At 40.5% G+C, this 1,127,500-nt stretch overlaps 9 protein-coding genes, 4 long non-coding RNA genes, 1 other non-coding gene and 1 pseudogene across 28 annotated transcripts in view; 9 read left to right on the forward strand and 6 right to left on the reverse strand.

The window, feature by feature from the left end:
• Positions 1-19,152, forward strand: part of kti12 (KTI12 chromatin associated homolog) — a 21,256-nt gene extending 2,104 nt beyond the window's left edge. For 2 of the 4 annotated variants that reach the window (XM_046864471.1, XM_046864468.1), the window contains 8 exons: positions 7,205-7,256; positions 7,367-7,419; positions 7,560-7,615; positions 7,722-7,801; positions 7,949-8,108; positions 12,425-12,487; positions 12,629-12,697; positions 16,601-17,060. In XM_046864471.1, coding sequence (XP_046720427.1) covers positions 7,205-7,256; positions 7,367-7,419; positions 7,560-7,615; positions 7,722-7,801; positions 7,949-8,108; positions 12,425-12,487; positions 12,629-12,697; positions 16,601-16,744 — 677 coding nt within the window. In that variant the 3' untranslated portion in view covers positions 16,745-17,060. Of the gene's footprint in view, positions 1-7,204; positions 7,257-7,366; positions 7,420-7,559; positions 7,616-7,721; positions 7,802-7,948; positions 8,109-12,424; positions 12,488-12,628; positions 12,698-16,600; positions 17,061-17,562; positions 17,622-18,061; positions 18,211-18,583 lie in introns of those variants that run through there. The other 2 variants (XM_046864469.1, XM_046864472.1) reach the window with 2 other exon arrangements.
• A 4,048-nt stretch (positions 19,153-23,200) lies between these two features.
• Positions 23,201-24,897, forward strand: LOC124395473. Its single transcript, XM_046863972.1, has one exon. The coding sequence runs from the start codon at positions 23,617-23,619 to the stop codon at positions 24,895-24,897; it is 1,281 nt and encodes a 426-aa protein (XP_046719928.1). The 5' UTR covers positions 23,201-23,616.
• A 5,744-nt stretch (positions 24,898-30,641) lies between these two features.
• Positions 30,642-37,931, reverse strand: LOC124395452. Of its 2 annotated transcripts, XR_006927628.1 has the most exons (5): positions 37,453-37,931; positions 33,307-33,462; positions 31,824-31,864; positions 31,528-31,661; positions 30,642-31,428 (listed from the first exon to the last, which is right to left on the reverse strand). It is a non-coding gene; the product is annotated as an uncharacterized LOC124395452 (long non-coding RNA). The 2 variants fall into 2 exon arrangements; XR_006927629.1 differs by lacking the exon at positions 31,824-31,864.
• Positions 37,932-54,430: 16,499 nt separating this feature from the next.
• reln (reelin) lies at positions 54,431-570,176 on the forward strand. 9 transcript variants are annotated; one of them, XM_046864388.1, is made up of 65 exons: positions 54,431-54,910; positions 102,911-103,018; positions 151,461-151,584; positions 190,255-190,325; positions 240,305-240,337; positions 240,441-240,519; positions 240,589-240,685; positions 248,301-248,352; positions 251,086-251,182; positions 252,609-252,849; positions 253,056-253,201; positions 308,569-308,720; positions 308,820-308,932; positions 326,366-326,574; positions 326,863-326,994; positions 339,441-339,550; positions 355,059-355,125; positions 355,243-355,476; positions 363,471-363,632; positions 363,759-363,995; positions 378,964-379,156; positions 381,673-381,785; positions 419,493-419,630; positions 419,767-419,953; positions 420,102-420,307; positions 421,557-421,728; positions 430,555-430,761; positions 430,989-431,212; positions 431,444-431,601; positions 431,681-431,888; positions 436,880-436,956; positions 437,042-437,200; positions 437,354-437,548; positions 457,593-457,866; positions 458,752-458,892; positions 459,009-459,186; positions 459,305-459,389; positions 459,482-459,664; positions 476,298-476,466; positions 476,561-476,663; positions 476,852-477,078; positions 477,165-477,388; positions 477,678-477,828; positions 484,126-484,384; positions 484,648-484,897; positions 484,982-485,150; positions 485,224-485,364; positions 486,090-486,267; positions 490,013-490,206; positions 490,424-490,689; positions 501,562-501,716; positions 522,980-523,194; positions 524,144-524,321; positions 524,418-524,593; positions 524,785-524,891; positions 525,022-525,264; positions 525,461-525,636; positions 542,009-542,082; positions 545,303-545,464; positions 564,428-564,585; positions 564,727-564,946; positions 565,078-565,275; positions 565,351-565,449; positions 565,834-565,839; positions 568,624-570,176. In XM_046864388.1, exons 1-65 carry the CDS (start codon positions 54,667-54,669, stop codon positions 568,721-568,723), a joined length of 10,404 nt encoding a protein of 3,467 aa, XP_046720344.1. In that variant the 5' UTR covers positions 54,431-54,666; the 3' UTR covers positions 568,724-570,176. The 9 variants fall into 9 exon arrangements, with proteins under 9 accessions (XP_046720344.1, XP_046720342.1, XP_046720350.1 ...); XM_046864386.1 differs by having other exon boundaries at positions 240,441-240,685; XM_046864394.1 differs by lacking the exon at positions 565,834-565,839.
• On the reverse strand, positions 179,385-182,597 carry LOC124395675. Its single transcript, XR_006927662.1, has 2 exons — positions 180,760-182,597; positions 179,385-179,532 (listed from the first exon to the last, which is right to left on the reverse strand). It is a non-coding gene; the product is annotated as an uncharacterized LOC124395675 (long non-coding RNA).
• Positions 221,103-222,169, forward strand: LOC124395672 (annotated as a pseudogene).
• LOC124395674 lies at positions 242,363-244,819 on the forward strand. Its single transcript, XR_006927661.1, has 3 exons — positions 242,363-243,512; positions 243,625-243,709; positions 243,901-244,819. It is a non-coding gene; the product is annotated as an uncharacterized LOC124395674 (long non-coding RNA).
• LOC124395676 lies at positions 297,777-338,205 on the reverse strand. The gene is made up of 2 exons (XR_006927663.1): positions 337,728-338,205; positions 297,777-298,184 (listed from the first exon to the last, which is right to left on the reverse strand). It is a non-coding gene; the product is annotated as an uncharacterized LOC124395676 (long non-coding RNA).
• trnag-ccc lies at positions 534,871-534,943 on the forward strand. The gene has a single exon. It is a non-coding gene; the product is annotated as a tRNA-Gly (tRNA).
• Positions 560,576-575,033, reverse strand: bncr (bouncer). Its single transcript, XM_046864396.1, has 3 exons — positions 574,646-575,033; positions 563,221-563,489; positions 560,576-560,903 (listed from the first exon to the last, which is right to left on the reverse strand). The coding sequence occupies exons 1-3, from the start codon at positions 574,929-574,931 to the stop codon at positions 560,697-560,699; spliced, it is 762 nt and encodes a 253-aa protein (XP_046720352.1). The 5' UTR covers positions 574,932-575,033; the 3' UTR covers positions 560,576-560,696.
• A 133,006-nt stretch (positions 575,034-708,039) lies between these two features.
• Positions 708,040-950,435, reverse strand: rasgrf1 (Ras protein specific guanine nucleotide releasing factor 1). Of its 2 annotated transcripts, XM_046864006.1 has the most exons (27): positions 949,864-950,435; positions 899,890-899,996; positions 897,313-897,460; positions 861,035-861,127; positions 858,438-858,691; positions 835,591-835,670; positions 835,273-835,466; positions 833,886-833,995; positions 831,474-831,592; positions 830,983-831,143; positions 829,108-829,171; positions 806,053-806,195; positions 805,856-805,938; positions 804,690-804,938; positions 773,517-773,887; positions 753,643-753,762; positions 746,524-746,694; positions 746,309-746,415; positions 745,833-745,945; positions 745,452-745,512; positions 745,246-745,349; positions 738,595-738,679; positions 717,397-717,594; positions 712,658-712,737; positions 712,451-712,568; positions 712,044-712,112; positions 708,040-708,937 (listed from the first exon to the last, which is right to left on the reverse strand). In XM_046864006.1, the coding sequence occupies exons 1-27, from the start codon at positions 950,137-950,139 to the stop codon at positions 708,845-708,847; spliced, it is 3,771 nt and encodes a 1,256-aa protein (XP_046719962.1). In that variant the 5' UTR covers positions 950,140-950,435; the 3' UTR covers positions 708,040-708,844. The 2 variants fall into 2 exon arrangements, with proteins under 2 accessions (XP_046719962.1, XP_046719963.1); XM_046864007.1 differs by lacking the exons at positions 858,438-858,691; positions 861,035-861,127; positions 897,313-897,460; positions 899,890-899,996; positions 949,864-950,435 and adding an exon at positions 838,113-838,305.
• Positions 950,436-990,342: 39,907 nt separating this feature from the next.
• Positions 990,343-1,015,817, forward strand: idh2 (isocitrate dehydrogenase (NADP(+)) 2). Its single transcript, XM_046864215.1, has 11 exons — positions 990,343-990,545; positions 994,794-994,885; positions 997,062-997,227; positions 997,334-997,494; positions 997,591-997,734; positions 998,194-998,330; positions 1,007,844-1,007,995; positions 1,008,521-1,008,633; positions 1,009,517-1,009,614; positions 1,015,161-1,015,253; positions 1,015,458-1,015,817. The coding sequence occupies exons 1-11, from the start codon at positions 990,434-990,436 to the stop codon at positions 1,015,540-1,015,542; spliced, it is 1,353 nt and encodes a 450-aa protein (XP_046720171.1). The 5' UTR covers positions 990,343-990,433; the 3' UTR covers positions 1,015,543-1,015,817.
• Positions 1,015,818-1,015,846: 29 nt separating this feature from the next.
• On the reverse strand, positions 1,015,847-1,023,109 carry znf710a (zinc finger protein 710a). 2 transcript variants are annotated; one of them, XM_046864214.1, is made up of 5 exons: positions 1,023,051-1,023,109; positions 1,019,946-1,021,466; positions 1,018,625-1,018,816; positions 1,018,314-1,018,488; positions 1,015,847-1,018,157 (listed from the first exon to the last, which is right to left on the reverse strand). In XM_046864214.1, exons 1-5 carry the CDS (start codon positions 1,023,093-1,023,095, stop codon positions 1,017,994-1,017,996), a joined length of 2,097 nt encoding a protein of 698 aa, XP_046720170.1. In that variant the 5' UTR covers positions 1,023,096-1,023,109; the 3' UTR covers positions 1,015,847-1,017,993. The 2 variants fall into 2 exon arrangements, with proteins under 2 accessions (XP_046720170.1, XP_046720169.1); XM_046864213.1 differs by having other exon boundaries at positions 1,019,916-1,021,466.
• A 23,068-nt stretch (positions 1,023,110-1,046,177) lies between these two features.
• On the forward strand, positions 1,046,178-1,120,101 carry sema4ba (sema domain, immunoglobulin domain (Ig), transmembrane domain (TM) and short cytoplasmic domain, (semaphorin) 4Ba). The gene is made up of 15 exons (XM_046864586.1): positions 1,046,178-1,046,681; positions 1,075,918-1,076,305; positions 1,085,681-1,085,841; positions 1,091,913-1,091,975; positions 1,092,443-1,092,541; positions 1,093,880-1,093,991; positions 1,094,748-1,094,864; positions 1,101,340-1,101,497; positions 1,112,019-1,112,200; positions 1,113,387-1,113,537; positions 1,115,744-1,115,954; positions 1,116,748-1,116,860; positions 1,117,120-1,117,277; positions 1,117,379-1,117,467; positions 1,117,762-1,120,101. The coding sequence occupies exons 2-15, from the start codon at positions 1,076,140-1,076,142 to the stop codon at positions 1,118,529-1,118,531; spliced, it is 2,550 nt and encodes an 849-aa protein (XP_046720542.1). The 5' UTR covers positions 1,046,178-1,046,681; positions 1,075,918-1,076,139; the 3' UTR covers positions 1,118,532-1,120,101.
• Positions 1,120,102-1,126,067: 5,966 nt separating this feature from the next.
• Positions 1,126,068-1,127,500, forward strand: part of dhx34 (DEAH (Asp-Glu-Ala-His) box polypeptide 34) — a 21,493-nt gene continuing 20,060 nt past the window's right edge. The window contains exon 1 of the mRNA XM_046864195.1: positions 1,126,068-1,126,907. Coding sequence (XP_046720151.1) covers positions 1,126,212-1,126,907 — 696 coding nt within the window. The 5' untranslated portion in view covers positions 1,126,068-1,126,211. The remainder of the gene's footprint in view (positions 1,126,908-1,127,500) is intronic.

Raw genomic sequence — 1,127,500 nt, forward strand, 5'->3', positions numbered from 1 at the left:
AATTTAGGTATTTCAGGAAGAGGTAGGTCTTCAGTCGTCGCTTGAAAATAATCAGGGACTCTGCTGTACGGACATCTAGGGGAAGTTCATTCCACCACCTCGGTGCCAGAACAGAGAAGAGCCTTGAAGTGTACGTACCTCTCATTCTGAGAGAAGGTGGTACCAGTCGAGCAGTGCTGAAGGATCTCAGACAGCGTGGTGCAGTGCGAGATGTGATGATTGTGCTGGTCCATTTTTGGCCTTGTAGGCAAAAATCTGATATCTAAATTTGAATCTGATACGTGCAGCTACTGAAAGCCAGTGACGGGAGCGCAGCAGTGGGGTGGTGTGGGAAAACTTGGGCTGATTAAACACAAGTCGTGCAGCTGCGTTTTGGATCGCTTGCAGTGGACGAATACATGTATTTTGGTCGCTTCCACCACCCGTACTGTAAGTGTACGATTGGACGTGCAACACTAAACAAAGTGCGGCTGCTTAATCGTGTATTTTCAAGATGCGGCTGTCTTAACTTTTCTTGGGAACGAGCTCTTCTCTGCTCGCTGCCATGTTGTTTGTGTATCTCTATGGCAAATGCGCGGGGGGAGGGGGGCGGGGGCTGAGTTTGTTCGAAACTATGGGAGCCCAGAGGAGAGCGTCGGCGGACATTAAAGAGAAAACCGATTTTTATTCAAAGAGATCGATGTAAACTACACATTCGAGTTAATCGATAAAATCGATTTATCGCCCAGCCTTAATATATATAATATATATATATATACACACACATATATACACACAGTGAGGAAAATAAGTATTTGAACACCCTGCTATTTTGCAAGTTCTCCCACTTAGAAATCTTGGAGGTGTCTGAAATTGTCATCGTAGGTGCATGTCCATTGGTAGAGACATAATCTAAAAAAAAACAATCCAGAAATCACAATGTATGATTTTTTTTTTTTTTTTAACTATTTATTTGATGATACAGCTGCAAATAAGTATTTGAACACCTAAGAAAGTCAATGTTAATATTTGGTACAGTAGCCTTTGTTTGCAATTACAGAGGTCAAACGTTACCTGTAGTTTTTCACCAGGTTTGCACACACTGCAGGAGTGATTTTGGCCCACTCCTCCACACAGATCTGCTCTAAAACAGTCAGGTTTCTGGCCTGTCGCTGAGAAACACGGAGTTTGAGCTCCCTCCAAAGTTTCTCTATTGGGTTTAGGTCTGGAGACTGGCTAGCCCACGCCAGAACCTTGATATGCTTCTTACAAAGCCATATATATATATATATATATATATATATATATATATATATATATATATATATATATATATATATATATATATATATATATATATTCTTTAAGAATAAGGGAGATGTGCAGACCTGCAGTAACTCTAGGGGAATTAAGTAGATCCGTCACACCATGAAGTTATGGGAAAGAGTAGTGGAAGCCAGGCTGAGAGAAGAGGTGTGAGCAACAGAATGGTTTTATGCCGAGGAATTGCATTGAGAATGTTGATGGAGAAGTATAGAGTCGCTCAGAAGGAGTTGCATTGTGTTTGTGGATTTAGAGAAAGCGTACGACAGGGTGCCGAGAGAGGAGATTAGGACAGTGTGACAGCAGTGAAGTGTGCAGTAGAAATGACTGACTGGTTCAAGGTGGCGGTTGAACTGCATCAAGGATCGGCTCTGAGCCCTTTCCTGTTTGCAGTGGTGATGGACAGGTTGACAGACAAGGTCAGTCAGGAGTCTCCATGGACTATGATGTTTGCAGATGATATTGTGATTTGTGGTGAGAGTAGGTAGCAGGTTAAGAACAGTCTGGAGAGGTGGAGGTACGCGCTGAAGAGAAGGGGAATGAGAAGTCAGTAGGAGTAAGACAGAGTACATGTGTGTGAATGAGGGAGGGCAGTGGAGGAGTGCGATTGCAGAGAGAAGAGGTGAAGAAGATGAAGCAGTACAGGTACCTGGGGTCTACAGTGCAAAGAGAGAGAGAGAGAGAGAGATAGATGGATAGATAGAACTTTATTGTCATTGCATAGTACAGTTACACAGCAACGAAATGCAGTTTGGCATCTACCAGAAGTGCAAAATGTAGCAGTCGTGCAAAAGTGCAGATAAATATCTAGCATATTTACAGTGCAGATAACTATCTAGCATATTTACAGCAAGTGGTATATATAAAAGTATATACAGTGGAAAAAAAAAAAGGAAAAAAAAAAAAAAAAATATATATATATATATATATATATATATATATATATATATATATATATATATATATATATATATATATACAGTGGAACCTCGGGTTACGAACGCCCAGCATACGTATAATTCAGGTTACGAATCGCAGTTCATCAAAATTTTGCCCTGGTTACGAACAATATATCGGGATACGAACGTCGCTCACCAAAAAATCGCAGGCAAGTTGGTTGTTTCTGCTCTATCCATGCAGCTCATCACATCAGTTAGCGTCCTGTGTCCCTAGCGAGCATCGTGTTACTTATCCGCTTGAACTTTTCCGGCGGCAGCGTAACAACTCGTTAGTTGATGCTCGTGGAATGATGAGATGGACAACATTAGCCGATGCATAACCACTTTACTTGTTTTTATGAAGATAGATTAGCAGGGTTACAGTCTTTTCCAAGTACAATACCCATAATGAATTTCACTCTGGACTTCAATACCAACTGATAGTAGCCTTAAAGAAACAGCTCTCATTTTCCCTCTAATGCAACAATTGTCTCAGCGTTCGTGTTAATAACATTGTCTTTAATATTCTATAATATAATATATAATAATATATAAATAATATAATATAATAAGATTCTCCTTCAAACAATAACTCTCCTCCTCCCCTTCTACGAACGTCGCCTCCTGCAGCGAGTCTTCTCAAAGGAAAGTACCGGTAAAGATGTTTTCCTCTTTGTATGTTTTATGTGGTATGATTTTAATATAACATGTTAAAAGTAAATAATATTAGTGAATATTGGCTTTATTTTTATTTAAGTAATATTTTGGTTGTCCAGAACGAATTACCAAGTTTCTGTTCATTATTATGGGGAAATTTGTATCGGGATACGAACTTTTCAGGTTACGAATAAAGTACCGAACGAATTAAATTCATAACCCGAGGTTCCACTGTGTGTGTGTGTGTATATGTGTGTATATATATATATATATATATATATATATATATATATATATATATATATATATATATATATATATATATATATAATTATACACAAATGAATGTGAAATGTTGGGCAGAATGTACAGTAATGATAAAGATACATACAGATATAAAAAGTGCAGATGTACTGAGGAGTGAAAACGATACTATGTAGTATGTACATGTATTGTACAGAGGTTATATACAGTCTTTTGTTTGTGTTTGTTTTGTAGTGATTAGCGGTGTAGTGTAGAGTTCAGTAATGTGATAGTGGATGGAAAAAAGCTGTCCCTGAACCTGCTGGTTCTGGTGCGCAAGTTCCTGTATCTCCTTCGTGATGGAAGGAGGTTAAACAGTTTATGACTGGGATGTGAAGAGTCCTTGATAATGTTGTGAGCTCTGCGCAGACATCTGCTGTGGTGAAGGTGTTCAATGGCAGGTAGTTGGGTGCCAGTCATGCGTTGGGCAGTTTTGACCACCCTTTGCAGTGCTTTACGTTCACACACAGTAGAGCCTCTGTACCATACAGTGATGGAATTGGTCAGAATGCTCTCAATGATGCAGCGGTAGAAACTCGTTAAAATCCCCGGGGACAGATGAGATTTCTTGAGACTTCTCAAGAAGTACAGGCGTTGTTGTGCTTTTTTTACTAGAGCTGACGTTCTGCTGCCAGGACAGATCCTCAGAGATGTGAACTCCCAGGAACTTAAAGCTGGAGACTCGCTCTACCTCAGTTCCATTGATGTTGACTGGTAGATGTCTCCCGCTGTTGGATTTCCGGAAGTCCACAATGAGATCTTTGGTCTTTGTGGCGTTAAGGGTCAGGTTGTTGGTGGCACACCATGCTGCCAGATTACGGATCTCTTCCCTGTAGGCAGATTCGTCGTTGTTTTCGATCTGGCCGACCACGGTGGTATGTAGAGTGTGTTAGGGAAGTGAAGAAAAGAGTGCAGGCAGGGTGGAGTGGGTGGAGAAGAGTGATGGCAGGAGTGATTTATGATAGAAGAGTTATCTGTGAAAGTGAAAGGGAAAGTTTATAGGACTGTGGTGAGACCTGAGATGATATATGGTTTAGAGACTGTGGCATTGAGTAAAAGACAGGAGGTGGAGCTGGAGGTAGCAGAGCTGAAGATGTTGAGGTTTTCGTTGGGAGTGATGAGGATGGACAGGATTAGAAATGAGTTTATTAGAGGGACAGCGCATGTAGGACAAAGCGAGGGAGGCGAGATTAAGATGCTTTGGACATGTGCAGAGGAGGGACATGGGGTATATCAGTAGGAGAATGCTCACACACACACACACAGTTGTATCTCATTAAATTAGAATATCATTATAAAGTTTTTATTTTAGGAATTCAATACAAAAAGTAAAGCTCCTATATTATATGGATTTATCACGCACAGACTGATATATTTCAAGTGTTTATTTCTTTAAATTTTGATGATTTTGGCTTACATTTAACAAAAACCCACCAATTCACACAATTAGAGAACTTCCTAAGACCAATCAAAAACATTTTTTTTTAGTTGGCCTTCTGGAAAGTCTGTTCATTTACTGTTTATGTACTTGGTAGAGGCTCCTTCTGCTTTTATTACTGCCTTAATTGGGCGTGACATGGAGGTGATTCAGTCTGTGGCACTCGTGAGGTGGTTTGGAAGCCCAGGTTTCTTTGACAGTGACCTTCAACTCATTTGGATTTTTTGGTCTCTTGTTTCTCGTTTTCCTCTTGCCAATACCTCATAGATTCTTTATAGGGTTCAGGACACCATGGTCATTTAACCGGCTTTTGGTGCTTTTGGCAGTGTGGGCAGGTGCCAAATCCTGCTGGAACATGAAATCAGCATCTCAATGCGGCTGGTCAGCAGAGTGAAGCATGAAGTGCTCCAAAACTTCCTGGTAGATGGCTGTGCTGATCTTGGACTTGATAAAACACAGTGGACCAACACCAGCAGATGACACAACTCCCCAAACTACCATTGACCGTGCAAACTTTACAATGGACCTCAAGCAACTTGGATTCTGTGCCTCTCCTCTTGTCTTCCAGGCTCTGGGACCTTGATTTCCAAATAAAATGCTAAATTTTCTTTCCTTTCATCTAAAAAAAACAGTCCAGTCCTTTTTGTACTTTGCCCAGGTAAGACACACCTGAAATTGTCTCTGGTTCAGGATTGGCTTGATACAAGGGCTCTGAAAAAAGTTTTGAAGTTTATTTATGACTGGAATTTAGTTTAGTTAATCTTAATTTATTTTATGTTGTCTGTTTTAAAGACAATTTTACTACAGTTTTGTTTATTAAACTATGAATACTATGTTATTTCATTGTGAAATGTTTTGTTATGCACTTCTTGTGCACTGAATACATTTAGAAAAAGCATGTTTGAAAAAGCAAAAACAATTGCCAAAATCGCAATCGCAATGTTTATTCAGAAAATCGCAATATGATTATTTTGTCCATATTGCACAGCCCTACTATGCAGGGTCTAAGCCGCAAGCAGCGATTTCAGATCACTGTTTTAATGGAAAACGTATAATGAATGTATTTGCTGAATGTGTGTAAGCAGTGTAAGCAGCCAGCAGCATTATGGTAAAACAATTATTGATAGAAAATGTAGCCAATGAGTGCAGGATTCTAACGATATATGGGAATATTTTATTCACCATGTGGGCGAGTCTTAGTTTTACTACACTTTAGAAACTGTTATTGGTAAAACAGCACACGTGCACAGTGACACCCCAGGAAGTGAATGCAGCTCTGTTCTGCTCACACAGCTGTTTACAAAAAAAGAAAACAGAAAAAAAAAGTTGTTTTATCTGAGATTTGCACAAAGCGGTGATGTGGGAAAATTCTTGTGGGCAGAGTAACAGAGACTTGGAAATCTGCATGGAGATTTTATTTTACATCTGTAAGTTAAATCATATCTCCCTTTACAGTTTTATACGATTTTACGTAAATAATGAACATGGACAACATGTAGCAGGAAGAAGCAGTCAGTGCAGTGAAAATAAAACTACTGATATATATTATGGGTGGAGTGAGACAAAATGTTGCAGGTGGGAGAAAATTATGTTTTTGCAGGAGTGGGCGTGAGCGGGACTGAAAAATCCATCTCTAGTGTCATGCTCAGATATTTAAAACCTTTGGCCATATAATGTGCTTTTGTCTGGCTGTATTCTGTTACTATAGGCATTTTAAGCTCTAATTTAAGTCATAGGTTAAAGTTATAGTTTATAATTGATTATACAAAGCTTTCCTTTATCCCACATATTTCCAGTTATTTCCACATTGTGTTCTGTTTATTTTTCCTATGAAACATGGACCTTGACAGGTAATTTGTTTCATTCTGGCATAGTGCATTTGACTCTGACCTCTAGATGATATGCTCATGTTGTATGTGCACAATTGTCTGGCAGAAAGGGATGTGCTCGCAGAATACTAATTTAGCACTAAAATAATACTTTCGAACAGTAAAACTTGAGTGTGTACTGGAAGGTTGGTGTTAACATTTTAGACAATATGTCATTGTTGTACTAAAAGCCTGGTGGTACCCAAACAGATGCCATAAAACTCATTTGTTAGCTACAGGTATATCCACTTTACTGATATGACACATAGTTGCTTACTTAAAGTTATTGAATACATTTGGTTCCATGGACCAGTTAATCCTACCAGTTGTCTGTAACCATAACTGTATTTTGTTGGCTTAGAATAATGTCATATTCAATAGTTATATTATAAAAACTTGTATGTTTTTTAACAATTCTGTCATGTAACAAATAGCATATGAAATGTCTACTGTTAAAGGTTAAAAACAATTTTAAATGCTTGCAGCATAACTGTTTGATTGCTCTGGTGAAATTACACTTAGTTAGTAGTTAAGGGTTAATTTCATCTCCTACCTTGAACAAAGGTGTACAACAGATGTTCTGGGGCTATAAGTTAAGTTAGAATTAACAGATGGGTATTCTCATCTGTGCATTTATTCTTTTAAAAACCCCTCTGCATATGTTTGGTGTGTTCTAAAAAGATTTTATTTTACCACAGACTCGCAGAGAGAGAAAAATCTGAGAGGTTCTTTGCGGTCTGAAGTCGAGAGGTGAGTTTGTTACATTGATGCGCAACTCATTATATATAAAAGTGGCTTTTGCAAACAATTTGTCATTGACGTTTCAAATCATAGATGCAATTTTTTTCCCTTTGAAACAGGAAAATCAACAAAGATGATATTGTTATTCTGGATTCAATGAATTACATTAAAGGTGAATTATATATGTATTCTCAAAAGTTTAAGTAACTTTATATGGTGTTTTTGAAAGAACTTTGGAAAAAGGTATTGTTGATATTTCTTTTAAAAAATAAACTTTTCTGGCTCTTTTAATTAGTTCAATTATTTTTCTAGGTTACAGATATGAACTCTTTTGTCTCATAAAGCATGTACAGACACCACACTGTTTGGTATGTGCAATCATGATATAAAACCTTGTTCAAAACAATCAAGAGCTTTACATTTCTAAACTCGTTATGTTTAGGTTTAATGTTTTGTATGAACATTGTTATTCAGGTCTACTGTTTGACATCTGCTGCACTGAGTGCAGAGTGGAACAAGGAAAGAGAAGCAAATTATCAATATTCCCAGGAAATGCAAGTGCATATTTACCAGTTTTTCAATCATTGTTTAAGATTTAAAAACGCATATTCTTAGTGTATTCTTTGTGCAGAATAGTTCAGCCATAATTTTTTACAAGTGCGTTTTTCAGTTAAATCATCTATTTTCTTTTCCTTTTATAGTATGGATGCTCTAATTCTGAGATTTGAAGCCCCCGATTCAAGAAATAGGTGGGATAGTCCTCTCTTTACTGTTCAGAAAGAGGACAAACTTCCATTTGAAGCCATTTCTGATGCTATTTTGAAAAGAAAAGTACCACCTCCTAACCAGTCTACACAAAGTGTAAGAAAGTTCTTACTTTTTCTTATAGACTTTAATATATGGATATACACTGCACTTCACTAATACTGGTAACTCTTATTTATATCTCTATGAAACAAAGTATTTTTTGAGCGACATTGACAGCACCTATCCTCTTTTTCATGCAGTATGTTCTTATGAATTCCCAGTGATTCCAATAATGTTGCCAAAAAATCATAAAAATACACACACAGATAAAATAGTTCTTTGCTCATACTTACCATGTGTGACAATATTTTTGGAGGGCATTGTAACTACTTGAGTCTGTTTATACATAAAACAATGAAATGAAAGGTACTGTACATACCAGCAATATAGTGCTTATGATTTGAAAAGTATACACATCGTTTACTTAGTAAACTTAGTACTTAGTAGAAGTACAGATACTCCTGTTTTAAAAGACTCCAGTAAAAGTTGTGACTACACTTTATTTACTCAAGTTAAAGTAAACAAGTTTGTGATCTGACATGTACTTAAGTAGAAAGTAGCTGTTACTAATACCTGTTTTAGTGTCACGCTGGTAACTGGACCTCATTATATCAATGTATTAATAAAAAACTGAATGTATCCATAATTTTATATATATATATATATATATATATATATATATATATATATATATATATATATATATATATATATATAAATAATATAAACAAACACACACATACTATATTTCTAAAATGATTGGGTCACCTGGTAATTAGTAATATATGTAAATTTTAAGCATTGAATTCAACATTTTGTCTTAATTTGGTCTAGATTCTTGGAGAGTGCTTATTAATATATTTGTGTTCATCAGCCACAAGGGTGTTATGAAAGGCAGGTACTGATGTAAGTGAGGAGACCTGGGGTGCAGTCAGCATTCCAATTCATCCCAAAGGTGTTCAGTAGGGATGAGTTCAGAGCTCTATAGCAGGCCACTCAAGATCTTCCTCTCCAAAGCATGTAAACCAGATCTTCAAGGAGCTCACTTTGTGCACAGGGGCATTGCCATGCTGGAACAAGTTCAAGTGAATGCAAAATTTCATTATAGCACATCTAAAGACATCTTGTACAATTGAGTGCCTCCAGATTTGTGGTAACAGTTTGGAAAAGAACCACATATAGCAGGAAAGGTCAGGTGTCCCAATACTTTTGTGTGTGTGTGTGTGTGTGTGTGTGTGTGTGTATATGTATGTGTATATGTATGTGTATATGTATGTGTATATGTATGTATATATATATATATATATATATATATATATATATATATATATATATATATATATATATATATATATATAATTACACAGTCGAACCCACTTATCTCAACCTCGGTTAACTCGCCAACCCTATTAAGTCGACGTTTTTGAAGTGGAAACGCCAAATTCTCGCTTTGTCTTAGCATTTTTTATTCGGTTATGTCGATTCTTTTATGTCGACGAACCCTAATATCTCAAGCACAGGGGGGGGCCCCCAATCGCCGCCTTTTGCCACGTCACCATCTCACTACTGTATTTTCGCGTATATATGAAGCGTCTTATAGAAAGTTTTACATACCCCTCACCCAGGGTGCATCTTATATATGCGAATATACGGTAGGGAGACGGCACTGCAGCCGCAGAAAAACTTGCGGAAGTGTGTGTGTGTGTGTGTGTGTGTGTGTAATATATATACACACACACACAAGGCCATATCCCAGATTGTAGGGTTTTTCCAGCAGTCCTTAAAACAACTCCATTATGTTATGATGTTTTACGAATGACCAATTTAAGGTGAGTTATCCTGTGCTTTTTATTGAAGTTCAAATAGGAAGTTTATAATTTATACTTCACCTTCTACAACATATAGAAACTGTGACTAAACCTCAGATTTCAGATGACAGCTGCATACTACAGAAATTAAGAAAATAAAAACATGCTTATTTAAAAAAAATAGCAACATGTGGCAGTATCCCTTATATAAATGACAAACTAAATTGTAGGGGAAAAAACTTTAAACATTAAAATGGCTCATGACAAGAAAGAAATAACGATAAAAACTTTTAGATTACCTGTGTGTGCTTTCTCAAATTTGATGGCGAATTCTTGAAAGCCAGCACTTTTTCACACCGGTAATTTTGAACATCTCCCTTATATTTGGCCATGGGTGTTAAGGAATATCTTTGTTTTTATTTATTTTCACATTAGTGACTCCCTCTGAATTCACATTAACCATTCCTCTTGTTGCCTTTGCTCATTGTCTACGTCTGATAGTCAGGAAAAATACACCAGTGATATGGTGAAAAAGCCGCACAATGAAGGGTTGATAGGCTGGAAACAGCGCTCAATGAGAAGAAATAATACTGAAAGTAACGAGGCTGGTTTGAAAATGTAAGTAGAAGAAAGTACAGATATTTGTGTAAAAAGTTGTCCGTAAAATAAATAGTGGAGTAAAGTATTGATACCAGAAAAAGATACTTAAGTACAGTAACAAAGTATTTGTACTTCATTACTTCTCACCTCTGCTATTTACACCATAACCATTAGAAGGCAATAAAATGTTCAATAAAATAGAAGGTTTTAAATCACAGAATAAAGATGGAAAAAAAAACAATAATATTAACTAAGAATGCAAGTGTGATACATGTGTAAAGAAGATGAAATGGGGTAGTCTGTGTGTTTGGCCCTAGTCTATGTTTTAAAGCTTCATACGTGCATATTTGCACCAAGCTTTTAAAAAGTGACCATCTAATACAGGCCACTTCTTCCTGTAATATGCAACAGAATAATAGGTAAAGAAATATGCTGGGGATGTTAAAGATTTCAAATATGGTGGATGTAGAGCAATTGAACAAATAAGAGCAAATAGCAGGAAACGAATAAAAGACAAAAATGTCATGTATGGAATTATTAATATTTAGGGAATTATGTAGTAAACATAAAAAATGTTAAACAACCTAGAACACATTTTATATTTTAGATTATCCAATGGAGCTACATTTAGCTTTCATGACAACTTTGTACACTGAAGTCATTTTCTCATAAAATTTATAAGGTAGTCACCTGGAATTGTTTAATTCACACGTGTGCCTTGTCAAGTGTTGAGAGGGTGAACAGACAGTTCCTGAACTGGAACAGTTCTCACTGTGAATCATAGAGTAGGTGTGATGGTGTAGGGGTGCTTTGCTTGTTACTCTCTTTTTGACTTAAAAATCTATAATTATCTCTCTCTCTCTATATATATATATATATATATATATATCACACACAGCATTATTTTACCAAAGTAAAATTCTGTTGGTGTCTAGTGAACATTGTCTATGCAACTGTACATGAGGGATTAACCTCAACCTTATATTTATATTAAGTTTGTAATCTTGCAAACCAGTGTAGATTTATTCATTGCTAGAGACTCAAAGCACTTTTGTACGTCGCTCTGGACAAGGGCGTCTGCTAAAAGCCGCAAATGCAAATTGAATGCTGCATCAGATGACCTGGCCTCCTCAATCACCTAATCTAAATCCAGATGAGAGAGTTTGGGATGAGTTGGACCGGAGACAGAAGGAACAGCAGCCAGCAAGTACTACACACCTTTGGGGAACCCCTTCTACATTATTGAAAAACCATTCAAGTTGATAGCACACTCTTGGCATTCTCTCGGTCAGTTTTATCAGGCAAAGCTGTTATCAGAGCAAAAGGTAGCTACTTTGAAGAATATAAAATATAAAACATTGGTGACATTTTAATTGATTTTCCTCATCAGCTTAAACCTAATGGTTCATACTCATAGTTATAAATAGAAATGTTAAAATTGTTTCCAATAGAGAACACTGACATGATGGGGGTTTGGTTTGTTTTCCCTGATTGTTTTTATCCTATGCAGGGATGATGTATATTTTTTTTTGTGTTCTGGTCACAAAAAATTTAAATTTTTAATAATGATGCATGGTTTATACTTTAGCGATAGGTTTGTTAAACATAAGTTTTAATTGAATGACTCCTATTTTTAGTTCATAAACTTCTATATAAAATTAACTTAAAACAAATAATAGCAGCTTTTTATAGCATCTACTTTTTTTTTTGTCACTTCTTAAAGATGCTTAAGCCTAATATGGCAGCAACTTTGACACTTTGATCTCTATCATCACAGTCATGTTTTTGTAGATGTTTTCAATCCTGCAATATACAGTAGCTAGCACTTAGCTAGGTATTTTACCAAAGGATACATTTGGGGAATTAATATTTCTCAGGCAAAGTGAAATTACTACTGTTGCACTTGACAGTTCAAAAACAAAACTGTGTATATATGATAAGTAATTTTTTTTCCCCCCCCAGCAACCACTATCATCTGTCAACTTTTTATATGAGCTGGACAGAGTTACTCAAGATGTCTTGATGGTAAAGATTTCAATTTTAGCTTATAATATTTAGGCCTTACAATTTGTAGTTTTATTTCTATTTTTTACCACAGGATATACTAATACATTTAGTTTCACATTTTGTGCAACTATCTCTTAGACTCCTAACTTTTTCTCTTAGGCTGTTTTTGACTTGCAGAAGACCAGCATTCCTGGGGATGTAATTGCAATTCCAGGAACTACCGAAAAAATATCCTTTGCATCCCTGATTGTGTTTATTGCAGTTTTATATCACTGTTCTGGTCCAACCAATTTAATATTTACAATAATACACAACGAAGTACTGACATAACGATGACCGAATTGTCATTTTATACACCAAAAAATAAATAACCAGCAAGTTTTTAGTAAGCAGATAGGTCGGGGCCTTCCATTGGATAATAATTATAGTAAATAATTGTTACATCTGATAACATATTTAACACTAACTGATGCAGTGAGTTCTTTCTCATTTCTTAAGCAGCCATGTCATAAAACATATCCGGTAATAATAATAGATAATAGATGGTACTCTCTTTCAGAAGGGTCAAATTATTGACTTGCCTGAAGCAAAGAAAACTAAGAAGATTGCTGTAACTACTAAAATTGGTTTAATAACTGTAACACATTATTCAAACCTGGAAGGATAGTGGTAAACCATTTTCCTTAAAGAAGAAATGTGGTTGGGACAAAATCTTAGTGAAATCAAATTGTAAAAACTAACTCTTGACTATGCTTAATAGTAAACTTAAGAGTTCCACACACACAATCCAGAGAACTCATAGGATTCCCACTAAACTGCTGTGTATCAAATCAAATTTTATTTGTCACACGCATACATACAGGGTACGACATGCAGTGAAATGCTTTTTACGACTGTCTGGCATGAGGGAATAAAATGGGGTGAAAAAATAAAACAAAGAAAAAGAAGGCAGATAAAGTATACAAACTATATAAAAATAAGAATATATACATACAATAAAATGCTTATGGCAGTGAGCAGTTAAACAGTAAACAACAGTAAACAATTTAAGCATGGTTTTTGATTGTCCATAAAGTGTCCGTGTGCAGTATGGTGTGGTATAAAAATATAAAATGCAAAGTGCACTGTGCTGTGTGAGTCCAGTGTCCCTAAATGCAACAAAGAAGAGTCCATTGTTGGGATGGCTGAGGTCCTTCACAATCTTCCTAGCTCTGGTCCGGCACCGCATGCTGTAGATGTCCTGCAGGTTAGGGTGCTTGGTGTGGATGGTACGTTCAGCTGAATGCACCATCCTCTGGAGGGCTCGTCTGTCCTGCATGGTGCTGTTCCCGAACCAGGAAGTGATGCTACCCGTCAGAACGCTCTCAATGGTGCAGGTGTAGAAAGTCTTTAGCACCTGAGAGGGAAGTTTAAAGTCCTTTAAGCGTCTCAGATGGTACAGACACTGCCGGGCCTTCTTCACCAGGGTGTTGAAGTGACAGGACCAAGACAGGTCCTGTGTGATGTGAACACCTAGGTACCGGAAACTGTCCACTCTCTCCACTGGGGTCCCGTTGATGTTTAGCGGTTGGTATGACCGCTCCTGCTTCATGCTGAAGTCCACGATCAACTCCTTAGTCTTGCTGACGTTCAGGAGAAGGTTGTTCTCCTGGCACCATCTCTCCAGTTTTTTTAACCTCCTGTAGGTAGGCCGTCTCGTCGTTGTTGGAGAAGTTAGCGATCCATTGACACAGAGTCCCAGGACCTCCAACTTAGAGGTGAGTGTGGAGGGAATTATGGTGTTAAATGCTGAACTGTAGTCCACAAACAGCATCTTTGTATAATTCCCTTTTCTTTGGTCCAGGTGGCTCTTTGTAGTGTGGAGGAGATGTAAAATGGCGTCCCCAGTGGAACGGTTCTGACGGTACGTTAATTGTTGTGGGTCCAGTGTGTCTGGTAGTGATGCAGTGATGAAGTCTCTGATAAGTCTTTCAAAGCACTTCATCACTACTGAGGTCAAGGTTACAGGGCGGTAGTCGTTAAGGCAGGCGGGCTGGGGTTTCTCCGGGACAGGAACAATGGTGGACTATTTGAAACATGAGGGGACAACAGACTGTTCCAGAGGTTAAATATCTCAGTGAACACTGGTGCTAGCTGGTCAGCGCAGGCTTTCAGAACCCGACCTGTGATGCCATCTGGTTCTGCTGCCTTCCTGGTATTTACTCTCTTGAATGCCCTCCTCACGTCATACTTCAAGATGGTGAACGTGTTTACCTCTCCGGCTCTCTCGGCGTGCACGCTGGTTGTGCTGCTAGCGAGGTTAGCTGCAGCCTCGAAACGAGCGTAAAAGGTGTTTAGCTCGTCTGCCAGAGAAGCATCCGCATTCACCATTCTAGAAGATAGTGTTCTATAGTCCGTTATTGTTCTTAGTCCCTGCCACAGGCTCCTAGTGCCACCATGTTGGAACTGTGACTCTAGTTTCCTCCCGTAGTGCCAGTGCCAGTGCCATGTCCCAGTCTGCGTCATCCAAAGCGTCCTGCAGAGCGGCCACCGATTGGTCAGTCCAGCGCGCAAGCTCCCTCTGAACAGGAGCTTCCTGTTTCAGCCTTTGTTTGTAAACAGGCATGAGGAAGATGGCAGCATGGTCCGAATTCCCAAACGGTGGACGTGATTGTGCCTTGTCGCTGTTCTTAAATGGTGTGTAGCAGTGGTGATGTGCTGATGAAAGTTTGGTAGTGTGTGCTTGAGGTTGGCACTGTTGAAATCTCCTACCACAATGAGCGCAGCGTCCCGATGCTGTGTTTGGTAAAGAGTTAGTGTCTCGTGCAAATCCCATACTGCAGTGTCGGTGTCCGCTTGAGGTGGAATATAAACAGCACTAACTATGACTATGAGGAACGATGCTCGCGCTGTCACACCAGTGGTTGTTCACCATCAGACACACTCCACCTCCTCTTGACTTCCCCGACTCCAGTGTTCTGTCCATGCAGTAGGCCGAGAAAAACTTGGCCGGCACCGGTCCATGGGTCAACTGGTACAGAAAGAATACATAACTTAGATTATTTTCGTTTTATTTATTATCTGATTCTGAACGATGTTTTATTTTGGAAAATTACCGGATTCTCTCCATCACATCTGTCTATGACTCACTCTTGATGCATGTGAAGATGCCTCGGTCACATGTCTTACCTCCATCCGCTACCTTCTTAAAGGGGCTGCTCCGGCCGCTAACACATAATACATTACCACTAATTTGAAACCCCAAAGTGAGCAAAATTAACAAAAAAAACCACAATGGATTCACATTTATTATTATATTTATAAATTACCAGTTCTTATGCCGTTCGTATTATTTTATTTTGTTGTATTTATCCGCCACACCTTAAAGGCCAGTCTGTGAAAATATTGTCTGACATTAAACCGGTGGTGCAAAAAAGGTTGGGGACGACTGCTCTAACATATAAAACCAGAAAAACTATAGGGAACAGAAATACAGGCTTTAAAGATGTTGAAAAACTCAAATTAAAGATTAAAATTGCATGTATAAAATGAAAGACATAACATCGATTTAATGTTTGTGAAAAATATCACATGAAAAATGGTGATTAGCACCAAAGAATAAAAGGGGGGGGCCTGAAAACCTTAGCATGGATATAGCAGCATCTTATATATGTGTTTGTTGCACCTATCAGCAAAATAGAAGTTCCCTAGGAAGATTTAACGAAAATACTTTTATAGAGGAAAATTTGAGTTACTCTAGATGGAAAAATTTTCTAATGAATGGCCTTAGTATTATTAGTACAGAATTGTGTGTGAAGTATTAGGCACACCATTTAGCCATTCTTCAAAAATATCCAAGTACCTATTCTTTAAAAGTATTCAACAATGCCTCTGAAGTCTATGAAAAGTAAAAGATTATTTTATTTTGACGTGTGGTGTAGTGAATTGACCTTTAATAAAGTTGATCGGTATACATCAGAGGAAGGATGCATTTGGAAAAATATATATTTGGTATAGTGTATGTGTGTGATTAATCTAAACCAGGGAATTGATGATGCTTAATATTGCTGTAAATATTTATGGGATTCAAATGTTTATATTTACTACTGTCAATATTTACTACAGAGTTGTTTTCCTCAACCTATACAACACATAAAGGTAACAAGAAGCTTTAACTTAGCTGAACTGAGGAAACTTCGGCGACAGTTCATCAGTTACACCAAGATGCACCCAGCAGAGAACATTGGACAGATAGCCAATATGTTTGTGCAGTACCTCAACAAAAGTGTGCACTAATCGCTGCCAGTAAATTTAACACCCAATTTAACAATTCAGTGTTTTGAGAGTTTTAATGAATTGTTAATTTACATTCAAATGATTTTAGATTGTAAATGTAATATGTTGACATTTATTTTTAACAGGCTAAAATACGTTTTTATATGCTTGCAGACATCAATTCTTGAAATATAGAATTACCTTTTTTCTTTAGTACTATCCTTAATTTTACTTCGTCAAATGCTATTGTTTTAGATTCCAATACTTCTGACTGAATGATGTTTACCCTGGAATTGTATTAATATTAAAGCTATAATAATAAAAAAACATTGTTTCAGCTGTCTGCTATATACTTGTGTTTAATTATGTATTTGTAAGCTTAACATCATTATGCATGCACATGAAAACAATGTTAGTCTCCTGCTGATGTATTAGTCATTCTGATTTTTCTCAGCTAACTGGGGAATCAATTTTCTTGATACATTTCTCATAGATCCTTTATTGCATAAGATGTAATTACACAAGTTTGTATACAATACACTAAGTAATGTTACTGTACCGTTAAAGAAACTTTGAAGAGCCTTTCAGTAGCTATAATCTATCTACATGTTCTGTGTTTTGATTGATATTTGAAATAAAATAAAATTGTGACGTAAATAGAAATTATTTAATCTAATTTGGATTTTAAATTAGTATTTAGCAGAATCTAATGCAATTAAATGTGCATTAGCCAATTAACCAACCTGCGCTAACACTACCTAATTGACGTGAAGTTCGTATGAATAATCATATTCAGGGACGTGTGAACATTGACGTTTCAATTTACCTTGTTCTTGCAGTCACAGAAGCAAACAACTCTTGGACAGCGAGTCGATGACAGCTTTGTTCTGTTACTAAGGTGCGTACATATATCGGGTGAAATCAACAGTCGTCACTATTACATATGATAAGCCACATTACGCACCTCTCGCCAAGAACTACATTACTAATATATATCGATTAAAGTCAAAACAGATCAGAACGACCACACATTATTTAGTTACGGTAAATTCATATCTAAACTACACTTCAGACTCGCTAGACATATTGATTATGTAAAAAAAAATTATGGATAGGGATATGCTGATGTAGTAAGCAACATAATGTACAAGTCACAAAACTGGAATCAGGACAGATTGGGCCTCAAGATTGTGCGCAAATGACCTAATGGACCCCCAGGACATCGACACACGGACCCGAATAAAAGACACAAGATAACTAAAACCGTACCCAGTCTTAAAAAGTCCAAGCAGAGAGGCAACAAGCAGCCATTTCCTAACATATTTTTTTCTTACACAGTCTATTGTCAGAGTGTTCCAAGCCAGAAATTGATATTTTCACAATACCTTATACCCAAACAACTATTGAGAACTACACTTATGTCGAAATACCTCCACTTTCTGCTTTGACTGACAACAGACCACTGGATTTCTTCATGGCAAGAAACGGTGAGGATTACATGGACATGAACAACACTATTTACAACTTGCCTGTAAAATTGTGAATGCTGGCGGTACCAACATGGCAAATGATGCAAAGGTGGGGGTTTAGGCTGATAATCCGATAGTCAGATATCGCCGGAAGAGGGGTGGTGAGATTCTTATACAAATCCACCATCTGAGAGTGTTTCCCTTAAAAATACATTTACCATCAAAATTCCACGAAGAAAATCAGTTTTACTTAATAAAAAAATATGTTTTCATAATGTATGAAGTGTTTTTTTTTTGTTCCTCACAGAAACGTTAGCAAGCACCTCTTACACTATTTAATCTCTCGGAGGTTGCAAACTTTCAGTCGATGTTGTGTCTGTTTTGCTTTCAGGTATTTTGCTGGTTGGAGAGGAGACGACATAAGCGGTGGGAGAGGAAGTGAAAGTGCTGCAATCAGGCGGGTGTCCGTGCTAGGCTAAAGGCTAACCCCAGATGGCCATTCTCCTGTCCATTCTACTTTCAAATGTCTGCTCCCTGGACAATAAATTGGATTTCATTCGACTACAGTGGACCACGCCGCGATAGTTTAGAGACTGCTGCGTCTTTGTTTTCATGGAGACATAGCTCAGCGACAGAGTTCTGGATGCCGCCATCCAGCTAGATGGGCTTACCACGTTTTGTGTCGACAGAAACGCAGCTCTGTGCGTCAACACTCACGGGTGGCGTGTGTGTTCATATCAACACAGAATGGTGCAAGAATTCTGTGCTTGTCTCCTGCTTTTGCTCATCGCTAGTGGAGTTCGTGACTAAGATACAGTCCATTTTATTTACCATAGGAATTCACCACTGACCACTGATCAATGAGAGTGGTGAACACGCTGGATCTTGTTTACATCATCTCCACCACCACACTGAGCAGTGGGGCCCCTCACGGCTGTGTGCTCAGCCCTCTGCTGTTCACTCTGCTAACTCACGACTGTGTAGCAATGCACAGCTCAAACCACATCGTCAAGTTCCTCAACACAGAACTGAACTGAAATTGACACACACACACACACACACACAGACTCACTCACTCACTTAACTGTGTGTTACTGAACTGTACAACCTATACTAAACAGTCTTTACTAATCTCAATCCATTCCACCACCATTTATTTATATTTAATCATATTATACTGTTTACATGCTGTTTTTTTGCACCTCTCGACTGCTGCATCTGCTCGCAATCATCCTGAACCATCTAGAGATGTACCAGTGGCAATTGGATCCCACTACATGTGTGGAGTTTTGACATTGGACCTCCTGGAGTGTTTGAAGGCTCTGGCATGGAGAAGCTGTTGCTGGATCTGTGATGATCACAAATGTTGAGCTCAGTAGCTCCTACTTTTATACCAAAGACTGTAGAAAGAACATTTACTTATAATCTTATACTCCAGTACTCATGTTAGTTCTCTCTCTCTCCAGTGTTCTGTATTGTTGATAGATTTATGATCAAACTCTGGATGTCACCCAAATGAGGATGGGTTCCCCTTTTGAGTCTGGTTCCTCTCAAGGTTTCTTCCTCAAAACATCTAAGGGAGATTTTCCTTGCCACAGTCGCCATGGCTTGCTCATCAGGGATAAATGCACACCATTCATCTTGACTGTTGATTTCTGTAAAGCTGCTTTGAGACAATGTCTGTTGTGAAAAGTACTATATAAATAAACTTGACTGTTTTTGCACTGCATTGTGTTCATGTTAACAGATACTCTTTGTTCATAGTCCTTTATAGTCCTCTTTTGCACAGTACTGTACAATCAGAGTATACAGTAGGTTTACTTGTCGGTTCTATTTTGTATTTTCTGTTCGTATTCGTCTCACACTGTCTTGTGTTGTCTGTCTGCAGTTTTCTGTCTGCTCTGTTTGTACAGTGATGGTGATCAGAAGAAAACTGTAGTCCTGAGTCAATGTAGCAGTCTGTTGACATTAACTACAGTCCAAATCTATCCTCAAAGCTCCCGTTCTTACTCCGGAATTTCATCAACCACCCAAGGCGTTGATGAGAAACCGTCCCCAGCTGAACAGAGTGGCCTCCAATTAATAAGAACACTATCAAGAGGCAGGCCTGGACAAGGTGGAACGATCCACGGAGGGAAGAGGTGCAGGAACAGTCTTCACTGGAACCTCAGGAGCATGTTTAACTCGACCGAAAGAGAGAGAGAGAGAAGAGGGGTGCAGTTTGGACTCCGGCAAGACTCGCTATGGCAGCATAGATAAAAGGGAGAACCAGAAGGTAAACACCAACATGAGGGATCTCTGGGATAAGAGACGACCCACCACACCACTATCAACAAACCTGAGTGAACATGAGAGAGTGAGGGGACGACAGCATACAAATATCCCAAATCACCAAACACTCTATATCCATGATCCCTCCAGATCTGCTCCTTTACCTAAGAAAAATCTACTGATAAAAGACTTGACTAAATAAATACGTTTTCAACCTCGATTTGAACACTGAGACTGTCTGAGTCCGGAACACTGATTGGAAGGTTGTTCCATAACTGTGGGGCTTTGTAAGTGAAATATCTGCCCCCTGCTGTATTCTTCATTATTTGAGGTACCAACAAATAGCCTGCACCTTTTGATCTAAGTAGGCGTGGAGGATCATACTGGTACAGAAGTTCACTCAGATACTGTGGTGCGAGACCATTAATGTCAGGGATCCACCTGCCATGCCCCCCTTGGTAGCTGTCACACTGCCTTCACTATGCCGCGCTGGCTTTGATTCCCGACAGCTGTGACTCATTATGGAAACAACTATATAAACTCTTGTTCTCGAGTCACAGGCTATCGGTTCTTGAAGGTTATGCTGGTGATCCCGCGGATCCTCGACCGCCAGCATTCCCCACTGGTTTCGTCTCCTAACTCCATCTCCTTGTGGATTACTCTTGGCCATTGGTGTGTACTTTCGTTTTTGGATATTGCTTTCCTTTGGATTACTCATCCCGAGCGGATTAATTTGGTTTGTCGTTCTTAATGACGTGTATATTTTGAGTTCAATAAACATGATTGATTTACTTCTGCTTCCGTGTCATCAGCCTGACAGAGAAACCGACCTAAATTGAAAGCGGATCTGCCCAACTGCGATGGATCAGCAGCCGAACCCAGCTGCGGATTTCCACCGGAAGCTCCGTGCCAATCCTCGCGGGTAAGACTCCCCAAAGCCGGATCGCGCCGCCAGAAAGTTCCCCCGAGGGTTCCGCTCAGCTCCAGTGTTCTGCCGAGGGTGCCCCTCCACTCCAGTCTTCCGCCGAGGGTGCCGCACCGCCGCCTGGCCGCGAAAGGGATGTCGTACCGCCACCTGGCCATGAAGGGGTCGTCATACCGCCGCCTGGCCATGAGACGGGCGTCGAACCGCCGCCGGACCACGAAGGGGACGTTGAACCGCCGCCTCCAAGTTCCCCACAAGGTGACGGCTCACCCCCAGGCACCGCAGAAAGCGATGTCTCGCCCCTAAGTTCTCCTCAGGGCTTCGTCTCACCCCCAAGTCTTCCTAAAGGCGTCGTCTCGCCCCCAAGTCTCCCTGAAGGCGTTGTTTTGCCCCCAAATCTCCCTGAAGGCGTCGCCTCACCCCCAAGTCTCCCTGAAGGCGACGGCTCACCCCCAGGTTCCCCGCAGGGCGACGGCTCACCCCCAGGTTCCTCGCAGGGTGACGGATCGCCTCCAGTTTCCCCGCAGGGCGACGGATCGCCTCCAAGCCTCTCTGATAGCGACATCTCGCCTCCAAGCCTCTCTGATGGTGACGTCTCGCCTCCAAGCCTCTCTGATGGCGACGTCTCGTCTCCAAGCCTCTCCAAGGGTGACGACGTAGACCAAGACCTCTCTCCAGGCGACGTCTCTCCTCCAGGTCCCTCAGAGGACGACAAAGCACTCCCGAGTTTCTCTGAGGGCGTCATTATGGCTCAAAGCCCCGCTGAAGGCGTCACTGTGTTCCTGAACTCCGCCGTGGGCGTCGCTCGGTGTCCAGACTCCACAGAGGGCGTTGTACGGCCTCTGGACTCTGCCGTGGGCATTGTACGGCCTCTGGACTCCGTCGGGTGTACTTCCGCTTCCGCGTCATCAGCCTGACAGTTAAGTGCTTTATACGTCAATAGTATTATTTTATAATTAATGCAAGATTTGATTGGAAGGAGTGTAGACTGATTAAAACAGGGGTGATGTGGTCATATTTTTTAGATCTAGTAAGGACTCTTGCTGCTGGACTAAGTGAAGCTTATTTGTGCACTTACTTAAACACACTAGCATAACTGCTGTGCTACAACCTTTTCTAAAATTTTGGATATAAAGGGGAGGTTTGATATTGGCCTGTAGTAGACAGCTGACAAGGGTCAAGGTCAGGTTTTTTCAATTAGGGTGTTGATAACTGCCAGTTTAAAGGATTTAAGTACATAACCTATATAACCCATAATTGTTTATTGTTTACTGTTTCACTGTTTACTGCCATAAGCATTTTTTGCATATACATCATCATCATCATCTTCATCTTTTTCTTTCATATATATATATATATATATATATATATATATATATATATATATATATATATATATATATATATACACACACACTGTGAGAATGTATTTTATATGAATGAACTAATTGTACCAAGATTTATGTTGCTAAAATGTTACTCCCCAGCTTGATTAGGCAGGAGTAGTTGAAGGTCACCGAACATGTTCCTGTTTTTCTACGTGTATATTCTGTTCCTCCTTACACATACCTATGTTTTAGTTGGCTTTAAAATAACAATGTTGTTTAATGCTGAGCCTGGGTACAGCACGAAAAGCACATAGGAGAAGATTATGTTCTGTTTTCTTACAACGAACATCTGTGTTCACTACCTGTGTTTACTACCTAGTCAGATGCTCATCTCGCGAGAAGGGACGTTGACTCCCTCCCATTGCGCAATAACCCCGCCTCCGTGGCGCCTTTGTTGCAAAGCTGTGTGTATAAATACTTTGTTCTGATAAATTTTTTTGAACAGTGATCTTGAATAAACCAGACGTGATTTGATTCGTGTGGGTTGTTCTTTCATTGTTCCGAGGCGCCTCTACAGTGTGGCAAAGAGAGAGCATAAGGACCTGAGGGGAAAATCTTCCTAACAATCTGGTGACCCCGACGTGATACTCTCGATCAGGTAAGACATGTCTGGTTGACTACCTGGTTGATAGTATCTGAACTTGTTATCTCCCAGGGGGGAAGGTAAACCTTAACGCGTTTGTAGTGTTGAGCAGTTATAAGAATTGGAGATTCTTGTATAGCCCCCTTGGGAAGGAAAACCTCAGTCATTAGGGACTGAGCAGAAGCGCACTGACATAAAGTTACGAGTTGTGGTTCTTGTGCTCTCTGCTTGCCCACTGATTATAGAGTAATTTTAAGATGGGAAACTCTTACCCTAAGCCTGAGCCCGAAGAAACGCCTTCGTTTTGGATTCAACGTTGTGGTTTAACATACTATGTTACTCCTTATCTTGACAATTTAGCTGGATGGACTGAGGTAACTCCTCACATTCCACCATACCCTCGTGAAGGTACATTTGATCCTGGTTATTTAGCCTCCGCTTATCGCATGATTTATGAAGGTATTGGTGATCCTCAATGGGAAAACTCTTACATGGAAGAGTCCTATGGACGGTGGTATGACATGAAAAAGATATGGGATGAATCTAAAAAAATATATACCCCAAACAGGGTTTTTAAAGCTATCCCAAAACCTCCTAAAAATAAGTGTTGCGTGCCCCCAACTTCTCCTCCTGTTTCCCCTACTAACCCACCACCTTACTCTGGGGATGCGAAAAAATTACCATTGCTTGGTGCCTCCGCCCTTCCACCACCTTCATTATCAGTACCTAAGTTATATCCATCACTAGCTGCACTAAAGGCCCCCGCTACAGAAAAAACCTCAGCTGAGAAAAATAAAAAAAAGGGACTAAAAAAGAACCGTAAGGCAAGAAATTCGGGGGACTCTAGCTCTAGCTCTAGTTCCAGTTCTGAGAGTTCAGATGATAACAGTGATCTCGATAATGTTGGTCCCGATGCTGGGACACTCCCTGATCCCCCACCATGGAATGCAGCATGTGTGTGGGTAGCTAAACCTTCGGGAGTACAGGTTACTCCGCCCTCACCTTCAGCCTTGAAGGACATTATTGGCCTTTTGCCATCGCCAGATAAGCCTCTGCCTTTTGTTGATATGTTGATCAAAAGCTCACGAAATTGCCAGTTGACTGGTGCAGATTATAGGTTTATCTTGCAGAATAAATTAGGAGATAGCTATAATGAGGAGATGCTGGTTCAACATGTCCCTGTGTTGAGTCATGAAAATGATGAAGTTGTTACTGAGGTAAAAACTAAGACAGAAGGTGGGGGGGATGAGGAAGCGCGCAAAGAAAAATCAACTAAAGTAAAGTCAACCTTGTTCTGGAAAGATAACCCAAGAGCCCTGACCATGTTAAAAGACCAACTAACTAAATACTTGTTGTCTATTAAACAAGCAAATCGTGATTTATCTCAGGTCACTAACTGTAAGCAAGAAAAAAACGAACCAGCATCTGGCTTCTTTAACAGATTCAGCCAGGTGTGGCAACACTTAGGTGGTCTCGATCTGGTACAAACCGATTCTAACCCTTTATTTCTGTCCACTTTTTGTCCAACTGTCGCCTGAAATACAGGACGCTCTGAAACATCATTGGAGTGATAGAAACAACTTGACTGTCCGGGCTGCTGGAGAAAAGGTTAGAACTTTAGAAGGGATGGTTTATTGGACGTTAAGAAGAACCAAGCATGTTTGTCAGTTGCAGCGGCCTACCCCCCCAGAGGTGGGGGAGGAAGAGGTAGAGGGAGAGGGATGAATGATCGTAAAACAGGGAAGTGTCATTATTGTGGAAAGGAAGGACATTGGAGAAGGGAGTGTAGAAAGAAGCAGTGGGATGAGCAAAACAGGGAGTGCAGTTGCCCCCTGACTGATCAGCCCATGCAGCCTGGACCACAATAGGGCTGCCTACAGAGTCATGAGACCCGGCCGTTTCTATGTTGCATCTCTCCTTCACCTCCCCGAACAATGGAGAACTACCTGTGGTAACTTTAACAGTAGCAGAAATCTCATATCTTTTTCTGTTAGACACAGGAGCCACATTGTCCTCTGTGGGGAGGAACTATGAAGGGCCTTTATCAACACGGTCAGCTAACTCTGTGGGAATTGATGGGGTCCCTTTCACTTCCTCTTTCACCACACCTTTAGCTGTTTCCTGTCCTTCTGATCCTTCTCTGTCTTTCACACATTCTTTCGTGTATATGCCTGACTGTCCTTTTAACCTTTTAGGCCGAGATTTGATGGGTCTCCTGGGGCTTTCTATTGTTTTTAATGGTTCTAACATGACCGTTCAAACTGCAGAACAATGTGCACCTGAAATATATGCTCTCTCTCAGTCGATTCTTCCCCATGACCTTGCAGCTGCGAGTACTACTAGTGTCCTTCCTCCCGTTTTGTTATCTGTTGACTCCTCTCTGTGGGCTGAGCACAAAGATGAGGTGGGTCTTGTCTCCTGTCCTCCATACGAGGCCAGGGTAAAACATTTGACACCTGTGTTTGTTAAACAGTATCCTTTATCTCCTGAAAAAACTAACGGCATTGACTCTATTTTGAATTCTTTTTTACAACAGGGAGTGGTCACCCCGTGTGTCAGTCCTTACAACACACCGGTTAATCCAGTGCCAAAACCAGACGGTTCTTGGAGATTCACACAGGATTTGCGAAAAATCAATGAGTTAATCATTCCAGTTGCACCAATAGTCCCTGATGTTTCTTCCATCATAGCCTCAATACCGTGCACACACACTGTGTTCTCTGTGATTGACCTTTGTTCTGCTTTCTTTAGTGTTCCAGTAGGAAAAGAGACTCAGCCACTCTTTGCCTTCACGCACAGGGGGCGGCAGTACACATGGACCAGGTTGCCACAGGGATACATTGATTCTCCCGCGGTCTTCGCGACTACGGTCAAGAACGCCTTGTCAAGCCTCTGTCTACCCCCTGATTCTGTTGTCCTACAATACGCTGACGATCTCCTGGTAACTGGCACTGACTATGACACCTGTCAGGCTGCCACCATAGCTCTTCTGGAACACCTTGCTACAAAGGGTTTCAAAGTTTCCAAGACAAAACTGCAGTTCTGTCAGAACACTGTCCGATATTTGGGCTATGAACTGTCACAGGGCTCAAGAAAATTGACTGTTGAGCGAATCAAAGTCATCATGGACACTACACAGCCTGAGACTAAACAGGCACTACAGGCTTTCCTAGGCCTCATCAACTACTGCCGTCAGTGGATTCCAGACTGCTCTCTGTACGATAAGTGTCTGCGAACTGCTGTGAGACATTCTGATCCTTCTACTACACCGTTGACATGGACTTCAGAAATGCTGACTGCTTTCGGGGCCCTGAAACGTGCCCTGTGGACGGCTCCGACGCTGGGACTGCCCAATTACAGCCTCCCATTTCACCTGTATGTGGCAACTCAACCCGGAACAGCGTCCGGTGTTCTGGCTCAGAAGCATGGGGGGGGGCATGCGACCTTGTGCGTTTCTTTCCAAATCTCTAGACTCTGTGGCTCAGGGATTGCCTGCCTGTCTTCGTGCCATTGCCTCCTGTGCGCTGATGGTAACTGATGCTGAGAAGATCGTTTTGTCCCATCCCCTGATTCTGCACACCTCACATCAGGTAACACAGATATTACGTAATCTCAATACACAACACATGTCTTCACAGCGTCGTTCAGGGTATGAAACTGTTCTATTAGCTACTGAAAACCTGTCCATTCGCCCTACCTCTTCTCATGGCACTGTAGCTCATGCCTTACAACGTTTATTGAATTGTCTGACTGCCATTGTTAATGACACCAGTATCAGACCAGATCTCTCCTCTGTTCCCCTACAGACAGGACAAGCTTTGTTTGTTGATGGTTCCTGTTCCAAACCTAGTGATGGTGTATATCTATGTGGTTATTCTGTCTGCCAATTGCCTAACAATGTTCTGGAATCTTTCTCTCTTCCCTTTTCTTCTGCGCAGGCTGCTGAGCTATACGCCCTTACACGCGCCTGTGTCCTGTCTGCTGACACTGATGTCACTATCTACACAGACTCACGCTATGCTTTTGGGGTTGCTCATGATTTCGGTAGGATTTGGCAATCTCGTGGCTTCACTGCCGCCGATGGTAAGCCCATTTCCCATGCGTCACTGGTACAGGATCTAATAACTGCCTGTCACCTGCCACGTTCTTTGGCTATTGTTAAAACCAGGGCTCACTGTTCTGGTGACACGGACGAGGTCAGAGGTAACAGCCTCGCCGATCGCATGGCCAAACAAGCTGCAGCCTCACGTCCGCTGCCGCCAGACTTATCTCCAGCAATGGTGTCTGTTAATACCATGATCAGTGCTGTTTTACCTGACATGGATTTACCTTCCCTACAGGCCTCAGCTACTGATGCTGATCGCGCCTTCTGGGCAAATCAGGGTGGTACCGGTTCCACAATTTTGGTCGATGGTCAGGGTCGTCTTTGCCTTCCACGTCATTGTCGCCTTTTCTCGTCCGCGAATTTCATGGTCCCACTCATCGCGGACGAAGAGGGGTATTACATGACCTAACTGAAAATTTCTGTATAGATCACTTATACACAGATGTAAACAACATACTAAACAGATGCTTAACATGCGCGCAAAACAACATCTCCAAACCAGGTGCCATACATCAACATCTTCCCACCCCTGAAACACCGTTTCAGGAATGGCAGATTGATTTCACACACATGCCCAGACAAGGCCCTTTCAGATATCTTTTGGTAATGGTGGACAAATTTTCCCGGTGGGTCGAAGCTTTCCCCTGCAGCAAAGAGAACGCTAGAATAGTGGTTCAGAAGTTAACTACGGAAATAATTCCAAGATATGGTATCCCTGTAGGAATTGATTCTGACAAGGGAACCCCATTTACCTCCAAGGTCACCCAGCTTTTGTGTCAAGAGTTAAAAATCAATTGGCATTTCCATATTCCATACCACCCGCAATCATCAGGTATTGTAGAACGAGCCAACCGCACAATCAAGGACAAAATTGAAAAGCCATGCACGCATCAGGCTCGAAGAATTGGCTTCATGCCCTTCCGCTGGTTTTAGCAGATATGCGCATGACAACTCAAGTGGCTCTCGACCATTTGTCACCGTATGAATTAGTGTTGGGACGACCTTTTCCCCTTCCATGGCGTCGAGGAAAACAGGCTTTGGGTACAGGGGATCTAGATGTGCATCTCAGCGAATACGCTGCAGGGTTGCTACAAACTTTGGATGACTATTGGACACGGGTAAGTGAGAAAAAAACCACAAATTCCGACAGAAAACACTCATCCCTTTAAGGTAGGGGATCAGGTTTTGGTAAAGAAATTGGACAAAATGGGGACACCACTGGGTGAAACCCCCTACAGTGCCCCTGCAGACGTAATTGCTGTAACACGCACGGCTGTGCTAACTGATCTTTTTCCACAGTGGATCCACGCTGGACGAGTGAAGCACGCTCCCAATTAAAATGAAGTTGTAACAATTTGTATTTGACTATGTTCTTTTGTATGCCCTAGTAACCATTAGAAACCATCCGTAGACCTTGTTCCTCCACAGACTGAGGGTAAAATCTCGCCCTGGACACCAACGTTGAACCACAGACACTCTGGTGTAGGCTTATAGGACACAAACCACACCGCTGGACGTGTCGGAAGAAGCTAGGTGGGGAACAACAACCTCTGCTGGACAAAGACACGGCCAGTGACCAGTATGGCCGCCCTACTAATAGTACTGTCCATGCTTGGGACAGGGTTACTCGTCCAAGCACATCCACATGACAACACGTTCTGGCAGTTCGCCAACTGGACAGCGCGACAATACACCAATGAATCGTTTGCAAGGGCTTTAGGAACCTGATTATACTTAAATCATTTATTATTAAGTATAAAAGAGGGGATTGTGAGAATGTATTTTATATGCGCTTGCATGTGCCTGAGAATGAACTAATTGTACCAAGATTTATGTTGCTAAAATGTTACTCCCCAGCTTGATTAGGCAGGAGTAGTTGAAGGTCACCGAACATGTTCCTGTTTTTCTACGTGTATATTCTGTTCCTCCTTACACATACCTATGTTTTAGTTGGCTTTAAAATAACAATGTTGTTTAATGCTGAGCCTGGGTACAGCACGAAAAGCACATAGGAGAAGATTATGTTCTGTTTTCTTACAACGAACATCTGTGTTCACTACCTGTGTTTACTACCTAGTCAGATGCTCATCTCGCGAGAAGGGACGTTGACTCCCTCCCATTGCGCAATAACCCCGCCTCCGTGGCGCCTTTGTTGCAAAGCTGTGTGTATAAATACTTTGTTCTGATACATTTTTTTTTGAACAGTGATCTTGAATAAACCAGACATGATTTGATTCGTGTGGGTTGTTCTTTCATTGTTCCGAGGCGCCTCTACAGTGTGGCAAAGAGAAAGCATAAGGACCTGAGGGGAAAATCTTCCTAACACACACACACACTTTATTTATCAGTCTTCTTTTTCTTTGTATTATTTTTCTCCCCATCCTATTCCATCATGCCGGACCGTCGTAATAAGCATTTCACTGCATGTCGTACCCTGTATGTATGTGTATGTGACAAATAAAATTTGATTTGATTTGATTTGATTTGATTAACCAGGGCTGATGGTAAATTTTATTATTTTTAAAACAGGTTCAATTACCTCTCGAAGGGATCGAGAATGCAGGTTCATGATTTTGATGAGGAAATAAATTAAATTAAGTCGTTCTCTTGAATAGGAGTAAAACTTTGTAATTGATTGTCTGTTATAATTACACTGCTGTCTACATGGTTATTTGTAGATAGATTGGATTTATATTAAATCCTCTGGATTTCTTGCCAGATGTTTCCAAATTTATTATTAAAAAAGTTCATGAAATCATTACTACCTAATGATGGTGCATTTTATTTCCTGTTAATTTTGCTACTGTGCTAAATAAAAATCTAGGATTATGCTTGTTATTTTCTATGAGGGTGGAGAAATATGCTGATCTAGTAGCACTAAGAGGTTTTATATAATTTAGGAGGCTCTCCTTCCATGCTATTTAAAATACTGTTACTGATAAATTTAACTAACAATGTTTTATTTTGAAACGCTAACATATTAAATACTTTTTTTTCTTTACATTTCATTTTAAGCTATGGAGACTTAACAAAAATACATGCAATCGGTTTCCACATTTTTGTTAAGTAAACTGAACATGTTTTTATAAGTCAACACTCAACACAAGTTTGAAATTCCCAATCTATTTTAATACAAAAAAATAGACATTTCAATTACAATAACAAAATTTTGCATCTAAAACATAAAAGAACAGTTACAAAGCAATATTGGAACAATCACTTAACAACAATGACTGGAACAACAACAAAAAAAAAGCAGATGACCTTTTTTTGTCTGTTTTGATTGTTTCTATGTAGCTTAAAAGCTGATTTTTTTTTTAAAAGAGTTTGGAGATTGGGTTTAAAGTTCTTCCCACCTAAGGACAAAAATTCTCTCTGAATAAAATCAAATATGTTCCTCCTTGTCTCAGGGTAGTCTACATTTGGACCATAAATCAAAGCAAAAAGATACAAAATAAAAAAAAAATACAGCATGTAACAAATTTGGGACATCATCCGCAACAATCTATCCCTCCAGAATGATTGCCCTTGAAGAGTTTACATTAAGAGCATGTGGACCTTTGGCAGATAAAAGTGTAAGAAGGCCAACATCAATTTGATTGAATTTACATCTGAATCTGAAATTAGAGGGAAAAAAAATAAGGAAAGTGACTGCAACCCCAAAACTTTGAGACACTGTGTAAAATGTAAATAAAAACAAAATGTAATGATGTGCAATTCTCATGAATCTATTTTTTATTCACAATAGAACATAAAAAAACATAAAATGTTAAAACTGAGGAAATATCTTTTAGAAAAAAAGTCATTTTGAAATTGATGGCAGCAACACGTGTCAAGAAAGTTGGGAAAGGATGGAAAGTTGAGTGGTACTTAGAAGGAGGAGAAAATCCTGAAAAACTCATCTGAATCATCACCCAGAAAGACTGGAGGGTACTGCTGTGCAGACACATGTTGCATTAGATAACTAAAAAAAATTAGAAAAATGGAGACAAAGTATATGACAAGGTTAAAAGTTATTCAAATTATGACTCCAAGATGACAAGTCAACATTAAAAAGAAGTACCTCTGAATCAACCTGGTGCAAGATTTTTATCTAGTGTTTTTCCTTGAATTCCTCAAATTTTCTTCCTTTCTTCCAAACATGCAGTGTCCAACGCTCCATTGAACTCAGATTTCTTCCAGAAATTCTTCAAAAATCTAAGTGCAAACATAGAGTGCACTGCAAAAAGTAAGCTTTCAAAAACCAAATAAAAATAAAGTAATAAAACGGGGTAAATTTGACTTAAAATAAGCAAAGTTTTCTGCCAACAGAACAGGAAAATTTACCTTGCCAAGATTTTTTTAAACAAGTACATTTACCTCAAAGAACCCACAGATGTCTTAAAACCAGTGCAGCCAGACTGAAAACAAATACATTTTCTTAATACAAAAGATTTAATAATTGTTTTCTCAACATATAGGAAAAGTACTTAAATTTAGCAAATGCTAATGTCATTGTCTTAAAAAATTAAGGCTGGATATGTAGGAATCATACCTTAAAACCAATAAAGCTAAACTAAAAACAAGCACATTTATCTAAATACTAAGAAAAGTTCTAAGAATTATTTTTTTTCAATTTGTAGAAGAATATGCCAAAATTATAATTAAATGGTTGACAACTATCTTGAAACAAAGCTTTATATACTAGAATTTGTTTTAATAAAATCTAAATATTGTGCTTATAATAAGAGAGAATTAAATAAATACATTAATAAATTATTGTCACCTTTTTATTATGAACTGCATGACCTGCATATGGGCAAAACAAAGAATGAAACAAAACAACACAAGCTAATTTCGGGCCATGGTTTTGTCTATCACCAGTATGGTTTTATATCTAGACTGGTTCGATAGGCTCTCAGTAGTTTCAGATGCCAGAAAACATAAAAAACCCACTAATTAACATTCAAAATGTAGCAACCAACATAAAGGCCATTAGTGGGCAAGTAAACCAAAATTAAGATATATCGCAAGATAACCAATGTAACAGTGTTTCAAGCCTTATTATAATAAACAGGAAATGTTATTTCTATGTATTACATGATATCAAATTGGCATGTACAAGTTCTGTTATGGGACTGGAAATGAAGAAATAGTGCCGTGCAGCCCTAGTTAGTAAAGAACTTCTTCCACTTAATCATAAAAAATGACATAGTCATGTCTTTGTCATGGATGGCATCCAAGAGAACTTCTGTCTGGAGCACAGAGGGCAGTGTGGCAATGCACTTAGGATATGTGAGGTGAAAGGCATAATAACATGCCATGAGATACATCATGCTAGCTATGTGGGAGAGATAGCATGGTTCCAATGGCCAGTAAGCAAAGCAAATCAAATCAAATTTTATTTGTCACATACACATACATACAGGGTACAACATTCAGTGTACGACATGCAGTGAAATGCTTTGCAATTGCAATTGCAAAGCAATTGCAAAGCATTGGTTGCAATCGTCTGAAAAAAGGTGTTTGGATCTTCTGCAGACTGATACAAACTTAGAAAAAAATAATTATTACCACAAAGTCAATTCACACTTAATGTATCTTATGGTGAAGTAAGTAATAAGAATTCTAATTCATGCTCATATGCTTTTATCTCGAAGACGTGAAACATAGCTTCACTTGCATGTCCTAACTTCTTGGTTGAAGCCACAGGTGAAGGGAACATATAAAGCCTTTATCAAGGCAACTGAGTGCTTCACTGATAAAACCAAAATTCATAAAGTCATTTGACTTACTGCAGTGAGTTAAATAAACAAACAATATGTTCATGGGATTCTACATTGTCAACAAAGCCAGTAAATACCTTTGTCCTGCTGTGGTGCTTTCATGACATTTTTGAACACATAAAACTGTGCCTTCTCATAAAAGGTCCCCCAGTGGGTCTTCAGGTCAGGTATGAAGTGAGAGTTCCCTCTATAAAGAATCCGATGCAGTTCTTCCATGTTCTGAAATAGACATACTGACAGCCAGAGAGGGGTGAGAAATGGAGAAAAAGAGCGATGGGGATACAGAAAAGTGATATCATCGATCATGGAGTTTGTTAAACACTGTAAATCTTACACAACCTACCTGGAGTCCATAGGAAGCAGGTTAGAAGTAGTATTTAATATGAGACTGAATTCCCACAAGTTAACTGTTTTAAATTTGTCCATAGCAGTTTACCTTTGTACCCGCTATAGCTTCTAACACCCATTTGATATTAGATGAGTCTCAAAATAAGAATGTGTTCACTAAATTTGTAGATAGATGTTTTTCCAAGGTTTAATTTAAAAATGCATTTTTACAAAAGGATATCTGCAGTGTGTGATTCACAAATGACAAGCAGCTTGTAAAAGCAGGTTCAATTGTCTGTATTTAAATGTAGCCTAATATATTTTTAATAAACATTGCTAATTAAAAAAACAAACAAAAAAAATTTTAACCTCTTTATATGTGAATTTTTATACAGACATACAATAATAAATATTTTTTGCAGGGGAAAAAAAAAACATTTTGGATAGTCATTGATATGTAAATGATTTATACTGAGACCCATCTGATTCCATATTCCCACACCATATCCCATTGGATATTCCATCTGGTACTAACTAGGCATAGGTCTACTTAAAATGAATTCATTTTATTACATGATATAGTTCTCTAAAACAGGGATACACTAGAAGTATTTTGGTAGGTGTCAGGGAGCACCCTGCTTCTTTTCCCGTGCATGCCCTGCATGCACGGAGCTCCTCGCCATCATACTGATTACACACACCTGACTCTCGTTATAACACACGCATATAATCCTCTCACTCACCCTTGCCCGAGAGTCATTATTTGTGGATTGTTTTTTTTTGGTGATTGATCTTCTCTGCAGAGAAAAGAAATAAACTTGTATTTGCTGTCCGTCTCATCCAAGCCTCTGGGCCTTTTATTGGGCGTCTTAACCAAGTTTTTGAGCTGTCTGATTGGTAATAAGGGAAACTTGGAATACTCCTGAGGTGTTTGGTCTCAGAGGGGATTCTGAGATCCGACAACACAAGGCTTCAGTATGGACACATGAAAGGTGGAGTGTATGTGATACCTCGGTGGCAGATCCAGCCGGTAGGACACGTCACTGATTCGTCTGGAGATCCTAAAGAGCCCGATGAACTGGGGGCTCAGCCTGCGGCACGGCAGCTTCAGCCTCAGGTCTTTCGTCGACAGCCACACCCGGTCCCCGGGACGGAAATGCTGGGACTCTAGTCGTCGGGTGTCAGCGTGCTTGCGGGTGTTGCGAAGGGCCCGACGCAGCTGGGTGTGGGCCAACTCCCAGACCTGGTTGCTTTCCTGGAACCAGGAATCCACCGAGGGCACGTTGCTGGGCTCGTCTGACCAAGGGACCAGCATGCACTGAAAAGGGGTGAGGCCCATGGAGTCCTGGTGGAGCGAGTTCTGCGCATACTCCGGCAATGGCAGGAAACGATACCAATCCCCCTGGTCCTGGCTGCAGTAGGCCCTCAAGTACCAGCTCAGCTCCTGAATCTTCCGTTCTACCTGGCAGGGCATGCACGGAGCTCCTCGCCATCATACTGATTACACACACCTGACTCTCGTTATAACACACGCATATAATCCTCTCACTCACCCTTGCCCGGCGTCCGTTATTGTTTTATATGCACGCGCTTCCTACGCTACGTTTTCCCGTTGCTGCCTCAGCGCCATGCTTCCCCCGTAGCGCAATCCCTATCACAGCGAGTATTTGTGTTGGCTTTGCCTTTTTTGTAAATAAACTCTGTTTGCTGGTGCTTCGGCTTCCGCCTCCATCACTGCCGCCTAACAGAATAACGGACCTGAAAAGCACTAAAAAGCATGTCCCGGCTCTTACATTGGGTGCCATCTGGGTGGAAGAAGCCACGACCGCGACCCAGGTGGAGATCCCCAAGGAATAGCGGGTGTTTAAGGACGTGTTCTGTATGCAGGCAGCCACTCGTTTCCCCCCCTCATCAGCCTTGGGATTGTTGCATCGACCTGCTTCCTGGAGCTAAGCTGCCCAAAGGTCGAGTCTACCCCTTGTCCGCTCCTGAACAATAGAGGAGTACGTCCAGCGGGCTCTCCGCCAGGGTTTCATTGCTCAATCCTCCTCCCCAGCGGCATCAAGTTTTTTCTTCGTGGGAAAGAAGGATGGGGGTCTTCGTCCCTCCATCGACTACAGACAGCTGAATGCCCAGATCGCTCCTCTCCCTTACCCCCTCCCGCTTGTTCCAGCAGCTCTGGAGGACCTAAGGGAGGCACCGGTGTTTTCCAAGCTCGATCTCCGGAGTGCCTATATCCTGGTACGCATCAGAGAAGGAGACGAGTGGAAGTACTTTGTTCATGAACCCCTGAAACACGGCTGGAGAAATGGAGAGGCACAACTACGACATCAGCAACCATGAGCTCCTAGCCATCAAGTTGCCTCTGGATGAGTGGAGACACTGGCTGGAAGAAGCTGAGCACCCTTTCACAGTGGTCACTGACCACAAGAACCACCAGTACCTACAGGAGGCCCGAAGACTCAACCCCAGACAGGCTCGCTGGGCCCTCTTCTTCACTCGGTTCCAGTTCCATATCAACTATCGGGCCGGCGCCCTGAACGGAAAGGCCGATGCCCTCTCCCGGATGTTCGGGCCTGAGGAACCCAGCGATCCAGACCCCATCCTTTCTCCCGCACTCGTCGTAGGGCCCATCGCCTGGGACATCGACAGTGCGATCCACACGGCCTCCCTCTGAGAGCCCGCCCCTGAGGGGTGTCCCGAGGGGCGTGTCTTCGTCCCCACCACCTGCCAGTGGGTGCTCATCCAGTCGGTCCACGAGGGACCGGGCACTGGCCACCCAGATAAGAAACAGACGGTCCAGCTTGTCCAGACACGATACTGGTGGCCGAGGATAGCCGAGGAGATAACCCGTTACGTCAAGGGGTGTTCCACCTGCGCCATGTCCAAGGTCCCATGCCACCTGCCCGTGGGTAAGCTGATGCCGCTCCCCGTTCCTCAGCACCCCTGGTCCTACCTGAGCATCGACTTTGTGACCGACCTGCTTCGGTCGGGTGCTAACACATGCATCCTGGTCGTGGTGGACCGCCCTCAGTTCACGTCACGGGTTTGGGGGGCCTTCTTCTGGTTTCTGGGGATGTCAGTGAACCTGACGTCCGGTTACCACCTGCAGTCCAACGGCCAGGTAGAACGGAAGATTCAGGAGCTGAGCTGGTACTTGAGGGCCTACTGCAGCCAGGACCAGGGGGATTGGTATCGTTTCCTGCCATTGCCGGAGTATGCGCAGAACTCGCTCCACCAGGACTCCATGGGCCTCACCCCTTTTCAGTGCATGCTGGTCCCTTGGTCGGACGAGCCCAGCAACGTGCCCTCGGTGGATTCCTGGTTCCAGGAAAGCAACCAGGTCTGGGGGTTGGCCCACACCCAGCTGCGTCGGGCCCTTCGCAACACCCGCAAGCACGCTGACACCCGACGACTAGAGTCCCAGCATTTCCGTCCCAGGGACCGGGTGTGGCTGTCGACGAAAGACCTGAGGCTGAAGCTGCCGTGCCGCAGGCTGAGCCCCCAGTTCATCGGGCCCTTTAGGGTCTCCAGACGAATCAGTGACGTGTCCTACCGGCTGGATCTGCCACCGAGGTATCACATACACTCCACCTTTCATGTGTCCATACTGAAGCCTTGTGTTGTCGGATCTCAGAATCCCCTCTAACACCTTAGGAGTATTCCAAGTTTCCCTTATTACCAATCAGACAGCTCAAAACCTTGGTTAAGACGCCTAATAAAAGGCCCAGAGGCTTGGATGAGACGGACAGCAAATACAAGTTTATTTCTTTTCTCTGCAGAGAAGATCAATCACCAAAAAAAAACAATCCACAAATAATCCTTTACAGAATAATAGATGCTTGCAAGCGCATCAAAAAGCAAAGTCCCAAAAACCCTGATGGTTTAAAGCTCACCCAAAAATGAAAGTAACAACTAAAATCCTGAGAATCCAGAAATCTTCAGACCGGTCTTGAAGGCACTCTAGCTGTTGCTCGAACTACACACCAACAAACAAGTGCAAGTCAAGTGCCTAGACTGCTATCTTATTTATTTGCAGGCGCCTCTGGGCGCCTCCTCTCTTAATTTGCATAATTTTTGTCCAAATCCCATTATTTCCATGCTGCTTGATTTTTAGGCCCTTCCCCCTCATTATTAGTCATCACGTGGTTTATTCCAAATCCCATTATTTCTGGTTCTTCCCGGTTCCTCCCCTTCCTGTCGTCATTTCCCCCATGTGACCTTCCTTTTTCATATCCCATTATTTTCGGGCCTCTTTGGGGCTTTATTTTTTAAAACTCACTCTTCCTCATTCTGATCCTAGCACTCGCTGAAGCAACATCATTTGGTTCGCTCTTCAGTTCTCTTGGATTATTTCTTATTTCTTATTGGATTATTTCTTATTTTCTTCTTCTTGATTATGCGTAAGTCTCTTCTCTTATTTTATTCCTATTCTTATATTAAAATATACTTCCTTAAACCTTATTTTTTATGCTCTTATGCGCTTTGTGCTATTAATGTATTATAGTTGATTACATTGCTGTTTGCTTTCAGCTTTTCTTATGCTTTGCTGTGCACTAGTTCAGCACCGAGTGTGCTGACTGGTTTCCTCCTACTTATTTGCCACCTTGTTATCCATTGACCTTGGCCCTGTTTTTTTTCTAATGTGTTTTAGCTCATTGTAAGACTACCAGGCGCAAGTCCTCAGTCTCAGGCCCTTACCCTAGGGCCTGTCTTCCTACCTATCGCCACTTCCAGATCAGTCGCCTGCTTGATGACTTGGACAACTATTTGGTCAATCTTACTGATGACCCTGTTCTTCCTGATACTTCCTCTTCTACCCGCACCTCTCCTTCTTCCATGGATGTGGGCACTCAGACTGACCCTGTGGTGATCTTTCCTGCTGATTCTCCTTCTAGGGGTCCTGACTCATCTGGTACTGATACTGCACCTAATTGTGGGCCCTCTTCTCCAGCCCCTTTTCAATCTGGTTCTCCATCCTATTCCCCTACTTCTCCTCACAGTCCTTCCCCTGGGCCTTCTTCACCTGCCAGCATCATCATGATTGAGCCTAACCAAGCACCTTCTGTTGATCTCACTCCTTTTGAGACTCCTTTCCCTTACAGGTTTCTTGAATCTTCTGGCTCTTATCTCCCCATCTGTAATTGCTTTCCCCTGAGTACCTGTCCTCACATGGATTACTCTGGGCACAATGAATAAACATGGTGGTCTTTTCTAAATGGTCTCTTGTTGTGGTTATTTGTACACATGTAAGCAAGCAATCAAACTGGTCCCAAGCTAGGTTTTAAGGTCTATTCTGGTAAGCAGGTAAATTATTTGTCTTATACTAATTCCACTAAATAAGGCGATTAAACATTGATTAATAAAAAATACTGACTAATAACTCCTGATAAGTATATGCTGACTGTTATGATGCCAATCAAAAATTCCACAGTGTCTCGCCTGTCTCTCACCATCCAGGTGACCCCGCGGCGCCTGTCCAGCCGGAGGTAGTGGATCAGCCCGGCGTCTACGCGGTGCAGGAGGTCCTGGATTCCCGTCGGCGCGGGGGTTGCCTTGAGTACCTGGTGGACTGCTTCTTGTCCCATGTGTGCCCCGCCCGCACGGAGCTCCTCACCATCATACTGATTACACACTCCTGACTCTCTTTATCACACACATATAAACCTCTCACCCACCCTTGCCCGGTGTCCGTTATTGTTTTCTATGCACGCGCTTCCTGCGCTGCGTTTCCCCATTGCTGCCTCTGCGCCATGCTTCCCCCGAAGCGCACCTTGGATTGTATTTACGGACTGCCTCTCGTCAGTTCGGGACTTTGTGGGCTGCGCTCCACCGGATAATCCCTATCACAGCAAGTATTTGTGTTGGTTTTGCCTTTTTTGTAAATAAACTCTGTTTGCTGGTGCTTCGGCTTCTGCCTCCATCACTGCCGCCTAACAGTAGGCCTGTCCTGCTCCTTAAAACATAAAGTACATTTATTCAGTAATAACTTCAAGGCAAACTCCCTCCCCCCCAAAAAAAACCCCCCCAAAAAACAGGTGCTACATTAAACACCAATCACAGAAAACACAAGGCTAAGGACTAGTAAGTGTCCTCGCCACGTAATGTGCATTATGTGCAACCTGGTGCAAACAGTGCAAAGACAACACAAGACAGTGTAAGACAAATAAAGGTAAAAGAGTAAAGTGTAAAGTGTTTTTGTAATTAACAAAAATGTAAACAAAATGTTACAAAATTGAAACAAATGAGCAATAGCAAAGGTCAAGAGAGATGTGCAAAAATGGCATGTAAACAGTTCGTAGTAATGAAGTGATGTAATATGAGTGTGCTGAAGAAATGGATGTGTGAAGTGAGTACAATTGTGTGTTTGAGTCTGGGTTGTACAGATCAGTCACACAGTTGTGAGTTTCAGTTCATTCAGTTCTGTGTATTAAGGAGCCTGATGGCTTGAGGATTGGCTCTGAGCTCTTTCCTGTTTGCAGTGGTGATGGACAGGTTGAGGGACGAGGTCAGACAAGAGGGTCTGTGGACTATGTTGTTTGCATATTATATTATTATTTGTGGTGAGAGTAAAGAGCAGGTTAAGAAGAGCCTGGAGAGGGAGTGGAGTGGTGTGGTTGCAGGGAGAAGATGTGGTGAAGGTGGATTGTTTTAGGTACCTAGGGTCAGCAGTGCAAAGTAATGGAGAGTGTGTTAGAGAAGTTTAAAAAAATGCAGGCAGGGTGGAGAAGAGTGATAGCAGAAGTGATTTATGATAAAATGGGCATCTGCAACAGTGAAAAAGAAAGTTTATAGGACTGTGGTGAGACCTGCGATGTTGTATGGTTTAGAGACAGTGGCATTGACTAGAAGGCAGTAGGTGGAGCTGTAGTTAGTAGAGCTAAAGATGTTGAGATTTTTGTTGGGAGTGATGAGGATGGACAGGATAAGAAATTAGTTTATAAGATGTACCACACATGTAGGACGTTTTGGAGACAAGGTGAGGTGCAGTTGGGATGGTTTGGACATGTGCAGTGGGGGGACATGGGGTATGTCGGTAGTAGAATGCTGACGATGGAGCCGCCAGGAAGAAGGAAAAGAGAAAGGCTAAGGAGGAGGTTTATGGATGTGGTGAGGTAAGACAAGCAGATAGTTGATTTGAAAGAGGCTTATGTAGAGGTCAGGGTGCATGGGGACAGATGATTCGCTCTGGTGACCCCTAATGGGAGAAGCCGAACAAAGAAGAAGAAGAAGGTGTAGTTTTAGATGTCCTTGCTTTTGTGGGTTGTGAGGGGTCAGATACTTTGGTGACTTTGGTGTGCCATTACCACAAAATCCCTCAGACAGTGAGTGACGCCATAATTCTCACAGGATGGTTCTTAATAGAAGAAGGTGGTGAAGTTTAACTTGCAAGCATTGCTGTAATTGATTAAGAAACTGCACACCTGTGAACATAAAAGGAAAAAGAAACAAAGAAGAATTGCAAAACAAGGGGAAAGAAGAAAAAAAAAAAAGGAAAAAGAAACAAAGAAGAATTGCAAAACAAGGGGAAAAAAGAAAAAAAAAAAAAAATAATAAACAAAAGAGGAAAGGACTGCCATGTTTCATATGTAGGATGCTTAATTTTGCTTCAGTTGATCATATAGTGGTTATATTTATATACTGGTGTAATTCCTGGCTCTAATTTACAAAATAAATGAAGAAAGAAATCAAGAAAGAAAAATGAATAAAAAGGTCTGACACATTTACTTTAGACTAGTAAAGGTAGGGTCAAGCTGTTTAAAAGTGAAAACCAATGAGTGAGGCGTCATCCCAGGGTTGGTCCCTGAGGCCTATTGCACTTCCCAGTACTCCTCACTGGTCTGTGTGTCCTAATCTAAGTGACCCAAGCCTTAAGAACAGCAAGTGCCAAACTGTCCCATGCTATCAGAGAGGTGAAGCATGTACATGCTAAGAGAACCCACAGGAAATTCTAGGACAGCAGAGACACCTGCATGTAGATGTCAAAAAGGCCCTGGTGGGGCAGGGGTGTGCTGCTTATGTGACTGTTGCTGGAATGTCATTGTACTGTTGGCATACAACACATCTTTTGGCTGTCTCTATTGCACAGCTAGTCCAATACGGTAAAAAAAAAAAAAAATTGGGGGCAAAATATATTTTAAATATATGTTGTATGCTGTGATGCTCAATAAATTATATTTCGAACCTTACAGTAGAATGTGGATAGAGATCAAAGTTTACTTGATTACTAGAGATCAAAGTTTACCCACCTACTTGAGGGAGGTGGTGGCTCAGTGTTTAAGGCATCGCACTTTGGATCGAACGGTCACAAGTTCAAATCCCACCACCACCAAGCTGTCACTGCTTGGCCCCTGATCAAGGCCCTTAACCTTCCCCTGCTCAGTTGTAAGTTGCTCTGAATAAGGGCTTCTGCCAAAAGCTGTATACATAAATAAAATAAAGATTTTCTTAAAATGTTTCATGTGAATGTATTTTCTTGGATTGAAATATATGGAGGGCTAAATACATTTTTAAATGGTTTTAAAATATATTTTCAAAAATATTGAAAAAAGGTCAAAAAAGTATTTATAGAAAATATATTTTAACAAATATTTTTTGCCAATTTTTAGTATATTTTGAAATAAAATGTAAAATATGTTTGAAAATATATTTTATTGTATTGGGTGACCCTAGTCCAGTCAATCTTTGGCCAAATAATTTCCTTCAGCACTCTCAGAACTCCTTCGCAGATCATCTTTGCTGCCATTTTCAAACTTAGAATTACTCACAGTAGTTTTTAAACTCTGACTCTGAACCTGAGACATTTTAAAAAACAGAGATTTTAAATAAAGACATGTCATACAGTTGCCTTTTTTTGGCCAATGCTCTAAATTCAGAAAAATTTGAACGTGCTGATGGTTTTGAGCTAGTCTTTATTGTTTCAGTATCTAGGGATTTAATGACTGAACTAGCACTAAGGGAGGTGCAGAAGGAAGTACTTTAACCGCTTCTACTCCACTCTGACCTTTTTTCCATCACCACACCACATGCCTTATCTACCTGATCAATTGGTTCATTAGCATCATCAAAATACACACATCATCTTCAGGATGTAACAATGACTGTAAACCAGGATTATAGGCTAACCCTGTGGTGTTTTAAAAAATAAAAATAAAAACTTTTTTGGTGCCTTTTTTTCATCTAACTTTTTAGTGAAAGAAAATACTCTAGCACCTAATTCCTTGTTTTGCTTTTTTACTTTGGTAATACGCTGTGTGTGTTTGTCAGGGTCGTGACCATGAGTCGGAAGCGGAAGTAACTCTATCATGTTTATTCAGCCAGATACACACACACACGTCATGTAGAGTTATGAACCGTGACGCGTGATGAGTCCGGAACGCGTGTATAATCCTTTGACAAAGTACATTCCATGAAGCGGATATAATCCATGGAATGTAAGTAATCCACGGAACGTAAGCAGTCCACGGAATGTAAGCAATCCATGGAACGTAAGCAATCCACGGAACCCCGTAGGTCCGACACAGGTGATGTCGGGAACGGTAGTATATATACGAAAAGCAGTAACGAGAGACAGGTGTCAATAGTTAATCAAAGCCGGTTGTGGCAGAGATAGCGGCAGCATGACAGCCGCTGAGGAGGGGCGTGGCAGGTGGATCCCTGACAGTGTTCTTATGCTAATGTTAAACAAAATTCTCTGTGGCAACAGATAATCCCTTTTACATTTTTCTTCCTGATACATGCACCAAGCACCTTTTTACATTCATCCATGGACCACACTTTGTCTGGATGAATTCTATATTTCTATGTAAAATCTTTCCTGACTGATTCTGCTATAATTGAACTCATGTGTTTACCCAACATTGATTTGAATTCATTATTAGACCACAGAGGAGTAGCTAGTCCACCTTTCTTAGTTGTGGGGATCGGTCTAGCATTTCTACGGTCTAGCAAACTAGAGGATACACTCAAACTTTCTCTAATAAAACAGAGTATAAAACCCAAAAAAAAACTGTTAACACAATGGTAATGCTGTTAACCTTTCCTGCCTAATACAGAGGATACACCAAATCCTTTCCTAATAATCAGAGGATAACCCACATATGTTAACACCCTGGAAATGCTGTTAACCTTCCCTGCTTAAACAGAGGATAAACAACCTTTTACGTGATAAAGAGAGGATAAACCAAATAAAAAGAATGTTAACATACACTGGGAATGCTGGAAATAACCTTCCCTGCCTAAAACAGAGGATAAACTAAATTCCTCCCTGATTATCAGAGGATAACCCCCCAAAAAGAAAAAGAATGTTTAACTGGAAATGCTGTTAACCTTCCTTGTTTAGACAGAGGATAAACCGACTTTGTCCCTGATAAACAGAGGATAATTTATTTAACAGAAACCTGCAGCAGTTTGTTAACACTTCCCTGTCAGAGCAGAGGATAGCCACCTGTACTGGTCTGTAGAGGTTCTTTGAATAGAGTGAAACTCACCAGGATGGTACTTGCTTAGTTTGAGGAAAAAGAAAAAAAGAAAAAAAGGGAGAAATATTTCAAGTGCTTATTTCTATAATTTTGATGATTTTGGCTCACATTTAACAATAACTCACCAATTCACTATATTCACCAAACCCACTAATTCACTATAAAAAATTAGAATAAAATGATAAAAAAAAAAATATTTTTGAGGTCAGTAAAGTTTGCTCATTAAAATGAAAAAATAACACTATTTATTGGACTTTGATTAATTAAAAGAATAAATTCCGTTCAATATTTTGTGTTTTTATTCAATTGAGAAATTTGCAGAAACATTGCCTATATCTTTAAAGAAATTACAACGTTTACTAGAATTAAGAATACCTGTCAGGGTAGTGACCATGCGTAGGAAGCGGAAGTAACTCAATCATAGTTTATTTAGTTTAGAACTTAAACCAGAGTCAGGGAGAGTCACGAACTGAAACGCGGGGTAAGTCCGGAAAGCAGGTATGATCCGTACAGCTAGAGGAATCCGTAGAGCAGGGATAATCTGTAACGCGAGTACAATCTGTAGAACAGGTATAATCTGTAACATGAGTAGAATCCATAGGATTGGACCCAGGAGCATGAACCAGCGGGAAATGCTGGCGGTCTGGAATCCGGATGATCACTAAGCATGACTTCGTACATCTGACTGCCAGTGGGGTCGGAACAGGAACTTATATAGGGGAATTTTAATGTGGAACAGGTGTCGGCGATTAGCACCGGGAGTTGCTGAGAGAGAGCATTTTAAGCACATTGTGTATGTACAGTTAAAAGAGAAATTAAATATAACTTATTTAATTATTGATGTTTTTTACATGATTGCCATGGGTTTTTGAATATTACTGTAAATTAGTTGCTTGATTTCCAGAATTGCAGTCATGCAGTTTCTTAAAAGTACACTAGTATTAGAATATCAAATAGAAATATTTTCTTAATAAACTACCCAAAAAAACGTCGCCGGCAAACATACTGCTTTATACTGTTTTACCAACCAAACTGCCTAATTTAATAGGCAATAAGCAAGGTTATGTGGTGAGAATACATGGTCGTGTTTATAAATGGTATCACACTACCCAATGTGCATCCATGAATTAAAGATATCAGTTTATCTGTTATTAGTATGTCCTATTTAATCTGTCTGATATTAATGTTAGTATCTTAATGTTACAATGTAAGTTAGTCAATGCATGTGGCAAACTGTAAGTAAGCCTATAATTTAATTACAGTATGTGGAGACACAATGACACCACTAAATGATAAATGTACCAAATAGGCATAATAAAATATAGTACTGTGTAGTGAATACTGTAGTGTTTACTGCTGTTATAGTTTTCAATAATCTGCAATGGTTAAAACCATTATGTTACTATTTCTGATATTTCCACTGCTTGACTCCAGGGAGTACTCATTAAACACACTATATTTTAGGTTTCTAATTATTAATTAACATAGACAAAGAAGAGATGCATAGTCATTTTTTTATAGGCAAATCATTATTATTAATAAATCATTATTGGAACAGGTCAAAGCCATGCCAGTCACTCATAATTTAGCTAACTATCCAGCTAGTCAATTACTTGGCCACGACTGTCAGCACTCATACTAAGACATTGTATACTTTATGACTTTGTACAAAAGAATCAACTCTTAAATGTTTTTATTATATCTGATTAGGGGAAGCTTTTGTTCAGGGGACAATGTCCGAGTGACAGTAAGATCTCTATCAATTTTACATGTATTTTTACTATATATAGTATATGAATAATTCATGATCCCTAAGCATTGTTACAGACTAGCAAAGCAGACCAATTACACCCCTTCATGGCAACTGTATTCCCTAATGGCACTTACCTCTTTTAGCAAGATAATGTGCCCTGAAATACTGCAAACATTGGTCAGGAATAGTTTGAGAAACATGGCACAGTTCAAGGTGTTAACTTGGCCTCCAAATTCCCTAGATCTCAATCTGATTGAGCATATCTGGGGTGAGGTGGACAAACAAGCCTGAGCCATACAGGACTTCTTGGTGTCAGATACCACAACACACGTCTTGTGGAGTCCATGCGTTGATGAATCAGAGCTACCTACACCTACACCTATATTAGGCAGGCTATGGCTAATTGGTGTGTGTGTATAAATGTATATGCTAATACTGATTGGTACAGTGGTCTCATATTCCTTTTAGGTCCCTGTTGTTGATCACATACTACAGAGTTACACCAGTTTAGGGCACCACTAGTTACAACTCTGTTTTCACTAAGAATGCCCCTGCACCTTCAAGACTCAAAGTGCTCTGCAATCACGTTTGGCAAGACACCACAGCCGTGACGTTTCGATAAGCAGAAAGCTTCTTTGTTTTTGTTTTCAAAATTGTGACTCTAACAGATTTACAACAGAAAATGACTATTTTTTGCTCATTAACAATGTCATCTGAGTCAACAAGAAACAGTAAAATGTGTTTTAACAATTGTAACTTTAGGACAAATGTGTATGGAATATTTGCAGCTCACAAAAGCAGAAAACATACACCTCATTAAGCAACTGATTTTGAATGTGCCAGTATAGAGAGAGCTTCAGATGTGTGTAATCGGACTGATAGTGTTATTGACACAAAAGATATTGCAGAAAATATTCTCTTTAATTTTAATGGGAGAGTGACCTTCACAAAATGTTGCTTTGAAAAAGCTTGGTTTATTAATGCTTAAATTGGAAAGCCTCTTCCATGCATCAGCAAGTTGTATGGATGAGTTAATAGAAGACTTACAATTCATTTCATCTGTAGCATCAGCTCAAGTTTTCAAAAATATTATCGTGCAAACCTACGAGAAACACAATTGCATACTTGCTGCATCTGTAGTTGAAGATTTAGTGAAGGGGCTGTGCGAATTAGCAGCGATAAGTACAGATCTTGGAGTGGATGGTCCCTTTAACAGTGCATACATAAGAAAAATATATTTTGGGAAAAATTTCAGTGTTGTTGAAAGTGTTGATGTATATAATTGATGCAAAGGCAAAAAGGAGTTTTCAGTGTGTTCCAATTCTTAAATCATTGTCTTAATTAGAAATTATTAGATTATTAAAAAAGTTGCATACAATATTTCAGTTAAAGTATCAACGAGCATAACAAAACAAGGTTAAGGCCATTAAAATGGTAACAAAAAGTTTTGAAACTGACTATGGTAAAGGAACTAAGACGTTTATTCCAGAGATTACCAACATAGTAAAATCATCTGCTTCACCATGTTTTGTTATGATGCTGGGTATTAATACATTTGAGATGTATAAACAAGCAACAGTGCATTGATGTCAGTTCTGTCACTCGGTTCTTTCACCAAAGCCTGTGTAAAGACTTGTATTTGATTCATGTAGTCACTTCCTTTAGTATACTTTAGCAGCTGGATTTTGAACAAACTAAATGTGTTTAATTGTCTGTTTAGGAAGGCCTATAAAAAGATCATTTTAAGGCTGCATTAACAATGCTTTGTGAATGACTCTGCGTTGTCCATGCTCTGAATCACGTGTATAATCCATCCAATGTAAAGTGCGGCCAGGAAAGGCTTCTGTTTGTTCATGAAGCGCTTTTTTGTATATGTACAGTATATTGTCGGTCCATATTGTTTGTCAAAAAATGTTAAAACAACCGAAAAGTCCAAGCACACTTTTCGGCTGTGTGTTCCTCCATGACCCGCTATATTATGGGTGGGGGGTGGGTGTATACACACAGCCTGTGTGTGGCTTGTCTGGAAGTAAAGCACACTAAGTTGGTTCTTGAGGGAGCCGATTGTGCACATTGCACTCGCATGTCTCTGCAAACGCTCTGCTCCCAGTGGGCACTCTTCGAGGAGGGTGCCCCTCCTACGTCACAACCTCTGCGTCAGGGTCTGTCATTCTTTTCCTGACCTGCATTGTGGTATCCATGCCCTGGGCAAAGCCGTATTCGTATTCGCCTTTTTAGTTCTAAATCCGTGTTGTATTTCAGTGTAATGGAACTAAAAGGGTGTGGTTATGGGTGGGTGCCCCAGATTGAAGAGATGCTGGCTAGCCAAGAAAGCCTCATCACATTGTGCTCGCCCCTTCCTGGCACCCACAGGGACCTGGTCCATCAACCCTGCCACAACCAGTGCTTCAGGGCACTGCCAGCTCTAGCGAGCAGCTTCCTCGATTTTTCGCCCGGTATCATAGTAGACCCTGAAAACTCACAGCCTCCTTTGAGGCTCCTTGAGCTGCACCAGGGCGTAGCCCCTGGCTCTACCTGGCAGCCTGGGAAGCTCTGCCAGACGTGTTTGGTTGGTCCTGCGTACCGTAGACAGAGGCCACGATTCGGTTCAGGTCTTATCCGCCCGATGCAAGCACTGGACATTTACGTCCACAGGACGAGTCTGTGGAGGAAGTCAGAACAACTGTGCATCTGCTACAGCCCTCCTAGGGGAGGCCTTCCTGCAAACAAGCAGACACTTAGCAGGTGGATTATCGATGCTATTGCATCTTCGTATGGGTCCTCTGGTCGTATGGGTCCCCCGTCCCTTTGGGGTCAGAGCGCACTCGACCCAGATTGTGGCAGCCTCTAAGGCTTGGTCTTCTGGAGTTTCCATCCAAAAGACTCTGTCAGACTCTGTCACCTTGATTTCCAAAATAAATGCAACATTTTCTTTCCTTATCTCTGAAAGATGACTTTGGCCCACTGAGCAACAGTCCAGTCCTTTTTGTCCTTTTCCTAGGTAAGACACCTCTGATGTTGTCTCTGGTTCAGGAGTGGCTTGACACAAGGGATGCATCAGTTGTAGCCCATGGATACGTCAGCACTCTGTGAACAGCAGCTTCTTTAGTGAAGAACTTTTGTGTCAGTGATTGTCTTCTGGACAACTGTCAAGTCAGCAGTCTTCCCCCATGATTGTGTAGTCTTAACCAAACTGAGACACCATTTGAAGGTTTCGGAAACCTTTGCAGGTGTTTGGAAGTAATTAGCTGATTAGAGTGTGACACAACAAGTTTCCAATATTAAATAATATTACAATTTTATTTTTTAATTCTAAATAAACAATATTCAAATTTTCTGAGATACTGAATTTTAGGTTTTCATTAGCTGTACAAAATAAAACAAAATATAAATTCTTGAAATAAATCAGCCTGTGGGTGATGAATCTATATTAATATAAGATCACTTTTTTGTTTTATAGAATTACTCAAATAAATCAACTTTTTAATGATATTTTATTTTATTGAGATGCACCTGTATGTTAAACATTTAACTACTGAATTGCTTGACCTAAAATCATTAGCTGATTCCTTAGACAATGCTTGGTTAAAATCATGTATTGCTTTTTAATGCTGTGATCTTACATGTCAGCCACTGACTGCCAAAATTGTGTTATTTGAAGGAAAAACAGAATGCATTATTTGACCACTAGATGCTGCTAAAATATCAAAAGCTTTATTAGATCACAACAGAACTGGGACTCCTCAATTACACATAGCATAGACTTGATTTATGTCTCAAACTATAATTTTGTTCAGGTAAAGAGTCAGCTATTGACTTCTACTTTTCTACTTGGTCTTTCTGTTTCACCATGTGCAACAGTAAAAGTCCTTGGTGCAATACTAGACTCCAGTCAGGCACTTGTAACCTGGAGGAAATTCTGACAAAAAGTTTAAGCCCTAAAGCCACAACAGAATCAGTATCCATGTTACTGAGAGTCAAATGCTAGCATGGTCTACTAGCAGTAAGAAAGCCATAGCTAAGATGAAAAATAAGACAAAGAAGCTTGCCGTAAAAATGGAACATTATTCTAAAATTGTTTCCTAATTTGTAAAAACAGGGTTTTTTTTATTGTTCAACCTCTGCCCCCTCTTTACTTCTGAGAGACTATGCCTCTCTAAGATAGTTCCCTTTCAGGAACTTGAGCTGCATCAAAATGCTTTGGGAACACCCCCACATTGTCCACGCTCTAAATCACATGTAAATTCGGCCAATAGGCAAGTCGTGACGTCATCGGCAGGCGACGTTGCGTAAACCAGGAAGCTACAAAATGAGGCTGAGTGATAGTAGCGACATTAGCTTCTGTTGTTCAGGTAAGCACTTTGTGTGTAAATCTGTGCAGCATGGCTAGACAAACAAACGTTCACATGAGCTGTGCATTGTTTGTCTGGGAGTGGAGCATGCTCAGTCGTCTCTCTCTCTTGAGAGACGATTGTCCATGCTGTAGCCTTATGGCTTTTCGCACTCTCCGCTCCCGGAGATCACTCTTCGAGGAAAGTGCTCTCCCTTGTGACTCAGGTTCTGCTCTCGCTGAGGCTCTCAGGCCAACCTAGCAAAAGGCATGGAGACAGATGAATCCTCTCCGGCCTTCCCTGCTGAGCTGAGCTCCCATTCCCAGAGGATGGCCAGGGTCGAGGAACGCTGGCTGGCATTGCGTTATTGCCTACTAGGCTGTTGAATGCCACTTTGGACTTAGTGGGTAAGGCTTACGCGGCAGTAGGCCGGGCTGTGGGCTGCCTCCCCACTATAAGTGTGATGCAGGCATACCAGGCCAACCTGCTGCGAGAGTTGGTCAAGGGTTTTAGCTATGGAACTGATGATGTTAAGGAGTTACGTCGCGTGGCTGGCTTAACTCTTAGGGCCACCAAGGACACAGAGGGCCCTGGGCTGTGGCTCGGTCAATGGTAGCCTTAGTGGCTCACCTTGTGAGAGATCCCCGGCAGGGACAGGGCTTTTCTGCTGAATAGCTACTTCCAGCCTTTTCGGCGACACAGTTGACACAGTCGTTAATAGGTTTCAGGAGTCAGGAAAACAGTTGGCTGCATTTAAGCGGTTTCTTCCTCGCCGCTCTCTTGGGGCTGCTTGGTGAGTGCAGCTCCAGCCCGGGCAGCCAGAGCCCGAAAACAGAGCGTTGCCACCAGGACCCAAACGGTAGGGCCCAAGGGCCTTAGGCGATGCTCTAGGCCCGGTTTGAAGGAGGTGGCCAATTCGAGGGTGGTCCTCTCCTCCAACAAATGGGCGGTGTTGAAGCGGCCCTGACTATCGGAGTGCCCCGCTTAGAGGGGGGCGGCCTACACCTTGCGCAGTGCCCATACCTCCTCGTCACCACCAGGAGGCAAGGTTGTTAGCCCTGCCACAGGACGTGCTTTGGGGCGCAACCTCCCTCCAGCAGGTGTCTCCCTCTATTCCTGCCCGAGAGATCGCAAGGAGACCTGCTGCCTCTCAGGAGGCCTCAACGACACACTCCTAAGGAAAGGGGCCATCGAGTTGGTTTCTCCCTTTGTCAGAGAGTCAGGTTACTATAGCCAGTACTTTGTTGTTCCGAAGAAGGACGGCGGATCGAGGCTGATCTTAGATCTACGCTCCTTGAACCGCTCACTCATGAGGCTCAGTTCCAAGATGCTTACCCTTGAGCAGGTTGTGTCACAGATCATGTCCGAGGACTGGTTTGTCACGATAGATCTAAGGGATGGTTATTTCCACATAGCCGTGCTTCCTGCTCACAGGAGGTTCCCGAAGTTTGCTTTCGGGGGCGAAGCTTACCAATATCGGGTCATTCTCTTTGGCATAGCAATCTTGCCCCGCACCTTCACAAAGTGCATGAATACGGCTCTAGCCCAGCTATGGCTTCAGGGCATCCACATTCTGAACTATATCGATGACTGGTTAGTATTAGCTCGATCAGAATGGTCAGTATGGTGTGATGGAATACTCATTCCTAAAGCGTTTTGATGCAGTTCCTGAAGAGAACTAGGGTTACATACGTAACCCAGAGACGTAAAAAGTACACAGTGGTTAACATTAAAATATTTTGAACACTATTCAGATACAGATATAAATATTGGCAGTACATTACATTTCTACAATATGGGAAACACAGTACCCATAAATACATTTCTAATCACAATAAAGATGGAAACCCTATTTAAATTTAAATTAAAAGATTTTAAAATATTACATACAATTATGATGTTTTGTGCCATGTATGTGCCTCGTTGTCAGAACCATGTTTTTGTTGGCTTTGTGTGTTACTCCACTTTTAATGGAAAAAACGCTGTCGGAGTATGAATGTTTATAAAGAAGATATCTTGGCTGGCCCATGCTGGTTTATGATTTAAATTCTATACATTTCCTTCCCCCACCCCCAACTCTTACACCATAAGCCATAAAAGTGATGAAAGTCAGCCATTTTTATTTCACTAATTGGCATGTGCAAGCCATCACAGCTGAAGTACACCCTAAGGCACTCTTTTTCTCTCCAGCCCACCACACCCCATATTTTACTTTGATTTGTGCTGTCAACTATATAACCTCCAAGCTCAAATTAGACCCGAGTGAATGACGAGCTGGCATACATAGCCTCTCCTTCCTATCCCTGCATCCTTATCCAGTATCCCTGTATATCTTGTGTGTGCCTTTTTGCCTGGTTTAGCATGCAGCCTTATTTATAAAATTGACTTTAAATGTGTTGCTGAAATTAGAGGGGGAGGGGGCTTAGGCAACACAGACTTGTTGCAATTTTATGTGAAAATTAATAACGATATTTGTTACTGCTTGTAAATATTATCATGGCCTTCCCCATGAAGACATTCACTTAATGTCTGATTGCAAAGAAACTCTGATAAACCATAATAACTCATGTTGAATGACAATTTGAAATATTGAGCCTCATTTATCAAATTGATTAGTTTGTAATTTATTTATATGAGCCAGGACATTTTATTTTCATGAAAATCTTGTAAATACATTAAAATGTGTGTATTCTACTCATGGTCTCATGTGTGTATAAATGTATGCATCAGAAGACTAAATAATATAAACCTTGATCAACTTCATATCACATAATCTGCATGATTACTGCCCTTCTAATGGATTATACTATCCATTTAAATTAAATTTAAAAGTTTAAAATAATTATGCTTTTTTTTTTTTACTTTACAGCATACAGAGTATAACCTTATTTTTAGTCTATAGAAGTGATTTAGAAATTGTCTATTTTACTGGGTCACTGATTATGAATTCCATTGAGAACATAATTTTTTTAAATTTTGTGAAAACAAGCAATTTTATGTATTGCCATTAATTGAACAATCAGAAACTGAAAAAAAAAACCAAGCAAGCCCAAACCCATAAAGTGAGACAAAAAAAACTAATCATTTAAAAAATGGTGGTAAATAAGTGCCTCAGCTGGCAAAAGTATTTATTGCTCAGATTTTATTAATATATTTATATTTTGCTGTTGCTCAGGCTTATGACTTGCTGTGGTTTAATTTCCTATATAATTACTGGAAAATAAATTCTCTTTCAGAAAGCATCCACTTGATGAGCAGTGTTTGGAGATTAATTGTATAAATTTAGAATTTAATATCTTGTTTATTTAGTGGCTCTAGATCCAGGTTTTAAGTCAGACATGATCCAAGAGCCACAGCCCTCACAAACTCTCTTGATCAAGCATCAGCACAGTCTCAGCTGAAATCCTTGTTGTTTTAAAGCAGAAGCCAATGATCTAATCCTTATTATGGATTATTTTCACACCATGCACTTTGTTGTGTTGAAGTTAATTTTTTGTAGTTCTTGTCTTGTGTTATTTTTTGTTAACTTGTGTTGTCTTATGTAACACCTTGGTCCTGGGGCAATACTGCATATGGTTGGAATGAAAATAAAAGTCTAATGACTTGACTTGAAAAGCATCTCCCCTTTTGTTCACTATCTAGAGGTAAAGCAATTGTGGCATACTGATATAATATAAAGGGGAAAATTTTTACCTAAAAAAATGCAAATTAAGCAATACACTAGTTCTTACAGTATTGCTTAATTTGCTTTTTTTTAATTTATTTTTATTTTTTTAGGTAATTGTGGAAACAATGAAGGCTTTTTGGCCAAACAAAGTAAAAATAAAGAAAATAAGCAAATAAAGAGCAGGTGGGGAGGAAGGGAAAATTATGCACCTAGGCATACAGATGCATAAGAAATATGGCTGAAATGATGGAGGAAAGACCACAAGCAGAGGGAAGGAAAAGGGTCCTGTCAGACTGTTGGGAGGAGGGGTAGACAAAATGGAAGAACAGAGGGAGGTGCGATTCTGGGTAGTAATATGGACAAAGCCAGCAGGGTGTATATAAGTAAATAAAGAAAGAAATACATAACATTACTATTGTCTGAGTTAAAAATGTAAACATCACTTAGAAAACAGAAAGGGAGACAAAGTAAACAATAACGGTGTCTCTTAAAGTGTGCAGCATGTGCATGGCTGTTGCTGAAAAAGGAGGGAGGGATAGAAATCGAGGGAGGGAAAATGGGTGGGAGGATAAAGAAAGTGAGGGAGGGGCTGGTATTTAAGTGCTGGAGCAGGACAGCACAGGCATCCTCTGAACTCCCTGACAGTGTTGAGAAAGGGATGATAAAGGAGAAAAATGTTAAAAATGGAATAGGATACTGCAGCTCAACAAACACTGATTAGCACACTCGAACACACATGGTTGACACTGCCAGACTGCTTGACTTCTGGACAACATTCTTTTTTAGGACTGAGCATCCTTTCCCTTTGCAAATATCCCTCTCCCTCCCTTCCACACACGCACTTGTTCTCTTACTAACTTCTTCAAAACAAAGTGGGTATGGTGCAGGCCTCATTCAGGGGTGCCTTTAGCTGTGCCCTGCTAGTACTGGTGTTGGGAGGAAGTGTAGATTTGGGGACTTTGCCAGTCGGATTTTATCCACGTTTCACCCCTTTTTTCTTTCTGTGTACCCATCGTGGAGAAGTGGAGCAATCAGGGGTAGCTGAGGGTGGGGGAGAGATGCTGCTATCCTTACAGATTTCCGACAACCCAACAGCCTACATCCCGGGACAAGAGTATCAGGGTGAGTGTACACCAGTGCTGTGTGTATATAGGTGGTGTGCTTGTTTTGTTTTAAAAACTGGTTGAAAATTATTAATGTACATAAGTGAGATTCATATATATATATATATATACACACACACACACACACACTTCTTTCTTAGTTCTGTCAACTATTAAGATAAATAAAGAGTTCTCTTAGAAGAACAGGTTTGTAGTTAATGGTATTGGTTAAAGCCCTCCTTAATATAAAAAAAGATCACTATCAAAACAAATCTTTTTTTTTTTTTATACGAGTGATGTACTACCATGCTGCTGCCTTGTACATATACATACAGATCTGATATTTAGAAAGTGAAATATTTTTGTATTTTGTGATATTTCTGTGCATTTATGCAACTGTTTAAGCAGTGATGCAAAGTGGTTGCTTTTAGTTCTTCACTGTGTGATCCCGCTGCTCTGTGTGTAGGTGGTTTATCCTGAGGACAAAACCGACAGATGTCTCTTACTCCCTCTTTCTCTCTCTCTTACACACACACACACACACACACACACACACACACACACACACACACACACACACACACACACACACAAAGTGCACCTATTTCTGAACTATAAGAACTGTCAGTTGCATAAAGAAAAAAAAAAAAGAAAGAAAGAAAGATTGAAAGAAAGAACAGTTGGAGATGGTGAGAAGCTCGCCATGAAGATGCAAGCTTGTATTTCACCATAATTATCAGAGCTCTGGAGAATTATTTTGGGCAACATATTAGAGTTACGTTGACATATAGGGCACTCACCCAGGGAATGGATTGACTGAGTGAGTAAGACAGAGAGGAATGGAGTGGGAGGAAGGGAGGGTAAGAGTGAGCAAAATGGACAAACAAAAGCAGAATAGGGACTGAAATAAGATGTCTGTTAGAGACACTAAAAAAGACTCCCACTAAACAGGTATGGATACTAAGATTTTTTTTTTACAAGACCCATACTTTTAGAAGGTTTAGGGCAGTGGCACTGATAGGCAAGTGTGGAACTGGACTTCATTGTGCTTCAGAGAAAAGAAGGCCAGCTGGCCCTGCCTGACTAGTCATAGCCTAGTGGAGGTGGTCTATCCTCTCCTGCTGGGCTCCCACTCTGTGCTGTGATATGCCTCTACGTCCCTCCAGCCTTCTGTTTGATTTTCTTCCAAATGCTCTCTATATTTTTTACACAAAAAAATGTAAATCCATTTTCATATTTCCTAAACATTACTTGCTATACCTTTTGCTTGTAAATATATATATATATATATTTTTTATAGAATCATTTGACTTCTAGCCACCTATTTTTGCTTGACTATTTAACATAAAAGTGCATTGAATGGATAAAACACATTTTATTACAAATGTGAAATGTGTAGATGTCGGTATGAATGTAATTTACTGATACCAGTGACCTTCCCAATTGCCATTCTAAAGGGGGAGGGGTGCAAGGCAATATCAATTTCATGTATTTGACCAGAAGATTAAATCACAAATCCAAAAACGAGATTTTCTGAACAGTGTTTTCTTTTATTTCCTGACCACAGCTATTTGTAATATTATAGTTGAAAAGAAAATGTGAATAGTGGCTCTCTGCACAACCACAAAATTCAGAAAATAATACATACTTTTACCCCTGCAAGAAGAAATGCTCCCCCTCCATACTTTAACTAGCTACCCCCACCCCCACCCAAAACACACACACACACACACACACACACACACACACACACACCATTACCACCCCCACATGTCAGGCTTTTAAGAGCCTGATATTTACCACACAGAAACGCATTCATATGAAACCAGAGTCCTAGTTCTAGTCTTGGGGTGTGTGTATAATTATATATAAAGCTGATAAGGATGTTTTAATACATATGTGTGAAATATTAAGCAGGATGTATGTAAGGTATATATAAATACACAATATATATAAATATATATTAGTGAAAGATCAATGTAAGGCACAATATGTGTACAGAATGAGGCGTATATAAAATGTACAATATGTACAGAAGTTATACACAGTGTTTATATAATATTCTAACAGTGTAGTGTGCATTGGGTGGTTTTGATTACCCTCCGCAGGGCTTTACATTCACACACAGTGAAGCCTCCATACCATACAGTAATGATGGATGCTCAGCATGTTCTCAATGATGCAGGGGTAAAAACTCATTAGAATCCCTGGGGACAGGTGAGCGTTCTTAAGACTCCTCAAGAAGTACCTGTTGTACCTTTCTAACCAGAGCTGAAGTGTTCTGGTTCCAGGACAGATCCTCGGAGATGTGAAACCCCAAGAACTTAAAGCTGTAGACCCTTTTTAACTCAGTTCCATTGATTTAGACTGGGAAGGGTCTCCTGCTGTTAGATTTCCGAAAGTCCACAATCGTCTTTATGCCATGAGGATTAGGTTGTTGGTGGCACACCCTTCTGTCAGGCTTCGGATATTTTTTAATCGTCAGATTTGTTCTAAAGACATTTTGACCTAGTAAGAAATTGTTAACTGTTATTAAACATGGATTGTTTAATTGCTGTTTTGATTTAGGACATTAAGAAAACACGCATACGAGCGGTCACTCTGTCGATTATTTGCTTTGATATGCAAGCAAAAACTTGAGATACGAGCTCGAGACACTGCTGCTAGATGGCGAATCGAAGCCAGCAAGCGAAGATTATGACGAAAATTAAGATAAGCAAAGAAGAAAAAGTAAAAATTTTAAAGTTTAGGGATACGTAGTGTGCAGGAGTGAGAGTAAAAAAACGAGTTTTCCTTCCGCCTCTAACCACCACCCCCCCCAACCCCCAGGACACTCTCACACACACACACACACACACACATACACACACACACACCCCCACTGGCGTATTCGTTAGCTCAAGTCGTCTCATCTCCAAGGAAAATACACTGAATAAATCCTTAATACAGTTGTGTTCAAAATTATTCAACCCCCACTGAAATTGATTGTTTTGGTCGGTTTGACATTGATTACGATCATTCAGTCATCCTGCTTACAATTAAATCAAAGAGGCACGTGTAGGTCAGACAAATATAACATAACATTTATAATGAAATAACCACAAATGTCTTTTCTGAGCTCACATCATTATCAGTTTTATTCAACCCCCAAGTGACATGCAATCTTAGTACTTAGTACAACATCCTTTTACAGTTATAACAGCTTTTAAACGTGAAGCATAGCTTGACACAAGTGTCTTGCAGCGATCTACGGGTATCTTCGCCCATTCATCATGGGCAAAAGCCTCCAGTTCAGTCACATTCTTAGGCTTGCGCACTGCAACTGCTTTCTTTAAGTCCCACCAGAGGTTCTCAATCGGATTTAAGTCTGGTGACTGCGATGGCCACTTCAAAATGTTCCAGCCTTTAATCTGCAACCATGCTCTAGTGGACTTGGAGGTATGCTTGGGATCATTGTCCTGTTGAAAGGTCCAACGCCTTCCAAGCCTCAGGTTTGTGACGGACTGCATCACATTGTCATCCAATATCTCCTGGTACTGAAGAGAATTCATGGTACCTTGCACACGCTGAAGCTTCCCAGTACCTGCAGAAGCAAAACAGCCCCAAAGCATGATTGACCCCCCGCCATGCTTCACAGTAGGCAAGGTGTTCTTTTCTTCATAGGCCTTGTTCTTCCTCCTCCAAACATAGCGTTGATCCATGGGCCCAAACAGTTCTAATTTTGTTTCATCAGTCCACAGAACACTATCCCAAAACTTCTGTGGTTTGTCCACATGACTTTTGGCATACTGCAGTCGACTCTTCTTATTCTTTGGGGACAGCAAGGGGGTGCGCCTGGGAGTTCTGGCATGGAGGCCTTCATTACGCAGGGTGCGCCGTATTGTCTGAGCAGAAACTTCAGTACCCACATCTGACAAATCTTTTCTCAGTTCCTCAGCAGTCACACGGGGACTTTTCTCCACTCTACGCTTCAGGTAGCGCACAGCAGTCGAAGTCAGCATCTTCTTTCTGCCACGACCAGGTAGCGTTTCAACAGTGCCCTTTGCCTTGAATTTGCGAATGATGCTTCCTATGGTGTCTCTTGGTATATTTAACATCTTTGCAATCTTCTTATAGCCAGTGCCCTTCCTGTGAAGAGTAATCACCTGTTCTCTTGTCTTCCTGGACCATTCTCTTGACCTCACCATGTTTGTAACCACACCAGTAAATGTCTAGAAGGAGCTGAGTACCACAGTCATTTTAAAGCTGCCTAATTGGTGCTTATTAGGCTTTATTGCTGCTCCCTGATATCCACAGGTGTTTTCAATACCTGATTGAAAACACTTCATTGAACCTCTGTTCTTCAGAGTGGTAGTCTTTAAGGGGTTGAATAATTATGTCAATGAAGAATTCACAAAAGAAACATTTACTACTGTATTACAAAACTAATTGATGTCATTTTAGTTGCAATGGAAGTCCTTGTAGGATTTCATTCTGAATACAATTACAAATGTACACTAAATTCCCTAAAACCATTTACAGCATTGGGGGTTGAATAATTTTGAACACAACTGTATATCTTTACATTCTCTTTTACTATGTTTTTATACAATATTTTCATTTATAAATAAATTTTTCTCATTCAAAAACACGTAACAAAAACAACTGGGGGTGGCATTTTGGGGACTGGAACGGATTAATAGCATTTCAATTAATTTCAATGGGGAAATTTGGTTTGAATTACGAGCAATTTGACATACGAGCAAGGTTACGGAACGAATTAAACTCGTATGTCGAGGTACCACTGTAAGGTAATTTACTGTATATCTACTCAGTACTTGGTAGGGGCTCGTTTTGCTTTAATTACAGCCTTATTTCTGCGTGACATGGAGGTGATCAGTCTGTGGCACTGCTGAGGTGGTATGGAAGCCCAGGTTTCTTTGACAGTGGCCTTCAGCTCATTTGCATTTTTTGGTCTCTTGTTTCCCATTTTCCTCTTGACAATACGATTCTCTATGGGGTTTAGGTCTGGTGAGATTGCTGGCCAGTCAAGCACAGTGTGGGCAGGTGCCAAATCCTGCTGGAAATTTAAATCAGCATCTCCATAAAGCTAGTCAGCAAAGGAAAATATTACGTGCTCTAAACCTTTCTGGTGGATGGCTGTGCTGACCTTGGACCACCACTGACTGTGCAAACTTTACACTTGACTTCAGTTAACATGGATTCGGTGCCTCTGCCCTCTTCTTCCAGACTCTGGGACGTTGAGTTCCAAATAAAATGCAAAATATTCTTTCCTTTCATCTGAAAAGTAGACTTTGGCACACTGAGCAACAGTCCAGTCCTTTTTGTCCTTTGCCCAGGTAAGACACCTTAGATGTTGTCTCTGGTTCAGGAGCGACTCGACACAAGAAATGCGACTGTTGTAGCCCATGGATAGGTCTGTGCGTGGTGGCTCCTGAAGCACTGACTCCAGCTGCAGTACACTCTTTGTGAATTTCCCCAAAATTTTTAAAGGGGCTTCCTTTCAACTATTCTACCTCATTTTTTTCCTTCCATTCAACTTTCCATTAATGTACATGGAATGAGTCCATTAATGTCATTTTGTGAACAGCCAGCTTCTTTAGCAATGACCTTTTGTGTTTTACCCTCCATGTGCAGGGTGTCAATGATCGGACTTCTGAACTTCTGTCAAGTCAGCAGTCTTCCCCATGATTGTGTAGCCTGAACCAGACTGAGACACCATTTAATGGCTCAAGAAACCTTTGCAGGTGTTTGGATTTAATTAGCTGATTAGAGTGCGACACCACGAGTCTCCAATATTGAACTTTTTCACAATATTAAAAATTTTCGGAGATACAAAATAAATAAAAACTTGAAATATATCAGTCTGTGTGTGATAAATCTATATAATGAGTTTCACATTTTGTATTGAATTACTAAAATAAATAAACTTTTTAATGATATTCAAATTTTTTGAGACGGGCTCGGTGGTGGTGAAGAGGTGCTGAATGATTGGGTAACTACTGCAGGAGTGATGAGGGAGGCAGCTCGAAAAGTACTTGGTGTGACGTCTGGAAATAGAAAGCAAGACAAGGAGACGTGGTGGTGGAATGAGGAAGTGCAGGAGAGCATAAGGAGAAAGAGGTTGGCAAAACAGAAGTGGGATAGACAGAGTGATGAGAAAAGTAAACAGGAGTACAAGGAGATGTGGCAGCAGGTAAAGAGGGATGTGGCGAAAGCCAAGGAAAAGGCATATGAGGAGCTGTATGAGAGGTTGGACACTAAGGAAGGAGAAAAGGATTTGTACCGATTGGCCAGGCAGAGGAACCAATAGTATGGTTTCATGCCGTGGAAGAGCACCACATACGCATTATTTGCTTTGAGAATGTTGATGGAGAAGTATAGAGAAAGACAGAAGGAATTGCATTGTGTATTTGTGGATTTAGAGAAAGCATACGACAGGGTGCCAAGAGAGGAGTTGTGGTATTGTATGAGGAAGTCAGGTGTGTCAGAGAAGTATGTGAGGGTGGTGCAGGACATGTATGAGGACAGTGTGACGGCAGTGAAGTGTGCAGTAGGTACGACAGACTGGTTCAGGGTGAAGGTTGGACTGCATCAAGGATCGGCCCTGAGCCCTTTCCTGTTTGCAGTGGTGATGGACAGGTTGACGGACAAGGTCAGACAGGAGTCTCCCTGGACTATGATGTTTGCGGATGATATTGTGATTTGTGGTGAGAGTAGGGAGCAGGTTGAGATGAGCCTGGAAAGGTGGAGATATGCGCTGGAGAGAAGGGGAATGATAGTCAGTAGGAGTAAGACAAAGTACATGTGTGTGAATGAGAGGGAGGGCAGTGGAGTGAAGCGGTTGCAGGGAGAAGAGCTGGAGAAGGTGGAGGAGTTCAGGGACCTGGGGTCAACAGTGCAAAGTAATGGAGAGTGTGTTAGGGAAGTAAAGAAAAGAGTGCAGGCAGGGTGGAGTGGGTGGAGAAGAGTGACAGGAGTGATTTGTGATAGTAGGGTATCTGCAAGAATGAAAGGGAAAGTTTATAGGACTGTGGTGAGACCTGCGATGTTGTATGGTTTAGAGACAGTGGCATTGAGTAAAAGGCAGGAGGTGGAGCTGGAGGTAGCAGAGCTGAAGATGTTAAGGACAAGATTAGAAATGAGTTTATTAGAGGGACAGCGAATGTAGGATGTTTTGGTGACAAGGTGAGGGAGGCAAGATTGAGATGGTTTGGACATGTGCAGAGGAAGGACATGAATTATATTGGTAGAAGAATGGTGAGGATGGAGCCACCAGGTAGGAGGAAAAGAGTAAGGCCAAGGAGGAGGTTCATGGATGTGGTGAGGGAAGACATGCAGGAAGTTGGTGTGAAAGAGGCAGATGTAGAGGACAGGGTGGTATGGAGACGAATGATCCGCTGTGGCGACCCCTAATGGGAGCAGCCGAAAGAAGTAGAAGAAGAATACAGTGGATCCTCGATACTCGACACCCTTGACACTTTTAATTTGGAACTGGACTAAGAATAACTCGCAAAATCTGATTACTTTTTTCGCGAGAGTGGCTCGAAAGTTCAGAGTAACAGTTCAAAACAATTTATACTAATAAATTATAAAAAAAATTTTGAAAAACTATTTTATTGTTGTAAATATGTATTATTCATTTAACATAATAAATCAAACATTTACATGACAAGTAATTTACAATTTTTGTTGAGTTTACAGTACAGCACATGCACAATTCCCCTTAAAATAGGAACCATCAAAAGTAGTCAAAACTTCGCAATTTTTTTGTTACTCACGAGGGAACGTATCGAGGTTGCACTATACTGGTAAATTTAAAATGCTGAAACTTAAGTTTCTTTTTTTATTATTTTTTTTTATGTGTTGTCAAAATAATTTTGTCATAATAATAAACCGAATAAAAACATCTGACATATTTGTTTGGGATAGTTATTATATTATCTATAAATATTAACATTTGTTTCTGTTACCTTTATGTACAAATACAATGAACAAAAAGCAGGAAAAATGTGACAAAAGAGAAATAAATAAAATAGAAATGAAAAGTTGACATAAAATAATAAGCTTTTACCATTTTAATGCATAATTAAAGAAAACGAACTACAGTTAAGATTATATAATAATAATAATTAATGTTTGCATATGCCTGGCTTTTTTTCCAGAATCTGCACACCGAGGTGTCCAGGTCCTGGAAGAGCCCATATGCCTTCTTTCCCAACAAACCTCGCTGTACGTGAATGTCGTTGGGTTTAAGGATAGCGGCTATGGGGCGATGCCACGGGTTGAAGAGACGCTAGCTAGCTAGCTCTCCCCCGGCATAGCATTGTTGCTTAAGGCCCCGGTATTGGCTACTAAACCGTTGTGAGCCACTTTGGTTCTAGTAGGCAAGGCTTACACACCAGCGGGTCAGGCTGTGAGTTGCAGGCATACCAGGCTGACCTGCTGTGGGAGATGGATGAGGGATTCAGCTCTGGGGCTGACGATGTTAAGGAGCTACGTCACGCTGCCGACCTAGCCCTTAGGGCCACCAAGGAAAAGGCCGTAGGTCGGTCCATGTCAGCCCTAGTAGCCATAGAAAGGCATTTGTGTGGATATTCCCGACAGGGACAGGGCTTTTCTGCTGAACGCCCTGATGGGTCCTTCTGACCTGTTTGGTGAGTCTCATGACTGTCACTGTCCCCTCTGGTTCTCCCTCACTTACCCAGCCCCACGTGACCCAGAGTGCCTGTGTGGGACTTTGGCTGTCGTGTTGGTGACTCTGTCTGAGCCCCCCCTTCAAGCCAGTGGCCAAGGTAGCCCTTAGGTTACCCCATTCAGGGTGCGTACCTAATGTACGTGACTTCCCCACGACCTGTCATGCTGCAGGCATTCTACCCAGCTCCTCTTTAGCCCCTGATCATGAGATACAACTGACTGTGTCCAGTGCACTCTGGTTGTGCCCTTTACACACTACTCATAGTTTTTTGCGACATCAGATCGAACCAGTGTAGTAATGTTAAGTAGACAGGGATTGTTAATAATAAAAAAAGTTCAAACTTTTAACTTTCAACTCACCATCGCAAAGGTTCGAAGTTCCAAAATGTTTCAAGTAGGTGGGGCCACTTTTACGTAAATAGCTATAACTCATGAACAGAATGAGAAATCTTCATGAAACATGGTGTACAATATGTGTCTATGTACTCAATCTTTGTTAAAAGAAAAATCTTAAAATGGTTTTAACCACGCGAGAACATTTTCGTACCTCAAAAAAAAAAAAAATAAATAAATCGCTATCTGCCAATGAGATTTAGCACCTGTTAGACAAGGTTAAGAAAGGCCAATCAAAATGTAAAATGTTTCACAAAAATTACTAGAACTCATGAACGTAATGAGATATCTTTACCAAACTCAGTGGACGTGTCTATGAACTTAATCCTTGGTCAAATAAAAAAAAATTGCGGCGCTAAACAAAAAAAAAAAATATCTATAACTATGAAACTGTTTATTTGATTGACTTGATATTGGCACCCAGTGTCTCTGTCCAGTGTGGCATGAGGATATCCGGGTGTCTCGAAAAACATGGCTGCCATCTTCCAATTATTTGTGAGCACCTGTTACACAATGTTACCAGAGGTGTATTACAACCAAACTCGGTGGGCATGTTCCTAATGTCTTTTTCCTTATGACCTTCAATACCTCAGTTGCTTGAATGAACCCCGCTAATCACTGCTTGCAGATATATTTATTATTATTATTATTATTATTATTATTATTATTATTATTATTATTATTAAGGGGCCAAGATTTTTTTTTTCAAATTTCGAATTGAAAGGTTAACTTGAAACAGAGATTTATGTTTCAGCATCATATTGAAACCAAATTCAATCTATCTCTAAATCCATCTCTCTCTCTCTCTCTCTCTCTCTCTCTCTCTCTCTCATTGTTTTGGTTAGCAGTGTTGGGCAATAACGCGTTACTGTAACGAAGTTACTTTTGACAGTAACTAATACTGTAACGTGTTACTTTTTTAAATAAAGTAACTCCGTTACCGTTACCATATGGTGCGTTACCCCATAAAATTGAATGAATGAATTTGGGCTGAAGTGTACCCTACAGTCTAACCTGTTTACAGCAGTGATGCATTGTAGGATTGGTGGATAAACTACTGTAAACACGAAGAAGACGCACTGTGGGCGTGTTTATTCAGGTCTGTGCGGCAGTAATGGCGAGTCGAGGCGTGAGCAATACGAGTTTCTCAAAGTGGAAATATGCCCATTATTTTACTTTAGTTGAGTATAAAGACAAAAACCTTTTAGTCAAATGTAAGCTGTGTCTTTCTGGTTCAAAGGTCGTATCTACTGCGATAGCAGCACCTTCAGAAACTCCATGCCTCGAAACTAGAAGCTAACCCGGTGTTCTATTGTACATTGTTGATAGTTTTGGTGAAAGAAACATTTTTAAGAGCTCAACACAACAGCTTTTATGATGCAGAAGCCACTTTAGTTTTTGATTCTGAATATATTATTCAGCTTGTTTTGTTATTTATTTCAGAAATCCTTCTGATATATTCAGTTTGTGCTAATCTGAGTTAAATATAATAGTGTTTAAAAATTACTTTGTGTTTAAGTCAGTTTTGTGTTTGTATAGACCATAATGCATAAAAGGGCAATAATGGGAACATTAAAGAACGTTCTTTAAAAAAGTAACTAAAAAGTTACTTTTAACAGTAACGCATTACTTTTTGGTGTAAGTAATCAACAAAGTATTCGAGTTACTTTTTGTATGAAGTAACGAGGAGCTGTAACTAGTTACTATTTTTTAGTAACTAGCACAACACTGTTGGTTAGTCACAATTTCCTCTGGTCCTCCTCCAATGCTAATTTGGTAGCGTGATAGAGAAGTGACCATTTCTCTTCTCCTAAATATTAATTCTATAATTTTAGTAAAAATTGTATTCAAATTTGTGAGAAAAATGTGTGGCTGTCTTATTAGCCTTGGCCCCATTGTCACCATCAGGCATGAACAGGTCTGGAAAAGTCCCATCATAAGCCTCTGACATGAACAGGTCATGGGAGTCAGTCTCATTGGAATTTAAACAGTGCAAAAAGTGTCATTTCTACTATACACAGTGGTACACAGTAGAAAATATACAATGTTCCTTCAGAACCTTGGTGCTACATTAAACAACATAGAGCTACAACACACAGCATAAAGCTACACAAAGTACATCGAGTGCAACCGAGTGCAAACAGTGCAGACAAAAAACAGTACAGACAGACATTGTGGGACAATACACATAACACAAGATAGCACCAACCAGTAAACCTACTGTATACTCTGAATATACAATACTGTGCAAAGAGGACTATAAAGACTAGAAACGACTATATGTAAACAAACACAATGCAGTGCAAAAACAGCAGTAGCAGCAGTCGAGAGGTGCAAAAAACAGCATGTAAACAGTATAATATGGTTAAGTATAAATAATAAATAAATGGTGGTGGAATGGGTTGAGATAAGTAATAAGTATGTGTTTGAGTTCAGGTTGTACAGTTCAGTAACACACAGTTGAGTGAGTGTGTGAGTTTTAGTTTAGTTCTGTCTATTGAGGAGCCTGATGGATTGCGGGAAGAAGCTGTTGCACAGACTGAATGTGATGGCCCAAATGCTTCGAAACCACTTTCCTGATGGTAAGGGGTGCGTGGGGTCGTCCACAATGCTGTTGGCTTTGCGGATGCAGCGTGTGGTGTAAATGTCCGTGATAGAGGGGATAGAGACTCCGATGATCTCAGCTGTCCTCATTACCCTCTGTAGGGTTTTGTGATCCGAGACAGTGCAGTTCCCAAACCAGGCAGTGATGCAGCTGCTTAGGATGCTCTCAATGGTCCCTCTGTAGAACATGGTCAGAAAGGGGGGAGGGAGATGAGCTTTTCCCAGCCTTCTCAGGAAGTAGAGACACTGCTGGGCTTTCTTGGTGATCGAGCTAGTGTGAAGTGACCGGATCTACCGATGATCAGTGGAGAATGGCCGCTCTGTGCTCTCCTAAAGTCGACAACATTGTCTTTGTTTTTGGCAATGTTCAGATACAGGTTGTTGGCTCCACTCCAGGCTGTTAACTGTTCCACCTTCTCTCTTCTTTCATCATTCTTGCTGATGAAACACATCACGGTCGTGTCTTTGGTGAACTTGAAAATGTGGTTCAAGCTGTGCATTGCTACACAGTCATGAGTCAGCAGAGTGAACATCTGTGTGCTGAGCACACAGACCTAAACGGCCCTAGTGCTCAGTGTGGTGGTGCTGAAGATGCTGTTTCCAATCCGGACTGACTGAGGTCTCCCAGTCAGGAAGTTCAGGCCAGATCCAGATGGAGAGGGAGGTGTTTATTAGGCCCAGTAGTCTCAGCTTATCGATCAGATGCTGATGGATGGTTATGTTAAATGCTGAGCTGATTTGTATTTGTGGGTGAGTGCCAGATGGAGGGTTCAGGGGATGGCATCGTCCGTGGAACGGTTTGGATGATACGCAAACAGCATGGGTCCAATGAGGGTGGAAGCTGGATGTTGATGTGCCTTATGACGAGCCTATTGAAGCACTTCATCAAGATGGGTGTGAACGCGACGGGACGATAGACATTGAGGCAGGAGACAGTAGACTTCTTCGGCACTGGGACAATGCATGTAGGAACAATGTTGCTGCTCAGGGAGATGTTAAAGATGTCATTATAGACACCCGCTAGCTGTTCTGCACATTCCCTGAGCACTCTGCCAGGAATGTTGTCTGGTCCAGCAGAGTTCTGTTGGTTAACTCTGTATAAAGTTTTCCTCACTTCAGCTGTTGTTAGACAGAGCACCTGGTCACTGAGAGGAGCGGCGGTCTTCCTCACCTCCACTTTGTTCTGTAGCTCAAACCGAGGGTTCAGGGGATGGCATCGTCCATGGAGCGGTTTGGATGATACGCAAACAGCATGGGGTCCAATGAGGGTGGAAGCTGGGTCTTGATGTGCCTTATGAAGAGCCTATTGAAGCACTTCATCAAGATGGGTGTGAACGCGACGGGACGATAGACATTGAGGCAGGAGACAGTAGACTTCTTCGGCACTGGGACAATGCACGTAGGAACAATGTTGCTGCTCAGGGAGATGTTAAAGATGTCATTATAGACACCCGCTAGCTGTTTTGCACATTCCCTGAGCACTCTGCCAGGAATGTTGTCTGGTCCAGCAGAGTTCTGTTGGTTAACTCTGTATAAAGTTTTCCCCACTTCAGCTGTTGTTAGACAGAGCACCTGGCACACTCTAACAAATTAGTTAAGATCATTTTTTATGTTCTTCTGGGCATCTCGATCAGCCTCTCATCTGGATTTCACCCCCAAATGAACGGACAAAAGGAGAGGCTCAACCAGGATCTGGAAACTGGTCCCTGCTTCCTTTGCAGTCAGGAACCCTCCTCCTGGTCGGATAAACTAATATGGATTGAGTATGCCCATAACACCCTTCCCACTGCTGCCACATGGCTTGCACCCTTCCAGGTGGTCCACGGTTACCTGCCACCAACTTTCTTTAAACAGGAACCCCGGTCCGCCGTCCCCTCTGCCGCCCTAAAAGGTGGTCCACGGTTACCTGCCACCAACATTCTTTAACCAGGAACCCCGGTCCGCCGTCCCCTCTGCCGGCCTTTTCCTCCAACGCTGCGGTAGTGGCTGGAGAACCACCCAAGCTGCCCTGCTCAAAAATGGCATAAGACTTTGCCAGGGGGCCAACCCTCATTACCGTGTCGGACAGCGAGTATGGCTCTTCACTCGGGACCTTACCCTTAAGGCCACCTGTCGGAAGCTCCCCCCACGTTTCATCGGCCCATTCCCCATTTCCAAAGTCGTCAATCCCGTAGCCCTACGACTCTGGCTCCCCAGAGCACTCCGGATCCACCCTATGTTTCATGTCTCCAGGGTTCGACCCTTCCGGGCCTGCTCCTTAGTGCTCTCCACCAGACCTCCTCTAGGTCATTGATGGAGGTCCTGCCTACACCGCACGCCACCTTCTCTGGTCCCATCGCAATGATAGGTGCCTCTAGTACCTAGTGGATTGGGAGGGCTATGGACCTGAGGAACGCTCCTGGGTCACCTCCCGCTTCATCCTGGACCCGGACCTGATTGCTGGCTTTCATCAGGACCACCCGGAGCAACCTGTTAAGGCGTCCATTCAATGCAATCCAGTTCCTGGCTCGGCTCTGCTCTGCTCGCACTCAACGCGATATGACTTCTGGCTCGGCATCCTCACACTCCGTGCGCCTCAGCTCACTGATTCGGCTCCCTAAATCGTCTCTCTGAATCGGCTCTCCTCACGCGCTGCATGCTTGCATTTCTGGCTAAGCTATTCTTCGCATTTTTCGATCCTAAACCTGAACAGCTGACATTATACAATCTCTTCACTTTTTACATCAACCCACTGTGGTGGTTTTTGGAGACCTCAGCCTCCTACAGTATATGAAATGCATCAGTTCTTCAACCTTTTCCCTTTCCTGCATTTCTTATTACTGACCCTCAACAGCTTTCACCAATGCAAAAGTGAGTCTAAACCTGCCCTGCACACAAATAAAAGGTAAAAACTGCACACAAATAAAAAGGTACCCATGTGTAGTCACACTATAACAATGGCAGACAGTCATTATTGTAACAAATGACACAAATAAAAGGTAATGTCAAACAGTTATAATTGCTGACACTATCCAGCATCAAAAACAAAAATATAACTTAATGCACACATTAAACAAAAAGTGCAAATAAATCGAGCTTACCACCTTTCCACTTGCATAACTTGTGTGCACTCAAGGTACACTGTAAAATTGAAAGCAGAATTTGTTTTTGTACCACTTTATACTTTATATCCATTCCACCTATTGCATAGTTGTACTGCAAAATACAATAGTTTTTTTTTTTAAGCATGGCTATCTTTATTATTTTTTGCCAAATTTTTCATTGTGTTTCAGTTCATCAGTCGTCTCCAACATCAACCATCGGGGGGGTCTGCGATCTCGCCCCTACATAGGCTGGTACATCAGATCCTCCTGTGGGCCCTAAGGAAACTGCTCTCTGTGAAGGCAGCATATATCCCAGGGGACCTAAACCATGGATGTGGTGTAGGAAATATAGAGGACGTTTTACAGAGCATAAGTGGACCTGTTAGTGACTCAAGGGACATTGCACTGCCCCCTCTGATTTTCCCCTCACTCACTCAGCCCCTCTGGACACTATTGTACATGCGCGGTTGAGGTTGCACCTGTATGCCTTCCCCCTCTGTCATGCTGCTCCCGGGAGTTCTAGAGAGAGTTTGCTGGGATGGTGGCCGGGCAGACCGTGGATTGCGGACCTGGTAGCCCTTCTTGAATAACCTCCTTTGGAGATTTCTCCCAGGAGGGATCTTCTCTCTCAGGCAGGGGGCATGGTGGTTCACCCCCTGCCCGGAGTAATGGAGGCTGTGGACCCTGAGGGGGATTCTACAATCCAGAACTCACTCCATGAGGAGGTTGTATGCCATGAAATGGCGTCTGTTTACTGTGTGGTGCTAGCACCACCAGTTGGACCCAGTTAACTGCCCGGTCAATTTAGCACTGGAGTTCCTGCAGGGACAGTTGGCCACAGGGTTGTCTCCTTCCACCCTAAAAGGTAATGTGTCAGCTATTGCAGCTTATCATGCTCCTCTTGCTGAGCAGTCACTGGGCAAGCACCTGTTAGGCTTCAGGGTGTGACCTAGAGTGCCTGTGTGGGACCTGGCCATCATTCTAAAGGACTTGTCTAAGCCTCCCTTCAAAGCCCTTGCCCATGGTGCCCTTAAAGTTTCGTACAGTCAAAACTGTATTTCTTCTGGCTATTTATATACCCGGATAAATGGGGAGGGTTGTGTTAGGAAGGGCATCCAGCGTAAAAACGTGCCAAATCAAACATGTGGATGATCCGCTGTGGCGACCCCTAAAGGGAGAAGCTGAAAGAAAGTTTTATTTATATAACCCTTGAATATCACCAGTAACTCATCGACACAAAGGTTGGTGGATTGATAGTAAACTTCACAACAATTCTGCTTTACAAAATAAACAATTGGTTAAATGTTATATAATCGAACACGAGCAGGATTTTACACATTATCAGAATTAGCAGAAAAATGCAAAAAGCGCAGCGAAATCAGAAATTGGTCCTTTGACATAACAGAAGAAAACAGAGGTGTTTGAAGCAATTTGTCTGTGGACCAGGACATAGTATGTTGTTGTTTATAAATCAATCATACCTATATGCAACATTAGCACAATTAAATTGCTATTTCATCTTTGTTAGTATCTTTCCACCTATTAACTAGTGACTGGAATTTCAGAAATTCTACCTTGTCAATCACCATCTCACCTTTGTACTGAGCAGCATATCTGTTAGTTTCTAATACTATTAAATCCAGTGATTAGTCAGTGATATACAGTTTGATAAAGTCATATGGCTACGAATTGCTCACTTAAAACTTTATCTACTGTTTCCACCATCTCTCATTATACAAGGAATACATGCTTCCATACTCTTCTCTGTTCTTTTCACTGCACCTAGGTGGTAGCACAAACTTTTAAACAGCTGAGTCTCTAGCAGTCATCAAATAATGTCTAAAGACCTACCTTTTCCAGCAGTTTCTAAATAAGCACTTTTATTTATTTAAATTGTTTGTTTGAATACATTGCTTTTTATCTATTATTCTACTCCTAACAGAGTTTCAGACTGATGGTATTTTTAGTCTTGTTTGTAATAAACCAGTATTAATTATCCTTGGATATTTCAGAGCACTTTGTATGTTGCTCTGTATAAGGGCATCTGCCAAATTAAGTAAAAGTAAACGTGTTTTTAAGACATTTATTAATAAGGCTTATTAATCAAGTCCCACTGGAACCTACATCATCAACTGTTACCCACATAAGGGCATAACAGGTGTGAAGATGACATGTTTTTCTTTGTTCTAGTATCTTTTGCATCTGGATGTAAAAAATCTTGGGATCTATACATAGAATCTTAAAGGCTACAGGTCTAATTTAATTGTGATACAACACCTCTGGAGTACAAATAAAAAAAAAAAAAAAAAAAAAAAAAGGGTTGTTATCACTAAAGACCTATTACACTGGTCACCTAAGATGGTATAAACTCTTTGTTACTCTAAGACTAACTCTCTAGGTAGACATTTACTAGGCATATCTTTCTTTGAGCAGGATCTTCTGTTGTTATTATCTTCACATACTTCTGTAAGGGTGAAATGTTACTAGTTAGGATAGAATGTTACATGCAAAATGCTGTGGTAGCTTTGCTGGTTAAGTGTGCCTTCAATTTTGACTAAATTACTTAGGATGGCATGTCACTACAAAATGCTGTGATAGCTTTGCTGGTTAAGTGTACCCTCAATTTTGACTAGCAAAGCACCTCAACACCATCACACCTCCTACTTAATGCCTCACAATGAGAACCAGACTTTTAGTACTATTATATTCAGTGTCTATTTACCCTTTCTTCATCTAAGAAAGACATGGCGATCAGAACCAAAAAAACCCTCAAATTTATACTAATCAAATAAAGGACAGTTTTCCAATAATCTAATGTCTATGTTATGTGTTTAGTGGCCCAACCAAGTGTTTTCTGCTTCTTGATTCCCTGAAGTTATGGTTTCTTTGCTTCACTCACCCAGTCTTCACAGTGCTGATCTCCCTTTCCTTACACAGTCATTATGAGAGCCTGTTTCATCATAGTGTTTAATGGTTTTGGCAACTGCACTTAGAAATACATTTAAAGTTCTTTAGATTCTTTGGATTGATTGACCTTCAATTTATCTTCACTTAATTGTGTTTCTTGCCATAATATGGATGTGTACAGTAGTTGTACCACTTACATGGCTATTGACTCTGAATTCTGCTCTTCTGCACAAGACAACTGATTGTCTACAGCACATACAAGACCAGAATGCCATGAGTGTCCCAATCAGTCATCAATAGTAGTATTTATATTTAATGCAGGATTTGTCTGGAAGCCAAAATAGAGTGGATAAGATAGAGGTGATGTGGTCATATTCTCTGGCTGTTGTAACAGTTCATGTTGCTGCATGGAATAATTAGAGGTTCAATTCAATTAAATTATTTTTCATTTGTATAGCACTTTTAACAAAGAAAATTGTCTCAAAGCAGCTTTACACAGATAATGTGGTGATAAAAATAAATAAGATGTATAAGCGTAAGTTTATAAGCATAAGTTTGTCCCTGATGAGCAAGCCTGTGGCAAGGAAAAACTCCCCGAGATGGTACAGCAAACTGTAGTCCTGAAAACATATGCAAATAGAAAAAACGCCAGCAAATTAAGAAAACATCATCAGTTAAACAACACGTGCTGCAAATCCTCACAACGCAACTAAATACAGAAACGTCCGGCAAATCCTCCCAACACAAAAATTTATTTGCCCTGCAAATAGCATAGACCACAAAATAAATGTTTCATGGGGACCCTAACAAGTGACGAACCCGGGACCCAGTTAACATAACGTTTAACAGTTAATTGTGTATTTCATCAGATTATTTATTAGATAATAATTTCCAAAAGACCAAGGAATCATAAATGAGCAAGGTTAAAATAAACAAACAACTCACCTTTCAGGTCATCGACAACACCACTGACGAATAGACATTGAACAATAAGCAGTCCCAGACGGGTTTGTCACTTGTTGTGGTCCCCTTGAAACATTTATTTTGTGATCTGTGCTATTTGGTTGTGTTGTGAGGATTTGCAGCGTGTTTCTGTACTTGTTTGCATTGTAGAGGTTTGCAGCACATGTGTTGTCAAACTGATAAAGATATTCTTTTTCATTTGCTGGTGTTTTTTTCTATTTGCATGTTGCAGCGCGTTGAGCTCTCTCAGCCACCATATAGGATGCCTTGAGGATAAGTAATTTATAAGATATTTTTTCATTTCAGGGTGGAGTATTCCCTTAGTTAAACAGAGGCAAAAACAGTGATCGGGATAAAATAACATTAATTGTGCAGCCCTAGCTATAGGTTATATGACTTACACTTCCGGCTGTACTGCCCTCCGATTATGATCCCGCTGGGCTCTCAAAGCACGGTTGCCTTTTCTGTCTTTCGCATTTGTGAACCATTTACCAAGCGCTGTCTCCAGCTCTTTCTTACTGACAGTTTTCAGCAAAGGATCTGCTTCAGGCAACCTGTAAAGCAAAAAAAATTCTTTAAAAGTAGAGCATGCTACTGCATCAACCAGGGAACACCCCATTATTTGTTTACATGCAAGTTACATGAGCATAAGACTATAAGTCAAAAACAAAAAAAAACAAAAAAGACAAAAAAAATCACAAGGTTGTAAGCACCTTCTAATCCACCATTTGCCCAAACTGTTAACTGATCTGAGTAAATGATGTTAAAATTACACAATACCATGCAAAAAGTTAAATGCATGAATATGGTAAATTTCAGGCTTTGTTGTGATTAATGTTTAGAATAATTAGTGGGGCCTTGAACATAGATTGATTATTAAATTCGTACTGGTACACCTGGTACACTGGTGCACTTTGGACCATGAATATGAAGTGACCACTGCAACATTAGTTTAAGTTAATTACTTATAACGATGTTTTGTCTTCAAAAAGCCTAAGTGGAGCTAACACAGCAAGTGTTGGACTTGACTGCACAAACCGGAGCGCACTTGACATAAAAATACCGTGAAAGAGATTCGGAAGAATTCTGAGTTGTCTGCTCTCGTTTTTTGTTTGTTTTTTGCAAAAAACGGCGCAAAATGCCGTTTATTATCTTCACCGTAATCATAACCTATCATATTTTTAGTAATGTTTAGAAATGATATAAATATGAACGTTTATCACCTCTACCTATTTCACCTAAATCACATTAAAATAATGTTAAGTATTGTCACAATCTCCTCAGAGCTTTTCTCTGTGTATTGTATATACACGTTATAAAGGTAGTGAAAGAGAAAGATTACTCCACAGTGTTTTTTCTGTTTCACCCTCCTGTTATCATGAGGACACTATATGAAGAATACACGTGTGAAAATGGTTTGAAAAGTTATTTCCACATTTTAGTAGACAATGTCCTAGTTATCTGCTAATCGTTAAGAATGTTCAGTTTTCCACAGGTGTTTATCTCTGAGGTAAACCTGTTCACTCTCCACACTTACCTTCTTTATATCGTGCCTGTAACTTTAATTACCACACAATCTTTTTGAAGTATACATTAAATAAAAACAACAGTAAAATGTGATTAATTTAAAACAAAAGATAATTTCTTACCATAACAGGTCAGGTTATCCAGGTCAGGTGCTCCAGTGTAGTGAGTGATGACCGTTTCTTCAGAATCAGAAGGCGGGAACACAGGAGCCAATGGGAGACTCTGTGAGCTGCACAACCGATTTATTCATTTATTTTTTTTACTAAAGTTAATATGTTATTGTTAATATATAAAAATTTTGTTTCGATTACATAAAACACGCAAAAAACATATCAATTGAATTTATCATCAATTGAATAATATATCTAAATATAGCCCAAATGTGGCCCATACAGGGCCCTCGAATAAACAAAATGGGCAACCTAACTGGGGCCCACAAACTTGACTAAACTGGGGCCCACATTCAGCCCATCAAATTGCCCACTCTGACCCCATGCCCAGGTGATGCCCATATAACCCATAAAAAACCCATGTGGGGCCCACATTGACATGTTGGCTGGGTTCTGACTGATGTGACGTCACTCCAGGTCTTGTCAGTTCTCCCACTGGAAACCCTGAAGCACTGAGGTGATGTCACCCAACACCCGCCTTTCCTTTCTTAGTGTATGAGTGAGGGTACATCTATGGGTGGTGGGGGCACACTTCGAGTCCTGACCAGGTTCATTGACCTTGACCATGCAAATAAACTGTAAAAAAAAAAGAAAAAAACACAAAAAAACCCACAAAAAAACAAAATTGTTTCAAACAGGCAATCGAAATATATGTAAATACTGAAGTCATTAAAATCCAGGGGCACGAGGAAAGTCGGGTGCCAGTGGGGGACACAGCGGGACTTGAGGCGAATGGCCACCGGGTAGAGGCCTTAGAGGTCAGGAAAGGCTGAATGAAGCCTCCAGGTGGCTGCACAAAGCACTTTCTGGCCGATGTGATGAGGCAGAGCACCGCCCTCTGTGGAGATCTGAGGCGGAGCTACACCCTCTGCGGAGGTCTGAGATGGAGTGACGCACTCTGCGGAGGTCTGGACCACGTTGTCAGCAAAACCCAGGATCCAGGCGAACACTTTGGAGAAACCCGGGGGTGGAGCAACATAATCAGCATGGTTTGGGTGCTCGGCGAGACTCTGGAGTGGAGCGCCGCCCTCAGTGGGAATCTGGACATGCTTGGGGGCATGCTCGGCAGGGCATAATGAATAGAGGTTATCTTGGCAGGTCGGAAGAGCGAGGTGACATTCGCATTTAGAGAGAAAGGCTGAGGTTGGGCAGCCCCCTCAGGGGCCGGAGGGACCTTAAAACCTTATCTTTTAAATGTCGACTGTCTCAGTTGGGTCCTTGAATTGCCAGTCTGCGGTGGATAATTCTGTCAGGAATGTGGCGGGACATGATACATGGCCAGATTATTCTGTCAGTGATCTCACAGGACACGATGCATGGGCAGATTATTCTGTCAGAGTGTGTGCGGGTGACTTGGTGAGTCAGGGACTGGATCACAGGTGCAGGGCTAGGTGAGTGAGGACCCAAATGCAGGATGTGACAGGGAGTAAGGAACACAGGCTTTAATGGAAACTAAAAGGTAACTGAGCAATGGGGCAGGCAAAAACACAGTCCAATAAACAGTCCAGGGTAAAAACATAGTCAAACAGGGTGATGCAGGGAGAGACAACACCAAAACCAAAAACAGTCCAAGATATAGAGAGCCGGTAAACAAAACCATAAAGGGCAGAGCAGAAACACAAACCAAAAACCAGTCCAGAGTTCAAAACCAGAGCAGGATCAGGAACAGGAGCAGAAATCCATAGCAGACCGAGTGGCACGAATAATCCCAGGAACTTTTGCTTTTTGGCCCCCTAACTGGTCCAAAATGTAACCAAACTGTGACTTAAAAAAAAAAAATGTACCGTTACATTTGTATATGTATTAGGGATGTAGCAAAACATGGATTCATACCGGAACTTTTCTGTACGGGGCTTTCGGTTCTGTACACACATTTACCAAATGCAATCCTTTTTACGTGCTTTAAGGTAACCCACCCAATGGCCCAATGACGGATATCACTGGTGTGGGTGAGGGTATGCTGCGTGTTAGTCTTTTTCACACTGCTGTAAAAGATTACTTCAATGCTTGCTCATGCATAAAGAATAGTTGACTGTCATAATTTGCTAAGTCAGTGATAGTTAGAAATCAAAAGGTCCTTGTTGTGCTTTCTGTATATACTATCTTGGTCATAGATTTGCGGTAACACCAGGCTACAAGGTCAAATGTCAATTCTAAAACAAATAATAGAAGAAAGTTACACAACATGATCAGCATAAAACCAAATAGTTTAGCAAGGTATTTTACAAAATAATTATTAGATTCACTGTACCTGGCAATAGAGACACACAGACAGTGTGGGAAGTTCGGACTACAGAATGCTTATTAGATACCCAAATCATACACTAATGAATTCAAAGAAATAAAAGCGTTGCAAACCCTTTCTTGGGAAAGGAGGTGACCTAAAAAACAAATACCACCTAGAGTAAAAATGATAAAGATGTTCTCAGGGACAACCCTCACATCAGTAGGACAGAATTTCCCCAAACCTGAGATATAAAATTTTTGGTCTGTTCTACTGATATGGGACTGAGATCATATTTCAATCCAATCACACTGAGACCTTTAAAATGATACCAAACATGTAACGTTTAAATGTATACATTCCTAAAATATAACTATTACTGTATGCAAGTATAGTAGATTGAATTCCAGGAACTTCTAAATCACCCAAGAAAGGGTGAAAGGGCAGCTGAACAGATGTCTGTCTCTCCTCAGATTCGAAGGTTTATTGTTTTGTTGCATGGCAGTTCTCGGTGTCTGGCCTCATGAAGTTGCATGGCAGTTCTCGGGGTCTGACCTAATGAAGAGGTCTGACCATCCTGACAGTGCTAAACAGTTAAAATCTGAGTTTCTTCTTACGAACATATAAAGTAGCTGACCGCAAGTTTGTTTAGTCTCCGCCTTCCACTTTGAGAGCATTTTTTTAAATTATTTTTAAGCTTGAAAACATACACAACAATGCCAGGGGTTTAAAAAAGAAACTTAAGTTAGCACAGTGTCACACTGTACTCGAAATTACATAATATTTGCTAACGCGCTAAAGAATCAATAGCACTACCTGCTCTACCTGCTGATTTCACATATCCTTCTTTATTGCAATTTATATATATATATATATATATATATATATATATATATATATATATATATATTTTTTTTTATTTTTTTATTTTTTTATTTTTTTATTTTTTTATTTTTTTCTGTACCTAGATCAAACAACAGTAAAACTATACACCAAAAAGCTTAAACAATGTTGTTCACATAACACATTTTATTTACAATCTAAGGAATTAAATATAATTAAACTTTAAATTTGAGATTGGTGATGTATATTAACTGTCTGCTAATATGACATCCAAATCTTTTGAGAATTGTTTGGTGTAAAAGTTTTTTTTTTTTCAAGCTTGTCTTTGAGTTAAGTGTTAATTGGATTTGTTGAGCTCATCAAAGCTGCAGTTTGATGTTTTAAACCCAGGGGATAGGTAAAGAATTTCAGATGCTTGAAAATTTAAGCTTATTCTCTTTCATCTCTTTTATCTCTTTTTATTGTTTTTTTTTTTATTTGAAGAATGCAGATTAGAATACCCAATTAGCATGACCCAAAATTTATCCATATGCTTAAGGAAGATTTCAACAAAGCTTAAATAATTTATTATTTGAAAAACAATTTTCATTAATTGTAGTTGCAGCCTGAAGGAGGTGTTAATACTTAATGCTTGAGCAATACCTGTCTAAATATAAAATGCAGTCATGAATTGCCTTTGCCTTTAATCAGTATATTAATGGGTGGCTTGTACAATATTCATTCAAGACGTTATGTTCTTTTAGATTTAACCAACAGTGTTTGTCTTTACAGATATGTATACACACTTTTCTAAGGCAAACAAAACACAATACCACAAAAGAATATCCAAAAAAAAAGAAAAGATAACTGTCTTTCAAAAGAAAAAAAAGGCAAAAATAAAAATAAAATAAAAAATCACACAGACCACTAAACTATTAAGTGTCAGAGAGCTCCCTGCTTCTTCTCCTGTGCGCACCCCGCCCGTCCGGAGCTCCTCGCCATCATACTGATTCCACACACCTGTCGTTACACACACAGCACCTCACTCGCTCCACTCCAGCATCTGTTATTGTCACTGTTGAACTCTGTGTGTTTGCTCTACAACGGTTTATTCATTATATTCAAAAAATTCATTAAACTGGTGACTCGGCTTCCGCCTCATTCACTCCCGCCTAACAGAATAACGGACCAGAAAAAAGGAAAAAGAAAAGGAAAAAAAGAAAAGAAGTGAGAGGATCTACCCAGCGCTTACCTCGCGATGGAGGAGCAACCCCGCGTGGGATCCGATTCGGGACCTCATCGCTGCACTTCGAGCAGCTTTCCCGTCCACGGCGTCTCGGCAACCCCCGCGTTCACCGGCAGTCCCATGGCGCTCCCAGCAACATTCTCCGGAGAAGCGTCTGAATGCCGCATCTTCCTGCTTCAGGTGAACTTGTATATTGAAATGCAACCACAGCGATTTCCCACCGAACGGTCAAAGGTGGCTTTTTTCATCTCCCTCCTCTCCGGGAGAGCGCTGGCTTGGGCGCAGTCGCTGTGGGAAGCCGCCGGCCCAGTTACACACTTCTATGCTCGGTTTACTGCGCACTTCCTGGAAGTTTTTTGCGCCGCCTTCGGAGTCCTTACCACGGCCGACCAGCTGCTCAGCTTACGTCAGGGGAATGACAGCATCACCGACTACAGCCTCCGTTTTCGCACCCTGGCGGCATCTAGTGGCTGGAACGAGTCAGCGCTGCTCAGTATTTATCGGCTGGGGTTAAATCCGGAAATTAAACAGGCAATGGCGGTGCATGAGGACTCGGTGGGGTTGGAGAGCTTTATACAAAAATCCATCAGGCTCTCCCAGCGCTTGGCAGCATTAGGGGTTAGGGGCTACTCTCTCCCAGTGGTCAGGAACACCTCCCCAGCTCCACCCATGTGCCTTCTTCTCCCATAAGCTCTACGCCGCCGAACAGAACTATGACATCGGCAACCGCGAGCTCCTGGCCATCAAGCTGGCCTTGGATGAGTGGAGACACTGGCTGGAAGGAGCTGAGCACCCGTTCACAGTGGTCACCGACCACAAGAACCTCCAGTACCTCCGGGAGGCTCGAAAGCTCAACCCCCGACAGGCATGCTGGGCTCTCTTCTTCACCCGGTTCTGGTTCCACATCACCGAGCCGGTGCACTGAACCACTACAGACCGGACGAACCTAGCGACCCAGAGCCTATCCTGCCTCCTGCACTCATCCTGGGGCCTATCGTCTGGGAGATTGACCGGGAAATACGCACCGCAGCACGACAAGAGGCCGCTCCTGCGGGATGCCCCGAGGGGCGCACCTTCGTCCCGGCCTCCTGCCGGCACAGGCTCATCAGTTCAGTCCATGAGGGAGAAACAGACGGTCCAGCTTATCAAGGCGAGATACTGGTGGCCAGGTATGACAGAGGAGGTCACGCATTTCGTGCAGGCGTGTCCCACCTGTGCGGTGTCCAAGGTTCCGCGTCACCTGCCAGCGGGCAAGCTGATACCGCTCCCCATCCCTCAGCGTCCATGGTCGCACCTGGGAATCGACTTCGTAACGGCCCAGGTCGGAGGGCCACACCTGCATCCTAGTGGTGGTGGACCTCTTTTCCAAGGCCTGCTGCTTTGTCCCCATGAAGATCCTGCCCACTGCCCTCGAGACTGCGGAAGCCCTGTTCCATCACGTCTTCTGGAACTTCGGACTCCCGGAGGAGATTGTCTCGGACCGGGGCCCTCAGTTCACGTCTCAGGTCTGGAAGGCCTTTTTCAAACTCCTGGGGGTGTCGGTGAATCTGACGTCGGGTTACCACCCGCAGTCCAAGAAAATCCAGGAGTTGAGCCACTACCTGAGGACTTATTGTGGCCAGGACCAGGAGGAGTAGTGTCATTTTCTACCGTGGGCCAAGTATGCAAAGAACTTGTTTGCCAGGACTCTACGGGGCTCACCCCATTTCAGTGCGTGCTGGGATTTCAGCCACCCCTGTTCCCCTGGTCGGACGAACCGAGCAATGTGCCCTCGGTGGACTTTTGGTTCCGGGAGAGCAATCAGGTTTGGGAATCAGCACACACCCAGCTGCGTCGAGCCCTCCGCAACACCCGCCGACTCACTGACGCACGACGCTGCCCTGCCGCAAGCTGAGCCCCCGGTTCATTGGGCTGTTCAGGATCACCGATCAGGTCAACGGCGTGTCCTACCGGCTCGAACTGCCGCCGAGGTACCGCATTCACCCTACCTTCCATGTGTCCTTGCTCAAACCTTGTGCCTCTCCTGTCTCTCAATCCCCAGGTGGCCCCGCTGCGCCTGCCCAGCCAGAGGTTGTGGACCAGCCCCGTGTCTATGTTGTGAGGGAGGTTCTGGATTCCAAACGGCGCAGGGGTCGCCTTGAATACCTGGTGGACTGGGAGGGGTATGGACCGGAGGAGCGGTCATGGGTGGTCCGGCGGGACGTACTGGATCTTGCGCTGCTGGTGGAGTTCCATGCCTCGCATCCACGCTGCCCGGCGCCCCGGACAAGGGGCCGGCCTCGTCGCCGGGTCAGGGCGTCTGGTGTCGCCCCTAGGGGAGGGGGTGGTGTCAGGGGGTTATTGTCACTGTTGGACTCTGTGTGTTTGCTCTACAATGGTTTATTCATTAAACTCTGTTTGCTGGTGACTCGGCTTCTGCCTCATTTACTCCCACCTAACATTAAGAACATTGATTAAACAAAATGTTTGAAAAATCCATAAATTTAAGTTCATGTTGACATGACCATCATGCCAAATCTATGGTCAGGTGCTACAAAACAACATCCCAAAGGTGTCTATTGGGACAAGGTACTGTATGTTCTTTGTGTTCAAACACATACATGTTTAAGTTTATGTTTAACATTTATTAAGATTTGACAAATGAACCATTGTTTAGCCATGGAACTTTTTTATGGGAGCTTTAGGTAATCATTTTAGATTAATAGTTTTGGTTAGTATATATGCACAATAGTATTATAGTATATATAAATACACAAAATTCACGGTTAAGTACAAAGCTTGTTTTTTAATTGCTTGTCATTTTTTTACTAATGCAGTGTTTTATTATTAACATTTGTGAACATCAATAGTTTAGTAGTTTAAATAATAGTTTATTAGTTAAATAAAAAGCCTGCTTTTAAAATAATATATAATATAATAATATTTTATAATATTTTATACAAATAAAATCTAACAAAAAATAGAATAAATCAAATTAATGAAATATACTTTTTATTATATTAGTTTAATTTGGTTATCGATTAAATTGGCACAAATTAAATTAATTAAATAAATTTAAATAAATGAAAAAATGGAAATTAAATAGTTTACATTTGTTAGACCCCATTTGGGTAATACAGGTGTCTATAACAAGTCAAGTCAACAAGCTTTTATTGTCATTTCAATAAATTAATTGTGAGAACTCTGCTGGCTGCATTTGGATTAACTGTAGTTTGTTCATTATTGATGAACAACAAACTAGTAATGCATTACAATAGTCCAATCTGGAGGTCACAAATGCATGAACTAGCCTTCAGTAGATACAGATAACTTTCTAAGGTGGAAGGTTGTTTATAAAATAAAATATGGGTGATTTGATTTTTAAAAGACAAATTGCTGTCCAAAATAATGCCCAGGGGTCTCATTTATAAACTTAGTGTACTCACAAAACAGGGCTTGAAACATACGTACACTACTTTTCAGGCAAAGGTTGTGATTAATAAATACCAAACTTGACAGGAGAATGTGTGCACCTGTAAGTAAACTCTACATTTAATTAATTTAGTTAAACAAACACATTTAATTTCACTATATATCATAAGTTAGATCTTCTTGTGAAATCCAACTCTTAAATCAAAATTCATTCTAAATATTTAATCAGCACTGTCTTACCATTATATTGTCCACTATGGGAATGCAGGGAAAGATGATGGCCCAAATGCATGGAAAAGAGAAGAGTATTAAGATAAGATATACCTTTATTCGTCCCACAGTGGGGAGATTTCTCTGTGACAGCAGCAAAGAAAAAGAAATACAAATATATAAAAGAATTAAAAGGGCAAATATATAAAAGAATACAACATAATGTAGTATACAGTATATACACAACACAATGTATAAATACAAAGAAGAAGAAAAAGAGACCATGAGTAAGTATTTACGCTAACAGACATATTGCACACAGGTAATATAGTTTTAAAATTTCTGTTATTGCATGTGTTGTTATAACAATAAAAATACTTTGTTATTGTTATTATTGCAGTTAAACAGTAATATCAGTATATATTTTAATGACTCGTTCACTGGGAGCAGCTTCGATCGCAAAAGTAATTTCTTCAGACACTTAGGATGAAACAGTCTGTCACTGAAGAAGCTGTTTAGAGATTAAACTGTTTCATACAGGGGGTGAGAGACGTTCTTCAGCAATGATGATAGTTTTGCTACTATCCTCCTTTCTCCCACCTCCTGTACAGTGTCCAGAGAAATCCCTAGGTCTGATCTGGCCTCCCTGATCAGCTTGTCCAATCTCTTCCTTTCTGCATTAGAGATGCTGCTGCACCAGCATACCACACTATAGAATATGGCTGAGGCCCCCACAGAGTCAAAAAAGATCTTCAGTAGCTCTCCCTGCACTCCAAAAGACCTTAGTCTCCTCAGCAGAAAGAGTCTGCTCTGTCCTTTCTTATAGATTGCCTCAGTGTTGTCTGTCCAGTCCAGTTTGCTGTTCAGATGAACACCCATGTATTTGTTCCCCTGAATGTTCACTGGTGGTAATGAAGTTTGTTTGTGCCTACGGAAAATCACCACCAGTTCTTTGGTTTTCCCCGCATTTATCTGGAGGCAGCTCTGTTGGCACCAGTCCACAAAGTTCTGGATCAGTCCTCTGTACTCCCTGTCATCATCATCTGTGATCAGATCGACGATGGCAGAGTCTTCAGAGAACTTCTGCAGGTGACAGGTTGCTAAACTGAACATAAAGTGTGCAGTGTAGACGGTGAAGAGGAAAAGGGCTTGAACCGTTCCCTGACAGGCTCCACTGTTGCAGACAACCATGTCAGACTCACAGTCATGAGTCCTCACATACTGTGGTTTGTCTGTGAGGTAGTCCAATATCAAGGCAGACAGATGGTGGTCCACCTCCATGTACACCATCTTATCCCTTAAGAGCATAGGTTGAATGGTGTTAAATGCACTAGAGAAGTAAAAAAACAAGACTCTCACTGTGCTCCCAGCCTTTTCCAGGTGCGTAATAGCCAGATTTAGGAGGAAGATGACAGCGTCTTTCACTCCAATGCCAGATTGGTAGGCAAACTGAAGTGGATACATTGATGGGCTCACCAGAGGTCGGAGATGAGTGAGCACCAGCCTCTCTGATGTCTTCATCAGGTGAGCGGTCAGTGCTACTGGTCAGTAGTCCCCAAAGTCATTTGGGCTCAACTTCTTTTGTACAGGTACCACGCAGGATGTTTGGCATAGCTGTGGCACCTTCCCCAGTTCAGGATTAGGTCAAACATGTACAGCAATATGCCACACAGCTGGTTTGCACAGGTCTTGAGTAGCCTGGAGCTGAAGCTGTCTGGGCCCACAGCCTTCCTCATCTTCCTGAGCTCCATTGTCACCTGAGCTTCTGTAAGGGGCAGTATGTATTGGTTGGAGTGGAGGCTGGAGGGAATTGGTGGGGGGGTGGAGTTAGGTGTGTTGTGTGTAGGCTGTGAGCTGATAGCAGTGCAGAGAGAGATGGGGCTGGAGCAGCTTGCTGTGAAAGCGGAGAAGGGGAGTTGCAGCACTATAACTATATAACTATAAGGGTGTTAATAATAAAAACTGGCATGAAGAAACATGTGTTTGCCTATTACATTTTACGTCTTAAATTTTTATTTTAATCACATCGGCCTACCTTTTCTTTAGTTCCACCTCTGTCTGTTCTGTCCCACTGACATGGTTTACCAAAGCAGCAACATGTTTCCACTCCCACTACTTGTTTTTATTGTTGATTAGCAAGTTAAATTGCTGGATTGTTGAGTGTTGTTTTAGATTAGATTAGATTTAGCTTTATTGTCATTGTGCACAGTACATGCACAAAACCAATGAGATACAGTTAGCATCTTACCAGACATACATGAGTGGCCCATTGTCAAGGATCCACCTGCCACGCCCCCCCTCGGTAGCTGTCACGCTGCCTCGCTATGCTGCACCCGGCATTAATGAGAGACAGGTGTCTGTTCTGGTGTTCCTCCGAGCGCACCGCTCCATTCCAGAGATCCTCCGAGCGCGCCGCTTTGTTCCAGAGTTCCTACGAGCATGCCGCTCCGCTCCACTTCAGCGTTCCGCCGAGCGCTCTCCAGGCTGCCACCAGACCGCGACAAGGACAAGACGTTGTCGGCAAACCCCTCCGGATGTGCCATCGTACCTCCAGGTTCCTCTGTAGGCGACGTCTCACCCCCGAGCTCCTCTGAAGGCGACATCTCGCCTCCAAACTCCCCAGAAGGTGACATTTTGCCTCCAAGCTCCTCTGAAGGCGACGTCTCGCCTCCAAGTTTCCCAGAAGGTGACGTCTCACCTCCAAGTCCCTCTGATGGCAACATCACGCTTTTAATACCCTCAGAAACCACTTCCTGCATCCCTGCATTGCTTACCTTCTCTCTTTTGCAGAAGCTAAATGGTGCTACCACCATTTTGTAGCTCCTGGTTGTCACGACGTCACGACTTGCCCATTGGCCAGATTTCACACGTGGTTCAGCGCGTGGACAATGCGAGGCATTCCCAAAGTGTGGTGACACAGCGTCTCGTTCCCTTATGGAACTAGGGGAACATTCATAACCTAGATACATACAAGGAAAAAGATATGTTAACAAATATACTTTGTTTGCAAAAAAAAAATAAAATAAAAATAAATATATATATATATATATATATATATATATATATATATATACCCTATGCAGAGTTAAGCCACGGAAGTCTGCTGGACCAGACAACATCCTGGCAGAGTGCTCAGGGAATGTGCACAACAGCTAGCGGATGTCTTCACCGACATCTTCAACATCTCCCTGAGCAGCGCCACTGTTCCAACGTGCCTCAAGACGACGACCATCATTCCCGTGCCAAAGAAGTCGACTGTCTCCTGCCTCAATGACTATCGTCCTTTTGCACTCACACCCAATGTGATAAAGTGCTTCGAGATGCTCAGACTGACTGGGAGACCTCAGTCAGTCCAGATCGGAAACAGCATCTCCAGCACACTGAGCAATGGAGCCCCTCAGAGCTGTGTGCTCAGTCCACTGCTGTTCACGCTGCTGACTCACGACTGTGTAGCAATGCACAGCTCGAATCATATCATCAAGTTAGCCAATGACACGACCGTGGTGGGTCTCATCAGAAGGAACGACGAGTCAGCATACAGAGAGGAGGTGCAACGGTTAACAGCCTGGCGCCACAACCTGTCTCTGAACGTGGACAAAACTAAAGAGATGGTTGTTGACTTCAGGAGAACACAGTGTGACCATTCTCCACTGATCATCTATGGATCATCAGTGGAGATCGTCAAGAGCACCAATTCCTAGGTGTTCACTTGGCGGATAACCTCACCTGGTCACTCAACACCAGCTCCATCACCAAAAAAGCACAGCAGCATCTCTACTTCCTGAGAAGGCTGAGGAAAGCTCATCTCCCTCCCCCCATCCTGACCACGTTCTACAGAGGGACCATTGAGAGCATCCCTCGCAGCTGCATCACTGTCTGGTTTGGGAACTGCACCGTCCCAGATCGCAAGACCCTACAGGGGATAGTGTAGACAACAGGCTGGGTAGTAACCGTAAAAAAAACCAAAAAAACAAAGTGTCTAAAAACGTTCGACCGCAGCGCTGGATAGTTCACAGAAAAACACAAAAATAAAGTGTCCAAAAACATATGACCACGTGCCGAATAGTCCACTTAAAGAAACACAAAAAAAACAACAAAGTGTCCAAAAACTTATGACCACATGCTGAATATCCACATCCGCATCTATTTATGCAACGGCAATATGGCGGCCGGGACGGTTGCGAGTTCGCGCTACCCCAGAAGCGGGAGGTGCGGAGGCAGAAGAACCAGAAGTGCGCGCGCCACTGGCTGACAGCTGAGGTCCTTCACAATCTTCCTGGCCCTGGTCCAGCACCATGTGCTGTAAATGGGTAGTCCCTTATGCGTCTCATGTGGTACAGAAGCTGCCGGGCTTTCTTCACCAGGGTGTTGATGTGACAGGTTCAAGACAGGTCCTGTGTGATGTGAACACCTAAGTACCCAAAACTGTCTACTCTCTCCACTGGGGTCCCAGTGACGTTTGCAGGTTGGTATGACTGCTCCTGCTCCGTGCTGAAGTCCACTATCAACTCCTTAGTCTTGCTGATGTTCAGGAGAAGATTGTTCTCCTGGCACCATCTTTCCAGGTTTTTAATCTTCTGTAGGTAGGCTGTCTCATTGTTATTGAAGGGTTTTGAATGTTTAGCACAATTCACACCACTGGCGATTTAAGTACACAAAAAACTCATGAAACATTGATTCAGTCTTCTGAAATGTTAATATTATGTAATTTTGTGGAAGGGAGGAATGACAGTAGGTGTGTTCGACTTGAAGCGGCACTGCGCAGACCGATCGGTTTATGACATCAAAGTGCCGGGAGAGTCAAACACACCTACTCCCTCAGTTAACATGCACACTACCGCGAGCACAGCAATCCTTTACATAACTCAGAAACCAAAAGCTTTTGCGTAAGTCTATTCTTGCACATGATTTTTTTTCCCCGTTTTTACGTGGGACATTCCCATATTTTAACTCTATTTTAAGTATCTCAATTTGTTATGAAAAATATGTTTGTCCCATATTTCATCTTTTCTAAAATGTCTTTATTGTTGGGTATTATCAGTAGTCTTCTGTCATGTAAAAATAGCCTAATCCCTCTATATGAGCACGACATACGCAGATAAGAGCAAAACCTTTTTTATTTGAATGTACTCACAATTAAAAACAATTTGTGCCACTGTAAAAAGTTAAGAAACACAATGTGCATTCAGCTATCTCAGTTTCTGTGAACTTGAAGCAAGTGAAAATGAAATAAAATAAAATTAAGTGAAACGTTTTATGTATAGGGATTTACTGTATTGCTTGTGTCAATTCTGGGGTGTGACTCACCCTTGATTCATGATGGGGCGCATACTTCAAGGTGTCTGCAATGCACTCTTCTAGGACCTTTACTGGTACATTACAATGCATCTTTTGCCAAGCCTCCAAAAAAAAAATTTTATATTAACAATTAATTCTTTTTTACATATAGTTACAACTAAATCCACATAAAACAGTGTCCTTCATATGTGTTTGCTGTACTACTACAGTGAAGTGTTTGTGAGCAGGACAGCTTTTCATATTATACATTAAAAAGTTTAAAATGTTATTTTCTTTTAAAATGGCATGGGCATTTAAAATGTAATGTAATGCAAGTTTTGCCTTTTTGAAGTTGATTGAATTATATACATTGCGGCACATTTTAACTGATAAAAATAGCAAATATGTTCTGGAAAATACAGTTGACAGACATTGTTTGCTGTTAAATTCACTTACAGTGTTTTTCCTGTATTTGCGATCTTTCAGCTTCATCCAATTCTTCTGTGTTTTACTGGGATTCAGCAGAAACTCACTGGAAGTGTTGCTTTGTTTGACAACACTTTTTAAAAGAGTTTAAACTGTAAAAATATTTTCTTGAGGTATGAACTCGTCTTCCAGAAGAATCCGGAAACTCGACTCTGTCATCACAATTTTTAATACATAGTATATATAACATGACAAAATATACAAATGAATCATGGTAATTAATTGAAGCAACAGCTATAAATACGTTAAAAAGAAAATTAATTACTGGTATTTACCTTTTGGTGTACTGTATCGGTTATCGATTCCCCAAAATCATGTACACCCAACACTGACTAAAACCACCACGAATAAAGCAATATTCACCGACCATCACAAAATGCCGATCGGAACTTACCTCACTACTGATTTTGGGCACGAACATACAAATTTGAAAGCTAACATATTAGCTTATGTAAATATGACCACTGCATTATAACATTTTGCCTTTTTATCTGCATTTGAATAGTTTATAGCTTTTAGAAACTTAGACTTAAAAAAAAATATATTTACCTCACAGCAAGTCATTCATCACCTATAATGCTTTGGTTAAAATATTAATATGATTTAAATGGGACAAAATATAAACTATTTTAATTGGGTCAATTAATCAAACCCGAAAAAAGAATCACTGGCCTATTGTTTTTAACGGCTCTCTGCATGTGTGTGTGTGTTAGTGTGTGTGCGTATGTGCTGTGTCTGAGCCCTTCGATGTTCTGTAAGCAACAGTGACTGAATGATGAAACTCTTGCGATAATAAGCAGAATCAGGAGTTGCGTTGATGCTGATTACTATTATTATTTTTAGTATTAAAAGAAGAATGAGATGGATGTGTTTATAATCAGGTTCATGAAACAGCTCTCTTGCACTTGTTGTATTGGTCAGTACATATTGGTGACTTTTGTCATTAATTGTTATAAAATTATTTGCCACCACTTACTGGCAGTTTTATTTTTATTTTTAAATACATAATTATTATACATCATTATTTTCAATCATATTTTTATATTAATAATCTATTATTTACATTTAATCATTTGGTTTACATATATTATGAGAATGTTCTATGGGCAATTAACATTAGGAGAATATAATAGGAGTACAATTACAGGACATGTTCATGAACATTTAGAACATTTTATGACAACAATGAAAATATTTAGAATTTAGCAAAAAATAAATAAATAATAATAACATTCAGAAGTTATAAGAACTTTTTATCGTAATGTTTTCAGGTCATTTAAGTACAATAACGTTGTAATGACATTCCATGAATGTTGTTCTCGATGTTTTAATAAAATTTTGTAATTATTCAGCAAATACTAATAGCATCAGAAGAATGTTTAAAAAACATAGTTCTAAGAAATTCTTAGGTGAACATTAGGAGCAGTCTTACAAATAACAAGTACAAATATTTTTTTTACTCAGTTTCATGGTGTTACAATCTTCTAATGTGTTGAGCAACAATTCTTATTTTTAAATCCTCAAAGAGTTCTTTGCTATGAGGTGTCATGTTGAACAACCAGTTCAAACCCCAAATTTTAACTGCTCTTATATAAGATACACATATTTGAAGCTGGTTTTGGATCAATAATAATCTCAGATGTTGAGCTATTTTATGAGTTGTTCAGGAGCCCCTGTTTCCACAATTTCTACTGACTATATAAGACTGTAGAAAGGACATTACTCATAACCACACACTTTTTTATGATTTATAATTACACTTCCTGGTAGATGGCTGTGCTGACCTTGGACTTGAAAAAACACAGGGTCACACTTCCAGCAGATGACTCCCCAAACCACCACTGACTGGGCAAACTTTACACTGGACCTCAAGCAACTTGGATTCTGTGCCTCCCCTCTCGTCTTCCAGACTCTGGGACCTTGATTTCCAAATGAAATGCAAACTTTTCTTTCCTTTCTCTGAAAAGATTACTTTGGCCCACTGAGCAACAGTCCAGTCCTTTTTGTCCTTTGCCCAGGTAAGACACCTCTGATGTTGTCTCTGGTTCAGAAGTGGCTTGAAACAAGAAATGCCCATGGTTACGTGTGTTGGTTTTTGAAGCACTGACTCCAGCTGCAGTCAACTCTCTTGTAAATATCCCCCAAATTCTTGAATGGGCTTTGTTTTACCTTTTTCTACCACGTTTTCCTTCCATTCAACTTTCCAAAAATGTGCTTGGATACAGCAATCTGTGAACAGCAGCTTCTTTAGCGATGACCTTTTGTCAATGATTGTCTAGACAATGGTCAAGTCATAGGGGAAAGACTGCTGACTTGACCATTGTCTAGACAATCATTGACACCCAATCAGGTTTCCTGAGCCATTAAATGGCTCAGGAAACCTTTGCAGGTGTTTGGATTTAATTAGCCAATTAGAGTGTGACACCACAAGTCTCCAATATTGAACTTTTTCACTTTAACTCTGGACTTGCACAGCACAGTGCCACTTTATACCACACCATACTACACACAGACACTTTAAGGACAATAATGTTAATCACTTAAATTTTTACTGTCATATGCATCTATGTATATACACATATTTTCACATATCTTCATATATTTTATATAGTGTATACTTTTTATTTATCCGCCTTCTTATTTTTCTTATTTTCTTATTATATTCCATTCCTTTTTATGCTTGAATGCCATACAGTCGTAAAAAGCATTTCACTGCATGTTGTACTCTGTATGTATGTGTATGTGACAAATAACATTTGATTTGATTTGAATATTCTATTTTTCTGAATTTTGGGTATTCATAAGCTTTAAGCCATAATCATCAAAAATGAAAAGAAATAAACACTTGAAATATATCATTCTGTGTGTGAAGTTTTACATTCACTTTTTAATGATATTCTAATTTATTGAGATGCACCTGTACATTTAAATCAAAATAAACAACTGTGTGAATGTTAAACTGATAGTTCATTTGTTATTAGGTTAATAGGTTAATATGAGGTTCAGTGTTGCTTTATATTTTGTGAACCAGAAAGTGTCATTACCTCTGTTTAGATATGACTCAAAACACAAACAAATATTTTCAAGTCAAGAGTCATGTCAGGAAGCTTTTTGTAATTTCAACCATATATAGTTGATGCAGTACACAGTGAAATAAAACAAAGTTTTTCCAGGACCCTGGTGCTACATAAAACACGATAGAGCTGCATACAAAACACAGAGTGACTACCACAGTTAGTAACCTACTGTATGTTATAAAGTTCAATGTGCAAAAGAGAACTGTTTACAGGAGTGTACTTGTACATAAACACAAAAGGCTGTGCAAAACAGCAGCAGCAGTCAAGTTAATTTGCAAAACAGCATGAAAACAGATAATAAAATAATACTATAAAATGGGTGGTGCTGAAAACATGGACGTGTGTGAATTGAAATGAGTATAAGTGTGTGTTTGACGGAGGAGAAGGAGAGGAGGAAGACGTCTACAGAGACGGCAGGAAAAGGAGCAGTGTAGGAGAGTAGAGGTTCCGGTTGGTACTTTAAATGTTGGTACTATGACGGGTAAAGGGAGAGAGATAGCTGATATGATGGAGAGGAGAAAGGTAGATATGCTGTGTGTTCAGGAGACCAAGTGGAAAGGGAGTAAGGCCAGGAACATTGGAGGTGGATTTAAACTGTTTTATCATGGTGTGGATGGGAAGAGAATAGAGAATGGATAGGGGTGATTCTGAAGGAAGAGTACAGTAAGAGTGTAGTGGAGGTGAAGAGAGTTTCTGATAGGGTGATGATCGTGAAGGTGGAAGTTGAAGGGATGATGATAAATGTCATCAGTGCACAAGTTGGCTGTGAGATGGAGGAAAAGGAAAGATTCTGGAGTGAATTAGATGACGTGGTAGATGGTGTACCTAGGAAAGAACGATTGGTGATTGGGGCAGACTTTAATGGGCATGTAGGTGAAGGGAACAGAGGTGATGAGGAGGTGATGGGTAGGTATGGTTTTAAGGAGAGGAATGTGGAAGGGCAGATGGTGGTAGATTTTGCTAAAAGGATGGAAATGGCAGTGGTGAACACTTATTTTAAGAAGAAGGAGGATCATAGGGTGACGTATAGGAGTGGAGGAAGGTGCACACAGGTGGACTATGTGCTATGCAGGAGATGCAACCTGAAGGAGATTGGAGACTGTAAGGTGTTGGCGGGGACAGTGTAGCTAGACAGCATCGGATGGTGGTCTGTAGGATGGTTTTGGAGGCGAAGAAGAAGAGGAGGAATGTAAGGATTGAAAGAAGAATAAGATGGTGGAAACTGAAGGAGGAAGAGTGTAGTGTGAGGTTCAGGGAAGAGGTCAGACAGGGGCTCGGTGGTGGTGAAGAGGTGGTGGATGATTGGGGAACTACTGCAGGAGTGATGAGGAGGCAGCTAGAAAAGTACTTGGTGTGACATCTGGAAATAGAAAGCAAGACAAGGAGACGTGGTGGTGGAATGAGGAAGTGCAGGAGAGCATTAGGGGAAAGAGGTTGGCAAAACAGAAGTGGGATCGACAGAGTGATGAGAAAAGTAGGCAGGAGTACAAGGAGATGCGGCAGCAGGTAAAAGGGATGTGGCGAAAGCCAAGAAAAAGGCATATGAGGAGCTGTATAAGAGGTTGGACACTAAGGAAGGAGAAAAGGAGTTATACCGATTGGCCAGGCAGAGGGACCGAGCTGGGAAGGATGTACTGCAAGTTAGAGCAATAAAGGATGGAGAGGAAATGTGTTGACTAGTGAGGAGAGTGTGTTGAGAAGGTGGAGGGAGTATTTTGAGCAGCTGATGAATGAGGAAAATCACAGAGAGAGAAGGTTGGAGGATGTGGAGTTGGTGAAGCAGGATGTAGATAGGATTAGTAAGGAGGAAGTGAGAGCAGCGATTAAGAGGATGAAGAATGGAAAGTCGGTTGGACCAGATGACATACCGGTAGAGGCGTGAGATGTTTAGGAGAGATGGCAGTGGAGTTTTTAACCAGATTGTTTAACAGGATTCTGGAAGGGAGAGGATGCCTGAGGAATGGAGAAGGAGTGTGCTGGTACCGATCTTTAAGCATAAGGAGATGTGCAGACCTGCAGTAACTACAGGGGAATTAAGTTGATCAGTCACACCATGAAGTTATGGGAAAGAGTAGTGGAAGCCAGGCTGAGAGAAGAGGTGACCATCTGTGAGCAACAGTATGGTTTCATGCCGAGGAAGAGCACCACAGATGCCTTATTTGCTTTGAGGATGTTGATGGAGAAGTATAGAGAAGGACAGAAGGAATTGCATTGTGTATTTGTGGATTTAGAGAAAGCGACGACAGAGTGCCAAGAGAGGAGTTGTGGTATTGTATGAGGAAGTCAGGTGTGTCAGAGAAGTATGTAAGGGTGGTGCAGGACATGTATGAGGACAGTGTGACGGCAGTGAAGTGTGCAGTAGGTACGACAGACTGGTTCAGAGTGAAGGTTGGACTGCATCAAGGATCGGCCCTGAGCCCTTTCCTGTTTGCAGTGGTGATGGACAGGTTGACGGACGAGGTCAGACAGGAGTCTCCTGGACTATGATGTTTGCAGATGATATTGTGATTTGTGGTGAGAGTAGAGAGCAGGTTGAGAAGAGCCTGGAGAGGTGGAGATATGCGCTGGAGAGAAGGGGAATGAAAGTCAGTAGGAGTAAGACAGAGTACATGTGTGTGAATGAGAGGAGGGCAGTGGAGTGATGCGGTTGCAGGGAGAAGAGGTGGAGAAGGTGGAGGAGTTCAGGTACCTGGGGTCAACAGTGCAAAGTAATGGAGAGTGTGTTAGAGAAGTAAAGAAAAGAGTGCAGGCAGGGTGGAGTGGGTGGAGAAGAGTGACAGGAGTGATTTGTGATAGTAGGGTATCTGCAAGAATGAAAGGGAAAGTTTATAGGACTGTGGTGAGACCTGCGATGTTGTATGGATTAGAGACAGTGGCATTGAGTAAAAGGCAGGAGGCAGAGCTGGAGGTAGCAGAGCTGAAGATGTTAAGGTTTTCGTTGGGAGTGACGAGGATGGACAAGATTAGAAATGAGTTTATTAGAGGGACAGCACATGTAGGATGTTTTGGTGACAAGGTGAGGGAGGCGAGATTGAGATGGTTTGGACATGTGCAGAGAAGGGACATGAATTATATTGGTAGAAGAATGCTGAAGATGGAGCCACCAGGTAGGAGGAAAAGAGGAAGGCCAAGGAGGAGGTTCATGGATGTGGTGAGGGAAGACATGCAGGTAGTTGGTGTGAAAGAGGCAGATGTAGAGGACAGGGTGGTATGGAGACGGATGATCCGCTGTGGCGACCCCTAATGGGAGCAGCCGAAAGAAGAAGAAGAAGAAGAAGAAGAAGAAGATAAATGTGTGTTTGAGTTTAGATTTGTAGGAGCCCAGTAACACACAGTTGAGTGAGTATGTTCGTTTAAGTTTCAGTTCAGTTCTGTGTGTTGAGGAGCCTGATGGCATAAGGGAAAAAACTGTTGCACAGTCTGGATGTGAGGGCCCAAATGCAGCGAATGACTTACCTGATGGTAAGAGAGTAAAGAGTGTGTGTGAGGGGTGTGTGGGGTTGGCCACAATGCCGTTGTTTTTGTGGATGCAGTGTGTGGTGTCAATGTCCATGATAGAGAAAAAAGAGACTCTTGTCTTGTGATCCGAGATGGTGCAGTTCCCAAACCAGGCAGTGATGCAGCTGCTGAGGATGCTTTCAATGGTCTCTCTGCAGAACATGGTCAGGATGGGGGAGGGAAATGGGCTCAGACTTTTCTGAAAGTAAAGACGCTGCTGGGTTTTGTTGCTGATGAAGCCAGTGTTGAGTGACCAGGTAAAGTTCTCCACAAGATGAACACCAAGGAATTTGGTGCCTTTGACAATCTTTACAAAGGATCCATCAATGATCAGTGGAGGATTGCCTCTCTTTGCTCTTCTAAAGTCAACAACCATCTCTTCAGTTTTGTCAACATTCAGAGACAGGTGCAGGTTCTTGGCTCTACACCAGTAGAGTAAGCCGTGGCAACTGTGGCAAGGAAAAACTCCCCTAGATGTTATAAGGAAGAAACCTTGAGAGGAACCAGACTCAAAAGGGGAACCCATCCTCATTTGGTGGTGTCATCGGTGAACTTAATAATGTGCTTTGAGCTGTGCATTGCTACACAGTCGTGAGTCAGCCAAGTGAAGAGCAGTGGGCTGAGCACACAGCCCTGAGGGGCCCCAGTGTTCAGTGTGGTGCTGCTGGAGATGCTGTTCTTGATCTGGACTGACTAAGGTCTCCCAGAAAGTCTTGGATCCAGTTGCATAGTGTTCAGGCCGAGTAGGCTTAGATTCTTTATTAGGGGCTGAGGTATGATCATTGTGTTGAATGCTGAACTAAAGTCTAAAAAACAGAATTTGTAAGTATGTGTCCTTATTGTCCAGCTGGTTGAAGGCCAGGTGGAAAGGCCATGGTGATACCATTGTCCACTGAACAGTTTGGATGATCTGCGAACTGCATGGGGTCTAGTCAGGGTGGTAGCTGGGTCTTGATGTGACTCATGATGAGTCTTTCGAAGCACTTTCTTTACAATTTGTTAGCGTGACGATAGTGACGATAGTCATTTAGACAGGAGCCTATAGACTTCTTTGGCACGGGAATGATGGGCATTGTCTCAAGGCACGTAGTAACAACTGTGCTTATGTATGTAAGTATCTGTCCTGCTGTTCAGGAAGATGATTAAGATGTCAGCAAAGACATTTTCTAGCTTTTCTGCACATTCCCTGAGCACTCTGCCAGGAATGATGTCTGGTCCAGCAGACTTCCGTTAACTCTGCATAGAGTTTTCCTCACTTCTGCTGTGGTTAGACAGAGCACCTGGTCGTTTGGTAGGAGGAGTGGTCTTTTTTGCTGCCACATTGTTCTGCACCTCAAACCGGGCATAGAAGTCAGTCAGTGTATCTGGAAAAGAGGAGTCATGATCACAAGCAGGTTAAGTGGAAAATGGATTGTCTTGGCATGTGCACGCTTCGCCTGTCTAATGGCACAGGACAGTTTGGCCCTTGCTGATATTAAGGCCATCTTGTTCCCTGCTCTGAAGTCAGAGTCTCTAGCCTTTAGTAGAGCGTTCACTTCTGCCAAGGTAGGGGTGGGGATTTGACAGGTAAACACTTGGGATGTTTGTATAAACAACATCCAGTTTGTTTCCCCTCTTGCAAAGTCCACATTCTGATAACAATTAGGGAGCACAATCCTGAGATTTGTATGACTGAAATCTCCAGCAACAATAAAAAGTCCAAAACGGTGTTTTCTGCATTCCGCTAATAGGCCTGTATAGTACCGTCTCTAGGTTACATATGTAACCCTAGTCCCCTGAGGGAACAAGACGCTGCATCACAAAAATCTACACTGGTATGCAAGATTACAAACTTAATATACACACCCAATTCCGAAAAAAGTTGGGACACTGTAATAATTGTAAATAAAAACAGAATGCAATGATGTGGAAGTTTCAACTAATTTTTTTTCAGAATACAACATAGATATCAAATGTTTAAACTGAGAAAATATATCATTTTAAGGGAAAAATAAGTTGATGCCATGAAATTTAAAATCAACTTATTTTTCCCTTAAAATGATATATTTTCTCAGTTTAAACATTTGATATCTATGTTGTATTCTGAAAAAAGTTTAGTTCACACAGTGGTAAACATGGCATTGTCCCAACAATGCCATGTTTACCACTGTGTGGCATCCCCTCTTCGTTTTATAACGGTCTGCAAACATCTGGGGACTGAGAAGACAAGTTGTTCAAGTTTAGGAATAGGAATGTTGTCTCATTCTTGCCTACTACAGGCTTCTAGTTGCTCAACTGCCTTAGGTCAGCTTTGTCGCATCTTCCTCTTTATGATGCGCCAAATGTTTTCAATGGGTGAAAGATCTGGACTGCAGACTGGACATTTCAGTACCTGGATCCTTTTTCTATGCAGACATGATGTTGTTATTGATGCAGTATGTGGTCTGGCATTGTCAAGTTGGAAAATGCAAGGTCTTCTCTAAAAGAGACGACGTCTGGATGGGAGCATATGTTGTTCTATAACTTGGATATACCTTTCAGCATTGATCGTCTCTTTCCAGATGTGTAAGCTGCCCATGCCACACGCATTCATGCAACCCCATACGATCAGTGATGCAGGCTTCTGAACTGAGCGCTGATAAAAACTAGGGTTGACCTTATCCTCTTTAGTCTGGATGGCATGGTGTCCCAGTTTTCCAAAAAGAACTTTAAATTCTGATTCGTCTGACCACAGAACAGTTTTCCACTTTGCCACAGTCCATTTTAAATGAGCCTTGGCCCAGAGAAAATGGCTGACCTATGGAGTTTTAGCCAGCAGCGGCGAATGGCACGGTGGATTGTGTTCACCGACAATGTTTTCTGGAAGTATTCCTGAGCCCATGTTGTGATTTCCATTACAGTAGCATTACTGTATGTGATGCAGTGCTGTCTAAGCGCCCGAAGATCACAGGCATCCAGTATGGTTTTCCGGCCCTTACAGAGATTGTTCCAGATTCTCTGAATCTTTGGATGATATTATGCACTGTATGATAATAACTTCAAACTCAAATTTTCTCTGAGAAAATCCTTTCTGATATTGCTCCACTATTTTTCGCCACAGCATTGGGGGAAATAGTGATCCTCTGCCCATCTTCACAAGCATGCCGAGATCCGAGCATAAGCTTTGGTATCTGATAATTGAAAGAAAAGATAAGTTAAGTGTCATCTGCAAAGCAGTGGTAAGGAAACCCATGTAAGGATATTACTTCACCAATGGAGTGGGTATAGAGGGAGAAAAGGAGGGGACCAAGTACTGAGCCTTGTGGGACACCAGTGGTGAGTCGCACAGGGCAGTTCTGGCTCCCTTCCAAGTTACCTGGTATGAGCGACCTTCCAGATAGGAAGCAAACCAGTCCCATGCTGTTCCGCGGATACCAAGGCTCTTAAGGGTATGAGGGTATCAAATGCTGCTGAAAGGTCCAGGAAGATAAGTACAGATGACAGCTTGGCTAATTGAGCAGCATGCAGTTTCTCAGAAACAGCCAAAAGGGCCGTCTCTGTGAAATGTGCCGCTTTGAACCCAAACTGGTTTGGATCATGGAGGTTGTTTTGTGAGAGATAGACAGACAGTTGGTCAAAAACAGTGCGTTCCAGAGATTTAGCAAAGAGAGAGACGTGATACCAGTCTGTAGTTGTTGATGTCTAATAGGTCCAGAGCAGGTTTCTTTAAGTTGGGAATGACCCTTGCTAGCTTGAAGGTAGTTGGCACATAGCCATATGTTAATGACCCATTGATGATTGTGGAGATGAAGGGCAGGAGATCTTGTGTGATGGTCTGAAGCATAGTTGATGGGATTGGATCCAGAGGACAGGTGGTGGGATTGCAAGATCTTACGAGGATCTTGTGCAGAGGCCTTGAGCTTTTCCTTGTAGAAGGCAATTTTTGCAGAAGTCACAGCCGAAGAAAATTTCGAAAATTTCGCGAGGTCTACATCGAGTTTTGATTGTTTTCCACTTCCTCTCTGCTGATCTAAGTTCTCGTTGATTGCTGCGCAAAACTCTAAAAGTGATTGAGACAAGAAGTCTACTTGGGTTTTGTAGTCAAGGGGCAGAGGAGGTCCATGGTTGAGTAATGAGATGAGAAAAAGGAGTCAGTAGCATCTGACTGATGCTACTGATCCTATACAGAGGCAGTGGAGTTATCTTTCCAACAGACTAATTCAGCTTTGCTGTAACAAAGAACGGTTCAGGAAATCATTCCTACTGTATGCCATTGCACTGTACAACGACTCACCTCTATGTAACAGATGATAATAGCAACTTATATACATATTCTATTATTTACTGTCACTTTACGCACACATACATACACTGACAATTTGCACATTTAATTTCTTCTTTTCTTTCTTTTTGAATTGCCAGTTTGAATACTGTTTTTTTTATGTAGCATCATCTACAATATTGTATTTCTTTATATAAGATACTGTAATGTTTGTACTATTGCGTATCAGCATTCTGTGATAAGCCTGCCCTCTAGTGGTGACTCATAGTGATGTATTGAAGTTAATAGTTCAGAGTAAAAACAATGTGAGTTAACACGACTCAATTGTCTGCTGTGTATCATTCATCTGCCAGCATCCAAAACAAAATTGGCGATGAGGTCTGGATCAACAACTACAGAAGCGTCAACAAAACTTTAATACACATGAAACAGAAAGAGAAGAATCGTGAAAAGACAGTGTGAGTCACATGTAAGTGAGAGAAGCTAATTAAAGTGTAAAGCTAAACTCCAAACGAGCAAAAATTTCAATGATTGGAACAATCGCCGCATTTGATAGCAATGCTGAGGATTGGGGAACTTATGTGGAAAGAGTGGAAGTATACCATGAGGCTAATGTCTTTGCAGATGGTAAGAAAGTGGCTGTTTTGCTGAGTGTGATGGGAGCAAAGACATATGGACTGCTCCGTAGTTTGCTAACCACTGAAAAGCCAGCGGATAAAATGTTTCAGCAAAAGTGGACATTCTAAATGAACATTTGAACCCCAAACCCCTATTAATGCCACCCACTCCACGACTGGTCAAACACCAGCGATGATGTTCCTGAGGAATTTAAGATCTCGCTTGGACCTCATCAAACCTGATGTTCGACGAGATGTGAAAAACAAATAATTTGTGCACATAAACAATAGACAAACAAGAAACTTCCAAGTAGGACAAGAAACTTTGTTGTAGTTGGCAACATTGTTCAGGTTAATTGTAAATGTTATGCAGCAAGTTTATAGTTATGCATTTTTTTGGTGCTTGGGTTGATTAATCTTGGGGCGGGGGGGGTTTGGGGTTATGTACTATTGGGTATCAGCATTCTGTGATAAGCCTGCCCTCTAGTGGTGACTCATATAGTGATGTATTGTTAATATTAATAAGTAATAAGTTAATATTTCAGAGTAAAAACAATGTGAGTTAGCAAGACTTGATTGTCTGCTGTGTATAATTTATCTCTCTGCATACACAACAGATGCAATTAAATAATTGCATCTGTTGTGTATGCAGAGAGATAAATTATAATTATCAGATTCTACTCCTTTCACTTATTCGTTACTCAATTTAGATATCAATTTATACAGAATTTCCCTGACTGAAACACTGCAGGTTAGGTATATTAAATCTGAATAATTCTTATCTACACCCAGCTATTTTGGATGAGCCCCCAGATAACTGAAAATGTTTTCACAGGTTCTGAGTCTAGTTCAGTGTTCATGCTGCTGCACCACTTTTATACTGGCCAGGACAGACTGAAAGAACGTATTTGGAATTATGTAATAAAAAGATTGGTTAATAATTCAGAATATGATTTAGATTAGCCAAAATAGTTACATTCAGCTTTGATGATGTTTAGCACACTCATGGCATTCTCTCATTAGATTCAGGAAAGTAAGACCAAGAGCTACCTCTGCTGCAGAAGATAAGTTTAAACATTTTTGTTTATTAGAATTATTATAATCAGAAACTGTTTATTACAGCACCTAAGATTAGAGCCCACATAAATGCTTCTCAGAGTTCAAGTGAAAAAGACATTTCAAAATACACTGTTCAAGAGAAACAGAGAATCGACATTACATCAGTGAAAAACTGTCCTTTGGTCTGATAAATCTGATAGAGTTCTGGTTTTAACCGCTCTGTTTTTGACATAGAGAGGAGGATGACTGACGGCTCCTAAATGTGTGGTTTACAATGTAAAGCATGGAGAAGGTGGTGTGATTGTGTGTGGGTGCTTTGCTGGGGACACTGTTGGTGACTTGAAAAAAAAAAAGATAGCATGTTCAATCAGAATGGCTACCACATCATTTTGCAATGTCATGCCACCTCTTCTGGTGTGATTGTAGTGGGACTGCATGAATCATATGACCTGGCCACCACAATCACCAAATCTACAATAAATCTATATATATACACACACATACATACATTGTTGGGCAATAACGCGTTTACTGTAACTTTTGACAGTAACTAATACTGTAACGCGTTGATGAAATTAATTAACTCCATTACCATATGGTGCGTTACCCGTTACTTTTTTAAATGAATTAATTTTGGCTGAAGTGTAGACTACAGTCTACCTGTTTACAGCAGCGATGCATTGGAGGATTGGAGGATGAACCACTGTAAACACGAAGAAGACGCACTGTGGGCGTGTCTCCATTTATTCAGGTCTGTGCGGCAGTAATGGCGAGTCAAGGCGAGAGCAAGACGAGTTTCTCAAAGTGGAAATATGCTCATTATTTCACTTTAGATGAGTATAAACACAAAAACTTTTTAGTCAAATGTAAGCTGTGTCTTTCTGGTTCGGGGGTCGTATCTACTGCAATAGCAGCACCTCCAGAAACTCCATGCCTCGACGAAGCTAGAAGCTAACCCGGTGTTATGTTCTACATTGTTGATAGTTTCATACTTAAGCTGTGAAAGGAAAATTTTTAAGGGCTCAACACAACAGCTTTTATAATGCAGAAGCCACTTTAGATTTGATTCTGAAAATATTATATAGCTTGTTTAGTTATTTATTTCAGACATTCTTGTGATATATTCAGTTTGTGCTGGTCTGACTTAAATAAAATAGTGTTTAAAAATTACTTTGTGTTTAAGTCAGTTTTGTGTTTGTATAGACCATAACGCATAAAAGGGCATTAATGGGCATTAATATATATATATATATATAGATTATATATATATTTTATATTTATTTAGTTTTTTTTTTTTTTCTAACTAAATTCCAAAACAGGGTTTGCATATTATTTTTCAAATTTACATATGCACACCAAAAAAAAATAAAAGTGTTTAGATTTAATCAGTCTTATAAATGAATTAGTCTTAATCTCTTTAAATTATTAGTGTTTTATAATATCCCTTATTACAAATCAAAATGATCAACTTTGGCCTCTTTTTACTAACACTATGCATCTCTCTGCAGTGACGATCTCCACTAGTTCATTCTTCGATGGTTTGCTAATCACTGGTCTTTACACCTCTACCACTGTCCAAGCAGTACCCATGTCTCCTTCTGCTTCTTATGGATTTGGTAAGTCTGTAACAAAAGTTCTTGTATCTGCACAGTTTTATTCATTGTCCTATGGCTGCATTACTGGCTGATTTAAATAACCTAATGAAAGGCCAGGTATGCAGTGGTATTTATTAAATTGATTGGTAAATGTAAATGAACTGTACATAAAGCTATAAAGCAGAATAAACAATGATTTAAGGGAGTAAACTAGAAATAAGGGGGTGACATTATAAGTATGAACATTACTGTTGGTATGTGGTGGCTCCAAATTTGAATAAAGAATTGCAGAAATCCAACACAGGGGCTGCTACTATTACATAATTGTTAAGTATCAATTCAACTATGAATATATTCAGAGCAAATATCTGTTCACATTAGGAGGCTTTATTGTAACCAAATATGAAAACATAATTTGCGTTTAACTGGTAATGGGTCCTAAACAAACACCAGTAGACATATGAAGTAGACAGAGTATGTCATGATATGAGAATTGTCTGCCAATTACCAGCTTGATGCACTATCATGTGTTGTAGGGATTGGGGCGGGGCGAGTGCAGAAATAAAGAACATGTCTGACATTTTGGTTATCTGTGCTGTTGTCTGCTACAATAATCGATATTAAAACATGGTGTCAGAAGTAAACTGAAAAAATTTACAATGGAGGGTCTCAAGCCACCTTCGGGACTTGATCTGTCAAACGGTAATCTGTCGGAGAACTGGAGAAGATTTCGGCAGAGATTTGAACTGTATATGTTTGCAGCAGGATGCGCAAGCAAGCCAGCTAAGGTACAGTCCTCTCTATTTCTTCACGTGGCCGGCGAGGAAGCGCTAGAAGTGTACAATACATTCACTTTCGATGATGCCGATGACCAGCATAAACTAGACATAATCATGGAGAAATTTGAGGACTACTGTAACCCTAAGAAGAATATAACTTACGAGAGATACAAGTTTTTCATGTGTGTGCAAGGGGAAATGTCCATTAGCCAGTATGTTACTGAGCTAAAGTTAAGAGCGAAGTCATGCGAGTTCGGACAATTGCAAGAATCCCTTATTAGAGACAGAGTTGTCTGTGGGATCACGTCAGATGCAATGAGAGAAAGACTTCTGAGGAAGTTGACATTACTCTTGAAAGAGCTATCCAAATATGCATTGCGTCGGAAACAACAAAAGCCCAGATTCTGCAGATGCATGACGAGGAGCGTAATGCGCAAACCTCTGCACGTGCGACCAAGCATGTAGATGCAGTTAAACATAAGCAGACACGCAGTAATGCACAGAAAAATAAAAACAAAGTGAGTGAAAAAGACAAAGCAAGCAAGTTTAAGTGTAACAGGTGTGGAACTGAGCATGCTTCACGCAACTGTCCTGCATATGGCAAACAGTGCAAGAACTGTGAAAAATGAATCACTTTGCTAAAATGTGCAGATCGAAAAAAGTGCACATGGTTGATGATGACGTCACAGATCAGCGACCTAGTTTGTTCGTGGGTATGGTTCTAACACAGCCACAGACGGATGAATGGACAGCTGAATTGAAAATAGCACGCAGGAGTGTAAAATTTAAACTGGACACTGGAGCTCAAGCCAATGTAATTCCTTACAGCTTGGTGCAAAGACTTGGTAAAAAGAATGCTCTTAGACTCACTAATGTAAAGCTGTTTACATATACAGGAGACAAAATACCTGTGAAAGGAAGTGTAATTTGGCAGTGAAATATAATGACAAAACATATGTAGTGGAATTCATTGTGGTAACAACAGATGCTAAACCAATCCTGGGAATTCATGCATGTGAAGAAATGAGGCTCATCAAGAGAGTGATGACATTGGACAAAGGTGACAAAATGGACATTTTCAAGGAATATGCAGATGTTTTTGAAGGCATGGGTTGCCTAGAGGGAGAACACACAATACGAATAGATGACACTGTGGTTCCAAAAGTACATCCACCTAGGAAAATTCCTGTCACTCTGAGAGAAAAACTAAAAATAGAATTAAATAGAATGGAAAGAATGAACGTGATAAGAACGATTGAAGAGCCAAAGCAGTGGGTGAACCCTTTTGTAATTGTTGAGAAGTCTAACAGGAAATTGAGAATCTGTTTAGACCCCCGTGATCTCAATACAGCAGTGATGAGGGAACATTACCAGCTACCAACAGTAGATGAAATAACTTGCAGGCTCGCCAAAGCCAAATACTTTACAGTGCTGGATGCAAGCACAGGTTTTTGGCAACTCAAGCTAGATGATGCCAGCTCTCGCCTTTGTACCTTTAACACTCCCTATGGCGTTACAGATTCCTCCGTCTACCCTTTGGTGTCAACTCAGCACCGGAAGTGTTCCATAGGACAGTGAAACAGCTGTTTGAAGGAATTGAAGGTGTTGAAACCTACATTGATGACATACTAATCTGGGGTGAGACAAAGGAACAGCACGACCACAGACTGAGGCAAGTGTTAGAGAAAGCAAGAGAAAAAAATTTCAGATTGAATAAGGAAAAATGTAAAGTAGGTTTGGAAGAAATTAAATACCTAGGTCACATCCTCACAAAAGATGGATTGAAACCGGATCAAAGTAAAGTTGAGGCTGTCAGAAATATGCCCACACCTGAATGCAAGAAGGATGTTGAACGATTCCTAGGCATGGTCACTTTCCTCGCAAAGTTCATTCCAAATTTGTCACAACACACTGAACCATTGCGCAGGATTACCAGAAATGATGTCACCTGGCAGTGGCAGGATGAACAGCAGAATGCCTTCAACAACCTGAAAACACTTCTGACTGAAACACCCATACTCAGGTACTATGATGTGAGGTTACCAGTAACGGTCTCTGTTGATGCGTCGAAAAGCGGACTAGGAGCTGTGCTACTTCAAAAAGACCAGCCAGTAGCTTATGCTTCACGCGCATTGAATGAAACTGAACAGCGCTACGCACAAATTGAGAAAGAAATGTTGGCAGTTGTGTTTGGAATGGAGCGCTTCCACCAATTTGTGTATGGACGAAGTGTAATGGTAGAGTCTGACCATAAACCATTGGAAGCAATTATGAAAAAGCCCCTAAGCAGTGCTCCAGCTAGAGTACAGAGATTGTTAATGAGACTACAAAAGTATCAGGTAATGGTGCAGTACAAACCAGGTAAGGAACTGCTAGTTGCTGATGCATTATCCAGAGCATACTTACCAGAGACTAATTTACTTGATAAAGAAACAGAAGCCCAGGTGCACATGTTGATGTCAAACCTGCCTGTATCAAATGCAAAATTCCAGGAATTCCAGAAGGAAACTGAAAAAGATGTAACTCTAAAAAACTTGCAGAGACAGCGTTGAACGGATGGCCGGATAGCAGGAGCCAAGCTGCAAAGGAAATACAAATGTATTGGAACTTCAGGGAAGAAATCACAGTCGTGGATGGAATTGTCTTTAAAGGAGAACGACTCATTGTTCCAGCAACCATGAGAGCAGAAATGCTAAGGAGAATTCATGAGAGTCACTTAGGGATAGAGAGCTGTAGGCGGAGAGCGAGAGATGTGCTCTTCTGGCCTGGGATGTCTCAGAGTATAACAGAGATGATAAACAACTGTGAGGTCTGCAGCAAATACTAAAAACGGCAAACCAAAGAGCCATTACAACCACACAGTGTTCCTGAAAGGCCCTGGCAGAAGATAGGTGTTGACTTATTCACTTTTGACCAGCAGGAGTACTTACTTTTAGTGGATTATTATTCCAAGTTCATTGAAGTAGAGTGGTTGAGGTCAGATACAAGAAGTGCTACAGTCATTACCCATTTGAAGTCCCAATTTGCCAGACACGGAATTCCTGAAACATTAATTTCAGATAATGGGCCGCAGTTCAGCTCTAAAGAATTTCAAGCGTTCACAAAGAATGGGAGTTTAGTCATAAGACATCAAGCCCACACCACACAATCAAATGGAATGGCTGAAAGAGCTGTACAGACTGTCAAGCTCATGCTTAAGAAAGCTAAATCTGAAAGGAAAGATCCATATCTCTCTTTACTGAATTTGAGGAGCACCCCATAGAGGATATAGGTGCATCACCAGCTCAACTACTGATGGGTCGACGTGTGAGAACTTGACTTCCAATTACATCTCAGTTGTTGAGACCGCAGACAGTGACCACTGCAGTACAGCAACTGCTGGAGAGGAGGCAAAGGAAGCAAAAAGAATACTTTGACCACGGATCCAAAGCACTTCCAAGACTCAACATTGGTGATAACATCCGGATATGGCAGGATGGCACTTGGAATCCAGCTCAGGTAACAGCACTCGCTGAAGAGCCGAGATCCTATGTTGTCCGGACGCCAGATGGACAGGTGTACAGAAGGAACAGAAAGTTTCTAATGCAACCAAAAGAACAGAGTCACAAGACATCCAATGACATAGACCAACAAACTGTTAACGGGCAGAGTGTAACTAATGACACACAGGAAGAACATGACCTGAGCACTCAAAACCAAAAACCGGAAAGAGATCTAAAGTCTCCAAGTTTCCCTGTTAAGACGGCAAGTGGTCGAGTTGTCACAAAGCCACAGCGGCTGATTGAGGAGTAGATGTATAGAATATTCCTGGTCTATGTTTATAGTGGTTCATGTTAATGTCGCAAAAAAAAAAAAAAGAAAAAAAAAAAAAAAGTGCTAAATGTCCAAAGTAACATCAGTGTAATCAGTGCAAATTAGTTTTTTTTTATTATTATTATTATAATCTGTGAACAAAAATTACTTAATTCCTATTTGTCATTGTTTTCATTGTCTATAACACAAAATAATAATAACAAAATGTCTGGTATAGGCCATGCCCTCTTTTGGATTGCAATTTAAAATAAATAAATATTTAGCTATTTAGTGTACTAAACAGCTACAGTTCAAATACACGTTGACCTTGTGCCACATATGGACATTGCATTTATGTGTTGTCTGTGTTGTTTTCAATATTATATTTTTCATATTAATATATACACTGAACAGGCATAACATTATGATGTTATAACATTATGACCAGTGATTGAAAAAAACTAATTATCTCTTCATCCTGGCACCTGTTAATGGGTGATATATATTATCAGCAAGTAAATATTTTGAGATTCTATACAGTAGCTCAATATGCTGAAGTAGTCAATGCTGTTAATGCTTGACAGGTCAGACCAACACAATATTAGGCAGGTGGTCATGTTATGCCAGGTCAGTGGTCATAATGTAATGCCTGGTCAGTATGCATTCAGTACATGCATACATTTAAAACATTTAAGGTTTTTTAATCAAGTAACCCACCCAATGGCCCCACGACAGAATCCACTGGCATGGGTGAAGGTACAGTATGCTGCATGTTAGTCTTTTTGCGCTGCTGTAAAAATTAGCAATTTGCTACATTAATCTAATATTTAACCTACAAACTGACTACAATTTGAAATAAAAATGTATCTTGAATATATTTAATTCAAGATGATCGCCTTATTGGTTTTATTTCTTTTTGAATTTTCATAGATTATTCTAAGCATTCCGTCTTTTCAGTTAATCATATATTATGGACTCGGAGTCGCTTAGAGCGTTGTGCTAGGCTAACTATACCTCTTTACGGAGGCAAATTAGCCAGTCTGTATCTTAGTCAGAGGATTTAACCGTAAACTAATTTTCTTTGAGCTTAATGCTTGCTCATGGATTAAGAATAGTTGATTTAGTCACTTTGTTATACCTTGCTAAGTTAGTGATGGTCAGAAATCAGAAGATCCCAGATGTTGTGCTCTATGCTCCATCCATTCATGAGCCTTCTGTATGTACTATCCTGCTCATAGATTTGTGGTCAAGAGTCAAGTCAAGTCAAGAAGCTTTTATTGTCATTTTAACCATATATAGCTGACGCAGTACACAGTGAAATGAAACAATGTTCCTTCAGAACCCTGGTGCTACATTTAACAACATAAAGCTACATAACAGAAAACACTGTGCTAAGGACTCGTAAGTGTCCTCGCCAAATAAAGTGCATTGTGTGCAACCTAGTGCAAAGACAACACAAGACAGTGTAGGACAAATACACAAAACACAAAATAATGCCGCCAGTAAACCTTCTGTATATTATACAGAGCAGTGTGCAGAGAGAACTGAGTACAGAAGTGTACCTTGCAATTAAACAAAATGAAAACAAAAGTGTTTGTGCAACACCAGACTACATAATCAACTAGATATAAATCATATGGAGCAAACTCAAGGCATGCCACATCTGACCCAATGTACAACTATATCCGATCAAGATCATTTTATATAGATCTATTATTATTGTTAATTAGTCAATTTAATTCATTTTTATTTGTATATCGCTTTTAACAATGAACATTGTCTCAAGCAGATTTACACAGAAAATGTGGTAATTAAAAGTGAATGTTATTAATATAAGTAAGTTTGTCCCTGACGAACAAGCCAGTGGTGACTGTCCCAGCCAACATTTTCATGTGGGCCCCATGTGGGTTTTTGATGGGCTGTCACTTGGGCCCTGCATGGTCAACCAAAATGGGGCCCAGAGAAATTTGTGTGTTAGCCCAGAGGGGTGACTGATGGGTCCATGGTGGGCTCTAAGTGGGGCCTGTATAGGTGTTCTTTATATGGGCCCATTTGGGTCCCAAATAGGTGTTAAAAATGGGGCCAAATGGGCTACAAAAAGGACCCTTATGGGGCCCACATGACTTAATCATGGGTCAACCCACAAACGGCCCCTTTATGGGGTTGTTGTGGGACTACAGTGGGTGAGAATTGGGTCCCATTTATTAATTTCATCATTGATTTCTGTGGGTGAACTTAATGTGTACTTAATCTTACTATGGAAAAAAACACTGTCAAACCATTTTAAACCTGTTACAATGTAAAACTGTGCCTGACCAAACAAAGAACTAATATTAGTTGATTTTATGTGCTGCTATATGTTGAAAATTACATGGTTGAGTATTTGAACTGTAAAAAATAAATGACTTCAACTTAGAATGTGTAAATCACATTTAATTTAAATTAATTAAAGTAAAAAAAACAGGAAACAGGAATAACCGAAATACTAAAGTAGAATAGTTGGTGGGTCTATGCAGGTTCCTCAACTGCACACCTACAAAACAGTAAAGAAAGAGACGACAGTAAAGGCAATTTAGTACATTTTAAAATACTACCATTCACAGCAGCATCTAAAAAAACATGTATCAATATAATTAAGACATATCCTAGAGTCTCATCAATGAATTGTTCCCAACTCTGACTCGCACAGTAATAACTTATGCCGGGGGACCTGTCATGGAATCCAAAACTTATAAATGTAACAATTAAAATATCAACCTTGTTTCTGAACTTGACTCTTAAACAAATATTTGGCCATTGCCAAAAGCCAGTGATTGAACAATGATTCTGATCAGCTTAAAGATGTAAGTCACACCTAGGATCACGGTGGACCAGAAAGCTCAACGCACTGCAACTGAAGAAAACATAGCAAATAGAAAAAACACCAGCAAATCAAGAAAACATATTCATCAGTTAAACACCGCGTGCTGCAAATCCTCACAACGCAACTAAATACAGAAACATCCTGCAAATCCTCACAACACAACCAATTAATTTGCACTGCAAATAGCACAGACCACCAAATTGACCACCCAGGACTACTTGTTCAGTATCTATTCATCAGTGGTGGTGTTGATGATCTGAAAGGTGAGTTTTTTGTTTATTTCAACATCCTGATCATGATTCTTTGGCTTTGCCAGTTACCATAATAACGTTTTACAGTTAATTGTGTATTTCATCAGATTATTTAGGATAATATTATCCAAAAGGCCAAGGAATCATAAATAAACAATGTTAAAATAGACAAACAACTCACCTTTCAGGTCATCGAAAACACTACTGACAAATAGACATTGAACAATAAGCAGTCCCAGACAGGTTTGTCACTTGTTGTGGTCCCCTTGGAACATGTTTTTTTTATCTGTGCTATTTGGTTGTGTTGTGAGAATTTGCAGCGTGTTTCAGTGTTTGGTTGTGTTGTGAGGATTTGCAGCATGTTTCAGTGTTTGGTTGTGTTGTGAGGATTTGCAGCATGTTTCAGTGTTTGGTTGTGTTGTGAGGATTTGCAGCGTGTTTCTGTACTTGGTTGTGTTGTGGGGGTTTGCAGCACATGTGTTGTCAAACTGATAAAGTTTTTTTTTTATTTGCTGGTGTTTTTTTTCTATTTGCATGTGTTTTCTTAAGTTGCAAAGCATTGAGCTCTCTCAGCCACTGTATAGGATTCCTTGAGGATAAGTAATTTATAAGATATTTTTTCATTTGAGGGTAGAGTATTCCCTTAGTTAAACATAGGCAAAAACAGTCATCGGGATAAAATATTATTAATTGTGCATCCCTAGCTATAGGTTATATGACTTACACTTCCGGCTGTACTGCCCTCCGATCATGGTGCCGCTGGGCTCTCAAAGCACGGTTGCCATCTCGGTCTCTTGAATTTGTGAACCATTTAACAAGCGCTGTCTCAAGCTCTTTTTTACTGACCGTTTTCAGCAATGGGTTCTGCTTCAGGCTACCTGTAAAGCTAAAAAAAATTAATATAAAGTAGAGCATGCTACCGCATCAACCAGGGCACAACCCATTATTTGTCTGTATAAAGCATGCAAGTTACATGAGCATAGGACTATCAGAACTAAAATAAAAAAAAGACTAAGAATCACAAGGTTGTAAGCACCTTCTAATCCACCATTTGCCCAAACTGTTAACTGATCTGAGTAAATGATGTTAAAATTACACAATACCATACAAAATGTCAAAAAAACGTAGGCTCCGGAATGAGCGTTTGCCATGGTGCCCGTTTGCCAAGTCAGTGGGTAATTCTACAAGTCTACTATTTACTTAAGTTAGAACACTCACCACATTTTTCTGGAAGTCAGACTCACAGAGCTTTAACTCCACCTCATCTAAGGTGACCCCCTCAGGCAAGACAGGAATCACCCTATTATGCTCTCTCTGCTGCAGAAGTGCCTGTATCATGCTACCCTGCACCTTCTGGTAATCTTTTATTTCTTCCTGTATTGTAAGTATACGAACAAACATTCCATCCCTCACTGAGAACCCACTGGGCTGAACTGGTCTGCGGGGAGTGTCTGTAGTTCCTGTCAGTGCTGAGATGCTGCAAGTTGGAACTTGTGCTTTCTGTGAAGTATGAGGTTTATGAGTTGGTGGCCCATTTGTGAGAGGTGGTGTAGCTATTTGCTTGTTCCCAAATCCCTTTATTAGGAGCCTTCTTGGGGTGGTGGCACGGCCATTTCTGGACATTCTTCACTGTCCGAGTCTGTTTCAATAACTTTACGCCTGAAACACATGGAAAGTGAAAATGTTTAAAATACAATGATTTTTATAAATTGATTAAATGACCACGGACACACGTTACTGAACTTTTTAAAGAATCCTAAGAAAAATGTTTTTTACAGAATGTGAGGGTGTCAAGACATGATTCAATGGCTATTTCGGTGTACAGATTTTAAAAAATCGAGGGGTTTAAAGACATTACAACATGATGTTCTCTAATGTTTATTTAAAACAATATGTATTGTGAAAAGTGCAATACAAATTAAAATACCTAGACAAAATGCATAGTGGCAGTAATATGATGGCAAAGTAAAACAAAAAGCATACAATTTTGACATTTAAAGCAATTTTACCTAACATGTAATGTCTATTCAATGCTTTTCTGCAACAGTGTAATGTCATTTACCAAGACATTTTTAATTAACATAGTATTTCTCAACACATTGTCAATAGTTTTTACTTTCTCAAAGAGCCCCATGCCAAATATGCCTACTTTATAGTATGCAAAAAGTACCTAAATGACCTACTACTGAGGTGCGCATCCAAAACATGAGTCTTACTTTTTTTTGCTCGGTTCCCTCTGGTTCTGGATCCGTCTGTAGGTCTGGAGGTCACTTCAGCTTTCCTCATCTTTGTTCTGGCAGTGGGATAATCAGCTAGAGGAATGTAACAATGATTTAGTGTACATTCAGAATTTACATTAATTGAATTTTTTTTTTTACATTTTTTTTTTTACATATTCCAAGGTACTATAATTAAAATAACACAAATACTTTTTTCTGTTTAATGAAGTACACTTAATTAAACAAGAATGAACAATCATTTAATGAAATTTTACCCTCACCAGCTTTTCCCAAAACCCACACTTGGGATTTTAACCAATCTTCTTGTGGGCCTCTTCCCTCTTGAACAAATCGGTCTACGTTGACAGTGGAGGAAGGAGGCCAGTAACACTCCTCTTCCTCTGGGCCAGTAAACCAGTTTTTTTGGGATAATGGCAACAGTCCAAGAATCCAGAAATTCCACTATAGCAAAGGGCAGCATTTTGCTAGATAAAATAATTGCATAATGTCAGCAGTCATGTAGCAGAGGCAAAGCTACAAAAGCTCCATTATATGAAAGAACCTCATTTTCTTTATTATTTCAGTCAGAGGTACAGTTTGAAATTGTCCATTTAATCCATGCACAAGTCTGACTCCCAGAGCTGAAGAGTCAATGGGATAAATAGAAAATGTTTCTATGTTTGTAAAAAAAAATCATACACAAAATACATGTCCCCAGATGAACTGTACAAAATATTGTTTACAAGGCATATTTGTCCATTCAAGTCAAAACAATTGTCACCTGTTTTACATGAAAGAAACATATTTTTCCCGTAGTACTGTTTGTACTGTTTGCATCCTTCAAATCCCTGAGGAACAGGTCCAGAAAGATGAAGTTGTTTATGTTTAGCTACTCTATGCACCTGTTTTTTTGCCTTGACTTTCTGATTCTCATGTACACGTTTTACAACTTGCTGCACCGGATGTTGTGGCCTTCAAACCATCTTTTTTATTTTACCTAAAAAGTTTTTAAAAGGAAAACATGAAATTTGATCTAGAGATCCATATTTACTTGCAGCCTGTGCTATATGAATTAAACTATGTACATTATAGACAATAAACTCAGGCCCATATATTTCTGCAAAATTTTCAACAAATACATTCAGTAACTGACTTGCATATTGAGAAAATTCTGAACATAAGTCTGGGCTAAGAAGGATTCTCGTTGCTACAGACAGCATCATGAAGTGTTGGTATAAACTATCTGATAAACTATTACGCAACACAACAGGTCCAGTATATAAGAGGAATAATCTGAATTCTGTGGCTTTCCATATGCCCACTTCAAACAGGGATCTGGGTTTCCTGGAGAAGGTCTTTGGTGTATACACCCTTAATGAGGCCATGTGTTGTGAAATTACAGAAATAATTCTAGCTGACATTCTACACTTTAAGGGACCCTTAAACCACAGGTAAATAAGCTTTCTTACAACACCTAAGCACACAAGATGCATGTAGTCTAGCACAAAGTTTGTCACTAAACCAACACCTACATTTTTAATTTGAGATACTCCTGTGTGGTGATCTTCATCAATCATTTCCTCAAACTGTAAGTCTGTTCTGAGCTCTGCAGTCAGGTCTAGAAATGTCATTCTACCATTAACATATAGACCTGTCTGAACACAATGTTCACAGGCATTGTAGCCAGAGTGACCCTTTATACACTTTAGAAAAGCCCTTGCAGGTGCATCACAAATAAAAGCCTCAGGTGGTGCAACTTCGTAATGTTTCCCAATAAAGTCTAATCCCTCTTGAATGACAACTTTAAAATCCTTAACAAATTCCTTTAGATACTCATGCACCGAGGAAGGTTTGGCTAAACCTGAATACAATCTAATTAAAAATACATTTGAATTGTCAAGTTCCTAAATCCAAATAAGAATTGGCCACAGATTCACAGCAGAGCTTCTGAAAAGTGGCAACCCATCTATATTTACATGAAGTGTAAGCGTATCAATCTGTTCATTCAAGTCACATGCAAAATTTAACTGTCATTATTGCATTTGCAAAAAAGGTCTTCAGTAGCTCTCCTTGCACTCCAAAAGATCTTAGTCTCCTCAGCAGAAAGCGTCTGCTCTGCCCTTTCTTGTATATTGCCTCACTGTTGTCTGTCCAGTCCAGATGTATGATGTATAAGCCTCCTCTTTTGCATAAAATAAATCCAGTGTTTTATTGTCATTTTCAGTGTTTTATTGTCATTACTCCACAGTGCTTTTACTGTTTCACCATCCTGTTATCATAAAGACACTATATGGAGAAAACACGGGTGAAAATGGTTTGAAAAGGCGTTATTTCCACATTTTAGTAGACAATGTCCTAGTTATTCAAATGTCTGCTCCCTGGACAATAAACTGAAATATATCCGACTCCAGCGAACCACACGGCGAGAGTTTAGAGACTGTTGCGTCTTTGTTTTCACGGAGACGTGGCTCAGCAACAGAGTTAGGGTTAGGGTTAGGGTTACGGAAGCCGCCATCCAGCTAGACGGGCTAACCGTGTTTCGTGCCAACAGAAACGCGAGATTTCAACCATGTGAATCTCAGGACTGTGCTTCCTAAACTCCATCAGCATGTGAACTTTGCAACAAGAGGAGCGAACATGCTGGATCTTGTTTACACAAACATGCCCGGCGCCTATCGTGCGAAGCCCCACCCCCATCTCGGATACTCAGACCACTGCTCTGTTATGTTAATTCCAGCATACAGACTGCTTATCAGACGCTTTAAACCGGTTCTGGAACAGGTGAAAACCTGGCTAGAAGAAGCTACTCCTGCTCTTCAGGACTGTTTTGAGTGCACTGACTGGGACATGTTAAGAGAGGCTGCAACCAATGGCGATTCCATCAACTTGGGGTACACATCATAAGTGACCAGCTACATCAGCAAGTGTGTTGATGATGTGACCATCTCCAAGACAATCACTACACGCTCCAACCTGAAGCCGTGGATGACTGCAAATGTGCGTGTGCTGCTGAAACAAAGAGACTCTGCCTTCAGAACTGGAGACAGGGCGGTCTTAAAAACAGCAAGGGCCATCAGAGAGGCAAAGCACGCACACGCAAAGAAAATCCACAACCACTTCCAGAACAGCGGAGACACCCGGCGCATGTGGCAGGGCATCCAGGTGATCACAAATTACAAGACTACATCACCTGCTTGTGACCGTGACGCCTCCCTCCCAGATGCACTGAATGACTTCTATGCCCGGGTTGAGGTACAGAACAATGTGAAGGTGAGGAAGACCACCCCTCCTCCCACTGACCAGGTGCTCTGTCTAACCACAGCTGAAGTGAGGAAAAAACTATGCAGAGTTAACCCACGGAAGTCTGCTGGACCAGACAACATTCCTGGCAGAGTGCTCAGGGAATGTGCAGAACAGCTAGCGGACGTCTTTACTGACATCTTCAACATCTCCCTGAGCAGTAACGTTGTTCCCACGTGCTTCAAGACAACCACCAGAAGTCTACCATATCCTGCCTAAATGACTATCGTCCCGTCGCGCTCACTCTCATCGTGATGAAGTGCTTCGAGAGGCTCGTCATGAGGCACATTAAGACCCAGCTCCCACCCTCCCTGGACCAAACTGTTCCACGGACGATGCTATCTCCACAACCCTCCATTTGGCCCTCACCCACCTGGATAACAAGGACTCATATGTACGAATGCTGTTCATTGACTTCAGCTCAGCATCAACACAATTATTCCTCAGCACCTGAGGAGTTGTGCCTACTGGGCCTGAACACCTCCCTTTGTAACTGGATTCTGGACTTCCTGACTGAGAGACCTTAGTCAGTATGGAACGGGAACAGCATCTCCAGCACCACCACACAGTCCCACACAGTGGACTGTGTGCTCAGTCACCTGCTGTTCACTTTGCTGACTCACGACTGTGTAGCAATGCACAGCTCGAATCATATCATCAAGTTTGCTAATCAGCAAGAACGACGAGTCAGCATACAGAGAGGAGGTGCAACAGTTAACTGCCTGGTGTGGAGCAAACATGTTTTGTCTCTGAACGTGGACAAAATAAAAGAGATGGTTGTGGACTTCAGAAGAGCACAGAGCGACCAATCTCCATTGATTATTGATGGATCCTCAGTGGAGATCGTCAAAAGCACCAAATTCCTTGGTGTTCGTCTGGCGGACAACCTCACCTGGTCACTCAACACCAGCTCCATCACCAAGAAAGCCCAGCAGCATCTCTACTTCCTGAGAAGGCTGAGGAAAGCCCATCTCCCTCCCACCATCCTGACCATGTTCTACAGAGGGACCATTGAGAGAATCTTGAGCAGCTGCATCACTGCCTGGTTTGGGATCTGCACCGTCTCGGATCGGAAGACCCTACAGAGGATAGTGAGGACAGCTGAGAAGATCATCGGAGTCTCTCTCCCCTCTATTATGCACATTTACACCACATGCTGCATCCGCAAAGCAAACAGCATTGTGGATGACCACACACACACCCGTCACACACACTTTCACCCTCCTGCCATCAGGTAAACAGTTCCGAAGCATTCGGGCCGCCACAACAAGACTGTGCAACAGCTTTTTCCCGCAAGCCATCAGGCTACTTAATACACAGAACTGAAGGGAATTCACACACACACACACACACACACACACACACACACACACACTCAAATGTGTGTTATCAAACTGTACAACCTGGACTTAACACTTAACACACACTCATCACTCATCTCAATCTATTCCACCATCATCTATTATTATTTATATTTGACTGTACTACACTCTTTAACTGCTGTTTTTTTGCACCTTTCACTGTATTACTGTTTACATGCCGTCTTTTGCACTTTCGACTATTATATTGTTTACATGCTTTTTTGCACCTTCGACTTTGTTATATTATACTACACTGTTTACATGCTGTCTTCTGCACATCTTGAGTGCTGCTGTATTTTTGCACTACATTGTGTTCTTATATTCACTCCCGGGTATAGTTTTTACAGTTCACAGTACTGTATAACCAAGTATACAGTAGGTTTACTGGTCGGCGCTATCTTGGTTTTGTGTCTTGTCGTGTCTGTCTGTACTGTTTTTTGTATGCACTGTTTGCAGCAGTTGCACCCGATGCACTTTATGTAGCTTGTGTTGTGTTGTAGCTTTATGTTAATGTTTAGTGTTGCACCAGGGTTCCAGAGGAACGTTGTCTCGTTTTCACTGTGTAATGTGTACCACTGTGTATAGTAGAAATGACAATAAAAGCCTCTTGACTTGACTTGATCTGCTAATCGTTAAGAATGTTGAGTTTTCCACAGGTGTTTATATCTCAGGTAATCCAGTTCAATCTCCACACTTACCTTCGTTATATCGTGCCTGTAACTTTAATTACCACAAATCTTTCAAAAGCATACATTCAATAAATGAAACATTATACTACACTGTTTACATGCTGTCTTCTGCACATCTTGAGTGCTGCTGTATTTTTGCACTACATTGTGTTCTTATATTCAGTTGAAAAAAAAATAGTATGACTATTAAAAAAAAAATCGGTTGTGCAGCTCACAGAGCCTCCCATTGGTTCCTGTGCTCCCGCCTTCTGATTCTGAAGAAACGTTGGGAGCACAGGAACCAATGGGAGGCTCTGTGAGCTGCACAACCGATTTTTTTTTCAACTACCACTGGAGCACCTCCCATTCCTGTGATTGAGCACAGGAATGGGAGGCTCTGTGAGCTGCACAGCCGATTTTTTTTTTAATAGTCATACTATGTTAATGTTAATATATCCAATTTTTGTTAATCTGTTGATGTTATAAAATACGCAAAAAAAACATATCAGTTGAATTTATCATCAATTGAATAATGAATGATAGATTTCTTTTGAGAAATATAGCTAAATATAGCCCAAATGTGGCCTATACAGGGCCCTCGAATAAACAAAATGGGCAGCCTAACTGGGGCCCACAACCCTGACTAAGCTGGGGCCCACATACAGCCCATCAAAGTGCCCACTCTGACCCCATGTCCACATGATGCCCATATAACCCAGATAAAACCCATGTGGGGCCCACATGGACATGTTGGCTGGGGTGGCAAGGAAAAAATCCCTGAGATAGCATAAGGAAGAAACCTCGAGAGGAACCAGACTCAAGAGGGAACCCATCCTCATCTGGGTTGCACCGAATGTCCATTTATAGCAGATATCCTCAATGGAGTCAATGTAGCAGACTGTTGACATTAGCTACAGTCCATTCCATCCTCAAAGCGCCTGTTCTTACTCCGGAATTTAATGGAACCTCCCAAGGTGTTGATGAGAAACCATCCCAAGCTGCACATAATGGCCTCCAATCGAAGAGAACACTATCCAGAGGCAGGCCTGGGAAGGAACAGTGGTCACTGGAACCTCAGGAGCATGTTTAACTCGACTGAGAGAGAGAGAGAGAGAGAGAGAGAGAGAGACAAAGAGGGGTGACTAGATTTTCTAGATCTAGTGAGGACTCTTGCTGCTGCATTCTGAACTAACTGAAGCTTATTTATGCACTTACTCGAACACCCAGACAGTAAAGCATTACAGTAGTCTAATCTAGATGTAACAAAAGCATTAACTAGTTTTTCTGCATCCTGTAACGACATCATATTTCTAATTTTAGCAATATTTCTAAGGTGAAAGAAGGCGATCCTGGTAATATTATTCATGTGAGCCTCAAAGGAAAGACTAGGGTCAATAATAACACCAAGTTTAGTTGTACACGCTGCACCAGAAACACCATCCAGAGATGCTACATAATCGGAAAGTTTGGTTCTAGCTGCATGTGGTCCTAGTAAAAGTACTTCTGTCTAATCTGAGTTAAGCAGAAGCAAATTATTAAGCATCCACTGTCTAATGTCCTTTACACACTCCTCAACATTGTTAAGCTGATCTCTCTCATCTGGCTTTGCTGAAATATACAGCCGTGTATCATCAGCAAAGCAGTGGAAGCGAATGCCATATTTATGTATAATTACCCCCAGAGGCAGCATATAAAGAGAAAAATCATGAGCCTAAGACAGATCCTCGTGGAACACCAAACTTTACCTCAGAGAGTGTGGAGAACTCACCATTTACATCAACAAACTGATAGCGATCAGTCGAATAAGATCTAAACCAAGAAAGAGCTGTTCCCTTTATTCCAACAACGTTCTCAAGTCTAGCAAGCAGTATAGTGTTATCAATGGTGTCAAAAGCCGCACTAAGGTCGAGCAAAACAAGTAAAGAGACAAAACCCTGATCAGAGGCCAATAGCAGGTCATTTACCACCTTAACTAGTGCTGTCTCTGTGCTATGATGAGGCCTAAATCCTGACTGATACATTTCTAAAATGTTATTCATAAGTAGATGTGAGCATAACTGCTGTGCTACAACCTTTTCTAAAATTTTGGCTATAAAGGGGAGATTTGATATTGGCCTGTAGTTGGACAGCTGACATGGGTTAAGGTCAGGTTTCTTAATTAGGGGGTTGATAACTGCCAGTTTGAAGGATTTAGGTACATAACCAGTGCTAATGGAAGAGTTTATTATTTTTAAAACAGGTCCAATTACCTCTGGAATTATCTGTTTGAGGAAACTTGTAGACAAGGGGTCGAGAGGAAATTAATGAAATTAAGTCATTCTCATGAATAGGAGTAAAGCTTTGTAATTGATTGTCTGTTATAATTACAATGCTGTTTACAGGGTTACTTGAATAATTTGGATTTATATTATTCGTCTGGATTTCTTGCCTGATGTTTTCAACTATATTATTAAAAAAGCTTATGTAATCATTACTACCTAATGATTCTGTGCATGTTAGTGCAGTGCTTTTATTTCCTGTTAATTTTGCTAGCGTGCTGAATAAAAATCTAGGATTATGCTTGTTATTTTCTATAAGGTTGGAGAAATATGCTGATGTAGCAGCACTAAGAGATTTTCTATAATTTAGGAGGCTCTCCTTCCATGCTATTTGAAATACTGTTAATTTTGTTTGACGCCATTTACGTTCAAATTTCCAAGTGGTCTGTTTTAAGTTGTGCGTATGATCATTATACCACTGTGCTAATTTTTTCTCCCTGATCATTTTGGTCTTAAGGGGAACTACATCATCTAGAGCAGGGGTCTCCAATCTTTTCCAGGAAGGGCCAGTGTGGGTGCAGGTTTTTATTCCAACCAAGCAAGTCCACACCAAATTCTACCTGTTCAAATCTAATGATCTTCTTTTTCAATGACTATCAGGTGTGACCATTGATTGGTTGGAATGAAAACCTGCACCCACACTGGCCCTTTCTGGAAAATACTCTAGAGTATAACCCTTTATGGGAAATACTCTAGAGTATAACCCTTTATGGAAAATACTCTAGAGTATAACGTAATGTTGATTCTAGGTGTTTAGTGGCCCAGTCGAGCTCTGCGGGGTCAGACAGAGATCTATTTTTGATAAAACGCGCTGCTGTAGCTGGCATGAACGATAACGTGGTGAGGTAGTAATGCAATGACTGAGGCAAATTTTAAAAGAGATGAGATAATGGTCTGAAATAGCTTCAGACTGTGAAATTATGACAATGTGTTAACAACAAATCAAGAGTGTGTCCACCACTATGAGTGGGTCCTATAACATTCTGATTAATTCCAACTGAATCTTTCCTTCCTGATTATCAAAATGAATATTAAAGTCACCAACAAATATTTCTTTGTCTAATGAAGTAGCTAAATTTGTGATGAAATCTGCAAATTCTATGAGAAAATCAGAGTAGGGCCCTGGGGGTCTATAAATAATAATTAATGAAATTGACTGACTGGACCTGCTTTTGGACACTGAATATTTTATGTTGATCTAAAGAACTTCAAATGTTTTACATTTGTGTTTAGTCTTTTGTGTGACACTTAGATTATTATTATAAATAGTTGCGACTGCACCTCCTCTGCCATTTAGACGGGGTTGGTGTATGTAACTATACCCAGGAGGACTCGCTTCATTTAATGCTACATATATTTAATGCTACTTATTAACGGGCCGGCGATATGAATCGCTGTTAACACACAAACTACAGATCCCATAATGCAGCACTTTAGCTGCCTTGCCGAACGCAAGGCTACCTGGGAACATTCCAGCGTCAATCAAGTCAAGCTTCTGTTGATTTATACAACCTGTCAGGGATCCTCCTGCTACGCCTCCCTCCTTTTTTCAGCCGCTCCCGGCGCTAATCGCAGACACCTGTCTCTCGTTACCATTCCCCTTTTTAAGGTCCCGTTCCGACCTCACTCGATGTTGGATCAACTTGGTTGCTACAGTGATCTACCGGACCCCTGACCGCCAGTATTTCCTGCTGGTTCTCGATCCTGGTTCCGACTCTAAGGATATTACTCGCTATTTAGATTATACTCACCTTTCCAGATTACACTCGCTATCTGGATGGTACCCGCTTTATCAATTACACATGCGTTCCGGATCCTACCCACTTTAAGGAGTACACACACGTTTCGGATTCTACCCACATTACGGATTAAATTGTGGAGCGCAAACGGGGGTAATTTTGGCTCGTACACCAATTTCATCTGGCAATTAACGGGGAGGTTTGGGATGATAACGGCGGACCTCCACTACAGTTTCCATTGCTCTGGGAAGGCCCTGGACCAGAATACCAACAGCAAGATACCCAAGCCCCACGAAGTAAACAGCCCAGCCTCCAAGTCCGACTGGGGGCATCGCCCAGCTGTTTCTCTTCGCTGGGGGTGCCACTCAGTTTGTGAGTCCCGCTGGGGGTGTTGCCTCACTAGAGACAGTTACTGGAAGCCAGAAAGGCATCTCACTGCCGCCAGTCAAATAGGAGGGCGCCGCTTCACTCCCAAGTTCCGCTGAGCACGCTGCTCCAGCCGGCGCAGAGGGCGTCGCTCTGCCTCGGGTCTCCGCAGAGGCCGTCGATCTGCCTCAGTGGCAAGACCTTCCTCGGAGTGCCCTGGCATGCTGGGCGATGGTGGGTTTGGGGCATCAGGTGCCGCCCCTGAAGGGAGGGTAATGTCATGGAACCTCCTTCCGTGACTCCCTCCGCGGCTCTCTCTCAGCTGCTACTGGCGCTTTTTGCTGACACTTGTCCCTCGTCACCATTCCCTTTTATAAGGTCCCGTTCCGACCTCACTCGCTGTTGGATCTTCTTGGTTGCTACAGTGATCTAGCGGACCCCTGACCGCCAGCATTCCCCGCTGGTTCTTGATTCTGGTTCTGACTCTAAAAATATTACTCGCTATCTGGATTATACTCGCCTATCTGGATTACACTCGCTATCTGGATGATACCCGATTTACGCATTACACACGCGTTCCGAATCCTACCCGCTTAACAGAGTACACACGCGTTCTGAATCCTACACACTTTATGGATTATCAACGCATTATGGACTATACCCGCATTCCGGTTCGTAACTCTCCCAGACTTGTGTTTGGGTGCTGAATGTACAATAAATTATGATTGAGTAACTCCCGCTACCTACGCGTAATCACTGCTGTAGCACAACCCTATTGTAAAGTTACTGCGAAGCTAGCCCCTCACAATGGCGAAGAGAAAAGTTGATTCTGAAAACAGAGGCTTTCAAAACCAATAGGATTCTGAGTATATGTTTACTGACATTGCCGGTTAAATTAATTAGAGAATTTAATCTAAAACTTCACTATGACACAAAACATCAGGATAAGCTGAAAAACCTGAATGCAGAGCAGAAAGTAGAATCTGACATTTCAGCAGACGTTTTTAACCAGAGCAAAATCACAAAGTGAAGCTGCTGTGAAAGCAAGTTTTATTGTGGCAGTGGAGAATCAGAGACAAATCAGCCTGGCCATTTACCGAGGGAGAGTTTCTGAAGAGCTGCATGATGAAGGTGTGCAACGTCTTGTGTTTGACAGGAGATATTTTTATGGAGAGCAAAATATTTTAAGTTATTTAAAGTTTCAGTTTATATTTTTTAATGGCATAAGAGCAAAGAAATATGATTGTTTTGATTTGTTGTTATTTTAACGTTTACTTTAAAGCCCCCTTTTTTTTATCAGGGTTTTTTGCAGCATGTTCATATTTCTAACTTAATAATTTTGACAGGATATATTTTTGTGGAGAGCAAAATATTTTAAGTTATTTAAAGTTTAAGTTGATTTATTCTGGAATAATATTCCTGTCTTTTTTATTCATATTTATGTTTAAAAAAAACATTTTGTTTTAGTGTGTTCAATAAATGTTCATCCTGTTCGGCCAGTGACCTATAGTGTGCTTTAAGTTTTGGCCCCCTGGGCAATTGAGTTTGACACCCCTGATATAATAAAAAATTTTACATTTACATTTGCGGCATTTAGCAAACGCCCTTATCCAGAGCGATGTACAAACGTGCTTTGAGTCTCTAGCAATGAATAAATCTACACTGGTATACAAGTTTACAAACTTAATATAAATATAACTCTTGAATTCTACAAGGCAAACTTGGAAAGTGCTAATTTAAGTGTTTCAGGAAGAGGTAGGGCTTCAATCGTCGCTTGAAGATAGTCAGGGACTCTGCTGTACGGACATCTAGGGGAAGTTCATTCCACCACTTCAGTGCCAAAACAGAGAAGAGCCTTGAAGTGTACTTACCTCTCATTCTGAGAGAAGGTGGTACCAGTCGAGCAGTGCTGGAGGATCTCGGACAGCGTAGTGCAGTACCAGATGTGATAAGGTCACTGAGGTAAGATGGCACTGGTCCATTTTTTGGCCTTGTAGGCAAGCATCAGTGTTTTGAATCTGATACGTGCAGCTACTGGAAGCCAGTCAAGGGAGCGCAGCAGTGGGGTGGTGTGGGAGAACTTGGGCTGATTGAACACAAGCCGCACAGCTGCGTTTTGGATCATTTGCAGTGGACGAATAGCATTCAGGATAAGACCTGCCAGCAGAGAGTTGTAGTAGTCGAGTCTTGAAATGACAAGAGACTAAACAAGCACCTGGGCATCCTGTGTGGACAGAAATGGTCGAATCCTTCGGATGTTGTAGAGAAGAAATCGACAGGAACGAGCCACATTAGTGACATGTGGGAAGAAGGACAGTTCATTGTCCATAATTACCCCAAGGTTGCGAGCAGTGTCTGAAGGGGGAAACACAGTCATGAAGTGTTATTTGGAGATTTTGACCTGAAGATGAATCACCTGGGATGACCAGCAGTTCTGTTTAGTTGGGGTTGAGTTTTAGTTGGTGAGCACTTATCCATGTCTGTCAAACATGCCGAGATCCGAGCAGATGCCGTGGTATCTGATGGAGGGAAAGAAAAGATTAGTTGAGTGTCATCTTCATAGCAGTGGTAAAAACCCATGTGAGGATATGACCAATGGAGAGGGTATAGAGGGAGAAAAGGAGGGGACCAAGTACCTTGTGGGACACCAGTGGTGAGTCTGCACGGGGCAGATGTGGATCCCCTCAATGTTACCTGGTATGAGCGACCTTCCAGTTAGAAGGCAAACCATTCCTATGCTGTTCCCTGGATACCGAGGCTCTTGAGGGTTGACTAAAGAGTCTTGTGGTTGACTGTGTCAAATGCTGCTGAAAGGTCCCTAAAGATAAGGACAGATGACATCTTGGCTGACCGAGCAGCATGCAGTTTCTCAGAAACAGCCAAAAGGGCCGTCTCTGTGGAATGTGCCGCTTTAGGATCATGGGGGTTGTTTTGTGAGAGGTAGACAGACAGTTGGTTAAAAACAGTGCGTTCCAGAGATTTGGAAAAAAAAGGAGAGAAGTGATACTGGTCTGTAGTTGTTAATATCTGATGGGTCCAGAGCAGGTTTCTTCAAGATGGGAATGACCCTTGCTTGCTTGAAGGTAGTTGGTACATAGCCAGATGTTAATGACCCGTTGATGATTGTGGAGATGAAGGGCAGGAGATCTTGTGTGACTGTCTGAAGCATAGTTGAAGGGACAGGTGGTGGGATTGCAAGATTGAATGATTTGCAGTATCTACCAAAAAGTTTAGCAATGCAGTTTACAAAAAAATTAGTTAAACAGTCACTGTACCTGGCAATAGAGAGTGTTAGAGGAGCATTCTGTAGTCAGAACTTCCCAGAGTTTTTCGACAAATTTCTTTGAATGTACAAGTGTTTATGATGGTTTGGGTATTTAAAGTAATAAAACTAACACAGTAAAAAAGTATTTGCTGGGACAGGAGGTGACCTAAAACCATTTACCACCTAGGGTAAAAACCAACACCTGATAAAGATCTTCTCCGGGACAACCCTCACATCAGTAAGACATAATTTTACCCAAACCGGAAATTTTTATTTTTGGTCTGTTTTACTGATATGGGTCTAAAATCAATTTAATTCAATTGAATTAATTTTTATTTGTATAGCGCTTTTAACAATGAACATTGTCTCAAAGCAGCTTTACACAGATAATGTGGTGATTAAAAGTAAATATGTTATTTGTAAGTAAGGTTGTCCCTGATGAGCAAGTGTGGCAAGGAAATACTCCCCGAGATGGCATAAGGAAGAAACCTTGAGAGGAACCAGACTCAAGAGGAAACCCATCCTCATCTGGGTTGCACCGAATGTCCATTTGAAGCAGATATACAATGTTGCGGGGTACAGTGATAGTGATCAGAAGCAAACTGTAGTCCTGAGTCAGTGTAGGAGACTGTTGACATTAACGACAGTCCAATCCATCCTCAAAGCGCCCATTCTTACTCCAGAATTTCATGGAACCACCCAAGGCATTGATGAGAAACTGTTCCAAGCTGCACAGAGTGGCCTCCAGTCGAAGAGAACACTATCCAGAGGCAGGCCTGGATGAAGTGGGAAGATCCATGGAGGGGAAAGGGGCAGGAACAATGGTCACTGGAGCCTCAGGAGCAAGTTTAACTCGACCGAGAGGGAGAAAAAAGAGAGAGAGAGAGAGAGAGAGAGAGAGAGAGAGAGAGAGAGAGGGTGACAGGAAGAGAAGGATATGGATTATTAAGTGTCCTTATTGTTGTATGAAAGTTAATGTCACTGTGCAGTTTGGACTCCGGCAAGACTCGCTATGGCAGCATAACTAAAAGGAGAACCAGAAGGTAATACAGACATAAGGGATCTCTGGGATAAGAGACGACCCACCACACCACCGTCAACAAACCTGAGTGGACGTGTGAAAGTGAGGGGACGACAGCATACAAATATCCCAGTCCCAACGCTCTATATCCATGTTCCCTCCAGATCTGAGCCTTTACCTAAGAAAAAAAATCTATTGATCAAAAGCTTGATTGAATAAATATGTTTTCAACCTCAACTTGAACACTGAGACTATGTTTGAGTCCCGAACACTGGTTGGAAGGCTGTTCCATAACCGTGGGGCTTTATAAGAGAAAGATCTGCCCCCTGCTGTAGTCTTCATTATTTGAGGAACCAACAGATAGCCAGCACCTTTTGATCTAAGTAGGTGTGGAGGATCATACTGGTACAGAAGTTCACTCAGATACTGCGGTGCAAGACCGTTAAGTGCTTTATACGTCAGTAGTAGTATTTTATAATCAATGCGAGATTTGATTGGGAGCCAGTGTAGACTGATTAAAACGGGGTGATGTGGTCATATTTCCTAGATCTAGTGAGGACTATTGCTGCTGCATTCTGAACTAACTGAAGCTTATTTATGCACTTATTTGCACACCCAGACAGTAAAGCGTTACAGTAGTCTAATCTAGAAGTAACAAAAGCATTAACTAGTTTTTCTGCATCCTGCAACGACACCATATATCTAATTTTAGCAATATTTCTAAGGTGAAAGAAGGCGATCCTGGTGATATTATTCACGTGAGCCTCAAAGGAAAGACTAGGGTCAATAATAACACCAAGGTCTTTGACAGCCGTACATGCTAAAAGAGAAACACCATCCAGAGATGCTACTTAATCGGAAAGTTTGCTATTAGCTGCATGTGGTCCTAGTAAAAGTACTTCCGTCTTATCTGAGTTGAGCAGAAGAAAGTTATCAAGCATCCACTGTCAAATGTCCTTTACACACTTCTCAACATTGTTAAGCTGATCTCTCTCATCTGGCTTTGCTGAAATATACAGCTGTGTGTCATCAGCATAGCAATGGAAGCGAATCCCATGTTTATGAATATATATGTTGCCTCTTGGTGAAATTAAAGAGAAAAGCAGAGGGCCTAAGACAGATCCTTGAGGAACACCGAACTTTACCTCAGAGAGTATGGAGAACTCACCATTTACATCAACAAACTGATAGCGATCAGTCAAATAAGACCTGAGCCAAGACAGAGCTGTTCCCTTTATGTTCCCTTAACGTTCTCAAGTCTAGCAAGCAGTATAGTGTTATCAATGGTGTCAAAAGCTGCACTAAGGTTGAGCAAAACAAGTAAGGAGACAAAACCCTGATCAGAGGCCAATAACAGGTCATTTACCACCTTAACTAGCGCCGTCTCTGTGCTATGATGAGGCCGAAATCCTGACTGATACATTTCAAAAATTTTGGATATAAAGGGGAGATTTGATATTGGTCTGTAGTTGGACAGCTGACACGGGTCAAGGTCAGGTTTCTTTATTCAGGGTGGATAACTGCCAGTTTGAAGGATTTTGGTACATAACCAGTGCTAATGGAAGAGTTTATTATTTTTAAAACAGGTTCAATTACCTCTGGAGTTATCTGTTTAAATAAACTTGTAGGCAAGGGATCGAGTGCAGGTTGATGATTTTGATGAGGAAATTAATTAAATTAAGTCATTCTCATGAATAGGAGTGAAGCTTTGTAATTGATTGTCTGCTATAATTACACTGCTGTCAACAGGGTTACTTATAAAATAATTTGGATTTATCTTAACCGTCTGGATTTCTTGCCTGATGTTTTCAATTTTGTTATTAAAAAAGTTCATGAAATCATTACTACCTAATGATGGTGTGCATGTTAGTACAGTGCTTTTATTCCCTGTTAATTTTGCTACCGTGCTGAATAAAAATCTAGGATTATGCTTGTTATTTTCTATGAGGGTGGAGAAATATGCTGATATAAGAGATTTTCTATAATTTAAGAGGCTCTCCTTCCATGCAATTTCAAATACTGTTAATTTTGTTTGATGCCATTTACGTTCTAATTTCCGAGTGGTCTGTTTTAAGGTGCTTGTATGATCATTATACCACTGTGCTAATTTTTTTCTGCCTGATCATTTTGGTCTTAAGGGGAGCTACATCATCTAGAGTATAACGTAACATTGATTCTAGGTATTCAGTGGCCCAGTCGAGCTCTGCGGGGTCAGACGGAGATCTATCTAATATCATTATTGATATGCTGTAGCTGATGTGAAAGTACGCTTAACACGGTAACGTGGTGAGGTAGAAATGCAATGACTGAGGCAGATTTTAAAAGAGATGAGATAATGGTCTGAAATAGCTTCAGTCTGTGGAATTATGACTACGTTTTTTATTTTTAATCCAAATGTTAACAACAAATCGAGAGTGTGTTCACCACTATGAGTGGGTCCTATAACATTCTGATTAATTCCAACTGAATCTAGAATTAATACAACTGCTGCTCTTAAGCAGTCTTCCTGATTATCAAAATGAATATTAAAGTCACCAATAATTAATGCTTTGTCTAAAGAAGTAGCTAAATTTGTGATAAAATCTGCAAACTCTATGAGAAAATCAGAGTAGGGCCCTGGGGGTCTAATTTACCAATCACATTGAGACCTTTAAAAAGATACCAAACATGAAAAGGTAAACTTTATACATTACTAGAATGTAATTGTTGCAGTATACAAGTATAGTACCTTGAATTCTGGGAACTTCTAAGTCACCGTTCTATCACCCGGCCATATCCACAGGAGGGAAAGTGTGGGGGTCAAAGATGTGTGAGAGGGCAGCTGAACAAATGTGTCTCCTCAGATTAAAGAGATCCTCTTCTTAGTTTAGAAAAGTATTGTTTTGTTGCATGGCGGTTCTCAGGGTCTTACTGCATGAAGACATCTGACTATTTTTACAGAAGGTAGTCTTGTAAATAAATTATTTATCAGAATCAGAATCAGGTTTATTGGCCAAGTGTGTTGACACACACAAGGAATTTGGTTCCAGCTGTTTGTTACTCTCAAAAGTACAGACATAAATAAAAACCTATACATGACAAAACAGACACAACAAGACAAAAACAGATAATATGAGACAATACAGACAATACAGACAATATGAGACAGTATAGACAGTGTGGGTAATAAATAGGGATACAGACCAGTAATGTACATAAAGTGTGGGAGTGCATGGTAGTGCAAATGACAGTATTGTGTGCCAGGTATGATGAGAGAGGTTACTATAAAACTTTGTACAGTATATAGAAGCAATAGTGTGTGCAACATATACAGATAATGTGATGAGTGACAGTTCTGTGCAGTACTCATAGATATGAGCAGGGAATATAATTATGGTCAGTTGTTAGTGAGGGTGATTGCTTGGGGAAAGAAACTGTTCCTGTGTCTGGCAGTCTTAGTGAACAAAGTTCTGTAGCGCCTGCCAGAAGGGAGGAGCTGAAAGTTGTTGTGTCCAGGGTGTGAAGGGTCATTAATGATTTTTCCTGCCCGCTTTCTGGTTCTTGTATGGTACAAGTCCTGGAGAGTGGGCAGGGGGGCACTAATGATTTTTTCAGCTGTTTTAACAGTTTTCTGCAGTCTGTTTCTGTCCTGTTTTGTTGCTGCTCCAAACCAGATGGTGATTGATGAGCACAGGACAGATTCAATGACTGCAGTGTAGAACTGTATCAACAGCTCCTGTGGCAGACTGTACTTACTTAATTGCCTTAGAAAGTACATCCTCTGCTGGGCCTTTTTCAGAATCGAGTTTATGTTTGATTCCCATTTCAGGTCTTGGGAAATGGTAGTGCCCAGAAACTTGAAGTTCTCCACAGGTGACACAGGGATGTTGGATATTGTGAGGGGGAGTAGTGTTGAAGGATGTTTCCTTAAGTCCACTATCATCAACACAGTTTTGAGTGTGTTTAGCTCAAGGTTGTTCTGACTGCACCATAGCACCAGCTGCTTCACCTCCTGCTTATATGCAGACTCGTCACCATCTTGGATTAGTCCAATGAGCGTGGTGTCATCTGCAAATTTCTGGAGTTTGACAGTTGGGTCACTTGATATGCAGTCATTCGTATAAAGGGAGAATAGCAGTGGGGAAAGGACACACCCCTAAGGAGCACCAGTGCTGACTGTCCAAATACCGGAGGTAACACCTCCCAGTCTCACCTGTTGTTTCCTGCCTGTCAGGAAGCTGGTGATCCATTGACAGGTGGCAGGGGGTATAGTAAGGTTTAGGAGTTTGGAGTGGAGGATTCCCGGAATTATTGTATTAAAAGCCGAACTAAAGTCAACAAACAAAATCCGGGCATATGTTCCTGGGCAGTCAAGGTGTTGCAGAATGTAGTTTAGCCCCATGTTGACTGCGTCATCCACCGATCTGTTTGCTCGGTATGCAAACTGTAGGGGATCCAGCAGCTGTTCTGTCACCTTCTTTAGATGGGCCAATACCAGCTTTTCAAAGGTCTTCATGACGACGGATGTCAGAGCGACAGGCCTGTAGTCATTCAGTCCAGTAATGGAGGGTTTCTTGGGGACTGGGATGATTGTGGAGAGTTTAAAGCAGGAGGGACCTCACACAACTCAGTGATCTGTTGAAGATAGAGGTGAAAATGGGAGCCAGTTGGTCAGCACATGCTTTGAGACAGGAGGGAAAGACACCGTCTGGGCCGGGAGCCTTCCTTGTCTTCTGTCTCTGAAAGAGCCGATACACATCCTTTTCACAAATCGTGAGCGCAACTTGAGTGCTGGAAGGAGTTGTAAGAGAGGGATCCAGAGGTGTGATGGGGGCAGACATTGGGCTGGGTTGGATGAGAGGTGTGAAGATATTGTCCTCAAACCTGCAGTAGAAGGTGTTGAGGTCGTCAGCCAGGTCTTTGTTTGCTTCAGTGGGGAGGGGTGGTCTCCTGTAGTTTGTGATATTTTGCAGGCCTTTCCACACTGATGCAGGGTCGTTAGCTGAAAACCTGCTTTTCAGCTTTTCAGAGTAGCTTCTTTTGGCTATTCTGATCTCCTTTGTCAGTTGGTTCCTGGCCTGCTTGTACAGAGCTTTGTCCTCCCCTCTGTATGCATCTTCCTTGGCATCAAGTCAAGTCAAGTGGCTTTTATTGTCATTTTTACTATACACAGTGGTACACAGTACACAGTAAAAACGAAACAACGTTCCTCCGGAACCCTGGTGCTACACAAAAACAACAAAACAACATAAAGTGCATCGAGTGCAGCCTGGTGCAAACAGTGCAAACAAAAGAACAGTACAGACAGACAGAGTGCAGACAGACAACACAAGACAAGACAAAAGACAAAAACCAAGTATAGCGCCGACTAGTAAACCTACTGTATACTTACATATACAGTACTGTGTGAGGTGAATGTAAAACTATACCCAGGAGAAAATACAAACAGAAAGAGCAATGTAGTGCAAAAACAGCAGCAAGGAGGTGCAAAGACAGCATGTAAACATTATACTGTAGTATAAAAGGTGCAAAAACAGCATGTAAACATTGTACTGAATATAAACATTGTACTGAATATAGTATAAATAATAATAAATATATAAATGGTGATGGAGTGGATCGAGATGAGTGATGAATGTGTTTAGTCCAGGTTGTACAGTTCAGTTCAGTAACAGTAACACACAGTGAGTGTGTGTGTGTGTGTGCGTGTGTAAGTGAGTGTGTGTGAGTGTGTGTGAGTTCTGTTCAGTTCTGTGTGTTGAGAAGCCTGATGGCTTGTGGGAAGAAACTGTTACACAGTCTTGTTGTGACGGCCGAATGCTTGAACCGTTTTCCTGATGGTAGGAGGGTGAAGTATGCGTGTGACGGGTGTGTGTGATCGTCCACAATGCTGTGTGCTTTGCGGATGCAGCGTGTGGTGTAAATGTCCATGATAGAGGGAGAGACTCGATGATCTTCTCAGCTGTCCTCACTATCCTCTGTAGGGTCTTGCGATCCGAGACGGTGCAATTCCCAAACCAGGCAGTGATGCAGCTGCTCAGAATGCTCTCAATGGTCCCTCTGTAGAACATGGACAGGATGGGGAGGAGGTGGGCTTTCCTCAGCCTTCTCAGAAAGTATAGACGCTGCTGGGCTTTCTTGGTGATGGAGCTGGTGTTAAGTGACCAGGTGAGGTTGTCCGCCAGATGAACACCAAGGAATTTGGTGCTCTTGACGATCTCCACAGAGGATCCATCGATAATCAGTGGAGATTGGTCGCTCTGAGCTCTCCTGAAGTCCACAACCATCTCTTTCGTTTTGTCCACGTTCAGAGACAGGTTGTTTGCTCCACACCAGGCAGTTAACCGTTTCACCTCTTCTCTATATGCTGACTCATCGTTCCTGCTGATTAGACCCACCACGGTCGTGTCATCAGCGAACTTGATGATATGATTTGAGCTGTGCGTTGGTGCACAGTCGTGAGTCAGCAGAGTGAACAGCAGTGGACTGAGCACACAGCCTTGAGGGGCTCCAGTGCTCAGTGTGGTGGTGCTGGAGATGCTGTTCCCGATCCGGACTGCCTGAGGTCTCCCAGTCAGGAAATCCAGGATCCAGTTGCAGAGAGAGGTGTTCAGGCCCAGAAGGTTCAGCTTCTCGATCAGGTGCTGAGGAATGATTGTGTTGAATGCTGAGCTGAAATCAATGAACAGCATTCGTACATATGAGTCCTTGTTATCCAGGTGGGTGAGGCCAGATGAAGGGTTGTGGAGATGGCATCGTCCGTGGAACGGTTTGGACGATACGCAAACTGCATTGGGTCCAGGGAGGGTGGAAGCTGTGTCTTGATGTGCCTCATGACAAGCCTCTCAAGCACTTCATCACGATGGGAGTGAGCGCGACGGGACGATAGTCATTGAGGCAGGAGACAGTCGATTTCTTTGGCACAGGAACGATAGTCGTTGTCTTGAGGCACGTGGGAACAACGTTACTGCTCAGGGAGATGTTGAAGATGTCAGTGAAGACATCTGCTAGTTGTTCTGCACATTCTCTGAGCACCCTGCCAGGAATGTTGTCAGGTCCAGCAGCCTTCCGTGGGTTAACTCTGCATAGAGTTTTCCTCACTTCAGCTGTGGTTAGACAGAGCACCTGGTCAGTGGGAGGAGGGATGGTCTTCCTCGCCACCACGTTGTTCTGTACCTCAAACCGGGCGTAGAAGTCGTTCAGCGCATCTGGGAGGGAGGCGTCACGGTCACAAGCAGGTGATGTGGTCTTGTAATTCGTGATCACCTGGATGCCCTGCCACATGCGCCGAGTGTCTCCACTGTCCTGGAAGTGGTCGTGGATTTTCTTCGCGTGCGCGCTTTGCCTCTCTGATAGCACGAGACAGTTTGGCCCTTGCTGTTTTAAGGCCGCCTTGTCCCCTGTTCTGAAGGCAGAGTCTCTTTGTTTCAACAGCGCGCACATTTGCAGTCATCCACGGCTTCTGATTGGAGCGTGTAGTGATGGACTTGGAGATGGTCACATCGTCAACGCACTTGCTGATGTAGCAGGTCACTGATGATGTGTACTCTTCCAAGTTGATGGAATCGCCGTGAGGTTGCAGCCTCTCTAAACATGTCCCAGTCAGTGCACTCAAAACAGTCCTGAAGAGCAGAAGTAGCTCCTTCTGGCCAGGTTTTCACCTGTTTCAGAACCGGTTTAGAGCGTCTGATGAGCGGTCTGTATGCTGGAATCAACATAACAGAGCAGTGGTCTGAGTATCCGAGATGGGGCGGGGCTCCGCACGATACGCGCCGGGATGTTTGTGTAAACAAGATCCAGCGTGTTCGCTCCTCTCGTTGCAAAGTCCACATGCTGATGGAGTTTAGGAAGCACAGTCTTGAGATTCGCATGGTTGAAATCTCCGGCGATAATAAACAATCCGTCGGGTGAGCATTCTGCAGGTCGCTAATAGCGCCGTAGAGTTCACTCAGTGCCTCCTTAGCATTAGCACTGGGAGGAATGTACACTCGACGATGTAAACAGTGGTGAATTCCGTGGTAAATAAAAAGGTCTGCATCTAACAGTCACAAACTCCACTAGCGATGAGCAGTAACATGAAACAAGCACAGAGCTCTTACACCATTCCGTGTTGATATAAACACACACGCCACCACCGCGAGTCTTACCGCACAGAGCTGTGTTTCTGTCGGCTCGAAACACGGTTAGCGCGTCTAGCTGGATGGCGGCGTCCGAACTCTGTCGCTGAGCCACGTCTCCGTGAAAACAAAGACGCAACAGTCTCTAAACTCTCGCCGTGTGGTTTGCTGGAGTCGGATGTAGTCCAGTTTATTATCCAGGGAGCAGACGTTTGAAAGAAAAATGGACGGGAGAGCCGGCCGGCTAGGGTTAGCACTTAGCCTAGCACGGACACCCGCCCGTTGCCGCGCTTCGCTTCCTCGAACAGCGCTGAGGTCTCCTCTCCCGCCACCGGCATCAGGTAACACCGAGGGCTGGGGCCTGGTCTATGTGGCCGAGGTCGCAGCAAGCCGAGGTCGCGAAGGTTGTTGATAAGATCATCATGCAGATTGTTGGTTGCATGATGCCTGTACCGTAGCAGTGTCTGGTGGTCGTACACATGAACACAGCTGACTCTGGTGTCCATGTATTGTGGAAGGTCGCGCTAAATATGGTGAAAGCACCATTTTTGGATCCGGAGAGGCCGCTGCGAGCTACTGCCGCGCCGCCATCTTGTCGAAGTTTTTTCAGTTTGGCTGTGAACCATGGCTTATTGTTACTGAACTTGAAGAAGGTTTTGGTTGGCACACACATGTCTTCACAAAAACTGATGTAGGATGTCACAGTGTCAGTCAGCTCATCCAGGCTGTCAGTTCCAGCCTCAAAGACACTCCAATCAGTGCAGTCAAAGCAGTCTTGTAGTTCCTGCTTTGCCTCACTGGTCCATCTCTTCACTGTTTTGACTACAGGCTTAACAGATTTTAATTTCTGCCTGTATGTTGGAATAAGATGAACCAAGCAGTGATCAGAGTTCCCTAAAGCTGCCCGGGGGACAGAGCGATACAAGTCCTTAAGAACGGTGTAGCAATGATCCAGTGTGTTTTTTCCTCTTGTTGGACAGTTAATATGTTGCCTGTATTTTGGAAGTTCTACTGTTAGTTTTGCTCTGTTAAAGTCTCCAAGGATAATAAAAAGAGAATCCGGATGTTTTTGCTCCAAGCCGGATATTTGGTTTGCCAGGTTTTGCAGTGCATCATTCACGTTGGCCTGAGGTGGGATGTAAACTCCGGTCAGAATGAATGAGGAAAATTCCCGCGGTGAGTAAAACGATTTACAGTTTATTACCAGTGATTCCAAGTTTGGGCTGCAGTATTTATCCAGCACTGTGACATCTGTACACCAACGTTCGTTAATGTAGAAGCAGATTCCGCCGCCTTTCGTTTTGCCCGATAGCTCCGTTACGCGATCCGCTCGGTGTAAGTGAAAGACAGAGAGAAGTAATCCGCTGTCCGGGATTGAGCGACTGAGCCAAGTTTCAGTGAAACAGAGAGCAGCGGAGCATGCAAAATCTTTGTTTGTTCCGTTAAGAAGAGTTAGTTCGTCCATTTTGTTCGGCAGTGAGCGAAGGTTCGCCAGGTGAATCGACGGGAGCGCAGTTCTAAATCCCCTCTGTCGTAGCTTCACTAGCGCGCCGGCGTCTCCTCCATGTGCCATAGAGAGTGGCTGCAGCTCCAACTAAGATCTCCAAATAACTTTCCGGGTTTGTAAAAATTGTTGAAAAGTGTCTGGAGTGAACTCCCCGATGTTAAGCAATTCTTCTTTAGTGTAAGTTATTAGGGTAGGGTAACTAAACACACAGACAATAAACAAAAAGAAAGAGCGTACTAGAGAGAGTCGTTGTTTATATGCACACAACAACAAAAAAAAACAGCTTATAAACATTTCACCTGTGCAATTGATCCAGTTTCTTTGACTAACTTTGTGGCAGATTTAAAACACTGTTGCTCCCTACAAAGCCAAAAGTGGACCAACATCCCTCTACTTTTCAGCACTAATCTTACTTTGCCCTTCACAATGTTTTCTCCAATCCTCAATCACTGCTCAGCTGGTCCCACCATCTTTCAGGTAGATATGCTTTCAGACACTCCTCTGGCATAGAGGTGGTGAAATTAACTTCCACTTGATGTCCAAACATCTGAATCTCTGGCAGACTTCAAACAAAGTCAAAAGACTGACCCTTTCCTGAAGTGTCCTAATAAATCAGCATTATAATTCATATTTTTTTATTAAGAAAAATACAAAGCACTTTGTCAGCAAAAGGGCTTACACCAAATGCATTAAATGTAAATGTATGGTAAATAAATTCCAGTTGTCTGGTGATTAACTGCAGTGTCCTTGGGGGAAAAAAATAGGAGAAAGAAATGGTGAACATGTGGCCTGCTGTGCAAACAAGGAACAGCACAGGTTCACAAATTATTGCTGGCTGCAGTGGCTTGTTTGTCCTTGGAACTGGCATCATAGGAATTAGCCAATGTGTAAAATTATGAGGTGCCAATATTGTCTTAGAATTTTCTCAACTCAGTCTATCAAACTAATTAGGGACAGTTAAAGTTATAGTTATAACTAATTACAATTGTGGCCAAAGTTTTGAGAATGACACAAATATTACTTTTCACGAAGTCTGCTGCTTCGGTATTTTTTATGTCTTTGATCAGATGTTACTATGGTATACTGAAACAATTACAAGCATTTCATGTCTTAATGGATATTGTATCAAAGCAATTTTACATATATAATGCAGTAACAAAAAAGATTGTTCTTTATAATTGTAAGTTTGTTGCTGAGATGCCAGACTCAAACCAGACTCAAGAGGGAACCCATCCTCATCTAGGTGGCACTGAATGTCCATTTATTATAGTTAAATGTTGTTGAGGTGTCCAATGATAGGTTATCAAATGCAACCTGTATTCCTGAGTCATTGTAGCAGACTGTTAACATTAAGTACAGTCCAAATACATTCTCAAAGCTTCTTTGTGTCAGGATCTTTTGGGCTTGTGGCACTCACTTCCGGTTTCACGGTTCGTGCTTCCGGGTCGGTGGCCATCTTGCCGGTTGTTTTTTTAAGCGCCAATCAGTATTTAACCATACCTATAAAATGTACTCCCTGTCAGATTATCTCACTGGCATTCTATGTCCCTGTGATCATTCTTGCCACCCTGCCTTTTCATGTTGTTCTGGTTACTGATCCTTTTTTCCTGATCCTGACACTGACCCCTATTCTGCTCGTGTTTGATTTTGAGGTCTTGTTTTTGGCATTTTGTTTTTGCTCTGCCCTATATTGCTTTGTTTGAATAGAAAATAGAGAAAATAGCTGGTCTTTTAAAACTAAAGCCCTGGTTTGGCAAAACTAGAAAAAATAACATAAGGTGTACACAATACAAAGAATTATTTGCAGACAGAGAAAAAAAAAACCCAGACGATTTTATGAAAAGGTGTGAATATTGCGGTGGATGATCTGTTGCATTGTTATTTACAAAAGTGCACGATCAGGGAATTTTTTTTTTTTAAGAAAAGGTTACTATCAAGAAATATTTTTTGTACTTGTAAATTAGAATTGTATAGAGGTAAACGAGACTTCCAAGAAAGAGGATGAATTTACTAGAATAGGAGTTTACAAGCCCTCATAAATGATTGGTGTATTTAAATTGTTAGGGAGGAGAAATTTGAGAAAATATGTTAATTTCATTAGGTGTGAGATATAACAAGTGAGGTTTTTTATATAAAATTCTTACTCACGTACGAAAGCTGACGGGTGCCATTGCTGTCGAGGGTTTTCTCCACAGAGCTCGATGAGACGAGCCTGAATTGACTGCAAGAAAACTGATTTGCTTCTTCTCATTTGTGACATGGAAGTTGTCTTCATTTGTTTTGTTTATATATTATTTGAAGTTTTGAAATGTATTGGTAATTGATTAGTAAATAAGTAAAACTGATTTGAGTAGTGAACCACTTAACTGATATGTCTGCTTGGACATATCTGCATTGAGTTATGACAGTAGCCATCATGCAAGGTGAGTTCAAGTGACTATACATCACCAGAATACAACACTGTTTTTCCAGCCATATAAAATATTCCGGGCTATAAAAAGCTGCAGTAATTTATTGCAGCTAAACAATATCTGCTGTAAGCATGTGTTACTTATGGTAACTCGGATCACTCTGTTGGTTGCCATTAAGGTTGAGTCTTTTCTGTAACATTATGATTTTCCCAATGCATAATATTCCATTTAAACCCAAGCCTCCATGTGTCGAAAACCAGAACACAAAAAGATCTACGGTGGGCAAAAAGTGCAAAACACATTAACAAATCAGAAAACACTAACAAATCCGAAAGCAAAATAACAAACCCAAAAGCAAAATAACAAATGTAAAAATATTAACAAATACAAATACAAAATAATACTGCAAACACATTAACAAAGACAGTTTGTCTGAATTGTCGTTGTGTTTTTGGATTTGTTAATGTGTTTTCATGCAACAATTCAGGAAAAGGTAGGTATAGTTTGTGAATGGAACACTTACCGATCATTGGACGAGACACCTGTCATTCAAGATACAGCGTGGAAAATAAGTATTTGACACATCACCATTTTTATCAGTAAGGGGATTTCTAAGTGGGCTATTGACACAAAATTTCCACCAGATGTAGCCATCAAGCCAAATATTTAATTCATACAAAGAAATCAGAACATTTAAGTATACAAGTTGAGTCATAATAAATAAAGTGAAATGACACAGTGAATAAGTATTGAGCACACCTTATTTAACACTTTGTAGAAAAGCCTTTGTTGGTGATTACAGCTTCTAGACGCCTCTTGTATGGAGAGACCAGTCGTCTGCATTGCCCAGGAGTGATTCTGGCCCATTCTTTCATTCACACAAATGGTCTTTAAATCTTGAAGGTTCCTTGGGCCTCTTTTATGAACTTTGAACTTCAGTTCTCTCCATAGATTTTCTATGGGATTTAGGTCAGGTGATTGACTGGGCCATTCAAGCAACTTGATTTTCATTGTTTCCTTGGCCTTGTGTTTGGGATCATTGTCTTTTCATTTTCAGCTTTCTGGTAGATGGCAGCAGATTTTTATCCAGAATGTCCCGGTACATGTCTCCATTTATCCTGCCTTCAATAATATGAAGTCTGCCAGTACCCTTTGATGAAAAGCAGTCCCAAACCGTGATGCTTCCACCCCCAAACTTAATTGTTGGTAAGTTTCTTGGGGTGGCAATCATTCTTGGGGTGGTGGGCAGTGCCATTTCTTCTCCAAACATGGTGTGTAGAACAACCGCCAAAACGTTCAATTTTGCTTTCATCTGACCATACTATAGTCTCCCAATAATCCAAAGGCTTCTTCAAATGCTCTTTCACAAACTTTAACCGAGCCTCAACATTCTTTTTGTTCAGCAATGAAGTCTTGTGTGGTGAGCGTGCATAGATGCCATATGGGTTCAGTGCATTGCTTATAGTTTTCTTCGAAACAACAGTACCTGCTGATGCAAGGTCTTCCTTAAGTTCTGCCCGAGTGGTTCTTGGCTCTTGGCGAACTCTCCTGATTATTCTTTAGGCTTCTTGAACAGGGATCTTACCTGGAGCACCTGATCATGGCCGGTTTATGGTGAACTGATGCTCTTTTCATTTCCGGCTAATGGCCCCCACAGTGCTCACAGGAACATTCAGCATTCTGGAAATGCGCCTATAACCATTCCCATCAAAATGCTTTTCAACGATTCTTTGCTTTTACCCATCATGAAGTCTTTCAAGTCAAGTCAAGAGGCTTTTATTGTCATTTTTACTATACACAGTGGTACACAGTACACAGTAAAAACGAAACAACGTTCCTCCGGAACCCTGGTGCTACACTAAACAACAAAACAACAACAGCATAGAGCTACAACACAAAAATAAAGTGCATTGAGTGCAACCTGGTGCAACCTGGTGCAAACAAAAAAAAACAGTATAGACAGACAGTGCAGACAGACAACACAAGACAAGACAAAAGACAAAAAAAACAAGTATAGCGCCAACTAGTAAACCTGCTGTATACTTGATTATACAGTACTGTGTAAGGAGAAATGTAAAAACTATACCCAGGAGAGAATACAAACAGAACAGAACAATGTAGTGCAAAAAACAGCAGCAAGGAGGTGCAAAGACAGCATGTAAACATTATACTGAATACAAAGGTGCGAGTATAAATAATAATAATAAATAGATAAATGGTGGTGGAGTGGATCGAGATGAGTGATGATTGTGTTTATTCCAGGTTGTACAGTTCAGTAACACACATTTGAGTGAGTGTGTGTGTGTGAGTGAGTGAGTGTGTGCGAGTTCTGTTTCAGTTCTGTGTGTTGAGAAGCCTGATGGCTTGTGGAAAGAAACTGTTGCACAGTCTTGTTGTGACAGCCCGAATGCTTCAGAACCGTTTTCCTGATGGTAGGAGTGTAAATAGTGTGTGACGGGTGTGTGTGATCGATGATTTGAGCTGTGCGTTGGTGCACAGTCGTGAGTCAATAGAGTGAACAGCAGTGGACTGAGCACACAGCCCTGAGGGGCTCCAGTGCTCAGTGTGGTGGTGCTGGAGATGCTGTTCCCAATCCGGACTGACTGAGGTCTCCCAGTCAGGAAGTCCAGGATCCAGTTGCAGAGAGTGGTGTTCAGGCCCAGAAGGTTCAACTTCTCGATCAGGTGCTGAGAAATGATTGTGTTGAATGCTGAAATCAATGAACAGCATTCGTACATATGAGTCCTTGTTATCCAGGTGGGTGAGGGCCAGATGGAGGGTTGTGGAGATGGCATCGTCCGTGGAACGGTTTGAACGATACGCAAACTGCATGGGGTCCAGGAAAGGGTGGAAGCTGTGTCTTGATGTGCCTCATGATGAGCCTCTCGAAGCACTTCATCACGATGGGAGTGAGCGCGACGGGACGATAGTCATTGAGGCAGGAGACAGTCGATTTCTTTGGCACAGGAACAATGGTCGTTGTCTTGAGGCACGTGGGAACAACGTTGCTGCTCAGGGAGATGAAGATGTCAGTGAAGACATCTGCTAGTTGTTCTGCACATTCCCTGAGCACTCTGCCAGGAATGTTGTCAGGTCCAGCAGACTTCCGTGGGTTAACTCTGCATAAAGTTTTCCTCACTTCAGCTGTGGTTAGACAGGGCACCTGGTCAGTGGGAGGAGGGATGGTCTTCCTCGACACCACGTTGTTCTGTACCTCAAACCGGGCGTAGAAGTCGTTCGGCGCATCTGGGAGGGAGGCGTCACTGTTTTTAAGGCCATCTTGTCCCCTGATCTGAAGGCAGAGTCTCTTTGTTTCAACAGCGCACACACATTTGCAGTCATCCACGGCTTCTGGTTGGAGTGTGTGGTGATGGTCTTGGAGATGGTCACATCATCAACGCACTTGCTGATGTAGCTGGTTACTGATGATGTGTACTCCTCCAAGTTGATGGAATCGCCGTTGGTTGCAGCCTCTCTAAACATGTCCCAGTCAGTGCACTCAAAACAGTCCTGAAGAGCAGAAGTAGCTCCTTCTGGCCAGGTTTTCACCTGTTTCAGAACCCGTTTAGAGCGTCTGATGAGCAGCCTGTATGCTGGAATTAACATAATAGAGCAGTGGTCTGAGTATCCGAGATGGGGCAGGGCTCTGCACGATACGCGCCAGGGATGTTTGTGTAAACACGATCCAGTGTGTTCGCTCCTCTCGTTGCAAAGTCCACATGCTGATGGAGTTTAGGAAGCACAGTCCTGAGATTCGCATGGTTGAAATCTCCAGCGAAAATTAACAATCCTTTGGGGTGAGCATTCTGAAGGTCGCTAATAGCGCCGTAGAGTTTACACAGTGCCTCCTTAGCATTGGCACTGGGAGGAATGTACACTCCGACAATGAATACAGTTGTAAATACCCGTGGTAAATAAAAAGGTCCGCATCTAACAGTCACAAACTCCACTAGCGATGAGCAGTAGCGTGAAACAACCACAGAGTTCTTACACCATTCCGTGTTGATATAAACACACACGCCACCACCGTGAGTCTTACCGCACAGAGCTGCATTTCTGTCGGCTCGAAACACGGTTAGCCCGTCTAGCCGGATGGCGGCTTCCGGAACTCTGTCGCTGAGCCACGTCTCCGTGAAAACAAAGACGCAACAGTCTCACCGTGTGGTTCGCTGGAGTCGGATGTAGTCCAGTTTATTATCCAGGGAGCAGACGTTGGAAAGAAGAATGGATGGGAGAGCCGGCCGGCTAGGGTTAGCATTTAGCCTAGCACGGACACCCGCCCGCTTGCCGCGCTTCCGCTTCCTCGAACAGCGCTTTCGACGTCTCCTCTCCCGGCCACCGGCATCAGGTAACACCGAGGGCCGTTCCAGTGTGCCTCCTGGGTAAGGCATCATTTAGGACTAAAGCATCTGATATCAATTAGTACTGATGGGGGGCATGGTTTTTCTCTCAATACTGACAGATTATAGGTGATCTCCTGGATTTCTATGCTATTTTGCACCTTGTTATCTTCATGTGTTCAATACTCATTCCCTGTGTCATTTCACTTTATTTATTATGACTCAACTTGTATACTTAAATGTTTCTTTGTATGAATTTTATATTTGGCTTGATGGCTACATCTGGTGAAAATTTTGTGTCAATAGCCCACTTAGAAATCTCCTTACTGATAAAAATGCTGTTGTGTCAAATACTTATTTTCCCCGCTGTATACAGTAAGTACAGTAGTTATTTATAAATTTTTAAGCAATTAGCCATATTCAAACATTGTGGCAATAACAAGTACAATTTACATTACAATACACAGAACAGGTGCATGGACATATAAATATATACACATATTTCGGGAAAAGAGGGAAAAAATAGATAAATAATAAAAAAAAATAAAAATAATAATAATTGCCGCTCGTGGAGACTCTGTGGCGGTGCGGCGCGCCCGCGGGGACTCTGTGGCGGTGCGGCGCGCCCGCGGGGACTCTGTGGCGGTGCGGCGCGCCCGCGGGAACCTCGGAACAGCGCGGCACGCTCGTTGAAGTCTTGAGGAGGAGCGGCACACTCGTCGAAGCTCTGGAACAGAGACGCACGCTCGTCGAAGCTCTGGAACGGAAACGCGTGTTCTGAAGTACCCTGGAACTGAGCTGCAAGCTCATGGAAATTCTGGGACGGAGCGCTAGCATACTCGGGGGGACTTCCATGGAGACTTCCGTGGAGATCCGCCACATCCATCCCAAACATCCCCAAGAGAAGCCAGATAAAGTTGGTGCATGAGCCAAAATTACCTCCATTAGCGCTCCATAGCGTGCTGGCTTTGGAGAAAGTGTCACCAGACAGGAGGGAAGTGTGGAAGGTGATCTTGGCTCGTTCGGAGGAGAGCTGGGAAAGATTTACCTCCAAAACTCGCAGATGCTCCTCTGTAGAGGTCCGAAACGGAGTGACGCCCATCACGGAGATCTGGAACGGAGCGACGCCCATCACGGAGCTCTGAAACAGAGTGACGCCCACTACGGAGCTCTGGAACGGAGCAGCGCCCACAATGGAGATCTGGAACAGAGAGACTTAGAGGCGAGTCTTTGCATCAGTGAGCCTTCGTGGGCAGCCGGCGGTACGACGACCTCTTCGCGGCCAGGCGGCGGTACACGACCTCTTCACGGCCAGGCGGTGGTACGACACCCTCGGCGGAACACTGGAGCGGAGCGCCACCTTCAGCAGAACTCTGAAGCTGAGTGGACCTTGGAACGGGGCCGCACGTTCTGTAGAACTCCGGGACGGAGCCATCTCAGATTTGAGGGAGCTATAGTGTAGGTCCACCATGTCCTTCCCAAACATTCCCAGGAGAAGCCTGATGAAGTCGGTGTTCGAGCCAAGATCGTTTTGAGAGAGCATCACCAGCCAGGAGGGAAATGCAGAAAGCGATCTTGGCTCGTTCCAATTGAAATCGGGAAAAATTTACCTCCACGTATTTGCTGATGCTCCGTAAAAATCTGCCCAACTCAGCACTCTTGCCGGAGAAACGCGCCAGGAATCCCTTTGTGCTCTCGGAGGGGCGTGCGCCACACTTACATGATCCGGCTTCGGAGAGCCTGAACCGCGAGAAGTGGCACGAAGCTTCCGGGGAAAATCCAAAGGTGAGTTCGGCTGCCGAACCATCGCAGTTGAGATCGCAGAAGGGCAAATCCGGTTTCGGTCAGTTCTTCTGTCAGGGTGGCGATCATGACGTGGAAGCAGAAGTAACTCAATCATTGTTTTATTTCAAACACAACCAAAAACACACACAAATGCAAAGAGTCACCAACCCAAAGTATAGATAAGATACGATACGATACGATACGATACGATAAGATATGATAAGATAAGATAAACCTTTATTCGTCCCACAGTGGGGAAATTTCTATCCGCTCGGGACGAGTAATCCAAAGGAAAGCGTAAACCCAGAAACGGAAGGAAACTCCAGCGGCAAAGAGTAATCCACAAAGGAGATGAGTCAGGATGCGGAACCAGCGTGGAAGGCTGGCGGTCAAGGAAACACATTATCACCAGCATGACATTCAAGAACCGTCAGCCTGTGTCTATCCTTAACGAGTCACAGCTGTCGGCAATCAAGGCCAGCACGGCCTAACGAGGCAGCGTGACTGCTACCGAGGGGGGTGTGGCAGGGGAATCCCTGACAGCTAACAAGGGGGGCATGGCAGGGGGATCTCTGACAATTATTAACAAGAAAGTCGTCTTTGTTATTGTTCATTACAAGTCCAAATATATTGTCCTTCACAATGAAATTTCTTAGATGGAAAAGCTTTGGGCCTGGAAAAGCTTTGAAATCTTCAAATTGACAAGTGAGTTTTGTATAAGTAGCCAAAATGCCAAGCATAGCTTATTGGTCCTGATAATCAGCATTTATTCTCTTGTATAAAATGCGTAACTGACAAAATAAATATGTCCCAAATTACCATTATCTTACATTGTGTCATGCGAGGAATGTGAGGCGGAAGCCGAAGTACATGCAAATAATGTTTATTCACAAAAAGGCAGAGCCAACACAAATACTCGCTGTATTAGGGAATAATCCGGTGGTGCGCTTTAGGAGCGATGCCCACAAAGTCCTGAACTGGCGAGAGGCAGTCCGTAAGTATAATCCAAGATGCGCTTAGGATAAGCGCGATGCTGAGGCAGCAACGAAGAAAACATAGCATAAGCAGCGTATGCATAGGAAACAACAACGCGGAGAATAGGGGTAATCCGGAGTGCACTTTAGAAGGAAAGTGCAGCCATGGAGAGAGTGAGAAGTCCAAGAGGCGAGGTACGTAGCGGGATACGTATACGCGATAAGACATACCACCATGAACCTACAATAACAGACAGGGAGTGTGGGTGAATGAGGGGTTTATATAGAGCCATGGACGATTAGATGAATGAGCCTCAGGTGTGCCCAATAAAGCCGAGCGCTCAGGAGCACGCGAAGGCAATGACGGCCACTGAAGGGAATTAGGAATCAGTTTGAGGCTTATAATGAAATATGCAAATTTAGACATATGAATCAGAGATAATTGGACCAAAGGTACATATTATTAGAATTCTGATGTTTTCATGTCAGCTCAGCTGAAAATACAGTATTTAAATGAAGCTTTCATAACCATCACAATTTACTTGTATGAAGCACTTTCCAAATAATAAATTGGCTTTCTCTTAAATTTGTTATTCAGATTAGTTAGTATATGTTTATAGTTGTGTGATAAAGCAAAATGCATCTTAGTTATTTTTTATTTACACTTATAGCAGCTATATTGGGTATTTAACCTTCTTTTAAAATGATTAAGACAAACAATTGTCAGGTGGTTATATGTCGAAATCTGAGTTTATGTATTTCCACTTAAGGTGTTATTTGTATTTTAGGTGCAATATTTGTACTGAACATTAAGGTAATAATTGTACTATCTGTATCAGCATTAAGAATTGGAAATAGAGATAGAAAGGCCAGTGTGTGGAGAACAAAATTAAACACACATTTTTCATATAATAAATAAATAAATATATATATATATATATATATATATATATATATATATATATATATATATATATATATATGAGGCTAACAGGTGGCTTAGCATTTGTGTTCTATGTTGGCAAAAAAAAAAAAAAGAGTGGAGTAGCACACATTCAGCCGACTCTTTCACTCCAATACACACACACACACACACACACACACACACACACACACACACGCATACTTGCAGAATTGATAGTGTTAGAACCTTTCCTCCATCTGTCCTCAACATCTTCTGTCTTGCTACCAAAAGTTTTACTTTTTTGATCACACCTTTTTTTTTATCACTTCCTCTTTCTTTCTATGCATTGTTGTGAACCTTATTCTTGTAGCTTTGTTCCTATATACAAAATAATGGTGAGCAGTGCTAACAAATATTCTGAGTTTGTGAGTGTGACAACAGATCTTTTTTATTAAGCTGATAAAGCTCTAATTTTTGTTTCTGTTTGTGTGTGTTTGTGCATGTCTGTGTGTATGTTTGTTCAGTTAGGAATTTGACTTGTCTTGTAGTCATTAGAATTTTAATAGTGAAACCAAAATCATTTAGTTTGAGAAGAAGAGAATGTGCTTTCTGTGCTGGCAAACAGTATTCTAGTCAGTCATGTGCATAGCTTTAGTTTAGTATTTTACAATTAGTAAGGATCAGCATGTATAGATAAATGATATAAGACAGCACAGTAAAGAGTTACATAGAGCTATGTCTTTGTACTTTTTTAAACACTCTTGCTCCCTGAAAGCAAACACAGAGAGAATGAGAAGGAGCGTCTTCCCGCAGGCCATTCGGAGTTTGAACCAGGAAACACCCAGGATCTAAAAGCTGGTCACTCTCTCCATCATCACACTTCTGCAAATATTTTTCTTTTCGCACTACAACACTTTAAACTTTGGATTTAAAGTCAATTTAACACCACACCGTACACGGTCACTTTAAGGACAATCACATCAACCACCTTATGTGATTACTGTTTACTGTACATAAGCATACCCTGTATCTATAAGCGTACCCTGTATATACACTTTTTCATATATATATATATATATATATATATATATATATATATATATATATATAATCTTATATATTTATTTATTCTATTTTACATTTTAGTTTATTCTCTTATTCTCATTTTAGTTTATTCTCTTTATTTATCTGCCTTTTTTTTTCTTCGTTTTATTTCTTCTCCCCATCCTATTCACTCATGCCGGACAGTGGTACAAAGCATTTCACTGCATGTCGTACTCTGTATGTATGTGTTTGTGTCAGGAATCCCCCTGCCACACCCCCTTCGGCGGCTGTCAAACCGCGGCATTCCCCGAAGCACCTCGCTCCTTCTCTCATGCGTGCCCCGCCCACACGGAGCTGCTCGCAATCGGGCTTCCTGGAGATCATCTGCGGCTCATTCACACACTAATCACCTACCTATTTAAACCCCTCACTTTCACACACTCACCGTCCGTTATTGTTTCGTACATGTGTTTTGTTTCACTGCTGTGGTTATCGCGTTACGCTTCCCCGTTTCGCTCAGCTCTGCGCTTCCATCCGTGCGCCTTGGGATTTATCTTCACAACCCGCCTTGCATGCGGTTCAGGAATCTGTGGGCCGCGCTCCAGTTAGCGCATTACTGGATATTACCTTTTGCAAGTGTTCTGTGTTTCATTGCCTTGTATCTGACATTAAACATTGCTTTGTTTCATTATGGCTTCCGCCTCAGCTTCTCGCATTACAGAATAACGGACCCCTGAAAAGGAATATAAGGACAAAGAAAAAAATATACAAACAGATAAAATGATCGGATTACCGCCGTGGACCCGGTGCAAACCGAACCTCGGGGGAAGGATTCGTTCCGCCACGATGAAGCGGCCGCCAAGCTCCGCCCCCGGGAAAACCCGGAGACTCGCAGCCGTTTCTCGTTCGTGCTTGGCAGCGCCACGGCCCCACACTGACATCACAGAATTCCCGGCACGCTTCTCCGGCAACAGAGTGGGTCGTGTTTTTACGGAGCGTGAAGGGTTATATGCAGTCGGATTCATCCTTCTACCCAAAGGAGAGGGCCAAGATCGCTTTCATTATTTCTCTACTGTCTGGAGAATCCCTCTCTCTGGCCAGTGGAGAGCTCAGCTCCGTTCCAGAATCCCCAGGAGGGCTCAGCTCCGCTCCAGGGCCTCCAGGAGAGCTCAGCTCCACTCTGGGTCCTCCAGGAGAGCTCAGCTCCACTCTAGGTCCTCCAGGAGAGCTCAGCTCTGCTCCAGGTCTCCACAGAGAGCTCAGCTCTGCTCCAGGTCTCCACAGAGGGCTCCTCTCTGTTCCAGAGCAGCCCCGTGGGCTCCTCTCCGCTCCAGTGTCCCAAGGAGAGCTCCCCTCCGCTCCAGTGTCCCGAGGAGAGCTCCTCTTCGCTCCAGTGTCCCAGGGAGAGCTCAGCTTCGCTCCAGTGTCCCTAGGAGAGCTCAGCTTCGCTCCAGTGTCCCGAGGAGAGCTCAGCTTCGCTCCAGTGTCCCGAGGAGAGCTCTGTTTTGCTCCAGGGCCTAAGTGAGTGCTCTGCGCCGCTCTAAAGAGTCCCCGAGAGCACCTCTACACTCCAGGACCTCCAGGCGAGCTTAGTTCCGCTCCAAGGTCTCCAGGCGAGCTCCTCTCTGCTCCAAGGTCTCCAGGAGAGCTCCTCTTCACCCAAGGGGTCCCCAGAGCACTCAACTGGGCTCCAGGACTGCGAAAGGAAAGTCGGACCGCTGCCCCCAGGCTCCACCGAAGGCGACGGCTCGCCTCACAGTCTCTCGGAAGGCGAAACCATGTCACAGAGTTCCCCTACAGAGCTCCTCTCAGCTCCAGAGTGTCTCCGAGAGCTCCTCTCAGCTCCAGAGTGTCTCCGAGAGCTCCTCTCGCTCCAGAGTGTCTCCGAGAGCTCCTCTCCGCTCCAGAGAGTCTCCGAGAGCTCCTCTCCGCTCCAGAGAGTCTCCGAGAGCTCCTCTCCGCCCCAGAGTGTCTCTGAGACCTCCGCTCCAGGATCTCCTCGGGAGCTCCGTTCCGCTCCAGGACCTCTAGGAGAGTGCAGCTCTCGAAAGTTGAACTGCCGCCTGGCCGCGAAGGGGACTTCGAACTGCCGCCCGTCCATGAAGAGGTCATCGTACCGCCGCCTGGCCATGAAAGGGAAGTCGTACCGCCTCCCCAAGGCTCCTCAGAAGGCGACGGCTCGCCTCCTAGTCTCCAAGCAGGCGAAGCCGCGCCTCCAAGTCTCCTGAGCCTCTCCAACAGCGACGTCCCGTCCGCGAGTCATGTTGGAGGTGACATCAAGCAACCAGGTGCGCGTAGGAACGGCCTGACAGTCTCAAGGCCTTCAGGGAGTAAAGACACCAGCCCAGGCACCATCGCTCCACTGGACTTCTCTGAGGATAGAGTATTGTGTGGGGGCCCTGTGGAAAGCTCCATCACCGTCCACGACCCAGTTGACAACCCCTGGCCATTTCTAGAGCCACCGAATCGCGATGGTGCGGTCCCGGAGGCCGTTAAGGGCCGCCCCACAGACCTCATCGCATCAACGGAGGAGGTCCCGCATCCGGAGAACGACCTATGGCCCGTGAGCTCCTCCCAAGGAGACGTCTCGCTCCCGAGCTCCTCCCAAGGTAACGTCTAGCTCCAGAGCTTCTCCCAAGGCAACGCCTAGCCTCCGAGTCCCTCCAAAGACGAAGTCATACTACCTAGTTCCACTCAAGGCGGCATCTCGCCTCTGAACCCCGTGGAGGGCATTACCCGGTCTTTGAGCTTTACCAAGGGCTACGTTCCACTCCTGGTCAACATGGAGGGCGTGGCTCGGCCTACGATCCCCGCTGCGGAGGTTGATGGCGCCAGGACTTGGCTGAAGGCGTGGTTCATCCTCTGTTCTCCATCATGGGCTTCGCTCCGTCTCCGGTTTCCGCCCAGGGGTTCTTCCAGCCTGTAAGCCCCGTTGAACGCTCCACCCAGTCTCCGGTCATCGCCAAGGTCCTCGTGCCAGTCCGGGTTTCCGTAGTGGAAAAGTCAGTCCGCCTCCAGTCCCCGCTGAGGGCATCGCTCCGCCTCCAGCCCCCGCTGGTGGCTTCGCTCTGCCTCGGGTCCTTCCCGAGTTTCTCCGGTTTCGTGGCGGTTCCAGCCGGGTCCCCTTTGACCCTGGACGTTTGGAAGGGCCCTCCTCCGAGTGCCCCGGCCCTCTGGCCTTTCTGTGGGTTGTTTAAAAATAGACCTTAGAGGTGATAGAAGTAATGGCTGTGAAACATTAAGTTGGAGACATAGATTTAAATTGCTGAAATGTTAAATGCCTAAAAACCTGTACAAATGTAAATCTGAAGTTTCAATAAAATACAAGAAAATATCTTTTCATTTAATTTAGGAAAATTATTAGTCTTCCAGGTTTTAAACTTGACAATGGAAGGGTTGCATTTTGTTCTATGAGCTGCTTGTCTTTAAATGATTACTGTTTTTTTGTTCTCTTTTACAGGGCAGGTGTCAGAGCAACAGTTTGTGTGCAGTGTTGTGGCATCCCATGTGAGTCACCTGCCTACTACCAGTCTCAGCTTTGTGTGGATTGCCCCACCACCTGGCACAGGCTGCATAAACTTCTTGTAAGTGTTTGTATGTTGCTTGTTTTAGGGATGTTTTTAACACGTTTATCCTGTTAACACATTACAAAGAGAATATTAAAGAGAAAATGCTCTAGTGGTCATATGGGTAAACATTAATACTTTAGAGATAATGATAGATCTGCAATTTGTGCATAACTTGGACAGTTTTTATACTATTTCTATCGATTCTGTTTGTATTTGATAAAAATTGTGTTCAGTGTGTACAGTCATAGAGTGCTTCACTTTATTAACAGATGTCCTTGTACAAACCACTGTTACTTATTTGCTTAAGATTTTTAACTGATTTGTCTTCTTGTCTTTGATGATACTGCCTGAAAACTATGAATCCTGTAGGGTTGACCATAATCTTTTACTTTCAAACAAGACTTAACCCTCTGGAGCCGCCGGCGCCCAAACATGCTTTTTTTTTCCGGATGCCAGCAAAATGAGCTTAAACTGCTCGGTCATATTTGATCAAAAATGGCAAAGTAATACATCATTTAAATCTGTAAAGGGTCTACTTTCATATGTGTATGCTCACTATATAAACAAAACATTGTATTTTTTTTAAATGAATAAAATAGTCAGGGTGCGCCATCTGTCGCCTTTGTCTGCGTAAACTTCGTTTAGAAACACGTCATCAAAAAGCGCTGAAACTCGGCCAATAGCTGACACACGGAAATAAAAAATATATCTTTAGACAGTTTAAGTGTGTAGTTTTAGAATAAGTCGGTGAAATAAAAAAACATATGTTTCCAATGAATATAAATCATGTGAAACCAAGTAGAGGCACAGATTTTCCACCGCAGGTCATTATCTGATAATGAGCTGCGAGCGGACACGCCCCCCGCTATTCACAGGTAAAACAGTTCACACGTTGAGTCACACACAGCCCCCCGGACAGTGGCATGAAACAATGCCAGAGAATTTACCTTTTCATCCGAAGAAGATTGCGATTCCGACGAGGAGCGTTTGCATTTTGAAGAGCAAGGACTTTCCAGCAAGTTGCTACGATGAGTAAGTTATTTAGTCTTACATTCTGATCATATAAAACTCATATTGTTTGTAGACATCTCTGCCTAGCTTTTGTCAGCATTGCTTTTTAATGTTACAACAAAAATCTGCTAATATCTGCTCATTTGTAACATGAACTGTTTGTAATTGTATGCTCTAAATATTGTTGACGTTATATAAAGTTATATTTTAGCCTCAGTTCAGTTTTGGTTAGTGTCACTGATCATCCTGAAAGGCTGTTATGTAGTGTTAGTTAGCACAGATGTTCCGGAATGCTGAGGTGTAAATGCTATATGTACAATGCATGCTAACAAATATATATTGTTCAAGTGTATTCATCAAAAATACTGAAAAATATATTGTTTGGTTATTTTTAGGAATGTGGCTGCATCACCCCTGCCTTCACTGGAAACTCACACCAGGCCACGCAGGTGTTGCTCCATTTTGAGTTCGACTGAGAATCATCCTGAGTAAGTACAAATTTTATATTTTCCTAAATTATATTTAGTTTGAATCATTATTGCTTTGTATGACATATGCAAACAACTTTATCAATGACAATATTATTTGCTCAGCTGTAAATGGTGATGGTGTAAATGTCTGAGATGCATTATGGTCTATGGCCCATCAACAAACATTTATCTGTCCTATTGCCCATCAACAAATAGGCCTATAGGCTGTACAATGCATGCTAACAAATATATTTTGTTGAAGTGCATTCATCATCCTAAAATATATTGTTTAATTATTTTTAGGAATGTGGCTGCATCACCCTTGCCTTTACTGGAAACTCACACTAGGCCACGCAGGCGTCGCTCCATTTTGAGTTTGACCGAGAATCATCCTGAGTAAGTACATATTTTGTATTTTCTTAAATTATATTTAGTTTGAATCATTATTGCATTGTATGACCTATGCAAACAACTTTACCAATGACACAATTAGTGATGTTCGTGTGTGTGTTTCATTAACAGATGTGATCAGGCACCTGCTCCAAAAAGGGCAAAGGCAGCACACACAGACCACCATGTCATGGAAGGATCAGACAGATAATGACACAGTTCCACAGACTCTGCGATTCCTGCCTGCACGTGAACCTGAACCTCAACTGAGGTCTTCGTAACCGTGAGTGAGATGTATCACTACATTGGGCTCTTATTTTACATGGCAATGGTAAAGTTGCCCTCCATCATAGACTACTGGCGACAGAGCAGAATTTTCACAGTTCCCTTTCCAGCAACAATTATGTCAAGAGACAGATACAGGACAATTTCGTGGAATGTACGCATGAGTCACCCAGATGCAGACAAAAAAAAAGACAGAAAGAGGGGCACATCTGAACATGACCGTCTGTTCAGAGTGAAACTGCTTATGGACACAATCCGTAAGACATGCAAAGCAATTTATCATCCTAGAAGACATTTAGCCGTGGATGAGAGGATTTTAGCACGCAAAGCTAACACTTGGAGGACACAGTACATGAAAGCCAAGCCAACTAAGTGGGGGTCCAAGTTGTTTGTTCTTGCCGATTCCTCAAATGGATACACTATTATTATTTAATGCATAGTATTGTAGCCCTGCAGACTAGGATTTGCAGAACCCTACTGTAATGTATTGTGTTAGTTTTTGTTGCACTCTTTATTTTTTATACATACTGTACTGTATTGTTTTATTGTTACACAATTCCCTTTTTAATGCTGTCCTTGCTAATGTGTATTTTTAATAAACACAAAGAAAACACATTCCTTCTTGTAGTACTGTACTTCTCACTCAGATCCTGGCTCAGTGATCCACAGCTCATTATGTATTCAACAGGTCATTATGCGACCCATTGTCTACGAAGCTGTCAGTCACAGCATGTCGACGCCTCTTCGTATATGGCCTTTCAAAGTAGAAAGTGTCTTTTAAATTTTAAATCAATGTATTGTTTAATGTGAATGAGCAGGCAGGATGATTTTCACATGATTAAAAATAAAAAAACCTACATTAGAAGATCTGTCCTCAAAAAGTCTTGGGGAAACATGTTTACTATAGGATTTGTGGCCTTATTTCAGTGAGTTTTTTTTTTGCTTTTTCAAAAACCACGCATAAACCTTATTTTGTCAAAAATACAAACAAACACATATAAGTTTACATATTATGGTAGCCCAGTTTGTGCTGAATACAATGTAATAACTCTTTTGTCAATATTATATTTTAAAAGCAACTAAAAAGAACCAAATGTAAGAGCATGTCAAAATCTCTCAGGGGTCAAAAACACCCTCAGACTCCAGAGGGTTACAATTTATCTTATTCCTGATATTTAGGTATAATTGTACAGTACATAAGACAACAGGTTACATCCCACTGTGCCTAATATTTAGGAGACATCTACACCTTTCTATAAGTGTGATGTTCACAAAGATATTGAAAGAGCCAGAGATCAGTTGTTATGACACTTGTGTTAAGTTGTTGACAAAAGGTCTCAGAGATGCTTTGGTGAATGCTTAACTCCATGTTGAGAGAAAAAAAGGGGCAAAAAGCAAATGCTTACAATCACAGTGTCAAGTGTTCATCTACTGCTGTGGGTAAGTGGGTCCTAGTGGTAAAACAGAAGCAAGCACAAGACTGCAGATGATTTTGAATATATAGTCTACATTGCTGTCATTGTGAATGACACAGCCAGTTCGTAGAGGAATTTGTAATCCACAGAGAATCCACAGTCAAAAGAGAATTGTTTATTATAAATGTTGCTTATAAATTCTCTGTCATTGAATGTAACTCAATGAAATTCAAATCAGGGACTGAGAAAGTTCTTTTAGCTGTCTTATACAATAACATTCATAGGCTCTGTCTAATTTATGTAGGGCCTCTACCCATGAGACCCATGAGTGCTTTTACTACTGCTGAAATTTTAATATGTATGGTATGAATATATGATGTGTGTGTGTGTGTGTGTGTGTGTTTGTTTGTGTGTGTGTGACAAACAATAAAATAATTATATACATACATATATACATATATATATACATATATATATACTAATGAGATCCAAAGTTTTTTTTATATTTATTGCCCCGTATCTGTTAACTAAAGCAAGACTTACCGTAACTAAATTACGGCAGGTCAGTGAGGAAATGTCAAGTAGCTAATTAAACTAATATAATTTTAGATTTTTATTATGACCAAACAAAACTTCATTCTTGGAGAGGTTTTCCATGCGATCTGCGATGCCCGTGGTGCCTTTTCTGATCAGGGAACAATCACACAGCACACAGAATGGCGTATATGTTTTTCTTTAATTTAATGCAGATAACAGACAAGTGTATATACACACACTGGAAAATACCTGAGCTAAAACTGTTCCTGATTGGGTAAGAAGACATAATACCCGGCGATGAGCCCAGATAAAGACTTCCTGTATACCTTACATACTCACATCATAAAGATCCTATAGACACTGAACAGATAACAGGAATGTGTTTAGAGAACCAGTGTGAGAACCATCTTAACACTAACATATACAGTTATCAAGCTAAACCATATAATAGCTTCTACGGCTCCACTGTTGCGCAATGAGGTGCTTCCGAGCAAAAATGCAGTAACTTCAGGTCCGGTGTTATGCGTTAAAATGCTCCCCTGCCACAGACTGCCCCAACTTATCTCATTAATATGAGATACTAGGTCATAATTATGGGATAAGGATCTCATAATTATGAGATACTAAGTCATAATTATGACTTAGTAAGTCATAATTATGAGATAAGGATCTCATAATTATGAGATCCTGGCTGTACATTTTTTTTTTGGTGAATGCAATGCCCTTCCGTAAAAAAGTATTTTGTTTACAACCAAATAAAATGATCAAAGAAGTGTACTAATATGCTACATTTATTTCGTAACATTTACTTCTTTTACGTTTTTGGGAAAAGAAAAAATTACTTCTGAGGGTAGTTTAAACTGGTCTCACTAATACTCTTACTCAAGTGATTTTTTTTTATAAAGTATTTACTTTTACTTCAATATACTCCTTTGTGCTTCGCCATTATTGTTAAATGATGATAAACAATATGCATTTTCAATCTTTTGTTTCTATCACATTACTTATAATGACATTGTGAGTCTTGCAATATTCTGCAGGAGCATAAATCAAGCTCGTCAACCACTCACTTTTAAACATGTTTAGTTCTGGAAGATAGTTGCCAGTGAAAGGGAAGAAACAAGCATGTCAGTGGAATCAGGACATCCATGGCCTTATCTTTAATGTATGTTCTCACTCCAAGGGCTAAAAAAAGAACAGTTACATAATGCAATACCTGCTGTATGCATAAAAAATTCAAGTTGGCATCTCAGTGTACAGGAATTCCAGCTTCAACTTAAGAAAGAATGTTGAGGTAAGTGTTATTGTCATGCCTATTTTAAGGTAAATTTTTTTAAGTTTCACATTACCGTAATATAAAATCTAACATATTGTCTTCTTTTTCTTTTTTTTTTTCTTTTGTGATGAATCATTATATTTTAAGCTAGTATACAATATTGTGCCAGCTGTATGACAACATATGTCATACCTAGAAACATGAATTTACAGTTAAAGTACAGTAGCAAGGGTCATACAAAGGTTTTCCAAGATGGCTTCCACTTGGAAGCCATCTTGGACTTCTTGTCAGGCCTTGCAGGCCTTGCAAGCGTCGATCAAAGAAGTTACTGTGCGTCAGGTGCAAAAGCTAGCTTCAAAAAACAGATTCAAGAGTGCTGCCAGCCATGCCTTGAAGGTTGCAGAAGTAAAAGGTCTGCTTGTCAGTGCTCAGACCATATGGCACACACTGCAACATGTTGGTGTGCATGGCCACTTCTGAAGCTGGTTCACAAAAAAGCTGGCAAACAGTTTGCTCAAGACAACTTGTCCAAGAGCATAAATTACTGGAACCATGTTCTGTGGTCCGTTGAAACAAGATAAACTTGTTTGGCTCAGATGATGTCCAGCATGTGTGTGAACACCCTGTTGAAGAGTACCAAGAAACTTGTGTCCTGCCTACAGTCAAGCATGGTGGTGGAGCATCATGGTCTGGGGCTGCTTGAGTGCTGCTGGTACTGGGGAGCTGCAGTTTATTAAGGGAAACATGGATTACAACATGTACTGTGACATTCTGAAGCAGAACATAATGCCCTCCCTTCAAAAACTGTGCCTAGCTTTTTCCAACATGAAAACAACCTCAAACACACCGCCAAAATGACAACTGAATAGCTGAAAGTAAAGGTGATGGAGTGGCCAAGTATGCCTCCAGATTTGAACCCTATTAAGTACTTGTGGGGCATCCTTAAGCAGAAAGTGGAGAAGCACCATGTGTCTAACATCCAGCAACTCAAGATGTCATTATGGAGAAGTGGAAAAGGATCCCAGCAACAACCTGTGCAGCTACTGTGAATTTCCATGCCTAGGAGTATTAAGGCAGTGCTAGATAGGAATGGTTCTCACACAAAATATTGACACTTTCGACACAGTTTTCATTTAGGGTGTACTCACTTTGGTTGCCAGCTATTTTGGGAATAATGGCTGTTTTGTTTAGTTATTTAAATAGGACAGTAAATATGTACTGCTATTCATGCTGCACATTGACTGACTACTCTAATATATCCAGATTTAATTTCTCTAGTATTGTACCTTAAGAACTTATACTAAAATATTTGCTAAAATATGAGGGGTATACTCACTTTTGTGAGATACTGCATTTGCTTATATCTATAAATCAACTGTAGTTTGTGCACAGCTTTGGATAAACAACATCTGCCAAATGCATAAATTTCAATGTATTTTATAAAAATAAAATATATTTTAAAATGTAATACTTAGCCATTATAAACTTATGGTTTAATGTAGCCAACATGCTATTCATTTCATGTTACATTCCACCAACCATGTATCTATGTGTGCCTGTAGATACATAATTGCTATTTAACAGATGAATTTAAAAATCTATAATAAATCTTAAAATAATTGATATGTACTGTATATACACTAGTTTATCAGAAGATTCACTGAAACAAGTTAAAGTCTTATGCTGAACTCCTAATTTTCAGAAAGCAAAGATCACCCATGTTTAAGGAACCTCAATCAAAGAATACAAAAATCATTAATGCTTATACTGTCTTTGCCAAAAAAAACCCCACAAATGTTGGGGATGACAAAATGTTGGTCAATTTTGTTTGTGAAGGCATCCAGTTATTTTCTGATGTGGAAATACCATCATTTAAGAAAATTGTAGAAGACCTGCAACCTCAGTCCACAATCATGACTAAAAAAAACATTACATAGACAAAACAGCTTTATTTTTTTAGAGGTGTTTAGAGGCCTTGACTTGCAGATACCTTACATGATCACATACATTAGATGTATTGGCTCCAGCTGTAGAGTAAATACATTCAGAGTTCAAAAGTAGATGAAATGTCACTAGGATGACTACAGATAGTGGTTCAAACTTTTTAAAGGCATTTAAATGATATTACAAGGAGAAAGAAGAAAAAGAACTGGAGGCAGAGGAGGCACAAGAAGAGAGAGAGACTTTATCTTTATACACAAGAGACTTTATCCTTGATGATGAATCTGACAGAATTGACTTGGAGGTGGATTATCAAGATATGTATTCTATTTTAGATAAGGCCTGGAATACTAACTTCCCAGACATCAGATGTGTTTCAGCCATCTACTCAATCTTATTGCTACTGTTGATGCCACAACAGAGTCCGCATTTGCAAAATGCACTGCACTGTGGAATAAAACAAGCAGGACAGTCTTGGCTTTTGAAACTGTGGAATATGAGTATGACCCATTCAGACCCACTGGACCTCACCGATTCTTGCTGTATAAAGGGTGGTGTGCATTCATAGGGAACAAGGGAAACAAGCAATCCAAAATATATGCACAGCATTAAATATAAAAATGTAAGTTGCAAGACAGTTAAACTGTATTATTATTATTATTATTATTATTATTATTATTATTATTAACCTTTTGTGCTTTATGGTGTAGGCTCAATCCAAATAGGATTTTTGGCTAAGTAGGTTGCTGTAATGAAGCTTGTTGCAATGGCCCCAAACCTTTTCCAATCATCTGCCCATATGGGTTTTCTGCTGCCAACACCAGTTGCAGGAAAAGCTGAAGAAGCTGGAATACAAAGTCTGTACAGAGCATCTTGACAGCAGGTAATGCATATATTTTTGTTAATTGAAGTTTTATTTATTTAGCATTAAAATAATAGAAATATTGTCTGTGTTTTACTCGCATTGAGTTATAGTTTATAATTTTTAAAGTCTGGGCTGGTAGTGTGTAGGAAATACAATATTTAGGAATATCCAGGGTTAAAGTGTGTATATGTGTTTTGACATACGACTTACAGTAACTACATAAATAATCATTTGGAGACCAACATGAAAAATGATGCCCTCTCTAACAGCAGTCAGTCAGATGAAGATGACTGAAAATGACTTCTTGGCATCCATAAAGAAGGGAACCTCACAAGCAGCAGAGCTAGAGAGGTACCTTTCATGTCCATCAACTGGAGGTATGGATCTGTTACATTGCTTTTCAAATCAAGAAGTTTTCTCTCAAATTAAACACTGCCATACCAGCATCTGCCACCTTTAAGAGACCTTTTAGTCAGGTAGGTTTTTTGCTTTACATATTAAAGCTCAAGACTGCATATTCATATGCAGTATCATATTCATATGTATTTAAGATTTCATATGTATTCAGTATTCATATTCATATGTTTCAAGAGTCAGTTAATGGTAAAATTCAACTGTAAAATTCAGTAATACAGTGACAGTTCAAGACAAAATATGTGAAAACACACACACACACACACACACTATTAGATACAAACACACACTCACTTTACACCCACACTTTCCTTTCTGTTCAGTTACTCTGTTCTGTTGATTTCTCTTGTCTTCTTTAAATGCATATGCTGACAGTTTTGTGTTAATGTGAAAATAAAGATACAAACTTGTTAGGAAAATTGTGGTGGTGTTTTTTTTTTTTGTGTGTGTGTGTGTGTGTGTGTGTGTGTATGAGAGAGATATTTATTATTTCTATGTTATTGTACCCATTACAGGACTGGAATATTCTGATTTATCTTCAACCTACAGTTTTTATTTCATATAAACATAACAGACATTCAAAAAGGGGTGTGGCCTACAGGTCTCAATGTAGTCTAATAGCCGATAGTATTATCCTTTATTTTAATCAAAGTAACTAGTAACTCACTACTTAAGTAGTCTTTTCATTAAGCACTTTATTACTCCTTCTCAAGTAACATTAAACATGATTACTTTTACTTGTACTTTAGTAATTATTTTCATGAGTAGTATTAATTGTACTTGAGTCAAATTTTGACTCAAACTTCTGATGATTATATATATACACCCTCTTCTCATAGCGCATTTTGTTTTGTTATTGGTTGTGACTATAAAACTTATCACTGTTCCCCTTCGGGAACGCCCCTGCGTTGTCCGCGCTCTGAACCAAATGTGAAATCTGACTAATAGGCGAGTCGTGAAGTCATCGGTGGGCGACGTTGAGTAAACCAGGAAGCTACAAATGGCTGCGAGATGGTAGCGACACTAGCTTCTGCTTGTTCAGGTAAGTACTGTTTAGCTGTGTTTTTCTGACTGAGTGATGGCTGGCAAGCAAAAATACAGTGAATGTGTCCATCCGTGTCCCTGTTTCATTACGGGGAAGGATGCGCACGATCGATGTGTTCTTTGCTTGGGAGTGGAGCATGCTCAATCGGCTCTCGAAGGAGACGATTGCTCGCATTGCGGCCAGATGGCTATGCGCACGCTTTGCTCTTCCTCTTCGAGAGGAGCTCTCTCCCTCGCAACTCTGGTCCCACTCTTGCCGAAGAAAGGCGCACGTGGGGCTTGCAGGCCGATTTAGCGGCGGGTTTGGAGTCAGATGAGTCCTCTCCAGCCTCTCCTGCTGAATCTAGGACCTGCTCTTTCGGGGAAGCAGGCTGCTGCTTCTTCTCCCGGCACGTGCAGCACGGTGTTACATGTCTCTCCCTCTGAGAAAGATAAGGTGATGGATGCTAGTGAGCCTGTGGACTCCTCACAGCCTGTGCTGTTTGAGTAGCTCCTCGAGGTCGTGACACGAGCCCTGTCCAAGCTGGATCTAGCTTGGCCGGTGGAGAGGCAGAAGCAGCGTGCACCCGGTAGGCTTGATGACCTTTGTGACTTCCTGACACAGGGGCGTTCCGTTTTTCCCCGACCTGCACGCCGAGGTATGCCACGCATACTTTTTCTCAACACTCCTCGCTTTACACAAACGTGGTTGGGGCTAAGAAGTGTGGCTACGGGGCGATGCCGCGTGTGGAAGAGACGCTAGCTAGCTACCTCTCCCCTAGCATAGCATCATTGCTAAAATCCCCGGTGTTCCCTACTAAGCCGTTGCGTGCAGCCATTGTAGGGAAGGCTTACACGGCAGCAGGCCAGGCTGTGGGTTGCCTCCACACCATGGGTGTGTTGCAGGCATACTAGGCTGACCTGCTACGTGATTTGGATGAGGGACTTAGCTCCAGGGCCGGGGAAATTAAGGAGTTGCGCCCCAGCCCGATCCTTCTGGGCACCGCGAGGCCCAGAAGCAGAGCGTTGCCACCCAATCTCCGGGGGCAGGGCCTAAGGGCCCCCGGCAACGCCCTAAGCCCAAGAAGGTGCAGGCTGACCTGAGGGTCACCTTCGCCTCCAACAAACGGGCTGTGGTGTGTAGATTCTGACTGTCTACGGTTGTGGGGACCATGTACACCTCACGCTACGGTGCCCATCCCTCCCCTGCACCACCGGGAGGCCATCCGCATTTTGAATTATATTGACGACTGGTTGATATTGGCTCATTCAGAGCGCCAGGAAGTTTGGCATCGAGATGTCGTTCTTGCCTGCATGAAGGAACTGGGGTTCAGACTGAATGGCGGAAGAGTGCGCTTTCTCCAGTACAGAGAACCACGTTTTTGGCCGTGGTGTAGGACTTGGCCAGGTTGTGGGCATGGTTGTCTCCCGCCCGGATTGAAGTCATCCTCACCGCAGTCAGGAGAGTAAGAGAAGGCCAGCCACTCACTGTAAGGCAGTTCCAGAGGCTGCTGGGTCTCATGGCGGCAGAGTCCAGTATAATTCCACTCCTATAATTGCCTCCTTCACATGAGGCCCCTCCAGTGGTGGCTCCGGGGCAGAGGGTTCTCCCCCAGAGGGAATCCGTATCTTACTATCAAGGTCTCGCGGCGTGCCCTTCGAGCCTTGGATGTATAGAAGGACCCAACGTTTCTGTCCCGAGGCCCCGTTTTAGGGACCCCTTGTCGTTGCGTAACGCTAACGATAGACGCTTTCCTCACAGGGTGGGGAGCGGTCATGAGTGGCCACTCCGCCCAAGGTCTGTGGAGCGGCCCACGTCTCTCGTGGCACATAAATTGCCAAGAGATGATGCCTGTGTTTCTGGGGTTGAAACACTTCCTCCCAGACCTGAGAGATCACTATGTGTTGGTCCACACGGACAATACTGCGGTGGTCTTGTACATCAACTGCCAGGGGTCCTCAGGTTTCGCCTCTTTGTACAAATTGGCGCAAGAGGTCCTCTTGTGGTCCCAGGGCAAACTCCTCCCATTGAGAGCCGTTTACATCTTGGGACGGTTGAATGTCAGAGCAGACGCCCTGTAGAGACAAGGGCTGAGGCCTGGGGAATGGCAACTCCACTCCGAGGTGGTGGAGCAGGTATGGTGGAGGTTCCACAGAGCCCAGGTGGATCTTTTTGCGACCTGGGAGACTTCGCACTGTCCCATCTGGTTCTCAGCCATTAGGGCTATATGCCATGGTACAGTCATGGCCGAGGCTACGCCTGTACGCCTTTCCCCCAATCGCACTACTCTAAGAGCAGTTTGCCACAGGATTAACCCCTTCAACCCTGAAGGTTTATGTGTCCGCCATAGCGGCATATATCAGTCGCTGGGTAGGCACCCTCTGGTGACACGTTTCCTCCGCAACACCCGGAGGCTGAGGCCCGGGCTGCGACCCAGGGTGCCTGTCTGGGACTTGGCAGTTGTGTTGGCGGCTCTATCTGAGCCCCCCTTTGAGCCCCTGGCCGAGGTGGCCCTTAGGTTCCTGTCGGTTAAGACCGCCTTCCTCTTGGCAATTTCCTCCCTGAAGAGGATTGGTGATCTACAGGCTCTGTCCGTAGCCCCGTCCCACCTGGAATTTGCCCCTGGCATGGCCAAGTGTTTTTATACATGAAACCTGGGTACGTACCTAAGGTGCCTACAGCTCCCACACGACCTGTCGTGTTACAGGCATTCTGCCCTCCTCCGTTCATAGCCCCCGACCAGGAGCGACAGAAACGACTGTGTCCAGTCTGCGAACACTGGACACTTACCTCCACAGGACAAGTCCATGGAGGAAGTCGGAGCAGCTGTCTGCCTGCTATGGCCCCTAATAGGGGCTCACTCCACCCGGAGTGTGGCGGCCTCTATGGCCTGGTCCACTGGAGTGTCAATCCAGGACATCTGTGACACTGCGGGTTGGTCCACCCCACTGACCTATGTCCGGTTTGTCTGCTGACCTTGACCTTAGAGCCACTCCGTCCTACACGCATGTGCTGAGGCCCTCACACACTAGGCAGGGTCTGGTCAGTGTGGCGTGATTGGACACTCATTCCCAAAGCGTTATGATGCAGCTCGAGTTTTCAAAGGAGAACGTCTCTAGGTTATGGCTGTAACCCTAGTTCCCAGAGGGAACGAGACACTGTGTCTCCGTGCCACACTCCCTGCATCCCTGTGGCACTTACCTTCTCTCTTGCAGAAGCTAGCGTCGCTACCATCTCGCAGCCATTTGTAGCTTCCTGGTTTACGCAACGTCACCCACCAAAGACTGGCCTATTGGTCAGATTTCACATGTGGTTCAGAGTGCAGACAATGCAGGGGCGTTCGCAAAGCATTACGACGCAGCGTCTCGTTCCCTCGGGGAACTAGGGTTAGATTCGTAACCTAGAGACGTTATCTTTACACTAAGGTTAAACTGCCACCTCTGGACATGTCAGCACTTGTCAACACTGGTACTGTTTTATCTGTATGTGGTTTGCTACAAAAAAACTTTGCAATACCTAATCTAGACATTACACTCTTCATATTGTTTCATTTGTTACTTGACCAAAATAAATGTAGAAAAACTTACAGGAATACTTACAGGAAGGTTGGTTGATGCTGAAGTATTTAATTAGGGTGGCATTAGTGGCTGTTGCATAGTTAACTTTGCTAGTCATAAGTTGGAGGGGTCTGTTTTTATATAAAACTTAAATACTAGAAAGTATATGCTTTCCTGTAAATTATTTCCTATCAATGCCATTCTCATTAAAGTACAAGTCTTGAAAATTCCTTTTTTTGAACATTAAAATATTAATAATGGTGTCTGAAGTTATATTAAAGTAATAACCAAAATACAACAATAAAATGTACCATAATAAAATCTTTGTACATTTGTACAGATCAGACTGCATAAATAAGTCCCTATTTAAATGTATACTGTATTTTTTGGACTATAAGTCGCTACTTTTTTCCCACGTTTTGAACCCCGCGGCTTAAACAACGAAGCAGCTAATTTATGGATTTTTCCTGGGTTTTTCCTGGTTTCACAAACTTCAAGCCAAAAAAACTGAACCACATAACATTAGACCAATGAAATGTCCGAACGGAAACGAAAAAAACGCACCTCACCTGTGTTCTGAGCTGAAAGGCTTCGGGAGAAAAACTTCCACCAGTGTTGATTTTTAAACGCACGACAATGCCAAAAGATAAACTCCCGAGAGAAATAGTTGTGAAAGGAAGGAGGAAGACAGTGAACAATGACTTACTTGGTAGGCTACTGTTTAGATACAAGCCGTTGTAACGTGCTGAGTCAGGGTGAAGGGCGAGCTCGCTAACTCCAGTTGCAAATGAAATCGTATAAGCACAGACAGGTTTCCAAAACCTGTGCTTTTTTACTTTTCTTGGCAACAGCAATATGGGTGAGTCAAAGAAACTTAGAAATGAGCATCAGAAAATAATGAGTGCATAATCCTCAGTCTCACAGGCACACGCAGTAATACCGGCAGAATGCAGTGACGTGCTGTTACCAAAATGCCGCTCTGCTCTTAAAGGAGCCACAACATATTTCACCAGTTACACCGTGTAACAGACACTCTCTTTCGGTAAAGCCTGTGTAAAGTTCATTAGTTTCAGTGTTGACCTGCGGCTTATACACAAGGTGCCGCTTGTTTATGTTAAAAATAAAAATATTTGTAAAATTCATAATTTTATGAAAAAAGGCTTATACAAGGGTGTGCTTTATAGTCTGGAAATTAGGGTAAGTTAAGTGACAATGATCAGTGAACTCTTAACCCTAACATTATTTACTTTATTAAAACGAACCATATTGTCAATGGCAGCTGCAGTAATTTTAAGGAACACAAGCCCGATCAGAGTGCAGGAGTTGGTTATTATCAAGTTTACTCAGAACTTTGTCCAACAGTTGAGTGGTATATATATATAAATTTTGAGGCAACAGCTTGAAATATATGCTTGCCTATATTATGATATCTTCACCTATATTATAATATATGATATATTCATATATTATGAAGATTACATGATTTTTAAAAATGTGTTCACTTTACATATATGCACTTTGCTGGTTGTTACAAATTTGATTTGTCCTCCTGATGCAGTCACAGAGGTCTGGCTGTTCAACAAAGCTGAAAACAGTCTCAAATATTGTTAAAAGTGTTAGTAAACTTACACATAAAAGCAAAGAAAAAATATTTTTATAGACTCAAAAATATGGTATACAGTGGTACCTTGACCTACGAGTTAAATTCGTTCTGTGGCCGAGCTCGTAGCTCAATTTGTTCGCACATCAAATCAATTTTCCTTATTGAAAATATTTAAAATGCCCTTAATTTTTTATGTTTCATCTTATCAAATAATAAAAATACATTTCTCAATAACAAATATTGTATAAAAACATAATAGAAAGAGTATGTAAAGATATAATAAGGTTTTATACAGTGTACTTACCTTGGAAATGAGACAACTTGAGCTAACCAAGACACTGGCGGAAGTGGATGGTAGAGGAGATAGGCGGAGGAGGATGGAAGACTCATTCTTCTTTGATTATCTATTATATTATATTTTCTTCACAGACTTCGCTTTCACAAGTTCTTGGCCTTTTCGCCACACTTTACTCACTTTCAACTAAAGGCCTTTTCTTAATAAACCGGTCCAAGGAGGTCTGTTCTATTCTCCGTTTCAGAATGTTTCGGAAACAAGTTGAATGGACATTTGGTGTAATCCAGATGAGGATGGGTTCTCTTCCGAGACTGGTTCCTCTCAAGGATCTCATTTCAAGGTTTCAAAAACTTGGGCAGTTTTTCCTTGCAACTGTAACCATTGGCTTTCTCAATAGAGGTGAACTCATAAGGTTACATTCAAGTTATATTCATAATTCATATTCATTGTCAAACTGAACTCAATTGTCTTTCATTGTCTTTAAGGTGCAAAATATTACGAAATCACATTTCTCCAGAGAATATATATTGTTGTCATACCAGACAATAAGTTGGTTTAACTGCTCTCTGTAGGCCGACTTATCATCATTATTACAATAGAACCTCGCTTAATGAGCACCGTGCTTAAAGAGTAATTCGCAAAATAAATTGCAAAAAAATGGATCCCTTAACGAGCAACATTTCACAAAACGAGTGCTACATCAGTCTGTGTTTAGCACTCATTCCGCTAGCATGTTAGTGTCGCTTGTGATCACACATTTTTCCAAACTTGTGTTCAGACATTAGTTGTGATTTTTTTGTGCAAAGTTTAATAACTCTTGCAAAATGAAGAAAAAGCCACAAGAATAGAAATGCTAAAAGCATGGGAAACTGTTGCATCGTACATTGAGAAGCATCACTCTAATAAGGTGGTGGCTATCCACGCTACAAATTTATTCACTGATAATGCTGTCATTTTTCTAGTAAAAAAGAATTAGGTAATGTGTCTGTCAGGAATCCACCTGCCACGCCCAATTCGGCGGCTGTCATGCCTCCGCTTTCCCTGAAGCTCCCGGCTTCAAATGTGCACACCTGGGGCTTATTATCCACTCATCCCCAGCTATTACATAAACCCCTCATTCACCCGCACTCTGGCTCTGCTTTTTCCCCAAAGCGCACCCTGGATCTCTCCCTATCCTTCCGTGCGTTTGTCCCTGGACATTGTGGCCCTTCAGCATGGAACGCATTATTGTATTTTACATTAATTTATATGGGAAAAACTTTCGCTTAATGAGCGTTTCGCATTACGAGTAAGATTCCGGACCGAATTATGCTCGTTATACGAGGTTCCACTGTGTTAACTTTTTTGTATTAGTATCAGGAGGAATATATGTAGTTGTGATGCTAACAGCTGTGAACTCTCTTGGCAAGTAATATGTTTGGCATTTCAACATCAGAAGTCTTCAGAGCAGTAGCTGGAGGTAATTCAGTGATAATTCACCAAATGTAATTGATGTACAACTTTACCACAATATTTACCTCGGCTATCATAGTTTCTATTTCCCTTCCACATGAATGGTGCTATAGGGAGTGGTGGAATGTAGCCATGTTTTGGTGAAAATAAACATAAAACAGTCTCTTACCTTACATTCGGTATCTAAATACAGTTCAAATAGTCCATTTTGTTTGCCAGAGTCAAAATCGTAAAAAAATTGGAGGTTTGAAAATCTGTGGGAAATTATTTCAGAATAGTGTGTCAAGATTTGTTGAATTTTTGTGAAGATGTCATCTACAGTACATATCACTGAAAGATTAAAATAAATCTAGAGAAATGTATGTAAACAAGGGGCAAAAGTGAAAATGAATATCTAATGCCTTTGATTTTTGGGCCTTCACATGGCACTGCATTAAAAATAGGTATGATTTTTGTAATGACAATTACTAATTATAGACAATTACGCATAATTATGGACAACTATGGACAGCGTGCACTTTTGGCAAGGCAAAATTAATGGTAAAATGTACAGTATATAACTCAACTCAAGCTTTATTGTCAGTCTACCACATACATAGTATACAAAAGAGCAAAATGTTGTTACTAACCAACCAAGGTGCATAGATACTGAACAACAACAACAGTAAACATTAAACATACATTTGCAGTAAACAGTCCAATGTGCATATTTTAACAGAATTCAATAAATGTCTATAGTAAACAGTTAAAGTCCCTGAGTGAAGATGTCTGCAGATGTTTCACATTTGCACAGTGAAAGTAGATGAGTGCAGGTGTGTGTTTAATGCCCATTAAGTGCCCATTAATGTCAATAGTGCACAGTTATGCAGATGGGAGCAAGTTGATGGCTGGCACCAGTGTGTTCAGGGCTCTGACAGCTTGTTGGAAGAAGCTGATACAGAATCTTGTAGTGCGGGTCTATACATAGAGAGGTTTTCAAGCAACAAATGCTTACAACTAGACTTTTTTCAGAGATGGCTTTGCATATTTAGCATTTAAATGCTAAATAACATACTGCATCTATTATAACAACATGGCTTTGTAGTCGAAGTGCTGAACTGGCCTGCCAGGAGTCTAGAACTGTTTTCCAATTGAAAACATTGTGCATCATGAAACAAAACATATTATAAAATGAAATAGCACTGTTGAGCAGCTAGAATCCTGTATCATAACAAATAGGACAATGTTCTTTTCCGAATACTCCAGCACCTGGCTCTGACCTATATATATATTTTTTTAAATAGTTTTTAGCCATTAATTAAAAAAATAACTTATTTTCCCTAATTTGGCACAAGTTTGATATGTTTTCTATGTTATATTGTGAATAAAATATTGGTTAATGAGATTTTTAAATCATTGCATTCTGTTTTTAATTACATTTTACCCAACTTTTTTTAATGAAGGTTGTTAAATGTTGATTCTTTCATTTTTCATAAAATATTGAGACAGTGAATATTAAGGACCATTCAGTATTTTAAGTTCATGTAGGTTAAATGAAATGTGGCTGTGGTAAGGATTTGGTCTATTAGCACTGATTTCCAAACCTATTGGAAATTCTCATTTCAGGTGGCTGGAATACTATTTTAACCTTGTTCAAAACAGTTATCCCTGTTGGCTGTTTTTAGGCTAAAATGTCGCTAAAACAAGGTAAAACATTCTGTCTCTATCATTAAGTTTGAGACTCACCAGGCTTTAAAAATAAAATTTACAGTGTTGCAGAATAGCATTTTAGGAGAATTTCCTGAACTCCCAGGCTCCCCTCAGGAAAATAATATTTGTGGAATGTTGGGTAAAAAAACCAGCATTGTGAAAAAGAGGTAGCATGTCTTACCAGACTGTAGCACACACTAATTTCTTAAAAACTTTTTTACTTCTATATTTTATGTAAAGATTTAGGACACAAGTACATATTCTCAGCATATTGTTTGTCATGGACAAACCAGAGATTATGGTCCCAGTCCAAAGCATGGGGAAAAACACGGGCAGGCATCATTAAACATGGATGCTCCATAAAGCAATCAATAAAGTCGGGCAAAAAACAGATAGTACAGTAACATGAAATGAAAGCACTGTTCTGAGGTGATGCATGGGGATAATTGTATTGCATGTATTGGCAAATCAATTTGGGATTATATAAGCCATTTAAATTGAGGTGAATCCTTAAACATTTTCATGAATAATATTTTAAATAAAGTGCAACCTCTTAAAATTCTTAGGGGGAAATTTTGGCCCTCTAGGAATGCAATAGTCTATGGAAAGCTAATGTTGTTGTTTTTGGTAATTTACCAATTTAATGTAGGATCAAACCTCCCAGAGAAAATAGTTTTTACTATGTTTTTGAGCTAAAGGAATGTGGCTATTGCCCAGTGGCTAAATTCTAATCAGCATGAGTGCAGTGTTACTTGCTGGCTGAGGCCATTCATTTGGCAGGAAAAAGGATTGATCCATGTGCTGATTGGTGTGCTGATTGGTGTGCTGGCCTTGCCAAATTTCACAATTTCACAATTTCTAACCCAGTTGTTGATTCAAAAATACTGTAGAGAAATGCATTACAGTCACAATTCAAAGAAGCCCACAGGCTATAAAACAGATGATAGTGGCAGATTTTCTGTCCCATCTGGATGGAGTCAGCTCACAGACCAGATTGCAGCATAGACCATGGCAGGTGGTGGGGAAATGTCACACATGGTTTAGTGGGTGTCTACAGCAGGAGGGCGATGTATGGGGCTGAGGTGATTAACATGATATTGCTGACATCTATTTGCTCTGTTTTTAATAAGCATTCATATCTTTGTTTCATTTAATTTCTTTGACTTTTTTGGTTACAACTGCCATTACAAAAAGTTGGGAAAAATACAAAAGCCAGAATACATTGATTTGCAAATCTCATAAACCCAAAATGTATTTACAATAGACCATATAAAACATGCCAAAAGTTTAAACTGAGAAAAAATTTTAAAGGTAAATATATGGTAGCTTTGAATTTTATGGCCATGACATGTCTCAAAGTTGGGAGCAGGCAATGTTTACAAATGTGTTGCATCCCCTCATCCTGGTCTGGGATATGTATGGCAATTAAGGAGGCCAGCTGGTGTAGTATTGGAAGAGTAATGCTGTCCCATTTGTTTCTGATAAAGAATTTCAGCCGCTCAGCAGTTTTCTCTATCATATTTTTCATTTTATGATGCACTTAATGTTTTCAATTGGTGAAAGGTCTGGACTGCATACTGGATCCTTCTATTACAAAGTAAGGGTGTTATAGATTATGTGTTGTAGAATAGATGCAGCATGTGACTGTAAAAAAGTTGAATGTTGAAATGTATATACCTTTCAGCATTGATGGAGCTTTTCCAGGTGTTTTTAACTGAGCATTAATAATAAGCCAAAATGTCCCTTTCCCACACCATCCATCGTTTTTAAAATATTATTTATATTTTGCATATGTGCATAAATGCCTCTTATTTTTTAATCATACATATTTAACCTGAATTTGTATGTCTTCCAGAAATGAATGATTTCTGGAGGTTTTTCTAACCCTATGGAGTGATTCAATTGCAGGACCATGCCTGCTTTTGATGCAGTGCTGCCAGGGGCTCAAAACTCATTCTTGTCCCTAGAGCAAAGGGATTTCTCCAGGTTTTTAGTGTTTGTTCATGGTTATGTAGTGTAGATGAGATATTCATAATACATACAATTGGTGACCCATCTTTAGTTCTAAGAGACTGTGTAAAATACTTTTTTCAAACAATAATTAAATTCAATTAATTTTTATTTGTATAGCGCTTTTAACAATGAACATTGTCTCAAAGCAGCTTTACACAGAAAATGTGATGATTAAAAGTGAATATGCTCTTTATAAGTAAGTTTGTACCTGATGAGCAAGCCGGTGGCGACTGTGGCAAGGAAAAACTCCCCAAGATGGCATAAGGAACAAACCTTGAGAAGGAACCAGACTCAAGAGAGAACCCATCCTTATCTGGGTTGCACCGAATGTCCATTTATAGCAGATATAAATATGCAGATAAGCAGATACAATAATGTTCTTGACCTGTTGCCAATTAACCTTGTTACTTATCTTAATTAATTATGGTTTCTCCAGTGGTTTCTTTTTATCACTTTTCTACCCCTGCAGCTAATAAATTCAATATTGATAAATGTTATTTTTTCTTAATTGGTACATTTTACATTTATGGCTTTTTGCAAAAGACCTTATCCAGGGTGACATAAAAAAGTGGTACATATTCTTAGTTTGAAAATTGTTCTGTTTTCTGTTGTGAATACATATGGTTTGAGATTTAATAATTGTTCCATTTTGTTTTTATGTACACTTTTTACATTGTTTTTTCTATTTTTTTGTAGTTAGAGTTGTACTATGCTGTGTTGATTACATTAAATAAATGTCAGAGATTAAGTAATTGTTGTCCATTGTAAAAAGTGATATAGAAATTAAGTAAATAGAAAGGAAGTAATTGTGTTATAACTGTGTGTAATTTTGAAGTAAAAGTGTTATACAGCCAGTGTAAAAAGGTGGTTGGATAGAAAGAATGCAGAGTTGGTGTGTGTGATGTACAATATAAGACTAATATATTGTGGGTTAGACTGTTCAGAACTGTACAATAAATAATTTCCCATTTAGGAACTCGAGCTGCTTCAGAAATGCTTTGGGAATGCTTTGAATCATGTGTATAATCAGTCCAATGAAAAGCATGCCATCTCTGGTGGGGTGACATCAAGACCAGGAAGCTCATGGCTCATGGACATACATGGAGTGAAACCAGCACCAGTTTCTGTCGTTTAGGAAGCGCTCTGTGTGATTGTCTGGTAAAGGTAGGAGCTGTTTAGATTCCTTCTTTTCGGCTATGAAAGTGATCAGGAAGACTAAGCATTGCTTTCGTCCATGCATTCCTCCTTGCCCCTGCTATATTATATGGGGGATAAGCACAAACTGTGTGTCATTTGTCTGGGAGCGGAGTATGCTAACTTGGTTCTCAAGGGAGCCGACTGTGCAGATTGCGCTCGCATGACAATACTATACGGTGTCCACCCCACCCAGGCACCCTCAGGGAGCTGGATCGTTAACCATGCCACTCTCGGTGCTTCAGGGCATGGCCAGCTCCAGCAAACACACTCTTAGCTCTCTGGCCGGCACCATAGCAGACGTGGGGGGTTAGCCGCCTCTCAGGAGGCCCCTAGAGCTACTCCAGGGCATTGCTCTAGCTCTAGGTTTGCCAGAGGGTCAGTCTCGAGAGACTGATTCCCTTAAGAGACTATCTGACAGCCAGCAGGCTCTGTCAGATGTGCCTTGGTGGGTCCTGCGCACTGTAGATAGAGGTTATACAAATTATTTCGGGTCTTGCCCGACCCAGTTCAACAAGATGTCCCCCATCATGGTGGGGCCTGAGCAGGCTCTGGTTAAGTAAACACTCTCTTGATGAAGGTGGCCATCTAGGTGGTCCCTCCATCAGACAGAGAGGCAGAGTTCAACAGTGGATACTTCATAGATTTCAGAAAGGACTGTGGTTTGCATCCTATACTGGACCTGTGTCAACTGAGCCGCGCGCTCTTGAGACTCAGGTTCAAGATGCTGACCCTGAAGCAGGTCATGTTCCAAATTAGGTCAGAGGACTGGTTTGTGACCACGGGTGGTCGCAATGTTCCTGAGTTTTGCTTTCTGTGCCAAAGCTTACCAGTATTTGGTCCTTCCTTTTGGTTTTGCCCTCTCACCCTTCACCTATACAAAGTGTGTGGATGCGGCCTTGGTCTTGCTGAGGCATCGGGGTGTCCGCATTCTAAATTATATAGTTGGTTATATATTGTTTATATAGGCTCAATCAGAGCAACTGGCAGTCCGCTGTCGAAATGTCGTCTTGCTCACATGAGGGGAAAAAAAAGAGTGTGCTTTCTCCATTACAGAAAACCACTTACTTAATCGTAGTATGGAATTCGACCCTTATGTGGGCACATCTGTCCCCTGCTCATGTCAAATCTATTTTTGCGGCCGTCAAGTGAGTGAGGAAAGGCCAGTCACTCACTGTGAAGCAGTTTTCAGAGACTGCTGGGTCTTATGGCAGCTGTGTCCAATGTGGTTCCACTTGGCCTCCTGCACATTAGACCCCTTTCAGTGGTGGCTCAAGACCCTAGGGTTTTCCCAGAGGGGAAATCCACTTTGTACGATTAAGGTCACCCAGTGAGCCCTACATGGCTTAGATGTGTGGAGAGATCCCGGGTTCCTGACTCAGAGCCTCCTACAGGCAGTTCATGGGCATCACAAAACACTTACGACAGAATCTCTTACGGGGTGGGGAGCGATCATGAGTGGCGACTCCACTCAAGGTCTCTGGGGGAGGTCCCATCTAATGTGCCACATAAACTGCCTCGAGTTGCTGGCCGTGCTTCAAGCTCTGGGCTGGGTCTGTGCTCTTGCCTCCTGTACAAGCTGGCCAGATCTATCTCAGGCAGGGGGCACAATCATACACACCCCCACCCAGAGTGGTAAAGGCTATGGCTGTGGCCCCAAAAGTGGCACAGCTCCTATCTGCCAGCCTCTTTACTTTTCAATCCAGAGCTCCCCCCACGAGGATGTCGTACGCCCCGAGGTGGCACCTGTTCACTGCATGGTGTGGACAACATGGCCAAGACCCAGTTAACTGCCCAGTTGGCTCAGGGCTGGAATTCCTTCCAGAACAAAGGGCTGGCTCTGTCCATCCTGAAGGTTTACGTGTCTGCCATTGCGGGGCAGTTGTTAGGTAAGAACCCGTTGGTGACACAATTTCTCCACTGCACCTGGATGCTGAGGCCTCCGATGCAACCTAGAGTGCCTGCATGGGACTTGCTCATTGTTTTAAACCTCTGACCAAGGTACCTGTGAGGTTCCTGACAGTTTAGACTGTCTTTTTTTTGTCTCTCTCCTCTTTCAAGAGAGTATTGAATCTTTAGGCCCTTGCTGTGGTCCCTTCTTTCCTGGAGTTTACTCCAGGCCTAGCCAGTGCCTTCCTCTCCTCTTGATCAGGGTATGTCCCTAAAGTACCCTCGGTTGTCCCAGAACCTGTGACTCCAGGCATTCTCTACTCCTCCCTTTCTCCCCAGACAAGAAGAGCTTAAACAACTGTGTACAGTGTGAGCACTGGACATATACGTCCACAGAACAGAACTGTGGAGGAAGTCGGAGCAGCTGTTTATCTGCTATGGCCCTCCAAGGAGAGGCCCCCTGTGAATAAGCAGATGATCAGCAGATGGATTGTGGATGCTATTTTTTTCCTCTTATGAGTCCTCTGGCCTCCATACTTCCTTCTGGGCCAGAGCACACTCCACTCAAAGTGTGGCGGCCTTGTCCTCCGGAGTCTCCCTTCAGGACATTTGCAACACTGCATGCTGGTCCACCCTGCTGACCTTTGACAGGTTCTATAGCCTCAAACTTAGTGCCACTCCTGGCCTTTCTGGCCACACTAGGCAGGGATTGGTCAGTCTGGCTTGATTAGACAGGCCCATACTGACTCCCTCTGTGTTTTGGTGCGCTTTGTTTTGTATTTGTATACAAAATTATATATTTGTATTTGTAATTATTTGTATTTGTATTTCGTGTTTTTGGTTTTGTACCAGGAGCTCATTCACCAGAAAAGAGTCTGTGATTTTACTTGATATTCTGGTCAATAGTTCCCCAAATGTGAAATCTCGGAGGAGAGAACAACGTGCCGGCTAATAACAGTAACAATTTTTGGTGCAGCAATGTGACAGTGATTCATTTTGAGTCTTTATTTTATAAATCATAAGCTCCTCTACTCGCCATGCGAGTTCATTCATTCATTGATTCTAGACCATGTTTACATTCCACCGCAAGCCAACTTGCAGGAGGCACAGCGTGAACTTGCCGACCAGATCCAGTGTGTGGAGTGCACACTACTGGACTTGTGTATTATTGTCCTTGGCGAATGGGTGGATATACCGGGGGGGGAACATTTTTTAGAGGTCTTCCAGTCAGGAATTCAGGATCCAGTTGCAGAGAGAGGTGTTCAGGCCCAGTAGGAATGTTCACTCCGAAAACAGTGGTGATTTCCTGTGGTAAATAAAATTGCTGCATCTTACAGTCACGAACTCCACTAGCGATGAGCAGAAGTGTGAGACAAGTACGGTGTTCTTGCACCATTTCATGTTGATATAAACACAGACACCACCACTGTGAGTCTTACCACACACAGCTGTGTTTCTGTCGCTGAGCCACCTCTACGTGAAAACAAATACGCAGCAGTCTCTGAACTCTCGCCGCATGGTCCACTGGAGTCGAATGTCATCCAATTTATTGTTCGGGGAGCAGACGTTTGAAAGAAGAATGGATTTAGCCTAGCATAAACACCCACCCGCTTGCCATGCTGCCGGTTCCTCAAGCAGCTCTTTCGATGTCCCCCCTCCGAGCCACCAGCATCAGGTGACACCGAGGGCTGGGGTCTGTTCTTTGCGGCCGAGGTCGCAGCAAGCCGAGGTCGCAAAGATTATTAATTACATCATCATGCAGATTAGATTCCTGTACCGTAACAGCATCTGGAGGTCATACACATAAACACAGCTGTCTCTAGAAAGTCTGGCTAAATACAATAAAAGCAACATTTTTGGATCCAGAAAGGCGGCTGCAAGCTACTGCTACGCCGCCCTCCTTCACACAATCCTCTTACTTTGTCCTCAAAATGTCCTACATGCGCTGTCCTTCTAACAAACTTTTTTCTAATCCTGTCCATCCTCATCACACCCAATGAAAATCTTAACATCTTTAACTCTGTTACCTCCAGCTCCACCTCCTGTCTTTTACTCTATGCCACTGTCTCTAAGCCATATAACATAGCAGGTCTCACCACAGTCCTATAAACTTTCCCTTTGACTCTTGCAGATACACTTCTATCACAAATCACTCCTGCCACTCTTCTCCACCCACTCCACCCTCCCGTCACTATTTTCTTCCCTTCTCTAACACACTCTCCATTACTTTGCACTGTTGACACCAAGTACCTAAACTCCTTCACCTTCTCCACCTCTTTTCTCTGCAATCGCACCACTCCACTGCCTGTTGCTCACAGATGGTCACCTCTTCTTTCAGCCTGGCTTTTACTACTCTTTCCCATAACTTCATGGTGTGACTGATCAACTTAATTCCCTTGTAGTTAGTGCAGGTCTGCACATCTCCCTTATTCTTAAAGATCGGTACCAGCACACTCCTTCTCCATTCCTGAGGCATCCTCTCACCTTCACAACTTAATAACAAACAATAAATAAAACACTGCCATCTCTCCTAAACATCTCCATGCTTCTACCGGTATGTCATCTGGTCCAACCTTTTTTCACTCTTTATTCTCTTAATCACTGCTCTCACTTCCTCCTTACTAATCCTCTCCACTATCTGCTTCACCATATTCACACCATCCAACCTTTTCTCTCTTTCTCATTTTCCTTGTTCATCAGCTGCTCAAAATACTTCCTCCATCTTCTCAACACACTCTCCTCACTAGTCAACACATTTTCCATCTCCATCCTTTATTGCTCTAACTTGCAGCACATCCTTCCCAGCTCGATCCCTCTGCCTGGCCAATCAGTACAAAATCTATCGGTACTTCACCCTCCTGCCATCAGGAAAGAGGTTCTGAAACATTCAGGCCGTCACATCCAGACTGTGCAATAGTTTTTTCCCCTCAAGCCACCAGGCCCCTCAACACACAGAACTGAACTAAAACTCACACACACACACACACACACACACACACACACACACACACACACACTCAACTGTGTTACTGAACTGTACAGTATACTGTTTACATGCTGTTTTTTTTGCACCTCTTGACTGCTGTTACTGCTGTTTTTGCACTGCATTGTGTTTATGTATACATATTGTAACCCCTTCAAATTGAACATTACCTTCTTGTGTGAATTTACTCTGTGAAACCCCTTCTGATCTGTACGTTACCAAAGAGACGCATGTAATTGGTGCAGTACTCGCCACTAGAGGGCAGTTGACTTTAGTGTAATGAGTGAACTGGTTGCTTTTAGTGGAGATGAAAAAGCCAGCTGGACATGCACCATGAGGTCAGAGTGATGTTCCAGAAAAATCACTTAATCTTGCATTTATTATATTGAAATCCTTTACTTAATGATAGTATAAATCATTCAGGTTGGAAATGCATCCCAGTTCTGGTGAAAAGATTAGATTTTTTCGGTTGATTACCGTGTTTCTTTATGAGAACTCTGGTGAGTTTGTTTGTTTATTAACTATTTTAGTTAATCTAATATCAATCCTTCTCTATATGTGTACTAAAACACAGAGTTACCTATGAGGTTTGAGAAGTGTTTTTATGTATATTAGGAGAGTTAAACTTGTGAACAAAGCTAATACGTCTGTATTGGTTAAATGATTTCATAATTTATGAGTATGTTCATGAAAATGAGTGGGAAGAAAGATGTTATGACAATTTTGTCGCACATTCGTATACTTTAAGCTGTTTACATGTTCAAATTGTCATACATTGAGTTATATTTGTACTGGTGGATATTTTATGTAGATTATGGTAAATATCTGTGTTTAAATGTTAAAATTAAGAGATCTGCTTAATGTTACTGCATTATTTTGTGCAGATTGGGTTTTATGTTTGGATTCTGATTCTGCATCGTGACCTACTTTTGATTGGCGAGCCAGAGCCCTTTTGATGTACATGTGGAGTGAACCCTCACCCCCTTGCGGATTCACGGGATATAACAGCTAAGCTGTGATTTCACACACACTGTATACACTACCCGGGTAGACAAAATTAACAAAAAGCCTTTACACCATTCGCGTTTGAGAACTATATTCACACACAGGATACAAGAGACTTTGGGACATTTTATTTTATTTTATTTTATTTCCTTTTATTTTTTTTTATTTTATCTTTATAGTATCTTGAGCTCAATATCAAGCCATTTCTCTCACTTCATTGTGATATTAGGTTGAGACAGGGAAAGAGTACCTGTTCGAATTGTGGGAATTGTTCATTTATTTTTTCTGAAATCACAATTAAAGTGCCGGCTGTTAAATTTCACTTATAACTTGGCTCAGTGTTATTCTGTCCTCCTTGAGTCTAACCTAATTTACCTGTGAACTCTTGAGTATAAATTAATTTATCATTTATTGTACAGTGTTACAATATACTCTCTTGTTTATGAGGGTCCCTGGTGGTTGTGGGAGAGTGAGTGGGAGGGAGGAAAAAGGACAGCCACAACAGGTCGGTTCACAGGCGTCACCGCCGTTCTTTATTCAATATTTTGTTTATCTGTTACACTGGTGTCTGGTTGCTCAGCGCTCACGCGGCACTACTGGCCCACACACACCCACATGCCTCCACTCCCTCGGCTTTTATGCACCTCCTGATCACTGAAAAGAGAGCACAGATATCAGGTTTTATTAGTTGCAGGTGAGGCAAATCCCCGCTTACCTGCGTCCTGCCCCGCCCCCCATTCACAAACCGACGCTCGGCCACGCCCCCGCTGCCACAGTGGTCTAGTGGTTAGGATGCGGCGCTCTCACCGCTGCAGCCCGGGTTCGATCCCCGGTCAGGGAACCAACCCCAGCCACTCTTAGTGCCACTCCCAAGCCCGGATAAATGGGGAGGGTTGTGTTAGGAAGGGCATCCAGCGTAAAACGTGCCAAATCAAACATGCGGATGATCCGCTGTGGCGACCACTAATGGGAGAAGCCGAAAGAATTATTTATCTTTTTTTATACTCGCTTGTTTATAGTCATATTTGTTTATAGTCCTCTTTTGCACATTACTGTATAATCAGAGTATACAATAGGTTTATTTTGTATTTTGTGTATCTGTCCCAAACTGTCTTGTGTTGTCTGTCTGCACTGTATTTTTGTCTGCACTGTTTGCACTAGGTTGCACACTATGCACAACAATTACTTTAGTCCTTTCTCTGTGTTCTGTTATGTAGCTTTATGTTGTGTGTTGTAGCTCTATGTTGTTTAATGTAGCATCAGGGTTCTGGAGAAGCGTTGTCTTATTTCACTGCGTACTGCGTCAACTATATATGGTAGAAATTACAATAAAATCTTTTTGACTTGATATGGGATTGCAATAAATTTTATATCTTTATGAGTTGAACTAATACCTCAGAACATACAAGTTCAAAATGCTGACAATCAGAATGATTGTATCCCAAATCAAATCCTGGGATTGTTCCGTGACAACCTCAAGGACACTTGTTTTCATATTCAGATTTTGCCACAACACAAAGTTCCTGATGTTTGCTTTAGGGGCGAAGCTTACCAGTATCGGGTTTTTCCATTCAGCCTAGCCTCGTCACCTCGAACATACACAAAATGTTTGGAGCACTGGCTCTTCTCCAGGGCATCTGCATTCTGAATTACATAGATGACTGTCTGATTTTGGCCCAATCTCAAGGGCTTGTCTTTTGACATTGGAATGTCATCCTAGCTTTTCTTGAATCTTTTGGATTGAGATTCAATGTTAAGAAAAGCATTCTCTCTCCTTCCCAGAGGATTATTTTTTCTATGTGGTTTAGACCCCGGTTTCTGACTTTGGGTCCCACTCTAGGCATGTGGTGTTGTTGCAAGATATTAATAAAAGACTCTTACCTCACAGGCTAGGGTGCGGTTTTAGATCATCTTCTTGACTGGCCCTCAAACACTTCCTCCAGTTGAAAGTTTATTATGTCCTAGTGTGGGTGGACCACACTGTAGTAGTCTCTTTTGTAAATTGCCAAAGCGGACTGCATTCGTGTCACCTGAACAGGGTAGCAAAGCAGGTCCTGCTTTGAGACAAGACAAGTTCCTGTCGCTCAGAGCGAGTTACATTCCGGTGCTGTCCAGACAAACTGTGACACAAAATTAATGGAAACTCCACTCTGAAGTAGTCAGTCAAATTTTTGTGCACCTTTTGCTGCCCAGGAAATAACACAATGTCCCCTCTACTTCTCTTTTGACTGCTCCAGCTCCCTGGGTCTGGACACAATAGCTCAGAATGGGTCTTTTTCCCAATTGCTCTGCTGTGAGTCCTGAGTCTTTCAACATACATGATCCCGCCTCTTACTGATAGCACCTTTTTGGCTGAACAGAGTTAAGCTTTTAGATCTTATACCCCCTCATTGATGGATTGCCTTAGGTGTGCCCATTCGGGGGAGATTTCCTGTTTCAGGCACAGAGGATAGTGTTTCATCTCTGGCCTGAGCTCTGGAACCTGGAATGCTGGGCTTCCAGCTATGTGCTAGAGCTCCTCCCAGTAGAAAAAGCTATACCCAGCTGTTTCAGTGCTGGAGTTCCTGCAAGAAGAACTGTCTTCAGGTACATATACTGGTATGTGTGCCTGCCATTTTAGCTTGCCATTCTCTGATTGATGGGATCTCTGTAGAAGAAGCAACCAGGATTCATTCACTTAATTTATGGAGCTAAGCAATTGAGGTTACCCATAAGAGGAAAATTGTCTTTATGTGACTTTGTAGTGGTCAAGGGTCTGGTTGGGACTGCTTTTGAACCATTAGAGGCAGCACCTCTCCAGCATCTGACTCGAAATATGTTTTTTCTCAGGTCAATTACTTTGCAGGCTCTGTCAGTCTCACACTCTGTTGCTTAGCTTAGATTATCTTCCTAAAATTTCATTCTCAACCATAAATCTGGTCTTTTTTGAAGCTGTTTGACACTCCAGAGTGAGAAAGACTTCATCTATTGAGTCCAGTACATACCTCTTCACACTTATGCCCACCACATTAGCCAGTGGTGTAAGTCTTAGCAGCTTTTCATATGCTATGGGGAACACAACTGGTGCAGCTGGCACTAGGCAACCCCTAGCCAATGAGGAGAGTGGTCAAACTCCATCTTTAGGAGATAGGGTCCATTCAACCAGGGGGCTTGCATTCTCCAAGGTTCTAGCAAGAGGTGTCTCTTATGCAATGCAGCAGGCTGGTCCTCTGCACACATGCGACTCCGTGCTCATATTTCTTTGAGTCAGCATCCCAAAGCCATGTCTGAGACCTGTTCAATGTTTGTGTGCACACACTACACAAGTTTAATGGTTTCAGACACTTTGCAACATTTATATTATTATTCCCATACTGTTACACAGTAACAATAATGCAGTAACACAGCATTGAGTGTAGCTTTTAATAGTTAACATCACGGGTTATTGACTGTAACTCTGTTCCCAGATGCTGTGCCTTATTGCCGCTCTTCGGGCATGTCCAAAAGTTTCTTTAAACAAAGGTATAACCTGAAGGCTATGCTGTGTCTATTTATAGCCTTGCAGGTGCATACCTTCTGATGAAATCACCCTTATAGGTTATTTAACCTCTTAGGCTTCGTGGTTGTTTGAACGCAACTAATAGCCAATTGTTCTCAGGTGTTAATGTTTAGCAATAGATTAAATAAATAGGGAGAAGAGTAACCATGACTAACAATACATCATTCTAAAGCTCTAAGTCTCAAGCAGCGATTTCAGATCACTGTTTTTCAATGGAAAACGTATAACGAATGTATTTGCTGAATTTGTTTGAGCAGTACACAACAACAACATGCTTAAAAAACCGCACTACTTACATTAATATTGAAATAACGAGTCACAAACACATCCACTGCTGCTAATCCTGTTTTTTTAGGAAAGATAAGGGTCCAGTGAACAACATGCCATAAAGCATTCCTGCTCCAAACAAACAATAGTGTTGTAATTTAGATGTTTATTCCTTTGTTTACGTCACAGAACACAGGCTGGTGTTTGTGTTTATATATTTCCGAATAACTTTCACATAAAAAACGACATCTTGGTGACAAAAAAAATTAAATAAAATAAAAATAAAAAAATATGGCTGGTAGAATATAGTGTTACAAAACGGTTGAGACCACAAAAAAGTAAAAAAAAAAAAAAAGATAAAAAAGTATTTTTAACAATATCAACAGTGAATAATGGACAATAAAGCTCAATGTGTCTTCTTTTTAGAGATATTTAAATTGTGTATGAAGCCCACTTTTAGCAGGAACTGTTAACATTTAAAGTTAGGTAGGGCATTTCAGCTGTGAGTCCCAAAATCTGTGTCGAAGGCTAACAGGTTAAGCCAAATTTCTGCCGTGTTTAAAACACATAATTTTGGTCAAACAAAGAATGTATCCATAAAATTATGAAATTCAGCTTTTTCAGGGATCATGGCGCCGGAGTGCGCATTCTGTGCTCAAAGTTTTTGCAATATGCTGCAATCATTGTGGTCATCCTGATGTGCTAACCTTTCCAAGGATTTTCCTATGGTGTGCAGTGAATTGGATGACTCGTTAGCTGCAGAGTTGTGCAGGGACCACCTGCTATGCTTCTTCTGAGGTCTTGGTATGATTGCCTGTCTAAATGTACTTTGCAAAGAGTCATCTATAATCAAAAAGGACTTTGCTCTAAAGATGCTGCTTATTGCCAACAAACTGCAGGGCCTTTTCTTCATACTAAAATAAGTAGCACTCTTCAGGGTTGCTGGTCTGTGTGTCTGTGTTTGTGCCATGATCTGAGGTTGAACTGGAATCACTAGCAATTGAAGGTTCCTAAATAAATAAAAAAAAATAGGTGTAACATTCTAGATTTATTCTACTGACATTGCTCGACGGCCAACTGTTGGCTTGGTTTGTCCTGGATTTGGGACAGATCCTTGTGAAACACCAAACCTTACCTCAGTGAATGTAGAGATCTCACCATTTACACCAACAAACTGATAATCATTAGTCAAATATGACATAAACTGTTAGATAGACAAAGCGAGAATTTGGCGGTTCCACTTCAAAAACGTCGACTTAATAGGGTTGTCGAGTTAACCGAGGTCGAGATAAGTGGGTTCCACTGTGTGTGTGTGTGTGTGTGTGTGTGTGTGTGTGTGTATATATATATATATATATATATATATATATATATATATACACACACACATACATACATATATACATACATGAATGTGAAATGTTGGGCAGAATGTACAGTAAGGCTATAAAGATACATATAAAAGATAAAGATAAAAATAGTGTAGATTTAATGAGGAGTAAAAAAGATATACTATGTAATATGTACATTGTATGTATAATTGTACTGAAGTTATATACAGTGTTTTATAGTGATCTAGCAGTGTAGTGTAGAGTTCAGTAGTGTGATGGTGGATGGAAAAAAGCTGTCCCTGAACCTGCTTGGTCTGGTACGTATGTTCCTGTATCTCCTTCTTGATTAAAGGGGGTTAAACAGTTTATGACTGGGATGTGAAGAGTTCTTGACAATGTTGTGAGCTCTGTGCAGACATCTGCTGTGGTGAAGATGTTCAGTGGCAGGTAGTTGGGTGCCAGTGATGCGTTGAGGGTCAGGTTGTTGGTGGCACACCATGCTGTCAGGCTTCAGATCTCTACAGTGCAGGCCAATTCATCATTGTTGTTGATCTGGCCGACCACGGTGGTGTCATCTGCATTCTTGATGAAAATGTTAAGGTTATGCAGAGGAGCACAGTCGTGGGTGAACAGGGAGTAGAGTAATGGGCTCAGAACACAGCCCTGTGGGATGCCAGTGTTCAGAATCAGGTTTAAGGATACCTGGTTGCCCAACCTAACAGATTAAGGTCTGTTGGTGAGAAAGTCTAGAATCCATCTGCAAGTGGAGGTGTAGATACCCAGGTCACTAAGCTTAGTGATCAGTACAGTGGGGAGGACTGTATTGAACGCAGAGCTAAAGTCAATAAACAGCATTCTGAGGTAGGTGTTGTTTTTTATCCAGGTGAGTGAGGGCAGAATGAAGAGCCATGAAAACTGCATTCTCTTTTGACCTGTTGGGGCGATAGGCAAACTGGTGTGGGTCCTGTGTAGGTGGTAGGCCCGCAGACCTGAGGTGATTCAGGACCAGTTTCTCAAAGCACTTCATTGCGATAGGGGTGAGTGCAACTGGGCAAAAGTCATTCAGGCATTCAGCAGCTGAGTGCTTAGGCACAGGTATGATGGTTGTTGTCTTCAGGCATGTAGGAACAGTGGCTTGGGCCAGTGACAGTTGAAAATGTAGGTGAAAACCTGTGCTAGTTGTCCAATGCATGCTCTGAGAAAACATCCCGGTATGCCATCTGCTCTGCTAAACGCTCAATGGACGTCCGTTGTTGAGAGTGAAAGTGGGCTGTAAGAAGTAGAAGAGTCCATGGTTGAGGTGAAATGTCCTATGCCTTGATTGAAACGAGCAAAAATGATTGAGTTCGTCCGGTTGGAAGGCACTGCTGGTTGAGCTGTAGGTTTGTAGTCTGTGATGGTCTGGATGCCTTTCCACATGCATCTGGGGTCAGAGTTGTGGAAGTGCTCTTCTATGTGGAGTTTGAATGTGAGCTTGGCTCTCCTGGTGCCTCTTTTCAGGTTGGCCCTGGCTCAGTTGTAGTCCTCTGCGCTGCCAGATTTAAAAGCAGCATCTCTTGCTTTCAACAGGAGACGGACTTCAGAGTTTATCCACGGCTTCTGATTAGGAAAGCATTTTACGTGTTTGATGGTAGTGACATTGTCAATGCCAAGTTGATTTGGTCCAAAACAGATGATGTGTAAATGTCCATGTCTGTGTGAGAGTCCAGTGTGGACTGTGTGGCAAACATGTTCCAGTCAGTGTCCTGAAACTGTTGCTATAAAGAAGAAATGGCTCCCTCTGGCCATACCTTTACTGTCCTCACAGCTGGTTTTCCCCCGTTTGATCAGTGTTGTGTATTTGGGTAGCATGAACAAAGAGCAGTTATCAGACTGTGTTTTGTCCCCTCTGGTAGAGCAGGAGACATTATGGTGAATTTTTGGTAAAATAGATCTCAGGTTGGAGTGGTTGAAATCTCCAGCAACAACGATAGCTCCTTCCGGATGTGCAGACTGTTGTTTGCCGACAGATGCGAGCAGTTCCTCCATAGCTAGTTTTGCGTTAGCATGTACACCGCAGTCACAACAATGGTCCGCACTTAATCATCGAATACGCTAAATGAACAGAGCAATGACTTTCACTAACAGTAGAGTTATTGATTTGTTAACATAAATGCACAGACCTCCACCTCTGCGCTTACCAGAGTCCTCTGAAATCCTGTCCGCCCGGAAAACACTTTGACCCCCAAGCTCAATGGCGTTGCTGGAAATGTTGTCGTTTAGCCATGTTTTTGTAAAAATCATGACATTACATTCTTTATGTAATGTCGTAGTTATTATAAAATAATATTATAATATGGGTGGTGCTGAAGACATGGATCTGTGAAATGAGTATTGAGTGAGTGTCTGAGTTCAGATTTGTAGCACACAAATGTAGTGTAACACACAGTTGAGCGAGTGTGTGCATGTAAGTTTTAGTTCCAGTTCAGTTCTGTGTGTTGAGGAGCCTGATGGAGAGTGAAACGTGTGTGGGGTCGTCCATAATGCCATTGGCTTTGCAGATGCAGCGTGTGGTGTAAATGTCCATGATAGAGGAGAGAGACTTTCCTCAGCTCAATTATCTACTCAGCTGTCTTCACTATCCTTTGTAGGGTCTTGCAATTTCAGTTCCCAAACCAGATTGTGATGCAGCTGCTCAGGATGCTCTCAATGGTCCCTCTGTAGAACATGGTCAGATGGGGGAGGGATGTGGGCTTTCCTCAGCATTCTCAGAAAGTAGAGGTGCTGCTGGGCTTTCTTCGTGATGGAGCTGGTGTTGAGTGACCAGGTAAATATCTCCGGCAGATAAACACAAAAGAATTTGGTGCACTTGATCATCTCCATGAAAGATTCATTAATGTCAGTTTTTACTAAACTTTTCTAAAATCAACAACCATCTTTTTGGTCTTGGCAACGTTTAGAAATAGGTTGTTGGCTCTACACCAGCCTGTTAACTGTTGCACCTCCTCTCTGTGAGCCGACTCATCATTTTTGCTGATGAGACCCACCATGGTCATGTCATCTCTAAGCACACAGCCCTAAGGGCCACCAGTGATCAGTCTGTTAGTGCTGCAGAGACTGTTCCTGATCCAGACTAAGGTCTCCTAGCCAGGAAATCCAGATTCCAGTTGCAGAGGGAGGTATTCAGACCCAGTAGGCTCAGGCTCAGGAAGATGTTGAAGATGTCAGTGAAGACATTCGCTAGATGCTCTGCACATTCCCTGAGCACTCTGCTAGGAATGTTGTCTGGTCCAGCAGACTTCCATGGGTTAACTCTGCATAGAGCTTTCCTCACCTCAGCCATGGATAGACAAAGCACCTGATCATCGGGAGGAGGGGTGGTCTTCCTTGCCACCACATTGTTCTGCACCTCAAACTGAGCGTAGAAGTTGTTGGTGCATTTAGGAGGGAGGCGTCATGATTTCCTGGATGCCCTGCCACATGCGCCGGGTGTCTCCGCTGGCCTGGAAGTGGCTGTGGATTCTTTTGGCCTGTGCACACTTCACTTCTATGATGGCACAGGACAGTTTGGCCCTTGTTGTTCTTAAGACTTGGTCTTGTCCCCGGCTCTAAAGGTGGAGTCTCTAGACTTTAGTAGTGCACTCCCCTCAGCAGTCCACGGCTTCTAGTTGAAGCGTGTGGTGATGGTCTTGGAAATGGTCATGTCATCAATGCATTTGCCAATATAGTTGGTTACTGACGGTGTTTTATTCCTACTGAATCTTAAATGGACACAGCGACTGTTCTTAAATGGGTCTTTCTGATTACAATATGAATATTAAAATCAGACAATTGAAGTTTTGTCTAATGAAGTAGCTAGGTTCAAAATGAAATCTGCAAATTCTATGAGAAAATCAGAATAGGGCCCCGACTAGACTTGTTTTTGGAAGCTACATACCGTTTGTCTCTACATATGTTGGTGTAACTAACTTCGAATGGGAATTTGTTTTAAACTTTTTTGTGTGATGCTCAGATTGTTATTATTATAAATAACTGTTACGCTGCCTCCTTAGCCATTTAGACTATACCGAGTAGGACTAGTTTCATTTAATGCTAGATATTTGTTTGATTTGATCCAAGTTTCTGTTATACACAGTACATTAAAATGTATAGCATTTGGCATTCTGTTTAGCATTCAGCCATATCTATTTTAATGTTAATTAGGTTACTTAAACTTTCTGCAAAATTTCGAGATTTTAGTTTCGCTTGGGAAACAGACTCGGTCTCAATATGATGGACCCTGAGCGATGACTGCAGCCAGCAGACGGTTGGATTAGCCTGTTTGTCTACTCCCTGGCCTTGACTCTGGATAGTCACTGGCTAACTAGTCCTGTTCTGACAATAATATATCTGCTGTAAGAAATCAGAGCAGCACCTTTCCAAGTAGAATAGATACCATTCCACCTTAACAGGCCAGCCTTGCATCCTTAAAATTCAATTGAATTATCTATGTAGCCCACATAGTTTTTGGAGCACCACTCTGACAGCTAGCAATTCAGAAATCATAATCTGCTGTAAACTATACTGTCCTGCAGCATTGGGATAGGGCCAGAGCAGATTATGGCATCAGACATTGCCTTTGCTAATTTACACACCTCTATAATGTTTCTCTTAGTACCCTCTGACTCTCAAAGTCGTATATCATTTATTCCTATGTCAAAATCTTAGAGACACCTAAGCTGACCTGCTATCTCTGGTGCCTTGGCCCCCAGTATACATCTAACCTGTGTTGCTGGTGTTTTTAAAGGCTTAGCTAATTTCATGTGCCTCAGAATAGAGTCTCCTATAACCAGAGCTCTTTCAGGTTTTTCAGTGTGTGCTCTGAAAAAATAGTGCTCCCATGGGCAAGTCTTAGTTTTGGCTTTGCAAGTATGCCGCTGAGATGTCACCCATTCGCCCCGCTTTGAGGGCTCCATTGGCAGAGTCGGGGGATTGCTAACTCTGCCTAAGGCATCTAGACCCTATTCTGCAGAAACGATAATGCTCTCACACTCACTAATCCTCTCTAGACTCTGGATGCACTCCTCTATTGCTAGGATCTTCTCCGACAGCGAGCTAACTAACTTCTAGGGTTACACTTCTCACAGATAAAATAACTGCTTGTGGTGGAGAAAGACTGACTATACATTTCACACACTGAATAGGATGGTTAGGATTATTGCCATATCAGAGAAATTACGGACCTTATTGTGGTTACTGTATTGTGTGCATGTTGACACTTCTGCCGGGAATGGCCTCCGTTTGCTGCTTTAAAACAGGGAAAAAAGCTTTTCCAAAAAGGAAAAATAAACACAGCTGACAAAGAAAAAAAACACAGGAAAACAAATTCACGATTATTTTAGGCAAGGTAAAATTTAAACAAACACGAAACTAGCTGCAAACAAATAAAACACAGTAAGACGTTAAGTTTGTAAAGAGGTGAATAACTTTTAATCAATTTTAGCTTGGGAGCAGCCGCAGAATATCGAGAATTATGTCTTAAATAACAGAATCACCTGAACATTTTGGTGATAACAACCATAAAAACGCAGAGCAAAGGTGAAGGTGACCTTGATTACTACTTAAAAACATCCACCTTCAAAAAATAGTAGCACATACCAATTTGAGCCTTTAGTCAGTTCGTACACTAAATTAGATTTTAAGCAACATTTCATTTCAATTACAAACAGGAAAAACTATATAAAATGTCTAAGAATGTACTTCATGTATTTATGTAGTAACTGTAATAAAGAAATTCACCTTTAATGTCCTCAAGGAGTTTGCAATGTGCTTTTTTTTCCAAAAAAGAAGAAAGTAAAATGTGTCCTATAGACTTATTAAATGAGTGTTTGTCCACTGTCCACTTAAGTCCTTTACCACCAAATCAGTTTTTTCTTCAGTAGCATGTTAAAATTGTCAAAAACAATAAATGCTACAGCTTATATACTGTAGTTAAAATTATATTAGAGCTTAGATTTTCAGGCCACTGGAAAAAGTATGTTAAATCTAAGAACAGAGTGCATTTCCTAAATTTGTTAGAGGAAGCCAGCTATATCAAAATTTTACTCTTCCAAATGAAGAAAACTTTTTTTTTTTAAATGGTAGATTGTTCAAGTCACTAGTGTACTGAAACTTCTGAGCGTTTTAAAATGGTAAGTGTCCTTGTATTTGATGCTCTCTGGTTTTAATATAAAGTCTCTCTCTCTCTCTCTCTCTCTCTCTCTCTCTCTCTCTCTCTCTCAGGGCTACAGCTATGCATCTCGGACAGATAATATTTAAAGATACTCTGGCTAAGCAACTTTGTGAGCTGGAAGGTAAGTATGCTTTTTTTAGTAGTAAAAAGGTTTTAATTTGACTTAAGATCTGAAATAGGGTTATGTTGCTTGTTTTGTTATTTGAGGAATAAATATGAAACCATACCTGAGCTTTTTTTTGAGAGGGGGGAAACTTTGAGAGGAACCAGACTCTTAAGGGAATCCATTTTTATCTGTCTGACAGTGAATGCCCATTAATTATATTGCATTATATTACTGTTTGGTTTATCAACTTTTTCCTGACTAACCAGTGTAAATTAACCTCTTAGGCTTGAACGCAACTAATAGCCAATTGTTCTCAGGTGTTAATGTTTAGCAATAGATTAAATAAATAGGGAGAAGAGTAACCATGACTAACAATACATCATTCTAAAGCTCTTAGTCCCAAGCAGCGATTTCAGATCACTTTATTTCAATGGAAAACGTATAACGAATGTATTTGCTGAATTTGTGTGAGCAGTACACAACAACAACATGCATAAAAAAAATGCACTACTTACATAATTATTGTAATAACGAGTCACAAACACATCCACTGCTGCTAATCCCAATTTATTAGGAAAGATAAGGGTCCAGTGAACAACATGCCATAAAGCATTTCTGCTCCAAACAATAGTGTTGTAATTTAGATGTTTATTCCTTTGTTTACGTCACAGAACTTCGGCTGGTGTTTGTGTTTATATATTTCCGAATAACTTTCACATAAAAAACGACATCTTGGTGACAAAAAACAAATATGGCTGGTTGAATATAGTGTTACAAAACGGTTGGGACCACAAAAAAGTAAAAAAAAAAAATGATGATTAAAAAAAGAAAGAGTATAAATCTTGGGTGGAGTGTCCTCTCTCTCTGCAGGGGTCGCCATGTTTCTTTATGCGCCGCCTCTCATTTCAAACCTTTTATCTCCCAGCCAGTAACATTATGGAAACAAAATGACTGATGAACAATGTAGCCAATAAGTGCAGGATTCTAACGATATATAGGAGGATTTTATTCTCCATGTGTGTGAGGCTTGGTTTTATTACTCTTTACAAACTATTACTGGCTGAAGCTGCGAAGAAGCAGTGACGAACCAGGAAGTGATGCAGCTCTCAGGTCAACATAAACAGCTGTTTATAGCTCGTGCTAACTGGACTTTGTTTACAAAAAAAAAGGAAAAAAATGGACAATCAAATAAGTTGTTTTATCGGAGATTTGCAAAAAAAGCAGCGATGTGGAAACTATTTTTGGGGGCGGAGTAACAACAGAGACAACAGAGCTCTACATCTGTAAGTTACAATAATTCTCCCCCTATAGCTTTATGCGATTTTATTGGTTTTATTGCCTGTTTGTTTTTATAAGAGAAATGCTTGAAAAGTAAGTTTATATATATGTATGTGTGTGTGTGTGTGTGTGTGTGTGTGTGTGTGTGTGTGTGTGTGTGTGTGATTGGAATGGCCAGACATCAATATGAATGGCCATGACTGTAGAACAATAGCTTGTCTGGCTACCTGGCCATCAATATGAATGCCAAATCAATATCAATAGCCCAAAACATGTATAACAAAAGCTAAAAGTGTCTTCTTTTTAAAGATATTTAAATTGTGTATGTAGCACATTTTTATTAGGAACTGTTAACATTTAAATTTAGGTAGAGCATTTCAGCTGTGAGTCCTAAAATTTGGGTGGGGAGGGGTGAAACAGACATAGTATCAGATAAATGTTTGTAGGAATCTCATTTTTATGAAATCTTCATTCAATTTAAAATATAAACTCATGACACATGTGGCTTTCAACCCATTACATTTCTAGATTGCTATAGGACAGATTTCATGTATTTATATATAAAGGAAATTTTTTAATTTTTTTTCTACAGTACTTAATCATCTATAACTTATTTTTTTGAACAATATCAACAGTGAATAATGGACAGTAAATCTCAAAGTGTCTTCTTTTTAGAGATATTTAAATTGTGTATGAAGTCCACTCTTATCAGGAACTGTTAACATTTAAAGTTAGGTAGGGCATTTCAGCTGTGAGTCCCAAAATCTGTGTCGAAGGCTGACAGGTTAAGAACCATGTAGATGGACTGTAAGTTAACCATGCTCAGTAACTTAATGGATCTTCGGAAATTGGGGGCAAGAGGGAGAAGAGAAACATGTATTATTAGGTACTTATTGTTCCTGCAGTGTCCTTAACTATTATGTATGTTCAGACTGACAAGACTAGCTATGTTAATATAACTAAAAGTGAGAAAGGAGTGATGTGGTGATGTTTTTGGTTCTGGTAGCTTAGCAGTATTTCTAACATGAAAGAAGTCTATAATAGTAACATTATCTCCATGAGCTTCAAAGGAAAAACTAGAGTCAATGATTACAACAAAAGTATTTACCACTGCACATTGTAAAAAGGAAGGACCATCCAGAGATACAATGTAATCAATAACTGTAGAAAAGTCATAATTTACATATACAAACTGCTAACAATCCAGAGCCTAGAGGCAGCCATTCCCTTAATCCCAACAACATTTTTTAGTCTATCAAGGGGTTATTATGATTAATAGTGTCCAAAGCTGCACTATGGTCAAGCAACACATGCAAGGAGACAGAGACTAGAGAGTAATGAGACAAAAAAAATTTTTTTGGAACTGATGGCTTAAAAATTGTAAGATGTTACAAAGGTGAGGAATACAAAGAAAAATCACTGGTGCTGCCAGTGAAACATGTTGGTGGCAGTGTCCATATATGGGGCTACATGAGATCTGCTGGTGTCTGGGAGCTGCATTTTATTGATGGCATCATTAATTCACAAATGTACCGCTCTGAAAGAGAAGATGCTACCATCACTCCGTGCCCAAATTACAAAGATCCTAGACACACATCTGAGGCCACTGTTCGATTTCTGGAGAAGAACAGGGTGAAAGTGATTCAGTGGAAGTATGTCTCCTGATCTGGACCCAATCAAACACCTATGGGAAATTCTAAAGAGACAAGTTGAGCATCAATCTTCATCCAGCATCCAATCTCTACAAGAGGTAATTATTGAAGAATGGAAAAAGATAATGTCACCAACTTGGTCATTCCATGCCTAGAAGACTTGGTGCTGTCATTAAAAATCATGGAGGCCATACGAAGTACTAAATGTAGTAGTTTTTGTTAAGGGGTGTACTCATTTTTGCATCAACATAATTTGATTAAAACATCTAACATCTGTTTAACATAACATGAAAGTATTTTAAACTTTGTCTTGTCAACATTTTGGAAATTGTTTTTGTGTTCATTGAGATTTTCGAAGAGGGTGTGCTCATTTACGCTTAGCACTGTATCTTCACACGACTTTGGGTTGCAGCCACAGCATGTTATTGCATCTAACAATTTGCCTTCACTAATTTCCATACTTCTATTATGTTACTATTAGTAAACTTTGACTTTCAATGCACAAAATTTTATCGGAGAAAATCTCTGGTTGCCTAGGAACCTGTTATGACCTGCTATGTCTGGCACACCACCACACAGTATACATATAACCTGAGCTGCTGATGCCTCTAAAGGCTAGCTTATTTACATGCTTTAGCATAGACTCTTCTTTAACCAAAACTCTAAGTTCTTAGCAGGTGGTTCACTGAAGAGAGTAAACAAGTTATACATGCAAAGCATGGTGCCATGGTATCATAAGCTTTACAAGTTTACCACTGAGTTATCACCCACTCACCCAGCTGTGAGGGCTCTAATGCTGGAGTTTGGGGATTGCTAACTCCACCTAGGGCATCCATACTTTTGCCTGCAGAAATTGGACAACTCTCACTAACCAACTCTTGAATCTGGATGCTCTCCCCTAATGCAAGCATATTCCCCACCAGAGATTTTCTAACTTACACTTCTCACAAGTGCAATATAACTAGTGATTGGGCAATGTGAAGATTTGTTTTTCTTGTTTTTATACAGTTCCACTGGAAATGGCATCTGCATGCTATTTTTTAAAAGGAAAAAGCGCACAATCTCACTCTTTAAAAATAAAGCTAATATTTAAAGTAAATATTTAAAAGTAATTACCGTCTACTTTTGTCCCACGTTTTGATCCCCGCGGCTTAAACAACGAAGCGGCTAATTTATGGATTTTTTCTGCGTTTTTCCCAGTTTCACAAACTTCAAGCCAAAAAACTGAACCACATAACATAAGACCAATGAAATTTCCGAACGGAAACGAAAAAACGCACCTCACCTGTGTTCTGAGCTGCACGGCATCGGGAGAAAAACTTCCACCGGTGTTGATTTTTAAACGCACGACGATGCCAAAAGATAAACTCCCGAGAGAAATAGTTGTGAAAGGAAGGAGGAAGACAGTGAACAATGACCTTCTTGGTCGGCTACTGTTTAGATACAAGCCGTTGTAGCGCGTTGAGTCAGGGTGAAGGGATAGCTCGCTAACTCCAGTTGCAAATTAAATCATATAAGCACATAAGGTTTCCAAAACTCGTGCTTTTTTATTTTTCTTGGCAACAGCGCCAAAGAAACGAGCATTAGAAATGAGCATCAGAAAATAATGAGCACATAATCCACAGTCTCACACGCACACACACGCAGTAATACCGGCAGAATGCAGTGATGTGTTGTTCCCAAAATGCCACTCTGCTCTTAAAGGAGCCACAACATATTTCACCCGTTACACCGTGTAACATAAACTCTCTTTCGGTTAAGCCTGTGTAAAGTTCATTAGTTCCAGTGTAGCGGCTTATACACAAGGTGCGGCTTATTTATGTTAATGATAAAAATATTTGTAAAATTATACAAGGGTGCGCTTTATAGTCCGGAAATTACGGTACTCTTTTTTTTTTTTTTATTGGATCGTGGTCTAAATGATCCCCTAAAAATGTGATTTCTATGACATAATTCCAACACACATTTTTATCTACCATACTTTTTCAGTGTTGCTAGAGTGCTGTAGGTTGCAGTATAACAAATATAATTAACAAGCATGATATTTATGCTATAGTGAAACATACAGCACTCTAGCAACACTAAAAAAGTACTGTAGATAAAAATGTGTGTTGGAATTATGTCATAGAAATCACATTTTCTATCAAACCATTTCTAAGGAATTGTCCAATGTGTGACTCAGCAGTACATCTCACTACTAATATCAACTTAAGGTTGGGCGACATATTATATGTGGTGAGTATGGAAGATGGCAACCTAGACTGTAAGTACAGAGATATTAATAGTGAGATGTACTGCTGAGGCACACATTGGACAATTCCTTAGAAATGGTCAATGCAGAGGATGGCACTAATATTGTGAGAAATGCATCATGTACCCATTCAGTTAAAGATCAGTACGCCGGGACCTGCAGACAAATAAAGTCATTAAAGAACTCGAGATATTGGTCAACTAAAATTCCTCTGGAGTGTCACAGTTCAGTACCAGACCCATCTAGCAACCCTTTGACTACTCTGTAGCGACTGGGGGATAAGAGGGACAAACTTATAATACAGATAAATTGAGTATATAGTTGGAAGCACAGTCTGCCCGCTTTCTCCACCATTATATGTAGCGAATTTAGCTCGCAAAGAAAAGGGAATATTTATAAGTAATTATAACGTGTTATAGTTACTCTTAAATATTTAAATTAAGTTGAATTGACGGTAATGGAATTAACATTACACTTATTTGTCTGTTCGTCCGGCAAACAGACAGTATAATTTTATATTAATTCTATAAAAGAGGTATCTCCCTGGCCAAGAAAGACGTAACCCCCTTTTACTTTATACCGTAAATTAAATTAATTAAATAGAGCATGTAGTTCAGACCTGATGTTTGCAGGAACTTCGCATTTATGGAACATACTCAGAGACGATCACTTATGAAAAATACGGCGTTTAATGAATGAGACAAACACAACATAAAACTAACTACACAAACAAACAAACAAAAAGAAATAAAGAAAATAAAATAAACGAAAGTTGAAATTATGAAAGGAGGAAGGGAAAGGAATAAGGAGGTAAAAGGAGGAAAGGGCAGCTTACTTCAAATTAATCACATCCTAACTGAGAAATCGTCACGGAAATTTAAATTCGCCTTAATATTAAGGCTCAAACTTAACACGCATCTAAATTAGTTGGTAAACCGGTTACTTGCATTGATTTGTTGCACAAGAGTCCGGATGCGGTAGACAAAAGAATCTTGGACGAGTCGGTTAGGATGGAGTCAGATGTTCTTCCAGCTTCTTCTGAAGATCAGAGCAGTTGGTGTTTTGAAGATAAAGCTTGCTGGAAGATCTCAAAGAGATTTGAGATCTCGTCCCAAGAATCGCTGCTGAGCTGTTCAAGCGTCCGACTCTCAGGCCATCTGGCCCCCGGGCCTTCGGGCCCCGGGGGTCTGAGCCTTTCCGGTCCAGCCGAGTGAGCGAGTCGCTCTCTTGACTGAACTCTGACTGGACCCGACTGCACTCTGACTGGACTCTAATTAGTTGGGTTCAAGATGTTTTAAAGGTCCTGAACCCCACCCATCCTTGGGGGAATGGCCAATGCTATGGCCTGAAATTTTGGAGGGAAAAACTTCCTTTGTTCATGCATCTGTGGGCATGGTTTCCGGCTATACTTGCTTTTGGAGGACTTTAAAGTTTTATTCAAAGTGAATTAAGACGGTATGGTACATTTCATGATAAAATGTACCATTATTTGAAAAATAAAGAAACAGATAATTTTGCGGTCATTTGGATACTAAACATGAAAGGGAATGACAGTATGAGGCAGAGGTACATTAACTTACAGAGATCAGTAATTAACTGATGTTAATACAATGTTGTATTCTGATAAATAAAATGCACCGTTGTCAGGAAAGTAAAGAACAGATAATTCTAAGTCAATCAAGCCTTAAGAAGAAAAGAAACAACATTTAACACAGAGTTATATTACTAAACATTTTAAGGTTTAAATATTATTGATGTAGAGTTAAACACTTGCTTTATTTATAGTAGAAGATACAAACAAGATGTATGTTTGTATCATGTGAAGTGGGACGTTCTATTTATTATTTAATTAATAAAAGAATGCTCCCTTTCGGTGTGTGTGTGTCTGGATATGTGTGTGTGTCACAAACAGACGTACTGGGGCCGAGTTCCGAGAGTGAATTGTTTTATGGTCTGAGGGTCGCTGTGAATTCAACCAGAGAGGCCAGGGGGGTTATCTGGTTTTCGGGGTGGTGTGTGTATGTGTGTGTGTGTGTGTGTGTGTGTGTGTGTGTGTGTGTGGGTGTGTGTGTGTGGGTGGTATAGAGACTGGCTTGTGTTATCAGTCTTCCGGGGGGGAGTGTGACACTTTACTTATACACCACCCCAATAAAAGTTTCACCTTTTGATTGAGATGTAGATGTCATAGGTTAAAAGGAATGCCTGGGACATGAAGTCTAAATGACCTGTGCCAGACGCTACAAATCATAGTGGCAGAGCATTAAAGAAACCTACTTGTTTTAAGGACATGGTTATGTAGTAAGTTTGCAAGTTGTTGATTGTTTAGTCAGTTAAGAGTAACAGTAACAAAGATATTATATATCTTAAATATTAAAAAAGGGTGGGATGCAGTGTATTGATATTTCAAGAACAGAACCAGAATGAGATGTTTGTGAGCATGTAGCTGAGAGTGGTTGATTAAAAAAGCATCAGCAAAGTCTGATTATTGAGTGAAATGACAAACCAGAACTGTCCTGTCCATGGTGTCTCGCCTGCCCCCAGTCTATGTGCACGAGTCTTTGTTTTGTTTCCAGTCCCTCCCCCCTTACCCCTTTAGGGTCAGCTCACACACAGCACACACAGTGTCGAGTGATGAGTTTCAGCTTAGTTTTGTTCGCACATGTGCACACAATGAACCGTTGTTGGTTGATATTCAAAAGATTGTGAGTTTGTATGAAAAAACATGCAATGTATTGCACATTCCCACACACCCCATTTGTTCCTATTGTACAAATTTATCACGGGTGCCCTTTATATAACTGATATGTATGCAACGTTTATATTCATGTAGGACAAGGGATGGTATGGCCTGGTTTACAGGGGCGCAGAAGATTGGGTACAACTCGGTGATGCCATACTGCTGATATCATGTTCTCTAGCAATACCCATAGCCTTGTGTAGCCGGTAACGCTATCAATATATAGGATACACGGTTATGGACCGGTTCGCTAGGGAGGGCAAGGAATAGAGAATGCACCTTAATAATCAGACAGACCAGGAAAATGACTTTTACCAAGATGGTTTTGTTTACTTATAAGGAAAAGGTTTAAATGGGCATACACGTGTAACATAAAACAATGAAATAAAATGGCAATGACACAATAAAACAGTATAATGCAAAAAATGGTTTTCCCCTTCTTTTCTTTTAGAGAAACTTTAAATATGTTGAGCTCCTTTGTAGTTTTTTGATCTAATGATATTATGTTTTGTTTATATTTGTATTATATATGCTATATTTTTTATTAATTTGTATTTAATTTAATACAACTTGCTTTATAATTTCTAATTTTGGAGCTTTGTTTCCTATGAAGTTGTTCAATTTCTTTAACCCACAAAGAAATGTACAATTTCAGATACTCAAAAACATTACATCAAGGAAAATAAATATATACATTAAAATATTTCAAAACTGGTCAAAAGGTACTTTAAATAAATAGGTCTCAGCCTATGGAACAAATGTATATGTGTGTAGGGAAGATAGTCCTTTAAATCTTGCTTGAGGTGTTCAATAGTGCAACATTCAGTTCTGTGCAATGAGGGAATTAGTGAAAAATACCAACACAGCTGGATGAATTCCACTTGTGAGAGCAGATAAGGCACGGATCAATTAATGAATCAAGAATTCTCTTCTCTTTCGTCTCTCTTTAGGGTTCTTAAACTGGGAGGCTCGCCATCTCAGGATCACAGCTTTTCTAGCTCTCAAAAAAAACCCTGACCTGTTCATACGAACAGCGCCATGAACATCGTAAACAATTAATGTCTTTTAAACTCAACATGTCAGAAATATATTAACTAAACTAGGTAAAAATACTATTTAAACTTAATACACATGAGCAATCATTTACATAAATGATAATCCATTGAAAAGCATTAAGCTCTTCAGAAATGCAATGCACACAGCCACAATATATCACACATTCCAACCAGGCAAATTGTTGTATTCCAACAATAAATGGATATAAACTCACAAAAAAATAAACACTTTTAAACATGAATAAACTTAATCACTCCATTTCAGAGAACTAAACATATTATTTTGAAACTCACCGAATCCGGGGGTTTCAACACAATTAATCACATCGGGTGCTACTGGATCCACATTCGACTATCATCCACTTCAATATCATCAATCATCGCACTTTTAATCCTCTTTGAAAAACACTCGTGATCTGCGAAGCGCGTGCTTTCCGTGCGATTACTTCGTCTCACCTCTGTGACGTCATGCACAGCGCCCATCATAATAATAGCGGTTTATTTATTTATTTATTTTAACTATTTATTTTAACTTTTACAAATTATTATATTACTTTTTTTAGTGTTTAAGGTGAAAATATAATTATTGCAAATTATATTTTTTCTTCTAATCAGCTCAATTCTGACCAGCGTTACACCCTCCCCTCTTAAGTCTATGCAAGTCCCTTTGCATGGCTGTAACCTAAGGTTTTAGGGTTTGGAGTGTCTAATTGATCTGGGTTGTTCGGCAAGTGATTCGACAAAAGCGGTGTTCAAGCCCTGAAGCAAAAATTGAATGATTGATATCATGGGGTTTCCCAATTCTGGATAAGTTAGTCTTTTTGACTTCTGCTTCACTCTTTTAGACCTTCTTAGATGACTTTCATCTTCACTCTCATCTTGAAAAGTTTCATCCTCATAGTCATCAGATTCAATCGACTCCAGTCTGCTTCTCTGCACTGGAAAATCGGGTATAGTTTCCTCAGTTTGCACTACATGCGTTTCATTGTCTTGTTTCCTATGGCTTTTACCAAGTACATCAAGTGTCTGCTGTTCTACTTGAGGTAAGTGCTTTCTTTCTTTCAGGGTTCCCTTTACAGGTTCTGCAGGACTGCATGAGGATTCAACTTCGGGTAAGTACTGCGTTTCAGGTGAGTATTCAGTACCGGGGAAGAATTCAGGTTCAGATGGATCATTTCTTGACACATCTCCTGCATTCACAGTCTCTAAATCATCACTTGGGACAAGTGCGAAGTTAGGTGAAATTCGGTTTGTGGGATCATAGTTAAGAGGAACCTCTGTAGGCTTCCTTATAACATTGTACTTCCGGATGAACTTTTCTGAGGTAATGGCTGGAACTTCAGAAATTTGAGATGCATAGTCATCCTCATCAGAACTTTGACAGTTCTCTAGACATTCATCAGTTTCCTCAACTCTGTTTCGTCTAGTTAAACGTCTTTCCTGAGGTTTCGTCATACCAACCTCATCATTTGGAAGTGAAGACAAAAACCCACAAGGTAGCAATAAATCCCTGTGCAATGTTCGTAAGAGACCTTCTTGCTTCTTAGGTCTCACTGTATAGACAGGTAGTTCACCAGCACGACTCACTACAATGTGCACTACAGGATCCCACCTATCCACCAGTTTGTTTTCCACGCAACCTCACATTTCTGACCAGCACACGGTCACCTTCCTCAAGAGACGATTCAGTCACTCTGCGATCAAAACGGACTTTGTTTCTTTCTGCAGTTTTGGCCGCATTCTTCTGAGCTAGCTTGTAGCTCTCCTGAAGATGAGTTTTTAATGATTGCACATATTGTGAATGGAACTTAGGACTGTCACGGTTCACCGTGGTGTTGAAAATTAAGTCTACCGGTAGTCTTGGTTGCCGTCCAAACATAAGTTTGTATGGTGTGAAACCCGTTGTCTCGTGCTTTGTGCAGTTATAAGCGTGCACAAGGGGTTTTACAAAATCTATCCAGTGAGTTTTATCCTGAGCTTTCAAGGTACCAAGCATTCCCAACAGTGTGCGGTTGAAACGCTCAACTGGGTTCCCTCTTGGATGGTACGGTGTCGTTCGGGCCTTTTTAATTCCAGCAATGTCACAAAGTTCTTTAATGGTTTTGGACTCAAAATCAGGTCCTTGGTCACTGTGGAGCTTTTCAGGCACACCATAATGTACTATAAAGTTGTCCCACAGGCTCTTGGCGACTGTTCTGGCTTTCTGATTTGGAGTGGGAACCGCAACCGCATACTTAGGGAAGAAGTCAGTTATCACCAAGACATCTTTGGTGTTGCTCCGGTCGGGTTCTAACGACAAAAAGTCCATGCATACTAACTCTAGTGGCTGGGTAACTTGGATGTTCACTATGGTTGCTGCTCTTTCTGGTAAAGCTTTTCTACATATACAACGACTGCAGGTCTTGATTTTGTTTTCAATATCAGTAGCCATCTTGGGCCAATAGAATCAGGACCGGATGAGATCAAGGGTCCGTTCTATTCCCATGTGACCCATGTTGTCGTGCAGGCTTTCCATGGTCATGGCTCTCAACTCAGGTGGAAGGACGAGTTGGTAAATGGTACAATCGCCAACAGTTCTTTTACGATAGAGAACACCATCCTTTAACTCAAGTTTTCTCCATTCTCTCAACAGAAAAGGAAGTTCTGGAAGCTCACGTCTCAGTGCAGGTAGGACAGAGTCTCCTAAATCGAAATGAAAAATTACTTCACGCATGGCTGGATCATTTCTCTGTTTTTCCTTTAACTCCTGTTCTGACATACAGGGAACAACTGAAGATCCTTCCATCAGCTCATAATCTTTGGGAATCGCTTCTGGACACAGAGAGAGTGACTCAACAAGAGTGATACAACTGTTGTCACCAACTTGACATAATGAGTGCTTGTCACAGATTGCTTGGATTACGTCAGTGGGAACCAGGGTGGAATTGGTAAACTGCCGTATGCGATCTTGCTCCTTTTGCGATACACAATCATTCACCAGATCACCATGAGGTCGTCTTGAGAGTGCATCTGCATCGAGATTGTTCTTCCCAGGATGATACTGGAGAGTAAAGGAGAAAGTGGACAAGGCAGACAGCCACCTGTAGCTGGTTGCATCCAACTTGGCTGACGTTAAAACATAAGTGAGGGGGTTGCTGTCGGTGATCACTTTAAAACTGCTTCCATAAAGGTAATCATAAAACTTTTCCGTGACTGCCCACTTCAGGGCAAGGAATTCAAGCTTGTGAGCAGGACATCTGGCCTCACTCTTTGACAATCCTCAACTGGCATATGCGATTACTCGAAGCACTCCCTCTTGCTCCTGATAGAGTGATGCACCTAGTCCGGTAGTGCTCGCATCTGTATGCAACACATATGGCAAACCAGGATCTGCAAATCCTAATACTGGTGCTTCTGTAAGTTTCGTGATAAGTGTTTCAAATGCTCGCTGGCAGTCAGCTGTCCATCGCCCTCCAAAATGCTCTTTGGGATCAAGGTAGGTCTTTTCGTTACTTAGCACCTTGCGACTCTTCTGAAGAGGAGGATACCCCACAGTTAGCTAGTTCAATGGTTTCACCAGCTTCGCATAGTCTTTAGTGTCTAAGAACACTAGGACTTCTGAAAGGTGGATGTCACCCATGCACTTCTCCATCAGTCTTTGGAATGTGCTGGGAGCATTAGTGATGCCCTGCGGCATTCTATTGAACTCCCAAAATCCCAAAGGGCATACGAAGGCAGTCTTGGGTTTGTCTTTCTCTTCTAGTTCGATCTGGTAATACCCAGATTTGAGATTAAGCACGGAGAACCATTTTGAACCTCGAAGTGCTGAAAAGGTTTCCTCCAAATTGGGTAAGGCATATGCGTCTTTAATGGTCTGCATATTTAACTTGGGATAATCAATGCAAAGCCTAATATCGCCGTTCTTCTTCCTTACTACAACAATAGGGGAAGAGAAAGATGATTCTGACTCACGAATGATACCAGCTTCAAGCAATTCCTCCAGATGACGGCGGACAGCTTCAAGATCGTTGGGATGGATCGGTCTCGCTTTATGCTTGAAGGGGGTTTCGTCGTGTAGCTTGATGCTGTGTTTTACTTTGTCTGTCTGTCCAACATCCATGTCGTGCAATGCAAAAACTTCAGGCATAGCGCACAGTTTTTGAGTGATTCTCCTCTTCCATTCCTCTGGCAGACAGGAATCACCGAAGTCAAAGCAGAGGTCTTCAACAGATTTTACACAAACACTTGACGCTGAGCCATCAGACGGCACAATGTTGTGTGACATCACTTTCTGTAAAGCATGAATGTCTGCAATCACACTCTTGCCGGGGATGATTACGTCATGCTCGGTCTCGTTCTTTATCACCACTGGAACTTTTCGTGATGGGTGCTGAGGTAGGTTTAGTAAACAGCTGGCAACTAGCAGTCCTCCAGGAAAAGGTGAATACGAAGGAGGTTCCATCACAGCCCATCTCTCTGCTACTTGTCTTCTTACACACACCACTCCTTTAAGAACGACATTTTGACCAGCAGGAACAACAACAGGAAGCGCACCAGGCAGCCTAACAATGCCTATGTTACTGTTTTCTGTCTGTTGGCGCCTGTATTCGATGGTCTGAATCACAGCTCTGTAACCAAAATGGAATGGCTTGACAGACTGAACTGTTGGCTTCAAGATATTTGTCATATGCAAGGTCCAAGGTGTTCATGCCTATTAGCACCTTTGGCTGGGCAGTACCACCAGTTTCTGGAATTACTAAAGCAAGGGTCGAGACTTCAACATCAGACCCAAGGAAGTCTCTGGGAAATGTGACCTTCACCTCAACATAACCCAGGTAAGGTACTGATTGGCCATTGGCTGCTTCTACCTCTAGTAGATTATCCAAGGATGTTATGCTTAATCCAGGCAAATTTCTCTCATAAAAAGACTGGGAAATGGTTGTTACTTGGGACCCTGTGTCAAGTAGACAAGGACAAGGGTTCCCTTCAATGTTCACTTAGGCAGTGCACTTTGTGCCAATAATCCTTTGGGTAGGCCAACTGGATGGCATTTTCCATAAGACTTGAAATTGTTCACATTGTTTGACTTTTTGAGACTTGCTTGACAATTCACAGCCCTTGTATGTCTCGCTACAAGGACTGGCTGGTGTTTAAAGATTCTGAAACACTTGGACCATGCTGAATGTCCCACAAGGCTTGACACTCTTTCAACTGCTTCCTCTTTTCAGCTACCAGGAACGGATTTGGATAATTTTCACAAATTGAAGCAACATGCCCATCCTCACCACATCGAAAACAATAGCCTGGCCTGGGCCTGTGATGCAGCTTGTGGTCAGCTATAGGTGGGTTCTCTCTGCTTCAGCTCAAGGACAGCGTTGGTTGACTGCGACACGGTTTGTCCTGTCTGTTTACTCCTTTGCTTTGCAAGCTGGCTCTGGAGCTTGGCAACTTGCCGTTTTAATTCAGCGACCTAAGTCTCTTCTGACATTTCATTCTGACTTTGATCAAGAGGGTTAGCATTGACAATATGGGAACTTGCTTTTTGTCTCTGTATGCCTAGGTGCTGTCTCATGCGACTTTCCTTGGCAAAGTGTTTGTTCTCCTCACTGCGCAATTGCAAGAGTAAATCAGGGAATGGAGAAGGTCTGTTCCTCTTATGTTCAAGCTAAAGATTTGCTTTTAGGATGTCGTCCCAACAGCCTCGACAGAATTGTTTCAGAAGTTGTCGGTCAGCTTCATCCGCAGAAATACTGCCTCTTTTTATTACTTTGAGAAGGTTGTGTTTTGTAGCATATTCAAAAACTTTGCAAAACGGTCATCACCGCCCTCTACCGTATCAAAAGCTGAGTCTAAGATATTAAGGTAATCGGCTGGTAAGGCTTTTGCACCTAACTGCTTGACAATTTCTGATGCTGGTGGCAGTAGGCTGTCTAAGATTCTCCTAGACCGATGCAAGTCAGAGAGTGAAGGGTCTTGAAGAATTAACTCTACACTGTTTCGCCAGGTGTCGTAATCAGCTTCCCCAGTAGGACGGGGAACTTTACCTGAGAATACCCTTAGCCTAAACAATGCATTAGAGGGTGAAATGCAATCACTTTTCACAATGTGCTCGACAACCATTCTTTGGACTTCAGGTGGGTTCTTTACTTCAAATGTTGGTGAAAAGTTTCCTGTAACCAAACTGTGGACTGTATCAGAGTTGTGTTCTCCTGAATAATCGGTTTGCTTGGGTGGAAAAGTTGTCAGAGGAAGAAGGATTGATCATTTGGGATGAATCAGTCAGATTGTCAGCAACGGAAACAGTGGCTGAGAGAAGCTGCTCTTTCACAAGTTCATCAAAAGTTCTGCCATTGAGCTTTGCTATTCTCTTCAGTTTATCAAAGTAATGGGCCGTAGCATGTTCAGTTACTGATGACATATAGACATTTGACAGAAGCTTGAAAGTGTAAGTCAACAAGGGTTTAAGAGTCACTAATGCAGAACAACTACTGTACTCTACAATTACTTCTTTATGGTAAGGCAATTTTGGATCGTCTATGCGAATGTGTCTATGAACATGACCATACTTGTTTAGTAATTCAGTCAGGTCTTCATCAATTTCTGTGTTTGTCAATCCGCTATTTATCACTGAGTTTTCAATTATGATTTTTTCAAGCTCAACTACTTCCATGTTGACACTATTTGCACCACTTACAAATTTTAAGCTATTCTCCTGGTCTTGTGTCTAAGATTTCGGAAAAAATTTGACTATAACGCCCTCCTGGCTGGCTCGCCACTTTTGTGTAGCCGTATATATAGGATACACGGTTATGGACCAGATCTCTAGGTTCGCTAGGGAGGGCAGGGAATAGAGAATGCACCTTAATAATCAGACAGACCAGGAAAATGACTTTTACCAAGATGGTTTTGTTTACTTATAAGGAAAAGGTTTAAATATGCATACACGTGGAACATAAAACAATGAAATAAAATGGCAATGACACAATAAAACAGTATAATGCAAAAAATGGTTTTCCCCTTCTTTCCTTTTAGAGAAACTTTAAATATGTTGAGCTCCTTTGCAGTTATTTGATCTAATGATATTATGTTTTGTTTCTATTTGTATTATATATGCTATATTTTTTATTAATTTGTATTTAATTTAATTAAACTTGCTTTATAATTTCTAATTTTGGAGCTTTGTTTCCTATGAAGTTGTTCAATTTCTTTAATCCACGAAGAAATGTACAATTACAGATACTCAAAAAACATTACATCAAAGAAAATAAATATATACATGAAAATATTTCAAAACTGGTCAAAAGGTACTTTAAATGAATAGGTCTCAGCCTATGGAACAAATGTATATGTGTGTAGGGAAGATAGTCCTTTAAATCTAAAAAAATGCAGAAGTCTTGGAATGATGGTTGCAATTGCTTGAGGTGCTCAATAGTGCAACATTCAGTTCTGTGCAATTAGGGAATTAGTGAAAAATACCAACACAGCTGGATGAATTCCACTTGTGAGAGCAGATATGGCACGGATCAATTGATGAATCAAGAATTCTCTTCTCTTTCGTCTCTCTTTAGGGTTCTCAAACTGGGAGGCTTGCCATCTCAGGATCACAGCTTTTCTAGCTCTCAAAAAAAAACCTGACCTGTTCATACGAACAGCGCCATGAACATCGTAAACAATTAATGTCTTTTAAACTCAACATGTCAGAAATATATTACCTGAACTAGGTAAAAATTACTATTTAAACTTAATACACATGAGCAATCATTTACATAAATGATAATCCATTGAAAAGCATTAAGCTCTTCAGAAATGCAATGCACACAGCTACAATATATCACACATTCCAACCAGGCAAATTGTTGTATTCCAACAATAAATGTATATAAACTCACAAAAAAAAAAAAAACACTTTTAAACATGAATAAACTTAATCACTCCATTTCAGAGAACTAAACATTATTTTGAAACTCCCCGAATCCGGGGGTTTCAACACAATTAATCACATCGGGTGCTACTGGATCCACAATCGACTATCATCCACTTCAATATCATCAATCATCGCACTTTTAATCCTCTTTGAAAAACACTTGCGATCTGCGAAGCACGTGCTCTCCGTGCGATTACTTCATCTCACCTCTGTGACGTCATGCATCATAATAATAGCGGTTTATTTATTTAAACTATTTTATTTTAACTATTTATTTTAACTTTTACAAATTATTATATTTTTGTTAGTGTTTAAGGTGAAAATATAATTATTGCAAATTATATTTTTTCTTCTAATCAGCTCAATTCTGACCTGTGTTACACTTGTAAATAAAAAATATGTGAAGAAAATATACTAAAATTACCACTGGTATTCTTCCAATACGATGAAATAAGGTGGCTAATATTTTGGGTAAAATGGGTATTAATATGCGGTATTAATACAGAGGATTGTGATGAAGAATCTGGCAGTGACAGCATTATCTGAGTGTTTGATAAGCTTTTAGACAAAAAATATATATAATACTTGTAGTGTGTGTACCTACAGGTAGAACCCAGCTTACGAAGTAAATAGGGACTGAAAAAACAGTCGTAAGTCCAACAGGTTGCAAGGTGAGAAGAGGTGAGAAGAGTGACCACTCTATAGATATAAATAGGCATGGTAAACACATTTACAATATGGTCCGGCACTGTGTGCTGTAGATGTCCTGCAGGTTAGGGATCTCAGTGTGGATGGTATTTTCAGCCTCTGGAGGGCTTGCCTGTCCTGCCTGGTGCTGTTCCCGGACCAGGAAGTGATGCTACCCGTCAGAACGCTCTCAATGGTGCAAGTGTAAAAAGTCTTTAGCACCTAAAAGAGGGTAGTTTAAAGTCCCTTAAGTGTCTCAGATGGTACAGGCGCTGCCGGGCCTTTTTCACCAGGGTCTTTCGCCAGGGTTTAGAGGAGCTGAAATTGATGTCAATCACCTTGCATGAGGACTTTAACACCATAAAAATTAAAAGCGTGTTAACCGTTCCCCTACTGGGAGACGTATCCAAATGTTTTATTAAAGCGTGAGAGGCTCGTTCGAGAAATGGCTGACGAGGTGATATTGGTAGCCAGTTGTAGCGATGTGATACAACACGTTCACGTTTCGGCAGTAGAACAAGCGATGTTAAGTTGAGACAGCCTGGGGAAATGGTGTACTAAATAGATGTCACTTCCCTGTATTCCTACATAAACAGTACTTACCCTTACCCTTTAGAACATCCTATCTTCATCTAAAAAGATTTTGGAGATCCTAGAAATTACTTTGGTTTAATCAGTGCCACCATCTACCCACACTATGGTCTCCTTTTACCTTACAAATGCGCACACAGTAAATTAAAATTTCCGTTGTGCGTACATGTACGTGTACGCACAACGTAAATTTTAATTTACTGTGTGCGCATTTGACAAGGCTAGAGCGTTGACAGGGCTTTGGGTAACGGTAGAATTTAGAAAGGCCTTGGAGATGTGGTTCAGGGTGGCGAAAATTACAGAGGTATGGCACTTTGATAAAAGTAGTAGCAAGTCTGTGTTCGTGTATTTTTAAAAGAAAAGCAGGAAGCCTTGGGTTACCTGCCCAATGTGCCTGTTTAGGAAAGCAGGGACCCCAGTCTAGAGACAGGAGGCTAAACTTTGTCTTGTGGACGACGGAATCCACTGGTGTGGGTGAAGGTATGCTGCGTGTTAGTCTTTCTCGCGCTGATGTAAAAGATTACTAGAATGGATTGCACATTGTTACATTAATCAAAATTTTTACCTCTAATTTGACTCCAATTTATAATAATGATTTAACTTGAATATGTCTAATTCAAGCTGATCACCTTATTGGTGGTATTTCTTCTTTAATTTTAATAGATTATTCTAAACATTCCGTATTTTCAAATAATCATTAAGTTATGGACACTTATGATTTCTTCATGTCATCTAAGGGAGTTTTTCCTTGCCACTGTTGCTATGTCTTGCTCATTAGGGATAAATGCACACCTTACACCTTAACTCTTAAAATTCTGTAAAGCTGCTTTGAGACAATGTCTGTTAAAAAGCGCTATAGAAATAAACTTGACTCGACCCGGAGTCGCTTAGAGCCTTGTGCTTGGCTAACGATACCTGCTCACAGAGGCACATTGGCCAGCCTGAATCTCAGTCAAAAGGATATAATGGTAAACTAATATTATTTAAGTAGGCCGCTCAATGCATGCTCATGCATAAAGAATAATGTATAATGTATGCCACTTACTTATAACTTAATAAGTCAGTGATGGTCAGAAATCAGAAGGTCCCAGACATTGTGCTCTATGCTCCATCCATTCATTAACCTTAGGTTTGTACTATCCTGCTCATAGATTTGCGGTAACATCAGGCTACATAATCAGCTAGATATAAATAATTTTAGAAAATTTCTGAATTTATTCGCCAGGCAATAATCAATAAACAAATGTCAATCTAAAACAAATAATAGAAAAAGTTACATGATCAGCATAAAACCAAATAGTTTAGCAATACAGTTTACACAAGAACTGTGTAGTCACTGTACCTGGCAATAGAGACACACAGAAACTGTGTGGGAAGTTCTGACTACAGAAGCCTGAGTGTTTTGAGTTCTAAATGTTTTGGTAAATTTCCACAAATACCCAAACTACGGTGGCCGAGAAGTGCAAAACACACTGACAAATCAGAAAACAAATTAACATTTAGAAAACAGTAACAAATCCAAAAACAAAATAACAAATCCGGAAACACAACGACAATTCAGACAAACCGGAAAAGGTAGGTATAGTTTGGCTATTCGCACTCTCTGCTTTAGGAGATCACTCTTCGAAGAGAGTGCTCTCACTCGCGGCTCGGGTCCCGCTCTCGCCGAGGCGAAGCGCCGCCGTAGTTCATAGGGCTCGCGGGTTGACCTAGCAGAAAGTATGCAGACAGATGAGTCCTCTCCAGCCTCCCCTGCCAGGCCGTGCTCCCGCTGAGGTGTGTCTTTCTCCCGGTGCACGTGGCAAGGAGCTCTGGTTTCCTTCCTCCGAGGAGGGAGAGATTTCGGATGCTAGCGAGCCCGCGGGCTCCTCATAGCCGGTGCTTGTTTGAGGAGCTCCTGGAGGTAGTGACGCGAGCCATGTCCAAGCTCGAGAAAGCTTGGGAGATAGGGTGAGAAGCAGAAGTAGGGTGTTCCCAGCAAGCTGAATAAGCGTTTCCTGCGTCCCGTGTCACACCCTCCACGCCGGGGCCTCAATGAGGTGTCCAGGTCTTGGGAGACCCCAAATACGGCCCATTCTCTGCAGGGCGTCACCCCGGCCGCTCTGAAAAGGTCTGGGGCGTTGGTTTGCTGATCAAATGCTTCGGCACAGGAGGCCACGCTGTTAGCCCTGCCACAACATATGCTTTAGGGTCTTCCTCCATTTACGCCCAAAAGGATTACTGCGGGTGGGGGAGATCCGCCGCCTCTCCGGAGCTACCAACAGCTGCAGGTCATTGCTCCAGCCAGGGTTGGTCAGAGGCCGGCCTCAAACGTTTGATTCCCCTGAGCAATTTCCGGGCAACCTGGGAAGGGCTGCCGGTTGTGTCTCCGTGGGTCCTGTGGACGATGGAGGTGGGCTACATGATTCAGTTTGGGTCCTCTGCTCCACCATTTAACGGGATGTGTCCCACCATGGTGGGCCTCAGGCAGGCTTTGGTCCTGGAACAGGAAATGCGCACCTTCTGAAGAAAGGGGCCATAAAGGTGGCTCCCCCCCTTGGTCAGAGAGTCAGGCCACTATAGCTGGTACTTCGTGGTTCAGAAGAAGGATGGCGAATCCAGGCTTTGCTTTTGGGGGCGAGGTTTACCAATATCGGGTCCTTCTCTTTGGCCTAGCGCTCTCGCCCAGCACCTTCACAAAGTGGCTTTTTGGATATATGGAGGGAACACGCGTTTCTGTCTCAAGGCCCCGTCTTGGGAGCACCTTGTCGTGGCGTAACACTGACAACAGGCGCTCACAGGGTGGGGGGTCATGAGTGGCTGTTCCACCCAAGGTCAGTGGGACGAGCTGCATTGTTCATGGTACATAAACTGCCTGGAGATGATGGCTGTTTTTATTGTCCTCCGACAATTAATCCGGGACCTGAGGGGTCACCACATGCTAGTTTGTGTGGACAACATGTCGGTGGTCTCATACTTTCATTCCCCTTCTCTCCAGCGCATATCTCCACCTCTCCAGGCTCTTCTCAACCTGCTCCCTACTCTCACCACAAATCACAATATCATCCGCAAACATCATAGTCCAGGGAGACTCCTGTCTGACCTCGTCCGTCAACCTGTCCATCACCACTGCAAACAGGAAAGGTCTCAGAGCCGATCCTTGATGCAGTCCAACCTTTACCCTGAACCAGTCTGTCGTACCTACTGCACACTTCACTGCTGTCACACTGTCCTCATACATGACCTGCACCACCCTCACATACTTCTCTGACACACCTGACTTCATCATACAGTACCACAGCTCCTTTCTTGGCACTCTGTCGTACGCTTTTTCTAAATCCACAAACACACAATGCAATTCCTTCTTACCTTCTCTATACTTCTCCATCAACATCCTCAAAGCAAATAAGGCATCTGTGGTGCTCTTCCTCGGCATGAAACCATACTGTTGCTCACAGATGGTCACCTCTTTTCTCAGCCTGGCTTCCACTACTCTTTCCCATAACTTCATGGTGTGACTGATCAACTTAATTCCCCTGTAGTTACTGCAGGTCTGCACATCTCCCTTATTCTTAAAGATCGGTACCAGCACACTCCTTCTCCATTCCTCAGGCATCCTCTCACCTTCCAGAATCCTGTTAAACAATCTGGTTAAAAACTCCACTGCCATCTCTCCTAAACATCTCCATGCTTCTACTGGTATGTCATCTGGTCCAACCGACTTTCCACTCTTCATCTTCTTAATCACTGCTCTCACTTCCTCCTTACTAATTCTATCTACATCCTGCTTCACCAACTCCACATCATCCAACCTTCTCTCGCTATGATTTTCCTAATTCATCAGCTGCTCAAAATACTCCCTCCACCTTCTCAACACACTCTCCTCACTAGTCAACACATTTCCCTCTCCATCCTTTACTGCTCTAACTTGCAGTACATCCTTCCCAGCTCAGTCTCTCTGCCTGGCCAATCGGTATAAATCCTTTTCTCCTTCCTTAGTGTCCAACCTCTCATACAGCTCCTCATATGCCTTTTCCTTGGCTTTCGCCACATCCCTCTTTACCTGCTGCCGCATCTCCTTGTACTCCTGCCTACTTTTCTCATCACTCTGTCTATCCCACTTCTGTTTTGCCAACCTCTTTCTCCTTATGCTCTCCTGCACTTCCTCATTCCACCACCACGTTTCCCTGTCTTGCTTTCTGTTTCCAGATGTCACACCAAGTACTTTTCTAGCTGCCTCCCTCATGACTCCTGCAGTAGTTGCCCAATCATCCAACACCTCTTCAACACCACCGAGCCTCTGTCTGACCTCTTCCCTGAACCTCACACTACACTCTTCCTCCTTCAGTTTCCACCATCTTATTCTTCTTTCAGTCCTCACTCTCCTCCTCTTCTTCTTTGCCTCCAAAACCATCCTACAGACCACCATCCGATGCTGTCTAGCTACACTGTCCCCTGCCAACACCTTACAGTCTCCAATCTCTTTCAGGTTGCATCTCCTGCATAGCACATAGTCCACCTGTGTGCACCTTCCTCCACTCTTATACGTCACCCTATGATCCTCCTTCTTCTTAAAATACGTATTCACCACTGCCATTTCCATCCTTTTAGCAAAATCTACCACCATCTGCCCTTCCACAGAGCTCCCTCCATGCGGAGGTTGTATACCGCTAAATTGCAGCTGTTCTCCATGTGGTGTGAGCACCACAAGTTGGACCCAGTCAACTGTCCAGTTGGGTCAGTTCTGAAGTTCTTACATGAACAGTTTGCAAAAGGGTTGGCCCTGTCCATGTGTTCACGTGTCCACTAAGGCAGCTTATAAGTACCCCACCAGCGGGGCAGTCGCTAGGGGAAACACCCTCTCGTGACGCATTTCCTGCGCAGCACCCGTCGGCTGAGGCCGGGTTACGATCCAGAGTGCCTGTGTGGGATTTGGCTGTCATGCTGGGGCTCTGTCTGAGCCCCCCTTGCGAGCCTTTGGCCGAGGTGGCCCTTAGGTACCTGTCGATTTAAGACCGCCTTCCTTTTGTCGATATCCTCCCTTAAAAGGATCAGGGACCTACAGGCCTGGAGTTTACCCCTGGCATGGCCAGTGCATTCCTCTACTCTAGAGCTGGGTATGTACCTAAGATCCCTACGGCTTCCTCATGACCTGTCGTGTTGCAGGCATTCTGCCCTCCTTCCTTCCTAGTTTCAGACCAGAAGAAGTAGAATCGAATCTGCGAGCACTGGATATGTACCTCCACAGGACGAGTCCTTGGAGGAGGTCAGAGCAGCTGTTTGTCTGCTATGGCCCTCATAGGAAAGGTTTTCCTGCCAATAAGCAGACTCTCAGTAGATGGATTGTAAAAGTGATTTCGGTTGGTTACGAGTCCTCTGGTCTTCCCACTCCTTTTGGAGTCAAGGCTCATTCGACCCAGAGTATGGCGGCCTTTACGGCCTGATCCGCAGGGGTGCCCCTGCGAGACATATGTGACGCTGAGGGTTGGTCCACCCCGTTGACCTTTGTCAGGTTTTACGACCTCAACATCGGAGCCACTCCAAGCTTCTCTGTCCTGCACGATGGTGTTGCCCAGAAATTTTAGGCAGGGACTGGTCAGTATGGGGCGATGGTATACTCGTTCTCAACGCGTTTTGACGCAGCTCGAGTTCCTGAAAGGGAACGTCTCTAAATTACTGATGTAACCCTAGTTCCCTGAGGGAAGAAAACATTGTCGGTGAACACAATCCTCTAAAAACTCTTTAGGTCAAAAAAGAAGTCATATCTAAACATGATCCAGAAGCGCAGGCATTCCTCTCCTTAAAACCATACCTACCCATCACCTCCTCATCCCCTCTGTTCCCTTCACTTACATGACCATTAAAGTCTGCCCCAATCACCCATCGTTCTTTCCTAGGTACACCATCTACCACTTCATCTAATTCACTTCAGAATCTTTCCTTCTCCTCCATCTCACAGCCAACTTGTGGAGCATAGGCACTGATGACATTTATCATCATCCCTTCAACTTCCACCTTCACGATCATCACCCTATCAGAAACTCTCTTCACCTCCACTACACTCTTACTGTACTCTTCCTTCAGAATCACCCCTACACCATTTCTCTTTCCATCCACACCCTGATAAAACAGTTTAAACCCACCTCCAATGTTCCTGGCCTTACTCCTTTTCCACTTGGTCTTCTAAACACACAACATATCTACCTTTCTCCTCTCCATCATATCAGCTCTCTCTCTCCCTTTACCCGTCATAGTACCAACATTTAAAGTACCAACCCGAACCTCCACTCTCCTACACTGCTCCTTTTCCTGCTGTCTCTGTAGACGTCTTCCTCCTCTCTTTCATCTCCTTCGGCCAACAGTAGCCCAATTTCCACCAGTACCCTGTCGGCTAACGATACCTGTGGCGGTCGTTGTTAACCCGGGCCTCGACCAATCCGGTATAAAATTCTCATTTGTGATCCGCATATTTGATTTGGCACATGTTTTACGCTGGATGCCCCTTCCTAACGCAACCCTCCCCATTTACCCGGGCTTGGGACCGGCACTAAGAGTGCACTGGCTTGTGCATCCATAATGGCTGGGTTAACTAGAAGCCTGTACTATTCAATTCAATTCATTTTTATTTGTATAGCGCTTTTAACAATGAACATTGTCTCAAAGCAGCTTTACACAGATAATGTGGTGATTAAAAGTAAATATGTTCTTTGTAAGTACGTTTGTCCTTGATGAGCAACTGTGGCAACGAAAAACTCCCCGAGATGGCATAAGGAAGAAACCTTGAGAGGAACCAGACTCAAGAGGAAACCCATCCTCATCTGGGTTGCACCGAATGTCCATTTGAAGCAGATATGATGATCAGAAGCGAACTGTATCCTGAGTCAATGTAGCAGACTGTTGACATTAACTACAGTCCAATCCATCCTCAAAGCGCCCGTTCTTACTCCGGAATTTCATGGAACCACCCAAGGTGTTGATGAGAAACCGTCTGAAGCTGCACAGAGTGGCCTCCAGTCGAAGAAAACACTATCCAGAGGCAGGCCTGGACGAAGTGGGAAAGATCCACGGAGGGGAGAGGGGCAGGAACAGTGGTCACTGGAGCCTCAGGAGCATGTTTAACTCGACCGAGAGAGAGAGAGAGAGAGAGAGAGAGAGAGACAAGAATGGGACAACATTCCTATTCTTAAACTTGAGCAACTTGTCTCCTCAATCCCCAGAAGTTTGCAAACTGTTATAAAAAGAAGAGGGGATGCCACAAAGTGGTAAATATGGCCTTGTCCCAAATTTTTCGAGATGTGTTGATGCCATATGACAGGTCTATGTTTCATTCTGAATAAAATATTGAAATGTGAAACTTTCACATCATTGCATTTTGTTTTCATTCACAATTTGTACAGTGTCCCAACTTTTTAGGAATCAGGTTTGTAATAAAAGCTTTGCAAACCCTTTCTTGGGACAGGAGGTGACCTAAAAACCAAATGTCACCTAGCCTAAAACCAACACCTGGTATGGATCTTCTCAGGGCCAACCCTTATGTCAGTAGGAAAATTTGCCCAAACCTGAGGACTGTTCAACTGATATGGGACTGAGATCATATTTCCAATCACACTTAGATCTTTAAAATGCTACCAAACATGTGGAGGTAAAAATGCATACATTCCTAAAATGTAATTATTACATTATACTAGGGATGAGTGAGTACAGCATTATCTGTATCTGTATCTGTTAACCATATGAATGATCCGTATCTGTATCTGTACTCGGAGTTGGTGGGGCCTAACCCGGAAGTAGGCGGGGCTTGTCTTGAAACGGGCGGGGCTTTAACCTGTATGTTATTTTAAGCATGCAATTGATATGGGTTGATCAGAAATTGTTATATTTATTGCTGATTAGAAAAATATTTACAGGACAGCATCAGGATTGAGCTTCAGATCAATGGTTTTGATCATGATACAGATAATTCATATGATTAACAGATACAGATAATTCATATGGTTACCAGATACAGATAATGCTGTACTCGCTCATCCCTTGTGTGTATGTAGCTTAATAATTTTGTAATATTTATAACACTAGCTTACTACTTTTATTTTTATTTTTTTATGAAATACAGCAAAAACGTGTCAGACACTCAGTGTCTGGTTACTGGTTAGAGACAGCTGAAGGTTTAAAAAAGAAAAAAAATCTCCGACAGGCAGAGACGCAAGCACCAAGTCTGAACGAACCCACGTTTACCAGAACTCTACTGGTTAGTAAGTACGTATTATTAACGTTACAACCTGAAGTAAAAAGCTGAAGAAACCCTAAACGTTAACGGAAAAGAGCCGCGAACCCGAGTGACTGAGGAAGAGACAGAGAGCTGTTGTGTGTGTGACTGTGAGTGAGCAGAGCGGAATCTGTATGTGTGTAGGGGAGGGGCGCTGTGACTAGCCTATCACAGAACGCTGACACAATCAGATACCCAATGATGATTTTCATTCAATCCGAGCACAGATATTCACTCGTATTACTCGTATAATACTCGTACTCGGCCCAAGTGCTTTATCCGTACCGGATACTCGTTTCAGCCGAGTATCCGGCTCATCTCTACATTATACAAGTATAGTAGCTTGAATTTTGCGAACTTCTAAGTCACCTTTCCATGACCCGGCCATCTCCCCAGGAGGGGAAGAGTGTGCTCAAGGATGGGTGAGTGGGCAGCTGAACAGATGTCTTTTTCTCCTCGGATTAAAGAGATAATCTTATCAGATTAGAAAGTTTATTGTTTTGTTGCATAGCAGTTCTCGGGGTCTGGCCTCATAAAGTTGCATGTAAGTTCTCAAGGTCTGGGATCAACAAGGGATCCTGACCATCCTTACATTGAAAAGGGACAACAGTGAAAATGACAAACTAAAAATCATTGTAAATGTCTAAGCCTCAACCATCGGTTTTAGATCATGGCTTTTCAATGGAAAACATAACAAATGTATTTGCTAAATTTGTGTAAGCAGTACACACTAACAACATGCATAAAAATGCAGTACTTTCACAATTATTTTTATTGAAAAAAAAAAGAGTAAAAAAAACGCATCCACTGCTGCAAATTCTGGTTTATTAGGAAAGATAAGGCTCCACTGAACAACATGCCGTAAAGCATTTTTGCTCCAGCCAAACAATAGTGTTGTAATTTGTGTGGTATTCTTTTGTCTGCATCACAGTACTTCAATTGTTTGTATATGTTTTGCAGCGACGCATGAATACCATTTTACTAAAGCAAGAAACCCAGTTAAGACAACTCCAAACCTCTACACAACAACCTCAACTGTGCACCTATATCATCTGGAGCCTAAACTGCCAATAGTCAATAATTGTCTAACAACATGACAAAACATTTAAAAAATGCTAATAAAATTCAACCTACTCACCAGAGATGCATACTAATAATTTGCAGCGCTCCTCAGAGGCTGTAATTCAGTGGTACTACTCACTGGTCTGGAAGTGGTGAACAAACCCTTTTCCGGGCTGAGACAAGCTAGCTAGTTATGGGGTTGGCCGACCTCTTCACGATGTCTAGCTTTTCTTCAAAATGTGTTTTTGAGTATGTCCTAACCCAAATCAATTTATTTCTCGCTGGCCCTGTGAGGCAATTATGAAATCTGATTGGTTTAAGAAACAGATCTGTTGGGAATATTTTTAATGCTCAATGAGCCAGCAGTACAGACTTTGCAGGTCCTGGGCAGCTTAGATTGACATGGCAGGACATGTCCCAACTGATTGGACAAAAAAATCTACCATCCACATACGCGTACTGGAAGCAGTGCAGCCAAGAGAAACGCTGCGAAATGTAGGAAATAAATTAATACAATTTCATGGAACAAATATTAGAATTTAGGTTGTAAATGTAGGACAGTGATTCTGATAGTGTTTAGGCCAGCAGAGAAGGTTAGCTGGCCCTGACCTCCCACCACTGCCTGAACGGCTTTCTCCGAGGTCACCTGCATAGGTGCTATTTTAATACTGAAGCTTTTTTTTTGTAGCTTTTCATTAAGTCCTGTAAGACAAGGTATCGCATGGTGTTGTTTGCAATAAAATTTCTCCACATTCTGCCTTTTGAATTATTATTAAATATACACCGAAGCTTTAAGGTCGCTTGTGAAAATTTTTTTACGATACCGTGTTTTTTCAGAAACAGATTCAAAAGCCTTCACCAACATCATTATACCTCGATAAAGCCTGCATATCATACAGGTCCGTTAAAGATTAATTTAAGGAACACGGGTCGAAAAAACTAGAAAATTTTTTATATGTAACTCTCAGGTTCGATCGCCTGTTTTCTCCAGAAATGCATAGTTTTCTTCTTCATCACTCTACCCTGCCTACACTCTTTTCTTTACTTCTCCTACTGCACACGCCACTGCTGTCACACTGTCCTCATACATGTTCTGCACCACCCTCAAATACTTCTCTGACACACCAGACTTTCTTATAAAATACCACAACTCCTCTTTACACCCTGTTGTACGCTTTCTCTAAATCCACAAACACACAATGCAACTCCTTCTGACCTTCTTTATACTTCTCCATCAACATTCTTAAAGCAAATAATGCATCTGTAGTGCTCTTCCTCGGCATGAAACCATACTGTTGCTCACAGATAGTCATCTCTTCTCTTCTTTCCCATAACTTCATGGTGTGACTGATCAATTTGTTGAACAACCGGGGTAAAAATTCCACTGCCATGTCCTAAACATCCACACTTCTACTAGTATGTTATTTGGTCCAAACTGACTTTTCACTTTTCATCCTCTAAATCGCTGCTATCACTTCCTTTTTACTAATCCTATCCACTTCCTGCTTCACCATCTCCACATCATCCAACCTTCTCTCCCTCTCATTTTCCTCATTTATCAGCAGCTCTCAACACACTCTCCTCACTAGTTAACACATTTTCATCTCCATCCTTTATTGCTCTAACTTGCAGCACATCCTTTCCAGCTCGGTCCTTCTGCCTGGCCAATCAGTACAAATCCTTTTCTCCTTCCTTAGTGTCCAACTTCTCATACAACATCTCATACGCCTTTTCCTTAGCTTTTGCCAAATCCCTCTTTACCTGCTGTCGCATTTTCTTGTAATCATGCCCCTACTTTTCTCATATCACTGCTAATCTAAATTCTGTTTTTACAACCTCTCTCTTTATGCTTTCCTGCACTTCCTCATTCCACCATGTCTCTTTGTCTTCCTTTCTATTTCCAGGGGCCAGAAGTTTAATCTGTATAAAAATTATCCAGATTTGGAAATCACATTTTTTCCTATTCAGGATCATGTAATCCGTCTTTTCAAATAATAATCCGGTTTTTCAAAGCAACATTGGACTGGATCACCCTGATCCAGATAAACAGTTTTCAAAATGACCAAATCCGGATTTCCTGTGCTCTAAATTGTTACAAAAATAACAAACACCCACTTCCATTCATAATTTCTTTTATGACCCCTCATCTAAATCACAAAAAATAAAAAAATAAATATACATTAACAAATACATTGTGGATAATCAAATCAAATTTTATTATTATTTGTCACATACACATACATACAGGGTATGACATGCAGTGAAATGCTTATTATGATGGTCCGGCATGAGGGAATAGGATGGGGAGAAAAATAATACAAAGAAAAAGAAGACTGATAAATAAAGTAAAGTAAATAAATTATAAAAACTATATAAAATATTTTGAAAACGTGTTAAAAAAATAAAATGGCTAAATGTCCAATAGTTAACAAAATAAAGATTGTTCAGGGTTCTTTTCATCTGAGGAGGGGTGACCAGCATTTCCAAGCTCTGCTTTTAGGAGGCGGATCTGAAGTTTTGCTTTGGTTTGCTGCAGTTTGGTCAGCTTGATTTGTTCCTCTGCCAGGAGTATCTGTGCTTCTGCTCTTTCAGTCTCTCATTTTATAAGTAATTCATAGGCATCATCATTATTATTCGGTAAAAGGACGCTTCAAGCCTCTTTTCGGAGCTCCTGTGACTGCTGGCTCTACCAGTGAGGATCCAGGTTGTATTTCAATAATAGGACTGAGATCCAGAATGAATGTTTTCTCTGCATTAGGAGGAATTGGCTCACTTTCCTCTACAATTGTAGGTTCACCATTCCCTACACCTTGAATCCCGTGCAGAGCTTTAGAGTTCTCACCTCCAATAATGTCCAGAACCACATGCGTATATTTTCCTTTCTTAAATGGTTTGTTGCCTGTTTGGGTGTTTTTTGCTTCAGCAAGGTCCTTTTGTTGTTCTGGCCCTCAGTTTCTTCCATCTAAATTTCACTTGCTCCAAGGTCCTCTTCTGGCAAGACCCCATTTCATTCACATTCTGGGTGATTTCAACCCAAATGTCTTCTTGCTTTTGTTATTCACCATTCCACTTACAACAGAGCTTCCTACTATTGAGGCATAATGGCACTTAACACTCTCCAGCAGTGCATGGGTTTCTGCAACAGTGAAATTAGGTCCTTTTGAGTCCATGGTGCCACCACATCTGTTGTAGTGAACATAGAATTTATAGGCCTTTGGCATGATTGATTTAATTGAACACAAGCCACAGCACATCAGCCAATTGGTGTGTGGGTATTTGACAGCCATCTTATATTCAGCCTTTCTCAGAGGACTTAGAGAGAGGCACTGACATGGCAATTATTGTCCATCGCTACCACCGTTTTGGTGGAAGAGGATACCGTCAAAGAGTGTATGTTGAGCATGCACAACCACTGGAGCAATACACCACTGAAGAACTGTATGCTCACTTTCGCTTTCGGAATGCTGATATTAAGTACATTGCAGACCTTGTCAGGCCAAAACTTCAACGGAGAACCCGAAGGAGTCACAGTCTGTCTGTGGAAGAACAGGTCCTCATTGGTCTGCGATTCTATGCATCCGGTGACAATATAGGAGTGGACAAATCAACTGTGAGTGATGTAGTGAAAGCTGTTGGCCAGCCTGGTCAATCAGTTTGTTTCACTTCCAAAGGATGTCCAGATTGCCCAGACCAAGCACAAGTTTTTTCTTTTGGGGAACATGCCAATACTTTTGGGGTTATTGACTGCACTCATGTGCATATCCAAGCAACCTAAATGAGAGGGATTGGAAGTACATGAACCGAAAGGGGAGGTGCAGCATCAACATCCAACTTGTGGGTGGTCTATCATCACAAACTGTGTCGTGAAGTGGCCTGTTTATGATTCACGTATCCTGCGAGAGAGTGCTTTATACAGAGAGCTCCAAACCAACCGACCGGATGGCATAATATTAGAAGACAGTGCCTATCCACTCCTACTGATGACTCCTTTTCTTGCAGCAACCACACCTGTGCAGGCACGCTTCAACACTGCTCATTGCAAAACAAGATATGCAATTAATTGTGTTTAAATGGAGTTCTGAAGAGACGCTTTGCATGCCTTAACTCCTTGCGAGTGGAACCACAGGGAGCATGCAACATAAACTAGCTTGTTTCTTCCTGCACAACATTGCTACCAGGCACAATGTCCCTTTCTGTGATGATGTTTATGATGCACCTGAGCCTGTTGAAGAACCAGACCAACCTGTCATTCTGTCAGAATGAGGGACTGACTGGACGTATAGTAAGGGATGCAATTGTTAGACATTATTTTTGACAGGCTCATCTCTGATGATTGTTTCTTTGAAATTAATATACGGTGATGAATGACAGAAAAATGGAATATATTATTTTTGTCTGTTATTGAAATCTGTTTGGGTGATTATTTCATATTTCATTATTTTTACTTTACTATATCTTAATTGGTTGCATATGTCTACTATATCTACTTTATCACTGTTACAACGGTTACACGAGTCAAGTGCAAAATATAAATAAAAATATATACACTAAATGATACAAATGTATTATTTGACCAATTTTAAGTTTTACTACATGTTCCTCCTGGAATCCACCTTGAAATCCTACCCCCTGTTGGGATCAGGATAATCCTGTTTTTTTTGGATCAAAGTTATCCAGATCCTACTGACAAGTTTTAAACAACACAAACTGAAGGTTTGATCCAGATAAAAACTAGGATTGGATTCCGTAATCTAATCTGATTTCAGATTCCCTCTTTCTCTTTTGAACAACTCATTTTCAAGATTTTATCCAATCCAATAACCAAAATCCGATCAGCTTACCTTTGAATAACTGGCCCCAGAGGTCACACCAAGTACCTTTCTAGCTGTCTACAGAAGTTATCACTTCTGTAGGAGTTCCTCCAGCTCCTCTTGACCACCACAGCCCCTGTTGGACCTCTTCCCTGAACCTTAAACTAGAGTCTTCCTCCAGTTTCCACCATCTTATTCTCCTTTCAGTCCTTACTTTCCTTATCTTCTTTACCTCTAAAGCCATCCTACAGACAACTGTCTGACTGTCCCCAGCCAACACATTACAGTCTCCATTTTCCTTCAGGTTGCATTTCCTACATATAACCTGTGTGCACCTTCCTTCCACTTATATATCAATTCAATTCATTTTTATTTGTATAGCGCTTTTAACAATGAACATTGTCTCAAAGCAGCTTTACACAGAAAATGTGGTGATTAAAAGTGAATATGTTTTTCATAAGTAAGTTTGTCCCTGATGAGCAAGCCGGTGGCGTCTGTGGCAAGGAAAAACTCCCCGAGATGGCATAAGGAAGAAACCTTGAGAGGAACCAGACTCAAGAGGGAACCCATCCTCATCTGGGTTGCACCGAATGTCCATTTATAGCAGATATACAATGTTGCGGGGTACAGTGAAGATGAACAGAAGCGAAATGAAGTCCTGAGTAAATGTAGCAGACTGTTGACATTAGCTACAGTCTAATCCATCTGCAAAGCGCCCGTTCTTACTCCGAAATTTCAGGGAACCCCCCAAGATGTTGATGAGAAACCGTCCCAAGCTGCACAGAGTGGCCTCCAATCGAAGAGAACACTATCCAGAAGCAGGCCTGGATGAAGTGGGAAGATCCACAAAGGGGGGAGGGGCAGGAACAGTGGTCACTGGAACCTCAGGAGCATATTTAAGTCTACCGAGAGAGAGAGAGAGAGAGAGAGAGAGAGAGAGAAGAGGGGTGACAGGAGGAGAAGGATATGGCAGCATAGCTAAAAGGGAGAACCAGAAGGTAACACAGACATGAGGGATCTCTGGGATAAGAGACGACCCACCACACCACCGTCAACAAACCTGAGTAAACGTGTGAAAGTGAGGGGACGACAGCATACAAATATCCCAGTTCACTAAACACTCTATATCCATATTCCTTCAAGATCTGCTCCTTTACCCAAGAAAAGAAAATCTACTGATAAAAGGCTTGACTAAATAAATACAATTTCAACTTCGACTTGAACACTGAGACTGTGTCTGAGTCCTGAACACTGATTGGAAGGTTTTCCATAACTGTTGGGCTTTATAAGAGAAAGATCTGCCCCCTGCTGTTTTCATTATTTGAGGTACCAACAAATAGCCTGCACCTTTTGATCTAAGTAGGCTTGAAGGATCATACTGGTACAGAAGTTCACTCAGATACTGCGGTGCGAGACTGTTAAGTGCTTTATACGTCAGTAGTAGTATTTTATAATCAATGCGAGATTTGATTGGGAGCCAGTGTAGATTGATTAAAACAGGGGTGATGTGGTCATAATTTCTAGATCTAGTGAGGACTCTTGCTGCTGTATTCTGAACTAACTGAAGCTTATTTATGCACTTATTTGCACACCCAGACAGTAAAGCATTACAGTAGTCTAATCTAGATGTAAGAAAAGCATGAACTAGTTTTTCTGCATCTTGTAATGACATCATATTTCTAATTTTAGCAATATTTCTAAGGTGAAAAAAGGCAATCCTGGTATTATTATTCACGTGAGCTTCAAAGCAAAGACTAGGGTCAATAATAACACCAAGGTCTTTGACAGTTGTACATGCTGAAACAGAAACACCATCCAGAGATGCTACGTAATCGGAAAGGTTGCTTCTAGCTGCATGTGGTCCTAGTAAAAGTACTTCCGTCTTATCTGAGTTGAGCAGAAGAAAGTTATTAAGCATCCACTGTCTAATGTCCTTAAGACTCTCCTCAACATTGTTAAGCTGATCTCTCTCATCTGGCTTTGCTGAAATACACAGCTGTGTATAATCAGCATAGCAACTGAAGCGAATACCATGTTTAAGTATAATTTACCCCAGAGGCAGCAACTATAAAGAGAAAAGCAATGGGCCTAAGACAGATCCTTGCGGCACACCAAACTTTACCTCAGAGAGTGTGGAGAACTCACCATTTACATCAACAAACTGATAGCGATCAGTCAAGTAAGACCTGAGCCAAGAGAGAGCTGTTCTCTTTATTCCAACAACGTTCTCAAGTCTAGCAAGCAGTATAGTGTGATCAAAATGGTGTCAAAAGCTGCACTAAAGTCAAGCAAAACAAGTAAAGAGACAAAACCCTGATCAGAGGCCAATAGCAGGTCATTTACCACCTTAACTAGTGCCGTCTCTGTGCTATGATGAGGCCTAAATCCTGACTGATACATTTCAAAAATGTTATTCATAAGTAGTTGTGAGCATAACTGCTGTGGCACAGCCTTTTCTAAAATTTTGGCTAGAAAGGAGAGATTTGATATTGGCCTGTAGTTGGACAGTTGACATGGGTAAAAGTCGGGTTTCTTAATTAGGGATTAGGGATTATATCACCCTTCTTCTTAAAATACGTATTCACCACTGACTTTACCATTCTTTACCAAAATCTGCCACCATCTGCCCCTCCACATACCTACCCATCAACTCCTCATCACCTCTGTTTCCTTCACCAACATGGTCATTGAAGTCTGCCCAATCACTAATCATTCTTTTCTATGTACATAAGGAAAAATTCTGGAGTGAGTTGAATGAAGTCATCATTCAACTCACTCCAGAATTTTTCCCTATCCTCCATCTCACAACAAACTTGTGGAGGCACTGATGAAATTTACGATCACCCCTTTTACTTCCAGCTTCACGTTCATCACCCGATCAGAAACTCTCTTCACCTCCACTACACTCTTACTAAACTATTCACTCAGGATCACCCCTACACCGTTTCTCTTTCCATCCACACCACCTCCAATGTTCTTGGCCTTACTCCCTTTCCACTTGGTCTCCTGAACACACGTCTACCTTTCTCTGCTCCATCATATCAGCTACCTCTTTCCCTTTTTTCCAGTCATAGTACCAACATTTAAAGTACCAACACTAACCTCCACTCTTCTCCACTTATCCTTTCCCTGCTGTCTCTGTAGATGTCTTCCTCCTGTCCTTCTCCACCTTTGGCCAACAATAGCCCAATTTCCACCAGTACTCTGTTGGCTAACAATACCTGTGGTGGTCATTGCTAACCCGGGCCTTGACCGATCTGGTATGAAAGTTGATTCATAATCCGAATATTTAACATATGTTTTATGCTAGATACCCTTCCTAACGCAATCCACCCTATTTATCCGGGCTTGGGACAGACTCTAAGAGTGCACTGGTTTGTGCAACCCTAATTGCTGGTTGCATACAAAAATTGAATAAAATAAACTACATGTGCATTAACAAAAAAGTATACATATATATAAGTTAACAAAAAGAGTCCTAAATAAAACAAAGTTAAGTGAAATACTCCCACACAACAGCTTTTCAATGTGTACATCCAGTAGATGCGATTGTAGACGATACCTTTAGATCTAAGTGCCAGCAAAAGATTCTGCGTTGCCGTTTTGACATGTTCCTCATTCGACGGGAGGTCGTAGTTTTCCAGATATCACTTGATGCCTCTTTATTAACCTGGGGGTCCACAGTTTCTGCATTAAACCACGAAAGTCAGTCTGATAGATATTGTCGGGGGTTTTAGCAAACACGAGTGCTACCCCTGCCTATAATGGTTGCTTCAACAGCCGTTGCATTAATCTTTCAAGTATCTTCTTAGAGCCCCGTTGAGCAAATGTAGCATGGCGGATTTCAAATATTTGAAAAAGGCGATTGACGTCAACCACGAGCCATAATCAGAGGGGTGTTTTAAGACAATCAGTTCTACAGAGCGAAAAGTAATGCTCAGAAGCAGGTGAGGCCTATTTGGATGCCACAGGCATCGAAGACTCTGTTAGCGGTAATGGAACAGCATAACTCTCCTCAGGAGATGATTGGTGACCGGTCCATTCCATCTTCTTCTATAGCCCTCACGACGATCCGCATAGGCCAGATTCTCAAACATCATTCTCTGTCTCTCTTTTTCTTTTTTGAATAACTCTTTCATAGCACAACCCAAGGTTGGGCCAGACCAGTCATCATTCGATCCTGTGTGTGTGTGTGTCCCCAATAGTTCAGAAAGGGTGAATTTTTTTCCCATCACCAGAGCCTTGTTCCAGTCATGCCAGCCATGAAAAGGCAAAGTAATTTATTGTCAATCTAACATCTTTTCCCACCAAGATATAAATGGTGTGTCTAGCATGGTTTGAAAAACACCCAGTCTGTGCTAAAAATCCAGGGCAAAGTACTCGTTGGGTTTCCTTATCCCTTACATCTCCTCTTTCTCCATGCATTAACTTGTTCGGTAGAGCCAGTGGCCTATGTCGGAGATTTTTATCAACCAAATAATCATCAACCCAATGTTTCACTCAAAAACCTCCAGGGTACTGGGATTAGACTCCAGGAGAGAGGGCCTAGGAATTCTGCTCCATTTTCCTTCATCCGTTCTCCACACTGTTCTGAGAGATTGATAAAGTCATACAGAACATGAATACTTCAAGATGCTGTTTAATCATAAGATGTTTTTCACACGTTTTCTCCATTTCAGCTTAATTTTGGCAACAACAAAAAAAATGATGATAAAAAATATATTGTAATAATCACAGTGTAATATGTCCTGTGTTGTTAATCATTGTTTTATTTACCAAATTCTAGGACCTAGGTCTAGGAACAGAAGATCTTTTTTCAGTTTTTATTAAAAGTTAAGAAGTTCAAGGTCAATGAATAACCTGAAATTAAAAAAAAAATCAAGCAGAAAACTGCAAGAGGTGGAAAAATATGGTTAGGTTACCAAATACAGACAGTATTGTACAACAACTCTTAAAAGTGTAAGTCTGTCCTTTAAATAAATTGCAAATAATGCCAAGGTGTCAGTAAAAGGAAGCTAGAGGAAGTAGATGAAAATTCTGTCAGGAAGAGGTCTGGCAGAAAAACCACAATAAAATCAGAAGACAAGTTTTTTTATGTCAACAATTTGACTGATAAGCAGTTCATAGGACAACAGTTTCAAGTACAGCTTAACAATTGTCAAGTAAGCAAGTATCATTTTAAACTGTGAATATAAGACTGCAAGCTACAGGTATGACAGGCCAAGTAGCAGTAACGAAGCCATTACTAAGAGAAGAAAATAAAGGCTTACTTTTGTATGGTTTTTGTATGTTTTTAAGTAGGTGTAAGGATGGTTTCACAGTGTGACACCAACTGTCAAACATGTTGGATGAGAATTCACAATGGTCTGGGTATCAGTGACTTGCACAATGTGAGTGGCACCTTAAACCAACATTACCACCACACCATTTTGTATCACCATACAGTACCCTCTAATATATGCCTGTTTGGTCAGGAAATCATTCTACAGTAAGATATTGACTGAAAACATATCTCTAGGCTGAGTCAGAACTACCTTAGAAAAAAAAGAACAAGACAGAAGGCTTCAAATCATGGAATGACAGACATCTCCAGACTTAAACCTCATCAAACTGGTTTAGGATGAACTGGCCAGAAGATTGAAAGCAAAGCAATCTACAAGCAGTGTTGGGCAAAGTTACATTTAAAAGTAATGCATTACAATATTAAGTTACTCCCCAAAAAAGTAACTAATTACGTTACTTAAATACTTTTTATGGAAAGTAATGCGTTATATTACTTTCGCGTTACTTTTGCGTTACTTGTATCTCTTTCACGCCTTACAGGTGTAATATAGATAATTGCGATTAAGAAATAAGTTATATTAGAGCAAAAGACATGTCTTAAACATTTAAAATGTTTAATAACTGCTTAGAGGACAATAAGATTATCGACTAACTTTTAACCACAAGGCTGAACACTTTCTAGTCGCTCTTCTGTACACTGCTTTGCAATCTGCCTTAGCTGTCAAATATGTAACTATGTCGTTCGTGTATATAAGGTTAAAGGTGTGGGATGCACTCCGGTGAAATGGAGGGAGAACATAGCTTTTGCTGTCATCACGTAAAACTTTGTGCAGTTCCGTAAATATGACCTCGTCCTCGTCTACATTCTCTGCTTTATCACTAGCTTGAAACATTCTGAACGATTTTACAAAGTTTGCGCTATTATCAGTGACCGTGGCAGTTATCTTCCCACAAAGAGCAAATAAGCTGTGAATTTGCTCTCTCTCTCCGCTGCAATGGCATCGTACGTGTCTCTCTCACGGAAAACTTTTATTCTGAGCAGTCCATGGATCTGCAGTGGTGGAAACATATTCTAAGTTGGCAAACGTTTTCCTTAGTTCTGTCTCCATTTCCATATATGCCTTATAAGACCCCCCCCCCCCCCCCCCCCCCCCCTTACTTTTGTACTGCTGTGCTTTGCATGCAGATGTTTTTTTTTTTTTTTTTAAGTGATATTTTTTGCAGTTGACAAGAGCTTTTTACCGGCACATAATCTACACTTAATGATTATTCCCTTCTCCTTTTCCTCGACTATTTCAAAATAATGAGAATACTTCCATCACAGTAATGTAATGCTCTGGCCTGCCATTGCCGCTTCTGACCAGCTTCTGTTCCCACGGTTTGAACCTAGTGGTGCGCGATTCTTCATGACTACGTTCATTTTAATTCAGTATTTATTTATTTTTTTTTTTATGCAAAATAATTTAACTGAAAAGTAACTCGCATTATTTTTTTAAAAAAGTAACTCAGATATTAATGTGTAAATTTATAAAGTAAAGCGCTACTTTACTCGTTACTCCAGAGTAGTAATATTATTACGTAACGCACATTACTTGTAACGCATTACACCCAACACTGTCTACAAGTGCAACAAGTTTTTGGGAACCTTTGCAACAGTGTTGAGAAGAACCATATTTCGTTTCTGTTTTAGAATACTACTAGTGTGTTTGGCCATTATATCTGTAAAAAGTGGCTATTTTGATGAACATTTTTTTTTTATTTGACTTAAAATGCCAGGTCATTAATTCTAGAACTTTTACCAGCTTTAATATGACCTATAGCTTTTACAACTCAGTTTGAAAAACAAACTATTAATAATTTATTTTTATTTTTTGAGTGGGGGTAATAATTATATGAATTTAAAAGCTGTTTATTTTTTTCCAAGCCAGCCTCATCCAGGAAGAGGTACTCATGAGGTCTGGCCATCGTGTCCAACTGTAATATCCTCTGTGAAAATGTGAAAGTGCACAGGTGTTCAGAACAACAGTCAATCAGATAGCACAGTATTGTCCAGAAGTAATGTAGGCCACTGAGCAACACAGTATGTCCACTAACTGTACTGTGAACATGGATGTATACTTACTTGCACATAGTCATAACGTAGGTCTTTGTGTCGCACAGAGTTGCGCTCAAAGGGAACCCTATAGACCCGTTTCATCCGCATCTTTTGGCGCCGGAGAACTCGGTCTATTGTGGCCAAGCTGACATTATCAATGCTCTCAAAGTTGACATTATAGGCAATGACTTTGTCTCTGATCTCCCGGAGTCTGATGAGGTTGTTCTCACGAACCATATCCACAATGAGGGTTTCTTGTGCCTCTGTAAATATGGCAACCCTCCCACCTCTATGTGGCATTCTTTCAACTCTAAAGAAAGAAACATGTGTTGTCAGTTTTACAATACAGTAACAACTGATTTGAAACCAATAGACTACTTTCACAGGCTTGTAAAATTGTATTGTGACAAAGAAAGCAATAGAGTACAATACCTGTTGTGTTGTCTGAATGCCCTGATAATGGTGGCCATAGTGAACCTCGTAGTCATGCTTCAGCCATTGTCATGCCATGGACAATGACATGGTCAATGACTGTTGCTCGCATCTCGTCCGTAATGATGGTGCGAGGTTGTCTTGCTCTCCCTCCTGGACCTTCTCCTCTCCCTTGTTGGCCTGCTCCTCTTCCTCCTCTGATTTGAACTCCTCTTCCTCGTTGGCCTGCTCCTCTTCTTCCATGGCCAGCTCTTCTCCCTCCTCTGACTCAAATTCCTCTTCCCCTGACTCTGCCTTCATCCATCGTGTTTGTTTGGAATCTTCAGCAAACTGTGCACTCTGAACTTGCTTTTGTACATGTGGTCACAGCATTAGCAACAAGTGTCTTCAATTTTGAGTCGTTGTGTGTAATGAATGACGCCAGGTGTGTTCATTGTGTTTAAATATTGCTGACTGTGGCAAGCATTTTGCATCACATGAGCTTTCATTTGAGAATATGAGCAGAGTTCTTTTGCAACTTGTGTTTTAGCAAAAAAAAAAAAATGTGTTAAGATTTATGAGAACGGAGGATTGTGTTTTTTTAATTGTGTCTTCATGTGAAATGTGTTTATGATATTGGAAAATGATGGCTAGATTTAGTAAATGTGTTTAGACAACTGGTCATTTGGTTTAGAGGATTGGCTTTTGTGTTTTAGCATTTGAGAAAAACTGTAATGTGGCAGCAGGAGCATGGACAAGTACTAGTTAATGCCTGTTTAAATATTTTTACAATTTTGTCGTATTGCCATCATCGGAAGATTGAAAAACCGTAAGTCAAAACATGTGTAACTCGGGGGCCTATCTGTATCCTATACATAATCATAATATTTTTCTAAAATTGCTTCCAAATCATATATGTTTTTAGATGTATAATTGGCCGACGTGGAAAGTATTGTTATTTCAGTGAAATTTTACACTGTAAATTTTACAAGTAAATTTTTAAGTACAAGTAAAGCTAAAATGTATTAGTAAAAAAAAAGTAAAGATTTAGTAGGAGGGAGATGCTGAGCTAGAGTGTTGCACCTTGGAGGGAGGTGTGACTGGTGGCTCTCTGACAATGGTATGTTGTTCGGCGGACCCTTATCTTTCCAAATAGACCAGGATTTGCACATCTGGATACGCTATTACAAGCTTACTGTAAGTACTGCATTATTTTTTTACTGCTTACACAAATTCAGCAAATACATTCCTTATAAGCGTTCCATCGGAAAACAATGCTCTAAAATTAAGGCTTAGACCTTTAGAAAGATATATAGTTGGTCATGATTACTTATGCCCCTTTTATTTCTATTGTTAAACATAAACACCTACAAACAATGGCTGCTTCAGGTCAGAGTCCTGGTGCATGTTAACAGGTTTTAATTTTAAAAAGTAAAAAGGTAATGGCTATATGCCACAACACATAGCTCTTTGTTTGCCACAAAGTTTATTTGCAGACACTCTAGTTAGTCAAATACATTTGTTGTGACAGGGCATCGGTTTTAAAACGGATCTTTTTAAAAAGTCCATTTACATTTATACACAATGTTTAGTTGAACCCATAGGGTTTCTGCACACTAATTTTTAAGCATTTTCAGTCTTTCAGCATTTTGTTTAGATTTATCAATGATTGTGGAACACTATGCCCATAGTCCTAAAGAAAATAATTATTTTACAGCAGTACAGTGATGTTTCCACATATAACCTTTATATTTATTTACTGTACGCATACATACACACAAAATTACATGTTGTACATATACTACATATTTTTTGTTTAACAATATTCTAGAACAGTGGTTCTTAACCTGGGTTCGATTGAACCCCAGGGGTTCGGTGAGTCAGTCTCAGGGGTTCGGCGGAGGTCAAGACACACGCCCGACTCATATGATTCGTGATGACACGCCCCGCTTGGCCATCATTGGAAGGGTTCGGTGGATGCGCATATGAAACTAGTGGGGGTCAGTACCTCCAACGAGGTTAAGAACCACTGTTCCAGAAGGTGAGAAGATGCCTGAGGAATGGAGAAGGAGTGTGCTGGTACTGATCTTTAAGCATAAGGGAGATGTGCAGACCTGCAGTAACTACAGGGGAATTAAGTTGATCAGTCACACCATGAAGTTATGGGAAAGAGAAGTGGAAGCCAGGCTGAGAGAAGAGGTGATCATCTGTGAGAAACAGTATGGTTTCATGCCGAGGAAGAGCACCACACATGCATTGTTTGCTTTGAGAATGTTGATGGAGAAGTGTGAGTGGAGAAGGTGAAGGTGGTGAAGGTGGAGGAGTTCAGGTACCTGGCGTCAACAGTGCAGAGTAATGGAGAGTGTGTTAGGGAAATAAAGAAAAGAGTGCAGGCAGGGAGGAGTGGGTGGAGAAGGGTGAGAGGAGTGATTTATGATAGAGTATCTGCAAGAATGAAAGGGAAAGTTTATAGGACTGTGGTGAGACCTGCGATGTTGTATGGATTACAGACAGTGGCAGCGAGTAAAAGACAGGAGGTGGAGCTGGAGGTAGCAGAGCTGAAGATGTTGAGGTTTTCGTTGGGAGTGACCAGGATGGACAAGATTAGAAATGAGTTTATTAGAGGGACAGCGCATGTTGGACGTTTTGGTGACAAGGTGAGGGAGGCGAGATCGAGATGGTTTGGACATGCGCAGAGGAGGGACATGAGTTATATTGGTAGGAGAATGCTGAGGATGAAGCCACCAGGCAGGAGGAAAAGAGGAAGGCCAAAGAGGAGGTTCATGGATGAGGGAAGACATGCAGGTAGTTGGTGTGAAAGAGGCAGATGTAGAGGACAGGGTGGTATGGAGACGGATGATCCGCTGTGGCGACCCCTAATGGGAGCAGCCGAAAGAAGAAGACGACATATACTACATATTTATCTGCACTTGTCTATTTGCACAATTGCTACTTTTTGCACTTTGGGTAGATGCTAATCAACATTTTGTTGCTGTGTACCTGTACTATGCAATGACAAAGTTGTACTTTAAAAAGTTGCACTAAGAAACAAAGTATACTGAACAAAATTAAACACTTTTTTACCCCAATTTTCATGAGCTGAACTCAAAGATCCAAGACTTTTTCTATGTACACAAAAGGCCTATTTCTTCCAATTATTGTTCACAAATCTGTGTTAGTGAGCACTTCTCTTTGCCGTGATAATCCCTCAGAGGTGTGGCATATTAAGATGCTGATTAGAGAGCATGATTATTGCACAGGTATGCCTTAGTCTGTCTACAATAAAAGGCCACTCTAAAATGTGCAGTTTTATCACACAGCACAATGCCACAGATGTCTTAAGTTTAGAGGGAGCATGCAATTGACATGATGATTGCGGGAACGTCCTTCTGAAATTCAGCATCAAAACTGTGAAATACACAATATATTCTTCAAAATTACTGCAAAAATTACTGCAACACTGCCAAATTAGAATTTATTGGAACTCTGGTGAGTGTAAGTACATAAAGTAAAATGCTACTCATCACGTATGATAAGTTACTTTGGAAATCAATTTAGGAATAAAAACCATTCTGCATTTATGAAAGTGATGTTAAATTTATAGTAGAAGCCAAACAAACTTGGTGTCTTGCAAAAAGATAATGTTAAACTCACTTTGCTATATGTAATGGTTTTACAATGCTAAAGAAAGGCCACAGTTAGTTAGCATTGATATGCTAGCATGATAAGTGGAAAAGTATATTTCTAAATAGCATTGTAAACAAACGAGAGCGGTGCCCGTAGCAGATGGTACACTTAACTGAGTGCTCCCTTAGAAGCGTAGCCAGAAGCGACTGTGAGTAAAGGGAAATAGGGACCTTATAAAGGGGATGGGTAAATGGAGGACAGGTGTAGGGGATAAAACAATTGTAGGTCATTTGTAGGAGGAAGAGGCTGAGTGAGAGTGTAAGCATTGGTGGGAGGCATGGCTCCCTGGCACTAATGTTGTAGCTTGCTAATATTTGTCCGTTCAGTAAAACAAATAAATAAATAACTATATTTTATATTTACCAATTCAGAGAAGAAATTCAGAATACACAAACATTATTTTTCTGTATGTATTTTCAGATGTCAAAAAAATATAGTGTTGAAATTGTCATCGGCATGCTTATGGATGGCAATTCATGTGACTTAGAGCAGTTAGGGAAAGATAAGAATGATGATGAGTAGGAGTGGACATTCCAAATACAATAATCTTTGTTTTTTATTATAAAATATATAGTACATGTACAAACCCGATTCCAAAAAAGTTAGGACACTGAAGAAATTGTGAATAAAAACAGAATGCAATGATGTGGAAGTTTCAAATTTCATTATTTCATTCAGAATACAACATAGATGACATATCAAATGTTTAAAATGAGAAAATGTATCATTTTAAGAAAAAAATAAGTTGATTTTAAATTGCATGGCATCAACACATTTCGAAAAAGTTGGGACATGGCCATATTTACCACTGTGTGGCATCCCCTCTTCTTTTATATAACAGTCTGCAAACATCTGGGGACTGAGGAGACAAGTTGCTCAAGTTTAGGAATAGGAATGTTGTCCCATTCTTGTCTAATACAGGCTTCTAGTTGCTCAACTGTCTTAGGGCTTCTTTGTCGCATCAAATGTTTTCTATGGGTGAAAGATCTTCACTGCAGGCTGGCCATTTCAGTACCCGGATCCTTCCTCTATGCAGCCATGATGTTGACATTTCTGGCAATGTCATGTTGGAAAATGCAAGGTCTTCCCTGAAAGAGACGACATCTGGATGGGAGCATATGTTGTTCTAGAACTTGGATATACCTTTCAGCATTGATGGTGCCTTTCCAGATGTGTAAGCTGCCCATGCCACACACACTCATGCAGCCCCATACCATTAGCGATGCAGGCTTCTGAACTAATCGCTGATAATAACTTGGGTTGTCCTTATCCTCTTTAGTCCGGCTGACATGTTTTCCAAAAAGAACTTCAAATTTTGATACATCTGACCACAGAACAGTTTTCCACTGATATTACCAATATCATGTGCATCCAGTATGGTTACACACAGAGATTGTTCTAGATTTTTTTGAATCTTTGGATGATATTATGCACTGTAGATGATGATAACTTCAAACTCTTTGCAATTTCTCTCTGAGAAACTTCTTTCTGATATTACTCCACTATTTTTTGTCGCAGAAATTGGTGATCCTCTGCCCATCTTGATTTCTGAGAGACACTGCCACTATGAGAGGCTCTTTTTATACCCAGTCATGTTGTCAGTTGACCTAATTAGTTGCAAATTGGTCCTCCAACTGTTCCAGCTTTTCCGGCCTCTTATTGCTACCTGTCCCATCTTTTTTTGAAATGGGTAGCTCTCATGAAATTCAAAATGAGCCAATATTTGGCATTACATTTCAAAATGTCTCACTTTCAACATTTGATATGTTATCTATATTCTATCGTGAATAAAATATAAGTTTATGAGATTTGTAAATTATTGCATTTCTTTTCAAGTCAAGTCAAGAGGCTTTTATTGTCATTTCTACTATACACAGTGGTACACAGTACACAGTAAAAACGAGACAACGTTCCTCCGGAACTCCCTAGTGCAAACAGTGCAGACAGACGACACAAGACAAGACAGAAAACCCAATATAGCGCCGACCAGTAAACCTACTGTATACTTGATTATACAGTACTGTACAAGAAGACTGTAGAAACTATACAAACTAAAAACTATACGCCAGAAGTGAGTATAAACAGAACAATGTAGTGCAAGAATGCAGCAGCAGTCAAAGGTGCAAAGAACAGCATGTAAACAGTATAATACAATGATAATGATAAATGTGCAAGAAACAGCATGTAAACAGTATAATACAGTGAAAAATGATAAATGTGCAAAAAACAGCAGTTAAGAGTGTGGTACAGTCGAGAATAATAAATAATAAATAAATGAATGGTGGTGGAATGGATTGAGATGAGTGATGAGTGTGTGTTAAGTGTTAAGTCCAGGAAAAAAATTTTTACAGTTCGGTAACACACATTTGAGTGAGTGTGTGTGTGTGAGAGTTCCGTTTCATTTCTGTGTGTTGAGAAACCTGATGGCTTGTGGAAAGAAACTGTTGCATAGTCTTGTTGTGACGGCCCGAATGCTTCGGAACCGTTTTCCTGATGGCAGGAGGGTAAAAAGTGTGTGTGACGGGTGTGTGTGATCGTCCACAATGCTGTGTGCTTTGTGGATGCAGCGTGTAGTGTAAATGTCCATGATAGAGGGAAGAGAGACACCGATGATCTTCTCAGCTGTCCTCACTATCCTCTGTAGGGTCTTGCGATCCGAGACAGTGCAGTTCCCAAAACAGGCAGTGATGCAGCTGCTCAGGATGCTCTCAATGGTCCCTCTGTAGAACATGGTCAGGATGGGGGAAGGGAGGTGGGTTTTCCTCAGCCTTCTCAGGAAGTAGAGACGCTGCTGGGCTTTCTTTGTGATGGAGCTGGTGTTGAGTGACCAGGTGAGGTTGTCTGCCAGATGAACACCAAGGAATTTGGTGCTCTTGACGATCTCCACTTAGGATCCATTAATAATCAGTGGAGATTGGTCGCTCTGTGCTCTCCTGAAGTCCACAACCATCTCTTTGGTTTTGTCAACTTTCAGAGACAGGTTGTTTGCTCCACACCAGGCAGTTAACCGTTGCACCTCCTCTCTATATGCTGACTCGTCGTTCTTGCTGATTAGACCCACCACGGTCGTGTCATCAGCAAACTTGATAATGTAGTTCGAGCTGTGCATTGCTACACAGTCGTGAGTCAGCAAAGTGAACAGCAGTGGGCTGAGCACACAGCCCTGGGGGGCCCCAGTGCTCAGTGTTGTGGTGCTGGTGATGCTGTTCCCGATCCTGACTGACTAAAGTCTCCCAGTCAGGGTGTCCAGGATCCAGTTACAGAGGGAGGTATTCAGGCCCAGAAGGTTCAACTTCTCGATCAGGTGCTGAGGAATGATGGTGTTGAATGCTGAGCTGAAGTCAATGAACAGCATTCGTACATATGAGTCCTTGTTATCCAGGTGGGTGAGGGCCAGATGGAGGGTTGTGGAGATAGCATCGTCCGTGGAACGGTTTGGACAATACGCAAACTGCATGGGGTCCAGGGAGGGTGGAAGCTGTGTCTTAATGTGCCTCATGATGAGCCTCTCAAAGCACTTCATCACGATGGGTGTGAGCGCGATGGGACGATAGTTATTGAGGCAGGAGACAGTAGATTGCTTTGGCACGGGAACAATGGTCGTTGTCTTGAGGCACGTGGGAACAACATTGCTGCTCAGGGAGATGTTGAAGATGTCAGTGAAGACATCTGCTAGCTGTTCTGCACATTCCCTGAGCACTCTGCTAGGAATGTTGTCAGGTCCAGCAGACTTCCGTGAGTTAACTCTGCATAGAGTTTTCCTCACTTCAGCTGTGGTTAGACAGAGCACCTGGTCAGTGGGAGGAGGGGTGGTCTTCCTCGCCTTCACGTTGTTCTGTACCTCAAACCGGGCGTAGAAGTCGTTCAGCACATTCGGGAGGGAGGGGTCACGGTCACAAGCAGGTGATGTGGTCTTGTAATTCGTGATCGCCTGGATGCCCGGCCACATGCGCCGGGTGTCTCCGCTGTCCTGGAAGTGGTTGTGGATTTTCTTTGCGTGTGCGCGCTTTGCCTCTCTGATGGCACGGGACAGTTTGGCCCTTGCTGTTTTTAAGGCCGCCTTGTCCCCTGATCTGAAGGCAGAGTCTCTTTGTTTCAGCAGCGCATGCACATTTGCAGTCATCCACGGTTTCTGGTTGGAGCGTGTAGTGATGGTCTTGGAGATGGCCACATCATCAACGCACTTGCTGATGTAGCTGGTCACTGATGATGTGTACTCCTCCAAGTTGATGGAATCGCCATTGGTTGCAGCCTCTCTAAACATGTCCCAGTCAGTGCACTCAAAACAGTCCTGAAGAGCAGAAGTAGCTCCTTCTGGCCAGGTTTTCACCTGTTTCAGAACCGGTTTAGAGCGTCTGATGAGCGGTCTGTATGCTGGAATTAACATAACAGAGCAGTGGTCTGAGTATCCGAGATGGGGGCGGGGCTCCGCACGATACGTGCCGGGGAGGTTTGTGTAAACAAGATCCAGTGTGTTCGCTCCTCTCGTTGCAAAGTCCACATGCTGATGGAGTTTAGGAAGCACAGTCCTGAGATGGTTGAAACATGGTTGAAATCTCCGGCGATAATAAACAATCCGTCGGGGTGAGCATTCTGCAGGTCGCTAATAGCGCCGTAGAGTTCACACAGTGCCTTCTTAGCATTAGCACTGGGAGGAATGTACACTCCGACACTGTAAACAGTGGTGAATTCCCGAGGTAAATAAAAAGGTCTGCATCTAACAGTCACAAACTCCACTAGCGATGAGCAGTAGCATGAAACGAGCACAGAGTTCTTACACCATTCCGTGTTGATATAAACACCCACGCCACCACCGCGAATCTTACCGCACAGAGCTGCGTTTCAAAGAGCTGCTTTTTTATTCACAATTTGTACAGTGTCCCAACTTTTTTGGAATCGGGTTTGTAGATTGTGTTTAGTAAATTGTCATAAATGCCCAATGTATTAAATATGATACAAAAAAAAGGTAAATGGTATTTAATTTTATTTATTTATTTATTTTGTTGTTCAAAGACCCCATAAACACTTCAATTTAAAAAAAAAAAAATTCGGTTAATTATTTCATAGGCCAGGCTTCACAAGGTTAAGTGGATTGAGGTGATAAATTTGCCATTGCTCTAAAAAAAGTAATTATCCCTTTTCCCAATGTATTTATCCACATTTGTGCATTTTCATTAAATAATCTTCAAATCATTTCTTTTAAGTGTATGAAGAACCCACTTTATTAGGCCTTAGATCTGTTTGTGGAGGGAAAACACTTAAGATCAGTTTAATACTTGGAAATTTGTATAGCTCATGCAGTGAAGCAGGTACAGTGCATTATTTACAATCTTTTTCATGATCCCATAGTGGAAAAGTACCTCTGCAATACTACATGCTGCATAACTGCACTGCTTCTTTACTGAGTAATGCCCTCATGCTATCCCATTTTGTTCAATTACTTTAAATAATGATTTCAATAGTTTTGGGGTGGCTGGGAAATTCATTAGCTTTCATTCACTACATGCTGCTTACCACCTGTGAACACGCAAATATTCCCCTCAGTAAAAGCTCAAATGCCAACAAAAAAATTCCCAAGATCAGTGGATGGGTGAGGCATGCAATGACCACTGCGTCACTGCCTGTATGCTCCCTTCCTAAATTAAACAGATGGCAACCAAGGGATAGCTGTGCACATGCACAGAGAAAAAAAGCAGGGAGTGAGAGAGTGAGCAGGTCTCACCTGCCACATCTAAGCTGCCAAATGATCCTTAGCCAACTGCACTGCCTGTTACAGTGACATCGGATACTGAAATTGGACCTATTCCACCGTCTCTGGTAATCGTGCAACTGCCAAATGCTTCAGCACCATAAGATAATTTCTTCATTTTTGGCATCACTCTTCTCAGCAGCCACTGCTGACAGGCATCCCAGATATACTGGCAGATGTTGCACTGACTTCTTTTATTTACAAACCTAAACAATTTTAAACCTTTTACAAGCTAAGACAATGGCACACTTAAGATCACTGACCTCTTCAAACGAATCAGTATTTGTCTATAAAGATTGCGTCTCTATGTGTGTGATTGTATGCACCTGGTAGCAATGCATGTGGCTAATACCTAAAATCAATAATTAGAATGAATTTCCAGATATATTGTTTGGTTGTATATCTCTGTTTAAATTATTCTGAATCCATGTAAACTAAAATCTATCTTTATTATTCTCATTTGAGATTAATTATGATACATTTTCTATTTTTTTAAGCTCCTACAGAACCACCACTGCAGCCTAGTTTAGGTAAGCTAATACGTAAATGTTTGTATTAAAATTCAAAGAAATGTTTTCTATTTTGCTGATTATTTAAATCTTTACTTATGGTGTTCTATTTCATGCTACAAAGCCGAAATACATGGAAGTCATGCAATTTTCCGTGATGATTTTGACTCTAATCTGCAGGGAGAACTAGATGGCAATATCTGGTGGGTATTCGGGACACCACTTAGACATTTTATTTTCAAAATGATAGTAACTCTGTCTTGTCTTCTCAGGTCAAACTGTAGTAACTGTGAAGTGGGGGAGCAGTGTGATGTGATCTTATATGGTAAAGCTGTCACTTTCTGTGAACCCTTTGGGGAAAGAAAGCTGGTAATTATATCCTTTACTAGCTAACCTTTGTGGACATTTAGTAAACATTTGTGGACTATCACATACATATTAAATTCAAGACAATTCAACTTGTATGGTGCCTTTCTCAATTGCTGTTGTCCCAAAGCAGCATTACAGAATTAATAGACTGCAAGTATAAAATATAGCACTCATACATACAGTGTAGATGAATGACAACAAAACTTTGAGATATATGATGAATAAAACCTTGAAAGGAACCAGACTCAAAAGAAAACAAATTCGAATCCAGGTAACACAGAATGTCCATTTATTATAGTTCCATCTTTGTTAAGTTTATCAACTATTCACTGATTGGCACTTGAATGCAAAACTGTCCATGGCAATTTTAGATTTAGGCCATTGTATCAAACTGTTTATATTAATCACATTCCAAATACATCTTCATGGTTCTTGACTTTAACCCATCATAGTAACTGCATAGATCTTTAGGTCATCCTATGGAGTTCAGTTAAGGATTCTGAAAAGATTATCTATAACTGCATAAGAAAAAGGATAAGCCATAGTGTAAGAGAGACATGAGGGCGCTCTGGGATATAAATCAGCCAGCCATTTCAATGTCAGCAAACATGAGTGAACATGTAAAAGTGGGGGGACCACAGCAGCCAAACATTTCAGTTCACCAAAACAATCTCCAGATCTGCTACTTTACCTTTAAGAAACATTTAATGACAAAAGGTTTAATAAAACAGGTTTTTAACCTAAACATAAATAATGGTATCTGAGAACTGAACACTAATTGGAAAGCTGTTCCATAACTGTGGGTTTTATGCATCAGTTGTCAGTGATTCCCAAATTTTTGAGTGGCAGCCCATAGTGAGTTAGTCACAACAAAGCACATGCTGACTGCACACTTTATGCTCATCACTTTGATTTTTGTTTCATGTGCTTTTGTTATGCTTATGTTACATGTTTTATTTAATGTTTTTTCAAAAAAAATTTTTTTTTTGGTTATATACACATTCATACAAAATATGGCATGTTGTGAAATGCTTCTTATGACTGCTCAACATGTAAACATGTAAATAGAATTAAATATAATTTTATACTTTACTTTTATATTTATTTATTTTAAGTACAGTAATTCCCGGTTTATCGCGGTGGTTACAATCCAAAACCTTCCACGTTAAATCAAAATCCGCTCTAAACGACCCCCCCAAAAATGCTATTTTATGTATACATTACTATATTAACATTTTACTTCATTTTATAATTAATAAAATGATATTAAAAAAATAATATTTTAATTAAGACATTTAAGTATTTCAACATAAAACATAAAAAAATGCATATCCATAAAAAAAAAAAAAATACAATTCCGAAAACCGAAAGTTTTTTGGTCTATTGTGCTATCTGCAAGAGACCAGGAAAATCAGCGAAACAAATTAGTTATGTGGCAAATGCAAATCCGTGATAAACCGGGGGCACGAGATTTGAACCATGTTAATTGTATAACTATAGTATAAACATAAAGTTACAAAAAGGTAAAAAAAAAAAAAAAATGATTGTGTATATTCTATATATCGTGTGTGTGTGTGTGTGTGTGTGTGTGTATATTATATATATATATATATATATATATATATATATATATATATATATATATATATATATATATATATATATGTGTGTGTTTTGTGTAATTTTTCCTTGACCCTGAAACTAACTTAAACTACTGTCTTTTTTGATTGTACCGATAAGAGCAATACAGCATTTGAATCTGTAAAGGGTGTACTTTTATTTGTTAACATAACATAACAACAAAATGCTGTGCTTTTGTAAAATAAAGAATATAGACACTGTCACCTCTCTTCACAAACACATAAATAAAACAGCCTGAATCTCAGTGAATTTCTCACAGACATAATAAATATATGTATAGAAAGCTTTACATTTTAGAAGCGTTTTTTAGTTTCTCTAGTATCACCTCATTATCACTGATGATCTCACCTCGCATCAAATGCACTGTTCATATGGAAATGATCTGAGGTGAGCCAGGTAGTCATGTACACGCTCCTAAAAAATAGCATGAAACATTAGGTTTCATCATAGAATTTACTTTTTCTGCGCGTTTGGATGATGGCACGCTTATACGGGTGAAGAATACTTCAGATGGTTCTGGACAGTGAAGAGAAGTTTACATTCTCCTTAGAGGAAGCACATGTCTCAGATGACGGACGTTTGCATTATAAAGAGCTTCTGGACCAAGCAGAGGATATAATTCCTGACGAGTAAGCCTTTTATTCTTACCTTCATGATTTTAAATGTTATATAAAACTCATATTTAAAGTTGGATATTTCCAAACAGGCTGTTGTCAGACTTAAATTAGCTAATCTCCATACAGACCACTTTTAGTTTAGGATGTTGTACAAAGCACATATATAAACATAAATATAATTATTATTATAATTATACTATTATGTCTCTTACAAAACTGAATCAAGAATTAAAAATTTTATTTTTTACATTTTTGAATATTTAGACAGTATTTTCTCAAATGGTAAAATTGTTCACCAAGCTTCTGTTCAAAAATATCTGCTCTAGTGTGATCGTCTGAGGTGTAAATGTTTAAAGTAATATGTAAATTTTATGTATAAGTGACCCATCAACAGACATGCATGCGTGTTCATTCTTATCAGTGATGCAATTTATTATCAGCTATGCATGTTCTGATACCTGTTACCAACTTTAAATTTTTTAATTAGGACTGTGGCTGCATCACTGCCATCTTGCACAAGAAAGACACATGAGTGTAGTTCTTTTGTGTTTGCTGGAAAATCATACTGAGTAAGTGCACATTGTTGTTGGCATTCTATTGGGACTCTATCATCAAGTATGCATATGCTAAGGTGAAAAGGTGAAAATTAAATACTAACTATTGTATACAAAATGCTTTTAGGACTATGAATACACCACTCTCGCCTTTACTACATCTCAACCAGGAAGAAGACTCAGGTCTCGGTTCAGTTTTCAACTCTTACAGAGTAAGAGATACAGTGAATTCACTATTTTACAGATCTTACTTTAATTTGATTTATTTACTGTATGGTTAAATGTGTGCTGTGGTAATTGTGTTCTTTTTCCTATAAATTAGTACTAGTATCAGTGAAAATCACAATAATGTTAATAATGTGGTTTATTTGTGTAAAAATCATGCTTACTTTTTTTATTTCAGATGTGAGAATAACAGTGCAAAAGAACCTGTGGCAAAGAAAGCAGCCCACTCTGTCATAAAAAAAAAAAAAAAAACAGATGTTGACATGGTTTTTCATAATGTTTTTTTTAAAACTGCTGTGCCAACTGTGTGTCGAAATACCAATGCTCAGGCAGCCAGCCGTGCAAAGGGCCATAATTATATATTGACAGATGTTATCATCAGTGAGCTGTACTGCTACATTGGGCCACTCTTCTACATGGTCATGGTGAAGATGAGGTCCATCAGAGACCACTGGCAGCAGGGCAGTCTTTTCTCTGTTCCCTTTCCTGCCACAATCATGTCGAAGCACACATACCGCACTATTTCATTGAACCTGCACGAGTCACACAGATGCAGACAAGGACAATGACAGAAAAAGGGGCACCACTGAACACGACCATCTTTTCTGGGTCAGACCGCTCATGGATACTATGCAGTGTTGGGCAATACCGCGTTACTAGTAACGCAGTTACTTTTGACAATAACTAATACTGTAACGCATTACTTTTTAAATAATTAAATGAATTAATTTTGTGTAGCCTAAAGTCTAACCAGTTTACAGCAGAGACACATTGTAGGATTGGTGGATGAGAATCACTGTAAACACGAAGAAGACGCACTGTGGGTGTGTTTCCGTTTATTCAAGTATGTGCGGCAGTAATGGCGAGTCAAGGCGAGAGCAAGACGAGTTTCTCAAAGTGGAAATATGCTTATTATTTCACTTCAGTTGAGCATAAAGACCTTTTAGTCAAATGTAAGCTGTGTCTTTTTGGTTCGAAGGCCGTATCTACTGCAATAAACAGCAACTCCAATCTGTCGAAGCACCTCCAGAAACTCCATGCCTCGATGAAGCTAAAAGCTAACCCGGTGTTATGTTGTACATTGTTGATAGTTTTCATACTTAAGCTGTGAAAGGAACATTTTTAAAGGCTCAATACAACAGCTTTTATGATGCAGAAGCCACTTTAGTTTTTGATTCTGAATATATTTTGTTATTTATTTCAGAAATCCTTGTGATATATTCAGTTTGTGCTGGTCTGACTTAAATAAAATAGTGTTTAAAAATTACTTTGTGTTTAAGTCAGTTTTGTGTTAGTATAGACCATAACGCATAAAAGGGCATTAATGGAAACATTAATAACGTTCTTTAAAAAAGTAACTAAAAAGTTACTTTTAACAGTAACGCATTACTTTTTGTTTTAAGTAATCAATAAAGTAATTAACTTACTTTTTGAATGAAGTAAATAGTAACTGTAACTAGTTACTATTTCGTAGTTACTAGCACAACACTTCCAGTATGAATGTAAGGCCCTAATGGACAATATACAGCATGCATGTAAGACCCTCATGGACACTATTAAGCATGCATGAAAGTTATTATGTGTGATAGTTGAATATATTCTTAATAAACTACAAACAAGAAAATATATAATTTTTGACATTCTTTCTTGTAGCAATTCCCTCTCAGTCATATAGCTGACTGGTAGGCTCATTCTGCAGCTGATTATACTGGTCTTTGTCTTCTCAGGTGTGATTCACAGCATTATGATGATTCATGATTATAATGATCATTCATGCCTTCTTGCATACAGCCTTTTTACACAAACCCCACCTGACCCATGATAACCATCATTGGTCCTTATGTTTACATTTCATAGTTTATGTCTGTGCCCCATTTCCATGCTTGAATAATGTGTGTATAAGTACCTGTTTGTGTTCAATTTGTCTTGGAAAAGTAACTCTTTTCTTAAAGCAATAAATTAGCTGTTTGTTTTACGTTTATGTCCACAGTTTCATGTTTATGGTTTCATGTTCTTTGGATATAACTTTCAATTTCTTGTTTATTTTTTCCTCACTTTGTTTTTTACCAATCGCCCAACCACTTTCTGTTTCACTTATAATTTTGGTTTACAATTTGAATTATCTGCTTGTTTATCAAATAAACACTTGCATGCACTTGCCTCCAGTCTCGCTGTTGCATGCTTTTGGCATGTACACACATGCTTTCACCATCACCAGCTCCAAACGATGGCATTGCTGGAATTGCTGGAACTCAAGCTGGATGAGGATCAGTGGCTAATGTTCATGTTTTTTAATTGGACTGAGCTTCTTATAAACACAGCAACGTGGTAATCCGCTCAGTAGCTGTGTTTGTCAGAATGCTCATGAGTTTTTTCTCAAACCACCCTTCACACCACACTCCAGCTCAAAGTTAACAAGGCCGCCTCCTAATCCATGCTCTATGCCAAGTTCTTACCTGAGACCGGCAATATGGTCTCCCAAGCCATGTTTCTTTGCATGCTCCAGCTGAGGTCGACGGGATAGTCTCTCAAGCGCTACTCCACACCACTCCCACCGTCACCCTCTAGTTTAAGCACAGCATAAAGCGTAACTTACGCTTTATGCTGTGCTTAAACTAGAGGGTGACACATGCCTGCTTTATGCCTGAGACTAAAGGGGAGGCCTCTCTAATCATGCTTATGTCAGGGCCTCACAAGACCCACACTCCTTTCACAATTCACTAAAGTCAGGTGGCAAAACCAAGGCTTCATTCCATGATGCGCTAAAGCCAGGGGATGATGGCCTTTCTATCGTAAAAATCCCGCTCCTGCCAAAGGGCTGGCTTTACGGCTTCCATCCTCAGAGAGCCTGTTCCAGCATTCATGTTGTCTCTACCCTGTCTAGTGATTGGTCCTTATGTTTACACCTTATGTTCACTGCCCATTTCACTTTTATGATTTTGCCTCGTGATTTGGATTATCTGCAGGTTTATTAAATAAATACATACCTGTACTTGCATCTGTTCACACTGTAGTGTGTTTTTGGCTTTCACATACAGTATACATGCAACACACAACAGCTGTAGATTACGTCACTATCAGGACATAAGTAGGCATGGTGGATTGTAAAAAAATAAAAGATTGCACAGGTACAGTGGCAGCAGACCATTCAAAGCTTTCTATATAAGTAGTAGTATTTAATAATTAGTGTAAGATTTTATTGATGGTCAAAATAGAGTGGATAGGAAAGAGGTCATTTCTGGTTTTAGTATAGGCTCTAGCAGCTTCATTCTGGTCTCAATGGAGCCTGTTTATGCACATACTAAAATATATATACAGTTTAGAATTACTACAGACTAATCTAGGGGTAACAAAAGCATGAAAAAATTTTTTCTTTATCATCTAACAATATATTGCTAAAAATATATTTCTAAAACAAAGGCTATCTCAGAACTATTGTCTACATGAGTTTTGAAGGAAAGACAAGTGTCAATAATCACAGGTTTTCTACTGCTGTACTTAATGAAACAAAAAAGACCATCCAGAGACACAATGTTTACTTTTAGCTGCATGTAGTCCTAGTAAAAGTAAACATTCCTTTCATACATTCCTGATCATTACTAAGCTAACATCTATCATTAGTTTTTTCTAAAACATACAATGCATCAATAGCATGGCAATTTTTAATCAACCCAAGTCAACATGTTGCCACGAAGTGGAAAGCAGTCATTGTAAAGAATGCCTTTGCATTTTAGTTGTCAGAACTCAGCGGTCATAACCTGCTTCAGCATTTGGTTGCTGTAATTTAAGTTCGTTATTACATGCAATATAAGCATAAATATTGCAGATACGTAATAAATGTTACATTCAGAACTTAACTTGTCCCTATTTTTAGTCATGAGCATACTTCTAATATGACTATCATTCATGGTGCCGGCAGCCATCTTCCAGCTGCATAAATGGATGCGGATTCCTCGCGTTCTCTGACAGACTTTCCTGCCCCTCGTTTTGCATCCCAGATCCTTGGGTTTCAGTTTTGGATCTTTCGGTTTTCTCGGACTTGCACCTTGCCACAAGTTGGAGTTGGTTTTTGATCTTTCCTATTCTCAAGACAGGGCATTTGTGTTTTGTCTGAAGTCCTCAGTGAAAGCGTTTTAGCAACTCCTTGTTGTCTCTGTATTTTCTTTGTAGAAGTTTAAGTTGTGGGGCAAATGTTTCGTAATCTGAAAATTTTAAGATGGCCTAGTTTATACTTTGCATCCTTATTTTCAATCCTCTACTGTTTTATATATATATATATATATATATATATATATATATATATATATATATATATATATATATATATATACACTATTTTTAGGCATAAAATGAGAATAACCAGAAAATATATAATCAAAATGCTATATAGGTGCCTGAAAATAATAAATGCATTTTGAACAGTAAATATGAACAAAAATCCACAATTACTTAAATAAAAATACACTGCTTAGCAATATTGTTTGCACAGAATTGAATATATTTAATCACTTTATAATTAAAAATGTTTTTTTAATGAGAAAAAAAAGATTTTGATATGACGTTTTATTGTTGATTTAGATTACAGTGGCTCTTAATACAAGCACTGCTTCAGTATTACAGTTTGCACTGGGTAAGTAATAAATTCTATAAAAATGTAATGAACTTTCTGCATATATGGTAAATGCATTTTACTTTTGTTTAAAACTTTCAGAATGTATTATATGTAACATATAGCGTAATACAATTGATCAACTCAAAATCCTATATTAAAAATTTAACAGCTAACTAAAGTCTTTCTGCCAATAAGTTGTAAAAAAAAAATTGTAGTAGAAGGGTGATATAAGTAGTGAAATATTTTTTTTAAATAGATGATAGTTGAATTAAGGGTTGTGACTGCACCTGTCTATAAAATTGGTTGTGGCTTAAAATGGTTGTTAATTATGGTGGCATAACAAACGACCAAGTACCTTTTTCATTTAAGTACATAACTTTGGTGTTAAAAAAAATCATACATTTATGTCCCACAATTATTGGCACCCCTAACAATTCCTCTGAAAATTTTTTTTTTTTTTTTTTTTTATATATTTTTCTGTAGTTGCTAAGGTTGGTCAGGGTATCTAGGGACTTTTAATTAGTAATTAATGATTTCCTGTTTCCCTGGGGTATAAATATGACGTGACACAGAGGCCTAATTCTCTTACCCATTTGTCAACATGGCAAAGACACGAGAACACACCATTCAAGTAAGGCAGATGTGTGTCGAGCTTCATAAGTCAGGCAATGGCTACAAGAAAATAGCCACTCGCCTTAACTTGCCGGTATCTACAGTCAGAGGAATCATTAAGAAGTTTAAAACAACTGGAACAGTGAGAAACAAGGCTGGAAGAGGTCCCAAGTTTATCTTGCCACAACGCACAGTGAGGAGGATGGTAAGAGAAGTAAAAAAATTTCCCAAGCTCACCGTCACAGAATTGCATCAAAGAGTGGCATCTTGGGGTCACAGAGTCTCCAAAACAACCATCAGACGCTCTCTACATGCCAACAAGCTGTTTGGGAGGCATGCAAGGAAAAAGCCTTTTCTCACTAACACTCACAAACGTAAACGCCTGGAGTTTGCTAAGCGGTACTGGGACTTCAACTGGGATCGTGTGCTTTGGTCAGATGAGACTAAGATTGAGCTTTTGGCAACAAACACTCTAAGTGGGTCTGGCGTAAAACAAAAGATGAGTATGCCGAAAGCACCTCATTCCCCGTGAAGTATGGTGGAGGATCTGTGATGCTGTGGGCCTGTTTCTCTTCCAAAGGCCCTGGGAACCTTGTTAGGGTGCATGGCATTATGAACGCTTTGAAGTACCAGGATATTTTAAATAAAAACCTGATGGCCTCTGCCAGAAAGCTGAAGATGGGTCGTCATTGGGTCTTTCAGCAGGATAATGATCCAAAACATGTGGCAAAATCTACACAAAAGTGGTTCAGCAGTCACAAACTCAAGGTCCTCCCATGGCCATCTCAGTCCCCAGACCTCAACCCAATCGAAAACCTGTGGGGCGAGCTAAAGAGAAGAGTGCATAAGAGAGGACCCAGGACACTGGATGATCTAGGAAGATTGTGCAAAGAAGAATGGTAAAAAATCCCTCTCTCTGTGTTCTCCAATCTTGTGAAATGTTATAGGAGGAGATTAAGTGCTGTCTTGTTGGCAAAAGGAGGTTGTACAAAGTATTAACATCAGGGGTACCAATAATTGTGGCACACATGATTTCAAGGTTTTTTTTTTCTAAATGTGTGATTTTTTTACCACCAAAGTAATGTACTTAAATAAAAGGTTGGATTTTTCTCTTTTTTTGCATTTGGGTTCTATGTTGTTTTAAAAAAAAGGAAAATTTTTTAGAAGTCCACGACCACATCTTAAACAGGGGTGCCAATAATTGTGAAGGGCACTGTATATGTATATATATATATTCATAATGACATTCCTTTTGTACAGCTATATCTGTCATACCACTTCATACTGTATCATACTTATATAAAAACCACACTATATATACCCTTATTCAGTTATATGTACATATTACTACACCTTCTGTGTAACCTCATACACTTATTATTACACTGCCACTTGTAAATAAGCTATCTATGCACTTCTGGTTAGATGCTAACCGCACAATGACAATACAGTTGAATCTAATCTAATCTAATCTAATCTAATCTAATCTAATCTAATCTATCTATAGCTGAATAGTCTACCAGATCGTCCAAAATCCATTGTATACAGATGAAAACAATTATCTTACATTATTGGAAAAAAATCAAATGAAATTCCTAAGAAGGATAATAGGTGTCCTAAAACCAGATTTTTTTTTATAGATCTGAGTGCCACAGCATATGAATACCCTTATGTTATAATCACCCTTCAATTAATCAAGTTATTCACTGGTGTCCTAAATATTTTTCTAAATAATCTATATTTTATATCCATCTGTAATTTTATCATACATTTTTATATTCACTTACATCCTGAATTATCTTTCTTACAAACTCTAATATTAAATGTCACAGTCAACCTTCCTCAGAATTTTCCTCATGCACCGCATTTTACAGTGCAAATAAATTTCAGTCATTGATTTCTGTAGCATGACAGTGTTGAAGATATAAATCTTTCATGGCCAGAATGAGTAGGAAACACAGAGTACTCAGAATACTAATGACTCATAGCCATGCAGATTAAAATAACGGAAGGAAATATAGCCATGGCAATTATGTTCGCTTGATGCCACTATATAAAACGTTCTAGCCAGGTAAATGTGTACTTATTCTGTGTTTTTTAATGCATAATGTTATGTGTTGATCTGTTTTTTTTTTTTAGGCTCTGGATCCTGCCATTTTAGTTATTCAGATCCCAGCATAATTGTCTCCTGTAGACTAAACAGTTCAAGTGGCTGGACCATCTTGGAAAAAATCAGGTTTCTCTTTATACTTTTTACACAGCCCAAATAATCCATTTGACCACTTTATTTTTGGTTATGTAGTGTTGTTTGATATTTTTATTTTTTTATTTTTCTTACATTGGAGTGTGTGTGTGTGTGTGTGTGTGTGTGTGTGTGTGTGTGTGTTTATGCTTTCAGGAACTCAAGTTGCATCAACAATGCTTTGGGAACACTTTCACGTGCCCATGCATCTGAATCACATGTTTAATCTGTCCACAGCAGGGTGACATTGCGAACAGGAAGCTATTAAATGCACATGCGGTTTAGACAGTGCTAGCTGCAATAGAAGGAAGTGCTTTAGGGATGCAAGGAGTATGGCCTGGAGACCCAGCGTCTCGTTCCCTGAGAGAACCAGGGTTACATACTTAACCTAGAGACATTTGCAGGAACTTTAGCTGCATCAACAACACTTTGAGAACAAGTGTCTTATACTGCCAGACTGTTTAGGAAAGCACTCTGTGCGTGTCTGTGTGAGAAAATAAATATGGAAAGCAGGCCTCAGTACCATCTATGTGTTCCTACCTAGATCCAGTGCTTCCCCAGCTGGAAGCACGCCTTTCGAGACCGGGGAGAAAGCACTGGATCTGAAAAGGACAAGCCTATCTCCAATCTCTTTTAGATCCAGTGCTTACTCAGCCCATACTCAGCCTGCCTCTTGAGTCCCAATGTCTCCCCTTTATGCTAATGTGGTCTGACTGAAAGAGTGCGGTTATGGGTCAATACCCTGGGTTAAGAGACGTTGCTGGCTATCTTTCCTCGGGTGCTTCCTCAGCCCTCATGGCCCTAGCACTGCCCACCAAGTCCCTTCGGCCTTCCTCTGCCTTGGTTGGTAAGGCATACACAGAGATGTGTCAAGGCGCTGGCTGCCGGCACAGTATGGCTGTGCTGCAGGCATATCGGGCTTACCTGCTGAGGAAGTTGGATTAGGGAGCTAGTACGGGCACTGACGATGTCCAAGAGCTTTGTTGTGCAATAGACCTGGCTCTTAGGGCTACTAAAGAGACCAATAGGGCCATTGGCCGGTCTATGTCAGCCCTGGTGGTCACAGAGAGGCATCTCTGACATTGACAGAGCATTCCTACTGGATGCCCCATTGTACGCACTGGCCTGTTCAGCAACGCTGTGAATACAGTCGTTGACAGGTTTCAGGAGGCGAAAAAGCAGTCAACGTTGTTCCAGCACTACTACCCTCACTGCTCCCATGGGGCTGCTCAATGGGTGTAGCCCCAGCCCAGCACTAGCAGCACTAGTGTGTGTGTGTGTGTGTGTGTGTGTCTGTGTGTCTGTGTGTGGTAATTTTTACCTTCATTGTCTTAACTTCATCAAGACTAATTCAGGCTTCCATTAAACGTTGTGTTTATTGCTCAGTTAAATGTTCTTCCTGGTTCTTTTGCTTTTCAAGAGCACCCAGAAATATCAGCACAGTGGTACATCTACTTACTGTGCCACCAAGCTGCAAGGGAGAGGCTGTGCACCTAAGGTGGTTCCAGGAGGCTGCATCTGAGCCTAATGGTTATGAGTCCTGCTGGGGACTGGATAACATACTGCTGGTCAACATGGCCCACAAACCCACCATATTAGAGGATAACCTTGATCCTCCTGATACTGCTAACTGGATCTTTTTCCCTGGAGCAACTATAAAGGTTACATAAAAATACCCATTTAAAGGCTTTATGGATATTGAGCAGATATTTTACATCTCTTGAAAATAGTTTATGCCTAATTTTATTTATTAAAGTATGCCAAACTGAGGAAAGTGCATAGTCCAGGAGCATCTTCTGAAATAAAATTAGCTAATTTAAAATATTTTACGTTTAGTACATTTTACTGTTTTTTTTCTAATCACCAGCATGCCTGCCAGTCAGATGGAAGTTCCATGTATTTCCATGGTGGAAAGGGAGTGATGCAAAGCTATACTTCCACCCGGGACATTGATCTCCACCAAGAGGAAGAACACCACTACTGGGAGGAGGACTTTGAGAGCCCACCTAAGGGGTGAGTGTTGCCACGATTCACATCATGCATACAGTATCACAGGTATTCCCCCACACAGTATGGAAACCTTTTAGCAGCATAATGACTAGTTTACAGATCATACACATACTGAAATGCATAGTATGACATGCAGTGAAATGTCTTTGCAGTAATGACTAATCACTGACATAAAATTGAAATAAAAGTATAGTACAAATTAAATACAAAATTAAGAATTACTTCATTTTAAATAAATATAAAACAAGGAACGATCTTTCTATCTACAGTATTTGCAAATTTTGCAAAATTTACAATGTCCACTGTTCACTCTCTACTCTCCACTGTCTTTCTAAAGGTCAGGAATTCCTGCTGACATCCAGGAAAATATTGTTCCCATAGTACCAGTTCTAAAAATGTTTACCATCCACTATGCAGGTTTTCTTATCCTTTTCCAGAGATATTGCTCATAACAACAGTGTTGTCATTAAATGTAAATATGTTGGTAGATTTGGAAGTGTCTACAGAATCATAAGTGTTCAATGAATACAGCAGGAGGCTCAGTACAAAAGGGTTTTGCTGGCATCATCTGAGGCATGATTGGGATGGTATGTAAACTAAAATAGGTCAGGGTGTCAGGTAGTAAAGAAAAAGTCTTTGGCAAGTTGTTTAAAACACTCCATCACAACTTACCATAGGTCAGGGCTAGGTCACTAAAGAAGGCAGAAAATTCTCCTGAAAGCAATTCCTCACATCGTGCTCAGACATGGTGCTCTGACATGCATGCAGCTATTACCAATTAAAAAACCAAACACATAAAAAAACAATAAGGCAAGAAGCAAACAAAACAATTATTCAATGAAGAAAAATATAAAAATTGGAAGTCTCATAAATCCATAATTTATTTCATATTTATTTATTTATTTTTATTTTTGGGGGGGAAACCATACACGTGCATTATTACATACCAAAATTTGAAATATTGCTTAGAGAGACATCGATAAAATCCAGGTATGGAGACCAAACTCGATGAAAAGCTTCAGTAGACATAAGTAACACAAGTGAGGAATTCTAAGGAATCATTTCCTAATAATCTTGTGCCATCCTCTCAAAGATGGGTTTTTTCACTGATCCACATTAACAATAAATTGTTTTCTGGCAGTAAAGGCTAGAATATAGACTGCTATTAACTTTGTTCTACAAGTTTCTGACTGGAAGACTCACAATAGATAAGGGTCCATCTGTAGCTCAAGTCCATACAGCTATAAATCTTAGCTGACAGGCCAATTGGTATTTTTTTTTTTTACATTTGTCAAATCCAAGCCCCATGAAAGCTGCAATTTAAACCATTTTAGTCTAGGCTTTCGCTTATTCCATATAAATGAACTAAGCCATCAGGTCAATTCCTTTATTCTTTTATTCGGCAATGAGATGGGAATCATCTGTAGCATTATATTCATCTTAACTGCAGCAATCCTCCCAAGCCAGAAAAGAGGAACCCCCCGCTCAAGCCAATCAAAGACCGTCTGAAAAAAATAAAGCTTTTGATTCATATAATCCTCTGCACTGAAATATCGCATTTAGTAAAGAAACACAAATATGAAATAAAAAAGAAAATAATAACTCAATTACAGCAGGTTGTACATGTTCCTTCTGAGTAATCATTTCTGAGACCGCAGCAGGTGTGCCAAGAACCTTGGTGGTATTCCAAATCGGTATTTACAGCTGGGTACAACATTGCATAACGAGCTCTGATCTCCTGCAAGCGATGTTTAACTGAATCAAATTCCTGCACTTATGAAGCACTGGAGGTGAAATCTTGATTGGAAGATACCTTACTATTCTCAAACCGTGGACTTCCATCCACAGACAACTTTCTACTTACCACTGTTTATCTCCAAAGTTATGCATGTGTACCACCATGATACCTGGTTTAGGAGCTAGAGAGTGGTGTGCCCTTTCAATCATGATATTCAATTAAATTAAATTAATTTTTATTTGTATAGCACTTTTAACAATGACATTGTTTCAAAGCAGCTTTACACAGATAATTTGGTGATAAAAATCAATAAGATGTTCTTTATAAGTGTAAGTTTGTCCCTGATGATCAAGCCGGTTGCAACTGTGGCAAGGAAAAACTCCCAGAGATGGCATAAGGGAGAAACCTTGAGAGGAACCAGACTCAAGAGGGAGCCCATCCTCATCTGGGTTGCATCGAATGTCCATTTATTGCAGATATACGATGTTGCGGGGTACAGTGAGCAAACTGTAGCCCTGAGTCAGTGTAGCAGACTGTTGACATTAACTACAGTCCAAATCTATCCTCAAAGCTCCCGTTTTTACTTCAGAATTTCATAGAACCCCCCCAAGGCATAATAAGCCTCCTTTAGACTAGAAGTGAAGAAACGGGATCCATTTTTTGAGTAATGGCATCGTGTTCAAGCCCTCTGCCCCTTCTGAAGCAGAAAATGTGAATATTTTTGCGCCGTTCTCTGTTCTCTAAATCTCCTTTGTGATCAGTAAGTGATGTAACTTTGCAGGCCCGTGTTCTAACCCTTGAAACTTTCAGCTAACTCTTCTGCTGGGACGATTCTTTGTTTGTCGAGTTTTGCAGTTCTCCAGTTGTTGAGAGTGAATATGTACCACCTCAGCTAGAGGGTCGAATTTGGCATCTATTGTTTTCGAAACAGTCTCCCTCAAATGTTGAAATGCCATAGCTGGATCCATCTTAAAATCGGCACTAGCTTTACCCTCGCAATGTTCTGTTAGTTCATCCAACACGATCGGGAAAGAATCCTTCCTCTCAGTTTTTTTTTTTAGCATGAAAAATATCAAAATATTTAGCTGATTGGTGTCGGAGCTAGTGAAAACCACTGCTACTCCCTGTCTGCCTTCTTGCGCCACTAGAAATTTACCCTATTTTAGAAAAACATTAAAACGATGGGACAGGCCATGTTTACCACTGTGTAACATCCACTCTTCTTTTAAAAACTGACTATATATCTGAGACCTGAGGATACCACTTGCTGGAGTTTATGGCAGTGGAATGTTGTTCCATTCGTGTGTAATACAGGGTTCTACCTGCTCAACAGTCCTTGGTCTTCTTTTTCATATTTTTCATTTCATGATTTGCAAAATTTGGTTTGACTGGACTGCAGACAGTCTAATCCAGCAACTGGACTCTTCTACTATTAAGTTATGCTTTTGTGATATATGCAGTATGTGATTTTGCATTATCTTGCTGAAATATGCATTTGGATAATTTTCGAGTATGGCTTCTTTAGCTTGCATTTTTGGATGACTGTAAACTGTATTAATAAACAATGATTTCTGAGGTTGTTCCTGAGCCTAAAAATTATTTTTCATCTCAGAATAATGGCTTTTTTATGCAGTGTTGCCTGAGGGCCCAAAGATAATAGCCATCCAATATTGATTTTCACCCTTGACCCTTATGCACAGAGATTCCTCCTGATTCTCTTAATCTTTTCATAATATAATGTACTACAGATTTTAAAATATTCAGGCTTCACAATTTTATGTTGAGGAACATTATTATGAAATTGTTCAACAATTTTTGGACACAATTTTTCACAGATGGGTAAATATCTACCCATATTTATTTCGGACTCTGCCATTGTTGACACTCTGCCTCTATAAGTTGCATGATCCTTAATTCAATTGAATAAATTTTTATTTGTATTGTGTTCAACAATGGACCTTGTCCTAAACCAGCTTAAACAGAGGTAATGCAGATATTTGTTATGCTGGAAACGGAGGCAGAATCCGGAGTAACGGCAAACAAACTTTATTGAACACAAAGGCAGAGCCAACACAAATACCTGCATTCGCAGGGATAATCTAGGATACGAAGTCCGGGGAAAAGGCAGATAGAGTCCCAAACGCGCCTGGGGAGAGGCGCGGCCCACGCGAAGAGTGAAAGTCCGAGACGAACGGCACGTAGCGGGGATGAGCACAAGCGAACACACGCCAACACGAAACACACGAGATCACACGTGAATGGCATGAACGTGCAGTAACAGACGGGGAGTGTGGGTGAGTGAGCGGTTTATATTAGAGCTGGTAGTGAGTGAATAACAAGCTCCTGCTGTGCGTGATTCGGGCTGAGAGCTTGGGAGCACGAGGAGGCAATGACAGCCACCGAAGGGGGCGTGGCAGGTGGATTCCTGACACCACCCCCCCCAAAGGGGCAGCACCGGACCCCCCAACCCACTCAACGCCTGGCGGGCCAGGGCACTCGGAGGAGGGCCCCTTCAATCTTCCAGGGCCGAAGGGGACCCGGCCGGAACTGCCACGGAGCCAGGAACAGCCAGGAAGGGCCTGAGGCGAAGAGACTGCCCCTGCGGAGAGCCGGAACAGGACAACGACCCCAGCGGGGTCCCGGAAGGGAGCACAGCCCAACTTGGAGACCAGGAGCAGGGCGAAGTCCTCGGCGCCGACCGGAGGCGGAGAGACGGCCCTCCTGGAGACCAGGAGCGGAATGACGCCCCCAGTAAGGACCTGAGGTGGGACGACGTGCCCAGCGGAGACAGGAAGTGGAAAGACGCCCACCATGGAGGCCCGGAACTGAGAGACGGCCCTGGCGACGACCCGAGGCTGGGCGGAGTCCTCGGCGGAGACCCGGAAGGGGGTGACGCCCATGGCGGGGACCTGGAGCGGAGCGAAGCCCTTAACGGAGACCTGGAGCGGAGCGACGCCCTCGGTGGAGACAGGAGGTGGAGAGACGACCCCCCTGGAGACCTGGAGCGGAGCGACGCCCTCGGCGGAGACAGGAGGCGGAGAGACGACCCCCCTGGAGACCTGGAGCAGAGCGACGCCCTCGGCGGAGGCCGGATGCGGGGCAACGTCCACCACGGAGACCTGGAGCGGGTTGACGCCACCCTGAGATGCCTGGAACAGAGCCGCTTCCACCTCGGAGACCCGGACTGGCACGACGACCCTGGTGATGACCGGAGGCTGAGCGATGACCACCCCGGCGGCCTGGAACGGATCGACGTTACCCAGGAAGGTCTGGAACGGAGCCTCATCACCCACGGGGACCTGGAGTGGAGAGACAACCCTGGTGACTACCGGAGGCAGGGCAGAGCACTCAATGGGGCTTACCAGCTGGAAGACCCTCTGGATGGAGACCGGAGATGGAGTGATGCCCCTGACTGAGCACCGAGGCCGAGTGATGACCTCGGCAGCCTCACCCTCCAGGGAGCCCAGGAGCGACCTGTCATCGTCCAGGGAGCTTGGAGGCAGGATGTCGCTGTGAGAGGAGCTCGGGAGCGAGACGTCGCCATGAGAGGAGCTCGGGGACGTGACTTCGTCTCCTGAGTGCTCGTGGGGCGAGCCGTCACCTTTTGCGAGACTGTGGGGCGAGCCGTCGCCTTCGGATGAGACCAGGGGCAGCGGTTCGACATCCCTTTCGCAGTCCCGGAGCTGAGGTGAGTGCTCTGGGGACCCCTTGGGCGAGGAGGAGGTCTGTGACGTAGCTTCGCCTTCTGAGTGCTGGTGGGGCGAGCCGTCCCCTCTTGGGAGACTGTGGGGCGAGCCATCGCCTTCGGATGAAGCCGGGGGCAGCGGTTCAACGTCCCTTTCGCGGTCTAGGAGCTGAGTTGAGAGCTCTAGGGGTCCCTTGGGTAAAGCGGAGCTCTGAGAGGTGGCGTCGCCTTCAGGGAGACTGTGGGGCAAGCCATGGCCTTCGTTGGAGCCCGGGGGCAACGGGACGACTTTCCTTTCGCAGTCTCGGGGGTGAGTTGAGTGCTCCGGGATCGCCCTGGGTTAAGAGGTGTTCTTGGGGACACGCTGGCACGGAACCGGGCTCTCCTTGGGACGCTGGAGCAGAGTGGAACTTTTACGAAAGTCCTGGGATGGAACCGAGCTCCCCTCGGGAATCAGGAGCGAAGCCGAGCCCTCCTTAGGGACCTGGAGCGAGGAGGAGCTCCTCTGGAGGCCTAGGAGCGGAGAGGAAGCCGCCTGGAAGCCTAGGAATAGAGAGGAAGCCGCCTGGGGACCCTGGAGCGGAGCGGAGCACGCCTGGAGACCCTGGAGCGGAGAGGAGCTCGCCTGGAGACCCTGGGACAAAGCCGAGCTCTCGGGGACTCTCTGGAGCGGAACGGAGCTCTCTTCGGGGACTCTCTGCAGCGGAACGGAGCTCTCTTCTGGGACTCTCTGGAGTGTAACCGAGCTCTCGGGGACTCTCTGGAGCGGAACCGAGCTCTCGGGGACTCTCTGGAGCGGAACCGAGCTCTCGGGGACTCTCTGGGACAGAGAGGAGCTCACGGGGTCGCCCTGGGACAGAGAGGAGCTCACGGGGTCGCTCTGGGACAGAGAGGAGCTCACGGGGTCGCTCTGGGACAGAGGGAGCCGAGCATTCACGGAGGTCCTGGGATGGAGCTGAGCACTCACGGAGGTCCTGGGGCCAAACGGAGCTCTCCTCGGGACACGGGAACGGAGAGGAGCTCTCGGGGCCGCTCTGGAACGGAGAGGAGCTCTCTGTGGACACCTGGAACGACGCTGAGCTCTCATGGAGGACCTGGAACGGAGCCAGGCCTTTCTGGAGGTCTTGGAGCAGGGCGGAGATCTCCAGGAGGTCCTGAGGCGGAGCAGACCCATCCTGGAGGATCTGGTGCAGAGTGGAGAGCCCCTGGAGGACCTGGGGCGGAGCAGAGCCATCCTGAAGGGCCTGGAGCAGGGTGGAGATCTCCGGGAGGTCCTGGGGCGGAGCGGAGCTCTCAGAAGCGGGGCAGAGGTAATCGAGATCCGCCGTGAGTATCCCGAGTTCCCTGGTTAGAAGCTGAATGAACCTGGCGCATGAGCTGAACTCGCCTCCAGTCGTGCTCCACAACTCACTGGCAAGAGAGAGAGGTTCTCCAGACAGCAGAGAAATGTGGAGCGCGATTTTTGCTCTTTCCGTTGGGTAGCTGGACGAATTCAACTCCATGTACCGATTCACGCTCCGTAAAAATTCCCCCATTCAGCTCTGTCGCCGGAGAAGCGAGCCGGGAAATCCATGACGTCAACACGGGGGCGTGGTGCTGCCAAACACGAGCCGCGCGAAACCGCAGCGGATTTCCGGGTTTTCCCGGGGGCGGGTCGCTTCATCGCGGCAGTACGAATCCTGCCTCCGAAATTCGGATCGCGCCGGGACCACTGTGGTAATCCGATCATGTCCTTTCTTTCTCTTTTTCTTTTTTTTCTTTTTTTTTTTTTTTTGCGCCCCCCTTTTCAGTCCTTGTAGTCCTATTCAGGGGTCCGTTATTCTGTCATGCTGGAAACGGAGGCGGAAGCCGGAGTAACGGCAAACAAACTTTATTGAACACAAAGGCAGGGCCAACACAAATACCTGCGTTCGCAGAGATAATCTAGGATACGGAGTCCGGGGAAAAGGCTGATAGAGTCCCAAACGCGCTTGGGGAGAGGCGCGGCCCACGCGAAGAGTGAAAGTCCGAGACAAACGGCACGTAGCGGGGATGAGCACAAGCGAACACACGCCAACACGAAACACACGGGATCACACGTGGACGGCATGAACGTGCAATAACGGACAGGGAGTGTGGGTGAGTGAGCGGTTTATATTAGAGCTGGGAGTGAGTGAATAACAAGCTCCAGCTGTGCGTGATTTGGGCTGAGAGCTTGGGAGCACGAGGAGGCAATGACAGCCACCGAAGGGGGCATGGCAGGTGGATTCCTAACATATTAAGCTGTATGAAACAGTGTCTAATATATATTATATTGTTTATTCCTAATGAGCAAGCCAGTGGTGAGTGTGGCAGGAAAAACGCCTTAAGGTGGCATAAAGAAGAAACTTTGAGAGAAACTAGGCTCAAAAGGGAAACCTATCCCCATCTGGCTATGTCATATTCCTATGTTGCTGCTGTTTTGTATTCCCACATATTTTTATCAACTGAAATCAATATATTAATGGGTGAGGGGAGAAAGCATAAGCAAAAAAATTCCTGAAAGCAACCTGTTGTCTGGACCTCCACTGATTTTGCAATAACCACCCCACCCCACCTCAGTTTTTTTTTTTTTTTGGCTGTGATGAACTACTGTAACTCTTAATACCTACATTAGAAGCTAGTCATATGCTACAAATATTTTTTTGTTGGACCCATACTCTCACTACATCTCTACTTGTTATCATTTTCTATTCCATTTTAATCCTCTTACATATATAATGTATTCTTCTCTGTGTTTCAAGTGTACATCAGGCTTGATACATTATTTGCAGTCACTTAGAGTTACCTATAGATTTTTTCATCTGTTAGTTAGTTAGTCATGAAATACACAGGCAGATGAAGGATCAGAAAAATCCAGTCTTTATTATACTAAGCATTATGATCCAAATCAATAAGTGTAACCTAGGTTACTAACACCTGTGATAAAATAGAAAAATATTAACAATTAAAGAAGAAATAACTATTCCTTAAAATACACAACATTATTTGATTTAAATTTTAAAGAAATTAAATATAGTTAGTTGCATCACCACGATTGCTGAGTGGAGATGAACAGTCTCATCTCAGCAATTTAAATGCCTGCCGGACTACATGCCAATTTGCAGTCGTGTAGTTAAACTGCACTGTCCTTGGTTCAGTGAGGATTATTTACAATCTGTATCATTCTTTCTTGGTTGGGTCCCCCTCCCTTTCTCTATTCTGTTTTGTTCCTTCAATACTGGCTAAGGAGTTTTGAAGAGAGCCTTTTATCGAATTTGGACAACTTTTCATAGACCATTGTTTTTTTTTTAGTTTAAGTTACCTCTGTGTGGATAGCAGCGCTTAAGCGCTGTCTGGGGTGCTGCGTGGTTTTCGGGTGGTCTGGCCAGTTTTAGTTGCCATTACTTTGGTTTAGCTGGATCAATCCATCCTGAAAATTAGCTGGTGGTCCCCTGTCTTTACTTTCATTTAGTCCCCAAGTACTTTATTTTGTAACTTTGTAATAAAAAATAAAACATTTTTTGTTTAGTCCTGTGTTTCTTGCCTTTGACTGTGTGGCCCCTTACAATTTTGAAATGTGAAATACAAGGCTTGGTAAGTCTGGGAAACAAGCCATATATGTCAGCCCGCTTGAGCACTTCAGGTATTACCGCCTCAACCACAGAGGAAACGCCCACTCCCAACCAGCTGCACGGATTTGGTGTATGATTTTCTGGCACTTATAAGGACGCCTGAATCCTCCAGTCAGTGCCAGATTGTCTTTAGGCTTGCCCTGAGCACTCTCCAGCGTATTCTGTTTTGTTTGTTTGTTCTTTTGTTTGTTTCGTTGTCTCTGACCTGAACATTCTGTCCTTCGGTTTCCGGCTCGCGCTGAACGCGCTCCGGTTTCCGGTTCGGCTCGGCTCTGCTCTGCTCTGCTCGCGCTGAACACGCTCCGGTTTCCGGTTCGGCTCGGCTCTGCTCTGCTCTGCTCTGCTCTGCTCGCGCTGGGCGTGTTCCGGTTTCCGGCTCGGCTCTGCTCTGCTCGCGCTGAACGCGCTCTGGTTTCCGGCTCGCGCTGAACGCGCTCTGGTTTCCGCTCGGAATCCTCACCCTTCGCGCACATCGGCTCTCTGAATCGGCTCTCTGAATCGGCTCTCTGAATCGGCTCCGAATCGGCTCCGGAATCGACTCCTGAATCGACTCCTGAATCGGCTTCCCGATTCAGCTCTGCACAGCCTTTCTCCCTGCTCCTTTTGCATCTGCCTTGGATCCTATAACCCTAACTTTCTGACAGAACAATCTGGCCAACATGGATCCCGTGGATGTACCTGCCTCTAGCGCCGCTTTAACGGCCTTGGCTCGCCAACAAGCGGCGCAGGAGCAACAAATCCAGAACCTCTCTACTGGCGTGCAGGAAATCATGGGATTTTTGCGCTGCGTTTTGGCGACCGGCTCACCACAGGTGCTTTGCCGCCATCATCATCTGCTGCTCCGGCCCGGCAGGCCCCTGCTCCTCCTATCGCCCCTTCAGCCATGCGTGAGCCTCAGCTCGCGCAGCCAGCCCGGTTTTCGGGCGACCCTTACTCCTGCCGCTCATTTATTATGCAGTGCGACCTGATTTTTAGCATGCAACCCTCTCAATTCGGTACAGAGCGCCCAAGGTGGCTCACGCCATTTCCTCCTGTCAGGCCGAGCCCTAAGGTGGGCCACTGCGGAGTGGGAAAGCCGATCACCCAACCGCGGATCGCTCACCGGCTTTTCTGCGGAACTCCGGAAGGTCTTCGCACGCCCACGCCACGCCAAGATGCCGCCCGCTCCTGGTCTCGGCCGCACAGGGCAACGCCTGTTGCGGAGTACGCGGCTGAGTTCGGACCCAGGCCACTGACAGCGGATGGTCAGCGCTTTATGACACTTTCCTCCAGGGCCTCTCCTCTGCTGTTATGACGAACTTGCCGCCGTGATCCACCCCGGGATCTGGATTCGCTGATCTCCTGGCTACACGCATCGATCGGGCGATAAGGGAACGCCGCCGAGCGTGGTTACCCAACTCAGAGCCTAGGTCCTCACAGTCCTTTAACTGCGAGCGGTTCCCTCCTCGTGTTTCGGGTTCTGGCACCGTTCTTTCTCTCCGCCACAGGCCATGGAGATAGGACGCCACCACCTGACCCCGCTGAGAAGGAAAACGCCGGTCTCTGGGTCTTTGCCTCTACTGCGGAGGTAAAGGGCACATGGCCGCATCCTGCCCAGTAAAAGGCAAGGCTCGTCGGTAATGGAGGGAGCACCCACGAGCCGCGCTTCCCCCTCTCCCTCCAAACCCACTATCTTGGTCCACCTCCAGGTTGGCCCCGATGGCACGGAGTTGGCTGCCTCGTCGACTCCGGGGCTGATGCCGAGTTCATCGACCTCAAGCTTGCCCAGCAGCTGCTGGTTCCCATGGAGCCCCTGCCTGAAGCTCTGCTGATCAGAGCCCTGACGGCAGCCTTTTGGGCCGGGCCACGCACCGCACTAGGCCTCTGCTCATGTCAGTGGGGGAACAACATCGGGAGTGGCTTTCCTTCCTGGTCATCTCCTCTCCCCAAGCCCCCATTATGCTCGGGTTCCCTTGGCTTCGGAAACACAACCCACGTGTTGATTGGATGACAGGCGTATTCTTGATTGGGGTGTGCATTGCTTCGCCACTGTCTTGCTCTTCCTCCACCCAAGCCACTGCCGGCTGTCACTCCCGAGCACTCCGATATGGCGCCGGTTCCTGAGGTCTATCATGGCCTTGCGCGCGTGTTCAGTAAGGCCTTGGCTACCTCCCTGCCTCCCCACCGGCACTTCGACTGTGCCATCGACCTGCATCCCGGAGCCAGTCCCCCTAGGGGGCGCCTGTATCAGTTATCGGCCCGGAGAGGACTAGCATGAACCAGTATATCCAGGAGTCTCTGGCAGCAGGGATCATCCGACCATCCTCCTCCCCGGCTGGTGCGGGTTTCTTCTTTGTCGAAAAGAAGGATAAGTCCCTACGCCCATGTATTGACTACCGGGTCTTAATGCGATCACTATCCGGAACCGCTACCCCTTGCCGCTTATGGCCTCGGCGTTCGAACTCCTGCATGGTGCCACGATCTTCACTAAGCTGGATCTACGCAACGCATACCACCTGGTGCGTATGAGGGATGAATGGAAGACCGCCTTCAATACCCCAGCTGGTCATTACGAGTACCTCGTCATGCCGTTCGGCCTAACCAACGCTCCGGCCGTCTTTCAGGCTCTGGTCAACGAGGTCCTCCGTGACATGCTTAATACGTTTGTGTTTGTCTACCTGGATGATATCCTGATCTTCTCCCGTTCCATGGACGAACACATCCGCAGGTGCGTCAGGTCTTGGAGAGACTTCTCAAGAACGGGCTTTATGTTAAACCTGAGAAATGTGAGTTCCACACCTCACAAACCTCGTTCCTGGGATACCTGCTTTCCGCCGGTAATATCCGGATGGACCCTGCCAGGGTCCAGGCTATCCGGGACTGGCCGACCCCCACCTCCCGCCGCCATTTACAAAGGTTCTTGGCTTCGCCAATTTTTATCGCCGCTTCGTAAGGGCTATAGTTCGTGGCGGCGCCTCCACCTCCTGACGCCTTCCTCCGCTGCTCTTCTGGGGCCCTGAGGCTGAGGAGGCTTTTCTGGAGCTTAGCGGCGATTCACGGAGGCGCCCATCCTCATCTTTCCTGACCCGCTCGGCAGTTCGTGGTTGAAGTTGACGCCTCCGGTGTGGGGGTGGGGGCAGTGCTCTCCCAGGTCTGCCCTGAGGATAACCGCCTGCATCCTTGCGCTTTTTTCCAGGCGCCTTAGCTCCTCTGAACGTAACTACCCGGTGGGTGAGAGGGAGCTCCTGGCTGTCAAACTGGCCTTGGAGGAATGGCGCCATTGGTTGGAGGGTGCGGAGGTCCCCTTTCTGGTCTGGACGGATCATCGCAACCTTGAGTACCTCCAATCGGCTAAACGACTCAACCCCCGACAGGCTAGATGGGGCCTTTTCTTTGGCCGCTTCCGGTTCTCTCTTCGCATCGGCCTGGGAGCCGGAATGTCAAGCCTGATGCGCCTCTAGGGTTCATGCCCTGGAGGAGGAGGAGCCATGCCCAGAGACCATCCTTGCCAAGTCTGTGTCGGTCCACACCCTTAGTCTCGCTTTGGAGGAGCGGGTCAAGAATGCCCAAGACAGGGGCCCTGTCCCTGAGGGTTGCCCTACTGGTCTCCTGTTCGTCCCGAGGGTCTCCGCCTGGAGTTCTTCAGTGGTGTCACAACTCCCTGTTCTTCTGTCACCCCGGTCAGCCTCGCACCTTGTCTCTGGTCAAGGCACGCCTGGTGGCCTTCTGTAGTAAAGGACACCGGGACTTTGTCGCGCCTGCCCCGACTGTGCCCAACACAAGAACCCTCGTGGCGCCCCATGGTCTTCTTCGCCCCTTCCTATCCCGAACGCCCGTGGTCGCACATCGCCATGGACTTCGTTACTGGGCTGCCCATTTCCAGTGGCAACACGGTTGTCATGACGGTCATTGATCGATTTTCTAAGATGGGCCACTTCATCGCTCTGCCCAAGCTGCCGTCTGCCAAGGAAACCGCCAAGCTGGCCCTCCAGCACATATTCCGCCTCCATGGTTTCCCCAGAGATATCGCCTCGGACCGCGGACCCCAATTCTCGGCGCAGTTTTGGAGGGAGTTCTGCCGCCTCCTGGGCATCTCGACCAGCCTCTCATCTGGGTTTCACCCCAGACGAACGGACAGACCGAGAGGCTCAACCAGGATCTTGAGACCGGTCTCCGCCTCCTTTGCAGTCGGGAACCCTCCTCCTGGTCGGACAAACTTTTATGGATTGAGTATGCCCATAACACTCTTCCCACTGCTGCCACAGGACTTGCGCCTTCCAGGTGGTCCACGGTTTTCTGCCGCCGGTTTTCTCCAACCAGGAACCCCAGTCCGCCGTTCCTTCTGCCGGCCTTTTCTTTCGTTGCTGCCGTCGAGGCTGGAGGACGGCCCGAGCAGCCCTGCTCAAGAATGGCATAAGGCTTTGCCAGGGGCCAACCGTGGCGGTGCCTAGCCCCCGCTACCGTGCCGGGCAACGTGTGTGGCTCTCTACTGGGACCTTCCCTTAAGGCCACCTGTCGGAAGCTCGCCCGCGCTTTATCGGCCCCTTCCCCATTTCCAAGGTTATTAATCCGTGGCCCTCCGGCTCAGGCTCCCCAGGCGCTCGGGTCCACCCTACGTTTCATGTGTCTAGGGTTCGACCCGTTCAGGCCTGCTCCTGGTGCCCTCCGCCAGGCCCCTCCGCCCGCCGGGTCATTGCTGGGGTCCTGCCTACACCGTCGCCGCCTGCTCCGCTCCCGTCGTCGTGGCCGGGGCCTTCAGTACCTTGTGGATTGGGAGGGCTATGGTCCTGAGGAGCGCTCCTGGGTCCCCTCCCGCTTTATCCTGGACCCTGACCTGATTGCTGGCTTTCATCGGGCCCACCCGGGGCAGCCTGTTGGGGCGTCCGGGGCCGCCCTGGGCGGGGGGGTACTGTCAGCCCGCTTGAGCACTTCAGGTATTACCGCCTCAACCACAGAGGAAACGCCCACTCCCAACCAGCTGCACGGATTTGGTGTATGATTTTCTGGCACTTATAAGGACGCCTGAATCCTCCAGTCAGTGCCAGATTGTCTTTAGGCTTGCCCTGAGCACTCTCCAGCGTATTCTGTTTTGTTTGTTTGTTCTTTTGTTTGTTTCGTTGTCTCTGACCTGAACATTCTGTCCTTCGGTTTCCGGCTCGCGCTGAACGCGCTCCGGTTTCCGGTTCGGCTCGGCTCTGCTCTGCTCTGCTCTGCTCGCGCTGAACGCGCTTCGGTTCCCGGCTCGGCTCGGCTCGGCTCTGCTCTGCTCTGCTCGCGCTGGACGTGTTCCGGTTTCCGGCTCGGCTCTGCTCTGCTCTGCTCGCGCTGAACGCGCTCTGGTTTCCGGCTCGCGCTGAACGCGCTCTGGTTTCCGGCTCGGAATCCTCACCCCTTCGCGCACATCGGCTCTCTGAATCGGCTCTCTGAATCGGCTCTCTGAATCGGCTCCCGGAATCGGCTCCCGGAATCGACTCCCTGAATCGACTCCCTGAATCAGCTTCCCGATTCAGCTCTGCACAGCCTTTCTCCCCTGCTCCTTTTGCATCTGCCTTGGATCCTATAACCCTAACTTTCTGACAATATATAGCATTTCTTCACAATGATTTACTGAAATGATATATATTTCTGTGTGTGTGTGTGTATGTGTGTGTGTGTGTGTGTGTGTGTGTGTATGTGCTATAAATAATTGAGCACAACTGTGCTCAATCAGTAGCTTGGAGATTCAGAGACATTAAGAAAAATAGTAAGAATGTGTGGTCTGGGAGTTGAAGTTTCATGGCGGTCATACATGAAGCCACAGTGGTTGCTGGGAACTCAAAGTCTGGGAACTGGCTGAGATCTGAAATTAATCAAAAATCTATTTGCTGTGAACATAGATATTGTTCAAAAAAAATAAGTTGTAGATGATTAAGTACTGTAGAAAAAAAATTACTTAATTTTTTTTTCCTTCATATATAAATAAATGTAATCTGTCCTATAGCAATCCAGAAATGGGTTGAAAGCCACATGTCTCATGAGTTTATATTTTAAATTGAATGAAGATATCATAAAAAATGAGATTCCTACAAACATTTATCTGATACTATGTCTGTTTCACCCCTCCCCACCCAAATTTTAGGACTCACAGCTGAAATGCTCTACCTAACTTTAAATATTAACAGTTCCTGATAAGAATGTGCTACATACACAATTTAAATATCTTTGAAAAGAAGACACTTTGAGCTTTACTGTCCATCATTAAAATTATTTATTATAAAATATATAAAATATATTAAGTTATAGATGATGAAGTGCCATAGATATACATTTCCTGCATTGAACATTATTTTTATTTCATATATAAATACATGAAATTAGTCCTAGAGCAATCCAGAAAAGTAATGGGTTGAAAGCCACATGTCTCATGAGTTTATATTTCAATTTTTATGAAGATTGTCATAACAAATGAGAGCCCTACAAACATTTATCTGAGACTGTCTGAGCCTTTTCTCCCTCCCTCTGTTTGAGAGACACCTGCTAAACTCAGGTGATCCTTCATACTCTATTCATACAGTCTGCATATTAATCAACGGCTGACCATTAAAGGCTTTTGTTATACATGTTTGGGGCTATTGATTTGGCATTTATATTGATGGCCAGGTAGCCAGACAAGCTATTGTTCTACAGTCATTGCCATTCGTATTGATGTCTGTCCATTCCAATCTCAACAATACACACACACACACACACACACACACACACACACACAAACTTACTTTTCAAGCATTTCTCTTATAAAAACAAACAGGCAATAGAACCAATACAATCGTATAAAGCTATACAGGGAGATTTATTGTAACTTACAGATATAGAGCTTCTTGTCTCTGTTGTTACTCCGCCCCCAAAAATATTTTCCACATCGCTGCTTTTTTTGCAAATCTCAGATAAAACAATTTATTTGATTGTCCATTTTTTCCTTGTTTTTTATTTTTTTTTTTGTAAACAAAGTCCAGTTAGCACGAGCTATAAACAGCTGTTTATGTTGACCTGAGAGCCGCATCACTTCCTGGTTCGTCACTGCTTCTTCGCTGATTCAGCCAGTAATAGTTTGTAAAGAGTAATAAAACCAAGCCTCACACACGTGGAGAATAAAATCCTCCCATATATCGTTAGAATCCTGCACTTATTGGCTACAATGTCCATCAGTCATTTTGTTTCCATAATGCTATTGGCTGGGAAATAAAAAGTTTGAAATGAAAGGCGGCGCATAAAAAAACATGCCGACACCTGCAGAGAGAGTAGAGACTCCACCCAAGATTTATACACTTTTACTTTTTTATTATCATTTGATAACACTTTTACTTTTTTGTGGTCTCAACCGTTTTGTAACACTTTATTCTACCAGCCATATTTGTTTTTTGTCACCAAGATGTCGTTTTTTATGTGAAAGTTATTCGGAAATATATAAACACAAACACCAGCCGAAGTTCTGTGACGTAAACAAAGGAATAAACATCTAAATTACAACACTATTGTTTGTTTGGAGCAGAAATGCTTTATGGCATGTTGTTCACTGAACCCTTATCTTTCCTAATAAACCGGGATTAGCAGTAGTGGATGTGTTTGTGACTCGTTATTACAATATTAATGTAAGTAGTGCGTTTTTTTTTATGAATGTTGTTGTTGTGTACTGCTCACACAAATTCAGCAAATACATTCGTTATACGTTTTCCATTGAAAAACAGTGATCTGAAATCGCTGCTTGAGACTTAGAGCTTTAGAATGATGTATAGTTAGTCATGGTTACGCTTCTCCCTATTTATTTAATCTATTTCTAAACATTAACACCTGAGAACAATTGGCTATTAGTTGCGCTTACGCGACCCAGAAGCCTAGGAAGTTGAAGAAAACTTTCAAATTAAACTAGTATTTCATTTTTATTACTAGCATTTATTATAGTGTAGTATAGTATTAGATTTTTCTGTCTCTCATGAGTTTGTAATGTTAAGTTGGAAACGGGCTGTGTAGAATCCATATGCGGTTTTATTTGAAACAGAATAACCAAATTCAAAACATCAGCCAAAACACAGGGTTGAAGGCAACATGTATGAAAGTCCAATACATGACAGAGAGTAAAGAAGCTTTTATTGTCATTTCAACCATATATAGCTTACCCGGTACACAGTAAAATGAGAAAAGTTTCTCCAGTACCCTGGTCCTGCATAAAAACAATGTAGCGCTATAATCACAAAACCTGCGATATAAGCTATGGACTAAAGTGGGGACTAGACTGACTAGACCGACCTATCACCTGCTGTCGCCCTGTGTACTTTATCTGCTTGCAGCTACAGACAGCAAGTCACAGATATTAGTGACTATTTGGGGCTATTGCGGCTACTGTCGGCTGCTGCGCTGCTACAATCTAGAGATTCCGCCTTCAGAGCAGGAGACAAGTCAGCCTTAGGAACAGATAGGGTCAAACTGTCCCACGCCATCAGAGAGGCAAAGCGCACACAGAGGCGTAGAAGTTGTTGGGAGCATCTGGGAAGGAGGCGTCACGGTCACAAGTGGGTGAAGTTGTCTTAGTCTTAGTCTGTAGTTCGTGATGGCCTGTCCTGGAAATGACCATGGATTCTCTTGATGAAGAGATGAAGAATAGACCAGACAACGTTATTGACAGAGTGCTCAGGGAATGTACAGAACAGCTAAGGATGTCTTCACTGACATCTTTAACCGCTCCCTGAGCAGCGCCATTGTTCCTACATGCCTCAAGGCAAAGAAGTCTACAGTCTCCTGCCTCAATGACTATCATCCCATTGCACTTACACCCAACATGATTAAGTGCTTTAAGAGACTCGTCATGAGGCACATCAAAACCCAGCTACCACCGTCACTGAACTGATGCAGTTTGCATTTCATCCAAACCGTTCCATGGACGACACCATCTCCGCGACCCTCCATCTGACTCTTACCCACCTGGACAATAAGGACACATATGTTCGAATGCTTATCCCTCAGCACCTGTTTGAGAAGCTGAGCCTTCTGGGTCTGAACATCTCCCTTTTCAACTGGATCTTGGACTTCCTGACTGGGAGACCTCAGTCAGGAACAGCAACACCACCACACTGAACACTGGGGCCCCTCGGGGGTTCTGTGCTCAGACCACTGCTGTTCACTCTGATGACTCACATCTGTGTCACAATGCACAGCTTGAACCACATCATCAAGTTTGCTGATGACACAACCTTTGTGGGTCTCATCAGCAAGAACGACGAGTCAGCATACAAAGAGGAGGAGCAACATCTGGCGAAAAACCTCACTTGGTCACTTAATACCAACTCCATCACCAAATAAGCCCAGAAGTGTCTCTACTTTCTGAGAAGGCTCTGAAAAGGCTAAGGAAGCCCCACCACCCCACCCAACCTGACTACATTTACATTTGCGGCATTTAGCAGACGCCCTTATCCAGAGTGACGTACAAAAGTGCTTTGAGTATCTAGCAATGAATAAATCTACACTGGTACGCAAGATTACAAACTTAATATACACTAGCGATCAAAATTAGAGAACAATTTATAAACAATTGAACAATTTTGAAATAATGTCATCTTCACTGCTCAACAGTTGAAGGAGTTTTTGTCCTGTCTATACCATGCTACCAGAACACCTTTTCCACAATTTTTTTTTGCAGAAAACACACTGATCAAAATTAGAGAACACTTTCAGATACCTCCCAGTTATTGGTGTTAATCTGGTACCTGGTGCTAATTTCCTTGATTATCTGTAAACCCCTATTTAACTGGCAGCCTAACTTCCAGTTTCACTGACTCTGCAAGATGGTGGGCCGTTCTAAAATGACTGAAAGCCTCCGGCAGCAGGTTGTCCAGATGAAGGTCAAATGGATGACCCTATCAGCCATAGCAAGACAAGTTGGTCATTCCAAATCTGTGATTTCAAGAATATTGAATCTTTACAACATCACAAACTTATTCAAGTCCGCCTAGAAGGCTGGTCGTGCACGGAAGACAAATACAAGAGAGGACAGGATACTGCAGAGGATCTCAATGGCAATCATTTTCACACTGCAGCTGGAATTGCTCACCAGTTCAATGCTGAACAGGGTAAGGATCTGTCTCATCATACAGTGTTTCAACATTTAAGAGCATTTAGACTGAAAGCCCACTCTGCAGTGACCAAACCTCTCATTAGCAAAAAGAATCAAAAGGCTAGACTAAGCATGTTGTGTGGACAGAGGAGAACTGGTCCAAAGTTCACTTTAGTGATGAAAGCAAGTTTAATTTATTTGGGTCAGATGGGAAACATTATGTTCGGCGACAAACTGGAGAAAGACTGAACCCAAAGTGTGTAAAGAAGTGGAGGAGGAAGTGTCATGGTTTGGGGCATGTTTTCTGCAGCTGGAGTTGGGCCTCTTATACAACTACATGGCAGAGTGAATGCAAATGTTTATCAGAACCTTCTTCAACAACATATGGTTTCTTCCCTGCGTTTATCACCAAATCAGCCTGCAGTGTTCATGCAGGACAACGCTCCATGTCACACAGCAAAATGGGTAAAGCAGTTCCTTGAAACTGAAAACATTGAAATAATGACATGGCCTGCCCAGAGTCCTGATCTCAACCCAATAGAGAACCTCTGGAAAATCCTTGGTGACAAAGTTATGGCCAAGAAACCCACTACAGTCACCGAACTGTGGAGGAGACGGGAAGAAGAGTGGACCAAAATCACACCAGAGCAGTGTGAGAGACTAGTGCTGTCCTGTGGCCACAGATGTGCTGAAGACATTCAGAGCAGAGGCCTGTACACTTTCTACTAATTGCTGACTGTTGTAACCTTCAGAAATTTTTGTTGTAATCTTTTTCCATGCTACAGTCATTGTTGGTCTCTAATTTTGATCAGTGTGTTTTCTGCAAAATTATTTTTTTAAATGCCTTAGTTAATTTGTGGAAAAGGTGTTCTGGTAGCATTGTATAGACAGGACAAAAACTCCTTCAACTGTTGAGCAGTGAAGATGACATTATTTCAGAATTGTTTAATTGTTTATAAATTGTTCTCTAATTTTGATCGCCAGTGTAAATATAACTCTTGAATTCTACAAAGCACACTTGGAAAGTGCTAATTTTAGTGTTTCAGAAAGAGTTAAGTCCTCAATCGTTGCTTGAAGATAGTCAGGGACTCCACTGTACGGACATCTAGGGGAAGTTCAATACACCACCTCGGTGCCAAAACAGAGAAGAGCCTTGAAGTATACTTACCTCTCATTCTGAGAGAAGGTGGTACCAGTCGAGCAATGCTGGAGGATCTCAGACAGCATGGTGTAGTGTGAAATGTGATGAGGTCTCTGAAGTAAGATGGTGCTGGTACATTTTTGGCCTTGTAGGCAAGCATCAGTGTTTTGAATCTGATACATGCAGCTACTGGAAGCCAGTGAAGGGAGCATACATGTCGATAATGAAATTAATACAGAAAGGATTTTCTTTCTTGCCTTGATAGTTTTGACATACAGCAATATATTAACTTTTCAACTCATCTGAAAGGCCACACACCTGATCTTGTTTGTTGTTCTGGTATTACTTCAAAACAGTCTCACAGGTTCTTACCCAACAATTTCTGACAATTTTCTGGTTTACTTTAAAACTTGCCTAATGCTATTAAAGTTCAATCAATGCCAAACCATCTAATTCCAGGATATATAGAAAACTGACATTGACATTTACAGACTTATTTATTGTAGTAAGAATTAACAAATGAAACAGACCTGCATTTCATAGGCACATGCGTATTGAGTAATAACGGCAGCGCTTCATTGTAGTAAGATACCCTGGACTGGTATCTTACTACAATGAAGCGCTGCCGTTATTACTCAATACGCATGTGCCTATGAAATGCAGGTCTGTTTCATTTGTTAATTCTGCTCACTGTTATACATTGGTCATTGTCTAGAACGTTTGCTTTAAAATTACACTTCTTGTCCATAAACAAATGTGTGCTTAGCATATAAACAATTACAGAACCAACATTTTCATTGGAGAATGACCGGTCTTTGCTCTCCTAAAATCAACAACCATCTCTTCAGTTTTGTCAACATTTAGAGAAATATTGTTGCCTCTACAACAAGCATTTAGCTGTTGCTCGTCCTCTCTGTATGCTTACTCATCATTCTTGCTGATAAGACCCACCACAGTTGTGCTACACCAGGGTGCTACATCACACAAAATAAAGTTACATAACAGAACACAGAGCTAAGGACTAAAGTAAGTGTTTTTGCCACAGAAAGTGCATCGTGTGCAACTTAGTGCAAATTGTGCAGACAGACATCACAAGACAGCGTGGGACAAATACACAAAACACTAAATACAAAATAGACCAGTAAACCTATTGTATACTAGGATTATACAGTAATGTGCAAAGACAAAACAAGAGTGTATTTGTATACAAACACAATGTAGTGCATAAACAGCAGTCGCAGCAATCGGGAGATGTACAAACAGCATGTAAACAGAATAATATGATGAAAAATAAATATATGGGGCATTGGAATGGATTGAGATGAGTAATGAGTGTGTATTGAGTTCAGATTGTATAGTTCTGTAACACACAGTTCAGTGAGTATTTGTGTGTATGTGTGTGTGTGTGTGTGTGTGTTTGTGTGTGTGTACAGTTCAGTTCTGTGTGTTGAGGAGCCCGATGGCTTGCGGGGAAAAACTGTCACAAATCAAATAAAATTTTATTTGTCACATACATACAGGGTACGACATGCATAAAAGAATATATAAAAATATATGAGAGAAAAAGATGTATATACAAAATATTCTTATGGTAGTAAGCAGTAAAACAGTAACAACAGTAAACAATTTAAGGTGTTTTTTGATTGTCCATAAAGTTTCCATGTGCGGTATAAAATATAAACTGCACTGTGCTGTGCGAGTCCAGTGTTTAAAGTGTCATAGCGCAAAAAGTGAGATATGTGCAGAGAAAAAGTGTGATGATGGAGAGAGTGGGCCAGTTTTTAGATCCTGGGTGTTTCCTGGTTTAAACTCTGAATGGCCTGCGGGAAGAAGCTCCTCCTCATTCTCTCTGTGTTTGCTTTCAGGGAGCGGAAGCGTTTCCCTGAACACAACAAAGAAAAGAGTCCATTTTTGGGATGGCTGAGGTCCTTCATGATCTTCCTAGCTCTGGTCCGGCACTGTGTGCTGTAGATGTCCTGCAGGTTATGGAGCTCGGTGTGGATGGTACGTTCAGCTGAACGCACCAGCCTCTGGAGGGCTCGTCTGTCCTGCATGGTGCTGTTCTCGAACCAGGAAGTGATGCTACCCATCAGAATGCTCTCAATGGTGCAAGTGTAGAAAGTCTTTAGCACCTGAGAGAGTAGTTTGAAGTCCCTTAAGCGTCTCAGATGGTACAGACGCTGCCAGGCCTTCTTCACCGGAAACTGTACACTCTCTCCACTGGGGTTCTGTTGATGTTTAGCAGTTGGTATGACCGCTCCTGCTTCGTGATGGAGTCCACGATCGACTCCTTAGTTTTGCTGACATTCAGGAGAAGGTTGTTTTCCTAGCACCATCCCTCCAAGTTTTTAACCTCCTGTAGGTAGGCCGTCTCGTCGTTGCTGGAAATCAGGCCCACCACAAAAGTGTCGTCAGCAAAATTAATGATGGTTGTGGAGTTGGAAGTGGCCACACATACTGATGATACACACCACGGTCCTATCATCTGCGAACTTGACGTGATTCGTGCTGTAACAGAGTGAATTAGTGCTTAATGTGTTGGTGGTGCTGGAGATGCTGTTCCCGATCCAGACTGAGGTTTCCCAGTCAGCAAGTCCAGGATCCATTTGGAGAGGGAGGTGTTCAGACCCAGTAGGCTCAGCTTCTCAATCAGGTGCTGAGGGATGGTTGAGTTGACTGCTGAACTGAAGTCTATGAACAGCATTTGTACACAAGTGTCCTTATTGTCCAGGTGGAAGAGGGCTACATGAAGGGTTGTGGAGATGTATTGTCCAAACCATTTCACAGATGATGCCACAAACAGCATGGGGTCCAGTGAGGGTGGAAGCTGGGTCTTGATGTGCCTCATGACCAGCCTTTTAAAGCACTTCATTACGATAGGTGTGAGTGCAACAGGACAATAGTCAGAACGGGGATGATGGTTGTTGTTTTGAGGCACGTAGGAACGGTGCTACTCATGGAGATGTTCAAGATAGTCAGTGAAGACATCTGGTAGCTGTTTTGCCAATTCTTTGAGCACTCTGCCAGGAACCTTGTCTGGTCCAGAAGACATCTGTGGGTTAACTTTGCATAGAGATTTCCTCACTTAAGCTGAAATTAGACAGAGCACCTGGTCACTGGGAGGAGGGGTGGTCTTCCTTGCCTCCATGTTTTTCTGCACCTCAAACCGGACGTAGAAGTCGTTCAGCACATTTGGGAGGGAAGCGTCATGGTCACAAGTGGGTGAAATAGTCCTGTAGTTAGCGATCGCCTGGATGCCTTGCCACATGCATTTTCTGCAAAACCCACATGCTGATGGAATTTAGGGAGCACAGTCCTGAGATTCGCATGGTTGAAATCTCCAACAATAATAAGCATTGTCATTGTGAGCATTCTGCAGGTCGCTAATAGCCCCATAGATTGCCTCCCTAGCATTAATGCTGTGGAGAATTCCTGTGGTAAATAACATGGCTTGCATCCTACAGTCACAAACTCCACTAGCGATAAGCAATAGCTGGAGACAACCACAGATTTATTGCACCATTCTGTGTTGATATAAACAAACACGCCACCAATATTAGTCTTAGTGAGGTGACTTGCTCTCAAAGAAGATCCCAGCAACAACTTGTGCAGCTCTGGTAAATTCCATGCTCAGGAGGATGTGCTATATAATGGCAGTGCTAGATAACAATGATGCTCACACGAATATATTGGCAGTGACTTCTGGCGATGCTGAATGCGTTTTAAGGCTTTGATTACATGGAGTGGGCTACCTGCCAGTATCTTTATTTAAATCCAACATAGAGATAAATCTGACCCTTCCCAGACGCTTTAACAGGTTGGCTACTCTGGGAAGCGGGTAGCTGTAGATCTCATAGGCTTGATTGAGTTGCGGAGGTTTTTACACAATTCGAGGTTAATGTTCGATGATGGGGCTGGACCAGGGGCTGGCAGACTGCTTGATTATTCCTGCCTGTAGCATTTTTTTTTACTTTATTCTCAGTAGCATGACGACGGGCTTCCTGGAGACCTGTATGGACATTGTCACACTACCACACCCAGTAGAGTCTTTATTTCGTGTTGCACTAGGTAGGCCCAGCCCAGTGCTGTTGAGAGGACCACCAGCTTCACCCCTTCTGTACCAAGATAAACCCCAGGGGATTTGTGATGAAGGTGCAGAACGCTGACACAGCAGGGTTTGTTTCAATAATTTCAATAATAATTTTTTAACAGGTTGATGTAGTAAATTTAAACGTTTGTTCTCTTACCCAGCTGCTGCAGGCATAGATTTTCTCAACGACCATCTATAGGCCTTGCTAGCGGCGAGGAACCAGAAATAGCACCTGATCTTCTGGCTGAAACTTTCTTGTCTGTGATGGGTGGTATATACTTTCCGCTACTCACTGCAACGGAGAACACAGATTAGACTAGTTCCCAACAGGTTTGTGATTATTACCACTTGTCTCTCTCGGCCTCGCCCTTCATTTACAAACCCCCACTCGGCCACACCCCTGCTGCCACAGTAACATTTAATTCAATTCATTTTATATTTGTATTTGTATTTTATCTCAAAGCTGCTGTACACAGATAATGTGGTAAGAAAGAATGAATGAGTGTTATAAGTTTGTCCCTAATGAGCAAGTCAACTGTGATGGCACAAGGAAGAAACCCTAAGAATAACCATACTCAAAAGGGAACTCATCATTTTCATCTATATGGCACAGAAAAACCATTAGTTACAGCTAAAGGATGTTGAAGTGTGCAGTGATGTGATCTAATGCAGACTGTTGACATTAAATACAGTCCAAATCCATTCTCAAAGTTCCTGTTACTCTGCAATTTCATGGTTTTCTAGGCCATTGATGTGAAACCATGCCCAGCTGCACAGAGTGGCCTCACATCGAAGAAAATGCCATCCAGAGGCAGGCTAGGATGCAGGCAGATTTGAGAAGAGGAAAAGGGCAGGAACACTAGTTACTGGTACCACAGGAGCATATTTAACTCAACTGAGAGAAAGAGGGAGATTTGAGAAAGATAAGATATGTATTATTAAGTATGCTTATTGTTGTATTAGAGTTAAGAACACTGTGAAGGTACCAGAAGGTAACACAAACATAAGGGATCTCTTAAATAAGAGACAGCCCACCACACCACCTTCAACAAACCTAAATAAATGTGTGAGTGAGTGGACGACACAAATACATATATATATATATATATATATATATATATATATATATATATATAGTTACACACATATAAACACTATATCCATGATCCCTCCAGATCTGCTCCTTTACCCCAAAAAAACAGTAAAAAAAATGATAAGATAAAAGTCTAAATATAAATAAAACGGGGGTGATGGTCATTTTCTAGATCTAGTGAGGACTCTTGCTGCTGCATTCTGGACTAAGTGAATCTTATTTATGCACTTACTCGAAAACCCAGACAGTAAAGCATTACAGTAGTCTAATCTAGAGGTCTTTGACTGCTGTACACACTGAGACAGAAAGACTATTCAGAGATGCTACATAATCAGAAAGTTTACTTCTAGTTGCATGTAGTCCAAGTACTTCTGTCTTATCTGAGTTAAGCAGAAAGAAGTTATCAAGCATCCACTGCCTAATGTTCTTTACACACTCAAACAATTTAAGCTGATCTCTCTCATGTGGCTTTGCTGAAATATACAACTTTGTTTCATTCAGCATAGCAATGGAAGCGAATACCATGTTTATGTATGATTTCATTAAGAGGCAGCATATATAAAGAGAAAAGCAATGGGCCTTGCAGAAGACCATTAAGTGTGAAGAACTCACCATTTACATCAACAAACTGATAGCGATCAGACAAATAAGACCTAAAGCCAGGAGAGACCCACAGTTTCGCGGTTCAGGACGCCTTTCCTCTTTGACGTCTGCCGGCACCCACGTTCTCTGCCAGCCTCCTGATGACCGGGTCCTTTCCCAAGTAAGGAGATGCATTGCAGACATATTTGGTCTCCAAATCCGTGGCAATCCAGAACTTGATCCCAAATTTGTCTGGCTTGGTTGCGATATACTGTGTGAATGGACAACGAACCTTGGAAGGGAACAGCTGTTCATCTATGGTCATGTGTTCTCCTGGAGTGAAACTCGCAGCACAGTTCTTGTTGAAGCGAGTCCAGATGTCGGAGATCGCAGCAAATTTGTCTGTTTTCACCAGTACTTGTGACAGGTACTTGTGACAGGTGGGTGGCTGCGGTTGGGGCCTTTCCATGTCTGTAAATACCCATACATGGCCCATACAGTACAGAGCAGGGCTTTTTTACAGTCCGAGTATTTGCACTCTGGTGGCAAGAGAGTCTTGCTGGCGTATGCAACCACCCTTTTGTCCTGGTCATGCCGCTGGTAAAGTCCAGCACTCAGGCAGTGGCTGGAGAATCCAGCCTTTCAGGTAGGACTCCCTTTGTGGGTCTGGGTAAGCCAGGCATGGGGCGGTGAACAGTTGTTTCTTCAGTTTGTTCATGGCATTTTGCTGGGCGTCTGTCCAGGCAAAGGGGGAATCTTTCTTTAGGAGTGCTGTGAGAGGGCGTGCAATGTCCGAGTAGTCCTCAATGAACTGTTGAGAATAGTTGCATACACCTAGGAAACATCGGAGTTCTGAGACGTTGGTAGGTGGCTTGATGTTTTGAATTGCTTGGATGCGGTTGGTTTGTGGCTCGATGCCCTGTGGTCCAATGAGCAGACCCAACATAGTTGACTTTGTCGGGATGCACTGGTATAGTCCAAAATCCTGAGGCCACATCAAGCGTGGAGAAGATTGTGGCTCCCTAAATTCTTATTTCTTGTTCTTGCTGGGTCATGGGCCAATGTGACAATGGCACCTGCTGGTTCAGTTTCCTGTAGTCGATGGTCGGTCGCCACTTGCCGTTTGGTTTTAGGACAGGCCATATGGGGGCCGAGTAGGTGCTGTTGCACAGACGGATGACACCCTTTTTGAGCATTGAGCTGATGATCTCCTGCACAGGTTCATATGATTAAAGGGGGATCTTGTATTGTTTGACAAAGGTGGGTGGAGCTCGTGGGTGCGTGGGGATACGCATCACGTGTAGGTTGGTTAGGCCACAGTCTAAAGAGTCCTTTGCAAATGATGCCTTATAATTATACAGGACTTGACGTAGTCTGTGCCGGTCTCCCTCATCTTGGATGGCATCGGCATCCTTCAGAATTTGTTGCACCTGCAACTCAAATCCCGGGTACGGCTCTTCTGTTGTTAATCCACTTGTCTCATGTGCTATGAGCTGTGCAGTAGCATTGTCCGTCTCACAAGTGGGGCTGTTGGAGACCGTGTACACAGAGAGGTGGTGATCCTTGGTTAGCTCTGTTCTGCACACTTGATCTTGGACGACCGGCATGACCTGATCATTTTAAAAGGTGCTGTCAGCACGGCTTGATCTGTGCTTTCTTCTGGGATCATTTCGTCTGGGATGGGACCAATTATTGGTAAGGTGAGTTCAAAGTCGTGGAAGCCATAGCTCACTAGCCAGCCTAGGCGGTATACTTTAGGCACCCGGATGTCCATTGCTGTGCAATTATTGAATAAGATGTGAACTGCTCGGGATGTCGCTTCAACCAGAGGTGTAGCTTCCAAGGTAATGCCCAGTTCCTCACTCTCGGGTGAAGGTTGGTAGAAGCCTAGCGAGTGGCTTAAGGCTTGACCGCACTTCAAGTCGAGTCGAACCGCAACGCCCTTGGTGTAAGCAGGTATTACAGTCTCTTGTTCCCTGATTAGGGTGCAGACCTCTGGGATGGTTTGCCCTGATATGAGGTTTTCAGGGTTGATCTGAGTCATGGGGGGCTGTAGTGTTACTGGGGCCCACACCACTCCATTGATCGTATCCACATGGACCCTGAGATGGATTAAAATATCTGCTCTAATGTAGACATTGTGTGGTGGGTCTGGCAGGATCAGGAAGTAGTGAGTCATGCACCTGCCATTCCACTTTACGTTCAGGGCGCAAATGCCATGGGCAGGGAAACAAAAGAAATTGTGTGCGCCTATTGGCCCAAGGGATGCTTGCTGTGTGCATTTTGAGGGTGTTGAACAGTCTGAGGCTGATTGCTGAGTTGTTGCCCATAGTGCTATTATAACATCTGTCGTTGCAGCATCAGCAAGCTGTAGGCCTCCCATGGCCCGGGGATAGTATGAGTCAGAGCCCTTAGTTAGCTGGAAAGCACAGAGAAATACCTTGAACTTTGTTCTCGGGTCAAGTTGTCTTCCCGGCTGGTGGTATGATTGCTCATGACCTCTGTGACCTGGCAGTCTGTCTTGGGTGCTCTCGGTGGTCGAGGAGGTAGAGGTTCTCGTACTTGAGCCCAGAGCTTCAGCTGTTTAAAATCTGTTCAAGCTTGACTTCATTTTGGCTGTAAGATTGCACATTCAATGCACGCTTTTGCGTTTTAAGGGTTTGATTCTGTCGCTTAGCTTCCACCTGCAGTCTGTAAAGAGTTGGGTCGACATTAAAGTCAGATCTTCACCAGTGTCCACAAGAGCTTCTAGTCTCAGCTCATTCTGTACTGTGATGGCTAGGTACAGCTTTTTGGCCATTCCTCTTTCAAGCAGGTTCCCTAGGAGCCTTGGCCCTGGGGCAGGTGTAGTGACTGACAGGCAATCAGAACTGGATTCATGTGGCTCATCGGGGAGGCAGACCATTAAAACAGCACTCTCGGGGATTTTGGGGTTCTGGCTGGAGGTTTGGTGTTGAAAGTTGGCAGGCTCTGGTGGTTCGGTTTGCGAAGACATATTGTGAGTGTTCAGGTCAGGTTTCCGGCTTAGTCATAATTGATCTGATTTGTCCTTCTTGTCCTTTTTGTGGCGTTTGTCTCTGCCGTTTCCGACGTGTTTTCTGGGTCCTGTGCTATTGGTAGTCCATGTCTCGGGCTAATCTGGCGCATGTGGCGGGGGTTTTTGCTGTCTCCAGTCGAAACCTGATGCTTGTGTTGGCGAGTGCCAGTTTCCTTTGGGCCATTTAGATCCTTCCCAGGTGGCTCCGTCCTTTGGGTTGAGTGGTGGTCGTGGTCTGTCCCAGGATCTCCCAGGGCATCCAGCTTGGTATTTGGGACGGGCGCCACCGTGACCCTGTGGTTCTCTATTGATTGGAAAGTGTTGTGACACTTGTTGGACAGGTTTGTCACAATAGCGTTGCTGGGTGCCCTCTAGTGCCATTTCTGAGCACTACTCGGAGACAGAATAGATTGCTGCCCCTTTTACAGTTTTTTCGGGTACAGTTCTTTGCTTGGTATAGGCTTTTCGGGCTAAGTCTTGCAGCTGCTGGATGGACATTTCCCGTGGGCAGACCAGGACCCCCCAGGTGGTGACTTACAGCAGGGTGCAGGTTTCTGAGGAACAAAGTTTTGAAGTTGAAGTCCTCCTTCATTCCTGGCTCATTTCGGGCTCCAAAGTAGGCCTGTCAGAGCCTGTTGTAATAGGCTTGTGTGGTTTCATGCCTGCTCTGTTTTAGGTCCAGAGCAGTAAACAGTCCTTGTTTTGACTCTGGGTCAGAGAACTCCTTAATCAGGGCCTTTTGAAGCTGCTGATAATCCGCTTTGATCTTGTCTGGCTGCCGATCCAGGAAGCTCCGTACCTCGCGGCTGGAAGTGATCCTGAGGAGATAGAGTTGATCTTGTGTAGTAACATTGGCTACAGTCTGTAAATGAAAGTCTGTCTTGTAGTTAGGCATTTATGTCATAGCCTCCTGCAGGTTCTGGTGTGAAAGTAGGGATGTTTTTAGCCAGTTTGTCTAATTCCTTAGGGGCCACAGTGTGACCGGAAAGCAGGGTTTCTTGAAAAGTCTCCCACCCAGGGGGGGGCTTGAGTCGGGGTCTCTCGCCCCTCTTTTGAAATGTTGATTCTTGTTTTGGGGGTATTAGTCCACTGGTTGAGAAAAAATCTACGTTTTTCCTTTTCAGAGTCACTTTGTAATCTATATGCGTGTTTTAGCTCCCTGTGAGTTGTGTCAAGTTCGTCTTTTAAGTGAGTTCTTTCTTGATACAGGGCATTGATTTCCTCCCGGGCACTTTGCAGATGCCCTTCGTATGCCTTAGCTTTGGCAACTCTATCCTTAAGTTCAGTCTCTGCTCTTATCAAAAGGGCCTTGGCTTGTTGTTCCTCCTTTTCCTGCTGATCTCTGCGTGTTGTGTCCGCGCGGAGATCAGTCAGGGCCTGTTGTAGTCCTTTTACTTCCTCCTGCAGCTCTGTGTCCTTTTCATCTGCCGTTCCTCGTTGGCTCCGAGTCCCTGCAATGACCTCCTCAGCTTGGATTTGGAATGAAAACGATTCCTGTTGCAGGCGAGAGATTTTTGATTCATCCATTTTCGCCTGGGCGATGAGGTTGTAGGTCAGTAGTCAGTAGTCCGAGGATCTTGGCCAGCTCCTTGTGGCTATATTCTTTGTAGGGTTGTTTGACATCACCACACTCAGGTTGTCATTAAGCTGTTCCCGGCTCAGATGTTGCAGGTCAACAGCAGTTTCGGGTAGAAGGGTACCCGTCATGGCGTTCAACCAGGTTTTTAGCTGATCCCAGTGTGCCTCAGGGCTGGATGGTCTGGACATGCTGGCTCACTGATGAAGAGAGACACAGACAAGGGCCAATGCAAGTTCTTATAATCTTGGTGGCCTACGCTAATAGGCGAGAACGTACTGTACATTTAATTTGAGCTGACTGGTTTAAGCAGTTAGTGGAGGCTAGATCAGGCTAGCGGCGTAATTACCTAATGGATCATCTAAGATTTGGCTACTTTAAATTGCTAAGTTTCCTGGGATGATTTCCCAGTTAGGCCTTTACCTCACGCCACAACCAAATAGAATGAAAATAGACAGATCAAACTGACAATACCAAAGTGATAGAGCAGGACGAGGCCTGAAAGGGGAAGGGCTGTAAGGTTGAACCTAAATAGCCGAACACTTAATTTTAAATTTTAGCTTCACCCTCTGTTTAAAATTTCATTTAAAACAAGTGAGAGGAAGTGGGAAGTAAATAAATGAGCAGGGAGAAATAAAATAATGATAATAATAATGATAAAAACAAATAAAAAGTTGATAACAAAATGTCAAAATAAAAATTCTGTAAAAAGGTTACTAATAATTGTAATAAAACAAGAAATAACCAAACAGAAATAACCCAAAAATTAATAATAATAATAATAATAATTAAAAAAATAATAAAAGGGAGAAAAGAAGAAATAAAAAATAACAAAACAATATTAATTGAAGATAGTAAAAATAAAATGAAATAAAATTAAAGACAAACAAAACCAGGAGGCAGAGAGAGAGAGAGAGAGAGAGAGAGAGAGAGAGAGAGTTAGTACACACACACTGAAGTTAGAAGTGGGGGCGCTTGCAAAGGTACTAATTACTTAGATAACCTGTCCCCTGTTGTTTATCTGGAATTGTGGGGCCCTAAATAACTTCACTAGTGGGGGTGAACGTTTGGGGTAAGATTATTCTTGACCCTACGTGTCATGCGACCTTATTTTGACCGGTGTCAAATTAAGGAAGCAGGCTTTATTGTTGCCTCTATAAGTTAATACTGAGAGGACATAACTAATAATAAAGGTAAAATAGAATAAGTATATAGTCAACAGGGTTCCTTCGCTGTTGATATGTAAGATTAGGTCTTAAAAGTTAGCTGATAAGAGTTACACTACTTAAATCACAGTTTAACAACAGAGGGAAGGTTTCTCCTTTCCGCAATTTCTACAGTTTGTGCCACTCAACGGCACACAGTGGTTGGGTCAGGTTTGCTTCGCTGCCCCCCTAAATAAATAAACAAACTAAAGAACAGGGTTTCTTTGCTATCCTAACAATCACTTGATCAAGGTTTTCAACTCCGTTTACATACCAATCAACAACTGGTCAGTAGTATCTTTATGATTGGGTCACGCATCAGTTAGCTACTCTGATGGTTAAACCTAAACGGAGTACTTTCGTCTAGTTGAATGAAATTGGAACACGCAATGACTTCAATAGCGATACAATTACAAGGCCTTAAAAGATGATAAGAGGAACACGCTCAAATCAATCTTTAATCGAACTATGGGGAGATTTCTTCATCCCCACAGCTGATTTTGATAATATTAAAATGTGCAGTAAAGAGATTTCTTCGTCTGTACGAGGGATTTTTATATTATGACTGCAGTTTAAATTCTTCTCTTTTCTTTTCTTTTTTTTCCCTTGATTAGTCGTGACTTACAAATAGAAACAAAATAAAATAAAATAAAAGAGTGATCACCGAAGCATAGTCTACGTTGTGACCTATCTCACCCCAAGCGTACAGTAAATTAACACAAGTAAATTGACGCTGAGTTAGCGCACAAAGCAAAGTTTGAACAACATGCCGCATTCTCCACCATTATATGTAGCGAATTTAGCTCGCAAAAAAAGGTAAATATTTATAGTAATTATAAATATTTAAGTTAAGTTGAATTGACGGTAATGGAATTAACATTACATTTACTTGTCTGTTCGTCCGGCAAGCAGACAGTATAATTTTATATTAATTCTATAAAAGAGGTATCTCCCTGGCCAAGAAAGACGTAACCCACTTTTATTGTTTATACCGTAAATCAAATTATATTAAATTAATTAGAGCATGTAGTTCAGACCAGGTGTTGCAGGAACTTTGCATTTGTGAAACGTACTCAGAGACAGTCACTTGTGAAAAATATGGCGTTTAATAAATGAGACAAACACACAAACAAACAAAAGAAATGAAGAAAACAAAAATGAAAATAAAATAAACAAAAGTTAAAATTAGGAAAGGAGGAAGAGAAAGGAAAAGAAGCAAGGAGAGAAAAGAAGGAAAGAAAATATGGCAATGCTTAAGCTTTAAAATTAAGCACACCCTAAGTGGGAAATCGTCTCAGTAATTTAAATTCACCTTAAGATTCAATAAAACTTAAAATATGCATCTAAATTTGTTGGTAAAGGAAACGGTTACTTGCATTGGCTTGTTGCACAAGAGTCCGGATGCAACAAATAAATCTTTTGAAGAGCCCGTTAGGGTGGGGTCAGATGTTCTTCCGGGTTCTCCTGAAGATCAGAGCAGTGGTTGTTCTTGGAAGTGAAGCTTGCCGGGAGATCTTGAAGGAAGAGGGAGTTATTTCCAAGCTGTTTCGTATGTCTTACCAACGATTGGTGGTGTTTGTGACATTTTAAAGGTCTCGAACTTCACCCATCTTTGGGGGAACGGCCAATACTATGGGTTGAAATTTTGGAGGGAAAAACTTCCCTTTGTTTCATGTGTCTGTGGGCATGGTTTGGACTATAAAACTTTTTATCCAAGTTTTATCCAAAGTGTATTAAGATGGTATGGTACCTTTCGTGATCAAATAAAATGTACCATTGTTTGAAAAATAAGTAACAGATAATTTTGTGGTCATTTGGATACTAAACATGAAGAGGAATGAAGGCATAACGGCAGCGGTACATTACATACATAGATCAGTAGTCAAAGTGTAATTGGTGTTACTACGGCATTATGTTCTGATAAAAAAAAAATGAAAACACAAAACAAAATGCACTTTCATTAGGAAAGTGAAGAGCAGATCATTTTGTATACATTCTGACATCAGGCCTTAAAAGGACATACAGCATTAGAACAAGTACACATTAACATGCTGGGACCAGTAATTAACGTATAACTGATGTTAGTACAGTGTTATGTTCTGATACATAAATAAAATGCACCCTTGTCAGGAAAGTAAAGAACAGATAATTTTAAGTCAATCAAGCCTTAATAGAAGGGACACATTAATAGAGTTACATTAATAGAATCTTTAGCGTACAACTATGTAAGAAAAAATGAAGAGGACAACGAAGATCGTAATGAAGAAGTTTATAACAGCGTAGCAGTGACAAAATACACGAAGCACTTTCGGTTCATCGGAGTCAGAAAGAACACAGAGCAAACTCTGCCCAGATATTTTATATTGTTCTTCCCTTTGAAGTATAGACCGGAGTTATCCTTTAAATGTAAATTAGATATAGGACATGCGTGAGGAAACAAAAGGCTGGGGAAGACCCTTCTCGGGGGCGGAGGTCAGCAGGTGGTAATCACTGGTATTCGCACCTTTGCTGGTGCCGGCCCCCGCAGTAGGTCAGGAAGGGGTATTGTGTGAATGATAATCATGGTCTCAGATACCTTTTGGTTAGAAATGGTCCTTGAAGGCTTGCTGTCTCCCAGACAGATTCAATCAAGACTATGATTAGTTTTGATACAACTGAAATTCTATATAACTACTTTTGTGAAATGTAAGCCGTTTTGCGGATGAGCTTATTTTGATATAGTGTAGGGTGGAATCTGGGTTGAGGCAGTCTGTAATTCTTACAGTTGATGCTTTTGGCCCTGAAGCATCACATCCACTCCCTTTACACAGATTACACCTCCTGTCTTAGGCAGGTGCCCAGTGGCGGTGAAGCCCTGCCTTAGGTTGTCCTCCTTCGGCCCTCAGAGAATCTTAGCATCATTGGAACATTCACCTCATGCACACCGGTTGGTTATCGCTTCATCCCATCCGGCATGCTTACCACGCAGGTTTCTAAAATCTTATCCATCAATCGGTCATCACCTTAGGCACACCTATTTCATATAAAATATTTGGCTATATGTAAAATTTTATCTGGAATAGAGGCCTTCAGGAACCATCATAACCAATAGAGGCAGCCTACATTGAATATTGAATCATACGCAATCTGACATCTTAACATTAAACAAATAAAATAGAACATAATGCACTGAAATGCACAAAAATAGGAAAATTACATACACAAACATTAAAGTCTTTCATAAACGATGGGAATGTCCTATAGTGATTATAGAACTGTCTGAAATCTGACATCTTAACATGGAACACATACAACATAATATTTGTCCAATTATGAGGAATATAACATACATACATACATACATACATACATACATACATACATACAGTGATCTTAAAAGTTACATCCCATATTAAACTGGAATAGGAAAAATACAATTCTGGGATATTTTTTTATCAATCTAATTGCTTTTCTGGTTTGAATAATGTCTGTTGATATGGTCTCATCTTCACCGAACCAGCAGAAAGTGCTGGTTGTAGCTCTGTATATTCTTGCATCATTCTCGTCACTGGAAAGGACAATGCTACCATCCGTTCAGCCATCTTTGTTTGGTGATTCTGAAAAACTCAGGGAAACAGAAAGAATTGCCCCCCTCCCCTTTTCACACACAAAAGTTCTCAGTGTATCTGGAGTTTCCTCTGAAAACACTGGGCACATTAACAATAAATAAACATTGAATGCGATGAAAGCCCATTATCAAAGCATCACTTAAGTTGAAGGTGTAGCACCTCTAAATGCTGTGGGGAAAAGCATTACATGTTAAAATGTAGCAGTTAACTCTACTCTTTACTGTGGTATTGATGGTGTTACTTATGGTAGAAATAACCCATACAATTCCACCTTGAGAGATTGGTTCAACATAGTTAACACACACGTTGAATAATCTAATGACTAAACAGTTGTTCTATTAGCTCAGCGGTTTCTATCGACATACAAGCTTAGACCTTTCCTCTTATCTTAGCTTGTCAGCAGTCACTTTAAAACATGGCTAATAGGACAGAACTTAGCTAGATCATTATCAAATTGTAGTTTAAATCTCCAACATAAGATTACTGATTATGGTTAACATTTACAGCTCTGAAAGGCCTAAATGCTACAATTTAACACCAAATCCAGTCTTATGCAACAATTTTTAACTACTTTGGTGTAAATGTATTACAGTGCATTAACAACTACAGCATAACAATTAATCTAAATGAATACACAACAGTAGAAACTTTAGCTACATTAGCCTTAATGCACTTGAGCACATTAACAACTGTTCAACACCAGCTAAATTCACATTAGTCTACATCTATGTTTGTTACGTGTAACTTATAGCATATGTTTCCATAAGAACAACTGCAAGGACTGTAATTTTAACAATATAAGCTTAATTTCAAAGTTGCTTTAAACTAAATATTAATTGGACATCACAGAAATCTTTGTCGGGGCCGTAATGCATAAAATGCAGTAAGTCGTTAACCAAGGCAACATTAGCAAAAGAGTTTTTACTCTTAGGGACAGCTAACCATTTTACTATAGACCCCATAGCCTTATTAAATACTGCTGTGAGTTCACATAAAGTTTCTTTTAGATGCACAGTTACCTGATCTGGGTTATCAGAATGCATATTTCTGCGTCGAAGGAAATAGGGTGGTGGACGTCCCTTTCCTAAAGACCAGCATTTGTGGACTACGTGGCCAATCTTGTGGCAAAAGGAACAAAATTTACTTTGCGTATGATGCAACTTCAATTGCTCACATTCTTCCGTGGTCTTAAAATCTGGCTTCTCAACACCTAGTGCCGATACAGGATGAGACGTCTTTGAACTAGGATTACTACTGTAAAACTGTATCATCTTAGTAATAATGTCATTGTATTCAGATAAATGTGTCACATGCATTGCTATAGCAGAGTGGGAAAGGGGATCACATTTCTTAATCAAGGCAGATTTGAAGCTAACATCATTCTGAGTAATATCAGGATTGCCACTGAAAGTTTTAAAGGCATCAAATAATCGCTCAGAAAATGCCACTGGTGCTCCCTTTCGCATGTCAATGTCAGCTATTTTATCCCAGTTAACTGACATCAGCCCTAACACTTCAAGCAGTGCCTGTTTCCTCTCAAACTTATTTGCATTTCTGTCCTTTACTTTCTGAGTTAAGGCTCCAGACAAGGTGTCAGGCAAACAAAGGGTTAACAAAATGCATGTGTCACCATCCGTACATTTGTAAATGTCGGCATATCGTTCCAGATTTTTCAGAAAATCTATGGGATCCTGTTTTACAGGATCAAATTTCCCAATATTCTTAATCACAGTTTCTAGTTCATTGGGGCTAAACCCTCTGACCATAGTAGAGACCATTGGCTCCTCCCCTCTTTCATTAGCTCTCACAGTCGTAGTGACGTGAATTGGTGCTACTGGAAATCTAACTTTATAGTCAGAGTCTTTACTATTGAGTAACTGAGACGCTCTTTCCAAACCCTCATCACTGTCTTTCTGCAAATTTAATATTCCTGGAACTCGGTTATACAGTGAAACATCTACCAACCTTTGTGATTTTCCTCCATTCTGCCATTCTTTATCAGAAACTGACAGGCAGCATTAGATTCCTCCAAATCATTAAACAAGGATTCAACAGATGATTTGAGCATACTGTTGTTAGTTTTCAGAAATGCGATCTCTTTCTGCATTCTGTCCTTTTCTTCTTTCCATAATATTTCACTGACTTGGTAGTTTTTTGTATAAATGTCTCCAATACTGACTCTAGAATGAAGCTGCTTATTTTCAGACTCAAGCTCATCTAGCTTCCTCCTGGTTACCTTATACGAGGCAAAAACTCCCTGAAGGGCATTTGCAATTTTTCCTTGTTTGTTCCGAGGCATCTTTGGATAACTTTCAAACTTAGAAACTGCCCACTCATACGGCTTATCACCAACCTTCTCTATTCCATCAAACATCCCTTGTGAACCGTGTTTAGCGATGTACCTAATAATCAGCTCTTCCATTTCCAAAATACTCCAAAGTTACAACTACACGTTATGTAGATACATTAAGATAACCGTTTGTCTATTTATTCACCATAACAACAGTTGTAGTACACAATGAATAAACTTCAGCAATATAACAAACAGTTATAAATGCAACACTGTCACAATACAAGACAAAACCACACTATATGTTAAAACAGTGTCACAGTCCGTCGGACAAAACTGTTATTACCACGTTTTTATCTAGTTGCCTAAAAACAACATGAGTTCATGTACCAATTGAACCTCTACAATAATACAACAAACTGTTCAAAATATTCCGTTGTCACAAGACCGCGTTATATCCTAAACCAGTGCACTTAGCCACAGTACTTCGGGCTTAAAACATGAGTTTAAAACAGTGTCACAGTGCGTCGGACAAACCACAGTACTTCGGGTTACTGTTTAAACTTTACAGAGCCGCTGTGCGTCGCGCTCTTTACACTATTACCAGTTTCACTTAAGTTAGAAACTGTAATAGAACTCTCTCAGAAAGTTTCAATTACTTTAGAAACTTATAAACTTAAGCACTTTGCTTCAGTTACTTTAGAAACAATACAATTCCAATACAACTCTGCCGCCACACTACGTCGGGCTGATTCAGTTCCGTTAGAATCTTACACAGAAATGTACCGAATACACTTAAGAACTCCTCCTGCTTATACTGAATAAACTAAATACTTTTCTGCCCTTAAAATCTTTCTTTTCTAGGTTTTTTTAAACGAGGGGGTTCCCTGAAATAAAATAAAAGCATAGAAGAAAGAAACTGTTTTCTTACCTTTCCCCACTTTTTTTTTTTTTTTTCTTGAAATCCCTCGCTGGGTGGCTCGCCAATGTAAGAAAAAATGAAGAGGACAACGAAGATCGTAATGAAGAAGTTTATAACAGCGTAGCAGTGACAAAATACACGAAGCACTTTCGGTTCATCGGAGTCAGAAAGAACCCAGAGCAAACTCTGCCCAGATATTTTATATTGTTCTTCCCTTTGAAGTATAGACCGGAGTTATCCTTTAAATGTAAATTAGATATAGGACATGCGTGAGGAAACAAAAGGCTGGGGAAGACCCTTCTCGGGGGCGGAGGTCAGCAGGTGGTAATCACTGGTATTCGCACCTTTGCTGGTGCCGGCCCCGCAGCAGGTCAGGAAGGGGTATTGTGTGAATGATAATCATGGTCTCAGATACCTTTTGGCTAGAAATGGTCCTTGAAGGCTTGCTGTCTCCCAGACAGATTCAATCAAGACTATGATTAGTTTTGATACAACTTTTTGATACAACTGAAATTCTACATAACTACTTTTGTGAAATGTAAGCCGTTTTGCAGATGAGCTTATTTTGATATAGTGTAGGGTGGAATCTGGGTTGAGGCAGTCTGTAATTCTTACAACTATAAACAATAAAGGAGATACATACAAGTATAGGTTAATGTCGTGGGATGTGGAGCATCTTATTTATTTTGTTTTATTAGTAAAAGGAATGTTCCTGTGTGTGTGTGTGTGTGTGTGTGTGTGTGTGTGTGTGTGTGTGGCCATTCCAATTTCAACAATACACACACACACACACACACACACACACACACACACACACACACACACACTTTTCAAGCATTTCTCTTATAAAAACAAACAGGCAATAAAACCAATAAAATCGTATAACACTATAAAGGGAGATATACAGTATTGTAACTTACAGATGTAAAATCGCATCTCCATGCAGATCTCCATGTCTCTGTTGTTACTCCGCCCCCAAAAATATTTTCCACATTGCTGCTTTTTGTGCAAATATAAGATAAAACAACTTATTTTATTGTCCATTTTTTTCATTGTTTTCTTTTTTTTGTAGTCCAGTTAGCACGAGCTATAAACAGCTGTCTATGTTGACCTGAGAGCTGCATCACTTCCTGGTTCATCACTACGCACGTGCTGCTTCAACCACAAAGAGTTTATAAAGAGTAATAAAACTAAGCTTCACACACGTGGGGAATAAAATCCTCCCATATATCGTTAGAATCCAGAAAATCATTAGAATTCCATTGAAAAACAGTGATCTAAAATCGCTGCTTGGGACTTAGAGCTTTAGAATGATGTATAGTTAGTCATGGTTACTAAATATCCAATAAAACAACTTTTTTTACTGTATTTTTTTTTTGTTTTCTTTTTTTATTTGTAAACTCAAGACTAAGAATAAAATCCTCCCATATATCATTAGAATCCTGCACTTATTGGCTACATTTCCATCAATCATTTTGTTTCCGTAATGCTACTGGCTGGAAATAAAAAGGTTCGAAATGATAGGTGGTGTAGAAAAGACGTTATATAAAGGAGACTCAAGCCCGAGATTCCGCCTCTTTTGCTGTTTTTTTTCTTTTTTTTGTCTGTGGTCTCATTTGTTTTGTAACACTATATTCTACCAGCCAGAGTTTTTTTATTTTTTTACCAGCAAGATTTGTTTTTTAAGCAAAAGATATTCGGAAATATATACAGACAATACATCATCCGATGTTCAGTGTAAGCAAAAGAATAACCATCTAAATTCATTTCTAGAGACTAAAAGCACTTTTGTACGTCGCTCTGTATAAGGGCGTCTGCTAAATGCCAAAATGTAAAACAGCAACGGGAGGATCGGGGTAATCCGGGGTGCGCTTTGGAAGGAAAGCGCAGACGTGGAGAGAGTGAAGAGTCCGGGAGGAAAATGTTAGTAGCTGGAGACGCATACGCGACAACACATACCACCATGAACCTACAATAACGGGGAGTGCGGGTGAATGAGGGGTTTATATTAGAGCTGGGGATGAGTGAGTAATGAGCTCCAGGCTTGCATGATTGAAGCCGAGAGCTCAGAAGCACGCGGAGGCAATGACAGCCGCTGAAGGGGGCGTGGCAGGTGGATTCCATTTTGTTATGCAGCACTTCATTTCATCATTTCAAACCTTTTATTTCCAGCCACCAGCATTATGGTAACAAAATGATTAATGGAAAATGTAGCCAATAAGTGCAAGATTCTAACGATATATGGGCGGATTTTATATAAGTTCTTAGTTTTATTACTCCATTGAATCTCTTAGTGGTCAAAGAGAGGAGCATGTGCACTGTGACGTACCTGGCAGGAAGTGGATGCAGCTCTCGGTTTTGCACAAACAGCTGTTTCCAGCTTCTGCTAAGTGGCCTTTGTTTATAAAAAAAAAAAAGAAAGGTTTGGTCTGTACTGTATAATAATGGCATTAGTGCTCAGCCATTATTTTCAATAGAGACTGAGTATGAATAGAGTATAAATGGACATCTGAGACTAGCAGGTGGCTCTCAAACAGGGAGCAGGAGAAAAGGATCGAACATACTTTTTTATGGTGTGCATGTTAGAGTGATACTTCTATTCCTAGTTAATATTGCTACAATATAAAAAAAAAAATCTAGTATTATTTCTGTTATCTATGATAGTATAAACATATGTTAAACTAGCAACACTAAGAGCATTAAAAAAAAAAAATCAGGAGTTTCTCCTTCCATGCTGTTTGAAATAATTTGATTTAGCACTATTTACATTTCATCTACTAAGAAGCCTGTTTTCAAATGTGTGCAAATGTGATCGATAAACCATGGTGCTATCTTTATTCTCTGATTATTTTTCTTTTAATAACTCAGGGAGATAACATTCTGATTTATTTATTCTGAAATTAGAGTGAAAACAACTGCTATTCTTTCCAATAATCAAAATTAATATTACCGACAATTAATGCATTGTCTAAAGAAATAGCTGTCAGGCTGGGGCTCAAACTGGGGTGCGATGATAGTAATGTGGCAGTTTATTGATGCAAAAAAGGGGGGAAAAAAAAACAAAAACCAATGACAAAAACAAAACAAAAACAATAACTAGGCAAAGGCTAGGCTATGTAACAAATAAAATAAACAGTCCCAAACAAAATGTCAACAGGAATATAAACAATGACATAGGCAAAACAGGGAAAACAAAGAAAACATTAAACAAACCTTACAAACTAGAAGCAGGAACTTGGCAGAAACAAGCAACACAATAGCTAGGCAAAACCAAATAAAAAAGTAAATGGGCTGGCCTAAAAAGACCAAGAGGTGGGAAAACAGAGGAAGTGGGGCAATAGCTGCTACTAGCGGTAAAAGAGGGGAAAAAAACGTGACAATGGCTGCAGTGGGTTTTACATTTGATCCACAAATTTTACAAATAAATCAGAATAGGGCTATAGGTGTTATTAAATAATAATGGGTGTGAAGAACTTAGTTCGTGTTACATTTATGTTTTTGTGTGATGCTCGGATATTACAGATAACTGTGAAACTGCCTATTTTGCCAGTCAGATGGGACTGGTGTATATGTCTAACCTAAAAAGACTATTTTAATGCTAAATATTTGTCAATTTTATTTCATGTTTCAGCTAAACACAGTACAATTAAACTCCGGATCCATGCTTGTGAGATAAGAGATCAAAGTTTTTAACTTAGTCCTATTGTTAGATTTTTATCATGCCCAAAAAAAACTTATTCTTGGTGTTCTATGGTGGACTCTGAGTGATGACTCTAGTAGACAGTCTGATTAGCCTGCTAGTCTGCTCCCTGGTGTTACTTCTGGACTGTCGTCAGTTAACTAGTCTTTTTTTGAGATTATGAACTATACTGCAAGAAATGAAAACAAGGCCCTTCTAAGTAAGATGAATACAGCCCCTTTGTAACAGGCCAGCCTTGCCCCTCAAAATGCTTTCATTCACAAACTGGCACTTGGCCACACACCATTAAATATATTTTTGTTATTAATAATAATAATAATAATAATAATAATAACAATAATAATAATAATAATAATATTATTATTATGATTATTCAAAACTGTTGCAGAAATCACCAAAAGTGGTGAGCACATGAAACTTTGTTAGTATGTATTAGTCTGTCTAGCAACACAGAGAAGTATGTTAAGCTTAATCGGACTAATGCTATTGTTATTTTGAAGTATTTATGTCTTGGCTTGTACCATATGGTGGAACATTTGTTTTCTATACAGCATAAAAAATCCAAAATGCAATTCCACCACATTTAAAAAGTAAGAGCCCAGACTACTTATACAAATTTAGCAAGTACATTCACAATAAACTTTTCCATTGAACAGTGAGCTAAAATCAATGCTTGAGGCTTAGACTTTTAGAATGAGTTTAAGTTTGCCATTTTTACACTTTTCATTTTCATTTAATCTATTGTTAAACATTAACACCTGAGAGCAATAGAATATCAGTAATTCGGGTATAAGAGGTTATATGTTCTTGAATTGATTATTAGCAAGTGTGGTCACCACTATTAAAGCCAAAGTTTTAGCAGTTTGCTTGTCTGGAGCATTCATTTTTGTGTTAACACCAGGGCCAAAAAAAAAAACCATCAGCAAAGTTTGGATACACCTTCTGTCAGGGTACGAGTGAAACAGGGCAGGGAGGAGAAGTGCAGCCGGTACAGGAGAGCAGAGTCCGAATGGAACGGATCGCATAGAGTCCTGTATGAAACACTGAACACAAACATACAGCAGTACGTAACATCCAACACATTCAATAACAAACAAGGGAGTGATTGAGAGTGAGGAGCTTATGTAGGAGCGGGGGCGGAGTGATGATGAGCCCCAGGTGTGCGTAGTTAAGCCTGGAGCACCAGAGAGAGCGGAGGCATGAATGACAATGAGCCTCAGGTGTACGTGGTTAAGCCTGGAGCTCCAGGGAGAGCGGAGACATGAGAGCCACAAAAGGGTGCGTGGCAGGTGGATCCCTGACACCTTCTTAGTCATATTGATTTATTTCTATTGGTTTAAAGGAAATAGAATAAATATAAATTATGACAGAACAAATATGGAATTATGTATTCTGCAAAAATGTGTAAATTCAGAATATATTTAATTGACATTTTATATTTTAAGTAAACACTTTTTGCTTTGATGTTAACTTTTGCACAAACTTGGCAACTTGGCAAAATCTCAGTCAGCCTTTTGAGCTAGTCACTGGAAATGTTTTTTTCAAAAATCTTAAAAGGTGTTCTCAGAATGGTTGAATTTTTAGCTGCTTTTCACTCATTCCAACTCATCCCAAACCACCTTAATTGGATTGTGAAGGCCAGGCTATCTGATACAAGAGACTCAAGTCAAGAAGCTTTCATTTCAAATATATAGTGAATAGTGAATACACAGTGAAATAAAATAACACTCCTCCAGAACCCTGGTGCTACATAAAACAACATAAAGTGACATCACACAACACAGAGATACATAACAGAACACAGATCTAAAGACTAAAATAAGTTGCCCTAGCCACATAAAGTGCATTGTGTGCAACCTGGTCAACTACAATACAAGACAGTGTGGGACAGATACACAAAACAACAAAATAGCACCAGAGGTGGCAAAATACACACATCCATTACTTAAGTAGAAGTACAGATACTCATGTTTTAAAATACGCAGGTAAAAGTTGAAGTACTGATTATACCTTTTTACTTAAGTGAAAGTAAAGACATCTTGGCTCTGACATGTACTTAAGTAAAAAGTAGTTATTACTTCTACCCGTTTTAGCTGTTAACTGGACCTCACATCATATTAATATCAGACAGACAGACAGACTGTCAGAAAGCACGGGTGCAGAGGTAGGTGCAGAGTGACTGGATGGGAGGACCCAAATGCAGGATGCACACAAGGTTATGGAAAAAAAACTGAATTTAATGTATAAAGTAAGGCCAAGGGGCAAAGGCAAAAACAGAATCCAAAACAATCCAGGGTCAAAACAGGCAAAAAGGGCAATGCAGGAAAAGACAAAACCAAAATCCAAAACAGTCCAAAAATCCAGAAACCAGCAAAACATAAACCAAAAACAGTCCAAACTTCAAAACCAGAGGCAGGGCAGAACAGAGGTCAAGGACAGGTTCCAGAACAGGCAGGATGATCAGGATCAGAAACAGGAACTAGAGCAGGCAGGATGGCAAGAATCATCTCAGGGGCTAGGAAGCCGATAAGATAATCTGGCCAGGAGCTTCTTCTTCTTCTTCTCATGGTGTTTTATGGCGGTTTGGCAGACCAACGAAAGGTGCATTACCGCCACCTACTGATCTGGAGTGTGGAGCGAACACAGAATAGGGGGGAAAAAAAAAAAAATTTAAAAAGGTTACAGAAATAAATAACTACCTATATTCTGTCTATAGTCCCTGTATTCTTAAGGTACTCAAATAACAGTTCAAGAGATCTTGATTGCCCATACTCGCATCCCAACAGTACCTTCAAAGAGATATTGCCCACTCCTATTAACCCTAATTCCTGGATCAACTGGAACCTGTCCCTTTCGTATGCAGGACACTTATACAAAATGTGTCTCACTGTTTCCAGTTCCCCACACTTGTCACATTTACCCGATTCATGCTTACCCATTCTAAAGAGATCACTGTTTAATGCAGCGTGTCCAATTCTTAGCCGTGTGATGATAACATCCTTCCTCCTATTTCCCAATCTCTTCCTCTCTTTCCCAACATTCTCCTGGATCAGGAAAAGATGTCTTCCATTAGTCCCACTGTTCCATACTTCCTGCCATCTTTTACCCACTTCAGATGAGATCACTGCCTTGAATTCAGCTCTACTCAACGCTACATTGATGTCTATCAGGGAATGATTCAGCGCTTTATTTGCTAGCATGTCCACCATTTCATTACCACCCACACCAACATGAGCAGGTACCCACAGAAAATTTACGTCCACCCTCAGCTGCCTAATTCTAAACAGACTTTGTAAAATTTCTAATATTAAGTCTTTCCTCGATTCGGATTTACCACTTCTTAACCCTAACCCTGGACTTCTTCTATCCACTGTAGGGCTAGTATGATTGCTAAAAGTTCAGTAGCAAAAACAGACACCTGATCTGAAAGTCTTTTTGCAATCTTTTTCTCAAAAGCAGGGATATATACTGCTGCTGCAGTCCTTTCAGATTCTGGGTCTTTAGAGCCGTCCGTAAATACCTGCAGTGCACCATAATACTCTCGAGTGATGTACTGCTGAACTATTAGTTTAATTGGCACATTCTTCCCTGGATTACTCAATAACTTCGTAACTTGTAGATCTATCACAGGGTTATGAAACAACCAAGGTGGAATTGCTGGTAAAGCCACAGTAGGAGCAATTTCATGATTTTTCAGCTCCAACTTATCCACCTCCTTCCTTACTATCCAACCAAAGCTTGTTATTTCCCTGCACTCATATTCCCAACATTCTCTCAAAATCAGTCTAACCGGATGATTTTCCAAATGACCCTTTACACCGTACCAGTACCTTAGTCAGAGCTTGAACCTGCGTAGTTCTACGGGCAATTCTCCCATTTCCACTTGTAGTGCGGCTACCGGGGATGATCTAAATGCACCACAACAAATCCGCAAAGCCTGATTTTGTATTACCTCAATCTTTTTAAGTAATGTCCTGCTCGCAGAACCATATACTAGACATCCATAATCAATATTTGATCTGATCACAGCACAATAGATTCTTTTCAGGGACTGACACATTGCCCCCCATCCTATTCCTGACAAGCACCTCAAAACATTCATTCCTTTCCTACATTTGTCTATCAATTTCTGAATATGCGTTCCAAAAGTTAATCTAGAATCCATCCACATCCCCAAAAACCTTACTAACTTAACTTGTTCCAACTTATGACCGTACATTTCAATATTCAAGCTTGGGATATTCCTCTTTTTCGAAAAGCACACCACCTGTGTTTTTGCCACAGAAAACCGAAAACCCCACTTATTCGCCCAACTCTCCACCTCGCTTACTGTGTTTTGAATTTTACTTTCCACAAACAGAACATTCCGGCCCCTTTTCCATAGTGCTCCATCGTCAGCGTATAATGATCTACCTACTCCGTCGTCCACAGTATGATAGATGTCATTAATCATGAAGTTGAAAAGAATAGGGCTGCTCACACTTCCCTGGGGAGTTCCATTCTCAATTGGAAGGATCCGAAATAACGCGGTCCCTACTCTTACTTGAATTGTTCTTCCAAACAAGAAGCCCTTAATCCAATTATACATCCTTCCTTTTTTTCCAATTTTCAAGCTTTCCAGTTTCATCAAGAGCCCTTCTTTCCACAGCATATCATATGCCTTTTCCACGTTAAAAAACACTCCCACCAATACTTCTCTATGAATTTGAGCTTTACGAATTTCAGATTCCAAACACAGTATTGCATCCATCGTATTTCTCCCTTTCCTAAATCCGCTCTGACATGCTGCAAAAATGTTTCTGCTTTCAATTATGAAAGTTAATCTACTCATTACCATTCGTTCCATAACTTTACATAAATTTGATGTCAATGCGATAGGTCTGTAATTAACTGGCTGGGATGGCCAGGAGCTAAAGCCTTGATGGTCCTTATATACCGGGAGGCGCAGGAAAAACGGCAAGATGGCCGCTGACCCGGAAGTGCTCGCCGCGAAACCGGAAGTGCGCGCAGTGTGCCCTGGAGATCCTGACCCAGACAGACAGACAGATAGATAAATAGATAAATAGATAGATAGAAACTTGTCATTGCATTGTACAGGTACACAGCAATGAAATGCAGTTTGCCATCTACCAGAAGTGCAAAAAGTAGCAATCATGCAAATAGTGCAGACAAATATGTAGCATATTTACAGCATGTGATATATATGTAAGCATATGTACAGTGATTAAATATAAATGCTATAACAGTGCAGAGACGTGTGGACATCATTAAGAGCCTTTGCTATGTTTCCACACGGACAGCTCATAAGGTAATACCGGAGAAAGTGCACCTCTTCAAGTCAAGAAGCTTTTTTTTTTTTTTTTTTTCGGTGGAGTTTATTTATTTATTGTATATCTAAGTAAAGAAGGGACGTCATGAATAAGTGTATGTTTTGCTGGAGGTTTTAATTTCGCCTCTTTTATATTTAGTTATTTATTTATGTATTTATACTTTTTATAAAAATGGTAAAAACAGAAATGCGCGCTGAAAGCGTTAATAACATCTAGTGCCGTTTACAATAATTTTAATTTTGACAGCCATATATATATATATATATATATATATATATATATATATATAATGTTAATACAAAACGAATTAAAAATGTTTAAAAAAGTAAAAAGTACAGATATTTGTGTAAAAATGTAATTAGTAAAAGTAAAAAGTTGTCTGAAAAATAAATAGTGGAGTAAAGTACTGATACCAAAAAAGTCTACTTAAGTACAGTAACGAAGTATTTGTACTCCGTTACTTCCCACCCATGTTATACAGTACAATGTGCAAAAAAAAAGAACTGTAAATAAGAGTGTACTTGTAAACATGAACACAATGTTTTGCAAAAACAGCAATAGCAGCAATCAATAGGTGCAAAACAGCATGTAAACAGTATAATATGATTAATATAATATGGGTGGTCCTGAAGACATGGAGGTGAAATGTGTATTGAGTGTGTGCTAAGTACAGGTTGTAACAATTCAGTAACACGCAGTCAAGTGAGTGTGTGTGAGTTTTGTACAGTCAGTTCTGTGTGGTGAGGAGCCTAATGGCTTAATGGTTGCACAATCTGGATGTGAGGGCCTGAATTCTTTCCTATTATAAATTCCTATTTCCTATTACCAATTACCTGATGGCAGGAGAGTGAATAGTGTGTGTAAGGGGTGTGTGGGGTCTTCTACAATGCTGTTGGCTTTGCGCATGCAGCTTGTGGTGTAAATGTTCGTGATAGAGGGGAGAGAGACTCCAATGATCTTTTCAGCTGTCCTCACTATCCTCTGTAGGGTCTTGTGATCCGATACGGCACAGTTCCCAAACCAGGCAGTAATGCTGCTGCTAATGATGATCTCAATTGTGGCACATGGTTATGGTGGGGGGAAGGAGAAGGGCTTTCCTCAGCCTTCTTAAGAAGTAGAGGAATTTGGTGCTCTTGATGATCTCCACAGAGGATCTTTCAGTGATCAGTGGAGAATGGTGTGTGCTCTCCTAAAGTCAAAAACCATCTCTTCAGTTTTGTCAACGTTCAGAAACAGAAACACTAGACTGTTAACTGTTGAGCCTCCTTTCTGTATGCTGACTCGTAGTTCCTGCTGATGAGATCCACAATGGTCGTGTCATTGGCAAACTTTATGATGTGATTCGAGTTGTGCATTTCTGCACAGTCGTGAGTCAGCAGAGTGAACAGCAGTGGGCTGAGCACACAGCCATAAGGGCCCCCGGCCCATGAAACAGTTTGGATGATATGCAAACTGCACAGGTCCAGTGAGGGTGGTAGCTGGGTCTTGATTTGCCTCATGACTGGCCTCTTGAAGCACTTCACTACTATGGGTGTAAGTGCGATGGGGCGATAGTAATTGAGGCAGGAAACTGTAGACTTCTTTGACACTGGGATGATGGTCATTGCCTTGAGCCATATAGGAACAATAGCGCTGCTCAGGGAGCAGTTGAAGATGTCAGTGAAGACATCTGCTAGCTTTTTTGCTCATGTTCTGAGCATTCTGCCAGAAATGTTGTCTGGTCCAGCAGTTCTGCGGGTTAACTCTGCATACAGTTTTCTTCACTTCAGCCATGGATAGACAAAGCACCTAGTTGTTGCGAGGAGGGGTGGTTTTCCTTGCTGCCATGTTGTTCTGGACCTTAAACTGGTTGTTCAGAGAATCTGGGAGGGAGGCGTTACCGTCATAAGCAGGTAAAGTTGTCTTGTAGTGCGTGATCTCCTGGATGCCCTGCCACATGTTCTGGGTGTCTCAGCTGTTTTGGAAGTGGCTGTGGATTTTCTTGGCATGTACTTCACCTCTCTGAAGGCTCGGGACAGTTTGACCATTGCTGTTCTTTAGACCGTCTTCTCCCCCGCACCTTGGAGTATGGAGCTGTCTTGGAGATCACATCAGGTCATCAAGCCATTTGTCGATGATGTGTACACCTCCAAGTTGATCCCCTCTCACTCTCCCTCTCTAGAATCTAACATCTCTAATATTTAAGCACAGTGGGTCGAACAACTGCCGGAACAAATAGCTTAAGCTGCTTCATTGGGTGCTGCTTTTTTAGTGTTCTTATAATACAGCAGACCATGTTGAACAACATGCTCCTCGTCCATACCACCCCCTTCAGCTTAAATGAGATTTCCGACCATTGGGTCATGAGGAGCTAGTGGGCACGCATCAAGAGGTCAATGACTAAAGTACTGCGCATGCCGTATAATGCAACTCTTTAGCGTTTAAGTGCATGCTTGCAAATAAGATCAATCTGTTCCTGTTCTGGAGGTGGAGACTTGAGTTTCTTAAATTCAAATGGAAATGGTTCTCCAGTGGCTTGTACACGGTCAAGAATACCTCTCCAGACACGTTCTTGGTTATCAGACGGAATAAACACAGTCCTGAACAGTATGCAGAATTGTGTCCAAGATGTGACGTGTGAACTCAGTACTGTAAAACACTTCCTGGGTTATTTAGCTAAAAAGCGTGGTAGTTCAAGCAAAATCTGAGCGTCTCTTAGGCCCAAAGTGGCCCTATAGGCATCCACAAGCTGAAGCCAGTCACCAGGCTGAACTTTTCCATCATTCAGGAACACTGGAGGCTCCAGCCTTGATTGATACAGGACAAAAGCTAGGGTTCTGGTTGCATTGGTCAACTCCAGAGAGCTTTGAGCCAGGCCTACATTCTCCAGCCTGGTGTGTGCCTCAGCTTGTAAGGATTGAGGATCCTGTATTTGTACAGCTGGCATCTGGACATGTGGGGCAGAAGAAGCCACAGGCCTAACCTGTGGAGGTAACTGATATGAACAAGGAATGTGCAAGTTTTGTGTACAGCGGTCAAAAATACTTTTCTGTAAGTCATTCAGGCATCTTCTCAGCGTTGCCACCTCACCTCAACATTTGACCTGTGACTCCAGACAATCAACTGATACCGGCACTCTCTGTCTGGGTGGATACTCAAGGTCTGTGGAATGGTCAGTTAAATCATTAACACGTCACCTCATTGAAATGAAATCAAGTTTAAATCAAAACAATATGAAATTCAAAGCAATGAATTAGAGCAATGTCATTGCCCCCCCCCCCGAAATTTCACTTGAATTAATCTCCTGCACTGGAATTTAGGGGTAGCAAATGAAACCTAAACACTTGGATAAACTTTGGAGAAGTTGGCAATGCATAAGAAATATTAAATATTTTAGAAATGTCCTTAAGAGATAAGAACAGTTCAAAACCAAAATGAAATTATAATATTTTTTTTTACCTTATTATAGTGGTTCCTTTGTTAATCAATCTCAGTCCACAACAGCTGTGAGCGTTGAAAAGTTCAAATTACAAAATAATGAATCAACAACAGTTAAATTCCTGGATAAATCCAGTGCAAAATGTTGCACATCCAATCATACAGAGATTGTTTCCATGTTCCCTAGAAATTCACAAACGTGTGAAAACAAATACCTCGTATCTGCAACAGAGAATGTCCACCACGTCTTTCGGGCTGCTCACGCTCACACGCGTTAGAATCGACCCAGTACCACTCACCCACGTCTTCATGAGATTCACAGCATTCTCAGCGACATTAATCACTCTGCATCTGTGTAGATGACATGAAAAATTCGAGGCCAGAGACAAAATGTTTGGGTGCCACTTGTAACGCATTGAGTCAGGGTCAAGGGGTAGCTCGCCTAACTCTAGTTGCAGCAGAAATCAGCCAAAACAAAGACAGTTCGCGTTTCACAACAGCGTTACTTGTTAATCAGAAGATTACTTAAAAATGAGCAACAGAAAAAATAAATAAATAATCATCAGCCTGTGGCGGCAAACTGTTCTCAAATTGCTGCTCTGCTTTTAGGGGAGCTACAACATATTTCACCCATTAAAACTTGATAACTACATACCTGTTGCCCTAACATCTGTGGTCATGAAGTCATTTGAGAGACTGGTGTTGGCCTATATAAAGGACATCACTGGACCCTTGCTGAACCCTCTGCAGTTTGCTTACCAAGCAAACAGGTCTGTGGATAATGTGGTGGACATGGGGCTGCACTTTATCCTGCAACATCTGGACAAATTGGGGACTTATGTGATGATCTTGTTTTTGATGCTCATGCTTTTGTTCAGCCTTTAATACTATTAACCCTACTCTCTTGCAGACAAAACTAACCCAGCTCTCTGTTCCTAGCTCTATTTGTTGGTAGATAGGCAGCTTTTTGACAGATTCTAAGTAGCATCAGCTAGTGAGACTGAGAAAATTAATGTCAAACAGCCACATCAGCAGTGGTGCCGCCCAGGGATGTGTTCTTTATGTAGTTATGACTTCTTGTTATGAGTTGTTATGACTTAACAATGCTTACAATACTTACAATACTTAAGAAAACAATGGAAATGATTGTGGATTTCTGGAGAAACCCCCACACTCCCCCAGTCACAATCATGAACAGCACTGCAGCAGTGGAGTCATTCAGTTTCCTGGCACAACCATCTTTCAGGGCCTAATGTGGGACAATCACATTGACTCCCTTGTTAAATAGGCCCAACAGAGGATGTAATTCCTTTGCCAGCTAAATAAGTTAAACCTGCCACAGGAGCTGTTCACACTGTTCTACTCAGCCATCATCAAGTCTGGACTGTGCATAACTTTCTAGTCTAGGCTCAACTACAAAGTCAAGCATCAAAAAACTACAGAGGATGGTGCCCACTGCCCAAGAACATATAACGTATGTAACCCTGGTTACTTATGGGAATAAGACACTGTGTCAACAAGTATTTGGGAACGTTGCCACTTTGTTCACACTCTGAATCACATGTGTAATCCGTCTAATGGAAAGCGCCTCCAGGAAGCTATAAAAAGCACATGAAGTGAAGCTGGCGCTAGCTTCTGTAAGAGAGAAGGAAGCGCTGCAGGGATGCTGGCAGTGTGGCATGGAGACGCAGCATCTCGTTCGCTCAGGGAATTAGGGTTACATATATAAACCTGGTGACGTTCCCTTACAGGAACTCGAGCTACATTGGAACGCTTTGGGAATGAGAGTCCAATACTGCTACATTGACCAGTCCCTGACTAGTCTGAATGAGCACAGCTAGGTCGAAGGAGAGGGGTGCCAGGAGTGGCGCAGAGGTCAAGGTTGTAAAACCTGCTAAAGGTCAGCGGGGTGGACCAGCCCGCAGCTTCACAAAGGTCTTGGAGGGACACTCCATAGGACCAAGTCTTAGAGGCTGCCACCCTCCGGGTCGAGTGCACTCCCCCGAATGGTGCGGGGAGACCAGAGGACTCCTAGGAGGACGTAATAGCATTGATAATCCATCTGCTGAGGGTCTGTATTGTTCAAGATGAACAGTTGTTCCGAATTCCTCCAAGGACTTGTCCTGGCACAGCCGGTCAATTCTTCTGGTATGGGGTCTGGAATGGAATGGCGTAGTGTAGAGTTCAGTAGTGTGATGGTAGATGGAAAAAAGCTGTCCCTGAACCTGCTGTATCTTCTTCTTGATGGTAGGAGGTTTAATATTTTGTGTCTGGGATGTAAACTGCACAGACATCTGCTGTGGTGAAGGTGTTTAATGGGAGGTAGTTGGGTGCCAGTGATGCGTCAGGCGGTTTTGACCACCCATTGCAGGGCCTTGTGTTCACAGTGGAGCCTCTGTACCATACAGAAATGGAGTTGGTCAGGATGCTCTCGATGATGCAACGGTATAAACTCATTAAAATCCCTGGAGACAGATAAACTTTCTTGAGATTTCTCTAAAAGTACAGGTGTTGTAATTTCTTAACCAGAGCTAAAGCATTCTGGTGCCAGGACAGATCCTCAGAGATGTGAATTTCCAGGAACTTAAAGCTGGAGACTCGCTCTACCTCAGTTCCACTGATGTTCACTGGGAAATATCTCCTGCTGTTGGATTTCCGAAAGTCCACGATAAGCTCTTAGTAGTGGTGGGAAGCTCTTAAACCTAACCCTAGTGGGCTCAGAACACAGCCCTGTGGGATGCCAGTGTTCAGAATGAGGGTTGAGGATACCTGGTTGCCCAACCTAACAGATTGAGGTCTGTTGGTGAGAAAGTTCAGAATCAATCTGCAAGTGAAGGTCACTGAGCTTAGTGATCAGTATGATGGTTGTGGTCTGCATGTATGAACCATGACTTGAGCCAGTGACAGGTTGAAAATGTCAGTGAAAACCTTTGCCAGTTGTCCATTGCATGCTCTGAGAACACGTCCCGGTATACCGTCCGGGCCAGCTGCCTTGCGTGCATCCACTCTGCTAAACGCTGAATAGACATCCGTTGTTAAGAGTGAAAGTGGGCTGTAAGCAGAAGATGCTTTATGTCTGATATATTACACACATGACATTTTGAAGATGAAACATCCAATTGTACATAGTTTTGTGGGCAAGAAAAAAGTGCTCTTCCAAAAATTAAAGGGGAATGCAGCTAACAGGATGTGAAGGATACAATAATTAAAAACACATTAATAAATGATTATTTAGACAAGAGATATAAAAAGCGGTAGAGATTAAATGTTAAAATAAAAAAACTCCCAGCAAATAAATCTAAAATAGGAGACTGTCATCTTATGTTTTGGGAATATTTGGTAGCTGGCATATTTGGTATCTGTGTATTTTCTGATTTTAATGCTGACAAAAGGTAAAAAAACAAACAAACTGTAATACTGTATGTATTGGCTATTTTATATCCTCTATAAGCCATCTGCAATTATAGGCTTGGCAAATTATCACATATTTTGTCATCATTAAGGAAGCCAGCAGTGAGGATGGAAAGGAACATTTTTGGGGAGTTTTAATGGCCCACGTTTATCAAAACACTATATGTGAACTCTAGTAATTGATTTATTTCTGTAAGAATACTTGAGTGAAGACAATATTCAACTGACATGAGTCCTGGACTATGGAAGGTGGTTACATAAATCTGTGGCTGTGTAATAATAATAAAAAAAAGTTAATGGTCTTGCTCTAATCAGAAATTTCCAAAAAACAATGAGTTGTGACGATGCCTGCTTTGTATTTTGTTAATTCTATTGTGTTCAAATGTGTTGCAGGTGTTTTGCTATGTTTTTATCAGCTTTGTCTTGAATGATATACACACATTTAAACTCGCAATGTGTATGTCTTAGCAAAGCTTACAAAGCATATACTTTATCTAAAAAATATTTTATGTTTTTATGTTATGTTTTTATATTTATTTTTTTATCAATTTAGAAATGGAAAGTAAATGAACAGAAATAAAATTAAATCAGTATCTGGTGTGACCACCTTTTGCATGTAAAACAGCATAAATTCTTCTTGGTACAATTGCACACAGGGTTTGATGGAACTCGCTAATAGGTTGCTCCAAACATCTTAGAGCACTAACCACAGATAACACATTTTTAAAAACTTCTCAATTTACAGCATTTTTACACACACACACACACACACACACACACACACACACACACACACACACTGTTTTTTCTTCCAAGTTATATTCTAACTAAACTCCATTTTCCACTTTAGCTGGAACATTGAGGGAGCAGTGCATGGTACTCAGTGTGGAGAAATTAAGTCAGGTTATGCACTAGTGTTCCTTGGGTATGGAAACAGAAAAGTGTGCACCCCCTACCTGGATACAACAATGTATGGCAACTTACGCTTCCGTTTTACTATGGGTATGAATTTCTATGATATATTTGTATAAAGTATAACAATTTGCAGATTAACATGTAGTTTTACATGGAATACCTATATGTATGTGAACATATCTGAAGGTGCAGGAGGCTGTGATCCAGGGGAGTCGCATGACAATGATGTTATTCTTTTTGGCCAATTAAAAGGCAGACGACATGTTCTGTTGGACACACTTCATTTTTCAGCCTACAAGGTAAGCTTTTTTTATTTTTCATAAAACAATGTTCGAGGATTTCTGAAAACCTTATTTTAAAGAGGTGCATAATGTGAAATTAAAAATGTATTGAATGTCTATCTTTACTGTAAGAAGCTGCCACATGGTGCCCTATACTGCCCTATACTACTAACTCGGGTGAAAACGACACAAAATCTGTGTGTGTGTGTGTGTGTGTGTGTGTGTGTGTGTGTGTGTGTGAGGCAGAGAGAGAGAGAGAGAGAGAGAGAGAGAGAGAGAGAGAGAGAGAAAAGAGAGAAACTGAAGAATGTGTTTAACCAAACAAAAGCCTACTTATAAGAAAACAAGGTATTTTAGATAAATAGACTTTGAAATCCAGGGATCCTTGCTGGTGGACCCTAAAGTTTTGTGGAGCTACTATAGGGCGCTATGAGCAGTTTCTGAGGCTGTTCCTCACTCAAAATCAGTTCTCCTACACTGCTGTTTCTGTTCAAGTTAATGACTGTGTTTCAACCTACATATGAAATTTATAAGCATCAACACATGCATGGTATAATTAGCTAATTATATAGCTGAATCAGATACTACAAAAACGTTGTGCAATATACAAAGTGTGCAAAAGTAAGAATAGAAAGACAAAAAGTAGTCCTACATAACACTTTTTTTAAATTGCATTTCTGATGTGTTAGAAGCAGGAAAAAATAGGCAAGCGTAAAGATTTAAGCGAGTTTGACAAGGGGCAATTTGTGATGGCTAGACTACTGCTATATATATAAAAAAATAAACTATTGCAATACACGTTTTATTATAATGATTTAAATGAGCAATCAATTAAATTATCACAAATAAGTTGATTAAATTCAATTATTTAATTGGAAAAATTTAATTAAATATCTAACATTTGTTATGCTTTGAGTCTCTAGCAATAAATAAATCTACACTGGTACGCAAGATTATAAACTTTATATAAATATACTGTAACTCTTGAATTCTACAAAGCAAACTTGGAAAGTGCTAATTTAAGTGTTTCAGGAAGAGGTAGGTCTTCAAACGTCGCTTGAAGATAGTCAGGGACTCCGCTGTACGGACATCTAGGGGAAGTTCATTCCACCACCTCGGTGCCAGAACAGCGAAGAGCCTTGAAGTATATTTACCTCTCATTCTGAGAGAAGGTGGTTCCAGTCGAGCAGTTCTGGAGGATCTCAGACAGTGTGGTGCAGTGCGAGATGTGATTAGGTCTCTGAGGTAAGATAGTGCTGGTCCATTTTTGGCCTTGTAGGGAAGCATCAGTGTTTTGAATCTGATACGTGCAGCTACTGGAAGCCAGTGAAGGGAGCGCAGCAGTGGGGTGGTGTGGGAGAACTCAGGCAGATTGAACACAAGTCATGCAGCTGCGTTTTGGAACATTTGCAGTGGACGAAAAGCGTTCAGGGGAAGACCTGCCAGCAGAGTGTTGCAGTAGTCGAGTCTTGAAATGACTGTAGTCGAGTCTTGAAATGAAATGAGACTGAACAAGCACCTGGGCAGCCTGTGTGGACAGAAGTGGTCGAATCCTTCCAATGATCCTTCGGAGAAGAAATCGACAGGAGCAAGCCACATTAGCGACTTGTGGGAGGAAGGACAGGTGATTGTCCAAGGTTACCCCAAGGTTACGAGCAGTGGGTAAGGGGAAAGCAGAGAGTCATGAAGTGTTATTTGGAGATCTTGACCTGGAGGTGAATCACCTGAGATGACCAGCAGTTCTGTTTTGCTGGGGTTGAGTTTAAGTTGGTGAGCACTCATCCACGGAGATATGTCTGTCAAGCATGCAGAGATCCGAGTGGAAGCTGTGGTATCTGATGGAGGGAAAGAAAAGATTAGTTGAGTGTCATCTGCATAGCAGTGGTAAGAAAACCCATGTGAGGATATGACCTCAACAATGGAGTGGGTATAGAGGGAGAAAAGGAGGGGACCAAGTACCAAGCCTTGAGGGACACCAGTGGTGAGTCTGCACGGGACAGAAGTGGAGCCCCTCTGTAGCTGTCTTAGAAAAGATTGTAATTGTTATTAAGTATGTCAGTAATTTAAATTGTGGAAAAGTATTTAGTTCACAAATGAGGTATAATGTATAAATGTTTATTTAGAAATTGTGTTATAAAACTGTGTAATAGTGACACCTTTAGGAGAAATACATTCATCATTGGTTGAATTTGTCACATGATCGAGCTAGCCATTTTAGTTTTCCGATCCACAAAGAAATGCACGCATGCTGAGAGCTATCCTATAGTAAAAAGTGTTTGTGAAAAGAAATGCCTATATAAATATCTTCTGATGTCTCCTGTATTTCTGATTGAAAGCGCACATGGTATGTGGTTTAATCGTTAGATTTCATCTGTTAATTTGTCATGATGTTATGTGAAGAGATTAATGTTCAAGTGGTGTTGAAATATGAAACAGATAGCGATGGCTATAAAGATATTAAATGTTACGACATCAGTTGAAGCGTCATTCTTTTAATCAGAAGAAAACCTACAGCAGCCGTTACACCCTCCATGTTAACTGGTATGAGCGACCTTCCAGGTAGGAAGCAAACCATTCCCATGCTGTTCCGCGGATACCGAGGCTCTTAAAGGTTGACAAAAGACTCTTGTGGTTGACTGTGTCAAATGCTGCTGAAAGGTCCAGGAAGATAAGTACAGATGACAACTTGGCTGACCGAGCAGCATGCAGTTTCTCAGAAACAGCCAAAAGGGCCGTCTCTGTGGAATGTGCCGATTTCAGGCCAGACTGGTTTGGATCATGGAGGTTGTTTTGTGAGAGATAGACAGAAAGTTGGTTAAAACTATGCATTCTGGAGATTTAGAAAGAAAGGAGAGAAGTTATACCAGTCTGTAGTTGTTGATGTCTGATGGATCCAGAGAAGGTTTCTTCAAGTCATTGTTGGGGAGGAAATTAAGGTCTGTCAGATGTTCTTAATCTTTTCATCATAGAAGGAGGCAAAGTCATTAGCAGTAAGGGAGGATGGAGCAGGTGTGGCAGGGGGGTTGAGTAGTGAAGAGAAGATGTTGTGGAGCTTACGAGGATCTTGTGCAGAGGCCTTGGGCTTTTCCTTGTAGAAGGCAGTTTTAGCAGAAGTCACATCCAAAGAAAATTTGGCCAGGAGTGCGCGGTAAGATGTGAGGTCTACATCGAGTTGTGATTTCTTCCACTTCCTCTCTGCAGATCTGAGTTCTCGTCGATTGCTGCGCAAAACTTCTGACAGCCACGGTGTGGGACAAGAAGTCTTCTTAGGTTTTGTAGTCAAGGGGTAAAGGAGGTCCATGGTTGAGGAAAGGCATGAGAGGAAGAAGTCAGTAGCAACTTCTGTTGCTTACAGATGGTCACCTCTTCTCTCAGCCTGGCTTCCAGTACTCTTTTCCATAACTTCATGGTGTGACTGATCAACTTTTTTCCCCTGTAGTTACTGCAGGTCTGCACATCTCAATTATTCTTAAAGATCAGTACCAGCACATTCCTTCTCCATTCCTCAGGCATCCTCTCACCTTCCAAAATCTTTCCACTTTTCATCCTCTTAATCGCTGCTCTAATTCATCCTTATCAATCCTATGCACTTCCTGCTTCATCATCTTCACACCATCCAACCTTCTCTCTCTCATTTTCCTTATTCATCAGCTGCTCAAAATACTCCCTCCATCTTCTCAACACACTCTCCTCACTAGTCAACACATTTCCATCTCCATCCTTTATTGCTCTAACTTGCAGCACATCCTTCCCAGCTCAATCCCTCTGCCTGGCCAATCGGTATAAATCCTCTTCTCCTTCCTTAGTGTGCAACACCTTATTCAGATCCTGATATGCCTTTTCCTCATCCCTCTTTACCTGCTCTCTCCTTGTACTCCTGTCTACTTTTCTCATCACTCTGTCAATACCAATTCTGTTTTCTCCTTATGCTTTCCTGCACTTCATTCCACCGCCATGTCTCTTTGTCTTTCTTTCTATTTCCAGATGTCACACCAAGTACCTTTCTAGCTGTCTCCCTTATCACTTCTGCAGTAGCTGCCCAATCATCCAGTACATCCTTACCACCACTGAGCCCCTGTCTGACCTCTACCCTGAATCTCACACTTTAGTCTTCCTCCTTCAGTTTCCACCATCTTATTCTTTTTTCAGTCTTAACTCTCCTCCTCTTCTTCTTCACCTCCAAAACCATCATACAGACCACCATCCAATGCTGTCTAGCTACACCAGCTTCATGTTCATCACCCTATCAGAAACTCTCTTCACCTCCACTACACTCTTACTGTACTCTTTTTTCAGGATAACCCCTACTCCATTTCTTTTTCCATTCACACCATGCAAGAACAGTTTAAAGCCACGTCCAATGTTCCTGGCCTTACTCTCTTTTCACTTGGTCTCTTGAACACACAACATATCTACCTTTCTCCTCTACAAAAAAATAGCAAATATTTAAGCAAAAATACTTGACTGGGATTAGACAAGATGTCACAACTGGCCTTGTTACAGGTGAAGCCCAGACTGGAGCACCTTGCTAAAGCTAATGCCAGTCTGCTAGAAGTGCTTTGAGTGTAAAGGAGCAAGAGAAAGGTTAGAAGTGCTGGAATGTAGAGGAGGAGGAGTGAAGGTCTACTGCACGGGTACCACACGCATGGTGTTGGTGTAAGTGAATGTGACGAGAACAAGGATGGTGTTGGACTTTAGGAGGAAGATGACCACAACTTGTCCATTACCATCATGTTTTAATATAGACAAAAAGTTGGAAAAGCTGCAAAATGTAGATATCCTCACAAACTATGATTTTTTTGTCTTGCTTTAACCCTCTTCCTCTCCATCTCTCTTTATTGCTCTCTCTCCCTTCTATTTGTTTCTTTCTTTTATTCTTTATCTTCTTCCTCAATTTCTGTTTCACTGTCTCCTGTTTAGCAGTAGCTTGCAGTGGCTGTTCCAGATGCAAAATGCTGCTATATTTTGTTGTAGCCTATTTTACATGGCATATGGATATTGGAGCAAATTTTGTATGCGTTATTGCCAGACTCAGAAATAATCCACCAAACAACATACATGATAATCTGTGGGAGAAGACACACTATTTTAGCCTTCAGACCTTGCCATTCGATGGTGGCCAGGGAAGAGACATCGAAAGCGATAAGCAGGCAACAGAGTTCCCAGGGAACTCCATTCAGCTAGACAGGCTAGTCTAATTTTAAACTGGCAGAAATGTAGCACTGTGTGGTAAGGCTCACATTGGTGGCCTGATTGTTTTTACAATGGTTATACAATGATGCTACAATCTAATGCAACATCAGCAGATCTACTCTAAAATATAACAATTTTATTCAGTTTATATGATATTTAAATTATGACACTGGTATTTGTGCTAGCTCAGTCTCTGCATAATTTTCAACCCTGGGGCTAACCAACATTAGCATGTCATGCAATTAGGCAATGCAACTACACAACTGCAATGCACAAAAAAACACTCAATTACAGTAAAACGAGTAAATGTAGTTTGTTACTTTTCACCTATGGTTAATACCCATTGGAATACTCCACTGCAGGCTTGCCTTCTTTAATGAGGGGAGAGCTTCCCTGACACAGGTGAGCCAAAGATGTGGTTTCTCTTGCCTTATTCTCTTATGGCAGACATGGGCAAACTACAGCCCGCGGGCCACACGCCACACGTTGGATTTATTAATCGTGACCAATTTATATTAAAATACGTACAGGTAAACATGGGCGTAAATAATTTTAAAATATTAAAAAAATATCGCACTCTCTATTGTGGAAAATAAATGTATGCATACCTAAATAATTGTGTAAGTAGAAAAAACCCGCAAAAAAATGCCTTTAAAAAACAGTTAAGTTCCCCCTCCCCTTACTCTTTTCCATGAATCTGCTCTATTAGTGATTAAAATATGACTTATCTAGTGAACGTTAGCTTGTTTACAATAGCTTGTAGCATAGTGCACTGTAACTAACACGCCAAAAGCCGTTTCCCATGCAGTGTTTTATTTGGGGCGACTTGGTATAATGTTAATTTACATTAACTGCCACAATTAGCATATTGTTTATCTGTGCATTTACTAAATGAGCACTGTGCTACGTCTGAACTGACCCCACTATATATTTTTTTGTATAATCAATTTCTATTCTGTTCTTAAGTGTCTTAATTATTTTAAATACAAATTCAAACTTTTTTTTTATTTCCTTGTTTTGCTTTGACATTAAACCTGAGAAAAACTTGATAAAAAAATTATAAAAGCAAAGTTTTTCACTGTGGGGACACTGTGTCTTTATAAGTACAATTTGACTATTATTTGTGTCCCCTTCAAAAATTGATCATGAGAATATTTATATTTATTGTCCCCCCTACTGTTAAATTAAATTAACGCCCATGCAGGTAAACCTTGTTTAATTTACCTTTCCCCTGTAATGCCCACGTTTCCCCAAAATATGGTGCACTTCAACTACATTGACCTTGTTCACGTGTATTACTCTCCTCTCCTCTTTAATGAGCCCTTCTGCAAAAATGAACTTATCAAAGAAAAGTGGATAGTGCGCTCACTATCCACTTTTCTTTGATAAGTTCATTTTCAAAGCCGAGTGTTTAATACGGAGTGGACAACAAAATATTTTTTTACTGATGTCCGATCAAAGCCCCTCACAGATCCAGGTAAACTGACCAACACCTCAGATCTATCCTGAGAATTGCCACAACAAAACTTACTCCAGACTTTGAACTGGCAAAACAAGGAGTTCAACAACACTGCTCCTACTGAAACTGAACTTGAAACTCAACTGAATTGATGCAATGGCAAAAAAAAAAAAAAAAAAGATCAACAAGCTGTTGATGTTTTGGCACTTGATACTGAATTTGTGTTTTTCTGCTGTGTTTATTTAACTGAAATTTAATACATTTAATAATTTATTTAATTAATGCATTTGGAAAGCAATTTGTACAAGCCATGCATATTCAAAAAATGTTACAATTTGTACAAGCCATGCATATTTATGTCACAGGCCAAATCTCTAATGTAATATTAATATTAATATATATATATATATATATATATATATATATATATATATATATATATATATATATATATATACAGTACAGACCAAAGTTTGGACACACCTTCTCATTCAAAGAGTTTTCTTTATTTTCATGACTATGAAAATTGTAGATTTACACTGAAGGCATCAAAACTATGAATTAACACATGTGGAATTATATATGGAATTATATACATAACAAAAAAAGTGTGAAACAACTGAAAAATGTCATATTCTAGGTTCTTCAAAGTAGCCACCTTTTGCTTTGATTACTGCTTTGCACAATCTTGGCATTCTCTTGATGAGCTTCAAGAGGTAGTCACCTGAAATGGTCTTCCAACAGTCTTGAAGGAGTTCCCAGAGATGCTTGGCACTTGTTGGCCCTTTTGCCTTCACTCTGCGGTCCAGCTCACCCCTTAACCATCTCGATTGGGTTCAGGTCCGGTGACTGTGGAGGCCAGGTCATCTGGCGCAGCACCCAATCACTCTCCTTCTTGGTCAAATAGCCCTTGATGCCTTCAGTGTGACTCTACAATTTTTATAGTCATGAAAATAAAGAAAACTCTTTGAATGAGAAGTGTGTCCAAACTTTTGGTCTGTACTGTGTATATATATATATATATATATATATATATATATATATATATATATATATATATATATATACACAGTACAGTATTTTTCAATACAGTGAGGAAAATAAGTATTTGAACACCCTGCTATTTTGCAAGTTCTCCCACTTAGAAATCATGGAGGGGTCTGAAATTGTCATCGTAGGTGCATGTCCACTGTGAGAGACATAATCTAAAAAAAAATTCCAGAAATCACAATATATGATTTTTAAACTATTTATTTGTATGATACAGCTGCAAATAAGTATTTGAACACCTGTCTAGCAGCTAGTATTCTGACCCTCAAAGACCTGTTCGTCTGCCTTTAAAATGTCCACATCCACTACATTTATTATCCTTAATTAGATGCACCTGTTTGAGGTCGTTAGCTGCATAAAGACACCTGTCCACCCCATACAATCAGTAAGAATCCAACTACTAACATGGCCAAGACCAAAGAGCTGTCCAAAGACACTAGAGACAAAATTGTACACCTCCACAAGGCTGGAAAGGGCTACGGGGAAATTGCCAAGCAGCTTGGTGAAAAAAGGTCCACTGTTGGAGCAATCATTGGAAAATGGAAAAAGCTAAACATGACTGTCAATCTCCCTCGGACTGGGGCTCCATGCAAGATCTCACCTCGTGGGGTCTCAATGATCCTAAGGAAGGTGAGAAATCAGCCCAGAACTACACGAGAGGAGCTGGTCAATGACCTGAAAAGAGCTGGGACCACCGTTTCCAAAGTTACTGTTGGTAATACACTAAGACGTCATGGTTTGAAATCATGCATGGCACGGAAGGTTCCCCTGCTTAAACCAGCACATGTCCAGGCACGTCTTAAGTTTGCCAATGACCATTTGGATGATCCAGAGGAGTAATGGGAGAAAGTCATGTGGTCAGATGAGACCAAAATAGAACTTTTGGGTCATAAATCCACTAAACGTGTTTGGAGGAAGAAGAATGATGAGTACCATCCCAAGAACACCATCCCTACTGTGAAGCATGGGGGTGGTAGCATCATGCTTTGGGGGTGTTTTTCTGCACATGGGAAAGGGCGACTGCACTGTATTAAGGAGAGGATGACCGGTGCCATGTATTGTGAGATTTTGTGGAACAACCTCCTTCCCTCAGTTAGAGCATTGAAGATGGGTCGAGGCTGGGTCTTCCAACATGACAATGACCCGAAGCGCACAGCGAGGAGAACCAAGGGGTGGCTCTGTAAGAAGCATATCAAGGTTCTGGTGTGGCCTAGCCAGTCTCCAGACCTAAACCCAATAGAGAATCTTTGGAGGGAGCTCAAACTCCGTGTTTCTCAGCGACAGGCCAGAAACCTGACTGATCTAGAGAAGATCTGTGTGGAGGAGTGGGCCAAAATCCCTCCTGCAGTGTGTGCAAACCTGGTGAAAAACTACAGGAAATGTTTGACCTCTGTAAATGCAAACAAAGGCTACTGTACCAAATATTAACATTGACTTTCTCAGTTGTTCAAATACTTATTTGCAGCTGCATCATACAAATAAATAGTTAAAAAATCATACATTGTGATTTCTGGATTTTTTTTTTTAGATTATGTCTCTCACAGTGGACAGGCACCTCTCTAAACGCTCCTCACTTGATGATAAAGGGAGAAAAATTACTTGAGGTGGTGACTTACATTTACATTTACATTTAGCAGACGCCCTTATCCAGAGCGACGTACAAAAGTGCTTTGAGTCTCTAGTAATTAATAAATCTACACTGGTACACAAGATTACAAACATAATATAAATATAACCCTAGAATTTTACAAACTTGGAAAGTGCTAATTTAAGTGTTTCAGGAAGAGGTATGTCTTCAGTTGTCGCTTAAAGATAGTCGGGGACTCCGCTGTACGGACATCTAGGGGAAGTTCATTTCACCACCTTGGTGCCAGAACAGAGAAGAGCCTTGAAATGTACTTACCTCTTGTGCAGTGGCCAGGCTTAATTTAGTCTACAAACATAGCATTTTAACATTAAGCAAGCCAAAACAAAGACTAGGAACAAGAAACAAAATCAAATGAATTTACAAAATGCTTGGGTTAAAACAGGACCAGCAGGTAAAAAACAGGATAGGCATAAAAAAAAACCAAGGGAGGAATATAGAAAGTAAGGTGACTTATCTATTCCAATTGGCCAGAAAGAGAATAGCAGTGGATCAATATCACCCTTTTGTGGTGAGACAAAAAATCAACCCCCGGGAGGAACCCGGAAATGCTCCTCAGGGATGTAGCAGTCCCAGTCCACCAGGTACTGAATTCATCTCCAGACCCAATTAGAATTCAGTATCCGGTGAACTTTGTAGGCTGGTTGACCACCAGTGATGGAAGGCCCAATGGGTCTGCCTATTGGATTTGGTGTGGAACTCGGAAGAAAAACTTGTGGTCGCCCTGAGGAGATGGTGAAAAGCCTTCCAAAAACTGCAGACCATTATCACAAACATGCTGTCAATCTTGCAGAATTTTGTGGATTCCGAAGATGTGTTCACAAATTAGCTCTGCAGTCTGCTGAGCCAAGGGCAGCTTGGGCAAGGCAAACAGGCAGCAGGCCTTAGATAATCTATCAACAATATCCAGGATCACTGTATTGTCTCTAGAGGAGGGGAGACCGGTAACAAAGTCAAAAGAGAGATGTGACCATGGACGACTTGGGATGAGCAGGGGGTGAAACAGGCTCTGAGGGGACTGGTGGGGGACCTTGGCCTGGGAAGAAATGGTGAATTCGGTAACAAATGTCTTGATGAGCTCCTGCTGATGGTCCAAGGTACAGGCTACACCTGGGTGGCAGGTTATGCCCCCAAATGCCCCCACTGGAGAACCTGGGAATGAATGGTTATCGGGTCCTACTTCAGGGTCAGGTTCACGAATGAGTCTAACCTCTGACTTGATAACCCACCCGACAGGAGCAAGTAACTTGGCAAGGTGGAAGGCAGTGGCTTTCGGTTTCTCTTCCATGGTGGGAGCGAACATCCAGGACAGGGCATCAGGCTTGAGGTTTTTGGATCCAGATCTGTATGTGAGGGAAAACTGAAATCGGTCAAAAAAGAGGGACAATCGAGCTTAGCAGGGTTTGAGATGTCGAGCTTGCTGACTATATTCCAGGTCCTGATGGTTGGTGAATATTTGAAAAGGGTGTTGGGCTCCCTCTAACTAGTGTCTCCACTCTTTAAGGGTGAGTTTCACTACCAGTATCTCCCTGTCTCTGATCCTATAATTCCTCTTGGCCAGGGTTGGCTTATGGGAGTATAAGAAGCATGGGTGTATTTTGTTATTGGGCATCTACTGAGATAGCATGGCTCCCTTTCTGAAGTCGGACGCATCTACCTCAAACGTGAATGGTCTCTGGTCTTTGTTCCTGATAGGCCAGTCTCGGCTTTGTGTGTCCATTAGAATTCCCCTGGGACAATGTAATTTTGAATGAACCTTCTGTACAACTGTTGGACCTGCTTGTCATTAGGAGGAGAGGGTATCTGTTGTGGACACAATTGAGTCCTCAGTAGTCAATGCCCATTCAGGGTTGGAAAGAAAAAATTGTCCCTGGACAAGTTCCAGGGAGTAATTCAATGTTGCAATCATAGGGACGATGAGGGGGAAAGTGGTGGCTCACTGTTTGCTGAAAACAAGATTTATATTATTTAGTAAACTGGGACAAGTCTAAGGGTTTTTAGGCATCAGAGCTGGAAGGGCTACAGTTAGGGGATGACAAGTAGCATGACAGGTGGGGCTCCACCTAGAAAGAGAACAGTTGGCTCAGTCTGTGACTGTTAACCAGGAATATTCCAGGATCAGAGGAAGTGAGGGAAGAGACCAGGTGTAGGCATATCTCCTCATGATTTTGTGTGATGATGACTTGCAGGGGTCTGGTAAGTGACTTCTGCTTGTCATCCAGTGCCATAATCGTCCTACAGGTGCATAAGAAATCTACAGCCGCTCTGCCAGGTTGGTGTCAAGAGAATTGCCTGCACCTCCAGAATCCACCAGTGCCTAAATTGTTGACCCTTCCAGGTCATCTCAATTGAAAGGTACAGCCCAGAGTCTATATAAGAGATTGGTTGAATGTTCCTTCTTCTGGCTGTGATGGGCTCAGCATTTCCTGGGAGTTCAGGGCATGAGGACTCCCTAAGGCACAGATCTTGTTCCTGAGGGGTAAGAAGGTACTGCCTAGTTGCATAGATTCAGGTGCAGTCTGATCCTATAATTCCTCTTGGCCAGGGTTGGCTTATGGGAGTATAAGAAGCATGGGTGTATTTTGTTATTGGGCATCTACTGAGATAGCATGGCTCCCTTTCTGAAGTCGGACGCATCTACCTCAAACATGAATGGTCTCTGGTCTTTGTTCCTGATAGGCCAGTCTCGGCTTTGTGTGTCCATTAGAATTCCCCTGGGACAATGTAATTTTGAATGAACCTTCTGTACAACTGTTGGACCTGCTTGTCATTAGGAGGAGAGGGTATCTGTTGTGGACACAATTGAGTCCTCAGTAGTCAATGCCCATTCAGGGTTGGAAAGAAAAAAAAAAAATTGTCCCTGGACAAGTTCCAGGGAGTAATTCAATGTTGCAATCATAGGGACGATGAGGGGGAAAGTGGTGGCTCACTGTTTGCTGAAAACAAGATTTATATTATTTAGTAAACTGGGACAAGTCTAAGGGTTTTTAGGCATCAGAGCTGGAAGGGCTACAGTTAGGGGATGACAAGTAGCATGACAGGTGGGGCTCCACCTAGAAAGAGAACAGTTGGCTCAGTCTGTGACTGTTAACCAGGAATATTCCAGGATCAGAGGGAAGTGAGGGGAAGAGACCAGGTGTAGGCATATCTCCTCATGATTTTGTGTGATGATGACTTGCAGGGGTCTGGTAAGTGACTTCTGCTTGTCATCCAGTGCCATAATCGTCCTACAGGTGCATAAGAAATCTACAGCCGCTCTGCCAGGTTGGTGTCAAGAGAATTGCCTGCACCTCCAGAATCCACCAGTGCCTAAATTGTTGACCCTTCCAGGTCATCTCAATTGAAAGGTACAGCCCAGAGTCTATATAAGAGATTGGTTGAATGTTCCTTCTTCTGGCTGTGATGGGCTCAGCATTTCCTGGGAGTTCAGGGCATGAGGACTCCCTAAGGCACAGATCTTGTTCCTGAGGGGTAAGAAGGTACTGCCTAGTTGCATAGATTCAGGTGCAGTCTGTGGGTCCCTGCCCTTCTCCTGATAGGGTAGGCTGACTACGCTCCTTCCCTTCTGCCTCCACTCATGTCCTTGCTCTCAGATGCAGATATTCAGGTGTGTAGCCAGGGACTTAGGCGTGTCAGGAGGATCTCAGAGCCAGCTTGTCTTGCACGTCTGCTGAGAGACCATTTTGGAAGCGAACCTTAAGCATGCAGAACTGGATGGCATATACTGCCATAGAATGATTGCCTTGATTAAGGGTGAGAAGTTACTTTGTAGACTCAGGGTAACTGATGGGGTGTTTAAACACTCTCCTGAGCTCTGCCGAGGAGAGGGCAATATCATTGGGCATGCATATACAAATAATTAAAGACTTTAAAAATTCTAACAGATTTTAATGATGACTGAGTGTCAGGGAACCACCGGCCATGCCTTTTTCCCAGCACAGTTGATGCAGTTCATTCTGCCGATTATTCCTGGACTACCCATGCTAAGGACAGCACTGTTTTACAGTACTGTTGCTTCCTAGCTGTTTTTTTTTCCCAAAGACTATTAAATCTCTTAAGTGTTACTCCGGTTTCTGTCTCTTAATCCCCACTTGACACTGAGATCATGAACTAAAATGCTTTATGCAATAAATATACAAAATAAATATAAAATAGTTATGTTGAAATTTAAGCATTTATTTTATTATTTTTTTGCTCCTTACATTTTATAAACATCATCAAGGTACCCATTACACCTTGAACAATTAGACCAGGTACTTAAAAACAATTCTTTAAACAACTTTATGATACCTAAAGTTAACCTCTAAATTCAGAAATAAATAACTAAAGAACAAGAATCGAAAACTAATGGTGTAATGGTCACCTGTATTTATATCAACTACAGGAGCTTTTCTAGAAGGGATAGTGTCATAGACAGGAATTTCGGGTGAATGACTAGCACCAGTACCAACAACAACAGTGTAATCAGTCACTGACACAGCCACATGTGCATATGGCTCTTGTTGTTTGGGCAACTGATAACACACCAATGAAGCAGTGCAGTCATCAACACAAGGAGCGGTATTAGAGATACTAGAATCTAGAATCTGCTTGTGAGAATTTCTCAGCCTCAATCTGCTGGTCATCGGTATGTCAAGTCAAGTAAAGTTTATTTCTATAGCACTTTTTACAATGGACATTGTCTCAAAGCAGCTTTACAGAATTTAACAGTTAAGGTGAATGATGTGTATTTATTCCTGATGGGCAGCCATGGCGACTGTGGCAAAGAAAATCTGCTTTAGATGTTATGAGAAGGAAACCTTGAGAGGAACCAGACTCAAAAGGGGAACCCATCCTCATTTGGGGGATATCAAGAGTGTCTTGAATCTTTAACAACACAGAACACTGGAGAGTAAGAACTAACATGAGCACTGGTATGTGAGATTGAGTAATTTAGTTTCTACAGTAATATACAGTCATTTGAGGTTATGGAACCAGGAGCTACTGAACAACTCATAAAATACCTCAACATTTGCTATTATCATAGATCCAACACCAGCTTCTCCATGCAACTCAAAGAGGTCCAATGTCAAAACTCCACATGAAGTGGGATTAAATTGGGCTGGTAGGTCTACTGCTTTTTAGAGGTTTACTGCTTCTTAAAGTCCAATACCAGTTTTCTTTCAGGAACTCCTGCTGTGTCACTTTGGAAACGCTTCCATGTTGTCCACGCTCTGTCCAATGGACCCAATGTGGAAGGGCTTTTTGAATGCACTGTATATAAATAAAAATATAAAAATCATTTACAGATTACTTTAAAAACTGTAACTGTACGGTGTTTTCTTCATGTTTTAGTTTGAAATGATCCCAAACTTTGAAAACCTTCTGGGGTTTTCTTTGGTCTGAATCTTTTTCTCGCCCCTTGTTGCTTTCTTTTCTTTCCACCTTTTTTTTCTGCAGCTTCTTCTGTGTTTACCTGTCAAGTGCGCTTCCGAGTTTAGTGTGTGGTGCAACAGTAATAATGATCCCTGGGAAACACGATGCTATGTGTGTAGTTAAATGGACCAAACTAATTTTTGTAATCAAATTCTCAAGGATTAATTTTAGCCCTAAACAAAACATTTCCAGTGACTAAGCAACCCAGCAGTTTGATAACTGGTTAGGTTAAAGTTCCTAGCTCTAAACATTACCAGTTAGTATGCTTTGGCCTTTAGATCTTGAATAAAATTGTGAACAAAATTCTGTATCTGTGGCATTTGTTGATTTAAACTTTAAATACAATTTGTTTTTATAACTTTAGTCAATCCAGAGTCAACTCTAATTTGTTTATAGCACAGTATTTCCGAACATTTCTATTTTAAATTAAATATTTAACATTCTTAACTATGGTTTCTTGAATGCACAGCACCCAGAAATCATCACTTGCAGTTATGTTTATAATTAATATGATTATTATGATTATTATTATTATTTTGCTATTCACTGACGTAATGAAGTATACATTGTTTTGGGTCATATCTTGAGAACCTTAAACAGTACAACCTCTTATGCTTTGATTTCAGTTGAATTTAGCTAGTGTCCTTGCCTGATCAATTTTATTTTATTTTTGCCAATTTTCATAATATGCTAAATCTACAGATGTAGATATCATTGGTATATCTTCACAGCATTTATTGTCTATATAACCAGCAATGTGTGAAACTCAATAAATACCAAAAACATGCTGACAGTTGTAAACATCATGGCCATCAGGTCAATGTATGATGCATTTATTTGCTTTTTAGATAAAAATTAAAAACTAATTATGGAATAACTATGTATGAAAATGTTTTTTTCCTCAAATGTAAACTTTAAAATTCTGTCTAATCTCTCTCTGTTTTTTTGTTACTCTAATGGAAAACTATTTATCAGTGCCTATATTGATCATTATAGTATGTGTTTTACAAAAGTGCATTTACTGTGCATTTTAGGGCATATTGATCAGTAGCATTGTGAGAGTTTGATTACTGCACTTTGTGTGAGTAAGCAAATAAAGATAAATAGTAAATATGTAATTTTCTCTTTTTTGTGTTCAAAAACAAATTAAAAGCCATTCTCATTTGCTTTATTAATGCAAATGAGCATGCAAATGCAAATTTATACAAATGATATATCACTATGTATACAGAGAGAAAAATAAGTATTTGAACACCCTGCTATTTTGCAAGTTCTCCCACTTAGAAACCATGGAGGGGTCTGAAAGGTGCATGTCCACTGTGAGAGACATAATCTAAAAAAAAAAAATCCAGAAATCACAATGTATGATTTTTTAACTATTTATTTGTATGATACAGCAGCAAATAAGTATTTGAACACCGAAGAAAGTCAATGTTAATATTTGGTACAGTAGCCTTTGTTTGCAATTACAGAGGTCAAACATTTCCTGTAGTTTTTCACCAGGTTTGCACACACCGCAGGAGAGATTTTGGCCCACTCCTCCACACAGATCTTCTCTAGATCAGTCAGGTTTCTGGCCTGTTGCTGAGAAACACGGAGTTTGAGCTCCCTCCAAATATTCTCTATTGGGTTTAGGTCTGAAGACTGGCTAGGCCACGCCAGAACCTTGATATGCTTCTTACAGAGCCACTCCTTGGTTATCCTCGCTGTGCGCTTCGGGTCATTGTCATGTTGGAAGACCCAGCCTCGACCCATCTTCAATGCTCTAACTGAGGGAAGGAGGTTGTTCCCCAAAATCTCGCAATACATGGCCCCGGTCATCCTCTCCTTAATACAGTGCAGTCGCCCTGTCCCATGTGCATAAAAACACCCCCAAAGCATGATGCTACCACCCCCATTCTTCACAGTAGGGATGGTGTTCTTGGGATGGTACTCATCATTCTTCTTCCTCCAAACATGTTTAGTGGAATTAAGACCCAAAAGTTCTATTTTGGTCTCATCTGACCACATAACTTTCTCCCATGACTCCTCTGGATCATCCAAATGGTCATTGGCAAACTTATGACGTCTTAGTGTATTACCAACAGTAACTTTGGAAACGGTGGTCCCAGCTCTTTTCAGGTCATTGACCAGCTCCTTCCGTGTAGTTCTGGGCTGATTTCTCACCTTCCTTAGGATCATTGAGACCCCACAAGGTGAGATCTTGCATGGAGCCCCAGTCCGAGGGAGATTGACAGTCATGTTTAGTTTCTTCCGTTTTCTAATGATTGCTCCAACAGTGGACCTTTTTTCACCAAGCTGCTTGGCAATTTCCCTGTAGCCCTTTCCCCAGCCTTGTGGAGGTGTACAATTTTGTCTCTAGTGTCTTTGGACAGCTCTTTGGTTTTGGCCATGTTAGTAGTTGGATTCTTACTGATTGTATGGGGTGGACAGGTGTCTTTATGCAGCTAACGACCTCAAACAGGTGCATCTAATTTAGGATAATAAATGTAGTGGAGGTGGAGAGGGTGAAGTAGGAGAACTTGCATACATATATATATATATATATATATATATATATATATATATATATATATATATATATATATATATATAAAGATCCAGTTTTTCTCTCATGTTCCCTTTCTGTCCATTAACTAAACATTTTTTTTTTTTCCCCCACAACTTATGTGCTCTTTCTCTCTCATAGACCCCTACTGTGGTGTCTGTAGCTTTGCCTACAGAGCTTCAGAATCCTGTAACTCAGTTTTGTCTGGAACAGAGGTTTCATGGTGGAGCCAATCATCATGTCTGGGCACTGGATTACCTGCAGCTTCTGCCAGTGATGCCTGATGTTTACACACATATGGCCCAGTTTTCTATTAATCTTGGATGTGGCTCCTACCAGCCCACTAACAGGTGCCCTACTCTCTATGCATCACTATGCACAATGTTTGCCTGATGAAAGCCACTGGGGGGGGCTGTTTTTTAATAATATTGTAATATAAAATCTAATGATTTAATTAACAAAAAAACAAAACAAATCACACTAAAGCAAGAAACCTGTTTGTCTTATTTTTCTTTATATTCCCACATACTGTATTTTTAGGAATTATACTGTTTTTTTGGTATTGTTAGTAGTGGCATTGCTTAACAGATTTGCATCTTTTATTGTTTGTTTCGTCTACACTAATATTTTAACAACAGCATCAATTTGGAGTTCTCAACTAATCAGGGACGATCCTGGTCCCTTTTGCATATGGAGTGTCTACCTGAGTTATGTTCTGGACTTCATCTTCCACACAGCACAATCTACTCATCTATCAACTACAGCAGTGGGTGTGTATGCATACGGGTGCATGTGCCAGATCTTTGTTTGCATTATGGCTTTGCATCTGCAATGGTGTTATTGTACAATATAATTGTAACCTTTGGTTAAAGGTATTAAAAATAAAAAAGGAACCGACTACGCCACCTGGGTTATTTATTCACCCAGGAAAATAGATTAAACCCAAAAGAATAATTAAACCAAAAAAGTTACAAAAGTATGAAGGACCCTGCTGGTTCGGATGGGATTAAAGACAGAGACGTGACTCTACAAAAATAGTACAAATTTATGAAACAAAAGAATGCTTAAAAATATTTTAAAACACCATTTACAGCTTATCAGTTATTTACCAACAATCGGAGAGACTAGATTAAATCCTATTTGTAACAGAAGGGACAGAGCACACAGCAAATCAGTGCATAATTCTTAAAAAACAAGAATAAACCAAAAATAAACCCAAAACACACAAACAATCTCCCCTTCTGTTTAAGTCTCAGAAATCACAGCTCATCAGATAGTTACATGTGGAAAGAGTTATGTAAATGGTACTTACACTTATACACACGTTAAAAAAGAGAAAAACAATTAACTCCCGATTAATATTTAAAAAGCGTCCAAGCGGCTCACGGAGCAAAAATACCAAGCCTGCTAATTTAATACACCTGCGCAAGAGATAAATATCAATAAATATAAATAAAAGTCCTTACTCAAACATAGCACAGAACCGTTGCGCAGGATAATCTTTTAAAACACTCAGTAATCCAGCGGTTTACAACCGCGACGTCCGCTTGGTCCAAACTGTAAACCAACAAGCTAATTTGGGTTGATTAAATGGTGTGTAAAAGCATATACGAAACAGGTACGAAACAGCAGCTAGCGCTCTTTGGCCACACCTAAAAAACAAACAAACAAAAAACATTTCAAACAGTTTCCCCCTTCCCCAAAATAACTCACAATAAAAGTTGCTTACCTCACAAAAAGGGTTAAACTATTGTCACTTTATGCTACCTGCGTTCATGCACACCTCCCTACAAACACATTCAGACCATGATTAGCAACTAATAAAATAAAACAAGCGACTCACCAGGGGAAAGCCACAGGAAAGTAGAAGATAAAAATGCCTTTTTTAGCCACCCAGCCTACAGATAAGAAAGGAATCAAAGTGCCCCACTCAACTGTGCTTTTTATAAAGCCACAAACACGCCGACATAATTACGTGGCACAGGTGTGCTCAATGTCAAAGCGCAACTCCACAGCAGTGGGCGTGTCTTCGGATTTAAAATGCACCCATTATTTATGCATGTCTATTTGTCTTCATTTTAAAGACATTCAACCGGTCACATTCTACCCCCTAGTTTTAAATTCGTCGACCCGACGACATTAACTCCAAGGCCTAAAAAGGGTGGAAGCACTGTTAGTTACAGTCATCCGAGAGCTCACAATACCCCCCCTATGCCCTATTGTCTCTGGCAAATGATGGACATTAGGATGGTAACCTGCAGTTGTTTGGGTAGTCCGACGTAATGGTGCTCTTACAGTAGGCACTATGTGCTCTGCTGCCACGGAAGGATCACTAGGTGAGGAATCATGGATTAGAGGAGGCTCAAGATCAGGGAGACTATTAGGTGAGATGGAAATACCCTCAGGGGCTCAAGGCCGGGACGAAGTACAAATAGGAAATAGCGGTGAATTAACAATTGGTACTATAGCCAGAGGGGAATCTGCTTGCCTTGACACCACTAAACACATATCATCATCCGATAGATCTTCACTGGATTCCAGAGAGGCTTGATTAGATTCTGAAAGGGGGTCAGCAGGCTCCGCCAAATTTTGCCCAGCTGGTTGAGCTCTTAACAGAGTACGATGCACATGTCTCACCTTTTCCAAATCATCAACAGGGGCAATGGTGTACACAGACCCACCAGATGTAGGGGCTCGCAACACTTTGTAAACCACAGAACTCCAGTAGTCTTGAATCTTGGCCCGACCTCGCACACCAAGATCCCGCAGATACACCAATTGGCCTTGACCTAAAGGATCATCTTGAACTCTCCGATCATGCCTCTCTTTTCTACAGTCCGCTGCAGCTTTCATGTGACTTCTAGCCCCATCAAAGGCCACTTGAAGTCTAGTCTGATGGTCATAAATCCAGTCATGAACACTACCTTGAGTGGGAGCCTCAATTCGACCCAAAAGAAAGTCGACAGGTAATTGTGGATCTTGCCCAAACATTAAGAAATAGGGAGATTGGTTTGTAGACTGATGTGGGGTAGTATTATAAGAGAAAACCACTTGAGGGAGATATACAGCCCAGTTTTTCTTCTTACAAGAGGGTAAAGTGCGCAGCAAATTGTGCAGTGTGCGATTAAATCGCTCGCATTGACCATTTCCAGTTGGATGAGCTGGAGTGGTTCGACTCCAGGCAATGCCATACAACTCACACAATTGATGAATAAGGATACTCTTGAAGTTCCTTCCCTGGTCTGAATGGATGCGACTAGGAACGCCAAATTTGTAAAACCACTCATTAACCAACACCTTTGCCACCGTAGATGCTCTCTGGTCACGAGTAGGCACCGCCTGGGTGTATTTAGAAAACACATCAGTCAGGACAAGGACATTCTCCATTCCATTCTGTGAGGGCTCAATTAATGTAAAATCAATTGCCAGAATTTGATTAGGCCTTGAAGCTAACAAATGGCCCATATAGGTCTGGGCGCGGGGAAAGACATTCTTAGCAACAACACAGCGTTCACATTGTTGGCACCATCGCTTAATGTCAGAAGACATACATGGCCAAAAACATCTTTGTCGGACCAGCTCTATTGTACGTTCCACTCCCTGATGACCATGTTCATGATGATGACCATGATCATGAAGCTGCTGCATCACTACAGTCTTTAAGGAAGCTGGGAGCAGAAGCTGAAGAAAGGCCTCACCACCCTGGGAATGGTGACACTGGCGGTACAATACGTCATCCTTCATCCTTAGCTGTTTCCACTGTTTCAGTAGTCTACCTGTATCCGTGCACAACCCCTGACGCTCTTCACTTGAAGGATATTTCCCCCTCCTCCACAACTGTAGCAACACTCCCAACGCTGCATCTGCTTCCTGCAGCCCACGCAAATCTGCAGAAGTATGACCAGGAAAAGCTGTAATAGATGCTTGTACACATTCATTCTGCGGTCTGATGGAAGCAACCTGCTGAAGAGGCTCAGGGAGAGAACTTCCTGGAATCATACCTTCCAGTACAGGCCCAGCAGGGTGCTGTCGTGATAGTGCATCAGCATTGCAATTGCTGCGTCCAGAACGATACTTGATGCTGAAATCAAAAGTGGCAAGTTGAGCAGCCCACCTCTGCTCTAAAGCACCCAATTTTGCAGTATGAAGGTAACTCAGATGGTTATTGTCGGTGTTTACCACACACTTATGTCCAAGTAAATACTCACCGAATTTCTCACTCATTGCCCATTTCAGGGCCAAGAATTCCAGCTTCATGGAACTATAATTGGACATATTCCTCTCTGATGGCCTTAATCCTCGACTTGCATACGCAACTGGTCGAACTCTGCCTCCCTGTTCCTGAGACAGGACTGCTCCCAATCCGCTGTAACTTGCATCCACTTCTAAAATGAATGGCAATGAGAAGTCTGCATAGGCCAAAAGAGGGGCACTCACCAACCGCTGCTTCAAAGTATCAAAACTTTGTTGACACTCCTTTGTCCAAGCCTCCTTGCAAGACCGGGATGTATTCTTTCTCTTGGCCCCGGTCAGGTCAGCTACTAGACGATGAAGTGGGGCAGCCAGCTTAGCAAAACCCTCCACAAACCTTCTGTAATCTTCTTCTTCTTCTTTCGGCTGCTTCCATTAGGGGTCGCCACAGCGGATCATCCGTCTCCATACCACCCTGTCCTCTACATCTGCCTCTTTCACACCAACTACCTGCATGTCTTCCCTCACCACATCCATGAACCTCCTCCTTTGCCTTCCTCTTTTCCTCCTACCTGGTGGCTCCATCTTCAGCATTCTTCTACCAATATAATTCATGTCCCTTCTCTGCACATGTCCAAACCATCTCAATCTCACCTCCCTCACCTTTTCACCAAAACATCCTACATGTGCTGTCCCTCTAATAAACTCATTTCTAAATCTTGTCCATCCTCGTCACTCCCAACGAAAACCTTAACATCTTCAGCTCTGCTACCTCCAGCTCCACCTCCTGTCTTTTACTCAATGCCACTGTCTCTAATCCATACATCACAGGTCTCACCACAGTCCTATTAACTTTCCCTTTCATTCTTGCAGATACCCTACTATCACAAATCACTCCTGTCACTCTTCTCCACCCACTCCACCCTGCCTGCACTCTTTTCTTTACTTCTCTAACACACTCTCCATTACTTTGCACTGTTGACCCCAGGTACCTGAACTCCTCCACCTTCTCCACCTCTTCTCCTGCAACCGCATCACTCCACTGCCCTCCCTCTCATTCACACACATGTACTCTGTCTTACTCCTACTGACTTTCATTCCCCTTCTCTCCAGCGCATATCTCCACCTCTCCAGGCTCTTCTCAACCTGTTCTCTACTCTCACCACAAATCACAATATCATCTGCAAACATCATAGTCCAGGAGACTCCTGTCTGACCTCGTCCGTCAACCTGTCCATCACCACTGCAAACAGGAAAGGGCTCAGGGCCGATCCTTGATGCAGTCCAACCTTCACCCTGAACCAGTCTGTCGTACCTACTGCACACTTCACTGCCGTCACACTGTCCTCATACATGTCCTGCACCACCCTCACATACTTCTCTGACACACCTGACTTCCTCATACAATACCACAACTCCTCTCTTGGCACTCTGTCGACGCTTTCTCTAAATCCACAAATACACAATGCAATTCCTTCTGTCCTTCTCTATACTTCTCCATCAACATCCTCAAAGCAAATAAGGCATCTGTGGTGCTCTTCCTCGGCATGAAACCATACTGTTGCTCACAGATGGTCACCTCTTCTCTCAGCCTGGCTTCCACTACTCTTTCCCATAACTTCATGGTGTGACTGATCAACTTAATTCCCCTGTAGTTACTGCAGGTCTGCACATCTCCTTATGCTTAAAGATCGGTACCAGCACACCTTCTCCATTCCTCAGGCATCCTCTCCTTCCAGAATCCTGTTAAACAATCTGGTTAAAAACTCCACTGCCATCTCTCCTAAACATCTCACGCTTCTACCGGTATGTCATCTGGTCCAACCGACTTTCCATTCTTCATCCTCTTAATCGCTGCTCTCACTTCCTCCTTACTAATCCTATCTACATCCTGCTTCACCAACTCCACATCCTCCAACCTTCTCTCTGTGATTTTCCTCATTCATCAGCTGCTCAAAATACTCCCTCCACCTTCTCAACACACTCTCCTCACTAGTCAACACATTTCCCTCTCCATCCTTTATTGCTCTAACTTGCAGTACATCCTTCCCAGCTCGGTCCCTCTGCCTGGCCAATCGGTATAAATCCTTTTCTCCTTCCTTAGTGTCCAACCTCTTATACAGCTCCTCATATGCCTTTTCCTTGGCTTTCGCCACATCCCTTTTTACCTGCTGCCGCATCTCCTTGTACTCCTGCCTACTTTTCTCATCACTCTGTCGATCCCACTTCTGTTTTGCCAACCTCTTTCCCTAATGCTCTCCTGCACTTCCTCATTCCACCACCACGTCTCCTTGTCTTGCTTTCTATTTCCAGATGTCACACCAAGTACTTTTCTAGCTGCCTCCCTCATCACTCCTGCAGTAGTTGCCCAATCATCCGGCACCTCTTCACCACCACCAAGCCCCTGTCTGACCTCTTCCCTGAACCTCACACTACACTCTTCCTCCTTCAGTTTCCACCATCTTATTCTTCTTTCAATCCTTACTTTCCTCCTCTTCTTCTTCGCCTCCAAAACCATCCTACAGACCACCATCCGATGCTGTCTAGCTACACTGTCCCCGCCAACACCTTACAGTCTCAATCTCCTTCAGGTTGCATCTCCTGCATAGCACATAGTCCACCTGTGTGCACCTTCCTCCACTCTTATCGTCACCCTATGATCCTCCTTCTTCTTAAAATACGTGTTCACCACTGCCATTTCCATCCTTTTAGCAAAATCTACCACCATCTGCCCTTCCACATTCCTCTCCTTAAAACCATACCTACCCATCACCTCCTCATCACCTCTGTTCCCTTCACCTACATGCCCATTAAAGTCTGCCCCAATCACCAATCGTTCTTTCCTAGGTACACCATCTACCACTTCATCTAATTCACTCCAGAATCTTTCCTTTTCCTCCATCTCACAGCCAACTTGTGGAGCATAGGCACTGATGACATTTATCATCATCCTTCAACTTCCACCTTCACGATCATCACCCTATCAGAAACTCTCTTCACCTCACTACACTCTTACTGTACTCTTCCTTCAGAATCACCCCTACACCATTTCTCTTCCCATCCACACCATGATAAAACAGTTTAAACCCACCTCCAATGTTCCTGGCCTTACTCCTTTTCCACTTGGTCTCCTGAACACACAGCATATCTACCTTTCTCCTCTCCATCATATCAGCTATCTCTCCCTTTACCCGTCATAGTACCAACATTTAAAGTACCAACCCGAACCTCTACTCTCCTACACTGCTCCTTTTCCTGCCGTCTCTGTAGGCGTCTTCCTCCTCTCCTTCTCCTCCTTGACCAACAGTAGCCCAATTTCCACGGTACCCTGTCGGCTAACAATACCTGTGGCGGTCGTTGTTAACCCGGGCCTCAACCGATCCGGTATGAAATTCTCATTTGTGATCCGCATATTTGATTTGGCACATGTTTTACGCTGGATGCCCTTCCTAACGCAACCCTCCCCATTTACCCGGGCTTGGGACCGGCACTAAGAGTGCACTGGCTTGTGCCCCCCTAATGGCTGGGTTACAAACCTTCTGTAATAACTAGCAAAACCCAAAAAGGACAGAAGTTCTGAGACATGTTGAGGAGGCTGCCAATTAGCAACTGCCTCGATTTTCTTAGGGTCAGTCGCCACCCCCTGGTCAGAAATCAAGTGCCCCAAGTAACCCACCTCGGGCCGGAAAAACGAACACTTCTCCAGTTTGGCCTTTAAGCCTTCTTGATGTAAACGCTTCAGGACCACCTCTAGTCGTTGCAAATGCTCAGACACTGTGGAAGAGAACACTATAACATCATCCAGATAGAGTAACAGTGATTGGAAATGTTGCGAACCAAACATCTCTAAAATGTGCTAGGTGCATTACACAGGCCAAAGGCCATCCGGTTCCATTCATATAGCCCAAAAGGTGTACAGAAGGCAGTTTTCATCTCATCCTTCTCGGCCACTGGGACCTGATTGTAGCCGCTTGCGAGGTCCATCGTAGTAAACCACCTGGCACCGGAAAGAGCATCCAAAGATTCCTCGATTCTTGGTAATGGAAATGAATCTTTTCTTGTCTTACTGTTTAATTGACGATAATCAACACACATTCGCAGGCTACCATCCTTTTTCTTTACCAGGACGATAGGAGAAGCATAGGGGCTACTACTTTCCCTTATTATTTGGGTTTCCAGTAACTGATTAATATGAGCTTTGACTGCCTCATATTCTGAGGGAGGAATGCGTCTATACCACTGCCTAACGGGAACCTCATCAGTCAAAGGAATATCATGTGTGATCAAAGTGGTACAACCCAAATCACCATCGTGTTCTGAAAACACAGAAGAATATTTAGACAGCAGCACCCTAACTTGACACTGTTCCTCAGCAGTTAACGAGGACAGATCAACAGCATTTATCCTGTCCTGTAGGGAACCAGTAGTTACCTGGGAAGAGACAGTGGCCTGCACACTCATGGGAACATCTTCAACCCCTGGAGGTAAACTCACTACTGTTACTGGACTAATAGTACCCAGGACAGTTTGTGCATAAAGATTAACATCAACTAGCCCTACATTGATAACTGGAACATAGACTTGTCCACAAGCTACCTTAACAATGGCAGGAAAAGCCAAAAGGCCTGCTGCTAACCCACCACTAGAGGGCTCAAACACAACAGTCAATCCAGCATGTTGCTGAGAACAAGTAGCGGGAATAAACTTCATAGTGCCACCTGGCACATGAATACATTTACGTCCTTGAACCCGAACCCGGGCTGAAGAGTCTAAAGGGGCCTTTGCCTGAACTTGATGGCATTTCTGTAAGGCTTGTTGCCACAAACTAGGGGCATGCTGCACTAAAGCTGCTTCAAAAAGGGCTGACCCATATTGTCCAAATAATTCATTATAACACTCCCGAATAACATTCATGCCCAGAACACCGGAGATCTGAGTAGCACCTGGAGGGTCTTTAACTATGAGCACGCCACGTTTAGGAATCACTTTACCCAAGACTTTAACATCCAGCTCTAAATAGCCTATGTATGTAATATCTAAGCCATTGGCAGCCTTAAGCTGTAACCAATGACAAGAGTGAAGTTTGTCCCTACCCCAAAGCTCAAAGTGCTTCAAAAAAAAGCTTTCAGTCACAGTTGACACCATTGAACCTGTGTCTAACAAACAGGGAACTAACACTCCACCCAAACTAACAGTCACATGGGGGCATGGAGATAATAAAGGGGCCATATTTTGTACATCGGGGAAAACAACATCTGAGCCAAACACATAACTAGAACCTTCTGTGCTTTCCTGAAATGAAACAGAGGGTTGGGACCTTTGCGCCACTAACTGAGGAGGACGTGAGGGAGATCGATCAACCCTTGACCAAGAACTCCACTCACGGGCGAAATGGCCAGGCTGTCGGCACCTCCTACAGATAACTGCACCCCGATTAGTGGCATTTGTAACAGGAGGGAAACGTCTTGGGGCATTTTGAAATGAAGACACATTACGTGTTAACTGATCAAGCTGTTCTTGCTGCTTCTTAAGCATCTCTTTAAGCTCAGATAATTCAGAACCTGTAGACATTGTAGACCCACAAACCCCATACTGCAGCCCATGGGTAGAAGTTGAAAAGCTACAGTCCCTAGAACCCCTTGTCATGCCCTCCAGTTCCCATCTAATAGCTTCCCCTCTAACATCAAGTAAAGTAGCCCTAGGGTTTCGACATACAAACTGTTTTAATTCCCTTCGAAGGGCAGAATCCAGCACATACTCTACAAATTGGTCCCGCAAAAGAACCTCAGAGTTAGGCATACCATTAGGAGCATTTTTAATTACTTTTGACATTAAGCCAAGGAGGGCATGTGAAAATTCCTGAAATGTCTCTCCCTCTAATTGGCGTCGAGAAAAGAAATTCTCCTGCAAAACAATATATGAATCCGGGCAACCATACAATTCAGTAAGTATTTGAATAACTCTTTCTGGATCTTCCCGGTCTTCTCTAGGCCTACATTTTATTTCCTCCCTAGCTTCCCCTTCTAAATGATCATACAAAAAGTGTGCTTTATCAATAAGGGATAAGTGGCGAACGCGCATACTAGTCTTCACGTCCTCTAACCAATCAGTCAAAAAAAATCCCAGTGCGGCCTCTAAAAACAGGGCATTTCCTCTCCCTAGGGACATAAATCAACCTTTCTGTCACTACTGAATTACCATTTTCGTAACGTAGGCGCTCATTATCAGCCTTAAGATGGGCCACCAAGTCTCGCAATTGCTGCATCTCCTCCTCCTCCATAGTGACAGCCTAATTAGGAAAAAAGGAGAGGAAAATACACAAAACAGGAAACTAATGCACTGGCTGCTGTTTCAAGATCAAAATAAATCAGTATCAAACCAAAATTAATATCACACAAAAAAAGTCACGTCTCTGCTTTACATACCCAATGAATCCTGCCATCTACGCCAAGATTGTAACCTTTGGTTAAAAGGTATTAAAAATAAAAAAAGGAACCGACTACACCACCTGGGTTATTTATTCACCCAGGAAAATAGATTGTACCCAAAAGAATAATTTAACCAAAAAAGTATAAAGGACCCTGCTGGTTCGGATGGGATTAAAGACAGAGACGTGACTTTACAAAAATAGTACAAATTTATTAAACAAAAGAATGCTATAAATATTTTAAAACACCATTTACAGCTTACCAGTTATTTACCCACAATCGGAGAGACTAGATTAAATCCTCTTTGTAACAGAAGGGACAGAGCACACAGCAAATCCGTGCATAATTCTTAAAAAACAAGAATAAACCAAAAATAAACCCAAAACACACAATCTCCCCTTCTGTTTAAGTCTCAAAAATCACAGCTCATCAGATAGTTACATGTGGAAAGAGTTATGTAAATGGTACTTACACTTATACACATGTTAAAAAAGAGAAAAACAAGTAACTCCCGATTAATATTTAAAAAGCGTCCAAGAGGCTCACGGAGCAAAAATACCAAGCCTGTTAATTTAATACACCTGCGCAAGAGATAAATATCCAAGTCCTTACTCAAATATAGCACAGAACCATTGAGCAGGATAACCTTTTAAAACACTCAGTAATCCAGCGGTTTACAACCGCGACATCCGCTTGGTCCAAACTGTAAACCAACAAGCTAATTCGGGTTTATGAAATGGTGTGTAAAAGCATATACAAAACAGGTACGAAACAGGTACGAAACAGCAGCTAGCGCTCTTTGGCCGCACCTAAAAAACAAACAAACAAAACATTTCAAACAGTTTCCCCCTTCCCCTAAATAACCCACAATAAAAGTTGCTTACCTCACAAACGGGGTTAAACTATTGTCACTTTATGCTACCTGCGTTCATGCACACCTACCTACAAACACATTCAGACCATGATTAGCAACTAATAAAATAAAACAAGCGACTCACCAGGGGAAAGCCACAGGAAAGTAGAAGATAAAAATACCTTTTTTTAGCCACCCAGCCTACAGATAAGAAAGGAATCAAAGTGCCCCCACTCAACTGTGCTTTTTATAAAGCCACAAACACGCCGACATAATTACGTGGCACAAGTGTGCTCAATGTCAAAGCGCAACTCCACAGCAGTGGGCGTGTCTTCGGATTTAAAATGCACCCATTATTTATGCATGTCTATTTGTCTTCATTTTAAAGACATTCAACCGGTCACATAAGCTTGATGTGGGAATACAAATGTGCAAAACAAATGAAACATACATTTGCGTTAACCAAAATGTATTCCAACCAAACTAAAATTAAAATGTGGTAGAAAATTTTTAATTTATATTTGCTATGTAAATGTCAACATTTGAATTTGTTTATTCTTGCACGTATATGTGTGTAGGTGGACAAGAATTTCCTTTGCTCTTTCCAATGTTGCCCTCATCGAAAATAAATAAAGATGAAGAAAGAGAAATTAGATTAGTTAAATCTTAACAAAAACCCACCTTTCCCATAGAGACATTATGCAGAATTGGAAGAGAAGGCAAAAAAGACAATATTATCATATGCATATGATAGCATATAGCATATGCATCAATAAAATTAAAGTGGAAGGTGCACACAGGCAAGCACATCAGACTCTGTTGCAGTAACCTTTACTTACATGTTATATAAGTGCTATTGTGTAGTAAGTGTTTTGCATGTTTGATGTCAACATATGTAACTCCTGTTGTATGAATATAGCTTGAAATGTGCCAATATCTCCTAGGATTTGCCTAAATTGTACTTGCATAGTTAATTTAATTAATCATTGATGTTAGTTGCAATTGCAATGACTGAGGTTTATTGACTCATTGACTGAGCGCTTTAGACAACTGCATTGTGTAAACAAAACATTTCCGGTGACTAAGAAATCCAGCAGTCTGATAATTGCCTAAGCTAAAGTTACTAGCCCTAAACATTACCAGTTATCATGCTTTTAGTTTTTGAACTGAAATATATGAAAGCGATCAGCCATGTCCTCACCAATCACACACTTTGTAATCACTTTCTTTTTTCCATTTCTTAAGCATGTTGCTTTCATTTTAAAATTGCTGTACCTGATGCATTTGTTGATTCAAACTATTCATCAAAATTTTGGAAGTTAATTAACAAATCTAATTTTATAACTTGAGTCCATTCAGTCAGTGCAACTCTAAAAACTCTAATTTGTTGTTCATGGCACAGGCAAGAAAAAGATCTTGCCTGTGCCATATTTGTGATTTTTTTTACACAAATGTTAAACCCTGGCAAGCCTGGGTGGAAAGGAGAACTGTAGGTATAAAATGCAACGTGATTGTACCTTATGCTGTTTCTTATGTCCAAGGACAGAAATAGGTCCAAATAAAGTTAAATGAAAGTTTAAGTTTGATCTGATTCCAGAACCTAATCTTCTAGTTATTGTTAAATCTGTAATATATTAGTGTTCCACCTGTATTTTAAATTAGATCTATTTCATTAACAAATTGCTTTGTACATTTTTTCTAGTTAACATTTTACTTGTATATTCATGCATGTGTATGTGGGTAGGTGGACAAGGATTTCTGTTGCTCTTCCCAATGCTGCCCTCACAGAGAGCACTCAGTTTCGCTGGATACAGACTGGAAGTGGGATTGGCAATATGTGGGCCATTGACGATGGTAAATGCTGCATTTTTACTGAATGTTAATAATTTTGCTATTAAGGGGGTAAATAACTTTAGATACATACATACATACAAACATACATACATACATAGGACATAAAACATCTACACACCCCTGTTAAAAAAGGTATTTGTAATGCAATAATGTAATCAGATATTTTTCCACCTTTAATGGGATATAGCAAACACTAAAATCAAGTGGAAAGCAAATAGAAACATATTGGAGAAATATGCTTAAAACCTAAATGTCAGGTCCATGTATGACAGACTTGTATGACCCAAAACAATTTGTGGCCTATAGACATGGCCCCAAAAGTAGTTACCACACACACATTATAGAAGACTTTTACTTACCAGCTCTTCCCCAAATAACACTCTGAGTGTTTTCTCTACATCTGCCTTTACTAAGCCATTTGGCTGTTATTGTTATTCTATTTTGTTGTTGTTTGTTTGTTTTTGGATTACTACCCCTTTGTTTTTGCCTGATGCCAAGGGATTCAAGGGATTCTTTCTTCAGTGCTTCATGAGCTTCACTAACTATTAGGGAAGGTCTTCAGTCTAACAAAATTCCATTTTAAATTAATCCATTTTAAATTAATCTGGAAAGCGACAGAGTTTAAAGAGAGGCTTGGGTTTTTATTATGAGGCAAAGCATGTTTTTGGATTCAACACCATTTAGCCACATTTTGTCAGGTAAAAAAAAATTAACCCAGAAGCACCTGCAAGCTGGGAGCTAGAAGATAGGAGCTTTCCCATCAGTAGACCACCCTCCTGAGCCAATGCACCACTGCTTTAATTGCAGCACCATGGTCATTACTTTAGACAATGCACAATATGTTCCTAGTCAAAACTATTATATAGTAACCACCTATGAGTGGAAGCTCAAATGTATGCTTCTAATCTTTTAAGTCTAATCCAGACCATATCTCACCTCCATTCTGTTACATGTAAAAATACAGCACTTGTATGCTTTTTCTGTATTGATTGTGGTCATAGACTCCAGAGCTGCTAGTAACTACATAAATCAGGAAAAAGTAACCCACCTGAAAATCCCATTCAAATTTCTACATCAAGATCCATATCGAAACATCAGAGAGTGGGGAAAAAAATGATAAATGCCTCAGCCTTCTTAGGAAGTAGAGACACTGCTGGGCTTTCTTAGTGATGGTGCTGGTGTTGAGTGACCAGGAGAAGTTCTCTGCCAGATGGACACCAAGGAATTTCTGCTCTTAACGATCTCTACAGAGAATTTATCGATGATCAGTAGAGGATGGCTGCTCTGTGCTCTCCTAAAGTCAGAAACCATCTATAGCTACACTGCTACAGCTACAGCTACACTGACTCAGGACTAGAGTTTGCATCTGATTACAATCACTGCACACCTGAACATAGTTTATCTGTAATAAATGGACATTCGGTGACTTTCAGATGAGGATGGGTTCCCTCTTGAGTCTGGTTCCTCTCAAGGTTTCTTCCTTATACCATCTGGGGAAGTTTTTACTTGCCACAGTCACCATTTGCTCATCAGTGACAAACTTACACATAAAGCACATCTTATTCATTCTTTATCACCACATTATCTGTGCAAAGCTGCTTTAAGACAATGGTACTTGTTAAAAGTGCTATACAAATAAAAAATAAATTGAATTTAATCTCTTTGGTTTTGTCAACGTTTAAAGACGTTGTTGGCTTAACACCAGATTGGTAGTGGTTGCACCTCCTTTCTGTGCTCTGCATGCTCACTCGTAAAAGCTGAACTGTAATCTATGAACAGCATTCGTATATGTGTCCTCATTTTTGCCTAAGTGGGTGAGGGCCAGATGGAGTGTTTTGGCGAATGTTTTGGATGACACTTAAACTGCATGAGCTTCAGTGGGGGTGGTAGCTTGGTCTTGATGTGCCTCATGACGAGCCTCTTAAAGCACTTCATTAGGATGGATGTGAGTGCGATGGGACGAGAGTGATCGAGTCAGGAGACTGTAGAATTATTTGGCATGGGGACGATGGTTGTTGTCTTGATGCATGTATGAACAGCGGTGCTGCTCAGGGAGATGTTGAAGATATCAGTAAAGACATCTGCTAGCTGTTCTGCACATTCCCTAAGCAATCTGCCTGAAATGTTGTCTGGTCCAGCAGACTTCTGTGGGTTAACTCTGCATAAAGATTTGTCACTTCAGCCTTGGTTAGACAAAGCACCTGCATGTTAGTAAGAGGTGTGGTCTTCCTTGCCACCACATTGATCTGCACCTCACTCCAGGCATCACGGAGGGAGGCATCACGGTCACAGGCAGGTTCAATTCAATTAAATTATTTTTTATTTGTATAGCGCTTTTTATAATGGACATGTCTCAATGCAGCTTTACACAAATAATATGGTGATAAATAAATGAATAAGATTGATATCATTATATAATTATATATTATAAGAGCTAGCTGGTGGAGACTGTGGCAAGGAAAAACTCTCTGAGATGGCATAAAGAAGAAACCTTGAGAGCAACCAGACCTTAAGAGGGAACCCATCCTCATCTGGGTGGCACTGAATGTCCATTTAATATTTACTAACCCTAGATTTTAAGGTGATGGTAATCAAAGTAATGGTAATCAAATGCAAACTGTAGACCTGAGTCAATGTAGCAGACTGTTGACATCAAGTACAGTCCATATCCATCCTCAAAGCTTCTGTGTTACTTCGTAATTTTATGAATCCCCAGGCCGTTTATGAGAAACATCCCCATCCCCACAGACTGGCCTCGAAAAGAAGAGAACACCATCCACAGGCAGGCAGAGACAAAGCGGACAGATCCGAGGAGAGGAGAGGAGAAGGAACAGTGGTCACTGGTACCTCAGGAGCATGTTTACCTAAAGAGAAAGAGAGAGAGAGAGAGAGAGAGAGAGAGAGGGGGGTATCCTTATTGTATAAAAATTAAGAACACTGTGCTAACACAGACATGAGGGATATCTGATATAAGAGATGGCCCACTAAATCACTGTCAAAAAATGCGTGAGAGTAAGGAGATGACAGCATACAAATATCCCAGTTCACCGAACACTCTATGATTCACTATATCCATGATTCCTCCAGATCTGCTCCTTTACCTTAGAAAAACCTACCGATAAAATGCTTGACTAAATAAATGTGTTTTCAGCCTTGACATGAAAACTGAGTCCCGAACACTAATTGGGAGGCTGTTACATAACTGTGGGGCTTTGTAAAAAAAAAAAAGATCTGCCCCCTAACAAATAGCATCCACCTTTGTAGCCTTGAGGGTATAGAAGTTCACTCAGATATTGTGGTGCAAGATCATTAAATGCTTAATAAATCTGTAGTAGTGTTTTATTAGCAATGCCAGATTTAATTGGGAGCCAGTGTAGACTGATTAAAACAGGGGTGATGTGGTCATATTTTCTAGATCTAGTGAGGACACTTGCTGTTGCATTATGGACTAACTGAAGTTTATTTATGCAATTACTCAAACACCCAGACAGTAAAGCATTACAATAGTCTAATCTATATGTAACAAAAGCATAAACTAGTTTTTCTGCATCCTGTACTGACATTATATTGTAACGACATTATAATTTTTGCAATATTTCTAAGGTAAAAGAAGGTTATCCTGGTAATATTATTCACATGAGCCTTAAATGACAGACAAGGGTCAATTATTACACAAAAGTCTTTGACTGCTGTACACATTAAGACAGAAACAACATCCAGAGATGCTACATAATTGGAAAGTTTAGTTCTAGCTGCATGTAGTCCTAGTAAAAGTCTTAGCCGAGTTAAGCAGAAGGAAGTTATTAAGTATCCACTGTCTAATGTCCTTTACACACTCCTCAACATTTTTTAAATAATCTCTCTCATCTGGCTTTGCTGAAATATACAACTGTATATACAACTGTGTATCATCAGCATAGCAATGAAAGCTGATACCATGTTTATGTATAATTTCACCCAGAGGCAGCATATATGAAGAGAGAAGCAGTGGGCCTAAGACAAATCCTTGCAGAAAAAGAGTTTAGAGAACTTACATTTACATCAACAAACTTATGGCAATAAGTCAAATGAAATCTAAGTCAAGAAAAATTTGTTCCCTTCATGCCAACAAAATGTTCTAGTCCAGCAAGGAGGAGAGTGTGATCAATGGTGTCAGAAGCTGCACTAGGGTCGAGCAAAACAAGGAAGGACACAAAATCCTGATAAGAAGCCAATAATAGGTAATTTATCAGTTTTACCAGCAAGTACTCTGTGCTATGCGGCCTAAATCCTGACTGATACATTTAACATTTTTTATTCCTAAGTAGTTGTAAGCATACTGTAACTGTTGTGCTAGAGACCTTTCTAAAATCTTGGAGATAAAGAGGAGGTTTGATATTAGTCTGTAGCAGAGGTGGGAAGTAACGAAGTACAAATACTTGGTTACTGTACTTAAGTAGATTTTTTTGGTATCGATACATTATTTACTATTTATTTTTCAGACAACTTTTTACTTTTCTCATTACATTTTTACACAAATATCTGTACTTTTTACTTCTTACATTTTCAAAACAGACTCGTTACTTTAGTTTTAATTTATTGATTTGGTGAAATGTCAATATTTTTTATTTTTACTGCATGCCAATTTCAGCCCACCAACCGATTTCCTGTCATTGTGCGTCTTTTTCAATCCACTGGTGTATAATGTCCTGACTCTCACTCACCACAGATGTAGACTAGTTTACAAAGCTAAGAATGAGAAAGCAGAAAGCAACAAGAAGTAAAGCTAAAGTGGATGAGACAGAGGGAGTCAGCGATGTAAACATGACTGAGAACAGAGACATTCCTGATCACCTGATCATCATCATCATTATCATCATCATCATCATCTTTTCTCTGCTTGTGTTCTATATGTGGATGTTCAGCCTGGACACATTCATTAGGTAACGGCATTTTTAATTCGTTTTGTATAAAAAAAAAAATATATATATATATATATATATATATATATATATATATATATATATATATATATATATATATATATTAGGCTGTCAAAATTAAAATTATTTTAAACAGCACTACATTTTATTAACGCCATATTTATTATCAATTCAGCTCGCATTTCTGTTTTTACCATTTTTATAAATAATTATAAATACAAAAATAAATAAATAATAAATAATAAAATAAATAATAAGAGGCAAAATTAAAACCTCCAGCAAAACATACACTTATTTATAACATCCTTTATTTACTTAGATATAAAATAAATAAATAAGTCTACAGAAAAATATTTTTAATCAGTCAACATTTGTTTTATTTAAGTCTCAAATCAAACACCAAATCCGCCATAATTCACACAATTAACCCTCTGGGTGGCGTTTTGTGGGTTTTCCCTCATAATGGCGAAACTAACTTAAATTACTGTCTTTATTGATCGTATAGATAAGACCAATACATCATTTAAATCTGTAAAATGTCTATGATTATGATAAAAGCTTCTTGACTTGACTTGAAGAGGTGTAGTTTCTCCAGTACCACCTCATTAACTGTTTGTGTGGAAACATACCGTATTTTTCGGACTAAAAGTGTGTTCTGAGCTGCACGGCATTGGGAGAAAGCTTCACAGATGGAGATTTTTAAACGCATGACGATGCTAAAAGATAAACTAGAAAAATAGTTGTGAAAGGAAGGAGGACGACAGTGACCGTTACTTTCTTGGTAGACTACTGTTTAGATACAAGCCGTTGTAACAGAAATCATATAAGCACAGACAGGTTTCCAAAACCCGTGCTTTTTTATTTTTCTTGGCAACAGCGTTACGGGTTAGTCAAAGAAACTTAGAAATGAGCATCAGAAAATAATATGGACATACCTCGGTCTTGCACACATGCATAAATACCGGAAAAATGCGCCGGCAGGCTATTCCCAAAATGCTGCTCTGCTCTTAAAGGAGCCACAACATATTTCACCCGTTACACCGTGTAACAGACCCTGTCTTTCGTTAAAGCCTGTGTAAAGTTAATTAGTTTCAGTGTAGACACCTGCGGCGTATAGACAGGTACGGCTTATTTATGTTCAAAATATAAATATTTGTAAAATTCAGTTTATGCGGCTTATATATGGGTGCGCTTAATAGTCCGGAAATTATGGTAGAAAAGGTTCCGTTTGGTGTCCTGATTATTTACATAATTTAAACCACCATTATTACTTTAAATAATTTACAATAATTGTTTGTATTCATGCTCTATGTTGCATCCATATTTCTCCATGTCCATGTTGCTTAAAAGTATTAAAAACAGGAAGTATTCATATATGGTACATTTAGAACAGATAGAAATGTACCATATATTAATACTTCCTATTTTTACTCATTACATCTGCACTATTTTTATGTATATGTATCTTTATTTCTTTATATCCTTACTGTACATTCTGCCCAACATTTCACATTCATGTATATATGTATAATATAATATAAAAATATAGTGTGTGCGTGTATATATATATATATATATATATATATATATATATATATATATATATATATATATATATATATATATATATACATACACAGTGAGGAAAATAAGTATTTGAACACCTGTCTATCAGCTAGAATTCTGACCCTCAAAGACCTGTTAGTCTGCCTTTAAAATGTCCACCTCCACTACATTTATTATCCTAAATTAGATGCACCTGTTTGAGGTCGTTAGCTGCATAAAGACACCTGTCCACTCCATACAATCAGTAAGAATCCAACTACTAACATGGCCAAGACAAAAGAGCTGTCCAAAGACACTAGAGACAAAATTGTACACCTCCACAAGGCTGGAAAGGGCTACGGGGAAATTGCCAAGCAGCTTGGTGAAAAAGGTCCACTGTTGGAGCAATCATTAGAAAATGGAAGAAGCTAAACATGACATATATATATATATATATATATATATATATATATATATATATATATATATATATATATATATATATATAGTGAGGAAAATAAGTATTTGAACACCCTGCTATTTTGCATAATTGTTTTTTTTTAGATTATGTCTCTCAAAGTGGACATGCACCTACGATGACAATTTCAGACCCCAGGGTGTTCAAATACTTATTTTCCTCACTGTATGTATATATATATATATATATATATATATATATATATATATATATATATATATATATGGTAAACTTGTTTATTCATTCAGCTTGCACATTTCTTAAATGCGATAATATTATAACCTTCCACAATGCCATAGCCTTAGAACATCTATCTGTACTTCTTAATAATGTTCACACATCTCTGCACTGCTATAGCCTTTATATTTATTCACATGCTGTACATTTGCTACATATTTATCTTCACTATTTGCACGATTGTTACTTTTTACAATTCTGGTAGATGCCAACTGCATTTTGTTGCTGTGTACCTGTACAATGCAATGACAAAGACTAAATTTAAAATTAATATGAGGTACAGTTACCACTAAAACAGGTAGAAGTAATAACTATTTTTTACTTAAGTATATGACTTCTTTACTTTCACTTAAATAAAAAAGTATAATCAGTACTTTAACTTTTACCCGAGTAAAACATGAGTATCTTTACTTCTACTTAAGTAAAGGATCTGTGTACTTTGCCACCTCTGGTCTGTAGTTGGACAAGCTGGCAGCTGACAGGTTTCTTAATTATGGGTTGATAACTGCCATTTTGGAAAATTTAGGTACATAACCAGTGTTAATGGAAGAGTTTATTATTTTATAGAACAGGTTCAATAACTCCTGGAATTATCTTTTTGAAGAAACTTGTAGGCAAGGGATCAAGAATAAAGTTGATTTTGATGTGGAAATAAATTAATGTATTATTATAGTGCTATCTACAGGGTTATTTATAAAATAGTTTGGATGTATAATTTTTTTGATTTTTTGCCTGATGTTTTAAATCTGATTGTTGAAAAAGTTTATCAGATCATTACTACCCTACTGATGGTTTACATGTTTTTTCCTGTTTTTCCAACACAACACTTTTGCTCAGCCTCTTCCTCCTACTAATCACCTAAACCCATCCTCCATTTACCTGTCCCCTTTATAAGGCCCCTCTTCCCCTTCACTCACCATCCAATCTACAGTTTACGGAGATCTGGTCTACCACCTGTGTTTCCCATGCTCCACGCTATGCTTCGGATGAAGCTTAATTAATTTAAGTTTGTAATTTCCTGCAGTTTCGTGTTTGACTCTTTTGTGTTTGTATATTTAAGAGCAATCAATGACAACCTTGTTTTATTCCCGGTCCCTGAAGCCTGGTCTATCTGTGACAGAAGAGCGGACCTCAAAAACCTACCTCAATAGATCCCCAACCAGCTCACATCTCAAATCCAGTCAAGGACCTCGTCGCTGCTCTCCGGGAGGTTTTCACTAGGGCGCCAGTTAGCGTGGCTTCACCACCCGCCTCCAGCAGCCCGATGGCTCTTCCAGCTTCGTATTCCTGGAAAGCAGCCCAATTGCAGCGGCTTCCTTCAAGTCAGTCTATACAAGGAAATGCAGCCTACCAAGCTCCCCATTGATCGTTCCAAGGTGGCTTTCCTCATTTCACTGCTAAAAGGGAGGGCCCTGTCATGAGTGATATGAAGCGCCAATTGTGCCCTTACCAACTCATATTCGCTCTTTACCAGCCATTTCACAGAAGTTATTCTGCATAGCCACCTGGGCCCTCACCACCTCGCCACTAGCGGTTGGAATGAAATCGCTCTCCATGGGGCATATCATCAGGGGTTTTCAAATATATCATGATGGCCATGGCAATATATGACAACGCACTGTGTCTCGAGGCGTTTATCCAAAGATCCATACGCATCTCCCAGCGGCTGGCTGCCTGTCAATCCCTGGAGGCTGAACCAAAACTTCGCACCACTATCCCTTCCATCCCAGAACCGGAATCCATGCTGATCGGGTCCCAACGGCTAACAAAAAAAGGAGAGAGTGTGTGTCGCCTCGTGGCGGTGGCTTGCCTGTATTGTGGTGATACAGGTTACTTTATTCACCAGTGTCCTGCCCGACCTCCATGCCCGTTGGTAAGTACTGTAGACCTCACCTCTGAGATCGCCCACTTATCCAAACTACCAGTAATCATTATAGATTCGGGCTCCGTGGGAAATTTCATCTCCCAAGACTGTGTCTGTGTCTAGTGCACCTCCAGCTGGCCCATGAGAGAGGGACTCGGGAGCTCGCAATCTAGACAATCCAGGGGAAACGGTTGGGTGAAATATTGTGCTCCTGTGGTCATCCTCCAAGTGGGATTGTTCCATTGAGAAGAGATCAGGTTCTTGGTCCTCAAACACTCCACCACCAGCATCATTCTTGGGTGTCCCTGGCTCTCAGAACACTCCCCTAGATTCTCCTGGAACCCATATGACATCCTAGAGTGGAGCCAACAATGCCAGAACCACTGCCTGCACCACCTGCCCCAACCACACCTGGTCCTAATCTCTCTAGCATCAACACTATTTAAAAGTCCTGAGACCCACAAGAAAGTGGAGGATCCTCCTGAGTACCATTCGCTCATGGATGTATTCAGCAAGCAGGCTGCCACTTACATACCCCCTCATCGCCACTTGGTGCGTATATGCAAGGGCACAGAGTGAAAGCCTTCCTTGAGCTCAAAAGAATTCCCAGCTCCCTTTCATAGTGGAGGTGGATGCCTCCTCCACAGGCACAGGGCCGCCTTATCCCAACATACGGGTAACCCTCCACACCTGCAACCCTGTGCCTTCTTTTCAAAGAAACTCTCTCTTGCAAAACACAACTATGACATCGGAAATTGAGAACTCCTGGCAATCAAACTGGCTCTAGAAGAGTGGTGGCACTGGTTGGAAGGGGTGGCACATCTTTTCAGTGTTCACTGATCACAAGAACCTTGAATACCTTCTGGAAGCTAAACGCCTTAACCCCCCGGCAGGCCAGATGGCCGTTATTCTTCACCCGCTTTCACTACACGATCACATATCGTCCATGCTCCAAGAATGGGAAAGCAGATGCCCTGATCATTCCACCCAATCTTATCCTAAGCCCTATCATGTGAAATTTGGATGAGGAGATCCGAACGGCAACCCGTGGAGAACCGGCCCCACTCCCCCTGAGCGGAGGACTTTTGTTTCAAGGACTTGCTGTCAACTCCTGTTGAAGTCTATCCATGAGGCCCCAGGTTCCAGCCACCCGGGTATGAGACAGACACTCCTGGTGATCTGATCATGCTACTGGTGGCCCGGAATGATCGGAGACATGGCTAGATTTGTCCGAGGCTGCTCTGTCTGTGCCATGTCTAAGACACCACGCCACTTACCAGCAGGAAAACTGGTTTCCCTACCAACCCCACAACTACCTGGGTCCCATCTGGGTATAGACTTTGTCACGGCTCTGCCGAACTCTGATGGTAACACCTGCATCCTAGTAGCTGTGGATCGTGTTTTGAAAATTTGGCATCCCGGAAGAAATAGAGTCAGACCGGGGTCCTCAGTTCATGTCCCACGTATGGAAGGTTTTTTTCAAGTTCCTCTGTGTTACTGTTAACCTCTCTTCTAGCTATCACCCACAGACTAATGGCCAGACAGAGTGAAAGATACAGGAGCTGGGATGCTACCTCTGATACTACTGCCACCAGAAACAGACGAGTTGAAACCGGTTCCTCCCATAGGCTGTGTACACACAGAACTCCCTGCACCAAGAAGCCACCGGCTTGACCCCATTCCAGTGTGTGGGTGGCTTCCAACCTTCACTGTTCCCCTGGACAGATGAACCTTTAAACATCCCTGCAGTGGTTTCCTGCTTCTTGGGGGAGCGAAAGAGTTTGGTAGTCGGCACATACCCAGCGCCAAAGAGGCCTTCAGAACCACAAAGAGCTTCGCAGATCTTTAAAAAGCAGAGGCACCTCCTTACCAACCAGCAGACAAGGTGTTGTTATCTACACAAGATTTGCGTCTCCAACTGCCCTGCAGGAAGCTCAGCCCGTATTTCATCAGGCCATTCAAGATTCTGCGGTGGATTAATAAAGTGTCCTACGACTTGACTTCCTCCCAAGGTACCGCATCCACCCTACCTTCCATGTGTCACTCCTAAAACCCTTCTCTCCCCCTGCCACAGAGAACCCTGGAGCCACCATCGATCCACCTCCCCCTAAGGTGCTGGATCAACCCTCTGTTTACTCCGTCCGAGAGATTCTGGACTCGCAATGCAGAGGCTCCACCCTAGAATACCTCATTGACTGGAAAGGGTATGAACCAGAGGAGCGCTCATGGGTCCAATGACAAGACGTCCTGGACCCAGTACTCCTGAAGGAGTTTCACCTTAACCACCTTGACTGTTTCACACCCCGAGATCACGGGTCTGGAGCCCCTGAGGAGGGGGTAATGTCAGAGAGCCATCAGTCATGCCTCCCTCCAACACTCAACACTCTCGCTCAGCATTTCCCTCCTACAAATGACCTACACCTGTCCTCCATTTACCTGTCCCCTTTATAAGGCCCCTCTTTCCCTTCACTCACAGTTTATGGCTATAGATCATCAGTGTGCTTTAGCTCATCAGTGTGCTTTAGCGCTATTGTGAATCTACTCTCTTCTGGTAAGGTAGGATTCTAACTTTGTATATTTACATAACTCAGTTGATTCTAGAGTGTTGGTCTGTGCTTATTAGTTTTATCGGGTGATTAATTAAGGGTAGGTTCAGTCTCACTTATGGTGTGAATTGTAGTCACCTTTTACAAACACAAACGTTCCAATCCACAAAACAGCCTTATCTATCCTCCTCTGTTGTCTTAATCTTAAACAGTGGTGGTAGTTGGGCTCTGGAATTGCCAGTCTGCTGTAAGGAAAGTTGACTTTCCCACTACACCTTTGACTTTATGGCACTTTCTGAGACCTGGATATCCCTCTTCACTTATTCCCTTCACTACTCAACCCCCTGCCACACCTGCTCCATACTTCCTGACTGCTAATGACTTTACCTCCTTCTATGATTAAAAAGATTAAGGAAATCTGCAAGACCTTCACTTCCTCCCCAACAATGATTACACAACACAGCCAGGAATCCACTACTCATTTGTTATCAAGCTTCTCAAACTTAACAGAAGATGAGATACTGCAAGTATTCCAGTCTTGCAATCCCACCACCTGTCCTCTGGATCCAATCCCTTCAACTATGCTTCAAATCATCACACACGATCTCCTGCCCTTCATCTCCACAATCATCAATGGGTCCTCATCATCTGGCTATGTGCCAACTACCTTCAAGCAAGCAAGGGTCATTCCCATCTTAAAGAAACTTGCTCTGGACCCATCAGACATAAACAAATACAGACCAGTATCACTTCTCTCCTTTCTTTCTAAATCTCTGGAAGGCACTGTTTTTAACCAACTGTCTGTCTATCTCTCAGAGAACAACCTCAATGATCCAAACCAGTCTGGGTTCAAAGTGGCACATTCCACAGAGACGGCCCTTTTGGCTGTTTCTGAGAAACTGCATGTTGCTTGATCAGCCAGCTGTCATCTGTACTTATCTTCCTGGACCTTTCAGCAGCATTTCACAGTCAACCACAAGACTCTCTTTGTCTACCCTCAAGAGTCTCAGTATCCGCGAACCAGCATGGGAATGGTTTGATACCTACCTGGATTGTCGATCATACCAGGTAACATGAAGGGGATCCACATCTGCCCCGTGCAGACTCACCACTGGTGTCCCAAAAGGCTCGGTACTTGGTCCCCTCCTTTTATCCCTCTATACCCACTCAATTGGTCAAGTCATATGCTCACATGTTTTTTTTTTTTTTTTTACCACTGCTATGAGGTTGACACTCAACTCATCTTTTCTTTCCCTCCATCAGATTCCACAGCTTCCGCTCGGATCTCGGCAAGCTTGACAGACATATCTTCATGTATGAGTGCTCATTAACTAAACTCAACCCCAGCAAAACAGAACTGCTGGTCATCACTGGTGATTCATCTCCAGGTCAGGATCTTCGAATAACTCTTCATGACTCTCTGCTCTCCCCTTCAGCCACTGCTCGTAACCTTAGGGTAACTATGGACAAACAACTGTCCTTCTCACATGTCGCTAATGTGGCTCATTCCTGTTGAGTTCTTCTCTACATCATTCGAAGAATTTGACCATTTCTGTCCACACAGGCTGCCCAGTTGCTTGTTCAGTATCTTGTCATTTCAAGACTAGACTACTGCAACTCTCTGCTGGCAGGTATTTCTCTGAACGCTATTCGTCCACTGCAAATGATCCAAAATGCAGCTGCACGACTTGTGTTCAATCTGCCCAAGTTTTCCCACACCACCCCACTGCTGTGTTTCCTTAACTGGTTTCCAGTAGCTGCACATATCAAATTTAAAACCCTGATGCTTACCTACATGGCCAAATATGGACCAGCACCATCTTACCTCAGAGACCTAATCACACCTCGCACTGCACCACGCTGTCTGAGATCCTCCAGCACTGCTCGACTGGTACCACCTTCTCTTAGATTGAAAGGTAAGTATACACCGACGTGGTGGAAGGAACTTCCCCAAGATGTCCGTACAGTGTAGTCCCTGGCTATTTTTAAGCGACGGTTGAAGACCTACCTCTTCTTAAAACACTTAAATTAACACTTTCCAAGTTTGCTTTGTAGAATTCAAGAGTTATGTTTATATTAATTTGTAATCTAGTGTACCAGTGTAGATTTATTCATTGCTATAGACTCAAAGCACTTTTGTATGTCGCTCTGGGCAAGGGCATCTGCTAAATGACACAAATGTAAAGATCATCCAGACTACCAGGGAGCAGACAATGCTGTTGGGGAGATGCATAATAATGAACATTTTAATGACATCCTAATTAATTTTCCCCTTTATGTTAGACAGGCCTCTAAAGTGTATAAATGTTATACAGTATACATACAAATATCCTACATTTTGACAGTTGTGCTTAAGGATCCACATGCCTTTCCTACAACACCTCATCATAGAAGGCATCATAGAGTACCAACTACCTTTAAAGATTACATTTTTGCAATCTGTTTTATTCCATTCTGTACCAAATGTGCTTTTACCTAAAATGTCTGCATAATATGTAAGATGGTATAGTAATTTATTATTAGTAATAATTTATTATTTATTTTGTAGGTGTATACACATTTAGTTAGACAGAAAAGAAGAAAAATTGCATGACACAATTGAAGCAGAATTCTGACAATATTCTTAGATATGTATATATGACATACTTCTGCATATTAATTAAATTTAGTGTGAATATTTTCTCTACAGACTTATTTTTATACTCTTTGCAATCTCCTGTAGCCTTACTACCTTTAAAAAGCAAAACGAATATAGCATTTAACCAAAAATAACCTAATTGCTTAAGTATGAACATCATATTTATCATACATCTGTCAACAATAAAGTTATGAACATATTGTTGCTTTTACCTGACTCCTACAGCTATACTAGAAAACATGTACCAGATCTTATTGTTAAAAATAATAAATTAGAAGATTACAGTGGAACCTTTAAGGCTATCTGGGCAATTTTTACTGGGTAAAAAACACAGTCCACCTAAATTTAGCCAAATATAGCTGGATCTAGGACTCAATGATGCCCGAAGATCATGGGCATCCAACATTGTTACCACTCAGGTCTCAGGTGACGCTGCATTTAAAACAGTCATTATTCTGTAATTAAAAATCACTACATCACTACCCCTCCAGAAATTATTGTCTGCAAACACAGTTTGCCATGTCATACACAAATTCAGTTTAAATTTCTATCATGCAAAGAATGAGTCATACCTGAACATGATTCAGAAACTTCACCATCCTCTCTGGAACAAAACTCATTTAAAATGTACTGAGACAATGTGGAAAAACTGTTCTGTGGTCAGATGAATCAAAATTTAAATTTCTTCCGAAACCATGGACACCACATCCTCCAGACTGTAGAAGAAAGGGACCATCTGGCTTGTTATTAGCACTCATTTCAAAAAGTGGCAACTTTAATGGTATGGGAGTGCAATAGAGCCTGTGAAATAGCAATCACCAAGTCAACAAAGGATTGACTTTAGAAAAGCCCAATATTTTGGCTCAATAAGATCACTTGATCTAAATCCAATTGAAATGGTGTGGAATAACTTGAAAAGAGCATGTGAACAGGAGATATGCTAATTTGGTAGACACTTATAACAGTGGCATTTACCAAAAGGGCTTTGGCAAAGTATACATTTCTCTACACTGTATCAGTATCATATTGTATTTGCTTTGTTTATTACCTGTAAAATGTTTTTTATTTATGAAATAAAATCTGACAATATTATTATTATTATTATTATTATTATTATTATTATTTTTTAATAAGTTTACTTAGGCTGAATTGTTTTCTATGCTGTAGGTGTAAAGAAAATTAATACTCATTGAATGAATGGACAGGATAATGTTCAAAACAGTCAGGATAAAATGACAATTCTGCATAACACCTTTCCTCATTCTCTATCTGTTGCAGTATATATCGGCCCAGCCTGTCTTCATTTTTGCTCAGGGAGAGGACAGTGCTCACGCAGTGGATGCAAGTATGCAAATTAATTATGGATATGTGTGATGTCCTAAACCGATTATTGACATTTCTTAGAGAAAGACTGCTTGCTGCTAACAATGGAACTTTCTTCTTTGCACTATTTTTTTGATAGGTGTGACTCAGGGTTCAGTGGGCAAGCTTGTGAAATAGCTACTCAGACCTTTCCTGCATTTTTATCAGAGGGGTTTTCTAGTCCAAGGCTCTCCTCTTACCACAGCTTTTCATCTGTGAATGGGGCAGAAGTCAGCTTTGGCTGTGGAGTTTTAGCCAGTGGGAAAGCCTTGGTCTTTAATAAAGGCAGCAGGAGACATTTGGTTACCACTCTACTAGATGGATCTCAGGCCAGGTAGACGCATACACTTTTGACATGACTGACTGTTTGGCCTGACTGATCAGTTTGCTATATGGTTGTTTAATACAAATGACTAATTTTCTTTTCAGGACATTTAAAATTCAAACAAAAATTAAAATACACATATACAGTACAATGTGAGGTAAATAAAAAATAATGACAAATTGAAAAGAGAATCTTAAAAATATCAGAATTGTTTTGTAGTTTTCCCCGAATCTTTATTTTGCAACAATCCTGTCTTTGAGTTCTGCAGGCCATTTATTTGTATTAATTGCTTGTTTTTAAGATTTGTGTGCCTTTCCAAATCATGTTCAATCAATAAAACTTTACTTACTAAAGGTGCAGAAATCATCTCAGCAATGATAAAGAGAATTAAAATCACCAGAGCTAATTTTATTATGCTGTTGCAAAGGATATAAATAGTTATGTCTTCTTTTTATTTTGGCTGCTTGCATTAGGGGTCATCCATCTCAATACTACCCTGTCTTCTACATATGCCTCTTTAAAACCGACTGCCTGCATGTCTTCCCTGACCACGTCCATGGCCTTTCTCTTTACTGCCTCCCTGGCAGCTCCATCCTCACCTTTTTTTAAACCAAAATACCCCATGTCCCTCAATCTAGCCTCACATTGTCACCAAAATGTCATACCTGTGCGGTCCCTCTAATAAACTTGTTTCTTATCCTGTCCATCCTTATTGTATCTTTAACTCTGCTACCTCCAGCTACACCTCCTATCTTTTTGTCAATGTCACTGTCTCTAAACCATACAACATAACAGTTCTCACCACGGTCCTATACACTTTCCCTTTCCTTTTTTCCCTTTCCCCCTGAACTGTTGACCCCCAGGTACTTGAACTCATCTTCCTTCACCACCTTTTTTCCCTGCAACTGCACCACTCCACAGCCCTCCCTCCCATTCACACACATGTACTCTGTCTTACTCCTACTGACTTTCATTCCCTTTCTTTCCAGCACGTACCTCCACTTCTCCAGGCTCTTCTCAACCTGCTCCCCTTCCTCACCACAATTCCCAATATCATCCGCAAACACCATAGTCCAGGGACACTTGGAAACAGGATAGGGCTCAGAGTCAATCCTTCATGCAATCTAACCTCCACCTTAAACCAAACCAAATCATACATGTCCTGCACCACCCTCACATACTTCTCTGCCACACCTGACTTCTGCATACAATACCACAACTCCTCCTTTACGTATGCTTTCTCTAGATCTACAAACACACAATGCAACTCGTTTTGACCTGCTCTATACTTCTCCATTGATTTTATCAAAGCAAAAATTGCACCTGTAGTGCTCATTATCAGCATGAATACTGAATGCTCACAGATAGTCAACTCTTCTTTCAGCCTAGCTGCCACTACTCTTTACCATAACTTCAAGGGGTGTATGATCAACTTTATTCCCCTGTAGTTACTGCAGGTCTCCACATCTCCCTTATTCTTAAAAATTGGTACCAGCACACTCCTTTTCCTTTACTCAGGCATCCTCTCACCTTCCATAATCTTAAACTATATAGGTAAAAACTCCACTGCCATCTCTTCTGAACATCTCCACGCTTCTACTGGTATGTTATCTAGGCCAACCGATTTTCCACTCACTTTCTCCTTACTAATCCTATCCACTTCCTGCTTATATTCATACATACATACATACATACAGGTGGATTTCAATAAAGTAGAATATAATTAAAAAGTTGATTATTTAATATTATAAATTGTAGCAAATGGGAGAGAAAAGGGAAAAACCATTGACAAAGATAAAATGAGTATATAGTTTGAATAACAGTTTGCACGCATTCTCCACCATTATATGTAGCGAATATAGATCGCAAAGAAAAGGGAATATTTATAAGCAATTACAACGGGTTATAGTTACTTCTAAATATTTAAATTAAGTTAAATTGACTGTAACGTTACACTCATTTGGTCTGTTTGTCTGCCGAACAGACAGTATAATCTTTTATTAGTTCTATAAAGGAGGTATCTCCCCGGCCGAGTAAGACGCAACCCCCCTTTACTTTATACCGTACAATTAATAGAGCATGTAGTTCAGATTGAATGTTGCAGGAACCTTAAAATGTGAGCGGCACTTAGAGACAATCACTTGTGAAAAATACATTGTTTAATGAATGAGACAAACACAACATAAAACTAACTACACAAACAAACAATAGAAGTAAAGAAAACAAAAATGAAAATAAAAATAAACAAAAGTTAAAAATAGGAAAAGGAAGAAGAGAAAGGAAAAGAAGAAAGGAGAGAAATCAAGGAAAGGAATGGCAAGCTTATGCTTTAAAATTAATCACACCCTAACTGAGAAATCGTCACAGAAATTGAAATTCACCTTAAGATTCAATAAAGTGGTTCTCACTTGAATACGCATTTAAATTGGTTGGTAAAATGGTTACTTTCATTGGCTTGTTGCACAAGAGAGGTCTTTGAAGAGTCAGTTAGGATGGAGTCAGATGTTCTTCCAGGTTCTCCTGAAGATCAGAGCAGTTATTGTTCTTGAAAGTAAAGCTTGCCGGAAGATCTTGAAGGAAGAGAGAGTCGTTTCCAAGCTGTTCCGAACTTCTGACCCTCTGGGCCTGTGGGCCACTGGGCCCTCGGGCCCTTCCATCGGGTGAGTTGACTTGACCTGGCTAACTGACTTGAAGATAAAGCTTGCTGGAAGATCTCAAAAGGATTTAAGATCTCGTCCCGAAGAGTCGCTGCTGGGCTGTTCTAAGTGTTCGACTCTCCGGGCCTTCGGGCCCCGGGCATCTGAGCTTTTCCGGTCGAGCCGAGTGAGCGAGCTTGCTTTACTGTTGATTAGTTGGTTTCAAGATGTTTTAAAGGTCCTGAACCCCACCCATCTTTTGGGGAATGGCCAATGCTATGGCCTGAAATTTTGGAGGGAAAAACTCCCTTTGTTTCTGTGTTTGTGGGCATGGTTTCCGGGTTATACTTGCTTTGGAGAACTTAAAGTTTTATCCAAAGTGTATTAAGACAGTATGGTACATTTCATGATCAAATAAAATGTACCATTTTTTGCAAAATAAGGAACAGATAATTTTGGGGATCATTCTGATATTAGACATGGAAAGCAAAGACAGCATTAACACAGAGGTACATTACATACCAGTTAACATTTAACATACTATTAACATACCAGTACTGAAGGTATAACTTTGTTAATACAATGTTATATTCAGGTATATAAAATGCACCCTTGTAAGGAAAATTAAGAGAAGATAATTTCATGTCAACTTTGACATCAAGCCTTAAAAGAAAAGACAGCATTAAAACAGATGTACAATTTACCGGGACGAGTATTTAAGGTGTACCTTATGTTAATACAACATTATATTCTGGTGTATACAATGCACCCTTGTTAGGAAAGAAAGAATTAAGAGAAGATAATTTTAAATCAACTTTGAAATCAAAAAGAAGAGACAACATTAAAACAGAGGTATATTACTAATCCTTTTAAAGTGTAACTATTATTGAGGTAGAGTTAAACACTTGCTTTATTTATAGGAGACGATACAAACAAGATGTATGTTTGTGTCATTCAATTCAATTCAATTCATTTTTATTTGTATAGCGCTTTTAACAATGAACATTGTCTCAAAGCAGCTTTACACAGATAATGTGGTGATTAAACATAAATATGTTCTTTGTAAGTATGTTTGTCCCTGATGAGCAACTGTGGCAAGGAAAAACTCCCCGAGATGGCATAAGGAAGAAACCTTGAGAGGAACCAGACTCAAGAGGGAACCCATCCTCATCTGGGTTGCACCAAATGTCCATTTGAAGCAGATATACAATGTTGTGGGGTACAGTGATGATGATCAGAAGCAAACTGCACTCCCGAGTCAGTGCAGCAGACCGCCGACACCAACTACAGTCCAATCCGTCCTCAAAGCACCCGTTCTACTCCGAATTAAGAGACCGTCCCGAGCTGCACAGAAGTGTGAAGATCCAAGGAGGATAGGGGCAGGATCACTGGTCACTGGAGCCTCAGGAGCATGTTTAACTCGACCGAAAGAGAGAGAGAGAGAGAGAGAGAGAGAGAGAGAGAGAGAGAGAGAGAGAGAGAGTGACGGGAAGAGAAGGATATGGATTATTAAGTGTAACTATTGGTGTATGAAAGTTAATGTCACTGTGCAGTTTGACTCGCAAGACTCGCTATGGCAGCATAACTAAAAGGGAGAACCAGAAGGTAACACAGACATGAGGGATCTCTGGGATAAGAGACGACCCACCACACCACCGTCAACAAACCTGAGTGAACGTGAATGTGAGGGACGACAGCATACAAATATACCAGTTCACCAAACACTCTATATCCATGTTCCCTCCAGATCTGTGCCTTTACCTAAGAGAAATCTACTGATAAAAGGCTTGATGTGAAGTGGGACATTCTATTTATCAGTTAATTAATAAAAAAAATGCTCCCTTTTGGTGTGTGTGTGTGTGTGTGTCTGTATATGTGTGTGTGTCACAAACAAACGTACTGGGGCCGAGTTACGAGAGTGAATTGTTTTATGGTTTGAGGGTCCCTGTGAATTCAACCAGAGAGGCCAGGGGGTTATCTGGCTTTCTGGTGTGTGTGTGTGTGTGTGTGTGTGTGTGTGTGTATACTGTGTAAGGTATAAAGACTGGCTTGTGTTATCAGTTGAATGCTGCTTATCAGCTGGAGAGGTCAGGGTTTGTCCTGAAATTTGTGTCTTCCGGGGTGGGGGTGTGACACTGTGGTATACAAACTCTTAATAAAAGTGTAAGCCGTGGTGCTTATCCTTTGATTGAAAAGCAGATGTCAAGGGTTAAAAGGAAATTCCTGAGACATGAAGTCTAAATGACACGTGCCAGACGCTACAAAATATTAAATTGATTTTAGTAATTCAATAAAAAAAGTGAAACTCGTATATTATATAGATTTATCACACACAGACTGATATATTTCAAGTGTTTATTTATTTTAATTTAGATGATTATGGCTTACAGCTAATGAAAAGCCAAAATTCAGTATCTTAGAAAATAAGAATATTCTGAAAAGGTTCAACATTGGAGACTCATGGTGTCACACTCTATTCAACTAATTAACTCAAAACAAATGCTGTCAGCCTGCTTGAGCACTTCTGGCATTGCCACCTCCACCACCATAGAACCGCCCCCTTGCAACCTTCTTTGCTGAAATGGCATCCATCTTGCAAACACATATAAGGGTGCCAGTAACCTCCAATCTGTGCCATATTGTCTTCAAGGTTTGCCCTGATTAAACTCCAGTGTTTTTCCCTGAAATATTTAACCCTCAGTTACCAACCTGTTTCCGCCTGAATATTTTCACCTCCGGCCTTCAGACCGCTCTTGTTTTTCCGACTCTCCCCTCCATGTAACGGATCTCGGCTCTCAACGCGCTCTGGTTCTCGGCTCGGCTCACACTCACTGTGTTCTGGTTCTCGGTTTGGCTCGGCTCGCACTCAACACGCTCTCAATTCCACTCTCTTAAGAAATGAGATGGCCAGTAGAAAAACAGTCTTGACTCTTAGAAAATTTAAGGAAACCTCGGGCAAGGGCTTGAAGGGAGGCTTAGACAGGACCTTCAGCACTATGGCCAGGTCTCACAAAGGCACGCTCGGTCGCACCTGAGGCCTTAGCCAATGAGTACCGTGGAGGAAACGTGTCACTGGCGGGTTCTTCCCTAGCGACTGCTCAACAAGCAGAGCGTAATAGGCCGCAATAGCAGACACGTAAACTTTTAGGGTGGAAGGAGACAACACTTTGGCAAACTGTTCCTGAACAGCACTGGGCCAACTGGGCAGTTAACTGGATTTAACTGGTGGCCTTCGCACCATATAGTATACAGGCGCTACTTTGCGGCATACGATCTACTCATGAAGGGAGCTCTGGAGCTGAATGTGTGAGAGAAAACCAGAGGGGACAATGCAAAGGTCTCTTGAGTCACAAAGAGGTCCACTTGTGCTCTGCAAATCTGGGTGGAGCCTCCACTCACCCATGCCTGTGCCTTTGCATCGAAAGGGCATCTGCTCCTTGGTTCAAGTGTTCTGGGATGTATACTGCCCTCGGTGAGAGCAGGTTCCCTTGGGCTCACAGGAGGATTTGTCATGCCAGCTTGTAAAGGTGGCAAGAGCACAGAGCCCCCAGTGAATGATGAAAGAGACCACCGATGTGTTGTCCATATGGATCAGCACATGATTGCCTTGGGTTCGAAAGAAAATGCTTCAATGCTAAAAGCACGGCCAGCATCTTCAGGCAGTTGATGTGCCACAAGAGATGGGGCCCTTTGCATAGACCTTGGGCGGAGTGGCCACTCATTAACCCGACCCCCAACCCATGAGAGAGGCATCCATTGTTAACATTATGCAATGACAAGGAGCTCGCAAAACAGTGCCCTTTAACAGAAACCCGGTTTCCCTCCACATATCCAAAGGCCAATAAGGCTCGCCACGTAACCTTAATTGTGTGGAGTGGGTTGCCCTTACAGGAGAACCCTTTGGTCCTGAACCATCATTGCAGGGGTCACATATATATGTATGAGACCAAGTTGCACCACATTTGATGCAGCTGCCATTAGACCCAGCAGCCTTTGGAACTGCTTTACAGTGAGTGACTGACCTTTTCTCGCTCTCTTCATGGCTGTGAGGATGGACTCGACTTGAGCAGGAGATAACTGCACCCGCATAGTGGTCGAATCCCACACCATGACTAGGTAGGTAACGGAGAAAGTACACTTTTCTTAGCGTTCAGTCTTAACCCCAATTACTTCATGTGGGTAAGAATGACATCTTGATGCCGGGTCGCCAAGTGCTCTAATTTAACCAATATCAACCAATCTTTGATATAGTTCAGTATGCGGATGCCCTGGAGTCTCAAACTTCATCAAGGTGTGGGGTGAGAGTGTAAGGCCAAATAGAAGGACCCAATATTGGTAAACGTCGGCTCCAAAAGCAAACCACAGGCACTTACTGTCTGTAGGAAGGATAGGTAAGTGGAAGTACGAGTCCTTCAGATTTATCGTGACAAACCAATCCTCGGGACTGATGACAAAATAATTTACACATGATTCTGAGATACCTATGAACTTGTTAATTTCTTTTCTGAAAGGATTAACTAAGAAGTATGAGGATAGATTTAAACTGTAATTAAGGCCTGTTAAAATGGGTTAAGGCTACAGTTGCATTCAAGTACACATTTTGAACAGTTGATAACCTCAACAAGGAAAAATAATAATGAATTGGCATGCTAACATGTCATTCTACTACTCCTTCCAGGTTTCATGTTTGTGGACATAAACAACATAAATATCCTGTTTAAACACAACAAAAACATATAATTACTTACTTATTTATTATTTTTACTAAATCAGTCAACACAAAATTCATCACCAAGTTGAGTTCTTATGCACCATTAACAGCACTATGTAAACAAGTCACTGAAAAAACATTAGATGTTTTATTACGAGTGAAATTCAACTCAGCATGATTTTTCTAATCGGGGAGATCAGAACACTGAGAGAAAGGAGAGCTCACTTCACGCGTAACTCACTGTACACACAATTATTACAGAGTGTTGACATGTTAACATCTTACACATTGGTGCTTGGAGTCACCATGCTTCCAGCACAATGTGCCGTTTGCAGACTCTCCATGTGCCAAAACTAAATCTATTCCTCTCCCTCTTTTTCTTACATACACATTATATTTTAGGAACAATGAAAAGAAAGTTAATACAACAAACAAATAGCATATTTCAAGTATTTAGCAGTTCTAAGAGTTTGCACAGTCACTAGAAGAACACAGGAGACCAGTTTTAGCTTGTGATTCTTCAATTTATTCAGCTCACCCACTGGCAGTATAAGTATCAGTACCCATATCCAGCAATAACAGAAATATACAAAATTATGAAAGTTACATGCTTTACAAAATGTATTTGATTTATTGTATTTATTTTTTTATTATAGGTACCTACAGTTCACTCTGAGGTTGGGCAGTCGGAGTACCCTTAGTTCCTGTCCTGCCCCAGATCAGCCTGGGGAAGGATTGCTGCTGCATTACTCTTCAGATAATGGTATCAACTGGAACTTGCTACAGCATTACTCTTATGAAGGCTACCATGAGCCCAGGTAATTGCATCCTCTCCATCCTCTTCAACTATAATATTGTATTTTAGCTTTCTTATTTGATTACAAGACCAATACCTGCAGAGAAATTGTTAGGATGCACACTATACAGCATGCTCTCTTCGATAGGATTGTGTCAGTAGAGCTCCCACCTGATGCTAAGAAGTTTGGGGTACAGTTCCGCTGGTGGCAGCCACACCACTCAGGAAGTGGACAAGATGTTTGGGCACTAGATGAGATCAGTATGACATCTGTGCTTTTTAACACCATTAGTCTGGACTTCAGTAATGTGTTGGATGTCACACAAAGTCTGGGATTCTACTTGGGCCATGTGCAGCCATACTGCCAGCATGACTGGACTCTCAGGTAAACACACACAAACACACACACACACACACACACACACACACACACACACACACACACACATAATTATTCAGTTTAATATGTCTGGGCTGAAAGTTCACCTTTGTACATGACATCAATTCTAAGCACACTGGAAAGACAAATCAGAAATGGCTTAGGAACAACTCTGTGAATGTCCTAAAGTAGCCCATCCAGAGCCCTGACTTGAACTTTATTAAACATCTCTTAAGAAACCTGATAATGGCTGTTCACTGATGCTCCCCATCAAACTTGACCCAACATAAGAGGATTTGCCATGAAGAATGACAGAAAATTTCCAAAGTGTTTAAATTAAGTACTAAATAAAGGGTCTGCATACTTACATAAATATTATAAAAAAATAAAATTCAGACATTTCTAAAACTATGTTTTTACGTTGCCATTATGGAGTACTGACTGTGGAAAAATAAAATAAAAAAGTAAATAAATCAAATATAATAATGAACAATTGTAGAATCAGTCTGCCACATAGCAAAATTTAAAGTAAATGGGGTCTGAATATTTTTCAAATGCATTGTGTGTGTGTGTGTGTGTGTGTGTGTGTGTGTGTGTGTATATATATATATATATATATATATATATATATATATATATATATATATATATATATATATACCTACGTTTGTTTGTGTGTGTGTGTGTGTGTGTGTGTGTGTGTGCGCATGTGTGTGTAAGTAGTTTTTAAACTTGTAATTTTACTTTTAACCTGTTAGCCTGTTAATCTCAGGTGTCCATTTATACAGTCTGCATATAAATTAATAGCTGACCAATAACGGCTATTGTTATATATGTTTGGCTATTAATATTGATTTGGCATTCATATTTATGGCCAGGTTGACAGACAAGCTGTTTTACAGTCATGGCCATTAATATTGATGTCCGGCCATTCCAATCCCAACAATACATACACACACACACACACACACACACACACACAGACACACACACACACACATTATATTTTTTATACAATGTCCAGTTAGCACAAGCTGGAAACAGCTGTTTGTGCAGAACCAAGAGCTGCATCCTTTCCTCTCTTTGACCACTAAGAGTTTCTAAAGAGTTATAAAACTGAGGACTCACCCACATGGGGAATAAAAACCTCCCATATACAGTGGAACCTCGGGTTACGAGCGCCCCTGGATACGTAAAATTCAGGTTAAGAGTCGCAATTCATAAAAAATGTTGCCTCTAGTTACGAGAAATTTTTTAGGATACGAGCGTTGCGCACGGAAAAATCGCAGGCAGGTTAGTTTTTTTACGTATCGCCGCGTGCTCTCGCTGCGCTCTCGTGCAGCACATACACATCCGCTCGTCGCTCTAACAGTGTGGAATTACTGAACTTTAAATACTGTACGTATTCCTATCACCATGACGCCAACAAAGAAGCCTGGGAAAATTTGTATCGGGATACGAGCTTTTCAGGTTAAGAGTAAAGTGATGGAACCAATTAAACTCGTAACCCGAGGTTCCACTGTATTGTTAGAATCCTGCACTCATTGGCTACATTTTCCATCAATTATTTTGTTTCCATAATGCTACTGGCTGAAAACAAAAGGTTTGAAATGATAGGTGATGCAGAACAGAACGGCACGACACCTGCCTATAGAGTTTATACTGAAGTGTAGCGAATTTAGCTCGTAAAGAAAGGAAATATTTATAAGTAATTATGACGGGTTTTAGTTACTCATAAATATTTAAGTTAAGTTGAAATTGACGGTAATGGAATTAACGTTACACTTATTTGGTCTGTTCGTCCGGCGAACAGACAGTATAATCTTTATTAATTTTATAAAAGAGGTATCTCCCCGGCCAAGAGAGACGCAACCCCCCTTTACTTTATACCGTACAATTAATAGAGCATGTAGTTCAGATCGAATGTTGCAGGAACCTTAAAATGTGAGCAGCACTCAGAAACAATCACTTGTGAAAAATTATGACGTTTAATGAATGAGACAAACACAACATTAAACTAACTACACAACCAAACAAAAGAAGTAAAGAAAACAAGAATAAAAGTCAAAATAAACAAAAGTTAAAATTAGGAAAAGGAGGAAGAGAAAGAAAAAGAGGAAAGGAGAGAAAGAAAGGAAAGGAATGGCAAGCTTAAGCTTCAAAATTAATCACACCCTAACCGAGAAATCATCACAGAAATTTAAATTCAGCTTAAAAGATTTAATAAAGGGGTTCACACTTAAATACGCATTTAAATTGGTTAGTAAAACGGTTACTTGCATTGGCTTGTTGCACAAGAGTCTGGATGCGACAAAGAGATCTTTGAAGAGTCAGTTAGAATGAAGTCAGATGTTCTTCCAGGTTCTTCTGAAGATCAGAGCAGTTGTTGTTCTTAAAAAGTGAAGCTTGGAAAAAGGATTTGAGATCTCATCCCGAAGAGTCCCTGCTGGGCTGTTCTAAGCGTACGACTCTCTGGGCCTTCAGGCCCCGGTCGTCTGAGCCTTTCCGGTCGAGCCGAGTGATCGAGCTTGCTTTACTTGACTGAATGTTGATTAGTTAGGTTCAAGATGTTTTAAAGGTCCTGAACCCCACCCACCTTTGGGGGAATGGCTAATGCTATGGCCTGAATTTTGGAGGGAGAAACTCCCTTTGTTCATGTGTTTGTGGGCATGGTTTCCGGGTTATACTTGCTTTGGAGAACTTAGTTTTATCCAAAGTGTATTAAGACAGTATGGTACATTTCATGATCAAATAAAATGCACCATTGTTTGCAAAATAAGGAACAGATAATTTTGGTGATATTTTTTATATTAGACATGGAAAGCAAGGACAGCATTAACACAGAGGTACATTACATACCAGTTAACATTTAACATACTATTAACATAACAGTATTAAAAGGTATAACTTTGTTAATACAATGTTATATTCAGGTATATAAAATGCACCCTTGTTAGGAAAATAAAGAAAGGATAATTTTATGTCGACTTTGACATCAAGCCTTAACAGAAAAGACAGCATTAAAACAAATGTACATTGTACCGGGACGAGTATTTAAGGTATAACTTATGTTAATACAACATTATATTCTGGTGTATACAATGCACCCTTGTTAGGAAAGAAAGAATAAAGAGAAGATAATTTTAAATCAATTTTAAAATAAAAAAAGAAGAGACCACATTAAAACAGAGGTATATTACTAAACCTTTTAAAGTGTAACTATTATTGAGGTAGAACACTTGCTTTATTTATAGGAGAAGATACAAACAAGAGGTATGTTTGTGTTAGTTGATTAATAAAAGAATATTCCCTTTGGTGTGTGTGTGTCTGTATATGTGTGTCACAAACAGACGTACTGGGGCAAAAGTTCCGAAAGTGAATTGTTTTATGGTTTGAGGGTCCCTGTGAATTCAACCAGAGAGGCCAGGGGGTTATCTGGCTTTCAGGGTGGTGTGTGTGTGTGTGTGTGTGTGTGTGTGTGTGTGTGTGTGTGTGTGTGTGTGTGTGTGTGTGTGTGTAAGGTATAGAGACTGGCTTGTGTTATCAGTTGAATGCTGCTTTGAAGCTAAAGGGGTCAGGGTTTGTCCTGCTTTGTGTGTCTTCCGGGGGGGTATGACACTGTGGTATACAAGCTCTCAATAAAAGTGTAAGCCGTGGTGCTCATCCTTTGATTAAAAAGCAGATGTCAATGGTTAAAAGGGAGTTCCTGAGACATTAAGTCTAAATGACATCCACCAGATGTTACAGAAGCCCAAGATTCCGTCTCTTTTACTGTATTTTATTTTTTGTTTGTTATTTTTAGTGGGTGGTGTTAGTTGTTTTGTATATATACAGTGTTGGGCAACGTTACTTTTAAAAGTAATGCATTACAATATTGAGTTACTCCCCAAAAAAGTAACTAATTACATTAGTTACTTTTTATGGAAATTAATGTTATATTACTTTTGCGTTACTTTTGCGTTACTTGTATCTCTTTCACGCCTTACAGGTGTAACAGGTGTAATATAGATAATTGCCATTAAGAAATACGTTATATTAGGGCAAAAGACATGTCTTGAACATTTAAAATGCTTAATAACTTCTTAGAGAACAATAAGATGATCGACTAATTTTTGACCACAAGGCTGAACACTTTCCAGGCACTCTTCTGTACACTGCTTTGCAATCTGCCTTCGCCGTCAGAAATGTAACTATTGTTCATGTATATGGGTTAAGGGTGTGGGCTGCACACCGGTGATGTGGAGGGAGAACATACCTTTCGCTGTCATCTCGTAAAACATCGTGCAATTCCGTAAATATGACCTCATCCTCATCTACATCATTCTCTGCTTCATCATCAGCTTGAAACATTCTGAACTCTTTTACAAAGTTTGCGCTATTATCAGAGACCGTGGCAGTTTATCTTCCCACAAAAAGCAAATGAGCTGTGAATTTGCTCTCTCTCTCTCTCTCTCTCTCTCTCACACACACACACACACACACACACATCTGTAGTGCTGTGCTTTGCATGCAGATGTTTTTGTTTTTTTAAGTGGTATTTTTTGCAGTTGACAAGAGCTATTCACCAACACAATCTACACTTAACCATTATTCCTTTCTCCTTTTCCTCGACTTTTATTATTTATTATTTCGAATTTCAAAATAATAAGAATACTTCCAATACTTCCACAGTAATGTAATGCCATGGTTTGTCATCTCTGCTTCTGACCAGCTTCTGTTCCTGCGGCTCGCACGTAGGAGTGCGCGATTCTACGTGACTACGTTCATTTTAATTTAGTATTTATTTTTTTATGCAAAATAATTTATTTGAAAAGTAACTGGCATTACTTTTTTAAAAAAGTAACTCAGATATTAATGTGTAAATGTATAAAGTAACGCACTACTTTACCCGTTACTCCAGAAAAGTTATATTATTACGTAACGCACGTTACTTGTAACGCGTTACCCCCAACACTGTATATATATATATTGTCATGGTGTCAGGGATCCACCAGCCACACCCACGCCAACCCCTCCAATCACTCCAAGCAGCTCACCAACTTACTAATCATCCACACCTGGTCCAAATCAGTCACCACACTATAAAGACCCTGTTTATCCACATGCTCATCGTCCGTTCTACAGCTTAGGCTTGCGAACATACAGGACTGCCCAAACTACTCCGTTTGGTTGTTGCTCAGCTTACTAGCTTCAGTGTGTTTTCTGTGCTTTCTGCCTTGCCCTTTTTTTTTGCTTTCTCATTAAAAAAGCCTTTGTTGAATTCACTCGGTCTCCAGAACGTTCTTAGCGCCTGACACATGGTTACTCTTGTCCCTTATTATTAAATTTATTGTTAAACATTAACACCTCCAAACAATGGGATATCCGTCGTGCTGGCGTGGCACTGAAGGGGTCAATGAAGTTTATTTTATTTGAAGTATTTTACTTTGCTACAAGAGATTTTTAAGTACAGCTTTTTTATGCCTTTTTTGCCTGTTTTTGGACTCGGATTTTGTCTTCCCTGCATTGCTTGTTTTTTCCGGTATCTGTTTAAGACCTTTGTTTTCTAATGTTTTATTTAACTAAACCAGTTACACTTTCTCTCACCAGCTACCTGTGCTCATTAGTCTTTTTCCTTTTGCTATTTCATTAATTAAATACTGTTTTCACCATGCATTTTGCATGTACTGCATTTTAGGTCCTCCTTCCAGTCACACTCACTGACAGAATAATCTGTCCCTTTGTCGTGTTTCTGAGAGAATAATCTGGCCAACAATGGACCCTGTGGATGCCCAGAACCTGCAGTCCCAGCTAAACACCCTGAAGCTGGCTGCTGCATTGGAAGTATGTAAGCACCAGGAGTTTACTACTTCATTCTGAATTCTGTTTCAGCACTGGGATCCAGTACAAGCTCCAGCCACATTGTTGGACCCGGTCCCTATTTCGAGCTGCCTCTAAATCTCACTGGGGTTGGCGCTTAGCCTCCATTCTCCACTGAGGGTGCCACCCAGCCCCTGAGCCCTGATGGGGGGCTGCCCGACCTCAGCCTTTCTGGCTGGCTGGAAAAGATCACTCAGCTCTCCCGACCAGCTGAGCTCCCCAGCCTGTCTGCTCCAACATGTGCACCTCTTGGTCTTGCTGCATTGCAGAAAATGTCTCCCAGAACGCCTTCATTGGAAGCCTTGTACCACCGCCAAGGGTGCCGTTCCACCTTGTACCTGCGCCAAGGGCGCCGTTCCACCAAGGGCGCCGTTCCGCCTCATACCTCTGCTTTGCCAAAGGCACCGCTCCACCGCATCACGTCAGCCAGAAAACCTGGGTGTCCACCAGAGACCTGTTACAAGGAGGTTTGCTTCACGCTTCGCGTGACTTAACTTGACCACAAAATCATTCTACCCAGTGGCGGTCCGTCTCAAGTCTCTCTGTGTCCGCAGAGATTTTGGAAATGTTAATAACAACAAATAGCTCTAATGGCAGCAAAAAGTTATTCTATACTGGGCAGTGGGGAATAGAAAAATTTTACAAAAGCACAAATAGATTAAATATGCTTGGCTTAGTCCAAAAAATTAAATAAAAAAATAAAACAGCAATTATCATTAGGATAAAAAACTAAAAAAATTATAATATATTAAATAAATAAAATTTAAGTTAGATACAAAAAAAAAAAAAAACCCCCACAATACCTGCTTTTCAATGTCCACAATGTCCATGGTTAGATCATTGCAGATTTTCTGAACACAGGCTTCTTCCAGGTAAGGCAGGGACTTGAATCTTGGATCAAGTGCTGTGGCTCTGTGCAGATAATCCTGAACACCAGGGTCATTGTATCTGCCTTTAAGGTCTTTAGTGATGGCTGCCTTAGCTTCTTTGATGGTGGTACTGTCCTCTGCACTTGACGTCATGGATTTCAGTATCATCTTCTGCAGTTGGATAATCGATGAAACTGAGGGGGATGTTTCTGTGCTCATAAGGGTGATTACATTCTTCAGAGGTTTGAGAATATTAATGAAACTCTCTGCCAGTTTTGTCTCACTTTCAGCTAACAATGCAATGTCCTTGACTTTCTTCATATCCTTGACCATTACGGCAGAGTAGATGGTAGCCGAATTCACTACGTAACAACTCGTTGGAACTCCACATACGACATGTTAGAGTTCCAACGAGTTGTTACGTAGTGAATTCGTTTGTGAACAGGCAATTCCAGCATATCCTGCTTGGTTTTCAGGGCATGGGCAGCTGTTGTGCTTCGGTGAAAGAAGCTAACCACCTTCCAAACCTTCCCCAAGAGTCGGGATACTTTAGTGAGATTGCACTCTTGGCTGCAAGGTTAACTGTGTGTGCGAAGCACCAGATCTGTGGCCCAAGTCCCGCTGCTAAATGGATAGCATTCACTATATTTTTAGCATTATCTGTAGTAACAGGAATTATGCTATTTACCCTCTCCAGTTTCTATTCCGCCACCGCATCTGTCAGCATTTCAGAGAGATGCTCACTGATATGACTTTCATAAATGGGGCGTGTTTGCAAAACGCAGCTTCTCATTTTCCACTCCGAAGTAATATAGAGAGCGGTCACTATGAGGAAACTTTCAGTGGCCCTGGAGATCCATCCATCTGTAGTGAGAGCTACGTGGGCTGTGTCGGACAATTCTTTTTCAATTTCTGCTCGTGTCTCGTCATACAGTTTTGGAATGACAGTGGTGCCGAAGTGTCGGCAAAAGGGAATATTAAACCGCGGCTCGAAAACATTCATCAGCTGACGAAATCCTTCACACTCAATCATGCTGCACGGTTGCATATCTTTTGCTATAATCATCCCCAATGCTTCAGTTATGGCTATTGCCCTGTCCGACTTATCACTGAGAGCTTGCTTAAATGCTGCGGACAGTAGAAGTTGTTTCCCAACCGGCTCTCTCGTGTTTGTGCTTATCGACACATTGTCGGATGTCTTCTCAAATGAACTATCATATTAGAAGTGTTGCCATTAGCATATTGAATGCATTTTGCACAATGTTTGCACACAGTCGCAATTCTATTTACTGTTTTATTTCCTATGTCATCGTAAGTAACATGAAATCCAAAATGTTCCCACACACCGGATTTGAACGACTCCGGGCAGCCTTCATTATATCCACCACTTGCCATTTCTGCAGCACTCCTTACTCAACTTTTACTGTCTATATGTATGTCCGCACGAAACTGTCCAAGGCAAAACTGAGCACAGGGCTACATTGCGCATGCCTCGAACCGTGCAACGCACACACGAACCTAACCGAGACAAGCGAACCGAATATATATATATATATATATATATATATATATATAGATAGATAGATAGATAGATAGATAGATAGATAGATAGATAGATAGATACATACATACATACATACATACATACATACATATACAGTGAGGAAAATAAGTATTTGAACACCCTGCTATTTTGCAAGTTCTCCCACTTAGAAATCATGGAGGGGTCTGAAATTGTCATCGTAGGTGCATGTCCACTGTGAGCGACATAATCTAAAAAAAAACATCCAGAAATCACAATGTATGATTTTTTTTACTATTTATTTGTATGATACAGCTGCAAATAAGTACCTGAGAACACCTGAGAAAGTCAATGTTAATATTTGGTACAGTAGCCTTTGTTTGCAATTACAGAAGTCAAACGTTTCCTGTAGTTTATTACTAGGTTTGCACACACTGCAGGAGGGATTTTGGCCCGCTTCTCCACACAGATCTTCTCTAGATCAGCCAGGTTTCTGGCCTGTCGCTGAGAAACACCTAGTTTGAGCTTCCTCTAAAGATTCTCTATTGGGTTTAGGTCTGGAGACTTGCTAGGCCATGCCAGAACGTTGATATGCTTCTTACAGAGCCACTCCTTGGTTATCCTGGCTGTGTGCTTCGGGTCATTGTCATGTTGGAGGACCCAACCTCGACCCATCTTTAATGCTCTAACTGAGGGAAGGAGGTTGTTCCCCAAAATCTCGCAATACATGGCCCCGGTCATCCTCTCCTTAATACAGTGCAGTCGCCCTGTCCCATGTGCAGAAAAACACACCCAAAGCATGATGCTACCACCCCCATGCTTTACAGTAGGGATGGTGTTCTTGGGATGGTACTCATCATTCTTCTTCCTCCAAACACGTTTAGTGGAATTATGACCCAAAAGTTCTATTTTAGTCCCATCTGACTGTACATGGCTTTCTCCCATGACTCCTCTGGATCATCCAAATGGTCAGTGGCAAACTTAAGACGTGCCTGGACATGTGCTGGTTTAAGCAGGGGAACCTTCCGTGCCATGCATGATTTCAAACCATGACGTCTTAGTGTATTACCAACAGTAACCTTGGAAACAGTGGTCCCAGCTCTTTTCAGGTCATTGACCAGCTCCTCCCGTGTAGTTCTGGGCTGATTTCTCACCTTTCTTAGGATCATGGAGCCCCAGCACGAGGGAGATTGACAGTCATGTTTAGCTTCTTCCATTTTCTAATGATTGCTCCAACAGTGGACTTTTTTTCACCAAGCTGCTTGGCAATTTCCCTGTAGCCCTTTCCAGCGTTGTGGAGGTGTACAATTTTGTCTCTAGTGTCTTTGGACAGCTCTTTGGTCTTGGCCATGTTAGTAGTTGGATTCTTACTGATTGTATGGGGTGGACAGGTGTCTTTATGCAGCTAACGACCTCAAACAGGTGCATCTAATTTAGGATAATAAATGTAGTGGAGGTGGACATTTTAAAGGCAGAATAACAGGTCTTTGAGGGTCAGAATTCTAGCTGATAGACAGGTGCTCAAAAACTTATTTGCAGCTGTATCATACATATAAATAGTTTAAAAATCATATATTGTGATTTCTGGATTTTTTTTTTTAGATTATGTCTCTCACAGTGGACATGCACCTACGATGACAATTTCAGACTCCTCCATGATTTCTAAGTGGGAGAACTTGCAAAATATCGGTTATGTCGATTCTTTTATGTCGACGAACCCTAAAATCTCGAGCACAAGGGAGGCAAATTTGCCACTTAACGTCGGTTATCGGCTTTTGCCACGTCACCATCTCACTACCGTATTTTCGCGTATATAAGATGCGTCTTATAAAAAGTTTTACATACCCCTTACCCAGGGTGCATCTTATATACGTGAAAATACGATAGTGAGACGGCACTGTGCAGCCGCAGAAAAACCCGCGGAACTGGCGGAAAAATCAAGCCTTACAGATGCTACAGGTGTAGGATACTTTTCAGAGCTGTGTCAGAGTGAAATTATTCGAGAATTTAATGTTGACACTGGTTAGCTTTTTGTAAAAACAAACTACACCCCGCACATTTTGTGTGATTTTGTGAGCGATCTTTGTGTTTGCAATGTTGGAGAATATAATAAACGTTTGTTTTGAGAATTGACGGTGGTTTGTATTGTATACTGGTAAATCTCTGCTGTTAGTTGGTGTACACATGCCTTTTGGTGTAAACAAACATGTATGTACATTTTTATAGCATGCCTTCATCAAACAAATCGCGGCAACGCTGTTTTGTAAAAAAAAACTCCAAAAACACGTGCATGCACATACTCATTTAATAACGCACATCATGTACATAAAGAAATTTCAAGCAAGTTAATATATTGCCGCCATATTGGTTTTCGTTTATCTCGATCATCGTTATCTCAACGCTTTTTGGCACACCCCTACGCTGGTGACATAACCGGGTTCCACTGGATATACATACATATATATATATATATATATATATATATATATATATATATATATATATATATATATATATATACAAACCCGGATCCAAAAAAAAAATGGGACACTGTACAAATTGTAAATAAAAAAGGAATGCAATAATTTACAAATCTCAAACTTATATTTCATTCACAATAGAATATAGATAACATATCAAATGTTAAAAGTGAGACATTTTGAAATGCCAAATATTGGCTCATTTTGGATTTCAAAAAAGTTGGTACAGGTAGCAATAAGAGGCCGGAAAAGTTAAATGTATATAGGAACAGCTGGAGGACCAATTTGCAACTTATTAGGTCAATTGGCAACATGATTGGGTATAAAAAGAGCCTCTAAGTGTGGCAGTGTCTCTCAGAAGTCAAGATGTGCAGAGGATCACCAATTCCCACAATGCTGCGGTAAAAGAAATAGTGGAGCAATATCAGAAAAGAGTTTTTCAGAGAAAAATTGCAAAGAGTTTGAAGTTATTATCATCTACAGTGGATGATATTATGCATCCAACCCCCCGGACAGTGGCGTAAAACATTGCGATTTGACACTCTACACCGGTGAGAAAGCTCTTCAGATGGTTTTGGACAGTGATGAAGAATTTACCTTTTCATCCGAAGAAGATTGCGATTCCGACGAGGAGCGTTTGCAGTTTGAAGAGCGAATCGACCCAATCAAGGACTTTCCATCAAGTTGCTACGATGAGTAAGGTATTAAGTCTTACATTCTGATCATATAAAACTAATATTTTTTTTTAGACATCTCTGCCTAGCTTTTGTCAGCATTGCCTTTATTGTTACAACAAAAATCCGCCAATATCTGCTCATTTGTAACATTAACTGTTTGTAATTGTATGCCCTAAATATTGTTGACGTTATATAAAGTTATATTTTAGCTTCAGTTCAGTTTTGGTTAGTCTCATTTATCATCCTGAAAGGCTGTTACGTCGTGTTAGCTAGCAGAGATGTTCCGGAATGCTGAGGTGTAAATGCTATATGTACAATGCATGCTAACAAATATATATTGTTCAAGTGTATTCATCATCCTAAACTATATTGTTTGGTTATTTTTAGGAATGTGGCTGCATCACCCTTGCCTTCACTGAAAACTCACACCAGGCCACGCAGGCGTCGCTCCATTTTGAGTTCGACCGAGAATCATCCTGAGTAAGTACGTATTTTATATTTTCTTAAATTATATTTAGTTTGATTCATTACTGCATTGTATGACATATGCAAACAACTTTACCAATGACACAATTCGTGATGTTCATGTGTCTGTGTGTGTGTTTCATAAACAGATGTGATCAAGCACCTGCTCCAAAAAGGGCAAAGGCAGCACACAGACAGTCCACCATGTCATGGAAGGATCAGACAGATAACGACACAGTTCCACAGACTCTGCGAAACCTGAACACACGTGAACCTGAACCTCAACTGAGGTCTTCTGACTCACATTCTCCATTTAGTCTATTTTAAATGTTTTTCCCGGAGAGTGTTGTGTCAAATCTGTGCCACAACACAAATGCTCAAGCTGCCAAGTCAATAGCCAAGGGACGCAAATACAAATGGAGAGATGTAACCGTGAGTGAGATGTATCGCTACATTGGGCTCTTATTTTACATGGCAATGGTAAAGTTGCCCTCCATCATAGACTGCTGGCGACAGAGCAGTATTTTCACAGTTCCCTTTCCAGCAACAATTATGTCAAGGGACAGATACAGGACAATTTCGTGGAATGTACACGAGTCAGCCAGATGCAGACAAAGAAAATGACAGAAAGAGGGGCACATCTGAACATGACTGTCTTTTCAGAGTGAAACCGCTTATGGACACAATCCGTAAGACATGCAAAGCAATCTATCATCCTTGAAGACATTTAGCTGTGGATGAGAGGATGGTAGCATGCAAAGCTAACACTAACTACCATGAGCTTGTCATTGCTTGCTAAACTGTATGTCTGCCTCTAGTGGTGAAGCGTGGAAATAGGAACTGAATAGGAATCCTTTCTTACAGTAAGCACCACAAAACACCATGGAAATGCCTCGCATGCGATGTTCACCTGTGTCTTCAGTTGAACAGGAACTGCTTTCAAGAGTGGCACAGGGATTTTTGATGCAATTTTAAATAAACCACAAAGGAAACACATTCTTTCTTGTAGTACTGTACTTCTCACTCAGATCCTGGCTCAGTGATCCACAGCTCATTATGTATTCGACAGCTCATTATGCGACCCATTGTCTACAAAGCTGTCAGTCACAGCATGTCGACGCCTCTTATGCATATGGCATATGGCCTTTCAAAGTATAAAATGTTGTTTACATTTTAAATCAATGTATTGTTTAATGTGAATGAGCAGGCAGGATGATTTTCACATGATTAAAAAAAAACCTACATTAGAAGATCTGTTCTCAAAAAGTCTTGTGAAAACATGTTTACTATAGGTTTTGTGGCCTTATTTCATTGTTTTTTTTTTTTTTTTTTGCTTTTTCAAAAACCACGCATAAACCTTGTTTTGAAAAAAAAACAAACACACACATATAAGCTGTTTACATATTATGGTAGCCCAGTCTGTGCTGAATACAGTGTAATAAGTATTTTGTCAATAATATATTTAAAAGCAACCAAATGTAAGAGCATGTCAAAATCTCTCAAGAGGCCCAAAACACCCTCAGACTCCAGAAGGTTGAAATGGACTGTGGCAAAGTGAAAAACTGTTGTGTGGTCAGACGAATCAAAAATTTGAAGTTCTTTTTGGAAAACTGGGACTCCATGTCATCCGGACTAAAGAGGATAAGGACAACCCAAGTTTTTATCAGCGCTCAGTTCAGAAGCCTGCATCTCTGATGGTATGGGGTTGCATGAGTGAGTGTGGCATGGGCATCTTACACATCTGGGAAGGCACAATCAATCCTGAAAGGTATATCCAAGTTCTAGAACAACATATGCTCCCATCCAGACATCGTCTCTTTCAGGGAAGACCTTGCATTTTCCAACATGACAATGCCAGACCACAAACTGCATCAATTACAACATCATGGCTGCGTAGAAGAAGGATGCGGGTACTGAAATGGTCAGCCTGCAGTGAAGATCTTTCACCCACAGAAAACATTTGTTGCATCATAAAGAGGAAAATGCGACAAAGAAGACCTAAGACAATTGAACTAGAAGCCTGTATTAGACAAGAATGGGACAGCATTCCTATTCCTAAACTTGAGCAACTTGTGTCCTCAGTCCCCAGACGTTTGCAGACTGTTATACAAAGAAGAGGGGATGCCATTCAGTGGAAAAAAAGGCCTTGTCCCAACTTTTTTTGAGATGTGTTGATGCCATGAAATTTAAAATAAATTTATTTTTCCCATAAAATGATACATTTTCTTAGTTTAAACATTTGCTATGTCATCTATGTTGTATTCTGAATAAAATATTGAAATTTGAAACTTCCATATCATTGCATTTCTGTTTTTTACAATTTGTACATAAATGGTATATATATATATATTTATACCATTTATGTTGCTGAGCTCACCAGTGCATTCTGTTTTTGTCAAACGTTTGATTTGACCACTCCTAAATATATACACACATATACATGTACCTATTTAATATATAAGCACTCTCTTTAATAGGAATATGACATTAACTAAAGTACATGCATAGCATCCACAATCGTTTTATATTAATGTTTATTGGGCTGGTCTACAGAATCCACAATGTATGCCACTTTTTAGGATTAAATTGTTTTGAAAATATTTTATTCAATGTCTTTACTAAAATGGGACATTACACATTGTTTTAAATGTTGTGTTGACATGTTTTTATTATGTTATGCATTTCAGAGTTATACCCCTTGTTTTTTTTTTACTTGCAATTTTTTCTTTTACTTGTATCTTTTTATTGTACTTAAGTAAATTGTCATCAGAGTAATAATACTTTGAGTTGAGTATAGCATTTTAGTACTTTTCATTTTTCTATGTGCCCCTGAGCTTTGCGCTTTTGGATCAAAAACCAGTCCAGTATTTTACTGTTGTTGCCCAAATGAAAGTGACTTTCCACTGCCTGATTTATGCACTGCTCATTAGCCACATTATTGGTTGCTAAATGTATAAAATCATAACTTGTAAAGATAACAAGATACTAAATTATTTGGATTGTGAGTGTGTACATGCAGAGATATATCTGTATTATACTGTAGGTATCTATATAAAATCCTTAATATTATATCCTTATGTTTTCATGTTCATATTTGCACAGTTTCTCTGGAGAAAGTACACTTGGCCCCAGTATTCGCTATGTGGAGACTCAGTCCATGCAGATTGGGGCTTCCTACACATTGCAGTTCTCCCTAATAATGGGCTGCGGTCGTGAGCCTTCCCCCCATATTGACACACAGATTCGACTTGAGTTCTCTACTAATCATGGCTTGACCTGGCACTTAGTAAAACAGGTGAGAAATATGTGTTTTAGACATGGGTTTTTGCCAACATTCTCACACACACTAATCATTAGCTGCAGTTTGCAATCTAGAAGCCATATAATTTGTTGAATGGATGTTAAATTGACTTTGAATGCTAAAACAGCTTGTTAACCAAAATATTTTGACGGAATACTATTGCTGTGCAATTTGCTATTTGTTTACCTCATGGAACAGTATTTCCAATCCTGTGCACCTGAATGGATATAAAACCAAGAACATAAATGTGTTAGAAGTACAAACCTCAAATTAATTAAGCATGTGTGGTAACATTTTAAAAATGATTACGTTTCCAGCAAAAGGTTTTAGTAAGTTTGCTTGGCAAACATTAAAGAATCCAAATGTGCTGAATTGCTACAGACATAAGCTACTTATTTTTAATTTTAATGAAATTTAATCAGTTCAAATCCAGTGAATAACCTAAACAAGACCTTAGGGTTGCACCAGCCAGAGCATTATTAGTGCCAGTCCCAAGCCCAGATAAATTGGAAGGGTTGCATTAGAAAGTGCATCCAGCATAAAACATGTGCCAAATCAAATATGCAGATGATGATTCAGAATTGCATACCAGATTGGTTGAGGCCCGGGCTACCAACGACCTCTACAGGTATTGCTAGCCAACAAGGTACCGGCAAAAATTTGACTACTGTTGGCCAAAGGAGGAAAAGAAAAGGGGGAAGACATCTACAGAAACAGCAGAGAAAAGAAAAGTGTAGGAGAGTGGAGGTTAGGGTTGGTACTTTAAAGGGAACGCATTAGCGGATATGATTGAGTGGAGAGAGACAAGTGAAAAGGGAGTAAAGCCAGGAACATTGGAGGTGGGTTTAAACTGTTCTATCATGATGTGGATAAGAGAAATAATGTAGCAGTAATCCTGAAAGAAGAAAACTGTATGAGTGTAGTGGATGTGAAGAGAGTTTCTGACAAGGTGATGAACTTGAAGCTGGAAGTTGAAGGCATGATGATAAATGTCATCAGTGCCTATGATCTGCAAAAAATTCTGGCGTGACTTAGATGAAGTGGTTGAGAGTGTGGAATTAAAGAATAGTAATTGGGGCAGACTTCAATGGCCATGTTGCTGAAAGAAACAGAGGTAATGATGAGGTAATAAGTAGGTATGGCCTTAAGGAAAGGAATGTGGAAGGGCAGATGGTGGTAAATTTTGCTAAAAGGATGGAAATGGCAATGGTGAATAAATATTTAAAAAGAAGGAGGAGCATAAGGTGGTGAATAAGAGTAAAGAAAGTTTTACACAAGTGGACTACATTTAATGCAGGAAAGAGAAAGAGATTGGAGATTGTTGTTGGCAGGGGACAGTGTAGATAAACAGCATTGGATGGTGGTCTGTAGAATGGCTTTGGAGGTAAAGAAGAGGAGGACAGTGAGGACTGAAAAAAAGAATAAGTTGGTGGAAACTGAAGGAGGAAGATTGATTTGTGAGATTCAGGGAAGAGGTCAGATAGGGGCTAAGTGTGGTAAAGAGGTGCTGGGTGATTGGGCAACTACTGCAAAAGTAATTAGAGACAGCTAGAAAGGTACTTTGTGTAACATCTGGAAAGAGAAAGAAGACAAAGATGTGGTGGTTGAATGAGAGTGCAGGAAATCATAAAGAGGTTGGTAAAACAGAAATTGGATCTGCAGAAAGATGAGAAAAGTAGGCAGAAGTACAAGAAGATGCAGCAACAGGTAAAGAGGGATGTGGTAAGGAAAAGAAAAAGGCATATGAGGAACTGCATGAGAAGTTGGACACAAAAAAGCAGAAAAGAATTTGTACTGATTGGCTAGGCAGAGGGACAGAGCTGGGAAGGATGTGCTGCAAGTTAGGGCAATAAAGGATGCAGTTGGAAATGTGTTGACTAGTGAAGAGAGTGTGTTGGGAAGGGGAATGAAAGTCAATAGGAGCAAGACAGAGTAAATGTGTGTGTGAACGAGAGGAAATGCAGCGAAGTGGTGAGATTACAGGGAGAAATGCTGAGTGCTGAGTGGATGAGTTTAAGTTCCCTGGGGTCAACTGTACAAAGTAATAAATAGGTTGTTAGAGAAGTAAAGAAAAGAGTGCAGGCAGGGTGGAGTGAGTGGAACAGAGTGGCAGGAGTAATTTGTGATAAAGGGGTATCTGCAAGATTGCAAGGAAAAGTTTATAAGATGGTGATAAGACCTGCTACGTATTTTGTATGGTTTAGAGACAGTGGCATTATTAAAAAAAAAAATTACAGGAGGCGGAGATGGAGGTGAGCTGGGTGACATAACATTAGAACCAAGCAACCAATCTGAGACACAGGAGAATTTAAATGCACACAGACAGTAGGACACATGTCTCAATGATTAACAGGGAGGGGGGACATGAGGGAACAATAGGGACATCTAGAAGACAAAGTGTAAAGTAAGTGGAAACCCTGTTAAGATTTTTAATCCTGACCCCAAACTATCTGATTTGTATTAAACTATGATCAAAATCTGTAAGTTACATATGTTTATTTTACCCACAGGTATGTCTACCAGGCATGCCAAGTTGTCCTGAGTTTACTGCTCCCAGTGTCTACCATCCTTCTGAGTTCATTGCTTGGAAAAGGATCACCCTTCCTCTACATCAAAAAACATGGTGAGTGTTTATAAATATATTTCAACCATTAAAACTATGTCGAAAAAGCTTTCTTATAGGAATAGAGTGTTGATATTTTGGTGTTTGCAGACTATGGGGAGAGTAGGTGACAGACTGTGACAATAATGGTATATCCTCTTGGAACACCCTGGGGCATTCTTGGGAAAGAACTGAGGAAGAGCTTGGTCAAACAATTGAATGTTTATTTTTGTCGGGTTTTTTGGGGTGATCTTAATGAAATTCTTGATTTTGTAGAGCATGGTGGGAATTGGGTCTGGTGTGATCAGAGTGTTGCTGTGTTTTTTTTTGTTGCTAAACAATTATTTGATGTTTTGCTTCCTAGCCTTAATAGCCTTAGATCTGAGCAGCAGAGGTGGAAGTGCTAGAAGAGTTTTGTGATGTGTAAAAAAAATAAATAAAAAAAATAAAAAGTTTGAGTGACTACTTTGGCTAAGTGAACATTTCTGCATGGGATGATCCCAGATGTATCAGGGAGACTACAGTAGTAAAACAAAAATAAGATATTTCCTTAGTCAGTTTTTCCTCAGAAGCACTCCACCTAGCCAAAATATTTCTGAGAACTATTACTAGACTTCAGCAGAGTTGTTATATTGTTTATTGTGTAATAAATTTAGTTGCTGTTTGTTTTATTATAAAATTTACTTGTTATTAGTTTTACATTACTTAGAAAGTTATTGACATCACTATTTGGATCTATTGGATCATTAAATATTCATAATATTTAATGAAATAGGTAATTATTATAAAACTTGTTCAAACACAGTAGTGGTTTAAAAGCTGAACATATTCACCAGACTTATGCAAGATAAGCACTATTTGGCTTTTTCTCTTAGATTTACATTGTGTTTAATAGAGAGGTATTGGTGTTATTTGTATACAAATAATAATTTAGGGTGTATCATCATGGTCAAGTCAAGTCAAGTCAAGTTTATTTGTATAGCGCTTTTTACAACAGACATTGTCTCAAAGCAGCTTTACAGAAATCAACAGTGAAGGTGAATGGTGTGCATTTATCCTTGATGAGCAAGCCATGGCGACTGTGGCAAGGAAAAACTCCCTTAGATGTAATGAGGAAGAAACCTTGAGAGGGACCAGACTCAAAAGGGGAACCCATCCTCATTTGGGTGACATCAAGAGTTTGATCATAAATCTTTCAACAATACAGAACACTGGAGAGTGAGAACTAACATGAGCACTGGAGTATAAGATTATAAGTAAATGTTCTTTCAACAGTCTTTGGTATAAAAGTAGGAGCTACTGAGCTCAACATTTGTGATCATCACAGATCCAGCATCAGCTTCTCCATGCCAGAGCCTTTAAACACTCCAGGAGGTCCAATGTCAAACTCCACACATGCAGTGGGATCCAATTGGCACTGGTACGTCTCTAGATGGTTCAGGATGTTTGCGAGTTTGGCATCTACTTCTTTAAAGTCCATAATCTTCATGAGGTGGGACGTGACTGGAGCTGGCCAAACCTCAGGAAGCCTCGGTATGGGGAGAGAAAGAGAAGCAGTGGAGAGGAATTAGCATAGCTGCTGTTCATGATATTAACAGCACAAGTTGATAATGTGCATGTGATCAGATGTTCTGGAGCACAAGGTTATGATGTGATGTGTGTTATGTGTAGGCTTTGCTAAAAAGATATGTTTTTATTCTGCACTTAAACTGGGTGAGTGTGTCTGAGCCCCGAACACTGTCAGGAAGACTATTCCAGAGTTTAGGAGCTAAATGTGAAAACGCTCTACCACCTTTAGTGGACTGTGCTATTCTAGGAACTACTAGTAGCCCAGAGTTTTGAGATCTCAGGGAGCATGACGGATAGTTAGAAGACTGGAGAGATACATGGGAGCCAATCCATTTAGTGCTTTATAAGTGAGTAGCAGTAGTTTGTAGTCTATTCGAAACTTAACCGGAAGCCAATGTAGGGACGATAAGATCGGGGTTATGTGGTCATATTTTCTTGACCTTGTGAGAATTCTGGCTGCCGCATTCTGAACTAACTGAAGCTTGTTTATTAATGATGCAGGACATCCACCTAGTAATGCATTACAGTAGTCTATTCTGGAGGTCATAAACGCATGGACGAGCTTCTCTTCATCGGATATAGACAACATATTTCTTAGCTTAGAAATATTTCTAAAGGTGAAAGAAGGCTGTTTTTGTAACTTGGTTGAAATGATTTATAAAAATAAGTTGCTGTCTAAAATAACTCCCAGGTCTTTTACTGTTGAACTAGTGGTTACAGAGCATCCGTCTAAATGCAGGTTGAGATGCTGGTGCTTCTGTATACTAGTTTTTGGGCCGATGAGCAAAATCTCCGTCTTATCAGAATTTAAAAGTAGAAAGTTATGGGTCATCCAATCTCTTATTTCCTTAACACACTCAGCTATCCGGGTTAATTGAGCTATATCGCCTGGTTTAGATGAAATATATAGCTGAGTATCATCAGCATAACAATGGAAGCTAATTCCATGCCTTCTAATAATATTTCCTAAGGGAAGCATGTATATTGTGAAAAGCAGGGGTCCTAGAACTGAACCTTGTGGCACACCATAGTTCACTAGCATTAGCCTGGATAGCTCTCCATTTAAATCTACGAAATGGTAACGATCGGACAGGTAGGATTTAAACCAGCTTAATGCCTGTCCCTGAATGCCAATGTAATTCTGTAAGCGATCTAGGAGAAGATCATGATCTATAGTGTCGAATGCAGCACTAAGATCTAGTAAAACCAACAGCGAGATGAAGCCTTGGTCGGAAGCTAAAAACAGGTCATTAGTTATTTTAACTAGAGCAGTTTCTGTGCTATGATGGGGCCTAAAACCTGACTGAAACTCTTCAAAGATATTGTTCTCTTGCAGGTAGGAACATAACTGTGCAGCGACAATCTTTTCTAAAATCTTAGACATAAATGGGAGATTTGAAATTGGTCTGTAATTTGATAACGTGTTTGGATCCAGATTAGGTTTTTAATGAGGGGCTTAATAACTGCTAACTTGAGGGATTTAGGGACGTGACCTAAAGATAGTGAGGAGTTAATAATATTTAGAAGAGGCTCACCAGTTGTATATAACACTTCCTTCAGTAATTTAGTAGGAATTGGATCTAACTGACATGTTGTCGATTTAGCTTTGGCAATAACATTATACAGCTCTTCCTGTCCTATACATGTAAAACAGTGGAGTTGTGGAGTTGAAGGTAACACTGTCTCAGGAGATGCTGTAAGAGGTTGAACTGCCACAATTGTTTTTCTAATGTTATCTATTTTTCAGTGAAGAAAATCATAAAGTCCTCACTACTAAACTGTGATGGAACACAATTTTCAGAGCCCTGATTTGTAGTTAGTTTAGCTACTGTACTGAAAAGGAACCTGGGATTGTTTTTGTTGTTTTCTATGAGTTTGCTCAGGTGTTCAGCTCTAGCAGCTTTTAGCGCCTGTCTGTAGCTGAGCATACTGTCTTTATACGATTCTAAATACCTCCAATTTAGTTTTCCTCCATTTTCTGTCCAGATTACGGACTGTTCTCTTGAGGGCATGCGTATGACTATTATACCAAGGTGCACGTGCTTGTTCTCTAACCTTTTTTAACCGGATGGGGGCAACGGTGTCTAATGTGCTAGTGAGGATAAGGTCTATGTTCTTAGCCATTTTATCAAGATCATTAGTAGTTATGGGTTTAGTGTGAAATTGAGATAAATCAGGCAGGTTATTTATGAATCTGTCGATAGCGTGGTGCAACACGGCTAATCTGCTCTACCGGTAGTGTGTACAGTATAAGATAATGGTCTGTGATGTCATCACTCTGAGGTAAAATATCTATATCAGTGACGTCTGCGCTGTGGGATATTATTAATATTATTAATGTGTGGTTAAAGCGATGAGTTGGTCTGGTGACGTTTTGTTTAACCCCAAAAGAGTTTAATAAGTCGACAAATGATAATCCTAGAGCATCGTTTATATCATCTACATGAATATTAAAATCTCCTACAAGCAGCACTTTATCAAAATCGATCAAGAGGTCTGAAAGAAAACAAGCAAACTCTTGAAGAAAATCAGCGTAGGGCCCTGGGGGTCTGTAAACGGTGACCAGAGCGAGTTTTCTATGTATATCTGAAAGTACAATTTTAAGGACGAGCACTTCAAATGATTTAAAGCTGAATCCTAATTTCTGACTAACATTAAGAGAGGCACTATAAATGGTTCCTACACCCCCCCACGACCAGTCTGATGGGGCTCATGCTTATAAACATATCCTGACGGTGTAGACTCGTTTAGACCCATATAATCACCTGGTTTAATCCAGGTCTCAGTGAGACAGAGTGCATCGAGATTATTCTCTGTGATCATCTCATTTACAATCAGTGCTTTGGGTGCAAGTGATCTAATGTTTAATAGACCAAACTTTAGAACTTTGTTGTGTTTGTTTATCTGGCATTTTCAGTTTTAACTTCAATGAGATTGTTTCTGGATCTTGTGTATTTAATTCTTGGTTTTACCACACGAGGAATAGATATGGTTTCTATAAACTGGGCTGTGTGTGAACTTGTAATTATTTGGTCTGTTGTATTCGTGTTCTCATAGTTGAAGATTTCCTGATGTCTTACCAGTCAGATGGTGTGAAGTATCCTAGAGATGTTATCTGATAGCACTGCTGCTCCAACTCTGCTGGGGTGCAGGCCATCAGGGCAGAAGAACCTAGGACGCTCCCAGAAACAGTTCCAGTTATTAACAAAGAGAAGTTTGTGCTCTTGACACCATGACTGTAACCATTCATTTAGTGCTAAAAGTCTACTAAACTTCTCAGCCCCTTGCTGGTAAGTGGGAAGAGGTCCTGACACAATGATCCTCGTTGTGGGCGATGTGCTAAGTACCGTCTCCACCAGGATCCTGAAATCCCTCTTTAAGATCTCCGTTTGCCTTAGCCGGGTGTCGTTCATTCCGGCATGGAGAACAACAGTTCCGAAGTTTTCGTTCAGGATCGTGGGTACCTGCGCAGCGACATCGAGAACCCGAACACCAGGAAAACAGCGAGTGTGCACCTTACCTTTAGCTCCGGTAGCGCGGACATGCCGGACGCGTTTCGCCTCGCGGAGAGGGGTGAAGTGGTTCTCGGTCGAGATCTCGAAGGCCGGTGGTGGCGGGGGAGATGTCCTCAACCGGGGCTTGGCTTGCGGCTCCCGCTGCTGCCGCATCCAAGGTCTGTGGTGCACCGGTGCCGGAGTGAACGATACCTGGGCGGGCCACATTGTAGGTGCGCTGGGCCTGGGCAGAGAAACACGTGGAGTTGAGGTGCTGGGAGCGTTAGACTCAACCCGAGAATTTACCTGGGACGAGTGCGCGTCCGCCCGGGATGTTTCCAGTGCCACTTTCCGCTCTCGCAGCTGGGCATGCTTTGCATGCAGCTCGCGAATTTGATTCTCCAAAGCTTCCATCTCCAACGCCACCGTTTGCAACTCGAAAGAGTCCTCACCTGCGCTCAAAGTCAGACACACAGCCAGCATAGTGCTTATAATCACGAACAGAGTTAATATACAGAGATATGAGTGAGAGGCAATGAATATAGACAACACTAGTGATAGTCGAGTTAACTGACTACAGGCACAAGTCAGGAAGACAACAATAATTTAGGATTATTAAAAGAGAAAAAATAGATAGATAGGTAGATAGTAAAGTTTGAAAACGCTGAGAGAAATACAAACATGGTACTCGCGGCAAACAAGTCAAAAACAAACATTTATAGACTCAAATTTCTCTTACTTTTTATTTCCACATACACACTTATGCATTGTGCACTACAGAGGTATAAGAGTACCTGAAACTCATACTTAGTATAGATACCTTACTGCAAAACTAACTCTGTTACAAGTTAAAGGCACAAATTTCAATAAGAATTGAGTTAAAGTCTTAGAGGATCTGATTTAAACAGTACTTACAAATTTTACTCTTGAACATTACTATTAAATGTAGGCTCAAAGATACACTAGTCCTCAACACCAAGATGCATGCTACTGGAAAATAATTAACTGTAAATAAAAACAGAATGCAATGATTTGTGAATCTCGTAAACCAATATAGAACATATAATTAATATTAAAATGTTTAAACTGAACTAAGACCACACTGGAGATATAGATGCTTGTACTAGATAGGATCAATTTATTTAATATCAATCACATACACAAACATCAAATGGGACAGTATAGGTGTTCTCCACAAAGAATTAGAGTAGAAGAAACTTTGAAAGGCTTTGACTGGTGGGTAATGATTTGACACTTACATACACTTATGAATTCCCATTAAAATTCCCATAACTGAACCTTATCCAGTCTAAACTGTTATTCTTAGGACTGAAACCAATTTGCCAAAGAGAAATCTCAGTTGAATTCCCTGAGTGATTAGGGGAGTGGGTCATGTCTTCCTGACATGGAGCTGATAACAACCCAAGCAACACCTCCCCAGTCAATGCTGCATCCCCTGTAAACAGGGCTACACTGTTGCAATCAACAATAAATGAAATGTCAGTCATATCGTTCTTAAAATAAGTGGAAGAGTGAGGGCGAACCTCACTTCATCTTCACCATTTGGGCATGCCTTACTTTCTTTCATGAATACACCAATGCATGATTAGTAGCAACTATACATCCCTTAATCTAATGAAACTGAGTAGTTGTATTGGACCCCTTCCACCATTCCTTATGTACATGGGCAAAAAAAAATCTGCTCCAGTACCACTAGGTTTTTTGACTGGTCTCTCTGGTAGCTGATGGGTCTGTTTGGGGAAGCAATCAATAAATTACAAAATGGCCCACTTCAGGTCAGGGTACTCCAGCAGGCTTTACCTTGAGGCATGGTCATGGTGGATGATGAGACTGCTGCCAGAGTACCACCTGTTTGTAACAGGCTCTGTAGTCCTCTTTGTTTTTTTGCCCGATTTTTAAACAGGTGGTAGAACCACTGGTCCTGTTCTATGCAAATTTTGAGGAGGGCCTTGTGTTGTTTTTCGTGGATGTCATTGCGGGTGTTGAAAATCTTAACAAGTGCTGAGAACTCAGTATTCCTTGTGTTTTGTTCTTTCTGTATTGATAATTATTTACATACATTATTTAATAAATTATCTACACATCCCAAGCATAGCATAGGTAGGCTTCTCCTAACAGTAGTGGCAGCAGATGGGCCATTCTTCGGTTTCTTTGTATGTTTGAAGAGCTCACTGAGTGACTCCGGGGCATACTGTGGGTCATCTTCAGCTTTCTTAATTCATAAACTTTGCAATTTTAACATTTGCATTTAATTATTTAAGTAATCTTTCACAGTTGAGTTTACTTATTGTATTTTATACTTCGCTACACATTTTTAAAAAGCATTTTTTTCCTAATTAAAAACAGCAAGCATAGGCCATTCCCTGTAGAACTGTGAATGAACAAGCTAAAGAAAGCACATTAACATATGTAATTGACCTAATATGGGAGGTATTCAGCTTCAGTGTGTGGAGCGTGGAATGTTTTTAGTCTTTTTCTGTTGCTAGTAATCATGTAATTTAGTTTAATTAGTAATTTAGATCCTAGCAATAAAGGAGCACATCTAGACAGGGTTAGTGAGAGTAAGAGCAGTCCTTACTTGCCTCAGTTAAGGCAAGTTCATGATTTAACAATAAGAATTAAACACTAATTCCAAAAAGCATTCTAATTTGAAAGCCACTGTTGACCAAAAAAAGATGCAAAAGTTAGTCTCACATTTACCAAAAGACATCTTGATTATCCCCAAGACTATTGGGTAAATATTCTGTGGACCAATGAAAAAGAAGATTACCTTTTTGGAAGTTATGCATCCCATTACATCTGCCGTTAAACTAGCGAGCACATCATTTCATAAAAAGAACATTATAACAACAGCAAAACGTGGTGGTGGTAGTGTGATGGTCTTGGGATGCTATGCAGCTTCAGGACCTGGGTGACTTGCAATAATTGATGGAGCCATGAATTTTTGGCTCTACCAGAAAATCCTGAAGGAAAATATCCAGCTTTCAGTTCATGACCTCAAGCTCAAGTGCATTTGGGTTATGCAGTAGACCAGTTATCCGAAACACACCAGCAAGTCCACCTCTGAATGATTAAAAATCTGAAAAACTTCAGTCATCTTGTCAACTTTCTTAATACCTTCCCCTTGACATTTAACAGCGGCCCTCCCACACACAAGGGAGGAAATGTCCTGGACCTGGTTTTCACCAGCCCTACTCCAGCTACAGACATGACTGCCACTCCACTTCAATTTCTAATCATGACCTGGTTTCCTTTTCAATCACTTATTCTATTGTACCTAAAAACAATTTACATGTCTCTCTTATCCGTCCTAACCTTCAAACCATCTCTCCCTCCTCAGTAGCTTCCTGTACTCTTTTATCTATTCCTGACCCTGACTCCTTTTCCTCTCTAACCTTGGACTTTGCTACTGACTCCTTTCTCTCCTCTCTTTCCTTAACCATGGACCTCCTCTGCCCCTTGACTACAAAACCCAAGAAGACTTTTTGTCCCACACCCTGGCTGCCAGAAGTTTTGCGCAGCAATCGGCAAGAACTCAGATCAGCAGAGAGGAAGTGGAAAAAATTAAAACTTGATGTAGACCTTGAATCTTACTGTGCACTCCTGACCAAATTGTCTTCAGATGTGACTTCTGCTAAGACTGCCTTCTACAAGGAAAATCTAAAGGCTGAAGTAAGATAACTGCTGATGAATTTGCCTCCTTCTATAATGAGAAGATTAAGGAAACCTGCAAGACCTTCACTTCCTCCCCAACAATGACTAAACAACACATCCATGAATCCCCTACTCATTCATTGTCAAGATTCTGAACCTCAACAGATTAGATACTGCAAGTCATCCAATCTTGCAATCCCACCACCTGCCCTCTGAATCCAATCCCTTCAACTACACTTTAGACCATCTCACAAAATCTTCTGCCCTTCATCTCCATAATCTTGAACAGGTCCTTAACATCTGGCTATGTGCCAACTACCTTTAAGCAAGCAAGGGTAATTTCCATCCTAAAGAAACCTGCTCTGGATCCATCAGACATCAACAATTACAGAACAGTATTACTTCTCCCCTTTCTTTCTAAATCTCTGGAACGCACTGTTTTTAACCAACTTTCTATCTATCTCTCACAGAACACCAGCCATGATCCAAACCAGTCTAGTTTCAAAGTGGCACATTCCACAGGGACGGCCTTTTTGGCTGTTTCTGAGAAACTGCATTCTGCTCGATCAGCCAAGCTGTCATCTATGCTTATCTTTCTGGACCTTTCAGCAGCATTTGACACAGTCAACCACAAGACTCTCTTGTCTACCTTTAGGAGCCTCTGTATCTGTGGAACAGCATGGGAATTGTTTGCTATCTACCTGGAAGGTCGCTCATACCAGGTAACATGGAGGGGATCCACATCTGCCCCATGCAGACTCACCATTGATGTCCCACAAGGCTCGGTACTTGGTCCCCTCCTTTTCTCCCTCTATACCCACTCCATTGGTCAAGTCATATGCTCACATGGGTTTTCTTACCACTGCTATGCAGATGACACTCAACTCATCTTTTCTTTCCCTCTATCAGATACCACATCTTCCGCTCAGATGTTGGCATGCTTGACAGACATATCTTCATGGATGAGTGCTAATCAATTAAAACTCCCCCCAGCAAAACAAAACTGCTCATCCCAGGTCAAGATCTCCGAATAACTCTTCATGACTCTCTGCTCTCCCCTTCAGCCACTGCTCATAACCTTGGGGTAACTATAGACAATCCTTGAGGTAACTATGGACAATCATCTGTCCTTCTCCTCACATGTTGCTAATGTGGCACATTATTGTCGATTTATTCTCTCCCCCGGGCTTGAACATCCGATTGATTCAAAATTTCTGTCCACACAGGCTGCCCAGGTGCTTGTTCAGTCTTTTGTCATTTCGAGACTGGACTAATGCAACTCTCTGTTGGCAGGTCTTCCTCTGAACGCTATTCGTCCACTGCAAATGATCTGAAAACGCAGCTGCATGACTTGTGTTCAATCTGCCCAAGTTCTCCCACACCACCCCAATGCTACGTTCTCTTCACTGGCTTCCAGTAGATGTACATATCAGATTCAAAACACTGATGCTTGCCTACAAGGCCAAAAATGGACCAGCACCATCTTACCCCAGAGACCTCATTACACCTCGCACTGAACCATGCTGTCTGAGATACTCCAGCACTGGTACCACCTTCTCTCAGAATGAGAGGTAAGTATACTTTAAGGCTCTTCTCTTTTCTGGCACATTCTCCTAGATGTCCGTACAGTGGGGTCCCTGGCTATCTTTAAGCGACAGTTAAATACCTACCTCTTCCTGAAACACTTAAATTATCACTTTCCAAGTTTACTTTGTAAAAATCAAGCGTAATAATCTGATTTATATTGTTTGTAATCTAGCATACCAGTGTAGATTTATTTATTGATAGAGACTCAAAGCACTTTTGTACATCTCTCTGGACAAGGGCATCTGCTAAATGCTCTAAAATCTGTTTAAGATGTGTCATGGCTAATTGAAAACAGAATGAACAAAAATTATTAACAAAAAGAATAAACTGAGTATAGAATCCAGGCTTGTCAAAGAATCAGGCTTTATTTCAGCAGAAACAAAGTCAGGCAGTTCCATGGAAGTGCCCCCAAAACACAGCAAATGCAAAGTGTTTTAATATATTTTTAACTAACTTGGTAACACCTTTTTTTTATCTCATCCACCACAATTATCTTTAAATCGCCTCTGTTCTATCATGTCATAAAACAATTATAGCAGAACCCGTCCAGCTATATATATATATATATATATATATATATATATATATATATATATACAAATAGTAACTTACTGCTTTCTGGTGTTTAGTAGCAAGTGTCATTGCCACATTTAAAAAAACTCTGATAGCTTTTTTTTTTAGAATTTGTACAAATGTATGCTTACCCTCAAAGCGCATAGTCCAAATATCAGTCTAAGGACCACATTTTTTTATCAGCTAAGGGTAATCACAAAGTTATGTTTTGGGTGCAAACTGAAACTTGGAAAAGTTTACTGCAGCAGTTCTCTGTGCTCTGCCAACTTACAGTCCATGAAATACAGTGTCTCATCTGTATGCTTAGGTGCCAAAACAAGCTCTAAAATATCTTTGAGACACAGGAGAATTTCCCAAGTGTTGTCTACCTCAACTGTACAACTGTTTTTCAACTTTTTCAAAAACATATTCTATAGGCATTACCAGAGGAAGCTCATTCCACACATAGGCTGCTCTCCTTTTTACAGTTCCTAGAGATCAACATTTGCCACAAAGTGATAGTGGTTGTGACAGGCCATTTATTTGGCAATGGTGTTGTGTCACTTCTTGTACAGCACTCTCTGGCATATACAGAATAGTTTGCTTTTTTTAATAACAGAGATGTTAGATTGTGTTCAAGCTTTTTTCCTAAATCATAAAGATCATTGTCACTTTCATCTTCACTGACGGCTAGATCCTCTGTGTCAGAAGTTGCCAGATGCTTTTGTTCACCTTGACTTTTATGGATTACTTTACATTACTGGTGATTCTGACTTTGATTTCAGACTTGGAATTCTTCCAAGTATGCTCTCTGTGTGTTTTAATTTTGTGTGCATTGAAAGTGGAGTATACACTGCTCTGAAAGTTACAATTCAATTCATTTTTATTTGTATAAAGCTTTCAACAATTAACATTGTCTCAAAGCAGCTTTACACAGATAATGTGGTGATTAAAAGTGAGTATGTTCTTTATAAGTGGGTTTGTCCCTGATAAAAAGCCGGTGGCGAGTGTGGCAAGGAAAAACTCCCTGAGATTCATGTTAGTATTTATATGGACAATCAACTTTGTGGTTTGTATTCCTCAGATGAGCAGTCTACATTTTACGGTTCTGGTGTGAAAGAGGGATAAATGATTATGGAGTACATTTGAGAGACTTGAATGTACACAGACATTCCTGATACAAGCAGGAAAAGGGCTCTGTACTTGCATAAGTTACATGTTTTAGTATATAATGTTTAATAAGCTATGCTCCCTTTTTTTTAGATAACTGGGCAGTACTTGCCTTTTCAAAGCATTTTATATAAGGCAATAAATGAGATGTTAAAAGTAGGCATTTATCTTAATTTTGGGCATTTTATCATAAAGGTATATCAACTGTGTCATTCACTATTGTGTGTATGTGGAACAACATAAGTTGAGAGCTACTGTTAAACACAATTTTTGCTTTTTTTTAAATGCTCAGCAGGCATTGGAGTCAACCTCAATTTACACACATTAAAATGTACACATATGTTACTACAAAAAAATCAGTGGTTTCTAATTTGTAATACTTGAACACACATATACTTAAAAAAAACAACTTACCAAAGTTGGCGTCCTCTTAGCTGAAGTTGCAATTGTCCAAACCTGTGAAAAACTGAAAAATGCAAATAGTGTTTTTTTTTTCGATGTCATGTTAATGCAGATACAGTAAGTCCCAGGCAGAAAACATGTTCATCCAAGGAGAAGGTAAATTGCAAAAAAGTAAACAAGTAAAACTGTTGCACATCTTTTAATGGTCACACCAGGATATGTGAACAAAGATGAATATGAGAGAATATATGTTGTCTGAAGTCCAAATTGTTATGAGAGTAAATAATGACAGGATAACCCATGGTCCAAGTAGAAGCCTTCTCATATGCATAATGCACAGCCACCAAGCCCTGTTGATAGCATGGTGGATAGCCTTGTACTACACTATTCAATTAATTGCTATAATAGGCAATTGGCTGTTTCTTTCTACCAATATATTTCTCTTGCATGAGCACTAAAAAAGCATACCTATCAACAGGATTTACAACATACAAAAGAATAGGCTTTATATAATCTATAAAGTGGCTAAATAAGGTGCTACTTGAAGGTCCTGTATTGAAGTTTTAAAGGCTACTAGTTTATCAGAATTCCACAAGCAGCAGATGCAAAATCTGTCGACATGCTGTTTTCATTAGTTCTCTAAAAGGAGCGGTTTTAACAACATAGTTTTTTATCCATTCTGCACTGAATTCCATCATCCCCAAAAATTCATAAACTGACCAACTGGTTGAGGCATAGGTGTCCCAATACTGACCTACTGACAATGTAAACACTTGATAAGAGAGAAAAGAAATGGTATTTCGATTACCCTTTTTGTCTGCGCATATGGTTGCATTGACAAATAAAAACCTTGAACTTTGAATTCTCTATATGAGGGCTGGCTGATTTTACCAACCCTACATCTGTGTAATGCTGAAACCATAGTTCAGCATACTTGATTCTCCATTTCAGAGAACAGTTAATCATATCTAGTTACACTTGCAGTTTGCATTTGTTTACCATTTACAAGCACTACTTCTCTAGAAGTATCCAGCAATAGATTACCACACATAATTTTAATATACATATTATCTCTTTAAAAGTATTTTCTGTAGCTTCCAATAAAATATTCTCTACAGATTTCATTATGGGATCAATATATTTTGCCTAAATCCTTTACCTATATACAAAGATTAGAGGCAGGTACATCCGCGGGATCCAGGTTGGCCAGATTGTTCTGTCAGAAAGTTCAGGTTTAAGGATCCAAGAGAATCGGCTCCCTGAATCGGCTCCCTGAATTGGAGTCATGGAAATGGGAAATCATGGGATTTTTGCGCATACGCTTTGGTGACCAACTCCCCACAGGTACTCCACCACCGTCCTCGCATGCTGCCCCAGCTCGGCAGGCCCCTGCACCGCCTACCGCCCCCCAGCTATGCGTGAACCTCAGCTTGCGCCACCAGCCCGCTTTTCAGGTGACCCAGACTCCTGCCGCTCGTTTATTATGCAGTGTGATCTGATTTTCAGCATGCAGCCCTCAATTCGGTACGGAGCGCTTCAAGGTGGCCTACATCATTTCCCTCCTGTCAGGCCAAGCCCTAAGGTGGGCCACCGCAGAGTGGGAAAGTCAATCGGCCAACTGCAGGTCATTCGCTGCCTTTTCTGCCGAACTCCGGAAGGTTTTTGGCTCATCTACGCCACGCCAAAATGCCGCCCGCTCCCTGATCTCGGCCACACAGGGGCATCGCTCTGTTGCAGAGTTCGCGGCTGACTTCCAGACCCAGGCCATTGACAGCGGGTGGGAACGCATAGCACTTTACAATACTTTCTCTCCTCTGCCATTAAGGACGAACTCCCAGCTCGTGATCCACCCCAGGATCTGGATTCTTTGATCTCCTGGGCTACACGCATCGGGGGCATAAGGGCGCATAAGGGAACGCCGCCGGGAGCGTGGTTACCCCGCTCAGGCCCTAGGTCATTACGGTCCTCCAACTACAGTTCCCCACCCCGTGCTTTGGGTTTTGGCACCCGTTCTTTCTCTCTGCCGCAGGCCATGAAAATAGGATGCCACCACCTGACCCCTGCTGAGAAGGAGAAGCGTCAGTCACTGGGTCTATGCCTTTACTGCGGAGGTAAAAGGCACATGGCCGCATCCTGCCCATTAAAAGGCAAGGCGCGTCGGTAAAGGGGGGGGAGCACCCACGAGCCACTCCTTCCCTGCTCCCTCCAAACCCACTATCTTGGTCCACCTTCAGGTTGGCCCCGGAGGCACGGAATTGGCTGCCTTTGTCGACTCTGGGGCTGATGCCGAATTCATCGACCTCAAGCTTGCCCGGCAACTACTGGTCCCCATGGAACCCCAACCTGAAGCTCTGCTGATCAGAGCCCTGGACCGCAGCCTTTTAGGCTGGGCCATGCACCGCACTAAGCCTCTACTCATGTCAGTGGGGGAACGACATCAAGAGTGGCTTTCCTTCCTGGTCATCTCCTCTCCCCAAGCCCCCTTCATGCTTGAGTTCCCTTGGCTTCGGAAACACAACCCACGTATTGATTGGATGACAGGGCATATTCTGGATTGGGGTGTGCATTGCTTCGGCCACTGCCTCGCCCTCTCTCCACCCAAACCATTGCCGGTTGTCACTCCCAAGCGCTCGGATCTAGCATCAGTTCCTGATATCTATCATGACCTCACGCGCGTGTTCAGTAAGGCCTTGGCTATCTCCCTGCCTCCCCACAGACACTTTGACTGTGCTATTGAACTGCATCCCGGAACCAGTCCCCCAAGGGGCCGCCTGTATCAGTTATCCGCCCCAGAGAGAGCTGCCATTAACCAGTACATCCAGGAGTCCCTTGCAGCAGGTATCATCCGACCATTCTCCTTCCTAGCTGGGGCAGGTTTCTTCTTTGTAGAAAAGAAGGATAAATTCCTACGCCCTTGTATTAACTACCGGGGTCTTAATGCGATCACTGTCCAGAACCGTTACCCCTTGCCGCTTATTGCCTCGGCATTCGAGCTCCTGCATGGTGCCACGATCTTCACTAAGCTGGATCTTTGCAACGCATACCATCTGGTGCGTATCAGGGAGGGTGAAGAATGGAAGACCGTCTTCAATACCCCAACCGGTCATTACGAGTACCTAGTCATGCCGTTTTGCCTAACCAATGCCCCGGCCGTTTTTCAGGCACTAGTCAACGAGGTCCTCCGTGACATGCTCAACGCCTTGCCCCCAAGGTCTTCTTCGGCCCCTTCCTACCCCGAAACGCCCGTAGTCGCACCTCGCCATGGACTTCGTTACCGGGCTGCCTGTTTCCAATTGCAACACGGTTGTCATGACAGTCATTGATCGGTTTGCAAAGATGGGCCACTTCATCGCTCTACCCAAGCTGCCATCTGCCAAGAAAACCGCCAAGCTGGCCCTCCAGCACATATTTCGCCTTCATGGTTTTCCCAGAGATATCGTCTCGGACCGGGGACCCCAATTCTCGGCTCGGTTTTGGAAAGAGTTCTGATGCCTCCTGGGCATCTCGGTCAGCCTCTCATCTGGGTTTCACCCCCAAACGAACGGACAGACCGAGAGACTCAACCAGGACCTTGAAACTGGTCTCCACCTCCTTTGCAGTCGAGAACCATCCTTCTGGTTGGACAAACTGATGTGGATTGAGTATGCCCATAACACCCTTCACACTGCTGCCACAGGGCTTGCGCCCTTCCAGGTAGTCCACGGTTACCTGCCTCTGACCTTCTCCAACCAGGAACCCCGGTCCACCGTTCCTTCCACCGCCCTTTTCTTCCGGTGCTGCCGTCGCGGCTGGAGAACCACCCGAACAGTCCTGCTCATGAATGGCAATAGGCTTCGCCAGGGGGCCAACCGTAAGCGACTCCACTCTGCTTGTGCTGAACGTGCTCCGACTCCCGGCTCGGTTCTCCTCGCGCTCAACGCGCTCCGGTTCCCAGCTCGGCTCGGCTCTGCCCTGCACACGTTAAATGCGCTCCGACTTCCGGCTCGGCATCCTCGCCCTCCCCGCATGTCGGCTCTCTGAATTCGGTTCCCTGAATCGGCTCCTTGAATCAGCTCCCTGAATCAGCTTTCTGAATCGGCTTTCTGAAACGGCTTTCAGAATCAGCTCTGCACGCTCGCTTCTCCCCTGCTCTCTTCGCATCCACCTTGGATCCTTAAACCTGAACTTTCTGACAATTATGTACTGGGACATTAGGGGGTACCTTTATTTGTTCAGTTGGCTGTTGCTATTTCTCTTCCAATTCTGAATCACAAGTAGACTTATAAATCATAGTACAATGATCCTCAGACTTAGGTAGTCTAACTTTATGGAGTTAAGCTTCAATGAATTGAGCCAATTTTTTTACATTCTTCTGTACATGTTTAAGTTCAAGTTTATTTCTAAAGCGCTTTTACAATGGACTTTGTCTTAAAGCAGCTTTACAGAATTTAAGAATTAAAGTGAATGCTGTTTGTTTATCATTGATGAGCAAGCCTTGGGTGACTGGCAAGGAAAAAAACTTTTAGATGTTATGAGGAAGAAACCCTGAGAGAAACAGACTCAAAAGGGGAACCCACCTCATTTGGGTGATAACAAGTGTGTGATTATAAATCTTAAAACAAGTCACTTTTACCAGGGATTAACTGCTGAATATTCAGCAGAACACACCACACAATTTCTTACCGTTTTTTTTCACTATTCTGACTTTTTCCTGGACATTGTACTTAGCGGAACAGTGGCAGTCTTTAAAGACTTTAAGATACGTAAGCGTGGAAAGCGAGCCGGCGCATTGGTCATACCCCAACATCGAGGCTTCAGAGCCAAGCTGCCTAGTATCCATCTGGCGAATCTCTGCCCTCTACCCAACAAAATGGACGAAGTTCTCCTGCTCTCCCAGACAAATAAGAACTTTTTTAACTCTGCACCATGGTATCAGCTGCTCTGTGTCACACAGAAACCTGGCTGAATTAAGCCAGACAGCACGTTACATCTGCTATTCCAGACAGCACGTTACATCTGCCGGGCTTCCAGCTGTTCAGAGCGGACCACGACACTGATTCAGCAGGGAAATCGTGAGGAGGTGAGACATGCTTTTACATCAATGAAAAGTGGTGTACAGATGTAACAGCCATGAAGAAGTTGTGCTCTCCAGATCTAGGAGTGCTCCTCATCAACTGTAAGCCTTTCTACTAGCCACAGGAGTTTTCCTCTTTCATTCTGGTCAGTGTTTATATTCCTCCGCAAGTGTGTATGAACGTAACGCTGCAACAGCTGGCCGATCGGCTTGCAGACACTAAGCAACAACACCCAGACTCTGCTGTAATCATTGTTGGGGATTTCAATAAAGCAAACCTGGGAACTTTGGGAACTTCCAAAATTCAAACAGCATATTACATGCCCCACCAGAGACAAAAACATTTTGGACCACTGCTACACCACGATAAAGGATGCATATCGCTCCAGCTGCAAAGCTGCTTTAAGACTCTCTGACCACTGCCTGGTTCATCTTCTCCCTGGCAAAATCTCAAATCTGCTAAGTCTGTAGTAAAAAGATGGATCAAAGAAACAGAGCAGGCATTACAAGCCTGTTTTGAGTGCACTGATTGAAGTGTTTTTGAAGCTGCCTCTTCTGATCTGGATGAGCTCATAGACTCTGTAACATCTTATATCAGCTTTTTTGAAGATATATGCATTCCAACCAGGGCGCATTTAACATACAACAATGATACATACAACAAGGAGCTACAAAATCAGCTTTCAGCCAACGCCACTGCTTTAGTGTGGAAAGGCCTGACAGATATCACAAGCTACAAGACACCATCCCCCAGCTTTGTAGGGAATCAACAACTGGTTGATGACCTGAATGAGTTTTACTGTGGATTTGAAACTCCTGGTCTCACACCTTGTACCCTTCATGACCATCTCACAACTGAACCATTAACACCTCCAGCAGCCCCCCTTTTTCCCCTCCTGTACTTCAGATCAGTGAAAATGATGTGCGTTAGGTCTTCAGAAAAACAAAAAAGAATGAAAACACCAGGACCAGATGGACTTTTACCAGCCGGTCTAAGAACCTGTGCTGACCAGCTGGCGTCCATCTTTTCACACATCTTTAACAGATTACTGGAACTGTGTAAAGTGCCTACCTGCTTTAAATGTTCCACCATTGTCCCCATCCCGAATAAACCAAAAATCTCTGGGCTTAATGACCATAGAACTTTTACCCTTACATCTATGTTCATGAAGTCATTTGAGAGATTGGTGTTGGCTTATTTAAAGGACATCACTAGACCCTTGCTAGAACCCCTACCGTTTGCTTACTAAGCAAACAGATCTGTGGACGATGCAGTAAACATGGGACTGCACTTCAACCTGCAGCATCTGGACAATCCAGGAATCCTGTTTGTGGATCTCAGTTCGGCCTTCAACACCATCATCACAACACTCCTCCAGACCAAACTAACCCAGCTATCTGTTCCTATCTCTACCTATTTCTGACAGATAGGCAACAGCTAGTGAGACTGGGTATATTCATGTCAAACAGCTGTACCATCAGCACTGGTGCCTCCCAGGGATGTGTTCTCTCCCCACTGCTCTTTTCTTTGTTCACCAATGTCTACATCTCTACAGACCCCTCTGTAAAGCTCCTGAAGTTTGCAGATGACACTACAGTCATCGACCTCATTAACGACAGTGATGAATCTGCATTTAGAATCAAGGTTTAGCAGCTGGCTGGCTGGTGCAGTCATAACAACCTGGAGCTTAATACACTCAAAACAGTGGAGATAATAATGGATTTCAGGAGACAGACATCAGAAGACAGTCCAAATGGCTAAAAGGATTATTGATGCTCCACTGCCCACTCTACAGGTACTGTACACATCCAGAGTGAGACAAAGGGCCCAGAAAATCACCCTGGATCCTTTACATCCAAGCCATATGTTTTTTTTAACTTTTTAACAGAGCTACAAGTAACAAGACAGACAGACACAGGAAATGTTTTTTCTAAATCTTCTAAATTTTCTAATCTTGATCTAAATCATGAACACTTAAATGCTTTGCCATTGTGCAATAATTAAACATACATGTAATACCACTTTTAATAATCCAATTCTATACTTTTTTGTGCAAGTGCAGGATATACAGTTTTTACATGATTTACATAGTTAAATAGAATAGTAATATAGACTATAAACAGTAATTTAAAGATGTATATGTACTATAAATGTAGTATACAGATAAATATATATGTACTATGAATATAATTACAGATGAATATGAATATATATGTACTATAAACAATAATATACAGATGAATATATATATATATATATATATATATATATATATATATATATAGTATATGTATTGTGAACATAATATACAGATGCCTATTACTATACACAGAGATTTACAGAAGAATGTGAACGGTGAACATAATATATTGCTATTACTATGAACAGAGAACGGGTATATATACAATGGTAATAAGTTAATAGGTAGAGGAATTAGCCTAGCCGCTGTTCATAATATTAACAAGCACAAGATGATAATGTGCATATGGTCAGATGTACTGGAGCACAAGGTTATGATATATGTTATGTGTAGTGCTGAGTGCTTTGTATAATTTGCTTTATATAATCTTAACGTGTACAGTTTTTCCTTTTATACCAACCTCCAACATAGGTTCTTGTTCAGCTCTAGTTGTTAAAAATGGAAGTTGACCCTCCCCCATAGGATTCTCTGGGCATTCCTAATACCCTGATTGGGACCTCCTAAGGATTTACTGGCCCCTTGGTTTGAACTGGACCCTGAAACTGAGTTGGATAAGACTGCTGCCAACCACCTACTACCCTCAAGAGGCCATTGCCATGGATTGGTGGGGCAGTTGTTTTGGTTATGTCCAAGCTGATAACATCCCCAGAACACCCCTGGAGGACCATATGAGGGCTTGTCTCTCACTTTTCCTCCCTGTTGGGGTTTGTTCCAACATTTTGATTTTGGCTGGTTTGTATACACATTGAAACTGGTACAGACTGAGGTGGATTTGCTGAAGAGGTTGTTGGCAGTAAAGGCGGAAACACTTACACTGGGGCTGCTAGAGCCGATACCCTTTCTTTTTCAGAAGCACTTGCAGGTGCCATGACTTCTGTCTTCTCCTCATTTCTAATGGGAGCTTGATACTTTTTCTTTTTTTTTTTTTTTGGCCAATTTTTTCAACTACATCTGTGCCAGCTTTCTCTTGTAAGGTACTACCCAATGACCCAACAACATAATTCACTAGTAAAGGTTAAGGTATGCTGCGTGCTGTGAAATATTACTAAAATGTACTAAAATTTGTTTAGGAATCCAATTTTGACTCTAATCTGACTTCACTTTATAATAAAATTTTTAACTTCCCAGCACCTTAACCAATGAGCTACCACTCCCCCTGTTTTCACATAACCTAGTTTGTCAGGAAGATGGGGTCTGCTAAGGTACAGCACCCTGGAGCAGATAGGGTTAAGTGACTGTGGCAGTGCTGGTGCTTGAACCCATGACCTTATAATCAATAACCCAGAGCCTTAAAGACTGGACCACCACTGCCCTGGTGAACCACCACTACTCACTCACCACTACTCAAACTTTTTTTGACTGTCCACTTTTTCTTTCCTTTTTTATTTTTGCAAACAAAGCTCTCAACTGTTTGTTGTATGAGCAGAGACATGCGTTCCACTTCCTGGCGGGTGCGTCATAGTGCACATGATGCGCTCTTTGACCACTAAGAGCTTCTAAAGAATGATAAAACAAAGAACTCACCCTCATGAGAAATAAAAATCTCCCATATATCATTAGAATCATGAATTTACTTGCTACATTTTCCATCAATCATGTTTTCATAATGCTAATGGCTGGAAATAATATTTGAAATAATAGCTGGTGCGTAGCAGAATGTCACACCTACAATGTCTGGTTGCTTGGACAAATTTCTGCATAACTTTTTTTTTTATCTGGTGGTCTCATTGTATTTGTAACTCAATAGGCTGTAAAACTATGCTTCTTTTTATGTGTATTGAGTGAATTGTATTCCGGTATGTACAATACTTCCACCTAAAGTACTGTGATATCAACAAAGAAATAATCATTCATAATATATTGTTATGGTTTTATTGGACTAAAACTGCTTAATGGCATGTTCAGTGGACTATTATCTTTTAAAATAAACCAGGATTTGCAGCAGTAGACTCGTTTGTGGCTCATTATTAAAAACAGGTATGTTTTTATTGAGATCATATTTCCAATCGCATCGAGACCTTTACAAAGATACCAAACATGAAAAGGTAAGATTCATACACTCCTAAGATATAATAACTAGAGTATGCAAGTATAGTAGCTTGAATTCCAGGAACTTCTAAGTCACCTTTTCATGACCTGGCCATATCCCCAGGAGGGAAAAAGAATAAGTGAAAGGGCAGCTGAACAAATGGCTTTCTCTCTTCAGATTAGAAGCTTTATTGTTTTGTTTCATTGCAGTTCTTGGGGTCTGATCTCATGGGGAGATATGACCATTCTTACAGTTTGTTCCCTGGCCCCGTTGGGCAAACTCAGAGCAGTCCCTGAGTGACCATAATTGAATTGTTTTTTGTCCAAGGTTCAGTGATGTTATAGATGTTGCAAAGATGGTACCTGCAGAGGACTAAGAGTAACAGCAGCATAAACCGAAGTACGTAGTGAATGAATAAGGTGCAAGAGTTAGCAGCATTGGAGCAGAGTGAATAAAAGATGAGGGTGCTGCTAATGACACACCCTCAAATCACCCAATTCCACTAGGTGTAGACATACAGCACCGATTGGATGGATAAGCTGTATAGGATGTTTGCAGTCCTCTTAGCCATGTTTGCCTTCACCTGCGCTTGTTAAGATGATTTTCAGTCTTCAAAATCATATTCTGCTCCATTGTGTCAACCATGGTTTGTGTACCTTTTTCATAGAAATTGTCCTACCACCAGAGGGAGACATCATTGTCTATTGATTTAAGATCTGGCACACTAGTAAAAGAAATGTTTACTAATTGAAAAATATTTTTCTATGGATTTAAGAAACGTTTTTAGATCTTAGTAAAAAAAGGACATCATGAATAAATGTGTGTTGTGTTTAAGGTTTTTATTTTTTGAATGCTGCATTAACTGAACGCTAACATTTGTGGCTTTAAAATTAATTTGCATTAACGTTTATTAACAGCTCTAATTAATATATTAATAAAATACATTATATACAATACAATTAATATATATTACCTATAGAATGTATACAGGGTGAACAACCACCACATAGAACACAAGCGTAGCAAAGATGATAATGATCAGGTGATCGGGAATGTCCCTGTTCTCCGTCGTGTTTACATCTCTGACTCCCTCTGTCTCATCCACATTAGTCATACTTCTTGTTGCTTTTTTTCCTTGTTCGTTGTTAGCTTCGTAAACTAGCCTACGTCTGTGGTGTTTGATAGCCAGGATATTATACACTAGTGGTAGATTAAAAAAGCCATGCATGACAGGAAATAGGTTGACGGGCTGAAAACGGCACACAGTGAGAAGAAAAAAATATTGACATTTCACCAAATAGATTACAACTAAAGTTACAAGGCTGGTTTGAGTAGAACGTACATATATTTGTGTAAAAATGTAATGAGTAAAATGCAAAAGTTGCCAAAAAAATAAACAATGAAGTAGATTACTGATACCAGAGAAATCTACTTAAGTACAGTAACAAAATATTTGTACTTTGTTTCCTCCCACCTCTGTTTGACTGGAATATTAAATAACTCTACCCACACTAGTATTGAGACTTAGTTGCTCTGTATGTCTTTTTCTTGATATTAGAGTACAATATAATATAGGAGCAAACTCATTAGTTACTCTCTTGATAAAATATACTTCTCCAGAATTCATACAAATGTTAATGCTTTAAAAAAATTGGCTTTCCCTCTGGATCACACTTTTTACAACTTACAACTGAAAACACAAATAACACAAAACCAAGGGTTGTTTTTTTTTTAGAAATAGACTGTAAGACCAGGGGAAATACAGTAGGACCACTGATTTACTGTATGGCAATGTAAAGCACACATACGGCGCCACTATGCTACCTGCACTGTGGAAAACACTGCTTCAGTCTCTCTTCAGGCTACAATCTAAAAGTGAGGAGGTTACCCACAAGCACACTCGTTCAGGAAGAGGCAGAGCAGGCTCTGAGAGACTGCTTCAAGAACATAGACTGGTGTGTACTTCAGGGGTCGCTCAGTGGGAACATTGAGGATGTTGTAAACTGCGCTACTGACTACATCAACTTCTGTATGGACATTGTTGTTCAGCTAAGAACTGTATGCTGCTATGCAAACAATAAGCCCTGGATCACAAGTGACCTCAAGGGTCTTCTGAACCAGAAGAAGAGGGCCTTTAAGGATGGTGATCAGCAGGAGTTTAAGCGTGTGTAGAGGGAACTCAAACTCCAGGTCAGGGAAGCAAAGGAGCAGTACAAGAGGAAGCTGGAGCAGATGTTGCAGAATAATGGCATGAAAAAGGTGTGAGATGGGATGAAGATAATCCCCGGAAGCAGCTCAAAGCAGGTGACACAATTGAAGGTTTGACCATCCCAACTCATTCACACCTCATTACACTACACCCACCCCCCAAACCAACTGCAGCACAGAGGAAAATGTCCCTCCATCCATGATCACGGCAGCCGAAGTGTCCAGGGAGCTGAGGAGGCTTTGTCCAGATCTCCACAACTACTGAAGGCCTGTGCGTTAGAGCTGGGAGTCTCTCTACAGCCTGGAACAGGAGATGCTTCCTCGGCTGTGGAGCACATCCAGCCAGTCGCCCTGACGTCTCACGTAATGAATACCATAGAGTGGGTGCTGCTAGATCTCATGCCCTGCAGTTTGTATTCCTGAAGAAGGTGGTAGTGGAGGATGCCATTAACTACATGCTACACCGATCCCTCTCTCACCTGAACAATGGCAGTAGGGCTATGAGAATTAAAGTTTTGGACTTCTCCAGTGCTATCAACACCATCCAGTCAATTCTCCTTAGAGATAAACTAAAAGAGATGGGAGTGGCCTCACACCTGGTGGCGTATATCATAGACTACCTGACAGGCATAAATCAGTATGTGCGACCAGGGGACAGTAGTATGGGAGCACCACAAGGGACTGTGCTCTCTCCAGTCCTGTTCACCATGTACACCTTTCAATACTGCCATGTGCAAGATTTGCAGACAACACTGCTATCATGGGCTGTATCAGGAGGAGACAGGAGGAGGAGTACAGGAAACTGATCCAGGACTGTATGGAGTTTATAAAGACTTACAAATACCTGGGAGTGCAGCCAGATGAATAAATGGACTGCTAACATGGACGCTGTGTGCAGGAGAGAACAGAGCCAGCTGTACTTCCTCAGAAGGGTAGCATCCTTCCATGCCTGCAAAAAGCTGCTGCAGATGTTCTATCAGATTGTTGTGATGAGTGCCCTCTTCTATGCGGTGGTGTGCTGGGAAGGCAGCATCAGGAAGAAGGATGCCTTGTGTATGGACAAGCCGGTGAAGAAGGCAGGCTCGATTGTGGACTCAGTGCTGGACAGCCGGACATCAGGGACAATCCAATGATTCACTGTACAGCATCATCTTCAGGCACTGACAGAATGAGGAGGTAATTCTCCCCATGTCTTGCGGCTCTTTAATTCCACTCGGGGGTGGGGGTGACAGTCCTCACAGTTCTGAACTGTACTACACACTGTACACCATGCACCATAACCCTCCCGTTTGCACAGGGCTTGTCGTTTGTGTACAAATTGACCTGAAGTGCAGCTGAAATATATTTCTAGTCAAGATTTTTTTTTTTTACAAGAAATTGCTAATTTTTATATTTAGTATTCTAATATTCACAGCTTGGTAAAGCCAATTGAGTAAATTTTTGCAAAGACATAAGTGTTGTCGCCTTGTCATATGAGCTTCACCTGTGACTAATAATGGATCAATTAGGTCTCAGGTGTGTATAATAAGAACCACAGTACACTGACCTTCACATCAACTGCAATTAGACCTCTGCAAACATGCATAAGATTCACCCTGAGACTAAAGTTTTGATTATCAAGAGGCTGAAGACCAGATCCACTGCTGATGTGGCAGACACCTTCAATGTGTCTCAGCGTCAAGTACAGAGGATAAAAAAAAGATTTGAAGAGACTGGAGACGTTTTTGACAAGCCCAGGTCAGGCAGACCCCGCAAGACAAAAATCCAAGGCCAGCCCATTTTTCACTGCAGCAGAGCTCCACAAAACCTGATCACCTGAAGACCCTGTGTCAACCAGAACAGTTTGTCGGATTCTGTCTTGAAATGGCCTCCATGGTCGAATCAGTGCACAGAAGCCAGCACTAAACAGAAGACAATTGAAAAACCGTGTGGCATTTGCCAAGGCCCACAGCCTGCTAAAAGGATGGATGCTGGAAAAGTAGCAGTAGGTGGATTTATCAGATGAATCTTCTGCTGAATTACACCACAGTCGGCGCAAATATTGCAGGAGACCTACTGGAGCCTGCATGGATCCGAGATTCACCCAGAAAACAGTAAAGTTTGGTGGTGGAAAAATCATGGTCCATCGCACACTTCCATCTCCACATCAAAGTTCCTCAAGGCGAAGAAGATCAAGATGCTCCAGGATTGGCCAGCCCAGTCACCAGACATGAACATCATTGAGCATATGTGGGGTAGGATGAAAGATGAAGCATGGAATATGAAACCAAAGAATATTGATAAATTCTGGGAGGCATGCAAGTCCTTTAAGCTCATGGAAGTCATACACGATATTAAATATGGATCTCACAACACTACTACTTAATTTGCTGACATTTTTGTGTTTGCAGTACATTTGTTAAATTTCTGTATAGGCGACAAAACTTTCTGTCTTGATTAAATGATAAACCTTTTTTCAGTGAAACTAATTTATTTCAGTGAATTAAACATAATTTGGGAGGGTTTTAGCTTTATATATTAGCTATTTCTAAGACCAATTGATTAATTAAGTCAGGTTAATAGCAGGTGTTTCTACAAAATAGATAAGCGACAAGACTTTTGTCAGGGACTGTATACTAAAGCACCAGGGCCATCTGCCTGCCCTGGCTCCAGGCCTATCCTGCAGACAATATCAGTAAAATATGTTTTGGCTAATTTAAAAAAAGATTTAACAAATGTACTAGCAAAGTAGAAAAAAAAAACAAAAATGAATAAACTAAGTATATACAGTAATCCAGGGTTGTGATGTCAAAGAATCAGGCTTTATTTAAGCCGAAACAAAGTCAGGCATTTCCATGAAAGTTCCCCAAAAACACAGTAAATGCACAGTCTTTTTTTTATATTCTTCTACAAACTAGGTAACAGCCCCATTTGTTGTTTGCCAACCTTCACTGCATCAGCTACCCTTATCGTCACCTAGCCTTGGTAATTTAAATTTAACAAAACAATTGTATTGGAACACATCCTGCTCAATAAAAGCCAGTATAAAAAGTAAAAAATACCATAGATGCTCTGGCATGACCTTAAATAGGCCGTTTATGGTAAAAAAATGTTCAACGTAGCTAAATTAGAATAATTCTCCAAAGAAGAGTGGGCCAAAATTCCTTCATAGTAATCTGAACTCCTTGCCAGTTATTGCAAACTCTTGATTGCAGTTGTTGTTGCCAATGATGGCACAACCAGTTATTAGGTTTAGGGAGCAATTACTTTTTCACATAGGGCAAGGCAGGTTTGGACAGCCTTTGTAGCAACTGTTGATTCTCTGTCTGAGCTTAAAACAAGGGGTGAAAGCACTATTCCTGTAACGTGCACAGCTTAGACAAGTGCTATCTTTGGTGTATGTCAGTGAGGGTGACTCCATGTTTTTTGTTTCTTGTGTTTTGTTTGATTGCTGCACATTATTTAATAATTTATCTGTACTTCCATCCACTCACATACTTACTACATGACATTATACGAGACCAATATAATGGATACAGCAGACATTTTCTGTCCCGGAAATCCTCGTGTAGAAGAAATCACGAAGGAGATCGCTAAGATCAGAGCATCTCCTACCAGCTAAGTAATTGAAAGCACTCTGAAGGATTGTAATGTGACCATTCATAGAGGAACTGAATGACTCAAATACAACAATCAGTCATGCCTCATTCCTTCTCCTTTTCCTCCATGCTCTGTATTTGTGTGTTTTTTTTTTTTTTTTTAATTTCAGTAATATATCCGGTGAAACAGCCATTTTTTGTGTGTGTGTGTGTTTGTGTGTGTGTGTGAAAGAGATTTTTAAAACACAAAATTTATACAAATTTGATCAGTTAAATTAATTAAATTAGGTTTAATAATATTAATACGTTTTTGTATACAGAAAATTGACAGTGTGCATGCAAATAAGAGCTAACTGTCCATTCACCTGCACAGTGCTCCATTTACACAATATATTTTCTTAAATGTTACTAGGTTCCCAGTCTTTTTATATTAGAGATATTTAACAAAAATTCTTGATTTTAATAGAGCTGTTGTTACTGTAACTGCACTATCGTTTGCTTTATGTTTGATCTTGTTTTTTCTACTCAAGTAAATAAACATTTTTGCTTGGCTTAAGATGTAGTTTAGAAATTTACATTTTTCTTAAATTTTTCTTGTGTACTTTCCCCCCAAAATAAGTCTGTTTTGAAAAATAATTATTCAAATCGATAAATATAGTCTGTCAGAGAATAGAAAGCGGTATAAGTCTAGAGCACTCTGCAAAGCATGAAAAAGTCAAAAGGACAATCCTGATTCGTATTTGTACATAATTTAGAGATTAAAAACATTGCTACAATCCCGTGCAAAATTCTCCGTGCAAAAAAAAAGTCTTTTTTTTTTGTTACTGGTAGCTTTTATAAAGTTCTCTACTGTAGTAGTTGTTGTTCAGTTACCATGTTAATATTTACTTTTTTATTAAAAACTTTTACAAAAGCTAATTTTTTTTTTTCCAGAAACAGTGTAAAAGTCCATATTAGTAATGTCCTTGTAGTTTAAAAAATGACCAGTGTGTCCATCCAGCTCTGGCAATATTGGTAGCTCAGGAAAGGTGTCTCCATCATCTAGTTCTTCTGTTCCATCATAGTACTCCATTAACATTGCTTTTTTCTTTGGTGAGAGTCGATTTCTCCATTTTTGGAGTAGTTGTGTTGTGATTCCTTTTGATTTCACACCTAGCTTCTCAGCTGTTTGTTCTACTTTTTAGAAGGTTGGTCTAGCAATATTCACCAGTTGACCAAGCAGGATTATTCCAGATTTAAGTATGGTTTCGCTAAGCGCATTAATTGTCACATTTGGTTTGGTGGTTCCTCCAGCAGCCAGTGAATGATTGCAGCATCAGTATTTTTTAGTATTTTAAAGGGTTTCCATATTTTGAATAGGCTCTAATAGAAATCTGGTATAAGAGAGACATAGATTAGATATAAGGATAGATAGACACTAGAAATAAAGACTTATCCAGTTTTAGACATCTCAGAGTCTTTAGAATCACAATGGTGACTGTGTTCCAGTTAAAGCATGCTGAGCTGTCCAGAAACGTCTGTAGAAAATTACAATGAAATGGAGCGATCCTGCATTGTAGGTGCACTAAGCCCTGTCCCCCCTCTTCTTTAGGAAGGTAGAGAATGGTTTGAGGTAACCAGTGCAGTTTGTCCCAGAAGAAGTCAACTAGTATTGCTTGGATTTTTTCTACCAGTTCTAGTGGCGGGTCAACATGCTCTTGCCATAAGTACTTGTGTTCTACTTGATTAAAAGATTTTTTTGGTTTAGAGGAATCAAGCCTACGTTCAAACTGTATTAATCTGAGATATCAAAAATGTCTCTGAACAGTAAAATATTATCAAATATGGTTCTTCCTAGTACACAGTGCATTTCATCTGGGTGTATTATTTCTTCTAGGACACTTCCCAGTCTTGTTGCTAGTGTCTTCGACAATAACTTTAAATCATAGAACGATAGAAATTCTCCATTTTCTGAGTGTAAGTTGTGAATAAAATGACTTCCAATTCTTTTAAGGTTTTAAGGTTAAAACAAATCTTGAAGTTGCATCCATTTAGTCTATGTTAAGGAACCATGCTATTACTAATGCTCCTTGTGCTTTGGAATTTAGAAGGTCTGCAAGCATTTTTTTTTCTTGTTCTTTAGGGTTTGGATATAATTTGCATTGTTTATTTTTACTTTTCTAGGCTGTCTATTGACTTTATATATTTTTTTGACATTGTAATTGTGTTGTTGACATAATTGTTTTATTTAAATTTTTCCATAGTACCACCATTGCTGTACATGGACTAAATCAGACTTTTCTTTTTTTAATTATTTCATTAAAAAAAGTAGCGCTATTTCTTAAAGACTGATTGTCTAATATTGTTGTGTTAAACAGCCAGTAGGCCCTTTTGGTTTAATATTACTAAAACTTGCTCTACATAAATCCAGAATTAGATTACTAAATCCATCTGGATTTAAAAGACAGCTATTAATCGTGTTTAGTTGGTGCTTAAAGGCATATAACCAATCGTCTTCCGAGGGACAAAATTGTATTGCTTGCATCCACCCATGTATAGTGTTTTTCTACTTGGTTAAGAAGTCTCCAAACATCATTCAGCTGATGCTTATATATTATCTGCATGAGTCATTTGCGAGAAGGCATGTGCAGTTCTACGCGGTTACGATCAATATCTTCGAAGGGTGCAATTTAAATCTCCACATAAATAATAAAAAACCTTTAGAGTGACACATTTCTAGAGTCTCTTTACAGGCAAAGTAGGGGCATATACAAATATAAAAGAGCATATTTTTAAAAACAGGCTTTAACTTTTAACATGTCTTTTACCATTTCTTCTGCACTGTATAAAATGGAAGTAGTGTTCTTAGAGAATAAAATTGCAACTCCTCCACTTGTGGATGAAAAATGACTTAGACAGGATGTCACCACCCATTGGTGTGTCCAACCAATTTAATTATTTTTATCACTGTGTGTCTCTTGAAATAACAAAATGTCTATTTTATTCTGCTATATTTTTACAAAGAGTATTGCTCACTTTTTGCTATCTTTGCACCATTTATGTTTAAAGATGCAATGCAAAAAGCTCCCTTGACAAAACAGAGGATGGTAAAAAGCAGTACGTAGCCAAATACTGACATAAAAAACATTCTTAACATTTTCAGACATTTCAGACAAAGGCCTTCTTCGTTGTTTACCAGAAAGTTTAGTTTTGTTAAAATTTTCTTTGAGTGAAAAATTTTAATCTTTTCTAAACCTTTTCATTCATTAATCTTCTTATTGCCTCCAATAGTATTTTTGACTTTAAAAAATTGTCATTTATGTTGACTATCTTCCAGCTTTTTGTTATTTAAAAAAAAACAAACAAAAAAATATTTTGCATTTAGTCAGGTCTTTTGACAGAGAACTAAGTCTCAGTCACTTTCTATATCACAATCATTCCCACTATTGATCACATTTTTCACATTTTCCTTTCTTTTTGTTAAAGTTTTAAACATCCCCTCCCACTAGGGGGTCTGTGTTGTCAAGGTTATTCTTCAGTTTATTTGTTGGCAGTTTATTTGTTGGTTTGTTTTGGTTTGTTATTTTATTCATTAATCTGGACCTCATCATCATTCTCTTTTTTCTTTTGACATGGACATGTGTGCACAAAGTGCCTTGCTTGTCCACAACCAAAACATCTTATCCCCTCTGTTGGGACATAGTTTACATAATCGAATCCATCAATTGTGAAATTTAATGTGCATGTCTTTTTGTTGTTCAATATCATGTATGTACATTTTCTAAAAGACACGTCTTACTAGGTACGACTTGCTTTCTTGAAGGGGTTGCTAGCGCTAGTACATTGTAGTGAGAACCATTAATGTCAGTGCCTTTCATCACCAACTTCATTGCTTTCTTCACTGTGTTTAAAAATAAGACCACGGCACTGTTCATCATGGACGCAGTTACTATATTCTCAAATCCGAACACGTTATTCCAGGCTCCAGTCTTCCACACTCACCCCACACACAATTTTTATTTAGTGGCATCACGTTAAAGAGTGAAAAGCCTTAGAGCTGGTGGAAACCATTTCTCCAGCTGAAGAATATGCCCCAGCACCGTCCCCTATGCCATGTGGGGGTTGGTGATCTTTTAAGGGATTTGTCCATTCTTTTTTGTTATACAGTCATCCACCAATAATTTGAGGTTAGGAAAATTTGCGGGTTCTCATTTGGAACCTAACTAACAGCAAGTTGCAGATTATGTTGCGGGAATCTGCAGAGGGACCAAATGCAGAGGGATCAAATGTTCATGAACGCTACGATGTTTTCGCTAACAAATGTAATGCGTTTTTTTTAAACACATTATTGTATTAAAGTGTCAACCCAGCCATTATGGATGCACAAGCCAGTGCACTCTTAGTGCCGGTCCCAAGCCCGGGTAAATGGGGAGGGTTGCGTTAGGAAGGGCATCCAGCGTTAAATATGTGCCAAATCAAATATGCGGATCACAAATGAGAATTTCATACTGGATCGGTCGAGGCCCGGGTTAACAACGACCGCCACAGGTATCGTTAGCCGACAGGGTACCGGTGGAAATTGGGCTACTGTTGGCCGAAGGAGGAGAAGGAGAGGAGGAAGACGTCTACAGAGACGGCAGGGAAAGGAGCAGTGCAGGAGAGTGGAGGTTCGGGTTGGTACTTTAAATGTTGGTACTATGACGGGTAAAGGGAGAGAGATAGCTGATATGATGGAGAGGAGAAAGGTAGATATGCTGTGTGTTCAGGAGACCAAGTGGAAAGGGAGTAAGGCCAGGAACATTGGAGGTGGATTTAAACTGTTTTATCATGGTGTGGATGGAAAGAGAAATGGTGTAGGGGTGATTCTGAAGGAAGAGTACAGTAAGAGTGTAGTGGAGGTGAAGAGAGTTTCTGATAGGGTGATGATCGTGAAGGTGGAAGTTGAAGGATGATGATAAATGTCATCAGTGCCTATGCTCCACAAGTTGGCTGTGAGATGGAGGAGAAGGAAAGATTCTGGAGTGAATTAGATGAAGTGGTAGATGGTGTACCTAGGAAAGAACGATTGGTGATTGGGGCAGACTTTAATGGGCATGTAGGTGAAGGGAACAGAGGTGATGAGGAGGTGATGGGTAGGTATGGTTTTAAGGAGAGGAATGTGGAAGGGCAGATGGTGGTAGATTTTGCTAAAAGGATGGAAATGGCAGTGGTGAACACTTATTTTAAGAAGAAGGAGGATCATAGGGTGATGTATAAGAGTGGAGGAAGGTGCACACAGGTGGACTATGTGCTATGCAGGAGATGCAACCTGAAGGAGATTGGAGACTGTAAGGTGTTGGCAGGGGACAGTGTAGCTAGACAGCATCGGATGGTGGTCTGTAGGATGGTTTTGGAGGCGAAGAAGAAGAGGAGGAGAGTGAGGACTGAAAGAAGAATAAGATGGTGGAAACTGAAGGAGGAAGAGTGTAGTGTGAGGTTCAGGGAAGAGGTCAGACAGAGGCTCAGTGGTGTTAAGGAGGTGTTGGATGATTGGGCAACTACTGCAGGAGTGATGAGGGAGGCAGCTAGAAAAGTACTTGGTGTGACATCTGGAAATAGAAAGCAAGACAAGGAGACGTGGTGGTGGAATGAGGAAGTGCAGGAGAGCATAAGGAGAAAGAGGTTGGCAAAACAGAAGTGGGATAGACAGAGTGATGAGAAAAGTAGGCAGGAGTACAAGGAGATGCGGCAGCAGGTTAAGAGGATGTGGCGAAAGCCAAGGAAAAGGCATATGAGGAGCTGTATGAGAGGTTGGACACTAAGGAAGGAGAAAAGGATTTATACCGATTGGCCAGGCAGAGGGACCGAGCTGGAAGGATGTACTGCAAGTTAGAGCAGTAAAGGATGGAGAGGGAAATGTGTTGACTAGTGAGGAGAGTGTGTTGAGAAGGTGGAGGGAGTATTTTGAGCAGCTGATGAATGAGGAAAATCAGAGAGAGAGAAGGTTGGATGATGTGGAGTTGGTGAAGCAGGATGTAGATAGGATTAGTAAGGAGGAAGTGAGAGCAGCAATTAAGAGGATGAAGAGTGGAAAGTCGGTTGGACCAGATGACATACCGGTAGAAGCGTGAGATGTTTAGGAGAGATGGCAGTGGAGTTTTGACCAGATTGTTTAACAGGATTTTGGAAGGTGAGAAGATGCCTGAGGAATGGAGAAGTGTGCTGGTACCGATCTGTAAGCATAAAGGAGATGTGCAGTCTTGCAGTAACTACAGGGGAATTAAATTGATCAGTCACACCATGAAGTTATGGGAAAGAGTAGTGGAAGCCAGGCTGAGAGAAGAGGTGACCATCTGTGAGCAACAGTATGGTTTCATGCCGAGGAAGAGCACCACAGATGCCTTATTTGCTTTGAGAATGTTGATGGAGAAGTATAGAGAAGGACAGAAGGAATTGCATTGTGTATTTGTGGATTTAGAGAAGGCGTACGACAGGGTGCCAAGAGAGGAGTTGTGGTATTGTATGAGGAAGTCAGGTGTGACGGCAATGAAGTGTGCAGTAGGTACGACAGACTGGTTCAGGGTGAAGGTTAGACTGCATCAAGGATCGGCCCTGAGCCCTTTCCTGTTTGCAGTGGTGATGGACAGGTTGACGGACGAGGTCAGACAGGAGTCTCCCTGGACTATGATGTTTGCGGATGATATTGTGATTTGTGGTGAGAGTAGGGAGCAGGTTGAGAAGAGCCTGGAGAGGTGGAGGTATGCGCTGGAGAGAAGGGGAATGAAACTCAGTAGGAGTAAGACAGAGTACATGTGTGTGAATGAGAGGGAGGGCAGTGGAGTGGTGCGGTTGCAGGGAGAAGAGCTGGAGAAGGTGGAGGAGTTCAGGTACCTGGGGTCAACAGTGCAAAGTAATGGAGAGTGTGTTAGAGAAGTGAAGAAAAGAGTGCAGGCAGGGTGGAGTGGGTGGAGAAGAGTGACAGGAGTGATTTGTGATAGAAGGGTATCTGCAAAAATGAAAGTTTATACGACTGTGGTGAGACCTGCGATGTTGTATGGATTAGAGACAGTGGCATTGAGTAAAAGACAGGAGGTGGAGCTGGAGGTAGCAAAACTGAAGATGTTAAGGTTTTCGTTGGGAGTGACAAGGATGGATAAGATTAGAAATGAGTTTATTAGCGGGACAGCGCATGTAGGATGTTTTGGTGACAAGGTGAGGAAGGCGAGCTTGAGATGGTTTGGACATGTGCAGAGGAGGGACATGAATTATATTGGTAGAACAATGCTGAGGATGGAGCCACCAGGTAGGAGGAAAAGAGGTAGGCCAAGGAGGAGGTTCATGGATGTGGTGAGGGAAGACATGCAGGTAGTTGGTGTAAAAGAGGCAGATGTAGAGGACAGGGTGGTATGGAGACGGATGATCCGCTGTGGCGACCCCTAATGGGAGCAGCCGAAAGAAGAAGACGAAGAATTGTATTAAAGTGTCAATGTCTAGATGAATTCTGTAAGGTACCATAGTGGCTGCGGGGGTGCATCCAAAATTTGTGGATTTTTGGAACTTCCGGGGCGGGGGTTGGGGGGCTTAGACTGTAACCAAATCAAATCAAATCTAATTTTATTTGTCACATACACATACATACAGAGTACGACATGCAGTGAAATGCTTTGTATGACTGTCCGGCATAAGGGAATAGGATTGGGAAGAAATAAAACAAAGAAAAAAAGAAGGCAAATAAATAAAGAGAATAAAGAGAATACCCCCACGAGTTCTGGGGGACCACAGTATAGCGCTTTCTTTTTTATTTTATTTTATTTTTAAGACTTATGGACGAGAGCAAAACGCTGAGCACACTCGCCCACAAAAACATGCTCTTCCTCCCAGCATACAGAGAGAGAGAGATACACCATTTTTTAAAGGAGATAGTATAGTCTGCAATTAAAATCTATAAAATTTGATTCAAAAGTCTAAAACAGCAATCCTCACATTCATAACCCATTTCATTTTTGAATTTTTATCAACCAAGTCATGAGTTGGTTTCCTCAGAATCCAAGATGGCGGCATGGCAGTAGTTCGCAGCGGCCGCTCTGGACCCAAAATGGTGCTACTTTCACTTTGTAGCCTGCCTTACGCAACATATGGACATCGGTGTCCATGTGTACCACTGCCAAACACCCAAAGAAATCAGAAACAACCCCAACAACAAAATAAATGATGATCTGTGGCAGAAGCTATGTGACCTCGGTGTGCTTCGAGAACCAGGCCTCCAGACCACGGCAACGCCTGCGGCGGATGGACAGAGGAGAGGAAATCGAAAGCGCTGCACGAGGAAGCAGAAGCGTGGAAAGCGAGCGGGGGCTAGTGCTAGGCTAAAAGCTAACCCTAGCGGGCCTGCTCTACCATAAATACTGCTGGCAAATGTCTGCTCCCTGGACAATAAATTGGACTACATCTGACTCCAACAAGCTAATCGGCATGAGTACAGACACTGCTGCGTCTTTGTGTTCACTGAGACGTGGCTGAGCGACAGAGTTTCGTACACCAGCATTCAGCTGGATAGGCTAGCTGCGTTTCGTGCAGACAGAAATGCAGCTCTGTGCAGCAAGACTCGTGGCAGCGGTCTGTGTGTTTACATCAACACGGAATGGTGTAAGAACTCTGTGTTTGTTTCCACCTACTGCTCATCACTGTTGAAGTTTATGGTTGTGAGATGCAGACCTTTTTATTTACCCCGGGAATTCACCACCGCTATTGCGCTCGGAGTGTACATACCACCTAGCGCTAATTCTAAGGAAGCCCTCAGCGTACTTTACGGGACCAGCAGCGAACTACAAAACACACACCCTGACGGATTGTTTATTGTCGCCGGAGATTTCAATTAGCGCTAAGCCCCGTCCCTCAGACCACATCTTTGCAGGATCCATGTCTGCTCTCCAGGACTGCTTTGAATGCACGGACTGGGAAGCTGCAACCAATGGCGATTTCATCAACTTGGAAGAGTACACGTCAACAGTGACCAGCTACAAAGGCAAGTGCATTGATGACGTGACCATCTCCAAGACCATCACTACACGCTCCAACCAGAAGCCGTGGATGACCATTAAGGTGCGTGCACTGCTAAAAACAAGAGACTCCGCCTTTAGAGCAGGGGACAAGATGTCCCTAAAGACAGCAAGGGCCAAATTGTCCCGTGCCATCCGAGAGGCGAAGCGCGCACATGCCAAGAGAATTTACGGCCACAGCAGAGACACCCGGCACATGTGGCAGGGCATCCAGGCAATCACAAACTACAAGACGACATCACCTGCTTGTGACCGTGACACCTCCCTCCCAGATCCGCTAAACGACTTCTATGCTCGGTTTGAGGTGAAGAACAACACTGTGGCGAGGAAGACCTTCGCTCCTCCCAGTGACCAGGTGCTCGGTCCAGGTGTGACCAATCTGTACAACCCGGACTCAACACACACTCATACTCACTTCGCACACATGACTTCAGTACCACCCACATTACATCACCTCATTACCATAAACTTTTTAAATGCTTTCTTTGCACATCTTTTCTGAACTGCTGCTATATTGCTCATTTGCGCAACAATTTTGTTTACATTTTGTACTGTTCAATTTTGTTCACTTTGTCTTGTCACAACAGGTTTTTGTGTTTTGTGTTTTTGTCCTGCACCGTCTTGTGTTGTCTTGAACTGTTTGGTGTTGTCTTTGCACTGTTTGCACCAGGTTGCACACATGCACTTTATGTGGTGAGGACACTTACTATTCCTTAGCTCTGTGTTTTCTGTTCCTGTGATTATTGTTGTATGTAGCATCAGGGTTCTGGAGGAGCATTGTTTCATTTCACTGTGTACTGCGTCGGCTACATATGGTGGAAATGACAATAAAAGCTTCTTAACTTGACTTGACTTGAATAAAGGAAAATCACTTGAGAGAGAGTGAGAGAGAGACATGAGGAGAGTGTGTGTGAGAGAGAGATAGAGAGAGAGAGCGAGCACATTTTAAGCACTTAGAACATGTAACACAGAAGGTTCCAAGTAAAAGCATAGGCTGCACTTTCAGGTCCAGAGTTTAAGTTTAAGAAAGTGTTTATTCAGTTGATTTGTGACAACAAAAAAATCCATGCAAAACAAAAATCCCAAAAACATAAAGAACAACTGATTAATGTTATTGATTAGCCTCTGAAACCATGTTCTTTGTATTATGCTGATTAATTTATTTTTGTTGTTTTTTGTTTTTTTTCATTTAGGTCTAGTGCCACAAGATTTCGCTGGATCCAAAACTTCTACAGTGAGCAAGATGAGTGGGCCTTAGATAATATCTACATTGGGCAGCAGTGTCCTCTAATGTGCAATGGGCATGGCTGGTGTGACCATGGTCACTGCAGGTCCGTCTTTGTATGACATAAGTTGGTATGGCAATTTTGTATTGCCATATACCATAAACAATATATGCAAAATAAAATTTGCTGCTGCAAAGGTCTTAGAATTTGCTGTGTTTTTCCCATTGCATTCTCCCTCTAGGTGTGATGATGGCTTTTCTGGTACAGATTGCCAGCCTAACTCACCGTTGACATCCAGTGTGTTGTCAGATTTTGAGTCCCTGGAATTACTAAAGACCACATGGCAGGAGGTTATTGGTGGGGTGGTGGTGACCCCTGACGAGGGTTGTGGTGTTGTATCATCTGGATCGTCTTTGTATTTTAGCAAGGTCTGTAATGAATGTTATATTGAAAAATTGTAAGTAGATCTTAAATAGTTTTAAGTAAATTGTGTCAACTGTTGTTATGAATGAAAGTAATTTTAAATGTCATTTAAAAGTTAATTTTAACATCATATTGAAACTGATTTTTGTACAGGCTGGATTGAGACAGCTAGTCAGCTTGAACTTGGATACAGAATGGGCAGAGTTTGTGCAATTCTACTTGCGTGTGGGTGGTGACTGGGCCGAGTGTAATCAACCTGACAGCAGGGAGGAGGGCGTGCTTCTCCAATATAGTAACAATGGGGGCATTACCTGGGGTCTGATTGCAGAACTGTACTTCACTGACTTTACCAAGCCTCGGTAAGGTGTTTTAAAATTCTCAGTATTAACACATATTGTATTGAGGTACATTTTTACCCATTTTCAAGTTATAATACAGTGTCTCACAAAAATGAGTACAACCCTAACCCTCAGATGTCAGCAACCATTTTAGTTTATCTTCTCAAAGGACACTACTATATTAATGACACTTGAATATATTTTAGAGTATTTAATGTGCAGGTTGTCTAGCAGTATAGATTTACTGTCCGCAAAAAAAACTTAACATACCGCCATTATTGTCAAAATATGGCAACAAAAGTGGGTAAACTGTCAAAACCTGTGTCCAAATTGTCAATATTTGTGTGAGTACTGTATAGCACTGCCTTAATTCCCCATGGCATGTAATTTACCAGAGCTGCACAGGTTGTTGTTGGGATCCTCTGCCACTCCTCCATAATTGCATCACGGAGCAGTTGCATGTAAGACACATGCTGGACACCATCTGAGCCAAACAAGTTTATCTTAGTCTCATCAGAAAAAAGGACATGGTTCAGGTAATTTATGTTCTTGAACAGGTTATTTTGAGAAAAATGTTCAGAAAATGGGCTTTCTTGTGAGCCAGCTTCAGAAGAGGCTTCCTTCTGGGCCGACGGCCATGCAGACTTGTTGCATTGTGTGGCGTATGGTCTGCACACTGACAATCTTTCAACCTTCCACTTCTGCAACCTTTAAAGCAATGCTGGAATCACTCATGCTTCTGTTTTTTTTTATTTAAAGCCAGCTATTCACCTGACGCACAGCACAAGAACTTGACTTCTTTGATCAACACTTGCAAGGCCTGTTCCTAATAAAAACTGTCTTAGAAATCCTCAGTATGACCCTGGCCACTGCACTGTAACTCAGTATCAGGGTGTTACCGATCTTCTTAGAGCCTAGGCCATCTTTGTGAATAGCAACAATTCTAATTAAAAAATTCTCAGAAAGTTCTTTGCCATGAGCATAAAATGTGAACTGCTGATAAAAGATACACAAATTTGTATTGTCCTGTCAAGCGGAAAAAAACATAATGAATAGGACATGTGGCTTTGCATGGTTAACGTACAACTGTTATCATTTGTTGCCAGCTACCTTGACAATAACGGCTGTATGTTCATTTAATTGCAGAGGACAGTAAATCTTTACTACTATTTACTAATCTAAAATATATCCAAGTTTAATTTCTACTGATAAATTCTTAGATAAAGAGTCCATGTAGCAAATTTTTTTTCTATCTCTCTTGCACCAACAGGTTTGTCCACTATGAGCTACCACTCTCTGCTAAGACACCATGTACGCAATTCCGCTGGTGGCAACCCCTCCATTCGGGTCAGGGTTATGATCAATGGGCCATTGATGATATCATTATTTTCTCTGAGAAGGAGAAACTTGTCATTCCACTGGCTAATCCTACTCTTCCTCAGGTAAACTAGACATATACAAAAAACAAGTTAATGGGGGGATGGATGGATGGATGGATGGATGGATGGATGGATGGATGGATGGATGGATGATTGATTGATTGATTTAGTTTTGATGATTTTGTGAGCCCTGCACAGACATCTGCTGTGGTGAAGGTACTCAATGGCAGGTAGTTAGGAGCAAGTGATGCACTGGGCAGTTTTGACCACCATTTGAAGGGCTTTTTGTTTACACACAGGGCAGCCTCCATACTATACAGTAATGGGGTTGGTCAGGATGCTCTTTATGATGCGTCCTCAAGAAGTACAGGTGCTGTTGTGCCCTCCTAACCAGAGCTAAAAGGTTCGGGGCCGAGGACAGATTTGTGGACTCCTAAGCTCTTAAAGATAGAGATGGTCTCTACTTCATTTCTATTGCTGTGAATAGGGGAGTGTATCCTGCTGTTGGATAACCAAAAGTCCACTGTTAGATTTTTATCATGCCCGAACAAAAACATAATTCTTGGAGAGGTTTCCCATGTGACCTACGATGGCCATGGTGTCTTTTCTGATCAGGGAAGAATTACATCACAAAGAATGGTGCATATGTTCTTCTTCAGTTTAACCTCCTAAGACCTGATCTTTGGTTTGGCTTGCATTTTAGATTTCTTCCAGTTATTTGGGGTTAGGAAGAACCAATAATTATAATAACCATATATTTTCTTTGAACATGAAGCGCTTCTTGGAAAGAAATTGTCACTTATGTGGACACTCGGTCTGTATCTACAGAAAACAATAAAGACACTATTGTGCACAATGTCCACATACAGTTGTGTTCAAAATTATTCAACCCCCACTGAAATTGATTGTTTTGGTCGGTTTGACATTGATTATGATCATTCAGTCATCCTGCTTACAATTAAATCAAAGAGGCACGTGTAGGTCAGACAAATATAACATAACATTTATAATGAAATAACCACAAATGTCTTTTCTGAGCTCACATCATTATCAGTTTTATTCAACCCCCAAGTGACATTCAATCTTAGTACTTAGTACAACATCCTTTTACAGTTATACCAGCTTTTAAACGTGAAGCATAGCTTGACACAAGTGTCTTGCAGCGATCGACGGGTATCTTCGCCCATTCATCATGGGCAAAAGCCTCCAGTTCAGTCACATTCTTAGGCTTGCGACTGCAACTGCTTTCTTTAAGTCCCACCAGAGGTTCTCAATCGGATTTAAGTCTGGTGACTGCGATGGCCACTTCAAAATGTTCCAGCCTTTAATCTGCAACCATGCTCTAGTGGACTTGGAGGTATGCTTGGGATCATTGTCCTGTTGAAAGGTCCAACGTCTTCCAAGCCTCAGGTTTGTGACGGACTGCATCACATTGTCATCCAATATCTCCTGGTACTGAAGAGAATTCATGGTACCTTGCACACGCTGAAGCTTCCCAGTACCTGCAGAAGCAAAACAGCCCCAAAGCATGATTGACCCCCCGCCATGCTTCACAGTAGGCAAGGTGTTCTTTTCTTCATAGGCCTTGTTCTTCCTCCTCCAAACATAGCGTTGATCCATGGGCCCAAACAGTTCTAATTTTGTTTCATCAGTCCACAGAACACTATCCCAAAACTTCTGTGGTTTGTCCACATGACTTTTGGCATACTGCAGTCGACTCTTCTTATTCTTTGGGGACAGCAAGGGGGTGCGCCTGGGAGTTCTGGCATGGAGGCCTTCATTACGCAGGGTGCGCCGTATTGTCTGAGCAGAAACTTCAGTACCCACATCTGACAAATCTTTTCTCAGTTCCTCAGCAGTCACACGGGGACTTTTCTCCACTCTACGCTTCAGGTAGCGCACAGCAGCCGAAGTCAGCATCTTCACCATGTTTTAACCACACCAGTAAATGTCTAGAAGGAGCTGAGTATCACAGTCATTTTAAAGCTGCCTAATTGGTGCTTATTAGGCTTTATTGCTGCTCCCTGATATCCACAGGTGTCAGAATGATACTGTTATAGCCAATTTCGACTGGAAAAACATGTGTAACGCTCTGCACACATGAATACATCTGAGTTAGTATGTTTTTATGCCTATGGAGGAAGGGAAATTGATTTGGTCTAGGACATACTTAAGAATCTATTTTCCAGAAAATCTAGACATCGTGAGAAGGTCGGCTAACCCAGAAGCTAGCTAGCTTGTCTCAGCCTGGGAAAGGGTTTGTTCTCCACTTCCAGACCAGTGAATAAGAGCGGTACCACTGGATTACAGCCTTGTATTTTATTACATTTTAATGTTTTTGTCATGTTATTAGACAAATATTGATTTTGAACTGCTCCAGATGATGTACATGCCACAGTTGTAATGTAGAGGTTTGGGTTGTCTTAACTGGGTTTCCTGCTTAAGTAAAATAGCATTTATCTTCCATATGCAAAATGTCTCTCTCTGTAATGCCAAGCATTGTTATATTATGTTTTTGTATAGTATTGATGGTTTCTATAATCACGATTATATTACCACTACATTTTGGCCCTTGCCTTTAGTGAGGACTTCCCCACCACTGCCATTGCCTTAATCCCCCAACTTAATCGACCTCTTAATACCACCACTAACTGTCTGGGATCCACCTGCCACGACCCCCTCAGTAGCTGTTACGCTGCCTAGTTAGATATAGTCAGTGTTGGGGGGGTAACGCGTTACAAGTAACGTGCATTACGTAATATTACTTTTCTGGAGTAACGAGTAAAGTAGCGCGTTACTTTATAAATTTACACATTAATATCTGAGTTACTTTTTTAAAAAAGTAATGTGAGTTACTTTTCAGTTAAATTATTTTGCATAAAAAAATCAATACTGAATTAAAATGAACATAGTCACGTAGAATCGCCCACTCAGATGTGCGAGATGGCAAACCAGGGCATTACATTACTGTGATGGAAGTATTCTTATTATTTTGAAATAGTCGAGGAAAATGAGAAAGGAATAATGGTTAAGTGTAGATTATGTGTTGGTGAAAAGCTCTTGTTAACTGCAAAAAAATACCACTTAAAAAAAAAAAAAAAATCTGCATGCAAAGCACAGCACTACAGATGTGTGTGTGTGTGTGTGTGTGTGTGTGTGTGTGTGTGTGTGTGTGTGTGTGTGTGTGTGTGTGTGTATAATGGTGAATATATGCAACATTATGCAATGTTCATATATGGAAATGGAGACAGAAATATAGAAAACTTTTGCCGACTTTCCACCACTGCAGATCTATTGACTGCTCAGAACAAAAGTTTTCCGTGGGAGACACATGTACGATGCCATCACATCGGAGATAGAGAGCAAATTCACAGCTCATTTGCTCTTTGTGGAAAGATAAACTGCCACGGTCACTGATAATAGCGTGAACTTTGTAAAAGCATTCAGAATGTTTCAAGCTGATGATGAAGCAGAGAATGATGTAGATGAGGTCATATTTACGGAATTGCACGAAGTTTTATGAGATGACAGCGAAAGGTATGTTCTCTCTCCACATCACCGGTGTGCAGCCCACACATGTCTTTTGCCCTAATATAACTTATTTCTGAATGGCAATTATCTATATTACACCTGTTACACCTGTATGGCGTGAAAGAGATACAAGTAACGCAAAAGTAATATAACGCGTTACTTTCCATATAAAGTAACTAAGTAACGTAATTAGTTACTTTTCTGGGGAGTAACTCAATATTGTAATGTATTACTTTTAAAAGTAACGTTGCCCAACACTGGATATGGTGATCGACCAGGTTCCTGACTGCCAGCATTCCCCGCTGGTTCCTGTTCCTCATTCCTGTTTCATGGATTACACTCGCTTCCTGGATTCTACCTGTTCTGTGGATCATACCTGTTCCGTGGATTATACCCGTCAGGTTGGATCATACTTCCCTATCGGATTATACCTGCTTCCGACCCATGGTCCGCACCCTGACACTAACACATCGTGATTATAGAAACCATCAATACTATACAAAAACATAATATAACAATGCTTGGCATTACAGAGAGAGACATTTTGCATATGGAAGATAAATGCTATTTTACTTAAGCAGGAAACCCAGTTAAGACAACCCAAACCTCTACATTACAACTGTGGCATGTACATCATCTGGAGCAGTTCAGAATCAATATTTGTCTAATAACATGACAAAAACATTAAAATGTAATAAAATACAAGGCTGTAATCCAGTGGTACCGCTCTTATTCACTGGTCTGGAAGTGGAGAACAAACCCTTTCCCAGGCTGAGACAAGCTAGCTAGCTTCTGGGTTAGCCGACCTTCTCACGATGTCTAGATTTTCTGGAAAATAGATTCTTAAGTATGTCCTAGACCAAATCAATTTCCCTTCCTCCATAGGCATAAAAACATACTAACTCAGATGTATTCATGTGTGCAGAGCGTTACACATGTTTTTCCAGTCGAAATTGGCTATAACAGTAACATTCTGACCAAATAATCAGAGGACAGAAAAATGCTGACGCTATTCTGGGCCAGCTAGCTGCCCTGTGATGTGAATATGAAATCTGATTGGTTAAAGAAACAGACCCATTGCTAATTCTCTCTATTGCCAGCAGTATTAAGTAGTATTTGCAGCCCCTGGGCAGATTATATTGAGCATGGCAGCACATAGAGGCTGAAATCTGATTGGACAAAAAAATCAAAAATCCACATACACCTATTGGAAGCAGTGCAGCCAAGAGAAACGCTATGAAATGAAGAGAATAAACTGTTGGAAATAAATTGATACAATTTGATGGAACAAATGTTAGTATTTATGTTGTAAATGTAGGTCAGTGCTTCTGATAGTGTTTAGGCCAGCAGAGAAAGCTTTGATGGCCCTGACTGCCCACCACTGGCCAATGGTGATGAGATCCATCATCTCAACAAATTTTACAAAAGTGTGGACAGTTTATGACTCAAGTCCAAAGAGAGATTGCTTTGGCAATCTATAATGACTCCTGGAAACAGAATTGAATTTGATATCTAGATGTCAACAGTCTAAGCTGTCATTTGTACTCATCCTCCTAGACAGTTCAGCAGCATTCAACACAGTCAACCATCTTGTCTACCCTCAGAAGCCATACCAGGTAACATAAAGGGATCCACATCTGCCCTGTGCAGACTCTCTTCTGGTGTCCCACAAGGCTCAGTATTTGGTCCTCTTGTTTTCTCAATCTATACTTACTATCTTGGTGAAGTCATATCCTCAAATGGGTTTTCTTGCCACTGCTATGCTGATGACACTCAACTCATATTCTTCTTCCCTCCCTCAGATAGCACAGCTTCTTTTCGGATCTCAGCAAGCCTGGCAGACATATATTTGTGGATGAGTGCTCATCAACTAAAACTTAAAAAAACGGAACTGCTGGTCAGAATAACTCTTTATAACTCTCTGCTCTCCCTTTCAGCCAAAGCTTGCACCCTTGGGGTAACTATGGACAATTAACTGTCCTTCTCCTCACATGTTGCTAATGTGACTTTTTCTTGACGATTTCTCCTTTACAACATCAGAAGGATTTGACCATTTTTGTACACACAAGTGCTTATTCAGTCTCTTGTCATTTCAAGACTGGACTACTGAAACTCTGCTGGCAAGTCTACTTCTGAACGCTATTCCAAAGCGCAGCTGCGTGACTTGTGTTCAATCAGACAAGTTCCCCCACCCCACTGCTGCGCTCCCTCCACATGCTTCTGGTAGCTGCATGCATCATATTTAAAACACTAATGCTTGCTAACAAACCAAAAATGGACCAGCGCCCTCTTACCTCGTCACACTTTGCACTGCACCACACTGCCTGAGATCCTCTCGTACTGCTCGACTGGTACCACCTTTTTTCAGAGTAAGAGATAAGTATACCTCAAGGCTCTTTTCTGTTTTGGCACTGAGGTGATGGAATGAACTTGGATCATCCACTAGATATCAGAACAGTGGAGTCCCTGGCTATCTTTAAGCAACAGGTGACACTACCTCTTCCTAAAACACTTGAAATAGCACTTTTTTAGGTTTGCTTTGTCTTTTATTAAAATAAATCCTCTGAACAGAGTTGTAGGCTGATTAATTTTAAAGTTGCAATCTAGCCTACTAGTGTAGGTTTATTCATTGGTAGAGACCCAAAGCACTTTTGTACATCGCTCTGGACAAGGGCATCTGCTAAATGCAATAAATGTATAAAGCTAATAAGGGGACATGAAGAAAAGCATGAAATAATCAGTGTGTCTACCATAACTAAGACTGAAGTTATGATGTTTCTTGTTTTAATAACATCCACTCTAACTTACTGTGAAAATGTTTGTTACTTAATGTGGTAATTGCACTGACACATCTTCAGGGGCAGCAAGGACATCTCTGCTGTTCTAAACTCTATCTGTAACACTGAATATGTTTTGAGGAGGGTTTCAGATAGAGAGGTAAGTAAATCTGCCATGAGGACTTCTGAATCAGCAGTGCAGGCACCTGTAGCCTAAAGTACATGTTTGGTTGAAGCGGTTGCTTCAACCAATCAGATTTTGAGTTGTCAGTTAAGTTGAGCGGATATATGATAAATAAATTAAATTAAATTTTATTTGTATAGAGCATTTTACAGTGGACATTGTCTCAAAGCAGCTTTACACAAATGTGTAAGGTTTATTGCCTATAAGTAAGTTTCTTACAATTGTTTATCCCTGATGAGCAAGCCAGTGGTGACTGTGGAAAGAATAAACAACAACAAAAAAAAATGGTATGGGGTGAAAACCTTGAGAGGAACCAGACTCAAAAGGGAACCCTGAGCAGATAATGTTCAATTATTTTAGTTACATTGTTGAGGTGTGTAGTAATAGGTGTGTAAATGCAGATCTATTCATGCACACTGTCCTGAGCCACTGTAGTAGACTGTTTATACTAGTTACAGTCTAAATCATTCCTTACAGTTCTTGGGTTGTTCATCGGCTTCACGAATTATTAGATTGTACATGTGCCGTGCCCTAGCTTCACAAAGTGATTTTAATTGGGAAGGACTTCATCCAGAGGTAGAACATCTGAAGCCACAAACAGCACTTAGTTCAATACCATTTAAAAGTTCCATAACTGTGGGGCTAAGTAAGAAAAATCTCTGCCCCCTGCTGTAGTATTCATTATTTTAAGTACCAAAAATGTACCTTTTGCAGGTGTGGGGATCATAATGTATCAAAAGTTCACTTAAATACTGTGGCACTAGACTGTTCGTTGCTTTATACATTAGAAGTAGTATTTTGTAGAGAGAAAAGCAGTGGGTCTAAGACAGATCCTTGCAGAACACCAAACTTTACTTCAGAGTTGCCCCCACCCAATTAAAAAAGGTTAGAGAAAAACTGTAAACTCATGGAACCACAAAAGGCGTTGATAAGAAACCATCCCCAGCTGCACAGAGTGGCCTCCAGTCTAAGAGAACACTATCCAGAGGCGGGTCTGCATGAAGTGGGAAGATCTGAGGAGGGAAGAGGGGCAGGAATGAGAGAGAGAGAGAGAGAGAGAGAGAGAGAGAGAAGGAAGGATTATTATGTGTCCTTATTGTTGTATGAAAGTTTAGGACACTGTGTAGTTGGGGACTCCGGTAAGACTGCGCTTTTTCAGCATAACTAAAACTGAGAACCAGAAGGTAACACAGACATGAGGGATCGCTGGGATAAGAGACGACCACACACACTATCGTCAACAAACCTGAGTGAATGTGTGAGAGTGAGGGGATGGCAGCATACAAATATCCCAGTTCACCAAACACTCTATATCCATGATCCCTCCAGATCTGCTCCTTTACCTAAGAAAAATCTACTAATAAAAGACTTGACTAAATAAATATGTTTTCAGCCTCGACTTGAACACTGAGACTGTGTCTGAGTCCCGAACACTGATTGGATGGCTGTTCCATAACTGTGGGGCTTTATAAGAGAAAGATCTGCCCCCTGCTGTAGTCTTTATTATTTGAGGTACCAACAAATAGCCTGCACCTTTTGATCTAAGTAGGCTCACTATGGGTAGGTCTATGTTTTTATTTATCAGGGACTAAATAACTAAATAATGTGCTCCAACATTTCTTAACAATTGTCCTTTGGCGTTTTCAATATTTAGTATTTTTGATTTTTATTGAAACCAAAACCAGCATTTAAAAAAACAGATACACCCAAGAATTTAACATATAGAACTACCTTTAATAAAGTGACTGATTTTTTGCAGTTTCTCACATCAGTTATTGTCCAACTCTTCTTTATTACTTTGCTTAAATTCATATCTGTTTCAATTTTATAGTTTGTGCACATTTATTTAAGACCCCACCACAGCATCTCAAATGGTAGACTGGTAATACTAAATATAAGCATTTGCTTTGCATCTAGTCTTAATTTAAATTAGAGTCTGAAGTCAGTAATCCAACCAGGCCTGCTACACAATGATGTAATTGAAAGAATATTCTGTGTTACCACATACAAATCTCAAATTCTATGTTCTATGTCTAAGTTTTTATGTAGTAACACAAAATACTCTTTCAATTACATCATGCTCAAGCAGCCCGTGTTGGATTACTGACTTCAGACTCTTATTTGAAGCTTATGTAGATTACATTTGTTTGTTCCGGAAACATTTCTAAGTAAAGAAGTAAAATTTAAGTCACATGAGTGAGAATAAATGGTCATATGTACACTATATTACCCTAGGTTTGACTAATATAAGGCTTTGTACATAACTCTAATTTAAGTACAGGGCTATATCTGCAGATATAAGCAGGTATAATAGTGGTGTCAGCCCTCAGTATAAGAGTGTCATTTATTCTATTATGATCTTTCTTTTTAATCTCCTGTCTGTATTTTTGTCCTTAGAACTTTTATGAGAAGCCAGCATTTGATTACCCACTGAACCAAATAAGTTTATGGCTGATGCTAGGTAATGAGGGAATGGACAAAGAACGAAATAGCAGTTTTTGTGCCCCATCACCTTCAGCCATGGTATTTGGAAGATCCGACGGAGATAGAGTAGCTGTGACCCGAGACATTGCCCTCCGACTTGGCTACACGTTGCAGTTTAAGGTACTTTCAATGGCATTACCAATATAATTTTTTTTTTTTTTTTGGGGGGGGGTCATTTTTAATATGTATCTATTAAAGTAAAGAACTATTGATATTTAGATAAAACATCAAAATAAGAATTATCTAAATAATATGGATAACTCTCAAATAAAAAAGTTTAATTACAAATTTTTGCAATGATGCTTTTACTCTAGCACACCTACTACTTATGTTATTTTTATGTATAGTTAAACATAGGCTGCAAATCAGAGTTCAGTGCCTCAGCACCCATAATGCTCCAATATTCTCATGATGCTGGGCACACATGGGCTCTGGTTCAGGATGGCTGTTTCGCAGGAGCAGGCTGTAAAGGCAGTGGGCATGAGTTTACAGAGCCAACTATCTACAATGTTGGAGACTATGAAAGATGGACCAGAGTAACAGTTGTAATTCCACGCAATGTGGCTGCAAGGTAAATCAAATTAACAATTATATACAATGAGCATGGGTAAAATATATTAAATCTGTTGAACTTTGAGTAAGGCCACACACATATGTTTGGTTGTTAAATTATAAATATAAAATAAATGTGTCTGTAACAGTTGCCCATTCAATATCAAAATGCTGTGTTATGATTTCTATTGTAAAAAGCATTTTTAACACACACACATTTTCATTTCACTTTGCTTTCTCTCTTTTAAAGCAAGACACGTTTTCGATGGATCCAAGAAAGCAGTGTTTTTCAGGATGCCCCTGCATTTGCGTTGGACAGTGTTTACATCTCTGATCCTTGCCCTAATTATTGTGGGGGTCATGGGGATTGCATATCAGGAGTGTGCTTCTGTGACATGGGAATGGAAGGTACCGATTTTAAGTTACACAAAGTTGTTTTGTTTCTATGTCACAGAGAAAGTGTCAATTGTGTCTTTTTGTTATTTAGTGGAGCAGGATAGCTGTGTGCCCTCTGTGCCAAGTCCCACTGAGTTGGCAGAGGACTTTGAAGGAAAGTTAAGTCCCCTCTGGCAAGGAATTAGTGGGGCTCAGATAAGGGATGGTTGTGGTAGCATCAGTGATGGAAAGTCCCTCTATTTTAGCAGTTCTGGGAGGCGAGAGGCTCGTACTGTACCAATGGACACCACTAGCTCAAGGTAAATGTTGCAAGAAATTCTTAGTTGTAGTTTAATACCTAATTAAAATGTTAATTACCTGTTACTTTTTTAACAGTATTAAGTTATTTAAGTATTACGTTTATGATAAGTTGGTTATCTTTATGATATAGGCAGCAATTGCCGAATTATTGTACTTTTCCTCGGTCACAGATAGCACTATAGACCAAAAACTCATAGTTTTGATCTAGTTTTATGTTGAAACAATGAAATTTATTAATAAATATTATTAATTATAAAATGAAATAAAATGTTAATACAGTACAGTACATATATATCTATCTATATCTATATCTATATCTATATATATATATATATATATATATAATCACAAACGTTAGTACACACCTCACATTTCAGTAACCATTTTAATATATCAATACAATACTATAGAACTGTACTTTATAAATAAATCAACATACAGCCATTATGGTTACGGTCACTGGCAACAAAGTGAGTACCCCTAAGTGATAACAGCTGTACATTATTTAACTATGCAACATGTCCTATTCATTAAGATAAGATAAGATAAGATAAGAAAGATAAGATAAGAAAGATAAGATAAGATAAGATAAGATAAGATAAGATAAGATAAGATAAGATAAGATAAGATAAACCTTTATTCGTCCCACAGTGGGGAAATTTCTATGTTACAGCAGCAAGACAAAGAAATAAAAATAGATGCAAATATATAAAAAAGAATATACAAAAAAATTAAAACAGAGAAATAAAAACAAATAATAATAATAATAATAATAATAATAATAACTAAAAAAGAAATAAAAATAAATGCAAATATATGAAAAAGAGAATATACATATACTATAATAACAGTATATACACAGTACAATGTATAAATACAAATAGGGGGAGAAAAAAAAAAAAAAAAAAGACGTAATGTTATTGCACAGCTTAAAAAGTAATAACAGTGTTTTATTTTGGTGACTGGTTTTACTGGGAACAGCTTTGGTTGTAAAGTTTAATAGCAGCAGGGAGAAAAGACCTTCTGTAACGCTCCTTCAGACGCTTAGAATGTATCAGTCTGTCACTAAAAGAGCTGCTCAGCGATGTAACGGTTACATACAGGGGTGGGAGGCGTTCTGCAGTAATGATGATAGTTTTGTTACCATCCTCCTTTCTCCCACCTCCTGTACAGTGTCCAGGGGAATCGCCAGGACTGAGCTGGCCTTCCTGATCAGCTTGTCTAGTCGCTTCCTGTCTGCAGTAGAGATGCTCCTGCCCCAGCAGACCACTCCATAGAATATGGCTGAGGCCACCACAGAGTCAAAAAAGGTCTTCAGTAGCTCTCCTTGCACTCCAAAAGACCTCAGTCTCCTCAGCAGAAAGAGTCTGCTCTGCCCTTTCTTGTAAATTGCCTCAGTATTGTTTGTCCAGTCCAGTTTGTTGTTTAGGTGAACACCCAGGTATTTGTAAGAGTCCACTTTCACAATGTCCCTTCCCTGAATGTTCACTGGTGATAGAGTTTGTTTGTGCCTATGGAAATCCACCACCAGTTCTTTCGTTTTCCCCACATTTATCTGGAGGCAGCTCCGTTGGCACGTATGTTCATGTTTTGTTCATGTTTTGACAGGACCATAGACATTTGTGTATGTTGTATAAAATTAAGTTGCACCTCATGGCAAAGAACTGTCTGAGAATTTGAGCATTTGAGATTTCTAGGAGACCGATAAGTCCTCTCCAGCCTCTCCTGCCGGGTTGAGCGTTCGTTTCCCATGGGGAAGAACGCCCTTTGGCTGGTTTCTTCTCCCGGCGCAAGTAGTGCGGTGTTTCATACTTTATATGAACTACTAAACCATTGAGACGGCCCTAATAGGCAAGGCTTATGCGACAGTGGGTCAGGCTGCGGGTTGCCTCCACACGATGAGTGTGTTGCATGCATACCAGGCTGACCTGCTAAAAAAGATGGACGAGGGATTCAGCTCTGGGGCTGACAATTTAAGGAGTCACGCTGCGACCTAACCCTCAGGGCCACCAAGGTACGGTGCGGGCCATAGGTCGGTCCATGTCAGCTCTAGTAGCCACAGAAAGGCAATCTGTGGCTCATCCAGTAAGCAAAGATTCCCAACAGTTACAGGGCTTTCCTTCTGAACACCCTGGTGGCTCCTCCTAGCCTGTTCAGGTGACGCTGTAGCTAAGGGCGGTTGCCAAAAGTTTAGAAGACCACAGCAGCGTTTCAGTGGTACTTCCCCTCCACTCTCATGGGGCTGTTTGGCGGGTGCAGCCCCTGCCCGGCATGGCCGGGCATCGCAAAGCCCAAAAGCAGATCTAAGCCCAGATCGAAGGAGCCGGTCAACCTGAGGGTGGTCCTCTCTTTGAACAAACAGGCAGTGGTGCAGTGGCCTGACAATCAGAGTACCCTATTTCAGGGAGGGCGGTGTACACCTCATTACAGTGTCCGTACCTCCTCGACACCACCAGGAGGCCAGCCTGTTAGCTCTCCCACAGGATGTGCCTCAGAGCGAGTCTCCCACCACCACGTGATTCCTTCCAGCCTGACTGGGGTTGAAGGGGACCCGTCCCTGCTCAGGAAGCATCCATGGCTGCAGGGCATTGCTCCAGCCATTCTGAGAGGGTCAGACGCTAGCTTTGAGAGGCTGGTTCTCCAATCAGACTTCCAGGCAGAGGAGGCCAGGCTGTTAGCTCTCACACAAGATGTGCATTAGAGTGCAGCCTCCCTCCAGCAGATGTGTCTCCCTCTATCTTCGCCGGAGAGATTGCTGCGGATTGAGGACACCGCCTCTCAGGAGGCCCCAAGGGCAGCAGGGCATTGCCCTAGCCACTCTGGGAGGATCAGAGACCAGCCTTGAGAGGCTGGTTCCCCTAAAAGATTTCCTGGCAGCTTGGAAAGACGTATCTCGGTAGGTCCTGCACATAATAGAGAGGGGCTACTCAATTTCGGTTCAATGGGTTGTGTCCCACCCTGGTGGGATCCAAGCAGGCTCTGGTCCTGGAAGAGGCAGTGCACACTCTCCTTATTTAGAGAGTCAGGCTTCCACAACCAGGACTTAGTTGTTTTGAAGAAGGATGGCGGATTGGGCCGATCCTAGAGCTGCGCTTCTTGAACCGCTCACTCATAAGGCTCAGGTTCAGAATACTTCTTCTCAAGGAGGTCGTGTCTCAGATCAAGTCTGAGGACTGGTTTGTCACGACAGATCTAAGGGACGCCTATTTCCACAAAGCCATCCATACCGCTCACAGGAGGTTCCTGAGAAAGTTTGCTTTCTGGAGCAAAGCTTACCAATATCGGATCTTCCCGTTCAGCCTTGCACTCTCACCCCACACCTTCACAAAGTGCATGAATGCAGCTCTAGCCCCGCTTTTCTAGACTATATCGATGACTGGTTGATATTAGCTTGATCAGAGCTTCAGGCAGTTCGGCATGATGGTGTCGTTCTTGCCTGTGTGAAGGAGCTGGGTTTGAGACTAAACGCAAAGGAGAGTGTGCTTTCTCCACTGCAGAGAACCACCTTGTTGTGGGCATGACCGTGTTGTGGGCACAATTGTCTCCCGCTTGGGTCGAAACTATCCTCACGGCAGTCAGGAGAGAAAGAGAAGGCTTGTCACGTTCTGTGAAACAGTTCCAGAGACTGCTGAGTCTCATGGCGGCAGCGATCCAACGTGATCCTTACTTGGCCTCCTCCATATGGTGGGTCAGAGTCAAAGTATACTCCCGGAACGGCAATACACTCAGTATTATCAAGGTCTCGCGGCAAGCCCTTTGAGCGTTAGAAATATGGAAAAATACCTACATTCTTGTCTCAAAGGCCCATCCTCGGAGCTCCTTGTTGTTGCATAACGCTAACAATGGACGCATCCCTCTCAGGGTGGGGAGCATAAGTGGCCTCTTCGGCCATGGTAGGTGGAATGTGCTTAATTTCTCATGGCACATATACTGCCTGGAGATGATGGCTGTGTTTTTGGCACTAAAACACTCCTCCGAGACCTGAGAGATTGCCACGTGCTGGTCCATATGGACAACACGTCAGTGATGTAATATACATCTTCTGCCGGGGGGGGTCTCTGATCTCACCTCTTTTACAGGCTGGCGTGGCAGATCCTCCTTTGGTCCCTGTGGAAACTCCTTTTACTTTTACAGTTTACATCCCAGGCTGGTTGAATTGGAAAGCAGACTCCCTTTCGGGGCAAGGGCCGAGGCCCGGGGAATGGAGGCTCCACCCCAAGGTGATATGGCAGAGTTATTAGAGAGCCCAGGTGGATCTGTTTGCGACTTGGGAGACTTCGCACTGTCCCCTCTGGTTCTCTCTCTCTCACCCAGCCCCATTGGGGCTGTACGCCTTTCCCCCTATATCGCTGCTCCCGGGAGTTCTGGAGAGAATCCGCCAGGAAGGAGCCCGTCTCCTATTGGTGGCACCTCAATGGCATAAGTGCTGCTGGTTCTGGGGATCTGTGGTTCATCAGGAAAACATTGATTACAACATGTACTGTGACATTCTGAAGAAGAACATGATGTCTCCTTTTAGAAACTGGGAGAAATTGCAGTTTTCCAACATAATAATAACCTCAAACACACCACCAAGATGACAACTGCCTTGCTGAGGAAGATAAAGGTGAAGGTGATGGTGTGGCCATGTATGTCTCCAGACCTGAAACCTATTGAGCACCTATAGGGCATCCTCAAGGGGAAGGTGGAGAAATGCCATGTGTCTAACATCCAGCAGCTCTGTGATGTCATTATTGAGGAGTGGAAGAGAATCCCAGCAACAGCCTTTGCAGCTCTGGTGAATTCCTTGCCCAGGAGGATAAAGACAGTGCTAAATAACAATGGCGCGCATTTAAAATATTGACACTTTAGACACAGTTTTGACATGTTCACTTAGGGTGTGCTCACTTTTTTTGGCAGTTATTCAGACAATTATGGCTGTATGTTGTTAGTTTTTTAATCTGTACTTCTATACAAGCTGCACACTACTAATATATATTCCTTGCCACAGACTTGTTCAATTCTACATTAGGCTTTGTGGAAAGAACACAAGCCCAGCCTGCATCAGGCCTAATTCTTGCAATAAAGGTATTATTTTAGCTACTTCGTTAGTTACACTCATAAAAGATCAGTTAGGAACTGTCACTTAATTTTACTTTGGTTGGTATTTCAGGAGTGATTGTCCAGTACTCCACTAATAATGGGGTTCAGTGGAAATTCTTGCGTATGCTAGATTTTGGCTCATTTCTAGAACCACAAGTTGTGACCATTGAACTGCCGTCTCAAGCAAAAACACCTTACACTGTGTTCCGCTGGTGGCAATCCAAACAAGGTAAGATATTCTGTCACCATTAATACATTGGAAATATTTTAACTGTAAATATTAATTATAAAAATAATATACATAATTGGATCACACTAGCACATCTGTTATTTTATATTGTTTATATTGTCTTGCTTATTTCATTGTTTCTTCCTATTTCAGGAAAACACTCAGTTCAGTGGGCACTTGATGATGTTCTGATTGGTATGAATGATAGTTCCAGGAGTGGCTTCCATGACAAGTTTGATAGCACATCACCCTTAAGACACAATTGGTTTAGAGTGGTGGGTGGAGAGGTGACAGCTGATTGTCTGTCTTTGGACACAGCCCTGGTCTTCCACACTGATTTAGAAGAAAGTAAGTCAGCACTAACCAACACATCTAAGTGCTTTTTGAATCCCTACAACAAGGGCAGTATAATTATTTTCCTTGTCATTGAAACTGGTTCAGACAATCTGGACACAATTTTTATAATGCTCGAACAAAAACCAGCCTGGACAGGTTTCCCATGTGATCTATGATGCTTTAGGTGTCTTTTCTGATCAGGACACTGCACACAGAATGGTGCATACGTTCTTCATCATTTTGATGCAGAAACAAACAAGTATATATATATATATATATATATATATATATATATATATATATATATATATATATGTGTGTGTGTGTGTATATATACAGACACACACATATATACACACACACACACACACACACACACACACACACACACTAAACAAAACATAAACTAAAACCTTTCCTGATTGGGTAAGACATAGTAACCAGACATGTGTGAGCCCAGAAAAAGACATTCCGTATATCTTATGTACACGCATTGTAATGTTCTTATAGACACTGTGTTTAGAGAACTAGTGTGAGACCCATCTTAATGCTAACAATGGTCACTTTATTAAAATTATTTATAATTTAGCGTTTTACACCATAACATAGGCTGTTCTTAAAGAGAACAGGATTTTTAATATAAAATACAAATGAAAAGGTTAAGAAATAATATAAAACAATTTTTTTTTATTTCGTCACTACATGCATATAACCCTTCATTATTACCACTCCAAACAAGGCTTTTATATAGGACCTGCTATTTTGGTACAAAAGGGTCTGTTGGCTTGTCTGAAAGCAGAGGGAGAGTAAGTGAGACATCAGCACTCTTAAATATTTTGACTATGGCATAAATGTAGTCATCCACCATCACTTCCAGGTTACCTAAGGAAGAAATGCCATTGTGGCCCCTGACCCATTGGGTCGGAAAATGCCTACCTATCAAAAATTTTAAAGGTGGCAGTTTAGTTGTTGAAGATGGGGTCATTCTCACCTCTCTGAGTACTGCGAGGAGAACAACAGTCCCATGTCAGCCTGTGTGAATACAGGCTTAAGTAACATGTTTCCTAATGGTTGTTTGTTCTCTTTACTATTCCAGGTGACTGTGGGTGATAGGGAAATTTTAAACATTGCTAAGTAAAAGAGACCATTCTAAACATTGTTTTGAGGAACAATGTGATTTGATTATTAAGTTGATTTGAGACGGGAAAACAAATTATAGGGTGCTAAGCTAAAATGATCTCAAATGCTTTAAAATGGCAATAAAAAGCCTAACCATGTGAAAGAAAACAAGCAACTGCTGTTAAAACAAATTAAAGCATAAGATCTAAATGATAAAACATTGGGGATGTGTTTCATACAATCGCACCAAATAGGCACCAAAAGTTGGTTGACTCAATGCAATGCAAATGCAAGGCAGTTAATTAATTAAGAAATGTACTATATACTCATTCAGTTATTTATATACAGTGGGTACCAGTGGCGGCTACTGGTCTGTCAGAGAGGGGAAGCTCATTTTCGGCCTACATCATAAAATTGTCTATTTATTTAAAAGTAAATTCTGCCCTACGTTCCTTTTCAAGAAAATGGTCTGTGACCCTGTCGTACCAACTAGGAGTCTTTTCAAGTGACTTGACCAGTGTCCTCTCAATGGCCAGCAGAGCTAGGCTGCTTAAACAGCCTTGGCCCATTGTGTTTCGGGTGTAGACTTGAGTCGCTTTAAACAGGAGAAGCTCCTTTCTACACCTGCAGATGTAGCTCCAATTGTTGCCACTAATGAGAACAGTTTGTAAAGCTGAGGCATTGCACTGTCCAACTCCATGTCTTTAAGGAACACCAAGTAATCACACAGCTTTCCCTGTTACCCTGCAAGTCCTGATCTGAATACAGGACTTGAAGTTCTGACCTCAGTCTTCCTGAATCAAAGTGATGGCCATAACTTTTCAGGACACTTTGGAAGGCCTCCTCTGGAAATACCTGTCTCATGTCATCAAATTTCCCTGGATTGACTAATTCTAAGAAGAGCATGCTTTCCAAATTTGAAAAACGTCGAGGAATTTGCTCCAAGATGTTATCAAGGATGGCCATGTACAGATTTCTGTATCGCACTTGGGGATCCTGCAATTGGGTCAGACGGCGCTTTCTCATGGGCTCATCTCGTGGGTCTGATGTGAGATCTGCTGTTTTGGCATAAATGGCTTGGAAAGCCCCCTCTGACCTCTTCTCTTTGACAAATGCAAGAAGAGATTCAATTCTGTTCTTGCAGTAAAGAACATCCATCACCCTCTGCTGGACAATATCAAAGACCACATCAGTCTCAGAGAAGATTTGTTCATATGTGTACAACATGAACACAAACTCAAAATCCTCCAGTTTCCTCACAAAGCCTTTGGCACAATCCAGTGTATCATCATCCATTGTTGTATCTGCAATGATGTTCTCAAATGTCTGCAGGAGGCCATCATAATTGTTTGCAACAGTGCTAACGTTATATGAATGAATGAATGAATGAAGGAATGAATGAATGAATGAATGAATGAACGATCTAAAAAAAAAAATTAAACTCTGTAAAACTGAAACAAGGAATGTGGTGTATAATTGTGTGAAATGTATGATGAAAATCAAGCAATTTCGCCAAGCAAATATCAAAGAAATAGGTTGCAGCAGTTTTTATTTCGACTGAACTTGAGAAATCCGCGATGGGACTGAGCGCGAATAGCTTCAGTGATTCCTTATAGTACAGAATCGCTGTCAGTCAAAAGGAGATGCAGTCTTTCGACAGACCCTCCAATCATCACGCAGAAGCTCGGAGTCCGGGCCAGCCCACTCCCCATTCACCCCAGAGACGCTGAGCGTCCGTGGGCGGACATAATCGCAGCGTTTATCCAATGACCGTCTAGTTTCAAGCGCTGAAAAAACCGTTCAAAGCAGCCCCATTGAAGTCAATGGACGCTGGGCTTCAATAGGAAATGCACTGTGACGCTGCGGAATGTATGAGAAGGAAATCGAGTCAGCCGACCTGCTATATGTAACTGATTCTGAACGAACTCGTCTTTGAGATGAACGTTTTCTAACGCATTTTTAGTCAATAAAATGTTAATACAATAGTACATATTTGACCATTAATTTTGTGACATTATAAGGGAAGCCGAGCTTCCCTTGCAGTCTTAAAGAAATCGCCTCTGGTGGGTACGGAAAGTATTCAGACCCCCTTAAATATATTGCAGCCATTTGCTAAAATCATTTAAGTTCATTTTTCTTCCTCATTAATGTACACATAGCACCCCATATTGACAGAAAAACACAGAATTGTTGACATTGTTGCAGATTTATTAAAAAAGAAAAACTGAAATATCATATCATGTTCCTAAGTATTCAGACCCTTTGCTCAGTATTTAGTAGAAGCACCCTTTTGATATAATACAGCCATGAGTCTTTTTGGGAAAGATGCAACAAGTTTTTGCCATTCCTCCTTGCAGATCATTTCCAGTTGTAAACTTTGGTGGACAGCCATTTTTAGGTCTCTTGATGAATGGTCTTTTGCAAGGACAAAATGTGACTTATGTAACATACATAAAACTATATTATATTTTAATGACCGTCTTTGCCATAAGACATGACCTGTTTTCAGATTCAATAGGTTTTTATCTAAAAACATTCACTCATTTATTGTGTATATAGCTAAAGCTATAGCTACAGTGTTGCAGGAGTAAGATGAAGCAGAACCCTCTCTCAAATAATTCTGCAGCATTTTCTTAATTCATATAACTAAATCAATTCAAACACAAAGAGTCTTTACTAAATTACATTGAAATGGATAAGATTAGATTCAACTTAATTGTCATTGTGTAATGTACATGTACAGACGCAATGAAATGCAGTTAGCATCTAACATAGAAGTGTATAAGTGGCCCATTTACAATAAATAGCAAAATGATAAATAGGGTATGAGGTCAATATAAACAGGGGTGAGGGTAAATATACAGAAGGTGCAGTAGATAATAATATATGGTATAAATAATAATATACAATATACTGTGAAAAGATTGTGCATAGATAGACATGTCAGAAGATAACGTTCAAATGACAGGATATAGTCAGTGTTGGGCAATAACGCGTTACTAGTATTGTAGGATTGGTGAATGAGAACCACTGTAAACACGAAGAAGACGCACTGCGTGTTTCTGTTTATTCAAGTCTGTGCGGCAGTAATGATGAGTCAAGGCGAGAGCAAGAAGAGATTCTCAAAGTGGAAATATGCTAATTATTTCACTTTAGTTTAGCATAAAGACAAAAACTTTTTAGTCAAATGTAAGCTGTGTCTTTCTGGTTCGAAAGTCACATCTACTGCGATAAACAGCAACTCCAATCTGTCGAAGCACCTCCAGAAACTCCATGCCTCGACGAAGCTAGAAGCTAACCCGGTGTTAAGTTGTACATGGTTTATAGTTTTCATACTTAAGCTGTGAAAGAAAAGTTTTTGAGAGCTCAACACAACAGCTGTTATCATGCAGAAGCCACTTTAGTTTTTGATTCTGGATATATTGTAGCTGCCCAATGGTATCCATAAAAGTGACACAGAGAGTTCCTGACGGGTGCTTCTTTCTTTATTTCGCTCGTGAAGAGCGCCATTAAACTTTATTTTGCGTAGCACCGTGAAACTACACAAAGAAACAACATAACAAATAAATATGACTCATATACAAAAAATACTATAAATAAAGTTCACATTTACAGAGAAACATATAAAATATAAATGATAAAGTGAATGAAGACAATATGAAACGATTAATTAACAAAAAAGAGCTCTTCACTCTTTTCTCTGCTGATCTAATTACCTTTGCGTTACTCCCCCTACTGCATAACCTAACATGCTCAAGAAACAAGCTGAAACATGTAACATCCTCAAGAAAAATTTAAAGTGACACAACCATATACGGTCAATTACATATATTATTCAGCTTGTTTTGTTATTTATTTCAGAGATCCTTGTGATATATTCAGTTTGTGTTGGTCTGACTTAAATAAAATAGTATTTAAAAATTACTTTGTGTTTAAGTCAGTTTTGTGTTTGTATAGACCATAACGCATAATGGGGAGGGTTGCATTAGGAAGGGCATCCAGCATAAAAACATGCAACTAGACCCCTAATGGGAGAAGATGAAAGAAAGTTTTTAATAAAACTAAGAACTCGTTCACATGGGGAATATAATACACATGACTATGACCTTGTAAAGGAGGAAATCCTGGCATGTTACTGGTTCTTCCTACAGAGTTCCACCACTAGGCATACTGAGTCAGGAAACCACTCTGGACACAAATAGACCAACTCCTATAAACCACCAAGAGGTGGTTACAACCAGAGGAACATAGTTAAAAAGATAGCCATGGACAAATTTCTGAGGTCTCTACCCAGCCAAGGAGCCAGGTCCACCCTTCTTTACAGGTCTGTCCCTTTGATGCCCACCAGACTCCGGAGATGACCCATAAACTAGGGGCTCCTCTAGAAGAAAGTGTAGTGTTCTGCAACCCATAGTCCGTAAAAAAAAATGTCCATATTTTAAAAGGTTTGCGGTAAAACACTGGTCAAATCTGGACACATACAGACAAAACAAAGTTCTGTCCAGCCCCAGTCCTCCCACCATGTGCAAAAGTTCACTGGCTGCTGTTCTCCATACCAGGTTCTTAGGGCTGGTTTAAAAATCTCTGGATAAATGGGAGGCGAAAAGCTGCAGTTCTGCTGGTGAGATGAACCAGCCCTTGCCCCCATTCCACCTTGGGCAGGTAAAGGACACTCTGCAGAATCCAGTGCAAACTATTCCAGAAGAAATCTACAAGCGGGCCTAGATGTTTGCTAGCAGGTTTGGCGGCAGATCCACGCATGCCAGCTTAAACCACAGAGAAAGCGCTGCCAGATTGTTGATCACCAGTGTTCGCCTCCTTGGGAATCTTTGGATGTGGATCAGCCACTTGTACCTGCTCAGTATGCCCTTGATGTGCTCTACACTGCTTTCCCAGTTTTTATTCAAAAACTCATTACTCCCTAGGTAGACACCCAAGTACTTAAAACCACCATTTGTCCACACCAGGCCTCCTGGGAGTGTAGGTCAAATCAAATCAAATCAAATTTTATTTGTCACATACACATACATACAGGGTACGACATGCAGTGAAATGCTTTTAACGATGGTCCGGCATGAGGGAATAAAATAGGGTAAAAAGGGGAATAAAAATATAAATATAATAACAAAATTTAAAGAAAAATATAGTAAGAAAAGGAAGGCAGATAAATAAAGATATAAAGATATCTAAATATATATGTATATATACATACATATACATATATACATATATATACACATACACAGAAAATGTTTATGGCAGTGTGCAGTTAACCAGTAAACAACAGTAAACAGTAAACAGTAAACAAGTAAGGCATGTTTTTGATTGTCCATGAGTGTCCGTGTGCAGTAAGGTGTGGTGTAAAGTGTCCTTGTGCGGAATGGTGTGGTATAAAAATAAGAATATAAGAAATATGAAATAAATATGAAAAAGAAAATATGAAATGTAAAGTGCACTGTGCTGTGCAAGTCCAGTGTATAATGTGCCGTATACGAAAAGTGTGATTGTGCAAGGGAAAAAAGGGTGATGATGGAGAGTGGGCCAGTTTTAGATCCTGGGTGTTTCCTGGTTTAAACACTGAATGGCCTGCGGGAAGAAGCTCCTCCTCATTCTCTCTGTGTTCGCCTTCAGGGAGCGGAAGCGTTTCCCCGAACGCAACAGAGAAAAGAGTCCATTGTTGGGATGGCTGAGGTCCTTCACAATTTTCCTGGCTCTGGTCCTGCACCGCGTGCTGTAGATGTCCTGCAGGTCAGGAGCTCGGTGTGGATGGTACGTTCAGCTGAACGCACCACCCTCTGGAGGGCTCGTCTGTCCTGCATGGTGCTGTTCCCAAACCAGGAAGTGATGCTACCCGTCAGAACACTCTCAATGGTGCAAGTGTAAAAAGTCTTAAGCACCTGAGAGGGTAGTTTAAAGTCCCTTAAGCGTCTCAGATGGTACAGACGCTGCCGGGCCTTCTTCACCAGGGTGTTGATGTGACAGGACCAAGACAGGTCCTGTGTGATGTGAACACCCAGGTACCGGAAACTGTCCACTCTTTCCACTGGAGTCCCGCAGATGTTTAGCGGTTGGTATGACCGCTCCTGCTTCGTGCTGAAGTCCACGATCAACTCCTTAGTCTTGCTGACGTTCAGGAGAAGGTTGTTCTCCTGGCACCATCTCTCCAGGTTTTAACCTCCTGTAGGTAGGCCGTCTCGTTGTTGTTGGAGATCAGGCCCACCACAACGGTGTCGCCAGCAAACTTGATGATGGTTGTGGAGTTGGAAGTGGCCACACAGTCATATGTGTACAGTGAGTACAGCAGGGGGCTCAGAACACAACCCTGGGGAGCTCCAGTGCTGAGGGTGAGGGTGGATGAGGTGTGTTTTCCCACCCGTACAGCTTGTGGTCTGTCCGTCAGGAAGTTTGAGATCCATTGACACAGCGGCAGGCTGAGTCCCAGGACCTCCAACTTAGAGGTGAGTGTGGAGGGAATTATGGTGTTGAATGCTGAACTGTAGTCCACGAACAACATCTTTGTTTAATTCCCGTTTCTTTGGTCCAGGTGGCTGATAGTAGTGTGGAGAAGATGTGCAATTGCATCCTCAGTCGAACGGTTCTGACGGTACGCAAACTGTAGTGGGTCCAGTGTGTCCGGTAGTGAGGCAGTGATGAAGTCTCTGACCAGTCTCTCAAAGCACTTCATCACTACTGAGGTCAGAGCTACAGGGCGATAGTCATTTAGGCAGGCGGGCTGGGGTTTCTTTGGGACAGGGACAATAGTGGACTGTTTGAAGCATGAGGGGACAACAGACTGTTCCAGAGAGAGGTTGAATATCTCAGTGAACACCGGTGCTAGCTGGTCAGCGCAGGCTTTCAGAACCCGACCTGTGATTCCATCTGGTCCTGCTGCCTTCCTGGTATTCACTCACTTGAATGCCCTCCTCACGTCATGCTCCGAGATGATGAATGTGTTTACCTCTCTGGCTCTCTCAGCGTGCATGCTGGTTGTGCCACTAGCGCCGCTAGCGTGGTTAGCTGCAGCCTCAAAACGAGCGTAAAAGGTGTTTAGAAGTGTCCGCATTCACCATTCTGGAAGATGGTGTTTTATAGTCCGTTATTGTCCTTAGTCCCTGCCACAGGCTCCTGGAGCCACCTTGTTGGAACTGTGACACCAGTTTCCTCCCGTAGCGCCGTTTTGCATCCTTCACCGCTCTGCGAACACTGTAAGACGCAGCCTTGTATTCATCCATGTCCCCGGTGGCGAGCCCCGTGTTGTAGGCAGCGGAGCGGGATCTCAGAGCGTCGTGGATGGTTTTATCCACCCACGGCTTCTGGTTGGGAAACGTTCTGATAGTGTTTTTTTGCACAGTATCATCCGTTAGTTTCCCGATGAATCCCACAACCGCTTCCGTAAACATGTTGACGTCATCAGAGCTGCGCCGAAACATGTCCCAGTCTGCATCATCCAAAGCGTCCTGCAGAGCGGCCACCGATTGGTCAGTCCAGCACGCGACCTCCCTCTGAACCGGAGCTTCCTGTTTCAGCCTTTGTTTGTACACAGGCATGAGGAAGATGGCAGCATGGTCCGATTTCCCAAACGGTGGACGTGATTGTGCCTTGTAGCTGTTCTTAAATGTTGTGTAGCAGTGGTCCAGTGTTCTTTCGCCCCTGGTGGGGCAGGTGATAAAAGTTCAGGAGTGCGCGCTTGAGGTTGGCACTGTTGAAATCTCCGACCACAATGAGCGCAGCGTCCCGATGCTGTGTTTGTTGTTGCGTTAATGACTCATGTAAGTCCCATACTGCAGTGTCCGTGTCCGCTTGAGGTGGAATATAAACGGCACTGACTATGACCGAGCTGAATTCCCGAGGTAGATAGAAGGGCCGACATTTGATGGTCAGCAGTTCCAGGTCTCCCCCCCTCCCCAAGTAAATCTGCTTCACTCTTTCCACAGTTAACCTTTGCTAACAATAAAATCTCAAAGTCTCTTAAAACATTTACATCAGACTGGGATCCAATCATACCAACCAGGTCATCTGCATATGCTGACAGGTTAAGTGAAGCATTAGCTTGTTGAATATTAATACCAGAAAGATTACTTCTTTGGATGATTAAAAGAGTTTCAATTGAGTGTAGAGGATTCCTGACAGTAAACAGCCTTGTCTTATCGCTCTTTAAAAGGGGCACATAAACAACCATAAATTTTCAGTACATTATCAATTTCACTGTACAACACCTTGATCATGGCTATGAAGCCAGGGTTGAACACAAAGTTTTCCAGCACCTTCCACAAGTATTCATGCTCAACCCATGCAAAAGCCTTTTCCTGGTCTTGGAAAATCAAACCGGTCTTTAACCCTCTGGAGTCTGATTCGCCGCCAGTGCCCAAACATGCTTTTTTTTTCAGATGCCAGCAAAAAGAGCTTAAACTGCTCGGTCATATTTGATCAAACATGTCAAAGTAATACATCATTTAAATATGTAAAGGGTCTACTTTCATTTGTGTATGCTCACTATATAAACAAAACGTATTTTTTTTAAATGAATAAAATAGTCAGGGGGCACCATCTGTCGCCTTTGTCTGCGTAAACTTCGTTTAGAAACACGTCATCAAAAAGCGCTGAAACTCGACCAATAGCTGACACGGAAATAATATCTTTAGACAGCTTAAAGTGTGTAGTTTTAGAATAAGTTGGTGAAATAAAAAAACATATGTTTCCAATGAATATAAATCATGTGAAACCAAGTAGAGGCACAGATTTTCCACCTGGACACGCCCCCCGCTATTCACAGGTAAAACAGTTCACATGTTGAGTCACACACACACGCCCCCCGAACAGTGGCATAAAACAATGCCAGAGAATTTACCTTTTCATCAGAAGAACATTGTGATTCCGACGAGGAGCGTTTGCATTTTGAAGAGCGAGGACTTTCCAGTAAGTTGCTACGATGAGTAAGTTTTTAAGTCTTACATTCTGATCATATAAAACTAATATTGTTTGTAGACATCTCTGCCTAGCTTTTGTCAGCATTGCCTTTTAGTGTTACAACAAATATCCGCCAATATCTGCTCATTTGTAACATTAACTGTTTGTAATTGTATGCCCTAAATATTGTTGACTTTATATAAAGTTATATTTTAGCCTCAGTTCAGTTTTGGTTAGTGTCACTGATCATCCTGAAAGGCTGTTGTGTAGTATTAGCTAGCAGAGATGTTCTGGAATGCTGAGGTGTAAATGCTATATGTACAATGCATGCTAACAAATATATATTGTTCAAGTGTATTCATCAAAAATACTGAAAAATATATTGTTTGGTTATTTTTAGGAGTGTGGCTGCATCACCCCTGCCTTCATTGGAAAATTGCACCAGGCCATGCAGGTGTCGCTCCATTTTGAGTTCGACCGAGAATCATCCTGAGTAAGTACATATTTTATATTTTCTTAAATTATATTTAGTTTGAATCAGTATTGCATTGTATGTCATATGCAAACAACTTTATCAATGACAATATTATTTGCTCAGCTGTAAATGGTGATGGTGTAAATGTCTGAGATGCATTATGGTCTATGGCCCATCAACAAACATGTATCTGTCCTATTGCCCATTAACAAATAGGCCTATAGGCTGTACAATGCATGCTAACAAATATATATTGTTCAAGTTTATTCATCATCCTAAACTTTGTTTGGTTATTATTAGGAATGTGGCTGCATCACCCTTGCCTTCACTGGAAACTCACACCAGGCCACGCAGGCGTCGCTCCATTTTGAGTTCGACCAAGAATCATCCTGAGTAAGTACATATTTTACATTTTCTTAAATTATATTTAGTTTAATTAATTATTGCATTGTATGACATGCAAACAACTTTACCAATGACACAATTAGTAATGTTCGTGTGTGTGTGTGTGTGTGTGTGTGTGTGTGTGTGTGTGTGTGTGTGTGTGTGTGTTTCATAAACAGATGGGCAAAGGCAGCACACACAGTCCACCATGTCATGGAAGGATCAGACAGATAACGACACAGTTCCACAGACTCTGCGTTGCTGCCCACACATGGACCTGAAACTCAACTGAGGTCTTCTGACTCTCATTCTCCATGTAGTCTATATAAAATGTTTTTCCCGGAGAGTGTTGTGTCAACTCTGTGCCACAACACAAATGCTCAAGCTGCCAAGGGACGCAAATACAAATGAAGAGATGTAACCGTGAGTGAGATGTATCGCTACATTGGGCTCTTATTTTACATGGCAATGGTAAAGTTGCCCTCCATCATAGACTACTGGAGACAGAGCAGTATTTTCACAGTTCCCTTTCCAGCAACAATTATGTCAAGGGACAGATACAGGACAACTTCATGGAATGTACACATGAGTCACCCAGATGCAGACAAAGAAAATGACAGAAAGAGGGGCACATCTGAACATGACCGTCTGTTCAGAGTGAAACCGCTTATGGACACAATCCGTGAGACATGCAAAGCTAACACTGGGAGGACACAGTACATGAAAGCCAAGCCAACTAAGTGGGGGCTCAAGTTGTTTGTTCTTGCCGATTCCTCAAATGGATACACTATTTTTTATACATACTGTACTGTATTCTTTTATTGTTACACAATTCCCTTTTTAATGCTGTCCTTGCTAATGTGCATTTTAAATAAACCACAAAGGAAACGCATTCCTTGTTGTAGTACTGTACTTCTCACTCAGATCCTGGCTCAGTGATCCACAGCTCATTATGTAATCCGCAGCTTATTATGCGACCCATTGTCTACGAAGCTGTCAGTCACAGCATGTTGATGCCTCTTCGCATATGGCCTTTCAAAGTAGAAAGTGTCTTTTAAATTTTAAATCAAAGTATTGTTTAAGGTGAATGAGCAGGCAGGATGATTTTCACATGATTAAAAAAAAAACCTACATTAGAAGCTCTGTTCTCAAAAGGTTTTGGGAAAACATGTTTACTATAGGTTTAGTGTCCTTATTTCAGTGAATTATTTTTTTAGCTTTTTCAAAAACCACGCATAAACCTTATTTTGTCAAAAATACAAACACACTCATATAAGTTGTTTACATATTATGGTAGCCCAGTTTGTGCTGAATACAGTGTAATAAGTCTTTTGTCAATAATATATTTTAAAAGCAACTAAAAAGAACCAAATGTAAGAGCATGTCAAAATCTCTCAAAGTGCCAAAAACACCCTCAGACTGCAGAGGGTTAAACCCAATAGCCTGGAAACATCCAAACTGTCTCAAGTCTAATGCTTTTGACAGCAGCTTGCTTTCAGTGCACAGTAGTGACACCAGTTGCTAGTTCTTCAGGTGGGTAAGGTCTCCCTTTTTTCAGCAGCAAGATCAAGACAGCTCTCCTGCAGCTCAACAGGCGCTGACCTCCCTTCACACTGTCCCTTAGGACCTCTGGAAAGTCTTGCCTTATTATTGCCCAGAAAGCCTTGGAAAACCACACCGGGAGACCATCTATACCTGGCAATAGCCTGTTCTTCATGCCCTGGAGAGCTTAATGAAGCTCAATCAGTGTCCAATTCTTTGGCCACTTTGCTCTCTTTACATTTTCCCTTGCTCCATTTATTAAAAATTAAATTAATAAAACAAACAATTAGTAAACAACACTTAAAAATAAAACCGACATGCGATCTTCATGTTCCGATTTAATTCCATCTAGCTTCAACTCTTTGTTGGTCTGTTTTTTCCCTCGTCCCTTATGTTGTTTTGTCCTCTATGTTGGAACTTTAAAAAGTAGCTCAACTTTTATTTCCATGTCTCCCCCGTCCCCTCACACTGGTATGGTGACTGGTGTCTCTTGGCAAAAGCTCTGGACCCCTGAGCCTGCCTCTGCCAGTGCAGGCAGAGTCCACTGTGACTTTTTCGGTTGTCATGCAGTTTTGCCAGGTTCAGCCGAGCAGGGCTTTTCATGGTCTGGTTTGGCCGAGCAATGCTTCACTGGGGTAGGTACTGTTAGGATAGTAACCACGAGTAGACAGTGGAAGTAACTCTATCATCTTTTATTTACCTTGAGAAGAAAGACAGGAGTTTGGATGACTTGCAAACCGTAACGCGGGGTAAATCCAGGAAGCGGGTAGATTCCACAAAGCGGGTATAATCCGCACAGTGAATATGATCCGTATGATCAGAACAGAGAGCAGGAACCAGCAGAATACTGATGGTCTAGAATCCGGTAGGTCACAATCTCCATCTGGGAGGTCCGACAGCAAATGAGGCCGTAACGAAAGCTTATGAAGGGGAACCGAGATGAGGAACAGCTGCCGGTGATTAACCCCACTGGAGTCTGAGGGTGTTTTTGGCCCCTTGAGAGATTTTGACATGCTCTTACATTTGGTTCTTTTTAGTTGCTTTTAAAATATATTATTGACAAAAGAGTTATTACACTGTATTCAGCACAAACTGGGCTACCATAATATGTAAACAACGTATGTGTGTGTGTTTGTATTTTTGACAAAATAAGGTTTATGCGTGGTTTTTGAAAAAGCAAAAAAAAAAACTCACTGAAATAAGGCCACAAAACCTATAGTAAACATGTTTTCCCAAGACTTTTTGAGAACAGATCTTCTAATGTAGGGTTTTTTTTTTAATCATGTGAAAATCATCCTGCCTGCTCATTCACATTAAACAATACTTTGATATAAAATTTAAAAGACACTTTTTACTTTGAAAGGGCATATGCGAAGAGGCGTCGACATGCTGTGACTGACAGCTTCGTAGACAATGGGTCGCATAATGAGCTGCGGATTACATAATGAGCTGTGGATCACTGAGCCAGGATCTGAGTGAGAAGTACAGTACTACAAGAAGGAATGCATTTCCTTTGTGGTTTATTTGAAATACACATTAGCAAGGACAGCATTAAAAAGAGAAATGTGTAACAATAAAACAGTACAGTATGTATTAAAAATAAAGAGTGCAACAAAAACTAGAACGGGACATTTCCTGAAGAAAATGTGAGTAGTGCTTGCCGGGTGCAAAGCGCCATGCCCCGGCTGTATCGTTCTTAGTGCCGATCAGAGGTGTTTTGCTCGGAGAGACGAGCGTTTCGATACCTTGCACGCTTGTTTGGGCTGTTATGTGAAGGGGCGGGGCTAGTGACGTCACGCGACGTAATCATTATATGTGGCGCAATACTCCCTTTGCCGTGCAGAGTGATTAGATGTGTCACACGCCCCTGTCGGCCGAGTTGTATGGGTTGTGGTTTTGCACGTGTTCCCGCCCACATGACGTAACGTGCCGAAACGCGGCGTGGAAACAGCACTCAGCCGGAGATTCCCAGGACCGTTTCGAGCAGATTGATGTGTGACACGTCAGGGTCGGAGCGGGTTGAGCGACGCGGGAATCTAATGGGTCCGTGTGGCCTATGACGTAATGTGACTGGGAAAATTCACCCGTGCCTCAACTCCCCCCACCGTGTCCGACGCGTTTGTTTCGTGCCCCATTCGAGCTAATGGTGTGGGCGTACCTGGGGTCTTTGTGCTTGCCTGGCTCATTCACTGTATGTGTCTCAATGTAAGTGAATCCTATGTGTTTTCCCATTCATTTCTATGTGCCCGGGGTAATTCGACGAACGGGGGGTGTACGGGTGTGATCTGCTCATCCTCCTGGACGAGATGATATGTCGTACGAGCGTGTCGGGCGAACGCCGGATGATCTGTGGCGGGTCGGATTCCCCATTCATTGTCTATGGGGGCCCGTTTGACGCGCAATTCACGGAATTCCGAGCAGATCTGGAATTCCCAGGCAATATAGTTGCGACCAGCTCCGGATTCCCTACGAGGGGATATGCTGTACGCGCGTGTCGGACGATCGAGGGCCGAGCCGTGGCTCAATATTTTAATTCCCCATTCATTTTCTATGGGGCACTTATTCCCCCCTAGCTACTGGCCCCCCAGATCAAAATGTTCGAAAAAAATATTGGGACGTCTGGGAGGGCAGCTCGGACAAGGGGATATGCCGTGTTTGCGTGTCGGTTAAACAGGGGGCCTGAAAAAGGTCCACAAATGAATTGATCTCTTGTAATCTAGAAATTTTGAGGGTTTTTGCCCTCTTGCCCCAACTTGCCAGGGGTTGAGCGTCGCGGGAAGCTACTGGGTTTGTGCGGTGGACGTGGCCTATGACGTAATGTGAATGGGAAAATTCACCCGGGGCTCAACTCCCCTCACCGTGCCGAGCGTTTTGACATATCGCACGCCGGTGTCTGAGCGCGTTTGTTTTAGTCCCCATTCGAGCTAATGGTGTGGGCGTGGCTTGATGTGAAGTCAGGTGAGGTCACTATATGACCCACAATGCAACTCTCTATGCTGGGCTGAGTCCGTTGATATGTCACACGTCCCCTTCGTGAATTTTTTACCCCACCGCTTATTGCCCCCCCCTCATTGATTATGGGGTTCTAGCATCTCCCATAATGCACTTCCCCCCACCGGGCTGGTTAGATTGATGTATGGCATGCCTGGGGTTTTTGTGCTTTGGTCTGGCTCATTCACTGTATGTGTGTCAATGTAAGTGATTCCTATGTGTTTTGGGATGTCCTATGTGTTTTGGGAAAGATTGGGAGAGATTATTGGGAGAGATTATTTGCCCCCCTGCTTGTCGTGGCTGGGGTAATTCGACGAACGGGGGGTGTACTTGTGCTATCATCTCGTCCGGGAGGATGAGGGTATGTCGTACGAGCGTGTCGGGCGAACGCCGGCCGATCTGTGGCGAGTCGGATTCCCTATTCATTGTCTATGGAGGCCTGTTTGACGCGGAATTCCGAGCGGAGCCAGACTTTTTGGGCCATATAGTTGCGACCGGCTCCGGATCCCCTACGAGTGGATATGCCCTATGTGCGTGTCGGACGCTCGACGGCAAAAACAGTGATTGGGATAAAATATTATTAATTGTGCAGCCCTAGCTATAAGGTTATATGACTTACACTTCCGGCTGTACAGCCCTGCAATCATGGTCCTGCTGGGCTCTCAAAGCATGGTTCCCTTCTCTGTCGCGTGCATTTGTGAAACATTTACCAGGGGTTCTGCTTCAGGCTACCTGTAAAGCAAAAAAAATTAATATAAAGTAGAGCATGCTACTGCATCAACCAGTGCATAACCTATTATTTGTATGTATAAAGCATGCAAGTTACATGAGCATAAGACTATCAGAACTAAAAAAGAAAATGTTAACTGATCTGAGTAAATGATGTTAAAATTACACAATACCATAAAAAAGTTAAATGCATCAATATGGTGAATTTCAGGCTTTGTTGTGATTAATGTTTAGAATAATTAGTGGGGACTTAATTCGTACTGGTTCACTTTGGACCTTTGGCCTGACTGACTTTCTGAACGGCGCAATTTTACCTTATCTTTAACGTAATCATAACGTATCATATTTTTTGTAATGTTTGGAAATGATATAAATATGAACTTTTTTTATCACCTCTACCTATTTCACCTAAATCACATTGTAATTAATTTAAAACAAAAGATAATTTCTTAACGTGACAGAGATGTCATGTTATCCAGGTCAGGTCAGGTGCTCCAGTGTAGTGAGTGATGACCATTTCTTCAGAATCAGAAGGCGGGAGACACAGGAGCCAATGAGAGACTCTGTGAGCTGCACAAGCGATTTTTATTTTTTATTTTTTATTTTTTTAAGATCATATCATGTTATTGTTAATATATATATATATATATATATATATATATATATATATATATATATATATATATATATATATATATATATTTTTTTTTTTTTAATCTGTTGATGTTATAAAACACGCAAACAACATATCAATTGAATTTATCATCAATTGAATAATTGAATGATAGATTTCTTTTGAGTAATATAGATAAATATAGCCCAAATGTGGCCCATACAGGGCCCCCAAATAAAGAAAATGGGCAGCCTAACTGGGGCCCACATTCAGCCCATCAAAATACCCACTCTGACCCCATGCCCACATGATGCCCATATAACCCAGATAAAACCCATGTGGGGCCCACAGGGACATGTTGGCTGGAAGGGTGTGCAGGTCCTGGGCATGGCCCTTTTTTGGCCTGCCCCTTTAGCCCCAAAACTGTGGTGTACTCTGACATCATGGGGCTTAGGGATAACGGCTATCGAGTCATGCTACAGGTTGAAGAGACGCTAGCAGGCTATCTCTCCCCAGGTGTGGCATCCTTCCTTAAGACTCCGACACTACCCACCAAGCCTATGCATACTACGTCAGCGTTGGTGGGTAAGTCTTATGCCTCGGCAGGTCAGGCCGCTGGATGTCTGCACACAATGGCGTTGTTAGAGGCATACCAAGCCGACTGCTGCGGGAGCTGGATGTGGGAGACATCATGAGCGGCCAGATGCAAAAGTGCCGCCATACAGCGGACCTGCCCTGGTGAGCCACAAAAGAGACTGTCCAAAATTTCTGTCAGGAACAAGGCTGGGCTGCTGCATGCCCCACTCTCGCCCTCAGGCCTTTTCGGTGACTGCGATAGCTCGGTAGTCAAAAGGTTTCAGGAAGCAAAGAAACAATCGGCAGTGTTCCAGTGGTATCTCCCACACCGCTTACACAGGCCCAACCACAACAAAAATTGACCAAGAGGTCCTGACAAGACCTTCTGGGGGGTGACCGGACGGCATGTATCACTGCTTTCCCCTGTGCCCATTTCTCTCTGGCTTCCTCAGGGACCTAGCTCATTAACCATGCCACAAAATGTGTTTTAGGCCATGGCCAGCTCCAGCTCCCTCCCTCATTGCTTTCCACTATGTTTTACTATGGCACATCAATTACCTAGAGATGCAGGCTGTGTTTCTGGCTCTGAAACGTTTCCTCCCGGACCTCAGAGGCCATCATGTGTTGATCCACTTGCACAACACCTCAGTGGTCTTGACTATCAGCCAGATCCTCCTGTGGGCCAAGGGGAAGCTCCTCTCCTGGAGAGCAGCTTACATCACAGGCCGGTTGAATGAAGCAGCAGACACTGTGTAAAGGCAGGGGTCCAGACCCGAGGAATGGAGCAGATCTGGGAGAGGTTTGGCAAAGCCGGAGTAGACCTGTTCGTGTCTCGAGTTAAGTCACACTGTCGTCTATGGTTCTCCCTATATCCTCCAACCCCCTATGGGGCTGGACACCATAGCAAAGGTAAAGCCGAGGCTGCGCCTTCCGACCCATCGTGCTATTTCCAGGAGTTCTGAAGAGAGTTCACCCGGACGGAGTCCATCTCCTACTGGTATCCCCGCAGTGGCAAGGCTGTTGATGGTTTGTCGACCAGAGCTGTGGAGGCTGTGGCTGTGGCCCCTGAGGGGGCACAGTTCTGAGGTTGTGGTCTCCCAACGAGGTGGTAGAGACCATTCTACAATCCAGAGCTCCCTCCACAAGGAGGTTGTATGCCGTGAGATCGAGTACTTATTTGCAGCTGTATCATACAAATAAATAGTTTAAAAATCATATATTGTGATTTCTGGATTATTTTTTTTTAGATTGTCTCTCACAGTGGACATGCACCTACGATGACAATTTCAGACCCCTCCATGATTTCTAAGTGGGAGAACTTGCAAAATAGCAGGGTGTTCAAATACTTATTTTCCTCATTGTAGGTCATTTTAGCTGTGAGCCCAAAAATTTGGGCTGGGTGGGGCGGGGAGGGGTGAACCAGACATTGTATCAGATAAATGTTTGTAAGAATCTCATTTTTTATGATATCTTCATAACTTCATCTTCAAATATAAACTAATGAAACGTGGCTTTTCTGGATTGCTTCGGGACTGATTTCATATATATATATATATATATATATATATATATATATATATATATATATATATATATATATATATATAAATCTTTAATGCAGGAATTTATATTCAAGGTACTTCATCATCTATAACAACTTTTTGAGCAATATCAAATTATGAACCTTGACAGTAAAGCTCAAAGTGTCTTCTTTTCAAAAATATTTAAATTGTGTTTGTAGCCCACTTTTATCAGGGACATTTAACATTAGGTAGGGCATTTTCAGCTGTGTGTCGTATTGTGTCTGCTCCAGTGAGAAATCCTAAGGGGAAATTCCCTGGAGAGAGTGGAGGGCAGAACCCTCCTCTTTAACCATGTCTGTCGGATGCAGAGCTGACGTTGACAGCTGGGGCATCACTCCCCAGTCAACATAGCTCACATCCTACACCTCTTTGCCTTATATTTGCCCATCCACACACAATCTTCCTAATAGATGCGGAAAGGCGGGTAAATTCATTCCCAGAATTAGTGGATAGTTAAGGTGGGGACTTACCACTACCTCGATGCTATGTTTTCATCCTCACCAGAATCCACGTGACAAACTGCTCCATACCATGAAGTCTAAGATCTTGTTGGCACTTCAGGAAATGCTCTTGACTGTATAATCACCCACTTCAGGTCATTGTATTCCAGCATGAATAATGGCCAGGAGTTGCTGGGCTGTGAGCTGGGCCTCTCTGGACAGGAGCGGCAAAAGACAGAGTGCTCACTTCGAAGCCAGCCATTTTCCACAAATTGTTAAGCGGGACAGGAGCCATGGGTGCTGGGACTTCGATTGCAGCGGCAGTGGGGGCTGCCTCGGTATGGACCAGCTCCTGGAACTGCTGTTCCTGCTCTGCATGCACCTGAATGAGGGCCTGCTTTTGGGTCTGCTGAAACATATGCTATCTGTCATTTTGCTTATGTTTGTGTTTTATGGTGTTCACTGTTTAAATTTTTTAAAATTTATTTGTTGTGTTTTATTTTTTTCACCATCTATTAAAATTTTGCCAAACGTGCATATGCTTCCTGTTTCATTGTGCCTTCTATTTTTATGACAATCCTATACTTATTTTTTAAGCCAGTGTTTGTGTGTGTCAAGAGTGGGTGCTAAATTTGCCTTAACAAGAGTTGGTAAAGTATGCAAGTTATGCTAAGTTTTGCTGTGTGCCTCCTAACAGTGAATCTCCGTTATGCTGAGAGTTGGGACTTTGAGGTGTCAGCGTCTTCATTTCTGCAGTTTGATCTGAGCATAGGATGCAATAAAGCTGTGACACCAACCCACGGTGTCCACTTGGAGTTCTCCACTGATTGTGGACACCACTGGACATTGGTTACACCTGAGTGTATACCGCCTGCTATTGGATGTGCCAGATATATGCAGAGCTCCATCTTTAGTACTCCCCAGTATTCCCAATGGAGGAGGGTCACTGTTTATCTACCCACTGCAGCCAAGTATGCAATATTCACCTTAAAACTTGTCAAAATATGTATTCTATACATGTATTTTTGATGCTTTTTCTGGATAAAAGTAACATACAGACACAAACACATTGGTACTCTTCCAAGAAAATCAGAAATTATCAGAAAAAATTGATATGCATGTTAAAAGTAAAAAAGATTATGTCCAGGCAGTTGCAAATATAATTAAGAAGTATAATTTCCACAATGTTGCTTTAGGTATTAAAAAAAAGTCTGAATAGTTGACGCAGAGTCTGAATAGTTGACGTAGAGCAAGGGAAATCATACAAAGAGATACAATCTGAACTCCAAAGTCAAAGTGTCTTACCCCGCCATACTGCCTTGTATTAGAAAGCTCTGCCTCAGTCAAAGCTTATGGGTTTCCAAAATCTATAGCAAAAGCACCCAAAAATAGCTTAAAATTAAACAATGGACTATTCTCTGAGCCCTGATCTAAATCCTATCAAAGATTCATTAAAGGGAGTTGAAACATGCAGTCTGGAAACCTTCAAACCTGAAACAGCTGGTGCTGTTGGCTTATGAACAGTAGGCCAAAATACCTGTTGTAGTTTTATGTAGAGCTTTTTTGCAGTGATTGCCTCTAATGTTGTGCAACAAAATAGCAGGTAAAAAGGTTCTTTGTTTCTTAGGCTCTTGTTTTTTTATTGAACAAGAAAAAAGAGAAACGTTTTTCCTGGACAAAAGGTTCTCTTTTTTTCTTGGAGGAGTACCAAAAATGTCTGTAAAATCCAAGTTAGTTAAAGACTGTATTTTCAAACTTAGGATTTTTTGCTTTTGCAGTATATATATATATATATATATATATATATATATATATATATATATATATATATATATCATTTGTTTTTTGTTATGCAGTTCACCTAGGACAAGGTTTCGCTGGATCCAACCTCGCTTCACTCCTGGAGTTGATAGCTGGGCTCTGGACAATGTGATACTCTCATCTGGCTGTCCCTGGATGTGTTCAGGGCATGGCCTTTGTGACAATGGACACTGCATGTATTTGACTTTAACTATATATACCTAACATACATTTGCACACAAGGGGATGAACTTTATCAAAAGTAGTGAATGTGCTTGTATCTCAGTCTATCTGTCTATTTGTTGATCATCAGATGTGACAGAGGTTATGGTGGGGTTCACTGTGTGCCCATGGCTCCCCTGCCCTTTGTGCTTAGGGAAGACTTCAACGAAAATCTGGATCCAGAAATCTGGCCTGAAATGTATGGAGCAGAACGTGGTATGTTGAATGGAGAGCCTCTTAAATCAGGCACCGCTCTCATATTTAAAGGGGTAAGTTATTTATCTACTCACTCCTACTCACACACCCACAATGCTCGTTGGATGTACAAGATTACAAACACATTTAAAATCAGTGATTGCATAAAAAAAAATCGCTCTTTGTATTCAGGAAGGATTGCGCATGCTGGTTTCACAAGATCTGGACTGCACAAACACTCTGTACATCCAGTTTTCATTAAAATTTATTACAAAAGGTAAATGTCTAGACAAATGTATGTTTGCCATATGGGATATTACTTATTTTTTAATTGTATTATGTTTGTTTATTATGTTGGTGTCTACTCAGGAATTCCAGATCATTCTCACTCGTTGTTGCTACAGTATTCAGTAAATGGAGGAATTTTCTGGCTACTGATGCATGAGTTCTACTTTCCTTCCTCCACTGACCCTCTGTTTCTGCATCTGCCACTGCCTCCGACAGCTCAGACTAATGCTACACGGTTCAGACTATGGCAGCCTTACCATAATGGTGAGAATAGACCATACATAGTTAAGATTTTAAGTAATGCTTACAAAATAGGATTAGGCACTTTGAATGATGTTGATTTGACTGACACAACATAATGTACAAAAACTCCTGGATGTAACTGGTTGATTGAATGATTGGTTTACTCTATATGATAGTCTATAGTACAGACATCTTTTATTAAATTGAAATGAAACTGCCTGCATATTTAAGACTATAAAAAAACAATATTGCAAAATATAATTACCAACAGTAAATCATTTATGTAAGTGTAAGTGAAAAAAAACTAAACAAAAAATAAAAATAAAAACAAAGATGGCACACTTACAGTATCTCACAATAGTGAGTAGAACTCTCACATTTCAGCAATCGTTTTAGTATGTCTTCTCAAGGGACAATTCTTAAGAAATTAAACTTAAATACATTATAGAGTAGTCAATGTGCAGCTTGTATAGCAGTAAATGTTTACTGTCCTCTAAAAATAACTCAACATACAGCCATTATTGTTAAAATAACTGCCAACAAAACGAAGTACGTCAAAAGTGTCAATAATTTGTGTGAGAACCATTGTTATCTAGCACTTTGTTAATCCTCCTGGGCATGAAAATCACCAGAGCTGCATAGTTTAACGCTGAGACCCTCTTCATGACATCAAGGGGCTGCTGGATGTTATACACATGGTGCTTCTCCACCTTCCACTTGAGAATGCATCACAGGTGCTTAATAGGGTTCAGGTCTGGAGACATACTTGGCCAGTCCAATACCTTCATCTTCAGCTTCCTCAGCAAGGCAGTTGTCATCTTGGCGGTGTGTTTGGGGACGTTTGGCCCAGTTTTTGAATTGTGGGCATCATGTTCTGCTTCAGAATGTCACAGTATATGTTGGAATCCATGTTACCCTCAATGAACCGCAGCTCCCCAGTACCAGCAGCACTCATGCAGTTTAAGACCATGATGCTACCACCACCATGCTTGACTGTAGGCAAGACAATTTTCTTAGTACTCATTTACATTTGCCACAAAGAAATTCAAACTTGGAAAGTGTTAGTTTAAGTGTTTTAAGAAGAGAAACATCTTAACCCATGGCCTGGGACGCTGTTCGGACATCTAGGGGAAGTTCATTACACCACCTCCGTGCCAGAACAGGCACTTCTAACCACCACACATGTTGGACACCATCTAGGCCAAACAAGTTTATCTTAGTCTAATCAGACCACACAACATAATTGCAGTAATTCATGTTGTCTTTATCAAAGTGTTTGCAGGCGTTCTTGTGAGCCAGCTGCAGAAGAAGCTTTTTTCTGGGATGGCGGCCATGCAAAGCGACATTCAGCGTAATGCGGCATATGGTTTGAGCACTGATTAGCAGATTTTCCCCTTTTGCAACCTCTAAAGCAATGCTGTCATCACTCATTCGTCTGTTTTCTTTTTATTTTATTTTTTTAAGCCAGCTTCTGCACCTGACGCACAGCGCGAGGACACAACTTTTTTGATTGACCCATGTGAGGCCTGTTTAGAGTAAAACATCTTGGAAAACCTCTGTATGACCATGGCCACTTACTTTAACTCAGTTTTAGGGCGATCTTTTTATACCCTAGGCTATCTTTGTGGAGAGCAATAATTCTAATTCTCAAATCTGAGGTGCCATGTTGAACATCAAGTGATCTGTATGAGAGAATTGTACACAGAGCCTCAAATTTGAACTGCTCTAATACAAGATACATACATGTATGATCCTGTCATGCAGACAAAAGCATTAACATGATGAATAGAACATGTGATCTTGCATGGTTAAACAGCTGTTATTACTTAGGGTGTACTTATATTTGTTGCCAGCTATTTTGACATTAATGGCTGTATGTTGTGTTATTGTCAGAGGATAGTAAAACTATACTGCTGTACAAGCTGTACATTGACTACTTTAAAATATATCCAAGTTTAATTAATATAGAATTGTTCCTTTAAGAGATAAAATGGTTGCTGAAATGTGAGGGGTGCATTCACTTTTGTGAGATACTTTATGTGCTAATCTGTAAATGGATTTTAAGTAAGAACTAATTCTTATTAAAACATGGCTACTATTGACCATTTGTCTTTTAGCAGCTAGTGTTATCATTATGCTATCATCACAAAGCTTGAATTATAGGTTTTGGGGACCCACTTCTAACTTCTCATGGGGGTATAATTTATGTAGTAACCCCATATATTTATAGATATATTTACTAGTTATATTTAAATCAAGCATATTAATTCAGAACCATAAACAAAACGTTTGAGAACTAATCCCAGGGATTTTACAAATAAGTAAAAAGTACAAATAAGTAAGACAGCTCAGAAGCCAAACCAGAGTCCATAGTCTGGTGGGTCTCATGGACTATGCCCCAACCTGAGTCTCTCACAACAATGATAAAAGACATCAGTACTATGCACTACTGTCTGGATTTCAGGTCAATTCACACAGTTTGTAAATGACACTTGTTTTAACACCAATTAACTCCATGTAGGCCATTGACTGGAGAGTTTTCTTTGTTGTTTATGCTTGTATATACTGCTCTACATCTAACTCGTGCGAGACTCCTGCAATGAAAGAATGACACAGAGATTTACACACATTATAAGTGCCATTCTTGATCTTTGTTTGGGTTTTGAGGCAGACTGAAATTTTCCTGTAGGAGAGAAATGCAGAGATGTGATCTAACAGATGGCCTTTTATTGTTCTGGTGACATAGTTTGCACAGGCCACTTCTTTTGTCATAAGTTGGTATAAAAAAGTTTTGAGACTAATAGTGTTAACTGGTGCTATTCTGACCACGTGTGTTACCATGTCTGCTATTTCATCATGGACAGCAAGTTAGAACAAAGAGCATATGTGTTATTCTGTGTGAAATTGGGCAAATCTTCCACAAATACATTTGAAATGACAGACATTTGACATTCATGCTGCAATACGTCGTTCGTGATTTTAGTGGCATGCATTATTGAAAAGTAGAAGAACATCAATAGAAGACAACAAGAGATCAGGAAGACAGTCAACGATCTCAACCCCTGAAAATATTGAAACAATTTGGCAACTTGTGCAGGATGATTGTCAGAGATCCACAATACACATTATCTCAGTTCTTCACCCCAGTCATCAGATTTGGCTCCTGTGGACTTCGCTATCTCCCTAAAGATAAAGATCCAGCTCAAAGGTCACTGTTTTGACACCATTGTGGAGAATCAGCATGAATCACAGAAGGTGCTTGACAGGCCTCAAAAAGAAGAGTTCCAGGACATATTCCAGTGGCAGGAACGCTGGGAGCACTGTATTGCTGTGCAATGGGAATAATTTGTAGGTGTCTAAATGTACTTTCTTGTAAACCGAGCTAGTCTTGAAACTTTGATACCACCTTGTAAGTCTTTGTATTGATGTTATTATAATTAATTTTGACCTCAGACTGTAACCCATGAAAGGGAAGCATGCAAGTTAACTCTAGATTTTCCTGCACAGAGCACAAGGTTACCTTAGTGTGTTTTAGCGCAATCCTTATAGGTTTTCCAAGAGGCCATTGGAACTGTCAGGGATCCACCTGCCACGTCCCCTTTTGTGGCTCTCATGCCTCCACTCTCCCTGGAGCTCCAGGCTTAACCACGCACACCTGAGGCTCCCTTGTTCGTTATTGAATGTGTGGGTTCTATGTATGTGTTGGACTTTACGTGCGGTCTATGTTTTCGTGTTTCAGTTTTCACACAGGACTCTATTATTCCGCTCCATTCGGACTCCACAATCCTGTTCCGTCTGCACTTCTCCTCCCCGCGCATTTCGGGTCAGCCACGCTTCTCCCAAAGCACACCTCAGACTCTCGTGTGCGTGTGTGTGTGTGTGTGCGCGTGTGTATCTCTCCCCCTCACACTTGTCATTAAAACCTGACTGAGCTGTACTCTGTCTTCTGCCTTCTGTTTCTTCTCGCACCCTGACAGAATAACGAACCCCCTGAAAAGGAGGTTTGTGGAAAAAAAAAAAAAAGGAAAAAGAAGACAGGGATAGGATCGTGGTCCCGGCACGATCCAAACCTCGGATGGAGGGTTCACTGTGCCACAATGAAGCGACAGCCGATTCATCCTCGCTGGCTCGGGAACGTGCAAGCGTGGCCCCGCCACGCCCCCCTGCAAGTCTGATGAAATTCACGGCTCCCTTTTTTCAGCTTGTGCGCCCGGTTTATCCAGCTTCTCACCAGGGAACTAGGGATGGTCACCGCAGAGCTCCACCATCTCTCTCCCGCTTCCGAGAGCACGGGTCCCCTCCAGTGTTTCCCGGAGAGCTCCGTTCCGCACCAGAGTTTCTTAAAGTGCTCAGCTCTGCCCCAGGACCTCCGGGGGATCTCCACCCTGCTCCAAACCCTACCCTAGGCCCTCCAGGATGGCTCTGCTCCGCCCCAGGACCTCCAGGAGATCTCCACCCTGCTCCAGGCCCTCCAGGACTGCTCCGCTCCACCCCAGGGCCTCCAGAAGATCCTCACCCTGCTCCAGGACATCCAAGAGAGCACAAATCCGCCCCAGGGCCTCCAGGTGAGTGCAGCTCCGCCCCAGGACCCCCAAGTGAGCTCCTCTCTGTCCCAGAGCATCTCGGTGAGCTCCTCTCTGCTCCAGGGCTTCAAGGAGAGCTCAGTTCCTCTCCAGGACCTCCCGGAATGCTCAGTTTCACTCCAGAGACCCCAGGTGAGCTCAGCTCCACTCCAGAGTTTCCCTGAGAGCTCCACTCTGCTCCTGGGCTCCTCAGAGCACTCCACTCGGCTCCAGTGTCCCGCCAAGGGTGCCGTTGCATCGCATCCGCCTGGTCACGAAAGGGACGTCAAACCGCCGCCTGGCCGTGAAAGGGAGGTTGAACCGCTGGCTGGCTGCGAAAGGGACTTCGCAACGCCGCCTGGCCGCAAGAAGGAGGTCGTACTGCCTCCGACTGCCTATGACAGTGCCATGGTAACCCACGGTTTCTCTGACAGCCCCAGCTCGCCTCCGAGCTCCTCCGATGGCGACGTCTCGCCTCCGAGCTCCTCCGATAGTGATGTCCCTCTCCCGAGCTCCTCATCTCGCCCCCAGGCTCCTCCGTCAGCAACGTCTCGCCTAAGAGCTCCTCCGATGGCGGCGCCTCTGAGCTCCTCCGATGGCGGCGTCTCGCCTCTGAGCTCCTCCGAGAAAGACGTCTCAGCCCCGAGTCTCCCAAAAGGCAAAGCCACACCTTCTAGACCATTTGAAGGCGAAGTCACGCCACGTTTCCTCTCCGGGTGACGTAACACCTCCAGGTCTCTCGGAGGATGACAAAACACTCCTGAGTTCCTCTGAAGGTGTCATCACGGCTCACAACCCCGGCAAAGGTGTCACTGCTTTCCTCATCTCTGCCGTGGGCGTCACTCGGCCTCTGGATACCAACGGGTACGTTTTTCTGCTCCCGGTCTTTTCCAGCACAGAGGGCATCACTCGTTCTCCGATCTCTGCTACGGACTTAGCTTCTCTCCAGACCTCCCCAGTGGGCATCAATCTGGCCCCGATCGCCGCCAAGGGCGTCACTCGGTCTCAGGCCTCTGCCGTGGAGGTCGCTCAGTCTCGGGACTCTGCTGCAGGCACAGCTTGGCCCCTGTCCTATGCCGGAGCCGTGTCTTCAGGATGGGCATCTCCGGTTCCGGCTCTCCACCGGGGTTGTCGCTCCGGCTTGAGTCCTCCCTGGCCTTTCCCGGTTCCGAGACGGTTCTGACCAGATCCCTTTCGACCCTGGATGGACACCGGAGTCCTCCTCCGAGTGCCCTGGCCCTCCGGGCATCTGTGGGTTTTGGGTGTCAGGTGCCGCCTCCTTGGGGTAATGTCAGGAAACCACCTGCCACGCCCTCTTTTGTGGCTGTCATGCCTCCGCTCTCCCTGGAGCTCCAGGCTTAACCACACACACCTGGGGCTCGTTGTCACTCATGCCTCCGCTCTCTCTGGAGCTTCAGGCTTAATCAGCCACGCTTCTCCCAAAGCACACCTCAGACTCTCGTGTGTGTGTGTGTGTGTGTGTGTGCTCGTGTGTATCTCTCCCCCTCACACTTGTCATTAAAACCCGACTGAGCTGTACTCCGGCTTCCGCCTTCTGTTTCGCTCGCACCCTGACAGGAACACTGAAGCACATCAAAGCAGAACTTAATATTGAGAGTGATTTCCAGCCGAAATTTCAGAAGGCATACCAAGTACATATTCAGTATTACCAAAAGTGGATGCCAAGTTAAAATGACACAAAAACCAAGGCAATAATAAAAAATAAAAAAGTAATCGGTATTTGTATGGAAAACACTTCACTTAGATCACCAATCATTAACTGTAGTGGCTAATTTCAGCCCTAGCAAAAGTGTTTCTGTGATGGTAGTATTACAACAACATTGCTGGGAAAATTTCTCTTGGTTTTGATGAATATGCAATTGAGTTCAAAGTTAAAAAATATATCCTATACTGACAAGTGTGTATGACCTGTCCAAGGAAAGATTGCCAGTTAGTGGAGAGCCACAACTTCTGACTATTCAAATCAGTGTGAGCAGAGGGTACCAGAGTTGTTGTGCCACCTAAGCTACAAGCAAATGTCTTTATTGTATTTGAAGTAAATGTATAAATTGTTAAAATGGAAACCTTGGCCAGAAGCCATGTTTGTTGGTCTGGACTTGACCAAAAAATTTAAGATCTAGCTAAGGCTTAGGGGAGAGAGTAGACTAGAGACTAGAGTGCACCATGAGTACCAACTAGATAAAATATTGTCTAAGCATGGAATCCTCAACTAGTTGCTACAAGCATATCTTGGTGCACACAAATTGATCAACATTTTGTCTGCACTGGTTACACAGGTTATACTTCTTAAAACATTGCAGAGAGCTTGGAATCCTTAACAATATTTTAAGTATGCAATGCTAATAAGTGGGCTTTCATAACACCAGAGGCACCACCAACAATCCTTTCCTCAAAATGTGGTGTCTCAGGTGAAACATTAACCTGATCATGTCCATAAACTCGCATCTGGCTGGATTTATAGCTATATGTACACACACACATACAGTGGGGCAAAAAAGTATTTAGTCAGCCACCAATTGTGCAAGTTCTCCCTCTTAAAAAGATGAGAGAGGCCTGTAATTTTCATCATAGGTACACTTCAACTATGAGAGACAAAATGAGAAAAGAAATCCAAAAAAATCACATTGTCTGATGTTTAAAGAATTTGTTTGCAAATTATGGTGGAAAATAAGTATTTGGTCACCCACAAAAAATAAGCACTGTAACGTTTTTTTTAAGAGGCTCCTCTGTCCTCCACTTGTTAACTGTATTAATGGCACCTGTTTGAACTTGTTATCAGAAAAAAAAAAATAAACCTGTCCACAACTTCAAACAGTCAGACTCCAAACTCCAATATGGCCAAGTCCAAAGAGCTGTCAAAGGACACCAGAAACAAAATTGTAGACCTGCACCAGGCTGGGAAGACTAAATCTGCAATAAGTAAGCAGCTTGGTGTGAAGAAATCAACTGTGGAGTCAATTATTAGAAAATGGAACACATACAAGACCAATGATAATCTCCCTCGATCTGGGGCTCCACGCAAGATCTCACCCCGTGGGGTCCAAATGAACACAAGAACGGTAAGCAAAAATCCCAGAACCACACGGGGGGACCTAGTAAGTGACCTGAAGAGAGCTGGGACCAAAGTAACAAAGACTACCATCAGTAACACACTATGCCACCAGGGACTCAAATCCTGCAGTGCCAGACGTGTCCCCCTGTTTAAGCCAGTACATGTCCGGGCCCGTCTGAAGTTTGCTAGAGAGCATTTGGATGATCCAGAAAAGGATTGGGAGTCATATGGTCAGATGAATCCAAAATAGAACTTCTTGGTAAAAACTCAACTTGTCGTGTTTGGAGAAAGAATGCTGAGTTGCATCCAAAGAACACCAAACCTACTGTGAAGCATGGGGGTGGAAACATTATGCTTTGGGGCTGTTTTTCTGCAAAGGGACCAGGAAGACTGATTCGTGTAAAGGAAAGAATAAATGGGGCCATGTATCGTGAGATTTTGAGAGAAAACCTCCTTCCATCAGCAAGGGCATTGGAGACGTGGCTGAGTCTTTCAGCATGACAATGATCCCAAACACACCGCCCGGGCAACGAAGGAATAGCTTTGTAAGAAGCATTTCAATGTCCTGGAGTGGCCTAGCCAGTTTCCAGAGCTCAACCCCATAGAAAATCATTGGAGGGTGTTGAAAATCTGTGTTGCCCAGCGACAGCCCCAAAACATCACTGCTCTAGGGGAGATCTGGAGGAATGGGCCAAACTACCAGCAACAGTGTTTAAAAACCTTGTGGAGACTTACAGAAAATGTTTGATCTCTGTCATTGCCAATAAAGGGTATATAACAAAATATTAAGATGAACTATTGTTATTGACCAAATACTTATTTTCCACAATAATTTGCAAATAAATTCTTTAAAAATCAGACAATGTGATTTTTGAGATTTTTTTTTTCTTATTTTGTCCCTCATAGTTGAAGTGTACCTATCATGAAAATTACAGGACTCTTTCATCTTTTTAAGTGGGAGAACTTGCACAATTGGTGACTAACTAAATATTGTTTTGCCCCACTGTATATAAACAATGAAAAAAAACCTGAAAAAAGTAAGGAAGTAATGCAAAAAAGTCATAATTCTTGTCAGATAAATAGGCAAGATATTTTCATTTTTCTTTTTTTTTTTTATATATATGAAATGGTTCTGCAAGAAGTACATCAAGGAACTGTTATGTTTAAAGCCACTAGTGGGAGGAACGACAGGGACGACAGAACAGAACCTCCCTCTAAAAAGTGGCTCTCAGACGCTCTTAACATAGTCCAGGAGGGTGGTGGAGCAAAGACAGAACAGAAGGAGAGATGGACATCCAGGTCCATGTGCCGGAGGAGGACTGAGGAGACTGAGGCAGAGCTAGCATAGCAGGTGACCATGGCAGTGCCGAAGGGCACCAGGGCAAAGCAGACAGATCTGAAGACCACCAGTGTGGAGCAGGCGGATCTGAAAAGCACCACGGTTGAGCAAACAACAGCCACAGCAGAGTGGCTGGGTCTGAAGAGCCCTGCGGTGTGGCAAATGACCACTAGGGTGGTGCTGAAGGCACAGTCGGAGAGTTCACAGACCATCTCAGTGTCTATAACAGGACAGTCGGAGAGTTCAGACATGGGCGCCACCGCCTTTAAAAGGTTCTGCAGTGGAAGCTGCCACCTCAGGAAGAGCTGTAGCTGGCTCAGGATCAGACTCTTATCAAGGAGCCAGATTATGTAATCCTTATAAACAAAATGCAGATTTTATATTCAATGCACACTTTAACGGGACACCAGTGCAGCTGTTGAAGAAACGGAGATATGTGGTCCATTGGAGTTCTATTGAACATTTATGTAGCTGAGTTACCAACTGTAACTTGTGTAGGAGTTTATGGGGTAGACCAAAAAAAGAGCATTGCAATAGTCTATGTGTGAGGTGACAAGAATGAACCATAATAGCAGTGCTCCTAATTAAAAAGGCCAGATGGAGGCAATTTATATTTTGCCTCTGTCTGGGAAATCTTGTTAATACCGTATTTTCCGGACTATAAGCCGCTACTTTTTTCCCAAGCTTTGAACCCCGCGGCTTAAACAATAAAGCAGGTAATTTATGGATTTTTCCTGGGTTTTTCCTTGTTTAACAAGCTTCAAGCCAAAGAACTGAAGCTCCATAACAATGAAATTCAATTAAATTGATATGAAAATGAAATTATTTATATCAAATCAGATGCGCTCCCACTGAATCGGGCCGCACCACATCGTGCATATGGATGAGGTTCCTCTGACAATTGACCTGCCTCTCACTCGGACTGGCAACAGGAAAGGTGAATCATTCGTCACGCTGAAAACAACCGGGCATAAAAAAAACGCACTTCACCTGTGTTTTGAGCTGCACGGCATCGGGAGAAAAGCTTTACTGATGGTGATTTTTAAACACACGACAATGCCAAAAGATAAACTCCGAGAGAAATTGTTGTGGAAGGAGGAAGACAGTGAACAATGACTTTCTTGGTAGGCTACTGTTTAGATACAAGCCGTGTAACCCTAACCCTGTCTTTCATTAAAGCCTGTGTAAAGTACATTAGTTTCAATGTAGGCACCTGCGGCTTATAGACAGGTGTGGCATATTTATGTTAAAAATAAAAATCTTTGTAAAATTCAATACCGTACTATGTGCTTCAAAAGAGTTGTCACAGAGAACACCCAAGCTCTTAAGTTGTGTTGAAGGAGCAATTGTGAAACCATAAATACACAGATTAAAAAAAAAACACATTTTTGTGCCCACAAGGAGTATTTCAGTTTTACTAATGTTAATTTTGAGAAAATTATTTGAGCATTAGATGAGGGAAGGTCAGAAGTAGGTTTTGAGGACAGAGAGAGCTGGGTGTTGTCATCATAACAATGTAATTTAATATTATGTTTTTAAAAGATACATTCAAGTATCAATAAATAAATGATATATAGAAAGATGCCCAGGACTGAACCTGCATGAGACTGCAGGACTGCAATGGACTGCAATCTATCTAATAAAATATAATGGGATCAAGTGTCAAATGCTGAGGTTAAGTCAAGAAAAATGTAAATAGACGAAAGTCCTGAGTCAGCTGCTACCAAAAGATCATTAAATATTGTATCAAGGGCAGTCTCAGTACTATGGTGAGAGCAGAATTGTTCATGCAAGTTTTAATGTAATATTATTTACCAATATGGGAACCAAAACTACCTTTTCTAGAATTTTGCATAAAAATGGCATGGGACAGAAATGATCAAAGTATTAGCATCTGGTTTCTTCAGTATAGGAGTTATTAATGCAGTTTTTAAGAAGATGGAAATAATGCCAGAGGTGAGAGAAGAATTGATGGTCTGAGTGATAAAAGGCAAAAGAACTGACAGACTTTGACTAATTGATTTGGAAGGGGTTATAAATGACAGGTAGTTGACCTCAGTTACAATGTGAAACTGTGCCTGGCCAAACAAAGAACTTGTCAGAAAGTTCAGGTAAATAGGATCCAAGGCAGATGCAAAAAGATCAGGGGAGAAAAGCTGTGCAGAGCTGAATCGGGAAACCGATTCAGGGAGCCGAATCAGGGAGCCGATTCAGGAAACCGATGTGCGCGGAGGGTGAGGATGCCAAGCAGGAAGTCGGGGCTCGTTCAGCGCGAGCCGGAAACCGAAACGCACGTTCAGCGCGAGCAGAGCCGTGCCGGAAACCGGAGGACAGAATAATCAGGTCAGAAACAAAAGAACAAACAAAACAGGGAATACGCTGGAGAGTGATCAGGGCAAGCCTAAAGACAATCTGGCACTGTCTGGAGAATTCAGGCGTCCTTATAAGTGCCAGAAAATTAGACGCCATTTCTGTGCAGCTGGTTGGGAGGGGGCGTTTCCTCGGTGATTGAGGCGGTAATGCCTGAAGTGCTCAAGCGGGCTGACAGTACCCCTTCCGGAGTTCGGCAGAAAAGGCGGTGAACGATCTGCAGTTGGCTGATTGACTTTCCCACTCCGCAGTGGCCCACCTTAGGGCTCGGCCTGACAGGAGGGAAATGACGTATGCCACCTTGGAGAGCTCTGTACCGAATTGGGAGGGCTCCATGCTAAAAATCAGGTCGCACTGCATAATAAACGAGCGGCAGGAGTCAGGGTCGCCCGAAAACTGGGCTGGCTGCGCGAGCTGAGGCTCACGCATAGCTGAAGGGGCGGTAGGTGGAGCAGGGGCCTGCCGGGCCAGGGCAGCGGGTGATGATGGCGGCGGAGCACCTGTGGTGAGTCGGTCACCAAAACGTGTGCGCAAAAATCCCATGATTTCCTGCACGCCTGAAGAGAGGTTTTGGATTTGTTGCTCCTGCGCCGCTTGTTAAAGGCTGTTAAAGCGGCGCTAGAGGCAGGTACATCCATGGGATCCATGTTGGCCAGATTGTTCTGTCAGAAAGTTCAGGTTATAGGATCCAAGGCAGATGCAAAAGAGCAAGGGAGAAAAGCTGTGCAGAGCTGAATCGGGAAACCTATTCAGGGAGCCGATTCAGCGCGGAGGGTGAGGATGCCGAGCTGGAAGTCGGGGCGTGTTCAGTGCGAGCTGGAAACCGAAACGCGCGTTCAGAGTGAGCAGAGCCGAGCCAGAAACCGGGGCGCGTTCAACACGAGCAGAGCCGAGCTGGAAACCGGAGCACGTTCAGAGCGAGCAGAGCAGAGCCGAGCCGGAAACCGAAGCGCGTTCAGCGCTCTTTCTTACTGACAGGTTTCAGCAAATGGTTCTGCTTCAGGCTACCTGTAAAGCAAAACATCAACGTTAGGTGCACCTGACTGACTTTATGAACGGTGCAAAATTACATTATCTTTAACGTAATCATAACATATCATATTTTTAGTATTGTTTAGAACTTTTTTTTTATCACCTCTACCTGTTTCACCTAAATCACATTAAAATAATCTTCAGTATTGTCACAGTTTTCTCAGAGCTTTTCTCTGTGTATTATACATATATATTTACTAACACATTTTATAAAGGTAGTAAAGAGAAAGAGATTACTCCACAGTGCTTTTACTGTTTCACCTTCCTGTTATCATGAGGACACTATATGGAGATAACACTTTTAAAAATGGTTTGAAAAGTCGTTATTTCCACATTTTAGTAGACAATTTCCTAGTTATTTGCTAATCGTTGGGAAATACCTCGTTTAGAGGTGTTTATGTCTGAGGTAAACCAGTTAAACCAGTTATGTTATTGTAAATATATAACATTTTTGTTTCGATCATATAAAACACGCAAAAAACATATCAATTGAATTTATCATCAATTGAATAACATAGCTAAATATAGCCCAAATGTGGCCCATACAGGGCCCTCAAATAAACAAAATGGGCAACCTAACTGGGGCCCACAACCCTGACTAAGCTGGGGCCCAAATTCAGCTCATCAAAAAGCCCACTCTGACCCCATGCCCACATGATGCCCATATAACCCAGATAAAACCCATATGGGGCCCACATGGACATGTTGGCTGGGATACTGTAGACAGTTTAAAGGTAGAGAGAGTAGACTTAAGTGAGTGTAAAAGAAAAGGAGGCTTGATGAGGGTCTGAGACCAGCAGAAATTATTGAAATATTTGTGAAATAAGTCTGCTGCATAATTCAAAGGAGTGTAACTATAGGAAAAAAATCAGTTAAAAAAAGTTTTTGATCAAATTTAAATAACAATGTATTTTTTATTGATTTAGCTGTATTAATAGCAATTTTGTAGAACCCAGCCATTAGGGAAGCACAAGCCAGGATAAATGGGGGGGTTGCGTTAGGAAGGGCATACCGGATCGGTCAAGGCCCGGGTTACCAACGACTGCCACAGGTATTGTTGGCCAACAGGGTACTGGTGGAAATTGGGCTACTGTTGGCCGAAGGAGGAGAAGGAGAGGTGGAAGACGTCTACAGATTGCCTATGCTACAGTGCCTATGCTCTGCAAGTCGGCTGTGAGATGGAGGAGAAGGAAAAATTCTGGAGTGAATTAGATGAAGTGGTGGATGGTGTACCTAGAAATTGGTTGATTGGTGATTGTTGATTGGTGCAGACTTTAATGGACATGTAGGTGAAGGGAACAGAGGTGATGAGGAGGTTATGGGTAGGTATGGCCTAAAGGAGAGGAATGTGGAAGGGCAGATGGTGGTAGATTTTGCTAAAAGGATGGAAATGGCAGTGGTGAATACGTATTTTAAGAAGAGGGAGGATCATAGGGTGACCTATAAGAGTGGAGGAAGGTGCACGCAGGTGGATTATGTTCTATGTAGGAGATGCAACCTGAAGGAAATTGGAGACTGTAAGGTGTTGGCGGGGGACAGTGTAGCTAAACAGCATCGGATGGTGGTCTGTAGGATGGTTTTGGAGGCGAAGAAGAAGAGGGGAGTAAAGACTAAAAGAAAAATAAGATGGTGGAAACTGAAGGAGGAAGAGTGTAGTGTGAGGTTCAGGGAAGAGGTCAGACAGAGGCTCGGTGGTGGTGAAGAGGTGCTGGATAATTGAGAAACTACTGCAGGAGTGATAAGGGAGGCAGCTAGAAAAGTACTTGGTGTGACATCGGGAAATAGAAAGAAAGACAAAGAGACATGGTGGTGGAATGAGGAAGTGCAGGAGAGCATAAGGGGAAAGAGGTTAACAAAACAGAAGTGGGATCGACATGGTGATGAGAAAAGTAGGCAGGAGTACAAGGAGATGCAGCAGCAGGTAAAGAGGGATGTGGCGAAAGCCAAGGAAAAGGCATACGAGGAGCTGTATGAGAGGTTGAACACTAAGGAAGGAGAAAGAATTTGTACCGATTGGCCAGGCAGAGGGACCGAGCTGGGAAGGATGTGTTGCAAGTAAGAGCAATAAAGGATGGAGATGGAAATGTGTTGACTAGTGAGGAGAGTGTGTTGAGAAGATGGAGGGAGTATTTTGAGCAGCTGATGAACGAGGAAAATGAGAGAGAGAGAGAGAGAGAAGGTTGTTGGTAACCCGGGCCTTGACCGATCCAGTATGAAATTCTGATTCATGATCTGCATATTTGATTTGGCCAAAATTAATTTTTCAGCTGGATGCCCTTCTTAACACAACCCTCCCCATATATCTGGCCTTTGGACCGGCACTAAGAGTGCACTGGCTAGGGTTGCCTGGCCTCCACAATCACCTGATGTTAATCTAATTGGGTTGGTTTGGGAGAAGTTTAACCAGAAATTGATGGAAAAGCAGCCAACGAGTACTCAACAAGCTTTTGACAGATAAAGCAGTTATATAAAAATTTATAATTTTGTTCCTTGTAATTGTAAGTATTTCCTTAAAGAGCAAGCTAGATGCTGGCCAGATGATGCAAAACCATTCCCAGATTTGCATAGCACCCCATCCAGAGGTAGGGCAGTGGGATGAACCAGGCAGATCTGAAGAGAGGAAAGGGACAGGAGCACTGGTTGCTGCTACCTCAGGAGCATGTTAACTCAACATAGAGAGAGAGAGAGAGAGAGAGAGAGAGAGAGAGAAGAGGGGTGACAGGGAGAGAGAAATACGGATATTTAAGTATCCTGGTCCAGAGAGCATGGCACCATTTCTGGATCATGTTCACGCATACCTTCTTCTTGCATGATAGAGATTTATTCTGCATTTGTCGATGACAAACTGTGTTCACAAACAATAATTACTCGGTGTTAATCAGCCCATGCACTGATTTCCATTACAGAATCATGACTGTTTTAAATGCAGTGCCACCTGAGGGCCTGAAGGTTATGGGCACCAATATAGATTTTTGCCCTTGTCTCTTGTGCACAGAGATTTCTCCAGATTTTGAAATTGACATTATGAAATTGTTCCACAATTTGTAGAATCACTCTTTCACGGGTTGGTAAAGCTTTGCCTATCTTTACTTCTGAGAGACTCTGCCTCTTTAAGATATCCTATTTTTACCCAATCATCATACTAACCTGTTGTCAATTACCTTAATTAGTTGCAAATGTTTTAGACCTTTTTTATATTAATAACACTTCCTTTTTGAGATGTGCTGCCATCAAATTTAGTTCATGATTATTGCAAATCATTGCATTGTTTTAATTTACATTTTATTCAGTGGCCCAACATTTTTGGAAATGGGGTTGTACTTCACATCTAATTTGATGTTATATATTGCCCAAGCATTTTATGTTTTTCCCTATGATAAATTGCTTTATATAATAGCAGTCATGGTGTTGTTAAGTAAAAGAAGACTATTTATAGCTGCCAATAAGCAGCTGCCTGTAAGTAATAACAGGATGTCAGATCTATGGACATAAACTGGGATTTTTCTCATCAGCCACTGCAAAACATTGAAGCATGTCACGTCATGTATTTACATGTAAATTCATACTTCAATTTATACTGTAGATTCTTTCTTTTTCAATGTTAAAATTTAAATTCTGTTTTATTCCCATATTGGGTTTATGGAGATATATATATATATATATATATATATATATATATATATATATATATATATATATATATATATATATATATATATATATATATATATATATATATATATATATGTGTGTGATATAGATAGATAGATAGATTTTTTTTTTAATAAATGTGGAATGGAATGCTCACAATTTCTCTGACTTGTCAAGAGAAATGATCTCCACCAAAATTGAGAAAGTGTGCTGTGGCATCTGGCACCAAGACCTCTGTGGTTCAGACCAATACATACCACAGAAGCTTGATTTGATTGAAAACTGTAGAATGTGTAGGCCATCTCAACACTTTTATCTCTGATATTTTCCTCAAACCATTAAATAACAATTCTATATATTATGAATTAAAAGGATAGAAAATTATTTATATAAAGGATTGGCTGAATATTACTCAACAGGTTTGTCATTAAAGGGGGGATCTACTGTGTTTTAGACTTTACAATGTATTAATTCCAGGTGTACTATATAGTAGAAAATAAAATAGAAATTGTTAGAGTACAAATAAAAAAATATTTAAAGAATATTGCATGGTGAATGCATTATTCAGGTTTTGCCATTAATTTTAGGTATACTTATTAAAATAAATGTTTTATATTAATTTAACAGGCAAAAAGGAGGAAGTGTGGGTCATTGATGATCTCATCATTGATGGCCACTCCTTGAACAATTTTCAAATCTTATCAGAAAGTTTTGAGGATGGGCCTCAGATGATGAATTGGTTGTTTTACCCAGGGGGCAACATTGACCGCTACTGTCTTTACCAGAAAGCAAGACTGTGAGTATTACAGTTAATAGTTTAAGCTTTTATTTTGGAATTGTTTGTACTATTTTTTTTCTAGTTTGGTAATATCTATTCTCTCTATGTACAGGGAGGATGGCTTAGCTTTGGTATTTATGTCTAGTGAGCTGGGAGAACATTCAGTTACCACTAGAGACATTGATGTCAATGAGAACACAATTGTCCAGTTTGAGGTATAATTAAGGTTAAGGTTCATAAGCTTGAAACAATTTACATAATTTATTTAATTATAACTGACTTTATGAATTTATTTTAGCTATGATTTTAGTACCAAGATAATTAAAACTTAATATCAAAAAAAATGTCTAACTGCAGTTTCTCCATATTTGTTTATTATAAATGGTCTTATTTTGATCAACAGATAAATGTAGGCTGTACAGCAGCAAGCTCATCATTAAATTCTGTTCGTCTGGAATACTCACGTGACTTTGGGGCTACATGGAACCTTTTAGTTCCTTTGTGCACAGGTGGTCCAATACCCAATGCTCTTTGCTCAGCTGAACACCACCCAGCCAGCATCTACTACCCTGGTTCTTTTAGAGGCTGGAGAAGGGAAGTGATTCACATTGGAAAACTGCATGTATGTGGGTAAGTAATACAATATAAGGAAGAGAGCAATCTTCTATTTGAATATTACTACAAGACCTAACAGTGTACCACTCAATATATTGCAGATCTGTTCGATTTCGTTGGTACCAAGGCTTCTATTTGTCTGGCATGGTACCTCCAACCTGGGCCCTGGACAATGTTTATGTTGGTCCTCAGTGTCAAAAGATGTGCAGTGGGCATGGGACATGTGTTAGGGGCACCCACTGTCAATGTGACCCTGGTTACTCTGGTATAGAATGCTCTGTTCCAGATGTGCCAAATCCAGACTTCCTGAAAGAAGATTTTGAAGGTATAGGAGAAAAAAAAAAATGTTTGCACAAAATATTATGCATTACACCCTTTCAATTCTAATGTAATTGCATGGAAAGCTATTGAGCTGATTAGCATCAAAATGCTAATTAGGCGTTAATGTTTTACTTAGTTAAGCTAGCCTAAGGTACACTGCTCTCAAATATATGCCTGAGACAGATGAATGCTTGATCGAATTGCTCTGTTTTAATAAAAACACTATTTAGAAGAGTATTACAGGTTTTACAATATTGTACTGTCATTTAATAATTTTTCTTCATTGTTTAAAGTTGATACTTCAGAAGCTGAGAATTTCAAAATGGTGAGTGGAGGAAAGCCGTCTAGGAAATGTGGCATCATGGCCAGTTCAAACCACCTGTTGTTTAACGAGGATGGTTTACGTATGTTGGAAACAATAGACATGGATTTGTCTGATGCAAGGTAACTAGTCCTAAGATATGTATTCATTACCAGTATAAAATTTAATTTAATGTAAGACCCTTGAGATTGCAGTCAACATGCACAGACAAGGGGAAAACCTTCTATGACAAAGTTAGGATCAAAGTTAGTAGTTAAGACTTTCCAATAAATGCCACATTAATGCCTTAATGTAATTATTTATTTGATGCTGGTAGAAGCAACATTGTACAGGATTAAGACTTTAAAAACAAAATCACAGACAATTCTTGTTTAATAAACTCCAATTAAGGTTTTAAAAACTTATATATGAAGTTTATTATATATATATATATATATATATATATATATATATATATTGTAAGAAAAAATTATGAGGACAACGAAGATCGTAATGAAGAAGTTTATAACAGCGTAGCAGTGACAAAATACATGAAGCACTTTGGGTTCATCGGAGTCAGAAAGAACCCAGAGCAAACTCTGCCTAGATATTTTATATTGTTCTTCCCTTTAAAATATAGACCGGAGTTATCCTTTAAATGTAAATTAGATATAGGACATGCGTGAGGAAACAAAAGGCTGGGGAAGACCATTCTTGGGGGCGGAGGTCAGCAGGTGGTAATCACTGGTATTCGCACCTTTGCTGGTGCCGGCCCCGCAGTAGGTCAGGAAGGGGTATTGTGTGAATGATAATCATGGTCTCAGATACCTTTTGGTTAGAAATGGTCCTTGAAGGCTTGCTGTCTCTCCAGACAGATTTAATCAATAATATGATTAGGACTGATACAACTGAAATTCTACATAACTACTTTTGTGAAATGTAAGCCGTTTTGCGGATGAGCTTATTTTGATATAGCGTACGGTGGAATCTGGGTTGAGGCAGTCTGTAATTCTTACAATATATATATATATATATATATATATATATATATATATATATATATATATATATATATATATATATACACACACACACACACACACACACACACTCACCGCCACTTTATTAGGTACACCTTACTAGTACCGGGTTGGACCCCCTTTTGCCTTCAGAACTGCCCTAATCCTTCGTGGCATAGATTCAACAAGGTACTGGAAACATTCCTCAGAGATTGTCGGCTGCACATCCATGATGCGAATCTCCCGTTCCACCACATCCCAAAGGTGCTCTATTGGATTGAGATCTGGTGAATGTGGAGGCCATTTAAGTACAGTGAACTCATTGTCATGTTTAAGAAACCAGTCTGAGATGATTCGCGCTTTATGACATGGCGCGTTATCCTGCTGGAAGTAGCCATCAGAAGATGGGTACACTGTGGTCATAAAGGGATGGACATGGTCAGCAACAATACTCAAGTAGGCTGTTGCGTTGACACGATGCTCAGTTGGTACTAATGGGCCCAAAGTGTGCCAAGAAAATATCCCCCACACCATTACACCACCACCACCAGCCTGAACCGTTGATACAAGGCAGGATGGATCCATGCTTTCATGTTGTTGATGCCAAATTCTGAACCTACCATCCGAATGTCGCAGCAGAAATCGAGACTCATCAGACCAGGCAATGTTTTTCCAAACTTCTATTGTCCAATTTTGGTTAGCCTGTGCAAATTGTAGCCTCAGTTTCCTGTTCTAAGCTGTCAGGATTGGCACCCGGTGTGGTCCTTTGCTGCTGTAGGCATTTGCGCCCACAGAACTGCCGCTCACTGAATATTTTATCTTTTTCGGACCATTCTCTTTATACCTTAGAGATGGTTGTGCATGAAAATCCCAGTAGATCAGCAGTTTCTGAAATACTCAGACCAGCCTGTCTGGCACCAACAACCATGCAATGTTCAAAGTCACTTAAATCACCTTTCTTTCCCATTCTGATGCTCGGTTTGAACTGCAGCAGATCGTCTTGACCATGTCTACATGCCTAAATGCATTGAGTTGCTGCCATGTGATTGGCTGATTAGAAATTTGCATTAACAAGCAGTTGGACAGGTGTACCTAATAAAGTAGCTGGTGAGTGTATATATTATTATATAATATATATATATATATTTTAAAGCTATTACCTATGTTTACTTAACTGAGAATCTATTGTACTGAGTAAATAATGAGACTTGAAAAAATGTCTATGTACTATCATAATCATGTGTATCATAATCTCGTCTATCATATTATGTCTATCATAATTACATTAAGAAAACCAAGTAACTCTGTGATACCATAGCAAAAAATGGTAAAAAAAATGGTAATAAAAGGCTATTAAAAACTCAAAAGTAAAAATAAACTGAAATATCACCTGTACATAAGGTTGAACCAAGAACCAAGATTGAACTGTTTGGCCTCAATTCTAAATGTTATGTCTGGAAAAAATCAGGGATTGCTCATCAGCTGCCCAAAACCATACCAACAGTAAAGCATGATAGTGGAAGCATCATGCTGTGGGTGTGTTTTACTGCAGCAGGCACTTGGCATGCTGTTTAGGGTTGAGGGACTGTTGAATGGAGCAAAGAGGCCTCATACAGAGATATCCTCAATAAAAACTTTTCTACTATGCTTAGGACCTTGGGCTGTGCCAAAGGTTCACCTTTCTTCATGACAACAACCCTTATCAAACAGCTAAGATCAAAACAGGAGTGGTTTAGGGACAACTCTGTAAATGTCCTAAAATGGCTAGCCAGAGCCCTGATGAACATCTTATAAAATGTGCTTCAACTAAGTACTGAGTAAAGGGCCTGGATACTTATGTACATGTGATATTTAATTTTTTTATTAGAAAAACTTTACAGACATTTCAAAAATGTTATTTTCACTTTCAGTAAATGTAAGAATGCTTAAAAATATTATATTTGTTGATTTTTTTTTTTATAAATTCACCCAATGCAAAGTGACATGGCTTTGGCTTGCATTCTTACATCTGCATACTTTGTACACTGGCAAAAAGTCAGGTGTGTAATTAACATCTCTAGGTTACGTATGTAACCCTAGTTTCCTGAGGGAACGAGAAGCTGCTCAGAAACGCTTTGGGAACGCCTCACATTGTCCACGATCTAAATCACATGTGAAATCCAGCCAATAGGCAAGTCGCGACATCATCAGCGGGTGACGTCACGTAAACCAGGAAGCTACAAAATGGCTAAGTGATGGTAGCGATATTAACTTCTAAAAGCAAGAAGGTAAGCGAAGTGCCAAAAGTGGCTCTGACATCGAGGTTGTAAAACCTGACGAAGATTAAAGAGGAGGACCAGGCTGCAGCATTGCATATTTCCTGTAGGGGAATCCCCACGGACCAGGCTGTAGAGGCCGCCATACTTCAGGTTGAATGAGCCTTGACTCCGAAGGGAGTGGGAAGACCCGAGGACTCATAACCTGTGGTAACAGCATCCACTATCTATCTGCTGAGAGTCTGCTTATTGACAGAAAACCCTTTCCTATGAGGACAATAGCAGACAAACAGCTGCTTCGACTTTCTCCACGGACTTATCCTGTGGAGGTACGTATCACAGTCGATTTTGCTTTTCTTGGTCTGGGGCTAGAAAAGGAGGGGGGCAAAATGCCTTTAAAACGACAGGTCATGAGGGAGCCATAGGCACCTTAGGCACATACCCAGGTTTAGGGTAGACCAGGGGTAAACTTCAAGAGAGACAGGGCCACAGACAGAGCCTGTAGGTCCCCGACCCTCTTAAGGAAGGATATCAGCAACAGAAAGGCGGTCTTTATAGACAGGTACCTAAGGGCCACCTCGCCAACACAACAGCCAAATCCCACACAGGGTCGTATCCCGGGCCTCAGCCTCCGGGTGCCAGCCTGTACAGGGGGCGAGATTGGAGACCCCCCTAGCGGTTGATGTATGAGATCACCGACGTGTTGTCTGTATGGACCAGCACGTGGCGATCTCTCAGGTCTCGTAGGAAGTGTTTGAGTGCTATAAGCACAGCCATCATCTCCAGGTAGTTTATGTGCCATGAACAATGTAGCTTGTTTCACCGACCTTGTGCGGAGCAGCCACTCATGACCGCTTCCCACCATGAGGGAAGCGTCCATCATAGCATTACAGGGCACTCCCAGGATGGAGCCTTGAGACAGGAACTTGTGTTCTCTCCATATATCTAAGGTTGGAAGAGCTCACCTCAAGACTTTGATAGTACGGAGTGGGCTTGGGAGAACCCTCTGTCTCTGAGCCACCACTGGAGGGGTCTCATATGGAGGAGGCCAAGTGGAATAACAATGGACGCTGCCGCCATGAGACCCAGCAGCCTCTGGAACTGCTTCACGGTGAGTCTCCGGGCGGGAGACAATTGTGCCTGCAACACGGTCGAGTCCCGTACTACATCCAAAAAGATGGTTTTCTGCAATGGAGAAAGCAAACTCTTTCCTGTGTTGCATCTTAACCCCAGCTACTTCATGCAGGCGAGAAACAACATCTCAATGCTGGACCGCCTGAAGCTCTGATTGAGCTAATATCAACCAGTCATTAATATAGTTTAGAATGTGAATGCCCTGAAGCCACATTCATGCACTTTCTAAAGAGGGTGAGAGTGCTAGGCCAAAAAGGAGGACCCGATATTGGTAAGCTTCGCCCCCTCAGGAACCTTCAGTGAGCAGTGATTTTCTGACTAAGGGAGGAACCACCTTGATGGCCCCTTGGTGGGTCTCCTCCATCTGCAGTTATCTCTCTGGCGGAGATGGAGGGAGACACCCGCTGGAGGGAGGCTGCGCCCCAAAGCACATCCTGTGGTAGGGCTAACACCCTGGCCTCCTGTGCCAAGACATCCGATCGAGGAACCAACCCCTCAGGCTTTTAGGTCAGCCTAGGATGCCTGAAACACACTCATAGTGTGGAGGCAACCCGCAGCCTGGCCTACTGCCACGTAGGCCTTACCTACAACGGCCGAAGTTGCTTCGAAGTGGGCAACTATGTCCACATACAGCGAAGTTTGCGGGGAAAATGCACTGGCCGCATATGGCATCTCCCAGGACCTGGACACCTGTGTGCAGGCCAGGAAAAAACGGTAGGCCCCAGTGCAGAGGCTGTGATGCGGGACGCAGAAAACACTTATCCAGCTGGCTGGGAACACTTTGCTTTTGCTCTCTTACCAGGCCTAAAATGCTCTCCGGGAGCGGAGCGTGTGTATAGCCATAAAGCTACAGCACGGACAATTGTCTCACTTGAGAGCTGATTGAGCATGCTCTACTCCCAAACAAACAACACAAAGCTCATGTGTCTTCCCCCCTGTGATAAAACGGGGGTCAACGAGGGACACACATGCGAAAGCTTGTTTGTCTTTTAGCCATGGTTGCACAGATTCACACACAAAGCGCTTAGTACCTGAACAATCAGAAGCTAATGTAGTTTTGTAATTTACTGGTTTACACAACGTCGCCTGCCAATGATGTTGCAACTTGCCTATTGGCCGGATTTCACATGTGATTTAGAGCATGGAAAACGCAAGGCATTCCCAAAGCGTTTTGACGCAGCCTGAGTTCCTGAAAGGGAACCAATTATACCAAACATGTTCACATTTTCATCAATTTTATATGCAATAAAAAACTTATCAACTTTGATACTAAGGTAAGGTTATGGAAGACAGTTTTATTTTACTGGTGTACAACAATGCCTGAAAACAGCAAAAAGACACAAGGTAGGTCTCTCCCAGAAAAAGATTTCAAACCAGGCTTGGGTTTTAAGATGTGCTGTTTAAGGTATTTTGAAGAATTGTTCCAAAAAAGCCATTGCAGAATTATGGCAACATGTGCTCTAGAATAATGGGTAAAAAAATGTTAATATTTGACTGTAATTGGAGGCAAGTTGTTCACTTAAGGGTTTGGCAAAATTTACATTATAAGTGTCTGGAAGCAACCTTTAAGCATGGTTAAGGTTTTTTGCAAGTTTTGTGCTACATTTCTGATAGAGTTGGAGATTTGCTCAGGATTAATGATGGTAAAGACAGCATTACTGGTAGATATTGATCCATAGCAAAACATCAGGGATGCTGTTTTGCAGGCATATGCTGTTTTTTAGACATATTGTTAGTAATACCAAAGATTGATTTAATTTGGATTTTTCTTGTTTTTTTTTTAAAGAGAATGTTTTTGTTTATGCTTGTGTATTTTAATTGTTAATGATCATTTTTAAGAACATAATCAAAAGGCACAGTGTGTCAATAGGAAGTTGATACATACACTAGAAGCATATTAAGTAAAATTGCAAAAAGAAAACAAAAAAAAAAAACACTTACTGTATTTCTCTTACTGTGTATAACCTGTATTACACGACCAGTTGTATTAGGTCAGAGAAAGTTCAAATGTTTTCACCTTTTATGTACACAGATTTGTACAGTTCTTTTTGCGTTTGGGCTGTGGGAAAACTTCCCCAGACCCACGTTCCCAGCCTGTGCTACTCCAGTTTTCAGTAAATGGAGGATTATCCTGGAAGCTGCTACAGAAATTTTTCTATACTAACAGCAGTAATCAGGCTGAGCTTATTGCCCTAAAGATTCCACTGCAAGCCCTCACTACTGAAACTCGCTTACGTTGGTGGCAGCCAGCTGAACATGGATACTTCTACAGTCCCTGGGTCATTGACAAGGTAATGTGATTTTAATCAAATACACAGCACATCTGTTATGGTCTATATTTATTTTAGGAAATTATAAATTGTATTTTTTATGGTCATACATAAATTGCATTTTTTTTTTCTAATAAAACCTTTTCTATTATCTCAATGTGCATCTTATTTTGCACACACAAAAAAAAGTGTATTCATGAAATACATTATAATAATGGAAGCACTATGATAAAAAGAAGTGGCTGCAGTAGCTAATATGTTTCATGATTGCATTGGTGTGTTAGGTAGTGGTGGGTGGCAGTGCCAGTGGTTGGGGTCCTCTGGAGGATAACTTCTCCACCACAGATGAACAGTTGTGGCTTCTTCATCCTGGTGGCACACACATGCCTGTGTGTGGCTCTGATGGCAATGCGTTTGCATTCATTGAAAAATCTAACACTCGTTATGCTATCACAACTGATATCAGTGTAGGGCAGGATGCCTTGATTCAGTTTGACTTCTCTGCTTCTTGCTCTGTCACCTCCTCCTGCTATTGTAAGTTTACTGTCATTATTTTTATATTATTTGTACCATTCAGAACCATTCTACTAACATGCATGAATGCTTGTGTGTACACAGCAGTGGAATTGGACTACTCTCTCGATCTTGGACTTAATTGGCAACCCCTCCTAAGAGAGTGTTTACCCACAAGTTCAGATTGTTCCTCTTACACACTTCAGAATTTCTTAGTGTCAGATACCTACAACAAATGGGGCAGAGTTACCATACCCATCCCAGCCTATGCCAGGTAAAATTACTACACCTCATTCATTATTTGCATTTTAAGTGCCCAGGACTAACACAAAGTTTGTGTTTTTAAGATCTACATCCACTCGATTCCGATGGCTTCAGAAGGCACCGTTTGACAAGCAGCAAACCTGGGCTTTAGACAACCTCTACATTGGAGATGGTTGTCCTGACATGTGCTCTGGTCATGGTCATTGCAAGCATAATTTCTGTGTGTGAGTTCTTTGCATTTTTCACAGTGAACATTGTAGTTAAAATTGCAAACACTGGCATATTTTCTTTTTCTCATTGGAACAAGAGTTGTTTACCTTACAAGTGTATTTTCAGGTATTAATAATTATGTAATGTTTATCAATACGTATTTTGTTGTCTTTCTCCAAAAAAATACAAAAATAAAAAAACATTTTTTCCCATAGTTGTAAATAAGTGTGCATTGTGCTCTGCAATTATCTGGTGCCCCATCCAAAGTGTATCCTAGTCTCATAGCAAGTGTGCTCTGATTAACATATGCTGTTGATGAATGTGCATTAATATATGTATGTATATGTCATGTAAGAGACTCTAAATAGATGCAGGTTCAGGTTTATGCAATTTTAATAAACAAAGATAGAGCTAGAGAAAGTGGTGAAAAAAACAGGTCAAGATCAAGGTAGTAAAAATATGTAACATGGCTTGAAAAAGACAGAGGATAATATCCAGGGAGAGTGAATCAAGTCTTTTCCCTAAGACAAATAAGCCAGCCAACTAAATCATTCTTCATCTTAGGAAAGTGTAGCACAATCTAAGGATCCTCATTCATAACCTCACATTATACTATGATTCAAATTGTTTCTTTGATTAATAGAGGCAAGAGTGTATGCCAACCTACTCAATTTTCTGTTGGGCCACACAAGGTTATCTTTTTACAATTTTAATTTATGTTTTTCTTTCTGTCATTTAGGTGTGACCCAGGGTGGGGAGGAAGGTACTGTGATGAAGCCATTCTACCCCTCTTGTCCCAAGTAAAGGACAGCTTTAGTCGTGCACCCTCCCTCAATCACTGGCGTCTATTAACTGGTGGAAAACTGAGTACAGTATGTGGGGCTGTAGCATCAGGTACAGCGCTGCACTTTAGTGAGGTAAGACAAGACACACCTTCTTATTTTATATAATGATTAGAAACCACTTTACTATTGTCTAATTTCCTGGGTTATCTAGGGATTTAATTGATTATTTTGATTTTGCTAGTTTTATTACAGTGTGATTATATAGCATCTTTTTAGTGGTCATGAAACTCATGAGCAAATGCAAATGCATAAAGAAGAGACAACCTTAAAAACTAATTCAGACAAGCAAATGCAAAATCATTAACAAAAACTTAGGCCCAATTAGGCAAGAGTTGAACAAAGAGAATCCGGTACAAAACAGAAGCAAACAAAACAGAAGCAGGTAAAAAACTGTGGTTAAAACAATCTATCAACATGATATCAATCAGAAAATATAAGGCTTAATAAGTAAATGGAATAAGTAACAAAGAGTGGGTTGTGGGAGGCAGCCCCACTGACCTTTGGTGTGAATGCATCATGTGAGTATGCTTTGTTGTTGTAAATGGGTTGTGGAAGGCTGCCTAGTCCTTGGCTTGAAGAAAAAAAATTACAGCAGGAAACTATAAGAAATGGCACACATATCTCTCAAAGTTTTCTGAGGAAGACAAGCAGATCCACTATGGAAACTGAAAAGAGTTGGTTGGTTACTTAGAAGATGACAGTTGTGTGCAGAAGAGGAGCAAGTGTTTTTAAATCCACTTTGCTTGAATCCATCATTACACTTTTGCCCATCAAGGTACAATCAATGACCTTTTCTGATAGGTGAGGCTATGACATATCCATCCCTACCTTTTTTTGTGTTGCTAAAAAGAAAGTAGAGGCATTTTTTTTTTTTTTTGCAACTAATTACATTAATTGTCAGGTCAGTAATATGATTGGTATAAATATAATATCTTAAAGAGGCAGAGTCCTCCAGAAGTATAGCTGAGCTGAGTTTCACCAATCAATACAAATTGTGGAACAATTTCTGAATAATGTTCCTCAGCCAAAAATTGCAAATACTTGCAAATGCTTTTCATCTTATCAATCTTGAATATCTAATCATCTACAGAAGATAAATTAAATCATTGCATGGGCTAAGAAACACCTTCAGAAATCACTGCCTGTGAATTCAGTTTGCTTACATCTTCTCTTGGCCAAAGTTTATTAGACTAAAAATAGACTTAAACATAGTGGAAAACTGTGCTGTAGATGCTGTGTTCAGACTAAAGAGTAGATGGACATACAGCTTGTTATCAGAAAGCACTGATGTCTTGTACAGTCCATCCGGAAAGTTTTCACAGCGCTTTACTTTTTCCACATTTTGTTATGATACAGCCTTATTTCAAAATGGATTGAATTCATAATCTTTCTCAAAATTCTACAAACAATACCCCATCATTCTCAAAAAATTATAATTGGTGCCAAAGGTGGTTCAACAAAGTATTGAGCAAAGGCTGTGAATACTTATGTGCATGTGATTTTTGTTTTTATTTGTAAAAGGTTTGCACAGAAAAACAAAAATCACATGCACATAAGTATTCACAGCCTTTGCTCAATACTTTGTTGATGCACCTTTGGCAACAATTATAATTTTTTGAGATTGATGCTACAAGCTTGGCATACCTATTTTTGGGCAGTTTCTTCCATTCTTTTTTGCAGAACCCCTCAAGCTCAATCAGGTTGGATGGGAAGCATCAGTACACATCCAGACCATAGACCAGCTCTGGCTGATCTATTTAAGGACATTAACAGAGTCATCCCCTAGCCACTCTTTTGTTATCTTGGCTGTGTGCTTAGGGTCAATGTCCTGTTGAAAGATGAACCGTCATTCGATTCTGAGGTCCAGAGCACTCTGGAGCAGGTTTTCATTAAAGACATATTTGTACATTGCTGCATTCATCTTTACCTCGACCCTGACAAGTTTCCCAGTTCCTGAAAACTTGAAAATGGTCAGATGATGAGCTGTGCCTAGATTCTCTCTCCATGGAGAAGCACTGGAGCTCTTTCTGAGCAATCATCCGGTTCTTGCTCACCTCCCTGACTAGGCCCTTCTCCCAAATTGCTCAGTTTGACCAGGCACCCTGCTCTGGGAAGAGTCCTAGTGGTTCCAAACTTCTTCTGTTAACGGATTAAGGAGGCCACTGTGCTCATTGGGACTTTAAATGCTGCAGAAATTTTTTTATAATATTTCCCAGATCTGTGCCTCTATACAGTCAGGTTTCGAAGTTCTAAATCCAATTTCTTGAACTTTGTGGTTTGGTTTGTGCTCTGACATGCACTGTTAACTGTGGGACCTTATATAGACAGGTGTGTGCCTTTCCAAATCATGTCTAATCAACTGAATTTATTACAGGTGAACTCTAAATGAAAACAGGATGCACCTGACAAATCTCTTTCATGTTGTCATAATATTGTACTGTGTATAGAATTTTGTGCAAATTTAATTTAATTCATTTTTAAATAAGGCTGTAAAAAAAAAAATGAGGAAAAAGTAAAGTGCTGTGAATACTTTCCTAACGCAGCTTGCACACCTGGAAAGACTTTCATCAATGCTGAAAGATATACACATGTTTAAGAGCAATATATGCCTCTGTCTAGATTATGTATTTTTCAGGAAAGTCCTTGCATATTTCAGCAAAACAGTGCTAAAATGCATACTGTATTTATTACTATTTTCTCAGACTCCTGGTAAAAGAAGTAGGGATGCTGCACAGTGGCCAATATGGCCCTGTCCCAACTTTTTTTGAGATGTGATTTACTCACTTTAAACATTTGAGATGCTTTCTGTGTTCTATTGTTAGAAAAAAATAATAATTTATAAGATTTGCAAGTCATTGCATTCTATTTTCATTTACATTTAACCAATACATCCCAACTTTTTGGAATATATAGACACACACATTAATCTCTCATTGTTGTCAATGCAAACCCAGTACCTCATAATGTAAATGTAAAAACAGAATTCTAGAATTGTCTCTTAATTAAAAAAAAAAGAAAAAAAAAAACCCAAATGAAATATAACATGTACATAAGGTTTAAGACCCTTTGCAACAAACTTGAAAATTTGCTCAGGTGGCTCCCAACTCTCTTGGTCATTGCTGACATGTTTCTTCACCTTGATTAGAGTCCACCTTTGGAAAAAATATATCATAGCAAAAACCCAGCCATGAGGTCAAAGAAACTGCCTGCAGAGCTCAGAGACAGGATTGTTGCAAGGCAAACAGGGAAGCCCGCTGAACGACTCTCAGACTGTGTGGAACAAGATTCTCTGGCCTGATGAATACATCTTGAGCAAACCAGGGACCTCTTATAAATTGCACAACACCATCTGAAAATGTGGCGCATGATTGGGGCAGCATCATGCTATGAAAGGTGTTTTTCTGCAGCAGGGACTTGATAACTGGTCAGGGTTGGAGGAAAGCTGAATGGAGCAAAGTACATATATATCCTCAATAAAAGCCTGATCCACAGCACTTAGGACCTCAGACTTGGCCAAAGTTTCACGTTTTTTCAAATAAAAACATCCCTGGAGACAACACTGGAGTGGCTTAGGAACAACTCTGTGAATGTTTTTTTTTTTTTACCTTTTTAGAATTCTGCTTTCCCTTTGCTATTATGGAGTACTGAGTGTAAATTATAAGAAAAACATAATGTGTGTGTGTGTGTGTGTGTGTATATATATATATATATATATATATATATATATATATATATATATATATATATATATATATATATATATAAAATATATATAGGGATTAAATTAGAGTTTAAATGTACTTTTTGACATTAACAGCTCTGTACTCGTCAGCTGGTAACTGTGGATTTGAACTTGACCAATGCTGAGTTTGTACAGTTCTACTTCATGTATGGCTGCATGGCACCCCCTACCACCAGAAACCAGGGTGTATTACTGGAGTTCAGCCTGAATGGAGGCATCAGCTGGAGATTACTGACTGAGATAAACTATGACCAATACAGCAAGCCAGGGTATGACTGTCCAAATATATGGTCCATATAACTGATGTTGTCTGGATGTTCTATATCATGATTAGTGTGATGCTGATATAATAAAATTTTATTAAATCTTTAATTAATTTCCTTAAGATCAACTTTTCTAAATTAATGAAGTTATTCTTCAAAAATAGTGCGTGGTTTATTTCTTATTTTTTTGTACACATTGTGACATTAACATTAACTTCCACAGGTTTGTGAATGTTCTCTTGCCCCCAACTGCCAAGGCAGTGGGAGTACAGCTTCGTTGGTGGCAGCCACAACATGATGGATCAGATCGTGGAGACTGGGCACTTGACAATGTGCTTGTTTCTGGCTCAGATACACATGCTCAAATCTCAGACACATTTGGAGTTGCATTGCCCATTCATGAGAGGTCTCCAGCTGACGGCACACTTGGAACACTTACTGGCCACATCAGGACAGTAAGCAAGGGAGAAAAAAGCAGCAAGAGAAGAGGTGTGACACATGCATATTTACAGATAAACTTGAAAGTATGGGCTTTTCATTATGAATGGCTACAATCTTCACCAAATTGTGAAATAGCACTAATCCACATTTTTAAACTCTCTTAGTGGTGATATGACTTTGAAGGTGAAAAAATATTAAATTACCTACCTATGTACTTTAAATTTTTTTACCTTCAAAGTCATACCACCACTAAGAGAGTTCAAGTCACAAACAAATTAGAATGATTTAGAATAAATGAGATCTGCTGTTTCTTTTTGGATCTTCTTGGATTCATGTGACTGCTGAAGATGGTCAAAGATGGTCTGCAAAGAGCTTACCAAGCATCAATGAGATCTTTATTAAAAGTTATTTTTTCAGCAGAGGGTTACAAAAGAATGTCGAAAAAATTAGATGTTCTATGGAACACTATGAAGGCCATAATTTCCAAATGGAGAATTTGGAGCACCAGCATGACTTTAACAATAAGAGAATTCTTCTTCTTGTTCTTCTTCTTCTTTTGGCTTCTCCCATTAAGGGTTGCGACAGCAGATCATCCGTCTCCATACCCCCCTGTCCTCTCCATCTGCCTCTTTCACATCAACCACCTGCATGTCTTCCCTCACCACATCCATAAACCTCCTCTTTGGCCTTCTTTTTTTCCTCTCTCCTGGTAGCTCCATCCTCAGATTTCTCCTACTGAAATATGCCATGTCCCTTCGCTGCACATGTCCAAACCATCTCAATCGTGCCTCCCTCACCTTGTCTCCAAAATGTCCTACATGCGCTGCCCCTCTAATAAACTAATTTCTAATCCTGTCTATCCTTGTCACTCCCAACAAAAACTTCAACAACTTCAGCTCTGCTACCTCCAGCTTCACCTCCTGTCTTTTACTCAATGCCACTGTCTCTTAACCATACAACATCGCAGGTCTCACCACAGTCCTGTAAACTTTCCCTTTCACCCTTGCAGATACCCTTCTATCACTAATCACTCCTGCCACTCTTTTTTACTCACTCCACCATGCCTTCACTCTATTATTCACTTCTCCAACACACTCATTACTTTGCAATGTTGACCCAGGTACCTAAACTCCTCGACCTTCTTCACCTCTTCTCCCTGCAACCGCACCACTCCACTGCCCTCCCTCTCATTCACACACATGTACTCTGTCTTACTACTACTGACTTTCATTCCCCTTCTCTTCAGCACATACTTCCACCTCTTCAGGATCTTCTTAAATCTGCTCCCTACTCTCACCACAAATCGCAATATCATCCCCACACATCATAGTCTATGGAGTCTGTCTGACCTCATCAGTCAACCTGTCCATCACCACTGCAAACAGGAAACGGCTCAGAGGCGATTCTCGATGCAATCTAATCTCCACCTTAAACCAGTCTGTCAATCCTACTGCACAATTCACTGCTCCTGCTACTGCACAGTCACACTGTCCTCATACATGTCCTGCACCACCCTCACATAGTTCTTTGACACACCTGACTTCCTCATACAATACCACAACTCCTCTCTCAGCACCCTGTCGTATGCTTTCTCTAAATCCACAAACACAATGCAACTCCTTTTGACCTTCTCTTTACTTCTCCATCAACATTCTCAAAGCAAATAATGCATCTGTGGTGCTCTTCCTCAGCATGAAACCATACTGCTGCTCACAGATGGTTACCTCTTCTCTCAGCCTGGCTTCCACTACTCTTTTCCATAACTTCATGGTGTGACTGAAAAAAGCCCTGTAGTTTCTGCAGGTCTGCACAACTCCCAGTAAAAAAAAAAAAAAAAAAAACGGTACCAGCATACTTCGCCTCCACCTCCTCTCACCTTCCAAAGTCCTGTTAAAGAATCTTGATTAAAAAAATCCACTGCCATCTCTCCTAAACATCTCCATGTTTCTACCAGTATGTCATCGGGTCCTACTGACTTTCCACTCTTTATCCTCTTAATTGCTGCTCTCACTTCCTCCTTACTAATCCTATCCCTTTCCTGCTTCACAATCTCCACACCATCCAACCTTCTCTCTCTCTAATTTTCCTCATTCATCAGCTGCTCAAAATATTCCCTTCATCTTCTAAACACACTCTCCTCACTAGTCAACACATTCATCTATATGCGAACCACATTAAAGCTTATAACTATTCTGGCCCTTAGGGGTTCTCAGCATACCCACCAAGGACTGGACTGATAAAGCAAATGAGTCGAAGGTGTTAGCATCTCCCAGCCTAAGAGGGATTCAGGATGGCACCCAACTCAGAATGAACAAGCTGTCTTGGCTGTTCATACTTGTCTTAAAGTGCCTGCAGCGCAGCGGAGTAAAGCTGCGGGTGATACATGAAAGCTTTAGCTAGCTGAAGAGCACTGGGGAGTGTCAAGTTACTGATATAGTTGTGATTATTCAACAAATTGTGTAATGCTAACTTGAACAACACAAAGTCACTTTTAGCACCACTCTCGAAGACTGGTAATGTAGGCTGTAAAATGCCATAGGCTGATGCATACAGGAGCTCTGGGCTTAGAAAAGTTGAGTAAACAGCTGAGGGAAAAGGCTCAGATGGAGCTGCTTGAACAGAACTAGGAGCTTTAGGTGCCTTTGTCGAGGCTTGATCATTGGAGCTGGGGAGCCGTGATCAACCTGGAAGTGTCACGGCGGGCATGCTGATGCTTATAGTGGTCGCAGCACTTAGTCTTGGGAATGATGCTGAGGGCTGAGGTGCCACGTTCAATGTTGATGACTCAGAGTGTACTGGAGCAGCAGTATAAGCAGACGGTGCAATTTTAGGGATTGGCAATAAGAGCGCTTGTGGCACCAAGCTCAAAGCTAGGATCATTACCATCACAGAAAATGGCACCCAAACAGGGATATGAATCCTGCTAATTTAAAAACTTAAAACAAAGTACAGTATATGATAATTCTCATTTTGATATGCTCCTGTTTGCTTTAGTGTAAACCCCTTTATAGTGTGAAAATTATTTTTGAACTTTGCTCTAAACCTTAGGCTATTCATCCTGCTTTATATTATTATTCTATATGCACTTAATTGTTGAAGTCTAAAAATGATAATCTAAATTAATGCAAATTGAAACTTATATAATTGAATGTGGTTACCAGGTTATGTGAATTGTACAATCCCGATTCCTAAAAAGTTGGGACACTGTACAAATTGTGAAAAAAACTGAATGCAATGATGTGGAAGTTTCAAATATTTCAATATTTTATTCAGAATACAACATAGATGACATATCAAATGTTTAAACTGAGAAAATATATCATTTTATAACTTCAATCTTTTTGCAATTTTTCTCTGAGAAACTCTAATATTCTAATATTGCTCCACTATTTTTTGCAGCAGCATTGGGGGAATTGGTGATACTCTGCCCATCTTGACTTCTGAGAGACAATGCCACTCTGAGAGGCTCTTTTCATACCTAATTATGTTGCCAATTGACCTAATAAGTTGCAAATAAAATATAAGTTTATAAGATTTGGAAATTATTGCATTCCTTTTTATTTACAATTTGTACAGTGTCCCAACTTTTTTTGGAATCGGGTTTGTAGAAACCAGCTCTAGACCTTAAACTTGAAGTTAAGTTTGTAATCAGTAATCAAAGAAAGCATATCTTATCACAAGTATTTATTTTTTATAATTTTGCACTGAATAATTTTGTTTTTTACTTTATGTACTGACAACATACAAAAATATCTTTCCTACATGGTACATAATGGCAGACCCTTTGTACACATTAACCTTTGTGGACATTAAAGTCGCCTGATACAGCCACTCCAGTCTGGACACCTGCCTTGCAAACTCAGGTGCCTATCTACCCATATACCCCCATTTTAATCCACTACATTACAATCAAGAATCTAGGTGCAGTTTGCTTCTTCCCCCAGCACACCTGCACAACCTCGTGAATGGAATGGAAACCAGGACCTGATGCAGTTGTTTAATCTCTCTCCACTAGGAATAGCAGGGGATGGTTGTCTTCAGAGGCCCAGTATGATTTGCCTGGGATGTTTTCCACACCTGCAAGGGGGATTGGACATCTTATGGTCCAGGGTATCTGGGACAAATTGTTTTACCTCATAAAGAGACAAAAGACTGCTGTATGCAAATTACAAGGATTTTTATCGAAAAACACATTGAAATCGAGACTGACCAAATGGTAAAGGCAGTTACATTTATTTCATGGTAGAGCAACTTTTAACAAGAGATACAACAAGACCTCAACATTTTCAAAAAAGCCATGGTGAACTTAATAAGGATTTCTTAGACATTACAACTGTCCAGAAATACATACAAAAAAAGGCATGATGACATTGTTAAAAATTTGTCATCTTGTCATTTCATTGTTGTATCACCTCCTGTAAATGCTTTTGCTGTCAAGAGTGACCATCTCAAATTACCCTTTCCTAGTTTTGGAAGACCATAGAACTTGTGGTTTTTAAATAAATTAAAGGATTTTCTTGCATTATATCCTCTGTCTGATCCTGAAATTCTAGCCGCATTTAGAAAAGTCTTATATGTCCCTGCCCATGATTGGTGGGATGTAACCAGAACTACAATAATTTCCTGGTGTGGGTTCGAGTCTTCATTCCTTACTGCTTTTCTCTCTGAAGATTAAGGATGAACTTGCTGAATGCATCAGTATCATAACTCAAGGTGAGTGACAGTCTGTCAGAAATTTAGCCTTTAGCCATAGAGTCCTTTGCAGAAGGTGGTAACCTACCTTAGCAGAGCCAAAATAAGTCAAATTGATTCAGAAAAGCATAATTCATTGGCCAGCCAGCTGCAGGATCATGTATCGGCTGTGGAAGAATTGCTATGTTTGGGACCACTTGTTGAGAATGATAATTTATAGCAGTTGCAGTATGACTACAGTTTGAGCTCAAGGCATGGTCAAGTTGGACTTCGAAGTCCAAATGTAACCAACTTCCAGATAAACCACCAGTACAGTGCAGGCGGTGTAAAGGCCATCGTGCTCCCTGCAATTGTCCATAGTTTATTTTGTCCTAACAGTCTACTTCCCAATCAGCCCAACAAGCTATTGACATGTCTAAAACCTTCCCTTAGAAATCTATTCGTAAAGCCATTAGCAACTCAGGGGACTACTCCAAATGCTTTAAATACTAATGTCAATTCCACAAATGGACCTTCTGTTGTACGACAACAATTCATTGTGGCAGTCAGTATCAGTACTTAAGCAGGTAAAGCCATTGGGGTGAGTTATTCCCTACTATATGAGTACTTATGAAAAGGACTTAATCACATGGAACAAAGTCCTTGGTCTCATGTCCTTGGTCTCATGGACCCTTATATTTGGCCAATGGAAAGGATAAAGTGGGGTGGTTAAATGTTTTACTTAAATTCCATAATCAAATTTGCATGATTAAAACTTACCTGTTACTTTGTTGACAACCAAAGCTCATTTTTTTGTTTTGGGACTAGACTTTATCTTTTTTTTTTAGTGGAAATGCAAATAAAGGTGTCTCAGTGGAAGTATACATTTACCTGTAATCCAGATGCTGACTATTACTTTCAGCCCGGTCAAACCAAGCCATTAGGGAGGCACAAGCCAGTGCACTCTTAGTCCCGGTCCCGGTCCCAAGCCCGGATAAATGGGGAGGGTTGCGTTAGGAAGGGCATTCAGCATAAAACATGTGCCAAATCAAATATGCGGATCACAAATAAGAATTTCGTACCGGATTGGTCGAGGCCCGGGTTAACAACGCCCACCACGGGTACCGTTAGCCGTCAGGGTACCGGTGGAAATTGGGCTACTGTTAGCCGAAGAAGGAAAAGGAGAGGAGGAAGACGTCTACAGAGACAGCAGGAAAAGGAGAAGTGTAGGAGTGTGGAGGTTCGGGTTTTTACTTTAAATGTTGGTTCTATGACTGGTAAAGGAAGAGAGATAGCTGATATGATGGAGAGGAGAAAGGTAGATATATTTTGTGTTCAGGAGACCAAGTGGAAAGGGAGAAAGGCCAGGACTAAACTGTTCTATCATGGTGTGGATGGAAAGAGAAATAGTGTAGGGGTGATTCTGAAGGAAGAGTGCAGTAAGAGTGTAGTGGAGGTGAAGAGAGTTTCTGATAGGGTGATGAACATGAAGGTGGAAGTTGAAGGGATGATGATAAATGTCATCAGTGCTTATGCTCCACAAGTCGGCTGTGAGATGGAGGAGAAGGAAAGATTCTGGTGAATTAGATGAAGTGGTAGATGGTGTACCTAGGAAAGAACGATTGGTGATTGGGGCAGACTTTAAAGGGCATGTAGGTGAAGGGAACAGAGGTGATGAGGAGGTGATGGGTAGGTATGGCCTTAAGGAGAGGAATGTGGAAGGGCAGATGGTGGTGGATTTTGCTAAAAGGATGAAAATGGCAGTGGTGAACACTTATTTTAAGAAGAAGGAGGATCATAGGGTGACCTATAAAAGTGGAGGAAGGTGCACACAGGTGGACTATGTTCTATGTGGGAGATGCAACCTGAAGGAGATTGAAGACTGTAAGGTGTTGGCAGGGGACTTTGTAGCTAGAAAGCATCGGATGGTGGTCTGTAGGATGGTTTTGGAGGCGAAGAAGAACAGGAGGAGAGTGAGGACTGAAAGAAGAATAAGATGGTGGAAGCTGAAGGAGGAAGAGTGTAGTGTGAGGTTCAGGGAAGAGGTCAGACAGGGGCTCAGTGGTGGTGAAGAGGTGCTGGATGATTGGGTAACTACTGCAGGAGTGATGAGGGAGGCAGCTATAAAAGTACTTGGTGTAAGATCTGGAAATAGAAAGGAAGTCAAAGAGACGTGGTGGTGGAATGAGGAAGTGCAGGAGAGCATATGGAGAAAGAGGTTGGCAAAACAGAAGTGGGATCGACAGAGTGATGAGAAAAGTAGGCAGGAGTACAAGGAGATGCAGCAGCAGGTAAAGAGGGATGTGGCGAAAGCCAAGGAAAAGGCATATGAGGAGTTGTATGAGAGGTTGGACACTAACGGAGGAGAAAAGGATTTGAACCGATTGGCCAGCCGATTGAGGAGACTGTGTTGAGAAGGTGGAGGGAGTATTTTGAGCAGCTGATGAATGAGGAAAATTAGAGAGAGAGAGAGAAAGAAGGTTGGATGATGTGGAGTTAGTGAAGCAAGATGTGGATAGGATTAGTAAGGAAGAAGTGAGAGCAGCGATTAAGAGGATGAAGAGTGGAAAGTCGGTTGGACCAGATGACATATACCGGTAGAAGCGTGGAGATGTTTAGCAGAGATGGCAGTGGAGTTTTTAACCAGATTAATTAACAAGATTCTGGAAGGTGAAAGGATGCCTGAGGAATGGAGAAGGAGTTTGCTGGTACCGATCTTTAAGCATAAGGGAGATGTGCAGACCTGCAGTAACTACAGGGGAATTAAGTTGATCAGTCACACCATGAAGTTATGGGAAAGAGTAGTGGAAGCCAGGCTGAGAGAAGAGGTGACCATCTGTGAGCAAAAGTATGGTTTCATGCCTAGAAGGAGCACCACAGATGCCTTATTTGCTTTGAGAATGTTGATGGAAAAGTATAGAGAAGGACAGAAGGAATTGCATTGTGTATTTGTGGATTTAGAGAAAGCGTATGACAGGGTGCCAAGAGAGGAGTTGTGGTATTGTATGAGGAAGTATGGTGTGTCAGCGAAGTATGTGAGAGTGGTGCAGGACATGTATGAGGACAGTGTGACAGCAGTGAAGTGTGCAGTAGGAAAGAAAGACTGGTTTAGGGTGAAGGTTGGACTACATCAAGGATCAGCCCTGAGCCCTTTCCTGTTTGCAGTGGTGATGGACAGGTTGACGGACAAGGTCAGACAGGAGTCTTCCTGGACTATGATGTTTGCGGATGATATTGTGATTTGTGGTGAGAGTAGTGAGCAGGTTGAGAAGAGCCTGGAGAGGTGGAGATATGCGCTAATGAGAAGGGGAATAAAAGTCAGTAGGAGTAAGACAGAGTCCATGTGTGTGAATGAGAGGGAGGGAAGTGGAGTGGTGCGGTTACATGAAGAAGAGTTGGAGAAGGTGGAGGAGTTCAGGTACCTGGGGTCAACAGTGCATAGTGATGGAGAGTGAGAGAAAGGATTTGAGAAGTGAAGAAAATAGTGCAGGCAGGGTGGGTGGAGAAAAGTGGCAGGAGTGATTTTTTGATAGAAGGGTATCTGCAAGAGTGAAAGGGAAAGTTTTTAGGACTGTGGTGAGGCCTGCTATGTTGTATGGTTTAGAGACAGTTGCATTGAGTAAAAGGCAATAGGCAGAGCTGGAGGTAGCAGAGCTGAAGATTTGTTGTTGTTCAAGAAATTGGGAGTGATGAGAATGGACAGGATTAGAAATAAGTTCATTAGAGGGACAGCACATGTAGGACGTTTTGGAGGCGAGATTGAGATGGTTTGGACATGTGCTGAAGAGGGACAAGGCTTATATCGGTAGGAGATTGCTGAGGACCCTTTGACGTAACACAGCGAGTTGGAGAAGTTGACTACGAGGTTAGACACAGAGACAATGGCAATTTACTCCAGGTACACCACCTCAATCTCCTGCAACCATGGAGAGAAGTGGTCCTTGTGTCTCTGGCAATGGTGGTTCTTGATAGAGGAGGAAACAGGAGAAAACCTGGCCAGCAGGAGCCAACTCTGCTCTTCAGGATTGTTTTGAGTGCACTGACGGGGACATGTTTAGGGAGGCTACAACTAACAGCGATTCCATCAACTTAGAGGAGTACACATCATCAGTGACCAGCTACATCTGCAAGTGCATTGATGATGTGATCTCCAAGACCATCACTGCACAACAACCAACCAGAAGCTGTGGATGACCACAAAAGTGTGTGCGCTGTTAAAATCTAGAGATTAAAAAATCTAGAGACTCCATCAATGACGAGTCAGCATACAGAAAGGCGGTGAAACAGTTAACAACCTGGTGTAGAGCCAACAACCTGTCTCTAAACTTTGACAAAACCAAATAGATGGCTGTTGACTTCAGGAGAGCACATAGTGGCCATTCTCAACTGATCATCGATGGATCCTTTGTTGAGATTGTCAAGAGCACCAAATTCCTTGGTGTACACCTGGTCACTCAACACCAGCTCCATTATCAAGAAAGCCCAGCAGCACCTCTACTTACTGAGAAGACTGAGGAAAGCCCATCTTCCTCCCCATCCTAAACATGTTCTACAGAGGGACCTTCAAGAGCATCCTGAGCAGCTGCATTACTGCCTGATTTGGGAAGACCCTTCAGAGGGTAGTGAGGATGGCCGAGAAGATCATCAGAGTCTCCCTCCCCTCTATCACAGACATTTACAACAGCATTGTAGATGACACCCAAGTTACTGAACTGTACAACCTGAACTCAACACACACTCAATACTCATATCAATCCATTCCACCACCCACATTATATTATAATACTCATATCAATCCATTCCACCACCCACATTATATTATATTAAATCATATTATACAGTTTATTTGCAGTTTTTCACCTCTCGACTGCTGCTACTGTTGTTTTTGCACAACATTTTGTTTGTTTACAAGCACACTTGTTTATATTCCTTTTCTACACTTTACTGTATAATCATATTATGCAATAGGTTTACTAGTTGGCGCTGTTTTGTGTATCTGTCCCACACTGTCTTGTGTTGTCTGTCTGCACTTTTTTTTGGTCTGCACTGTTTGCACTAGGTTGCACTTTATGTGGCAAGGACACTTACTTTAGTCCTTGCTCTGTGTTCTGTTATGTATCTTTATTAGATGAGATTCAACTTTGTCATTTTGCAAGGTACATGTACAGAGCCAATGAAATGCAGTGTTTTGTGATGTAGCTCTTGTTTAATGTAGCACCAGGGTTCTGGAGGAACATTCTCATTTCACTGTGTACTGCATGTAATGCATCATCTACATATAGTAGAACTGGAGGCCCCTTGTGGAGACCACCTCCCACACTACCAGAGACCACAGGTTTTAAGCTGCTCTTGCTGTTTTTGCACAACATTGTTTGTGTACAAATACATCCTTGTTTACAGTTCACCTTTGCACATTGTACTGCATAACATTGTACAGTAGGTTTACTGGTCGACACTATTATGTGTTGTGTATATGTCCTTCCCTGTGCTGTAATGTATGTTTGCACTGTCTTTTGTTTGCTATAGGTTGGACACCATGCTCTATTTTCTGTGATGTAGCTCTATGTTGTTTTATGTAGCACCAGGGTTCTGAAGAAACGTTGTCTCATTTCACTGTGTACTGCATCAGCTATATATGGTTAAAATAAAAATAAATAAATGACTTTGCTTTAATTTCCACTTCTCCTGTACTTCTCCTGGGCTTCCCTGATTGCCACCTTTAGGTCTTTCTGGATCTTTTTTAGTTCCTTCTTGTTACCAGCTCTAAAAGCCCTCTTCTTGCCATTCATGTCCTTTATGTACCTTGTTACCCACGGTTTGTTACTGAAATATAATTAGCTTTCTTTGGGTCAATAAAATATTAACAAAACTTCATGTTTTGAGTTCTTATGCATTTTGAGAGGCCTGCTAAAAACAACACACAAGCATCTGTTTGATGTTTTGCCTTCTAATTTAGTGTCTTATTGAACTTCTCTGCTGGCAGCTTAATTTTGATGATACCTTTTGATTATTAATCTTCATTTGTCTTTGTTTCTTTGTGGACAGAGATTTTTTATCACTGTTCCCCTGAATTAATTATTTTAACAGATGGGTAATATTTGTGTTTTCAAAAATGTCATTATAGTGAATGTGGAATGAATGGGTTATGCACACAAAACATTCACAAGATAACAGGTTATCTTGTGAAATTTATTAATGAATAATTTTAATAAATATTTAAAAATATATATATTTTAACTTTTTTTCCAGTTAGTGACCACTGGCTCTTCTCAGAAGACTGCTCTGTGCAACACTTTTGCAACTCCTCAGATGACGTAATGGTATGTGGCAAAGTAGATAGCCAAGAAGTGTATGCTGTAACACATGATATCATCCCAGACAAAGGTTGGGTCATGCAGTTTAAGGTAAGTGTATGCCTTTAATTAATCTTTATCATTATCATCATTTAATTTCTAGATCAATTTCAAAGTTTACTTGGGTATAGTGGTAAAAAGTTCCTATCTAGTGATGAATGACATTTCATTAAATAATTCTTCATAACATTTTAAAAAAGACACAATATACAGAACATCACACAAACATACAATTAAATGTATACACACATTTAGGATCAATGAACCTAAAAAAATGACAAATAACTAAAGAGAAGTCACACTGCGGACAGGATATGCATTTCATATATTTGCAAAGCAAATTAAATTGGCTAATTTGCCTGTGCAATTACACCAATTACAGCACATCAATGCACCAAATATACACCTTTACAGTATAACCCAGACATTTTTGCCTATTTAAAACCCTGTTGCCAATATGCTTCTGGGTCGGTCACGGTTTATGGTCTGTCACAGGAGTGTTCAGATTTATTCACACATTAAAAATATTTAATTAAAACTTCTTACTTTTCACATTTTTATTAACAGCATTATCATAATAGAATATATATTAACCTATTGGGAGAAAACTGATAGTTATATAATAGTTATATTTAGATGAGCTAAACATCTTTTACACACGCTTTGAGGCTGCAGCTAACCACACTAGCAGTGCTAGCAGCACGAACAGCATGCACACTGAGAGAGCGAGAGAGGTAAACATGTTCACCATCTTGGAGCATGACGTGAGGAGGGCATTCAAGAGAGTGAATACCAGGAAGGCAGCAGGACCAGATGGCATCACAGGTCAGGTTCTGAAAGCCTGCGCCTGCCAGCTAGCACCGGTAATCACTGAGATATTCAACCTCTCACTGAAACAGTCTGTTGTCCCCTCATGCTTCAAACAGTCCACCATTGCTCCTGTCTCAAAGAAGCCCAAGCCTGCCTGCCTCAACGACTACCGCCCTGTAGCCCTGACCTCAGTAGTGATGCTTTTGAAAGACTGGTCAGAGACTTTACTGCTACACACTGGATCCTCTACAGTTCGTGTACTGCCAGAACCGTTCTACTGAGGATGCATCACAAATCTTCCAGACATAACGATGAGCCACTTGGACTACAGAAAAGGGAATTATGCAAAGATGCTGTTTGTGGAATACAGTTCAGCGTTCAACACCATAATTCCCTCCATGCTCAGCTCTAAGTTAAAGGTCCTGGGACTGTGTCAATAGATCTCCAACTTCCTGACAGACAGACCACAAGCAAACACACCTCATCCACCCTCACCCTCAACACTGGAGCTCCCCAGGGTTGTGTTCCGAGCCCCTGCTGTACTCACTGTACACATATGACTGTGTGGCCACTTCCAACTCCACCACCATCATAAAGTTTGCTGATGACACTGTTGTTGTGGGCCTGATCTCCAACAATGACGAGACGGGCTACCTACAGGAGGTTTAAAACCTGGAGAAATGGTGCCAGGAGAACAACCTTCTCCTAAACATCAGTAAGAATAAGGAGTTGATGGACTTCAGTAGTTGAGTGGACTTCAGCATGAAGCAGGAGCGGCCATACCAACCGCTAAACATCAACGAGACCCCAGTGGCGAGAGTGGACAGTTTCTGGTACCTAGGTGTTAACATCACTGTAGCGAATTTAGCTCGCAAAGAAAATTGAATATTTATAAGTAATTATAACAGGTTATAGTTACTCCTAAATATTTAAGTTAAGTTGAATTGACGGTAATGGAATTAACATTACACTTATTTGTCTGTTCGTCCACCAAACAGACAGTATAATTTATATTAATTCTATAAAAGAGGTATCTCCCTGGCCAAGAAAGACGTAACCCCCTCTTACTTTATACCGTAAATTAAATTAAAAGAGCAAGTAGTTCAGACCGAATATTGCAGGAACTTTGCATTTACGAACGTACCCAGAGACGATCACTTGTGAACAATATGGCGTTTAATAAATGAGACAAACACACAAAGAACTAGCTACACAAACAAACAAAGAAATGAAGAAAACAAAAATAAAATAAAGAAAGGTTAAAACTAGGAAAGGAGGAAGAGAAAGAAAAAGAAGAAAAAGAGAGTGAAAGAGAAGGAATGGAAATGCTCATGCTTCAAAATTAAACACACCCTAACTGGGAAATCGTCACAGGAAATTAAATTCACCTTGAGATTCACTATAACTTAAGATAAGCATCTAAATTCGTTGGTAAAGGAAACGGTTACTTGCATTGGCTTGTTGCACAAGAGGCCGGATGCGAAAAGGAAATCTTTGAAGAGCCAGTTAGGGTGGGGTCAGATGTTCCTCCAGGTTCTCCTGAAGATCAGAGCGGTGGTTGTTCTTGGAAGTGAAGCTTGCCGGAAGATCTTGAAGAACGAGGGAGTCGATTCCAAGCTGTTTCGTACGTCTGACCAACGATTGGTGGTGTTCGTGATATTTTAAAGGTCTCGAACTCCACCCATCTTTGGGGGAACGGCCAATACTAAGGGTTGAGATTTTGGAGGGAAAAACTCCCCATTGTTCCATGTGTCTGTGGGCATGGTTTGGATTATAGAACTTTAAAGTTTTATCTGAAGTGTATTGAGATGGTATGGTGACTTTCCTGATCCAATAAAATGTACCATTGTTTGAGAAGTAAGTTACAGATAATTTTGTGGTCATTTGGATACTAAACACGAGAGGATTGATGGAATCACGGCAGCGGTACATTACATACATAGATCAGTAGTCAAAGTGTAACTAATGTTACTACAACATTATGTTCTGATAAAAGAATGAAAACACAAAACAAAATGCACTTTCATTAGGAAAGTGAAGAGCAGATAATTTTGTATAAATTCTGACCTCAGGCCTTAAAAGGACATACAGCATTAGAACAGGTATACGTTAACGTGCTGGGACCAGTAATTACCGTATAACGGATGTTAGTACAATGTCGTATTCTGATAAAATGAAATGCACCCTTGTCAGGAAAGTAAAGAACAGATAATTTTAAGTCAATTAAGCCTTAATAGAAGAGACACATTAATAGAGTTACATTAATAGGATCTTTAGCGTACAACTATAAACAATAAAGGAGATACATACAAGTATAGGTTAATGTCGTGGGGTGTGGAGCATCTTATTCATTTTGTTTAATTAGAAAAAGGAATGCTTTATTGTATCAGTGTGTGTGTGTGTGTGTGCATGGTGTATGTGTGGGTGTTTTATGGTCGAGGTCTCTATGCGGTCAACAGAGAACCTGCATGGGGTTATCTCGTCTTGTGGTAGGATCCAGACCTTCTGGAGCCAGTTGTGTGTGGGTGTGTGTTTTAGGATTGGGGGGTCTTTGTGAACTCAACAGGAGTTCAGGGACTGGTCCTGTTCAGTGTCTTCACAAGGGGGGGAGTGTGGCACTTATGACTATTTTACCCCCAATAAAAGTTTCAACTTTTGATTGAGGTGAAGATGTCATAGGTTAAAAGGAATGCCTGGGACATGAAATCTAAATGATCTGTGCCAGACGCTACATCACACAGGACCTGTCTTGGTCCTGTCACATCAACACTCTGGTGAAGAAGGCCCAGCAGCATCTGTACCATTTGAGGTGCTTAAGAGACCCTAAACTACCCTCTTAGGTGCTAAAGACTTTCTACATCTGCACCATTGAGAGCGTCCTGAGGGGTAGCATCACTTCCTGGTTCAAGAACAGCACTATGCAGGACAGGCGAGCCCTCCAGAGGGTGGTGCGGTCAGCTGAACATACCATCTACACCGAGCTCCCTAACTTGCATGACATCTACAGCACGTGGTGCCGGACCAGGGCCAGGAAGATTGTTAAGGACCTCAGCCATCCAAACAATGGATTATTTTCTTTGTTGTGTTCAAGGAAGCGCTTTCGCTCTTTGAAAGCAAACACAGAGAGAATGAGGAGGTTCTTCCCACAGGCCATTTGGAGTTTAAACCAGGAAACACCCAGGATCTAGTACTGGAACTTTCTCTTCATCTTCAAACTTTTTAAGGCACAACTTTTTTGCACTATGGCACTTTAATCTCTGGACTGTCACTTTAACTCTGGACTTGCACAGCACAGTGCACTTTATACCACACCATACTGCTCACGGTCACTTTAAGGAAAATCACGTCAATCACCTTAAATTTTACTGTTTTACTGTCATACGCATCCTTGTATACACACTTTTTTTTCACATATATCTTTATATATTTTATATAGTTTATACTTTTTATGTACCTTTTTTTTTTTTCTTGGTTTATTTTCCCTCATTCTATTCCCTCATGCCGGACCATCGTAAAAAGCATTTCGGTTGTCAGTTGTGAAATGAGGTTTATTGGATTAACAAAAAATGCGCAATATGCATCAAAACGAAATTAGACAGGTGCATAAATTTGGGCACCCCAACAGAAAAATCACATCAATATTTAGTAGAGCCACCTTTAGCAGAAATAACAGCCTCTAGACGCTTCCTATAGCCTGTAATGAGTGTCTGGATTCTGGATGAATGTATTTTGGACCATTCCTCCTTACAAAACATCTTCAGTTCAGTTAGGTTTGATGGTTGCCGAGCATGGACAGCCCGGCTTCAAATCACCCCACAGATGTTCAATGACATTCATGTCTGGAGACTGGGATGGCCATTCCAGAACATTGTACTTGTTTCTCTGCATGAATGCCCGAGAGGATTTTGAGCAGTGTTTTGGGTCGTTGTCTTGTTGAAATATCCAGCCCCGGCATAACTTCAACTTTGTGACTGATATCTGCTGATATTGAATGGAATCCATGCGACCCCTTAACTTTAAGCAGATTCCCAGTACTGGCCACACAGCCCCACAGCATGATGGAACCTCGCCCAAATTTTACTGTGGGTAGCAAGTGTTTTTCTTGGAACGCTGTGTTCTTTTGCCGCCGTGCATAACGCCCCTTGTTATGACCAAATAACTCAATCTTTGTTTCATCAGTCCACAGCACCTTATTCCAAAATGAAGCTGGCTTGTCAATATGTGCGTTTGCATACCTCAAGCGACTCCGTTTGTGGCATGTGTGCAGAAAAGGCTTCTTTCGCATCACTCTCCCATACAACTTCTCCTTGTGCAAAGTGCGCTGAATTGTTGAACGATGCACAGTGACACCATCTGCAGCAAGTTGATGTTGTGAGGTTTTTGGAGGTGGTCAGTAGGCTGTTTTTGACCGTTCTCACCATCCTTCACCTTTTCCTTTCCAATATTTGATGTGGCCTGCCACGTCTAGCCTTAACAAGAACTGTGCCTGTGGTCTTCCATTCCCTCACTATGGTTCTTACAGTGGACACTGACAGCTTATATCTCTGTGTTAACTTTTTGTAGCCTTCCCCTAAACCATAATGTTGAACAATCTTTGTTTTCAGATCATTTGTTGTTTTGAGACCCCCATGTTGCCTTTTCTCATGATGAGATGCACCTGTCTATAAAGTTCAAGGCTTAATGAACTCACCAAACCAAGTGTGTTCCAATTAATCAGTGCTAAGTACTTACTGTAGCTAACCCCCAACCAGACAAAGGTGAAGCATACTGATGTTTCAAAAAGCCTTTATTTTGTGTTCAGCCATCAGCCTTTTCTTTGGGAAACACAAAATCTACCTTTCCTTGATGAAAAACCTTTTCTTAGTGAAACACCGTAAGAGCTACAGAACAGATAAATAACAAAATAATACCATCAGCTCTTACAAACATAAACATGAATAGCCATTTATAAGAAACCCTTTTGTAATGTCACACAATGATGTCACAGATGTGACAGTGATAACACATTAAAACACTTCTTCACAGTTAAATAGATAACCCACATATTAATGCATATACACATTAAACAAATCAAACATAGTACCTTGTTCCCGTTCCAGCGAGGTGCTTAATTATCCCTTACTTTCCTTAAGAACCTTGTACGATTTCAGAGCATTTTAGCGACATGACTTTCCTTTTCCATGTGTGCGTCACACTAACTAGTTGGGGCAGAGTTAAAGGATTATACCGTATGGGGGCGGGGTTAAAGGACTATACCATATGGGGGCGAAGTTAAAGGACTATACCATATAGGGCGGAAGAGACCAAACAAAATGGAGCTCAAAAGGATTACCTTATTTACTCTTTTCTTAGAGTTAGTTACACTCCCACCAATCATGAGTGAATAATGGGATGTACACAGACTACATTAAGCACGAATGATTTAAACTGAAAATGTACCTTTCCGGAACCCGTATAAGGACAAAGACAACTTATGCCAAAGTTGGAAACTTAGCAACGACTATGTACTATTATGCACTATAGAGGGAAGGAGCAGATTTAATTAGACTCCAGCAACAGAACAAGCTTCTGATTGGGTGCTCAACTTCTGACAACTCGTGAAGACGCTTAACTTTCTTGCCAAGCTTACGGTCACCAAGCTGGAGTTTAACTCTCCGTACAAGTCCATCTTTGTCAGTAGTGACTTTTGAAACTCTACCCAATCTCCACTCATTCCTCTGCAAATCCTCTCCTTTCAGGATTACGATATCTCCAACTGGTAAATTCCTTCTTGGAGCATGCCAGCGCCGCCTAAGAGCTATGTTGGCGAGGTATTCCTTTCGCCATCGACTCCAAAACTGTTCTGCAAGGTATTGAACATGTCTCCACCTTTTCTTGCCATACATATCTTCTCTGATGAATTCACCTGGAGGAGGTAAGGCCTGGACAGATTTCATTTTCAGAAGATGATTAGGGGTGAGTGGTTCGAGGCCATGGGGATCACTGAGATTGTCAACAGTCAGAGGACGGCTGTTGACTATAGCCATAGCTTCATAGAAAAAGGCCCGTAACAAAGCATCATTTAGTCTACCAGAGGAAAGGGCGAGAGTGGATCTTAGGACGCTTCTCACAGTCCTTATATGTCTTTCCCACACCCCTCCTGAATGGCTAGCATGGGGTGCATTCATTCTGAAGTCGCACTGCCTATTTGCAAGAAATACAGCAAGACGATCTGCATCAACTTCCTTTAGAGCTTCTCTGAACTCATTTTTGGCTCCTACAAAGTTGCAATCTCAATATGGACAGCACGGGAACTAAGACAAGTGAAAAGAAGACCATATCTCTTGTTCTCTTTTCTTCCTTGTTTTGTAAGGAATGGCCCGAAGCAATCCATGCCACAGAAAGTGAAAGGAAGGGGATGGCTCCAACCGTTCTGGCGGTAGATCGGCCATCTTTTGCTCCTTCATAGGTCTGCATAGCCGTCTACAGATGACACAATGACGAATGTAGGATGCAACAGCCCGGTTGATTCCTGTAATCCAGTAGCCACTGCGCCTTATTTCGTTGATAGTAAGACCTTTACCTTGATGTTTCATCTTTTCGTGATGATAAGCAATAATCATCCTTGTGATGTGATGATCTTTGGGAATGATTGCAGGGTGCTTGAAGAAGTTGGGAAGAGAGGAGTTGCATATACTCCCTCCCACCCTGATTATGCCGTCGTCATGGAGAAAAGCGTCAAGAGCGTGCAAAGGATTATGCCGTGGTAGAGGGATTCCTTTGCTCAGCAGTTTCAGCTCTTCTTGATACACATTTTTTTGCAGAATTTTGATTAGATGATGTTCTGCCTCTTCACGTTCGGTTACAGTGGTGAGATTGTTTGATCTGTTATTGCTTATGCGCCTTAGAATGCGTGCAATTGCTCGTATAGTTAGCGACCAAGATGAGAACTTAGACAGACGATCAACGACGCTTACGTGTTCCGTGGTTTTAGTGCTAGAACACTCCTGACCTCTGGATCTCTGACTGATAACTCTGGTACTTCCTCTGTAGCCAGCTTTATTTCCTTGTTCCATAAGAACTTAGGTCCGGCAAGCCAGGTAGATAATAAAAAGTCATCTTTTTATGTCAAGCCCCGGGAGGCGTGGTCAGCAGGATTCTCATTTGTCGGGACATATCGCCACTGTTGTGGGGCTGAGCTGAGCTGAATCTTTTGAACCCGGTTAGCTACAAACGTGTGGAACCGTGGCGCTTCATTTCTTATGTATCCTAAGACCACTTTAGAGTCAGTCCAGAAGAATTCCTCTGCATTAATGTATCCCAATTCCTCCTTAAGCATGTTGCTTATTTTCACGGAAACAACTGCTGCTGTTAATTCTAGTCGTGGGATGGCTGTGACTTTGGTTGGAGAGACACGTGATTTTCCTACAACCAAGGCACAATGAATATCTCCCTTTTCATTTTGAAGACGCAGGTATGAACACTGGCCGTAACCCTTCATACTGGCATCAGAGAAGTGATGCAGCTCTGTCTTAGAGACCCTTTCAAATCCAGCAGGTGAGTAGGTACGGGCTATGGTAAAATTATCTAAGTGGGCTAGATCTCTTTTCCATTGTTCCCATTTATGTCGAAGCTCATCAGTAAGAGGATTGTCCCAGCCAGTACCTGCCTGCACATCTCTTGAAGAATGCTCTTTGCTTTGAGGATGACTGGCGCTACAAACCCAAGAGGATCGTACAGTGAAGCTACTGTAGATAAAATGCCGCGTCGCGTTGCAGGCTGTTCTTTGAGGCTGATGTTAAGCTTGAAGCGGTCAGACTCCACATCCCATTGAATCCCGAGAGCTCTCTCGAGTGGCAATTCATCAAATGAGAGATTCTTATCCTTCACGTTGGTGGCTCGTTCGGAGAGTGGTATACTCTCTAATACCTTTCTGTCATTGGACACAAATTTATGTAGTCGGAGACCGCCCATGGTGCAGAGTTCACGAGCTTCCCTGGCAAGCTGAATGGCATCTTCAGTGTTTTCGACGCTTGCGAGCCCATCGTCCACATCAAAGTTCCTCATACCAAATCTTGAGCCTTGAGGGTAGATGTCGCGATTCTCTTTAGCTAGATGTTTCATCCCATAGTTTGCACATCCCGGAGAAGAAGCTGCACCGAACAAATGTACCTTCATGCGAAACTCGGTGGGCTGCGAGTTCAAATTTCCTTGCTTCCACCAGAGGAAGCGCAAGAAGTTGCGATCAAATTCGACCACATGGAACTGGTGGAACATTTCCTTTTAAGGTGAAGGAGGCGCATAATAGCTGAGCCTTTGTTGTCAGGCAGGCTGGGTCTGGTTTTGAAGGGCAGAGGCATTTCATAATGTCCAGACACATTTTTCCTTATTCCCTTCTCCAGTATGTTAAGAAATGTAACAATTTTGCTGTCGTCATTGCCATCTTTGAAGTCAGACTCTAGAACGCGAATGACATCGGTAGGAGTTAACGGAGGTAGCTCTTTAACTGTAATTCTGTGACACAAATGATGTGTGCTCAACGCATTCTGGGTTTGTAGTGAGCGCCCTACAATACTCCATCCTAAATCAGTCCTTACAGCATAGGGTTCCTCGTCATCTCCTAAAAGGACCTTTCTTGGTGCCATAGCTCTTGAGCAGTTGTAGCCAATCAAAAGACCTACTACACAGTCCTTCAGTGGTTGTATTTCATCCACTATTTCTGCTAGATGACTCAATTTTTTAGCCGTCTCACAAGTGGGAATGTGAGAGCGGTTGACAGGTATGCAGTCCTTTGTATAGGTGACCAGAAGATCGACCTGAACTGCAGAACTATATCCTCTAACACGAAGCCCAGAGACACCTTCGCTTGTGATCACCGTATCCCTGCCGCTCATAGTCGTCAACTTCAGTTTCACAGGATACTTGTCAGCATTAAGACCATCACTCACTTTTGGTCAATAAACGTAGTATCACTTTGAGTGTGGAGCAGTGCATAAACGAGTTTCTCAGTGGTTGGATCATTTTTAGATGAAACCCAGACTGGTATCACCATAGATGTGTTTGATGAGCCTTCACCTGCTACTCTGAGTGACGTTGCAGCAGCGCTCTGATTTGTTTCTGGTTCTGATGTAGTCCTTTCTCTTTTATAGTTGTCATCATGCAGGGCTGTAGGATGCTTTCCTTTACAGTGGTTACAGAAAAGACGATGACGGCAGTCTCTCACGCTGTGGCCGGGTTTCAGGCATCCATAACAGAGTTTCTTCTGCTTTATATATTTGCGTCGCTCAACTAATACCATCTCAGTGAACTTGTAGCACGCGTGTAGTTGGTGTCTATTATCTTGACAAAGGATACATGAAACCTTAACTTTCCCTTGTTCTGACTTGTGTTTTTCATTTTTAGTGACTATTTGGGTGGTAAACACACTAGCTTTGGTTTTCTTTACATCTCTGAGGTTTCTCTTCTCAGTGATAGAATCTGACAAATGAAGTGCATAAAAGGACGTAATGGGATTGCAAGCAATCTTGGCTTCATCTGACGTGAATCTAGCAAACTCTTTGAAACTTGGGAATTCTTGATTTTCATTTAAACTTTGCGTGACTTGTCGGTTCCAGCGTCAAGCTGCCCAGTCTGGTAGTTTGTGAACGAGTTTCCGATTTTCTTCCCACTCGTTTAATATGTCGAGACCCTTGACATGAGGCATGGCATCTTGACAAGCATTCAGAAAATCTGAGAAGCGTCTCAGTCCTTCAGCATCCTTCGATGGAATTCTCGGCCAGTTGGTAAGCTTCTCTCTAAACGCTCTCTGAATGGCGAATGGCTGGCCAAAGCGACGATTTAGTTTGTCCCATGCGTTTTGGTATGCTTCATTGTCATTTCGGTAAAAGTTGCCATCTAAAGCCTGCCGTGCAGGGCCACCAACGTACCTTTTTATGTAGTATAGTTTTTCGGCTGGCGTGATTGCCCTTTGGTCTATGAGTGAAGTGAATGCTGTCTTCCAATTAATGAATTGTTTGGGATCGCCATTGAAGACAAATGGCTCAGGAACAGGAAGCCTATTTAAGGCTATGTTGTCTTGAAAAAGTTGAGTGAGAGAGGGAATGTCTTTATGATGGGGCGTTGCAACTTGAGAGAGGGGCACTGTAGTTACAGGTGTATTCTTTGCTTCCATGTTCCTTTCCTTCTTGAGATAAATAGCATCCTTGTGATCCGTCTCCCTTTCGTAGATCTTCAACATGGCTTGAGCGGCCCTTATCTCTTTCGCTGCCTGTAATCGCTCCAACTTACGCCTTTGTGCCTCTAGTGCCTTGCGTTGTTGTTCCTCTAGTTCTCTTATAGATGCCTTTTGCTTTTCTTCTTCCAGCAGCATCTGATAATTTGCTTCCTTTACTGCTAGTTCAGCTGCTGCGTCCACGCGTTTTACTATCATGGATGAAGTTATGGAGTAGTGATCGGACTGGCTGTGACTTGTCCAAGAAGCTGCGGATCCATAGACAGACTTTGCATAGTCGTGGCGGAGCAGTTCGTGAAGGCGGTGTCTTTCCTGCGGCTCATCAAACCCGCTTTCCTCATTTATAGCTCTGCTGTATGCAATGTTGATGATTTCTGTGGTCACAGCTTCACACGTATCAACTCTTCTTCTTATGTCGGTGGAGGGTGAGGTGAGATTTAGAATTTCATAATAAATGTTCATCATGTCTTCTTTACTTTTCTTAAGCTCGTCAATGAGATGCCAGAGCTGACTCGCTGACATATAAGTCCTTAGCTGATCTCTTGCCTTCCTTGCGTGGAGCTTCCACTGTTCATACGTGGCAAACAGCCTTTTCTCTTTTCTCTTGGACTCTTCATATTGATGCGCGAGCATCTTCTCTGTAGGATGGCGTGTGCGTTCAGAGCGTCTTGGACCTCCAAAAAGAGCATTATCATCCTTTTTAAATTTGCCTTGGAGATCAGTTAGACATTGTTGTTTAAGATAAGATAAGATAAACCTTTATTCGTCCCACAGTGGGGAAATTTCTATGTTACAGCAGCAAGACAAAGAAATAAAAATAGATGCAAATATATATATATAAAAAAAAGAATATACAAAAAAATAAAAACAGAAATAAAAATAAATAATAATAATAACAACAAAGAAATAAAAATAAATGCAAATATCTAAAAAATAATATACATATACTACAATACCAGTATATATACAGTACAATGTAATAATACAAATAGGAAAAAACTAAAGTACGCTTTTTAAGTCATGTTTTAAGGTAGTATTGCACGTAAATTGCGGGTAATATTGCACATAATATTGTACCTGATTCGTTTAATAATATTTCACACAGATAAAGTTATTGCACATCTTAAAAAGTAATAGCAGTGTTGTATGGTGGTTACTGGGAACAGCTTTGGTTGTATAGTCTAATAGCAGCAGGGAGAAAAGACCTTCTGTATCGCTCCTTCAGACACTTAGGATGTATCAGTCTGTCACTAAAAGAGCTGCTCAGCGATGTAACGGTTTCATACAGGGGGTGGGAGGCGTTCTGTAGCAATGATGATAGTTTTGTTACCATCCTCCTTTCTCCCACCTCCTGTACAGTGTCCAGGGGAATCCCCAGGACTGAGCTGGCCTTCCTGATCAGCTTGTCTAGTCTCTTCCTGTCTGCAGTAGATATGCTGCTGCCCCAGCAGACCACCACAGAGTCAAAAAAGGTCTTCAGTAGCTCTCCCTGTACTCCAAAAGACCTTAGTCTCCTCAGCAGAAAGAGTCTGCTCTGCCCTTTCTTGTAGATTGCCTCAGTGTTGTCTGTCCAGTCCAGTTTGTTGTTTAGGTGAACACCCAGGTATTTGTAAGAGTCCACTCTCACAATGTCCCTACCCTGAATGTTCACTGGTGATAGAATTTGTTTGTGCCTACGGAAATCCACCACCAGTTCTTTCGTTTTCCCCGCATTTATCTGGAGGCAGCTCCGTTGGCACCAGTCCACAAAGTTCTTTATAAGTCCACTGTACTCTCTGTCATCATCATTCGTGATCAGACCGATGATGGCAGAGTCATCAGAGAACTTCTGTAGGTGACAGGTTGCTGAGCTAAACATGAAGTCTGCAGTGTAGACGGTGAAGAGAAACGGGCAAGAACCGTCATGGGCTCCAGTATTGCAGACAATCATGTCAGACTCACAGTCACGAGTCCTCACATACTGTGGTCGGTCTGTGAGATAGTCCAGTGTCCAGGCAGACAGATGATGGTCCACTCCCATGTACACCATCTTATCCCTCAGGAGCGCAGGTTGGATGGTGTTGAAAGCACTAGAGAAGTAAAAAAAACATGACTCTCACAGTGCTCCCAGCCTTTTCCAGGTGTGAAATAGCCCGATTTAGGAGGAAGATGACTGCGTCTTCCACTCCAATGCCAGGTTGGTAGGCAAACTGAAGTGGATCCATTGATGGGCTCACCAGAGGTCGGAGATGAGTGAGCACTAGCCTCCAATGTTTTCATCAGATGCGAGTTCAGCGCTACTGGTCGATAGTCTCCAAGTCTTTTGGCGGCGTCTTTGGAACAGGCACCACGCAGGATGTTTTCCATATCTGTGGCACCTTTCCCAGCTTCAGGCTCAGGTCAAACATGTACAGCAATATGCCGCACAGCTGGTCAGCACAGGTCTTAAGTAGCCTGGAGCTGATGCCGTCTGGGCCTGCAGCCTTCCTCGCTTTGATCTTCCTGAGCTCCATTCTCACCTGGGCTTCTGTAAGGGGCAGTGTGTATTGGATGGAGTGTTGACTGGAGGGAATCGGCAGGGGGGGGGGAGTTAGGTGTGTTGTGTATTGTCTGTGAGCTGATAGCAGTGCAGAGAGAGGTGGGGCTGGAGCTGCTTGCTGTGGAAGCAGAGAGGGGGGATTGCAGCAGGGGGGACTGGATGGGGGCAGGGGAGAGTAGCTGATCAAATCTGTTAAAGAATAGATTGAGATCATTCACCCACTTCTGGTCACCCACAGCCTGAGAGCTTGACTCCTTGTGACCAGTGATGGTTTTGAGCCCCTTCCATACACCGCTGACATTGTTCTGCTGCAGCTGATCCTCCATCTTCCTCCTGTAGCATGCTTTTCCTTCCCTGATTTAACTTCATTTGTTTCCTTCAGACACGGTCGCTCTGATTGGTCTACCATTATGTGGGTTTCACCTTGTAAATCTTCATGCTGGTAACCAGCCATCTGCTCCTCCACCTCTATCTCATTTCCTGACTGTGACATTATCACTTAGAATTTTTAACTCTAATAACAGAAAAAGACCCCCTTAACAGATATGGAAAAGCCCTGAATATGAACTGTATAAACATAAAATATCAGAACATCAATTTAAACAGCTGACACATATGCATGTACATATAGACACTAGAATTATTGTAAATATCAGTGTAAATATTACAATGAACAAGTTATCAACAATAATAAATCCAAATGAGGGAAATGTGAATGTTAAATCCTCAATAAACACTGTTAACTAAATGGATAAATGCAAAATCCAAAAAACAAAAATCTATGTCCTTAATTAGACAAAGTCCATGTGGATGCCTGCAGGCATGGGTGCAAATATAATCACAGTTTATCTTGTTGCTTTTGTAGTTGAGCCGTTGAGTATTGAATGTTCAGTCCGAGAAGCCGTTCATCCGTTGCTCGTCGTATTGTCGTACTATAGTAGATTAATACTCACGACCTTGCATCAATGTTCGTAAGTGTGGCTGTACTTGACTGTTGCACCGAATCTGTGAGACTGCTGTCCGAAATATAGGTCAGGCGCGAGGAAGCAGCTTGATGAGTCCACGCTGATGCCTTGTGACGGTGATGTAGCAGAAGCTGTAAATGGCGCTGTGAAGACCCTCCGTGGCCCGTTGTAGATAACAGTTATTGGAATCGATGCGGGTCAAGCTCTTACTGTAGCTAACCCCCAGCCAGACAATGGTGAAGCGTACTGATGTTTCAAAAAGCCTTTATTTTATGCCGTCAGCCTTTTCTTTGGAAAAACACAAAATCTACCTTTCCTTGATGAAAAACCTTTTCTTAGTGAAACACCGTAAGAGCTACAGAACAGATAAATAACAAAATAATACCATCAGCTCTTACAAACATAAACATGAATAGCCATTTATAAGAAACCCTTTTGTGATGTCACACAATGATGTCACAGATGTGACAGTGATAACAACACATTAAAACAATTCTTCACAGTTAAATAGATTAACCCACATATTAATGCATAGCGATTCCAGCGAGGTGCTTAATTATCCCTTACTTTTCTTAAGAACCTTGTACGATTTCAGAGCATTTTAGCGACATGACTTTCCTTTTCCATGTGTGCGTCACACTAACTAGTGGGGGCCGAGTTAAAGGATTATACCGTATGGGGGCGGGGTTAAAGGACTATACCGTATGGGGGCGGAGTTAAAGGACTATACCATATAGGGCGGAAGAGACCAAACAAAATGGAGCTCAAAAGGATTACCTTATTTACTCTTTTCTTAGAGTTAGTTACACTTACAGGTATTCAAATCAACAGAAAGTTCACAAATGATAGTCTAAATAGATGCATTCTGCAATTCTACCAGGTCCTTGTTTTATTTATCCCATCACCATCACATCCCATTTACCTTTAAATGTATAGGTCTGATACAGTTAACCATAAGTGGGAGTGACAATTTATAACTGCCACAGATCACATCATTGCACAACACTGAATACATGTGCATGGAAGAGCCACATTTCCTAGATTGTAAATATTTTGGTTGCTGCATATCCCAGCAATGCCTCAGGCAGTACATATTTCCCTTTTTAATTATGTAAGTAAAATCTTTCTTTTTATTAAATATAACACATTGTATTAAAATAAGTCTTTAAAAACACTTAAGGACACTGTACAGTAGAGTGAAAACATTGAATCAAACAGCTATTTAACTGTTAAAATTTGCCAGAAAAGCTAATCTGAATAGATGAGATTTGAGGCATGATTTAAGAGGTCAGACAAACACTTCCACACATATTAATTGTGGAAGAGAATTCCCGAGATGAGGAGCAGCCCAGCTAAATGACCTTGACCCCATAGTGACTAAAAGACACTACAAAGGACCAAGCCTTAGAGGCTGCCACACTCGAGTGCGCTCTGACCCTAAATGGACCAGATGACCCGTAAGGGGATGCAATACCGTCAACAATCCATCTGCTGAGGGTCTGCTTACGAGCATAAAGGCCTGTACTCAGAGGGACGTAGCAGATAAACAATTGTTTCGACTTCCTCCAAGGACTTGTCCCAGCCTCTGGGTGCCATGGAGTAAACTCTGCCCAGAAAATGTCCCGAGACGAAGGCGTGATACGCCAAAATGCCAGATGCTTAGACTTTAATGATGAATGGAGTCAACCCTTTTGCAAACTGTTCCTGCAGATACTTCAGCACTGAACCAACTGGGCAGTGGACTGGGTCCAATTGGTGCTGAGCGCACCACACAGTGAACGGGAACTCTGGATTGGAGAATGGTCTCTAATACCTCGGTGGAGGGACCAGATCCTTGGAGCTGTGCCCCTTTAGGGTCAGGGGTGAACTATTGTGCCCACTGATTGAGAGAGAAGATATCTCCTCAGAGGACTCTCCCATGGAGGCTGCTTGAGGAGGGCCACGAAGTCAAGGGCTACCAAGAGGAGACGGACTCCATTCCGGTGAACTCTCTCCAGAACTCAGCAACGGGGCGGAACGCGTACAGGCGCACTTCAGGCTGGAGGATATATGATGGGAGGGTCAGCTGATTGTTTCTTGGCTTCCTGAAACCTTTTGACTACCAAACTAATGCCATCACCGAAAAGGCCAGCTGCATGGTCTTATTCCATGTTGGAGCGCTTTGTGAACAAACAGAAGCTGAAGCCAGCTTCACTCCATTTGCGTTTTATACTTCCTGGTCATGATGTCACCCCGCCAGTGACAGCCTGCTTCAAATTTTGACTTATTACACACATTATTCAAAGCATGGACAACGCAGTCACGTTTCCAACATGTTCCGATGCAGCTCAAGTTCCTGAAAGGGGAACAGGGGAGATATGCTCGATGGAGAGGGTTATAGTAAATAAACAGGCAGCTGAGTCCTGGACCAATTAAAGATTATGAAGGAGTTTGTGAGGTAACCCGAACAGAACAGAGTTACAATAATCAGTGTGTGAGGTAATTAAAACGTACAAGAATAGCTGTAAAATTGGATGTGAGAAATGGAAGAACGCCGAGCGTGTAATATTGTTTACATGCTTTTTTCAAAAGACAATGTACTATCAAGGATGACACCCAGACTCTTAACCTAAGAAGATGTGAAGATTATAGAGTTATCAACAGTGTTGGGCAACGTTACTTTTAAAAGTAATGCGTTACAATATTGAGTTACTCCCCAAAAAAGTAACTAATTACGTTACTTAGTCACTTTTTATGGAAAGTAATGCGTTATATTACTTTTATGCTACTTTTATGCTACTTGTATCTCTTTCACGCCTTACAGGTGTAACAGGTGTAATATAGATAATTGGCATTAAGAAATCAGTTATATTAGGGCAAAAGACATGTCTTAAACATTTAAAATGCTTAATAATTCTAAGAGAACAATAAGATGATCGACTAAATTTTGACCACAAGGCTGAACACTTTCCAGTCGCACTTCTGTACACTGCTTTGCAATCCGCCTCGCCGTCAGGAATGTAAATGTCGTTCGTGTATATAAGGTTAAGGGTGTGGGCTGCACACCGGTGATGTGGAGGGAGAACATACCTTTCACTGTCATCTTGTAAAACATCGTGCAAATCCATAAATATGACCTCGTCCTCGTCTACATCATTCTCTGCTTCATCATCAGCTTGAAACATTCTGAACGCTTTTACAAAGTTCGTGCTATTATCAGTGATCGTGGCAGTTATCTTACCACAAAGAGCAAATGAGCTGTGAATTTGGTCTCTCTCTCCGCTGCGATGGCATCGTACATGTGTCTCCCACGGAAAACTTTTATTCTGAGCAGTCAATAGATCTGCAGTGGTGTCGGCAAAAGTTTTCTATATTTCTGTCTCCATTTCCATATATGCAACATTGCATAATGTTGCATATATTCAACATTATATATACACACACACACACACACACACACACACACACATATGTAGTGCTGTGCTTTGCATGCAGATGTTTTTTTTTTTTTTGAAGTGGTATTTTTTGCAGTTGACAAGAGCTTTTCACCAACACATAATCTACACTTAACCATTATTCCTTGCTTCTTTTCCTCGACTATTTCAAAATAATAAGAATACTTCCATTACAGTTGTCAGGAATCCCCCTGCCACGCCCCCTTCAGCGGCTGTCAAACCTCGGGTTTCCCCAAAGCACCTCGCTCCTTCTCCCGTGTGTGCCCCGGCCGCACGGATCTGCTCGTAATCGAGCTATATGGGGAACAGCTGGGGCTCGTTTCACACGCTTATTCCCAGCTCCTATAAAGACCCACATTCACCCACACTCCCGGTCCGTTATTGCATGTTCGTGTTGGTTCATATCGGTGTGCTCGTACGTCCAGTTAACCCGCTACGTACGTTCCGTTTCGGACTCCTCGCGCACTCCACGGCTGCGCTTCTCTTCCGAAGCTCCCCTCGGACTATATTCGCGGATTATGCCGAGTACTGTGAGTGCTTTTGTGTTGGCTCTGCCTGTTGTAAATAAAGCTTCTGTTTGCCGTTACTCCGGCTTTCGCCTCCGTGCCTCGCCTAACAACAGTAATGTAATTCTCTGGTTTGCCATCTCCACTTCTGACCAGCTTCTGTTCCCGTTGCTCGCACGTATGAGTGCACGATTCTACGTGACTACGTTAATTTTAATTCAGTATTTATTTTTTTATGCAAAATAAATTAACTGAAGTAACTCGCATTACTTTATATATAAAAAAAAAAAAGTAACTCGGATATTAATGTGTAAATTTATAAAGTAACGCACGTTACTTGTAACGCGTTACCCCCAACACTGGTTATCAATAGAAAGTGAGTAACTATTGAATTTTGACAAATTGGACTTGGTGCCAACCAGAAGAACCTCTGTTATATTGACCTGTTTTGTCAATATTCAACTTGAAAAAATTGTGCGAGAATCTCTTCTAAACAATTTAAAAAAGAAAAGGAAAGAAGAGTACAATTTGGTTTGGAGGACAAGTTAAGCTGGGTGTTGTCAATGTAGCAATGAAAATATATGCCATATTTCCTAAAATAAAAAAAAAAAATTACCAACAGGTAATAAGTAAATGATAAGTTGGATTTGGAAAAATTTATTGCACCACTAGTTCTGCAGCATTCTGCATGATAGGCTTTCTGATCCTGCATAAAAAAAAACACATCTGCATGCAGTCTAGTTCTAATGAAGCTAGGCTGCATGCAGATGTTTTTATTTTTCGTCCACTGCAAATGATCCAAAAACGCAACTGTGTGACTTGTGTTCAACCTGCCCAAGTTCTCCCAAACCACCCCACTGCTGCGCTCCATCCACTGGCTTCCAGTTGCTGCATGTATCAGATCCAAAACACTGATGCTTGCCTACAAGGCCAAAAATGGACCAGCACCCTCTTACCTCAGAAACCTCATCACACCTCGTTCTGCACCACACTGAGATCCTCCAGCACTGATTGACTGGTATCACCTTCTCTCAGGGTAAGAGGTAAGTATACTTCAAGGCTCTTCTCTGTTCTGGCACTGAGGTGGTGGGATGAACTTACCGTATATGTCGGAACAGTGGAGTCTCTGGCTATCTTCAAACGAAAGGTGAAGACCTTCCTTTACTGAAACACTTAACCTATCAGCCTTCGCCACAACTTTTGGGATTCACAGCTGAAAATACCCTAACTAAATTTAAATGTTAACAGTTCCTGATAAAAGTAAACTACAATTTAAATATATTTGAAAGACATTTTGAGCTTTACTGTCCATTATTCACAGTTGATAGTGCTCAAAAAGATAAGTAATAAAAAGTTAAATATGATTAACATTTTATTTCTTCATATATAAATACATGCAATCAGTCCTGGAGCAATCCAGAAAAGTAATCCAGAAAAGCCACATGTCTCATGAAGTTTATATTTTACATTGAATGAAGGTATCCAGGAAAATGAGATTCCTACAAACATTTATCTAAATTCGCCCCTCCACGCCCCACCTGGCCCAAATTTTGGGACTTACAGCTGAAAATGCCCAACCAAAATTAAAATGTACAGTTCATGAAAAAATGGGCTTCATACAACACTTTTGACATACAACAAAATTTGTTTTGTTCTAAAAAAAAAAAAAAACCCTCAACAGAGAAGTAGGCTGATTTATCTGAAGATGTAGTCTAGCGTACAAGTGTAGAATTATTTATTGCTAGAGACTCAAAGCACTTTTGTACGTCGCTCTGGACAAGGGTGTCTGCTAAATGCCGTAAAAGTAAATATCATTATGATCAGCCGCGTGTCTTCTTGGCACTAAAAATATAAAAAAAAAATACAAAAAAAAACAGGAACACAGAAAAAACATTGAGGTTATACCACTTAATTGTGAAAAGTCCAAAACAAAAAGTGTGTAAGGTAAATAAAAGGTAAAAATACTACAAAGAATATAAAAAATACACCATGGGAGCTATTGCGAGAGGATGCTACTAATGCAGTGCCATTTAAATCGCAGTCTACTTAGATATCTTGGTGGTGATACATTCCTCACTTAGGATTTCATACTACTATGTGGATGGCACTCAATACTCCCATTTCTCCCAGACACTGTTGTTTCCATTCAGATGTTGGCATGTCTGGCAGCATGGAGAGCAGTTTATCAGCAAGGCTACTTGGATGCTGAAATGAGCTATAATAATATTTATCCACACATAATCTTGTGATCTCCACACGCAAATTTTTGATCTCACCTTTAGTCTCTGTGTGCAAGCTGGGAAAACCAAGACAACATGGGTGACACACTTTGGTGTCACAGTTGTAAAAGTGATGTCTAGGCCTGTCTGCTGGCATTGCACGAAGCCCGAACATTTTCAGGACCACACAGGTCACACAAATGCTTGTTCAACCTGGACTACTGCAATGAACTAATTACTTGTTAACTAATTGAGGAACATTTGACCTCTGTAACTGATCCAGAACGCAGCTTTATGACTTGTTTTCAAACATATAAATCTTTCTCTCTTGTTTTAAGCTCTTTTCTCTCTAACCCTTTGATCCTGACTGGCACTAATTAAAACACAGAACACTCATTAGAAAAATTCAGCACAGATGTACGATCAGATCCAATCAGATCTTTCAATATTTTTTCCTTGCAAGTTGGAAAAAAAAAATAGAAAGACCATTAGAAACTCTTTTCGATATGTAGAGAAAAACAAAGGACTTGTATCTCTTAAGATCCAGTATGACTCTAAATCTGATACCTTTGTCAGTAAAATGATTTCTATTTGTTTAATGTACAACTTTGTTCACTGTATTGTACACTGTACTGTTTTGCTTATATTGCAGATTGCAGTTGGCTGCAATATGCCAGAAAGACATGCTGATCAACATGTCCATGTACAATATTCAGTAGACTTTGGTGTCTCCTGGAAGTACCTTGTGCCACAGTGCCTTCCAGCTGACCCTCACTGTGGAGAGCAAGTGTCCCTGCCATCTGTTTTCTTTGCTGCAAAAGGCTGGAAAAGAGCTGTTTATCCTCTTCCTGACAGCCTTAAAGACATGTAAATAAAGGTTTTTAAACATCATTGTACAGTGTTTACAACCACAATTCCCAAGTTTGTGAACATGCGCAAAATGCAAATGAAAACAAAATGCAATTTTTTTTTTGCAGTTACATAAACCCACATTTTATTCACAATAGCACAAAGATGACATCAAATAAGCTAAGGAAATGTATACTTTCAAAGAAATACATATGGTAATTTTGAATTTGATGGATTTTAGAAATTCTCTGTGCACAGTACATATACATCTGCTAACTGAGAAGATAAGTTGCTGTATATCAACTTATCTTTAAAATATTTTGATGATATTTTGTGCTGTATATGATAAGATATTTTTAGTCTTTGCAATTTGTTTAATACCATTATTTTGAAATTCTTCTAAAAAATTATTGTTGAAGCAGTTTTTCCACAGGTTGGTCAACCTCTGCCCACCTTTTCAGAGACTATGGTTCCCTAAGATGGTTTTATACACAATTATATTACTAATCTGTTGGCAATTAACCCAACTGGTTGCAAAATGTTCCTCTAGCTTTACAGTAAACTACTTTTCCCGCCTTTTGTTGCCCCATCATAAAATTTGAGGTTTTACAGAAATCAACTTCAAAATTATCTTTTTTTCTTAAGATTTTCAGTTTCATATGTAATATGTTTTATTTATGTTCTACTGTGGCCAAAAAAAAATCAGCTTAAGAGATTTTCAAATCATTGCATACTGTTTTTACTTATATTTTATGAATTGCTGTTGTATATAAATGTGCATTCATGTTATTTGTTATATCAAGAATATAATATAGATGGTCTGTTACACAATATTTTTATGTATTAAAAATCTATTTATATACATTCAATGTAAATATATTCTATATATTATTGCTTAAAGATTCGAATACCTTGCCTAAAACTATTCTTGTGGAAATATTGTATTCTGTTATATGGTTTACCTCAGAGCTGTGAGGTTCCGGTTCTACCAGCTGCATTCAGACACACAATGGGCAGTAGGTAACATTTACATTGGACCTGCATGTGACAACCACTGTGGTGGTCATGGTGACTGTCTAGATCAGCACTGCCTTTGTGATCCAGGATTTTCTGGACAAAATTGCTATGCTAACTCAATTTTGAAGGTAAAGCATGTTTTCTATATATCGTTTACCAACACCAATCACCAATAAGAAAAGACATGAATTTGTTTGTATTTACACGTGTTTGTATTTTTTCAGGGAACCTTAAAGGAGCGATTTGAATGGCAGGGGTCCCCTGGTCCACAGTGGGAAATTTTGGAGGGAGGCTATGCATGCACAGACTGTAGATCACTGGTTGAGGGAAAGGCACTTTATTTTAATGGAGCTAATACAAGGCAGGCTGTAACTGCTGATCTTGATCTACGTGGAGCCAAGTTAGTACTGGTCTACATCTTATTTTATAATATTTTTTAATAATATTATTATAATATTTTTTTAAAAAGGGTAATTTATAGTAAATCTACACTTTAGTTTTTGTTGCATGAAAATGCTTTATCAAATCACGTTCAGAAATTGTACTGACTCTTTTTCTATTCTTTTCATCTCTCTTATAATGGGGTGTCAGGTTTGTAGAGTACTGGACCATTATTGGAAGTGAAGACATTATGAGTATGTGCCACTATCAATCTTGTAGAACAGAAGATGTACTATTGGATTATTCAACTGATGGAGGTCTGTTTTTTTTTTTTTTTTTTTTTTTGTCTTATCTAAAGAGCACTGTTCAATTAAAAAAATATTCTCAATCTTTTTTCCTCATCCCCACCCCCTTCTCATGCACACATATGTACACACATACACAAAGGTATATCATGGACACTCCTTCATGAGATGGATTATTTGAAGTATTTGTCAGTAAGAAGAGATTACATTCTTTTGCCTGTGGGAGCTATGACCAATGCTACACGCCTGCGTTGGTGGCAGCCGTTCAAGATGTCTTCAGGTTTGGTAACTCCAAATTTTGACCGTGCTCAGTGGGCCCTAGATAATATTCTGGTTGGAGGCTCTGAAATCAACCCCAGCACCCTCTTGGACACCTTTGATGAAGGTATTTAAAATGCTTAACTGTTTGCTAAGTAATGTTTTCTCATAATATACATAAAACCGTAGGCATGATAGGTTGAACTAAAAAGCCTTAGCCTTTTTAAGATCATCATTCTGCAAAAAAAACCAAATAACCATAGCCTTTTTTGTTTCTATTTCTTCATCGCATTCTCTTTCTCTCTCTTTTAACATACCCTCAGAGGATATATCTCATGATGTAAGCTGGAATTTCTATCCAAATGGTGTGCGAACAGCTGGTTTTTGTGGCAATCCAACATTCCATCTCTATTGGCAAAACCAAAACCAGGATGGAACCTATAATATCTTGACTACTCGAGAGTTAATTGTCCAACCAGGATACATCCTGCAATTTAAGGTCAGTTATATAGTTTTGATTATATAAATGTATATATTTTTTCAACTTTGAAATTAAAACTTAAAAATTCTAGTTTATATTTAACACAGCACACCTTTGTAAGTAAAAATATAAAAATTTCTGCCATAATAAAATTTATTATTGTGGATCGAGCCCAGCAGAATAATGTTTTGTACAATCTTATTACTTTTTGTTTTGGTGAATTTATTAAAACTACATTTAATATACCATAGTGTCTGGGAGGAATAGGACTAATAATCATAGTACAGTATTTTGTGGTATTTTATATTGATAATTAATAATACAATAATGATTAACTGTTGCTTCCTTACAAATCTGAAAAGTTTAGAAATAAAAAAAAATCAAAAACCACTGGCTTTTGTGTATGTGTCTCAAATTGCAATGTGGTATATTTCACCTTCTTGACACAGGCACCTGACAAACCTAACTAAATTTTAGCATAGCATGAGATTGGTAACATAAACCATGTTGTAGTCTTTTAAAGTAGCACCAAAAAACTGTGGCTAGAAGACTGCTATCCAGCCATGAAAAAAACCCTTTGGATGGCCCCAAAAATATTCAGCAAGTGAAGAAAAGGACCTGCAATTGTCGGAGAACACAGGTGACTAGATAAGTGAGGACCCAAATACAGGATACGAGCAGCAGTTAGTGGAAAACAGTTTTTAATATGAAAAGTATCAAGCAGATAAACAAAAAACAATCCAAAAAAATCCAAAGCCGGCAAACAGAAGAATAAAGGCATGGCAGAAAAACAAACAAAAAAACAGTCCAGAGTTCAACACCAAAGCAGAGCAGAACAGGGGTCAGGAACAGGAGCAGGAACCAAAGCAGGCAGTGTGGCAAGAATATTTCTCAGGACCTTTGGAAGCCAGTAAGATAATCTATCCCCGAGCTAAAGTCTTGGGTGTCCTTAAATACGGGGAGGCACGGGAAAAATGGCAAGATGGCCACCGACCAGGAAGTGAATGCCTCGGACCTGGAAGTGTGCGCTGTGTGCCCGGAAGATCCTGATAGTAAAGCATTTTTGCTCAAACCAAACAATAGTGTTGGAATTTAGATGGTTATTCTTTTATTTATACAGAACTTTGAATGGTGTTTGTATGTATATGTTTCCGAAAAACTTTTGCATAAAAAACGACATCTTGCTGGTAAAAAAAAAAACATTATATGGCTGGTAAAATATTGTGTTATAAAACAAAGAGACTACACACACTAAAAAGTAAATAAATGAATAAATAAATCAGTATAAGAGGCAGAATCTCAGGCTTGAGTCTACACTACAGTCAGGTGTCTTTTCTGCACCACCTATCATTTCAAAACTTTTATTTCCACCCAGTAGCATTAAAATGAAAAATGTAGCCAATAAGTGTGGGATTCTAACAATATATGGAAGGATTCTATTCCCCACGTAGGTGAGTCTTAGTTTTACAAACTATTACTGGTCAAACACAGGAGCACACGTGCACACAAACCTGGAAGTGAATGCAGCTCTCAGTTCTGCAGCAACAGGTTGTTTTCAGCTTGTGCTATCTGGACTTTTTTTTACAATAAAAAAGAAATTAGGGAAAAAAATGGACAGTCAAGAAAAAACATTTTATCGGAGATTTGCACAAAGAAGTGATGTGGAAAATATTCTTTTGAAAATGTTCTTTATTCTTCTTATAAAATGCTATTTTATATCTGTAAGTTACAATATATCTTTCTCTACAGTTGTATAGGTTTTTATAGGTTTTAGTGCCTGTTTGTTTTTATAAGCGAAATGCTTAAAAAGTGTGTGTGTGTGTGTGTGTGTGTGTGTGTGTGTGTGTGTGTGTGTGTGTGTGTGTGTGTGTGTGTGTGTGAATTGTTGGGATTGGAAGGGCCGGAAATCAATATGAATGGCCATGACTGTAAAACAATAGCTTGTCTGGCTACGTGGCCATCAATATGAATGCTAACTCAATATTGAGCCAAACATGTATAACAGACTTTAATTGTCAGCCATTAATTTCTATGCAGATTGTATGACTAGAGTATGAATGGCCACCTGAGTTTAGCAGGTGGCTCTCAAACAGGGGGAGGGAGAAAATGATCAAACATAGTCTTAGATAAATGTTTGTAGGAATCTCATTTTTGTATAAGATCTTCATAAATTTGAAATATAAATTCATGAGACGTGGCTTTCAACCCAGTACCTTTCTGGATTTCTCCAGGACTGATTTTATGTATTTATATATGCAGGAAATGTTTATCCATAAGACTTCATCATCTATAACTTAATATCTTTTTAAGCAATATAATCTTTGAATGATTGTTAGTAAAGCTCAAAGTGTCTTCTTTCAAAGGTTTTTAAATTGTTTATGTAGCCCACTTTTATCAGGAACTGTTAACATTTAAAATTTGGGTAGGGCATTTTCAGCTGTGAGTCACAAAATCTGTGGCGAAGGCTAACAGGTTAAATACCCGGAGGCGCAGGAAAGCCGGCAAAATTTTCACACACACAGGAAGTGACACACACACACACAGGAAGTGCGCACTGCTAAACTGGAAGTGCGTGTCATTTGCCCGGAAGATCCTGATAGCAGTTGCATATGTTCTACTTTCAATAGGCAGTGCTATAGAATTCATGTCTTAGGTTGAGGTTTATTTGACAGTTACTGGCAAGACCTTTGGGATAACAAGTGCATGAAGCACATTACATGAATCAATTTTGTTTAACTCGAATCGGACTCTAATTTGTAAAAGATTTAACTTGAATATATGTCATTAAAGCTGATCACCTTATTGGTTGTATTTCTTCTTAAATTTTAATAGATTAGTTTAAGCATTAAGTTTTTTTACTTGATCCTTTGTTATAGACCCGGAGTCGCTTAGAGCCCTGTGCTTGGTCAACTATACCTGCTCACGGACACAAACTCATCAGTCGGAATCTTAGTCAGAGGATATTACCGTAAAATAATATTCTTTAAGTAGGCCGCTCAATGCATGCTCATGCATGAAGAATAGTTGATTTAGCCACTTTGTAATAATTTGCTAAGTTAGTAATATTCAGAAATCAGAAGGTCCCAGACGTTGTGCTCTATGCACTCTCCATTCATGAGCCTTCTGTATGTACTATCCTGGTAATAGATTAGCTGTAACACCAAACTACATAATCTACTAGATATAAATATTTTCAGGAAATTTAGTAAATCAAGAATTTTTCAACATTTATTTGCAGGCAATAATCAATAAACAAATGTCAAATCTAGAATAAATAATTAAAAATAGTTACACAACATGATCAGCATAAAACCAAATAGTTTAGCAATGCAATTTACAAAAGAATTGTGAGTCACTGTATCCGTCAATAGAGACAAACAGAGACTGTGTGGGAAGTTAAGACTACAGATTGCTTCCCAGAGTGTTTTGCAAAATCTCTTTAAATACCCAAACCACCATAAGCACTTATAATTTAAAAGAAAAAAACGTCTGCAAACCCTTTGTTGGAACAGGAGTTGACCTAAAAAACCAAATACCTCCAAGGGTAAAAACCAACACCTGATAAAGATCATCTCTAGGTTACGTATGTAACCTTAGTTACTTGAAGGAATGAGACGCTGTGTCACAACACTTTGGGAACGCCTCCGCATTCCTCACGCTCTAAATCACGTGTGAAATCCAGCCAACGGCAAGGGGTGACGTCGCGACAAGGAAGCTACAAAATGCGCATGCAGTGGAGCAACGCTAGCTTCTGAAAAAAGCGAAGGGAAGCGCGGCGGGGATGCAGGGAGTGTGGCTTGGAGACGTAACGTCTGTTTCCCTCAGGGAACTACGGTTACATACATAACCTAGAGACGTTACCTTTCAGGAACTCGAGCTGCTTTGGGAACGAGTGGCTAATCACGCCAAACTGACCAGTCGTTGCCTAGTGTGTAAGAGCACAACCAGAACACAGGACAAAGGAGCCGGAAGTGGCTCTAAGGTCGAGGTCGTAAAACCTGATGAAAGTCAGCTTGGTGGACCAGCCAGCAGCGTTGCAAATGTCCTGGAGTGGGACTCCAGCGGACAAGTCTGTAGAGGCTGTTACACTCCGAGTGGAGTGAGATGGATGAGATGGCATCCACAGACAAACAGCTGCTCTGACTTCCTCCATGGACTCGTCCTGTGGACGTATGTGTCGCACTGGACAGTCAGTTTTGCTTCTCTTGGTTATGGGCTTGGAAGGGAGAGGGGTAGAATGCCTGCAGCACAACAGGTCGTGGGGGAACCACATGCAGCTTAGGTACTAGGGTAAAGGAAGGCACTGGCCATTCCAGGGGTAACCTCCAGATGGGGCCATAGAAAAAGCCTGTAAGTCCCTGACCCCTTTTTAGGGAGGATATAGCCAGAAGGAAAGCAGTCGTAATAGACAGGTACCCAAGTGTCACCTCGGCAAAGGTCTCAAAGAAGGACTTAGACAGAGCCGCCAGCACAACGGCCAAATCCCACACAGGCACTCTGGGTCGCATCCTGGGCTTAGCCTCCAGCACTGAGCCAACCGGGCAGTTAACTGGGTCTAATTTGTAGTGCTCGCACCATGCAGCGAACAGCCATTTAGCGGCATACAATCTCCTCGTAGAGGGAGCTCTGGAATGGAGGATGGTTTCCACTAACTAAGTAGAGAGACCAGCTGCTAAAAACTGTGCCCCTCCAGGGGCCACAGCCATAGCTTCCATAACTCTGGGTGGGGGTGAACCAGGGTTCAACCTGCCTGGGAGAGGAGATCCCTCCTGGAAGGAATTTTCCAAGGAGATCCCTCAAGGTCTGTGAACCATGGTCTGCCCATCGAGGTGCCACCAGGAGGAAACGGGTTCCTTTCCGGGGAACTCTCTCCAGAACTCTCGGGAGCAGCGCAATAGGCCACGTCTGTAGTAGCCTCGGCTACGTCTGTAACGTGGCATCCAGCCCCAAGGGTATGCCACCTCTTATTCCACTTTTTAATAAATTTGTATCAAATTATGCAAATGAATATAAAAATGTATATTTTCATTATTATATTTTTATGATAAAAAACCTTTTTTTTTTGTAAAAACGTTTTTACAAAAAAAAAGAAATTCCATAAAAATATAATAATGAAAATATAATTTTTTATATTCATTTGCATAATTTGGTTTGCCATTTGCAATTAGATTTTTTTTCGTTAACTCGTTGCACTTTCACAATTTTTTTTTCATGAATTAAGTTTAAGAACATGACATTTTAATATTTTCCTAATAACAATCATATTTTTTTAAATGAAAAAAAAAATCAGATCTTTGTCAACCCACCTTTTAATTTCCATTTTTAAAATAACTATGTTTAAAACAACAAATGTTTTGTCATTGCACCTTTTCATTTTTCGTTCACTTAATGCACCGTTAAACGGTTTTATATGAAATTATTCCAGAACATGGAAATTAATTGTTTTTACAATTATTATTATTATTATTATTTTTTTTTATGAACAAAAGTTGTATTTTTGGCAAAACATGATTTGTCATGTCACCTTATTGTTTTTCAATTACTAATTGCACCTTTTAACAGTTTTAAATAAAATTATGCCAATTAATATAAAATGTAATATTTTCATAATCAATTTATTTACGACAAAAGTCATATTTTAGGCAAAATATATATTTGTAATGGCATCTTTTCTATTTTCATTCACTTATTGCACCTGTTAACTGTTTGAATAAAATTTGCTATTAAATATAAAAATTTATATTTTCATAATCATCAAAATTTTGTTCATTATGATAGCAATGATAATTCATATTTTCATATTAAGTATCATATTCATTTTTACGAAAAAACAAGTCATTTTAGTTACAACATGATTTGTCATGGCACCTTTTCGTTTCTGTTCAATAATTGCACCTTTTAACAGTTTTTAAGGAAATTTGCTAATAAAAAAAAAATTACTATCAGAATTTTATGAACATTAATATATCACTGTTATTTCATGTTTTTATTACTATCATTTGTTTTTTATGAAAAAAATTCACATTTTAATTCAAAACATGATTTGTCATGTCACTTTTTTGTTAACTCTGTTTTTTCATGAACTTATGCTAATAAATATATACATTCATATTTTTATAATAACTTTTTTATAAAATAAAGTATAATTATGTGAACACGTGATTGTTCACAGCGCTTTTTGTCATTTGTTATGAATTTTTTTATAAATGTGCTAATAAATATGAAAATTCATATTTTCATATAATATTTTCTATAAAATAGTTATAATTGTGAAAACATGATTGTTCGTTACTACTTCTGTTTTGTTGTTAACTTTTGTTAACTCACTTTTTAACTTTTTTTTTGAAATTCTGGTTAACATAAAAGTTCATATTTTCATAATAACTATCAGAATTTTATGAAAATTATGATAGCAATGTTAACTCATTTTTTTATTGAACAAAAGTCATATTATTGTCAAAACATGATTTGTCATCCCACACCTATTAATTCCTATTTTCATAATAACTTTATTTTCAAGGAAAAGTCATATTTTAGATACAACTGTTTTGTAATGCCACCTTCTCGTTTTTAGTTCACTTAATCCAGCTTTAAATGGTTTCACATGAAATTTTTCTTAAGAACATGGAAATGTATATTTTCCTAATTATAATTTTTTTAATGAAAAAAGTCATATTTTAGGCAAAACATATATTTGTCATGGCACCTTTTCGTTTTTTCGTTCACTTATTGCAGATCTGCCATGCCAGCCTGTACAGGGGGCGAGATCGGAGACCCCCCTGGTGGTTGATGTATGAGACCATCGATGTGTTGTCCGTACAAACCCGCACATGGTGATCTCTCAGGTCTAGGAGGAAGTGTTTTAATGCTAGAAACACAGCCAGCATCTCCAGGCAGTTTATGTGCAATGTAAGGTGTAGCTCATTCCACCAACCTTGGGCGGAGTGGCCACTCATGACCGCTCCTCAGCTCCACTCCAAACCAGAGACTGCTCCAAACCCTCTGTCTCTGAGCCACCACTGGAGGGGACTCATATGGAGGAGGCCGAGTGAAATCACATTGTATGCTGCCGCCATGAGACCCCTGGAACTGCTCTCTGACTAAGGAGGGACAACAGGGCCTTGAGACAGGAACATTCTTTCCACATATTTAATGCTCAAAGTGCTCTCCCTGGCCCTTCCAGAGCGGCTGGAGCAATGGCCAGCAGCTGTTGAGGCCTCCTGAGGCGGCGGGTCTCCTCCTTTTGCTTCAAGGCCACTGAAGGTGGCTGTGCCCTGAAGCACATCTTGAGACAGGGCTAGCAGCCTGGCCTCCTGGTGGCACTGAGGAGAGACGAGCACCGTGCAATGACTTAAACACCGCCCTCCTGAGTTTGAGGCTCTCTTACAGTCAGGGCCTACGCATCACGGCCCGCTTGTTCGAGAGGATGACCCTCAAACCCACTTTGTTTTTGGGCTCCGCGGTGCTGGGGCTGCGCCCACTGAGCGGCCCAATGGGAGCGACAGAGAAGGTACCGCTGAAACGCCGCCGATTGCCTTTTGGTTTCCTGAAACCGTGTCACTGAACAGGCCAGCAGGAACGCCTTTCTGTGTCTACTAGGGCTGACATAGACCTCCCCTATGGCCTTAGTCATTTCCTTGGTGACAGCAGGAACGCCTTTCTGTGTCTACTAGGGCTGACATGGACCTCCCCTATGGCCTTAGTCATTTCCTTGGTGACAGCAGGAACGCCTTTCTGTGTCTACTAGGGCTGACATGGACCTCCCCTATGGCCTTAGTCATTTCCTTGGTGACAGCAGGAACGCCTTTCTGTGTCTACTAGGGCTGACATGGACCTCCCCTATGGCCTTAGTCATTTCCTTGGTGACCCTAAGGGTTAGAAAGGCAGCGTGACATGACTCTTTACTCCTATTGATTATTTTAAAATCCAAGATGGCAGCACGGCAGTAGCTCGCAGCGGCTTCTCCCGATTCAATAATGGAGTGTTTACCATATTTAACCCAACATTTAACAATACATGGACACCAAAGTCAGCTGAGGAGGCACTGTGTGAACACCCCGATGGATTGTTTATTATCGCTGGAGATTTTAACCATGCAAATCTCAGTACTATGCTCTAAACTCCATCAGCAAGTGGACTTCACTGAATCTTGTTTACACAAAACATCCCTGGTGGGTATCGTGCGGAGCCCTGCCCCCATCTTGGCTACGTAGATCACATCTCTGTTACGCTAATTCCAGCATACAGACCGCTCATCAGACACGCTACACCGGTTCTGAAACAGGTGAAAACCTGGCCAGCAGGAGCTACTTCTGCTCTTCAAGACTGTTTTGAGTGCACTGACTGGGACATGTTTAGTGAGGCTGCAACCAATGGTGATTTCATCAACCTGGAGGAGTACACGTTAACAGTGACCAGCTACATCAGCAAATGCGTTCTTCAAGACCATCTCCAAGACCATCAATACACAGACAGAACAGGGGACAAGACAGCCTTAAGAACAGCAAGGGCCAAACTGTCCCATGCCATCAGAAAGACGAAGCGCGCACATGCAAAGAAAATCCACGACCACTTCCAGGACAGCGAAGACACCCAGCGCATGTGGCAGGGCATCCAGGCGATCACGAACTACAAGACATCACCACCTGTTTGTGATGGGCTGAATGACTTCTATGCCCGGTTTGAGGTACAGCAAGGAAGACCACCCCTCCTCTCAGTGACCAGGTGCTCTACCTCTATCACAGCTGAAGTGAGGAAAGCTCTATGCAGAGTTAAACCACGGAAGTCTGCTGGACCAGAACACATTCCTGGCAGAGTGTTCAGGGAATGTGCAGAACAGCTAGCAGATGTCTTCACCGACATCTTCAACATCTCCCTGAGCAGCATCGTTGTTCCTACATGCCTTAACCTTTTGGCCTTCGACACAGATTTTGGGATTTACAGCTGAAAACACCTACCTAATTTTAAATGTTAACAGTTGCTGATAAAAATGTGCTACATACACAATTTGAATATCTTTGGAAAAAAGACACTTTGAGCTTTACTGTCTTTATAGATGATGAAGTTCCATAGATATACATTTCCTGCATTGAACATTATTTTTATTTCATTTATAAATACATGAAATCAGTCCTGGAGCAATCCAGAAAAGTACTGGGTTGAAACCACATGTCTCATGAGTTTATATTTCAAATTTTATGAAGATTTTCATAACAAATGAAATTCCTACAAACATTTATCTGAGACTATAGGTCCCCTGGTGGTCTAGTGGTTAAGACGCAGTGCTCCCACCGCTGCGACCCGGGTTCGATTCCCGGTCAGGGAACCATCCCCAGCCACTCTCAGTGCCGGTCCCAAGCCCGGATAAATTGGGGAGGGTTGCGTTAGGAAGGGCATCCAGCGTAAAAACATGTGCCAAATCAAAACGTGCGGAGGATCCGCTGTGACGCCCCCTAACGGGAGAAGCCGAAAGAGAGTTTATTTATCTGAGACTATGTCTGATTCTTTTCTCCCTCCCCCTGTTTGAGAGTCACCTGCTAAACTCAGGTGATCATTTATACCCTATTCATACAGTCTGCATATTAATGAATGGCTGACCATTTAAGGCTTTTGTTATACATACTTGGGGCTATTGATGTTGATTTGGCATTCATATTGATAGCCAGGTATACAGACAAGCTATTGTTCTACAGCCATGGCCATTCATATTGATGTCTGGCCATTCCAATCTCAACAATACACACAGACACACACAAACTTACTTTTTAAGCATTTCTGTTATCCTCCCATATATCGTTAGAATCCTGCACTTATTGGCTACATTGTCCATCAGTCATTTTGTTTCTATAATACTACTGGCTGGAAATAAAAGGTTTGAAATTAGAGCATAAAAAAAACATGACACCTGCAGAGAGAATATAGATTCCACCCAAAATTTCTCCTCTTTTACTTTTATTATTATCATTTTTTTTTTTTACTTTTTTTTACTATATTCTACCAGCAATATTTGTTTTTCTACCAGCAAGATGTCGTTTTTTATGTAAAAGTTATTTGGAAATATATAAACACAAAAACCAGCCGAAGTTCTGTGACGTAAACAAAGGAATAAACATCTAAATTACAACACTACTGTTTGTTTGGAGCAGAAATGCTTTACGGCATGTTGTTCACTAGACCCTTATCTTTCCTAATAAACCGGGATTAGCAGCAGTGGATGTGTTTGTGACTCGGTATTACAATATTAATGTAAGTAGTGGAGTTTTTTTATGCATGTTGTTGTTGTGTACTGCTTACACACATTCAGCAAAACATTCGTTATACATTTTCCATTGAAAAACAGTGATCTGAAATTGCTGCTTGAGACTTAGAGCTTTAGAAAGATGTATAGTTAGTCATTGTTTCTCTTCTCCTTATTTATTTAATCTGTTGCTAAGCATTAACACCTGAGAACAATTGGTGATTTGTTGCACTCACACGACCCAGAAGCCTAAGAGGTTAAGACAACGACCATCGTTCCAGTGCCGAAGAAGTCTACAGTCTCCTGCCTCAATGTCTATCATCCCATCGTGCTCACACCCATCATGATGAAGTGCTTTGAGAGGCTCGTCATGAGGCACATTAAGACCCAGCTTCCACCCTCCCTCGACCCAATGCAGTTTGCGTATCATCCAAACCACTCCATGGACGATGTCATCTCCACAACCCTCCATTTCACCCTTACCCACCTGGACAATAAGGACTCTTATGTATGAATGTTGTTCATAGACTTTAGCTCAGCAATCAACACAATCATCCTTCTGCATCTGATCAATAAGCTGAGCCTACTGGGCCTGAACACCTCCCTCTTCACTTGGATCCTGGACTTCCTGACTGGGAGACCTCAGTCATTCCGGATCGGGAACAGCATCTCCAGCACCACCACAATAAGCACTGGGGCCCCTCAGTGCTGTTCACTCTGCTGACTCACGACTGTGTAGCAAGGCACAGCTCGAACCACATCGTCAAGTTTGCAGATGACACGACCGTGGTGGGTCTCAACAGCAAGAACGATAAGTCAGCATACAGAGAGGAGGCGCAAGAGTTAACAGCCTGGTGTGGAGCAAACAACCTGTCTCTGAACGTTGACAAAACCAAAGAGATGGTCGTGGATTTCAGGAGAGCACAGATCGGCTATTCTCCACTGAACATCGATGGTGGAGATCGTCAAGAGCACCAAATTCCTTAATGTTCACTTGGCGGATCATCTCACCTGGTCATTCAACACCAGCTCCATCATCAAAAAAGCCAAGCAGCGTCTTTACTTCCTGAGAAGGCTGAGGAAAGCTCATCTCCCTCCCCCCATCCTGACCACGTTCTATAGAGGGACCATTGAGAGCATCTTGAGCAGCTGCATCACTGCCTGGTTTGAGAACTGAACCGTCTCGGATCGCAAGACCCTACAGAGGATAGTGAGGACAGCTGAGAAGATCATCGGAGTCTCTCTCTCCTCTATTATGGACACTTACACCACACGCTGCAAAGCCAAAAGGATTGTGGATGACCACACACACACGTCACACACAGCCATCAGGAAAGCAGTTCCGAAGCATTGGGGCTGCCACATCCAGACTGTGTAACAGCTTTTTCCCGCAAGCCATCAGGCTCCTCAATACACAGAACTGAAATGGAACTCGCACACACACACTCACTCAAATGTGTGTTACTGAACTGTACAACCTGTACGTAACACCCACTCATTACTCATCTCAATCCATTTCACCATCATTTATTTATTATTATTTATACTTGACCGCATTACACTGTTTACCTGCTGTTTTTGCACCTCTTGACTGCTGCTACTGCTGTTTTTTGCACTGCATTGTGTCTGTTTATATATACACTTCCAGTTGTAGTTTTTACAGTTCTCTTTGCACAGTACTGTATAAACAGAATATACAGTAGGTTTACTGTTTATCGCTATCTTGGGTTATGTGTGTTGTCTTGTGTTGTCTGTCTGTCTGTACTGTTTTTCGTCAGCACTGTTTGCACTCGATGCACTTTATGTAGCTTCGTGTTGTATCTCTATGTTGTTTAGTGTAGCACCAAGGTTCTGGAGGAACATTGTCTCATTTTTTACTGTGTACCACTGTGTATAGTAGAAATAACAATAAAAGCCTCTTGTCTTGACTTGACTAATATCATCAGCCTCAGAGCTGAATCCCTCCTCCATCTCCCGCAGCAGGTCAGTCAGGTATGCCTGCAACACACTCATCATGTGGAGGCAACCTGCAGCCTGACCCGTTGCCACGTAAGCCTTGCCTACTAGAACCAAAGTGTCATGCAACAATTTAGTAGGCAATAATGGGCCTTAAGCAACAATGCTATGTTGGGGGGGGAGATAGCTAGCTAGCGTCTCTTCCACCCATGGCATTGGCTCATAGCCGCACTCCTTAAACCCATCAACATTCGTGTACAGTGAAGATTGGTGAAAAAAAAAGGCCGGCTGCATATGGGGTCTTCCGGGACCTGGACACTTCAGCTTACTGGGTGCGCGCTGCTTCCGCTTCTTGTCTGTCCAAGCTAAATCGAGCTTCTCACAGGCTGTGAGAAGTCCATGAGCTCCCGAAAGGGAACTTCCGATACTGATAAGCCGGGTTGTCCTGGAGAAAGACAGAATTTTGGACTGAGATCATATTTCCAATCGCACTGAGACTTTTAGAATTATATCAAACATGAAAAGTTACAATTCATATATTCCTAAATTATAATAATCACAGTATGCATGTATAGTAGCTTGAAGTCACATTTTCATGACCCGGCCATATTCCCAATAAGGAAAGAGGGGGCTTAAGTACAATACCTGTACCATATAACTCCATCTTCATCAGAGCATTCTCAGATTTTTCAGGAAAAGATTTGCTAAACAGTAAACTAAGATTACATAAGTTACCCAGATGTTACATTTTATAAGTTTACTTGTCACTTTTTCAGTAGATGGTGCCTTGGGGAACCAGTTCCAACTGTACCATGCTACCAGTGCCTGCTCTGCAGAACTGTAAAATAAAATGAGCACATATCAGCAGCTCATTGAAGGAGTAGGACTCTGGCAAGCCATACTACTAATATAAGGTTGATGAGCTTTAACAGGGTGCACCTCAGGCACTAGCTCATAAATGAACCAGTTCCCTTAAGAGAACCTGAGACTCCAGAGTTGAGCATGGATGCTGTCTAGCAAGATTACCTTAAGTATAGCTTGGGAGAAAGCTACACCCCTTATGAAGTGGGCCATGACACCTACAGGGGAAGGCATTCCACATGTCTTATAGGCTTTAGTGCTGGCCTTTCTCACCCAGTGTGGTGACCAGCCCCTTGTGGTTGCCACTAAAACAAAGAAATAGCTTATTAGTTTTATGCCACCTGGCTGTGCACTTTATATAAACCCTAAGGGTCCACACTGCACCCCCTGTCTTTGGAACAGGGGCAGACAGAATGTCTATAAAACTATAGGCTGAGGGTTAGAGGGTGACACCTTGAGGAAATAACACTAACTCTATGGTTAAGTACATAAGACATAAAGAGACACTATGTTAGGCCATCTAGCCTCCTAGTAGAGGGACTCTAGCATTTAGGAGAGTGTTCACCACCTGTGCTGGGAGACTATGGTGTAGACTTTGATCACATTCAGCTGTTCCTGATTTGGATCTCACAAGGGGTGTCCTTCAGAAGAAGCATCCAAACCAAATTTAGTATGGCCAACAATGGAGCCACCAGCAACAGGCAAACGTTGTCAAAATTAACTCTCACTAGGGCCATTTGGAGCTGTTCTATCTCGGGATGAACTCCAGTTGATGGACTGAGGCAAACAGGTCCACCTCTGCCTTGCCAAATATTTGCTAGATCAACTCCCCAGTGTGTTGTCTTGCATGTACCTGCATAAGCAGGGATTCAGGCGCTTCCCACCTTTAATGCGACCAGGAAATAGTTTCTGTAAATGCCACATAGGAACCCTTTTTATACCCACTTTTTCCAGAAGGAATTGGGTTTATTGTGCAAAAGCTGGAGCCTCCCAAACACTGACCATCATGAGGCAGATGCCATTGAAATGTGGTGACCAAGCTTAAAACTTGACTGTAAGGGGATAGACCTGGAAACATTTACCATGCTACCAGGTGGTGTGAGAGTGGTGCAGACTTGTAGCTGTGACCCAGTAACCTGTTGTAGGCTAAAGCCTGAGATGCTGTGAGTGCATTAGTCATCGCCCTAAAATGCCTCAGCAGCAGGAGCTGCCTGATCTGAAGCATGATTTAAGAATGTTTCTTCTATGGGAGACATACTGCTGCTGTGATGCCAAATGCAAGGAGCTAATAAAAGATTTTAAATCTGCCCTGCTCCTATGCTGGCATGACACCATCCCTAACTGAACTCTCTGGGCTCAATGTCATGGTGCAGATTATGACTCTATTCTGCTCCTCTCTTTGCAAAAGGGGCAGGCTATTATAGGCTAGAAAGATGATCACAAATATTGAGCTCAGTAGCTCCTAGTTTTATAACCATAAAGACTGTATAAGACTGTAGAAAGAACATTACCTATAATCTTATACTCCAGTATTCATGTTAGCTCTCACTCTCCAGTGTTCTGTATTGTTGTAAGATTTATGATCAAACTTTTGATGTCACCCAAATGAGGATGGGTTCCCCTTTTAAGTCTGGTTCCTTTCAAGGTTTCTTCATTACGTCTAAGGGAGTTTGTCCTTGTCACAGTCGCCAACTAAACTTGACTTGACAATTCCTAGTCTAGTTGATACAGCCAAAACATTGTCCATAGTGGAGGAGATCTAAAAGGAGGACTAAACAGTTCAGACTGCAAAGATTTAATTAGCTCTGCTGCACTATCCCTGCTACAAATGAAAATTCGGATATTGTGGGCTTGTCAGGCAAGCTAAAAATGGCTGATTCCAGGACCTTGACCTTGAGAAAAGCTTAAAAACCAACACTGAAATTTTAAATTTTGAAAAGAAAAAAATGCATACTGGTAAGACAGATTTCCTTTGAGAGGTCATTTGGACAGTTAAAACAAAAAGCTTTTAAAGAAAATAACATAAGACCTACTGTCTTGGACATGGAGAAGGCTTGCTTCTGCTTTTTTTTTTTTGCATCTGGCACGGTGAGCCTTGAATCTGTACAGGGCACAAGTGTGTGCAACAAACTAGAAGGGTCCAATTATCTTTGTTCGTGGTAATTTAATTGGTTTTATGTTTGTTTAAATATTCAGCTAAATCAAAAACACAATCAGATTTTTATTAGATACTAAATAACCAATGATGAAACACCAATATGGATTAGTATGTGTCCTTGTTGTTGTATGAAAGTTAAGGACACTGTGTAGTTGGGGACGCCAGCAAGACTCGCTATGGCAGCATAATTAAAAGGGAGATCCAGAAGGTAACACAGACATGAGAGATCTCTGGGATAAGAAATGACCCCCCACACCACTGTCAACAACCTGGACAAATATCCCAGTTCACCAAATACTCTATATACATGATCCCTCCAGATCTGCTCCTTTGCCTAAGGAAAATACAAGACTTGACTAAATAAATATGTTTTCAGCCTTGACTTAAACACAGAGACTGTGTCTGAGTCCCGAAGACTGATTGGAAGGCTGTTCCATAACTGCGGGTCTTTATAAGAGAAAGATCTGCCCCCCTGCTGTAGTCTTCATTTTTCGAGGTACCAACAAATAGCCTGCACCTTTTGATCCAAGTAGGCATGGAGGATCATATTGGTAAAGAAGTTCACTCAGGCGCAAGACCGTTAAGTGCTTTATATGTCAGTAGTAGTATTTTATAATCAATGCGAGATTTAATTGAGAGCAGTGTAGACTGATTAAAACGGGGTGATGTGGTCATATTTTCTAGATTTAGTGAGGACTCTTGCTGCTGCATTCTGAACTAACTGAAGCTTATTTATGCACTTGCTAGAACACCCAGACAGTAAAGAAGTTTCAAGAAGTGTGTTTTTGTTTGTTTGTTCAACTGATTTAAAACTGAAAATATAAACATTCTTTATCTATAAAGAAACAAAGTGTAAGTGACAGTTACGTACAGCACAGCTTCTATTGTAAGATATATTGCAAAAATTGGAAAGGTTTTAGTTCAACTAAATTCTAACCTTATTCCAATTTTCTTGCAAGTTGTTTTATAATGTGTATAAAATGTATAAAAATTTTATTTTAAATATTTTATTTAACAGCATATTTATCACTTGGCACTAAACATGCCTGGAGCTCTATTTACACCAGTATACCAAATTTTAATATTACCAGTCATTGTATTTAACATGGTTTAGTCATAGTATTAGTGCGCTATTCACAGAGACCATTATTAAATTTGTTTCTTACCTTTATTGACAGATTGTGGTAGGCTGTGATGCAGAAATCTGTGAAGATCATCATCCGGTGATTCTACAATATAAAAAAGATGCCAGGTGGGTGAATGAATGTTACAGTAATATAATAATTAATAGAAAAATAAACAGAGATGGAAAGACTAAGAAAGTAAGATAAGGTTACTGATTTTTTTGTTGTGGATAAGACTGGCTTCAGTGGTGCCTTGTGCATTCTGACACTGAAAAGGCACAGTCATGGCAATAAGTCAAGGCAATAAGAAAAATATTTATGTCTTTATTAATCTTTTCTATACAGCAGGGCAAAAAAGTATTTAGTCAGCCACCAATTGTGCAAGTTCTCCCACTTAAAAAGATGAGAGAGGCCTGTAATTTTCATCATAAGTGCACTTCAACTATGAGAGACAAAATTAGAAAAAAAATCCTGAAAATCACATTGTCTGATTTTTAAAGAATTTATCTGCCAATTATGGTGGAAAATGAGTATTTGGTCACCTACAAAAAAGCAAGATTTCTGGCTCTCACAGACCTGTAACAACTTCAGGAGGCTCCTCTGTCCTGCAATTGTTACCTGTATTAATGGCACCTGTCCACAACCTCAAACATTCAGACTCCAACTCCACTATGGCCAAGACCAAAGAGCTGTCAAAGGACACCAGTAACAAAATTGTAGACCTGCACCAGGCTGGGAAGACTGAATCTGCAATAGGAAAGCAGCTTGGTGTGAAGAAATCAACTGTGGGAGCAATTATTAGAAAATGGAAGACAAACAAGACCACTGATAATCTCCCTCGATCTAGGGTTCCACGCAAGATCTCGCCCTGTGGGGTCAAAATGATCACAAGAATGGTGAGCAAAAATCCCAGAACCACACGGGGGGACCTAGTGAATGGCCTGCAGAGAGCTGGGACCAAAGTAACAAAGGCTACCATCAGTAACACACTACAGGGACTCAAATCCAGCAGTGCCAGACGTGTCCCCCTGCTTAAGCCAGTACATGTCCAGGCCCGTCTGAAAATTGCTAGAGAGCATTTGGATGATCCAGAAGAAGATTGGGAGAATGTCATATGGTCAGATGAAACCAAAATTGAACTTCTTGGTAAAAACTCAACTTGTCGTGTTTGAAGGAGAAAGAATGCTAAGTTTCATCCGAAGAACACCATACCTACTGTGAAGCATGGGGGTGGAAACATGCTTTGGGACTGTTTTTCTGCCAAGAGACCAGGACGACTGATCTGTGTAAAGGAAAGAATAAATGGGGCCATGTATTGTGAGATTTTGAGTGAAAACCTCCTTCTATCAGCAAGGGCATTGGTCTTTCAGCATAAAAATGATCCCAAACACACTGCCCGTGCAACAAAGGAGGGCTTCATAAGAAGCATTTGAAGGTCCTGGAGTGGCCTAGCCAGTCTCCAGATCTCAACCCCATAGAAAATCTTTGGAGGGAGTTGAAAATCCGTGTTGCCTAGCGCCAGCCCCAAAACATCACTGCTCAAGAGGAGATCTGCATGGAGGAATGGGCCAAACTACCAGCAACAGTGTGTAAAAACCTTGTGGAGACTTACAGAAAATTTTTGATCTCTGTTATTGCCAACAAAGGGTATTATAACTGTAGGGTGCCTGCCCAATGGCCCAACCACAGCTAACGATACCTGCTCACGGAGGCACATTGGCCAGTCCGAATCTTAGTCAGAGAAAATATAACGGTAAACTAATATTCTTTAAGTAGGCCGCTCAATGCTTGCTCATTCATTAAGAACTATTGATTTAGTTGCTTGGTCATAACTTGCTAAGTCAGTGATAGCTGCTACACATGCTCATGGACACAAACTCTCCAGACTGTCCCTTAGTCAGAGGATTTAACAGTAAACTAATATTCTTTAAGTAATCCGCCCAGTGTTTGCTAATGCATAAAGAATACTGTATGTAGTCACTTAGTTATAACTTGCTAAAGTAAGAGATGGTCAGAAATCAGAAGGTCCCAGACATTGTGCTCTATGCTACATCCGTTCATGAGCCTTCAGTTTGTACTATCCTGGTCATAGATTTGTGGTAACACCAGACTACATAATTGACTAGATATAAATGATTTCGAGAGATTTCAGAGTTAATCAAGAATTTTACATTTAATTGCCAGGCAATAATCAATAAACAAATGTCACATTTAAAACAAATAATAAAAGAAAGTTACATACATGATCAGCATAAAACCAAATAATTTAGCAATGCAGTTTACTAAAGAATTGTCAAAGAGTTACTGTACCTGGCAATAGAGACACACAGAGACTGTGTGGGAAGTTCTGACTACAGAATGCTTCCCTGAGTGCTTCGCCAAATTTCCGTAAATACCCAAACCATCGTAAACACTTGTAAATTCAAAGTGATAAAACCTTTGCAAACCCTTTCTTGGGACAGGATGTGACCTAAAACCAAATGTCACCTAGACCACCTGTTAAGGATCTTCTCAGGAGCAACCCTTATGTCAGTAATTTCCCCAAACCTGATGTCTGTTCTACTGATATGGGACTTAGATCATATTTCCAATCACACCGAGACCTTTAAAATGATACTAAACATGTGAAAATAAAATTTATACATTATGCAAGTAAAGTAGCTTGAATTTCGGGACCTTCATCTTTCCATGACACGGCCATCTCCCCAGAAGGGAAAGAGGGGGCTCAAGGATGGGCAGCTGAACAAATGGCTTTCTCTCCTCAGATCAAAGAGATCCTCTCTTCAGATTAGAAGGTTTATTGTTTTCTTGCATGGCAGTTCTCGGGGTCTGGGATTATGAACAGATCTGACCATCCTTACATAACAAAGTATTGAGATAAACTTTTGTTATTGACCAAATACTTATTTTCCACCATAATTTGCAAATAAATTCTTTACAAAATCAGACAATGTGATTTTCTGGATTTTTTTTCCTCATTTTGTCTCTCATAGTTGAAGTGTACTTATGATGAAAATTACAGGCCTCTCTCATCTTTTTAAGAGGGAGAACTTGCACAATTGGTGGCTGACTAAATACTTTTTTGCCCCACTGTACATCAAGACCAACTATTATACCAGTATGAAGTTTATTTATTTTTTTAGTTTATAATTTTTTTTATTTTAGAAGGAAAAAGTACCAAAAAATATTTTTGTTGAATTGCTGAATTTAACTGTAGCATTAGTAAAAAAAAATAGTATACAGACATTGTTAAACATGCTTTTTACTTTTAATTAACATTTGATTAACTTTTATGAGAACTGTTTTTGTGCTGTCCTATAGCAGTTTGCGTTTGGCTTTTCTCTATAGGTCAGACCATTGGCACTTAGTGCAGTCCGCATGCCTCCCTTCTTCTGTGAATAATGTGGGGTGTTCGCCATTCCAGTTCCATGACTCCAGCATCTACAGCCCAGTGAACAGCTTAGTATGGACAAGAATTACTTTGCAGCTACCTGACCACATCTCCTCTGGGTATGCAGTTAGTATTTCTGTTTATTAAGAAAAAAAAAAACATTGAATCATAATTGATGTTAAAATCGGGACAGAAGCAGAAAAAACACAGGTAATCCATCTAGGGCATATGTGTCAAACTCAAGGCCCACGGGCCACATCCAGCCCGATGTACAATTATATCTGGCCTGCAAGATCATTTTATATAGAACTATTATTATTGTTATTAATGGCCTGGCGATATATGAAGTGCTGATAACACACAAACAACAGATCCCATAATGCAGCGCTTCAGCTGCCTTACCGAATGCTAGGCTACCTGGGAACATTCCAGCGTCAATCAAGTCAAGCTTCTGTTGATGTATTTAACCCTATTGTAAAGTTATTGTGAAGCCCCTCACAATGGCGAAGTGGTGTTTACCGGTGACACTGCCGGTAAACTCGTGTGTCTCTTATTTGTGGAGCGAATGTGGCTGTAATTAAGGAATTAAATATAAGACGCCACTACAAGACAAAACATCGGGAGAAGCTGAAAAACCTGAATGCAGAGCAGAAGATACAGAAAGTAGAAAAGTCCTGAGAATCTGACATTTCAGCAGACGTTTTTCACCAGAGCAAAATCACAAAGTGAAGCTGCTTGAAGAGCTGCATGATGAAGGTGTGTGACAAAATGGCATAAGAGCAAAGAGAACTGAATGTTTTGATTTGTTGTTATTTTAACTTTTGCTGAAAAGCGCAAATTTTATTTTTCAGGGTTTTTTTGCAGTATGTACATATTTCTAATTTGTATAATTTTGACAGGAGATATTTTTATGAAGAGCAAAATATTTTAAGTTATTTAAAGTTTAAGTTGATTTATTCTGGAATAATATTCCTGTCTGTTTTAATTCATATTTATGTTCAAAAAACATTTAGTTTTAGTGTGTTCAATAAATGTCCTGTTCGGCCCGCGACCTAACGTGTGCTTTGAGTTTTGGCCCCCCGTGCAATTGAGTTTGACACCCCTGATCTAGGGCATATTAGCATTTTTTAATCACAATTTTTAGCTTTAAAAAACTTTAAAAAGTTTTAATAATATACATATATTTTTTAACAAGTATGCAAAATAACTATGTGTCTGCAAAGATCAAGTTCAATATGGAGCTTATTAAACATACATGATAAGGGCAATGCATGTAAGATACTGTCAGGAGTCCAAATGAAGTGAAACTGTATGCATGTGTAAAAAACAAGCATGCCAATGGTGTGTGTGCAACCACATCACCACAGCTGTGAGTGGATCAAACATCCGCATGTTTGATTTGGCACATGTTTTTACGCTGGATGCCCTTCCGAACGCAACCCTCCCCATTTATCCGGGCTTGGGACCGGCACTAAGGCTTGTGCAACCCTAATGGCTGGGGTTGGTTCCCTGACCGGGGATCGAACCCGGGCCGCAGCGGTGAGAGCGCCGCATCCTAACCACTAGGCCACAAGGGAACCTTAACTCTGCATATGTAGACACTAAATAACACAAAACAGAAAGCTAAGAATGACGATGGGCAAGGGCAAAAACCAGTGATCACAATCAGGGGATGACAAATGTGAAACTAACAGCATGGCACAATGTGCATTTATTCACTGGAATCAAATGCGAGATCCTGAGGGAGAACAAAGGACGCGACCCGTACCGGCGTCCGCGAGGGAAACGAGCCGGCGTCAGGAACAGGCTGAGGGCACGTGCACACCGCGCTCCCTTACCTAGTATCCTGCTAGCCAACGTTCAGTCACTGGAGAACAAGCTCGACGACCTCAGGGCAAGGGTCAAGTTCCAGAGAGACATTCGGGACTGCAACCTTCTCTGCTTCACTGAGACATGGCTGAACCCAGCGGTACCGGACCACGCCATCCAGCCGGCCGAGTTTTTCTCGGTTTACCGCATGGACAGAACACTGGAGTCGGGGAAGTCAAGAGGAGGTGGAGTGTGTCTGATGGTGAACAACCACTGGTGCGACAGCGCGAGCATTGTTCCTCTTTCACGCTCCTGCACACCAAACCTGGAACTACTGACCATCAAATGTCGGCCCTTTTATCTACCTCGGGAATTCAGTTCGGTCATAGTCAGTGCCGTTTATATTCCACCTTAAGCGGACACGGACACTGCAGTATGGGACTTACATGAGTCACTAACGCAACACCAAACACAGCATCGGGACGCTGCGCTCATTGTGGTCGGAGATTTCAACAGTGCCAACCTCAAGCGCGCACTCCCGAACTTTTATCAGCAAATCACCTGCCCCACCAGGGGCGAAAGAACACTGGACCACTGCTATACAACACTAAAGAAGAGCTACAAGGCACAATCACGTCCACCGTGTGGGAAATCGGACCATGCCGCCATCTTCCTCATGCCTGTTTACAAACAAAGGCTGAAACAGGAAGCTCCGGTTCAGAGGGAGGTCGCGCGCTGGACTGACCAATTGGTGGCCGCTCTGCAGGCCGCTCTGGATGACGCAGACTGGGACATGTTCTGGCGCAGCTCTGATGACATCAACATGTTTACGGAAGCGGTTGTGGGATTCATCGGGAAACTAGCGGATGATACGGTGCAGAAAACCACCATCAGAACATTTCCCAATCAGAAGCCGTGGGTGGATAAAACCATCCACGACGCTCTGAGATCCCGCTCCACTGCCTACAACACGGGGCTCGCCACCAGGGACATGGATGAGTACAAGGCTGCGTCTTACAGTGTTCGCAGAGCGGTGAAGGATGCAAAGCGGCGCTACGGGAGGAAACTAGAGTCACAGTTTCAACATGGTGGCTCTAGGAGCCTGTGGCAGGGACTAAGGACAATAACGGACTATAAAACACCATCTTCTAGAATGGTGAATGCGGACGCTTCTCTGGCAGACGAGCTAAACACCTTTTACGCTCGTTTCGAGGCTGCAGCTAACCACGCTAGCGGTGCTAGCGGCACAACCAGCATGCACGCCGAGAGAGCCGGAGAGGTAAACACATTCACCATCTCGGAGCATGTTGTGAGGAGGGCATTCAAGAGAGTGAATACCAGGAAGGCAGCAGGACCAGATGGCATCACAGGTCGGGTTCTGAAAGCCTGCGCTGACCAGCTAGCACCGGTGTTCACTGAGATATTCAACCTCTCACTGGAACAGTCTGTTGTCCCCTCATGTTTTAAACAGTCCACCATTGTTCCTGTCCCGAAGAAACCCCAGCCCGCCTGCCTCAATGACTATCGCCCTGTAGCTCTGACCTCAGTAGTGATGAAGTGCTTTGAGAGACTGGTCAGAGACTTCATCACTGCATCACTACCAGACACACTGGACCATTACAGTTTGCGTACCGTCAGAACCGCTCTACTGAGGACGCCATTGCTCATCTCCTCCACACCACGATGAGCCACCTGGACCAAAGAAATGGGAATTATGCAAAGATGTTGTTCGTAGACTACAGTTCAGCATTTAACACCATAATTCCCTCCACACTCACCTCTAAGTTAGAGGTCCTGGGCCTCAGCCAGCCGCTGTGTCAATGGATCTCTAACTTCCTGACAGACAGACCACAAGCCGTACGGGTGGGAAAACACACCTCATCTACCCTCACCCTCAGCACTGGAGCTCCCCAGGGTTGTGTTCTGAGCCCCCTGCTGTACTCACTGTACACATATGACTGTGTGGCCACATCCAACTCCACCAACATCATCAGGTTTGCTGACGACACTGTTGTGGTGGGCCGGATCTCCAACAACAATGAGACGGCCTACCTACAGGAGGTTAAAAACCTGGAGAGATGGTGCCAGGAAAACAACCTTCTCCTGAACATCAGCAAAACTAAGGAGTTGATCGTGGACTTCAGCACAAAGCGGGAGCGGTCATACCAACCGCTAAACATCTGCGGGACTCCAGTGGAAAGAGTGGACAGTTTCCGGTACCTGGGTGTTCACATCACACAGGACCCGTCTTGGTTCTGTCACACTAACACCCTGGTGAAGAAGGCCCGGCAGCGTCTGTACCATCTGAGACGCTTAAGGGACTTTAAACTACCCTCTCAGGTGCTAAAGACTTTCTACACCTGCACCATTGAGAGCGTTCTGACGGGTAGCATCACTTCCTGGTTCGGGAACAGCACCATGCAGGACAGGCGAGCCCTCCAGAGGGTGGTGCGTTCAGCTGAACGTACCATCCACACTGAGCTCCCTGACCTGCAGGACATCTACAGCTCGCGGTGCAGGACCAGAGCCAGAAAGATTGTGAAGGACCTCAGCCATCCCAACAATGGACTCTTCTCTTTGTTGCGTTCAGGGAAACGCTTCCGCTCCTTGAAAGCGAACACAGAGAGAATGAGGAGGAGCTTCTTCCCGCAGGCCATTCGGTGTTTAAACCAGGAAACACCCGGGATCTAAAAGCTGGTCCACTCTCTCCATCATCACACCTCTTCTCTGTACATACCTCACCTCTTGCACCACGTCACTTTAAACTCTGGACTTGCCCAGCAAAGTGCACTTTATATTATTTATTTTATACCACACCATTCTGCACACGGACACTTTATGGACACTCTATACCGCACACAGACACTTACGGACCCTTACACCGCACCATACTGCACATGGACACTTTATGGACAACCCATCACTAAAATTGTCTATTGTTTACACTTTGGTACACACTGTTTACTGTTTCACCGTCTACTGCCATAAGGATTTTCTCTGTATATACATTTTTCTCTCTTTGTTTACATACCTATTTTTATATATCCTTATACCTTATATTCTATTTTATATAGTTTTTATACTTTATTTATCTGTTTTTTTTCTTTCCCCCCACCCTATTCCCCTCTTGCCGGACCGTCGTATAAAGCATTTCACTGCATGTCATACCCTGTATGTATGTGTATGTGATGAATAAAATTTGATTTGATTTTTGATTTGATTACCTGGGACACCATGGCCTTGAGATCTGGGAGTCCAAGCAATAGGCTGACAGGGATTGCTTTGCCCAAGGTAATTGGCAATGTAATTCAACATATTGATGTCCTGGAAGCTCAACAGAGCCAGGCCTGCTTTCATAAATTTTGTTAAAGTAAGCTGATGGGGCTAAACCAAAGGGAAGAACTCTATATTGTGAGGAGGACACCACTGACTTGTGGTCAACAAGCTCAAAACTGGAGGGTGTACCCATCCCCTCTGATCCATAGAATAAAAAGAGGATAAACCTGGAAGAAGTTGCCATATTTCCAGGTGATAAGAAAGCAGACTGGTGTCTGTGACCAAGCATGCACTCATGGGCCATAGTTTAAAATGCTGTGGGGTCGGGTGCATTGGTTAGGGCCCTGAAATGCCTTGTCAGCAGGGACTGCCTGATATGAAGCACATCTAAGCCACTGTTTCCTACAGGAGAGGATGTCAGGACTTCTGCTATGATATCCTTGTAGTCTGTAAGGTTAAGCCAGCGATTCCTGCTCCATCATCCCCACTACGAATAAAAAATCAGGGTATGTTAGGCTAGCCAAAAAGAGCTGATTATAGGACCCAAATAACTCATTATGGAGAGAGAATTAATGTTACTTGCTCTGAGCTGCTTTCTTGGCTTCAGGCTAATCTATAGAAAGCTTTTGCATGGCATGCATATCATCAATCAGTTCTTTATAGGCAACTGACTGGTGTGTCTCTTTGGTGCTGTATTTTTTTGTGAAAGCTGTTCTATATCGAATTCTTAAGAAAAAGATGCAAGATATGCATGAGAGAGATATTTCATCCATCATGGAGTGAGCCACTAGAGTAAAATGCAGCTCTGTTTGCAGGCGGTCTTCAAGCTTTAATGCTTCTGTGAGCTTAAAATTCGCACTCCATTATCTAAGTTCATGTGTTGGCTCAGAGCAATGAAAGGCAGTTGCTTTATTTCCTACTCTTCAGAAAAAAATGCTAGGTAGGAGCTCAGTGTTCTCATCCTATGCTTCTCACAGAGCACACAATTAGAAATGTCCTCAAGTGCTAACTGCATAAAGAATACAATCACACACTTGATGTCACCCAAATAAGGATGGGTTCCCCTTTTGAGTCTGGTTCCTCTCTAGGTTTCTTCCTCATATCATCTAAGGCAGCTTTTCCTTGCCACAGTTACCACTGCTTTCTCATCAGGGATAAATATACATCGTTTACCTTAACTCTTAAATATTGTAAAGCTGCTTTGAGACAATGTCTGTTGTAAAAAATGCAATAGAAATAAATGACTTGACATGTGATGCACTCTGAAACACCTAACACACAGATTATGCTCTTATGTCAGTGTGGCTCTGCAATTTCTGAAAGACCTGCTTGGTTTCAGTTTTAAAATACAGTAAAACCCTGTTGTACGAGCAACTAATAGTACGAGCAAACGGAGTTACGAGCGACCCTGCTTGCAAAATTTTACTCTATTTCACAAGCAAATATTGAAGGCACGAGCAAACCCACGCTGCCGGTTTCCCGCATTCGACAGAGGGTAACATCAGTCGCTTAGTTGATGACATATCGCTCGGTCGCTCTCGTTTTTCAGTGCAGCAAAAACGTAACTTTTTTTAGTGTTATATTTTTATTTCACTAGAAATCTTTAAAAAATGTCTCCCAAGAAAATCAGTGATGGTGCTGTGACAACGAAAGTAAATATAATTACCATTGAAACCAAGAAGGTTACGAGTGTGTTGTGCGTCTCAGACTCGCAATCAACCACTATCACGTGGGGTTAGGGTTAAATGACGTTTACATTACGGTAATTTGTGGTGTACTTGTTTATTAAAATAATCTACAAATACTTTTAAAGTGCAGAAATAAGCGATCAAATGAGGTTTCAGAACGGATTAAATCGCTTTTACATTAATTCCTATAGGGAAAATTAGTTCGAACGTACGAGCAAATGGACCTACGAGCAATTTTTAAGAACAAATTATGCTCGTCCAACGGGGTTTTACTGTAACTTGTTTTCAGTATGCACAGGCCACATGCTTCTCATCAGCCAATAATTGGCATTGTTTTAATTTTGCTTCAAACACTCATCACAATCAAGGTTTTGCCATAGTGTCAGCTACTGATGCAGCATTAAGTGAACCTATGGCAGTGTACACCTGAGAATGTGGTGAAACCCTATAACCAATAATCTTGACAAAACAAATATATTTTCAACCTAGACTTAAACACTGAGCCTATGTCTGCTGCTACACTCTGGAATAACTAGAGTTTCCTTATGCACTTACTAGAAGATCCAGATAGTAAGTGAAGGTGGATGAGTTTAAGTACCAGGGTTCAGCAGTGCAAAGTAAAGAAGTTTGTGTGGGAGAAGTGAAGAAAAGAGTGTAGGCAGGGTGGAGTGGGTGGAAAAGAGTGGCAAGAGTGATATAAGGGTATTTGCGAGCATGAATGGGAAAGTTCATAAGACTGTGGTGAGACCTGCTATGTTGTTTGGTTTAGAGACAGTGGTATTGACAAAGAGACAGGAGGTGGAGCTGGAGGTGGCAGAGTTAAAGATGCTGAGATTTCCATTTGGAGTGACGAGGGTGGACAGGATTAGCAACGAGTTTATTAGAGAGACGTTTTGGAGACAAGGTGATTAAGATTAAGATGGTTTGGTCATGTGCAGAGAAGGGACGTTGTGGTATATAGGTAGAAGAATGCATAGGATGGAGCTACCAGGCAGAAGGAAAAGAGGAAGGCAAAGGAGGAGGTTTATGGATGTGGTGATGGCAGACATGCAGGTGGGTAATTTAAAAGTGTTAGATGTAGAGGACAGGATTGTATGGAGACGGATGATTTGCTGTGGTGACCCCTAATGGGTGCAGTCGAAAAAAAAAATATTTAAGCTTTATATATTTGTTATTTTATTATTTATTTTAAGTTCTTCAGGGGAGCTTCATTACAAACAGTGTAGATAAAAGTTGATTTTAGACATTCAGCAGCCTTATTGAATTATATGGGGTAGCTGGCATTAACATAATTGAAAATCTGGGAGATCTAAGAAACTGTTCACATTGGCTGGTGAGTGCCTTAAAAAAATAGGTCAAGAGTCAAGTCAAGAGGCTTTTATTGTCATTTCTACTATACACAGTGGTACACAGTACACAGTAAAAACAAGACAAAGTTCCTCCGGAACCCTGGTGCTACACTAAACAACATAGAGCTACAACACAACACAAGCTACGTAAAGTGCATCAAGTGCAACCTAGTGCAAACAGTGCAGACAAAAAACAGTACAGACAGACAGTGCAGACAAACAACACACGACAAGACACAAAAGTTCCATTTCAGTTCTGTGTATTGAGGAGCCTGATGGCTTGCGGGGAAAAACTGTTGCACAGTCTGGATGTGGCGGCCCGAATGCTTCGAAACCGTTTTCCTGATGGCAGAAGAGTGAAAAGTGTGTGTGACGGGTGTGTGTGGTCGTCCACAATGCTGTTGGCTTTGCGGATGCAGCATTTGGTGTAAATGTGCATAATAGAGAGGAGAGAGACTCTGATGATCTTCTCAGCTGTCCTCACTATCCTCTGTTGGGTCTTGCGATCCGAGACGGTGCAGTTCCCAAACCAGGCATTGATGCAGCTGCTCAAGATGCTCTTAATAGTCCCTCTGTAGAACATGGTCAGGATGGGGGAGGGAGATGAGCTTTCCTCAGCCTTCTCAGGAAGTAGAGACACTGCTGGGCTTTCTTGGTGATGGAGCTGGTGTTGAGTGACCAGTTGACGTTGTTCGCCAGATGAACACCGAGGAATTCAGTGCTCTTGATGATCTCCACTGAGGATCCATCTATAATCGGTAGAGAATGGTCACTCTGTGCTCTTCTAAAGTCCACAACCATCCACAGAGACAGGTTGTTCACTCCACACCAGGCTCTTAACCGTTGCACCTCCTCTCTGTATGCTGACTCGTCGTTCTTGCTGATTAGACCCACCATGGTCGTGTCATCGACAAACTTGATGACGTGGTTCAAGCTGTGCATTGCTACACAGTCGTGAGTCAGCAGAGTGAACAGCAGTGGGCTGAGCACACAGCCCTGAGGGGCCCCAGTGCTCAGTGTGGTGGTGCTGGAGATGCTGTTCCCGATCCGGACTGATTGAGGTCTCCCAGTGAGGAAGTCCAGGATCCAGTTGCAGAGAGAGGTGTTCAGGCCCAGTAGGCTCAACTTCTCGATCAGGTGCTGAGGAATGATTGTGTTGAATGCTGAGCTAAAGTCAATGAACAGCATTCGTACATATGAGTCCTTGTTGTCCTGGTGGGTGAGAGCCAAATGGAGGTTTGTGGAAATGGCATCGTCCGTGGAACGGTTTGGACAATACGCAAACTGCATGGGGTCCAAGGGGGGTGAAAGCTGGGTCTTAATGTGCCTCATGACGAGCCTCTCGAAGCACTTCATCACGATGGGTGGGAGCGCGACAAGATGATAGTCATTGAGGCAGGGGACAGTAGACTTCTTCGGCATGGGAACAATGGTCTTTGTCTTGAGGCACGCAGGAACAACGTTGCTGCTCATGGAGATGTTGAAGGTGTCTGTAAAGACATCCGTTAGCTGTTCTGCACAGGTTGGTACAATCCCTGTGTTATGTTTGCTCTGTTCTCATGTGCATCAGCAGAATGAAAAGGGCTTTAGTCAAAGACAGGCCCGTTTCTTCACAGCATTTAGCCAGTTTATTTTTAAGTGTTGTTTTAGGTCTATGCCTAAATATTCTCCTACACCTTGGAATGCTTGCTTTTCAAAGAGGCGCCAATGTCACTTCTAATTTGATCAGGGACTTCCCATCTTAGAATTATTTTTGAAATGAGTGCTTTAGGTACTGCCCTTGTATCCTGTTTAGACATGTGGAAAGATTTGACCCATTTGGAAATCATGTCCACTGTCACTAGACAATACTTTTTCCCTGCTAGCTGTTAATTTAATAAAGTTTATTTGTAGGTGTTCACAAAGTTTTTGGGGAGTAATTAGCAATGCACTGTAGCGACTGGGGGCAAACTTATACTACAGATAAATTGAGTATATAGTTGGATGCACAGTCTGCCCGCATTCTCCACCATTCTATGTAGCGAATTTAGCTCGCAAAGAAAGGTAAATATTTATAAGTAATTATAACGGGTTATAGTTACTCCTAAATATTTAAATTAAGTTGAATTGACGGTAATGGAATTAACATTACACTTATTTGTCTGTTCGTCCGGCAAACAGACAGTATAATTTATACACTGTGGTATACAAGCTCTCAATAAAAGTGTAAGCCGTGGTGCTCATCCTTTGATTGAAAAGCAGATGTCAGGGGTTAAAAGGAAATTCCTGAGACATGAAGTCTAAATGACACGTGCCAGACGCTACAGCACTTTGTACCAATGACTAGAGATACTGCTGTACCTTTTTGTTCCTTTTAATTTGTGGGCTCACCTAGGTGTCAACTTAACATAATACGGGAACATTTTCTTTAGTCAGTATAGTTTGTTATTGGAGCTGTACTAAATACCATCTCTTACCACACATCAGACTTTTCTCCGGGCTGTTTAGTCTTCTGATGTAGACGGTACTTACTGATCTCTAAGATCTACTGTAGATGTACAAAGCACAATGTATCATTAATTGAAGACAATTTCCTTGTATCCGCTTTCAATGCTGCATCTGATTTGGCATTGCTGTGTGAAATGGGGGTCATTTCTCCCTGTATGCACTTGACATTTACATACTACAAATATGTTTTTCATAACAGGATTGCTTCCAGGAGGTCAGAAATCAGGCCATTGTACATGATTAGCTTTCTTTCTTTTACTATATGAGAAAGCAATTCAACAGCATCTTTCTCTCATTGGTCCCTAGATGGTGCGGCAATCAAATAATCCTCAACATATTGTAGGAGCACTGACCATGAGAAGAGTGCCAATGATTAAGACTGGCATTCAGGAACTCATTGTAGATTTTTTTAGAGAATAATGATACACAATCTTGTGTTTTCCTGTTGAAAAAAGATGCAAAGATGCAAAACAACTGGTTATTTGGTGCACTGTAGAATAAAGGAAGCATTAGCCAAGTCCATTACAGAAAACTATTTACTTATTAGTGGGATTTATGACAGATTTCTTTCTTTCTTATTTCTTTAACTGTAAAACACTGTTGGATCTGAGCTAGGTGTTCAGTAAAGGTCTTTACACATTTCATTGTATCCCCATGCTTATACCATGACATGTGGATATTCAATTCAATTAATTTTTATTTGTATAGCGCTTTTAACAATGAACTTTTTCTCAAAGCAGCTTTACACAGATAATGTGGTGATTAATATGTTCTTTGCAAGTAAGTTTGTCCCTGATGAGCAACTGTGGCAAGGAAAAACTCCCCAAGATGGCATAAGGAAGAAACGTTGAGAGGAACCAGACTCAAGAGGAAACCCATCCTCATCTGGGTCACACCGAATGTCCATTTGAAGCAGACATACAATGTAGCGGGGTTGACATTAACTACAGTCCAATCCATCCTCAAAGCGCCCCTTCTTACTCCGGAATTTCATGAAACCACCCAAGGCGTTGATGAGAAACCGTCCCAAGCTGCACAGAGTGGCCTCCAGTCGAAGAGAACACTATCCAGAGGCAGGCCTGGACGAAGTGGGAAGATCCACGGAGGGGAGAGGGGCAAGAACAATGGTCACTGGAGCCTCAGGAGCAAGTTTAACTCGACAGAGAGAGAGAGAGAGAGAGAGAGAGAGAGAAGAGGGTGACAGGAAGATAAGGATATGGATTATTAAGTGTCCTTATTGTTGTATGAAAGTTAATGTCACTGTGCAGTTTGGACTCCAGCAAGACTCGCTATGGCAGCATAACTAAAAGGGAGAACCAGAAGGTAATACAGACATGAGGGATCTCTGGGATAAGAGACGACCCACCACACCACCGTCAACAAACCTGATTGAACGTGTGAATGTGAGGGGACGACAGCATACAAATATCCCAGTTCACCAAACACTCTATATCCATGTTCCCTCCAGATCTGAGCCTTTAACTAAGAAAAAAAATCTACTGATCAAAGGATTGACTGAATAAATATGTTTTCAACCTCAACTTGAACACTGAGACTGTGTCTGAGTCCCGAACACTGATTGGAAGGCTGTTCCATAACTGTGGGGCTTTATAAGAGAAAGATCTGCCCCCTGCTGAAGTCTTCATTATTTGAGGAACCAACAGATAGCCAGCACCTTTTGATCTAAGTAGGCGTGGAGGATCATACTGGTACAGAAGTTCACTCAGATACTGCGGTGCGAGACCGTTAAGTGCTTTATACGTCAGTAGTAGTATTTTATAATCAATGCGAGATTTAATGCGGAGCCAGTGTAGACTGATTAAAGCAGGGGTGATGTGGTCATATTTCCTAGATCTTTCTCAGCGGGTGCTTCACTGAGAAGAGCAAACCTGTTGGACACGTGAAGCGGAGAGGAATGGTGCTCCCGTGGGCAAGCCTTAGCATTAGCTTTGGCTATGCGAGTATGCCGCCGAGCCGTCACCCATTCGCCCCGCGTACCTTAATGTGATTACTGTAGTGTGTGTTCGTAGTTCTGGTGGGAATGGCCTCCACTCACTGCTTTCAAACCCTCAAACAGGGAAAAAAGCGCTCTTCCAAAAGCAAAAATAGACGAGACGGAGCCAACAGAAAGTAAAGGATGCAGGAAATCAAAACGATATTTTGATATTTTAAAGCGATGAAAGAGAGAAAAAATTAACTGTAAAAAATGTAAAACGCAGATACAAACAAAATTCCCAGCAAACAGTTCAACAACAGGAAACAGGAATTGACGTCACCAGTGTTTCACCAGTAACCAGGATATGAATTAAACAAAAATATTTAAGTGTTTTCCCTATTCTCACATAAAATATGGACAGATCTACTCCCACTGTACACTGGTGTTCATCCCAGCACAATCTTTTTTTTTTACCATCGATGCATCTGTTTTTGTCAATTCTCGAAACTATTCTTTTTCATATTATTCATCTGGACCTTCAGATGAATGTCCAGTCTTCCACATTCATGCACTGCGTGTTTATGGGGTTAGTTGTCAGGATACGGCTTATTATCATTATGTATTTACCTATTTCAGTGGTCTCTATTGTGTTCATGTTGCTGCATGATCTTTGTTCCATGAGTTTTTAGATTTTTGGAATGTTGCCTATTATCAGACCTTTGTAATCAAGCTTGATTTTTTTTTGTTTTTTTTTTTGGATTCTTTAAAATAAATAAATATGGCCTTTACCTCAGCTCCTAGTTGGTCTCTGTGCTTGGGTTCACACACAGGCATGTGACAGACCGCCAGGGTTCGAGGTGTGAGAATTCTGACATTAGTAAGATGTCAGCACCTGAGTCTACTAGGAACACAATATCTTTCCCTTTTCCTAAATCTGCATTTTATGTCTCCCAGGGCCATTTATCAGTGTCATTTTTCTTAAGAAGGTTACTCACCCAATAGTCTGTGCTCCCTCAGTTAAAACACCCATCTTTAGCTCTTGCTTCTTTTTTTTTTACCTTGGCAGTTAATGATTTAATAAGTTTAATGATTTACAATGAAAGTCACTGCAATCCCCAAAGCTCCTCTGGACACACTGGGAAACCACTTTGCTGCCACTGTAATCAACAAAAATTACAGCTATATTTTAAAGGGGTGGCTCACCACATACCAACATATAAACATTAATCAGTGCACACATAAGTAATGGCAAATTACTGCCAGTAAAAAAGACGCTCGAGCATGCTTGCTTAAAGTATGAGGATGAGTACTGGGTTCAAGTAAAAAATATAAGCTGTAAAAAATAAATAAAATCTGTTTGTCATATAAAGTGATTAAGTCTCTCCTGAAAATTTGGACTAAACTGCTTGATGAATTAGTTTTATGAACTTTTTGAAGCATCAATGTATCTGTGTAGACTGTCAATTGAGGGACAGAAATCTCGTAGATTTCATTTGTATTTCTGAATTAAAGTCTTGTGGGTTTCGAATGACTTAAGGGTGAGTAAATGATGACAATGTTTTTCCATTTCTGAGTGAACTATCCTCTTAACTGATTTTTTTGAACTGAACTCTGTGTCCGAAAACAAATACTTCTCTCATATGTAGGGATGCACAAATACCTCTTTTTTTACCACTTTTATTTTTTTGTACTTGCCAATACTGATACCTACATTTTCATAACATTTGTCATAAAAAAAAAAATAAATAAATACTAGGAACAAAATCAAATAATAAGAAGAAGAATATGAAGAACCATTTCATAAAGCAAACAGATATTTCCTTCAGTTATTTTTACACTACACAGAATGTTTTCCACTCAGCGTGCTTTGCTACATCTCCTGCACATCAGCTTTGCAGGCATGAATAATGAACTTTTAACATTAACAATAATTACATACATGTTGTCTCTCTGTTTTTTTTTTTTTTGTTTTTTTTTAATACAGCACTGTTCACATGCTGTGTGGTATTGGTGAATACCAACCCATATGTATGCATGTATGTGAAAAACAGTAGGTCAACAGACTAGCAAGTTATAATTCACAAAATTATGAAAAGAAAGATTAGGAAAGGTAGAAAGGGATGCCAATAAAACTGGTAAGTCAAGTGACAGTAACACTGTGGCTAATTTAGTAAGTACAAACTTTTATTCATATAGAACATTGTTTTTTTTTGCGGTTGCAAAGTAAGTAGCACCTACTCACACAGTATGCGACTTCAGACGCACATCAAGTCTTCACTTACCATATGTGTCTGCCATGATTTTCTTGACTTGTGATTTTCTTGTGGTTCCTGCCACTACTTTTCCATCACGGTCTGGCAGAGGTACGACGTCCCTTTCGTGGCCAGGTGGTGGGACGACTTCTCTTTTGCGGCCAGACGGCGGTACGACCCCCCTTTCGCGGCCAGGCGGTGGTGCGACGCCCTCGTTGTGGCCCTACGGTGCCCTCAGCGGAACTCTAAAACTGAGCACCGTCCTCAGTACCAGTGTAGCCAGTGTACACTGGCGTACCAGTGTAGATTCATTCATTGGTAGAGACTCAAAGCACAAATTTTATGGTATGAACGGTCGTTGGGAGGGACATAAGCTATAAGATCTATGAAACTAATCACTGTAGGCATTTACAGATCCTGATAGAAACAGAGATGGTGGAAAACATTTTATTCCAAGAAGAAAATTGCTGTTGCACTCCACACACTGGATCTGGTTGACGAGCACACACTGTGCCTCCTGCTTGCCGTGGAATGTAAACATTGTCCAGAATGAATTAATGAATGAACTCGTACGGCAAGTAAAAGAGCATATAGTTTATAAAAAAAAGATGGATCACTGTCACATAAATGCACCAAAAACTGTTAATGTAGAAACTAATTCCTCCACACTTCGTCTTGCCTGAAAACATGTGGCAGTCCGCTCTTAAAATCTGAAAGACTCTGCAGTGCAGAGTCTGGAATCCATTCACACAGCCACGTCTCTGTGAAGCACATAATCAAAGATAAAATATATAATTATAACATTAAATTTCTATTCAACTTAAAGCTGATGTAAATGTATAATTGTCACAATTGTCACAGACTTTAATGCACGTACAACGACAACAACAAAGTTCTAATTGTTTTCACATAGAACATACAATAATATAAATGGTTTCTATTAATATCAGTGGCTATGTTTGACACATTTTTATCAGGGGTCCCTGCCCCATGTTTCTATCGCCTAAGGGGTTCTTGACCTGAAAAACATTCAAGACCCCTGTTTTAGAAAGAAAAGAGTGTAGTGACACTAGTCTGTAGTTGCTGATGTCCAAGGGACCCAGAGGAGTACTTTCAGAATGGGAATAACCCTTGCACTCTTAAAGGATTGCAAGTTCTTGGATTGCAACACTTTATGACTTGTAATATTAGTTTTGCTGCTATAGTTGAATTATGTGACAATGAATAGGCAGGGGAATCCTGGTGGTATAATGTTGGCATAGCGCAGAAGTGAATGTCTGGCAGATATTACATATTCCACTGCTTTTTGACCAATCACTGGACCAACCAATGGACGTTTTCTTGGCTAAAATCATGACCATTTTTGACAAACATTTTCACCACCTTTATCAAGTCCTGCTGACACTGCTCCTTGTTGGGAGCAGTTGGGCTACAGAGAAGCACGTTGAGGACACACTGCAGAAGGGTAGCTCAATGCTTTAAAGTCATAAGCCACAGCTTGATAAATAGAAAAGGGCTTTCACAATATTGCTGCAGGAGTCTTATATACAGTATATCATTGCCAACCCTAAGTATAGGCAAACGTCTCTAGGTTATGTATGTAACCCTAGTTTCCTGAGGGAACGAGACGTTGCGTCAAAACGCTTTGGGAACGCCCCCACGTTGTCCACGCTCTGAATCAGATGTAAAATCTGGCCAATATGCAAGTCGTGAAGTCATCGGCGGGTGACGTCACGTAAACCAGAAAGCTTCAAAATGGCTGAGCGATGGTAGCGACATTAGCCTCTGAGAAAAGAGAAGGTAAGCACTTGCAGTGATGCAGGGAGTATGGCCCGAGACGCAGTGTCTCGTTCCCTCAGGGAACTAGGATTACATATGTAACCTAGCGACGTTCCCTTTCAGGAACTCGAGCTGCATCAAAACAAGTATAAGTATTTCATTACACCATACTGACCAGTCCCTGCCTAGTGTGTCTGGGCACCTCCAGCGTGCAGGACAGAGGAGCCGGGAGTGGCTCTGATGTCGAGGTCGTAAAACATGACAAAGGTCAAAGGGGTGGACCAACCCGCAGCATTACATATGTCCAGCAGGGGATCCCCACGGACCAGGCCATCCATACTCTGGGTCGAATGAGCCTTTACTCTGAAAGGAGTGGGAAGACAAGAGGACTCATAACCAGAGGAAATCGCATCCACTATGTATCTCCTGAGAGTCTGTTTATTGCCCGAAAAACCTTTTCTATGAGGCCCATAGCAGACAAACAGCTGCTCCGACTTCCTCCAAGGACTCGTCCTGTGGAGGTATGTATCCAGTGCTTGCACTGGACACAGTCGATTCTGCTTCTCCTGGTCTGGAGCTAGAAAGGGAGGAGGGCAGAATGCCTGCAACGTGACAGGTCATGAGGGAGCCATAGGGATCTCAGGTACATACCCAGCTTTAGGGTAGAGGAAAGCACTGGCCATGCCAGGGGTAAACTCTAGGAGAGATGGGCCCTTTTTAGGGGAGGATATCGCCAAAAGGAAGGCAGTCTTAACCGACAGGTACCTAAGGGCCACCTCGGCCAAAGTCTCGAAGGGGGGCTTATATAGAGCCGCCAACATGACGGCAAAATCCCACACAGTCACAGTGGATCGTATCCTGGGCCTCAGCTTCTGGGTGCCATGCAGGAAACATGCCATGAGAGGGTGTTTCCCTAGCGACTGCCCTGTGGGCAGGGTACAATAAGACGCGATAGCGGACACGTAACCCTTCAAGGTGAACAGGGCCAACCCCAACAAAGCCTCGGCCACGTCTGCAACATGGCATCCAGCCCCAGTGGGGTTGGGTGAGAGAGAAAGAACCAGAGGGGACAGTGTGAGGTCTCCCGAGTCACAAACAGACGGATCAGGTGCGTCAGCCTGTACAGGGGGCAAGATCGGAGACCCCCCAGGCAGTTAATGTACGGGACCCCTCGACGTATTGTCTACATGGAAAAGCACGTGGTGACCTCTCAGGTCTCGGAAGAAGTGTTTGAGTGCCATAAGCACAGCCACCATCTCCAGGCAGTGTATGTGCCATGAACAATGTAACTCGTCTCACCGAATTTGGGCGGAGCTCCCAACCCCGTGAGGGATGTGCAAGTTGTAGAACGCCTCCCATGATGCAGGGCGCTCTGGTTGTCAGGGCCGCTTTACCGCTGCCTGCTTGTTCGAGGAGAGGACCACCCTCAGGGTGGCCGACACCTTGGATTTGGGCATAGAGCGTGTTTCTGGTCTTGATGTCCACAGATAGACAGGAAGGCAGAGTGACATCCTCAGCAGGGCTGGAAGGTGATCCATTCTTCTCAGCAAGACAGGGAGGCAGAGAACCTTTTTAAGCAAGGCAGAAAAGCACAGTAAAGTCCTAAGTACAACAAAGAGGCAGAGCAACATTCTCAGCAGGGCAGAGAAGAAAATTAATGTACTTAGCAAGTCAGGGAGGCAAAGTGGCATCCTAAGCAGGGAAATGTCTCCTTAGAAATTGAAATTATCCCTCTATACTTTGACTTTAAACCTATACTTTACATAGTACCTGAATTTAAAATTGTATGGGAATAACTTGTAAGCAGAGAGCAGAAGACAGTTCATTTAAATAAATAAATAAATTATATTTTACACATTCACATCTAATTTTACAAATGTACACATACTTAATTTTATATAAAATGCAACAATTTAGAATCTGGATGCACGAAATTTAAAATTGCATAGCACATATGTATTGCCTCTATTGGGAGTTTCAAATATGTGAAACTGAGGTAAGAGATGTTAGCTAAACAATTTGTTGATGAACAATAAACAAAAAATTGTGCAAGAAGCCTTGAATGCAAGTCAGGTGAAACCTTCTGTTAAATTCTATATAATGCATGCTATTTATGCAGGCTATCAATACAATTATCCATTACCAATAAAATAAATATTTACTGATGTATTTACAGTACAGTCAGATGGTTACAACATTCTCATCATAGAATAAAGCTGAAATCTACACAAAAGATTACAAGGTCTATTCTTTCAAAGATAATCTAAAAAAATGGCTTTTAGAAATGTTACACTTTGATCCTCTGTGACATATTTCTCTCATTTTAGCAATCATACAAAAAAGAAGCCCTGAAACATATCAGAGATAGACTGTATTTAACTTGGTGTCATTAAATTAGAACAATTTTAATGACAGGATTCAGTATGATCTGGGGTCAACAGACTAAACTGTAAATTAAGCACAACATAAACAAATGTAATGTAAATATATTCCTGTTGGTCTGCAGTGCAACACAGTTTCGCTGGATTCAGAAGGAGGATGCTGGTGAGCGATTTGGCTGGGGAGTTGATAATGTCTACATTGGTGAAGCATGTCCAGGTCTTTGCAGCGGACATGGTTACTGCACAACTGGAGCAGTGTGTCTTTGTGACGAAGGGCACTATGGTTGGCAACACTAATTATTCTTCTGTTTACATTATATAATTAATTATTTTGTACTACATTTGGGGACTTTGTTAGTAACAATAGTAATATTAATGTTCACAGTGCTTAGATATATCACTGTATTGTTTTTACTTTTCTCAGGTGATGATTGCTCCCTGTGGAACAGTGATCTTCCCACTTCTATCAAAGACAACTTTGAGTCTGGGTCTGTGTCAAAGGACAGCTGGAGTGTCATTCAGGGTGGAAGGGTAAGCAGTGGTTGTGGCCAGCTTTCCCCACATGCCCATGGAGATTCTCTATATTTTAATGGCTGCAAAATGAGACAGGCCATCTCCAAACCTCTGGAACTTTCCAGGGCCAGGTACAGTACACTTTATAACCAAAGACAAGAGTAGTATTTACTTATATTTTCACATTAATTTATGTTTAACAGTTAGAAAAGTAACCCACTGCAAACCCCACCCCACACACCCATCTTTTTCTCAATTGCAGCAAGATCATGTTTGTGCTGCAGATTGGAAGCATGGCACAAACAGACAGCTGTAACTCGGCTTTGAACCAGGTTGACACTGCTGACCGGGCTGTGCTGCTCCAGTACAGTGTTAACAATGGAGTCAGCTGGCATGTCATTGCTCAACACCAGACTAAAGATTTCATCAAAGCCCAGAGAGTCTCTTATAACATTCCCCTGTAAGTCTTAAAACATATGTGATGTCAGTGCTGTTTATTTTCAAATGCCCAATAGGTTGTTTCTTCCTCTTGCAGTGAAGCCCGTGTGAAAGGAGTTCAGTTGCGATGGTGGCAGCCACGTCATGGTGGTACAGGGAAAGACCAGTGGGCTCTAGATCATGTGGAAGTTGTTCTGTGAGTAGACTTGCAGTCTTTTACAATTTTGTTAATTTCTCTATTTTTTCTGATTCTTTCTCTTCTTTCTGTTGCATACTTCTATATATGTGCAATGCACATCATCTTATCATCATCTTATCTACCCTTTCCTTTTGTGTGTGTCTCTTTCTTGTATGCCTTCTAAACAATTCCATTTCTCTCACAAAACCTCTCCAAGTACTGATTTTTGTGTTTTGGTTCTGGACCTCTGTCCATATTTTTCCTCTCTAGTTATGCCTTTCTCTGAATTTGCCCTTCCATATTTTTTGTGCATGTGAGCAGCACTCCCTCTGTGTCTTTATTGTTTTGCATTCTAATTTCTGCTTTTGTATTTGTTTTGCTGTCCCTTTGGTCTGGCTATAGAGTCAGGTAAGCTACATCTATGATGATTTAAATCAATAACTACAAACATTCTTATAAAATCTAAAAATGTCATGCAATTTTCTCTAGGAAATAATTATTAAATATGTGTTACTTTTATGCAATTTACAATAAACATTGCTCATTGTGGTGTGGTAGTGCAAGCCAGAGACAACAGAAAAAACCCTTAGACAATATGAGGAAGAAACCTTGAGAAGAACCAGACCTAAAAGGGAACCCATCCTCATTCTGGTGTCAGAGCAGCAGAGTGTGGTTTCTAACTGATACACTATCCTGGACGGGATTTTATCAGAATGGATAAGATGTCAGGATCATTTGTATCTCGTATCTCAGGAGCCTCTGTTGCTTGACAAAAAGACAAACAGAGACACAGAGAAAATAATTTAAACATACCATGTTACCAAAACACTGGGCACTGTGTGCTCATGAATCTTCCAGATTTGCTCCTTTACCTACATCCCCAATCCAAAAAATTTGGGATGCTGTGCACAATGTCAATAAAAACAGAATGCAACACAAATCTCATAAACCCATATTTTATTATCAAGAGAACATATTAAGAGAACATGAAAATATGTAATTTGAAATTGATTGCAGCAAAATGTCTCAAAAAAGTTGGGACAAGCCCATGTTTACCACAGTATGCTATTTTCTTTTAGCAAAAGTCTGAATATGTCTGGGAACTAAGGAAACCAGTTGCTGGAGAGAAATGTTGTCCCATTCTTGCCTGTAATGGAATTCTAACTGCTCAACAATGCTGTGTATTTATATGCAGCTCTAAAACCTGGATATATCTTTTAGCATTGATGAAGCCTTTCCAGATGTACAAGCTGCCCATTTCATAGGCACATATGCACCCCATACTATCATATATGCAGGCTTTTGAACTGAGTGCTGATGATAAGCTGAAAGGTCAAGAATGTAAAATTTTTATTTGTCTGACCACAGAATTATTTTCCACTTTGCCACAAACCATTTTTGAGCTATGGCCCATATAAAGCAGTGGCCTTTCCGGATCATGTTCATATATGGCTTCTTCTTTACATGATGCTTCCCCTTACCTTAGAACCCAATTCCAGTAGTGTCTGGCAAACTAAATATGCTCAAGTTTGTTTCTGAATGAAAGTAGATGCTTTTCACTTAAAACTTGTGGTGACATCTGTGAATTAAAATTATTTTGAATTAATAGACTTTCTGACTCGCAACTAACTTTCACTATTCTCTGAGTCCCCTCTGAGACTTTTTGGCCAATTAAACTATCTTCTTTACAGTGTATTGAGAAAAAATAGACATGCATCCTCTTCCAGGTTGGTTCATAAAATCTTAAATTATTAAACTGATGGTTGAAATGTGCAATTTTAATGCTTTTACTATTTTCTTATAGCCACTTTCTTATTTGGTGAAGAACCAAATTTGTGCTATATTTATCTTATATTTATACCTCTGTGTAACAGGAAGTCATGATTAAATGTTCTAATATACTTATAGTATATTTTACTCATATAAATGCATTAGGGTGCTAGTAAATGTGGTACCTATATTTAACTTTTTTGTTGATGTTAAATCTGTTTAGTGTTCGCAATTGTTTATATCCATTAGAGCAGATTACCATTTAACAATCATTTAACAATCTTTTTTAACAATCGATTTTCACTGTGGACAGCCACTCAAATGTTTACAATCTGAGTGAATGCTTTAGTGTGTGTGTGTGTGTCTGTGTGTGTGTGTGTGTGTGTGTGTGTGTGTGTGCGTGCAAAAGACATGACTAAAATATTTTTTACCTAAACACGATGACACTGTGTCTGAATCATAAACACAAATTTTAAGGTAGTGTAAAATGTGAGAAAACACATAAGATCTGTGTTTAATGATATCAAGAAGTTGCTTCAAGATTGCATGATATTTTCCACCCAATGTAACTTAGAATCACTTACAGTGGCAAGCAGAAGGAGTTTTTTGACCCCAAGGAAGCCATGCCATTTGTGAAGATAAACAACATTTTGGATAATGCTGCATAGCAGACACTACACTTGTTGAAAAATAGCTAAATGTATTTGTTGTTAATATTTATTTGTTTATTTATTTATCAACTTTTTCTTTTATATTTGTAAAATAACCATGTTTCAAGTCAAACATTGAAAATAGATTATATGCCAACTATCTTTGTTTAGTTTAAGAGCTTTTTTTTTTTTTAAATGGTAAATATTCTCAGATTAAACTTCTTTTTGTATTTTATTCTATTGTGAATAAAACATTGATTTATGAAATTTGCAAATCATTGCATTCTGTTTTGATTTATAGTTTACACAGTGTCCCAACTTTTTTTGGAAGTGGGGTTGTAAATATTTCACATAATATAGACTCATTTATATAGGTTACATTCCAAACCAGCGGTGGTAAACGAGAACCGTGATAAATGTACACCACCCCAAAAATGCTATTTTATGTATACAGTACTGTACTGTATTAACATTTTACTTAATTTTATAATTAATTATTATATTTTTATTTATAAATTTCATTATTTCAACATTTAACTCCATTAAAAACAATTCTCTATAAGTTTTTTGGTCTATCATGCTATCCACGAGAGACTGGGAAAATCAGCACAACAAAAAAATATGTGGAAAATGCAATTCCACAATAAACCGGGGTTGCGAAATTCGAACCATGGTAAAGTGGGGGATTACTGTACTTGTTTTTTTGTTTTTTTTTTACCTTTAGCTTTTGTCTTTTTCTACTTTTTTTAATCCTGTGATATCTCTTTTACAGCTCCCGTAAACAAAACTACATGATGAACTCCGCCAGACAGTCGGGTCTAAGCCACTACTTTAACAGGAAGAGGAGGACATTACTACACTTCACTTACTAGAAAGCACAAAAATCAACTACCACAAGTGGATTTCTGTCATAGCAAAACAACCTCTTCAATCTAAGAGCAATTACAACTTGAAAAGGGAGAAGTAAAAGAAAAAAATCAGCTATTTACAATTAATGAGCATGGAGAATTTATAACTTTCGAGAGCCACATCATTATTAGGCCTGTCTCACAAAGCGGATCATACACATTTATTGCCATCTGCCAAAATTAAGCATGTTATTTGGTTTTACATTTGGTGACCATAATCCTGTAGCTTACTTGGCTTATACACACACACATACACACACACACACACACACACACGAACACACAAACCGTTCAGAAATTTTTTATAGACTATGCAACTATTACAACCCCAATTCCAAACAAAAAAAAATTACAAATGGTGAAAAAGGTTATATGTAAATAAAAACAGAATGAAATGCATTATAAACTGATATAATAATATGATCATTTGTACCATTTAAAAATAAATTATAATAATTTTATTCTGAATTTGATGGCATCAATATTTCTATAAATGGGACAGGGCAACAAGAAGCTGGAAAACTATGTGCTAATAAAATAAAATGCAGGGATATTTTTGAAACTAATTAGGTTAATTAGCAAAAAGTAAATACCATGACTGGGTATACAAAGTGTACAGATGTTCATGTGGAACTATTTCAGAATAATGTTCAACATCATATTACATAGAATTTGAATATCTCTATCATCAAAAAATTCAGAGATTCTGGAGAAATCTCTGTGTGCATGCAACAATGGCAAAAATCAATATTGTATGCCCTCGATCTTTGGGCTCTCGGGTGGCAGCACTGCATTAAAAACAGGTATGATTCTGTAATTAAATTCACCAAATCCTCCACCTCTAGGAATCATTGTCTGTGAACAAATTTTGCTATGCCATCTACAACTACAGGTTAATGTTCTTTCATGCAAAGAAGCTGGCATGACCCAGAATATACATAAATATAAACATACATATGTATGTATATGTGTTTGTGTGTGTGAACTGATGTTAAAAGAAGAGGAGATGCTAGACAGTGGTAAATAATGCCATGTTCCAATTATTTTTTTGTTTTGTTTTTTAGTCGTTGCAGCCATCAAATAATAATAAAAAAAAAAACCTTAGTTTTCTTGAACAGTTCTTGACAGTTTCTCAAATTAAACATGACATGTTTTCAATTGTTAAATTCTGAATAAAATAAGGATTTATGAGATTTGCAGTTCATTGCATTCTGTATTTATTACAATTTTGGAATTGTGGTTGTATAAGCATATTTGCATTTTTGTGACCCCCCCCCAGTTCACTACAACAATAAATAGATCAAATAAATATTTGCATAATGCATCCATATTTCTGCATGTCCATGTTGCTTAGAGTATTAAAAACAAAGTATTAATATATAGTACATTTTGAACAGATACAAATGTGCGATTAAGTTAAATAATGTTAAGTTAAATGATTAAATATTTGAATAGATTGACAGCCCTAATATTAATATGTCCAGTTATCAGTGTGACACTAAAACAGGTAGCAATAATGGCTACTTTTTACTAAAGTACATTTCAGAGCCCAAACTTCTTTACTTTAACTTGAGTAAAAGGTATAGCCAGTACTTCAACTTTTACCCAAGTATCTGTACTTTTACTTAAGTGAAGATTGTGTGTACTTTTGCCAGCTCTGTAACAGACATATTTGCAAGGATGGAAGACACGTATAACTATTGTGATAACAATAACTATTATAGTATTTAAAGGGTAACAAAAAAGAGAATTGAGGACAATTTGATGACCCTGTAAGCAAATGTTTCAAAGATGTAAGGGTAATTCAAAATATTACACCATTTTATTTATTCTCCAACAAGTAGTTCTGATGTATTAAAATGTAGAACATACAGAAAATGCAAATGGGATAAGGGTACATTAATACTCTGATTTTCCCAGATGCAGATGTTCTAGACCAGGGGTTCTCGAACTTTTGGGGACCAGGCATCCCTTTTTAAAATGTAAAATTAAAAATTGTGTTTTTGCATATGCTTACCACAGTTTTATTCTTAGATGCCATTGTAACTGTGTGTAAACATTTTTACTCTTAATACTTCAGATCTGTTTTATAGTGAAATCATTTTCATGTATTATTTTTTATGATTTAATACAAATGTATCATTTTTATGGCTATGACAGTACAAGTCAGTACAAGTAAGACAGAGTATAGGTGTGTGAATGATACATATATATATATATATATATATATATATATATATATATATATATATATATATATATATATATATATATAAATAATGCTGGCCATGATGAAAGGACTCAAGACACATTTGCTGCAAAGGGGGCCTGTAACAACATTGAGTTCCCTTGCTGACCCCTTTCCATTGCTGAAAGCGCCTACAAATACTAATTTTCTTTTGTAGAATTTTTTTTTAAACAATGGACATTATCACAAAGAAGCTTTATAAATATAATAAGATTCAGAATATATACATTAAATTCATAAATGTGACTACAATGGGCACAGCTGGTAAAATTTCACAGATTGGCATTTTAATATTATTGTTTTAATATTATGGCAGATTGATGGATTCAGTAGGGATCTGGCCCAAGGAGATAGCGAGATTTACATATATTTTAGCATTGATTGTAACGAAGATGGTGTGGAGCCTCTTGGGGAGAAAATGCACTACCACTTAAATACACTGAGATGAGTTTTTGCTTGATTGGAATAATTTCTGCTGACTTTAGCTCTGTTCCTTTAAATGGCTATGCCTTAAATAATGTGCAACAGCTCAGAATTTACAATGACAAATTACAGTTTTTTTTACAAGTTAATTAAGCTCTGCATTGTTAAAAATTGCTAAGTATCTGATGACCATAATCTTTACAAATCATTTTGGATAATTACTGATGGTCATACTGAGTAGTTTTACAACATGTTTAAAGAGTACTGATGAATCAGTTCAGAAAAGTAAGCTTTGCAAATTATACACACTATCAAGAAAGAAAGGAAAAAAAATTCTGTAAGAAAACAAAGAATCAGTGGCATCACCTGAAAACACTGTCAGTAAAGAATGTATAATGACATAATTGACCACAAAATACATGCAAATACTTGATAAAAGTTTACAGTGATCTGTGGCAGGTTCTCAAAGTTGCTTAGATTGCTGCTCTAGCTACACCAATCTACAATTTTTTCTAATAACACCTTTGCATTTTTGCAGTTAACTAATCAGTCAAATATGTAGCAACAGCACAGTGCAAAAAATGATGCAGGAACAGGTCAAAGGCTTTAGTTAATGTTCACTTGAAGGTGAATAGACTAGCATGGTTATTGGTAGCAAATTCAGTATTTCAGAAACTGCTGATAACTTGATTTTAAGATACATCTGGAGTTTTGATTTTTGCATGGTGCCACATATTTGGATGATTAGATTAAACATTTTAATTGGTAAGTGAGCAGGAAAGACTTTGATGTAAAAAAAAAAAAAAAAAAAAAAAAGAATTTTAAATATATTTGCATTACATTGAAACTACATTGAAACTGTCAAACAATGACAAAAAGACAAATGACAAAAGATGCACATGTAACAAACTGTAACAACTCTTTTAGGAATAATTAAAAAGAGTAGAGGCAATATTTCATCTTTACTGCATTTCCTTTTAACATTTTGTGGTTTATTAATATATATTTTTTAATTTCTATCTCTCTCTCTCTCTCTCTCTCAGTTTTGACTGCTCACAGCATCATCACAGAATGTCCCACAGCTTTAAATATAAAAAAGACAGTCATATATATTTACATTTTTATGTGGAACACTATAATGCTGGTGAGGGCATTCCTTTGCTCTTTTAACAGTTCTATTGGATTAAAATCTTGAACTGATGTATAGTTGCAAACCCTTTTTTATCAGATGTGTAGTCAGAAAGGTAAGGTAATATTAAACCTGCTTCATGAGACAGGCCTTTCTAAATCCTCAATCCTACATCATTCAAGGCTATACCCAATTGTATCATCTACTCAGATGAATTGACAAAGCAGAAAATAGAACGGCTAGTAGATAAGACAATTGCTTCTTAGGTTTTTGTAGGTCTTTCTTTTAATTTTATTTCAACACTTGATGTAATTTTATAAGGTAAAACGTGCTACATCCCTCAAAAAGTTATTTCAATAAATAAAACAACAACAATCCAAGCAATTTGAGCCAATATATTTACTAAATGAGTCATTAAAAATATTTAATATTGTTAAAACAAACCTGTAAGCATGTGATGTATATGTGAAAATGATATAATTGAGGTTAATTTATCGTGCACACTTCTCTGTTTTGTATATACAGATATGTTATATACTTTTCTTATTTATTTAGAGTAAAAAAAAAAAACAGAAAACCAGAGTTGCAATTAAAGATACATTTTTGCCATATATCTGTTAAGAAGTGCAATTTTCCTACACAAATCTGTGTTTCCTCTATTGTAATAAACTAAGGTTTATTAACCATTAAGGTGATACACTGTGATATTCTACCAGATCAATGATGTTCATTATAATGATTTGTGGTCTTAATGTAATAAAGGATGTGGTGAAATCATCCTATGTGGAGAGGTACATTAAATCTTTAGTCATTTCCAAGACTTCAAAGTAAGTAATGTATAATTGTGATTATGTCCTTGGTGTTTTGTGTCTATGAATATTTGTGATTTGATGTGGTGCTCTGTTCATTAATTTTATACAAATATTATGATGATTTTAATATTAAGATGTTAATTATAAATGGACCACTATGTTTCCTATTTAAAATGCAACTGTAAGCATTGGGAAATGTGTGTAGAAAAACTTCCAACACCCTTTAACTCCTTGTAATGTTCTCTCACCCTAACTGGTCCACATCTGGACAGAAATGAAGGTTTAGCAGAATTCACAAGAAACAATGTTTAAACAATATTTATTGAGAGGACAAAGTATTTGGACACTATTTTAAATAGAAGTTTCTGATAATTAACTAAAACTGCTTTGTACAAAAAGTAAAAATGTTCAAGCCTTTTATCTTCTATTGAAATGTCAGATAACAATGGATTTGATCTATAAGTGAATCAGAACTTGAGTTTGTGCAAACCCAAGTGCAGACTGTAGCTAAAAAGTATATAGCAAACACTAAAAAAAAAAAATGCAGTTAATGTCATTTGTAATGAATGTACCAATGTCTCATTGTCATGGAATGCAAAACATGCCAAGATTTCAATGGTTTTTAAAATATATTTTTTTCACATTAACACATGCAAAGTTATTGTGTATAATTTTGAAATTGATCTTAAACACTAAATGTATTTCCTGTCACTGTATGTCATTCATATTGATATTGCAGAAAAAAAAAATCAGACAATAAATAAACAGTCATCTTATAATTAAAGCTGATTAAATTGTTGTTTAAGGGTTCCTCTAGGGTTAACTCCTTACAGGAGTGTTCTCAGCTTTTAAAAGTTTTTTTTATTAAGAAACATTTTAAAAGCAGATTGCATATAACCTTGCCCAAGTGGGACAAACTAAATATAAGGATTCTAATTTAGTGACTATCTGAAGAAAGAGTATACCGGCAACTCTTAAAATGGATAATCTTTTCATTACTATTTAAGATTAATGTATGGATGAATCAATAGACAATGGATTACATGTGTATTTTATTTTTTTATAATCTACATTTTAACATACACTATTTTAGTAAATATGACATACTTTTTTCAAATTTACCGAATGATAAATTTACTGATCTTAATTTGGCCAACAACAAAAAACAGTCAGAGCAAAGATCATTTCAATCAGTGTATGGTTGTAAGCCCAATGATGGCCTGAGTTACAGTAATCAGAAATGCAGCAAAGAAAACGTATGGAGATGTTAATACCATAGATGATGTGATTATCTTCCTTTAGGCATTTGTCCTCTGGTATACAGCCCTTGATAAACACTCCACTATAATCTCCATAATGCCCATTTGCAATGAAACACTGCTGTCCTGGTAGGCATTCAGTCAAAACATGCCTACATGGTTTGTAGACCAACTGCATTGGACAATAGTAGCAAAGTAGTTTTTCACAGTGCATGCCAGGAAGGAAAATCACACATACACACAAAGCAAAGTAATTATAGTTTAGGAGAGATCTACTAGACAACCAAGCTTTCTCTGACATTTTCCCTTTTTCTAGCCAACAAAAAAAAAAAGGACTTCCTGAAGACGCTTTGCTAAAGATGGTTAGCTAAATATACCATGTTACAACAATCGCATTTGAAACATTGGCGTCTCAGCTTGGCAATTAGGTTAAATTAGTAGATGAGTGCATCAGGTGCAGTTGTTTATGTCTATTGCTTTAATGAGCAGTGTAGTTCAGTTTAAATAACTAAATGAATGAAAACTAAAAACTATTCTATATTAAGAAATGTCTCTTAATGTATAAACAAAAAGAATTTAGCTGAAAAATGTTTTTACAAGTCTTCTTTATATTTGATGTTCATTTCAAATTATATTGATGGTCCTTGTTGATTGATTGGTGGCATGGGGGTGAGATATTTGAAATATTTCAAATACAAAGAGTGAAATTTTTTAAATATATATATTTATAAGCTTGCACAAAGATTCACAGAAAATGATTAATACATATAGGAGCCACAAATGAATAAAACAAGATGTGCAAAGATTTATTTGTGGATATCTAAAACATTTCACAGGTTGACTGAAGCAGTTAAATAGATTAATGGTCTGTTTCAAGTTTAAGTTTTATTTCTAGAGCATTTTTCACAATGGACATTGTCTCAAAGCTGTTTTACAGAACTTTGAATATAAGTGAATGATGTGTATTAATCTCTAATGAGCAAGCCTAGGTTGACTGTGGCAAGAAAAAAACTCCCTTAGATGGTATAAGGAAGAAACCTTGGGAGGAACCAGACTCAGACTGGTAACCCATCTTCATTTGTGTGATATCAAGAGTGTGATTATAAATCTTAAACAATACAAAACAATGGAGAATGAGAACTATCATGAGCACTGGAGTGTGTGATTATGAGTGATGTCCTTTCTACAGTTCCCTTCTACAATATACTTTCTAGTTACACAGCCAGTTGGAGTTGTGAAACCAGGAGCTACTAAGAAAATAATAAAATAGCTTAACATCAGAGATTATCATAGACCCAACAACAACTCCTTCATGCCTGAGCCTTTAAATGTTCAAAAACATCCAATATCCAAACTCTACTTGAATTAGGATCTAAATGGTGCTGGTATATATCTAGGTTTGTTTGGGATGATTGTGGGCTTGGCATGTACTTGAAGGTCCATAATATTTATGATGTGGGACAGAACTGGAACTGGCGCAACCTCGGGAACACTCAGGATGGGTAAAAAAAGAGAAGCAGTGGAGAGGCATTAGCATAGCTGCTGTTCATAATATTAACAAGCACAAGGCTATAGTATGCAGTGGTGGGAAGTACTGTACTCAAATTTATTTTTTTGGTATCAGTACTTCACTAGTACTTAATTCACTATTTATTTTTTGGACAACTTTTTACATTTCTCATAAATTTTTACACAAATATCTGTACTGTCAGATATCTTACATTTTCAAACCAGGCTTGTTACTTTAGTTTTAATCTATTTGGTGAAATGTCAATTTCTTTCCTTCTCATTGCACGCCGTTTTTAGACCATCAGCCTTATTCCTATCATTGTGCGGCTTTTTTAATCTACCACTGGTGTATCACTTCCTGGCTATCACACACCACAGATGTAGACTAACAATAAGAATGCGTAAGGCAAGGTCTCAAAGTCTGCATTGTCAGCGATGTTAACATGACTGATAACAGAGATATTTCTGATCACCTGATCATCATCATCTTTGCTCTGCTTTTGTTCTATATGGTGGATGTTCAGCATGGATACATTTATTATGTAACAAAAATTTAAAATTAGTTTTGTAGTAATATCATTTAGGGCTGTCAAAATGCAAATACATTTTAAAGGCAATGGTTTTATTAAGGCGTGATTACTGCAGCGTGCATTTCTGTTTGACCATTTTTAGGAAAATATAAATAAATAAATAAATAAATAAATAAATAAATAAATAAATAAATAAATAAATAAATATAAAATAGGCAATATTAAAACATTCAGCAGAACATACTTTTATTCATGATCTCCTTTCTTTACTCACATATAAAAAATAAATAAGCTCTACCAAAAAATTATTTTTAATCAGCACACAATTAACCTTCTGAGGTCGTCCAACAGCACATTTTGTGGCATTTTTCAACATAATGATTAAACAAACATAGATTACTGTATTTTTTTTACACACTCTTAATAACAACAAAACATTGTGCTTTTGTAAAGTAAAAAAAACAGACAGGGGGAGCTTTATGCCGTCTTTGTCTCCTCTATTCACAGACACACAAATAAAACACACTGAATCTCAGTGACTACTTGCCTCACAGACATCATAAATATATGTATAGAAAGCTTGAAAAGTCTAAATTTAAATATACAACAGATCGAATACAAATATTCTCTGAATTTGTAATTTGATGAAAGAGGTGCAGTTTCTCCGGTATCAGCTTATTAACCGTCCATGTGGAAACAAAGCAAATGTTCTATTTGGTGTCCTGATAATTTACTTAATTTAAAACACCATAATTACTTTAAAATGTTTACAAGAATATTTTGTTTCATGCTCTATGTTGAGATTGGTTTTACGAATAATAAACATGCTTTTGCATGAAGCATCAATATTTGTCTATACCCATGTTGATTAGATGATTAAAAAGTTGATTAATTTAAGGTACATTTACAACAGCCCATTTAAATATTTTAATAGATTGACAGCCCTAATATAATTTGATGTGAGGTCCAGTTACCAGCATGACACTAAAACAGGTAGTAAAAATGGCTACTTTTTACTTATGTACATGTCAGAGCCCAAACTTCTTTACTTTAACTTATAAAAAATATAGTCAGTACTTCAACTTTTGCCCGAGTATTTTTTAAACATGAGTATCTATACTTCTACTTAACTGAAGGACGTGTGTACTTTTGACACCTCTGATAGTAGTGATGTGTTATGTGTAGGCCTTGCTAAAAAGATATGTCTTTAATCTACACTAAAACTGGGAGAGTAAACTGAACCTTGTGGCACCTCATATTTTACTTGCATTAGCCTGAATAGTTTTCCATTCAAATCTACAAAATGGTAATGATTAGACAGGTAGGATTTAAACAAACTTAATGCCTGTCCCTGAATGTCCCTAATTCTGTAAGTGATCTAGGGGAAAGTCATGATCTATAGTGTTGACTGCAGCACTAAGATCGTCTCTAGGTTATGTATTTAACCCTAGTTACCTGAGGGAATAAGATGCTGCATCAAAATGCTTTGGGAACACACCATATTGTCCACGCTCTGAATCACGTGTAAAATCCGGCCAATAGGAACAAGGAAGCTACAAAATGGCTGAGGAAAGAGAAAGTAAGTGATGCAGGGAGTATGGCTCGAGACGCAGCGTCTCGTTCCCCCAGGGAACTAGAGTTACATGCCTAACCTAGAGACGTTCCCTTAGGAAATCACGCTGTGTCAAAATGCTTTGGGAACGAGCATACCATCACACCGAACTGACCAGTCCCTGCAAAGTGTGTCTGGGCACCACCAGCGTTCTCAGGCTTTGCGCTGGCTGGCCGTGCTGGGCTGGGGCTTTGCCCACCAAGCAGCACAAAGAGAGCGGTGAGGGAGGAACGGCTTAAACACCTCCGACTTTTTTGCTGACTCCTGAAATGACTACATCGCCGAAAAGGCCAGAAAAAGCTATTAGGGCATTCAGCAGAAAAGCCCTGTCAGGGATCTCTGACAAGGTGATCGACCGACCCACGGCCAGTTCCGTGTGCTTCCTGGCCCTAAGGGTTAAGTCAGTCGTGCGACGCAGCAGAGCGTAAGCCTTACCCACTAAGGCCGAAGTGGCTTTCAACAGGCCTGCGAGCCCCACGACCTTCGGCGCGGCTTCGCCTCGGCGAGAGCGGAACCTGAGCAGCGAGGGAGAGCACTCTCTTAAAAGAGTGATCTCCGGGAGTGGAGAGTGCGAATAGCCATCTGGGTACAGCACGGACAATTGTCTCTCTCAAGAGCTGACTGAGCATGCTCCACTTACAGGCAAACAACGCACAGCTGCAAAAGCTTGTTTGCCAAGCCATGTTGCAAAGATTTACACACAAAACACTTACCTGAACAACAGAAGCTAATGTCGCTACCATCGCTCAGCCGTTTTTGTAGCTTTCTGGTTTACACCCGTCGATGATGTCAGGACTTGCCTATTGGCCAGATTTTACATGTGATTCAGAGTGTGGACAACGCGGGGCATTTTAATGCTGCTTGAGTTCCTGAAAGGGAACTAGTAAAACTAACAAAGAGATGCAGCCTTGGTCTGAAGCTAAAAACAGGTCATTTGTAAATAAAATAAAGCTATAAATAAAGCTAGTAAAGCTTTTGTGCTATGGTGGGGCCTGAAACCTAAATAAAACTCTTCTAAGATATTGTTTTTTTGTAAGAAGGAGCATAACCAGACAGGCACAATCTTTTCTAAAATCTTAGACATAAATGGAAGATTTAAAATGGGTCTGTAATTTAATAGTTCATTTGAATCCAAATTAGGTTTCTTAATTAGGGGTTTAGGGACATGACCTAAATATAGCAAGGAGTTAATAATATTGGGAAGAGGCTCACCAGCTGTATGTACCACTCTTACTGTCCTATACTTAAAACCGTTGTAACTGTAATTGAGCCACTTTAGTTGAGACTGGATCACGAGATGCTATCAGAGGTTGAACCTCTACGATTGTGTTTCTGATATTTTCCTTTTTTTTTAGTAAAGAAATTCATAAAGTCCTCACTACTAAACTTTAATTGAATACTCTTTTATAATATCTGATTTGTTGTTAGTTTAGCCAATTTACTAAAAAGACACTTGGTATTGATTTGGTTGTTTTCTATGAGTTTGCTCAGGTGCTCAGCCCTAGCAGTGTTTAACGCCTGTATGTAGCTGAGCACACTGTCTTGTGCGCAATTCTAAAAACCTCTAATTTAGTTATTTGACCAAATTCTTTCTAGATTACAGTTTGCTCTCTTGAGGGCATAAGTGTGACTATTATACCATGGTTTATTTTTTTCTCCAACCTTTTTTGTCCTAGTGAGGATGGTGCCTATGCTGTTTGCCATTTCATCAAGATCCTAAGCATTTATAGGTTTAATAAGATGTTGAGACAGATCAGGCAGGTTATTTATGCATTTGTCCTTAGTGGTCATAACAATAGTCCTACAATAGTAGGTAACATAGTGAGACTCGGCTAATCTGCTGTACCGGTAGTGTGTACAGTATCAGGTAATGGTAATAAGGTAAAATATCTATATCAGTGAAGTCTGCTCCTTTGTATATTATTAAGTCTAGTGTGTGATTAAAACTATGAGTCGGTCTAGTGATGTTTTGTTAACCCCAAAGGAGTTTAATAAGTCCACAAATGATAGTCCTAGGGCATCATTTGCATCATCTACATGAATATTAAAATCACCTACAAGCAGCACTTTATCAAAATTGACCAAGAAGTCTGAAAGAAAATGGGCAAACTCTTAAAGAAAATCAAAGTGGGACTCTGGGGGTCTATACACTGTGGAAAGAGTCAGAAATAGTAGGGGCTTTCTATGTATGAATGAGAAGGGAAACATTAAGAATGAGCACTTTAAATGATTTAAACATGAATCCTAATCTCTTACTAACATTAAGAAGGGTACTATAAATGGTTGCTACACCACCCCCACGACCAGTCTGATGGGGCTCATGCTTATAGGCATTTCCTGATGGTGTAGACTAATTTAAACCAATGTAATAATTTTGTTTAATCCAGGTATCGGTGAGACAGAGTGCATAGAGGTTATTATCTCTAATTATCCTTTTTACAATGAGTGCTTTGGGTGTAAGTGAGCTAATGTTAAGTCTAAACTTTTTTATGTTTGATTATTTCACGTTGCTCTTTTTAACTGTAATAAGATTATTTCTGGATTTTGTATTGTATTTATTCCTTGGACTATATGGGGAACAGAAACTGTTTCTATAAAAAAGGCTATATGCGTATGTGTATGTGTATGTATATGTCTTACCAGTCAGATTGGGTGCAGCATCCTGGAGATGTCATCTGACAGGTCTGCTGAGGTACAAAGGCCATCAGATTGGAAAAAACTGGGATGATTCCAGAAAACATTCCAGTAATCAACAAAGGGTAGTTTGTGTTCTTGACACCATAACTGTAGCCATTCATTCAAAGCAAAAAGTCTACTAAACCTCTCAATTCTTAGCTAGTATGTGAAAAGCAGTCCTGACACTATAATCATTGTGGGCAATGTGCTGCGTACCATCTCAACCAGAATCTCGAAGTCCATAATTAGGATCTCATTTTGCCTCAGTCTGGTGCCGTTCATTCCAGCAAGGCAGACAACAGCTCCAAAGTTCTAATTCAGGATTGTGGGGTCATGTGCAGCGACCTTGAGAACACAAGCAGCAGGAAAACAGCGAGTGTGTACCTTACCTTTCGCTGTGGTAGTGCGGACATGCCGGACAATGAAATCAATAGGTTACTGTTCATAACCCCGGTTCTCTAAAACATCGAGTAGAGAGATCCACCTATGGGAAGGGCATCCGCACCTGACCTCTGCAGAAGCATCCAAATGCACCAAGTCTGGCTTAATAGACAGGAGCCCATGCCCAATGGCAGGTAACGGGCAATCGTGCAGCAAACGGGGCAATTTCGGTGGATGCAGAAAAATACATGTTGATATACATGTAATTGGACCTGGCTGTCACGAAAGGGTACAAACTAACATGCTTAAATACATGCATAAACTGGACTGGGCAGTCAGGGTTAAAGGGAGTGCAGGCTTAGTAGCACAAAGCTACAAAGAGCCTATACCTAAGATCGCATTAGCCACCGAGGTCTGGGTATCATCAAGCCAGTAGTACCTGACAAAATTATATGGAGAGGACCAGCTTGCAGCGGCACAAATGTCCTGCAAGGGAAACCCTCTAAACAGAGCCCGAGAAGCAGCCAAGCCTCTAATGGAGTGAGCTCTGAGACCACCTGGAGGCTGCACATTCTTAGAGTCATACGCTAAGCAGATAGCTTTCACAAGCCAATGAGAAAGGCGTTGCTTAGAGATGGGATTCCCCGTGTTCAGGGGGGCCAAGAAACAAAGAGCTCCTTATGAAGGGGCTAGTCCTGTCGATGTAACCCCACAGGGCACTCACAGGGCATAAAGCATTCAGCCTCTGGTCCTCCACAGAGAATAAAGGAGGAGGGTGAAAAGCAGAGAGCTCGGTCACACTACCAGTGAAAGCTGGAAAGCATTTAGGCATAAAGGCCGGGTTAGGCCTGAGCAAAACCTTATCCCCATTGAGCGAGAACTTGGTGGACAAGGAACGAACCGAGAGTGCATGCAAATCACTGACACGTTTGGCAGAAGCCAAGGCCAGAAGCAGGAGTATTTATGGACAGGAGTTTAAGGGATATATTCCCTAGGGGCTCAAAAGGCCATTGGGCCAGCACCTCCAGAACCATGGGGAGGTCCTATTCTGGGACTACACTTCTGCTGACTGGTAAGGAGCGGTGAGCACCCTTCATAAATCTACGGATAAGGGGGTGTTGCCCCACCATAGTGCCACCAAACCCAGCATCACACACAGTGATAGCCGCTAAATAGACCTTAATCGTAGAAAAAGGTTCTTCCACGATAAGGTCCTGCAAGAAGCCCAAAATATCAGCGACTGAGCACAGATATGAAATGAGCTAGTGCCTCTCGCACCACTCTTCAAAAACAGGGCACCTGCAAGCATTGAGGGAACAGGTGGAAGAGGCCCTGGCGTTCTGAATAGTTGCAATAACATGAGGGGGAAGCCCAAAATTTGGCCTTTTATGGGACAGGCCCAGAGAGCCACCCTTTCTGGGTGAGGATGGTAGATTTCCCCATTCGCTTGGGCCAGGGGGTCTGTGCGCAATGGGAGGGGCTATGGCTCTGATTATAGCTAATCGGCTATAATCAGCCAATCATCTATGTATGTCAAAATCTCGAGACCCATTGTTCTTAGCAGTGCAAGCCCCGCTTCTGCACACAGACAGAAAGTCCTTGGACTTAGTGCAAGCTCGAATGGAAGGACCGTGAATTCGTAACACACACCTTGCTAGGCGGAAAAAAAAAATCTTATGTGCAGAGGATAAATGCTTATATGGAAAAAAGCATTGCTTAGATCGATTGAGCTGAACCAATCATTCTGTTTGATTGAATGTACAAGAAAGCCTTGTGAGAGCATTATGAAATTGTATTTCCTCAAATTTTTGTTCAACATTCTGAGATTCAGAATAGGACGGAGAGAACCGTTGTTTTTCGGGACCAGGAAATAGCGAGAGTAAAAGCCCTGATTGCTTAGGTGCGGAGCTACAAATCGAACCGCCCCCTTCTCGAGGAGGGAGTAGATTTCGTCATGTGAGCAGAGCTCTCGTCCATGTGCGACAAAATAACTCAGTTAAAATGCGGGGGTGCCCTGGCAAACTGAAATCTGTAACCCCGTGATTGTGTGAATCAGCCATTTACATGACTCCCGAGCATCCCCACGCAGCCTGGTGGACTGCCTAGAGTCGGTCCGGCCGGATCGCTCATTACTGCTGCAATGGCACCATGTAGTGGGTGAACTAGGGGCGACATGCAGGAGTCTAGAGAGAAATTCTCTCTCAAAAACGACATCAAAAATTCATTTGATTCATTAGCTTTTTTAAATCTTTTTAAACACGGACCGGAGCCTTTATTAAATTTGTGAGAGGAATGTGAAGGGGGCTGCGTGGTAACACTGATTGCACACTTTTTCTCACATCCTTTACCCTGCGAACAGACAAACGCACCCTGGACGACATGGGGAGCGTTGAAGTTCAAAATAGAGATAGAGATTAACCAGACCGAAAGCCCCTTGTGACCAAACATCAGCTGCGATGAAGGGTCTTTTACCCCTGGGCCTAGCAGGGGTGGGGCCACTCTGCTGAGCCTGGTGGTTTTCCGGTTCTGCCTGTATGGTGGGAATGGCGTCCCACAGCAGATGCGTTAGGCGGCCGCACAGAGGGCGTCTGGCATGGTGTCGGCTTCCTCGGAAGACACATTTTGAAATCCTTGTCCTCCTTCTTCTTATTATTGCAGCACTGCTGCATTAGCGCAACGGCAGGGCCAAAAAGAGCCTGTCCAATCTCCAGCGAATCACGTTTTTTTACTGTAAGGGAGACCAAATAGATTAAGCCACAGCATGCATTCTCCAACCACCGATAAAGCCATAGAGGGCCCACTTGCTTGGACAGCTTGATGGGCATTACGGAGAACAAGATCGTTAACTGTAATGATCTCTTTCCAGAGATTGGGTGATGGTGACCCTTTCTCCAGTTGTTGTCCCAAATCAAACAGGAGTTTGGCCTGATATGTGGACAACAGTGAGGAGACGTTAAGAGCTCTCATTGAAATAGCTGAGGCTTTGAACGAAGCCTGCTGAATGGACGTGGAGAAGCGATCCCTCTTACCTGGTAGGACAGGCTTGGGTGGGGCGAGCAGTCCGCCTTGAGAGGGGTTGAGGTGTCTGGCAATGGAAGGCTCGAAGACAGGGGCGGGTCACCCATGCCGAAACTCACCATATCCTTAGATTTAAGACCCACAAGACTGTGTTTCAAATCAAGTGGATCTCCCATGGAATAATTAACGTATTTAGCACATGCAGGGAGGACGGGAAGAATCTGCTTTCTAGGGATGGGAGGGGGTCCCAGAAGATTACTGTCAAAATTTTGATTTAGATTTTTAAATAAAACTTTGCAGAATAATGCAAGTAAGATAACTGCATATAAAAGTAAATACTTCTCTTTCTTGTTCTAGCATTCTGTATTATAGGTTTGCACTTATAAGGGGAGGATATGGTGGCCGAGAAGTGCAAAACAAATGAACAAATAATAAAATACTAACAAATCCAAAAACAAAATAATAAATCGGCAAACAAGATAACAAATCTGAAAAGAAAATAACAAATGTAAAAACAAATGAACAAATGCACAAATCCGAAAACACAACAACAATCCAGACAAACCGGAAAAGGTAGGTATAGTTTGTGAATGGAACACTTACGGATCATTGGACGAGACACCTGTCATTCAAGATATACCGGAAGTACAATAGTCTTTTTTTTGTCTTTTTTTTTTCTTATTAAGCAGTAAGCCATATACAAACAACATGGCAATAACACGAACAATTTACATTACAATACACAGAACAGGTGCATGAATATACAAATATATACACATACATTTAGGGGAAAGAGAGTTAAAAAAAAATGCATAATAATAAAAAAAATTATTATTATTATTAAAAAGAAAAAAGCAATGAATCTTATGTCCTTTATAGAAAAATATGATTTACAGAATAAACCATAGCCCTATTTATTTTTGTCCTTTTTTATTAAATTTTATAATTATTATTATTATTATTATTATTATTATTATTATTATTAATCTTTTTACCCTCTTTCCCATAATTATATGTGCATATATTTGTATTTTCATGCACCTGTTCTGTGTATTGTAATGTAAATTGTACTTGTTATTGCCACATTGTTTGTATATGGCTAATTGCTTAATTAAAAAAAAAGAAAAAGACAAAAAAAAAAAAACTGTTGTACTTCCTGTATATCTTGAATGACAGGTGTCTTGTCCAATGATCGGTAAGTGTAAATTCACAAACTATATCTACCTTTTGCGGTTTGTCCTTGCTTGCCAATGTTTACTTCTGTTATTTGTTTATATTTAAAGGTGCACTAATAAAACTAGTTTAAAGTAAACAAAGAACTTTACACGTACAAGAAACAAAGTTATAATATTTCTGACTTTCTGTATATCTTGAATGACAGGTGTTTTGTCCAATGATCAGTAAGTGTTCCATTCACAAACTATACCTACCTTTTTGTTATTTCGTTTTTGGATTTGTTAATTTGTTTTCTGATTTGTAAATGTGTTTTGCACTTTACACAGTTTATGTATGTATATATAATATATAATGTATAGCGTATATTTATATTAAATTTATATATTTATTTTATTATTTAAAAGGTTCATGAAATCATCACTGCCTACTGATTGTGTGCATGTTAATGTGGTGCTTCTAGAAAAATAAGCTGATCTAGAAGCAGTAAGAACTTCTATAACTCTAGAGGCTCTCCTTCTATGCTATTTGAAATAATTGCTATTTAGTCTTTTAGGAAAAGTATGACACTTTTCATTCAAATTTCCGTATTCTGCCTTTACTAGTGTGTGAGAACTAGCTTTACAGATAGCGAACAGTCTCCAATAAAGAACTAGGAAGCGTCTTGCTCATTTAGTGTGTTTTACTGGAAAGACTGTAAAACTGTAACATACAGAAAACAAGAGAATGCACATTACACTCTCAACAGGGTGAATAGACAATGCAATTATAAAATAAGTAGCTTAGAATTAACTAAAAGCTTAGAAAACCGATCTCATTAGCGAGCGATTAGCACGATGCTAATATACATAGAAAATGCCATAGAGAAGCTAACTTCCAGGTGAACGCTGGCGCTGTTGGCTGCCGCTGCTCAGGGAGGGAATTTTTAAAATTTTACAACTTTTATCGCTCCAGAATCGTCCTGCACTTGTGAATGCATGGATGCATCTATGGACTGTTTTTAAAACACTTTAACCATTTTAAGGAGTCTGACCTGTGATCTGTGCTGATTCAGCCGGCTTGTACAACATTATCTCGGACTGTATGCTAGCTGATCTCCCTGCGTCTTGACTATTGATGCTTCCTGCGGTTGCCGATTTGACTGCCGGTTGTTGACTGCTCGTCGTGGTGCATCTGGCGTGCGGTTCGGCTGTGGGGATCGCTGGGCTGCTGGTGCGGATGAGCTGTATCTGGGTCGTCCTCTCTGCAGTATACCACTCTGTAGCATGGATGATGCTCCAGTATTCGGCGGCGGAACTAACGCAGCTCCGTTTGCGTTCTTCTAATCTTCTGTCATCTCCACATCTTCCCCTGGATATCATGTACATACCGCGTCGGAAATATATACACCGCGGGTCTTGGCGAAGCTATAACATCGATGGATCATGTCAAATACAGTCCTTTTGGTCATCTAAACCTCGCCTGCCTAGGAGACCTACACGGACTGTTGATCGTAGTGTTTTAATTAATCCGGCTAGGTCGGTTGGCAACGATTCTAGTAAGAACAATTTTTCCTTTGGATTACTGAATATACGATCGCTTTCCACTGAAGGACCCCTGGTGTACGATCTGCTGTCTGATCGTAAGTTTGACTTTCTCTGTCTAACCGAGACATGGCAGAAACCAGATGACTTTTTTCATTTAAACCAGTCTGTTCCCCCGGGATATAGTTATGTCTGTGAATCTCGCGATACAGGAAGGGGAGGGGGACTAGCAACACTCTATAAAGAGAAATTGAAAGTATCTCAGTTAACTCTTTCCACATATTCCTCTTTTGAATCAATTGCCATAAAAATCAATGGTGCGATTCCTACAATTCTTACAACTATCTACCGCCCCCCCAAGAGCAATAATGCCTTTTTAACTGAACTATCTGAACTCTTGACTCATCTATGTTCCATATCTCCAAATGTTATCCTTCTGGGTGATTTTAACATTCATATAGATAATACCAGTAATGCAGTTACAAGCGAATTTTTATCATGTTTGGATTGCTTTGGTATACAACAATTTAACACACTGCCCACTCACATCAAGGGGCATATTCTTGATCTCGTTTGTTGCTCCGGTATAATACCTTTTAATTGTACTGTTTCTGATCTTTCTATATCAGATCACTTTTTGGTGTCTTTTTGTGCCAAGCTGGCCATCTTTAAGGCAAACCTGTGCCGTCCGATTTCATTTCGGAATATTAAAAACATTGATTTGCCTACTCTTGCTGATGAACTTGCCATCTTCTCCAGTAAATCTGATTTCTCTACTGCTGATGAACTAGTTAAATATTATGATGACGGACTGAAAATGATCTTGGATGAATTCGCACCTGTGAAAACTCGAACTGTTTCATTTGTACATTCAGCTCCCTGGTTCACACCTGAACTGCGTGAACTTAAAACTAAAGGTCAGAGGTTAGAGCGGCTGTCGCCAGGACTGGCCTTACTGTTCATAAGGAAATGTATGTTGAACATATTCAAAATTATAAAACTGCACTGACTGAAGCTAAATCTGTTTACTACTCCAACAGAATTGCAGTTAGCAATGGGAACTCTAGGTCTCTTTTTTTGGTGGTAAACAATATTCTAAAACCACCTGATTATTTGCCGTCTGATATGTATTCCACTGACCTGTGCGATCGTTTTTTGACTTTCTTTGCATCTAAGGTTGAAAATGTACATCAGCAAATACTTATTGGTACTCTTCACAATGACTCCTCTCAGTTTATATTGCACTCACCTCCCATTCTGTTTTCTCTAACTTTACACTACCTACTGCTTCAGAGATAATGGGTCTGATAGGTAAATCTAAATCTTCAACTTGTCAGTTAGACCCTCTACCAACCCCCTTAGTGAAAGCTTGTTTACCAGCTCTTTTGCCGTTGATTACAAAAATTGTTCATGCTTCACTTAGTTCTGGTCTTGTATCTCCATCTCTTAAATCTGCTATTATTACACCCATACTTAAGAAACCAGGAGGTGACCCATCAAATTTTGACAATTTCCGTCCAATTTCAAATTTACCATTCATCTCCAAGGTAGTGGAAAAGTGTATTGCAATTCAAATTCATGAACATCTCTCCAATAATAACTTGTATGAACAATTCCAATCTGGTTTTCGTCCCCACCACAGCACTGAGACTGCTCTTGTCAAAATAACCAATGATTTGCTGTTGGCAGCCGACTCTGGGCTTTTAACTATACTTGTCCTCCTTGACTTGAGCGCTGCCTTTGATACTGTCTCACATAAGGTACTTCTTGACAGGTTAGCTTCCATTGGTATTACTGGCACTGCTCTGTCTTGGTTTATGTCATATTTATCTGGACGCAGTCAGCGTATTCAATTAAAAGGTTTTAGTTCAAGATTATCAACGATCACCACTGGTGTACCCCAGGGCTCTGTTTTGGGCCCGCTTCTTTTTATTATATATATGCTCCCTCTTGGTTACATTTTAAGGAAATATGGTGTTAATTTTCACTGCTATGCGGATGACACCCAACTCTACCTGTCTGCCAAACCCACCGGTTCTTTTCCTCCACCATCCTTAAGCTGTCTATCTGAAATTAAAGACTGGCTTTCAGCGAACTTCTTGAAGGTAAATGGCAACAAAACTGAGGCTTTGCTGGTTGGCACTAAATCTGTTATGTCTAAACTGTTTCTCTCTCACCATTGATAATACCACAATCTGTCCTTCCTCTCAGGTTAAAAGCTTGGGTGTCATCATGGATAGTACACTATCTTTTGAAGCACAAATTAATAATATCACGCGGACTGCATACTTTAATTTGCGGAATATTAACCGTCTTTGTCCCTTTCTTTCAAATAATAATACTGCTGTTCTTATTCACGCACTAGTCACTTCACGTATAGACTACTGCAATGCACTTCTCACAGGTATTCCTTCCAAATTGCTGAATAAACTTCAGATGGTTCAGAACTCCGCAGCCCGTGTTCTCTCTAGAACACCTTATACGGCTCACATCTCTCCGGTTCTTCAGCAATTACACTGGCTTCCAGTAAAGTATAGAGTAGAATTTAAAATCTTGCTACTCACTTATAAGGCACTTCATAATCTTGCACCACAATATCTTACTCAACTTCTTCATGTCTACACTCCTTCACGCGCACTTAGATCTTCATCTTCAATTTCTCTTGTGGCACCTTGGATTCGACTGACTACCATGGGTGCCAGATCTTTTAGTTATGCTGCCCCCCGACTATGGAACTCTCTTCCCCTTGATGTTCGCAATAGCGAGTGCTTGTTGACCTTTAAAAAGCGTCTTAAAACATATCTTTTTATACAGGCCTTTTTATAAAATGTTTTATTGAGATTTAAATGAATCTTACATGCATATGCTTTTCTGTTGTGTGTTCTGTTTTATGCAATGACCTGTATATTGTCTGTAAGGTGACCTTGGGTGTTTTGAAAGGCGCCATGAAATAAAATGCATTATTATTATTATTATTAGAGAAGCTAACGGTAATAGCGCCACATATTTTCTTACAAATTAGAAATAGAAAACATGCTAAAATTACTAAAATTGGTATCTAATGTAAGCTAAGATCACTATCAAACAAATACTTACAGACAGATATGTTCAGGAGCCAAAATATTAGTTTAAAGACTTTAACACTCTGCTAATGACTTGCTGTAGGAATGTTAAGAGAATACCTGAACTACGGTGGCTCTGCATGGACAAAACACAAGAAACTCAAAAACACAATTAACTCTTCCCACAAGGGGCCAGTACATTCCGAGTGTCTGTTTTAAGATGTGGTTGTAATCCTTATACCATGGCAAAAAGGAACATATTTTAGGACTGAGACAAGTTTGAGTCAAGTCAAGTCAAGTTTATTTTTATAGCGCTTTTCATAACAGACATTGTCTCAAAGCAGCTTTACACAAATCAACAGTCAAGGTGAATGGTGTGCATTTATCCCTGATGAGCAAGCCGCGGCGACTGTGGCAAGGAAAAACTCCCTTAGATGTTATGAGGAAGAAACCTTGAGAGGAACCAGACTCAAAAGGGGAACCCATCCTCATTTGGGTGACATCAAGAGTTTGATAATAAATCTTTCAACAATACAGAACACTGGAGAGTGAGAACTAACATGAGTACTGGAGTATAAGATTATAAGTAATGTTCTTTTTACAGTCTTATACAGTCTTTATGGTTATAAAACTAGGAGCTACTGAGCTCAATATTTGTGATCATCACAGATCCAGCACCAGCTTCTCCATGCCAGAGCCTTTAAACACTCCAGAAGGTCCAATGTCAAAACTCCACACATGTAGTGGGATCCAATTGGCACTGGTACGTCCCTAGATGGTACAGGATGTTTGCAAGTTTGGCATCTACTTCTTCAAAGGTCCATAATCTTTATGAAGTGGGACGTGATTGGAGCTGGCCAAACCTCAGGATGCCTCGGCATTGGGAGAGAAAGAGAAGCAGTGGAGAGAATTTAGCATAGCTGCTGTTCATGATATTAACAGCACAAGTTGATAATGTGCATGTGATCAGATGTTCTGGAGCACAAGGTTATGATGTGAGAAGTAAGTAATGTGTAGGCTTTGCTAAAAAGATACGTTTTTAATCTGCACTTAAACTGGGAGAGTGTGTCTGACCCCCGAACACTGTCAGGAAGACTGTTCCAAAGTTTTGAAGATAAATGTGAAAATGTTCTACCGCCTTTAGTGATTCTAGGAACTACTAGAAGTCCAGAGTTTTGAGATCTCAGGGAGCGTGACGGATTGTAGCGTGTTAAAAGACTGGATAGAAACATGGGAGCTAAACCATTTAGGGCTTTATAAGTTAGAAGTAGTAGTTTGTAGTCTATTCGAAACATAACAGGAAGCCAGTGCAGGGATGATAAGATTGGGGTTATATGATCATATTTTCTTAACCTTGTAAGAGCTCTTGCTGCCGCATTCGGAACTAACTGAAGCTTGTTTATCAATAATGCAGGACATCCACCTAGTGATGCATTACAATAGTCTATTCTGGAGGTCATGAACGCATGGATGAGCTTCTCTGCATCAGATATAGATAACATGTTTCTTAGCTTAGAAATATTTCTAAGGTGAAAGAAGGCTGTTTTTGTAACTTGGTTGATATGAACTGGGAATAAAAGAACTGCACTAACTTTTTCAATAATATAATTTTAAATATCAGGCAAAAAGTTCATACTATTAATATACTATTTTATAAATAGAAAAAACTTTTATGAATAATTCTGTAGATAGCACTATAATTATAACAGATCATCAATTACAACGTTTTACTCCCATTTGAGTAATTTCATTTATTTCTATATCATAAAAAAAGTCTCTTGTACTTCCTGTATATCTTGAATGACAGGTGTCTTGTCCAATGATTGGTAAGTGTTCCATTTGCAAAAAGGTAGGTATAGTTTGTGAATGGAACACTTACCTGTCATTGTACAAGACATCTGTCATTCAAGATATACAGGAAGTACAACTGTTTTCTTTTTTTTTTTGTCTTCTTTATAAAGCAATTATCCATATACAAACAATGTGGCAATAACAAGTACAATTTACATGACAATATACAGAACAGGTGCATGAAAATACAAATATATAATTTGCGGACTATTAAGCGCACCCAAATATAAGCTGCACCCACTGAATTTTACAAAGATTTTTATTTTGAACATAAATACGCCACACCTGTCTATAAGCTGCAGGTGCCTACACTGAAACTAATGAAATTTACCCAGGCTTTAATGAAAGACAGTGCCTGTTACACGCCTTGTATCTAAACAGTAGCCTACCAAGCAAGACATTGTTCACTGTCTTCCTCCTTCTTTTCACAACTATTTCTCTAAGGAGTTTATCTTTCAGCAGCTCAGAGCACAGGTATTTCACAGGTATATCACACTTTCAAGTGTATATAGTGTATATAACATTTTCCAATCAGAAGTATATTATTAACAAGAAAGTCGTCTTTTTTATTGTTCATTACAAGATAATGTCCTTCACAGTGAAATTTCTTAAATGGGAAACCTTTGGGTAAACCAGTAATGGATATCAGACCATAAAGCATGGATAAACCAAGCTTTTAAGAAACATCTCCTTCAGATCAATTTCAGTTAGCTGCTTGAAGTGTGTACACATACCAACCTCTTGAAATAGAAATGGCCAGTTCTTACAAAGCTGGTGTATGCTTGCTCCATTGTTTATGTCTTTGCGCTGTGTGTAGTATGTTGCTTCCAGGAGGTTGCTAACTTCTTCCAAATCAAAATTTGTTGCTTCAGACTTCATCATTTCTTGTTTTTCCAGCAGACTCTCTTTGGTTTTATTCAATAGCCTAAATTTTACATTCCAATTTACACAGCCGTAAGTGTCTTGAACCGCTGCCTTTCTTTCAGCAGAAACCTCCTCTGTGTCAGTGTCTTCTGTTCTGCTGCATTTTCGGATTTTCGAAACATTGGTCCTTTTCACATTTTCTACACGATTATGGATCTGCTTAGGTAGTGAGTGATATCCTGCACCAACTATATCACCATCAATAACATCCTGCAAGGATGCAGGGTATTTGGCCACCATATTTTTGGCAATGGCTGTAGAGTTTTGCTTACCTGGAGACTTTGGAGACTGGAGACACGACAATTTTCACCATATCTCGTCGCAATCTTGGTGTTGGTCTTTTCTGCCTTTCTAAATATTGCATCAATGCTTCTGGCAACTTCTCCCATGGTATTTTAAAATTGTTAGCCCAGTCAGAAGCAACCGTGGAAGCCTTGCCAAATGTTGGGGATGGTGATGATCAGTGTTGGGGTAACGCGTTACAAGTAACGTGCGCTACGTAATAATATTACTTTTCTGGAGTAATGAGTAAAGTAGCGTGTTACTTTATGTTAGGAAGATTTTCCCCTCAGGTCCTTATGCTCTCTCTTTACCACACTGTAGAGGCCTCGGAACAATGAAAGAACAACCCACACGAATCAAATCACGTCTGGTTTATTCAAGATCACTGTTCAAAAAAAATGTATCAGAACAAAGTATTTATACACACAGCTTTGCAACAAAGGTGCCACGGAGGCGGGGTTATTGCGCAATGGGAGGGAGTCATCGTCCCTTCTCGCGAGATGAGCATCCGACTAGGCAGTAAAACACAGGAGGTGAAAACAGATGTTCGTTGTAAATAAAACAGAACATAATCCTCTCCTATATGCTTTTCGTGCTGTACCCAGGCTCAGCATTAATCAACATTGTTATTTTAAAGCCAGCTAAGACATAGATATGTGTAAGGAGGAACAGAATATACACGTAGAAAAACAGAAACATGTTCGGTGACCTTCAACTACTCCTGCCTAATCAAGCTGTGGAGTAACATTTTAGCAACAAAAATCTTGGTACAATGAGTTCATTCTCAAGGCACCTGCAAGTGCATATAAAATACATTCTCACACTTTATAAATGTACACATATCTAAGTTACTTTTTTTAAAAAGTAATGCGAGTTTCCAGTTAAATTATTTTGCATAAAATAATAAATACTGAATTAAAATGAACGTAGTCACGTAGAATCGCGCACTCATATGTGCGAGCCGCGGGAACAGAAGCTGGTCAGAAGCGGAGATGGCAAACCAGAGAATTACATTATTGTGATGGAGGTATCTTATTATTTTTAAATAGTCGAGGAAAAGGAGAAAGGAATAATGGTTAAGTGTAGATTATGTGTTGGTGAAAAGCTCTTGTCAACTGCAAAAAATACCACTTCAAAAAAAAAAAAACATCTGCATGCAAAGCACAGCACTACAGATATGTGTGTGTGTGTGTGTGTGTGTGTATATAATGTTGAATATATGGAAATGGAGACAGAAATATAGAAAACTTTTGCCGACTTTTCACCACTGCAGATCTATGGACTGCTCAGAATAAAAGTTCTCCGTAGGAAACACATGTACGATGCCATCGCAGCGGAGATAGAAATTCACAGCTCATGTGGGAAGATAAACTGCCACGGTCACTGATAATAGCGCAAACTTTGTAACAGCGTTCAGAATGTTTCAAGCTGATGATGAAGCAGAAAATGATGTAGACGAGGACAAGGTCATATTTACGGAATTGCACAAAGTTTTATGAGATGACAGAGAAAGGTATGTTCTCCCTCCACATCACCAGTGTGCAGCCCACACATGTCTTTTGCCCTAATTTAACTTATTTCTTAATGGCAAATCTATATATCTATATTACACCTGTTACACCTGTAAGGCGTGAAAGAGATACAAGTAACGCAAAAGTAACGCAAAAGTAATATAACTCGTTACTTTCCATAAAAAGTAATTAAGTAACGTAATAAGTTACTTTTTTGGGGAGTAACTCAATATTGTAATGCATTACTTTTAAAAATAACGTTGCCCAACACTGGTGATGATGAGCATGAAGAAGACCGTGTGCCACTGCAGCTGTCTCTAGAACTTAGCAAGCTATCTGAAATTTCTTCTAAGAGGACAAAGGTAAAAATGATCACTTATGGAACCAATTTAAGAAAACTTTTAAATTTTTATATTTTATCATAAAACTGAAATGCACTTACTGATCTGGCTCCAGTCAGACACAAGTTTTCGTGCCTGAATGGGTCATAATACGGGCAAGAGATCTGCTTCCTGAACATATCGGAAATCTTCAGGTGAAGATACTCCAAGTGAGTTCAGTGTCTCCACCACTGACTGTAGCACCGAGGATGAAATATCTTTGAGAATCTCAGCAATTGCAGTGGTTAAACAACTTTGCTCCGATTCATTCATGACTAAAAAAGAGAAAAATAATTAATTTGGTGACTCTAAAATTAATTAAAGGTATAATTGGCCCATTTGAGCACAATTAATCTGTTTCAATTCAAACCTGTATGAGTATCTTTCTTCTTTTGAACATAAAATATATTTTCCAATAAAAAAGAAAATATAACCAAAGACTTTTGAAGTTGTTTTTTTTTACATTCTGATATACATTTTTGAACGTGTTTTCATTTATGTTCAATAGAAGAAAGAAACTTGTAAAAGATTGATGTTGAAACTATATCAGAAATTTCATAAGTTATGTGTGTTGAGCTGTGCAAACAACAGAAAGTAAAATATGAAGCAAAAATATTAGTTTGAATTGCACTATTTTAGTTTAAAACTAGTTTAGTTTTATCAATACAATCCAATGTTACAACTTGTATTGATCTAATGAGACACTATGCTGTGTTTCAGTGGAACTACCCTACAACCTTGCAACGTGTAAGATGACAGTGGGTAATAATCAGGCAAGTGGTCAATGTTCAGACACTGAACCCTTTCAATGGTGTTTCTTAGGGAGAACAAATGATACTCAGGAAGAAAATTAGGTGACCCCAAATGGCCAATGTGTGTAAAAAAAATAAAAAAAATAAATAAATAAAAATAAAAAGAATAAATTCGAACAAAAAAAATAGGGCTTCGCACCTTTCGGTGCAGGCCATTCTGGCCTGCTCCTCGGTGCTCGGGCCCTAAAAAAGAATACATTCTAACAAAAACAATAGGGCTTCACACCTTTCGGTGCAGGCCATTCTGGCCTGCTCCTCGGTGCTCGGGCCCTAATAAATCCGAGCAAAAACAATAGAGCTTTGCACCTTTCGGTGCAGGCCATTCTGGTTTCCAGATATCAAAAATCCCTTCGCAATTTATCATCTACAATGTCTCATCATCATGTTTACCACTTTTGGTGTCAATCGCATGAATATCCTAGGAGAAGTATTTAAAAGTTCACCACATGCAACTGTCAAAAAATCCACCTAATTGCCCGATTTGTGCACCAATGTTTGTTTTTGCATTACAGGGGCGCTACAGAGCCCCCCTGCCACGCCTGTATGCTGTTTAAGTGTTTCAGGAAGAGGTAGGTCTTCAGTCGTCGCTTGAATATAGTCAGGTCTCTGCTGTACGGACATCTAGGGGAAGTTCATTCCACCACCTTTGTGCCAGAACAGAGAAGAGCCTTGAAGTGTACTTACCTCTCATTTTGAGAGAAGGTGGTACCAGTCGAGCAGTGCTGGAGGATCTCAGACAGTGTGGTGCAGTGCGAGATGTAATGAGGTCACTGAGGTAAGGTCCATTTTTGGCCTTGTAGGCAAGCATCAGTGTTTTGAATCTGATAAGTGCAGCTACTGGAAGCCAGTGAAGGGACCGCAGCAGCGGGGTGGTGTGGGAGAACTTGGGCTGATTGAACACAAGCCGTGCAGCTGCATTTTGGGTCATTTGCAGTGGACTCTGCCAGCAGAGAGTTGCAGTAGTCGAGTCTTGAAATCACAAGAGACTGAACAAGCACCTGGGCAGCCTGTGTGGACAGAAATGGTCGAATCATTCGGATGTTGTAGAGAAGAAATCTACAAGAACGAGACACATTAGCAACATGTGGGAAAAAGGACAGTTCATTGTCCATAGATACCCCAAGGTTACGAGCAGTCGCTGAAGGGGAGAGCAGAGAGTCATGAAGTGTTATTTGGAGATCTTGACCTGGAGATGAATCGCCTTTGATGACCAGCAGTTCTGTTTTGCTGAGGTTGAGTTTTAGTTGGTGAGCACTCATCCATCAAGATATGTCTGTCAAGCATGCTGAGATCCAAACGGAAGCTGTGGTATCTGATGGAGGGAAAGAAAAGATTAGTTGAGTGTCATCTGCATAGCAGTGATAAGAAAACCCATGGGAGGATATGAAATCACCAATGGAGTGGGTATAGAGGGAAAAATAGGGGACCAAGTACCGAGCATTGTGGGACACCAGTGGTTAAGCTGCACGGGGCAGATGTGGATCCCCTCCATGTTACCTGGTATGAGCAACCTTCCAGGTAGGAAGCAAACAATTCCCATGCTGTTCCGCTGATACCGAGGCTCTTGAGGGTTGACAAAAGTGTCTTGTGGTTGACTGTGTCAAATGCTGCTGAAAGGTCCAGAAAGATAAGTACAGATGACAGCTTGGCTGACCATGCAGTTTCTCAGAAACAGCCAAAAGGGCCGTCTCTGTGAAATGTGCCGATTTGAACCCAGACTGGTATAGAAGCTCTTGAGAACATACAAGTTAATAGAAGCCCATAACGCTTTAGCTCCTTTCTTCCTTTACTGATGTAGAACAGACCAAAGCAGTCCATTCCACAGTATGTGAAAGGAGGAGTGGTCTCCATATGTTCCTGTGGATCTGCCATCCTCTGCTCTTCAGTGGGTCTTCTATATTTCCTGCACTTAGTGTATCTTGCTGCATCTTAATATATCCAGATACCATTTGAATGCAACCTGTTCATAGTCATTCCTCTCCCTTGTTGATGCACTTTTTCATGATAATGTTTGATGAGTAAGGTCAATATTTGACTGTCTGTTGGGAGAATTGCAGGATGCCTCAGGGTGTAATGCTGCATGATTTAGCGGACCTCCCACCCTGAGGATACCATGCTCATCTAAGAATTGATTTAGCTGATGCAATTTGCTGTTAGATTTAGTCTCCTGAGTGAAACCTGTCGGAACTCAGAGCCCGTCTCTGAGGCGACACATCGAGGGTGGATTTCTTTGCTCAGAGGATTCCCAATAATGCCCAGCCAATTCTAGAAAAAACACAAATATAATAGACACAAACCGCCAATGAAGGATCCTCAGTCCTGGATGAGTAAAAGCAAAACTTCTTTATTTCCATGCATGTTCCAAAGAGCTCAGTAGAAGGTGGGTACTTCACATCAAAATGAACAGCACATCAACAAATGATAGAGCACGCCATAGTGAGGAAGTACACTGACTGTTCGTTTCGCTTGTATTTATACCCTGTAGCCACCGTGTCTTTTCTATTTTTCAAATTCTTTGGCCTTGAGAAATTCCCTTATGTCTGCCTTCTTGCCGTTCCTTGTCCCCTTTGCCTATCCTTGTCAATTCCCTTATGTCTGCCTTCTTCTGCCAAGTCCCTTATGTCTCGGATCTTGCCTATCCTTGTCAATTCCCTTATCTTTGGCCTTGGTGTTCATTCTTCCAAATAACACCATATTTGGAGTTCCTGTTTTTTCCAATTTCCCTTATATTCGGCCCATAATTTTATACATAAAAAATATGAGTGAGTATAAAGCCCTTATTTCTCTCTGGATTCAACCATACGTTCTTCAGTCTCTCAAGTGTGAACAACCTTTTGCGGCCTATTTTGTCCTCCTGCATTTGCAATGGGTAAGTGTTATGCTTTATTCTTTTATAATGCTGTTTTGCTATTCTACTTTCATTTAATTGAGTTATAGCATTGTTTGTATACTGTGCTTGATTATAATACTTTTAATTAATAGTTGTATGCGCCTAGGTTATATTTTAATTGTGCATTCTGAACTGAATGTTACACTGTGTGTAGAATCTTTTTTCTTGCATGAGTGTTATCTTTTGCTTATGCCCGTCGTCACCGTGATTTGACCCTGTCTAATATCTTATCTCTGTTGGTCTCTTTGCTCAGCTCCACCACGTTTGCCTCCCAGAACGACTCAGTTGGGCATTCTTCGCCGACAATTTCGCCAGTTTCAGCTCTCCTTACTTGCCGCTGAGCTTACTCATTTTCTTGAACATCTTTCCAGCCCAAGTGTCCCTGAGGATGCCTTCCTGCCTCCTCGCATTGTGCAGAGCACTTCTACGCGTGACAAGAGCACACAGACTTCTCCTGAGCTCAACAGCCGTCACGGATGCTCCTACTTCCTGACACTACACCACAGTTTTCTCCCTATCCTTCACACTGGCCTGTTGCTTTGCCAAGTCACCGTGCTCCTGTGCCTTCACCTGGCTTCGGGCCAAGCCGCTCTTTCATGTCTCCTGCCCATGCTTCTGTGTCTTCACCCGGCCTTGGGCCTAGCTACTCCTACATGTCTCCTGCAGCTGCTGAAGCCTGTACGCCTTGCTATTTCAATAAAGATGCTTAATCTCCCTCAAGTTTGTTTCCTGTCCTTCTTTGCCTATTCTATACACTCATAACATTCAGTCAGATTCTATCCTACTCACACATGTAAATACCCAATTATTATTATTAATACTTGATGTAACTAAAGGTTTGATTAACATATAGATCAAATAGGTTTTGTCAGACTACTTCTATTATATCTAATAAGTTCTATATTGCTTTATTAAGTTAATTAGGTTAATTTAGTTTGATAATATTAGTTTGATTATAACACACGCTAGATATGGTCGATTAAAATATTTTCTCGACATTACTCCCCCCTCTGAGACTTTATAGTCTCACATTCCGCTTATAACCACTTATAACCATTTCTCAATCATACATGTCATGTAATACAGCAGTAGAACAAAGTAAAAGTCTTTGACTTCTTTGGCATATGTAGTTTTCTTCTGACCCAGATACTTTGCATATCGCAAGGGGTCTTGTTGGAGCCCTGGAAGAGGTTACTAGCACTTTACCAGGCACTCGTGTGTTGAAAAGAATAATAAAGCAAAAACAAAAAGTAAAAGAAATAAAAGCAAAATGATTAAGATCGACAATGCAACATTATAAGATCGACAATGCAACATTATAAGATCGACATTACTCCCACCCTCACACTAATGGGTGCGCCAAACCACAACATCGATGAACTAGGAGTGGGCGAAAAACCCTGTAGACAAACATGCCAGGAAAATTCCACTCTGCCCGCCAGTGGCGCGACCGTGGAATCACCACCAAGGTCATCCTTAGTCGTGGGTGTACATGCAGTTAAATATGAGACACATAAACAAAATGAAAATTGAAATTAAACAATGTAGTCCGCATAATGTGCGATATCTGTGAATCAGGATAGGGCGACAGTGCCAATCCCGATGTGTTGCTGGTTCCGTTGTCCATAGAACATAGCCTCCTAAGGTAATGGTGTAGTATGTTACAGTAGTGCGTTGCATGACGAAGGTCGTAAGCAGGAAACTATGGGTGTTTGGGCTCTTGTTGAGAAGGAAAGAACCCCAAATGACTCAGCCAGGAGATTGCAACGTATTGTGAAGACTCGGGTGACCATCTGGAGTCCACCAGGAAGATTATAGACAGAGTTCTGAATGGAGTCTAACCACGTTCCCTCCGGAGAAAACATGTTAGCATGGCGCAAAATGGCGGTCACTGGTCTACGCTGGTCCTCATCTGTTTCCCAAGCAAACTCATCCCTCTGTGGAGGAAAACCGAACCACTCATGGGGTCCATCATGGCACCGGTCACCCAAAGGACAGTCGTCACCGTCTTGGCACCACAAGCAATGTGTCTGATGGTCATAGGTTAGGCTGCACACGCCTCACAGGGACCCCTGAATGTGTCAAGGCGGCGATATCCCTCATAACATGTTTCTGCGAATGCACACACCAGGAAACAGTCGCAGATTCGGCTGTAGCCACCTGGGTTCACCAGCGGCCATGTTCCTGCACACAACATGAAGAACTCACAACAACAACATGGTTCATACAACATAATTTGGACAAGCAACGACTTAAAGCATTTGCCATGAAAGTGGGAAATATAGAAGTAAACCTCCACGGGTATGTTATTAGTATCAAGATCAGTAATCAGGCACAGATAGATAGATGGCTAGACAGATATACATCTGTATACATAATACAAAGGATATTAGTAAAAGGATATGTTTGGTGTGCAGCACTACGTGAGTGCATCCAGTTGGCACCATAATCAACAGCAGCTGAACCCAAAAAACATATAGCTGGACAAAGATGAGTGGTGTCATAAGGTGCTTTGTCACATGCCTCTAACCCTACTGTCGGCATAACACGAGGTGGACGTCGAGATCTTCTGTCACATACAATGCACGTAGAGTGGGGCACTGCTGCATGCCCCGAATCCACCATCCATTGTCTGTACAGGTTAAGGTTTGGCTGAATGTTTGTAGTTTCAGCATATTGCTTTACTGATGTTACATTGATTCTTTCCGCGCATCTGAAACAGGTCGGGGCTTTTGGGTTAGAGGGATAGTTGGGGTTCTTGTATCTGAAACTAAATTGTATTCTAGGTAAGTTCATCCCTTCCTGCCAGTTAGGGACATATACTAGAATTTTATACAAAACATCCCCATACGCTAGAGATTCTACTGAGGTTCTTTCAAACGTGCCATGCGGGATCCCTACTTGGGGAAAACCGAAATACCATAAAAGCGTAATATCAATACAACTGCGGGTGCCTAATATGCGAGGTATAACTCTGTGGGGTACTCCAGTGACCACTATAATGTCTGTTTCTTTATCCGTGTCAGTCATTCGAGCCTCAAGTCTCATCTCGTATTCAGGAGTGTTTTTTATCTCTGTAGAGTTGCAGGGATGAAAAAGGGATATAGTATATGTTATAAACATATGTTGTGCAGTTACTGGAAAGGATGGTAGGACCTTGGTGTTATTTAAAAACGCCCAATGCACACCGGAACTGTTCTGCAAGTACGTTTCTGGCCATATGTACCGAAACCTTTGCAGCCTGTTCTGAAGTGAGACTAGTTTTAGCAAGGTGACCTAGAGACCCTAGTGGTTTAGACCTTTTGTATCTATTTGTGGACATTGTGCGGGTTGGGAATAGTTATTTAGGGAAATGTTGGACAAAGGGACTGATATATCTGCTGGACGATGTAAATTACGGTTAATGAAAATGTAAGGGCAAATGAACCATACTGCTAAAGCCATAACGAGTACTGCCCAGTGTCTGTTGGTGAGAGTCCGTTTGGACTTTAGGGAATTTTTCATCATGGTTCCACAGGTAGATCGATATCTAAGTCTACTAGATCTTGTAGATTAAGAGTGTCAAACTGTTCAGGTGGAGTGACAGTGTTTTCTTCGTTGCCTAGTAGTCTCTGCACAGTCTCTTCTAGTTTGTCAGAGTCTAGTGTGTCATGTGGTGGTCGTGAATCAACCTGATACGAACAACCTGGCCTCGGTTCTCCTTCAACTGGCCGTGGTTGTGTGGTTTTGGCACGTGTCCTGTATGCTGGTCCTCTGTCCTGTGCTGGGCCTGCGCCGTCGTCGTCGTCTTCTGAGTCGTCAGAGTGGGCGCAGCGTGCCAACTCAGCCGAGATTTCCTCCACTCTGGTCCTTTCACGCAGCTCTGCAACAATGGTTAAGATGATACCAGTATTCCTTACCTTCAACCTTGACTGCGGTAGGAGTTGCTAGTACCACCTTGAATGGGCCTTCACGGCGTGGCTCACTCCAGTGTTTCCTTTTGAACACTTTGATATACACGTAGTCACCTGGTTGCACCTGCTGTAGTGGCTCATCAACCTGTGCCCGTGTGTGGCTTCACGGACCTGTAAATATAAAGTTCTGTGTATTTGCGTCAGATGTTTGCAATAACTAGACATGTCTGCTTCAAGTTGTTCAAGTGAGGAGCCTGTGTAAGGTCCTTGTGTAAAAGCAACTGGCATGGGTCGTCCTGTCAGCAACTCATGTGGTTTCAGGTGTGTGTTGCGATTTGTTTGAGCGCATTTTCATCAATGCCAGTGGGAGAGCCTGTACCCAATTCAGATCTGTGCTAGCACAAATTTTGCTATTTTCTCCTTCAACACTCCATTTGCTCTCTCAACCATTCCTTGTGACTGTGGATGGTAAACACACCCCATTCTTTGCTTGATACACAAAGCTTCTGCAAATGCTTTGATCACATTATTTACAAAATGTGGTCCATTGTCAGAGCTCAGCTTGTCAGGTATCCCAAACCTTGGAATCACTTCCCTGATCAAAAACTTAGCTACAGTCTTTGCGTCATTCTTGGCAGTAGCTGTTGCCTCTACCCATCTGCTAAAACGATCTATTACTACCAAGATGTATATTTTCCCTTCCTTCCTATCTGCCATGTCCACAAAGTCCATCATCAAATGTCGAAATGGTCCCCTTGGTTCAGGAATGTGGCTGATTGGTGCTGTGAAATGTTTCCTGACATTTCGTGCTGCACATAGCTCACAGGACCTCAGGAATTTGTCCACCATACTGGCCAGATATGGCGACCACCAATTCCTTCGGATTGTGTCTATGGTCTCCCAAAGATTACAGTGATCTACCCCATGTGCTTCAGTAATGAGCTTGGTAAAGAGCTAATGGTGCTACCCACACTCCATCAATACTTCTCCATAACCCTGTGTTGGGGTCTTGTACTGCCCCTCGTTTTTTTCCATCTCTCTTTCTCCTCTCCACTTGCTACATCCTGATATTCCCCAAGATCTTCCTCTGTTACCTGCCCTCGCACTTCCTCATGTTCTTCATCTTGTACCATCATCACTTTCACACAGTCTTTTTCTACTGCTGCACTTTTAGCTGCCTCATCTGCTGCCGCATTACCTCTACTGACCATATCTCCATCAGATTTGTGGGCTTTACACTTCACAATGGCTAATGCCTTTGGAAGCATCATTGCTTTGAGCAAATCCGAAATTGCAGGACCATGTAAAATGGATGATCCATCAGCTCTCTGGAAACCCCTTTGTTCCCAGATGGGTCCAAATGTGTGACATACCCCATGTGCATATGTTGAATCAGTGTAAATAGTACACCTTCCTCCTGCTCCCAGCCTACATGCTGCTGTTAACGCTTTTATTTCTGCCAATTGGGCAGAACAAGGTTGTGGTACACTTACACTAGCTAGTACTCAAACGAGTCATCTTCCTCATTGTGCATGACCACAGCATATCCTGCTTTATTGCCATCATTCGCACGATAGCAAGAACCGTCCACAGACAAAACAATTTGGGCATTTTGCAATGGTTGGTTCTCTAGGTCATCTCTAGCTTTTAGAAATTTCTCTGCTTCTGTAGTGCACTCATGGGGAATTCCCTCATCTGATAAGACCACTCGATCAGCTGGATTGATTGTGAGGCACCTCTCAATTGTTAGTTCTGGTGCAGACAGGATGACATCATACCCTGTCTTTCGTGCATTCGTGATCACAAACTTTTGACTTGTCAGCAGAGCATGTAATGCATGAGAAGTGTACAGGGTCACTGGATGACCCATCGTGATTGTTGATGCTTTTCGATAGGCAAATGCTGCGGCTGCCAATCCTCTGTAACAAGGTGGCATGCCTTTTTCCACATTGTCAAGAGCCGTACTATAGTATGCAATTGGCTTCTTTCCCATGCTCTGTTGCTGTTGTGCTAAAATGGCTGATGCAAAACCTCGTCTCTCTGACACATAGAGGTGAAATGGTTTTGTGTAGTCTGGACAAGCTAGTGCTGGGGCAGATTTTAGATCACTTTTGATTGTTTCAAAAGCCTTTTTTCCTTCCTCTGTCCAGACCACACGTGCGCTAGATTTTGTCTGATCAGCTGCTTTCATCATGTCTCTGAGAGGTTGTGCTTTCAACGCAAAGTCACAAATCCACGGTCTGCTAAAACCTGCTAAACCCAGGAATGACAACATATGTTGCACTGTTTGAGGTTGTGGTGTTTTCTGAATTGCCTCTACATGAGAGGCGAGATTTTGCGTGTAGTGCCTTGAGCACTCTACCCAAATATTCTACCTTTTGTTGGCAGAATTGCAATTTTTCCTTACTGACCTTGTGTCCATTATGAGCTAGGGTTTCCAGGACCTTTAACGAGTCCTTCATGCACTGTTCTTTAGTTTGACTACAAATCAGTAGGTCATCCACATTTTGAAGCAAACTGCTTTGAATGTCTAGATCTGCCAGATCTCGTGCTAACACCTGGTTAAAATTGATGGACTTTCACAATACCCTTGTGGCAGACGCGTGTAGGTGTATTGTTTTCCCCGTATGTGAATGCAAACAGAAACTGAGACTCAGGATGCAGAGGTACACTAAAAAATGCTGAGCATAAATCAATCACCGTGTAACATTTAGTCCCTTCAGGGATGTTTGTTAACAGTGTGTGTGGATCGGGTACTACAGGATTTTCTGCTACCACCACACGATTTATTGGTCTTAAATCATGGACCAATCTCCACTTGTCTGAATTTGGTTTTCTGACCGGAAAAATGGGGTGTTGCAAGGGCTGTTTGTTGGAATTAACACTCCTGCTTCAACTAGTCCTTCAATGGTTGGTCTTATCCTTCTATCGCTTGTTGCGACAATTGGTATTGCTTCTGGTAAGGTAACTGCACATTGGGTTTTAATTGAATTTTCTCCAACCCTGATGACTTAACTAACCCTACATCTGTCTGATGTTTAGTCCATAGCTTTTCGAATTTGTTTCAGTACCTGTTCTTCTTCTAGTTCAGCCTGTTCTTCCTTCTGTTGCCATTGTCCTACCTGTCCTACTTGTGTTCTCACTTGCATCTGTCTGTTGATCAAAATAGTGTGAGCTACCACACTGTCTTCAGCTGTTAGTTTTATTCTGAGATATTTCCTGTCTAATGTCATGCTCATATTTTCTACCACTGGTATCCATTCAGTTATCTGGCTTGCTTCTCTGACCATTGGCCCTAAGTCTTTTGATTTAAAATTTTGCCCGATCATTAGGGAGACATGTGGAACAGAGTTCTCGACTGAATACCACTGTGCAATGTGGTCTGGTAGTTGTACTGTTGCAGCTATCCCTTGGGGACCAAGGATCATGTTCTCTGCTTTGAGACTGTACTGGTTCCTTCTACATGTTCTCCCACAAAGTCTCATATTCTTCATCTTGTCCCCCCTCATCGTACCTTATTGTGCAATGCCATGGTTTTCTGGTTTCTTCACAGTCTGGACGCATGTTTGTAAACCATATTTTCCAGTGGTCATATAGCTTGTGAATTTCTGAGGATGTCCCGTCGAGTTCCAGCCAATAGACTTTATCCAGTGTTTGTTGTTCTATTTTTCTTTCTACCATCACACACTGTTGAGCTAGGATTTCAGGAAGTTCGACCCACACTCCTGTAGGTCCACAGAAGATTTTTGCTCTAGCTTACACAGTACATCTCTGCCTAATAGATTTGCTGGGGTATTGGGGAATACAACAATGGTGCTTGTATTGTGATTCCTTCTACTGTTATGTCTTGTGGCTCTGTGAAATGCAAAGTTTGAGTTTTACCCGAGAAGCCTACTGTCTTTACTGCTTTGCGTGAGAGGGGGAGCTTAGAGCCTTCTTTTCCAATGCTTGTAAATGTTGCTCCTGTGTCAATCAAAACGATGTCTGGAGCTGGTTATTCACATCCACCATTATGGTTGGTTCTTGTGCAGGGTACAGTGAGGTGGGGCACTGTACCAGCTCCCCCTCTGGCTTCTCTGGGCATCTTCACATGTTACCTTGAGGTGGTCCCGGAGTTTGTTGATTCTGCTGATTCTGGCCCATCCATGGTCCTGCCCAATTTCCGGGGTCTTGCCAGCTTTGATTTTGTTGCTGGTTTCCTTGCTGTTGTCTTATTGGATAGGGGCAGTTTCTCATCATGTGATTGGGATCTTGACAGTTCCAGCATCTTCCTCCTCTCGGTGGTTGATAATTTCTTGGTTGAAACATTCCTCCTCTTCCTCTGCCTCTTCCTTGCCCTTGCCCCCACCCTCTGTTTTGTGGTGGATATTGTTGATACATTGGATAGGTCATTATTGGTTGTCCCACAGGCATTAGTTGCTGATTTCCTTGATCTGATATGGTTTGACTAGCTGGATCCTGCTGTGCATTTGTTGGTATCATCATGACTGCTGCTTGTTTAGCTGAACTTTTCTCTTCTTTGCGTTTCTCTTGATTTTCTTGTTTGCTCGTGCTATCTCTCCGAGCTGTGCTTTGTGCAGCAATGTTATTAAATCTTCTGCTGCTTGTTTACTTGCTTCCTTCTTTTTCCTGTGCATTTCCACAGCATGTGTGACATTTGCCTGGAAAGCTGCCCAGGGCAGTGCATTAAGTCCCACAACTGATTCAAGCTGTTCTTGTACTTCACTTGGGCGCCCTCTTCAAAATTATTTTGAATAATGTGAGGTTAGCCGTTGTCTCATCCCATGCTGACCCCATCTCTTCAGCCCATGCTTTCTGTAACTTAAGAATGAAGGCCGCAGCTCCTTCTTTTTCGTCCATTTTCAGGTTTTCCACCTTGGTTAGATCAGATTGAGTTGGGTATGCAGATCAAGTGCATTCCATACGTCATTTCTTTTCACTCCAAATGTCCAGCGATCATAATCTTTCTTGTACTTTAGGGGTGCTTTCACACCTTTCTTGCCTCTGTTTTTTGCTTTTTCTGGCGATGTCTTTGATTCTGGTCATGCTCAGGTGGTTCTAGTTCCTCTCGCTTTCTTTCCCATTCTTCAGGTGGGATATCTAAGTCATAATCATGTTCATAATCATATCTCCCTTCATTGCCGCTTTCTTCATTATCTCCCTCTTCTCCTTCAAGATTCTGAAATAACACTGTTTGTTTGTCTTGCTCTTCCTTTGTTCATTTTGTTGTCTGAAGCTAGTAATTCCATCCTCCCTTCAATGCGTCCTCCTGTTATGTCTAGTTGTATGTCGTGATACTCTCTCTTTCCTAGTACTGGGTAGAAGCTAATCACCTTTGGCTTCTTTACTTCAGCATATGGTGGTGCTTTCTTCTGTTCCTCAAACTCCTCCAATGGTGGGGCTGAGGCCTTTTCTGACCCTTTTCCTCCTTACTTCCTGTTCCTTCTCTGTCTTTTCTTTGTGCACTTTTAACATCTCCCCCTCATGCTCAAACCATTCAATGATGTCTAATTTCCGTTTTGTCTTTTCCTTCTTCTCTTTTTTTATTTCTCCCCAATTTCTTATTCTGGTCTTCATTACATCACACTTTTCTTTGTTAAATGTTCCCTCTTCTGGCCATTGCAAATCCCAGTTGTCAGGTTTTCCATTTTTCATGTATTTTTGATCTCCTTTTCAGCCCCTTTATGCCTTATAATTATCACATCTACAGGTGTGATTGGGGATTCCTCCTTGCTCATGATGCACCCCTGTCTCGCTCTGTGTGCTTCTCTACGGTGGCCTGGGTTTCTATTTTGAGCAGACCACTTTAGATGGACGTTTATCCGTCTCACTGTCTTACAAGGTCGTGTTGGATTCTTTCGGCTTTGTCCACTTAACGAGTTGATTTTATCGATTAGAATCGAGGTGGCTACACCTCTTTCCCACAAAACCTCTTTAGGTTCTACTACAACAGTTGCCGTCAGTCCTGAGCAATAATTAGATTGTTCAGGTACTTCTGCATTTAATTCTATCAATGGTTCCTCGTCTTCGTTGTGTGGGTCTGCTATGAAATCAAACAGGTGTATCACGGCTTTACTAGGTTTAGGGGCTTTCACTAGGGTGCGCAATACTGGGCTTAACAGTTGAGGTTTCCAGACGCTTTTTATTTTTCATACCAGTTTTCCTCTGGGAATATCTGGAGTAACACCTCTATGCCATGTAATCGTGTAATAGCCCACAATTTGTCTTGTATCTACTTCTCTGTCTGCCTCCTCTCTATACCGTTTCTATCTTTATATGTTCTTTCGTCCCAAAATGAGTTCTAAGTCCGTTCGTCTCTATCTCTATGTCTATCAAATCCATACATTTATCTTGCTATATTTTCTCTATTTGATTTATTCGTTTATTCGCACTGTGTATGTCCGAGTGTATGCATGTATGTGTGTGTGTGTCAGCGAGCGAACACTATGTGTGTGCTATACTCCGTGCGCCTATGCGCATGCGCACCCCTTCGTGCGCTCCGTGTCTATACGCGCGTGCCCGCGCCCCTCCTTTCTGCTCCGTCCTCGTCCACGCGCAGCTCTCCTGTGCTTCTAATGTGTGCCCGTATATACCATGCTATTTTATCAATAGTACAGATATGCAAATAATATGAGTATACTCACAAACTCAGCATCATCCCAAGCAGCGTAAGCAAACAGCAAGCAACAATACAAACACAGGCATACATATAAATTCACAGACAAAACATCAACATACAGAAAACACCACTATAAATCCGGTTTTACAAAACACGCTTTTCACGAACAATATGACAACAACACTTACACAACTGCAGTTACAACGTTTCTCTTTTACCGTACATGTACACATGGCCATCACTTCATCTCAATAATCTCAATATCCTCGGTCCCACCCGTACTGTAACGGTGACTCTCCGAGCCCTTTACTCTTATACTGACAACTCACGACCTTTTAAATGTACCCTTTCCACCCCAGGTTACGAATCTGGATCCCTAGTAAAGACCTATGGTATCTTTCCTGTTTTAGACCATATGAGAAGTGTTGTCTTCTCACATCGGGACTTGCACCGAATCACCAAGACTTCACTTTTGGGTTTACACGATTTCGGTCTGCTTAGTCTGCAACCTAATTAGACCATATGGAAAGTCCGACAGACTAAGGTACAAACAATTAGCCGTAGTTTCACGTGGGTCCCACCCTGCGTCTCTATACGCAGTGACTCTCCACCTCACAACTTTATTCACGTGGGTCCCACCCTGCGTCTCTATACGCAGTGACTCTCCACCTCACAACTTATGTCTTTACTTTTGCTTATACTCATCCAACACTAATTTTCCACCCGATAGTTCTTTGGCCCTAGGCCAGCAGTCTATACCTCCCGGGGCCGACAACCTCATAGGCATACAGTTACTAATCACAGACTTTGAGTATAACAGGTGTCTGCTTACCTTTTTCTCTGAATTTTTGTTTCCAGCGGCTGTAGCCCACAGGATGCTCGGTCCCCTGTTCAGGTTTTCGACCTTTGTGCTGACCTTCAGGGCCCCACGATGGCGCCAATAAATATGTCGGAACTCAGAGCCCGTCTCTGAGGCGACACATCGAGTGGATTTCTTTGCTCAGAGGATTCCCAATAATGCCCAGCCAATTCTAGAAAAACACAAATATAATAGACACAAACCGCCAATGAAGGATCCTCAGTCCTGGATGAGTAAAAGCAAAACTTCTTTATTTCCATGCACGTTCCAAAGAGCTCAGTAGAAGGTGGGTACTTCACATCAAAATGAACAGCACATCAACAAATGATAGAGCACGCCATAGTGAGGAAGTACACTGACTGTTCGTTTCGCTTGTATTTATACCCTGTAGCCACCGTGTCTTTTCTATTTTTCAAATTCTTTGGCCTTGAGAAATTCCCCTTATGTCTGCCTTCTTGCCGTTCCTTGTCCCTTTGCCTATCCTTGTCAATTCCCTTATGTCTGCCTTCTTCTGCCAAGTCCCTTATGTCTCGGATCTTGCCTATCCTTGTCAATTCCCTTATCTTTGGCCTTGGTGTTCATTCTTCCAAATAACACCATATTTGGAGTTCCTGTTTTTCCAATTTCCCTTATATTCGCCCATAATTTTATACATAAAAAATATGAGTGAGTATAAAGCCCTTATTTCTCTCTGGATTCAACCATACGTTCTTCAGTCTCTCAAGTGTGAACAACCTTTTGCGGCCTATTTTGTCCTCCTGCATTTGCAATGGGTAAGTGTTATGCTTTATTCTTTTATAATGCTGTTTTGCTATTCTACTTTCATTTAATTGAGTTATAGCATTGTTTGTATACTGTGCTTGATTATAATACTTTTAATTAATAGTTGTATGCGCCTAGGTTATATTTTAATTGTGCATTCTGAACTGAATGTTACACTGTGTGTAGAATCTTTTTCTTGCATGAGTGTTATCTTTTGCTTATGCCCGTCGTCACCGTGATTTGACCCTGTCTAATATCTTATCTCTGTTGGTCTCTTTTGCTCAGCTCCACCACGTTTGCCTCCCAGAACGACTCAGTTGGGCATTCTTCGCCGACAATTTCGCCAGTTTCAGCTCTCCTTACTTGCCGCTGAGCTTACTCATTTTCTTGAACATCTTTCCAGCCCAAGTGTCCCTGAGGATGCCTTCCTGCCTCCTCGCATTGTGCAGAGCACTTCTACGTGACAAGAGCACACAGACTTCTCCTGAGCTCAACAGCCGTCACGGATGCTCCTACTTCCTGACACTACACCACAGTTTTCTCCCTATCCTTCACACTGGCCTGTTGCTTTGCCAAGTCACCGTGCTCCTGTGCCTTCACCTGGCTTCGGCCAAGCCGCTCTTTCATGTCTCCTGCCCATGCTTCTGTGTCTTCACCCGGCCTTGGGCCTAGCTACTCCTACATGTCTCCTGTAGCTGCTGAAGCCCGTACGCCTTGCTATTTCAATAAAGATGCTTAATCTCCCTCAAGTTTGTTTCCTGTCCTTCTTTGCCTATTCTATACACTCATAACATTCAGTCAGATTCTATCCTACTCACACATGTAAATACCCAATTATTATTATTAATACTTGATGTAACTAAAGGTTTGATTAACATATAGATCAAATAGGTTTTGTCAGACTACTTCTATTATATCTAATAAGTTCTATATTGCTTTATTAAGTTAATTAGGTTAATTTAGTTTGATAATATTAGTTTGATTATAACACACGCTAGATATGGTTGATTAAAATATTTTCTCGACAAACCCAAATGTAAAAATTCTTAGAAAGTCTGTTTAAGTAACCTGAGTAACATTAAATTGAAAAGGACTTAATGCACAGCCAGCACCTCTGATCCAAAGATCGGATTTTTAAATATTAGATCTTTCACATCAAAAGCACTGACTATAAACAAAATTATTACCAACCAGGAGTTTAATATAATGTGTTTGACAGAAACGTAGATTAAACTGAATGAATATGTAGCATTAAATGAAGCGAGTCCTCCTGGGCATAGTTACATACACCAGCTCCGTCTAAATAGCAGAGGAGGCAGAGTCACAGATGTTTATTTAAGTCACACAAAAAACTAAACACAAATGTAAAACAAAGTTCTTTACATCAACATAAAATATTGTTGAAAGCAGGAGAATAGTGTCGAAAACAGGACTAGTCAGTCCATTCATTATTATTTATAGATCCCCAGGGCCCTACTCTGATTTTCTCATAGAATTTGCAGATTTCGTCACAAATTTAACTACTTCTTTAGACGAAGCATTAATTGTTGGTGACTAATATTCATTTTGATAATCAGGAAGACTCCTTAAGATCAGCAATTGTGTCCATACTAGATTTAGTTGGAATTAATTAGAATGTTAGTGTACACACTCTTGATTTATTATAAAAAATAAAATATTCAAAATGTATTATTCAAATTAAAAATATAATCATAATTCCACAGTCTGAACCTATTTCAGATTATTACCTTATCTCTTTTAAAATCTGGTCCACAGCGGCAAGTTTAACCCTAGCCTCGAGGTCTAGGTCCAGGGCACACACGGTAACGGAAGGAGGAAGTATAGGTGTGGAGGTGGGGTCTCCTTCCTCCACAGGGGAGTGTAACCTGGAAAGAGTGTCAGGCTAGATCCTGGGCGGTAGGAGTAGGAGAAATTGAACCTGCCGAAAAAAAGTCCCCAGCGAGCCTGGCGAAGGTTGAGGCGTGCGCATATACTCGAGGTTGCGGTGGTCAGTCCAGACCAAGAAAGGGGTCTCCGCCCCCTCTAACCAGTGATGCCATTCCTCTAGGGCAAGCTTGACGGCCAGGAGCTCCCGCTCTCCAATAGGGTAATTGCGTTCCACTTGGTTAAGATGGCGGGAGAAGAAGGCGCAGGGGTGCAACTTACTATCAGTAGCGCCCCTCTGGGACAGTACGGCGCTTACCCCTAGGTCGGAGGCATCGACTTCTATGATGAACTGGCAAGAGGGATCTGGAAAAAACAGACATTCCATTCCTTGATGGCTCGGATCCTGGCTGGATCTATTCATATCCCCCCGCCGCAAGAGTAAACCTCAGAGAGTTGGTGCTAGGGACATGGAACTCACACTTTTTCGCTTTAACGTACAAGCCATTCTGGGGGAGGTGCTGTAGTACCAAACGAACGTGGCCGACATGCTCATCCAGAGATCGGGAGAACAGATATACAAAAACGTGATGGTTCAACATATATTGCAGCACTTTGGTAATAAGAGCCTGGAAAACCGCTGGCGCATTGGTGATGCCAAACCGCATGACCAAATATTGGTATAGTGACTCGACGGGGTGTTGAACGCCATCTTCCATTCATCCCCTTCCCGGATACGAACAAAATGGTAGGCATTCCTCAGGTCCAGTTTTGTGAAAATGGAAGTTCCTTAGAGCTGTTCGAAAGGGGAGCGGTTCTTGGTGGTAATACTATTAAGACCACGATAATCGATGCAGGGGCATAAAGTCCTATCCTTCTTCTCTAAAAAAAAAAAGAACCCCGCACCGGCAGGAGAGGAGGAAGTGCAAATAAGGCCAGCGGTGAGAGATTCCTGAATGTACTGCAAAATGGCTCCTTGCTCAGGCGGTACAAACGTCACCGAGGGGTGAGGACCTGGGTAGGAGGTCGATGGCACAGTCATATGGCCGATGAGCAGGTAAGGAGGAAGCTCGGGCCTTTCTGAATACTTGTCCTAGGTCATAATAAACCGAGGGAATGGAGTCGAGGTCCAAGGTCTCGAGGGAAACAGAGGCAGATGGCTGAGCTAAACAGTGGGAATGTTCTTACTCTAAGACTTTACCCATGGACCAGTCCAGGCAGTGGTTGTGTTTCTGCAGCCAGTAAAAGCCAAGCATGACAGGGGTGTGAGGGAACGAAATAAACAAAAAGGATAGCCACTCCTGATGTTGATCGGCAATTGTGACTCTGAGGGGTTTTGTGCGACAGGTCGCTTGATAAAGGGGATGGCCATCGAAAGCTTGAACTTGAAGGATGGCTGGCAATGGTTCGGTCTAAATCATTAAGTGCTGTACTAGATCCTGATCCAGAAATTCTGAGTCCGCCTCTAAATCCACAAAAGCTGCAAGCTGGTGCTCCTGCCACCCAGAGAGGATGCGGATGTCCAGGAGTGGTTTGGGAGGGCAGGAAGTATTTGGATCAGTGAGGGTCGCCCCGACAGCGACAAGCCCAGTCTTTTACTGGGCAAGAAATTGCCATGTGTCCAGCCTCCCCACAGTAGAGACACAAGCTTCTGGAGCGACGTATATCCTTTTTGATCGGTGGCCGATCTCCATAGGATTGGGTGGAGAGTGGGGTTCCGGAACGGTAGTGTCTCGCCAGTGGCAAGACGGCGCAGCGCCGGGAAGCGGAAGTGGGATTACCGGAAGTGCACGCGCCGGTAGAGACTGACATCTCGATCCCTTTCCTACAAGTTTCTTCAAACAGATAATTTCAGAGATAATTTAACCTGTTTTAAAACGGATGAACTTTTTCATTAGCACTGGTTATGTATCTAAAACCTTAAAACTGGTAGTTATCAACCCCTTTAATTAAGAAACTTGACTTTGACCCTTGTCAGCTGTCCAACTTTAGGCCAATATCAAACCTCCCCTTTATCTCCAAGAATTTATAAAACGTTGTAGCACAGCAGTTATGCTCAGATCTACTTAGGAAAAACATTTTTTAAATGTATCAGTAAGATTTTAGGCCTCATCATAGCACAGAGACAGGCTAGTTAAGGTGGTAAATGACCTGTTATTGGCCTCTTATCAGGGTTTTGTCTCTTTACTTGTTTTGCTTGACCTTAGTACAGCTTTTGACACCAAGGAGGAGAAGGAGAGGGGGAAGACGTCTACTGAGACAGCAGGTAAAGGACATATGTAGTAGAGTGGAGGTTAGGGTTGGTACTTTAAATGTTGGTACTATGACTGGTAAAGGGAGAGAGTTAGCTGATATGATAGAGAGGAGAACGGTAGATATGGTGTGTGTTCAGGAGACCAACTGGAAATGGAGTAAGGTCATGAACATTGGAGGTGGGTTTAAACTGTTCTTTCATGGTGTAGATGGAAAGAGAAATGGTGTAGGGGTGATTCTGAAGGAAGAGTACAGTAAGAGGGTAGTGGAGAGTTTCTGATAGTGTGATGAACATGAAGCTGGAAGTTGAAGGGACGATGATAAATATCATCAGTGCTTACAAGTGGGTTGTGAGATGGAGGAGAAGAAAAAATTCTGGAGTGAGTTAGATGAAGTGGTAGAAGGTGTACCTAGGAATGAACGATTGGAGATTGGGGCAGATTTCAATGGGCATGTAGGTGAACGGAGCAGAGGGGATGAGGAGGTGATGGGTAGGTATGGCTTTAAGGAGAATAATATGGAAGGGCAGATGTTGGTATATTTTGCCAAAAGGATGGAAATGGCAGCGGTGAACACTTATTTTAAAAAGAAGGAGGATCATAGGGTTACGTACGAGGAAGGTGCACACAGGTGGACTATGTTCTATGTACCTTAAGCAGATTGAAGACAGAAAGGAAATAGAAAGGAAGACAAAGAGACTTGGTGGTAAAATTAGGATGTGCAGGAGAACATAAAGAGAAACAGGTTGGCAAAACAGAATTGGGATCAACAAAGTGATGTTAAAAGTAGGCAGAAGTACACAGAGATGCGGCAGGAGGTAAAGAAGGATGTGGCAAAAGCCAATAAAAAGGGCATATGAAGCCATATGAGAACGCTTTGAGAATGTTGATTGAGAAGTATAGAGAAGGTCAGAAGGAGTTGCATTGTGTGTTTGTGGATTTAGAGAAAGCGTTCAACAGGGTGCAGAGAGAGGAATTGTGGTACTGTATGAGAAAGTCAGGTGTGTCAGAATAGTATGTGAGGGTGGTGCAGTACATGTATGAGGGCAGTGTGACAGCAGTAAAGTGTGCAGAAGGAACAACAGACTGGTTCAAGGTGGAGGTTGTACTGCATCAAGGATCGGCTCTGAGCCCTTTCCTGTTTGCAGTGGTGATGGACAGGTTGACAGACGAGGTCAGCCAGGAGTCTACATGGACTATGATGTTTGCGGATGATATTGTGAGAGTAGGAAGCAGGTTGAGAAGAGCCTGGAGAGGTGGAGATATGCACTGGAGAGAAGGGGAATGAAAGTCAGTAGGAGTAAGACAGAGTACATGTGTGTGAATGAGTGGGAGGGCAGTGGAGTGGTGCAGTTGAGGGAAAAGAGGTGGAGAAGGTGGAGGAGTTTATGTACCTGGGGTCAACAGTGCAAAGTAATGGAGAGTGTGTTAGAGAAGTAAAGAAAAGAGTGCAGGAAGGGTGGAGAAGAGTGACAGGAGTGATTTGTGATAGTAGGGTATCTGTAAGAATGAAAGGGAAAGTTTATAAGACTGTGGGGAGACCTGCGATGTTGTATGGATTAGAGACAGTGGCATTGAGTAGAAGACAGGAGGTGGAGCTGGAGGTAGCAGAGCTGAAGATGTTAAGGTTTTCGTTGAGAGTGACGAGGATGGACAAGATTAGAAATGAGTTTATTAGAGGGACAGCGCATGTAGGATGTTTTGGTGACAAGGTGAGGGAGGCGAGATTGAGATGGTTTGGACATGTGCAGAGGAGGGACATTAATTATATTGGTAGAAGAATGCTGAGGATGGAGCCACCAGGTAGGAGGAAAAGAGGAAGGCCAAGGAGGAGGTTCATGGATGTGGTGAAGGAAGACATGCAGGTAGTTGGTGTGAAAGAGGCAGATTCAGAGGACAGGGTGGTATGGAGACGGATGATCCGCTGTGGCGACCCCTAATTGGAGCAGCCGAAAGAAGAAGAAGAGGGCTTTTGTGTACATAGGAAAATTCTTAGATCTTTGATTTCAGCTCATGAAAAATGGGGGCCAAAAACAAAAGTGTTGCGTTTATAATTTTGTTCAGTATATTTTGTACAGCCATTACAGCTGCTGACAACTCCAAGCTCTTAGTAGGAGCGACTCTGGCTTTGCCCATAAATAAGGTCAATGACTCTGAGATACGTGCATTCTCCATAACCTGAAGTAATAAGCTAGCAATAGAGAAATACAAATACAAATACTCTGAACTGGAAACTATCAGATGTGACACACTAATTCATGGTGCAGGGTGCTTATCAATTTCTTTAACTGGGACCCTTCCACATCGCCTTGAAGCAATTGTCTGATCCATAAAGACTACATAGTCCTTATAGTATTCCTGATCTCTTTTTAGCATCTGAGATGGTGCATGGTAGTTCCTTATTGTTGGGCAGCTTTGGTCTATCTTACTTGAAAGGCAAAGGCATTTTATAATGACCATTCTCCTTTAGTTTGATTTTTGTTCTCATTTTTGACAAAAAATCAGGTCTTCCTGAAAAACATCATTATTATGCTCAAGTACTTTGATGACATTTGGTGGAGTGACTATTTCCTATTATGATTTGTGTTCTGCAGATATGCTTAATTTAATTTACAAGATTGAAGGAAGATGGCAGACTCAGCATCACTTGTTTCACTATGATGCTATGACTCACTCCAATGGCATCATCATAGTCGACTTACCACCGCCAACAATGCTTCAGCCTAGATCTGTCCTTTGAACAAAAGGCTGATTTTCTTTACCAGATACAATTTCACCAAGTCTTATTGACTTATCTGGGAAGAAGAGCTTGGGGGCAATTATAGCCAATTAGAAGGCCAATATCACAAACTTGTTGAAGGGAAATTTTCTCAGCTATGTTTCTTAGATGTGGCCAAGCTCTTGTAGTTTAGGATGTAGGAATGTGAGTTCTATTCTGAGGGGATAAACTCTCTTGAATAAGTTACTGGCAAGAAGATTTTCTTGCCTGAATAAAATCCTCTCACTTGTAAGCCTCACTTGTAAATTTCCTCTGTAAACTTCTGACATTTGTGAATAGCATGTCAGCATTAGCACAGCATTTCACAGAAAGCACACTTTGAATCTGTTTTCTCACTAGACTGAACAGCTAACACCTTTGCTCTAGTGTCTTGATTTCTTAGTACGTTTCCTTTCCAAACCTCAGTACACTTTAGAGCATTGTCACTTGGTTGCAAGCGATCTTAGCTTCTCTCGCAAAAAACTCCACAAACTGACTGAAGGTAAGAAATGTCTTAGTTTCTTCAATTTTTATAACCTGACAGTTCCACCTCGAGGTTAACCAATCAGGAAGTTTGGAAAGAATCTTCTGGTTTTCATTACAGTCATTGAGGACTTAAAGGCTTTTAATTTCAGCCATAGCTGCTTCACAGCCTCTGAGGAAATCAGTAAATTCTCCCAGTTAAATGCTGTCCTTTGTGTGAAGGCACAAGGTGCTGCTTGATTTAGGTATGTGCTTTTTATGCATAGGTGCACAGTCATGGATAACTCTCTGGTTTCATCCTTTGAGTCATCTGTCTGCTCATAGACTTGCATTCGTTTCTTTGCAGCATCTAACTTCTTAAGCATTTGCAAGCACTCTAGCTTTCTACGCTTGTCTTTCAATGCATTCCGTCTGAAGGCATTTTCAGCTTCAAACTTTGCATGCAGTCTAGCTTCTTCCTCTTTTCTTTCTAGTCAAAGCTTATAAGCTTCTACTTCTTGTTCTGCTATTCTCCTTTTTTCTTCAGCCTCAAGTCTTTGAAGTTCCTCTATTTCATGTTCTTGTTGTAATAGTTCTAAGGTTGCTTTAGTTGCAGCAATTTCTGCAGCAGCTCCGTGTTTCTTAAGACCTGAAACCTGGAATGTCCATGACTTGATTTGGAAGCTATGGGTGAAAATATTAAGCCTGTTTCAGTACAGCATCCATCTTGAATGAAAGCATCTTGACCCTCTACTCCCTCACCCAAACGACTCCATTTAGACTAAACTATCATCTTAGTGACAGCACCACAAGTGTCTATTCTGCGATGAGTATCAGTATCAGGACTCACATTTTGACGCAACTCTTTATAAACTAAGTTTAAAACCTTTGAAGCAGAACCTATTGTGCTTATAAGAGCTTGCACCATTTTATTAAAGAGATGCCCCATTACATTTTGTCTAGCATCTCTAGCCAGCTTTCAATTTATCATAAGAGCCTTGAAAGTGATTTTTAAGTTAAGCCAACTTTTTATTGTATAATTCTTCACTCTTCTCAAAAAATGTTATTTGACTTTGTGGCTCCAGTTCTATTATTGATTCATGTGTCTGTACACATTCCTGGGATTTTAGTTTCTGTTGTGAATGCATAATCTCTGTTACAATTTATTTGCTACTCCTAGCAGTCTGGCCACCTTCTACCATTTTCTATATCTCTTTGAAACAATGTCTACTTTAGATGTACAACATGAATTGTACTGAACTCAGAAAAAAGCCTCTTAATTATCTCTGTGTTTGCTGTCAAGGAGCAGAAGCGCTTCTCTGAACACAACAAAGAAAATTGTCCATTGTTGGGATGGCTGAGGTCCTTCACAATCTTACTGGCTCTTCTCCGGCACTGTGTGCTGTAGATGTCCTGCAGGTTAGGGAGCTCGGTGAGAATGGTACAGGACGCTCTCAATGGTGCAATTATAAAAGGTCCTTAGCACGTGAGAGGGTAGTTTAAAGTCCCTTAAGCACCTCAGATGGTACAAATGCTGTCAGTCCTTATTCATCAGGTGTGACAGGACCTGTGTGATGTGAACACCTAGCTACCGGAAACTGTCAAATCTCTCCATTGGGGTCCCGTTTATGTTTAGCGGTTTTATGACTGCTTCTGCTTCATGCTGAAGTCCACTATCGACTTCTTAGTGTTGCTGATCTTCAGGAGAAGATTGTTCTCCTGGCAGCATCTCTCCAGGTTTTTAATCTCCTGTAGGTAGGCCGTCTCATCGTTGTTGGAGATCAGGCCCACAACAGTGTAGTCAGCAGATTCGATGATGGTGGTGGAGTTGGAAGTGACCATATGTGTACAATGAGTACAGCAGGGGGCTCAGAACACAACCCTGGGCAGCTCCAGTGCCGAGGGTGAGGGTGGATGAGGTGTGTTTGCCAACCCATTTGGCTTGTGGTCTGTCTGTCAAGAAGCTGGAGATCCATTGACACAGCGGCAGGCTTGAACCTCCAAATTAAAGGTAAGCGTGAACAGGAATTATGGTGTTGAGCACTAACCTGTAGTCCAAAAACAGCATTTTTGCATAATTCCTTTTACTGTAGTCCAGGCTCTTTGTTGTGTGAAGAAGATGAGCAATGGGGTCCTCAGTTATGCAGTTCTGGCATTACGCAAACTTTAAAGGATCCAATGTGTCTAGTAGTCATGCAGTGATAAAGTCTCTGACCATTTTTTTAAAGCACTTCATCACTACTGAGGTCAGGGCTACAGGGCGGTAGTTGTTGAGGCAGGCGGGCTGGGGTTTCTTCAGGACATGAACAATGGTGGACTGTTTAAGGCATGAGGGGACAATAGACTCTTCCAGGGAGAGGTTGAATATCTCGGTGAACACCGGTGCTAGTTGGTCAGTGCAGGCTTTCCAAACTGACCAGTGATGCCATCTGGTCCTGCTGCCTTCCTGGTATTCACTCTTCTGAATGCCCTCCTCACGTCATGCTCCGAGATGGTGAACGTGTTTACCTCTCCAGCTCTCTCAGCGTGCATGCTGTTTGTTGTGCGAGCGCCGCTAGTGTGGTTAGCTGCAGCCTTGAAGCGAGCATAAAAGATGTTTAGCTCATCTGTCAGAGAAGATGGTGTTTTATAGTCTGTGATGGTTCTTGGTCCCTGCCACAGGCTCCTAGAGCCACCATGTTGGAAATGTGCAGGTGATGTGCCTGATGCCTCATCTGTATTATTTGTTTGCCACATGATTATGACCATTTTCCTGTTGTTGATCACTGTAGTGCATTTTTTCAATGTCCCTGTCAGTGAGCAGATGCAGCCTATCTATGCTTTCAAATTTAAATAACACCAGTATACCTGGACATGTCTGCTTTATTGTTGATCACCCTGCTAGAGGGCTTCTCATTCCTGAAAAACACATTATAATTCACTCTCAAGAAAAAAGTGGAAAACATGCTGTCAGGATCTGGGAGAATTATCATGACTATGCTTCTGTTATTTGCACCAGATGCTGCCAACCTACTCCCCATTCCCTGTTACCTACACTTTGCTCCCTATTCCCTAATTTGCCCTTAATGTTTTATCCTGTGTCTCATTTTTTCTGTGTATTAAAGTTCCCTCTTTGTAGGATAATTTATTTAATTAGAGTAATATAACAACAACCAACAGCTAGGGAAAGATTGTTTTATATTTTTATTTTGACCAGATCATAGTTGTAGCGAATTTAGCTCGCAAAGAAAGGTAAATATTTATAAGTAATTATAAATATTTAAGTTAAGTTTAATTTACGGTAATGCAATTAACATTACACTTATTTGTCAAAAAAAACAACAACAAAAAAAAAAAACAGGTGAATCGTGGTGGTCAGGTAATGTTGACTCTTAGCTTCCCTCAGCCCTGGGTTCCTCAGGCATAGGGTTGAGTTTGGTGAGACTTATCTTTGATTCTGGTTGAGTCTCGCTCCTCCGGTGGTTGCGGTTGAAAACACGGGGAAGAGCAGCTGTGCACCTGTTCATGGATCTTTGTACTCCATTGATTTTTTTTTTCTTTTTTTGTTTTTTTGAACAGAAGTAGGGCGAGGCCTAGTTTGCAATAGCCCCAGCCGGTCTTTCCCTGCTTATGGCCATGTGTCTCTTGATCTGATTGCGATGGACCCATTTGAGAACTGGTTCTTTCTGTCCCCAGTTTAGCCTGATTCGGTAAGCAACTGGAGAGAGTTTGTCTACAATCTCATGCGGCAGGAATTTCTTTGATCGCCGATGAGAGGCAGTTTGAGTCGGCTCGGTGAAGCAGTAGTACCAGACCTTATCACCCACGTTCAGTTCCTCGTGTGATGCTTTACGGTCCTAATATGCTTTTTGAACTTCAGCACTCTTTTGGAGGTGTTGTTGGGCAAATGAAAAGGTGGATCTCAGGTGCTTGTGCAGTTCTTTGAGGTATTGAAGGGTGGTATAAGCTGTGATAAGGTTGGAGTCTCCGGGTTGGTATAGCAGGTGCAGTGGCAATGTCATCTGTCGTCCAGTCATTAGTTCGAAAGGCATGGGGCGGTGCACAGGTGTTTCTTTAGTTCATTCATGGCATTTTGCTGGGCGTATGTCCAGGTGAAGGGGGAATCTTTCTTTAGGAGTGCTGTGAGAGGGCGTGCAATGTCCGAGTAGTCCTCAATGAACTGTTGAGAATAGTTACATATGCCTAGGAAACTTTGGAGTTCTGAGACGTTGGTAGGTGGCTTGATGTTTTGAATTGCTTGGATGCGGTTGGTTTGTGGCTCGATGCCCTGTGGTCCAATGAGCAGACCCACATAGTTGACTTTGTTTTTGCACCATTGTCCCTTGTGGAGGGCGATTTTGGCCCCTGCCATAGTAAGTTGTTGCAAGACGTGGTCGATTTCATTTAGGTGATCAGTCATGGTCGTGCTTTTTTATGAGGATGTCATCCACATAGATCAGGTTGCCCCTTACTCTAGCATCTGGGCACGCCTTGTTGAGAAAGACGTTAAATTCAGCTGGTGAGTTAGCGTGAAGGTGTATTGCCGGTTGCAGAATGTGAAAGCCAACTTGTGTTGATCGTCGGGATGCACTGGTATAGTCCAAAATCCTGAGGCCACATCAAGCGTGGAGAAGATTGTGGCTCCCTTAATTCTTGGTATTTCTTGTTCTAGCTGGGTCATGGGCCAACGTGACAATGGCACCTGCTCGTTCAGTTTCCTATAGTCGATGGTCGGTTGCCACTTGCCCTTTGGTTTTAGGACAGGCCATATGGGGGCTGAGTAGGTGCTGTTGCACAGACGGATGACACCCTTTTCGAGCATGGAGCTGATGATCTCCTGCACAGGTTCGTATGATTCAAGGGGGATCTTGTATTGTTTGACAAAGGTGGGCGGAGCTCGTGGGTGCGTGGGGATACGCATCACGTGTAGTTTGGTTAGGCCACAGTCTCATGAGTCCTTTGCAAATGATTCCTTATATTTATAAAGGACTTGACGTAGTCTGTGCCGGTCTCCCTCATCTTGGATGGCATCGGCATCCTTCAGAATTTGTTGCACCTGTGCCTCAAATCCCGGGTACGGCTCTTCTGTTGTTAATCCATTTGTTTCATGTGCTATTAGCGGTGCAGTGGCGCTGTTGGAGACCGTGTACACAGAGAGGTGGTGATCTTCGGTTAGCTCTGTTCTGCACACTTGATCTTGGACGACCGGCATGACTGAGACAATGGTGATCATCTTGAACGGTGCTGTCAGCATGGCCTGATCTGTGCTTTCTTCTGGGATCATTTTGTCTGGGATGGGACCGATTATTGGTAAGGTGAGTACGAAGTCATGGAAGCCATAGCTCACTAGCCAGCCAAGGCGGTATGCTTTAGGCACCCGGATGTCCATTGCTGTGCAATTATTGAATAAGATGTGAACTGCTCGGGATGTCACTTCAACCAGAGGTGTAGCTTCCAAGGTAAGGCCCAGTTCCTCACTCCCGGGTGAAGGTTGGTAGAAGCCTAGCGAGTGACTTAAGGCTTGACCGCACTTCAGGTTGAGTCGAACCGCAACGACCTTGGTGTAAGCAGGTATTACAGTCTCTTGTTCACTGATTAGGCTGCAGACCTCTGGGATGGTTTGCCCTGATATGAGGTTTTCAGGGTTGATCTGAGTTTGTCCTCCTTGTCCTTTCTGTGGCATTTTTCTTGGATGATTTCCTTTAAAATTCTCAAAATCTCTGCTGTTTCCGATGTGTTTTCTGGGTCTTGTGTTATTGGTAGTCCATGTTGCTGGGGTTTTGCTGTTTCCAGTCAAAACCTGATGCTTGTGTTGGCGAGTGCCAGTTTCCTTTGGGCCATTTAGATCCTTCCCAGGTGGCTCCGTCCTTTGGGCTGAGTGGTGGTCGTGGTCTGTCCCAGGATCTCCCGGGGCGTCCAGCTTGGTATTTGGGACGGGCGCTGCCGTGACCCTGTGGTTCTCTGTTGATTGGAAAGCGTTGTGACACTTGTTGGACAGGTTTGTCACGATAGCGTTGCTGGGTGCCCTCTAGTGCCAGTTCTGAGCACTGCTCGGAGACAGAATAGATTGCTGCCCCTTTTACAGTTTTTTCGGGTACAGTCCATTGCTTGGTATAGGCTTTTCGGGCTAGGTCTCGCAGCTGCTGGATGGACATTTCCCGTGGGCAGACCAGGACCCCCAGGTGATGACTCACAGCAGGGTGCAGGTTTCTGAGGAACAAAGTTTTGAAGTTAAAATCTTCCTCCATTCCTGGCTCATTTCGGGCTCCGAAGTAGACCTGTCGGAGCCTGTTGTAATAGACTTGTGTGGTTTCATGCCTGCTCTGTTTTAGGTCCAGAGCAGTAAGCTCTGACTCTGGGTCAGAGAACTCCTTAATCAGGGCCTTTTGAAGCTGCTGATAATCCGCTTTGATCTTGTCTGGCTGCCGATCCAGGAAGCTCCGCACCTCGCAGCTGGAAGTGATCCTGGGGAGATAGAGTTGATCTCGTGTAGTAACATTGGCTACAGTCTGTAAATGAAAGTCAATGTCTTGTAAGTAGGCATGTATGTCATAGCCTCCTGCAGGGTCTGGCGTGAAAGTAGGGATGTTTCTAGCCAGTTTGTCCAATTCCTTAGGGGCCATACTGTGACTGGAAAGCAGGGTTTCTTGAAAAGTCTCCCACCCTGGGGAGGTCTTGAGTCGGGGTCTCTCGCCCCCCTTTTGAAATGTTGATTCTTGTTTTGGAGATATTAGTCCACTGGTTATTCCATGTTGGGTATTTCCTTTTCAGAGTCACTTTGTAATCTATATGCGTGTTTTAGCTCCCTGTGAGCTGTGTCAAGTTTGTCTTTTAAGTGAGTTCTTTCTTGATACAGGGCATTGATTTCCTCCCGGGCTCTTTGCAGATGCCCTTCGTAGGCAACTCTTTCTTTAAGTTCAGTCTCTGCTCTTATCAAAAGAGCCTTGGCTTGTTGGAGTTCCTCACTAGTGTCCTTTTCCTGCTGCTCTCTGCGCGCTGTGTCTACGCAGAGATCAGTCAGGGCCTGTTGTAGTCCTTTTACTTCCGCCTGCAGCTCTGCATCCTTTCCATCTGCCGTTTCTCATTGGCTCTGAGTCTCTGCCATGATTTGGTCTAGCTGGTCGTGAGCCTGTGCGAGGTTCCTCTGAGCCTCCTCAGCTTGGATCCGGAATGACAACGATTCCTGTTGCAGGCGCGAAACTTTTGCCTCCTCCATTTTTGCCTGGGCGGATGAGGTTGTAGGTCAGTAATCCGAGGATCTTTGCCAGCTCCTTGTGGCTATAGTCCTGTGTAGGATTGTGGGACATCACCGCACTCAGGTTGTCATCAAGCTGTTCTGCTCAGGTGTTGCAGATCAACAGCAGTTCCGGGTAGTAGAAGGGTACCTGTCATGGCGTTTAACTAGGTCTCTAGCTGATCCCAGTGTGCCTCAGGGCTGGATGGTCTGGACATGCTGGCTCACTGGCGAAGAGAGACACAGACAAGGGCCAATGCAAGTTCTAATAATCTTGGTAGCCTACACTAATAGGCGAGAACGTACTGTACACTCAATTTGGACTGACTGGCTTAGGCAGTTAGCGGAGGCCAGATCAGGCTAGCGGCGCAATTACCTAATGGATCATCTAAGATTTGGCTACTTTTAATAGCTTAATTTCCTGTGATGATTTCCCAGTTAGGCCTTTACCTCACGCCACAAACAAATAGAATGAAAATAGACAGATCAAACTCACAATACCAAAGTGATAGAGCAGGACGAGGCCTGAAAGGGGAAGGGCTATAAGGTTGAACCTAAATAGCCGAACACTTAATTTTAAATTTTAGCTTCACCCTCTGTTTAAAATTTAATTTAAAATAAGTGAGAGGAAGTGGGAAGTAAATAAATGAGCAGGGAGAAAAGAGAGAAATAAAAATAATGATAATAATAATGATAAAACAAATAAAAAGTCGATAACAAAATGTCAAAATAAAAATTCAGTAAAAAGGTTACTAATAATAGTAATAAAACAAGAAATAACCAAACAAAAAAATCTACCAAAAATTAATAATAATAATAAAAATAATAAAAGGTAGAAGGGAAGAAATAAGAATAACAAAACAATATTAATTAAAGATAGTAAAAATAAAATGAAATTAAATTAAAGTTAAACAAAACAGGAGGATGAGAGAGAGAGAGAGAGAGAGAGAGAGAGAGAGAGTTAGTTCACACACACTGAAGTTAGAAGTAGGGGCGCTTGCAAAGGTACTAATTACTTAGATAACCTGTCCCCTGTTGTTTATCTGGAAGTGTGTGGCCCTAAATAACTTAGTGGGGGTGATTGATAACGTTTGGGGTAAGATTATTCTTGACCCTACGTGTCATGCGACCTTATTTTGACCGGTGTCAAATTAAGGAAGCAGGCTTTATTCGTTGCCTCTATAAGTTAATGCTGAGAGGACGAAACTAATAATAAAGGTAAAATTGAATAAGTATATAGTCAACAGGGTTCCTTCGCTGTTGATATGTAAGATTAGGTCTTAAGAGTTAGCTGATAAGAGTTACACTACTCGAATCACAGTTTAACAACTGAGGGAAGGTTTCTCCTTTCCGCAAATTCTACAGTTTGTGCTACTCAACGGCACACCGTAGGTGGGTCAGGTTTGCTTCGCTGCCCCCAAAATAAATAAATAAACAAAAGAACAGGGTTTCTTCGCTTGATCAAGATTTTTAACTCCCTTTACATACCAATCAACAACTGGTCAGTAGTATCTTTATAATTGGGTCTGCATTAGGCACGCATCAGTTAGCTACTCTGATGGTTAAACCTAAACGGAGTATTATCGTCTTAGTTGAATGAAATTGGAACACGCAGTGACTTCAACAGCGATACAATTACAAGGCCTTAAAAGATGATAAGAGGAACACGCTCAAATCAATCTTTAATCGAACTATGGGGAGATTTCTTTGTCCCTATAGCTGATTCTGATAATATAAAAAAAATGTGCAGTAAAGAGATTTCTAATATTATAACTGCAGTTTAAATTCTTCTCTTTTCTTTTCTTTTTTTTTTTCTCGATTAATCGTGACTTACAAATAGGAACAAAATAATAAAATAAAATAAAATAAAATAGTGATCACTGAAGCGTAGTCTACGTTGCGACCTGTCTCACCCCAAGCGCACAGTAAATTAACACAAGTGAATTGACGCTGAGTTAGTTCAAAAAACAAAGTCTGAACAACATGCCCGCATTCTCCACCATTATATGTAGCGAATTTAGCTCGCAAAGAAAGGTAAATATTTATAAGTAATTATAAATATTTAAGTTAAGTTGAATTGAATTGACGGTAATGGAATTAACATTACACTTATTTGTCTGTTCGTTCGGCAAACAGACAGTATAATTTTATATTAATTCTATAAAAGAGGTATCTCCCTGGCCAAGAAAGACGTAACCCCCTTTTACTTTATACTGTAAATTAAATTAAATTAAATAGAGCATGTAGTCCAGACCTGATGTTGCAGGAACTTTGCATTTATGAAACGTACTCAGAGACAGTCACTTGTGAAAAATATGGCGTTTAATAAATGAGACAAACACACATAAAACTAGCTACACAAACAAACAAATAAAATAAAGAAAACAAAATATCAAAATAAAATAAACAAAAGTTAAAACTAGGAAAGGAGGAAGAGAAAGAAAAAGAAGAAAGAGTGAAAGGAAAGAGGAGGGATGGAAATGCTTAAGCTTCAAAATTAAGCACACCCTAACTGGGAAATCGTCACAGGAATTTAAATTCACCTTAAGATTCAATAAGACTTAAAATACGCATCTAAATTTGTTGGTAAAGGAAACGGTTACTTGCATTGGCTTGTTGCACAAGAGTCCGGATGCGACAAAGAAATCTTTGAAGAGCCAGTTAGGGTGGGGTCAGATGTTCTTCCAGGTTCTCCTGAAGATCAGAGTAGTGGTTGTTCTTGGAAGTGAAGCTTGCCAGAAGATCTTGAAGGAAGAGGGAGTCGTTTCCAAGCTGTTTCGTACGTCTGACCAACGATTGGTGGTGTTTGTGACATTTTAAAGGTCTCGAACTCCACCCATCTTTGGGGGAACGGCCAATACTATAGGTTGAAATTTTGGAGGGAAAAACTTCCCTTTGTTTCATGTGTTTGTGGGCATGGTTTGGACTATAGAACTTTAAAGTTTTATCTGAAGTGTATTAAGACGGTATGGTGACTTTCGTAAACCAATAAAATGTACCATTGTTTGAAAAGTAAGTTACAGATAATTTTGTGGTCATTTGGATACTAACACGAGAGGATTGACGGCATAATGGCAGCGGTACATTACATACATAGATCAGTAGTCAAAGTGTAACTAATGTTACTACGACATTATGTTCTGATAAAAAAATGAAAACACAAAACAAAATGCACTTTCATTAGGAAAGTGAAGAGCAGATAATTTTGTATAAATTCTGACATCAGGCCTTAAAAGGACATACAGCATTAGAACAGGTATACATTAATGTGCTGGGACCAGTAATTAACGTATAACGGATGTTAGTACAATGTCGTATTCTGATCAAATGAAATGCACCCTTGTCAGGAAAGTAAAGAACAGATAATTCTAAGTCAATTAAGCCTTAATAGAAGAGACACATTAATAGAGTTACAATAGGATCTTTAGCGTACAACTATAAACAATAAAGGAGATACATACAAGTATAGGTTAATGTCGTGGGATGTGGAGCATCTTATTCATTTTGTTTAATTAGAAAAAGGAATGCTTTATTGTATCAGTGTGTGTGTGTGTGCACATGTGTATGTGTGGGTGTTTTATGGTCGAGGGTCTCCATGCGGTCAAACAGAGAACCTGCATGGGGTTATCTCGTCTTGTGGTAGGATCCAGACCTTCTGGAGCCAGTTGTGTGTGGGTGCGTGTTTTAGGATTAGAGGATTCGTGTCTTTGGAATGGGGAGTGTGACACTTTACGGATATACCACCCCCAATAAAAGTGTTAACTTTTGATTGAGGTGAAGATGTCATAGGTGAAAAGGAATGCCTGGGACATGAAATCTAAATGATCTGTGCCAGACGCTACATAGTAGTGAAATATTTTTGGCCAGAGTGGCTGTGAGAGCACAGCTAATGCTTGTTTACAATGAGTATAAATGAAAAAGATTTTAGAAATGTTAGGAAGTTTTCCTCTCTAGCTAGAAGGACCATATAAGGATTTTCACTATCTGGTGTGGGCTGATCAGGGGATTGTACTCGCCCCAGCACGTCAGTAAAAACACGGTACAGGATTCAGAACATTTAACTTTACTGGGTATAGGATAGATCTTATATGAGGTGATTCTTGCTGTCTTCTGTTAGATGCTGTTCAGTAGGTTGCGTGATGCAGAATGTATGCTGAAAAGGCCACTGCTGAATGGTCAGTGCTGAGTGACAGGTTGCACGGTGTTGAATGGCCACTGGTCAATGACGACTGCTGCTCGGTGTTCTGGCCTTTTATACACTTGGTGAAGGACGGTGCACTGTGATGTCACGGGTAGCTTGTCATAGCTTGGCAAACTGTATGTCTGCCTCTAGTGGTAAAGCGTGGAAATACAACTGAGTAGGAATCCTTTCTTACACCAAGACACCATTAGTGTGGTTGAGATGACTCATCCCGATGCTGTTATCACTGCAGGTGACTTTAAACAGTGTAACTTACAGACTGTATATCCTAAATATTATCAGCATGTGGACATTCCCACCCGCGATGAAAATTCTATTCAGTTCTGTGATGATATCAAGATTGTGCTTGTTATCTAAGGAAACCTCTAGATGGCACTGTGTCAAGTGTTAAGTAAAATTACCTATTAGGATGAATAGAGGAAGAATGGGTATGGAAGGAGAGAAATAAAGCAAACTTTTTGGTGACTGCACTTTGGACAATTTTAGTATAAAATCGTCATGTTTAATATAAGTGTAAGTTTGTCCCCAAGCTGTTGGAGATTGTGGCAAGTAAAAAACTCCCCAAGATGTCATAAGGCAGAAACCTTTAAAGGAACCAGACTCAAAAGCGATCCCAGACATTAAGTACAGTCCAAATCCATCCTTAAAGCGCATGTGTTACTCCATAATTTCATGGATCCTCAGGCTGCTAATGAAAAACCATCCCCAGCCTTCAATCGAAGAAAATTTAAGTTATTGCTTAAATTAATATAGGTATACTATTGCCCTAGCTGCTGAATTTATCCTTTTAAGTTTGGTACTGAGCTGTTTCTGATTCTGTATTTCGTCTATAATCTACTGACACTGAAAGAGAATGGCTTTGTTATTTTCTCTAAACAACAGGATGTTTTTGTTTGTTTTGTAATTTTGTTTTTTTTTTCAGCTTTAGGGGTTTTCTTTTTTTTTCCCAAATAAAATTATATAGTGTATGTTTTACTCCTTTTTACAGTATTTGGTTCATTGTGTATTTTCTTTTTTTTTTTTGTCTTTAAATGCAATATTCTTTTGGAACTTTTTCAGTTAATATAAGCAAGAGTAATAATGTACACCTACTGCAAACAAGCAAAATAAGTAAGGAGACAAAACCCTGTCTTTTAGCCAGCACTCTCTCTGTGCTATGATGAGGTTTTAATCCTGACTGATACTTTCGGAACTCAAGACCAATCTCTGAGCAGACACATCACGGGTGGATTCTTTGTTTCAGTTAATTCTCAATATAGCACTCTTAACCTAATAAAATAAAATAAAATAAAATAGACCTCAACAGCCAATGAAAGCTCTTCAGTTTTGGATGAGTAAAAGCAAAAACTTCTTTATTGCAGTCACGTTCGAATTAGCCCATAGAAGGTGGTCACTTCATCACATCAAAATGATCAAGCACACACACACACACATTTTGCAAACACTCACATTTATACCCTGAAGTCCTTTTTTTATATATATTTCTTTATCTTAGCAAATTCCACTTATTTTCCCGATAATACCTTTTTTCAGTTCCCCTTATCTTCAAACCTTGGTTCTCCACCCCTTTCTGTGATTCCATATTTGGGTTTCCTGTTCACCTCCATTACCCCTTTTTCTGGCCTTTCTTCTGTTTTAATTTTTAAAAAAGTATGTGTATAAAACCTTCAATCCCTCTGGTACAGCTTCATTTCTTCTCAAGCTTTCATGCCTGTGTTGCATGCTGAAATAAATAAAAATAAATAAAAAAATAAAAAGTTCCAGACGTGCGTAATTTGATGGGTTCGTTTATTGTATTTTATCTTTTTTTCTCTCTGCTTACAAAAAAAAAAGGAAGCGCTAATTCCCAACCTTTTCACAGTTCAAAACTCTTTTCTTTTTCATCCTTAACTCTTTGTTTTTAGTCCTCGCTTGCACCTTTTTTTCCCTGCTAGAGCCTCCTACAGTTAGATTGCTAACACAACATGCTTTCTTGAGCATTCATCACAGCAGATTGAGCAGTTTCATGCATTTACACAAACATTTCTCCAAATCAGACTTTATGCATTAAACCCATCATACATCCAAAACACAAGCATCAAAATGAACTACATAATGCAAAACAAAAAAACATCTTTGGGGGGTAATTTATTTTCCTTCACAACAGAAACATCATATTACATAAGCCCCACACTCTCCCCTTCAAAATAAATGTTGATTCGACATCCCCTAGTTCCCAGTAACAATGTTTTAACATTAGAGCAAGATAGCAGACAAGGGAGTCAGTTACAATACTCAATGCTAATTTGTCTTGCAACTGCCTTAGTATGACATCTATCTCCCATTTAATGTCATCCGCTGGCATAGACACCACTGACCACATGATGTCTTAAGGATTGCCTCGTCATAAGACAGGTCACGCATCAAGTACTGAGGGATTGTCACCTGCAACATGCTCTATGCGCTATATACAGACTCACATATAGCTTTTTGCATGTTTGCAACTTTTCCTGAGTTTCTTTTCCCTTCATCACATTCCTCCTTTATGGGCAGTGCCCGCTCATCATCCAGCTCCTGGCCTAGCTCTCCACCCATAACTCTTGACTGGAGCTCATTCTCCTATTGACCCAACTGGCTTGTGCTCTCTGCAAGCTGCTTTGTCGACAGGGTCCTTCAGGCATCTCTAGTCATTCTCATCTCCTGAATCCTCTTTAGCCACCATATTCACTTGACGTGTGTGTCTTTTTCTCTCTGGTTGCAATTTGTTTTCCTTCTGGTCTATGGGTAGGAAATCACAGAGCAGCAACAAGTTTCTGTGCAGGACTCTCGCTACTCCTGAGCCACGCTCTGGCTTCACTGCATACACACATACATATCTTCATACTTTCTTTCTGTCACAACATGCACTTGATCCTCCCATTAAGGATGGAGTTTTCCCAGCCCACCCCTTTCTCCACAATTTTTCACCAGTACTCTGTTTCCAGGTTAAAGATCTGCTCCATGTATTTTCTTATCATAGCCGTGCTTTGCTCTATTCTGTTCTTTTTGGACTGTTCTTGATGCCAATTCTTACGCTTTCTCCATGCGCTTTTCCCACTTGGCAACATAATCATTGTGTGAAGTTCCACACTCTCCTGGCTTCTGGCCAAACATTAAATCAAAGGGCAGCCTTGGGTTTCTCCCATACAAAAGGTAGTATGGAGCATACCCAGTTACTTCACTTTGTGTACAGTTATATGCATGGACTACCTTGTTTAAGGAGCTCTTTCAATCAGCCTTTGCTTGAATCGGCAGGGATCTGAGCATTGACAGCAATGTTCGATTGCACCTTTCCATTTGTCCATTTCTAGCAGGGTGGTATGGGGTTGTGTGGGAGTGTTGGATACCACAAAATTCCTTCATCTGGGTGAACGACTTGTTCTCAAATTCCTTCCCCTGATCATGGTGAAGTTGGGTGGGAAATCCATGCCTGAGAACAAAATCGCCAAAGATCTTTTCTGCTGCAGCTTTTGCAGACTTATTTTTGCAGGCATATGCTTGGGCATAGCATGTGAAGTGGTCCATTAACACAAGGATGTATTTGTAGCCACCCTTACAGCCCTCTCAACGCAGAAAATCTACAGACACCAGTTCAAAAGGGTAAGTAGTTACTATGTTTACCAATGGTGCTCTCGTCATCTTGTTTGGACGTTTCCATTTCAAACAGCTACACACTTTGGTAATGTTATGTTCCACATTACCCCACATGTGAGGCCAAAAAATCTTTCGCGGATAAGACTCCACTCCACCCTTTGGTGTCCCATTTCCTTATGAAGCTCCTTAAGCACAAACTGGAGGTATTTGCTAGTCAGCACTATCTGAGTTCGCCCTGCTGATTGCCTACATAGTATTTCTTCCTCGTCCAGGTATAACTTGTTTCTCTGTCTGTACAGTACAGTCACCTCATTGCCACATCCTCGTCTCACCAACTTTGGCCAGTGGTCTGCCATCACATACTCTAGTACCCTTTTTAGCACTGGATCGTTTTCTTGGGCCTCTTTCAGTTCCTCAGTTGTCAAGTCAAGTCAAGTCAAGTTTATTTTTATAGCGCTTTTTACAACAGACATTTTCTCAAAGCAACTTTACACGAATCAACAGTCAAGGTGAAAGTATTTATCCCTGATGAGCAAGCCGTGGCGACTGTGGCAAGGAAAAACTTCCTTAGATGTTATGAGGAAGAAACCTTGAGAGAAACCAGACTCAAAAGGGGAACCCATCCTCATTTGGGTGACATCAAGAGTTTGATCATAAATCTTTCAACAGTACAGAACACTGGAGAGTGAGAACTAGCATGATTACTGGAGTATAAGATTATAAGTGATGTTCTTTCTGCAGCCTTATACAGTCTACATGGTTGGTAGCTCCTAGTTTTCAGCTTCAGTCCAGCATCAGCTTCTCCATGCCAGAGTCTTTAAACACTCCAGGAGGTCCAATGTCAAAACTCCATACATGTAGCGGGATCCAAATGGCACTGGTATGTCTCTAGATGGTTCAGGATGTTTGGCATCTACTTCTTCAAAGGTCCATAATCATCTCGAGGTGGGAGGTGACTGGAGCTGGCCAAACCTCAGGGTGTCTCGGGATGGGGAGAGAAAGAGAAGCAGTGGAGAGCAATTAGCGTAGCTGCTGTTCATGATATTAACAGCACAAGTTGATAATGTGCATGTGATCAGATGTTCTGGAGCACAAGGTTATGATGTGATGTGTGTTATGTGTAGGCTTTGCTAAAAAGATATGTTTTTAATCTACACTTAAACTGGGTGAGTGTGTCTGAACCCCGAACACTTTCAGGAAGACTATTCCAGAGTTAAGGAGCTAAATGTGAAAATGCTCTACCACCTTTAGTGGACTTTGCTATTCTAGGAACTACTAGAAGCCCAGAGTTTTGAGATCTCAAGGAGCGTGACGGATTGTAGCATGTTAAAAGACTGGATAGATACATGGGAGCCAAACCATTTAGTGCTTTATAAGTAGGGATGAGCGAGTACAGCATTATCTGTATCTGTATCTGTTAACCATATGAATTATCCGTATCTGTATCTGTACTCGGAGTGGGTGGGGCCTAACCCGAAAGTGGGCGGAGTTTGTCTCGAAATGGGCGGGGCTTCAACCTGTATGTTATTTTAAGCATGCAATTGATATGGGTTGATCAGAAATTGTTATATTTATTGCTGATTAGAAAATTATTTACAGGACAGCATCAGGATTGAGCTTCAGATCAATGGTTTTGATCATGATACAGATAATTCATATGGTTAACAGATACAGATAATGCTGTACTCGCTCATCCCTAGTGTGTATGTAGCTTAATTAATTTGTAATATTTATAACACTAGCTTACTACTTTTATTTTTTTTTTATGAAATACAGCAAAAACGTGTCAGACACTCAGTGTCAGGTTACTGGTTAGAGACAGCTGAAGGTTTAAAAAAGAAAAAAAATCTCCGACAGGCAGAGACGCAATGCGAGTAGCATTCTACCAAGCAAGCACCACGTCTGAACGAACCCACGTCTACCAGAACTCTACTGGTTAGTAAGTACGTATTATTAATGTTACAACCCGAAGTAAAAAGCTGAAGAAACCCTAAACGTTAACGGAAAAGAGCCGCGAACCCAAGTGACTGAGGGAGAGACAGAGAGCTGTTCTGTGTGTGTGTGACTGTGAGTGAGCAGGGCGGGATCTGTATGTGTGTAGGGGAGGGGCGCTGTGACTAGCCAATCACAGAACGCTGACACAATCAGCTACCCAATGATGATTTTCATTCAATCCGAGCACAGATATTCACTCGTATTACTCGTATAATACTTGTACTCAGCAGAAGTGCTTTATCCGTACCGGATACTCGTTTCAGCCGAGTATCCGGCTCATCTCTATTTATAAGTAAGTAGTAGTAGTTTGTAGTCTATTCGAAACTTAACAGGAAGCCAATGTAGGGACGATAAGATTGGGGTTATGTGATCATATTTTCTTGACCTTGTAAGAATTCTGGCTGCTGCATTTTGGACTAACTGAAGCTTGTTTATTAATGATGCAGGACATCCACCTAGTAATGCATTACAATAGTCTATTCTGGAGGTCATGAACGCATGGACGAGCTTCTCTGCATCGGATATAGATTACATTTTTCTTAACTTAGAAATATTTCTAAGGTGAAAGAAGGCTGTTTTTGTAACTTGGTTGATATGATATTTGAAAGACAAGTTGCTGTCTAAAATAACTCCCAGGTCTTTTACCGTTGAACTAGTGGTTACAGAACATCCGTCTAAATGCAGGTTGAGATGCTGGAGCTTCTGTATACTAGTTTTTGGGCCGATGAGCAAAATCTCAGTCTTATCAGAATTTAAAAGTAGAAAGTTATGGGTCATCCAATCTCTTATTTCCTTAACACACTCAGTTATTCGAGCTAATTGAGCGGTATCGCCTGGTTTAGATGAGATATATACCTGAGTATCATCAACATAACAATGGAAGCTAATTCCATGCCTTCTAATAATATTTCCTAACGGAAGCATATATATTGTGAAGAGCAGGGGTCCTAGAACTGAACCTTGCGGCACGCCATATTTTACATGTATTAGCCTGGATAGCTCTCCATTTAAATCTACGAAATGGTAATGATCGGACAGGTAGGATTTAAACCAGCTTAATGCCTGTCCCTGAATGCCGATGTAATTCTGTAGGCGATGGAGTAGGAGATCATGGTCTTTAGTGTCGAATGCAGCACTAAAATCTAGTAAAACCAACAGCGAGATGAAGCCTTGGTCTGAAGCTAAAAACAGGTAATTAGTGATTTTAACTAGGGCAGTTTCTGTGCTATGATGGGGCCTAAAACCTGACTGAAATTCTTCAAAGATATTGTTCTCTTGCAGGTAGGAACATAACTGGGCAGCGACAATCTTTTCTAAAATCTTAGACATAAATGGGAGATTTGAAATAGGTCTGTAATTCGATAGCGTGTTTGGATCCAGATTAGGTTTTTTAATGAGGGGCTTAATAACTGCTATCTTGAGGGATTTAGGGACGTGACCTAACGATAATGACGATAATGTTGGCCGAAGGAGGAGAAGGAGAGGAGGAAGACGTCTACAGAGACGGCAGGGAAAGGAGCAGTGTAGGAGAGTGGAGGTTCGGGTTGGTACTTTAAATGTTGGTACTATGACGGGTAAAGGGAGAGAGGTAGCTGATATGATGGAGAGGAGAAAGGTGGATATGCTGTGTGTTCAGGAGACCAAGTGGAAAGGGAGTAAGGCCAGGTACATTGGAGGTGGATTTAAACTGTTCTATCATGGTGTGGATGGAAAGAGAAATGGTGTAGGGGTGATTCTGAAGGAAGAGTACAGTAAGAGTGTAGTGGAGGTGAAGAGAGTTTCTGATAGGGTGATGATCGTGAAGGTGGAAGTTGAAGGATGATGATAAATGTCATCAGTGCCTATGCTCCACAAGTTGGCTGTGAGATGGAGGAGAAGGAAAAATTCTGGAGTGAATTAGATGAAGTGGTGGATGGTGTACCTAGGAAAAAACGATTGGTGATTGGGGCAGACTTTAATGGGCATGTAGGTGAAGGGAACAGAGGTGATGAGGAGGTGATGGGTAGGTATGGTTTTAAGGAGAGGAATGTGGAAGGGCAGATGGTGGTAGATTTTGCTTAAAGGATCGAAATGGCAGTGTTGAACACTTATTTTAAGAAGAAGGAGGATCATAGGGTGACGTATAAGAGTGGAGGAAGGTGCACACAGGTGGACTATGTGCTATGCAGGAGATGCAACCTGAAGGAGATTGGAGACTGTAAGGTGTTGGCAGGGGACAGTGTAGCTAGACAGCATCGGATGGTGGTCTGTAGGATGGTTTTGGAGGTGAAGAAAAATAAGATGGTGGAAACTTAAGGAGGAAGAGTGTAGTGTGAGGTTCAGGGAAGAGGTCAGACAGGGGCTCAGTGGTGTTGAAGAGGTGTTGGATGATTGGGCAACTACTGCAGGAGTGATGAGGGAGGCAGCTAGAAAAGTACTTGGTGTGACATCTGGAAATAGAAAGCAAGACAAGGAGATGTGGTGGTGGAATGAGGAAGTGCAGGAGAGCATAAGGAGAAAGAGGTTGGCAAAACAGAAGTGGGATAGACAGAGTGATGAGAAAAGTAGGCAGGAGTACAAGGAGATGCGGCAGCAGGTAAAAAGGGATGTGGCGAAAGCCAAGGAAAAGGCATATGAGGAGCTGTATGAGAGGTTGGACACTAAGGAAGGAGAAAAGGATTTATACCGATTGGCCAGGCAGAGGGACCGAGCTGGGAAGGATGTACTGCAAGTTAGAGCAGTAAAGGATGGAGAGGAAATGTGTTGACTAGTGAGGAGAGTGTGTTGAGAAGGTGGAGGAGTATTTTGAGCAGCTGATGAATGAGGAAAATCAGAGAGAGAGAAGGTTGGATGATGTGGAGTTGGTGAAGCAGGATGTAGATAGGATTAGTAAGGACGAAGTGAGAGCAGCGATTAAGAGGATGAAGAGTGGAAAGTCGGTTGGACCAGATGACATACCGGTAGAAGCGTGGAGATGTTTAGGAGAGATGGCAGTGGGTTTTGACCAGATTGTTTAACAGGATTTTGGAAGGTGAGAAGATGCCTGAGGAATGGAGAAGAAGTGTGCTGGTACCGATCTTTAAGCATAAAGGAGATGTGCAGACCTGCAGTAACTACAGAATTAAGTTGATCAGTCACACCATGAAGTTATGGGAAAGAGTTGTGGAAGCCAGGCTGAGAGAAGAGGTGACCATTTGTGAGCAACAGTATGGTTTCATGCCGAGGAAGAGCACCACAGATGCCTTATTTGCTTTGAGGATGTTGATGCAGAAGTACAAAGAAGGACAGAAGGAATTGCATTGTGTATTTGTGGATTTAGAGAAAGCGTATGACAGGGTGCCAAGAGAGGAGTTGTGGTATTGTATGAGGGAGTCAGGTGTGTCAGAGAAGTATGTGAGGGTGGTGCAGGACATGTATGAGGACAGTGTGACGGCATTGAAGTGTGCATTAGGTACGACAGACTGGTTCAGGGTGAAGGTTGGACTGCATCAAGGATCGTCCCTGAGCCCTTTCCTGTTTGCAGTGGTGATGGACAGGTTGACGGACGAGGTCAGACAGGAGGCTCCCTGGACTATGATGTTTGCGGATGATATTGTGATTTGTGGTGAGAGTAGGGAGCAGGTTGAGAAGAGCTTGGAGAGGTGGAGATATGCGCTGGAGAGAAGGGGAATGAGAGTAAGTAGGAGTAAGACCGAGTACATGTGTGTGAATGAGAGAGAGGGCAGTGGAGTGATGCGGTTGCAGGAAAAAGAGCTGGAAAAGGTGGAGGAGTTTAGGTACCTGTGGTCAACAGTGCAAAGTAATGGAGATTGTGTTAGAGAAGTAAAGAAAAGAGTGCAGGCAGGGTGGAGTGGGTGGAGAAGAGTGACAGGAGTGATTTGTGATAGTAGGGTATCTGCAAGAATGAAAGGAAAGTTTATAGGACTGTGGTGAGACCTGCGATGTTGTATGGATTAGAGACAGTGGCATTGAGTAAAAGACAGGAGGCGGAGCTGGAGGTGGCAGAGCTAAAGATGTTAAGGTTTTCGTTGGGAGTGACGAGGATGGACAAGATTAGAAATGAGTTTATTAGAGGACAGCGCATGTAGGATGTTTTGGTAACAAGGTGAGGGAGGCGAGATTGAGATGGTTTGGACATGTGCAGACGAGGGACATGAATTATATTGGTAGAAGAATGCTGAGGATGGAGCCACCAGGTAGGAGGAAAGAGGAAGGCCAAGGAGGAGGTTCATGGATGTGGTGAGGAAGACATGCAGGTAGTTGGTGTAAAGAGGCAGATGTAGAGGACAGGGTGGTATGGAGACGGATGATCCGCTGTGGCGACCCCTAATGGGAGCAGCCGAAAGAAGAAGAAGAAGACCTAACGATAGTGAGGAGTTAATAATATTGAGAAGAGGCTCACCAGTTGTATATAACACTTCCTTCAGTAATTTAGTAGGAATGGGATCTAACTGACATGTTGTTGATGGAGATGTCACTTTAGCCATCTGTTTTTCCCCTTGTTCATCCACATCCAGGGCCCCTCTTCCTCTGACTTCACAAAAAGACCATTTGTGACAGCAGCTACAACTCTTGGACTGGCCTCCTGTGAACAGGCCTGCATATAACTCTTCATATCCAGAGGCATCCTTGACAGCACATCAGCATCTCTGTGTATGCGACCTGGTCTATATTTGATGGTAAAATTGTAGTCAGCCAACTCTGCTATCCATCGGTGAGTGGTGGCATTGAGCTTGGCCGTGGACAAAACATATGTCAATGGGTTATTGTCTGTATAGACCACAAAGGAGGTGGCATAATATAGGTATTCAGGGTAGAAAATCAGGGTAGACTAAGATTGGAGGGTTCAGCAAGAACTCACAAACTTGGCTGAGGACATTTTGGTGGTGTTCTGTCCATGATATCAGCTGACTGGCATGAAGTGGAGCTGTTCTTCGCCCTTTTCCTACTTCCTTCTTACTACCATGACTTTTACGACTTGCACTATTTTCTGAAAGTTCATACATAGGTTTCGCAATTCTGAGAGAATCCAGGAATATATGTGCGGTAGTAGGACAGAAACCCCAGCAGTTGTCTTAAGTCACCCACAGTTTCAGGTTTACGGTCCCTTAGTGCTTGCACAGGTGCAATCTCTTTGGAGTCCATTGTGTAGCCCCCTTTTGACACTATTTTTCCCAAGAACTTTACCTCAGCCTTGAAAAGCTCGCACTTTTTAGCTGTAAAGCTTTACCCCATGACTCTGGTAACGGCGTAGAACTTCTCTGACAACCTTAAGATGCTCCTCGAATGTCCTACTGTGTACAAGGTTATCATCGAAGTATGGAAGACAGGTGTTGTCTCTGAGTCCCAGCAAACATTCCTCCATACTGCGCTGAAACTCAGCAGGAGCCAAGGACGGGCCAAATGGGATCCGGACCCATTCATAAAGGCCCCAAGGTGTTATGAAAGCTGTAAAGGGCCGGCTGCCCTCTTCCACAAACCCTTGATGATACACCCTGATCCAGGACTGAGAACCATGTTCTCCCACTTAAACTGTTCAGCATGTCTTGCACCCTAGGAATGGCATGACTGTCTGGGATGGATTTGCGATTGAGCTCCCGGTACACTATACAGAGGCGAAGACTGCCATCCTTCTTCCGCACGCAGACTACTGGTGATGCATGAGGAGAGCTAGACTTCTGATTCCAATTTTTTATTTAAGAGGTCTTTCAGATATGCTTTTACCTCATTGTGTAGTGGTTTTGGCACAGAGACATACATACGTTTTACTGGAGACATGTCGCTCAGCCTGATTTTCAGTTGGAGTGATGGGATGCACCCCACATCAACCTCATCCTTTGCAAATGCTTCACATTCTTCTCTCAGCATTTGCTGAACGTTCCTTTGTTGCTTAGGTGTCAGGTGATCTATTGACACTAGTGGGTCCCACAACTCTTTGTTAACATCTTGGCCTGTGTTGACTAAGTGGTGTACACCTGTCACTTCTCTACTCTCTGTGGCTGCTACTCGCACCACCCCTTCACCACAACTGACATTCCAGTCTGATGTTACAACTACAGGTTGGGTGTCTGCCGGATACATGGCTCTGATTTGCTGTACTCGTCCCAGGACTGTATGGGGCGTGAGAGTAATATCCCTATTGTTGCTGTTGGTAACTGGGATCTGTACTTTTGTTACGTTCCTCTTCTGAAGATTAACTATCATCCTGGCTACAGTTGTATGAGAAAGCTTCCTTTACCACTTCTGGGACAACATCAGGGTGCTGCTCCATTCCCTTTGACACCAGATGCTGTATCACATTGTAGCCAATGATTGGAGGCTGCCCCACGCCTTGCTCATTTGAGACAAGCACTGGCACCATTAGCAGCAATCCAAACTGACATTCCTTTCTCTGGATGGGTGGAGCTGAAACTCCAACTAGGGCCAAAAAGAGGGGCTCATGTAGCTGAGCCCCTCTTTTTGGCCCTAGTTGGAGTTTCAACTCCACCCATCCAGAGAAAGGAATGTCAGTTTGGATTGCTGCTTGACCAATGAGGGTTTCATCTTCACTCAATAGTTCACTCAGGCTCTGTGTCTGTAGATACGGAAGGCAGGTATTTTTCCACTCGTCATTGATGATGGTCACCTGCGATCCAGTGTCCCAGAGAGTCTTCACTGGCACACCTTCAAAGAAGCAATCAACCATACATCTTGGACCAATGAGTTTATACAGTTTAGCTTGACGCTGCAAAGGAATGTGGCAGATGTAGGTGGTAGCTCTGTAATGCTCAGCCTTTCCTTTTTGTTCAAGTTCTGCTTCCAGTTGTTTAATTCTTTGCCGCAAGAGCTCTTGGGTTTTCTCTTGTGGATCAATGTAGTTCTGAATGGAGGTGGAGCTTTCTGGTTTCATTGAATGGACAGATATCTTCCCCTCAGCTGGATTCTTTAATGCTCTACAACCATGGGCAGCATGGCCCACAGCTCCACATCTGAAGCAGTGCTCACATCGATCCTCCTCACCTTTCTCCTGACAAGCTCTGCACCCTTTCCGGTAGCTGGCTCTTCCCTTGGTTATATGCTCAGGTGGGTGGTTTTAAATCTTCCTGAGTTCTGCAACTTCCTCTCTCAGGAGTTTAACCATCTCACATAGCTCAGATTCTTTCTGTCCCTCCATTGCTGGTGCCTCTTTGCCTCTTCGCCTGAAGATGTCACTTGCCTGCTTATTAACCAATTCTTTGGTGGTCATTTCAGCCTGCTTGCCAGATTGGGACTGCATTTCTGAACACAGCTGGTGTACTTTTGCCACTTTACTCCGTGTTCTTCTTTTGTTTATTTAGTCTCTCTGTCTCGTCACCAGGTGCTTCATTTGTTTTGTTTATTAGCATGTCATCCGAGATCTCTGAATCATCCAGATACGGCCTCAGCTGAAATTTTATATGATCACAGCTCAAACTTGTGCCCAATGAGCGTAGGAACTTTTTCTGAATATGCTTTGTACTAAAATATTCACCACCTTCTTCACACATGCGCAGCAGCTTCTCTTTTAAATTAAAAGCTCTAAATAGGAAGGTTTGTGGAGACTCGTTTGCATTTTGTGTAATGTTCATCAATTTGTAGTACAAGTCAGTAGAACTGTCCTCCTTGAAATGTCCCTTTAATATTATTTTATTACAGCTTCAATAATTTCTGCTTCTTCATGGCCCCTTCTCAATCCTTTATCTACCTGATGCATTAAATTAGTGAATGACAGCTTGTCCTTTTGTCCGACCTCTCCAATCTGTCCGCAGATTTTGAAATCTCTCCTCACAGTGACTTTAGGGGCAAGACCAATAAATGATTGCTCTTCAATGGGCCTACTCCATCTTGCTCCAGCCTCTTTTCCTTTCATTTTTCCCATCACTGTATTTCCAGAATGCAAATCCACCTCATTCAGTTATTCGTTTGCTGTCGGATAGATATCTGTCGCGGTTTTATTGTTGCCGCCATTTTCCACTTTCTCTCTCTCTAGCTGCGCCTACATATAAGTTAGCATTGAACACATATAGTGCTTTGCTGCATCTTCTTCTTCTTCGCTATCCATTATAGCATCGACAGACTCTGTGACTATATTAATAAGTGCGCGCTTAGTAATGACATGCCCGCGAGCCGGTATGCTTGCTTACTCAACCATGAATCTCCACTCTTCAATTCAATCACTCTGTTCCCACTTGGGTGATCCCTTAAACTCGCACTTCTTATAAATCCCAGCGGTGCCTCCAAGTTTGTTGCATGCTGAAATAAATGAAGTTCCAGACGTGCATGATTTGATAGGTTCATTTATTGTATTTAAAAAAAAATAATTTCTCTCTGCTTACCAAAAAAAAAAAGGAAGCACTAATTCCCAACCTTTTCACACTTTAAAACTCTTTTCTTTTTCATCCTTAACTCTGTTTTTAGTCCTCGCTTGCACCTTTTTTTCCATGCTAGAGCCCCCTACAGTTAGATTGCTAGCACAACATGCCTTCTTAAGCATTCATCACAGCAGATTGAGCAGTTTCATGCATTTACACAAACATTTCTCCAAATCAGACTTTATGCATTAAACCCATTATAAATCCAAAACACAAGCATCAAAATGAACTACATAATGCAAAACAAAAAAACATCTGGGGGCCTATTTGATCTTGCTGCATCTGCAATGTGTAAGTGTAGTGCTTTTATTCTTTCTTTTTTTTATAATGCTGTTTACTATCATACTTTCATTGAATCAAGCTAAATTCTTTTACATAGATTGTCTATTTGTATATGTTTAACTGTATTGTTCTGCTTGGTTGTGTTAGTACCTAGGTCATACGTCATTCGTACCTTCCGAGCTGACTGTTACATAGTGTGTTGAGCTTCACAGAGATAACATTTATTAGCTTGTTACTTTTGTCTTTACATGCACATATACATTTTTATGTTTTAGTCATTGTGATTTCACCCTTTTTAAATTGTATCTCTGTTGGTTTCCTTTTATTCAGCTCCAACTCGCAGACGTTCTGGAACATCTCTTATGAGCATTCTCCGCAGACAGTATCATCATTTTCAACTCTTCTCCCTTGCCACTGTGGTCGCTTGATTTATTCAACACCTGTCTGCCTCCATCGTGCAGCGTACTTTAACGCATTATATAGGCACACAGACCTCGTCTGACCTCCCTGCTTTTTATCATTAAAAAACACAAACCTATAATTAAGACTTTGATTACGACTCACAAATTCTTGCAACAAACCAACCATAGCCTCCTTACCTTTCATGTGGGTCTCCTACTAATTATTCAACTACTTCTCTGGTTCCTTCACCTAATTATTATTATCCTCCCATAACTTCACCTGAATCTGACCCAGATTGCTCCCCTATTTCTTCTGCAGCGGCAAAGGCCCACAAGCTTTTTTTTCCCAATAAAAATGCTTAAGTCTGCTTGTACATTGTTTTTCTGTCTCTCCAACACACTCATAACACCAGTCAGACCCTACTCTACTCTATTTATTAGTATCTGATTACAGTAAAACCCCAGAGCATAATTTGTTTTTGAAAATTGCTCGTAGGTCAATTTGCTCGTACGTTCGAACAAATTTTCCCCATAAGAATGAATGTAAAAGCGATTTAATCCGTTCCGAGACCTCATTCGATTGCTTATTTCTGCACTTAAAAAGTATTTGTAGACTATTTTAACAAACAAATACACCACAAATTACCGTATGGTAAACATAATTTAACACTTACTAATGCGGTAGTGGTTGATTGCGAGTGTGAGATGCACACCACGCTCGTAACCTTCTTGGTTTCCATGGTAATTCTATTTACTTTCGTTTTCACAGCACCATCCCTTATTTTCTTGTGAGACATTTTCAAGATTTCTAGTGAAATAAAAATATAAAGCTAAAAAAAGTTACGTTTTTGCTGCACTGAACAACGAGAGTGACCGAGTGATACGTCATCAACTAAGCGACTGATGCGACCCTCCGCCGAAAACGGTGTGGGTTTGCTCGTGCCTTTAAAACCCTAATATCTCGAGCACAAGGGGGGGCAAATTTGCCACTTAACGTCGGTTATGTCAGAAATCCCCCTGCCACGCCCCCTTCCCATTCCCCGAAGCACCCTGCTTCTTCTCCCGTGCGGGCGAGCTCGTCGCAGTCATGCTGATCACACACACCTGACTCTCAATCACTCACTCATCTCATCTCCTATTTAAGCCCCTCACCTCCACACACTCGCGGTCCGTTATTGTTTGTGCATGATCGTATGTGTTGGTTCATGGCGGTCTGTGTAATCGCGTATACGTATCCCGCTACGTACCCTTCTTCTCGGACTCCGCGTTCTCTCAACGGCACCCCGGATTACCCCGATCCTGCTGGTTTCCATGTTCACGCTGTCTGCACCACGTTTATCCGTTGCTGCCCAGCGCTGCGCTTTCCATAGCACGGATCAGTGGATTCTCTACACGAACTGTCTCTGCTTTCACAGAACTTCATGGACCGTGCCACTGGATATTACTGCTTCGCTACAGGTATTGGTGGATTATCTCCTGAGTATTCTCAATAAACTTTGTTTGCGTTTACTTCGGCTTCCGCCTTCTTATCCGCATTACAGGTTATCTCGATCCGCATGAGCAATCAAGCAAATCGTGGCAACGCTGTTGTGTAAAAAAAACCTTCAAAAACACATGCATGCACATTCTCATTTATTAACGCACATCATGTACATAAAGAAATTTCAAGCACGTTAATATATTGCCGCCATATTGGTTTTCGTTTATCTCGATCATCGGTTATCTCGACGCTTTTTGGCGTCCCCTAGGCTGGCGACATAACCGGGTTCCACTGTATATATATATATATATATATATATATATATATATATATATATATATATATATATATATAATGTTATACCTCTGAAAAGAAGGAGATGAAAATTCATGAACACGCGGATGTTTTCCCACTGCAAACTTTATGTAAAATAAAGACAACCGTGAGTTCTCCCTCTAATGATCAAGCAGGGAAAAGCAATCGATCTGATTGCACCAAACTAATCGAACACAGATGAACACGGATGAACTAACATGACAAACAAATTACCTTACAACTTTTATAAACATTCACAACATTTGTAACCTATCTTTACTGCTTCACAGATTTATGCAATTGAATACATATTTCAATCTGTCACACACTCCCCTACAAAACAAATGTCGTCTCGACATTATCTACCTCTTTCAACACCAGAATCTTTTACTCACAAAAAAATGTTGTAGTGCAAGAGTTCTTGTAACAGTTCAACATTTTAACAGTCCATGGATTGTCCCAAACACACTCATTCACTTTCTGGAGCAAACAAAAAGTTTATCCAAAATAATATTCCCTCGTAGTTTCAAAGTGCACACTCTGAAGAGGTAAGAAACAACAGTCCATATTCTCTTTGATTTTCAAGAGGTCAACAGCCTCTCAAGACTAGTCTATGAGGCAAACAGTCCATTGCTTTCTCAAAAAAAACTGTTAGAGGCCATATTCCTTAGACACAACAGTCTATACTTTTTAAACTTTAAAAGTTCAAATAATGTTCAAGGCAATATTCCTAAAACAGAACAGTCCATCGGTTCCATTCAGTGGACTTCATACACAAAAGGCAACTGGTAACAATATTGCTGAACAGTTGGCAACTATGTCAAAGAGCAGACACATACGGTAAGTTCTGTTGTGGTGTGGCAAGACCCCATTTAGTTGCCTGACATTATAAGTCGGTGCTCCAAGTTTATCATAGGTAAGTACTCTTGGTGGGTATCTTTGCCTTCTAGGTGGCGTGAGGATTTCCTCTCTTTGACCCTCTTGGTCACGTTCAGGGGATGACATGGGAGCAGGAGCTTGTTCGTCAGCAGGTAAGTTAAACTCTTGATCCGCACTCTCGATCCCTGCAGGTGGCTCTTGATCCTCTTGGTCACTCTCCACAGACGACATCAAAGCAGGAACTTGTTCCAGGAACCAACTTGGCTGCTCATCAGACTCCATGGTAGGTAGAGTATCGAGCCTTTCAGGTTCGACAACATGGTTTGGTTGAGGTGCTTGTGGTGGTGCATAATGGAAATCAAATTCATCTTCACTCTTATCATCGGATTCCACATGGCTGATTTGAGGCTTTTTCAATGTACATTTAGGTTTGATCTTTGAAGGTGGAGCATTATCAAGGGGTAGGTGATCACAAGGCATTAATAAGTTGAGACTCTGGATCGTCCCTTTCCCTTTTCTGGCTTTACTTCATAAACTGGGAGCTCACCATCCATTTGTCTCACAACTACATGAATATTATCTTCCCAGAAATTACGAAGTTTTCCAGGGCCCCCTCGTGGTGTTAGGTTCTTTACAAGAACACGATCACCTGGCTGCAGTGTGGTACTCCTTACCTTACTGTCAAAGATCTTTTTACTCCTGTCCGCAGATTTTGAGCACACTCCCTAGCGATTTTATATGCCTCTTCCATGCCGTGTTTTCATTACTCCACATATTCTTTCTGATTATCGGTAGGCACTTCTGAGTTCAAGCCAAACAACATGTCGACTGGAAGTCTCGGAGACCTTCCATATAACGGGTAGAAAGGAGAAAACCCTGTAACTTCTGAGCGGGTACAATTATAAGCATACAGTAGCTTATTCAAAGAGTCCTTCCAGTTAGATTTTTGGCTTTCTGTGAGTGTTCTTAGCATTTGTAACAACGTCCTGTTAAAACGTTCAGCTTGGCCATTGCCTTGTGGATGATACGGGTCGTTCTGGAGCCTATAATGCCACAGTATTTTTGGAGCTGTTCGAACAATTGATTCTCAAACTCTCCACCTTGATCATGATGGATGCGAGAAGGGAAGCCAAATTTTAAGGCCTGGTCGATATCTGATTGTGAACTGGAAATCTGCCAATTCCGCAACCCACTGGCAACCTGTGGCATTCAATTTGGCAGTTGACAGGACATAGGTAGGGGGGTTGTTATCACTATATACAGTGAAAGTTGGAGCATAATACAAGTAATCACGGAATTTTTCGTGATTGACCACTTCAAAGCGAGAAATTCAAACTTGCCTGAGTGCAAGTGGTAGTTTTTCTCAGCAGCTGATAGAGTACGGGATCCATAGGCAATCACACAAAGTTTCTCATTTTGTTTCTGGTATAATACTGCACCTAAGCCTTGAGCTGACGCGTCCGTATGCAGTATATAAGGCTGTGAAAAGTCAGGGAAAGCTAATACAGGGGGCTGGAGCAAACAGTCAATTAGTTGATCAAGAGTGCTCTGATGTAGTTTAGTCCAGGTAATGGGCTTACTTGAGGGGACACCAGTTTTCATGCATTTTGTCTTTGATCGTTGCTGGGTTTCTTTCCGGTGGGCATTATCTTCTAGAGTACTTTTTAACAGGTCATACAAAGGGCTAGCAATGTGAGAGAAATCTTTAATGTACTGTCGGTAGTAGCTAAGTAGACCAAGCATACTCCTCAGCTCACCCACATTCTTCGGATGTTTGTCTTTCATGGATCGGACAGCTTCAGTGTCTGCAGGATCAACTTTACTTCCCTCTGCAGAGACTATTCTACCCAGATAGCGGACTTCAGATTTGAAAAGCTCACACTTACTTGGCTTAAGTTTGATGCCATGTTGCCTAAGCCGTTGCAGTACTTTTCTGACATCCTGGACATGGTTCTCGAATGTCTTACTAAACACCAAGGTGTCGTCAAGGTATGGGATGCAGATCTCATCTCGCAAGCCTTCTAAACACTCTTCCATACATTGCTGGAAGGCTGCGGGACCATTCATTAGCCCAAAATGGATACGCACCTATTCATATAGGCCTCAGGGTGTCACGAAAGCCGTTAGGTGTAGCCTTTGGTGGGATGATTTCGTCACGACATTGGTTTCCTCACCTTAGGTGTAAGATGCAAGATTAGAAGACGTTTTTTACGGTCTGTCTAATATAGGTGATATTGTCTGAAGTATCCAAAAGTATCCACGATAATTTATATGCCCGAAAAAAATAGATAAATGAAAAATTAATTGTTTAAAAAAAAAAAAAGAAAAATGAGAGAAAAGAGAAAAGGAACTAAAGAAAAACTGACATTTTGATAAGACTTTAAAATTTTTCAAAAGACTTCAATCTTGTTTTGGTTTTATAGTCTATTTTTTCTCCTAACTTACAAAATTTGTGATCCAATTGGAGAGACAGGATTACCTTTTTTGTTTGAAGACTGCGATCCCCCTGGTGCCTAGCGCAGCTGTATTGTCTAAGTGTTACGTGTTGTGTGTATTTTCTGAGTGTTAAGTGTTGTGTGTCTGTTCTTTGTTCTGTGTAAAGAAGATGGGTCATGACATTTCTCGCTTATTGCCGGAAGAAAATCCCAAATATTGGATTTATAGGAATTGTGCCGGTTATTGAACTAATCCTTATTTAGACCATTTGGCATTATGGAGTGAACTTTTACCTAGAGATTTAGATGCTGCTAGAGGTTTTTACTATGCTCCAGGTTTTGTTAACCTGTTATGCTCTGCACTGCAACAGGAAGTGGTGCATTCCAGACTCAGCAAAAAACTCAAGGAGGAGGTCCTAGGAAAAAGGGGAAGTTATAGATAGATTTCCAATTTCATGTCCTGTAACTCACCTTTTGCCTGTGGTGACACCGACTGGTACAAATTTTTATCATAACTTTACAATAATTCCAAATTCGCCTTTAAACCTTTTAGGAAGAGATATGATGCACAAAATGGGAATGGAAATTCTGTTTTTTGAAACCAATGTCTCACTGTCTTTTCCTTCTGTCCTCATGCTCACATCCGGAAGATTTCTTTCAGGGTAGTACAGAGGTCCTGCCTGATGAACCAAATTTAGGTGAAGTTAACCCTAAATTATGGGCCTCTCTCAAAGATGAGGCAGGTTTAATCCAGGTAAAACCGTATCATGCACTCATGAAAACACACCATCCGATTTTTGTTAAACAATATCCATTGTCGAAAGAGAAGAATGTTGGCATTGCTCCAGTTATTGACAATTTATTGTCACAAGGTGTTTTGATCGAGACACATTCACCGTATAACACACCGATTAATCCCGTCTTGAAGGCAGATAAAAATGCTGGAGGCTAACACAAGATTTACGTGAGATTAATAAATTAGTTATTTCGTTAGCTCCTTTGGTGCCCGATGTAGCTACCATTGTTAACTCTATACCAGCGACTCACAGATATTTTACTGTGATTGATGTTTGTTCTGCTTTTTTCAGTATCCCTTTGGCCTCAGAGACGCAGACGCTTTTCGCGTTTACCTATAGGAGACGTCAATTCAACTGGACCCATCTTCCTCAGAGTTTTGTTGACTCGTCAGACGAATTATGCTAAAACTTTTTACCTCTATGTGCACAAACGTGGTGGTACGGCTGCGGGGATCCTAGCCCAAGAACACGGTGACAGATATCGGCCTGTTGCGTATCTTTCCAAATCTTTAGACAACATAGCACAAGGGTTGCCTTCGTGCTTGCGTGCAGTGGCTGCTGCGGCTCTGATGGTCCGGGATGCTGAGAAAACGGTGCTGTCACATCCTTTGATACTGTACACCTCACATCAGGTAACAGCTATTTTACACAACATATGACAGCACAACGTAGGTCTGGTTATGAAACCACACTCTTGGCAATGGAAAACTTAACTATTAGGGCTTCTTCTCAGCCGCATTCAGCTGTAGTAGCTCTGCGTGATCTGCTAGACGATATTGACTTAGATGGTTTTGACGACACACATGATTGCCTTGAACACATTGAACAAGAGACCTCTTGTAGGCCCGATCTTTTAGATATGGCCCTGGAAGAGGGGGATTGTCTATATGTAGATGTTCATGTTCAAAACCTTCTGATGATGTGTATTTATGTGGATATGCGGTTGTAAGATTACCTGATGTAATAGTTGAAGCTAAATCATTACCATACACATCAGCACAAGCTGCAGAGTTGGTCGCACTTACAAGAGCATGTCAGTTGTCTGAAGGTAAAGTAGTGACTATATACACTGATTCTAAGTCGGCTTATGGTGTTGTGCATGATTGTGCCGAAACATGTAAGCAAAAAGACTTTAAAACAGCTGATGGAAAGCCATAGCACATTTTAATCTCATAGGCGACTTTTTAAAAGCTGTTCAACTCCCTGCCAAAGTGGCCATAGTTACACATATGCCACCTGTAGGAAATTTGAGATACATGTTGGTTATAGTTGACAGATTCAGTAAGTGGCCAGAAGCATTTGCATGTGCGACAGAGAATGCTAAAGCGGTTGTCAAAATATTAACGAAAGAGAACATCTCTAGGTTTGGTATTCCTAGTGTGATTGAAAGTGATAACGGCACACCTTTTGCTTCGAAGGTAACACAACTTTTGGCTATAAGCTTAGCAATTGATTGGCATTTTAATATTCCCTATCACCCACAGTCAGCTGGAGTGGTAGAGAGAACAAACAGAATCATTAAGGAAGGTGTTACTAAAGCCTGCATTGAAACAGGCCGAAATTGGACTGTTGTTCTCCCGGTAGTACTCACAGAAATGAAAATGACCCCATCGTCAACAAAACTAACCTTTTGAAAGTTTTATGTTCTAACCTTTCCCGACTCTTTTCTAACTCTAAGAAAAGAGTAAATAAGGTAATCCTTTTGAGCTCCATTTTGTTTGGTCTCTTCCGCCCTATATGGTCGGTATACGGTATAGTCCTTTAACCCCACCCCCATACGGTATAATTCTTTAACTCTGCCCCCACTAGTTAGTGTGACGCACACATGGAAAAGGAAAGTCATGTCGCTAAAATGCTCTGAAATCATACAAGGTTCTTAAGGAAAGTAAGGGATAATTAAGCACCTAGCTGGAACGGGAACAAGGTACTATGTTTGATTGTTTAATGTGTATATGCATTAATATGTGGGTTAATCTATTTAACTGTAAAGAAGTGTTTTAATGTGTTGTTATCACTGTCACATCTGTGACATCATTGTGTGACATCACAAAAGGGTTTCTTATAAATGGCTATTCATGTTTATGTTTGTAAGAGCTGATTGTATTATTTTGTTATTTATCTGTTCTGTAGCTCTTACGGTGTTTCACTAAGAAAAGGTTTTTCATCAAGGAAAGGTAGATTTTGTGTTTCCCAAAGAAAAGGCTGACGGCTGAACACAAAATAAAGGCTTTTGTTTTATGTTCTAACCTTTCCTGACCCCATGGGTCAGGGGACGCACTGGTATTTCTTCCTTAGGTAATCTGGAAGTGATGGTGGACGACTACGTTTCTGCCCTGGTTGAGATAATGAATTCTATCAGTGCTGATGTCTCACTAACTCTTCCTCTGCCTACAGATAAGCCAACACACCCTCTTGTGCCTAATAAGCAGGTCCTGATAAGAAGTCTGAAGCCTACCAAGGTTGGTGAGCCGAAGTATCTGGGTCCAGCGACTGTTCTAGCTGTAACCAGAACTGGAGTTCTGACTGATTATCAGCCACAGTGGATACACGCAAGCAGGATTAAAACAGCACCCACTTATTCTATGCACTAATTGGTCTGTTGGCCTAAGAAGCCTACCTAAGTGAGTATTCAGGGCTGAAACAGTTGAGAGCCCACGGAAAGATCCTTTCTTTATAGTAGAAAGGGGGCCACCTCCGGGATGAAGATCTGACTCACTTGACTGTTTGTTTAGCTTACCCTGATACCTGCTCTAGGTCTAAATTCTATAACAATATGTGCATAGTTGTAACTAGACTCCGAATTTTTCTTATTCTCGTTGAATACATTATTCAGTGAGAAGAAACTGTTATGTATACCTTATAATACTGCTTATAGACATACTGAACAAGCACTGAGAAACAAAAATCTCATGTCTTGGAGAATGTGAAACAACTGCTGAACAAAGTTTTTTTTTAAAGATTAAGAGTTTGTTTACGAGTGTTGAACACTATTTTGTTTTAGGAATGATTCTTGTATTGATTGTTGGATTTGTACTTTGTATGTTTCCATGTTTGATGACGATGGTAAGACAGGCCATAAAGGCCTCGATTGGAGTGGTGATGATGAAGGATTATATGCATGTAGGGAAAGAATGAAATGGAATCTGTATGTTTTTGTTTGTCTTTATCTTTTCATTTGCAGTTTGTCATCAGTTCTGTTCCAAGGATGAACATTCTATGTTTTGGTGTGTGATGCTAAATCATAAATGATTTAAAGTGGCCATTGTTAGTGTTAAGATAGTTTTCACACTGTTTCACACACCTTCCTTTGTCTGTTCAGTGTCTATAGAATATTTACGATGTTAATCTGTAAGGTAAACAGGGAGCCTTATCTGGGCTCACACATCTCCGGCTAGTATATCCTCTTGTCTAAACAGGAAACAAGTTTAGGACAGCCTTTTCTCTGTATTTGTATATATATACGTTCTGCTGCCTGCAATAAACAGAAGAGGAAGAACATGCATTCTGTGTGCTGTGTATTTCTTCTTCCCTGATATCAGAAAGGCACCACGGGCATAGCAGGTCATATGGAAAACCTCTCCAAGAATTAAGTTTCATTTGGGCATGATAAAAATCTAACAATCAGTAAAAGCAAAAAAAATTTCTAAAATCAGTAAAAACACAAAAACAAAATATCGACCAAAATTGACATCACTCCCACCCTCAAAAGAGCATTGGATAAGCCTAATCACAACATGATGAACAAGGAGTGGCCGAAAAACCCTGACTGCAACCAAATTTCAGGGAAAATTCCCACTCTGCCCGCCAGTGGCGTGACAGTGGACTCCCCACCAAGGTCATCCTCAGTCGTGATTGTACTAGTAACGAAAACATAAAACATTTTAAAATAAAAGCGAATGAAAAGCATTGCAGTCCAGTGCAAAGTGGCAGAACTATGGAATGTGTCTTATCCAGTGCGACAGGGGAGCGGATATAGAATTGTGAGACCGCAACACAGACCACACCGCCCTGTGACACCTGAGACATTGTGAAGTCGTGATGAGAATACGCTTGAGTCTGTTCCGGTCGTGCAACGTTTGAGAGAAAAGATAGGATGACAATTCCAATCAAGATGTTTCACAGATTACGTTGTCCATAGAACATTGTCAGAAAGTTCAGGTTATAGGATCCAAGGCAGATGCAAAAAGAGCAGGGAAGAAAAGCTGTGCAGAGCTGAATCAGGAAGCCGATTCAGGGAGTCGATTCAGGGAGCCGATTGAGGGAGCCGATTCAGCGTGAGCCGGAAACCGAAACGCGCGTTCAGCGCAAGCAGAGCAGAGCCGAGCCGGAAACCGGAACGCGTTCAGCGCGAGCCGAGCCGGAAACCGGAGCGCGTTCAGCGTGAGCCGAGCCGGAAACCGGAGGACAGAATGGTCAGGTCAGAAACAAAAGAACAAACAAAACAGAGAATACACTGGAGAGTGATCAGGGCAAGCCTAAAGACAATCTGGCACTGTCTGAAGAATTCAGGCGTCCTCATAAGTGCCAGAAAATTAGATGTCATTTCCGTGCAGCTAATTGGGAGGGGGCGTTTCCTCGGTGATTGAGGCGGTAATGCCTGAAGTGCTCAAGCGGGCTGACAGAACATAGCCACAGAAGGTGATGGTGTAGTACAAAGGTGCATGACGAATTCCGTGCACAGGAAACTGTGACTGCTCAGGGCTCCTAGTGAGCGGGAAGGAAGTCCAAATGATTGGACAGGAGAAATAGCCCTTCGCACTTGGAAGATACGGGTGATCAGCTGAAGTCCACCAGGAAGATCATGAACAGAATTCTGGACTTCTGAACAGAGGTCCAGCCACATTCCCTCTGGGGAAAACATATCAGCGTAGTGCAGAATGTTGATCACTGGTCTGAGTGGGTCCTCATCAGTTTCTCAAACAAATTCGTCCCTTTCTGAAGGAAAACCAAACCACTCGCTGGGTCCATCATGGCACCATTCACCTAAAGGACAGGTGTCCTGCTCCAGGCACCACAGGCAATGTGTTTAAGGGTTGAAAACGAGGTCATCGCAAGCATCGCAAGGACTTCTAAACATGTCAAATTCAAAGTGATATGCCTCAGCACATGCATCAGTATATGTACACATACCTTGATGCAAACGTATACCTTTCAAAAGCCACCTATGTTTACCAGCGGCCATGTTCCTGCACACAGCATAAAATACTCACAACTACAACATGTTTTATACAATATAATCAAAGAATCATAATTGAAGCATAGAAAAGGTTAGTGCTTTTGATTAGAGTGAGTTGAAAAATCAGTGGTCATTTCATTGCTTTAAGGATTAGTAACCAAGTACAAGTATATACATTTATAAGGATACGTTTGGTTAAAGTAATTTTTCCTCATCGACTAGGGCCAAAATCCTTTCGTCCATATCCATGTAGATATTTTGATCCAAAGCCGCAGAGATGTTTTCTGTAGAAGACTCCTCCCCTGTAATTTTATACACTGGGAGCTTTACGTATTGTCCAAACAATGAGTGCACAGTTTTGTCAATGAGAGCACAAAGACAAGTAATTCCACAACAGATAAAACAGGCCACGGCTGCAAAAATAAATTAAATTGTAGTCCCAGTTACAAGTCCCGCTATCCAGCTTGTGGAAAAAAGCCAACTAAGCCAATCAGGAACAGAAGTTAATTTTGCATTACATTAAACCATTTCGTCACGGGCTTTCACCATACGGTCCAGTAGGGTGTAAAGCTGGCCCGTAGGACCGGTATAAAGAGGAATAAATGTACAACAGTCCTCACCAATAAGTTGACATACTCCTTGATCTGGGCCGCGCATTTTGTCTATGGCGAACCGATTGTGTACAGTCATTAAAGTAGAGGCATGGAGCTGCTCTGATATTAGCTTTAAGGCTTTAAAGGTGTGATTGATAAAACATTGTTGATTGTATGAAACATCATTTATCCAGGCCATATTGCGATCTACCTGGACCCAATGAAGAAGTAATGTTATTGCCTTTAGAGGCTACTCTGTCTTGAGCAGCAAATTCAGCTGGGACACCTACTGGTGTACCTTTCCAGCTAATTGTGGTCTTAGGGTCTGGTCCCGATGCTGGTAACTTGGATCAATTAGTGATTGTGAGATACTTATCCTTGTAGTTATCCACGACACTGGATAGGATGGTTTTTTCAATGTTTTCCATAAAGCTGCTTTGATGTTTTCTTGACTTATACAGTTCATTCAAACGTGTCTCATTTACTGCCATTACAATGAGGTGGCCCTTTAGAATAACTGGAGCACAACGGCCATGCCACAGGCTAGGTAGAACCTGCAACACTTAATTTCCTCTACAAAACCAAAATGTACAATTGCTTTGGGGTCACACATTTGTGTGGAGGAATTGCAGGACAGTTTTATGTTAATAAATGTGGGATTCTGCATGTGGAATTCTGCATCGATCTGTTGATCACATGCCTCAGGTAGTGAGCCTACATTGATTGCTCCTCTGGATCGTATGCATAAAGGGAAAGTCTGTCCTTGATGCATAGATACTCGCATATCATCATTGCTTAGTGTGGCTAGGGGTTGGTATTCACATGCAGAGCTGTGTAAGTGCATCTATGCTGCTCCATATTTAACCCCCTGGAGTCTGAGGGTGTTTTTGACCCCTTGAGAGATTTTGACGTGCTCTTATGTTGGGTTCTTTTTAGTTGCTTTTAAAATATATTATTGACAAAAGGCTTATTACACTGTATTCAGCACAAACTGGGCTACCATAATATGTAAACAACTTATATGTGTTTGGTTTTTGAAAAAGCAAAAAAAAAAACTCACTGAAATAAGGCTACAAAACCGATAGTAAACCTGTTTCCCCAAGACTTTTTGAGAACAGATCTTCTAATGTGGGTTTTTTTATTTTTAATCATGTGAAAATCATCCTGCCTGCTCATTCACCTTAAACAATACTTTGATTTAAAATTTAAAAGACACTTTCTACTTTGAAAGGCCATATGCGAAGAGGCGTCGACATGCTGTGACTGACAGCTTCGTAGACAATGGGTCGCATAATGAGCTGTCGATTACATAATGAGCTGTGGATCACTGAGCCAGGATCACAGTGAGAAGTACAGTACTACAACAAGGAATGTGTTTCCTTTGTGTTTATTAAAAATACACATTAGCAAGGAAAAAGGGAAAAAAGGGAATTGTGTAACAATAAAACAATACAGTACAGTATGTATAAAAAATAAAGAGTGCAACAAAAACTAACACAATACACTACAGTAGGGTTCTGCAAATCCCAGCCTGTAGGGCTACAATACTATGCATTAAATAATAATAGTGTATCCATTTGAGGAATCGGCAAGAACAAACAACTTGAACACCCACTTAGTCGGCTTGGCTTTCATGTACTGTGTCCTCCAAGTGTTAGCTTTGCATGCTACCATCCTCTCATCCACGGCTAAATGTCTTCTAGGATGATAATTTGCTTTGCATGTCTTACGGATTGTGTCCATAATCAGTTTCATGGTCATGTTCAGATGTGCCCCTCTTTCTGTCGTTTTCTTTGTCTGCATCTGGGTGACTTATGTGTACATTCCACGAAATGTTCCTGTATCTGTCCCTTGACATAATTGTTGCTGGAAAGGGAATTGTGAAAATACTGCTCTGTCGCCAGTAGTCTATGATGGAGGGCAACTTTACCATTGCCATGTAAAATAAGAGCCCAATGTAGCGATACATCTCACTCACGGTTACATCTCTCCATTTGTATTTGCGTCCCTTGGCTATTGACTTGGCAGCTTGAGCATTTGTGTTGTGGCACAAAGTTGACACAACACTGTCCGGGAAAAACATTTTAAATAGACTAAATGGAGAATGAGAGTCAGAAGACCTCAGTTGAGGTTCAGGTTCACGTGCGGGCAGGAATCGCAGAGTCTGTGGAACTGTGTCGTTATCTGTCTGATCCTCACATGACATGGTGGACTGTGTGTGCTGCCTTTGCCCTTTTTGGAGCAGGTGCTCGATCACATCTGTTTATGAAACACACACACAAACATCACTAATTGTGTCATTGGTAAAGTTGTTTGCATATGTCATACAATGCAATAATGATTCAAACTAAATATAATTTAAGAAAATACAAAATATGTACTTACTCAGGATGATTCTCGGTCGAACTCAAAATGTAGCGACGCCTGCGTGGCCTGGTGTGAGTTTTCAGTGAAGGCAAGAGTGATGCAGCCACATTCCCAAAAATAATCAAACAATATATTTTAGGATGATGAATAAACTTGAACAATATATATTTGTTAGCATGCATTGTACAGCCTATAGGCCTATTTGTTGATGGGCAATAGGACAGATAAATGTTTATTAATGGGCCATAGACCATAATGCATCTCAGACATTTACACCATCACCATTTACAGCTGAGCAAATAATATTGTCATTGATAAAGTTGTTTGCATATGTCATACAAAGCAATAATGATTCAAACTAAATATAATTTAGGAAAATATAAAATATGTACTTACTCAGGATGATTCTCGGTCGAACTCAAAATGGAGCGACACCTGCGTGGCCTGGTGTGAGTTTCCAGTGAAGGCAGGGGTGATGCAGCCACACTGTACAATATATTTTTCAGTATTTTTGATGAATACACTTGAACAATATATATTTGTTAGCATGCATTGTACATATAGCATTTACACCTCAGCATTCGGGAACATCTCTGCTAGCTAACACTACATAACAGCCTTTCAGGATGATCAGTGACACCAACCAAAACTGAACTGAGGCTAAAATATAACTATATAACGTCAACAATATTTAGGGCATACAATCACAAACAGTTAATATTACAAATGAGCAGATATTGGTGGATATTTGTTGTAACATTAAAAGGCAATGCTGACAAAAGCTAGGCAGAGATGTCTACAAACAATATGAGTTTTACATGATCAGAATGTAAGACTAAATAACTTACTCATTGTAGCAACTTGCTGGAAAGTCCTCGCTCTTCAAAATGCAAACGCTCCTTGTCGGAATCGCAATCTTCTTCAGATGAAAAGGTAAATTCTCTGGCATTGTTTTATGCCACTGTCCGGGGGGCGTGTGTGTGTGGCTCAACGTGTGAACTGTTTTACCTGTGAATAGCGGGGGGGCGTGTCCGCTCGCAGCTCATTATCAGTTAATGATCTGCGGTGGAAAATCTGTGCCTCTACTTGGTTTTACATGATTGACGTTTGGGCGCCGGCGGCAATTCAGACTCCAGAGGGTTAACAGCAGCTGAACCCAATAGACATATAGCCAGACAAAGATGTGGATTTTTTTGGGGCACTCCTGTGGTAACTATAACATTTGTTCTTTCATCTGAGGCAGTCGTTCTGAGCCTCGAGTCTCAATTCGTATTTGGAAGTTTCTGTAGATTTAGGGAAACATATATGGGACATAGTGTGTTACAAATATGTATTTCGCAGTTACTGGAAAATGTGTCAGGACCAGGGTGTTATTCAAGACACACAATACACACAGTAGCTGTTGTATGAGTATACTTTTCGCCTGTAGTGTAAACATTTTTCCAAATTCTTCTGATGTAAGGCTGGTTTTCTTGTGGTAACTCCAAAACCATAGAGGAGTCGATCTCTTGTGCAAACTGTTCTGGTGGCGTGAATGTGGTTTCTGCGTCATCTAGCAGTTGATGAATACTCTCCTCCACTTTGTCAGAGTCAAATCTTTCATGTGGTGGTTGTGGATCAACTTGAAATGAACAGCCTGCCACCTCTTTCTTTTCTTGAGGGTTTCTACAACAAGCTGTGGCTGTTTGGTCTTGGCCATGTTCTGTATGCCGGCCATTTGTTGGTGATTGGTGATGGGCCTGCCTTGTCATTAGAGTGGGCACAGTGTGCCAACTTAGCCTGGGACTTTTTCCACTGTGGTTCTTTCACTGCAGCTCTGCAACAATGATTAAGATGATACAAGTGTTCCTTACCTCTGACCTTGACTGCAGTAGGAGTTGCTAGTACCACCTTAAATGGACCTACATGTCTTTGCTTACTCCAGTGTTTTCTTTCAAACACTTTGATATATACATAGTCACCTGGTTGCACCTGCTGCAGTGGCTGGTCTACCTGCGTCCCATGTGTAGCTTTACAGACCTGCAAATAAAAAATTTTATGTAATTGCGTCAGATGTTTGCAAAACTAGACATGTCTGATTCGAGCTGGTCAAGAGAGGGCCTTTGTAAGGTCCTTGTTTGACTGCAACTGGCATGGGTCATCCTGTCAACAGTTCGTGTGGTGTCAGGTGTGTGTTTCGGTTTGTCTGGGTGTGCATTTTCATCAACGCTAGTGGAAGAGCCTATACCCAATTCAAATCTGTGCTTGAAGAAATGCTTACTATTTTCTCCTTCCATACCCCATTGGCTTTCTCAAACATTCCCTGTGATTGTGAATAATAAACACAACCCATTCTTTGCTTGATACACAGAGCTTCTGATATTGACTTAATCATGTTATTCAGAAAATGCGTTCCATTGTCAGAACTCAACTTATCCGGTATTTCAAACCTTGGAATCACTTCTCTGACCAAAACATTCTTAGCTGTGGCTGTTGCCTCCACCCACCTGCTAAAATGGTCTATCACCTCCAAAATTTACCTCTTTCCTTCCTTTCTGTCTCCTATGTCAACAAAGTCAATCATCAAATGTTTAAATGGTCCCCTTGTTTCAGGTATATGACTGTCGGTGCTGTGAAATGTTTCCTGACATTACGTGGTGCACATAGCTCACAAGACTTTAGTGATTTGTCCACCATACTGGGAAAGTAGGGTGACCACCAATTCCTTTGGACTGTGTCTATGGTCTCACTTATGATTACAGTGATCTACTCCATGTGCTTAATTAATGAGCATTGGCAAAGAGCTAGGTGCCACCCATACCCCATCAATGCTTCTCCATAACCCTGTGTTGGGATCTTGTACTGCACCTCATTTCTTCCACATCTCCTTCTCTTCCCCACTTGCTACATCCTGGTATTCTCCAAGATTTTCCTCTGTCACCTGTCCCCGTTCTTCCTTCTGCTTCTCACCCTGCATCATTACGTTCACGCAGTCTTCGCCTACTGCTGCTTTCTTGGCTGCCTCCTCCGCTGCTGCATTACCTCTACTGACCATCTCACCATCAGTTTTTTTGGGCTTTACATTTCACAGTGGCTAGCGCCTTTGGAAGCACCATTGCTTTGAGAAAATCTAAAATTGCAGGACCATGCACAATGGATGATCCATCGGATCTTTGGAAACCCTCTGTTCCCAGATAGGTCCAAATGTGTGACACACCACATATGCATAGGCTGAATCTGTGTACACTGTACATGTTCTCCCTGCCCCTAACCTACATGCTGCTGGTAGGGCTTTTATTTCTGCCAATTGGACAGAACAAGGTTGTAGCACACTTACGCTGGATAGTACTTGAAATGAATCTTCTTCCTCATCAGACATGACCACAGCATATCCTGCTTCGTTACCATCATTTGTGCGGTAGCATGAACCATCCACGATAAGACATGCTGAGCATTTTGAAACCGTTGGTTATCAAGGTCATCCCTAGCTTTTATAAATGTATCTGCTTCTGTAATGCACTCATGGGGTAAACTCACTCATCTGGTAGTACTACTCTGTCAGCTGGGTTGATTGTGAGGCATCTCTCAATTGTTAGTTCTGGTGCGGACAGAATTACATCATAGCCTGTCCTATGAGCATTTGTTATCACAAACTTCTGACTTGTCAGTAGGCGTGTAGCGCATGAGAAGTGTACAGGGTCCATGGATGACCCATGGTGATTGTAGATGCCTTTTGATAGGCAAACGCTACAGCTGCCAGTCCTCTGTAACATGGTGGCATGCCCTTGTCAACATTATCAAGAGCTGTCCTGTAGTACGCATTTATTTCCCATACTTTGTTGCTGTTGTTCTAGTATTACTGATGCAAAACCTCTCCTTTCCAAAACATAAAGGTTAAACTGTTTTGTGTAGTCAAGACAGGCTAAAGCTGGGTTAGATTTCAAATCTTTTTATTAAAAATCTATTTTATTGACTCAAAGGCTTTTTTACCTTCCTCTGTCCAGACCAGAGGAGCACTTGATTTTGTCTGATCTGCTGCCTTCATCATGTCTCTAAGAGGTTGTGTTTTTAACACAAAATCAAATATCCATGGTCTGCTAAAACCTGCTAAACCCAGGAATGACAAGATCTGTTGCATGGTTTGAGGTTGTGGTGTTTTTTTAATTGCCTCTACATGTGAGGGTGAGATTTTTCATGTAGAACCTAACTATTCTACTTTTTTGTTGGCAGAATTGCAACTTTTCCTTACTGACCTTGTGTCCATTGTCAGCTAGGGTTCCTAGGACTTTTAGTGAATCCTGCATGCACTGTTCTTTAGTTTGACTACAAATCAGCAGGTCATCCATAAATTGGAGCAAACTACTTTGAATGTCTAGTTCTGTCAGGGTGCAGTGGTACAATAAAAATGCTGAACATAAATCAATCACAGTGTACCATTTACTCCTTTCAGGGATGTTCGTTAACAAAGTGTGTGGATCAGGCACTACAGGATTTTCTGCCACCACAACACAGTTTACTGGCCTTAAATCATGGCCCAATCTCCATTTGTCTGAGTTAGGTTTTCTGACAGGAAAAATGGGTGTGTTGCAAGGGTTTTTGGTTGGAAATAACACTCCTGTCTCCACTAGTCCCTTAATGGTTGGTCTTATCCCCCTCTATTGCTTGTTGTAACAATGGGTATTGCTTCTGATAAGGCAGTAGCACACTGGGCTTTAGTTGAATTTGTGCCAACCTTGATGACTTTACTAACCCTACATCTGTCTGATGTTTAGTCCATAGTGTTCTGGAACCTGTTTCACGACTTGTTCTGCTTCCTGTTTAGTTTGTTCTGAATCTTCTGCCCATTGGGGCTATTGTCCTACCTGTTCTATTTGTGTTTTCACCTGCACCTGCCTGTTGATCAACACAGTGTGAGCTATCACACTTTCTTCAGTTGTTAACTTTATGTAGAGATATTTCCTATCTGGCAACTGTTACAACCCTAGGTAGCCCCATGTCCATATTGGTGTATTGTATGTGTGCTTTGTGTGCAGGTCCGATCCACTCCAGAGTTTGAGGCCTGCCCTAGCCTGGCTGATCCCACCTCCCTCATGATGACATCATCCACCAGTTTCCTATTTAAGGAGGAAGGAGCGAAGCAATCGGGGAGGGTGGTTGGTGTGGTGTGGTGTGGTGTGGTGTGGTGTGGTGTGGTGTGGTGTGGTGTGGTGTGGTGTGGTGTGGTGTTCAGGGTATAGCTTGGTTTGGTGTTCAGGGTATAGCTTGGTTTGGTGTTCAGGGTATAGCTTGGTTGTATATATTCTAGGTGCCACCCAAGTGGCAGCCTGTTGCAGCAGCCCCCGTTAAGTTTGTGCTTTTTTTTTTTTTTTTTTATAGTGTTCCAGCACTTTGTGTTTTTTATTTTCAAGTGTATGCGTGTAAACTTGGAAGCCGTACAATGGACATAAACAAAGCCACCGAGTTTGCTCTACTTTTTCTGCTTTTTTGGACTTTGTTCACAGTCACATCTGGAAACTCAGTCCACAGCCACGGTCCTATTGTTCCCCGTGAGCTAAGAAGGAGAAGACGGGGGAACCGTGCTGGAACTATGTTTTGGAAAATAAAAAGAGACGCTACAGACCAACTCTCCCGTTCATCGTTATGGGAAATGTAAGATCTCTACCCAACAAGATGGACGAGCTAGCGGCTTTTACCCGGCATCAGAGGGAATTCTGGGAGTGTAGCATCATGCTGTTAACGGAGTCATGGCTAACCAAGCTAACACCAGATACGACCGTGGCTCTGGATGGATTTGAGTTACTGCGCGGACAGAACGATGGAGCGCGTTAAGAGAAAGGAGGAGGACTGGCAGTGTTTGTGAATAATAGATGGTGTAAAACTGGACACATCACTATTAAAGAGCAGATCTGCTGTAAGGACACTGAGCTGTTAGCCGCTAGGCCATATTATCTGCCGAGGGAATTATCGCATGTTATCGCGATAGCTGCGTATATTCCCCCCTCTGCTGACGGTGAATCGGCATGCGATGTCCTTCATTCTGTTGTTAACAGACTGTTAACACAGAGTCCAAATGCCCTTCTCATTATCTCTGGAGATTTTAATCATGCCCCTCCATCCTCCTGCCCACATTCACTCAGTATGTTTCATGCCACACCAGAGACAATAAAACACTGGATTTATTTTATGCAACTCAAAGAGGCCTATACATCAACACCCCTCCCCCCCTTGGGAAGATCGGATCACAACCTGGATCATCTCCTACCTGTGTACAAACCCCTTGTATGCAGGCAACCAGCTACCTCCCGCACAGTGACGACATGGTCTGATGAGACTGATGAGGCTCTGAAAGACTGTTTTAAAACAACTATGTGGGAGGAATTGTGCAGTCCACATGGGGAGGATATTGACAGTTTAACAGACTGTATTACGGACTACATTAATTTCTGTGTGGAGAATACTGTACCCACCAGGACTGTACGGTGTTTTCCCAAAAACAAACCGTGGATTAACCCTGATATAAAGACTCTCCTTAAAGAGAAGAAGAGGGTTTTTAAATCGGGAAACAAGGAAGAGCTGAAAACTGTCCAGAGAAAACTTAGAAAGAAGATCAGGGAATGAAAAGCATGCTACAGGAGGAAGATGGAGGATCAGTTGCAGCAGAACAACATCAGCGGTGTGTGGAAGGGGCTCAAAACCATACTATACTTTAACAGATTTGATCAGCTACCCTCCCCTGCCCCCATCCAGTCCCCCCTGCTGCAATCCCCCTTCTCTGCTTTCACAGCAAGCAGCTCCAGCCCCACCTTTCTCTGCACAGCTATCAGCTCAGTCATTTCACAACACACCTAACACCCCCCACCCCTGCCGATTCGATTCCTCCAGCCAACACTCCATCCAATACACACTGCCTTACAGAAGCCCAGGTGAGAATGGAGCGCAGGAAGATCAAAGCAAGGAAGGCTATGGGCCCAGATGGCATCAGTTCCAGGCTACTAAAGACCTGTGCAGACCAGCTGTGCGGCATATTGCTGTACATGTTTGACCTGAGGCTGGGGAAGGTGCCACAGCTATGGAAAACATCCTGCGTGGTGCCTGTACCAAAGACGTCACGCCCAAAAGACTTTGGGGACTACCGACCAGTAGCACTGACCTCCCATCTGATGAAGACATTGGAGGCTGGTGCTCACTCATCTCCGACCTCTGGTGATCCCATCAATGGATCCACTTCAGTTTGCCTACCAACCTGGCATTGGAGTGGAAGACGAAGTCATCTTCCTCCTAAATCGGGCTACTTCACACCTGGAAAAGGCTGGGAGCACTGTGAGTGTCATGTTTTTTGACTTCTCTAGTGCTTTTAACACCATCCAACCTGTGCTCCTGAGGGATAAGATAAGGTACATGGGAGTGGACCATCATCTGTCAGCCTGGATGCTGGACTACCTCACAGACCGACCACAGTATGTAAGGACTTGTGACTGTGAGTCTGACATGATTGTCTGCAACACTGGAGCCCCGCAGGGAACGGTTCTTGCCCTGTTTCTCTTCACCATCTACACTGCAGACTTCATGTTTAGCTCAGCAACCTGTCACCTACAGAAGTTCTCTGATGACTCTGCCATCGTCGGTCTGATCACGAATGATGATGACAGAGAGTACAGAGGACTTATACAGAACTTTGTGGACTGGTGCCAATGGAGCTGCCTCCAGATAAACGTGGGGAAAACCAAAGAACTGGTGGTGGATTTCTGTAGGCACAAACACACTTCATCACTTCTATTGGTAAACATTCAGGGAAAGGACATTGTGAGAGTGGACTCTTACAAATACCTGGGTGTTCACCTAAACAACAAACTGGACTGGACAGACAACACTGAGGCAATCTACAAGAAAGGGCAGAGCAGACTCTTTCTGCTGAGGAGACTAAGGTCTTTTGGAGTGCAGGGAGAGCTACTGAAGACTTTTTTGACTCTGTTGTGGCATCAGCCATATTCTATGGTGTGGTCTGTGACAGACTGTTACATCCTAAGTGTCTGAAGGAGCGATACAGAAGGTCTTTTTTTTCCCTTCTGCTATTAGACTATACAATAAAAGCTGCTCCCAGTGAACCATTAACCAAAATACACACTGCTATTACTGTTCAATGGTGCAATAGTTACTGTTTTTACTGTTTTACTGTGTAATAATACTACTGTGTGCAATATTACCTGCAATATGTGCAATATCACCTGAAATACGTGCAATATTACCTGCAATACGTGCAATACCACCTGTGTGCAATACAACCTGCAATACGTACTTTCCCTCATCTGTATTTATATATTGTGTTGTGTATATACTTGTAATATTATAGTATGTCTTATTCGTCTATTCTTTTATATATTTGCATTTATTTTTTATTTTTTTTCATGCTGCTGTAACAAAGAAATTTCCCCACTGTGGGACAAATAAAGGTTTATCTTATCTTATCTTATCTTATCTTAGTGATTTTGACCTCTGCCTGTTTACTGACTTTGAGCCTGTTTTGCCCCTTGGACTACTGTTGTTTGTATATATTTCTTTTGTATTATATTGTAATATATTTGGGCACTGTACATATTTATTTCAATGGCATCAGGGGTGTGGCTGCCATTTACTTTGGGTGACGGATTGTTTTGTCTTTGTTTTTGTAGCAGGGAGTTAGGAAAACTGTTTGTATTTTCCTTTTCCTTATTTTTAGGAAAGGTAGCTTTCCCAAAATAGTCCTTTGTTTATTGTTTTGGCCTTGGCCCACCCTGAAGACAAGCCTGTAAGTCTGTGTACATATGTGTTACAATATACCAACACCGGTGTAGCAAACCTTTGTGTGTGTTTGTGGTGTGTTTGGGTTGCTGCTTTATAAGATCCATTCTTTTGAATCCCAAGCTAAATACTCTGTCCGGCCTAACCCTAGACTGGGTCGTAACACAACACACTCATTTTTACTTTTGATTCTATCCACTCATTTACCTGACTTGCTTCCCTATTTATTGGCCCAAATCTTTTGATTTAAAATTTTCCCAGATCATTAGGGAGACATGTGGAACACAGTTCTTGACTGAATACCACTGAGCGATTTGGTTTGGTAGCTGTACTGTTGCTTCTATCCCTTAAGGGACCATTGATCGCATTTTCTGCTTTGATACTGTACTGGTTTCCTTCTACATGTTCTCCCCACAAAGTCTCCCATGTTTCATCTTGTCCCCCTCATCATACTTTATGGTGCAATGCCATGGTTTTCTGGTTTCCATACAGATGCATGTTTGTGAACCATGTTTTCCAGTGGTCATACAACGTATGGTTTTCCAAAGATGTTTCCTTGAGTTCCAGCCAGTAGACTTTATACAGTGTTTGTCGTTCTGTCTTTCTTTCCACCATTACATATTGTTGAGCTAGATACTCAGGAAGTTTGACCCACACTCCTGTGGGTCCACAGTAGATTTTTGCTCCTAGATTGCATAGCACATCTCTACCTAGTAGGTTCGCTGGTGGATCAGGAGAATATAATATTGGCACCTGTATAGTGATTCCTTCTACTGTTATGTCTTGTGGCTCTGTAAATTGCAATGTTTGAGTTTTAACCGAGAAACCTACTGTCTTTACTGCTTTTCATGAAAGGGGGAGCTTAGAGCCTTCTTTTCCAATACTTGTGAATGTTGCTTCTGTGTCAATTAAAACGATGCTTGGAACTGGTGACCCACATCCACCATTATGGTTGGTTCTTGTGCAGGGTACACTAAGGTGGGGCACTGTACAAGCTCCACCTTGAGTTTGGGCTTGCTGATTCGGTCCCATCCATGGTCCTGTCCAGTTTCCAGGATTCTGCCAACCTTGATTTTGTTGGGGGTTGCCTTGCTGTGGTCTTACATATATATACTTGTATATGGGTAGTCCCTCATCATGTGATTGGCCAGCATCTTTCTCCTCTCGGTGGTTGATTATTTCTTGGTCTTGGTTGAAACATTCCTTCTCTGCCTTGGCCTCTTCCTTGTCCCCACCCTCTGTTTTGTGGCCGATACTGTTGATTTATCTGATAGGCCATCTGCTAAGGCATTGGTGCTGTAATTGGTGCCTGTGGTTGGATTGCCATCATTGATTGTCCCACAGATATTCATTGTTACAGTGCAGTGGTTGGTGCCACCATGACCGCTGCTTGTTTAGCAGTATTTTTCTCCTTTTTTCATTTTTCTTGATTGCTGTGTGTCAGTTCTCTGAGCTGTGCTTTTTGAAGCAGTATCACTATATCATCTGCCGCCTTTTTGGTTGCTTTCTTTCTTTTCTCATACAATTCCACAAAGTCTATTACATGTGTGTTGAAGGTTCCCCAGGGCATTGTACTAAGGCCTACAACTGTTTCAAGCTGCTCTTGTACTTCACTTAGGAGTGCCTTTTTCAACATCTTGAACAATGTGATGTTATCAGTTAGTTGTCTAATCCCATGCTGATCCCATCTCTTCTCTCCAGGCTTTCTGTGTCTCCTTGTTTGAATCTGCTCGAGTTGGGTATGCTGTTTGAAGGGCATCCCATTTTACGTTTCTTCTTGATCCAAATGACCAGAGATCATAGTTCTGGCTCTTTCCTATATGCCCTAGTTGTGCTTCTTCCATGATTTCTATCATTTTAGTTTTTCCCAAGAACTGTGTCAAGAGTGCCTTGATGTCTTCCATGGCCATCATCTGACCCATTGTTTGCTCTTCAAAGCATGTTATCTATTTTTGTGCTTCTTCACATATGCTAGGCAGTCTGTTTATCAGTCCTGTAAGATCCATGAATGACCATGGTGTATATATTGGTTCTACTCCTTTCATTACCACTGGCATTTGGAAGTGGTTTTTATGCCTGTTTTACGGTGGCAGAGAAGTGCAAAACACATTAACAAATCTGAAAACGCATTAACAAATCCAAAAACACAATGACAAAATTCAGACAAACCGGAAAAGGTAGGTATAGTTTAATGGAAACTTACCGATCATTGGATGAGACACCGTTCATTCACCTGTATATCTTGAATGACAGGTGTCTCGTCCAATGATCTGTACGTTTCCATTCACCATTCCATTCAACTATACCTACCTTTTCCGGTTTGTCTGAATCATTGCACAAAACACATTAACAAATCCAAAAACACAACGACAAAATTTAGACAAACCGGAAAAGGTAGGTCTAGTTTGTGAATGGAAACTTACCGATCATTAAACGAGACACCCGTCAATCAAAATATACAGAAAGTACAACAGTCTTTTTCTTTTCTTTTTTTTCTTTATTTATTTGTTTTTATTAAGTGATTAACCATATACAAACAACATGGCAATAGCAAGTACAATTTACATTACAATACACAGAACAGGTGCATGAAAATACAAATATATACACATATATTTACATTTACATTTGCGGCATTTAGGAAACGCCCTTATCCAGTGCGACGTACAAAAGTGCTTTGAGTCTCTAGTAATGAATAAATCTACACTGGTACGCAAGATTACAAACGTAATATAAATATAACCCTTGGATTCTACAAGCTTGGAAGTGCTAATTTAAGTATTTCAGGTAAAGGTAGGTCTTCAGTCGTCGCTTGAAGATAGTCAGGGACTCTGCTGTACGGACATCTAGCACTAGCTTTACTAAACCTGTGCAAATTCCCTGGACCTCACACCTAGTAGCACCCCTGCAGAGATTTTCACAGGTCTTCAGCTCCATTGTTCTCCTGCTTTTGTTGTGCAAACACACCAATTACCTGTGAGGCCTGGCACATTTGCAGAGAGAGAGAGAGAGTCATGAGTATATGTGCTTTTTTTTTATAGACCTGTATAGTACACATCAGAAAACATTGTAGCACTGGTGTAAAATTATACACACATTCACATACATAACCACATACATGTGGTTATAGTCTGTTGGGTTTCCTCTTTCTGCCGTCACCGATCGTCACTTCTTGGTGCATGGAACTTAGAACACACACAGTCTTGGTTTTTTTAGGTGAATAAATTGTCAAGCAGACACTGCCACTTCTAAGCACTGAAGTGGAGAATACCTCTCGCTGTGCAGTGTCTTTTGCAAGTTGAGGAAGTTCACAATCGGACTTTATTCACCGTGCCCAGTAGTGTTGTTTTCCGCTGCAGCAGTCTGTGCGACAGTGACAGTGAAGTAAAGAAATTGTCCGTAGTGACATTTCTCCCATCATCCAAAAATGGCTCAATTAGATTTATGACCATGTTCTCTGCCAGCCTCTCTCCCTTCTGATGACTGGGGTCCTTTCCCAAGTAAGGAGATGCATTGCAGACATATTTGGTCTCCAAATCCGTGGCCATCCAGAACTTGATCCCAAATTTGTCTGGCTTGGTTGCGATATACTGTGTGAATGGACAAAGAACCTTGGTAGGGAGCAGCTGTTCATCTATGGTCATGTGTTCTCCTGGAGTGAAACTCTCAGCACAGTTCTTGTTGAAGCGTGTCCAGATGTCAGAGATCACAGCAAATTTATCTGTTTTCACCTGTTCTGCCCGCGTGTCCTTGTCATCAAATCGAAAGTGTTGCATAATTAAAATGAATCTATCTCGGGGCATTTTATCTTTGATTACTGGCACCAGAAAGCTTTCTGTCCAGCAATCCACAATGGCACCAACGGGACACATGATTGCTCTTACAAACAGAATTGAAATGAATCCCATCAGTTCATGAATTTCCAAATTTCAGTCCGGCTCTGTTCTGCGGGCTTGATGGACCGTGCACACCCTGATGGTCTGCAGCATTCCCACATCTAACAGGCAAAGGAAGCTGTTGAGTTGTGCTACACTACTGTTGCAGCTAGCGATGCATCCGGAAGATAAATTGACGAAGGAGATTAATCATCTTCAGCCGTTTTAGGCATATTTAATAAACTACTGCCGACACATTAGTCTCACGGTCAGAGCAGCTTACACACACACACACACACACACACACACACTGAGAAGAACCATAACTCACAGGGGACAAACATTAACCCAAACGCGTTTCACAATAGTTAACACTTTAGTGCCCCTAGTGGCTTACTCATATGCACAACACAGAAGAACTATACAGCATTACATTACATACAACTGAAAACATATTTTAACACCCCCACTTGTACTCAGGTTGCTATATAACAAAAATAGAAAATATAATAAATGTGGACTCTTGTCATACACATATTAAGCTCCAAAAAGAACACCTGCAAACCTATTTAGTTTTAACTTAGTTACAGCTTTGGTCATTACATCAGCAATCATGTTATCAGTAGAACAATACATCAAAGTCACTCTTCCTTTATTCACAATAGACCTGATAAAGTGATACTTTATGTCTGTGTTTACATCTCCGTCTGTTTACAGGGTTTTTAGCAAGAGCAATTGTTACCTGATTGTCCTCATGTACTACAGTTTGTGCATACTTGTAGTTATCTATACCTTTCAGTAAATGCTCTAGGTATCAACACTCTTGTATGGTTGAAGCAAGTGCCATGTATTCTGCCTCGCATGTGGAAAGCGCCACAGTTGGCTGCTTTCTAGTCTTCCATGTTACTAGAGAGCTGTTTTGGCCTAAACTCACACAGTATCCGGTAGTACTGCGTCTATCACTGGTTTCAGCTGCCCAGTCAGCATCACTGAGACCACATGCCCTAGGTACCGGACTAAGGACTGGAAGAACCTACATTTTTCCGGAGACAACTTGAGCCCATACTCTTTCAGGCGGTTGAGAACCTTGGTGAGTCTGGCTATATGATCTTCAAAAGTTTTCAAGAAGACTATCAAGTCATCCAGGACAACGACAACTTCCTTTAAGTTCATGTCTCCCATGCATTTTTCCATCAGTCTCTGGAAGGTACTTTGAGCATTTGTCACTCCCTGAGGCATGCGATTTAACTCCCAGAAACCAAGTGGGCATACGAAGGCGGTCTTTGGCCTGTCAACCTCGTCGACTTCAATCTGATAGTAGCCAGACATTAGGTCAAGGACACTGAACCACTTGGAACCGTAGAGTGCTGTGAAGGTGTCATCCATCCTCGGAAGTGCATAGGCGTCTTTCACCATCTGCAAGATCAGTTTCCTGTAGTCAATACAAAGACGTACCTGGCCATTCTTCTTCCTGACTACAACGATTGGAGAGGAGAATGGGGACTCACTTTCACGAATCACCCCAACATCAAGAAGCTCTTGAATATGTTAACGAACAGCTTCTACGTCATGTGGGTGTATCGGCCGAGCTCTTAGTTTGAATGGTGTTTCATCAAACAGTTTGATGCGATGCTTGACTTTATCTGTCCTTCCAAAGTCAGTGTCGTTCTGGGCGAAGACCTCAGGCATGCTATTTAATTTTCGAATAAATCTTTCCATTCTGAAGCGACAGAGGACTCTGTTTATGAGACAGAATAGCCTGGATTGCACTGAGCTCAGCAATCACACTCTCAGCTGGGATAATAATGTCATGTTCCGACTCATTTGAGACCACAACTGGAAGTTTGCCTGGTAGATCTATGAGACATGGCTTTACTAGCAGCCCTCCCGGCAAAGAAGAGGCTGAAGGGTACTCCATGATAGCAGACCTCACAGTATGGAACTCTTTAACTGATCCCACTCCCTCCAAAACAACTGTCTCCCCATCTGGAATGAGTTTTCTGTCTTGCCTTGCATCCTCACCAGTCCGATGTTACTGTCACGGCTTTGCTCTTGTCTCAGTTGAAGTACTTTCAGCACCGTTCTGTAGCCGTTTGGGACAGGGTGGTAGCTTGCTGGACTTTTCTCTCTGCACATACCATATGCTACATCGAGTGTGTTTGTACCCACAAGTATCTGGTACCCTGAAGTGCCACTGTCTGGAACAACCAAGGCCAACGTTGGGACTTCATATTCAACTCCAAGGAATTGTTCTGGGAAGGTGATCATGACCGCAACATATCCAAGGTAGGGCACAGATTGACCATTGGCCCCTTCAACTTCCAGAAGGTTATAAAGTGGTTCAAACTGTTGCTAATGCAGGTATTCATCATAGAAGGACTTGGTGACTGTGGTTACTTGTGAACCTGTGTCAAGGAGACAGGTGAACTCTTTTGCCTTGGATGATAACTTCGCCTGTGCTTTTTGTGCCTAAGTTTTTTTCTAAACTCTGAAGGGATGTTTTCTAACATTAGATCGGTTCAGGGCAGCACAGAACTTGGGTCTGGTATCACTTTTGTCCTTAGCAGGGCATTGGTGAACTGCTTCAGCCTCAGTTTGCCCTGCAACTGAGACTCCATCTAAAAATCCTTATTGTTTGGTGAGTGTTCTTTAGCCTCCCAGAGGTGACGCTTTTCTTTCAATTTATCTCTTTTTTCATTGACGAGAGTGGGGTTTGGATTGTTACTGCAAGCTGAGGAAATGTGACCGTCTTCGCTGCAGCTGAAACAATACCAAGGTCTCGGCTGGGTGCTTGCCTTTGAGCTGGTAGGTTTCCAGCTTGGTGCTCTGGGGTAAAGTTTAGATGCTGGCCCACCTGATTGATGCTCAGGGTTTTCCTTGGTCTTTGTGGCTTTCTTGGCTTTCTTAGACATCAGTGTGGTAAGTTGGCTCTGCAGAGACACCACCTGCTGTTTAAGCTCTGTCAATGGGTCAGACTCAGGCTGGAATGCTGCTTGTTGACTGCAGACACATGCATTTTGAGAATTTGCCATAGCCCGCTGCCGATGTGTGCCAACGTTCTTCTTCATACGTGTGTCTTTAGCTGCATGCCTATCCTCCTCAGTGCGAATTAATAACAAGAGCTCTGAAAATGCTGGTGGGTGACGTTTCTTTTCTTTGAGGTTGAGGTCAGAGAGCAAAGGGTTGTCCCAACACCCGCAAAAAAACTGTTTGAGAATGTGTCTATCTGCTTCTCCTGCAGCAGCTCCTCCTCTCTTAACAGCAATGTTCAGGGCAGATTGAAGGCGGCAGAGGTATGTAGATGCCTTTTCACCAGGATCCTGAAGAGTATTCATGAACTGGGCAAAAAGCTCCTCGCCGTCCTCAACAGTTCCGAAGGCTGCATCCAGCAGTTGAAGGTAGGTTTCAGGAGTAGCTTCAGGGCTTAGTCTTTTGACAATGTCAGCTGCAGGGGAGAGCAAACTCAAAGATTTTACGTGATTTCTGAAGATTAGACCGAGTGGGGTCTTTCCTGAGAAGCTCAACATGTGAACGCCAAGTGTCGTAGTCTGTCTCACTATTGGGTCTGGGGAGCTTGCCAGAGAATGAACGAAGCTTGATGGGAAAGTGTGAATGTGTGTTTAATTCATCTTTCCTCACAATGTGCTCAACAATGACCTTTTGAATTTTAGGTGGATTCAGGTCGCTCTCCACAATGGACAGTCTTTGCTTCGCATCAGCTGGTGGGCATGGCTTAGCACCACTATGAATTAACCTTTTGTCTGAGAAGAATCTGGGAGCAGCTGGGGGTGTGAGGGTTCAAATGTCCCAGCTGTCTAGCTCCAAACTCATTATCACCACTACCATCAGTTTCGATTGTCTCACTGATCTCTGACATCATGTCTTTCAGCACCTCTTTAAAGTCTCGTCCACTCAGTTTTGCTAACTTCTTTATTTCATCAAGGCAGGCTTTGGTAGCACTGCTGCCAATTTTAGTTGTGTACACATTTGCCAAAGAGTCAACGTAGTACTTTACATCTGGATTGTCCTTAAGCTCATGTGTGTAGGGCAAAAGAGGGGCTAAGGTTTCAATAGCAGTGCCATCTTGATACTCAATAATCAGGTTTTTATAAAACTCTGAGTTAATGTCAGTAACTGGTACAAGTCTCATGGAGCCATACTTCTTAAGAAAGTCTAAGATCTCATCTTCTGGTGATTCAAGCAAACCACTTACCACTACTGCATTGGGGATTTTGATACCTGAGTTAATTCTGAACTCCATGCTTATTAAAGGGTGATCTATAAACGTGACAATTACTTACTCCCTTAAAAATGTTCCACACACGTGTTATGTGGTTTCTGATGACACATATCCAGGCTCCTAGCTGGCTCGCCACTTGTAACCTCTTTGTCAGGTTAATGTAACTAATACCTAATTTAAGTATTAAGAAATGAAAACTGGGCTAGTATCAGAAGCTCTAGATACGACTATGGAGCCTGAAATAGTAAACGGTCATCAGAGAACAGACAACACAAAACAGGTGAATTTGAAAAAATGTATTATACAAAAATAAATTGGCAGTCATTTACATTCCCTGCCTACCTAAGAAGGCTTCCTGAGTGCACAGCGCACAATATACTCAAAATAAAACTCAAATGAAGAGAGAGTCCATGGAAGTTCTTGATGTGTGTGTGTGTGTGTGTGTGTGTGTTTCATAGAGTATGTTCTTTTCACTACCCGGGTAGGTTTACGTATGTTCTTATGTGTATCACAAATGAAGGATGATGCTGGTCCAAAGATGCCACAACTGGCCACACCGGGCTATTGATCCGTTCACTTCTGCGGTTGGCTCGCCACTGACCGCTAGGGACAGATTCAGATGGTCTATTCCTTTCTAAAAAAAACAATCGGAGGTATCTTGAGAAGCTCGCTGCCATGCGGCTTAACTCTCTCTCACACAGCTTTTAACTAGTCCTTGTTTGCTTTTTAGCAACTTCTTCACCGGAAGAAAAGCGTGTTAGTTTTTTAAGTGAATTACCTGGGGTGTATGGGCCACCCGCAGGCAGAGTAGAGTATTGCACTCCAGTAACCTTAGGTGGGTTACAATGGCCACTAACAGTCCGTCTCCTAAAGTTTCACCTGCGTTACGCAGTGCCGTGATGGCCATCTCAGCTCTGATGATATAGTCCATTACACCTTCATAGTTTGCTTTTTGAAGCGATGTAAACATAGAGTATATACTGATTATACGGGGCTTTCCCTTGCCTGCATAATATCCTCTCAGTATTCCTAAAGCTTTTCTTCTGTCGTTGGGCGCATCCCTCATAACTAATGAGAGGCTTTTATCATCTAACAGCAAAATCAGTTCAGCATATGTGTCAGCATTTTTCTTTGCATATTCTTTGCTATCTCAGCTTCTGACTGCGGCTCTTTTAACACCGTGTCTTTTAGTCCTGATAAATGAAAATGTCCCAGCATTTTAGTTTCCCAAAGCTCATACTTAGACTCATCTCCGTCGAACATCAGTCGAGGCAAACTGTACGTCCTCCTTTGTTCCGCCATGTTAGCACGCTGTCCATCGCGACTTTCTAAACAGTGGAAAACAACAAACTTATCCTCCGAACAACTCCTGGGCCCATAACCTGTTGAGTTGTGCTACACTACTGTTGCAGCTAGCGATGCATCCGGAAGATAAATTGACGATGGAGATTAATTATCTTTAGCCGTTTTAGGCATATTTATTAAACTACTGCTGACACATCAGTCTCACGGTCAGAGCAGCTTACACACACACACACACACACACTGAGAAGAACCATAACTCACAGGGGACAAACATTAACGCAAACGCGTTTCACAATAGTTAACACTTTAGTGCCCCTAGTGGCTTACTCATATGCACAACACAGAAGAATTATACAGCATTACATTACATACAACTAAGGACATTATAAACATATTTTAACAGAAGCTTTGGAGCACGCTTGTAATTTTACGCTGTCGGAAGATAAACAAATAGAGAATGGTAAATTTACATGAACCTCACTCTAAATGGGTTTATATAAATATCATATGTTCTATGGCAATGACAAACCTTAGCAGACTCTGTGGGTCCAGCTTGCGCAGTGAAGCACGAGTGATTCGCTACTGCACTGGGCATTCCAATGTCCTCCACTACCCACACAGTGCCGTCTTTTGCTGTCTGGCTCAGACAGGGCTTCCCAGTACCATGGTGCATCTTCCGTAGAGGCATGTTGGGTTCTTGTTCCGTCTCCATTTCGGATTCTTCTGAGGAGGTATCAGTGGCCTGCTGGACAAATTAAATCTCTCCTCCATCAGAGTCTGCTTCGTCAATTTCCTGAAGCCAGGCGCGGAGAGGTTCTCCCTGCGTGGCAGTGATACAGAGGCCATCCTGATGTGCGTTCTCAAAAATGCGAAGAAGAAATGATTGTCCCGCCTGGGTCGGTCTGCTTTTATGCACAGCACTGTGCTGTAGCCATGCAATGCCACTCCCTTACATACACAGTCATAATGGACAGAATCACGACCAATTGTTAGGAAGGTTTCCTATCCAGCTCGAAGGACAAAATGTTAGGATTTTCACTATCTGGTGTGCGCTGATCAGGGGATTGTACTCGCCCCAACATGTCAGTCAAAACACGGTACAGGATTCAGAACACTCAACTTTACTGGGTATAGAACTGATCGTATATGAGGTATTTCCTCAGCCACTGCTGAGCGACCACTGAGAGTCCCTCAGAGTCTAATGAGTTCAGGAGACTGTCGGAACTCAGAACCCGTCTCTGAGCAGACACATCACGGGTGGATTCTTTGTTTCAGTTAATTCCCAATGTAGCACTCTTAACTTAATAAAATTAAATGAAATGGACCTCAAAAGCCAATGAAAGATCTTCAGTCTTGGATGAGAAGCCCATAGAAGGTGGTCTCTTCATCACATCAAAATGATCAAACGCACACACACTTTGCACACACTCATTCTTATACCCTGGTGTTACATGACACCTTTACTTTTTTTTCCTATTTTCTTCATCCTAGCAAAGTCCCCTTCCTGTGATTCCATATTTGGGTTTTCCTGTTCCCCCCATTTACCCCTATTTACGGCCTTTTCTCTATGTCACTTAAGGAAAGAATGTGTATAAAACTTTCACCCCCTCTGGTACAGCCAGGCACCGCTTCCTTCTGCTCTCAGGTTTTTATGTGTGTACAAGCATTTTGCAGCCTACTTTATCTTCCCTGCATCTACTCTGTGTAAGTGTTCTGCTTTTATATTGCTATTTGCTATTCCATTTTCATTAAATCAAGCTATATTATTTGACTTAAATTGTCTATTTGTATATGTTTAACTACATTATTCTACGTGGTTATGTTAGTGTCTAGGTCATACTTCATTTATATTATCTGAACTGACTGTTGCATAATGTGTTAAGCTTCACAACTATAATGATTTTAAGCCTATTACTTTTGTTGTTACATGCACATATTAGTTATTAGTTAGTATGTTTTTAGTCATTGTGATCTCTGTTTGTTTCTTTCATTCAGCTTCAACTTACAGATGTCCTGGGACATCTCTTAGGAGCATTCTTCACTAACAGCATTGTAAATCTTACCTCTTTTTTGCACAATAAACATGCTTAAACCTTGTATGTTGTTCTTTCTTGTCTATCCAACACACTCATTACACCAGTCAGACTCTACTCTACTTTATTTATTAATATCTGATCGCTATAATTAATTATACCTGGAGTACATAGACTACATGAGACTGATTAAAACACATAGGCTAAAATAGGTTTTAATCAAGCTGCTTCTATTGTATCTAATAGGTTCTATACTAATTGTTAGGTCAATTTGTTGGATGGATATTAGTTGGATTAAAACAAACTCTAGATAAGGTTAATTAGAACATTTTTCTCGACATCACTCCCCCGTCTGAGACTAATTAGTTTTACACTCCGCCTACTTCCGTGTTAACTCATTAACAAACATACATGTCACATAACACAAAAATAAAAATTTTACATTGAGTTCTTTGGCACATGTAGTTTTCTTCTGACCCAGATACTTCACGTATCGCAGGGGGTCTCGTTGGAGCCCTGGAAGAGGTTACTAGCACTTTACCAGGCGCTCATATGTTGACATCCATGAAAGAAAATGATAAATCCACATGATGATCCAAAGATCTGAATCCAAACGTCTGTTAGGGCATAACATCCACAATAATCAAAGTAAAATAATCATAATAGCAGTACATCAGTGACACATAGACCCAGGATTTGAAGAAAAATATGATTGCATCAAAATCAAACACAGATTAATTGCATCAGAATCGACAAAATCCAGAAGGTAAAAATAAATGAACAAAAATCAACTAAAATCGAAAACAGCAAGTAGAATACAAAACAAAAACAGCCACCGAAAACTTGACTCGAAAAATCGCCTAAGATCTTTGAAAATGCAAAAAACAAACATTGACCGAAATCAACATCACTCCCCCGTCATGACAGCATCGAATAAGCCTAATCACAACATGATGAACCAGGAGTGGGCGAAAAACCCTGACAGCAGCCAATTTTCAGGAAAAAATCCCACCCTTCCCGTCAGTGGCGCGACAGTGGCTTCACCACCAGTGGCTTCCTCAGTCGTGACTGTACAGGTAGCTAAAACATAACAAATAAAGGAAACAAAACAACATGAAAAATTACGCAGTCCAGTGCAAAGTGGTGGAACTATGGAATGGGAGACATGCGTTTGATCCGGTGCAGCAGGAGAGAGAACATAGCCACAGAAGGTGATGGTGTAGTACGTCACAAAGGTGCGGTGCATGACGAAGTCCGGGAACAGGAAACTGTGAGCGCCCGAGACTCCTAGTGACATCGCAAGCACCGCACGGACCTCTGAATGCGTCCAAGTCGAGCGCGATACCCCTCAGCACACGCGTCAACGTATGCACACGCACCTCGATGCAAACGCACACCTTGCAGGAGCCACCTATGTCCACCAGCAGCTATGTTCCTGTACACAACATGAAATACTCACAACAACATGATTAATACGATATAATCATAAACAAAACATATAAAGAATAGTGTTTTCGATCAAAGAGAGTGATATAGAGTAGAAAAATCAGTAGTCATGTCACTACATCAAAAATTAGTAACCAAGCACAAGTATATACATTCAGAAGGATACGTTCAGTAAAAACCTTTTTTATTCATCCTTTTTTATTTTTTATTTTTTTTTTGACTAGGGCTAAAGAAACCCTTCATCCACATCCATGTAGATACTCTGATCCAAAGCTGCAGAGCTGTTTTCTGTAGAAGACTCCTGTCCTGTCACTTCATACACTGGAAGCTGTATGTATTGTCCAAACAATGAGTGCACAGTCTCGCTAATGAGACCGCGGAGACAAGGAATCCCACAACAGACAAAACATGCCACGGCTGCAAGCATAATTAAGATTGTAGTCCCAGCACGCACTAATCCTGCTAGCCAGCTTGAGGAAAAAAAACCCTCTAAGCCAACCAGGAGTAGAAGATCCTTTTGCATTATTTGAGACCATCTCATCACAGGCTTTTATCATGCGATCTAATAGGGCATGAAGCAGGCCCGCAAGACCAGTATGTAGAGGAATAACAGTACAACAGTCCTCCCCAATAAGTTGACATACTCCTTGATCCGGGCCACGCATTTTGTCAATAGCGAACCGATTCTGGACAGTTATTAAGGTAGTGGCATGGAGCTGCTCCGATATTAGCTTTAATGCTTCAATGGTATGATTAATAAAACGCTGTTGATTGTACCAAACATAATTTATCCAGGCCATATTGCGATCTATCTGGACCCAAGGGAGAAATATTGCTAGTGTCTTAGAGGCTGCTCTCCCTTGAGCAACAAATTCAGCCGGGACACCTACTGGTGTACCTTTCCAGCTAATTGTGATCTTAGGGTCTGATCCCCATGCTGGTAACCTAGATCTATTAGTAATTGTGAGATACTTATCCTTATAGTTATCCATGACACCGGATAGGATGGTTTTCTCAACGTTATCCATAGAGGTGCTTCGACGTTTTCTTAACTTATACAGTTCATTCAACCATGTCTCATTTACCGCCATTACAATGAGACGGCCTTCCAGAATTACCGGAGCACAATGACCATGCCACAGGCTAGGTAGAACTTGTAGCACGTCATTTCCTCCACAAAACCAAAATATATCTGCTAGAGGTAAAGTGCCCATTCTCAGGCTAGGAACATGAAACTGTATACTTGCTTTGGGGTCACACTGTTGTGTGGAGGAATTGCAGGATGGTTTTATGTTAAGCATGTGGAATGCTGCATCAATCTGTTGGTCACATGCCCCAGCAGGTAGTGAGCCTACATTTACTGCTCCACTGGATCGCATGCATAATGGGAAAGTCTGTCCCTGCTGCACAGATACTCGCATGTCATCATTGCTTAGTGTGGCTAGGGGTTGATATTCACATGCAGAGCTACGTATGCGCATCCACGCAGCTCCATAGTTAACAGCAGCTGAGCCTAACAGACATGTAGCCGGACAAAGATGAGAGGCATTATAGGGTGCTTTGTCACATGCTTCTTGTCCTACTGTCGGCATAACTCAAGGTGGGCGACGAGACCTTCTGTCACAAATAATGCACGTAGAGTGAGGCACAGCTGCTTGTGCCGAATCTACCAGCCATTGCCTATACAAGTTAAGGTTTGGCTGAATGATCGTGGTGTCATTATACTGTATTACGTCGTATGATGTCAAATTGATCCTTTCCACACACCTAAAACAGGTCGGGGCTTTGGGTTAGAAGGATAGTTAGGGTTATTGTACCTAAAACTAAACTGCACCCTGGGCAAGTCAACTCTTTCCTGCCACTTAGGGACATACACTAGAACCTTGTACACGTCTGCTCCATATGGTATGGATTCTACTGACGTTCTTTCAAAAGTGCCATGCGGGATCCCTACATTGGGAAGCCCATAGAACCACAAAAGTGCAACATCTGCACAGCTCGGGATGCGTAATGTATGAGGCAGAATTTTATTGGGCACTCCTGTGGCCACTATAACATTTGTTCTGTCATCCGAGTCAGTAGTCCGAGCCTCGAGTCTTAAAGTATTTTTGAGTGCCTGTAGATTTGGGAGAACGTATATGGGACATAGTATATTTTACAAATATGTGTTTTGTAGTTACCAGAAAATGTGTCAGGACTTGGGTGTTATTCAAAACTCCTAATGCACACAGTAGCTGTTGTATGAGTATACTCTTCGCCTGTAGTGTAGAAATTTGTCCAACTTCTTCCAATGTAAGACTGGTGTTCGTGTGGTAACCCCTAAACCATAAAGGAGTCGATCTCTTGTGTCTGCTCTCAGACATGTTGTATCTTTCTGGACAGGCTTTGGGCTGAATACAGTTATTTGGGGAAGCGTTAACCTTAATTTTAGACTATTCGGATGTTGATTGACTAAGACACAAGTGCAGCTGATCAACACTATTAACCCTCTGGAGTCTGATTCGCCGCCGGCGCCCAAACGTGCTTTTTTTTCAGATGCCAGCAAAAAGAGCTAAAACTGCTCGGTCATATTTGATCAAACATGTCAAAATAATAAATCATTTAAATCTGTAATGGGTCTACTTTCATTTGTGTATGCTCACTATATAAACAAAACGTTGTATTTTTTTAAATGAATAAAATAGTCAGGGTGCGCCATCTGTCGCCTTTGTCTGCGTGATCTTCGTTTAGAAACACGTCATCAAAAAGCGCTGAAACTCGGCCAATAGCTGACACACGGAAATAAAAAATATATCTTTAGACAGCTTAAAGTGTGTAGTTTTAGAATAAGTCGGTGAAATAAAAAACATATGTTTCCAATGAATATAAATCATGTGAAACCAAGTAGAGGCACAGATTTTCCACCGCAGCTCATTATCAGATAATGAGCTGCGGTGGAAAATCTGTGCCTCTACTTGCGACCTGACATGCCCCCCCGCTGTTCACAGGTAAAACAGTTCACACGTTGAGTCACACGCCCCCCGGACAGTGGCATAAAACAATGCCAGAGAATTTACCTTTTCATCCGAAGAAGATTGCGATTCCGACGAGGAGCGTTTGCATTTTGAAGAGCGAGGACTTTCCAGCAAGTTGCTACGATGAGTAAGTTATTAAGTCTTACATTCTGATCATATAAAACTCATATTGTTTGTAGACATCTCTGCCTAGCTTTTGTAAGCATTGCCTTTTAATGTTACAACAAAAATCCCACTGATCATCCTGAAAGGCTGTTATGTAGTGTTAGCGAGCAGAGATGTTCCGGAATGCTGAGGTGTAAATGCTATATGTACAATGCATGCTAACAAATATATATTGTTCAAGTGTATTCATCAAAAATACTGAAAAATATATTGTTTGGTTATTTTTAGGAATGTGGCTGCATCACCCTTGCCTTCACTGGAAACTCACACCAGGCCACGCAGGTGTCGCTCCATTTTGAGTTCCACAACTTGAGTTGTGTGTGTGTGTGTGTGTGTGTGTGTGTGTGTGTGTGTGTGTGTGTGAGTGAGTGAGTGGGTGATGTTATTGTGTGTGTGTGTGTGTGTGTGTGTGTGTCTCATATACAGTGAGGAAAATAAGTATTTGAACACCCTGCTATTTTGCAAGTTCTCCCACTTAGAAATCATGGAGGGGTCTGAAATTGTCATCGTAGGTGCATGTCCACTGTGAGAGACATAATCTAAAAAAAAAAATCCAGAAATCACAATGTATTATTTTTGTAACTATTTATTTGTATGATACAGCTGCAAATAAATATTTGAACACCTGAGAAAGTCAATGTTAATATTTGGTACAGTAGCCTTTGTTTGCAATTACAGAGGTCAAACGTTTCCTGTAGTTTTTTCACCAGGTTTGCACCTGAGAAACACGGAGTTTGAGCTCCCTCCAAAGATTCTCTTTTGGGTTTAGGTCTGGAGACTGGCTAGGCCACGCCAGAACCTTAATTTGCTTCTTACAGAGCCACTCCTTGGTTATCCTGACTGTGTGCTTCGGGTCATTGTCATGTTGGAAGACCCAGCCTCGACCCATCTTCAATGCTCTAACTGAGGGAAGGAGGTTGTTCCCCAAAATCTCGCAATACATGGCCCCGGTCATCCTCTCCTTAATACAGTGCAGTCGCCCTGTCCCATGTGCAGAAAAACACCCCCAAAGCATGATGCTACCACCCCCATGCTTCACAGTAGGGATGGTGTTCTTGGGATGGTACTCATCATTCTTCTTCCTCCAAACACGTTTAGTGGAATTATGACCCAAAAGTTCTATTTTGGTCTCATCTGACCACATGACTTTGTGGTCTCCATGCATGATTTTAAACCATGACGTTTTAGTGTATTACCAACAGTAACTTTGGAAACGGTGGTCCCAGCTCTTTTTAGATCATTGACCAGTTCCTCCCGTGTAGTTCTGGGCTGATTTCTCACCTTCCTTAGGATCACTGAGACCCCACGAGGTGAGATCTTGCATGGAGCCCTAGTCCGAGGGAGATTAACAGTCATGTTTAGCTTCTTCCATTTTCTAATGATTGCTCCAACAGTGGACCTTTTTTTCACCAAGCTGCTTGGCAATTTCCCCGTAGCCCTTTCCAGCCTTGTGGAGGTGTACAATTTTGTCTCTAGTGTCTTTGGACAGCTCTTTGGTCTTGGCCATGTTAGTAGTTGGATTCTTACTTATTGTATGGGGTGGACAGGTGTCTTTATGCAGATAACGACCTCAAACAGGTGCATCTAATTTAAGATAATAAATGTAGTGGAGGTGGACATTTTAAAGGCAGATTAACAGGTCTTTGAGGGTCAGCATTCTAGCTGATAGACAGGTGTTCAAATATTTATTTGCAGCTGTATCATACAAATAAATAGTTAAAAAATCATACATTGTGATTTCTGGATTTTTTCTTTTTTTAGATTATGTCTCTCACAGTGGACATGCACCTACGATGACAATTTCAGACCCCTCCATGATTTCTAAGTGGAAGAACTTGCAAAATAGCAGAGTGTTCAAATACTTATTTTCCTCACTGTACTCTGTGCGCTTGTACGCATGCGCGCCCCCTCCTCGTGCGTGCCTGTTATGTATATGTGCATGCCTGTGCCCTTCCTTTTACGCTCCGTGTGTTCGTGCACGCGCAGTTCTCCTTCACTGTGTGTGTGTGTGTGTGTACCGTGCTACTTAATCCCAGGATCTAAAAACTGGCCCAATTTCTCCATCATCACACTTTTTCTCTGCACATATCCCTCTTTTTGCACTACGACATTTTAAACTCTGGACTCGCAAAGCACAGTGCACTTTATACTTTATATTTTATACCACACCATCAGAGGTGGGACTGTACTTAAGTAGATTTTTTTGGATTGATTTTTTTTTCAGAAAACTTTTTACTTTTACTCATTACATTTTTAAACAAATATCTGTACTGTCTACTACTTACATTTTCAAAACAGACTCGTTACTTTAGTTTTAATTAATTGATTTGGTGAAATGTTAATATTTTTCTTTTTTCACTGCGCGACGATTTCCTGTAATTGCGCGTCTTTTTCAATTCACTGGTGTATAAAGTCCTGTCTCTCACTCACCACAGATGTAGACTAGTTTACGAAGCTAAGAATCAGCAGGCAGAAAGCAACAAGAAGTAATGTGGATGAAACAGAGGGAGTCAGTGATGTAAACATGACTGAGGACAGACATTCCTGATCACCTGATCATCATCATCGTCATCATTAACATCATCTTTTCTCTGCTTGTGTTCTATATGTGGATCTTCAGCCTGGACACATTCATTAGGTAACAACATTTTTAATTTGTTTTGTATTAAAAATCAATAAATAAATAATAATTAAAAAAATTATATAAATATATATATATATATATATATATAAATATATATATATATATATATATATATATATATATATATATATATACAGTATATCCTCTTTAATTCTTTTAGCACATTTATCTGTATTTCTTAATGATGTCCACACGTCTCTGCACTGTTATAGCCTTTATATTTATTCACATGCTTTACATATGCTACATATTTATCCTCACTATTTGCACAATTGCTACTTTTTGCAATTCTGGTAGATGCCAAACTGCATGCATCCATCTATCCATCCATCCATCCATCCATCCATCTATCTATCTATCTATCTATCTATCTATCTATCTATCTATCTATCTATCTATCTATCTATCTATCTATCTAATGATGTGAGGTCGAGTTACCAGTGTAAAACAGGTAGAAGTAATATATACTTTTTACTTAAGTACATGTCCGAGCCAAGACTTCTTTACTTTCACTTGAGTAAAAAAGTATAATCAGTACTTCAACTTTTACCCGAGTATTTAAAAACATAATAAAAAGTATCTGTACTTCTACTTAAGTAAATGATGTGTGTACTTTTGCCACCTCTGCACACCATAGGATGGACACTTTACACCACACCATACTGCACACTTTATGAACGATGAAAAACCACCTTAATTGTTTACTGTTGTTTACTGTTGTTTTCTGTTTTACTGCTTACTGCCATAAGCATATTTTTGTATATCCATCTTTTTCTCTTATATACATCTTTATATATTCTTATATTTTATATAGTTTTATACTTTATTTATCTGCCTTCTTTTCTGTTTTATTTTTCTCCCTATTCTATTCCCTCAGGCTGGATCTTCGTAAAAAGCATTTCGCTGCATGTCGTACTCTGTGTGTATGTGACAAATAAAATTTGATTTGATTTGATATGATTGATTAATCAATAATACAGATATGCCAATAATACAAGTATGATCACAATCTCTTCATTTTCCCATTCAGCACAAGCAACAACAAAAGCACAAGCATGCATATAAATTCACAGAAAAAGCATCAGCACACATAGAATCACAATGTCCACTTCACCTTTTACAACCTCGCTTACCACAAACAATATACAGTTGTGTTCAAAATTATTCAACCCCCACTGAAATTGATTGTTTTGGTCAGTTTGACATTGATTATGATCATTCAGTCATCCTGCTTACAATTAAATCAAAGAGGCACGTGTAGGTCAGACAAATATAACATAACATTTATAATGAAATAACCACAAATGTCTTTTCTGAGCTCACATCATTATCAGTTTTATTCAACCCCCAAGTGACATTCAATCTTAGTACTTAGTACAACATCCTTTTACAGTTTTACAGTCGAAGTCAGCATCTTCTTTCTGCCACGACCAGGTAGCGTTTCAACAGTGCCCTTTGCCTTGAATTTGCGAATGATGCTTCCTATGGTGTCTCTTGGTATGTTTAACATCTTTGCAATCTTCTTATAGCCATTGACCTTCCTGTGAAGAGTAATCACCTGTTCTCTTGTCTTCCTGGACCATTCTCTTGACCTCACCATGTTTGTAACCACACCAGTAAATGTCTAGAAGGAGCTGAGTATCACAGTCATTTTAAAGCTGCCTAATTGGTGCTTATTAGGCTTTATTGCTGCTCCCTGATATCCACAGGTGTTTTCAATACCTGATTGAAAACACTTCATTGAACCTCTGTTCTTCAGAGTGGTAGTCTTTAAGGGGTTGAATAATTATGTCAATGAAGAATTCACAAAAGAAACATTTACTACTGTATTACAAAACTAATTGATGTCATTTTAGTTGCATATGGTTCTTTAAGAAGTCCTTGTAGGATTTCATTCTGAATACAATTACAAATGTACACTAAATTCCCTAAAACCATTTACAGCATTGGGGGTTGAATAATTTTGAACACAACTGTAACAACAAAACACTCACACAACTGCAGTTAACAAATCTTTTTTTTTTTTAAACCCAGACATGTACACATCGCCATCACTTCATCTCAACAATCTCAATATCCTCGGGTCCCATCCCCATACTCCTAATGATGACTCTCCAAGCCTTACACATATACTAACAACTCACAACCTTTCAATGTACCCTTCCCACTCCAGGTTAAGAATCTGGATCCCCCAGTAAAGACCTATGGTATCTTCACACTCAGTGTTGGGCAATAACGCATTACTATTAACGCAGTTACTTTTGACAGTAACTAATACTGTAATGCATTACTTTTTAAATAAAGTAACTCTGTTACCGTATGGTGCGGTGTCCGTTACTTTTTTAAATGAATTAATTTTGGCTGAAGTGTAGCCTACAGTCTAACCTGTTTACAGCAGCGACGCATTGTAGGATTGATGGATGAGAACCACTGTAAACAGGAAGAACACGCACTGTGGGCGTGTTTCCGTTTATTCAAGTATGTGCGGCAGTAATGGCGAGTCAAGGCGAGAGCAAGATGAGTTTCTCAGTGGAAATATGCTCATTATTTCATTTTAGTTGAGCATAAAGACCTTTTAGTCAAATGTAAGCTGTGTCTTTCTGGTTCGAAGGTCGTATCTACTGCAATAGCAGCAACTCTAATTTGTCGAAGCACCTCCAGAATATACATGCCTCGACGAAGCTAGAAGCTAACCCGGTGTTCTGTTAGCCGAATGTTTTGTGTTTTGTTCTACATTGTTGATAGTTTTCATACTTAAGCTGCAAAAGGAAAATTTTTAAGGGCTCAACACAACAGCTTTAATGACGCAGAAGCCACTTTAGTTTTTGATTCTAAATATATTTTGTTATTTATTTCAGAAATCCTTGTGATATATTCAGTTTGTGCTGGTCTGACTTAAATAAAATGGTGTTTAGGTCAGGTGTGTTTTGTGTTTGTATAGACCATAACGCATAAAAGGGCATTGATGGGAACATTAAAGGACGTTATTTAAAAAAGTAACTAAAAAGTTTGAAAAATTTCACTGCATGTCCTACCATGTATGTATGTGACAAATAAAATTTGATTTGATTTGATTTTAACAGTAACGCATTACTTTTTGGTAACGCATTACTTTTTGGTGTAAGTAAGCAACAAAGTAATTGAGAACTTTTTAAATGAAGTAACTAGTAACTGTAACTAGTTACTATTTCTTAGTAACTAGCACAGCACTGTGTGTGTGTGTATATATATATATATATATATATATATATATATATATATATATATATAAAATCAGTTCAGAATCAGTTTTGCAAAACAGAAGTGGGATCGAAAGAGTGATGAGAAAAGTAGGCAGGAGTGCAAGGAGATGCGGCAGCAGGTAAAGAGGGATGTGGCGAAAGCCTAGGAAAAGGCATATGAGGAGCTGTATGAGAGGTTGGACACTAAGGAAGGAGAAAAGGATTTGTACCGATTGGCCAGGCAGAGAGACCGAGCAGAGAAGGATGTGCTGCAAGTTAAAGAAATAAAGGATGGAGATGGAAATGTGTTGACTAGTGAGGAGAGTGTGTTGAGAAGGTGGAGGGAATATTTTGACCAGCTAATGAATGAGGTAAATGAGAGAGAGAGAAGGTTGGGTGGTGTGGAGTTGATGAAAAAAGAAGTGGATAGGATTAGTAAGGAGGAAGTGAGAGCAGCGATTAAGAGGATGAAGAGTGGAAAGTCAGTTGGACCAGATGACATACTGGTAAAAGCATGGAGGTGTTTAGGAGAGATGGCAGTGGAGTTTTTGACCAGATTGTTTAACAAGATTCTGGAAAGTGAGAAGATGCCTAAGGAATAGAGAAGGAGTGTGCTGGTACCGATCTTTAAGAATAAGGGAGCTGTGCATACCTGCAGTAACTACAGGGGAATTAAGTTGATCAATCACACCATGAAGTTATGGGAAAGAGTTGTAGAAGCCAGGCTGAGCGAAGAGGTGACCATCTGTGAGCAGCAGTATGGTTTCATGCTGAGGAAGAGCACCACAGATGCCTTATTTGCTTTGAGAATGTTGATGGAGAAGTATAGAGAAGGACAGAAGAAATTGCATTGTGGATTTGTGGATTTAGAGAAAGTGTACGACAGAGTGCCAAGAGAGAAGTTGTGGTATTGTATGGGGAAGTCAGGTATGTCAGAGAAGTATGTGAGGGTGGTGCAGGACATGTATGAGGACAGTGTGACAGCAATGAAGTGTGCAGTAGGAACGACAGACTGGTTCAAGGTGAAGGTCGGACTGCATCAAGGATCGGCCCAGAGCCCATTCCTGTTTGCAGTGGTGATGGACAGGTTGATGGACGAGGTCAGACAGGAGTCTCCCTGGACTATGATGTTTGCGGATGTTACACACGAGGTCCACAAGTGTGTTGGGATGAAGGTATATGGTTTGTTTTGTTTCAAACTCTTTTCAATTAGCAAAACAAAATCTCGCACTCAACGTGGATCAGGTGAAAAGACCGCACTTCCGCATCCCGCGCTCTCTCTCTAACAACACCTGTCTAAAGAGTTCCGTTTTTTTTTAAAGACACAGACATAAACATGTTCAATAAAGACAACATTTAAAAAAAACCAGAACCATTACAAAACCCAGAAGAAACAAATTTCATCAACATGAACACTACATGGAGTTAACAATTATCAGCAAAATAAAGGAAAATAAAACAAAACATTACTTGAATCTGGGGGGCTTATTCCCTTACACGGAGGATATTGTGATTTGTGGTGTGAGTAGTGAGCAGGTTGAGAAGAGCTTGGAGAGGTGGAGGTATGCGCTGGAGAGAAGGGGAATGAAAGTCAGTAGGAGTAAGACAGAGTACATGTGTGTGAATGAGAGGAAGGACAGTGGAGTGGTGCGGTTGCGTGGAGAAGGTGGAGGAGTTTAGGTACCTGGGGTCAACAGTGCAAAGTAATGGAGAGTGTGTTAGGGAAGTAAAGAAAAGAGTGCAGGCAGGGTGGAGTGGGTGGAAAAGAGTGACAGGAGTGATTTGTGATAGTAGGGTAATTGCAAGAATGAAAGGGAAAGTTTATAGGACTGTGGTGAGACCTGCATTGTTGTATGGATTAGAGACCATGGCATTGAGTAAAGGACAGGAGGCGAAGCTGGAGGTAGAAGCGCTGAAGTTGTTCAGGTTTTCGTTGGGAGTGACGAGGATGGACAAGATTAGAAATAAGTTAATTAGAGGGACAGCCCATGTAGGATGTTTTGGTGACAAGGTGAGGGAAGCGAGATTGAGATGGTTTGGACATGTGCAGAGGAGGGACATGAGTTATATCAGAATCAGAATCAGAATCAGGTTTATTGGCCAAGTGTGTTGACACACACAAGGAATTTGGTTCCAGCTGTTTGTTACTCTCAAAAGTACAGACATAAATAAAAACCTATACATGACAAAACAGACACAACAAGACAAAAACAGACTATACAAGACAATACAGACAATATGAGACAGTATAGACAGTGTGGGTAATAAATAGGGATACAGACCAGTAATGTACATAAAGTGTGGGAGTGCATGGTGGTGCAAATGACAGTATTGTGTGCCAGGTATGATGAGATAGTTTACTATAAAACTTTGTACAGTATATAGAAGCAGAAGCAATAGTGTGTGCAACATATACAGATAATGTGATGAGTGACAGTTCTGTGCAGTACTCATAGATATGAGCAGGGAATATAATTATGGTCAGTTGTTAGTGAGGGTGATTGCTTGGGGAAAGAAACTGTTCCTGTGTCTGGCAGTTTTAGTGAACAAAGTTCTGTAGCGCCTGCCAGAAGGGAGGAGCTGAAAGATGTTGTGTCCAGGGTGTGAAGGGTCATTAATGATTTTTCCTGCCCGGTTTCTGGTTCTTGTATGGTACAAGTCCTGGAGAGTGGGCAGGGGGGCACCAATGATTCTTTCAGCTGTTTTAACAGTTTTCTGCAGTCTGTTTCTGTCCTGTTTTGTTGCTGCTCCAAACCAGATGGTGATTGATGAGCACAGGACAGATTCAATGACTGCAGTGTAGAACTGTATCAACAGCTCCTGTGGCAGACTGTACTTCCTTAATTGCCTTAGAAAGTACATCCTCTGCTGGGCCTTTTTCAGAATCGAGTTTATGTTTGATTCCCATTTCATGTCTTGGGAAATGGTAGTGCCCAGAAACTTGAGGTTCTCCACAGGGGACACAAGGTTGTTGGATATTGTGAGGGGGAGTAGTGTTGAAGGATGTTTCCTAAAGTCCACTATCATCTCCACAGTTTTGAGTGTGTTTAGCTCAAGGTTGTTCTGACTGCACCATAGCACCAGCTGCTTCACCTCCTGCTTATATGCAGACTCGTCACCATCTTGGATTAGTCCAATGAGCGTGGTGTCATCTGCAAATTTCAGGAGTTTGACAGTTGGGTCACTTGATATGCAGTCATTCGTATAAAGGGAGAATAGCAGTGGGGAAAGGACACACCCGTGAGGAGCACCAGTGCTGACTGTCCGAATACCGGAGGTAACACCTCCCAGTCTCACCTGTTGTTTTCTGCCTGTCAGGAAGCTGGTGATCCATTGACAGATGGCAGGGGTTTGGTAGAAGAATTGGTAGAAGAATGCTGAGGATGGAGCCACCAGGAAGGAGGAAAAGAGGAAGGCCAAGGAGGAGGTTCATGGATGTGGTGAGGGAAGACATGCAGGTAGTTGGTGTGAAAGAGGCAGATGTAGAGGACAGGGTGGTATGGAGACGGATGATCCACTGTGGCGACCCCTAATGGGAGCAGCCGAAAGAAGAAGTTTAGAATCAGTTTTAATATTTGTTTATGCATTCCAAAACTGGTTTGATTAGAAAGAAATACCAGTTGATAATGTTAGATTTTAGATAATGTTAGATTTTTTTAATGGATTAAAGTTTTATCGTCTTTCATTCACGACTATGTGCGAAGTGTAATTTAACAAGCTGGTTTTGCTGGTGGCAAACTGGGGTTTTATAACCCACCATTACAACACACACTTCAATAAAATATGCATTTTATACATATCTCTATATACTACAGTATATAAATATTTTTATGTTATGTTTGGAACTTATAAAACTGGGATTGATAAAATCTTTCCATACAACAAAAAACAACCAAAGCCTTTAAAATAGGCAGACTATACCTAAATAAATAGGCACTTTATTTCTTATATAGTAAATCTAGAATTTCTTATAGAGTCTCTGGCTATTAAGAATGCGCGTTTCTTCCCACAATGTGCTGCGAAATCCCGTTGAATTCTATTGCCACTTTTTTCAGAATTTAACTACGTGTTGTGCTTCGCAGAATAGCCACCAGATGACGCATAGAACAACATAGTCCATCTACAGGCCAGACCAAATTGCCCATAAACACTTTTAAATCATTGATTTTAAATCATTAAGGAAAAATCTATTTACACATGAGGGCATGTATAGAGCGGCTCATTATTAGTTTTGTAAACAGTTTATTGCGCTGCCACCGCATGGTATTCAAGAGATAATTTGTGCAGAAGGCTACACAACTATTAATGTATTATATTCTACAAAAAAGCAATGTATATTCAAATTGATTTAGTTGTTAAAGTTATTTTAGAAATAACTTGCTTACCAGCTCATTATTTTATTTTTTTATTTAAATTTAAAGATGACTGCCCTTGCATGCAAAAAGACGAAGTTCAAAAGAGAATTAGGTGTATAATATACATGTATAATAATAATCAGAATCAGAATCAGAATCAGGTTTATTGGCCAAGTGTGTTGACACACACAAGGAATTTGGTTCCAGCTGTTTGTTACTCTCAAAAGTACAGACATAAATAAAACCTATATATGGCAAAACAGACACGACAAGAAAAAACAGACTATACAAGACAATATGAGACAGTATAGACAGTGTGGGTAATAAATAGGGATAGAAACCAGTAATGTACATAAAGTGTGGGAGTGCATGGTAGTGCAAATGGCAGTATTGTGTGCCAGGTATGATGAGAGAGTTTACTATAAAACTTTGTACAGTATATAGCAGCAATAGTATATAGAAGCAATACTGTGTGCAACATATACAGATAATGTGATGACTGAATGAATGTGATGACTGACAGTTCTGTGCAGTACTCATAGATGTGAGCAGGGAATATAATTATGGTCAGTTGTTAGTGAGGGTGATTGCTTGGGGAAAGAAACTGTTCCTGTGTCTGGCAGTTTTAGTGAACAAAGTTCTGTAGCGCCTGCCAGAAGGGAGGAGCTGAAAGATGTTGTGTCCAGGATGTGAAGGGTCATTAATGATTTTTCCTGCCCGGTTTTTGGTTCTTGTATGATACAAGTCCTGGAGAGTGGGCAGGGGGGCACCAATGATTTTTTCTGCTGTTTTAACAGTTTTCTGCAGTCTGTTTCTATCCTGTTTTGTTGCTGCTCCAAACCAGATGGTGATTGATGAGCACAGGACAGATTCAATGACTGCAGTGTAGAACTGTATTAACAGCTCCTGTGGCAGACTGTACTTCCTTAATTGCCTTAGAAAGTACATCCTCTGCTGGGCCTTTTTCAGAATCGAGTTTATGTTTGACTCCCATTTCAGGTCTTGGGAAATGGTAGTGCCCAGAAACTTGAAGTTCTCCACAGGTGACACAGGGATGTTGGGTATTGTGAGGGGGAGTAGTGTTGAAGGATGTTTCCTAAAGTCCACTATCATCTCCACAGTTTTGAGTGTGTTTAGCTCAAGGTTGTTCTGACTGCACCATAGCACCAGCTGCTTCACCTCCTGCTTATATGCAGACTCATCACCATCTTAGATTAGTCCAATGAGCGTGGTGTCATCTGCAAATTTCAGGAGTTTGACAGTTGGGTCACTTGATATGCAGTCATTCGTATAAAGGGAGAATAGCAGTGGGGAAAGGACACACCCCTGAGGAGCACCAGTGCTGACTGTCCGAATACCGGAGGTAACACCTCCCAGTCTCACCTGTTGTTTCCTGCCTGTCAGGAAGCTGGTGATCCATTGACAGATGGCAGGGGGTATAGTAATGTTTAGGAGTTTGGAGTGGAGGATTCCCGGAATTATTGTATTGAAAGCCGAACTAAAGTCAACAAACAAAATCCGGGCATATGTTCCTGGGCAGTCAAGGTGTTGCAGAATGTAGTTTAGCCCCATGTTGACTGCGTCATCCACCGATCTGTTTGCTCGGTATGCAAACTGTAGGGGATCCAGCAGCTGTTCTGTCACCTTCTTTAGATGGGCCAATACCAGCTTTTCAAAGGTCTTCATGACGACAGATGTCAGAGCGACAGGCCTGTAGTCCTTCAGTCCAGTAATGGAGGCTTTCTTGGGGACTGGGATGATTGTGGAGAGTTTACAGCAGGAGGGGACCTTTACACAACTCCAGTGATCTGTTGAAGAATAAGATGAACCAAGCAGTGGTCAGAGTTCCCTAAAGCTGCCCGGGGTACAGAGCGATACGAGTCCTTAAGAACGGTGTAGCAATGATCCAGTGTGTTTTTCCCTCTTGTCGGACAGTTAATATGTTGCCTGTATTTTGGAAGTTCTAGTGTTAGTTTTGCTCTGTTAAAGTCTCCAAGGATAATAAAAAGAGAATCCGGATGTTTTTGCTCCAAGCCGGATATTTGGTTTGCCAGGTTTTGCAGTGCATCATTCACGTTGGCCTGAGGTGGGATGTAAACTCCGGTCAGAATGAATGAGGAAAATTCCCGCGGTGAGTAAAACGGTTTACAGTTTATTACCAGTGATTCCAAGTTTGGGCTGCAGTATTTATCCAGCACTGTGACATCTGTACACCAACGTTCGTTAATGTAGAAGCAGATTCCGCCGCCTTTCGTTTTGCCCGATAGCTCCGTTACGCGATCCGCTCGGTGTAAGTGGAAGCCCGAGAGAAGTAATCCGCTGTCCGGGATTGAGCGACTGAGCCAAGTTTCAGTAAAACAGAGAGCAGCGGAGCATGCAAAATCTTTGTTTGTTCTGTTAAGAAGAGTTAGTTCGTCCATTTTGTTCGGCAGTGAGCGGAGGTTCGTCAGGTGAATTGACGGGAGCGCAGTTCTAAATCCCCTCTGTCGTAGCTTCACTAGCGCGCCGGCGCGCTTCCCCCGCCGGCGTCTCCTCCATGTGCCATAGAGAGTAGCTGCAGTTCCAACTAAGATCTCCAAATAACTTTCCGGGTTTGTAAAAACTGTTGAAAAAGTGTCTGGAGTGAACCCCCCGATGTTAAGCAATTCTTCTTTAGTGTAAGTTATTAGGGTAGGGTAACTAAACACACAGACAATAAACAAAAAGAAAGAAAGTACTAGAGAGAGTCGTGCCAGTAAGGTATAGTTATGTAGTCTTACTTAATAATAGTATAGTTATGTAGTCTTACTTAATAATAAAACATTAATGAAGCATACAAACAAGACATTACAGACAATACACTGAATGAGCACTAAGTAGATAAAAAAAAACGTTAAAGGTGAGAAAATATCGACACTACACACACAACAAACAAAAGCTAGCCTCAACTTAGTCTATTTATGCCTTATGTTACAATAACATTATTACCATAATTTTAAGAAAAAAAGTTCTTTAGTTTCAATCGTATTTCTAATGCTAAAATACTGTAAACTATAGCTATTTTACAAGAAAGGCAGAAAAGATCTTTATAATTTTTTTGAGATGACCAATTACAGTTATTTACTTGCAGTCATTATAAAAATAAAAAAAAAGATTTAATAGTAGAATGTTATGTTTGATTAATTTCTGACTGTTGGGTATTATTCTTTTTTTCCTGACTGTTCAAATTTCTGTTTGTTATTTGCCTAATAAATGACAAATATTTTAGTTTTTTATTTTTGTGACATATTCCTAAAATGTCTTTAGTTAAAGTTTTTGTGCCGTTTTTTGTGTTGTTATTTTGTGTTTTATCTGTATTATGTGTAATAAATGTGTTAAACACAGTACATCTGATTAAATGCTAAAGTTCTTACAGCAGATTGTGCTAATAAATTGTTACTGCTGCTTTTGGATGAATTTCTTCTACACAAATCACAAATTAGCAGTAGCTCGCAGCAGCCTCTCCGGGTCCAAAATGATGATTTTAACATATTTAGCCCAACTTTTCAAAATACACGGAGACAGCTGTGTTCATGGATATGACTGCCAGATGCTGTTATGGTACAGAAATTATGCAACAACAAATCTGCACAATCAGAATCAGAATCAGGTTTATTGGCCAAGTGTGTTGACACACACAAGGAATTTGGTTCCAGCTGTTTGTTACTCTCAAAAGTACAGACATCAATAAAAACCTATACAAGACAAAACAGACACGACAAGACAAAAACAGACACGACAAGACAAAAACAGACTATAAAAGACAATACAGACAATATGAGACAATATAGACAGTGTGGGTAATAAATAGGGATACAGACCAGTAATTTACATAAAGTGAGGGAGTGCATGGTAGTGCAAATGACAGTATTGTGTGCCAGGTATGATGAGAGAGTTTACTATAAAACTTTGTACAGTATATAGAAGCAATAGTATATAGAAGCAATAGTGTGTGCAACATATACAGATAATGTGATGACTGACAGTTCTGTGCAGTACTCATAAATGTGAGCAGGGAATATAATTATGGTCAGTTGTTAGTGAGGGTGATTGCTTGGGGAAAGAAACTGTTCCTGTGTCTGGCAGTTTTAGTGAACAAAGTTCTGTAGTGCCTGCCAGAAGGGAGGAGCTGAAAGATGTTGTGTCATTAATGATTTTTCCTGCCCGGTTTCTGGTTCTTGTATGGTACAAGTCCTGGAGAGTGGGCAGGGGGCACCAATGATTTTTTCTGCTGTTTTAACAGTTTTCTGCAGTCTGTTTCTGTCCTGTTTTGTTGCTGCTCCAAACCAGATGGTGATTGATGAGCACAGGACAGATTCAATGACTGCAGTGTAGAACTGTATCAACAGCTCCTGTGGCAGACTGTACTTCCTTAATTGCCTTAGAAAGTACATCCTCTGCTGGGCCTTTTTCAGAATCGAGTTTATGTTTGATTCCCATTTCAGGTCTTGGGAAATGGTAGTGCCCAGAAACTTGAAGTTCTCCACAGGTGACACAGGGATGTTGGGTATTGTGAGTGGGAGTAGTGTTGAATCATGTTTCCTAAAGTCCACTATCATCTCCACAGTTCTGAGTGTGTTTAGCTCAAGGTTGTTCTGACTGCACCATAGCACCAGCTGCTTCACCTCCTGCTTATATGCAGACTCGTCACCATCTTGGATTAGTCCAATGAGCGTGGTGTCATCTGCAAATTTTAGGAGTTTGACAGTTGGGTCACTTGATATGCAGTCATTCGTATAAAGGGAGAATAGCAGTGGGGAAAGGACACACCCCTGAGGAGCACCAGTGCTGACTGTCCGAATACCGGAGGTAACACCTCCCAGTCTCACCAGTCTCACAATGATGAACATAATAACTTTCATGACCTCGGCTTGATGCGACCTCGGCTACAAAGACCCGGCCCCCAGCTCTCAGTACCGCCTGAAAGAAAAACAGTAGCACCTAGACACGGAAGGCCAGATAAACAAGAAACGTTTTAAAAATAGGTATGGTATCACAAAAGATGAGACATTTTGTCGGGGGGCAAGAAAAAGAATAGATGTTTTATAAACATGTTTTTAACAAAGAGGAGACAGTTCATCGAGATGCATGAAAACAAATTATGTTAAATGGTATCGGAACAGAAAAAAGTCACAAATATGTAACTAGGACAAGAAGGAGATTAGTGAGACTTCCAAAAAAGAAAGAGAAATCAATGTATTATGGGAAATTGAGAATGAGATAAATGAGACTTTAAACGTAAAGAAGGAATCTCATGGAAATTTGTAAATGAATAAAGTACAAAACTTGATTTTTTTTAGATTGGAATTTGCACTTGCTAGCATCAGCTGACGTGCCATTGCTGTTTGGGATGTGCCTCCTGAGAGCTTGTAGGATGTGCTTTAATGTTATTAAAATTTTCTGGTATGTTGTGGAGCTTTATCTTTCCTAATAAACCAAGATTTGCAGCAGTACATGCATATGTGACTTGTTATTACAATAATAATGTAATGTTTTTTATGCATGTTGTTGTGTACTGCTTACACACTGTAAAAAAAGATTTTGAGTTTTAGTCAGGTGAACAAGTAAAATCATGTACTGTCAACTTACAGTGGCTCACTACACAATTGGATGAGTTCTAAAAACCTCAACTTAACGAGAAATAGAAAACTTTAAATAACAAGTTCATATAACAACAAAACATAGGTTCTATCAATTTTATGTGTAATGGGCATGTTTGACCGAATGTAATATCTGTAGCACCACCAACACTCCATATTTCTGTCGATAAGAGAAATATACATTTAAAAAAATAAATAAGATTGCAACAACATTTAGTTCTAATTTGTTTTTTTGTACTATAGAAATGCTTGATTGACTTATGTTTCTTAAACAATGATTTGTTATTTTTTAATTCAAATTACATACAATATGAATGTTTTTGATCTTGTGCAAACTGTGTCTTCTGTATAGCTAACTTGCCTGCTGATCTTGCATTAATGTAATGTCACAACATTTTGTAGTTTAATAATCACATCATTAAACATTTGTCATTTGTGTTAACTATGAAGCCCCGAAGAATCATGAAATTCAGAAACATTTTAACCTTATAAAGCTTATAAAATATTTAACCTAAAGCTTCAATGTTATCACCAAGTTATAGAAATAAAGTGTGTATACTATTTTTCCTCATTGTAATTGATAAACTGTATGTGTACTTTGATAGAGTTTGACTTTGTTTTTTTTTTTTATTTGCAGGATCAGTACAGTGCAAGTTACGGTGGCCGAGAAGTGCAAAAAACACTAACTTCAATTCATTTTTATTTGTATAGCGCTTTTAACAATGAACATTGTCTCAAAGCAGCTTTACACAGATAATGTGGTGATTAAACATAAATATGTTCTTTGTAAGTATGTTTGTCCCTGATGAGCAACTGTGGCAAGGAAAAACTCCCCGAGATGGCATAAGGAAGAAACCTTGAGAGGAACCAGACTCAAGAGGGAACCCATCCTCATCTGGGTTGCACCAAATGTCCATAACAACAAATCCGAAAACAAAATAACAAATCCGAAAACACATTAACAAATCCGAAAACACAACAACAATCCAGACAAACCAGAAAAGGTAGTTATAGTTTGTAAATGGAACACTTACCGATCATTGGACGAGACACCTGTCATTCAAGATATACAGGAAGTATGAAATCTTATAACTTTGTTTCTTATACATGTGCAAAGTTCTCTGTTTACATTAAACTATTTTTTTTTATTTTGATTAGTGCACCTTTAAATATAAGAAAATAACAGAAGTAAACATTGGCAAGCAAGGAGAAACTGGAATTAATTCAAATCTACTTTGAGGCTGGACATTCATATGCATTGATTTCGGAGATGCTGCAGTATATCATGACATAAAGATTAGTTTGTACACTTTTACACATACATTCCAACTTTCTCCCGCCGCAGACTGTTACTTCAGCCGCTTTATGGTCTGATATCAAATCAAATTTAATTTGTCAAATAAATATACATACAGAGTACGACATGCAGTGAAATGCTTTTTACGACGGTCCGGCATTAGGGAATAAAATGGGGTGAAAAAGGAGAATAAAAATAAAAAAATAAAAACAAAGAAAAAGAAGGCAGATAAATAAAGTATAAAAACTATATAAAAATAAGAATATATGAGGATATAAAGATATATATACAAAAAAATGCTTATGGCAGTGTGCAGTTAAACAGTAAACAGAAAACAACAGTAAACAAGTTAAGCATGGTTTTTGATTGTCCATAAAGTGTCCATAAGTGTCCGTGTGCAGTAAGGTGTGGTGTAAAGTGTCCTTGTGCGGTAAAGTGCACTGTGCTGTGCGAGTCCAGTGTCTGAAGTGCCGTAGCACGAAAAGTGAGATATGTGCCTGATGATGCAGAGAGTGGGCCAGTTTTTTAGATCCTGGGTGTTTCCTGGTTTAAACTCCGAATAGCCTGCGGGAAGAAGCTCCTCCTCATTCTCTCTGTGTTAGCTTTCAGGGAGCGAAAGCGTTTCCCGGAACGCAACAAAGAGAAGAGTCCATTGTTGGGATGGCTGAGGTCCTTCACAATCTTCCTGGCTCTGGTCCGGCACCACGTGCTGTAGATGTCCTGCAGGTTAGGGAGCTCGGTGTGGATGGTACTTTCAGCTGAACGCACCACCCTCTGGAGGGCTCGCCTGTCCTGCATGGTGCTGTTCCCGAACCAGGAAGTGATGCTACCCGTCAGAACGCTCTCAATGGTGCAGGTGTAGAAAGTCTTTAGCACCTGAGAGGGTAGTTTACAGTCCCTTAAGCGTCTCAGATGGTACAGACGCTGCCGGGCCTTCTTCACCAGGGTGTTAATGTGACAGGACCATGACAGGTCCTGTGTGATGTGAACACCAAGGTATCAGAAACTGTCCACTCTCTCCACTGAGGTCCCGTTGATGTTTAGCAGTTGGTATGACCGCTCCTGCTTCGTGCTGAAGTCCACGATCAACTCCTTAGTCTTGCTGACGTTCAGGAGAAGGTTGTTCACCTGGCACCATCTCTCCAGGTTTTTAACCTCCTGTAGGTAGGCCGTCTCATCGTTGTTGGAGATCCGGCCCACCACAACAGTGTTGTCAGCAAACTTGATGATGGTGATGGAGTTGGAAGTGGCCACACAGTCATATGTGTACAGTGAGTACAGCAGGGGGCTTAGAACACAACCCTGGGAAGCTCCAGTGCTGAGGGTGAGGGTGGATGAAGTGTGTTTTCCCACCCATACGGCTTGTGGTCTGTCAGTCAGGAAGTTAGAGATCCATTGACACAGAGTCCCAGGACCTCCAACTTAGAGGTGAGTGTGGAGGGAATTATGGTGTTAAATGCTGAACTGTAGTCCGCAAACAGCATCTTTGTGTAATTCCCATTTCTTTGGTACTGGTGGCTGATTGTAGTGTGGAGAAGATGTGCAATGGCGTCCTCAGTCGAACGGTTCTGACAGTACGCAAACTGTAGTGGGTCCAGTGGGTCTGGTAGTGATGCAGTGATAAAGTCCCTGACCAGTCTCTCAAAGCACTTCATCACTACTGAGGTCAGAGCTACAGGGCCGTAGTCGTTAAAGCAGGCGAGCTGGGGTTTCTTCGGGACAGGAACAATGGTGGACTGTTTGAAACATGAGGGGACAACAGATTGTTCCAGTGAGAGGTTGAATATCTCAGTGAACACCGGTGCTAGCTTGTCAGCGCAGGCTTTCAGAACCCGACCTGTGATGCCATCTGGTCCTGCTGCCTTCCTGGTATTCACTCTCTTGAATGTCCTCCTCATGTCATGCTCCGAGATGGTTAATGTGTTTACCTCTACGGCTCTCTCGGCGTGCATGCTGGTTGTGCCACTAGCGCCGTTAGCGTGGTTAGCTGCAGCCTCGAAACGAGCTTAAAAGGTGTTTAGCTCGTCTGCTAGAGAAGCGTCCGCATCCACCATTCTGGAAGATGGTGTTCTATAGTCCATTATTGTCCTTAGTCCCTGCCACAGGCTCCTAGAGGCACCTAGGAACTGTGACTCTATTTTTCTCCTGTAGCGCCGCTTTGCATCCTTCACCGCTCTGCAAACACTGTAAGACGCAGTCTTGTATTCATCCATGTCCCCGGTGGCGAGCCCCGTGTTGTAGGCAGTGGAGCGGGATCTTAGAGCGTCGCGGATGGTTTTATCCACCCACGGCTTCTGGTTGGGAAACGTTCTGATAGTGGTTTCCCAACCAGAAGCCGGTCGGATAAAACCATCCACGACGCTCTGAGATCATTTGTAGCTCTGATCTCAGTAGTGATGAAGCATATCCATAACTGGCTTTACCCAAAGGTTCCCCATCTAAGAAATTTCACTTTGAAGGACATTATCTTTGGGCTTGTAATAAACAATAACAAAGACGACTTTCTTGTTAATAATATACATCTGATGGGAAAATTTTATATACACAAATCAAAATACTTGAACTTGAAACCAACATTTTTTGCATTTTATAATAAGTTTATTTCTTTTATAAAAGTCCTTAAAGTGATTAAAAATAAAAATGCAATGAATCTTTTGTCCTTTATAGAAAAAATATTATTTACAGAATAAACCATAGCCTTGTTTATTTTTATCCTTTTTTAATTTAATTTTATTATTATTATTATTATTATTATTATTATAAATTTTTTTACCCTCTTTCCCATAAATATTAAGTTTTTAGATTTGTAAATGTTTTTTCGTGCAACAATTTAGACAAACCGGAAAATATAGGTATAGTTTGCAAATGAGATTGTCTCTTCGGCTTCGTGTTTGTTTTGAGGCCTTCCTGCCCTTTTTCCTGCCCTGAATACTTTACTTTAGCTTTTTATCTCTCGTTTTTTTCGGACTCTCGTTTTTTTTCCGGATTCGGCGGTGATTTTTTTGTGCTTTATTTTGCCGGCTCTCAGACGTTTTTGTTTTCAATCAGCTTTCTGTCTCTTTTGCACTGGTTCTCCAAGTTTAAGGTTTTGTTTTTGCTTTTTCCCGCTCTCAGTCTCTTGGTGCTCATTTAAATTTGGGTTCATAAATTTTCGGACAATTGGGATTTTTCCTTGCTTTCTCTAAAAAGACTGCCTTTTGAACTTCAGCCTGCGCCCTGCATTTGGTTCCTTTCACTCACCCTACGGACGCACAGGATGGACCCCACGGATGCACAGAAATTAAGGGAAAGTGTAGACTCCCTGAAGCAGATCTTTTATTAATCTGAATTACAGCTGTGTTATGAAATTCAACCACCATTTTCTGAGAGAAAGGGAAAAAACATGCACATAATCCAAACTTGCAAAAAACATAAAAAACATTCACATCAGTCATATAAAAAGAAAAAACAGCAAAAGCAACCAACTGCCACTGCCACCAGTGTAACACAAGTGACGTTAGATGCTCGCCTCCACATTCTTACCTTGTGTGCGTCCGTGGGTTCTTGGCTTGTTCTGATGATTTATCCACACTGTAATCAAGACACTTACAAGAAGCTCAGTAGATTACTTTACTTGCTTTATTGATCATTAAGTCATAGATTTGCCACAGTGGATTACACAATGCATCGAATCACTCTATCTCTCTACATACTCACTCCCCCTGCAGACTTTCTGGAGACTCCAAAACTTTGGGCACTATTTGTGCGGTATTCTCTCTGGCTCCTATTTAAAGCAGCAGTACATCATCTATTACCTCAAACTTCACTTCTTACAATTGCAACAACACTGCTATTTAAAATAACACAAACATTTATTTAAATATGTGCTTACCATTAACATCAATATCAAATCTTTAACCCAAAGTTTAAGGCATTAAAAATAAACAGACTTACAGAGTTTCAGGTTTCAGGTTTCACTAGTACTTTTTAAGTGTTTTTAATATTCTATAAAATAAAATATATAAATAAATAACACCAATCACAAATATTTTACCCTGCTTTCAGTTTATGCACACGGTGTACATCTGGATTATGTACAATCATTGTTCACTCTCTCACTTGTTATCTCTGAATTATTTCAGATGTATCTAGTGAAATTTGCAGACATCCTGACACTTTAATGTGATTAACCTGGAACATAATTTGTTTATTTGATTAACATGGTTAATCATTTTTACTCTGTGCTGCTACCTGAAGAGGTTCTACATAACCAAGTATCTATATATTGGTCACACTAACATTCTACCACCATCTTACTCATTAGGAATTACGTTCACGTTAGTGGAAGGACAGCATCACAAGGATGAGCTGACAATTTTGGATTTCTTGGTCAGAATAGTTCACAATGCTTTTCTGTCAAAAAAAACAACTACATCAGAAAGAAATCTACCATCCACTCTGGTTTCCTGGGAGCTTTCTTGTAGACATGGACATGCTCCTCAATCTTTTGCCATTGCTATTAGATTTAGCCACAGTGACATTCTTCTCCTCACATATTCTGTTGGCACAATTAGAGTTTAATAAATTAGATCAACAAGGACAAAATGTATTTTTTGCCACAAATGAGCTAAGCTACAGGGGGTTGGCCTTTTGTGATCAAACCCACAGTTGGGTTGTCTACAGCAGTGGGGGGTGGTCAGAGCCAGCAAAGCCTTCTATGCTGGCCTAAACACTATCAGAAGCACTGACCTACAATTACAACCTAAATTCTAATATTTGTTCCATGAAATTGTATAAATTTATTCGCAACAGTTTATTCTCTTTATTTCGTTTTTCTCTTGGCTGCACTGCTTCCAGAATGTGCATGTGGATGTTCTGTTTTTGTCTAATCATAATTCAGCCTCTATGTGCTGCCATGTTCACAACACAGAAAAGCGTCAACATTCCTCCGTCCTCTGATTGGTTGGTCAGAAGGAAACTCTTACAGCCAAGTTCGACTGGCAAAACACGTCTGTAGCGATCTGCACACATTAATACCGCTGAGAATTAGACTTTTTTATGCCTACGGATGAAGAGAAACTTAATACATACTTAAAAATACATTTTCAAGAAAAGCTAGACATCGTGAGGAGGTCGGCCAACCCTGAAGCTAGCTAGCTTGTTTTAGCACGGGAAAGGGTTTGTTCACCATTTCCAGAGCAGTGAATATGAGCGGTACCACTGGATTACAGCCTCTGAGGAGCGCTGTAAATAACGAGTATGCATCTCTGGTGAGTAGGTTGTATTTTATTTAAATTTGTATGTTATTAGACAAATATTTATTCTAAACTGCTCCAGATAATGCATGTGGCACAGTTGCAGTTGTAGTGTAGAGGTTTGGAGTCTTAACTGGGTTTCTTTTATTCACCCTCCATATGCGAAATGTCTCTCTCTCTCTCTGTAATGCCACGCGTTATTATATTGTGTTTTTGTATAGTATTGATGGTTTCTATAGTTGCAATGTGATAGTGGTGGTATTAAAAGGTGAATTAAGTCAGGTAAGTCCCCACTGAAGGTCCAGGTACCAAATGCACGGCCTGCCACTTGTCTACAGAAACCGCTTAAACCCATGTGGAAGTAGTGTGGGTTTGTCCTGCCCTCACTGCTCCATAGTAAATCCACACATTCCCATGGTGAGGATGCATGGGCATGTTTTGGTTATGTACACTGTATGACAAAAAGTATATGAAGAGCTGAACTTAAAATATACCCCAAACATAAATGTTTATTACTTCATTTTATTCATTAATCTATTAATGCATAGAAAAAAGAGGGTAGGATTAGTTTTTTATTATTACTAAAAGTGTAACATGCTAAAAGCACAACAGCACAAAGCGGATACAATTGCAGGGTAAGAGGGAGTCAAATACATGGGACAGGCTTTTATAAAAACAAGGGTCGGGCATTTATAAAAACAACACAACTAGGCAAGGTAAGAAAATGCATGGCTTGGTAAAACTGCATTGAACTGTGCATTGAACAGAAAACTGTGAAAGGAATATCGTGAAAAGTAAACTCATGATGAGACAGGGAAGAAGATACTTCATGAATAAAAACAGAAACACGTGCAATACAAACCAAATAAATAATGTATGGTTACATAAACAAGAAATGTTGAAATAAGAAATCATGCTATGAGCCAGCCCATGGTTCATGGCGGCTAGCAATACGCATAGGCACATGCTAGTTGCTGCAGTAAAAGGGGCAAGGGGGAATCTTTGACTATAATTATTATTAATAATAAAACATATAATGTATTAAGTATTGCTTTTATAACATTAAAATATTTTTAACAATTACTCATTATTGTTTATCTATGTATGAAGCTTTCGTTTAGGTCTCAATCATTTTGGGAACTGGGGAGCTACAGATGTATTAAGAAGCTGGAAGTGGATGCAAGTGTGGATAATTTTAAATGAAGTGCAAATTTACAAGCAGAAGCAGAATAAACATAACACAAAATGATTCGAAATAACAAAGAAAAACATAAAATGATAAAGTGTAGTCTATGTCATATGTCTTTGGGATAACACCCACCACCCCAAAGTCATCTTCACAGGCAGCCCTAAGCAGTGATAAGAAGTGAAGTGATATTCCCTGCTCCTTGTGGTTCTGTGGGAGCAACAGCTTTGGCAAAGCTGAAATGTTGAAAGAGAGGAGTGATATCCTCCACATAGCATGAACGATGGACACTTGAAGTAGATGGGCGTGTAACACAATCAGCAGAGCAAGGAAGTGGAACAATGTGGAGCCAGGAAACATAGCAACATCCAAGATGGAGAAAGTAGATGTGGAGTGACCACCACAACAAGGCCAAGACCTGTACATGTGTATTCTGTGAAAATATAAGGCATGACCTTTTCAGCAGGGCAAGGATCCAGCACAAGGTTGTCAAAAAGGAAGGGCAGCTGAGTGGCTTCCAAAGGGGAGGACAATGGGTGGGTTGCTCTTCCAGCCAGGATGGGAGCCCCATTCCCCTATCACCTATCTCGAGGTGGCATTTGATGTTAGGTCGTATGAGGGGCTATATCCAATAGCATGCAAACTTCTCATATCTAGCAAAGCTAACTGGACATTTAAGAGGACCTTCTTTCATTCTTTTCCCAAACTCATTCACAAGGACTGATCTACCATCTCCTATATTAGTTTTGTACAAACATGGTGCAGTTACCATTGGATAACGAGGCCAACGGGTGAATGTAAATATAATACAATAAAGTTGTTCAGGTGTATAATTATGATAGACAAAATACATAAAAATAGGAAATTAGGAAAAAAATTATTTAAATAATCCAAAGAATTTTGACAGACGTGTAACAGAACTGGGACAAATATTAATGGTATGTACTTGCAAGTTGATAGAATACTGAAGTGGAATAAAGTCATTATTTAAATTTTGTATTTATATGTTTAGAAAATTATAAATTAATACACACACTTAACCTTCAACTGCACCTATATCCATTTTTTATTTTAGGGGTGCAGTGGATTCAATATTAAAATTTTAAGCATAGTCCTATAGTGTGGTTCTTTGTATATTAACTATGTTTAAACAACGCAAATTATGATTTTGTGTTTTTTATCAAAGGAACTAAAGGGTCAGGGTTAATATTTGATTATGTATGATAATTATGTATGATAACTACAACAATTATTCATGTTTGATTTAAAAAAGATTTCTTTGCCAAAAGTAATCGTTGCTTGTAATTTTTCAAAGTAATTTTTATGTATAACAAATTGTTTCATACTGTAGGACAATTAGACTTGTACACAAATATTATGTAGTTAAATTGTTTCACACCAGCTATAACAGGAAAAAAAAATATTTCACCCTTTTACAATTTAATATATTTTTTAAAAAGCAACACACAAGCATTAATCAGCAATTATGCTCACATTAGCATTGAAAATAGAGCTAATTGTCACTAATTAACTAAACTGAGTGTTCCAAGTATTGACTACAACGTGAAATATATTTTGGGAGTTGCAATATATAATAAATCATATGTTGTATAATGTATATATTGTTACACCTGATATATGTTTATTGGTGCCTTGGAATATCACCTATGTACAAATGTCTGGTACAGTAGTTTTTCATTATTATATGGTGTAGTTATACATTTTTAGTAAAAAAAATGCTTGCTGTTAAATCCATCAGAGAATTACATATTCGATAATTACTTGAAACTAAAGGGTGATGTGGGAATTTTTTATGTTTGACCAGAATCAGTAAAGAGACTCAAAAAGCATTTAACAATAGATATTTATCTGAGAGCATACACATATATTTGTTTCTTTTTGCTACTGGGATGTGGAAAGTGCTGTTATAAAGGAAAATACCATGATATCTGTAACTCCTCTATAATCTGAAAATGCTTATGTGCTTTACTAACTTATAGAATTAAAAACTTACAGGAACAATAACACAAAATATATAATCTAAGAATACTGTGTGTTAATAGATGATGGGCTATACAACCATTTAAGTTTACAGATGCCTTCCCTCTCAGTTTGGCACTTTGGGCTCAATTCTGAGTGAGGCTTCATACATGCTTTCTTCATCCATCACATTGCTACTGTCTAGCAAATACAGGGATGCCTAGAAAACAAGGAAAAACAAACAAAACAATTCCAGTTTAAATTCACTTTTTAAATTTACTTCTTAAATAAGTTTTAAGAAGTGAATTTAAACAAAACAATTCTAGTTTTTATTTTGCAAGTACATGCTTGACAGCTTTGGAGCATAATAATGAAAAATAAATAAATTACAGAACAACTTTCAATTTAGAAACAATTTAGAAACTCAGAATTAGAAACAATTTAGAAACTAATATGTATATAGTAATATGTAAAAGATGTAATATGTAAAAATGTTGTTATTGTATCAATTCAATAATTAACCATGACAGGACTTCTGTATAATCAAGTTTGTGGCAAAATAATTATTTCATTTTGACAGACATGTGTAACAGACCTGTGACATGTATTAAAGGCATGTACTTGCAAGTTGATAGACTACTGAAGTTGAATAAAGTCATTATAAAAATTTGTATGTATATGTTTAAGAAATGATAAAGTAATACACACACTAACCCTTTGACTGCACCTATGTCCATTCTTTATTTTCAGGGGTGCAGTGGATTAAATATTACAATTTTAAGCATAGTCCTATAGTTTGTTTTTTTGTATATGAACTATGTTTAATAAGTCCATTTTAAAACACTTAACATCGTAAATTATTATTATTTTTGTTTTTTTATAAAAGGAACTAAAGGGTCATGGTTAGTACATGATTATGTATGATAATTATGTATGATAACCACAACAATGATTCACGTTTTAAAAAAATTTAAACGTAATTAAAAAAAAAATGTTTCTTTGTGAAAAGTAATCTTTGCTTGTAATTTTTTTTAAATACCTTTTCTGTATAACAAATTGTTTCATAGTGTAAGACTTTTACACAAATATTATGTAGATAAATTGCTCCAAACCAGCTATAACATGAAAAAAAGTTTACCCTTTTAAAATGACAAATATTTAATAAAATAGCAACACACTAGCTTAATCAGCAATTATGCTCACATTGGCATTGAAAATAAAGCTAATTGTCACTAATTAACTAAATTGAGTGTTCCAAGTATTGACTGCAACGTGAAATATATTTTGCAGGGAGTAGCAATATGTAATAAAATCATATACACGTGTATGTTGTATAATGTATATATTGTTACATTTGATATATGTAAAACAAGTTCGATGGAACATTGTTTATATATGATTTTGGTTATAAGCATGGCTAATAGAGATATCATCATACTAGGCAGTATGTGGTTTCTACAAAAAAATGGACTGCATTTAATTGAATAGGCTATTTGCCATGTGTCAATGTGGGGGTTAAATAGGGGCTGTCTGTTTTGGTTTCCTGTTAAAGAGCTAACAAATACCTGCCAAACTCCATGTATTACCAAGCTTTATAGCAGGTATGGTGTTTTTTGAATGATGAGCTAGGTTTTGTGCTTGGCTAACGATACCTGCTCACGGAGACAAATTGGCCAATCCGAATCTTAGTCAGAGGATATAGGGGGTAAACAAATATTCTTTGTATAGGCCGCTAAATGCTTGCTCATTCATAAAGAACAATTGATTTAGTTACTTGGTCATAACTTCCTAAGTCAGTGATAGCCACTACACATGCTCACGGACACAAACTCGCCAGTCTGTATCTTAGTCAGAGGATATAACGGTAAACTAATATTCTTTAAATAGGCCACTCAATGCTTGCTCATGGATAAAGTATAATGTTAGTTATAACTTGCTAAGTTAGTGATAGTCAGAAATCAGAAGGACTCAGACGTTGTGCTCTATGCTCCATCCGTACCTGAGACTTCTGTTTTTTCTGTTCAGTTTGGATTTCTGTACTTTAGCAGTGTCTGGCAATGATAAACAAACATTTGTTGCTCCAAACATGAAGCAATGTTGTTTTGAGCACACTGACCACAGCTGTTGACTTCATTATGAAGTACATCAATAATGCTACTGTCTTCATGACTGTCAATTACACACTAGGGTTAGAAAGCCTTGGACTAACCCCAACCCTAACCCTAGAAAGCCATGGATGACCTCAGAGGTTTATGATTTCCTGAGGCACCAATATGTGCAAGTGCTGTTCATAGACTTGAGATAATAATTCGTCAGCCCCTGAAATGGAAAGCTGAGCCTGTTGCACCTCATTCAGTCCTGATAGGGTGCAAAATCTCCAATACCATTACACTAAGCACTAGTTTATGTGCTCGGTCCAATGCTGTTCACTCTTCTCTGCTGACTCATGACTGTGCACAAATTTTACTTTGATGACCGTGGATGGTCTCTGCAGCAAGGATAACAAGTCAACATACAGAGAGAAACTGCAGCAGTTAAGAGACTCATGCAGACCCAACAATCTCAGCCTGAAGAAGAGAAAGAGAGATTCTCTTCTTTTGTTTGTTGTTGATGTCAAAAAAGCACAGACCTCCACTTTGTACTGAACATTTATGGCTCCTTCACGGAGATTGTAGACAGAATATATTATTAATTATAAAATTATTATTGTACAACCTGATACATTATCCACTTTATCCACACTAGAACTGTTTACTTGTTGACAGTGCATTGTCCTATACTGTGTTTACTATCCTGTTTTAGGAATTTTTACTTGCAGTTTTTACACATGCTCAACTACATGCACTTTATGTAATCCTGTGTAGTTGTAGTTAGTTCTGTCCTGTTTCACGTAGTTCTATGTTGTTTATCCAGCACCATGGTACTGTAGGAACACTGGTTTTTTTTTGTTTTTTTGTTTTTTTTACTGTGTGCTGTTCAAGGACTATATGGTTAAAAATAAAATAAATGTAATTTGTATGTGTTATTAACTCTTAAGTACCTACTATAGAGATACACAATATTATTTCTGTAGTAGCCTATAGCATTAATCAAGTGTAATATAATCTATGTTTAAATTTGTTTAGGTCTATGTGATTAGTGTCTGAGGTCCCAAACAAAAAATGGTAAAATCATATCCAAAATTATGCATCTTGACCTTTGGTTATACAATACAAAAACTGGAATCCTAATATAAATGTACATTTTCTAGGTATACAATTACTGATTAGTCCATCTTTTGCTCCACAATTGCTCAGCTACTCAACCATGTTTATGATTTTAAATACCTTAAATTGGTGATCAATCTTGTATGCCGTTTGCTGAAATTGCCGTATTTCTCTGATGATATGAGAGATCTAGAAAGGAACAAAAATCAGCATGCGTTAAATCAGTGCATCAACAAGTAATGAATTGTGGTATTGTCCTCCTCTAAACAAATGCACACATTGTAATCATAAATTAATAAACAGACTGGTGACTGATTTCAATCTCACAAAACTATTGATACAAGTAGTTTTGCTCAGGGTGATTTTCAAGAGAACTAAAACTAAATGGTTTGTCATCTTGATTTTCTTTCCTAACACAGTCCCTTTTAAACTATATATTTTTATGGTTTGTTTATATTATTATATAACTAATATTTATTACTGGATTTGCTTGAAATTACATGACAGCAAAAACAGCACGTGTTTACCATTCTCATCTTAGAAAAGTTAACCAGGTTGTCTTCTGTGTAGTTTGGTGTACCCTCCTCAATGAATGCCAGGTCTGTGAGGTACATCCCCAAATATGGTACACATGGAGGGTCACAACTGACAGGGAAATAAGTACTTTATTAGATAATGTAAACAATGTACATATTTAGTCACAAATAACACAAGATAAGTAATATCAAGTTTACTTTTTCAAAGCTTCTCTCAGGTTCTTGAACCTTCCCTCAGATGAGACCAACTTCTGCAGCTTGTCAATCACTGTTTTGGTCTAAAAAACGGATTAAAACATACATTACAGGTTTCATACATGTAGTCTATTATTTGAAAATCTTAAATGATATAACAAGTAACAAGTCAATTCTGTACTAATCTGATACAGTTTGTTTCATGACTGGTCCCATAGAGCTCAACCTCTTCTTCGCTCGCTTTGAAAAGGGGAACATGGAGCCCTTGCTCAAAACAGAGCCGTTACCAGGTGAGCAGCCACTTACACTCTCCACCTCTGAAGTGTGCGCCCACCTGGGAAGGGTGAATGCAAGAAAATCAGCTGGCCCTGAGGGCATCCCTGGTCGTGTACTCAAAGCATGTGTGGAGCAACTGGCCGAGGTCTTCGAGGACATCTTTAATCTGTCCTTGGCCCAGGCAATCGTCCCCACCTGCTTTAAGTCTGCTACCATCGTGCTGGTGCCAAAGCACTCCACTGCAACAGAACTGGCTGACTTTCGTCCTGTTGCACTCACACCTGTCATCGCTAAGTGCTTCGAAAGACTGGTCCTCACCCACCTTAAAGCCTGTCTGCCACCCAGCCTGGACCCTTACCAATTTGCCTTTTGCTCAAATAGATCAACTGAGGGCGCCATTTCCACTGTACTTCATTCTGCCCTGACTCACTTGGATAACCCTGACACCTATGCCAGGATGCTGTTTGTTGATTTCAGCTCAGCTTTTAATACAGTTAGCCCTTCCAAGCTAACCCTGAAGCTGGAACAACTTGGCATCAGCACACAACTCTGCAATTGGACTCTGGTCTTCCTTACAAACAGATCACAGTCTGTTCATCTGAACAATTTCACCTCCTTCAGTCTCACCATCAGCACTGGGGTTCCTCAGGGATGTGTATTGTCTCCACTACTATACTCCCTTTTCACCCATTACTGCATACATGTCCATACCTCAAACAGAGAGTTTGTATACCACAGTGTCATACCCCCACCCCAGAAGACACAAAGCAGGACAAACCCTGTCTCCAGCTGACTTCAAAGCAGCATTCAACTGTTAACACAAGCCAGTCTCCATACCTTACACAGTACACACACACACACACACACACACACACACACACACACACACACACACATACACCACCCCGAAAGCCAGATAACCCCCTGGCCTCTCTGGTTGAATTCACAGGGACCCTCAAACCATAAAACAATTCACTCTCAGAATTCGGCCCCAGTACATCTGTTTGTGACACACACATATACAGACACACACACACACACCAAAAGGGAGCATTCTTTTATTAATTAAATAATAAATAGAATGTCCCACTTCACATGACACAAACATACAGTACATCTTGTTTGTATCTTCTCCTATAAATAAAGCAAGTGTTTAACTCTACCTCAATAATAGTTACAATCTAAAAGGTTTAGTAATTATACCTCTGTTGAAATATTGTCTATTCTTTTGATTTTAAATTTGATTTCAAATTATCTTCTCTTTATTCTTTCTTTTCTAACAAGGGTGCATTGTATATACCTGAATATAACACTGTATTAACAAAGTTATACCTTAAATACTGGTATGTTAATAGTATGCTAAATGTTAACTGGTATGTAATGTACCTCTGTGTTAATGCTGTCCTTGCTTTACATGTCTAATATCAAAATGATCACCAAAATGATCTGTTCCTTATTTTGCAAACAATGGTGCAATTTATTTGATCATCAAATGTAACCTTCCTGTCATAATATACTTTGGATAAAACTTCAAGTTCTCCAAGGCAAGTATAACCCGGAAACCATGCCCACAAATGCATGAACAAAGGGAGTTTCTCCCTCCAAAATTTCAGGCCATAGCATTGGCCATTCCCCCAAAGATGGGTGGGGTTCAGGACCTTTAAAACATCTTGAACCCAACTAGTCAGTCAGTCAGCCAGGTCAAGTCAACTTGCTTGTTTGAGGGAAAGGCTCAGATGCTTAAAACAACCCAGCAGCGACTTTTCGAGACGAGATCTCAAATCCTTTTTGAGATCTTCCAGCAAGCTTTATCTTCAAGAACAACACCTGCTCTGATCTTCAGGAGAACGTGGAAGAACATCTGACTCCCTCCTAATTGACTCTTCAAAGATTTCTTTGTCTACCGCATCCAGACTCTTGTGCAAACAAGCCAATGCAAGTAGCCGTTTTACCAACCAATTTAGATGTGTGCTTAAGTTTGAGCCCCCTAATTTTAAGGTGAGTTTGAATCCTTGATGAGTCTTGTTTAGGCTTGTCATATGCTGCAGAACTGTAAGTAACTGTTAGGCTCGAGGAACCAGCCAGAAACCGAAGTACAACAAACGAGGTATGGAACTCCAGGAGCTCCGGGTCCAGAATGTCCTGCCTGGCAACCCAAGACTGCTCCTCTGGACCATAACCCTCCCAGTCCACCAGGTATTCCACGACCTTACCCCAAAGATTCAGCCTTCTGGACAACCTGCGGGGATTGGTTCCCTTCGTGTGGCCAAACGGAGCTCCTGATCTAATTACCAAATTATAGGGCATAGGAACACTTCAGGAGGTAGGACTGGTTCCGGTTCAGTGGACTTATCCGGGTCTTGCATATGTGAGAGAGCGTCCGCCTTCCCGTTCTTCGAACCCGGCTGGTAGGTGATGGTTAAGTGGAACCGGGTGAAGAACATGGCCCACCGTGCCTGTCTAGGGTTTAGTCTTTTTGCTTCATGGAGGTACTGAAGGTTCTTGTGATCACTGATGACCGTAAATAGATGCGTTGCCCCCTCGAGCCAGTGTCTCCATTCTTCTAGTGCCAGCTTGATGGCTAGGAGTTCCTGATTCCCAATGTCGTAGTTTTATTCGGCCGGGGACAGCTTCCTCGAGAAGTAGGCAAAAGGGCAGAGACGAGACTGCTGGGAGAGGGCCGCCCCTACGCCGGTGGATGAAGCGTCCACAAACGGGATTTGGGGATCCAGGTGATGTAGGAGGGGAGCGACACAGAACCTCCTTTGCAGTTCCTTGAAAGCCTCTTCTGCCTCCAAGGTCCAGGAAAGCATTTTGGCCTTTCCCCCGGGGGTGGCAGGTGAATGGGTCTGCGACCTGGCTGAAACACTGTGTAAACCAGGGGGAGAAGTTCGCAAGCCCCAGAAACCGTTGCAGCTCCTTCACGGAGGTGGGGAGTGGCCAGTCTCATACCGCCGTTACCGTCCTCTCATTCATACAATTCCTGGCTGCATTGAAGATGTAGCCCAAGAACTGTACCTTAGAGCGGTGGAACTCGCATTTGGGGAGGTTAAGGTACAGGTGATGTTCCCGCAGTAGTTAAAGGACCTGAATCACCTGCTCTTGGTGCCCCTGCAGCGTCCAGGAATAGATGAGAATGTCAACAATATATACGATTACGAACTTGTGGAGAAAGTGTCGAAAAACCTAGTTTATAAAGGTCTGGAACACCGCAGGGGAGATTAATAGGCTGTACGGCATGACCCGGTAATTGTAGTGACCAGTGGAGGTTATAAAGGCTGTCTTTCACTCATCCCCCTGGCGAATACACAAAAGGTTATTGGCACTTCTTAAATCCAACGTAGTAAAGACGCAGGCTTCACGTAGGTCTTCCAGGGCGGCCGGAACCAGCGGGAGCGGTTACGGGAGTGGGGAGAGCTGGGCGTTAAGGTTCTGGTAGTCGATAAAGGGCCATAGTCCCCTGTCCTTCTTCTCCACGGAGAATAAACTGGAAGCAGCTGGAGAAGAAGATATGACTATGAAGCCCTGCTGGAGAGCCTGTTGTATATAACCCTCCATGGCCTTGTGTTCCGGAGCTGACTGAGGATAGACCCGACCCTTAACCCCCGGTACCAGATCTATGGCACAATCCCACTGCCGGTGAAGTGCTAAACGGGTCTGCCCACTCGCTGAAAACGTTCAAAGCGTCGTATTCCTCCGGGATTTCCACCTGGATGGGTCGAGGAAAGACTTCCACGTGTGTTGCCGCTAGGGTTATGGGTTCCTGGAGTGGAGTGGGGAGATGGTCTAGGCAGTGTTCCTGGCACCATTAGCTCCACTCGAGAATATTGCTTTAACAGCCAGGGCTGACCCAGGATGATGCTCACGGTAGAATCCTCCAAGATTAGAAACTGTATCTTCTCGCGGTGGAACAAGCCGACCTGGAGGGTTATGGCTATTTTTGGCATTTGGCATTTGGCTGCGTCCCCGGAGAAGGTGGCCAGAAGAGCCATCGGGCTGCTGGAGGGTGGTGATGAAGCCCGGCTGGCAGTGGCCGCCGCAAACCCGGGGATAACGTGGCCGGTGGTTCCCTGACAGTAACCTACTGACTTGTTTATTTTTGTTGGGCACTGGTTGTTGGGAACATGGATGGGGTTGGCAAATTCTCAAATAACCCACAATCCAGTTTCACCCAGTAAAGTATGTATTGACAAGTTTAAGTCACTGGTTCTTGACATTAACACTTAACTTTTGCAAAAAAAAATAAAAAATAATTGAAATTAAAAAGATTTTTCAAATTAATGTTTTAAATAAAACAACATTAATAATAAAATAAACAATAATAATTATACTACTAATTATTATTATGTTGTTGTTATTGATGGTTATTATTAGTATTATAATTGTTATGATTATTATAAATCATAATATTATATTCGTATATAAATTGTCATGCTGTATTTAACGGGCACTATCAGTTGCCTTACCTGTTTGGAAACTTTGAGCCAGGTCTTCTTGAGGCGGAAAATGGCACTGCGGTTAAGGGATGAGGTTATCTCTAGCACAGCGTTATAGTTATGGAGACATCGACAGATATCAGCTACTGCTACCCACTTCTCCATCACAGCCACCCGTGTGTTAACATCTTCACAATGCAGGATCTCTGATGCAATTAGGTTGCTTACCTTAAAAGAGAAAATTATTATTTACTTCAAATAATGCTTATTAATTAATGCCTAATACAAAAATAGAGAAAATAAATCTCTTTTACAGTGTTGTAGTTGCTTGTCTGCACCGATATCAATTAGAAACTTTCTCAATATTAATTTTTTAATATACTGTAAATTGATCAATTTATACATTTCAGTAACTAATCAACAAGCCTGTCATAAAATTAGTGTTAGAGCAGGAAAAAAATTTTTTCCATGTGTATCATTAATTAAAGCCTACACTATGCATAAGATGCACCAATGGTCACATGTAAATTAGTATTAATCACAGGTGCTCCTAAGTTACAAATGTGTGTCACCTGTCTGCAACACAGTTGTCTAATTTGTCAAATATGCAGAGTTAATGGCAGTAAGTGACATTTGAGCAATTTGTAATAGATTTAGGGTTCTTGGCACACACATTATCAGGATTGTATGTAAATATTCTAACATCATGTTATGCTACATAAATCACATTCTTTGCATACACATACACAACTTTGCAGATGAATGGTTGATAAATGAGACCCTTCGACCAATGGGAAACAATAAAAACTGGGTGTATATTTAACATTTGTAAACATGTATGAATCTTCAGGCCTGTTGAAAATCACCTAAATATCTTTTTTTGCATGTTGGAAAAAAATGTTAAAGTCACTAATTGATTTACAGTCATCTTTCCCTGAAACCTTTGTTGTTTGGTGATAACCGTGGAGGGCCAACAAGACAGAGGAACTGACTAAGCATATGAAAGATTGGAAAGGAAATCCACACTCATTTGAAGAAAAGATCTTAACCATGTAAAGACTAAAAAAGGTGCACAGCCACACAACTAAATCATAAAACAGTGGCCCAGTCTCTGTTGAGAACACCACAGGTATTTCGTCAACATGACTGACATACAGTGGAACACTACAATGAATTCTCCATAGGCTCACCTTTATAGAAAACTACACACACACACACACACACACACACACACACACACACACGCAAACATTATATATATATATATACACAGTGGAACCCGGTTATGTCGATGTCCTAGGGGGTTGCCAAAAAGCATCGAGATAACCGATGATCGAGATAAACCAAAATCAAAATAGCGGCAATATATTAACGTGCTTGAAATTTTTTTATATACATGATGTGCGTTAATAAATGAGAATGTGCATGCACGTGTTTTTAAAGGGTTTTTTTACACAACAGCGTTGCCGCGATTTGTTTCATGAAGGCATGCTATAAAAATACATACAGTACATGTTTATCTGTCAGGAATCCACCTGCCACGCCCCCTTCGGCGTAGCAGGTGCTTTCTCGGCCGCTTTCTCTGAAGATCCCGGCTTCAATCGCGCACATATGGTGCTCGTTTAGCACTCATCACCAGCTCCTATTTAAACTTCCACTCTCTCACTGTCCGTTATTGTTGGTATATGTTGGTTCACGGCGGTCGTTGTTATTGCTCATTTGTATCCCGGTACGTGCCTTCCCACCGGCACTTTTCTTCCCAAAGCGCATCACAGATTCCTGCCGTTGTTAATTCTATGCTTTTGCTGCTCATCCCACGTTCTCCCGTGTGCTGTTCAGTGCAGCGCTTCTACTTTCGCCTCCCGTTCATCGCATAACATTTATCGCATGCACCAAGATAACCGACGTTAAATGGCAAATTTTTCCCCACTTGTGCTCGAGATATTAGGGTTCGGCGACATAAAAAAGTCGACATAACCGATAAAAAATGCTAAGACAAAGCGAGAATTTGGCGGTTCCACTTCAAAAACGTCGACTTAATAGGGTTGTCGAGTTAACCGAAGTCGAGATAAGTGGGTTCTACTGTGTGTATATATATATATATATATATATATATATATATATATATATATATATATATACATACACACATATAAAATATATGAAAATGGTAGTAGATTTCAAATCAAATCAAGTTTTATTCATCACATACACATACATACAGGGTACGACAAGCAGTGAAATGCTTATTACGATGGTCCGGCATGAGGAAATAGGATGTGGAAAAAGAAGGCAGATAAAGTATAAAAAAAAAATATATAAAATAAAATATAAGAATATAAAGATATAAAAGATATATAAAGATACAGTTGGGAAAATAAGTATTTGAACACCCTGCTATTTTGCAAGTTCTCCCACTTAGAAATCATGGAGGGGTCTGAAATTGTCATCGTAGGTGCATGTTCACTGTGAGAGACAATCTAAAAAAAAAAAAAATCGAGAAATCACAATAAGATTTTTTTAACTATTTATTTGTATGATATAGCTGCAAATAAGTATTTGAACACCTGAGAATGTAATATTTGGTACAGTAGTCTTTGTTTGCAATTACAGAGGTCAAACATTTCCTGTAGTTTTTCACCAGGTTTGCACACACTGCAGGAGGGATTTTGCCCCACTCCTCCTCACAGATGTTCTCTAGATAAGTCAGGTTTCTGGCCTGTCGCTGAGAAACACGGAGTTTGAGCTCCCTCCAAAGATTCTCTATTGGGTTTAGGTCTGGAGACTGGCTAGGCCACGCCAGAACCTTGATATGCTTCTTACAGAGCCACTCCTTGGTTATCCTGGCTGTGTGCTTCGGGTCATTGTCATGTTGGAAGACCCAGCCTCGACCCATCTTCAATGCTCTAACTGAAGGAAGGAGGTTGTTCCTCAAAATCTCGCAATACATGGCCCCGGTCATCCTCTCCTTAATACAGTGCAGTCTCCCTGTCCCATGTGCAGAAAAACACCCCCAAAGCATGATGCTACCACCCCCATGCTTCACAGTAGGGATGGTGTCCTTGGGATGGTACTCATCATTCTTCTTCCTCCAAACACGTTTAGTGGAATTATGACCCAAAAGTTCTATTTTGGTCTTATCTGACCACATGACCTTCTCTCATGACTCCCTTTGGATCATCCAAATGGTCACTGGCAAACTTAAGACGTGCCTGGTCATGTGCTGGTTTAAGCAGGGGAACCTTCCGTGCCATGCATGATTTCAAACCATGACGTCTTAGTGTATTACCAACAGTAACCTTGGAAACGGTGGTCCCAGCTCTTTTCAGGTCATTGACCAGCTCCTCCCGTTTAGTTCTGGGCTGATTTCTCACCTTCCTTAGGATCATTGAGACCCCACGAGGTGAGATCTTGCATAGAGCCCCAGTCCGAGGGAGATTGACAGTCATGTTTAGCTTCTTCCATTTTCTAATGATTGCTCCAACAGTGGACCTTTTTTTCACCAAGCTGCTTGGCAATTTCCCCGTAGCCCTTTCCAGCCTTGTGGAGGTGTGCAATTTTGTCTCTAGTGTCTTCGGACAGCTCTTTGGTCTTGGCCATGTTAGTAGTTGGATTCTTACTGATTGTATGGGGTGGACCGGTGTCTTTAGGCAGCTAATTTAGGATAATAAATGTAGTGGAGGTGGACATTTTAAAGGCAGACTAACAGGTCTTTGAGGGTCAGAATTCTAGCTTATAGACAGGTGTTCAAATACTTATTTGCAGCTGTATCATAAAAATAAATAGTTTAAAAATCATATATTGTGATTTCTGGATTTTTTTTTTAGATTATGTCTCTCACAGTGGACATGCACCTACGACGACAATTTCAGACCCCTCCATGATTTCTAAGTGGGAACTTCCTCACTGTATATGTATGTGAGACAAAAGAAAAAGATGTATATACAAAAAAAATACTTATGGCATACAGTGGAACAGTAAACAGTAAACAGTAGACAATTTTTTGGTGGTTTAGATTGTCCATAGAGTGTCCGTGTGCGGTATGGTGTGGTGTAAAAAGTCCGTAAGTGTCCGTGTGCGGTATGGTGTGGAAAAAAAAAGTCTGTAAGTGTCCGTGTGCGGTATGGTGTGGTGTAAAGTGTTCAAAAAGTGTCCCAAAAGTGTCTATGTGCAGTATGGTGTGGTATAACAATGACCATAAAGTGTCCGTGTGCGGTGTGGTGTGGTATAAAATAAAATAAAATATAAAGTGCACTGTGCTGTCCAGAGTTTAAAGTGTCATGGTGCAAAAGGTGAGATATGTATAGAGAGGAAGTGTGATGATGGAGAGAGTGGGCCAGTTTTTAGATCCTGGGTGTTTCCTGGTTTAAACTCCGAATGGCCTGCGGGAAGAAGCTCCTCCTCATTCTCTCTGTGTTCGCTTTCAGGAATCGGAAGCATTTCCCCGAACGCAACAGAGAAAAGAGTCCATTGTTGTGATGGCTGAGGTCCTTCATAATCTTCCTAGCTCTGGTCCGGCACCGCATGCTGTAGATGTACTGCAGGTCAGGGAGCTCGGTGTGGATGGTACGTTCTGCTAAACGCACCACCCTCTGGAGGGGTCGTCTGTCCTGCATGGTGCTGTTCCCAAACCAGGAAGTGATGCTACCCATCAGAAGGCTCTCAATAGTGCAGGTGTAGAAGGTCTTAAGCACCTGAGAATGAAGTTTAAAGTCCCTTAAGCGTCTCAGATGGTACAGACGCTGCCGGGCCTTCTTCACCAGGGTGTTGGTGTGACAGGACCAAGACAGGTCCTGTGTGAACACCAAGGTACCAGAAACTGTCCACTCTCTCCGCTGGGGTCCCGCTGATGTTTAGCGGTTGGTATGACCACTCCCACTTTGTGCTGAAGTCCATGATCAACTCCTTAGTCTTGCTGACATTCAGGAGAAGGTTGTTCTCCAGGCACCATCTCTCCAGGTTTTTAACCTCCTGTAGGTAGGCCGTCTCATTGTTGTTGGAGATCAGACCCACCACAACGGTGTCGTCTGCCAACTTGATGATGATGGTGGAGTTGGAAGTGGCCACACAGTCATATGTGTACATTGAGTAAAGCAGGGGGCTCAGAACACAACCCTGGGAAGCTCCAGTGCTGAGGGTGAGGGTGGATGAAGTGTGTTTTCCCACCCATACGGCTTGTGGTCTGTCTGTCAGGAAGTTAGAGATCCATTGACACAGCGGCTGAGTGGCTGAGTCCCAGGACCTCCAACTTAGAGGTGAGTGTTGGAGGGAATTATGGTGTTAAACGCTGAACTGTAGTCCACGAACAACATCTTTGCATAATTCCTGTTTCTTTGGTCCAGGTGGCTTAAACTGGTGTGGAGGAGATGAGCAATAGTGTCCTCAGTAGAGCGGTTCTGACGGTACGCAAACTGTAATGGGTCCAGTGTGTCTGGTAGTGATAAAGTCCCTGACCAGTCTCTCAAAGCACTTCATCACTACTGAGGTCAAGGCTACAGGGCGATAGTCGTTAAGGCAAGCGGGCTGGGTTTTCTTCGGGACAGGAACAATAGTGGACTGTTTAAAACATGAGGGGACAACAGACTGTTCCAGTGAGAGGTTGAATATCTCAGTGAACACCGGTGCTAGCTGGTTAGCGCAGGCTTTCAGAACCTGACCTGTGATGCCGTCTGGTCCTGCTGCCTTCCTGGTATTCACTCTCTTGAATGCCCTCCTCACGTCATGCTCTGAGATGGTGAACGTGTTTACCTCTCTTGCTCTCTCAGCATGCATGCTGGTTGTGCCGCTTGCGCCGCTAGCGTGGTTAGCTGCAGCCTCGAAACGAGCGTAAAAGGTGTTTAGCTCGTCTGCCAGAGAAGCGTCCGCATTCACCATTTTAGAAGATGGTGTTTTGTAGTCCGTTATTGTCTTTAGTCCCTGCCACAGGCTCCTAGAGCCACCATGTTAAAACTGTGACTCTAGTTTTCTCCCGTAGCGCCACTTTGCATCCTTCACCACTCTGCGAACACTGTAGGACGCAGCCTTGTACTCGTTCATGTCCCCGGTGGCGAGCCCCATGTTCTAGGCAGCGGAGCAGGATCTCAGAGTGTCGCAGATGGTTTTATCCACCCACGGCTTCTGGTTGGGAAACGTTCTGATTGTGGTTTTTTTGCACTGTATCATCCACTAGTTTCCCAATAAATCCCACAACTGTTTCCGTAAACATGTTGACGTCATCAGAGCTGCGCCTGAACATGTCCCAGTCTGCGTCATCCAAAGCGTCCTGCAGAGCGGCCACCGATTGGTCAGTCTAGCGTGCGACCTCCCTCTGAACCGGAGCTTCCTGTTTCAGCCTTTGTTTGTGAACAGGCATGAGGAAGATGGCGGCATGGTCTGATTTCCCAAACGGTGGAAGTGATTGTGCCTTGTAGCTGTTTTTGAAAGGTGTGTAGCAGTGTCCAGTGTCCTTTTGCCCCTGGTGGAGCAGGTGATGTGCTGATAAAAGTTCTGTAGTGCGCGCTTAAATTGGTACTGTTGAAATCTCCGACCACAATGAGCGCAGCGTCCCGATGCTGTGTTTGTTGAAGTGTTATTGTTTCGTGCAAATCCCATATCGCAGTGTCCGTGTCTGCTTGAGGTGGAATATAAACGGCACTGACTATGACGAGCCGAATTGCCGAGGTAGATAGAAGGGCCGACATTTGATGGTCAGTAGTTCCAGATTTGGTTTGCAGGAGCGTGAAAGAGTAACAATGCTCGCGCTGTCGCATCAGTGGTTGTTCACCATCAGACACACTCCACCTCCTCTTGACTTCCCTGAAAAACTCGGCCGACTGGATGGCGTGGTCCGGTACCGCTGGGTTCAGCCATGTTTCAGTGAAGCAGAGAAGGTTGCAGTCTTGAATGTCTCTCTGGAACTTGACCCTTGCCCTGAGGTTGTCAAACTTGTTCTCCAGTGACTGGACGTTGGCTAACAGGATACTAGGTAAGGGAGCGTGGTGTGCGCCCTCAGCCTGCTCCTGACGCCGGCTCATTTCCCCCTTGCGGATGCCGGTACGGGTTGCGTCATTTGTTCTCCCTCAGGATCTCGCTCGGCCAGCATGCGTCCGGGTTTAAAAAGGTGAGTGCATTGTACACCAATAGATTTGAGTGTCTGTCATATCTAATGGTGTCCATCTTGTGTAGATGGAACTATAACTACTTAAATAAAAGTATAAAATAAACAAAAGAGAGAAAACGTAGCCGGAGCAGTCATGATGGCAGCTGACCTCACCTGCGCCATCTTTGATCTCCAATCTAAATTTTTGATTTAGTATATCTTCTCACTCCCACTGACACAAAGGTATAAAAAAGCAAGACTGGAGTTTGCCAAAACGTATGTTACAAAACCACAATCCTTCTGGGAGAACATACAGTGGACAGATGAGACAAAAGAGCTTTTTGGTAAAGGACATCATGGCACTGTTTAAGGAAAAAGAAATGAGGCCTTCAAAGCAAAGAACACAGCCCCTACAGTCAAACATGGTGGAGGTTCAAAGATGTTTCGAGGTTGCTTTGCTGTTTCTGGCACTGGATGCCTTGACTGTGTGAACAGTATCATTAAATCTTTTGATTACCAAAGAATTTTGGGGCACAACGTATTGGCTAATGTCAGAAAGCTGCATCTCCACTAGTGGTCATGGGTTTTTCAGCAGGACAATGGCCCGAAACACACTTTAAAAAGCACAAAATGGTTACAAACAAAGCCCAGATTTGAATTCCATAGAACACCCATGAAGAGATCTCAAAACAGCTTGTAATCTGAATGACCTGGAGCAGATTGCAAAAGAAGAGTGGTCCATAATTCCAGTAGAGAGGTGTAAGAAACTCATTCATGGTTACGTGAAGCGATTGATTTCAGTGATTTTTTTCAAAGGAGGTACTACCAAATATTAAGTTAAGAGTGCCAATAATTTTTTCCAGTGTATTTTTTGGGTTCTGTGTCGAATTGTATCAGATTTGAGTTTTCCTCTCTGCTTTTTTTTTTGTGTTGTTTCAAGTCAAACAAAAAAATACACATGTGAGTATTAAAACATTTGCAACTGCAAATATTTTTCTGAGAGAAAGGTTCCATTTTCTGACAGAATAGCAAGGGTGCCAAAATTTTTGGCCATGACTGTGTGTGTGTGTGTGTATATATACACTGGCAATCAAAATTAGAGATTAATTTATAAACAATCTGGTACCTGGTGCTAATTTCCTTGATTATTTGTCAACCCCTATTTAACTGGCAGCTTAACTTCCAGTTTCACTGACTCTGCAAGATGGTAGGCCATTCTAAATTGACTGAAAGCCTCCGGCAGCAGGTTGTCCAGATGAAGGCCAAAGGGATGACCCTATCAGCCATAGCAAGACAAGTTGGTCATTCCAAATCTGTGATTTCAAGAATATTGAATCTTTACAACATCACAAACTCATTCAAGTCCACCAAGAAGGCTGGTCATCCACAGAAGACAAATACAAGAGAGGACAGGATACTGCGGAGGATCTTAATGGGCAATCGTTTCCACACTGCAGCTGGAATTGCTCACCAGTTCAGCGCTGAACAAGGTAAGGATCTGTCTTGTCATATAGTGTTTCAACGTTTAAGAGCATTTGGACTGAAAGCCCACTCTGCAGTGACCAAACCTCTTATTAGCAGAAAGAATCAAAAGGCTAGACTAAGCATGTTGTGCGGACAGAGGAGATGAAAGCAAGTTTAATTTATTTGGGTCCGATGGGAAACATTATGTTCGGCGACAAACTGGAGAAAGACTGAACCCAAAGTGTGTAAAGAAGTCAGTGAAAAGTGGAGGAGGAAGTTTCATGGTTTGGGGCATGTTTTCTGCAGCAGGAGTTGGGCCTCTTACACAGCTACATGGCAGAGTGAATGCAAATGTTTATCAGAACCTTCTTCAACAACATATGGTTCCTACCCTGCGTTCATCACCTAATCAGCCCGCAGTGTTCATGCAGGACAATGCTCCATGTCACACAGCAAAACAGGTAAACAGTTCCTTGAAACTGAAAACATTGAAATAATGACATGGCCTGCCCAGAGTCCTGATCTCAACCCAATAGAGAACCTCTGGAAAATCCTTTGTGACAAAGTTATGGCCAAGAAACCCACTACAGTCACCGAACTGTGGAGGAGACTGGAAGAACAGTGGACCAAAATCACACCAGAGCAGTGTGAGACTAGTGCTGTCCTGTGGCCGCAGATCTGCTGAAGTCATTCAGAGCAGAGGCCTGTACACTTCCTACTAATTGACTGTTGTAACCTTCAGAAAATTTTGTTGTAATCTTTTTCCATGCTACAGTCATTGTTGTTCTCTAATTTTGGTCAGTGTGTTTTCTGCAAAACAATGGGTTTTTTTTAATGCCTTTGTTATTTTGTGGAAAAACTGTTCTGGTAGCATGGTATAGACAGGACAAAAACTCCTTCAACTGTTGAGCAGTGAAGATGACATTATTTCAAAATTGTTCAATTGTTTATAAATTCTTCTCTAATTTTGATCGCCAGTGTGTGTATATATATATATATATATATATATATATATATATATATATATACACATACAGTGAGGAAAATAAGTATTTGAACACTCTGCTATTTTGCAAGTTCTCCCACTTAGAAATCATGAAGGGGTCTGAAATTGTCATCGTAGGTGCATGTCCACTGTAAGAGACATAATCTAAAAACATTTCCTGTAGTTTTTCACCAGGTTTGCACACACTGCAGGAGGGATTTTGGCCCACTACTCCACACAGATCTTCTCTAGATCAGTCAGGTTTCTGGCCTGTCGCTGAAAAACCACGAAGTTTGAGCTCCCTCCAAAGATTCTCTATTGGGTTTAGGTCTGGAGACTGGCTAGGCCATGCCAGAACCTTGATATGCTTCTTACAGAGCCACTTCTTGGTTATCCTGGCTGTGTGCTTCGGGTCTATGTCATGTTGGAAGACCCAGCCTCGACCCATCTTCAATGCTCTAACTGAGGGAAGGAGGTTGTTCCCCAAAATCTCGCAATACATGGCCCCGGTCATCCTCTCCTTAATACAGTGAAGTGGACCTGTCCCATGTGCAGAAAAAAACCGCCAAAGCATGATGCTACCACCCCCATGCTTCACAGTAGGGATGGTGTTCTTGGGATGGTACTCATCATTCTTCTTCCTCCAAACACGTTTAGTGGAATTATGACCCAAAAGTTTTATTTTGGTCTTATCTGACCACATGACTTTCTCCTATGACTCCTCTGGACCATCCAAATGGTCATTGGCAAACTTAAGACGTGCCTGGACATGTGCTGGTTTAAGCAGGGGAACCTTCCGTGCCATGCATGATTTCAAACCATGACGTCTTAGTGTATTACCAACAGTAACCTTGGAAACGGTGGTCCCAGCTCTTTTCAGGTCATTGACCAGCTCCTCCTGTGTAGTTCTGGGCTGATTTCTCACCTTCCTTAGGATCATTGAGACCCCACGATCTTGCATGTAGCCCCAGTCCGAGGGAGATTGACAGTCATGTTTAGCTTCTTCCATTTTCTAATGATTGCTCCAACAGTGGACCTTTTTTCACCAAGCTGCTTGGCAATTTCCCCGTAGCCCTTTCCAGCCTTGTGGAGGTGTACAATTTTGTCTCTAGTGTCTTTGGACAGCTCATTGGTCTTGGCCATGTTAGTAGTTGGATTCTTACTGATTGTATGGGTTGGACAGGTGTCTTTATGCAGATAACGACCTCAAACATTTAGACATTTTAAAGGCAGACTAACAGGTCTTTGAGGGTCAGAATTCTAGCTGATAGACAGGTGTTCAAATACTTATTTGCAGCTATATCATACAAATAAATAGTTTAAAAATCATATATTGTGATTTCTGTATTTTTTTTTTAGATCATGTCTCTCACAGTGGACATGCACCTACGATGACAATTTCAGACCCCTCCATGATTTCTAAGTGGGAGAACTTGCAAAATAGCAGGGTGTTCAAATACTTATTTTCCTCACTGTATATGTATATATATATATATATATATATATATATATATATATATATATATATATATATATATATATATATATATATATTGGGAGCCATTACAAAATTGCACTTGAAATTGCCCCCTCTTCTGCAGCATTGTGGAGTTGTTGTCTTTGTAGAATAGTTTTGTGGGATATAGGGACTTGAACCTTTCAACACTGTTTTTGTCTGTGCATATTCTTCAGTTTGCTTAAAACTTCAGAGTATAATCAATCAGATATTTTGCATTGTACCACTTGTACCACTTCAGGCCTCCCTTTCTCCTTTTTCTTTTACACCTGACTTTTCTTAAACATTTAATATATGGGTGTATGTTTTATATATATATATATATATATATATATATATATATATATATATATATATATATATATATATATATATATTTATTTATTTATTTAGTTATTTATATATATATATATATATATATATATATATATATATATATATATATATATATACTGTGTGCACATATATATATATATATATATATATATATATATATATATATATATATATATATATATATATAAAATGTAATACACACACATACATACACCTATATATAAATTAAAAGAATATGCACAGGCAAAAACGGTGTTGAAAGGTTCCAGTCCCCATATCCCACAAAACTATTCTACAAAGACAACAACTCCACAATGCTGCAGAAGAGGGGGCAATTTCAAGTGCAGTTTTGTAATGGCTCCCAATAGAAACCCTACTCCACACCAACAAAGGGAGCCATCTAATGAGTTCGGAACACTTCTGGGCGAAGAAATACTTCCTGTATTCACAACTCATAAGCCATGCTAATAGTGCGCTACAGCGCGAAGTGTTGTGTCTTCCAAGCGCATACCGAGACATTTTCACTGTTTATGTTTATTGCCTTATTTCGCACCAGCCTTGCTTTCATTTATGACCATTTATGACTTTGTGATTTATTTGATTTGTTTGCCTCGCTGATTGCCTTCTTTGTTTACCAGACTATTGCTAATGTGTTTATGTTCTAGATTCACGTGTGGCTTATCTGTGCTGTTTCTTTAATAAACTGCATATGGATTCTATACAGCCTGCGTCAAACTTACAGAATACTTTACCGCAAGATTATCCAGTAGAACAACTACAGAATGTCATTAGCTACCACACAGAAATCATAGCGGCATACCCGCAGCAACTCAAGATGCACTAGGTGGCTAACAATCACCTCACGCAAGCTCTGTGCGCTATGCCGGCCAGCTGTCCCGAACCGCCCAAAATGGCGGCCGGGCCATTATGATAGCTCTGCCAACCGTTGCTGCAGCAGAGTATGCTTTAATATTTGGGACACTGGCTGCTCAAAGTAGTTGAAATGATATGGCCCTCCAAGCCATGTTCCGAGAAGGTCTGCATCACAGTCTACAGGCTGAGATGGCCTGCAATGATAAAAAAAACTCCCGTTGTCAAAGTACATTACACTAGCTATCCGCCTATAACATAATTCACTGCCGATTACCTAATTCGGAGCCAGCACCCAATGCAACATCCCCGTCCATCCTAAACCTCTGCCCACGTAAGCATGAATCTTTGTTCACACAGTCTTCTATTGCCTGTGCAGCTTAATGCTACTAATGAACATTATACCTTCTCATCGCTCGTAGATTCAGGGTCAGCCATCATTCTTATCCACCAGCTGCTAGTTAAAGACCTCAAGCTCCCAATGATTCCATGTGTCACACTAGTCACAATCACTGAGGTGGATAACAGTCCAATAGGTGACGGTTTCATAACCCATGGAACCGTTTCAGTCCCACTATAAGTGGGTTAATTTCATGTGGATAAGATTAATTTGTTCATCATCTTCTCCCCAGTCAATCCCATTATTCTAGTGTTTCCATGGCTGTTTTCCATGTTTATTACATGACCCTGTAATATTATGGAAGCACAAAGAACTGCTACATTGGTCATCCAACTGACTTAAACACTGTCCCCAGCATTAGCAGGATTATTTTTTGTGGAGAAGAATGATGGGGAATTAAGGCCCTGCATAGACTACCATGGCCTAAAAGCCATCACGGTGTGGTACCCGTACCCTCTCCCGCTAGTATCATCAATCCTTGCACAGCTACAGGAGACACTCTAACTAACCCGATTAGATTTCTGCAGTGCATATAACCTGATCCAGCTCAGTGAGAGGGGTAAAAGGAAAACCACCTTTCATACCACAAGGGGCACTATGAGTACCAGGTAACGCCATATGGCCTGACGGACACACAAGCTGTATTTCAAGCCTTCATGAATGAAATTATTCGGGACCTACTAAACTCTTGTATCATCATGTATATTGACGACATTTTAGTATACTCCAAAACCTATGACCTCCACATCCATCAAGTACGCACAGTACTAGGGAGGCTGTTGCAGCACCAACTTATGGTAAATTCAGAAAAGTTTGAGTTTCACAAGAGTTCCACCAGCTTTCTGGGATATGTCATCAGCCAGCAGGGGGTGGAGATGGACAAGAGTGATGTGAAAGCAGTCACAGCATGGCCTCAACCCTCGAGTATCAAGGAACTTCAAAGGTTCCTAGGTCTTGCAAACTTTTATCCACCAGTCATCAGAAACTACAGCACTAGGCTTACTCTGTGGGGAAACTGCAAAAACGTTCGAAAGACTAAAACAACGATTGACCTCTGCACCCAACTTGCAACACACAGACCATAGCATCCCCTTTATAGTGGAGGTAGATGCCTCCAGATGAGGTATTGGTGACATACAGTCTCAAATAACATGTAAATTACCCCTGGCAGGGAGCAATTTAGGATGTGGGGAACCGGGAAATACTTTCCATTAAGGAGGCATTGAAGGAGTGGAGACATTGGTTAGATGAACCAATTCCAAGTGATCACTGACCATCGTAACGTGAATTGCTCTTCCCTTTGACTACATTTTGTATTCATGGGTGGATTATCTGTGCTGTTTCTTTTATTAACTGCAAATAAATTCTGAAGGAGAGTGTCAAATATCAAACATGCTTTGGTGTAATCACCTGACTTAACTTAGAGATAAAGAAGGATGTTATAATTGACAGTATTTAAAGGACAAATTGAGTGTGCCTCAGTAACATTTATTAATGTTTGTTTGTCCGGGTAGCAAATTTAAATTCTTTAATATCATTTTAGCTTAGACACAAGGAACTTTAATTTGTGTGAGATTTTAATATAATCCACAATCCAAAAATGAATAAATTTAAAGTGATATTTAACTTCTATAGCAAATAAATTTAAAGCTCTATTAAGAAATCTCAGACTGATTGGAGAGACTTTTCACTCCAAATGGCAAGATTATACCCATTACTCACACCCACATTTAAAATACTCAAGAATAGAATTTATATATTATAAAAACAGTCAAAATGTAACTAAATGTAGCATAGGAGTCAAGTCAAAAGTCAAGAAGCTTTTATCGTCATTTTAACCATATATTGCTGATGCAGTACACAGTGAAATTAGACAATGTTCCTTTAGAACCCTGATGCTACATAAAACAATATAGAGCTACATAACAGAACACAGAGCTAAGGACTAAAGTAAGTTGTCCTCACCACATAAAGTGCATCGTGTACAACCTGGTGCAAACAGTACAAGACAAGACAGTGTAGGACAAATACACAAAACACAAATTAGCACTGAAAGTAAACCTACTGTATGTTATACAGTACAATGTACATAAAAAAAAGCTGTATACAGGAGTGTGCTTGTAAATAACCGGGGACCGGGGATCGAACCCGGGCCACAGCGTTGAGTGCACCGCATCCTAACCACTAGACCAAGTCGGTGATAGTCAGAAATCAGTAGGTCACAAATGTTGTGCTCAATGCTTCATCTGTTTATGAGCCTTCTGTATGTACTATCCTGGTCATAGATTTGCGGTAACACCAGACTACATAATCTACTAGGAATACATTTCAGGAGATTTCAGAGTTAATCAAGAATTTTACATTAATTTGCTAGGCAATAATTAATAAACAAATGTCAAATGTAGAACAAAAAATAGAAGAAAGTTACACAACATGATCAGCATAAAACCAAATAGTTTAGCAATGCAGTTTACAAAAGAGTTAGTAAAGAGTCACTCGCAATAGAGACACACAGAGCCTGTGTGGGAAGTTCTGACTACAGAATGCTTCCCTGAGTGTTTCACCAAATCTCCTTAAATACCCAAACCATCACAAACACTCCCGTATTCAAAGTAAAAAAAGCTTTGCAAACCCTTTGTTGGGACAGGATGTTACCTAAAACCAAATAGCACCTAGGGTAAAAACCAACATCTGGAACATTCCTCATTTCAGTAGGACAGAATATTTTCCCAAACCCGATGTCTTTAATTTTTGGCTGTTCTACTGATATGGGACTGAGATCATTTCTCCAATCACACTGAGACCCTTAAAATAATACCAAACATGCAAAGGTAAAATTCATACATTCCTAAAATGTAATTATTATGGTATGCAAGTATAGTAGCTTGAATTCCGGTAACTTCTAAGTCACCTTTCCATGACCTGGCCATAGCCCCAGGAGGAAAAGAGGGTGGCTCAAGGATGGGTGAGAGGGCAGCTGAACAAATGGCTTTCTCTCCTCAGATTAAAGAGATCCTTTGCTCAGAATAAAAAGTTTATTGTTTTGTTGCATGGTAGTTCCAAGGGTCTGGCCTCATGAAGTTGCATGGCAGTTCTCGGGGTATGACCTCATGAAGAGATCTAACCATCCTTACACAGTGCACGCAGCTTAGCGCTTATCCACAGCTTCTGCTTGGAGCGTGTGGTAATGGTCTTAGAGATGGTCACGTTATCAATGCACTTGCTGATGTAGCTGGTCACTGATGATGTGTACTCCTCCAAGTTGATGGAATCGCTGTTGTTTGCAGCCTTCCTAAACAGGTCCCAATCAGTGCATTCAAAGCAGTCCTGAAGAGCAGACATAGATCCTGCTGGCAAGGTTTTCACCTGCTTTCGAGCTGGACTTGAACACCTGTTAAGTTGTCTGCATGCTGGGATCAGCATAACAAAGATGTGGTCTGAGTAGTCAAGGTGGGGGTGGGGCTTCGCCCAGTATGTGCCCGGGATGTTTGTGTAAACATCCTGCATGTTTTCCCCTCTGTTTGCAAAGTACTAATGTAGTTTAGGGAGCACAGTCCCGAGTCCACAGTCCCTGGTTGAAATCTCCTGTAGAGCACACATAGCCCCTCCTTAGCATTAGCGCTAGGTGTAATGTACACTCCAAGCACAATAGCATCTGGTTAAACTTTCCAGTTCACTTTTGATTTCCCCTATTCCATCCTTCTGCTGCAAACGATGCCGAGGTCTGGAGGCCTGGTCCATGAAGCAAGCCGAGGTCGCGTTGCTTCTCCCACAGATCATCAATATTTATGTTGTTTCTGTGTTTCTGGAGTGTTTGGTACATGTATGGTACACAAGGACACCTGTTGATCCAATATCTATAAGTTGCATAAGGCGAGCTACAAAATAAAAGTAGCACCAATTTGGATCCGGAGCGGCTGCTGCAAGCTACTGCCACACCACCATCTTGGATCATTATAATGGACAATGGACCTATCAAGCCATGCACCTGTATATGCCTAATGTGTTTCAATAGAATTTGCATTAATACATTATAAAGACTGAATTCTAGCATTCTAAATAATGAGCAGATTGTAGCACATATGAAAATGGAAATCAAACACTAAGAGAATGACAATGGAAAATATTTAAATCTGTACTGTGGGATGCCTATAAAGCTTGTGGAAAAATTAAATTAAAGAAACTACATTAACTAAAAAATTAAGCAGAAATTCCATAAATTACAACAAAAAAAACATTCTGAAAAAATGAATTAAAAAAATAAAAGAAAATAATGTGCAAATAAAACAATGCAATTATGAAGCTGGAAGTAGGCTGATAAAGCCATTTGGGTGTCAAAGAAGAATTTAACACAATCTAAAAATCCCTATAACAATAATAATAATAATAATAATAATAATAATAATAATAATAATAATAATAATAATGAAGAACAAATAACAAAACTCCTAGAAAGCTTGAGGAAAAATCTTAACGTTGCATGAGAACCAACAAAAATACTCAAAGCCTAAACAGAATGGCTGAAAAAAACAAGCTAAGAACAAAGGCTGAAGACATGGGAAAACAGACCAGACAACTTTAACAAACAGGCAACTAGACTGACACAAAAGGGGAACTTGAATCTTATTGATTCTTTCTTACCAAATTATCTGTGAAAAACTGATTTGAAACAATTTCTATTGTTAAAAGCACTATACAAATAAAAATTTATTCAATTAAATTAAATACACAGAGACTAAAGAGACACAGGTGGAAGCACTGAGGTGGTGTGTATAAGATATCTTTTAAGAATTGGAGTAAAAAGGCATGTTAATGTCATTAATTCTAATTTATCACTTGTTTAAATAATTTTAATAATGTACAGAAAATTTATCTAAATCAGAAATAGATATTTATTTGTAAGTTATTTAAAATGACCCAAGTTAACAGTAAAATAAACACTAGTATAATGTAACAAATCACAGGTATACAGGTGAATAGTATAAAAATATATAAATAAATAAAAATTCTTATCATGTGGAATTAGGTAATCATAAAAATTCAATTCAATTCAATTTAACAAAGAAAATTGTCTCAAAACAGCTTTACACAGATAATGTGGTGATAAAGAATTAATAAGATGTTGTTTTAAGTGTAAGTTTGTCCCTGATGAGCAAGCTGGTGGTAACTGTAGCAAGGAAAATTCCCCGAGATAATCGGGAATGGTCATAAGGAAGAAACCTTAAGAGGAACCAGTCTTAAGAGGGAACCCATCCTCATCTGGGTGGTAGCGAATGTCCATTTATTACAAATAAATTATGTTGAGGTTTGCAGTGATTGTAATCAGATGCAAACTGTAGTACTGAGTCAGTGTAGCAGACTGTTGGCATTAACTACAGTCCAAGTTCAAATCCTCAGTGTTCCTGTTCTTACACTGTAATTTCATGAATTCCCAGGGCATTGATGAGAAACCATCAACTGTTGTATGAAAGGTAAGGACACTGTGCAGTTGGGGACTCCAACAAGACTTGCTATGGCAGCATAACTAAATGGGGGAAACAGAAGGTAACACAGAAATGAGTGATCTCTGGGGTAAGAGACGGCCTCTGGGGTGAGGGGACGACAGCATACAAATATACCATTTCACTGAACACTCTATATCCATGATCCCTTCAGATCTGCTCCTTTACCTAAGAAAAATCTACTGATAAAAGACTTGACTAAATAAATGTTTTCAGCCTCAACTTGAACATTGAGACTGTGTCTAAGTCCCAAACACTGATTGGAAGGCTGTTCCATAACTGTGGAACTTTATAAGAGAAAGAGCTGCCCCCTGCTGTAGTCTTCATTATTTGAGGTACCAACAAATAGCCTGCACCTTTTCATCCAAGTACACGTGGGGGATCATATTGGTACAGAGGTTCGCTCCAATACTGCGGCAAGAGACCTTTAAGTGCTTTATATGTCAGTACTAGTATTTTATAATCAATGCGAGATTTTATTGGGAGCCATTGTACACTAATTAAAACAGGGGTGATGTGGTCATATTTTCTAGATCTAGTTAGGACTCTGCATTCTGAACTAACTGAAGCTGATTTATGCACTCTCTTGAACACTTAAACACATGAGATAAACAGTGTAGGGTTTAAATCACTGTAATGTTAATGTAAATGGAAGCAGGGCAAAGATCGTGGGCCCTTGTTATTATGGATGAAGTCAGTTGCGGATGGAAACAATCGGTTTTGTGGCATGAGATTTTGGTTCTGATGGTCCACAGTCTACTGCCAGAGGGAAGTGATTCAAAAAGTCTGGTGGAGGATTGCAGCCAATCACCATCTCTGTAGACACACTGACACACAATGACACTCTGCAGTTTGTCTTTGTGTTAAGCAGAGGCAGCAGATGGTGATGTAGAAGGGAAGTATAGATTTAATGATGGGGTTTAGAAGTGCACCATCATTTTCTTTGGTAAGTTGAACTTCTTCAGCTGTTGCTGGGAATACAACCGCTGGTATGCTTTTTTTTTTTTTTTAATGAGAGAGTTGATATTCAGCTTCTACTTGGACAGGCACGAAATTGCCGGTCCGTGGTGGAACAAGCCCAACACTTTAATACATCCACTGGGTCCATCTTTTGGCCAGACTATTCTGTCAGGAGCTCACAGGACACAATGCACAGCCAGAGCACGGGTGACAAGGTAAGTAAGGACCCAAATGCAGGATGCCACAGGAGTAAGGGTAAGGTGAAAACAGGTTTTGATGGGGCAAAGGCAAAAACAAAGTCCAATAAACAGTCCAGGGTCAAAACAGTCCAAAAAATCCAAAGCTGGCAAACAGAACAATATAGGCAGGGGACCCTGTTACCCTTAGTACAACACTGATTGATATCTATTAAAATAATCATGAGCCCAATACCTTCTTTTCAACAACTTAAAACAAATTGCACAAATAAGGCTATGCATGTTGTGGCACGTTAGAGTAAGGAGTAAGGAGTTTCTTTCATCATTTATTACTTTCACAATTTCATGCGTGCTGTTGAACTGATGCTGAACTGTATGTTTGTGCTAAGTAGATATCACCAAGTAGCAATCAAAAAAGAGATCAAACTCGCCCCTGATAAGTGACTTGCTGCATGCTTGAACATTTAGTTTAGTTTTTTTTCCAATCAAATAAAGTAGACAAATGGCATATTTTTTATTTGAGTGACTTGAGTGATTCTGAGAAACTCCACCATAATGTGGTATGGCAGCTCCCGTGTGTGTAAAAGCAAATCTATCACACTTTCCTATAAATCTTAATAAAGACTCTGTTCACTGCAGTTTGTATAAGAGTCCTGCTTCTGGGTCCTCTTGTGTACACATCACAAGTTTAAGTTCATTAAAATATTTCATGAAAACACTGTTTAGAGTACCGGGAAGTTATTCTAGACATTGAGTCATTGGAAGTCATTGAGACATTCTGGTAAAATCATTTTGGGCATAGACAATAGTGGAAGACTGTAATGAAAGGCTAACATTTTATTAGAGTAAATGAAAATTTAGTTTGTGGCCCAAGACCCTGTGAAGTCATGTTACTTTGTTGATGTTAGTTTTTCTCATAGTGGTGCTCACCTACAGAGAATTTATGACAAGCACTTTCTCATTGTCTATAGGTAAGGGTGTGCTCCAACCCTGTTGTTTTGTTCATCAAAACCAAAACATGGGAAATAACCCCTGCTAATTTACGAGAAATAGATTTTTGTAGCAATAGCTTTTATTTTATTTTTTAATTCAATTTAAATTTTAGTTTTTCAATGCATTAATTACAACTGCCCCTTTTCTCTCTAATGCACATTTTAATTCCCTCCTGGCATTACTGTAAGGGGCGAAACTGTAAGGTTTTATTGCAGAATCTATGTAGGTCAGAACTGATATACAGCATTCATACTGCATATCAGCTACCATTGAAAAAACATCCCAGCCTGTAAGCTCAAAACAATCTTGCAGTCATGTGGCATTCCACTGGCTTTGCTATACTCATTAGAGGCTTATAGGATTGGATAAACACCTTTGCAAACTCCGAAATATGTGTCAACTTCATCCAGGATATTCTTTTCTCCACTTGGAAAGTTATCGTTTTCTTTAGAAATAATAATAAATAATAAAAGTCTCCTGGGACAATCATGAAGAGTATTTTTATAGATGTAAAGTAAGCTGGTTCCTAAAAGCATCATGTGACTTCTCCAGAACTATAGTGCTGGTTTGTGGAGATTGTGAATTGGCAAAGATGACTTGTGTGGATTATCAATTATCTGTACTCAGAGGCTTGCTCTCTATCCCCACTTTTTACTTCCTTTCAGTACATCAACCACATTACCTGTCAGCCAGGAAAGGATGAACTTGTAATTTCTGAAACCATATTCCTATCATAGATCTATGGTATCTTTTTGTAGATTACACAGCTTGCCACCATCTTGGCTTGATAACAGGTGAGACAAATAAGGGGGAAAGATGACTGCATGCAGACAAGTAATTATCACCACCCCTGGCAATTAGGATGGGTAAAAGCGTAAAGTATAATTTCAGTACTCATGTACATAAAGGTCAAAAGATACATATGTACATCATTGAAGTGCTTTGTCGTTGTCATGATGTAGGGTGTCTTTTCATTTTTGTCATTCTTCATCCAGCCCTGGCCAAAGAACTCCCTGGAAATAAAAGCAAGATTGTTGCATTAAGAGCACTACAATAATAATAATAATAATAATAATAATAATAATAATAATAACAACAACAACAACAACAACAACAACAACAATAATAAAAAAAAAATTATATTATATATATATATATATATATATATATATATATATATATATATATATATATATATACACAGTTGTGTTCAAAATTATTCAACCCCCACTGAAATTGATTGTTTTGGTCGGTTTGACATTGATTATGATCATTCAGTCATCCTGCTTACAATTAAATCAAAGAGGCATGTAGGTCAGACAAATATAACATAACATTTATAATGAAATAACCACAAATGTCTTTTCTGAGCTCACATCATTATCAGTTTTATTCAACCCCCAAGTGACATTCAATCTTAGTACTTAGTACAACATCCTTTTACAGTAATAACAGCTTTTAAACGTGAAGCATAGCTTGACACAAGTGTCTTGCAGCGATCTACGGTATCTTCGCCCATTCATCATGGGCAAAAGCCTCCAGTTCAGTCACATTCTTAGGCTTGCGCACTGCAACTGCTTTCTTCAAGTCCCACCAGAGGTTCTCAATCGGATTTAAGTCTGGTGACTGCGATGGCCACTTCAAAATGTTCCAGCCTTTAATCTGCAACCATGCTCTAGTGGACTTGGAGGTATGCTTGGGATCATTGTCCTGTTGAAAGGTCCAACGCCTTCCAAGCCTCAGGTTTGTGACGGACTGCATCACATTGTCATCCAATATCTCCTGGTACTGAAGAGAATTCATGGTACCTTGCACACGCTGAAGCTTCCCAGTACCTGCAGAAGCAAAACAGCCCCAAAGCATGATTGACCCCCCGCCATGCTTCACAGTAGGCAAGGTGTTCTTTTCTTCATAGGCCTTGTTCTTCCTCCTCCAAACATAGCGTTGATCCATGGGCCCAAACAGTTCTAATTTTGTTTCATCAGTCCACAGAACACTATCCCAAAACTTCTGTGGTTTGTCCACATGACTTTTGGCATACTGCAGTCGACTCTTCTTATTCTTTGGGGACAGCAAGGGGGTGCGCCTGGGAGTTCTGGCATGGAGGCCTTCATTACGCAGGGTGCGCCGTATTGTCTGAGCAGAAACTTCAGTACCCACATCTGACAAATCTTTTCTCAGTTCCTCAGCAGTCACACGGGGACTTTTCTCCACTCTACGCTTCAGGTAGCGCACAGCAGTCGAAGTCAGCATCTTCTTTCTGCCACGACCAGGTAGCGTTTCAACAGTGCCCTTTGCCTTGAATTTGCGAATGATGCTTCCTATGGTGTCTCTTGGTATGTTTAACATCTTTGCAATCTTCTTATAGCCATTGCCCTTCCTGTGAAGAGTAATCACCTGTTCTCTTGTCTTCCTGGACCATTCTCTTGACCTCACCATGTTTGTAACCACACCAGTAAATGTCTAGAAGGAGCTGAGTATCACAGTCATTTTAAAGCTGCCTAATTGGTGCTTAATAGGCTTTATTGCTGCTCCCTGATATCCACAGGTGTTTTCAATACCTGATTGAAAACACTTAATTGAACCTCTGTTCTTCAGAGTGGTAGTCTTTAAGGGGTTGAATAATTATGTCAATGAAGAATTCACAAAAGAAACATTTACTACTGTATTACAAAACTAGTTGATGTCATTTTAGTTGCATATGGTTCTTTAAGAAGTCCTTGTAGGATTTCATTCTGAATACAATTACAAATGTACACCAAATTCCCTAAAACCATTTACAGCATTGGGGGTTGAATAATTTTGAACACAACTGTATATATATATATATATATATATATATATATATATATATATATATATATATATATATAACGATTTTTTAAAACAATGTATAATTTTCGCATTTGTGGCATTTTTTTGCACCATGATAATACTGCCTAACAATAAATATATAATGGTTGTCTGTCTAATTCCTTAAAAGGAAGGTAATTTAAAAGAAACGGCAGGAAGAATAAACAATGCAAAAAGTTAAGAAAACAGAGAGTCAAGCCATTGAAAGGCTGGCCCTTTGGGTCCGATCCAACAGACGAGCTACTGAAGCTCAAATTGCTAAAAAAAGTTAATGCTCAATGGATCAGGACTGTTTTGGCAGCAAAAGAGGGACCAATATTCAGCAGATGATCATAATAGTATGCTTGGTCAGTGGTAATTATGTGTTAATCTTACAGTGGTGTGAAAAAGTGTTTGCCTGCTTCATTATTTCTTATTGATTTTGCATGTTTGTCACACTTTTTTATGTTTCAGATCATTAAATGAATTTAAATATTAGTAAAAGATAACACAAGTGAACACAACATGCAGTTTTTAAATTAAGGTTTTTATCATTAAGGGAAAATAAAATCCAAAAATACATAGCCCTGTGTGAAAAAGTGTACCCCCTGTTGAAACTGTGTTCCCCCACCCCCATTGATACTGTGTCATCACATCTGAGTTCAATTTCTCTAGCCACACCCAGGCCTGATTACTGCCACACCTGTTTGCAATCAAGAAATCTTCAAATAGGACTTGCCTGACGAAGTGAAGTAGACCAAAAGAACCTTAAATGCTAGACATCATCAAGTGAAGTGGCTTTTATTGTAATTATTGTAATTAAATTAATAAATATAACATTTTTTTGCATTTGTTAAATGTCAGAATCTAGCGAGGGAGAATTTTTATGTATTTTTATTATCACTTTCATCAAAGTCAGAAGTATACATACACTTCCTTAGTATTTGGTAGAATTGCCCCGAAACTGTTTCACTTGGGCCAAACGTTTTGGGTATCCTTCCACAAGCTTTCTACAATAGTTTGCTGGAATTTTGGCCCACCCCTCTTGACAGAACTGGTGTAACTGGGTCAGGTTTGTAGGCCTTCTTGCTTGCACTCACCTTTTTAGTGCCGCCCCCAAATGTTCTATGGGATTGAGATCAGGGCTTTGTGATAGCCACTCCAGTACCTTGACTTTGTTGTCCTTAAGCCACTTTGTAACTAATTTGTAGGTATGCTTGGGGTCATTGTCCATTTGGAAGACCCATTTGCACCCAAGCTTAAACTTCCTGGCTGATGTCTTCAGATGTTGCTTTAATATATACACATAATTTTCTTTTCTTATGATGCCATCTAAATTGCCACACTTTTGGAGGTCAACAATTCTTTTTCTGATGTCTTGGTGGATTTCTCTTGATTTTCCCATGATGTCAAAGAAAGAGGCTCTATGTTTGAGGTGTGCCTTTATATGCATCCACAGCCTCCAATTAACTCAAATGGAATCAATTAACCTATCAGAGGCTTCTTAAGCTCAGAATGGAATCATCTGGAGTTTTATTTGTTTAAAGGCACGATAAACTTAGCGTATGTATACTTCTGACTTTGATGAAAGTGATAATAAAAATACATAAAAATTCTCCCTCGCTCGATTCAGACATTTAACAAATGCAAAAAATGTTAATATTTATTAATTTAAAACAGAAAAGTTTACTCTGATTTAATGTATGACAGTAAAGAAATAAAAGTTTTTGTGTTTTTTTCTGAAGTGTATGTAAAATCTGGTTTCAACTGTGTATATATATATATATATATATATATATATATATATATATATATATATATATAAAAACAGTGAGCTGGATGAGCGTTTCCTGCGCCTTGTGTCACAGCCTCAGCGCCTTCCCTGACCTGCGCACCGAGGTGTCTGGGTCTTGGGAGGCCCGTGCGTGGCACGTGCTTTTCCAATGTTTCTTGCTGTGTGCGAATGTTATTGGGACTAATGCCGCTTGTGGTAGAGACGCTAGCTAGCTATCTCTCCCCGAGTGCTACATATATGAAGGCTATCAGTTTGCCTACAAAGAGCCACTTGGCTCTGGTAGGTAGGGCTACGCGGCAGGTCAGGCTGCAGGTTGCTTCCACATGATGAGTGTGTTGCAGTCAAACCAGGCTGGCCTGCTATGGGGGATTGTGTGAGCTTCCTTCTGAGCGCCACAGTGACCCCTCCTGGCCTGACCTGGTGACGCTGTAGGTAAGGGCGATTGCTGGTGGGTCCAGGAGACCGCGGTGGCGTTTTAGTGGTACTTCCTCGCCGCTCCAATGGGGCTGCTTGGCGGCAACCTCGCCCTGGTACATCCAGGCACAGCGAAATAGCCCTGAAAGAGAGCGTTGCCATCCGATTCCCGCAGGGAGGTCCTAGGGGAAGCCCGAGGAGAGGCTGGACGACCTGAGGTTCGTCCAAGCCTCTAGTGAACGGGCTGTGGTGCATAAGCCTGATGGCTTGCATCTTGGAGGGCGGTGTGCACCTCATGCTACGGTGCCCGTCCCTCCCCGGCACCACCAGGAGGCCGGTCTGTCGGCCCTGCCACAGGGTGTTCAGGACGCTGCCTCCCTCCAGCAGTTACCTCCCTTATTTCACCAGAAAGTTTATTGCGGATGGGTCATCCGCCACCTCTCAGAGGGCTTCAACGGCCGCAGTACGCTGCTCCTGCCATTCGGGTTCAGGAGGACTGTCTATTGCCTATATTTTTTTTATATAAATTGCCTATATTTTAGAGTACTCAGTGTGAAGCTTGTATAGCAGCATATATTTACTGTCCTCTAAACTATACATATATGTCAAAATAGCTGGCAACAAAGGTGATTACATTCTAAGTGATAACAGCTGTATGTCACTTAACCATGCAAAGCCATACTGACCACTGAATTGGAGAATTGGTACCTCATGACAAAGAATGGTCCCCTTCCCAAGGACCTATCATGACTAAAATATTGATATCCAGGCATCAAAAATACACTTAGAAAAGATAATTGATGCAACCACATTTCAGACAAAGAAAATCCAAATTTGAATTAGATGATAAATGAAACAACTTTTTTGTTCTGTGAAACAATACTCCTAATGTTCAGATGTTCACCTAAAAGTGCTTTTGGTTTCAAAACCCCGCTGTTCACACATCACAACGTGTCCATAGTCCAGAACAGATGAATAAATTGCTTAATATCCGAGCAGGTTGTGATGAAAACTTCTGCCGCAAGTAGATGACTAGAGGTAACTAGAATATATATACAGTTTTTCCCCTAAATAGCATTTTGTTATTTTTAATTGTGCATTTTTAAAGCACAAATCCATGTAGAGGCTTTTAGACACAACACGAACCAGTAGTGCACACATAGAAAAAAAAAAAGTAAAAAAAGCACACCACAAAACGTAGATTAGATTTTTTCGTAATTAATACGTTTAACTGTGCAAGTAGAACTTAGAATGGCTCCTGACAAATGTGTATAAACACAAAAAAAAGGCCTGCTAGGTGTAAAAAGTAGAGTTGCAAGACCTGCTAGGAGATGACACCATGTCACCACCGCCATTTTCTCTTATTGCTTTAGAGGTTGCAGAAGCACAAGGTCCACTTGTCAGTGTTCAGACCATACACCTCTTACAGAAGGAAGTTTCTTCTGAAGCTGCCTCTCAAGAAAGCGTGCAAACATTTTGCTGAAGAAAACCCGTCCAAGAGCATGAACCCATCCAAGAGCATGAACCTGTGGTCTGATAAACTTGTTTGGCTCAGATATTGTCCAACATGTGTGGTGATGCCCTGGTGCGAAGAACCAAAAAAAATGGGGCTTTGTGGTGGTAAAATCATGGTCTGGGGCTGCATGAGTGCTGCTGGCACTGGGGAGCTGTGGTTTATTGAGGGAAGCATGGATTCATGGATTCACATGTAATATGACATTCTGAAGCAGAACCTGATGCCCTCCCTTCAGAAAATGGGCTGAATTGCAGCAACATATAATTGACTCAAAACACACCACCAAGATGACAACTGCCTAGCTGAAGGAGAAGGTAATTTAGTGGCTAGGTATGTCTCCAGACCTGAACCTTATTGAGCCCCTGTGGGGCATCCTCAAGCAGAAAGTGGAGAAGCATCATGTGTTTACAAGCCAGCAGCTCTGTGATGTCAATATGGAGGAGTGGAAGAGGATCCCAGCAACAACCTATGTAGCTCTGGTAAATTTCATGCCCAGGAGGATTAAGGCAATGCTAAATATCAATGGTGTTCAAACAGCAAATACTGCTATACAAGCTTCACATTGACTATAAAATATATCCAATTTCCATTTCTATACTATTGTCACCAGAGAATATATATATATATATATATATATATATATATATATATATATATATATATATATATATATATATATATATATATATATAATGTCACCTGTTAGTGGGTGGGACATATTAGGCAGCAAGTAAACATTCTGTCCTCAATGTTGATGTGGTAGAAGCAGAAAAAATAAGCAAGCATACCTTAGACATCATAAGATAAAAAAATGTAGATGTTGTTACAGTAAGCACGTTCTTGTCTTTGACTCATATTTTTATATTTAAAGCTATATACATACTTATACATGTTTAAATATAGCACTAAAAATATACAATGATACAACCCTATTTACATGTATGTTATCTTTAAAAAGCATTAAGGTTTTCAAACTCTTATTTGAACTGACTGAATGCTTAAAATACCAAAAATATACGTACTCATATGGGATGACTTTGAAAACCAGATGGTCCAGCAGGGTGAGCTGCTCTGCAATCTCCAAAGCTGAATGGTTTTCAAAGGGTTCTGCTTTCCCATCCTCAGCCTCTCAAGCACACAGATAAATAAACACATGCCCGGGAATGGTATTTTATATAATTTAAATCAGAAATAAAAACAGCTTTATACCCCATAGCATCTCACTCACCATCTGTAGCACATCATCCAGAGTGATCTGATTGTCACCAGGGTCCTCCTGTGTAAGTGTCCTATCAGATAAATGATTAAGCACTATTTATACAATATAATAAAAAAAAAAGTTGTCTAAGTAAAATACTATTGAAAGAGTTGTAGAAAAAGATGTAAACAAAAGGGATAATGAGATGTTATTAAAATATAGCATATCGAAGGTAACTTACATATAAACAAGACTTCGAATAATTTTTCTTTTTTTTATTAGAATCCATTTTAAAACTAATGTTTACAAAAAAAGAATTGAAGGGAATACAATTGTGTTACATCTGATATGTAGTGTGGAGTATTCTGAATATCTGGGTGAATATCTGGGTGTTCTGTAATGTTGGTCTACCTTATGATGTTGGCTGCTGCTTTTCTTTCCTGAGTCAGCAGCTCAGGATCATGCATAACTTCCTCCAAGAAGCAGATCACGTTCATTTTTAATTGTGTGTTGGTCTCAAAGTCCTAGCCATACATTTTGATAGGAGGATTTAGAAGTGAGACCACAGTTGTCAACAGCAGCGCATACTACGTAATTACTGTGTGTTAATTTTATGTACGTTATTTTCCCAATTGCAAACATTGTGTGGATGGATAAAGTATGGATTAATTTACTTTCCAAAAACATGAAAATCATTAAAACCAAAAAAGAATTGTGCAAAAGTGATTGTTTAAGGGTTGTTTGTCAAATTTACCCAGCTCAGCAGATTTTTGAGATAACAGTAGATGTACTAGTATAAAATTATAGAAGATTGGCTGGTCAATCGGACACCTACTGCTAAATAGTAGAAAAAAGGTTAAACAAAAGAGTGCCATATGACCTTTCACCTGGGAATGTTTGGATACCCAGTGCCTCAGCACATTAAGTACTCGGTTAGTTGCTGCACGGCGAATTACAAACTCCTTATCTCCATTCCTCTGGTCTGTGGGGAATCCTGGTAACAAATAAAAAAAAACTTAATGACTGTTTGCCTAGCAACTAATCCCTGACTTTAATCTTGTTATTGCATATCACTCTTGCAGTTGAAACAAAACAGTGATACCTGTGCTAGCCAGGGACATGCGCCGGTATTTCTCCTTGGTTGGTGTGCCCTCATTGGCACCCGCTGTGGCAATAGCAAAAGCAGATGCTGCTGAAAGTGCACTGCGGTTGTTCTCTATTTCTCGGCCAGATGACATCATCATACCATTGTTGTATGAAAACAGTGAAAAATCTACAAAGTTAGAAAAGAATCTCTTATTGATGCTGAAAGTTATTACAGGAGACCAATCATTTTTCTATACTAGATACAGAACATATAATTTAAGTAATTTAGTGTTAGAATATCACATATATGTATAATCATTCAGAGGATTCTTGTTTGGTAAGATGTAAGTTGGGGTTGTGCAACAAGTCCTATTGAGGGTTTAATGTAATTCAATAAAGTATTCAATATGCCGAACAAAAATACCATTTGCTCACAAACTAGTCTGTTTAAATAATGAAGTAAATTCCATTTAATTATTTTATCAGCGACATGATAAATAAAATATGTGACAAACACAAGCACCTATAACCTTACATTTTGAATGGAAGAACTTCTTATTAAAAACCCAAGAGCTGTCACATTGTCTCAGTAGCACCAGCAGAGCACTGGACTACAGGACCACAAACCATTCACCTAGAAACCACTTGCTGGTGCTGAGAATAGACCTATATTGACAACCTAAAGATACAGTGTATGTGATTACTGAAGATTGTAGCACTTCTGCAATAGATAAATAAAATAAAGATTATTTCCATTTTGAGTATAGTTCCTATCAAGGCTTCTTCCCACTATGCACCTCAGGGTTACAGCTTATCGTGATACATTTATTAATTTATATCCTGAATACAAATTATATCCTGAATCTATCTATTTATAAAAAAAAGCTGCTTTAGGATATATAATTTAGAATATATGTATATACACTCACCGGCCACTTTATTAGGTACACCTGTCCAACTGTTCGTTAACGCAAATTTCTAATCAGCCAATCACATGGCAGCAACTCAAAGCATTTAGGCATGTAGACATGGTCAAGACGATCTGCTGCAGTTCAAACCGAGCGTAGGAATGGAAAAGAAAGGTAATTTAAGTGACTTTGAACGTGGCATTGTTGTTGGTGCCAGACGGGCTGGTCTGAGTATTTCAGAAACTGCTGATCTACTGGGATTTTCACGCACAACCATCTCTAGGGTTTACAGAAAATGGTCCGAAAAAGAGAAAATATCCAGTGAGTGGCAGTTCTGTGGGAGCAAATGCCTTGTTGATGCCAGAGGTCAGAGGAGAATGGCACTGGTTTGAGCTGATAGAAAGGCAACAGTAAGTCAAATAACCACTTGTTACACCCGAGGTATGTAGAAGAGCATCTCTGAACGCACAACACGTCGAACCTTGAGGCGGATGGGCTACAGCAGCAGAAGACCACACCGGGTGCCACTCCTGACAGCTAAGAACAGGAAACTGAGGCTACAATTCGCACAGGCTCACCAAAATTGGACAATAGAAGATTGGAAAAACGTTGCCTGGTCTGATGAGTCTCGATTTCTGCTGTGACATTCGGATGGTAGGGTCAGAATTTGGCGTCAACAACATGAAAGCATGGATCCATCCTGCCTTGTATCAACGGTTCAGGCTGGTGGTGGTGGTGGTGTAATGGTGTGGGGGATATTTTCTTGGCACACTTCGGGCCCATTAGTACCAATTGAGCATCGTGTCAACGCCTCAGCCTACCTGAATATTGTTGCTGACCATGTCCATCCCTTTATGACCACAGTGTACCCATATTCTGATGGCTACTTCCAGCAGGATAATGCGCCAAGTCATAAAGCGCGAATTATCTCAGACTGGTTTCTTGAACATGACAATGAGTTCACTGTACTCAAATGGCCTCCACAGTCAGCAGATCTTAATCCAATAAAGCACCTTTGGGATGTGGTGGAACGGGAGATTCACATCATGGATGTGCAGCCGACAAATCTGCAGCAACTGCGTAATGCTATCATGTCAATATGGACCAAAATCTCTGAGGAATGTTTCCAGCACCTTGTTGAATCTATGGCACAGAGGATTAAGGCAGTTCTGAAGGCAAAAGAGGGTCCAACCCAGTACTAGCAAGGTGTACCTAATAAAGTGGCCAGTGAGTGTATAATGAGAGCGAGAGAGAGAGAGAGAGAGAGAGAGAGAGAGAGAGTCACTACACCCTAACATTTCAGTATTTTAGCATATCTTCTCAAGGGACAATATTTTAGAAAATAAACTTAGATATACAGTTGTGTTCAAAATTATTCAACCCCCAATGCTGTAAATGGTTCTAGGGAATTTAGTGTACATTTGTAATTGTATTCAGAATGAAATCCTACAAGGACTTCTTAAAGAACCATATGCAACTAAAATGACATCAATTAGTTTTGTAATACAGTAGTAAATGTTTCTTTTGTGAATTCTTCATTGACATAATTATTCAACCCCTTAAAGACTACCACTCTGAAGAACAGAGGTTCAATGAAGTGTTTTCAATCAGGTATTGAAAACACCTGTGGATATCAGGGAGCAGCAATAAAGCCTATTAGGCACCAATTAGGCAGCTTTAAAATGACTGTGATACTCAGCTCCTTCTAGACATTTACTGGTGTGGTTACAAACATGGTGAGGTCAAGAGAATGGTCCAGGAAGACAAGAGAACAGGTGATTACTCTTCACAGGAAGGGCAATGGCTATAAGAAGATTGCAAAGATGTTAAACATACCAAGAGACACCATAGGAAGCATCATTCGCAAATTCAAGGCAAAGGGCACTGTTGAAACGCTACCTGGTCGTGGCAGAAAGAAGATGCTGACTTCGACTGCTGTGCGCTACCTGAAGCGTAGAGTGGAGAAAAGTCCCGTGTGACTGCTGAGGAACTGAGAAAAGATTTGTCAGATGTGGGTACTGAAGTTTCTGCTCAGACAATACGGCGCACCCTGCGTAATGAAGGCCTCCATGCCAGAACTCCCAGGCGCACCCCCTTGCTGTCCCCAAAGAATAAGAAGAGTCGACTGCAGTATGCCAAAAGTCATGTGGACAAACCACAGAAGTTTTGGGATAGTGTTCTGTGGACTGATGAAACAAAATTAGAACTGTTTGGGCCCATGGATCAACGCTATGTTTGGAGGAGGAAGAACAAGGCCTATGAAGAAAAGAACACCTTGCCTACTGTGAAGCATGGCGGGGGGTCAATCATGCTTTGGGGCTGTTTTGCTTCTGCAGGTACTGGGAAGCTTCAGCGTGTGCAAGGTACCATGAATTCTCTTCAGTACCAGGAGATATTGGATGACAATGTGATGCAGTCCGTCACAAACCTGAGGCTTGGAAGGCGTTGGACCTTTCAACAGGACAATGATCCCAAGCATACGTCCAAGTCCACTAGAGCATGGTTGCAGATTAAAGGCTGGAACATTTTGAAGTGGCCATCGCAGTCACCAGACTTAAATCCGATTGAGAACCTCTGGTGGGACTTAAAGAAAGCAGTTGCAGTGCGCAAGCCTAAGAATGTGACTGAACTGGAGGCTTTTGCCCATGATGAATGGGCGAAGATACCCGTAGATCGCTGTAAGACACTTGTGTCAAGCTATGCTTCACGTTTAAAAGCTGTTATTACTGTAAAAGGATGTTGTACTAAGTACTAAGATTGAATGTCACTTGGGGGTTGAATAAAACTGATAATGATGTGAGCTCAGAAAAGACATTTGTGGTTATTTCATTATAAATGTTATGTTATATTTGTCTGACCTACACGTGCCTCTTTGATTTAATTGTAAGCAGGATGACTGAATGATCATAATCAATGTCAAACCGACCAAAACAATCAATTTCAGTGGGGGTTGAATAATTTTGAACACAACTGTATTTTAGAGTAGTCAAACATGTTCATCATGTTCATGTTTTCACCTGCTTGACAGGACCATACAAATGTATGTATCTTGTATAGAAGAAGTTAAAATGTGGTGCTTTTAGTACAATTCTCTCATATTGACCAATGGATGTTCAACATCGCACCTCATGGCAGAGAACTCCCAGAGGATTTGAGAAATTGAATTGTTGCTCTCCAAAAAGATTGCCTAGACTAAAAGATGTTTAGAAACACCCTGAAACTAAATTACAGTACAGTGACCAGGGTTATACAGATTTTCCAAGACAGTTTTTAATCAAAACAGGCCTTGCAAGGGTCAATAAAAGACGTTTATTCAAGGAGAGAAAAGGAACAGTAACACTGGTTGCTTCAGTGTGCTGGAAGTGTACAGGCCCTGCAGAGGTTGATGATTACAGCCAATCACCTTCTTAGCAGAGTACATTACATGGTGGCTTAGTCTGATGGGTTCTAGGAAGCGGAGTCACACAATATAATGGGGAGGAGAAATTAATTAAATTAATAGAAATGTAATAGAAATATAATTAATAAGTCCCACCTGTAGGCAGACTCTCTTAAGAGATGAGCCCAATGAGGGTGCAAACTTATAGCTTAACAAACTGGTGAATAGAGATGCAGCTGTTGATATACCCATAAAATCCCACGAATCTTAACAGCCATACCCGTAAACAGCCCTCTATGCGGGGCTCAGCAGCGGGGCCACAACCTACACACGGGGCTTGAAGGCAGAGCCATGCCCTTTTTGTGAGGCATGGCGGTGTAGCCAAGCTATACACCCAAAGCGGCATTCTCAGGGTGGTAGGAAAGGCTGGGTGGCATTCTTGGATTGGCAAGCAGGCTGGGCGGCACCCCCAGCAAAGATCCTAGGCTAAGTGACATCCTCAGTGGGGACCAGAGGCTGGGCGATGGCCTCAAAGGGGATCTGAGACTGGATGAGCAGCTCCCTCAGTAGCTCATCTTTAATCTGTTGGTAAACCATTGATTCTGCATTATGTGCTTCGAAGTGCAGCTTTGCACTGGTCCCTGCTGTTGTGGGGTTTGCAAACATAGAGCAATGTCATTAAGTGCCGACAAATCTGCATCAACTGCGTGATGCTATCATGTCAATATGGACCAAAATCTCTGAGGAATGCCACGAAGGATTAAGGCAGTTCTGAACGCAAAAGGGGGTCCAACCCGGTACTAGTAAGGTATGTGTATATATATATATATATATATATATATATATATATATATATATATATATATATATATATATATATATACCCTTCCACTTCGTTAACAAATAAACATTCCCAGGTGAGCTATTGGGAAATGCACCCATGAAGCCTACTCCCAAAATCTCTCATTGTTGCTTTTGATGCCATTTGCTTCAAATATAAAAAAATTCTAACTGCTTTAAGTATGTACATATTTTCATATGTTTTTCTCTGAAATATTCGTTATAAATTTAATTTGTTCTAAAAAAAAAAGATGTTTTGTACAAAGTCAGACAAAGAGCTGTTTTAGGTATTAAATGCACCTTTTCTTTATATGGCATATTCAACAACGACAAAAATGTGGGACCATCCAGTCATACTTGTCAGGATCTGTTGGGCTTGCAGTGAGAATTTCTGGTTTTGCGATGCACAATTCCAGGGTGGCGACCATCTTGTCTATTTTCCCACACTACCGGGTATTTAAGGGCTCTGAGAACACACACTCCTTGACAGATTATCTCACTCATTTAAGATTTTTTCACCATGACCTGGTCAACAACTTGATTTTGGTCCTACCAGAACCCTATTGACAGATTAATCTGGCAGATTAATCTCTCACTGGCAGAATAACTTGGCCAGTATTAGACCCAGCAGATGCCCCAGACCTGCGATCTTGCCTGACCTCATGAGCAACAGCTGAAGCAGCCACAGGATCAACCACCAGCTCCTGCCACTGCTGTTGCCCTGATGAAAACCCCAAGCAAAATACCCATGGAGCCCCAGTGCTTTTCCAGGGACCCGGACCTCCTGTTCCTTCAACAGTGTGAGCTCTCTCTTGCCAAATATACTCACCAGTTCTTCACTGATAAGAACAGGATTGCTCATGTTTCTCCAGTTATCCAGCTTTTTGATTCAGCACCAGTTTATTGTCATCGCAAAAATCTAATCATCGCAAATCAAGTCCTCTCCCCAGGTCAATCCGACAGTGATCTTCATGAAGGGCATCGCTCTGCCACTGATTTACACAGAGGGTGCCGCTACACCACTAATCTCCACAGAGTACATCGCTTTGCCTCAAACCTTCGCAGAGGGTGTCGCTCCGCATCTGCAGAGAAGCATGCGTCTTCCCCTGTCGAGATCATGAGCTTTGCTGGCAATGTTGCTCCACTCACAAGCTTAGCTGATAATGTCGCTCCACCCCAGGCAATGCTGAGGTCTTTGTTCTGCTCCCCGGCTTCACTGATGTCATGGTTCTCCCCCCAGGCTTTGTTGACAATGTCACTCTGCCACTGAACTCTGCAGAAGACATAGCTCCACCACTGCTCTCCACAGGGGGCATCGCTCTGCCTCAGCTCCAGAGTCCCACTGAGGAAGGCCGCTCAGCTCCCTTGCTCTGTCCAGACGATCGCTCTGCCAGGACTGCTGAGCTCTTTGTTTTGTTGATGTTGTGGCTCCACCCCAGGCTTTGCTGATGACATCGCTTCAGCAGGTAAACTTTTACTCTCTTTTCTGCCTGCTTTCTCATTAGAGGGGGAGTGGTAGCTCAGTAGTTAAGGTGCTGGGTTACTTATCAGAAGGTCGGGGGTTCAAGTTCTGGCATCGCCAAGCTGCCACTCTTGGGCACTTGAGCAAGGCCCTTAACCCTCTGTGCTCCAGAGGAGAATAGAACAACTCACAACTCTCTCAGGATTCTTTCCCTAAGCCACTGGAGGGTATCTGGAGCATTTCTAATATTAAAGGCAGTTTTGCCTTGCCAGTCTTTTTCAATTTACACTTGCTGAAGTGGAAATCACATGATAGAAAAGGGATATGTGTCAGATTGAAAGGCTAAGTTTACCTTCCACAAATAAATTGTGGAACACTGTAAATACAGTGTTCCCATAAAAATTAAAAATGGCATGGAGATGATGAGCTACTGATTATAGGAAATGTGGAGCTAGTTTTGCACAGCTTTAAACAGGTGACTTGCATTAGTCAAAAAGCTCTGATTAACTGGTTGTAACTAACTACTACAGGAAAAGGACAGCCTACCTGAAGAGGTTTTGCATTTGACACTTTTTGGCGTTGAAGGTGATTTGGTAGGTGAAGCCTCTGCATCTGCCTCATCATTCTGAGGTGGGTCGCTGTCCCTTTCCTCCCTCACTGAAATATCTGCAGGAAAAAAGTGAATGATAAATTTATGGATTGTGGTATAATTGCTTTCAGTGATAAATGAATCTGTGTATGATCTAAAAAACATGTGCTGTCTTCCTTGTGTGACATCCTGCCAAGGAGCAAATTAATTCAAGATGTTTCTTATTACTATATTGTTTAGACCCTTTTTGGTTGTTAGCATAACATTGGCAGTGCATATTAATATATTTGACTATACTGAATAAGATCAGGTGTATTGAGTTTGGTATGTAACATCATGGAAGCTGCCATATAGTGACATGTCAATAATCAATGCAATTATTTGAAAAAGAAAGTACGTCATTGTTTCAATTCCATTTTTATCAGGACTTAAATAACAATTGCATTGTACTTACTTTTAAACTTGTTTAACCGAATTTGTTAACATTTATTTATAAAAATAAAGAAACATTTGGAAACCAAATGAGAAAAATAAGCACCTACTTATAAGCTTTCCTATTTATACATTCATTATACACAAGATTAGTCAATCACCAAAAAGTATGACTATCTCAATACAGTCAACCCCCGATAATTCATGGCTCTGAAAATTTGCGGGTTCTAATTTGGAAACTAACTATCAGCAAGTTGCAGAATATCTTAAAATTCACAGGAATCCACAGTGGGACCAAGTGTTCAGAAATGTTAAGAATAACATTTTACACTGTTTTCACTAACAAATTACATAACATTTCTATTATTGTATTAAAGTGATATAATGTCTAGATGAATTCAATAAGAACATAACCCTCGTGAGTTCCGGGGGATTACTGTATAAGACAATTACATTTTTGCCATTCTGGAGCACACAAATGTGTGTCTGCACCATGCCAAGTAAAGACATTAACCATGACCTTAAGGAAACCATTGTTATTTTTCATCAATTTAAGAAGGGTTACTGTATAAGACTTTAAACAATTTACATTGAAAAATACTTTGTATAAATCTTTGCAGAAGAAGCATCCCAGCAAATTCAGAATAAGGTCAGAATAATTCATTCACAGTTATATAAATTAAAAAGAAAACAAGAACTACATCATGACTTACAGGCCTCTGTAAGCACATTTATGTTTTTCTTTTCTGCAGCACAATACAATTTATGCAAGTAAAGTTTTTATGGAAGGCTGGCTAGGAAAAGCTACTTGTCTCCTTAATAAATATGGCAGCACAAAATATAGAAGAATAATTTATCTTAACAAACCAAATCAATGATCAATGTGAAGAGATTTTGTTACCATGTACAATGGTACCTCAGGTTACGAATTTAATTTATTCCGGTTCACCAGTCGCACACTGAATAATTAATATACCAATACAAATTTCCCGATGCGGAATAATAAAAAGTGGTATAATGCGTTTCAAACAACCCCAAATATTCACATAAGAAAAAAATAATACAACCAATATGGACTAATATTATTTAATATTTAGCATTTAATAATGGTGCCTTAACATCTAAAAGAGGAAAACAGTATCTTAACTTGGTAATTTACCACAATGCTTGCGTGATGGAAATGATGTTCGGAGGAAGAGGAGAATTATTGTTTGGAAGGAGAATCTCCACTACGATATAATAATGTATATGATACTGTTCAGTTGTTTAGAATGTTGTCATCCCTTCACTTTTCTCCGTTCACTCAAGTTTGTTGACAGTGATGTGGTGGGCCGTCTCTTATCCAAGAGATCCCTCATGTCTGTGTTACCTTCTGGCTCTCCCTTTTAGTTATGCTGCCATAGCGAGTCTTGCCAGAATCCCCACCTGCACAGTGTCCTTAACTTTTATACAACAATAAGGATACTTAATAATCCATATCTTTCTCTCCCTGTTACCCCTGGTATCAGTGACCAGTGTTCCTGCCCCTTTCCTTTCCTTAGATCTGCCCACTTTATCCCTGCAATATCTAGCGGTATACAAGTAAAATTGTATTGAATTAAATTGTGCTTTTATTTTTCACAATCAGACACCACCAATGGGCCCCTACTCTCTATTCCCTATTCCTACACCTCGCTTCTTACTTCCTAAGCTGCTCTTTATTTTTCTGGCATGCAACTCATTAGCTCTGTATGTATTTAAAATCCCCCTTTGTGTTAGTTTTTGTTAGCTAATTTAATCTGGTGTGTTTCAGATTTTATGGGTTTGTTTTGAGGTGATGTAACATTGATTTATCTAGTTACTAAATCCTAAGAGACTTTGTTCAAGTATTTTTCCCTTTGGATCCTCTGTGGATTATATTTAGCTGTTTCCACTTTTTGTTGTACTTTTGCATTATAATTTCTGGGAGTTATATTTTCCATTTTTTGGTTCTTCCACCTCCTGGTTTGAGTGTCAGGAGCTGGGTGTTACTGCAGTGGCCCTGTCATGTTTTGGGAGCTGCCAGTAGGCCCCAACTCTCTATTCCTTACTTTGTTCGACTCCCTAATCTACCCTTAATGTTTCCACCTGCACCTTGTTAGCTCTGTATGTACTTAAGCTCTCCCTTTAACATTAGATTTAGTTGGCTTTTAATTTTCATCTTGTTTTTTAAATCTGATGTGTTTGTTTCGAGGCGATGTGAGTTATTGGTTCAGAGTTTGTGTGTCTCGTGTCTCCCGCTCTGTCCCTGAGTTTCCCTGAAGTTTGCTGTTTGTTTTACCAAGTCTTCTCTGTAGTTTAGCTTTTAGTTTACCTTACATCTCTAACTGGTTTCATAAACAAGACAGTTCAGTGTTTTTTTGGTGGACTTACCAGTCACCACAGCTAAATCTAAGAGAAAACCTTTGGGGTGTGATAAAATGGGAAAGTCAAAGCATGTAAAATCTGCAGGAATTGCTTGATGCAACCAAGTCAACATTGATCATAATCTTAAAGGAATGTTGCCATAAAAAATTCTAAGAGGGCGACAGTATATAGCATTAGTATTATGTTTCTGCTGAAGTTCTCAAAACTGAGTGACTTCAGTAAATAGCAAAAACAGAAGAACTAGCTTTGTCATTGCAATACTGTAGATATACTTTAAGCTATAACATTCAAACACCTCAGATGAAGTAACCAATATTGAATGTTAATAATCTGGAAAAAATGTATATAAAGCCTTCTCTGCTGGCCTAAACACTATCAGAAGCACTGACCTACATTTGCAACCTAAATTCTCATATTTGTTTCATAAAAATTTATTAATTTATTCCCAACTGTCTATTCTCTTCATTTCGTAGCGTTTCTCTTTACTGCACTACTTCCAGTACGTGTATGTGGATGTTAGATTTTTGTCCAATCAGATTTCACACCCTATGTGCTGCAATGTCCATCTAATCTGCCCAGGGACATCAAAGTCTGTAGTACTGGCCTTTTTTACCATAGTCTCAATAAGAAATTAGTCTGTTTCTTTGACCAATCAGATTTCAAGATAGCTAGAATAGCATCAGCATTTTTTCCTCCTCTGTTTGGTTGGTCAGAGGGAAACTGTTACAGCCAAGTTCGACTGGCAAAACACATCTGTAGTGCGCTGCACACATTAATACATCGGAATTTGACTTTTTTATGCCTATGGAGAAAGAGAAATTAATTTGGTACATAAAAAACATTTAAAAAAAAAACTAGACATTGTGAGAAGAGGTCAGCCAATCCCAAAGCTAGCTAGCTTTGAAATGAAATGATTTGTTTGCCACTTTCAGACCAGCGAATGTGAGCGGTACCACTGGCTTACAGCCTCTGAGGAGCGGTGCAAATTATAAGTCTGCATCTCTGGTGAATAGATTGTATTTAATATAAATGTTTATGTTTTTGTCATGTGTGCCAGATGATGTAGGTGGCACTGTTGCGGTTGTAGTGTAGAGGTTTAGAGCTTGCTTTAGTAAAATGGAATTCACCCTCCCTTTCTCTGTAATCCTATGCGTTGTTATATTGTGGTTTTGTATAATATTGATGATTTCTATAATTGCGACATAATAGTGGTAGTATTAAGAGGTGGATTAAGTCGGGTGAGTCCCCACTGAAGGGAGTCCCTAGGGAGTGGTAGCTCAGTGGTTAAGGTGCTGGGTTACTAAACGGAAGGTTGGGGGTTTAAGCCCCGTTATCGCCAAGCTGCCACTCCTGGGCCCTTAAGCAAGGCCCTTAACCCTCTATGCTCCAGGGGCGCCGTATCATGGCTGACCCTGCGCTCTGACCCCAGCTTCTGAGCAAGCTGGGATATGTGAAGAACGAATTTCACTGTGCTGTAATCTATATGTGTCAAATAAAGGCAATTCTATTCTTCTAAAGGCCCAGGTACCAAATGCACGGCCCCTCACTGCCTGTCGGAGGGTAATAATAATTTACTCAAAGAGCACTATTTACCTAAACCACTGATTATCGCAGAGTGATTTTGATTTCCCAAAAGATGGTGACTCCATTTCCCAATTTGTAGCAGTGTTGAAACAATTATCTGAATACTGAGTCATTTCATACAGCCAACAAACACTACTAGACATTGGTCACAACTACAGAGAGAGACTTTCAATGAACTATAAACTCCCTCTGGGAAATCACTTGAACCATGGACCACTAATCCAGCTCGGCCGGCGCCAAGACCATAACGGAGGGGGAAGCAAGGTGGCATCCTTGCTAAAGTATTGTCTCTTGCGAACAAAATGGATGAACTGCTGCTCCGGATAACTTCACACAAGCGGATTAAGGAATGAAATGTATTGATTTTTATGAAAACATGGCTCAACGACAACATTCCCAGCAGCTCCATTAAGCTCGGGGGTCGCAGTGTTTTCCCTGGGCAGACAGGACAACAGTGGACTCTGGTAAGCGCAGGGGAGCAGGTCTGTGCATTTATGTTAACAAATCATGGTGCATGGACTCTACTGTTACTGAAAGTCATTGCTCTGCTCATTTAGAGTATTTTATGATTAAGTGCAGGCCCTTTTATTTACAGAGAGACTACTCAGCCATTGTTGTAACTGCAGTGTACATTCCTCCAGATGCTAACGCTAAACTAGCTATGGAGGAACTGCATGCAGCTATCAACAAGCAACAGTCTGCACATCCCGAAGGAGCTATCAACCTGAGATCTGTACTACTAACATTTTAACATAATGTCTCCTGCTCCACCAGAGGGGCAACACACTGGATCAGGTATACACAAACATACCTGGGGCATACACGGCCATTCCCCTCCACTATTTGGGTCAGTCTGATCACCTCTCTTTGTTCCTGCTACCCAAATACACACCACTGATCAAAAAGGTGAAACCAGCAAATGTAGAAAGGCATCCAATTCAATTTAATTCATTTTTATTTGTATTATGCTGTTAACAATGAACATTGTCTCAAAGCAGCTTTACACAGATAATGTGGTGATAAAAATTAATAAGATGTTCTTTATAAGTGTAAGTTTGTCCCTGATGCGCAAGCCGTTGGCAACTGTGGCAAGAAAAAACTCCCAGAAATGGCATAAGGAAGAAAACTTGAGAGGAACAAGAGTCAAGATTTAACCCATCTTCATCTGGTTTGCACTGAATGTCCATTTATTACAGATAAACGATGTTGCGGGGTGCAGTGATGGTGATCAGACTGTTGACATTAACTACAGTCCAAATCCATCCTCAACGCTCCTGTTCTTATTTCGTAATTTCATGGAACTCCAGGGCATTGATGAGAAACCAGACAATCCAGACCATCACAGACTACAATACGAACTCAATCATTTTTTTGCTTGCTTCGATCAAGGCATAGGACATTCCACCCCAGCTGCCAAATACCCGAATGATTTTTGTCCAGTTGCACTTAACCCTATTGTTATGAAGTGCTGGACCCACACCCTTACCCACCTGGATAAAAACAAAAAATCTGAATGCTGTTCATTGACTTTAATTCTGCATTCAATACACACCCCTCCACTGTACTTATCACTAAGCTCAGTGACCTCGGTATCTGCACCTCCACTTGCAGATAGATTTTGGAATTTCTCATCGAACAGACCTTAGAGGTACCTTCAACCCTTATTCTGAACACCGGCATCTAACAGGGCTGTGTTCTGAGCCCACTACTTTACTCCCTGTTCACCCATGACTGTTCTCCTCTGCATAACTCCAACATCTTCATCAAGTATGCAGATGATACCAATGTGGTCGGCTAAATCAGCAACAATGACAAAACGGCCTACAGGTAAGAGATTCAAAGCCTGACAGCGTGGTATGCCACCAACAACCTGACCCCTCAACGCCATGAAGACTATTGTGGTCTTTCGAAAATCTAACAGCAGAAGACACTTCCCAGTCTACATCAATGGAACTGATGTAGAGAGGCTCTTTAGCTTTAAGTTCTTGGGAATTTGAAATCTGTCCTAGCAACAGAATACCTCAGCTCTGGTTAGAAAGGCAGAACAACGCCTGTACTTCTTGAGGAGTCTTATGAAAGCTCATTTGCACCCAGGGATTAGTTTAACCACTGCAAAAACTCAAGGTTTTTACCAACTCCATTAACGTATGGTAATGCTTGTAGAAATTGCTTGTAGATACCTTTGGTTTTCAGGTGTGGACTCTGAGATTAAGGAGAAAGCTCACCGTCTGACCCCTCAGGGCTTGAATGGACTACTGAAGGTCTAGAATTCATAGAACATTCAATCACAACGCAGATAATGTACTGTAGCTCCCCATAAAAACATTAGAGAAAAAAGTTTATGGTTATAATGATGTCAGGGGACCTGACATGCCTTCTCTCAGCACCCAGCATGCTTGCAGAGCCTCGCCCACTTACTAACCACCTTCACCTGTTTCCCATCATCTCTCCCCCTACTTAAAGCCCCCGTTTACACTCACTCACCATCCGTTCTACAGTTCACTCTGGAGATCATTCCTGGACTACCCGTACAACCTACCCTACCTCGTTTTCCGGTACTACTAAGTACTATACTCATTTTCCGGTACTGTTACTTCCTGGCTTGTGTTTGTTCTCTGAAAGACTATTGAACCTCGTTTATGGTTCTTTGGTTCATGTGAATAAATTTAATTCATTTCTTTTCCACCTTTCTCTTTATCTATGCTGCCTCTGGGTGAAATATACATAAACATGGTATTAGCTTCCATTGCTACACTGAAAAAGTGCACATGCCTTGTCGTTATTCCAAGAAACCTTTTGTACTGGATCTGAATTAATACATTATTTTTTTTGCCTTGTCATTGGATCGACTTAAATTAGTTAAAATTATTTCTCTGTAAGTAAAATTTAATTTTGATGATGTAATTTAAACTATTTGCTCTAAATTAAATGACAATTTTGCGTTTTTCATTCAAACCACATGACTACCGACATCACCAAGGTTTGGCTTTTGAATTTTCTGATTGGGTGCCATTTTGTTTTGCCGTGGTGTGGAAACGCGAGTGGTGAGTACTCATAAATTATGCTTATAAGGCTTTATTGCAGTAAATATACATTTATAGAACATTAAAGTAGTTGTAAATGCATTGGTGCATGTGATTGTCCAGTATTTATTTTATTTTGTAAAGATATTGACGTCATAACTTAAGTGTATTAGCAGAGCTTAAACGGTGGGTAGTCTGTAGTCATTCATATAATCAGTTTTAAGAAGTTTTATCAATAGATAATTGCGGCATATCATTATTATATAGTTGGCAAAATGATAGCGATGTTAATTGGTTTACTCTTCTTTTTATATACAGTGGACCCCCGGATTTTGCCAAATTTAGAAAGTCCTCAAATTTTGACCACACCACTGCAGCCCCCTATGGTACCTTAGTGAATTAATCTAGACAATGTCACTTTATAAATGTAAAATTGTGCAGTATTTGACCAAATACATAGTTTAAAATGTTATTCCTGACATTCCTGAACATTTGGCCCCGCTGCAGATTCCCATGAATTTTAAGATTATCTGCAATTTACTGTGAGTTCCAAATGAGAACCCACAAATATTTTTTCGAGCCACGAATTAACTGGGGTTGACCGTACATAGACATGCAAATGTATTTGTGCAGTTAGCCCAGTATCTGCAGGGTTACTGTCATGTTAGATTAATGCAAGTATTATTGGACAAGACTTCTATTAATAAGACAATTATAGGTAAAATGTGCTTTATACTTTAAAACGTAAGATGCTAAGTGTGATGGTTTTCTTCCAACCACTTGTTTTTGTATTTGCATGTTGACGCCAACATACATTTTTTGATTGACTGTCTGACGATCTCGTAGTGGAGCAGTCATTATGTGCAATAAAAATACATTAATAATAAAAAGTATAAAATACATTATTCAGCCAAGATGTCGATTTATAAAAGTATTCAAGTGAAGACATTTGGTTCTCTCTAAAGTGGATGAAGAGACATCTTTATTTTTTTATGACTTTTGAACAATTTATTTGGAAGAAGAAGAAGAAAAAAACCAAAGAATAATGTATAGTCTTTGTTTATACTAATAAAATAACTTTTTAATATGTAGTATATATTTTTTAGGCCTCTCTGAAAAAGAAGTAATTTAAATTTTTTTTCTTTAATTAAGTTGGTAATTGCTGTCATTATCTGTTGTTTTTTAGGATAAAGATACTGAAAGACAACCGTTTGGAAACATCGTCACCTAGTCACAACATAACTAAGTTATCTCTATTTGATAAAACTAAGTAGATGTAAATGGTTGAATTTATCACTCTTCTGAATGTTGGTCTTAGATTTAGTATTTGGTTTTATACATTATATTGCCAATTAGAATTTATATAGAAATGTCTTTTTTTTATTAAGATGTAAAATGTGGACATGCAAAGACTGTGGTGTCACTAAACCAAAAAGATCTGAACTTCTCATTCATTTTAGGCTCGATCATAGACATTTTGGACATCGTTCTTACCTTTGCACTTATTCAAGCTGCCCCTGTTGTTTTAAAAGCTGGAATGACAAGAGGCCCTTAAGAGGCATTTGTCAAAAAGTCAATTTCAGCATGATTCTCAAAAAGATTTGAAAACATTTCAATGTACATTGTGTGGATACAAACACCGTATCATTGAAAGATTTTCTTAATCACATTGGACATCATCTGAAAAATCACGAAACTGTTGTGCACATACAAGACCAATATTTGGTTCTATATAGATCATCCAGGTCACACAAGTCAAGAAAACACAAGTCATTCTTTTTAAGGGACTTAAAGCCTGGCATTGTTGATGATCAAAAATCAGATGTTGAAGACTTAATAGATGACACTGAATTAAATGACAGTGTTTTAGTTGATGAGACAACTACTTATTTCCATGAAACAGAAAGTACAGAGGATTTGGGAAAAGGTATTAAACGTAAAATATCCTCTCTGGTGCTAAAGCTAGAGCATGTGTACCTTGTACCTGGTGTGGCGAGCAGTGACCTTCTGCAGAAATTGCAATATTTAATTGGTAAGGTGTCTGTCGCAGTTGTCAATCAAACAATAATCCAGCTACTGCAAGAACATTATTTGCAGATTGATGAAGCTCTTTTGCAGGAGTTAGCAGATGTTATCTGCCAGTCACATCCAATTCATACAGCGATTGGAGAGCAAGGTCCCCTTTCTACTACATTGAAACAAAAGGCATACTATAAAGCAAATTTTTTAGTTTTAGAACCTATAGAATAATTTATTGACCAAAAAGGTGGAAGAACATTTCAGTATGTTCCTATACTTAAATAATTGCAACAGATTCTAAATTGCCAACAAATACTTAATAATACATTACATTTAAAATTTGTTTACAGAAGTAATCCATCTAAATATGCATGCTTTTTTGATTCTGTTAACTTCCAACAGAATGCCCTGCTTTTAGACACTGCTATTTCATTGATATTTTACGTTGATGACTTTGAAGTACGTAACCCAATTGGTACATCAAAGAAAAAAAACATTCAGATTGTCAGTCGGCTCTGGCTGCTATACATTTAGCTGCATTGTGTAATAGCACTGATGTTAAAGCAATATGGATATAACAAAGTGTTAGAACCATTGATAGATGACCTCATCACATTGAAGCAACATGGACTTTTTTATTGCAAATCTGGGAAAGGCAATAAGGGGCACAGTTCAGTGTGTTGTCGCTGACAACCTGAGTTCATGGCCTTGCAGGGTTTGTGAAAAATCTTTCAGGAACATATGTGTGCAGATTTTGTACAGCAAAGAAAGAAAGATTTCAAACTACAGAAGTTATATCAGGAACTTTCTGTCAGAGAACTGAAGAAATGTATGCTGCTAATCTTGGTTGTCCTATGCAAAGCTCATCATTGTGGTGTGAAAGATTATTGTTTTCAGAGAATTTATCGCACTTCAAGGTTACAACAGGTTTCCCTCCTGATATTGTTCATGACCTATTTGAAGCCACTGTCTTGAGTTAGGATTGTGCTATATTTGTATCTTCCTCTTCTTTTTTCAACTGCTCCCATTAGGGGTATTCACAGTGGAACATCCGTCTCCATACTACTCTGTCCTCTTCATCTGCCTCTTTCAAACCAACTACCTGCATGTCTTCCCTCACCACATCCATAAACCTCCTCCGTGGTCTTCCTCTTTTCCTTGTTCTTGGTTGCTCCATCCTCAGCATTCTCCTACTGATATAGCCCATGTTCCTCCTCTGCACATGTCCAAACCATCTCAATCAAGCCTCTCTCAATTTGTCCCCAAAACGTCCTACTGCTGTCCCTCTAATTAATTCATTTCTAATCTTGTCCATCCTCGTCACTACCAATGAAATTCTCTAAATCTTTAACTGACTGATCAACTTTATTCCCCTATAGTTACTGCAGGTCTGCAGATCTCCCTTATTCTTAATGACTGTCTTTGTATATAAAAAAATATCTTAACTTGGTCTACGTCAATGAACAAATTCAGAAATTTTTTTTTAAATAGTATGACAGCTAGACAAACTGTTGCGGGGAACACCCATGTTCACTGGAGCCTGTTGAAATTTTTATCTCTTTTGATTGGAGACAAAGTTACCAGCAGTTAAACTGCCTGGCAAGTTCTAAATGACTTGAAAGACATTGTAGACCTTGATGTTTATCCTTCCCAGACCAAGGAATTGATTTCTTATCTGTTCAGTAAGATATCAGAACATAGGGTAAGATTCCAGGAGGTTTTTCCTAATGCCAGACTTTTGCCCAAACACCATTTTTTGGAGCATTTATTCTCAGCTCATTCCGCAGTTTGGTCCTCTAGTTGCTCTCTGGACTATATACGTTTTGAGGCAAAGCATAGTTTTTGTGGGTTGTGCGCCATTCAAAATGCTTAAAATATGTGCTGCAGTCATTTTCACAAAGGCATCAGTTAAATATGACATCTATATATTTGCAATTCCCTCACATCTAAATTGGAAGTATCACATATTTCCCATCTTCCGTTGATGTCCTTAATGATGAAATATCAAGTGAGGCAAGACCACCCAAACTTAGATATTTTTTGCATGATCCACGAAGTGACCTATCAAAGCTACACATACAGGGAAAGCATGGTCTTTGCCTATGGGGAGCTTTCGGGTCTTCCAGAGTTTTGTGAGATTATTCAGATTATTGTTCTTCAAGACAAACCACCGTTTATTTTCAAAAGACTGGAACACTGAAGATTATTGAGGCCTTGATCCCGTCATTTACCAAGAAAATTTAACTTCTTGAGCATCATAATCTTTTAGATGCATATTTACTGATTCCATACACAATTGGAAAGAGATGCATAGTGATTTAAAAGTGGTACATACATGTGTGAGGTTTTGTTTTTGTGTTTTTTTAATATATTAAGTGCATTAAATGAATTAGTAAAATTATTACAAATTTCTCAAATATTTGTAAAATATTATATAAATACTAATCAGTTCTGTTTCTCCTTAGAATTTCAATCAGCTTTGGCATGAAAAGTTAGGAAGTTTAAAGATGGCGCCAGTGAGGTCGGCTGCCGTCATGACTGCTCCGGCTACGTTTTCTCTTTTTTTGTTTATTTTAATACCTTTATTTAACTAGTTTTAGTTCCATTTACACAAGATGGACATCATTAGATATGACAGAGACACTCATATCAATTGGAGTACAATGCACTCACCGAGCAAGATCCTGAGGGAGAACAAAGGACGCGACCTGTACCGGCATCCGCAAGGGAAACGAGCCGGCATCAGGAACAGGCTGAGGGCACGCGCACACCGCACTCCCTTACCTAGTATCCTGTTAGCCAACGTCCAGTCACTGGAGAACAAGCTCGACGACCTCAGGGCAAGGGTCAAGTTCCAGAGGGACATTCGGGACTGCAACCTTCTCTGCTTCACCGAGACATGGCTGAACCAAGCGGTACTGGACCACGCCATCCAGCCGGCCAAGTTTTTCTCGGTTTACCGCATGGACAGAACACTGGAGTCGGGGAAGTCAAGAGGAGGTGGAGTGTGTCTGATGGTGAACAACCACTGGTGCGACAACGCGAGCATCGTTCCTCATTTACGCTCCTGCAGACCAAACCTGAAACTACTGACCATTAAATGTCGGCCCTTCTATCTACCTCGGGAATTCAGCTCGGGCATAGTCAGTGCCGTTTATATTCCACCTCAAGCGGACACGGACACTGCAGTATGGGATTTACATGAGACACTAACTCTTCACCAAACACAGCATCGGGACGCTGCGCTCATTTTGGTCGGAGATTTCAACAGTGCCAACCTCAAGTGCGCACTACCGAACTTTCATCAGCACATCACCTGCCCCACCAGGGGCGAAAGGACTCTGGATCACTGTTACACACCATTCAAGAACAGCTACAAGGCAAAATCACGTCCATCGTTTGGAAAATCGGACGATGCCGCAATCTTCCTCATGCCTGTTTACAAACAAAGGCTAAAACAGGAAGCTCCGGTTCAGAGGGAGGTCGCGCGCTGGACTGACCAATCGGTGGCCGCTCTGCAGTGCGCTTTGGATGACGCAGACTGGGACATGTTCAGGCGCAGCTCTGATGACGTCAACTTGTTTACGGAAGCAGTTGTGGGGTTCATCTGGAAACTAGCGGATGATACGGTGCAAAAAAACACTATCGGAACGTTTCCCAACCAGAAGCAATGGGTGGATAAAACCATCTGCGACGCTCTGAGATCCCGCTCCGTTGCCTACAACACGGGGCTCGACACCGAGGAACATGGACAAGTACAATGCTGCTTGTTACAGTGTTCGCAGAGCGGTGAAGGATGCAAAGCGGCGCTACGGGAGGAAACTAGAGTCACAGTTCCAACATGGTGGCTCTAGGAGCCTGTGGCAGGAACTAAGAACAATCACAGACTATAGAACACCATCTTCTAAAATGGTGAATGCGGACGCTTCTCTGGCAGACGAGCTAAACACCTTTTATGCTCGTTTCGAGGCTGCAGCTAACCACGCTAGCGGCGCTAGCGGCACAACCAGCGTGCACGCCGAGAGAGCCGGAGAGGTAAACACATTCACCATGTCGGAGCATGACGTGAGGAGGGCATTCAAGAGAGTAAATACCGGGAAGGCAGCAGGACCAGATGGCATCACAGGTCGGGTTCTGAAAGCCTGCACTGACCAGCTAGCACCGGTATTCACTGAGATATTCAACCTCTCACTGGAACAGTCTGCTGTTCCCTTATGTTTCAAACAGTCCACCATTATTCCTGTCCCGAAGAAACCCCAGCCCACCTGCCTTAACGATTATCGCCCTGTAGCCTTGACCTCAGTAGTGATGAAGTGCTTTGAGAGACTGGTCAGAGACATTATCACTTTATCACTACCAGACACACTGGACCCATTACAGTTTGCGTACCGTCAGAACCGTTCTACTGAGGACGCCATTGCTCATCTCCTCCACAACATGATAAGCCACCTGAACCAAAGAAATGGGAATTATACAAAGATGCTGTTTGTTGACTACAGTTTAGCATTTAACACCATAATTCCCTCCACACTCACCTCTAAGTTGGAGGTCCTGGGACTCAGCCAGCCGCTGTGTCAATGGATCTCTAACTTCCTGACTGACAGACCCGACAGACACCCAGGATCTAAAAGCTGGATCTAAAAGCTGGTCACTCTCTCCATTATCACACTTCTGCAAATATTTTTATTTTTTCTTTCTTTCCGCACTACAACACTTTAAACCCTGGATACTCACTTTAACTGTGGACTTTCACGGCACAGTGCATTTTATACCACACCATACCGCACACGTTTACTTATACCACAACATACCACACACGTTCACTTTAAGGACAATCACCTCAACCACCTTATGTGATTATTGTTTATTGTACATAAGCATATCCTGTTACTGTACATAAGTATAAATTGTATCCATAAACATACCCTGTATATAAAATTTTTCCTATATATATATATATATATATATATATATATATATATATATATATATCTTTATCTTTATATATTTTTACATTTTACATAGTTTATTGTTTTTATTTATCTGCCTTTTTTTTTTCCCCTTGTTTTATTTTTCCCCTCCATCCCAACAGCCTAAACATGCCAAACAGAGAAAGAATGGCTAGGACATTTGTCTTATGAAGGCAAAAAGTTGAAGAAACAGCCAAGTGTTGAGGACAATGGCCAACACTGTTCTGCATAGATGTGGTATAAGCTAAAGCTAATACGAAATGTTTAACAGTAGTGTATGTTTATACAGTACATAAAGTACAGACCAAAGGTTTGGACACACCTTCTCATTCAGTGAGTTTTCTTTATTTTCATGACTATGAAAATTGTAGAGTCATCAAAACTATGAATTAACACGTGGAATTATATACATAACAAAAAAGAGTGAAACAACTGAAAATATGTCTCATTGTAGGTTCTTCAAAGTAGCCACCTTTTGCTTAGATTACAGCTTTGCACACTCTTGGCATTCTCTTGATGCCTACTTTGAAGAACCTACAATATGACACATTTTCAGTTCACTTTTCTGTTATGTATATAATTCCACATGTGTTAATTCATAGTTTTGATGCCTTCAGTGTGACTCTACAATTTTCATAGTCATGAAAATAAAGAAAACTCTTTGAATGAGCAGGTGTGTCCAAACTTTGGTCTGTACTATATATATATATATAAACTTTTGGTCTGTACTGTATATATAATATATATATATACAGTACAGACCAAAAGTTTGGACACACAAGGTGTATCACCCATACAGTAATTGCTATAAAAGGTTTTTAAATATTACAGCAACTACATTACATGCACATTACATTTAAGTAATTCATATTTAAGAAACATATGTTTATTAAAATACTGCTGTGCATTTGTGAAATTGTTTGTCTCAGAAATGTAACTACTTTTGATGTTCCTTAGTTTGCATCTCTTACAAAGATAAATGCAGAATTCTTGCACATGACAACTATGCCATTACAAGCAGGATTTTTGGCTGCATTGGATAGGCCGTGTACTCCATAATGGTTCCTTTCGAATTGTGGTTCTCAGTCTGTAGTCTGCCCGGTAAAAATTTAAAATTTTTTAAATAAATGAATGTTAAATTGGATTTTAATAAACATGACAATATATGATCAAATCTGATAAAAAAAAAAAATGTACTGTGTAAAAGGCTTAATTTGTTTAGTAATTTAGACACATTTCATAGTAATATGAAATTTTGAAGAAATTTTGATTTGTATTTGTATTTATTTGTATTTTTAATAACAAGATGTCAAAAAAATTAAGTTCATCCAAATAAATCTCTAATTATATTTTGTGCATCAATAAGATGGTAAAAACCTCTTTGGTTAAATGTGTATTTTTTTTTGTTTTTAATATTGATTGATTTATATGAACTGATTTTTATTTAGTTGAGGTAAATTGATTGCTTGTAACAAGTTAAGGTATTTTTTGGTTTACTTTGATCCAACAACACATTTTTTTCAGTGTATACTGATGCCCCTGCAACTCAAGAACTTTGAGGATTGTTTTAAACTGTAATTAATATCAACAGTCTACTACCATGGCGCAGGACCACAGGCTGCATGAATAGTTCAGCATTTATGCATCTATTACTGCACACCTCAACAGTGGGTTAGCAATAAATGGACTTTCAGTCAGTGACACCCAGATGAGGATGGGTTCCCTTTTGAGTCTGGCTCCTTCCTCATACTACCTCAGGGAGTTTTGTCCCTTGCCACAGTCACCACTGGCTTGCTCACCAGAGATAAACAATTCTAAGGAACCCCCTTCTATGCAATAAATGTACACAGTCTTTTATAATGTTATTACTGCTTTAACTGTGTAAAGCTGCTTTTAGACTATGCCCATTGTTAATTGCCCTATACAACTAAAATTTTATTGAATTAAATTTAACTTTGCAGCAGTTGGAAGACCATGTGTTTTTAGTTCTTCTTGATACCCATAGTAAATTGCCAGAGTTTAAGGTAATGAAAAGCACTTCATCAGTAGCCTGTACCTGGAGACAAAGTGCTAGCTTGTAACTATGGTAAGGGTGTCAAATGGCTACTGGTAGTTGTGGGACAGTGTCTTGCACTCTTGAACACAGTGATGGTCATTTCACCTAGAAAAGGCATGTAGTTACTAGTGATTCTTACCTGGAAATTGCTCCAGATTACCACCAACTGTCTGAGCATTTTTCTGTAAAAAATCTTGAAATACACTGACGGACACTTTACCAAGTCAGGTGAAAGAAACTGTTCCAAGTACAAGCCAGTCAGTGCCTTTATCAAAGGAAACTCCTGTGACTATGAGTGTACCAACGGGTCGAGCATATCGTCAGGAAGTACGTCAACTTCCTGATAGACTGACACTCTATGGCGGTCCCCTTTATAGGGGCATTATGGGTGATTTGCCACACCCTCACGGAATCAGACATCACCAAAAAGGCGGGGCTGCAAGGATTAAAGCGCAGTCGCAAAGGAAGGAAAAGTGAGAGCAGAAACCCAAAATTTTGCTCTAAACTTAACACAAACCCTGTCTGTAGTTCACCCCTCTGGTGAAGTGATAACTTCTCTTTTGTATGTACCTTTACACTTAACCTTACATCAACCCCGCTAACCTGCAGTTACTGCTGATTTTGTTCACACCGTATTAACAGGTAGTTTAGGCAAGCCTTTACATACACCCACGTAGAAGTTTTCTGTTTACACACACTAGGGTTAGAGGCTAGTGCCACCCGCCATATTTATTTATTTTTGGCAGGTTAAGATGTACATAGGTAGAGAAGTTGTTTTGTATTCTTCTTTATTTTGGCACAATTACTAAATTCATCTCTGCAATTCATAACTGCACTGTTTGAAGCTCATCACTCCTGGCTGTTTGTATCTCATTTTGTTGTTTATAGTCTTGTTTCTAACTCATGTAAATTTGTATAATACACAGGAAATTATAGTAAACCAAAAACTAGAAATGTGCTTTATGTCCTTTCTTCCAACTACCATCACAAAAACACCATATGTTACTCACCTACCCTAGACCTAAACAGGGGAAAATAACACTGAAAACTCACAGCATTAGGGCAGAATAATCTCCAGGGTTATATCCAGAAATAAAAGTAGTCTATCCTCTTTCAATAGTAAATTAGTTAAACAAAAAAACAAAAAATGGGTTGTTATATTGTATCTTGTTATAATGCATGTTTATTTGAATGCTACTGTTGAAAAAGTTTTTTTCTTTTGAAGAAAGATTTGTTACTGCTTCAATTTAGAAGGGAGGAACTATGTCATGTAATTATAAAATTGTCTCTTTTGTGTTTCTATACACTCTCCTATGTCACATGATCTAGCACTGGAGCACTGTAGGTTTTATAATTAAATGTAAGTTCACTCTGGTTTCATTTGTACTTCTTACAATATAAGTAAAATATATAACCAAAACACTGATGATTCATAAGTTTGCGTACAAGGACAGCCAACTCTGGGATAAATAAGTAGAAGCTCTATTTATTGGGTTTCCCAGGCCTCTATAGGGTTTTCCCATTTAAATGATACTACAGGCAGAAGCCCTATGGGTGTTGAAATCTGAATTTCCTCACATAAAACACTACATAACACCATATAAACATGTGTTTTTGTGGTTTCAGCAGCCATCAATATTGTTTATCGAAATCAGGACAAATCAGGGGATATACTAGATGTTAGGGAGTAGTCCCACAGTGTACTAAACAGGCCCCTAAGATAGATTTGAAATGTGATTGCAATAATTTAACTTTATTTGGGTTAGGTAGGCTAGACATATACATATTGGAAAGAATGACACATTTTACTGTGTTGTTGATTATTATGTTATACTGTATGTAATTTGCTTAAGTTCAATGGTAATTGGCAGGTGTTTTGAGTAGAACTTTGAAGGGGCTCTGCTGTTCAAAGCCAGGTTAATTGTATAGTTTAAGCAAATGGCTTGAACATAGACAATAAAATAAATAAACTGAAGTGAAAGTATAAGTACATTTAAGCAATTTGTCATACACCTCAAAAGTATAAAAAATTTGCATGATTCCTATTTAAATTACAGCAGTTTGAAATGTTTTACGAAATTTCGTTATTTTTAAGAACAATCCAGGTCTATTTTCAGAGCTTTCTAGAGCATCCCAATACAATCAAAGCCATGTATTTAGTTTTGTTCAAACTGTCTTAAGGGGAATCATTTTAGTATCAACATTCTAAATGGGTCTCCAAAGACATTTTACAGAGCTTTCTTGTTATCTGGGTCATTGGGAGAGCAGGGGACACCAAAACACACTACCAAAGACAATGCAAGGGAGAAACAATGTTAAATAAGCCATTGATGGACCTTTGGGAACTGCTGATGCCACCACTCTACATCAAATTGTTCAGTGAAACAATTAATCGAAGGTTAGTCAACAGCTTTCAAGTACTTTCAAGACTTCTTTCCTAATCTGTATTAAGCAAAAGTCAAAGCCGGATTTTGTCAGACCACAGATATAGAAGAGCAAGGAATTTTTCCAAAAAAGTTAACTAGAAAAGAGAAAACAACTTGAAAATTTTTGTCGCATTGGTTCGGACATCTGGGTATTAAAAAGCTGAGACACTGGTGACACAATGAACTGCAGGATGTCTCTAAATGTTATTATATGCATTATTATTAATGGCCATCTAGCTGTATTCAAGAAAAACTCAGAGGTACTCAGAGGAACAAGGGAAATGCTTCCACTAAGATAGCTTGGACTTTTTATTGTCTGCTACAAACAATATAAGGAGTATGATGGGAGACTATATTTGGGTGTTGCTCAGGAAAACTATTCACTTTTGAACCTGTGGTAATTTTTGCAAAACTTTAACATAAATACATGTTAATTTTAATTATGTTTGGATATGTGGACGATATGAAATTTTTCAGCGTGAAATATGTCAATTTTAAGATCTTGATCACAAAAGTAAAGGTAGAAGGTATTAATAGCCATTTTCTATATATTGTGGCATAAGAAATAAGAAAGTAATACCTACTAAACTGAAACAATTTTGTTGTCTGCGATTTTTAACAATCGACATTTCAGCTTTGCAGAAAGAGATTAAGAGCAGGTTTACAGAAATAAATCCATTTATTTAATCAAATTTACATTAGATTAAAAAAGTTATGATTTGTTTTCATAGATTGTATAATGTATTCATAAAAATGTATTCAAGATATTTTGTATAAAGTGGGAGTATACATTTTTAAGCACATGCAATAATCACGTGAAGACATTTTCTTGATGCATATCTGATTTGTAAGATCAATTTGCAATAAATACACATAATAGGTAACTCATCTGAAAGTAAAGAGCTAGATATATTTTGCCCGGACACATGCACTTACCCTGTTTAGCAAAATAGGGTTCTTCTGTTCGCTCAGATTTGCCTTCTGCATCATCATTGATCTTGCTGGTGATAGGGCTGGACACATAGAGCTTGTTAATATCCAGTGTGTTTTTGCTGAAAGGTGTAATGGCTGAGTACATGCTGGTGTATCCATTGGAAGAACAAGTAAGTGCAGCAAGGTCCAGTGCCTTGCCACCTGTGATGATGGGGATGTTAAGTGAGAGCTTGCGACGCCTATTTGGAGAAGACGTCTTGCCAAGTGCCAGTGGAGGAGGTGAGGAGAACTTACGGCTTGCACGAGGTGACTTGGGTGGTTCACCATAGAGTAGCTTAGTGTTCTGGCTGCTGGCAAAAAACAGCTCTAAAGAGCTGTGTAATAAAAAAGAAAGACAAAGTGAGACAAAGTGAGAGACAATGGCAGACAAAAATGGGGTGGGGGTGTTTGGATTATAAAATTATTTATAAATGTTTAATAAATATTTTAAGTGCCAAGCATGCAGCAAACAAGTGTAGTGTGGAGATGTTGTGCAGTTCTAACTGAAATCAATTTGTATTGAGCACAAGCCCTTATCAAATGTGTAGGTGACAAATTAAAGGAAAAAACACCGTTAACTGGTCAGTAAGAAATTGGGCCACCATTAGCTTCAGTGTTCTACATTTGCGGCATTTGGCAGACGCCCTTATCCAGAGCGACTTACAACTGAGCAGGGGAGGGTTTTAGGGCTTTGCTCAAGGGCCCAGCAGTGGCAGCTTGGTGGTGGTGGGATTTAAACCTGTTATATTCTGATCCAAAGCCCAATGCCTTAACCACTGAGCTACCACCTTCCTCTAAAAATGTTCTAAAAATGTACTGGAGCGATGCAACTCCAAAAGACAGTCCCTGAATTTTATTTTATTTATTTTTTTATGTCAAGTGACTTTATTGTCATTTCAACCAATACAGTACACACCAACAATGTTAGACAACATAGAATTACAAAACACCACACAGAACTAAGACATAAGCAGACCTACACACAGGACTACATAAGTGCACATTTGCAAACATTTATGTAAAAAACACAACACAGTACAATAAGAACAAGATAACTGTAAATTACAGTGCAATGCTTACCGGTAAACACAGCTAATGTGGATCAGGAATAAAGTGCAAAGGCATTGTCCAAATAATAATAAATACTGTTTATGTAAACATTTTTGTGATCTTGGAAGCAGTTTCTAGTGCAAAGTTGGAAAGAAGTTGTTTCTCTGTGTGTGTTAGGTTATAAACTTCATTATCTATCAGCCACTGCACATCATGAAACCATGTCACATGCCAGTTTTCAGACCAGATCTATGTATACACTATTAGAACTTGTGTATAAACCACTCTGTTTACTGCAGGCATTGGCATGTGTAATTTTGTGTTTGGTTTTGCTCTTGGTCAGGTCTTTGTTCTGTGTTTTGTATATTAATGTGTGCACTCTTTTTTTTACATTTTTTGGTGCTTGTGCCCACTTCCTAATTATAACATGACAGAACAACAGACCAATTAACATTTATGCAGAATGAGAATTAATGCCTGAGCCATAGGAGCTGCTCCAAAAGCAACACATGACTGCACAGGGCCACCATGGTTATAAAACAATCCTGTTATCCACTGAGAATTTCCTTATTTAATAATTCTATTGCCACTGCCCTGCAGTGCCTTCTTCATTTTCAGGATGATTGTGAAAATTCTCATTTTGAGCAACTACAGGTTGATTTTACAAACATGCCTGCAATAGGAAAGTTGAAATTTCTTCTAGTAGTAGTGGGTAGATTTTCTAAATGGGTAGTAGCTTTTCCATGTTCTATTTAAAAATGGCAAAACAGTAGTGAAAATTCTAAATAAGGAAATAATTCCAATATTTGGCATTTCACTGTCTATTGAATCAGACAAAAGCACTCCATTTACTTCCAAGGTCACTCAAAATTGATTACAAAGGCTATCCAGCATGCAAAAGTGTCTAACTAGAATGAACTACTTCCTGCTGTTTTGGCTGAAATCAGAGTGACACCAAACAAAACTACTGAACTCTCCTAATTTGAGGTGATCTGTAGCAGATAAGCGGAACCATACTCAAAGGGGGTGCATCTATAGGAAGTTCAACACATAAATCATTCTCTATAGGAGAGCATGACCAAGACTCTAAAACAGCTCCTCCACCTGCCCTGCACACTTTTACACCTACCCATACAGTACTCTATGTAGTAGCCTAGCAGTGTCAGCGAAAACCACAAAATTGCATTGTTGTTTGGTTTGAAACTTGTTCTTTTCAACCTGATTTCTGAACTGTTTTGCAAACTGTCTGCAAAGAATCTGCCTAATGGCAAGGGTTTAGATTGTACAGGTTCAACATAACAGAATCATGTTGGCATGGTCAGTTCTTTTTGCCCAATTAATCCTCCTCCTCTTGAGATGGAATGCATCATCGGCATGCTATTTCCTAACTGCATAATGATAATCCTGCATACTATCCTGATCCTCTGAAACCTGAATCTTATTACTCAGCTTAATTATCCTTATAGGAGTCAATGTTAGGTAATATTCCAAATTATTTATTTACTTTTTCTACCCAGAGTAATTTACCTAGTTTATATGGCAGCATCTTATTATCTTCCCTTACATATTTATGCTGTGACTGTCCTATCTTTATGATAGATGTACACACAACAACATAACATAATCAAACATTATAAACAAACACAATTGTGTTGATAGGCAATAGTCTTACAGTGTTCACAGAGGTCTGTATATGCATTATTAAACTGTGGATATCTTTCATACACATCTTGGTGTCTGTGTGGCAGATATTCCCAGATATGTATTTGAGAGACTACAAGAACAAGTGGAATGAGACTCACTGAGTCACAGCTGGCTCAGAGACAAACCTAATGCAAACCAAAACTGACAGTAAATCAGTATACTGAAAACCACTAAAAATGTAACCAGCAAAAGAAAGGCAATCAAAAAACTACTCCCTAAATATTTTGGCTGGCCAAAAAACACAGATAAAACCCAACAGCCAAAGCAACCGCCCAAGCCTTATAGCTGAAGGCAAATGCTGTAATAATTTGGCATGTCCCCAGATCAGCATATGATAGTATACTATACTATATACAGTATAAATTATACTCTTAAAGTAATTTAAATAAAGTTAAAGAATTTAACTTCACCACCAGAGTGCGTCATGACCACCACAATTGGGTCCTTTCGGTCTGCAGTTCCCAATTATTTGCAGACTCCTCCCAGTTCCCAGCAGAAAGATACAATCACTCAGTCATTGCTGTTTATTAACATACTAACAGGTTGTTTGTCTTGTTTATGCCGGCATTTCCATGTTTCCATGTTCTAGTGTCTTCACGTTTGACCTCCGACTGTTTACCTCATTTATGATTGTTTGCTGCCCAGCCTCAACCATTGGCTGTTTTTTAGATTACCCTTTTATCTATCCTTGGATAATACCAAGGGGGGCCATTTCTTCTCTACAGCAACAGTTCCAAGATATTGACTAGAACATGTTTGCCTCACAGGCCACAGTAGACTCTCACACGAACATGGACATTTACACTTCATCTGTTTTGAACCATATCAACACGTGCATTGACAATGTCACTACCGTCAAACACGTGAAATGCTTCCCTAATCAGAAGCCGTGGATGAAGTCCGTCTCCTGTTGAAAGCAAGAGATGCTGCCTTTAAATCTGGCAACGTAGAGGACTACAACAGAGCCAGGGCCAACCTGAAAAGAGGCATCAGGAAAGCAAAACTCACATTCAAACTCCAGATAGAAGAGCACGTCCACAACTCTGACCCCAGACGCATGTGGAAAGCCATCCAGACCATCACAGACTACAAACGCACAGCTCAACCAACCAGCAGTGCCTTCCAACCGAGCGAACTAAATCGATTTTTTGCTCGTTTTGACCAGGGCACAGGACATTTGACCTCAACCACAGACTCTTCTACAGCTTACAGCCCACTTTCTCTCTCAACAACGGATGTATATTCAGCTTTTAGCAGAATGGATGCACGCAATGCAGCCGGCCCGGATGGCATACCGGGACGTGTTCTCAGAGCATGCGCTGGACAACTGGCACAGGTTTTCACTGACATTTTCAACCTGTCATTGGCTCAAGCCACGGTTTCTACATGCCTGAAGACCACTACCATCATACCTGTGCCTAAGCACTTAGCTGCCGAATGCCTAAATGACTTTCGCCCAGTTGCACTCACCCCTATCGCTATAAAGTGCTTTGAGAAACTGGTCCTGAATCACCTCACTGCGGGCCTACCACCTACACTGGACCCACACCAGTTTGCCTATCGCCGGAACAGGTCAACAGTGGATGCAGTTTTCACAGCTCTTCATTCAGCCCTCACCCACCTGGATAAAAGCAACACCTACATCAGAATGCTGTTCATTGACTTTAGCTCTGCGTTCAATACAGTCCTCCCCACTGTACTGATCACTAAGCTCAGTGACCTGGGTATCTGCACCTCCACTTGCAGATGGATTCTGGACTTTCTCACCACCAGACTTCTCAACACCAATCTGTCAGGTTGGGCAAACAGGTATCCTCAACCCTCATTCTGAACATTGGCATCCCGTAGGGCTGTGTTCTGAGCCCACTACTCTACTCCCTGTTCACCCACGATTGTGCTCCTCTCTATAACTCCAACATCTTCATCAAGTATGCAGATGACACCACCGTGGTCGGCCAGATCGACAACAATGGTGAATCGGCCTACAGGGAAGAGATCTGTAATCTGACAGCATCATGTGGCAACAACAAGCTGACCCTCAACGCCACAAATACCAAAGAGCTCATTGTGGACTTTCGGAAATCCAACAGCAGGAGACATCTACCAGTCAACATCAATGGAACTGAGATAGAGCGAGTCTCCAGCTTTAAGTTCCTGGGAGTTCACATCTCTGAGGATCTGACATGGCAGCAGAACACTTCAGCCCTGGTTAAAAAAGCACAACAATCCACCATCCATCCACCATCCATCCACCATCACACCACTGAACTCTACAGTACACCGCTAGATCACTGTAAAACAAAACATAACACTGTATATAACCTCTGTACTATACATGTACATATTACATATTTTTTTATTACTCATTACATCTGCACTATTTTTATCTATGTATCTTTATATCCCTACTGTACATTCTTACCAACATTTCATTCATTTGTGTATATAATGTGTGTGTGTGTGTGTGTGTGTGTGTATATATATATATATATATATATATGTATATATATATATATATATATATATATATATATATATATATATATATATATATATATAGTAGACTGTCTATTCAGCTTGCTAACATCTTAAATGCTATTATCTTGTAACCTTTCACTTATGCACATTCCTCTACAATGCCATAGCAGCCTCAGAACCATTTCTGTACATCTTAATGATGTCCACACATCTCTGCACTGTTATAACCTTTATATTTATTCACTGTACATATGCTTACATATTTATATATATATAGTAGACTGGTTATTTGGCTTGCTAATTCTTGAATGCCATAATCTTGTAACCTTCACTTCTGCATATTCCTCTTCAATGCAATAGCCTTAGAACAATTTCTGTACTTCTTAATGATGCCCACACGTCTATGCACTGTTACTGCCTTTATATTTATTCACTGTACATACATTTACATGTTAATCACTTTATCACTTGCTGTAAATATGCTACATATTTATCTGCACTTTTGCATGATAGCTACATTTTGCACTTCTGGTAGATGCCAAACTGCATTTCGTTGCTGTGTACCTGTACAATTCAATGCCAATAAAATTCTATCTATCTATCCATCCATCCATCCATCCATCCATCCATCCCCAGGTAAAAGGTGGTGAGGAGGTGAGGATGGCGGGGGGATTCAGTTATTGTCAGTGTGGTGGTCCTGGAGGTGGAGTTACCAAAACTGTCAGATTAGGGTCTCCCAGTCAAAGGTGCACAATACCTTTGCAGAGGAAGGTGGTCAGCCCTAGCTTTGTTAACAGATTTTGTATGCTGTACTAAATTCTATGAATATCACCATTAAATATTGTCATTTCTGTTAACCCTTTACTGCACAGCATTGCCTGTACTGTCCTCAACATGTGTTGCCTTTACCTGTCAACATGCCTTTACAGTCAGATAAACTCCCTTCCCTCACACGACTTTGAAGACAACAAGTTAATTTGCCCACAGGTTTAATGGTCTTGGGTATGGAGTAAAAAAGCGATGCTGTCGCAGGGTTAAAGATTACACTGATATATGGCGATTAAGGAGAGCCATCAATACCGATGCATGCATGGAACACTTACTACTTCCTGATTCACGTGAATACCGGAAATAACAGAATTACAGTGACATCAAAACTTGCCACTAGAGGGGGCTCTAAACCAAAATGAACTGAACAGGCTAATTAGTGCTATGGATAACAAATAATTACAGACATTAAATTATTAAATGTGTTATCAAATTAAACACAAAATAAAGAATCTGTAACATTAAACATGTTCCAACACACTCCCCGTCTGGGGTGGATAACACGTCACTACTCACAAGTCATTTAGATTGATCTAATTAAGTTTCTCAGGAGTAAGGAAAAGGATTGTCTTAGTAATAGGCCGTATGAATACCTTTGGGCCTTCCTTATTAAAGACCTTGACTTCCACCTTACGGATTTTGTTGTCCTTGCTTGGGAAGACTTGAGGAACAACTCCCATAGGCCATTCATTCCTTTTTTGTTGTTCATCCTTCAAGAGCACAATTCTTCCTAGTTCAAGGTCCTGCTTACTAGAAGGCCACTTTCTTTTTGGTTGCAAAAGAGGTAGGTACTGCTTTTTCCATTTATCCCAGAAAATTTGTGCCAAGTGTTGTACCTGTCTCCACTGTCGATTATGAAGTTTTTTGACCCAATCTCCAGGTGGGGCAGGAGCAATTGTGACCTTTTGAGTTAGAAGTGCATTAGGTGTAAGTATGAATGGGTCATCTGGGTCAGCTGACACTGTGACAAGAGGTCGAGCATTGATTATAGCAGCAACTTCTGCCATTAAAGTAGAGAGTGTCTCATGTGTTAAATGCTGAAGGTCCAAGCTGTCGAAACATTGCATCTAGTATCCTTCTCGCAAGTCCAATCATCCTCTCCCAGGATCCACCCATATGAGACGCATGAGGCGGGCACCAAGGCAGACACAGCCTTGGTGCACAAGAAATTTTTCAATAGAGGCATTGTTGAGATTAGAGGAAATGTTAAGCTCCTGGCAAGCACCTACAAAATTTGTTCCTTTATCCAAGCGAATGAGCTTCACGTGCCCTCGAATGGCAAGAAAGCGGCGCAAGGCATTAATGAAGCTAGATGTATCTAAAGATTCAATTAGCTCAATGTGCACAGCTCTCACATTCATGCATGTAAATATTACTGCCCACCTTTTGCTCTGTATATGACCACCTCTGGTACGTCGTGCCGCCACACTCCATGGGCCGAAAACATCTAATCCCACATTCGTAAACGGAGGATCAGTAGACACACAATCTGCTGGAAGGTCAGCCATTTTTTGAGTCTGAGGTTCTCTTCGTAGTCGTTCATTCATGAATGACACTGCAAACACGTCTCTTGCCACCAACTATCCAATAACCAGCAGCACGCACTGCACCCTCTGTGTAATGTCGTCCCTGGTGTTGCACTTTCTCATGATGATGTTTAACTGATGTTTAAATGATGTTTAAGTGTTGAAATGTGATGTTTTCCAGGGATGATAAGGGGCTTTTTTATGTCAAGCTCAATCTGTGCTTCTGCCAATCGTCCTCCTACTCTTAGCAGGCCGTCTGCATCTATGAACGGGTCTAAACCTTTAAGGAGGCTCTTTTTGGAGAGCTTGGTCCTCGTTTTTAAGTCCTTATACTCTTGGGCATATGTCTCCTGTTGGACTGCTTTGACGATAATATTTTCAGCACATAAGAGTTCTTCAACTGTTGGCGCATTGGAACAGTAATGCCAGCCCTTGCAGCTTGACCTTTCTGTTGTAGAACCTTTATGGAACTGATGAGATATATGAAGAAGACGTGCAATGGCATGAGTGATAGATTTCCAAGTGGAAAATATGGAGAAGCGTTGTGCTCCGAGACTCTTGTTCATCATCGTGGTCTTCAATGTGGAGACTTGAGGACGTACCTCTGCATCTAAAGAAGGATCCACAAGCTTATATGTGTTCTCTTCAGGTAGAGTCTGGGGGTTGTTTTTCAGAAACTTTGGTCCATATAGCCATTTGGTGTCTTAGAGATGAGCAGCAGTGACTGACCTTGTTGCAATGTCTGCTGGGTTCTCATCTGTGTGAACACACTTCCATTGATTTGGATGTGAAGACTTGCGAATCCGGAGGACACGGTTGCTGACATATACATAGAAGCGTCGGGTCAAATTATATATGTAGCCTAGCACTACCTTACTATCTGTAAAGTAAGTTGTGTCATCTAAAGGTATGTCAATTTCTGAAGTAATGAGCTCTGCCAGTTCCACTGCTAGAACCACAGCACACAACTCAAGAAGGGGAACTGTTTGTTCAGGGCTGAGTTTCGCCTTACCCATGATGTAGCCGACATGGTTGATTCCACATGAATCTGTCACTCTGAGGTAGGTCACTGCAGCTATTGCCTTTGTTGATGCATCAGAGAAGACAAATAACTCCTTTCGTGTAGCTGTAGAAGGTGATACGTTTGTGTAACATCTTGGAATCTGGAGCTTACTTAAATCCATAAGTGAAAGTCTCCACATGTCCCATTTTTCCTGCATTTCTTTGGGAAGAGGAGTGTCCCAGTCATCATTCTGGTTATTAAGCTCTCTCATGATGAATTTGCCCTGGATTGTAACTGGAGCAACAAAGCCAAGGGGATCAAAGACGCTATTAATGGTGGACAGGACACCTCGACGAGTAAAGGGTTTTGCATCAGTAGCTATTTCAAAGGTAAAGGTGTCAGATTTCAGACTCCAATTCAATCCTAGACTGCGCTGTGTAGGAAGTATATCAGATCCAAGATCCAAATCTTTGAGATCACTGGCATGATCCTGAGGTGGGAAGGCCTTTAGAACCTCTTTGCTGTTTGAAGCTATCTTGTGAAGCCGCAAGTTGGAACCAGCTAAAGTCCTCTGTGTGTTTTTTAGCAAGTCCACTGCTGCCTTGACTGTAGGAAGAGACTTCAAGCCATCATCAACATAGAAGTCACGGTTTACAAAGTTCTTGACCTCAGACTCACCACTTTTAACAGACTGCCTGAGACAGTAGGTGGCCACAGCAGGAAATGGACTGTTGCCAAATACATGGACCCGCATGCGGTACTCAATGATGTCTTCAGATGGGTCATTATTACGTAACCACAGGAACCTTAGGAAATTGCGGTCTTCCTCTCTCACTAGGAAACAGTAGAACATTTGTTCAATGTCAGCTGTTATGGCTACAGCCTCCTTGCGAAATCGCATAAGAACCCCAAGTATAGTGTTGGTCAGGTCTGGCCCAGTTAAAAGAACATCATTTAGCGAGACATCTTCATGACGGGCACTGGAATCAAAGACAACTCCTACATTCCCAGGTTTTTTAGGGTGATATACTCCAAAGAGAGGCAAATACCAGCACTCCTCTCCTTCCAAGAGAGGGGGAGCTTCTTCAGCATGGTTGTTACTAAAAACTTTATCCATAAAGGTAAAGAAGTGTTGTTTCTTCTCTGGGTTTCTTTCAAGATTTCGTCTCAAGGTTGACAACCTTTTCATAGCTTGACATCTGTTGTTAGGGAGTCTGCACCTTGAAACTTTAAAGGGCAATGGCGCTACCCAGCTGTTGCTTTCATCTTTCTCTAATTCTTGTTCCATATTGTGAAAGAAAGCCAGATCATCAATGGATGGGGCCACTTTGTCGTCATCACAGGTAACCTTAAACACTTCTTGACCAAACTGAACACTTTTGTGATTGTAAACCAGTTGCTCCATGGAACACATTCCATTGCAATTTCTCAAATCATTACTGTTTCTCTCTTTCACATGGAAAACATTAGGACAAGGATCAAAGACGGATGGATGTTGTTCTTCAGTGTTGGTGAAAAATATACTCACAGTAGTAGACTAACTAACCAACTATCACCCACCCTGGGTCAAGCTTTTGTGCATAAGGAGCGTTGTGAGGACCATTTACCTGGACCATTTACCTGTCCTTATGAACTCTGATAATGTCACGACCCAGAAGAATCATGATAGGAGCATCTGGATCTATCTCTGGTATGAATGGAGCTATAGGCTTCAGGTGAGAGTGACAGAGCGCAGCACTGGGTGAGGGAATTTCTGCTCTATTTTCAGGAATGTTGTTACACTCTAGCAAATTTGGTAGGGATAGGATTACCTTTCCATCGACGGACTCGATTTGATAACCAGATGCCTTTCAACCGATGGTCTCTGTCACTCCAGAACAAGTTCTAAGGGTATATGAAGAAGCTGGTCCGTTTTCCTTGAAGGCATCAAAGAATTCAGAACAAGTCTCTCAGCATCCTCAGCTTTCCATTCGTCTTTATCTGTGTCAAAATGAACAGGGGGAAGATACACTTATTTTGTTAACTGAGACTTCTCTTGATTTGCTTGGCTTCCAGATAGCCTTGTCTGTCTTTTGAAATGAATCTGTTTGAATAGAAAGGTTGAACCCTGGGTCATTCCTTATTCTAGCTTGCTGACTAATAAAGTCAACCAAGACCTCGAAGGGGGGAAATGAAACATGATACTTCTCTTTGTAACTAGATCCATGTGACAACCACTTTTCTTGTAGATTAAATGGTAGCTTCTGAACTATGGGATTGATACCCCTAGCTGTGTCCAGATATGACAGGCCTGGAAGGTATCCATCAGCCTTGGCTGATTCTATTTCCATAAGAAGATCACTAAATTCATGAAGCTTTGAGTATTCTTTGTTTGAAAATTCTCAATACGCTTGAAAAGTGCTCTTTCGATAACCTCTGGAGCACCATAAGACTCTTCCAGTCTAGTCCATATTATGTCAAGCCCCTTCAATGGCTGATTAATGTGTACGGACCTCATGCGTTTAGCATGCTCAGCTGATTCTTTTCCCAACCATTTGACTAACAAGTCCATTTCTTCACTAAGTGTCAAGTTCAAACCACTTACAACATTTTGAACGCTGCCAAGCTCTGAAGCTTTCCGGTGGGTCATTAAACTGTATTAAACCAGTGTTCACGAGTTCACGGCGAGCAAAATATCTGACAAAGTCGGAAATGTCTGTCTTGTTTTGTTGTGAAGGTTGAAATGTCGGACTTGCCATTGGGAAAGGTGATGTGCTGCTTTGGGCGAAACATGTGTGCTTTCTTTGCTGTTTATCACCTTGAGTGTTACCAGAAGGATGATCAATGGCTGGTGAGAATTGTGGTGGTTGAGCAGAATCTTTCTTTGGTTGCATGTGATAAAATTCAGCATCGTCTGAGCAACTCTCTGCCTTGAAACGTGTAGCATGAACAGAATTTCTGACAAATAACTCTGTGTGAGGCTGTGTGGTTTCATCTGGAGGGAGTGTTTCTGCTTTTGATGCTGATTCTGTGACTGCATGTAAATTCATCTGTTCAACGTATTCACATGTCCGCTGCATAACATCAACAGGAGATGTTTCCAGTGGAGGATCTTGTATACTATGGACGCTGGTTTCAACAGCTGCTTCTAAAGCTTCTGCTTCGGCCACGGCTGCAGCAGTTTCTCTCTCTAACACCATTTTATCCATTTTTGCTTCCAATTTGGCTTTCTCCACCTTTATTCTTTTCTCCTCATCTGCATACATTAAACGTGCCTTGGCTGCTTCAGCTTTTGCTCTGGCCATTGCAGCTGCAGTATTTGTAGAAGAGCTACCTGATCGTGGATATGAAAAATAAGATCTGGTTTTAAGTGAGGGTGTGGATTCCATTGTGCACACAATACTCATCCAATTTACTTCTCAAACTGTTGTTGTAACTTTTCCTGCAGCCGCTTTTTCACTGTACTGTCCTCAACATGTGTTAGTGCCTTGACAGTCAGATAAACTCCCTTCCCTCACACGACTCTGAAGACAAGAAGTTCATTTGCCCACAGGTTTAATGATCTTGGGTATGGAGTAAAAAAGCGATGCTGTCGCAGGGTTAAAGATTACACAGATATATGGCGATGTAGCGTCTGGCACAGGTCATTTAGACTTCATGTCCCAGGCATTCCTTTTAACCTATGACATCTACATCTCAATCAAAAGGTGAAACTTTTATTGGGGGTGGTATATCCGATAAGTGTCACACTCTCCCTCCGAAGACATTAAACAGGACCAAACCCTGAACTCTTGTTTAGTTTACCGGGACCCATAAAACAATAAACTCATAAAACTCATGAAACAATCCAAACTCGAAACTAGATCCAGCATGGCTGCTTGTGACAAACACACACAACCAGCTCCAGAACGTTTGGATTTTACCACAAGACAGATAACCCCCCGGAAGACTGATAACACAAGCCAGTCTCTATACCGCACACACACACACCCAGCCACCCACCCACCACACACGCGCATACACGCACACACACACACACCACCCCGAAAGCCAGATAACCCCCCTGGCCTCTCTGGTTGAATTCACAGCGACCCTCAGACCATAAAACAATTCACTCTCGGAACTCGGTCCCAGTACGTCTGTTTGTGACACACACACATATGCAGACACACACACACCAAAAGGGAGCATTCTTTTATTAATTAAATAATAAATAGAATGTCCCACTTCACATGATACAAACATACATCTTGTTTGTATCTTCTACTATAAATAAAGCAAGTGTTTAACTCTACATCAATAATATTTAAACCTTAAAATGTTCAGTAATATAACTCTGTGTTAAATGTTGTCTTCTCAAGGCTTGATTGACTTAGAATTATCTGTTCTTTACTTTCCTGACAAGGGTGCATTTTGTTTATCAGAATACAACATTGTATTAACATCAGTTAATTACTGATCTCTGTAAGTTAATGTACCTCTGCCTTATACTGTCATTCCTTTTCATGTTTAGTATCCAAATGACCACAAAATTATCTGTTTCTTTATTTTTCAAACAATGGTGCATTTTATTTGATCATGAAATGTACCATACCATCTTAATTCACTTTGAATAAAACTTTAAAGTCCTCCAAAAGCAAGTATAGCCCGAAAACCATGCCCACAGATGCATGAACAAAGGAAGTTTTTCCCTCCAAAATTTCAGGCCATAGCATTGGCCATTCCCCCAAGGATGGGTGGGGTTCAGGATCTTTAAAACATCTTGAACCCAACCAGTCAGAGTTCAGTCGGGTCCAGTCAGAGTTCAGTCAAGAAAGCAACTCGCTCACTCGGCTCGACCGGAAAGGCTCGGGCCCGGGGTCCCGATGGCCTGGAGAGTCGGACGCTTCAAACAGCTCAGCAGCGACTCTGCAAGCTTTATCTTTAAAACACCAACTGCTCCGATCTTCAGGAGAAGCTGGGAAAAAAATCTGACTCCATCCTAACCGACTCGTCCAAGATTCTTTTGTCTACCGCATCCAGAGTCTTGTGCAACAAGTCAATGCAAGTAACCGGTTTACCAACTAATTTAGATGCGTGTTAAGTTTGAACCCCTTAATATTAAGGCGAATTTAAATTTCCGTGATGATTTCTCAGTTAGGATGTGATTAATTTGAAGCTTAAGCTGCCTTTCCTCCCTTTTTCTCCTTCTTCTTTTCCTTTCCCTTCCTCCTTTCCTAATTTCAACTTTCTTTTATTTTATTTTAATTTTCTTTATTTCTTTTTGTTTGTTTGCTTGTGTAGTTAGTTTTATGTTTTGTTTGTCTCATTCATTAAACGCCGTATTTTTCATAAGTGATTGTCTCTGAGTACGTTTCATAAATGCAAAGTTCCTGCAACATCAGGTCTGAACTACATGCTCTATTTAATTTAATTTAATTTATGGTATAAAGTAAAATGGGGTTACGTCTTTCTTGGCCAGGGAGATACCTCTTTTATAGAATTGATATAAAATTATACTGTAGGTTTGCCGGACGAACAGACAAATAAGTGTAATGTTAATTCCATTACCGTCAATTCAACTTAACTTAAATATTTATAATTACTTATAAATATTTACCTTTCTTTGCGAGCTAAATTCGCTACATATAATGGTGGAGAATGCGGGCAGACTGTGCTTCCAACTATATACTCAATTTATCTGTATTATAAGTTTGTCCCTCTTCTCCCCAGTCGCTACAGCGATTAAGGAGAGCCATCAATACCGATGCATGCATGGAACACTTACTACTTCCTGATTCACGTGAATACCGGAAATAACAGAATTACAGCGACATCGAAACTTGCCACTAGAGAGGGCTCTAAACCAAAATGAACTGAACAGGCTAATTAGTGCTATGGATAACAAAGAATTACAGACATTAAATTATTAAATGTGTTAGCAAATTAAACACAAAATAAAGAATCTGTAACAATAAACATGTTCCAACACATTGCCCTTAGGCAACAAAAAGTTTGCTTCATCCCTGAATCCAGTGAATGTTGTTGATTTTGGTTTTTTTTTTGCAAAGATCAATCAAATACGGTACTTAAACTTATCCAAACACAAGATAACACAAAACACAAAATTAACTAAGGTCTTGTAATAATAAGCAAACATTGCAATAAGTGACATTGCAACACCGACCAATACATTAAATGTGTAATAGTGTATTCTTTTTGCAATTTTGTGCAAACAGTTAAATTAGTTTGTTTATTTTCATTTGCCAGGTTCCCAATCAGATGCTGATGAATGTTGTGTTAAATGCTTAGATTAATTCTTCAAACAGCATTCATACGGTATGTATATGTCCTTGTTTTTCCAAATGAGTGACAATCAATCTAGAGTAGTGGAGATGGAGTCATTTGTGTTGTGGTTAGAATGATAAAAAAAAACCTGTGGTGAGTCAAGTAGGATCAGGACGAGACAATGGGGGTATATGTTATATTCAATGTTTGAATATACAGGATGCAGAAAAACAGTTCATGCTTTTGATACATCTAGATCAGACTACTGTAATGCTTTTCTATTTGGTTGTTTTAGCAAGTGCATAAATAAGCTTTAGTTAGTCCTGAATGCATCAGCAAGAGTCCTTACCACATCTAAAAAATATCACCCGTTTTAATCAGTCTACACTGGCTCGCCGATAATTCTCGCATTGATTATAAAAAACTACTACTGGCATATAAAGCACTTAATGATCTCATGCCACTGCATCCGAGTGAACTTCTGTATGATAATTGTACCTTACACCTACTAAGATTAAAAGGTGCAGGCTATTTGTTGGTACCTCAAATAAAAAAGACTACAGCAGGGGGTGGTGCTTTCTCTTACAAGTCGAGGCTGAAAACATATTTATTAAGTCAAGCCTTTTATTAGTGTTTTTCTTAAATGTTGTCATCACGTTACTCTCACGCGTTCACTCAGGTTTGTTGACCATGGTGTGGGGGGTCATGTCTTATACCAGAGATCACTCATAGTAATGCTGCCATAAACAGTCTTGCTAAAATCCCCAACTGCACAGTGTCTAACGTTTATACTACAAAAAGGATACTTAATATCCCCTCTTCTCTCTCTCTTTCTTTGTCAAGTTTAACATGCTCCTAATGTACAATTGACCAGTGTTTTTTCTGCCCGCTTCGTCCAGGCCTGCATCTGGATAAGGTTCTCTTTGATTGGAGGCCAATCTGTGCAGCTGGGGATGGTTTCACATCATCAGCCTGGAAACCCATGAAATTCTGCAACAAAGACACAGGACTACAGGTTGCATTTGATCACCTATCACTGTAAACCTCAACATTAAGCTGTAATAAATGGACATTTGTTGCCACCCAGATGAAGATGGGTTCCCTTTGGAGTATGGTTCCGCTAAAGGTTTATTCGTTCTGCCACTCAGGGAGTTTTTCCTTTGCCACAGTCACCACCGGCTTGCTCATTAGGGACAAACTTACAGTTATAAAGAACATCTTATTAATTTTTTGTTAGGCATTTCATGTGTAAAGCTGCTTTGAGAATGTCCATTTTTAATAGCGCTATACAAATGAAAATGTTGCTTAGAGATCTTAACTTTTATCCCACTCTTCTTTGCAAAAATGTTTAAGTTCCTTCAAATTGTGGGGGGGAACTCCAGTGTACGGCTCTTTTTGGGTCATTCAATAGGTTTTTAATGGGATTAAGGCCTGGTCTCTGGCTGAGCCATTTTGATGTGTTCAAATATACCTTCTAGAATTACGGCCAAAAGGTTCAACCTTTGTCTCATCAGACCATAACACAATTTCCCACATGGTTTAGGGTGAATGAACAAATCTTTAGGCATAAATCAGATGGGCCTGCATATTCTTCCTTTCCAGAAACTGCTTTTGTCTATCTTTTTGCCTTTGTCTACCACACAGCCCAGACTTGTGCAGAATAAAGGAGATGGTAATCACATGCAAAGAGTGACCAGTGCCTGCAAGAAATTCCTGTAGTTCCTTCAATATTGCTGTTAAGATAGGTATACCTTTATCTGTCCCACAGTGGACAAAGATAAGAAATCTGCAAATATATAAAAAGACACAATACAAGTATATACATCACAGTGTATAAATACAAAAGAAAAAGAGACCACCAATAAACCTTTCAAACATATTGCACATTGCACGGTTTAAATTAGTGTTATTGCACAGTTTTTGCACAAAACTTTGTTATTATTATTGCACAGTTAAAAACACAATAACAGTGTGTATTATGGTGACTGGTTCACTGGGAGCAGCTCTGTAACTCAGATTCATGGTGTTACCTTCTGTATCGCTCCTTCAGACACTTAGGATGAAACAGTCCGTCACTGAAGGAGCTGCTCAGAGAGAAAACTTTCATACAGGGGGTGAAAGTCATTCTCCAGCAATGATGATAGTTTAGTTACCATCCCCCTTTCTCCCACCTCCTGTACAGTGTCCAGGGGAATCCCCAGGACTTAGCTAGCCTTCCTGATCAGCTTGTCCAGTCTCTTCCTGTCTGCAGTAGAGATGCTGCTGCACCAGCAGACCACACCATAGAAGATGGCTGAGGCCAACACAGTGTAAAAAAAAAAGGTCTTCAGTAGCTCTGCCTGTAGTCCAAAAGACCTTAGTCTCCTCAGCAGAAAGTGTTAGCTCTGTCCTTTGTTGTAAAGTTCCTTCCTCAGTAATAACTATCCAGTCCAGTTTGTTATTCAGATGAACACCCAGCTATTTTTTAAGAGTCCACATTCCCTGCATGGCTACACTGTTGCAGACAACCATGTGTGATTCTCAGTCACGAGTCCTCACTTACTCTGGTCGGTCTGTAAAGTAATCCAATATCCAGGTAGACAGGTATACAATAGACAATCTATATTTAGGAGGAAGATGGCAGCGTCTTCCACTCCAATGCCAGGCTGGTGGGCAAACTGTAGATCCATCGATGGGCTCTCCAGAGGACGGAGATAAGTAAGCACCAGCCTCTCCAACGTCATCAGGTGCGAGGTCAGTGCTACTGGTCTGTACTCCCCAGTCTTTTGGACATGACGTTTCTGGTACAGGTACCATGCAGGATTTCCTCCACAGCTGTACCACTTACCCCAGCTTTAGGCTCAGACCAAACATGTACAACAATATGCCGCACAGCTGGTCTGCACAGGTCTTAAGGAGCCTGGAGCTGATGCCACCTGGGCCCGCAGCCTTTCTCACTTTGATCTTCCTGAGCTCTATTCTTACATGAGCTCTGTGAGGGGCAGTATGTAGTGGCTGGGGTGGGGGGCTGGGGGAATTTGATAGGGAGGGGAAAGGTTAGGTGTGTTGACATTGTTCTTCTGCAATGTCACATACTGTTGACATTGTTCTTCTGCAGCTGATCCTCTGCTCCATCTTTCTCCTGTAGCATGCTTTTCCTTCTCTGATCTATCTCAGTTCTCTCTGGGCAGTTTTCAGCTTTTCCTTGTTACCTGATTTGAAAACCCTCTTCTTTTTAAAGAGAGTCTATATATCAGTATTAATCCATGGCTTGTTTTTGGGAAAACACTGTACAGTCCTGGTGGGTACAGTATTCTGAACACAGTTCAGATAGTTGATATAGTCCATAATACAGTCTGTTAAATTGTCAATATCCTCCCCATGTGGATTGCACAATTTCTCCGACATAGTTGTCTCCAAAAAATTTTTTCAGAGCCTCACTGGTCTCATCAGAACATGTCCTCACTGTGCGGGAGACAGCTCATTACGTGCATACAAGGGGTTTGTACACAGGTAGAAGATGAACCAGGTTGTGGTCCGATCTTCTCAAGGGTAGGGGTGCTGAACTATAAGCCTTCTTGGAGTTGGCATTGAATAAGTCCAGTGTTTTATTGTCTCTGGTGTGGCATGAAACACACTGGGTGAATGTGGGACGAGTGCAGGATGGAGAGGCATGATTACACTCTCCAGAGATAATGAGAAGGGCATTTGGGCTCTGTGTTAACAACAGAATGCAGATTCACCGTCAGCAGAGTGGGGAATATGTGCAGCTATCGCGACAACATGCAAGAATTCCCTGGGCAGATAGTACAGCCTCATGCTAGTGGCTAACAGCTCAATTTCCTTACAGCAGATTTGCTTTTTAAATTGTGATGTGACCAGGTTTACACCATCTATTATTCACAAAAACTGCCAGCCCTCCTCCCTTTCTCTTACCACTCTCCATCATTCTAACTGGGCGCAGTAGTTAAAATCCATCCAGAACCACAATCGAATCCGGTGTTAGCTTGATTAGTGATGACTCCATAAACAGCATGATGCTACCCTCCCGGAATTCCCTCTGATTCTGGGTAAGCTCATCCATATTGTTGGGTAGAGATCTCACATTACCCATCATGATGGATGGGAGAGTTGGTCTGTAATGTCTCTGTATCAGCGGTGTGCGAGTGAAGAGCGGAGCCGGACGGAATAAGTGGTAAGAAATCCCTGAAGCTGATGAGACTAATCAGTGCGCTCTGGGGGAGAGACACGCCAACCTCCGGGAGAGAGAGAGACACCAAGCAGAGAGATGAGCGGAAGGTGAGTGAACTCGGGGGATGCAAGAAAAGGTGTGCCAGATCACGAGGAAATTTGGGCGGGTGCTAAGAGAGAAAGTGGCCCAATCCGCGAGTGAGACGAGCAGACGCTGAAGGAGACATGCCGATCCGGGAGGGACTGCCAGTAAACATCAAAAAGAAAAGGCGTCCTGAACCGCGAGTGTGTGGGTGAACCCTGGCATGAGTACTGAAAAGAAAAGCGCCAGGGTGAAAACGAAAGTGAATAAAGAAAACTCTGCTTGGTAAACTATTGCCTGTCTATCTTTCTTACAGTGCGGTACCAGTGAATTTGTTACAGTCTCCTTTTGGTCTGACACAAAGCCCCAGCTCGGTTCCCCAGTCTTCTTCGTCTTCTCAGTTCTGCCCAGAGACATTTGACATGACATACATTTGACATATGACAATTCTGCAATGATTTGTTCAAGGTGGCACACGCATTTCAAAAGTGGAAGAACATTACTGGAAGATGATGAGGGATCAGGAAGAACATCCACAAGCTCAACACCTGCAAAAGTCGATATCATTTGGCAACTTGTCCATGATGATCGTCGGAGAAGAATCCACATGATCACACTTCCATATCCACCAGATTTTTCCCCTGCAGACTTCGCCCTCTTCCCTTAGCTCAAGATCAAGCTCAAAGGTCGCCATTTTTACACCATTGCAGAGATCCAGCACAAATCATAAAAAGTGCTTAAAAAAATAACACTTCCATGACATATTCCAGAAGTGGCAGTAATGCTGGGACCACACTATTGTGCAAATGAACTAATTTGTAGGTAATGGACTTTCTTGTAAGCATAGCTAGTCACAAAACTTTTTGATACCACCTTGTACAAGGTACATACACTTCATTCGATATTATTTTAAAAACATTTAGAATCACTTTAATTGATGACAGGTGTATGCCATTTTCAGACAGGCCTAATATTTAATGTGACTGTTTAAATCTTAGGACAGTTAGTCCCCATTATGAAAGGGCATATGCAGACATATGCAATCAGGATGCTGTAGGTTATTTTAATTAGAATGTTCCCAAACATTAAATTATTTTCTCTTGGTTGTTGGAAGATAACAATAAAGTACTATGTAATAATATTACAAATTTGAAAATGTGAAAATAATGTTTAATGTTGCAATGTTTCAGATTTGTTTACTTTTACTTAAGTATGTTTTGTTTGAAGTATTGTACTTAACTACATTTTAAATAATACCTGAGTAAAAAAAATAATAAATAATATAATATATTAAATAATATAATAAAAAAATAATGCAAGGGGAAAAAAAAAATTGCACCCTGGTAACCACAGCACCAATTGACTGATGGGCAGGAGAACAAACACACACTAAACTCACAAGAAAAAATATGGAGACACACAAGACAGATGCCAGTGATGCAGACCCTGCTAAAAGCAAAATGCCATTAAATCAAAAAGTGTTCAGTCTGTGTGCTCACTGTCTGAATTCTTAATCTGTGATTTCTCTTATTATCATAAATTATGTTATAACATGATTTTTATTTTATTTTTATTTTTTTTGCTGTGAAAGTGCATAAATCACATTAGACTTAAATCATGAACTGTAGTTTTTTTTATTGCACTTTTATTTGTAAAGGTAAACCTTTAATTTAAAATAACTAGTTTAAGATTTATATCCCCTGATCCTTTTTGAAATACTCTAGAATCCCCCAATTAATTTTATTTGTTATTACATTAGTTAGCTATCTAATCGAGAAGAAACTAGTATTGGAGGGGCACATCCATATTCTAGAGAAGGCTAATGAGAGTAGTACAGTTTCACAAAAGGAAAGTCTGAATGCCTTAGGCCAAGTTAGCAATCCAACAATTCCAGTACAAAGTTTCTGATGACACAGTGATGACACTGCCACTCCGAGAGGCTCTTTTTATACCCAATCATGTTGCCCATTGACCTAATCAGTTGCAAATTGGTCCTCCAGCTGTTCCTTATATGTACATTTAACTTTTCTGGCCTCTTATTGCTACCTGTCCCAACTTTTTTAGAATGTGTAACACTCATGAAATCCAAAATGAGCCAATATTTGGCATGACATTTTAAAATGTCTCACTTTCAACATCTGATATTTTATCTATATACTATTGTTTTGTTGTTAAGTTAATGAGATTTGTAAATTATTGCATTCCTTTTTTATTCACAATTTGTTCAGTGTCCCAACTTTTGTAGAATCGGGTTTGTAAATAAAAACTATAAACTATATAAAATATATGAAAATATATTTATATACATGGATGCGAATTAAAGTTATTTATTGATTGTCCTTAAAGTGTCCATGTGCAGTATGGCATGATATAATCTGGCACTGTGCTGTGCAAGTCCAGAGTTAAGGTGTTCTAGTGCAAAAAAAGTTGTGCAGAAATGACTAATGATGGAGGGAGAGGTCCAGTACTAGATCCTGGGTGTTTTCTGGTTTAATCTCCGAATGGCCTGCAGGAAATAGCTTCGCCTAATTCTCTCTGTGTTTGCTTTCAAGGAGCGGAAGCGCTTCCCTGAACGCAACAGAGAAAAGAGTCCATTGTTGGGATGGCTGAGGATGATAAGGTTAGCTGACCGCACCACCCTCTGGAGAGCTCATCTCTCCTGCATGGTGCTGTTCCCGAATCAGGAAGTGATGCTACCCATCAGAGTGCTCTCAATGGTGCAGGTGTAGAAAGTCTTTAGCACCTGAGAGGGTAGTTTAAAGTCCCTTAAGTGTTTCAGATAGTACAGACGCTGCCAGACCTTCTTCACTAGGGTGCTGATGTCGCAGGATCAAGACAGATCCTGTGTGATGTGAACACCTAGGTACCAGAAACTGTCCCACTCTCTCCATTCTTTTGCACCATCTCTCCAGGTTTTTAATCTTCTGTAGGTAGGCCATCATTTTTGGAGATCAGGCCCACCACAACAGTGTCGTCAGCAAACTTGATGATGGTGGTATAGTTGGAAGTGGCCACACAGTCATATGTGTACAGTGAGTACAGCAGGGGGCTCTGAACATAACCCTGGGGAGCTCCAGTACTGAGGGTGAGGGTGGATGAAGTGTGTTTGCCCACCCGTTCGGCAATGGCATCCTCAGTAAAGCAGTACTGGCGATACGCGAACTGTAGTGGATTAAGTGTGTCTGGTAGTGATGCAGAGATAAAGTCTCTAAACAGTCTTTCAAAGCGCTTTATCACTACTGAGATCAGGGCTACAGGACGGCAGTCATTGAGGCAGGTGGGCTGGGGTTTCTTTGGGACAGGAACAATGGTGTTTGACTGTTTGAAGCATGAGGGGACAACAGACTGTTCCAGGTAAAGGTTGAATATCTCAGTGAACACTGGTGCTAGTTGGTCAGTGCAGGCTTTCAGAACCCGACCTGTGATGCCATCTGGTCCTGCTGCCTTCCTGGTATTCACTCTCCTGAACGCCCTACTCAGGTCATGCTCCAAGATGGTGAACGTGTTTACCTCTCCAGCTCTCTCAGCGTGGATGCCGTTTGTGCCGCTAGTGTTGTTAGCATTCCCCATTCTGGAAGATGGTGTTTTATAGCCCGTAATGTCCCTTTGTTTGTATACAGGCACAAGGAAGATGGCAGCGTGGTCTAATTTCCCAAATGGTGGACGTGACTGGCCCATGTAGCTGTTCTTGAATGGAGTGTGGCAGTGGTCCAGTGTCCTTTTGCCCCTGGTGGGGCAGGTGATGTGCTGCTGGAAGTTCGGTAGTGCGCGCTTGAGGTTGGCACTGTTAAAGTCTCCCGCCACAATAAGCACAGCGTCCTGATGCTGTGTTTGGTGTAGCGTTATTGTCCCGTGTAAATCCCACATTGCAGTGTCCGTGTCTGCTTGAGGTGGAATATAAACGGCACTGACTATGACCGAGCTGAATTCCTGAGGTAGATAAAAGGGCCGGCATTTGATGGTCAGTAGTTCCAGGTTTGGTGTGCAGGAGCGTGAAAGGGGAATAACCAGTCGCACCAGTGGTTGTTCACCATTAGACACACTCCACCTCCCCTTGACTTCCCCGACCCAAGTGTTCTGTCCATGCGGTAAACCGAGAAAAACTCGGCCGGCTGGATTGCGTGGTACCGCTGGGTTCAGCCATGTCTCGGTGAAGCAGGGAAGGTTGCAGTCTCGAATGTCCCTCTGGAAATTGACCCCGGCTCATTTCCCTCGCGGACACCAGTACGGGTCGCGTCCACTCAGGATCTCGCTTGGCCACCATGGGTCCGGGTATAAAAACGACGAAAGGTGAGTGGATTGTACACCAAAAGATATGAGTGGCTCTGTCATATGTGATGATGACCATCTTATATAAAGAAAACTGTAATCATGTAAATAAATATATAAAATAAACAAAAAAAGACAAAGCGTAGCAGCTGCTCTTACAAAGCCGTACAGTTATGGAATGGCCTTCCAATTTGTGTTTGGGATTCAGACAGTCTCAGTGTTTAAGACTATGTGAAAGCATATTTGTTTTGTCAAGCCTTTTGTGAACATGTTTCTATTAGGTACAGGAACAAATTTAGTTGGATCAGGATTATAGAGTATTTCGGTGAACTGGAATGTTTGGATGTCTGCTATCCTGGTAAACTGGAATTTCTGTCGCCCCTTTACTCTTATGTGTATAATCTCTGTTTGTCAACGGTTCTAAACTCATATCAATGAATTTTAATTTAAGGTTATATTCATAATCGATTTACTTATGTAAAGCTACTCTGTGACAATGTCCACTGTTAAAAACTTCCTTTACCAAACATCCTTTACCAAAACTCTAGCAATTGTGTACAAAAGGCCCGAATGATCCCAACCAATAGGATTGGACGATACCTTTGCATCATGTGCTTATGCACGAGTTAAGCTTGAAGCGGACAGCAGCGGTGACTCACAGGAATACCCACATACAATCAGCAACTATCGACCATGCAGAGGGAGCCTGCAGTGTATCCTGGCGGTGTTTACCTAAGCAGATTTATCTAAGCAGATTTAGCTATTTATTAAGGACTTCCTCCTTCAACCCAAGTTAGAGCCAGTGTGTGTTACCGAGAGCCATCATGCCACCACACAGGTGTCCTGTACATCCTCACCACAGCCAGCTGAAGCTGTCCCTCACCACGATGATGCTCCTCCATTCCGAAACTGGTATTCCTCAGGTGAGAGGGAGTTTTATTTACCATGGCGACCTAGGGCAGCACAGCGAGACGAGATGGGACACATGCAAGAGAGGACCTGCGCCTACTATACCCGCCTTAACGTCAACAAACTTAAGACAGTTCTCAAAACTTCGGATAGCACTAGGGAACTTTCTCCCAAAAGACGCGAAGGAATGCTTTAAGTACCAGATTATGATTAATCATTTAAAGATTAAAGAAGCACTATTGGTAGCTAATTCAGATTGTAAGTCTGTGAGACCCTACACAGACACTATGCAAGCTTTGGTAAAGATGTATGGCCAACCACACAAGCTTGTTCTGCAGAACACCGACAAAATACTAGAAAGTCCTACCATCAGGACAGGTCATTAGTGAGTAGGCTGGAGCAGTTGGGGTTAGAAGGGGCAGCTGAATTGGAATGTGTCTGGCATGTGTCCAGGCTACATGCAAACTTCCTCACAAGCTTAGAACCAGTTTTAATAGGTATGTTTATCCATCCAGAATAACCTACTCTTTTTGACTTTGCAGATTGGTTAGAGTATGAGGTCCAGGTTCAGGATGATACTTCCAGGATAGATACTAGCGCTCCACTACCCTCGACCAAAGGAAGAGATGGTTGTTATGTCTCCGACCTTCTGCAAAATCCATAAGTGTTCTGATGAGTATAGAAAGACCTGTTATGGACCGTGAACCCCGAGTGTCTGCTCTAATAACCACGCCTAGCGCCAGCAGTCACAGAGGAAAGTCATGGGCCTACTGCCCTTATTGTGACAGTGCTAGTCATTTTCTTAATGGATGCCCCAACTTCAGAAAGAGCTGACTAGAACCCATAAAGAGTCCTGGATTTGCAAAAATAACAGGTGTTGGCCGATGCACCCTGAGACAACAGGATACACCTTATGTTCCATAAGCTGAACGAGTGAGCTGTGAATACAGTGCCAACTCTGAACCTAAAGAGAACTCTTGCCTTGTGAGTACCACAAAGGATATCTTGTATGTGGACCATTTAATCAGCAGCCACAAGGTACTGCTGAAAGCGAGTATGATAATTATAAACAATGGGGATGCCTTAATGAAGACATATGCAGTTCTGGATGATGGGTTCAGCAGGTACTTTAAGGGGCGGCTGTTTCTTTCACAGTGTCTCCTGTGTCCAACCCTCACAAGAGATTCCTCACTAGAGGTGCTCCTCCATCTGAGAGACTAGGCCTTGCAGAACATATCTACTCTGTGACATCCTTGCAGAATCGACATCTAGCTGGTCTTCTAATGCAACAGATGGATAAGGTACAACCCGTGCTGTTGATTGGTTCAGACTGTCCGCATCTTGTCACAACCACTGAACCTGTTCAGTTAGGCCCACCAGGCGGACCTACAGTGGTTAAGAACCGCCTAGGATGGACACTTCAGGGCCCCACTCATGAGAATAAATATGGGCTAAATGTGCACTAGTGCTTACTCACAACTTGTCTGCCGCAACTCTGAACTGTTTGCACATGTAGACAGACTATGACAAATGGATAGAATCCTCTATCACAGTGAAAGGATTGTGACACGATCCAAGCTGGATCAGGAAGCCCTCAGACTGTTACAGGAGAAAACAAAAAGGGCAGAAAAAGACGGGATCATGCGTTATGCATTGCCACTTTGGGTAGAGAGCATGCCACACTTAACCATGCACAAAGAAACTGTTATTTTTCAGCTTAGAAGTGTTGAGAGAAATCTAAGGACTTCAGATCAGACGTCCACCTACCAGGCAGAAATCACTAAGCTAAAGGAGGCTGGCTATGCAGTAATTCCAGAGCCAGGAGAGGTCAGAACTCTAAAAAATCATGGTACATTCCTCACCACATGGTGAAGCATAACGGGAAGAACCAGATTGTCTATAACTGTTCTTTCAAGTACGAGAGTCACAACCTAAATCAGTTCCTTTTTCCAGGGCCCACATTAAGTCCATAATTTCTAGCACTGCTACTTCACTTCTGTGAGCACTGCATAGCCATAAGCAGCAACATTAAAGGTATGTTTTACCAGGTGAGGCTGCTCCCTGATGACATGCCCTTTCTTTATTTTCTGTGGAGAGATTTGAAGCCAGAGTAACATCTCAATGTGTATCAATAGCAGGTGCTTCCCTTTGGCATGACATGCAGTCCCTGTTGTAGAGGCATGTCATGGACAAAGGAAGAGATAGTTGTTATCTCTCCAGAGCTTTTGCAAAATCCAAAAGTGTTCAGATGATTATAGAAAGATCTGTTATGGACCGTGAACCCCAAGTGTCTGCTCTAGAGACCCGGCCTAGCACCAGCAGTCACAGAAGACAGTCAGGGGCCAGACAAAGTCCCGAATTAATTATTTACAATTATATATTTACAATTATACACTGTATAAAAATATCTAATTATATATTTATAATTTATAATCATACACTGCAGCGGCAGTGTATAGAATGCAGGAATTGAATGGGTCATCCAGAAGTTCCTTTTATGGCTGACCTACTTTTTACCAGACAGAGGTACTTCAAACCTGCATTCTATTCAACGGGCATGGACTGTTTCGGCCCATATGTTATCAAGATTGGCCGTCGCAATGAGAAGAGATGGGGCATAGTGTTCATGTGCATGACCATCAGGGCAGAAACTGCAAAGTCACCTCACAACTTTTGTGAGTGCTTTCAACTTTTTATGAAGTACTTTCAGAAGTAATCTGTTGACTTTGCAGTTGACTTTGGCACCTTCATTGAGTGGATTTCCCTCCACTCAATGAAGGTGCCAAAGTCAACTGCAAAGTCAACTGATTACTTCTGAAAGCACTTCATAAAAAGTATTACCTACCAGCCTCTAAGCCTGGCAGAAATGTAAAACTAACAATTGGACACTAGAGATTGGTGATGTGGTCATGATCATTGATCCCCAACTTCCTTGTGCACTCTGGCCAGTGGGAAACGTCACTCAGGTTAAGGATATTTGAGCTCAGGACGCTGGCCTTTATATGATGAGTGAAATTCCGGGTTGGGGATAAGGGGGGTATAAAAGGCCCAGATGGTCGTGAATGTCCCAGATAATCCCACCAATTGAAGCGAACAATGTTACCTTGGCGTCCTGTGCTTATGCACGAGTTGAGCTGGAAGCAGATCGCACGGGCGTGAGAAAGTCCACCACCTTCAGTCTACCATATACTTCCACACTGAATTGCTATCGGGTTTTAGTTTATGTTAAGTTATTGTGTACATGCATGTGTTGGAAGTGAGTATTGACTGTATATTACCTGTGTTATGTGGGAAAATCTCTAATGCGTTCCAGGGGGTTTAGGAATATCTGTTTAGAAACATTCTGGCTTTGTTAATCCTCCTATTTATCTTATTGCCATGTATATTGCTAATGCAGACTGTAAGTGAATGCTATTCGAAGATAATTATTAACCTGCAGTGATCCGCTGTTTGTCACATGCTCAGGTTGCTTATGCACGGTTAAACAGCATCCATGTGCTAGTAGCACTCTCCAGTGGACATTGTAAGAATTGACATGCAGAATCGTTCAGGTTATGTCATAAATGTAGTTACTGTTTTCATTGGGTAACTAGTATATTATTGAGTGGGTGCTTGTGTAACCTCTGTATGTATATAGTTTCTTACAGAACCCCAGAATAAATGTTCTCCTCAGTTGCAAGACATATATCCACTGTTGTCACAAGGAGAGGGGATGCTACACAGAGGTAAACATGGCCCTGTCCCAACTTTTTTAAACATGTTTCAACCATCAAACATGCTATTAAAGGCTCTCGCATAGAGAAGCTGGTGTTGGATCTATGATGATCGCAAATGTTGAGATATTTTTTGAGTTGCTCAGTAGCTCCTGGTTTCATAATCTCAAATGACTGTATAAGACTGTAGAAAGGACATTACCCAATCACACATTCCAGTGCTCATGTTAGTTCTCACTCTCCAGTGTTCTGTATTGTTTAAAGATATATTATCACACTCTTGATATCACCCAAATGAGGATGGGTTCCCTTTTGAGTCTGGTTCCTCTCAAGGTTTCTTCCTCATAACATCTAAGACAGGGGTGGCCAACCCGCGGCTCGCATGCGGCTCTTTGGCCGGTTTCATGCGGCTCTTACGTTCATATCGATTTTTGTGTGTTTGATTTTAAATGTGCGTGTTCACTTTGTTTAAGTTCAATACGGTATTTTTAAGACTTAAATGAGCTTGCCCCTACTGGGAAACTTTGCGGTATATCAGACCTTGGCATGAGGCCAATCATAAATTACAGGGATGCACCGAGAATTTTCGGAAATACCTAAATCACTGAAACACTGCAGAAACACAATTGTAATGACGCAATAAAAAAGCGCAGCCAGCACACGGTTATCTGGATAAGAGCCAACATGTCTGCGGTGTGCGGAGAGCGATGTGCAAAACATGCAATGCTGAAATTTCAAGAGGGGGTGTATCTGCAAAGAGTTTCTCCAAGTCGGGTTTAATTTATCACCTGAAATCCAAACATCCCGATTGCCTTCTAAATATGAGAAGAACGCGGCGCAGAACAGTAAAGTCAATCCGAGCATGCGCACTCCCTCTGTAGTGGACGTTTTTAAAAAGGCAGGAAAGTTTTCCAGTGATGGTGCCGAGGCAAAAGGCATAAAACAAAAAATTATGGATTTCAATGCCTTTTGAATTGAATTTTCATTTCGGTGCATCCCTGAAATATTATCGTTGGTGTGGCCCTCTGACACAATTCAGGTTTCTCATGTGGCCCCTTGTAAAAATGAATTGCCCCCCCTGCGGTATATTCATCTCACGCACATGCGCATTTGACGAAAATACCATATTGAACCCAAGCGAAGTGAACACGCACATAAAAAAAAACACAAAGTCTGTGTTTTCTACCCTGAAACACGTGAAATCAAAGCATCGATCTTTTCTGACTGACACACGTGTGAAAGAATTGCTTCGAGTGGCAACAACAGAATACGAGGCAGATTTGAAGGGGATTGTTGAAGGCAAGGATGCCAAAAGTCCCACTAAGTAACATGCATAGTCAAAGAAAAACACTATTGTAAATTATTATATTTTTTAGTTTGTGGACTTGGTTAAACAGAGTTTGTGTGTGTGAGACAGTGCACACAATGTTCATTGTTGAAAATGACTGGCTTGTGGTCTTGGAACTGTAGGAGTCAATTTCTGTCATTATCATGTTGGTGTGTGACATTTACTATAAATTTGGCTGAGCAGAGGTGTGTGTGTGTGTGTGTGTGTGTGTGTGTGTGTGTGTGTGTGTGTGTGTAAGAGGAAGGGATGGGTGATGTTCATGTGTGCCCATGTGTATGATGTGGCTCTTTGCGGTAACACATTAAAAAATGTGGCTCTCGGTCTCTGACTGGTTGGCCACCCCTGATCTAAGAGAATTTTTCCTCTCACAGTCGCCATGGCTGCTCATCAGGGATAAATACACATCATTCACATTAACTTTTAAATTCTGTAAAGCTGCTTTGAGACAATGTCTGTTGTGAAAAGCGCTATAGAAATAAACTTGACTTGACTATTGTGTATGTGTAACAAAGTTCCTATATGCCACCAAACACCATAATTTCCATAGCTAGCGGTCAGCTCATATAGTCAGATCTTCATACAGATGCACACAGACACTGCACAACAAACATATTAATATCTTGAAATAAGAGCTTGATTTAATATCTAAATTCAGGGAAATTTAGTGTGACATATTTTAGGTGTGGTAGGAGAGAACTGCAAAAAACATGAACTGAGGATTAAACATGGGGAACTGAAGAATCTTCCCCACTACCCCAATGTGCCAACCTCTTAAACACATGTATCACTGCTTTCCTTGTCACTCTTCCAAAAATACCAAATTTTAAAATACTACCACTTGTGTGACATTTATGATGATTGCGAGCTGCCATATTTTAATCTTGTTCTTTTGGCTTTCTTATGCATGTTCTTAGATGATTGTAGCCACGTCTAATCTGAACATCCAGAGGTGCATAAAGTAAGCAAAACTTGTGTTCATATAAAAGGTATTGCTACTTTAAAATAATACTTACTCAAACAGTAGCAAAAAATAATAAAAATTTGACTTCACTAAGAGTAAAAAAGTAAAAGTATCTATAAAAAAAACCTACTAACTAAAAAAAGAAGAAAAAACACAACAACGAAAAAAAGAAAAAACTGGACAACTAGGCCATTACACTGGGAAGCAAACTAGCTTAATCAATCACACACTATTACATACTAAAATTAATTTATGCTCAGTGTTCATTATAAAACACTTTTCAACATTCTTATAATTTTAATTCAACATTTATATTATCTGATTACCAGTTACCTGCTTAGTTTGCTAGCATCTTCACACTCATTTCGCCAAAAGTAAACTTACCCCATTGTTTTTTCAAATTGAACACTAAAAAACTGTTTATTTAAATAAATGTATGTATAAGATTAAATGGAGCATGCAATTACCAACTTCTGAATTATCTGCTAACAAAATTCTTATAAATAATTTTATAAAGAAATTCCAGAATAATCTCAAGTTAAATGATAGAACTAATCCAGAAATAGCACTTCGTCAATCGTACATGGCCTCACATCACAGACTTCTCAGTACTAATGACAAAGTGGTAATCTTTTAGTTAGATTTTGTTAACATCTTAGCTGCATGTAATTTTTTTTTTCAAATGGATTTCCTTTTATACATCTCATGAGCTGGGAAAATGCTTAGGGCTCCATGCACTATTATACAAATTACAACATGGTAACAAGATCCTCAGGTTTCCATTAATTATCAGTAATATCATGTTTTATGTGCCACATTATAGCATAAGCAAACCACATGCTAGACCCACCGAGCTGGGATGGCACTGATGGGCTTCTTGTAGATGGCAATGAGCTTGTCGAGTACAACGTCTGCGGTGGTAAAGACGCGATATGAATGCAAAAAAGTGTTGAGAAAGTCAATAGACAAGAAGCGCAGATCGGTCAGCCGCTCCAGTAACCGTTCCACACTGGCATAGCGGATCTGCAACACTTTGCATGAGTTCATCATCTTACTGAAGCGGATATCCACATCATCACAGTAAAGACTGGCATCAGATCTAAACCCAGAATACACATGCAAATGTTTTTTGATAGAAATATATGTAACATTGTGTGTATAACATACATACATTCAAATGTAAAGCCAGTAACAATGATAAGTGGTGACCTACAGAACCTTATCCTACTCAAATATTTTAATTTCCTACTATATATAAACTTACAGGCTTTACCGACATTAAGGTCTAATTATGTTTCTTATTTGCATTTCAACCACAAGCAAAGCATTTTAAAAGTCAACTGACCCTAAGCTAGTTTTTTTAAGCAGTGTTACTTCTGACTGTAGAAAGGGCATTAAACATAATCAATAACTAATTTGCTCATGATATTTCTTACTCTCCAGTGTTTGTATTGTTTTTATTTTATATTCACACTCCTGGTGTCACCCAAATGAGGAAGGGTCCTGTATTGAGTCTGGTTTACTTTTTTTTTTGAAGGTTTCTTCTTCATACCATCAAAGTATCCTAAGGCTTGCTCATCAAGGATACAGTAAATACACATAGTTCACTTATAATTACAGTTTTGTTTAAGAAATTTCACATTTTGTAAAGACATAAAAACAATGTCTATTGTGAAAAGCACTGTGGAAATAAACTTGAATTGAATCAAAGGAACTCGCATTTAGTTAGCAGTGTTTTGGATGTATTTAGTGGGAAGTTGAACAATAAACTTCCCAACATACAGAAGTCATTGCTTCTTAAAATGTAGTTGCTTCTTAAAATGTAGTTTGTTTTAGAGGGTTTGTTATTGAGTGTCACGGGTTATTCATAAAATTATGAATAATTATTTTGTTTAAAATATCAAATGTTTTCTTATTTGTTAGAAACATTTTAAAGTAATATAAAAGCATTACAATTATTATCATTAAGCCTTGTCTATTGAATGCTCCCAAGAATGTTTTACAGTGGATTCCTACTTGATCATCTGTGGTACAGTGACTTTTGAGTTGTCCTCAAAAGCGTTCATCATAAGTCCATTGCAACGAATATTGTCAATGCACTGTGGGAAAAAAGGGGAGGAGGTTGAAGGTTTTACCCTGCAGAAAATTTAGGGTGAGATTGTATTCTTAAGCTGTGTAAGCTAATTCACAGAAGTAAATGCAGGGAGACATACCTGGCTGATGTCACTAGTCCAGGCTGACTTCTCTTGCCTTGATGAGGCAACTAGTATGATGGTGAAGGATTGGCTATCTTTAGGCTCCACCACTATTTTAAAGTCCAAATGCTCCAGATCTTGGCTGTTCTTGTCTGATTTTGCTGTAAAAGAGACACTTGTAAGAAAACCAGAAAGCAACTTCAGTGTGCCATGGTATAAAAGTATCTGAAAACAAACTTGTAGAATTCATAGAAAAACTAAAAACTATGTGCTTGTGTGTTTGATCTCAAAACATAACTTACATTATTTTTTCTTATATATATATATATATATATATATATATATATATATATATATATATATATATATATATATATATATATATATATATAATGACACACACACCGTATTTTCTGGACTATGAGGCGCTACTTTTTTCCCCACGCTTTGAACCCCGCTTTGGCTTAAACAATGAAGCGGCTAAATTATAGATTTTTCCTGGGTTTTTCCCGGTTTCACAAGCTCCATGCCAAAAACCTGAGTCCCATAACATTAGACCAATGAAATTGCCAAAAGGGTTAAGGTGAACCAATTATACTCTTATATTATATCGCATGCGCTCCCAGTGAATCGGGCCACGCCACATCATAAATATGGATGAGGTTCCTCTGACGTTTGACCTGCCTCTCACGCACTTCACCTGTGTTCTGAGCTGCACGGCATCGGGAGAAAAGCTTCCACCGATGGCGATGTTTAAACGCACGACGATGCCAAAAGAAAAACTCTCGAGATAAATTGTTGTGAAAGGATAGAGGAAGACAGTGAAGAATTAATTTCTTGGTAGGCTACTGTTTAGATACAAACCGTGTAACAGGCACTGTCTCTTTTTAAAGCCTAAAGTTAATTAAATAAACAATGATGCAACAGCTTTTCTTTGTCTGAGTCATGCAAGAAATCTGATATATGCAACCAGTTTACAGATCAAATATTCACATACAGTATCTTACAAAAGTGAGTACATCCCTCACATTGCAGCAACTATTTTATTATGTGTTCAAGAGACAATACTTTAGAAATGAAAATTGGATATAATTTAGAGTAGTCAATGTGCAGCTTGAATAACAGTACAGATTTACTGTCCTGAAAAACACTCAACATGCAGCCATTATTGGCTATATAACTGGCAGCTAAAGTGAGCACACCCTAAGTGAACATGTCAAAACTGTGTTCAGAGTGTCAGTATTTTGTGTGAGCACAAATGTTATCTAGCACTGCCTTAACACTCCTGGGCATGGAATTTACCAGAGCTGCACAGGTTGTTGCTGGGATCCTCTTCCACTCCTCCATAATAACATCACGTAGCTGCTTGATGTTAGACACGTGGCGCTTTTCTACCTTCCGCTTGAGGATCCCCAAAGGTGCTCAGGTTTGGGGACATACTTGGCCACTCAATTATCTTCAGCTTCGTCAGTAAGGCCTTGTCATCTTGGAAGTGTGTTTGAGGTCATTATAATTTTGGAAAACTGTTGTTTAACAGCAAACTGTTGTTTGCTTCATAATGTTACAGTACATGCTGGAATCCATGCTTCCCCTCAATGAACTGCAGCTCCCCAGTACCAGCAGTCCTCATGTAGCCCCATACTATGAAGCTATCACCACCATGCTTGACAGTAGGCAATATACACATTTTCTTGATACACCTCACCAGGATGTCACCACACAGTCTGGACACCATCTGAGCCAAACAAGTTTATCTTACTCTCATCAGACCTTAGGACACGGTTCCAGTAATTCTTCAGCAAACTGTTTGCAGGCTTTCTTGTGAGTCAGCTTCAAAAGAGGCTTCCTTCTTTGACAACGGCCATGTAAACCAACTTGTTGCAGTGTGCGGCATACAGTCTGAACACTGACAAGCAGACCTTCAGCTTCTGCATCCTCTAAGTAATGCAAGCAGCACTTATTCTGTTTTTTGAAGCCAGCTTCTGTGAACTATATTCATTGATCCTGGATCAAGGTAAAGCATATAATTATTACCATTCATTAGAGAACAGTACTTCAATATTAAATTATTTGACTACATGCAGATTGTGCTTAAAACAGAGTGAACTAATTCAAGTGTAAAAAATAAGTAAAGAAAAGGACCTTGTCCTTACATACAGAGGCTAGAAATAAGTATTTACTGGGAGTTAGTGGGAGTTACCGATCACCCTTCAGGAGCAACCACATGGTAAAAATTCTTTGTCTAAAAATACAAGACATGCATGGAATTTGGTGAACAGCTTCAGGAGGGAAAATATGAGTGCAAAACTGGATTCTGGAGTGGTGTTTGCAAATGTTATTCAATTTTGTTACTGTGTTAATAAAGTCTATCTGGACTTAAAACCGGCAAGACTTCAGGGCAAATTATTCTGAACTAAACAAAGAAAATTTCACAACAGCTTTGAGTGACCATTGCGAGGCCTGTCCAGAGTGGAAAACGTATTGGAAAACCTTTGTATGACCATGGCAACTATACAGTAACTGAGTTTCAGGGTTACCGTTATTATAGCCTTCTTTATAGAGAGCAGCAATTCTAATTCTCAAATCCTCAGAGAGTTATTTGCCATGAGGTGCAATGTTGAACATCCAGTGGTCAGTATGAGAGCATTGTGCTTAAAGAACCAACTTTTAACTGCTTTAATACAAGATACACAAATTTGTATGATTCTCTCAATCAGAAAAAAATATGAGCATAATGAATAGGTTATGTTGCTTTGCATGGTTACAGGATATACAGCTGTTATCACTTAGAATGTAATCAATTTTGTTGTGAGCAATTTTGACAATAATGGCTGTATTTTGAGTTAGGATTGCTAAAAAAGCTGCACATTGACTACTCTAAAATATATCCAAGTTTCATTTCTATAGTAGTGTCTTATTCTAAAATGGTTGCTGAAATGTAAGGGGTGTACTTAATTTTGTAAGATATTGTACATGTCCCTGTGAGCTCCCTAATGAAGTTTAGTTTTAAACCAATCAACCGTTTGGTGTGTGGTAATGAAAAATCCAGCCATTAGGGTTGCACAAGCCATTGCACTCTTAGTGCCGATTCCAAGCCTGGATAAATGGGGAGGGTTGTGTTAGGCAGAACATCCAGCATACAATGTGCCAAATCAAATATGCAAATCACAAACCCAAATTTCATACCGGATCGGTCGATACCTGGGTTACCAACGACCGCCACAGGTATTTTTTGCCAAAAAGGCATCAGTGGAATTGGGCTACTGTTGGCCAAAGAAGGAGAAGGAGAGGGGAAAGACGTCTACAGAGACAGCAGGGAAAGGAGAAGTCTAGGAGATTGGAGGTTAGGTTGGGCACTATGAATGTTGGCTGATATGATGTAGCGGAGAAAGGGAGACATGTGTGTTCAGGAGACCAAGTGGAAAGAAAGTAAAGCCATGGGCATGGGAGAGGGTTTTTAAGAAAAAGAGTGTACCTAGGAGAGAAATACTTTGGAGAAGGTGATGATGACGGGATGGGTAGGTATGGCCTTAAGGAGAAGAATGTGGAAGGGCAGATGGTGGTTGATTTTGCAAAAAGGATAGAAATGGCTGTGGTGAATATTTTAGGAAGAAGGAGAAGCATATGGTGTCATATAGGAGTAGAGGAAGGTGCACACAGGTGGACTACATTTTATGCAGAAGATGCAACATGAAAGAGATTGAAGACTTTAAGGTGTCGGTGGGGGATATTGTAGCTAATCAGCATTGGATGTGGTCTGTAGGATGGCTTTGGAAGTGAAGGAGAGGTGGCGGAGAATGAGGACTGAAAAAATAATATGATGGTGGAAACTAAAGGAGGAAGACTGTAGTGAGAGATTTAGGGAAGAGGTCAGACAGGGGGCTAAATGGTGCAGATAAGCGAGACAGCTAGAAAGGTACTTGGCATGACATCTGGAAAGAGAAAGGAAGACAAAGAGATGTGGTGGTGGAATGAGTAAGTCAGGGATGGCCAACCAGTCAGAGACCCAGAGCCACATTTTTTACTGTGTTACCGCAAAGAGCCACATCATACACATGGGCACACATGAACATCACCCATCCCTTCCTCTTACACACACACACACACACACACACACACCTCTGCTCAGCCAGATTTATTGTAAATGTCACACACCAACATAATGACAGAAATTGACTCCTACAGTTCTAAGACCACAGGACAGTCATTTTCAACAATGAACATTGTGTGCACTGTCTCACACACACAAACTCTTAGTTTAACCAAGTCCACAAACAAAAATATAATAATTTACAATAGCGTTTTTCTTTTACTGTGCATGTTACTTAGTGGGACTTTTGGCATTCCTTGCCTTGAACAATCCCCTTCAAATCTGCCTCGTATTCCGTTGTTGCCACTCGAAGCAATTCTTTCACATGGGTGTCAGTCAGAACAGATCGATGCTTTGATTTCACGTGTTTCAGGGTTGAAAACACAGTCTTTGTTTGTGTTTTTTTTAATCTGCGTGTTCACTTTGCTTGAGTTCAATACGGTATTTTCGTCAAATGTGTATGTGCGTGAGATGAATATACCGCAGGGGTGGGCAATAAATTTTTTACAAGGGGCCACATGAGAAACCTGAATTGTGTCAGAGGGCCACACAAACGATAATATATTAGGGATGCACCGAAATAAAAATTCTTGGCCGAAACCAAAAACCAAAAATGAGGAAACCAAGGCCAAAACCGAAAACTGAAACACAGAAAGAAAAGATTGTCAATTATTAGAACCATTGCATTTATGGCTATGAGTATGTACTAACCTTACTAAAATCAATGCATTGCAATTCAAAGAATAAATCAATTACAAAAGTGTTTTATTTATTATTATAAATTTTTGTTATTTATTTGTTACCATTCATAGTATTGACAGACATCGGTCAATTATTATTAGCAACGGTCTGTTAAACGAAAATAATTGACCGCCGAACGTTTGGAAGCCCATTCAAGTGAATGGAAGGTTCTAATCTACAGCATTAAGAAGAGCCATGTAATAAATAATATTATATTATAATTATTATTATTTTCGGGATCCACGGGGAATGTTTTAAAGATCAACCCGTCGATTCCACTGGTGACCACTGATCTAAGGCAATGAAATCCATTATGTTTTGTGTTCTGCCTTTTGCCTTGGCACCATCACTGGAAAACTTTCCTGCCTTTTCAAAAACGTCCGCTACTGACGGAGTGCGCATGCTCGGACTGACTTTACTTTTCTGTGCCGCGTTCTCATATTTAGAATGACCCGACTTGGAGAAACTCTTTGCAGATACACCCCCTCTTGAAATTTCAGCATTGCATGTTTTGCAAATCGCTATCTGCACACCGCAGACATGTTGGCTCTTATCCAGATAACCGTGTGCTGGCTGCGCTTTTTTATTGCGTCATTACAATTGTGTTTCTGTTGTGTTGTTTCGGTGATTTAGGTATTTTGGCCGAAAATTTTCAGTGGCCGAAGGTTTTCGGTGCATCCCTGTAATTTATGATTGGCCTCACGTGGGCCGGACAGGGACGTACAAAGAGCTGGATGTGGCCCGTGGGCCGTAGTTTGCCCAGGTCTGATATACCGCAAAGTTTCCCAGTAGGGGCAAGCTAATTTAAGTCTTAAAAATACCGTATTGAACTCAAGCGAAGCGAACACGCACATTAAAAAAACAAACAAACACAAACTTCGATATGAACGTAAGAGCCGCTTGAAACCAGCCAAAGACCCGCATGCGGCTCGGCCATATTCTCGTTTTCAGTGGTGATTGACAGGTTGACAGACAGGAGTGTCCATGAAGGATTATGTTTTCGAATGATATTGTGATTTGTGGTGAGAGTAGGTAGCAGGTTGAGATGAGCCTGTAGAGAAGGGGAATGAAAGTCAAGGTGAGAGGTGCGAGGTACGATTGAGATTATGAAATGAAGAAAATACACTATTGAGAATAATTTCATACATATTCATGCACAAAAATATATTCAAACATAAGTAAGTGAATCTGATCTAAAAGGCCAGAACACTGAGCAACACTGAACCTATCAAACAGCAGCTGCCAGATGACCGCAAGAATCACACTACACATGATCAAATTCTAAACCCAGTAAAGTTTAATGTTCTGAATCCTGTACCGTGTTTTTACTGACACGCTGGGGTGGGGTACAAGCTCATGATCAGAGTAACCTTCTTTACATTTTTAGCTGTGTGTTTTGGGTCATTGTCCTGTTGCAAAACCCATGACCTGCGACTGAGACCAAGCTTTTTGACACTGGCCAGCACATTTCTCTCTAGAATCCCTTGATAGTCTTCAGATTTCATTGTACCCTGCACAGATTCAAGACACACTGTGACAGATGCAGCAAAGCAGTCCCAGAACATAATAGAGCCTCCTCCATGTTTCACAGTAGGGACCGTGTTCTTTTCTTGATATGCTTCATTTTTCCATCTGTGAACATAGAGCTTATGTGCCTTGGCAAAAAGGACATTCTCCCAGAAGCTTTGTGGCTTGTCAACATGTAGTTTGGCATATTCCAGACTAGCTTTTTTATGATTTGTTTTTAACAATGGTGTCCTCCTTGGTCGTCTCCCATGTAGTCCACTTTGGCTCAAACAACGACGGATGGTGCGATCTGACACTGATGTTCCTTGAGCATGGAGTTCACATTGGATCTCTTTAGAAGTCTTTCTGGCCTCTTTTGTTACCAATCGTATTATCCGTCTCTTTGATTCGTCATAAATTTTCCTCCTGTGGCCACGTCCAGGGAGGTTGGCTAAAGTCCAATTGATCTTAAATTTCTGAATAATATGTGCAACTGTAGTCACAGGTACATCTAGCTGCTTGGAGATGGTCTTATAGCCTTTACCTTTTCATGCTTGTCTATAGTTTTCTTTCTAATCTCCTGAGACAAATCTTTCCTTTGCTTACTCTGGTCCATGTTGAGTGTGGTACACACCATGTCACCAGACAACACAGTGACTACCTGGAGCCCTATATATAGGCCCACTGACTGATTACAAGATTGTAGACACCTGTGATGCTAATTAGTGGGCACACCTTGAATTACCATGTCCCTTTGGTCACATTATTTTCAGTCTTTTCTAGGGGTACTATCATTTTTGTCTAGGCCTGTTCCATGAGTTTTTCTTACATTGACCGAAGGGTACCAACAATTTTGTCCATGTGTGTATACCTTAAGAAGTATATTTATTTATATTTATTATTTTTATTTAATCTTCATTTGTTCTCTTTTTTTACTGTAAGCAAATGCAACCAAACAATTTCCCTATGGGATCAATAAAGTATTCTGGTTCTGATTTTCTCACAAAATGATCTGGCATAAGCAGATCCCGTATAACCAGCTCTGTCAAACCAATGCAAAGTATGACTCCCTTGACTGATCTCTTTGGCCATGCAGATGCAGTACAGCCGTGAGGTACAACTGATTTAATGTTTGATTTTTGCATCCTATCTACCCTGCTGCTCATCCAACAACCCAATGCTTATATAGCCCCTATTTGTTCTCTGGTCCCTCTTTATCCTGGAATAGCATATGCAGCAGGTCTGAATTGGCTATCCTTTTCCAAGCAAGTACAAATTTCTCAAATACAGAGGGAAGAACTTCTGAGCTGAAAATACACTTCAGTGATTTTGATCACTGGAAGTGTTAGATGTGCTGGTTAGATTATTTGTAAAAAAAAGCTAATTGTAAGAAAGGATTCCTATTTAGTTGTAATTCCATGCTTCACCACTAGATGCAGATATACAGTTTACCGAGCAATTACAAGCTACCCATGACATCACAGTACACCGTCCTCCACCAAGAGTATAAAAGGCCAGAACATGGAGCCGCTGCATGCATTCTGCATCACGCAACCCACTGAACAGCAGCAAGCAGAAGACAGCAAGAATCACATCAAATACAATCAATTCTATACCCAGTAATGTGTTCTGAAATCTGTATCGTGTTTTTACTGATGCACTGGGGCGAGTACAATCCACTGATCAGCGTATACCAGATAGTAAGAATCCTTATATGGTCCTATGAGCTAGATAGGTATTAACTCCCTAACATTTGGTCCTTCGAGCCGGATAAGTGTGCTTACCACAGAAGTAGGATGTCAGAGCAACCGTCCTGTGAGTGTCAGTGCCTATGACGCATAACTCAGCCCCCATCCCACTAAAAAGACTATAAGGTGAAATACTCTACACAGCGTTTGCGTGAAAAAGAAGAGGAAACACAGCAAAACACAATGAGAGATTAATCTATTGTGTTACCCCTCGATTATACTGATTCCCTTCCTTTAAGTTCACATACTGATGACATTGACGCAACTGCTGGAGCTACTAGTGCTCCGCATTCGGATGTTAACTTACAACAAGATAGACCGTGGCTCACCACACAGCCTTTCGGAAGTGATGGAGAAGAGGAGCCTTTGTTTCAAGAGGACGAGGCTGCACCCACATCCGTTAGGCATAAGTCAAAGCTTCAAGACCTGGAGAAGATAGTTAGGCAACTGTATGAAGATCAAGTGGCCTTTCACAAGGAATTCCGACAATTTTAAACCCCTTTATAAGGATATGCAGAATTTAACAGTAAATCCGCAGGCAGCTCTGCTAGCTCCCACAGTGGGTCATAAAGACTCCATTCCCTTTGCCCAGAACTATCTTTAAACCACCTGAGGCAGCGGTGCCAGAGCCAGTGCCTCATACACCACAAGTGCCCCCTAGTAAGAGTCCCTTAAAGTCAGAAGTAGATATGCCCATCTACCTAATTCACAATATCCTCCCTTGATGGGGCGGCTTCAGAGTGCCGCATCTCCGGACATGTTTTATAGGGGCCCGCATCCAACAATTCCAGATTTCACCAGTCCAGACCCCAGAGAATTCACTCATTTAATACACAGACACTATGACTATGCTTAATGGCCAATATGGACTACCTTTCCAGTTAGCTCTAGCTAAGATAGCAGAAGTCATGGATGCTCCTAATGTACAGACAGGAGATACAACTAGTTTCAAACTGTTCGCCCTCGAAATTCAGGCCCTCGTGGGAAGAAAGCGAACTAAGGAGAAAGCGAACTAAGATGCAGCCCGCTAACTCACTAAGTTACCCCTGGATTTGCGTGCCGCATTTAAACGTCACCTGCCCCATCAGGATTCCTACACTCTACCGGATCTGGCAGAGTGGCTCAGGATTGAATTCCGGTGTCAAGTCTCTGAGGAATCAAATCAGGGAAAAGATCAGAGAAGTAAGATGGTGCGGCCCAAACCAGGCCCAGTGGTGAAGCATAAACTCGCTTCTGTCCTGCATGGAGCTGACCGATCTCCAGAAACAGTTACTTGGGTGCCGACGCCCTCGCATTAGTCCAAACCAGCACGGGGATATGAACAGAGCAGACCTCTGTGCTTATATTGTCACAGTACCGAACATTATTTTAGCCAGTGTACCACTTTCCAGTCGTTTAGTACAGAGCAGATGATCAAATGGATCAAAGACAACAAGCGTTGTTGGAAATGTGGGCGATCACACTTAGCCAAAGACTGTACCCTAAAGAAGCCCTGTCGTCTATGCAGTGGGAAACATCTTCAAATCCTTCACAAGGTTAATAGCCAACCTCAAAGAGAGAGTACCTGTTTAGTGAGTTCCACGAACAAAACTCTGTATCTAGACAGGCCAGAAGGTTCCAAGCGTGTCCTGCTGAAAGTGATTCCCGTTGTATTACAACACAACAATCGAGCCCTGAACACTTATGCAGTACTCGATGACGGATCCGAAATGAATATGTTACTCCCAGCTGCAGTTAAGAAACTAGGGTTACAAGGACAAAAGGAAGATTTAACATTAAGAACTATTCGACAAGATATCAAGAAACTCAATGGGGTGGCAGTTTCTCCTTTAGAGTACATTCTATATCACAGCCCCAACAGAGTTACTGGATCTGGAATGCCTTTACCTCTGAGCACTTAGGTTTAGCTGAACACTCGTATCCCATTGCAACACTCCAGCAGAGATACCAACACCTAAAGGACATTCCTTTACAGCCCATAGATAAAGTACAACCCCTCCTTTTGATAGGAGCAGACCATCCCCACCTTATAACACCCGTTGAGCCTGTACACCTAGGGCCCCCTGGATGCCCAGCAGCTATTAGAACTAGATTAGGCTGGATACTACAAGGTCCAACGCACTTTCTGCAGCAGCAGATACAGCCTCAACAATGCTTACATATCTCTATCACTCCCCAAATGGAAAAACTATCCCGAAACGTAGAGAGACTCTGGCAAAGCCATACCATTCCACACAGGAATGAGAAATTAGTCACGCGATCAAAGCAGGATCAGGTGGCAATAGATTTATTACAAACCAGAACAACTAGAGTAATGGTAGATGGAGTGAATCGTTATGCAACCCCCCTTTTAAGGAAAGCTAATATGCCGCAACTCTGTACCACTAAGGACTCCGTTATGCCCAACTTAAGAAGTAAAAAGCGGCGGTTGGCAAAGGATCCTGAAAAGGCTAAGATTAAGAAACTAGAGAAGTGCGGCTATGCAGTCAAACTCACCACTGACTCTGTAAACACCGGAGAAGAGTCATGGTTCATTCCACATCATATGGTACAACATAATGGGAAGAATAGAGTAGTGTTCAACTGTTCTTTCACGTAGGACAGACATAGGCCTGAATCTGAATAATTACCTCCTTGCTGGACCTACACTTAGCCCTTCCCTCTTAGGAGTGCTGTTGCGCTTTAGGGAACATTCCGTAGCAATAAATGGAGATATTAAAGGCATATTTCATCAGGTCCGCCTACTGCCTGAAGACAAATCACTCCTTCGCTTTGTATGGCGTGACCTTCAAACCAATAACCTTCCCAGTATTTATGAGTGGCAAGTACTACCCTTTGGCACAACTTGTAGCCCCTGTTGTGCCATCTATGCCTTGCAACGCAATGTTCTCGACAACACCCAACCTAACGATATTCTCAGATCCACAGTAGAAAGGAATTTTTACGTAGACAATTGTCTTAAAAGCTTAATGACCGCAGATGAACCCAAGCAAGTAGTGGATGGGTTATGTGGCCTTCTTGCTAGTGGTGGGTTTGAGATTAGACAGTGGGCCTGTAATATCCCAAGAGTCGTTAATCATCTCCCCAAAGAGGCCCGTTCGGATAGCATTGAGCTTTGGTTATCACATGACAAGACCGATCCCCATGAATCCACTCTTGGACTGAGATGGAATTATAACTTAGATATACTCGGTTACAAACACCGCCCAACACCCAAAACCACACCCACTATGCGGCACATTTATAGGATAGTAGCAAGACAGTATGACCCCTTGGGATTCATCCTTCCATTCACCACCCGCGCCAAAATTCAAATTCAGCAGTTGTGGAACAAACAGAGGGGTTGGGATGATCCCATGTTGCCCACAGATTTAGTGAAAGCCTGGTGTGAATGGGAGAATGAACTACCTATTCTTTCTCAGGTCACACTTCCCTGATGTTATGTTACGCAAGATATGGATAGGCCCGATACCACTAAACAAATTCATATCTTCTGTGACGCTTCAGAGCAAGCATACGGTGCCGTAGCATACTTAAGAACTGAAAATCAAGAAGGTAGAATACAGCTTGCTTTCCTGATTGGCAGATCCAAAATTCCTCCTAAACGTAAACAAACCATTCCTAGACTAGAGCTATGTGCAGCCCTTATTGGTGCCCAACTATCGAAGCTGCTCGAAAATGAACTCACTCTTAAGATCAGCCGAGTGATCTTATGGTCCGATTAAACTACAGTTCTATCATGGCTAAGATCTGAATCTTGCAGTTGTAAAGTCTTTGTAGGCACTAGAATAGCAGAAATCCAAGACCTAACTGAGTCACATGATTGGCGATATGTAGATACAGCCAGAAACCCAGCCGATGATCTAACAAAGGGGCGTAGCTTAGTAGAACTTGTTACACCAAACAGGTGGAGTTTAGGTCCACCCTTTTTACTTAAAGCAGAATCAGAGTGGCCAACCCTGCCACCTATTAAGACCCCTGAAGATAAAGTGGAAAGGAGAGCCAGTATATTCTGTGGTGTCACACAAACATCAAAGCCCTTAGACCCTAGTGAGTACCACTCTTGGAAAGACCTTGTTGAAGCCATAGTTCAACAACATCCAAGTGACTTAGATCAATCTAGTATACATACAGCTAAGGACTATGTGACAGCAGAACATCTCCTCTTCCGCAACATTCAACAAGATAGTTTTCCAGAAGAATACGAGCAACTAAGCTCTGGTAAGCCCGTATCCCCTACAAGTAGATTACTCACTTTAGCCCCAGAATTCGACAAAGCCAGTCAGCTTATACAGGTAGGAGGACGCCTACGTCGTGCTGAAGGCTTAGAACACCAAACAGTTCACCCTATTGTCCTAGACCCTCATCATCGAGCCACCAAATTACTCATTCAAGACTATGATAGTAAGCTATGTCACCCAGGACCAGAACGAGTATTTGCTGAAATGAGGAGAAGTGTCTGGATACTAAGAGATCATGAAGCAATTCGAAAATCTCAACATAACTGTACGGAGTGTCGTAAGTAGAAGGCTAAACCTGAGAACCCCAAAATGGCTGACCTTCCTCCAACACACTTGAGACTTCATAAACCACCCTTTTACAATACTGGTATGGATTGTTTTGGACCTTTCCAAACCAAAATAGCCAGGCGTTTAGAGAAAAGATGGGGAATAATCTTTAAGTGTCTTACAACTCGATGTGTACACATTGAGCTTCTCACAGCTATAGACACTGATTCCTTCCTCATGGCTCTGAGGAGATTTATATCACATAGAGGCACCCCCTTCAGAACTTATATCTGACCAAGGCACTAACTTCCCGGGGGGGAGAGAGAGTTAAAAGAGATGCCTTAAAGAAGTTCTTGCAGCCAAGAACTTCAACAGCATCTTGCCAAACAGAAGATCGAATTTCATGAGATGTGGCTTTCAACCCAGTACTTTTCTGGATTGCTTCTGGACTGATTTCATGTATTTATATATTTAAAAAAAAATAGTTGAATGCAGGAAATGTATATCTATGGCACTTTATAATCTATAACTTAATATCTTTTTGAGCAATATCAACTTTGAATAGTTGATAGTAAAGCTCAAAGATTCTTCTTTCCAAAGATTTCTAAATTGTGTATGTTGCACATTTTTTTGTCAGGAACTGTTAACATGCAAAGTCACACGGACATTTATATATATATTCAGTGTGTATATATATATATATATATATATATATATATATATATACAGGGAGTGCAGAATTATTAGGCAAATGAGTATTTTGACCACATCATCCTCGTTATGCATGTTGTCTTACTCCAAGCTGTATAGGCTGGAAAGCCTACTACCAATTAAGCATATTAGGTGATGTGCATCTCTGTAATGAGAAGGGGTGTGGTCTAATGACATCAACACCCTATATCAGGTGTGCATAATTATTAGGCAACTTCCTTTCCTTTGGCAAAATGGGTCAAAAGAAGGACTTGACAGGCTCAGAAAAGTAAAAAATAGTGAGATATATTGCAGAGGGATGCAGCAGTCTTAAAATAGCCAAGCTTCTGAAGCGTGATCATCGAACAATCAAGCGTTTCATTCAAAATAGTCGACAGGGTCGCAAGAAGCGTGGAAAACCAAGGCGCAAAATAACTGCCCGTGAACTGAGAAAAGTCAAGCGTGCAGCTGCCAAGATGCCACTTGCCACCAGTTTGGCCATATTTCAGAGCTGCAACATCACTGAGTGCCCAAAAGCACAAGGTGTGCAATACTCAGAGACATGGCCAAGGTAAGAAAGGCAGAAAGTCGACCACCACTGAACAAGACACACAAGCTGAAACGTCAAGACTGGGCCAAGAAATATCTCAAGACTGATTTTTCTAACGTTTTATGGACTGATGAAATGAGAGTGAGTCTTGATGGGCCAGATGGATGGGCCCGTGGCTGGATTGGTAAAGGGCAGAGAGCTCCAGTCCGACTCAGACGCCAGCAAGGTGGAGGTGGAGTACTGGTTTGGGCTGGTATCATCAAAGATGAGCTTGTGGGGCCTTTTCGGGTTGAGGATGGAGTCAAGCTGAACTCCCAGTCCTACTGCCAGTTTCTGGAAGACACCTTCTTCAAGCAGTGGTACAGGAAGAAGTCTGCATCCTTCAAGAAAAACATGATTTTCATGCAGGACAATGCTCCATCACACACGCCCAAGTACTCCACAGCGTGGCTGGCAAGAAAGGGTATAAAAGAAGAAAATCTAATGATATGGCCTCCTTGTTCACCTGATCTGAACCCCATTGAGAACCTGTGGTCCATCATCAAATGTGCGATTTACAAGGAGGGAAAACAATACACCTCTCTGAACAGTGTCTGGGAGGCTGTGGTTGCTGCTGCACGCAATGTTGATGGTGAACAGATCAAAACACTGACAGAATCCATGGATGGCAGGCTTTTGAGTGTCCTTGCAAAGAAAGGTAGCTATATTGGTCACTGATTTGTTTTTGTTTGGTTTTGAATGTCAGACATGTATATTTGTGAATGTTGAGATGTTATATTGGTTTCACTGGTAAAAATAAATAATTGAAATGGGTATGAATTTGTTTTTTGTTAAGTTGCCTAATAATTATGCACAGTAATAGTCACCTGCACACACAGATATCCCCTAAAATAGCTAAAACTAAAACTACTTCCAAAAATATTCAGCTTTGATATTAATGAGTTTTTGTGTTCATTGAGAACATGGTTGTTGTTCAAATTAATCCTCAAATAAAATTAATCCTCAAAAATACAACTTGCCTAATAATTCTGCACTCCTGTATATATATATATATATATATATATATATATATATATATATATATATATATATATATATATATATATATATATGGAGGGGTCTGAAATTGTCATTGTAGGTGCATGTCCACTGTGAGAGACATAATCTAAAAAAAATATATATACAATATATGATTTTTAAACTATTTATTTGTATGATACAGCTGCAAATAAGTATTTGAACACCTGTCTATCAGCTAGAATTCTGACACTCAAAGACCTGTTAGTCTGCCTTTAAAATGTCCACCTCCACTACATTTATTATCCTAAATTAGATGCACCTGTTTGAGGTCGTTAGCTGCATAAAGACACCTGTCCACCCCATACAATCAGTAAAAATCCAACTACTAACATGGCCAAGTCCAAAGAGCTGTCCAAAGACACTAGAGACAAAATTGTACACCTCCACAAGGCTGGAAAGGGCTACGGGGAAATTGCCAAGCAGCTTGTGAAAAAAGGTCCACTGTTGGAGCAATCATTAGAAAATGGAAGCAGCTAAACATGACTGTCAATCTCCCTCGGACTGGGGCTCCATGCAAGATCTCACCTCGTGGGGTCTCAATGATCCTAAGGAAGGTGAGAAATCAGCCCAGTACTTCATTACTTCCCACCTCTGCAATGGGAACGGTCAAGTCAATTGGCTTTTATTGTCATTTCTACCATACACAGTGGCACACAGTACACAGTGAAAATGAGACAACGTTCCTCCAGAACCTTGGCACTACACTAAACAACATAGAGCTACAACAAACAACAGAGGGTATTAGTCAGTGGGAATGGGGTGAGGTTGGCAGAGGATTGTGTTAGCGAATTCTGGGCGATGTTGTTCCCGGTTACAGTGCATTCTTAAGAAGCTTCCCAGCTCTTGGTTCACCTGCTCGACTTGGCTTGTGGCTGGCACCTCGAGGTCAAGCTGATTTGAATTCCCAGCAGGTCACCAAATGCTTTCTATACCAGAGATGTAAACTGAGCTCCCCAATTAATTGCAACTGTAAAAGTTGGTCAGGATCTTAGGAGTCATGCAAAACTTCCTCAGCCTCTTAAGAAAGTACAGCTGCTGCTGAGCCCTCTTAACTAGCTCTGTAGTGTTAAGTGTCCAAGTGTAATAATGCTGACAGGCTAGGGCCTGCCAGTCAAAAAGTTTAAAAGTCAGTCAGAGTGTAGGGTGCAGGCTAAGTGTAGACAGTTTGTGGGTGAGTTTGTTGGGGATGACCATGTTAAAAGCAGAACTATGGTCCACAAAAAGCATCCTGATTTAAGGGTCCATGTGTGTGTATGTGAGCCTCCTATCTGTGCCATCGCTGGAGGTCTCCGAACATTCATAAAAGATGTTAAGAACATCCAGCAGGCTGTCTATGATGCTGATGGTGGTCCTATATTCTGTAATGTGCTGCAGGCCTTGCCACATCTTTCCAGAGTCAGCAGTGGAATAAAAGCCTTCCAGCTTCTCTCTGTACTGACTCTTTTGCTGCTGTTATTGTTTTCTTCCCTCTTCATACTTTTACTTTACTTTGTACTCTGTCGCATTGCCTGATTCAAATGCAAGAAAGCGAGCACAAAGCATGTGGCATATGTGACTGTTTATCCAGGGTTTCTGGTGGGGGAACTTCCTAACTTGTATTGTGGTCACAATGTTATCAATACAGGCGCTAACGTACCCAGTCACATACTCAGTATAGTCCTCCAGAGTGGCTGCATCTTTAAACACAAAAACGCAAAACAGTCCTGCAGGGTGCTCTCAGTCTCTGAAATCCGTGTGGTAATAGGATTTGTTTGTTTCAGTCTTTGCCTGTAGACGGGATACAGGAACAGAGAAATGTGGTCCGAATGTCCAAAGGGGGGGCAGGGTGCAGCCCTGTATGCACCACGTATATTGCTGAAAACATGATCTAATGTGTTTTTATCATGGGTGGTTACACTGGTTAAAGTCATCTGCGGTGATAAAACAGTGGAGTTTGCTTAGCCCTTACATGGAATTACCATGAGGGGGAATGTTAACAGCAGCTAAGAACACGGCCATAAATTCCTTTGGTAGGTAGTATCAATGGGATTTTAGCAGTAAAAACTCCACATCTGGCGAACAGTGCTTATTAACAGTCTTGATGTCTTTGCACCACGAGTTGTTTATAAGCACACACGCACCTTCCCTTTTAGCTTTACTGGACTGGAGTCCGGTCTCCTAGGTGTATCAAATGAGTCTCTAACTGAAAGGCGCATTCTGGCACTTTGTTTGAAAGCTAGGTCTCTGTTAAAAAAATTATTTCCCGTTGTGTGGTAATTCTACCTCTTAGCTCGCTCAGTTTGTTTTCCAGAGAGCGCACGTTGGGCAGTAAGAGGCTAGGTAACAGTGGTCGGCTACAAAAGCTTTTAGCCCAGCATGGAGCCCTTCCCTCTTTCCACGCTTGCAATGCATTCTCTGAAGCGTTCTTGTACGGTCAGCGTTTCTGAGGGTGATGGCGGCTACTGGTGCGCATAGTAAGTTGTAGCTCAGGTGGTATAAAACCAGTGAATTTAAAATAACCGTGTGAGTTAGCAATGTCCAATAATTCCTGTCTGCTTTTAGCAGTGCATGGCAATTGTGCACTTCGGGGGAAAAAAACTAAACAAAGATAAAGTCATAAAAAGAAGAAGAGACGGGCATTCAAAAGATCAGCGAGCAAACACGTCCACCTCGGGGGGCATCATGTTTAACACAGCCCATTCTAACACAATGATCAATGATACAAATGATCTAGCATGTTCTTTTCCACATCACCACAGCTCTAAAATCAAAAGTCAGAAAGCTATGTTCATTATCAATGTTCTCTGCTTTTCTTGTAGATGAATTCTACATATTTGAAGAGTTCTATCAGTATCCTTGTGCTAGCTGGTGGGATCTCTTGGAAGTGGAAAAACTCGTTCTCCCTCACAACACTAAACATGCATACAAGGCCAATCCATAATGTAAACAGCCACAGTCCTAGTAACCCTATAGTATGAGAAGAGCCAGAGTGGGCATGTCCACAATGCCAAATCAGCATAAACCTCTTTAAACTTACAGCATAAAATATTAAGCATATCTAAAATAAATAGAAATAAACTCTTTATTTTAAAAGGTAAGAATTTATGAACTAGGCTTATAAAATTGTAAACATACAATAAATTAGTAAACATATATACAAGTGCATAAATACAAGTGCTTTTAATCACATTTTGACACATATGCAAACAAGTCAATCATTACTATTAAGGTCTCCTGATTTAAGGCAATAGAATATCCACTGGAACTTTTTCACTGCAAATATATTTTAACAGCCACTGCTAAGTAAAATGTACTATATTAATACATGCCATAGCTACCCATCTACAGCTATAACCTGCTGTCAGAAGTATTCTGTAATTTTAGTCGATTTACTTGCGTTTTACTTTAATGTAATCCTTTTCTTTATTCTGACATTTTTTCTCTGTAAAATTTTTTTTTGCTCTGTAAAAATAGTTTGAAGTTATAATGTTACCATAAATTTGTTGCATTACCAAACACAGGAAGCAACCTGGAATTTTCCAGTTTTTCCCAATTAGCATTGGAATGACGCATTTCAAGTCAAGTCAAGTCAAGTCAAGAAGCTTTTATTGTCATTTCAACCATATATAGCTGATGCAGTATACAGTGAAATGAAACAACGTTTCTCCTGAACCCAGGTGCTACATAAAAAGACATAAAACAACAGTCACAGAACAGAATAACACAGGGCCAGGAACTAAGATCCTCGCCACATAAAGTGCATGTGTGCAACTGGTGCAAACAGTGCAAGAGACAACACAAGACAGTGCAAGACAACACAGGACAGTGCAGGACAATACACAATACACAAAATATAAAAATAAAAGCAGCAGTAGCTCCGCCAGTAAAACCTGTCGTGACAGGATAAGGTGCACAGTAGCAGAAATGTAAACAAATATAAACAGAATTTTGCAATTCTATAATAGTGTAAAAAATATGGTAGCAGCAATCAAGATAAAGTGATCAGTGACCAAGGGATTAACAGAATATTGTGCAAATAGAGCAAGTCCCGGAGATCAGCAACAAACGGCATGTAAACATTATGCTATAATGAGAGGTGTGAATGGTGCTGAAACCTGGGTGTGTGAAGTGTGTGTTGAGTCCGGTTGTACAGATCAGTCACTCAGTTGTGTGTAAGTGTGTGTGTGTGTGTGTGTGTGTGTGTGTGTGTGTGTGTGTGTGTGAGAGAGAGAGAGTTCAGTCCAGATGTTTGTTCAGGAGCCTGACGGCTTATGGAAAAACTGTTGCACAGTCTTGATGTGACGGCCCGAATGCTTCGGAACCGTTTTCCTGATGGTAGGAGGGTGAAGTATGTGTGTGACGGGTGTGTGTGGTCATCCACAATGCTGTTTGCTTTGCGGATGCAGTGTGTGGTGTAAATGTCCATGATAGAGGGGAGAGAGACTCCGATGATCTTCTCAGCTGTTCTCACTATCCTCTGTAGGGTCTTGCGATCCGAGACGGTGCAATTCCCAAACCAGGCAGTGATGCAGCTGCTCACGATGCTCTCGATGGTCCCTCTATAGAACATGGTCAGGATGGGGGGAGGGAGATGGGCTTTCCTCAGCCTTCTCAGGAAGTAGAGACGCTGCTGGGCTTTCTTGGTGATGGAGCTGGTGTTAAGTGACCAGGTGAGGTTATCCGCCAGATGAACACCAAGGAATTTGGTGCTCTTGACGATCTCCACTGAAGATCCATCGATGATCAGTGGAGAATGGTCACTCCGTGCTCTTCTGAAGTCAACAACCATCTCTTTGGTTTTGTCCACGTTCAGAGACAGGTTGTTGGCTCCACACCAGGCTGTTAGCCATTGCACCTCCTCTCTGTATGCTGACTCGTCGTTCTTGCTGATTAGACCCACCACGGTTGTGTCATCAGCAAACTTGTTGATATGATTCGAGCTGTGCATTGGTGCACAGTCGTGAGTCAGCAGATTGAACAGCAGTGGACTGAGCACACAGCCCTGAGGGGCCCCAGTGCTCAGTGTGGTGGTGCTGGAGATGCTGTTCCCGATCCGGACTGACTGAGGTCTCTCGGTCAGGAAGTCCAGGATCCAGTTGCAGAGAGGTGTTCAGGCCCAGTAGGCTCAGCTTCTCGATCAGGTGCTGGGGAATGATTGTGTTGAATGCTGAACTGAAGTCTATGAACAGCATCCTTACATAAGAGTCCTTGTTATCCAGATGGGTGAGGGCCAGATGGAGGGTTGTGGAGATGGCATCGTCCGTGGAGCGGTTTGGACGACACGCAAACTGCATGGGGTCCAGTGCGGGTGGGAGCTGGGTCTTTATGTGCCTCATGACAAGCCTCTCGAAGCACTTCATCATGATGGGTGTGAGTGCAACGGGACGATAGTCATTGAGGCAGGACACAGAAGACTTCTTCGGCACAGGAATGATGGTCGTCGTCTTGAGGCACGAAGGAACAGTGGCGCTGCTCAGGAGATGTTGAAGATGTCAGTGAAGACATCTGCTAGTTGTTCTGCACATTCCCTGAGCACTCTGCCAGGAATGTTGTCAGGTCCAGCAGACTTCCGTGGGTTAACTCTGCATAGAGTTTTCCTCACTTCAGCTGTGGTTAGACAGAGCACCTGGTCACTAAGAGGAGGGATTGTCTTCCTCACCACCACGTTGTTCTGCACCTCGAACCGGGCGTAGAAGTCGTTCAGCGCTTCTGGAAGGGAGGCGTCACGGTCACAAGCAGGTGATGTGGTCTTGTAATTCGTGATCGCCTGGATGCCCTGCCACATGTGCCGGGTGTCTCCGCTGTCCTGGAAGTGGCCATGGATTCTCTTGGCGTGTGCGCGCTTGCCTCTCTGATAGCACGGGACTGTTTGGCCCTTGCTGTTTTTAAGGCCGTCTTGTCCCCTGCTCTGAAGGCAGAGTCTCTTGTTTTTAGCAGCGCACGAACCTTGGCGGTCATCCATGGCTTCTGGTTGGAGCGTATAGTGATGGTCTTGGAGGTAGTCACGTCATCAATGCACTTGCCGATGTAACTGGTCACTGTTGACGTGTACTCCTCCAAGTTGATGAAATCGCCATTGCTTGCAGCTTCCCTGAACATGTCCCAGTCAGTGCATTCAAAACAGTCCTGGAGAGCAGACATGGATCCTGCTGGCCAGGTTCTCACTTGTTTTTGAGCTGGTCTTGAACGCCTGCTGAGTGGTCTGTATGCTGGGATCAACATAACAGATATGTGGTCTGAGTACCCGAGGTGGGGGCGGGGCTTCGCCCGGTATACGCCCCGGATGTTTGTGTAAACAACATCCAGCGTGTTTTCTCCTCTGGTTGCAAAGTCCACATTCTGATAGAATTTGGGAAGCACAGTCCTGAGATTTGCATGATTAAAATCTCCGGCGACTATAAACAATCCGTCAGGGTGTGTGTTTTGAAGTCCGTTAATGGTCCCGTAGAGCACGCTGAGCGCTTCCTTAGCATTAGCGCTAGGTGGTATGTACACTCCGAGCACAATAGCGGTGGTGAATTCCCGGGGTAAATAAAAAGGTCTACATCTCACAACAATAAACTCCAGCAGCGATGAGCAGTAGGTAGAAACAAGCACAGAGTTCTTACACCATTCCGTGTTGATGTAAACACACAGACCGCCACCGCGAGTCTTACCGCACAGAGCTGCATTTCTGTCGGCACAAAACGCGGCTAGCCCGTCCAGCTGGATGGCGGCGTCCGGAACTCTGTCGCTCAGCCACGTCTCAGTAAACACAAAAACGCAGCAGTGTCTGTACTCACGCCGAGTAGCTTGTTGGAGTGTGATGTAGTCTAATTTATTGTCCAGGGAGCAGACATTTGCCAGCAGTAGTGATGGTAGAGCGGGCCGGCTAGGGTTAGCTTTTAGCCTAGCATTAGCACCCGCCGCTTTCCGCTTTCTGCTTCCTTGCGCAACGCTTCGATTCCCCTCCTCCGTCCGTCCTCCGCAGGCGATGCCGAGGTCTGGAGGCCTGGTTCTCGGAGCACGCCGAGGTCGCATAGCTTCTGCCGCAGGTCATCATTTATGGTGTTGTTTGGGTTGTTTCTGAGTTCTTTCAATGTTTTGCGGTTGTACACAGGGACACTGGTTGCTCCGATGTCCATGTGTTGTGTAGGGCGGGCTACAGAATAACGTTAGCACCATTTTGGGTCCGGAGCGGCCGCTGCGAGCTACTGCCGCGCCGCCATCTTGGAACCACAGCATGAATATTTCCTAGTTAAACCTTCCATATAACAATAGTAACTGAATTAACAATTCCTATCACAGTACACAGATTGAAAGCCTAGAGAAAACAACTGAAATCCATGACCGTTGTAGATGTAGCTGAGGCCTAAAACAAATAAATTGATGTGCATAGGAATATAGATGTTGTACCAGGTGCATCATCTCCATGCAACAGAGTTAACATCCCGTCTGCTATAGAAATATGAACAATTTAGGATGAAATTAAACTGGCCTTATATAGAGATAAGGAGATAAATCTCTGTGTGCAAGGGAAAAAGGCAAAAATGCATTGTTGGATGTCCATGATCTTCAGGCCCACAGCTGGCACGGCATTAAAAAGAGTAATATTTTTATTTACATACATTCACATTTTACACAACTTGTGTTAGGTGTTTTTATCATTAATGTGTATAGAATCTTCCATCCATTAAAAGATCTGGGATGGCATACATAGTTCAAGTCTTACTTCTAAAGAATTACACCATTGCACTTTTTTCAGGAACATCTTTGGTAACCATTCCTAAACCATGATATGATTTAGTTTGCTAGATCCTTCCAAGCTTGTTCTCAACCCAGAAACTTGGGAACTCCCACCAATGGCCTTTTAGAATCCTTTTCAATAGTTTACAGACCTTAGTCACATATCACATAAAATCTGTTATTCAATAAACCAGTGCAGGAGAACAGAAATTAATATTCCGTGGCATAAACTGTGCCAGATGCAATTTCTTTTGGTGTCAAAAAGTGTTTTATACATTTGAAAAATGTATGCAAAATGCTCTCAAGTGTGCATAAGAGCACACAAATAAGTACATTGTTTAATAGCAGATATTTTACTTTGGGAAGATGTACTGGAAATGGAGCATTTTCTATTTTGTCTATTTTTTCTATCACAGCCTGTAAAGACAGATAAAATGTAGATATTTTAATACTTACGCTCATCATCTGTGCTTTCAAGGTCTTCAATCAATGTGCAATCAATAAGAGAAATCACTCCATTCTGTTGGCCACAGATACAGAGACGAATCAGCTGCTACCCTGGGAAATTCAGGCAAAGAGATCTTCTTGGTAATGACTGATTAGTGATTATTTGAAATATTATATGGCCAAAGTTTGTGGACATACTGTATGTGATTTGTAAACATTCTATTGCATATATACTTTGCACGTTACTATTATATATCTTCTCAGAAAGCTTTTTAAATTCTGTGGAGTATTGCTGTGGAGATTTGCCAATTCAGCCACAAAGAATTAGTGAGGAGAGGCAATGGTTTTGGGCAATTAGTGTAATGAGTGTGTAATGAGGTTTAAGTATGGAATTTTTGCAGGCCACTTGAGTTCTTCCACTCAAACTCCAAAAAAACATATCTTCATGAACATCCCTTTCTGCAAGGTACACTGTAATTCTGGGACATATGTGAACTAGCGTGCAATTCCAGTGGAATGGCCATTTTAATGCTAGAGCCAAGAAAGATATCTTATGCAATTGGTGTCCTTCATACTTCGTTCCAACAATTTGAGGGAGGCCTACATATAAGTGTGAGGGTCAGATGTGCACAAACTTTGTACTATATAGTGTATCAAATATCAATTCAGATTATGCAGTCATTACCAAAAAAAAATTACTTTGCCTGAATTTCCAAAAAAGCAGCTGAAAAAAAAGTTACTGAGTGTCATAAAAGTTAATATTACAGTAATTTTCCTTAGTACAAATATAGTAAATTAACTATTGTGGGTACAAAAAAAGGCTATTTAGCGATCAGTTCTATTTCTATTACACTTGGCAAAGTCAAAATATTATTCATAATCTGCTTTAAGCCTTTTTAAGACTGTAAAGAGGTGGAAATTGGATATAAACTGATATATCTGATTTATAAAAGTTTTAACATTTTTGGGGAAAAAAAAAATATTGTAAAGTTTCACATTTGCCAGGATAAATATTATATGTGCCCATTTTACAGATGCACATCTCTTATGCTTTTCTATAGCTACACTTATGGCCAAAACTATGTGGACACCTGAGCAACACAATCATATGTGCCAATTCAAAAACCATAAACAGTGACTTACCCTCCCCTCCACATCACCCCTGCCACACCACATTCGTGTTACAACAGCTTCCACTTTTCTAGGAAGGCTTTCCACTAGATTTTAATATGGGAATCTCATCATCAGCTGAGTTGAGGTCAGAGCTTAGGCCACAGATATTTTTCTATATTATATTTTCAAAGAAATCTATCATGGCCCTTTCATTGTATGAAGTGGTACTGTACTGCTGAAATAGGTTTGGGCACTATAGTTCCAGTGAAAGCTAATTTTAATGCTGTTGATTTGTAATTTATTCATAACAATGTATGCTTAAAAACCTATGGCAACAGTTTGGGGAAGCCCTTGGTGTGATAGTCAGATGTCCACATACTTTTGGCCATACAGTATATAAGTATTTGTTTTAATTGTTATTATTTGTTATAAAACTGTTTTTATACTCCAGTTACAAACAAATATAGTTTTAAGATTTGTGCATGTTTACACTACACAAAATAGCTTAGCTAGAAAATGTAGCAAATTAAACTAATAATGTTTTTTATTTATATATATATATACTTATATATATATACTTAATATATATAATAAACTTAATAAGTCTAAAAATTAGCCTCACAATTTTAGAATTTGCCATGCAATGTAAACACAAATACATACTTTTTATTTTCTATATATATTCTATATTTACTACTTACAGTTAAAATGCTGTTTTGAAGAAGTTCTAAAATACTAGGTTGTTTTAATTCATGCAAACCTAAATCTTACCTTGGTGAGGTGCAGCTTCCCACCAGAGCCCCTGGTACAGATGATGAGGTGCTTTGAGAAAAGAAAGCACTGTCTCTCACCCTCTTTCTTCAGAGACAAGGAGCCCAAACGACCACGGGTAATCTTCCCTTTCTCACTCATGGGCACCTGGATAAGTGATCCTTGGAATTAAACAATACAAGAAAGAGCAAATAGAAATATTTATTATGATTCTTTTACTTGGTATCAGAAAAAATATTACAATAAAACACAACCCCTTCCTATTGCTGTTTTAAAATTTCAACATAGAATGGTAGGATTAAAACAATTAGGTAAATTAATGTCTTTAGGAATATAAAAAAAACAAGTACAGAAAAGGGACAAAGAGACTTGTAACAATGTGGGCAACAAAACAAGATAAGAAGAGTATCTTTTCTAAACCTTGCTTTTATCTGTAATCTGAAGTCCCTACTTTGTTTATGTATGTATACTTGGGGTAGGAGTAGATTTACCTTGTCTAACAAAAGTCTGGCTAGTATCCAGGAGAATTTCACAGCCCTCGACGATCATGCGCTCAATGGCCAGGTTTTTCCTGATGTTCTCTGTTTCACTTACTTCATCGTGCATGATTCTTAAAATAAGTATACATTCAGCACATTGACATGATGATATAACAATATGGAATTCAAATTAAGATGTTCACATTACAACAGTCCTATATGCATTTAACAGTTGTGGGGCACATCTTAAAGCCTGTTGATAAAATTAACAATCTACATTTCTACAATTCACAAACATGCATTGTTAATTACAAAGTTAACCTACAATTTACAAAACAGTTTAGGGCATTCTGATAATAGGATATAGTATTCAGTGGTAAATACCTACCGCAAGAAGCACTACTGTCGCACAAATTGCAGAAAATGTAAATGCTGGCTAACATACGGTGGACCAGTCAGAATTCCCATGCTGACCAGTTTCCAATAGCAAAACTGACAACAATGGTCATGTAAGCATCAGAACTAATGCATGAACCAAAGTGAAAAATGTGGCATCATTTAATGAACACATTTTTCTTTTACATTATATGGACAGGCTGGTGTATGTGCATGAGAAAGTGATGGCACCAGAATGCACTAATGAAGAAGGCAAGTCGCAAAGGGACAGTGTGATAATCTTTTGGTAAAACATTGGTCTTGGCTTTCATGTTGCCAAACAAGTACACTCTATTATGTCAATGGAATTCCATAATAGCAGCAGCCTCTAAGGCTAAGGATAAGGCACCATGCTTCACTGCAAAAATGTTCATGATAGTTTGAGAAACTTGACAAAGCATTACTGTGTTGACCTCCAAATTCTCCTGATCTCAATTTGATTGAGCCTATGTGTGATGTGCTTTATATAGCATATAAAGGGTGTATTTGCAGAGACTGTACACTGGCTTTTGTCACTGAAACCCAGCCTTTATGAATTTTGTGCTGAAGCCTGTTCTTGTGCTGCCCTGACAAAGCCCTTTTTCACTTAGGCCAGCTTTTCTAGCATCTAGTAGGATTTTTTGATGTCAGTAGGATTTCTCTGTATGCCAATGATACATACCATAAAGGGGCTTGATAGATCACTTTATTCATATACCAGCTGAAAATACACCATGAGGGAAATTGGTCTTCCACGATATTTTCTCTTCTTCTTCACTATACTTTATCTTGTGCTACCTGAGGCATTCTTTTAACTTTTATCTCAAGGGGCCATCCTTCTTATTTACACATAAACCCCCTTGTTTCATTATGGATAGTGACACTGATTCTCGCTAATCTCAACCTCCCTCTTCATTGCTCATAGACAAATGTCTGTTGTGTAAAATGACTTTAATATGGTATAAGTTCCGAGTTGTCTGACTTCAGTAATACATTTCTTATATCCAATATTAGTTTGAGCTCACAAATCCTGAGAGCAGCTCAGTACTTTTCCTCAATTGTTTCTGCACCAAGCAGAATTTGCCCATTTATTTGCCCATCAAAAAAAGATAACAAATTAGTAATAAAAATGTAAGTCCAAGGGAACTGAAAAGATAATTAGAAAAATATGCATAGATACTGATCCAAAAATCAGTGACAACAGTAAGAAGGATAACCATTACATTTCTCATGAATAGCTAAAGTAAACAGGAATGTATCAGTCACATTCCCAAATCTGGACTTTAAAGTAGAAATAATACTAGTATGTCTAATAAAGCCAAAATATTTTGCAAATACTTATAAACGATAAGAAAGGTTAAAACACGAAACAATTTTCCTGTATCTATTTGGAAATCCGAATCCGATGCTACTAATCCTTACTAGATATCGAGTATTTAAAGATGAAGTGTACATTTCTAGTGCTAAAATTGAATACAAGTATATCGGCAAAAACTAAACCCATTTACTAGCCATATTACATGAAAATACAAATACAGGTGCATTCAAAAATCCCTCCTTAGTTGCCACGTATATATATATATATATATATATATATATATATATATATATATATATATATATATATATATATATATATATATATATAATTTTTTTTCCCCCAAAATTACTTTAAAAACATTAACTGCACTGTAGAATCATTTGAAAGATGAAACATTATAAAATCTAGAATGTTTATGGATAGATCTTTAACTGAAAATTAAAAGTCTTTCAGTTTTTATCATTTGCTGTTTAAATGACTTTCTGTTCCTTCCTTTGGGTCCAACTTTCTCTTTTAGCAAATTATATTATAGTGTCTTTACACTATAAGCTTATAATTGTACATCTGCCACTTAAAACAATAGTGCAATTGTGAATGTGAATTATATTGAACTGAATTGTGGGGAATGGTTGACAGCAGTGTGTAAATATCATGTTTAGTTGCCAGTGAGTGGTAAGCATGCTTTGTACCTGGAAAGCTCCTCCAACTTGGACTTAGCATATTCCAAACTATTCCTTTCCACATGCTCATGAGGTGTGTGTGCCAACAGCTCATGGAGGGTTAAAATGTAGCGTGGTATCTGTGTGGAAAAAGCAACATAAAGTGGATTGGAGTAGATCTACTAGAAAAGACAGTAACTACCTATAACCCTGAAGCAATTTTTTTTTTTTAATTCCGAAACAACCACCAGAAATGAAAAGTGTTTCCAAAACATCACAGCACTTTAGGTTTCCACATAGATTTAATGTTTAACTGTCATGTATATACGTTTTATATATATATATATATATATATATATATATATATATATATACACTCACCGGCCACTTTATCAGGTACTCCTGTCCAACTGCTTGTTAACGCAAATTTCTAATCAGCCAATCACATGGCAGCAACTCAATGCATTTAGGTATGTGGACATGGTCAAGACGATCTGCTGCAGTTCAAACCGAGCGTCAGAATGGGGAAGAAAGGTGATTTTAGTGACTTTGAACGTGGCATGATTGTTGGTGCCAGACGGGCTGGTCTGAGTAGTTCAGAAACTGCTGATCTACTGGGATTTTCACGCACAACCATCTCTAGGGTTTACAGAGAATGGTCAGAAAAAGAGAAAATATCCAGTAAGCGGCAGTTGCGCAAATGCCTTGTTGATGCCAGAGGTCAGAGGATAAATAAATTATATATATATATATATATATATATATATATATATATATATATATATATATATTTTTATTTTTTTTATATATATATTTCAAAAGAATTGCCAGTTTTGTTAAATGTAAACTCTCCTAATTTGCAATAATATTAAGGGCAGATTTGAGCATTTTATTATATTCGCAGCTTAATGAGTTTTCTTTTTGACCTCCTTTATGTTTCCACTGACACTGTTTCCACTGTTTTTTTTGCATTATTCTGTGTAAACTCTAGAGAGGTAAGTGTGCAAAAGTACAACATGACAGGGGGGACAATTTTAAACTGGACCATTTGCCATGGAGAAACATACCACTATGTTTTCACAGTGATCACAAATTTTCTTTATTCTGATGTTTGCTGCGAACATTATCTGAAGCTCTTGACCTGTATTTGCATTTTTTTTTTTTTGCATATTGCTACAACCACATGATTCACTGTTAAGGTAACTGCATAAATGAGCAGGTATACAAGTTTCCATAAAGTGGAGCTGGTGGGTGCATTGCTTATGTAAGGAAAATTAATATACACCTTTACTACTGCTACTAATAATAATAATTATTAGTAGCAGTAAATTATTTATCTCTCTGGTTACAGCTTTCATTGTTTTTGCAATAAAATATTATAGAAGAGTAATGAGACTGTTAAGAAAAGAATGGTCACCTGGAACATGGGATAGGTGAGAAATGTTTCCAGAGTGCGCTCCTCACAGTCAGGCTTCGACTCATACTGCTTCAGCAACTTGTCAAAATCACGATTTTGTTTGCAATGTGCCAGGATCTGCAGGCTGTACTGGTGATTGCGAACAAACTCCTGGTAGATGTTCAGCATGGGCAGGAGTATGTCAAAGAGGTCAGCTGGTGGCCAAAAACAATAATTAATAAAAAAGGCATTTCCAGTCATATTGTAGTGAAACGTTCTACTTTGACCACATTTTAAACAGTTGATTTACTGTAGATATTATATTTAAAAAGCACTCACCCAGGACTAATGTTGGCCAGCTTGCTATCCGTGCTTTCAAGCCTTGATAAAATATCTGGTGCAAAAACATGATGGTTTCACTGTAAAAAAATACAAAAAAAAAGTTGAATTAATTTTTGTCTTTGGTGGTATAGAGGTGGAACAGTATATTGGAATACTTATAGGAAATCTAAAAATGCTATTGTTATAATACTAATAATAATAGATATCCTTCTTTTGGGCACCGCTCAAAATGTATGCCTGTTATAGTAACTATTATTATTTACAGTCTCAGCTGGAATTATTGCAATAGCAATGTCAATTAAATTTTTTTCCTGATACAATGAAGACGTTTTAAACTGAGATCAAAATATGGGTTAAAAATGACAATTTTAAATTAAAGATGAATTTTTTAAGTTGAATTCTCACCTTAAACAAAAGATGAGTGCAATAAAAACAGGGAGTGAGGGGAAATTTTACAATAGTTTACCCTTATTCTGTTTTACAAAAGAACATACAAAAATATATTTATTTAAACAGGAGAATTACCATTTTATGGAAAAAAAACAAAGTAATTTCAAAATTGATGGCCACAATAGGCCTGATTTAATTAGGTCCAGGGCCAACAAAAGGCTGTAAACTAAGTGTTATTAAAAAAACTACCTGGAGGAAAAAAAATGTAATGAATTAGGTTAATTGGCAACATGTTAGTAATATGATTAGACATACAATGCAACCGAAAAGTATTCACAACAATTCACTTTTTCCACATTTTGTTGTTACAGCCCTATTTCAAAATTGATTGAATTCAATATTTTCATCAATATTCTACAAACAGTACAACATAATGACAATATCAAGGACTGGTTTAAAAACTTTGCAAATGAATACAAAAAATCATGTGTGCATAAGTATTCACAGCCATTGCTCAATACTTTGTTGAAGCACTTTGGCACCAATTACAGCCTAAACAAAAGTCTCTTGGAGTATGATGCTACAAGCTTGGCACAACTATTTTTGGGCAGTTTCTCCCATTCTTCTTTGCAGAACCTCTCAAGCTCCATCAGGTTGGATGTGGCGCATCAGTGCACAGCTATTTTTAGATTTCTCCAGAGATGTTTAATTGGGTTCAAGTTTGGGGTCTGGCTTGGCCACACTTAAGGACATCCACAGAGCTGTCCTGTAGCCACTCCTTTGTTATCTTGGCTGTGTGCTTAGGGTCCAGTTGGAAGTGGTTAAAAATTAAGGATGTCTCTGTACATTGCTGCATTTTTATTTCCCTAAATCCTGACTAGTCTCCCAATTCCAGCTGCTAAAAAACATCCCCACAGCATGATGCTGCCACCACCATGCTTTACTGTAGGGATGGTATTGGCCAGGTAATGAGCGGTGCTTGGTTTCTTCCAGACATGATGCTTGACATTCAGGACAAAGAGTTCAATATTTGTTTCTAATAGTCTGAAAGTCCTTCAGGTGCCTCCAAGCAGGCTGTCATGTGCCTTTTAATGAGGAGTGGCTTCCGTCTGACCACTCTACCATACAGACCGGATTGGTGGAGTGTTGCAGAGATGGTTGTTCTTCTGAAAGGTTGTTCTGCTGAAGCTCTATTAGAGTGGCCGTCGGGTTCTTGGTCACTGTAAGAAGGACCTTCTTAAGGCCCTTCTCTCCTGATCGCTCAAGTTGCCAGATCAGGTCTAGGAAGAGTCCTAATAGTTCTAAACTTTTTTCAATTACCGATCATGAAGGCCACTGTGCTCATTGAGACGTTTTATACTGCCGAAATTTTTCTGTACCCTTCCCAGATCTGTGCCTTTCCAAATTATGTCAAGAATGAATTTACCACACATGGACTTCAATTAAGTTGTAGAAACATCTCAAAGATAATCAGTGAAAACAGGATGCACCTGAAAAAAAAAAAAAAAAACTTCTTTCACGTTGTCATTATAGGGAATTGTTTGTAGAATTTTGATGAATAATTAATTAAATCCATTTTGGAATAAGTCTGTAACAACAAAATGCAGAAAAAAAGTGCTGTGAACATTTTCTGGATGCACTGTAAAAAACAGTACCTTAGAGAGGCACTGTCTCTCAGAAAGGGTATTTGCAGGTTTTAAAGCAACATAGGGTTGAATCCGGACATTTCTTTAAAACAACATCTATTACAGCAGCTTCATAGTAGTAGAGTCGGGTGATAAACTGGCCTGTATGTTGTCTGCAGTTCAGACCCTCTCCATTTGAAAACAGTTGCCACATCATGCAAAAAAATATATATATGACAAAGAATAAGACCCAGGACTGTTGAGCAGCTACAATCCTTTATTAGACATAAATGGGACATCCTCTCCCAAAACTTCACCAAATAGTCTCCTTATTTCCCAGAGGTTTGTCGGCTGTTATTCATAGAAGGGATGATGCTACACAGTCTTAAACATGTGGTTAAGACATGTGGCCATAAAATTCGAGCAGCAATACTAAATTCTAATACTAGCAGCAAGAAAAGAAAATGCTACTGGACAAAGTGACAGTAACAGTTCCATGCTTACTAGGCAAGGCCTGGTTGGAAGAAATCCAGCTGCAGTGGTACGAAAAAAAAAAAGCTGGTACAGTTTGAGACGTTGCAACAGGTGCTATCTAAGCATGAGGAAGTGTTCGAAGAGGAACTGGGGACATTAAGGGGCAATGCGGCAACTCTTCATGTGCCATGTAATGCCACACCAAGGTTTTTCAGACGTAGATCTGTGCCTTTTGCCCTGAAAGCAAAGGTGGGGAAAAAACATATCACCAGGTAAGTATTCAGAATAGGCAGCTCCTATTCTTCCCATATTAAATCCAGATAGCCATATAAGATTATGCAGTGACTATAAACTCACAGTCAATAGGGTGTCCACAGTACCCTATTCCAAGAGTGAAAGATCCAAGAGTATACAGTACACTATTCGAAGAGTGGAATATCTCTTCACCCTGTTGGGTGGAGTTAAACAGTTCATGAAATACCATGCATACCAGCAAATCATTCTGGATTAGAATTCCAAGAAATACCTGACAGTGAATATGAATAAGAATTGAATAAGGATTATTTACTTAAAATTGTCTGTCTTTTGGGGTTGCATCAACACCTGCTATTTTACCAAAAATAATGGAAGGATTGTTGCGAGGTCAAATCAAATCAAATCAAATTTTATTTGTCACAAACACATACATACAGGGTACGACATGCAGTGAAATGCTTTTGACGACGGTCCGGCATGAGGGAATAAAATAGGGTAAAAAAGGAGAATAGAAAATATAAAAAATATAAATATAATAACAAAATTTAAAGAAAAATATAATAAGAAAGAAGGCAGATAAATAAGATGTAGAGATATATAAATATATATAAATATATATGTATATATACGTACATATACATATACACATATATACACATACATATATATATATACACATACACTGAAAATGTACACAGAAAATGTTTATGTTTATGGCAGTGTGCAGTTAGCCAGTAAACAACAGTAAACAAGTTATGATTGACCATGAGTGTCCGTGTGCAGTGAGGTGTGGTGTAAAGTGTCCTTGTGCGGGATGGTGTGGTATAAGAAAAGAGAATATAAAAAATATGAAATAAATATGAAAAGAAAATGAAAAGAAAATATGAAAAGAGATGGAATGTAAAGTGCACTGTGCTGTGCAAGTCCAGTGTATAATGTGCCGTAGCACGAAAAGTGTGGTTGTGCAGGGGAAAAATGGTGATGATGGAGAGAGGGCCAGTTTTAGATCCTGGGTGTTTCCTGGTTTAAACTCCGAATGGCCTGCGGAAGAAGCTCCTCCTCATTCTCTCTGTGTTCGCCTTCAGGGAGCGGAAGCGTTTCCCGAACGCAACAGAGAAAAGAGTCCATTGTTGGGATGGCTGAGGTCCTTCACAATTTTCCTGGCTCTGGTCCTGCACCGTGTGCTGTAGATGTCCTGCAGGTCAGGAGCTCGGTGTGGATGGTACGCTCGGCTGAACGCACCACCCTCTGGAGGGCTCGCCTGTCCTGCATGGTGCTGTTCCCGAACCAGGAAGTGATGCTACCCGTCAGAACGCTCTCGATGGTGCAGGTGTAAAAAGTCTTAAGCACCTGAGAGGGTAGTTTAAAGTCCCTTAAGCGTCTCAGATGGTACAGACGCTGCCGGGCCTTCTTCACCAGGGTGTTGATGTGACAGGACCAAGACAGGTCCTGTGTGATGTGAACACCCAGGTACCGGAAACTGTCCACTCTTTCCACTGGAGTCCCGCAGATGTTTAGCGGTTGGTATGACCGCTCCTGCTTCGTGCTGAAGTCCACGATCAACTCCTTAGTCTTGCTGACGTTCAGGAGAAGGTTGTTCTCCTGGCACCATCTCTCCAGGTTTTTAACTTCCTGTAGGTAGGCCGTCTCGTCGTTGTTGGAGATCAGGCCCACCACAACGGTGTCGTCAGCAAACTTGATGATGGTTGTGGAGTTGGAAGTGGCCACACAGTCATGTGTGTACAGTGAGTACAGCAGGGGGCTCAGAACACAACCCTGGGGAGCTCCAGTGCTGAGGGTGAGGGTGGATGAGGTGTGTTTTCCCACCCGTACAGCTTGTGGTCTGTCCGTCAGAAAGTTCGAGATCCATTGACACAGCGGCAGGCTGAGTCCCAGGACCTCCAACTTAGAGGTGAGTGTGGAGGGAATTATGGTGTTGAATGCTGAACTGTAGTCCACGAACAACATCTTTGTGTAATTCCCATTTCTTTGGTCCAGGTGGCTGTTTGTAGTGTGGAGAAGATGTGCAATTGCGTCCTCAGTCGAACGGTTCTGACGGCACGCAAACTGTAATGGGTCCAGTGTGTCTGGTAGTGATGCAGTGATGAAGTCTCTGACCAGTCTCTCAAAGCACTTCATCACTACTGAGGTCAGAGCTACAGGGCGGTAGTCATTGAGGCAGGCAGGCTGGGGTTTCTTTGGGACAGGGACAATAGTGGACTGTTTGAAGCATGAGGGGACAACAGCCTGTTCCAGAGAGAGGTTGAATATCTCAGTGAACACCGGTGCTAGCTGGTCAGCGCAGGCTTTCAGAACCCGACCTGTGATTCCATCTGGTCCTGCTGCCTTCCTGGTATTCACTCTCTTGAATGCCCTCCTCACGCCATGCTCCGAGATGGTGAATGTGTTTGCCTCTCCGGCTCTCTCGGCGTGCACGCTGGTTGTGCCGCTAGCGCCGCTAGCATGGTTAGCTGCAGCCTCAAACGAGCGTAGAAGGTGTTTAGCTCATCTGCCAGAGAAGCGTCCGCATTCACCATTCTGGAAGATGGTGTTTTATAGTCCGTTATTGTCCTTAGTCCCTGCCACAGGCTTCTAGAGCCACCTTGTTGGAACTGTGACTCTAGTTTACTCCCGTAGCGCCGCTTTGCATCCTTCACCGCTCTGCGAACACTGTAAGATGCAGCCTTGTATTCATCCATGTCCCCGGTGGCGAGCCCCGTGTTGTAGGCAGCGGAGCGGGATCTTAGAGCGTCGCGGATAGTTTTATCCACCCACGGCTTCTGGTTGGGAAATGTTCGGATAGTGGTTTTTTGCACCGTATCATCCGTTAGTTTCCCGATGAATCCCACAACCGCTTCCGTAAACATGTTGACGTCATCAGAGCTGCGCCGAAACATGTCCCAGTCTGCGTCATCCAAAGCGTCCTGCAGAGCGGCCACCGATTGGTCAGTCCAGCGCGCGACCTCCCTCTGAACCGGAGCTTCCTGTTTCAGCCTTTGTTTGTAAACAGGCATGAGGAAGATGGCGGCATGGTCCGATTTCCCAAACGGTGGACGTGATTGTGCCTTGTAGCCGTTCTTAAGTGTTGTGTAGCAGTGGTCCAGTGTTCTTTCGCCCCTGGTGGGGCAGGTGATGTGCTGGTAAAAGTTCGGGAGTGCGCGCTTGAGGTTGGCATTGTTGAAATCTCCGACCACAATGAGCGCAGCGTCCTGATGCTGTGTTTGGTGAAGAGTTAGTGTCTCATGTAAGTCCCATACTGCAGTGTCCAGTGTCCGAGGTATTTCTAGGGTAGTTGTTTATATGGATGACATCAGTGACGGGAGTTAACTGAGAAAATCACTGGATGAAGTGATATCAAGACTGAAAGAAGTCGGGTTACAGCTGAAGTGAAGTAAAGTGTGTGTTAATGGCAGATGAGGTGGAATATTTGGGCCATAAAATAGATGCGGGAAGTCTACATCCTAATGGATCTAAGGTGAAAGCCATTAAAGAAGCCCCAAAACCAAGAACCATTACAGAGCTTAAAGCATACCTGGGGTTGCTGAACTATTATAGCAAGCTCCTTCCTAACCTGGCAACCCCTTAGGCTTATGTCAAGAACATAACCCCTGCTGAAAAAACTTTATTCACAGTTAGACAAAGAGGCTTGACTGTGATTGTCAGCATACAAAGATTTCACAAGTATTTGTATGTTTGTGCATTCATAATCTGCACAGATCATAAGCCCCTGATCAACTTTCACAATAAAATGAAAGCAGTTCCCTAAATGGGTTAACCAAGAGTTCAACAGTGGGCTGTAATGCTGCAAGCATATCAATACAAGATTGTGTACAAGACAGGGAGGTACCACCAAAATGCGGATGCACTGAGTATACTTCCAGAACTGGGTAAAGGGAGAACCGGATAACAATAATGATCAATTGCTGATGATGGACTTAAGGGACTTAAAGTCTCACCTGTCTGTGGACAAAACATGGCATGACACACTCCAAGGTACATGAGTACATAATAAAGGGCTGGCCGGAGGAAATAGAGGCAGACCTGTTAGAATTTTATCACAGGCATGATGCTCTGAGTGTGAAGGATGGTTGTGTGGTGCTTGGGGTGCTAAAATCATTATGCATTTACGAGGTCAAGCTGCGTTATTAAAACAGTTACATCAGACTAATTCCGGCATGTCCAGAATGAAGGGACTGGCCCAGTGTGGTGGCCAGGAATGGATCAAGATGTGCATAGAATGGTGACTGAATGTGAGATATGTCAAAGCTTCAAAAAAGGCACCTGCTCAAGGCCCCTTTGCAGCCCTGGGAATGGCCTAGCTCAGCCTGAACATGACTTCATATAGAGTATGAAGGACCTTTCTTAGGAAGAATGTTTCAAATTCTGGTGGATTCTCATTCAAAGTGGATGAAAGTTTATCCTGTCACGCATGCCACTTACCAAATTACCATTGAAAAACTGAGGATGTGTTTCAGCACACCCAGATTATCTAAAATTTTTGTGTGTGGCAATGAAACATGCTTTACAACCGAGAAATATGAAACTTTAATGAAGAGAAATGGCATTCAACATGTTACATCAGCTCCTAACCATCCATCTTCAAATGGTTTAGCGGAATGTGCAGTTCAAACTTTCAAAAAGAGTATAAGAAGAATGAAGGGTGACACGGTGGAAACGAAAATAGCAAGATTCTTGTTTAATTAGTTTTACACAAATAGCAGGAACAAAAGAAAGGGCATGACAAGAGTTGCAAACTCAAGTTTTGAAGTAAGAGATTCCATGAGGAACTAGAGCAGTGGACCCAAATTTAAGGAAATATCTGACCTGGAGTAAGGACACTTCAAAGAATTGGCTGTTGCTGAAAACTATGGACAATGAACTGTCCTTCTTCCCACATGTTGCTAATGTGGCTCGTTCCTGTCGATTTCTTCTCTCAAAACCTGAAGGATTCGGCCATTTCTGTCCACACAGGCTGCCCAGGTGCTTGTTCAGTCTCTTGTCATTTCAAGAATTGACTACTGCAACTTTCTGCTGGCAGGTCTTTCCCTGAATGCTATTCGTCCCATGCAAATGATCCAATACGCAGCTGCATGACTTGTGTTCAATCTGCCCAAGTTCTCCCACCCCACCCTACTGCTGCGCTCCCTTCACTGGCTTCCAGTAGCTGCACATATAAGATTTTAAAACACTGATGCTTGCCTACAAAGCCAAAAATGGACCCTGGCTATCTTCAAGTGACGATTGAAGACTTACCTCTTCCTAGAACACTTAAATGAGCACTTTCCAATTTTGCTTTGTAGAATTCAAGAGTTATATTTATATTTAGTTTGTAATCTTGCGTACCAGTGTAGATTTATTCATTGCTAGAGACTCAAAGCACTTTTGTACGTCGCTCTGGATGAGGGCGTCTGCTAAATGCCGCAAATGTAAAATGTAAATAATGAGTCTACCAAATTTTCCGGACTATAAGGCACTACTTTTTTCCCACTGAACCCCACGGCTTAAACAATGAAGCAGCTAATTTATGGATTTTTCCGGGGTTTTTCCCGGTTTCACAAGCTTCAAGCCAAAAAACTTAACCCCGTAACATTAGACCAATGAAATTGCGGAACGGGTTAAGGTGAACCAATGAAACTCTTTATATTAAATCAGATGCGCTCCCACTGAATCGGGCCGCACCACATCATAAATATGGATGAGGTTCCTTTGACGTTTGACCAGCCTCTCACTCGAACTGTCAACGGGAAGTGCGAATCATTCGTCACGTTGAAAACAACCGGGCATGAAAAAACGCACTTCACCTGTGTTCTGAGCTGCACAGCATCGGGAGAAAAGCTTCACCGATGGTGATTTTTAAACGCATGACGATGTTGTCAGGGATCCCCCTGCCACGCCCCCCTCAGTAGCTGTCAGGGATTCACCCTGCCACGCCCCCCCGGTAGCAGTCACGTTGCCTGGTTATCCCGTGCCTCCCGTAAATGCTGACAGCTGTGGCTCATTAAGGATTAGACTATATAAACCCATGTTCTCGAGTCACAGGCTGTCGGTTCTTGAATTGTCTTGCTGATCATCTTATGTTCCCGTGACCGCCAGCCTACCTGCTGGTTCTGTCTCCTGACTCTGTTTCTATGTGCGGATTACTCTTTGCCGTTGAAGCTTTACTTTCGTTTTCGTACTCTAAGTTTCGTTGTGGATTACTCGTCTCGAGCGGATATTCTTTGGTTGTTTCTCGCCACGTCAACTGTGAGAGTTTTTTGGTTGAACTGATTAAATAAAGACTATGATTGAGACTATTTCAGCTTCCGCGTCATCAGCCTGACACTTATAGACAGGTGCGGCTTATTTATGTTCAAAATAAAAATCTTTGTATAATTCAGTGGGTGCGGCTTATATTTGGGTGCGGACATTACGGTAGTTAACCTACCAGTCTAAGGAAATCTAGGAACAAGGAAAAAAGACATTCTCCTGCTCGTTTGAAAGATTGTTGTTCTTAAATAGTTTGTTGATGGTGTACTTTACATGTTGTGTTAATAGCTAAAGTAAGTGGAGATGTGATAAAGTCAATGTTAAACTCTAATGAATGACGATATGTGGTTAGCTTATGAAGGAGGGTATTAGGTTTCATATAAGTTACACTTGTATTTTTGATTAAGGGTGAAGAAGAGAATGCTCAATGCAGGAGGACAGTACTGTTAATGTCAGTTGTTACACTAAAAAAAAACAAATAAAAGTTGGGTTTCTCCAGTTGGACACCATCTAAAACAAACAAGTTGATCTTAGTCTCATCAGTCCACAGGGCATAGTTCCAGTAATTCATGCTCTTTTAAACAAGTTGTCTTCTGCAAACTGTTTGTGGGCTTTCTAGTGAGCCAGCTTCATCAAGATCTTCCTTTTGGGATGACTTGTTGCAGTGTGTGGCATATGGTCTGAGCACTGACAAGCAGACATTCTGCTTCTGCAACCTAAGAAGCAATGCTGGTCGCACTCGTGCTTCTGGTTTTTGTAGCCAGCTTCTGCACCTGATGCACAACACAAGGACTCAACTTCTTTGACTTTTTCAAGGCTTGCTCCAAATGGAACCAGTTTAACCTTCCTCTTGTGTTAGGGTCGGCACCGACCCGTTTGTAGTTTTAAATGCACAGAAGTACCACATAAATTTGTTTATTGCATCAAGGTTTTTTTACTTTGTCAGGAACCTCTATTTAAACAAAATAAAACAAAAAAAATCTCTTTAAATAAATTATAAATTTCTCTAATTAAAATTATGACCTTTGTGGTGTTAGGGTCAGTTTTGACCCAGTTATAATATAACATTTAAAAAAAATAATTAGTGCTAAATCTAAAATCATAAACACACTGTCAGCCCACTAACACAGTCAGACAACAGCCCACTGACAGTCAGCTCCTCTCCTACCCCTGTAAGCTTTACTTAGGGCTTCTCTTTTGCCTGTTTGTCGCCTTCCTGAACAAGCAAAACAAACAAACAAAATGGACATGTCAGACATGCATAAGACCAATTCAGTTTAGAGTTGGTGACTTGCAGAGTGCATATATCCAGTTTGCAGCATGCAAAAAATGAGAAGATTGAGATTATCTCTTCGCTGAAAATGAGACAGAGGACAAAGAGCAGCATCGTGATACAGATGAACCAGGAGACACAGACACATCTGATGAGTCTGATGAAGATGTCGCCAGTGCTGAAGCTGCTTCTGCTTCTTCTGAAACATTAAAATCCAAAAGTGGTAACATCTGTTGGACCTCAGTACCTCCTGAATTACATGGCAGGGTAACTGCTGCAATTGTCATCAAAATGACCCCTGGGATCACTAGGTTTGCTGTGATGAGAGTAAGTGACATCAAGACTCCACTTTCTTCAAAATTTGCTTTTACAGACACCACCACCGTTGTTTTTTTATTGTCCAAAAAAAAAGTGTTGGGGGGGGGGGGGCACTTATGTCCGCAATTCACAAAGATGCAGATGTGTCATCAGGAAGTGAGAAAAAGCCCGTACTTATCCTGGACTATAATAAAAACAAAGGAGGAGTGGACAACCTGGATAAGGTGACTGTCACCTACACTTGCCAGGGAATGACCAGGAGATGGCCAGTGGTTGTGTTTTATAACATCCTAGATGTGTCTGCATACAATGCATTTGTGTTGTGGCACCACATCCAGCTAGGGTGGACCTCAACCAAAAAAAAACAAGCGAAGAATGTTTCTTGAGGAGCTAGGAAGTTCCTTAGTCAAGACAACCATTTAGCGAAGCTGAGACCCAGCCATGGTTAGACAGCTGCAGAGTTCACCTAGCACTCTATCCATGCCATCAGCAACTCAAGGAGCATCAGCACCAGCATCCTTCTCAGCCAGCCCTGCCTCAACATCAACCAGCACAGCAACAGCCACAACCCCACTGAGGCCACCTGATTCTAAAAGAAAGAGGTGTCAGGTCTGCCCTAGCAATAAGGACAGAAAGACAAACATATTGTGCTTCTACTGAAAAAAATATCTCTGCAAGTTTTTGCCACACATGCATCTAAACACACACATACACATTTATGTTTTTGCAAACAAAGACTTTTTTTGAGGCTAGTACTTGATTTGCTTGATTGGTTGTTGTTTGTTTGACTGCAAATCTATATATTTTTATTATTACTAGTTCTAATTTTAATTTAGTATTTCTATTAAAGCTCTATTAAAAAAAATAAATAAATAAATAAAAAGAAATTGCCTTTTTTTTGGAGTAAAAATATATGGGTCAAAATTGACCCGAACACCATAGATGTTACTATAGTTAATAATATTAAAATAATTTTTATTTTTTATTTTTTTTTATTTAGAGATGTTTTCTAATACCCCTCAGTAATAGTCAGGCAACATAACAATCTTTAATTTATTTATATAATTCTCTTGAGGTTCATTTTACACTTTTTTTTTTATTGAAAACGAGAGGTATGCTATCAAATGAAAGGCCCAGGGGCCACACTAAAAATATTAAAAGCAATATTTTCATGGGTAAGGAAACCTAACAAGGTAACCAAGAGGTAGGAAACAGACTGGATGATAAATAATAGTTTATAGGGTATTTTATGACTGTTTTACGACACGGGTCAAAACCGACCCGTTAACATAAGAGATAGTAACAGAAAGTTTGTGTCTACTTCTTTCTCGTGTTCTTTCTCGTGTTTTTTCTCGTGCCAATCTCCCAAAACCAACTGCTTGTCTTCGGGCACCTTCCCTTCCCTCTCCTACGTTTCATTGCCCTGTATCTCCTGTCCCACAGGAGGGTGATTTGGACACACAGGGAGGCAGGGGGATCCTGGGCCGTTCTGCTGCCGTTGGGGGAAACCGGGGCATTTCCTGGATCAACCCCATAATGGAGTTAGGGGTGATGGTCCAGATCCCAGAGGCACCACAGCCACCCCCGATCAAGCTAGAGCGTACCGCATACCGGTGAGTATCCAAGGGCGTACACACCTAGCTTCGGTGGATTTGGACTGTGGACAGACCGGCATCGACCAAAGCCTGGTTCAGTACGGGGCTTTGAATACTGCACGCCTGGGGTAATGTGAAATGTTTGCATGAGAATATCCACAAATATCCGCCCAGCCTTCCCTTTGGAGAATTCCCCTCAGGGATTTCCCACTGGAGCAGACACGAGACAAAACTCTCCGGCATGCTTTTGAGCAAGTGAGAGTAATCGATGGTCAGTGAGTCCAGCCAGACATTGAGCTTTCCTACCCATACTTCGCAGTCATTAAAGATAAACAATAACAAGTGACACAATACACTCGAATAAACAAGGAAATTACCCAGTTGTTGGTAACAAAGAGCCGCAGGGAGTTTGTTTCATGCAACTCGCCATAAACCCAATGGCCGGACACTTGGGAAACAAGTAAACCTTAGACCACCTAGAGGCCCGGCGATGTGCGTAGATGCTGTGCAGCATGTTGTGAATGTCAGCTGGTAGATCTACCACAAGTGGAAAAAGTAGCAATTGTAGCAGATAAATATGTAGCATATGTACAGCATGCAATATCTTCTTCTTGCTGCTTCTCCCATTAGGAGTTGCCACAGCAGATCATCAGTCTCCATACCCCTCTGTCCTCTACATCTGCCACTTTCAACCCACCTACCTGCATGTCTTCCCTCACCACATCCATAAACCGCCTCCTTGGTCTTCCTCTTTTCCTTCATCCTGGTGGCTCCATCCTCAGCATTCTTCTACCGATATACCCTATTTCCCCTACTCTACACATGTCCAAACCATCTCAATCTCACCTCCCTCACCTTCTTTCCAAAATCTTACATGCGCTGTCCCTCTAATAAACTCATTTCTCATCCTGTCCATTCTCGTCACTCCCAACAAAAACCTCAACATCTTCAGCTCTGCTACCTCCAGCTCCAGCTCCTGTCTTTTAATCAATGCCACTGTCTCTAAACCATAGAACATAGCAGGTCTCACCACAGTCCTATGAACTTTCCCTTTCACTCTCGCAGATACCCTTCTATGACAGATCACACCTGCCACTCTTCATCACCCACTCCACCTTGCCTGCACTCTTTTCTTCACTTCTCTAACACACTCTCCATTACTTTGCACTGTTGACCCCAGGTACCTGAACTTCTCCACCTTTTCCACCTCTTCTCCCTACAATCACACCACTCCACTGCCTTCCCTCTCATTCACACACATGTACTCTGTCCTACTCTTACCGACTTTCGTTCCTCTTATATATATACAAAAAAAAAAAAAAAATATATATATATATATATATATATATATATATATATATATATATATATATATATATATATATACATACACACACACACACACACACACACACACACACACACACACACAAATGTGAAATATTAGGCAGAATGTACAGTATGGTATAAATAGACACACAAATAAAAATTGTGCAGATGTATGTAAAGCACAATATGTGTAGAAAATGAGGAGTATAAAAAAATACAATATGTAATATGTACATTGTATGTATAATTGAACAGAAGTTATATACAGTGTTTTTCACAGTGATCTAACAATGTAATGTAGAGTTCAGTAGTGTGATGGTGGATGGAAAAAAGCTGTCCCCGAACCTGCTAGTTTTGGTGCGCATGTGTTCCTGTATCTCCTTCTTGATGGAAGGAGAGTAAACAGTTTGTGACTAGGATGTGAAGGGTCCTTGATGATGATGTGAGCTCTGCGCATCTGCTGTAGTAAAGGTGCTCAATGAGCTCTTTAGTCTTCGTGGCATTGAGGGTCAGGTTGTTGATGGCACACCATGCTGTCAGGCTTCAGATCTCTTCCCTGTAGACCGATTTGTCATTGTTGCTGATCTGGCCTGCCACGGTGGTGTCATCTGCATACTTAATGAAGATGTTGGAGTTTTACAAAGGAGCACAGTCGTGGGTGAACAGGGACTAGACTAGTGGGCTCAGAACACAGCCCAGTGGGATGCCAGTGGTTCATAATTGAGGGTTGAGGATACCTGTTTGCCCAACCTAACAGACCAAGGTCTGTTGGTGAGAAAGTCCAGAATCCATCTACAAGTGGAGGTGCAGATACCCACTGATTTTAGTGATTAGTACAGTGGGGAGGACTGTAGTGAACGCAGAGCTAAAGTGAATGAACAGCATTCTGATGTAGATGATGTTTTTATCCAGGTGGGTGTGGGCTGAATGAAGAGCAGTGGAAACGGCATCCTCTATCGTCCTGTTTGGCAATAGGCAAACTGGTGTGGGTCCACTAAGGTGGTAGGCCAGCAGTGAGGTGATTCAGGGATTAGTTTCTCAAAGCATTTCATAACGATAGGGGTGAGTGCAACTGGGCAAAAGGCACTGCTGGTTGGTTGAGATCGAGGAGTCGGTTTGTAATCTGTGATGGTCTGGATGCCTTCCACATTTGTCTGGGGTCAGAGTTGTGGAAGTGCTCTTCTATGTGGAGTTTGAATGTGAGCTTGGCTCTCCTGATGCCTCTTTTCAGGTTGGCAATGGCTCTATTGTAGTCATCTGCGTTGCCAGATTTAAAAGCAGCATCTCTTGCTTTTAACAGGAGATGGACTTCAGAGTTCATCCACAGCTCATGTTAATATGATCCAAAACCGATGATGTGTAAATGTCCATGTCTGTGTGAGAGTCCAGTGTGGCCTGTGAGGCAAACATGTTCCAGTCAGTATACTGAAACTTGGCTCCCTCTGGCCATAACTTTACTGCACTCACAGCTGGTTTCACCCGTTTGATCAGTGGTATGTATTTTGGTAGCATGAACAAAGAGAGGTAGTCAGACTGACCCAAGAGGGGGGAAAGGGGAATGGCCAGGTATGTTTGTGTATACCTGATCCAGTGAGTTGTCTTCCCTGGTGAAGCAGAAGACATTATGGTGAAATTTTGGTAGTATTGATCTTAGGTTGGAGTGGTTGAAATCTTCAGCAACAATGATAGCTCCTTCGGGATGTGCAGACTGTTTCATTCCTTAGCTATCTTAGCATTATCGTCCGAAGGAATGTACACTGCAGTCACGAACAATGGCTGAGAATTCTCTCGGTAAATAAGTGTCTGCACTTAATCATCAAATACTCTAAATGAACAGATCAATGATTTTCAGTAACAGTAGAGTCTGTGCACCATGATTTGTTAACAAAAATGCACAGACCTCCACCCCTGCGCTTACCAGAGTCCACTGCCATCCTGTTCGCCAAGTAAACACTGTGAACCCTGAGCTCAATGGCGTTGCTGGGAATATTTCATTGAGCCATGTTTCCGTAAAAATCATGACATTGCATTCCTTAATCCGCTTGTGTGATGTTATCCGGAGCAGCAGTTAATCCATTTTGTTCGGGAGCGACCGTACATTAGCAAGGAAGATGCTTGGAAGAGATGGTTGATGCGGGTTTAGCTTTAGCCTAGCCCTAATGCCGCCTCGCTTCCCCCTCCTTTGTTTACGGCCTCGGCGCCGGCACTGGGGTCTCACTGCTGGCCAATCTGGATCAGCGGTCCACGGTGTTCAAGCGATTTCCTGAGAGAGTTCAAAGTTCATTGAAAGTCCCTCTCGGTAGTTGTGACCGATGTCTAATAATGTTTGTCTGCTGTATGAGATATGTGCAATTCCGTCTGAGTGAATAAACTTGCAGTTAGTGAAGAAATTACTACTGAATCACAAAATCTGGAGAGACTCTGGGCCTTGCGTTGTGCACGTGCCGCCATCTTGGTCTATTGGTAAACCCGTTTGCCATAAAGAAGCACCTTTTTGTTTATTACCCTTAATCCAGGTCCCCTTTGCAAGAATTGTAACAGACCTTGTTGGGCCATTACAGCGGACTGCACAAGGGCATTGCTTTGTGTTAGTTTTGGTAGACTATGCAATGCGATACCTGAAAGAAGTGCCTCTCTGCAACATCTCAGCATGTAGTGATCTCTTCAGTGTTATCTCTCTGGTCGGAATCCTGAAAGAGATTCTGACTGATCAGGGCACGGCCTTCATGTCACAAACACTACGCGAAGATTACAGATTATTGTGGATTGAATCGATCCATACTAGCGTCTATCATCCTCAAACTGATGGGTTTGTGAAGTGATTTAATCAAACCCTCAAAAATATTTTTCGGAACTAGGATAGGTGGCTTCAGTACGTTCTTGACCTGGGAGCAAAACTCCACACCTTAGACCAACTAACACTGGGAAAATTGCTAGAGGCTCAAGAATGGCGATCCCAGCTGTATAATTGGGGTACACAGCTGTGGAAACTTTCACAGGGAGAAAAAGTCTTGGTATTCCTATCCACATTGGGCTCTAAAGTATTTGAACACCTTGCTATTTTGCAAGTTCTCCCACTTAGAAATCATGGAGGGGTCTGAAATTGTCATCGTAGGTGCATGTCCACTGTGAGAGACATAATCTAAAAAAAAAAAAATACAGAAATCACAATATATGATTTTTAAACTATTTATTTGTATGATACAGCTGCAAATAAGTATTTGAACACCTGTCTATCAGCTAGAATTCTGACCCTCAAAGACCTGTTAGTCTGCCTTTAAAATGTCCACCTCCACTACATTTATTATCCTAAAATAGATGCACCTATTGGAGGTCGTTAGCTGCATAAAGACACCTGTCCACCCCATTTAATCAGTAAGAATCCAACTACTAACATGGCCAAGACCAAAGAGCTGTCCAAAGACACTAGAGACAAAATTGTACACATCCACAAGGCTGGAAAGGGCTACGGGGAAATTGCCAAGCAGCTTGGTGAAAAAAGGTCCACTGTTGAAGCAATCATTAGAAAATGGAAGAAGCTAAACATGACTGTCAATCTCCCTCGGACTGGGGCTCCATGCAAGATCGTGGGGTCTCAGTGATCCTAAGGAAGGTGAGAAATCAGCCCAGAACTACACAGGAGGAGCTGGTCAATGACCTGAAAAGAGCTGGGACCACCGTTTCCAAGGTTACTGTTGGTAATACACTAAGACGTCATGGTTTGAAATCATGCATGGCACGGAAGGTTCCCCTGCTTAAACCAGCACATGACCAGGCACGTCTTAAGTTTGCTAGTGACCATTTGGATGATCCAGAGGAGTCATGAGAGAAGGTCATGTGGTCAGATAAGACCAAAATAGAACTTTTGGGTCATAATTCCACTAAACGTGTTTGGAGGAAGAAGAATGATGAGTACCATCCCAAGGACACCATCCCTACTGTGAAGCATGGGGGTGGTAGCATCATGCTTTGGGGGTGTTTTTCTGCACATGGGACAGGGACACTGCACTGAATTAAGGAGAGGATGACCAGGGCCATGTATTGTGAGATTTTGGGGAACAACCTCCTTCCCTCAGTTAGAGCATTGAAGATGGGTCGAGGCTGGGTCTTCCAACATGACAATGACCCGAAGCACACAGCCAGGATAACCAAGGAGTGGCTCTGTAAGAAGCATATAAAGGTTCTGGCCTGGCCTAGCCAGTCTCCAGACCTAAACCCAATAGAGAATCTTTTGAGGGAGCTCAAACTCCGTGTTTCTCAGCAACAGGCCAGAAACCTGACTGATCTAGAGAAGATCTGTGTGGAGGAGTGGGCCAAAATCCCTCCTGCAGTGTGTGCAAAACTGGTGAAAAACTACAGGAAACGTTTGACCTCTGTAATTGCAAACAAAGGCTACTGTACCAAATATTAACATTGACTTTCTCAGGTGTTAAAATACTTATTTGCAGCTGTATCATACAAATAAATAGTTAAAAAAAAATTACATTGTGATTTCTGGATTTTTTTTTTTAGATTATGTCTCTCACAGTGGACATGCACCTACGATGACAATTTCAGACCCCTCTATGATTTCTAAGTGGGAGAACTTGCAAAATAGCAGGGTGTTCAAATACTTATTTTCCTCACTGTATATAAAAATACATTAAATCTGTCCTATAGCAATTCAGAAAAGTAATGGGTTGAAAGCCACATTTCTCATGAGTTTATATTTTAAATTGAATGAAGATATCATAAAAAATGAGATTCCTACAAACATTTATCTGATACTATGTCTGTTTCGCCCCTCCCCACCCAAATTTTAGGACTCACAGCTGAAATTCTCTACCTAAATTTAAATGTTAACAGTTCCTGATAAAAATGTGCTACATACACAATTTAAATAGCTTTGAAAAGAAGACACTTTGAGCTTTTGTTATACATGTTTGGGGCTATTGATATTGAGTTGGCATTCATATTGATGGCCAGGTAGCCAGACAAGCTATTGTTCTACAGTCATGGCCATTCATATTGATGTGAATAACAGGCAATAAAACCAATAAAATCGTATAAAGCTATAAGGGGAGATTTATTGTAACTTACAGATGTAGAGCTCCAAGTCTCTGTTTTTAGTCCGCCCCCAAAATATTTTTCACATCGCTGCTTTTTTTGCAAATCTCCGATAAAACAACTTATTTGATTGTCCATTTTTTCCTTGTTTTCTTTTTTTTTGTTAACAAAGTCCAGTTAGCACGAGCTATAAACAGCTGTTTATGTTGACCTGTCACAGCTTCTTTGCTGATTCAGCCAGTAATAGTTTGTAAAGAGTAATAAAACCAAGCCTCACACACGTGGAGAATAAAATCCTCCCATATATCGTTAGAATCCTGCACTTATTGGCTACATTGTCCATCAGTCATTTTGTTTCCATAATGTTACTGGCTGGGAAATAAAAGGTTTGAAATGAAAGGTGGCGCATAAAAAAATCATGGCGACACCTGCAGAGATAGTAGAGGCTCCACCGAAGATTTATACTTTTTTATTATAATTTTTTTTTTTTACTTTTTTTTGTGGTCTCAACCGTTTTGTAACACTATATTCTACCAGCCATATTTGTCTTTTGTCACCAAAATGTCGTTTTTTTTATGTGAAAGTTATTTGGAAATATATAAACACAAAAACCAGCCGAAGTTCTGTGACGTAAACAAAGGAATAAACATCTAAATTACAACACTATTGTTTGTTTGGAGCAGAAATGCTTTACATCATGTTGTTCACTGGACCCTTATCTTTCCTTATAAACCGGGATTAGCAGCAGTGGATGTGTTTGTGACTCGCTATTACAATATTAATGTAAGTAGTGCTGTTTTTTATGCATGTTGCTGTTGTGTACTGCTCACACAAATTCAGCAAATACATTCGTTATACGTTTTCCATTGAAAAACAGTGATCTGAAATCGCTGCTTGAGACTTAGAGCTTTAGAATGATGTATAGTTAGCCATGGTTACTCTTCTCCCTATTTACTTAATCTATTGCTAAACATTAAGACCTGAAAACAATTGGCTATTAGTTGCGCTCACGCGACCGAGAAGCCTAAGAATCAATGTCCGGGCCACATCCTGACTGATGGCAGCGAGTTCCTGCATAATCAATGCATGGAGTTTGTCAGAATTTGTGTATTTGTTTGTCCACCCACCTCTTGAGGACTGACAACAAATTCTCAATGGAATTAAGATTTAGGAAGTTTCCTGGCTATGGACCCGAAATCTCAATGTTTTGTTGAACCACTTAGTTATCACATTTGCCTAATGTCACCAAACTGTTCTTGTATTTTTGGGAGAAGTTGCTTTCAGAGCATGTTTTTGTACCATTCTTTATTCATGCCTGTGTTTTTAGGCAAAAAAATCATTGTGAGTAAGCCCATTTGGTTGAAAAGCAACCGCACAAATAAATGCTCTCATGATGCTTTAATATTGGCATGACACAGGACTTATTTGTAGTGCTCACCCTTTCTTCCCCGGATAAGCTTTTTACAGAAGCCCCAAACGAAAGGGGAATTTAAGGGGATTCATCAGAGAAAATGACTTTTCCCCACTTCTCAGCAGTCCAATTCCTGTTGCCTTTTGCAACATATCTGTCTGTCCCTAATCCTTTTCCTGGAGAAAAGTGGCTTCTTTGCTGCCCTTCTTGACACCAGACCATCCTCCAAAAGTTTTCACCTCACTGTGCATGCTGATGCACTCACACCTTCCCGCTGCAATTTCTGAGCAAACTCTGCACTGGTGGTGCCTCAATGTCACAGCTGAATCAACTTTAGCTGTTTTCTTGCAGGTAATCATGGTTAACAGAAGAAGAACAATGATTTAAGAATTGGATTAAGGTTATTTTCATAGCAAAGAGGGACTTTGCAATTAATTGCAATTCATCTGATACTCTCCATAACCTTCTGGAGTCTTTTGCAAATTGCAATCATAAAAACTGAGGCAGCAGACTTTGTGAAATGAATATTTGTCATTCTCCAAATTTTTGGCCAACCGTGACTGATTTTCTACTGAAATAACTCAATTTAATAGAAATTCACATTAGGTAAAAGATGATGCAAATATAACTAGCAGATATTAGTAAAGCAACTTTTTTGTGGCTTATGTTTTTGTTAATAAAAAATAGTTTAATTTGTTTTGAGTAAACAGAATAATTGTAAAATTAGGTGTGATGTTTCCAGATAAACATGGTCAATGTAACTGTATTTGGGAGGGCTTTCTTCATTTTGGGGATGCATACTCATTAGGCTTAACTCTTTAGAAAAGATGCATTAAAATCAAAGTCAGTTGTGGGGTTTTTTTGTCATCATTTACAAATATTACTTTGTATTTAGAAGGCTTTTTTATTTAACTAGCATACAGTTAGTTTTTATCTTCCTGCCTGCTATGAGGCCATGGTGGTGGGGTTTGGAGCATCATTAGTGTTAGTCATGGGCGTAAATCCCACAAAAAAATAAACAATTAAAAAAATATTGCACTCTCTATTGTAAAAAATATATGTATGTTTACCTATTTAGTGTGAGTAGAAAAAAAACAAACGCAAAAAAATGCATTTAGAAACAGTTGAGTTTCCCCCCTCCTTCCTCACAGTAGTTTGACCCACTGCCTGCTTTCCCAGTTCATCTCACCTACTCTGCACACACGAGTCAGGTGTGTGGCTGTGGCTCAATTAATGTTCAACTCCATTAACTAGGGTATTTTATTCACTTTAAATAAAGCGATTCTCTTTAATCTAGTTGATGCAGACTCATTCATAAATTAGTTGCGGCAAAAATGCTGATTACCGATGTAATTTTCTATGAATCTGCTATATTAGCGATTAAAATATGACTAATCTAGTTAACGTTAGCTTGTTTACAACAGCTTGTAGCAACTAACACACCAAAGCCATTTCCCATGCGGTGTTTTATTTGGGACGACTTGGTATAATGTTAGCTTAACATTAGCGGCCACAATTAGCATATTGTTTATCTGTGCATTTACTAAATGAGCACTGTGCTACGTCCGAACTGACCCCACTGTATTTTTTTGTATAATCAATTTCTATTCTGTTCTTAAGTGTTTTAATTAATTTTAAATAAAATGTTAAACCTTTTTTTAATTCCTTGTTTTTATTGTTGTGCTAATTTCTTTTATGATAGTTTTAGTTTCTTTATGTAAAGCACTTTGAATTACCATTGTGTATGAAATGTGCTACAGTATAAATAAACTTGCCTTGCAGTGTTATAGACTAGATAAAATGACGGAGAAAAGGAAAATGGACATAAGGGATGCACCGAAATGAAAATTCTTGGCCGAAACCGAAAAACGAGGAAAGCAAGGCCGAAAACCGAAACACCGAAAGAAATTATGCCAATTATTATTACCATTGCATTTATGGCTATGACTGTGTACCAACCTTACTAAAATCAAGGCATTTCAATTGCATATATTAATATTAAAGTTTTAAAGAATAAATCAATGACAAATTATGAAAATATTTATTTATAGCACATTGCAACAATGCACAGGAAAAAATTAATTAAAATTCAAACTTAAATGCACTTATGTGTACATTAAATATTAATGTACAGGCCCTCTGGCCTGTTGAAAGTTTGTAAAATGAAATATGTTCTTTCATAAAAACAAAGTGCAACTGCTTAAAGATACAACAATATCACTGGGAAACTTCCTGCCTTTTCAAAAACGTCCCCACAGACGGAGTGCGCATGCTCGGAGGGGTTTTGCTTTTCTGTGCCGCGTTCCTCGTATATTCAGCATAGCAATCGGGATGTTTGGATTTCAGGTGATAAATTAAACCCGACATGGAGAAAGTCTTTGCAGACGCACCCCCTCTTAAAATTTCGGCATTACATGTTTTGCAAATCGCTATCCGTGGGTCTTTCTCAGATATACTGAAATATGTCCACACCGCAGACATGTTGCTTTAGACATGCACGTGCAGGCAGCGGTTTCTGTTTGCATCATCACAACAAACTGTTTCGGCCGTGTTGTTTCAGTGATCAAAGTCTTTCGGCCGAAAACCCGAAAATGCACTTTTGGGCTATTTTCGGCCGAAAATTTACGGTGGCCGAATATTCGGTGCATCCCTAATATATATATATATATATATATATAGTAAAAGGTACACAAATGTGAAAACAAGAACTACATTTGATAAGGATTCAGTAATGCCCCATTAGAAAAGTGATTTTAATACTGCAATATCAAAAGGTATTTTTACCTTTTGATATTGCAGTATTAAAATCACTTTTCTAAAAAAAAGAAATTAATATATGAACGATCAAAAAGCTTATACATGTATGTTCTTAATTTAAGTACCTGTTCAGAAAAATGCTGCTGACGTCATCATGAGTAATGGGTGGCTTCTTGGAACTAGCAGCCATGCGGAGTGGTCGAAGGAAATTGTTGACAAGGATGTGGAGCTGCTGGACATACTCAGCCTCAGCTTCCAGCATGCTAAATACCACCTGGTTTCTCTTTCTCATGCTTTCAGCATGCGGTGAACGAATGTAATCCTGGATAATGGTCTTCCACTTCCTCCGACACATCCAACCACGCAAGAAACTCTGTACCTATACAGTTTTTTAAGAAGTGTATCATCAGACAAGTTTAGCGTAAACTATGAAATCTAGATCTAAACTTTTGACTTTAAATATTAAGTTTTTTCTGTTGTGTGTCAGGGGCAAAGAGAATCACCTGGATATTTTCTTGTATGTGTGAGACAAGACCTTCACTAGTCACAAAATTACTGTATTTTCCGGACTATAAGCCGCTACTTTTTTCCCACACTTCAAACCCTTAAACAACGGCTTAGACAACGAAGAGGCTAATTTATGAATTTTTCCTGGGTTTTTCCTGGTTGCACAAGCTTCAAGCCAAAAAACTGTGCCCCATAACATTAGACCAATGAAATTGCAGAATAGGTTAAGGTGAATCAATGAAACTTTTTATATTAAATTGAGCGTGCTCCCACTGAATCGGCCCACACCACATCATAAATATGGATGAGGTTCCTCTGGCGCTCATTCGGACTGTCCGGAAATTACGGTATTGTATGACTTACACATAAGTTAAAATGTATTACATACATATTTTCTATCAAATGTATCATGGAAGAATATACTTTGGGACTATGTGTGGGGCTCCAGCAGATCTGTCCACCAAAGTTAGGAGCAGACTTCATCATCTCTTGTCAACATATAAAGGCCATGGTGTTTGTATATTGTACATTTTATAGCTATTGAATACCATCTTGAGTGTGATTTCATTGTTGGCTTATCTTCCATCTGAGGTCTTATACACAGTAAATTCATTATCAGACTAATGATCGTTGGTGCAGTATTCATGCTTGGACAGCCAACATATAAACCAAGGAGTAGTGATGACTGGTATGAAAATCCTGTGTGTTGACTGTACCGTAAAACAACAAAACATAGCTGGCTGATACTTTTTAAGCATAGATTTGAATTAAAACTAATAAACAGCATCAAGCAACTCTTGATGGCTGATTGTATGAGTAAGAAGTCACAATGGATGGTGGCTCCATCCTCAGCATTCTCCTACAGATATACTCCATGTCCTCAGCAAATGTCCAAACCAGCTCAATCTAGCCTCCCTCACCTTGTCTACAAAACTTCCGATATGTGCGGTCCCTCTAATAAACCCATTTTAAATTCTGTCCATCGTCGTCACTCCCAATGAAAATCTCAACATCTTCAGCTCTGCTACCTCAAGCTCAACCTCCTGTCTTTTATTCAATGCCACTGTCTCCAGACTATACAACATCGCAGGTCTCACCACAGTCCTACAAACTTTCCCTTTCACTCTTGCAGATACCCTTTCATCACAAATCACTCCTGCTATCACTCTTCCCCACTCATTCCACCCTGCCTGCACTCTTTTCTTCACTTCTCTAACACACTCTCCATTACTTTGCACTGTTGACCCCAGCTACCTGAACTCCTCCACCTTCTCCACCTCTTCTCCCTGCAACCACACCACTCCACTGCCCTCCCTCTCATTCACACACATGTACTCTGTCTTACTCCTACTGACTTTCATTCCCCTTCTATCCAGCACATACCTCCACCTCTCCAGGCTCTTCTCAACCTGCTCCCAACTCGCACCACAAATAATAATAACATCCACAAAAATCATAGTCCATGGAGACTCCCGTCTGACCTTGACCATCAGCCTGTTCATCATCACTGCAAACAGGAAAGGGCTCAGAGCAGATTCTTGATGCAATCCAACCTCCACCTTGAACCAGTCTGTCGTTCCCACTGCACACTTTACTGCTGTCACACTGTCCTCATACATCTCCTGCACCCCCTTCACATACTTCTCTACCACACCTGACTTCTTAATACAATACCACAACTCCTCTCTTGGCACAGTGTTGTATGCTTTCTCTAAATCCACAAACACACAATGCAATGCCTTCTGACCTTCTCTATACTTCTCCATCAACATTCTCAAAGCAAATAATGCATCTGTGGTGCTCTTCCTCAGCATAAAACCATACTGTTGCTCACAGATGTGTCACCTCTTCTTTCAGCCTGGCTTCCACTACTCTTTCCCATAACTTCATGGTGCAACTGATCAAATTCATTCCCCTGTGGTTACTGAAGGTCTGCACTACTACTTTATTCTTAAAAAAACGGTCACAGCACACTCCTCCATTCCTCAGGCATACTCTCAAATTCCAAAATCTTGTTAAACAATCTGGTTCAAACATTATTCAACATTAACATGATTATGCAACACAATGTGCAAAACATTATCTCTTATTTTGATCATTTATATGATTAGTTTGTCAAACCTTACTGGCTAAAGTCTGGTAATTTTATTATTACCTTGCCATTACATGATCAGGTGAATGATTGAAAGACCAAACCTTTTTCATGTCTCTTTACCTTTTTAATTTTCTTAATTTCAGAGTCATCCTCACTGGGAACAGTGGCAGGGTTGGACTGAATCTTCTCGTTGTCTTTAAGCATCCCAGCAATCTAAGGAAATAAATTATATACCATTACCATACACTTAAATAATATACTTGACTAAAATGGCTAATTGCAGTTATTTTGTAAGGTTGTGAGTCACATTAGTTAGTCACATTCAATTATATAATGTTTATTAAAAATAGAATTTTAAATATACACATTATCCACTTTATTAAAAACAAAGTTTATGGAAAATTAAATAACCACTTTAACCAATGTTCCAAGCTCAAAGATGACAGTTTGTGTACAATGCAAGGCTCTACTGGTTGCAAGTTTATTCACTCAGTCACCATGTACTCAAACATTAAATGGTTAACTCCTCTTAAATGACTAAATGTAAATAATTACTGGTATGTGAGTAAAAACAGTTCCACATTTTAAGTTGTATTTAAAACAATTGCACATTCATGCATCCAATCAGCCAAAAGTGTGACAACAGCAAAATACATAAAATAGGTACAGGTCAAGAGTATTAGATAATGTGTAATCCAAATAAGTATTTGTTTAATTGTTTGCTGGTGCTGGTTTAAGCATTCATGAAACAACTTTTGTTATTTCGAGAAAATTATGCTGTGATCACAAGAAAAAAAGAAAGGAAAAATCAATGCATGGCCTCTTTGTTTTTTCGTTCTCTGGCTTTCAAGGTGAAAAAACTAGAGGCCGACTGCAAATACAGGTGCTCTTGGTGACCGCCCGTGGCTACTCTACTGTACCAGAAACACTATTTGTACTGTGCAATTGCGCAAATGCATCTACTTCACCAAAAAAGTGTATTCATACCAAGAGTACTAATAAAGAACTATACAAATAGTGTTTCCTGAACAGATCGTGTAGCTACACTAACTTGTAGCTAAAGCAGAAGTGCCATTATTTTACTTAAGTTGCTGACAGTCAGGGCAAGCCCATCACAAAATCTGTAAGAAATGTTACAAAACAACACAAGCAAAAAGAGCCAACACGTCCAACTCAGCAAAACATCTTGCCAACAAAGTGACAGGTTCGTAACTATGATATCCAGTATTCTGCGTATGCCTTAGTTATAAAATAACTAAGGCATTTAAAAAAAAAACATTATTTTGCAGAAAACACACTGATCAAAATTAGAGAACAACAATGACTGTAGCATGGAAAAATTTACAACAAAATTTTCTGAAGGTTACAACAGTCAGCAATTAGTAGGAAGTGTACAGGCCTCTGCTCTGAATGACTTCAGCACATCTGCGGCCACAGGACAGCACTAGTCTCTCACACTGCTCTAGTATGATTTTGGTCCACTCTTCTTCCAGTCTCCTCCACAGTTCGGTGACTGTAGTGGGTTTCTTGGCCATAACTTTGTCACAAAGGATTTTCCAGAGGTTCTCTATTGGGTTGAGAGCAGGACTCTGGGCAGGCCATGTCATTATTTCAATGTTTTCAATTTTAAGGAACTGCTTTACCTGTTTTGCTGTGTGACATGGAGCGTTTTCCTGCATGAACACTGCGGGCTAAATGGGTGATGAACACAGGGAAGGAACCATATGTTGTTGAAGAAGGTTCTGATAAACATTTGCATTCACTCTGCCATGTAGCTATATAAGAGGCCCAACTCCTGCTGCAAAAAACATGCCCCAAACCATGACACTTCCTCCTCCACTTTTCACTGACTTCTTTACACACTTTAGGTTCAGTCTTTCTCCAGTTTGTCGCCGAACATAATGTTTCCCATGGGACCCAAATAAATTAAACTTGCTTTCATCACTGAAGTGAACTTTGGACCAGTTCTCCTCAGTCCACACAACATGCTTAGTCTAGCCTTTCGATTCGTTTTGCTAATGAGAGGTTTGGTCACTGCAGAGTGGGCTTTCAGTCCAAATGCTTTTAAACGTCGAAACACTGTATGATGAGACAGATCCTTACCCTGTTCAGCGCTGAACTGGTGAGCAATGAGATCCTCCGCAGTATCCTGTCCTCTCTTGTATTTGTCTTCCGTGGACGACCAGCCTTCTTGGCGGACTTGAATGAGTTTGTGATGTAAAGATTCAATATTCTTAAAATCACAGATTTGAAATTACCAACTTGTCTTGCTATGGCTAATAGGATCATCCATTTGGCCTTCATCTGGACAACCTGCTGCCGGAGGCTTTCAGTCACTTTAGAACGGCCCACCATCTTGCAGAGTCAGTGAAACTGGAAGTTAGGCTGCCAGTTAAATAGGGGTTGACAGATTATCAAGGAAATTAGCACTGGGTTAACCAGATTAACACCAATAACTGGGAGGTATCTGAAAGTGTTCTCTAATTTTGATCAGTGTGTTTTTTGCAAAATAATGTTTTTTTTTTTATTTAAATGCCTTAGTTAATTTGTGGAAAAGGTGTTCTGGTAGCATGGTATAGACAGGACATACATATATATATATATATATATATATATATATATATATATATATATACACACTGGCGATCAAAATTAGAGAACAATTTATAAACAATTGAACAATTCTGAAATAATGTCATCTTCACTGCTCAACAGTTCAAGGAGTTTTTGTATGTATATATATATATATATATATATATATATATATATATATATATATATATATATATATATATATATACATACAGTGGAACCTCGGGTTACAATTTAATTCGTTCGGTACTTTATTAAGTAACCTGAAAAGTTCGTATCCCGATACAAATTTTCCCATAATAATGAACAGAAACTTGATAATTCGTTCTGGACAACCAAAAATATTACTTAAATAAAAATAAAGCCAATATTCACTAATATTATTTACTTTTAACATGTTATATTAAAATCATAGCACATAAAAACATACAAAAGAGGAAAAGATCTTTACCGGTACTTTCCTTTGAGAAGACTCGCTGCAGGAGACGACGTTCGTAGAAGGGGAGGAGGAGAGTTATTGTTTGGAAGGAGAATCTTATTATATTATATTATTTATATATTATTATATATTATATTATAGAATATTAAAGACAGTGTTATTAACACGACGCTGAGACAATTGTTGCATTAGAGGAAAATGAGAGCTGTTTCTTTAAGGCTACTATCAGTTGGTATTGAAGTCCAAAGTGAAATTCATTATGGGTATTGTACTTCGGAAAAGACTGTAACCCTGCTAATCTATCTTCATAAAAACAAGTAAAGTGGTTATGCATCGGCTAATGTTGTCCATCTCATCATTCCACGAGCATCAACTAACGAGTTGTTACGCTGCTGCCGGGAAAAGTTCAAGCGGATAAGTAACACGATGCTCTCGCTAGGGACACAGGACGCTAACTGATGTGACGAGCTGCGTGGATAGAGCAAAACAACCAACTTGCCTGCGATTTTTGGTGGCGACGTTCGTATCCCGATATATTGTTCGTAACCAGGGGCAAAAATTTTGATGAACTGCGATTCGTAACCTGAATTATACGTATGCCGGGGCGTTCGTAACCCGAGGTTCCACTGTATATATGTATATATATGGCCGAAAATTCTCCTTCAGGATTTTTTGGTTAACAGCAGAATTCATGGTTCCATTTATCACAGCAAGTCTTCCAGGTCCTGAAGCAGCAAAACAGCCCCAGACCATCACACTACCAGCACCATATTTTACTGTTGGTATGATGCTCTTTTTCTGAAATGCTGTGTTACTTTTACACCAGATGTAATGGGACACACACCTTCCAAAAAGTTTAACTTTTGTCTCGCCAGTCCACAGACTATTTTCCCCAAAAGTCTTGGGGATTATCAAGATGTTTTCTGGCAAAACTGAGACGAGCCTTTATGTTCTTTTTCCTTAGCAGCAGTTTTCGTCTTGGAACTCCGCCATGCAGACCATTTTAGAAATCTTTCCAAAGCTTTAGAAATAGCTTTATAACCTTTTTTCAGACTGATGGATCTCAATTACTTTCTTTCTCATTGACGCAAGACGTCTACCTTTTAAGGACCTTTTGGTCTACTTCACTTTGTCAGGCAGGTCCTATTTAAAAGATTTCTTGATTACGAACAGCTGTGGAAGTAATCAGGCCTGGGTGTGGCTAGAGAGATTTAACTCAGGTGTGATAAACCACAGTTTTATCAGGGGGCAAACACTTTTTCACACAATCTCATGTAGTTTTAGATTTTGTTTTTCATCAATAATAAAAACCTTCATTTAAAAACTGCATGTTGTGTTCACGTGTGTTATCTTTTACTAATATTTTAATTAGTTTGATGATCTGAAACAAACATGCAAAAAATAAGAAATCCAAAATCAACACCTTTTCAAACTTCTCACTCTATATTATACACTATACTGCCAAAAGTATTAGGTTACCTGGTCATAAGTATGGTGTGTGATTTTTGATCATTGTATTCCAAATTTAATGCAAAGAAACATGATAGGTGCCGCCAGAGTGGCAGCCTGTTGCAGCATATCCCTTTAAGTTTGAACTATTTTTATTTATTTTTATAGTGTTCTGGCACTTTGTGTTTTATCTTTTTTAGTGTATGTGTGTGAATGTAAACTGCACAATGGACATCAACAAATTCAGAGTTTGCTCTGTTTTTCCTACTTTTTTGGACTTTGTTCACAGTCGCATCTGGAAACTCTGTTCACAGCTGCAGTCCTTTTGTTTATACCAGGGATCATCAGGGGTAATTCCGGGAGTGTAGCATCATGCTGTTCACACAGTCATGGCTAACCAAGCTAACACCAGATATGACCATGGCCCTGGATACATTTCAACTACTGCACGTGGACAGAACAATGGAGAGCGGTAAGAGAAAGGAGGGCTGGCAGTGTTTTTGAATAATAGATGGTGTAAACCTGGTCACATCACTATTAAAGAGCAGATCTGCTGTAAGGACATTGAGCTGTTAGCCACTAGCATTAAGCCATACTATCTGCCCAGGGAATTCTCTTATGTTATCGCGATAGCTGCATACATTCCCCCCTCTGCTGACAGTGAATTGGCATGCGATGTCCTGCATTCATTTGTTAACAGACTTAACACAGAGCCCAAATACCCTTCTCATTATCTCTGGAGATTTTGAGCATGCACCTCCATCCTTACACTTCATTTTATTTTATTAATCATATCTTATATATAGTGTCTGAGTAGGATTGCTATATACAACTGATGATCAGTTGGGTCTTATGTCCCAGACACCCATTTTAACCCCTTAACATCTGCATAAAAATTACAGACTGGGTCTTAACCTCTACAGTTATATTGGGGGTTTAATGTCTAAGTATCTTACCTCACGAAACAAAGGCTATAAACAGACAGTTCTCTGGTCTCTCCACCTAACTTCGAAGACATTCCAATGGGAAGGCATTTCACACCCAGCACCAGTACATCTGGTGTTAATAGATGACCATACACACACAGCACAAACATAAGGACATTTTCTTTATTTAGGCAATAATAGTGTTCCAGAATTGATAAAAGATTATACTATCTGCGATAGATAGATAGCTAAACGAGGTTGAGGTATGCAGTGATGGTGATCAGATGCAAACTGTAGTTCTGTGTCAGTGTAGCAGACTGTTGACATTAACTACAGTCTAAATCCATCGTCAAAACTCCTGTTGTACTCCAGAATTTCAAGGATACCCAGGCCATTGATGAGAAACCATCCACAGCTGGCCTCCAATCAAAGAGAACACCATCCAGAGGCAGGCCGGGACAAAGCAGGCAGAGCCAAAGAGAGGAAAGGGGCAGGAACAGTGGTGCCTCAGGAGCATGTTGAACTCGACAGAGAGCGCGTATAAAAGTTAAGGACACTGTGCAGTTGGGGACTCTGGCAAGACTTGCTATATCAGCATAACTAAAAGGGAGAGCCAAAAAGTACGCAGACATGAGGGTTCTCTGGGATAAGAGACGGCCCACTACACCACATTTAACAAATCTGACAACAGCATACAAATATCCCAGTTCACCGAACACTCTAATATCCTTAACCCACCAGATCTGCTCCTTTACCTAAGAAAAATCTACAGATCAAAGGCTCGACGTAATAAATATGCCGACTATTGGCCCGTTTTTACAGGCCATGCATTCGTGATGATGTGCGCAAATGGTGAGCAGCATGTCGCAAATGTCAGCTGGTGAATCCACCAGCTATCCCAAAGGTGCCATTGCACCCCATTGCCATTAATTGAAGTCCCCTTAGAAAGAATTGAAATAGACCTTGTCGGGTAATTAGAGCGGACTTTATGAGGGAATAAATTTGTGCTAGTTAAAGTACACTGTCCAGAAGCCGTGCCGCTCCACATTATCTCAGCACCAAGTGTTGTAGAGGTACTCCTCTGCATTATCTCCTGAATCGAGATCTCAAAAGAGATTCTGACTAATCAAGGTATGGCTTTCATGTCAGACACTACAAGAACTGTATGACATGTTGTGGATTTAATTGATTTATTCATTCATTCATTTGCATGAGCACTTATCATCCCCAAACAGACAACAGTAGAATGATTTGATTGTACCCTCAAAGATAGTGCTGCAAAACTCCACACTTGGTGTAAATTAAGACTTTGCTATAGGCTACAGAATGACAGTCCCAAGTGTATAATAGGGCTGCACAGCTGCATGATTTGCACATGGAGATAAAGTACTCATGTTAACACAGCAATTAGGTTTGCACAAGCAAGTGCAGTAACTAAAGAGGACTAGCCGTAGAGTAGAGTAACTAAAGTTGATCAGCCACATCATGAACTTATGGTAAAGAGCACTACAGACATAATATTTGCAATGTGGTTTTGTTATGACAGGGTGCCAAGAGAGGGATTGTGGTATTGGATGAGTAAGTCAGGCTGAAAAAGTAGAATAAAATGATAGAGACCAACTACCCGAACACACCTACGCACAAAATAATGGGTTATGTTTGACATGGTGGTAATCGAGTAATACAGTGATTTGAGCAACAGGTCGGTCCAGTTCTGTGTGGATTATTGTGTGTCCAATGCAGTGGATTTAAAAAAAAAATTTCAGCAGATCCTCTTGACTCCAATGTCTCATGAAAAAGAAGCCTTTTCCATTCCATGTGGTTAACACCAGTTTGTCACATTTCTGTTTGGTTTGTTCAGAGCCCCAGGGATGTTTCCATGTCTCATGGACAGAATCCTCCACAGACACAGTGCATAGGCCGCTGCCAATTTGGATGACAATTTATTTAAAAAACTGGCAGCAGCACTTGTTTATTTCCCTGACTTCTTTTTCCGTTTTATACAGATGGATAGCAGAGTTGTGTGTGTAGAAGTGTGCATGATATCACTGAAAAGTAAAAGTATAAACTATAAAATAAAGCTGGTTCTTTGTTAAAGTTGTTGCCTGCCTTCTGTTTGTTCCTGCTCTAAACCAGAAAGCTGTAAGAATTTATTCTGAATTTACAATGACTCCGTACTTCATGTATCTTGTCACTGCTATGTATTTTGCTACGCTGTCATAAACTTCATTACAATCATTGTTGCGTAATTTTTTTTCTCCGCACAATAAACAAACTGAAGAGGGTCAAGGGCATGGAGGACCTGAGGCCTCATGTGGTGTAGCAGCACTCATTTCATGGTCTTTATTATGGGAGACTACCCTGAAGTCATTCAGCTCTCCAGGGCGTGGCTTCTTTCAAACGAGTATGATGCAGGATGTTTTTCCAGAGTACGACATGCCGTGAAATGCTTTATAAGACTGTCCAACATTTGGGCAGTCCAACATTTGGACTGTCCAACAAAAGGAATTGAATATAAGGATAAAAAAAAGAAGTAGATTAAAAAAAGTATAGACAATATATGTAAATACATGAATTAAATACCGGGAAGGATGCATATGGCAGATATTGACAGTACAAATTAAAGTGATTTAGTGTGATTGTCCTTAAAGTGTCCATGTGCAGTATAGTGTGGTATAAAGTGACACTGTGCTGTGACAGTCCAGAGTTAAAGTGTCATATAATAGTGTAAAAAAAAAAAAAGCTGTGCAAAAATAAAGTGAAGACAGAGAGTGAGGTCTAGTTCTAGATCCTGGCTGTTTCCTGGTTTGAACTCCGAATCGTTGAAGTTCCTCCTCATTCTCTCTGTGTTTGCTTTCAATGAGCGAAAGCAATTCCCTGAACTTGACAAAGAAAAGAGTCCATTGTTAGAATGGCCGAGGTCCTTCACACTCTTTCTGGCCCTGGTTGACGCTCTCAAATGGTGCAAGTGTAAAAGGTCCTTAGCACCTGAGAGAGTAGTTAAAAGTCCTTTAAGCATCTCAGATGGTACAGATGCTGCCAGGCCTTCTTCACCAGGGGGTTGATGTTACAGGACCAAAACAGGTCCTGTGTTATGTGAAAATCTAGGTACAGGAAACTGTACTCTCTCTCCACTGGGGTCCGGTTGATGTTTAGCGGTTGGTCCGACCGCGCCTGCTTCGTGCTGAAGTCCACTATCAACTCCTTAGTCTTGCTGACGTTCAGTGGAAGATTGTTCTCCTGGCACCATCTCGCTAGGTTTTTAATATCCTTTAGGTAGGCAGTCTTGTCGTTGTTGATCAACGTTGTTGAACGCTGAACTTTAGACCATAAACAGCATTTTGTTAAATGTTGCACAACTTAAATTCCAAAAAAAGATGTGATGCTGTATAAAATGTAAATATTAAGCAGAATGCAATGATTTGTACATTTCGAACTGATAGTTTATTTAAAATAGAACCTATAAAAGAAAATGTTTAAACTAAAGACATTTTTTCTTTAAATAAAAAAAAAAAAAAAAAAAAAAAGTGGTCAGTATTCGGTGTAAGTGGCAACAGGTCAGACTGGGTATAAAAAAATATCTAAGAGAGTCACAGTCTCTCCAAAGTGAAGATGGGCAGATGTTAACCAATCTGTGAAAAATGCAATTGTGGAAAATATTTTAGAATAATGTTCCTCAACTTAAACTTGTGAAGACTTTAAATGTGTCATTATCTACAACCCCAAAAAAGTTTGCAGAGAGTAAAATGTAAACGTAAATAAAATTAAAATGCAGTGATTTTCAAAACCCATATTTTATTCACAATAGAAAAGAAAAATCCCATGCCACCCGGTATTTGAGCATACCAAAGACATTTACTAAGGGTCCGATTATCTTATCTCATAAGATATCTTATCTTAAGTCCCTGAGGTTAGTCTTGCCATCCTGCCTCCCAACCCTGTTTTGGATACCTGTTCAGCCCTGCCTGCTACCTCCAGCTCCACCTCCTGTCTTTTAATTAATGCCACTGTCTCTAAACCATACAACATCGCAGGTCTCACCACAGTCCTATAAACTTTCACTTACACTCTTGCAGACATCATCACAAAATCACTCCTGCCACTCTTCTCCACCCACATCATACCAAACATCATAGTCCACGGAGACTCCTGTCTGACCTCGTCCTTTAATCTGTCCATCACCACTGCAAACAGGAAAGGGCTCAGAGCCTTGATGCAGTCCAACCTTCACCTTGAACCACTTTACTGCTGTCACACTGTCCTCATACATGTCCTGCACCACCCTCACATACTTCTCTGACACGCCTGACTTCATTAAACAATACCACAACTCCTCTCTCGGCACCCTGTCGTATGCTTTCTCCAAATACCCCAAATGATTATGATTTGTGCTGAGAGTAGCGAGCAGGTTTAGAAGAAAGTGGAGAGGTGGAGGTATGTGCAAGAAAGAAGGGGAAGTCATTAGAAGTAAGTGAGTGCATGTGTGTGAATAATAGAGAGAGGACAGTGGGGTGGGTGCAGTTGCAAAGAGAAGCATATGTCACTTACCGTATTTTCCGGACTATAAGCCACTACTTTTTTCCCACTCTTTGAACCCCACGGCTTAAACAATGAAGGGGCTAATTTATGGATTTTTTCTGGGTTTTTCTCGGTTTCACAAGCTTCAAAGCCAAAAAACTGAGACCCATAACATTAGACCAATGAAATTGCAGAAAGGGTTCAGGTGAACCAATGAAAATCTTTATAGTAAATCAGACGCGCTCCCCCTGAATCAGACCGCACATCATAAATATGGATGAGGTTCCTCTGACGTTTGACCTGCTGCTCACTCACTAACTCCAGTTGCAACAGAAATCATATAAGCACAGACAGGTTTCCAAAACTCGTGCTATTTCATTTTTTTTTGGCAACAGCGTTACGGGTTAGTAAAAGAAACTTAAAAATTGGCATCAGAAAATAATGACATATTCCTCGGTCTTGCACACATGCAGTAATACAGGAAAAATGCGGCGGCAGGCTATTCCCAAAACGCCGCTCTGCTCTTAAAGGAGCCACAACATATTTCACCCGTTACATCGTGTAACAGACACTGTCTTTCGTTAAAGCCTGTGTAAAGTTCATTAGTTTCAGTGTAGCGAGCTTATAGACAGGTGCGGCTTATTTATCTTCAAAATAAAAATCTTTGTCAAATTCAGTGGGTGCGGCTTATATATGGGTGCGCTTAATAGTCCGGAAATTACGGTGTATATATATATATTTTACATACAGTGGAACCCGGTTATCTCGCCCTCGGTTATCTCGACAACCCTATTAAGTCGACGTTTTTGAAGTGGAACCGCCAAATTCTTGCATTTTCTAAGCATTTTTTATCGGTTATGTCGCCGAACCCTAATATCTCGAGCACAAGGGGGGAAAAATTTGCCATTTAACATCGGTTATCTCGGTGCAGCCGCAGAAGAACTCGTGGAAGTGGCAGAAAAATCAAGGCTTACAGCTGCTACAGGTGTTGTATTGTATACTGGTGAATCTCTGCTGTTAGTGCACATATGCCTTTTGTTGTTAAATGTTATGCGATGAACGGGAGGCGAAAGCCACGATTGGCGGCGCGGAACGTGGGATGACCAGCAAAATCATAGAATGAACACCGGCAGGATCGGGGGGAATCCGCGATGCGCTTTGGGAAGAAAAGAGCAGCCGTTGAGAGAGTGCCGGTGGGAAGGCATGTACCGGGATACACATGAGCGATAACAACGACCGCTGTGAACCAACATATACCAACAATAACGGACAGTGAGAGTGTGGAAGTTTAAATAGGAGCTGGTGATGATGCTAAACGAGCACCATATGTGCGCGATTGAAGCCGGGAGATTCAGAGAAAGTGGCCGAGAAAGCACCTGCCATGCCAAAGGGGGCCGAAGGGGGCGTGGGAGGTGGATTCATGACAGATAAACATGTACTGTATGTATTTTCATAGCATGCCTTCATCAAACAAATCGCGGCAACGCTGTTGTGTAAAAAACCCTTCAAAAACACGTGCATGCACATTCTCATTTATTAATGCACATAAAGAAATTTCAAGCACGTTAATATATTGCCGCCATTTTGATTTTCGTTTATCTCGATCATCGGTTACCTCGATGCTTTTTGGCGACCCCCTAGGACATCGACATAACCAGGTTCCACTGTGTGTATGTGTGTATATATATATATATATATATATATATATATATATATATATATATATATATATATATATATATATATATATATATACAGGGAGTGCAGAATTATTAGGCAAGTTGTATTTTTGAGGATTAATTTTATTTGAGGATTTAATTTGAACAACAACCATGTTCTCAATGAACACAAAAAACTCATTAATATCAAAGCTGAATATTTTTGGAAGTAGTTTTTAGTTTTAGCTATTTTAGGGGGATATCTGTGTGTGCAGGTGACTATTACTGTGCATAATTATTAGGCAACTTAACAAAAAACAAATTCATACCCATTTCAATTATTTATTTTTACCAGTGAAACCAATATAACATCTCAACATTCACAAATATACATGTCTGACATTCAAAACCAAACAAAAACAAATCAGTGACCAATATAGCCACCTTTCTTTGCAAGGACACTTAAAAGCCTGCCATCCATGGATTCTGTCAGTGTTTTGATCTGCTCACCATCAACATTGCGTGCAGCAGCAACCACAGCCTCCCAGACACTGTTCAGAGAGGTGTACTGTTTTCCTCCTTGTAAATCGCACATTTGATGATGGACCACAGGTTCTCAATGGGGTTCAGATCAGGTGAACAAGGAGGCCATATCATTAGATTTTCTTCTTTTATACCCTTTCTTGCCAGCCACGCTGTGGAGTACTTGGACGTGTGTGATGGAGCATTGTCCTGCATGAAAATCATGTTTTTCTTGAAGGATGCAGACTTCTTCCTGTACCACTGCTTGAAGAAGGTGTCTTCCAGAAACTGGCAGTAGGACTGGGAGTTCAGCTTGACTCCATCCTCAACCCGAAAAGGCCCCACAAGCTCATCTTTGATGATACCAGCCCAAACCAGTACTCCACCTCCACCTTGCTGGCGCCTGAGTCGGACTGGAGCTCTCTGCCCTTTACCAATCCAGCCACGGGCCCATCCATCTGGCCCATCAAGACTCACTCTCATTTCATCAGTCCATAAAACCTTAGAAAAATCAGTCTTGAGATATTTCTTGGCCCAGTCTTGACGTTTCAGCTTGTGTGTCTTGTTCAGTGGTGGTCGACTTTCTGCCTTTCTTACCTTGGCCATGTCTCTGAGTATTGCACACCTTGTGCTTTTGGGCACTCCAGTGATGTTGCAGCTCTGAAATATGGCCAAACTGGTGGCAAGTGGCATCTTGGCAGCTGCACGCTTGACTTTTCTCAGTTCACGGGCAGTTATTTTGCGCCTTGGTTTTTCCACACGCTTCTTGCGACCCTGTCGACTATTTTGAATGAAACGCTTGATTGTTCGATGATCACGCTCAGAAGCTTGGCTATTTTAAGACTGCTGCATCCCTCTGCAATATATCTCACTATTTTTGACTTTTCTGAGCCTGTCAAGTCCTTCTTTTGACCCATTTTGCCAAAGGAAAGGAAGTTGCCTAATAATTATGCACACCTGATATAGGGTGTTGATGTCATTAGACCACACCCCTTCTCATTACAGAGATGCACATCACCTAATATGCTTAATTGGTAGTAGGCTTTCCAGCCTATACAGCTTGGAGTAAGACAACATGCATAACGAGGATGATGTGGTCAAAATACTCATTTGCCTAATAATTCTGCACTCCTGTATATATATATATATATATATATATATATATATATATATATATATATATATATATATACATATACACACACACACATATACACACAGTGAGGAAAATAAGTATTTGAACACCCTGCTATTTTGCAAGTTCTCCCACTTAGAAATTATGGAGGGGTCTGAAATTTCCATCGTAGGTACATGTCCACTGTGAGAGACATAATCTAAAAAAAAAATCCAGAAATCACAATGTATGATTTTTAAACTATTTATTTGTATGATACAGCTGCAAATAAGTATTTGAACACCTGAGAAAGTCAATGTTAATATTTGGTACAGTAGCCTTTGTTTGCAATTACAGAGGTCAAACATTTCCTGTAGTTTTTCACCAGGTTTGCACACACTGCAGGAGGGATTTTGGCTCACTCCTCCACACAGATCTTCTTTGGATCAGTCAGGTTTCTGGCCTGTCGCTAAGAAACACGGAGTTTGAGATCCCTCCAAAGATTCTCTATTGGGTTTAGGTCTGGAGACTGGCTAGGCCACGCCAGAACCTTGATATGCTTCTTACAGAGCCACTCCTTGGTTATCCTGGCTGTGTGCTTCGGGTCATTGTCATGTTGGTAGACCCAGCCTCAACCCATCTTCAATGCTCTAACTAAGGGAAGGAGGTTGTTCCCCAAAATCTCGCAATACATGGCCCCGGTCATCCTCTCCTTAATACAGTGCAGTCGCCCTGTCCCATGTGCAGAAAAACACCCCCAAAGCATGATGCTACCACCCCCATGCTTCACAGTAGGGATGGTGTTCTTGGGGACTCATCATTCTTCATCCTACAAACACGTTTAGTGGAATTATGACCCAAAAGTTCTATTTTGGTCTCATCTGACCACATGACTTTCTCCCATGACTCCTCTGGATCATCCAAATGGTCATTGGCAAACTTAAGACGTGCCTGGACATGTGCTGGTTTAAGCAGGGGAACCTTCCGTGCCATGCATGATTTCAAACCATGACGTCTTAGTGTATTACCAACAGTAACCTTGGAAATGGTGGTCCCAGCTCTTTTCAGGTCATTGACCAGCTCCTCCCGTGTAGTTCTGGGCTGATTTCTCACCTTCCTTAGGATCATTGAGACCCCACGAGGTGAGATCTTGCATGGAGCCCTAGTCCGAGGGAGATTGACAGTCATGTTTAGCTTCTTCCATTTTCTAATGATTGCTCCAACAGTGGACCTTTTTTCACCAAGCTGCTTGGCAATTTCCCCATAGCCCTTTCCAGCCTTGTGGAGGTGTACAATTTTGTCTCTAGTGTCTTTGGACAGCTCTTTGGTCTTGGCCATGTTAGTAGTTGGATTCTTACTGATTGTATGGGGTGGACAGGTGTCTTAATGCAGCTAATGACCTCAAACAGGTGCATCTAATTTAGGATAATAAATGTAGTGGAGGTGGACATTTTAAAGGCAGACTAACAGGTCTTTGAGGGTCAGAATTCTAGCTGATAGACAGGTGTTCAAATACTTATTTGCGTTGTATCCTACAAATAAATAGTTTAAAAATCATATATTGTGATTTCTGGATTTTTTTTTTTTTAGAAATTTTTAGAATTTCAGACCCCTCCATGATTTTTAAGTGGGAGAACTTGCAAAGTAGCAGGGTGTTTAAATACTTATTTTCCTCACTGTATATATGAGGAGAAGCACAGAAAGATGTTTACAGAAGGAGGATATATGAAAGAATGGTTTATTAAAATATCACCATGATATACCATTGTTCATAGGTGTAAATGTTTGAATAAATAGATTAAATAAAAAGGGAGAAGACTAACCATGACTAACTATACATCATTCTAAAGGTCTAAGCCTCAAGCAGGAATTAAAAAAAGAAAACATTTGGGGTCGCCACAGCGGATCATTCGCATGTTTGATTTGACACGTTTTTACGCTGGATGCCCTTCCTAATGCAACCCTCCCCATTTATCCAGGCTTAGGACCGGCACTAAGAGAGCACTGGCTTGTGCAACTCTAATGGCTGGGGTTGGTTTCCTGACCGGGGATCGAACCCGGGCCGCAGCAGTGAGAGCGCCGCATCCTAACCACTAGACCACCAGGGAACCTTTCAAGCAGCGATATTAGATCACTGTTTTTCAAAGGAAAACATATAACAAATGTATTTGCTGTAAGTGTGTAAGCAGTACATACAAACAACATTATTACATTATTGTAATAACGAGTCACAAACTCATCCACTGCTGCTAACCCCGGTTTATTAGAAAAGATATAAGTCAATTGAACAACATGCCATAAAGCATTTTTGCTGTAACCAAACAATAGTGCTGTAATTTAGATGCTTATTCTTTGGCTAGTGTATTTTTTGTATATGTTTCTGAATAATTTTTCACATAAAAAACATCATAGTAAAAAAAAAAAAAAAAAAAATTATATTTTTTATATATATATATATATATATATATATATTTATATATACACACACACACACACACACATACAGTGGAACCTGGTTATGTCGATGTCCTAGGGGGTTGCCAAAAAGCATCGAGATAACCGATGATCGAGATAAACGAAAACCAATATGGCGGCAGTATATTAACGTGCTTGAAATTTCTTTATGTACATGATGTGCATTAATAAATGAGAATGTGCAAGCACGTGTTTTTGGAGGTTTTTTTACACAACAGCGTTGCCGCGATTTGTTTGATGAAGGCATGCTATAAAAATACATACAGTAAATGTTTGTTAACCGTCAGGAATCCACCTGCCACGCCCCCTTCGGCAGGTGCTTTCTCGGCCGCTTTCTCTGAAGCTCCCGGCTTCAATCGTGCACATATGGTGCTCGTTTATCATTTATCACCAGCTCCTATTTAAACTTTCACACTCTCACTGTCCGTTATTTTTCGTATATCTTGGTTCACGGCGGTCGTTGTTATCGCTCATGCGTATCCCGGTACGTCCCTTCCCACCGGCACTCTCTCAACGGCTGCGCTTTTCATCCCAAAGCACATCGCGGATTCCCCCGATCCTGCCGTTGTTAATTCTATGCTTTTGCTGCTCATCCCACGTTCCGCGCTGCACTCCTACCAAGCACGGCTTTCGCCTCCCGTTCATCGCATAACATTTAACAACAAAAGGCATATGTGCACTAACTAACAGCAGAGATTCACCAGTATAAAATACAACACCTGTAGCATCTGTAAGGCTTGATTTTTCCGCCATTTTCGCGAGTTCTTCTGCGGCTGCACACATTTTTCCCCCTTGTGCTCGAGATATTAGGGTTCGGCATAACCGATTAAAAAATGCTTAGACAAAGCGAGAATTTGCCGGTTCCACTTCAAAAACGTTGACTTAATAGGGTTGTCGAGTTAACCAAGATCGAGATAAGTGAGTTTCACTGTATATATAATTTATTTTTATTTTTTTTTTTAGTGTGGGGTCTCTTTTGTTTTGTAACACTATATTCTACCAAAACAAAAGAGACCACACACTAAAGAAAGAAAAAAAAAACAACAGTAAAAGAGGTGTAATCTCGGGCCTGAGTATACTTTCTACAGGCAGGTGTCTGTTCTGAATCACCTTTCATTTCAAACCTTTTATTTTGAGCCTGTAGCATATAGAAACAAAATGATTGATGGAAAATGTTGCCAATGAGTGCAGGATTCTTATGATATATGGGAGGATTTTATTCCCCACATGGGCGATTTCTTAGTTTTATTACTCTTTACAAATTTTTTGTGGTCAAACAGCACACCTTCACAGTGACAAACAAGTAGTGCATGCAGGTCTCGGTTCTGCACAAACAGCTTGTGCTAATTTTTTTTTTTTTGTTTACAAAAAAATTAATAAATAAAAATGGACAGTCAAATAAGCTGTTTTATCTGAGATTTGCACAGAGTAATAACAGAGACTTGGAGATCTGCATGGAGATGGAAAATCTGAGCCTTTTTTTTTTTACAACTGTAAGTTACAATATATCTCCTTTTACAGTTTTATACGATGTTGCCCGTTTGTTTTATTTGGTTTTATAAGATAAATACTTGAAAAGAGTGTGTGCGTGTGTGTATTGTTGAGATTGAAATGGCCGCACATCAATGTAAATGGTCATGACTGCAACGCAAGAGCTTGTCTGGCTACCTGGCTATTAATAATTAATTAATTTTGAGTGTTCCAAATTTAATTTCTATTCTTTTGCTTTCCCTGTTTTTGTTCTTTTATGACATCCACAATGCTTTTACCTGTGCCCACCTTGCCCTGCTATAATCACTGCCTCCTTATTGTAGTAAACTCTTGCCTTGCATTTGCATCCAAACCCTGCAAGTCTAATTGTGACAAAATATATAAAGTAAAAGGGTGAGGCTTTTAATTTGTAGAACAAATGTCAAGACTGCTGGACATGTACATTTAAATTAAATATCATGGGGAAGGGGACTATGATCATATATAAAATAAATCACTCAGGACATCAGCCAGAATGTAAAAAAAATTGTTCTACTACAGCAGGACAATGATCCCTAAAGGAACCCTCTCGATTTAGCTTATACATTGCTTAAATACAAAAAAAGTAAAAAGAAATTTTGGCTCGAATGCAAAAGCATAGCTGAGCAAGGAGGGCCCTCAATCTAAGCAAAGATTTTGTGAGGTCATTAAAATTAAAAAAAAATAAAAAGAACTCTTTGCTTTCTAACATACATATCAGAACTGCTGGAGAAGGCTGGATTAAAATTACCAGATCTGAGAGTGATGCCAGCTCAGCTGCAAACTCAGTTAATGATGATGAAATGGCTGGAAGATAAGTGGGCATGGGCAAATATCACACAAAACCAAAAAAAACTCAAAATAATCCAGTGTGACTTTTCCTACTACACATCAAAGAAGCTCATCAAACAGAGGTAAACTACCTACCAAATTTTCCCAAAGATAAAGTAAACAGATTTTTACACTTTCTAAAATTAAACAAGCATACTTCTCAAATGTTGGGTGTCAAGACAAACAAGAAGCCATTGTAGTGCTTATGATATTGATCTTGATTTTGCATAAATCACAATTATAGTATGTTCGATATTGTGCATAAGTATCACTTCATAAGAAGACACCAAGCTTAGAATTCTCCTACTTTAAAGATGCTCCTTACTGTCATCTGTCCTTTAACTCTACATTTTTCTCTTTCTGCTGCATCATTAAAACTTGTTTTTTTTAGGAGCACTTTTGTATTAATAGCACACAGAGCTGGGAAAAGATGACTGTTTTTCAAGATATGGAATGTAGATTTTATACATCTAATTTAAAATTTTACGTTATTTACATACTCGAGGGAAAAGATAGATGAGCCAAATATTGAGGACTAAGCTCTTGAAAGCTTGGTGTATGGAGACCATTGGTCCATTATTCAGGTAAACCTTTAAAAAAAACGCCATTGTGCCGGAAAATGACATTGTTCTAAGAGATATTTCCATTTGGCTAATGCATTGGTTTGATATACAGTGGTGTGAAAAAAGTGTTTGCCTGATTTCTATTTTTTTTTTTGCATGTCTGTCACTCTTTAATGTTTTAGATCATCAAACTAATTTAATTATTATTAAAAAATAAGTGAACACAACATGCAGTTTTTGAATAAAGATTTTTATTATTGAGGGAAAACAAAATCTAAAACTACATGGCATGTGTGAAAAAGTGTTTGCCCCCTGTTAAAACTGTGGTTTATCACACGAGTTAAAATTTCTCTAGCCACACCCAGGCCCGATTACTGCCACACCTGTTCACAATCAAGAAATATTTGAATACAAATATGATTTATTATGGCTACAATGTCCTATTATCATTACCACAAGACTCTTGCTTAATCAACTCAACTTTGAAAAGACTATGTTACTCTTAGCACACCGATTCATTAATAGAATGATACTAAAAAGTCATATACTTATTGATATTAAATCAATTATCATGAGCCCAAAACCTTTTCAACAATTTAAAAATAAATATGGCCATAGGTGCTGTGGCAAGTAAGAGTCCGGAGTTTCATCCATCACTTATTCCTCTCAAAATATTCTGCTTGCTTTTGAACTGATGCTGAACTGGATGTCCATGCTAAGTAGATACAACCAATTGGTAATGGCAGTTCCAGTTTGAATAAGGCCCTGGGTGAACACGCTATGCCTCAACAACACCCCCATTGATTATTTTCACCTTTGAAAATACCTTTGAAGGCACCTCTCTGCCACAGCTACTGTCACTGGATGAGTATAACATATTCTCAGAGCGTTCCACAAATTTGGATACATTTCTGAAAGCTTAATTTCATGTAGACATATCACCTAAATAGATTTATTGCACAATTAAATTCACATTTTACTGGAAATGAATAGTCTAGAATTTTTATAGTAGGTTTATTTTAACAGTAAGAGAAAGAATATAAAAAATCCAGAAAGATAGACAATAGAATATAGAAAAAATATCAAATGTTGAAAGTGAGACATTTTGAAATGTCATGCCAAATATTGTCTCATTTTGGATTTCATGAGAGCTACACATTCCAAAAAAGTTGGGACAGGTAGCAATAAGAGGCAGTAAAATTTAAATGTACATATAAGGAACAGTTGGAGGACCAATTTGCAACTGATTAGGTCAACTGGCAACATGATTGGGTATAAAAAGAGCCTCTCAGAGTGGCAGTGTCTCTCAGAAGTCAAGATGGGCAGAGGATCACCAATTCCTCCAATGCTGCGGCGAAAAATAGTGGAGCAATATCAGAAAGGAGAGAAAAATTGCAAAGAGATTGAAGTTATTATCATCTACAGTGCATGATATCATCCAAAGATTCAGAAAACCTGGAATAATCTCTGTGCGTAGGGGTCAAGGCCGGAAAACCATACTGGATGCCCGTGATCTGCATCACATACAGGAATGCTACTGTAATGGAAATTACAACATGGGCTCAGGAATACTTCCAGAAAACATTGTCAGTGAACACAATCCACCATGCCATTCGCTGTTGCCAGCTAAAAAAAAAGAAGCCATATCCAGACATGATCCAAAAGCGCAGGCGTTTTCTGTGGGCCAAGGCTCATTTAAAATAGAGCAAAAGTGGCAAAGTGGAAAACTGTTCTGTGGTCAGACAAATCAAAATTTGAAGTTCTTTTTGAAAAACTGGGACACCATGTCATCCGGACTAAAGAGGGTCAGGACAACCCAAGTTGTTATCAGCGCTGAGTTCAGAAGCCTGCATCTCTAATGGTATGGGGTTCCATGAGTGCGTGTGGCATGGGCAGCTACACATCTGGAAAGGCACTATCAATGCTAAAAGGTATATCCAAGTTCTAGAACATATGCGCCCATCCAGACATCGTCTTTTTCGGGGAAATCCTTGCATTTTCCAACATGACAATGCCAGACCACATACTGCATCAATTACATTATCATGGCTGCATAGAAGAAGGATCCAGGTACTGAAGATGGTGGCGCGGCAGTAACTCGCAGCGGCCTCTCCGGATCCAAAAATGGTGCTTTCACCATATTTAGCACGACCCTTCACAATGCATGGACACCAGAGTCAGCTGTGTTCATGTGTACGACCACCAGACACTGCTACGGTACAGGCATCATGCAACCAACAATCTGCATGATGATCTTATCAACAACCTTCGCGACCTCGGCTTGCTGCGACCTCGGCCACAAATACCAGGCCCCCAGACCTTGGTGTTACCTGATGCCGGTGGCCGGGAGCAGTGACATCGAAAGCGCTGTTTGAGGAAGCGGAAGCACGGCAAGCGGGCGGGGTCCGTGCTACGCTAAATGCTAACCCTAGCCGGCCGGCTCTCCCGTTTTTTCTTTCAAACGTCTGCTCCCTGGAAAATAAACTGGACTACATCCGACTCCAGCGAACCACACGCCGAGAGTTTAAAAACTGTTGCGTCTTTGTTTTCACGGAGACGTGGCTCAGCGACAGAGTTCCGGAAGCCACCATCCAGCTAGACGGGCTAACCGTGTTTCGAGCCGACAGAAACGCAGCTCTGTGCGGTAAGACTCGCGGTGGTGGCGTGTGTGTTTATATCAACATGGAATGGTGTAAGGACTCTGTGCTTGTTTCATGCTACTGCTCATCTCTAGAGGAGCAAACACTCTGGATCTTGTTTACACAAACATCCCCGGCACGTATCGTGCAGAGCCCCGCCCCCATCTCGGATACTCAGACCACTGCTCTGTTATGTTAATTCCAGCATACAGACCGCTCATTAGACGCTCTAAACCGGTTCTGAAACAGGTGAAAACCTGGCCAGAAGGAACCACTTCTGCTCTTCAGGACTGTTTTGAGTGCACTGACTAGGACATGTTTAAAGAGGCTGCAACCAATGGCGATTTCATCAACTTGGAGGAGTACACATCATCAGTGACCAGCTACATCAGCAAGTGCATTGATGATGTGACCATCTCCAAGACCATCACTACACGCTCCAACCAGAAACCGTGGATGACTGCAAATGTGCCAGTCTGCAAATGTGCCAATCTGCTGAAACAAAGAGACTCTGCCTTCAGATCAGGGGACAAGGCGGCCTTAAAAACAGCAAGGGCCAAACTGTCTCGTGCCATCAGAGAGGCGAAGCGCGCTGTAGCGTCTGGCACAGGTCATTTAGACTTCATGTCCCAGGCATTCCTTTTAACCTATGACATCTTTACCTCAATCAAAAGTTGAAACTTTTATTGGGGGTAATATAGTCGTAAAGTGCCACACTCCCCCTTTTTAAAGACACAAACCGAACCAGACCCTGAACTCCTGTTGAGTTCACCAAGACCCCCTAATCCTAAAACACACACCCACACACAACTGGCTCCAGAAGGTCTGGATCCTACCACAAGACGAGATAACCCCATGCAGGTTCTCTGTGGACCGCATAGAGACCGCGACCATAAAACACCCACACATACACAATGCGCACACACACACACACACACACACACACACACACACACACACACACACTGATACAATAAAGCATTCCTTTTTCTAATTAAACAAAATGAATAAGATGCTCCACACCCCGACATTAACCTATACTTGTATGTATCTCCTTTATTGTTATAGTTGTACGCTAAAGATCCTATTAATGTAACTCTGGGTTATTAATGTGTCTCTTCTATTAAGGCTCAATTGACTTAAGATTATCTGTTCTTTACTTTCCTGACAAGGGTGCATTTCATTTGATCAGAATACGACATTGTACTAACATCCGTTATACGTTAATTACTGGTCCCAGCACGTTAATGTATACCTGTTCTAATGCTGTATGTCCTTTTAAGGCCTGATGTCAGAATTTATACAAAATTATCTGCTCTTCACTTTCCTAATGGAAGTGCATTTTGTTTTGTGTTTTCATTCTTTTATCAGAACATAATGTTGTAGAAACATTAGTTAGACTTTGACTACTGATCTGTGTATGTAATGTACCGCTACCGTTATGCCATCAATCCTCTCGTGTTTAGTATCCAAATGACCACAAAATTATCTGTAACTTACTTTTCAAACAATGGTACATTTTATTGGATCAGAAAGTCACCATACCGTCTTAATACACTTCAGATAAAACTTTAAAGTTCTATAATCCAAACCATGCCCACAGACACATGGAACAAAGGGAAGTTTTTCCCTCCAAAATCTCGACCCTAAGTATTGGCCGTTCCCCCAAAGATGGGTGGAGCTCGAGACCTTTAAAATGTCACGAACACCACCAATCGTTGGTCAGACGTCTGAAACAGCTTGGAAACGACTCTCTTTCTTCAAGATCTTCCGCAAGCTTCACTTCCAAGAACAACCACCGCTCTGATCTTCAGGAGAACCTGGAAGAACATCTGACCCCACCCTAACTGGCTCTTCAAAGATTTCCTTTTCGCATCCGGACTCTTGTGCAACAAGCCAATGCAAGTAACCGTTTCCTTTACCAACGAATTTAGATGCGTATTTTAAGTCTTAGTAAATCTTAAGGTGAATTTAAATTCCTGTGACGATTTCCCAGTTAGGGTGTGCTTAATTTTGAAGCTTAAACATTTCCATCCATCCCCTTTCATTTTCCTCTTTCTTCTTGTTACTTCCTCTTCCTCCTTTCCTAGTTTTAACCTTTGTTTATTTTATTTTATTTGTGCCTTCTTTATTTCTTTTGTTTGTTCGTGTAGCTAGTTTTATGTGTGTTTGTCTCATTTATTAAACGCCATATTTTTCACAAATGATTGCCTCTGAGTACGTTCGCAAAGTTCCTGCAATATCCGGTCTGAACTACTTGCTCTTTTAATTTAATTTACGGTATAAAGTAAAAGGGGGTTACGTCTTTCTTGGCCAGGGAGATACCTTTTTTATAGAATTAATATAAATTATACTGTCTGTTTGGCGGACAAACAGACAAATAAGTGTAATGTTAATTCCATTACCGTCAATTCAACTTAACTTAAATATTTATAATTACTATAAATATTTACCTTTCTTTGCGAGCTAAATTCGCTACATATAATGGTGGAGAATGCGGGCAGTTGTTCAGACTTTGTTTTTTTGAACTAACTCAGCGTCAATTCACTTGTGTTAATTTACTGTGCGCTTGGGGTGAGATAGGACGCAACGTAGACTACGCTTTAGTGATCACTATTTTGTTTTATTTTATGTTATTATGTTCCTATTTGTAAGTCACGATTAATCGAAAAAAAAAAGAGAAAAGAAAAGAGAAGAATTTAAACTGCAGTTATAATATTAAAAATCCCTCGTAAAGACGAAGAAATGTCTTTACTGCACATTTTAATATTATTGTAATCAGCTACGGGGACGAAGAAATCTCCCCATAGTTAGATTAAAGATTGATTTGAGCGTGTTCCTCTTATCATCTTTTAAGGCCTTGTAATTGCATCGCTGTTGAAGTAAGTGCGTGTTCCAATTTACTTCAAACCAGACGATAATACTCCGTTTAGGTTTAAACATCAGAGTAGCTAACTGATGCGTGCCTAATGCAAACCCAATCATAAAGATACTACTGACTAGTTGTTGATTGGTATGTAAAGGGAGTTGAAAACCTTGATCAAGTGATTATTAGAACAGCGAAGAAACCCTGTTCTTTTGTTTATTTATTTATTTTGGGGGGCAGCGAAGCAAACCTGACCCACCCACTGTGTGCCGTTGAGTGGCACAAATCGTAGAATTTGTGGAAAGAAGAAACCTCTCCTCAGTTGTTAAACTGTGTTTCGAGTAGTGTAACTCTTAGCAGCTAACTCTTAAGACCTAATCTTACATATCAACAGCGAAGGAACCCTGTTGACTATATACTTATTCAATTTTACCTTTATAATTAGTTGCGTCCTCTCAGCATTAACTTATAGAGGCAACGAATAAAGCCTGCTTTCTTAATTTGACACTGGTCAAAATAAGGTCGCATGACACGTAGGGTCAAGAATAATCTTACCCCAAACGTTATCAATCACCCCCACTAGATTAGTTAGGGCCCCACACTTCCAGATAAACCACAGGGGACAGGTTATCTAAGTAATTAGTACCTTTGCAAGCACCCCCACCTCTAACTTCAGTGTGTGTGAACTCTCTCTCTCTCTTTTTTTCCTCCCTTTTCTCCCTTTTATTATTTTTTATTATTATTAATTTTTGGTTTATTTTTGTTTGGTGATTTCTTGCTTTATTACTATTAGTAAATTTGTTTTTTTTCCTTTTACTGAATTTTTTATTTTGACATTTTGTTATCGACTTTTATTTGCTTTATCATTAATATTATCATTATTTTTATTTCTCTAATTTTTCCCTGCTCATTGATTTACTACCCACTTCCTCTCACTTATTTTAAATTAAATTTTAAACAGAGGGTGAAGCTAAAATTTTAAATTAAGTGCTATTTAGGTCCGACCTTATAGCCCTTCTCCTTTCAGGCCTCGTCCTGCTCTATCACTTATTGTGAGTTTGATCTGTCTATTTTCATTCTATTTGGTTGTGACGTGAGGTAAAGGCCTAACTGGGAAATCATCACAGTGAACTTAAAGTAGCCAAACCTTTAAGGTGATCCATTAGGTTATCACGCCGCTAGCCCGATCCGGCCTCCGATAACTGTCTAAACTAGTCAGTTCAAATTGAGTGTAGAGTACGTTCTCGCCTATTTAGGCCACCAATACTGTAAGAACTTGCATTGGCCCTCGTCTGTCTCTCTCTCTTCGCCAGTGAGCCAGCATGTCCAGACCATCCAGCCCTGAGGCACACTGGGACCAGCTAGAGACCTGGTTGAACGCCCTGATGGGTACCCTTGTACCCGAAACTGCTGTTGATCTGCAACACCTGAGCCGGGAACAGCTTGATGACAACCTGAGTGCGGTGATGTCCCACAATCCTACGCAGGACTATAGCCACAAGGAGCTGGCCAAGATCCTCGGATTACTGACCTACAACCTCATCGCCCAGGCAAAGATGGATGAAGTAAAAGTTTCTCGCCTGCAACAGGAATCGTTGTCATTTCGGATCCAAGCTGAGGAGGCTCAGAGGAATCTGGCACAAGCTCACGACCAGCTAGACCAAATCATGGCAGAGACTCAGAGCCAACGAGGAACGGCAGATGAAAAGGACGCAGAGCTACAGGAGGAAGTAAAAGGACTACAACAGGCCCTGATTGATCTCCGCGTAGACACAGCGCGCAGAGAGCAGCAGGAAAAGGACACTAGTGAGGAACTCCAACAAGCCAAGGCTCTTTTGATAAGAGCAGAGACTGAACTTAAAGAAAGAGTTGCCAGAGCTAAGGCATACGAAGGGCATCTGCAAAGTGCCCGGGAGGAAATCAATGCCCTGTATCAAGAAAGAACTCACTTAAAAGACAAACTTGACACAGCTCACAGGGAGCTAAAACATGCATATAGATTACAAAGTGACTCTGAAAAAGAAATACCCAACATGGAATTTCCCTTAACCAGTGAACTAATATCTCCAAAACAAGAATCAACATTTCAAAAGGGGGGCAAGAGACCCCGACTCAAGACCTCCCCAGGGTGGGAGACTTTTCAAGAAACCCTGTTTCCCGGTCACAGTGTGGCCCCTAAGGAATTGGACAAACTGGCTAGAAACATCTCTACTTTCACGCCAGACCCTGCAGGAGGCTATGACATACACGCCTACCTACAAGACATTGACTTTCATTTACAGACTGTAGCCAATGTTACTACACGAGATCAACTCTACCTCCTCAGGATCACTTCCAGCCGCGAGGTGCGGAGCTTCCTGGACCGGCAGCCAGACAAGATCAAAGCGGATTATCAGCAGCTTCAAAAGGCCCTGATTAAGGAGTTCTCTGACCCAGAGTCAGAGCAAGGACTGTTTACTGCTCTGGACCTAAAACAGAGCAGGCATGAAACCACACAAGCCTATTACAACAGGCTCCGACAGGCCTACTTCGGAGCCCGAAATGAGCCAGGAATGGAGGAAGAGTTCAACTTCAAAACCTTGTTCCTCAGAAACCTGCACCCTGCTGTGAGTCATCACCTGGGGGTCCTGGTCTGCCCACGGGAAATGTCCATCCAGCAGCTGCGAGACTTAGCCCGAAAAGCCTATACCAAGCAAAGGACTGTACCCGAAAAAACTGTAAAAGGGGCAGCAATCTATTCTGTCTCCGAGCAGTGCTCAGAACTGGCACTAGAGGGCACCCAGCAACGCTATCGTGACAAACCTGTCCAACAAGTGTCACGATGCTTTCCAACCAACAGAGAACCACATGGTTACGGCGGTGCCCGGCCCAAATACCAAGCTGGACGCCCTGGGAGATCCTGGGACAGACAACGACCACCATTCAACCCAAAAGACGGAACCACCTGGGAAGGATCTAAATGGCCCAAAGGAAACTGGCACTCGCCAACACAAGCATCAGGCTTCGACTGGAAACAGCAAAAACCCCAGCAACATGGACTACCAATAACACAAGACCCAGAAAACACAATGGAAACAGCAGAGATTTTGAGAATTTTAAAGGAAATCATCCAAGAAAAACACCACAAAAAAGACAAGGAGGACAAATCAGATCAATTATGACTAAGCCGGAAACCTGACCTGAACACTCACGATATGTCCTCGCAAACCGAACCACCAGAGGCCGCCAACTTCCAACACCAAACCTCCAGCCAGAACCCCAAGATCCCCAAGAGTGCTGTTTTAATGGTCTGCCTCCCCGATGAGCCACTTGAATCCAGTTCTGATTGCCTGTCCGTCACTACACCTGCCCCAGGGCCAAGGCTCCTAGGGAACCTGCTTGAAAAAGGAATGGCCAAAAAGCTGTACCTAGCCATCACATTAGAGAATGAACTGAGACTAGAAGCTCTTGTGGACACTGGTGCAGATCTGACTTTAATGTCAACCCAACTCTTTTACAGACTGCAGGTGGAAGCTAAGCGACAGAATCGAACCCTTAAAACGCAAAAGTGTGCATTGAATGTGCAATCTTACAGCCAAAATGAAGTCAAGCTCGAACAGATAACTCCCATTCACCTGACCATCGGCCCTATGAGTGTAGTGCACCCTGTGTACATCTCTCCAATGGACACCTACCCTCTGCTCATCGGAAAAGACCTTCTAGACCGTTTCGAACCACTGTTGGATTTTAAACAGTTGAAACTCTGGGCTCAAGTGCGAGAACCTCTACCCCCTCGGTCACCAAAAGCATCCAAGACAGACTGCCAAGCCACAAAGGTCATGGGCAATCATACCACCAGCCGAGAAGGCAACTTGAACCGAGAGCAAAGTTCAAGGTCATTGCCCTGTGCTTTCCAGCTAACTAAAGACTCTGACTCATACTGTCCCCAGGCCATGGGAAGCCTACAGCTTGCTGATGCTGCAACGACGGACATTATAATAGCACAATGGGCCGACAACTTAGCAATCAGCGTCAGACTGTTCAACACCCTCAAAATGCACACAGCAAGCATCCCTTGGGCCAAAATCGCCCTCCACAAGGAACAATGGTGCAAAAGCAAAGTCAGCTATGTAGGTCTGCTCATTGGACCACAGGGCATCGAACCACAAACCAACCGCATCCGTGCAATTCAAAACATCAAGCCTCCTGCCAACGTCTCAGAACTCCGAAGTTCCCTAGGTGTATGCAACTACCGAACTCAATCAACCACACTTCCCACCTCACAACCACTTTTGCTTGCTCCACAAATCTCCACAAATGACATCTCTGACATGCAGGCGTCTGATGCCACTATACAGACCATCCTTTACCACCTCTCTAGCCCCTCCAACCACCCTGTCACAGCTGTTAATCTGGCCGCTTCCCCAGTCCTAAAACGGCTACATGATGTCAAACCCATGCGGTGCGTGATAGACGGCATTTTATGGTATGCCCCTGATGACCACACTGCGCCAAAACTTGTGGTGCCACAGTGCCAAAGGGGGGTCATGTTAATGTATGCCCACGACGCACCAGGTGCCGGACATCATGGCACAAGAGCCACTTATGAGACACTGAAACAAGTGGTATACTGGCCTGGCATGCAGCAAGATGTGACAGAGTATGTTAAAGGATGCCTTATGTGCTGTCAATTCCAACCAGCAAACCCAAACTACCGAGCCCCACTGCAACGCAGAGGAGTCACATTTCCGTGGTCAGACCTCCAAATTGACTGGGTAGGACCCCTTCCCAGGTCAACAAGGGGTAACAAATACTTCATCACAGTCGTGTGTCAGTTCACCAAGTGGGTGGAGTGCCTCCCAGCACCCAACGATACTGCCCAAACCACCGCCTATCTTCTGATGAATTGTATTTTCTCCCGGTTTGAGCTACCGCTGAGAGTCAATTCCGACAGAGGCAACCATTTCACGGCCAAGGTCATGCAGCAGATTTGGAAGCTACTGGGTGTGCAAGCAAAACTTCACATTAGTCACCACCCCATCTCCTCGGGTCAAGTGGAACGAACTAATCGGACGGTGGTCAGCATGTTAAGGAAATATGTGTCTGCCAATCAAAAGGACTGGGACATGAAACTTTCTCTGGTGCTCATGGCCATCAGGGCAACACCACAGGAGTCAACGGGCATGTCGCCTTTCAAACAATTGATTGGGCGACAGATGACATTGCCACTGCACCTGCTATACCGACCCGGAGACTCCAACCTCATTACAGCTTATACCACCTATTCAACTGATTCCCTTCAAGCCCATCTCGCCTACGCACTGGGAGGATCCATCCTACTTCATATCGACCCGGAACAGGATGAGATAGCCTTCCTCCTTAACTTGCCAATCATAGAATCGGACAACATTCATCGGCTCAAAGATGTTGTCAATATCGGTTTTTGGAAAGGAAACACCCACATCAAGGTGCACACCCCGGAGGTGGTAGCCTACCATGACAGCAATCCACAGTTATATCTGGCCCCGAACCTGCGCATGTGTACCCGGACCAAGGACATTCATTATCCCTGCCCAAGTAAGCCATTCCTCAGGGACAACACTGAAGGAATCGGCGGGCTGCAACCCATGCAACAGGACACCCGCTGCCCGGCTGAAGCCAAGCCACGCAGCCAGGTCACGGACACGCAAGCAGAAATTGTTGGAGATAAATGGCTTGTCAACACGCCCATCCATACCGCCACATTAACCTACGACAAGCATGACACTGCCACCCGTGTGAGCTTACCCAACCAGAATATGTGGATTCAAGTGCCCAAGGGTGCCATCCTCCACCTCGGGGACCTCGTCCTGTTCCACCTCCCCAGTGAAGAGTACCAATCAGAGGTGGAAATCACAGACTTTTAAAAAAATCACAATCTCACCCTGGGCCCTGAATTAGAATTGAGAATTGAGGAAGGGGGGAGGCAAATGATCGGGACCACCCCAGTCGAAATGGCCCTCCAAGCTATGTCTCGGCCGCCAGTCCCAACTAACTTCCCTGTCTCCCGATCCTGGACCACTATCTACACAGCGCTTTCCATCTCCACAGTTATCGGGTACGCACTGAACCTTGGCCTTACCCCATTCCTGTTGGAAAGAATCAATGGATGGCAAGGGTCACTGAACAGGTGCACTGCTACTCTTCTCCGCACTTTTAAGCAAAACCATCAGGGATGTAGGATTCAGTCAGAGACAATGTTAAACTTCACTAAGCTCAACCCTCAGCCTGAGAAACCAAGGGCTGAGAGAAACTGGAAGCGAACACCATTAAGCTGCCATGACCCACCTACCAGCCGACGTTCCTAACTGATGGATGACGAAGTGTCCCTTCATCAGAAACTTCGACATCCAAAGTGGGGATTATGTAGCGTCTGGCACAGGTCATTTAGACTTCATGTCCCAGGCATTCCTTTTAACCTATGACATCTTTACCTCAATCAAAAGTTGAAACTTTTATTGGGGGTAATATAGTTGTAAAGTGCCACACTCCCCCTTTTTAAAGACACAAACCGAACCAGACCCTGAACTCCTGTTGAGTTCACCAAGACCCCCTAATCCTAAAACACACACCCGGCTCCAGAAGGTCTGGATCCTACCACCAGACGAGATAACCCCATGCAGGTTCTCTGTGGACCGCATAGAGACCGCGACCATAAAACACCCACACATACACAATGCGCACACACACACACACACACACTGATAACAATAAAGCATTCCTTTTTCTAATTAAACAAAATGAATAAGATGCTCCACACCCCACGACATTAACCTATACTTGTATGTATCTCCTTTATCGTTATAGTTGTACGCTAAAGATCCTATTAATGTAACTCTGGGTTATTAATGTGTCTCTTCTATTAAGGCTCAATTGACTTAAGATTATCTGTTCTTTACTTTCCTGACAAGGGTGCATTTCATTTGATCAGAATACGACATTGTACTAACATCCGTTATACATTAATTACTGGTCCCAGCACGTTAATGTATACCTGTTCTAATGCTGTATGTCCTTTTAAGGCCTGATGTCAGAATTTATACAAAATTATCTGCTCTTCACTTTCCTAATGGAAGTGCATTTTGTTTTGTGTTTTCATTCTTTTATCAGAACATAATGTTGTAGAAACATTAGTTAGACTTTGACTACTGATCTATGTATGTAATGTACCGCTACCGTTATGCCATCAATCCTCTCATGTTTAGTATCCAAATGACCACAAAATTACCTGTAACTTACTTTTCAAACTATGGTACATTTTATTGGATCAGAAAAGTCACCATACCGTCTTAATACACTTCAGATAAAACTTTAAAGTTCTATAATCCAAACCATGCCCACAGACACATGGAACAAAGGGAAGTTTTCCTCCAAAATCTCGACCCTAAGTATTGGCCGTTCCCCCAAAGATGGGTGGAGCTCGAGACCTTTAAAATGTCACGAACACCACCAATCGTTGGTCAGGCGTACGAAACAACTTGGAAACGACTCCCTCTTTCTTCAAGATCTTCCAGCAAGCTTCACTTCCAAGAACAACCACCGCTCTGATCTTCAGGAGAACCTGGAAGAACATCTGACCCCACCCTATCTGGCTCTTCAAAGATTTCCTTTTCGCATCCGGACTCTTGCGCAACAAGCCAATGCAAGTAACCGTTTCCTTTACCAACGAATTTAGATGCGTATTTTAAGTCTTAGTAAATCTTAAGGTGCATTTAAATTCCTGTGACGATTTCCCAGTTAGGGTGTGCTTAATTTTGAAGCTTAAACATTTCCATCCATCCCCTTTCATTTTCCTCTTTCTTCTTGTTACTTCCTCTTCCTCCTTTCCTAGTTTTAACCTTTGTTTATTTTAATTGTGCCTTCTTTATTTCTTTTGTTTGTTCGTGTAGCTAGTTTTATGTGTGTTTGTCTCATTTATTAAACGCCATATTTTTCACAAATGATTGCCTCTGAGTACGTTCGCAAAGTTCCTGCAATATCCGGTCTGAACTACTTGCTCTTTTAATTTACGGTATAAAGTAAAAGGGGGTTACGTCTTTCTTGGCCAGGGAGATACCTTTTTTATAGAATTAATATAAATTATACTGTCTGTTTGGCGGACAAACAGACAAATAAGTGTAATGTTAATTCCATTACCGTCAATTCAACTTACTATAAATATTTACCTTTCTTTGCGAGCTAAATTCGCTACAGCGCACACGCAAAGAAAATCCACAACCACTTCCAGGACAGCGGAGACACCCGGCGCATGTGGCAGGGCATCCAGGCGATCACGAATTACAAGACCACATCACCTGCTTGTGACCGTGACCCCTCCCTCCCGAATGTGCTGAACGACTTCTACGCCCGGTTTGAGGTACAGAACAATGTGAAGGCGAGGAAGACCACCCCTCCTCCCACTGACCAGGTGCTCTGTCTAACCACAGCTGAAGTGAGGAAAACTCTATGCAGAGTTAACCCACGGAAGTCTGCTGGACCAGACAACATTCCTGGCAGAGTGCTCAGGGAATGTGCAGAACAGCTAGCAGATGTCTTCACTGACATCTTCAACATCTCCCTGAGCAGCAACATTGTTCCCACGTGCCTCAAGACAACGGCCATTGTTCCCGTGCCGAAGAAATCTACTGTCTCCTGCCTCAATGACTATCATCCCGTCGCACTCACACCCATCGTGATGAAGTGCTTCGAGAGGCTCGTCATGAGGCACATTAAGACACAGCTTCCACCCTCCCTGGACCTCATGCAGTTTGCGTATCGTCCAAACCGTCCTAACTGCTCCGTCTCGGACCGCAAGACCCTACAGAGGATAGTTGAGAAGATCATCGGAGTCTCTCTCCCCTCTATCATAGACATTTACACCACACGCTGCATCCGCAAGGCACACAGCATTGTGGACGACCACACACACCCGTCACACACACTTTTTACCCTCCTGCCATCAGGAAAACGGTTCCGAAGCATTCGGGCCGCCACAACAAGACTGTGCCAACAGTTTCTTTTCACAAGCCATCAGGCTTCTCAATACACAGAAATGAAACGGAACTCTCTCACACACACACACACACACACACACACACACACACACACACAAATGTGCGTTACCGAACTGTAACATTTTTCCTGGACTTAACACTTAACACACACTCGTCACTCATCTCAATCCATTCCACCACCATTCATTTATTTATTATTTATTATTCTCGACTGTACCACACTCTTAACTGCTGTTTTTTGCACCTTTGACTGCTGCTGCATTTTTGCACTACATTGTTCTGTTTATACTCACTTCTGGGGTATAGTTTTTAGTTTGTATAGTTTTTACAGTCTTCTCGTACAGTACTGTATAATCAAGTATACAGTAGGTTTACTGGTCGGCGCTATATTGGGTCTTGTGTCTTGTCTTGTGTCATCTGTCTGCACTGTCTGTCTGCACTGGGTTGCACTCGATGCACTTTATGCAGCTTGTGTTGTAGCTCTATGTTGTTTTGTTTGTTGTTGTTTAGTGTAGCACCAGGGTTTCGGAGGAACGTTGTCTCATTTTTACTGTGTACTGTGTACCACTGTGTATAGTAGAAATGACAGTAAAAGCCTCTTGACTTGACTTGAAATGGCCAGCCTGCAGTCCAGATCTTTCACCCATAGAAAACATTTGGCGCCTTATAAAGAGGAAGATGTGACAAAGAAGACCTAAGACAGTTGAGCAACTAGAAGCCTGTATTAGACAAGAATGGGACAACATTTCTAGTCCCCAGACATTTGCAGACTGTTATATAAAGAAGAGGGAATGCCACACAGTGGTAAACATGGCATTGTCCCAACTTTTTTTTTTATATGAAATTTCAACTTATTTTTCCCTTAAAATGATAAATTTTCTCAGTTTAAACATTTGATATGTCATCTATGTTGTATTCTGAATAAAATATTAAAATTTTAAACTTCCACATTATTGCATTCTGTTTTTATTCACAATATGTTCAGTGTCCCAACTTTTTTGGAATCGGGTTTGTAAAATAATATAATATATACATTATTTTGTATTTGATCGAGTGAAATTAGTATTTGATCCCTGTCCAACCAGCAAGAGTTCTGACTCCCACACACCCAAATTCTGTAAGAAAAGAACACCTAATATCAACTCAGTATGTGTATAGAAGACACCTGTCACAGAATCAACCTCTTCCATTAAAAACTCTCCACCACAATCGGCAAAACCAAAGAGCTGTCTAAGGATGTCAGGGACAAGATTGTAGACTTGCACAAGGCTGGAATGGGCTACATGACTATCAGCAAGAAGCTTGTTGCGAAAGAGATCACTGTAGGCACGATTATTCAAACATAGAAGAAATAGAAGATAAGTCAATTACCCTCGCTCTGGAACTCCATGCAAAATCTCACCTCATGGAGTAAGGATGATTCATAGAAAGGTGAGGGATTAGCCAAGAATTACACGGGAGGAGCTTGTTAATGATCTCAAGGGAGCTGGGACCACAGTCACAAGACAAACCAATAGTAACACACCAAGATCTCAAGAAATGCACATGAAGAGGCCCACCTGAAGTTTGCCAACAAACACCTGAATAATTCAAAGAAGGCTTGGGAGAATGTGATGTGGTCAGATGAGACCAAAATTGCACTTTTTGGCATCAGTTTGATTCGCCATAATTGGAGGCAGATAAATGCTGAATATGACCACAAGAACACCATACCTACTCTCAAAACATGGAGGAGGAAACATTCTGTTTCTCTGCAAAAGGTATAGGAAGACTTCACCACATGGACTACAGAATCTTGGATTCTGGCCTTAGCCAGAACATTGAAGATGGTTCATGGATAGGTCTTCCAGTATGAAAATGACCCTAAAACATACGGCCAAGGCAACAATCTGTTGGTCTGGTAGTCCAATCCACCTTTTGCAATTTCACAATCTTGTCCCTGATATCCTTTGACAGCTCTTTGGTCTTTCCCATGGTAGTGGAAAAGTGTGAATAGAAGAGGTTGATTCTGTGACATACTTTTATACAAAGATGATATTAGTAGTACTTTCCTGAAGGGACAGAAACAAATAGGGTCTGTGAGAGTCACAAGTCTTGCTAATTTGGTACGGAATCAAATACTTATTCAGGACCTATTCAGTACAATCACAGAAAACCTTTATGAAAGGTAAACAAAACAAGTTCTAGTTTAACTATAATCCAACTAGACTATTTAGGTTGGAATTGTTTTGTTGCAAGCTACACCTGACGATAAACTACATACTATATATTATGTTATGCAAGCTAAAATAAATATTGTTGCTCTATGCATAAAAGCATAGCAGGCAACACAGCATAACCCAAGTGATATACAGTTATTAGCCTATTTCATTAAACGCATTAGCCTATACCATCTCATAACGAGACAAGCTGCAAATACACCTTTATCTTTTGCACGTTCCCCCCTACTTCCTTAGTCTTTTTTTTCCTGAATTGGGCTCCTGAGAGTTTTGACCTTTTTTGTCATCCATAATTTTAATTAGGGTTCTTACATTACCCAACCCCTGCCCCTCCTTTCTGAGTGTATGAGTAAGAAAACTTCCCCAGGCAGTGGGTGTATGACCAGGATCATTGACCGTGACATGATATATTCATTGACGCGACTGCAAATGAGTGGTGTGTTTTTAAAAAAAAAAAAAAAAAAACCATACATATATAAAAAAAATTTAATAAAATAAAACGTGTTTAAATAAATACATTTCAAATACATACATAAATATACTAAAATGTTTTATTTATCTTAACTTATTGGGGTTTACAGTATGTAATAGGGTCTAAAATGCTAGAATTAACATACTATAATAAAAATCGTATTAATGATTTATTTGTGCATATACAATGCTGCTATTGAAAATTAATCAGCACCATTTAGTTTGCAATCAACCATAGTAATATTTGTCAAATATTATCCAAATGTGTGCTGTTTAAAACAATAACCTCACTGTAAAAACTTCCACCATGATGCCAAAAGTCAGAAAGTTCATATACCAACCAACAAAGATTTTATCATCATGGCTCAGTATAGAGAACACACACAAAAGCCGACTTCATATTCAAAGCATCTTCAATTTCTGAATATTTATTCCTCACAGATCACTACATTTGCACTTAAAAAAAGAAAAAAAAAGTGCCTGCGTTCCTCATCAACCAGTGAAATAACAGATAATTAACAGAGTAAATACCATAGATCCACAGATTTATTAAAGGGGTATTTTAGAATTTTTTTTGCACTTCAAATAAACCTTACCTCAGATTTTAAGCGTTCAATTTCAATCTCCCCATCCTCAATCTGCTGTCGAAGTTGTTTAGCAACTGTTTTCTCTGTCTCCACAATTTGAAGCAGATGGAGATACTTCTGCATTAAAGTCTCATGCTCTGTGGCCAGGTTTCTGTAGCTGAATGTGCAAATAAACATATCATAGTATAAAGTATATCATAATTTGGGACAATTATAACACATTAGTAACAATATTACACATGTGGCCTGGACATACTGTGAACTCACCATTTTCCCAATTTCAGAAAATTTAGGGCAGTGTTTTCCCCAGCACCCAAAATTATGTAAAATTTCCTTGTCCTACTTTAGAAATAAACAATATAGTTCTTCTATTTTAAATGTGAAAATTAAGCCCATAGTCTCCACTACACATTGAAATACAGTGAGGAAAATAAGTATTTGAACACCCTGCTATTTTGCAAGTTCTCCCACTGAGAAATCATGGAGGGGTATGAAATTGTCATCGTAGGTGCATGTCCACTGTAAGAGACATAATCTAAAAAAAAAAAAAAAAAAATCCAGAAATCACAATATATGATTTGTAAGCTATTTATTTGTATGATACAGCTGCAAATAAGTATTTGAACACCTGTCTATCAGCTAGAATTCTGACCCTCAAAGACCTGTTAGTCTGCCTTTAAAATGTCCACCTCCACTACATTTATTATCCTAAATTAGATGCACCTGTTTGAGGACGTTAGAGCCAAAGAGCCAAAGAGCTGTCCAAAGACACTAGAGACAAAATTGTACACCTCCACAAGGCTGGAAAGGGCTACGGGGAAATTGCCAAGCAGCTTGGTGAAAAAAAGGTCCACTGTTGGAGCAATCATTAGAAAATGGAAAAAGCTAAACATGACTGTCAATCTCCCTCGGACTAGGGCTCCATGCAAGATCTCACCTCGTGGGGTCTCAATGATCCTAAGGAAGGTGAGAAATCAGCCCAGAACTACACGGGAGGAGCTGGTCAATGACCTGAAAAGAACTGGGACCACCAATTCCAAGGTTACTGTTGGTAATACACTAAGACGTCATGGTTTGAAATCATGCATGGCACGGAAGGTTCCCCTGCTTAAACCAGCACATGTCCAGGCACGTCTTAAGTTTGCCAATGACCATTTGGATGATCCAGAGGAGTCATGGGAGAAAGTCATGTGGTCAGATGAGACCAAAATAGAACTTTTGGGTCATAATTCCACTAAACGTGTTTGGAGGAAGAAGAATGATGAGTACCATCCCAATTACACCATCCCTACTGTGAAGCATGGGGGTGGTAGGGGTGTTTTGGGGGTGTTTTTCTGCACATGGGACAGGGCGACTGCACTGTATTAAGGAGAGGATGACCGGGGCCATGTATTGCGAGATTTTGGGGAACAACCTCCTTCCCTCAATTAGAGCATTGAAGATGGGTCGAGGCTGGGTCTTCCAACATGACAGTGACCCGAAGCACACAGCCAGAATAATCAAAGAGTGGCTCTGTAAGAAGCATATCAAGGTTCTGGCATTTCCTAGCCAGTCTCCAGACCTAAACCCAATAGAGAATCTTTGGAGGGAGCTCAAACTCCGTGTTTCTCAGAGACAGGCCAGAAACCTGACTGATCTAGAGAAGATCTGTGTGGAGGAGTTGGCCAAAATCCCTCCTGCAGTGTGTGCCATCCTGGTGAAAAACTACAGAAATCGTTTGACCTCTGTAATTGCAAACAAAGGATACTGTACCAAATATTAACATTGACTTTCTCAGGTGTTCAAATACTTATTTGCAGCTGTATCATACAAATAAATAGTTAAAAAAAAATCATACATTGGGACTTCTGGATTTTTGCACCTACAATGACAATTTCAGACCCCTCCATGATTTCTAAGTGGGAATACGTGCAAAATAGCAGGGTGTTCAAATACTTATTTTCCTCACTGTATGTAAATTTACAAATGATATGGAGAAAAAATTTAAATTGTCACAAATGTATGTAAGCTTTGTAAAGGCTGTTTGCAACAACAATGATCCCAAAACCCATAAACTGAATCTACAATGTTATTTAATCACAGTACCAATCACTGTAATGTGTGTGAAAGACTTGTGGATTGTCCCCATATTAGATAAAAAAAAAAAAAAAAAAAAATAAGGTAAAGGAAATTTTACCAAAAGCAATTACATTAATTAAGCCTGGTCACACATGAGTTGCTAAGATGTGCTTGTGCTGCTACCTATAGTGGTGTAAAATCAAAATAAAGCAATAAAATCTATATTTATTATAGCATGGAAGTTAATTATAGATGTTCACTAAACCAAAAGTTATACAACAATAAAAAAAATAATTGCTCTTCCTTCATAAAAGATTTAGCCCAGCAAATAAAGCATCCTTTCATTACTATTTACAGATCTTTATGACAACATTTCCAGACTTTGTTCAAATTCAATGAATGCTAGCTAGAAATGCAGCACGAATATAACTAGACAAACATTACATAAGCATTGTCGTTTATGGGAGACTCTACAGCCAGATAACCTGGAGCAGAGTTAAAAGGTTGTGAATGATAGAATCAGACTACCTGGCATGCGTTATTGCTGCTACCCATTCTTCACAGTCCTTCACGTCTTCAGTGCGAAGTTCAAGAGCTTTCTGGTTTTCATGGTTGAAGCTGATTGTGAAATAATACTGAAATGTACAAAGGAAAAGCATTAACAAAAAACAAAGTATTAGCAGCTCATTAGTGTGGTAAGAGTCTTCATTTCTGCCCATTCTGTGCTTTTGCGTAGGGCTGTAACAACTAATTGATAAAATATAATAATCATAACAATAATAATAATAATCGATAATGAAATTCAGTGTCAACAAATGCCGTTATCAATTAGTTGGGCTGCTCAAGTTATGAAAAGGAAAAAGAAAACACACTGGTGTCACGGTTGAAGGTGAAACAGAACGGTGAGCAAAAACTGTATAAACCTCATCGTGTGAAAATGGTATATCTGGCCCGACGTACAATTATATCCGGCCCGCGAGATGATTTTATATAGATCTATTATTGTTATTAATGTCCCGGTGATATGAATACTGGTATAATAAAGCTGAATCTAATCTAATATATGAATGCTGATAACACAAACTACAGATCCCATAATGCAGCGCATCAGCTGCCTTGCCGAACTCTAGGCTACCTGGGAACATTCCAGCGTCAATCAAGTCGAGCTTCTGTTGATGTATTTAACCCTATTGTAAAGTTATTGTGAAGCCCCTCACAATGGCGAAAAGTTGATTCTGAAAACAGAGCCTTTCAAAACTGATGGGATTCTGAGTATATGTTTTCTGACACTGCCTGTCATGTGCATCTCTTATTTGTGAAGCGAATGTGGCTGTAATTAAGGAATTGAATCTAATATGCCACTACGAGACAAAACATCAGGAGAAGCTTAAAAACCTGAATACAGAGCAGAAGATACAGAAAGTAGAAGAGTTAAAGAAGAATCTGACATTTCAGCAAACGTTTTTCACCAGAGCAAAATCACAAAGTGAAGCTGGTGTGAAAACAGAGGCACATCAGCCGGTTATTTACTGAGGGAGAGTTTCTGAAGAGCTGCATGATGAAGGTGCGAGACGTCTTGTGTTTCACAGGAAATATTTTTATGGAGAGCAAAATACTGTGTTATTGAAAGTTTAAAGTTTTTTTTTTATAAAATGGCATAAGAGCAAAGAAATCTGATTGTTTTGATTTGTTGTTATATTTTACTTTTACTAAAAAGCACATTTTTTATTGATTTTCAGGGTTTTTTTGCAGCATGCTCATATTTCTAAATTGTATAATTTTGACAGGATATATTTTTATGAAGAGCAAAATAAATTTTAAAGTTATTTAAAGTTTAGTTGATTTATTCTGGAATAATATTCGCATCTTTTTTTATTCATATTTATGTTAAAAAAACATTGTTTTAGTGTGTTCAATAAATGTTTATCCTGTTGGGCTCATGACCTAAAGTGTGCTTTGAGTTTTGGCCCCCTGTGCAATTGAGTTTGACACCCCTGGGATAAACGCACCAGATCTGTTCCGGAATCAATTAAAGCGGTGCAAACAAACACTAAATCTAAAAGCAGTAAATAACAGCAGCAGTAAATTATTACATTGTTGATCGCTGTTGTGGTTTTCAGACAAATGATTATGCATTTGTAAACTATTGCATATTTTTTGTTTTTCTTAAATAAAGCCTGTTAGCTTGCTGCATTTCTCTGTTCCATTCTCTTTTTATAGCATTTGACTACTACAACAGTTGACTTATCTGTTTTCAAAGGTAGTTTACTGTGTCTTTACTATGTTCAAATTATTGTTTTCAATGTTTGCATACTTAATGTATGCATATATCATTTAATACAAAATGTGTTATATATTCTCGATGCTTATATCTTCATAAATGAACAAAATCTCTGTGTATTTTTTTAAACAAGAATTGTCAAAACAACATTGTTCAACATTGTAATCCCCTATTTATCACTGTGGTAAGGTTCCAAAACCACCCGCGTTAAACGAAAAACAGCGATAAATGCACGCCACCCCAAAAATGCTGTTTTGTGTATACAGTACTGTACTGTATTAACATTTTACAATTAATAATTATATTTTTATTAATAAATTTCATTAATTCAACATAAAACATAACAATTCCCTTTAAATTTTTTGGTCTATCATGCTATCCGTGAGAGCCCGGGGAAATCAGCAAAACTATTTTTTTTATGTGGCAAATACAATTCCGTGATAAACCAGGTGCACGAGATTTGAAGCGCTGTAAAGCGGGGGATTAACTGTATTACATTTTATATAGATTTTTTAAGCATGGTCATCAACTTGCCCATCTGCAAAATATAATATAAAGGTTGATTTACACAATTGCTTTACCTTGCATACTCAAATGCAGAAACAACCCAGCATGAGAAATCCCCTAACCCCTCCTCAACAAGCAGCCACTATAAGCTTCCAACATTGTAAACAATTACCGTAATTTCCGGACTATAAAGCGCACCCTTGTAATTTTACAAATAATTTTATTTTTAACATAAATAAGCCGCAACTTGTGTATAAGCCGCAGTTTCCGTTTCTACACTGAAACTAATGAACTTTACGCAGGCTTTACCGAAAGAGAGTGTCTGTTACACGGTGTAACGGGTGAAATATGTTGTGGCTCCTTTAAGAGCAGAGCGGCATTTTGGGAACAGCACGTCACTGCATTCGTCCGGTATTACTGCATGTGTGTGCGTGTGAGACTGAGGATTATGTGCTTATTATTTTCTGATGCTCATTTCTAAGTTTCTTTGACTAACCCATAACGCTGTTGCCAATAAAAATAAAAAAGCATGAGTTGTGGAAACATGTCTGTGCTTATATGATTTCATTTGCAACTGGAGTTAGCGAGCGCTCCCTTTACCCTGACTCAACGCACTACAACGACTTGTATCTAAACAGTAGCCTACCAAGAAAGTCATTGTTCACTGTCTTCCTCCTTCCTTTCACAACTATTTCTCTGGGGAGTTTATCTTTTGGCATCGTCGTGCGTTTAAAAATCAACACCGGTGAAAGTTTGTCTCCCGAAGCCGTGCAGCTCAGAACACAGGCGAGGTGCGTTTTTTCGTTTCTGTTCGGAAATTTCATTGGTCTAATGTTATGTGGTTCAGTTTTTTGGCTTGAAGTTTGTGAAACCGGGAAAAACCCAGGAAAAATCCATAAATTAGCCGCTTCGTTGTTTAAGCCGCGGGGTTCAAAACGTGGGAAAAAAGTAGCGGCTTATAATCCGAAAAATACGGTAAACTCAATGTATGGCTTTTGCATTTTTAAAGTGCAATTTTATACATAAACACCCTGAATTACGTTTTTTATATAGTTATAACAAGCAAAACATCTAAGTAAAAGATAATAAATAAAAAACATTTCTGATTAATCTACTAGTCCAGGGGTGACACAGTTGTAATGACGCAATAAAAAAAGCGCAGCAGCACACGGTTATCTGGATAAGAGCAACATGTCTGCGGTGTGCGGAGAGCGATTTGCAAAACATGCAATGCTGAAATTTCAAGAAGGGGTGTATCTGCAAAGAGTTTCTCCAAGTCGGGTTTAATTTATCACCTGAAATCCAAACATCCCGATTGCCATTCTAAATATGAGAACGCGGCGCAGAAAAGTAAAGTCAATCCGAGCATGCGCACTCCGTCTGTAGAGGACGTTTTTGAAAAAGCAGGAAAGTTTTCCAGTGATGGTGACTGAAAGACTGAACCCAAAGTGTGTAAAGAAGTCAGTGAAAAGTGGAGGAGGAAGTGTCATGGTTTGGGGCATGTTTTCTGCAGCAGGAGTTGGGCCTCTTATACAGCTACATGGCAGAGTGAATGCAAATATTTATCAGAACCTTCTTCAACAAAATATGGTTCCTTTCCGGCGTTCATCACCCAATCAGCCCGCAGTGTTCATGCAGGACAACGCTCCATGTCGCACAGCAAAACAGGTAAAGCAGTTCCTTGAAACTGAAAACATTGAAATAATGACATGGCCTGCCCAGAGTCCTGCTCTCAACCCAATAGAGAACCTCTGGAAAATCCTTGGCGACAAAGTTATGGCCAAGAAACCCACTACAGTCACCGAACTGTGGAGCCTGGAAGAAGAGTGGACCAAAATCACACCAGAGCAGTGTGAGAGACTAGTGCTGTCCTGTGGCCGCAGATGTGCTGAAATCATTCAGAGCAGAGGCCTGTACACTTCCTACCAATTGCTGACTGTTGTGACCTTCAGAAAATTTTGTTGTATGCTAAACAACTGTCCATGCTACAGTCATTGTTGTTCTCTAAATTTGATTAGTGTGTTTTCTGCAAAATAATTTTTTTTTTTTTAAATGCCTTATTTTGTGGAAAAGGTGTTCTGGTAGCATGGTCTAGACAGGACAAAAACTTCAACTGTTGAGCAGTGAAGATGACATTATTTCAGAATTGTTTATAGATTGTTCTCTGAATTTTGATCTCCAGTGTGTGTGTGTGTGTGTGTGTGTGTGTGTGTGTGTGTGTGTGTGTGTGTGTGTGTGTGTGTGTGTATGTATGTATATATATATATATATATATATATATATATATATATATATATATATATATATATATATATATATATTAAGCTTCTCAGATGGTACAGACGCTGCTGAGCCTTCTTCACCAGGGTGTTGGCGTAACAGGACCAAGGCAGGTCCTGTGTGATGTGAACACCTAGGTACCGGAAACTGTCCACTCTCTCCACTGGGGTCCCACTGATGTTTAGCGGTTGGTATGACCGCTCCTGCTTCATGCTGAAGTCCATGATCAACTCCTTAGTCTTGCTGACGTTCAGGAGAAGATTGTTCTCCTGGCACCATCTCTCCAGGTTTTTAACCTCCTGTAGGTAGGCCATCTCGTCGTTGTTGGAGATCAGGCCCACCACAACGGTGTCGTCAGCAAACTTGATGGTGGTGGAGTTGGAAGTGGCCACACAGTCATAAGTGTATATAGTGAGTACAGCAGGGGGCCCAGAACACAACCCTGGGGACCAGTCTCTCGAAGCACTTCATCACTACTGAGGTCAAAGCTACAGGGCGGTAGTCGTTAAGGCAGGCGGGCTGGGGTTTCTTCCAGGCAGGAACAATGGTGGACTGTTTGAAACATGAGGGGACAACGGACTGTTCCAGTGAGAGGTTGAATATCTCAGTGAACACCGGTGCTAGCTGGTCAGCACAGTGTTACGACCCAGTCTAGGGTTAGGCCGGACAGAGTATTTAGCTCGGGATTTTCCTAAGCTGACTGACACTCTTGGGACCGCTCGAACAAAACACATTTCCGTAATAAATTGGTAAGGGGCAAAACCACATCCGAAAAATTCTTACAGAAACACCGGTAATATCCAGCCATTCCTAAAAACCGACAGAGATCACGCCTTGTCTTAGGAGCTGGGAACATGCATATGGCCTGAACCTTGGCACTTAACGGCTTCACCACTCCTTGTCCTACCTGTTTACCTAAATATGACACAACTCCTTTGCCAAAGTCACATTTGTCCAAATTCAAAACTAAAGACGCATCTGAAAGACGTGTAAAGACAAGTTCAAGTTTTTCCAAGTGTTGTTCCCAGGTATCCGAATAGATGACATCATCATCTAGGTAAGCAGCACAGTTCGAAACATCCCCCAGGACTCTATTCATTAACCGCTAGAAGGTCGCTGGGGCATTACGAATGCCAAACGCCATCACGGTATACTGGAGGAAATTGTCTGTCGTGGCGAAGGCAGAGATCTCAGCTGCACGGTGGGAAAGGGGAACCTGCCAATAGCCCTTAAGGAGATCCAACTTAGAAGTGAATTTAGATGCACCAACAGAATCAACACAATCTTCCATCCGTGGCAGAGGAAACGAATCAGGCTTTGTCACAGCATTCACCTTTCAGAAATCTGTACAGAAACGAACAGAACCATCAGCTTTTGGTACCAACAGGCAAGGGGAGCACCAGGGGCTCACACTCGGAACAGCTAAACCATTTTCTAGGAGATAATCTGTTTCCTGCTTCATAATTGCTCGCTTAGCGGGGCTTATGCGATACGGGTGTTGTCTAATCGGTTCATGACCACAACATCAATGTCATGTTCTAAGACATTAGTAAGGGATGGCACATCAGCAAACAATTTGGGAAACTTGCCTATTAGCTCCTTAATGTCTTTCTGGAACAATTGGGGCAACCCTTCCAACTTCTCTGACAACCGCTCTAAGGCCTCAGAGTTGGGTACCTGAAGAGAAGACAGGCACTTCCTACCAAGGTGTAACTCAACTCAATCAACCTCAGGGAAGTACTCAGCAGGAGAAATTTGCCCGTCCACTGAAACGGTAACCACCGGTACTACGGTTGAAGTCGGTTTGGACTGCATAGGTGAAGAATGAGCATGATACTTTTTCAACAGGTTGATATGACACACACGGGTACTACTTCTACGTCCAGGTGTGCTGAGGACATAATTAGTTGGACTCAATTTTTGCTTTACCTCGTAAGGCCCCGCAAACCGAACACTGGTGGGAAATTTCAAGCGGTTCGCTAGACTCTTCAACAGGCTCCTCTTGAGACAGAAAAGACACAGAAAGATCAACCACATAACCCACTTTTCTTTGTTGGGCCTGTGTCAACACACAAACAGGGAACACAGAGGAGTGCATGTCATTAGGTGAAGGGGAAATACTCACAGGTTCTGAAACTACTTCAGGTTAGGAGAAGACCCTAGTTCCAGCTACGTCATTCCCTAGAATGACTGAAACACCTGCAACTGGTAGCTCGGAGCGCACAGCTACCTTCACTAGTCTGGAAAGATTCTCTATTTCTAAATATACTATGTGCAATGGCACACAATTACCTCCATACCAATACCTTGAATCAGTACATCACTACCAGCATACGAAGCTTCAGAAAATGGTAGTGTGTTTTCCAGCACAAACGTCTGCGCTGAGCCTGTATCTCTCAATATACTTGCAGGCTGTTTATCCTGGCCAACACCAAAAGATACATAACCTGAAAACACAAATGATTTAAACACTGGCTCTATTTCATCAGGGGTGCTTTGGGGAACCACTACAGCGTTCACCTTTTTGATCTCCGTCTGCTGTTTCAATTGCTTCCGCTTTAACACTGGACAGTTTGCGATAACATGCCCTGCCTCATGACAATAAAAACAGTGGCAGGAACCATCTGAAGAGTTAGGGACAGTACGTATTTTACTTGCAGGCTTGGCCAAAGGGGCAGACACATCCTTCCGGGATGATGGAGGACTGAATACAACTTTATGAGTTAACACAAACTCATCTGAAAATATAGTCGCCTTAGCCAGCGTGTCAATCTTTTGCTCATTTAAATGAACCACCAGCTGCTCAGGTAGACACGACTTTAACTCTTCCAGCAAAATAAGTTCTTTAAGCTGGTCGAAATTTCTAACCCCACTAGCTGAACACCATTTATCCAACAGCGTGGTTTTCTCACGAGCAAACTCCACATAAGTCTGGCTGGCAGACTTCACAGTGTTCCTGAAGTTTTGCCGATATGCTTCTGGCACACACTCATATGCACGGAGCACTGTAGCTCTCACGGTCTCATAATCCAAACTCTGCTCTAGAGTAAGTGCAGAACACGCTTCCTGTGCCTTACCTGACAGTTTACACTGTAATAACAGAGTCCACAAACTTTTTGGCCAGTTTAAAGTTGTAGCAATCCTCTCAAATACAGCAAAGTAAGCATCAACTTCGTTTTCTCGGAATACTGGCACTAACCCAATGTGTTGGCTAACATCAAAGGCAAGCGGGCTTACCGTTGAGGACTCGGCTGGGGTGGACGGTGGCCTTGAGTGCTCAGCAGCAACAGGAGACGGGGAGGCAACTGTTGAGGACCTAAATGTCCGTGGCAGAGGCACCAGCTTCCGCCACTGATCTGCCAGGTCAAGCTTTTTCCCCTCAATTTCCAACTCCCGTTCTCTGACTCGCAAGAACTGCGTTTGGTACTCCTGCCGCTTAATCTCCACTTCAAGCTCTTTGAGCGCAAGCTGCCAACCGGGATCCACTGTACGGGCATGGGGCTGCTCACGACTTAACTCAACCTCCTCCGGCTCAGTCATAGCTTCCGCTCTGCCAGGAGCCTGGGTAGGTTGGGTAATCTGCGCTGCGCAGCGCCTCCTGGAGGTGCTTCCCTTTCAGGTAAGACCTGTTGAGCCACGAGTGCCTCATATAGTGCCGCTTTGACTACCTTCTTGCTAGCAGTCCGACAAAGGGACACATTAAAAAAGTCAGCAATCAAGAGATCATCCTTCCTACACCCATCAAATACCTCTAATGAAGGACACAAAGTGAATGTGATTAAATCAAATGCCATTATACCGCAATCTGATACACAAAGACATACGAAATATAAGAAATCCCGGACGAGCCCCCAAATCTGTTACGACCCAGTCTAGGGTTAGGCTGGACAGAGTATTTAGCTCGGGATTCAAAAGAATGGATCTTATAAATTGGCAACCCAAACACACCACAAACACACACAAAAAGGTTTGCTACGCAGGTGCTGGTATATTGTAACACAAATATATGTACACAGACTCACAGGCTTGTCTTCAGGGTGGGCCAAGGCCAAAACAATAAACAAAAAGGACTGTTTTGGGGAAGCTACCTTTCCTGAAAACAAAGAAAAGGAAAATACAAACAGCTTCCCTAACTCTCTGCTACAAAAACAAAGACAAAACAATCCCTCACCCAAAGTAAATGGCAGCCACACCCCTAATGCCAGTGAAATAAATATGTACAGTGCCCAAAGATATTACAATATAATACAAAAGAAATATATACAAACAACAGTAGTCCAAGGGGCTAAACAGGCTCAAAGTCAGTAAACAGGCAGAGGTCAAAATCACGAACATCAACAACCAAGCTATACACCGAACAACAAAACAAACAGTCAAAACGCCACTACAACAACTCTCCCCGATTGCTTTACTCCTTCCTCCTTAAATAGGAAACTGGTGGATGATGTCATCGTGAAGGAGGTGGGATCAGCCAGGCTAGGGCAGGCCTCAAACTCTGGAGTGGATCGGACCTGCACACAAAGCACACATGCAGAACACCAGTATGGACATGGGGCTACCTAGGGTTGTAACAAACGGTTTTTCCCAAACGGTGGACGTGATTGTGCCTTGTAGCTGTTCTTTAGTGTTGTGTAACAGTGGTCCAGTGTCTTTTCGCCCCGGTGGGGCAGGTGATGTGCTGATGAAAGTTCGGTAGTGCTCACTTGAGGTTGGCACTGTTGAAATCTCCGACCACAATGAGCGCAGCGTCCCGATGCTGTGTTCGGTGAAGAGTTATTGTCTCGTGTAAGTCCCATACTGCAGTGTCTGTGTCCGCTTGAGGTGGGATATAAACGGCACTGACTATGACCGAGATGAATTCCCGAGGTAGATAAAAGGGCCGACATTTGATGGTCAGTAGTTCCAGATTTGGTGTGCAGGAGCGTGAAAGAGGAACGATGCTCACGCTGTCGCACCAGTGGTTGTTCACCATCAGACACACTCCACCTCCTCTTGACTTCCCCGACTCCAGTGTTCTGTCCATGCGGTTAACCGAGAAAAACTCGGCCGGATGAATGGCGTGGTCCGGTACCGCTGGGTTCAGCCATGTCTGCATGGCTGAATGGCTGAAGAAGATCCATGAAGCAGAGAAGGTTGCAGTCCCCAATGTCCCTCTGGAAATTGACCCTTGCCCTGAGGTCGTCGAGCTTGTTCTCCAGTGACTGGACGTTGGCTAACAGGATACTAGGTATGGGAGCACGGTGTGCGCATGCCCTCAGCCTGTTCCTGATGCCGGCTCGTTTCCCTCGCGGATGCTGGTACGGGTCGCGTCCTTTGTTCTCCCTTAGGATCTCGCTCGGCCAGCATGGGTCCGGGTTTAAAAACGGTGAAAGGTGAGTGCATTGTATACCAATAGATATAAGAGTGTCTGTCATATCTAATGATGTCCATCTTGTGTAGATGGAACTGTAACTAATTAAATAAAAGTATAAAATAAACAAAAAAAAGAAAAAACTTAGCCGGAGCAGTCGTGACGGCAGGTCATCTTGGACTCCATGAAGGGGAATGCATACAATTGCAAACAACAATATCTGTGAAAAGCCCATTTAGGGCATTTAATAAAAAATTCAGATTACTCAAAAAAAAAAAAAAAAAAAAAAAAAAAAAAAGGAAAAAATGGTATTTTCTTTTTGTTTGAAATTATCCCAAACTTAGGAACCTTTGTCTCTTTCTTTGTCCCATATTGAATCCTATGAAAGCCCATTTTCGCCAAATAAAAAAAACAAAAAAAAATGATTGCCAAATTTTTCCTTTTTTCTTGCAAACTAAATGGGCTTCCATATGAATCTTCTGCCCACCACTTGCTGTTTCTCTCTGTTCCTCCAGTTTTCATTCTGCAACGTCTTCTATGTTTACCTGTCCAGTTTAGCAGTTTGTGCGCGAGTAATAATGGTCCATTTGAAGTGCAGTGCTCCGTGTATAATATATTTAAATATGTTTATATATATATATATATATATATATATATATATATATATATATATATATATATATATATATATATATATATATATATATATATATATATATATATATATATATATACACACACATACATTTCTGCTGTGAGAGAGCTATGTGTGTGTAAATCAGTGGTGGACAGTACTGAGGTAAATGTAATTCTTTACTGTACTTAAAAGTAGCTTTTTCACGTATCTGTACTTTACTTAAGTATTTCTCTTTGGGTTTAATAAAAGCCAAAGAAAATACCACAAGCAAAGCACCCCGCAATTTGGAATTGCAGGAAAGCAGAGTCTGTGCGGCACTTTGGAGACCTAAGTACATTTAAAAGCAAATACCTTTGGGCTTTTACTCAAGTGAAAAGTTTAATTGGAGCACTTGTGTACGTCATCCACCACTGGTGTGAATGAAATAAAGTTGCTAAGAAGCAATGATCGTCTTCTGGACAACTGTCAAGTCAGTAGTCTTCCCTCATGATTGTGGAGCCTGAACCAGACAGACACCATTTAGAGGCTCAGGAAACCTTTGCAGGTGTTTGGATTTAATGAGCTGATTAGAGTGCGACACCACAAGTCTCCAATATTGAACTTTTTCACAATATTCTAATTTTCTGAGATACTGAATTTTGGGTTTTCATTAGCTGTTAGCCACAATCATCAAAATGAAAAGAAATAAACACTTGAAATATATCTGTGTGTGATGAATCTATATAATATACACATTTCACTTTTTGTATTGAATTACTAAAATAAATAAACTTTTTAATGATATTCTAATTTATTGAGATGCACCTGTATGTCCCACAATGTCCTGTATTGTCTGTTTGTCTTTTGTTTTGCACTGTTTGCACTAGGTTGCACACATTGCACTTTATGTGGTTAGGACAACTTAGTTATTAGCTCTGTTTTCTGTTATGTATCTCTATGTTGTGTGATGTAGCACCAGGATTCTGGAGAAACGTTGTCTCATTTCACTGTGTACTGTGTCAGCTTTATATAGATGAAATGACAATGAAAGATTCTTGACTTGGCTAACCATTTCATGCTCCAACCAGAAGCTGTGAATTGCTGCAAGTTGTGTGCATTGCAAAGGAGCAAAATCTCTGGCTTTCCGAGCTGATGACAAGGGGAGCACACACCCTGAGGAAAAAAAAAAAAAAAAAAAAAAGAAAAGAAGCACACACCCTGAGAATCCAAGGCCACTTCCATAACATCACCATCTGTAACAGTTCCCTTCCATATCTGCTGAAAAAACTCTATGCTTGGTTTGAAGAGTAGAACCATGGCGGCGAGGAAGTAGCTTGCAGCCGTCGCTCCGGACCCAAAATAGACAAAAAACACACCCTGAAGGATTGTTTATTGTCGCCGGAGATTTTAAACATGCAAATCTCAGGACTGTGCTCCCGAAATTTCACCAGAAAGTGGACTTTGCAACCAGAGGAGAAAACACATTGAATGTTGTTTACACAAACATCTGAATCCCCGCCCCCACCTCGAGTGCTCAGACCACATCTCTGTTATGCTTATCCCAGCATACAGACCACTCAGCAGGCATTCAAGACTAGCTCAAAAGCAGGTGAGAACCTGGCCATCAGGGTCCATGTTCGCTCTCCAGGACTGCTTTGAATGCACTTACTGGGACATGTTCAGGGAAGCTGCAACCAACAGCAATTTCATCAACTTGGAGGAGTACACGTCAACAGTAAACAGCTGCAAGTGCATTGATGACGTGACCATCTCCAAGACCATCACTACACACTCCAACCAGAAGCCGTGGATGACCGCCAAGGTGCGTGCGCTGCTAAAAGCCTTTAGAGCAGGGGACAAGACTGCCTTAAAAACAGAGAGGGCCAAACTGTCCCGTGCTATCAAAGAGGCGAAGCGCACACACGCTACGATAATCCACGGCCACTTCCAGGACAGCGGAGACACACAGCACATGTGGCAGGGCATCCAGGCGACCGTGATGCCTTCCTCCCAGATGCGCTGAACGACTTATATGCCCGGTTCAAGGTGCAGAACAACATGGTGGCGAGGAAGACCACCCCTCCTCCCAGTGACCAGGTGCTCTGTCTAACCACAGCTGAAGTGGGGAGAAAACTATGCAGAGTTAATCCACGAAAGTCTGCTGGACCAGACAACATTCCTGACAGAGTACTCAGGGAATGTGCAAAAACAGCTAGCGGATGTCTTTACCGACATCTTCAACATCTCCCTGAGCAGCGCCATTGTTCCTATGTGTGTCTCAAAACGACGACCTTCGTTCCCGTGCCAAAGAAGTGTACTGTATCCTGCCTCATTGACTATCGTCCCGTCACGCTCACACCCATCATGATTAAGTGTTTCGAGAGGCTCGTCATGAGGCACGTCAAGACCCAGCTACCACCCTCACTGGACCCCATGCAGTTCGTGTATCGTTCAAATTGCTATATGGATGATGCCATCTCCACAACCCTTTATCTGGCCCTTACCCACCTGGACCACAAGGACTCATATGTACGAATGCTGTTCATAGACTTCAGCTCAGCATTCAACACGATCATCCCTCAGCACCTGATTGAGAAGTTGAGCCTACTAGGCCTGAACACATTCCTCTGTAACTGGATCCTGGACTTCCTGACTGGGAGACGTCAGTCAGTCTGGATCGGAAACAGCATCTCCAGCACCACCACACTGAGCACTGGGGCACCTCAGGGCTGTCTGCTCAGTCCACTGCTGTGGACTCTGCTGACTTACGACTGTGTAGCAATCCACAGCTCAAATCACATCAAGTTCGCAGATGACACGAACGTGTTGGGTCTCATCAGCAAGAACGATGAGTCAGCATACAGAGAGGAGGTGCACCAGTTAACAGCCTGGTGTGGAGCCAACAACCTGTCTCTGAACGTCTACAAAATGAAAGAGATGGTTGTTGACTTCAGGAGAACACAGAGCGACCATTCTCCACTGAACATCAATGGATCTTCCGTGGAGATCGTCAAGAGCACCAAATTCCTTGGTGTTTATTCGGTGGATAACCTCACCTGGTCACTCAACACCAGCTTAATCACCAAGAAAGCCCAGCAGTGTCTCTACTTCCTGAGAAGGCTGAGGAAAGCTCATCTCCCTCCCCCTATCCTGACCACGTTGTACAGAAAGACCATTGAGAGAATCTTGAGGAGCTGTATCACTGCCTGGTTTGGGAACTGCACCATCTCAGATCGCAATATATTTATTTACATATATTGTTAATTACAATGTTAACCACAGTGTGCAATATACAACAGGTTTACTGGCAGCGCTATTTTGTGTTTTGTGTATATGTCTTGCAGAGTCCTGTGTTGTCTTTGCACTGTTTGCACCAGGTTGCACACGATGCACTTTATGTGGCGAGGACACTTACTAGTCCCTAGCCCTGTGTTTTCTGTGATTGTCGTTTTATGTAGCACCAGGGTTCAGGAGGAACGTTGTTTTATTTCACTGTGTAATGCATCAGCTATATATGGTTTAAATGACAATTAAAGCTTCTTGACGACTTCTTGACTTCAGAATAAGGTGGCTACAAATAAGTTTTCCCTACTCAAAACCACTTAAAGCTGCTGGACCAGACAATGTTCCTTCCAGAATGCTTAAATAATGGGCAGACGAGCTGACTGATGTTCTTGCTGGCATCTTGATCATCTCTCTGCACAGTGCTCTCATTCCAATGTGACATAACCCCACCATCATCCCCTATGCTGAATAACTTTTTAGTGTCCTGCCTCAATGACTACCATCTTATCAGATTCACACCTATCATCATGAAGTGCTTTGAAAGGCTCGTCATGAGGCATATGAAGCCCCCCTTGACGTGAGCTGCTGCATTTCAGGTGTCAATCAAACCGGTCTACAGAAAACTCCACTATTCTCCTTCTGGCCCTCTCCCACCTGGACAAAAAAATAAAAATACACTACTCACATATGAATGCAACAAATACCACCTGATGAAAAAGCTCAGAAAACAACAACACAATTAGAAAATAGCACAATGATTGACAGTGTACAACCAGCTAATACACAAAGCTAACATAGAATAAAGTGCAAAGACAGTGTCCATATAAAAATAAATACTGTACATGCAAACACTGATATAAAGTTGCAAAGAAGTTGTAAAGATTCACTGAATGTAAGCAAGTGTGTGAGTTTGCGTATCAGTCTAGTATCTTTGTGTTAAGAAATATGATGTCTGAATAATTCATAGGGACCCTAGTTTGTCCTGAAAGACCTCAGTCAGTCTGGATCAGGAACTGCATTTTCAACACCACCACCACGCTGAGCAGCAATACACAGTCATGAGTCAGCAGTGTGAACAGCAGGGGCTAAGCCCCATTTTACATCACATTAAACCACATCAAGGTCTCTGATGACACAACCATGATGGGTCTCGGAAGTGCAAAATCTAAGACTGGTGCAGAGCCAACTACATGTTTCTAAACTAAATGTGGACAAAATAAAATAAGTCTGTTGGCTTCAGGAGTACACAGAACAAACACTTTTCACTGAGCATCTACTCCATGTAAATTGTCAACCTGATGGAGAACCTCACCTCATTCTACAAAACAACCAAGATTATCCTAAGCAGCTGCATCACTGCCTGTTTCAGGAATTGAAGTCTCAGATTGTGAGACTCTGCAGCAGATATACTGAGGACAGCTGAGGATACTGAGGATTCTCTTCTCTCCCTCCTCTTGAATATTTACACCAAATTATGCATCCGCAAAGCAACCAGCATTGTGAAATTTCACCCCCCTGCCATCTGGAAAAAAATACTGCAGCATTCAGACCTCTTATGTCTCTATATATTTTTCTTCCTCAGAGCAATCCGACTCCTTAACACAAAGAGACTAGACTGATGCACACACCATGAAAACTTTCTTTGCAACTTTGCAGCAAAAAATGTCATATACTGTATTTATTATAATATAGACAATTTCTTTGCACATTATTCCTGTTGGTTAGTGCTACACGGTCATTCATTGTGCAGCTGTCTTATTGTACTGTGTACTTTACATTGCATTGTTATATGTAGCACTTTGTCACAAAACATTTTCACTGTGAACTGTACAAAATTCATATGGCTGAAATGACAAAAGACATTTGTCTTGTTGTGACAATGATTCATGTATATGTGTTTTATGCAGGGCTGCAACTAGCGAATATTTTGATAATTGATTAGACATTTGTTCTGATTTTTTCCCCTTTTGAGTAATCACTTAATTGAATAAAAATATTTTATTATTATTATTAATAGATGTTTCGATTATTATAACTATATAAAACCCAAATTCAGGGTATTTATGTATAGAAGTGTACTAAAAACCAGTGCAAGGGAACACATCACACCTATCCTGGAAAAATTGCACTGGCTTCCAGTTAGTTTTCGTATTAAGTTTAAAATTCTCATGCTCACCTATAAGGCCTTGAATAATCTGGCCCCCTCAATATCTAAGTGAGCTGTTAACCCCCTACACACCTTCATGTGCTCTACGGTCCTCTGAAGCTGGTCTTCTCACTGCCCAAAAAACACGGCTAAAAACTGTGGATGATCGGGCTTTTTCTTCTTTGGCTCCTAAACTGTGGAATTCCCTGCCCTCAGAGATCAGGAATGCAGAATCCCTGGGTGTTTTTAAATCCCATCTTAAAACTTTAGGGTAGCTTTTATGTGATTTTTTTGTTTGTTATTTATTGGGTTTTTGTTTTTTGTATAGTTTAGTGTTTGCATTATTATGTGTATCTTTTAATTTTATCTGTTATGTCAAGCGCTTTGAGAAACTCCTTTTAAAGGCGCTATACAAAATAAAGTTTATTATTATTATATTATTATTAAAAAACAAAAGCCACATATTGAGTTTAACCATCTTAGATTTAAACATTTTAAAATTTATAGTGGCTGCTTGTTGAGGAGTGCATAAGGGATTTCTCCTTTAAACAAATTCACTCATGCTGGGTTGTTTTTCTGTAAAATAAATTGTAAATAAATAAAACAAAATCCCATTTCAGTATGCAGGGAGAAGCAATTTGTGTAAATCAACATTTGTATTGTATTTTCTTAGGTGGAAAATTCCTCTGTGGTTTGCTCTCTTGCTGGTAGGAGACAATGTAGGAGACATGGCAGCACAGACAAAGCCATGATCTACAGTTGTTTGCATGAAATAAACCTGTTCCCAAGCAGGTTTGAGTTAACAGCTGCGTTGAAAACAACTCCCAGATAAGCCTCAAATACCAAACATTGCCAGATTATGGAGGGTGGAGCTGGCCTGGACGGAGCGGTAAGAAACACCTGCAGCTAATGAGACTAATCAGTGCACTCTGTTTCAGTCTGGCAACGCCAATAAAGAGGAGAGAGACACCAAGCAGAGAGACGAACGGAAGGGTCGCCAAAAGGCGATTAAACGCGGACGGTCGGTGAAAGACATATCGGTCGGCGAGTGAACACGAGTCCGCGAAGAAACTGGAGCTAAGAGAGAAAGTGGCCCGATCCGCGAGTGAGACGGGTGGACGCTAAAAGAGATGTGCCGATCTGGGAGGGACTACCAGGCAAACGGCAAAAAGGAAAGGCGTCCCGAAACGCGAGTGTGTGGGTGAGCCCTGGCGTGAGTGTACTGGAAGGGAAAGCACCAGGGTGAAAATGAAAGAAAAAGAAAGCATTGCTTGGGGAACTTTTGCCTGTCTATCTTTCTTCCAGTGCGGTACCAGTGAATTTGTTACAAAGGAAAAAATCCATTAATAATTCAAACCTTCAAACATTTTTAAGAAAACACCTTAAGTAAACTAAAACAGCCTATCCATATACAATCATAGTATTTTCAGACAGCAGTGGGCGAAGTACCAGGAACTTCATAGGTCACTAATGTTTTATGAAAACTAGGGATGCACCAAAAAGAAAATTCTTGGCCGAAACCGAAAACCGAAAAAGTAGAAAGCAAGGCCGAAAACTGAAACACCGAAAGAAATTATGCCAATTATTATTACCATTGCATTTATGGCCATGACTGTGTAGTAAACTTACTAAAATCAAGGCATTTCAATTGCATAAATTAATATTAAAGTTTCAAAGAATAAACCAATTACAAATTATGAAAATATTTATTTATAGCACATTGCAATAATGCACAGGATAAAATAAATTAAAATTCAAACTTAAATGCACTCGTGTACATTAAATAATAATGTACAGGCCCTCTGGCCTGCTGAAAGGTTGTAAAATTAAATATGTTCTTTCATAAAAACAAAGTGCATTCAGAACAAGTGCAACTGCTTGAAAATACAACAATAACACTGGGAAACTTCCTTGCCTTTTCAAAAACGTCCACCACAGACGCGGAGAAAGTTTTTGCAGACGCACCCCTATTTGAAATTTCGGCATTACATGTTTTGCAAATCGCTATCCGTGGGTCTTTCTCAGATATACTGAAATACATCCACACCGCAGACATGTTTTAGACAAGCACGTGCGGGCCGCGGTTTCTGTTTGCGTCATCACAACAAACTGTTTCAGCCGTGCTGTTTCGGTGATCAAAGTCTTTCGGCCGAAAACCGAAAATGCACTTTTGGGCCATTTTCGGCCGAAAATTTTTGGTGGCCGAATATTTGCTGCATCCCTAATGAAAACCTTAAGATACTTGTAACACGGCTAACTTTTAAATAATACATGTCTATCAAGTTAATTGAACATACGAAAAAAAATAAAAAATTTACTGTAAAATAAACTTGGGCAACACATCCAGGTATAAAAGACAAGCGCCCACAAAAACTCCACGTTATTTATTAATCCATTAAAACAAAACTGAGTCATCTTGGTTTTGTCTGTGACATGAATGTACCTCTGGTTCAGGTACAGAGCATAGAAAACATAAATGTTTAAACTGAAAAGAATTTTACATTTTAATGTACATGTACAATTCTCTAATTGAAATGATGTCATGGGCTCAGAATCTCAATAAATCTCATTAAGTCATTGCCTGTGAACACAGTAAGCCACAAATGCACGTTAAATCTCTATCATGCAAAAAAGTTTTCATTTGTTAACATAATAAAAAAATAGCACCATCTTCTCTGGGCCAAAGATCATTTTAAAAACGACAATGGCAAAGTGCCAAAATTACTCTTCTGTTGTCAGTTGAATTATAATTCCAAATAATTTTTTGTACACTTTATTAGTCACATATTCAGTGCGGCACAGTGAAATTATTTTCTTGGCATATCCCAGATAACTCTGAAGCTGGAGTCAGCATGCAGGGTCAGCCATGATACGGTGCCTTAGAGCACACAGGGTTAAAGGCTTTGCTCAAGGGCCAAGAGTGGCAGCTTGGCAATACTGAGGCTTGAACCCCCAACCGTTTGATCAGTAACCCAGCACCATAACCACTGAGCTACCACTCCCCTTATAGATGGGGTTAGTCCTGCAGATATTAAGGAGAATGATCATCCAGCTTATTATAATTACTCAGTTCAATAACCTGCACCTAACCCAGCAATTAGGGTTGCACAAGCCAGTGCATTCGTAGTGCCAGTCGCAAGCCCGGATAAATGAGGGGGATTGTGTTAGGAAGGGCATCCAGCGTAAAACATGGCAAATCAAATATGCGGATCACAAACCAGAATTCCATATTGGTTTAGTCGAGGCCCGGGTAACCGACCACCACAGGTCTTGTTAGCCCACAGGGGACCGGTGGAAATTGGTCTAGTGTTGGCCAAAGGAGTAGAAGGACAGCGAGGGAAGACATCTACAGAGATAGCAGGAAAAGGAGATTTTAGGAGAGTGGAGGTTAGGGTGGGCACTTTAAATGTTGGTATTATGACTGTTAAAGGGAAAGATGTGTCTGATATGGTAAGGGGTAGATGTGTGTTCAGGAGAACAAGTGGAAGTGGAGTAAGGCCAGGAACATTGAAGGTGGGTTTAAAATGTTCTACCATGGTGTGTATGGAAAGATAAATTGTTTATGGTTGATCCTGAAGGCAGAGTACAGTAAGTGTGTAGTGGAGGTGAAGAAAGTTTCTGATAGGGTGATGAACGTAAAACTGGTAGTTGAAGACGTGATGATAAATGTTATCAGTGCTTATTAAGTGAGTTGTGAGATGGAAGAGAAAGAAAAATAGTGAGGTTCAGGTAAGAGGTCAGACAGGGGCTTGGTGGTTGTGAAGAGGTGCTAGATGATTTATCAACTACTGCAGAAGTAAAATGGCAGCCACAAATTTGGCAGCTACAGTTGTGTTCAAAATTATTCAACCCCCAATGCTGTAAATGGTTTTAGGGAATTTAGTGTACATTTGTAATTGTATTCAGAATGAAATCCTACAAGGACTTCTTAAAGAACCATATGCAACTAATATGACATCAATTAGTTTTGTAATACAGTAGTAAATGTTTCTTTTGTGAATTCTTCATTGACATAATTATTCAACCCCTTAAAGACTACCACTCTGAAGAACAGAGGTTCAATGAAGTGTTTTCAATCAGGTATTGAAAACACCTGTGGATATCAGGGAGCAGCAATAAAGCCTAATAAGCACCAATTAGGCAGCTTTAAAATGACTGTGATACTCAGCTCCTTCTAGATATTTACTGGTGTGGTTACAAACATGGTGAGGTCAAGAGAATGGTCCAGGAAGACAAGAGAACAGGTGATTACTCTTCACAGGAAGGGCAATGGCTATAAGAAGATTGCAAAGATGTTAAACATACCAAGAGACACCATAGGAAGCATCATTCGCAAATTCAAGGCAAAGGGCACTGTTGAAACGCTACCTGGTCGTGGCAGAAAGAAGATGCTGACTTCGACTGCTGTGCGCTACCTGAAGCGTAGAGTGGAGAAAAGTCCCGTGTGACTGCTGAGGAACTGAGAAAAGATTTGTCAGATGTGGGTACTGAAGTTTCTGCTCAGACAATACGGCGCACCCTGCGTAATGAAGGCCTCCATGCCAGAACTCCCAGGCGCACCCCCTTGCTGTCCCCAAAGAATAAGAAGAGTCGACTGCAGTATGCCAAAAGTCATGTGGACAAACCACAGAAGTTTTGGGATAGTGTTCTGTGGACTGATGAAACAAAATTAGAACTGTTTGGGCCCATGGATCAACGCTATGTTTGGAGGAGGAAGAACAAGGCCTATGAAGAAAAGAACACCTTGCCTACTGTGAAGCATGGCGGGGGGTCAATCATGCTTTGGGGCTGTTTTGCTTCTGCAGGTACTGGGAAGCTTCAGCGTGTGCAAGGTACCATGAATTCTCTTCAGTACCAGGAGATATTGGATGACAATGTGATGCAGTCCGTCACAAACCTGAGGCTTGGAAGGCGTTGGACCTTTCAACAGGACAATGATCCCAAGCATACCTCCAAGTCCACTAGAGCATGGTTGCAGATTAAAGGCTGGAACATTTTGAAGTGGCCATCGCAGTCACCAGACTTAAATCCGATTGAGAACCTCTGGTGGGACTTAAAGAAAGCAGTTGCAGTGCGCAAGCCTAAGAATGTGACTGAACTGGAGGCTTTTGCCCATGATGAATGGGCGAAGATACCCGTAGATCGCTGCAAGACACTTGTGTCAAGCTATGCTTCACGTTTAAAAGCTGTTATTACTGTAAAAGGATGTTGTACTAAGTACTAAGATTGAATGTCACTTGGGGGTTGAATAAAACTGATAATGATGTGAGCTCAGAAAAGACATTTGTGGTTATTTCATTATAAATGTTATGTTATATTTGTCTGACCTACACGTACCTCTTTGATTTAATTGTAAGCAGGATGACTGAATGATCATAATCAATGTCAAACCAACCAAAACAATCAATTTCAGTGGGGGTTGAATAATTTTGAACACAACTGTAGAAAGGTACTTTGTGTGACATCTGGAAATAGAATGGAAGACAGACGTGGTGGTGGAATGAGGAAGCGCAGGAAAGCATAAGGAGAAAGAGGTTGGTAAAACAGAATTACAGTAGAAGTACAAGCAGGTGAAGAGGGATGTAGCAAAAGCAAGGGGAAATACATATAAGGAGTTGTACAAGTTGGACACTAAGGAAGGAAAAAAGGAATGGGTACCATTTCGCTAGACAGAGGGACCGAGCTGGGAAGGATGTGCTGCAAGTTAGAGCAATAAAGGATATAGATGTGTGTGTTGACTAGTGGGGAGAGTGTTTTAAGAAGGTGGAGGGAGTATTTTGAGCAGCTGATGAATGAAGAAAACGAGAAAGAGAGAGATGAATGGTATATGTGGAGATGGTGATGCAAGAAGTGGATAGGATTTGCCTTAGTTTAAACATTGTTTTCTCTGTTTATAAGATTTGCAAATCACCACATTCTGTTTTCTTTACATTATACGTTCTTCTCAACTTTTTATGGAATTGGGGTTGTACATTATACACTATTATACAAAAATGAAGTTATAGAAGTATAAGGATTAATAACACTTAATTCAATAATGATCAAATACAATGTTTCATGTTCCTCATAATTGGATGAGGAAGAGCAACTGGTGCCTTGGAGGCCACCATCAAAGACTTGCACTCTAGTTTTGACCAGGGCTGAGGGTGCAGCTGGCTACGAAAAACATCCCATTTAAAACAACCTTAAAGAAACTCTAACCCTGTAACCTAGAACAATTTTTCATTGAGATGATCATTAACCCCTCAATAGTGAAGCTCAGACTACCATGAGAGTCCACCCAACCTTTCATGTATCACAGTTAAATCCAGACTTAATCAGAACCCTGCTCTGTTTTCCCTGGTTGTTTGCTGTGCTAATTCTTATTTCTCGGTGCCAAGGAATAACCGCTGACCTTGCTTGCTGATCATCTGCCTCACTTAACCTGCTTTCACTTCTGCCCTCTAGATCTTTTGCTGAGTGTTTAACTCTCCTGAGGCAGGACACATAAAAAGCCTTGGTGGTGGCCTTCCAGCAAGTTGGAACAACAGTGCTGTTTAGAAAGATGTTAATAGAGAGACAAAGCACCCACTCCTTGTAAGGAGAAGTGGTCTTCCTTGCTGTCACATCATTCTGCACTTCGAACTGAGCGTAGAAACTGTTCAATGCATCTGGAAGGGAGCAATCACTGTTGCAAGAAGTGATGTCCTGTAATTGGTAATGACTTTGATGCCAGGCCTCTTGCAGGATCTGGCTATGGATTCTCTATGCAAATGATCGTGTATGTTGTCTAGTGGATTATTTTTGTACTTTAGAAGAGTCTAGCAATGGTACACATGAACATTGCTCCAATGTCCATATGCTTCGTAAAACGCTACAAAATAGAAATAGCACTATTTTGGATCCAGAGCAGGCAATACAAGCTACTGCCAAGCCACCATCTTCTATTTACCTCACAGCCAACCTTTGACTCACACACAGACATGGACATTTATACATCAACACAATATCACAGTGATGGACTCCAACCATAAAATCCATGTGGAAAGGCATCCAGGTTTTTACCGACCACAGTCCTGTAATACAGAATCTACCAACCAGCAATGCAGACCTACCAAATGAGTTTGACCACTTCTTTGTGGACATCATACAACAAATTTTGACTCCCCCATGTTGACCATCCATTGTCACTCAACAGATATGTATTCATCACTGAGCAAAGTGGGAGCATGTAATGCAGTAAGACATTTATCCCCACTAAACTGTAGAAATAGCAAAAGTACACACACCTTTCACTCAAGTCATGTTTTAAAAGATTTTGGAAAAAGATGAAGTACTGACTACACTACACATTTTCACTCAGGTTCAAATAAAGAAGTATGGGCTCTGACATGTGCTTAAGTAAAAAGGAGCCATTACTACTACCGGTTTTAGGGTCATGCTGGTAACTGGACCTCACATCATATTAATACAGAGGTGGCAAAGGTACAAACATCCTTTACTTAAGTAGCAGTACAGATTCTCATGTCTTAAAAGGACTTTTCAAACTCTGCTGCATTGTGCTTCAGTGAAACCTGGCTGAGTGAAGTCAATTAGGACAACGCGCTAGATCTGCCGGGTTTTCAGCTGTTCATCGCAGAGTTAACTCTGAAAACGAGAGTTGGTGGATTGTGTTTCTATATCAATTAAATTTGGTGTTCGGATGTAACGACGCTAAAAAAGATATGCGGTCCTAATCTAGAGGCAATGTTCATTAACTGTAAACCTTTCTACTCGCCGCGGGAGTTTTCCTCTTCCATTCTCGAAAATGTGTACGTTCCTCCAGACACGTGCGTGAGCACAACGATGCAACAGCTGGTGGAACATATAACTGAAATGGAGCAAAGGTACCCAGACTCTCTTTTAATCATTCTTGGAGATTCTAACAAAGCGAATCTTTCCCATCAACTGCCAAAATACAGACATGTTACATGTTACATGTCCCACCAGAGACAGTAATATTTTGGATCAATGTTACACCCCAATAAAGGATGCAAATCACTCTGTCCCACGAGCAGCTTTGGGAATCTGTGATCACTGTCTAGTTCATCTCATACCAACCTACAAGCAAAAACTGAAATCAGCTAAACCTCTACTACTTAACACTTGTAAAAGATGGACTAATGAAGCAGAGCAGAATTTACAAGCCTGCTTCGATTGCACTCACTGGAGTGTTTTTAAAGCTGCAGCCACAGATCTGGACGATCTCGCGGAGACTGAAACTTCATACATCAGTTTCTGTGAGGATATGTGCATCCCGACTAGGTCATAGTTATCATTCAATAATGATAAGCCATGGTTTACTGGGAAACCAACAGCTTCTTCATGCCAAATAAAAAATGCTTACAGAAATGGAGATAAAATCTTGTATAACCAGGCCAGGAACAAACTAACAAAGATCAGATTGGCTAAAAAAAAAAAAAAAAAACCTACTCTGAAAAGCTGGAAAAACAGTTTTCAACCAAACAATCCAGCATCAGTATGGACTGGTCAGAGGAACTTCAACAAATACAAGATAATACCCCCCACAGTCTGTGGACAATCAACAACTGGCTGAAGATCTGAATGTGTTCTACTGTCGGTTTGAAAAGCCCAGTCTACCACACGCCACCCCCTCTGATCTGCACTTTACTCATTCACCTACCCCCACTGCATTTTCTAATGATTGCTCCAACAGTAGACCTTTTTTCACCAAGCTGCTTGGCAATTTCCCCGTAGCCCTTTCCAGCCTTGTGGAGGTGTACAATTTTGTCTCTAGTGTCTTTGGACAGCTCTTTGGTCTTGGCCATGTTAGTAGTTGGATTCTTACTGATTGTATGGGGTGGACAGGTGTCTTTATGCAGCTAACGACCTCAAACAGGTGCATCTAATTTAGGATAATAAATGTAGTGGAGGTGGACATTTTAAAGGAAGAGTAACAGGTCTTTTGAGGGTCAGAATTCTAGCTGATAGACAGGTGTTCAAATACTTATTTGCAGCTGTATCATACAAATAAATAGTTAAAAAAAATCATACATTGTGATTTCTGGATTTTTTTTTTTTAGATTATGTCTCTCACAGTGGACATGCACCTACGATGACAATTTCAGACCCCTCCATGATTTCTAAGTGGGAGAACTTGCAAAATAGCAGGGTGTTCAAATACTCATTTTCCTCACTGTATGTGTAGAGGATGTAAAACGAGTCTTTAGAAGACAGAAAACTAGGAAAGCTTCTGGCCCAGATGGTGTTTCACCTGCCTGCCTAAAAGTCTGTGCTGACCAACTGGCCAACAGATTTAACAGAACAGTTTAATAGATCACTGGAGCTGTGTGTAGTTCCCTACTGCTTCAAACGCTCCACGATCTTTCCAGTTCCCAATAAACCCAAAATGGTTTTAATAATTACAGACCTGTTACTCTCACGTCTGTGATCATGAAGTCATTTGAAATACTGGTCCTGGCCTACCTGAAGGACATCACTAGACCTCTGCTGTATCCCCTTCAGTTATTTTACAGAGCAAACAGGTCTGTGGATGATGCAGTCAGCATGGGACTGCATTATATACTGCAACATCTTGACAGACCTGGGACCTACGCAAGGATCTTGTTTGACGACTTCAGTTTGGCCTTTAATACAATCATTCCTGATCTTCTCTTAGCCTAACTGACCCAGATTTCCATGCCCACCCCAATCGGTCTGTGGATCACAAGCTTCCTGAAAGACAAGCAGCAGACAGTGAGACTGGGCAAACTCACATCCAGGTCTCTCACCATCAGCACTGGTGGTTGCATTCTCTCCCCACTGCTATTCTCACTGTACACAAATGACTGCACCTCTAAAAACTCTGTCAAGTTCCTGAAGGTTGCGGACGACACTACAGTCATCGGCCTCATCCAGGATGGAGACGAGTCTGCTTACAGACAAAGTTAAAGAGCTGGCTGTCTGGTACAACCACCACAACCTGAAGCTCAACACAAGCTCACAATGGAGATGATCGTGAACTTCAGGAGAAATCCCCCAGCACTCCCCCCCACTCACCATCATGAACAGCACTGTAACAAAAGTGGACTCATTCAAGTTTCTGTGTACCACCATCTCTCAGGACCAAAAGTGGGACAATAACATTGACTCCATTGCTAAAAAAGCCCAGCAGAGGTTGTACTTCCTTTGCCAACTAAGGGAGGCGATAAGCGGAGTCAGAGGGAAAACTAGTTTTTTACTATCACTACAGTACACTACGTATCCCTAAACTTTTATTTTTTTACTTTTTCTTCTTTGCTATTTTAATTTTCCTCACAGTCTTTGCTTTCTGGCTTTGCTACGGCATTTAGCAACGGCGTTTCAAGCTCGTACCTCAATTTTTTGCTCGCGTATTGAAGCAAAAAGAAAAACGCTCGTACCGCGAAAACTCGTACATTAATGCACTCGTAGGTCAAGGTACCACTGTACTTCTAAAATTTGTAACGTTCATCTGTCATATCTCGAGACTTAGCGTTCATCTGTCAACTGAGATTTTTAATTAGCTTTTTATTGTTATTTCAACCATATATAGCTGACGCAGTACACACCAAAATGAGACAACGCAGAACCCTGGTGCTACATAAAACAACAAAGCTACATAACGTCACCACATGAAGTGCATCGTGTGCAACCTGGTGCAAACAGTGCAAGACAAACATTGCAAAGAAAACACAAGAAAATGTAGGACAAATACACAAAATAGTGCCGCCAGTAAATCTACTGTATATTATACAGTACCGTGTGCAGAGAGAACTGAGTACAGGGGTGTACTTGTAAGTAAACAACATGTAAACAAAAGAGTTTGTGCAAAACAGCATTCAAAAGGATGTGCAAAAACAATGTAAACAGCATGTAAACAGTTAATTATAATGATGTAATATAATAGGGGTGGTGCTGAAGACATTGATGTGTAAAATGAGTATGAGTGTAGATAGTAGATTGTGCAGATCAGTAACGATTGAGTGTGTGCGTGTGAGTTTCAGTTCAGTTCTGTGTGTTAAGGAGCCTGATGGCTTGAGGGAAAAACCTGTTGCATAGTCTGGTTGTGAGGGCCCGAATGCTTCAGAGCCGCTTCCCGGAAGGAAGGAGAGTGAAAAGTATGTGTAAAGGGGTGTCTGAGGGGCGCCAGTGCTCAGCGTTCTGGGGCTGGAGATGCTGTTCCCGATCCGGATTAACTGAGGTCTTCCAGTCAGGAAGACCAGAATCCAGTTACAGAGGGAGGTGTTCAGGCCTAGTAGGCTTAGCTTCTCAATCAGGTGCTGAGGAATGATAGTGTTGAATGCTGAGCTGAAGTCTATGAACAGCATTTGTACATATGAGTCCTTGTTGTCCAGGTGGGTGTGGGCCTGATGAAGGGTCGTGGAGATGGCATCGTCCGTGGAACGGTTTGGACGATACACGAACTGCATGGGGTCCAGACAGAGCACCTGGTCACTAGGAGGAGGGGTGGTCTTCATCCCCACAGTGTTTTTCTGCACCTCAAACCGGACATAGAAGCCAATCAGCACATCTGGGAAGGAGGTGCCACAATCACAAGTGGGTACAGTTGTCTTGCAGATCGTGATCGGCTGGATGCCCTGCCACATGCGCTGGGTGTCTCCGCTGTCATGGAAGTGGCCGTGGATTCTCTTGGCGTGTGGTGCTGAAGACATGAATGTGTATAAATTGAAATACGTTTTGAGTGTGTGAGTTCAGGTTGTAACAGTTCAGTAACTCACAGTTTAGTGAGTGTGTGTGTGAGTTGCAGGTCAGTTCTGTGTGATGAGGAGCCTGATGGCTTGAGGGAAAAAAAACAAAAAAAAACAACTGTTACCCAGTCTGGATGTGAAGGCCAAATGCGTCGAAACTTCTTTCCTGATGGTAGAAGAGTGAAGAGTGTGTAAGGGGTGTGTTGTCCACAGTGCTGCACACAATGTGTAGGGTAAATATCCGTGATAGAGGAGAGAGAGACTTCAATGATCTCAGCCGTCCTCACTATCGTCTGGAGGGTCTTGCAATCCTAGATGTTGCAGTTCCCAAACCAGGCAGTGAGCAGGTGCTCAGGATGCTATTCTTCTAAGTCTTCTCAGGAAGTAGAGGCAATGCTGGCCCTTTTATTGCTGATGGAGCTGGTTTTAGGTGACCAGGTGAAGTTCTCCACCAGATGAACACAAATAAATTTGGTGCTCTTTATCATCTCCGCAGAGGATCCATCGATGTTCATTGGAGAATGGCTGCTCTGTGCTCTCCTAAAGTCAACAACCATTGCTTTCATTTTGTTAACCCTGAGGGGCCCCAGTGCTTAGTGTGGTGGTGCTGGAGATGCTGTTCCCGATCCAGACTGACTAAGGTCTCCAAGTCATCTGTTTCAGAACTGGATTAGAGTATGTGAGGAGCAGTCTGCATGCTGGAATTAGCATAACAGAGACGTGGTCTGAGTAGCTGAGATGGGGCCGGGGCTTACAGTCACGAACTCCACTAGCGATGAGCAGAAACAGTAAACAAGCACAGAGTTCTTGCACCTTTCTGTCTTGATATAAACACACATGACAGTACAGCAAGTCTTGCCACATAGAGCTGCATTTCTGTCGGCATGAAACTGCCGTCTAGCTGAATGGTGGCATCGGGAGCTCAGACATGAATACAAAGACGCAGCAGTCTCTGAACTCTCGCTGCGTGGTCTGCTAGAGTCAGATGTAGTCCAAATTATTCTCCAGGGAGTAGACCAGTAAGATATTGATGGCTCACTGATGCTTTTTCTACTTACTGCTTGTAATTAACATGCAGTTCTGCTCTATCCTGTAAATTCAGTAATTTCTTTATTACAGTGGTTTGATTTCTTATTTTAAAGTTTGTCACACTTTAATGTTTCAGATCATCAAACTAGTTTAAATAGTAGTAAAAGATAAGTGAACACATGCACTTTCGAAATGAAAGTTTTTCTTATTGAGGGAAAACTAAATCCAAAACTACATGTCCGGTGTGGAAAAAGTGCTTCACAGAAAGTGTTTCCGTATTTCAGAAAAAGAACATTATACCAACAATAAAATATGGTCGTGTGATGGTCTGGGGCTATTTTGCTGCTTCAGGACCTGGAAGACTTGCTGTGATAAATGTAACCATGAATTCTGCTGTTTAGCAAAAAATCCTGAAGGAGAATATCCGGCCATCTGTTTGTGACATCAAGCTTTGGTTCTGCAGAAGGACAATGATCCAAAACACAGCAGCAAGTCCACCTCTGAATGGCTGAAGAAAAACAAAATAGAGACTTTGGAGTGGCCTAGTCAAAGTCCTGACCTGAATCCTATTGAGATGCTGTGGCATGACCTTAAAAAGGCAGTTCATGCTCGAAAACCCTTCCGTGTGGCTGAATTACAACAATTCTGCATAGATGAGTGGAGCAAAATTCTTCGACAGCGCTGTAACAGACTCATTGTAAGTTATCACAAACGCTTGGTTGCAGTTGTTGCTGCTAAGGGCGGTCCAACCAGTTATTAGGTTACCGGGGCAAACACTTTTTCACACAGGGCCATGTAGTTTTGGATTTAGTTTTCCCTCAATAATAAAAACATTCATTTAAAAACTGCATGTTGTGTTCACTTGTGTTATCTTTTACTAATATTTAAATTAGTTTGAGGATCTGAAACATTAAAGTGTGACAAATATGCAAAAAATAAGAAATCAGATAACACTTTCACACCACTCTATATTTGCATTATAAGACTAGACTTCGCTAAGAAATAGTTACCGAGAGAGCCGTGCTCCTTATCCTGCTTGCCCGCGCGCTCGGTAAGGAGCACGGCTCTCTCGGTAAGGAGCACGGCTCTCGGTAAGGAGCGACGCGCGCGCGCTCGGTAAGGAGTTGAAGCCGCGCTCATCGCATAACATTTAACAAAAAAAAATGCATATGTGCACTTACTAACAGCAGAGATTCACCAGTATACAATACAACACCTGTAGTATCTGTAAGGTTTGATTTTTCCGCCACTTTCGCGAGTTCTTCTGCGGCTGCATAGTGCCGATCGACATAACTGACGTTAAAATTTCTAATTTTTCCCCCCTTGTGCTCGAGATATTAGGGTTCGGCGACATAAACCGACATAACCGATAAAAAATGCGTAGAAAAAGCGAGAATTTGGCGGTTCCACTTCAAAAACGTCGACTTAATAGGGTTGTCGAGATAACCGAGGGCGAGATAACCGGGTTCCACTGTGTGTGTGTGTATATATATATATATATATATATATATATATATATATATATATATATATATATATATATATATATATATATATAATCTTTTTTTTTTTTTCTTTCCAAGCCTGTTAGCTTGCTGCGTTTCTCCGCTCCATTGTCTTTTTATAGAATTTGTGTACTACAACAGTTAACTTATTTGTTTTCAAACATGGGCTTTATCACGTTCAAATGTTTGTATATTTTAATTATACATACACGATTCCAAAAAATGTTGGGACACTGTACAAATTGTGAATAAAAAAGAGAATGCAATGATGTGAAAGTTTCAAATTTCAATATTTTATTCAGAATACAACATATAATATATATCAAATGTTTAAACTGTGAAAATTTATCATTTTAAGGGACAAATAAGTTTTTCCCTTTTTTAAAAAATTTTTTTTTAATTTAATGGCATCAACACATCTCAAAAAAGTTAGGACAAGGCCATGTTTACCACTGTGTGGCATCCCCTCTTCTTTTTATAACAGTCTGCAAATGTCTGGGGACTGAGGACACAAGTTGCTCAAGTTTAGGAATAGGAATGTTGTCCCATTTTTGTCTAATACAGGCTTCTAGTTGCTCAACTGTCTTACAAGACTGAAATGTCAATTTAGTGAACAACAAAAATTGTGTAAACAATGTTGTATTATATTTTATATAGCTTTTTATTTAAGCATGGTTCTTAACATTTTATTTAATTATCATTTAAAACATTACAAATGATTTAAACAAACTGCTTCACCTTGCTTGCACCTCGGCCACTATAAGCTTTAAAATGTCAAAATTAAAGATGGTTAAACTAATTATGGGGCTTTTGCAATTTATTAATCTGATTAATTTATTCATTAAAATAATAATAATTGTCTTTGTCAAAAGCGCTATACACATAAAATGTAATTGAATTAAGCTGGACTGGATCTGGCATTTGCAGTTTAAATCCACAACTTCCACAAACAGCACCAACACCACCTCTCCCCAATTCATTCTTGAACACAAAGCCATAGCACCACCTCTCCACTCATACACTTGTCCAATATAGAGCTTCAACACCACCGCCTCTTACAGAACCCCAACATCACTTTCTCTGAGAACCACCCCCCTCTCTGTCCCCTGTCCCATGCTTTGAGTCAATACCACATCCTTTTACACAGAGCATCACCAATTCCTCCTCTTATTTACTCCTCTCACCAACATCAATACAACCTCCTTTCACTCACTCCTCTAAACAACCTCTTTTCACTTACTCCTCTCACACAGAACCACAACAAAAGATTCTCTCACTTATTCCTCACACAGAGGCCATAACCACCTCTCAATTTCTCCTCCCACATAGAGTCTCAACTCCAGCTGTGAACTGAAAGAAGAAAAGAGTTTAGTAACATAACTACGAAACAGGGTTCCTAGTGCTCATTGAGTACTCCCTGTATGAAAAAGTAATTGCCAAATTTGCTGCTTAAATTCAAAGGTTTAATGAAGTTTAATTTGCGTGTAGTCAGTGTTTAGCTTTATACACTAACACAATGAACCAAGATTCTAGACCAGCAGTTCCCAAAGTGGGGGGTGGAGGGCGGGGGGGTCGCAAGATGATTTCCCGAAACTTAATTTTATTTTTTTATTTTTTTATTTATATGTTAAAAAGGTTGTAATGATGCGAGTATAAATTTGGGATAATTAAAATAAACTGGAAATAAAACTTTGTTTGCTCCGATTAATTACGTATTTTTTACATGTATTTTTGAAAAACTCAACAGACTTAATGTGTCCCTGCAAGGTGAAAACACAAACATCTTGTACCTTAAATGATAAAGTGCAGGCATTTGCGAGAAAGCTGGTGCGTTGGAGAGAGAGAGTGGAAATGGGACGCATAGACATGTTTTCTGAACTGGAAGAATTCATGGAGGAAAATGCACTCAGTGTTAACAGCATCAAGGGGTCTATTACGGCTCACCTTCAGTCCCTTTTGGATCACTTTCATAAGTATTTCCCTGAAGGAGACGCTCTCGACCAATACGACTGGATAAGGTCACCATTCAATGTAACCACGGCAAATCACCTGGCGTCAGATATGGAAGATGCGCTGATAGAACTTTCAACCGATCTAACCCTAAGAACGGCATTTGACGGCAAGATGCTCGATGAGTTCTGGGTTTCTGTCGCGCTGGAATATCCACAGTTGTCGAAAGCCGCGTTGGATGTACTCATGCAATTTGGCTCAACGTATTTATGCGAAAAGACATTCTCCGCGCTGACTTACATTAAGAATAAACACAGGTCACGGCTTAACGTGGAAGATGATCTGCGGGTGGCGATCTCCAAAATTAACCCTAGAATGGACCTGCTTTGCTCCGCGCACAGCGCCCATCCATCACATTAGGCGTTTTTGAATACAAAGTTATAATTATAATTGTTCCAAGGCGCCAGCCAACGCTGTATGCGTGTTACAGACAGCTTGTTCGTATTCTGTCTGTAAGCATTTCACAGATATGGGATGTATTTGTTTTTAATTTGTTAATAAAATAGCCTGGCTTAGATATTGTGTTCCTTTTTGTTTGAACTCTGTCAGTCTGTAACCAAAACGCAAATCCTCACAAGCTGCTGGAGGAAAACACAGAGAGGAGAAAGGAGGGGGAGGAGGGGAGGGGGTCGCGGGTCGTCAGCAGTCTAATATTAGGGGTCGCGGTCTGAAAAATTTGGGAACCCCTGTTCTAGACCACTGCCTGTAAATATAGGTCTGTCCATGTGAGATGCAATAGTAATAATAGCAAATTTAAATATAAGGTGCAAGCGGGTAAAAAAAATTATAATAATAATAAAAAAATAATTGTTTAGGGCTGTTACAATTCCTCGAGTAACTTGAGTAATTCGATTACAAAAAATAGTTTAGTCCATTTAACTACACAAGGTGATTCCCACATCCCAGAAAGCTTTACACATAGTATAAAATGAAGAAAAAAATGTGAGAATTGCGAGAAAACAAAAATTTAAATTAAGAGGAATGAAGTTAGAATTGTGAGGAAAAAAAGTAGGAATTATGCAAACTTCTTTTATTATGTGGCGAAAGGGCTTCCACAGGATTTAGGCCAAAGAAAACGTTTGGGATAATTTCAAACTAAAATATAAAGAAACACAGTGAATTTACTTTTTTTCTTTAGGAGTAATTTGAAATGTTTTATTTATGATTTTTCTAATGTATAGATTTCAATTTACATTTTGCTGTAATATGGCAATTAAATGCACTAAATGGGTTTTTTACAGATATTCTTGTATGCAATTTCATTAATACAAATGTTAATGATAAGGAAACAAGTTACTTTGTTCATTTTAAAAACCTGTCTTATTTTCTTTTGTATATTTAGTATTGCTCTTTAATAAATAAGTACTTTTTATCCGATTACTCGATTGGAATAATCGGTAAAATACTCGATTACCAAAATAATCGATTGCAACGGCCCTATAACAATCTGCTGGCTGCTTTGAGTCAAGTTCCACAAAATGGAGAAAAAATGTGTATAAAAATAAATCTGATAACCTAAAATTAGATCAAATTAAACAAACAGCCAGAACCTTTGATCTGAATCAAAGATTGTTATATATGGCCTCTGGCCCCTGAGCACAGCCCTAATGTGCTTGGTTGTATAAAAATCAGATAACTGTAAAACACCCTAAATAGGGGGACATTTGCAAGTGATATAAACGTATTGTAAATATTAAAATCACTCACAATTTAAATATATGTTTTTGAATCCATTCTTAATTTACAGCATTCCTTCACACCTCCCTAAAACTTTTGCACAGTATTGTATACAGCAGCAATGCAAGTGTTTGCACATAGCAGTGCTTTTGCAACGCAGTTACAAATTGGATTTTTAAATAGCAAAATGCAACTTATTAACAAAGATAATGATTTCAATAAAGTCATAGGACATGCTTGTATAGGAACCTTATACTGTTTTTTAACAAGGACCAGTTAGATGTATGCAAATAACTTCTCTAAAAAGTGTCTTTGCTTTTGCCATTACTATAATGACTTAAATTACTTTATGCTGTAATACAGGTCTGTTTGTAGTTTTACCTAGAAGAAAAAAAAAAGCCAGTGCATCATATGGATTTAGTATGTAATCATGAAAATGTTGTGTTTTGTGGACTAGAATTTATAAAAGTGTATATAACTGGGTCAATACAAGATTAAAGATAAACTTAATGACAAACAGTACTGTTATCAATACTTGTGTTGTTTTATCCTCACATAGGTCTGTCTTAATGATGACTTAGAAGCTGCTGCTTGTCATTTTCCGTAACCTGAATAATGTCATCATGTGAGCGACGGTTGCTTTCCATACGCGTGATATTCATGTGCGTGAATTCAGTCATGGCGGCAAGGTTGACACTTTCAAAAGTGTGAGCTCACATTACAAAATTAAGTAACACCAAGGGTGGGGCTTCAGGGCCCGCAAAGCCTTCTCTACAACCTAAATTCTAATATTTGTTCCATGAAATTGTATTAATTTATTTCTAAAAGTCTATTTTCTTCCAATGTTAGAATTTTTTGTCCAATCAGATTTTAGCCTCCATGTGCTGCCATGTCAATCTAATCTGCCCAGGGCCTGCAAAGTCAGTACTAATGGCCATTATATCTTAGACTATATTATCAAGGAGTCTGTTTCTTTAACCAATCAGATTTCTAATTCTCCTCACAGGGCCAGCTAGCTGGTCCAGAATAGCGTCAGCATTTTACCATCCTCTGATTGGTTGGTCAGAGGGAAACTTACAGCTAAGCTCGACTAGCAAAACACATCTGTAGCACTCTGCACACATTAATACATCAGAGTTAGAATTTTTTATGCCCACAATGGCTAACGGAGGAGGAGAAATGGGTTTGGTCTCAAACATACTTAAAAATCCATTTTCAAGAAAAGCTAGACATCGTGAGGAGGTCGGCCAAACCCCAAAGCTTGTTTTAGCCTGAAAAAGGGTTTGTTCTTCACTTCTAGGTTTTATTTTATTTACATTTTTAATGTTTTTGTCATGTTATTAGACAAATATTGATTCGGAACTGCTCCAGATAATGTACCGTATTTTTTGGACTATAAGCCGCTACTTTTTTCCCACGTTTTGAACCCCGTGGCTTAAACAACGAAGCGGCTAATATATGGATTTTTTGGGGCGTTTTCCCGGTTTCACAAACTTGAAGCCAAAAAACTGAGCGACATAACATTAGACCAATGAAATTTCCGAACTGAAAAGTCAAATCAGTTTTCCATATTGAAAATACTTAAAATGGCATTAATCCGTTCCAACCCTCAAAATGACACCCCGTTTATATGTTTCATGTTATTAAATTGGAAAATACATTTCTAAATAACAAATCTTGTATAAAAACATTATAGAAAGAGTATGTAAAGATATAATAAGGTTTTATTTTTTTCCTTGGAGATGAGACGACTTGAGCTAACGAAAACGCCGGTGGGGTGTGTGTGTGTGGAGGGGAGGTAGAGGCGATAAGCGGAGGCGGAGGGAAAACTAGTTTTTTTACTTACTACGTATGCCTAAACTTTCAAATTTTCACTTTTTCTTCTTTGCTTATCTTAATTTTCGTCACAATCTTCGTTTCTGGCTTTGCTTCGCCATCTAGCAGTGGCGTCTCGAGCTCGTACCTCAATTTTTTGCTCGTGTAACACAGCAAAAAAATCGACCGAGTGGCCGCTCGTACCTCGGAAAACTCGTACATTAATGCACTTGTAGGTCAAGGTACCACTGTAGTTGTGAAAGGAAGAAGGAAGACAGTTAACAATGACTTACTTGGTCGGCTACTGTTTAGATACAAGCCGTTGTAACGCGTTGAGTCTGGGTCATGGGAGAGCTCACTAAAACTCCAGTTGCAACAGAAATCATATAAGCACAGACAGGTTTCCAAAACTCGTGCTTTTTTATTTTTCTTGGCAACAGCGTAATGGGTTAGTCAAAGAAACTTAGAAATGAGCATCAGAAAATAAAAAGGACATAATCCTCTGTCTCCACACACGCAGTAATACCGGGAGAATGCAGTGGCAGGCTATTCCCAAAATACCGCTATGCTCCTAATAGAAGCCCAACATATTGCATTTAATGTCTTTTGTTAAAGCCTGTGTAAAGTTCATTAGTTTCAGTGCGGCTTATTTATGTTAAAAATAAAAATCTTTGTGAAATTCAGTGGGTGCGGCTTATATATGGGTGCGCTTTATAGTCTGGAAATTATGGTATGTGGCACAGTTGCGGTTGTGGTGTAAAGGTTTGGAGTTGCCTTAACTGGGTTTCTTGCTTTAGTAAAATGGTATTCACCCTCCATATGCAAAATGCCTCTCTCTGTAATGCCACGTGTTGTTATGCGTTTTTGTATAGTATTGATAGGTTCTATAATTGCGATGTGATAGTGGTGGTATTAAGAGGTGGATTATGTCCCCACTGAAGGCCCAGGTACCAAATGCATGGCCGGCCACTGAATAACACCAGTGTCAGATGCAATATATGCAGAAGTATAATAGTGACCAAAGGAGGCAACACTAGTAATATAATGAAACATTTACAAACAAAAACACAACATTTACCTCCAGCAATGCACTGTATTAACTATGTCGCCGTCGCCTCCATGTTTTCAACTGCAACTGACAGTAACCTTAATTATAAAATTAGTCTTTAGTTAGTACTAGTAGTCTTTGAGGACACCATTAATCTCCACCAATAGTTGATTGATAGAACTATCGGCAAAAATCCATACCAATTTTCCAGCTTCCAGTCAGCTGTCATCATGAGCGCGGCCTCTAATCACTGATGCCATGTGCTGTTTGTTTTTAACAAATGCGACTGTGTGCTGCCCTGAAAGCGTTTTTTATTAAATTTATATGATATGATATTTATTATTTATAATTAATTGTATTAATGAATGTATTGATGTATATTTGATTCAGTATATTTTCATAAATCAGTAATTAGTTTTTTTCTAATATAAAATTTATTAATCAGCTGATTGATCGGTTATTAGCAAGTGAAATCCAACCTATCGGTAAATTCCACTATCGGTCCACCTCTAATTCATCTATGTTTTGCTGTGGTATGTTGAGGAAATCGCTCTCTTTTTTTTTTTAAGGGCCTTTTTATTTTAAAAAAATCAAAATAAAAAATGCTTTATGTGACCTTTTCTATTTGCTTGGGGGCATTTGTAAACTGCAGTAGTATATTTTTACATCATGTCTTTTTGCACCACGTTATAAAGAATATTATTGATAAAATCAATAAGTACTGGTATCGGTAAGCAGTATCCGTATCGATAAAATGTAAACGATGCTCACCCTTAGTCAGAAGGCATGCAGTTCTAACAAAAGGTAAACACAACAGAAAACGGTTTACCTGCCTAAAAAAATGTAGCATAACCTCTCCGAGTTACATTACCAAATTAATTTTACCATAAGCAGTGTTAATTTTATTGAGCAGGGTACAACACAATGCTACTTTGCTCCCGTCTCTACGTGCTCTTTTTCTAATGCAAACAAGAGTTGCCATAGGAACCACAGGCTCAAATGCGGAAAATAAAAGAGGGAACAATAAATGAAGGGTAAAACAGACTCATTGATCTGTATAAACAACAGAAAATGAATGCTGGAAGGACAATTATGAAGAGGATGAATAATTATTGCTTCAATGTTCATATAAACTATGCAACCATTAATTCTAAAATGTTTAGTGTGAAATGCATTTATGTACTCTTTCCTGCACCAGTGTTTATATTAACATTCATGCAACACAATTTTTGTTAAACTAACAGGGAGGCAATATAGACTAATTTAACAATTGTAAAACATTTTTTCTTTCTGATCATTACAAATTGGGCACATGGAGTTCAAAAATCTATAAAAATGTGTAATAAAAATTAGAGAGTAAAGGTTTATTAGGTTTTATTCTAATAGAAAGTCTGGAATAAATGCCAACCATTTAGCAGCTCTCTCTTTTGGCTCATCATGCATTTTTACATTTAAAGCATTTCAATATAAGCAATTAGAGGCTTTGTTTAAGTTCCCAGTAGAGGCAGCTTATTGTTAGTAGGATCGGAACTCATGACCTTTCAAAGAGAAACCCTACCTCTTAAGCACTAAACAACAATAGAGTCTCTAAACCACCCTTCCAAAGAGTATAAAGAAGAAATCAGTGACAATAAGAATATGAGAATTTATCAATTAAAAACACCTTAAACACCTTGATAGTCTTATTGTCTACAATAAAATGGCAGTTAACTGCCATTAATCTAACATGCAGGTGTTTTTGAACTCTGCTATTAATAGACACTTCCTAGGAACCTGACAGTATGCTCAATCTTACACATTCTTGACAATCACAGGTAGTAGATGGCGCCGGTGAGGTCGGCTGTCGTCACGACTGCTCCGGCTACGCTTTATCTTTTTTTGTTTATTTTATACTTTTATTTAAGTAGTTACACTTCTATCTACACAAGATGGACATCATTAGATATGACAGAGACACACAAGATGGACATCATTAGATATGACAGAGACACTCATATCTATTGGTGTACAATGCACTCACCTTTCGCCATTTTTAAACCCGGACCCATGCTGGCCGAGCGAGATCCTGAGGGAGAACAAAGGACGCGACCCGTACCGGCGTCCGCGAGGGAAACGACCCGGCGTCAGGAACAGGCTAAGGGGCACGCGCACACCGCGCTCCCTTACCTAGTATCCTGTTAGCCAACATCCAGTCACTGGAGAACAAGCTCGATGACCTCAGGGCAAGGGTCAAGTTCCAGAGAGACATTCGGGACTGCAACCTTCTCTGCTTCACCGAGACATGGCTGAACCCAGCGGTACCGGACCACGCTATCTAGCCGGCCGAGTTTTTCTCGATTTACCGCATGGACAGAACACTGGAGTCGGGGAAGTCAAGAGGAGGTGGAGTGTGTGTCTGATGGTGAACAACCACTGGTGCGACAGCGCGAGCATTGTTCCTCTTTCACGCTCCTGCACACCAAATCTGGAACTACTGACCATCAAATGTCGGCCCTTTTATCTACCTCTGGAATTCAGCTCAGTCATAGTGAGTGCCGTTTATATTCCATCTCAAACGGACACGGACACTGTAGTATGGGACTTACATGAGTCACTAACACAACACCAAACACAGCATCGGGACGCTGCGCTCATTGTGGTCGGAGATTTCAACAGTGCCAACCTCAAGCGCGCACTACCGAACTTTTATCACCTGCCCCACCAAGGGTGAAAGAACACTGGACCACTGCTTTACAACATTCAAGAACAGCTACAAGGCACAATCACGTCCACCGTTTGGGAAATCGGACCATGCTGCCATCTTCCTCATGCCTGTTTACAAACAAAGGCTGAAACAGGAAGCTCCGGTTCAGAGGGAGGTTGAGCGCTGGACTGACCAATCGGTGGCCGCTCTGCAGGACGCTTTGGATGACGCAGACTGGGACATGTTCCGGCGCAGCTCTGATGACGTCAACATGTTTACAGAAGCGGTTGTGGGATTCATCGGGAAACTAGCGGATGATACGTGCAGAAAACCACCATCAGAACGTTTCCCAACCAGAAGCCGTGGGTGGATAAAACCATCCGCGACGCTCTGAGATCCCACTCCGTTGCCTACAACACGGGGCTCGCCACGGGGGACATGGAAGAGTATAAGGCTGCGTCTTACAGTGTTCGCAGAGCAGTGAAGGATGCAAAGCGGCGCTACGGGAGGAAACTAGAGTCACAGTTTCAACATGGTGGCTCTAGGAGCCTGTGGCAGGGGCTAAGGACAATAACGGACTATAAAACACCATCCTCTAGAATGGTGAATGCGGACACTTCTCTGGCAGACGAGCTAAACACCTTTTACGGTCGTTTCGAGGCTGCAGCTAACCACACTAGCGGCACGACCAGCGTGCACGCCGAGAGAGCCGGAGAGGTAAACACGTTCACCATCTCAGAGCATGACATGAGGAGGGCATTCAAAAGAGAGTGAATACCAGGAAGGCAGCAGGACCAGATGGCATCACAGGTCGGGTTCTGAAAGCCTGCGCTGACCAGCTAGCACCGGTGTTCACTGAGATATTCAACCTCTCTCTGGAACAGTCTGTTGTCCCCTCATGTTTTAAACAGTCCACCATTGTTCCTGTCCCGAAGAAACCCCAGCCCGCCTGCCTCAATGACTACCGCCCTGTAGCTTTGACCTCGGTAGTGATGAAGTGCTTCGAGAGACTGGTCAGAGACTTCATCACTGCATCACTACCAGACACACTGGACCCATTACAGTTTGCGTACCGTCAGAACCGCTCTACCGAGGACGCCATTGCTCATCTCCTCCACACCACGATGAGCCACCTGGACCAAAGAAATGGGAATTATGCAAAGATGTTGTTCGTGGACTACAGTTCAGCGTTTAACACCATAATTCCCTGTGGAGGGAATTATGGTGTTAAACGCTGAACTGTAGTCCACGAACAACTGTAGTCCACGTTGATTGTGGACTTCAGCACAAAGCGGGAGCGGTCATACCAACCGCTAAACATCTGCGGGACTCCAGTGGAAAGAGTGGACAGTTTCCGGTACTTGGGTGTTCACATCCCACAGGATCTGTCTTGGTCCTGTCACACTAACACCCTGGTGAAGAAGGCCCGGCAGCGTCTGTACCATCTGAGACGCTTAAGAGACTTTAAACTACCCTCTCAGGTGCTTAAGACTTTCTACACCTGCACCATTGAGAGTGTCCGGACGGGTAGCATCACTTCCTGGTTCGGGAACAGCACCATGCAGGACAGGCGAGCCCTCCAGAGGGTGGTGCGTTCAGCTGAACGTACCATCCACACCGAGCTCCCTGACCTGCAGGATATCTACAGCACGCAGTGCAGGACCAGAGCCAGGAAGATTGTGAAGGACCTCAGCCATCCCAACAATGGACTCTTCTCTTTGTTGCGTTCAGGGAAACACTTTCGCTCCCTGAAACACAGAGAGAATGAGGAGGAGCTTCTTCCCGCAGGCCATTCGGTGTTTAAACCAGGAAACACACAGGATCTAAAAGCTGGTCCACTCTCTCCATCATCACACTTCTTCTCTGTATAGATCTTACCTTTCGCACCACGACACTTTAAAATCTGGACTTGCACAGCAAAGTGCACTTTCTATTTATTTATTTAATACCACACCATACCGCACACGGACACTTACGGACCCTTACACCACACCATACCGCACATGAACACTTACGGACCCTTACACCACACCATACTGCACACGGACACTTTATGGACAACCCACCACTAAAATTGTCTATTGTTTACACTTTGTTACACATTGTTTACTGTTTCACTGTCTACTGCCATAAGAATTTTTTTCTATATAAATTTTTCTTTTTGTTCACATACATATATCTTTATATATCCTTTATATCTTATATTCTTATATTTTATTTTATATAGTTTTTATACTTTATATATCTGCTTTTTTTCTTTCTCCCCACCCTATTCCCCTCATGCCGGACCATCGTATAAAGCATTTCACTGCATGTCGTACCCTGTATGTATGTGATGAATAAAATTTGATTTGATTTGATTTGATCACAGCTTAATTGTCAGTGTTCAGAACAAAAGTCCTAAGGACATTCATAAGTATCCTGCCTGAATTTCTCAATAAACCCCTAAATGCAAATGATCTTGACGAAACGGCTAACAACATAGATTCTATACTTACTAGCACATTAGACCCCCATTTGATTAAAAAAGGTTAGAGAAAAAACACCTGTGCCATTGTATAATATTCATATTCATGTCCTCATGAAAACAGTCTGTAATCCGGAAAGGAAATAGAGAAAAACTACATTGGAGGTATACGTATTTTCCGGACTATATGCCGCTACTTTTTTCCCACGTTTTGAACCCCGTGGCTTAAACAATGAAGGGGCTAATTTGTGGATTTGTGGATGCGGCTTATATTTGGGTGCGCTTTATAGTCCGGAAATAACGGTATATAATTGCGCATAAAGACAGTATGCTCAGCTACAGCACTAAACGCTGCTAGGGGCCGAGCACCCGAGCAAACTCATTGAAAACTTTATGAATTTCTTCACTGATAAAAATTTAAGTATTAGAAACAATTGTGGCGGTCCAACCTCTGACAGCATCTCGTGAACCAGTCTCACCTAAAGCTCCACAATTACATTTACACTGCTTTACAAGTACAGGACAGGTAATTTTACCAAAGCCAAATCAACATGTTAGAATCTATTCCAACTAAACTACTGAAAGAACTGTTACATACAGCTGATAAGCCTCTTCTAAATATTACCACCATCTTTAGGTCACATCCCTAAACCCCTCAATTTTGCAGTTATTTAGCCCCTCTTTAAGAAACCAAATTTGGAACCAAACTAATTATCAAATTACAGACACATTGTAAACCTTCCATTTATGTCAAAGATTCTAGAAAAGATTGTGTCTGCCCAGTTATTTTCCTTTTTACTAGAAAACAATATCTGTGAAGAGTTTCTGTCAGGTTTCAGGCCCCATCATAGCACATAAAGTGCACAAGTTAAGATCACAAATTACATTGTTAGCTCCTTGGATTGCTTACAGAATTATATCGGCATTTAGCCATTTTGTAGATTTATACAGGTTAATCCATGTTAAATATGGGGTGCCAAAAGGATCAGTTCTAGGACCATTGCTTTATACAATACCTGCAGACCCCAACTTACAATGTAGATAGGGACCACAAAAAACAGTCGTAAGTCCATCAGGTCGTAAGTCGAGAAGAGTAACTACTCTAGCCATCAGGCTTTTCAACAAAAAACTGAACTCTTACTCACACACACCCAAAAAAAAAAATAAATAAATAACTGTGTGACTGATCTGTACAACCCAGACTCAACACACACACTTTGCACACCCATGACTTCAGTACCACTCACATTACCTCACTTCATTACCATAAACTGTTTACATGCTTTTTCTGTTTCTGGAACTGCTGTTTAATGTTGTTGTATATAGCATCAGGTTTCTGGATGAACATTGTCTCATTTCACTGTGTACTGCGTCAGCTATATGTGGTTGAAATGACTATAAAAGCTGACTTGACTATCCTAGGATGTGTTCCAACACAGACAAAGAGTGCACTATAAACACATTCAAATGTTTTAACATAGTACAAATAAAGTAAATAAAAAGTGTGTGTAAAATAAATAAATTATATATATATATATATATATATATATATATATATATATATATATATATATATATATATATATATATATATATATATATAAATAAATAAATAAATAAATATGTATATATATTTTTTTTCCTCCCTTTCCTCGTCTGAGCCTTCCATTGTTATGCCGATGATACCCAACTATATATCACATCAAAATCAGACGAAACCTCTAAACTGACCAGGTTAATTGAGTGTGTTAAAGAATTAAAAGATTGATGCCAAAAAGCATCGAGATAACCGATGATCGAGATAAACGAAAATCAATATGGTGGCAATATATTAACTTGTTTGAAATTTCTTTATGTACATGATGTGCGTTAATAAATGAGAATGTGCATGCATGTGTTTTTGGAGGGGGTTTTTACACAACAGCGTTGCCACGTTTTGTTTAATGAAGGGATGCTATAAAAATGTACATACATGTTTGTTAACTGTCAGGAATCCACCCGCTTTCTCTGAAGCTCCCGGATTCAATCGCGCACATATGGTGCTCGTTTAGCACTCATCACTAGCTCCTATTTAAACTTCCACACTCTCACCGTCCGTTATTGTTGGTATATCTTGGTTCACGGCGGTCGTTGTTATCGCTCATGCGTATCCCGGTACGTGCCTTCCCACCGGCACTCTCTCAACGGCTGCTCTTTTCTTCCCAAAGCGCATTGCGGATTCCCCCGATCCTGCCGTTGTTAATTCTATGCTTTTGCTGCTCATCCCACGTTCCGCGCCGCGCTCCTTCCGCCACTTTCACGAGTTCTTCTGCGGCTGCACAGTGCCGATCGACATAACTGACGGTAAATGGCAAATTTTTCCCCCCTTGTGCTCGAGGATTAGGGTTCCGCGACATAAAAAAAGTCGACATAACCGATTAAAAAATGCTTAGACAAAGAGAGAATTTGGCGGTTCCACTTCAAAAACGTCGAATTAATAGGGTTGTCGAGTTTATAGCTATATAGATAGCTATAGTTATATAGAGTCTTGCCGGAGTCCAAACTGCACAGTGACATTACTTTCATACAACAATAAGGACACTTAATAATCCATATCCTTCTCTTCCTGTCACCCCTCTTCTCTCTCTCTCTCTCTCTCTCGGTCGAATTAAACTTGCTCCTGAGGCTCCAGTGACCATTGTTCCTGCCCCTCTCCCCTCCGTGGATCTTCCCACTTCGTCCACGCCTGCCTCTGGATAGTGTTCTCTTCGACTGGAGGCCACTCTGTGCAGCTTGGGCCGGTTTCTCATCAACGCCTTGGGTGCTTCCATGAAATTCCGGAGTAAGAACGGGCGAGGTAAGAACGAGGATGGACAGGACTGTAGTTAATGTCAACAGTCTGCTACACTGACTCAGGATACAGTTCGCTTCTGATCATCACTGTACCCCGCAACATTGTATATCTGCTTCAAATGGACATTCGGTGCAACCCAGATGAGGATGGGTTCCCTCTTGAGTCTGGTTCCTCTCAAGGTTTCTTCCTTATGCCATCTCGGGGAGTTTTTCCTTGCCACAGTTGCTCATCAGGGACAAACTAACTTACAAAGAACATATTTACTTTTAATCACCACATTATCTGTGTAAAGCTGCTTTGAGACAATGTTCATTGTTAAAAGCGCTATACAAATAAAAATTAATTGAATTGAATTAACCGAGGTCGAGATAAGTGGGTTCCACTGTGTGTGTGTGTATTTTATATATATATATATATATATATATATATATATATATATATATATATATATATATATATATATATATATATATATATATATATATATAGGCCCCAAAACCAGTACACAGAAGATCCAGCAATTCGATTAGCATTTAAAAGGATGTACCTTAACAACTAGTTCAACAGAAAAAAAAAAAAAAAAAAAAGAAAAATGATATTTTATATATATATATATATATATATATATATATATATATATATATATATATATATATATATATATACACACACACACACACACACACAGTTTTAGACAACAACCTTAGAAATATTGCTTAGCTAAGAAACATGTCTATATCTGGTGCAGAAAATCTCATCCATGCTTTCATGACCTCCAGACTGGGCTATTGTAATGCATTACTAGGTGGTTGCCCTGCATCATTAATAAACAAGCAACAGTTTGTCTATAATGCAGCAGCTAGAGTTCTCACAAGGTCAAGAAAATATCACCATATACAGTAACCCCAATATTAACATCCCTACACTGGCTACCTGTTAAATTTCGAATCGACTGCAAACTATTCCACTTCCCTTCTACTTCTACTTCCCTACAAAACACTAAATGGTTTTGCTCCCATGTATTGCTCCAGTCTGTTAACATGCTACATTCCTTCAGGCTCTTTGAGAGCTTAAAACTCTGGACTTCTAGTAGTTTCTAGAATAGCAAAGTCCACTAAAGGTGGTAGAACATTCTCACATTTAGCACCTAAACTATGGAATAGTCTTCCTTACAGTGTTCGGGGCTCAGACAACCTCTCCCAGTTTAAGTGCATATTAAAGACGTATCTTTTTAGCGAGTTCTACAGATAACACACATCACATATAATAACCTTGTGCTCCAGTACATCTGATCACATGCACATTATCAACTTATGCTTGTCAATATGCCCCAGTCCCCAGTCACGTCCCACCTCATGAAGATTTATGGACCATCAAAGAAGTAGATGCCAAACCCGCAAACATCCCGAACCATCTAGAGACGTACCAGCGCCATTTGGATCCAACTTCATGAAGAGTTTAGACATTGGACCTCTTCACATGTTTAAAGGCTCTGGCATGGAGGAGTTGGTGTCGGATCGATAAAATCGATAAGATCGATAAAATGTTAAACTATTTTATGAGTTGCTCAGTAGCTCCTTGATTCACAACGTCAACTGACTGTCTAAGACATTAGAAAGGACATTACACAATCACACACACTCCGGTGCTCATGTTAGTTCTCGCTCTTCAGTGTTTTGTATTGTTTAAAATTTAGAAATCCACTCTTGATATCACCCAAATGAGGATGGGTTCCCCTTTTGAGACTCCTTTGAGGTTTCTTCCTCACTCATCTAGGGAGTTTTTCCTTGCCTCAGGTGCCCCAGGCTGCTCATTAGAGTTAAATACACATAATTCATTTTAATTATTAAATTCTGTAAAGCTGCTTTAAGTCAATGTCCATTGTGAAAAGTGCTATAGAAATAAATTAACTTAAACTTAATTGCCACAAGTTCATAAAAAAAAGTTCATTATTGTGTAAGTGAAAATACCACCGCAGCATTGAATGAAATCATCATCTTCTTTTGGCTGTTCCCATTAGGGGTCTCCATACTACTATGTCCTCTACATTTGCCTCTTTCAAACCAACTACCTGCATGTCTTCCCTCACCATGTCCATAAAACTCCTCTGTGGCCTTCCTCTTCTCCTCCTTCCTGGTGTCTCCATCCTCAGCATTCTCCTACTGATATACCCCATGTCCAAACCATCTCAATCAGGCCTCCCTCACTTTGTATTCAAAACACCCTACATGTACAGTCCCCGTTTATAAACTAATTTCTAATCCTGTCCATCATCGTCACTCCCAATAAGAATTTCAGTATCTTCAGCTCTGCTACCTCCACGTCCTGTCTTTTACTGCCATTACTGGCTGGCTGTGTGTTAGAACCCAATTGCACAGCCAGTAATGTTATATTACTTCCACAATCAGAAATTTTATATATTATATATTATATATTATATATATATATATATATATATATACATACATACATACATACATACACACATACACACTTTTTTTTTTTTATAAATTTAGTATACCAACAAAGTGACATGGTCGACTGTATGTGGGAACCTGACAATCACTTATGTGCTTATTTAACATCCTATTCCAAAATTAATCTCCAAAACCAGGGGTGTTAATGTGGAGTTAGTCCCCTCACAGTTTCTATAACAGACTTCAATTAGAAAGCCAATAGCTTGAACATGGCTATGAGAATTGTGCTTATATTGGCCATTGCCCTTTGTGGACTGCAAATTTTCCACAAGGACATTTTAATGCTGGAACATGTTAAGAAAGGTATTACTGCTACAACTAACAAAAATATTCCTGATAATTGTGTGTTTCTAACTTTCTGGCAACAGTTGCTGGCAACAATGTCAACATTGCTAATTAGACAAGAGAATTAGATGTAACCTTAACACACACATACATACATACATACATACATAAACACATTCAGTATTCGTACATAAATATATTTCCCACATATTATACAGCTCTAATGAATAGCCTATAATAACAGGCCCAGTACATTAATTGTTGATGTCTAATGCTATAGTAGAACGTCTACAATTCATTTAATTTTAAGCTAGAAATTTTAAGGTTTACTGTTCATTGTAATTGAGTGAAATTTTTATTTTTGCTCTTTCAACTCATATCTTGTTGCCACCACCAGACACGTCATATATAATTTCTTCAAAGGTGTGCATAAAAAAAATAAAAAATAAAAGTATAATAATTTATATTACATGGTACATTTTGATTTAAAATTTGCTGCCAAGACTGCTGATGTCCCCAGTGGCCTCCCTCTCATATTTCCCTCTTATTCTACTAAAAAATATGCGTACTTCATTTCTGTTGTTGTTAGTGAAAAAAGTTTTAAACGTTATTCCCTAAAATTTTTAAGATAATCTGCAACTTGCTGTTAGTTGGGTTCCAAATGAGAACCCACTAATTTTCCGAACTGCGAATTACAGGTCTTAAATCTACTCAAGTGGAAGTAATATGTAGCTCATATAAAATGTACTCAGAATAAATGTTACTATTTTAACAGAGGGGTGTAGAGGTTAAGGTCTCTCCAATGTGATGCAAAAATGTCTATAAGATCCATTTAAAAAAAGTATTGCAATCACAAATTAGAAAAAAGCTTGAATTAAAAACATTTAAAATATATCACACAAAACTGAAAGATAATTTCATTTTCCCCACTCGTTTACATGCTCTCTGCTTAAATTTCCAGATTTTTGCAAATTTTTTGCAAATCAGGGGTGGACTTTTTGGCTAATTTGAGCAAAGCCTCTTATTAAACCCCTTTTTAAATTACCAATGCAATGATATGAGCATTACATACAGAACCCATACATGCTTATCTAGGTTAGATGTGGACTGTTTATAAGCTGCCAGTTCAGTCACTGGGCAAACACAGCTTAAACAGCATTTATAAATGGTTGCCTTCCTTGCACTAAAAAACACTATTCTTTTTTCCCCTTTTGGGTTTTTTTTTTTTTTTTTAAAGAGTTTTAATGGAGATTATTAAAAATGTATCAAAGTTCCCATTTTGAAGACTATGTGCAATAATAAATAAGTGATTGAGACTAAGAAGATAAATAGGATAGTCACATGTTTTGAAAATCAGTGGAAAATAGGCTTAAAATGAAAATATTTCATTAAATCATTTGAGACTCAAACAGGTTAGTACAATTTCAATAAAATGTTCAACTGTGTGAAGAGCAGATTAATATATGTGAAATGAACAATATAAATGGTGTGAGGTGCTTTCTTGCCCGTTTGGAGAGCAACCAAAAAAGTGGTGTTTTAAAAGATCAATAAGACCTATCAAACAACTGAACACTTCAGAGCTCAGAGACAAAAAAAGGCAGTAATCACTGAACACCCTAAATCAAATGTCTGAATGTTCATCTGAGAGAGAAAAAAGAAAAAAAATCTTGTAAGTAAACATGTTTGTGAGAAAAGGTGAATGCTGGCCAATAGTGTGTATCTTAAAACCCAATATAAAAGATGTTCAGGAGATGTGGTTGCCAAGGTACTCTGCTATTAATAACAGCGAGGAAATAAAATTACCACGTCAAACACACACTGATTCGGTGCCACTTTTCCACATGATGGCGACTCTGAGATTCATCAAGTGCCTTCAAGTGCCCTCCTTAGAATCATTCCCTCTATTGTGTACACACACATTTTATTATATATTTTTATATTTTATTTATATTTATATAAAATAAAAATCTTTTCACCTACATGAATACATTCCATGATAATGAAACCACTATAGTAATTTATAAGCACACACTTAGATACAAACAATTCAAAACATTTGTCTACTGCACATCCCTACAAAACAAAATCAATAAAATACTAAACTTCATTGTTTTCATGCGTTGGCTATAATTAATAACAGTTTTTGAACATCTGGTATGGATAATTAATACTGTATCTAGTTTGAGCTATGTATTACGTAACCTGGCTATTATACAGTACAGTGTGTTTAGGGTATTTAAAAAAAAATCACAAAATCAACCGCTTCAATAAAATGCATACAAGAGACAGCAATCCTAATTGCTTATTATTTAGTTCGTGTTCGCTCTGATGATAAAAAAATAATAATAATACATTTCCTTTATAATAAAACCGTCGTTTACAAATCAAAAGGCCAATTTGGAGCTTTTCGCCTGAGCCACAATGGACTTAAAATTGGTATTGCAAAGAGAAAAACGCGCAGCAAATCTTAAATTGCAAACAGTGCTCTTTTCAGTCGTACCTGTTTTTCTAAGCACTCCTTAGCAGAGAGCGATGGCTTAGGCGATGGCGACCGGTCACACAGGCAGCCTTCCAACAGGTACAAACCCGAGGGCCGCGAACTCGATTCACTCTCGAAATAAAACAGCATGTTTTGCAACAGCGCAAACCACTTCGTGTGCCATTTTGTGTTGTCTGAGCTCTTCTTACTTAGGCAACCACGCCTCGTGCCATCCTTTTTTGCCAAAAGACCCAGGTAGGTGATGTGGCCATCATTGAGTCGCATTGCCTTCTGCATTTTCGCGCACGAAATACAGGAGCTCCTTACATGGGTTCCTTACATCTTCCTCCCTGAGCGAGAGATCCCTACGATTAAGAAACGATAAGCCGCAGTCTGTTTGCTGGTGTCACGAAGAGATAAAACAAGGCGAAAAACGATAAACTAAAGTGTATTAGCATCCTAGCGTGACGTCTGAACTGAAAGCGCGTGTTACTGCGCTATAGCGTGAGTCAGGGAGTTGATTAAAAGAAAGGTTAGCGGTGCTCCGTGAAAATTCTCCAGAAAGCACCTCGCGCCCGACGGATAACCGGAGAGTGACGAATGTGTCACGTGATTCCATGCGCTTTCAGAAAACGTCGCAATTGTGATCTATTTTTAAACCTATTGGAGATTTTCTCTTAGTAACGTTGTTCGACAGGTTGATGATTAGCATCAAGAAAAGACAGCTGAACTGATGCTATTATAATTCTAAAAACGTTACATTTCGAAGGGGCTTCATAACTGTTTCATGAAGGTAACATTTATAATGTCGAATCCCATAAGGTAGTTTTTTTTTGTTGTTGGCCAAAATGTATTTGAAATATATGTTGAATATATCTTGCATATGTGATGCTCAATAAAATATATTTTTGAAATCGAAAATGTGTTTCATTTAAACCAAAACATTTTAGGTTCAAGAAAATACATTTCCAACCTTAGAGTAGAATGAGGATGGAGATCAAAGTGTCCATTAGTGAAAATATATTTAACGTAAAAAAATAATAAAAATAATAATAAAATAAAAGACAAACTGCAATATAAAATAGGTAACACTGTTAACTATTTTATATTGCAGTTTGTCTTTTTTATTTTATTATTATTTTTTTTTTGTTGTTGTTAACTTAACAGTATAGTAATGCTGCTGTACAGTAAGATGTGCATCTTATGTACAACATAAAAATATAGTAAAACAGAATCAAAGATTTAGCAACAATTAGATAACAAGTCATTTATTTAGTTGATTGTCACCTTACAGAAAACCACACTAAATTAACTGTCAGGGATACAGTTTACAAAATACAATATAACACTAATGATGTTTACTGTAAATTTATGACACAACATAGGCCTCTCTTGGCTTCATTTGCTACCTTATTTAAGGAATTCAGTGATGAATTATATTTCTAAAAATCTAATCAACTTAGATTTTTTTCAGTGTGAATGATCAGACATTTGCATTTAATAGCTGAAGCAGGAATACCTTTAATGTCCAAGACATTTTGACACTGGTTCAAAATAACTTGGATCTGAGACACAGAGACTATGTTTTGCTTGGTCATAGAAACGTCCAATCGCATAACACATCTCATTTTAATTTTGACAGATCAAGAATCTTTTAATGCTAAAAACATTTTGATCATCATCATTCAACATAACAGTAAATTCATTGCATTTAAATACTCAACTATAATCTTTTGAGTGGACCACCTCGCCATTTGCAATGATTTGTTGAAAGTACTTTACCCTGCTTCTTTGTACCCCATAACAACTCAGTGCCATATAGTCATCTCTTCTAAGTAATCGTACTTTAGGGCAATCAAGTGCAGTGATATCACGTGTGCGAGTTACGTGTTTTAAATGTTTTGATCTTGGCAGAGTTTTAAAGACCTCCTTGCATTAATTTGAGGCATCTTTCATTAAATTCTGGCCAAAAAAAGGAAAGCCTTTTTTAACTAGAAAGTTTTGACAATCTGTAGTGTTTGAGTTCTTTTGATCATGTCTAGTAGTTTAGCATTATAATACTCAAACACAAAGGCACAGTGAGTCTATAAAGGCCCTCAGTTAACTACACTTCTTGGTAAATAGAGTAAAAGATGGACATTATAAGACATATTTGCTTCCCCATAATATACCTCTATGTCTTTTAAAAAATCTGTTAGAAGTGCTTCAGACTCCGCAATCTGGTCTCTTATATTTTCACCCAACAGACCTGATACATCTTTGACTAGTTTGGACTAGTGATTTAGTGGTGGTTCTGGCAAGACACCTTTTTAGTACAGGTAAGCTATAATAAAAGAGCCACATGTACCACTCGTGGGCTTTCCAAAATTTCCTTAATGTGACTGACTTTGGCACACGAGGTACATTAAATGGTGGTTTAATCTTTAAAAGCATCTCGTCTATCAGTTTTGTAGACCTACTTACAGTATATACCAGTGCTTTTCATGGTTTTCACGGGTTTAACCACAGTCCTGTTACAGTTATTGCAACCCAGAAGTACTGAATGCATAGTCTGGGACACCCATACCAGACTGACTTCACTTTAGCACATCTTCTACAAATTCATTAGTCTGTTCGTTATTGTGGAGCTGGAGGTCTTTCTGAAAAGTATATATGCAAACGGATCCTCTGCCTTTTTATCTAGTTTTTTTTTTATAAGTAGTAGGAGCATCCCAGTGTGGGGCGGTCAGGGCCAGCAAAGCCTTCTCTATCAGAAGCACTGACCTACATTTACAACCTAAATTCTAATATTTGTTCCATGAAATTGTATTAATATTATTACCAACAGTTTATTCTCTTTATTTTATAGGGTTTGTCTTGGCTGCACAGCTTCCAGAACATGTATGTGGTTGTTAGATTTTTTTTGTCCAATCAGATTTCAGCCATGTGCTGCCATGTCAATCTAATCAGGGCCTGCAAAGTCTGTTCTGCTGGCCTTTTGACCAATGTCCCCTTAAGAATTAGCTCTGTTTCTTTAACCAATCAGATTTCAAATTCTCCTCAGAATAGCAGCATAATTTTTCTGTTCTTTGATTGGTTGGTCAGAGGGAAATTGTTACAGCCAAGTGTGACTTGCAAAACACGTGTGTAGCTCTGCACACATTATTACATCTGAGTTAGACTTTTTCATGCCTACAGAGGAAGAGAAATTGATTTGGTCTTGGACATACTTAAAAATCCATTTCCAAGAAAAGCTAGACATCGCGAGGAGGTCGGCCAACCCTGAAGCTAGCTAGCTTGTCTCAGCCCGGGAAAGGGTTTGTTCTCCACTTTCAGACGAGTGAATATGAGCAGTACCATTGGTTTACAGCCTCTGAGGAGCGCTGCAAATTATGAGTCGGCATCTCTGGTGAGTAGGTTGTATTTTATTTAATTTTTTATGTTTTTTTCATGTTATTAGACAAATATTAATCCAGAACTGCTCCAGATGATGTTGGTGGCACAGGTGCGGTGGTAGTCTAGAGGTTTGGAGTCTTAACTGGGTTTCTTGCTTTAGTAAAATGGTATTCAACCTCCATATGTGAAATGCCTTTCTCTCTGTAATGCCATATGTGGTGGTATTAAGAGGTGGATTTAGTCGGGTAAGTTTCCACTGAAGGCCCAGGTACTAAATGCACGGCCCTCCACTGCAGCATCCACATCCACCATTAAAGTGTTTGAAATTCTGTATCAGAAGTCTGGCAACTGAATGACTCATTAGAACTAAGGGGATTACTTTTGTGTTGATAGACATTCCTTTGACTTATGTGAAACCACAATCCTCTATCTCTACACATTCATCAATAAAAGGTTTAAAGAAAGTTAGGCTTCTCATCCCCAAACTACAGACCACAAAGGAGTATGTTATCTTGTATTATTTTAAATGGCAATTCATTAATGGTGTATAAAAGGGGCCAAATACTACAAGGGGACCTTTTAAAAACTGGCACACAATCACAGCTAAACGTTAAGGTAAGGGTTCGAAGGGGCATATCTGATCCACTTAAACCTTTCCTGATACAAAAAAACATCACAAATATGACTGACAGAAGTTGATGTTTCTGTTTGCCTTTGTATCAATTCATCTGTTATTCCTGGCATTTTCAAGAGATTTTTTATTTGATCTTCAAAGAAGAGGTATAAGAAAAAGATTTTGGTGAACCTACTGGCTTTGTCATAGGTAATGTTGCATTGAACACAATGAATATGGACCAGTCCAGCTGACATTATATTTTTGCACTGTTCACACACATAACAGATTTTCATGATGTCTTTTTTGAAGTGAGGAAAACTTTTTGCAGAGTTAACCCATGAAAGTCTGCTGGACCAGACAACATTCCTGGCAGAGTGCTCAGGGAATGTGCACAACAGCTAGCGGATGTCTTCACCGACATCTTTAACATCTCCCTGAGCAGCGGCATTGTTAGGTACCTGCCTCAAGACGACGACCATCGTTCCCGTGCCAAAGAAGTCTAAAGCTGCTGGTTTTGTTGAAAATGCCAGATGAGAGTTTATTTATTCAGGTGTAATTTCATATGTATTTTTTTTACTTTTTAATATATATATATATATATATATATATATATATATATATATATATATATATATATATATATATATTGATTGTTTTGATAAATTGATTGTTTTGGTCGGTTTGACATTGATTATGATCATTCAGTCATCCTTCTTACAATTAAATCAAAGAGGCACGTGTAGGTCAGACAAATATAACATAACATTTATAATGAAATAACCACAAATGTCTTTTCTGAGCTCACATCATTATCAGTTTTATTCAACCCCCAAGTGACATTCAATCTTAGTACAACATCCTTTTACAGTTATAACAGCTTTTAAACGTGAAGCATAGCTTGACACAAGTGTCTTGCAGCGATCTACGGGTATCTTCGCCCATTCATCATGGGCAAAAGCCTCCAGTTCAGTCACATTCTTAGGCTTGCGCACTGCAACTGCTTTCTTTAAGTCCCACCAGAGGTTCTCAATCGGATTTAAGTCTGGTGACTGCGATGGCCACTTCAAAATGTTCCAGCCTTTAATCTGCAACCATGCTCTAGTGGACTTGGAGGTATGCTTGGGATCATTGTCCTGTTGAAAGGTCCAACGTCTTCCAAGCCTCAGGTTTGTGACGGACTGCATCACATTGTCATCCAATATCTCCTGGTACTGAAGAGAATTCATGGTACCTTGCACACGCTAAAGCTTCCCAGTACCTGCAGAAGCAAAACAGCCCCAAAGCATGATTGACCCCCCGCCATGCTTCACAGTAGGCAAGGTGTTCTTTTCTTCATAGGCCTTGTTCTTCCTCCTCCAAACATAGCGTTGATCCATGGGCCCAAACAGTTCTAATTTTGTTTCATCAGTCCACAGAACACTATCCCAAAACTTCTGTGGTTTGTCCACATGACTTTTGGCATACTGCAGTCGACTCTTCTTATTCTTTGGGGACAGCAAGGGGGTGCGCCTGGGAGTTCTGGCATGGAGGCCTTCATTACGCAGGGTGCGCCGTATTGTCTGAGCAGAAACTTCAGTACCCACATCTGACAAATCTTTTCTCAGTTCCTCAGCAGTCACACGGGGACTTTTCTCCACTCTACGCTTCAGGTAGCGCACAGCAGTCGAAGTCAGCATCTTCTTTCTGCCACGACCAGGTAGCGTTTCAACAGTGCCCTTTGCCTTGAATTTGCGAATGATGCTTCCTATGGTGTCTCTTGGTATGTTTAACATCTTTGCAATCTTCTTATAGCCATTGCCCTTCCTGTGAAGAGTAATCACCTGTTCTCTTGTCTTCCTGGACCATTCTCTTGACCTCACCATGTTTGTAACCACACCAGTAAATGTCTAGAAGGAGCTGAGTATCACAGTCATTTTAAAGCTGCCTAATTGGTGCTTATTAGGCTTTATTGCTGCTCCCTGATATCCACAGGTGTTTTCAATACCTGATTGAAAACACTTCATTGAACCTCTGTTCTTCAGAGTGGTAGTCTTTAAGGGGTTGAATAATTATGTCAATGAAGAATTCACAAAAGAAACATTTACTACTGTATTACAAAACTAATTGATGTCATTTTAGTTGCATATGGTTCTTTAAGAAGTCCTTGTAGGATTTCATTCTGAATACAATTACAAATGTACACTAAATTCTAAAACCATTTACAGCATTGGGGTTGAATAATTTTGAACACAACTGTATATATATATATATATATATATATATATATATATATATATATATATATATATATATATATATATATATATTTGTTTTATTCATATATTTTCATATTCCACATTGTATTGTTATTTGTACTACAAAGTAAAATTTCCAAATGATATTTCATTCTTCTTTTAATAAAAGATATCTGAAAGTCAATCACTGTCTTCTTCTTCTTCTTCTTCTTCTTCTTCTTCTTCTTCTTCTTCTTCTTCTTCTTCGTTCGGCTTCTCCTACCGATATACTGCATGTACATCCTCTGCACATGTGAGGAGTGTCCATACCATCTCAATCGGGCCTCTTTTACTTTGTCCCCAAAACGTCCTACATGTGCTGTCCCTCTAATAATCTTGTTTCTAATTCTGTCCATCGTCGTCACTCCAAAGAAAATCTCAACATCTTCAGCTCTGCTACCTTCAGCTCCACCTCCTGTCTTTTACTCAATGCCACTGTCTCTAAACCATAAAACATCGTAGGTCTCACCACAGTCCTATAAACTTTCCCTTTCAGTCTTGCAGATACTCTTCTATTACAAATCACTCCTGCTATCACTCTTTTCCACCCACTCCACCCTGCCTGCACTCTTTTATTCACTTCTCTTACACACTCTCCATTACTTTGCACGGTTGACCCCAGGTACCTGAACTCCTCCACCTCCACCTTGAACCAATCTGTTGTTCCTACTGCACACTTCACTGCTGTCACACTGTCCACATACATGTCCTGCACCACCCCTTACATACTTCTCTGCCACACCTGACTTCCTCATACAATACCACAACTTGTCTCTGGGCACCCTGTCGTACGCTTTTTCCAAATCCACAAACACACAATGCAACTCCTTCTGACCTTCTCTATGCTTCTCTATCAACAGTCTCAAAGCAAATAATGCGTCTGTAGTGCTCTTCCTCGGCATGAAACCATACTGTTGTTCAAAGATGGTCACCTCTTCTCGCTTGTTAAACAATCTCTGCCATCTCTCCTAAACATCTCCATGCTTCTACCAGTATGTTATCTGGTCCTACCGACTTTCCACTTTTCATCCTCTTAATCGCTGCTCATACTTCGTCCTTACTAAGCCTATCCGCTTCCTGCTTCACCATCTCCACATCATCCATCCTTTTCTCTCTCTCATTTTCCTCATTCACCAGCTGCTCAAAATATTCTCTCCACCTTCTCAACACACGACGGAGGAGAAGGAGAAGCATAGGGTGACATATAAGAGTGGAGGAAGGTGCACACATGTGCACACAGGTGAACATTGTCCACCTGTGTGCACCTTCCTCCACTCTTATATGTCACCCTATGCTTCTCCTTCAATTAAGTATTCACACCTTCCATTTCCATCCTTTTAGCAAAATCTACCACCATCTTCCCTTCCACATTCCTGTCCTTAAGGCTATAACTTCCCATCACCTCCTCATCACCTCTGTTCCTTTCACCAACATGCACATTTAAGTCTGCCCCAATCACTAATATTTCTTTCCTAGGTACACCTTCTACCACTTCATCTAACTCACTCCAGCTTCACATTAATCACTCTATCAGAAACTCTCTTCACCTTCACTACACTCTTATTGTACTCTTTCTTCAGGATCATCCCTACACCATTTCTCTTTCCATCCACATCATGGTAGAACATACATACATGAACACACACATGCACAGAACACACAAGCCTCCCAAGTGTCGATCAAAGAAGTTGAGTCCTGGTGCTGTGCATCAGGTGTAGAGGCTGGCTTCAAAACAAAAGGATTAGTGCTGCCAGCATTGCTTTAGAGGGTGAAGAAGCAGAACACTTAGACCATACACAGCACACTTCAACAAGTCAGTTTGCATGGCCGTCGTCAGAGAAGTAAACCTCTTCTGAATCTTGCTCACAAGAAAGCCTACAAACATTTTGCTGAAGACAACCTGTCGAACAGCATGAATTATTGGAGCCATGTTCTGTGGTCTGATGAGTCTAAGACGTGTTTGTCTCAGGTTGTGTCCAGCATGTGTGGTAACGCCCTGGTGAGGAGTACCAAGAAAATTGTGTCTTGCCTGCAGTCAAGCATGGTAGTGGAGCATCATGGTCTGGGGCTGCATGAGTGCTGCTGGTACTGGGGAGCTGCGGGTTCATTGAGGAAAACATGGATTTCCACATGTACTGTGACATTCTGAAGCAGAACATGATGCCCTCCCTTCAGAAACTGGGTCTACAGCAGTTTTGCAACCTAATAACGACCCCAAACACACCGCCAAGATGACAACTTCCTTGCTGAGAAAGCTGAAGGTGATGTTCTGGCCAAGTACAGTATGTCTCCAGACCAGGACTGTCATTCGGTTATTATACACATTATAATCTTTTCTTAATGTAGCTTAAATTAAATAAAAAATCCGAGTTGAGTAGAAGGAAGTTATCAAGCATCCACTGTCTAATATCCTTTACACACTCCTCAACATTGTTAAGCTGATTTCTCTTATCGGCTTTGCTGAAATATACAGCTGTGTATCATCAGCATAGCAATGGAAGCGAATACCATGGTTATGTGAAATTTCACCCAGAGGCAGCATATATAAAGAGAAAAACAGTAGGCCTAAGACAGATCCTTGCAGAACACCAAACTTGTGGAGTGTAGAGAACTCACCATTTACATCAACAAACTGATAGCGATCAGTCAAATACGACCTGAGCCAGAAGAGAGCTGTTCCCTTTATTCCAACAACATTCTCAAGTTTAGCAAGCAGTATAGTGTGATCAATGATGTCAAAAGCTGCAATAAGGTTGAGCAAAACAAGTAAAGAGACAAAACCCTGATCAGAGGCCAATAACAGGTCATTTACCACTTTTACAAGCGCTGTATCTGTGATATGATGAGGCCTAAATCCTGACTGATACATTTAAAAAATATATTATTCCTAAGTAGAAGTGAGGATAACTGCTGTGCAACAACCTTTTTTAAATCTTGGAGATAAAGGGGAGATTTGACATTAGTCCATATTTGGACAGCTGACAATGGTTAATTTCAGGTTTTTTTAATTAGGGGGCTTATAACTACCAGTTTTAGGGATGAAGAGTGGAAAGTCTGTTGGACCAGATGACATACCGGTAGAAGCATGGAGATGTTTAGGAGAGATGGCAGTGGAGTTTTTAACGAGATTGTTTAACAAGATTCTGGAAGGTGAGCGGATGCCTGAGGAATGGAAAAGGAGTGTGCTGGTACCAATCTTTAAGCATAAGAACTGCAGTAACTACAGGGGAATTAAGCTGATCAGTCACACCATGAAGTTAGGGGAAAGAGTAGTGGAAGCCAGGCTGAGAGAAGAGGTGACCATCTCTGAGCAACAGTATGGTTTCATGCCGAGGAAGAGCACCACAGATGTCTTATTTGCTTTAAGAATGTTAACCTTCCTCTTGTGTTAGGGTCGGCACCGACCCGTTTTTAGGTTTAAATGCACAGAAGTACCAGATAAATTTGTTTATTGCATCAAGGTTTTTTTACTTTGTCAGGAACCTCTATTTAAACAAAATAAAACAAAAAAAATCTCTTTAACTAAATTATAAATTTCTCTTATTAAAATTATGACCTTTGTGGTGTTAGGGTCGGTTTCGACCCAGTTATAATATAACATTTTAAAACAATAATTAGTGCTAAATCTAAAATCATAAACACACTGTCAGCTCACTAACACAGTCAGCCAACAGCTCACTGACAGTCAGCTCCTCTCCTACCCCTGTAAACTTTACTTAGGGGCTTCTCTCTTTGCCTGTTTGTCGCCTTCCCTGAACAAGCAAAACAAACAAACAAAAATGGACATGTAAGATATGCATAAGACCAATTCAGTTTAGAGTTGGTGACTTGCAGAGTGCATATATCCAGTTTGCAATATGCAAAAAATGAGAAGATTGAGATCATCTCTTCGTTGAAAATGAGACAGAGGACACAGAGCAGCATCGCGATACAGATGAACCAGGAGACACAGACACATCTGATGAGTCTGCAATTCCTACTTATGTCCACAATTCACAAAGATGCAGATGTGTCATCAGGAAGTGAGACAAAGCCCATACTTATCCTGTACTATAATAAAAACAAAGGAGGAGTGGACAACCTGGATAAGCTGACTGTCACCTACACTTGCCAGGGAATGACCAAGAGATGGCCAGTGGTTGTGTTTTATAACATCCTAGATGTGTCTGCATACAATGCATTTGTGTTGTGGCACCACATCCAGCTAGGGTGGACCTCAACCAAAAAAAACAAGCAAAGAATGTTTCTTGAGGAGATAGGAAGTTCCTTAGTCAAAACACCCATTGAGCGAAGCTGAGACGCAGCCTTAGTTAGACAGCTGCAGAGTTCACCTAGCACTCTATCCATGCCATCAGCAACACAAGGAGCATCAGCACCAGCATCCTTCTCAGCCAGCCCTGCCTCAACATCAACCAGCACAGCAACAGCCACAACCCCAGTGAGGCCACCTGATTCTAAAAGAAAGAGGTGTCAGGTCTGCCCTAGCAATAAGGACAGAAAGACAAACATATTGTGCTTCTACTGAAAAAAATATCTCTGCAAGTTTTTGCCACACATGCTTCTAAACACACACATACATGTATGTTTTTGCAAACAAAGACTTTTTTGGGGGGCTAGTACTTCATTTGCTTGATTGGTTGTTGTTTGTTTGACTGCAAATCTATATATTTTTATTATTACTAGTTCTATTTTAATTTAGTATTTCTATTAAAGCTCTATTTAAAAAAAAAAAAAAAAAAAAAAAAAATATTTTTGCCTTTTTTTTGGAGTAAAAATATATGGGTCAAAATTGACCCGAACACCATAGATGTTACTATAGTTAATAATATTAAAATAATTTTTATTTTTTATTTTTTTAAATTTAGAGAAGTTTTCTAATACCCCTCAGTAATAGTCAGGCAACATAACAATCTTTAATTTATTTATATAATTCTCTTTCGGTTCATTTTACACTTTTTTTTTATTGAAAACGAGAGGTATGCTATCAAATGAAAGGCCCAGGGGGCCACACTAAAAATATTAAAAGCAATATTTTCATGGGTAAGGAAACCTAACAAGGTAACCAAGAGGTAGGAAACAGATTGGATGATAAATAATATTTCAGAGGGTAAATAATAGTTTAGAGGGTATTTTATGACTGTTTTAAGACACGGGTCAAAACCGACCCGTTAACATAAGAGATAGTAACAGAAAGCTAACATAAGACGAAGGTTAAAGGAGAAGTATAGAGAAGGACAGAAGGAATGGCATTGTGTATTTGTGGATTTAGAGAAAGCGTACGACAGAGTGCCAAGAGAGGAGTTGTGGTATTGTATGAGGAAGTCCGGTGTGTCAGAGAAGTATGTGAGGGTGGTGCAGGACATGTATGGGGACAGTGTGAAAGCAGTGAAGTGTGCAGTAGGAATGACGGACTGGTTCAAGGTGAAGGTTGGATTGCATTAAGGATCGGCTCTGAGCCCTTTCCTTGGTGATGGACAGGTTGATGGACAAGGTCAGACAGGAGTCTCCCTGGACTATGTTGCGGATGATATTGTGATTTGTGGTGAGAGTAGTGAGCAGGTTGAGATGAGCCTGGAGTGCTGGAGGTACACGCTGGAGAGAAGGGGAATAAAAGTTAGTAGGAGTAAGACAGAGTACATGTGTGTAAAAGAGAGGGAGGGCAGTGGAGTGGTGCGGTTGCAGGGAGAAGAGGTGGAGAAGGTGGAGGAGTTCAGGTACCTGGGGTCAACAGTGCAAAGTAATGGAGAGTGTGTTAGGGAAGTGAAGAAAAGAGTGCAGGCAGGGTGGGGTGGGTGGAGAAGAATGACAGGAGTGATTTGTGATAGTAGAGTATCTGCAAGAATGAAAGGGAAAGTTCATAGGACTGTGGTGAGACCTGCAATGTTGTATGGATTAGAGACAGTGGCATTGAGTAAAAGACAGGAGGCGGAGCTGGAGGTAGCAGAGCTGAAGATGTTAAGGATTTCATTGGAAGTGACGAGGATGGACAAAATTAGAAATGAGTTTATTAGAGGGACGGCGCATGTTGGACGTTTTGCAGACAAGGTGAGGAAGGCTAGATTGAGATGGTTTGGACATGTGCGAGGAGGGACATGAGTTATATTGGTAGGAGAATGCTGAGGATGGAGCCATCAGGAAGGAGGAAAAGAGGTAATTAATTGTCTGTTATAATTACAGTGCTTTTTACAGTTATTATACAGTAATGTTATTTATACAATTGTTTGGATTTATATTAATCGTATTGATTTTTTGCCTGTTGTTTTCAACTTTATTATTAAAGTTCATGAAATCATTATTACCTATTGATGGCAGAAATATGCAGTTCTAATGACATGAGGCTCTCCTTCCATGCTATCTGAAATATTGATGCCATTTATGCTTTAATTCACATCTGGAGTGTAACGGAACGTTGATTGTAGACATTCAGTGGCCCAGTCGAGCTCTGCGAAGTCAGACAGAGATCTAATTAATGTTGATAATTCCGGAAGATTATTGATAAACTCGCTGTTGTAGTTGACGTGAATGTACGTTTAACACGATAACATGGCGATGTAATGCAATGACAGGCAAATTTTAAAAGAGATAATGAGGTAATCATTTTTATATTAAATCCAAATGTTAATATTAAATCAAGAGTGTGTCCACCACTCATTAGTGGTTCTATAACATTCTGATTAATTCCTACTGAATCTAGAATAGACACAACTGCTGCTCTTAAGGAGTTTTCCTGATTATCAAAATGAATATTAAAGTAACAAACAATTCTTTGTCTAAAGAAGTAGCTACATTTGTGATTAAATCTGCAAATTTGAGAAAATCTGAGTAGGGCCCTGGGGGTATATAAATAAATAAAGTGCAGATAAAGTGCAGAACACATGTATCTGAAAGAACAAATAGAAAATAACTATAAATGTTCCATTACAAGAAGGTTCCAGTGATCTTTGCTGACACATCAATATCAAGTCAAGTCAAGAGTCAAGAAGCTTTTATTGTCATTTCTACCATATATCGCTGATGTTTCTCCAGAACCCAGGTGCTACATTAAACAACATAGAGCTACATCACAGAACACAGAGAAAAGACTAAAGTAAGTGTCCTTGCTACATAAACTGCATCATGTGCAACATATTGCAAGCAGTGCAGACAAAACACAGAGAGAGACAATAGAAGACAGTGTGGATCACAAATTAGCGTGGATCAGTAAACCTATTGTATAATATGATTTTACATTAATGTGCGATAGAGGACTGTAAACAAGAGTGTATTTGTAAACAAACACAATGTAATGCAAAAACAGCAGAAGCAGCAGTCGAGAGGTGCAAAACAGCATGTAACAGTATAATATGAATTAATATAAATATAATATGGGTGGTGGAATGGATTGAGATAAGTACTGAGTGTGTGTTGAGTTCAGGTTGTACAGTTCAGTGACACACAGTTCAGTGAGTGTGTGTTATGTACAGTTCAGGTCCATGTGTTGAGAAACCTGATGGCTAGAGGGGAGAGAGACGCCGATGATGATCTCTGCTGTCCTCACTATCCTCTGTAGGGTCTTGCAATCTGAGATGGTGCAGTTCCCAAACCAGGCGGTGATGCAACTACTCAGAATGCTTTCAATGGCCCCTTTGTAGAACGTGGTTAGGATGTGGAAGGGAGATGGGCTTTCCTCAGCCTTCATAGGAAGTACAGGCACTGCTGGGCTTTCTTGGTGATTGAGCTGGTGTTGAGTGACCAGGTGAAGTTCTCCACCAGATGTACACCAAGGAATTTGGTGCTCTTGAAGACCTCTACGGAGGATTCATCGATGATCAGAGGAGAATGGCTGCTCTGTGCTTTCCTGAAGTCAACAACCATCTCTTTGGTTTTGTCAACATTCAGAGAGAGGTTGTTGGCTCTAAACCAGGCTGTTAACTGTTTCACCTCCTCTTTATGCGTATTCGTCAAACTTGATGATGTGATTCAAACCGTGCATTGCTACACAATCATGAGTAACTGAATAATGCAAATATGAAGTGGTTAAACAGCACCCTCCTCCACCAGAATTGTATGCAGAGTAAACCTCTGTGTCACTGCAAACTGTATCTTGATCCGTGACATAAGTGAATGCATTACTCATGCAGTGCAGCAAGGGAGAGAGTGGAGAGGATGTATTTTGGGCTCTTCTTGTCCTCAAAGCTTCTCAAACTATGTAAAAGTGGCCATCTTGCCTTCTTCCCATAGTGTGTTGTGGTGCCATCTCATCTCGCACATGATATGATCTTTTAGTGTTTGCTCCATGTTTCCCCCAGCAACAACTTTTGCAGGGTCAGGCTTACGGAGATGCCCAAAATAGCTCACCTCTGTAGCACAGATGACACTCTTTTCTGTATTGAGGTTGACTCCCTTGTGTTCATCATGCTTAGCTTTGGTCTTTCATTAATTAGAATATCATCAACTATCGCCATGACTTCATTCAAACCTTCATACATTTCCTCAAATTTTTCACTAAAGCTCATCTTGGGCTTAAATCAGTCTGAAAGGGTGGCCACGGAAACGGAAATGCGCAAAGACTGTGTTTCAGTGGTCAGTCCTGACAATTCTTTAGGGGTTTTAACAGTCTCATAGCCTGATCTAGCATCTAAAACACTAAAATATTAAGCACTGGCAAGCTTAGACTTTCTTCAAGAGTTAGTAGTGGATAATTAGTTCGATTAATGGCCTTAAGTCCTGGTCCAGCTCGGTCCATCGGGTCCAAGCATACTCTTAGCTGACTTGTGCCAAAATTTTCAGCCAGAACCAAAGTTAACACATTTGGTTGGCTCTGTGACTTTAACAATGACATCCTGTCTTCTTAGAGCTCTTCTTTTAGCTGGTTTCACAATACCAGAGAAATCTGTCTGGGTGGGTGGACTACTGCGGTTGCATGCAGGTCTAAGTGTACGGTAAACTCACTAGCAAATAGTCCGATCCGCTTAAAAGCTTTAGCATACTGCTCCAAGATTGGCACTTTCTTTTGTGTTTCTGAAACTGACAGTACAAGCTTGATGAGGCCTCTAAAGTCTTTTGGCCTTTAGACCTATGACAGGGGGTGCTTGAATCAACTACTTGTATCAATTACCTAAAATATCATAACCATCTCAATGTCTGTGCTTGCACGTAAGGTCACATTTGTTTTTTACTACCAGGTGTTTACCACCATATCCAAACAGGGGGTGAGATGTTAGCTGCAGTGTGCACTGAGGTTACAATCTGGTGTACTCATACAGGGGAATGACATTTACTGAGGATCCAGTGTCTAGTTTAAATTAGATTTTTAATTGTTTTGGATCTATTTTAATGTTCACAAAGGCTTGCTCTTGTGTCACCAAGTCAATACACAGCTTTTCAGGATCCTCAACTTGGAATCAACTTTCTTTTCTTATTGCATGGATGATTTTCTCCCATCTGGATTTTTTATTTTTTTTTGCAAAATGATTTACATACCTTCTTACATATTTTGCACACTTTTCCTTTTGCAGGACATATTGATTAAAGTGAGGCTTGTTTCCACAGTAGCTGCCATCTTTGTGGGGCACAGGAATAACTTTTCTAGGATGCATTTCTTCTTAGAAGCATTTCTTTGTGTATTTGGCATTATGTTGCTTTATGTGGCGTCAGACTTTATGCACCACATGTCCACGTGCAGTTTATTTGCTTAGAATAGTTTTTAACTGTGCTTGGGTCAACTCGTAATTTAAATCTGTCACTTTCTTCAGCGGTAAGTCAGAACCCACATTCAAATGTTTCTCACTTTCGGCGAATGTATCCCGAATACAATGCGATTGCGAATCATTTCATCACTATTTACATAATTACAATCCTTGACAAGTAGAAGCAGATCTGTCACAACTGCTCGAAAGGCTCACGCTCTCCCTGCACATTTTCAGGAAATTTATAGTGTGCAAATATTTGGGCTCAACATATGCGGTGTAGCGGTCGTAATAAGAATTTACAATCTTCTCTTCATCTGCAGACAGTAACCATGTGCTACAAACTTTCATTATGCATTAGGCAGGTTGGTTGCTTCCCATCATCATGGGCATCAGGACTGCAGCGGCATCCATCCTTGTTCATTTAATCATTTAAACCATGCTATGTCTCATTAAGGTGGCAAGATAAATAAAGGGATTTCAGATGTATGCAGAATTCATTCAAACTCTAGGTTTTTATCGAAGTCTTACACCCATATCAGCTCAATCAAACTTGCTTTAGGCTAAAATGCCTAATCTGTATAGACAAGCGATATAGCCAATAAAAACAAAACATAGGTTGTCTCTGACCTGTAATTGGTTCAAATTCAGACATAAGAATACTCAAATCTCTTCCCCAGCTAAGTGATGCATACACCTTGCAGTTGACATGGTGTAAAAGATGCATGATTGATCAGAAATACAACCTTATTCTACTACTCTATAGACCATATCAATAAAGTAAACATTAACAAATGTGTTGTGATGATACTGAGCATGTCTGGTCCTAAGGTTTTTCCAGTGGCACCATTTTTAAAGCAAGGACCTGCTTTAAATGACTAAAATTATCTTTTTAAATTTAGCTTAAACAGAACAGTTAAGTTATACAGATGGTCCCCGAGTTACGATGGTTTGACTTATGACATGAGCGATACGACAAAATTGTAAAAATAGGCACAGGCACAGGCACAGGCAGCAGAGTACGATGTAAGATACTTTGGACGCGCAGCTGGGATAAGCGTATCCCTCGCCCTGTGAGATGCCCCACTCTCAATAGCGGTCGATGGAGTAAAGTGTGTATTTTATTCTGTTTCAAACGGTTTCAAACAGCAATTTTTGTGATAAAAGCATGTCTTCCAAGTGCCCAAGTCTGTCTCCTGCTTGTAGGAAAAAAAAAGAGGAAATCCATCAGTTTAAAGCAGAAAATAAAAATTATAAATCAACATGAAAGGAAAGGCAGGACAAGAATGTGGAATTACTTGAGCCCTTAAATCAGACACTGAGGCAACAACCTTTTATTTAGAACATTGAATGCTTACCTGAAATACCTAATCCAGATTTGTAAAAGACATATAGTCTGGATGTCTACAATTTCATCCTTAACGGAAAATTCTGAAACATTTGGTCAAATCAAATCAAATCAAATCATCAAATCAAATCAAATTGTATTTGTCACATACATACAGAGTACAACATGCAGTGGAAGGATGTGTATGACAGTAAAACATTAAAACTAGGTTTCCTTTCCATGATTTCCTTAAAGAGACTGTATGCAGTATGGTGTGGTATAAAGTGCACTGTGCTTTACAAGTCCAGAGTTAAAGTGACAAACTTGTGCAGAAAAACCGTGAAGATGGAGAGAGAGGTTGTTCTCCTGCAACCTTCTCTCCAGGTTTTTAACCTCCTGTAGGTAGGCAGTCTCATCGTTGTTGGAGATCAGGTGCACCACAACAGTGTCGTCAGCAAACTTGATAATGGTGGTGGAGTTGAAAGTGGCCACACTGTTATATGTGTACAGTAAAGTACAGCAGGGGGCTCAGAACACAACCCTGGGAAGCTCCAGTGCTGAGGGTGGATGAGGTTGAGGTTTTTGCCCACCCTTAAGGCTTGTGGTCTGTCTGTCAGGAAGTTGAAGATCCATTGACACAGCGACAGGCTAAGTCCCAGGACCTCCATCATAGAGGTGAGCGTGGAGGGAATTATGGTGTTGAATGCTGAACTGTAGTCCACAAACCGCATCTCTGTATAATTCCCTTTTCTGTAGTCCAGGTGGCTTATTATTGTGTGTAGAAGATTTGCGATGGCATCCTCAGTAGAGCGTTTCTGGTGATACGCGAACTGTAGAAGATCCAGTGTGTCTGGTAGTGTCGCAGTGATGAAGTTTTTGACCAGTTGCTCAAAGCACTGAGGTTCTACTGAGGTCAGTAGTGATGATACAGGGCAGTAGTCAGTAGTGATGATACAGGGCGGTAGTCGTTAAGGCAGGGGGGCTGGGGCTTCTTTGGGACAGGAACAATGGTGGACGGTTTGAAGCATGAGGGGACAACAGACTGTTCCAGTGAGAGGTTGAATATCTCAGTGAACTCCGGTGTTAGCTGGTCAGCACAGGCTTTCAGAACCCAACCTGTGATGCCATCTGGTCCTGCTGCCTTCCTGGTATTCACTCTCTTGAATGCCATCCTCACGTCATGCTCCGAGATGGTGAACGTTTACCTCTCCGGCTTTCTCGGTGTGCATGCTGTTTGTGCCGCTAGCGCCTCTAGCTTGGTTAGCTGCAGCCTCGAAGCGAGCGTAAAAGATATTTAGCTCGTCTGCCAGAGAGGCATCCACATTCCTCATTCTAGAAGATGATGTATAGTCTGTGATGTTTTTTCAGTCCCTGCCACAGGCTTCTAGAGCCACCATGTTGGAACTGTGACTCCAGTTTCCTCCCTTAGTGACGCTTTGCTTCCTTCACCACTTTGCATACACTGTAAGACGCAGCCTTGTACTCGTCCATGTCCACGGTGGCAAGCCCCGTGTTTTAGGCACGAATGGTTTTATCCACCCACGGCTTCTGGTTGGGAAACGTTCTGATGGTGGTTTTCTGAACCGTATCATCCGCTAGTTTCCTGATGAATCCCACACCTGCTTCCGTAAACATGTTGACATCATCAGAGCTGCACCTGAACATGTCCCAGTCTGCGTCATCTTAAGCGTCCTGCAGAGCGGTCACCGATTGGTCAGTCCAGCACGCGACCTCCCTCTGAACCAGAACTTTCTGTTTCAGCCTTTTTTTGTATACTGGCATGAGGAAGATGGCGGCATGGTCAGATTTCCCAAACGGTGGACATGATTGTGCCTTGTAGCTGTTCTTAAATGGTGTGTAGCCGTGGTCCAGAGTCCTTTCGCTGGTGGGGCAGGTGACATGCTACTGAAAGTTCAGTAGTGCGCGCTTGAGGTTGGCACATTTAAAGCAGCGTCTTGATGCTCTCATTGTGGTGGGAAATCTCCAAGTCTCTGTTGTTACTGTGCCCCCAAGGATATATTCCACATCGCTGCCTTATTTTCAAATCTCAGATAAAATAACTTTTTTGACTGTCAATTTTTTCCCTTGTTTTCTTTTTTTTTGTAAACAAAGCCCAGTTAGTACAAGCTATAAACAGCTGTTTGTGCAGAACCAAGACCTGGTCATCACTTCCTGTTTCGTCACAGCATGTGCTGCTTCGGCCATTTAGAGTTTGTAAAGAAACTCTAAAATTAAGACTCACCCACGTGGGGAATAAAATCCTCCCATTGGCTACATTTTTCATCAATCATTTTGTTTCTATAATGCTACTGGCTGGAAATAAAAGGCTGAAATGATAGGTGGTGCATAATAGGTCATGGCACCTGCCTATAGTAGAGACTCAACCCAAGATTCTGCCTCTTTTGTTTTTTCATTATTATTTTTTATTTTGTGGTCTTAAGCGTTTTGTAACACTATATTCTACCAGCCATATTTGGTTTCTTTACCAGCAAGATGTCGTTTTTTATGCAAAAGTAATTCAGAATCATATACACACAAACACCAGCCAAAGTTCTGTGACATAAACAAAGGAATAACCATCTAAATTACGATACTATTGTTTGGTTGGAGCAAAAATGCTTTACGGCATGTTGTTCAGTGGAGCCTTATCTTTCCTAATAATCCGGGATTAGCAGCAGTGGATGTGTTTGTGAGTTGTTATTACAATAATAATGTAAGTAGTGCATTTTTTTATGCATGTTGTTGCTGTGTACTGCTCACACACATTCAAAATGTATATTCGTTCTACGTTTTCCATTGAAAGACAGTGATCTGAAATTTTATTTTGGAGCTAGGTTGATGGGCCACATCATCAGCTTTGGGCTAAAGCATGACATGGGTGGCTGCCTTGTTAGACTTTGGCTGAAACATGCTGTAAAAGGCTGTCATGTATTGGCACTTCTTCCAATATAACCTCTCCAAAACATTATTAAGCTCAGACCTAACCTCATCACACCCAAAAACTTTAATAAGCATACTGACTAACCTAATGACTGTCAAGTCAAGTTTATTTCTATAGTGCTTTTCACAATGGACATTGTCTTATAGTAGCTTTACAGATTTTAAGAATTAAGGTGAATGGTGTGTATTTATCCCTGATGAGCAGCCATGGCGACTGTAGCAAGGAAAAACTCCCTTAGATGTTATGGGGAAGAAACCTTGAGAGGAACCCATCCTCACTTGGGTGATATCAAGAGAGTGATTATAGTCTTTAAAACATTACAGAACACTGGAAAGTAAGAACTAACATAAGCACCGGAATTTAAGATTATGCATAATGTCCTTTCAGTCTTATGCAGTCATTTGAGGTTATGGAACCAGGAGCTAATAAGCAATTTAGAAATAGCTCATAATTTGCGATCATCATAGATCCATCTACTTCTTTAAAGGTCCACAATCTTCATGAGGTGGGACGTGACCGGGGCTGGGGCAACCTTAGGATGCCTCAGGATGGGTAAAGAGAGAGAAGCAGTGGAGAGAAATTAGCAAAGCTGCTGTTTATCATATTAACAAGCACAAGTTCATAATGTGCATGTGATCAGATGTAATGGAGCACAAGGTTATGATATGTGATGTGTGTTATGTGTAGAACTCACTAAAAAGATATGTTTTCAATTTGCACTTAAACTAGGAGAGAGTGTCTGAGCCCCGAACACTGTCGGGAAGACTAATCCAAAGTTTAGGACCTAAATGTGAGAATGTTCTACCACCTTTAATGGACCTTGCTATTCTAGGAACTACTAGAAGTCCAGAGTTTTGAGATCTCAAGGAGCGTGACGGATTGTAGCGTGTTAAAAGACTGGATAGAGACATGGGAGCCAAACCATTTAGGGCTTTGTAAGTAAGAAGCAATAGTTTGTAGTTGATTCAAAACTTAACAGGTGGCCAGTGTAGGGATGATAAGATTGGGATTATACAGTCATATTTTTTCGACCTTGTGAGAACTCTAAGGTATATTTCTAAGGTGAAAGAAGTTTTTATAATATGGTTGATATGATTTTCAAAAGACAAGTTATTTAAAAAAAACTCCCAGGTATTTTACTTTTCAAATCAATCAAATTCAAATAAAATTATTTGATTTGTCACATACACATACATACGAAGTACGACATGCAGTGAATTGCATATACGACGGTCCAGCATGAGGGGAAAAAAAAACAAGAAAAGAAGGCAGATAAATAAAGAGTATAAACTATATAAAATATATAAAGATATATATGTGGAAAAAAAGGGTATATACAAAGATGCTTATGACAGTAAACAGTACAACAGTAAAAGTTTGAGGTGGTTGATTTGATTGTCCTTAAAGTGACCGTGTACGGTATGGTGTGTTATAAAGTGTACTGTGTTGAGCAAGTCCAGAGTTAAAGTGACAGTCTACAGATTAAAGTGATTAAAGTGTCGTAGTGCAAAAAGAAAAAGAATGGCAGAAAAAGTGTGACGATGGAGAGAGTGGACCAGTTTTAAAACCTGGGTGTTTCCTGGTCTTTTGAACTAGTAGTTACAGTTAATCTTTCTGAATGCAGGTTAAAATGCTGGAGCTTCTGTGTACTGTTTTTTGGGCCGATGAGCAAAATATCCGTCTTATCAGAATTTAATCATGGAAAGTTATGCCTCATCCAATCTTTTAATTCTTTGACACACTCAGTTATCTGAGCCAATTGAGCTGTATCGTCTGGTTTTGATGAGATATATAGCTGGATATCATCAGCTTAGCAGTGGAAGCTGATCCCATGGCTTCTAATAATATTTCCCAAGGGAAGCGTGTATATTGTGAAAAGCAGGGTTCCTAGATCTGACCCTTGTGGCACCCCATAATTTACTTGCATTAACCTGGATAGCTTTCCATTTAAGTCTACAAAATGGTAACGATCAGACATGTAGGATTTCCACCAGCTTAATGCCTGTACTGGAATTTTGTAAGATAACCAGGAGAAGATAATGATCTGTAGTGTCGAATGCAGCACTAAGATCTAGCAAAACTAACAGAGAGCTGTAGCCTTGGTCTGAAGCTAAAACAGGTCATTAGTGATTTTAACTAGAGCAGTTTCTGTGCTATGATGGGGCCTAAAACCTGACTGAATCTCTTCAAATATATTGTTCTATTGTAAGTAGAAACAGAACTGGGCAGCGACAATCTTTTCTAAAATCTTAGACATAAATGGGAGATTTAAAATAGGTCTGTAATTTAAAAGTATGTTTGGACCCAAAATAGGTTTCTTGATGAGGGGCTTAATAACTGCTAACTTAAGGGGTTTATGGATGTGACCTAAAGATAGTGAGTTAATAATATTAAGAAAAGGCTCACCAGCTGTATGTAACACTTCTTTCAGTAGTTTAGTTGGAATGGGATCTAACAGACATGTTGTTGATTTAGCTTTGGTAATAACATCATACAGCTCTTCCTGTCCTGTACGTGTAAAGCAGTGTAGTTGTGGAGTTTTATGTTTTATGTTGTTTTTCTAATACTTTCAATTTATTCAGTGAAGAAATCCATAAAGTCCTCACTACTAAACTGTGATGGAACACATTTTACAGATACTTGATTTGTTGTTAATTTAGCTACTGCACTGAAAAGGTTACGGTCTGTAGTTTATTGATGTAACCCTAGTTCCCTGAGGGAACGAGACGCTGCGTTGAAAATTTTTGGGGACGCCCCACGTTGTCCTCACTCTGAATCACGTGTAAAATCCGGCCAAAGGCAACTCGTGACATCATCAGCGGGCGACGTAACGTAAACCAGGAAGCTACAAAACGGCGGAGCTATGGTAGCAGCATTAGCTTCTGAAGATAAGCACTTGCAGGGATGCAGGGAGTATGGCCCGAGACACAGCGTCTTGTTCCCTCAGGGAACTAGGGTTACATCCAAAACCTAGAGACGTTCAGGACTTTGAGCTGCGTTGAAACGCTTTGAGAACGAGTATGCCATCGCACCATACTGACCAGTCCCTGCCTAGAGTGTCTGGGCAACACGAGCGTGCAGGACAGAGGAGCCCGGAGTGGCTCTGATGTCGAGGCCATAGAACCTGACCAAAGTCAAAGGTGTGGACCAACCTTCAGCGTTGCAAATGTCCTGCAGGGGCACCCCCGCGGACCAGGTCGTTGAGGCCGTCATACTCCGAGTCGAATGAGCCTTGACTCCGAGAGCCAACTAAGCATGCTCCTAAGCTAAGCAAAGCAAAGCTCACCTCAGCAAGAGTGGCGACCCGAGCCGCGAGTGAGAGCACTCTCCTCGGAGAGCACACACCGGGAGCGCATAGCCGCACGGCTAAAAATGCTAACAGTTGACTCTCACGAGGGCCAACTAAGCATGCTCCTGAGCTAAGCAAACAACACATTGGCTGCGCGTATCCCCCCCCATAATAAAGCGGGGCAAGAAGGAACACAGTCGGAATTCTGCTCGCATTAAAAGCTTATGGCTGCACAGATTCACACACAAAGCTCTTACCTGAACAACAGAGGCTAATGCTATTACCATAGCTCCGTCATTTTGTAGCTTCCTGGTTTACGCGACGTCGCCCGCCGATGATGTCACGAGTTGCCTTTGGCCGGATTTTACATGTGATTCAGAGCGTGGACAACGCGAGGCGTCCCCAAAGTGTTTCGACGCGAGTTCCTGAAAGGGAACCTGGGATTGCTTTTGTTGTTTTCTATGAGTTTGCTCAGAAAATTACCGGATTCTCTCCACCACATCTGTCTATGACTCACCTTGATGCATGTCAAGATGCATGCCTTGGTCACATGCCTTACCTATATCCGTTACCTTCTTAAAGGTAACTGGTCCGGCCAGTAACACATAATACAGTACAGCTAAATTGAAACCCCCAAACTAGCAAAATTAACAAAAAACAACAGTGGATTCATGTTTATTATTATATTTAGAAAATGCCAGTCGTATCATTTTATTTTGTTGTATTTATCTGCCACACCTTAAAGGCCGGTCCGTGAAAATATTGCCTGACGCAAAGGCGCAAAAAAGTTTGGAGACCGCTGATCTACATGAATATTTTAAAACTTTATCAAAATTGATCAAAAACAAGCAAACTCTTGAAGAAAATCAACGTAGGGCAATAGGGGTCTGTACAGGGTGGCCAGAGCGTGAGATAGTAGGGGTTTTCTATGAAGATCTGAAAGAACATTAAAAACGAGCATTTCAAAAAGAATTTTATCTTTGACTAACATTAAGAAGGGCACTATAAATGGTTGCTACACCACCCCCATGACCAGTCTGACAGGGGCTCATGCTTATAAGCATATCCTGATGGTGTAGACTTGTTTAGATTCATATAATCATTTGGTTTAATTCAGTCTCAGTGAGAGAGTGCAGCGCGATTATTATCTGTGATCATCTCATTTACAATGAGTGCTAGGCTCAGCCTACTGTCATTCGTTCCGGGATGGAGAACAACAGCTCAGAAGTTCTCGTTCAGGATCGCAGGTACCTGTGCAGCTACATCGAGAACATGAGCACCAGGAAAACAGTGAGTGTGTACCTTACCTTTGGCTCTGGTAGTGCAGACATGCCGGACAAGACTTAATCGACTAGGGCTTGCTGCAGCATCCAGGGTCAGTGATGCCCTGGTGCCGGAGCGAACGATACGTGGGCGAGCTACTAGGTTCTAGGTTTGCTGGGACAACATGCAGAGTTGAGGTGCTGGGAGCATTAGGTTCAACTCCAGAATTTACCTGGGACGAGTGAGCGTCCGTCTGGGAGGTTTTCAGCGCATCTTTCTGCTCTCACAGCTGGGCATGCTTTGAATGTATGTCACAGATCTGTTTCTTGATCTGCAAATCGAACGAGTCCTCACCTGTGCTCAAAGGCAGACACACAACCAACATAGTGCTTATAATAGTGAGTAGATTTAAGATAAAATGTGAGGTAATGAATGTAATCTACACTAGTGGTAGTAGGTTAACGAGCGACAGGCACAAGTCGGAAAGACAAAAAAACTATTATTCAGGACTTTTTAAGGAGGAAAAAAGATTAAAAAAAAAAACTGTATAGCACGGAACTCGTGACAAACACAGGAAGCTATGTCACAGGAATGTGTATCATTTAGCGGCATTTGGCAGACGCCCTTATCCAGAGCGATTTACAACTGAGCAGGGGGTGGTCTTAGGGCTTTTGCTTAAGGGCCCAGCAGTGGCAGCTTGGTGATAGTGGGATTTGAACCTGTGACCTTCCGATCCAAAGTCAAATGCCTTAACCACTGAGCTACCACCTCCCATCCACCATTCTTATGCACCAGTTAAGGAGGTGTGGCTTTTTCTGTGCCAATTTTTCCATTGTCTTATTTATACAATTTATCACAGACTTCTTTGCTTGTATTTACTTAAGGAGCCAATATCTGTAGCAAAAACTGTAAATTTTGAGAGAGAGTCAATTTTGAGAGAGTGGAAAGTCTTTGGGCCTCGTCTATGATGGAAAGATCAACGAAGAACGCATGAGGCACTAATGGTGGCCTACCTTGATAAGCTTACTCCAGAGGCTGAAAGGGAAGCTTCTGCTGTAGAGCTCCCTGCAGAAGCTGACAGTTCTCGTATTTGAAATCAATGGCATATCAATGGATCAATGAAATCAATAATCAATAATAAATGTAGTGGAGGTGGACATTTTAAAGGCAGACTAACAGGTCTTTGAGGGTCAGAATTCTAGCTGATAGACAGGTGTTCAAATACTTATTTGCAGCTGTATCATACAAATAAATAGTTTAAAAATCATATATTGTGATTTCTGGATTTTTTTTTTTAGATTATGTCTCTCACAGTGGACATACACCTACGATGACAAATTTCAGACCCCTCCATGATTTCTAAGTGGAAGAACTTGCAAAATAGCAGGGTGTTCAAATACTTATTTTCCTCGCTGTACATATACATATTATATGTATATATATATATATATATATATATATATATATATATATATATATATATATATATATATATATATATATATGTATTTTTATATGGTATAAGTATATGGTACACCCCTTCACCGTTTCAGACTGTTTACTCAGTACTTAGTTGAAGCACCATTAGCAGCAATAACAGCTAGGAGTCAAAAAAGGTTTCACAAATGGATTGGGGTATTTTCTGCCATTCTTCATGGCAAACCCTCTCAAGCTGGGTGAGGTTCGATGCAGACCGTCGGTGGACAACCATTTTCAGATCTCTCCAAAGATGTTCAATGGGGTTCAAGTCAGGGCTCTGGCTGGGCCACTCTAGGACATTTACAGAGTTGTCCTTAAACCACTCCTGTGCTGTCTTGGCTATGTGCTTTTGGTCATTTTCATGTTCGAAGGAAAACAATTGGCCCAGTTTGATGTCCTGAGCACTGTGAAATTAGATATTTATTGATATATCTGTACTTTGCTAAATTCAGCTTTCCCACAACCCTGACCAGTTGCCCGGTCACTGCTGCAAGAAAAATAACAAGAATCTGTCTGACATCTGTCAAGAAACATCCCAGCAAATGATTAAGAAAATTGCGAGGCACCTGAGCTTTTTTTTTTTTTGCCAAAAAAGTGTTGTAGCAAAGGCTCTGAATCTTTATATAGATGTGATATTTCACTTTTTTTCATAAAAAAAAAATGTACATACATTTCTAGAATTCTATTTTTACTTTATCATTATGGGCTACTGAGTGTTGATGGTGAAAACATTTTAATAAAATTGTAAGATTGCAATATCAGTCTGCAAAATAACTAAATTGAAAAGTCAAGAGAGTCTGAATAATATCTGAATACACTGTATTTCTGTACAGATGTTTTGGACAATAAAAAATTGAGCTGGATAATAAATAAATTGATTGGATAATTACACATTTACTTGTTTCAAAGTTCTAGTGGGTTCTGTGTTGGTTCGGACAAAAAAAAGGAAAAAAGAAAGATTTAATAATATTTAACATTGGGAACACTTCATAATTGAACTGAAACAGAACTTGCACACACTCATTTACTCACACACACACACTCACTCAAATGTTCGTTACTGAACTGTACAACCTGGACTAAACACAATCATCACTGATCTCGATCCACTCCATCACCACTTATCTATTTATTATTATTTATACTCGCACCTTGTACTACAGTATAATGTTTACATGCTGTCTTTGCACCTTTGTATTCAGTATAATGTTTACATGCTGTCTTTGCACCTTTTTGCTGCTGTTTTTTGCACTACATTGTTCTGTTCTGTTTGTATTCTCCCCTGGGTATAGTTTTTACATTTCTCCTTACACAGTACTGTATAATCAAGTATACAGCAGGTTTACTAGTCGGTGCTATACTTGGTCTTTTGTCTTTTGTCTTGTCTTGTGTTGTCTGTCTGCACTGTTTGTCTGCACTGTTTGCACCAGGTTGCACTCGATGCACTTTATGTTTGTGTTGTAGCTCTATGCTGTTGTTGTTTTGTTGTTTAGTGTAGCACCAGGGTTCCGGAGGAACGTTGTTTCGTTTTTACTGTGTACTGTGTACCACTGTGTATAGGAAAAATGACAATAAAAGCCTCTTGACTCTTGTTAAAATAAAACAAGATATGTCTAAACAGAGGGAGAAACAAATGGTTAGGCTAACACTGGGAGACTGAACAATAAGGAAACCAAAACCTACATAGGAAACACTCCTTATATATGTTTGTTGGATAGTCATTAACATAGTCAGTTCTTTAAACAAGAACAGGAGAAAACAAAAGGCTTAAATTGTGTGGTTAATCAGTAAAACAAAACAGGTGTGCAAAATTAACTTATGAAACAAAAGACAACCAAAAAAGACATTCATAATTGTGTACTAAGGGGCACCCTGGATGCTGTAAAGGAAAAAAGTCAGAGACGTTTATGACATTGGGTGCCCTCTGGTGGTCTAAAGAGAAAATATCCATGCAGGGTATCATGAAAAAAAAATGTGCACACTATTTGGTCAGTGTACCAATGACCAGCTAATCACAGCATTGCTAATGGTTTGTAGTATCCATGTAAAGCAGTTTCAAGCAACTCATGACTGCACAATTATCTCAAAATACTCAGTCCTGCGATACTATCCCGACTGCATGTGTGTTTAAAGAACCTATCTAGCCAGCACATAATTACCATGTTAAGAAAATTGGATATGCCATTTAATCTCAGCTATAGTTAGCAATATACGAAATGGGTCTAAAAACAGTTGGAGTGAGTAAACTTAATAGGGGGTTTTGCCTACTGCCCTCTGGCTTGGGCTGTGTTTCAGAGAGAAAGAGTTTTTAGAGCTTTTAGGTTAATTTGTGAAACATATATTTTTAAATTACACTACTTTAGATAATATTAAGGACATTAAAAGCCAAAAAGACTTATGAGACACTGTCACTTTAATTGTTTAATTAAATTCTGTAATTTTACCGTACACAAAATTCATTCAATTTAACCAAACCTTGACTTGAAAACCAAAGAACATATGTCCTATTTACTTTGGTTTTTAAGTTACGGTTCAGTTAATTTCAGTATAGTTAGGTGGAATTAATTTATTAATTATTATTTGAAATCAAATAAATGCAATAGACTTTATTATATTCATTCAATTCAATCATCAATTAAATTGCTACAAATTGAATTGATTAAATAAGATTTAATAAATAATTTAGGTTTGTAAAACCTTATTTAGGTAATACAGATGTGTATATAAGTGTGTCAGTGTTTTACATTTAAAGAATCCATATCGATAGACTGTCATAAAAACGTAAGCGGCCGCAAGTTCACGCATGCGCAAAACAAAATGTTTTACAATGTTATACAAATCCTAATTCAGCACACTATAAATCATATTTCTGGTATTGAATAAGTAGCCAAAGTAACACTGCAATAACTTTAGTTTCTTTATTATACACCTGGCATTGTTGCCAATGTTTTCAAGTTGAATAATAACAAATAAAAAAATTAAAAAATAAATTATTTAATAATAATAATAATAATAATAATAATAATAATAATTATCATAATAATAGTAATAACAACAACAACAACAATTATGATAATAATAAACTGACAAACTTGAGTTATTTAGGAGGATAAAATATGCTTTTGGTTGCTCTCTTTTCCTTCTTTATTCATTTTGATTTAGGGATTTCAAATATCAATGTTGTTGGTGAAGAAAGGAAGGATGGTCTAAAGAATCCTCATTTTAAACCACTATTAATGGCTATATTGTTTGAAAATGTTTATGGAATGGTCTGCACTAAAATGACATTATATCTAAATAAATATTTTTAAAGATTGTGTTGTAAAGGTGTTCCTTTTAATTAACATTAAAAAACATTTAGTTTAAGGTTTACGACCCCCTTCCCTAACATAATAGTACTTTTACATTAGTAAAATATTTGCATACTCTTTCCACCTTTGCAAATCACAACTCTATATGAGTCTGCTTGATCCTGTGCCTGAGGAGCATAATGGCTTATGTTTTTACTCTCAAAGCTCATGGGTCAAGCTTGCCATTGAGCAGATTTCCTTATCATCAAAGGTACCATGTAAATTAGCATAGTGGCGAGTTTTGTCAGTCTGCTCTGTAAGGTATTTGGATGAGATGGGCAGGAGGACTATCATTCGTGGACTTACTAAACTCTTTTGGGGTTAAACAAAATATCTGTAGACCGACTTATCATTTTAATCACACACTAGCCTTAATATTATCCCACGGAGCAGACGTCACTGATATAGTAGATATTTTACCTCAGAGTGATGACATCACAGACCATTACTTCATATTGTACACACCAACGGTAGAGCAGTTTAGCCGTGTTTCACCACATTATCGACCTGGTAGGACTATTGTTCAGACTACTAAGGACAGATTCACAAATACCCTGCCTGATTTATCTCAATTTCTCACTAAACCCATAAAATGCCTAACAATCTTAATGAAATGGATAACAACAGACCTTATCCTCACTAGCACATTAGTCACTGTTGCCCCCATCTGATTAAAAAAGGTTAGAGAAAAAACACCTGCACCATGGGATAATAGTCATATGCATGCCCTTAAGAGAACAGCCCGTAATCTAAAAAGAAAATGAAGGAAAACTAAATTGTAGGTATTTAGAATTGCGTATAAAGACAGTGTGCTCAGCTACAGACAGGCGCTACAAGCTGCTAGAGCTGAACACCTGAGCAAACTCATAGAAATCAACAAAAACAATCCCAGGTTGCTTTTTAAGAAAAGAGGAGAGAGAGAACTGGTTGCTAGTTGTCCTGGTTGTTAGTTGTCCTGGACCTTTTTCTTATGTTCATTTCTTTGGCACCGTCCTTGTTCTTTTGCAGGTGTGAGTCTAGTCTTCTTGACTACTTCTGAAATCTGTTTGTTACCTTACTGCACTTGACCATTAAAGCAATAATTACTCTAAACTATCGTCATACTTTTTGTGGAACAACCCGCAACAACTAAATGGCTATTGTTCCTACACTCCCCTAGGCCAAGGTGGGAATGTAAAGTTAGAAGGATGTACTGTAACTACTAGTTCAACAGTAAAAGACCTGGGAGTTATTTTAGACAGCAACTTGTCTTTTGAAAATCACATATTTCAACTATATATATCAACTATATCATATATCTTATATATCAACTATATTGCAATACCAGCCTTCTTCCACCTTAGAAATATTGCTAAGCTAAGAAACATGTCTATATCTAATGCAGAGAAGCTCGTCTATGCATTCACCTCCAGAATGGACTATTGTAATGCATTACTAGGTGGTTGTCCTGCATCATTAATAAACAAGCTACAGTTTGTCCAGAATGCAGCAGCCAGATTTCTCACAAAGTCGAGAAAATATCACCATATACAGTAACCCTGTCAGGGTGCGAGCGAGACAAAAGGCAGAAGCCGGAGAACAGCTCGCTTGGGTTTTAGTGACATGCGTGAGAGAGAGATACACACACAAACACACACACACGCGCACACACACACTCACACACGCACACGGCAGTCCTTCGGTTGAGAGTCTGAGGTGCGCTTTGGGAGAAGCGTAGCTGACCCGAAAAGCGCGGGGAGGAGAAGCACAGCCGGGACGGGATTGTGGAGTCCGAATGAGACGGATCAATAGCGTCCTGTGTGAATACCTAAACATGAAAACAAAACCCGCACGTAAAGTCCAACACATACAATAACGAACGGGGAGTTGGTGTGAATGAGGGGTTTATGTAGGAGCGGGGTGGAGTGATGATGAGCCCCAGGTGAGCGTGATTAGGCCTGAAGCTCCAGAGAGAGTGGAGGCATGATTGATGATGAGCCCCAGGTGTGCGTGGTTGAACCTGGAGCTCTAGGGAGAGCGGAGGCATAGAGAGCCACCAAAGGGGGCATGGCAGGTGGATCCCTGACAAAACCCAATCTTATCATTCAATTCAATTTAATTCATTTTTATTTGTATAGAGCTTTTAACAATGAACATTGTCTCGAAGCAGCTTTACACAGATAATGTGGTGATTAAAAGTGAATATGTTCTTTATAAGTAAGATTGTCCCTGATGAGCTAGCCGGTGGCGACTGTGGCAAGGAAAAACTCCCCGAGATGGCATAAGGAAGAAACCTTGAGAGGAACCAGATTTAAGAGGGAACCCATCCTCATCTGGGTTGCACCGAATGTCCATTTGTAGCAGATAAACGATGTTGTGGGGTACAGTGATGATAATCAGAAGCGAAAAGTAGTCCTGAGTCAGTGTAGGAGATTGTTGACATTAACTACAGTCCAATCCATCCTCAAAGCGTACGTTCTTACTCGGATTTTCATGGAACCACCAAAGCTGCACAGAGTGGCCTCCAGTCGAAGAGAACACTATCCAGAGGCAGGCCTGGACAAAGTGGGAAGATCCATGGAGGGGAGAGGGGCAGGAACAGTGGTCACTGGAGCCTCAGGAGCATGTTTAACTCGACCGAGAGAGAGAGAGAGAGGGAGAGAGAGAGAGAGAGAGAAAGAGAGAGAAGAGGGTGACAGGAAGAGAAGGATATGAATCATTAGGTGTCCTTATTGTTGTATGAAAGTTAATGTCACTGTGCAGTTTGGACTCCGGCAAGACTCTCTATGGCAGCATAACTACAAGCGAGAACCAGAAGGTAACACAGACATGAGGGATCTCTGGGATAAGAGACGACCCACCACCCCACCATCAACGAACCTGAGTGAACGTGTGAATGTGAGGGGACGACAGCATACAAATATCATCCCTACACTGGCTACCTGTAGTCGACTACAAACTACTGATACTTACAAAACAATAAATGGTTTGGCTCCCATGTATCTATCCAGTCTTCTAACATGCTTTAATCAGTCACGCTCTCTGAGATCTCAAAACTCTGGACTTCTAGTAGTTTCTAGAATAGCAAAGTCCATTAAAGGTGGTAAAACATTTTCACATTTACAGTTGTGTTCAAAATTATTCAACCCCCAATGCTGTAAATGGTTTTAGGGAATTTAGTGTACAATTGTAATTGTATTCAGAATGAAATCCTACAAGGACTTCTTAAAGAACCATATGCAACTAAAATGACATCAATTAGTTTTGTAATACAGTAGTAAATGTTTCTTTTGTGAATTCTTCATTGACATAATTATTCAACCCCTTAAAGACTACCACTCTGAAGAACAGAGGTTCAATGAAGTGTTTTCAATCAGGTATTGAAAACACCTGTGGATATCAGGGAGCAGCAATAAAGCCTAATAAGCACCAATTAGGCAGCTTTAAAATGACTGTGATACTCAGCTCCTTCTAGACATTTACTGGTGTGGTTACAAACATGGTGAGGTCAAGAGAATGGTCCAGGAAGACAAGAGAACAGGTGATTACTCTTCACAGGAAGGGCAATGGCTATAAGAAGATTGCAAAGATGTTAAACATACCAAGAGACACCATAGGAAGCATCATTCGCAAATTCAAGGCAAAGGGCACTGTTGAAACGCTACCTGGTCGTGGCAGAAAGAAGATGCTGACTTCGACTGCTGTGCGCTACCTGAAGCGTAGAGTGGAGAAAAGTCCCCGTGTGACTGCTGAGGAACTGAGAAAAGATTTGTCAGATGTGGGTACTGAAGTTTCTGCTCAGACAATACGGTGCACCCTGCGTAATGAAGGCCTCCATGCCAGAACTCCCAGGCGCACCCCCTTGCTGTCCCCAAAGAATAAGAAGAGTCGACTGCAGTATGCCAAAAGTCATGTGGACAAACCACAGAAGTTTTGGGATAGTGTTCTGTGGACTGATGAAACAAAATTAGAACTGTTTGGGCCCATGGATCAACGCTATGTTTGGAGGAGGAAGAACAAGGCCTATGAAGAAAAGAACACCTTGCCTACTGTGAAGCATGGCGGGGGGTCAATCATGCTTTGGGGCTGTTTTGCTTCTGCAGGTACTGGGAAGCTTCAGCGTGTGCAAGGTACCATGAATTCTCTTCAGTACCAGGAGATATTGGATGACAATGTGATGCAGTCCGTCACAAACCTGAGGCTTGGAAGGCGTTGGACCTTTCAACAGGACAATGATCCCAAGCATACCTCCAAGTCCACTAGAGCATGGTTGCAGATTAAAGGCTGGAACATTTTGAAGTGGCCATCGCAGTCACCAGACTTAAATCCGATTGAGAACCTCTGGTGGGACTTAAAGAAAGCAGTTGCAGTGCAAGCCTAAGAATGTGACTGAACTGGAGGCTTTTGCCCATGATGAATGGGCGAAGATACCCGTAGATCGCTGCAAGACACTTGTGTCAAGCTATGCTTCACGTTTAAAAGCTGTTATTACTGTAAAAGGATGTTGTACTAAGTACTAAGATTGAATTTCACTTGTGGGTTGAATAAAACTGATAATGATGTGAGCTCAGAAAAGACATTTGTGGTTATTTCATTATAAATGTTATGTTATATTTGTCTGACCTACACGTGCCTCTTTGATTTAATTGTAAGCAGGATGACTGAATGATCATAATCAATGTCAAACCGACCAAAACAATCAATTTCAGTGGGGGTTGAATAATTTTAAACACAACTGTAGCTCCTAAACTTTGGAATAGTCTTCCTGATAGTGTTCATGGCTCAGACACACTCTCCCAGTTTCAGTGCAGATTAAAAACTTACCTTTTAAGCAAGACCCACACATGACACACATCACATATCATAACCTTGTGCTCCAGAACATCTGATCAAATCACATTATCAACTTGTGCTTGTTAATATTATGAACAGCAGCTACACTAATTCGTCTCCACTGCTTTTCTATCACTGCCCTTCCCGAGGCATCCGGAGGTTGCTCCAGCTCCTGTCACATCCCACACACATGAAAATTATAGACCTTTAAAAAAGTAGATGCCAAACCCGCAAACATCCATCTAGAGATGTACCAGCGCCATTTGGATTCCACCTCATGTGGAGATTGGACATTGAACCTCTTTGAGTGATATGGAGAAGCTAGTGTTGGAGCTGTGATGATCGCAAATGTTGAAATGTTTTATAAATTGCTCAGTAGCTCCTGATTCCATAATGGCAAATGACTGTAAAAGACTGTAGAAAAGACACAACTCATAATCTTACATTCCAGTGCTCATGTTAGTTCTCACTCTCCAGTGTTCTGTATTGTTTAAAGACTATATTCACTCACTTGATGACACCCAAATGAGGATGAGTTCCCTTTTGAGTCTGGTTCCTCTCAATGCTCCTTCTTCATAACATCGAAGGGGGTTTTTCCTTTCCACAGTCACCATGGCTGCTCATCAGCAATAAATACACATCTTTCACCCTAACTGTAAAGTTAATCTTTTACCTTCAATTTTGTAAAGCTGCTTTGAGACAGTCAAGAGCGCTATAGAAAAAAACTTGACCTGACTTGACTTGAACTATAGCCTTGCTAGAAAAGGTCAGCCTGACTGATTAGCCTGCTGTCCTGTCTCCACTGAGTTCCCCGGTAAAACTGGCATGGCAGTTGCCCAATATATTCCCACACCAGGGATCAATGGCATAGCCTCCTGCCGCCACATGCCAACATCAGGGGTGATGTATGGCTTACCTTCATGACTTGCCTATGTTTGTTAGAGATTCCGCTTGTGCTGCTGCCAGCTCATAGAGTGATTCTGGCAGAAACACATTTTTATCAGAATCAGAATCAGAATCAGGTTTATTGGGCAAGTGTTTTGGCACACACAAGGAATTTGTTCCAGCTGTTTGTGACTCTCAAAAATACAGACACAAATAAAACCTATACATGACAAAACAGACAAGACAAAAACAGACTATATACAACAATACAGACAATACGAGACAGTATAGACACAGTGTGTAATAAATAGGCATACAGATCAGTAATGTACATAAAGTGTGAGAGTGCATGGTAGTGCAAATAACAGTATTGTGTGCCAGGTATGATAAAGAGTTTACTATACAACTTTGTACAATATATATAGCAGCCATAGTGTGTGCAACATATACAGATAATGTGATGACTGACAGTTCTGTGCGGTACTTAGATACATATGAGCAGGGAATATAATTATGGTCAGTTGTTAGTGAGGGTGATTGCTTGGGGAAAGAAACTGTTCCTGTGTCTGGCAGTTTTAGTGAACAAAGTTCTGTAGCACCTGCCAGAAGGGAGGAGCTGGAAGATGTTGTGTCCAGGATGTGAAGGGTCATTAATGATTTTTTCTGCCCGGTTTCTGGTTCTTGTATAGTACAAGTCCTGGAGAGTGGGCAGGGGAGCACCAATGATTTTTTTCTGCTGTTTTAACTGTTTTCTGCAGTCTGTTTCTGTCCTGTTTTTTGCTACTCCAAACCAGATGGTGATTGATGAGCACAGGACAGATTCACTGACTGCAGTGTAGAACTGTATCAACAGCTCCTGTGGCAGACTGTACTTCCTTAATTGGCATAGAAAGTACATCCTCTTCTGGGCCTTTTTCAGAATTGAGTTTATGTTGCATTCCCATTTTAGGTCTTGGGAAATGGTAGTGCCCAGAAACTTGTAGTTCTCCACAGATGACACAGGGATGTTGGATATTGTGAGGGGGTCCACTCTCATCTCCACAGTTTTAAATGTGTTTAGCTCAAGGTTGTTCTGACTGCACCATAGCACCAGCTGCTCCACCTCCTGCTCATATGCAGACTCGTCGCCATCTTGGATGAGTCCGATGAGCGTTGTGTCATCTGCAAATTTCCAGAGTTTGACAGTTGGGTCACTTGATGTGCAGTCATTCGTATAAAGGGAGAATAGCAGTGGGGAAATGACACATCCCTGAGGAGCACCAGTGCTGACTGTCCGAATACCGGCGGTAACACCTCCCAGTCTCACCTGTTGTTTCCTGCCTGTCAGGAAGCTGGTGATCCATTGACAGATGGCAGGGGGTATAGTGAGGTTAAGGAGTTTGGAGTGGAGAATTTCTGGAATTATTGTATTGAAAGCCGAACTAAAGTCAACAAACAGAATCCGGGCATATGTTCCTGTGCAGTCAAGGTGTTGCAGAATGTAGTTTAGCCCTATGTTGACTGCGTCATCCACTGATCTGTTTGCTCGGTATGCAAACTGTAGGGATCCAGCAGCTGTTCTGTCACCTTTTTTAGATGGGCCAATACCAGTTTTTCAAAGGTCTTCATGACAACAGATGTCAGAGCGACAGGCCTGTAGTCATTCAGTCCAGTAACGGAGGGTTTCTTGGGGACCGGGATGATTGTGGAGAGCTTAAAGCATGAGGGGACCTCACACAGCTCCAGTGACCTGTTGAATATATAGGTGAAGATAGGAGCCAGTTGCTCAGCACATACTTTGAGACAGGAGGGGGAGACACTGTCTGGGCCGGGAGCTTTCCTTGTCTTCTGTCTCTGAAAGAGCCGATACACATCCTCTTCACAAAATGAGTGCAACTTGAGTGCTGGAAGGAGTTGTAAGAGGGGTTCCCAGAGTTGTGATGGGGGCCGACATTGGGCTGGGTTGGATGAGAGGTGTGAAAGAGACCATTTATTAACGATATTAACATAGAATAAATATGAAATCCTATTATCACAGTCTTTGTATCTTTTCTCTGCTGAATTAAATACAGTATGTTATGAACTAAATACAGTATTGTTTTATAGGCAGAATAACACTAATGAAACTAAAATAAAAATTTGTGTGTTTTTATTTTAAAAACACACAAATAGATGTGACAAGAAAGCATCACTGGGCGAAAAGTAGCAACGAACACCCTCAAGTAAGAGAGCACCATCTTGTGCATCTAATTAAATTAGTTTTTGATTAGATCAAGCTAGTATTAAGTTCACAGAGATATTGCCTCAAACATACCAAAATTAGATTTAATAAAATGTACTTTGTTTGTTTTTGTTTAATGCTATTAATATATTTAGACATACTGCTAAACCGAAAGAAAATGTCCATTTCATTTGAGCTGTGCAGAACTGAAATAATATAATATCTATGTTACTATAATGTACTACTTTATTATAATGTATAGTATTAACATAAAAGTGTATTCTTAAATCTTGGCTTATTTTATCATTGCTATATTTAAGCTTTAAGCACATGCAAGTGCAGATATTTTAATACACATGCATATTAAAAAAAAGGAATTTGACTAAACAAAGAAACAAAGATTACAGCCTGAAGCATAGACTAAAAGCTACAACAAGGAGCAAAGTCCAAGAGTTAAGTACTGGTTTTACCAAATATATGCTCATACAGTGTGATGGAAAACAGTTGTGTTTGGGAGTGTGTGATCAATGACGTGAATAGGTCATATGTTGAAGACATTAAGGTGCAGTGGCTGCTGGGAAGCATAGTCTCTAAAGAAATATAAATCTAGATTAAAATATATACTGTATGTATATAAATAAAAAATGATATATTAATCCACCTAGAGCCCAGGTAAAACCTATAAAGCAGCTTATTTTAGGGGGAAATGTTTTTTTTTTTTCCTTCTGCACATGGTTTGGGATTATTATTTGTGAATTATTATAACATGACTTAGAAAGGTGAGGAGGCAGTCTCCAAAGTCATGCTACTGCCATCGGTGTCTGGCTGGAGCATGATGTGTTGCTGCTGCTTGTGCCTCTAGCTGGAGCATAACTGGAGGAGCCCCTTCATTTTAATGCCTACCTGAGACCCAGTCCGAGTTTACTAAATATTAACTATTATTTCAAATACTAACTATTTGAAATCTATGTGTGTATGAATATGTGCAGGGTTTTTTTTTCTATTAAGATAGCATAAGGGAGTTTTTTTTATGCCACTGAATTACTCTGATTTAAGGAATTTTTTAATATAATAATAGAAAAATGTACTCAGTATAATTTATAGTGATGGATCAAATATAATTAATATTAAAAGTGGTGATTCAGGGGTCTAGCAAAGAAAAGGTTAGGTCTCAGACATGGTATTCGGAAACAAGATCATTAGGGATACGAGTGTAGCCTCGAATTCCTACTTTTTTTTGCCCCCCCCACACACACACACGCACACAAAAAAAAAAAATATATATATATATATATATATATATATATATATATATATACTCGTTACAACCGAGGTGTTGAGGCGGATGGGCTACAGCAGCAGAAGACCACACCGGGTGCCACTCCTGAGAGCTAAGAACAGGAAACTGAGGCTACAATTAGCACAGGCTCACCAAAATTGGACAATAGAAGATTGGAAAAAAACGTTGCCTGGTCTGATAAGTCTCGATTTCTGCTTCGACATTCAGAGGGTAGGGTCAGAATTTGGCGTCAACAACATGAAAGCATGGATCCATCCTGCCCTGTATCAATGGTTCAGGCTGGTGGTGGTGGTGTAATGGTGTGGGGGATATTTTCTTGGCACACTTCGGGCATTGTGTCAACGCCACAGCCTACCTGAGTATTGTTGCTGACCATGTTCATCCCTTTATGACCACAGTGTACCCATCTTCTGATGGCTACTTCCAGCAGGATAACACACCATGTCATAAAGCGCGAATCATCTCAGACTGGTTTCTTGAACATGACAATGAGTTCACTGTACTCAAATGGCCTCCACAGTCAGCAGATCTCAATCCAATAGAGCACCTTTGGGATGTGGTGGAACAGGAGATTCGCATCATGGATGTGCAGCTGACAAATCTGCAGCAACTGCATGATGCTATTATGTCAACATGGACCAAAATCTCTGAGGAATGTTTCCAGTACCTTGTTGAATCTATGCCACGAAGGATTAAGGCAGTTCTGAAGGCAAAAGAGGGTCCAACCCGGTACTAGCAGGGGGTACCAAATAAAGTGGCCGGTGAGTGTGTGTATGTATATATATATGTATATATATATATATATATATATATATATATATATATATATATATATATATATGTGTGTGCAGTCCAACTGGGCACTAGTAGCAGCCCATGCATGACAGCCTGTGGCCTTGTGGAGCACAGCTAGCCTATAAAAACCCCACGAAGACATGATGGGTGAAATTATTTGTATGACCCATTCAGACTCTTAGCAGGCTATAACAAAACACAAGCTGTGCATTAGAATGCAACAAAATTAAACATTGACTTAACATTACCTTTTAATGTTGTAGACTCTACACTAAATGCCGACTGACTGTAATATCCCTTGTCACGTGATTTCACCCTTCCCATTCCTTCTCCCAGTATGGTAAGTCAGCAACAGCTAAATTTAGCATGGTCCTAGCAGTTGTAAAGGAAAGGAATGTGCGTTTATTCCCGTCCATTGTACATTGACATTTGACGTTTAAAAAAGTGATTTGTACAATTCTAGTGATCATTTAATTTCAGAAGAATGTCAGTTTATAGTAGGAAAGATGATTAGCCATGGATTTATAAGAAATTATTTAATAATCTAATGCCATCATTTAATCTTTGCATATTAAAAACAATGTCATCAGATTGGGTTTCATGTTTTCTACCTGAAGTAGACCACCAGTGCCTCATTGACTGTCACTTCAGGCAGTCTGGGGTATATCCCTGATCTGGGATATATCCACATACAACGATATGGTTTTGAATTTTTTTTTTTTGAGTAAAAGCTAATCATTAATAAAATAAGAATATTTCTTTTCGAACAGACAATATGACCGCTGTACATAACGTCAAACGTCATGGTTTTAAATGAACATTCCTAAAATCAAATCGGTCGTTGGAAACTGGCTTGCCGCACGAGCAGTGACGTCAGCAGAGACGCCGCTAGCTCATAGCCCCGCCTCATCCGTAAGGAATGACGTAGCGGGCTCACTCAGACATATTGCCGCGCGTGGTAATTCATTCTGTCCTTCATTTCGTTCAGAGTGAAAGAGAAGCCGATTATTAGCTAAACATGGCAGGCTATCTAAAGGTTCTCAGCGCTCTCACCAGATCTGCTACTGCTTTCTCCAAAAGCCCAACGGTCCTCTCTGCTCCAGCTTGTCAGACTATACAGCAGAGGAACTGTGAGTGTTAGCAGCTGCTTCTTTCCTTTTGACGTGGCGAATTAATTTCAGCTGCCTGTCCCGCTCAATGCGGCGCGACTTCCCTATCGTTTGAATGAAGCCCTGGATTATTTGTTGTTTTGTGTGCGTGTGTGTTCCGTTTTATCGTTGACATTCGATGTAGTTACTTATAACTTTGTATTTTAGAATTCACCCGCTATAGGGTTCAACTGCTTCTGCAAAAACAAAAGCTCCTGAGTCGAAACATCTTGAAACCGGCAGCCGATAGAGGCCGGCTAACTCGCTAGCGGTTTTTTGTGTGTCTCAAAAGGGTTTGAAAGAAGCGTTTTGTTTAACTGAGACGAAATCACTACAATCTAATGAAAACCGCGAGTCACCGATGCCCTTATAAAGAGATGTACATATTTAACCCATTGGGCGAATAGGGTTTTTTTTTTCTCGAATTTGAGCAATGGAGTATAAGGATTTATTGAGCACAGCTTCTAGCTAATCACTAGAGGTATACTCACAAATTCATCACACCAAAGCAATACGGTCTTTATTTTGAATGTAAATGTTGTTAAAAATGATTAAAATGAGGATTAACCTTCAGTTCGACGCAGCTTAAACGTATTCTATGTCAAGGTCAGTCGGTAAAGATTAGTGTGGTGTAGGGCCTCATGACACTTAGTTTAAAGACTCTGCTTTCTTTCTTTTTCTTTCTTTTTTATTCAATTCTACCCACTGTTTATCTCACACAAGTAATTATTCACTGCATTACTGTTGACCCGGGGCATTCGGCTATATATTTGATATGAATAATTGTGTTAAAAGCACACGATTTGTAATTGATTTAGTGTAAGACAGCTTTAGAGAACACCGAATAAAGTTATTGAGCAGTTGCAGGAAGTATCGTGGTGAGGAACTGTTTTGTTCCACAGCTCTGTGACTTTGGAGCTGGAAATGGTCGACTAGGGCATGCGAAGGGCAGTGTGTATTGGGCAATACAGTATAGCTGTCTGTTTGAATTTACTGTCCTGTTTTGGGAAAGCAGTTACCACGGTGTGTTTTTATTACCTCTTGACTAAGTCTCCAGTTTACCGTTTGTTGGCTTTACACCAACAAAATTGTTATGGCACAGGCTAGCTTGCAAATTTAACTTTGAAACTGATTGTAAAATTGCTTATGATGCAAAAGGAGTACATGGATTGAATTGCTAGTTTTTATTTAAAAAAATGAAAAAAAAAGGTTACTTTAGAAGAAAAAAAAAAATGCCCAGTTCTTCTTTATTGCATTACTCTGACAGCCAGTGGTCAGTTGTAGGAAGTACAGTTTTCAGAAACTTTTGTTCTGCAGCTGTTTTTTGACTGTGGAGCTGTACATGGCTGTCTAGGGCACAGGAAGGGCAGTCAGCACACAGAAGGGCAACAAGTATTAGGCAGAACAATTGAGTTGTCAGAGTGATGATGGTATGGGTTTGGACATCAGTTACCATGTAGGGAATTAGTCATATTAGGGAACATTTTCATCTTTAACAACCCCTCTTATTTTAGCTAAGTGTTAAATATTCCACATGTATGAGTGACATTGCACAATCACAAATTTGAATTCAATGTAATCTAATCTAAATTCACCATAAAGCTGTTGGCTTGGAGATAGGAAAATCACAATCTAGTGTTTACAGAATTCAGCTGTAGCCCCTATTGCTATATTTACATATACATATGATGTTGACGCAGGTCTTCGGTTCTAATTGATATAACGTAATGTTAAATATGCAGTATATTGCAGACATTATATTAATATAACTTTTGTTTTTATTTTTGAGGTGCAAAAAAATGAAATTTTAATTAAATGTAAAGAATGTAAATTAACTTGACAAAGGCCACTTTGATAAACTTTTGAAAACCAATGACCAGCTTCATGTCTTTCATTAGAGGTCACTGATATTACACAGTTAAGTTTTTTTGCTGACAGTCACTTTTTCTATCATTTTTCAACATTTAATATAATTTCTCTGCAAAATCTATAGGAAAAAAAAAACACTTTTAATACGAACAAGACTTAAACATATTAGACCTAAAACATATGAAGTATTTTGTCTTTCAGTATTGCCACACTCGGTAGTTGGGATGCAATAAAAATATCTATTAACAAATATCAGATCTAGGTAAAACAACTGTGCTGTTTTTATTTGCTATTTTTGTTTATTTCAATCTTGATGTTAAATTCAAAAGTTGCCTTAAATGGTACATGGCTTAAAGAGCTTAAAGCTATCGTAATGTTTTTTAAATACCATTATTAACGTGATAGTATTTCTCACATTTAAAAAATAATTTTGAAAAGAGTACCAAGAACACAGTGGTCTTTGAATCGACATAGTGTCATGTTTTCCTTAACATGCAGAATTTACTTAATTTTTATGTTAACTGTGCTACACAGTTACTTGGTGTGTATAGACTGGTCATGAACCATTTTAATGTAACAATAGAAAAAAAAAAATCTATTACTGCATTCATTTTTTCTAATAACTATTTCCAGTTGACAGTATGCGATGGCAAGCCTTCTATAGTTTCAAAATAATTATGATTAAAAAAAAATTTAAAAAAAAGTTGCGAATCAGCAGAACCATGCAAAATGCCAATAATGCCCACCTTCACTTAACATGCCCCAGCATTCTCTGATCCTTGTCCAAAACATGTCGGTAAATCTTTACAACCACTGATGTTTTAGGGCTGTTTAAGTAAACCTGTGCTACATTCTGTGAATTAACTGGATTGTGTGGTGGCCATATTATAAAAAAAAAAAAAAAAAGGCAATATGTTTTGTCTAGTTATACACAAACTTTGGTTAGACTCTTCATGTATACACGTTTTTCAAGTTTTAATGCAAATCAGTACAAACAGTCTTGTTTGATTTAAGCCAGTAACAACAATTGAGTTATTTTATTAATGCACCTCTGCTCCTTTAGAGTTGAGTGATTTATCGTGGCCATATTGTTTATAAATGTCATGTTTTTGACTGTAGAGCATGCTGATTATTTTGAAATCATAGTCATGAAGATAAAAACTTCATGACTATGACAAAAAAGTAGATTTTTCTTACGATGCAAATTAACACATTTAACTGGTCACAAATGAAGGGTCCAAAGTCTGCACAGTAAGTGCTCAGTGCATGAGAAGACTCAAATAAAAACCTCTGCAATACACTGTATAGTACCACCATTAGGCTGATCTGGCCCATCTTGATCATCTGAGTGCTGGGACCATGTTTCAAGTCAGGAGAATTTACAAGATTCGTTTGACCATCTTGTGGTCATTTCTTTTAGTCATGAACCTTGCTGCATTCAGGGTGTGGTCTTGAATACATTTATCTAAAGAAGTTTTGAAGTAATACATGGGTGCATTGCTGAGATGCACGATTGCATCCTGTTTATTTTATTTTATTTTTTTGCTAGTGTGAAAGAGAGGTTTAATTATCAAAGTTCCCTGATTTGGACAGATTTTAAGTGGAGTAGCAAAAAATAATCACACCCTTAAGAGCAGTTGGCTGTTTAACAATTATATTTTTCCCAAAATCTCAGGCACCCCATTTCTTTATGGTCTAAGTCTTTGCTGAATTTAATGTTGTGATTGAAGATCTGTATGTTGGCTTCATGAAGACTTCCCAGAATACTGTGTAATGGGGATGACAAATTGGTCAGGTATATAGTGTAGTAGGCTGAGTCAATCTAAACTACAATCTAACTATACTGAACAAAATTATAAACGCAGCACTTTTGTTTTTGCCCCCATTTTTCATGAGCTGAATTCAAAGATCTAAAAGTCTTATATCTTTATGAAAACAAAAGTCTTGCTTTTATAATTTTGTTCAGTGTAATTACAAGGGCCCAAGAGTGGCAGCTTGATGGTGCTGGGATTTGAACTCTCAAACTTCCAGACAGAACTCCAACCTCTTAAACACTGAGCTACCACTTCCCTCTTTAATGTGACCTTGACCCTGTCTAGATTAACACTTAACTTTTTAGGATTAAGTCTAATCAGTTGCTTCTTATAGTGATCATTCCATATAAATCCTATAATCATTCATCCACTCATGCTTGAGGTGCTGCATTAATTCAAATAGTGGACTAAGAGGCGAATAATGGATGGACCTGTGGTAAAAATGAAAATGGGCCTTGTGACCTGTTATACTATATGGTCATAGAAGTTGGAGGAACACAATTCAACAATGTTAACTTCTCCCTGATATTAATTTGTTTTCCAACAGATGCTGACAAGCGCATCAAGGTTGCCCAGCCAGTTGTGGAGATGGATGGAGATGAGATGACTAGGATAATCTGGGAATTCATCAAAGAAAAGGTGAAGGGGAAAAAAGTGACCTGTAAGAATGAAGAAGGGAAACATGACAGCAAGGAGTAACTGTTCTATTTTTAGATCTGCAACATGAGTAAGGGCGTGTGCACAGGCACTTAGGGTCAACTAAGGCAACGATAAAGAAGTCTAGTAAAGGGAAAATTTTTAAGCTGGAAAAACAAAAAAAAAAAGTAATGTTAAATATGCAGTATATTGCAGACATTGTTTATTTAAAGGCTAAAGGATTAAAGCTGTTAGAAGAATGCAGATATCTTGAAAGAGAACAGTTGGGTTTTTTGCATATGAAATGCAGATAGAAATTCCAAATTGGAAGACACATTAGATATACAGTGAGGAAAATAAGTATTTGAACATCTCACTTAGAAATCATGGAGGGGTCTGAAATTGTCATCATAGGTGCATGTCCACTGTGAGAGACATAATCTAAAAAAAATTCCAAAAATCACAATATATGATTTTTAAACTATTTATTTGTATGATACAGCTGCAAATAAGTATTTGAACACCTGTCTATCAGCTAGAATTTTGACCCTCAAAGACCTGTTAGTCTGCCTTTAAAATGTCCACCTCCACTACATTTATTATAATAAATTTGATGCACCTGTTTGAGGTCGTTAGCTGCATAAAGACACCTGTCCACCCTTATACAATCAGTAAGAATCCAACTACTAACATGGCCAAGACCAAAGAGCTATCCAAAGACACTAGAGACAAAATTGTACACCTCCACAAGGCTGGAAAGGGCTACGGGGAAATTGCCAAGCAGCTTGGTGAAAAAAGGTCCACTGTTGGAGCAATCATTAGAAAATGGAAGAAGCTAAACATGACTGTCAATCTCCCTCGGACTGGGGCTCCATGCAGGATCTCACCTCGTGGGGTCTCAATGATCCTAAGGAAGGTGAGAAATCAGCCCAGAACTACACGGGAGAAGCTGGTCAATGACCTGAAAAGAGCTGGGACCACCGTTTCCAAGGTTACTGTTGGTAATACACTAAGACGTCATGGTTTGAAATCATGCATGGCACGGAAGGTTCCCCTGCTTAAACCAGCACATGTCCAGGCACGTCTTAAGTTTGCCAATGACCATTTGGGTCATAATTCCACTAAACGTGTTTGGAGAAAGAAGAATGATGAGTACCATCCCAAGAACACCATCCCTACTGTGAAGCATGGGTGTGGTAGCTTCATGCTTTGGGGGTGTTTTTCTGCACATGGGACAGGGCGACTGCACTGTTTTAAGGAGAGGATGACCGGGGCCATGTATTGCGAGATTTTGGGAAACAAGCTCCTTTCCTCAGTTAGAGCATTGAAGATGGGTCGAGGCTGGGTCTTCCAACATGACAATGACCCAAAGCACACAGCCAGGATAACCAAGGAGTGGCTCTGTAAGAAGCATATCAAGGTTCTGGCGTGGCCTAGCCAGTCTCCAGACCTAAACCCAATAGAAAATCTTTGGAGGGAGCTCAAACTCCGTGTTTCTCAGCGACAGGACAGAAACCTGACTGATCTAGAGAAGATCTGTGTGGAGGAGTGGGCCAAAATCCCTCCTGCAGTGTGTGTAATCCTGGTGAAAAACTACAGGAAACGTTTGACCTCTGTAATTGCAAACAAAGGCTACTGTACCAAATATTAACATTGACTTTCTCAGGTGTTTAAATACTTATTTGCAGCTGTATCATACAAATAAATAGTTAAAAAAATCATACATTGTGATTTCTGGATTTTTTTTTTTTTTAGATTATGTCTCTCACAGTGGACATGCACCTACGATGACAATTTCAGACCCCTCCATGAATTCTAAGTGGGAGAACTTGAAAAATAGCAGTTCAAATACTTATTTTCCTCACTGTAGAATGCAGAATGGATTGTTTAGTTACATTTCAATAGGTTTTAGTGTATAGCAGGAAATGTTGAACCTTCAAACAATACAACACTACACATGTATGCTTAGAAACATAAATATGTGTTCTAAAGAAAAATGAGTGCTCAGATTTTGAGATAAACACAGCTCAGCATTTTAGTGGCCTGGCTTATACCTGCTGGTCATATGCCATATAAATAATTCATATAGTTGAAGAGGATTGACAACATTTGTGTAATGTGTTTGTATGTGTGTCTGATGTTCTTGTGTCTCCTCTACACACACATCTGCTCTCCTCAGCTTATTTTGCACAATGTTGATGTGGAGCTGAAGTACTTTGACCTGGGCCTACCCTACCGTGACCAAACTGATGACCAGGTCACCATTGACTCTGCCTTAGCAACCAAGAAATACAATGTTGCTGTCAAGTGTGCGACAATCACTCCTGATGAGGCCAGGGTTGAAGGTAAAATGATTTCATATGTGATCAGTATTATAGCTTTCCAGTTTATAGCTTTCAAATGCTCAGATAAATTCGACTAACCAGACTGATGATTCACTCTCTCAAACAGAATTCAAGTTGAAGAAAATGTGGAAAAGTCCCAATGGAACTATCAGAAACATCTTGGGTGGCACAGTTTTTCGTGAGCCTATCATCTGCAAGAATATTCCCAGACTTGTTCCTGGTTGGACACAGCCCATTACAATTGGCAGGCATGCCTTTGGTGACCAGGTCTTCTATTTTTGAACATGCAAGTTTTAAATTAATACAAAAGTCTTTTAACCTTGTATGTAATTATGTAATTATGGAACTATGTTGTGTTTACAGTACAGAGCCACAGACTTTGTTGTGAATACACCAGGAAAATTTAAGATGAGCTTTACTCCATCTGATGGAAGCAAAGGCCAAGAGTGGGAAGTGTTTGACTTTCCTGGGGGTGGCTGTGGAATGGGAATGTACAATACTGATGAGGTCAGAAAAATATTTTAGGAAATGATTAACAGCATCTATTTTAGATCAAAATTCAAGAGAAATGCTAGGTTATAACTTTTTGAAGTTGCAATGTTGTACACTTTAGTTACTTTAAAAAAATATATTATTTTTCAGTTATGTTTCTGTGAATCAGAATCAGAAAGGGGAAAAAACAATGTCTGTTGATAAGTGGAAGTAGTGATCAAAAATTATAAACACAATTTTACTAACACACCAACTGAAAGCTAGAAGGCATGTGCTTCTCCATAGACAAAGTGTTGCAGAATAGGACATTTATATTATAATATATAAATAAAAGTTTTAGCAATAATATGAACTTCAATTTGCACAGAACCAGTGTGTGATCAAAGATATTTCAAGAATACATTTTGCCTGCATTTCTGCCCTTGCTGAAAGCTCCATATTTCATATGTTTAATATGTTCATTCTCTCCACAAGTCCATCACTGGCTTTGCTCACAGCTGCTTCCAGTATGCTATCCAGAAGAAATGGCCTCTTTACATGAGCACTAAGAATACCATCTTGAAAGCGTATGATGGGCGCTTTAAGGACATCTTCCAGGACATCTTTGAGAAGTGAGTTATTTGGTAATCATATAATTATAGTGCAAAAATGTGGAAGAACTACACTATGATTTCTCTTTATAAACAGCCATCACACTTGTTTATGCATTTGGAAAGTCTTATTTTAAAACCATGTGCATTAATTTGGAATTAATTTCAGAGAGCGTTTCATAAGGCTTTGCAAAATGACTACCGTAATTTCCGGACTATTAAGCGCACCCAAATATAAGCCGCACTGAATTTTACAACGACTACATTGTCTACATTGAAACTAATGAACTTTACACAGGCTTTAACGAAAGACAATGACTATAACACTTGTATCTAAACAGTAGTCTACCAAGAAAGTCATTGTTTACTGTCTTCCTCCTTCCTTTCACAACAATTTCTCTCTCTCTATCTTTTGGCATCGCCGTGCGTTTAAAAATCACCATCGGTAAAGCCTTTCTCCTGATGCCGTGCAGCTCAGAACACAGGTGAAGTTCGTTTTTTTGGGGGGTTTTTTTCTTCTTTTTCTTCTTCTTCTGCTTCTTCTTCTTCTTCTTCTTCCAATGCCTGTTTGTTTTCAGCGTGACGAATGATTCGCATTTCCTGTTGACAGTACGAGTGAGCGGCAGTTCAAACGTCAGAGGAACCTCATCCATATTTATGATGTGGTGCGGCTCGATTCAGTAGGAGCGCATCTGATTTAATATAAAGAGTTTCATTGGTTCACCTGAACCCGTTCGGCCAAAATCATTGGTGTAATGTTATGGGGCTCAGTTTTTTTTGGCTCGAAGTTTGTGAAACCGGGAAAAACCCAGGAAAAATCCATATGCCCATATGCCAATGCCCCTTCATTGTTTATACCGCGGGGTTCCAAGCGTGGGGGGGGAAAAAGTAGCGGCTTATAGTCCGGAAAATACGGTATATACAGGTAGACCCCAACTTACGACATAGATAGGGACAGAAAAAAAATGTAAGTCGAGAAGAGTGACTACTTTATGATGCGTTCCAACGCAGACATGGTACAAATAAAGTTAATTATTAAAGTAAAAATATATTTTATTATTTTTATTATTCTTTATTATTCTATTTTTTTTTTTGTTGGAGGTGACCGTCGTATCTCTGAAATGAAGTAAGTAGAGTGGTCGTAGTTTGGTGTCTTGACTGTATTTCTGTTTATTTAATCATTACATTAGTGAGATTTGGTGCTAATGCCGGTTCTTCAATTACAGTTTTATGCACATTTGTTAATGGTCATACTGTACCAAGTTTGATCTGGGTCTGTTAATTGTATAGAAATCTAAATGTTTCAGTATATAAAAAACATATTGGGTAGTTGTGTGCTTCCAGGTTTGTAGTAACAGTTTAGGGAATGCCTACATACAAATGTGATTCTTAGTTTCTAGCCATAGTGAATGATGGGTTCAATTTTTATTTAAACATTCTTGTGTGTGTTGTGAACAATTGTTCATTGCTATATTGACGATATTAGTTGGTAACTAATTGAGAATATGAAATACCTTCTACTGCACACACTTTCTGACCAAATACAATAAAATACAAAAGTTTTATTTCATATAGATGCAGCAGTATCTATATTAGTTTAATCATTATTCAAGTCATTGTCTCCCCTCTGCTGGTATAATTTTTTTATTGACCTTTATTACACATTTTATTAAAGGTTCATAAAGGCAAATGTCAAAAAAAAGATTTAGCTGTTATGATACTGTTTAATTCAAATGTTTGTTGGACTGCACTATTGACAACAGTCGCTCATGAATCAAATTCACGGAGTGGGGCTCTGTCTCACTCAAAGGTAAAGGGGGCACTGCATTGTTGCCGTTTGATTTATAGCGTCTAAGGCCGTGGCAAAATCCATTGTGACGACTATGCACACTGAGCTTCAGTCATTACAGGACCTGTACAGAGTTCTACAAACTAGACTGTGTGTTGTGAAAGGGTTATTTTGGCTCCCATACTGTATAGGGTCTATGTTTGGTGTGATGTCATTTAGAATCCACTACTTGGCAAACTTTTCACAAGTGATCAAAAGCTGGACTCTTAAAATTAGATTAGCCTCAATTCCTCAAAAGATGGGGTGGAAGACTGTTAAAGGTACAACAGTGTCATTTTTCTATTGTCTGGGAATGACCCTTAAAATTGGCTGGATTTTTAACAGTTAATTGAGGACAATCAGCTATAGACCTCCCATGCTGGGATAATAGCAGTTGAAAAATGGTACAAAGGAAAATAAAGCTGAACAGTTTAGAAGGAAAAAATAATGGTATTCTGTAAGAAACTTTTCATTGATAATGTTAGTAATTATTAAAGTCCAGGGTGTTGAAGTTGCTGAGGATTATATTGTGTGGATAGTTGGTATGAACAAGTCAAATAAGGCTACTAGATGTTACTAAAGTATTACTAGAGTTAGTTATTTTCTTTGCTCTCCTTCCATGTTATTCGAAATATTAGCAATTAGTTTGGATGCCATTCAATTACATTTTATTTGTATAGTGTTTAATAAGTCATTGTCCCAAAGCAACAGAATTGTGAATATAAATTTGTCATAAATTAGTCCCTATATATTTATTCCAAATTAGCAAGCCAGTGGTGACAGTAGCATAGAAAAACTCAGTGAGAATGATGATAGAGAGAAATCTTAAGAGGAAATTAACTCAAAAGGGAATACTTTCTTATCTGGGTCACTTGAGAGCCACAGTAACCTAGTGGATCTAACCAAGTGGCTGTTGGAACCACCCTCAGCTGCAACAAGTGGTTTCTGATTGATGATAAATCAAATTAGAAATAGGGCATCAGAATGAATCAGTCAGGGCTGGAAAGAAGAGAAGAACAGGAGCATGTGTAGCTTGAGAGTAAGCAAAGAAGGGAGGAAAGGGAGGGAGAGAAACTTTAGATGATTAGGTGTCCTTATTGTTCTGCAATAGTTAAGAACACTGTGCAATTAGGTACTCTGACAAGACTACCTCTGACAGAAGGCAGGAGGTAAAATACATAAAGGAGCTCTGGAATAGAAGATATCCAGCCACTCCATTGTCAAGAAACTTGAGTTAATTAGGGAAAAAGAGCATCTAAACATCCCAGTCCATAAAATACACTATCTGCTCATTTATGTTGGGAAAAATCTTTTTACATAAGGCTGTTAACTATTCATTGTCCAAGGTACTAACAAATAGCCTGCACCTTTTATCTTCTATTTATTATAAAGAAAAGACACAAGGTCAGTCATACCCACGTCTTTTTCTGTTGGACACGATGAAAGAGAACCATGAAGAGATACTACAATGCTTGTTAAAATTATTTTTGAGGTACATGCATGCCGATTTTGTTTATATGCAACAAAGTGGATAATTAAACTGTTTTAAGATTTACTTTGACCAAACAAATATATAAATATTCACGTTTTGTACAAAAACATAATGAACAATTGAACTTCATTTTCATTGAAAAATCATCCCTTACAACGTAGAACAGCTTTACACAGGCTTGGCACTCTGACAAGTAATTTCTCCATACATTCAGTTTTATATACTTTTTGCTATTCATATTGTAAAACTTGCCAATGGTGTTCTTCTCTAGTTGTATATTTCTTTATACCCTTACAATGCCAGTTAATCCTAAAGCAGTCAAATCGAGTTTAGGTCCGGTGTTTTGGCAGGCCATTCTATGATTATAGCTGACAAATTTAGACTCATCTGCCCACAGAACTTTTTTCCAGCTATTCACTGTACAATTCTTGTGGGTTTTAACCAACATTAGTCTGCTTTATTTGTAGCCATCAGATGGAAATTTTTACCCTGTCTCCCTAAGCCTCCTAGTGACCAGGAATGTTGACACTGGTACATCACATACATATATTTATCCTTGCTAAATATACTGTGTATTGAGTATCTAACAAAAGTTAAATACATTTTTATTTGTATAGCACTTCAACATTGGACATTATCTCGCAGCAGTTTTGCACAGATAATATGGTAATAAAGAATAAATAAGATTGTTCTTTATGAGTAAGTTTGTCCTTAATGAGCAAGCCGATGATGACTGTGGCAAGGAAAAACTACCCGGGATGGCATAAGGAAGAAACCTCAAGAAGAACCGGACTAAAATTTATTACAGCTAAATGTTGAGGTGTGCAGTGATTTGCAATCAAATGCACACAGTAGTTCTGAGTCAGTGTAGCAGACTGTTGACAGGAGTTTAAGGATGGATTTGGACTCTACTCATTGTATTACTCTGTAATTTCCTCCGGCCGTTGATGTGTACCCATCCCCAGCTGCACAGAGTGGCCTCCAATAGAAGAGAACACCATCTAGAGACAGGCTGGCATGAAACGAGGAGAGGGGCTGGAACACTGGTACCTTAGGAACATGTTTAACTCCACAGAGCATGAGCGTGCAAGAGAGGAGGGGTGACTAGAAGAGAAAGATGTGAATTATCCTTATTGTTGTATGCAAGTTGAGGACACTGTCAATATAAATAAAAGGGAAAACCAGAAGGTAACGCAGACATGAGATATCACTGGAATAAGAGACAGCCCACCATGCCACCATCAACAAACCAGAGTGAGGGGAGGACAGCATTCAAATATGCCAGTTCACCAAACACTCTTTATCCATGATCCGGAGTCCCTGACTATCTTCAAGTGACGATTAAAGACCTACCTCTTCCTGAAACACATAAATTAGCACTTTCCAAGTTTAGAATTCAAGAGTTATATTTATATTCAGTTTGTTTCTGGCGTACCAGTGTAGATTTATTCATTGCTAGAAACTTTTACGTCACTCTGGATAGGGGCGTTTGCTAAATGCCGTAAATGTAAAATGATCCCTCCAGATCTGCTCTTTTACCTACCGATAGATGGCCTGGCTTAATAAATGTTTTTAGCATCGACCAAAACCAGTTCTGCATGTGCAAATATACGACTGCAAACTTCGCGATTTGATGAAATAAATAAGTGCATGTGTAGCCACATACTTTTTGAGAACAGTTTGCAGAATGTCCGTGCCGTTACAAAAAAAAAAAACACGTAGTCTCAGTTTAGGTACTGCACGTGTAGTCTCGTGACTTTCCAGTGTGCCGCGTGAAGACCAGGTGAAGATGGATGCCGAGCAGCCCGACACTGAACTGGTAGCCAAAAAACGCTACCTCTGTTATATAGTGATATTTTAGCTTTAAGATTACCAACACTGATTACATCATGTGGCAATATGACAAATCTGTAGCAGATCTCACTGGTTCCATGTTGGAAGAAAGAGACTACAGGGGATGGTTCAACACTTTTGCCCCACAACGACTTTTGCCCCGCTGCTTCCCTTTCCTCGTATTCACGCCAGGACACGCACCCACTCGCAGTAACACATATCTTTCCTCGACGCCAACATGTAATCCACACACACTTACAGATTGACGTGGCTTCAACTGGCATCCTTCACTTTCTCACACAAATCGCTATACACTGCGTCAGCTCTGCCTGGTATCTCTCTCTCTCCAGTGTCTGTTACATCCTGTGTTTACAGGGCCGTTTCTAGACTTTTGGAACCCTGAGCAAGATTCCTATTGACCTATTCCTATATGCTTCACTACCATACCATACAAATCAATAGCAGGCTTCCATAAAATGTAAATTTGATGATAATAATTGCAAAATTGCCTGAATTCAAGTTTAACATATACATTATCTTAAACGTCAGCAGAAAAAAGGGTAAATGATTTAAATGGGTAGCAGCAGGGCATTCTTTGTTTGGACAAAATGTTTCAATATATTATTTTTGTGAAGATAATTTGTTTTTATTTATTTATTTAATTAATTAACCTGTACCTTGGAGAAAAATTGTTTACATTCAATGCAAATATTTCTATTTTTATTATTAATATTCATTTTAAAAACCTATAGTTTTACAAATACACATTTCAGCATAGTCAGTAATCTGTGTACAATTTCATTGATAACCCATCAAGTGGACTCATGAAACCCTTTATTATATCACTATCGCAATATTGACGGACAGTGTTAGAGCGGCCCGATTGGTAGGAGAATGCTGAGGATGGAGCTGCCAGGAAGGAGGAAAAGACGAAGACCAAGGAGGAGGTTTATGGATATGGTATGGGAAGACATGCAGGTAGTTGGTTTGAAAGAGGCAGATGTAGAGGACCGAGTAGTATGGAGACGGATGATGACGAATGATCCACTGTGGCGACCCCTAATGGGAGCAGCCGAAAGAAGAAGAATTGCAACATGATATTTTTCCCAAATTGTGCAGCCCTAACTTGAACAGTGGAACTGTGGTTAAGTCCTGAACAATAATTGGAAGGCTGTTCCATAACTGTGGGGCTTTGTAAGAAAAAGCTTTGCCCCTGCTGTAGTCTTCATTATTTGCGGTACCAACAAATAGCCTGCACCTTTTGATCTAAGTAGGGGTGGGGATCCCACCGTGGGATCATAATGGTTCACTCGGATACAGCTGCGTATGACCATTCGGTGCTTTATATTTTACTAGTAGTATTTTATAATCAACGTGAGATTTATTTGGGTATTTGGTAGACTGATTAAAACGGGTGATGTGGTCATATTTTCTAAACCTAGTGAGGACTCTTGCTGCTGCATTCTGAACTAACTGAAACTTGTTTATGCATTTACTCCAACACCCAGACAGTAAAGCGTTACAGTAGTCTAATCTAGATGTAAAAAAAACCATGAACTAGTTTTTCTGCATCCTGTAACGACATATTTCTAATTTTAGCAATAGTTCTAAGGTGAAAGAAAGCAATCCTTGTAAGTTATTTACAAGAGCCACAAAGGAAAGACTAGGGTCAATAATCACACCAAGGTCTTTGACTGCTTTACACACTTAGTCAGAAACACCATCCAGAGATGCTACATAATCTGAAAGTTTACTTCTTGCTGCATGTGGTCCTAGTAAAAGTACTTCCTTCTGCTCAACTCTGATGAGAATGAAAGTAATCAAACATCCACTGTCCTTTACACACTCCTTAACATTGTTAAGCTGATCTCTCTCATCTGGCTTTGTTTACACTTATTTTTTACACGTTTATTTATAATTTCACCCAGAGGCAGCATATATAAAGAGAAAAACAGTGGGCCTAAAACAGATCCTTGCAGAACACAAGACTTTACTTCAGAGATTGTGGAGAACTCACCATTTACATCAAAAAGCTTGTCGTGACCAGTGAAATAAGACCTAAGCCAGGAGATAGCTGTTCTCTTTATTTTAACAACATTTTCTAGTCTAGCAAGGAGAATATTATGATAAATGGTGTCAAAATCTGCACTAGGATCGAGCAAAACAAGCAAAGGGAAAAAGCCCTGATCAGAGGCCAATAACAGGCCATTTACCACATTAACCACTGCTGTCTGTGCTATGGTGAGGTGTAAATCCTGACTTATACATTTTAAAAAATGTTATGTCTAAGTAGGTGTGAGCATAACTGCTGTGCTACAACCTTTTCGAAAATCTTTGAGCTAAAGAGGAGGTTAGATATTGGACAGCAGACAAGTGTCATGGTCCGGTTTCTTTATTAGGTGGTTAATAACTGTCAGTTTGAAGGATTTAGGTACATAACCAGTGCTGATGGAAGAGGTTATTATTTTTTAGAACAGGTTCAATACTTCTGGAATTATCTGTTTGAAGAAACTTGTAGGCAAGTTAATGGTTCTGATAATTACTCATTAAACTCTGTAATTACTTATCTGTTATAAATATAGTGCTATCTACAGGGTTATTTATAAAAGAGTTTGGATTTATATTTATCGTAGATCGTGGACTTTTTTTTTTTCCCCCACCTATTGATGGTGTGCATGTTAGTGCGGTGCATTTATTCCCTGTTGATTTTGATTTTTTTTTTACAGTACTGAATAAAAATCTAGGATTATGCTTGCTGTTTTCTATAAAGGTAGAGAAATATACTGATCTAGCGACATTAAGAGCTTCTCTAACTCAGGTGGCTGTCTTTTCATGCTATTTGATATACTGGCAAATTACGTTCTGAATTTTAAAGAATTTATTATGGTGGAAAAAAACGTATTTGGTCAATAATAATAGTTCATCTCAATACTTTGTTATATACTTTTTGTTGGCAATGACAGAGATCAAATGTTTTCTGTAAGTTTTCACAATGTTTTTACACACTGTTGCTGGTAGTTTGGCCCATTCCTCCATGCGGATCTCCCTCTAGAGCAGTGATGTTTTGGGGCTGTCGGTGGGCAACACGGTTTTTTAACTCCCTCCAAAGATTTTTCATGGGGTTTAGATCTGGAGAATGGCTAGGCCACTCCAGGACCTTGAAATGCTTCTTACCATTCCCTCGTTGCCCGGGTGGTGTGTTTGGGATCATTGTCATGCTGAAAGACCCAGCCACGTTTCATCTTCAATGCTCTTGCTGATGGATGGAGGTTTTCACTCAAAATCTCTCGATACATGGCCCCATTCATTCTTTACTTTACACAGATCAGTCGCCCTGGTCCCTTGGCAGAAAAACAGCCCCAAAGCATGATGTTTCCAACCCATGCTTCACAGTCGGTATGGTGTTCTTTGGATGCAACTCAGCATTCTTTCTCCTCCAAACACAAGTTGAGTTTTTACCAAGAAGTTCTATTTTGGTTTCATGTGACCATATAACATTCTCCCAATCCTCTTCTGGATCATCCAAATGCTCTCTAGCAAACTTCAGATGGGCCCAGACATGTACTGGCTTAAGCAGTACGTCTGTGTCTGGCGGCGTAGTGTGTTCCTGATGGTAGCCTTTGTTTTTTTGGTCCCAGCTCTCTGCAGGTCATTCACTAGGTCCCCCCGTGTGGTTCTGGGATTTTTTTCTCATCGTTCTTGTGATCATTTTGACCCCACGGGGTGAGATCTTGCGTGGAGCCCCAGATTGAGGGAGATTATCAGTAGTCTTGTATGTCTTCCATTTTCTAATAATTGCTCCCACAGTTAATTCTTCAAACCAAGCTGCTTACCTATTGCAGATTCAGTCTTCTCAGCCTGGTGCAGGTCTACAATTATTTTTTTTTTTCTGGTGTCCTTTGACAGCTCTTTGGTCTTGGCCATAGTGGAGTTTGGAGTCTGACTGTTCGAGCTTGTGGACAGGTGTCTTTTATACTGATAACAAGTTAAAACAGGTGCTATTAATACAGGTAACAAGTGGAGGACAGAGGAGCCAATTAAAAAAAATAGTTACAGGTCTGTGAGAGCCAGAAATCTTGCTTTTTTTTGTAGGTGACCAAATACTTATTTTCCACCATAATATGCAAATAAATTCTTTAAAAATCAGACAATGTGATTTTCTGATTTTTTTTTTCCTCATTTTGTCACTCATAGTTGAAGTGTACCTATGATGAAAATTGCGGGCCTCTCTCATCTTTTTAGGTTTGGTGGCTGACCAAATACATTTTTGCCCCACTGTATGTGGGTATGTTCGATAGTTGATAGAAGGAATTTGTTGAAGTAGAAGTGTGGGTCACTTGCAAAAAGCAGTGTGCTCAGTTATTTGTTTACATGCCAACAGGAACTATAAGCCTGAGTTTGACAAGCTGAAGATCTGGTATGAGCACAGGCTTATTGACGACATGGTGGCACAAGTCTTGAAGTCCACTGGTGCTTTTGTTTGGGCTTGCAAGAACTATGATGGAGATGTCCAGTCAGATATTTTGGCTCAAGGTAAGCTTAATAATTCTCAAAGTTTACAGAGAAACAAGGTGCAACACTCCTTTATACTTTACAAATATGTTTGGTAATCTAGGCCATTCTCTGTAAAACTACCAATGTTACCTTATTTACATTTTTGGAAACCATTTGTTAGCCCCTCGACATTTTATTCCCCTTACCCATGTCCTCTATTCCTGGTGTACAAATATATATTCACCCTATAAACATTCATTTGAATTCCTTTAGTATAGGATAATCCATAGGTCAACATAAAATCAGATATTTAAACAGTAAAAAAAAAAAAAAAGAAAGAAAGAAATCGCAGTTGAAACCATAACCAAAAGTTTCTCTTGCATTAAATGGTTTAAAATTAGCCAGGGGTGGGACCTAGGAGTGCAATGACACACTATATGCCCATGTATCAAGGATCATTTGTGGTTAAGTTTCAAAATCTTCTAATAAATGCAATTAATTATATTTTTTGCTATAAAGAAATATTTGCATCAGTGTTAGCTCAAAGTTGAGAGTTGTTCGCAGGTTTTGGCTCCCTCGGATTGATGACTTCTGTCCTTGTGTGTCCTGATGGAAAGACCATTGAGGCTGAAGCTGCCCATGGCACAGTCACCCGACATTATCGGGAGCATCAGAAGGTGAATTCAGCCTGCTTTTTCTTCTCCATCATTTACTTAACCCTTTTATACTGACCCCTGTTGGTATTGTTTTCCTAGGTGTCCTGAACTTCAGCCATTGCTTTTGATTATGTAGCGGTACCGTAGTATTGTTTCAAGGCATATACATTTTAGAATATTTATACTTTTTTTTATTATTGATTTGAATAAAATTTAGTTTATAGTTTATTGTAAATGGTTTAGTAAAAATATTTTTGTTCTTGTTTTTAGATAGTATTAATAAAGCCATAAATGAACCTAATAGATTTTAATACTAGATCCTACATTAATATTTCGTTTACTGGTCTTGAATTCTTCAGTGGGGTTTTTCCATGTCGTTCTCGCAGTAGCAATGATCAGGAATTTTTTCATATACACAGTATTTTCATATACACAGTATTGTGTGTGTGTGTGTGTGTGTGTGTGTGTGTGTGTGTGTGTGTGTGTGTGTGTGTGTGTGTCTATATATTTATTATATAATACACAGTTTCAGATATATATACACACCAAACGGAACTTTTGCTATGTTTCCACACTGACCTTTTTTATTGCCGGATATGTGAATAATGGCGGAATTTGGTGCTTTTTTTTAAACTTGGCAGATCAGTAAAACAAATGTTTAGTGATTAAACATTTTTTTAGATAAAGATGACATTTTTTTTCCATATATCTGATTAATGTAAGGATGTCGAGAAATAATGTGTGTAGTGTTGAAAGTTTATTAATATTTGTAATGAAAATGGTCAAACGCGTAATCGTGTGAGTGCGTTATTAATGTGATAATTTTGACAGCACTCATATTTAAATTTATATGATTGTTCCATATGCTACAACTTATTTCTGGTATTAATTAATTAATCCTCAGGGAAGACCAACCAGCACTAATCCTATTGCAAGCATCTTTGCCTGGACCAGGGGACTGGAACATAGAGGCAAGCTTGATGGAAACCAAGATCTAATCAAGTAAGATTGAAAATGTCAAATTTGTCTTTTTGATCCTGGCTATATAAATTGGGATTAAGTAAAAGTCAGACATAAGTTATAAGTAGTTCAGTTTAGATATTAAAAAATGTAAGAAACTAAATAAAAAATAGAAGTGAAGTTTAATACAATGGTAATTACAACAATGAAAATTTAGTCACCCTTAAGATTCTTGTAAATAAAATATATTAGATTTCTCTAGCTAGCTAGCATTAAAGTGCCAGTGTTCTAAGTGTAAAATGAAAAATAACATTGTTTCGGAAAATAACCAACACAATTTAGTCAACAGAGGGACGATGTATTCACATCACTTCATTGAAAAACTGATACAGATGTACACCTTTTAAATGAAATTACTGAATGAAAGCTATAGTCAATTAAATTATATTTGTGTAGTGCTTTTATCAATAGACAGCAGCTTTTCAGTATTCACTTCTGGCTATAAATTTCACATTTGTATATTTACCTCTAATAAACAAGCCAAAGAAAAACTCCCTGAGACAACTTGAAGAAACCCTGAGAGGAAATAGACACAAAAGAGAACCCATCCTCATCTGGGTGACACTTGATGGTGCAATCACTGGTAACTCAGGAGTAGCATGTGTAGCTAGAACGAGGGGAAAGTAAGAAGAGTTGAAGAGAATGAGAGAGAATAAAGATTATTAGATTTGCTCTTGTCCTTTCATTTGCACTTGTCCTTTGCTGTTTTTCTGTTTAAGAAAATGTACAGTGTGTGCTGAGTGCAAGAAGGGACCGATGATCAGCATAACTAAACTGGAGAGCCAGAGCGTAACAGTCATTAGGATGCATTAAAGCAATCCAGTTTACCAAAACACTCCTATGCTCTAAAACCCTACACACGTGTGCCTTTACCTAAGAGGAAAAACAGTTAACAAAAACTTGACTAAACAAATGCTTTTAGCCTATATGTATACACTGAGACTGTGTCTGAGTCTCTAATTGGAAGGCTGTTGCATAACTTTGGAGCTATGTAAGAAAAAGCTCTGCCCTTTACTAAAGCCTTCATTATTCATGGTAACAACAAAGAGCCTGTGCCGACCCAGGAGGGTTAATTGCTGGATTTGTGCATAATGGCAGTTTTTCTTGCTTGATTCGATACTTTGCACATGAATTAAAAAACACAAATGTTTACTAATTAAAAAAAAAAAATTGTTGGAGATATATACAAAGACAGGACATTGCAGTGAGAAGAAAAAATATTGACATTTCACCAGAACTAAAGTAATGGGCCTGTTTTGATAATGTAAGATATAAATGTACAGATATTTGTAGCACTAAATGTAGAGTGAAAGTAAAAAGTTATAGTGAAGTAAAGTTACAGATACCAGTATTATTTTACTTAAGTACATTTAATGAATTATTTGTACATTACTTCCCAGGTCTCACTCAATCAGCAGCCACACTGGTGAGACTAAATTTGGCTCAAAGTTGTATCGAGATGTAATCTTTCTGTACCAATGGTCACATTGATTACAATAAATTAAACCAGGAACCACATACATTAAGGCTAATATTTAAATATAAAAATGTATTTGTATTGCCCTACATGGGTACCCAAGGCAAACCACAGATTTCATTAAAATCTTTATAAAAAAAAAAAAAGAAGAAAATTGGTACTGTATTGAAATAAAAATGTTAGTTGTCACATACACAACCATGCCCAGGCTGACATGCAGTGAAATTCTTTAACCACTGGTCCATGACATAAAATGGATTAAAAATGTAAGCAAGTAAATCTAAAATTAAAAAGAAAAATTTTATCTACATGTTAGGCAGCATTTACATCCAGTTTACATACAGTGGTCAGACCATTGAACTATTCTATACTGGGCAGTACCACTGGTTAAGGACAGTTCTTTGCTGATGGTACTGCTGGACATCTTGCGTTGTTAAAGGGAAATGAGCATGATGCATCTTTCAGTTTCCTTGACCAATCACTGGGTCTACAACAGCCCTCAACTTTGTCAGTTTTTTGTGCGTTCAAAATAGCTTGAACAGCATATCTTCAAACCGCAGTCTGAAATCTTTGCCTTACTGCTTCAAAATATATATATCTGCTTGGTGTATATATAGATTGAAGCAGTAATTAACTACAACAGAAAATTATGTTTAGGGGAGCTTAAAATTGAGTGAGGAACAGCCAAACTCTACTACTAATTTGAGGTTGTGAAATACTTTCAAGTCACAGGTCTTACACCATGGCAAGACTTGAGTACAGCAACAGGACACAAGGTAGTTATATTGCTTCAATAAGGTGTCTCTAATGCAAAGATTTTAGACTGCGGTTAGAAGAAGTGCTGTTCAAGCTATTTTGAACACACAAAAAACTGACAAAGTTGAGGGCTGTTGTAGACCCAGTGATTGGTCAAGGAAACTGAAAGACGCATAATGCTTATTTCCCTTTAACAACGGTGTCCAACATTCCCATCAGCAAAGAACTGGCATGAACCAGTGGTACAGCCCTTTTTTTTTTTTTTTTCCTTGGTTTTTATTTTTATCCTCATTCCATTCCTTTTTATATTTCATTCCTTTTTATGCTTGAATGCCGGACAGTCGTACAAAGCATTTCACTGCATGTCGTACTCTGTATTTATGTGTATGTGACAAATAAAATTCGATTTAATTTGATTTTGATTTTATTACTGTCTGGACAAGTCTAGCTAGTAGTAGTTTGTGGTGGGGGTTCCTTGCATGTTTTGGGCTGCATTTCTGCTAATGGAGTTGGAGATTTGGTCAAGATTAATGGTGACCTTGATGCTTAGAAATACAGGTAGATACATTTCCATCATGCAATAACCACCAGGGAGTCATCCGGAAATTGCATGGAACCTCCACCAAGCTTCACTGCTGCCTGCAGACATTCATTATTGTACCCGCTCTACAGGCCTTCACCAAAAAACTTTTTTTCTACATTTTATGTTAGCCTTATTCCAAAATCTATTAAATTCATTATTTTCCTCAAAATTCTACAAATACCACATAATGACGAAGTGAAAATTTTTTTTTTTTTTTTTTTTTTTTTTTTTTTTTTTTTAATTTTTGCAAATTTATTGAGAATCGGGGGGGGGGGATTTACATGTACATGAGTATTCAAAGCCTTTGCCATGACTCAAAATTTAGCTCAGGTGCATCATGTTTCCAATAATCATCCTTGAGATGTTTCTACAACTTGAAGTCCACCTGTGGTAAGTTCAGTTGATTGGACATCATTTGGAAAGGCACACACCTGTCTATATAAAGATCCCCACAGTTATCAGTGCATGTCAGAGCACAAACTAAGCCATGAAGTCCAAGGAATTGTCTGTAGACCTCCGAGACAGGATTGTATCGTGGCACAGATCTGGGGAAAGGTACAGAAAGATTTCTGCAGCACTGAAGGTTCCAATGAGTACAGGGGCCCAGTCATCCGTAGATGAAGAAATTTGGAACCACCAGCTCTGGACTTCACACTACGGCAACAGTTCATCTTTTTTAACAGGACAACAACCCTACGCACACAGCCAAGATAACACAGGAGTGGCTACGGGATGACTCTGTGAATGTCCTTGAGTGGCCCAGCCGGAGCACAGACTTGAACCCGATTGAACATCTTTGGAGAGATCTGAAAATGGCTGTGCACCAACGCTCTGCAAAGAAGAATGGGAGTTCTTGAGCAAAGGCTGATTTTAAACAAAAATACACTTCTATTATGTTGTCATTATGGGGTCTTGTTTGTAGAATTTTGAGGAAAATAATTAATTTAATCCATTTTGGAATAAGGCTGTAACATAAAATGTGGAAAGAGTTAAGTGCAGTGAATATTTTTCCAGATGCACTGTATGTTTTTGTGCCTGAGATGCTTAGCCTTGTTTTCATGACACAGGTGTAAATTTATTTTATTTTTTTTAACCCAATTCTTCTTTTTAAAAAAAAAAAAAAAAAAAAAAAAACACCACTCCTGGCCTGACTTCTCCAGACAGAAAATGGGTGTAGCTGGGTCCCACTGGTTTCTGCCAGTTCTTTGCTCATGGCAGTGCTTGACAATGCAACAACGGATGTTGCAGAAAAGCACTTCATCTCCGGTCCTCAAAATTGCCAATTTCTTTGTGCTTTTTCAAAATAGCTTGAACAGCGTATTTTGAAATTCTAATCTGCTTTGAAATCTTTGCCTGGGAGAGACTTTGCTGATGATGTATAACTTCGTCTTGTTGCTGTGCTCAGTCTTGTACAAATGTGTCCAAAGTCCACTCTACCTCCAAACTCCCCTTACAAATTTTTGTTTTGTAATATGACTGCAGGTCATGCTGTATTAAAACTGAAACCAAAGGTGAAGGGAAATTTCTGAATCTTAATACAAAGGTGTTTTTTTTTTTTTTTTTTTTTTTCTTTTGTATATAAAATCTCCTTTTTCGATTCAACCAGATTTGCCTTATATCCAAAAATGTTTCTTGTATTTTTGACCATTTTTGGTCAGTCCACACTAATAATTGAGCATTGCTTCTTTCTTATGGAAGGTTTATAGCACTGTGGTGAGACCTGCGATGTTGTATGACTTAGAAACGGTGGCATTGACTAGAAGACAGTAGGTGGAGCTGGAACTGTTTTAAGATGCTAAGATTTCCATTGGGAGTGACGAGGATGGACAGGATTAGAAATTAGATTTAGCGGGACCGTGCACGTAGGATGTTTTGGAGGCAAGGTGAGGGAGGCGAGATTAAGATGGTTTGGACATGTTCAGAGGAGGGACATGGGGTATATCGGTAGGAGAATGCTGAAGATGGAGCTGCCAGGAAGGAGGAAAAGACGAAGACCAAGGAGGATGTTGATATATGTGGTGAGAGAAGACATGCAGGTAGTTGGTTTGAAAGAGGCAGATGTGGAGGACAGGGGGTATGGACACAGATGATCTGAAAGAAGCTTTTTTATTTTTGCAAATTGATTGCTAAAGGATCTTTTGGGGAGTCCGTGTTTTACAACAATTTAGACTGTGAATTAGGTGAATCTTATTTTCTGTCAATTAAATAAAATACAAAGAAATCAAATTTAATGAACACATGAATGTTTTGGTGGAGCTGCTAGCTTGCACAAAGAACAAGTACCTCTTTTTTCAATTTTGGATGCAGGGAGCAGTGGCATCATAAACCACTAAATTAAGACAATATCTTTTTTTTTCTTCTTTTTTTTCTCTTTTTTACCCAATTTTAACCAATCTAACCTACACCTGAAAAGGTTTGACCAACCGTCCACAACTGATGCTTGGTGTGAACCTGCCTTTAATATTCTCTAATGAACATGCTCTTAAAATAAATTTAAGCACCCAGTATGCTGGTACCCACTATATTAATGAACAGGTCTTTCTTTTTTTCTATAAACTTTATTTCTTACTACCTGCTCTCAAGACATTTTTGGTTGGTCCTGGGGTTGCGATTCCAATACATACTTTGAGCATAACCCACTATCACATTCTACAAGCTTACCTTTGTTAAGAAGTGTTTATGTAAATTCTTTAAATGCTTTGCTATCTCCAGGTTTTCTCAGACTCTGGAACAAGTGTGTGTAGACACTGTGGAGAAGGGGATCATGACTAAGGATCTGGCTGGCTGCATTCATGGGCTCTCGAAGTAATTGATCCACTCTTTTATATACTAATTTCCATTTATATTCTCTAAGCATTTGCCAAACTGTTACTCTTACCATTTATTTTATATATATATATATATATATATATATATATATATATATAAATTTCCCCCTGGTATGTTGATGTTTATTATGCCATTTTCCTTTTACTTATTTGTAACTTCACTTACTTTTTCTGACTACAGCGTCAAGCTAAATGAGCACTATGTCAACACCACGGACTTTCTAGATGCAATAAAGACTAACCTGGATAAAGCCCTGGGGAAATGAAGAAGAAGGATACTGAAGCGGATCTTTTCATTTTTGTACCTCATTTAACTTAAATGTCAATCATTACTGCTGAAGGGAAAAGTTGAGCCATGTTTTGTTCTTCAGCAGTACTGTTGGATAGGGTTAGCTAAACTGTATTTCTTACCAGTCCACTCCATTTCTCCACTGTCATTATAACCGCAAGGTTTTAGTTTTGTAATTGTAATAATGTATTAAACCTGGAAACAAAGATGAAAGGCAGTTTTGAAAGCATCAAATAAATTTGCTTTGTCTTCTTTGTTTGTCTACATTTAAAACACAGTAGTTTTAAAGGTAAATTTATTAATATACAGTGTTGTCCAGAGCACAATATTTAACATAAAACTTTATCAACAGCATATTCACAATGATGTGCAAACAAAATCAAAGCTTATACAAAATTAAATAAGACTTGCCCTGCTTAGCATTAGTCAGGATACATCAAGCCTTAAGGATGGCACTTAAAACAGTAGAAATGTCCACTCTGGACTATTTTGCTCTGTATTAACGTCTACCTTTTGTCTACATCACTGTTCAGTGGGTATGAATGAGAAAATTATTCTGTAAAATTATTCTATCTTTGCTTAAATTTACAAACATTCTGTCTTGCATCTATGGTCCTGCCACATGTGTGCAGACTGTATTTTATCACTTTAAATCGCCATACGGGAAAGATGGATGGCACACAATGTTACACGGGGACATTTATTATAGTCGTGATAAAGCCGTTTTGGATGGATCTACACATTTAGATTTAGACACCAATTTTAGCTTTAGGAATAATATGAAGTTTTTCCTGGACATCTTGTGTCCCTCATATGGTCATTTAAACAAATGTGATGAGAATCATGAAATCTGGTTTCAGATAGAAAGCTTTAGCTACCATGTTTTCACCTCAGATAAAATCCCAGTTTTAAAAAAGTACAGTGCTTTCCATATATGGAATATTAAAAGTATCCCTAGTTATCCCAAGAAACATTGGACATAGTTCAAATTAACTGTGTATGAAATAGGCTAGCAGATGCAGTTTACAGTCATTAGAGTCTTCCTCACATATGGACAACCGGCTTGTCAGAACATTTGTTATTAATTTAGGACATCATAAATCAAGTTGTACCACATTCAGTATGTATTAAAAAAAAAAAAAAAGATTAACATGCTTGTAGTAAACAAGTTACAATGGCAGTAAGCCCCCTGGGCAGAATTACTGCATAATCTCCATATTGTTATAAACTATGCCACAAAACACTTTTCTGTGATATTTGTATAAAACTAAAAAATGTTTTAATAATTACAAACTAATGGGTGCAGCCAATGTCTGAAAAATGTTTTAACTTTATCGTTTCATTTTCATACTTTTTTTTTTTTTAACAATTTTAAACAAAAAATTTAAGCCATTATGTGCTTCCTTGGAGAAATATGAATCCAGCTGACCACATCTGAATGACGGAGGGAAACCATTCTAATATTCCCTTTCTGGGTGTAGTTAATTTTGCTTACTCGGTATCCTGCTATGGATGGCTGTGGTGGTTTTATGTTGAGACCATTTTTTATGCAACGATTATTTTGGCAGTCTGTAAAAACATATATAAAATTATACATATTTTGTATAATTGAAATTGTGATATTTTGTCAATTTGCACACCCCTATCCTAAAAAACAGTAGTTGACTCCTTTTTTTTTTCCTTGTTCTTTTTACACAAATTGAGATGCTATTTTTATTTCAACACTGGTTTTCTTTTTATTATTATTATTCCATAACAAAATTATTATGGGAGTATTGTTGATAGTTCTAGTTTATTTTAACAGTTTTGGCTATTGTTAAATAATTAGCGGAAAAATGACTATGCAAATTAAGACTCCTGCTAAAATCTTACTTGGTTTTACATGTAATAAATGCACAATATATTACTTATAGTGAACAAGCAAGTTAACCAGATCCTAGCATTTTTATGATGGATTTTCCAAAATATTTTTTTTTCATTAATTTATTATTCTACTTTATCTTTGTTTTTTCAAGCTTTAATTGTTTAAAACTACATGTCAGCGTTATTTCCATAGGGCTTCCTAGTTTGTCTCTTAAGTGCCTCTGTGTGACTGTTGCATGACAATTTTTAATTAGTCTCAGAAATTATTATTTTTGAATGCTTTTTTTTTTCTGTAGTAAAGCATGAGTTCATTATCCACAAGAAACTTTCAACTGATGTCCTTAACCCAATGTGTGACTCCCAAATAGTGGTATACTTGCGTTCAAATGGAACCTAACAGGCTCTAATGCTCTGGAGGCATCTAAATGATTTCCTCTAACAGAGTACTCAAAATACCAGTGCATAACAAGTAGGGTTCCATTCCATCATTATTCCTTGTTAAAACCTAAAGGTTTTAAAAAAAAAAAAAAAAAGGCCACTGGTGAGATGGCTGCCTCACAGTGCATTATGCTGTAGCGTAGTAAGCAGCAGCTTTCGTATAGTTGTAATAGCTCATCTCAGCCAGTTTGGCCAGGTCTTGCGTGTTGTTGCTAGCCAGATTTTCTCTTTCACTGTAGTCAAAGCTGTCTTCCTCATAGTCCTCCTGGCCCTCCATACCAGGTTGGCTGTCTGAACATACAAGAAAATGATTGAGACCTCAGTTCTATTTACACAAGTCATTTCACTTGTACATGTTGAATGATTTTGTGCCAAGTGTAAAATTGACTATGAAAATGTTTATTTATAATGTTTTAATCATTAAAAGAGGGAGAAGTATGTTCTTACCGTGACTATCTGGCAGGACATCTATAATGCCATGCTTTACCTTCATATGCCTGCTAAGATTACCCTTTAGGTTGAATTTGCTACTGCAGTAGGGACACTTAAAGGGCTTGCTACCAGCATGAAGGTGCATGTGGCCAAGAAGATTGTACATCCTATTAAATGACTTCCCACACACCTAAAACAGTAAAACAATATTGGTTAAAGGAACTTTATGATTTTAGATCATACTCCACTTTAGGTATAAAAAAAAAAGTTAATTCATCAGTTGATTAATTATTAATACTTAGACACTGCAAAGTTGTTCATCTAACCTTGCATTTGAAGGGTTTAACAGGAAGATGGACAATCATGTGGGTTTTGAGGGTCTGCTTCTGGACAAAAGTCTTAAAGCAGATGTGGCATTGGAAAGGTCGCATACTGGTGTGGATCAGCATGTGCCGCTTCAGATTGGCCGATAGGGTGAACTCACGAGAACACACATCACATTTGTACTCTTTCATTCCCTTTAAAAGAGACACAAAGAAGTAAGTAAAAAAATTATAATTAGCTTGCTACACTTACTATAGACTCTTCTTTAATTAGTATTTGAAGTTAGGTGGGTAAGGTACATAATAATGAAATTGCAGTGGAAATAACTATGTTTTGTATGCCATGCTGCTTATATTCATGTATTATAGAATTCTTGTGCCCAGTGCCCAGGCAATTGAAGGTGGGTTCTCAGAGTTCGATGTCTGTGATCTCTGTATAAAAAATTAGTCCTTGGGGATAGGGTCACAAATATATGTATAACCTGTGGAATTATCTGTTTGATTATCTATTTTGCTTAGATTATGTATAGAGTAGCAAATCTTACAGGAAAATATAGTGCTTTAATCAAAGCACAAACTTTTGAGCTTGCATAAAAGCTTAAGTAATGTCCAGCATATTTTAATGATAAGTTTCTGTAAGTATGTTAGGACAGTCACATAATTGAATTACACTGTGGCATTAGAAATTTGAGATTAGTGACTAGTTTTTAATAAAAAATTATGCAACTAATGCATGTTGATTTTTAATGACAAAACAGACATAAATTTGCCCCACTTTATTTACAGTTTGTGGTCAGAAGTCACCAAGTAAGATAGTAACTGTTAAGACGTAAAGAATTTAAAAGGAAAAAAAAAAAAAAGGGAACTACTGTTATGATCCGATGAAAAATATTAACAACAAATTAATAAATCATCATATATATATATATATATATATATATATATATATATATATATATATATATATATATATGATGCATTGATGCTGTGAGCAAAATGAAGGAGGGCTTTGCAGCAGCTATATAAGTGGATTAAAATGGGCTGGGACAACTACAAGGGCTTAGCTGAAACAAAACAATTGGGCAACTTGACTCTCACGAACACATCTCTCTCACGAAAAAATTTTAATTATACTATTTCTAACTACCATCGCATCCTTTCCTCCAGCAACATATTTCACCACAGATGTTTTGATATATCAGTAAAACTATAAAACTTAAGAATGAAGGTTAAACACCCTCCAAACAAGCAGGATTTCAGAAGAATTGCAGTAAGAAACTGAGCTTAAAAGTACCTTGTGTTCGAGGCCCTGCTGTGCTAGTACCTTGTGTGTGAGCAGGTGCTGCTTGAGGTGGTGAACCTGCACGAATTCTAAACCACACTCAGAACAAATGTGAGGCCGCATGTTCTGGTGCTTCATTAGGTGGTTCTGTAGCTGGCTCCGGTAGGCAAAGCTCTTGTGGCACTCACTACACTGAAAGGCGGCAGGCCCCTGGTGGCTGACCTGGTGCCGCCTGAGGTGGGCATAGGTGGGAAATTCCATGGTGCATTGTGTGCAAACATGACACCGTCCATTCTCATGCTTTGTCTCATGTGTGCGCAACTCACTGGGGTAGGCAAATCCACGTCCGCAAAAGCGACAGCTGTATGGCTTAATGTCACTATGCTGCAGCATATGACGCTTGAGGTGGCTGGTCTGTGTGAAGGCCTTCTTGCACACAGTACACTTATGCGGCCTTGTGCCTTGGTGTGTAAGCAGATGTGTCTGCAGGTGGCTTGGTTGTTTGAACAGTTTTCCACAATGCAGGCACTCATGTGGCTTGACCCCACTGTGGCCCAGTATGTGTGTCACCAAATTATACTTTGACGTGTATGACTTTTCACACATCCGGCACTTCCAGCGCTTCAGGCCTTCACCCACATCTACACAGTATGATTCATCAATCTGCACATTGACGTCCAGACGATCAATCTGCACACGTCGTGCCACAGGATTCTCACCATCTCCCCATGTTGCCACTTGAACACCATCATCATAGTCTGCTTGTGTAATGTCTGGCTCAGCAGCTTCGTAGGTCAAAACACTAGATTCATAGTAGCGTCTTATCGCAGGGGTTACATCCTCCTCAGGTGTCTTGAGATTCAGCACTCTTTGCTCATCTCTCCCCTCCTCTTTGGTGCTTCCTCCCTTAGGCTGGCTGTCTGTTTCTATTTCCTGTGTGTGATCAGCATCCTGTGAAGTTGTGTCTGAATCTGGATCACTCTGCTGCTGGTTTGACTCATTTGCATGCTTAGGGCTGCCTTTATTTTGCTCCTCCTTTAGTGTCAGTCTGTGGGGGGCAAGGTCCAAGACTTCAGACTCGTTGTCATTGCAGTGAACATTTGAGTAGTAACAAGGGCTTGAATATTCAGACTCCTCTCCTTTGACCCATGTCTGTAAATTCATCGGTTTCTTACCCATTTCTATTGTCTCATTGTTTTCACTTTGGTGCCTCTTAGCCTTTCCTCGAGGACCTAAACGCCTCTTCGCTACCCCCCAAAGTCCATGTGGCCTACAATTTTCTTCATTGGGCTCAGGTAGGTAGTCTCCATTTGCACCAATCAACTGATCTGAATACTCATACTCCATTGCTTCCGGAGGTGGAGGGGGGCAATCACGTGCCTCTCCAGAATAAAAGCCATTTGGGGCAATGGTGGTGCCAAAGATTTCATTCTGAGATATGAGGCCCAGGACAGCTGCTTGAGCCAGGGACAGGACCACCACAGGATCAGTCTGTGTGCCAGCATCCACCACATTCCCCATAACTTCACTGTAGCCTCGTGCCAGAGGAACTGCCTGCTCCTCCTTCAGGAAAGCAAATGGCATACAGACAGAAAACACAATAGTGAATCCCATGTCAGTAAACTATAATCATTTCAATTCACTAGTACAATTCTAGCAGTCAGTGAATCAAAATAAATGTGAGAGAGAGAGAGAGAGAGAGAGAGAGCAAAGAAAACCAAATATACACAATAAAGACTGATAGTGTGTTAAATATAGGATGTAAAGATCAATGCAAAATGCAACAGTTCCTTCCTCAATGGTTTTTAAAAGAACGCACGTCATAAGAGCCCAGAGCTAACCCGGAAGCCAACATCCCCAGGCTTTCCATAGCATTTCCTATAGTCCAGCGGTACTATTGTTGGGTTGGAGAACACACTACCACTAAAAATATAAGCAACTCTGGTTACAAAAAAGATTTGATATAAAGTTCCACATCAGCAAATATAAGGACTAAGGATTAAGGCCTTGTTGAAACCAGACTAATAATGAGACTCCTAAGTAATATTTAGTTGCTCTAGGTTTATTGGAATACAGCACAAATAACACCTGTAAACAGGGCACACAGCAGTAGCAGATGTTACTCTCTGTGGGCACGTAAAATATAACTTTAACTCCTCAGACTTATGATTTTTAAACATTTTTACCTTTATAGGTATAAATATGAACCCAGATAAATTGGGTTTTTTATGCAGACAAATGATCTGCATGTGCACTTAAGTGAAATACAGTTGTAATGATTGATAAATGAAAATGGGGAAGGGCAAGAGAGAAATGAGAGAGATAGCAAAAAGGAAAATTGAATTGAGTGATAACTACATCATTTTTAATTATGTATGTAAAAGAGATGGTTGGGGTGTTAGATATAGAATTTTTGGGTGACTGCAATAGTAAGAATGATATTGGAACAGAAGAATGAGAGCTGATGGAGGAAACATGTGAAAGAGGGAAATGAAGGGGGGGTCAGAGTGAGAGAGAGAGGAGGAAGGGAGAAAGATAAAGAGAGATGTAAATAGAGAAAGAGTGAGAGGAAAAAGCAAGGGGATGGTGGGGGAAGAGAGACTGAGAAACAGAGAGTACAAGGGAAAGATAAAGAGAGAGACAGAGTGGGAGGGGTTGGGGAGTGAGAGACTGAAACAGAAAGAAAGAGAGATAGAGGGTGAGGGAAAAAAGCAAGAGCAGGAAGGGTGGGAGTAGGAAAGAGAAGGAGCAGAGAAAATAACTGGCAAAATGAAAGGCAGAGAAAATGAAAGACAGAAAGACAAATGAAAGAGGGCCAGTCAGACAGGATAGAAGCACTGTCACTAAGAGCAGAGCTGAACTGAATTTTAATATAAACTAAACCAGGATATTAACACAGGATGTACATTTGAATGAGTGTGAATGACAGGTAAAGAGACATTCTTGTTAAAACTGACAAGATTGTTTTGATGAGCTAGAGTATAAGCTTTATCAGTAAAGGATATACTCCTGTCACTCAGAAGTGTCACATTTTCCGAAAAAAATGTAAGAAGTGAAACTTTATAGACAGCAATTAACAAACTTTAAAGTGAAGCGTCAATTTAGTTACTGATAGTCTTAGAGTTTGCGTGCTAAAACTGTACTCACCACATTGCTCCTAGAGTGATGTTTGAGGTGTTTCAAAGCTCTCATCCTTCAAGTGAAGTGTGGAGCAAAAAAAAAAAACACCTCTTATTTATAGCTGACGGAGAGAAAGGGGTGGTGCCTTTGCTCATCCTCCTCCTCCCACTGTTGCTGTTATCAGAACTGACTGTGCCCCTCTCTCTCTCTCTCTCTCTCTCGCTCTCTTTCTTTCTCTCTCTTTCTTTCTTTCACACACACACACACACACACACACACACACACACGCACAGACTCTTTTATTCTTTTTTCTTTCTTTCTCTTTCCCTCTGTGCCCTTCTTTCTTCCTCTCATTCACACATGCCAGTGTGCACACAAATACATATATACTTTTGTATTACTTCTCTCTTAGACAGAGACACACAAGCTCAAACTACACAGCCCTACAGCAAATATATACCTCTAAATAGCCATACAAACAAAAGCTCTTGCTTTTATTCTGCAGACAAATATGCACACACACCTTTTCCCCATCAACCAGATATTCTTAAAAAAAAATACATGTTTCAAGCCATCAAAACACACACACACACATTTGTAATAAGTGGTGTGTCATTTACTTTCTAGAGTAGCTGTGGGTAGCTACACTTGTCTGTTTATTTCCAAATTTTAAATAATCAAGCTGTAGGATGTTATACAATGTCTGAAAGCTAGTGTGAAAAAGTGCCTAAAGAAAAGGAGAGAGAAAAGCATTTTGGAAAAAGAGCTAGGGAGGGAGACAGACAGGGGAGAGAGAATGAGAGGAAGGGGGAGAGGTATGGGGATGACAGAGAAATAGAAAGAGAGGTGTGGGGAGGGTGAGAGAAAGAGAATGCAGCAAAAAAAGGAGGAAAAGAAACTGGGGGAGGGATAGCGAGAACATAAGAAAAGATGAGGTCAAAGAAATAAGACAGAAAGAAAGAGAGTAGGGAGGGGTGCACTAGGGAGGGTGGAGATTGCAGGAGAGAGGGAACAGAAGGGTGAAAGAGAATGCAGTGAAGGTAAGAGAAATAGTAGAAAGGGGAATGGTGGAGGGTGAAAAAAAAAAGAATCATCATGAAAAGGATAGACTGGGAATGCAGAGGAGAGGAGATCATGAGAGATGGAGGAAGCAGGATAAGAGAGAGAAAAGAAAGAAAAACAAAGATAAAAAGAAAAAAAAAAGAAAAATGTTAACTCTTGTAGTTCTAGTTTTCTTAAGCACGTAAATACACCTGGTGGCTGTTTGCTGGGCATATATCAAAGGCAATTCTAATCTCAGTTGTTTCCCAATTATAGAAAAAAGCAGAGTATTAAAATAAGACTTTCTGTAGGTTCGTTAACAGAGGAGCCCGACCCTGTCATCTCACAAAAGTGCTCACCTCTTCCGATCAGTCCATTCCAAAATGGAACACACCTGAGAAGATTGAATGTGCACTTTTTAAATTGCTGAACAGGAAACAGCAAATCATTAAATAAACAAAGTTAAAAGAAACAAAGCCAAAACATGACATTGGAGGAAATGGCGAGAAAATGTGTGAGAGGGAACCAGAAAGATAAAAGGAGTGTGTGCGTGTGTGTGTGTGTGTGTGTGTGTGTGTGTGTGTGTGTGTGTGTGTGTGTGTGTGTGTGTGCGTGTGTGTCTGTGTGCGTGCGTGCGTGTGTGTGTGTGTGTGTGTGTGTGTGTGTGTTTGTGTGTGTGTGTGTTTGGCTGTGAAAGAGATGAGATGAATGTGTGTGAGAGAAGGAAATGAAGAGAGAGCAAGAGGACAGAGGGAAAGATATCAGGAAAGGGAGGGGGACAGAGATAGAGAGATTGAGAAAAGCTGAGAGGAGGGTGTGCACAACCAGAAGTTGAGAGATAGAATGAGAAACTAGAAAGAGTGCAGGGGGAAAACAAAGAGATAAGTGCCAGAAAGGCAAAGAAACCTCATGAAAGAAGAAATGGCTTGGGACGCGTGCATAAAACAATACATGGCCATGCCCATGGAGGGAAAAAGAATGGATTCAACAGTAAAAGCTGAGGAAAAGAAGGAATATGCTGGCTCCAATCCAGTACTACATCTTAGAGGAAAATAAGAAGAAACAAGAGCTCAAACTTGTCTACTTGCCCAGAAGTATCAGACTTTTGCAGGAAAAACTCTAAAATCACACTTGCACACTGAATAATGTACAAAGAATAGTGCACACTAAGTAGACTTTTTTTGTGTTTTGCTTGTGTATGTGTGGTTTTTTTATGAGTTATTGCAGAAGAAATGTTTCTGGGCAAAAGATTAATCAATTCGCTATCTATCCAGGCTGTACAGACAGATATTATTAAAGAGCATGTGCATGTTTTCTATAGGATACATACTTTAGCATTTCTCCACCAAAGTGTGTGTCTCGCCATGGCTCGGCAACAAATACCCTGGACTATCTCAAGTTCAATTTATACTATTTATCTAAGTACTATCCAAGTGTTTGCTGCTTTTTCATTCTTCTACAAAGAGGGATTAGATAATAAAAGGGAAGTCTGCCTTTAAATGAATTAATAGAGCTACTGGGAATCAGAAGTACTAAGCTGAATTAAACTATTTCCACATTCACACACATACAAAGTGGAAGATCTTAAGGTCTAACAAAAACACACTGTAAAGGCCCATTTTTTTTTTAATCCCTATTTCTTGAATACAAATTATTACAAAGAATTTATACTTTTTGGCCATTAGCCACTTCGCATTTATTTAATCCCAATCTTGCACTATTCCAATCAATCAGCTTTTAACTTCAAGTACCTAACATTCTCTGATAGCTTATTGATTTTTATGGTGCTATTTGTTTTGATACATTACAAACTCTGGGCCTTCTAAGCACATGTATATTTATTACTGAGATTATGTGACACTTAAATGCACACATTTAGACTTCATTCAACTAATTATGTGATAGCAACTGGTTTCTCCAGAAGTAATTTAGGGGTTTGGCCCCATGGTATGAATAGTCTATGCAAAAATATAACAGATTGTGTAGACTCACATGTATTCCTGAAATAAGTTCACTTCAGTGGACACATTGTGGAAAGTTTCAAGGAGGGTAATATTGTACTTGAGAACATTGCATGAAGAGATTGCCTACATGGACCTACAGTTTGCTCAATTAGTAACCAATGGTACAGATCAGAATTTCAGCTTTATTCCTTAATATTCACATATAGTTATTGGAAAAGGACATATTTCATCACAAACCACCCAATTTTATGCAACCAAAAATATTAAAACAGATAATCTTAAACTGAATACAACCTTTTTTTAATTTGGTTTCATGTCCCTTGCTTGCAATCACTGCATCACACTGACAGCTTACAGACATCACCCAACTGTTACATTCTTCTTTTGTAAAGAATGATCCTCTGGTCTTTTTTAGGACATTGCAAATGTTGTATTGGTTATGGAAATATTTGGAAGTACAATGCAACAAATCTTCACAAACCCAGGGCTCAAGCTGCAAGTAGAGTTATTCACTGTTTGTACATCAAAGTGTGTCCTATTATACTGATTGTTAGATAATTGGGAAAAAATTTTTTATTCTCCTTTATTTTTATATGTATATTTATCTGCTGGTAAATAACAATTATGTGGTCCACAATTAGTGTGCATATGACAGTGTCAATTAATATGAAATCAGACATGCCACACAAAAGTAAATAAGACTTGCATGTAACTATATTGAAAATTTTAATTGTATATAAATATTATATTTATTTGAAGATCAATTAAAAATGGATTGCACATAACATACCATATGTGCAAAGTTAGCAATAAAATGAATAGTCCACTTTATAATAAAGGTATCAGCAGCATAAAATAATGTGGATAAAAGTCAAGCGCTTTAGTTAATGTTCATATCAAATATACAGGGGAAAAACATCTTCAGCTGTGGCATTGTTGATATCAGACAGGCCAAAGGGTTTTAAAAGTCACTAATCTCACTAAAATTCGTCTAATTCACACAGAATGGTGTAACACCATCCAGTGTCCAGCAGTTAAGCTAATGAAATAGCTTGTTGTTGAGAGATGTCTGACCAAAACATCCAAGCTGGCTGAAGTTGAGAGGAAGGGTACAGTAACTTAAATAACCATTTTTAGTGGTGAGCAGAAACTTCTCATGTGAATAGTCAAAATCACATCAGCATGGACCACACATGAATCTCAAAAGATTGTTTTAGACAACTTGTGGAATTCAGGCCACAATGGGAAGAGGAAAGTGAGATTATTATGGTGTTTTTGACTATAGTGGCATGTGAATGCAACTTTTACAGGCTATTCTGGGATTCTCATCCTGAAAAGAAGGTGATGTGTTTAGAAAGATACAGCTGTGGAGGAGAGATGAGACATCTGTACTAGACTGGATTCTAGATTGATTATTTGAACTAGCCAGTTAGAAAGGACATGTACTGACCTACTCTTCGTCTCTTGCGTGAAAGCTTAAGGAGAAGCTGTTCCTCTACTAGATACTCTTCATGTTGTTATTTGAACTTGCTTTCTGGATGTCTTTATTGTTTATACACAATAGTTGCAGATGCAGTTTGTCACATGCAAAAGCATACAAACAAACACCATAAATTAAGCAAACCGAGGGTGATCATTTTAATACTTAGGTGTTTTTAGCACAATCCCTCAGAAACCTGCAACAGCAATATAAGCAAATGTTCACACATACAGAAAATAAAAGATATGGCAATAGGGAACAAAATGAAAAGACAGAATGAAAAGATATAATTATGCTAAGAAAGGAGAGAAGAGAGCAATGAAAAAGAAAAAAAGGAATTGAGGAAGGAGAGGAGAAAAGCATTCACCATGGAATATAAAAAAGAATAGATGGGGTGGGGGAGGCACAAGAGAGAACTACAAAAGAGGAAGATGGAGGAAAAGAGAAGAAAAATGAGAGCGTGTACAAGAAAGGTAGATGAGATTGGAAATAGGCAGAGAGAGAGAGAGAGAGAGAGAGAGAGAGAGAGAGAGAGAGAGAGAGAGAGTGAGTGAGTGGTGAGTGAGTGAGTGAGTGAGTGAGTGAGTGAGTGAGTGAGTGAGAAATCAAGAGGTAGGGTGAGTGAGAACATAAAGCAAATAGAAAGAGAGAGAGAAAGAGGGAGCAAGAGTAAAACACAAGGAGGAGAGAGAGTGGAAGAGAGTGGAGAGTAAGAGAAAGAAAAGAAAGCCACAAGAGATTCAAAACCATAGAATAAGAGCCTAGTGTCTGCTTCCTATTCTGTATGGATAGGCAAACATGAAGGCAAGTTTTCAGCCACAGTTTTTTTGTATGAAACAAACACCCATACACACACTGCCATAATCCCAAATTCAGTGAATTAGGCACAACCACTTCTTGCTATATCAGATCATGGGGTCACACCCCTAGCTCTCATATAAAGAAGCAAAGCACAGTGGTACCTTTTAAATAATGTTTAATAAATGTTATTGTATTGTAGATTGGCCTGTATTGGTGTGAAGTGTAGCTTTAATCGTGGCCATATAAATGTGTCATTACTGTTGTTTCACCCAACCAGAACATAACATGTAGGCAACAAGTTTACATTTATGTTTACAAATAGAACACCAACTGAGTTTTTGGGGCCAATGTTGAAGTTGTGGTGCCTGTTAACACTAGGTGTCTCTACAGTGCTTGACTGTGCTGTAGTTCTTATTTAGAGGGCTCAATATAGGCTACAAGAAGCCTCTGTCCCCTTCCAGGTGACTTTCCCATTCCTTGTATTTATCCCTCACTCTCCCACCCTCACACAACAAATTTCAGCCAGAATTACTTTTTCATCTTTTACTGAGTTTAATTCTTTTAAATCAAAATCCTTTTGTCTCCCAGTCTCTCTCTCTCTCTCTCTCTCTCTCTCTCTCTCTCTCTCTTTCTCTCTTCTTTTGTACCTTCTTGTTTCCATGGTTACCCCTTTTGCTGCACCATACACTATCTCTCCGTCCGTTTCCCTTTCCGTCTCCCTCACTCTGTTCTTATCTTTTCTCATTTTGCTTTCATCTCGGCCTCCCTTCCTCCTGCTTTATCCTGCACCCTCCTCACTCTAGCTTTTATCTCTTTTCACTTTCATCTGTCTTTCACCTTTCTCTCCCCTTCAAGCCTGCCATTCCATCATGCTGGGCTTTTTTCTGTTTCTTACTTATGGAGAAGTGAGAGAGAGAAAGAGAGAGAGAGAGAGAGAGAGAGAGAGAGAGAGAGAGAGAGAGAGAGAGAGAGAGAGACTCATATGCTGCTTTATCAATTCTGCATTTTTAATCATTTTCTGTCCTGACCACTTTTTGCTACTTTTACTGATGCTTATTATATGTGCAGTACACAGAGTGGCCTTGCACACTGATTTAATGGCTGATGGTTCTCAAATTTCCATTCTAAATCGGTACATTTGAATCTCCAAACCTACATTGTAGCACTTACAAAACAGTGCCTATATTGATTTTATTCTGCATAGTTTGTGCCTCCACATGCTCTTATGTTCCCCCCCAGTGTACACACAAACAATTAAATATTCCATACAGTCATAAATTCTGCAAATTCTATAACATAAGTTTTGTCAATGAATTATGATTACGCTGTGATTATGAGTTATAACAAAACAGGGCATTGTGTAGAAAAACACATTTCTGTCACAATCAGCTAGATTTCATATTTCATATGTGTGCATTGGTTCATTTAGACATGTTACCACAACCTATGGTGGTGCCACTATCTATAGCCTTACCCCAAAGGGTGCTTAAAATGACTAAAATGTGTTATTTGTTGATGTATGCAAGCTTGTACAAAATGGCGAAAGCCCTATAACAGTCTCTCTGCAAGTAGGAAGTTTTGTACTATTACTAAAACCAACCTCTCTTTCTCTCCCCTTCTCCTTCCTCTTTCACTTTAAGTACTGCAACTATTGAGAAAAGAGAATAAAGAAAAACTGAATAGAGGAAGAGAAGAAACCGAGGTCCCAGTGAGAAAAGGGTGGGTGAAAAAAAACAATGAAAAGGAAAATAGGAATGAAAAGCAGCAGGAAAGACAGAAAGTAAGAGAAGGGGGAAAGGACAGCTGGAGGGGAGGGGAGGTGTAAAAAAAAGAAGCAAAGTACAAAAAAACAAGTGCAAGTGAAAACAAAAAAGAGAGGATGGGGAGGAATTTTGAGGATGTGGTTATTCGTATATATATATAAAAAAAGACAAATTTCGATGCAGATGGTGATGATTCATAATATTTGCAGTTGGAAGCACCCCCCTTTCTCAGTAAACTAATTAGATGTTGATAATAGATTTATGAGCTAATGAAACAATGTTTAAATGATTAAAAAAAACACCATTTTAACCAATCAAATAGAATTTTTTATTATTGTTGGCTACAGTGCTGCAGGCATTAGACACAGCTGAAATAAGGTGTGGCTACCTCTTGGTGTGAGAGAATGTACAAGTATTCGGGTAATCTACAATAAGGACATTTATTAATGCAGACACAGAGCTGCTATTTTTTTCTTGTTACTGAAATACACAATTTACAGTTTGCCTTGCCAATGTATTATGTTAATAATATTATCCTTTTTGTAGATTTTGTAAAAAAAAAAGCTGCAAGCAGATAAAGTGAGCCATGCTAAATACAATAATATTGATTTATTCTACACTCTATGGGCAGAAATATGAGGAAAACTGGCCATCACACCCATACATACAAAAGGTTATTACGTTATGAATGAGAAGGGGAAGTAAATCTATAATAGTATGGTCAACAATCACAAATGTATGCAAATGGTATTTTGTTTTTGTTATCCATTAGCTGCTACCGGCCAATGTTGATCACTGGACTTCATATTTGATTTAGCCAAAGTTTTAAGCCAGATAACCTTTCTGATACAACACTCGCATATTATCAGGGGTTGGGACCAGCCCTGAGCATGCACTGGCTTGTGCAACTAATTTATTGTTGTATTGTGTTCAGTACCACAGGTGTTGCAGGAAGACAAGATAAACACAGTAGAGTTCGTATCATTAACCAGAGTTGTGAAGCCTTAGCAAAGTTTCCAGTCCACAACCCGTTCAAAAACCACAAAAAGACCCAAAACGACCCCCCATAATTTTAAGAATTTAAATAGTATAGGCATTTTCCACTCTACAATCCCCTTTCACCTTTCAGAATCTCAAAAAAAAAATTTAAATCACTGTGATTGTTTGTTTACATGAATTACATGCACCTTATTTGAGTATGCAACAAAAGAAGATTATGGTTAACATACAGTATATTCTTTTTAATCAACCCAATCTGCTTACCGAATTAACTGTCCTTTTCCTCTGGGTTTCCATTTGGTTAACATGCTCCTAACATGCTGGTAAGTGAGCTAAATTGGTCTTAGGTGTAGGGAAAGGGTGTACATTTGTGTTTTCTATTTGTACTTGGAGCTTGATAGGAAACACTGCATCAAGATGTAAAATATAAGTGTAGCATTCTCCTTGGATCAGATAAGAATGAGGAGTAGACAGTAGACAAGAAAGGCACTTTATTTTACTGCACTTTCCTACTTTCACTTTACTTTTCAGACACACTCTCCCCTAATTTATTCGTGCTGCTGCTCACTGAAACACAAATCACTTATTAACCCAAATTTCACCCAGGTGTGAGGTCGCTACCCCTCACCTATGCTGGCTCAGCATTGACCAAGTACCAAATTTCAATCTTTATTTTATGTTACTTCATTTCATGTCCTTCCTACAAATTTTCCCTAGTGACATCCAGGACACTAACAAATTTACATCCTCACTTTCATGAACACATTTTTATTGTTAGATTAAGATGTTTGACCTGTCCATCTGTCTATGGATGACAAATACTGGTGGCTATCAGCTCAATTCACAAACATCACCACAGATCACAGATAGTGCTTGACATAAAAGTCAGTTAGGATCTCATCAGGGACCCCAACTTGAGAGATAACACAGAACAGTGCCTCCAGGAGCAATATAAACTGAGATATTTTACAAATAGAGGTATTGCCTTGCAAAGTCCACCAAAACTACACAAATCAATGCCTTTCTGTAGTCCATGCTAATGATCTGATGGGGTCCATACCAATTCTTCTAAAAGGGACCACAATCAAGTGTAATTTTGCTGATGGTGGTGCTTAAGTTTTTGGCCAACCAGTTGCATTATCACCTGCAAAGGTATTCCAGCAGGATTGTGACTGGAGGTTGACAGGCTATGAGCTGGGCTTCCTTTGATAGAAGTATGAGCAAGAAGAGAGACTGTAATAGTGTCCATTACCATGCTTCTGTGGCATAAATGCCTCCTGGTCATCCCGTGGTCTCATCTTGGTGAGCAAAATGGGGCATGGCTGGGCGTTCATTGAGGATGAGCTTGGAGCAGAGCCTGGAAATGCTGCTCCTGTTCCACACACAGCTCAAGGAAGGACTACTGCTGCTTGTAGTGAATGGGATGGGAGTCTTCACAATTTCAGTGAGGGGTGAGTATTCTATGAGTATTTTCTCACTTCCAGGTTTCATTAATCTAATCCTTACTTTCACAAATCAACGTTCGACCATGCTCTAACTTCCACAATGAGCAAATCATTGTTAATCTTCAACAAGTATAATAATGTATATACACCGATCAGGCATAACATTATGACAATATAACATTATGACCAGTGAGTAAATAACACTTTTTATCTCGTCATCATGGCACCTATTAGTGGGTGAGATATATTAGGAAGCAAGCAAACATTTTGTCCTCAGAGTTGATGTGTTAGAAGCAGGAAAATTGGCAAGCGTAAGGATTTGAGAGAGTTTTACAAGAGTCGAATTGTGATGTCTAGACGACTAGGTTAGAGCATCTCCAAAACTGCAGCTCTTGTTGGGTGTCCCCAGTCTGCAGTGTTCAGTATGTATCAAAAGATGTAAAAGGAAGGAACAGGGGTTGAACCGGTGTCATTGGGGGCCAAGTTAATTGATGCATGTGGGGAGCAAAGGCTGGCCCATGTGGTCCAATCCAATAAATGAGCTACTGTAGCTCAATTGCTACAGAAGTTAATGCTGTTAATGTTTAAAGGGTCAGGCCTGTTTTCGCAGCAAAAGAGGACCAACATAATATTTGGAAGTTGGTCATAATGTTATGCTTGAACATTGGCCATAAATTTACGCTTGGTCGGTGTACATTTTATCACACATTAAGCTAATGCTAAATTGGCCAATCTGTAGACATTTTCCATTTATTTGCACATTATATAATCTTATTCATAGTTGTTCGCGTATGAGGAGCGATGTTTGGTGCCAATGACATTTTGAGTTTTAAAGAAAGTGTGGCTGGAGACCTGTGGTTGAGTGAGCTGAGTGAGCTCCTATATGCTAAGAAAAAGTTTATGCTCTTTTCTTGAAGTGGCAAACAAAACACCCCACCCCTGCCCCCCACCCACAAAAAGCTTTCGATGACAATTTCAGGGACTGAATAAAACTATCAACTAGACCATTCATTGCAGGGTGCTAAGAGGCAGACATGGTGTATTCAGTGTCATTTGTTTTAACGATGACTGGAATTCCTTTGAGGTAAACTGCATACCATTATCACTGACCAATTGCTCTGGTAAAAGCAGAACAATGAGCAGGGCAGGTAAAAACTTACTGATTCTATCCAAAGATTTATGGCGGATATACATGTTAATCTAGTGTCCAATTCAACTGTACCATTGAAATAGTCACACTTACTTCAGGAAAACTTGTGCATATTGAGCTAACACATGCTCTAGACTATCCTTGTGAACATCCTAAAGTGCATTTCAGTTTGAGTTTGTCTATGTGGTGTTTAAAATCATTATGTGATATTATTGACAGCGCTGATCCTGTGTCAAGTTCCATCTTCAATTTCACCCCTTCAGTGACAGAGGTGACCCAGATAATTTTGCGGTCTCTCTTTAATAAATTGCAGTTCTCTGTATGACAAGCCATCCTTTTCAGTTTTCTAAATCTGATGCATTCAGTTCATTTACCTTTGTATTTCTTTTTGCAAATGTCCTATTCCTTTAATTGAAATTTGCTTTACACATTTTCTGTATGCATCCTTTAATGAGACATTGTCTGCACTCTTTCTCTTTAAACCAGCAATCAACAGGTTTGTGTGACTTTTCACCACATCTGATACATTCTGGACTTGTTTTTATATTTTCCTTTTTTGCAAATTTGTTTATGTGATATTCAGTGCTCACATTTCTTTGCAGTTTCAGCACATCCAGCATTGAGCTCTCTCTCAGTAAGGAACCACATAAGGTGCTCTCGCTGTGCAGGCCGAAGACAAGCCTCCTAGCGCATCAGACAGCCCCTTGCTGAATTGGCAGTGCTCGGTTAGCCTCTGTAGATCGTCCATGTAGTCTGATACTAATTCCGGTTTTTTGTTGATTACACTTATGGAAGAGAAAGCGCTCTGTAAATAACAAGGACTTTAGATTTAAATGCATTTGTACATCCAGAATTTTTTTCAATATTTTTACATTTCCATACATGTTCTCTTTACTGTTACTGGTGCAGTTATGCAGGGCAATACATGCTCATTACACTCAAGAGAAAGGCCACTTTACTCTCATTCCCTATATTATTGGTAACTGTTCAACTCTCTCCACATATGTCACCCAGACCTCCACCACCTGTCAAAGGCATCCATTTGTCCAACAAACCCAGACATTTTCTTACCTTTTTTCATCTTTTTTTCTTTTAGTTAATCACCTTTAGACAAATACTGTTTCTCTTGGCTTATGCTGTATTTCATGTCCTGTACCACATCTCTAACAAGCATCTTAGTAAAAATTTTGAGGTAGAGTAGACCCAAATGCTACCACTATTTGTGGTTTTGCTGCATTAAGCTCCTTACAAATCCTGTTGCTAGTTTTGTTGTGTTTTACACTTGCATTGCCTTCAACACATCTTCACTCCTTAATTTCCTTTACCGTATTCTATACAAAAGTGAACTTCTTTAGCTATTGGCTCAAAACATGGCACACTGCATCCCTAGTGAACAGATACAGTCATTTTTCTGCTTTATATTAATTAATTGTAAATTGCAATATTAAAACTATATAACCATGCTACAAAATACAAATCCAAAAAAGTGACAAAATAAACTATCCATACAAACAACATTGGAAATTGCACAGTTCTTTATTAAAAAATAAAGTTCTTTATTTTATTATGCATTCCTGAAACACACTACTGAAGGTAATCAATCTGATCATCTTCTCAATAAATTTAACGGTAGTAATAAGTTAGCACTCAGTAGATCTTGAATGTAATAAGAGTCTCTAAACCTTACACAGTAGTGCAGAGTTTGCTGCTAAAGAATAAACCATGTCCTTTAGACTCCTGTTTCTAGCTGTTCTGGTGATGTCCCAGCTAAAAATAATTGTAAAATGTAAAAGGCAAATCTATGGGAGGACTCAGACATTCTACAAAACATATCTAAGACATCTAAAACTTTAATCTAATTGAATTCCTACTTTTTTAAAGATTACATTCATTTATTACAGCACCCATTCAAATGAATGTCATTTCATTTGGCTGAATATTTCCAAATGTAGGAAATAGGAAAGTTGTCAATTACAACCCTGTTTTATAATAATTAATAATAATTAACATGGTGCTTTTGTAGGTGTGTGTGTGTGTGTGTGTGTGTGTGTGTGTGTGTGTGTGTGTTGCAGGAGATGGGAGAAGGGAGATAGCATGTGAACGGAGCTGAACTGGGAGGAAGGAAAAAATGTGTGTGTGAAAAATATATAATTTAATGCAGAATACCAGTTGGTATACAGTGAATTACGAATTGGTTGCATGTCACATGCTATTGGGACTGGGTTGAAATCAAATTTTAATCCAATAAGGTTTATTTAAAGGTTTTGGAGTGCACATGAAGAATGTAGCTGAAATGTATGTGTGCACTGGGACATTCACATATTATCCACTGGTGCCCATTCATATCTATTCTTCACTCATTAATTTTTAAGTTTCTTTCAAAAGATCTGGTACCATAACCAGGACCATAACAAGTCAATAGAACTAAGTGCATGAGGGTATTGCTTTGTGGACTATGCAATGTGAAACATGGAAGCAGTGGTTCATCAGCATCTTAGTATGCAGCATCTTAGTTGTGGAAGCAGTTTAAATCTTCTTAATCCTGAAGAGATCCTGATTGAGCAGGGTGCATATTTCATAAAAAACAAAAAACAAAAAAACCCCACCACATTATTAGGGATTAAATTAGTTCATACATTCATAGCATTTATCATTCATACATTTATGGACCATTTGAGTGAATTGTACATTTATGCACAATGATGCCCCGAGATAGAAGCGTGCAGAAGTGTGCATTTCCCCAGGGTTCTCCCCGTTTCAATTATGGCTGCAAACCTGGTGTCCTAGACAATTTCAGCACAAGAACTGTATAACAAAAACTACAGTTCCAACTGCATCATAGGATAACATATGCTTGTATTATTACCAACATCAATCTCCATATTACTTCAAAAGGCACTTTGAGGTCACAATGTGGACTTGGCACATTGACACTGAGGTGAACAGACCAATCTTCTCAATATGGGTATACTTTATATGGATTTAATCTGCTTGAACTTTAAACAAGTCAACATGCTGTCTTCTTTACAATGTCACATGCTGATTTATGTCACATGCAGCTTGACTTATAGCCTGTTTATTTTTTTTATTTTTTTTACCTAAAACCAAAAAAAATGTTTCACTCTTTTTTGGGTTACATCCATTTGATTTTTCTCCATTCATAACCTTATATAAAATATATACTTCTAAATAGACGATTTCCATTCATCTTGCATGTAAGGGCTAATTGTTTAAATTAATATGGACAGGGGAGATAGAAGAAAGGGTTTAAAATTTATTTCACATACAGTTTGCACAGGAATAAATCAGCCTTTCGAATGTCTCAAATCAGCATCATTTTAGATACCTACTATTATTACTAGGCCAACACGCTCAGCTTTTGTAATGTTAACAGAGCTTTGAACTCATACAGACATTTCAAACCCTGTTTTCCTTGCTCAGCAAGAGTTGATATCAGTGTTTCAGCTTCAACCTGTTAACTGGTTTAAAAAAAAAGAAAAATCATTTGGCAGAATTGAGTTTGGTCAGCCAATAATCCATAAATATTTTCTCATACTTTGCTGTAAATACTTGCTAGACCTGCTAGACTACAATTTTATGTTAGAAAATAAAGATAAGCAAAGTGACACTCCAAAATTCACCCCCTGTCCTCATTTCTCAACACAACAACATGAAGCTTAGTGTGAAAGTAGAGGTCAAAGGGGGTAAAAGACAACGCATTGGGGAAAAAAATCTCATTTATTCCGTATTTTACAAAAACTGTGCTTGTTTTTTGTGCAAAACACAATTAAACCACCCAGCAGCGAAACTGAGTGCTAGACTACATGACCAAAAATGTTCCAAGAGATAGGCTGCCCCCCACTGTCCAATGCCAATCAGACTGCATCAATTCAATTACGGTGGTGTGAAAAAGTGTTCACCCCCTTCCTGCTTTCTTATATTTTTGCATGTTTGTCAATGTTTCAAATCATCAAACTAATCTAAATATTAGTAAAAGATAACACAAGTGAACACAACATGCAGTTTTTAAATGTAGGTTTTTATAATTGAGGGGAAATCCAAAAATACATGGCCCTATGTGAAAAAGTGTTTGCCCCCTGTTAAAATTGTGGTATCACACCTGAGTTAAATTTCTCTCGCCTGATTACTGCCACACAAAAAGTGTATGGACCCTAATCCTAATAACTGGTTGGACCACCCTTAGCAGCAACAAGTGCAATCAAGCGTTTGCGATAACTTGCATTGAGTCTGTTACAGTGCTGTGGAGGAATTTTGCACCACTCATCTATGCAGAATTATTACAGTCACAAAGCAGTATTAAATAAATCCGGATATGAATTTTAAATGTATACATTTATCCCTAATAAGCAAGCCAGAGGCAACGGTTGCAAAAAATATATATATTCCTATAACAGAATGAGATAGTAAGGGGCACTACCTCAACAGACAATCACTTTTTGGGACTATAACTCTATGCTAACATTGACAAATATATATATGAAAATCTGATCAGCAAATCTGATGCAGCATACCAAATTCCAGCTCAGTCAGACTTATGTATGCTTATGTATGCTCTGACCACAATCTTTGTGCATGACCTAAGTGTCCTGTCCTGTTTTTTTCTGAATCCCTGCTAGCATTATTTTGTTGACTAAATTAGGCTTTTTTTTTACATTTTACATTTCAATAAAAAAAAAAAACACACACAAACAATGAAGAAAAAACTTTTTTTTTTTTTTTTACTTTACACTTCATGCCTTAGCACCTTCATCAAGCCAAGCCAAAATAAACACTGGCAGTCTGGTTGTCCACACAATCTTTGCAAACATCAGCCATTTCTTCAAAAAGAATAATGAGAGCATAGAAAAAGATAATTATCAAGCTATGTGTTGATAGTTCAGTGTAGGTCATTTGAACTAGCTACAAAAAGTTTACTGGCTGAAGGTGGCCATGCTTTATATATATATAAAGAGAGAAAGAGAGAGAGAGAGAGAGAGAGAGAGAGAGAGAGAGAGAGAGAGAGATAGATAGATAGATAGATAGATAGATAGATAGATAGATAGATAGATAGATAGATAGATAGATAGATAGATATTATTCAGTAAGTAATGAAAGATTTGCATACTGATGCAGCACACCAAATTTCATTGTATGTTGATGAGAAACAGCTATTTGAAGTCAAATGCACACATTTCCAAGATCATGGCCCAATCTTTGCAGACAGCCTCAGACAACTTTCTTAATATAAACATTTGAACATTTAGTTCAAATTTGTATGACCAATTAATTTTAACTTACAATAGGTGCTTTAAAAATATGTAGTTTGAGATGCTGATAAAGAACCAGGGCACAAACAGATATTTTTGGCATTTTAATATTTTTTGATAATTACTGAGAATTTTTAATTTTTCGAGGTAATTTGAATGAGTAAACCAACTCTGCCTCAATAGAGTGATTGGTGTGTGGCAACTATAATTATACATTTAAACAGTTTTTGATAATTGCTCAGGTTCAAACTTGCCCATATTGTTTATCAATTTCATGGAATCCTCAGACTAATTTGCAAAAGTAGATTTAGCATATTATAGACACACAGATAGATTTGTCAGTTCACCGAAACACTACAAAGTACAAACGACAAGGTGTGGAAAAATATTCAGAATATTTATTTTAAAAACTGTTACAGTTGTTTACAATAGTGCAGCCAGGTAGGAATCTGAAAAAATGCACATTAAGGTGCATTGCAAAATAATAATGTACTTTTTCTATGTACATGATGATTATATATACAGGTTTGAACTTAAGTAACTGTACATAAACTGCTAGCAAGCTTATATATATATATATATATATATATATATATATATATATATATATATATATATATATAAAGGTGCATTGATGGGATCTTAACAGATTGTCATCATGGTAAATAAATACAGAACAGAGCAGAATGTGTATGTCCTTTTTTTTAGTGAAGGCACAGAGGGATATTCCTCTCCTGACACAGATCAGTGTTATTGTAATATCTCATTGCAGTCAGCAGGAAAGACATCCTGTAGAATTCTTGTCAAGGCGGACTTGAAGTATTCTTCTCTGCTGTTTAGCCAGTAGGTTGTGGAGAGGATGTAAGTTTTTTCTCCATAACAGTTTGTATCTGTCTCTCCAGTACCAACTTCAAGCAATCCATTGAAGTCCACACTATTGAGCTGGCCTTCTTGATCAGTTTGTTGATTTTCCTAATATCATTGCTTCTGATGCTGTTGTAGAGGTGTCATCCTGCATTTTCTGGAGCAGTACAGGTTAGAATGTGTTAACATGCTGTCTGCTTTATCTAGGTGAGAAAGAGCTCATTGGAGTAGATAAATGATGGCATCATCCACAGCAACCTGAGGGCATTAGGCAAACTGCAATGAGTCGAGGAAGGTGCAAACCTTCAAACATCCTCACCAAAACCTTCATTAAATGCACTGTAATGGCATCTGGTTACAGAGATGACTTCTTTTAGATTGGAAAAAGGCAGGATCTTTTCCACAGCATCTGAACCTTCTCCTAATAGACTGAGGTTAAACAAGTGCTGTAAACCCCACAAAGCTGATTTGCACAGGCCTCTATAGGGCTGAAACTATCAGGCTTGTTTTGATCAGTCTCTTTAGCTGACTTCTTAAAACAGAGAATGGGTTGAGGTTAGTAGAGGGTACATCCATGTTGCTAGAAAAGGTAGAAGAGATGCATGGTGGTGGTGGTGGTGGTGGTGGAGCTTTAAAGTCCAGTGTGGAATGAAGATATGGACAGAGTAATCTGCTTTTGTTATTTGCTGGGGTGTGAGGGGGAAGCAGTTGTGAAAACTGTGGGGGTGGGAGGGTGTGATGTCTGTGTAGCTAGAGGAGGGAGGAGAGGGGAAAGCTGGGGATCCTGTACTAAACCTCTTGAAGAAAAGGTTGAACTCATTGGCTCAGCTCAGGTTTATCTCTACGCCTTAAAACCGGTAATATTCTTCATACCAGACAACAAATCTGTCAAGTTCATCAGGAGCTTATTTTCCAGCTTCCTCCTGTAAGCATACTGTATAGGAGCACAGTCCCCTGCATTAAAAATAAAACATTTGACCGAGTCACTACACATTTGGAATTTATTCATTTTTAATTTGGAACTTAGTATATGGAATTCAGAATTGTGCATTTACTTCAGCTTACCCCAGGGAATTACAGGATAAAGAATTGTGAATTTAGCACAAATTCTTCAAGTAATTTGTAAAATAAAAAAAAAAAATGTTTACTGATATCTTCCACAAGGTGGCACAGTCACAGTACAATTGAGGGCATGGTCCAGAAAACAGTGTGGTGGTAATACAGTTTTGTGTTAGCTTGCAACATCTGTGTGCGTTGCTGCTAAGCTACAGATCAGCTTTTTGTTTGCTGGCTTTTCTGTCAGATTTATTGCCTCAATACGTAAAATATACGTAAGATATGTAGAGAATTTAACATTATTTTCATGAATTTTGTGGATGATTGCACGGGCCAAATTTAGTGATAATTAGAAAATGTAGGAGTAGTGGAAACATTTTTTTGCCCTACAGGAATTGCATAGTGTATTTCAGAAGTTGGTATGTGTTTATTATAGGAAATTGATTAAAGGAAAAAAAACTCTGATTTGATACTAACATTTAGATTAAATATAGAAAATACAGTCAAAGTTACACAGTCCAGAACTATTTCATTATCTCATCTACTATACATTATGCCATAGTCATAATATATGCACTCTGTAGTGTTACGAGGACAAACATAAATTCATCGACATGTCTCAGGTTAATGTCTTCACTTGTGCTGCTGGACCTTTTGACACCACTGATCATACTGTTCTCCTTGATATACTAGGAAATGTTATTAGGGGAATAGCCATCTCCCTGCTCAGGCTTTCTAATTACATGCTATCTCTTGAAAGTCTTTTACCTCCAGGTGGGATTATTTAATGTCTGCCTGGATTTAATGTCTGTATGGATGTTAAGTGCATCAATAGTCCTTTGTAATCCATGTTGCACTAGCTCCCAATCAGATTTTGCTTTGATTATAAAATACTACTATTGACATATAAAGCATTAAATGGTCTTGTGCCACAGTACCTGAGCAAACATTTGCTTAATTCAATCAAAAAGAGCAGGTTATTTATTGTATAAATATTGTTACACCTGACTTCCTCATACAATACCACAACTCCTCTCTCCACCCTGTCGTACACTTTCACTTAATTCGCAAACACACAATGTAACTCCTTCTGACCGTCTCTATACTTCTCTATCAACATTCTTAAAGCAAATAATGCGTCTGTGGTGCTCTTCCTCGGCATAAAACCAACAGATGGTCACTTCTTCTCTCAGCCTGACTTCCACTACTCTATCCCCATAACTTCACGGTGTGACTGATCAACTTTATTCCCCTGTAGTGACTGCAGGTCTGCACATCTCCCTTATGCTTAAAGATTGGTACCAGCACACTTCTTCTCCATTCCTCAGGCATCCTCTCCCCTTCCAAAATCCTGTTAAAGAATCTGGTTTAAAAACTCCACTGCCATCTCTCCTAAACATCTCCATGCTTCTACCGGTATGTCATCTGGTCCAACTGACTTTCCACTCTTCATCCTCCTAATCGCTGCTCTCACTTCCTCCTTACTAATCCTATCCACTTCCTGCTTCATCAACTCCACACCACCTAACCTCCTCTCTCTCATTTTCCTCGTTCATCAGCTGCTCAAAATACTCCCTCCATCTTCTTAACACACTCTCCTCACTAATCAACACATTTCCATCTCCATCCTTTATTGCTCTAACTTGTAGCACATCTTTCCCAGCTCGGTCCCTCTGCCTGGCCAATCACTACAAATCTTTTTCTCCTTTCTTATTGTCCAACTTCTCATACAGCTCCTCATATGCCTTTTCCTTGGCTTTCACCAGATCCCTCTTTACCTGCTGCCACATCTTCTTGTACTCCTGCCTAGCTGTCTAGCTACACTGTCGCCTCTGTTCCCTTCACCTACATGCTCATTGAAGTCTGCTGCAATCACTAATCTTTTTTTCCCAGATACACTTTCCACCACTTCATCTAACTCACGCTATAATTTTTCTTTCTCCTCCATCTCACAACCCACTTGTGGAGCATAAGCATTGATGACATTTATCATCACCCCTTCAACTAACAGCTTCACATTCATCACTCTTACTGTACTCTTTTTTTAGAATCACCCCTACACCATTTCTCTTTCCATCCACACCATGATAAAACAGTTTAAACCCACCTCCAATGTTTCTGGCCTTACTCCCTTTCCACTTGGTCTCCTGAACACACAAAATGTCTACCTTTCTCCTCTCCATCCTATAAGCATCAGCTACCTCTTGTTCTTTACCAGTCATAGTACCAACATTTAATGTACCAACCCGAACCTCCACTCTCCTCCACTTCTCCTTTTCCTGCTGTCTTTGTAGACATCTTCCTTCTCTAATTCTCCTCCTTTGGCCAACAGTAGCCCAATTTCCACTGGTACCTTGTTGGCTAACAGTACCTGTGGTGGTCGTTGGTATTTGATTTGGCATATGTTTTACACTGGATACCCTTCCTAAAGCAAACCTCCCCATTTATCTGGCCTTTGGACCGGCACTAAGAGTGCACTGGCTCGTGCAACCCTAATGGCTGGGTTAAGCTCTTCTATCAAGATATTTTGGCTAATTTGAGCAAAACCTCTTACTAAACTAAGAACAATTATTATTAACTAACAGTGTAGCGGTAGTGGGATGGTCTAACTGACCTCTACATGCTTATGTTTTTATAAGCTGCAAACACAACTTGCTCTACATGTACTTAAAGCCGAAATGGATGCTTAAATATATCCAGGGTTCACTTCATTTCCTTCAAGTTTAACTGCAGTAATATTTGACAGGTTTCACTTGCAGCTGGGTCTCTGCACCACTGCTCTCTGAATTGTCCATCTCCATCTTTCTTTAGATTTTAGCACAGTAGTTTCTGGGGCATGATTATCTTTTACTTGGTAACAAATGTGATTTAAAATGTGAAGTACAATACTACAAACTGTACTTAAGTGAAAGTAATATTAATGATTTTAAAAACCACTTTAACAAGTACACATACACAAAATATCCACAATTACAGTAACATGAGTAAATATAATTAGTTATTTTTCAATATATATTTTTTAATAATGAGAAATACCTAGACATGCCAAAACCCAAATGTCCCTCTTTGATTAAAATGGTTGACTTTTTGATTAACTATGTATATGTATATAAATACATGATATAGAATGGATTATCTTGTTTTAAACATCTTATATTCTAAATATATACATACCCTGTTACACTACAATGAAAAGAATTGCTGTACTTTCATGAAAATTAACATTCCTGAGTTTAAATAACATTCCTGTTTAATTAAATTAAATTTGTTCAAATGCAGTCTTGTGCTCAAATTGTAAACTCAGTGCTTCCAGTAAGCAAAAAAAGATTTTTTGCTTATTTTAGATAATTTATTTTGACATGTTAATGAAATAAATTTTAACAATGAAAAAATATAAATGAACTATATCTTTCTAAATTCCTAAATGTAAAATCCTATTATTTGTGTAGTTCTGAAGATTCAGATTATTATTTTCATGCAGTTTCACAAATACCTTTTGTGACACATAACAGCTTACAGTAAAAGAGAGTAAAGTGGCTGCTGATACATTTATTTTCAGCCTACACAATATATCAATAAAAATCAATCAATAATCAATCTAAACCTAACCTTTTTTTAACCTTTTGCTTAAAGCAATAAAATTGTTGGATTTTTTTCCTAATCTACAATAGGTGGTTGAAATAGTTTTGCCCGTTATTTATTTATTTATTTATTTATTTAATTTATCTGTTTAATTTTCTGTCAAATTCTTGTTTATCAATCCTTTGTCAACCTTGGATTAAATGGTTTGATGTGTTGAGCCTTCTATGAGCCTTCTATTTGTTTTTAAAAATGGATTATTCATGCTTATATTCAACTATGACTAATATAAAATAAAAAAAACCTGAAGAAGTGAGCACCTGAGATTTCATGGGAATTTAATTCAATAATTTTTTATTTGTATAGGGCTTTTAACAAAGCACATTGTCTCTAAGCGGCTTTACACAGATAATGTGGTAAGAAAGAATGAATAAGATTGTACTTTATAAGTCATGGGAAGTGTGGCACAGTTCCAGTGCAAAGATCTCCTACATGTAGTCTTAAGTCTTGTACCACAGTGCACTTCCTGGTTCACTTGACAACTTTACCATTACAATTTTCATGCAAACCTTTCTCTGTTTTAAATTAACCTACCACCGTGAAAGCCCCTTGAGATTTCATACTGTATTTAAGGCACAGGAAAGTCTTGTGAGTTCTGTCTCATTAATTATTCATGCTTCTCCAGCAAACACCTCCACCTCTTCCTAACAACCATTAAGTATGTTGCTTCTCAAAGTCTGTAGTTCCTCTGTTGTTATATATTCTCTAACATTTGTGCTAAAAATATATTGTGAAGCTTCCGATATGAAAAAAAAAAAAAAAAATTCAGTTTGTGTTATTATATTATTATATACTTCTGTTCTTCTTCTGCTTTTGGCTTTTTCGATTAGGGGTCGCCACAGCGGATCATCCGTCTCCATACCCCCTGTCCTCTACATTTGCCTCTTTCAAACCAACTCTTTGTCTCTGTTAAAGATGAGAAATACCTAGATATCCCAAAACCTCTTTTGGCATAATTCAGACAAGCTTGCATTTTTTTCTTTGTAAGAAACTGCTTCCGTCTTGCCACGCCACCCCACAGCCCAGACTTATGCAGAATAAAGGGGATGGTACTCACATGCAAGAAGTGACCAGTACCTGCCAGAAATTCCTGTAGTTCCTTTAGTGTTGCTGTGGGCCTTTGGGTAGCAGCCCTGATAAGATTTCTCCTCGTTTTCTAATAAACTTTGGAGGGTCGTGCTGATCTTTGCAATGCCTCTGTTAAAGATTTAACAAGTCTGACATGTATGTTGTTATTTCTTTTATGTCTTTTTTATTTTAAGACCTGCAATTTCATAAGGGTGTGTACACTTTTTATATTCACTGTATTTACACAACCCCAATTCCAAATAAAAGTTGGGACTCTGTGGAAAATGTAAATGAAAACAGAATGCGATGATTTGCAAACCTCATGAACCCATATTTTATTTGAATTAGAAAATGTTCTGTGTCTCTATGTATGATCAACAACAGTACAACAACAGTGTATACATCAGGAGTCTAGCAGGAGTCTAAGAGTCAGGAGACTGCTCCACATTCCTGGGTCTTCATGATAAATAAATAAATAAATAAATAAATAAATAAATACTCTATTTGATTTTGTCTGCGTTGACTGCATTACGGCGGAACCATAGTTGCCGAGTATTGTTTCTGTCCGGACTACGAAAGCACACGGGATGGCTAATAGAATTACTCAAGCTCTAAACTAAACAGACACGGAGTCGGGTTGTCCAAAAGCATATGTTCCCATAGTAACTGGGATGGTTTTAAAATGAGATTCGTTTGTACAGATGGAATAAGACTGTTTTATAGACAGCTTAATTCTTGGAATATCCCAAGTTCCCAAAGTCAATGCAATACCTCTAAATATGTTTTAAAAGGAAACCGAATATGCGAAATCGTGTTTTAATACGTCGCTCGTGTATTCCGCCCTTCCAGCCTTCGCCCTGCCTGCTGAACCTTCCCTATCTTTTGTGTTGAGGGGAGGGGCAGAGCGGCGTGTCACTAACTCACCACGCATATGCTTGCAGCGTGCTCGAAACTGCATTCGACATCACTTAAACGTGGGAACGTAATCCTGTTCACTTTCACCAAATTGAAGGATATTTGTTGCAATCTGGCTACCAGATGCAACGAACCAAAAACATGGAATTGTAGATTTCATCTCCCCCGACTGCTTTGAAGAATGCACACGAGAAGCCTGGACAAAAGTGAGTCCTCGGTGGTCGGTACAGATTACGTAGTGCCTAATTAAATGGTAACTGTAAACGAATGATCCTGTACCGTCGGGTGTTTGCTTAGTGTGTCAAACAATGTTTACAATGCTGGTTTTCTCCAGTCGGGAAGCAATGTTTCTTGTAATGGGCGGTTTTGCTTTGCTCTATTTCGATGTTAGTGTCAGTAGGGGAAGGGGCAGGTGGAGACTCTGAGACTCCTCTCTGCAGCAAGACCTTATCTGTCTGTATGGTGTTAGAATAGCTGAGGACACCGCACCCCCGCCCCTTTATTTTCTTAACAAATACAATTAAATCACATAGTATGTTTATTTTACTAAAAGCATACCAGAGGTTCACTGGATCCCTTTTTATAACCATTTGAATCCATTCTCATAACCATGCGTACGTGATATCGGCAGTTGCGGTAAATCACGTATTCGGATGATGTAGTCCAATGCAGCTGAGCTGAATTTCTGCTGATACTTTGAATTTTAAAAGAGGAAAGAGTGCACAGGGGATCATTCCAGTTAGTAGTGCTTTATAGGGATTTATAGTGTTAGTGTCAAATGCAAAGCTTTTAAGAATTTGTTAAAAGTCCGTTAATCTCAAAGCACCTCTAAGGAGATTTCCAAAAAAAACCTACCTACAAAAAGGCACAGAGAAATATGAGTAATTCTTCTTGATACCAGTGCCAGAGTGGGCTGATCTGTAAATAAAGTGAGCAACTTCAAAATATGGGGTGTAAAAAAAAATATGCAGGAAGATGACAGTCGTAACACGAAAACTAATTTCATCATACTACAAATAAAATTATTTATGCTTTCTTGAAAAGGTAGATCTCTCCTTTGCAAGGAAATGGGGAATTGCAAGGGAGGTAGTGGAAAGAGAGACCAAATATGCTGACAGAGATTTTTTTAATTGGGTCAGACCTGTCTGAACAACACTTTGGGAAAGGAGCCCTATGTGAGATTGTCAGAAAGGGTTTGTCTGGCTGATAAGATTTAGCAGTTTCTGTCATTGGCATGCAACCTTACTTGATACAGTCCTTAAACAGCCTGAGGTCTTTTTTTTTGTTTGTACATTTTTACAATTACGGAAATCTGAAAGTTTTTTTTCGTCTTCAGCAGATCAACAATGCAAATCGATTTAATGTATAACCTGATGAAAAAAGCAAAATGTACACCATTGCAATGCAATGTCATATCTCTAGGTGTATCTGTGTTTAGAGCTTAAACTACTGGTATTTGTTTTTTGTATTCAGATATACTGTACACTGTAAAGGGGGGGATGTTTATACTGTTCTGGAAATACTGCTAAACTGTGATCATTCCTAATTTGTTTGTTATACAACTATATTTGAATCGAACCAGACATTGTGTAATTTACCAGCATGCTTCTTTTATTGAATGTGACTGAGTATGAAATATCTGTGTCTTTTCCAAATCAACAAATTGTTATGGTAACACTATAGCATCTTTACGGTGTATGAATCTCCCCGTTCAATGTTTTTTTTTTTTTTTTTTTTTTTTAAGCTTTTGTTCGCTGAGTTTTATGTTTTAAAGGCGTATGTATTTTGGAGGCATATGACTTTCATTTGCCCTCTTCTCATGTTTCATTTATTGATATAAAAATCAGATAAGAAGATTATGCCTCAGCACTGCTCATACAGACCTAGTAATGTAAATACACTGCACTTTTCCTGAATGTCGTCTGCTTTTGGGAATAGCTCTGACACTATCCTGTTGTAGGTTTAACACTCCCCCTGGAGATCTACATCTCACTTAAGGTTCTGTTATCATTAAAAGAACAGTATGTGGTGCTTTTGTAAACCCCAAACCCGCAAGTATTGTTTACATTTTTTTTTTTTTACATGTGCTGTACACTCAAGACTGTATAAACAAAGTGAAACTATATAAGCAGTTAATCTGTAATTCACTGTAACTCAGGAATGATGAAAATGAGTGGGCTAAGGTTGTCTTCCCAAAACACATGGGTCACTCTTGGAGAGTGGAATGGGGGAGGTTGTGTATAGTGACTGCTGAAAATAACCTCTTTTGGATAGTCAAGGCAGTTTCCCAGCACACTTGGTACTAGCACTGCCATAATTCTGGAAATGAGCAGCACAGCTAGAATAGGGTCAAAGATCACAAGCATTTGAATGGTCTTTTTGAGGTTGTCAAGGGATAAGCATGTTTTTAACTTAAGTTTCAGTCACATTTTTCTTGTTAAAAATAATTTAATTTTATGGCCTGCTCCTTTTGTTAATGAGGCATTTGAGAGGTCAGTGTCATTGACCTTCATACTTCTAAATGTGTAGCATGTGGGATCATGTTCTGTACATTTGTATATGTATTGAATGTATCCTTTACAATAAGCAAGGATTTAAATGCATAGAATATAGATACTGGGCATGTGCAGGATGTGATCAGATATCTCTGAGCATTCCAGCTGTTTAGATTTATTCTCTATATACATTTAATGAGCTCCAGTGGCCAATCTGTTATATATGACATTCCACCCCTTTACTTGACCACACCTTTCACACACTGATCCATTTATTTTTGTCAGCCTACCACGTTGGCTGGCATAGAGGAGTCATGTTCACTTTTTAAATAGCTCAGTGACTGGCTGAGTTCCCACTGTTAAAACTTGGCTGTAAAGAAGTTGCTTGGTGTTAGGTGGTGGTATCCAGGAATTTGTCAGAATATGGGATTGCAAGTAATGGAAACATCACATTAGCTTTTAAGAAAGTTAGTCTCTGTAACACTAATTGTGTTTTTGAATCTTGCAGTCTCCACTAGCCTATATCAGATTATAGCTCCTGTCTGCTGCTGAATATATAGTATAGTATCCTAGTATATGATCACATTCGCTTGCTAAAAACATTTAGTTAAAGACAGGCTTTTTTTTTTTTTAATTTTAACAATCCTGGTAGTCTTCTAAATATAAATGTTTTCGGAGTCCATTTTATTTTGTAAAGCACATGGAACAACAGATATTGTCACAAAGCACCTTTGCAGAAATATTAAAATTATTGATTGAAATTTGAATGTATAAATGTATTCCAAATGAGCAAGCCAGATACAATGATATCAGGAAAAAAACACTGACAATTGGAGGAAAAAGCCTTTGTAATAAACAGATTCAAAAGGGAACCCATCCATATCTAGATGATACAAGTTACCAAAGTGCATTTTTATTACCAGGAACTTATGACATTATTAACAACTTATAAAAATGTAAACATCCCAGGTTACCAAACCCTTGAGTACCCATACAAAAATCTTCAGCCTTCATTCGAGGTAATAAGGATTCAGAAGTTGGATTGTGTACTGCAGTGTGCGACCATTCAGTGCTTAATAATACAATATTTGGTTTTCCATGTGTAGCCAGTACAGTGTGAATGAGATAGATGTGATGTGGTACTACACTACTGGTCAAAAGTTTTAGAGCACCTCAATTTTTTCTAGTTTTTATTTAACGTTTAATGTCTCAGTGAACATTAGATTAAAGCATAAAACAAACAATTTAACAATTTCAATTTGAAGTTCCCACAAATGTGTTGCACTTGTAGCTTGCTTTGATTTCAACCTTCTGTCCAGTTCATCCCAAGCCAGCTTGATGGGTTTTAAGTCTGGAGACTGTGCTGTCCATTCCATGATTTAAAAATTATCATCGTGTTCTGTTCTTCTAAAGTAGTTCTGTCACAGCCTGGAGGTATGTTTTGGGTCAATGTTTTATTGTAGGATGAAGCCCTGACAGACTAATTTTATACCAAAGAGTATATAGTTTTGGTTCAGTGTGCCACTCACTCTGTGAAAGTCGCACAATCTGGATTCAGCAAAATAAACTCTGACCATATTTTTGTTCTTTTCTGTGTTTGACAGTTGGTGTCACACATTGAGGAAGCGTCCTTTTGTCTAGTTTGTGGCATACAAAACCCTGCATAATGAACTGAAGATTTTAAATGTTTATAAAACGGTCTATAGGAACGTCTTCATGTATTTAGTAGCACACTGGCAGTGCTTTGTGGCCCAGGCAAGCCTTTTTTTGCCACTTGACCTGCCAAACCTGTAGCTTCAAGGCCTCTGTTTACTGAAACAGATTTGCTACTTCAACCAGTGTTAAATCTCTGTTAGAGGCTGTTGTTCTGTTACGCATGTTGTTGACTCTCAAACATTTCTTCTGATTCTGTTGTGGCTTTGGTTCAGCCAGATTGTTTCCTGTCAGAGATTCCTTCACTTTACAAGTGCCTTTTAATGTTTTAGGAAACTGTACTCTCTGACATCTATTCTTACATTTTTGGTAACAATTTTTTTTTTTACCTTTGGTAGTTTACTGCTTACCATTGTACCATTTCAGGTTACTTACTTGACTTGCAATGGTTAAAATTGGGTGTTGTAAAACCTTTGACTGGTATTAAATCTTCTGAATCTAGTAGGGATTGTACCACTGGCTACTGTATTCTAAACTAACTAGAGGTTGTTTATGCACATCCTCAACAGCCTGAACTAGTTTTTCTGCATTGTGTAGTGATTATATTTCTTGTCTTAACAATACGTCTGAGATTGAAAACGGCTATCGAAGTAATATTATCACTATGCATTTCAAAAGAAAGTCCGAAGTCAATAAACACAAAAGGGTATTGCTGTATGTAACCTAATATTTATAGAGCAGCTGATAGGGTTTGAGGTCAGATTTATAAATTAGGGGTTAAATTAAGGAGGTTTAAGGAGGAGAGCAAGTGGAATAGATTTTCTCTAGAAGGTGTTCAGTTGCTTCTGGTCATAAGTAGCCATACTTATGAAACATACAGATGTGAATAAAATTGTTGGTACCCTTCTATTAATGACAGAAAAACCAAAAATGGTCACTGAAATAACTTGAAACTGACAAAAAAAAAATTGAATGAAAAGTAACTAAGGAAAATCAGACATTGCTTTTGAATTGTGGTTCAACAGAGGCATTTAAAAAATGACAGTACCCTTAACTTAATATTTTGTTGCACAAACCTTTGAGGCAATCACTGCAATTAAGCAATTTCTGTATATAGTCTTCTGCTCCTGTAGACAGGTATTTTGGCCCACTCCTCGTGAGCAAACTGCTCCAGCTGTCTCAGGATTGAAGGGTGCCTTCTCCAGACTGCATGTTTCAGCTCTTTCCACAGATGTTCAATAGGATTTAGATCGGGGCTCATAGAAGACTACTTTAGAATAGTGCAATGTTTTGTCCTTAGCCATTCTTCTGTTTTGGGTCGTTATCCTGTTGGAGGACCCATGGCCTGCAAGCATGACTGAGCTTGCTGACACTGGGCAGCATATTTCACTCCAGAATGCCTTGATAGTCTTGAGATTTCATTGTACCCTGCACAGATTCAAGACACCCAGATGCAGCAATGCAGCCCCAGAACATAACAGAGCCTCCTCCATGTTTCACAGTAGGTACAGTGTTCTTTTCTTTGTATGCTTCATTTTTGAGTCTGTGAACATAGAGCTGATGTGACTTACCAAAAAGCTCCAGTTTTTCTTATCTGTCCAAGGGACATTCTCCCAAAAGCTTTGTGGCTTGTCGATATGCATTATAGAAAATTCCAGTTATTTTTTTTTTATGGTTTACTTTCAACATTAGAGTCCTCTAATAAATCCACTTTGGCTCAAACAGCAATGGATGGTGCGATCTGACACTGATGTACCTTGACCTTGGAGTTCACGTCTCATCTCTTGGAAGTTGTTCTGGGCAATAATACAATTTATATTATCCAGCTCTTCAATTTGTCATCAATTTTCCTCTTGCGACTACATTCTGGGAGGTTGACTACTGTCCTGTGGACCTTAAACCGCTGAATAATATGTGCAACTGTAGTCACAGAAACATCAAGCTGCTTGGAGAGGGTCTTATAGTCTTTACCTTTAACATGCGTCTCTATGATTTTCTTTCTCCTGAGACAACTCTCTCCTTAGCTTTCTGTGTGCCATGTTCAGTGTGGTGCACACCATGATACCCAACAGCACAGTGACTACTTTTCACTCTTAAAAAATAGGCAGACTGACTGATTACAAGTTAGAAGAGGCCTGTGATGCTAATTACAAGGCACACTTTAGTACAACATGTCCCTATGATCAAACTATTTTCAATCTTTTCTGTGGGTACTGTAGGAATGTCATGTTTTATTTGTTGTTTTAATTTATTCTTCTATATTGTGAACTGTACCTGTGTATATACTGTATATACACATTATACGTCTTTAGGAGATAAATGAAGTAACAGCATAAATTACATGATGATATAAAAACAAAGTGCTGGATGGAGGTTTGCAAGCTCCTAATGTTATTTTGTATGAAACTACGGGGAAAGGTATTGCCTTGTCTCCGTCTCCTGCTGTGTTGGCAACCATTTGCTCATGATTTAACCAATGATCTGAGAGAATACTAAAGCTGTGTGAACCTTTCGCTATTTCTATGATAATGAAGTGTTCTGAGAGAGAGAGATTATCTGAGCCAGGATGGCTACTTCCCTTGCATGTTTTGTTATTACTTATCACCTGAGTGCTTTGTGTCCCCACACCCACACACACACACACACACACACACACACACACACACACACACAATGCTAAGTTCTTAAAGTGGACTTGATGACTGCAGCACTGAAGCAGTACACTCTGACATGTAGGCTCGTCTGCAATAAAGACTACTGCTGAAAGATATCCAAGTCTCCTGGTCTTTGCTGAAAGAAAAGTTTACAGGTACACCTGTCCAACTGCTCGTTATCGCAAATTTCTAATCAGCCAATCACATGGCAGCTGCAGTTCAGACGATCTGCTGCAGTTCAAACCGAGCGTCAGAATGGGGAAGAAAGGTGATTTAAGTGACTTTGAACGTGGCATGGTTGTTGGTGCCAGACGGGCTGGTCTAAATATTTCAGAAACTGCTGATCTACTGGGATTTTCACACACAACCATCTCTAGGGTTTACAGAGAATGGTCCGAAAAAGAGAAAATATACAGTGAGTGGCAGTTCTGTGGGTGCAAATGCCTTGTTGATGCCACAGGTCAGAGGAGAATGGCCAGACTTGTTCGAGCTGATAGAAAGGGAACAGTAACTCAAATAACCACTCGTTACAACCGAGGTATGCAGAAGAGCATCTCTGACCGCACAACATGTCGAACCTTGAGGCGGATGGGCTACAGCAGCAGAAGACCACACCGGGTGCCACTCCTGACAGCTAAGAACAGGAAACTGAGGCTACAATTAGCACAGGCTCACCAAAATCGGACAAAAGAAGATTGGAAAAACGTTCCCTGGTCTGATGAGTCTCGATTTCTGCTGCAACATTTGGATTGTAGGATCAGAATTTGGCGTCAACAACATGAAAGCATGGATCCATCCTGCCTTGTATCAACGGTTGAGGCTGGTGGTGGTGGTGTAATGGTGTGGGGGATATTTTCTTGGCACACTTTGGGCATTGTGTCAACGCCACAGCCTACCTGAGTATTGTTGCTGACCATGTCCATCCCTTTATGACCACAGTGTACCCATCTTCTGATGGCTACTTCCAGCAGGATAATGCACCATGTCATAAGGTGCGAATCATCTCAGACTGGTTCTTGAACATGACAATGAGTTCACTGTACTCAAATGGCCTCCACAGTCAGCAGATCTCAATCCAATAGAGCACCAATGGGATTGGTGGAACGGGAGATTCGCATCATGGATGTGCAGCCGACAAATCTGCAGCAACTGATGCTATCATGTCAATATGGACCAAAATCTCTGAGGAATGTTTCCAGTACACATTCCAGTAAAGTGGCCGGTGAGTGTGTGTGTGTGTATTTATTTATTTATTTATATATATATATATATATATATATACAGTTGTGTTCAAAATTATTCAACCCCCACTGAAATTGATTGTTTTGGTTGGTTTGACATTGATTATGATCATTCAGTCATCCTGCTTACAATTAAATCAAAGAGGCACGTGTAGGTCAGACAAATATAACATAACATTTATAATGAAATAACCACAAATGTCTTTTCTGAGCTCACATCATTATCAGTTTTATTCAACCCCCAAGTAACATTCAATCTTAGTACTTAGTACAACATCCTTTTACAGTTATAACAGCTTTTAAACGTGAAGCATAGCTTGACACAAGTGTCTTGCAGCGATCTACGGGTATCTTCGCCCATTCATCATGGGCAAAAGCCTCCAGTTCAGTCACATTCTTAGGCTTGCGCACTGCAACTGCTTTCTTTAAGTCCCACCAGAGGTTCTCAATCGGATTTAAGTCTGGTGACTGCGATGGCCACTTCAAAATGTTCCAGCCTTTAATCTGCAACCATGCTCTAGTGGACTTGGAGGTATGCTTGGGATCATTGTCCTGTTGAAAGGTCCAACGTCTTCCAAGCCTCAGGTTTGTGACGGACTGCATCACATTGTCATCCAATATCTCCTGGTACTGAAGAGAATTCATGGTACCTTGCACACGCTGAAGCTTCCCAGTACCTGCAGAAGCAAAACAGCCCCAAAGCATGATTGACCCCCCGCCATGCTTCACAGTAGGCAAGGTGTTCTTTTCTTCATAGGCCTTGTTCTTCCTCCTCCAAACATAGCGTTGATCCATGGGCCCAAACAGTTCTAATTTTGTTTCATCAGTCCACAGAACACTATCCCAAAACTTCTGTGGTTTGTCCACATGACTTTTGGCATACTGCAGTCGACTCTTCTTATTCTTTGGGGACAGCAAGGGGGTGCGCCTGGGAGTTCTGGCATGGAGGCCTTCATTACGCAGGGTGCGCCGTATTGTCTGAGCAGAAACTTCAGTACCCACATCTGACAAATCTTTTCTCAGTTCCTCAGCAGTCACACGGGACTTTTCTCCACTCTCGCTTCAGGTAGGGCACAGCAGTCGAAGTCAGCATCTTCTTTCTGCCACGACCAGGTAGCGTTTCAACAGTGCCCTTTGCCTTGAATTTGCGAATGATGCTTCCTATGGTGTCTCTTGGTATGTTTAACATCTTTGCAATCTTCTTATAGCCATTGCCCTTCCTGTGAAGAGTAATCACCTGTTCTCTTGTCTTCCTGGACCATTCTCTTGACCTCACCATGTTTGTAACCACACCAGTAAATGTCTAGAAGGAGCTGAGTATCACAGTCATTTTAAAGCTGCCTAATTGGTGCTTATTAGGCTTTATTGCTGCTCCCTGATATCCACAGGTGTTTTCAATACCTGATTGAAAACACTTCATTGAACCTCTGTTCTTCAGAGTGGTAGTCTTTAAGGGGTTGAATAATTATGTCAATGAAGAATTCACAAAAGAAACATTTACTACTGTATTACAAAACTAATTGATGTCATTTTAGTTGCATATGGTTCTTTAAGAAGTCCTTGTAGGATTTCATTCTGAATACAATTACAAATGTACACTAAATTCTAAAACCATTTACAGCATTGGGGTTGAATAATTTTGAACACAACTGTGTGTATATATATATATATATATATATATATATATATATATATATATATATATATATATATATATATATATATATATATATATATATTAGTATATACAGTGTGTGTGTATATATATATATATATATATATATATATATATATATATATATATATATATATATATATATATATATATATATAAAATATATTTAAAGCTCCTGTTAATCCACAATTGAAAAACCAGTGTCTGCTATTCATTAGTTAATTTTCAGTACATCTTTATTATTATACATTTCTTCCAGTTTCAAGTTATTTCAGTGACTATTGTAGGGTTTTTACAGTTATTAATGAAAGGATGAAAATTATAAAATGAAATTATATTGTTATTAAGATGATAGGAATCTGTACAAATGTCTGGCTTTAAATGAATAGTCTGAATGTTTTGCAGCATATTTGCAATGTTTTCATTACAGTAAAGTGTACTGTATCTGTAACTCATCCTACATTATTCATTTTAAACACATGCTCTGCTTCTATGGCATTGACAGGGCTACTGTTATCTGGCACCTGCTTTCCTCAGGTGAAATAGGTACATTTTAATTAATTTTAAGTTTGCATTCACTATAAAAGGACTGATTTTACAGCTTACACTGGGGTTCTAAAGTGGCAAAATTGTTTTTATAGGAATGGAATAAAAAACTGGTGGGGTTATTATACTAAACTCTGGAGCACTCTGTTGGTTGGGCTGCTTAAGTTAAGTGTTAGCATGATGGTAAGAGAACACAGCCGCGTGTGAAACAGTGGAGAGTACAGGGTCAACCGGCAGCAGGAAGATTTTGCGTCCCAAATCATCCAAGGCATCTAAACATTTTATATCAAATTTAACAAAGAAGATTGTAACCTGAACATTATTCAAAGTGGAGCTTGTGTGTTATGGAAGTACTACAGTGATGCACGAGCACGTGAAATGAAAACACACTGTTGTCACGGATAAAGATGAAACATCAGCACGATAAGAAAAAACTGTATAATCCTCATCATGTGAAAATGGTGTAGTTTAATGAAGTGATATTGTTTGTGTTTGTTTGTGACTTCAGGACAGTCGCACTGGATCTGTTCTGTTGTGACTCACGAGCATCAGTTTGCACAATCAGCTCGCTCGCGACACGGTGATGGATTCAGTTAAACTGGTGATAACAAACACTAAAACTAAAAGCAGCAAATAACCGCAGCAGTAAACGATTACATTTATTAGTCCCTGTTGTGGTTTTAAGCGAATGCTTATGCATTTAAACACCGATGCATTTTTTTTCAATCAGGCCTGTTAGCTTGCTGCGTTTAGTTACATTCTCTTCAGTAGCATTTGTCTACTATAACAGTAAACTTCTGTTATCAAACTTGATTTATTGCGGCTTTACTACATTCAAATTCTTGTTTTCAATGTTTGTATATTTAATTTATGCTTTAGTTAATTACTATACAACATCAAATTAATTATATATTCTAGATGCTTATATCTTCACAACTTCACACCAAATTATCTGTGTATTTTAAAACGTCAAAACAATGTTGTATTTATTTATTTTATATAGATTTTTTTAGCATGGTTGTCAACTTGCCATCTGCAATTATCATTTAAAAATAATACAAATTTGATTTACATAAATTGCTCCATTTTGCATACTCAAATGCTGTGTCTTTTTTTTTTATAGAAAGAAAAAACCCAACATGAGAGAATTTGTTCAATAGAGAAATCTCCCATGCACTGCTCAACAAGCAGCCACTAAGCTTTAAAATGTCAACATTCAAGATGTGGCTTATGCATTTTTAAAGTACCCTTTTATACATAAATACCCTGAAATAGGGTTTTATATAGGGTTATAAGCAAAACATAAAAATAAAAAATAAATCGTCCAAATAATCGTTAGTTGCAGCCCTACAGAAAACGCTGCAGAATGAAAAAATGGAGGAACGGGGAGAAGACAGCGAGGGTCGCGGAGAAAGTTCATATGGAAGCCCTTTCTGCCACGTTCAAAAAAGTTTGCCTAATGCCAATTCCGACTTTTTTTCACATTGAAAATGAAATGGGCTACAATTAATAGCATTGCATGGTACAAACTGAGCCTCCGATTCCTGGAGAGAACTCTGTCTAACAATCAGCTCTGGGGGAAAAACACAGATGAAGCAGGAATTGCGAGAAATGAAGTCAGAATTAGACATAGGATACGGGCCAAAGAAAACTACAGAAAGTTTCCAAAGTTTGGGATCATTTCAAACTAAATCATAAGGGAAACACTGTATAGTGCATTTCCTTTTTTTTCTGACATTTTTTATTTTAATGTTTTTATTTATGCTTTTCTATTCATATATTTGTATTTGCATTTTAATGTATTATGGCAATTTAAAACACCAAATGTGTTTAGTTTTCACAGATATTCTTGTATGAAATTTCAGCAATAAAATGTTTTTTTACATGTTTATTTCAAGAGACCCGTCTTATTTTCTCTTGTATATTTAGTATTGCTCTTTTTAATACTCAATTAATCGTTGGAATATTCGGTCAAATACTCAAAAACTGAAATAATTGATAGCTACCACCCTAATAAACATCTTATGTCACCAGCTTAGACTTGCATGGCCAAAGTCTAAGGGTACTACATGCACATGACTGATGAACCAGTTCTCCTAATATTGATGGAAGTTGTGAATTAATGAATTTTCTTTTTGTCTTTTTTTTGGTCAAGTCACATTTTTTGTTAAACGTCTTAACTTCTGTATGTAGAATGATTAAATCAAGGAAAATTCTTTTAATTGGGTTTTCTTAAGCAAAGTGATGACAAGTTGACTGTGATTGCTGTAGATTTATTTGGCCTGATTTTTTGTGGAGTAGACAGTTATATGGGGGTCACAGTTTGCTGTCTAGTATACAGATGTCTGAGAGTGGGTATTTTACTCAAAATATTCAAATGAGTTAGTCTATTCAAATTGCAGACATTACTGAGATGCCATTGCCTAGGTGCCACCATGCCTAACAATAAGTAGACTATATTGAGGCACCCTCAATGTCACATTGTCTGAGAATCAGAGAAATGCTTTTCTTTTTCTTTTTTTTTTTTTTGTTCTTTTGTGTGGGAGTAATTGCCCAGAAGCCCAAAAGATTTCTTTTTCAGGCAGAAGCACAAAAGATCAACCAAGAAAATGATGTTACTTCTCTGCCTAGGTTCATTTGCTTAATGCCTTAATTTTCCTTAGATACATTGCTTTTAAATAGTTCTTAATTGTTCTATGCAGGTTTGGATAGTTAACATCATCTTTAACCTAAGCATAAATCTTATATCTGTTATATATCTATTTTTCTATACATGCCCACACACACACAAACATAAAAAGGTGGTATCTTTAGAACTGTTCATACCGGAGACTAACGAAGTGACCTCACTACTCTTTCATGCATGAGGCTGATGAGGTGGCCTCCTATGTCCTCTTCACCCCAGAGAACAGTGAGGCAGTTTCCCAAGACACATTTGCTCAAAAGCTAGTTAGGTGGCCTTCCATGTCAAGCCCCCTGCCAGTGGTTGCAAAGTGGTACCCCAAGAAGGCCCCAGCTAAATGTCAACCAGACTGCCTACTCGCACGATCTGCCCACACCAGGGGTGAAGGATTGGCCTCCCAAGCTTGGTTCCAGTAATATGACCCTAGCAAGCCCATACAGAACTTGGACAATGTGTGCCTCATGACCCAGGAATTAACATGAACATTTTGCCCACAACGCTTTGGCCAGGGTTTGTGGTAAGCAATATGCGAAGAGTGCCTTTTGGTAGGGGTGTTATGTCAATGTTTATCCCCTTTCATGTCAAGCACAGCATTGCAAGCCCATCTTCCGTTTTTGTAAGGCTATAAGTGTTTAGTTTGATTTGTGTCCTGTCTTTTGTCCTTGGTCCTTGTGTCCACATATTTTCACGTACACAGCTGTTCTTGTTTTCTTGTTTGAGTCATGTGTGCACATTTATATTCCTTTGTTTCTGTCTTGTATTTGTGAAGTATCTTGTCCAGTTTACCTGCAATTTAAAATTTTCCATTTTGTTTTATTTATTTTTTTATTTTTTATTTTTATGTAACCTCTTTTTGCTGTACAAAACGGCAGGCAAACTTGAAAATGTGAAACAGGCTACAGTCTGGCCATCTGCAGTTTATTAAATAAACTGTTCTTACTCACTTATTCACATTATTCACAATGTTATCAGTTATTAATAAAAAGCAAAATAGTTTATTGTTTGTAATGACAGTTGTTTTAATTGGCCTGCAGTAATAATTTATTCAGAGGTCAATAAATAAAATTCATTGTACATCTATCGTTCTCTCGTTCGCTCTCTCTCTCATATATATATATATATATATATATATATATATATATATATATATATATATATATATATATATACAGACATACACACACACACTGTGTATATATATATATATATATATATATATATATATATATATATATATATAATTTTATAACTTTAATTTCAAGTATACTTACTACCCTGTCAGAATTTTCACCTGTGGAAATGTTGCCACAGCAAGTATTACAATTTTAAACAATCTTCTGTTGCATATTGTGATTTTGGTTTTGGCATGGAATTAAAAAAAAGTATAACTAAGATATTTTTCTTTGGGTGACAGTGTAAACTGTCTTATAAAGTTTAATTTCATATCCAAAAACTATTTTTTATTTTTTTTTAGTTTGTCATAATTTGAAAACAGAAAGTACATATTGTCTTCCTAGGCATTAGTTAAAAAATGTTGCTGATGTTTTTGGCCAATCGATAAAGGGGCCAAGCCTTGTTACTATTAAAGATTTAAAGATTTAAAATCTTTGTAAAATGTATTATATCAAGTAAAGATCACAGTATTACTCAAGCTGGCATAGAGAATGTGACAGTTGAGCAAGTGTTTTGCTGGAAAACCTTGGATCCTGGCATTCGTGTGGATGTTGCTTTAATAGGTTATCACCTACAGTCATTTCATTACACCTTACCATTATTTATTTTAATAAAAATCGTATAGAAAACTAAGTATACGTTATGATTCAATGGCTTGTCGACCTACCTTTGGCAGCTTAAAGTAGTTGCTACTGGCTCGCTCATCATGGACAAACTTACTTATAAAGAACATATTAATTTTTTATCACCACATTATCTGTGTAAAGCTGCTTTGAGACAATGTTCATTGTTAAAAGAGCTATACAAATAAAAATGAATTGAATTTAATTGATTACTCGCTGTATAAATTTGTCTCTCAAATTGTTTTGAGGCAATTTTGGCTTGTTCTTCCTTAAAATTTTGCTTCAGTTCTTTGAGTATAGCAGGCATTTGTTTATGCACAGCTCTCTTAAGTTCCTGCCATAGCATTTCAGCCGGTTTGATATCTAGATTTTACAGGGCTATTGTAATACCTTGATTCAGGTTTTTTTCTCAGCTATTCTATTGTAGATTTGCAGGTGTGCTTGAAATTATTCTACAGTTGCATGACCATATTTTAGCCAGTCTTTAGCATTCAGGCAGATGACCTCACAGTTGACTACAAGTTATCCAGGTCCTGTGGCTGCAAAACAAGCCCAAATCGTCACCCCTTCACTATGGCGGCAAAACAAGCCCAAATCATCACCCCTCCACTATGGCTTGACTGTTGGTGTGAGGTGTTTGTGCTTATATGCTGGGTTTGTTTTTTTGTTAAATGTGGCACAGGGTAAATTGGGCAAATATTTTCACTTTGTTCTCATCTGTTCAAAGAGTATTGTTCCAGATGTCTTGTGGTTTGTACAAGCTTAAGCCTTGCTGCCATGTTCTTTTTAGAGAGAAGAGATTTTCTCCTGGCAACCCTTGCCATTTCCCTGAGCATTGCAATGTCTGACCCTGGGACCACCACTCGTGGGAATATTGTCAACTGTCTTGTTTGTTTTCCAATTGTGATTTATGTTACTCACTGTAAAATGATGGACTTTAAATAGTTGACTTTATAATCCTACCCAGTTTAATGGGCTGTACCAGTTGCTACTTTAAGAGCTTGCTGATGTCTTCCCTCCTTGGCATTAAATGCTCCAGACCAGCAAACTGCTAAAACATCAGCTTTCATTGAGGTGTCACACTTGCTAATGATTAGTTAATCAATAGCATTTGATTAGCATCACCTGGCTGCCACTTAGCCTCTAAAATCCTATGGAAGCTATGTTAAAGATGTACTTAGCTTTTCACATATGGCTTTTCCATTTTTGCAAAAATAAATAATGGCACGGTATGTTGTGTTGTTCATCTATTTACCTAATTTCACGACCTGCCAAGGACAGGATTTTATTATTATGCCCTGATATTTCTTTTCTGTACTGTTACATAAAACCATAGATTTTATAGATAAGAAAAGATAAGATAAACCTTTATTCGTCCCACAGTGGGGAAATTTCTTTTTTACAGCAGCATGAAAAAATAGAAGAGGGGGCACTTTAATTTTCACAATACAGTGCCTGAACTTTGCTGCAGACCAAAAGCTTTTACCAAAACATTGCTTTTTACCAAACTCTAACAAGGCATGATGTTAATAAAGAGCAAAATAGTGATCAGGTCCAGGCAAATCTTAGAAAACATGCAGAAGAGTAATCTATTTAGGCTTATTTTGTCATTCCAACCATATACAGTAAAAAAAAAAAAAAAAAAAGTGAAATGAAGCAACGTTCCCCTAGGACCAGGGTGCTACATAAAACAACATGAATTAACAAAATATTAACAGTATTTAAGGTGGGAGTGTGAAACACTGCAAAACAGCACAAGACAGTGTCACTGCAGCTTCAACCATTAAAGTAGATTGTGATAATGAAAATTTGTCTATATAATAATTAATACTGTACATGTAAACACTGTTTGCACAAAATTGATGAAACATTCCATGAGTTTGTCCGTTTGTGTGTGTGTGAATCCAGTTCCTTTGTATTGAGTACTGAATGGCTTGCGGTAAGAAACTGTTACACAATCTAGGGTTATGCGTTTGTCACCTTTTTTTCAGACTGTAAGAGGATAAAGCTTGGTTGTGAGGGGTGTGTGTGATCAGCCACAATGCTGTTGGCCTTGTGGAAGCAGACATTACCTTCAGGATGATGTGCACAAATTGAGGTCAACTAACCATACTTCTTTTGAGGAATGGTCAGTGGATAGTGTTTGTTTAAGGAATTGGTATCATCCAGTCCAAGATCAAGACACAATGTGGTGGCCTTGCCATGCCTAACAAATAACTGCAAAACTTTATCTAAACTTCGGAGTACTTAATGATATTTGGTAAGCTTTAGTACACTTTAGGTCTTACAGCAGGCTGTGCATTAACGTGGCATTACACATACAGTTTACTTGGCCCTTTACCTCATCTTCCTTACAGACTGTGGGCACTATTTTTTATTAAAATTGGTGACAAAAAAAAAAATGTGGGAGTATATGTAGGAAACTAAGATGGTATGAAGACTGTGTATGACCACCTTGGCAATGCTGTGCATAAGCAGCAAGCAGGCTAGAAAAAAAAAACATTTTGTAAAGGTGTTTTGAGACAGGCGTGGTCTCAGCAAACTGGCCGTGCATAATCTTAAAACTAAAGATGAGGTGCCTGTTAAACAGCATTTTTGTTGATTCTCTCCTTTTAAGTTCACTATGGTTAAGAAGGTGGTTCATACATGGACAAAATTTGGGCAGTAAGGCCAGGATTGGGTGATTGGACATCATCAATGGTCCTGGTTTCAAAGCACAATAATTTATTGAGGGTGTATGTAGATTGTTGGCAAAAGCAAGATGCATTCTCTATTATTTTATTAAAAGATAGCATCAACAACACAGATGTTGCCCAAATGACTGTATATATGAGTGGTCTTCTTTTTCTAGTTTTTTAGGACTTTGAAACTAGCGCATGTGCAATGGAAACCACAGGACAGAAAATCCTTGAGTCTGTTCAGATTAATGGATTTAAGATAGTCCGCTAATTCTTTTGCAATTTACAGCCTCATTGTTTTCTGCAGCTTGGCGTGTATCTTTTATTGACACTACTAATCTAGGTGGATTTTTCATCAATATGACATTGATCATGCCAGAAAAAATTTGTGGTTGTAAAAAAGGAACCTCTTGATTTTAGTAGCTGAAAGCGAAATTTTGCCATTTTTACAAATGTTTGAGAATTTCTTGCTGTTAAATTGTAACATTTTAAACAAGTCTAAAGATTTCAGCATGTGCAAATAATTGAAAGCAACACAAACTAATACTACCACCTAATAAATGTTATCATGGTTTTTATTTAATGTGTTAACACCTTCAACAAATGGACTTGTAACTATAGAATGCTAAGTAGCAAACCCTCTTTTCAAATGAATCTGATGTGTTTAAACATGGACCATTTTATTTATTTAAATTTTTTTCACGGCTGTTGTACTAGTTTAGTGATGGTCCTAATTTACTTTTCACAATATATGTTCAAGGATACTGGTGCAATTATGTAAAATTAGACTGTGAGTAAGAGATGTTTTCAGTGGCACTTCTATGCCACTGTTGGTTATAAGAGTGTAAATTATCACATTTGTAGCAGTTGACATAAAGATGCATTATCAGACCAAGAGCTGATAGTACAAGGGTAGTCAATATTGAGTTCATTATTATGGGCCCCTCTAAATAAAGCCAAAACTTGAACTGATATACATCGATTAAATAGTTAATGTTACATTACAAAGTGTTCTCTGAAGTATTACTGAACATACCGAAGACTACAGACGGGATCTGTACAATATAACAATTTAACATATCACTTCTTGAACAATGAGAGGACATAAAGTCTGTTTTATATCTCAAGTACTGAATTGTAAGCGATTTTGTTGCATTTTCTTGATGAATTCACACCATATTAAGACATATTGTCACAAAAATGCATCTTGAATAAAAATTTGCTTTGCCTAGATATGAAATAAACTAAATAGAAGACATTTGAGAAACTATTTGTTTGACAAAATGTATACTAAGTATGATTGTTTCTGTTCAGTGCAGGAAATGTAAAAAATATTTTATTTTGAGAAGCTACACAGAACTCACAACTGAGGGATATGTTTATGGGGACATTAATAATATTATTATTAATAATTATTAATTAAACAAAATGATGAAATTCTCTGTTCCTGAAATATATTTAAATACACATACCATGTGATGTTAACACTTAAAATAAGCTGCCATTGTGGGAGAGCAGTTTTCTTGCTCTCCCTAATTGTACGCCTGATTCAGGTCAGGAGGGCACACTCCACTTTCAGGTAATTCTCTAAGAAAATTAACTAGTATTAGAGAAGCTATCCATGTAAATCAGGACCACAACTAAACCAGCACCACTACAGCTAGAAAGCAAATTACATGTAACAAAATGTCTCTTTTACAATTCAGGTCAAAGTCATTAAGATGTTTTATTGTGGTCACTGTTTACCTGCATGTGTTAATACATTAATTATTAATACTTTAACTGATAATCCAATATCTGAATCTGATTCTGACAAGTTAGTTATGTAGTTAAAGCATTCATCATTAATACATTAATCTGAATGACTCCAGTGTTAAGGTTATCTCCACTTTAATTGTTTCTGATTAGTCCATGCTTCAATTCACTATTACAGGGAGTGCAGAATTATTAGGCAAATGAGTATTTTGACCACATCATCCTCGTTATGCATGTTGTCTTACTCCAAGCTGTATAGGCTGGAAAGCCTACTACCAATTAAGCATATTAGGTGATGTGCATCTCTGTAATGAGAAGGGGTGTGGTCTAATGACATCAACACCCTATATCAGGTGTGCATAATTATTAGGCAACTTCCTTTCCCTTGGCAAAATGGGTCAAAAGAAGGACTTGACAGGCTCAGAAAAGTCAAAAATAGTGAGATATATTGCAGAGGGATGCAGCAGTCTTAAAATAGCCAAGCTTCTGAAGCGTGATCATCGAACAATCAAGCGTTTCATTCAAAATAGTCAACAGGGTCGCAAGAAGCGTGTGGAAAAACCAAGGCGCAAAATAACTGCCCGTGAACTGAGAAAAGTCAAGCGTGCAGCTGCCAAGATGCCACTTGCCACCAGTTTGGCCATATTTCAGAGCTGCAACATCACTGGAGTGCCCAAAAGCACAAGGTGTGCAATACTCAGAGACATGGCCAAGGTAAGAAAGGCAGAAAGTCGACCACCACTGAACAAGACACACAAGCTGAAACGTCAAGACTGGGCCAAGAAATATCTCAAGACTGATTTTTCTAAGGTTTTATGGACTGATGAAATGAGAGTGAGTCTTGATGGGCCAGATGGATGGGCCCGTGGCTGGATTGGTAAAGGGCAGAGAGCTCCAGTCCGACTCAGGCGCCAGCAAGGTGGAGGTGGAGTACTGGTTTGGGCTGGTATCATCAAAGATGAGCTTGTGGGGCCTTTTCGGGTTGAGGATGGAGTCAAGCTGAACTCCCAGTCCTACTGCCAGTTTCTGGAAGACACCTTCTTCAAGCAGTGGTACAGGAAGAAGTCTGCATCCTTCAAGAAAAACATGATTTTCATGCAGGACAATGCTCCATCACACACGTCCAAGTACTCCACAGCGTGGCTGGCAAGAAAGGGTATAAAAGAAGAAAATCTAATGATATGGCCTCCTTGTTCACCTGATCTGAACCCCATTGAGAACCTGTGGTCCATCATCAAATGTGCGATTTACAAGGAGGAAAACAGTACACCTCTCTGAACAGTGTCTGGGAGGCTGTGGTTGCTGCTGCACGCAATGTTGATGGTGAACAGATCAAAACACTGACAGAATCCATGGATGGCAGGCTTTTGAGTGTCCTTGCAAAGAAAGGTGGCTATATTGGTCACTGATTTGTTTTGTTTGGTTTTGAATGTCAGAAATGTATATTTGTGAATGTTGAGATGTTATATTGGTTTCACTGGTAAAAATAAATAATTGAAATGGGTATGAATTTGTTTTTTGTTAAGTTGCCTAATAATTATGCACAGTAATAGTCACCTGCACACACAGATATCCCCCTAAAATAGCTAAAACTAAAAACTACTTCCAAAAATATTCAGCTTTGATATTAATGAGTTTTTTGTGTTCATTGAGAACATGGTTGTTGTTCAAATTAAATCCTCAAATAAAATTAATCCTCAAAAATACAACTTGCCTAATAATTCTGCACTCCCTGTATTTCTTGAAGAACTAAATATTAATTTGGAAAATCCCTCAAGTGCTGCAGATTTTGGCGATGCTCTGATCAAGGTGCCTAGCCATCACAATTTGGCCCTTGTCAAACCCCCCTTAAATCCTTACGCTTGCCCATTTTTCCTGCTTTTAACACATCAACTTTGAGGACAAAATTTTTATTTGCTGCCTTATATATCCCACCCACTAACAGGTGCCTTGATTCAAGTAAAATCAAGTAAAGAAGCTTTAATTATCATTTCACCCATATATAAAAACCACAAAGTGCATCATGTGCAACCTATTGCAAACAGTGCAAGATAAAAGACAACACAAGACAGTGTAGGATAGATACACAGAACACAAAATAGTGCTGCCAGTAAACATACTGCATAATGTTATACAGTACAATGTGCAAAAGAGAACTGTAAACTAGTGTAATTGTAAATATAAACATAATGTAAACACACAAAGTGCAAAACAGCAACAGCAGCAATTAAGTAGGTGTGCAAAACAGCATGTTAACAGCATGTTATATAGTTATAAAAAAATAATAATATAAAATGGGCTGTGTTGAAGACATGGATGTGTATGGAATGAAATTAGTATAGAGGGTGTTTGAGTTCAGATTTGTAGCAGCTCAGATACACTGGGAGTGGGAGCTCAGTGGTTAAGGTGCTGGGTTACTGATCTGAAGGTCAGGGGTTTAAGCTCAAGTATCACCAAGCTGCCACTCTGGGCCCTCGAAGCAAGGCCCTTAACCCTCTGTGCTCCAGGGGTGCTGTATCATGGCTGACCCTGTGCTCTGACCCCAGCTTCGGAATAAGGAATTGAAAAATGTGAAGAAAAGAATTTCACTGTGCTGTACTGTATATGTTTCAAATAAGGGCTGTTCTACACACAGTTGAGTGAGCGTGTAAGTTCCAGTTCAGTTCTGTGTGTTGAGGAGCCTGATAGCTTAAGGAAAAAACTGTTGCACAATCTGTATGTGAGGGCTCGAATGCTTTGTAACTTCTTTCCTGATGGTAACTGGGAGTGTGTTTGAAGGGATTGTGGGAGTCCACAATGCAATAAGCTTTGCAGCGTGTAGTGTAAATGTCCGTAATAGAGGGGAGAGAGACTCCGATGATATTCTCAGCTGTCCTCACTATCCTCTGTAGGGTCTTGTGTAGTTCCCAAACCAGGCAGTGATGCAGCTGCTCAGGATGCTCTCAATGGTCCCTCTGTAGAATGTTGTTAAGATGGGGGAGGGAGATGGGCTTTCCTCAGCCTTCTCAGGAAGTAAAGATGCTGCAGGGCTTGGTGATGGAGCTGGTGTTGAGTGATCAGGTGAAGTTTTTCGCCAGATGAACAGCAATGAATTTGGTGCTCTTGACGATCTCCACAGAGGATCCATTGATGGTCACTGGAGAATGGTCACTCTGTGCTCTCCTAAAGTCAACAAACATCTTTTTGGTTTTGTCAACGTTCAGAGACAGGTTGTTGGCTCATCACCAGGCTGTTAGCTGTTGCACCTCTTCTCTGTATGACTCCTCATTCTTGCTAATGAGACCCATTACGGTCGTGTCATCGGCGCACTTGATGATGTGGTTCAAGCTGTGCATTGCTACACAGTCGTGAATCAGCAGAGTGAACAACAGTGGACTGAGCACACAGCCCTGAGGGGCCCCAGTGCTCAGTGTGGTGGTGCTGGAGATGCTGTTCCTGATCTGGACTGCCTGAGACCTCCCAGTCAGGAAGTCCATTATGCAGTTGCAGAGGGAGGTGTTCAGACCTAGTGGGCTTAGCTTCTCAAACAGATGCTGAGGGATGATTGTGTTGAATACTGAACTGAAGTATATGAACAGCATTTGTACATACAGTATGTGTAGGTATTGTCCAGGTGGTTGAGGGCCAGGTCGTTGCGATGGCATTGTCTGTGGAATTCTTTGGACGATACGCAAACTGCCTGGGGTCCAGTAGCTAGGTCTTGATGTGGCTGGGTCTTGATGAACATATAATCAGTTATTTACTCACATGGTCATAATGATATAAGGTCATAATGTTATGGCTGGTCAGTGTATATAGTGTGCATATCATCACTATTAATGAAAAGCACTTTAAACCTGGCCATTTATGATAAAGTTTTAAAGACTGTTTCATTGTAGGCCAGTTAGAACACATTACTTACAATTTCTTTGATTCACCTGTAAAGGTTGGTGTTGTTTGTCAGATACCAAGTTCTGTATGTCCTGCCGAAGCGAAATGTTGCAGAAGAAGATCTGACTCACTGTTAAGCTTATTTTGTCCTGAGTGTCGCAAAGTTAGAAAATACAGCTATGAATAAATATGTTGTTAGAAATGGCATAAAAAAATCTCAGCGCTGGAGAGTTGTTGTGCAACTGACTTTGGAGTTTAAGCTTTCACAAATGAGATGGGAAGGCTCATGGCTTCTCCAGTCAAAAGTCTGATAAAATTGGTAAATACTCTGTTTACATGTCTATATTTAAATTTTGGCTTTGATTTGAAACTCTGCCACCGATTTGCATTGCAGTCTTAAGTTTGGTACATAATAAATGAATATTTTTTTTATATGAATAAAGAATAAATTGCAAGCAATCCATAATCATGGGAAAGTCTGAAATTAAATATTTAGAGTCAGATAAAAAAATAAAAACCTGTTTGTGCTTTGTTAAGCAAATTAAAGTTTCACGTAAACACCCTGCCCTGAGGAAAGTCATCGTACCTTAGTGTATGAAAGAAGCTGAACATGAACTTTACCCATTTTCTTACAGAGAACTTAAAGCAAATGTCTTTTTTTTGTCAGTATTAAAATATATCCTATACATTTATAAATATGACACACACACACACACACACACACACACACACACACACACACACACACACACATTGTATTCAGAAGATATACCTCCTTGACTATTTTAACAATTTTATTATGTTGCAGTCTGAAATTCCAATCATTTAAATAGATTTGTTTTTCCTATTAATCTACACTCAAAACCTCAAAATGACAAAGGCAAAAATAGAATTTTAGAAATATCTTCCTTTTTTTTTTTTTTTTTTTTTTTATAGAAAGATTGAAATACTCCTTTGGCAACCATTATAGCCTCAAGTCACTTTCTGGGTTTTTTCTGAGATGTTCAATATGGTTCCAGGCAGCCACCACCATGCTTCACTTTTGAATGATTTTGAGCAAGTATTGAGCAGTGCCTGATTTTCTCCAGACATGATGCTTAGAATTCAGGCCGAACAGTTTAATCTTGGTTTCATCAGACCAGCTAATCTTCCACATAGTCTGAGAGTCCCATAGGTGCCGGTTGGCAAATTCCAAGCGGGTTTCAGTGAATTTTGCACTGAAGAGAGGCTTCCGCCTAGCCACTCTGCCCTAAAGCCCAGATTGGTGAAGAACTGCAGTGGCTCTTGTCCTTCTTTAACGTTTTAACTTCACACAGGATCTCTGGAGCTCAGTCAAAGTGAATATTGGGTTTTTGATCATCAAGGCCCTTCTTACCCGATTGCTCAGTTTGGGTTATCAGCTTTTGGAAGAGTAATGACTGTGTTTCAATCTAAATATTTAATTGATATTCATTAACACCTGCTTGGTATAATTGTTCAAGCATACACCTGACTATGATCTTACAAAACCCCTAACTTTGTGCAAGTGTTTATAGCAAGTGAAAGAACTGAAAGCCAAAGGGTGGTTACACAAAATATCGATAGCTTGTTTTTCTGTTTGCTTACTTTACATTTTGTAAAGTGATAAAAAACAAAAACAAAAAATGCAGTTTGAGCATTTTTACTTTACTGTATTTTTTCATGAGTGACTAAAACATTTGCACAGTTCTGTATTAATAAAATATATTTATACATTCATAAAATTTATTTTTTTGCCTCATCCAAGACACTTGACACTTGACACTTGCTTCCAGATGTATACTGAGGGAGGTGCACCATTGCTTCTGCCCTGTCTGTGCTCAGACACATGCATTAAGACCATTCATTTCCACTTAATACAATAATGTTAAAAAACATGTTGGCAATAGTTGCCACACATCAGTACAGAAATGGAAATCTTCTTTTATTTGTCATTTATGTTCAAAACATAGGTGAGCAAGGAGTTTAGAAGGGTTTGTAATATTTGTAGATTCATCCAATAGTAATGGGTTAAAAGTGACATTCTCAAATGAGTTACATCATCTACAGTTTCGTTTATTCTTCTTTCAATTGTATTATCTGACAGTGAAATCCGATTTAACTGCTTGCCTGCCTTTTCTCTACACATTACACCACCCATTTTTCTTTTAGCAGGCAAAATTAGATTTTCACTGTGTGTGTTAGGCTTTTGAGATGAGCTTTGTTCCATGATTAGATGCTTCCATTGCTTTACTATTTTTTTTGCTAGTTTCAAGAGTGTTTGTTTTTCTTTTTTTTTTTCCTTTTTTTAATGTAGGCTTTGCCATATATTCTGCATGTTCTGTCTTCAAGTGCTAACCTAGCAAGTGTACTTTCAATTAACTGCCAAGCTGACATTCTTAAACTAAGGACCCTTAACTGCTCAGTTGTGTAAAGGCCGCGATAATGGTGTCTGCTTAAATATATTATATTTAAAAAAAAAGATACCCCTGCGACATTTAGAGCATTGCCTAGGGAATGCTGGCTTGCTTCCACATTTTATTGCCATGTGTGTTTGTTTAATTTTCTACCCTGTTCCTCTTGGATCTGTGTCACTTGTTTGTATTCATACATGTAATGTCTACACTTCATATTGTCTTAGGTTCATGTCTTCTTTTTGTACAAAGCTGTATCTTCCTGTTTGATTCACGTGTGTACACTACTAGTTTGGACACACCTTTCCCTTCAGTGATTTTTCTTTATTTTTGTTTTCAACATTGTACATTAACACTGATGACATTATATAGTAAACAAAGAAGTGTTAAACTTAAAATATTTTAGATTGTCCAATGTAGCTACATTTAGCTGTGTTGACTGTTTTACACACCCATGGCATTCTTTCTTCAGATTTACGAGGTAATCGCCTGGAATGGTTTTCACTTCACAGGTGTGCCTGTGTTTGTAACAGTTCTTGCCTTATTGGTGTGCTTTAGACCATCAGTTGTCTTGTGTAGTGGAATGGAGAGTACAGAGTCTTAGGTTTGTTATTATTTGTATTTCAACTACTGGAGAAATCTATATTGTGGCAAGAAACACTTAGTTAAGTACAGAGAAAAAACATAAAAAGGCTACCTAATATTAAATTTGCTGGTCTAAGTCTTAAATAATTTTAAACAGTTCTTATTTCCTGACGTCCATGTAACACTATCTCTAATGCTCACTGAAATGCTTCTTTGGCACTAGAATGTTTTGTGTTTGTTTCCATGGTGTTTTAGTTCTTTTTTTTCAGTAGTCCAAATATAATTCGCTGTATTCCGACTACAAATGTAGAGTGGTAGCGCAGTGGTTAAGGTGCTGGGTTACTGATCGGAAGGTCGGGGGTTCAAGCCTCGGTATCGCCAAGCTTCCACTCTTGGGCCCTTGAGCAAAGCCCTTAACCCTCTGTGCTCCAGGGGCACCGTATCCGCTGACCCTGCGCTTTGACCCCAGCTTCCAAGCAAGCTATATGTGAAGAAATAATTTCACTGTGCCGTAATATATATGTGAAAAAATAAAGGCTATTCTATTAAATGAGACGAACATGCAACAGCCAATCTGCTTTCTGTTACACACATAGGATGTATTTTATTTTTTAGCTATGGCAAAGTTTAGTGATACGTGGCTTGAAAAAAATTAATTTAGGGCTTGGTTAAGGCCAGTTGCAACAACATACTCTCATGATCCATTCCTGCCCGTAAGGCATTTTTACCCAGCACTTGCATCCACTTTCGCTACATGACACTAATCATATTTTGTATGATTTGAAGCTGATTCATTTGAGGTGCTGCCTGGATCGAGACAGGTTTACTTAACCCCATGACATCAGTTTTTACCTGATTAGATTTTTTGCCATCTTGGATTATATCAAATGATTTTGTCATATTTCAAACGGTTTGCCAATAATGTGCCAACGAGTCTGACTGCAAAGCTGGTAAACAGAAAGTGAGGCTATAGCTGAACAGTGGTGGATGAAGTAAACAAAGCAGGTACTTGAGTAAATGTACAGATACATAAGATCAAATGTAACTCCAGTAAAAGTGCTCCCTTTAACCTTTTACTTGAGTAAATGTACAAAAGTATTTGCCTTTAAATGTACTTAAGAATCCAAAGTACTATGATTTATTATGGCTTTAATGTTCCTATTATAATTTTTGTCAATAGAATGATGTTAATTACTAAAACACTGATTGATATCTATTAAAATTATCATGAGCCCAAAGCCTTCTTTTCAACTACTTAAAAAGAAATCTTATAAATAAGTCCACGGGCCATCAATTTTCTTCTCAAAAGTTACAATAACATGCCATATATGCTACTGTTTTTGCTACTTCTCAAAATTTTGTTTGGTGTGTGGTTCACATGATTTTAGTGTGGTTCACATGATTTTAAGGTTTGTCTTCAAATCAGTTTGACCATAATGGTTATTAAATGCATAGGATCTGACCCTAACGTCCCCAAAAAGTTAAATGACCACACCACCTATGGTCAAAAACAACTTTTGTAATTTCTCTTATAAATTTTAAGAACTTTTTGTCAAATCCTCAGTTTTACACTGTTAGCTCTGCATGCCTATGATTCCTTGGGGTAAACTGTAGTGAATGCTCATCAGCATCTGAATTCGTTTAGTAAAACTTTCATGGCTTACAAATGTTGATGTAAGTTTTTAAAAATTATGCATAAACATTTTTCAGTGAGCTTTTAATTCCCTAAATATAGATGTTTTTTGTGATTGCTTAGGCAATGACTCTAGCATATCTGTGAATGTGTTTGCTAAAATATACAAATATCTTTCATACAAATAGAGATGCTTATGAACAGCGTTTTTGCTAGTTTGCTTCAAGATAGATAATGGTTTAAAGACCTGTCTATTTGTAACTTGTGTAGTATTGTAAAAGCAGTCCTCTCCATTAGCATTTGACTTGATACTGAATCTCCAACTTCAAGTGGGCAGAATTGGATTATATTAATTCACACACTGAAATAGCTAGTTTTGCAACTTTAATGGAAATTATTGGTTAAGATTACTGATGTACTGGATATGGAAAGTACTAACTACTGTATATAGAAGCCTTATACAGTGATGTGATAAAAAATAATTATTTGAATTTTTTGTGGCTAACTCTAATGGATATTCTTTATGATGTAAGTTCCAGTGAGGACAGTTAATATATTTGTTTCACCCAAATAGATAGTAATTAAAGTAACACTTTAGTATCCATATAACAGTTAGTACCCATATGATGTTGAGAACATAATCATTAACATAAATAATGGATACATTTTATTGAGATATATGCAACAGATTCTCAAACAAACACATCTTTCACAAACAACCATGATTTTGTTAAAGTCACAGATCATTCTTTTACCCCATCTGTATATAATGTTTCCATGATTTTATGCATTGCATTACTGCCACATGATTGGCTGGTTTGATAACTGTATACAAGTACAGATGTTGCTAATAAAGTTTGCGTGTGTGTGTGTGTGTGTGTGTGTGTGTGTGTGTGTGTGTGTGTGTGTGTGTGTGTGCGTGTGCGCGTGTGTGTTTTTGTGTTTAATGGCAATTTAAAAAAAAAAAAAAATTCCCATTGATTTGATTCTTCTGATTCTGTTCACCAAAATGATTTATTCACTGATTTGTAAACTGATTTTTTTTTATTGACTCTTTATATAAATTGCATACATGCAGGGTAGATTTCAGAAACTACTACTAATAATAATAAAAATCATTTTTGCATGTGTATGAAGTAATTTTCAGCACTAAATTAATAATGAGTCAGTGACTCATCAGTGACTCTTACACATTTGTTTATTGCGGGTTATGCTATTCACAACATATTTATGTTGTGGATTACGCTAAGTCAGACACAAAAACTGCACATTAATCTAGTTTGTCTTGTTTTAGGCTTTGTCTTATTTTTTAAATGCTTGTCGTAGACACCCCCCAAAAAAAAAAAAAAAAAAAAGTTCTTATAGTCAATGAGGCGAACAAAATACACCTATATATCAACCCAGTTGCCATTTGTCATGGAGTCAGAAGAACCTCATTTATTCACCAGTTTGTTTGTTGTGTTCAAGAAAAATAAATTACTAGTTTGTTTAGTTTGTTCAAAAACAATAACGGGTGTGTGAAGTTTTGCAACTGTGTTTATTGCGTAAGGTCATTGTCAATCTTTACATGTTAATTTGTGTACAGATATACAGCCCTTTAAAGTGCTACATTCTATTCATATCATGGCTATCATGCTACAAGTCAGTCATTCAAGAGAATATTTCATGGGATTGCATTTTGTTAGGGCATGCCTAATGGATGAAAAATAGAAAAATCCCACTTTGTGATGTGACTAACCTGAATCTTGTCTTGTGTTCTATTTGCAGGGGCTTTTGAGGTGCTGTAAACACACGGAGACTGACATGAGTAGACTGCCACTTTTTGGAGATGTATCTGTATGTGGAAGGATGATGTGTTGAATTCTAATTTTAAGCATTTTGTCAACAACACACACAACTCACCATTCAGTGCAGTAGTACATTCTGGAGAAGGAACTTTACAGAAAAGAAGGAATGTAAATCTTGTACATGTATTCCCTAAGCTCTTGAATGTTCATGAAGGACATAAATTTTGCAAAACGTGGCATAAGGATGGCAAGCGTGGTATGGCAGTCTTTCTCAGCCTATTCCCCTTTCTTTCTGACAATCTTTTACATGGCTGCGTCAGTGCAAAGAGCTGAGGATGATGTCACACCACGCCTAAGCTTTGTATATGGTAAGAACAACACACAGATACATTGAAATGCTACTGACTGTATGCACTTTATCCCACATTTGAGAAGATAAATGCAAAGCTGAAATTTCTAAATATTTATGATGTATTTACATTTGCTGTTCTTGGACCAGCTTTCCATGACTTAAAAAACATGTTTTTAAGTTGACCTCAATTAATTATTTGCTAAATTTTCTTCTAGGTTTCAGCAGTTAGATAGTTTGAAATGCATTGTGAAACAGGGGGCTGAGTTTAGCATGATTTGTCTGGACAAAGTGCTTAGCTAAAATGATTAGTGTATTAACAAACTGGTAAAACTGGGTGTATCCTAGAACCAGGGAATTGACATAAATTCAAGACACATCCACTATACAGAAAATGTGAGACATTGTACATAAAGACAGATTTAGTTTTTTAGGTTTATTCTCTGCTGTATAGGCTACACCTGGGTGAAAAATGCTAGTTTTATCTGTCTCTGGTTCCATTGTACATTTAGTTAATGTTATAGAAATGTTGGCAATAAGGATTGGTGTGCATTCATCTTCTAAAAACAAAGAATAGGATATAATGTTGGATAATCGGATTACAGAAAATGATCAAACAACCATTATAACCTATGAATAGTGTATAACTGCATAATAATGTTTTCGAATCTTTCTAATTTTTTAAAGAAATTTTAAAATATTATTAATGTCATGTGTTGCATTTACATATTTACGCATTTACACAATTACATATGTTTCCTATCTTTTCTACCTTAATGACAGCAGCAGACACAACACAAAAATATTAAAAAGTAAAATAAAAAAACATTCCACACAGTAAATTTATCAAAACATTTAGTTTTACATGACACTAAAAATGATTAAATCTTTAACAATCTTTTACATGTTTAATAATTATTAAAACTTTCATAATCTTTACATTAGAATTTTTCTAATTTAATTCAGAAATTTCACTTTTACCTGAGTTAAAATGTTAGCCTTTCAGCAAGTGTATGGTCAGCGGTGAACAAGGGTTGGACAGGGCACTCAACTATACACAGTAAGCTACAGTGCACTGTTCTGCCACTTTTCTCTTATAGCTAGGATTAAATATTTTGCAGTTTGTGGTACAGTATTTTGTATTATAGCAGTCTGTGTGTCTGTTTGCATGGCCATCGTCCCATAAGAAAGGCTCTTCTGAAGCTGGCTCACAAGAAAGCCTGCAAACAGTTTGCTGAAGACAACTTGTCCAAGAGCATTAATTACTGGAACCATGTCCTGTGGTCTGATGAGACTAAGATAAACTTGACTGGCTCAGATGGTGTCAAGCATGTGTTGACACCCTTGTGAGGAGAACCAAGAAAATTGTGTCTTGCCATGCCCATGTTGATTAGAGTAATAAAAACTTGAAAAGTGTAAATTTAAGGTACATTTTGAGACAGATAACAATGTGTCCAGCTTCAAGAGTTTCTCTTAAAAGGAGAAAATCTGACAATTCTGCATATTGACGAAGTAAATGAATTAAGGTTGGAAGAAATTAAGAAATGTTTTAATATATGCTGAAGAACATATCTTTAGAAAATGAAATATAAAATGTCAACTCACACACACACACACTTGCATACATATTACAAATGTAAAATATTTAAATACACTTTTCCATTTATTTAATTTTATCAGTTTAATTTGTGCAATTTTAATTTATTACAAAATTTAATCAATATAATCTAATTAAAAATAAAATATTTAAAATATTATTTTAATATAAAATGTTTAAACTTTAACTGTAAACTAATAATAAACTGCGTTTATAATTTTTTTTTAAAAGAACAGTTTTGTTTTGCGTTTCTAGCCATACCGAAATTTTGTGTACCATTACACCCCATCAAATATTTATATATATTATATATATATAATTATATATATATATATTGCATGCATACACAGTACCAATCAAAAGTCCAGACACACCTTTTTGTTTTTTTCTTTATTTTTATCATTTTGAACATTGTACATTAATACTAAAGACATCAAAACTATGGAAGAACACACATAGAATATGTAGTAAACAAAAAAAGTTTTAAACAACCCAGAATTTGTTTTATATTTTAGATTGTCCAAATTGGCAAACTGATGCCATTCTTTTATTAGTCACCTGGAATGGTGTTCAGTTCACAGGTGAACATTGTCAAAAATGACTTTTCTTGCATTTATGTGCTTGTGCAGAATGTGCTTTAGACTATCAGTTATAAATTTTACAATTACAAAACTGTACATTTAAAAAAAATTAAAAACTTGAAATACGTGTACATAAGTATTCAGATGTTTCAGAAACACTTGAACATGAGCTCAGGTGACTCTGAATTCTCTTTTTCATTGCTAAAATGTTTCTACACCTTTATTAGAGTCTACCTGTTGAAAAGTACAGTGGAACCCGGTTATGTCGATGTCCTAGGGGGTCGCCAAAAAGCATCGAGATAACCGATGATCGAGATAACCAAAAATTAAAATGGCGGCAGTATATTAACGTGCTTGAAATTTCTTTATGTACATGATGTGCATTAATAAATGAGAATGTGCATGCACGTGTTTTTGAAGGTTTTTTTTTACACAACAGCGTTGCCGTGATTTGTTTGATGAAGGCATGCTATAAAAATACATACAGTACATGTTTATCTGTCAGGAATCCACCTGGAATCCTGTCAGGAATCCACCTTCGGCCCCCTTCAGCGTGTCGGGTGCTTTCTCGGCCGCTTTCTCTGAAGCTCCCGGCTTCAATCGCGCACGTATGGTGCTCGTTTAGCATCATCACCAGCTCCTATTTAAACTTCCACACTCTCACTGTCCGTTATTGTTGGTATATGTTGGTTCACGGCGGTCGTTGTTTTCGCTCATGTGTATCCCGGTACGTGCCTTTCCACCGGCACTCTATCAACGGCTGCTCTTTTCTTCCCAAAGCGCAGCACGGATCCCCGGTGTTCATTCTATGCTTTTGCTGCTCATCCCACGTTCCGCGCCGCCAGTCGCGGCTTTCGCCTCCCGTTCATCGCATAACATTTAACAACAAAAGGCATATGTGCACTAACTAACAGCAGAGATTCACCAGTATACAACACAACACCTGTAGCAGCTGTAAGCCTAGATTTTTCCGCCACTTCACGAGTTCTTCTGCGGCTGCACCAAGATAACCGACGTTAAATGGCAAATTTTTCCCCCCTTGTTCTCGAGATATCAGGGTTCGGCGACATAAAAGAATCGACATAACCGATAAAAAATGCTTAGACAAAGCGAGAATTTGGCGGTTCCACTTTAAAAACATCGACTTAATAGGGTTGTCGAGATAACCGAGGTCGAGATAAGCGGGTTCCACTGTATATTGATTGGACATGATTTGATAAGGTACACACCTCTTTATAGGATGCCTCACAGCTGACAATGCATGTCAGCATCAACTAAACCATGAGGTCAACGAAACTGCCTGCAGAGCTCAGAGACAGGTTTGTAGCAAGGCACAGATCTGAAGAAGGCTACAAAAAAATTCTACTGCACAGTGCCCGCTATAATTGTCGAATTGAAGAAGCTTGGCACAACCAGGACTCTTGCACAACTGGAAGCCTCTCCTTAGTCCAAAAACATGGAATCCCGCTTAGAGTTTGCAAATAGGCCCCTAAAGTACTCTAAGACTGTATGGAACAAGATTCTCTGTTCAGTTGAAACTGTTTGGCTTCAGTTCTAACATTATGTCTAAAGGAAATCAGGCACTGCTGTTTACCCACCTTATCATCCCCTTAAGTTAATATGGTGACAGCATCATGAATTTTTTTTACTTCTTCAGGGACTTGGCAACTGGTCAGGGTTGAGGGAAATCTAAGTGTCAGGAGTGGCTTAGGGACAGCTTTGTAAATGCCTAACTTGAGCGCTATTAAACAGTGAACCAACTGTCCCCATCAAACCCATCTAGTTTAAAAGGATTTGCCATGAAGAATGGCAGAAAATCCCCAATCCAGGTGTGAAAAACTTGTTGCTTCAAACTTGTTACCCAAATTGCCTCAAGGGCTGTAAATGCTGTCCAAAGGTGCTTCAACTAAGCACTGCGTAAACTGTCTGAATACTATGTACATGATTTTTATTTATTTTTTAATTAAAAATAAATGTGCAGACATTTCTAGAATTCTGTTTCAACTTTGTCATTATGAGGTATTGCACTATCTGTATGTGTATATGTAAAGTACATATAGATTATTGTATAAAAATATTTTTGATGAAAAATCCTCCTTAGCATGAATAACTGCTATACATGTTCTTGCCAGCTGAACAGTCAGTTTCTCCAAACATTCAGCTGAAATACTTTGCCATGCTTCTTGTAAAAGTTGCCAGTGGTGGTGTTCTCTAGTTGGAGATTTCTTTCTGATATTGCAATCCAGTTTATTCCAAAGCAGTTCAATAGAATTTAAGTCTGGTGTTATAGCAGGATGGATAACTGCTAACTCCAGATAACTGTTTGCAATTGGGTTTTAAATGTATGCTTTGGGTCATATTTTTGTTATATAGTAAACTTGGTTCCAATTAGCTATAGTTCAGATGTAATTGCATGGTGTTGAAGTATTGAATGGAAGCCATTTTAGTTCAGTATTATTTTTACCTGAAATAAGTCTTCAACTTCAACCATTAAGCGTCCACCTCCATGTTTGACTGTGGGTGTGAGGCAGTCTGGTAACATTTTCTCTCTTGTTCTCTGTCTCACATAAGTTCTTCTGTTAGAGCCAAAAATGTCAATGTGGACAGATAAGTCAGACGTGTTTTGCCTTTTACCTATCAGGATAATCATTCTTTAGAAATATGGTGGTTGTTTTTTCCAGGGGCTTGTTTAGTTTAACTTTATTTCAAATGTTTAAAGTCTTTACATTAATACAGTTGCTTTACTCAGGCTGTGCTTTTCCATGTTAGACAGGTTAGACAATAAAATCTTCTTGTGCTGCCAAAATTTCCACCCTCACAATCATGGATTAAAAAACAGGGGAAAAAAAAACAGGAATTATGCTTGTCTGTGCAAGTTTTTTTGGTTTTTAAGAAGTATAATCCCTTTCACCTGCCATTTCTTGGCAAAAACAGGTCCTGTGAATTTTATTGTATTGTAGTATTTTATAACCACATACATCATATGTCTTGTCTTTTCTGTTCTTTCCTTCAAATTCTTTTCATTGGTCTTGTCCTTTATCCTGGTGTAAGCCTGCGCAATCTTTCCTTTGTATTCGTTTTTGTCAGTTGGTTGTTTGAGTGTTTGTGTAGGCCTCTTGGCATGTATAGAATTTACCCTGGTCTGTATAAGAATTGTAAATTGAAATATTTTTTTAATTATGTACTTTTACACACCCCTGTTAATTGATTTATTATTGCAGCCAGCAGCATATTCGGGCAATTATAGCTTATTATTATTATTATTATTATCAACTTATAATATTTTAGAGATAGAAAAAGAAAAGAATTATTTATGCACAAACAGTTACACCCTTTTATAATGGGACTTTTGACTGTACCCAGAATTAGCCAATTGCAGGACAGTTGATTGCTTAAGCCATTGCCTGCAAAAAACATATAAAGCATGTACATGATTTTAATTTTAAGCAGAGGGCTACCACAAAATCTAAGAGGTAATATTTCATGTACCATTTAAATATTTGATGTTGTTCAGCACCAGTTTTTGTTTTTCAGGTTACCCTCTGTTTTTATCGTAAAGTTCAGGAACTTAAAAAGACTTCTAGACCGAAATATTAAATTATTTGCACCAACATCATATTTATTAAACCACAAATTGTTGTACACTTAAGCTTGTTTACACACATGTACCCACACATACACGCACCCACACTCACACATATATACATAGGCTTACTGAGAGGAAGAATGACTAACAACCACAAATGGACAACAGATGTGCCATGGGATAATTTGCTTATTCCCTACTAAAAAAACCACTTCTTTATTAAACTGAATTGAATCCCTGATTTTCCGTCAATGGGGATGCATTTAACAATTTCTAAACCCTAAAAATAATTGAAGTTAATATATTTCTAAAGAATATATATTTTTATTATAGTAATATACTGTATATATTTAATTATTATTTATTAATTTTCCTACTGGACATGTATTTTCACATTTACAGTGGCTATAAAAATACTACACACCACTGTTAAAAATGCATCCAACACTATGGAAGCAAATAATAAAAATTAATAAATAATAATTAAATATATACAGTATATATATAATATATACAATTATTGTTGGTGTTGTAAATATCACTATTTGTGGGATTTTAAAGAAATTTTCTGATGGTCATTTTTCTTTGCTACATTATTGTACTGGGTTAATTATTGTTCAGTGGTTAAACTCTCAAGTTTATGCACAACCAGTTTATTAATTGTCTTCTGTCTATTGACTAAATAGTGCTTCTTGATTTTAATGTGGTATGAATGTATGTAAGTTTGGAAACAGATAGTCTTTTATTGTTTTTGAGACATATGCATGTTGCCTTTGTTTAAATGCAGAAAAGTATGTATTAAAAGCCAAAACACACAGGAATTGGATAGTGAATGGTTGGAAGAAAGTTCTGTGGACAGATAAGTCCAGAATTTACATTTTTGGCACTAAGAAGAACTTATGTAAGACAGAGAACATGAACGATGTTGTTACCAGACTGCTTACACCCACAGTCAAGCATGGAGGTGGGATCTTAGACTTATTCCAGGTAAAAGAAAATACTAAACCAACATGGCTACCTTCCATAATTCAGGGTCCTGCAATTCCATCTGGACTGTAGCTATTTGCAACCAACTTCACCATACAACAAGACCTAAATTCTAATGAACTGCTCTGGGATGAACTGGGCCGGAAAAAATATCCAACTCGCTAAGAACACCAAGTTTTAAAGGGGCATGGCAAAGTATTCTTGCTGAATGCTTGGAAAAACAAACTGTCTAGACGCCAAGAGTGTGTAAAGCCGTTGTTGTCCTGAGGGAAGATTTTTCACTGAAGTTTAAATGTTTATCAGGTTTTTGTACCAACATCTAAAAATACATTTATTTGTTGGATCAAAGTTGTTGCATATAAACAAAAGGAACATGCATGTGTCACAAAATGTTGACAGGAACTGTATGTGTCTATCTGATGTTGAGTGTGTTTTTTGATGTGACTGCTGCTTCAAGTGTGTCTACATGTTGGCTGTTTTGTGGTAGGTGCTTTTTTAGCTGCAGTCCTCAGACATGCTATGACAAAACCTGCAGCAGTCTAAGAATAAATACTTCATAGAGGATTGAAGTTTCTGAAAGTTTTAAATGCATTCCGATAATATTTATCCAGCATTTAAGTTTCTTCTTTTTTGCCTGAAGATGTACAAAAAGACAGACGATCATTTACGACTGCATAGAACACCCTGGTTTAAGCCTGTCAGTAATTTGCAGTATTAACCTTAGTGCTATGACAGTCTGATGAGCTGAGTGTTTGAGTAGCTGAGTTACACATACATGAGCAGAGAAAACATGTTTGCACAATGCTGTGTTCTCTAGGCAAAGGCTGCATCATTTACCGAAGGATTATGTAGGCATTTTCTTTATAGGCTTAGTTTTTGTTGCTTGCCATCATGTCATGCCAGTAGACTATTGCTCAAGACCCGGAGAATAATACCAATTTTACAATGAACTCATGAACTCTGATTTGAGAACAGTGTGTGTCTCTGTACTTCTGTGTTCAGTAGAATATGACAGACTGAAACTTGATCTCAATACATTTGAGGCACCATGACTTTTTGCACAAGCAGCACATGCTCTGAAAGTCTTTGAAAGTTGTTTCAAGATTTGAAACACCATACATTCTTTCCTACATTTTCTCAGTTCATTAGACATCCCTTTGGTGTGATATAACCCCACATGTCTTTAAAGTAGTCTGATAACATTAGTTTCCAGGTGGGATCCAACACTATCTGATGCAGTCTCACTAGAATCGGGCTCTGGGGTTCCTATTCATGCTTGTGCACACAAAACCAACATAGAATTCATTTTAACTCCTGATCAGTAATAATGTCTTTTACAACATGAACTTTAGATTTACAAAATCTGCTCTTCATCTGGTGGCCAGATAAGAACCATAATTGTGCCCAGCTCTGGTTAATATGCATTTACCTCAGGATTAAGTGTGCAGCAAAATGCTAATGCATAATTTCTAAAATATAAAAAGCTGTTAATAGTTATTTGTTTTTTTTTCTTTATATCATAGCAGCTGAAGGTGAAGACTAAATTTGATTGATTGTTGATTTTTATAATGTGCTGGAAGCAAAGTGAATTTGGATTGACATATCGTGGTGCTAGTTATTCTCTGTTTTTCTTTTAAGGTGCACTTCATAAAAATTAGATCATGTCTGAAGCAATTAATATGTTTTATCTGTCAGGTTAATTAACCCCTTGCTTTTGGAAAAGATGTAACTGTACTTCAGAGGGGTCAAAATATTTGCCTGCATAAAGCAAAAAAAAAAAACTCAGCTATGTTTGAACTCACAGTTTATGTTTAGGGATTGGGACTAAACAGCTGTGTAGCATTAAGAAAACGACTTATTAGTGTGGCTATTCAATAGTGCATAGGCAGCATAGTGATAAGATCAATGAGAAAACAGATTAAATGATGCACATATCATGCCTAGAGCCTACTGTACAATCCTATGGGGGCATTGTTATGATCTGGGGTTGCTTCAGTCGGTCAGGTCTAAGTTCAGCAAATTTGAGATCAGATTAAATTTTGAGGATTTTGGTCATCACCTTGATCTTTCTTTAAGAGAAACAAATTTAGAAACACTGAAGTAACATCCAGAGACTTGTTCAATCTGTTAAAGTTTGTCTTGAAGGGTATTGATGGAGCCTTTTTGAAAGTTCACTTTATTAGTGGAAATGTTATGTATGTGTTTATTCTATTTTATTTACAGGTTGTAGAATTATATGACATTTATTAAGTGCATGGAAAAAGTAAAAAAACAAACAAACAAAAAAATAAGATCTAATAATGCCCCATCATATATGGTCTCTTTGTCACCAGATTGTGTTTGACTTGTAGTCTGGTTTGTTTTGCCTTAGACTGGTGCCTCTTTAAACACAGCTTAAATATAAACATCTTTACGTACAAGTCTAAATTTTATTACCCTTGGGAAAAATGTATGATGATTAGGAATATAAGAGGGCATGTCTTTTATTCTTTCTTCATAACTGATTTTTCAGTATAGCTTATTTATGTTGGAGTTACATCCAACAGTGCCACCTTCTGTGTTAACGGCATATAGTATGGTTCACCGGTGTCTCAAGGAATTTATAATACTTCATTTCTGTCTCTCCCATGTCTTTGATTCCAGATACAGAAGACAGGCCAGCCAAGAGGTTTTCACCTGCTGGAGTGTTCAACTTTAGCTCTCTGCTCCTAAATCCTGAAGATAACACACTATACATAGGTGCAAGAGAGGTTCTGTTTGCACTTAACCTCAGTGACATCAGCAGACTGCAACTGCACCGCAATGTGAGTATGTGTGCATGTGTGAGTGTTTCTATTCTATTAAATTCAATTATAGTTGTATAGTGCTTTTAACAGTGGACATTGTCCCAAAGCAGCTTTACAGAAATAGATTACAAATATACATTTAAAATGTATAAATGGACCAGGCTGTGTTTACTGAGCCTCATATGCAGCAAGCTGCAATGCACTTATACCTTTCATAGCCAGCATTCTCTTTCGCATCCTCTTGCACTACAATAGCTTTTCTGTGGGGTCAGACTTGACTGGTTAGTTTTCACTCTTCACTTGAATCATTGATCTTTGGTTGCCCAGCATTTTTTGCCAGTTCACTTTTTGTCCTTCTTTGGACCATTATTGGTAGGTACAATCAACTACATACCAGGATCACCCAAATGGACCTGCCATTATAGTAATGCTCTGGCCTAGACTAGCCATTACAATTAGACGCATGGTAAAGTAGCTCAGATTTGCTTGGCTTCTTTTTGTTTTGCTTCTAACACTCAAACCCGGGATAATTAAATCAGGCTCTTTTTTTATTGTTTTTTACTACTTTTACGTTTCAGTGATTTCATTTCACTATATATGAACTTCACTGTTAAACAGTACTTTACTGTTTGCTGCTTACCCCTCTGTCATTGTTTACTACAGTTATTGTCAACGCAAAACTAAACAGAAAAAAGTAAACTGGAAGTAATAAAACACGGATGGGAATCCTGAGTAGAATCCTGAGTAGGATACATGACAAACCTGTGGTTCAAGCTACTTATTCTAATTTCATGCATCCTCATGAGTGAGGATTCCCTTTGCTAATTCTTTAAGCTTTGGTCAGTTTGTCCAAAGAACTAGTGGAATAGTGGAGTGAGGATTAACTTTCACTTTATTTACATTTACAGCAATTGGCCTTATCAAACGAGACAAAAGTGGCCATCAATAAAATCTAATTCAACAACATTCTAATGTTGGTTCATTAGGGGACACTCTAAGAATATTATCACTCTTTAAACTCAGTTGAGAGAGAAAAGGTTGAGAGGGTTTTTTTTTTTTTGCTTAATTTAAGCATCACTGGAAGAGGTATGGGTTTAGTTTTACTGTTTTTTGAGGTGGTGGAAGAAATAAGAGGTGAAAGAGAATGAGAATATGGAAAACAGTTCAGTAGGGCCAGTATTGGTGCCTCCACACCTCAGTTTTAAAAAGTCGGGACTGGCGGTCAAACAAAAGAAAAAGAAAAACTAAATGTGATTCTCTACCAGTGAAATTTTGTCCAGAGACATAGGCCTGTGGCACGGCACCTACTCCACTGTTTCTTTCTGGACCCAACTGACAAATTTGATGCTACAAATTGTACCTCTAATGTGTCCTCAAGCTCTGTCTTTGTTTCTTTACACAGGTAGAACCATATGTTACCCCTGGGGCCATTTGAAGGTTTGGGACATTATTTAATTCTGGGGCAAAAGCATAAATTACCTTGGACACAGCTGGACTACTCAGTATCAAGATGATGTTGGTTCAGCTCCCTTAGGCTTCTTTGCTTATGAGCAGCAGCCGACCTCAGGACTGATGTCTTGATAGTGAGTAGTGCAGCTATATCCATGGTGGCAGCTGGAAGTAAAAATATAAAAGGCATGTTTGAAAAACTTAAACGGCTACCACAATATTAAAAGATGATAATTACATTTTAGATAAGTGAATTTTAGATTCAATTTCTATTTTCTTGTGATTGACGGGTGCTTTATGACGCTCAGGTGCCCCACTCTTTGAACCCCTTAAACAATGAAGCGGCTAATTAATGAATTTTTCCTGGGTTTTTCCAGGTTTCACAAGCTTCAAGCCAAAAAACTGAGCCCCATAACATTAGACCAATGAAATTGTCGAACGGGTTCAGGTAAACCAATGAAACTCTTTATATCAAATCAGACTGTGTTCTGAGCTGCGCGGCATCGGGAGAAAAGATTCACCGGTGGTAATATTTAAACGCACGACGATGCCAAAAGTTAAACTCTCGAGAGAAACTGTTGTGAAAGGAAGGAGGAAGACAGTGAACAATGACTTTCTTGTTAGGCTACTGTTTAGATACAAGTGGTGTTACAGAAACGTCTTTCGTTAAAGCCTGTGTAAAGTTAATTAGTTTCAGTGTAGGCACCTGCGGCTTATTGAAAGGTGCGGCGTATTTATGTTCAAAATAAAACTCTTTGTAAAATTCAGTGGGGCGGCTTATATTTGGGTACGCTTAATAATCCGGAAATTACGGTATCTACTTTTGTTCACATATTTTTTTTTACAAACCAGGTATTACAATTTGCAGTTTGCCATTATACAAAACAAACTTACTAAACTATGGTGATGGTAGCAGAAGACTGAGTTAAGGGTTACAGTATTCTTCTATAGGAATTCTTACAGTTTTCTGCCAATTTCAAATATAAATACATTCAATATACTTGGTAGGAACTTCATAATGCATCAAGACAATGGCCCCAAATTACACTGCCAACACAACAAAATACTTAACAAGGTAAAAAAAAAGGTTGTCCATGACGGGCAGATTAAATCAAGACGATGAACTGATTAATGTCAGAGGCTAAGAATATGACTAACACTACTCCCTAAGACAATGTTTGTTTAGATGAAAATTGTTTGGAATTGGGCTTAGCCAGAGAGAAATAAAACAATATGATTCCAATAAGAAGATCAAGTAAGTCATCCATCAGCACTCACTCAACCTCTTTAATTAACAAAATACCTCACTTTTTTTACTTCATTAGATCACGGATGGTCTGAGATCCCGCATCAAGAATGGTTCCTGCAAAGCATCAAATTCTAGCCTTTGCATTGCCATGAACCGCCTTCACTAATCAAGTGAATTTATGGAACCTGCTTATAAGACATTATACTTACTCTATTCATCATCTCTGATTGTCTCTCCAAGATCAAGACTCTTAATCAAATAGTTCAGGAATTAACTGCAGATGGAGGTGTCAGCTTTCCGACCTGGTGCTGTTAAATGATGGTATTGATCTTAACCATTGTATTTATAATCCATCTGAAGTTTATAAAACAGCATTTAAATGTAGGTGTCTTTATTGTCACGGTGGGAGTGGGCCTGATGGAGTGTGGTGGCAATGGAATCTGTGGAGCTGTTTGCTTAATATGCGAACTGCAGCTGGTTCAAAGAGAGGGCAGCATGGTCATGAAGTACTTCATGGTTACAGCATGACACTGACACTTCTTTGGTGGTGGTGGCCTGGAAGCATTTTGGAACAACAGTGATGTTCAAGATGTTGTTGAGTACATCTATCAGGCAGGTCTGCACATCCTCTGCCAGGAATATAGTCTGGTCCTGCAGCTTTCTGTGTGTTGACTTTGCATGAAGCTTTCCTCACAGGTCAGATCACTATCACAGGTAGGTCATGATATTCTGCAATTAAAGATGTCTTGGAAATCTTGCCATATGCCTCATGAATTGCTGTTCCCCTTGAAGTGTTTGTGGATAGTCTGGGTATGTGCAAGCTTTGCCTCTATGATGGCCTGGAAACGTTTGGCGTTATATTGTTCTTTGAGCCACCTTGTCACCTGCTCCTAAGGCAGTCTCGGGTCCTCTGCAGTTATGGTGAAGTTACCAATGGTTGAAATCTCCCTAAACATTTGTCAGTTAGTTTGCTCAAAACAGCAAATTTCATTTGCTTCAGAAACGGGTTTGATCGTTTGATGAGCAATCTGTATGCTAGGCGTAGCATAACAGAGGTGTGAGTAGCTGAGGTAGGAGCTGGGGAGCTTTTTCTGTTGTGTACTAGAAATGTTTGTATAAACACAATCTAGTGTGCTTCTTTTCTTGTTGTGAAATCCACATGCTGGTGGAATTTAGGGAGCACTAACTTGAGATTTGCATGGTTGAAATCTCTGGTTACAATAAACAATCCATCTGGGTGTATGTTCTGCAGTTTGCAGATTGACTAGAAAGTGCACAGAGTGCCTTCTTACCATTAGCACCAGGCAGAATGTACATCATGATTATAATTACTGCCATGAATTCCTGTAAATCAGGCTAAGAAGCAAGGATGGCATTGTTTTACATCCGGGCTGTCTTGTATTACACAAGTATAGTGATTTCAGTATTTTGTAAAACTTTTTTTGCCTTTTCATTTTAGTGTGCATACATGCATGTAGTTTTTGTTAGCTTAATTGGTGTATTAGAGTAGAGAAAGTAATTTCTGTCTTCCGTCTAAAGAGAAGTGCCTTTTGCTCTCTGCTAACAAACTTGCTTTTGTTAGTGCGCTTCTCAACATAGCTAATGAAATGGTAATTTTGCGAAATTGTCCCAGCTAAATTTAAATTTAATAAAAACTAAGGGCAGAATGTAGCCAAGTACAAAAGTGTGACACATGCCCAATGACCATATTCTGGTCCTTATGTCCTTGCATAGTGATTCCTTTTTTATTTGTGGCAATTGCAGGTAGAAAAAAATGGTCTTCTATACATTTCCTTGCTGTACTAAAGCTAAAATTGCTCTGTCAATAGATCTAAGAAGGAATATGATGAATTGTTCAGAATAGATTTTTATGTCCTCCTTTCCTCAACCTCCTCAAAGTTGTCCAGGAAGCAACTTCGCACAGAGCCAGGCTTGTTTAATACTGCCCTCCCAGAATATTGCCACAAAGACAGCGCTTATAGCAAGAGCTGGTAGGGGATCATCCTGTAATTTTTAAAGGACCTGAGCCTTCTCAAGACTAATTTAGTCTTCTCATCCCCTTACTATTTTCAGCCTTCATATTGACCTTCCAGTCATGCCTGTGGTCCTGTTGGACTACAGTCTATTTGTAGGTATCAATAAGCCCAACATCCTGTTGCATGATTTTTATTGGTCTGGTTGAGGTCCTTTTTTCTCCTGAAGTCAACTGAAATCCTGAAATAATCATATTTGTTTTGGCCACATTGGGTTTCCAAGTTCAATTGAACGCAATATTATATTATACCACATCCAAAGACATCCAATACAATTGTGTGCCTTCAGCTTTGTGGTAAAAGTTTGGAGAAGAACCACATATGGTAGAAAAGGTCATGTGTCCCAATACTTTTGTCCATGTAGCGTGTGGCAGCGGGGGAGTGGTGAGCGCCTGTTTGTGAATGAAGGGCGAGGCCGGGAGCAGAAAGGCGTGGGAATGACACACCTGAGGGAGATCTTGACTGACGAATGTTCTCTCTCTTGCAGTGATCAGGGGGAGCGCATAAAAAGGAACGAGAGTGAGTGTGTGCTGGGAAGAGTGTGTGCCTGCGAGCGTGTGAATAAAGCACTGATCGCTTAAATAAACCGATTTGTTTGGAACTGGTCCTGTCCTGAGAGGTTTTCCTTCCCCTTAACCATCAGCTCTCCCACAGTGTAAAATCAAAAATGCACTATATAGACAACACCTGATTTATATGTGCTTTTTCAACGTCCTATTCCACATCTAGGTTCCATTTGTCATAATAACTTCCACTCTTCTGGGAAGATGTTCCATTAGATTTTGGATTGTGGTTATAATGATTTGTGCTTATTTAGCCACAGGGGGAAGGCGTTCTAACTCAAAGGTGGTTTAGTATGTTTGAGATCAAAGTTCTACAGTAGGTCACTCAAAGTCTTCTTTTCCAAACCATGTAAACCATATCTTCATTGAAATTCTCATGCTTAAGGAGGTTTGGTTCTTCAGTTGTATACAGTTTTGACCTTTCAACATTTGCGGAAGAATTTTTTACATAAAGTGTGCCTAATGATGGTAGAAAACACATTTAGATACAAAAGGCAATGAATGCATGACCTCTGCAGAAACAGTGTGGCATTAAAGTGGAGTTGTCATTGTGTTCACTTTCAATTCAAGCTGTTTTCGAGGATGAGAATGTGAATCTTTGACGTCCCAGCTGCATCTTACTGGGACTGTTAAATACCCCTGCAACATGACTACATTTTTTCATAAGAGAATAAATATTTGTGTTGACAAATCCATAAAAGTTATTATTTAAATGGTTAATGGTAGAAAAAACCCCCATGTCTATCATATTTTAAAGGTTGTGTTTATTATACTCTTTGAATATCTTTGTTGCAGTTCACATGGGGCACACCTGAAAGAAAACGAGAAGAGTGTAGCTTTAAAGGCAAAAATCTGCACGTAAGTAGATCCTCAAGAATTCTGAATTTTATAAGAGAAAGTGTCAGTGTTGCCAATTGTCTGCATCTTATATGTATGCCTTTAATAAATGAAATCATAATTTACAATAATGCAAACACAGTTATTCAAACACTGGTGTAATTGTTAAACTAGAACTGCTAACTAGTAGGTGAAGTTCTTTTTACATTTCCTGGGACTTATACCCCCCACTGACTGAAAACCTGAGACTGTGAGAAAGCTATTAATACTTTAATAACCACTATACTTATTTAGGGATGAACTTGTTTGGAGAGAAATGCTTAATAAAATGGAGTATGGAGTAATGGGTACTGTGTTTAAATGCTAGAGATTTATTTGTTGTGATGGTGTTCTTTTTTAGGAATATTAACATAGTATCTGGTCTGAAACGGTGTCTCTTTCTTTCTCTCTGCTTTTTCTTATTCTCTTTCATGCTGTTTATTCACCAGACTGACTGTTTCAATTATATCAAAATTCTACTGCCTGTAAACAACACTCATCTGTATGTGTGTGGAACCTATGCCTTCAGCCCTACATGTGCCTACATTGTAAGTACATATTTTACTTTTGCATCACTTAGCAGGCAATGAGCGATGTAAATGTGTCTTATTGACAGTTTACCTGCATAGCCAAGCTCAGCGTGAAAAGATATTAAATTTTTTTTAATAATCTTGATATTGTCTAAGCCTATACCTGCCATTTTTTTTCAGAGTTTAAATCAAATCCTTCACTGACTTATGCTAGCAGTTTGTCTTTTTTGTTGTATATTAATTTTTTCACCAAATATGCATATTTTTTCAGGGTTTCTTAATTTTAAACAGAACAAACAAAACAAAAATAGCTACAAAAAGAGAAAGTTCACAAAATTAAGTTGGCATAAAGGGCACAGTTAAAGGACTTTTTATCTGTTCATTCTACACAAATCTTTTTATCTTCACAGCTGACTCTTCACCTATCTAATGTAATCCAGTTTTAGTTTCTATTAAAGTAACCAGTGTCTGCTTAGAAATGTTCACTGGAAAATATTTATTACATTTCAACACTAATATCTGACAGTATGTAATAGCATCTGCATTCATATTGTCCAAAATTTCCATAATCTCATATTACAATAAGTCACATTGTTAATAAAAAGTGGTTTCAGATCCCATTTGTATTTGTATTGTGAGCATTATGTGCAAAAACAAAAAAAACACTTCTGCTTTAATCAGTTTTGTACATTTTTACATTTATCCACCCCCCCCAGTCTTTCTATTAGACTTAACTCTATTAAACCATGGCACGGTTGCAGATCCTGTAGATTTGAATCTGTTCTTTTCCTCTGTTCATTATCACAATTCGGATTAAATGATTAGATTATTTGGTGTTATTTTAGTATGACTGCTTAAGACAGAGAACAAAATAAAGATGTGATATGTAGTACCCCCAAATATTTTATAAACCCTGTACACTTTTAAGTATTTTTGCATTCATTAAACCTAAACTCTGATCAGATCTTTATCTAAGTCTTAAAACTAGAAAATGGACTCCCAAAGAAAATTGTAAAGAATAAATTCAATTAAAATTTTATATAAAAAAAAGAGCACACTTACAATCTTCTTTAGGAATTCGTTAAGTGTTCATTGGATAATTAAAGACTTTTATTTTCCAAAAGTCTTTTTTGTGAAGACTTTTATGATAGGGTGATAGTGTTCACTCCTGCAGGTTTCAACATAAAAACTTTCAAGAACTCCCAGAAAAAAAAAATTCTAAGATTTATTTGATCTAAATCGCAGCAATTTAGTGTAGTAGTAGTATTGGTATCCATATAATAAGGAATATTATGTTTGGTTTAACCAAGCAATTTTGGAAAGACTCATATTATTATTTTTTTTCTTTCTCTACAGACCACAGCAGACTTTTCTTTAGTGCAAAGCAGTTCAGGGGAGATTTTAACTGAGGATGGACGCAATCGCTGCCCGTATAATCCTGAATATAAATCTACTGCCATCATGGCTGGTATGTACAGTTGTGTGTAAATGTTTGCATAAGTCAAACCCAATTGAAACTTTTCACCAGATTTACTTTTTTGCATTTGTATGTATTGTGTTCCCACATTATTTTTTTCTTCAATATTTGTTGCACCTAACATAGTGATTAAGCATATGAATGTAGTTTTTTATTTTTTATTTTTTATTAAATACACTTCTATATGTCACTCTGGATAATGCCACTCAATTCTATAATCGTAATATAAATAAGCATATAACAGTACAGTAATCCATGCAAATTATATGATTAAAAGTAATTTTTTCTTGTGGTCTTCTGCTGTTGTAGCCCACTCAGCTTAAGCTTTAATGAGCCTAAATTTAAGCATGCATATTCATTAAACCTAAACTCTGATCAGATCTTTATCTAAGTCTTAAAACTAGAATATATATATATATATATATATATATATATATATATATATATATATATATATATAATTTTTTTGTTAATAAAAAGGTGGACACAAGATAATAAACTGTAATAAACTGCAGTGGTTCCTAATCGCAATGGCCTCTTGTACAAGGATAATTTAAAAAACTGTTCAAGAAGGGTATAATTAATATTTAAGAGTTCAAGATGTTGACCTGGTCTCCAAGGTCTTCAGATCTCACTGAGATCTGTAGGATTTGCTGGACAAACAAGTCAGATCCATGGAGACCCAACTCCACAACTTACAGATAATCACTGGATTTTTGTGTGTGTTTATTTAAAAATCTTTTGCAGATGGAGAGTTGTATGCTGCTACTGTCAGTAATTTTCAAGGGAACGAGCCAATAATTTACAAAAGCTTTGGTCAGGGCACTACTCTAAAGACAGAAAACTCATTAAACTGGCTTCAAGGTAAGAACTAGAAATGAAATGGTCTGTTTTTAAGATCTGTTTTCCCTTCAATCTTTTAATCTTCTTGTGTCTGTGATCTGTTTTTATTTACATAAACTGAAACCCAGAATTAATTTTATCCCTGAAGAGAGTGACTAATGAAGTCGTTTAATAAAGAGGAAACATAATAGGAAAATAAATGGAGACACACTTTTGCATTCATGGCGATTTCTTCTATGTCAGTAATTTGTGGATTATTTTAAAACACTGCTTAGTGCAGTTTAAGATTGTGGACAAGGAACATGCACTGCATCCAGCTAACAATAAATGAACAGATTCAGTGTCTGTGAAGATTCTGTCATCCAGTTGTGGTTATCTGAAAGTTGAGTCATGTCAACTGGACTTCTATCTGGTTAGGTCGAAACATTTACTACTCATCCGAGCAGCTTTTTCAGTCTATTCATTCGTTTGGGCAAACATTCCTATAATTCTCTAGAGTCAGCTGAAGTTGATCTTCATCTTCTACTAAATTTCAGTAGTTTTTCCTGTTTGCCAGTTTGAAATACATTGAAGTTCATCTTATTTTACATATACAGTCAGGTCCATAAATATTGGGACATCGACACAATTCTAACTTTTTTGGCTCTATACACCACCACAATGGATTTAAAATGAAATGAACATGTTATGCTTTAACTGCAGACTGTCAGCTTTAATTCGAGGGCATTTACAGTGAGGAAAATAAGTATTTGAACACTCTGCTATTTTGCAAGTTCACCCACTTAGAAATCATGGAGGGGTCTGGAATTCTCATCGTAGGTGCATGTCCACTGTGAGAGACATAATCTAAAAAAAAAATCCAGAAATCACAATGTATGATTTTTTTAACTATTTATTTGTATGATAAAGCTGCAAATAAGTATTTGAACACCTGAGAAAGTCAATGTTAATATTTGGTACAGTAGCCTTTGTTTGCAATTACAGAGGTCAAACGTTTCCTGTAGTTTTTCACCAGGTTTGCACACACTGCAGGAGGGATTTTGGCCCACTCCTCCACACAGATCTTCTCTAGATCAGTCAGGTTTCTGGCCTGTCGTTGAGAAACACGGAGTTTGAGCTCCCTCCAAAGATTCTCTATTGGGTTTAGGTCTGGAGACTGGCTAGGCCACGCCAGAAACTTGATATGCTTCTTACAGAGCCACTCCATGGTTATCCTGGCTGTGTGCTTCAGGTCATTGTCATGTTGGAAGACCCAGCCTCGACCCAAAATCTCACAATACATGGCCCCGGTCATCCTCTCCTTAATACTGTGCAGTCGCCCTGTCCCATGTGCAGAAAAACACCCCCAAAGCATGATGCTACCACCCCCATGCTTCACAGTAGGGCTGGTGTTCTTGGGATGGTACTCATCATTCTTCTTCCTCCAAACACGTTTAGTGAAATTATGACCAAAAAGTTCTAAACATGATTGACAGTCATGTTTAGCTTCTTCCATTTTCTAATGATTGCTCCAACAGTGGACCTTTTTTCACCAAGCTGCTTGGCAATTTCCCCGTAGCCCTTTCCAGCCTTGTGAAGGTGTACAATTTTGTCTCTAGTGTCTAGCTCTTTGGTCTTGGCCATGTTAGTAGTTGGATTCTTACTGATTGTATGGGGTGGACAGGTGTCTTTATGCAGCTAACGACCTCAAACAGGTGCATCTAATTTAGGATAATAAATGTAGTGGATGTGAACATTTTAAAGGCAGACTAACAGGTCTTTGAGGGTCAGAATTCTAGCTGATAGACACGTGTTCAAATACTAATTTGCAGCTGTATCATACAAATAAATAGTTTAAAAATCATATATTGTGATTTCTGGATTTTTTTTTTTAGATTATGTCTCTCACAGTGGACATGCACCTACGATGACAATTTCAGACCCCTACATGATTTCTAAGTGGGAGAACTTGCAAAATAGCAGCTTGTTCAAATACTTATTTTCCTCACTGTACATCCAAATCCGGTGAACGGTGTAGGAATTAAAACAGTTTGCATATGTGCCTCCCACTTTTTTAAGGGACCAAAGGTAATGGGACCGAATAATAATCATAAATCAAACTTTCACTTTTTTAAAACTTGGTTGCAAATCCTATACAGTCAATTACAGCCTGAAGTCTGGAACGCATAGACATCACCAGACGCTGGGTTTCATCCCTGGTGATGCTCTGCCAGGCCTCTACTGCAACTGTCTTCAGTTCCTGCTTGTTCTTGGGGCATTTTCAGTTTTGTCTTCAGCAAGAAATGCATGCTCAATCAGATTCAGGTCAGGTGATTGACTTGCCATTGCATAACATTCCACTTTTTTCCCTTAAAAAACTCTTTGGTTGCTTTTGCAGTATGCTTTGGGTCATTGTCCATCTGCACTGTGAAGCGCCGTCCAGTGAGTTCTGAAGCATTTGGCTGAATATGAGCAGATAATATTGCCCGAAACACTTCTGAATTCATTCTGCTGCTTTTGTCAGCAGTCACATCATCAATAAATACAAGAGAACCAGTTCCATTGGAGCCATACATGCCCACGCCATGACACTACCACACCATGGTTCACTGATGAGGTGGTATGCTTAGGATCATGAGCAGTTCCTTTCCTTCTTCATACTCTTGTCTTCCCATCACTCTGGTACAAATTGATATTGGTTTTATCTGTCTATAGGATGTTGTTCCAGAACTGTGGAGGCTTTTTTAGATGTTGTTTGGCAATCTCTAATCTGGCCTTCCTGTTTTTGAGGCTCACCAATGGTTTACATCTTGTGGTGAACCCTCTGTATTCACGCTGGTGAAGTCTTCTCTTGATTGTTGACTTTGACACACATACACCTACCTCCTGGAGAGTGTTCTTGATCTGGCCAACTGTTGCGAAGGGTGTTTTCTTCACCAGGGAAAGAATTCTTCTGTTATCCACCACAGTTGTTTTCCGTGGTCTTCCGGGTCTTTTGGTGTGGCTGAGCTCACCGGTGCGTTAATTCTTTTTAAGAATGTTCCAAACAGTTGTTTTGGCCACGCCTAATGTTTTTGCTATCTCTCTGATGGGTTTGGTTTTTTTTTTCAGCCTAATGATATCTTGCTTCACTGTTAGTGACAGCTCTTTGGATCTCATCTTGGAGAGTTGACAGCAACAGATTCCAAATGCAAATAGCACACTTGAAATAAACTCTGGACGCTTTTATCTGCTCATTGTAATTGGTATAATGAGGGAATAACACACACCTGGCCATGGAAGAGCTGAGAAGCCAATTGGTCCATTACTTTTGGTCCCTTAAAAAGTGGGAGGCACATATGCAAACTGTTGTAATTCCTACACTGTTCACAGAATTTGGATGTAAATGCCCTCAAATTAAAGCTGACAGTCTGCAGTTGAAGCACAACTTGTTATTTTCAAATCTATGGACCTGACTTTATTTCCTATAGTTTCATATTAAGTGCATCAAATACATACAAATATAAAAGTTTTTTGTAAATCTACAAATTAGTTGTGAAACTTTTTGCCTTCATTTTAGGTTTCCCAAATACACTCTCAAGAAGAGATCAGGAATACATCGAACAATTGACTAAAGAAAATCGCATTATGGATGATCCATAATTGTGTCAAAAGATTGTTGCCATAAAAAATTACAGTACCTCAAAACTAGCGCATCATATACATGTTGCACATAAGGAGCATTATGTGCATTTTAGTGATGTTTCATGCATGTCAATTCCCAAGATAAATAAAAACAAAACTGCATTAACACAGATTAGGGTTTTTATTAGTTTAGTGAGGAGAATTGCATTATGGTAATTCACAAATTTTGATGGAAACAACTGTCTTGTTTTAGTGATATCACCTGCATGTCACATGAATATTAACCAAAATAAGTGGAATCACAAATTTTCTGCAGCAAAGTCATGTGACACATTGCATTGCATTCACAGCTGCATGGTGGTTTTGATTTTTGCACAGGATGCCACCACTCATTTACTTCAGAAAATGTCAATTCCAGTTAATAACGAGCAGCTGGGCACTGCAATTTCCCATTATATACCAATTATTACAGACAATGTTTTCTAACCTGGCTTAATACAGTACATATTAATGTTAAATGAATCTATAGGCCCTACCAGGCAAACCAACATTGTTTAGATGTACTCTCTTCATAGGAAAAAATGTGCATTTAGCTAGTCCCACATTGTTTGACTCACAAACACAGATCAGAATACTCAGAATTCTTGGGCAGTGTGTTACTTTTCTCACTTTTCCCATTCTCATATATGTGTGATGTGAAATTCCTGATGAAGTGTATGCCATACACACTCATTGAGAAATCAGTAGCATGACCCAACCGTGCAGTCATGTCATACATTATAATGATTTAACTCAATGAACAGATCTGCGTTATGGGGGGTTCGCATTATCCTTGACAAAGTGTACAGAATTGCACAAAACATCACATGCAAGTTATTGTAGTTATGGTAACCACAATGCTACTGTACATAGATATAAGACATCAAACGGCTTGGCTGACTGAGAAGATTTGCATATTGGTATTTTGGTGACACCAAAATATATGGCCTAAAAATTACCCTCAACATAGACGTGATATATTTATATGGTCAGCTCAACTAGGAGAATTGCATCATGGGTATTCTTATGATGACATTTGCACACAAACAGACTGCCATTAAATTAAATCATAGTAATTATGCCTACTGACATATTAGAAGATTAGTAATATGTCAACAAAAATTTACACATGTAGCTCTCCCTGCTGACTGCATGCACTGCTGCATGTCTTTGTTGAATTTCATATGGGTAAGCACCACTCGCATAACCTTAGCTGTTATCTGCCTTGTCCTGTTTAAATAGGTATATAATGTACAATAATTGCAAGCATCATACATGTTTTTGCATCTGATATCTAAGGATTCTGTATATAAGAACAAAGAATTATGGTAAACCCTGAGAAACACACTTTGCAAAGCTGCCAAATTGGATCCGTGTTGAAAACCTGCACGAACACAACCAATAAGCTTTTGCATTCTGCTCACTCAAACTACATGTTATTAGTTAAAATATGTCATTCAAATGTATATGTATTTTTAGATAAAAATGTTTGCACTGAATCTTATCCAACCATGTCCAATTTTTTTCAAATGCAGTTTTAGCATTTTTCCATTTATTATTGCTTACTGATTTACATAGCTCCTTAGCATAGGTTGTTCAGATGTTTTGGATGTGAAGCTTTTCATCAGTGAGAATACTAGTAAAGGCCATGCAAGACCATTTCTATTATGTAGATTATTATTGAATACTAAAATGCAAGGATTAGCACAATGAAGTGAATTGACTTGCCTTAGCCAGATACCTGTGCTATAGAGCATTGTTTTATTTTCTATTTGATTTCATGGACAACTAAATCATCAGGCAAAATTGGATTTCTTGCAAAAGAAAAAGACAATCATTTAGTTTCACCCAATTAGATGTCAAGTTAATTTGCATAATGTGTTAATATTTGTATATATGATTTGTTTATCGTCTGAATCTCAGTAATTGCCATGCTGCCATTTGTAAACAATATCACCTTCCACATACCAATTAGTTATGGCATAGCAGAGTCTTATTACTCATACAGCAGTAGTTAATGATTGGCAGCATAGACTTGCATGACTGTATATTTAGAGCACGAGTCTATAGAGAACTGTACAAGGTTTGGGGCATTGTCATCCAAAAGGTGCAGAGTTGGTTTCAGATAGTTTATTTATTTATTTTATATTTTTTATGAAAGTTCATTCAGATTAAAATTAATTGTAAACTAGTCCTTCACAACATAGGTCTCAAATGACACAGCGTGAATTACAATAATTAAATTCATGCTCAGATTTATAAACAATATAAAAGCAACATCCTTAGGAACAGCTTTTATCTCATGGTATACTTATATAGAAAAAATAAATGAAAGGCTGGTTTTGGACTAGATGGTTGGAATTGGGTTAAGTTCAAATACTGTATAACAGGAAATCTGGGGAAGGGTAGTTGAACTGAAATTTGGTTAACTGCATAATGTGATAATAGTGATCATCTGTTGAGTTCTAAAGAACTTGAAAAACAGGGGCACCATCAGATGCCATCAGAAGTTTCGGCATTTTTACATTGCATTACCCTTACAAACCTTGGTAAGAATGTTGATCATGTGTTCTTTATTTTTCTGTGTGGCTGATCTCTCTGGGACATTATTGTATGGGCATTATTTATGAATTATAAATGAACTATGCAGACTAAACCCCACTTTGTAGACACATGAAACTTGTCTGGTCGATTTTTCCTCCTGTAAACAAAATGGTTTGGTTTGCTGATTCCTTGGCTTCTCACAAATAAAAAAAAATTGTATCTGTATAAATACTCAGTGCAACCATTTGTTTAATCATTAGAGTAATATTTGGGTTTTCTGCAGTAATATTTGGGTTTGTTCTTTCCACAGACCCAGCTTTTGTAGGCTCTGCCTTCATCCAGGAGAGCCTTCCAAAAGGCAATGCAGTGGGTGACGATGATAAAATTTATTTCTTCTTCAGTGAAGCAGGGAAAGAGTTTGATTTCTTCGACAACACCATTGTTTCACGTATTGCTCGTGTGTGTAAGGTGAGGAGAGCTTTTTGAGTCAGTGTGTGCAGGGTTTTTTTTACGTTTCATTCAATTCACCACAAGCACAAAACAACCACACATACTCACTAACTGCACTAATTCATTCAACTACAGATACAATAACTCCTAGACTTCCAACTAGGGAAAGAAAAACAAAATGGCCCTATAATTGAAATTCCTATTTTGGAACTATTCCTATTGATTGTCACCTCCAGTGATGTCAAATCAAAAAAGCTACCCACAGAATCACAGCAGGAAACATTTTTACATTTATTTAGGATTAAGTGAATGATTTGCTCCAAAATAATCAGTCGTCTTTGTTGCATTTAATATAAAATGATCTCATACCTTGGATGACTTGGGACACAATGAAATTCTGATAATATGCTGACTTTACACAAGGTGACTGGTACATGATGAGTCTGCAGGAGTGAGTATAAATAAGAAGAACTTTAGTGTCTTCAGTGATAAACCAGTATCAGTATACAATATAAGAGGCAGAATACAGTAGCAATGGTTTTCCGAATTGTATTAATCTGTACAGAGGAAAACCGAACTAGTATCGATTGCATCACACAAGTAGTGTTCTTGAGACAAACATGGAGGAGCTGATTCCTCTAGATAGCGTCATGTATGCAGTAGAACTTAAAACAGCCCAGTTGTTTGGAAGAGAGGTGCTTTGCAGATTCCGAAATAACTGGCTCTAAATCAAAACCTTGAGAGCAGTACACCAGACAAATGAAAAGAAACTGGACTTTCTTTTAAATAAGTTAAGTGTTAATATTAGATCATTTAATGGATTTACCGTATTTTGAATCTGAAACCAGGACAGAATTAAAATCTTTTTCAATTAAGGGTTGTGCCAAACACAATCAGACCTAAAATAGAAGCTGAGTTAAACTGCCTGTAACCAGTAATCCCCCTGTATCTCACCTTTAAATCCTTGACCATGGCCCAGAGCTCCTTGACTGCATATTCACATTGACTTGGCTGGTCCATTTGAAGGATGAATGTTCCTGGTGGTAGTTGATGCTCATTCAAAATGGCCAGAAGTTCAAGTGATAAATTCCACATCATCATCAAAGACAATTCAAGTAATTAGAGGCTTACTTAGTCATAATGGCATACTGAAATGCTGGCAAGCAACAATGGCCAACAATTTACATAAAATGTGTTTATTTATTTATTTCTATTTTTTTTATAGGCTAATGGTGTGTGCTTTGTGCTAATCCACCCTCCTAAATTTGAACATTCTCTGAAATCCTTCAAAGAGGCAGTGGGTACTGTTTTCTCTCAGACAGGACCAGTATATTAGTTCAGGTGAACAAGTCACAAGGTTGGAAAAGACACAGATCAGATGAGTCATCCAAATTACTAAAGCTACTGACACGCCCCTTCAGGGGACATTTAGTTGAACACAACAAACAATGCTGGGCAACAATTGTCTTTTCCAGTCAGCGACTAAAATATCTGTTCTTAGACCAAGAGGAAATAAGGCTTCCTGAAGCATCTGCTACATCCTTTGAACCAAATAACAGACTGAATTTGTGGGTTTTTGAATATGAGCATTTAGAGTTCAACTGATCCCAAAAATATATATGTTGTTTACATCATAACGTGAATATTTATTTGTCCTGAGTGACAGTAACTAGTAGTGTTTTAGTTACATTAATGAGTCATCAAGTTGCTATATTACCAAGCTAAATTCTGTGTTTATGGAAGTAAAAATATCTACCAGGTAGAACCTAGGTGTTCTGCCTGTTGTGTTTTTATAGAACAATATTCACTTCTATCACTTTGCCTCAGGAGGCTATTCCAAGTTGTATGGGTTTTGGAGTTCTAAGACTAAAGAAATGAAGTGGTTGTTGGCGCTAACCCATTGTTGCTTGTTTTTGAAACAAAAATGATATAATTTGTGTTATAGTAGCATATTGATGCAAACATAGCGGCGACATGTGAAACTTTGTCACACTGAGTGTGTGTGTGCTTTGCTGGTCTCCACTATACACATACGTTAAGTGGGAGTCAAAGGAGTGAAAAGTGTACACATGCTGCTGCGCTGCAGGTTGCACTTCCGTGGATCTCTGCTCCTGCTCTGTGTTGATTTCCTTGATGTCTTGATGTTGGGTTTGCTGGATTATTAGTGGAGGACGAAATGCATGGCACTTGAATAAAAAAAAAAAAAAAAATCAACTTTATTTTGCCTCAGTTTGCGGTTACATTAATTTTTCATGGTTTTAAAGCATACACACACAATACTCTGTGTGTACGACTCCCTCATCTAGCGCTGCTTTAATTCTGTCCATTGCTCACTGAAACAGAGAACACTCAATAATGGAAACTTGCGGAGGTATGGAATACTCACTTTCTTGCTTCACTTTTTACCCTGCATTCTGGTGCAAATTAGTGCTCCACCAAGCTCCTGCCACTACACACACACACACTATAAAATGTGCATTTAGACATTCCGACAATGGAAAGACATTATCATAACACCAACATAACTCCAAAACTTTCTGTATGTATTAAATAAGAGCATATCATTTTACTGCAAAGGATCTGACATAGCAAAAATGTATTATTTGATAAATTATTTATGTACTTTTTCTTCTAAGAAACAAATGATAGGATAGAATGCTAAGAATAATGAAATCAAGGTGGAATAAACCAGTGGCTATAAATGCTTTTGGATATCACATCTGAATATACCTTACGAATAATAGGGGTCTATTTATATGTTGTAGTAATGTCTCTATATGATATTGTTTTAGCGAAAAATAATGCAATTCATAATATGTCCGATTATGCATGTACTATAATTGATATTTTTGAGACTTTTGATGTTTTGGAAGCCTATAATGGACAGTTTTTGCCATCTGGTACAAAATATGATGTGCATATATTGTGTTAGTGCCCATGTTTTGTACTTATATTTGGCATACTGTAACCTTTTAGTGCACATCTTACTGGCTATTAGCACTGCAGCAAAGACTCATGAAGTGGGCATGATTAAGTTTGTGTTTTTATGGAACAATATTTAATTATGAATAGCATAATCTATTATGCAATCTTTTGGATGTAATGTTCAATATGCAGGTTGGATGCAATACAATGTGCTGTTTAATTACATGCCTAACAACAAATGCCTAGTTTGTAGGTATAGTCATAAGAAAAAGAAAGTAAACTGTCTTATTAAATTCATGGTTTTACATATCAGGACATAATATTCATCTTGTGCTTAGCAGGTCTTAGAATTTTGCAAATACAACCTTAAATGGACAACACATGACATTACGCTGTTCCATTATATATTTTTACAAAAATCAAACCTTACTAGTTCTATAGGAATTAAAAGGCTATGTAGCAGCCTCTTCAAACTCCAAATCATCTCTTGCTGCTAATTAAATGTCCTTGATTAATAACTGCCAGTTTATTTAAGTTTTAGCAGTTTTCTGGTCTGGAGCATTTGGTTGTATGTTTACACAATGGCAAAGAGGAAAGACATCAGAAATGATCTTAGAGATGAAAATGTTGCTGCCTATCAATCTGGAAATAGTTATAAGGCCATTTCCACACAATTTTAAGCTCATTATTCTAAAGTAAGGAAGCTTATTCACAAGAGGAAAACATTCATAACTGTTGGCAATATTCCCAGGCATGGAGTTCCCAGGACATTCACCCCTGGTTCAGATATTCCCATGCTCAGTTAAATTTAGTTTAACTTGAGTGAGTTACATCTCACACTCTACAGACCTCACTTAACATGTTAAAGCTTATGAATATATTTTTGGAAAAAAGCTGAACATGTATGGTTAATTTAGAAGGGTTGACAGAAGAATGATTCTTCACTCTAGAAATCACATGACAGCATGGTTTAGGTTTGCAATGTTGCATTCTGAGAAAAAAAAAAATCATGAACAGTGCTCTTTTGACAGACATGACCAAAGTGGCAATGTTTCACACTACTGTGCAGTATGGTGTTTGGCAAAAACATCATAATAGCACAAAGACCTGATACCAACTGCCAAGCATGGTGGTGGAGTGATGATGATTTGGATTTGTTTTGCAGCCACAGAACTGGGCATCTTGCAATCAATAAGTTGACCATAAAATTTATATGAAAGTATTCTAGAGTCAAAAGTTAGTCCACACTAACAAACCTACAACAGAAAAAAAACGAATCAAGGTCACTGCTAAACTGCTTTATCACTGCTAACGGTGGTTCTACAAGCTAGTGTTTTTGTCAAACCATGATGTGTAAAAAGGTTCTGTTGAATCATAAGGTGTACTTAATTCTCACATTTTTCTCTATTTTGGAAATGAAATGGTGTAATATGTCGTGTTGTCATTCATCTGAGATTTTATTTACCTAATTCTAAAACCTGCTAAGGACCAGATGATCTGTTAATGTTTACAAAGTTCTTGTGTGTCTTCATCTTGCATCGTTTATTTGAACACAACTGCCATTTTAACCCTTTGTTGACCTTTTCTAATATGGTTTATGACTAGATAGGATAGGTCATATTTAAGGGGTTATGTCACAGGTTGTTTCAGTGATAGTTATCATAGGAACTCATTTAAAGAAAATCTAAAGCATTCACTATTCCATTAATGATTTCATTGTGGATTGCATATTTGAATTAAATTGCTTCTATTAAATTTCTGTTGGATAACACAATACAGACCAGTTAAAAGAGAAATGTATATTATTATTATTATTATTATTATTATTATTAGTAGTAGTAGTAGTAGTAGTAGTAGTAGTAGTAGTAGTATTATTATTGTTGTTGTTGTTGTTGTTGTTATTATTGTTATAAAGTGTTTATAATATATTGTACAAGTTTTATTTTCCTCCAGGCCTGAGTAATTTTTTATCTGTTTATTCCTATAATGAAACATTGTCATACTACTTTGTCCCAGTGAACATGTCACAGAAGTATAAATGAGCCCTAACAGGCTGGAATCATTTTTGAAAATAGCTTTCATGGTGGTTGACATCAGGAAAGTGTGTTTAACTGTTCTCTTAAAAATAAGGATCAGTATGTACTTTAGTACTGCTAAAGCTCTTTCAGTTGAACAAATTAAAGCTTCGGGATTACAAAGTTGAGCTAAGTTCCAGGTAATTTTAATATAATTTCTAGAAGTGTTTAGAAGGCTTAGGGCTGTGTGAAGGAGGTGTGTGTTGGGGTCATCACTACCAAAGCAGATATTGTAAGAGGCCTAATCATAAAACACCACAAAAGACTTCGATATGATGTAGGCAGGCTTGGTTAGTTTTTCATGAAAAATGTCTTCTGTCTATCCACCCTACTCAAGATTAGACACCTTCCCACTGAGAGTGACCAGTACTTTTGATTGTTTAATTACTTGTAATTTTTACATCACACAACCCTGCAATAGAAAAAACTTTTTTTTGTTTATTTTTTTTGTTTCTAACCCTTAGCTTTTTATTACACAATTCAGGCACGTTACTGCAACTTGATGTAAAAAACCTTTATTGTTTTTTATTGTTGTACAAATAGGCAGTTTATTCAAATTAAAATGATACACACCCAGCCAATCAACCTTATGCCATATATCCTCTTAGAAATTATTTACCTATTGTCTGATAAGTACTATCATTCCCATATATAGACCTTTCCCAATGTACTGCAGAACACACAATTGTCTAGAATGCCTTTGTATACTGTAGCATTAAGATTTCCAATTATTGTATTTAAATGTCCCAGCTCAATCTTGTTTCAGCATGACAAAAGTGCAAACATGTTCAATAATGACAGTTTGCCAAGTTCCATGTGTTAGCACACAACTTGCCTATTCAGATCCCTCAACTCATCTGATCAAGTTTGGGGTAAACCTGAACTCCCAGGGCACATTCCTACTTGCTCAAGATAAGAGCCTTCCCTCACTAATGCTCTTGTGCCTGAATGGGAATAAGTACCCGTAGCCACATTATAAAGTCTTATAAAATGCCCTTTCAAATGAGTATAGCAGCAAATAGGGAACAAAGTCCATATTATTATCTTCATGGTTTGAATTATCCTAAAATAATAAATGACTGCATAAAAACTAAATGATTGGGTCATTTAAACAAGTATTGAGAGGGTTGTCCAGTATGCAGTGGTTAGTACCAATAAAAGGTAATCCAAGGAATAACAATCAGGAAACTGGCAACAGGGTCATGGGCACCCTATGCTCAATTTGCTTGGAGAGCAAAAACTAGCCCATCTGGTTCACTCCCACAGAGGAGCTATTATAGCACAATTTACTGTGAAAGTTAATGCTGGCTTAAATACTTTAGAAAGTTGTTCAATGTTCTGCTGGCACGTACCAGTCAGGTAATACATTCAGCCACAGTGGTTATAGGAGCATAATAAAGAGTTCAAGGTGTTAACTTGGCCTTAGAATGTGGATTTCAGTCTGCATGGTGCATGAGTTCCTTGTTTATTTAGTGAAAAAATACTCCTACACTGGCATTGGTAGTTTTCATAGTTAATAAGAGATTTGCTCGAATTAGCCAAAAAACATAATCAGTGCATGAAATTGCAAACAGTCCCCAGCACTCTGAGCAGAGCACAATGCATGGACAGAACAAGAGAGATACTTTGCTGAGCATAGAGACAAAAAGACAGCAACATATAGCTTATATTTAGCTTATATATGTATGTATTATGGCTGTTAAAATGAACATGTTAAAGGCACACATTATTTTAACTCACTATTAATGCAGTGCACATTTCTGTTTGACCATTTTTATAAAAAAAAATAATAATAATAATTATATTTATAAAAGAGGCCAAATTAAAACATTCAACACAACACACATTTATTCACGACATCCTTTCTCAACTCAGATATAAAATAATATAAAATGATCTTTTATCACTAAACATTTGTTTTACTTATGTGCCAAGTCTCATATCAAGTACCAAATTCCGCAATGATGCACAAGTCCCGCAATTAAAACAGTCCAAAAGTTAAACATAGCAAAAGTTCTGTTTGCTGTCCTGATGTGATATGTAATTTAAAACACAATAATTAATTGAAAACATTTACAAGAATATTTTGCCTTCATGCTCTATGTTGAGTTTGGTTTCAATAAGAATAAACATATTTTTTTACATAAAGCATCCATATTTGTCCATGCCCATGTTGATTAGAGTATTAAAAACTTTAAAAGTATTTCACTTTACTGCGGTTTGAATCCTGTGCCCCAGTTTATCACGGAATTTCAGTTGCCACATAACTAATTTGTTTTTCTGATTTTCCCGTTGATAAAGATGCTCTACAGAATCCACAGTTTATACTACCTTCAATGGTTTTAAAAATATTTTATGTTATGGTCTGCACTAAACTGAGACATTTTACCTCCCATGTTTTACATGTTGTGTGTTTTGAGTGTTTTTTGTTTGTTTGTTTTTTTGTTATTTAACTTTAATGGGTGAAGATCTTATTAATTCATTAAATTAAAAAACATCTAGAGTTATAGAACTAGAATTGATTGGACTCATCATGGCGGAAACAAAGCTGGGCTGGAGAGTCTGTTTGGTTGGCTTTTGATTAGTAATGATCTGGATAGACTTTCACATGTGTCTAGGGTCACAGTTATTGCTCTTCAGTGCAAAGTTTATAAGAATGCCCCTCTTTTCATTTTGTCCTGGGAACAGTGCAATGACTTTCATGTTTTTGTAAAAAAAAAAAAGAAAAAAAAAAAAATTCCATGATTAATTTGTGATGTTATCTGAAGCAGCAAATTGTTTGTTTGTTCACCACTGCTCAAGCTTTTTTCAGTCCCTGCTGCAATGTGCCAATTTAAACATGAGGCTTCAATGTGGTTTCATTTATGTTTTTTGTTTGTTTGTTTGTTTTGTTTAGTTTTCCTTCTTCATTTAAGTTTGTTGCTTTAGCCTGTTGGGGGCAGCAATGTTCATCTCTAAATTCTGCTTTCTTGTGGGGAGAGGCCATTTGCCAGTTTAGAGCTTTTTTTTACATTTATCTTGTAGTGAGATGTATTCCATTGGCCTATGTCAGCTTTCTAATTTTAAGCTTTAAGCAGTTATAAATCAAAGTCATAATTTAACATGTTATTCGGTGTCAACAACTAGGCAAAACATCAAGTGAAGTGTTTTTTATCGTCATTGTCAGTTGGTACAGTGCACAGTAAAACAAAAGAACAGGATGACCAGGTGCTTACAAAAAACAACACAGAGTAACAAAAGATGAAGTGAAGTTCATGTGCAAAAACGATTTGTGCAAAAAAACACAACATAGTACAGTATGAACAATAGCACATTGACCGTGGGGCATCTACTGGTACACACAGCTAATGTGGATGTTAAATAAAATACATTATGTATATAATAATAAATACCGCATATGTAAACATTTAATGATTTTTGTAGCATATTTGTGCAGCTTTGCAATGTAGGTGTTCTTTGAGTGTGTGTTTGTGTGGACTAGACTGGACTTTTTGTGCTAAGAAGTCTGATGGCTTATGGGAGGGAACTCTCTGTTTATGAGGTCCTGTGTGGTTCAGTACTTTTTGCCAGATAGCAGGAAGGTAAAGAGTGTGTGTGAGGGGTGTGTGTGATGTATGAGAGATGTGTGTGGTCAGCCACAATGCTGGTGACATTGCAGATGCACTTTGTGGTGGAAATGTTTGTGACAGAAAACAGAGAGGCCTAGTAATTTACTCAGCAGTCCTCAATATCTGCTACAGGTTCTTCCAGTCTGAGTTTGCAATTGCCAAAACTTAATGCATCTAAATGTAAAAATAAATTAAAGATTTTATTTTTATGTACACTTGTTATTTTTGTCCTCTTTATAGATCTAACAATTGCCCAAAATACAAAAAAGGCCCCCAGTTCAGTAATCATTATTTTTTTCAGCCATTAATGAATGTGGCTTCATGGGGATTTACATCATTCACATGTGGCATCAATGGGATTTGCCATCATTGGGATTGTGATAAACAGACACTTTTCTATTGTGCCATTCAGGACCTATTTCGAGTACACTATATTGCCAAAAGTATTCACTCCCTTAATCAAATCATTGAATTCAGGTGTTCCAATCACTTCCATGGTTACAGCCCCTGGACATAAAGACCATTTTTATAAACATTTTGAAAGACTCGCCCATGAAGTTTTAGGCCACGTAAAATCAGATGCTAAGACGCATAGTGCACAGAGGTCACCGACTTTCTGCTTTTTGACTTTCTGAGTCAAAAGCTACAGATTTCCAAACTTCACGTGGCCTTCAGATGAGCTCAACAACAGTACATAGAGCGCTTCATGGAATGGGTTTCCATGGTCTAACAGCTGCATCCAAGCCTTACTTCACCATGTGCAATGCAAAGCATTGGATGCAGTGGTGTAAAACACGCCGCCATTGGACTCTAGTGCAGTGCAAACGTGCTCTCTGGAGTGACGAATCACGTTTCACTGTCTGGCAATCCGATGGACGAGTCTGGATTTGGCGGTTGCCAGGAGACCGGCACTTTGACTTCATTGTGCAAGTGTAAAGTTTTGCTTCAGCATACCAAGACATTTTGGACAATTTCATGCTTTCAAATTTGTGGTAACAGTTTGGGGATGGCCCGTTTCTGTTTCAACATGACTGCGCACCAGTGCATAAAGCAATGTCCATAAAGAGAAAAGGATGAGTGAGTTTGGTGTGTTTAACCCGATAGAACACCTATGGGATGAATTAGAGTGGAGACTACGATCCAGTTCGTCCTTGTCCAGCAATCAGTGTCTGACCTCACAAATGCGCTTTTGGAAGAATAGTCAAAAATTCCCATTAACACACTCGTAAACCTTGTGGAAAGCCTTAGCAGAAGAGTTGAAACTATTCTAGCTGCAAAGGGTGGGCCAACATCATATTAAACCCTATGCCATATGGACCTATGGATTAAGAATTTAATGTTACTCAAGTTCATTTGCATGTGAAGGCAGAGAGCGAATACTTTTGACAATATAGTGTATATGTTTTATGTTTATTTCCACAGCAGGAAAAAAGCACGACAATTAGCATACTACATTATATGTGCATTCAAGTTCACATTGAAAAAGCTTTCCAGAATGTCTTTGTCATGTCTTGTCAACTTTGCTAACTATTACATTTCTATCCTTTTATCTTCTTGGAAAATACAATACAGGACAAGCGCTTCAGTATATCTAGAATTGTACCTACCTGAAAGAGCTTTCAATTCTTAGATTTGGCTGATTTAGGTTTAGTTGTTGCCAAATTAAAAATAATTATATGTAAAAACACCAAAGTAGTAGATGGAGGATACAAGAGAATAGGTCTCGACTTATTACAATTTTAGGTTTTACCTTTAAATCTTTATATCCCTTTACTTACATCTTTACAGCAGTCAGATAATAACAATCATTTCTATGTTATAGATATCTGCTGTCCCTACCTTTGCCATGTAGATTTCAATGCCATCTACCTTCTTAGCCACATGTTGTAGTTCATCAGGTGTGTCATATGTGTGTGTGTTTAAATTTGCAGGGTGATAAGGGAGGGGAGAGGGTCCTGCAGAAGAAGTGGACCACCTTCCTAAAAGCCCAGCTCCTCTGCTCATTGCCTGAAGATGGCTTTCCTTTTAACATCATTCAAGACATGTTTGTCTTGACACCCAATAAAGAGGACAGGAAGAGCACTGTGTTCTATGGAGTTTTTACTTCTCAATGGTAGGAATGAACTATTTGGTGACACATGTCCCTTGTGAACACTTGATTAACAAATGTGAATGATAAGTTGTAATGATTTTAATCAATTATGCATAAATGTGTAGAGTAATATTGTAAAGATTTTTTTGTGTGTGGATAAATAATGTAACTAATTATTTTTCTTATTATTTATTAATTTGAGTAGGCTTATCATGTTTATCTGGTCCAGACAGGCAAATATGGCTATTTAACAAAGTACACTATATTGCCAAAATCTTGCAGACACCTGGTCATAAGTATGGTATGTGATTTTTGAGCATTGCATTCCACATTTAGTCCCAATTTGCTCTTCTAATTCCCTCCACTTTTCTGGGAAGATGTTCTAGTTTTTGGAGTGTGGTTTGTGGACATTTGTGCTTATCAGCCATAAGGGTGCAAGTAAAGTCAGGTACTGATGTGGAGGCCAGTGGTGCAGTCAGTGTTCCAATTCATCCCAAAGGTGTTTAGTAGGGTTAAGATCAGAGATCTATTGCAGGCCACTCAAGATCTTCCTGTCCAAAACACGTAAACTATATCTTCATGGAGCTCACTTTGTGCACAGGTGCATTGCCATGCAGGAACAGATTTGGGTTTCCAAGTTCACGTGAACACAAAATATAATGCTACCACATCCAAAGACATCCTATACAATTGTGTTCTTTCAGCTTTGTGGTAACAGTTTGGAGAAGAACTGCATATGACAGGAAAGGTCAGGTGTCCGCAAACATTTGGCAATATAGTGAAAGTATTTTTATATATTTGGTTTTGTTCTATACAATTTGTTATTTTCAACATGAAATACCAGAACTGCTGAGGGTACTGTGTAAATGGAAATCATTTCAAAGATCCTCATATCATCTTATATTTTTATACTATCATTTATATTTTTTTGTATTATACAACTGTAATTGGTTCCTTGATACAGGGTAAAACACTAGTTAGAAATTGTTGCATGCAGCACACCTTTAGAGACACAAAAGTACACACATGGCCCCTTCTGATTTGCATAAATCCTCTGTAAGTCTGTAATTCTAGGTTGTGGAAAATGATTACAGTACAAGATAATGTCCATTTCTGTAAAACTGTTTTGTGACAGTGGTCTATTTTTAAAAGCTTTATATAACAAAACATTTAAAGGAAATAAGTGTTTTTGTGTGTATCTTTGCAGGTACAAAAGGGCATCGAGTGGCTCAGCTGTGTGCACATTTTCCATGAGCCAAGTGGAGGAGGTGTTTAATGGTCGTTACCGGGAGGTTAACAGGGAAACACAGCAGTGGTACACCTATAATCACCCAGTCCCAGAACCCAGACCTGGAGCGGTATTTATCTTCTAAATAGAAACACCTTGTCTTGATTGTGTTTTTATTAATAATGAAACATCAACATTTTATTCAATTCACAGATATAATACTCTATTTATATATACATGCCCTCTGAAATTAGTGGAACAATCTGCTCACTAAAGACATTTAGGTTTGAGGTCAGAAGATCAATATGTGACGATAGATCCGAATTTTACTGCAGTATATAACCAAAAATAAATAAAAAAAGGCAAAGAAGCCCAGATCTACTATTGTGTCTTCAAAACAGCACAGTGGTCAGTGAAAAACCTGGAGGATTTAAGGAGGAAATATTGAGAAAGTAAAGCTGAGTGAGGAAAATCTGTGAGGAAGACAATTCATATCCACTCTCTATTATGATGCATTGGGGGTTTAAGTCAAAACAATAGGATAACGGAGAGAATGGAACGAGTCCTAGTTTTCTTTAATAGGAATGTGTGTGAAATCTGGACATTGAACTTTGAGTCTCTGTGTATATGCTAAAGAAAGATTATACATGACATCATCCTGCTTATTTACATTCCACCATCAACTGATGCAGTGCTCTCTTTTCCATTCTCGACACTCAAAGGCACTCGTTCTTTTACTTCACATCTCAGCTGCACAGGTGAGAAGGAAACTAAAGACTGTAGAAGCCTGGCATTAAGGTGCCAAAAGTGCATTTCACCTTGTTGTGTGTTGTGCTCTAACATCTTTAAAATAAGCTTGGTTTTAAGAGTCTTCCTGTACGGAGCAAGAAATTCTGTGATATATATTTGGTCCTAAGAAACCTTGTCCTATTACTAGTAGGAAAGTACATTAGCAACAAACTACTGTTTTCTGGTAGTGGTCCATATTACCGCTCTCCTCCTCCCCTGTAATATAATGTGCAATAGTGTATATTTGTATGGGTATGGTTGATAATTATGAGCATGGAGGAATGTGAGAGAGTGGTTTACATGTTCTTTAAAGGGTTGGCAAATGGAGTTTAGAAAAATTACTAGTAGTTTTAGTGGAGTTTCCTCACAAGCAGTGAGGAAAATATTTGACATATAAGAGCTTTGCATGGTCACATAGCATATGTCTTTAGGTTAGGTTTTGTTTTATGTGTGCAGTTTGATTATTACATTCATAGGGCCCAAAATGCCTATTTGCTCTTGTATTTTTATTAAGGCTGTCAATTAATTAAAATATTTAATCACAATAATCACAACATTTTTTTTCTGTTTTAAATAGACCTTAAATTAATACTTTTCAAGTTTTTAATACTCTAATCAACATAGGCATGGAGAAATATGGATGCTTTATGAAATGTTTGTGTATTTTTTGTGAAACCATACTCAACAAAGAGCATGGACAAAATATTCTTATAAATATTTCAAAGTAATTATGATGATTTAAATTACTCAAATCATCAGGACACCAAAACGGAACTTTTGCCATGTTTCCACACGGACAGTTTTAATGACCAGATGTGTGCTTCATGGTGGATTTTGTTGCCTAATTTAAGACTTGGCGCATCACTTAAACAAATGTTTAGTGATTAGAAATTATTGCTGGTGGCATCATCGTGAATGTCCTGTTGCGTGTAAGTGTGTTGCGTTGAAAGTTTTAATTTTGCCTCTTTTATATTTATTAATTGATATTTTTAATAAAAATGATCAAACAGAAATGCATATATCGTGCATTAATAAAATGTGTGCCGTTAAAACGAATCTACGTTAACGCATTCTTTACGCGTTAATTTTGACAGACCTAATTTATGTATATTATATATATTATTAAAATTTTCTTGTTAATGAAAAATGAACATGAATTATCAAAGCAACCCAATCTGGCAGTTTAAACTTATTCAGATTGTTGAAAACTTTTTGCATATAGCTAGGTTCATGGTGTTTATTTTCTTATAGGCTAACGTGCCAGTTATGTAAATGTTCCAATTTTAATGCAGCTCCTTTACACAGAAAATGTGTTCTTAGTGCAGCAGATCTGCACATGTAAATATAATCTTGATGCTTGAACATTTGTGTGTGCTTGAACGTATAAACAAAATGGAATTGATTACACTGACTATTTTATTTTATAAACTTCGCTAATTTAACAAGTTTGATTTTCTTATATTGTATATTTAGAATGTGAATGTGTATATTGTGTAAAATAAGCCCTGAATTCATGGCAGCCTGTCTCTACATTCTGCCCTTTGTAGTGCATTACTAATGCAGCTCGTGCTCAAGGCATCTTCTCCTCACTGCACATGCCGGATAAAGTGCTGAACTTTGTGAAGGATCACTTCTTGATGGACAGTGTGATCCGCAGCAAGCCATTGATGGTTAAACGCAATGTGCATTATACACAAATCACTGTACATCGTGTCGATGCTGTTCAGAGGGCCTATAATGTGCTTTTCCTGGGCACAGGTGAGGGTGTATTCAGAGTTGAGTTAAATATGTATATAATTATATAAGTATTATGATAAGTATATAATTAAATATTAACTATTTACCACACTTACATTTGCATCTATTTTCTGTTGCATGATATCCAATTTGGCATATGTCGGGTAGGATTCGCTCCTTAATGCTGTGTAATGTAAAATATAAAAAGCTTTAAATTCAATTAACCTGTATATTAATGTCTTTTATACTGCTCTAACTGTTAACTGTATTTACCTCTTCAGAGATAAAGGATATTTTCATACAGAAACGCTACCTCAAATTTTAATATTTACAAACCCTTCTTAATTTTGATGTATCCAATCCATAATTCTGTGTGGGTGTATTCTATAGTCATATTTGGCAGTAATGATAATTGCTTATTTAAATAAAACTTGGTTGTAGTCCAAACAGGTAGCAGATGAAAGACATTTATTGCCAAGTTCTTCACAGTAGCCTTTTATTGGCTATTTTTATTTTATTTTACACAACATGTCAGGCAGTATTATTGCCTGGATGGATACCTGTTTTAACAGTGAGCTTTTAGTTGAAACTGCCCTGAAAAAAAAGTACTGTACATTTATTGTGCAAGCTATGCATGAGATATAAGCTATGTTCAGAAAACATATTAAACATCAACAAAACATTGTTAGAGTGTTGCTCCATTACTATACATTGATTACTAGCACAAACTACACACACTAACAGAAATTGTAAATTCAAATAAATTTAAATAGGACTCTAGAAGTAGCCGTTTACATGAGATTTTCTTTTTCAGATGATGGCAGACTTCACAAAGCCATCAACTCCAAAGGCAAGATGCACATCATAGAGGAGCTGACACTTTTTCAAGAACAGCCTGTGCAACACATCAAGCTTGATGCTGAAAAGGTCTGAAAATCTGTTTCATGATGCAGAGTTTCTAAATCACCAAGCTTAAACATTTCCTTCTTTTGTAGAGAGAGCTAGAAGAGGCCGAGTCTCTTTAGTGCCATCTGTTGTTTCTACCTTGACCTGTATGCAATTGTATAAGTAATTTGTTTTTGTTTTTTAAGGAAAAAATAAATAAAAATGCCACTGGGACAGCTATCGTCGTTCGTGAGAGTTCATTTTGCTTACTGATGTCTTATGTTTTGCTCCTCTGCCTCAGGGTGTGTTATTTGTGTCCTCTTACTCTGGACTGGTGGAGGTTCCTGTTGCTAACTGCTCAAACCACCAGAACTGTGGGGAGTGTATTCTTAGCAGAGATCCTTACTGCGCCTGGACAGAGGGGCAGTGTATGAATGTCAAGCAGGCATCATCTAAAAGGTTAGCAGACCATCTTTTGGTGAGATGGCTGTAGAATAGGAAAGTATGATCATTCTGATTGCCACTTGAACTTATGTATCATTTTCTTCTTACATTCACAGTAAAATTCTGCAAGACATAGAAGATGCCAACACAGTCACATGTGATGAGACCCAGCCCAGGTCACACTCTGCACAAATTCCAGCCACACGTGAGTGAAATCAAGACTCACTCAACATTTAATTCTCTGGTTAATTTTTTCATTCAAGGACTAGGTTCGATTTGTGTTAAGGCATTCAGCTTTTAACCAACTGCAGCAAAGATTTATATGATTTGGAAGTACTATAGCAGACTTCTGCTATCAGCAATCATATAATAATGTTTGAATAATGAGTTATACTTTAAATAAGTAAAGATGTATTAATCGGGTCAAAAGGCAGATGTAGTTGTTAACAGGGATGTTCGATCAAAATAAATAACTACTGTAATGTAATTTAACCCACAGGTATTTTTCCATGTCAAGTGATCCGAATCCCAGTGAACACATTTCATGTACTGCCATGTAAGATGCGCTCTAACCTGGCTGAAAGACGATGGGAGTATAGCAAGGGTGCTGGGCGCTTTCTCTATCTACGTTCTGATGGTGGGCTAGTAGTATCCCGAACAGACGGAGAAGAATCCTATGAATGCTGGTCAGTAGAAAAGGGCTTTCGGCAGCTCCTGGCCAATTACTGTGTGAAGGCAGAGCCACAGCATGAGGGCACCACCATGATTGGTAGCACTCAGACCTCCCGAGTTCCCATGGAGGAGCAAGTAATACTACCAGGTGAAGCTCGCTCATCACAGATGGAGACTAAAACCTACTGGAATGAGCTGATTGTGGTGTGCACACTGCTGGGCTTCTCGCTTCTTGTCCTTTCTTTGCTTGTGATCTACCGGAATAGAGACCACATGAAATCCATGTTAAAGCAGAGTGAGTGTCCCAACATGCAGCAGAAAAAGGCACGAATGACAGTAAAGCCGACTGAAAGTCTACCACTGAATGGCAACACCATTCCATCCTCGGTGTCAGACCACAAAGGCTACCAGACACTGAATGACAACTACTTCTGTGGTACACCAACACAAGAGTGTTCTTCACCTGAGAACAGCAAAAGTTTCTCAGAATCAGAACAGCGCCCATTACACTTGAAGGACACCCATGTAGAGATATCGCCCGCCTGCCCACGTCCTCGAGTACGACTCGGGTCAGAGATCAAAGATTCCATCATTTAAGACATTTGATGTAAATGAGATGCAAATGACAACAGCAGTGATCGTGCAGTGACATGGAGGGAAGTGACAGGACACACAGCAAAGACTTGAAACAAATTTCTGTTGAACGTTTCATACTATATTTGTATTATTTTGTTTGCACTTTGTCCCCTACATCCCTTGCGTGATGCTCACACACTCTATTCACTGGTAGTTTGCATTTCAAGGGGCAAAAATGAGAGAGGGGCAAATCTCTGGCATTTAAACCTTGATGGTTCATGGAATATGGTGTTCTGATTTAATGCCAATGGAATATTTCCCATCTTTTCTGTCCATGTCATCTGTTGGCTTCCGTGTTAGTTACGGGAGGCCCTCAGGGATTACTATCCTGACCCCCTCCTGTAAACCTTGCATATGCCATTTGATGATTAACCTACTGCAGGGTGCCAGAAGGCTATACGGTGCCAGAAGGCTACATGTAGTACTCTTGTAAACCAGCATAGATAGTGTAATTGGTACAATGTGAACAATCTTTGATTCAGAAGCCTCATGGTGTATATATGCAAGGCTAGAGTACATCATCATGACCTCAGTACAAGTTAGTTGTACTATGCAAAGCACTGGGAATTTAATGGAAATTAGATTTCCTTTAAAAAAGACAAAGCCAGCATTGGCACATGGCCACATATTCAGTACTGCCTCTCAACACAACACACATACAATCAAGTATAAAAGCAAGATAAGCCAAGGTGTAATGCTGTACAGTGATTTTGGTGCAAAACATAAACAGGACGTAGGATAGCATATGCTACAGGCAGAAAATAGGAATTGAATGCAGAAATAGAAACCTAAGAGAAGACCTAAGAAATGGAGGCGTTCATAGCCCATGCTTAAGCCCAAGGATCTTTCCTAACATGCGCAGTGTTGGTGATGAAATAGAAAACTCGAGAGGTAGTTCATGTAGATACTGGTGGTGACCAGCATCAATAATATTATACCTATTTAAAAAATCTAATCTGTATTGAATTGTGCCAAATTTTCCTAATGTCAACATGTTTTTGATTGTATTGCGATGTGGTACAAAGGGGTGTTGCATTTAAATTGATTGAAATCATATAAACTGAAAAATTTAATAACTTTTAAGCTTAAAGTGGAAAATTTCCATTCTTGTGAACCAAATGTGTAGCGATATTTTGGACTGCATTTATTTGCATATGTTTACCTTGTGGAAGACAAAGATGGCTGGACATTCATCATGTTACCTCAGTTGTTTAACTGATTAGAGCAGTGTGTTTAAAAACATTAAAGTGGCATATGATGAAAATATACCACCACACACTTATATACAGTGCCTGTCAAAATATTGGAAACGCTTCCACCTCCATGTTTGACTGTGGGTGTGAGGCAGTCAGGAAACAACATCTCTCCTGTTCTTCTTCTTACATAAGTTCTTTTATTAGAGCCAAAATATCAAATTTGGACTTATCTGTCCACAGAACTTTCTTCCAGTCATTCACTGTCCAATTCTTGTTTTAAAGGTTTTGACAGGCACTGTGTGTGTGTGTGTGTGTGTGTGTGTATACACATATATTAGGGCTGTCAAAATAAACACGTTAATAACGCGGTAACGCAAATTAATTTTAACGGCACTAATTTTATTAACTCACGATTAATGCAGCGCGCATTTCTGTTTGTCCATTTTTAGTAAAATTCTTAATAAATAAATATAAAAGAGGCAAAATTAAAACCTTTAACGCAACACACATTTATTCACGACATCCTTTCTTTACTCAGATATTTTTAAAAAATTATAAACTCCACTAAAAAATTTTTTTTAATCACTAAATATTGCCTTCCCAGACAATTTCAGCGCTGACCTCTCCTCGGCCGTGTTTACAGTGCACCTAGGAAAAGCTACCGGAACCATAACATTAGAGCCACATACCATATTTAAGAATTAAAACAACCACAAAAAAATTTACAGATAACTATAGAAACATGACATCTCAAAAGAAATTAATATTAAAGAATAGTTTCCAGAATAATTAAATAAATAAAAAATAAATAATAACAAAGGGAGAGATTTTGAGTGAAATTAATATATGTAAAAGATCTGTTAGTGTACATTTGAAACAGATAGAAATTACATATTTCAATCAATTGACAGCCCAAATATATAATGCATTCACTTTTTGTTGTTGCAGCCTGTTCTTTCAAACTTATTTTTTCTCTCAAGAATCTACTCTCAGTATCCCATAATGACAATGTAAAAACTTAATTCTAGGAATGTTTAGATAGAATTTTTTTACATGCACACAAGTATTCAGACCCTTTACCATTTACATTTACAATTACAGCTGCCATTCTTTTTGGGTATGATGCAACATAGGAGGTTTTCTGCCATTCTTTTTGCAAATCCTCTCAAGCTGGGTTCAGATCTTTCCTTAGATTCCATAGACATAGAGTCAGGGCTCTGGCTGGGCCACTCTAGAACATTCACAGTGTTGTCCCTCCATTCAGCTTTCCCTCAACCCTGACCAGTCTCCCATTCCCGCTGCTAAAAACTAAAAACACCCCTGCAGCAGGATTCTGGCACCACTATGCTTCACTGTTGGTATGGTATTGGGCGTAGGTAATGATTTCCTGTGGACATAACAATCTTGTTCCTCAAAGTCTAAGAGTCTACTTGGAGTTTGCAAACATTTCTTGAATTCTGATTTCACTTTGTCAATTGGTGCTGAGTGTAGAATAATGAGGAAAAAAAAACTTTTAACGATTGTAGTATCAGGCTGCAACATTACAAAAGTGAATAAAATTTTTCACAAAATAGTGAAGGGGGGGACTAAAAGCTTTCTGAATGCACCGTGTGTGTGTGTATATATATATATATATATATATATATATATATATATATATATATATATATATATATATATATAAAATATACATACACACACACACACACACACAAGAGAGAGAGTCAAAAAAAACGTTTTCATGGTTGAAACTTCTGTTTAAGTGATTATTGAACATTGGGACCAGATAATCTTCCAAAGATGTACATTCTATTGCATCACTTTGTCATTTCTCTTGTTAGAGCATGCAAACATTTGTTCCATGGATTCTAGTGGCAAATTCGCTTAAAGTATTCCAAAAAAATGTATTATTTAAAAAAAATGTCTTTTGTTAAAATTTCCTAAATGTAAAAAATTACTTTGATAAGCTTTGCAGAAAGTAGCCATCCAGTGCTACTGTACTACTGATTGACTGCCATTGTGATTAGTGTAAATGTATAAAATATTACCACAGAATGTTAAAGTAAAATAGGGATGTTAATGTAAAATAGGGCTGTTTAAGTCCCAATTATTGTTAAAATGGGGCTGATATCAAACTGTTGACAGTTCTGTTTTAAGGTTTTTCTGTTCGTAACGCCTTCAAGGTTACTTTTTGTGATTCCAAGTTGGTGTTTATTGTGCAATGAATTAAACACATCCTCATAGCATTTTTATGATTATTTTATTTCTGTACACAATGATTTGAATATAGGTCAAATCTCATTTCATTCTATAAATATTTAATCAAATATATTTAATCTGAGCTGATAGATCAGCATAGTAATGTGATATAACCTATAAGTGGTATATGTAATCTATAAAAGAGAGCACACTTATTTTCTAAAGTATGCTCTCTTTTATAGATCCTTAACCCCCAAAAAATAAATGTAATTGTAATGTATTTATTTTAATCAGAGATGTTAGGCAGATGTCACCATCCTAATTCACATTTATTAGCCATAACCTATTTGTTTGTTCAGACAGACAGACAGACAGACAGATCGATCACTATTTCAGCAGGAAATGGAAAAGAATGCAGTTGCACCCAATTTCACAATGAGGACGATGGTTAAAGAGACAAAACACCTTTTAAGGATCAGTATTTGAATATTGTAGAATTTAGCTTTTCATGCCTACCATTAGCCATCCTGACAATACATTATTGTAATGTGTGCAGAAGAAAGCCTTTTCATATATTTAAAAGTAAATGCTTAAATTATACTGGTAATTTGTTACATAACTAACATAAGGCAGGTAAGACAAACAGACTTTTTTCACAAGCCAAGTTTGGCATACTATGAAGTGTGGCTACACAAGAAAAACCCAATCCTCTCTGTTAGGTATTGTGGAGTATGTGTAGCCACTTTTCTCCAAAGGCCCTGGGACAAGGACACGCTTTTAACCCTGTGTTTGTTCCATGCCTCACTCCAGTAGTTCCACTACATGATGGCTGCCAGAATGCAAATCGCTTGTTGGTACTTCAGCCATTTAATCTGAGGTGAACCACAGGCTGGGGAAGCAGATGGCTTGGGTACATTTCCTCTCTCTGCAGTGTACGGGGGAGCCAGCTGCAGGTTATTGCCTGCAGGTGAGGCCTAAGTGATGCAGTGGGTAGATGTGGAATTGGGGGAATGGTTGACAGAATGAAGGTTAAAGCCAATGGTAAGGATATCACACCTGTGCAGAATACAAAGTAAATGTTATTATTTACTAATAAATGTATACATAATATAAGTATTAAAATAATTATATACTAAAATTTGCTGTTGTGAAAAGAGGACTTTTTGCAACATTCTTTACTGATTCTATTGCAGGTATATAATACAAAAGTGCACTTTCCTTATTTCAATTTTTAAATAATTATGATGTGGATAATATGAAATGATAAAATTATATAAAAATATATAAAGCTCTCTCTCTCTCTCTCTCTATATATATATATATATATAAATATATATAAACCTCCTACCCCATATCATGAGTACCCATGAGTACAAAGCATAAATATGTGTGCTTTTAATAGTAAACTCTATCCAGATGATTGGCACAGAGAATAATTCTTTAAGAATCTGTATTCAAATCAGAGGTTAAGGGTCACAATAAACAAACTTACTGTTAAAAATGTTTCCCTTAGTGTAGGACCATACAGAGCTCAGGATTCTCTCATATTATTTTCTCATAATATAAAAACTATTAAGATTATACAAGATGCCCAAAATAAACACAGGCACAAAAACAGGTGAAAGGCTTACAAAATTAAACTGATTTATCCAACTCTCAAGGTCAAAACTAAACTAAATATATTTGTATTACATTTTATTTTGTTGTCTGTACTTTCACTGACCTCGGATGAAATGTCATTTGCACAATGCTGCCATCATGTGGTTTGTAATCACAATAGAGTTTGTATTAACAAAATAAAAAACTGGGAAGAAAAATTAAACCTGTTAATAATTCTGTGGGGTTGTCTCTCAAACCAATAGTGTAAAACAAATCATTTTTGTGTGAAATCAAATAAAAGCCCAAGTTTTAGCAGTTTGTTAGCAATTATTTCTTCCCATCAGTCTGGGAAGGGTTAAAAGGCCATTTCCAAGTATTTGAAGCTCTACATTGTACAGTGAGGGAGATTGTTCACAAGTGAAAAATATTCGAGACATTTGGCAATCATTTCAGTAGTGGACGCCCCAGAAAATTCACCCCATGGTCAGACACAGCAATGCTTAAAGAAATTAGCAAACAAAAAAAAAAAAAAAAGAATTATATCTCAGATTCTACATGACTCTGTTGGCATGCTAAATGTTAATGTTTTGTACAACTGGAAAAAGACTGAACAAGTATAGTTTGTTTGGAAGGGGTGCCAGGAGAATGCTTGTTCTTTTTAAAAGAATAAGCATGGTTTAGGTGTTCAAAGTTGCACCTGAATAAACCACAAGAACAACATTGAACAGATGAGACCAAAGTGAAGATGTTTGTCCATAATGCACAAAGAAAAATCCAACACAGCATATCAGCACAATCATCATAACAGCAGTCAAGCACGGTGGTGGATAGGGTGATGATTTAAGCTTGTTTTGTAGCCACAAAACTATTGTAGATTCTTTTTACTTCGTTTTGCTTTCTTTTTGCTTTTTATCTCATCTGTAGCTTCTCTCTCAGTTACAATTCCTGCTTGGTCTTACCTCTTTCCTTCTTACTTCCTCTACTAAAGAAACCTTTAATGTTTGTTTAACGCTCATCTTAATAATTAGCTGAGCTGATAAGTGTGGAAATATTGTTTTCTGGAATCAATTTGTATGTAATTTGGATAGTGGCTCTTGAAGGGCGAAATTCACAATAAATAGTAGTGTTCTATCTATAGACATTTTCCCCAGAACGTTCTGGCGACTCTAAAGGCCCAGTACTTAGTCGCCACCTGGTGGTTGGGTAATAGGATTTTCAGGCGTAGGGATTTAAAAAAAATCTTTCTACAGTCTAAAGATTTCTATGGATGTGGTATAAATAGAAATCTTTAGACTGTAGAAAGATTTTTTTTTAAATCCCTACACCTGAAAATCCTATTATTCCTACTCAAAATCTCTGAAATTCCGGAAATTATTATTATTAATAATATTACATCTATCTCTATTTACAGTTTTCAAGATATTACAAAAACTAAATATCACAGCATACAGAACCACCTATATTATATCTTGTCTGAGCCAGTGTTGTAGTCATATAATTTAAATCTTCAACTACAATCCAATCCATCATTTCTCCTGACAAGTTGACCATAATTGTAACTGTTTTGTTTTCTAGTATTCTGTCATCTCAAATAATAGAAAGATTGCACTTTACTTCTCTTTCCTTCTTTCTTCCCCATTCATTTGAATGTAGAAAAGCTACAGTAGGTTATGTTCTTACATCCATTCACTTCAATGCACAATCTGGGACCATCAGCTTGAACTTTTGTTATGGTTTGGACATGTGCAGAGGATGGAGCCACCAGGAGAGCGGAAAAGAGGAAGATCAAGGAGGAGGTTTATGGATGTGGTGAGGGAAGACATGCAGGTAGTTGGTTTGATAGAGGCAGATGTAGAGGACAGGAGTGTATGGAGACGTAAGATGCGCTGTGGCGACCCCTAATGGAAGAAGCCGGAAGAAGAAGAAGATTTATTAATATTTAGACAGCAATACAACAAAACATTCTTTTTCGAACAGCACACACACACACGGTGCATCTCTCATGCAATAATATCACTACTATCCCCAGCCTGAAACTGCCTCAAAGCTCAAATATAATTTATTTCTGAATGTTAACTGCCCCAAACTGACATATCTCTATCAATGAAAATAAGATGATTCAATTTTACATACATATTTTATTACATACTTTACACACATTAAATGACATGAGGTAATAACTGCATGTTATTTTAATATTTAGAACGTTAAAGATATTTATGTCTAGGTTTTTGTGCGACCCCTAGATTTTCAACTATATTTGTTTTACGCTGGTTAACAATCTTCCTCTCACGACGTAGTCAAACTTTCCCCCCACATCGTTTTTCCTGACATGCCTTTCCCCCCCTTGTTGTTGCTTCTTGTCTGAAAGCGTTCATGACGGCTCTCCTGCAACGCGTCGCGCATCCATGGTGCTTCATTCTAGTCAAACTTAAAAACAATCGCGCATTTTATTGACGTCATTGGTTACGTAGAATTGGGCAGACGGAATTAGATCTAGTGATCAGCAGTATGGACTCATGTTGTTGGCTGTTGGAAATGTTTGTCAAGATGCAATAAGTTGCAGTAACAGATTCAAAGTCAAACCAGCGTAGATGATCTGGATATCTTTTTCTTTTAATCTTTTTTTAATTACGGAGATTTAAGCATGTCTCAGAGAGAAGAGAGCCTGGAGGGCTGTGACTGGAGCAGTCCGGAATGCCGTGCTTTGATGGATGGGATTTTTTTTCGCCAGCACGACTACATCCAAGCGAAAGGTAGTGATCATAAGGAGTTTTGGTCCTTCTTTGAGCGCTTCCATCGGTTTAAAGTGAAAACGGAAATGGGGAGCTCGAAACCCTGCAAACGTGTGGAAGAGTTAGGGAAGAAGCGTGCAAGCGGCACAGTGGATCTTGGGCTCCCAAAGGAATACGATGCCCGATACAGAATTAACATCTTCGTGAACACCCGAGACGTGGAGGAACGTTTCAGAGATTTGCGTGGCAAGCAACACAGAGACTCCCTGACCGACCCAAACAACCAGAGGGTCACATACTGTCGTCTCGCCCTGCTTCATTTTCTAGACTTCATGCAGAAGCAGAGCTTCTGTAAACTCCTCAAGCTGCAGCGGGAACAGAGGAACCTGCCCATCTTTCATTACCGTGACCGGATTGTGGAGCTGGTCCAAACACACCCGGTGGTGGTGGTGGCTGGAGATACCGGTTGTGGGAAGTCCACGCAGGTGCCCCAGTACCTGCTGGCGGCCGGTTTTAAGCATATAGCCTGTACTCAACCTCGCCGCATCGCCTGCATTTCCCTGGCGAAGAGAGTGAGCTTTGAGAGTCTCAACCAGTATGGGTCCAAGGTGAGAAAACACACCAGATTAGTTCTGGACAATAACGTTCAGCAGCTGTGCTGATACTCATATGGGAATGATAACATCATTTACAGCATTTAGCAGACCCCCTTGTTCAGAGCGATGTACAAAAGAGCTTTGAGTCTCTAGCAATGAATAAATCTACACTGTTACACAAACTTAATATAAATCACACTACAACTCTTGATTTTTACAAAGCAAACTTGGAAAGTGCTAATTTAAGTGTTTCAGGAAGAGGTAGGTCTTCATTCCACCACCTCGGTGCCAGAACAGAGAAGAGCCTTGAAGTGTACTTGCCTCTCGTTCTGAGAGAAGATGGTACCAGTCGAGCAGTGCTGGCGGATCTCAGACAGCAAGGTGCAGTGTGAGGTGTGATGAGGTCTCTAGAGTAATATGGTGCTGATCCATTTTTGGCCTAGTAGGTGAACATCAGTGTTTTGAATCTGATACTGGAAGCCAGTGAAGGGACCGCAGCAGTGGGGTGGTGTGGGACAACTTGGGCAGATTGAACACAAGTCGTGCAGCTGCATTTTGATCATTTGCAGTGGATGAATAGAGTTCAGAGGAAGACCTGGCAGCAG

Source organism: Silurus meridionalis, chromosome 13, assembly GCF_014805685.1.
Source record: "Silurus meridionalis isolate SWU-2019-XX chromosome 13, ASM1480568v1, whole genome shotgun sequence".
In the NCBI taxonomy this organism is placed as follows: Eukaryota; Metazoa; Chordata; class Actinopteri; order Siluriformes; family Siluridae; genus Silurus; species Silurus meridionalis.

Excerpts from the sequence above, each read along its gene's own strand:
- reln (XM_046864386.1), top strand. The coding sequence starts at position 54,667 with ATGGTGCAGGCCTCATTCAGGGGTGCCTTTAGCTGTGCCCTGCTAGTA. Across the intron at positions 339,551-355,058 it reads TATGTGGGCCATTGACGATG|TATATATCGGCCCAGCCTGT; the intron begins GTAAATGCTGCA and ends TATCTGTTGCAG. Across the intron at positions 485,151-485,223 it reads CCCATCCCAGCCTATGCCAG|ATCTACATCCACTCGATTCC; the intron begins GTAAAATTACTA and ends TGTGTTTTTAAG.
- znf710a (XM_046864213.1), bottom strand. The coding sequence starts at position 1,023,095 with ATGAGAGCTTTGAAACACCTCAAACATCACTCTAGGAGCAATGTG. Across the intron at positions 1,021,467-1,023,050 it reads ATCACTCTAGGAGCAATGTG|GAGGAGCAGGCAGTTCCTCT; the intron begins GTGAGTACAGTT and ends GCTTTCCTGAAG. Across the intron at positions 1,018,158-1,018,313 it reads TGTCCTGCCAGATAGTCACG|ACAGCCAACCTGGTATGGAG; the intron begins GTAAGAACATAC and ends TTGTATGTTCAG.
- bncr (XM_046864396.1), bottom strand. The coding sequence starts at position 574,931 with ATGTCAGAGAAAGCTTGGTTGTCTAGTAGATCTCTCCTAAACTATAAT. Across the intron at positions 563,490-574,645 it reads AGATAATCACATCATCTATG|GTTCTCTGCCTCCCTGTCTT; the intron begins GTATTAACATCT and ends TTGCTTAAAAAG. Across the intron at positions 560,904-563,220 it reads GGGAGCTCCGCCCAAATTCG|AGACGTGGCTGTGTGAATGG; the intron begins GTGAGACGAGTT and ends TGTGCTTCACAG.
- idh2 (XM_046864215.1), top strand. The coding sequence starts at position 990,434 with ATGGCAGGCTATCTAAAGGTTCTCAGCGCTCTCACCAGATCTGCTACT. Across the intron at positions 994,886-997,061 it reads GGGAATTCATCAAAGAAAAG|CTTATTTTGCACAATGTTGA; the intron begins GTGAAGGGGAAA and ends TGCTCTCCTCAG. Across the intron at positions 1,015,254-1,015,457 it reads TGCATTCATGGGCTCTCGAA|CGTCAAGCTAAATGAGCACT; the intron begins GTAATTGATCCA and ends TTCTGACTACAG.
- LOC124395473 (XM_046863972.1), top strand. The coding sequence starts at position 23,617 with ATGGGAAACTCTTACCCTAAGCCTGAGCCCGAAGAAACGCCTTCGTTT.
- sema4ba (XM_046864586.1), top strand. The coding sequence starts at position 1,076,140 with ATGTTCATGAAGGACATAAATTTTGCAAAACGTGGCATAAGGATGGCA. Across the intron at positions 1,112,201-1,113,386 it reads GGAGTTTTTACTTCTCAATG|GTACAAAAGGGCATCGAGTG; the intron begins GTAGGAATGAAC and ends GTATCTTTGCAG. Across the intron at positions 1,117,468-1,117,761 it reads TGCACAAATTCCAGCCACAC|GTATTTTTCCATGTCAAGTG; the intron begins GTGAGTGAAATC and ends TTTAACCCACAG.
- rasgrf1 (XM_046864006.1), bottom strand. The coding sequence starts at position 950,139 with ATGCAGAAGGCAATGCGACTCAATGATGGCCACATCACCTACCTGGGT. Across the intron at positions 835,467-835,590 it reads CTGGCCAACATTAGTCCTGG|CTGACCTCTTTGACATACTC; the intron begins GTGAGTGCTTTT and ends TTTGGCCACCAG. Across the intron at positions 829,172-830,982 it reads GGAAGCTGCACCTCACCAAG|AATGGAGTGATTTCTCTTAT; the intron begins GTAAGATTTAGG and ends TGTGGCCAACAG.